Source organism: Rhinatrema bivittatum, chromosome 5, assembly GCF_901001135.1.
Source record: "Rhinatrema bivittatum chromosome 5, aRhiBiv1.1, whole genome shotgun sequence".
In the NCBI taxonomy this organism is placed as follows: Eukaryota; Metazoa; Chordata; class Amphibia; order Gymnophiona; family Rhinatrematidae; genus Rhinatrema; species Rhinatrema bivittatum.
This window is the reverse complement of record NC_042619.1, coordinates 132,842,354-133,838,051: the sequence shown is the minus strand read 5'-3', so window position 1 is coordinate 133,838,051 and position 995,698 is coordinate 132,842,354. Positions and strand designations below refer to the sequence as shown.

Below are 995,698 nucleotides of genomic sequence, written 5' to 3'. Positions count from 1 at the left end.
CAGAAATGCAGCAGCATGGTCAGTCACAGCAACATGGATCTGGTGTTAGCAGGATCTTCCTTGGTCCTTTTTCCTTCTCTTTTTAAAAGCTTCTTTTTGCATTACTTAGCTTTATTAATGCAAATTAATGGGCTGCAAGATAAATATGATTGTCTGAAACTACTTCCTCTTGTGGTCAGATGAACACTTAACATGTGGCTGGTAAAGGCATAGTAAAAGACACAGTATCTGATAGGCTGGGTTGTTTGTAGAAGATTTAAAGATTTAACTACCAGCTAGCAATATACCTGACTTATACAGCATAGGCAATTTCCTTGTCAGTGAATATTGGCAAGTATCCCATAGGCCTCTGCATGTAGGTTCAGAGAGAGAACAGTTCCAGGAATTAGCATCAGAGAGATGTCTCTATAGTGTGGGTGATATTTATACATATAGTGTGATATGCATATAGTACATATGTAAAAATGTAAATATGCCACAATCTTCAAAAATGTGCAACAGAATGTACCCTAAGCCAGTATTTCCCAATTGGTATGCCTTCAGATCTGATCAGGTATGCCACAGAAAAGTCACCACTGTCTGATGCTCAAATCCAGACTAGCACCTGGGCTCAGCACCTCATAGCAACAAGAGTCACCAGCAGTGGCTCTTAAACATGTATAATAGCAGCTCCTTTCTAAGAATATGTATAATCATGTATACCTCTTCCTAGTTACATGAGCCCTGGAGTGTGGTAATTCATGGGCAGCATATAGGGGATGGATAAGTTGGGCCCTGCTTTGTTCAGCATACATAGTGCACACAGCACCACCTCTTTGTCCACCTCCTAAGCTTCCTCTTCTAAGTCCTTCCAGCCTCTGTCTTATCCTCAGCATGAGTGAGACAGTTTGTGCACTGAGCGTGAGCAGAAGTAGTGGAGTAGCTTTGGCAGCCCCATGCGGCAGCCAAGGTAACTAGCTGAGCTAGCTGCACGTATTACACTGACTTTTCCCTTCTCTTGTGCTTGTATAAAAAGGGAACTGGTTCATTGTGTTCTGCAACAGAGTGGACACACCTGCAGAAGAAGAGAGAATGAAAGTGATTTAAGAAAGCTTGGTCAAAGACTTGGCAGCTGGGATTCAATTGGTAGACAGATGTGGATCAAGAAAGTCCCCTATTAACATAAATTAACACAATAATAAAACTACCAAGGGGGGTATAAATGTAATTACCATGTTGGTATAGGTTTATCCAGTAAGGTTTGATCAGCAGGGGTGGCTTATCTTCACACTTGCTGGAATTTCACCATACTGTTTTTTTTTATGTAAACACTTTTAATAAATCATTCTCCAGGAACATCTTGTTCTGCAATTTTTTGTATTTTTGGACTTATTAAAAATTTTCCATATAATGAGAATATATTTCATTGAAAATTTCTTCTTAGGATGATAAAACTGATATCCCATGTTCTTTCATTTAATGTAAAAAAACCTCTTCTTGTAATGTCAAAACTAATATCCAAAGTTCTTATGTATATTCACATAACTTATCTCTCGTTGTTTCGGAAGAGGTGGGGGTGAATAGCAACTTTTAAATGTGTTAGAGATTGACGGCACAACAGCTTACTCGCAAGCTGTTCAAACCACGCTTGCTTCCACACCCGACACCAGCGTTTCGGTGGATCCCCCGCCTGCTTCAGATGCTCGAGAGGACTAGAGATAAAGTAAACATTCTCACTAACTTATTTATGCAATCAAAATGAAGAGACCAACATGAAATGTACTTACTTTTCCATCGGAGTAGATTCAGTTCAAAGCCGCCATCTTGAAATGACTGTGGCATCTTACCTCCTCCTCATATGACTCTTGTGGGACCAATGATTATTCAAAATCTTAATGATGTAAGATGTCATCATGCCTCTGTGCTTTTGGAGCGTGTTAAGTCTTTAAATATTGCTGCTGATACAAATCTTATGTGCCTCTAAAAACACGTTCTGAGACAGAATCAGATATCTTGAGCTAACAAAAGAACTGTTGCCCATCTATTGATAAAAAGTCGACGTGAACAAATTTGCAAACCTTTTTTTATATTAGAGCGGTCAAGATAGTTATGTCCAAAGAAAAAATACTATACACCTCAATGTGAGTTTATTTCTCCTTAGACTACATGAACACGTGTCAATGAAAATGAAACCACTTGATTTCTTTATTCAGCTCTTGAGGAAATACTGAAAAGTGGCCGATTTACTAAACATAAAAATGTCTTTAATAAAAATGAAACCACTCAATTTGTTTATTAAGCCCTTTAGGAAATAGTGTTTCATTTATAGATGAAACTATATTCTAACTGCAATAGCTTGTATCAAAGTCCCCTCCATGTGGCGATCATTGAAGTTGGATCAGTCCTACAATATGTAGTTCCTCTGTAGTGTGGGAAGTGTCTAGCCAATGAGCTACTAGAGGCACTTCTTGTTTTTGTTGCCATATGCAGCTAAGTTTCTTGTATGCATGTTCTAAACTTTCTAGTGTCTTACCTACTGTATACACAAGATTGCAGGGGGCACCATAACATGTAAATAACTCCTGAAGAACAACAAAAACTGGGAGAGTTTGAAAGGCTTCCAATGTGCAATCTTTATCTCTGTTCTGAAACTGTATGTTGATAGATGTTACATTGTCCACATGGATAAACCCTTTATTCAAACCAGGCAATTCATTTACATTAGATGTATAATAAGCCGAATGGACTAACTGGTCACAGAGATTACTAGCTCTAGTGAGAGCAAAAATAGGTAATTGTTGAAGCACGGGATGGATACTCAAAACATGCCAGTATTTCTTAATACTCAGTTTGAGAGATTGTGTGTGAGGAATAAGGAAGAACACAAAACTATTTTTTGTTGATCTTTATTTTTGGTAGGAGCATAGGCGTCTCAACTGTAGAAATTATCTCATGGGTAAATTATCCCTTGTGACATCAAACTTCATTTCACTTTCAATTCAGATACAAAATAGATATCTTTTTTAGATATCAATGTTCAGCTAGTTCGAGAGGCATTCTCTTTTTCTATCTAAAGGCAACTGATCAAACACCTTACTCCACTACAGGAGTTTTCACCCTAGATATTTGAGGAATAATTTACCCATGAGGCAATTTCTACTGTTGAGACGCTTATGCTCCACAGTAGAGAAGTTCAATGTACAAGTAGAAGAAAAGAAGCAAAGATTTAAGACATGAGGGTATCCCCATCACATTATTAACAAAGCATACAAAAGAGCATGGAGAGCTAATAGAGAATGGCTCCTGCCCTCTCCTACCAAAAATACAGACAAACAAAAAATAGTTTTGTGTTCTCCCTTACTCCTCACATACACACTCTCAAATTGAGTATTAAGAAATACTGGCACGGTTGAGTATCCATCCTGTGCGTCATCAATTACCTACGTTTGCTCTCACTACAGCTAGTAATCTCTGTGATCAGTTAGTCCATTCTGCTTATTATACATCTAAAGTAAATGAATTGCCTGGTTTGAATAAAGGGTTTATCCATGTAGACAATGTAACATCTATCAAGTGATTTTAAATAAAATATATGTAAACCTACATCATGCATATTCATTATGGATATCCTGAAAAGCTGCCTGGCTAAGACTGCCAAACTGGGTTGAAAACCCCTGATAGTCAAGTTTCACTATATTATCTCATGCTTAAGAAGGGTCAGGTTAAGTTGTCAGCATAATAAACTTACATCTGAGCAGATACCTAGACTTCAATTGAAAGAAGTAATTATACATATGTGTAAGACCACCATTTTTTGAGATGCTAGATGACACTCCTTGACAAAGTGTGAAAAAAGCCTGACTTAGGCTATGTCTATAGATATAAGCATGGGTCTTGACCAGTCCATTTTTTAGAAAATTTTGTATTGCAATAAAATGTACTTCAAAATAGTTAATTTTGTTCTCAGTAGTTGTGCCGCTTGACAGGGATACCATTCAGTGTTTCACCAGTTCAAGCCAAGGACACATTGTGATCGCTTCTCATCCTGGTAAAAGCAATGATAATGTGTCCTTGGATTGACATAGTGTGAGGCACTAGTGTTTCACCATCTACTCAGGTTGAATGTTATATTTCTGTCTTTGATTTTTTCATTCTTACGGGTTTCATTTACTCCTGCCTAGAAGTATCCCCTTCTTTTTCTCCCCTCCTCATCCTTCCTTCCGGCTAACCATCACAGTCAGAAGCACCTCCTTCCTAAACAATGTTCCTGAGTCTCCTGCTTGCAATCCTCATCTGGAAAGGAGACAGAGTACCCCCTTGAGCATAGTGTGGCTTTAGTGACTCTACACCTAGCCAAGACAGAACTTTTAGTAAATTATTGGCTAGATTCCCAGTAAAGATGATACTACATAACCAATGATAATCCAAGGCACTGGCTTCATGACTAACAGCAATATAGAATGTTGCAATATTACATCTTGATGTAGAGACTGGGGGAGTTTGCATTCCAAGCCTCACTTGGTGTATACATAGGGACCTTCTTTTTCAGTTTCTAGTTCATTTTTCCTGGGAATTTCTCAGTGTTTTATTGCGAGAGCACTTTTTTTTTTACCCTGGAAACTGTCACTTTTTTTCCCCCTTTCTGTTGTTTTTTTTTACTTGTAATAAACATTGATAATTAACAAGCAAAATAAAATAAAAACTGAAAACAAAAGTCCCTAGGTATACAGTAGGTTAAATTGTTTAGTCCTAGATACCAGAAATTATAAGAGCACAGCAAATGTTAGGCAGTCACCTGCCTGTTAATTCAAGGATGGCAAGGGAAAGGAGATCTTAAGGAAACAAGATCGCCATTTCACCACAATCTTTAAATCAGAAAAAGTCTAAGCCTAACTCAATCTGCTCTCCTTTGGACAATTTTCTAAACATTATGGGAGCAATTTTAAGATTGTCCACATTGAGACAAAAATTGCACAGGCTGTTCTATAGGCTTTGCACCAATTTTCAATGCAAAAGTACAATTATCTGCATGGCAGAGTTGTCAGAAGGAAACTTTTTCTACAACTTCAACATAAAGCAAAGCCTTGATGATTTTTATGATGAGATCATGGAAATGGTTTCTTTCTAATAACTTTCCCATGCATCATTGTTGTGTAAGCAACACTGAACAGTGTCAGCTAAACTTTACAGTAGATTTGCAGTGATAGTGGGTTTTGTTTTGCAGATCTGACCAGTATGTGGGCAGTTTTGAGATTTTTCTTGGGGCGGGGGGGGGGGGGTTTGCATAAATGTTTTATTAACAATTTGGCAAAGTACAATATCACTAACTCATAGACCATAGTGAGACAAAAGTCTGTTAAAGATATCACAACATTTTGAACATAACATATCGGTCCATGTAGCTAAGTATAAGGATATGCACATACGTTAATAAACATGTCAATTTGGTACAACTAGACATGCACTGCTAATTTTTTCAATTTTTGGTTGAAAGGTTTCTTAAACCTGGACCGCTACGTAGACTTCAAGATTACCCCCTTTCTTTGCTTCACCCTCCCCTCCCAGTTTTAGGCACTTGCCATTTTTGGCCATGTGACAAGAATGTGGTCCATCACCAACTGTTTACTTACAAAAAGGGGCAGGTAACAGTAATAGTTAAGTAATAAAACTTTCACATAGTAAACATGTATGAAAGAACAGAAATCAAATATGGTTTCATATGCTGAGCCTAGTGTTAACAGTGCAGAGAATGCAATCAACATGGGAAAGTCGCAGTGGTTCCTTAGTTTCTGTTAGGCACATCCCTCAAAGGGTCACAAACATCTTCTGGTTCACAGAGGAAGAACTTACTACTAGGAAAAGACCTGAATCATGGCCGCCTTATATGCAAAATATTTTGTCATGGTCATAGGTCTCTATATAATCACAGATGTAGGAAAGGTAGTATGTCTCCTGATAAAGAGTGTACATAATCCTTCCAGATGAGCTGCATCTTCTTATATTGCTTGTCCGACCCTTTTTTTGCTTTGAGATATTCCATATGTAACAATTGTGGAACTGTCGCTTCCAAGATATCATAAGAGAGGGAGTTGGGACCGTCCACTGAGATAGAATTGCCGATTTAGCTATGAACATAATTTTGTCCAACAACCTCATTTATTTCCAACGTATTGTCATCGGTTAATCCATACAACCAAATGTTAGGATGCAGGGGAATAGACTTGTTCCATACTTTTATTACCATGTTTTGTAGGTTTCCCCAGAACTGCTGTAGTGTAGGACATGACCAAAAACAGTGAAAGAAGTCCAGCACAGAATAAGATCATCACATACAGCGCCTGACAGAGACCGCTCCCATATAATAATCTCTTTGTTGTGCATAATATGTTTGATGAAGAAATTTAAACTGTCTCTTATATTCACATTTTCCACTGTACTGGGTATTCTTTGAAAGCAATAAGTCAGCCGAGGGTGATAGTGGATTGGGAAGCTGTTTGTTCCACTTAGCTGTCAGGGTTGACAAATATAAGTTTGGTGAAAGGTCCATTATTGCCTTGTAGAATTGTGAACACTTTAGTCTCTTTCCATCTATCTAGTCCCTTGAGAAAGGTTGAATCACTTGAAATTTGAGTGAAGGGTTGACCAACTCTTCTTAATTGTAGGTATCCATAGAAATTGCACTTTGGAAGCAAGTATATCGACTGAAGCTCCTGGAAGCTTAAAACATAATCCTGTTCAGACCCCTCGCTGAATCGCTGAGATAATGTCTTTAATCCTTTCACCCTCCATTGACGAAAAATAGCCTGTTCCATCCCTGGTTGAAATAGGTGGCAACCCCAGATTGGCAAGTATGCTGTAAAGCCAGGTGCCACTTGAAGGTACTTAACACAAATTTTTCCATGCCACACGAAGAGGGTGGATAACTACACTAGTAGTTATATGATGCGGCAGCAATGTACCTTCTACATGGAGTACTGCCCCGGGAGCTTAAGGGGCTATCCATTGTTTATAATGCTCTAAAGGGGAGCAATATTCAGTATCAAAAATCCAGTTTCGTATATGTCTCAGTAAACTTGCATGCTTATAAGCAACTAAATTTTGGCAATTCAGTCCTCCATCCTTTTTTGTCCTCATGAGGAATTCTAGTGGAATTCGAGCTCGTTTGCCTCCCCATAGGTGTGCTTTTAATTCTTTGTTTATGTCTAGAACATCTAGTTTCCTTAACCAAATGGGAAACATTAAAAATGTATAGCTATTTGGATGTTTCCATCATTTTAAACAAAATTTTACCCGAAAGAGAGAGGCAAGCAGTGCCAAGACTAAATTTTTTATGTTTCTTTTTCAGAGAGGTGATATTCAGCTTGTATAATTGCTTTGGGTTAGCTGAAATGTAAATCCCCAAGTATTTAAGTACCAAGGGGACCAATTTTAAGGGAAACTGACCTAGCCACGAAGGCCGCAAAACCCCAGAAATATCTAAGGCCTCTGATTTTTCCTTATTAATCTTCAACCCAGCAAAATGTCCAAAGGCTTGTTGCATATCTAGTACATAAGGCAAGAAGGATGTGACTGGATTGCTCAGAAATAATATCATCGGCAAAGGCTGCTACGGTAAAACTACTATGGTTATATGAAAAGCCTTTCACCACAGATGCTTCAGCTAATTTTTGAAGTAAGCAGTCTAAAGATAATATATATATATAGAATTGGCGATAGTGGGCATCCTTGGCTTACCTTTCTTTGGATTTGAATCGCCTCTGAGATGGTATCATTTGCCAATATGTGGAACGTGGGGCTTTGATAAAGGATAGAGATAGCCTTTAATATGGGACCATGAAAACTGAATCTTCCCAGGACAGAGAACATGTACTCCCATGACACTCTATCAAAGGCTTTCTCAGAATTGAAGCCCACCGCCATAGTTGGAGATTTTGTGAAGAGTGAGGCTTTGATTGCCGAGATTAGCCGGATGACGTGTGACCCCCCCACATTCCTAGGATTGACAAACCCTGCTTGATATGAGAATATAAAATATGGGATAACAGCTTAAGCGTATGGCCAGAATGCGAGCATATAATTTTAAATCGCAGTTTAATAGGGATATCAGCCGATAAGAGGAGGCCTGGAGGGGATCTTTCCCCAGCTTGGGTAAAACTGTTACATAAGCTTTATTAAAGGTGGGAGGAAATCTCTCCCACCTTTCTGAAAAAAAGAGTCAAAGGACCTGCTAGTAGGGGGCACAAGATCTTATAATATTCCGCCGTTAGTCCATCGGGCCCCAGAGTCTTATTATATTTGGCAGTTCTTCTGATTACCCCTTGGAGCTCAGCCTCTGATATGGGTCGGTTCAAAAACTCAAGTTGGGTAGCCGTAAGCTGGGGTAAGACCAAATCTTGAAAAAATATCACCGCCTCCTTGTTATTCCCCTCTCTGTCTTCCCTATAAAGCGATTCATTAAAAAAAAATGGAGCACCTCACTTATCTCAGAGTTTTTTTTAAACTAAAGTCCCGATAGATGTTTTTAACCCACTAATGAATGCCTTCCTTCTTTTGGTGGCCGGGCGTGCCAAGAATTTACTCGATTTATTGCCATAGCAGAATAGGTTATGCTCTGAGGTCCTAAACACTTTTTGGGCTCTCAAATGTAAATGAGAATTAAGAGTATTTAAGCAAGCCCAATAAGAATCTTTATGGGCTGGAGATGGATTTTCCGCTGCTAATTTCTTGGCTTGCTGCAGTTGGGATTCTAAGGCTAAAATAGAGTTATTTAATTGCTTGTTCTTCTGGATGGTGTACACTATAATTTCCCCCCAGAGTACAACCTACTAGTTTCCCAAAATAATGGGGGATTTTCAAGGTGTTTTCAATTGTTTTGAGCAAAGTCTTCCCATTTCTGTCTGAGATATTGATGAAAATTTTAATCATTTAAATGACTAGGGAACCTCCATTTTTTTTTTTTTGGATATTCTTTTGGATGAGAGCCATATTTCTATCCATATGAGCTGCTATAACTATGTTACCAATTTCTGCAGTATCCACCCTGGCAAAAAAGCTGTCCGCTAACAAGGTAGTCTATTCTCGACATCGTCTTATGGGCCCTGGAAACGTGTATAGTCCCTTACCTCCAGGTGCAATACCCTCCATATATCCAAAAGCTGCAATCTTCTAAATAGATATGCCACACCGGTCTCGGACCATGATTTATAACCTTTTTTTTGGGGGGGGGGGGGGGGGGGCTGGGATTTATCTAGTTTGGCATCATGTACACAGTTTAAATCTCCCGTGAGGATCAGTTCACCCTGCAAATTTGTCAATAGTAAATTAGTTATATGGGTAATAAACACTTGATCATACACATTTGGAGCATAAATGTTACTCAGAGTTATACATTTTCCCGCCAAAGTACCTACAATTATAATATACCTCCCTTCCATTGTTTATTTCTAAAGTATTTCAGTTAACATTCTCCCTCTAGACATTTATCCTAAATTGCTCCCTACCTTCCCCTCCCTGCACCTGGGAGATTTTGCTGGGTGAGTTCTGGACCCCATTCTTATGCAGGAGCCCCACTAGGGAAGAGGGCAGCAAACAGCCCACTCTGTAAGGCGCCTTCTAGAGGCCTCTGCCACAGGGGTATGCTTATTAGTTTTGCAATATAATTTCTAAAAATATTGATCCTGAAGGCCCTCTACTGACATCTACGCCCCTTCCTTGGAGGAAACTTGATTTAGCCACTACTTCCTGTTGCCTATCATTAAAGTATTTTCTAATCCTGTTTACCACTTTAGGACCATCCCAATGCTTCTTACTTTTCCTATGAGCCTCCTCTGTGGCATATTGAAAAGTATAAAAAATTATTACTGAAGCCCAATTATATCACATGTAGCACTTGCTCCATATCTAATTCTTTAGTCATCGAAACGAGCAAAGTAATGAGCTACATATATAGGTAGCAGATTCCTGGATCTGTACCCAGGGCAGGATTTAACATGATTGTACCCACAGGTAGAGGACTTGGGGCAACAGATTCATGCCCTCCCCTCCTCCTGGAACTCAGAGGGCAGTGCTGGAACTCCCAGTTTTGGGACACCTTCAGAATCTGTGCCCGAGACAGGTGCCAATGTTGCCTATTCCTAAATCCGGTTCTCTCTTCATTATTAGCATCTGAGGAAAATCTAGAAATCCAAAGATAGCATTAACCTATAGGAGCTCATTCCCCTCTTAATTTATAAAATGAAAATGGCTAAAACAGTCAATCCTTTAATGCAAAACAAATTTGCTTTACTCTCAGGCTGACACTGTAAAGTGCGCTCAGCTGAGCGCACTGTTTAACATGCGTTTTGGATGCATGTCCACAACCCCTTATACAAGGGGTTTAGTGCATCTGTAACAGCTTCCAAATCCCCTCAAAACTAATAGTTGATGAGGCTATTAATAATTCACCGCAGATACCTTAAAACGTCTATAGAAAAGCAGAAAATACTGCTTTTCTGTACATCCTCTGACACTATCCTAGCGATATTAAGTCGGAGGAACCAAAAAGGTTAAAAACAAATGTGCAGGCACATCCGGTTGGGGAAAACGGCACTCAATTTTATGAACATCCATTTCCCTAACCCCTAACTTCTGGGTTTCCACTGCTAAGGACCCCCTTTTGTCCCTAGTGCCTCCTTTTTAGTGGGATCCCCCCTCATTTAAATACAGTATCACATGCCCAAGAGAGGTGGCTGGGTCGTCGTTGGGAAAGCGGGCACTCAACACTGCGTGCCCGCTTTCCCACGCACTTTACAGAGTCGGCTGGAAAGTTTTTTGCTGCTAAGCCTGTTGCAAGCTAATGTTGAGCTCTGTCTTTTACGTTACTACTGTTTTTTAGTAGTCCCTTAAAATGAGTCTGACTTGTTGAGGGCTGCGGGGGCGGGACTGATGTGTCCCCGCTCTGCAGTGCCCCGTGACTGTGCCGCTGTCACGGCTCGGAAGCTCTTCTCGCCTCGCTGTCCAGTACACACCGTACGGCCGAGGAATGTCCCGCGTGATCCGCTCCTTTCTGCACGCGTGGAATGTGTCCGCGATCCAAGCGGAGGCGGCAGCTGCGTTCCCGCCCAGCGCGAGCCTCCTCTGCATCCAGGTCGTACGCAATCTGGCTCACAGCTCAGCCCAGGAAATAAAAAGCAAGCAGCGCCTCCAAAAATGGGTTGGATACCGGAGTAATGATTACAGGCTTTAAAGCCCTGGCTCTTTTACTTTATATGGACTTCATATGAAAAAAAAATGACGGCTGAATTTTACAAATGCTAGTCATTGTACTGCACGAAAAGACATGAATGAAAACAAGATGACGTTTAGTAAAAGGCAAGGGAAAGATAAGCCTCTTTTGGCGTTCCTGTTTAAATTCTGACGTGGTGACTCGCACGTCGCTGACACTTTATTTATTGTTTAATTGCTAATGCTTTATTTCGACGCTAGTGTTTTGTAATGTAACTGCCAACTCCTTGATTTCTCTTCTTATGCTTGTAGACCGAGTTTTCAGTCCTGAATTGAAAGCCCCTTTCAAAACATAAACCCCTTTCAATTTTTTATTTTTTTTTTATTGACTACAAATCATCGCGCGAGCTCCATTCTAAGAACCCAACACCTCATCCGCACCTTGGTACAATAAAGTGCCTCAACCGCGTTCCACCTAACTGCTGCGGTGTAAACGGATCCTAACGGAAAGCGAGTCGAGCGAGAAGCGTAATATTTTCCTATTCCGTTTAGCCGCATGAGATTGCTCTCTTCCTCCGTCGACTAGAAGACCACAAGGCGGAGCGAAAACTTCTTTGGGCCAGGTGAGCGCGCCTCGGCAGAGCAGCGCGGGGAGGGGCTATGAGCCTTTCCGGACCACGCCCCTCGATGACATCACCCGCCCCTGCAGCTGGAGCCGGGAGGGATAAGAGGAGCTCCGCGCGATCATGAGCGTGCTGTACTTATACCGCGCGCGAGGAGCGGCGATCGTTCCTTAACTTAGAGGAGTTATTTTGCTCTTTTTCTGCGTTGATGCTTACGGGTTTAAAGTACTATAGCAGAAGGTGCACGCCACCATGAAGTCGCCTAAAGTGAAATCTCCCCGTAAATGTAAGTAATACAGCTACAGAGTTGGGGGTTTTTTTAAAAGAGGGTTAGACGAGAGCAGACTCACTCTAGAAGTTGTGCTGAGCTGGTTTTTCTTCTTCTGTCATGTTTCTTTCTTTCCTCTTTTTGCTTGGGGGGGGGGAGGGGGTAGCGCTTTGCATACTTGCATCTTATATCTTATTTTGATCAGTTGGAGAGAAGCAGACGTGATTCAGGAAAGCAACAAGTAGTCTGTAGAATGAATCCTAACAAGTTCGTACTCCAGCTAGATTTTATTTTAACCCCCGTACACCAAGTAAATCACTAATATAAATGCTGTATTAGTGATTGAATTAATCAGATCTTGGGAAATTCTCTTTTCTGCGTTGATGCTTACGGATTTAAAGTAATATAGCAGAAGTATATTGTATATACTTGCAAATCTTGTTTATAACATTTAATACAATTCCCCATATTTCCCCCCCTAAATTATTTTCTTGTTAACATGCTACTATTGTTTGATGTAAAGTTACCTCTGCTACCTCTGTTCGATGTAAAGCGCTACTCCAGGTGCCGTTTTGTGTTACAATGTGAATCGATATGATATCATTGATGAATGTCGGTATATAAAAATCTCAAGTAAATAAATAAATACACACCTCTGGTTGGGAGGAGACATAAAATATAGGTCATGATTATTCCGCGTTTCAGATGGAAGGGAAGCCCCCCCAGTCTGAAACGTGAAAGTACTTGTCTCTGCTGCAGGTTTGCTGACAGGCTTAAGCCGTCCTTTTTACACGACACTTCTTTTTCTTTTTTTTTCCCCTGCCCTATCCTGTATGGCTTATTTTTCTTCCCAACCTGAAACCAGCTTTTATTGAAGATGACCTGACTGAAGTCCTCTGCGAATTTGATGCGGTGATGGAAGACTTCTCCTCCCCGTTCAATAAAAGGCACTTTCGCTACGATGAACACCTACAGACCATGAAAAGGCGAAGCAGCGCCAGCATCAGTGACAGTGGAATCAGTGACTCGGAGAGTGAGTAATGGGAGGGAGGGAGGGGAGGCGCGCGCCCGCGTCTGTTCAGAGATCTGCGGGGGTAAAAAGTTTGACACCCCCCCTCCCCCTCCCAAAAACAAAAAAACTTTATTGGACTTGATTAGCTTTCAGGAGCTATTGCGCCCGCTTAAGTCTACCACGGGCTGTACCTATTTGCTAAATGGCAGTTTTGTTAGACTCTTTTTTTTTTTTTTTAAATATATAACAAAGTGCAATCCTGATATATAGCTGCTTTTTTTGGTCCAGATCTGGGTATTTTTCCCCAAATTATATCTGGAAGTCAGCAAACATACAAAAAAGTGGAGGGAACTTTACTAACTACTACACCCTATATGAATAAGTGGGGGGTAACTTTACACACTTCTCTGTAGATTTGTTACACTCCTAGAGACTAGACTAAAACGTGTGTTGGGTGTTTTTTATAGTTAGGTTTTGTTTTTTTGGGGGGGGTTGCAATGCACTTAAACAGGGACTGCTCTTATGAGACTCTTAAGAAATGAAAGCCCTTTTAATATTGAAAGAAACTTGTGCTGTGCTATCTGGCTACAGCTGGTCAGCCTCTCTAGGGACTCTGATTTAACACCTAATCATGCTTTGGATCAGATTGGAAAACATCTGCTTTAGTAATGGGAGAATCAATTGAGAACAATCTGAAACCAGATTGGGGAAGGCAGCAATAAAAATAAATAAATAAACTTGACATCCCTCTCAAAGAAAGGGATGACAAGAATCTGGCACTGGGTCTGCTTGAAATCCTTATCCTGGACTTTTTTTTAAGCCAACAAACTTATTAGGGTAAATCCAATGAATGAATGCTTGTAACTGTTACTATTGCAATTTAGTGATGAGTGCCAAGTATTCAGTGGGTGTGGATAGCTGTGCCAGCATAGGATGTTGGAGACCACAGGAGAGACCATCAAACTCTTCGGTCCTCCTATAAGCTTAATCTATTCAAATTAAACCCACTGGTGGAATGAAATGGCATTTGTCTGAGGTCAAAATAACTTTAATACAAGTTTGTGCGAGTGCTCTTGTTTCATTTTAAATTATGATCAGATTATGTAGTTTTTTTAAATTAAAAAACAAGCTATAGTGATAATGGAAAAAATCACCAAATCACTTTTGTAAAATGTATTTTTAATACAGCATTAGATACATAGCAATTAATGAGATCAATTACATAAAAGCAACTGGTATTTTATATAAATAATTTCCATATTGAAACAGTTGAACCAAGGAGCTAGGTGACTGACATCCAGTATCACAGGATCAGATGCATTGCAGTTAAAGAAAATCAAATTGTACATCTGTGGTCACCATTGATGCTAATGTGGCTGGTTGGTACCAGTCTGGCTACCCTATGGCCTTCAGCAAGGGCTTATCTTTTATTTATTTAACATGTTTTGTATACCGGTTTACAGTAATAATGAGGATAAAAGTAACATCAGGATTTCTAGAGTAAAATAGTTTTAACAAGTTAGGTAGCATTGGTGGAATTAACAGGGAGGGTGTTAGTTATATATTGGAAAAGGTCTTGAGCGACGTATCGTGGGTTTTGTGGTTGTTGAGAATTCATGGGTGGACCAGATGGAATCTCTGTTTTCTTGGTGTTATATTGGGTGAGAGTCTGGTGGTGGTGTTAGAGCGCTTCAGAGTAGGCTCTGGTAAATAGCCAGGTTTTGGTGTTGGATTGAATTCTTAGCTTGCAGGGTAAAGAGTTCCATAGAGGGGCTGGCGATGGATATAGCTCTCTCATGGGTTATTAATAGATGTGTGGTTTTTGCTTGAGGGATCTTGAGGTAAAGCTTACATGTTGTCTGATCACTTTTTCTTTGTATCGCAGACCACTCTCAATCCAGGTTAGCCTTCTCTTCCCCACAATGAACAATCCTCTATGCTTGTTCCATGCTTCTAAATGCTGATACTGTTTGCCTCCTTCCCCCTTGGAAGGCTCTTCATGCATCCAGCACTATCCAGTACTTATTCCTTTGGGTTTTCCTGATCTTGAAAGTCTGTTCATATTGAAGTCTACTGAATTTGTTCTCTCTCACTCTCAGTGGTTTCTCAGGTGTTAACCTTTTTTGGTGGGTGGGGGGAGAGATGCCCACGTTAGAGATTAGGAATGGTTTCAACCTACTGAATGTGTATAAATGGCTGCTCATGCAGACGAGCTTGGTCTCCCAAGCTGGAAACATAGACCCACCCCTGGAATACTAAAATGCTATGTTCCTGACTTTCCTCTACCACCTCAAATTTGGAACCAAAATTTCCAGAGGTACAGAGGCAAAGATGTTTAGTGGCGCTGTGAAGCATGTTAACTTTCTAAAACCACACACCTTCCACCTTTGTACAAAGTTATCACACTTGGAAGTGCCCCCTGTTCCAGTCTTGGAGTTCTGTGGTTGAGTGGTACAAACATACAGTCTTTGGAAGATGGCACATGTCCATTCACACAACTAGTTCAGTGTTGCCAGTTATTCCCCTGCTAATGGGTGCTGTAAAAGGCAGGGGTGAGCTGCTCTCTGCATGTACTGCCATGACCATGCCGCCTAGCTAGAATATAAAGAGAAAGGACCAAACCCTTTTTTTCTTCCTCTTTCAAATTTAAATGTCCTTCCCCCCCCCCCCCCCCCCCAAGTTCAATTATAGAAAAGTCAACTTGAAACAGTAATTATATTTTGACTCGTGGGCATGCTCTGTATCCTTCTATAAAAGAAGCGCTGTGGCTTTATTTTTTTTTTCCCTCTGTGGCCATTTGTTCATGGCGCCTGTCTTGCCAAGGAGGATCCCACCCACATCTGTGCTTTTTAAAACCTTCTATTTTCTGGCCAGAAGCCACCCATAATTTGAAGAGCAGGCTAACCAGCACAACTTGGGGTTCTAATTTTGCAAGATTTTCTGGCCAAGCCGTGCCTTTATCGTATGTATTTTGGTTCTGCGTACTATTTCCTGGCATTTAGCATAGGTGGGGTCTCCAGTGTGACTAGCTGTGTGCTGCCCTTTAAGAGTGGAAATGTTTCCTGCTTGAAGCTGTGGGACCTCCCCTTCCCTTCCAATCGGCTTAAATCCCCTGGGGCCAGAGGGGAGGGAGGAGGGATACAGTGATCAAGCTTACCTGTAAACCAAAATCCAGAAAGCTTGCAGTTGGAAAGGACAGGTGGCAGTGAGATTACAGGGTTGAGATCTGAGGACAGAGCAGAAGATATTGGTGGGAGTGGCAAACTTCATTTCCACAGGGGGCGTCTTGCAACTGTTTGCTGGTGTAGACTTGTAAGAACAGTTTCCCCTTTGCTGGGCATGTGACCATATAACGCCATGATAATGGCCAGCTAATGGAGTCCTGCGCTTACTCCTGCTTGAACTATATGGCCAGCCTAGCTAGATAGCGACTATATTCTATTTTCAAACACATTTCTTTTTTTTTTTTTTTTACTTTCCATTAACCAACAGTGACAACTTTTAGTCTGGAAAGCAGCATCCATGCTGAAGGAGTCTAGCTCTCATTTGTGTTCCATCCCCAGGGCTTTGCTTTCAAAAGGGAATTTGGTGCATAGTTATTGGGTCATCTTTTTTTTCAAAAGGGTTTTCACTTACTTTTAAGCACAAAACGGATGTCTGTCTTGGAAGAGAATATCAGAAAAACAAGAGATCCTCAGCCCCTGGAATGGCTTGTAAACTCTCTGCATCTCCATATCAAACTTAGTTGAATTCAACTTTTTTTTTTGTCTAAATCTGGTTCTATCTTGACTTTATCATCCTGCCTTTGAAACAAACGTGTGTGAATACGGCAGAGGGGGCTGTCTTCCCTGCAGCTCATTGCAGAAACCAGCTGTGGCACTCAGCCATGTAACTCTAGGTAAAGCAGCGAGATTTGACATAAAACCCTTCCAAATGTGGTGTACTAGGAAAGATGAACAGAGGGCTCTTTCAGGTTTGGGTTTTTTTTTTCTCCCCTGCATCTTTGGCAGAAAAAAGCCTGGAAAATTGCTGGAATTCTAGCCATGTCTGTGAGTGGGACAGCAGTCTGATTCTCGTCTAATCTGCTCCCTCCAACTGGAATCAAGTGGTGTGAGGATTGTAGCTGCTCCTATTTCCCTCCTGTTAGCTCTACTCTAGGAAAGTGTATGATCTACTTAGAAATGCCTTAATGGAAATAATTTTGTCACATGGAACTGTTCTCCTATTACCACAGGTCTGGTATACTTCAGAGAGTGTTCCTTTTCGAATACCAAATATGTTGAGGAAAGTGAGAAACTTGCAATAATATATTTAGGAAATATTTTTTTTATAAAGTATAGCAATGAACACAAGGCTTACTACATTAACTTGTATCTGTCTCTTGCTTGTCCCCCATGTATAGGTGCAGACTCTCTTTACAGAAATAGTTTTAGCTTCAGTGACGAAAAACTGAACTCCCCAACTGTGTGTACACCAATGCTGCCGTCTCCAGCGGTGATGCCTCGAAAAGGTAATGTCTGCTTTATTGCAGGAGGTGTGAGAAGGCTGGTGATCAGCAGTGCTCTTGGCTCTACCTGTTCTGACTGTAGTGCTTCTGGTCAGGTTTCTACAATTTTTTTTTTTCCAGTGCTGGGTGGGCATTGGGGAAAAAGAAAAGCAGAATACCACATCTGATATTCTGTCAGCATTGCTGCTTTACTTAGTCAAGTCCACTAGATCTCTCTCCCTCTCCCATTTAGATTTTGTACAAATAAAACACCAATCCTGGTATCTAGACTTTCCATTCCAGATGTAGCTGGGGGGTGCTCTGACATAGTTACAAAATAAGATCTTGTTTGATTAAAAGGCATTGTATACCAAGGATGGGGCACCAGTCATTTCTTTTATTCTAAACTGATGGTCTCCCTGCATTGGCAGGGTTAGTAATTCTAGAAAGAATTAGTATTTGCTTTACCTTACAGACGATAGTTTGCCTTGTGTGAATTTAACTGTTTATGGATCCTAAAACTTTGAGCCATGCAGGATGACTAAGAGTGATGACCAGACATCTGGTCTCAAAACAGCTAGTAGAATAGCCCAGCTCCCTATTTTTTTGCAGCATACCATAATTTTAAATTGAGGTTGCACAGTCTGTGATAACTTACATGTGGGCTAATTATAATAAAGAGAGGCTTTATTGCACTGACTTGAGCACGGTTGCAGTGTGAAGCTGATAGGTATGGAGCACACTTGGTCACTAAAAGATAAATTTTATGTACAGAGGTTGTGCTATTCTACAACTGTCTGAGGTTCTAGTGAGATTTCTCCATGAGAAAAGCAGGGAATTGCACTCATCTGGGTGTTGTAAAGGTAGATACATATGTGGTTGCCTTGAGTACTTTTGAGACACAAGACTGAACAATTTGCCATCAGCATTAGAGATGTGAATCGTGTGATCGATCGTCTTAACGGTCGATTTCGGCTGGGAGGGGGAGGGAATCGGATCGTCGCAGTTTGGGTTTTTTAAATATCGTGTAAATCGAAAACCGGCACACTAAAACATCCCCCACCCCCCCAAATGCCTTAAATTACCTGGGGTCCAGTGGGGGGGGGGAGGGCGGGAAAACCGGCACACTAAAACCACCCTAAAACCCACCCCGACCCTTTAAAATAAATCCCCCACCCTCCCGAACCCCCCAAAATGCCTTAAATTACCTGGGGTCCAGAGGAAGGGTCCCGGTGTGATCTTTTACTCTCGGACCTCCGTGCGTTGTAGAAATAGCGCCGGCGCCATTTTTTTTTGTCCCCTGACGTCAGGAGCGTAGGAGATTGCTCCCGGACCCCCGCTGGACCCCCAGGGACTTTTGGCCAGCTTGGGGGGGGGGCCTCCTGACCCCCACAAGACTTGCCAAAAGTCCAGCGGGGGTCCAGGAGCGATCTCCTACCGCAAATCGTTTTTCCGTACGGAAAAACGATTCGACTGCAGGAGGTCGTTCCGGACCCCCGCTGGACTTTTGGCAAGTCTTGTGGGGGTCAGGAGGCCCCCCCAAGCTGGCCAAAAGTCCCTGGGGGTCCAGCAGGGGTCTGGGAGCGATCTCCTACGCTCCTGACGTCGGGGGACAAAAAAAAAATGGTGCCGGCGCTACCTTTGACCTGTCATATGACAGGTCAAAGGTAGCGCCGGCCCCATTTCTACAACGCACGGAGGTCCGAGAGTAAAAGATCACACTGGGACCCTTCCTCTGGACCCCAGGTAATTTAAGGCATTTTGGGGGGGGGTTCGGGAGGGTGGGGGATTTATTTTAAAGGGTCAGGGTGGTTTTAGTGTGCCGGTTTTCCCGCCCTCCCCCTTCCCCCGACTTACGATTTTTTGACGATAAATCGGGGGAATTGTTGTATCGCGGCTCTAACGATTTTTGACTATTTAAAATATATCGGACGATATTTTAAATAGTCAAAAAACGATTCACATCCCTAATCAGCATGCAGGTATCTGCATATTTATAGCTGAAGCCTGTCATCAGTGTTGCCATATCCACTTTAACTTTTTAAGCAGCACTGATTTGGGGTGTTCTTGGGCTTCTCTGCCCTGCCATTGGCTGCCTGTAGCACTCCATCAATTAATGTCTTTGTACCGGGGTATCTCTTTTGTGGCCCTCCCAATGTAGTGTCTTCCTGAGTGGTATTCCCCCTCCCCCAAAACAACGGCTACCGATTTTAAGAGAAGTGACGGCTGCTGCTGCTGGCCCAGTGCCCACAGTTGCAGTGCTGCCACAGTCCTGATGTTCCAGAGGCAGTGGAGAGGAGAAGAGCAGGAGTGGGTCCCACAGAGGATCTCTACCGCCACCTAATATTTCAGCTCCAGCATGAAAATGTGGGGGCACCAGCAGTGCGGCATCCCGCAATTCAGCTGAGAGGGAGCCTGCCTGTGCTACTCACACTCCCTTTACTCACCGGGCGGGAAATGCAGTTAAGCAAGCACAACATGGAAATGGAATGCTTACCAGGGAAGCAAGGGACCAAATCTATCCCATAAGAGACTTTAGGAGAGACAGAGGGTAATACAGGCAGCTTGTTCCCAGAGAGAATCTCACTGGGAGTAGAGGAATGTCACGTGCGGGCACTAAAGTCCTCAGACATGTACGGGAAGGCATTGCTTCTGAGTTTAGAAAATCTAAGTGCTAGAGTCACTTGTACAGCTAACATCTGGGTATTGCAGTTCTTGTAGGCATGGCCATCTGACCACATGCAAACTTTGAGAGGGAGTTGCCTTTATTTTGAAATGCAGACACTCCCGGTTTCCCTATTGGGACTTGGCAGTACTGTCATTTCCATTTTTCTAAAAAAATTAAATATAGAAGAAATTGAGCTTTGTGAAAACCATAATATGAGATGGCGAAGCAGTTCCTAGAATATAGTGGTGGTACGTGTAAGCCATTTACTGTTGCTCAGGGTCTAGGTGCCCATGCAGTCAGAAGGGCTGAGTACCACATGTGCATAAAGTGTGCTGTTTAGTTGCTGCCAATATATGCAAAGCAGGCACATATACTAATGACCTTCTTTGTCATTGGCACACTATACACAAAGGACTCAAAACCAGAAGCTACATTTTAAAATTCTGCTAGCTATTTTAAATGATAGGCTAGCAGTTTACTACTGCAGGGTATATCTTTGTCTGCCTCCTCTGGCTAAAATTACCATTAAAACAAGTCCCCCAGAACAAAAGCTTCCATTGCTGAGTTGGTAGGAAACGGCCTTGCCTCCTACTGGTCCAGCATCCACTGTTGCTTTGGCTCTCATTGGTGCTGTTGACCTTGAGCTACCAGTAAGGGAGCAGCAGAGCTGGAGATGAGCCTGTTCTTCCAACTTAGTGTTGGACCTCCTAGTTTCATTGGGGGAGGGGGTGGCTTTTGGAGGTTCCATTTCTTTGTAATCAGGAAGGGTGCTAAAGTAATTAATCTTAGCACTACATGAGCACTATGCTTATTGCACATTTTCGTAGCATTTGGATGTTATGCATATCCGCGTACACTGGTAGTAAACTGAATGATTTAACGCTCATGCTAAATATACTAATTTATAGCACATCTTTATACTTAGTGTTTAAGACCAATGGATGATTTCCTGATCATGCATGGTACTATAAAACTCATAGGACTGCCTTTCTTATTGTCTGGCTGAAATCCAGCAGCAGTGTCCCAAGTTTTCTTGCTGTAAAACCCTCTGCAGTTAACTTTCTTTATTGTAGAAGTGCTGAAATGTTTGACTGAGTAATAAAGCTTAAACCTTTTTTTTTTTTTTTTTTTTAAATCTCCCTCTGGTTTGTCTTTAATTGCAATATGCTTCAGTTTTGGAAACGTTCCTGCTATTGGGACTGTAAAACGTATAACTATCTAGAGTGCAGTGTTCTGAAAGTGCCTGTAGCAAATTTGCTTTATATTGATTCAAACAACTTATGCATATGTTTTAGATTTTAAGGTGCTCCAAAGTAAAACTCCTGAGATCGGCTCTTTATTTTTTTTTACAAGCTTGCTCTAGATCAAATTGGGGGAAAATGGATCAGAGCATCACAGAACTTTGTACAAACAGCCTGAGCCAAATGAATAATAGTATTCCATGGAATGCAATTGACTCGTCCTAAACTGGGCTGCTTCCACAGATTCTGAGTTTATAAGGAAGCTGCTCAAAATGCAAATTTTTTTTTTCTTTTAAACTTCTAGACAAAACACATTTGACCCGGAGTAGGCGATGGTAATGCAAGCTTCTAAAACCTCTGTGCGTAGTTGGACCCTTGGTGGCTTCAGCAGATTGCTCCCAGTTTGACACTGCACCAGGCAGTGCCTGTCCTCCTGGCTGACAGACTGATGCAATAAGGTGCACCCAGCCTAGTGCATGGGTTTACTCACAGTTGGACACCCAAGAGTAGCATCTGATGTAGTAAGGAGATAAGTGTGTCCAAAATGCATGCACCCTACCGTGCATAACTGCTAGCAATCAGCACATGTAAACTTTACACAAATGAAGACATTAACTATTACTTCCCAGGATAGTGTGCCCAACGTCTGGGTGGGGGCCTAGTGTTTTTATGCTGGAAAAACTAATGCCAGCTCGTGAGTTGAAGTAAAATTTAGTCTGTCAGGGACTTGATTAAAAACACACAATATGGACCTCTGTGTTGTGAAAATTATGCCCTGGTAGGGTTATTCAGAGATTGGCATAAGATATATATATATTTTTTTTTATTTGGGGTTTAGTAGTGGAGCAGAGCAGGATTAGCTAAGACACCTTTTTAAACTGTGAGTGATTCCTTTCCTTTCCATTTAACAGTGCAATTGCAGTTTTCTGTGACTTCATGTACAAGGTTCACTGTTTGCTAGGAGTGCTCAGTTTAGACATCCGTGCGCTTGATGCAGTATGCTTGTGAGCGCCAGAAATGCACATTTCTCCTTGGTGCCCCTGTTGTATGCTACTCATTTTTCTCGTTAGAATATTACATTGGGCTCACAGAGGGATGTGGATGCACGTGTGTTAAGAAAACATGTTAAGCATCCATTTTTTTTTTTGCCTGAGTCTTGTTGCATCAGCCTTAATTTGCACACAGGTGGGCCGATGCAATAAATTTGTATAGAAAGCGGGCGCTGAACAGTCGGCGCCCGCTTTCTTAACGTGCCCCCAAGGGGGGGCACCATACAATATTTAAATTAGGTGGTCACGTTAGCAAGAAGGCACTAGGGCTGCTTACGCATCCCTAGCACCTCCTTGCTAACAAGAACCTGATCAGTGTTGGTGGTCTGCCGGTTAGGAAAAGCAACAGTTTATCTGCATCTGTTTTCCTAAACTCCACACAGCCAGGGGGTTCAGGAAACCTTGTCATTCAAGCATGTTTCCTGCACCCAACTGCCAGTGTTGGGGTTTTTTCTATTTTTTAACTTTATTTAATTTTGTGTTTTTTCTCCTACTTAATATCACAATATTAAGTAGGAGGCAGTACAGAAAAGCAGTTTTTTCTGCTTTTCTGTACTGGTTTAAGGAGCACTCAGCAATTAACACCTGCTCCAAGCAGATGTTAACTGCTGAGCACTAAATGTGTGTCCTAGCCATTCTTTTTTACATCTGGAGTGAATGCTAATAGCCTCAATCACATGCATTAGGGGATTCATTAGTGCCTATTCAACCCATGTCTGACTGCAGGGTTATACAGTGTGCCTGCCGCAGGTGGGGGGAAGTGTATGGAAGGGCCAGTGCCAGGTGTGACCTATGAGATGGTGGGTAAGGGCAGTGTGAACTCCTTCTCCAAATATACCCATCAGACATGGTCTTCCTCCTTATACCAATGATCTCCACCCTTTGCCCACCAGTGTTCACTTCACCTACTGAATTAGGGAGCAGAGTGGCTGTTCTTTCGTCTGCTCCAGGCTCACTTCTCCTCTTCCTTGCAGGCTACAGCTTGCTATTCTGCCTCTTAAATCTGAAAAGGGGGATGGTGACTCTGTTCTAGGCCCTGGCTGTCCTATCAGTCATCACTATCCATGCTGGATGGATCATAGATAACAAACATTCCCCCCCTTTTTTTTGTCTCAAAACTGTGGGCACCTAAAGACATGCCACTTGCATATCTACAGCAGTTTTTAAACCCAACGTTGTTCCTCTCCTTCTGATACTGCCTTTGGAAATGGATAAATGGAGTTTTGCGAACTGTAGAGAAATGGAATATTTTGGGTCAGTAAAAATGAATAAATGTGACTGAGTGTGGTTTGCCTTTGGCTGAAGACTCCAATATCTTTTTTACATTCCCTTGTTTACAGCAAAGCTTGGAGACACAAAGGAGCTGGAAGACTTTATTGCTGATCTTGACAGAACATTAGCAAGTAAGTGGACACACCCGGACATGAATAACTTTAACACAGTCTGTGGCATGGATAGGGGAGGGGGCGGAATAGCCCTTTGGGAAAGATCTCTTAATTTACAGCTAGTAAGAGAATTCTGCAGGTTGGTGGCACTTTCCAGTGCACAAAGTTTACCTTCCACAGAAACCCCCTGCGGTTTGCCTCCAAGCAGCTGCTTGCTGATATAGATACAGGTATCCTTGGAACAACCCTTAGCAGTACCACTTGCAAACCTGCACAATGGGAGTGCAGTTCTTGAATTGCAATGGCAGCTGCTTCCACCTGTCTCAAGGTTGGTCAGTGACCTAGCCCAGGTATGCAGGCTGCTGCTTTCTGAAGTCGGTCCATTTCGTTGCATTGAATACAGGGCACGGAGCTGGTTTGTGTTCAATACCTGCAGCAGCCTTTTCCTTGGGCCCCCACTCCCTTCTAGGAATGGGTGAGGAGGAGAAAAGTGGTAGTGGTGGGGCATGTAAATCAGACTCTTATTTAATTTCCAAGGGTTACCTTGTGTTTAGTTTTAAGCAGCTGCTGTGGAAGTACCTGTGCAACCTAAACTTCAGGATAGGAGCAGTGATGTACCCAAAGTATGTATTTGGGTGGCCCCCTGATATCCAGTTCTCCTCTTGCACTCACACAGGCTCCCCCCTCTTTTGTGCACACACAACCCATCATACAGGCTCTTTTGCATGCACTCGCACACCCCTGCACACAGGCTCCCTCTGTTTCTCTCTCACACATACACACTGCTTCACAAACTCCTCCCTCTCTCAATCAGAGGCTCGCATGCAGTCATTCTGGGCCTTTCCTTCTTCAGCTGCAGGCAGGATGGACTCTGCCTGTGGCTATCCAGGCTCTCTTCCCTGTCATCTGCTGGGCCTCGCTCTGCAAGCAGCCTGCCAGATGTTGCCACTCTGCTGGTGGCCTCTGGTCAGCCTCTTGGTGACTCCCCCCCCCCCCCCCCCCCTCCTGGCTGTCATGTGGGGCAGACTCTCGCCCCACCTCAATACGCTACTGCCGATTAGGGCTTTATTGACATGCACGCCTTCATTCCTCATTGTAAGCTCTTTCAGGGAGCTGATATCTGTATTGTCTCATCTCCAAGCTTATTGAAACTGTTTTTTTTAGTGACAGCCATGATGCTGGTTTGTACAAAGATGATTTCAGTTATGATAAACACCCTGTCCTTGTAGACTTTTTTTTTTTTTTCTTTCAAACAGTTCATCCAGGCCAGGGGTTTTCAATCCAGTTCTATTTCTCAGGCTATTCACAATGAATATGCAGGAAATATGTTTGCATGCACTGCCTCTGTCTGCAAATCTCTCTCATATGTATTCTTTGGGGGGGACTTGACTGGCTAGAGGAGTTACTCAAGGACCAGATTAGCTAAGGTAGCTGGCACTATTTGTTCAGAGCATTTTATTTTCTTTGGACCTAAAATACAATGAAAGTAAAATAGGTTTCAATACTTCTAAAATTCCCTAGTGCATACTGAGGCCAATGCAATATGATGCATACAAAAACCATGAGTTCAACCTGAGTGCACGGTTTTTGAATGCGCGCACACACATACCCTCTTGGGTGCTCAATCTAATACTCAAATGAGCTGGAACACCAAAAGGGAGACGCAATGGATAAACTGCTCATCCCTAGTGCATCCATGGCATCGAGTGCCCAGAAGTGATGTGCACAGGTAAGGAAAACGGATGCTCAATTTTCCAAGAGTCTGTTTTTCCTAACTGGTGCACAGCCACAGGGTAGGAAAATGGATGCTCATAAATCAAGCTTCCCTTTTCCTAACCTGACAAGATTTTTTTTTTCATGTTGCAGCTTTCTGTGGTTCCTCCTGCTTAGTATTTCAATGATATTAAGTAGGAGGAACCACAGAAAAACTTCCTCCCCCCATCGGAGGTACTAGCATTCATCACATGCAAATGCCAGCTACGCACCAGTACGGACATATGTTTTGGACGCACTAAACCTGATATGCTCAATGCAATGTGTCAATATGTTGCAACCCTTCAGAATAGCATAACTCTATTGCCATGTCCACTAGTGGTACTTCATAGGCTAAAATCTAAGGTCCCAGATTCTTGAAGGCACTAGGGACACTAGTGTGTCCCTAGTGCCTTTTGACAGCGGCGGCTGTCAGCGGGTTTGACAGACGCTCAATTTTGCCGGCGTCTGTTCTCAAACCCACTGACAGGCACAGGTTCGGAAACCGGACACCAGCAAAATTGAGCGGCTGATTTTAACTTTTTTTTTAATCGTTATTTTTAACTTTTGGGGCCTCAGACTTAATATCGCCATGATATTAAGTCAGAGGGTGTACAGAAAAGCAGTTTACTGAATAAGGGGTAAAGCTAGCACGTCAAACGTGCATCCAAGCGTGGGTTAACAGTGCGCTCTGTACTGTATCAGCCTGTGTGAGCACAAGGAGGTGCAGTACCTAAAATTGCTTAGGTGAGGAGTGGAGAGTGCTGCTATGATGGGCTAGTAGGTCAAGTTTTGGCACCTGGACTGTGTGGTAGTTTTTGAAGGGAAGCTTGGCAAAGATACAGCAGCAGATAACTGTTGGTAAAATGATAGGGAACTGGCCAGCTGGGAGAACACACATGTCCTATAGCCAGAAAAACCTTTCCTTTCTAGTATTTAGAAAGTGTTTAGTTTACTGAAAATCTAATTTTATTAAAAGGGAACTTCCAGCATAGCTGGCTAGAGACCACCCTTTTCATCTGACCTCTAATTATATTTCAGATGCAAGTGTTCAGTGACCTTAAGGTACCTTTCTTGGTAGCCAATGAATATCCTATTTCCTTTCACTTGGCTTCTTAATATTTTCTGTAGTTCAAACGGCAGAGAGATGGGTGGAATAAGGATGAGACTTACTGGAGTCATTCAGTAGTTGGATTAACTTTCATCCCTCAAGAATCTACTTAATATGCATTTCCTTGTAGGTTGGATTGTTGGTATATTGCAGAAACATTTAAGTTCTCAATTACCCTTTACAGCCCTATTGTAAAAATGCAGCACACCCTATAGTTTTGAAAGAGCCTGTTAGGACATAGGGTTCTTTCTGTAGCTAATGCTTTGAACTATTGTGGCTTTTTTTTTTTTTTCTTTTTAAGAACTTGATCACTGCCAATTTTAGCCTTCAGACTTGATCAAAGCATCCTTGTGAATATAAACTTCCAAGAGAGAACAGATTCTTATAGCCATCTCCTTGTTTTCACAGGCATGTGACAAGAACAGGATTTTGCCTTTCGGAGAACTCTGGCAGAATATCAGATTAAAGATGTCAGAAGCTGCTGCTGCCTATGGGACACTAGCTGACTCTTGAACCTTGCAGAATGCTTATATTCATTTCCCTGAATATAACACTGGTGTTCTCATGCATGCTTCTAAAATGGGCAATCTTTGCTGTCTTGCAGAAAAATCAACAACCTCTTCTCTAACTGTGGCAAAGCTGTATGCTTACTTTAGATACAGCATACATGTAATTTAAAATGCTTTTATGAAGATATATTTGTAATTTTTTATATAGGTGGAAATTTTTATTTGTAATCTTTTTGTTCTATAATATATTTTTTTATATGCAAATAAAACTTGAACTGGAATCTCCCTTCCTGATGTAGCCCCCCCCACCCCCCAAACTCCATATTCAGAAGTCTTAAGTTGTGAATGTTGCAATCTGCTCTAGAAACTTGGAAAATATTGACTGTTTTGGATTTGAATAAAGTGATTTATATATATAAAAAAAAGCCTCATCTGCTTCCCTTGTAGACCATCTGTCTCACATGCATACATATTCATTGAGAATGTGCAGTTGTGGGTGAGCTGTCGTGCTTAATGTGGAGCTTCCGTATTGTGACAGTGCTGTCCTGTACGCTTGGTGGCATTTCTCAATTGCTGCCATCTGGCCACTGGCTCTTTTTTGCAGACAGTGTGGCTGTCAACTGAGTATTTTAGGAGAAATTGTCTGTGAGAAACAGCAAGGATTGTTTGCACTGTTGAGGCCAGTAAAAGCCATTGTAGACCCCTGTGGATCTAGGGAGGCAAGCAACTGATGGTGTCTGTGCTATACTGTGGCCTGCTAGGGATGGGATGTTGTAGTGAAAGTATTGCCATAACTTTTGACACTGCTGTCTGGCTTTTTTTTTTGTTTTGTTTTTTTTTTTAGGGTCCTATGTACTAAGCATTTTTCTCACACTGCATTAGGGCCTGATCCACTACATTTTTTTTCTCCAAATTGGAAAAACTGCAATAAAAGACCTATGGCCATAAAAATACCTGAACTCGGTGAGTGGGATACGGCTGATTTTTAAATGCAAAACAAGCAAGAGCAGAGTCATTGAAAGGGTTTATAATCTAGCTGAAGGCTGAAATTGAGGCCACTCAAATTTTGATAAAAATGTCCCACAATATGTAAAGGGCTGTATACCTGGAATTAGCCAGCCACCACCCTCTTCTCATGCCTGGCTCGGGGGGATAGCTGGTGCTGTCCTGTGGAGACTTGTTCCTGTACATATTTTCACAGCTCTGAAGCTTATAGCAATGGAGCCACTGTGACTCTGATTTCTGCTGTTGCATTTGGTTCAGTTTCTACTTATCTTTACCCCTGCATCTTAACAAAATAAGTCTTCTATTAAGAGCATAATTTTGTATATGCTCTGTTCTCATGCCTGTATGGGGAAGGAGGTGAATGTCCTGTGTTCTAGTGACATCACTCAAAGCAGTTACTCCAAATGCACAGCTCTGATCTTGAAGAACCATATTCAGCAACAGCAATCTATATGCTGATGCCTTTTCTTTCTTTAGTGATAGAAATTGTCTTGTTACTCTTGCATAGCTGCTGAGTATTACTGGTGTGTCCACATGTTTTGCAGAACATTGGTGAAAGCCTAATTCACAGTGCTAATCAGTAAAAAGAAAATGTTTGTGTAAGCAACCACTACAAATTCCTACAGCTGTTCTTGGGGTTTTTTGTCTTCTAAGGAAAGGATATTCCTTTAAGCAGTAAAAAATAAAATTTTTTTTTTTTTTAATCTAAGAGCTGGGCTGGGACTAGAGGTGTGGCTGCACCAAGTGTGAATCCCCCTGGGGTGGCATCAGGACTGCTTTTGTGTATGGAACAGGGGGCCCATTGCAAGATTATGCAAGGCTATGGCCAGTGTTCCCCCAAACTTGAGGTAGCAGAGAACAGCCCTCTGCTTCCTGCTCTAGCTGCTCCCCTCCCCATGCATGGAACAGGATTGGGGTGGGAGGTGGTTTGAACCTGGAGCAGACAGAATACAGTGCAAAGAAAAGCCTTCAGTTTCCTAATCTAGCCCCCTCTTTTGTTCTCCCTCCCTTTTTGTCTGCAGGGAATGGGAAAGGGGGGTAGGAGTGAAACAGAGCAGATAGCAAAACTGTTCCATTTTTGTCTGCATAGTTCTAGTCTGTGATCCCTTATTCTGTATGCCTGACTCAAATGCTAGCATGTGAAGGGCTATGTAGTAGTCCAGCTTTGTTCTGTATGTGGTGTGGGTTTTTTGTTTTAGGGCCCCTGGAATATTTGCAGTGTTGTCTAAAATGAAGCTGATGCCATTTTAGTTCTGGGAGTTGGTGCTGTTTTGATACAGTAGGCTTTCTATAGAGGTTCCTGCTGACTTTGTACAGGGGTCTGTTACATGACAAAATATCTGGCAATGGAGGCACTGCACTTCTACTTGAAGTAACAACATAATCTGGATTTTTTTTTCTTAGGGTGAGTAGTTGAGACATTCTAGTTCAGCCTTTTCAAAGATTACCTTCAGCCAATGTAGCATGACTACTTTTTAATTGATAAATTTAATACATTTTAGTGGTTGCTTTCATTTGCAGTCTTTTTTTTTTTTTTTTTTTAAAGCACACATGCCATATTAAAAACAGATGATTTTTGAAACATTTGTATTGTGTGCATATGTATGTAAATCTCAAGTATAATAAATTATGATGTGCTGTTTGTGCTTCACCTAGCAGGGTATCTAACACTATATATCTTTACAAAAGCATCCTGGTGGCAGTATTATGTTGTGGGGATGCTTGGCAGGAGTAGGGCCAGGGAGGTTTGGAAAGATGGATGATGTAAACTACAGGCATTTCCTCCAGGGTAAACCTGTACCAGTATGCCATAGAGCTAGGAGTAGGGAGAAGAGTCACCATTCAGCAGAAGAATGATCTGAAGCACAACACTGGAGGGGCTTGGCTAGAAGAAAGTAGATGTGCTGGGGTGGCTCAGTTAAACCTGGACCTGACTCCAACAGGAAGTCTGGGGCAAAACCTGACTGTAGTCCACAGCCTATCCCCAACCAACTTAGAAGACTGGGACCCCTTTTTGCCAAAAATAGGTAGAGTGAAGGAATAGCCTAGTAGTTAAAGCAGCAGGTTCTAAAGCAGCAACGCCAGGGTTCAAATCCTGCTGCCATGCTTGGATTTCAGTGCAGATTAACACTTTTTAAACTCCTATACAGTAAAATAAATGCTATGTTAAGGCACTAAGAGTGAAAAAACAAAAACTTGAAAATGTATGTGTAGCAGAGGCCCAATGCATATTTTTATATGGAGAGGTGTTGACCCTTGAAACTTCTTAGTACTTATCCAGCTAAGAGGTGGAAGCTAACATTTAGCCAGACCAATAGTGATATCCAGCTATTTGGCCACCTTCTAGCTGCTGCCACTTAGCTGAATAAACCCTGATTTATGCAGGCATCTGGCCAGAGCAGGAAAAACTTCTTTTGTATTTGCCTGAGCCTCATGGTTGGAAGTGCTAGCAGAGCAACGCTGGAAACTTTACCCCACTACTGACTCTGGAATAAAGTTTCCAGTGGTAAGAGAGACTGCATTGGGCCAGTGTAGCGCTCTGCATCGGGAAGCACTGCTGAATGCCCGCATGTGGATTTTCATGCAAGGATACAAAACAGTGCTCACTTTTTTTTTTCAATCTTTATCATGTTCCAGAACATTACAGCAGTCAAAAAAAGTAAAATAAGATACAGTAGTATTTATTTTTGTACCCCCTCCCCCATGCACTAACAGTATCTGAATGGGAACATTAAAAATAAGTATAGAGGGAGTCAGGACTACCCCCTCCACGAGAGAGGAATAATCCATACCGGTCCAGTGTTAAGCTTTCTTAGGAATACATATGTCTAAAGAGTCAGAGATGAGAACGATACCTCCATTACTGCTGAGCCAATATTACATTTCATGCCTTGGCATTTGCCAAATGTACAAAAAGAAGGTATATTTCCTCAGTGATGCCCTGTGAGCTGTCAAGTGTTCATAAATGCCATTTTATGTAGTTTTAACTTTGGATATGTGAGAGAGGGGCCCTCTACAACTGTCAGGTATTCCAAAACCAATTTTTTTGCCAGTAAGAACACTTTATGTAAAAACAACGGTTGAGATTTTATAGTTGAAATGGCAATCTCTGCAATATTTTCAAACAAGCACAGAAGAGAAGATGCAGGTATAGTGAAATGAAGCAATCTGCTTAAAGAAAAAACCCAAGGACTGCCTTCCAGAACCAATGAAAGGGAGTACCTGGAGCAGCACCACATTTTGTACACTGATCCATGCAGACTAATTTGGCTTTGAAGGCCCAAGTAGTAAATACAAATATACAGCAAAAAAATGTAAAATGTGACTCTCTAAGTAACATTTTCAGAGATGTTATTAAGATGCACAAAACAGCCTTTTAATGTTTTGTGTTCCAGTGAATAACTAATGCCTATGTATCATCAGGAACTCTTACACCTTTGATGGCTTTTGTTAGAGGCACAAGATATCTTCTTACCTGATGGCACTGAAAAAAAAACTCATCCAAATATCTAACCTGCAAGTAGGCATAAAGCTCCCTATGGGAAAGATCAGCCTCTTACTTGAGATCATTAAAGCAGCGGGTTGCCCCCATATCTACCTGAACAAAGTTGATGCAGGGAGGCCAGCCCAGGCTGAAAATACTGAATTCCCACTTCCAACAGAAACCTCAGATGACCCACAATGGACAGGAAAGGGGAAACCTCCCATGACACTTGTAACTGGCTGCACAGCACCTTCCAGGCCTGTCTACACGCTAGGGATTATGGCGTGTAGTAGAGATGTGAATCGTGTCCTCGATCGTCTTAACGATCGATTTCGGCTGGGATGGGGAGGGAATCGTATTTTTGCCGTTTGGGGGGGTAAAATATCGTGAAAAATCGTGAAAAATCGTAAAATCGCAAAACCGGCACATTAAAACCCCCTAAAACCCACCCCCGACCCTTTAAATTAAATCCCCCACCCCCAATGACTTAAATAACCTGGGGGTCCAGCGGCGGTCCGGAACGGGCTCCTGCTACTGAATCTTGTTGTCTTCAGCCGGCGCCATTTTCCAAAATGGCGCCGAAAAATGGCGGTGGCCATAGACGAACACGATTGGACGGCAGGAGGTCCTTCCGGACCCCCGCTGGACTTTTGGCAAGTCTTGTGGGGGTCAGGAGGCCCCCCCCCAAGCTGGCCAAAAGTTCCTGGAGGTCCAGCGGGGGTCAGGGAGCGATTTCCCGCCGCGAATCGTTTTCCGTACGGAAAATGGCGCCGGCAGGAGATCGACTGCAGGAGGTCGTTCAGCGAGGGTTCCGGCGCCTCGCTGAACGACCTCCTGCAGTCGATCTCCTGCCGGCGCCATTTTCCGTACAGAAAACGATTCGCGGCGGGAAATCGCTCCCTGACCCCCGCTGGACCTCCAGGAACTTTTGGCCAGCTTGGGGGGGGGCCTCCTGACCCCCACAAGACTTGCCAAAAGTCCAGCGGGGGTCCGGAAGGACCTCCTGCCGTCCAATCGTGTTCGTCTATGGCCGCCGCCATTTTTCGGCGCCATTTTGGAAAATGGCGCCGGCTGAAGACAACAAGATTCAGTAGCAGGAGCCCGTTCCAGACCGCCGCTGGACCCCCAGGTTATTTAAGTCATTGGGGGTGGGGGATTTAATTTAAAGGGTCGGGGGTGGGTTTTAGGGGGTTTTAATGTGCCGGTTTTGCGATTTTACGATTTTTCGATTTTTCACGATTTTTCACGATATTTTACCCCCCCAAACGGCAAAAATACGATTCCCTCCCCCTCCCAGCCGAAATCGATCGTTAAGACGATCGAGGACACGATTCACATCTCTACTACACGCCATAATAACCAGATTGAATTGGATATGAGCTGGTAGGAGGTGACACGGAACATATAACAAGTTTCCCATGTGAGATGGTTTACACCATGCTTGTAAGAACTCAAGAGGGGAAAATAACTCAGTCTTGGACATGTCTCAATAAACAAGCAAGGTTATAGCGTTGTAGGTTAGGGTAATTCGTCCCACTGTCCTCCCAAGGTAGCTGCAATTTGTGTAAGGCTAACCTAGTCTTTTTATTGCTCCAAAGAAATTTGCAGAGAGTGTGATCTAATTCCATACACTGCATCCGCTTGATACAAATTGGATACATCTGTAATATATAGAGCCAGTTTGGTAGTTCCATCATTTTAAATAAATGTATCCGTCCATTGATGGAAAGGGGCAATGACTGCCACTCACTCATCCAATTGCCGCTTAGTCTTTAGCAATAGGGGAAGGATATTACTATTATAAATGTTTAATATGTCAGTTGGGATGTTAATCCCTAGATATTTCATTTTGGTGTCAACCCAGCATAAGGGAAACAACCCTGGCCAATGGGTTTCAAATTCCCAAGGACATCCAATGCCTCCAACTTATCAAGCTTAATTTTAAGGTCAGAAAAAATACCAAATTGAGTCCGAAGGGTGAAAACATTCTGCAAAGAGAGAACAGGATCAGTCAGAAAAACTATGATGTCATTGACAAAAGCCACTATCTTATCCCCACCCATTTCAAATCCTTAACTAGCCAGGGAGTCTGCTATTTTCCACAAAAGTGGATCAAGGGAGAGATTATATAAAAGTGGCGATAGGGGACAGCCTTGTCTTGTGCCTCTTTGGAGTTCAAATTCCCACGACATACATCCATTTGCCAAAATGATAGAACAGGGTTCCTGCTATAATAAAGAAACATTACAGACAAAGTCACCCTCAAAGCTATAGCGATGCGTTACCGAAAATAAATAATGCCATGCCATCCAATCAAATGTCTTTTCGGCGTCAAAACCCACCACCAGCGTTTGTGTCATGGAAGATTTACACTGGGCCATTGCTGTCCACAATCTAATAATATGCTTACTCGCTGCCTTCCTTTTACAAAACCTGCCTAGTTCTGAGAAATTAAGGTGAGAAGTACTAGATTTAACCAGGTGGTAAAGGATTTTGGCAAAAAAGCTTCAAATCAAAATTCAAAAAAGAAATAGGTCTAGAAGATGCCAGCTGTATTGGCTCTTCCCCCCTTCAGAAGAACTGTGATAGATAGATGCCCTTTTGGCATCCCGGAGAAACACACCCTGCTTCAAAGCCTCAGAGAATAATTCTTTGAGAGTTACTCCTAACTCTCCACTTATTACCTTATAAAAGTCTGCATTAAATCCATCTGGGCCCAGAGTCTTATCTAAGGGACTGGCTTTAATGCCTTCCATGATTTCTGAGATGGTAAATGGTCTATTTAGCCAAAACGTTTGTTCCTTCTCCTTCAGCATGGGTAACCTCTGAAAGAATTGATCCTCTGCTTCCCTAGTCCCAACCACCATGTCTTCACTATATAGTGGTTGATAAAAAGACCTAAAAATCCTTCATGTGTCCTCAGCCAAAGACTGTTTTACCACTCAAGTGTCCTTCAGAACTTCAATATTATTATTCCCCCGTTTAATTTTTACCAGATTTGCTAGTAGCTTGCCAGCTTTGTTTCCAAAGCGATAAAGCTCACGCGCGGTGTATAATAAACATCCGGTAGTCTTTTGATGGACGTGGCAATTTAAGTTATACAGGGACTCTCTATAAAGCTGTTTATTAGCTGCAGATGGAAATTCAATAAAGTGGGCTTTCATTTTCTGAAATTCACACTCCAATTCAACTATCCGCCAATTAAATAACCTGTTTTTTCAAATCACTTAGGCCATAATCTCTCCCTGTATCACAGTCTTCCCTGCTTCCCAAAAGAGCAGAAGATTCGACTTATGAAGGGAGTTGTGAGGCCTGAAAATCATCATCACCTGATAGATGAGCAGGAAACTTCCATCTGCTCTGACCTCCACCAGAGATCCCCCACTTGAAATCCACCCAAATCATGGAATGGTCAGAAAATTCTGGGGGGCCCTATTTACACCTTGTAAATCTGAGAAAAACATGCTGTAGAAACCAGAATATAGTCAATTCGAAACATGGACTCACATGCTCGTGAAAAGTGAGTAAAATCTTTTTCCTCTGGATGCATAATCCTCCCCACATCCAATAAGGGTAAATGTTTACATAAAAACAGTATACCCTTATTACTCCCCAATTTAGGGATGGACACCCGAGATTTACGATCTATGGTGGGGGTCCACTACATAGTTGAAATCCCCAGCTAACAACAAAATCCCTGTAGCATGAATTGTCAAGGCGTGCATGAGTTCTGTAAAGATCACGTGAGAGTATACATCGTGGGCATAAACAGTGCACATAGTAACTGTCTCGCCAAACAATTTCCCCATGATAAACACCTAATGACCTGCACTATCTTTATACGTGGAGGCATGCTCAAAGGCGACCCCCCTTCCCCAGGAGAATAGCAACACCACCTTTCCTATTAACTGCTGAGGAGTAATAAACCTGATCTACCCAGTCTCTAAGTAATTTGTCGTGCTCTTGATCATTTAAATGCGTCTCTTGCAGACAGGCAATCTGAGCCCTGTGCCTACAAAGTGAAATTAGCATTTTAGCTCATTGTACAGAGGATCCCAAGCCCGCTATATTCCACGAGAGTATCCTCAGGTTGTCAACCAGATATAATCCAAAAGAAATGCCAATTGTTCCTGCTGAACCACCCATACATGTTTTACTGATCCCCCCCCCCCCCCCCAGCCTAAGGAATCAGTAAATAATGAGACAAACCCCATCCACCACAAACATCTCAGGTGCCCCGGGTCTTGCCAGCAGAAATCCCTTGTAGTAATAGCCAGATTCCTGACCCTCCCCTTGTGCGACCTCCCACCCCCCCCACAGTTCCCCTCCTCTCCCCAACATTTCCACCATCTCCAACAGACCTCCAAAAAAGAAAAGGAGGATCAGAGGCCACATAGATCCAGTCCGGTGCCTCCTTCCCCTGCCAGGTCTATAAACACCTGAGAATCCCTTAGCTCCAACACAAATGGGCAAATCAACAAGAACAGTGTAATAATTACATGAGAAATAATAACCCAATTTCAACATGGCTTCAAGAAAAAGCACAACATACAAACAATGAAGTCATAGCTGTTTAATCCTAATAGCTATGCGAAACCTTTGAACACACAGAAAACTGCGTGAAAAAAGAATGTCACTTCACAGCAGGGATGCCAAAAAAAGTCCGAGCACTAGCCACCAAATCAAAAACCTTCCAGGCTCCCTTGTGTTCCACATGCAATCTCGCTGGATATTGTAGATTAAATCTCATCTGGTGATTATAAAGATCAGCACAGATTGGTGAGAATTCCCTCCATTTCTGTGAGACTACAGTGGAATAATCTTGAAATATTAAGATTTTGCATCTTTCATGTTGCAGTGACAGTTTTCTTCTGTAGACCTGAAAGATAGCCAACTTATGTGCAAAATTCAAAAATCTTGCGATCACAACTTGTGGCCTAGTAGATCCTAAAGCACGGGCCCCCAGTGATGAGCGTGTTCAACATGGCAGCAGTCCTGAAGATTTTCCAGGCCCATTTCCGCAAGCAGCCATCCCTCCAGCAAGGCAAGTCTGTCTCGATCAGAGAAAGACTCAGGGAAACCCACAAACCGAAGGTTCACCAATAGCAATCCGGGGTTTCCACAGGTTGAGCCCTTGGGTACCTGGACCACCTGGACTTGGGTGGGCCTCAGATGGTCTCCCGGAGAGGTAGCGGAGTAGTCAGGCAGGCTGTGGTCAGGTTTGGAGAAGATGGCATAGTCAGACAGGCAGAGGTTGGGCTTGGAGAAGACGACGTAGTCAGACAGGCTGAGGTCAGGCTTGGAGAAGACGGCGTAGTCAGACAGGATGAGGTCGGGCTTGGAGAAGACGGTGTCTGAAACAGAAGAGTTCAGGAACTAGAAGTCACCTGGAGACAAAGGACACGAGGAACCTTGTTGCAAAGGCAAAGGCTGAAGTGACGACTGAGCCCTTTTGTAGGGCTGAAGGTGGAGACGCCCAGATGACAACACAGGAAGGACTAGGAGGACTGGCCCTTTAAATCGGGTGAAGAGACGCGGCCCAGTGCTGAAGGAGGAAGGAGTGCAGGACCTTGGACAGCGGCCCTGCAGAAGATGCCAAACAGGAGGAGGAGTGGACCGTAGGACAGGCCCGGATGTGGGAGGCGGCTTCCTGCCGCACGAGGATGTTGAGAGAAGCTCTCCCTGCCGCGAACCACCAGCACCTGTGGCCTCCAGGCCGCAAGAAGAGGGGTCTGGTCGGCAGCTCCTGCCGCAGGAAATCCCAGTGTCGGCAGCCCAGCCAGGAGAGAAGGTAAGATGCTGCTCACGGCCCCGGCCGCGGGCAGAAGCGCAACAGTGTATTTGGATTTTTAGAAGGCATTTGACAAAGTTCCTCATGAGAGGCTTCTAAGAAAAGTAAAAAGTCAAGGGATAGATGGCAATGTCTTTTCGTGGATTACAAACTAATTAAAAGACAAGAAACAGAGAGTAGGATTAAATGGACAATTTTCTCAGTGGAAAAGGGTAAAAGGTGGAGCATCTCAAGGATCTGTACTTGGACCAGTGCTTTTCAATATATTTATAAATGATCTGGAAAGGAATATCACGAGTGAGGTAATCAGATTTGCAGGTGATACAAAATTATTCAGAGTAGTTAAATCACAAGCAGATTGTGATAAATTGCAGGAGGACCTTGTGAGACTGGAAAATTGGGCATCCAAATGGCAGATGAAATTTATTGTAGATAAGTGCAAAGTGATGCCTATAGGGAAAAATAATCCATGCTGTAGTTACACGATGTTAGGTTCCATATTAGGAGCTACCACCCAGGAAAGAAATCTAGGTGTCATAGTGGATAATACATTGAAATTGTTGGCTCAGTGTGCTGAGCAGTCAAAAAAGCAAACAGAATGTTTGGCATTATTAGGAAGGGAATGGTGAAAAAATGGAAAACATCATAATGCCTCTGTAACGCTCCATGGTGAGACCGCACCTTGAATACTGTGTATAATTCTGGTCGCCGCATCTCAAAAACGATATAGATGCGATGGAGAAGGTACAGAGAAGGGCTACCAAAATGATAAAGGGGATGGAACAGCTCCCCTATGAGGAAAGACTAAAGAGGTTAGGGCTGTTCAGCTTGGAGAAGAGACGGCTGAGGGGGGATATGATAGAGGTGTTTAAAATCATGAGAGGTCTAGAACAGGTAAATGTGAATCTGTTATTTACTCTTTCGGATAATAAAAGGACTAGGGGGCACGCCATGAAGTTAGCATGTAGCACATTTAAAACTAATCAGAGAACATTCTTTTTTCACTCAATGCACAATTAAACTCTGGAATTTGTTGCCAGGGGATGTAGTTAGTGCAGTTATTATAGCTGGAGGAGAAGTCCATTACCTGCTATTAATCAAGTTGACTTAGAAAATAGCCACTGCTATTACTAGCATCAGTAGCATGGGATATACTTATTGTTTGGGTACTTGCCAGGTACTTGTAGCCTGGATTGGCCATTGTTGGAAACAGGATGATGGGCTTGACGGACCCTTGGTCTGACCCAGTGTGGCAATTTCTTATGTTCTTATGACTAAGGGGACTGAATCCATTAACATATATTTCTTTCAGCAAAAATCCCAGTCTGCATTTTGAAAGAGAAGGAGCTCAGAGCAGACAAGATTTCCACCTTCACACTATTTATCTGTTTTCAGAGTTGTGTTGAAAGTCTGATGGAATTTTGATGCTTTGCTTGGAGCTTACATACATTAAATAAACTCTCAAGGGTTCAACATGCTGGAAACGTCTGTAAAATACAAAAGTAAGGGGCTGAAAGCTAGATACTCCATGGAAATTCAGGAGACTTTAAAAGATATGTTTTCTGGGCACAGGGCAAAAATGTAATGCTGGTTCTCATACAGGAAGGAACCAGTAAGTATCAGCAGCAATGGGAAATGAAGCTGTCAGATTGGAATTCCACTAGCACATTGCTTAGTGAACGTAATTCTGCCTGTCAGAGAATGGAAGTTTTTTAATGGCTTTCTCATGGCAGCCAGTAGATATATATTTATTTCTAGCCTGGTAGGCTATATTCAAAAGAGTTTTACTGTGAATCTTGGTACCTTTTAAAGGAGTCTACTGCATGCTGTGTTTAAGTTTTGCAAAGAATACAGCCCCTTTGAATGGTAGTGAAGACTGACTTCTGGAAAGTTCTTGTGATCTTTCATGATTTTTATGCACAGGAAACAATGGACTCTTTGTGAAGTTGTGGTTCAGAATCTTGAGTGATGTAGAATATAAGCCACTTTTTTCATTTACAGCTGAGCAACTCCAGTGTGGATTAAATATGAATGCACAGTGATTGCTTCGCTGTGACTAGAAGGTATTTCAGCTGGTTTAGCAGGGCAAATCTCCAATCTGCAGACTGAGTACATGAATACTGGGAGCCCAAGTACAGAGGCTGTGAATAACCCCTCTTGTGACAAAACAGACCCCTCCTTTCACCCCAAAAAATATTTCTATGGTTGTTGCTCACACTCAAACTGGATTATAAGGGATTTCAATTAGCTCCTGTTAGGATCTTTATACGGCTTCTGTAGACATACAAGTCCTTTCCTTATAGAGTTACCCCTCTAAAGCCTGAACTGCTTCTACCATGCCTCATCTTTATCCATATCCTGCTTCTGCTTTCAGTTTAAATCTAATAGGATCAATGACCCCCTCCTTCCCTCCCCCCCCCCCCAACAGCTAATCTTTCCTGTCAAGGTTTACATCAAACATAGTCCTTTCTAGCCCCATAAATGCTCTCAGTTTTCAGCAGGGCTACTCCTAGCCTTTGCCTAACATCCACCCACAACATTTCCACACCGGTAAGTCTCTCCATCACTGAGAAGCAAGGGAGAACAGATGGAAGGGTTTTGCTTCTCTGCTGGCTGACAAGTCCCATGCTGATGAGCTTGGGGGTTAGCAGCAAGCAGTAAAGCAGCAGTAAAACAGCAATGCATCTGGCCAGGCAGATCTTGGTTTGCCCTGCCACTGCCAGAAGTATGAGCAAATACATACAGAATGCATTCCTTTTAGATTATAAGCCTCTACTTGTGCATCTCTGGTGCTGGCGTGTTTCTCTCTATGGGCTGTATGTCTGTGGATGCCACTGAGGTGGGAGACTTCTAGTTTGGGTTTCAAAAGTCTTGAGACAGGAAGAGATTGGATTGGGCTGTGGCGTGTCTGCAGGGAAGTGTTGTGTGGGCATTCGGACGATGACCTGGAAGGACATGGTTTTGGGGAACTTGTTCTGGCAGGAGGGAGGACAGTAAGAATTGGTACAGGGAAGGCAAAGGAGATAAATTAAGGAAGGAGAGCAGATGTGGGGGAAGGTATAGAGATGGGAGTGAGGAGGAAAGGGAGGAGCAGTGCCTGACAGAGGGCATTATAAAAAAAAAAAAAAAATAGAGCGAGAGAAACACTGCAAGAGAAAGTAAATTAATTCTCTCTGTGACTTGCTGCCTAGCCAATCAATTGCAAGAAAAGATTGTTGCAGCCTCTGCTACTTGCTTGCTACAGAAATATAGAAATTTTCCACTGAGACTTTGTAGTCTGTGCAAGCAAGTTAAATTTAATAATGGATTCCATTCCAAGCTCTTAGTCATACTAGTGGTTTTGAAATATTATCCTTTGTTTCCAAGCCCAGCAAGTTATGCATGTCCAGATACCCAAAGCTTTGCTTCAGCAGTCTGGCAGACATGACGTCTGAAATAGCAGGCCCTGCAAACTAAATTCATTTCACATAAGAGATGCATTTTTTCCCTGGCTTCACAACAAGGGGCGTGAATTTTGGATGTTTTGGTTGGTCGTTTCTGGAAGCCATCGGCTTCCATCTAGTGATCCATATGTAAGGGATACTCCGATTCCTTACTAACAAGTTTTACCCTTTTGTCCACCACTAAGCGACTTGAAGTTTTTTTTGAACATCCCTAAAAGTGTTCTTCTCCCAAGGCTGGGACTGGTCAGCTTGGTTATCTATATATTGGGGCTGAGCATATGCAGAAAGCAGAGGGTTTGTAGCTGGATTGGAGTTGGTGCTGTGAGGAGAGGTTTTCTGTCGAAGTCCTTTGCTAGACCTCCCTGGCCAAGAGAAAAAAAAAAAAGAAAGAAGTTGGAGGTTTTTTTGGTGGAAGAGGTTGATTTTTCAGAAGGGAAGTTTTTGGACTTGATCCCCGTTTCAGGAGAGAACCCACCTTACTGAAGGAAAGAGTCTGGATTTGTTGCTTGCCCTATACCCAGCTGAAGTGGGATGGCTTTTGCATCTGCCCAGAGAAGAGAAGACTTTTGAGAAAAGCAGTTGATTACCATTAGAGAGCAGGGCCAATGAGTCCACTAGGCAAGCTAGGTGGGAAGATCATCCCCACAAATCCCTAGCTACCTGGGCAAAGATACCCATACCGCTCCTAGCCTAACACGAGGAAGAGAAAAGCCCAGAAGTGGTGTGGGCAGAGCTCATCCCACCCATAGCTAAAGACAACTAGCAGTGAGGGCCACAAGAGAAAATATGAAAGAGAAAGGCCTGGAGGGCTATGGACAGAGCTCATCCCTCCTGCAGCTGAAAACAGAGAAAGGCTCGGGAGGGCCCTGGGGTGCAGTTGAATATGAAGAAAGGCCCCGCAGGAACTGTGGCAGAACCCATCCCTCCCGTGGTCAAAGACAAGAGGACAAGGGTCATGGGTGGAGCCCATCCTGCCCCCCCCTCCCAGACAAAGATGGGAGAGAGGCCTGGATTGAGAGAGCAAAGGAGGCGTGTGTTTGGGTGAGTGAGAGGTATGTGTCAACGCAAGGGAGCCAGTACACCTGTATGCAAGTCAGAAAGAGAGAGAGAGAGAGAGAAAGAGAGAGGGAACTTGGGGATGAGAAATGAGGAGAGAGAGCCTGTGAGGTTAGGGGTTTGGGAACTGAGGAGAGGGAGCCTGTGAGTTTTGGGGGGCAAATGAGGAGAGGGAGCCTGTGAGGTTGGGGGGATAAAATGAAGAGAGGGAGCCCTTGAGGTTGGGGGGATGAAATGAAGAGAGGGAGCCTGTGAGATTGGGGAGGGGGGAATGAGGAGAGGGAGCCTGTGAAGTTGGGGGGGGGGGGGGAGAAATGAGGTGAGGGAACCTATGAGTTAGGGGGAGGGAGGGTGTGAGAGAGCAAGGGAGCCAGAGTGTTTGCATATGAGAGAGACTGAGTCGCTGTGGGTGTGTGTATGTGACAGTGCGAGAGAAAGGGAGTCAGTGTTTGTGTGTGTATGTGAGAGGGAGAGGGAGTCAGTGTGTGTATGAGAGATCATCTGTGTGCATGAGCATGAGAGAGCATGTGTATATGTGGCACTTGCTAATCCATGACAATCTTGTGGTATCTGAAAATTAAAAATTTCTAGGTATGGAGGGTAGGGAATTTTTAAAATCCTTGTTAGATTTGATCATTGGGTGTTATTTGATGTGTCTGATATTTTAAAATATTTTTTTGATCCTTGGAATCTTTTTTAAAATTTTCATATGTTTTTAATATTGGATGTTATTCTGTTTCTCAGCCGTATTAAATATTAATTCTTTTTGTTAGTATGGTTTTACTATTGTTGATGTTTTTATTTCTTGATTTTATTGTTTGATATTTTATGTTTCTGTTCCTCTCTTGTTGAGGTTTCCAATTCAGTTTATGGTTGCACATTTCTATTGATACTTTATGGTCTCTTTATTCTATCTATCTGTGTTCTGCATGTGTGACCAAGCTGAGGTAGTCTGCTAGTTTATGGTTTCTGTGTAGGGATCTGTAGTGGCTTGGTTTGTTCTATTTTCCTAGCAGGAGGTGTAATTAGTGTTTTAGGGCCAGGTGTAATATTTACAGTGCTGTGTTTTCATAGGTAGAGTTGTTACTTTGTCAGTTTTGGTACTTAGTGCAGTTTTGATATGGGAGGTTTACTATTTGTAATTCAGTTTGTTCATGGCTATTTGAGTGCCAAGCCCAGACCCAACATGTGTTACAATAGGCCTGATTCCATATTGGCACACAGTAGTTCCTGTAAATATACATGTTGTGGTATTTTTACCTCAGAAAACTGTATTTTGAACGTCTTTTTTTAATGTAAAATCTGTTATAAATGCACATTTTTTAATTGTATGTGGGCTGGCCTGGACTGGGTTGAGGGGTGGCTGAGTGAGTGGGGGGGGGGGGGGGGGGGGTGCAAGGCTATAAAGTATACTTAGTGCGCCTAATACCCTTGCACCAGCCCGTTAGAGACTGACACTTGGTCTTTTTGCCAGGAGCCTACTTTCAGTCATACAGGAGTGTGGGTCTTTCAAAAATCCCTACTACATAAGGATTACTGGCGCAGAGAACAACAAAATGAGAACAGGCTGTCAAGGTCTGGCAGGCTGGACTCGGGGAGCAGGACTGGAGCTGGTCTTCTGCCTAACTAGTCCCCTTCCCCGCAGGTCGAGCCCTTGGGTTCTGGGGCTGGTAGGACTTTCCTTATGGTAAACATCATGGCTGGAGCTGGATTTGAGCACAGGCTGGGAGCTGGATACAGGTACTGGCTAGGAGTTGGATACAGGGCTGGAGTTGAGGGCAAGGCCTGGATGAGAGGCCTTGGCAAGGCCTGGGAAATGATACAAGCGACTAGACTGGGCAGGACAAGACAAGGACTGGACTAGACAAGGACTGGACAAAAGCAGGACAAGATGAGGACAGGACCAGACAGGAAACAAGAAATCCTAAACAGGGCTCAAGGCTAGCTAGGTGAACCTAGAAGGCCTGAAGACTGCAAGGCAGAACAGAGAGGCCCAGGAGGCCACAGAGCAAGGCAAGGAGGCCCAAGAGGCTACAGAGCAAGGCAGGAGTCTTGGGTAGGCCTCAAAGCAAGACAGGAGGCCTGGGTAGCCACAAGGCAAGGCAGAAAAACAAGGCAAGGCTGGCCAGGTCAAGGAGCCAAGGTCACTCCATGAAGAGGCGCTGAGGGACTTTACGGGCTGGATTAAGTAGAGCTGGGGCTGAAGCATCGGGTGATCAATGAGGAGGTAACTTGCGCAGCTATGAGCAGGGCTTGCTGAGGACCCCTGGTAGAGGGGAGTCTGAACCGTGGCATGGGGAAGCTGCATAGCATAGCAGGTGAAACGGTGACACATGCACTGTAAACGTTTGTGTTTTTGTGAAGATTCATGAACTTTATCTTTTGAATGTTCAGTTATTTTTTGTTACAGTAAATTTTATTTGAATACCATCTCCAGTGTCCTACCTGGTTTTATCCTGGAGGAAGGTACCATCCCTGTGAGTCAATGGACAGTGAGTACCAATTAGGAAAGAGTGAAAAAGACTGAAAGTGGGTCCCTGTTCCCCTGCAGGCCTTGGGCCCAGGAGGTAAAGCCTCGCCCGCTGTTGAAAGAATCCACGCCTTGGGATTGTAAGGATTGGTGCTAGAGAAATGGGCTCTTAACCCCAGGACTGAGTGTGTCCCCTGTACCAGTTTAGCCCTAAACCTGAAATTTGGGCTACACATACATCCCACGTATCAGGTGGAACATTCCCCATTGGCAAAAATCTATAATTTGCTGGAGATTATGACTTGCTGTGCTTTCTGATTTCCTTGTGCATTTTTACCTCAATGTATTCTAACCAATGACCAGCATCCACTCCTGGGGTAAAAAAAATGGTAAAGTTTGTAGTCACTTTTTCAACAGATCCATTTCTTAGCTAAATACTGTGTGGGGATCTTGTCAGCTCCCTACTAGAAGTTAGACCGAGATTATTAGTAGTGAGGGGAAGAAACAGAGAAATGATTCCCCATGTGGAAGCTGGCACATGGTAGAGTCTCTCTGATATCTAGCCAGATCTCCTTCTTAGGGTGTGCATTCTCTATTTTCTGTTGGAGAGGCAGCCTGTCTTGGCTGTTCTCTAGCCTTATCTATTGAGTTGTTGCCTGTATGGAACCTTTTATTTGAATGGGAGTTTTTTCTTCCACCCTCCCAGTGCATGTTGTATTTTTAACTTGATTTATTTATGTTTGAGTTCCCATTAACTAGGGACTCAATTGAGTTAACCTGTTTTCTGCTCTGTTATCAAATGGGAAAGGTTCCCTTTATGTAAAAGGAACCCGAGATCATCAAGATCCAAGGAGAAGGATGGCTTACAACCATCCATGCGAGGAGAAGGAGAAAGGGGAGGAGAGGAATTGCATGGACCCCCCCTATTGAGCCCAGGAACACCTACTGAATTGGAGACGAGGAGCTACAGAAGTATTATTCTGATACTGAGATAGAGAGGAGGAGAAGGATTGGATTACTGTGAGGAGATTAAGGAATGTGAAGCTGGGAGAAGGTAGGAGATAACATAAATGTCATCTTTGATACTTCACCTACATTGGGAGTGAAGCCATCAACTTGCCATATACCAATGAGATGGGAGAAAACATCAACTTAAAGATAAATTGGCTTTAATATCTTAAACAAGACTTTAAAGAAATCACATATGTATTTAAAAGCACTTATACCATCTAAAAGTGAATCAGTCAGCAGCAGAGAACCTTATTTCATCATTTTACCACCTATCAATAAAAGTATTGTTGGAAACCACCAAAGCCTCCAGGGTGTTTCCTTGTTTAATGACTGTAATACTTATCTGTGCTATTGTCATCACTGCAGTATACAAGAACTTGGAACTGGGAATTAAGAATAGCAATGCAAAGGGCCTTGAAAATAATATTTCCCCCCATACAGGGAACCCTGTAATAATATCTTTAACCTTCTGAAAGTGAACTGCTTAATAGGGCCATATATTTGTTTAAAACAAATGCACAAATTGCAACAAATAAGGCCAATTTGTTTAATTTGGGGAGTTCTAAAATGAATCAGACCCCCCCCCCCCCCCCCCCCCCACCGAATGACACAAATCTTATTTGTTAAATTCATTTTAAATGAATGCATCTGGTCTAGGCCCGAGGCCGGGGCCTTGCCAAGGGCATAAGCCAAGGCCCAAAGCTGGGGCAGCGGCCTAGGCCCGAGCATGATGCCAGTGACTTAGCCTAGGCCTGAGCCAACACTGTGGCCTTGGCTAAGTCCCCAGAAAAATTAAAACGAACTTACCTGATCTTTTGCATATCCACTGAATGCCAGGTCCCGAGGCCTGGGCCTCAGCCTAGGCTGGAGACCGGGCCCATGCCCAATGCTGTGGCCTGGCCTGGAGGCCAAGTCCCAAAGCTCCTCAGTCCAGGTTCAGGCCCAGGCCCAGAGCCCAGACCTCTGAGTCCTCTTCTATCACCAACAGATACTGTCCGCTGGGGTTGCACAGGAGTTAATTTTCTCCAGTGCATTCACTCCAGTGGATGGCATCAGTTGGTGATAGAAGAGTCGAAGAAAGAAGATGCAAAAGAGGAACTCCAAGGCCTGGGTCCTGGGCCCAGGTGTTGGGAACTGTCCTCCAGGCCAGGCATTGGCCTCAGGCCTGGGTCCGGGTTGAGGCCCTGGTGTCAAGACTCAGGCTCTGGACCATGGCATTGGGCCTGGGCTCCAGCCTAGGCCGAAGCCAAGGCATCAGGACCTGGCCTCCGGTTCAGGTCCTGGAATTGGGCCTGGGTCTGGGTCAAGGTCCTGGTGTTGGGATCCGGCTTCCAAGTTGTGGCATTGTGGGCTCTGGCCTAGGCCGAGGCTTAGGCATCAGGACCAAGCCTCAAGGTTGGGCCCCAGCATTGGGTCTTGGTCTGGGCTGAGGCTCTAGCATTGGGACCTGGCCTCTGGGCTGGGCTGCAGATTCAGGCCTGGGCCCGGGATCTGGCCTAGGCTGAGGCCGAAGTCGCAGTGACCTGCCTTGGCCCACCCAAGACTGAGGCATCGGACTGAGCCTAGGCATTGGCCGCAGCATTGGGGCCTGAGCCTAGGCCTTGTGTAGGCTGAAGCCAAGATCACGGTGTCTTACCCCATTGGACTGGGTAAGTGGGGACTGGGCTCTGATATTTTTTTCCTAGGTGGTGGGTCCAGGAGGCCCTATTTTTGTTTTTTCTTCATTTTTTTTAAACGTTTAATTTATTATTTTTTTACAAGAAACAAATCAAACTTTACACAAACCTAAATTCATGTGAAAAAAACCTCCCAAAATGAACTGAAAACCAAAACTTTTTTTTTTATCACTGCACACCACTATTGCTTGGTGCTGTAAATCAAGATATGGTTTCTGGAACTACTATCCAGGTTCAGCCATCACAGGGTTTACAACTGTGTGATCAGAGCATCATGTTGATGGATAAATTAACTTGGTTGTTGTCCCTTTAGCTAAATAAAAGAATATTCACTGGTAGTCAGAGGATTCATTGGTGGTGCTTTAGGATAAGCAAGTAAAAGTCGCTGAATAAGTGTTTTTCCATTCACGTATCTGGTTGCAAATCTGCCCCTTTTAATATGCAGCTCATTACTTAATTCTATTCATTTATTTTTATAGCACTATCTTGAATGAAAGAACTATGAAACTGAATCCATATCCCAACTGATACCACAGCTAGAAAACTACCAACTTCCAGATTTTCTATTTGAGAATGTCGCCTTTAGGTTAAAAGGCAGCGAGGGTGATAAAAAAATAGGTATTTGTTTGAAGGTCAATCTATGGTAATAATATGATGGAAAGTGGAATGTGAACAGATGTCTGCAGAGGGCTTGGTGGATTCGTGCCTCTTACTTGTACGTTTGGCGGCGGCGAGGACAATGATTCTGTTTGTCAGCCTGGGTGGATAAGGAGGCAGAGTAATGAATGAGCAAAGGGACTCCCCTCTCCAAAGGATGTAATCCTGCTGGAGTACATGTGAGCGGCTGATGGTGAAAGGCATCTCAGCTGCAGTCCTAAGATACGCAGAACTTTCCTAGCTGGTGCCTCTCTGCCACTGGCGCTCAGCTCTCTCCACAGATTTAATAAGTCTCATCACAAAAGCCTAAAAAAGCAAATGGAAAGGCAGTCACAGCTAGTGTTAAGTTCAGCTTCTGCAAAGACACTTTACAAAAGGGTTGAAAGCTCTCTATTCTTCTCCACTGGCTAACAGAAATAAAAAATCTCACTGGATGGAATTGCAAGCATATGTTTTTAACAACTTTACAAAGTTTATTTGGTTTTAATTAGGACTGGGCAAGCTTTGTGAAGGCTGAGCCCAAACCATAGCTATGGCTGGGCTCTCTGGCCACGAATGGAGGATAAGTAAAAAGGAACTTGGCTCAGGAAAACCTGACACGACAGCTTTAATCAGCTTTGCACATTACACCGCAGAAAAGTGAGCATTATCTGAAACAAGCTGTAATACAGGTGGCTCAACACTCGGAATCGTCTTTCTTGAAATCTTTTCCAAATTAATATTGCTCACTGTTTGAGTTCTTTTTGTTTTGTCTAGCAATAAGATACACATACAGTATATATCAATACAGGGATGGGAAATTTGACTGTGTGTGTCTAATTGCTACTAATACATTATCTTCATCAAACCTAATTGTGAGCTGATTTTAAAATTACTGCTCTTTGAAGTAATTAGCACTTGTATGTTCACCAGTTTATAAGCATACAAAAAATAACAAGAAAGCTTTGATTTTTTTTTAAACTTGATTTTTATTGTCTTTGACAAGAATACATTCATGGAAATTCAGGATAACCTGATAATAAGTCATAAGAACATAAGAAATTGCCATGCTGGGTCAGTCCAAGGGTCCATCAAGCCCAGCATCCTGTTTCCAACAGAGGCCAAACCAGGCCACAAGAACCTGGCAATTACCCAAACACTAAGAAGATCCCATGCCACTGATGCAATTAATAGCAGTGGCTATTCCCTAAGTAAATTTCTTTAATAGCCGTTAATGGACTTCTCCTCCAAGAACTTATCCAAACCTTTTTTGAACCCAGCTACACTAACTGCACTAGCCACATCCTCTGGCAACAAATTCCAGAGCTTTATTGTGCATTGAGTGAAAAATAATTTTCTCCGATTAGTCTTAAATGTGCTACTTGCTAACTTCATGGAATGCCTCCTAGTCCTTCTATTATTCGAAAGTATAAATAACCAATTCTCATCCACTCATTCAAGACTTCTCATGATCTTAAAGACCTTTATCATGTCCCCCCTCAGCCGTCTCTTCTCCAAGCTGAACAGCCCTAACTTCTTCAGCCTTTCCTCTTAGGGGAGCTGTTTCATCCTCTTTATCATTTTGGTTGCCCTTCTTTGTACCTTCTCTATCGCAACTATATCTTTTTTGAGATACAGCAACCAGAATTGTACACAGTATTCCAGGTGCGGTCTCACCATGGAGCAATATAGAGGCATTATGACATTTTCTGTTTTATTAACCATTCCCTTACTAAAAATTCCTAACATTCTGTTTGCTTTTTTGACTGCTGCAGCATACTGAGCCGACAATTTTAAAGTATTAAAGTCATATGATATATTCAATCGTTTCGATGTCTAACTGGTGGCATATGATATTAGATCCATCAGAAGCTTAGGTGACAGTCTGTAAAATAATGTTACAAAGGAAAATTCTTGTTCAGCTTGATACTTTGCTAGACCTGCCATCATTACTGCTCACTGCCATTGCACGGGCATTATGGCTGCACACCTCGATAGTCAACTGTAATGACTTTGTGGAAGATGAACCACCTCATCTCCAATAGCTCCAATATTTGCATCTCATTGCCGATATTACTATATTTGTCTGCAGAGCATTTTTGTGTAGACTGTATTGATTTCTTTTTTTTTAATTGAAATATTTTTATTGTATTATGAACTGTCAAATGACAAGCAGGACCGAATCATTGAGCATATACAGAAACCGTAACTAGCACAAATCACATGTAACGTAACACCATAGTCATTACAGTATTGACAAAGAATACCCTTTTGTAAATGTATATACATGTACATATGAATCCCAATAAAAATAAAGTGATTGGACCATATTGCACTTGTCTGTGTCTCAGATAAACTTATACAGGATATCCCCCAGACCCCCCTCCCCCCCAAATACTAGGAGCACACATAAGATTGTAGACTATTGAGCTACCAAATCCGTAGAATGATGGGTGATTGGATGTGGAGATAATCTGCCGAAGGGGTTATGAAGGACAAGGTATCAGAAAAGCATTCAGCAAACAAGACTGTATTGATTTCTAATAACGAACATGACACGTTTTTATTGGCATACTTCAAAATGTCTGTGGCTAGCTTTGAAGAGCTATGCTCCCTTCCTCGGGGTCTGTAGAGGTTTAGACTGCACCATCTCTTCATTGACTTCACCGCATCTCAAAAAGGATATAGCTACACTGGAGAAAGTGCAGAGAAGGGCGACCAAAATGATAAGAGGCATGGAACGGCTGCCCTATGAGGAAAGGCTAAAGAAGTTAGGGCTGTTCAGTTTGGAGAAGAGACGACTGAGGGAGGTATATAATGGAAGTCTATAAAATCATGAAAGGACTTGAACAAGTTAATGTAAATCGGTTATTTACTCTCTCAGATAATAGGACCAGGGGGCACTCCATGAAGTTAGCAAGTAGTTCAGTTAAAACAAATCAAAGAAAATTCTTTTTAACTCAGAGGTAGATTTTTAAAGAAGCGCGCACGCTACCCGGCGCACACACATGGACTTGCCGATTTTATAACATGCGGACTGGGAGGGAACTTCCCTAACCCCTACCCTAACTTCCCTTCCCTTCCCCTCTCCTCTCCTCATCCACCCCCTAAACCTTTTCTCCTACCTTTTTTTAATTTTACGCATGCCAGCAGTCCCTTCCCCAGTACAACAGCATATAGCCGCTGTGCTTCCAGCTCCAGCCCTGTTCCTCCCCGCCCCCCGGATCTCCCTTCCTCGCCCCCCAGACTTCCCCTTTATCTGGGCCCAGCACTTCGACATGTAACAAGGGTTACGCGCGTGGCTGGGCCCCTTTGAAGATACGAGCGCAAGGCCTGGCCATGCGCTTATCCTCCGTTTTTAACGCGTGCAACTTTTTGAAAATCTACCCGTCAGTGCATAGTTAAGCTCTGGAATTCATTGCCAGAGGATGTGGTTTCAGCAATTAGTATAACTGGGTTTAAAAAAGGTTTGGATAAGTTCCTAGAGGATAAATCCATAAACTGCTATTACGGTAATTAATAAGCAATAGTAGCTTGTGATCTATCTAATGTTTGTGTACTTGCCAGGTTCTTGTGACTTGGATTGGCCACTGTTGGAAACACTTGGTCTGACCCAGTATGGCATTTCTTATGTTCTTATGAGGAAGGGAGTATCGTTCCTGAAAGCTAGCCACAGACGTTTTCAGTTATTCCAATAAAAAGGTTTCACCTTCATTCTTGGAAACCAATACTGACTATAGAAAAATGCTACACAGACAAATACAGTAATACACCAAATATGCTCTTTTAAGAGGGCCAACGAACGGGTTACACAAGAAAACAGCTCATCCAAGCTAACAAGATAACTCATGTTTTGGAAGAGCTGGCCGTATCTAGCTGTGTCTGACAACCGGAGCATGACCTCTTCTAAACAATTTTAGTGTTATCAGATTGTGACCTTCTGTGGAAATAAGGTTCAATAAGGCAAGTATGCCAACATTATAACCTGCCATAAGTTATTATTTTGAATGGCTACCTGTAAAATAGTGAATTACTGCTTGACATTTACCTGAAGCAAAAGCCTTTGTAGACTTGAAAGCTTCCATCTTTAAACATCTGTTAGCCTCATATTTGGTATCTCTAGTCAACTATTCTGTTTGTTTTTAAATGAATTTCATCCGTAAAATACTGGCCAATAGTTTCAGAAACGTAGAATATGATGATAGAGAAGGACTGCAAGGCTCTTTTATTCTGCCTGATTCAGTTCAGCAGAGCCTTCCTAGTCCCATCTCTTACATGCACTTCATCTCATCCAAGGATCCCTTGGGCTTTTCTGAATTCTGTTACTGTTTTTCCTTCCACCATTGCACCTGGGAGACTGCTCCATGCTTCCGCCACCCTTTCTGTGAAGAAATATTTGCGTATGTTACTTCTGTGCCTCTCCCATTGTAGTTCATAGCATGAGTCATTGATCTAGAACTTTCTTTCCACTGGCAAATGCTTCACTGCTTGTCTTCAGCCCTTCACCAACGTAGATAAATGATAGACATGAAGTAAAGTAAATCAAATTTCTCAATTGTCTTTTCAGCTTGTAAACCTTAATCAGCTCTGGTCAAACACTATTGCTTGCAATCATTTATTGATTGTGTTCTAGCAGAGTCACATGCGATTCCCACCAGTAAAACTCCTGCTACTGTTTAGGCTCACCATCTGTTCTTTCACACTTGGCTGCACAAACTGTGAAGACCATAAATGGCTACTTCTGGCAGCTTGTACTAGCATTACAGATTTGAACACAATCTCATAATTAAACTTGTAGACAATTGAGTGTGGAGAACAAAAATCTCGACTTTCCAGTGTCTCAGTTTCCCAGATGGTTTGGATGTCTGACAGTGGATCTGCTCCTTTCTGCACAGTTCACAGCAGGGTGGAGAACAGGAGAATCCGTTTGCCCAACTCCAAAGTCCTCTTGTCTGAACCAGAACACCCTTCACAGGTAAACAGAGCAGGTGACTGAAAGAGGAGTAAGAGAGCCTCATATTTTCATATATATATTTTGGGATCTACATGAATGTGGAGGTCTAAGGTGCAACTGGTTTCAGAAAAAGGATACATGTTTGCTCTGCTTCTGTTTCCTCTTACTTGACTGAATCCCTTTCCCTCCTTCCCCTCTCCACCCGAAAATATAAAAAGCTGTGAAACCGGAAAAAAGCGGGACTGGCCTGGTGACTCTGTGATAGTGCTGTGTGCTGAGTTTGATTCCCAGGGCCAGGGCTCTGCTCGTGGCGACTGTGCACATGTACACCCCATCAATTTCCAACAGACAGAGGACCAAGCCTAGTATGTATGTATAGGCACAAATGGTTTATGGGGAGGGTTGAAGCTAATTTAACTGCAGAAAGGATATTAAATGGAGAGCTGTAATAAACAGAACTGCGGCTTTCAATGCTTCCTTTTTACACTTGTTTCATGATATTGATGGTCAGCTTTCATCCCCCCTGAAAGGAGTTGTGTGGCCTGAACCTTGTTAATGGAGTCTTTTCCACTCAGAGCAATTGTATTTTGGCGTCAGGAGAAACCCAGGATCACAAAAGCAAAGGCAAATGTGTTTCAAGACCGAGGCATTGGCACAGATATCACTATCCAAAACAGCAAAAAAAAAAAAAAGGAAATTGCAGGAGTTTCAAAGAAAGCAAACCCACAGTGCAAACGTGGTATTTAGTGGAGGACACAAATCACCGCTTCCAGCTCATTCCTCACACAAAGCTTCTCTGCTGTGATGGGTTGAAATTGGGGCTTTCTTGACCATGTGGACTAAACTAAACTTGCAGCGCATTTCCAGACTTTGTGCGTGATTTCCTTTCTTCTTTTTCCATTGTAGAGTTTGGTGTGAGAGGAGTGGCCCAGAGCTGGGCATTCCTGCGCCCGCAGTCATTGCTGGTCTTGACTCCTTTGCATGAATGTGTGCCACACCCCCTTTCTGCACTGTACTTGGCTATGAGACTCTCAGCTCAGCAAGCATCGAAAAAACTTTATTAACTGTAACCCCCTTCCCATATCCTCACTAGGAAGGGAGTTACTGGGTGTGGTTAGTTTCTGAGCGGGGGAGGGGGGCGGAAGCTTTAACTTCTAGGCCCTTAATGCGTGAGTGCTGGGAATCGCAAAAAAAAACACTCTCCACAGGCAGAATACGTTTTCTAAATAAAGCCTATTCTGTAACAAAACACCTTTTTTTAAGCTTTATTTATTCATAAAGGGTATATTCAAGGCACCAAGTCATATAACAATTAAACATAACATAGCCTTCTAACAAAGGTAGAAAAGACCAATTAAAAACAAGGTAGTGATGCTTGATACTATAGCAATCCTACTAAATAGTCCCGTGTATATAATCCCCAAACAAAACCAAAACAAAAATGTCAGACATACAGCCATCATACATACTCACATCTCACACGCCAACCATACCTTTCCATCCACACTCACTATATCCCATTGCTAATACTGTATAAATAATCTACATAGCAGTAACAGCAACACTGGTTCTCAAATCACTGTGTATCCACCCAAACTGAGAGCATTTTGGAAACAGCAGGGAGTACAAAACAAGTGGCATTCCTGAGATTTCTATAGTCTCTATACGGATTTTCCTTTTTGTGAGGTGAACATCTAATTTCCCATTTGCATCAGTCCACTATTTTCTGATACCACTCAAACTTAGTTGGAGTCTTGGGTTGAATCCAACAAGATAATATAAGCTGCTCTTGCTAACAATAACAACATTTGAATATACTTAATCACATGACTGGAGGCGCCTTTTAACCATAACACCGATTCCCAACATCAGGAAGTCACTGCTGAAAGGAGGTTTCTGATGCGCAACATTTTCTATAAGAGACAACACCGCCTCCCAGAATGGAAACAGTGCAGGACATAAAACAAACATATGCAAAAAAATGTGCCTCTGTGAATATTGCATTTGTCACATATCTCAGATTCTACCACCTTCACTGTATAAGCTTTCATCTCATCTGTTTGTGCCCTATGCAGCAATTTGAACTGTAATTCCTGCAATTTAGCATCAATTGATATTTTATGCCAAAATCTCAAATCTACAGACCAGGTATGAGCGAGAGAGGACAGCATGCATAACGTCCCCAAAAGGAAATGAGTATTATACCAAAAAGTATTGTTTTGTATTTTTGATTTTCAAACTATCTTTACAAAAGAATTTTGTGCAATTGGTCTAATCACTTGGGGTTGAAGCAGGCATAAGTAATGTCTAGCTTGCAAATACATATAAAATTGACACGTTGGCAAATCAAAGCGTTGTCTTAATTGCTCAAAAGACATAATGGTTTCCTGTGTTGGACAATAAAAATCTCCCAGATTACACAAACCTATCCAATTCCATGCTTTAAAGAATGTATCATTTCCCTACAGGAACGGTAACTTTTAAAGAGGCGCGCAGGCACCCGTGCGCACATTTGCCCGCTCATGCACATGGACATGGCCATTTTATAACGTATGCATGCATATGCGCGCATGTAACAAAATCGGCTGATCCAGATTAAATTCCAGAGTTTAATTCTGCGTTGAGAGAAAAAGAACTTTCTCCGATTAGTTTTAAATGTGCCACATGCTAACTTCATGGAGTGCCCCCTAATCCTTCTATTATCCGAAAGAGTAAATAACCGGATCACATTTACCCATTCTAGACCTCTCATGATTTTAAACATCTCTATCATATCCCCCCTCAGCCGTCTCTTCTCCAAGCTGAACAGCCCTAACCTCTTTAGTCTATCCTCATAGGGGAGCTGTTCCATCTCCTGTATCATTTTGGTCGCCCTTCTCTGAACCTTCTCCATCGCAATTATATCTTTTTTGAGATGCGGCAACCAGAATTGTACACAGTATTCAAAGTGAGGTTTCGCCATGGAGCAATACAGAGGCATTATGACATTTTCTGTTTTATTCACCATTCCCTTCCTAATATTCCTAACATTCTGTTTGCTTTTTTGACAGCCGCAGTACACTGAGCTGACAATTTCAATCTATTATCCACTATGACGCCTATATCTCTTTCTTGGATGGTAGCTCCTAATATGAAACCTAACATCATGTAACTATAGCATAGGTTATTTTTCCCTATATGCATCACCTTGCATTTATCCATATTAAATTTCATCTGCCATTTGGATGCCCAATTTTCCAGTCTCACAAGGGCCTCCTGCAATCACAATCTGCTTGTGATTTAACTACTCTGAATAATTTTGTACCATCTGCATATTTGATTACCTCACTTGTCGTATTCCTTTCCAGATCATTTATAAATATATTGAAAAGCACAGGTTCTAGTACAGATCCCTGAGGCACTCCACTGCCCACCCCCTCCGTTGAGAAAATTGTCCATTTAAAACTCTGTTTCCTGTCTTTTAACCAGTTTGTAATCCATGAAAGAACATCGCCACCTATCCCATGACTTTTTACTTTTCTTAGAAGCCTCTCATGAGGAACTTTGTAAAATGCCTTCTGAAAATCTAAATACACTACATCTACCGGTTCAGCTTTATCTACATCTTTATTAACCCATTCAAAAAAGTGAGGCAAGACTTGCCTTGGGTAAAGCCATGCTGACTTTGTTCCATTAATCCATGTCTTTCTATATGTTCTATGATTTTGATTTTTAGAACACTTTCCACTATTTTTCCTGGTACTGAAGTCAGGCTAACCCGTCTGTAGTTTCCTGGATCACCCCTGGAGCACTTTTTAAATATTGGGGCTACATAAGCCACCCTCCAGTCTTCAGGTACAATGGATGATTTTAATGATAGGTTACAAATTTTTACTAATAGATCTTTTTGAGTTCCTTCAGAACCCTGGGGTGTATACCATCCGGTCCAGGTGATTTACTACTCTTCAGTTTGTCAATTAGGCCTACCACATCTTCTAGGTTCATCATGATTTGGTTCAGTCCATTTGAATCATTATCCATGAAAACCTCCGGAACAGGTATCTCCCCAACATCCTCTTCAGTAAACACCGAAGCAAAGAAATAATTTAATCTTTCCGCGATGGCCTTATCTTCTCTAAGTGCCCCTTTAACCCCTCAATCATCTAACGGTCCAACTGACTCCCTTGCAGGCTTTTTGCTTTGGATATATTTAAAAATGTTTTTACTGTGAGTTTTTGCTTCTACGGCCAACTACTTTTCAAATTCTCTCTTAGCTTGTCTTATCAATGTCTTACATTTAACTTGCCAGTGCTTATGCTTTATCCTATTTTCTTCTGTTGGATCCTTCTTCCAATTTTTGAATGAAAATCTTTTGGCTAAAATAGCCTCTTTCACCTCACCTTTTAACCATGCTGGTAATCGTTTTGCCTTCCTTCCACCTTTCTTAAACAGAAAGGTCTTTACACGTTCTCTAAAGCTTTTAGTTGAATCACACTGACGTAATTCCATTGGTAGAGAATTCGAGAGATGGGCCGGCAATTGTGAAAGAGCATTCAAGGGTGATATGCAAGCACGCGACTTTAGGGGATGGAACATCTAATAAGCTCCGCTGGGAAGAACGTAAATTTCGTAAGGGTTGGTAAAATTTCAAGAGAGCATTCGCCCATGGGTAAGATTGATCAGTAAGCAGGGATGTAAAAGGACAGGAGCAAGAAGAGGACCTAAGAGTGAAAAAAGGAAACAGAGAGGAGTTAGGAGGGGGGAACTCTAAGGGAAAGGATGAGAGGAATGAGGAAGAAAGAACCCTGGGGGCGGGGAGGGAGTAAAGAGGGGATAATCTGGGGAGGTGGAGAGCAGAAAAGGAAAGAGAGGAGTGAGAAATGAGGAGGAGAATACCCTGTGGAGTCAGGCCTGTATTTGTCAATAAACACCTAGGCCTCTACCTAGGGGGGCAAAAATATGGGGTAGCAGTAGGCTGGCTGAAGATTTAATGCCTTCCAGTTGTGCCGAATTTCACTCAGCCAGAGAATAGCCCTCTACTTCCTGATCCAGGCCCTCCATTCCCAGGCAGCCTGCAGGGAAGAAAATGGGAGGAGAGTGAGCCTGGAGCACAGAGAGCAAAGGGGGATCATTTTGGTAAGATTAGGAGGGGCTGAATGGGGATTACTGGGGGTGAGAAGAGAGGCTGAGGGATGAGAGTGGATCAGATGGGGGAAGGGGGAAGTGGTTGTGTGTGTGAGAGAGAAGAGATTGATGCTGGTGTGTGTGTGCCAGATTGAGAGGACAGAGAGGAGTTGTAAGTGGGAGCAGGACCAGAGCACAGTAGGGATACCTCCCTCCTCTCCTTCCCCCTCCATTGCAATTTAAGTACTTTCCCATGATCTCAAATTCTATCCCCCAGATCCTGGATCCTCCCTTCTCTCCAGATCCTGGAACCCCCTCCTCCAACATTTGATACTCCCTTTCCCCTCTTTCTCACTCCTAGAACCTCCCTCCCTCTCTTTTCCTCCCATCTCCGATTCCTGATTTCCCCTTTCCTTTACCTTCCCCATATCCTTAGATGTGAACCGAGATGATGTTCCCAACGTATCCCGGTATACAAAAACTCTTAAATAAATAAATAAATAAATAAATAAAATATCCCATCTTCCCCATCCCCAGTCCTTTCTATCTCACCTCCCCCATCTCCAGTCCTCTTTGCTTCTCATACTCCTCCCTCCTCACCCCATTCCTAGTCCTCCTCCTTTCCTCTCCCCATCCCTGGTCCTCTTATTCTCTCCTTCTCTGCTGCCCATCCCTGAGATCTCCTTCTTGTACTAATACTTAAGATCCCTTTTCCTCACCCAATAAAAAATAAATAAATAAATTATACAGACACAAACAAGGTTGGAAAATTACTTAATTTTTATAATCTGAAAGATGGAAATGTTTGCTAATGTGCTTCAGATTTTTCCAGTTTTTGCCACACTATCTATGCCTGAGCTGCCGTAGCAAACTGTGGCGCCCTGCCTTCCACCTCCTGCTCACTGTTATCTGCCCTTACCTGGGGGGGCGCAACAGCAGTAACAGTGCCTAGGGGTGGCAAACTCCTAAATCCGTCTCTGTATGGAGTGGAGGGAATGAGGAATGAGGAGGAGAGAACTCTGGGGGGAAAAGGGTAGAGGTGAGAAAGAGAGGATCATGAGGGAAAGGAACAGGATAGGACCCTGGGGAGAAGGGGAGGAAGAAGGAGCAAGGAGAAGAGGACCCTGGTGGGTTAGAAGAAAGGAGGACAGGACCCTTTGGGGAAGAAGAGGAAAGGAAGGAGCAAAGAAGTCAAGCTGTGAAGCACTGCTGAGCCAACCCTATTTTGACTGTGACAGACAAATGAGTAGGAGATGGGGGAAAATCTGCATGTGTAAGACAGGTGTCAAAGGCAAGTGGGACAATAAGATTATGATTACATTTTGATAAACTGAGGCACAGGGAAACAAGATGAGTTTGCCCAAGAATACACAGCATCAGTAGGGGAGTAGGATTTGAACTAATGAATCTCCAGGATGCTCTGTTTGGGGTGTCAGAGCTCTCATCACTAGGTCATACCTCCTCCATGTGCACTGCTCCTCTTATATTGCTTTTTTGTTAAATGAGATTGCAGAATGTGTGCCTCCTCCAATTTCAAAGTAATGTCCACTCAGTTCACTAATAAAATCACCTCTGTGGATCTCCTTCTTGGTCTCCTGCTTGTTTCTCACAGACTAATCTTAGCTGTTTTTCTTCAGATTTAATATCGCCTGTCTTCCAAGACAGGAATGTGCCAGCAAAGCAACTTATAATGTTCCTTCTTGGAATTTTGCCATTATTGTATATGTCCATAGGTTGAGCTCATGTATTTTGTTAAGCCCCAGACTTGGGTTTTGTGGGATGAGGCAAGCACACGGCAATATGGAGAAAGAGCCTGACAAGGCGATTCTGACAGCACATGCTTTCAGCAGCCACGTTTCCCCCGGAGAGTCAAACCAAACCTGAACTTGAAGCAAAAATCAAACAGAATCTTTTTTTTTTTTTTCTTGAACCATTATTTGAAAGTTGAACCTGAAGTGGAACAAAAATAAATTCTGATTTGGTCCACTCACTGTCCCTGGAACCAGAATGAGCACATAAAACCAATTTCTGGGAGGATTAACGTTTTGGATTTGACAGTACAAAGAAGGTAAGCATTTTAAATGTATTATTGAATACTGCAGAATTAATTTCTGTGTAATGCACTCTTCATAGTACTTATGGCTAACATTAGCTGTAACTGATTTAGTACTGTTAGTTTGCTCTGCCTCACTATGTAAATAATCATAATGTTCCTTATGTTTTAATTTTCTCAGGTGGTTCATATGTGTCAAGCAGATTGCTGAACCTTTATCCGTCTGAACAGAAACCAAACTGGAACAACTTCAGTTGCAGCTGAACCTGAACTGGAACCAAATAAAAAAATGTACTGATTTGATTCTCTCATTTCCCCATACAATTAATGTTCAGCAGCGTCACATAGTGTTCACCAGACACTGCTCTGCACCAGTTTGTGCACCAAAGAGATTTTTTTTTTCTTTATTGGGTAACTTTTCTCAAAATATTTGCATAAGTTGTATCCATTTAAGAACATAAGAACATAAGAAATTACCATGCTGAGTCAGACCAAGGGTCCATCAAGTCCAGCATCCTGTTTCCAACAATGGCCAAACACTAAGAAGATCCCATGCTACTGATGCTAGTAATAGCAGAGGCCATTCTCTAAGTCAACTTGATTAATAGCAGTTAATAGACTTCTCCTCCAAGAACTTATTCAAACATTTTTTAAATCCAGCTACACTAACAGAACTAACCACATCCTCTGGCAACAAATTCCAGAGCTTAATTGTGCACTGAGTGAAAAAGAATTTTCTCCGATTAGTCTTAAATGTGCAACTTGCTAACTTCATGGAGTGCCCCCTAGTCATTCTATTATCTGAAAAAAAAAAATATATATATATAGCATTTATTAATTTGTTTTATAACTTAGTATCAGTTAGACATGGAGTAGGTAAGTATGCAGGTATGTGTTGTGTATGGCTAACTCATGTAAAGACTGTAAAATACTGATATAAAAGAGGTCTGGACCAAGCACATATCAATGAATTTTTTCAAAGAAAAGAGAAATTGCAATTATAATCCATAAATGCTACTGAGTTGATCAGAATAGGTCAATATTTACTTGAATATATATACTATAATACATTTATAGGAGTACATTTTCAAAGGAGTTACATGTGAAATTAGCATATTTGTATGTAAGTAGCTTGTATTTGCATGTATGTTATTTTATAAACATCAAAAATATGCATATATTTTTTGTTTCATGTGCACCTTTACCTGCGCATAACAGATGGTATGTGGCATTCCTAAACAGGGCAAGAAATGTGTACGTAAGTTGCTATTTTATAAGAGATTTACATGAATATCTTAGGCAACTTATTTGTGCAATTTTACATTTGCTAATTATCTAGCGCAATTGATATCAGACTCATCTGTTATCTGCTATTGGTTGGGTGGGAGGTCTGGGTGAACTTGGGGGGAGTTCAGGGTAAAATACTAGGTGGGTCTTGATAACCAAGAGAAGGAATGGGTCAACTGGTGGAAGTATCAGCAAACTGGTGATTTCAATTATTTGTGCATTTTTTTAAAATATATCGAGTTCCATGTATAAATCAGGGTTTTAAGTCAAGTTCTATTTTTTTGTTGCATGTATAATATAGGTGCATATGTTTATAAAATAGGTAGGATATGTACTTTCTATGCATTGAAGGTATTTGCACATAAGCAAACATCAGCGCGTATGCTGGAAGGTAGACATATGCAAAGTTTATAATCTGCATGTACCCGATACATGCAGGTTATAAAATACCTTAGTAGATCTCCACGCGTCCATATACGTCTGTATATGGCCATGCGGAATTGTTTGAAAGATATCCTTATAATGCACAAATATATATACAACCATGCAATATACTTCTAAGGTCCTGATATAGTCCTCAAAATACATCAATTATTGTGGGAGAAGTGAGGAGTGGGCTGATGAAAGTATTTGTGTCAACTAAGGACAGAATCTCTTTATTCTCATCTCTGGCTAATGAGGATGTGCCAAGCCAAGAAATGACAGGCAGTGTGGGAATGCAATTTGACAGAACCTCAGACAATGGTGACGCTTTCAGGAAAAGTTCTGGCAGAATGATTGGTTTCACAGATTTACACTTATCCTCCTAAATTTTCCTTTCAAGATGAGAGGTCTATATGTTATTTCCTATTGTGAATAGTTAGGGCAAGATTCAGATAATTTATGAGAATCCTTGCAGCATCCATGACATCAAAAACCCTTTTTTGGCGCTTCAGCAGCATTGTCATCAGTTTTTTGGCACGGTTGTAACAGGGTTTATAGCAGGCTCAACAAACTCTTTATCAGTCATAAGATGCATTGCTGGGGGCGTCTTTATCAATCGATAGTTTCTTCTAAGACATCCGTCAGTGATACAGAGTTCTTTGCTAATTTCTCAGTGGAGCTAGTGACATTTTTATATACATGAAAGATGGTCTCCAAAAACTACAGCTGGCCATAGGATCTTCTAGAACTTTAAATCAGTTTCGCAAGCATCATGCAGCTAGATCACACAGAGCAGCTTGTAAGACATCCAAAATACATCAATATCACCAGTTTTATTTGATCACCACTAACATATTCCATAAAATTATTGCAATAAAAAAATCTTCACATTGCTAATGATGCCTTGATCTATTGGACCAATGACTACAGGTGATGATTCAGCTGGACAGATTTTAAATTTTCCTTCTCTTTGGACTATGGTACTGTAAACCAATAATCCAATCTCCATCAAGAAAGACAGGGATCTTTTCAAGACTTCAGTTGCTTTCATGTTATCAGTCTGCCATCTTTCTTTATCCCCTCTATAATATTTGCACATCTGGATAAATTAAGGAAACAATAATTCATGACTCAACAGTACATTAACATTGCAGGAAGTCATTGATTTAAGGCGTTTCAGGTTACAGTGTTTCAAGACTGACACCCATTATCCAACTTTAAAAAAATAATTCTTTAAAATGTGTTTGTGCTATTTACAGTACTATATACTAGCAAATTATGTGTTATTTCGATGAAAACAGGATATTGGGGCCTGGTGCTAGAATCAATCCCTCATTTATAACATTGCACTCATGGGACCATTGGTTTCGACTCACAATTTTTAGGAACTAATTGTGTTTTAAATTTGAGGACTTCCTGTCCTTTTGTTTTCTACAGATATACAATCTTTTCTTCTGATCTTGTAAGTTCTCAAAAGAATTCTTATTATCTAAACTGCTTCACAGGCATCAAAATTAGATCAGGTGATACGGACTTCAGATCAGCAAGATTACCATTATATTCATCATTAAGGAAAACCATGCCAAATCATTTATTATGAATAAATATTGCATGTAATGTAAGCTAACATTATGCTAAAAGAGCAAAACCACTGCACTAAAATGATTTTACAACAGAGAAATCTGACTGTGTCTTCGATGTAGCAATTTCTGCTCTCCAGAGCAGGAATTTCCATTGCAGTGCTAAGCTAACCTCGGTAAATAACTTTAATAAAATATTTCAGAAATTGCTATTTTAGAATGAAATCCTCCAGAAAAGCCACTCTTGCCTTGCATTTATTACTCCTGGGGGAATTCTGCGCCCAAAAACTTAAAATTCTGCAAACTTTATATTGGTCAAAATAACACAATTTACATGACAGTCTTCAAGTAATTACATTTTAAATTAATACAGAAAAAAGTTATTACTTAGAGATGCAGAATTTTAAATATTTTGAGCAGAATTTCCCTAGAAATTCACTGTAAGATTATCCCTTCCACTGGCTCTCCCTACTCCCCTGGCCACTTTGCCCTCTCAGGCCCCAACTCCTCCACTTGCCAGTATCTCTCCCCTCCATCTCTAGGCTCAACCCCTTCCACTCTATTGCCAGTCCCAGAGTCTGATGCCATTCTCAGTACTGCCCCTCTCACACACATGCTCTCTCTCTCTAGTACACATACACTCACCCTCATACAGGCTCCCTCACTCTCTTGCACACACATCCCCTTATACAGGGCCCTCTCTCTTGTATACACACACATACAAGCTCCCTTTCTCTCTCACATATACATCCTCACACAGGCTACCCATGTCTCGCTCTCATGCACCCCTTCACACAGGCTCTGTCTCAACATACACAATCCTTACACATAGGCCAGCACCGTCACATACACACGATCCCTTTTTCATACACACATGCTTCCAATCTCTCTCACATATAGACACTCCTTCACAATCTCCTCCTATAGGCTCCCTCTCTCTGGCACCCACATTCAAGCACCCCCCCTGCTCTCTCACCTCCCATTCTCTCTCTCACACCCTCCCCTCTCCTCTCTCACACCCCTCTCTCTCACAGCCCTTCCCCCTTCTCTCTCACACCCCTTCCACTTTCTCACACCCCTCTCCCTCTCCTCTCTCACACACACATTCACTCTGACCGGGGCCTTCATCTCTGCCGCGAGCGGAGTACACTCCATTCGCGGCACCCAGGGGCCTTCATCTTCGCCGCAAATGGCACGCCAGGGTCTTCTCCGCAGTATCACAGAATTTCCCCAGGACTGTTTATAAATCATAGATATTTTTAGATAACACACATTGTATTTCACATACCACATGTCTTTCTTTGATTCTTTTTTGTTTTCATGTGCAGGATCCATCGTCTGTTCAAGAAGGCACATCTGTTCATTGGCCATAGGGTCTTGTCAGTGCCAACATGTCAGAGCTAAGCTTTCCTTATGGATGATTTGAACAATGCGTAATTATTAATATTACTGCATAATGTTATCTTGAGTTCTGTATTGCATCCAATAAAGAAGCAGACTGGGAGGGAACTTCCCTATCCTCCTATCTAACCTACTTCCCTTTCCCCTCTCCACCCTGACCCCTAAACTCACCCTAACTAACCTTTTTTTCATTTTTGAACTTACTTCCTCTGAAGAGATAAAGTAAGTTCCACGTGCTGGCAAGCTGCTTCTTCAGCGCACTTCACCGGCCAGCCCCTTCCCATCCCCTTTTTAAATGCCTGGCACTTCCGTGCGTACAGGGAGATATGCGCATGGCTGAAAATGTGCTCGGCACGCGCACGGCCCAGCCACGCACATATCTCCCGGGATTTCCGTGCGCTGGAGATTTATAATCCCCCCCCCCTTATGTTGTTTTAGATTAGAAAGCTAAAAAGCTGATTCATTCTAGCTCCTGCTATAAGAAATAAAACATGCAGGTACAATCCTCTCATGACTGTATATTATTACTTTCTTTCAATATTAAGGTACAGTAGAAGTAACACAGGAGTTTGTACAGACATAAAACCCCATGGACATTCTGACTAGGAAACAGACAATGGCTTCATCATAGGCCTTGTCCTTCCCCAGGAGGTGTCTGGGTCTAGCATACTAAAATGTGAACAGACAAAAGCTTTGGAATTCATAATTAGCCAACACAAAGGAGAAAACCTCCATCATGGTGCACCAGACTGAATTTAGTGGTGATGTGGCTATGAATAGATGGGGGTACAAACCTCATTCAGCAAACCCAAACCAAGCAGAAGTGGTTCAACTGACCCAGCATCTGCTCTAACACACACTCATCAGAATTACGTACATGAGTCCCTTACAGGGGTTGGTCTCACTCTCTAACCAGTGCCACCCAAGCTAAGCATTCCCTTTGGGACTCCTTTCTCTCAGGAAAGCATCAGAATGGGAGACACATCTTAAGGACTTCTGAATCCGTGGCAGACATTTAACTTTCACTCTCATGAAGCGTCCACCTGCCAGTAAGACATGGTCCAACTACCAGATAATGTATGAATGAAACAGAGACCCGAGCACAATTGAGCTAATTTGTGGAAAATGAGTTTGCACCCTCTTTCCATTTCAACAGCCTTTTGAAATCTGACTATGTCTTGAGTGAACTGGTCTCTGATTCTGCTTCAATCAGTTTCGTTGATTTCAACTTGTAGACACTCTGTTTATTTTAATTAAGTCAAACAATTTCTTCCAAACTTACAGCCCTTTCATGAGAGCTATAATTACAGTTTAATCCCCCACCTTTATCCCTAGCCCAAGTGCCCTCACTTCTGGATCCTCCCACCCCTTCCAGACCCTTGACATCTGGAGCTGTCCCATCTGGACCCCTGAAAGCCTTCCCCTGCCTCAGCTGAATACTAAGTGCCAGTAACTAGCACTTAGCATTTATTTACTGTCTAGCCAAGAAGGGACCAACACCCAGAGACATGGATAGGAAGGTAAAAGATCAAGGGCACAGGCCCATGGGCCCTCATTTTCCTTCCTCCTGAGATTCTGATAATTAACTCAGTCACAATCAGCAGCTTTTCCTTCTCCAAAGAACAATCCTATAAAAAACACAGCATTGGACATCACACAAATGATCTCTGTTCTATTCCCATACAGCTGTCTCTAGACAGAAGAACCTGACCAGTTTTAAGCATCTAAAATTCTTCAAGAGCGTCAATCAGAAATTCTTCTATATGGGAATGGAGTCTGGGTCTATACAGGATAGGACAGAACCCCAGTGTAACCCCACCTCGGTGTGCCTGTCCTGCATGGGTAGGCTCATAAACTTACTTGTCGGCTCTTTGGGGCAGGAACCCTATCTCTTTTCTCCCCGAGGTGCGGGTCCCCTTGTTGGATGGGGGGAAAGTTATCTTTCAAGGCCCTGAGTGCTAAGAGTGTCTCTGGTAGGTTTGTGTACCCCTGGGAGAGGAGTATCCGATAAGAAAGTTCACACTGTGGGCCCACTGTACAGGAACTGCTCTAGACGCCGAGGTGGTGTCCAAAATTTAAGTTTACTTGCAGAAAGGCAGTGGTATACGGGCATAATTGATTCAGTTCTCAGACCCACAATTAAGATATTCACTTTACAGTTCTTTCTCTCAGTCTGTGCAAAGTATCTCTTACAGAGACCCAAACTGAACTGGAAACCGCATAAAGCCACAGAGACTGTATGCGGCGTAACAAAGGAAAAAGAGAAACATCACCAGTCCTCAAAACAAATCAAGAAATATAAAATCAATAGCAGTAAAACCATACAAATAAAAAGAACAGATATCAAAATAGTTGATGAACAAAATATCCAACAATTAAAAACTCATATAAAAAATTTCTAGATTCCAATAAAATATTTCAAAATAGTGGACACACAGACCCAATAATGAAAACTAAGGATAAAAAAAATGCTTTGCTCTGCATACCTGGGAACTTTTGATATCCAGGTGCCCTGAGATTGTTTTGAATTTACAGGAGGAGGGATGGCTTGCTTGCAACTTTCTCTTCTCTCTGTCACACACAAGCTCTCTCTCTTACACTGGCTCTTAATTATACACATATACACATGCTCTCTCTCTCACTTACACAGGCTCTCAATCACACACATATACACATGCTTTTTCTCTCTCACTTATATAGGCTCTTATTCACACATTTACACTCATGTTGTCTGTCTTTTCACACTTACAGCACACAGGCTTTCAATCACACACTTACACACATGCTGTCTCTTTCTCTCACTTACACACAGGCTCTCAATCACATACTCAAATGCTCTCTCATCTACACCGACTTTCAATCACACAGACACACATGCTCTCTCTCTCTTACTTATACACACAGGCTCTTAATCATACATACACATGATCTCTCTCACACATACATATTCTCAATCATACACTTACATTCATGCTCTTCTCTCACACACAAAAGATCTCAATCACACACAGGCTCTCAATCACACACATACCCTTTTTCACCCAAACAGGTTTTCAATCACACACTTATACATACAGGTTCTCAATCATATGCTTACATTCATGCTCTCTCTCTCACACACAAAGGATCTCAATCACACACTTACACATACAGGCTCTCAGTCACTCACATACTTGCTGTCTCATACACACACACACACACACACAGGATCTGAAACACATATGCTTTCTCACTTACTCATTCTCTCTCTCTCCCCCCACCAAACTAGCGGCAGCAGGAGCCTCCTCCACTTCCACCCTTAGCGGCAGCAGCAACTCCTCCACTTCCAGCCCTTGCAGCCTCGAGAAAGGAGTCCCATCAGCCACAGGGGCTGATATTGCTCCTCTTTTGCTCCGCGATGCGCTGCTCTTCTTCAGGCCAATGCTGACCACACTAGCATGGTCTCTTCTTCCCGTACTCGCGGCTATTGCATACCACTTCCTCTTCCGGGCCATGGGGGGTGGGAAGAAGATACCATGCTAATGCCACTGACTCCAGCTCTCCTGCCACGTTCCACCCAGGTTATCAGCATTTTAAGCCTGGGCAGAGGTTGAATTCCTATTTCGCTTGGGCAGGGGGAGCAGCTGGGTCAGCGAGGGGCCGGGAAGTGTGGCGACACACCTGTGTGTACTTGACGACACACTGGTTGAGAACTGCTGCTTCAGCAGAATGGCACAAGCATCGAAGGGGCAAAAACTGGCCCACTGGAATATTGTGTCTTAGACTTCTTGGATGAAAACTGGAATATTGTAAAAGTCTGCTTCTGTCAGTAGGTTTTCTGTAAATAGTGGTAATTAATTTATTTTGATCTTTTACAACTGCATCAAAATGTACTGTAAATTTAAAATTTTGATCTTGTTGATTTATCCACTGAATAAACTGTTGTAATTTCTTCACTGTACCAAGCCACACTCAAAACAAATCATTGATGTAATGTTTCCATATTAAAATATCCAGCCGGGGGAGGAGTTAAGATGGCCGCCGGGTAGCAGCGCGTTTCAGTTGCTCCTGCTTGTTCCTCTAAACCAGTGGTTCTCAACCCTGTCCTGGGGACCCCACCAGCCAGTCGGGTTTTCAAGATATCCACAATGAATATGCATGAGAGAACATTTGCATGCACTGCCTCCATAACATGCAAATTTTCTCTCATGCATATTCATTGTGGGTATCCTGAAAACCCGACTGGCTGGTGGGGTCCCCAGGACAGGGTTGAGAACCACTGCTCTAAACTGTTACTTCGTTTTTCATTGGAATGCCCCCCGAAACGCAAAGGGAAGGTGAGGGTCTTCCCCTCAACACCCTCACTCCCAGCCGGACAGCGTACCATTCTTGAAACGGCGCAACTTTACCCTAAAGGAGAGACGCTGATCCCTGCTGACGGGGATGCGAAGGAAGCCGCTGCCTCGTCTGGGGAAACATCGCTCAGCCCTCCGGAGTTAAGGGTTCCACAGGCAATTTCGTCCTCGTTGCCGTCTGAGGCTGTGTTGGGGGCCTCGAGCGGATTGCGCCCGGAGGACACCATGGAGGGAGCAGTTTCGATGGAGGAGGCGGAGAGAATGACATCCGGGCAAGGCGGTGACACTGCCCGGAGAGAGGCTGGAGCACAGGGGATGGAAGAAACTGGAAGTGGTAAGACAACTTTGATTCCCATTTTAACAATGGACACTTCTATAACCACTGGTGCTCAAAAGCTTCAATCCAAGATAGTGCCCCCGTTGAAGCCGCCTGTGATAACTTTGGATACAATTTGGGAGCTAATTGCTCAACAAAATGTGGCGCTCCAGACCTGTATGACACAGATTTCCCAAATTTCCTCTAGGATGGACTTAGTGACTCAAGACCACGATAAGAAAATTAATGAACATGGGGAAAAAATTCAAGTGTTGGAAAATCAGTTTAAAAAGTGTCAAGCTGTGCAATCTACAACTATTGCAGACTGTAATACTCTTAATAGGAAAATAGAAATGCTGGAGAATCGTTTCAGAAGATTCAATTTAAGACTTTTAAATTTTCCTAAAATTATAGGAGAATTGCCAAGAGTCACTTTACGGAGGTATTTTGTAGAAATTCTACAAATACCCTTGGAAGATATACCGGCACTGAACAAAGTTTATTTTCTACCCTTTCGGCAAATAAGAGATAACAGGATAAATAATCAGCTTGATATGGCTAATCTGACAAACTTCCTAGAATCATCGGCTACAGAGATCGTGGAACGAGCCACTTTACTAGTTCATTTATTTATGAGAAAGATATCGGGACAATAATGAGAAGTTACTTTCAAAATATGGAGACCCATTTTATGGGGCAATTTGTCCAGATCTTTCCGGATCTGGCTAAAGCCACGCAGGAACGCAGGAAAGGTTTCTTGGTATTAAGGCAGGAAACTAGAGCTCTAGGAGCGACTTTTCAGCTCAGATACCCATGTAGATGCATTGTTAAATTTAATAATACTACATATGTCTATTACCTGCCCGAACATCTTAAGGCATGGCTCAGCTCTCAAAGTAGGGTGATAGGTTCTTTATCACCCATGATTAGTCCGATTACTTAACTGAATTTATGATGGGAAAGTAAATACCCGGCTAAAGGCTAGTTTCTTTTTATGGATGATGATGTTAAGGCTTCCCACTGTTTGTACTCCACCCCTTATTATTTTGTGGGCTAAATATTAAGATTGGAATTTCCTATGTTTAAAGATGCCTTAAAAATTCTTTTTTATTACTGAACAAAGAATGTAATGCTTTGTAAGTTTTTGAAAATGAATAAATTAAAAATTAAAAAAAAAAATATCCAGCCAAAATGAAGATGGATGTATGACATGTTCCTCAAAATTGGCCACATATAAGCAGGCAATTGAAGGAGCCATAGTTGACCCCCATGGCAACCATTTTGTCTGATGGTAAAGTTGACCCTCAAAGGTAAAAATATTAGTAGTCAATGTAATTTTAGCTAAGTCACTCAAGAATTGTGTGTGAGAATCTCCCACGTCCTGCTGGACAAGTGTAGATCTAATAATCTCTAAAGCCGCTTGCTGCAGGATGTTTGTATATAAAGCGCTGATGTCAGCTGTGACTAGCAAGCACGTATTAGGAACAAAGGACAGTCCTTCCACAAAATGAATAAAGTGTGTAGAATCCTTAGGGGCAGATTTTAAAAGCCTGGCACATGCAAATCCTGGGAGATAAGGGCAAATCCTGGGCCCCACATGCACACAAAGCGCATTTTCAAAGCAGCCCGGCCATGGGTCTATCTCCCGGTATGTGCGGAAGTGCTGAGTTTTTAAAACGGGGAGGGCCGGGGGTGGCGGCTGGCCAGGACAGTGCTGTTAGGTGCTATCTGGGTGAAGCGCGCGCCAGCAGGCGCGCACAACTTACTTCTGCTTGAAGGCGCAGATAATTGAGGAGGAGAGGAGAGGAGAAAAGAGAGGAAGGATAGGTAGGGGGTTGGGGAACTGGGGAAAGAGCTGACCTCCGTTGGTGTGCATGTCAAAAAATTCCCCCCACCCCTTATGTGCGTGAGTCAACACCCGCGCACATGCACAAGCCGATTAAAATTGGGCACGCATGTGTGCACAGGTAGCCGATTTTATTACATGCACATGTTATAAAATCGGCGCTTCCATGTGTGTGCACTGGGAACCGCACGCACATCCCTTTTAAAATTTACCTTTTAATGTATGAAGTAATGCAGGAAACCACAGGTTGTAAAAATGAATCAATATATTTCGCCACAGGTTCAAAAACCGAACTTATGCTGGACACAATAGGGCACCTCGGAGTGCGGAAAGGGACTTGTAGATTTTAGGAACCAAATACAGGGCCGGAATCACAGGGTATGGTTCACACAGGAAGTTAAATAATTTCTCACTGATAAGCCTGCTTTGTAAACCACTCTGACAGATGTTATAAATATGCTTCTGAATATCATGAGTAGGGTCCACCTGTAACTGTGAATAAAATGTACTGTTATTAAGTTGTCAGAGGGCTTCTTCTACATACTGTTGATGGCCTCCTACCAAGAAAATATAAATATAAAACCCCTGAGTGAGTAGACTGGATGGAAACCATCCCGACCCTGGTTAGTTTCCACAGGCTGGGCTAACCTGCTTTCCCTGACTAGGCCTGAAAAAATAAAAACTAAGCTCCTCACTTCCTCCTAACTCTAAGCAAATCATAAGGGCCTGCCCACAGACTCCCTCTAAGGAGCTGCTTAAAACATCTCCCAGGGGGACGACCATTCCAGACCCCTCAAAGGGAGGGGCTGCATCTAAATGAAAACCTCCTCTTTACTGGTCTGCACGGCTCTAGCTTAAAAACAGGACTTACCAAGGGCTTACTGGTAACCAAAAATGGCTATCGGTTACAGATGTACGAACAGAACAGTGCTCTCTTGTACATCAAGCTAGGTTGAGAGAACATTGCACAAATCTCATCTTTGGGTGAGTTTCCTCACTCCGAAGGTCATCAAATCTTCACAAGAGAGCACTGTTCTGTTTGAATGTCTCACTTTGAATGTCAAAGTGGCCCCTAACCCCTACACTAATACCTAAACCTCACCTCGAATAACTAGGTGGGCCTCCCATAGAGATATAAATACCTATCTAGTGTGAGGGTATTATGGCCAGTCTCTCTCTCTCTCTCATAGCTAGGCTGGCTCTCCAGGACCTTAAAACTACTAAACATACAAATTGCAATAAACTGCCTATTACCATAAAACACACCCCTTTTCCTATCGCATGCATTTTGATAAATCCAGGCCATAGTCCCTTTCACCCAGGGCCGGATTCTTTACTGGGGGAGGTGACACTGTCTCTTGTATCTGGGAGATGTAAGGTTTCCTGTTCACCCTTTGTGATGTGAGTGCCAAATAAACCACACCATTGATTTAGATGAAGTGTCCAAAAGTAGTAAACTTTACTGAAGGTGTTCTCTGAATAGTAGATGGCACAGTTCACATCAGTTCTTATCCCAGAGGTGGCTGTTACAGTGTTCACTCTCTTTATCTATGCAAGGAGTCTCTCTCTTTTCCAGGGCAAGGGAAACTCTCTCTAGGGCTTGGATAAATGAGGATTCCAAGTGGGCAGGGGCATCCTTGTCTGGGTGGAACCCGCCCCCTCCAAACTGGCCAGAAAATCAATAACACAGAATCCCAAACCTCTCTCTCCTAGGGGTGACGACTCCAAATCGGTGTCTTCAGGTTTAATTCAATTTTGGTCTTACTCACAGATGTCCAGATGTCTCAGTCTCTCAGATCATTTGCTGGAAAAGGATCTTCTCGGGAACATGCAACTCTCAGATGTTCTTCCTTCAGGGCAGAAAGAGGGGCAGCAAAACTCTTCCTCCCAGATCTTCTAAACAAAAAGTTTCTTTCCCAAAACGGAGTCAAAAGCACCAGAAGGTCCTTGCAGCGGGTCACCACCATACCTCTGTCCTCCAGGAGGGGCCGAAGGAGCAGGTCTTCCTTATCCTGGACCCCCATAATTTCCCTTCAAGCAACACCCAGGGATTTCGCAGGCGTCTTACTAAAAAAAAACCAAACCTGCAAAAATCCCAAAACAACCCAGCAGGCAGACCTAATCAGCCAAGGAGTGGACTGGATAGGGAGCTGCTCAACCTCTTTCAGAGTCACCAGGTTGAAGGGCCTGAGCCCTACTGGTAGGCCCAAAATTCCAACCTTGGGAAAAGCTCCTGCACGTCCTCTAACTTCGAAACCAAAACTGCACTGCCCCTAGAGCTCTCAGTAGAGAGCTGCTTTTATCAATGCACAGGGGAATGGCCATCCCAGGCTCCTTAAAGGGAGGGACTGTACCGAATGGTGCCTCCCCTCACTCTCCAGCTGAAGGAGTGACCAGGGACATATTAGTAATGAACCTCAGTGGGTCATTACAATCATAACAGTAAAACTACACTAATAAAAAAAAATTTCAAAACAGCAATGAATAGAATAACTCATAAAACTCAAACATTTTTTTAAATTTACTGAACATCAATAAAATATTTCAAAACGGCAGACACATGAAATAACACCCAATAATTAATAGTGGTAAGAATAAAAATTCCCTGTTGTCTATACCTTGGAACTTGATTTCCAGTCACACTGAGATATCTTGGTTTAGTGGGGTAGGGTTGAGGGAGAGGGGTGTCATATACTCACATTCTGTAACATACACGTTCATGCTCAGGCACACACATGCTCTCACACACTCTTCCTCTCTGATACACACACAAATTCACTCATACATACTTCCTCTTTCTGTCTCACACATTTATACACTTCCTATCCCTCCCTCTCTCTCTTACACACACACTCTTCCTCTCTTTCACATATACACAAATGCTCTCATACACACTTGTTTTTCTCTCTCTCTCTCCTACAATCTGGAATGCCATGCCCCCTGACCTCCGCATAGAATCCTGCACAATGAAATTAAAAAACAAACTAAAAACATGGCTTTTCCAACAGGCCTATCAACAACACCCACTTTCTCTGTCTCCGCAATGACTCTTCCTTTCCCACTCCCACGCTCTAATTTGTACATATCTTGTTTCCTTCCCCTAAATTCCTCCCTCCTCTATAAATTGTTTGTGTTATTACCCTTACCCTCATTTATATTTCACTCATTGCAATTGCCTATTATAATTTTCAATCTCATCATGAACACTATGGGGCGGATTTTAAGAGCCCTGCTCGCCGGTGCGCCTATTTTACATAGGCCTACCAGCGCGCGCAGAGCCCCGGGACTCGTGTAAGTCCCGGGGTTTTCTGAGGGGGGCAGGGCCCGGTCCGCGCGGCGTTTTCGGGGCGTTTCGGGGGCGGGCCCAGGGGGCGTGGTTACGGCCCGGGGCGGTCCGGGGGCGTGGCCGCGCCCTCCGGACCCGCCCCCAGGTCGCGTCCCGGTGCGCTAGCGGCCTGCTGGCGCGCGGGGATTTACGTCTCCCTCCGGGAGGCGTAAATCCCCCGACAAAGGTAAGGGGGGGTTTAGACAGGGCCGGGCGGGTGGGTTAGGTAGGGGAAGGGAGGGGAAGGTGAGGGGAAGGTGAGGGGAGGGCAAAAGAAAGTTCCCTCTGAGGCCGCTCCGATTTCGGAGCGGCCTCGGAGGGAACGGGGGTAGGCTGCGCGGCTCGGCGCGCGCCGGCTATACGGAATCGATAGCCTTGCGCGCGCCGATCCAGGATTTTAGCGGCTACGCGCGTATCTACTAAAATCCCGCGTACTTTTGCTTGCGCCTGATGCGCCAGCAAAAGTACGCCAAATCGCGCGGTTTGAAAATCTACCCCCATATATTTCATCTTTCAGGTGTTGCTCATAATTATTGTACTATAATTTTTTCTCACATCATGCTGTTATTTTATTGTTCTAATCGTTTTTTGTCATTTGTTCTTGTAAACCATGTTCTAATCTTTCTTTGTAATTTGTAAACCTTCCTTGAAAACCAATACAATGTGCAAACGGCTTTTGGTATATAAAAGCTTTTAAATAAATAAATATTAAGTCGGAGGGTATACAGAAAAGCAGTTTTTTCTGCTTTTCTGTAAACTTTCCCAATGCCGGCAGAAATTAACACCAGCCTTTGGGCAGGCGTTACTTTCTGTATATCGCAGGAATAACTAATAGGGCCATCAACATGCATTTGCATGTTGCGGGTGCTATTAGTTTTGGAGGGGGGTGGGGGGGGGGGGCCATGCTTTTTCGACATGCTATTACCCCTTACTGTATTAAGGGGTAAAAATAGCACGTTGAAAATGCGCGGCCAAACGCGGGCTATTAGTGAGCTCCACCGGAGCGCACTGTACTGTATCGGCCTGTTTGTCAGTAAGAACTGTGACATCCAGGGAAGTTCTCATGAAGGCTAAGGCTATCTCAGGGGCCGATGCAATACAGTACGCTCACACGAGCGCACTGTTTAACCCGCTGTCGGACACGGGTTAAATAGGCGCTAATCCACTCCCTAATACAATAGGGGGATTAGCGCCTATTTAACCCACATCTAACGCGGAGTGAATGAGATAGCTCTCATCACATGCAACTGCATGTGACTGAGGCTATTATTCATTCACTCCAAATGCAAAAAGATAAATGTGCGTCTCAGACGCACATTTATCTATCAGATATTAACGTCTGCCTGGAGCAGGCGTTAATAGCTGAGCGCATGTAAAAGAAGTACAGAAAAGCAGAAAAAACTGCTTTTCTGTACTTCTTCGGTAAAAAAACAAAAAAATATCTTGGCAGACTGCCGAATTATGAAGACCAATGCCAGTAAACTCGGCATCGGTTTTCATAACCGTCCGTCTGCCAGTAATGAAAATGGATGACACCGGCCTTCATAACCGACAGCTGCTGCGGAGTTGCAATAGCAAGGAGGCATTAAGGATGCGCAAGCGACCTTAGTGCCTCCTTGCTAGCGGGACCCCCTAATTTGCCTATTGCATGGCGCCCCCCTTGCGGGTGCCATGCATGTGTTAAGAAAGCGGGCGCTGAAAAGTCAGCGCCCGCTTTCCACGAAAATTATTGCATCGGCCCCTCAGGGAGATTGCTGTGTAGTATTACTCAACCAAACAACCAACTCTTCAGTTTCACTCGGCGCAATAATGTCTCAGTAATAATGATATAATATGTTTCCAGTACACTGCATTTTCCAAAGGTTCTGCTTATATTAAAATTATTATACATTAAAGAGGTCTTTTAAAAAATATAATATAAACAATCCATCATTTCATATAGCTTTTCTGGTCTCATTTTTTGAGGGCTGGAAGTAGAGCTGTACATTGCTGGGAAAAAAGTGACATTTTTATAGCAATTCGGCTTAGTCCAGAGAACTTCAGCCAACAACAGAAAATAGCAGATATTTCAAATTGTAGAGAATGAAGTCTATGGCTTTCATCCCAAGCACAGCCTGTAATCTGCAGTAAGTCAGTCCTGGATTGGTTAGAATGCAAATGGGAAAAACAGGCCACATTGTGAGGTCACCGCACAGAATTAGCCACAACTCGCTGCTAATGGCATTTTTTGCTTGCTTGAGAAACTATGAGGGTGACTGAGGCGCCTCCCATTAATGCAGAGCGCTCCCTCCGGGTCAGGCCTTAGGTCACTGCTAGGGCGGTGTGGGAATGACAACCTTTGTGGTTTCCACTGGACAAAGACGACTTTGATTTGATTTTTTTCTTTCAGACCTGAACATCCAGTCCTTTAACACTTGGCAGAGTTGGTGTAGAACATGCGTGGAAAATGTTGAAAGTAAAAAAAAGAACAAATTACCCTTACAATGTGGTGATCTGTTAGGCTCTCTCTTTCTCTCTATGCCTTGTTTACCAGACTTTCACTGTGCTTCCTATTTTAAATTGCAAATCCCTTAAGCATTAAATTCTGCGGATGTAGAATAAACTCACTCATATGTTCTCTTATAAAGTACCTCCTTGTACTTTATATGTTATGTTATAATGAATTGTTTTCAGAACATGGATGATTTATATTCAATCTGTTACATTTGTCAAAACCAAAGGCTTGTATATTGTTGGTTAGAATTCTTTATGATAAAACACACAATGGCCTGTTTTGAATGTCCAATCAATAAGTTCTACAAAATAAAATGAAGGTTTTAGAAATGAGGATAAGAACATAGGAATATGCCACATTGGGTACCCAGCATCCTATTTCCAACAGTGGCCAATCCAGGATACAAGTATCTGGGCAAGTACCTAAACATTAAATAGATTCCATGCTGCTAATGCTGGTAATAACCTAAGTCAATTGGATAAATAGCAGTTTATGGACTTCTTCAGGAACTTGTCCAAACCTCATTTAAACCAGCTAAGCTAACTGTCTTTACTACATCCTCTAGCAATAAGTAAAGAGCTTAATTGTGCATTGAGTGAAAAAGAATTTCTCTAATTTGTTTTAAATGTGCTACTTGCTAACTTCATGGAGTAGCCCCTAGTCCTTGTATTATCCGAAAGAGTAAATAACTGATTCACATTTACCTGTTCTAGTCCTCTCATGATTTTATAGACCTTTATCATATCCTCCCTCAGCCTTCTCTTCTCCAAGCTGAACAGCCTTAACACTTTAGCCTTTCCTCATAGAGGAGCCTTTCCATCCCCTTTACCATTTTGGTCAGCCTTCCATGTATCTTTTCTAGTACAACTATATCTTTTTTGGGATGTAAAGACCAGAATTGCACACACTACTCAAGGTATGGTCTCACCATGGAGCGATACAGAGGCATTATGTCATTCTCTGTTTTATTCACCATTCCCTTCCTAATAATTCCTAACATTCTGTTTGCTTTTTTGACTGCTGCAGCACACTGAGCCGCCAGTTTCAATGTATTGTCCACTATAACACCTAGATCTTTTTCCTGGGTGGTCACTCCTAATATGGAACCTAACATTGTGTAACTATAGAGTGGATTATTTTTCCCTATGTACTTCACTTTGCACTTGCCACATTACATTTCATCTTCAATTTGGATGCCCAGTTTTCTAGTCTTACAAGGTCCTCTTGCAATTTATCACAATCTGGGATTTAAAAACTATGAATAATTTTGTGTCATCTGCCAATTCAATAACCTCACTCGTCATTCCACTTTCCAGATCATTTATAAATATATAAAAAAGTGCGGGTTCAAGCATAGATCCCTGAGGCACTCTACTCTTTACCTCTCTCCACCGAGAAAACTGACCATTTAATCCCACTCTCTGTTTCCTATCTTTTAACCTGTTTGCAATTCACAAAGGGACATTGTCTCCTATCCCATGACTTTTTAATTTTCTTAGGAGTCTCTCATACAGGACTTTGTCAAATGCCTTCTGAACATCCAAATACATTATATCTACTGGCTCATCTTTATCCACATGTTTATTAAACCCTTCAAAAAATATAACAGCTTTATGAGGCAAAACGTCCCTTGGGTAAATCAGAGCTGGCTGTGTCCCATTAAATCATGTCTATCAATATGTTTTATGAGTTTGTAGAATAGTCTCCATGATTTTTGCCAGCTCTCAAATCAGGCTAACCAGTCTATTGTTTCCTGGATCACCCCTGGAGCCCTTTTTAAATATCGGGGTTATATTGGCCACCCTTCAGTCTTCAGGTACAATGGATAATTTTGATGATAGGTTACAAATTAATAGTAATAGATCTGAAATTTCATTTTTTTAGTTCTTTCAGAAGTGTATTCTATCTGGTGTGGGTGATTTAGTACTCTTCAGTTTGTCTATATGACCTACTACATCTTCCAGGTTTACCGCGATTTGGTTCACTTCATCTGAAACATTTCCTTGAAAAGAGCCCCTTTTAACCCCTTGATCATCTAATGGCCCAACTGACTCCCTCTCAGGCTTCCTGATTAGGATATATTTAAAAAAGTTTGCATTATGAGTTTTTTCCTCTGTGGTCAGCTTCTTTTCAAATTCTCCCTTAGCCTGTCTTATCAATGTCTTACATTTAACTTGCCAATGTTTATGCCTTTTCCTATTTTCACTGGCAAGTGAATCGATTAGCAGAGCAAAGAATTTCTGCTAGCGAGGACATAAATTACCTCACAGTTCAAGGAGAGAACTTGAAGAAGGAAATTAAAGGCCTATAAAATAAGATAAGATGACCTTGAAAACAGGTTTCTGGGCAATAACTTAAGAATTGTGGGGCTTCCCAAGTCCGCCTCTGATCAGGAACTCATAACTGTTTTAAAATTATAGTCGCCCAAGGAACTTGCTAAATATTCCCTAGTGTTCAAGCATAAACTAGGGCCCAAACACGCCGACCAAAGCAAATCAAGAGTGGTAATTTTTCAAGTGCTGAACTATGTTCACAAAGTTATCATATTACAGGTTTTCAGAAAGATAACATTATTTTTTTCAGGGTCTTAAGATCTTGATGTTCCAAGATTTCTCTGGTGGGATCACTGCATTATGGAGGGAGTTCTCCCCTATTTGTGCTGCAGTTTTCAGCAAAAAAATAAAAATGTCCTTGCAGTATCCAGTCAAGCTATGGATTTGACATGGAGGGCAGATGAAATCCTTTGAATCTGTGACTTTGGCCAGATCATTTGTTCAATCTTTACAAGAGGAGGAATGACACTTTTTTTTGTTGTTGTCTTTGATGCACTCATAGAGAATTTGAGGATGATACCAAATGTGCCTTCTGTTGACTGGTTATTCCAGTTGTCCATATTTTCTGCTTGTCACTAGAGGATGGATATACTGAATAAAGTTTGAGGGCTGTTGTAAGCCTTGCATTTTATTTTTAACCTTGACCGCTGTAGACAAATAGTATTCTCATATAGTATTCAAAGATCTTTGTATGGAAGGTAGTGTGATATGCACCTCAAATCTGAGCAATATCATGAAGCTAATTTACTGCAGCTCTAACATTTGCTTCATTCAGTCTTGAACTTTTCATTGTGGAGCACATTTGTCGGAAGATCTATCCTTGTTGGTTTATTTCTTCTTCAAAGACATGCAAAGTTCATACCTTCCACTGCAGTGACCTCCTTTGACTTTGTTGTAACCCTCATATTTTTCTTAGCAAGGGGGCAGCACTCAAATGCTAAAATATGGGCTTCTGATCTTTTGTTTTCAACAGTCTTGTGGAATGGTTGATTCTAGTCAGGGGTACATCTTGATTTTGATGTTTTAGGGAATTGTTAAGTTTCATTGGGTGGTGAGAGAAAGGGGGTTGGGGGAAGTTGGAGAAGTGAATGTCAGTATTTTTGCTTTGGAGTTATTAATCACTGGGTTATCTTTTTCATATTAAGATGAGTACTTCAAAGAGATAAGCCATACTTTGCCAAATTTGGAGAACTTACCTACATGTACTCCCTGAGGAGTATAGAAAACGGATAATTATTTGATTGTACATACTTCACAATGACTAATTATTCTGTTTTTCATTTATTCTTTACTGAGACCTGTAATACTTTTGTTGCATAATGGCTTGTTTGTAATGACTCTTTTTGTTATGAGCTATCGTTTGCTCGTTTCTTTTGGGGTATAGGGCTGGGGACTAACTCATTGACACTGTACCTGTTCCTTCTTCTTACTGTCTATGAGATTCTTGAAAATTGCTGCTATTATAGTGCCAATAGTTTAATAGAAATGATTAATCCTTACATTATATTAATTAATTTAAATGCTTGTTTTTTTGTTTTATGTAATGTTCGAATCAATTGTTAATGCCATTGATTGTGCCTTGTACATAGTTTATTGTATGTGGTCTGTTGGATAACTATTTATTGAACTTATAATCCATCTTGAGCTATTTGGGAAGATAGTAAGTTAGTTTGATTTCTATTCTAACAGGCCAATACAGAACGGAGTGCTCGGCCGAGTACACCATTAGCCCCCATTTGGACGCGCATTTTTGACGCGCTATTACCCCTTATACAGTAAGGGGTAATAGCGCGTGGAAAATGTGTGGCCAACCCCCCGAAACTAATAGCGCTCATCACATGCAAAAGGCAGGAGTTAATTTCAGATGGCACCGGGCAAGGGTACAGAAAAGCAGAAAAAACTGCTTTTCTGTACACCCTCCGACTTAATATCATAGCGATATTAAGTCGGAGGCCCCCCCCCCCCCAAAAAAAATCTTTAAAAAAAAAAATATGCCCGCGGCCCATGGGTTGGAAAACAGACACTCAATTTTGCCAGCGTCCGCTTTCCGAACCCATGGCTGTCAGTGGGTTTGACAACCAACGCCGGTAAAATTAAGCGTCGGCTGTCAGACCCGCTGACAGCCGCCGCTTCCGCCAATAAGGAGGCGCTAGGGATGCTCTAGAGTCTCTAGCATCTCCTTATTAGCGCGGGCCCTAATTTAAATAGTGAATCGCATGCCCAGGAGAGTGGCCTGGGCGCGCGTTGGGAGAACGGGCGCTCACCTCAGAGCGCCGGCTCTCCCGTGCACTTTTACTGTATGGGCCTGATTATAAACAGGAACTGTGTGTTATTATTAAAAATGAAGACTGTTACTGGCAGTGCTAAGCAATTCACAATAAACTGAGCTATGACAGAGTGGGGAGGGTAGGAAGTGGTAATCAGCAGCAGTCAGGGCGGGCAGGGAGCAGGTGGTTGTTGGAAGTGGCCCTAAGAGTCAGGATAGACAGTGGGAGGCAGGAGAAGGAGATGACAAAAAGTATCTGAAGCAGCAGGTGGGAGGATATAGCCACAGGGACCAGTTTGCTATAGTTATGGTACAATAAACAAATTCTGCGACAGTTACAGTGAGTATGGAATCAAGGCAAAACGGAAAATTGGGGCAGGTGCTGGTGAGACCTGGAGTGCAATAGATGCATTTGCACAGGGCATCAGCTTCTGGGGGAGGTATCAAGAAAAAGCAGCAGCCAACAGCAACATGACATGTTCTGCCAGCCACACAAACTCAAAGAACCATCAGCGATTTAATCCACTTCACATTTATCTGTGTACAAATAAACAGCTGCAACAGGTATTGCTCTTTTACCAAGGCTAAATGTTATGTTTTAGGCTTTAGAATTTTTTTTTTTTTAAATCAAATGACGGATCTGAACTGGTAACTTTTATATCTGTTTTCAGGGCTTAGAGGGCAAGGTTAAACTCCCCCTGCAAAAGAAGCACCTAAAAATAATTTTTCCTTTATTTGGAGGTCCCTAACTGCAGCAACCTCCTAGGTTTCCTGAGTGAACTGGTGCATTTAAAGAGAGCTCGCTTCTGCTGTTTTATAGGTAGCCATTCCTGATCCAGTTAAAAGGCTGGATGAGACATGTATTCCATTTGAGGGATCTTGTAGTCCCGTTGAAATGGATTGTTGATGACAGGGAACACAGAGTTGCTGTACAAAAAGGCAACCACAGTCAGCCACACACTAGGTTGATGCTCCTCTATTCCTCATGCCATCTTGGGCAACACTGATTCAGGCTGTGGGCTGCAGCAACGTCAGAATTTCTGATGTGATTAAATCCAAATATATACAGAGCAACTAAAGCCTCGGATTTCAAATTCCAAGAAAGAATATATCAACCGAAGCTACTCACTACTATTAAGGGAATAGATATCAGTTGAAATGGTGCTCAAAAAATATAATCAAACAGACGTAAGACCTTCAACTGACACACAATTCCTGTTCGAGCTAGGGATCGATCATCACACTGTAATTATACAAAAACCCCCACTGCTCTCATTTCACCACCTTTTGGCGACTCACTCCTTACATGACCTTCATAATAGGCATCATTGTGCGGCAACTCGTACCATTTTTTCACTCTGCCTTATTTTTAATCATCGGTCAGTCCATATTTTTTATGTTTTTCTGTGCTTAATAATTAAAGTGCTCCGTGCTTTTTCAACTATTTCAACGAAGTAATATTCCTCATTAAATAATTAAATATCACTTAACTTGTAGTTCCAGTATGTAATGCTGTTAATGCCCAAGTTACACATCCGATAATATGTAGCAACGTGATACATCTCCACATTGCTGTGTCCGTGCCCACATTGCTGTGTCCGTGCCCACATTGCTGTGTCCGTGGGCACATTGCTGTGTCCGTGCCCACATTGCTGTGTCCGTGGGCACGGACACAGCAATGTGGAGATGTATCACGTTGCTACATATTATCGGATGTGTAACTTGGGCATTAACAGCATTACATACTGGAACTACAAGTTAAGTGATATTTAATTATTTAATGAGGAATATTACTTCGTTGAAATAGTTGAAAAAGCACGGAGCACTTTAATTATTAAGCACAGAAAAACATAAAAAATATGGACTGACCGATGATTAAAAATAAGGCAGAGTGAAAAAATGGTACGAGTTGCCGCACAATGATGCCTATTATGAAGGTCATGTAAGGAGTGAGTCGCCAAAAGGTGGTGAAATGAGAGCAGTGGGGGTTTTTGTATAATTACAGCACAAAAAATATAATCTACAGGCTCCTGCCCACAATGGGCTTCAATCAGCATCATATAGCTGAGCACCACGTTTTCACATTATTTGCTTATTCCCACCTACTATACTGTATTTTTTTTACTAACTTTATTATTTCTCATTCTCTTAAAAAAATGTTCTATAGATTTAAGACAAAGCAAAACTATTTATCTTTTTAAACAAAGAACCCTCTCTCTTCTCGTCCGCCGCCATTTTTTGAAATTGATTTGTGAGCCGTGCATGGCCTTTAAAGCAGATTCAATTGATTCCCTTGAAGCAGGCAGAGATTGCCGAAACTTTGTCAATGTTGGGAAGGGATAAACGCTGAGCACCTGGGAAGGTTTTTGACATGAAGAGAGTGGGTTCTTTGTTTAAAAAGATAAGTAGTTTTGATTTGTTTGGGGGGCGGGGGGGGGGGGGGGGGGGGGGGGGGGGAGGGGAGGAACACAACATTTTGAAGTCACCCAGAGCAACCCAAAACCTTGCACCGGCCCTGACCTGGGAGCTCAAGTTGTACCTGTCCCTATGCACCCTATCATTCCACATCACGTTGTCATTCTGCTTGGTTATTAATAATGTTATTATTTCCCAATTACAGCTGAGGAGCTGGAGCACAAGGAAATAACATGATTTTTAGAAGTTTGTCCAAAGAGACAGGGTGAGAGCAGGACTTTTAATTCTAAGTGCTTTATAAGCCTTCCCATTAGCTCACTGCTCTAATTGTGAGGTAGTGCATGCAAATCTCTCTTATGCATCTTCATTAGGGTTACCCTGAAAACCTGACTGGCTACAGCACATGTAAATATAAGCGGTATTAAGTTCATGATTTAAAATTTTGCATTTTGAAATCACTGTGGGGTGATCATCAGATAATGCAATTCAGTATGGACAGGAAGGAAATGATAAGTGACGAGAAGGATGGGAGAGGGTGTGGAAGAGAAGAGAAGGGAAAGGCATTGATGATTGATCACAAGGATACACTCTCTGCTCTCTCTTATATCTGCAACTCTCAGACAAGCTCTTCAGTTCCTGCGAAACCAAAGCTTGAATTGCAACTGTTGAGTGTCTACACACGCAATATAAGAAAATGCTGTTTCTAATCTGGACTTTGTGTAGACCACTGCCTTCTCGTGTAACTTAATTATCATGCTTACAGGGATGGTCAAAATACAGTAAAGCTTCTTAAATGCTGTTTGTAGAAATATTACTGAGCAGCCTGTCTTGCTATGCTGGATTAAACGACTGAAAAATGTAATGAGTGCCCACCAAATTTACATTAAGTGATAGGCTGCAGAGTTTCTGCTTACAGAAGACTTTTTTTTTTTTTTTTAATTACTGTTTGCCAGTTACTCTTTGTTTTTTCAGGAAGATTCTGCCTGTTAGAAAAGACTGATTTGGATGTTGCCACCTAAGAGACGCAGGCAAGAAGTGGCAGAAATCATTAATCCTGAAGGCATTTTTTGTTGTTGTTGCAGACCCAGTGAAATAGAAAGCCGATCCATTTATGCATCGGTGCAGATGAATGCTTTTGCAGCCTAAGAGAATAAAGTGCTGACTTTGCATTTCTTACTACATGCTTCTGGGGGACGAGGGAGAATTCACAGCTGCAGTCACTTATTTTTAATCATATAAATACTGTGTGTACATATATATCTATATCTATAGTTACTACCCATCAAGTACAAGTGAGCCAGAAAAATTCCATACCGATTCTAGTAGCTGAATAGCAGACTTGCTGGATTTTTACATGAGACCCACTGGGGCCTTTTCAATTGCTGATTTCCTTTTCATACACACTTCACTGTAACTCATACTTAGTCCTACTGGTACTTACTGTACTAATGATTTAAATCAGCAGAACTTGCACATTTCTAAGTATTGTAATTGGCAGTTAAACTTGGTAAAATCATTGCAATATCCCATTTTTATTCTGGGTTTTACTTTGTGTCCGAGGAGAGATGAATGTTTGAAAATTTTGCAGCCTCTTTTCTGCTGGACTGCACCCACCCTTATAAAAGTAACAAGAACATTGGTTTTGATGATACTCATTAGAACTGAATGCAGGCATCACGCACTGATGCAGGAACGGCGTGAATATGGGAGGCACAATGGAAGAGCGTATTCAGGGAAGCAGTGGGAGGTTTTTTTGTTTTTTGTTTTAGTCTGGCTTGCCTGCCTTTACACCCAAGCTTCCAGCTCTTCTGAAACCTTCCCCATGTTTATTGCCTTTTATGTAAAGGAGGTGGGGGAGGGGGCGCAGATGGATGGGGGCATAGAGGGCAGAGGGTGGGGTTTTGAAGCTGACGATCCACCAGGCTTTTTTTTTCCCCCTATGAATTTGGCTGCCCACCATAGCATGGTCATTGCTAGGCCACTCTTCTGATTGAGGGCCATTGACTACAGGTTTTGATGGAGCGAAGCACAAGTCTGCCCTTAAGCCAGTCTGTAGGTGTCTCTGTAGAATGAGCTGAGGGAGCTTCCATCTTAGAGATTGTGATTGCTGCTGTCTGCATCACTCTCATCCCCTGTTTACCCAATGAATAGGAGTCATATCCGAGCCCTACCCAAGGAAAGAGATTTATACCCTTCCCTCCTCCCCCCCAAAGTTTGTAGCTATAATGAAAATGTATTCACCTTTTTTTTTCTAAAACATCTGGAAATATATAGTGCCTTGTAAAAGTCTTCACATCTTTGTACATTTTTACATTTTATCTACTGTAAAAAATACAAATATATTGAAGTAGCAGTTTGTTTCACTAATCTACACAACCTACTTTACACTTTCATCATGAAAAAACAATTATAGAAATATTCCAAAAGTAATTAAGAATAAAAAACCAAAATCTTGATTGCATAAGTCTTCACATCCCTTTTGCAGCAATAAAAGCCATGGGTCGTTAGGATAAATGTCTACCATCTTTGCACATTGGGATGGTGCAGTTTTGCCCATTCTTCTAAGCAAAAAAGCTCAAGATATTTCAAGTTGACTGGGGTTCATCTGTAGACTGTAGTCTTCAAGTCTTGCCATAGATTTCCTATTGGATTCAAGTCTAGATTTTGACTAGACCACTTGAAGACATTCACTTTCTTTTTGATGAGATGCTCCATTGTTGCATTTGCTTTGTACTTAGGATCATTGTCCTGGTGAAAGGTGAATCTGGTCCCCAGTCCCAGGTCTGTGGCAGATTGAATGGGTTTTCCTCCAGGATCTGCCTGAACTTTGCACCATCCATCTTTCCATCGATCTTCATAAGTCTCAGACCCCATTGCTGCAAAGCGTCCCCACAAAATAATGCTGCTACCACCATGTTTTAACACAGGGACAGTGATAGCAGAGTGATGTGCTCTGTTTGTTTTCACCACACATCACTTAGCATCAAGAGCAAACAGAAACACAGATACATATAAATTATGGCAGAAAAGGACCAAACGGTCCATCCAGTCTGCCCAGCGAGCTTATGGTAGTATTAGACATACCATACAGGTCTCGTCTCACCCATAATGATAACATCTGCCACACCATACATGTCACTCCTATACATAGTTTCCCAAACCGTCAAAGTCAACGCCCTTGTTGGTTGCTGTCTGAGTCCAATTCCCCATTACCTCTTGCCGTTGAAGCAGAGAAAATTGTTGGAGTTGCATCATCTCCATGCTTATTTGTTTTCCCAGACTGTAAAATTCATGTCTTTGTTGGTTGCTGTCTGAAACTAATTCCCCTTTTCTTCTTTTCCCCTGCCGTTAAAGCAGAGAGCAATAATGGAGTTCCATCAAGAGTATGAAGGCTTATTGGTTAAGGATAGTAATCGCCACACCAACAAGTTACCCGCATGCACTCTTTTGCTCATTTCTATCATCTAGCCTTTAGGGATCCACAGTATTTATCCCATGCCCCTTTGAAATCCTTCACTGTTTTTGTCTTCACCACCTCCTCCGGAAGGGAATTCCAGGCATCCACCACCCTCTCGGTGAAGAAATATTTCCTGATGTTGGTTCTGAGTTGTCCTCCCAGGAGTTCCAATTTGTGACCCCTGGTTTTACTGATTTCTTTCGAATGGAGAAGGTTTGTCGATTGTGCATCATTAAAACCTTTCAAGGTATATGTCTCTTGGATCTCCTCTCCTCTCCTTCAACTGCTCCTCATAAGTCATTTGATGGAGATTCCCCCACCAGTTTTGTTGCCCTTCTTTGAACCGCCTCCATCCTGTCTCTTTTCCTTTTGAGATATGGTTTCCAGAACTGAACACAACTTTCCAGGTGAGGCCTCACCAAGGACCTGTACAAGGGGATTATCACCTCCTTTTTTTTTTACTGGTTATTCCTCTCTCTATGCAGCCCAGCATTCTTCTGGCTTTATCTATCACCTTGTGACATTGCTTTGCCGTCTTCAGATCACTAAACACTATCACCCCAAGGTACCTCTCTTGCTCCATGCGCAACAGCCTTTCACCCCCCATCACATGACTCTGCAATTTTTGGCATTGAATCTCAGCTGCCATATCTTCGACCACTCTTCAAGCTTCCTTAAATCACTTCTCATTCTCTCCACTCCTTCCGACATGTCCATTCTGTTGCAGATCTTAGTATCATCCGCACAAAGACAAACCTTACCTTCTATCCCTTCCACAATGTCGCTCACAAAGATATTGAACAGGACCAGTCCCAACACTGATCCTTGCGACACTCTGCTTAACACCATTCTGTTTTCAGAGTAAGTTCCATTTACCATCACATGCTGCCTTCTATCAGTTAATCAGTTTGCAATCCATGCCATCACCTTAGCACTCACTCCCAAGCTTCTCATTTTATTCACAAGTCTCCTATGCAGGACCGTATCAAAAGTTTTGCTGAAATCCAAGTAGATAACATTGAGCGCACTTCCTTGCTCCAATTCTTTTGTCACCTAATCAAAAAATCAATCAGATTAGTCTGACAGGAGCTTCCCCTGCTAAATCCATGCTGCCTCGGGTCCAGCAATCCTCCTGAATGCAGATAGTTCACTATTCTTTCCTTCAGCAGAGTCTCCATTAATTGTCCCACCACCAAGGTGAAGCTAATCAGCCTGTAGTTTCCAGCCTTCTCTCTGCTCCCACTCTTGTGAAGCGGGACCACCACCACTCTTCTCCAATCACTCGACGCCACTTCTGTTTCCAGAGATCTATTGAACAGGTCGTGTGGTGGACCCACCAGCACATCTCTGAGCTCCCTCATTATACTCGGATGAATCTCATCAGGCCTCATGGCTTTGCCCACTTTCAGTTTTCCTAGCTCTTCCCATACCTTTTCTTCTGTAAATGGAGTTTCATCTTCTCCCACCCCTATCCACTGTCTTGTTATCTAGTGATGGTCCTTTTCTAGGGTCTTCTTTAGTGAATACTGAAGTTGGTTTTTTTTTTTTATATTTCTGCCATTTCTTCTCTCCACACATTGATCCTGTTCACCTTTCAATTTCACTAATGAGGAATAATAAGCTGTGTATTGTTTCTCTGTTCCTAATGAGGAAATGCTGATGGATTGTGTATTGAACCTCAGACTCTGAACAATCAGGAGACTTCCTTCGTTAAGATATAAATATGCCAAGTAACACATAGATATCAAGCACTGTGATGGATGTGTACTCAGAACACAAGAAAGTAATATACAAAGAAAGGCAGAGGAAATACCTTATATGGTCAAAGAAGAAATGCTGGTGTGTTCAAGATAAGAAAAGGTATAAAGGTGTGACTAAAGCAGATGATCAGTATCTGGTATTCACTTCTGCTAACTTTTTGGCTGGACAGCATAGCAGATTGGATATTAGTCCCTACAGAATCTTATCTTGTACTTTATTAGCCTGATTGATTTTATTTAGTTTTTATCTAACATTCTGTAGTGCTTTCTTACATCTCTTGCTAATAAAGCATTTTGCTTAAGTTTAAAAGGCTGTCTGAACTGTTTATTTAAGAAACATGATTAACACTATACCACTTCAGACCTTTCTCCTTTCTTTGATGTATCTGCACCTCGCTTTACCTCTTTGGCAATCCTTTCTTCCGCCTGACTTTCTGCTTTCTTGATTACTTTCTTACAGGCCGATACAGTACAGTGCGCTCCGGCGGAGTGCACTGTTAACCTGCGTTTGGACGCGCTAGCTTTACCCCTTATTCAGTAAGGGGTAATAGAGCGTTGAAAATGCGCGTCCAATCCCTCAAAACTACTAGCGCCTGCAACATGCAAATGCATGTTGATGGCCCTATTAGTTATTCCCGCACGATTCATTAAGTAAAATGTGCAGCCAAGCCACACATTTTACTTTCAGAAATTAGCGCCTACCCAAAGGTAGGCGTTAATTTCTGCCGGCACCGGGAAAGTGTACAGAAAAGCAGTAAAAACTGCTTTTCTGTATACCCTCCGACTTAATATCATGGCAATATTAAGTCGGAGATCCCAAAAGTTAAAAATAATTAAAAATAAAAAAAAATGTAAAATCGGCCTGCGGCTCGCGGGTTGAAAACCAGATGCTCAATTTTGCCGGTGTCCGGTTTCCGAACCCGTGGCTGTCAGCGGGTTTGGGAACCGACGCCGGCAAAATTGAGTGTCGGCTGTCAAACCCGCTGACAGCTGCCGCTCCTGTCTAAAAAGAGGCGCTAGGGATGCGCTAGTGTCCCTAGCACCTCTTTTTACCGCGGGCCCTCATTTAAATACTCTCATTTAAAACTCTCGTGTGCACGTGCCAGGACAGCAAGCGCTCGCCCGCTCTCCCGCGACATTTACTGAATCGGCCTATTAGTCTCCTTCAGTTTCACCAGATATTCTTCCCTGTGTTCTTTTTTGGGATCCTTTATATTTCTTAAATGCTGTTCTTTTTGGTTTTATTTATCAGGCACCTCCTTTGAAAACCACATAGGTTTCTTATTTCTCTTGCTTTTGTTTTCTTTCCTAACTTGTAGATATGTTGCCTTTGTAATTGCTCCTTTTAGATTCACTTTGGTTTCATCAGACTAGAAAACCTTCTCCCACATGGGTGCAGTGACCCCTAAATGTTTCTTTGCATATGTTATGTGGCGCATCACACAGCTTTTCTTCAGCAATGACTTCCTTCTTGCCACCCTCGCAAACAGGCTATGTTTGAGTAATCTTGAAATTGTTGAACAGTCAACATTTTCTACAGTCTCAGCCGGAGACCTTTGTATTTCTTTTAAAATAATTGTAGGCCTCTCAGTGACCTTTTGCAGCAGGTTCCTTAACTCACAGCTCCTAACTTAGGAGGGATGGCTTGATTGTGGCATTGTATTGGTGCCAAGCTGTTTCCACTTACAATGATGGATCTGACAGTGCCTCAAGGGATATTCAAACACACTGAAATTTTCTTACTGTCTTTCCCCAATCTGTACTTCTGAATAATGTTATCCCAGAGTTCCCTCGGCAGCTTCTTTGCTTCAAATTCACTTCATACAACAGAAACAGCTTAATTCTTCATCTAGGGGTATTCAAATTAGCTCAGCTACTGTGACTGGACACAGGTGGGCTCTATTCAACTTATTATGGGCTTTGTTAAAGCAATTTTTTTTGAACTGGAATGGAACCAATTTGGGTTTGCTATGATTAATGGTGTAAAGATTTATGCAACTAAGACTTTTTATAAACATGTTTTGAATATTTCTATAATTGTTCTTTTACAATAACGGCTGGATTTTTAAAACCCCGGCACTGGCCCGGCCACGCGCTTAAACCCCGATACGCGAGTAAGTGCCGGGGCCTGAAAAGGGGGCGGTCCGGGGGGGGGGGGGGGCGGAGAGTGGCGGCCGGGGGGAGCGGGGAGGAGCGGGGCTGGAGGCGCCGGTAAATCAGCCATTTGCCGCTGTGCCGGGGGAGCATGTGCTGGCAGTTGGCCGTTGCGCGCAAGTTGCTTCTGCTCCAGAGGAGCAGCAACTTCAAAAACAAACAAACAAAAAAAAACAAAACCGAAGGTAGGAGAGGGGAAGGTAGGGGAAGGTAGGAACCGAAGGTAGGAGAGGGGAAAGGAGGTTAGGGTAGGGGGTAGGAAAATTCCCTCCCAGTCCGCTCCTTAATTGGAGCGGACTGGGAGGGAACTGGGGAAGGCTGATGATGCATTGCCGCGTGAATTTAGCTCTACTGTGCCCCCCCCCTTGCGAGCATGTTATAAAATAGCGCGTCCATGCGTATTTTTTTTAAACCTACCCCACAATGGTTCATTGATCTGCCTAACATACTGTAAGCTAACTCCTACTTTAATGAATTTTGATTTTTACTTTTTAGACAGCTGAATGTGAAAAAACATACAAACTTTTGCAAGGTACTACAAGTAATAAAGTATTATCAGGGCATAAATGAAAGTAATAAGACAGGGAGGATAACTTTTAAACAACTGCGCGTGGCATCATATACGTGTGTATGTGACTGTGCTTAATTTTACCACAGTATCTTATACCATGTGCATCATATACGCATATATTATAAAGTATGTGTATGTTTACCCTACAACATATGTGTACGTGTAGACCAATGCACAAAGACATGCAATGCATTGAAACCAGATATTTCAATGTATTGAATGTGCATACGTTACTCACCTGTTTTAAAATATACAAGTGTATATTTTATGCATGAAAGTAAACTAGGGCTTACTCGCATAAGTCTCAATGTACATGCATAAGTGCTCCAATTTTAAAATATGAATGTGACAAAGAAATTAACAAGTTTACCAATTAGTCCATCATTTCCCCAGTCTTCCAGATCATCAAGCCCTTCCTGGTTCCTCAGCGTGAAATCCCCCCCCCCCCCCCCCCCGCCCCATCCACTCAGACCTCCCACTTAGTCAGTACTACACAATAAACATGTTTAATATCACTTCTGCCAGTTAATTAGCAGGGGTAAAAATATGCATGGAAGTTGGAAAATGCACGCATATGTCTTTTAAAATAGCAGCTTATGCACTTAAGAATGCAAGACTTGGAAGGACCAAAGCTTGCACCACTCCGGTATGCCCTCAGACCACCCCTTACATGGTCATATGTGCACGCAAAAGTGAAAACATACATGTATTTTTGGGCTACTTACGCATATATCGTTTTGAAAATTCACCTTTCAAGGAGAAAGCTATAGAGCAAAGAAAAAAAAACATTTATATGTTGAATAATCTAGAGGATGCCCATGCTGAAAGCTCTCTGAAATTCATAGAAACATAGAAATGACGGCAGAAGAAGACCAAATGGCCCATCCAGTCTGCCCAGCAAGCTTTCATACTTGTTTTTCTCATACTTATTTGTTACTCTGACCGCTGAGGTCAGGGCCCTTATTGGTAACATTTTGGTTCTAATTTCCTTCCAACCCCCGCCACTGATATAGAGAGCAGAGCTGGAGCTGCATCAATGTAAAGTATCAAGCCTAAATGGTTAGGGGTAGTAACTGCCGCAATAAGCAAGCTACTCCCACGCCTATTTGTTTACCCAGCCTGTGCAATTTAGTCTTTGTTGGTTGTTGTCTGAATATAAATCCTCTTTTCTTCATTCCCTCCTGCCGTTGGAGCAGTGAGCTGCGCTGTATATGTATTCAAAGTGAAGTATCAGGCTTGATTGGTTCAGGGTAGTAACCGCAGCAACAAGCAAGCTACTCCCATGCCTATTTGTTTACCCAGTCTGTGCGATTTAGTCCTTGTTGGTTGTTTGAATATAAATCCTCTTTTCTTCATTCCCCTCTGCCATTGAAGCAGAGAGCTCTTGGATATGCAATGAAAGTGAAGCATCAGGCTAATTTGGTTTGGGGTAGTAACCGCCACAAGCAGCAAGCTACTCCCACGCTTATTTGCGAATGCAGATCTTTTTTCCCACATTTCCTCTTGCCGTTGAAACATAGAGCAATGTTGGAGTTGCATTAACATTGTGTATATTTATTGAATAAGGGTAGTAGCCATCATTCCCGCAAGCCACCCCCATGCCTCTTCTCTTCATTTCATTCCATTCACATCCTCAAGGCTTTATAGATCCACAGCATTTATCCCACGCCATTTTGAAATCCTTCACAGATTTGGTCCTCACCACTTCCTCCGGAAGGGCGTTCCAGGCATCCACAACCCTCTCCGTGAAGAAATACTTCCTGACATTGGTTCTGAGTCTTCCTCCCTGGAGTTTTAAGTCATGACCCCTGGTTCTGCTGCCAATAGAATAAAGAGTGGAATTCAAAACACTATGCACAATTCATAAACTAATAAATGACGAAAATGCCGACTGGCTAAACACCGCACTTCGATTACATGTCCCTCAAAGGAATCTCAGGTCCGCCAATAAAGCACTACTAACCATACCCTCAGTAAAAACAGCAAAGTTAACCCAGGTTAGAGAGAGAGCACTATCATTGGCAGGACCATTATTATGGAACACATTACCACTTGAGCTAAGACTAATGAAAGATTTAAAACTCTTCAAAAAAAGCTTAAAAACTTGGCTCTTCAAAAAAGCACAGTGAAGTCGCTGAAGAAACAACAAATACATTTAGCTGAAAGTCACCTATAAAAGCAGAGTTGTTTGTTTTATTATTTTGCTCATAATTAAATATTAATTTAAAAACAGTATGCACATATACGATTATCCCGGCAATCATAAATAGCATCTCCAACCCACTTTTCAATTAGAGTATATTATTGAACAAAGTAACCGTAAAATATTGGCACCGCTTGGATAACTTAGAAAACTATCAAACCTATTTTGTGCCTAAATGTAAACCGTTGTGATGGTGCATTACTAAACGACGGTATAGAAAAGTTTTTAAATAAATAAATGAATAAAATTTTTTCCAACGGAAAATGTTTGTCGTTGACTCCCAATCCCCTCTTTTACATGCAAGCTTTGGTCCTTCCAAGTCTTGCATTCTTCTGCCTTTCTTATCATGTCAGCACTGATATCTGCCTACAATCCTGTGCATGCCCCGGGATCTGCTCAGCCCTCTCTCTTCTCCATTTATTTAGGATGGGCCTCAAAGCAATCTTACCACTGGTCTTATACTCCTGGCATTGCTTTCCCTTACACTTCTCTCTCCACCTTTTACTCAAAATATTCTGATACAAGATTATAAAATGGTCAGAATAGACACAATTAGAAAACAGCTCTGATTTATATCTAATCAGGCTGATTCATTAAAAAGTGCGGGAGAGCTGGCGCTCCGTGTTAAGCACCCACTTTCCCGATGCGCGCCCAGGCACTAGGGACAATAGCACGTCCCTAGCGCCTCATTATTAGCGTTAGGGATGGCTGTCAGCGGGTCTGACAACCGACGCTGCATGTTACCGGCGTTGGTTTTCGAACCTGCTGGCAGCCACGGGTTCAGAAAACAGACGACGGCAAAATCAAGCATTGAATGCTGGGGGATAATCAGTAAATGAGCATGTGAGCAGCAGTGCAACAGCTGAATAGCAGTGTGGTTGCCTCATCGCTTGGCAACTGGGTCAAGAGCTGATTGGTTGGTAAGAGATAACAACAGGCCAGGAATCCAGGATTTACATACGTGAGAGAGACTGTATTTCAAAAGGGATAGAGACAGGATGGAAGTGATCCAGAGAAAGGCAACCAAAATGGTAGAGAGTATGCATCAAAGACCATATGAAATAAGACTGAAGGATCTGAATTTGTATACTCTGGAAGAGAGGACCGATAGAGTAGATATGATCCAGACTTCTACATTCCTGAAAGGCATTAATGATGCACAAGAATAAAACCTTTTCTGATGGAAAGAAATCTGTAGAACTAGGGGTCATGATATGCAACTGTGACGGGATAGACTCAGGAACAATGTTAGGAAATATTTCATCACAGAAAGGGTGGTAAATGCCTGTGATATCCTCCCAAAAGCTGTAGTGAAGACCAGAAAGGTAATGAACAGTAATGAAGTTCAAAAACATGTGGGATAAACATAGAGGATCCCTAATAGCTAAAGTTTGGAAATGAAGAAAGGAGGTAACCTGCACAGAGCTGCAGTTACTACCTTAAAAGAACTAAAAAAACCAACCTGCTGGACAGACCAGATGGACCACTTGGTTCTTACTGTCATTTACTGTGTTACCCAAAACTTGTGGTGGGCGGCAGGAAGGGAGGGGTGCTGGGAGACAACTAGTTGGATGGATGGAAGGGGGATTGCACTCCAATTTGCTCATCCCTAATCTAGGTTATGCTCTTTTTAGTTATGTAGAAGGAATATGAAATTTACATTAGAGATATTTTGGCTCCAGGTCATGTACCTCTGAAGAATTGACATGGCATGTTTTTGGGAGCTGTTGAAGCACATGCTGTACAGAAGGGTGTCTGATATATAAGCCATGGGCCTATTTTGAAAAAAAATCCTTCGAGCTGATATTTTCCTACAATCTGCCCTGGAAGTACTTAATGAGCTGGAGGGGGATCCTGCCAGTGTGGCACGTGACTTCTTGCAGTGGCGTAGGATATCACCAAAGAGAAATCACAGAAGAGCTTTGGTACATTTGAACCGAAGTGATCTCCAAATGTGCAGCTTCATCAGGAAATTATGTAACACTGGCATTCCAAAAGAGCGTGCTTATGAAGCCCTTTAACCAACCTCAAAGAACACAAACAATCGCTCCCTTTAAAGATTAAAACTCTCAGGGCAGACACCGGCTCAGGAAAGCTTCTTAATCCTTTTCAGGTTAAGCTTTGCAAGCGTTTTCCGACAGAAAAATCCGGATTAACTGAAAAAAGTATTACAATTCCAAACTGGTCACGTTACTCAATTGTTTTACAAAGGTCACAAATAAATTAAATAGTAGTGATATTTATTCTTTATAAAAAGTCTCCCCATTAGGCCAGCTCCATGCGTCAGGTCGTAGCGTTGCGGCGCAGGAGTCCCATGCTTGAGTCTGTTACCCGGCAGGATGAGCAGGGCCTACGACTTTAAACTCAGGGAGGGAGGAAAGACAGTGCTGGAGAGTGATCTCTACCTGACGGAGAATCTTCAAACGGACTTCTCTTCCACCTTAGGGCTGGCGAGGGTACTGGAGAGTTGCCCCAGGCATGCTGTCAGAAGTGGGGGATGTAAAAATAATGATAGGAAATAGATAGCAGAAAAAAAGAAAATCTTCTCTTCAACATTTCTACTTATTGCACATTTACATTTTGGAGGCGAAGAGAAGCCACTGATGTGTTAAAAATACATCTCTTATCTCACTGCTGAAATCTGAGCTCATTTTTGTCTCCACGCTTTATAATTTTGGTCTGCTTCATTCACCGTCTCATGCCTCACTTATAGCATGTGCAGCACTGTCTACCACCACCCTCTGCAGTATTGTGTGCACCTGCCACACCCATGACTTTCACTGAAATATTCATCTATAACCTGTGTGTTCACTGACCCCTTTTCCCTCCATTTTTTTAAACTACCCTCTTTCTATCTTCCCCAGTCATCGCAGAGACAATCTACAGCCAGAGCTGCAATTTCCAGAACCTGGGTATGCATGAACCTTGATTCTGACCACTAAGTGTCACTGTTGTGCGATGGCCAAGACTGAATACCCCCTGGAGACAGTGAATGCAGCCTCCTCAGCCCCAGAGAACCTGAGGAGCAGAAGCCAAGCTGGGGAATCAACCGAGGTCTTCCACATGTCAGTGGTGCACTTGACGGCTGCAAAGTTTTACTCCATGGAGTCTCTAAAGCCCAGCTTAAGGGATATGTTTCTCTCTGACTCCTTACTTGCACTACAAATCAGTATCATGTTTCTTCTACCCTCAGAGAACTTTGCTGGTTCCCTGTCTTTTGCAGAATCTAGCATAAAACTGTCCTACTAGCAGGGCTGTCGCATAAAACTGTCCTACTAGCAGGTGAACCTTCAATCTTCCACCCCACTCTTCTCCATAACTAACTTTAGAAAGTTAATGTACATAATATTGTACATTAGTATGAACAAAAATTCTGCCTTTATAAGAACATGAAACCGATTGAAACATAGTAGATGATTGCAGAAAATATCAACTGCCCCCATGGGGGGGAGGGCGAAGGGCTGGATTAGGAAGTAGGGAGCTCTTCTCTAGCCCCACCCCCATCATCATCACACCTTCTGTTCCCCTACCACAGGCTAAGCTGGGGAACAAAGCCGAAAGCCAACCCCTCTGGTCCTGTCAGAGGTGTAGATACAAAATGAGTCAGAGCACTTAAAAAAAACATAAAGATAAAACAACAAAATAAACACGCTTGATGTGGCTGTTTATTTGTGCAAACAAAAGATGTGAAGACTTGCAGGCCGATGGGATACAGCGTCAGCCGAGTGCACTGGTTAACCCGTGGTTGGATGTGCATCCAGAATCCCTTATTTTATAGGGGGATTTGTGCATCCAAAATTTGCGTCCAATCGCCCCCCTGCAAAATTAATAGTGCTCGTCACATGCAAATGCATGTTGATGAGGCTATTAGCTATTCTCCCAATTAAAAAAAAAAATGTGCGCCCGATGCGCACATTTTTACCATCAGGAATTACTGCCTGCCTGGAGCAGGGGTTAATTTATGAGCAGCCCAAAATGTGTCTAGAAAAGCAGAAAATACTGCTTTTCTGTACTTCCTCTGACTTAATATCATGGCGATATTAAGTTGGAGGAATAAAAAGGAGGAGAACCTTAAAAAAAAAATTAAAGAAAAAAACAAAAACCTGTGCCAGCGATCATGTTAGGAAAAGGGACGCTCAATTAACAGGCATCCATTTTCCTAACCCGTGGCTGTGCACAGATTAGGAAAAGGGACGCTCGTAAAAACCGAGCATCCATTTTCCTAACCCGCTGACAGCCACCTCCTCCTAGGCGCCCACTGCCAAGGAGGTGCTAGGAGCGCACTATTTCCCCTAGCACCTCCTTTTTACCATGGCACCCGATTTAAATATTAAATTGGGCACCCCGAAGAGGTCGATCAGCGCGCGTTAGGAGAGCGAGCGCTCAGTCATGAGCGCAAAGTGATTCAAAGTGCCAATAGCTTTTTGAGTTTGTGTTACTGTCACTGCTGCTGTTTCTTTGCTGCCTCTGAGAAGCTGGTGCCCTAGGTGACTGTCTAGTTTGCCAATGCTGAAGCCAGCTCTGCCTGCTAGAACTTGTTGCTTTACACTCTCTAACCTCTTCACTTACTTCTTTCCCTCTGCTCCTCAGGTTCTTGTCTCCTCATTATTTCCTTCTCCAAACTTTTTACTCTTACTAGAAGAGTTTTTTTTTTTCAACCTGTGTTCTTAAAATGTGAAACCACCTCAATTGTGTTATCCAGGTTATTAATATTTTTATGTAGCCCTGAACTGTATTTAGTCCAGTCCTTAAACAAAGTAATGGTATAATCCAGTACACCCTTCAGGCTCTGCCCGAGTGTGACTGCTCAGTAGGGGGGTGTAGGGCAGGGCTTCTCAAAGGTGTCCTGAAGACTCCACAGCCAGTCAGGTTTCAGGACATCCACAGTGAATATGCATGGGGGGACCCATGACTGTGCATCATAGATTTGTCAGTTTTTAAAATGTTTTGAACTGCAGTACCTACTAAGTGTCCTCTGGATGGCATTTTATGTGGATGGGATCCATGGGATGTGGGTTTTTGGAATATCTGAAGGCAATGTAGGTTAAGGGGTTTTGATGAGGTTGCCCCCTTAAGAGAACTGGGAAGACATATTTGGTGAGGAAGTGGCCCAGAAAGTTATAAATACCGGGTGAACTTGGCAGGAGTTTCCCTTTCTAGGTTGGAGCTTCGGGAGAGAGGGAACTCCAGGATGTTATCTGATATTAAAACTTTAAAAAAAGATCTAAAAACTTGGCTCTTTAAATCAGCCTACAAAATATAACTCCAGGAGCACTTCTTTGAATGCAGTTTGGCCCTTGAATGATCGAAAGAGTACTGCTAATAAATCATTTGATGCTGGCATGTATTTAATTGTAGATTATTCAGGGATATATTATTTTATTGTTATGACTAGCCGATAAGCCCGTTAAAACGGGTGAGATTCCATCGGTCAGATCGGCACGGTTAGAACCGCTCTGTTCTCCATAACTTCCCTTTTCCTTCCATCCCCTCTCACCTCATCTACAACCCCTTCCCCTCTCCCAGCCCTCCTCCACTCTTTTTTCTCTTCTCCAGAACTTCTTACCCTTCCCACTTGTTCAGTCATATCCTCTTCCCTTTTCCTTCCCCTCTCACCTTCCCTTTCCTTCCCCTCTCCCTCAGCCCTCCTCCACTCCCTCTTTTTCTCTACTCCACTTTACCTTTCCCACTCACATCCTCTTCCTTCCATCCCTTCTCATTTTCCCTTTCCTTCCCCTCCCACCTCCTCAACCCCTTCCCTCTCTCTCAGCCCTCCTCCACTCCCTTTTTCTGTACTCCACAACTTTACCCTCCCCACTTACATCCTCTTCCTTCCCCTCCCACCTCCTCCTCCTCAACCCCTTCCCTCTCCCTCAGCCCTCCTCCACTCCCTTTTTCTGTACTCCACAACTTTACCCTCCCCACTTACTCACATCCTCTTCCTTCCCCTCCCACCTCCCTCCACAACCCTGTCCCTCTCCCTCAGCCCTCCTCCACTCCCTCTTCTCTTATCCAGAACGCGCGCCTGACGCTTAGATACCGCCGCTGCTCCATGAGAGGTCTCCAGGGGTCTCTCTCTCGCGTGCGCCTCTCCACTGGGCTCGTTGCTGGCCCGCCCGACGCTCGGTGATGAGGCGCGCAAGCGAGAGAGAGACCCCTGGAGACCTCCCATTTCTATGTCTGTGCCGCCGCTTATCCCTGCGCGAGAGAGAGAGACCCCCCGGAGACCTTCTGTGCTGCCGCCGCTGCTCCTCCCCTCCGCTTCATTCCTTCCCAGCACCATGCTGCTGCCCTCTGACTGACGTGCTCCTATGCATGCGCAGTAGAGCTGCTCTCTACTGCGCATTTGCGGCACGTCGGTCCAAGCCCATTTATATGGTAGATGATTTTAGTTTGCTACTCATACTGTATATGTTTTAATATGTAAATTGTCCTGATCACATTTGGAGAGGCGGTATACAAGAATTTGTAAATACATAAATAAATAATTGTAGAGTCCTGGAGTAGCCAGCCTATGGGCTGAGGTCCAGGGACCCCTCCAGTATGGAGTGGGCCCTGCAGGGGCTTCTCCCCCAAGGAAGAAGGCCTGAGATTGAGGAAAGCAGGCAATGCCCCCCTCTGATGAAAAAAGCCTGGAGCAGGAGTTGAAGAAGTAACTCACAAGGAGCACCTAAGGAGGACAGAAGTGTGGAGGAAACACACATTGCCAGAGGGAGAGGCCCAGGGCAGTGGGAGAGAGGTGTCTGAGGTTGAGAGATTGTGAATAGCTCATGGCCTCAGGTGTGAGTGATCTCAGGAGGTCATTGGGGATTTGAGCTCCATGTTCCAACTAGAGAGAGAGAGAGAAACATAGAGGCTAAAATGGGGGTTCTATGATTGAAGGATCCAAATTCTGTTCGTGTGGACCAGGAGTGTGGTATTCAAAAACTTGAAAGTAGTTTTAACATAGTATGTGTTTTATTCTGACTGCGTATCCCATGAGAATTCAGTACAAACGGTTTACACACTTCTAAAATGTACAAAGTTGCTGGCTGGAAAATCCAGATAAAATAAAGTTAGGAGTTTGGTTAAGTCTGTGCATAATATGACTTTGAATGTGAAGCTTTATGTATGCCAAACTAATCGAGAATTAGGGGGAATCAGGTTCATGGAGAGGAGGATAGGCAATGATCTCAATGTACCAGTCAGGAAAAAGTATTCTGCCCCACTGCTTCTAACAGGGTCCATGTTACCATCTACATGGCCCAAATTGTTGAACCCACAAAATAAATTAGATAGACTAACCCTCACCTTATGGGGACAGAGCCTCTCATTATTTTAGGTACCCAGATATTGGAGTTACATATGCATGAGCTAAATTTGCATATACTGGGTTTCTAACATATACAAATTTATCTCATATTATAGTCATTGTGGATATCCTGAAAACTTTGCTGTGGGGTCACCAGAACAGGTTTGAGAGTAGGGAGATCCATGTGAGAAGTTTCTAGTTCAAGGAGTCAAGAGAAAGAGGATCTTAAGAGAGAATTCTGTCCAGGTTGTTGCAGGGGAGGGGATCTGTAGAGAGTCTGACTCAGGAAGGGCAGGAGAGTGACTGTGGAAGGTTTTCTGAAGCAGTTTGTCAGCAGTGGCAGGGACATCAGACACTGCCCTGTGGAATGGAACTATTGAAGCAGCCTGATGCCCAAATTGTGAATAGTTTCCATATGGGAAAAGCTGTTACAACTCAGCCCAGAACTGTAGTCCTGTCAGAAAGAACAGGGAATCCTAGAATTTTCCACTGGTGGGCTGAAGAGCCAATTTATTGGCAGTATTGAGCAAATAGGATCTCACTAGGAGCCTTTCTGCTTAGAGGGTTAAAATTATGGGCTTGCTAAACTCCCAGTGTTCTTGATGATTCAGAAACCATAAAGAATGGGGTGTATATGATTAATGCTCGCTGTTCCATACTGCAATTGAGCCAGTATGGAAAGTCTGCCCTTTGAAGCAGAGGAGCAGGGAAAGAGGAAAAAATACAGTTGATGGCATTGATATCAAATTGCTGTGATCTGAATTTTGTAAATGATTTACTACACAACTTCCACCTAAAAAATGAAGTCCTTGGAAACAGCAGCTGTAGGGACAGAACCAGAGAGACTAAGGTGACAGGTTTTCCGCTAGAAAGCCAATACTAAGGAGTTTTGAATCCTTGAACATAAAATGCATGTCGACCTGGTTGATGTTTGAATCTGCCTAGAGAAACCCAATTACTGTTATGTACTGTATATCGAAACCTTATCCAGGACTTCACATGATATATAAAGATACAGCAACACTAAAATTCAACAAATAAGCAATATAAGTCCCTACTATATCTACCATCCAAACTGACTGATTTTGCATGTGAGGTCAGCCAGCACCATTTTAAAATGGCTGGCATTTTCAACACAGCTTCAGAAGGGGTAGGCTGGTGGGACCATGACAGCAGAAGGAGGGAGATGCTTAGGGTAGCGAGAGGAGGAATCAGCAGAAGAGGACCGTAAGCATGCGCCTAATAGTGTGCGCACCTCAAACCTCCATACTATAATCTATCCATTTACAGTACCTTACTATACCTTATCTGTTTGCTAGACCTTATCTGATTTTATTTGGTTTTATACGTTTTGACTTTAAATGGTAATTGTGTTTGGTAGGAGTAATTTGCTACAGATTTTATGCAGAAGGAATAAGCAGCAAATTGGGGGGGGCTGAAGGATAGCCAATCGGGTACTGCTCACTTGTGTAAGGGTGGGAGGGACTTCGCAGCCCTCATTGGGCCTTGTGTTAATTGACAGTGGTTAATGCAAATACTCAACTACACCTCCCATCATTGGGCCTTGTGTTAATTGACAGTGGTTAATGCAAATACTCAACTACACCTCCCATCATTGGGCCTTGTGTTAATTGACAGTGGTTAATGCAAATACTCAACTACACCTCCCATAGAGTAGTTTAGTTTTTGCGGTACTGCTGAGTTAATGCAAATCATGTAATTTAATGCAATTTACAGCGTCTCATTTAATTAATCAGTGTCTCATTTAATTAAATAGTGAGCTGATTTGAATGTATTTCCATGCAATGTTGTTCATTTAAATATTCATTTCGGTGAGGCCAGAAATTCTGTGTTAACATTAATGCAAACATGTTAACACGTGCTTAACACTCTTTAGTGAATAGCATCCACAGTTTTGTTTAGGAAATGAAATAAGGGAATCAGAACTACATCTCCAGGCATGCAATGAGGTGAGACCAGGATTTGCTCAGCTCATTCCTCTGAACATGGAGTTATATGGTCACCATAAATATAAAAGATAAAGGAGGTTATAACCACCAAGCACTTACACCAGAGGTAGGAAACTCCAGCCCTGGAGTGCCACAAACAGGTCTGATTTTCAGGATATCCATCATGAGTATGCCATGTATGGAGATTATATGGTAAGGATGGCGTACATTTGTCAATGGTAGGAAAGAGGATCCTAAGTGAAAAATTCAGATCAACCATTATCAGGCATTTAAACTAGCGAGTAGGGGTGGCAGGAGGTGGTCAGTGAATTTGGTCATGTCACCCCAAGCAAAACAGGAAGAGGGAAAAGTAAGAAACAAAATCAATCAATTAAAAAAACAGAAAAGGTGAATACGAAGAACAGCTGGAAAGCTATGACTACAAATGCTCTTAGTCTGGGCAACAAAATCCCAAACCTGCAGGCCCTAATGGTGGAGGTGGACTTGGACATTGTTGCTGTTATGGAGACCTGGTTCACTGATTTTCATGATTGGGATATGGCCATTCTGGGCTATAACTTGCTAAGAAAGGACAGAGAGGACAGAAAAGGGGAAGAAGAAGCTCTTTCTGTCAAAAACAATACACAATCAACTGAATTACAAGGTACGTGGGGTAGAGAAGAAGCATTGTGGACTGTCCTAAAAAAAAGAAGATGGTTCTTCCATTTTTACTGGTGTGATCTACAGGCCTCTGACTCAAACCGAAGAACTGGACAGAGAACTCATTGAAGATATCCAAAAGGTGGGAAAGAATGGCGGTGTTGCTCGTTGGAGATTTTAATCTGCTGGATGTGGATTAGAGTATCCCTTCTGCGGAATCTACAAGAAATAGAGAGATAGTAGATGCCTTTCAAGGGGCTCTGCTCAAACAAATGGTAATGGAACCCTCGAGAGAGGGTGTAATACTCGATCTGGTGCTCACTAATGGTTATAATGTTCGGGTAGGAGCTCACCTGAGCACCAGCGATCATCAGATGGTATTGGATCGATTTTGTGAATAGGACACAGAAAAGTCACACGAAGATCCACGTTTTGAATTTCAAAAATACTGACTTTATCAAAATGGGGACGAACCTGAAGGAAGAAGACTGGGAGAAAATGGGTGAGGTGGAACAAAAGTGGACCAAGTTAAAAGGAGCTATTACAAAGGAAACAAATGTTAGAAAAATAAGAGTGGAAAAAGAAATCAATCTAGTTCTCTAAGGAGGTGGATGAAAAAATAAAGGCAAAAAGAACAGCGTTCAAGAAGTAAAAAGGATCCCAAAAAAAGGAACACAGGGAAGAATATCTGTTAAAATTGAGGGAGATGAAGAAAGAAATAAGGAAAGCAAAAGGTCAAGCAGAAGAAAAGATGGCTGAAGAGGTAAAGCGAGGAGACAAAACATTTTTCAGATATATCAGTGAAAGTAGGGAGCTCAGATGTGGTATAGTGAAATTGAAAGGTGACAAGGAACAATGTGTAGAGAGTGACAAAGAAATGGCAGAAATATTAAACAAAAACTTCATTTTGGTATTCATGAAAGAAGACCCTGGAGAAGGACTGTTGCTGGTTAACAAGTCTGTAGATGGGGAAAGAGTAGATAAAACTCCATTTACAGAAGAGAATGTACGGGAGGAGCTAGACAAACTGAAAGTGGACAAGGCCATGGGGCTGGATGAGATACACCCCAGGATACTGAGAGAGCTCAGAGACGTGCTGGCGGGTCTGCTGAACATGGGTGGTTCAAAGCAATCTGCTGCCTGAGGTGAGGAATGAGATAATGCCCCCCGTCCCCCCTTCCTTTTCCACACACCCTCATACATGCATACACACATACACTCATTCACTTCTCTCCCTCTCATATATACACACAAACACCCCCACCCTCTCATACACACACACACACACCTATCCTCTCATATATAAAAATACACCCCCCCACCCTCTCATACACATACACACTACCCACTCATACACACACACAGAGCCTCACCCACACATACCCCTTCACCCACCCATGCACACTCTTACCCACCCACACTCTCATATACACATACCCACCCACACATACACACACCCTCACCCACTCTCTCATATATATATATATATATATATATATATTTATTTTATTTATTTATTTAAAATTTTTATATACCGGCATTCATGATACAATCACATCATGCCGGTTTACATAAAACAGGGGTGTACAAATAACAAATTGAGTAATCTATTAGTGAGGAGGAAGCAGTTACAAATAACAAGGTACTAGAACTGGGAAAAGAGAAGAAAGGGCGAGGATAACATAGGATGTAGATATTTACATTAGTAATAACATTTTTTTTATGCACAAACACTCATATAGACACACACCCTCTCATACAGAGACCCATCCACATCCTCTCTCCCTTTCATACACACACAAACCCACTCATTCAGACACTCACACCCCCTCTCATACAGACACTCCCCCACCCTCCCTCTAATACATATATTCATCCTTTCATATACACACACACACACACTCTCATACATACACCCTCACCCACTCTCTCATATATATATATATGCACACACTCATACAGACGCACACCCTCTCATACAGAGACCCATCCACATCCTCTCTCCCTTTCATACACACACAAACCCACTCATACAGACACTCCCACCCCCCCTCTCATACATATATCCACCCTTTCACATACACCCTCTCTTACACACTCACAGGCTGCATCCCTGCCCTCCAAGCTAGCTGACACATACACAAACACACAAATTGTACCTTTTCTTGTTCTCCAGCCATGCCAGCTTGGGATCCAGTGGCGGCCCACAGCCTCTTTTTTTATTTCTTCGCCGCCTCCAGCCTGTGCTGTAGCCTCCTTTCTCTTTCTTTGGCTGCTGCCGGCTTGGGCTCTAGCGGCAGCTTGCAGTCTCTTTTTTGGTCACCACTGACGACCCGTGGCTTCTTTTTCCTTTCTCTGCCACCGCCGGCCTGGGCTCTGGCAGCGGAGGCCATGTGGCCTCTTTCTTGTTCGTTGGCTGCCACCAGCTCCAGCAGCAGCCTTTTTTTTTTCCATGGCTGTGCCCGTGCTCTTCTTTTAATTTCTTGGTCACTGGAAGTGGCCCGCTGCCTCCTTTTTTTTCCCCTCTGCTGCCGGTCTGGGATCCGGCAGCAAGCTGCAGTCTCCTTTCCCTTTCTTTGGCCGCCACCAGCCTGGACTCCAGAGGCAGCGCATGGTCTCTCTTCTCTTTTTTGGCTGCTGGCGGCCAGCAGTATCTCTTCTCTTTGTCTCCACGCCACCAGCACTGCAGGTTTTCCTGCCGCAGAGTTGTTTGCCTTAATGAAGGTTGAGGTGGCTATGGCAGGAAGGTTTCAGGGGGCAACTTTGCTGCCTCAAAATCTTGCCGCCTGAAGTGGCCGCCTCACCCTGCCTCATTATAGAACTGCCCCTGCCGCTGAAGGACCTATTCAATAGATCCCTGGAAATGGGAGTGGTGTCACAGGATTGAGGAAGAGCGGTGGTGGTCCCTCTTCACAAGAGTGGTAGCAGAGAGGAGGCCGGAACCTACCAGACGATTAGCCTCACATCGGTGGTGGGAAAATTAATTGAGACTCTGCTGAAGGAAAGGATCGTGAATTATCTACAATCTGGTGGGTTGCTGGACTTGAGGCAGCATGGATTCACCAGGGAAAGTTCCTGTCAGACAAATCTGGCTGATTTTTTTGATTGGGTGACTAAAGAATTGAATTGAGGAAGGCGCTTGATGTGATCTACTTGGATTTCAGCAAAGCTTTTGATACCGTCCTGCATAGGAGGCTTGTGAATAAAATGAGAAGCTTGGGAGTGAATGCCAAGATGGTGGCATGGATTACAAACTGGTTGACTGATAGGAGACAGAGTGCAATGGTAAATGGAACCTACTCTGACGAGAAAACTGTGTTAAGTGGAGTGCCACAGGGTTCTATTTTGGGACTGGTTCTGTTCAATATCTTTGTGAGTGACATTGCGGAAGGGATAGAAGGTAAAATTTGTCTATTTGTGAATGATACCAAGATCTCCCTGCCCCGAGTTCATCTGATCCTCCAGTTTTGCTGACTAGCGGCTTCCACTCTCACCAGTATCAGTTCCATCAGGTTGGGGTTTTAGGGCCTTCCCAAGAGGATCTACTTCTATTATTGGGCAGGGTGCGATTCTATGGCCTCAGGGATGGGCTTTGCTCTCCAGTCCGTTTATTGCCCTGCTTCCTGTACATTTAGGTCGGAATGATATCACTCCCCTACTCTCGAGTGCGGGGAGGGGGGGGGGGAGTGTTATTTCTTCTTTGCAGGTTCATATGTCTACTGGGAAGAAGGTGGCTACGGACTCTTCAGAATTGCCATGGACATCAAGACAAGAAGAACAGAGAAGCTTTCCAGAGGGCTGTGATCAGCCTGTGACCGGAGGAGATGGCGGTGTGGCTGACCCGAGAGCAGCTGGGCCTAAATCAGGTGAGCTGAGTTAGCAAAAAATGTAGGTCCTTCAGACAATGCTAGTCAGATACCCCTTGGGAAAGTGATTGTCGTTGATACAGGGGACACAGGCCCTAAAAAGCAGAAGGATGTCAAATCACAGCGCATGCATCGACACAGACATTGTTCTGGTTCTTTTGACTTGTCTTCCTCAAGCTCTTCTGATTCTTCCTCAGCTTCAGATTCCCCATCAGGTGTAGTTCATCCAATACTTGGTACTGAGAAGGGCCCTCCTGCACTAGTTATGCTTTCTGAATTGTGGGAGGGAGGTCTCCAAATCTATGCATAAAAAGATTAAGAAGATTCAATATAGTGATATATTTTGTTTGTTGGAAGGGCATAGGGGTAAGGGTCAGTTGGGCCTTGATTGGGTGACTAGAGAAAGAGGAGTTTCATGGGTGGGATTTGAAAGTGACAAGAATCATATTTAATTGGGTTCATGTTTCTTTAGATTATTGAGCATTGTTGGACATTACGACCCTTCCCAATATGGTCCTTTATTGGTGTATATGGATACAATAGTAGCTGCATAGAATGATTATGATGGGTGGGTTTGGCTCAATTATGAGGAGCGCTTTAGAGATAAAATAGTGGAAAATAAATTCATGACATGGGGCACTCAGGATGTAGGGCTCTGGTTGACTCATTGGGGTTGTGGCAGAAGATGGCTAATCAGCTTGCTGCAGGTTGGCTTTTTCGAGACCTGGCTGCAACTATTGTCCAAGGGAAGACATCTCTAGGGGGGCCGATGCAATAAATTAGCATAGAAATATAAAATAAATCTATAGACTAAAAGTATTTTAGATTAGCTTTATATCCCTTGCCCCTGCTTGCAGCAGAAGAAAACTGGAAGGCTCATCTGCATATTGTCATCTGCATATTGTTTCCAGCAACTCCTGGGAGAGGACTCCAGGGACCCAGTGAGCTCCACAGCCCCAGCTTTTAGAGGCCTCATACCCCTTGCAGCAGAAGAGGACTGGAAGGCTCATCTGAATGCTGTTCTCAATAGCCCCTGGGAGAGGACTCTAGAGGTCACAGCCCGTGTCCAGAGGCTCTGTATTCCTTGTAGCAGAAGACTGGAAGTGCAAGCCTAATGGCATGTGCACCTCAAACTTCCTTGCTATGCCTTATCTATTTACTAGACTTTATTTGGTTTTATATGTTTTGACTTCACATGGTAATTGTGTTTTTGGTAGGAATATTTTGCTATAGATTTTATGCGGAGAGAATTTAATTAAAAAGAAGAGTCAATGTGCAAAGAGCTCCAAGCCCTCAGAGAAAGAGTCTGATCTCTGGAGGCTAGAGTGGCAGAAGGCTCATCTACATATCGTTCCCAGAAGCCCCCAGGGGAGGATTCTAGAGGACACAACAAACATTCTGGGCTTCGAACTCCACAGGCCCAGCTTCCAGAGGCCCTGCACGCCTTGCAGCAGAAGAGGACCAGAAGGCTCATCTGCATACTGTTCCCAGCAGCCTAATGGAGAGGACTCTAGAGGTTACAGTGAGTGTTCCAGGCTTTGAACTCCACAGCCCCAGCTTCCAGAGGCCCTGCCACTCCTTGCAGCAGAAGAGGACGAGAAGTGTAAGCTTAATGGCATGTGCACCTCAAGCTTCCTTATAGTAACTTATCTATTTTTATATGTTTTGACTTTACATGGTAATTGTGATTGGTAGGAATATAGTTTCCTTTGTAATAGCTTCTTTTAATTTGGCCCCATTGAGGCACTTGCCAACCAAATGCCCAATTATAAGCCCAGTTCTCCTTTTCTTCCCTCTCCCCTCCTATAACCTCCCAACCCCCTTCCTCCCTAAACCCACCCATCACTCTCCTAGCTAGCCAACCACACATCAAACCCTCCCCTCCCCCCACACAATTACTCTCCTCCCCTTCCTTCCAATACCAACTCCCACTCACCTTCCCCTTTAATTTTGCCCCATCCTTCTCTCATTCCCACACCTGCCATTTCTGACAGAATTCTTAAGAGGGAACAATCCCATTCCCATTCCCAGCCGAAAAATGCACATATTAACAATAATTCAGACTCAGGTCAATGAGAACCACTAACCCAGAATAAAAATTATTTCACAATGTAAGTGTCCAACTTGTGTCCAACCCCAAAACTTTACAACAAAGAAATTCCCAACGGGCCTGATTTACTAAGGCTTTTCTGCTGTTCTGTGTCTATGGGAAAAATGTTTAGTAAATAAGGTCCTTAGGAGGCTAAATTTAGGGGCTCAGCTTTTTTTGAATATTGGCCTCGTGGAGTTTGCTGGCATCCTTACATTTAGGGACTTGAAAAGAAAGCATTTTTTTTTGTATTTCTAAAACTCCCACTGTAGTGGCACCGCTGCTCTCTGCAGATTGCCTCGCAGTATGCTGGCAGGAGCTGGATGTCCTAGAGGTGGCATTTTTCAACCTCATTGAAAACCTGCCCCATGATGCCTCCATAGGGATGCTTTGGTTTGAGAAGTCGTGTTCCTCACCAACAGATTATAAATAAATCCAGAAACAGGAAAGAAGCTTGTAACATAGGAAAAAAAAAAGGAGATCCTTTGATGCCTATGATTTGGTTTGTTCCCTCTCAGGTAATGAACAATTTCTGAACAATGTGAAATCGCTGCCAACATGATATGCAATCAGTCTAGCAGCATGCAACAACCACAACCAAAATACAACACAACTGCATAATAATCAGGTTGTTTTTATTTCTTTTGCATTCTTTTTTAATACAGACAAACAAACAAGTGGTTGTAATAAACACCCAGAAATCATTTAACAAAACATAATATGAAAGTGCAATTTTAAGCAGCTTTAATTGGTAATCAGTGTTAAGAGAGGTTCCAGCAGAGATGCTCAGTGCCTGAAACACACTCTACTGATTAGGGTTTAAGTCAACCAGCATTAAGGGCCCGATTCACTAAGGCTTTCTTCCCATTCTCTGTTTATGGGAAATAAGCTTAGTGAAGAATCAAGTCCTAAGTGGAAGTCCTTGAGAGAAGTTGGTTTGGGAACAAATTATGATGCCAAAAGAAGAAAGAGTAGTTCATCCTTTATTCATTAGCTGAACAAAGCAGAAGCAAGACAGAACTAGACATCTTAGTATTATATTCCTGTTATTTTTTTCTCCATTACTTCATTCTATCAGTTCTCTTGGGTATCATATTTTCCTATTTGTGAAAACTGTCTTTTTCAGCTAACAGAATATTTAGAACAATGAATTTCTATACGCAGAGTGATCCTATTCTAGCCTATCCAGGTGCTTTGGAAGCTGTACTGGAGATTTTCTGATCTGCTGGATTGGACTCAGATTTCTGAATGCTCAGATACATTTACTGGATTTTCAGATGTCGAGCATGTTGGAGGGAAAGGGCTGAAATGCTGGCGACCTGGAGGGCACATGTTCGCCCCATTCTTAGCATCTGAAAGCAGTGCTGATTAGGTAATGACTGCACCTTATCCAGAATTCCAGGCTCATGTGGTACTCAAGTTCCTATATTCCATGGTCAAAGGTCAATTCAGGCCAGAGTAAGAAAAGGTCCAGAAAAGAAAGACTGAAGCGAATGACATGAAAAAGGTCTTGTGGAAACTGCTTTTTTTTTTTTTTTTACACTCCAGTTCTATGCACACTGCACAAAACAATAAAATCTAATCAGATTGTTTCTCCACACAAACTAAAAGACCAATTTATAAAATTTGGTGACCAGGAAACGTGTATTTTTTTTTCAGTCAAGTCACAGCTAAATGAGGCTTCTCATCAATAAATTTAAATTGTTGCCTCAAACTATCTCTCACATGTTTTATCCCAGAAAACACATTCAGCTAGGATGCACATGCTCGGGAATAGGACTTCTAAGGAAACATTTTTTTTCCTCTTTCTTCTCTCAAAACTGAGAATTTCCCAATTGATCGAAGTTAGTAATCCTCCTGACAGCTCTGGAAAATGTACAGCGACTGCATTAATACTGTAGCTGAAACTTGGAAACAATGATAAAAAGAAATTATTTCTTTTAAAGGCTGTATCGAGACTTTCCCCCATGAAAGTTGGCAGCTGGCTTTACTGTTCACAACTGCACCATGGCCAATTGGCTTTTGTTATGATGATCAATTTATCCTAGCTCTCATTCACAATTCCATACAATATGAAGGTGCTTTTCCGACTAGTTCATGACAACCACTTCTTAAGCACTTGACAACAAGGTGGATGTGAAGATCTGCTGCAGAATCTGGGGGATCTGCTTGGTATCCATGGCAACAAAAGATCGGCCTGCCGGCAGTGTCCTCTGAAGCCTGGGGTTGCAAACAAGAGAGAGAGGAAGAAATTACCATTGCAAATGATGTCACCCAAAGGGTCTTTAGATTTACTTGAGAAAGGAAGTTTGTAGTTTTGAATCCCTGGTGGATGAGTGTCATTTACTCTGCTGTCACTTGCGATTAAAGACTTGGGCGAAAAGCAGCAGTGGCAAGAAACAGTGAAAGCAATTATGTCACGAGGCCTTTTCAAAAAAACCCAGCTGGCCTGTTTCTATAGCTCTCATTCACCCTTTCAGCTATTCGTTTGTGACTGCTGCTCTTTCTGCTGTGTGAAAATCTCTATCTAGGTTAGGATTCCAGTGACAACGAGCTATTAGTGCAGATGAAATGAATCCTATTCTGAGGGTGTGCCAGGACTGACAAACTTATTGCAATAAATGTGAAAATCAAATCCAGTGCCCAAAAATCAAATCTAATTCCTGGCTTCAAGAGTGGTCCAAAACTTTATTACTGGTACAGTAGCTGCTGCTGGATTTGGCACTTACCTTTGCTTTCAAAATTTGGAAATAAAGTACAATTGTGTGTATATGCTAGCAGGCAAAAACATAAACTGGGCTGCTTTTGAAAACCACACAGTTCAGTGTAACTTTTCAGTCGCCCCACCAGGTAAGACTACATCATCCCAGTTCTTCAGAAACACTCTCTTACAAAGTCAAACTTAAAAATTCTCCAGGGATGCACATCTGCCTATCTTTTATACCTCACTTCTATTCACAACCCACCCCGTTCTCGTTGGTCAGAGCTGATGCCATTTTCTTTTTGTTGGCCATTCTGTCTGCAATGAGCACAAAAGGTCACAAGAATGCAAGAACTTTCAGTTTGAGTCACACCAAAGGAGTAACTAGTCCAGTATCCACTCTCTGATAGTGGCAAGCAATGGTTGCTTAAAATAAATGTGCCTTCACCTTACCTATCTCCAAATTATTTTCTGCTGTTGCCTGAGTGCTATTTACAGTTTGATTGGTTTAAATATATCAGTTTACTGGTCTGTAATAATATGGGATACATTTTTTTATTAAAGATCTTAGATAACATTGTATTGTATTGTTTTGTAATTTTTTCAAATTGTACCCAGACATTTCTCAATGTAAACTAAACTTCCTTGACGCTAGGCCATTTTAAAGAACATTTTTGAAGCAATACTTTGGGAGTTACATAACAAATCCTCTTGTACAGTAACATGATTAATGTGTGCCAGACCTGGGAATATTCTAGGTTTCACCTGGAGACTCTGGGATTTTACTGACATTATCGGATCACTGAAGACATACTGGAAATCTCCAGGTTCTGGGTATAAAGCTGCAATGAGGTGGCAAATGAATGAATTGACCATTGTAAGCTGAAAGAAGATAGCAACAGACCAGACTGTGCAGGCCAGAGGAAGCGATGGCTGAGTTGACCCATGATAGCCGCAGCAGTTGCGGCTTCACAGGTGGGAGGGTTAGAGGCTGGAGAGAAGGGGGTACAGACAGCCAAAGGTGGGGTTGGGTCTGGGGGGAATGGGATAGAGAGAGTAGTTGGGTCATCTTGAGGGGGGAGAGCGTATATGTGTGTGTGTGTGTGTGTGTGTGTGTCACAGAGCAAGAGAGAGTGTCAGAGAAGAGGAGAGAGAAGTGTCAAAGAGAGGTTGTGCACTCACACTAATCTGTATCAATTGTATCAATTCCAGAATGACCAGAACTCAAATATTCCCAGGTATGGTATGCACTCAACCTATATCCCATTTTGAATAGTTCTGTTATTTTCTGTTCTGCACAGGTATGTCGTAATTGAAATAAAAATAGTAGGATGAAATGGGATTGTGCTCTACCATCAATAATTTTAGCATTTTACAAAACTTTGTAAATAAAATAATTTGGCATGACTACTAGAAAGTTCCACATATCATCACTCTCATAAAGTTATAATATGGTTACAACTAGTCCTTCTCCTAACAAAGGATTTACAGTTATAAAAGTGCATTTATATTAAATAAAAGACCATCATTAATTTAAACATCCCTTCTAGTAAGCTACTTACCTTTCTGCTTGATCTCCTAAAGACCCAATAAATATGGCAAAACCATTAACCTGAGGGTTGACAGTCAAGGCCTGTGCAAACTTTGATGGCTGGATTCCATATCTTTCAAGGTTGGCATCGCTCAGCACTATGACGAAGTATTCATCTGCCTCCTCTTTGGCAATGTCATTGATAGCATGCTCAGTCCCCTCTAATGTGTGGTCTCCACTCATACAGAACTGAGAATGGGCATGCATTGTCTGGTGACACAACAAACACAAAGCAGACAGTAAATTATTCTAAATTAGGGTTACCAACTAGCTCCAAATTTTCAGGACAGGTTGATCTAGTCCTAGTTTTACTCCCCTGCATGCAGGTACTTATAGTCCTGCTTTTGTTAGGGAACACAATAAGGAAATCAGAATAAGTCCCATCATGCAATGGGGTAAAACCAAGACTGGATCAACCTGAAAATATGGAGCCAGTTGGCAACCCTATTCTAAATAAACAGACATTTATATATGACCTTCTTACATTTTTTAACTATTAGAAAGATATACATCTAATCTAATGTAATGTTATACGTAGTAGGAATTACAATAGAAAATAATGTGTGGCAAGCAATATACTGATCAATATACGTTAATGAAAAGTATTTTATTTGTAAGAACATAACACACAAAGTGGTGCGTAGTTTCAAACATAAACCCCCATGGGGTCCTCACTGTCACATTTTGGCTCAATGATTTATGTTTGAAACTACGCACCACTTTATGTGTTATGTTCTTACAAATAAAATACTTTTCATTAACGTATACTGATCAGTATATTGCTTGCCACACATTTGTCTATTGTAATTCCTCTACATGTGTGAGTCGTATACTCTGCCCTGTCTTTGTGCCTTCGCCCATATAGTAGGAATTACAACATGTGTAGACTAGCTGGTATTCTGGACTACTTTGATTTTGATGTTTTATTTCTTTGAAGCCCCCTTGTCTTGCTCTTCTACAATGCAGTAGCACACCTGAGGTGCTGCAGGGTAATGGCTAACTTGTTGCAGTTCCTCAGGCTTTTCAGTGGGGGCGAAGCAATAACTTTGGGGGGTCCGCAGGGTTAGGATAGGACGTAGACACCACCCAGGAAAAAAAAAATCCATTTTCCACACATGATGTCTTGCTCCAGAATTAAAGAGGTTTTACTGAAACATTTGGCAAGCGGTAGTCAATTAACATAAACAAAGTTTCTGTGTGTTACAAACAGTCAGAAAAATCACAGGTTGTCAATCAGCAGATCACCAGCACAGCAGCAGGGGCTTCTTTTAACTCCTTACCTCTCTCAGAATATGAGACACTTCCAGGCTAATGGGCTCCCTTTTTTGGAAGGGCGATTTATTTTTCTCCTCTGAATATGCAAGGCAGAATTCTTACACCGGGATGTGATCCTCTCTCACTCCTGCAGCATCTCCTCTGAAACTACACTCACATACATGGCAGAAGAAAGTCCTGCCACTTCTCTCCTAGGTACCTGTGCCACCAGAGCCTGGACTACTCCAAAGTGTATCTCCACAAAATTCCTTAACTCTAGGGGACTCGCCAAAGGGCAAGAAACCTGGGATCGGTTTCCCTTCAGAAGGAATCTTAGCAGAGCCCCTCCAAGCACTTGTCTCCCCTTCCTGCAGAATCAGGGACTCTCACCTTGAGTCCTGCACTGCCAGAGGAGAAAGAGAAGAGAAAAATCTGGGTTTGTCCTCCATACTGAATTTCCTCAATCACAGATACCTCCTAAATGGGAAATGTCAGAAAATACCACTATCTCTCCTCTTGTAGTCTGACCTCGGTGGAGACACACATGTCGCTAGTAAGGGACAAGAAATTTTGGGACCCTCTTACATCTTAAATTACCAATCAGCACTATATCCTTAAGAATACTAATGCTCCTCCAACTCCCGGTTAAACCTAGTCTAGTGACCCAGGGTTTACCTTCTATAGTTCTCAGGACTGCTTCTCAGACTGGCCATGGCTGGAAATAAAGTTGCCAAATGACTCCATTTTATTTGGACAGGCTAATTCAATCCTGGTCTTACCCCCATTATAAGAATAGATTTGTAATTTATTAATTTGTCTAACTGAAGCTGATGTATACAGATAAAAAAAAATACATAATATACCTATTGTCGGGTACATGCTCATTCCCAGTTATTATGAGTTCTTATTTCCATAAGAAAAGTTGGGCTACAAGTCCATGTGAGCAGTGTGGTAAAACCAGGACTGGATCGGCCTATCTTGAGAAAAAGGAGCCAATTGGCATTCCTAGTTAGAAGTATTGTTAAAGTATCACAGTTTGGGATTAAGCTGGGCCTAGCAAAGCTCTTATGGAGACTCCTACTAGCTACTCAAAGATAGCTAGCCTTTTCCACACCAATAGGCATGAATTGCTACGTGCGGTATACTGATTTGAGAAAATACTGGACACCACACATAACAGTTCAGAGGAAGGGAAGATACAGAAAAATATGCATATATAGGGAGAAAAACATTATCCTGATGTCAGAAACCTAGACTACCTTGCCAGACAATCATCTTTTCTCTTGGAGTTCAAGGTAGCTGCCCAGCAAATATCACCTCTAAGAAAATGCTGGACGCGGGAGAAGTTAGAGGATAAAATAGCATGCTTTTCTATCTTTTATTTCCATGCTCACAGCTTCTTCCTGCCACTTTCCTCTAAGGCACTTCTATTCTTTAGCTCGTTCACAAGCTCCCACCCTCACTCACATTACCAGTTATTATGAAGCTTCTGGCTTTATGGCCACAGCCCAGGTGGGGAAAGTTGAGTTATCTTCTACTGGGTAGAATCTGCAAATATTTCCTGTCCTCCTTCCTAATCAGCTCCAAAGCTGCCGTAGCAGACCCTGTGGCTGAGAAGTCAGGAAAATGCTTCCTTCTCGACTGCTCCAGTTATGCTCCTTTGCTGGCTAACTGATGCTGTGGCACCTGAGATCCTGGGGCTTCCAGTTCTGGACAGGACCAAGGCTGAGTTTGAGAGTGTACTCAGGTGTCCTGTATGGCAGCATAAAGCACAGACAGTAAGCCATCAAGCCAAGATTCTGTCTTATGAACATCTCAAATGATTCATGTTTTGGTGGCTCAATGTTTGTCCATCATTTACCTAGAGCTGTGAGTTACGTTCATGCTTCAGTCTCATACTTCTCATATTGGGTAGGGCTCGGAGCAATGACAGGACTCACAACAGTTTGAAGGCGTGTGGGGCATTTGAACTATGTACTGCTCTTAGGGCAACGTGTAGTGGCCCGCCAAAGAGCAGCATATAAAGCGTCCTGCTCTTGCAGCCAGAGGAAAACAATGAAGTGCTTCTCAGCCTACAAAGGGGAGATAATGGAGTAAAGGATGGAAAATGCCAAAGGTGTGAGGTCTTTCTGAAGGGCTGGGTGATAAGAAGTTAGGTTGGAAGTCTCAAAGTGGAGTCTAATGTACTAACAAGATACAGTTATGCTTTTGAAATGAAACTTAGGTAGCTTCTAACGACTGACAGGTCTGTATTTGGCGCCTCAGAGGTCATGCACCCTCCCCTAACTTCCTCCAGCACAGCGCTTCCTCCTAGCAGCAGCAATGGCTCCAGAACAGCGCTCCCTCCTGGACCTCCTGCTGGCAGGAATTTGCTGTCCTCAAAATTTTGGTGCTCTAGGTGCCAGCCTAGTTTGTCTAATAGAAGCACCAGCCCTGACTACTGTTTTACCTCAACACAATGGCAGATGACATATACCAGCATTTGAAATCGTTAACAGTTAATTGATTTAATGTTCCTTTTTAAACAATCCATATTATATTAAAACAGTTGAAGAAACTGGTGTAAGGTTCACTAATGTGGTATATCACAGAATAGGTTTAAATAATTTCCTAGCTTTGTGATTTATTTATAATTCTCTTGCAGTGGTGTCTCTACATTTCTGACCTATACTAATGGATTCTTTTACGGAAGACCACAGAATCCTCAGTTGTCTGGAGTTATTTACCTAAGGGATTTACCTTCAGAATGTCTAATCTTTGCTTGTTGTTCTTGGGGACTTTGTCACTTCTAATTAGCTCTATGTTGAAACCATCTCCGGAATGTCCACAGATATCGTACTGCATGGGAAAGATTTAAAGAGTGATTGGTAATACATCTTACCCAATTTGTAAATCCACCACAAGCAATCAGCCTAACGCTGAACAGCGAGATGTGATAAAAAATTAAAAAAAGCAGTTCTGAAAACACACAATATTACACACATTTTGGTCTTTAAAGTATTATCTAGTTTCTAGTTATTACTTTTTGAACAATACCAAAGAATGGTTTTAGAATTGCGTGCACACTATATAATGATCTAGAAATACATACTGAAAATAAACATGGACATTTATAATTTGTACAGTACTTGTTGGTGTGCTTGCCAGCATAGAGCCTTAAAGGGTCTCTACTAAGAGGAACATATCATCAGCATAGGTAAAGATCACCTTGTGTTTTACAGCTCCCCCATGTGGACTGCTGTATTGGTGATGCTCTGTTTCTATAAAAGCCAGAGTCACCATTTTGGGATGTGGATTTTTAGTTACTCTCAAGAGGCAGGAAGGATGATTTAGCCTCTGCTCCTGTTTTGTATTCTTAGGGAAAGAATAAATCTTAGACATTATGCCTTATGGTCTGGGTTTAGAAAAAAAATGAAAAAGGTGTTCTTTTTCCTTTTATTAATGAATATTGGTTTCTACTTTTAAAGTTCTTCCTTCTATTGTTTTGGTTTTTTGAGACTGGTCCTATTTTTTTTTTTGTCAACTGAATTCATTTTGTCAGAGGAATTCAGCTCCCACCATCTACAGATGTTTTAAGGATTCTGGGCTATTCCTGAAGTGGAAGGGAAAATGAACAGTGGTACTGATCTAGTGTTAATCATTTGAAATACCATCCAGATATTCTGGAGAGAAGTTGGTAGGTGCCATCCAGGTACCAACAAGGGATTGGAGAAGGTTGAAGAACCTGTAAGATTTCTAATCAAGACATCTTGACGAGCATATTCAGTAAGCTGGTGAGTGGACAAGTTATCCAGCTAAAATTAGCCCGATAGCTTGTCCCAGATATTCAATGGAATAAATGACCTGCTGAATATAGTCGCCTAAAGATATTCTGCTATATGTAACTGGATCACTAAAAAAAATGGCTATATTTGAATGTAACTAGTTAGCTTTTTAGTTATCCAGTCTAGTGTGGCAGGATAACGTGCTACTACTCTGGATATCTTAAAAAATTTAACAGGCAAGTGGCACTGATTTTAAGGGATTTGGGAAGACGATGTGGCACATAGGGACTATGGGTGGTGACTCTGTGGGTAGGACAGCAGATTTGTAAATTTGAAGAGAACCAGAGAAAGGCTGGGGCCCTGACCTGTGCACCTTGAGACATTATTTGGACATTTAGGGGGGTTTGGCGGGTGGGGGATGCAAAGCCCAGTGTGGCCATATATGAAATTTTGTGGGGGAAGGAGGGAATCAGGTCACAGGCCCTTTCATATATATATATATATATATATATATACACTTTGAGGAAGACGCACGGTCATATGATGATCTAGAACTGGTAGGAAATGCAAGTGGTAGAGGAATACCGGGACTGATTTTGAATCAATGCGAAAGGATACAAAACTCTATCAGTGCGGTTGAACAATGAGTCGGCTGGAAGTTTGTTAGGAGTGTTTGATTTGTGACTCCATTTTGAGAACAGCAGTTCTCTTTTCAAACAAGGTGTGGTGGAATTAATTGAAATTCTGAGAGGAGTATCTATGGTCAGAAGTTTGTGGAGACGGAAGTTTGACGAGGTAGAGAGGTTCACATTCACATTCGGGAGACTTCATACATTAAAAATTAGGAGCTATTGAGCCGGAGTGAATTGAATGTGTCTTTTCTGAATCCACTCCTTTGAAAGTACAGATACAAGTGATGGAAGTCATTGGTTTCTGTTGATGTTTGGTCTTAATAAAAGTATTCCCCTGAAGAAGCCAACATTGGCGAAACGAGGACCTTGTCGGGATGGGAGAAAGAACCAGCTAAAGGATATATACCACTGATACGTGTTAACTGAATGGATAAAGGAATGTAATTTAAGCTACATGGCATAAGATTGTTAAAGTAATAAGTGGTGTATTCCTTAAAATAGACCGATCATAACATCAATGTGGTTAGGGTATATTTAGTTCGATTAGGGTAAGATTGAGGATAGAAATAGGAGAGGACTGAGGGTCATAACTAATTGGACTAAAAGTTGATTTTAGTACATATGAAATATTTAATGTTTTGTAAAAAAAAATAAAAAAAAAATCTTTTCACTTAAATGATTAGTTCATTTGTTAAGTTTTCAATAAAAGATTAATATTTTTAAAAAACGTTACATATTTGAATTGATTTATTAAACATAACAACAGTGCTTATGGTCTCCCACGGCTGCACGTCGGGGGTTTTTGTATATATATATATATATATATATATATCTTTATATATATATTTTAAACAATTCCATTTAACTAGATACCTTTTGAAGATATCCAGTTAAGCATCAAGTTATCCAGCCATACAAGGCTGGATAACTTTAGACCTGCTCTGAAGCAGATCTAAAGTTAACCAGCTAACTAAGCAGGATACAACAGAAATTCAACAATGTTAGTTGGATAACAGACACACTCTGGAACACCTCTTTTTTATCTGGCATTATTATAGCTGGATGATGACTTATCTGGCTAAAATCTAGCTTGATAAATAGGTCAATATTTTAAAAAATTGCCATTTAGATGGATAACTTGTGAGTTATCCATCTAAATGGCTTTGAATATTGACCTCCTTGATTAAGGTATTACAAATTGGAAACTGAAGTATATAATCTAGCCCATTCAGTATGTACATCCAAGCTTGGGAGGAAGCCCCAAAACTGCCACTCAAATTGGGAAGGGATTTGGAATTTAATTGATGGAAAGACTACAGATTTACCCAAATTAAATCATTTTAAGAAATGGACTGTACTGAACCAGGACTTGCACATTGTTATTTACATCATTTTGACATCAACGATCAGTAAAGTTATGTTGAAACTACATCAAGAGTCCAGTGTGCTTATTACTGTTTGCACTAGAGACTTAGAAAATGGCCAGGGCCTTGGAGAATAATCATACCTCCTACAGGGAATCCTGGAAGAGAGTAGGGCTTTTGGAAAGAATGGGAGGGGATGACACCGGAAGCCCCTGTAATGGAAGAGTACCTCTTGGAATCCTTATGGAGGATATCATCCCATGGGTTACAACTATTTTCTTTGAGGCCAATATTCGAAAAAAATCAGAAAACAGATAACTTATCCAGCCAAGTTAGCCAGATATTTTTTCAGAACTGACAGCAAAGCTGGAAGCCTAATTTATTTCATTATAAATAATTAATATTCTGCATTTATTAAACTAGTCTCAATGCGGATTACAATCAAATTTAAATTTAATTCATGCTACATTTGCATGTCAGTTTACAGTCTGCATAGGCAAATAAGGAGATATATAAAAGAGGGCATGTAAGATATGATTAGTCAAGTGATAGAAGGGAGTCTTTGTTGCTATCTCTGTCACAGTTGTCCCATGTTTTGAAATGGAATTTAGGGAAAGACCTGGCTGAATTGCCAAGACTTGACTCTTTTCCTGAAGATGAGGTAGGATGTCTCAAGTCGTAGGGTGAGTGGTATCTTGTTCCATAATTTTGGGACATCGCAGCTGTATGTGCAAAGTCTAGTGCTGGGGAGAGGAAAGAGAGCCATTTGGGAGAAACGAAGTTCTCTAGTGGGAGTGACGGAGAGCAGGGCTGGTGCAAGGGTATTGGGCACCCAAGGCGACCCTTGTGCTGCCGCCCCACCCCCGGTCACGCCCCCAACTGTTTTGGCCCTGACTGTGTTCTTCTCAGGGCACCGAAGAGCAGCTCCGTGGTGCCGCAAGCGGGGCCTATCCCTGAGAAGCACACAGTCTCTATTTGTCTTTGCCGTGAGCAGGATAGGCCCTGCTTGCGGCACCACGAGGCTGCTCTTCGGCGCCCCCTACGGCTCAGTGCCCTAGGCGACCGCCGAAGTTCGCCTAATGGACGCGCCAGCCCTGACGGAGAGCAGAAGCCGGGAGAGATACTCAGGAGCCAGGTTCCTTACAGGCCTGAAGGCAAAGCAAAAGGTTTTGAACTGTATCCTGTTTTTGACCAGGAGCCAGTGCAGTTGACTTAAGATGCTCATCTGAACCTGAAAAACCATATTACCTCTGTCATAAAAGGAGGTTTTTATAAACTCATGTTTATAAAAAAGCTCAAGCCCCTACTCCACACGCATGATCTCAAAATTGTCATACAAGCCACCTTATCCTCTAAGCTTGATTACTGCAATTCCCTTTACTTAGGACTCCCTCTCTCTACCATCAAGCCCCTACAGATTCTGCAAAATGCTACAGCTAGGATAATTAGTAACGCTCGTAAATCCGATCACATAACCCCTATACTCAAGCATCTACATTGGCTCCCCATTTCATACCGTATAATTTTTAAAATCCTTACCTTAATACACAAAGCCATTCACAAACATAATCCTTCATGGCTTAGGGAACCATTGAAACTTAAACATTCCTCCCGACCCACTAGAACGAACCGCAATTTTACATTACAAGTCCCCCCACTTAAGAAAGCCCGACTTACAGCCACAAGGGTTCGTGCACTGTCTATTGCTGTCCCCATTCATTGGAATAAACTACCTCTCAATCTCCGCCAGGAGCCATGCCCTTTCAAATTCCGCAAGATGTTAAAGACCTGGCTCTTTCACCAGGCTTTCCCAGATTAATTCTCGCTGACTCCTGCCCCCCCCCCCCCCCCCTTTTTGGCCTTTGATTCCAGCCTTTTTGCTCCATAGTAACATGCCGATTCATGTAATTATGTAATACCATGTTTTTAAATTGCTCTTTATTGGTTTTCTTCTGGTAAATTTTTACTTCTTCCCTGCTTCCTATAGATTAGTCATCGGTTGTCCTGTTTTCCCCCTCCCCTGTTTTATTGTACTTTCCACCTTTTGTTAAATTGTAAACCGATATGATGTGTATTTTAATGTCGGTATAGAAAACCTGTTAAATAAATAAATACATAAATAAATAAAATAAGATTAGGATTATATGGTCAGTTGCTTTGGCCCCTATCAGAATTCTTGCAGCTGTACTTTGTAAGAGTTGGAGATTGTCTGTCAAAGCACCATTTTATGCCGCTGGGGGCAGTATGATTGTACAGCGATCCAGGCAGCTGGGGGGAGGCAGCTTTTTAGAGGTTCAGGGTAGAGGAAGAGGGGGCCAGATGTTGCTATATTTAGAGAAAATGCAGGGGGGCTTATAAAGTTTAGGATCTTGGGCCAAGCGGTCCTAAATATTATGAGTCTTTTCCAGGGGGAGGCTGGGGAGTAGGAGGGTATCAGGCACAATGCCTTTCAACTGTTTTACTGGGGTCAGGATGTGGGGGATTGGGTCCGCGGGCTCATGATTTTTTGGGGGTTTGACTTGCCATTTAACCAACTATATCATTTGAATATAGCCAGTTAAGGTATTATTTTATTATTATTACTAGCAAAACGTACCCTTCATTGCTCAGGTAGTCTGGCGTAAAGCAGTTTGTGTGTGTGCATGTGCCTGTATGTGTGTGTAACTATGTCTGCCTGTCCCTGTGTGTGGGAATGTGAGAGACAGGGCTTCACAGGCAGAGCATATTAGCGAATAAGTACTCAGCATTGTTCATGTTGTTTGGTTAATAACAGCCTGTGTGTATGTGTTGGGGGGTGTGTGTGCCTGTGTGTTTGGGGAACCCTCTCAGTGTGTGTCTGCCTTACTGGCTAGTTTTTAAGGAAAGTGCATACACCCATAAATGTGCGTACTGGCATGCGAGCACAGCTATGCTTAATTTTATATTGTGTGTGCAGTACATGCATATCTTTTGAAATATCCCTGCCACGTGTATGTGTGCAGTCTTTATACGCGTATTTTAATAACATGCTTGCAAAAGAGAGAGAGAGAGTGCCTATGTTAGAGAGACAATATGACACTCTATATATCTCCCACTGTAAGAGGGGCACTTTCAACTCAGAATGGGTTTTGGGGGAGATGGTTTTACAAGGGTCTACAGACCCTTGTGCCCTAGGCAGACCAATGTTATGGAAGTAACATGCCAATGCGCCATGATCAACCTTTGCAAGATTCGGGGCTACACATGTAAATCTTTGCCCCGCCCTGGAATGCCCATGCCCCGCCCCTTTTTCGCCTCCTTATTCTTGACAAGTGCACAGATATGTATGCACATACTTCCCAGATTCTTAAAATTTGAGTTGCTTATACGCGGCCCACACTTGCACTTATGTGACCATTTTTGCGTGAGCAATGTTTGTGAAATCTACCTTTAAGTGTGTGTTTGTCTGTGTGTGCGCAATAGGGCTTTCAGTAGAGCAAATTGTCTTTGCCCAGTACATTTTCCACTGTTCCAGGCGCCACCTGATGGCCACAGACAGATATTACAGAGTGACTGAACGACTGCCAAAAGCAGTCGTTCAGTCACACTGTAGGCCATCAGGTGGCGCCTGGAACACACACACTTAAAGGTAGATTTCACAAACATTGCTCACTGTCTGTGGCCATCAGGTGGCGCCTGGAACAGTGGAAAGTGTACTGGGCAAAGACAATTTGCTCTACTGAAAGCCCTATTGCGCACACACACAGACACACACACACACTTAAAGGTAGATTTCACAAACATTGCTCACGCAAAAAAAGGGTTCCTCTTTATCTCCAACTCTGTTTAATATTTATCTCCGACCCCTATGCCAGCTACTAGAAAATCTCAACCTCACCCACTTTGTTTACGCGGACGATGTTCAGATATTAATCCCCATCAAGGACCCCCTCCACAACACCCTAAACATCTGGAACAACTGCCTTCACTCCATCAACCTCCTACTCTCTAGTCTCAATCTAGTTCTTAATACTTCCAAAACTGAACTCCTCGTCATTTGTCCCAATGACAATAACCCCCTCGACAGCAACCCATCCTTACCTACAAGTAGTCAGGTGAGAGACCTTGGTGCTATTCTGGACAAAAGAATGAACCTCAAAAAATTCATCAACACCACCACAAAAGAATGCTTTTATAAGCTTCATGTTCTAAAACAGTTAAGACCACTCCTCATCTTTCAGGACTTCCGCTCAGTCCTTCAAGCCATTCTGTTTTCAAAGATTGACTACTGCAATGCGCTACTGCTCGGCCTCCCTTCCTCCACTACTAAACCTCTACAGATGCTGCAAAATGCAGCAGCCAGGATCCTCACTAATTCTCGTCGCAAGGACCACATCACACCAATTCTCAAAAACCTACATTGGCTTCCTATCCATTATAGAATACTGTTCAAGACCCTGACCATTATCCACAAATCCATCTACAATCAATCCTCACTACAACTCACCATTCCGCTCGAATTACATAACTCCAATAGACCGATAAGATCTGCATACAAAGGAACTCTCCAGGCACCTCCACACAAATCCTTTATCCACAATTCCTTCCAAAAACGAACACTGTCTTCCGCCGGACCACAACTATGGAACACACTACCCCCAGATCTACGCCAGGAACAATGTCTTCTTTCCTTCAGAAAGAAACTGAAAACTTGGCTGTTCTATCAAGTCTTTCCAGCATGAGACTCTCCCCAACTAGCAATGTCTTGTATAATAATTGTTCATAGTTGCCTGTTGCGCATCTCCTAAAAAAGTGTTCTCTTAATCTAATTCCTTTCTACTCTCAATTGTCCTGAATTATGCTCCCTGTTCATTGTAACTTTCATTTTCATAAGTTACGGTTTCTCCCCTTGTTTTGATGTAAACCGGTACGATAAGACATGGTCTTGAGCATCGGTATATTAAAAAGAATTAAATAAAATAAATAAATAATATATCTTATTTGATACAGCACTCTGAATCATGTCTAGAATTAGCCAAATAACTTATTTAGTTAACTCTAAATATCAGGGTTAGCCAGATAAGTTATTTGGTTAACTGAACTCAACCCCAGAACACCTCCAAGTTTTCTGGATACATTTTATCTGGATAATGACTTAGCTGGATACAATTTATACGGATAAGTAGTCTATATATTCAGATTTCAGGGTTTATCCAGATAATTCAAAAGTTACCTGGATAAACACCTTTGAATATTGACCTCTTTGTGATCAGCAGTGTGAAAATGTTCTGGTATATCACAAAACATTAGGAAAACCTGATGTTAAAGGGCTTATGGACTAAAGCCATGCTTCTTCCACAAAAGGCCATATAGTGGATAGAAACTAACTTTCTTTTCTTTTTAACCATTGTATTGTTTTTTACCCCAAGTATCTTGTCCTGTATGTTTGTCTTATCAGATTGCAAGCTCTATTGAGCATGGACTGGTTTTTTTTGTATGTTTCTACAGCGTTGCTTATGTCGTGTAGCGCTATAGAAATGTTTAGTAGTAGTAGTAGTAGTAGAAGAAGAAAGACTCATGAGTGAACTCAGTTATTTGCTATGGACCTCCTTTATATGTTTGGCTACAGCGTTATAGTGCTGGGAGTTGGTTCAGGCCCAAGAAGAATATTCTGATCAGGAAGAACAAAGAAGAGAGCTAGAGTATGATGAAGTCCGTCTCCTGTCTCTTGAGTTCCTGCAATGAGGGAACACAGTAGGTCCCTGTGGTAGTGCTTCTGGCATTACACTGAAGTAGCTTTTTTTGAGGGATCCAGCAGTGGAATGAAAAGTATCCCCACTCCGACGTGGTTAACCTTGCTCTCTGGGTCTGTTTTTGAAAGCAGAAAAAGGACCCTGATCTGTGTTGCTGCAATGAAAGAAGATCTTCACACGAATTTTGAGACATGTGCGTCAGATGCCTATCCAGAGGTGACAAGCTGTGTGGAGAATGGAAAGGAGAATGAGCAAAGGAGAGATCTGATCAACTGGTGCTCTGGTTCAAAGAAGAGATTTAACATTTTGATAAAAGGTACAAGGGTCCATTGGAAGTAAGAAACCCCGCATCAGTGCAAAAGTCTCCTAATTCCAGGAGGAAAGAGAGGGGATCTCAGGAGGATGTGTAGAGGAGGACCAGAAACCTCTGTTTGCTAAGTCTGTACCTTTTTGTGGATTTTAACATGGAATTACTTACAATTGCAACCTTTTTGAATTGAAGAAGTTTTGCTGCAAAGACTTGTTTTGGTATAGCAAAACCAATTTGAAGCATCTCCTTGCTACTATTACCAGCCTTGGGCCCTGAAGGTAAATTAGCAGGGACGGATTTAAGATTTTGGAGCCTATAGGCAGAATGCTGCTGTGGCACCCTTTTAAAGCTCTGCCCGCACATAGTCCTAAAGCAAGCAGGAGCAGGCTCCTCTTTGGTGCCTTCAAAATTTGGTGCCCTGAGCAGTTGCCTATCCCTAAATCTGGGCCTTCCCGTTGGCGGATACACATCAGGGTTTACAGAAGTGAGTCCGCACTAAGCCCTGGTTTTAAATGGTACTCTCCTGTCTAGAGATGTACTCAGTAGGGGAGGGTTACACATTCTTTTGTGATACAGTGTTGGGCTTGCACAGCAATTAACTGTGATGCAAGATTTTCTGCATTGGAGCTGCTACTAATGGGAGTGTGTATATATTTTTTCTCCCCATTACTTGTTGCTTCATTTTTCCTGCATACTGATTATCCTGACCTCAGCGGAAGCCATGATGTGTGTAATAATGGTGTGCAAACATTTTTGTTTTAAATTTCATGCAAGCCTCTTGAATTGGTGAACCTGTGTTGGAGTTCAAACAGATTCTCCTGACTCGAAGGGTCTGTAGCAGGCAGATTCAATGCACAGATTCTCGCAAATCGGCACTGAACCTGCTCAGATTCAAATTTGGGGAAAATCTGAAAACTCTGGTTAAAGCTGACTCAGACTGAAATTTGTCTGTTTCAAGTTTGACCCCAGCTGTTGCACACGTTTCTCTTCATAAGTACACAGTGCTTAACATGGCTGAATTTAGTTTGCTGGAGCAGCTATATTACAAAAATCAATATTGTTTTTGGCCTGGCAGTTTCCTCCTGCTGCTTTGGGCTTCTGGCTCTATTTGAACCGTCCTCTTCTGGGGCTATGGTACACAAACATAATAGAAACAGGATGTGATGGCAGATAAGGAATGCAGGGACCAGGCTAGCCTGTCATCTTCCCTTCCTGTTCTAATACCACAGACCCTATTAGCTCTCTGTTGATTTACCTTCACTTCCTTGCAACTAAGGATTCTCTGTGCTTAACCCATGCTTCCTGGGAATTCTCTTACTGGTTTTGCTCCCACCACTTCCCATTGGGAGGTTATTCCATGCATCCACCACAGTTTCTGGGAAGAAATATTCCTTGTGTTACTCCTGAGTCTGCTGCCTTATAGCATCAAAGCATGATCCTTTTTCTTAGAACTTCCTTTCTAATGAAAAATGTTTGCTTCCTGTGCATTATTTATAGCTTTGAGATATCTGAAAACTTCTGCCAGATCCTTTCGTTTCCTTCATCTCTTCTATGGTACACATATTAAGTTACAGCAATCTCTTGTTATATGGAAACTCAGTTAACAGATTTTTTGCTAAAAGGGCACTTGTATTTTGGGACCTGAATTTAATATGTGGGCAGTAGTGATGCACTAGAATGGAAATTTGTCCTGTTTGAGTTTAATTATTATTCTTTATTTTATACTTTCTCAGATATCAAATCTCAAATAACAAGTTGGTACAAATCAAAAGTTGGGCAATCTGGATTCTCAGTTTTGGAGTTATTGTGACATTGGTTCTGTATTTTTTTTTCTTTATTAATCTACAAGCCGTTAAGCCCGTTAAAACGGGCTACATCCCTCTGTCTCTCACCTCCCCCTCATTCTCTCTCCCCTCACTCTTCACCACCCCCTACCTCCCTCCCTCACCCACTCCTCCCCACCCTCCCTCTCCTCTCACTCAGTCCCTCCCTCCCACTCAGTCTCACTCACTCCCTCCCCCCTCTCTCCCTCCCTCTCACTCACTCAGTCCCACTCACTCTCACTCAGTCCCACTCCCTCCGTCCTCTCCCTCAGTCCCACTCCCTCCCTCCCTCTCTCTCCCTCAGTCCCACTCACTCCCTCTCACTCAGTCCCCCCTCCCTCTCACTCAGTCCCTCCCTCTCACTCAATCCCTCCCTCCCACTCAGTCCCTCCCTCTCACTCAGTCACTCCCTCCCCCCTCTCTCCCTCCCTCTCCCCTCTCTCTCTCCCTCTCACTCAGTCCCACTCACTCTCCCTCAGTCCCCCTCCCTCCCTCTCTCTCCCAGTCCCACTCCCTCCCTCAGTCCCACTCCCTCTCACTCAGTCCCACTTCCTCCTCTCACTCAGTCCCTCCCCCCTACTTAATCCCTCCCTCCCACTCATTCCCTCCCTCCCACTCAGTCCATCCCTCCCTCTCTCTCTCTTCTCCCTCCCTCGCTACTGGCCGCTACCGCCGCCCGCTACCGCCGTCGCTACCGCCGCCCGCCGCCGGTACCGCCGCCGCTCGCTACCGCCGTCACCGCCCACTGCTGCCACTGGACGCCGCCCGCTACCGCCGTCGCCGCTACCGCCGCCCGCTACCGCCGCCGCTCGCTACTGCCCTCTGCCGGTACCGCCGCCGCTCGCTACCGCCGTCACCGCCCGCTGCTGCCACTGGACGCCGCCATTTTTTTTCTTTCTGACGCTGGCTCAGACCGACGTGCTCGCCCGCACATGCGCGGTAGAGCTGGTCTCTACTGCGCATTTGCGGCACGTCGGTCAAGCTTCGTTTATCTAGTAAGATGTTTAGCAGCTTTTTTCTACACTTGATAAGGTGACAATATTTCTGTTTGCGAAGAGCCCAATCTTCAGTAAGCTGGTTAGTGGACAAGTTATCCCATATACAGGCCGATACAGTAAAGCGTGGCCGCGATTACCCCGTTTCTAACCCGCTTTGTATCCGCAATTTGGCCGCGTAAGTCCAACCCGCGATTCACTATCCCTTTTAACCCATCCTTACCACTTCTTTAAATCAACGGGTAAACCTTTCGCCCGCGGCATGTATATGATATGTAAACGCTCCGATTAGCTATTCCCTCCCATACAGTAACGTGCGCCCCGACTATCGCCTTTTTAACCTGCAGTTTAGCCGTGTCTTTAACCTGCTAAATTACCGCCTACCCTTACCCCTGCGTCAGAGGGTAGGTGGTAAAGTTTGCCTGTGAAATTTCACAGGCAAACCTTTCCCCAGCCCCCGCTCACCTGCCCTGGCCACGTCCATAGGTGCCGGTCTCCCGTTCGGGCCCGCGCTGACAGGGACAGGGACATTGACTCACAAATGTCCCTTCACTTTCTCTTTCAGCATGCCTTCTCCCGCTTTGGCTCACAACCCTTCACTCTCTCCTCCAGCATTCCTTCTTCCGCTTTGGCTCATGTTGTCCCTTCATTTTCTCTTTCAGCATTCCTTCTCCCGCTTCAGCAGCCTGGGGCGGATCAGGTGCTCTCCACGAGGCGGCTTCCAGCAGCCCCCGCCGGCGAAGATGCATGAACGCACACCTGTACTTCCAATTTGGGCGCTCAAGGCACCTTCGCTGGCTTGAGCGCCCAAATGGGACGTACAGGCGGTGCGAGCTCATCATGCCAAAAAAAGTGCACCGGCAGGCAACTGGAAGATTGCCAGAGTGGTGGAGCCAGGGCTGGGGGGGGGGGGGGGGGGGGGTGTGTGTGCGCGGGGGGGGGCGGGGCGGCGGCTCCCCTACCTTTCCTGCACGCAGGGCAGCTCCGGCTCGCCTGCCTGCCTCCCTCTGTTCCACCGCTCACTGCCTCCCCAGCGCCATCTTGCCGCTTGTGACGTCACCCCTGACCCTTGAGCACCCAAACGCCGGTGAAGGTGCATGAACGCACGTCCAATTTGGGCGCTCAAGCAGTGAAGGCGCATGAGCGAACGCTGTGACCTCGGAGGTCCATCCGGGCACTCAGGTCACGGTGTGCGCTCATGGATTGCGCTTCATGGACGCGGTTTGCATTTGCATGCCATTTAAATACTGTATCGAGCGGTATGTGATCCGAACTGTGCGCGCGGCAAACGAGGGTGCGCCCGGCACTACCGCACTCTACCGCGTCCTTACTGTATCGGCCTGATAGTCAGCAGGATACACATCCCACTGAATATTTATTTATTTATAAGTATTTATATACAGTCATTCCATGAAAAGATTAGCTTAAAGTTATCCGGCTTCCTTTTATCTTAACCTTTTAGATCCCGCTCATTGAAGGACTTATTTCCTGATGCCCCTTTTTACATATCTTAGTTAACTAGACCCAAATATGGTATAAAAAAATTTTCAAGGAAATCTGACTATGGGTTTTTGAGAAAAACGCATGTCCACTAGTGGAACGTTGGGATCTACAGGAGTCAAAAAGTACTTTTTCAAAAATTCTTTATTTTAGGTAATTCTTGTAACATTTCTTTATTTTAGGTAATTCTTGTAACATACTGCAATACTACAGCTGATATCATACATAAGAATGAAAATTAGTCAAAAAAAATCAAGCATGATAATCTGGAAAACATTTTTCATGTAAACGTTTACCACAAAATTCACACCACTTTTTTGTATTTTTGGAGCAGACAGCACATCGGCCTTGGGAAGTTGTGGACAAGAAGTGAGGCTGTGATGCCTTTACATCAGCACTTATGGATGCTGTAGGACCTCCTTTCCGGATGCGGTAGCTTGAAAGGCCACATTTCATTGCTACGGTAGATACTTCACGTAGGAAGTCCAAGTGGCTCATTGCTTCTTTTCCAAGCAGATGGCAGTGAATTTTCCAAGCTGCCACAACAGCCATGTTCAAGCCATTTGAAAATAAATTCCACCACCACTTTTTGGAGCGAAGTGTTGGGCGGTAAGCTGATAAAAGCCGGTCAAGTAGATCAACACCACCCATGCCTTGATTGTAAGCACCAATTATTTTTGGTTGCTTTATTAGAACTTTTTTCTTTTCTTTGAGAGAATAGCGGCTGGCATTTTGAAGTGGAAATGGCTTCATCCAGTTGGACATGACTGTGACCACACTGCTGTCATTCCAGCGGACACAGATGATGTCTCCATCACCATGATAATCAAATTCCCCACGATCTTTCTTGCGCAGTTCTTTAGGTGCTATTAGGGGACATTTCCCAGTTCTGTTTTCTCTGACAGTGCCAATTGCTCGAAATCCCTTTTCTTTCAGTTCCACCATCAAGTTGTGTGATGTGAAGAAATTATCAAAGTAAAGGCAATGATTTCTTGGCTCTTGAATGACTGAAATCAAATCCAAAATTACTCTTGTACCAAGTGGAACTTTTTCAGTTTTATCAGTGCCTGATTCTTCTGGCTGATATTTGGCACCTGTATAAATCTGCATTGAAAATGGAAAACCATCTGGACTGCACATCATCCATATTTTGTATCCAAATCGAATTGGTTTTCCTCGAAGGAACATTTTGCAGCTATGATGACCATAATATGGTACCATTGATTCGTCAATGCTCAGGCTTTCACTAAAAACACCTCCAATCTTCAAAAACTGAGCAGATAAATGGGTATAAAATGGCTCACCTTTTGCAGCTTTTCCAGGTGTTAGTTGCAAATTGTCAACAATATGAAAATAGATTTTCAGGTCCTCAAAGCGTTTTCTTGACATGGTTTTTGGCACAATTTGGTTGCTCAAATCTTCTGCAGTTGACCAGTAATGCTTTTCTTTTGGAACATGGTGATAGCCACTGAGCAAGAGGATTCCAAAGAAACGAGTGATTTCGTCAGCATTTGTGTCAATGCTTGCCAATTTCTGCCTGGCATATATATTTGTCATGTATGCTAATTCTTCTAAATAATCTTCACCCAAAATTTCTATGAAAAGTTCAAATGGTGTCTTTTGAAGAAGATCTGGACGAATATCAGCCAACTTTGTTGGGGCATGATCTTCCATTGTGGTCGTGAAATCATCTGTCTTGATCCATCTTGGCTTTGGCTTCTCTGGTTTTTGTTTTCCTTTGGTATCTACTGATTCTTGACAATAGGTTGATAGCAATTTGTCATCCTCATCCACTTCCTCATCGCGTGACTCAACTGCAACTTCCACTTCACCACACACATCTGCTGGTACTTCTGGTGCTAGGTCTTCGTCATTGATATCTTCGATATCTGAGTCTTCTAAATTATCTGGTGGTGGCAAAATCACAATATCAGCTTCTGTAGCTTCAGAATCGCCCAAAATTTGTTCAACTGCTTCTTCAACAGTCAAGCACTTCTGAGTTTTCATTGTATTCCAAATTAGGAAATGAGCAGGACCGTCGCGGAGCTAGTCTCGCTTACGCGGCCCGAGAAGAGGACGGCGTCACGGAGCTAGTCTTGCTTGCATGGCCCGAGAAGAGGACGGCGTCGCGGAGCTAGTCTCGCTCGTGCGGAGCTAGTCTCTCGGGGCCCGAGAAGAGGACGCCGTCTCGGAGCTAGTCTCGCTCGTGCGGAGCTAGTCTTGCGGGGCCCGAGAAGAGGACGCCGTCTCGGAGCTAGTCTCGCTCGTGCGGAGCTAGTCTCGCGGGGCCCGAGAAGAGGACGCCGTCTCGGAGCTAGTCTCTCTCGTGCGGAGCTAGTCTCGCGGGGCCCGAGAAGAGGACGCCGTCTCGGAGCTTGTCTCGCTCGTGCGGAGCTAGTCTCGCGGGGCCCGAGAAGAGGACGCCGTCACGGAGCTAGTCTCGCGGGGCCCGAGAAGAGGATGCCGTCGCGGAGCTAGTCTCACGTGGCCCGAGAAGAGGACGCTGTCGCGGAGCTAGTCTCCCGCGGCCCGAGAAGAGGACGCTGTCGCGGAGCTAGTCTCCCGCGGCCCGAGAAGAGGACGCTGTCGCGGAGCTAGTCTCCCGCGGCCCGAGAAGAGGACGCTGTCGCGGAGCTAGTCTCCCGCGGCCCGAGAAGAGGACCTTGCTCAGTCCTTGCATCCTGAGATGGAGGCCCAGGAGACAGTAAGATTCCTCATATGGTGTATGGGAGTGATAAGCCTGTGTGTATGTATTTTTGAGAGAAAGAGAGAGCATGGGAGTGAAGCCTGTGTATGTGCTTGAGAGAGAGCATGAGAATGAGAAGTCTGTGTGTATGTGTATGCATGAGAGAGAGCATGGGATTATATGTAATTTACCATTTTTTAAAATATTTGTGAACCGTTTTTTGCATTTTATTCATTTTTCAAAAATGTGTATATTTTGGACCACAAAGATCCCAACGTTCCACATGTGGAACATGCAAACATAAATTGGTGCTGATCAATTTGTATCTTACCTACAAAAGAAAGATTTATGCCAACATGATCAGAAAACCCTTGGGAACTTGAATATATCACACAAGTCCTTTATTTACACTCAGTATCATACCAAAAGGTGAAAAGGTCAAACTATGTCAAAACTTCAGTTTTTGACCTACTTTGCATATTCATATCTTTAAGAGTATTCATCTAGGAACATCACAGTTTTGGATTTAGACTGTTCAAGTTCTATACTCTCAAGCTAAATGGTTGAAAATTTGATTTTCTTTAGGTTTGGAGTAATTAAAATCATTTAAAAAAATGTTCCACTTGTGGAACGTTGGGATCTAAAAGGTTAACTGGTCAGTGTTTGAATATGGCTGGTTAGGCCTAAACTTATCTGGCCTTGTGTGGCAGGATAACTAGCTACTTATCTGGATATCTTTTGAAGATATCCAGTTAAGTAGTGCTCCTTAGACTGAAAAAAAACATCAGGCTTGAAGCAGGCCTAAAGTTATCCAGCTAATTTATGGGATTTAGTTCCAAACTGGCTAAGTTAGCTGAATAACTAAACTCTCCCAGAAACACCTCCGGAAGGTCTTTTTTTTTTTAGCCAGCTAAATTATAGCCGGATGATGACTTTTCATTTAGCTGGATAAGTGGCTAAATATGGCAAAACTGCCCATTTATACACATAACTTGTGAATTATCTGTCTAAATGGCTTTTGAATATTGTTGTTTTTTAAAACTTTTTATTTAACAAGTTTTTCCAGCATATAGAATAAAAGGTCTGATTATATAGAACAGTAATACAGCAAAAAGGACACGGGAACAGACTTGTAAACAAGATGTTCATAGATTACAGTATTCCAAGTAAGGGCCCCATATTTGTTCTTATTTCCCATGGACGTTTTTCAGATCAAAAAATAATTTTTTCAATATCAGCAATATCACACAGCTGCCTGTGCCAGTGATTAATAGTCGGAGAGGTTTTCAAAAAAGTAGCAATGGTAAACCTGGCAGCCAGTAACTTGACCCACTAGAGTTCTAAATTTAACACACACCAAGGAACCAACCAAACTGTATAACAACTCCAACTTTGGCCTAATAAAGATGGGAAAGCCCATGATGTCAGCTATTTCTTGTGTGACTGAAGACCAAAAGAACTGAGTACTTTGACAGTACCACCACATATGTGTGCAAGTTCCAGTTTTCCCTGCAACGCCTCCAGCAGGAAGCACCAGCGGCTGGGAAAATTTAGAATAGAAGATAGGCGTGCAGTATGTTCTGTGCAATAAATGTATCATCAAAAGCTACCCGTTTTGCACAAATAGAAATATGGTGAGCTGAAGACCTTGAATATTGTTTTTTAAGGTGACCAAATATTACTTAATTAAAAAATATATATATATAATAAATTAGGACCATCCTGGTGGCTCACCGTTTTTTCTGCTGGTTATACATCTTCCTTAGGCACTCTAGCTTTCCACTGGCTCTTATCACCACTGGTGGAGTTTAGATTTATTATTAAATAAAACCAAAAATACTTCTGTCCTCTTGTCCCTGGCTTAACATTTTTGATTGATTACTTCATATTACAAATTCCTCACTGTCTGATTTCCAAACTGCACTAAAGAGGGCCTTTATCCACTTACTTTTAAAATAATCTCCACCCTGTCTCAATATACCCCAGCCAACAAATTCCTGGAAAGGGCAGTGCATTTCAGGTGAATGATTGTGTAGAAAATGCAAATGTTAGACCCTAGATTAGTAGGCTCTAGGCATGGCCACAGCATGGAGGTGGTAACAGTCACCTTGTTCGATGGTTTGATGTACTACGTAGAGCAAATGTCTCCCGCTTTGATTTTACTTAAAGTGCCACTGTGAATCATGTTATGCTCATGTACCAACTGAAATCCTTTGGTCCTTAAGTGGCTTTGCTCATTCTCAAATGGCCTTCAATAAGGCTGGGAGAATTCTAATCATGGCCTCAGTTTCTTCAGCATGGCCTACCTCAGGGGTCAGTGATCTGCCCATTGGGAACATGCATGCCATTTTATTTTGTTTCTGCGGATGACATTCAGTTGGTTGTTTCTTACATACAGGCTGAAAATATCCCCTCTATAAACAAAGGCTTGGATAAAACTTGAGATTGGCTATCAAAAAACAATCTCTGTTTAAATCCTAATAAAACAGAGCTTATGTGGGTTGATCACTCCCCAGATGATTCCTTGAAAGCTTCTTTAGATTTAGGAGGGATGACGCTGTCATCTAATGAGTCTGTGCAGGCCTGCTGGCTAAACTTAAGATCCATGTTACTGTGTTTCAGAGGAAGCTGCAGTCTGTGGTTCATGGCCAAGAACCACTGCTACAATAACCGGGCTAAGTGAGTTGGGGAGGGGATATAAACTAGAGGAAAATCCCCATGGCAGTTGTGAATGAAGACTCATGGCGCTGTAGCGCAGTAGACATCAGATTGAGCTGGAGGTCCAAAGGAGCTGCAGGAAACTGCCTGGCCAAAAAGAAAAAAGAAACCACTTTTCGTTTCATTGTTTGCCATTCGCAGTAATTCAATTGCATGAACGATGAACTCCAGGAAACCTTGCTGTAATCTAAAACACACCAAACTTCACTGCCCTCAAAGGCTTTCAGAAGACTAACACTGCTCCTTTAGAGACTGGGAATACTCTGCATTTTCTCTTTTAAGATAACAAACATGATAAGAATTATTTTTTTTAAAATCCTGTATACTCAGCCTATCATTTTGAGATGTTTCCTGCCTTACTGAGATTTCAGGGACAGATTAGTAAATTTAGCAGGGCTACAGACGACAGTATATGTCTGTCCATTCCTTCAGGAGAAAGGTAAATGGGTGAAAGGCTGGAGAAAAAAGAGGTTAGAAAAATCAGTAAATATATTATCAGCGTCTCATCTAATGGTCTGCTAAATGTGCTGGATAACACAGAAAGCCAGGAATTAGAAATGAGATGAGGCTACATGGATCTAAAGAACATTACAGAGGTGATAGAACAGAATTTCAGAGGAAGGCAATAACTATGAGCAGCACAACCCCTCTTCCATTTATTTGATGTTTATATAGTGTGTTTTACAAAAATACTTAACACACAGACTAATTTACAACATAACATCAACCCAGCAAAAACAAATGCACAATAAGCTGTAAAAGAGCAAGTACTAGAAGTTGTTAGGAGGAATGATGGCAGAATAAGGCTGAAGCTTGCAGAGGAAAGTCAATTCTAAAGGTGAAATTCCCAAAGGGAAAAAAGAACAGAATACAGAGTGTGCAAAGGGAGTATAGAGAAGAGGCAAAGAGAAAGGACAGGGGAAAAATAGCAGACAGATGCAGCGTAAGGCAGAAGAGGCTTAATTGGAAACAGAAAACAACTGGAATGAATGAAGTGGAGGAGATAAATGCCCACAATATAGGAAATCACAGATAACATGGGTAGCAGAAATTTGGAGTACCTTAAGTGATCTGAGAGGGGAAGCAGGAAGATCAGCAAAGACTATAAGTCATAGTAATCAATGATTCACAGTAACCATCATTCTGTGCAGGACAGACAGTAGGTATGAGGTACTTCTGTGAGACAGATTAGTTGCCCAGTATGATTGTGGCTATTGCCTGTACTTACGTGGGCTTAGTGCCAGAGAGTTATGTAGCACCCCCACCAGGTGGCGTGCCACCAATAGCAGGAGGTGTGCTGCAGCAGAAGACCTCTCCAGCCCCTGTGTAATAGGGCCAGATGGGGGTTGTGGGTTCTTTAGATACTGGGAGAAATGACCCAGTATCTGTTCTCCGGATTCAATGCACAGTTTGTACCCCTGTTCTTGAGCAGGTGACCCAGGATATACCACAAGACTTTGAAACTTTCAACACAACTTTACTCTTTGTCAAAGGCGAAGAGACATAAATGCAATGGCAATCAAAACAACAGCAGAATAATGCTCCACAGTAACAGCAGTTATTATATATATATATATATATAAACAAACATGGGCTAAATACAAGATAAAGTGCTCAAAAAAACACACCAAAACAAACACCAACTGATGGGAGAAGAGCAATAATGATAGATGTATAAAAAATATTGAAAAAACCTTTATTAATTACTAACTTAATTAAAAACAACAGGCTCCAAAGAGTACATACCAAAATTGTTTAATATAATACATGTATCAGACAAAGCTTATACAGATAAGTGTTGTACTTTGGACATTGAAGCGTGGGCCCTTGGTCGCTGTAAGAGATGACACCTCCCACAGGGCAGAGCCCTGTGGCAACTTGCAGCGATAGGCTAGCTCTAGGCAGAGATGGACACAGAGATATATCTTTATTGTACTGCAACGTAGATGGTAACCCAAGGATCGGGTAAGGATTCCAGTTAGGAGAGGAGACCCAGATGAGAAGGTTCCGTCTGTGTGTAGCAGAGTGGAATGGCAGTTCCACAGTCTCACCAGGCCCGCAGTGCAGGGTAGATTGGGAGTCTATGGAGAGAGAGATGAGACAAGCAAAGACAGAACTGGAGCGGCAGTACTAACTCTGGTGCTGGTAGTTGTAGTAGGAGAGAGTCCAGAGGAGCAGAGGTCTCAGACGAGCAAGGCCCAGAGGAGTGGGTACCGTAGGCGTCCTGGTAACAGGCAACCCCGAAGGGTAAATAGGAGCAAGGCAAGGCCCCCCAGGAGCAGGTACCTTAGGCGTCCTTGTTGGTAGCAGATACCCTGAAGGGTAAAGAGGAGCGAGGCAAGGCCCCCGTGGAGCGGGTACCTAAGTCGTCCTGGAGCGAGAAAACACAGAGCAAAGGAGTCTGGTAATGAGCAGAGATCAGCATGGAGGATTCCATGCTAACTCGTAGCTGGAACTATGAATTGGGTTTAGATGTCCTGAGCTTGTGACGTCATGCGGTAGGGACACCCCCGAGGTTCCCGCCATGACGCATGTAAAGGACGGGGCTGCGCGCGCCCTAGGTGATCCCGGGAGAAAGATGGTGAACGCAGTCGCCCATGCCGGTCTGGGGACGCCAAAAGGGTCGGTATAGAGAAGCAGAGGAAGCCATCTTCCCAAGGTGAACGGAGTTAGGCAGAAAAAAGGTAAGCAACAGAGGGTGCAGCCGTCTGCGACCGACGGGAGCAACAACAAGAAATAGTGGATCATGAGCAAACTGTAACTTGACAAAAAGATTTCTGACATCACTTGTGATAGCAATGGCAAATCTAGAAACTGCAAAAGGCATACAAGCAGCCCCAAAACTCCAATGTAAGCTGCTAGAAATAAAAATGTTTTTCCCAGTCCTAGTAGTGCATGCACAAGAAAAAAAAAAGCGAGGCAGGGTCCTGGGGTTCCTGAATAAACTAAATGTCCACACAAGGCTGCTGTGGCAGGTTGATATGGACCCTACTGTAAAAACGTTTTGTTCAAACTGTGGGTTTGTTTGAGCAGGCAGCCACTGTTGGTCCCAGTGTTTACAGCACAGAGGGCTTCTCTGGATTGAAATCCCCCTACACTCTGCCCCTCCTGTAGTATTTGCAAGTGTAGGGCAAAATTCCTAGCACAGTGCACTCTGTGTAGCATCTAGTAAAGGAATATACCTTTACGGAAAACCCTCTGGTTCTCAGTATTAGAGTTAAGATTCAGATTGTTTTGTTGGTTGTTTACTTGTCTCTGTTGGCTCCTTCAGAAGAGGGATGACACCCCTTCACAGAAATTGCAGCCAGTGTGTCTTCTGCCCATAGGGAAGGACAGTAAGGGAGGAGTTTATTCCCAGCTAGACCCTGAGAGATTATTTCTCTTTCACTGGTGCTCAGCAGAACTCCTCTTGGTGTAGCACACCTCTATGAGGTTTATTGCATGGGATTCACACACACAAAAAAAAAGATCCTGGTCTCCTTTCACTGCCAGTTCCCTGTTGCTTCTGTTCTTTCCTTTGAGCTGAAGCCTAGGTCACTTCTTTTCCTCTCTCCCCCCTTTGGTTAGAACCCTCCTTGCTTCCTAGGTAGGTCTGAGGCTCCAATTGGTCCAACATACTTCCGGCAACATCACAGCTTGGCTGCCCTCAGGAGGGGAGGGGTAGACCTTGAAGAGCAGTGAACATTTATTCTGCATTCACTGTCAGTTCTCTGCAGGTTTTCTTGCTATAAATCTTTTTTTTAGCTCAGCAAAGGGCTGTCATAGTTAATGGATATTTCCCCTGCATGGAATTTAAAAGCAGCTTGTCACTTAAAGTCTTTGCGCTGCTCAATCCAGAGCCATATACACGCTCATGGGGACAGGTACACCATCACAGTTATCTTCCAAAACCATAAACATTATCACAATCTGAATTCGTAGGTGTACTGCCAGTAGCAAATGCAGGTGATAGATGTGATAGCGGAGTTTTGGGCCCTGTCCATATATTAACCACTTCACTGCCAAGAATTGTTGTGAACTCCATGACCAAAAGAATTTTGTAGTATTTTGTAATAAAATGTTTAAACCAAAGTAAGTTATTCTTTCCTCAAGCATATCTATACAAACCACATATCATTATTTTTAATACAATGCGGGCTTCCCATTCCTTTTTTTCCTTTGGACTTGGGGGCCATAAGTTTTCATTCGCATCTAACTGTTAATTTTCTCTCCTATTTTATATCCCTTCCCAAATCAGCCCAGTCACTACAGCAACAGTCCTTGACTGGGGAGCCACTCACCAGTTCTCCTGCTAGAATCCTGCAATCATGGTCCTTAATTCTGGCCACTAGATATCACCATTACATAATGACTGATGTTTCCTCCTTCCAGGGGCTATTAATGCTGCCTCTGTAGTATCCCCAGGAGTAGTTGACCAGAAAGCAGTAGATCTGAGCCAGGAATCAAACCCAGGTCCTGTGCACAGCACTACCTATCAGTGGGCTAGCTTGTATTTTCTATTACTGTTTGGATTATGTAGATCCCTGGTTACATTTAATTCAATCCTTCTCTAAGTGGAACAACTGTATGGAGCTATAATTCTTTTCAATATTAATGTTCCAGTGCAAGGGGGTTATTGGTAGCATAACTTTGCAAGATAAAGATTTGTTACCTATCCCTATGTTTTCTCTCAAACTCCTGTTGCTCTTTTCCTTATTATAGTGAGTTGCAAACTAGCCTTCCCTACTGATATTTACATTTTCTAGTGCAGCACTTAAAACTTCAAAGCTAGCACTTCCCAGCCTCTTTTAGCAATAAGTGAATGATACATACTTTGTTTTTTATTTCAGCGGTTGAATTATGAATGTTTATGAAAGATGTGCAAATGGTTGGAAGCTATGGTTGCAGCCTTGATGACTGGTGTTAATGGTTACAAGTTTTAGACTTCCTGAAACTCTCATTTGTCTAGTTGCAGAAAAGGTATAACATGTGGTAAGATGTCTTACTGTATACTGGTGCCGTAAGAAAAACAGGCAATAGGTCATAGACAGCCTTAGTGCAGCTTATGACCCATCCTCTGTTATCTCTGCAAATACGATGTCTGAACAATTTTGATCTTTCGAAACTCAACAAAATGAGGATTTCAAGATTGGGTGAGACATTTGTTTCCCACACTGTTCCTATTTATAATCCCACTTGTACTGAAGGTAAAGTGTGGAAATCTAATTCTTTAGTAGAGTGGAGATTATGGATAAATACACGCTTCATGGAAATAAAACTGTCATCCATTCCTGAAACTCAAATCTTGTCTAGTTTCAGCAAGTAGAACTTGTGAATGAATGCCTTATTAAGCAGATACTTTTTATAGAAGAAATAGACAGTGGGACACAATACTATGACCTCTACTAAAACCTCTCTGTTTTCTCTCTGCACATAGTGGCTAAACAAGGTATCCCAATACTTGTGGACACATTTTTTTACTGTGCTGACACTGTTTTCATAAGAGAAATAGCCAATAGGTCCTAGATGGCCATGGTATAAAAACGAAGAATATGATGATAAACAAGGTCCATATGGCGCATCTAGCCTGCCCGATTTGCTTCCTGTTTCAATACTACAGACCCAAGCTGATCTCTGGCTTTGCCTTCACTTCTTTGAACTTTTCTTTTCTCTGTAGAGTGTTTGAAATATAAGGCATACTTGCACATCTTATATCAAGAATGAGATAAAAAGAGAATCCACCTAATTTTCTTTCCCATAATCCCTCTTGTAAAAGAGAAACTGGTTGTAACTTTTAGTGCTCTTTGGCAATGTTGCATCAAGTCAATGGGAATTATAGGTAAAGTGTCTATAAAAGGAAAAGGTTTTTCTCTGGGTCTTCCCCTCTGCAATGCCATTGCACTGATTGTGTGCTCCTTCTCCTCACTTCCTTTTCTGCTACGTTTGTCACTGGTCAGCGCTCTAAGCCTCCAAGAATTGTCAAGAAATGACTTTTGCCTCAGTCCTTGCTGCTGACATCAAATGTACACAACATCATTGAGGCTGTCTGTCTAAGGAAGTTCAAATCATAGTGAAATGAGCTATTCAGAGTGGGGCCATCCTAAGAAGCCATAAAATTAGCAGTTTATTTTCAACCTATATTTTGTTTTGTTCGTGGTTTTAGCTAATTTATATATGCTATTTATGCTCATTGTACACCACTTAGGACAAGTTCTTGCAATAAAGCGGTTTATAAATGTTTCTAATACCAAAAAGAGTTTATGTGACTTTTCCAAAATACACAGGTAGCGTAATCTATGTTCTTATAACACAGAAGGTGATTTTTTTTAAGTTAGTTGAAGTCAGTAGAAAATTGCAGAAAAATTATTAAAATCATAAATTTGGCTGAGTCAAGCCCCTGTGATTAACGCTTGGAAGGAAAATTAAACTCACTTAAAAATAGTGAGCGCTGATAAAGAACTTTTGCTTTGCTTTCTATATGAAAAGAACCAGGTAAGGGATGGTCTAGTGGTTAAGAATAATGATCTGGGAACCTAGACATCTGAATTCAAGTTCAGTTTTTCATTTCATTTCATGCATTATTTTTCTTGTCGTTCTGTTGGACTCGCAAAGCAAGTTACAAATAATAACCAGAGCCCCCAGTTTCTTGCAGCATATTTTTCAAGATTCCTCAGAAGCAAATTTTGGGGCCAATGCAATATAGTGTGTTCAGCCTAGCAGATAGCTTGTCGCATGGTTGGACGCGCGTTTTGGATGCGCTAGAATAACTTCCGATTCAATAATGGGATTAGTGCGTTCAAAACGTGCGTCCATACCAGCTAATAGCACTCATCACATATAAATGCCATGTTGATGAGGCTATTAGCTATTACCCCGATGCAAAAAATCACCGTGCGCTGGCAATAAAATAAGTCTTGACACACTCCAAGCCATCAATCAAAAAATACTGCTTTTCTGTGGTTTCTTCAACATAATATCGTCGTGATACTAAGTAGGAGAAACCACAGAAATCAGCATCATGAAAATAAAAAGTCTTGACAGTATCAGTTTAGGAAAATGGATGCTCAATTTACCAGCCACATCTCCTGGGCTCCCGATGCCAAGGACGCATTAGGGACGCACAACTGACCCCTAGCATGTCCTTTTTAGCGCGGCATGTCATTACCATACTGCATCCCATGAGAGGTGGATGGGCTAGTAAACTGCTCCCTTACAGCATTATGCCAGCCATGTTAAAGAAAGCAGTCATTTGACCCCTCTGCAAGAAACCCTCTCCTGTCACCAAGATTCTGGACAACTAAAGGCCCATTTTAAACACCCCTGTTTTAGTCAAAGTCATCAAAAAAGCAGTCTTCTACCACTCCTGACCCTGCAAAAGGAAAGGCATTCCTTGGACAACTTTTAGTCAGGCTTTAGAAAACGCCACATCCTCCTTGCTCTACTTGATATCTTTCTTAGAACTCCAATTCAGGAAAGTCCTCTGTCCTAATCCTACTTGATTTTTCCACATCCTTTGTCACCACTGACCATAACATCCTGATAGACTGGCTGACACTGGTATTGGGCTTGTTCAATATATACTTCAGACCCCTGATTAATGAAATAAAAAAAATCAAATCTCCAGTTCTTCGTTTATGTTAATGACATTCAAGTCTTCCTATGACTGGGATCAACTGTGATACACAAAATAAACATTTGCCTCTCAGAAATCTGGAAAAGGGCCACATCCAACAAACTTAAGATAAACTCCACCAAAACAGAAGTGCTAGTCCTAAATATCACCCCTGCCCAACAACGCCCCCTCATAATAAAACCTGAAGTCTGGAGCATTAAGTGCCATCCTGGCCTCCAAACTACACTTGGATTTGCAAATATCCTCAGCTGCTAGGAGCACCCTCTACCACCTCAGGCAACTAAGCAGATAAAACCATACCTGGAGAAAGGTCATCTGGCCATCCTGACCTATGCATTCGTCCTATTTCAATTGGACTAATGCAAAACATTGTATGTGGGTTTCCCACAAAAACTCATCTATCGCCTACAACTAGTGCAGAACACCATTGCCCAGATGTTATCAGGATGCAACTATAGGGACCACATTTCCCCAATCCTCTGGGAACTTCACTGGTTTCCTATTCCCTTTTGGTCCCTATTTAAAGCCTAATGTATTCATTTCAAATTACAAAAACGACCAGGTCCTATCTATCTGAAAGACTGCCTGTACCATTACAAATGCACTCACAGACTGAGATTCCAAACAGAGGCTGTCCTATAACTCCCTGCTCCTAAAGACTTTAGTCTGGCCTGAACCTGCACATGCACCTTTATCCTATTCTTCCCTGGCTCTGGAATTCCTTCTCAACAAAGGCCAGAAATGCCACCAACATATTAACATTCCATCGCATGGTTAAAACCTGGCTTTTCCATCAAACTAACCTTTTGACGCCTATTGTCAGCAGCACCGACCTTAGCATGCTGCATGTGTACACCAAGCCAGTAGGCTACCTGTTAACCTGTCTTTAATAAGTTGCACTGTATTGCACTACATTTTGACGGTTATTATATATGCTATATTGCTTTTTCTGTCCTATCAGCCATGCCGCTCACTCATTCCTGATCTGTATACTACCCTGCCTTCCCTATCATAACCCTGCATTTTGCTTTGAGTAATATGGATGATTTGTACTATACTGTAGATTTAATTGTATTGTATTGATTGCATGTACTGTACAATTTTCTCTACCCTTTCATCCTTGCTCCATTCCTGTTCTCTGACACTCTATATGCTGTCTTCTCTATTATATGGATGTAAACCACTTGATAACTCTGTACCTTGCTCCAAGTACTACAGTAGGAAAACAAGTAAAACGATTTCTTGTAATAAATAATACATAAATAATTTGCACAAAGATTCACTTCTATGACTACACAAGAAAAGTCATTTTTTAATGAAAACTTTTGATGTTGTTTTTAAAGAATATTTAAACTATATACAAATACAAAATGTACAAAGCACAAAAATCAACTATCTTTCAAGTAAAGACATAAATTGCAACTTTTAATTGTGCAATGTCACTTTTCTTTGGAACAGAAGTTCAGTGCAGCTATCCTTTTTATATTTTCTTCAGAAAGACCTGGTTATCTTTCTGAGTATATGAGCTTAGGTTTCAGCAGTTTCTCATGCTGTTAATTACACAAAAAGAAATGAGTGTAAATTGGACACTTGGTAGAATATTAGACAGACAGACACACAGAGTTTGAATTAGCACGAGTTTGAAAATTGTTAGCAGTAATGGCACTCATCAAAGCTTTTATGAATTGAAATGGGTTAATGTTTTATAGATGTGGTCTCAAAATGAACATAATAAAAGGGTCTGTAAAGAGATACTACTACTTTCTCTTACTACTAGTGACATCTCTCTTTATGCACTCAAATACACTATGACATTTCTCGACTGATTTGTCACATTGTCCAACTGTCTTGATGGTCACTGGACAAAAAAACAAGTAATTTGCATATTTCTGATGCCCTGGAAACCAGAATTGTTGGAGGTACCTGAGGACTGAATTTGAATACGACGAGGTCCATATTCAGAGTCATTTAGCCAGATAACCTTTAGCTGGATAATTTAAGGGCATTTCAGGGATAAATTATCTGGCTAGCTCCAATATTCAGAGTTAGCTGGATACCTTATCTGGCTAAGTCTGGTTGCGTCAAAAAGCTGTCCTCCAATTAGCCAGCTAAGGTTATTCTGCTAACTTTAAGATAGCCAACTATATTCAACAGTGCGGCTGCACTATTGTATATACCTCCAAAGTTAGCCGGATACGTTTATTTGGCTAACTTGGCTATCCGGACAGTGACTGGATATGTTTCCCAATAATTCTAATACAATTTACTATGATCTACTGTAGTGGTGGCCAACCTTTTTCATGCCACAGCACACCTGGCACAGGGTCGCTTCATCATGGCACACCATCACCTTCCCTCACTCCTCCATCTCCCTGGTATCATTTCTTTTTACTTCCCTCTCTCTACCCCATGGCATCAACACATTCCCTTCCCATCCCACCTGCCATCGTCAACTTACTTCCCCCATTCCCCCTAAAGCATCTGATCCTCCCCCTACACCTCTAAACACATTCATCCTTTCTCTCCTGCCACCATATTCAGATGTTGGCTAGCACACTTACTTGCTGCTGCTGCTTCTCCCTCCTCTGTGGCTTTCCCTTTGCAGTTGAAACTGCACAGGGCTGGCAAGCCTCGGAAGGCTATGGGGTCCCGTGCAGTTTCGACTGCAAAAGAAAGCCAGCAGGAAGCTGCAGCAACAGATAAGCGCTGCTTCCCGACTCCCCCTTCTGTCGAGAGGACATCCTGCAGGCCAGGAAGTATGAGGGGGAAGGAAACATTTGAAGCCGGTAGCAGCAAAAGTGATTCAGACCATCTCAAACAGGCTCCGACTAGCTGGAGGAAAATTTTGCAGCACAACTCTGCTTCAGCTATGGCAGACCAGTTAGGAATTGCTGACCGGAACTTAAAATTGAATGATGTAATAGATTTCATGGAACAAAGATTTTTATAGTGTCAATCACTTCATTTCTACATGTTCGAAGCCTTACACATCAGTTTCTCCCCCTGCCATCCCAACAGGGAATCCTGGAAAACAGAGGGACTTAAGGACAATACAGGAGGTTTGAAAAGCTTAAGCCTTGGAATTGGAGATGGCCCATGGACTCCTCAGTGAAGACCTCAGCCCAGGGGTTATACGTTATTGAAAAAAAATGACCTGAAAGACAAGTATGTACATTTTTTATATTTAAAAAAAATATTTTTTGGTCCAGCTGTTTTCTTCTGTTGCTTTAGACTTCCAGCTCAATTGGAATTGACTTCTATAGGGGTCCTGGTGCCATAAGACTTCATTCACAGTCACCTGTGATTTTTCCATACCTTAAACCCCCTTCCCACATAGCCCAACCATTGCAGTGACAGCCCTCAACCAGCAGCCACCGACTTTGGACCGTGGCTCCCTCTGATCTCTGAGGGAGTGGGAGAGATTGTATAGATGAGCAGTTGGATGGATGGGCAGACGAGATAAGCCATATGGGCTTTTTCTGCTGTCAGGTTTCTCTGTGTCCATGATACTCAGTAGGTTTGCACCCAGAACCTGGCTAGTAGGTGCCTCTGTTGAGCGATGGTTGGGACTCTCCTCCCCAGGGGAGTTGTGAACGCTGCCTCTGCAGGATCTCCAGCCCCAGTTGGTCAAAAGATCAGTAGCTGGGCTTGAGAATCAAGCTCAGCTCTTCTGCATGACAGAGTTCAGCACTGCTACCGAGCCACTGGACCAGCCCTCTGATATCACTTCTTAAAGAAATTGTATCCTAAATGTGTTTTTCATGGTTCCTTTCAAAGTGGTTTTACTATTTCCCTGTTGCTAGCAACAGAAACTATTACAGTTTGCATTGCAACATTTCTTTACATTGATGAATAATGCCCCTGGGTTAGGCTATTTGATGAAATTGCTTTTTCCACTGTTTTCTGTGGTCTGCATAAGTACTCATTATTGCAAAAATGTTTTCCCAGTTATAATTACCTTAAACTTGTGCTCATAATTCTCAAAGGCTTCCATGACCATACAGGCGGCTTCCATGGAGCGTTCCAGCCTGCCATCCACTCCATTAAAGCGATACATGCTGCCAGAGACATCCACTACCAAACGCAAACGTTTCGGCTTCTGCTGGGGACTCCCAAGCTGAGGGATAAAGTTGACAAAAATATGAATGTCTTGTGGATGGGCAGCCTAGGGCTTGATTTACTAAACTTTGTTTCCCCATAGATAAAGAATGGGAAAACAAGTCCTTAGTAAATGAGGCCCTTGGTGTTTTGCCACATACTAAACATTGCCAAAATAAGACATGGATATTACTTTTCTTTTCTTTTTTTTTTTTTTAATCATGTGACTGGGGAGGGGGAGAAACACAGCATGGACCAAATCTGAGGAATTCTGTTCACTTGGTTTGAAGGCTCTTGAGCCCTCTGCACACTCTGACATGGCATTAACAAGAGGAAATGCATGTTTGTTGAGGTCGTTATTACTTAGTTCAGATATATGACTTGAAGAATCAGTCATCTACACCTACCAGGTATTTAGTGACTGCTTGGTGGGGTTAAAGAGCCAAGGTGAGGGTGAGGGCTCTAATCCTTTCCCAGTTACAAAAAGAAAAGAGATACTGAATGTCAAGGGCAGTTTTATTATTATTATAAAATAGAACTATCAAAAACTCTCTGTCTAGTTGAAAAAAACCCAAACCCCAGAACAGAACACCAGAAGTGCCATTTTCTCAACAATTTTCCACAAAAATCATTCTATCCACTCTTACCAACAGATTTAATATGAACAACTCAGTCACCCAAGGAAGGGCTGGCTTAGTCCAACAGCAGAAACAAAGGATGACTGCTTGGCCTTCTGGTACATGACCAGTCCACCAGGTAATGCTTGGACAAGTAAAGACTCGAACATTCAACAATACAGATGCGAAAATAATCTGAGGTTAAACTGAAATCAGGCAAATTTCAGCTTGGTTTTGCTACTCCCACAATAAAAAGGTCTATTTTTCTTTAAAAGAGGCTCGCTGAAGTGCTTTCACAAACCTTTATCATTTTTCCTGGGTTTGAGAGAAACGTTTTTGGATTTTCCCCAGATTTGCTGTGCAACTTTGTCAGATGTTTCGCAGAGGAAACTCCAATGCAAATCACTGTATGCCCCTCCTCCCCTCATTGATGCAGTCACTCCCCCCATTACTGGTGCCACTGAGTCCCCTCCCTCCTTCCCCACACTGACTTTGTTGAGCCACGTTCCGTCATTCCCCGCTGATACCCCTGCTTGCACCACCAAGCTCTCTTTCTCCCTCTTGCTGGTGACACTAAGCCCTGCCCCCTCCTTCTACAGCTGAGATCAATGAGCCCCACCCCTGCTTCCCATCCCCCTCCTTCCTACTCCTCTAATGCTACCGAGACCCTGCTTTATCCCTTCTATCTTTGGTGACCTCTCTCTCTCTTTTGCCACTGCTGAGCCTCAACCCTCCTTCCCCATTGCCAAGGCACTACCCTCCCGTACCTGTTGATGCTGCCTCCCATCCCGGCTGAAGTTACCATGATCCCACCAATGCCACCGAATCCCACCTGCTCCGTCGCCCTCCCACGTCAGCTGATGCCGACGAAGCCACTTCTGCCCTGCTGACGCTACCATGCCTTGCCCTTCCTTCCCCTACTGAAGTCAACAAGCACCCATCCCTTGCAGACATTGCCGTGCTCTCTTTCTGTCACATAAGAGGGGATGAGTTTTGGCAGCATCAGTAGGTGTGGGAGGGGGGAAGAGCCGGGAGGTGTCAGAGTGGGCCTGGGTGACAGGAGGCTCAGCAGCATCAGTCGGAGGATGGAGATCAGGGAAGCGAAAAGCAGCAATTGGGAGTGGGGTTTTTTCTTTTTCTTGTATTTTATTTTGACGAACAAACAGGGAGTCAAAAATGTGAATGCACTTAATGAAAATAACACGATATAAAGCATTCAGAAAAGATGTACATGTATATTGCTTGTTAAAGAGACATCACAAGGCATGATAACAAAGACCATCATAACACCCGAAATGATGGAGCAAATGTTTCAGCTTCCACATATCAAATGGGTCATGTATAATCATCGGTCTGAGAGACAATTGTAGTCCAAATAATTTTTTTGAATTTTATATAATGTAAATAAAAACAGGCACTTCACTTAAAGATGGACTATAATTGTCTCACAGACCGATGATTATACATGACCCTTTTGAAATGTGGAAACTGAAACATTTGCTCCATCATTTCGGGTGTTATGATAACATATATAGAAACATAGAAATCATGGCAGAAGAAGACCAAACGGCCCATCCAGTCTGCCCAGCAAGCTTTCGCGCTTTTTTTTCCCTCTCATACTTATCTGTTACTCTTGGCTCTTAGTAACCTTTTTTATTCTATTTCCCTTCCACCCCCGCCATCAATGTAGAGAGCAGTGTTGGAACTGCATCTAAGTGAAATATCTAGCTTACGGCTCGATACAGTAAGGCCGCGGTAAAACCGGTGCGGCAGTGTCAGGCGCACCCTTCCTCCCCGCACGCACAGTTCTCCTGACCTAACGCCTGATTCTCTCTTCTAATCGCATGCAAATGCATGCCGTGGCTGTGAAGCGTTAGGGAAGGGTTATGCCCGCGCAACCCATTTTACTGTACAGGCGCTGTAACAGCGCCTATACAGTAACCTGGGTGCGCTGGTACCTGTCATTTCAAATGACATTTGAAATGACAGGCACCAGGAAGTGTAAAAAAGTGTAAAAAGTGTAAAAAGTGTAAAAAACAAAAAACCTGTGTGTTATATAAAAAAATAAAAAAATTTTAAATACCTGTCGGAGGGCCGTGGGTCCAGGTGGCCGGTGGGCAGCCATCAGCGGCATCCGGTAGTCCCTTCTCCCAAAATCGCACGGGCGGGTCGGCAGCGGGGGGGGGGGGGGGGGCGGCAGCGGGGGCGGCAGCAGGATCCGGGAGCGGCGGGTAGGCAGCAGCGGGGTCCGGGGGGGCAGCGGCAGCAGGATCCAGGGGCGGCAGCGAGATCCGGGGAGCGAGTAGCGGCAGCGTGTTCGATAGGGCAGGCAGGTAGGTGGCAAAAAAAAGATGGCCGCCTGCACGGGAAAAGCGTGCAATTGGCCGCTGAAGACGTGACGTCACGACGTTTGGCGTCACGGGGTGTGACGTCACGTCTTCAGCGGCCAATTGCAGCTTTCCCCCGTGCAGGCGGCCATCTTTTTTTCCCACCTACCTGCCCGATCGAACACGCTGCCGCTACTCGCCCCCCCGGATCTCGCTGCCACTGCCGCCCCTGGATCCTGCTGCCGCTGCCCCCCGGACCCCGCTGCTGCCTACCCGCCGCTCCCGGATCCTGCTGCCGCCCCCCCCGCTGCCGACCCGCCCGTGCGATTTTGGCCTCATCCAGGCAGGGGGAGCCGGAGGTCGTTCGCCGTCGGCTCCCTCTGCCTGGATGAATGCCCGTGCGAAATCGGGAGGAAGGGAGAAGGGACTACCGGATGCCGCTGATGGCTGCCCACCGGCCGCCTGGACCCACGGCCCTCCGACAGGTATTATAAATTGTTTTATTTTTTGTATATAACACACAGGTTTTTTGTTTTTTACACTTTTTACACTTACCGTAGCAGGCCCGAGCCTTGCTACTTTTTCGTTTGTTTTTTTTTTGCTTCGGGAGGAGGGGACCAGACGGGACCAGGGCGGGTAAGCAATGTTTTTACACTACACTACACTAACTCCTACTAGGGGGAGGCGGTAAACTAGCAGGTTAAGGCCGCGGCAGAACAGCGGGTTACGGAGGAGATAATATCAGCGCCCGTTACAGTATCGCAGGGGAATAGCTAATTCCTTCATTATACAGCTTTTTCGTTCATTTACATGCTGGGTGCGGAAAGGGTTTAGGAAAGGGTTTAGGAAGCGCTAAGGACGCGTGAAACTGGAGACTGTATCGCTGGATGGCCTTACTCGTCTGTATTGTGCGCTCCCAGCACGTTACAGATGGGGAATCTTTAACTCAACGTTACTGTATCGACCTGTCAATTAGTTAGGGGTATTAACCACCGCAATAAGCAAGCTACACCCATGCTTATCTGTTTATCCAGACTATGCAATTCAGTCCTTGTTGGTTGTTGCCTGAATATAGATGATGGTCTTTGTTATCATGCCTTGTGATGTCTCTTTAACAAGCAATATACATATACATCTTTTCTGAATGCTTCATATCATGTTATTTTATTTTGACAGCCAAAAGCAATCCCAAGCTATTACACACCTCATGTTACAAGAACACAACAACTTAATTCCATTCCTGTACAGATTTTAAACTTTTCCCCTTCTCAGGCATGCTCTTTCTCCAAGCAAGTTCTGAAGTTACAGGGATAAATCTTGGTTATTACTTGCTTTCTTACAACGTTGAATAAAGAGAGCCCAATTTAACAGAGTGCATTTACCTTTCTGTTAAGCTTGGAAGTCTTTTTAACAACCTTCCATGTCTTTGGTATGCAATCTAACAGGGTCATTCATCATAACGCATGCAATAATTGTGTTACTGCATGGTGCGAATGCAAATTTTTAGAAGGGGTGGGATTGGGGCAGGGTTTGGGTGGGATAAATTAAAATGAGGGGCAATATCGCATGGTTTTGATGCCAGAAATAAGTACATCTTTTTTCCTGGCGTTAAACTGTGCGATGTGCCCGCATCCTGTCAGCCATTTCTGGGTTGAGGGAGAGGAGTGGGAGAGAGAGAGAGAATGCACCACTGAGGAGGCCTTCACAATATTCAACTATTTATATCACTATAGGAGGGCCAGCTAATTGTTCGAGGTGAGGTGTTGGTGGTGGTTTAGAGGCCAGTTTTAGATGCAGAGTGAGACTTACAAACAGCACAGTACACCGAGGTGAAGATTTGACGTCATTTGGAGTGAGGAAAGTCTCAAAAAGATGAGATTTCTACTATGTTATCTCGCCCTAGATTGATGGTACCGTTATAGAGTCCATCGAGCTAGGGCTTATCTGCATCGTGAGCTGCAAAACAGAAGTATCACGGGGTGCACAAAGTTTACTGCACCCTGCAATACACTACCTATGCGAAGCATGGTGTGCGGTAATTGTAGAATTACCTTAAACACGCTCCTTTTTCTTTCAGCACATGTTATCCATGCGCTATTATAGCATTTTGATGAATCTAGGGGAAAGAAAGAAAGGAGGACCTGAGACATTTCACTTAAGTAAAATTGTTCTCCTCCCAGTCATAAATAGTTTCAGAAGCAGTTTCATGTGTCTCCCGGTTCACCCTATTGGCTCTAAGTACCAAAATCATTAATCTGGGAACAAGGAGTATCAACTTAGTCATGTCCTGGATAGTTACATAACGTACTTCAGAAATCTTGAATCTCTCTGCATAGACTGCGAGAAATGTGTGCACTTCTATGCCATTAAGGTGACTTGTTTGAGACAATATTTAAAGCCAAAAAATTTGGCTACATAATGGAATCTAGCAAAGTCAAGTTAGGCCCTAACTTACAGTTAGAGAGTTTTTATTCATTCTCATTGATGGGTAAACTATTACCTGGGACAAGAGCAACTTTTTATCTTTATGATCCATGTCCTTCTGGTTTACTAAAGAGAGCATCTAAACCAATTAAGGATTACATGAGGAAAATTATGAACAAGTCTCAGGAGGAAGCTGGTTCCTGCCTGTCTGAAACATACCATATGGACTCCAATTCTGAAGAAACCTAATCTGAATAATAATGGATGTGCAAGTTATAGGCCAGAAACCAACATTCCTTTTTTAATGAACTTGTTTAAGGAGGAGATCACTGCACAGGTAACAACATTCTTGAATGAAAATAATAGCCTGGACCAGTCCCAGACAGGTTTTAGAAAAGGAGATAGTATGGAAAACAGTATTAATATCAGTCCAGTATGATATTTTGCAGATGTTGGATAAATATCTACATTTGCCTTCTGTTGCTATATATGACCACCGCATTTGACCTGACTGACCATGATATTCTCCTCAGCCAATGTCATTCTTTAGGGATACAAGGCATGGCATTACAATGACTAGCATTGTTCCTGTCTGGCTAGCAAATATCAGTGCACAGAAATGGGGAAGTTTCATCTGCAGTTGATGTGCTCTGTGGACCTCCCCAGGGGTCCTCGCGCTCCCCAATATTCATATTTCATTCAGCCTTTGGGAAGTATGTTGTAATCAGTGGGTTTTTGGGGGTATATCTACACAGATGATGGCCAAGTAATTTACCCCTTAGATTAGGATGATGTGATGGCATTAAAGAATCTGCAATGTGGTCTCAAAGTGGCTTGATGCAAGCAAATAAAACTGATTTTAACTGTTAAAAAAACGGAAATGCTAATAACTGGAGATGTTCAGTCCATGGATCCAGTGAAGTTACTTTGGGCCAACAATCAGAGTATATCTGTTGATACAATAAAGTCATTGGGAGTAGTGTTTGATTCATCATTTACATTACAAAATCATGTGAAGTAGGTAGTATGTGGTGCGTTTTTAAAATTACAGGTAATACAGAGATTACGACTTTTCTTAGAAATTAGATTTTGTTCATTCAATGATTGTATCTCAACTGGACGACTGTAATGGACTGTGCATTGGTCTCCTTGATTGGCTAATGCACAGGGCTTTAGACAGTCCAGAAAAAGGTTGTAAAAATAGTATTTAAACAGCCTAGAGGGGCAGCCTCACTTCCTCTGTTACAGTTGACGCACAGGCTTCCCATAAAAGCAAGAGTACAGTTTAAAATTTTGACTCTGATGTGTCGGTTATTGAACAGCAAAGGATCAGTCTACCTGAGGGATAAATTGGTTCATAATCAGCCACGATGTGAACTGCAATTTAGCTAGGAAATGTTTCTGGTTGTTCCTACTATTAAGGTTTTATTGATTTGTTTTTTTTGACTTGTGGTTTTAATGTTTTTATATGTTTTATATCTTTATGACTGTACACCACTTTGGACAGCTCTTTTGGGCCTGGGAAGGCAGTCAAGAAATCATTTAAATAAATAATAAAATAAATGTGTATAATATATAAGAAACGGTACTGCTACTTCCATAATAAAAAGAGTATCTGACAAAGCTTTTGAGATCTGCTGTGTACTTGTGACTCGGACTAGCCACTGTTAGAGATAGAATGCTGGCCTTGATGGACCTTGGTTTGGCCCAGCACGGAATTTCTTATGTTATTTGGAATTTTGCCTAGGTTTGTCACATAGTTCCTGAAACCCCTTTATATTTCAATATTTTTATTGAACTTTCAAAGTAAAACATGTTGAGGCCAATATTCAGTAAGCCATTTAGTGGACAAGGTATCTGGCTAAAGTTACAGGCAATGATACAGGCTAAAGTTACAGGCAATGATATTCTCAGGATTAGACTACTGTAACACAATGTTGCTGGGTTTGCCAAGAAGTATTTTGCGGCCTTTACAGATTTTGTAAAATACTGCTGCACGTATATTAACAAACACAAGAAAGAGGGACCATATCACTCCGATCTTGAGAGAATTACATTGGCTCCCGATCGAACAGAGGATAACTTTTAAAGTTTTATGTGTCATTCACAAGATTCTGTATGGAGAAATGACAGACTGGCTGAACGCAGCAATAAGATTACATGTACCGCAACATAATTTGAGATCATCAAATAAAGGTCTCCTCTCGATCCCGAATATTAAATCTGCCCATTTATGTGAAGTCAGGGAGCGAGCGCTATCAATTGCGGGCCCTAAATACTGGAATGAAATGCCCACGGACCTGAGACTACAGCAAGATAAGAAGAAATTTAGGAAAGATCTAAAAACTTGGTTATTCCATCAAGCTTTCGTAGCGGAGTAAATGGTAGTGCCCCCACGTAACCTTTGGGAATCTCTAGAAAGTCGTTACTTTTATCCTGTTTTTTACTTCCATTTTCTAATGTTGTTTTTAGTTTTTAATCTCTTAATTTAACTTTTAATTGTATATATTCTTGGGATATTTTATAATTTATATCTAGATACGTAATTTTTAGAAGTTCTTACTTTTCTATAAATAATTTTTTTTTAGGGTTTTTTACATTTATGAGAAATTGTATTTTTTCTTTTTTCTATGTTAATTGATGTATAAAATGTGAACCGTAGAGATGGACTTTTTGTCTATTCAACGGTATATAAAACTGTTTAAAAATGAATAAATAATAAATAATAACTTGCCCTGTACATTCAGCGGGATAAACGTCCCGCTGAATACACCAGCCTAAAGTTATCCAGCTATATGATTTTATGTGCCAAAATTTTTACCAAGTTCGTAGATTAAGGGTTAAATGTAAATTAAAAGAAAAAATAATGAAAAAAAGAAAAAGTTACTGATGACAAATTGATTAAGAAATCAATGCAGTCTGCAGTGTGCATTTATCCAAAGGTTCAAGTGAAGATTCACCTCTGGCTCCAGCTCTCCCCTTCTTTTATAGATGGCTTTTTCTCCTGTCAGCCCATCAATGATTTTTGCATCATCCAGGTCCCCAAGAGTCTGGTGTCTCAGCCATTGTCGCTCCTTGCCCTTGGCCTACAAAACAAAAGCATTTTATTTTTAGTTACCAAGAGGTCTCTGAGCTAATATATAGTTTACACAGGCAAAACAGGGCACAGATAACAGCAAGCTCAGGGAAATATTTTGTGTGGCCCCTTCTCCTCAAATCTGGGGATTAGCTTCATCCCTGGACCCTAGGAGAAGCACTGGCAACTTCTGCTTTCACCTACTCTTCCTGTTTCTGTGTGATTGGGGAAGGAGGTAGGGGTTATGTGGCTCACATTTCTGATCTCATCCTGCTGCTGCCAAGAAGAACTGGGAACAGAAAGAGAACAGAAGAGCAGAGCTGTACCTGGCCAAAGTACTGGAAGATCCTGAAGTGTTAACTGGCTGGGGTGTAGAAGCAGAACTACACTAGCAACAGTGACACAGAAAATTGAATTTAGACCTTGCTGCAAGACAAAGGGATTTAAAAAGGATACTGTAAATCTGGTCCTCCTTGAAACAACAAATCTGGAGAGACAGTTCCAGGAATCTCATCATGGAGCCTAAAGAAGCTATAACATACTACATGACTCCAGGAGCAGTCAGGGTTTAGCAAAAGTCCAAGAAAATGAGAACTAGTTAGTTAATAAGGATTCAGAAGTTAACAGTCCAATTCCTTATGTAAGCTGCTAGAGGAACGTGAGAAAGGGAAGGATGTGTGTAGCAGTGAGCTGAGGAGGAGTAGGTAGATGGTAGGATTCGCCAGTCAGAGGGAGCTCAGAGGGCTCTCTGGAATGCAATACAAGAATCAGAAACTCTGCAGGTAAAAGTAAGGGATGGAGATGACTCTGATGGTAAAAGTGGAGATGGAGATGACTCTGAGTGGAGATGGAGATGACTCTGATGGTAAAAGTAAGGGATGGAGATGACCACAGGTTGACAAATCTGTGGTGATAACAATTGGCTGGGGAGCAACTAATTAGATTTGGTAGGTCAATAACTACTATGATATTACTGTATAATGCAAATGAAGGTTTATGACACCTTAGCCTCAGACTCCCTGTTTTAAATGGCAGAGGTTGTAGTTGGACTAGGTTCTGGCTGGAAGCATAGGAGTTAGAGGGAGTCAGTCAGAAAAAGGTCATGTCTAGAAATATTTGCTTATAACATAGTAAATAATGACAGATAAAGACCAAAATGGCCCATCTATTCTGCCCTTTAGTAATTTGTCTTCTTTGGGTAGATTTGTATAAAAATTCCCATATGGAACCCATACCCACTCCTCCTTCCCCATGTTCCTCATTCAATCTCTTAAAGTTGTACTACTGCCTTATAGAGTTGTAACTGCCACTCCATGTAGATTACTCCAATGCTTTCTCACAGATCCAATGGATCCACACCACTGCTGTTTAGGGTTGTAACCACTACTCAATGAAAGTTACCCCATGCCTTCTTAGAAGCACAGGGGTAGATTTTATAATTTTGCGCGAGCGTGAACAAAAGTACGCTGGATTTTATAAGATACGTGCGAAGCCGCGCGTATCTTATAAAATCCGGGGTCGGCGCGCACAAGGGGGGTGCACATTTGTGCAACCTGCGCGCACCGAGCCCAGCGCGCGCTGCCTCTTCCCTCCGAGGCCGCTCCGAAATCAGAGTGGCCTCGGAGGGAACTTTCCTTCCGCCCCCCCTCACCTTCCCCTTCCTTCCCCTACCTAATCCACCCCCCCGGCCCTATCTAAACCCCCCCTACCTTTGTTGGCAGATTTACGCCTGCGGAAAGCAGGCATAAATCTGGGCGCGCCATCACCCGACCCAGGGGCTGGTCCGGAGGCCTCGACCACGCCCCCGGGCCGGCGCCACGCCCCAGGGCCCGCCCCCGAAATGCCGCTTCACTCGTGGCACGCCCCCCGACATGCCCCTCCATGCAAGCCCCGGGACTTAGGCTCGGCGCGCGCAGGGGGGGGTTGGGGTAGGTTTTCGAGGGGTATGTGCGTACCTCTTTGAAAATCTACCCCACAATGTAGTCATATCACTTCTGTTTTGGACTTTAACCAGCATTCCATGCAGGCTACCTCAGTGCATCATTACCATTCTGTGTTTATTGCATGCTTAAAAAAATAACAAACTTTGTATATTTTCAAAATATGCTTGAAGTCTGCCACTGTTTTAGTTAGTAACATAATAGATGACGGTAGATAAAAGACCAATTGGCCCATCAAGTCTGCCCAGATATTTGAGACTATTTCTCTCTGGTAATCTAACATATTGCACACACATTCCCTTTGTTACCACCTCTACTAGTAGACTATTCCAAGCATTTGCTAACCTCTTAGTAAAGTAGTATTTTCTTACATTTCGTCCAAGTCTCTCTCCTTCCACCTTTGTATCATGAATCCTCAACACTGAGCTTCCCTTTTCATTGAAAGTTCTTCCTTCTTAAACCTTTAATGAATTCTGTTAGAAATCTGAATGTTTCTATCATATCCATTCTTTCCCTTCTATCTTCTAGAGCAAGGGTTGGCAGCAATCTTAGGCACGTGTGCCACTACCAAACTTGGGAACTTTCGAGTTGTGGTTACCCTGAAATTGCTGTTGATTAGCAGAAAGGGGAGGGGGCAGGAATAATGCATATCAACTTGCTCTGCTCCATCATTCCCCCACTACAAGTGAATTCATCTAAATCTGAAGCCTTATGGTTCAGTTATAAATCAATGACACCATCAGTTGCTTCCGTGATGCAAGGCACTTCAATCTCTCTCAAGTCCTTGGTTACCACTTTAGTTGTTTGGCTTGATTCTCATCTCACTATGACCCAGTATATCTCTTCTATAGTTCAGAAATCCTTTTTTCCTGTCTCAAGTATGTTCGCCATCTACGTTCTTTGTTGGATTCTCATGATTTGAAATCGCTAATTCATGCCTTTGTCATTTCTAAGCTTGACTATTGCAATTCTCTTCTTTTAAGTGCTCCAAATTATCAGTTAAAACATTTACCATTTTTCCAGAACACCTCTTCAAGAGTAATTTATGGACTCAAGAAATATAATCACATAACTCCCATCTTGCGTCATATACACTGCTTGCCTATATCTTATTGGATTTGGTTCAAAATTCTTTGTTTGTGCTGTTCATTTTGGATCCCCCTTTTATCTTTAAACTTCTGACCCCTTATTCCCTAGCCTAGTCTCTCTGATCATCTCAGAAAGGTTATTTACATCTTCAGCCCGCCATCACTTATTTGCCTAGAGTCCACTAGGGAATCTTCCTTCAGTTACCAGCCCCAGCCCTTTGGAACTCTCTTCCCCCTGACATCCATGCAGAATCAAATTACTTAAAATTTAGGAAGACAATGAAAATATGGCTTTTTCTCGGGCTTTTGATGATCTTGTTAACATCATTCATGTAACAGATATACTCTACCAGCTTGTTTGTCTATCATTTTGTTTTTCATTTGTTGTATTAATTGTTTTAATTTAGATTCTAAGTTTGATTATGTTTTATATATGTCCTATCTTTTATGATTACATATGTTTTTATGATTTTATTATGTATGGTTTTTTATTGTACCATTGTCTAGATAACACACTTTACAGACAGGATACAAAATAAATTAAATCTATAAAAGGACAATATTACCTCCTATTTTCTATTGGTGATATCTTCCCTTGTACACCTGAGTATACTGTTAGCTTTCTCTCTTATTTTACCATGCTGACTGGTAACCTTCATTTCATCAGTCACTTTCCTGTTCTTATCCTCCTAACTGATAAATGGCCAACAGGTTTTGAACCCTAGATGTGTGATTTAACATTGTTTTGTACTGAAGCACAGGTTTCAAAGTTTTGTCTAGTCTTACATTTATTTTTCAAGTCATCTTTCAGATTTGACATTCCTCTATATATTATGTCATTTGCATGCAGAAATACTTTTCTTTTGAGTCCTTCTACAACATTGCTAATAAAGATGTTCAAAAGTACTGGCTGTAATACTGAGCCATCCCACTCTTTCCAGATGTTGGCTTTTCTTTCCTGAAGTCCATCTTCTTCCTGGCATCACAGCAGCATTCCTTGCACTATGGAAGATGGCCTGCAGTTCCCTTCAGAACCCAGAGCAAGTGTAATAGAATGTACTAGCATAGGAGAGGGTAGCAAAAAAAAAAGTGAAAAATACTGGAAGTAAAACAAAACAATAAAGCACGACTATAGTGGAGTGCCATATATCTACTGATCCTAAACATCAAGATTAATCTTGTACTTCAAAATAAGAAACAATAACACTTAATACAGACTCCTCAACAAAATGCGATTGTATGGGTTCTTATGATCAAATTGTTACCTCTTAGAAAATTAGCTGCAAGACATATGGGTACAAAAGTTCCTGCATAACTTACTGAAAATTGCCTCCTATAGGATTCTCATGCCCTTCTAAGGTTACCAGAAGTCACAAGGGATAGTTGGGGCCAGTTCTGGTTTTGTCCTGTGAAAAAGATGTGTAGTTCTGTTTTGCTCCTGAAAATCTGGACCATAAACCAAAACCAGGAAAAGCTCAGTCAGTTTGATGTGCAATGCCTAAGGTTCCCTTCCTCCTGCGGGCCCTGAACGCTGTTCTCTGCAGCACTATCAGTCTCCACCAGCCTGAAGATACTCATAGAGTATAATTAAACCCAGGTCTCTTGTACTGCCACTGAGCCATAAAGTCATCTCCAAGATGTAAAGTTGCATTCGAAATTTACTCAACAAAAAGTGCACCTGAGGTAACCTGGGATCAGTGAAAGGGGGCAAGGATTTTGTGGTAAGTATGGGCCTTATTGATTAAAGATTTGCTTCCATCCTGTACTAATGATATATTGACTGTGTTTATAGCAAAGGGGTGAGGTATAACAAACAGATAAATATGTTTGAAAATTATTTTGAAATAATCTCTTGACAGGAAATCAGTGAAGCTCTCTGAGAATAGTACAGAGATGATCACAATTTTTCTTTGTCTGAGTAAGGAATGAAACTGGCATAATGGCAGGTTTCTGAGTATCTATATATCTAGCTATATATATACATATATACATATATATATATCAGGCAATCTATATCTATATCTCTAGATAAATAGATAGATATATTGGAAATGGAAGTGTTGGGTGAGGCCATTACATAGAGAAAACAGTGCCAGACTATACAGTCAAGAGTGAAAGAGGCAAAAAATGGTGATTACATCCAGTGCCTTAAAGTACCAGTCACGAAGACCAAATCTGTCAAAAATTGATAAACAGTGTATACTAGAGGGGATAAGAAGCAGAGGGAAGGACGCAGGCTGCTTCTTGGCAGAGCTGGAGGTGATGACTGCCTGCCATTAGCACTGTCAGTTAAGACTGCAACTGTGCAGATGCCATGAGATAAGGAGGAAAGGAACTGAGTAAAAAGACCATCGAAGGACAAAAGTATACTTACAAAGCAGAAATCAAATTAGTCAACTCAACTTTATGCTATTTAGACTGATGGAGCCAGTCTATAAAATATCTGCAAAAACTTATTTCAGTACCACTTTTCCTTTCATCCTCTTCCCAAAAGAAAGCTTTCCCAGACTGTGTACACAAGAGGAGACCTGGGGATGTCCTGGAGTAACGAGCCAATATGCAAACAATCCCAAAATGGATAACTTACAGATAGCCAGATAAGTTATCAGACATATTCAGCGGGATAAATATCCCACTGAATATCCCCAAATAAAGTTATCCAGGCTATGTTTGGATACAGCCAGTTAGGTTTCAAAGTTATTTGGGAGCATGTTCCTGTATAACTTTAACTTCTCTGGCTACATTCAAAGAATGTAGCCGGTTAAGAAGCACTTGAAGTTTAAAAGAGGGAGGCTTTTTGGACCTTTAGGCCTCCAACATTTGCTACATATTTTAGGGGGCGCGGGGAGGATCAGCTCAGCCAGCATTGGTTTCATTGAGGCAAGGGATGGGGGATTGGGCTACCTGCTCAAGAGCTTTTCTTTATTTTAACCTTCAAGCACTTATTAACTGGCTATATTCTTTGAATATAGCTGGTTAAATTAAAGTTATGTGGGAACACGTTCCCTGCTGCTGCCCCTGTCTTGAGTTAGCCAAACAATTTATTCGGCTAACTCAACTCCGCTGCGGATTGCCCCTGAAACGCCTACCACATGTGGATTCATTTCATCTGGAGGACGACTTATCCGGCCAAAATGTATGTGATAAGAGGCACCGATATTCAAAAGTCACCATTTTTCTGGAGAACACTTTGCGTTTTCCAGATAAATGCCTTCAAATATTGACCTCAGTGTGCTTTTTGATGAGATTAACTTTTAGAGCTCTGCATGCTGTGCTTTCATAACTGAGGCTTATATAAATAGTGTTCTACTACACAAAGAACACATAAAAAAATATTATAATAGATAAAAAGAAACCAGCAAAGTTAAAGCAACTGGACTTTGGTGATCCATCTTTGAACATCTGTTAGTTAACCTTATAAAATATCATGGCTAGTTGGTTTTCCATTTAACTACTTCTGTTTTCGGTGAGTTAGCATGGTACTTTTGATCTGCTTATAGAAAACATACAAACTGATGGCACGTAAAGACCGCCAGGCCCATCCAGTCTGCCCATTTTCCCAATTTACTGCCAGATTTTCCTTTGCTTCCCCCACTTTTAAGGAAAGGTCAGGGAATATGACAAATAAACATATGGAATTCAACTGGCCAAAAAATGACCCCCATCCCCATAGAGGGTACCCTTGACTCGCTATCACTCACACCCTGCAAAAAATCCCATTCTGTCATCATTGTTAACAAACTGTTTTTTTAACCTTTGATGGACTTGAGCTTTAAATATATGTTATTCTGCTATGGATGTTAAAACATTCCTGGTTTTTAGCACTTGTAAACTATTCCCAGTCACTGAACACCTCTATGGAAAGTGCTGGCAGCCTAAGATTGATGAAAACCATGTTCTTGCATAGCTCCGGGGTGAACAAATCATTGAATGTAAAACCCCAGGCCAGCAGACCTTTTGTTAGCTTCGTGGACCCTTGGGCCGATCGGAACCAGGAGATGGAATACCTTAGAGAGGTAGGGGCACCGGTTCCAAACGGGAGGCGGCGAAAGCAGGCTTGCGGACTACCGGGAGAAAGACACGAAGGGCCCTATGCGACCAAGGACCAGGAGATGAAGCTGACCCGGTGGGAGAGGTGCTTCGCCCTGGAAGCCGGTACTCCCCCGAGAGGAGCTCGTAGGAGTCCGGCCGCTGGGACTTAGGCGGTTCACCCTGGAAGCCGGTGTCCCCCCGGGAGGAGCCCGTAGGAACCCGGCCGCTGGGACTTAGGAGATCCCTATCGATGGAGAAGTAGCTCACCAAGCCCGGGTCAGGTGTCGGAGAATCGCTGTCAGCCGGTCCGCGTCTAGAGCCAGAGAAGTCGTTGACAGCCAGTCCAAGTCGAGATCCAGAGAAGTATCGTAAGCCAAGCCGAGTCGAGAGCCAGAAGACACCGAAGCCGAACCAGGGTCAGAAGCCAAGAAGAACCACAAGCCAATCCGAAGTCGAAAACCAGAAGATCAAAGTGACGAGCAGGAACACAGCAACTGGGAGCAGGACGAACCTGGGAACCTCGTTGCAAGGCAATGGCTGGGCTGTACTGCAGGGTTTTTATACCCTGCAGCGTCTGACGTCACCCGGGAGCTTCCCCTGCCAATTTCCTGTGCTGGCCCTTTAAGGCCAGCTGAGAGACGCGCGCGTGCGTCTAGGGGGCGGGGCCAGCCGCCGAGGAACGCCGACGGATCGGAAGAGGCCGGGACGCGATGCCAGAGGGCCCTGCAGGCCCGAGTGAGGTCGGGACAGGCCGGGGGCGCAGCGCCCGCGGTCCCTGCAGGCCTGGGAGGCCGGAGCCAGCGACGCTACCGCCGCGGGGTGAGTGTCGGTCCCGGGGGCGCCCCGGGATCGCAACAGTACCCCTCCTCCTACGGCCCCCCCCAGGAGGACGCGGCTTGTCCGGGTGCGCCCTATGAAACTGGAGGAGAAGGTCTTTGTCGAGAATGTGCGAGGAGGGCTCCCAAGAGTTCTCTTCAGGACCGTACCCCTCCCAGGAAAGGAGATACTCCCAGTGTCGACGACGGAACCGAACATCCAGGACCTCCTGAACCGTGTACGTGGCTCCAGGGTCAGTCGCAACAGGAGTGGGCTCCGGAGGCTGAGGTCGCAAGTGGGAGTGGACCACTGGTTTGAGAAGAGAGACGTGGAAAACATCATGAATCTTCAGCGTGGATGGGAGGCGTAACCGATAGGACACTGCTCCTATGCGTTCAGCTACCGGGAAGGGGCCGATGTAGCGAGGCGCCAGTCTCATGGAGGGAGTCCGCAGCTGAATGTGTCTGGTGCTCAGCCAGACCTTTGTCCCGGGTAAGAAGACAGGTGCGGGGCGTCGAGACCGGTCTGCATACTTTTTGAACCGGGCCGTGGTCTTGTGAAGTCTCTCCTGGGTGGAGAGCCAGAGCTGATGGATCTGCTCCGCTGTCAGCTGTGCTGCCGGGGAAGAGACCGTCGCAGGTAAGGGCAAAGGAGGTTTGGGTACTTTCCCGTAAACCAGTTGGAAGGGGGACTGTAAGGTGGCCGAGTGTTTGTGTCGGTTATAAGAAAACTCGGCCCAGGGAAGAAGCGAGACCCAGTTGTCTTGGAGGTCCCCCACGAAGGCTCGGAGAAAGGCCTTGAGAGTACGATTTGTCCGTTCGACCTGGCCGTTACTCTGCGGATGAAATGCTGTAGTTAGGTCCAGCTGTACCCCGAACTTCCTGCAAAGAGCCCTCCAGTACTTTGCTGTGAACTGGGGGCCTCGGTCTGAGGTAAGGTGCAAGGGCAAGCCATGTAGCCGAAAGATATGGTGGACAAACAATGTGGCCAGTTCAGGAGCCGAAGGCAGTTTGGCCAATGGCACAAAGTGGGCCATTTTTGAGAATCGGTCAATGGTGACCCAAATGACGGTTTTCCCCTCAGAGGGCGGCAACTCCACAATGAAATCCGTGGAAATGTGCGTCCACGGTTCCGTAGGAATGGGAAGCGGCTGCAGGAGTCCCCATGGTCGACCTGGTAATGGTTTTTGCTGGGCACAAGTAGGACACGACTGCACATAAAGCCGGACATCCTCCTTCATCCGTGGCCACCAATAGAACTCCGTCAAGAGCTCCAAAGTTCGGGCAATCCCTGGGTGCCCGGCCGTGAGGGAATCATGTGCCCATGCTAAGACCCTCCTCCTGGAGCGGGCCGGGACTACTGTCTTGCCCGCGGGTCTGACGTCAGAGGCGGCTAGACACACCTTAGCTGGATCCAGAATGTAGCGAAGTGGTTCTGGGGTGTCCTCCGTCTCAGTAGCACGAGAGAGAGCATCTGCCCTTACGTTCTTGGCCGCCGGTCGGTAATGGAGAGTAAAGTTGAAGCGGCTGAAAAAGAGGGACCAGCGTGCCTGCCGAGGGTTGAGTCTTTGGGCACGGCACAGGTATTCCAAATTTTTATGGTCGGTGTAGACTATGATGGGGTGTTGGGCCCCCTCCAGCCACTGGCGCCACTCCTCAAAGGCTAGCTTGACTGCGAGTAGCTCCTTGTCGCCGATACCATAGTTTCTTTCGGCGGGAGAGAACTTACGAGAGAAATAGGAGCAGGGCCAGGTTTTCCCATTCTTGTCGAGTTGAGCCAACACAGCCCCTACCGCCACGTCGGAGGCGTCCACTTCTACCACAAATTGGCGCAAGGGATCAGGGTGTCGGAGGCAGGTCTCCCGTAGAAAGGCCTTTTTAAGTTCCTGGAAGGCTTGTGTTGCGTTGGGGGTCCATTTGTGGGCATCAGCTCCTTTACGGGTGAGGGCCGTTAGAGGCGCCACCAGGCTGGAGTAGTGTGGAATGAAGTGGCGATAGAAGTTGGCGAAGCCTAAAAAGCGCTGGAGCGCTTTCCCCCCATGGGGCTGAGGCCATTTCTCAATGGCTGCGACCTTATCCGGGTCCATCTGGAAGCCCGTTGAAGAAACAATGTATCCCAGGAAAGGCAGCGAGTCTTGTTCGAATTGGCATTTTTCCAATTTGGCGTATAGCCGGTTCTCTCTTAGTTTCTGGAGTACTTGGCGAACATGTTGGCGATGAGAGGCAAGATCCTGGGAGTAAATTAGGACATCATCCAAATACACGATAACCGTGGTGTGCAGCAGCTCGCGAAGAACCTCGTTCATCAGGTTTTGAAACACAGCTGGGGCGTTGCAGAGACCGAATGGCATGACGAGATATTCGTAGTGACCGTCTCTGGTGTTAAAGGCGGTCTTCCATTCGTCCCCCGGGCGGATCCGCACTAGGTTATACGCCCCTCGGAGGTCAAGCTTGGTGAAAAAGCGAGCCCCTTGAAGGCGGTCTAAGAGTTCCGGAATCAAAGGCAATGGATAACGATCCCGACGGGTGATTAGGTTCAGGCCCCGGTAATCGATACAGGGGCGAAGGGACCCGTCCTTCTTCCCTACAAAAAAGAACCCGGCCCCGGCGGGGGAGTTGGATGGTCTGATGAAACCCCGTTCTAGGTTCTCCTTTATGTAGGCCGACATAGCCTGAGTCTCTGGCAGGGATAGTGGATAGATCCTCCCACGGGGTGGCGTAGTCCCTGGTAGCAGAGTGATTGCGCAATCAAAGGGTCGGTGTTCCGGGAGTAATTCGGCTTTTTCTTTGGAAAAGACGTCGCGGAAGTCGTGATACTGAGGCGGAACCGTCAAGGGGGTCGTGAGGAGAGGTAGTGTCTGCAAAGGACGAGCGGGGAGGCAGCGATGGAAACACGCTGAACCCCAAGACGTAATCTGAAGCGTGGCCCAATCGATCGTAGGCGAATGTTCCCTGAGCCAGGGCAGGCCCAGGACCACGGGGTGAATAGCTTTTTCAAGAATGAGGAAGGACATCTCCTCCCTATGCAGGGCTCCGACTTGAAGCTTCAGCGGGGTAGTGCGAGTAGCGATGACACCCGGGAGGGGGACCCCCTGGATAGAGGAGACTCGCACGGGTGGTTCCTGAGGCAGGACCTTGAGCTGGAGCTGTTGCACCAGTTCTTGGAGGATAAAATTCCCCCCGGACCCAGAGTCTAGCAGGGCTAAGGTGTCAAACCCACCCTCAGGCAGACAAAGGCGTACCGGTACGGTACATGGGGAGTTGGGTGAAACATTGCCTAGAGTTAACTCCCCGCTAGACTCTAGGTTCGGGCGTTTTCCGGGCGCTCGGTACAGCGGGCTAAGAAATGTCCGTTGCTCCCACAGTAAAGACACAGTCTTAGGGCGCGACGGCGCCTCCGCTCTTCAGAAGATAGGGGCCCTCTCCCCAATTGCATAGGCTCTTCTGCCGAGGTGGTCGCGGCAGCAGGCTGGGAAGGTCGGGTACGAGGCGGAGTGACCCTGCGACTGGTCTGTCCCGACGTGGGTCTTCGGTCCCGGAAGCGGCGCTGGATGCGTCGATCCACTCGCCCAGCCAGCTCAATCAAATCTTGAAGATCGTCAGGCAGGTCCCGGGCTGCCAGTTCGTCCTGGAGCCGTGGTGAAAGTCCCTCCAGGAAAATGCCATGCAAGCTGTCTTCGCCCCAAGCCAGCTCAGAGGCGAGGGTCTGGAATTCCATCGCGTATTCTTCCAGAGGCCGATTCCCCTGTCTCAGCTGGAGCAATTCGGAGGCGGCTGTGGAGGCACGGGATGGTTCATCGAAGACTCTTCGAAACGACTTGACGAACTGCACTAGGTTGTTCAGTCTGAAGTCCTGGCGTTCCCAAAGGGAAGAAGCCCAGACCAATGGTTTCCCATCCAGGAGGGAAATGATGTACGTCGTCTTGACTCGATCCGTGGGAAATTGTGCGGGCAGCAGGTCAAAACGAATATAACATTGATTGAGGAATCCTCTGCATGTCTTAGGATCCCCTGAGTACCGGGCTGGTGCGGGCATCTGTACAGGAGTGATGGAACCCATACTAGCCTGAGAGGAAGATGCCACAGGAGCTACTGCGGAGGCCCCCTCCACGCGATCCGCCAGGCGTTGAACTGTTGACATCAAGGTTTCGAGGCAGTTCTGTTGCTGCTGTAGCTTCTGGGCTATGCCCGGGATGGCTTTGAGTCCAGCAAGGTCCGCCGGGTCCATGGCCTTGCAATCTGTTAGCTTCGTGGACCCTTGGGCCGATCGGAACCAGGAGATGGAATACCTTAGAGAGGTAGGGGCACCGGTTCCAAACGGGAGGCGGCGAAAGCAGGCTTGCGGACTACCGGGAGAAAGACACGAAGGGCCCTATGCGACCAAGGACCAGGAGATGAAGCTGACCCGGTGGGAGAGGTGCTTCGCCCTGGAAGCCGGTACTCCCCCGAGAGGAGCTCGTAGGAGTCCGGCCGCTGGGACTTAGGCGGTTCACCCTGGAAGCCGGTGTCCCCCCGGGAGGAGCCCGTAGGAACCCGGCCGCTGGGACTTAGGAGATCCCTATCGATGGAGAAGTAGCTCACCAAGCCCGGGTCAGGTGTCGGAGAATCGCTGTCAGCCGGTCCGCGTCTAGAGCCAGAGAAGTCGTTGACAGCCAGTCCAAGTCGAGATCCAGAGAAGTATCGTAAGCCAAGCCGAGTCGAGAGCCAGAAGACACCGAAGCCGAACCAGGGTCAGAAGCCAAGAAGAACCACAAGCCAATCCGAAGTCGAAAACCAGAAGATCAAAGTGACGAGCAGGAACACAGCAACTGGGAGCAGGACGAACCTGGGAACCTCGTTGCAAGGCAATGGCTGGGCTGTACTGCAGGGTTTTTATACCCTGCAGCGTCTGACGTCACCCGGGAGCTTCCCCTGCCAATTTCCTGTGCTGGCCCTTTAAGGCCAGCTGAGAGACGCGCGCGTGCGTCTAGGGGGCGGGGCCAGCCGCCGAGGAACGCCGACGGATCGGAAGAGGCCGGGACGCGATGCCAGAGGGCCCTGCAGGCCCGAGTGAGGTCGGGACAGGCCGGGGGCGCAGCGCCCGCGGTCCCTGCAGGCCTGGGAGGCCGGAGCCAGCGACGCTACCGCCGCGGGGTGAGTGTCGGTCCCGGGGGCGCCCCGGGATCGCAACACCTTTGTTACCCCCGTGGAAGTTTCTCCATTCTTTTTCAGAGGCTCTTACCATTTGAGGAAACCGCTTCAGTTGCAGAACATTTTTACTGGTGAGCTTAAAATGAAATAACATTTGTTATGCTTATCATGCAGGAAATCATTTGGGCAGTTTTATCCCAGGTGTTCATTCTCTATGTGATGACATTTTTTGCAGATCTGTCTTTTATTTTCATTTTCCCCAAGGCTTGCAGTACATGCTGCAGAGGCTGTGGTAATTTTTTTTTTTTACTTCTGTTACAAAGGAGGCATTATTAGGCTAAGAGAGTCAAAGAGCTTGTTTCAAGAACACCCCACAGCTGCTCCTCAAGCAAGCCGAGGCTGAGATGCTGAATGTATATGGAAACTGGAAAGATACCAAAGCTGTGCATGAGCACTAAACATCCACTACAATCAACAATGTAAAAATTAACATTTTATTTTAAAAGCAAAATACCTTATTTTTAGGTTTGCGATATTCTGTAACCGAAATGATTCATTCCTGGCAGGAACATTGCTAGGAAATTAAAAGATCTGGAGCATGGATTGATAGGTCATCCCCCCCCTCCCCCCACCAACAAGATTTTAATAAATATATTGAAGACGCACAGTTACTTCCTCCCTCCAAGCGCAATCTTCTAAAAATAAACCAAACATAAGATATCTTCTGTTGCGAGATTAAAACAAGCTAGACTGCAACACATCTTTACAAGAGCAGCACTGGAAGACTGATGCTTCTATCCAGCACCTCCCACCACTGAATCCTCTCTCTCTCCTGCGCAGTGCATGGTTTGAAACAGCTGACTGAAACGAATAGGCCTTAGTGGCGGGAAGATTGGGTTTGAGGCACAAGGGTGCTGATGCTACTCTTATACCAGCAGAGGCATACAATTAAAAATTATACATTTATAATAGATTTTACATACAAAAGGACATTCAAAGTATAGTATTCTGAGGCAATTATATGACATGGATATTACATTTATATGCACTGCTGTGATACCAACCAGAAAACCCTGAAAAAAAAGACACGCTGAACTCAAATGGTATTAGGTCTATTGTAAAGCATGTTGGGGGTGGGCTTGGTCCTCAGAAAGCCATAAGTAAAGTGAATTACAATTACAATATAGTAAACCTCACATACCAAAATGGCACCAACTACCAGCACTCAAACAGTAACAATCCTACCTATGAAAAGGCAACTCTGCAAATATTTCAGCAAACCCTAAAACACCAAAAAGCCTCCTATTAGAAAAACAGATCAAGCCAGGCTGCTATAGATACCTACACAGAAACTACATGATAGCAGAATACCTCACCTTAGTCACATATGCAGAACACAGACAAACTGTCACCAAATACAGAATAAAGTGACCATAAAGTTTAAACGGAAACATGCAGACAAAAATTGAACTGGAAACCACAAGAAGCAATGTAACAATGGAAAAACAGAAACATCACCATTTCTTATAAATCATCAAGCAATAAAATCAAGAAATATAAAATATCAATCATAATATTAAAATATATTGAGATTTATTTGTATTGTACGATTCTGATATTTTGTAAATGTTACAATGTATTTATTGGGAACAGCTGTGATTGTTTTACAGAATGATGGTATATAAATCAAATAAATACATAAAACCACACTAATAAATAGAATATTTCAAAATAACGGACAAAAAGAACATCCAATAGGAAATACTTACTGTACCTGAAGGTACTCTCCTTTGAAGTGTATGAAAAAGTGAAATATAAAATTAAAAGATATATAACATAAAATAATTAAAATATTTCAAAATAGCAGACATCAAATAACACCCAATAATTAAAACAAATATGGACAAAAAAATCTCCCATTCTCCATACCTGGAAACTTTTGATTTCCAGTCACCCTGAGATTTTAGTAGATTAGTAGGATAAGAGAGGCACAGGAAATTTATCCTCGCTTTCTCTCCTACGCGCACACACACACACACACACACATGCCTTCTTCTCTCAAGTACACATGCACTTCCCTCTCTCTTGCACACACATACACTAACACACACAAGCTTCCCTCTCTCTCTCTCAAACACAGACACACGCACACTCTAGCCTCTCACTTTGCCAGGCTTCTCTCTCTTGCTGGCTCCCAGCTGGATGGGTTTCTTCCTCCTACCCAGGCTCAAATTCTTCAGTTCATTCTTTTACCCCTCACTCTTTTACTTCTCTATCCCAGATACAGCACACCTTTTCCCCAGTTTGTTTTCTTATTCCTCTGGAGACCTGAAACTTCTATGACTCCCAGTTCATCTCTCCTTGATCCCCTTGAGGGAGGTGTCAAGTCTCAACGGAGATGGAAGACAGAGAACTAGTCTTTCATCCCCCACTATCATCCTTCATAACCTGGTCCCTCCTGTCCTGACCTGTGCAGAAAAAGAAATAGCAACACGGCTTGGTGGAAGTACTAGGCAAATTAGGCGGCTGCCTAGACTGCCACAGTGCTGTGGGTGACGCAGCGATGGCATCTTTTCCTTCCTGACCTTATGGCCTGGAGGCCCATGGGGTCTAGTGGCCCATGGAGGCAGGAAGATTTCCGCAGCCGGCAGGAGAGGTGGGCTTATGGCAATGGATTGTGATGACTCAGGCTGTCAACTGGAGCAGCACCGCTGCACAGATGGCAGGAGAGGAGCAGTGCTGTGGGCTATGCGGCTGTCAGAAGCTGCATGGCCTGAGCCGATGTAAGCTGCAGCTGGGCCCTGCAGCTATCAGGAGCTGGAGTGGGGGCTGCATGGCCTCCTCTCCTCACCCCCCCCCCCCCCATCAGGAGCTGGAGCAAGTTGTCAGGAGCAGCAGCACTGTTGCCGAGAGAAGGAAGAAGAATCCTGATCCTGGTCGAGACTGAAGAAGAAAGCTGCTGCTGCTACTATTATTTGTGCTTCGGTGGGTGGGGAGAAGTGAATGAGTGAGAGAGGCTGTGTTTGTGAGATTGAATCTGTATCTGTGTAAAGGAGAGGCTGATTGTCTCTGTGTTAGAGAGGCTGTGTGTGTCTCTGTGTGTGATTGAGTGTGTCTATGTTAGTGACTGAGTCTGTGCCTACGTTAGGGAGAGGCTGTGTGTGTGTGTCTCTGTGTGAGACTGAGTCTGTGTCTATGTTAGAGGCTGTGTTTTTCTGTGTGTGTGATTGAATCTGTGTCTATGTTAGAGGCTGTGTTTTTCTGAGTGTGTGATTGTATCTGTGTATATGTTAGAGGCTGTGTTTTTCTGTGTGTGTGAGATTGAATCTGTGTCTATGTTAGAGGCTGTGTTTTTCTGTGTGTTTAATTGAGTTTGTCTGTGATAGAGAGAGGCTGTGTGTGTGTATGAAAGAGGTTGTGTGTGTGTGTGTGAGAGAGAGGCCGGCTATGTGTGGAATTGAGCATGTGTGTGTTTGTCAGTGTCAGAGGAAGAGGCTTTGTGATTGAGAATGTGTGTCTATGTGTATGACTGAACATATGTGTATGAGAGAAAGAAGAGAAAGTTAGTTTTTGTGCAAAAAACACCCCTTCCCTCTACACTCCTCCTGCTAATCCACGACAATCTCAAGGTATCTGGAAATCTGAAAAGTGGGGAAATATTTTATCCATATTAGTTTTCATTATTGGGTGTTAATGTGTCTGCTGTTTTTTATATCTTTTATTGGCATTTAGCAAATTTTTATATGAGTTTTTAATTGTACTATTTGTCAGCTGTTTTGAAATATGTATTCTTTTTATTAGCATGATTTTACTATTATTGATTTATATTTTTTGATATTTTATGAGAATGGTAACATTTCTGTTTTCCATTGTTACATTTATATTTATAGTTTATGGTTTCCTTATTCTGTTTTTGGTGAGGGTGTGTCTGTGTTCTGCATGTGTAACTGATGTGAGGTATTCTGCTAACATCTGTGTAAGAATCTATAGTAGCCTGGTTTGTTCTGTTTTCCTAATAGGAAATGTATTGGTCTTTTAGGGCATGGTGTAATATTTGCAGTGTTGCTTTTTCATAGGTGTAATTATTACTGTTTAAGTGCTAGCAATTACTGCTGTTTTGGTATGGGAGGTTTACTGTATTGTAATTGAAATTAATTTACTCATGGCTTTCTAAGGGCCAAGACCACATCCAACATGTATTACAAGGCTTAATGACATATAGGGGCAGATTTTCGAAACGGTGCGTGCGGGGTACATTTCTGCATGCTACCCGGCGCGCACAAATGTACACCCGATTTTATAACATGCGCACACGCTGCCGTGCGCATGTTATAAAGTCCATGTTATAAAGTCCAGTGCATCCCCTTGCGTGCGCCAAGCCCTAGGGGAGCCCCGATGGCTTTCCCCATTCCCTCAGCTCCCCCCCACCTTCTCCTCCCTTCCCCTATCTAACCCACCTCCCAGCCCTATCTAAATCCCTCCCCTACCTTGGCAGGCGTATCTTGTGCGCACCAGCCAGCTGCCGGTGCGCCGTCCCACGGCACAGCTGCTGTGCCGGAGGCCTTGGTCTCGCCCCCGCCCCCTTCCCACCCCTTTATCAAAGCCTTGGGACATACGTGCTTCCCGGGGCTTGTGCGCGCTGCCGAGCCTATGCAAAATAGGCTCGACGAGTGCAGGAGGGTTTTTAAAGGGTTACATGCGTAACCCTTTGAAAATCTACCCCATAGGCTCCAAGTGATTTTTTGCATGGGTTTTCTGGTTGGCAGCAGAGCAGTGGATATAAATATAATATACATGTTACCTCAGAAGACTGTAATTTGAATGTCCATGTAAAATAAGGTTTATATATATATATATATATATGATTTTTTAAATTGCGTGTGGGGAGGTTGTGATGGGGGTGTGGGGGGTGCAAAGCTGTAAATTTCATCTAGGGTACCTAATATCCTTGCACTAGCCCTGAATAGCAACAGCTGCCTTTTGCTTCTAACCTGCACAGCTGAGCTTCCCCTTCAGGCTCCGTGCAGGCCGATTGTCTCATGTCATCGCCGAAAGTTGCTTCTGACTCCTTCCTCCATTTCTGGCGCTGTGAAAATTGACACTGTCCCCTCCCTTCTCCTCTGGACCAAAGCTCCTTCTGCCTCTCTCCTCTTTCAGCCAAAGCCTCTCCTCTTGCTAAAATGTCGCTGCTACTGCCTATGGCCTGCCCTTGCCATTCTCAGGCTTCCTACTGGCTGTTCGGGGGCATAGAACCAGGAAGAAAAAATGCAGTTTTTAATCTGAATTGCTTGGTGGGAGCGGCTTAAAACACCACTTGCTGCTGTCTCTCCCTCTTCCATGTTAACTCCGTTATCGTCCCTTCAGTTGAAATTCAGCTAAGAGTCAGGGAACTGCCAGTTGGACTCATTGTTAAGCCGTGTGCTGGGCGCTAACAACACCTCTGACTCCAGATAATGCATTAAGAGTACAATTACCAAAGAGATCCAGTTGGGTGCCCAGATCTCGGTCTTAGAAAATTGTTCTGGGCAGAGTAGCTAACTATAGCCATATTTTTTCGCAACCTGGCTTGATTCAGCCCCTGACAAAATGGGTGTTCTGAAAGGAAAAATATGAACACAGATTTAATTTTCATGTTTTCCAGCCCTCAGAAATAGGAGGTGCATGGTATATAGGTACTTTTTTTTTGTACCTGTGCATTTTGAGGAAAGAAACTACCCAGATGGTTTTTATCGGAAAATTAACTGCAAGATGTGTGGGGAGAAAAGCACCTGCATACCTTCCACCTACCAGACTTACTGAAAATTGCCTCATATAGGATTCTCCTGCATTTCTATGGTTAACGAAGGACTCCAGGTCACAAGGGACAGATGGAGTCAACTCCTGACATGTTTGCCTCAGAAAATAAGGTCCATGGGCCAAAACCATATAAAGGTCAAAGTCTGTGTATTGCTCATAACTTGGGAGATATCTCTGGTAACTCAGTGCACTTCCTAGATTCTTAAGGTATTTGGCATTTGAACAAGCCTTAAAAAGTGCCTGGGGCAAACCTTCAAATCCTTTAATGCACACTTTGTGTTATATTATTGTTCACCTACTGAAGCAATCATTACATATCTTTCCAGGGAACACTAAATAAGGCTCTTTATTTTTGTTTGAACTTTACGTCTTATTTTGGAAAACGGAGTGAATGATATCACAAAGCAAGTGGTAGAAGTGAGCAGCTTTCACATGACATCATAAAACAACTTTGACTAGTGGCATAGCCATGGGTGGGCCTGGATGGGCCATGGCCTGCCCACTTTGAGTTCAGGCCCACCCATTTAGCGTTGCCCAGAGGCCTGAGAAGACAGGCCTTGTTGCAGGACCCCTGTGAACAGTTCTGGTGCTGCCAGACTTGCACAGCCAGCAGAGCAGCAGCCGAAGAGGGCACCCGGTGGACCTTTTCCCATTGGCAACCGAAGAGAGGAGGCGGCTCATGAAGCTGCCAGTGGCTTCCACCCTACTGGTGTCTGGGACGATAAAAAGACCTTGAGGCTGCCGGTGGATCCTGTCCCACCGGCGGTCGAAGAAAGAAGAGGCCCAAGAGGCTACCAGTGGACACCATTCCACCGACAGCCAAGAAGAGAATACCACAGGAAGAGAGCCCACTCGCCTACTCCACCATGTGTGCTGGCCCTACAGAATTCAAAATTCTTGTGGCTAGCACATGCTCTATGTTGATCTCTCGATGCACGAGATCAGCATAGAGGAAGTGCTAGCTGCAAGAGTTTTGTATAGTGCAGAGGCCAGCACACAAGGAGGAGCAGCAAAACTGGTTTTTCCTTCTATTCCTGATGGAGAGATTGCCTGGGTGTGTGTTTCTGTGAATGGAAACCTGCCTGGGGTGAGGGTGTGTGGTGTGTGTGCGTGTGTGTGAATGGGAGCCTGGCTGGGGGAGAGATGATGGTGTGAATGGGAAACCTGCTGTGTTGTGGGGGTTGGGGGTATGAATGGAAGTCTGCCTGGAGGCAGAGATGTGAATGGGAGCCTGCCTGGGGGGCTGTTGGTGTGAATGAGAGCCTGCCTGTGGGGGTGTTGATGAGAATAGGAGCCTGCCTGTGTGTGTATGTGAATGGAAGCCTACTGTGGGGTGGGGATATGAATAGGAGGTTTCCTGAGAGGGAGGTGTGAATGGAAGCCTGCCTGGTGTGTGTGTATGTGTGTGTATGAGAGACAACATGGGAATGGAGACGCTGTGTGTATGTGTGAGGGAAAGAGAGCATGTAGGTGTGAGAGCCTGTGGGTAAGAGAGAGCATGTATGTTTGAAAGAGAGAATATTTGGGAGTGAGAACACCTGTGTGTGTGAGGAAGAATATGTGTGTTGAATTGGCAGCCTGCTTATGAGATTGAGACTCTATGTTTGTGTGAGCCTGCACGTAAGAGAGAGCATGTGAGAGCCTGTGTGTGAGACTATATGTGAGAGCAAGAGCCTGTGTGTGTGTGTGGGGGGGGGGAGGGAGTAGGAACCTGCAAGTGAGAGAGAGCATATGAGAGTGGGAGCCTGAGAGAGTGTGTGTGGGAGTGGGAGCCTGAGTGTATGTAAGAGGGCTTTTATGTGTGTGATAAAGAAGGAAGGAAAGAAGACAAGAGGAGAGAGAAGAAACAGAAAGAATAAAAGAGACTCTGAACAAGGAATTAGGAAAAAATAGACAAGGGGAACAAAGACACTGGGACCAACCAATTAGAGAATAAGATCAGACAACAAAGGCAAAAAAAAAATTATTTGACTTTCAGTGATTGAAATATGCCATCTTTGCGAATGCATTTCTTATATATTTGTATTTTGCTGTTTCTTCAGTATTCCAGGGTTCATAGAGTCTGGTTTCTCAGGCTTTTCATTTCAGATTTGTCTGCATGTTTGTTTCTAATTTTTAGACCCTTATTTTGTATTGGGTGGGGGTCTGTCTGAGCTGCATGTGTGTGACAGAAGGGAAAATTCTGACTAGCATATTGTTTCTCTGCAGGGATTTGTAGCAGTTCAACTTGTTCTGTTTGCCCATTAGGTTGTGTATTAGTGCTCTAGAGCTTAGTGTAATGCTTGCCTTTGCTGTCTTTTTGTAGATAAGGCTGCTGCTGTTTGAGTCCTGAGAGTTACTGCTGTTATGGCATAGTATATAGCAAGGTTCTCGGTGTTCTTTTTTTTTTTTTGTAGGGATTTGTCTTACTTCACAAAATGTTTGGCATTGGAGGGAGTTTATTTTGTTGTCACTGAATATTTTTTTTTTTGCATGTCCTAGTCCTGTTCTGCTCCTGTTGAAAATCTTAAGTTCTTATTGCTGTTATATTGTAGTTATGATATTCTCTGCATTTTTGGAAAGAGGATTCATAAAAGAATACATTGATATTTGTTTTATTACATGATTGGATCTGATATTTCTGTTAAATGTTCTTTGTTTACTTTTTACATGTGTATTTAGAAACTGCAATAAATATGAAATACATTAATGATTAATAATGTATTTTTAATGCTGGTAAGTGTTTGAAAAAGAATTAAAATATTTTAAAACATCACTCATGATAAAACTACTTAGAAATCCATTGTTCGGTGCACTCTAAGGCATTATTTATAGATAAGAGTACAACTAGTAGGGCCTAGATCTATATGTCAACTGCCCAGCCATGTTAACCTAGGCCCCCTCCCAAAAAAAATTAATTTCTGGCTATGCCACTGACTATGACAAGGCCCATCAAACTAAAATAGCTTGAAACAACAATATGGGGATGTAATTCAATTACTGTAGAATGCCGTTCTTGTCACCCACAAACTAAGAGGTCTCTTTGCTAAGGTAAAAGCTTTATGCCCTCTAGTGGGTTAGTTTTGGGGTAGGCTGTTTTAGCTATGGAGTCGCTGTATTTATAAAGTAATGTAATTCATTTTCAAAATGTTTATATTTTTAAATCTGTTTTTCATTATGTACTGTATTGTATTACGATTTATATTTTGGATATTATTTATGTAGATCTGTGTATATTCTTATTATGTATGTGTAATTATGAACTTTATATTATGTTAGGGTTATATAATATTTTCACCCACAGAGAAAGGTGACCCATCTGAAACAAAAATAAATGAATAGTGTGTTCAGTAATAATGCACTTTACCACAACATTTTTAACTACACATCTGGTGGCCTTTACAAGGATCTGTGGGTCAATGCACACTATGTTACATGTAAATGAGTTAATTAGCATCATTTTGTATTTTACTCAGCATATTTACATTTTAATGCAAAAGCCCATATTACTGGAAAAACAAATGTTATCTGTATCGTGAACATATTAATACTGCTTTAATGTGTGTTCAGCACTAATGCAGAATTCTAATGTGCATTAATGCTTTTTAGTAAATAGGGCCATAAACATGGATAGATGCAAGTTTTATGCTGACTTCACTCTCTTCCTGCTAAAGAATAATGATTTGCTCCCCTGGGCCATGGGTGGCAGAAATAAAAACCTTGATCCAAAGGACAAGCATTTTGTATTCTTTGATACTCCTTTTTAGATTGCTGGAAACTGTTTGCTATGGAAGCCCCTAGCCACACTGTACAGCCAAGAAAAATATGTATTGCTGTATTAACCCTGAAGAAAGATTCCTGTATAGTCAAGTTTTCAATTGTGTAACACTGTTTTGAAATGGATGATATAATGCCACGTTTCAAGTCTTGTCATATATTTACAGTAGATTAATAAAAGTTCCATTTGGGAAAACGTCTTTGAAGTGATATCATATGATGTTCATGATAAATCTGCTCTGCAAAACTGAGGGAAAATGATGGATTCTTTTCTGAAGTCCCTGCATTGGGCCTGTACATCTCAGAGAATAACTTACTATGGGAATGAAAATTAGCATTAGTTTCCAGTAAAAGATGATTCCTCTCTAGTAGAGTCCTCGATGCTCCAACAGAAAATATTCCTTTAGCAATTTATTAATTCCCATGATTTAATTGCTAGCCAGGGACTAACTTCCAATACAGCTCTAGAAATTGATAAAAGGAATACAAAGTTCTTTTTTTAAATCAGTGCTCCTCATCATCATCATTGATTATTTGTCATGCTTTTCCAGCAAAGGAGTGCAAAGTGTTACAGCAGATTTGGCCATTACAATTTGATAGGTATACATTATAATTTATAGACTATAGTTAGATATTATAAATATTGATTCAAATATTACTATAGAGATTATAGATATACATACCATTTTAAACACAAATATAATATACAATAAGTATGGTTAAGTTAAACAGGCTAAAAAAATAGTGTACATAAAAGTAGTATATTTGAATAAACTAGCCTATATTCAAGTACAATTGGGAAATGATGTGATGGTGATTTAATGGGGAAGGGTAGTGACGGGTGGGCATGTTGTAGCACAGTTTGGAAGAGACATTGAAGGCCAAAAGTGAGATTAGGATTCCAGACAACGGGGTTCACAGTTCTGGGGCAAGTCTAATCTCTGGTGGCAGGAAGTTCCTGAGGGTAGGGATAGATCTTGAGAAGTTCTCTTTCTAGTGTTTGAGAGTCGCACTTCTTTTGGGGCTCATACTATTAAGCAGGCTTGGGGTAGTGAGCATGTTGGCCAGGAGGGTGTGTATAGGGGGAGTCGGTTGTTCAAGTAGGGTGTTGCCAAGCTCGAGAGCCTTGAAAGCCATAACCAGAAATCTAAACATCATGCAGTAGTGGGTTGGAAGTCAGTGTAGGGTTCTTAGGAGTGGGATGATTCAGTCAAACTTACTGGCTCTTAGCATCATTCATGCTGCTGAATTTTGTATGAGCTGCAGCATCTTAGGCAGCATGATGTAGAGGGAGTTGCAGTAGCCTAGTGAGGAGATTACACAGGCCTGGACTATTTTTGCAAAGGTGGGGGCCATCAAAGAAGGGGCAGAGGTGGTGTAATTGATGCACTTGGAAGGAGGTGGATTTGTTACTGATAGTATTTAGGCTTCAGTGGTAAGTTGGGAATCTAGGATGAAACCTCAGTTGTGGATTTGGAGGATGAAAGATAGGGTTGTACCTTCCAAGATTATCAAATCTTGAGTGGATATGGCTCTAATTCATTTTTACAATCCATAATACCTCTGTTTTTTGGGGTTTTAATTTCAGTTTATTGTAGTGTATCCAGTCTAAAATCTTTTTCAGGTAGTTTAAGTTAGTGATTGCTTTGTCAGGGACTGAGCCTATGGGGCACAATAGTTGGATGTCATTTGCATAGGTGTGGTGGAGGATTTGGGACTCCCTGAATAACTTGCCAAGAAGAGCCATGTACAGTAGATAATAAATAGGGTTGAAGAGAGGAAGGATCCTTGTGGCACACTGCATAGAAGGGGCTAGGATGCAAAGAAGCATGTCCAAGGGAGATAGTCTGCATTTGGTTATGGAGGAAAGATTTAAACCATGTTAGCATTAGGCCTGAAAGTCTCAGGTCAATTAGGTGGGGGTTGAAGATTATATAATCTAAGATGAAAATGCTGCTGAGAGGTGTAGGAGGGTAGTTTGGCCAAGGTCTATGCAGAGTTGTAGTACATCAGCTAGGTTAACAAAAGCAGTCTCAGTAGTGTGGTGGGGTTGAAATCCAGCCTGGAAAGGGTCCAGATGATGTGTGGATACCTTTGCACATCTTTCCCTAAATGAGTGTAGTTAGGAGCTCAAGAATTTCTCTCTCCTTATCTGATCTGGCAGGCAAACAGCAACAGACAACATATAGATTCAGTTCATTTGCTTATGGTACTGAATATTATTTGTCCCATATCTACCTTCTCTACTTGAAGGTTCAATGATAATATATCGTTTTTTTTACTTAAATTATCCTTTTTGTGATATTTATGCATTAGGGTTAAACAAAAAGTAAGATTTAAATAAAAAAAGGGAGCTGATCATCACTGAATCTTCACGCTGTGAAGGCAGAGATGGGATGACTGATATCCAGTATCACAATGTCAAGCACTGTATCCATATGTTATCAGTTCCTTTTTTTTTTTGCCTGCCAGAACAGATAAGGGGAGAGACATTCTTGAGCTTCTGATACTCTCATTTAGGGAAAAAAATGTGCAGAGGCATCCATGCCAGTACAGGCTTTTCAGGAAAAACACTATACTCATTTAGGGCTTGAAAGAAAGAAAGATGGGAGAAACATGACTTCCAAAATAATATAATGCCTTAGATTAAGAAGAAAGAAGCCGCCTCTCACCCCTCCAGCTGTCAGGAAAACACACATGCAGCATTCTGCACTGAGCTGGTGGTCCAGTGCTTGCCTGAGGCAACCTCTCAATACTATTCCCTACTTTTAGCCCAGGCATAAGAGCTTCCTGTTACCTTTTGGCTGACCTCCCTCATGCACCTGGGGCCAAAACAAGCCTTCAGGTCTGTTTTATGTTTGTCTTGCAGAATGCTGACGAGAAGACTCCTGAAAATCATTCTATAAAGCTGCTTCTCTTTTCCTTGCAATGAATTTGTGACATAGCTAAAATGCATTCGCATCTATGAAAAATGTAACGTGACTGGAGAGTCGAGAACACCTTATTGATATGTAACAATTTGTTATTGAACAAATGTATAAACTGCTTTTTGAAACTACAAAGCAGTATACAAAACTAAAGCAGGAGAGAAAATACACAGCTTACTAGATGAGCAACAAATAAATAAATAAATTGAAAAACAGACACACTAATCTTATGGAGAGTGGCTCAAGACAAAAACTATGAAACCCAACTGCAACCTATTTCCTGCTGTATTTATCTCAAATAATTGTCGAAGTGCTTCAGCAGACCTTGCCAGCCTCTCAGCCTTTGATGAGAGATTTCTCCTAGTGGGCAGACCCACCATAACGATCTGAGTTCAGGTCCCTGGAAAGCCTACCCTTCAATAGAAAATGGTACCATATTATCTAATGGAATATTTTGACTAGTCCATAATAATTTAGTCTTAGGTTTAAGACCAACTCATTTCTAGCAAACCATTATTTCACCCTTTGGACACATTCAGTCTTTTGACAATATAATAATTAGCCTCTGCTTGGCAGTTTGAGCCCAGACTGGAAACACAATGTGTACAGGAATTGCAAAACCTAAATGAGCCTCTCAGACCTAGAGCTGCCCTTCCAGAGGACTCAACTGCAGTGTGGGAAAGTTCCTTCCTTTTCTGGATGACTTTGAATGCCTGCACTGTTAATATGGAGGTCAACTTTTAGTCCCTATCTGGGTGAGCAAGTTAGCTGGATAAACTTATTTGGCTAACTTGCATGCTCAATCATCTTATGGTTAGCTGGATATCCTCTTCTACCTCCTCTCATCTCCTCCCCTCTCCAACATTTATCTCTCTTCTCTTCTCCTGCCCCTTCTTCATTGTCTCTTCCATCACCCATTCTCTCCTTTCTCTCTCCATCCCACAGCTGTTGCAACTTTTCCTCACTCATTTTGCCTCCCCACTATTCTATCTCACTGAAGCAAGCTCCTCCTCTTCCCAGTCCGCAGTAGTATGGACTGAGTATGCCATCTTTTCTCCTGCCTTTTCCCATTTCCCCAGTATTCATTCTCTACTTCCCTAGCATCTGCCCATGCCACTTATCTCCTTGCCCTGTATTTGCTCCTCCCTGCCTTCCCTTCTTTCTCTCCTTCCCCTGTATTTGTCCTCCAGCTTCATCATCTACCTATGGAGTGTAGAAGCCGGGGGTTAGGGCTGTTCAGCTTGGAGAAGAGACGACTGAGGGGGGATATAACAGAGATCTACAAAATCATGAAAGGACTTGAACAAGTTAATGTAAATCGGTTATTTACTCTCTCAGATAACAGAAGGATTAGGGGGCACTTCATGAAATTAGCAAGTAGTTTATTTAAAACAAATCGAAGAAAATTATTTTTCACTCAGCACATAGTTAGGTTCTGGAATTCATTGCCAGAGGATGCGGTTACGGCAGTTAGTGTAACTGGATTTAAAAGAGGTTTGGATAAGTTCCTAGAGGAAAAATCCATAAACTGCTATTAATTAATAAGCAATAGTAGCTTGAGATTTATTTAATGTTTGGGTACTTGTGACTTGGATTGGCCACTGTTGGAGACAGGAAACTGGGCTTGATGGACCCTTGGTCTGACCCAGTATGGCATATCTTATGTTCTTATGATGAGAATTTTAGATTGTGGGAGAAGATTACCAAACTATTTTAGGAGGTTGTTGGGAATCAGATGGGTGTGTGTGTTTGTAGGTATGGATGTGTGAGTTTGTGTGAGGTATGTGAGTAAGGTGGGGGTTTCGTGTAGGGACGGGTTGCCATAGGGTACGCACATTTGGGAGGCCTATATCTAAACCTAGGAGAAGACCTTATTTTATTGGCTTCTGATCTTTATCCTGGATATATATCCCTATTTTTCTTTTCTACTTGTTCTGTGGTCTGGCAATTTGAACATTTGGACTCGTTATTGAGTACTGTTTTTGTATTTGCTGAGATATGATTGTAATGTTATTTTTCTGTGGTTTAAATAAAACAGATTAAAAAAAAAAAGAATTCTCTCCCAACCCTGGTCGGGACCAACAACTTGGGTTAACTTTCCTTTACTAACTGGGCCTGAAAAAAACAACAAAAGATAAACTCCTAATACTTCTGCACTCTGTGCTAACAGAAAGGGATTGCCTCCTGAGCTCACTGTGGAGAGCTCCTAAATAGATTTTCAGGGGAACAGCCATTCCAGACTCCACAGAAGGAAGAGCTGTATTTGCGTGGTATCTCCCTCTATTCTAACCTATTCTCTCTCTAGCTAAACTACGGGATCAACCAGGTCTTAATGGTGATGTGACCACAGGGTCCATCACATACTGATTGTGTGCTTCTTTGTACTATTCATGAGTTGTGCAGTAGCAGTAAGAGAAGCTGAACAAGTCTTAGAGAGATTGTATTTCAAACTGAGCAGAACTACCCTCAGCCCTACTATTGCTCCGCTTACGATGAGTTTGGGAGGATGACCAGTCCTCAACTCCAAATATCAAAGCCAGAGATGAAGAGAGATAGGGGCTATATCTGGTGACCAGCTCTATGTTAGTGTAGTGTTTGAGGCGCCTTACTGATCTTGCTCACCAGAGACTTGCAGAGCAACACCATGGTAGCAAGGGTTCATCATCCAGCAGCTACTGTTCTGATTGTCTTGTAGCATCTGGGCAGTATGACTTTCCTGCTAATCTCATAGGCTAGCAATGTGTATTTGTTCTCTTCATTTTCATCAGTTTGTGCATGTACATTTTTTAACACATAAATGTAGCAGAACCCCTGGTTGGCTGGCTGCGCTCGGGACGGTATATTGCCGGAGTTCATCTGGTGGGGGGGGGGGGGGGGGGGGGGGGGAGAGAGCTTGACTTCCTGGGCCCTTAGCGTAGACATGGTTCATGGTCACTAACAGTTCTTCTGATCTCACTGCTTTTCTGGTGCCAGGATGTTGCTGGAGTGGGCCAAAAGGCACAGATTAATAAAAAGCAAAACAAACATCTCTATCTCTCTCTCTTAAAAATCCTAAATCCAAGGCAAAATTTTATTTCAGTTTGGAAATTAAAATCCACGTCAGGATGGTGAGTATCAAACGCAACATGAGGAAAATAAGTGTCAGAAATGCCATAGTCCCTGAAGCCATGCCTCTCCTCCTCGGAGCGCTTTGCTCCCTTGCATCATTTCAAGTAGTCCCTTTACCTTTTAGAGTAGGATATCCCCATTGTAACTCCAGCTTTCAAAAGCTGAGCAAAGGTGGAAAAATCCAGCCACTCTTTCTGGAATGTACAAATTCTTAGATCTCTTCACCTCTTGCTTTACTCCTTCACCAGAAGCAAGAAAAATCTGCGTCTAGTCCGTCCAGATACTGGGGGGGAAATCCCTTCTGCAGGAAATGGTTTCAATAGAAGCCTCAAAATAGCACAAATCCTCAAAACTCCAAATCTGCTCCCTTGGCCTCCTCTACTACCAAGCAGAGAAGCCCTCTCTCCTCCTGGTCAGCCCACCTGGGGGATGGCAAATAACATGCTGGGGGGGATTTTATAGTCCCCTTAAGCCTTCCTACAAAAAGATGGGGGGACACATGCAAAGGAGGATCCTCAAAAATTGCCCACCCCCCTACTACGCCACAAAAAAATAGAGCAATAGCTTAATAACAGGCAAAGCCGGGGCACATAAAATTTGATTTTATGCATGTTAAGCACAAATTTACATGCATAAACTTCTTAACGTGAATGGAATGAATGGATATATTGGAATAAATACTGGATTGTACTACAGAAGCCTTTTCATGGCATTTTCCTTTAATTATTAATGAAGCTTCCAATTTCTGAAGTGCTCTACAGGTTGATATTACTATAAATTTTCCTTAACAATTTTTGTTGGAACTATCCCTGGAATGTGACACATGGGAAGAAGAAAGAATAATTCTCTTTCCACTTCCAGATTATTCTCATCCCTTCAATTTTGTAACCATAAACCACCTTGCCACAAGATATCCTCTTTCACATTATGAATATGAATAAAGGCTTTATTTAATAGGCAACTGTTAAGCATTCTTTATTTTCTCTGCCAACTGATCTGCATAAGTGTAAGTACTTTTCCAGTTCTTTAAGTTTTAAGCTCTCCTAAGGCAGTCATTCTTTCCTGTAAGGAACCATTTCTCAATATCGACTGCTGTTTTAGGCAGTCTGTTTTCTCTGAAGTCCGTCTTGTTAAAATAGTAAACTTTATAGCACATGAAATCAGCAGCAGTTGCTGTATAATAAGTTGTTTGATGCTACAAATGATGCCTCTTATGATAGATATAAGGGAGTCATGTTCTATTGCCTGGGCTGTCAGAACTGCAAGGCTTGGTTACACAGTTCTCCTGCCCAGCCAGCACATCAGGAGTGATACATGTACTGTTCAGTCCAATTCCCTTCAGTAACAGCATGGGCACAAAGACACATTTAGTAATCCTACCAAATTATCAGTGCAGACATTCTGCACATCCAAATTCTATGGTGCAATATCGTTTGGCCATAAATCTAAGAAATGTATAGTTTATTTTATTTATTTTCCGGCATTTCTGTTCCACTGATCCTAATTATCGGATGGTCTTAATTGAAATTGTCAATAATTTCTGGACTCAAAGCCAGGGCAACAAGAACACTTCAACTCAGCAAGAGGTTTTTAAATTTAGTTTATTTGGCTTCTTAAAAGACAAGTGTTCCTGTGAGATGCGATATGCCCTCTATCTGTAATAACTAGCATCTCCATGAATATATGACATGCCCTGACTTATATAATCAAAATACAGCACTACCGAAGTTTCCAGAATGAATGACGTGACTGCCCAAAGACTTATTTACAAAGATACATTATGCTGTTGTCATGACAATCTATCATGTATAGGAAATGCTTGTGAGGACATCCTCCATTCATTTGTAAAAATCATATTCTTTACTTGTCTTTCCTGAAACCACCCTTCCACCATAAAAGTTCCTTTATCACCCTGGCTTTGATGCACTGTGTTCTTCTGTTCTTCTCTTGATATTCTTTGTTGTGTAAACAAATCGCAAGTCTGTGGCTTCAATAGGAGTTAGGCCTGAATTCCGTTTCTTGGCACCAGGATTTAATTAAAACTGTAACTTTAAAAGAAGAATCTTTTCACCTGGCTCCTGTCCGTTGAGATATGCATTTGTAAGACAAAAGCCTGCATCCTGGACCCAGCTTCCCTGTATTGTGGTGCAAACATGGTCATTGATGCCTTCCTGGCCTGTAATTATAGGCTTTGCAGAGCCTGCCAGTAGGTCGATCTCAGGGATATTCTGCAAGTCATGCTCAGAAAGGCACTCAAAGTTCATTCACCTCTGACAGGCCACAGTACAGCAGAGGCGTCTGGGTATTTTTCCTTCCTAATATTGTGTATCTGATCAATCATATTCTTCAAAAGGCTTCATTGTGAAAGGTTTGAAATAAAGATGCTTTAAACATTTAATTAAATTCTTTAAAAGAATAGTTTAAACTTCTAACATCTCTAAAATCTGTATGGCAATTTATGGAATTCCATAGAAACATGCTGGCAGAAAAAGGAACATAATGCCTATCTAGTCTGCCTATCAGTGCTTCTTTTCAAGAAACAAAGGTGCTAATATTCGGATGCAGGGCCATCCTTGGGAAGGAAGAATCAGGTCAATGATCCAGTGCTCTCCCCCACCCAAGATATCCTTGCAACTGGCTGGAGGGTTCAGCCATGGCCAGAGCCAGTTCTTCCATTAGGCAAACTAGGTGGTTCTGAGGGTGCCAACATGTCTGGAAACCTCCAAATGCCACCTACCCACTTTTAAGGCACAGCATCATGAGAGAATGGATGCTATGCAGATGTGGAGGACTTTATGGAGTGAGGGTACTGGGCAGGTGAAGGTGGGGTGGGGGGTGGGAGAGAGAGAGAGGGAGGATTCTCAGCAGGTAGGGGGTGGAGAGAGAGAGGATGCGGGGCACTACAAAAGAGGGCAAAGAGATTGATGTGATGCTGATGTTCTGAGCAGGGAGTGAAGGGAAAAAAGAGGAGGATGTTGGAGGGAGAAGAAGAGAGCAGAGATGCTGGACTGGGGGATGGAGAGAAGGGATACTGGGCACTGTGGACAGGAGGCAAAGGGAGGAGGATGCAGGACTTGGCAAAGGGTGAGAGGAAAGTGAAAGGTGAATGCTGAGAAGGGCGAGAGAGGGAATGCTATGCCAGAGCTGCTGCTGATAGGCAAGATGCTTAAGGGGGAGGGTGCCAGATTGAAGGCTGCCTAGGTTTACCTAGGGTGCCTGTGACCCTTGCACTGGCACTGGTCATAGCATTATCCTCCTCCCTTTCCAACCTCCCTCCAACTGGTAGGAAGCATAAGAACAGCACTTTTGCCTGCTGTAAACCTCCTCTACCACTGTCAGTAAATGGGGGAAAGAGGTTGAAAGCGAGAGAGGCACCACTTTTCTCAGATTTAGATTCAGGAATCTTTGACATGACCATAATACACTGCCAAGTAATACATAAAGTTGTAAAAAAGGAGAAAAAAAAGAAGAAAAATACATAATAGTGCTAATAATAGTAGTTAAAATTACAGGGTGCAGAATGGTTAAAAGTATGGACAATTACCAGGTAGTGATGCCGTTCTCTATTATTCCGAGTCATACAGAGCTGGGAATGGAACAGACCGAATAGAGTACAGAAATGCTATCCTGCTCTTCTGTACTCTATTCCCTTCCCTCCTGTCATTTCCCAGAAGCTGATGCAAAGGGAAAAAAGGTGGCGGTACTAAGTACCATCAAAAAAAGCCCTACTGCCTATCCACACCAACTGCTCAGCTCTACAATCCCTACCACTCCTTCAGAGATCCCCTGTGCTTGTTTCATGCTTTCTTGAATTCAGATACTGTCCCTGTCTCCACCACACCCATTGGGAGGCTGTTCCATGCATCCACCAGTCTCTCTGTAAAGAAATATTTCCTTAGATTACTCCCGAGTCTATACCTTTTGCCCTCATTCAATAGCCTCCTTTCTATTGAAAGAGGTTCATCTCCTGTGTATTGATACCTTGGAGATATTTAAATATAACTATCATATCCTCCCATATTGCCTTTCCTCTTGGATACACATGTTTAGATCTTTAAGTCTGCCCCTATATATTTTACAACAAAAACCACTAACCATTTTAGTAGCCACCTTCTGAATCAACTCCATCTGGGTTATATAGTTTTTTAAGTTGCGATCTCCAGAACTGGGCACAGTATTCCAAATAAGGTCTCATCAGGGACTTATATGGGGCAATATCAGCTCTTTTTTTTCTGCTAACCATTCCCCTTCCTATGCACGCAAGCATCTTTCTGGCTTTTGCTGTTGTCTTATTCACTTGATTGGCCATCTTGAGATCATCTGATCTGATTACTGCTAGATCCAGTATATAAATTTCACCGCATGCTCCTTTGGATTTTTGCTGTTCAAATGCATATTTTAGCATTAAATCTTAGCTTCCAGATTCCAGATCATTCCTCAAGCTTTGCTAGATCCTTCTTCAAGTTTTCCACACCTTTCTCATTGTGACTACCCTGTTGCAGATTTTAGTATCATGCGCAAAAAGACAAAGCTTCCGCAATATCACTTATGAAAATGTTGAAAAAAACAGTCCAAGGACTGATCCCTGTGGCATACTACTAGTAATGTCCCCCTCCTCAGGGTGAACTTCTTGTACCACTACCCTTTGTCATCTCCCACTCAACCAGCTTCTAACCCAGTCAGTTACTTTATGGCCTATATAAAGGGAACTCAATTTATTTATAAGTCACCTTTGCAGAACTGTAACAAAGACATTATTAAAATCGAATTACATTACACATCTAATGCTGTTCTTGATTTAACTCTCTGATCAGATTTGCCTGACACGGCCTACCTCTTGTAAAACCATGTTGCCTCAGATTTTGTAATCCATTGGATTCCAAAAACAGCACTATCCTCTATTTTAATAGTGTTTCCATTAATTTACTCACTTCAGAGTTATTCCCAGCCTCCTCTTTACTTCAACTTTTGTGAAGAGGACCCACATCCACCTGTCTCTAGTCCAGTTGAGTGCCAGAACTTCTCTATGTTCCCTTAAAACTCTCGGATATATCCCATCTGGTCCCATCGCTTTATCGACTTTTAGTTTAGCTAGCTTCTCATGAATACAGTCTTCTGAAAATTGTTTGAGGTTTACCTCACTTCTAATCCTTTTTGTGTCAGTTTCCTGTGGTTCTGCTCTTGGTGCTTCCTCAGTAAACACTGAGCAGAAATATTTGTTAAGTAATTCTGCATTTTTCCTAATCAGCCTCTACATATTCCTCCCCTTCACCTCTGATCTCGCAATGACACTTTTGCACTTACTCCTGTCACTAAGAAATAAAGTCTTGGTCCCCCACTTTAATATTTGCTAATTTTTCTTCCATGTCATCTTCACTCTCCTGACTACTTTTCCAGCTTCTCTTAGCTTTTCCAGATATTTTCACCTGTCTTCCTCTTTCTACGATCTCTTGTAGTTTATAAACACTAACTTTTTTTCTTTGATCTTTTTAGCTACTTCTTTAGAAAACTGTAGTGGACTCTCAATTCCTCATATCTTTAACTATTTATTTTAATAAACAGATTATTTGCTGATACAGTATCTTGAGGACTACTTTGTGAAAACTGACCTAGAAAGTAAACCACAATTAATGGAACAATAAAGTGCCGGCAGGGTCTGTAGACTCACAGGTGCATTGTAGCCTTGACCCTGCAAGCTAATTTTCAAAGAGAAACTTCTCATGTAAAGCAGGTACTTTGCAATCTTTTGCCTATTTTGAACCAGGTGCAAAAGTACTTGCACGAAAGTATGTGACGGATTTCAAAATGAAAATTCCTGCATGAACTCTTCCTCTCTCAACCTAAACCTGCTCTTTTTGTCATGGGTAAAGTACCCACATGGTAACCAGCACAGACACTTTCATCTGCAGTGAGGGGGGGGGGGGGGGAAGGAAGAGAGCAATTTCTAACAGCCCATGTCCATGGATAAAATTCTGTTTTATCTGCAGAAATACCTTAGAAAATTGCCCTCTCATTCACTATATACTTTCTGTTTGTGAAATAGAAAGCCCATATATTAAAGCAGATGCAAACCTACTAAAAAAAGTCTTTAAAACTTTTCATAGTATCTGTTACTGTGGTTTGGATTCAACATTCTTTGGTTTAGTGCATTTATGGAGTTTAGAGGAAAATCAAATTAAATAGTTGTCAGGAATGAAGCTATGCCAGGGGTTACAGCTTTCAGAGCATTGTAAAACTGTTACATCTGAGAGGGGTCTGCTAGTCATAAAGAACCAATAAACCTCATTCTACTAGAACTTACGGCAGTGAAAGTGAATACATTTTGAACTTGAATTTCAGGGTGTGTGAAGATTTAACACTCATTGCCACATCCTATCTTATAAAACCAGGGACCCCAGAATTGGAAACTACAAAATTCTGGTTCCAAATCAGGGCCTCTACTCATAAGCTAAAGCATAGCTCCCCTAGCTGATGTTAGCCTAATTGCTCATACCCCACCCCTTCTCACTCTACCATCACAGCAGAGTTGTCTCTCTAAATCTCTGTTCTTTATAGATGTTGGATAGCTCTAAAACCAATAAGGCTATGTTGCCTGGTGTGCTTCTCCCACACTACTACTACTACTATTAATCATGTATACAGCACTACAATTAATTATTATTTTTATTTTTAATTTTATTTTATATTCCGCTTTTCGCACTTTTTCAGCACTTCAAAGCGGAAGACTTATGCACCATTGTAAAGACACACATTAATACAGTCCCTTTTCCGTGGAGTTTATAATCCAATCCAGACATACAGACAAGACAAATAAGATTCAATAGCCTGCTGAGGTAAAAAAGCTGAGGAGAGTTAGTTGGTATTAGGAAGGGGATGTGTAGTGGAATAATTTTGGAAGTAGTAAAAAGAATAAGAAATGGTGTTTATCTATGGTAAATTTATGTTTGCTGTACTCTCCTAGAATTCAGGCAGGGGCCACTATATTCAAGTCTTACACTTGAATCCCAAAAAGACTCAAGGCAGATTACAACATAAAATTACAACAGATTAAACATCATCATCATAAAATAACACAATTTAAAAATACAACATATCTAATTATCTGCTCTCTAAAGTCTATAGAGGACAAACAGTCAATGGGGGGATAGCAGAGAGGCTTTACAAGAGGTGAAAAAAAAAAGCTATCAAATTCAGCAATCTGGCTTTTCTAATAGGGAGTAGTGTCTCCAAATGGGTTCTGCACACCCTGACAGGAATGAACCTCACTTGTAATCCAGATTATGTTAGGTACAATTTCAATCTCTTAGCTTTACTGCTAGTGCTTGTCTTACTACTTGCATTGTGTAAAAGAGCGCTTCGAGTTCATATTTTATTTATTTATTAAAGGCTTTTATATACCGACTTTCTTGATACAAATCAAATCAACTCGGTTCATATGGTATAATATGTACAGGCAACATATCAAGGTGCGCTTGAAAGTCCTTTATGAGGGAGATATATACTGAGAAACTTCCTCTCCCCCCCCAACAAAAAATCAGCACCAATATGTTCACTTTCACATATTTTCTTTATATTTACTATTACTTTGTTTTGTTGGGTTTGCAATGCGATAAGATAACGTGAATACATTCCCTGCTTGTTTTCACTCTTGATCTCCTTCATGGTATACAGTGGAGAATCTTATTTTATTTTGTACTTTTGTCTATTTTCTTTCCAATTAACACATTTTTAAAAATTTGAAAAATAAAATCAATGAGGTCCATAATGAAAGGGTTTGTCTGGCTAACTTTTGGAGTTAGCTGGATAAACCACAAGTTTTAAATCCCTCCCCCCCCCCCCCTGAACTCACCAGCTAAATTTTGTGCAGGCCCTTGCAAACTTTAACTTGGAGAAAAGGAGGTGGTGCTGGGGGCATTCCTGCAGCACAGTTTTATATTCAGTGCTGGCTGGACAAAATTATCCACGTAATTGTGTCCAGATAAACAGCTGATCGAAAGTTGTCTGACAGCTTTGTTCAAGTAATGTTAACAATGTAGATTTGGGCTGAAATCCGAATAAAGTTATCTAGACAAAATTGTCCTGGTAACTTTATCTGGCGAATGTCAGCTGAATATGGACCTCATTGTGTCTAACTTAATACAACTTGGCAATATTTTTCTTCTTCATTTTTTTTTTTAAATAATCACTTAATGGAATAAGTATACATAATGATAGCTGACAGAGGAATCATAGAGAAATGAGCAGGCCTGTTCTTGGGCATCAATCCCAATCAACAATAGTATTATTTACCAATCCTTAGTTTAATTTTTCTTTTTTTTTTGGCCCAGCAGTTTCTTCCTTCTTGTTTGGCTTCCAGGCTTCGGTATCATGAACCTACATTCACAACTACTCATAGGGGCGGATTTTAAGAGCCCTGCTCGCGTAAATCCGCCCAAAACCGGGCGGATTTACGCGAGCAGGGCCCTGCGCGCCGGTAAGCCTATTTTACATAGGCCTACCGCCGCGCGCAGAGCCCCGGGACTCGTGTAAGTCCCGGGGTTTTCGGAGGGGGCGTGTCGGGGGGCGTGTCGGGGGCGGGCCCGAACCGCGCTGCGTTTTCGGGGCGTGTCGGGAGTGTTCCGGGGGCGGGCCCGGGGGCGTGGCCGCGCCCTCCGGACCCGCCCCCAGGTCGCGTCCCGGCGCGCAGGAGGCCCGCTGACGCGCGGGGATTTACGCCTCCCTCTGGGAGGCGTAAATCCCCCGACAAAGGTAAGGAGGGGGTTTAGACAGGGCCGGGCGGGTGGGTTAGGTAGGGGAAGGGAGGGGAAGGTGAGGGGAGGGCAAAGGAAAGTTCCCTCCGAGGCCGCTCCAATTTCGGAGTGGCCTCGGAGGGAACGGGGGTAGGCTGCGCGGCTCGGCGCGCGCCGGCTATACGAAATCGATAGCCTTGCGCGCGCCGATCCAGGATTTTAGCGGATACGCGCGGCTCCGAGTGTATCTACTAAAATCCAGCGTACTTTTGTTTGCGCCTGGAGCGCAAACAAAAGTAGGCTATTCGCGCTCGTTTTAAAATCCGCCCCATAGCTTTTTATCCACAATTTTTAAGCTCCATTGTATCTTGTCCAAGGGCTACAGACTGCAATGCTCTCCAGAAACCAGTACACATATATCCTGAGCCTAGTTACTAGATATCACTATTGTGTGTATGGCTGAGGCTGCAATTGCCTAAAGGTGTCCTTAAATGGTTCTCTTCCTATCTCACAAATCGATCGCAATACATGAAAATCAAGAATGAAATCTCCTCGGTTTCTTCTATCAGAACAGGTGAACCACAGGGTTCTTCCCTCTCACCTGTTTTGTTCAACATCTTCTTGTTGCAACTGTCACGGCTCGATGGCTTCACTCCGCCTACCTTTCTTTTTCTGCGACTCCTCCTGCTCCCTGTGGATGTCTGGCTGCCAGGGCGTTTGCCTGCTGTCCTCTCCGGCGTCCCCGGACCGGCTTGGGCACTGCCTCCCGCCATGTTCCTCAGGTACCTTAGGGCTCATTCTTATTTCCTCTGTGGCGCGAACCACAGGGGCATCCCCCTGTGATGACGTCACGCTGCCCGGATATTTAAGCCTGTTGTTTATTGCTAGCCTTTGAGTTAGCAAGGGATTCCTATGGATGGGATTCGCTCTCCGTACCTAGCTGCTCTGCCTCCAATTTCTATTTGGACTCTTTGCTGTTAACGAGGTACCCGCTCCTCGGGGGCCTCTCTGCTTCTTTCAGGTCGCTTTCAGGAACTGGTACTCGCTCCTCGAGGGCCCATGTTCCCTGACTCGCTGCCTGTGTCCATCTCCTCTTCTACTTGGAAGAATTCACTACAGACACCATCTGTGAGTACAACTACCATCTACTCCTCAGAGCTGTTTCCCTGGAACCAGGTACTCGCTCCTCGAGGGCCTGCCTCCATTCCAGCACCAGTGCCATCTTCCACGGAGAACTGCTGCATGAGTACTTGCCAACAAGTCTCTGTGCCCAGGGATCTGGTACTCGGTCCTCGAGGGCCAGCTCTCCCTATCTCGGGGCTTCTCCATACTGGGGACTCTGTGAATATCTCAGTGTACTCATTTTCTCAGTTCTTCTTCCTACAGCACTGCTACCAGAGAAGCCGCTGTTCCAGCGCCCTGAGGAATACTAGCCCAGCCGGGCTCCATCTTCTACTCACTACCGCCAGCTCTGGTGGCTTCATACACTGTCTAATAAAAGATATAATCTGTGGTTGTGTCCGGAGCTGAGCCTGACCTGTGGCCCCTCACGGGACTTCCCCCATGGGCCTGGTCAGCTGCCACAGTGTCCAAGGGTCCACCCAAACCCTACAAAACATAACACTTCTTGGCTCCAGTTTGTAAAATTCTTAGTAGTTTATCTGAGTCCTACAAAATTTATGCCGATGATATCCAGTTTGTACTTCGCTTACATTCCCACCTGGCAGAACACAATCGAACACCTGAACATTTGCTTTTCCACCATTAAAATATTGCTGCAACATGTCCAAAACAGAGTTCCTTTCTATTCACAGTCCTTAGAGAATCTTGTTTACCTAGAAAATTTGTCCTTTTCAATTCAGAATCAAGTTAAAAGTTTATTTACTATTTATTTATTTACCATTTTTCTATACTGGCTTTCAAGACAGGGGTCACATCAAACTGGTTTATATTTAACAGGGTGTGCAATATACAGAGAACTCGAGCAACTATAACTGGTGCATGATTAAAAGATATGCAGTTACAATAAAACAGGGAAGTACACAACTGGGAGCAGAGGAAGAAGAACCAAAGAGAGATTTAACTGACAGCAAATTATTTACAACGATTATTTGCAGAGATGCAAAAATTAATTCCAATGTGGTAGGAATGAAGTCGTGAATGAGGTTGATGACAGAGTGTTGGTGTTTAAACCCATTGATAACAATGTGTTTGTGATGACGGTAGCAGGGATCAGTCTGTGTCTGGATTGGCTTTTTTGGAGTTTTACTAGACAATACCCTATCTTTTTGTCCACATATCAAAATGGTAATCAGTCAGAGTTTTTTCAAATTGTGTGCTCTATCTGCTCTTAAAAAGTTGTTACATAATTCAGATTTTTGCACTGTAGTAGTACAAGCTTCCAACTTTTCAATTATTGATTACTGGAATAGCCTCTACCTAGGTCTTCCCAGCTCCTCATTGCAATCATTGCAAATACTTATTAACTCATCTGTTCGCTTAATTGCAGGCATTAAGCATTTCGACCACATCACTCCAGTCCTGATTGATTTATATTGGCTTTCAATCAATGAATGGATCAAATAGTTTAACAGTTACTAATCTATCCTTTCATTTCCTTCTTCTCCCAGTTCTTCTATCCTTGTTATTTGTAACTGCTCCTTCATGCAAAATAGTTCTAGTTTGATTTATCTATTGCACTCCTGTTTATATGTAAACCAGCATGATGTGATTTTCATGAATGCCGGTATATAAAAACCTTAAATAAATAAATAAATATAAATTAGGTATGATAACATTCAAACTGATTAACAACCATTCATGTCCATGGTCTAATGCTCTTTTAAAGATGTACCAACCATCCAGACATTTGCACTCCTCCCAAAGAGGTCTTTTAGATATTCCATCTTTAAAAACAGCACATCTTCATATCACCCGAGAGTATGCCTTTTCCGTTACAGCCCCAGTGCTCTGGAACTCTTTTTCATTAGAACTACGCATATCTGACTGTCTAAAAACATTCAGAGGACTTTAAAAAACCTTTTTATTTAAGCTGGCATATATGTAACACATTCCTTAATTTTATACATTCAGAGACAAAATTTCTTTCAGACGTCTACATCCAGTACTTTCTTGTACCAGAATGCTTTTTTGTATTATTAGAATGTATTACACCACTTAGTTTTAATTTTGTACAATTTTAGTTTTTGATTTTATTATGTATATTTTTATTGTATATCGCTTAGACCTTTTTAGTGTTAAGCAATTAAAAAATATTAATAAATGTAAATGTAAAATGCAAAGTTTGTGAACAGTGTCCATAGCACCCCTAGCTCTGGCTGGCGCAACAAATAAAATTAGGACTGGAAACCTTATTCAGATTTCTCGAATGGTGATGCATAGCACTGCTAGTGAGTCATTCAGGTTGGCCCTGTTTTTTTTTTTCTTCATAGCATGAAAATCCTCAATGAACATCAGTTATTAATTTTTTTCAATAACAATCCATTCTCAAATTTCTGTTTTTCCTTGTCATTTCTTTTTCATCTTTGAGGTTCAACTACTGACGTTCTTAAGACTTGGTTGTTGAGCTACTCGCAACTTTATGGACCTCAGTAAACTGAACTTAAACTTGTACACATACTATGCTGATATATCCAAAATGTGAATATAGTGCACATAGTTGAAGTGAGAACTCAGCAAAGAAGATTTAACTTCAATAAAATGTGCATGCCAGATGTCTCCTTGGGTCCCTGTGCGGGGAACACGCCGTCCCCCCCCCCCTCCCCCCGTGGTTGTTACCATCGTTGAGACCAGATTCGCCGCTGTGTGGGCAGTTCCTAAGCCCTGGATCGACGGCATCTGGGGAACTTCTTCTCCGTCAAGCATGTCCTCCGGCTGAGTTTGTCCCTATGAGATCTGAGGACCCTTTGGGAATGTCTGGAGAAACTCAGCTTGCTGAGGAGCGTGCAGTTATCCCGCGCCTACAGTCTTCTAAGCCACTGAAGGGATCAGCTGATATTGGAGCTTATCCATCATTTGCTCCTAGACAAGGTTTGAGCAATTCTATTCTTCCTCCTGTGCTGGTCAAACCTTCTGTGGTTTCAGTTTGGTTAGCTCTGGTGACTAGAGAAATCTATTTCCTCATTGGTTGCAGTTACTTCTGATATATATATATATATATATAACCATTTTCAAGGAACTAAATTATTAGTTGCTCAACATTAAAAGAAATTATTGATATGGGAAACTAAATTACTTCTTTCCAAAATATTCAAGCGAATTTAATTCAATCTGAGTTGACTCATTCTAGAAGGTTAGAGAATATTGAGAAATCTTCACTCTGTTAGCTTAAACTTAGAATTTTGAATTTTCCAATTTGTGACTTGATTTCTCCTTTGGATACCTTTAAGAAATATGCCTCGGAAGTTTTGGAGATTCCACATGATCATATGCCTACTATAGCTAAGCTTTATTTCCTGAAGAATTCACAATTGGACAACAGAGTTTCTATTAATCAGCCAAATTTGAATTTAACAGAATTTCTGGAGTCATCCATTGGTCATCAATCGGGGGACTTTGATTTTTCCTTTGTTTTTGCTAAAGAACGCAATTTTGTTCTCAAAATGTTCTTTCGTCATAGAACATCTGTATTCTTTGGCCAGTCTATACGGATGTATCCGGACATCACAAGGACTACGCAGGAGAGAAGGAAAAAATTTCTTATGATGCGACAAGAGGCAATTTCTCTTGGGGCAAATTTTCTTCTGTGTTATCCTTACAAATGTATTTTCACACATTTGAATTCTAAATTTATATTTTTTGATCCCATGCAGTTGAGATCATATCTTGATGCTCATCCTGTCTCCAATTGATATTTGTTTGATGGGCTTTTGTTTGTATTGAGCCAGTTATCTCCTGCATTTTTCCTGCTTAATTTTTTTTCCTTTGATTACCACTCCATTGATCTTGTCTCCCTTCCTTTTCCTTTTAAATTTATTGAGACTTATGGATTAATATTGTTAAGTATATTTATTTTCCTTTTTCTTTTTGTATCTTGTAGTCTCAATTTTCTGTTACAAGTGTATTCTTGTGGGTTTTGTGTGGTTTCTTTTTTTTGAAAATGCTTAAATAAAAAGAAAAACAAATGTGCATGCCTTAAACTAGCAAAAATTCTAAAACCGTAAGAAATTAAACCGCTTTTGATCTAGGAACAAGACCAAGAAAGGGAAAAACAGATGTGCAGGGGTTCCTTAGGTCAATAAAAATGCAAATGGTTAAGCAGTGAGGACTGAAGAACATTATTTCACCTCAGAAGTGGCCCTTTAAAATGGTATCTGACTGAGAAACTTTAAACAGTTTTTTAAAATATACACGACAGTTGTTAAAGTTATGGGGTTAGATAAAAGAGTAAGAGAATGGTGTTTGTTCTACTTCTTTTTACCATATTTTTTAAAGTGGAAAAATGTATAAATGTATCAAACTTACTGCCATAGGAAGTAGGTGATTATGGCAGTACTCCGGCCCAAGAGAATATTTATGAGTCTGATAACTCCAGGAAGCAAATAAAATGCTTGCATGTATTTGAGTGAACAGATGTTTGCGGGCCACATCCATGGGAAGAGTGGCGAGCATAAACAGAATGTCCATGGGTAGCTCCTTTTCACCTTTAACATCTTTTTCTTTTGACCCAGAGATTTCCTGCTGTTCCTTCAGGCTTGGGGCTGGGATCCTGGCACCATGAGCCTTCATTTACAACTACCAGTTGTTGTTTTTTCCCACCCATTTTATAATCATTTCCAACTTGCTTTAGTCCAGTCATTACAGTGAAAATCCTTCAGCTGGTGGGGAAGCATCAGCAGGGTTCCTGAACTGAGCAACTAGGTGGTCACCTCGGGCAATGAGCATGACTCCCTCTCCTTGGGGGAGGGGTATGTGAATACTGCCTCCACGACATCCCCTGCCCCAGTCGAACCAAGGAGAACAAGACCCAACTCAGAGATCGAACCGGCTCAAATATCTTTCTTCAGGCTATGACAAATCTTTTCTTTTTTTTTTTGCTGAAAATATCTCCTTTACGACAGTTGCTACTCAGCAAAATCAGAATATTCCCCACTATGCGCACCCCAGAAGCCTAAAAGAATTTGAGCACATTGAGCCACTAATAAGCAAAGGAAGAGAATGTTAGTGTAAATTGTTTTCTTCATAATGACATTTAATATTGGTTTTTTTAATATATTAGTACTTTGAGAGATGGGAACGGAATTTGTACTTCACTGGGGAAATGTCATATTAGATTCAACAAAAACTGTTTTGTCCTTGTTCTATTTGTTAGATGCTCTTCCTGGAATGCAGACTTTTTCCTGACAGGTTTATAGCAGGATTTATAGACAGGCTAACTAACTAGGGTCCAGTGGTCTAGAAACCCATACTTATAATAAGTGATTACTTAAAACATTTACTTAGCTTGAGGAACAGCAAAATGTTGAATTAAAGCAACACACCCCTTTTTTTCCTTCAAAATATTAACCACATCTCCATGGCACTATGGATCCCCAGGCCTGTTATAAGATCAGAAGACACAGACACTATGGCCAAACAGCAATTCTACATTAGCATGTATGAATCACTCACACTGACTACTTAAAGTAAGCATTACGATTCACTGCTACATACAATCATCAATTCTCTGTTACACAAACTAATGTACACATACATCACTCACACTCATCCTTTACACAATACACTTACAGCTTCCCACTCACATCTTTGCTGCCATGCACAACGCTTTTAGACACAAAACATACAAACAGTAACAATACACACAAAAATAAAATATTTATTTAAAAAAACAACACTATATTTAACCAAATCTTTTGGATACTTGGCTACAGGCACTTCTTTAGGGTTGTGGGATGGAGTATGTATGTGTGTATCGGTAGTCCAGGGTATAATGTTGTTGTGTGCTTCTGGGGGTGTACTGCTGAAGACCTAAGATTGTTCCTTTTGTCTAAAGCAGATGAGCATTTCTATCACCATGTACCTCTCATTTCCTAATCAAGGTTCTGAGTTGTTAAATCTTATTTCAGAAGAGGGAGAATAGAAGTTGAAGTTTCAGAGTAGTAAAAAGCAAGAATATGTTCTTTCTGAAAGGATTGTTCCTCCTTAACATGTTGTACTACTGATAAGGCAATGAGTGCAAAGTATGAAATGAATGTTTATGATGCATTTTATTTCCATTTTTGGCTTTCTGCTATATGTATGATCCTTTTCTAAATCCTGCATAGCATTTTCTTTAACTTCTTTGCAATTATTATGCCAGTGTTTCTTCCATTGGGAACAAGATATTTCTCTCTTTCTTTTGTTTTTAGCCCACTGATTTCCATGAAGTGGTTTTGTGCATATTCCCATGAGGCAATCTATGAATGACGTATGAGAATTAACATTTTACTTCTTCCTATTCATTTCAGCAGATATCTTGGTTGTGGCATGCTCAGTTTCATACTTTGGCAATGTCAAGAGATAATAAGGATCATGCATGTTGTAATGAAGCTGATAATATATTAAATATGGAGAGAGACATGGGACACACGGTAGAGAGAGGAACACTGGGGAAAGGATCATAGGAGAGGAAGATGAAGGGACAGAAGAGGGTTGAAGGAGAGATGAAGAAGAGAATGAGGAAGAGGGGAACATGAAGAAAATATAGTTGAGAGCAAGGTAGAGAGGGAAGAGCAAGGTGGACACTGATGCGGGTAACATAATTAAGAGATGGAAGAGTTGGTGATGGAAGAAAAGAAAGGTGCAGAAAATAAGATGGAACTAGGGAGAAGGAAATTATTAAAGATGAATGGAGATATGGGTGGAAGAAGCATGAAGGATAAGAAAGAGGGAGGGATGAGAATATTAGAGTACACTTCAATCCCTGATGTACATGTTTAAAATCCAGATCTTTCTATTCTAACTGCAGTTCATTTTATTGACAGAGACACTTTAAAACAAAATATGAGCCTGTCCACTACTGTCTCACTGATAAAGAGAACAGAGATGTCATTAAAGTGCCTCAAAACTTAAAATGTCTCAAACAATTCTCTCTAGTGTTACCCAAAACAGACTTGATTCTTACAAACTAAAATCACAGTAGCAGTGATTCAAATTCTCACAAAACAAAGACAGCAAATACATCTGTGCTAATCTGGACATCTATGCAGTACATGCAAAGTAGCAGTCTAGTGATGCTTTAAAATGATTTGTATCTGCCTTCTATACGAATGCAAAACAAGTGAACAAAGGCACAGCTGCCAAGGAAATCTACACGCAAGGGAAGCATTAGGCCAATGACAGTTGTTTGAAGTGCAGTTTCATAGTTGGAGCTCCACAGCAACAATTTAAATGCCAGAAAATTTTAATGTTGTCATACACTGCCTAAATTACTTTGGCAATCCACAAATGTTTAAGTTATTTTCTCTCAGAATAGTAATACAATAACAGTAATACATATACAGTTTCTTCCCAGTGATGGAAGAATGCAAGACCCAGTGTTTTAAAAAAAAGAAAATTCTAAAGTCTTGCATAGTACCATATTCTGTATTAAGAAATTATTAAGCACTTCTGTGGCACCATGAGCTATCTTGGGTTAGCCAGAGAACAGAATCAGGCTGGACTCTGTCAAAATCTTTCATGAACTTCTTTATTAGTGACAAGAAAGAAACAAAAGCAGCTCTGCTATTCTTCGCAGCTCAACAAAACAAATGTATTACAACTTATAGTTATGAAATATTCTTTTTCTCTAGGCTTCCTCCTCTCCCCCTGGGCCTTGCTAGTAATACTACTTTCCTAGGGTCCTCTGCAAAGGACCAGGATTCTCTGCTGTAATAGGTTTAAGGTAGATGAGGCCAGTTCTCTGGAGCCAGTCTTCTCCCCTCAGCACAAACCTGTCAGGTTGAGTGCTTGCCCTTACTAGGGGTATACTCTTGAGAATACAGACATTCCTATTTTCCTTCCCTGACCTATGCTGGAGTTGTCTAATCTTCCTGGGTTTCCACTTCCTCAACCAACCTGGGGAGTCAGTTAAGAGTTCACAGGTTGTCTGCTGTTCCTGCTTTGTCTCTTTAGCATTAGTTAACTCAGCAATAAGTCAGGTCCAAAAAGTCTTAAAGTGGGGATAATCAAGCCACAGAACCACTAGGTAGGGAACCTCAGGAAGCACTCCCAGCTCTACCCTGGATTTGCCTTGTGGTAGTCTTTAATACCACCTGGTAGGTGGGGTATTCTTGCTGATCCTCATATATACAAGCGAGTGTCGTTTTTTTCTCATAGTTATCACACAATCTCTGAGCTAACGTCGTCCTAATGAGTGTCTTGTCGCACCCTGCATCTATCATGGCTTGCATAGAACAGTCATCCAGTTTGACTGGAATCACAAAGTTTGAAAGCCCTCCCATGTAGACCATCTACTAAATTATAACATTACATTTTTGCAAAAGTATTTGCCCATTATTACTCCCAATCTTCATTCTCCCATTGAGGTCAGTCCTTCCTAACATGCTCTTTTGCTCCACAATGGGAGCATGTCTGTGGGATTTGTTCCGCTTGGATTTTAACATTTCCTACAAAGGATTCGGCACTCCCTTCCTTCGGGTGGCTACATACTCTTGTGCCCTGATCCATTAACGTGCGCTCCCATTCTATGTCCTCTAGCAATAGGCAGTCCTTATCAGCTTGGTTGTCCATCTTACAGAAGGATCATGGCTACAGCCCTTATTCCATTCTAAGTTTAATCCTTCCTACCAAGGGTTCTTTGTTTTCTTTATCATAGGGGAGGCACTCTTCCTCGTGACCATTCCTAGGACAAAGTAAGCAAAAAGAAAGTGTCCACACCCTTGCTAATCAGGAAGGTAGTACCTTGAACATTCCTTTTTTTCTCCAACTCTTCAGACCTCCCTTGTCAATGCATATATTAGCCTCTGGTGCTGGCTGAGTTACCAGGTTGATATCCATGGCTTCATTATCTTGTTACTGGCAGTCTCTGGCCAAATAACCTTGCTTCCCACAGTTAAAACAAGCAGAGAAGGCATATGGTTGTGCTTTGAGTATGGAGGTAGAGCTAGCTGTCCTGCTCCGAGGACTGTTGCTGGGGTCCTGTACTCTCACTGCCATGATAGGGAGTCTGTGCAGGTTGTCTTTCCAGTCATTGCACTACTTCTGGCATCAGCTGAGCCTATTGGAAAGCATCTGCCACTTCCAAGGCTTTCTCCAGAATGAGCCATGGGTGATGACACACCCAATATCATATAGGTTGATCCAGTCCATCCAGGAACTGTTCCAAAAGTTACTGATTGACTACCTTGAGGCTTGTTTTCACCTCTGGCTGTGGTCATTTCCATTCAGCATCTTTAAGCCAATGAAAAAGGCTTCATGGTTTTTCCCCAGCTCCTTCAGAACTGCTGCCAATAGGACTCTGTCATATAACCTGCTCTTTCCAGGATGACTGTTTTGACCGCAAAATAGTTAGCTTTCCCATCAGAATTACTACTTCCTGTCTTTTACTTCCATCCCTGGGTTAAAATCCACTGTTTCAGTTTCCTATCTCCAAACTAACTCTATAATTTGATCTGTATCTCTTATGCATAGTTTCCTTGTTCATTTTAAAAATTGTTCACTTTAAACAAATGTTATTATGTAACTTCCTTTTCATCGTTCCATTGTTTCAATGTAAACCGATGTGATGTGTATACGAATGTCGGTACATAAAAGTTTATAAATAAATAATTAAATAAATAGAATTGGCCTCTTGGAAGGCCATTTGACTCTTGCCAGTGAGTAGATTTTGTAGGTATGTGGTCCAATTGGCTTCTGGCCAGCCCATCAGGTGGCCAGTTCTTTCAAATTCTCTAAGAACACATCCGGATTTTCCTTCAACTTCATCTTAGCCAGGAGATGGAGAATGTGCCTGCATTATTGTGGTTTGCATTGCTTATGCCGACTGGTTCAGTATCGTCTACTGGTGGCTCACCTATGCCAGCTGCTGGCAAAATTGTTCAGTCAGGGTGTGCACCATCCCCCAGGTTTTTTGCTGCCCTTCGGTGAAGGTGTGTATGGCTTGATCCATACTAGAATACTGGCATTAGTACCAGAGAAGTTTGCTGAAGGGCTCTGCTCTGTTCTGGAACACTTAAACACAACATACTTTTTCCTTGCAGGAAAAATAAAGCAGAAAACCTGCCTGTTCGGCTCTGATTTTCTATAGATCTAAGTCCCTCACTCTAGGCGAAGTTATTCTTCTTAGCATGTTGTAAATTAAACTTTCAGATGCTGATACAATGAGGCCCAATAAGGGAGAAAATAAGGGAAGGAAAAAAATTTCCCCTTTGTGTGGGGAAGGCTTAGCGCAAAAATCCCCGAACTGACACCGTATGTGGCACCATGAAAGGTCTTGGGGTAGCCAGAGCAACACAAATGTAGTATTACAACTCACAGTTCAGCAGTATCTGACCTGGAAGGTCAAGCATTTTATGTATTATTTTAGTGTTTTATTTTGTATGTTGTTTAAAACTTTGTTGTACATTGCTTTGAAAGATTATATTTTAAAATCTGGAAAGCGATTTATAAATTTTATAAATAAATTATTTTTCTCTAGGCTTCCTTCTCTTCCCTGGGCATTCTGTTCCCTTCTGGGCCTGGCTAGTTATACTTTCCTAGGGACCTCCATCCAGAACCAGGACTCCCTGCTGTAGTAGGTTTAAGGTAGACCAGGCCAGTTCTCTGGATCCGGTCTTTTAGGATGTTCTGGGTTTTTTTCTGTATATCCCTTAACAATTTCATTTATCAGGAAAGACATGGCATTATACTGTTGGTTTCTAAACACGACAGATATAGTTTTTTGTTTTTTTTTTAAAGAAAATGGCGACAATAACTCTTGACTCTCTTTAGACTGCTGTTTAAATTATGGAGTAGTCTGTTTCCAATCAACTCAATGTTATCTCAGGATTTATCAAAACCTACAATCTATGCTTTTGCTCTGATGGATCATGATATGACTCTTATCTTTAGAAACACACATTTCCGATTTGGAGACTGCTAAGGTAGCTGCTGTTAGAGAAAACACAGCCTTGCTGGCCATGGTAGGAAACTTTGAGAATAGCAATAGAAACCTCAATTTAAGGCTCCTAAACTTCCCTAAGTCCTCATTGACCTCTCTTGGATATAGGTTTAAGAAATATCCCGCTAATATTTTGAAAATGCCAGTTGAATCCTATCATCCAGTAAATAAGCTATTGTTAACCCTACAAGAGAAGCAAGAAAGATGAGATAGAGGCCTTGCTCGGTCAGTTGTCAATGGCGACAGTTGCTAGAAAGGCTGCTGGACGAGGATATTACCATGGCCACTCTGCTGTTTTTTTATATTTTTCAATCTGATACAGATGGGATGTTTAAATCATGTTTCTGTGACAAGAAGTAACTCTTTATAGTTGCTAAGGTTGTGAGCTTTCTTTGCAAGATAGGCACCTTATTTTGTAGCAGAAGCATATTTATTTATTTATTTGTGGCTTTTTTATACCGACGTTCGTTTGCACATCACATCGGTTTACATGGAACAGATAGATAAACATTATAACGGAGTAGGAATGAGACATAAGATGGAAGAGTAAGCAGTTCTTATCATGGTTAGTGGGAAGCCTGGTGATAGCTAAACAGGTAGACCAGACAAGATGGACTCAGATCAGGAGATCTGGGAACAGAGGAAGAGAAAGAAAGAAGGAAGAAATTCTGAAGGGGAGAACAACAGTATAAGACACTTATATTTCATGAACAAGGACCTTTGTTTTCAGCTTTTATTGTATTTTACCCAGGAATTTATCCATATTTATTACAACAAGAACAAAAATGGGAGAAATCAGTGGAAAAAAAATAATTTTTCCAGGTAAACAAAATGTTTGTTCATGTTGTAATAAACGTTGATAAAATTTGTGGAAAAATAAAATAAAAACTGAAAATGAAAGTCCCTATACTGGAAGAAATTAGAGGTAAATTTTAAAAGCCTGATGCATGCATTAATTAGCTGATGCGGAAGAAGTTGGGCTTGCGTGCACCGAGCAAATTTTAAGACACCAAGATATTTGCGTATTTCCTGCAGCATGCACATTTCGAAAGTTGTCAAAACGGGGCAGGGTGTGGGTTGGATGGGGCATGAATCTAAGATGTCCGCTTAAATACCAATGTGACCTGGCACAAACCAAGGACCCCTGCTCTGTAATTTTACTTGGGCTATGGATGCTGTGAAAGTTAAAATAAAACAAACAAAAAAAAAAACCTAGGCAAACCTGCGGGATTTTAAGGGTCTGGATTAACAGGGGGGAGTGAAGGCTATCAGACCACAGGGGTTGGACGACCTATCTCTCAACTGGGCAAACTGGTGCCGAACTAGTAAAACTGGGAATGGTGTCTGCATGCGCCCCTTTTAAAATCCCCCGATTTATGCGGTAGAAGCAGGATTTGCACGTACATGCGCACACCCACTTAAAATTAGGCACATGTGCACATGGCCAGGCTATTTTATAACATGCATTCAGATGCGCAAGTATGTTATTAAAATGGACACATACCTGGGCGCAGGATGTCTGTGCGCAAATGTGCACATGTGCGCCAGTTTGAAAGTTATCGTCCCTGTGAGAAGATGATCTGTCAGTGTACATGTGTCTTATTTATTTCAATGATGCTGGATATTAGCTAGATCAGCATACAACAAATAAATATATTCTATACACAGCAAAGTAACTAATGATATAGCTTGTCTGCTGGGAATGGACACTACACTGGTCACAAGGAAATGAGGTGCTACTACATATATATATATATATATATATATATAATACACAATGCAGAGATAAGCAGATAAGGGGCTGTTACCTAGTTAGCCATTAAAAGGTGTTCCAGAATAGAACCTGAGGTGCTACCAGGGCCAGATTAAGGGGTGGACCAACAGGGCAATCGCCCAAGGTGCCAACCAATAGGGTGCTAAAATCTCACCGGTGAAGGGGGGGAGGGTGCTGAAATATTAATGAGAGGGTGCTGACCAGCCTGCCCTGGTCACCAACATTTCTCAGTCCATCTCTGGGTGCTACAGATAGGAAGAGCCACACAGAAATGAGGAGAAGATTGCACACAAACAGAGATTTATTACTGAACTAGATACATATTTTATGATCCTGCTCATTTGGAATTTTTCCTGAGAAATAAGTCTGCAGCCCATTTAGTGGTGCCTTCTGTTCCCAATATTTCCCCCTCTGAATCTTGGTATTTTGGAGTTGGATATGTAATAGTCACTTATACTTTATAATTTAAGAGATATTGCTGCTGCATTAATGTGTTTTTGTATATTGAATATATACAGTATGAAGGAAAAAATGTAAGCCAAAAATAATTCACAAGCTAAAGTACAATAATAAAGTAATGTAGATTGCCTCACAGTTCAAACCAGCCACTAGCATAAAATGTCTCATCTGATTTTTGGCATTTCTGCAAAACTATCCATCCAACTAATGACTCCAATTCTATCCGGCAGTGAATTAAAAGAAAACTTGATGGTCCCTGTTTAGACACAAGGAGTCCCTGCCTGGCTGCCTTGGGGAGGAGTAGGGAATGCTTAAATGTGCTCTCCCAGGTCCAGCACAGCTCAGAGGTATTTCTAGAGAAAAAACAACATTACACATGCAGGACACTTATAAGCATTAATGCTATTTTTTCTACAGAGATATCACTGAGCTGTGGTAGTCAAGCGTTCCCTTTCTCACATCCACCACGAAAGGCACTCCTTGTGTCAAAATGGAGACTGGCAAGTTTTCTTTTACTTACTGCTGTATAGTATTGAAGCTGGTCATTGGACAGGTAATTCTGCAGCAGTGCTGAGATCCAGATACGTTTTTCACCATAATTGTATAATGTTTAAGGTTTTCATGTAATTTTGGTTCATATATAAGTGTTCTAGGTATGCTGGACAGCAGCATGATAAACTAAAATGTTGTTTACAAAAGACTAAAAATAGCCCTATTATTAAATCTATACACTATAGCAGAGAATGTGAGCCCAATATTCAAAGATATCTGGTTATCTAAATTATATGGATATAACTTATCCAGCTAACCCCGAGATTCATCCAAAAAAGTTAATAACGCCTGTGATAACAAAAGGAGGTGTTTATGGAAATTTTTAAGTTACTGCACCACGCGGTAACTTACCGCTTCACGTAGGTATTATCGCATGGTGCGGTAAACTTAGAGCACCCTGTGATTATCCCTATTTTTTACATCCTGTCTAAGAGGAGAGAGAGGGAAAGGGAGGGAGAGGAAGGGGAGGGGGGGGGGGGGAGAGAGAGAGAGAGAAAAACTATCTACAAGACCCTCCTAGTAGGGAAGTATTTATATCTCTATAGGAGGGCCATCTAATAGGTCGAGGTGAGGTGATAGCGGTGATTTAGGGTTTAGGGGCCACTTTCGCATGTAGAGATGTATGAACAGCACAGTACACCTTGATGAAGATTTAACATCATTTGGAGTGAGGAAAGTCTCACAAAGATGAAATTTCCACTATGTTCTCTCCCCCTAGCTTAATGGACTCTATAACAGGATACCATCAAGCTAGGGTGAGATAACATAGTACAAAATTTCATCTTTGTGAGACTTTCCTCACTCCAAATGACATCAAATCTTCACCAAGGTGTACTGTGCTGTTCGTACATCTCATTCGACATCCGAAACTGGCCCCTAAACCACCAACACCACCTCACCTCGACCTATTAGATGGCCCTCCTATAGGGATATAAATAGGTGCACATAGTGAGGCCCCTCCAGAGGCTCGCTCCCTCTCTCTCCTCCACTCCCTCTTTTCAAGTCCAGAAATCGCCAAAATGTAATTCCAAAAATTTATCATGAATTGCAATATGGCCATTTCGAGCACCTCGCACAGTTTACTGCCAGGGAAAAAAGTGTAGTTATTTCCGGCATTAAAACCGTGCAATAGCATGCGTTATGCTATTGCATGGTGTGATATTGCCCTTCATTTAACTAAATCCCACCCAAACTCCTCCCTGGTACTGCCCCCCCCAAAATTTGCATTTGCGCTATGCGATACCATACTTTTCACATGCATTATAGCGTTAATGCGTTAAGCGTGCATTAACGCTATAATGCATTTTGATGAATGAGGGGGTTACTTAGAAGGGATTATTCAGTGGCATGGCTATGCTGCGGAATATAACCAGATAAGTTCTAGTTAGCTGGATAAGTTATATCCAGATAACTTTAGACCTGCTATTGAGCAGGTGAAACTTATTTGGTTAATTTAATTGGATAAGACTGAATATAGGCACCCGTTGACTGGCCTCAAGATATTCGGCTATCTACTTAGCCGGATAAATACTTATCCAGCTAAGTGGTGGCTGCTAAACATTGACAGATATTCAGCAACTGCCACTTAACCAGGTAAGTCCCGATTTATCTGGCTAAGTATTGCTAAATATCGCCCTCTGTGTACCTAAGATACAATATATTAAGGTTTTATTGTTGATTATTTGTTTATGGTCTGATGCCTAAGGATATTTTTTTAAAGTGAGAGCTTGAACTTTGAGGCAATAAATCTTAGTTTATTATTGTAGACAATCACATTTCTTTCTGGTTTTTTTTCCACTTTATTGGAGTTCTCCTCCCATACTGTGGGCTAAAAGGCACTTTCTTTATGCTCTATTTTCATACTGAATAGGATTACTTGTATGAGAGGTTACACAGTAATTTTCTTTGTCTTTGTTAAGCTTCTTTCCTTTAGTACTTTTTTTCTTTGTTCTAGTAAGACTTTCATTCTATTTTTGAGAAATTATATGCCATTTGCTGAGGCATGTGTCACATGTATTATCAAAATATTATATAAAAAAGGGAGAAAGCTGTTTTCTTTACACAGAAAGTTCTATTGGTTACCTCTACGCTATACAATTCTCTTTTGTACTTTTTCAGAAAGGCACAGGAATCTGTTTAGAGTATGGGATCAGGCAAAGTATTTTACATGAGTAATTCGAATTGTTCCTTTTTTTCATACTGCATCCGTTTTAATTATTATATAAAACATTCTATCTTAAGATAATGCTCAGACTCCACCCCACTTCCTCTCAAGTTGCTTGTGGTACATTTATTTGGTATATTTCAGCCTTACCAAGTAGATATGTTTTAAAAAAACATATGGCGTCACTGAGTTCCATTAAGAAAATATGATATTCTCATTAGAGTAACTTACTGCTATTTCTGTTCTGACTGCAGGAAAGAATGTGAAGTATGTCACTGGCACTAGTAGAAAGATGATGCTGACTCTGCTTACCTCTCTTCCAGTCTTTTGTCTGCCTGCCACAGAACTGACCTCATAGACACATTTTTGGAGCTCCGTAGGTCCAATATTTAAGAATCACAGATTGGTTCATGCTGCCCTTATTTTAAGCTAAACAGAATGCTCTGCTTGATTCCAAGCAACCTGATTGATTCAAATTCAAATTAAGGTGCCTAACCTTAAGAGTAAATTTCCTAAATCTCCCTAAATAAAAATTCTCCCCAGCCTCAGTGCTTAAAATTAAACCTACATTTATAATAATTCTAAATTTAGACAACTTAGAAGAGAGCAGGGTTAGGTCAAGGGAATGAATTGTCACTAATTTCCAGCTCTGGACTGAAAACCTAGGAGAGGCAATAGGTAGCCTAAATTTAGGTGTCCTCATTTTATGGCAGCTAAAGTTTAAATTAAGCTTCCTGTATTCAGCCAAGATTTAGGTGCCTTACATCAGCGGAAAATAGGTGCCTAAATTGAGATGTTCAGTGCTATTTGAATAACAGCCTCAAATAATAAACCTTTACCTTAGAATAGCAATAATGAAAGTAGGAAGACATTTGAAGCAAGATGGGACTGATTTCTTATCCTTACCATTGTGGTGAAATGCAAAGGGAACATCAAGATGTATCCCTCTGCATTGGAGGCTTGTATCACTGGATCTATGTAGCAATTTGTGGTTTAGCAAGCTACTTAGGCAGCCCTTGTTGCTGGGAAGTAATGAAATTTCTCTTGTGGCTAAGGACCTTGAAGAGTTTTTGAGCCCGAAGGCTCCATCTTCCCCTCCTATGCCACTGAGTCTACCCTGTTGCAGCTGTGGTGAAGTGCTTTTCTCTGGCAACGATTTTGTTCATTGACATCAGAGGGAAAAGGCTGTAATGAGTCTAGCAATGGTCTAGGGAGAGAAAGTTACTGAACCAAGTGCTGGTGAGAAGCGCCCTGTAGTAACAACTTTGCAACAGCTGAGGAAGGAGACAGCTGAGTGGAGTAGTTTTTCTTTCCTGTGGGTTGGAAGATTCTAGAATCCACAAACAGCATGCTACTGTTAGGGTTCTTTGAAAAGGTTTTCCTATGAAGCTATCACAGCACTGTGAAATTTACACTGATTAGACTTGTAGATTTAATGAAGGTTGGTAACATGACAACATATGCTGAAATGCTAAAATGTAGGTCAAAAGTAAAAAGTGGGCTCAATTTAAAAGAAATCACATGACTTACAAGACTCCATCTCAGCTCATTAATTTATATGAAATGAAATTATAATACCATCCTATTAAGAGGATGTTGTGTTAATGTCACCAATTAAGAAAATGTTATGAAAACAAACTTAGCTTATTGGTATATAAATTGGATTTAACCTATTGTGTAAACAATGCTCTTTGAGACTGCTTCTGGATTGCCTCTCCTGGAATATACCAATAAAAGATCTTTCTTAAGCTGCCAGAAATGAAGTGTTTATTTGATTAAACCATAACATTACAGGAAGCCACTCCTGGAGCGAGTAAGATCATCCAGGAAAAAATGTGTTTGGCTATAGTACACATAGACACTTCTCTTTCTCATAGAATTAATAGATTATCACTGATATAGCATCCAAGCTGCAAGTCCATAAGACTCTTAATGTGAACTTTGACCAGCAATTGGTAGACCACATAATTTTACTATAGTTCCTGTAAAACCATTTTCTGTAAGGACAATTTGGCCATTAATTGTAAATTGGATCAGCTAGAAAATGCATTTTGGAGTAAAAATATAAGATTCATACTTTCCCCATGGGAGCTTTTATATCTATGCTTAAGAAAAACATGAAAGAAACTGTGAAAATTCCTCCCCAAAACCTTTACTATCCTTGTGAAGGTATACTATCTTCCAGGTGGTGGTAAAAAGTATCCAGAAAGGATTGGGCCATTGGACTCACAACTTTCCTCAGATAGAAAGCAAGAAACCTGTGAGAGAGTCGGTTGGACCATTAGATGACAGAGGGGTTAAAGGGGCACTTAGGGAAGATAAGGCCATTGCAGAAAGACTAAATTAATTCTTTGCCTCTGTGTTTACTAATGAGGATGTTGGGGAGATACCAGTTCCGGAGATGGTTTTCAGGGGTGATGAGTCAGACAAACTGAACGAAATCACCGTGAACCTGGAAGATGTAGTAGGCCAGATTGACAAACTAAAGAGTAGCAAATCACCTGGACCGGATGGTATATATCCTAGGGTTCTGAAGGAACTAAAAAATGAAATTTCTGATCTATTAGTTAAAATTTGTAACCTATCAATAAAATCATCCATTGTACCTGAAGACTGGAGGGTGGCCAATGTAACCCCAATATTTAAAAAAGGCTCCAGGGGTGATCCGGGTAACTATAGACCAGTGAGTCTGACTTCAGTGCCGGGAAAAATAGTGGAAACTATTCTCAAGATCAAAATCGTAGAGCATATAGAAAGACATGATTTAATGGGCCACAGTCAACATGGATTTACCCAAAGGAAGTCTTGCCTAACAAATCTGTTTCATTTTTTTCAAGGGGTTAATAAACATGTGGATAAAGGTGAACTGGTATATGTAGTGTATTTGGATTTTCAGAAGGCATTTGACAAAGTCCCTCATGAGAGGCTTCTACGAAAACTAAAAAGTCATGGGATAGGAGGCGATGTCCTTTCGTATATTACAAACTGGTTAAAAGACAGGAAACAGAGAGTAGGATTACATGGTGAATTTTCTCACTGGAAAAGGGTAAACAGTGGAGTGCCTCAGGGATCTGTACTTGGACCGGTGCTTTTCAATATATATATAAATGATCTGGAAAGGAATACGACGAGTGAGGTTATCAAATTTGCGGATGATACAAAATTATTCAGAGTAGTTAAGTCACAAGCAGACTGTGATACATTACAGGAGGATCTTGCAAGTCTGGAAGATTGGGCATCCAAATGGCAGATGAAATTTAATGTGGACAAGTGCAAGGTGTTGCATATAGGGAAAAATAACCTTTGCTGTAGTTACACGATGTTAGGTTCCATATTAGGAGCTACCACCCAGGAAAAAGATCTAGGCATCATAGTGGATAATACTTTAAAATCGTCACCTCAGTGTGCTGCAGCAGTCAAAAAAGCAAATAGAATGTTAAGAATTATTAGGAAGGGAATGGTTAATAGAACGGAAAATGTCATAATGCCTCTGTATCGCTCCATGGTGAGACCGCACCTTGAATACTGTGTACAATTCTGGTCGCCGCATCTCAAAAAAGATATAGTTGCGATGGAGAAGGTACAGAGAAGGGCAACCAAAATGATAAAGGGGATGGAACAGCTCCCCTATGAGGAAAGGCTGAAGAGGTTAGGGCCGTTCAGCTTGGAGAAGAGACGGCTGAGGGGGGATATGATAGAGGTCTTTAAGATCATGAGAGGTCTTGAACGAGTAGATGTGACTCGGTTATTTACAGTTTCAAATAATAGAAGGACTAGGGGGCATTCCATGAAGTTAGCAAGTAGCACATTTAAGACTAATCGGAGAAAATTCTTTTTCACTCAACGCACAATAAAGCTCTGGAATTTGTTGCCAGAGGATGTGGTTAGTGCAGTTAGTGTAGCTGGGTTCAAAAAAGGTTTGGATAGGTTCTTGGAGGAGAAGTCCATTAATGGCTATTAATCAGTTTTACTTAGGGAATAGCTACTGCTATTAATTGCATCAGTAGCATGGGATCTTCTTAAGTGTTTGGGTAATTGCCAGGTTCTTGTGGCCTGGTTTTGGCTTCTGTTGGAAACAGGATGCTGGGCTTGGATCCTTGGTCTGACCCAGCATGGCAATTTCTTATGTTCTTATAGCCTTCATGCTAGTGCTATCTTAGAATACTCTTAGGTGGAAGTATCATCTCATGCCACTCTTTTGGTTAGGTTTGCACTGGATCCAAAAAATAAACACCTAAATTTATAGTTTGTAAACACCTAAGAATAGAAGCCCTAGCAATAATCAGTGGTAGCTTCCGTGGTAGCAGTCAGATGGAAAAGAGGCAGTGGCAGAAGAGGATGAGTGAGATAGAGAGCAGGGGCTAAATAGAGGCTGAAGTGCAGGACAGTGGTCTCTGAGGTCCAAATGAAGCAGCTCACAGCAAAGTCACTTATCTAGACTATTTTATTACTATCTGATCGAGAAAATCCATCATTTAAATGGTTTCTTGGATCAGTTGGTTACCTGGCAGTTGAATAATAGGTAAATGACTGTATTGTGCTGTATGGTTGTGTCCCATATTGCGTATAAACCAACTATCCCATGACCTACGTTCCATAGACAAAAATCTTTTACAAGTTTCAACAATTAAAACTGTGAGGCTTCATTTAACCAGAAAGCTTGCTTTCTCAGTAGCAGGCCCTATCCTCTGGAATTCAATCCCTGCCTCCCTTAGGCTTATAACAAATCCAAAGGACTTCAGGAAAAAAATAACAACATACCTATGTTCTGCTGTGTTCGAAAGCTTCAAGCACTATGACTTTATTTCCTTCTTTTATGAGATCTTCTTTTAGTTTTTAGCTTAATGTCTTTATTTTGTCACAATTTGAATTGTTGTAATAGATTTGATTGATCTTATGTTTTAATTATGTATGTTTAAAAAGAAACTATCATACCATAATTAATTGTCAACGCAAGATATTAGCACAGAATTGTGACTGACCATCATATATGGGCACAATGTGTTTTTTGGGTACACATTATTCAGTGTGCTTCACTTCAGATTACCTTGAAATAGCCCGCCAAAACTGCTGTCATTCAATACTATTTGCGGTAAGACGCATACATGTTTAAAAGGTATGTCATCTAATTAGATTGTTGAAGTGCAGTTTTGCTTGGTCTCATCTTTGAGAAATTTTGAACCTTGATATTTGGACTTATCGTATTGATACTTAAAACATAAAAATGGCTATATTACTGAACTTTTGTTGATTTTTTCACAAGTTGACTTACATCGCCGGAGAAACACCAGAACCACCATATAATGAGCCCCGTGAAGAAGGAGTCCCGCTTTCCAAAACACGGACCATGTTGGGCATTTTTTGCAGCTTAACTCTGCCATCTAGCTGGGCTTATAACATCACTCAAGTTAAGTCAAGTTACTATTATTCATAACATAGTGAATAATATCGTGGCAATTCTTTATCACGTGAAAGAAATATTTCCACAATTTTGCAAATTTTGCATCACTTAAAAAAACCCCAAAAATGACCGATGATTAAATATTGTGGCAAGAATTTGAAGTGCAAAGCACACTGAATAATGTGTACCCAAAAAACACATTGTGACCATATATGATGGTCAGTCACAATTCTGTGCTAATATCTTGCGTTGACAATTAATTATGGTATGTTAGTTTATTTTTAAAGATTTCATCTTTACTACTACCATATTAAGAATTTTGTTAAGAGTGACACTGTTTCTACTTGTTAATTATGTATGTTCCATTTTGTAAACCACTTAGACCTACACTATTTGTATAGGAGGTATATAAAAGCTTTTAAATAAATAAATATATAAATAGGAAAGAAATAAGAAGGAAATAATTTAGCTGTTCTCATATTGTGATACAAATACATAAATCTGACAATTGTAAATCTAGCTAAGTAAAATTAATCATACTGGCTTCCATAGAAATGGAAAAATAATCTGAATGGGACAACCAGATTTTTAATTGTCTGATTTAATTACTTAAACATGTTTTCCAGCATTGTGATCACACTTAATTGTAAGGAAAACAATGTTCTGCTTGGACCTAGACCACAGCTGTATTGAAATAATTATTTTCTAAGCCTTGTTTTTGAGCTCAAGAAGGGGCAGGAATTAATATATTATTATTTTGCAATATGCAGGATTCCTAGGTCTAGCAGGAGCCTTTCAACTCCTGATACCCAAAACCGTAGAAAACAGACATGTGGCGGAAGTAATGTATTTGTTTAATCTGCAGGAAGCTGCAACAATTCAGACTATTGCTTAGCACCCCCACTAAACAACTAATTCAGTAGCATTACTAATTATCACCTTGACTGAGGAGAAACATAACTACTACTACACTTCCATAGTGCTATACAAAAACATATATGAGACAGTACCTTCTCAGTAGAGCTTATAATCTAATCAAGTCAAACAGACAGGGTAAAAGAGACTTTGGAAATTTCATTTATTAAGAAAGTTGTTAAAATAAGGCTGTAAGTGGAATAATTAGGGGTTTTTAGACTGGATCTGAATAAGGGAAGAGAGGGATAATGGCGTGTCCTAAGCATATGGTGCAGCCAGGTGGAAAGCACAGAGTCAGGAAATAGTGGTAATGGAGAAGGGCATAGATAGGAGGGACTTGCCTGATGAGCGGAGTGCACGAGGAAGGGTGTAGGGAGAGATAAGATAGGGGAGGTTAGTGAGGAGCTGCAGAGTGAAGGTTCATGTATGTGAGTAAGAGAAGCGTGAACTGTATGTGAAAATGGATAGGGAGCCAATGTAGTGATTTAAGAAGAGGGGTTATATGGATATAGCAACTTTGGCAAAAGATAACTTGCACAGCTGAATTTTGGATAAATTATATTTATTTATTTTATTTATTTTAAATCTTTTCTATACCGTCGTTCGGCAGGGCCATAGTAGAGAGTGATGGTTTGCTGGGAGACTTGTAAGAAGCAGGTTGCAGTAGACTAAGAGGGAGGTAATGAAAGAGTTAAGGATTCTGGTAGTGTGTTCAGAAAGGAAGGGATGGATTTTGGTGATGCTACAGAGAAAGAAATAACATATTTAGCAGGAGAAAATGCAGTCAAAGATGTTCCCCAAGGTTACGGGCTGAGCACACTGGAAGAATGCCATTGTTATCCACAGAAATAGAGAAAGAGGGAAGAGGGGAAGTGGGTTTTGGGGGAAAGATAATGAAGTATGCATTTGCCACGTTGAGTTTAAATTGATGATGGGACACCCAGGCATCAATGAAAGTCAAGAAGGCTGAGATTTGGGATTGGATTCCTAATGGAATTTCTGGTGTAGGCAGGTAAATCTGGGAATCCTCAGCGTAAAGATAGTATTGAAAGCCAAAGGAATTAGAATACAGAGAGAAGAGAAGAGGGCCCAGGGCAGAGCCCTAAGGCGCATCAATTGATAGTGGGATGCTGGTAGAAGAGGATCCACCAGAGAACTTACTAAAAGTACAAAGGGAGAGGTAAGAAGAGAACCAAGGACAGGATGGAGTCTTGAAATCCATGTGAGGACAGAGTACCAAGGACTAAGTGGTGATCAACAGTGTCAACAGCAGCCGCTAGGATCAAGTATGATAGCCATAAACAAGTCATTGGAGACTGGCAAGGGCTGTTTCTGTGGAATATAGAGGGCGAAAACGGGACTGGAGTAGATTGAGAATGGCTTGAGATGAAAGAAAGTCAAGGCAGCCGAGGTGAACAGCACATTCAAGTAGTTTAGAAGCAAAAGAGAAGAGGGAGATAGGATGACAGCTATCAGGGAAGGTGAGGATTTTTCTGTTACTAGTACGGGCAGTCGGAGAAACGAGAAGGTTTTACATTTCTGGTAATCTCAGCCGGAATTTATACAAAAAGGATTCATTCAGCTTTAGAAGCGGGACTGTTTATGTATTGTTGAAACAGAACTGAGTATTTCAAATGAAGAAGAGATTGGTTCCATGAAAAGTGGTCTGTTGGGACATTTAACAATTCTGATGAACATATGGATTATGAAAATGTAATGTGAAGACATATGGTCACAGGGAAGGGTTTGTACTTTTATGATAGGGGTGTGGTGTATGGATGAGTGTGTGTGTGGATTGGATAGTTTTAATAGATTTATATAAGATGTGCAATATAAAATAAAAAATAAAAATTTTTTGAACTATTATTAAGATCAGATGTCTGAAATTTAATTTAGATATTTTTAAATGTTCTTCATTGGGTGAGTAGAATTAAGACACTATCCAGTGCTCCAGAAGGTGCCTATGTACACAAATGTGCATCCATATGTGCTCAACTGAATGTCCACCTAGGCGCCCTATCAGACACACAGCCGGGTGTCCAGCCTGGCGTTTAGCGCGAACTGACATTTGAAGAGGGCAGACATATGCGCCAAGGAGAAGCACGCAAATGCTGCTGCAGCCTACCACACGGCAAAATTCTGAGCCTGAAAGTGGGGCCTAGTCAAAAAGACTGCTCAACCCACCAGGCTGCCCGAGTTCCCCAACTCCCCCGGAGGTGGGAACGGACGTCGGACTGGCACGCCAAGCACGGAGACCAGAGGGGAGAGGAATCCCCTTTACCTCCTTTTTTCTAAACTCTTTACCTGAGCTCAGTCTGTCTCAGCCAAGAATGGAGTCGGTCTCCAGCTGCAGGGGGAGAGGGCATGTACCTTCACTGCCATGCTCAGCTTCCTGCAACCGCTTGCTTTTCAGCTGGTTTTTTTAACAGTTAAGTCCATGTCGGAAAAACCAGCTTCCGGATCAAAGCACTCATCTGTGGGAGAATCCACTGAAATTACCTCAGGATATCTTGACTGAGGGAGGAACCATAAGGTATCACCACAGGAGAGCGGGGACAATAAATTTCTATCCTTATTTCTTCTTCTATTAAACTTCAACGCGATCTCCAGTAGGGAGATGCATGTCCACCATCTGCTGGAGACGGAGAATACTGGCAGGCTGATGTCAGTGCAGGGGTATGTATACCATGATGTCAGATTTGTTCTGTCTCCATCTGCTGGTAGAGGTACATAACCCACTGGTTTTAGATCCACATATCTGAAAGCTAAGAAAACATAGTTGTCTTGCTTGGCAAGTACAAAAAGCAGAGTGAAAGGTTAGCATGAATTTGAAATGTATGAAGAGGCATGGGTATAGGACTTTAGCCAGGGATGTTCTGCAGAGCAGGCACAGGAACCTAAGAAGTGAATTCTAGGGGTGAATCAAGGCTGGGGTTTTGTGTGCCTTAAAGGATGAGTAAGGGGAGGGGGCAGGAGTGTCTAAAGCAGAAGAGAAGATAGTGCGGTAAGAAGAAAGATGACTACCCTGAAGCATGTATTACTGCAAGAAAAATTATAGCCACCCTGAAGTAAGGCCTAGATTTAAAAGGCAACTGAATTTGCCAGAGCTCAGATTCTCCTGGGAAATATCTCCACTTGACATTATAAAAAAATCTAATCTAAATTGGAATAAGGAAAAAGAAATCTGATACAGTGATGATAAACATACAGATAACCTGCTAAACAACGGTGAGACGGGATTGAATCTACCATTTAGACACTGACATTATTTGGTATTTAAAAACATATAAATACAATATGAGGGTAATTTTCAGACTGGGAACATAATCTACAAAATTTGTGGGTGCTTGCTACCCATGGACTTTGCACTAATTTTGAAAGTGAACATATACGTGTGCTGTCACTTTGAAAATTACTTAAGGAATATTATCCGCACACATTTACATCTGCGATTTTGTGCAGTTAATTTTTATGACTAAAAATACTGCTCATACTTTTGAAAATCCAAATGTATGAGTGTGCCTCCAAGATAGCCTCTGCCTACTGTCCTGTCTCCACAGGTTCTTGGCCGTTTGTTCACTGTTGTCCTGCTTTCACAACAGCCTCTCTTTCTGTTTGCTAATGCTGTGATCATGCTTTTATTCTGAAGTTTCTTGCTGACTGTTACATTGTCAACTGGTGGTCAAGCCTGCATGCTCACTGTGGCCGATGCAATAAGGTGCGCTCTTTTGCTTAAGTAAAACAAAACAAAAACAAAAAACCTCGGCAGACCGCCGAGTTATGAAGACCGATGCCAGTAAACTCGGCATCGGTTTTCATAACTGGCCATCTGTCAGTAATGAAAAGTTTACCGGCGTCGGATTTCGTAACTGGCAGTCGCAGCGGGGTCGTGTTAGCAAGGAGGCGCTAAGGTTGCGCAAGTGACCCTAGTGCCTCCTTGCTAGCGCGACCCCCTAATTTGTTTATAACGTGGCGCCCCCTTGCGGGCGCCATGCACGCATTAAGAAAGCGAGCGCTAAAGTCAGCGCCTGCTTTCTGCGTTTAATATTGCATCGGCCCCACTGTTTGTACTGAATTTGTGCAGCTGGCTCTGAAGGGTTAACCTCTAACTGGGAAGCACAGGATCTTGGAGGTTTTTCCTTCATCTCTGGTCAGCTCTGTACTGTCTGCCCTGTGTGCATCAGCAACTATCTGATCCAGCTCTGCAGAATAATCCTTATTTTATCTGTCTTTATTACAGTGGCCCAGACAGTGATGGTTGCTGTTATCTCCTGTTTATGCACAGTAAGACTTTGTTTATTTGTTTTGTTTGTTAATAAAGTTTGGCATTGAAGACGCAGCCCCCTCGATCTGTGAGTAAAGACCAAGTTAAGCTATCTGTTCAAGTTGCATATAGGAAATGCATAGCAGAGTTGGAATACCTACCATGGGTAAAAACACGTACTTCCTGGCACTATGAGCGTACTTTTACTCGCATACAGTTGGCCAATTTTCAAAAAGACCATTTTTGTGACTAAAATATTGTTTTATCTGTGGAAATGACTTTGAAAATTACCCTCCCTACAAATCTGTTTGAAAATATCTTGCACAAAAATTAAAACATTTAATAAAATATACAGGCAAGCGTTAATGCGCATTAAAAGTGCTGTTATTGCAAAGAATCTCTAGTTTACATGTGTTAACAGCACTTTTAATGCTAGTTAATTAGCTTGTGAGTTTAAAGGCAAAACTCACTGTCATTTTGTTTTACATATTGTTGCATTAACCTTGTTTTAATGTCTTGATTTCATTATTTTTATTTATTTTAATGTCTTAATTTTGTCTTATGCTTTAATGTTATAATTATGTATGTTTTAATTTGTAATTGGCCTAGAGCTGTAGTAATTAGGAGGAATATAAGCACCTTAAATAAATTATATGCTAATGAGATGCAAAACAGCTCATTATTTACTACTGTATAGAACAATAATGTGCTAAAATGTGTAAAATTGAACACAGACCCTTTAATGCAAAAAATTTAACTATATCTCAGAGAGACAAAAGTAAAGTTGTTGCAAAACTGACCACACTAACTTTATTGCCAGTAAATTTATGTAAAACTCATTTACATGTCATTAGTATGGGCTAATGTGAGTTAATTAATGGGTGTTAGTGGCCAATTTTAATATACTTTTCTACATTGGCCTCTATGTATGCTAACCTGTGCTAAGCACAATGATGTTTTGAAATTAAGGGCCAAATATTCGTACCTACGTATGGGTGTAGATTTGTGCGCGCAACCCGGCGCACACAAATTTACGCCCGATTTTATAACATGCGTGCGCAGCTGCGTACATGTTATAAAATTCGGGGTCGGCGCGCGCAAGGGGGTGCACACTTGTGCACGCCTAGCCCTAGTTCCCTCCGAGGTTCCGCTTTCCCCATTCCCTCCGAGGCCTCTCCGAAATCGGAGCAGCCTTGGAGGGAACTTTCCTTCTGCCCCCCCCCCCTTCCCCTATCTAACCCGCCCTCCAGCCCTACCTAAATCCCCCCCACCTTTATTTTTTTATTTACGCCTGCCTATGGGCAGGCATAGGTTGCACGCGCCGGCCAATTGCCGGCGCGCAATCCCCAAGCCCAGCAGCAGTGGAGAGGCCTCTGGCCACGCCCACACACTGCCCCCAGACTGCCCGCCCCTGCCCTGCCAATTTTTTCAAGCCCCAGGACTTACACGCATCCTGGGGCTTGCGCGCGTCGCCAGGCCTATGCAAAATAGGCTTGGCGCGTGCAGGAGCGGGTTTTCGGGGGTTACGTGCGTAACTCTTTAAAATCTGCCCCAAGGAGTAATGGGGAAATATACAGTAAATTCAATAGATGCCTTCTCTATGTCCTTAAAAAATTTTGGGTTTTTTTGCATCACATGGTGCTGGTTTAAAATTGTTTAAAGTGGTATTTAACTAAAAGTCTGTAAGGAGGCCAAGTCAAATCTCAAAGACCCATTAGTAAATAAAGAATTACCTGCAGACTATCCAGGATGACTCGCAATGACTGCACCTGCCGTCGAACTGCACCAGAGAATCTTTCATAAGTATTTGCATCATATTCACTCATTTGGATTTCTTTTAACCTGAAGCAAATGCAAGGACAAAAAAGTGTTATGGAGAAGAATGTTGTGTCCAATTTTGAAGACAAAGGCTATTCAAGAAGCAGCACTGAATGGAATGACTGAAGGAGAACTTGCATGATTTTTTCTCAAAATTCACTTTTGGCTATGTTACATCTAAAATCTAAATTCCTACTATAGTTACCAAAATAACATTACACTGTGATATATCAGTATCTTGAAAAAGAACAAAATGTCTCATATTGATGACATCATTGTTTGGTTTTAGTATCTGAAACCATTGCTTTTCAATAGTATGGGGTAGATTTTCAAAGGGATACGCGCGTACCCCCCGAAAACCTACCCCAAACTCCCCCCTGCGCGTGCCAAGCCTATTTTGCATAGGCTCGGTGGTGCGCGCAAGTCCCGGGGCTTTGCAAAGGGGGCGTGTCGGGTGGGCGGCACGAATTTCGGGGCGGGGTGGGAGGCGTGTCGAGGTGTGATGCCGGCCCGGGTGCATGGTCGAGGCCTCCGGACCAGCCCCCCAGTGCGCGCAGATTTACGCCTGCTTTTGGCAGGCGTAAATCTGCCAACAAAGGTTGGGGGGGGTTTAGATAGGGCCGGGGGGGTGGGTTAGGTAGGGGAAGGGAGGGGAGGCGGAAGGAAAGTTCCCTCCGAGGCCGCTCCGATTTCGGAGCGGCCTCGGAGGGAACAGGCAGTGCGTGCCGGGCTCGGCGCGCACAGGTTGCGCTAATGTGCATCCCCTTGTGCGCGCCGACCCCGGATTTTATAAGATACGCGCGGCTACGCGCGTATCTTATAAAATCCAGCGTACTTTTGTTCGCGCCTGGTGCACGAACAAAAGTACGCACGCACGTAAATTTATAAAATCTACCCCTATGTGTCATAAATTTAATTTTAACTCCAAGTAAAAGGAAAGAATGGGGTAGTTTAGGAGTGCAGATGCTCTGGCAGATTTTCAAAAGTTAGGTAATCCCAAAGGGGCAGGAGAGATAACATGTGAAACCAATCCAGGTTAAGCAGTTAGCACTGATGATTCTTTGTTTTGGATGCTCTGGATTTCTGAATGGGTTGCATATTTTTACAGTTGGGGCAGTATTTCATGAACAAAGCTTTTTTAGTTTCTGTGCTGATTAAAAAGGCAATATTGAAGGCACATAAAGGCAATATTGAAGTACATTTTGCTGGATTTATTTTATGTTGCCTTGACATACTATGGGTAGTGTGAGGGTGTAATTATTACTTAAAATAAAGGTAATGATTGGTGCTCTGAAGTTCTATCCATGTGAATGCTTGTCTGCTTTGAAGTTAACCATTTTGATCTCTATCTACAGACCCAAATGAAAAATCTCAGAAGAAAGTCAACATTTTGAAGCAATGATCTCTTAACAGAGAAGATGCATATAAGAAACCTTCCAAGAAATGTATATTTTGCTTTTGCTATTATTTCTCATCTTCTCCACAACATAGTTATTCTTCTTAACCAACTGGTATGGTTTGTACTTTTTGTTAAATTAAATATTGCTTAAATTAAATAGTTTGAGAAAAATAATGGATGCTTTAGTTCCTCTCATTTCCTCACCTTTCTTCCCATAGACTATAAAATCTATCTGGACCAGGGCCGGTGCAAGGGTATTAGGCACCCTAGGCAAACCTTACAGTCTGGCACCCCCTCCTCATACACAATTTTAAATTATGCATTTATAACATATTTTACATGAAAAATGACATTCTGAGGTCAAATTAATATACAAGTTGCTGTGATAATTTCATGCACTGTTGTGATGCCAACAAGAAAACTTTGCATCTTGGAATTCATATGGCATCATACCTTTTATTATATATTTCGGCATGGTCCTCCCCTATCAACACAATACTATCTGCCAACACTCAAAGAATAACAACCCTACCTATGAAAAAGAATATAAAAAATATTACACCAGAATCTAAAATACCAATACACCTCCTATCAGGAAAACAGAACAGGCTAAGCTACTACAGACCCCTACAGAGAAACCACATGCTAAAAGAATGCTTCATCTCAGTCTTTGCATGCAGAACAGAAACCCTCACCAAATACAGAATAAAGCCACATAAAGTATAAATAGAAATGTGCAGACAAAAACTGAACTGTAAAGCGCATCACGCCAGACTCTATACAGTTTAACAATGTAAAACAAACATTTCACCATTCCTCGTGAAACAAATCAATAAAATAAAAATATATAAATCATTAATCATAATTATAAAATCATACAAATAAAATAATTTCAAAACAGCTGATGAATAGAATATCCAATAATTAGTCATGCAAATTTTGAAAGCTTTACCAAACACCAATAAAATATTTCAGACACATCACATACTACCCAATAATTAAAATGATAGTCAATCAAGAAAAATGAACTTAAAAAGCCAACTTTACGTACCCTCTCCAGCAGTTCTCCTACTCCTTTCCCTTGCAGACCATACCAGAAGCGTGCGTACACACACACACACACACACACACAATCATCTCCCTGATCAGCCTCTCACACATACACATGTCACCTCTCGGGTCAGTCTCTCTCAATCACACATGCTCTCGCTCTCTCTTACTTACACACAGGCTTTCAATTACACACATGTTCTATCTCACTACAAACAGGCTCAATCACGCACATGCCCTTTCTCACAGCCACAAGCCAGCCAAAAACATGCTCCATCTCTCTCGCACATTCACATTGACGCACAGAAGCACCCTTCCTGACTCACATATACACCACACACATACAGAAGCACCCTCCCTGTCCCACATACACGAAGCACCTTCCTTGTCTCACATACATATTACACTCTCACAGAAGCACCTTGCTTTCAGACTTGCAGCATTTTTCACTTTTAGTCAACCAATGGCACCGGTAGCCCCTGTCACATGGTAGGGGCTGAAGGCCATTTTGCTTAGTGGCAGCCAAGGCCTTGGGAGCGGCAGATCGCTCCCGGGACCTCCGCTGGACCACTAGGGGGGTGTCGGGAGGGTGGCACTGGCGGGGAGGCAGGGCGAGTCGGGAGCTGGTTGCCTGCCGCGGCGCCCCCTAAGTCTCGACGCTTGGTCTCCATCTAGGCGAGTCGAAGTCTGGCAGAATTTTGAAAGGGCACTTTTTGCCCTTTCAAAATTCTGCTGCCTGCCACGGCGCCCCCTAAGTCTCGGCGCCCTAGGCACAGGCCAAGCTCGCCTAGTGGTTCCACCGGCCCTGATCTGGACGCTGCATGGTTCTTAAAATCTAACCTGGTGCTATAAAGGTCTTCATGTTGACCAATACTGCCCATCTTTTACAAATTAAAGTTTCATTTTTCAGGAGATGCGTTTGAAGTTCTTCTGTTTCTATGTAAAAATTAACAATTTAAAGGTAAAACTTTCAATTTAATATCTGCCATTTCTGCTTGCCCTATGTACTTTTGAAATATTACACAACATAATTTATCTTAAATACATAAGGGTAAGAACATTTCCCAAGGCAAGGAAAGACTGGTGAATTGATGTCTTCAGAAAACACCATTTACAGGTAAGTAACTTTGCTGTTTCTGAAACAAATAGAATTATCATACCATGCAAACTAGACTCCTTATCAAAGGGTTTTCTACAACAAAAAAAAAGCAAAATAAGAACTACTCATGGGTAATAATAATGTAATTGGAAAAAATTCCTTTTGTAGTTTGTCACGGAAGACAACCGGAAACCATAAAATCAGCCTTAGCAGGGAAACAGTTTGGCTTCACCTCTCGTAAAGGCCATGGAAGACAGACATTCCAAAGCTACTATTTAAAACAGAGGCCGAGTTCAGATAATAATGTGATCTGAATGTATACATTGAACGCCATGTTGCAACCTTGCAAACTTCAAGGGTGTTGAACGTAGACTGGCAATCAAAGTCACCATGGTCCTAACATGGCGGGCCTTGGCATATCCCTCTGAGGTCAGTCCTATTAACATGTAATAAAAGGAGATGCAGGGTATTAACCAATTGAAAATCATGCATTTTATCATGCAATTGAGATCAAAATAAACAAAAGTCTTAGGTAGACTTTGTTTGGACCTAAGTCCACTCTATGCAGAAGATGGTAGCTCTCTTATAATCCAACGTATGGAGAGCTGCTTCACCCTTATAGAAATGTAAAATATTGGTAAAATGAGTGATTGGAAGTCTGATACCAACATAGGCAGGAATTTGGAATGCATAGGGAGCACTACTCTATTATGATGATATCTAGCTTAATGTAGATATGTCACTAGAGTCTGGAGCTCACTGTGATTGCCACCAAAATGCAACCTTTTAGGTCAGATTCTTGAGTTCACAAGAGTTCAGGGTTCCAAAAGAAACTTTCATCAACTAAGTTAGAAACACAATGATGTCCCATTACACAGTGGGAGGCTTGATGGTAGACTTAATGGAAGCAAGCCCTGTATAAATCTGACAAATTTATGACTGAACAAAAATAGGGTTTCCTTCTGCTAGGGTTGCCAGCTCACCCCTGGTTGATTGAACAGGCTAATCCAAGACCTGGTTTTGCCCTCTTGCAAGCATGAAGTTATAGTTCTGATTGGCTCATTGATTTCCCATAGATAGAACTACAACTCGATGCATACAATGGGGCAAAACCAGGACTGGATCAACCTATTCAGTTGATCTGGAGAGAGTTGGCAACCCTACCTTCTATATGTTAATGATAAGCATTAATTGCTCTGAGGTGTACTTAACCTAACAGAGGTTGGTTTTGAGACTATAAGGTATTCAAGAAGTTTTTGTGGCAGACAGAAGAAGGAATCTAGGGCTCTGCCCTCACCAGAGGTAGCAAACTTCCTCCATTTGAAATCATACAACTTCTTAGTGGATTTCTTTTTAGAAGCCAGAAGCCCTGAGACACCTCACCAAAGAAACTGAGGGACTGAATTACATTCCTCTCAATATCCAGGCATGAGGGCTATAGGAATGTATGTCAGGGTGGAACAATTATTCTTGATTGTGCATGATTAAAGTTGGGGAAAACCCCAACCTGATTAGTCTTCTGACAGATCATGCCTGCATAACTAGAAACCAAATCTGTTTCAGCCAAAAGAAGTTTGAGTATCATAGTTCCATAGTCCTTTCCAAGAGTTTTTTTGGCTCAGTAGTTCCTTTCTCCTTTTCCTTCCACTTATTCAGAACTAGTATTGGGATCTTGGAGCCATGAGTATACATTTCCAAACACCAGGGAGCAATAGTTCTGATGATGGGAGCCTTGTACCATAGCTCCCTCTGGAACCCTTATGATGAACTCTACACCTGGTAACCAGGCATTTCCCTTATTGATGACAACACTCTCGCTCCCCAGGAACTATGAATGCTGCATTTATAGCATCCTCAGCCAACCTGATCCAGGAATCAAACTAGGGACCATTTGCATGCCAGTGTGTAGTGCTACCACTAACTGCTGGCCAGCCCCCTTTCTGAGTTTTATACTAGGGATTTTGAAGGATACAAATACAGAAGACATGTTCCCCAAGGATAGGGAAGACATGTGCAACTTCCTTGTTTTCTGATCTCCTCTTGTAATAGAAGACTGGTACTTTTCTGTTCGGGATTGTCACAAACAGATAAATCCTGGGAATACCTCACTGGAATAAGATTATGTTTGCTAGATCCTGATCCAGTGATCATTTGTGGGATCCAGATGATGAGTTAGCTTGTCTACCAAGATGCTGTCCTTCCCTGACAAGCATGTGGCCTTATAGGCTACTCCATAAGAGATGACCCAGTTCCACACCTTGACTGCTTCTCCACACAGGAAATGAAGAGTCTATATCTCTGTTTGTTCAGACAGAACATAACTACCTGATTGTTTGTCTGAACTAGGACAATTTTGTTGGCTGCACTTTTAAGAGCATTCAGTACTGCTCTTAACTCCAGGAGATTTTTGTAAAGAGATTTTTCCTGGAGGGATCAGGGTGTGAAATCCCTCCAAGTGGGATTCCCATCCCAGCCTGGACAATTTGGTGAGGAAATATTTGGAAGGGTAATTCCTTTGTCAGATTGGAATGGGGGAACCACCAAAACTGAGAGTACTGGAGCTCTTTTGCAGCAGAGACACCATCCTGATGATTCTGTGTGGCTTGATTCCACTGAGACTTCCCAGTGCTTCAAGTATGCTTCATATGGACATGTGCCAAAAGGCCACAAGCACTGTGGAGACAATTAGGTCCAGCATTTTAATGCCTGCTGACTATGCATTCTCTCTTCCCTGAGGTAGATGCTGATGAAGCAAGGGCTGCTGAGAGTGGGATCTTACTTGCTTAACTAAAATATTACTTACTGAGGAGAGATTGTGCTTTGAATTATATTTCTTTCTGATTAGGGGGTTTTGCTGAACTGATTGTGCTTTGAACTATATTTCTTTCTGTTTGGGGCTATAATAGAACTATTTCCATGTTTATTTGTAGTTGTATAAGGGTTTATTTGTTTGCTGTACAGTGTGAATCATCAAAAGACTTGTTTTGAGGGACTGTTAGAATAAATAGGAAGGTAAGGACAGAACAAACCTCAGTCCTATGGGAGTTGCTGTTAAAGCAAGAGCTGCTGAGAGTGGGGTGTGTCTTAACTTGTTTCACTAAAATATTGCTTCCTTTTTGCTTAGTGATTTTGCTTACTTGATATATTTTGAATTATATTTCTTTCTGTCTGAGAGTGTGGTAGAGCTGTTTCCACTGTTACTGCATCTGCTGCTGTCCAGATGGATAACCTAATCCAGTGGTTCTCAACCAGTGTGTCAGGACACACTGGTGTGTCACCAAGGAGTGGAAGGTGTATCACTAAAAATTTGACATAGCAAGCCTATGCTTTCACAGCCACATGTGCTTGCTGCTTGAGGAGAGTGCAGATAAGGAGCTGGAACTTAAAATTCCTCATCACCACTCCCCTATTACTGCTTTTCCCTCAACCCTGGCAATCACTGTCACCACCAATCCAAGCCAGAAATGTTGTAGGCATGCTGTATCCTGCCCTTGCCTTCTCACCATCCTCCCTCTCCACTCCCCCCAGGCTTCTTGGAGTTTCAGTTTTTTTTTTTTTATAATTTATGGTCTTTTATTCTATACTAGAGTCAGTTTGCATTCTGCATGTTTGACAGAGGTGAGAATTCTGCTAACTAGGATGTAGATTCTGTGTAGGAATCTAGAGCAGTCTGGCTTGCTTTGTTTGTCCAATAGTAAGTGTTCTGTGTTCTATATTTACAGTCTTGCTTTTTCATAGGTAAGGTTGTTTCTGTTCAGGTCCTGGGCATTAGTACTCTTATGGTATCCTATATAATTTCTAAATATCTTTTTCTCAGGTTTTCATGTTATTGCACGAAGTGGCTGGCAGAGAAGGGATTTTGAACTATTACTGAGGGGATACCAGAATTTGAATATATTTTTTATATGGTCAGTTGAAAGGGGAAATTTCCTAACTCTGCTCTGTATAAACTCCAGAAGAGGTCAGAACTTCCTGAGGTTGACAGTGAAATGCATGAGAGTTTGTCTGTAACAAAAAACTGTGTGCTGCATATGCATATCAGTCATAGATTTCTCACTAATACAGTAAGCAAAGATTACATTTCTGTGAAAAAAATAACATTTAATAATATTTTATAAACAGTTACTGAAATTAAAGAATATTTTATCTTTCTCCTGCATCATTTTCAACAATAAAATAACATCTAGGAATTTGTTTTTTTAGTATAGCTGTTACATGAAGTGTGCAATGTGTCACGCACGTGAGCATCATCTGTCAGGTGTATCATGATGGAAAAAAGGTTGAGAACCACTGCCCTAAACCACAGTGAGGAGCAGATCCAAAGCAGATCCAGTGAGGAGCAGATCCAGAGCAGATCTACAGGTTGATTCCCTCACAAAACAGATGGCAGAAGTATGAGAGATGGTGGCAAGGCTGAGAAGCATCCGAGATAATGACTACATCAGTGAAATGTTTATTGAAGCATCAAAGATGGAAAACTCAAGAAAAGGGAAAAGTGAAATTCGACCACAAGGTAACAGCTGGACCCGGATTACTACAGCCACTAGACCCTTCCCCCCAACTCCAATTCTCCTCGAGCTGAAGAAGCAGTATGCAAGCCCTGGATGTGAAAGAGAAGAAATTATCACAGGAAGAGGAATAACTGAAATTTGTAAATCCCAAAGCTGCAAGCTCCAGAACCACTGGGCCTAAAAAGAAGAAGGTAGTAGTGGATGGTGATTCACTTCTGAGGAGCAAAAAGGCATTCATCTGCCAAGCCGACCTGTTGTCCTGGAAAGTGTGCTATCTGCTGAGATCCTACACATTACGGAGTGCTTGCCAAGAATCATCAAGCTGACAACTATCTGATGCTGCTCACCCATATTAACACAAATGATACAGATAGGTGCCACACAGAGGGGTAGATTTTAGTACATGTGCGTGCATGTTATAAAATCGGTGTGCCACAGGCACATGCGTGCTGGATTTTGCAATACGCGCGCGCAGGTGCACACAAAAGGGGGGGGGGTGTATATTTTTGTAAATTTCGTGAGGCGATGCATCGCGGCCTTCCCCAGTTCCCTCCCAGTCAACTCCACCCCTGTTTTTTTTTTATTTTACCTGTTGTGCCTCCAAAGGAGCAATAGCAAGTTGTGCACGCTGGCACCCTACCAGCGCGCGCTTCCCCAACACTGGCAAATGGCTGCTGTACCAGCGCCTCAAGCCTCACCCCTCCCCCCGGACCGCCCCTTTTCTTTGGCCCAGCTCTTGTGCGAGTAACGAGGGTTACATGTGCGGTCGGGCCCCTTCTAAAATGTGCGTGGTGCGCACAAGGCCCAGCCACCCATGTAACCCCCGAATTTTACACGTGCGGGTGGATTAAAATTCACCCGAGAATGTATCAAAAGTGACTCCATGGACTTGGAAGAGAAGGAAGAACAGATAGGTGAATAGATTTTATTTTTGTCAGTCCTCCCTGTCAAAGATAAAGGCCTAGACAGGGAAGGTCACATTCTGGAGATGAATGAATGGCTGCATAGATGGTTTTGATGAGAGCTTTTTGGCTCCCCCTGGACCATAGGATAATGTTTCAGGGATTGCTGAACAGTAATGGAGTCCACCCATCAAAGAAGGGGTGCAGCAGGTTCCAGAACAGACTGGTAAACCCACCAAGGAGGGCTTTAAACTAGGATCGTCAGGGATGGGTGGACAGAGCCCTAAGGTAAATAAAAGCAGTCAGGTAATTAAATCTTTAAATACTTAAGAGTGAAATGGGAAAAAGGACAACATCTGAAAAGCTATGTACACTAATTTATTATTTAAAATGTTTATATTCCACCTATCACAGGGTACAAGCAATCTAGGCAGAGCACAAATTAAACATTGATAAATTTAATACAGACAAAACATATTTGCTAAACCAGCTTATAATAATGTAAAATCTACCCAAAAGCAAGCTGAAATAAAAATCCCTTCAATTTCTTTTGAAAACATTAATAGTCCTCTGAAGCACTCACTGTACTGTGTACAATTCTGGTCGCCGCATCTCAAAAAAGATATAATTGTGATGGAGAAGGTACAGAGAAGGGTGACCAAAATGATAAGGGGAATGGAACAGCTCCCCTATGAGGAAAGACTAAAGAAGTTAGGACTTTTCAGCTTGGAGAAGAGACGGCTGAGGGGGGATATGATAGAGGTGTTTAAAATCATGAGATATCTAGAACAGGTAGATGTGAATTGGTTATTTACTCTTTCGGATAATAGAAAGACTAGGGGGCACTCCATGAAGTTAGCATGTGGCACATTTAAAACTAATCGGAGAAAGTTCTTTTTTTACTCAACGCACAATTAAAATCTGGAATTTGTTGCCATTAATATCATATACTTCTTGAAAAAGATGTGTTTTTATCCCCTTACTGAAGGTGGATAAATTGCTATGAAATGGGAGGTACTATTGCTAGGTGATTTCAATCTGCTGGATGCTGATTGAGACATCTCTGCTCTGGTGTATTCTAGAAGCAGGGAGATTCTGGATTGTATGAAGGAAAAATTCTTCTCGGATGCTGGTGAAGGCGGAATAGCAACTAGAAAAAAAAAACCCAATATGAGAGGGGGACGATACTGGATCTGATATTTACATATGGTGAGAGTATTTCTGATGTCATAGTTGGGGATAACCTGGGCTCCAGCTACCACCAGATAGTGTGGTTCAGTATTAGAACAAAGGTAGTGATGGTTCATTCAAAGGAGAGGGTTTTGGACTTCAGGAAAACCAATTTTATTAAGATGAAAGAGTACCTCAAAAAGTCATTAACTGGATGAGACAAGCAAAGGGAAGTGGAAGGGTGGCAGGCAAAACTGAAAGGAGATATTGTAAAGGCAACAAACCCTTTTGTTAAGAAGGTAAAAGTTTGCCTTTTTGCAGATGATGCCAAACTCTGCAAAAGGGTAGACACCCTGAAAAGTGTGGAAACATGAAGTGGGATCTAGTGAAGCTTGAAAAACAGTCTAGAGTTTAAAATGTGCTGCTAAAATATGCAGGATTATGAATTTGGGTTGCAAAAACCCAAGTGTGTGGTACAGTATAGGGAGTGAGATCTGGTGGTGATCGTATCTGATGATCTTAAGATGGCCAGATAGGTAGACAATGTGCCAGCAAAAGCCAGAAGGATGCTTGGGTGCATAGGGAGAGGAATAGCGGCAGAAAAAAGGAGGTGATGATGCCTCTATGTAAGTTTCTAGTGACATCTCATTTGGAGTTCTGTGTACAAATCTGGAGTCTACATCTTCAAAAGGATATAAACCAAATAGAGTCAGTCCAGAGGTCAGCTACTAAAATGGCCTTCATTATAAAGTATATGGGGACAGATTTAAACATCTAAATATGTACACCTTGGAGGAAAGATGACAGAAACATTTAAATACGTCCACGGAATAAATGCACAGGAGGTGAGCCTCTTTCAACAGAAACAGGCTCTGGAACGAGGGTTCATGGGATGAGGGTGAAAAGTGGTGGAATCAGAAGTAATCAAAGAAATTATTTCTTTACAGAAAGGATGGTAGATGCATGGAACAGCCTCCCTGTGGAGGAAGTGGATACGATGACATATCAGAATTGAAGAAAACATGGGACAAGTACAGAGGATCACTGAGGGATATGAAGAGACTATAAAGCTGAGCAAGAAATGTGGATGGGCAGACTACATGGATGTATGATTGTTCATCTGCCATCATGTTCTATATTTCACTACAACCACAATGACTTTTATTCTGTTTATGAGGCCATGGCTTGAGTTGCATCTAGCAGAGCCCTAGTGCACTCCAATTGAGCTGATGTGTTCCAACAAGACTTGGGGTAACTGATGATGAACCATAGTGAGTCTAACACCTGGATGGTCATCTTCCTGAGTCCATACATTAAACTAATATCTTTCCTCTGACAATCACATCTGAATGCTCTTGAGTTTCTTCAGCAAGATCCTACACCACACAAAGGCTTTCTTTAGCTGGAAGGTGACTTGCATTCATTTGCCCCTGACTGAAGTGTTCTTTATCAACCAATTGTGCAGGCAGGAAAATACCTGAATATCGCATGGATAATGCCTGCGCTAAGTATCGCAAGGTGTGGTAAAGTTCTCTTGGGGGGGGAGGGGAAGAGAGAGAGACTGTTTATAAGGCCTTCACAGTAGTAAACTATTATATCTCTATAGGAGGGCCAGCTAATAGCTCGAGGTGAGGTGTTGGTGGTAGTTTAGGGTTTAGGGGCCAGTTTTACATGCAGAGTGAGACGTACGAACAGCACAGTACACCTCGGTGAAGATTTGACGTCATTTGGAGTGAGGAAAGTCTCACAAAGATGATATTTCTACAATGTTCTCTCGCCCTAGCTGCTAGAGTCCATCAAGCTAGGGCGAGAGAACATTTTAGAAACATTCTCTTTGTGAGACTTTCCTCACTCCAAATGATGTCAAATATTCACCGAGGTGTACTGTGCTGTTCGTACGTCTCACTCTGCATGTAAAACTGGCCCCTAAACTACCACCAACACCTCACCTTGAGCTATTAGCCGGCCCTCCTATAGGGATATAAACAGTTGAATATTGTGAAGGCCCTCTCAGAGGCTCTCTATCTCTCTCTCGCTACTTCACTCCACTACTCTCCCTCTCCAAGCCCAGAAATGGCTGAAATGCAATTTGCAATCTTGAACGCAAATTGCATTAAGGCCATTTTGGGCATATCGCACAGCTTAACTCCAGGAAAAGAGGTGTAGTTATTTCCGGCGTTAAAATTGTGCGATAGCATGTGTTATGCTATCACACGGTGCAATATTGCCCCTCATTTTAATTAATCCTGCTCCAACCCCTCTCCAATCCTGCCCCTTCAAAAAATTTGCATTTGTGCTCTGCGGTAACATGATTATCACGTGCATTAACGCCATATCGCATTTTGATTAATGATCCTATTAGTTATTTTATATACCGTCGTTCCAAGTGAAGATCACAATGGTTTACAAAAGTAACACAAATGTATCACAAATGTATCACAAATATTAATATTAATAAATTATATCTTTTTAAGATTTGTTTTTTTTACAGATTAAACATGAAGACCAAATGAGGACTATTTTATTAGGGCATTGCAACTCCACTTAACTGTGATGGGGGGCATAGTGCCAAAGGCCAAGTGACTCGGCAAGCGCTATAAATAAGAGATAAAACGTGACCTGAAGTGGCTTAAAGTTTCAATTAAAATTAAATCATTTTAATTCTGCTTTATTTTAATTCCTGAGAAGACATGAAAACTGTAGCCTGACTCCTACTTCTCGGTTCAGAGCTGAGATTGATGTGGAAGCCGTATTCATAGTCCCCAAGGAGGAGGGCTCCTCTAGCAGTAAGCAATAATGCCACCAATTAGTCAAAGCAAAATAATAAAGAGACAACATGAAGACCAAAATTATAAAAATTAAAAAAAAAAAAGTGATCCTTGAAAAAAACTTACAAAAAAGCACAGAAAATTAAATGTGAAAAAGGGACCCCCCTGACAAGTAATATGATCTAAAATTTTTCATTTACTAAATACAGTTGAATATCCCAAAATTGGGTCTTCATTTGGTATCCCAACAAAACACTTATAGCTAAAATGGGCATTTTGTTTCACAGTTCCTGAGTCTTTAAATGATTAAACTGTCCATAGATGAAAGAAGTAACATGCCTGAACTGACCCAAGCTGCGTTTGGGAATTCCGCCTTCACCAGCATCCGAGAAGAATTTTTCCCTTGTACCTACTTTTGCTGAAAAATCACAATAAGTGCTTCAATATTCTTGCAAACAATGTCCATTGTACGAATTCTGTGAGACATCTGAAATACTCTGTACGAGTTTTCAGCTGAAGCAGGCATTTGTAGCAAAAACATGGCCATGTCAGGATTTCAATTTTAATATTTCCTGAACAGGCCCTTTACATTTATATATTTATTTTATTTATCCAATGGTAATTATATAATGAATTAAACGTATGCATTTTTAATATGCTTCTACATGGCTTTATCTTTCTGTAATTGTAATATTTCTTTTATTGCTCGTTCCTATCCACTTTTTTGTTTTGCTTGGTTTTAAAGTGACTCACTGAGTGATGAGGATAGACCACAGCTGACCTGGAACCTTTTGAAGGATTATATTATGTCAGGGTTTCAAAAAACTGAGAGGTCTATAATATTTAAAAGCCATTTAGACGGATAATTCACCAGTTATCTGTCCAAATGGCAAATGTGGCATATTTGGCCACTTAACAGCTAAATTATGGCCAGACAACTACCGTACTTATCCGGCTATAATTTAGACAGATATAAAAGAGGCCTTTCAGGGCGTTCCGGGGAGGGGTTGAGTTATCTGGATAACTCAGCTGTATATTGGGTATATCCAGCTTTGTGTGGCCGTACTCTCCTCTGCCACCCACCCACACAAACCTTTGTATAGACTTAGGAAGGGGCTGGCATTGTATGCCAGCCCCGATCCCAGTTTTCTGCCTCCCTCCCTGCCCTCCAGCCACTCACCCACAAGGAATCATAGTGATGCCTACCCTCCCCCCATCCTTCCAACCCTCTCCAGTATCCTCTGATATCTTTTTGATCTGCAATGAAAGCGAGGGATCTTCTACCCCCGCTTCCAGCAACCTCCAGCGCTGCTCTGACAGAAGCAGCGCTGAAAGCGTAAACTTCAACATAAGCTCCATATTTGCATGGTGTCAAATACAGGCTCCGAAGCTCACTAATGTAGCCAGGTGCCTCTTTTTCATAAGAGAACAACCGGTCTTGTTAGAATACATATTAGGCTGGTTGTAGGAAATAAGATAGCAGAGGGGGCAACAGTAGTATAGCCTTCTGCAGTGCATACGCATATGAACTGCAGGACACACCAACCTTGGCAAGAATTTTGACTACTACCAATGAAACGCTTATGCTGTGATCTGTATGTGTTTTGAATACTCTTAAAATGTTTAGCAATGTTGTTGGACCTTCACTTTCAGAGACTTGTTTGCTTTGGCTGTTATTCATAAACTCTGTAAGTTCCCTGTAATAGGCTATGGAAAACAACCAGTTTCAGAGTCTAAATTATAGCACCACACATTCTTTGAAATCCCAGTGGGACTCGTGGAAGGGTGGAAGAAGGAGAAAAATATCCGTCGCCTTGCAGAGACACTTGTATAACTCAAAAGAACATACTTATGAAGCCAAACCACAGGAATGCAGTGGAATATTTCCATATAACTGAGTATTCACCTTAACTATCCTGCACTTGTGAGTATTACGAAACACTGAAGTCCTGCAACGTAATGTTTATAGTTAGGGCACTATGGTATTTCAGTAGCGAATACTCTGAACTTATTGAAAAAAGAACTGGAAATTTCCTTGCCTCAATTTTTTGAAACACTGATCTATTATTTTGGCAGATATCTAGATTGAAAGGCATTTCAGATTTTCCTTAATGACCTCCATGGTAAATAAAAAGTGACCACCAAGGGCTAGATGTATTACTTCCATTTTGTGTGCAATGAAAAAATACTTAACAGATCTGGCACAGCATTGTACACTAACCCCAGAAACATGAAATTAGTTTTATTCCATCTCAGAACCAGGAATCCAACCTTTAAAAAAAAGTGGGCCAAGCACTGAAATACCCAGGATCATCTGAGCCAGAGGGACTCTGTCCTAGGACCCTGGAGTCAGAGACTCTCTGGCCCAGAACCCTCCACTCATCTATCTACCCACTAACTCCTCCCCCATCCAACTACCTACCTTCTTACCCATTCATGATCCCTACCCAAGAAACTACCCCACACCCTTCCACTCATTTAACAACCCTTCACCCATCCTCTAACCCACTCCCCACCCAATTCACTAACTCTGTCATTCATACACTAACCCACTCTCCCCAATTAAGGTCACTTTAGGCCAATCTAGTGTGCTTTGTCAGCTTTATGCACACAAATTCTGTTTTATATGTGCTATTCATACTGGGACTGATGTAATAAGATACACTAGGTTGAGTGTGCATTTTTATTCATGTGTGCACACATTTTTGTGTTAGCGTGCATTTTTTAAACCAGTGATGCATTTGCATACCATTAGCTCGCTGCATTGGAAGTTAACTCGTTTTTCAGTGTGTGAGGATAAAAAAAATGTGTGCTATTCAGTTCTGCTCTTCAACATCTGTTCCTTTTTTCTTTTCATGATAAAAATATAAAAATAAAACTGAAACTTAAATACACATCTAGTAAATACAGGTGAATTGATCTGAAAATAAAATGGAATACCAGGAACCTGTATCGTTATTTTGAAAATCTAACATTTACCTCTGCTTAAAAGCCTTTTCAGCCATCTCTCTAGAAGCTCTCTTCACCTCCTCAGGAACAGCATCTTTCTCAGCCTGGGATATCTGGTAAACATTGTGTCCAGCATCCAAGCGGTAAGGGCCACCTTTTCCACCCAGTCCTGCAGTATCCCTGCCACCTGTAACATTTGGGATGAAAACCAAAAGTTCCTTTTACCTTGAAAATTTCTGTCTTTTGTCCCATCAGTTTTCTCCTATTTCTTTGATTATCTAGCTCAATCAGAAGTGGTCTCTGCTGGGTTACAACACCATGAACCTTAATTTGCAATTGGCTGGTTTGTTTCTCTTATTTTAAATGCCCCTTCTAAATCAGCTACTGAAGCAACAGTCCTCAGCCAGGGTCAGCTGCAGCTACTGCACACAAGTGTCAAACTTGGGCTTAACTCAAGCCATTTAGGTATATATTTATATGAAACAGATCTTTATGTAGCCATCCACTGTCCTGATTATAGAGGCAAAAGTGGGGGCATGAGTCCCATGTAATTGGTCATGAAAGTGTTGAATTGGAACTATGATGGCAGGGAACACAGACTCACTGCAAACAGGCATTCCACACACTGGGCTGGTTTTCCTAATTTCTTATAAAGGTACACTTGGTAGATATTTATAGCAGAAAGAAAAAAATAATCTATTTACAGTCAGTATTCCTGTTAGGTATTTTCTCCTCCCCTCCTGCTCCTCCGAGTTAGAGATGCAGACCTCCCAACAGGCCTAGTTTAGGTTTTGGGCAGCAGGTTCCTTTTGTTGAGGATAGAAAAGATTCCAATGGGTCTGGCCCATGTGGCTAGGTTTATTTATTTATTTAGGTTTATACTCCACTTTTCGGGCACTTCAAAGCAGATTATATTCAGGTACTGTGCGCATTTCTCTGTCACCAGGGGGCTCACAATCTAAGTCTGAACCTGAGGCAATATGAGGGTGAAGTGACTTGCCCAAGGTCACAAGCAGCAGCAGTGGGATTGAACCCTAGTTCCCCTGCTTTGCCAGCCAACTCCTCTAACCACTAAGTCCAGTAGTATGCTACTGTTCGGCCACTGAGCCAAAACACAGGGTTTGTCAATCAGTTCCCAGATGAGACCTACTCACAGGTCCTATGGATATATGGTCTAAGGTACAGTAAGACTGCTTCCCTGGATTACAGACAATTTCTCCTGGTGTCAGTCCTATGACTAGGGCTGCATTTGATTAGAAGATCCTGCATTGAAGATGGGATTATGAGGTCATTCTGAATTCTCATAGTGCTTTCAGATTTTCCTGGTATCTCCCTAACTATCTCTCTCCACCCCTCTCCTGGAGAAGTCTGAAAATCTTTCAAGGATCTTAGTATATCCCTTACCAAACAAGATCACTTGTCAATTCATCATAGAGATTGATGTGATCATACCATTTCCCTGAGCTAGGATCATGGGTTTAACCAATTATAAGGCAAAGGTGGTTTACATTTAAAAAGCTACTACTTACTATGAGTCACAATTGAACCACTTCATAGTAAAAACAATATTTGTCTGGTTTAAAGTGTAATTTTAGTGCTTGAGAGGAGGTCAAATAAAATAAAGTCCTTTGTTCATTCACAGAACGAGTATACCAAGGGCAAAGGTGAGGCAAACTTCCTCTTATTGTCCTGACAATGCATATGAACCAGTTTCAAGTAGCTGTACATACAAGGGGTGAAATGACAAGTCCTTCTCAATGCTCATTCACCTCGTGGGCTTAGGTTAACAACTAGGATGCTAAATGTGATGGTGGCTTATGTGATTTGGCACCATTTGCTACAACCTGGGATGATGCCAGCAACACATTTCACATGGGCCAGCATACAGTTGATAGATGATAATGAGTGATTGTCAGTCACTACTGATGGACCAGATTCAAACAAGTAAACGAAAAGCTTCAACATCTTTTAAAAGTGTCTTTTAATTTGGAGAACTGGAACACAGACAAAATGTCCATTAAGATATAGACTCCATTCTACAAGTGTTTTATCTCCTATGGTTATTCAAGCCGCACAACTGCTTAATAAAAAAGGGCTACCTATGTGTTAATCAGGCTTGGATATTAACAATCCTTAGCAGAAATCAGGGAAACAGAATGGTAACAAACTTCTCACCTTTTAGAAAACAATATATTTCTCTGTGAAAGACCTGCTCTTCCACTCAATTCATTCCATCTGGATAAAAAATCCAATCTGACACTAATTTGATGATCAACATTTACCTCTAAAATATGCCCTATCTAAAGTAGATGGTTTCAAGCAATCTAAACTAATGGCTACCATCTGGTGCCTTACCCTAGCCATCGCATTTTCATTCCTGTAGCCGGCACTGTTATCAATTAAATTACATAGCACACGTAGGTGTCACTTCACAAGCAAATAACGCATACATAGTCATTATACTTGGAGTTAACTCCCAGGAAAGAGATCTAGGCGTCATAGTGGATAATACAATGAAATTGTCAGCTCAGTGTGCTATGGCGATCAGAATAGCAAACAAAATGTTAGGAATTATTAGGAAGGGAATGGAAAATAAAACGGAGGATGTCATAATTCCTCTCTTTCGCTCCATGGTGAGAGCACACCTTGAACACTGGGTGCAATTCTGGTCACTGTATCTCAAAAAGGATACAGCTGCACTGGAGAAAGTGCAGAGAAGGACGACCAAAATGATAAGGAGCATGGAACGGCTGCTTATAAAGAAAGGCTAAAGAAGTTAGGGTTCTTCAGTTTGGAGAAGAGACAACTGAGGCGGGATATGACAGAAGTCTACAAAATCATGAAAGAACTTGAACAAGTTAATGTAAATCGGTTATTTACTCTCTCGATAATAGAAGGACCGGGGGCAGTCCATGAAGTTAGCAAGTAGCTAATTTAAAACAAATCGAAGAAAATTCTTTTCTCTCAGTGTACAGTTAAGCTCTGGAATTCATTGCCAGAGGATGTGTTTATAGCAGATAGTGTAACTGGGTTTAAAAAAGGTTTGGATAAGTTCATAGAGGAAAAATCCATAAACTACTATTATGGTAATTAATATGCAATAGTAGCTTGTGATTTATCTAATGTTTGGGAACTTGCCATTGTGACTTGGATTGACCACTGTTGGAAACAGGATACTGGGCCTGATGGACCCTTGGTCTGACCCAGTATGGCATATCTTATGTTCTTATACAATGTAACATAAATGTGTGCTCTTTATAACTAGTTCTTTTCTTTTTAATTTGTAAACCCTGACAGGTAAAAATAAATAGCATTTAGTGCCCCACTGCAGAGAAGACTGCACAGTTGATTAGCAACACCAGGACTGAGCAAGATCCAGGAGTCACAAGTCAGCTTTGAAATTAACCCATGTCATAAACATAAACATTATAATTGCAATAAAAACAAATGAGTTCGGCAAAACAAAATATTATCTAATCTGAAAACCATTGCAGTGAGAATATGCAGTTGTCTCTTTTTGAGTAAACAGTTGTATGATTTTAAGCATGATGAGAAAACAAAATGAAAATCAAGGACACAATGATGAATCTAGTACTTATCAATTTCATTTTCTGAAATAATCAGAGCTGATGCAATGCACTGTGCAAACTGTGCACTTGCATAGGGCGTCGGCTCCGAGAGGGTGGCGGTCTGGACCACCTGCAGCCAAAATGGAGCAGGACTGCAGGGCCGCCAGGGGCATACCACCCCGCTGGCAGCTGAAGTAAAGAGAAGGCTGGCAGACCGCACACGGTATAGAAGCTGCTAAAGGAGGCTTGCCAGCTCAGATTTAGTTATCGGATTGGACAGAGGTAACCCGAACCCCTGTCCCATCCGACGCATCAACAGGTAGATCTCATGTACAAGCTGGCAGTAGAAGCAGCAGCAGCAGCAGCATTTGAATAACAATCATGTTCTGCTGCCGAGGGACCAGTCTCGCAAGATGAGCAGCAATCCTGCAGCTCTTCTCATGAGACTGGCCCTGCAGCAGCAGATGACATCATTCAAATGCTGCTGCTCCTGCTGTCGGCTTGCATGGGAGATCTGCAGGTTGATGCACTGGATCGGGCAGGGGTTTGGGTTACCTCTGTCCAATCCGATAACTAAATCTGAGCTGGCAAGCCTCCTTTAGCGGCTCTTATGCAATGGGCGATCTGCTGGCCTTTTCTTTACTTCAGCCACTTTGCTGCGCCTGCTGCCTGCTCACGCAGAGAAGAGGAGGAATCCTGACTGTAATAAGCTGCACCAGGGAGCGGGAGGAAGAAGAGCTTGGGGAGGGCTAAGAGGCTGGAAGTGACTGGGGGAGAAGGTGGGGGAAGAGCACAGGAAGCAGGCGGGAAGAAAGTGGGGAAAGCATAGGAAGGGGTGAGAAGAGGGGAGGAAGGAGCCTCTAGAGGAAGGGAGAGGGATTGGAGAGGAAAAAAAGCTGAGATAGTGACTCACTAAGGGGGGAGAAAAATCTCTAGAGGGACAGGGATGGGGGAAGAACTGAGGTAGTGTGAGGGGGGAGGGGGAACATCTAGAGGGAGGGAGGGAAGGGGATGAAAAGTGGGAGAAAGAGCAAGTTAGTGAGAGGAAAGGGGAGAAGAGCCGAGGTAGTGAGGGAACGAGATGAGGTAGTGAGGGAAAGAACTAAGATAGTGAGGTCGCGGGTCATCTGATTTCCTCTTCCCGTCTAAAGGTAGCCTAAGCAGAGAAGAGAATGTGGGCTGCCTGCAGACCCCATCTCACCAGCAACCAATGTGAAGTGGAAGCCAGCTTGTTATCCTGACCCGATGGAGGCCAAAGTGAAGAGGTGGGTCCGAGGCTGCTGGGGAGCAAGTGGAAGAAAACAAGGTGAAGCCCCTGTGTGTTAGAGAGTATATGTGGTGTATGTATGAAAGAGCATGCATGTGTGTGTATAAGAAAGAGAGTACAAGTATGTTTGTGAGACAGAAGGAGCATGTGAGAGAGGTAGTATAAATGTGTGGAAGTGTGTGAGCGAGAAAGAGCGTGTGTCTGTGTGTGAACATATGTGTGGCAGAGAGGGTCTGTGTGCATCTGACAGAGGACGCATAAGTGTGTGAGCATGAGTATATATGAGAGAAAGAAAGTGTGTGTGCATATATGAGAGAGAGAGAGAGGAGAAAGTTTGTGTGCCCTCCCTCCCCCACTAATCCACAACAATCTCAGGCTGACTGGAAACCAAAAGTTCCCAGGTATGAAGAGCGGGCTATTTTATTTTTATACTTATTAGTTTTAATTATTGTGTATTATTTGATGTGTCAGCTGTTTTGAAATATTTCACTGGTGATTGGGAAATTTAAAAAACAATTTAATTGAGTTTTTAATTACTGGATGTTTATTCTTTAGCTGTCCTGAAATATTTATTTTCATTATTAACAACGCTTTACTAATATGAATGATGATGTTTTATATTTTTTTATTGTATTGTTTTATGATGAATGGTGATGTTTCTATTGTTGCACTGTATACAGAATTTGCCTTGTGGCAGTTTCCAGTTCAGTTTTTGTCTGCACATTTCTATTCATACTTTATGGTCTCTTTTTATTCTGTAATGGTCGTTTTATTCTGTGATGGACTTTTTATTTAGTGATGGACTGTCTGTGTTCTGCAAGTGTGACCGAGTTAAGGTATTCTGCTGGCATGCAGCTTCTGTGTAGAAATGTACAGCAGCCTGGTTGTGCAATTTTCCTAATAGGAGGTGTATTGGTATTTTAGGAGCTGGTTTATATTTGCAATGTTACTTTTTCATAGGTAAGATTGCTATTGCCCGAGTACTGGCAGTTAGTGCTGTTTTGGTATGGGAGTTTTACTATGTTATAATTGTTTACTCAATGCTTTATTAGGGTCAAGCCCACATCCAAAATGCATTAAAATAGACCTAATACCATATGGGTATTTTTGTAGGGTTTTCTAGTTGGCACCTCAGCAGTGCATGTAAATATAACATACAGGTTATTTTTACTTCAGAAGGCTATACTCAGAATGTTCTTTTTAATGTAAAATCTAAAATATTTTTAATTGTGAGGGCGTGTGTGGATGGGCCTTTAAATTTTGCCTATGACATCTAATACCCTTCCACTGGCCAGAGGAGAGGAGATAGACTTGAGTAGGGAGGAATGTCAGATTTTAAAGTTTAGATTATTGAAGGGAGATAAATGAACTGAGGGCTGGGGGAGGGGCGGGCAGCACAGTAATTGTTCACACAAGGCAGCAAGAAAGCTAGCATCGTTCCTGGAAATAATCATGGTATTTGGCCTGGAAGAAGCAACCTCCACTAGGAACTGATAAGAGGATTTTTGAAATAATCCTGAACTGCTGTTTTCCGACTGGAATTATATGAGGTGTGTCTTCTTTTAAGAATGTTTTCATACATTACGCTGAAAGTAGTGATGAATATTAGTGACAACAATTCACAAAAAAATGTAGCCTCTTCCTGTAAGGACACTTCAGTAGCATTAGGCCCCAGAAATCAGTTACAAAAGAATCAGATTTCCATACTAAAGTTCCTTATTGGAATGCTACTATTGGAACAAAGTGAGGAGCTAATTGGATGTTTTAGATCATCTGCTTGATAATAAGGATTTAACTTTCTAGCTGATTGTTTCCACTATTAGAATTAACAAGAGGTGCTGAAACCTGAAGAGGTCAAGCCTCTGATGCTTCACGGAAAATGGAGAACTTACTATCAGACCAATATAGAATGGTGTGCTCGGCCGAGCGCACCGTTAGCCCCCGTTTGGTCACGCATTTTCACGCGCTATTATTACCCCATATACAGTAAGGGGTAATAACACGTGGAAAACGCATGGCCAACCCCCCCGAAACTAATAGCACTCATCACATGCAAATGCATGTTGATGAGTCTATTAGTCACCCGCAATACAGAAAACAAAATGTACGGCCAAGCCGCACATTTTACTCTCAGAAATGAACCTTTTGCGGCACCTGTTAGAATGTACTATAGTACGCACTCAATCACTTTAATTTATGTGCCAACATGTAAACCGTTGCGATGGTATTTACTTAGCGACGGTATAGAAAAGATTTTAAATAAAAATAAATAAATAAAGAACTCCTGCCAAGGAGCAAGGGTACCGGGCAAGAGTACAGAAAAGCAGAAAAAACTGCTTTTCTGTACACCCTCCAACTTAGTATCATAGCAATATTAAGTCGGAGGCCCCAAAAATTAAAATAAATAAATAAATAAATAAAAAATCTGCTCGCAGCCCGCGGATTGGAAAACGGACGCTCAATTTTACCAGCGTGCGGGTTCAACAACTGATGCCGGTAAAATTAAGCTTCAGCTGTCAGACCCGCTGACAACCACCACCTTCTGCCAATAAGGAGGTGCTGAGGATGTGCTAGTGTCCCTAGAGCCTCCTTATTAGCGCGGGTCCTAATTTAAATACTGAATCGCGCGCCCAGGAGAGATGTCTGGGCGCGCATTGGGAGAGCGGGCGCTCGTCTCGGAGCGCCGGCTCTCCCGCGGAGTTTACTGTATGGGCCTGTTTGCAGGCAACTTGTTCTCTGTAAATGATCATAAGATCATAAGTCTACGACTTTGTGCTTTGTAAGTCTGCATGTTCAACTGTAAAATCTGTTTCTGCTTAAAACAGTACAATATGTCATATATTTTGAATGGCAAATGAAACAGGTAATTTACAAAAATATAAAAACATGAAATACAGTGTCTTTTCATACAGCAAAATGCCTATGGAAAAACTACCAGCCAAAGGAACTATTGACTCAATAAGTGATCGTTGCTAACTTGCAGCAATCAGTGCTGATTTCTGTGACTTCAAGGAGCATTACATGGTGAAGTGTGGCTATCTATAAAGATTGAAAGCCCTTTTAAATTAATGTAAATAAAGGCTCTTTCTGTCTTGTACTATTCTTACTGTATCAGTTACAAAATGGACATCTGAGTAGGCAAGTGAGTCCAGTTGGCTGTCAATTACAGAGATGGCCATGTTAAAGTTTATTTTCCACTCATGACGATAATATGGTGCTGGAAGGAAAAAAATAATAAAACAAGGTATAGGACATATCTTCAAAGTGGGGCTGATTGTGAGTGAAGCTGACATCAGGCTGAGCCCTGCAGAGATTTAATTGTACCTCATATTGTAAATTCTTTCTGGGCAGCACTTGCAAACATGTCTAAAGTGTTCTGTGTGAGGTAGTCAATTACCAAAATAAATATAAAGTCTGAAAAAGAATTTGGTACATTTCAGTTTCCAAAGAAATGAATGCTGGCAACCTACAGGTGTTTGCTTTTCTCTAATACCATCAATCTTTATTTTTCCTCTTTGCATGCCAGCCAGGTAGTGGGCAAGAACCTAACGAATGTTAGACTGTATCAGAAAAATAACCAGCAGAAACAGGGAGGTGTTCATACCTTTGTACAAATTATTGATGATAATGCATCTGAAGTATTGTCTCTAATTCTGGATGCTGCCTCTTCCAAAGAATATAGATACAGTAGAGGCAGTACAGAGAAGAGCCACCAAAATGGTCAGAACCTGTACTTTATTAACCCTGTAAGAGGAGGCTTACGGACCTAAATATGCATACCCTAAGGAGCAGAAGGGAGTGATGTGACAAAGCCAGTACCACAGAGATATAAATAATATAGAAGAGACAAACATTTGTCAGTGGAAAAGAAGTTCTGGAACAAGAGGCCATGATATGAGGGGGTAGGTCAGAAGCAGATTAAGAAAATATTTCTTCACAGAAAGAGCAGAGGATATATGGGGCAGTATGGGATAAGCATAGATGATTAGTGGGAAAGTGAAGTAAAACAATAGATCAAGTGAGGTTAAATAGTACTGCAGCAGCAGCAGAATACTGTCAGACTGAATGGGCCTTGTGGGCATTACCTGGTTCTATTCTCTGTTTTCTGAACTTGCCACTGCAGTCTGTGGAGACATGTGTAATCATCAAATCGGGCAGTAACAAATACCAACCTGTTCCACCTGCCCACGTGTTTCCACCAACATGGGGCATGTTGTCTGGATCTACTTTTCCATGTTTTGGTGAGCTGACATCCAAATCACTGTCTCTCTGCACTGTTATCTGAGGAAACGAATGAATACAATATTAGTGCTTTACTCCTAACGGAAGACATTTTTCATGGACCAACACAAAATGCAGAAAGAGATGCTTCCTCATTTAGACATGCATTTAAAACAAGAAATCTGATTTCCATTCAAGAGACTGCTAAATATGTGCAATGACCATTTCAGAGCATGGTAGAAAGATTATATACATAGAGCATAACTGATGGTGTTACTGGACAAGGGGAAAAAATTAATAGTAAGTAGAATTGGCAGTTGTGTAATTTAGCATTTAGCACAAGAAACCGATCTGGTTAACAAAGGAGGTGGCTGAAAAAATAAAGGCAAAAAAGTGTTCAAGAAGTATAAAGGATCCCAAAAAGATGAACACAGAGAAGAATATTTGGCGAAACTGAAGGAGAATAAGAAAGAAATCAGGAAAGCAAAAAGTCAGGCGGAAGAAAGGATTGCCAGAAAGTGAAGTGAGGTGGAAAAGCCTTTTTCAGATATATCAGAGAAAGAAGGAAAGCCTGAAGAGGTATAGTGAAGAAATGGCAGAAATATTAAACAAATACTTCAGTTTAGTGTTCATTAAAGACGACCGTGGAGAAGGACCATAGAAGGGGGTTGAGGTAGATGAAACTCCATTTACAGAAGAGAATGTATAGGATGAACTAGGTAAACTGAAAGTGGACAAGGCCATGAGGCCAGATGAGGTACATCCCAGGATACTGAGGGAGCCCAGAGATGAGCTAGCAGGATCGCTGAAAGACCTGTTGAATAGATCCCTGGAAACGGGAGTGGTGCCACGAAACTGGAGAAGAGTGGTGTGGTCTCCCTTCACAAGAATGGTAGCAGAGACGAGGCTGGAAACTATAGGCTGGCTAGCCTCAACTTGATGGTGGAAAAGCTGAAGGAAAAGATAGTGAACTATCTACAATCAAGTGGGTTGCTGGACCCAAGGCAGCATGGATTCACCAGGGGAAGGCCCTGTCAGACAAATCAAATATTTTTTTGATTGAGTGGCTAGAGAATTGGATTGAGGAACTGTGCTTGATTTGATCTTCTTGAATTTCAGCAAAGCTTTTGATATGGTCCCGCACTGGAGACTTGTGAATAAAATGAAAATCTTAGGAGTGAGTACCAAGGTAGTGGAATGAATTACGAACTGGTTGACTGATAGGAGACAGCGTGTCATGGTAAACAGAAATTGCTCTGAGGAAAGAACCATGTTAAGTGAAGTGCAACACGGATTGGTGTTGTTCAATACTTTGTGAGCAACATTGCGGAAGAGATAGAAAGTAAAGTTTGTCTATTTGCAGATGATACTAAGATCTGCAACAGAGTGGACATGCCTAAAAGAGTAGAGAGAATGAAAGGTGATATAAGAAAGCTAGAAGAGTGGTTGAAGACATCCTGCACTCCCGTTTCACCTACACCTGACATTGGCATAATCTCAGTACAGCTCAAAACTCTTTCAGAGTTAAAGGTATTCCACAGTTAGAGGAACAGAAATAAAAAAGCAGATTATAGAATGTATAGAATGTTTTTCTGAGCATTTGCAGAAGTTCCTGAGCAACTGCCCTCGTCTGAGCCTTGTCAGTATGTTACAAAGCTAAGCTTCATATCTATAGTGGAGAATGGAGCGGATTTGTAGCTGATTTATCCTGCTGTTTTATGGAGAACCCCATTACAGGAATGCAACTTAGTTTTTTCCCTATCAACATGCAGGATGAATCAGCCACACAAATGGGGAATCCCAAGCTGTGTGAGAGTCTCAAGAGAATTAGAAATTCCTGAAATTATATCTTGGCTGTAATGCTGTAATATATACTTTCCAATTATTCATTGGGTAATTAACTCGAGAGAGCAACTTGGATTAATTGTGGATTAGTGGGATGAACTGAAGCTAGAAGTTAAATTGGAACTGTAAGACTGCTTCCCTAAATCCCCTCTCCTTAAGAGAAAAGCCATCTAAGCAATAATTGAGGTGAAGGTATGAACTGAGAACCATGTTGCAGTCTTGCAAATTTCCACTATGAAAGCTGAATGCAGATAAGCCAAGGATGTTGACTGACTTGATGAACCTTTACAGCATCCTGTAACTCTATGCTCGCTTGGCTTAGGAGACCTTGATACAGTCTGCTACCCAGTTGGAATGTTCACCCAGTTTTTTGGGATTGAATGATACAATAAGCTGAATGCTTTCGTGATATGGCTGCATCATCTTCATATAGCGATCCAACACTCTTTTGCCATCAAGAATATGGAGGGCTTGCTTACTCTTGTGGACACGAGGCCTAGGAAACAATGCTGGAAAAACTAGATTGATCAAAATGAAACCATTTTGAGAAGAAACTTTGGGTGAGTTTGCGAAACTTCTCTGTGGTGGGAAAACTTAATGCATGGAGGATAGAAAAACAAGTGATTGAAGTTCACTTATCCTGCGTGCAGATGTGACCATGACTAGGAAGAGCACCTTCCAGGAAAATATTTGAAATCTGTAGAATTCAATGACTCAAATGACGGTTTCATGAGCAGTGCAATGACTATGTTTAAGTCACAGGGAAAAGGTGGCTTCTTTATAGGAAGTTTTACATATAATAACACTTTTATACTAAAAGATGATGAGAGATTGGGGCTTCATCCTGATGTTCATTGTACATTACGATAGCCCTAAAGTGAATTCTCACTGGGTTATGTCCTCAGACCTGATTTTGACAGACAGAACAGATACTTCAAGAGAGAAACTGGAAGACATCTGAAAGGAGCTTGGATATTTTGTGATCACCAAAGGGAAAATCTTTTCCATTTAAAGTCACAAGACCTTCTAGCACATTGCTTCCTGGAAGCTTTAAGAATGTGCTGAACTTCTTGAGGAAATTATTTATTTTTCTATTTATTATTTTTATATACCGACATTTGATCTGAGATATCACATCGGTTTACATTCAGGTACTATAGGTATTTCCCTATCCCCAGAAGGCTTACAATCTAAGGGGCAGATTTTAAAAGCCCTGCGTGCGTAAATCCAGCTGGATTTACGCGCGCAGGAGACTTGCGCGCCTATGTTGCATAGGCCGCCGGCGCATGCAAAGCCCCGGGACGCACGTAAGTCCCGGGGCTTTGCTTAGGGCGTGTTAGGGGCGGCGCGGCATTCGGGGGCGTTCCGGGGATGGGGCCGTGGGCATGGTGCCAGCACGGAGGCGTTCCGGGGGCGTGGCCGAGGCCTCCAAACCAGCCCCCGGACCGGGGAATGGCATGTAACTTTCTTAACAAAGGTAGGGGGGGATTTAGTTAGGGCTGGGGGGTGGGTTAGGTAGGGGAAGGTGGGGGGGGGGGGGCGGAAAAAAAGTTCCCTCCGAGGTCGCTCCGATTTCAGAGCGGCCTCGGAGGGAACGGAGGCAGGCTGCACCCCTGCGTGCGGCAGCGCGCACATGTTATAAAATCGGGTGTAGATTTGTTTGCACCGGGTTGCGCGAACAAATCTACACCTGCGCATAACTTTAAAAATCTACCTCTAAGGTGTGTACCTGAGGCAATAGAGGGTAAAGTGACTTGCCCAAGGTCACAAGGAGAGACAGCAGGACTCGAATCCTGGTCTCCTGGTTCGTAGCCCAATGCTCTAACCAATAGGCTATTCCTCCTCCTGTAGCAAGGAAACGTTTAAGTGATTTACATTCATATTGTGAGGGACAACATCTGGGTATTTGGATAGAGAAGCTTGTCTTGATTCTGGGTAAGTAGCATAGGAAGATGTGTCAAATGTATAGGCTTCTATAGTGACAGTTCTTGTACAAGTGGAAACCAGATTAGTCTTGGCTAAAATGGAGCTATCAGAATTATGGTTCCCTGGTCTTATTTTAGCTTTTGGAGGGTCCTAGAGATGAGAGGGAACAGAAGATAGGCATATGGAAGTCGCAATCTCCAGTTAATAACAATTATTTCTGCAGCTAAGCTGTCCCTGTTCAGCTTCCTTCAAGAGAACATTGGAATCTTCTTGTTCAAATGTGAGACAAAGATCTATTCGGTGAGTGCTTGCTGAGGGCTCTTTTCTTGTCTCTCGTTATACTTAGGTTCCTGCATCCCTTTTTCCTTTCTTTTTTGCTTCACTTTCTTCTCTCTTTTTCCTTCTCATGTTTTATTCTCTATGCCTGTGCTACCACAGACAAAACAGCAGCAGAAGTTCCACATTCTGAAACAAGTCTTTCTGTCCTTTTATTCATGCCGCAACTTGCACACCACCACCCTTGAGGTGGCAAGCTTTTTTATGACTTAAATAACCAGCAGTAAATGTTGCACCACTTATCACATTTTAGTGCATAGGATGTGAATTTCTAAACAGCTCATAATCTTTCATTAGAATGCCAATTACCATATTAGCATGATTACACTGTGGCCTCAATAACACCATTTACCACATCTTAACAGGCAAAATAATGGTTAGCACATAGGTTGAAGGGTTTATCATGTGGTAACACATTATTGCACTTTAGCACATCTGCCTCTAAATCTTTTAAGAAGAACAAATCCTATAACATATCAAAGGTTTTATCTTCTACCTTTTAAGACTTTTAGAACAGACTATTCTTTCAAAATGTTTTTTCAATTTTTAAAAATTGTACTTATCTTAATAGACTTATAAAACAAATTTCTGAAACACATTATAGATGGCTCATGCTAGATAATGTATTCTCTAAAAGGAGGAAAATGAGGACTGGGATAGCAAAACCACTAAGTAAACATAATGGATTAACCAAGTTATCTCAGAATGAAAAAATGGTAATCATGCAGCAAACAGGCTGATGGATTGCTAACGGCAGACAGAATCAAGTTAGCTTCTAAGTGTGAAGTGTCTCTTTACCATACCAGCATTAACTATGCCAAGAGCTATGCCTGATTTCTCAGCTAGTTACGAGGTGTTACGCAAAACCTCTCTGCACCTGTTTGCTTGCGAGACACAAAAATTATACAGCATTTTTTAAATAGAAGATTCTGCCTCCCGTCTGCCCAGTGAGTTTGCTAAAGATAGTCAAAGAGACAAAGACGTTGCAGAAGAAGTAATACATGGAAACACAGAAAATGATATCAGATATGGGCCGCAAGGCCCATCTGGTCTGATATAATATTGTAGAGTCTACCCATTCCCAAAGCTTTACCCACATTTTTTGCATTCAAAGATCCTCTGTGCTTATTTCATGCTTTCTTGAATTCTGTTAATGTTTTGACCTCAACCACCTCCACTGGGAAACTATTCCATGCATCCACCACTCTTTCTGTGAAAAACTATTTCCTTATGTTACCCCAACTCTACCCACTTTTAGCTTTATATCTTATTCTTTTGTTCTTGGACTTGGATCTGGTACATTACTTACAGCTCTGAGGTATTTTAATGTCTCTATCATATCTTCCCTCTCTCTCTACTCTTCTAGAGTAGACATATTCAGATCCTTAAAGTTAATTTCATAGATTTTATAGGTCAGACTACACACTATTTTGATAGCCCTTCCCTGAACTGCTTTGCTCTGTCTATATCCTTTTGGAGACACAACCTGTAGAACTGAACATAATACTATAGATGAGGTTTCACCTACAACATGTATAGAGAAATTACCATGTCCTTATTTCTATTAGTAATACCTTTCTTTAGCCACTCTAGCATTCCTCTGATTCTCACATTGTTCTACTATTTCAGATTATCAGATATGATCACTGATGGTGCACATACTTACCCAATAATTTTCTTTTTCATAGTAGACAGGTGAATAAAAAACCAGTGGGTTATGCACTTCTACCAGCAGATGGAAATGGAGCAAAGCTGACATCACAGTATATATAACCCCGCAGTGACCTCAACCCTCCAATATTCTCTGCAAAAGCCAACTGTGGACAAACTTGATTATTAACAGATAATCATTCCAGCACTCAACCAACAGGAAAACACTGAGCTCAGACAAAGAGTGTAATAACACTAATCTAGGGACTGGACTGACACTTACCAGTACTCCCTGGAACACACAGCCATGCAGGAGGACCAAAGTACAACCATTCCGCCGCCAAGAGTGGGAAGTTGGATTCACCTGTCTGTACTAAGGAAAAGGAAATGATCAGGTAAGTAGCAATTTCTCCTTTCCTAGCAAATAGACAGGTGAATTCAAAACCAGTGGGATGTACCAAAGCTACTCCCAAACAGGGCGGGAGACCTAACCTAGCTCCTGCACAAAGAAGATCACCTTACGCGAGACCCGAAGGCTCTCTTCCAGACTCTTGGTTTGAATCAGCCAGTCATCTAAGTATGGGTGTACCAGGATCCCATCTTTTCTTAACTCTGCTGCCACCACCACTATGACCTTGGAAAAGGTTCTGGGTGTGGTGGCCAAACTAAAAGACAGTGCTTGAAACTGATGATGCGTCCCAAAATCACGAAACACAGAAATTGTTGATGCTCTAGTCGGATGGGAATATGCAGGTATGCCTCGGACAGATACAGAGACATCAGGAACTCCCCTAACTGTACTGACATTATCACCGAGCACAAGGTTTCCATGCAAAAATGAGTCATATGCAAATGATGGTTGACTCCTTTGAGATCCAGGAAGGGACAAAAAGAGCCCTATTTCTTGGGCACCACAAAATAAATGGAATATTGGCCCATATTTTCTTGAGATGTGGGCACTGGAGTCACAGCCCACAGCTAAGGAGTCTTGACAACGTAATCTCCACTGCCTGTCTCTTCTGCGTAGAGTTGCAGGGAGACACCATGAACACGTCCCGAGGCACACTGTGAAACTCTAGTGCATAGCCATCCCTCATCACCTCCAGCACCCACTGGTCTGTTGTGATCTCAGCCTACCTCTGTTAAAAAAGAGGAGGTGACTTTCTATCTCTTGATCCTGGAGGTGGGTCTGCACACCTTCATTGGAAAGCTCGGAGTGCTCCACTACCAAAGTCTGCACCCCTTCTGGGCTGCCTGAGATGAAAGGACTGAGATCTACCCAAAGGTAAAGTTCTTTGAAAAGTCACTTCTCTGTAGGGTCGAAAACATCTGAACCCCCTAGCATGACCTCTTGTGCTGAAGGATCACGGTGCCTGTTTCCTATACTCTGGTAATCAATTGAAGAACTGGGGACTTACCCAACTTATCGGCCATTTTCTCCACCTCACTCCCAAATAAGAGTGAGCCTTTAAAGGGCAACTTCATAAGGTTAAACTTCGAGGTATTTTCCGACCAATTTCTCAGCCATAGCTGACACCTAGCCGCTATTACCAAAGCCATCCCTCTGGCCGAAGTACGGACCAAATCACAGCCCGCATTTGCCAAAATGGCGGCTGCTGGTTCCATCACTGCCCTGGAAGTCACACCAGATTCATCAGTCTCCTGAGAAAGCAATAAACAAGAGTGAGCCACCAGGGAACAACAGGAAGCTACCTGCAAATTCATTGTTATTGCTTCAAAAGGCCTGCTTAAGGATAGCCTCAATTCTCCTATCTTGTGCATCCTCCAAGGCCGCTCCCCCTTCTATGGGAATAGTCGTCTGCTTGGTAATGACACACAGAAGCGCATCCACCTTCGGAAAACATAACTGCTCTCTCGAAACTAGATCCATGGGGTACAGTCCTTCCAAGACTCAACCCCCTTTAACATTAGCTTCTGGGGCGCCCCATTTAAGATCAATTAATTATTGAATGGCCTCCACAACAGGGAAGAAGCATGAGGCTTTATGCAAGGAAATCAAAATGGGATCTTTCCTTGGCTCAGACATGGATTCAGCCACAGGTACTCCCAGCATCTTCAATGTCTGGGAAATCAGAGCTGGCAACTCATCTCTATGAAAGAACATCAACATAGTTCTATAGGGTTCCAATCTTGGAGGAATTCCCCCATACTCCAGGGAGTAGGGATTGGTCTCATCATCCATGACATCTGGGTCCCTATCAGGAAGACCAGCAGGATTTCATTGCTTGTGACCCCGACCTGTCAAGATTGGCTGGGGCCAGTGACTGCACCTGAAGGAAGTAGTGCAGTCCTTGAAAAAATTCTACCCAAGAAAAGGCAGAAGGATCCATGCCAAAACCTGATGGCAACTGTCCTGTGCCCACTGAACTACTTTCTCTTGCTGAAGAACCAGTCAGGAGAGCTCCAAAATCAGGCGACCCTTCTGGCAACTCTTTTTCCATTCCTGCACCAGGCTGGGAAGAACCAGGCTTAGTAAAATCAGAAGGAGGTAATTCTCCCTGAGCCTCCAAACCGCACTGACACAAATTCAAGGGAATGCCAGGTTGGGATGCCCGAATATGACAAGCAACATACAGGGCAAGGTGCTTAGGTTTCTTCGGTATGGGCATCATCAGTCTGTCAATACGCCCTAACAGGCGCCTGACAATAGTGCACCCAAAAAATTAGGCGCTCACAGATAAGGCACACAACACTGTGCCTATATATGTGTCCATCAGGACCCTGAGATAATGTGCGCAAAAAGGCGCAAGTGTGTGTGCAAAAAAGGAATGTGTGTGTGTGTGTGTGTGTGCGTGCGCACAAATGGGCACTCTGGTAGGCACTACTATGTGCCTAACTAGGCGCATAACCAAATGCACAATGGGCAGCACAGTCGGGCGCACAAAGACGATCTGACAGAACTGAAGAGTGCAGCCTATGGCAGACCAAAAACATGTGAAAATGCTACTGCGGCTTACCACATGGCAAACCAGATGAACCCTGGAGCGGGGGCCTAGCTACCAGAGCTGCTCAGCTGTCCCCATCCCCTGAACTCCACCGGAGGTGGGAAAGGCCATAGGATTGCATGCCAAGCATGGAGACCGGTGGTGGGGAGGGGGGGGGGGAGAGAGAGAGGAATCCCTATGCAACTCCCCTTCTTTTTACCAAGGTAAAGCTCTTGTATCCAGCACAAAATGTGTACTGATTCTGAGAATCACAAATGCTGATCAATGGTTCTTGTTTATTGTTCAAGTTTGTTTGCACAATGCTATTTTATACTAAGAGAGAATCTTGTTGATACCTTTGCCTTTCCTTATATAGTCACTTTCTCTGAGTAGGTCTCCTATGCTTTCAGACCTTCTGTCTTGCACACTACTTCATTGGAATTTAAAGCAGCAGTACTACCAGTCTGTTTTAAAAAATGCTATTCTTATGACTGCTATAATCATTTATGAACCTTTTTTCCTTTATTTCTGATTTTTATTTACCTTTTTAAAATGATATAAGCATTCGAAGATTTCCATAGGTCCTTCCCCTTGGCCACATCCACCATTGTTGAGTGAAATATATCAGGGTCAGGGGTGGGCAACTCTGGTTCTACAGTGCCACAAACAGGACTGGTTTTCAGGCTATCCAAAATTAATATATGAGGTATATTTGCATACACTGCCTCCATTATATGCAAATCTCTTTTCATGCATATTCATTTTGCATATCTTGAAAACCAGACCTGTTTGTAGCACTCCAAGACCAGAGTTGCCTGCCCCTCTATTACGCTGACTGCCACCAAGTAATTTGTAACCATCTTTAATACACTGAAAGCATGAAAACCTCAGGATGTGGTTAGTGCAGTTAGTGTAGCTGGGTTCAAAGAAGGTTTGGATAAGTTCTTGGAGGAGAAGTCCATTAACTGCTATTAATCAAGTTTACTTAGGGAATAGCCAATGCTATTAATTGCATCAGTAGCATGGGATCTTCTTAGTGTTTGGGTAATTGCCAGGTTCTTGTGGCCTGGTTTGGCCTCTGTTGGAAACAGGATGCTGGGCTTGATGGACCCTTGGTCTGACCCAGCAAGGAAATTTCTTATGTTCTTATGAATGGTTTAAAGGTGATTAAAGATTGGTTAAGAAACAGGATGTAGCCATATTAACTACTCTTCACGCCTTGGCTGGTTCCCCCTCCTCCAATTTTATATCCCTTCCCAATTTATTAGCTCAGTCATTGCAGCAACACTCGTCATCCAGAGGCCATGCACAAGCATCTCTTTGGAACCCAGCAATTGTGGGGCCTCAGTCCTGCCATTAGGTGTCACCACTACGCAGTGACTGAGACTTCCTCCTAAGTGCTGTGAATGCTGCCTCCACAGCTACCCCAGACCTAGAAGGAAACTCTTTATCTACTTTCACTTAAAACAATGCAATTTATTCTTCAGGGCTGGACAGGCGGCTCAGTGACAGTTCTGTGCACTGCCAAGCAGAAGGACCTGGGTTTGATTTGCAGCTCAGGTCTTCTGCTATTCGGGTTGATTAGGAATGCTTCGGCAGCAGTGTTCAAAGCCCCTAAGAGGGGGAGGAGTCATAGCTTTTGTGAAATGGTGACACCTAGTGGCTAGATTTAGGGCCCATGATTGCAGGGATCTGGAAGGAGTCCTGGACTAAAGGAAGTTGAGAAGGGATATAAAATAGATAAATAAGGATACACCTAAATGGGACACTCCTTTTGAGGAAGGTACTTCTGGGTATTGACTCTACTCATCAAGACAAATTATGATTTAGAGCTCATATAACTGAAATTGCTGGGTACATTGTGTTGAAGTTTATTTTCCTAAGTACTCATCAAGACAAATTATGATTTAGAGCTCATATAACTGAAATTGCTGGGTACATTGTGTTGAAGTTTATTTTCCTAAGTATGCCCTCCTTAGTTTCTCCCTTTCTTTATGGCCTATGATGTCATTACATCAAATTTGTGCTTTCTTTTATTTTTCCCTACTGAAAGAGGCTCAAACAGTTTTATTTCCTCATTCTGACTTATTTTTGAATGTATTTGAAATATGTCAATAAATAGGATAGAAAAAAAGGTGAAAAAATCCTTAGGGGGTTGTGAATAAAGGCTCATGGTACCAAATCCCTAGCCCTGATTCTGACTGAGTGAAAGAAAAAGGAGGAAACTGCCTGATCAAGAAAACAAATGTAATCCTCAGAGAAGCCTCTAATGTTGCACACCTATGCAAAGAGGTAATTAAAAAAAAAAATCCAATGGGTCAGACCTTGCAGAGCACAAGGATTCTTTCAGCAGCCTGTGGAAAAGTCATTTTTAGCATTGAACCTTTGCTTACCAAGTAAAATTAGTCACATAAAATAAATAAAAGCTTTGGAAAGTGGCCATAACAGCCCACTCCAAATATCATAGCTTCTGTATGTACAGTCTTCTTCATTACATTTACTCAATGAGCTAGTGTTACCTAAATATACTTTATCACACAGTTTTACATTGCCTGGAAATATTTTTCCAGTTGGTTCAGTGACATCAGGCCTCTGCTAGCTATGCAAATCAGATAAAGGAATGGTATAGCGCAGGGCATTTAAGTGTCAGATCATGTTTGGAAATAGGTTCTGACTTGCATAGCATCACCATTGTAAGTGAGTCACTGCCATTTCCTGAAATAAGATTAGAAGTGTCTGCCTGCTGACATGAAACTAAATCTAAAGAATGTTCTAATGCAGTAAATGCATATATGCATATTCCACAACTAAAAAATAGCAGCATCTACTGCAGTCTCGATTTTGGTGTTATGCCTTTCCAATATAAGAAGAAGGATGCTAAATAGCTAAACATAATGAGGTAGATTTTTAAACCTGCATACGCTTCCCAGCACGTACACATGGATGCGCCGATTTTATAACATGCGTGCGCCGATGTTATAAAATCCGGGGGCTGTGTGTGCATGTGCGGGCACTTATGCAAATTTCGGGCGGCGACACATCCTGGCCTTCGCCAGTTCCCTCCCAGTCTGCTCCAATTAAGGAGTGAACTGGGAGGGAACTTCCTTACCCCCACAGCTAATCTCCCTTCCCCTCTCCTCCCCACCCCCTAAACCCTACCTTTTTTCTTTTTTTCTTCTTTTTTCGCAACTGAAGTAAGTTGCACGTGCCAGCAGCTGGCCGGCACGCGAGGCTCCAGGACAGCGAACAATGGCGCTGTCCCGGCCTGCCCCTCCCTAGAAGCCTGGCAATTGAGCGCGTACCGGCCTTTACCCGCATGGCTAGGTCTCTTGGAAAATTCGCCCGGTGCACACAAGGCCTGGCCATGCTCGTAAAGGCTGGAATTTATGCGTGCCGGGCATTTAAAAGCTGTCCGATTATATCTAATTGTTCATTTAAAGCAGAGGACATTAGAATCCAACTTCTCTCTCTATATATATATATTGCATACATATATCCAATATTGCTTCCATTATATCAGGTGAAACTTGTAATCTCATCCACGCTCTCAACAATGCTTAAAACCCATAGTTTTAAATCCCAGTCCCTCTGCCCTAAATATGGGAAAGCAAAGTTGCTTATCTGTAACGAAGTTTCTCAGCAGACAGCAGGATAAATCAGCCATAATTAGTGGATGAGGTGATCTGACAGACCCAGCTTTCAAAGCTCAGAATTCTTTCTGAGCATGTATGGGAGTTCCTGTGCAAAGTCAGGTTGCTTCTTGTGGGCCCTTCAGTCTCTTCCAGAGCTTTAAGATTAGTAGTCAATTCTCCAGGGAGTTAAGTGGATAATAAATGTATGGCTGATTTACCCTGCTGTCTATGGAGAATCCTGGTTACAGGGAAGTAACTTTGCTTCCTCTATCAACATGCAGGATTAAATCAGCCGTAACCAGTGGGAATCCCAAGCTGAAGGCTGCCTTGCGGAGCAACTATTTAACTGACAAACCAGACCCCATCAGTGGAGAGTGAACTACTGGGTGAACAAGCTGCACAGAATTGCTTATCCAAGGTTACTGTCTCTTAAGGACATGGTATCCAGACAGTAGTGGGACATGAAGGGGTGGATGGATAGCCAAGTAGCAGCTTTGCATGTGTCTTCAATAGAAGAGGCCCTCAGATGAGCCACCTAAGTTGCATGGCTCTTACTAGATGAGCTTTGACAGAGTCTGTAATCTGTAAGCCAGCCAGCATGTAACAGTATGCTGTACAGTCTGCTAACCAATTTGAAAGAGTTATTTTTGCAACTTCCCTTCCCAATTTGTTGGGATCAAAGGACACAAAAAGCTGAGAAACTTGGCAGTGAGATTTAATCCTCTGCAAGTAATACACTGGCGTTCTCCTACAGACCAAGTGGTGAAGAGCCCATTCTCCTCTGTCTGCATGCAGCTTTGGAAAGAACATAGGCAGCACAATCATTTGGTTGATGTAGAATGCAGATGCCACTTTTGGAAGTAACTTTGGGTGATTGTGTAGACCAACCCTGTTGTGGATAAACGGAAGGTATAGCAAATAAGGAATTGCAGCCTATAATTCACTTATTCTTTGTGCCAAAGTGATGGCCACAAGGAAAAACACCTTTTAGGTGAGAAACATCAGATTTGCTGACTCGAGAAGTTTGAAGGAAGGTTTTATGAGTTCAGCCAGGACTACTCTGAGGTCCCATGATATAAGGGTTTATCAACTGGTGGCTGACTTAGATACTAATGGGTGAAGTGAGACAGAAGCTCTTTCCACCTGCTGATGATAAACTGCAATGGCACTGAGGTGTACTTTGACTGAAGACGTGTTGAAGTCTGCTAAGAGGAAGAAGAGTTACTGAAAGTCTCTTGGAATACAAGAGAAGGGGGTCCAGATGACTGCACTGATACCCTGCAGAGAACCTCTCCCATATGAAACTGTAGGACTTCCTGGTGGAAGGCTTTCCAGCTGAATGTCCTTTCCAGGTTTGGGAAGGAACAAGGAGGAGACTATTTTAGGCTCAACATCCATGCTGTGAAAGCCAAGGATGGAAGATTCAAGTGGCAGATTTTTCTGTCTTCCTAAATGATGAGAGTCAGGCTAGATGGGTGATAGATTGAAGACTGAACCAAAAGAAGGGGAGGCAAGGGTACTACAATTGATATAGTCAAGCCAAGGCTATGAAAATAATCCTTGCCCTGTCCTGCAGAATCTTCTTGACAATCCTGACAATAAGTGGAATTGAGGGCATGTGTAGGAATTATGGAGCTCTGCCTTCACAGCAGATGAAAAACCTCTTCCATTTAAACTTTAAACCCATTTGATTTTTTTGGAAAATATTTCCTTGAAGCCAGAAGAACTGAGACGCTCCATAGAAACTAAAGGAGTAAATCCATTCCCTCTTAACGTCCAGGCTTTGAGGGCCAAAACCTGGATGCTGGGGTGAAAGTGTTCTTTGAGTCTGCATGATTGGAGTTGAGGAAATGCCCGAACATGATTGGTTTCCTGATGGATAACTCCCAAAGAGCTAGAACCATATCTGTCTAGGCTAAGAAGGAGAATCATAGAGGTCGTTTTTAAAAGGCCTGCACGTGACAATACCGGGAGATATGCACATGACTTGGACACGCACAGGCCAGGCAGATTTTAAAAGGCCCACAACCACGCATGTATCTCTCAGTACGCGGATAAAAAAAGGTTTGGCGTAAAAGGGGTGGGACATGGCATGTTCTGGGCGGAGCATGGGTGGGCTGGGACTGCATCATGCAGTCAGTTATGTGCACTAGCGTGCACTGGGATTGCATAACCTTGTAATTTGCTTCTGTTATGGACTGCGTGTAAGTAGGTAAATTAATAAGTTAAAAGAGAAGCTAGTTTGGTAGGGGGTTAGGGGAAGTCCTCTCTTCTACTGGGGCGAACTGGGAAATAGGCCTAATGTGCTGCTGCCTGCATCTATTAAAATCCCCCCATTTGCGCGCTCAAGACAGCATTTGTGCGCACGTGTGCATCGATATAAAATCCTACACGCATGTATGCGCAGGACTCCGATTTTATAACATGCGTGTTTAAATGCGCACATGTTATAAAATCAGTGCATCCATGTACACGCGAGTCACTTTGAAAGTCACCACTATAGTTTCTTGGTCTCTTTCGCCCTCCCCTCACCTTCCCTTTCGCCCTCCCCTCACCTTCCCCTCCCTTCCTCTACCTAACCCACCCCCCCGGCCCTATCTAAACCCCCCCTACCTTTATCCATGGATTTACGCTTCCTGGAGGGAGACGTAAATCCACACGCGCCAGCGGGCTGCTGGCGCGCCGAGACCCGACCCAGGGGCGGTTCCGGAGGGCGCGGTCACGCCCCCGGGCCGGCGCCACGCCCCGGGCCCGCCCCCCAAACGCCGTGCCACGCCCCCCAAACGCGGCGTCACTCGGCGATGCCCCCCGACTCGCCCCTTTTCAGAAACCCTGGGACTTACGCGAGTCCCGGGGTTCTGCGCGCGCCGGCGGCCTATGGAAAATAGGCGCGCCGGTGTGCAAGGCCCTGCTCGCGTAAATCCGCCCGGATTTACGCGAGCAGGGCTTTGAAAATCCGCCCGTAACTGCCTTAACCACATCCTCTGGCAATGAATTCTAGAGCTTGTATATTGAGTGAAAAAATATATTTACAGATTTGTTTTAAATGTGCTACTTGGCAACTTCATAGAGTATCCCCTAGTCTTTATATTTTTTAAGAGAGTCAATAATGGATTTGCCTTTACCTGTTCTACTCCACTCATGGTTTTAAAGACCTCTATCATATTCTCGCTCAGCTGTCTCTTCACCAAGCTGAAGAGCCCTAACCTCTTTTGCCTTTCCTCATTATGGAACCATTCCATCCACTTTTTCATTTTAAGTGCCCTTCTCTGTACCTTTTCCAGTTCAGCTATATCTTTTTTGAAATGTGGTTACTAGAACTGTACATAGTGTTTGCTTGAAATAGACAAAAATGTTGTGAATAAAATGCAATATGGAAACACTGTTAAAAGGCAAGTCAGCAATGTTCAAACTAAAAATAAAGCTGCTGGCCTGAAGTTTGACAACTGTAGAGTGATACATAACTATTTCAGTAAAATTTAGGGTACTGAAAATATTAATATGTTTTTATCTATGACAGATGTCTTTCTCAGATTTGTGAATATTTCCTTGAATTTCTAAAATAGTATATAAGCTATTACAGCACTGCTTTTCATTAATGACTCATAATTTTTAGCCTGACTGTAATTAGATTATGCAGGGCAGTTACTGCTATAATCACTGCATATCAGGACCAGCCTGGAAATCTCAAACATAAGATGCAGTCATTAAAATCATCATGCATCCCAAAGCACAGTGTCAAACGCTCGTATCTGCCGGTACATGCACAGTGGGGCAGATTTTATAAATCTGCACACGCGCGAACAAGAGTCCGCGGGATTTCAATAGATACGCGCGTAGCCGCGCGTATCCATTAAAATCCAGGGTTGGCAGCCTGTGCGCGCCGAGCCGCGCAGCCTACCTCCGTTCCATCCGAGGCCGCTCCGAAATCGTAGCGGCCTCGGAAGGAACTTTCCTTCGCCCTCCCCCCACCTTCCCCTACCTAACCCACCCCCCCCGGCTCTATCTAAACCTCCCCCCTACCTCTATTTCGAAAATTACGCCTGCTCAAAGCAGGCGTAATTTTCTGTGCTCTGGGCAGGGGGGGTTTGAGGTAGGTTTTCGGGGGGTACGCGCGTATCTTACGCGCCTACCCCTTTGAAAATCTACCCCAGTGGGAGAACCCAAAAATGGGGCGGGGTGTGGGCTGGGCAAGGGTGAGACATGGGCATTCCCGGGACTTTAACATGAAATGTGCGCATACGTATTTACACGCACAAGTGCATGCCGAGGTCCCCTGCCTTGTAACTTTACTACTGCTATAAAAAACTAGGCTGGTCAGTGGGGTTTGAAGGGTTGGAGTTAACTGGAGGCTAATAATTTAGGGGGATTTGGAAGTCCTATCCCTTAACTGGGAATGAACTGGGAAACCTAGTAATTGCTTTGGCGTGCGTCCCTTATAAAATTCCCCCACTTATGCAGTAGAGGTATTTGTATGCACTTGTACGCGCATTCAGCCTATTTTATACCATGTGCTCATATTCATGCGTATGTTATAAAGTGGCTGCGTCCTTTGGCGCGAGCCGGCATACGTGTGTACATGTGCACCTGCACGGCTGTTTAAAAGTTACTGTCCCTGTCTCTACAGAAACAAGTTAAACGGTGAACACATGAACCTTGCTTGAATTTGGGAAAATTTGATGCAATTTATTCAAATAATCAGAGTCAGTTCTGAACTGTTCAAAGCTGATGCCGACTTTTTCCCTTTGGATTTAGGAGATTTTCATGAAGCAATAAATCTGGAATGCACAGAATGTGTGTGTGAATTTTTGCATCCCAACAAAGTAAAAAATATCAGAACTTGGAGAATACAATGTATGGTTGAGATCTGAGATGAGCCGTGAATGGTTGGAAATTATCTGAGATGAGGTGTGAATGGTTGGGATTCACCTGAGATGAGCTATGAATGGTTGGGATTTATCTGAGATAAGCTGTGATGGTTGGAATTTATCTGATGGACCACAAATGGCTGAAAATTATTTGAGTTAAGCCTTGAATGATTGGGATTTAACAGAGGTAAGATATGAACTGTTGTGATTTATCTGATATGAGCCTCTTTTTTTAATGAAATTTTTAACATTCTGTTTCAGAACATACCAAACGTCTGTGGGTTTTTCTAGCTTTTGTGGCATCTGTTAGCATATGTGAAAGGAGGAGTATGCAAGCAAAGAACCAATCCTAACTTCTAGATTGAGCAAACTTTCTGAAGCTGTATTAAAAACTGTTAGTAACTCACTATTGCCACCATGTGGTGATTTTAGGGAACCTGCATCTCAACATGGTAAAAATCCAAACTATCCCAATTATACATAAAATAAAATATGGTATAAGGTGCATGGGGAAAGTTAAAGGTAGGCACATGCATGATTCTGAGTTACAAGTTCTCTGTTCTATGTGAATTTTTATACCACTGAAACTACTGCTTCTCTTTCAAGGGAAAGAAATAAAAAAAAAAATTAAAACCAAACCAAATTCTATATAGAAAGTGAGCAAAGACCAAAGCCTAAGCAACCTCTGCTCCAGAAATTTCTGCACTAACAATATTGCCCTTAATAAAATCTAGGTGGTGATGTAGATTCCAGAAAAAAATAATTTGTCCTTAAACTTGCATATGGGCAGGGTATTTCAATTCAAATTCAGTTCCTAGAGTCACTTTTTATGCAAGGCCAAAAACTTCTTCCTTTCTTCCTGTGTATCCTGAGAAACATCAGGATACAGTCTAATCTTGGCACCAATAAATAGAGACTCCAGATTCTGAAGGAATCAATTTCAGTGTTCATTCTCTATCAGGCTCCAAGATGGAGAAGATTATTCAAGTGGATTTCTTGGCTTCTGGACACAAAGAATCCCCAGTATGTCCAAGAATAAATGGTCTTTAGTCAAGGCCTCAACAGGCGCTCGAGTTTTCACAGGAAAGTAATAAGCTCTTAAAAGTGGCATGAGAGTTTCAATAGAAACATTCAAACAATCAAATATTTTCTAAATAAATCCAAGCCCAAAATGTTTTGCACTTTATGCCCTAATATTTTTTAATTTTGTATAGAATTTTGTAAGCTTCCAATTTTCTTTTCAAATCTTAATGATCTTTAATCAGAGCAACATTTAACAATGAAACAATATCAACTTCTTGCACACAATCACCTACTTTCTTATTCTAATTTTCAACCATGCAATTTTGAGTTTTTATTTTAAGTGCTAAATCTCTATTGGCCTGTTTTAATTGGTATTCATACTGCCAATGTTTGTTTTTTTTTTAATGCCAGTAACAGCAGTCCACATAAAATCCAAATTTACTTTATATAGAGCCTCAGACTCTGAGAAACTCAGCAATATGCAATTCCACTGAAAGTTTATGAAAGCCGCCCCAGCATGGATGTGCGGGGGCCGGGAATAACCAGGTGCCCGCTGCATCTGTGCAGGAGCCAGGCTTACCTGACTTATGCGGAGGGTGGGGGAGACCAGTCCCCCCCCTTCTGCAGCAGCTGGCTGCAATGGCGCCAGCAGCGTCAGGCTGGCGCCGTGAGCGGGTGCTCCTCCATTGTGCCGGGGGCGCTGCTGCCGACGTCGCTCTCCCCAGTTGGTCCGGCGTCGGGCGTGATGATGTCATCAGAACACACCACTGACACCGGGGCCACAAGACAGGCCAACGGGAGCGACGCGATGACGTGGCAAGAGGGAGGAACTGGCAGGAGACTTAAAACCTGCCGGCTCCCCTTTGTTCAGCCTTTTTCCATCCCTGCAGCCAGCGCGGTGCGAATCAACATCCGAGGTAGGAGGGCAGCCCTGGGAGCTGTGGGGGCTCTCCTGGCTCCTGTGGCTGTTGCCAGCCCTGGAGAGCGCTGCCGCTGTCCTCATTTGGCAAAGCGCGAGGTGCCGCAGCTGCCTGCTGCATCTCCACAACTGCAGTGGCAGGGCACAGAGCCCTCCCTCCCGGGAAAAAGAAGCAATGAACAGGAGGGGAACACTCTGGGTCCGGGAACGAGCCGAAGCCGCAGCTATGTCCCTTGTTGCCAGCCGGGATCCGATCCGCTGCGTCAATGTATTATATAAAAAAAAAGAAACAAAAAAGGGTCCATTGTCCTCCCCCGCATCCTTGGGAGGATTCTGGCTGATTCAAACTCTTCCATCCCACTTGTCCCGTTTTAAAAGCAGCTGGATGAGGAACGATCCTTGTGGAAATGGAGCCAGGAGGAGCCGGGTGGTGAACATTGAGGATCGGAAGAGGAGGTTGTAGGGCGGTTCCGCAGACGAAAGGTGGTGGCTTCTGAGCACCTGGGGAAGACCCGGGAGGAGAGGGAGATAGGGGGGGGGGGGGGGGAGGGTGTGTGTGGAATAAAAGAGAGCATGGGAGGGGGCAAGGAGAGAAGACTGGCCCTTCTGTCTCGCACCTCCCTCCCCCCCCTCGGCTTCATGCAGTAAGCCATTATCAGCTTGCTCGCGTGTTCCTCCCTGCGCGCACACTCCTCTCCCACTAGGGAACACGCGGTGCTCGCGCGCCTGTTTCTATTTCTATTTCTCTCTTTCTGGTAGGGAGCGTGTGTTCTTCCTTGCCGACAGAGGACAAGAGAATTGTGTGATTCGAAGCGGGGGATGGCCAGAGGATTTCCCATGCGCCTCCGGTGTGGCTCTGCGCTGGCATGATGTGACAGGCCTTACACATCTAAGGGCCTCAGTGGAGTGCTCTTAGCAGGTGGGGCTCAGGGGGTAGCGGGCAGCCCCGCTGGGGCGTGTGCGGTGGCCACGCTCCAATGAGCATTGTTTTATGGGAGGCAGGAGTAGGCTGGTTGTGTCTCCCCCCCCCCCCAAGATCAGGCCTATACTGGGGTCGCACACACCAGATTTGGGCCCGAGCTGATCCACTGCCGATTGTAGACATGGGAACATCTGTAATTGATTTGCAGCATCCCACCAGGAAAACGGATGCTTATAGAGGGATAAATAAGAGGTGTGGACAGCATATCATCCATCGCCCTGACCCCTGTAGAATGGCAGGCAGTGCTTCCCCGGTTGGCACGTTACCCCAATAGGGTAGGATGAATACCTTGCTGAGCAGCATTCAACATGGTTTCTTGTTCCCCTGCATAAGTCAACCATAGTCTGCTGGGGTGGTCAATGCCCCTTCGGCGCAGTATACCCAGCAATGTCTGGGAGCAACTTAGGAAGGAGGTTTAGCTGGTGATTGCTGGCCATTTTGCTGAGCCCCCAGTGGAGCATTGCTCCCTCATGCAGTGGGCCTAAAAGAAAAGGAAACTAGGAAATATGGGCTGATACATAGCCTAATTCACCCTGTAGGGGCTTCCATTGATGGCCATGTTCCATTGGAGCACTTCTCAGTAAAGTAGGCATCTATTGATACTGCATTGGATTCGTTAGGGTCCCATTGGACAGGGCACCCTCATGGCGAGGGCGGACATCGAGTCTACGTCTCAGCTGTTGCTGGTGCACCCTAGCAATTACCACCACCTGTTTTTCCATTTTGAGGGGGCCTTTTATTACAACGTGTGTCTGCCAATGGGATGCTCGGCCTACTTTGGAGCATTCTGTGCCTTCCTACGTTGGGCAACCAAAGAAGTGAGGATTGCGAAACTGGTTCGCTATCTAGTTCATTTCTTGTTTATGTGAGGAGGAGGGGCTCCAGAAAGTGTTGAGTTGTTTAGCATGTTTCACGGGCTGGCGCATAGGTTTGGCGTCACCTTTGACTGAGGTCAAGTCTTACGCTATGGTGGTGGTCCTTGCTTTCCTGGGGATTGAACTGGGTTCCGTGGGAGTAAAGCCCGGACTCCAAGGCGACGAAACTGGCCAATCTGGAGTACGTCACCATGCATGGCGGGAGGTCGCGCTGGGGCAAGTGGGGTCCCTCGTGACAGTCTAGCCTTTGCCGTGTGAGTCGTTCTTAAAGGCAGGATTCTCTGTGCCGCTTAATCTGGTCTACAGTGTGTCAGGTTTGCAACCACCGCTGCTTGCGGAAGGGCAGGCCAATTGGAGAAGATATAGCCTTGTGGTCCATACTCCTCAGGGACTTTGGCAGTGTTTGGCATAACTCCCCAGAATGGTCAGCAGAGGTGGCCTTCAGCTGTGTTCTGATGGGAGACATTGGTTGTGGTGTTGGCTTTGGGGAAGTTTGCTCCGCAGTGTGTTGAATGGATCACTGGACGGCAGGCGGTTTGACCAGGAACATCACATTTCTTGTGCTGATTCTCATTATAGTTGATATCCACATCTGGGGTGAGGTGCAGTATTGTAGTATGATTGTGTAGTGGCAGTCTGGTCAATGAACGGGCAGACTTCCAGAGGCCTCCTGGTGTCAGAGTTGCTGAGAGAGTCTATGCTGGGCTACTTGCTCAAGAGCATTGTGGTGCGAGTGGAACATGCCTTTCCTACAGTGTGTGGGAGATGGTGAATTTGCTCTCTTACTACAGGTGGTCCCTGTGCAGGAAGGTAACACTGCAAGTGGATCTGATCGGCAGGGGGGGCAGCTGCGATCCTCGGATTCCTGTGCAGGAAGCTGGTGCCACAAGCAGAGCTGATCAGCTGGCCACCACGGGAGGCTATAGAAGGGATCAGAGAAGGTGCCAGAAAGGAAGAGATGGGCCTTGGGGGCCACCTCTTGGTGCTTGGGCCATGGACACTAATGTCAGCCTGCCGCAACTGCCATACAGTAGATGGACTGATGGAGGTCCAGAGCATTTGCATCATACATCAGATGGGATGATGGCTCCCCTGCACTTGCAACTGGCCGGGTGTGTCCCGTGCCTTACGTTCCTTTCGCTTGCAGCTGTCATCCGTCATCATTCAGCATGGATCGTGGGCCACTCTTTCATCATCCGTGTGTGTAGAAGGGCCACAAGGGGGAAATTCGGGCTTGATATGGGGTTGGCCGGATGAGGCTTGACCATCAATTGGCTGGGTCAGAGGGTTATCGTTGGCACCAGCTCTCGCCCATGCTGCAGTCTGAGAGAGCCCGTCTTACACCGCCGGACCTCATTATCATACACCTTGGTGGCAATGACCTGGGGTGCAGCACCAGCCTCGTGCTGTTCAACAGGTGGCCTGCCCAGGACCCTTCTGGTGAAGGCAGTCACGTTGCCTGTATGGGAGATCACGGGAAGCAAGACCTTCAATCCTGCTTGGGTGGAGAGAAGCGGAGACATCCCGCTTGGGTGGAGAGAATCCGAGATAATTTCAGCCTGGGGATTGGGCCTTGACGGATCGACAGCCGGACAGGTCTATGAGGGGCTCTGAAGGGGCTTGCTGCGTGGCAGCCTACCCAAGGCCCCTCTGGTGAAGGCAGTCATGACTGCTGTAGGGGGGCTGTTGGGGAGCGAGACCCTCAACCCCTCTGGGGAGGGGGAATCTGAGAAATCCAGCTTGGGCGGAGAGTGGGTCCCAGTACACCTATGGTCCTGTGGAACCGGAAGGCACGCAAGATGCTGCGAGGATCATTCGCTCCATCTGCATGGAACGCTTCCATTCACAACTGCAACAGGGCGAAGGCATTCCTCATTGAGAATGGCTGGTTCGTTTGCACCTGGCTGCTCTGGCATTCTCCTCAAAGCTGGAAATGGGCTGCTCAGAGCTGTATCTCGATATCAAGGGAGTGCCATGGAGTTCTTACTTCAGCACCGACACATGGAGACCGCAGACCCATAACCTCCTGTTGCTGCCTTGGCATGTCCTGACCCACAACCTCTTGTTATTGCTTTGATGCATCTTGGTCGTGGTAGCAGTGGACGAGTTCGAGACTATCAACTGCCTTCATGCTCGCATTCTTTGGAGGCTTGCTGTGAGAGGATGTCTGCATCTCGGACGGCATGCCATGCCTAGATGTGAGACAGTCTTGGACTGAACGAGGGGCCCGCGGTATGGTCATCAATTAGACAATGTCGAGGGGCCTTGGTGCCACTCCTCGGCATTCAGGTCATGAATGCTAATGTCAGGTCCGGGGATTGGGTCTTGACGGATCGACGGCTGGATATGTTTGTGAGGGGCCTGCTATGTTGCAGCCTGTCCAGGAACCCTTTGGCGAAGGCAGTCATGATGCCTTTAGGGAAGCTCGTGGGGAGCGAGACCCTCAATCCCGTTTGGGTGGAGGGAATCTGAAACATCAACATCTATTGGCCTTGCCCCGTGGTTACAGCTGTTAAAGATAAGAACATGTTCAGCAGCGGCCATGACCCTGTTCGTGACCTCATGCCCAAAAGGGGTGGCTGTGATGCTATGGTTGACCTTATGCCCACAAGGGGGTGGTATGTTCAATCTTCCAGCAAACCTTGATGAAGGCTGAGCTTCAGAGCGGATGGTTCGGCACTCTCTCATCCGCATCAGAGCCGCCTCTGGTGCTGCATCTCCCACACCCACCTCTCGGTGTTTGGCCTTGAATGATGAATGTCAGGCCCAGGGAGTGGACCTTGATGGATCGATGGTTAGGCACGTTTGAGGGGGGTTTCCAGTGAGGGCTTGCAGTGGGGCGGCCTGCTCGGGACCACTCTGGTGATAGCAATCAGGATGTCTGTCCAAGGGCTCACAAGGAGTGAGACTCCCTCGGTTCCGCATGGTCTCTTTAGGTATACACTTTGGTGGCCATGATCTTGGAAATGATGTTGGCCTTGGGCTGCGAAGCACGATCAGGGACGACTTGAGCTGCATTATCTCAACATGGCCATCTTCAAATCTGCTTGTCCGAAATTAAACCATAGCAGAAAATGTTGGGCACTGAATGGAAAGGAAGATACCGCACCAAATTCAATCGGCAGATAGCCAAGGCCACTCAATGCTTAGGTCGATATCATCTGAGGCATGTATGGATTGAAGAACATTATGCAGAATTATATGCTCTGGATGACTGCATTTGCCAAAAATGGGAATTGACTTGTTTCTGCAGGCCTGGCAAAGGATATGTGCTGGTTTAATGCAGGAGTCATAGACGTTTGGTATAGGGCTAATGAAAATAGGATCCTAAATCTAGGATACTTCCTAACCCACGCATGACAGGATCCCTGTGGTGGTGGCGACCGAGTCCTAGAAAGACTATTGTAACGCTAGAGGCTATACAACGAAGAGGGAGATGCTGGTAAGGAAGTGAGTGGCTTTGGGGCCACTACTTGGTACCTGGTCATGGATGATGAAGGTCAGGCCCGGGATGGGGCCTCGATGAATTGACAGCTAGGCACATTTGCGAGGGGCTCCGGCAGGGCTGCTGCATGGCGGCCTGCCTGGACCCCTCCGGTGAAGGCACTTCGCAGCTGGTCAGGGCTTGTGGTGAGCGAGCCTACCCCCTCCCGTTTACACTTGGGCAGAATGAAATGGAGATATTGACACCTGACCTGCGGTTGAGATTAGGCAGTACTCTAATAAATGGCTGTGGCCATTTGCATCCCAGTTATGTCTCATGTCTTCCTTGTGTATGCATGTAACGTTAGGTGTCTGGCCCACATGGGCGGGGGTGGGATAGAACCACAGGTGTCTGGGCTGCCTGGTTAATAGACAACAGTGTCTCTAGAACTTGTGTTGCTGGCTTTACAATTCCCTCATTTAGCAGCTTCTTGAAACCTCACAAGATCTTGTGAGGAATATGAACCTGATTATAGTTGCAACTGTCTGCTGCTAAGCCCCTTGGGGCTATCATCTTAGTGGGGCAGGCTGGTCTGAGTGCAGCATCTTATCGACAGGAGTTGATTCAAAGCTCACTTGAAAACGATTTGAATATTCAAATTTGCTCCTTATATGTTATATGCTTTTTGTTATCTGTCCAGTATTGCATGCATCCAATACTTTGATGCTGTCTGTTCTGAGATCTTTAGTCAAGGTTTTTTCAGCATGTCTTCACAACTCTCTTTCACCCCAAATCTTTAACTGCTTGTCTTCAGTCTATAAAGAATGCTACTGTTCATCTCCCTAACCTGCTCCAAAAAGCATAAGCCTATCTCTAAGTCTAAGAGAATGTCAATGATCTTATCTCTTTTAAAATCCATTCAAAATTAAGACAGATTTCAAAATGTTACAAAGATTTGCTGCTGCCTATCTTTTTAATCATATTTGCTTATTTATTTAGAAATTTTATATACCATCATTCCAAATAAAGATAATAACAGTTTACAAAAGTTCATCAACCTCCCTGTTCCCTCCCCTCTTCTAATACATATTGGGGACGATATTCATAAAAAGCTGAGCTCCTAAATTTAGGACTTTAATTTAGGTCCCTACTTTTTCAGCTGTTTATTTGCCTAGATTTAGGTGTCAAGTTCTGAAAATCAATGCTAAGTGCCCAACTTTGTTTCACCTCCCTAATTCCTCTCCCACTTTTAACTACCCACTTTTTAGGTCCCTAAATTTAGAGGCCTAATGAAACTAGGATCCTAAATGTAGGGATTTAGCCCTAGCAAATTTTCAAAAGGGCTAATTTAGGAGCCTAAACTCTTTGAAAATTGACCTCACTGTCTCCAGCCTAGTTCAAAATTTAGTCACAGTTCTTTCTGTATTGCTATGCCCTATATCTGAAAAAAAATGTACCTGGTCTTTTCATCTCATCAACTTTCTTCAGCAAATCCCATCTCAAGATTCCCCCTTGTATTTGCGTGCTCATTTTAACCTGATCTATTCAAGTGCATCCACGTACTACATACCTGCTTTAAAGACTTCTATCCCTTTTTAATCCCTTAGTGGTTTCTGTCTCTTTCATGCCTTTCTAGATAGTCTGTTTGGTAGCACGAATGACTCTTGCTGGCTACAGGGCAGGAGGGGGGTGCATCTTCAGAAGTGAACCCTCAGCACCACTGGTTGGCTGGTAGGGGCAACATCATAGTGGCAACTGCCTTCCCTCTGTTCCTGGGCATAAATGTGCCATCTCCAGGATGTGCCCAGGCCCAGAATGTCCTGTTTTGTGGATTTTTTTTCCCTTGCATGACTATTGTATGCGATTGAAAAGTATTATTTATAGAAAAAGATACTACATTAAATTGTATTACACTGTAGCAAACTATATCAGAAGATTTTATAATACTGTATGTAAACATTTATCTCACCCATTGATTCTGTTAATGTAGTATAATTTCAGTATTTTGTTGCCTATTTATATTTCATTCCTAGATGAGCCATTGTTTTGGCACATAATCAAAAAGTGTACCATTCTTAAGACATGGGAACCACTCTCTCACTGCATGTTGCCAAATTAACTTTTAACAGTGCCTCAGGGACCTGCCTGAGGTTGGATATGTTCAGTATCTTCATAAGCGATATTGCAGAGGGTTTAGTGGAAAAAGTTTATCTTTGTGCAGATGACACTAAGATCTGCCAGGGAATGGAGACCCCTGCAGGAGCAGACAGAATAAGAAGTGATCTAAGAAAGCATGAGAAGTGGTTGAGTCTTTAGAGGTTAAGATTCAATGAAAAAATTCACAGAATAATGCATTTAGATTGCAGACTTTGCAGGGAGGAGAGACAGTTGGGGTGACATATTGCTATGTACCAACCAGGAGAGAGATGGTGGAGTGATCACGTCTGATGATATCAAAGTAGTGATACACTATGATAACAGAGTGGCCAGACCCAGAGGGATGCTAAAGTGCATAGGTTGAGGCATAACTAGTAGAGAAAAGGAGGTTGTAATGCCTCTTTAAAGATCAACATGAGACTATAACTAAAATATTGTGTCTACTTCTAGAGCCTTTACCTCCAAAAGGCTATAAACAAGGTGGAGATGGCCCAGAGAAAGGTTATAAAAATGGTCCAGGGGTCTGCATCAAAAGCCCTATCAGATGAGATTTAAGGACTTCAATATTATCCCGCCAGAATTCTGTGCAACGGTCCAGTGCAGAATTTCCCTCCCAAGCAGAATTCTTCATTTCCCCATAGAATTTGTGTGAGGATCAGGAGACTGCAGCTGCAGCACATGCTGGCATGCACACCTGGAAAAGAGGCTGCAGCTGTGGCAGTGTTGGATAACGCAGGGCTCAGAAATGAAGCTGCAGCTGTAATGCTCTAATCGAGCCTGGAGAGGAGACAATGACGGCATGCGATGATTTGCTTGGGCCTGAGAAGAGGCTGCAGTGGTGGCATGTGCCTGTGTGCATGGGCTTGAAGAGGAAGCTGCAGTAAGGGCCCACATGCTGGAATGGAGGAGGGAGCAGTTGTGGTGGAGCCTAAAAGAGAGCTAGCTGGACAGCCAGCTGGAGGTTATGGGGGAGGTGTAGGAGAGAGAAAGATAAAGGTGGATAGAGTGAGAAGACACAGAAAAAACTTGGGGAAGGGGGGGGAGGCAAAGAAAATGTGTGTTTTTGCTGAGGGATGGGCCAGAGAGTGAACTGGGGATCTTGCTAGGGAATAGAAAGGGGGAACAGAAAGAAAGAGAACTTGGGGGAGTCAAACCTGGGGGAGAGGCATAGAGAAAGCAGGGAGTCTTGCTAGGGGGACTAGAAAGAAAGAAAGAACTAGGGGAAAGGAGGAAGGCCATTCCAGCCTGAGAAGGAGTAGAGAGAACCAGGTGGGGGGAGGGCAGAAAGAGCAAGCTGGGGTCTTGCTGAGGGATGGGGAAGGAGAGAGAGAGAAAGAACTGGGGGAGTGGGAAACAGAGAGATAGAGAGCTGATGGGATCAAGCTTGAGAAGGGGAAAGGGAAAGCTGGGGGGGGGGGTCTTGCTCAAGGATAACTAGAAAGTGATAGAGAATGTGGGAGGAGGGGTTTGAGTCTGGGAGGGGCAGAGAGAGCAAGCTGGGGATCTTGGTGAGTGGATAAAGAAAAAGAAATAATAATAATAAATCTCACTTCGTGGGGCAGAGAGATAGAGGAAAAGCTAGGAGGTGTAGAGTATTTTGGGAAGAGAAAGAGGGGATAGGTGACAGAAAGCGAAAGGTGGGTAGAGGTGGGGAGGGATCGATCCTGAAGAGAGTGAGAGGTAGAGAGCAAGCTGGGAGGGAGTTGGAGAGAGATCAAGTAGGGGAAGGGATTCAAATCAAGGAGGGAAGAGAGCTGGGGAGACTTTATTTGTTCAAATAACATGATATAATTGCTGTCTTGAGTAATAATTTATACTACAGTAGAGAAAAAGTTATTACTCAGAGATGCATAATTTTTTTATTTTTGGTTTTTTGTACAGAATTTCACCATCAAGTTTACTTAGGGAATAGCCACTGCTATTAACTGCATCAGTAGCATGGGATCTTCTTGGTATTTGGGTACTCGCCAGGTTCTTGTGGCCAAGCTTATAAGAACATAAGAAATTGCCATGCTGGGTCAGACCAAGGGTCCATCAAACCCAGCATCCTGTTTCCAACAGAGGCCAAACCAGGCCACAAGAATAACTTCCCGGAAAGGAAGGCAGATCTAAGGACTTCACCTACAGCCAGAGTGTGAGGATTCCAGCTGACTGCTTCAAAGATAAGGAGCAACAGTAGAAAATGCCCTCTACCTACTTCCAGAAAGTCTCAACTCAGAAAGAGAGGGTGCCATAAAAAAGCTTCTCCCACTGAGTGAAGCATGCAGCAAACATATGGATGTAGGCAATTACTTAAATATAAATAACTATCCTTCTAAGATATAGGTTAGAATGATTATTCTAAACAGTATGTGATATTCAATTGGGAGCCAGTGTAGATCTCTTAAATGCATCCAATATTGTCATGAAATGTATCAACACTAAGCAGATGAGCTGCTGCATTTTGGACCAACTGCAATCCTGTTAATAGATTTTTTCAGCATGCCAGATAAAAGAGGATTACAGTAGACTACATGCAAGGTGATAAAAGCATGAATGAGAGTTTCAAAAGTAGTATTACCTAAAAATGAATAACTGATGAAACTGAAAAAAGGTTGACCTTGAAACAGTAGAAATTTGAGATTCCACTGAAAAAGTGGAACCCAGAATAGCCACAAGACTATAACCTGGAGACTGAAAATAAGCCTTTCCCTATGTAAAGCAAGAAAAACCTTCAGATCGGGCACCACAGATTTCCCTATCTAGAGCACTTCAGAACGGTATTTGTCAGTTCTAAACCAATTCATCACACTTTCTAAACAACCATTCAATTCTACCATCAGCCCTTTGTATAATTAGATCTTAACTCAGTAGTTGTCCTCTTGGGTCTCCCATCAGGCTATAACCCTGTAGATGAAACTATTCGCTACATAGTGTGCAGAGAATAGGAATTTAGTTACATAGGTTGAACTGGTTCAGTTCATTTTTTGAAAGAAAGAAATCAAAGGATAATGATGGGGAACGATTTCTCAATCTTGGGAATTGGAATGGGGAATTTCCCAAGGCTCAGGCCTCATCCTATTTAACATGTATTCCAATCATTATGGCTTGTGATTAAGGAAGATGGATTTAATTATCTCATCTATGCAGATGGTGTGCAAAATGATTCCAAAGCTAATGAGGCTCGCCAAGTATTCATGGCAAGAATGAAAGCCTGTCTGCTTTCAATATCTTCTTGGCTAAATTCTAATCAATTAAAACTAAACACAAATAAATAGATTCTTCAGGCTAAGAAGCCTTCTATGCATTTTGCACCGCCTGTACTTATTTAGAGGGCATTATGTTCTCAATTAGTCAGCAGGCATGCATGTTTGGGGTGATCGCTGATTCGGAACTATCTTTAACTCCAGCATGCAGTTCCTGGCACCTTTAGGCATGATTGTTGCAGATGGTAAGAGTCCACCCTCAATCACATGCCTGATTTCTTGTCCAAAATATGTTAATATCCAAAAAATAGCGAGAAAAATTGAACTTACGTGAAAAGAAAGATTCTGCTATGTCAAAGGTGCTTATATCAAGTATATTTAGGTATGTATATGGCGACCATCACATAGCGTCTCTTGCTGCTTATGGCTTTTGGTGAAGCCCTTTAAAGCGCTAGGGCTTTCTAATCATAGGTCACGTATACAAAAGTTCATATGTTCTCCTTATAGGAGCCAGATCAATAATAAAAACATCAAAGCACCTACAGTTCAGCACTGCATTAACCAAGGACACACATTTGAAGATTTTAAATGGATCATCTTGGAATACATTCCTCCCTACTGGCGAGGAGGAGATAGGACATCTACACTAAATCTCAAAGAGAATCAATGCATATACCGATTGCAGTCTGTAGAACCCATCGGGCTCAATGAAAAAATAGAGTGGTATCCCTCATCTGAAGCGCAAAGGACTTTCCCCATTTAGCGGTCTTTTAAAGATGGCGCCATCAGACACGTCATTCACCCTTACTTGGCAAGTTCCACCCACGTCACATCCGGCTGTCAATCCACTGAGCCGTTGGTGTTTTTCTTAGAAATGGCGATTAAACAGTGGCCATTCATCAGTGACGGGGACACTCTTTAATAGGTAACCCACAGCATAGCACATGCAAGCATAACACCAGTTACTTGAAGTGCAAAGGACTTTCCCCAATTCAGCGGGTTTTTAAAAATGGCCGACATTGGATGCATCATTCACCCTTATTTGGCATGGTCTACCCATGTCACATCCGGCTGTCAATCCATTGAGCCGGTGGGGTTCCCCTTAAAAATGGTGATTAAACTGCGGCCATTTGTCAGTGATGGGGATACACTTTAACAGGTAGCTCGCAGCACCGGATATTTAAGTATAACACCAGTTATATGGATGAACACCTCGAAATCTTTCACAAACACTCTTCAGTTTACAATGTTATAATGGCTTGTGTTGCAGCGCATACAGTGGCTTGAACCCGTTAGCAAGCTGACCGTACTTTTACAATCAAGTAAGTGTTTCTTTCCGAGCTGCAGCCATAATTAAACCATAAGCTGAATGCATTTTAAAAGGGCTTTTTTCAATTGTTGCACAGATCTATCCACCGCAGACTCAACCGTGAAGCTCCCTGAAGAAGGAGTAATGTAACTCTGAAACACTGCAGTGTCGGACGGACCAGGCATCGCTGCATTGTGGATGATCGCTTAGAGATAAGTGCTTTGATAGCTCCTATAAGGAGAACATATGAACTTTTGTATATGTGACATATGATTAGAAAGCCCTAGCGCTTTAAAGGGCTTCATCAAAAGCCATAAGCAGCAAGAGGCGCTATATGACGGTCGCCGTATACATACCTAAATATACTTGATATAAGCACCTTTGACATAGCGGAATCTTTCTTTTCACGTGATTTCTTGCCCCAGCAGAATGTAAGGGGGCAGGGACACACATTTTAAGACCCTGTTACAGTTGGAACCAACAAACAAAATGGACTGAATTCTTTTTCCAGGTTTTGGGTTTGCTTGAGGTGCTGCAAGTAGATGCTGTTCATGCTACACAGGGGAAATTATTTCCTTGCCCAATAAGAAGAATCATCAAGGAATACCCTGAGTCCAGTCCACCACATCATTTCCTCGACCACTAGTGCAAGGACAGGAACCCCTCAGCACCTGATCATATTTATGTAAGTCGGAGTTACATTTAAAATTCTCTCTCTGATTTTTAAAACCATGATTGATACGGGACTGTAATATCTTCATGACCATTAAACAACTTATGTGCCATCAAGATAACTGAGGTTCTAACAAGAGGCTCTGTTGATGTTACTGCCCGTCAGGGATATGTGCATACACAGAAAAGGGCAATATTCTATGCTGGCCCGATCCTTCTGGAATTCTCTTCAAGAGTCTTGAAAGATTATTCAGTATTCAGGAAGCTTGCTAAAGCTTGGCCATTCCCTGCTGCTTTCTAACTGATTATAGTAAGTGCTTTTATACGTTATGGTGGTGATTAGACCATTTATTCTTTACAAATTGGGCTTGATATGGGCTATGATTGGCCTGTGTACAATGTTTTGTATATTGAGGATATTATTGTGAATCATGTTGCTAAATAAATAATCTTTAGCAGTTATTACTTTTAAGCTGAAAAAGTGTATGACACTAGTTAATGGAACTTTTTTAGGAGAGTACAATTTTGGACTATCTTTCATTTAATGGATTTAATTGTTACATCATGACCCACTAGCCAGGGATAATACTAATGTAGCTTAATTTCAGACCCTTTTCTGCTACAAAGAGGAACGTGCCAGGGTTGTCCCTTTTCCTATTTTACCTAGAAATACATTTAGCAAATAAAATCAGACAGGGTAGGATTTGTCAGTGGAAGTATGCAAGTATAGATTCCTTACAGGCTGAAATTGTCCTGTTACATTTGCAAAATACAGACATTTTTATGCCCAGAATTACTGAACGGATGCAGTGAATTCTCAGGTCTAGAAATCTTTATTTTATCCAGGTGACAGAGAAAATCTTGAGCCTATAAACACATATTGCACAACTACTTAAATAAGTAAATTTAAATATCTGGGCAATAAAGATTTGAATAACTTTTTATTTTTGAATCTTCTCCCATGTTAGCAGAGTCAGGAAGATTTGAATACATTTTCAAAAGCTCTCATTTGATTGTTAGAAACAATGAAATGCAAATGATTGTTCTTCCTAATTTGAAATAGAGATTTCAAAATATTCCATCAGGATTTCCGAAAAGGTGTTTAAACTATACATGGGATTATCTGTAAATTTATCTGGGCCAATAATAATAATAATGCAAGAGCAATTCTAGTTTACACTACGTGCATTTTGGAAGGAAGGAAGGAAGATTTAGACTTACCTAATTTTGGGGTTATATTACTGACCTGCATTAACTATTGCATCTGATTAAGTGGGTTAACAATAATTATATGGTAACAACTAATAATTTTAGGAGTTTATTAATTTCACCTCATTTATTAAGGGAATTACTTTATAAAGGATGTTGCGTTCGGCGGCCCGCGGCTCTTACCTCACTAGGGTTGCCAACTTTCAACTGTGAAAATTCTGAACACTCGGACACGTGAAGTTAAATTTCCACCTATGACCTTCTATACTGTTTATTTTAAACTTTTATTACTTGCCTTATTACTAGAAAACTGTGCACAACGCAAGATGCAACCAAATGATCTCAAATATAAAATGCCAGTAATATTCCATTAAAATAGTCAGGAAAATTACTATTTACTTTAAACATTTATATTACTTAATAACTGCCACTCCATCATTAGGAAAACATGCACTTCATTTGAAGACGAATCACACATACTTATCAAGTCACACACATTTTCTAATAACTTAATAAATCTATTTTGCCCCATTACTGTTGCTTACCCCTTCAGCCAGTGATATAGTAAGATACAATTGATGCCCAAACTGATTCATCCAATCTGTCCAGTTGAGATTCCTCTGCTGTGGGTAGTCGAGAATACAAATTCCCACATGCAACCCAATGCCAACTTCCCTCCCCTATCTCGTCTTTTTATTTTCTTACCCGATATCACACCCATTTACCCACCACTGACATCCCAGGCCTGGTGCAAGGATAATAGGCTCCCTAGGCAAAGCTTGCAGCTATGTGTGACTCCTCCCCGTATATAATTAAAAATTATGCAGTTATAACAGATTTTACATGGAAAAGGACAAAGTACAGTCTTCTGAAGTAAAAATATGATTTACAACATATATATTATATTTACATGTATTGCTGTGGTAACAAACCAAAAACCCTGGAAAAAAGACGCTTTGAACCCATATGGTATTAGGCCTATTGTAACATGTGTTGGGTGTGGACTTGGCTGTCAGAAAACCATGAGTAAACTGAATTACAATTCAATACAGTAGACCCCACATACCAAAACAGCACTAACTACCAACATTCAAACAGAAACAACCCTAACTATGAAAAGGCAACACTGCAAATATTACACCAGCTCTTAAAACACCAATACACCTCCTATTAGGGAAGCATAACAAGGTAGGCTACTATAGATTCTAACACAGAAACTACATGCTAGCAGGATACCTCACCCTACCCTGTTTACACATGCAGAACATAGAGATACCCTCACCAAAAAATTGGAAAAGTGACCATAAAATATAAATAGAAACATGCAGGTGGAAACCACAACAAGCTAGATTCTGTATATGGTGCAAGAATGAAAAGACATAAACATCACCATTTCTCACAAAACAAACAATAAAACCAAGAAATATAAATCATAATAGTAAAGGCATATTAATAAAAAGAATAAATATTTCAAAACAGCCGATGAATAGAATAACAAATTTTTTTAAATTTTACCAAATTCCAATAAAACATTTCAAAATAGCAGACATCAAATACAGTTCAATATTTAAAACAAATAAGAGTAAAAAATATCCCCTGGGAATTTTTGATTTCTAGTCACCCTGAGAGGAAGGTTGCATACTTTATCCTCTCTCCACACACAAGTTCATTCATTCTCTCCCTCACAAACATACACACACAAACATGCTCACCCTTATGCATACTCCCTATCTCTCTCACACATACATACTCTTCGCATTTACTGGCTTTCTCTCCTTTATAAACACACACATACACAGACTCTAACACTCACTGGTGCTCTCTCCCACACACACATTCTCACCCTCACTGGTGTTCTCTCCCTCACTTTCACATACAGAGGCTCTCTCATACTCACTGACACTGTGTCTCACTCTCACACACAGGCTCTCCTTCACTCACAAAAGGTCTCTCAAATTCAGTGGCCCTCTCGCACTCATCACTGGTGATCTCTTCCTCACACACATTAGTGTTGTCACACTCACTGGCGCTCTGTCCCTCACACACACACATGGGCTTTCTCACACTCACTTGCACACTGGTCCTCTCTCCACACACACATGCACATAGGCTCTTGCTCCCTCACATATACACATACAGGTTCTCTTACACTCACTGGCTCTCTCCTTCATATATACACACAGGCTCACACACACAAGCTCTCTCTCTCTCCCCCTCACACACACACACACATACACACTCCAAGTCTCGCTCTCTAAGTACATAAACATACTCATGCTCTCTCCTCCACTCTCCCATTTGCATAATTGCTCACGCTCTCTCTCACATACACACATGCCCACCCACCTCATTTTTTGATTCATAGCACATATCTCAATAAACAGAAATGGGGAAAGAGAGGCATGGGAACCAGAAGAAAAGAAGCATTAGAAATACAAATCTTCCCCCAGCTCCCAAAGTAACAGGACAACTTTATCTGGAAGGAGGCTGGCGCTAGACACTGGAGAGGAGGAGGACAATGGTGAACAGGCTGAGTGCAAGGCAGTACTGTAGGCATGGTGGCATAGCAAGGCAGCATGTGTAGCTTAGCCGACAACCACAACTGTGGCACCAGCACCATCAGCGAGGACTCACATGGCCAGAAGGAATGTCTCCATCCCTCACTCTCTGGTCCTGGGCCAGCAGCACATCCTAGGTCAGGCAAAATGAGGCAAGCAGGTCGGCCATTGCTGGGCTTTGCAGACCAGTCACTGGAATCTCTGGAGCTTGAATGAGCCATCGATATGTCGATGAAGCCAGGCAGGACACAGTGGCATTGGTGAGCAAGGGAACGAAACTTCAGCAGTGTTGCGTCCGTCGGTCTCAGACGGCTTTGACCCTTGTGCCTCACCTTTTTCTCTGCTCTCCCCGCTAGCCTTGGGAAGATGGCTACCGCTGCGTCTGCATGCCGCATTCTCCAGCGTCCCAGGAACGGCTATGGCAAAGCCTCATGCCATGTTTCTCCTAAGGGCCTCCTAGGGTGCGTGTGCGCACGCCACCTACGTCTTTATCCACGTCATGGCGGGAACCTCGGGGGCATTCCCCTCGAGTGACGTCATGCCATCCGGGTATTTAGCCTACGCTTGTTTTCTAGCTCATTGAGTTAGCGAGGATTGGACTCATCCGGTCTAAGCTACTCTGCCGCTACCGTCCTGCTGCTGGAAGCTCTCTCTGCCCTTCGGGGTATTCTCTAACCTGGGTACCCGCTCCTTGGGGGCCCTTTGCTTTCTTTCAGGTGCCTTACTGGGATCAGGTACTCGCTCCTCGAGGGCCTGCTCTCCCTGCGTCTGTGCCTGTAACCATCTACTTCTGCCTGGTGGAATAGTCAACCTACAGCTACCATCTAGTGAGTAATCTAATTCTCAGTCTGTCTCATCTACAGCTCTGCCGTGCTAGCAAACCTACACCTGGATCTCCCTATACCATCTTGGTGAGACGGGTTCCCTCTGCCAAGGGTCCCTGGACTGCTACCTCTGGATCACCTCACTACTGCCACCTCTGGTGGTATACATCAGCAATACAATAAAAGACAAAACTCTGTGTTTATGCGTCCTGAGTCTAGCCCAGTACTGTGGCTCCCCATGGGGCTCCTCCCAGTGGGCATGGTTATCTTCCACTGTACCCAAGAATCCACTCAAACACCTCAAAACCATAACAAGCAGGCTGGCAGCAGAGATGAAACAGATTTGAGAGAGAAGATGGAAACTCATGTGCTCAGGAAAAGCAAGGCATGTGTTTCTCCTTTCTCATTCACAACTGCGCCAGCGCCAAAAAGAAAACGGCAACTGACTGGTATTATGATGGTGAGGCTGCCTATCTTCTCTGCTGATTGGGTACTGGCCTGGCCCAAGATAGACCAGGTCTTGCTAACTGGGTTGTACAGTGTCCCGTTACAACGGTAACCGGACACTGTACAACAAGCTGAAAAACTGGGATATTCTGTTCAAAGCCGGTCAGTTGGTCACCTTTGTGCATCGAGGGCAGGAGGTTCCTGCAGCCTCACTGGGTCATCATTTGTGTGCTGCAAGCAGAAGAGGAGGTTCTGGAGGCCTGCTGGGTCTTTACTTGGGTGCTGCAGGTGGGAGGGGAGGTTCCAGTTGCTCTGTTGGACATTTTCCTCTGTTACCAGAGGAGGCAGGCACGATTTCAAGTCTGCTTGGCTTTTACTTATGTGCCTGGACGGAAGGGGAGATTCCTATGGTTGTGCTGGGCCATTATGTGCCACGGATAGGAGAGGGGATCTGGCTGTCCGCTGGCCTTTACTTGCGAGCCACAGCTGGGAGGGGAGCTGCTGCATGATGGCCCCGCTGGGCCTCTTACTGTTTTGCCGCGGAAAGGAGGGGAACCACTGGTGGCCAAAGAATCTGAGACAATTTCCCAGTTGTAAGGGTAGCGCCATCATTCGCTGTGGAATTAAACCTCAGCTGCTCCTGGCTAGGCTTGGAGAAGCATGCTGCTGATGAGTGCCAAGACACTAGGGGCCTATAAATGCCAGTAAATAAATACACCAACACAATTCTATTCAGAAACTGCCTTTAAAACCTTCACTGAAATACAAAAAGATTTTGGCATTTTTTTTGACTCAATATCAATAAATATGTTCAATTAGGATAGGGGTCTGCAACTTGAGGTTCCAGAGCCATATGCAGCCCCTTTGAAGACCTGAACGCAGCTGCATATTGGGGATGCTGGTGCACAATGGCATGATCCAAAGAGAAGAAAGGCTGGGGGTAAGTGAGAGAGTTAAAGTGACAGCTGGGAATGGTGGGGGAAGGGTTAAGAAAGTGACTGCTGGGAATGAGAGGGGATAGAAAGAGAAAATGACTGCTGGGGATGAGAGGGCATAGAGTGACTGACTGTTGGGGATGAGGGGGCATAGATAGTGATTGCGGAAGATGAGACGAGGGTGACTGCTGGGGATGAGAAGGATTGAAAGAGAACATGGAACCATGCCTCTTTGAGATGCCTTTTATCCAATACCTCCGCAATTAAACTATCTTGCTCGAACTGAGCTCATTATGACTTTTGAATTTTAAGTTACGGCTCTGCTCGGGCCTTTTTTACTCTATTTACTTCCAAGCTGTAAAGCCTCCAAGTTTATAGTCCTTGTTCAATGTAACTTTCTTGCTCTCTTTCTGATTATAACTTATTGTTCCGTTTTCTGTTACAAGTTTCTATCCCTCATTCGATGTAAACCGATCTGATATGGTATTCAACCATGAAGTTCGGTATAGAAAATGTGAAATAAATAAATAAATAAATAAATAAAATTGCAGCAGGGAATGGTGGAACTGAGAGAGAATAACTGTTGGGGATGTGGGAGACAGAGAGAGTGCATAGTGAGTAAGGAATGAGAGAATGACTACTTAGAAAGAGGACAGAGAGAGTGAATGGGAAGGAGGGAATGAGAGAATGACATTGAGACAAGGAGGACTGAAAGTGGCTGCATGGAATGGGGAGAAAGAGTGCTTGAAAAGAGAGGACTGAGAGAAGGAGATAAGGATGAGAAAGAGAGTGCCTTCTCGGTATGAGGAGGAGATTGAGAGACTGCTGCAATGAGGTGGGGGATTGTGAGACAGATTGCTGGGAATGGGGGAACAGAGAGAGAGAAAATGCTGAGAATGGGGGAGATTGAGAAAGCGGGATGGGTGGACTGAGCGAGAAAGAGCGACAGCTAGAGAATGGGGAGATGAGAGAGAGAGAGAAAGAGGCTGACTGCGGGGATGAGGAGGATTGGGAGATAGTGCTGAGAATGAGAAGGGATTGAGACAGACAGAGAGACAACTATGCTGAAAGAGACAATTTACGTGAGTGCCCAGATTTACAATGGGTTGTGGCTCTCAAAACATTTTAGACAAAGGAAAAAAAACATATAAAATGGCTCTGATTTTGAAAGGTTGCAGATCCCTGAATTAGGATATTCTACTATTGCTATAATTGGTGGTCTGCATAAAAGATCTTTCTGCTTCAGCTAAATTTGTGATAGGAGGTGGTAAAAATCCAATAGTGTGTTGAACAGTGAAATGCCCCATTTAAAGCTTAGAGAATCATGCAGTTCATGTGATATACACCTTTCCCATAGGGCCAGCTGGAAGGGTTTTCTGAAACTAAAAAGACAGCCCATCTTACATTAATATTCACTTTACATTTTTACATAGGATTTATTATATTAAGATTCTGTAACATGGGATTATCACCCTGTTTCCTGTGTGGCAAATGTAAAAAAAGAAGAAGGTTTTCTTATTCAAATGGTTTGAAACAGTATTAAGGTAAGGAAATTCTGGTAAAACATATTTAAAATTTCATACTTCCTTACACGTCATTAAGATTTTCTGAAAGGATCTAATTTAAGATTTCTATTCCACCTTTCATGACAATTAGCCACTCCCAAGTGAATCATAGCCAGAAATTATCAAAATTAAAATACAGCATAGTAATATTTCCCAAAGTTTGCAGCTTAATGCTGACACAGTAAAATATCTGTATTTATGTAAGACAGTGATATCTATAGAAAGTAAGAACATAATGTTAATATAGAAAATCTCAGTTTACTTAATCATAGACATTAGAAAACTGTCCTCATCTTGGGTAAAAGAATAGCCTTAAATGGAAAGAGCCACTGCCCCGTCAGTTAAGGATCGGATAGCTGATGTTTTTGAGATTCTATCTATAGAAATATTTGCATATTATAGTAGAAGTAGTTCTGATAAATTCCAAAATATATGGAAACAAGTCTAGAATTACATGGCAAATTGAAAAAAAAAAAAGTGCATTTTATCACTCCATGACCTGCATGTGTGTATAATGCAGCTCCTTCTGGCGAGTTGGGGGGTGCAGGAGTTGGGGTATGAGGAAGGGCATGTAGGTGAGAGATATGTCTGTGTGTGTGTGGGGGGGGGGGGGGGGGGGAGAAGAGTGATGATAGGAGGTCCCACACTTTCTTGCACCTTCTCCACATACCTCCTCCTTCCTCTCCTTCCCACCCTACTAGAGTCCCCTATGCATGCTTCCCTCCCCACTCCACTTCCACCATTTTCTCTCCCCTCCACTCAGTCTTTCCCCGACTTCTCCATTTGCTCCCCCCATCCTACTCTAATACCCTTACCATCATGCACCCTTTTCCTACCCACGTCTCTCCATGCTGCTGTTCTACCTCTGTGTTGCCACCGGCACAGCAGAGATGCACTCAGCACCCAGAGAAGCATTTGTGCAGACGGCAGCAGCAGTGGAAGGGCCACACATGCACAGTCACCAGCTCCATAAGAACATAAGAAATTGCCATGCTGGGTCAGACCAAAGGTCCATCAAGCCCAGCATCCTGTTTCCAACAGAGGCCAAAACCAGGCCACAAGAACCTTGCAAGTACCCAAACACTAAGAAGATCCCATGCTACTGATGCTACTGGATGCTACTGATGCTACTGATGCTACTGATGCTACTGGAACTCTTAACAATAACCCTTCGTCTCTCATCGAATATATAGCTAAAAATATTTCCATCGGCTCCCCAGCTATTATCCTAGGAGACTTTAATTTCCATGTCAACACAACACCCCTTACACCTAGTTGCTCCTCCTTCCTGGAAGCCATGAAATCACTAGGATTCAAGCAAATTATAAACATGCCCACACATAAAGCTGGTCACTCACTTGACCTTATTTTTACCAACCATCACATCGTAACTGATTCCTTATCATGCACACCTATCCCATGGTCTGACCACTATATCATAAGAACATCTAACACTCTACAAAGACCTCCATCTCCCCCAATTAGCTCTACTACTTTTCAATACCGAAAAACTTGCAATAGAGATGAGCTCACCACTGCTCTATCCAACACTCAGCTTAATCTTAATCTTTCAAATGCTGACACTGCTTTAACATCATGGAATGAATACACTCTCTCAGTTGCTAATACCATTTGCCCCCTCATTACAAAAAAACTCTCCTCTCAGAAAAATACAAAAAAACCCTGGTACACTCCCACACTAAAAGACTTAAAACAAGCCCTTAGAAAAGCTGAAAAAAATTGGCGTAAAGAACCCACACCAATTCTACTCGCACGATACAAAACTTCGCTGCAAAACTATAGTGAAATGATCAATAATGCTAAAAAGAACTACTACGCAGGTAAAATACACCAATATCAATTCAATCCAAAAGTGCTGTTCGAATATGTCACCTCACTTACTAACCTCACTCCAAACATCATTCCAGAAGAAGAAGCCAAAATAAAATGTGAACAGCTCGCTTCATATTTTCAGGACAAAATTAACAATATTATGTCACGCTTCCCACACAATTCCCACACGCCCCAATCCTATAATCTCTGTCACACAAAAGAATCTGCACCTCAGCTAACAACCTTTGAAAATACAGCAACAACTGAAATTGAATCCCTACTCAAAAAAGCCAGACCCTCATCTCATCCATCTGATACCATCCCCACAAAACTCCTCCTCACTGTCCCTGATCTAATATCCAGCCCTATCTCTAACATTATCAATGCATCCATCGAACTTGGGCAAGTGCCCAACTCTCTTAAATTTGCCATCCTTAAACCCACTTTAAAAAAACCTAAGCTAGACCCATTAGACCTTGCTAATTACCGCCCCATTTCTAACCTCCCATTTATTGCTAAAATCCTAGAAAAAACTATCAACCGTCAACTTAGTGACTATTTAGAAGAACACCATATCCTCTCTTCCTCACAATATGGATTTCGCAAATTACATAGCACTGAAACTCTTCTCCTATCCTTGAATGATTACCTTCTCAAAAGCCTAGATAGAAATCAACCTCAGCTGCTAGTAATTCTAGATATCTCAGCGGCTTTTGATACCGTTAACCACCAAGTTCTTCTCCAACGCCTACATGAGATTGGAATAACTGGTACTGCTCATAACTGGTTTACTTCCTACTTGTCCAACCGTAACTATAAAGTCAAAATTGGCAATCACTTATCTAAAGAAATCCCTTTAAAGCAAGGAGTCCCGCAAGGATCTTCACTCTCATCTACCCTTTTTAATATCTATCTTCTACCGCTTTGCCATCTCCTCGCCAACCTTAAGCTTCCACACTTTTTGTACGCTGATGATGTACAAATTCTTATTCCAGTAACGGAATCCATATCTAAAGCCCTTGAAATCTGGGACACTACTCTTGCTTCTATCAATAATCTCTTAACCTCCTTACAACTTGCCCTCAATTCCACTAAAACTGAACTCATGATCATTTCTCCTCCCACCCCATTACATGCTTCTCCCACCTCACCTATAACATCAACGCACATACATTTCTCCCACCAAGTCCGAGACCTAGGAGTCATTATTGATGACCAAATAACCCTCAAAAAATTTATCAGTACAATCCTTAAAGAGTGCTTTTTCAAATTACATACACTCAAAAAATTGAAACCTTTGCTTCATGCATCTGATTTCCGGACAGTTCTACAAGCCATGCTGTTTTCCAAAACAGATTATTGTAATTCACTCCTCCTAGGCCTACCTAAAAATGCCATCCGCCCCTTACAAATCCTGCAAAACACTGCAGCCCGTATCCTTACTAACACAAACTCAAAGGAACATATTACGCCAGTTTTGAAGGAATTACACTGGCTCCCCATTCAATCCCGCATACACTACAAGACTCTAACACTTATCCATAAAGCCCTCCACAATCCTGAAATGAAATGGTTTAATAAATCAATACAACTTCAATCTTCTATTAAACCCACCAGAAATCAATACCTCGCCACATTACAAACCCCTTCACCTAAATTATATAACCATGTTTCCACCAAAGCACGAGCGTTCTCTTTTGCTGGCCCTTTGTTATGGAATACTATGCCCACTGAACTGCGCCTTGAGCCATCTCCCAAAACATTCAAGCAAAAACTCAAGACATGGTTATTCACACATGCCTATACGTGAAATATATATGTTGATCCTCTCCCATTTTCTCACTGCCTTCTCTACCCTTCTCCCCCTGTCTAGACACCATCTCTAATTCTCCTACCTCTGTTCCCACTGTAAATACCTCTCTTTACAATTGCTATTAACTACTTTTGAAATGCTTTCTCCCCCCTCTTACTACATCTAATGTAGAACTACATCTCCTCTTAACCCTTTTCCCTTACCTCAGCCCCAATTTACTAGAATCCCGTTGCTACATCTCCTCCTAACCCTTTTCCCTTACCTCAGCCCCAATTTACTAGAATCCCTTTGCTCCCTAGTTCTGTTTAACTTACCTCAACTAATATACCCCCAAAGTATAGTTCTGTGTTTTTTAATAGATTCTACTTTTATTATATTTAAATATTTATATACATACTTTCGTTTAATATATAACTTGTTAAATATATAATCTGTTAAATGTACAATCTGTTAAATGTATAACGCTCCGGCGTAAGTTAAATCTGTTAAATCTGTTAAATCTGTTAAATGTATAACGCTCCGGCGTAAGTTCCTGTTCATTGTACACCGACGTGATATCTTTGATGAGCGGCGGTATATAAAAAAAAAATTATAAATAAATAAATAAATAGCAGTGGCTATTCCCTAAGTAAAATTGATTAATAGCCGTTAATGGTCTTCTCCTTCAAGAACTTATCCTTTAAGTCTTCAGCTACTAGGGCATGGGGATGTCCACCAGCCATTTTTCTACCACCTCTGGCTCTTAGGCTGGTGAACCAGGGCATCCCTGACAAGCTGCTCTCAACACTGGCTTCTTTTCTTTACTTTCAGCTGGCAGGACCTGGTGCTTCAGCACTTACAGTTTTGTTCTGTTCACCAGGTGTGTGACATCAGTGTCACAGATGGATGGATGGATAGATGGATAAAGCAAAACTATAAGCACATTTTAATTTATAAACCACGTTAAAAATATTTTCTTTTTCTTTAGGTAAACTATCTGTGATTACAAGTAATAATACATGTGACAATATCTGCTGGCGTTATACAACTCATCTGTGAAATTATGCACTGACCTCTGGTTTTCTTTCTGGTTTAACCTGATTTCAATATTCCCTTTTATAGAAAAATTAACAATCTAGACGTAAAGGAACATAGTAAAATAAAGATTTGCAAAAAATTGTCTACTAAAGTACCGGTAATATGAGTTTGTTTGATCACTAGATGGCGCTACGGTTCTTACACTGGCGAGAATAAAAACTTTGGCACCAGTTAAATAACAAATAACAACGCAAGAATGCTACAGGAAGGCTGTTTTATTCTCATGACTTTTGTGAAGGGCATTTGCTAAATTCTTCATGCCACAAATACATGTCAGAGTTGCGCAAGTGTCTTTCACTGCAGGACATCTTGTGGGACTCTCTCTGTGGGGGAGAGGGGAAAGGTGGTGGTGGTGCAGAGGGTTTGCTGGAGACTGGATGGAAGATAGGAGGATTACAGAGCCTGCTGATTATACAGTGGCTGTCAGTGCAATGACATCTATTGAAATTTGGTTTGTCTAGAATAGAGCCTTTGTGAACAGACTGGCTGGTCTACTTTACAAAGGATTAAACGTGCACACCACATCAGATAGGACAGGGAGGGCAGAAGAGATTTTGATCAAAAACAGGAACAATCAGAGATGCAATTATACAATGTACTAATCCCTTCTGACAAAAAAAAAATCAAACAAAAAAAATGCATGGATACTATTTAATACAAAACAAACGGGTGTGTGTACAAATTATATATAAATGGTATGCATGACCAACACATTTAAACAACTAATTAGTCACTTAGCTTGCAGGAATGCTGACTGAGAATTTTGCATAGGCAGTAATTGTGAATGAGTATTTCAGGTAAGAAAGGCTTAAGTCTCATCAGAGGGCTGTGGTATATTGTGGTACATTGTGGGGAATAGAGGATTCTCCAGAAGCTCCTTGTTAAAATATATTTTATTAAAACAAATAGGTCTCTCCAGAGCTGATGACAGCTTCTTGATAAGAATTTGGCAGCACATCACTGCAAACCTCGCAAGAATAGCCTTTATCCATCACACTTTCCCCATACCTAAGGGCAAGAAGGGAACTGCAAAAAACGAGGAAGGTGGACCTAAGAACAATTCTAAAACAAAGATACATTCTTGCATTAGCGTGTGGTTAGCTGAGTATAAGAGCAAGTCCATAAGCAAAGCATGCTAAGCAGCACTGTCTGAATTTTCAAGGCGGCTCATCATCCAGGAAAAATATTGCTAGTAGTAAATTTTTATGGGTTATCATAAGGCTTGGGGATAACTGCACCGAGCGGCAGCTGCTACCATAAAAAGCTTGCTGGGCAGATTGGATGGACCATTTGGTCCTTTTCTGCCATCATTACTATGTTACTATGCATAATATACATTTCTTACAAGAAGTTCAAATAAGCTGGAATTAACAGCACTCTAATAATCAATCATGACTTTTGTGAAGGATATTTGCTGAAATCATGAGTGGGGAAGCAGCCTGGTGGTTAAAGCAGTGCGTTAAAACCAAGAAAACCAGAGTTCAAATCCTACTGACAGTCCTTGTGGCCTGATTTACTTTGACTTTTCCCCCATTCTGTGTCTATGGGAAAAATGCTTAGTAAATAAGGCCCTCAGATTGTGAGCCCCCAGGGGACAGGAAAAATACCTATAGTACTCAAAAATAATCCGCTCTGAAGTGGCTGACAAGTCATGAAGGATGGAATATAAAACAGAAATAATTTATAAAACATACCCCGTGAGACCCAGGGGAGGGCTGACTTGATGTGTACCATTAGGAAATATTTCTTCACTGTGGTTGATGCCTGGAACAGTATCCCAGGGGAGGTGACGGAGGAAAGATCAGGAACACAATTCAAGAAAGTATAGGACAAGCACAGATGATCCTTAGCCATGGGAGTTTAAGGGCCGTAGCCCTAACACAAACTAAACCATTACCCTAACAGAGGGAACGGACTCACCCTGTTTCTCCTTTGCAGTGAAAGCAGAATGAGTCAGTCCAGTGGATAGAATTCTTTCTGTAATCCCAGTCCCTAGAGAGTCTGAGGAGATCATGAGAGGAGATGGATGTTACTAGAACACAGAGCGCTGCACTGAGAGTGGAAAGAGACCTCTTGCTACAAGAAGAGAGGGCAAGTTCCAGCTATATATCTTCCCACAGATAACTACAGGATGTCTGAAGAATGTGGGTGAAGTTAGAGAGAACCATTTAAAAATTACATCACTCAGAACCCTCTGTCTGTAAAATTCAGTGAGCAGCAGGACCAGCAACAGAAGAGGTGACCTGCAGTGACACTGAAAGGACTACTAAGAGCTGTTTTACCAAGAGGCACAGTAACAGTAGGTAAATGTCACCTTGACTCTAACATCACTGATGTACCCCTTGATTATGTTGTGGTGATGTCAGATTAGGCAGCTGGTTTCACAGACAAAAGTCTCTCACGCAGAACAGACCCAAATGCGAGTACAGGTTCAGGTACAGCCAAGTCAGTCAGATTTGGATTCTAGCAGATCAGATCCGGGTTCCAGCAAACCTGGTTCAGGTTTCAGCTCCAAAATCTAGGCAGCCTTCAAGTGGCTGGGAACCCCTCCCTGTTGTCAGCAGCCTCTTTGCAAGGGCCCAGAGGCCAATCTGGTCTTTCTGGGGCCTGCTATCCGCTCTCTGCATTTGCAGGATCCTGTGGCTCAGACGGCAAGACATTGTGCCGTGCCCAGTCCCCACCCAGCTGAACAGCCTCTGGTTCAAGTCCCACCAGTAGATGATCTGACTGGTGGGGAGAAAGTGATAGCCCAAGTGCACTGGGCTGGTGATAGGAAAGGAACATATGGATGGATTTAAGCTTATCTCTGGACACAGATGGATTCTTTTGTTCTTTTGCCAAAAGACAAACATTGTTGAATTGGGAGACTAACCTTCTTACTATCAAACAATATCAGGTGGAGAAATCCCCTTTAAAATCAAGGATATGACTGCTAACTAATGGGGGTAATTTTCAGAAACATTTATGTAAATAAACCCCAGTTTTATGTGCATATATGGCATTTTGAAAATTGCCTGGGGGTTGTGCTTGTAAAATTATGCACTAAAGTAATTTTGTGCATACTTTCACATAAGTAGATAAGCACATAAGAACATAGGATTTGCCATATTGGGTCAAATCAAAAGTTCATCAAGTCCAGTTTCCTGTTTCCAACAGTGGCCAATCTAGGTCACAAGTACCTGGCAGGATCCGAAAAGGTTAATAGATTCCATGTTGCTTATCCCAGGGATAAGAAGTGGATTTCTTCAACTCCACCTTAATACTGGTTTATGGACTTTTCCTCCAGGAACTTGTCCAAACCTTTTAAACACAGCTACATTAACAGCTTTTACCACATCCTCCTCAACCAAATTTTAGAGCTTAATTATGCATTGAATACAAAAACATTTTCTCTTATCAGTTTTAAATGTACCACTGTGTGTCCCTTAGTCTTTGCACTCTTTGAAAGAATAAACATCCGATTTGCATTTACTCACTGTACTCCACTAATTATTTTATAGAGCTCTGTCATATTTCCCCTCAGCTGCCTCTTCTTCAGGCTGAGGAGCCCTAACTTCTTTAGCCTTTCCTCATTGGGGAATTGCCCCATCCATGTTCTACAAAGAAGTGTTCCAAGGTGAGATGGAGTTAGGGCAGGGTCAGAAATTGAGTGCATACTTTCAATTTTTGAAAGCATTCAGCAGAAGTATACATTCACAAACGGGCTGATACAGTAAAAATCGCAGGACAGCGGGCGAGCGCCCGCTCTCCTGTGCGCGCAATTCAGTAAGTTAATTAATTTAAATTAGGGCCCGCGGTAAAAAGAGGCGCTAGGGACACTAGCGCGTCCCTAGCGCCTCTTTTTGGACAGGAGCAGCGGCTGTCAGCGAGTTTGACAGCTGACGCTCAATTTTGCCAGCTTCGGTTCTCAAACCCGCTGACAGCCACGGGTTCGGAAACCGGATGCCGGCAAAATTGAGCATCCGGTTTTCAACCCGCGAGCCCATTTTAAATTTTTTTTTTTTAAATTTTTAACTTTTTTTTAACTTTTGGGACCTCTGACTTAATATCGCCATGATATTACGTCGGAGGGTGCACAGAAAAGCAGTTTTTACTGCTTCTCTGTGCACTTTCCTGGTGCCGGCAGAAATTAACGCCTACCTTTGGGTAGGCGCTAATTTCTTAAAGTAAAATGTGCGGCTTGGCTGCACATTTTACTTACTGTATCGCGCGGGAATGACTAATAGGGCCATCAACATGCATTTGCATGTTGCGTTCGCTATTAGTTCGGGGGGGGGGGGGGGGGGGGGTTGGACATGCGTTTTCGACATGCTATTACCCCTTACTGAATAAAGGGTAAAGCTAGCACGCCGAAAATGCACGTCCAAATGCCGGTTAACAGTGCGCTCCACCGGAGGCACTGTACTGTATTGGTCTGAAAGTTACACCCTACTTCTAAGGAAGTGCAGCTTTGAACGTGCATGTCCGCACCAGTTACGTGCACACCCACAAATTTTCATATGTACGTAAATCCATTTTCAAGATTCTGGATAACGTAGGTTAAAAGTACCTGCAGACTTTAGCCTCTGTAGGCTGTTTAAACATTACCTTCTAAAATGAAAGTAGAGTTTTGGATCTGCGCTTTCCTCTGCTTAAAATGAAAGAGCAGACTGTACCTAGTTACCTGTTCTGGAGAATAGGAGAATCAACTGTAAATAAAGTATTTGACTTCTGTTAATATTAGACACATCATTAGCATCATTTGTCCAGCCAGAGAAATGGCGGGATTTGAAAATCCTACCGTGATGACTGGCTCCTAAGCTGGATATCTCTTTATCTGGATAAAAAGTTATTAGGCTAGCTTGTGACTGGGAGCATTTCAGGACAGCCATATAAATGCCGATTTTCAGTTTTGTCTAGCTAAAAGAGTTGGATAACTATAGACTACTAAACAGCAATGCTAAAGTTAGTCACTTTACAAGTGTGAACATTGCATCAGTTGTAGGGATGTGAATCGTTTTAGGACGATTAAAATTATCGTCCGATAATTTTAATATCGTCTTAAACAGTTATGGAACACAATACAATAGAGATTCTAACGATTTATCGTTATAAATCGTTAGAATCGTGAGCCGGCACACTAAAACCCCCTAAAACCCACCCCCGACCCTTTAAATTAAATCCCCCACCTTCCCGAACCCCCCCCAATGACTTAAATAACCTGCGGGTCCAGCGGCGGTCCGGAACGGCAGCGGTCCGGAACGGGCTCCTGCTACTGAATCTTGTTGTCTTCAGCCGGCGCCATTTTCCAAAATGGCGCCGAAAAATGGCGGCGGCCATAGACGAACACGATTGGACGGCAGGAGGTCCTTCCGGACCCCCGCTGGACTTTTGGCAAGTCTTGTGGGGGTCAGGAGGCCCCCCCCAAGCTGGCCAAAAGTTCCTGGAGGTCCAGCGGGGGTCAGGGAGCGATTTCCCGCCGCGAATCGTTTTGTACGGAAAATGGCGCCGGCAGGAGATCAACTGCAGGAGGTCGTTCAGCGAGGGTTCCAGCGCCTCGCTGAACGACCTCCTGCAGTCGATCTCCTGCCGGCGCCATTTTCCGTACGAAAACGATTCGCGGCGGGAAATCGCTCCCTGACCCCCGCTGGACCTCCAGGAACTTTTGGCCAGCTTGGGGGGGGCCTCCTGACCCCCACAAGACTTGCCAAAAGTCCAGCGGGGGTCCGGAAGGACCTCCTGCCGTCCAATCGTGTTTGTCTATGGCCGCCGCCATTTTTCGGCGCCATTTTGGAAAATGGCGCCGGCTGAAGACAACAAGATTCAGTAGCAGGAGCCCGTTCCGGACCGCTGCCGTTCCGGACCGCCGCTGGACCCGCAGGTTATTTAAGTCATTGGGGGGGGGGGGGGTTCGGGGGGGGGGGGGATTTAATTTAAAGGGTCGGGGGTGGGTTTTTAGGGGGTTTTAATGTGCCGGTTTTGCGATTTTACGTTTTTTTGATTTTTCACGATTTTTCACGATTTTTCACGATATTTTACCCCCCCAAACGGCAACAATACAATTCCCTCCCCCTCCCAGCCGAAATCGATCGTTAAGACGATCGAGGACACGATTCACATCCCTAATCAGTTGTGAGTTGTGTGTTACTAGAGCATTTGTAAATCCGTTTGATCAGGGCAAATATCAACTGAAACAATTTTTTAATTGTACTAGTATGTATGTGGTTTATGCCCTATTGTGTCCATTTTCAAAGGTTTACATGGGTAAGATTATTAGAGCCATGAGTGTTAGACTACCGGAGCATAGGAGTTGTCTATGTTTTAAAAAGATTATAGCACTGATAGTTTCACATTGTTTAGAACACCAACACATTGGAGAATATTAGATGAACTATTTTAAAGCATGTTGCACCTCATTGTAGAAAGGGGAATAGAGATCAGATTCTGAGTTGGAAAGAACAGAGATAGATTTTTAGACTAAATAGTTTGGAACCAACGGGGCTTAATGCTGATATTAAGAGGAATTTGTTTTTATAGATTCCAAACAAAAAGAGTATAGCAATTCCATAGATCTGTGATATTTATATTTAAAATATTATATTTAGGATCTAAGATAGCGACTGTAATGGTAGTAGCGTAAGCATCGCTCCCTTACCTTTGTTATTTTCCTCTCTTCTCATGTCACATTCTGGGCAGAGTATCAAAGGAAATCACACACACAAATGTGTAAGGTATAATCGGACGGGTTTACCCTCATACCTGAGTGACTGTTCATATACACCGAACCCGGTGTTTTTAAACCATACAAGCACTTTAAATTTTATGTGCAAGCACTCGTACAAATAATCACGGGGTAACCCAAATTCTCTTTTTTTAGTGATTTTTCAAATTTTTTTTGAGAGTCCTTTTTTCACCAAACACATAATAAAGTTGCCGTACAAAAATTATTCCTTCTGAATTTTAACGAAGGTAAATTTCTTTTAAACATGAACTTTTAGCAACATTTGAATATGGAAAAGTAGTACTTAACATTTGAATATGGAAAAGTAGTACTTAACTTTTCCATATTCAAATGTTGCTAAAAGTTAATGTTTAAAAGAAATTTACCTTCGTTAAAATTCAGAAGGAATAATTTTTGTACGGCAACTTTATTATGTGTTTGGTGAAAAAAGGACTCTCAAAACAAATTTGAAAAATCACTAAAAAAAGAGAATTTGGGTTACCCCGTGATTATTTGTACGAGTGCTTGCACATAAAATTTAAAGTGCTTGTATGGTTTAAAAACACCGGGTTCGGTGTATATGAACAGTCACTCAGGTATGAGGGTAAACCCGTCCGATTACACCTTACACATTTGTGTGTGTGATTTCCTTTGATACAGTGTTCATTTTATCACATACCTTACCAGTTTTTTTGATTTTTGACATTCTGGGCAGAAGCAACGAGACAGAGAAAGGGTTTGCCCCATGCCCTCCTTGGACGTCCCGGTTCAAGGTCCAATGGATGACCACATTGTCAGAGGAGGTTCATCGGGTGAGCAGGGAAGGGTGGAGAAGATGTGTGAGCCTCCCCGCCGGGCATGTCCATCACACTCTCTCCGATAGCAAGGACACCACCTGTGAATCCAGCCACCACTAGGGACCTGGATGTGCTGATGATGCCATCACTCTGCAACCATTGCAGGGGCAGCATTTTTTGGTGAAGCTGCTGCAGGGGCAGACGAAGAACGGGCAGTCTTGTCGGTTGATTCATCGAGGGAGGGCTTTTTCCAACCTTGAGGAGAAGGGATTTCCTCACCACATGAAGAATCACCTAAATTTCACTTTATGTTGGTAAGACCTGAGCTCATAACATTGGATACTATTTGGGATGCTATAGAAGCCCTTGGAACTTCGGTTACTTCTCAGTTAAAATTAATTGTGGATAAAGAAAAGGTATCTGAAAATAGGTTGATTCTTTTGGAAGCTTCTAATTCATCTGTGCTACAAACTTTGGATACTACTAAATCTGAGATTCAAGATTTAAAGAATACTCAGGAAATGTTATTAACCCAGAGTTTGCATTTTAAACTGGAAAATATGGAAAATGTAATTCGTGGAAAGAACTTGCGATTTACTAATTTTTCACAACTTCCACAATATATAGCTAAGGACATGTTTGTACATTTAATTGAAGTCCTAAAGGCTCCTGAGCAAGCAGTGCCGCCCATTTCAAAGTCCTATTATTTGCCATCTACAAAAAAAGGACAAGAAGTTATAGTGGGAGCACAATATGGATCCTCTGGTTCCTTCTAATTTGAATTTATTTCAGTTATTGGAAACATCAGATTCAGCTTTGGTTCAACCAGCTACTATGCTTGTGTCATTTGTTTTGGAGCCTGACTGGGACTGGGTATTGCACATGTACTTTAAACATTGTTTAGATTTATTTTTTCACTTGAATGTTAGAATATTTCCAGATGTGTCCAAACCAACTCAAAAGAGAAGAAAACAGTTCCTACTCTTGAGACCCAGAGTTCTACAGATTGGGGGCCTTAATATTTTTAAAGTTCCCTTGTAAATGTTTGGTTGAATTTAAAGGCCTCTCTCATGTTTTCTTTATCCTTCTCAGCTATGGTTATTTCTTAGTGATAAAGTGATTCCTCAATCTGTGATGGTAGACCCATCACCTCTAAGTTACTTCCTTAACCTTGCCATAAATATTCCTCTCTGATTTCCATTGTTATTTTCTTAACTATGTTCATTTCTTGAAATTGTGCACTTAGATCCCTCAATTGAGGACTATTGGATCTGTAAGATTTAAGAAATCTCCTCTGTTTAATATTTTATTTAAATTCAATATTCTTTTTCTTTTCCATTCAAGTCTATGCTTGTATGTTGTTAAAAACTGTATTAAAAAATATTGCATTTAGACAGTAAGTCAATTAAAATTATTGACATAAACATTCAGGGATACCCTCCTATTTTATAACAATATTATTAAAATTAATTGTAAAGATTTGTATTAATACAAAAAGAAGAATAGGAATTATGAGTGTATATAACGTGATGATGATAGATGCTAGGTTGGGCTTTTAAAAGGATACTCCCCTTAGCCTTTTCAGTGCCATTTTTGAAAATGAAGTATGCTGAAATAGTATTGGAATGAAGAGTTAAAGTTTCTAGTATGATACATGATGCTTTTTGTAAATGAAAATGTAAATGAGATTGTGAGATTTCAATGTGGTTTTAAGAAATGGGTAATGTTTTTATTTTAGTTTGATTATTCATGTTATATATGGATCAAATGCCAGTTTAAACGCCAGTTTGTACACATCTGAGTTGGAATTGAGGTTTCCTGATGATAAAAAAAATGCCATGATATATGAAGAGAGGTTCAGATAAATATTTAAGAGGAATTACAAGTTTTACTGGCAGGTTTGGACAGAAGCAATCAATGTTTTATGTGAAAGCACTACAAGATAAGAACAATTGTTTCTAGAGATAAGAACTGAAAGGACATTTTTTCTAGGAACTTTATGCATGAGTATTTAGCCAAGGGGTAGATTTTCAAAGGGTTACGCACGTAACCCCCAAAAACCTACCCCAAACCCCCCCTGCGCATGCCGAGCCTATCTTGTATAGGCTCGGCGGTGCGCGCAAGCCAAGGACGCACGTAAGTCCTGGGGCTGTCCTGGGGGGCGTGTCGCGGCCAGCACGACACGCCCCCAATGTGTTGCAACCATCGGGGGAGTGTCGTGGCCGGCATGTCATTGGGGGCGTTCTGGGGGCGTGGCCGCAGCCTCCGGACCAGCCCCCGGACTGGACTATGGTGCGCCGGCAGCCGGCCTGGTGCCCGCAAGTTACGCCTGCCCAAGGCAGGTGTAACTTTCGCGATAAAGGTGGGGGGAATTAGTTAGGGCCGGAGGGCGGGTTATTTAGGGGAAGGTGCGGGGGGGTGGAAGGAAAGTTCCCACTAAGGCCACTCTGATTTTGGAGCAGCGTCGGAGGGAACGGAGGCAGGCTGCACGGCTCAGCGCGCGCAGGCTGCCGATTTTGTGCAGCCTTGTGCGCGCCAACTCTGGATTTTAAAAGATACGCGCGGCTACACGCGTATCTATTAAAATCCGGCGTACTTTTGTTTGCGCGTACTTTTATAAACTCTATCCCTAAGTGTTGTTAGTTTAAAGAAGAATTTGTGAATAAATTAAAAGATGTAAGATTTTAGTATTTTGATAAATATATATATAAATCTTTGAAAATGTGAATGTGAAAAATTTTTATTAAGGAGGATATATTTATAAAGAGTATATAGTGATGTTCATTTTGGTGTCTGTTTTGAATTACCTCACAGGCCAGACAATTAAATAAAGAAATATGAAACAACAATCATAAAAGTAAAACCCTACTAATAAAAAGAATACATATTTTAAAACAGCTGATGAATAGAACAGCCAATAATTAAATTCATAAGCTTTTTTAAATTTCCCAAACACCAATAAAATATATCAAAACAGCAAACAATAAATACAGTAACACTCAATAATTAAAACTAAGTATAAAATAAAATCCCCCACTTGCCATACCTGGGAACTTTTGATTCCATTGTATGATTATGCTGAGTGCAGGTGACGTCAGAGCTCAGAAAACAAAACTTAAAGCAGATTTATTTCCTGGAAATTACCAGCAAGTGTAAATGGCAGAAAAAGCATCCTAGTAACAAGGCACGTATAAAGGCACAAATTTAATAATTGGTCATAAGGTAAGAGGCAAGCAAACGCAGACACCTGCTGATTGGCTGAAGGCAATCCCTTATAATGCTATGCACGAACGATAGATCGCTGAGTAGGCTTGAGCGTACAACACTTGCTTTGTATTGCTTGCTGCTCCAAAGAAAAGACGCATTTCTTTATAATAAAATTCTCACTGTTATGACTTTTAAGGCTGGTCTTTATTGGTCTTACTAGTCCGAGGTTTTACATATGGTGCCGTGACTCGGATCCTGGGAAGCTTTGATCACGCCCCCATGGGACGTCCGTGTCCAGCACTGGGCTTAAAGTGCGGCGGTTGTCCAAAGCTGCTGACGGTTGCCAGGCGCTACGGGCATGCTGGTGTCAGTCAGCTGCACTCTGGAGTAGTGCAAGCAGGGTCGTGACAGGGGTCTGACGCTTGCTAATTTAAAGGATCCGTGACAGAGTTCTGGAGCCCTTATTCTTTTATTGTCCTTGTCCGAGACATCGAAGCAGGTAAAGCCCGGGGTGTCCCTTTCTTATAAGAGGGTCCCCATTGTTATTGTTGTTATTTTGTATGTATGAGAGTAGATTTTTCAATATGTTTAGATTTTTCGGTATCTTTGCCTGCGTTCTTTCTGCCTTGTTTGCTGCTTTCTAAGATCATTCAGTTTACTAGGTTTCGCTTGTGCAGGGCCCTCACCTTTTTGTAGGTGGGTACCTGTGAAGCGCTGCTTGTCTCAGAGCTCAGTGCTTGTATTTCTAATTAGTTTTGTTAGTTTTGCCTTAGGCTGTATAGTCTGCTGGCTCAGCGTGAGCTCCGGCAGTTTCAAGTTACATGATAACCTGCAGGGAGCTGGAAATCACTTTCCTAGTAAATTTCACAGTTGTTTGTATGTGCACATAGATGCCGTGGGCAAGTTTGAAAGTTATAATCAGTTTGATATGCAGTTCAGGTTATGGTGACGGGTGTTGTTTTTCTTGCTAAACAGACTATTGGTTACAGTGCAAATCTCACAATTGGTTACAGTTTAGATTTCAAAACCTTACCGTGAATCTGTGGTTTACGGCAGCCCTTGGAGTCTTCATTTCGAGTACATTAGTCCCCCCCACCTTTGGAATTTCTTTGTGACCAGCGGAGAGGGAAAGGGGGAGTGAACCCGCCCTTCCATTTCCTTTGAGCGTGCTGTTTGATGGGAGCTGGAGTCTTACCTTGGAGTGAGTTGGCCCCCCCGCGGGCATTCCTTTTGTGTCGAGCTCAGTGCACGCGTATGCATGCGGTTTGGAATTTCTTTGTGTACGGCAGAGCGGGAGAAAGAGAGGGGGAGACCCCCCTCCTTACAACTCGTGCTGCAAGGTCATTTTGCAGTATTACATGCAGTTAGTTCCCAGATGCTGTTCTCTTTATAACACAGTTCTGAAACAATCATTCCTTTTCTTGCTGTTTATCTAGCGGTATCTCCTGTTCCACACTCTGCGCTCCACTTGTGAACACAATTTGTTTATTTCAGAGACAAAGAAAGACCAAAAGCAGGGGGGACCGCTGAAGGGGGATGCAGAGGGATGGCCAGAGTGGCACAGGAGAAACGGGAGATTCCATTTTAATGAATTATCAACTTAGTTTAAGGACGGAGTTCTGCGTTGAGATTAAAGTCCTTTTTTTTCCTACTTCCTGCCTTTCTGAGTCAAAGTGTTGTATTTGTCACTAGTTTATTAATTACTGAACAACATGCACTGTTTTATAAAACTGTTTTTATACAGGGGTCCAAGCATAACTGGCATTAATAGCATTATCTGCTGGGACAATTGAAACGGTGCTGCAGATTTCCAGAGCTTTATTTGATCATCCCAGTAAAGCAAGGGAGAAGGGGGGTCAGCAAAGGGGGGATGCAGAGGGACGGTCAGAGCAACAAAAGAGAACAGAGAGACTCCATTTTAATGAATTGATCAGTTTAGTTTAAAAACAGAAATTTGGGTGTTTAGTTTAAAAACAGATTGGCAAGGAATTATAAGATATTAAGCAGAAGAATATTAATAGCCTTGAGTAAGTAAGAATGTTTAGTTTCATTTACAGTGCAAAAGAAAATAAAAAGAGAATTCTTTATCTTGTCAGTACAGGGAATGCAGAAATTGAAACATTACTGCAATTATGGAAAAAAAAAAAAAAAAAGTGTGAGAAATGAAAACAAAAAAAAACCAAAAGCAGCAAGAGAGGATTGAGATGGTTTTGCTCTGGCACACTTAAAGCACATCCCCCTAAGCCTTTACTTGCAAATTTAAAATTGCCCTTATGTATAAGTTATATGTCAAAGTTAACAATGTTTTGTCATTTCACAGTGTTATGAACCCTGCCCGCGGAGCTTACCCCCGCGAGCAGGCCCTGCTCACCTCACTCTTTGCTGCTTCTCCTCCCGACATGGCACGGATGCCGCCGAAGTCGGGCCTTCTTGCGTGGCTGGAGCCGCGGCCTCGGTAGTCTTCACAGCCCGGAGGCCGCCCTTCCAGCTGTGGTCTTTGCCGCAGCCGAAGCCGCAGACTTCTGCCTTCCTTTGCGGCTGGAGCTGCGGACTGTGTTTCCCTCCTGCGGCCGGAGGCTGCCCCGAAGCCTGCCTCCATGTCAGGGAGCCACCCTCAGCCTTCCCCTGCGGCCAGGGGACGCGACGCCATCGATGGGGTCCTCGCTCGCAGCCTGGAGGCTGCCCCGGGGCCTGCCTGCGGGTAATCTGCCTCCCCTGCTCTGCCGCTGCAGCGTGCAGGAGAGCACCGCTGTCTGTGGTCCTGCTTCTTCTCTTCAGCCTTTCCTTAGGCACTGGCGCGTGCCTCTCTTCAGCATTTAAAGGGCCAACCACAGGAAGTATTTCTGGCCCCACCTTTGGACTGATTTCCTGCCTAGCCCTATAAAAGGGCTGTCTTCACATTACATCTTCGCCTTACATCAGAGTTACTGCACTCTGGAGGCTCCTGCCTGCCAGAGCTCCGTCAGGTCTTCTTTGTGGAGCTCCTCATCGTTTCGTCTTCTTCATGTCATGTCATGTCACGTCTTGATTGCCTGAAGTCCTCGTCCAGATGTCCTGGTGTCTCATCTTGATCTTCCACTTCCTGATGTCCCAGGTTCCTTGGTGTCTTGTTCCTGTGTCTTCAGCGCTCCTGAGCCTTCTGGTCCTGCTGGCCTTGGTCCCTCGGATGCCATCTTTCCCGAGTTGGAGTGGCCTGCAGGCGGACTGGTGTCCTGTGCTCCTGAGCCGTCATGTCCTGCCAACCTTTGTGGTGCTTCGGACGACATCTGGCTCTGTCGTCGGAGTCCCACCTCGACTGGACTCTTCCCTGCGCTTGTCCCGCTCTCCGCGTGGTCTGTGACCAGCCTCCTCGGGCTGTGTAGGGCGCGGAGTGGGACAGGGTGGTCCGCGACCAGCCCATTGTGTCCATCCGTGAAGGTGGGCTGAGTAGGGTGCCCTGACAGACAGTGCCAATGTTCACCCTCCCAGCTTCTTGTCTCGTCTGGACTTCAAGTTCCTCGTCTCGTCCTGGATGCCGTTGCATCAGTCTTGGTGTCATGTCTTCGCTTCAACGTCTTGTTCCTGATGTCGTCGCATTGACCCTGGTCCGGGATGCCGTCGCATTGACCCTGGTCTGTGATGTCTTCGCATCAGCCCTGATGTCATGTCTTCAATAGCCCTGGTGTCATGTCTTCAATAGCCCTGGTGTCATGTCTTGTTCCAGCCCTCGTCTCTGATGCCGTCCGCATCAGCCTTGGTGTCATGTCTTCATCTGCGATGCCATTGCATCAACCTTGGTGTCATGTCTTCATGTCAAGGCCCGTCTGCCCTCGTCCTCAGGCCAGGCCTGCTGCTCCATGCCAATCCAAGCGTCAGGTCCGAAAGGGCTCGGAATGGTTGGAGGACCATTCACATTCCAACATCTTCATGTTGTTGGCCTTGGGAGCTTGCAGGCCTGGCAGAGGGAAGACCGTCTGCCATGCTGGAACACGCCGTCAACCCTCGGTTTGGTCCTGGATCTGTCTGGGGTCGGGCTGAGGCCCAAGGGCACACTAAATCACCCGCTACGTAACACACAGAGGAGAGAGCCTTCCCCAGAAGCGAGAGAGTTATCTCAGTAACAAAGATTCTGTTGCAGGACTGTATCCCAGAAGAGAAAAGAAAAAATTCTGCAGCTGCGTATTAATGAGTATAGCGCCTCCTAGAGGCACAGCAATATAAAAGAACAAAGAGTAGCTTTATGACTGCAATTTGCTGAATTAATATTAAAATGTTTAGTTTCAATTGAGCTGTAATTTCTCTAACTTTTATGTTGCCAGATTTTATATTTTCCCAGGTCAATAGCAGATGAAACGTTTGAAGATTGTTGAAGATTACATTTTCTTCTTTTTTCCCAGTTTTTCATTTTTAAACAGATCTCTTTTTGATTTTTACTTTTGTTTTATTCTAGATTGATCTAGCCACTATCTAAACATTTTTTTCACACACTTTTTGGCCTACTTTCATTTTTGATCAGGGGTTTGAGCTCATCAAAAGAAAAAGTATGTGTTACTTGTTTGTTTTCTGTGTTGTGTGTTCTTACACCTGCAGAGTGAATGAAGTTGCGTGTCAAAGTTTAATGTTCTATGAAATGACTGATGGAATCTTTTCCCTGATTAATCTGAATTTGTTTTGCTCTTATGTTAGATTCTGATCAAGTACAATACCTAGTGCTGAATTGAAAGGCTGCGCTTTGATGTCACTGAAGTGCACTAAGCCGAGAGGACTGTTTGCCCCGCAACCGTCATTGCATTCAGAGATTATCCCATCCTTATAACTGCATCGTTTGCTATGGAATTGGACTGTGAACTGTTTCCAAAGAAAGCCATCGTACACCTTTCATCATACGTTTCATCATTTGATTTTCTTTTGTGTGTTCATTGCTTTGTGTCTTGCTCAATGCTGTTTGGACCTATTTGCAAATGCCATTATTTAGACAGAATTAATGTAGTTTTTCCAAGTTTTGTAGCATTTTCCAGTCTAACTTCCACCACTTATATGTTTTCCTTCATTGAATCAGCTAAATGATTATGTAATATGTTTTTCTTTACCTTTATCTATGAAAGCTGCTTTGATTTATTTTTTATTTATTTATTTATATTCTTTTTTATACCGAAATATAGCAGGCTGCCTTCATTCCGGTTTACATTGTAACAACAGTTTCATATAGTGAACAGTTATAAAATTATAAATAACACCAAACTAAGAGAAAAATGTGATCACATTACTCAATTACCACATCCCACTGCTTGCCCTCTTAGAGTGAGATATGTCTCAGTATGGATCAAATGTTTTCTTGAATTCCTTATTCTTTGAGTATCTATCCTTTTTCTCTGGATCTTCTTTTTCTGAGATTGATCTCCTTGTAGAGACTCACCCGTTCTAACTGAGGCTTACTCTCACAGGGATATGCAAAACTATTCCTATTCCTACCTATGACCAGAACGTGTCTTATGTTTTTTTTCTGTTGTTTTTCCTTTTCTTCCTTGCCCATTACGACAGATTGCCTCTTAATACTTTCTCTGTTCCTTTTAAAAATGATGTTCAATTGCTTTGCTAGGTTTTCCCTCCTGATTGGTATATTTGTGACACCCATATGCATAAGTACCGATCCGACCTCATGTAACACTTGCATCACAATAACCATAGATGGTATGACCAAAACATCTATATTGCTATATAAAACAAGGTACAAATGTCAAGAGACCATCACGCATTGTACATATAATTTCACCCAGTACAGTGTGTGCACACATAATGGAAAGATCACTTGTTTTGATCCTACTGACAATCCCACCCAACAATGGCTGCAAGTTCCCAACAGAGGTTCGTCCCAGGGACAGTTCTTAGCATCTGTCCTCCTCCCCCTGTCACCGGCTCCCTGTTGTCTTCCTGACCCCCATTGATACACCTGCTTCTCTTATCTTTGAGGTATATTCCCTGATCCCGGACTGTGATTTTATTCAGACCTGTGGTAGTTCCCTAGAAAAGCACCACACTTACATGCATAACCATACATACATATGTCCACAACAGTGGCCACATACATACAGAAACCAAAGCCACTGTACCTCCTTGATGCAGAGGTTCCAACAGGGGAGATAATTGGCTTTGGGAAGCAAAAGAACAGGATTGGAAATCACTCATAATGTTTCTAGTATTCAGTTACCACCCAGATGTGGGAAAGCACAGTGGATACTGGCCCACTCCATTGTTGCAACATAGTGCATCCATAGACCTTACACAGTATTACACACTATAGCTGTAGGCAATTCCTCTTGTTTGTCACAATCTTTCCGCAGCTATACCACGAAAGCTCAAATGGTAATTTCCTATTGGCCCAGTATCATGGCCTATTACGACCCTGCCTCCTGGGCTCAGGATGGCTCTTGCGGTTACAGAACTCCAATATACATGTTAAATCGTATTATAAGATTACAAGCTGTTGTTGAAATAATTACTAATGAAACTGTAAAAGCACTGAGAATACCAGCTGCACAGCAAAAGGGTTTCCAGAATGCCATTTACCAGAACTGTCTAGCGTTAGATTACATACTAGCTTCAGAAGGTGGACTATGTGGAAAGTTTTTTCTCACGTACCGGTAAAGACATGGAAAGGATTTGAAGCCAGTGTTCCATTTGGATCCCTTGGATCATGGTTCTCTAGATTAGGCTCAGGTTTGAAAAATTCTAATTGGCTCCATGTGTACAATTGCCTTACCGGGATTTGTTGTCTGCCTCTGCTTGCCATTCCTTTGTATCTGTCTACGAAGATGTCGCGATCAAGTGTCTGAAATGTTGGTAACCCAGACCAGCGCACGGATCATGCTAAACCAAGCTGAAACCTTGAAACTGGTGCTCCTGGACTCCAATGACATCAATGCACCATTCCCCACCGCAAATAATAGCTATCTGTGAAAAATGAGCACACTGGTACTAAGATGGGTAAGTCTCTAGCCACTAAGGAATAGCCTTGGTTCAGGCGGAACAACCTAAGACAGGTGATGTGTGACGCAGATAGGTGTGAAGGGTTCCTAGGAGAAACCCTTCAAAAGGGGGGAATGTATGATTATGCTGAGTGCAGGTGACTTCAGAGCTCAGAAAACGAAACTTAAAGCAGACTTATTTCCTGGAAATTACCAGCAAGTGTAAATGGCAGAAAAAGCATCCTAGTAACAAGGCACCTATACAGGCACAAATTTAATAATTGGTCATAAGGTAAGGGGCGGGCAAATGCAGACACCTGCTGATTGGCTGAAGGGAATCCCTTATAATACTATGCACGAACGTTAGATCGCTGAGTAGGCTTGAGCGTACAACATTTGCTTTGTATTGCTTGCTGTTCCAAAGAAAAGATGCATTTCTTTATAATAAACTTGTCACTGTTATGACTTTTAAGGCTAGTCTTTATTGGTCTTACTAGTCCGAGGTTTTACACCATTCACCCTGAGATTCATAGATTTCTCCTCTCTTATATATACACACTTTCTAACATATATGGTTACTCTTACACACTGGGTCTCTCGCTCTCCCTCATACACTGGCTCGCTTGCTCATAGGCTTACTTGCTCACACACACACATGTCCACTGGCTCATTTGCTTTCGCTTTCACTCACATACATGCTTCTCATGCTCTTGGCTTAAACACATGCTCACTTGCTCTCTCATATAATCTCGCTCACACATGCACTCACTGACTGACTCACTCACATGCCGGCTCAATTGCTCTCTCCAGCACTCTCATAGTAACAAAATAATGACAGTAGACAAAGAGCAAATGGTCCATCTAGTCTGCCCAGAAAGTTTCGTATGGTAGTTGCTGCCTCTGTGTGCTGGCTATCCCTAAGCCTTATGTTAAGGTTAGTAATATATACAATCAAAACCAAGCAACTATCAAACCCATAACAAAATTACGGCTAGCAACATTTTTACAGAGTAAGCAGCCTTCTTGATAATGCAGACAATGATACTTTAATGTGCTTTGTTTTTGGACTTGGCTGTAGAAGCAATCCTGTGCTTTTATCCTAATGTTTGTATATCAGTACCCCGGATTGTAAAAGTTGTTGGCTGTTATCTGAATCCAATTCTCTCTTTTCCCCACCATTGAAGAAGAGAGCAATGTAGCAGTTGCATCAAAAATAGCAAGGCTAATTGATTAAAGGATATTAACTGCCGCTCCATGTAGGTTATCCCTATCCACTCATTTCTTAATTTCCAACCTATAGCCTTTAGGGATCCACAGTGTTTATTCCATGTCCTTTTGAATTCATTTACGGTTTTCATTCTCGCAACTTCTTCTGGAAGGGCATTCCAGGCATTGACTATACTCTCTGGGGCGGATTTTAAAAGGCGCGCGAATAGCCTACTTTTGTTTGCACTCCAGGCGCAAACAAAAGTACGCTGGATTTTAGTAGATACGCGCGGAGCCGCGCGTATCTGCTAAAATCCTGGATCGGCGCGCGCAAGGCTATGGATTTTGTATAGCCGGTGCGCGCCGAGCCGCGCAGCCTACCCCCGTTCCCTCCGAGGCCGCTCCGAAATCGGAGCGGCCTCGGAGGGAACTTTCCTTTGCCCTCCCCTCACCTTCCCCTCCCTTACCCACCCGCCCGGCCCTGTCTAAACCCCCCCCTTACCTTTGTCGGGGGATTTACGCCTCCCAGAGGGAGGCGTAAATCCCCGCGCGCCAGCGGGCCTCCTGCGCGCCGGGCCGCGACCTGGGGGCGGGTACGGAGGGCGCGGCCACGCCCCCGGACCGCCCCGGGCCGTAGCCACGCCCCCGTACCCGCCCCCAAAACGCTGCCGACACGCCCCCGAAACGCAGCGACGACCGGGCCCGCCCCCCGACACGCCCCCCTCGGAGAACCCCGGGACTTACGCGAGTCCCGGAGCTCTGCGCGCGCCGGGAGGCCTATGTAAAATAGGCTTCCCGGCGCGCAGGGCCCTGCTCGCGTAAATCCGCCCGGTTTTGGGCGGATTTACGCGAGCAGGGCTCTGAAAATCCGCCCCTCTGTGAAGAAATATTTCCTGATGTTGGTTCTGAGTCATCCTCCCTGGTGTTTCATTTTGTGACCCCTAGTTTTACTATTTCCTTTCCAACGGAAAAGGTTTGAAGTTTGTGCATCATTAAAAATTTTCAGGTATCTGAAGGTCTGTATCATATCTCCCCCTGCATCTCCTCTCTTCCAGGATATACATATTTAGATCCTATAGCCTCTCCTCATAAGTATTCTGATACAGATCCTACACCATTGTGATTGCCCTTCTCTGGATCACGTCTGTCCTGATTCTCTTCTTTTTGAAATACGGGCTCCAGAATTGAACACAGTTCTCCAAGTGAGGCCTCATCAAAGACCTGCACAAGGGCATTATCACTTCCTTTTTCTTACTGGTTATTACTCTCTCTCTTGCTCACAAACATGCTCACTAGCTCTCTCTCTCTCACACATACATGCTCACTGGCTCAGTTGCTCTCTCTCATGCTCTTGGTCATATATGTGATCACTCATGCTCTCTTATACATGTTTTCTCTCTTGCCTACATATGGGATTGTCTCGCTTACAAGGCACATCGGAAAGCCTGTCTTTCACATCTGTTCTGAGGTTCAAAGCTCACAGCCATGAGAGTCTGCAAGTGCTGATTCCTGTGGCAGAGGATCTCATTGCCATCTCAAAAACATCACAGGCCAACCTGACCAAGTGTTTTCCACATTTCTGACCTTTGTCCACTAATGCTCTTAGATCATCAGATGTCTTTTGAGGGAGACTATCTGAGAGGGCCCTGACCTGCTCCAGAATGTGCCACATGTTGAATAGCTAAAAAGATGCTATGCCAGACATGAGCACAGAATTCTGATGACCTTGTCTCCCAAGAGTGTCAGGGGTATGAGACTCTCTCCCAGGGGCACCGAGAAGTGTGTCTTGGACCTCTTGATTTTCTTGAGAGCTGATTCAACTACTACAGACTGTTGCTGAAACTATTTTGTTAACTGGATGAATAGACTGGAGGATCTCTCAGATTATCATCTGTGCATCCTTAGAATATTGTGGATAGGCACTGCCATGATTTCTTTTAGGAGACTGAGAAATTGTAGGATATCCAACATTTAAAATCTGGGATCTGCCTCCTTCTCCAAATCAAATAGTATATCCTTAGACATCCTTAGAAATAGCAAATATCATTAAGAAGATAAAACCGTCCTCTCACCCCTTAGACCATATACCATCAAACCTGCTGAGCTCAATCCATGACATCATTGCCAAGCCAGTTGCCGATATCATTAACTGCTCCCTCACCCAAGGCCAAGTCCCTGACCAACTCAAGTTAGCAATGCTCAAACCTCTCCTCAAAAAACCCAACCTTCCTACTACAGATCTGGCTAACTATAGACCCATAGCTAACCTCCCTATGCTAGCTAAAATTATGGAGAAAATTGTCAACAGACAACTTTCTGAATTCCTTGACGACAACAATATCCTCACCAATAACCAATATGGATTCCGAAAGAAAAAGAGCACCGAATCCTTATTAGCCACACTAACAGACACCATTATCTTCAATCTCGAAAAAGGACAACCTTGTCTCCTCGCGCTGCTGGATCTTTCCTCAGCGTTCGACACCGTGAACCACCCTAGCCTACTACAACAACTAACAGACATCGGCATCACTGGAGCAGCTCTCAACTGGTTTAAGTCCTTCCTAGAGAACAGAACATACAAAGTTAAGATAAACAACAAGGAATCTCACCCCATCCAAGTCAAGATGGGGGTACCACAAGGATCATCACTCTCCCCCACCCTCTTCAACATTTACCTTCTCCCACTCTGTCATCTACTTACTAACCTCAAGCTCACCCATTTCTTATACGCGGATGACATTCAAATTCTCATCCCTATCACGGAGACCATACACAAAACCATGGCCTACTGGAAAAAATGCCTCTCATCCATCAATGATCTTCTAACCAGCCTCAACCTGGTGCTAAACACCAAAAAAACGGAAATTCTCATAATAGCACCAGATCAATCTACCCCGCCAACATCCAGCAACTCTCCAGACACCTCAGGATATGCCACCGCACCTCAAGTCAGGGATCTGGGAGTACTACTAGACAACAGACTCAGCCTCAATAAATTCATAAATAACACTACAAAAGAATGCTTTTTTAAATTACAAGTGCTAAAGAAACTAAAGCCCCTTCTACTCTACAGGGATTTCCGCACAGTACTCCAAGCCATCATTCTTACTAAATTAGACTACTGTAATTCACTCCTGCAGGGCCTTCCAGCATACACTACCAAACCACTCCAGATGGTTCTGAATGCTACTGCAAGGATCCTTACCAATGCCAAAAAAAGGGACCATATCACCCCAATCCTCCAGCATCTCCACTGGCTTCCCATCAAATATAGGATTCAGTTCAAGACTTGCATGTTGATTCACAAGGCACTACATAACATCTCCCCACTCAACTTAACTTTCCAGCTTCAACTACTCTCTTCTAACAAACCAACCAGAAGGGCATACCAGAACAGAATGATCACCCAACCAGCAAAATCTACCCTGAGGAAACGCGCTCTATCCACAGCGGGCCCGTCTCTCTGGAACTCACTACCACCGGACCTCCGCCTTGAACCGTGCCATACTACTTTCAAAGTGAAACTCAAGACTTGGCTTTTCCATCAAGCTTTCCCAGAGAGCTAAAAGCAAGAAGAACAAACATCCAGCCTTGTCTTACAGCAATATCGTAATGTTCATATTGCGTCAGTTATATGTTTCAAGTTGTTTTCTAAGTTGATCTTAGTGGTTTCATAATAGATTGTACTTTGATTATTATCCGTTCATTATATTCGATATGTTCCATGTAAACCGCCTCCCCGGCGATAGTTATCTTTGTTAAATGTGAACCGGAGTGATATGTATTGTATACAGGAACTTCCAGTATATAAAAACCAAAAATAAATAAATAAATAAATAGACATTTCCATCACGAAATCTGAGAAGGAGAGGTCCTTGGATAGGGACCATTTCTGTCCTGTGGAATAGAAGGGTTGGAGGGGAGACCTGTGGTCTTTTCCTCTTCAGTTAAATCTTCAGGTCCATAATCACACCCCTGGGAACACACAGAATCTGAAGCCAATGGTTGGATCGCTGATGTGGCCTAAGGTGCAACTGTCTTTCTGTCAGCAACTATATGAAATGATTTGAACTGGTGGGAGTGGGGGCACTAGATCACAATGTGTTGGGGAATTTCCTCTCCCAATACACTAGAAATTGATAATGGTGCAGATAGCATTGATATCAATTCTCTTTTGGTTGCTGGTATTGATGCCATTGCTGCTGTTGCACCAAAAGATATGAGGATGGGCTGGATGTCAGTTTGCATCAATATTGATGCTGTCGATGTCTGCACAGGATGAGAGGCAGGAGGAGAAATCACATCTTCCTGGGTCACCTGAGATGCATCGGAGGCTAACCCATTTCTCCAGATATTTGCCTTTTGCCAACCTCTTCCTGCTTTCATCAGAATGCATCGAATGGGACTAATGTCTGTGCTTCTCCATGCCAATAATGATGCAGCGGAACTCTTTGCTTTCATCAGGTGGGAGGAACTGGAGGAAGCTCTGTCCCCTTGGCCTCTATCGGTGTCAATGTTCATGAAGGACAATGCTTCCTCAAGACCATTGCTCCACCATTAATTTGTGCAGCTCCTGGGCCCCTCAACACTAGTCTTCTTTGGTTTGGTGGATGTGAGATGAAAAATAGCTGATTCAAAATCAAATGACTCGATTTTTTTTAAAGAAAAATTGACCTGGCTAGTGTCAGTACATGCACTGATACTTGGTACCAATACGGCCATAGACAAATAAAAGAAAACTTGAAAAAGATGGAAAAACCTCCTAGGGAGGTAGCATGGAGGAGAAGAATTTCCAAAACAGAGGGTCCTTTGTGGAAAAACCTTATAACAGGCTTTGAGGTAAATGGAAATATTTTCCTTACAGTGTGAACCGACTGGCAGAAAAAAACGGAACTGAAAGGGTCCCTGAATGGTACAGGACATTCCTGCACATTTATTTACCTATCCAATTTATATACTGTCCAATTCTCTGACAGTCTGGGCAGATTTACAAAGCAAAACATATAAACAAAACAGAACAGTTCAGCAGAGCTCTGAAAGCTCTAAAACTGTGAAGTCAGGGCTTTGTGTGATGACATCACCCACCTCTCACATCCTGCTTGTCACTGGAGAAAATAAACATTTGCTAGCATAACTTTAGATTACTTAAGACTCATGTGAAATCCTGTAATGAATCTATGGAATCCTATTTAAATATGTGGTCTTTACCCCACTCTTAAACATGCTAATATGTAAGTAGCACATACATATGTAAATAAAGAGATTTTTTTTAAAGATCTTTTAAAGGTCACACTTATGGTCTTGGTGGACAGTTTTAGTTTAAGATGGGATATTGCAAAGCAATACAAAACCAAATTAACTGGATAATGGGACATTTAACATACAAGGAAAAACAAGGAGAGCAAGATACATTTACAGTGAATACAATTATCATTTACAAATATTTAAAAGATCAATAAGCGGATGTGTCAAACAAAAGGTTTATATTACACGACACAGAAAACATGAAAAGATATCATTAATAGCTACAAAAAGAACCTTTTTTCTTTGAAAAGAGAACAGTTATAAATGTTAAAGAAAAAAACAAATAATTTTATGGAGATAAGGGCTTCTAATGGATGGGAAAGAGTAGTGAGAATATTAGGCTATTTGACTTTCCACTTGATCAGTACTAGATAATTATGATTAGGATATGGAAGAAGGCTTATCTTGAAGCTTTTTATATCCTTATTCCAGGGATGGAGAACCTATGATCCTTGAACACAAATTAGTTGGGTTTTCAGAATAACCCTAATGAATATGCATGAGAGAGGTCTGTATGCACATGGCCTCAACCTTATGTAAATCTCTCCCATGCATATTCATTAGGAATATCCTGAAAACTCAACCAGTGTGTAGCCTTCAAAGAACATTGGTTTCCCACCCTACCTTATACAATTTAACCATGCAGATTTGCAACCCTTCTCCCTCTTTATAGACTTCATGTCCCATAGTCATTCTCTGGGTTGATCCACCAACAGGCAATGGAGTATTTATTGGCTGAGACTTATTTATGCTGTCCAAAAGAGATGACTCTGGGATCTGGATGTGACACTTCATGAAAAAAGACATAGTTAAGCAATTATATTAACTGTGCCCTTACAATCAGTCATGTTTCTCCTATGCAGGTAGTCCTTGGGCTTATGACATAACTGGTTCCTGAAGACTATCTTAAGTTGAAATGTAACTTGAATATAATTGTCCCATAAGAACAATGTAATAAATGGGGGTTTGGTTCCAGTACTAAGATCTGATTACCTATTTTCTAAAGAAGGTCCTGTAGGCAGCAACTAGCATTTTAAATGTTTATTTTACTTACTTTTATGTTGGGGGGGTGCTGCCTTTTTAAGAGGACTTATCTAGGGCCACAGAGAAACTATCTGTTTCCCTTGCTGGGGTCCTGAGCTCAATGGGAGAGGAAGGTAGGCGGCGGGAGTTATTCTGACCTGTTGTGGAGGCAGGAGCTATTCTGACCTGTTGTGGAGGCACAAGGAGGAAGGTATATTTTAAAATATGCATGCATACTTGAAAATGACTAGTTTGCTGATACTTCCACCAGTTCACCGAGACCCTCCTAGTACATCAACCTGAAGTCACCCAGTTCACCCAGACCTCATACCCAAAATAGCAGACAATAGATGAGTCTATCATTGGCGCTAGATAATTAGCAGGTGTAAAATTATGCAAATAAGTTGCCTAATGTATTTGCACAAATTTCTCATAAAACAGCAACCTCTGTGTACACCAGCTGTTTATGGAAGTGCTGAAGGCAGCAGCGGTGGCAGCTAACCCAGAGGTGATGGGCCATGGTTACTGAAGGTGCAAGAGTTTGTGACATCACCCGCCTGTCAATGATTTGGGGGGAAGGTGTGGGGGTGGGGTGGGAGAGGTGTGTAGAGTTGCACTATCAGCAATATCAGGCCCATGGAGCCAGGCAGTGGTGATAGACACCCCAGGGGAAATAAGGGGCTGATGACAGCGCGCTCCGAGATGTACCTTTCCACTTCCCGCTGATGTCAATGCACCAACCACACATCATAAAACTGAAACATTAGTTGTGAAGTGGGAGAATGGATGCCTATAGGCAAATGTAATAACTTTGAATCATCAGAACATGAATGTTGTAAAGTCAAGGACTCTCTGTATATTTTATATATACTACGTTATCAGCACTGTAATGAGCAGCTTTATCATTCTGAGCTCTAATCCAAGCAAATCTAGATGTAGCATATCCAAAGAATGAAAGATGGTAGAACAATAAAATACCTGCATAGCTCTCTCATCTTCTTGTCCAATCATACTTCTCCACTCCAACAAAGAGCGCTGCAAGTTGTCAAGTCCTGTCTCCCAAAGCCTGACACTGCCTCCCATATCTACAGTAACAACACTCCCATCCTTCAGTGGTGCCAACAGCACATCTGTTTCTGAAACCCTTGACATCCATGATGTATATGGGGAGAGATATGCTGGTCTGAAGAAACAACAAAACAAGTACATGAATACAAGCATGGAACATTAACATATGGGGAAAGATGAGATGAGACTAATATCATCATTTGCAAATACTCAAGAGGTCAGCATGTGGATCAATTGCATAATAGGTTTATATTATGAAACTTGGAAAATACAAAAAAATGTTGAGATTACTTACCTGATAATCTCCTTTTCCTTAGTGTAGACAGATGGACTCAGAACAAGTGGGTATAGTGTGCTTGTGCTAGCAGTTGGAGACGGATCTGACGTCAGCACGGGTACATATACCCCCACAGGAAGTGAAGCAACTCAGTAATCTTCCTTGCAAAAGCTGTTATGGATATATGTGTACTGACGATCAATGAATTAGTGAAACAGGATTCCCCTGACCGATTGATAGTAGCTGGAGACCGCCAGCGCTTCCAACCGGAAGGTGTCGACACCTGGTAGAGTGGACGCTCTTATGTAATAAAATGACATGGCTTACCTTGAATTGGTGAAACCCATGTGCACCGGCAGCCGGGCGGGATGCTGAGTCCATCTGTCTACACTAAGGAAAAGGAGATTATCAGGTAAGTAATCTCAACATTTCCTAGCGTGTAGCCAGATGGACTCAGAACAAGTGGGATGTACAAAACCTTTACTCCCGGACTGGGCGGGAGGCTGCCTGAGGACCGCGTAGGACTGCCCTCGCAAATGCTGTGTCCTCCCTTGCCTGGACATCCAGATGGTAAAATCTGGAAAAGGTATGGAGGGAGGACCATGTCGCCGCCTTACAAATTTCTGCGGGCGACAGCATCCTAGATTCTGCCCAAGATGCTGCTTGCGCTCTGGTGGAATGAGCCTTGACCTGTAGAGATGGTGACTTCCTGGCCTCTACGTAGGCCGCTCTGATAACTTCTTTGATCCAGCGGGCTACGGTGGGCCGAGAGGCCGCTTCCCCTTGCTTCTTCCCTGCTGTGAAGGACGAACAGATGGTCCGTCTTTCGTACTGCTTCTGTCTTTTCCAGGTATCTGGGTAGCAATCTGCCTATGTCGAGATGGCGTAGCAAACGCCCTTCTTCTGATTTCTTCAAACCCGCTGTGGTTGGCAAGGATATGGTTTGGTTGAGGTGAAATTGTGACACCACTTTAGGTAAGAAAGAGGGAACCGTGCGAAGATGGATAGCCTCTGGAGTGATTCTAAGAAAGGGATCACGGCAGGACAGTGCTTGTAGCTCTGAGATGCGGCGTGCGGAGCATACTGCCAGCAAGAACACCATCTTCAAAGTTAGGGAACGGAGAGACAGGCCCCGAAGGGGTCTGAAGGTAGATCCCGCGAGGAAATCCAAAACTATGTTGAGGTTCCACAGGGGCACTGGCCACTTCAGTGGCGGACGAATGTGCTTGACTCCTTTCAGGAAGCGGGAGACATCTGGGTGCGTGGCAATGGTCTTGCCATCCCTCCTGGGACCGTAGCAAGACAGCGCAGCCACCTGAACCTTGATGGAGCTTAGGGAGAGACCCTTCTGAAGCCCGTCCTGCAGGAAATCCAGAACAATAGGGATTGTGGTCGCATGTGCATTGGTGCCATGAGTGTCGCACCAGGCTTCAAATACTCTCCAGATCCTTATGTAGGTGAGGGATGTGGAAAACCTGCGAGCTCGGAGGAGTGTATCTATCATCGGCTCCGAGTAACCTCTTTTCCTCAGTCTAGCCCTCTCAATGGCCAGACCGTAAGAGAGAATTGAGCCGGATCCTCGTGGAGGATGGGACCTTGACGTAGCAGGTCCCTGAGAGGAGGCAGGGGAAGAGGCTCCCCTGTCAGTAGTCTTCTCATGTCCGCGTACCAGGGTCTTCTTGGCCAGTCTGGTGCCACTAGAAGAACTAGGCCTCTGTGCCTCTGAATCTTGTGTATAAGGGCGCCCAGCAGGGGCCACGGCGGAAAGGCGTATAGCAGGGTCCCTGGAGGCCATGGCTGAACCAGGGCGTCGATCCCGTGAGAGAACGGATCTCGCTTGTGGCTGAAGTATCTGGGTACTTGAGCATTGGACCTGTCCGCTAATAGGTCCATGTCCGGAGTCCCCCACTGATCCACAATCATCTGGAAGGCTGTGGGGGACAGCTGCCATTCTCCCGGACTTAGGTTTTCCCTGCTGAGGAAGTCTGCCGCGGTGTTGTCCCTTCCGGCAATGTGGACGGCGGAGATGTCCTGGAGATTCGCCTCTGCCCAAGCCATCAGCGGGGCTATCTCTAGGGACACCTGTTGGCTTCTGGTTCCGCCCTGTCGGTTGATGTATGCCACCGTGGTGGCGTTGTCGGACATCACTCTGACTGCTCTGTTCCTCAGTCTGTGAGTAAATCGCAGGCAGGCTAATCGGACTGCCCGTGCCTCTAGACGGTTGATGTTCCACCCCGACTCTTCTCTGTTCCACCGCCCTTGGGCGGTGAGCTCTTCGCAGTGCGCTCCCCATCCGCTCAGGCTGGCATCTGTGGTGAGCAGAGTCCACGTGGGGGAGGACATCTTCGACCCCCTGCTCGTGTGGTTGGACTGTAACCACCACCGTAGCTGGGTCCGCAATCTGACTGGTAGAGGTAGATGCACGGAGTAATTCCGAAAGCGTGGGCTCCATCGAGAGAGGAGGGAGCATTGTAGTGGTCTCATATGGGCCCGAGCCCAAGGTACCACTTCCAGGGTGGATGCCATGAGACAGAGAACCTGCAGATAGTCCCAAGCTATGGGCCGGCTGGCTGCCATCAAGGACCGTAGACGCGTCTGGAGTCTTAACCTTCTCTTGGTGGTGAGGCTGACTTTGTCTGCCTGGGTGTCGAACTGGACTCCCAGGTATTCCAGTGACTGGGAAGGCTGTAGGCAACTCTTGCTTAGGTTGACTACCCATTCCAGGCTTTCCAGAAGGGCGATCACTCTGTTGGTTGCCCGATGGCTCTCTTCTCGTGATTTCGCTCTGAGCAGCCAATCGTCTAGGTAGGGATGGACAAGGATTCCTTCCCGTCTGAGCGCCGCTGCTACTGCTACGATCACCTTGGTGAAGGTCTGCGGCGCCGTGGCTAACCCGAAGGGCAAAGCCCGGAATTGGAAGTGTTGTCCGAGAACCTTGAGGCGTAGGTAGCGCTGATGATCCCGATGGATCGGGATATGTAGGTAGGCTTCTGACAAGTCTAAGGCCGGGAGGAATTCCCCTGGCTGTACTGCGGTCTTGACTGAGCGCAGAGTTTCCATGCGAAACCTCGGGACCCTTAAGTATCGATTGACTGACTTGAGGTCCAATACAGGCCGGAAAGTGCCCTCTTTCTTGGGTACCATGAAATAAATTGAATAGTGCCCAGAATCCATTTCCCATGCAGGTACTGGGATTATGGCTTTCAAGGACAGGAGCCTCGCCAGGGTAGCTTCCAATGCTGCCTTCTTGTGGATTGGACACAGAGATTCCACAAACCTGTCCGGAGGGATGTGATGGAAGTCCAGATAATACCCCTCTCGGATGATGGCGAGGACCCACTGGTCCGACGTAATCTCGACCCATCTGGGGTAGAAGAGGGTTAACCTGCCCCCTATGGCTTCGTCCCCCGGATGGATCGGCTGATTCTCATTGTGGGGTGCGGCCGGGACCCGAACCCGAGCCGGCTCCCCTCTTGTGCTGCTTGGTCCGAAAGGACTGGTTTCTGGCCTGAGGACGAGGTGCCTGGTAGCGACTCCTATAGGGAGTGAAGCTTTGGGAGCTTCTACCTCTGGAGGGCCTCGGAAAGGTGCGCTGGTTCCTTTTGGACCTGTCTTCCGGCAGTCGAGGTACTGGAGAGGCGCCCCATGTGCTGGCCAGTTTATCTAGGTCGCTGCCGAACAGAAGAGACCCCTTGAACGGCATTCTAGTGAGAAGTGTCTTAGAAGGGGCGTCGGCTGACCAGTTCCGTATCCAGAGCTGCCTCCTGGCTGCTACTGAGGATGAGACCCCCTTGGCTGTCGTACGGACTAGGTCGGAGGAGGCATCCTTAAGGAACGAGAGAGCTGACTCCATGTCAGGTGCCGGAGCATTGTTCCTGACCTGTGACAAACAGGAACACGTTACCACTGTGCAGCAGGTTGCGATTCGCAAAGACAGAGCTGCTACCTCAAAGGTTTGTTTCAGGATGGCGTCCAGGCATCGGTCATGAGCCTCCTTGAGGGCCGCCCCCCCCTGCACTGGAATGGTAGTGCGCTTGACCACAGTGCTAACCAAGGCGTCCACCTTAGGGCATGCCAGCATATCCTTGATTGCCGGGTCCAGGGGGTACATGCCGGACAGGGCCCGACCCCCTTTGAATGAGGCCTCCGGCGCATTCCACTCTAAATCGATCAGCTGTTGCGCCGCTTGCAGGAAGGGGAAATGGCGGGCTGTGGGACGAAGACCCTCCAGCGGGGGGTTCTGTGTGGATGCCTCCATGGTACTGGGGCCTATCCCCGAGGGAAGTTCCCCCTCCTCGGGAGGTTCGGACTCGTCCTCTGAGACATCAGGGTCTGCATGAGCCAGACTGTCCGGAGGCGGATGCCCTCGATAAGGGCGAGAAGGTCCAGGGGCAGGGTCTGCCGGAGCGGCAGCAGGGCCTGGACGGGAAGCTGACTGCATCTGTACAAAGGCGTGGATCCCCTTAAATAAATCCACCCAGGAAATGGAAGCGGTCTCTAGCCGTCGGGGTACCAGGTCCCCGGGATTCCTGGCTGGTCGAGACGGCCCGCTAGATCCGGGGTGGCCCATGGGGAACTGTCGGTAAACCTCGGTTGAGACTGGTCCTGGCCCGAGGCTCCCACGGCCTCCTCACATTGGGCACAAAGGGAGTCTGGCTCCTCGCTCTGCGTGGCTCTAAGCTGGCATGCTTAGCAGAGGCCGAGAGCTTTCACGCCGGAAGCAGGAGGTGCCGCCTCTGGAGACGCCGAGGCGTTTAAATGTTCCATCGCATCTTGCGCATGCAGAGCGCTGGCGCTTATGCTGCCAATAATATGCGCTCAATAATATGCCTTCAGCAATATGCGCTCAATAATATACAATATGCGCTCAATATAATATACAATATGTGCTCAATAATATGCGGTCAGCAATATGCGCTCAATAATATACAATATGCGCTCAATAATATGCGCTCAATATAATTTACAATATGCTCTCAATAATATGCGGTCAGCAATATGCGCTCAATAATATACATTTAGGGGCGGATTTTAAGAGCCCTGCTCGCCTAAATCCGCCCAAAACCGGGCGGATTTAGGCGAGCAGGGCCCTGCGCGCCGGGAAGCCTATTTTACATAGGCCTACCGGCGCGCGCAGAGCCCCGGGACTCGCGTAAGTCCCGGGGTTCTCCGAGGGGGGCGTGTCGGGGGCGTGTCGGGGCGGGCCCGGTCGTCGCGGCGTTTCGGGGGCGTGTCGGCAGCGTTTTCGGGGGCAGGGTACGGGGGCGTGGCTACGGCCCGGGGCGGTACGGGGGCGTGGCCGCGCCCTCCGTACCCGCCCCCAGGTCGCGGCCCGGCGCGCAAGAGGCCCGCTGGCGCGCGGGGATTTATGCCTCCCTCTGGGAGGCGTAAATCCCCCGACAAAGGTAAGGGGGGGGTTTAGACAGGGCCGGGCGGGTGGGTTAGGTAGGGGAAGGGAGGGGAAGGTGAGGGGAGGGCAAAGGAAAGTTCCCTCCGAGGCCGCTCCGATTTCGGAGCGGCCTTGGAGGGAACGGGGGTAGGTTGCGCGGCTCGGCGCGCGCCGGCTATACAAAATCCATAGCCTTGCGCGCGCCGATCTAGGTTTTTAGCAGATACGCGCGGCTCCGCGCGTATCTACTAAAATCCAGCGTACTTTTGTTTGCGCCTGGAGCGCAAACAAAAGTAGGCTATTTGCGCTCCTTTTAAAATCCGCCCCTATGCGCTCAATAATATGCGGTCAGCAATATGCGCTCAACAATACACAATATGCGCTCAATATTATGCGGTCAGAAATATGCGCTCAATAATCTACAATATGCGCTCAATAATATGCGGTCAGCAATATGCGCTCAATAATATACAATATGCGCTCATCAACAGGCGCCTAACATGGGCGCTCAATACCTGAACAAGGCAGCAAAATGGCGACCTCCACGGTGTGCCACATGCAGGCAACGCCGCCGATCCTCGTACCTCGGAGACCAAAAGTAAGAGATGTACGCCTTACCTGATCCTCGGCGCTTCCCGGCTGTAACCCGGGCGGTCTCCGGCTGCGGGGGAAGAGGGGAAATACCTTCACTGCCGCGCTTGAGGAAATGCACCCGCTGCCTGTAAGCCGCCGAACTCGTCTCACTCGGGGCTAAGTCCACGCCGGGACTGAGGCGCCTCTCAGCCAGGCCTGAGCCCTTCTCGCTCGGGGGCTAGATCCCTGCTGTGATTCGGCCACCGGACCGAGGCGTAGACCTCCGAGGGATCGCGGAAATCACCCCGGGAAACTCAACTGGGGGAGGGACCCGAGGGTATCACTGCAGGAGTGCGGGGCTCGTCTTCTGAGAAATTTGGAAAGTAGAAAGTAGATTTGGAAAACACGCTCAGCGAGCGTGCAGGCGCTCCAAACTGCTTTGGAGACGGAAATTACTGAGTTGCTTCACTTCCTGTGGGGGTATATGTACCCGTGCTGACATCAGATCCGTCTCCAACTGCTAGCACGAGCACACTATACCCACTTGTTCTGAGTGCATCTGGCTACACGCTAGGAAATATTAGAATTGAGATAGTGCTTGCAATGTTATTAACAGACTCCTGAAATATGAGTTACTACATGATAGAACAAAAGCAATTTGATCCAAATAATTTTATGGCATATTCTGCAAACCACAGATTCACCGTCTTGAAAGTACAATTGTATGCAAATATCCCAGGTTAGTCTCAGATACCTTACCTATCTATAGCATACAGAAATAAACAAATATAACTCATAATCTCAGAACCCTATGCTATGTCCAAGAATATCCAAAGTAAGTGGACCATAAGGGAAAAGTGATAGAAACATTTGCACAGTAGAGTTTCTACAAATCAAGTTGCAGAAAATGATTGACATTGCATTGACTCTAAAGGCAGATGGTCATAACATGTTTTTTCCAACAGCCAATTTCAAACATATCTATATACTGGCTGAAGAATATTTCCTTTGCATGTGGTATTATTTTTATCTCTAAGAAGTTTCTGAACTCTGCAAATTTGTATAAACAGCAGATGAATCCTATGCAAATTGCACCTTCTGTTTCTCTGTATATCAAAAACTTTTACATTATTTCATTGTATGCCCTAATCCTCCAGTTATTGAGTCTGAAAGGTCAGATTTATTTAACAATCTGTCATATTACATGCACACATACAGATGTTTTATGCACACTGCAATGAAAAACCACCACATTTTTTGCACATCTTTTGTATTCTCATTCACAGAGAATATTAAATGAAAACCTACAATCAGTCTCTATGGCAGCTGAAAGGTTTTATGAGACAAATTATATGGCCAAACCTTGGAACTAACTAAAAAACAAACATAACTTTCTGTGAAAAATGGGCAAAGAGTCTTAAAAACCTTACCAGATAGGAGATCACGCGATGTGGTGAGCGAGGAAGGAAGCAGGCTTTCCTAGCTCCGGGTTCTGCGCTCCCCAAACACCTAACTTTAGAGCGGAAATAGCCGGAAAGTTTGGGAAACTCCCCCCGGTTGGAAATCGAGTCCAAAGGTAGCAACTGCAGGGTGAACGGACGGCAGATATGAGCGTCAAACCGGTACGGAAAGAAAAACAGAAAGCTGTAGAGCCGGAGCCTAAAATGGCGGATGCCAATGCAGGCCAAGATAACGCAGCAGTGGATGAACAGACTGTACTAAAGATCACGGAAGCAGTTATAAAAGGCTTAGCTCTGAAATTCGAAGACCTATCCGAACGATTTGGAGCGCTAAAGGAGGCGATGGGCGATGTGGGTCGCCGGATTGACATTGCAGAAGGAAGAGTGTCAGTAGTCGAGGAAGACATAATGGCGGCGACCACGAGACTAACAACGCTGGAACGGACTGTAAAACAAGCTGAGCAGAAGCTTGAAGATCTAGAGAACAGAGCCAGACGAAACAACTTGAAATTTATGGGCTTTCCGGAAAACATCACGGACATGGAAATTAAAGGTATCTTGGAAAATTGGTTGCCGACAGCCCTAAATTTACCGGATCTAGATGGAAAGCTGCAGATAGAAAGAGCTCACCATTTGGGCCCTAAGCGAGAGTCGGAGAGGCGCCCCAGGTTGATTATCGCCAGGTTCCTCGACTGGGCCCAAAAGAATGTTATATTAAATACCTTTAAAAAATCCAAGGAGCTAAAGTACAAAGAGGGAAAAATTTTAATTTTCCAAGATTTCTCTGCTGCTGTTGCGGCAAAACGGAAACTATTCTCGCCGACCTGCAGTACTCTCTTCAATAAAAATATTAGATTTGCTCTACAATTTCCAGCTGTACTAAAAGTTTGGAATGAGGGACAGATCCTTTCATTTGACGCGCCAGAGAAGGCGGCAACGTGGCTCACCAACCGGGAAGCAAGTGACTGAAAAAAGGGGCGAGTGAAGAACACAATCCTTTCGCAAACGCAGTGAATACCTGTTAATGGAGTGCGAATTGGACAGAAGTACACTGAAGGTCATATGTTGAACGATCCAAGTTTGATAACCTGTCCCATGGTTCAGTGTTGTTTATATTATGTCCATGCACATGTAATATATATGGGGTTCTTCAGGGTAGTCAAGCGGTGCTTAGATGTGGCAAGGGGAGGGCAGAACCTGATCACATTGAAACGGATCTCACGCCCCATAGAGAGTGGGGATATTACTCAGTTGATTGTGGGTTATGTTTTTAGGAGGAATTGATCGGGTGGGGGTAGTTAGAGGGGAGGGGATGGGATTGGGACTTGGGGGGGAGGAAAATGGGAACGTGTACGTAGTTAAGGGGAAAGGAAGAGGGGTTTCACAATTAATGGCACATACATTGGACATAGGAATGGGGCTTTGGATTGTAGTCATCGGTGACAGATTGGTGGCGTATCGGGGAAGAAATAGACTGGGGGCTCAGGCTGGGGGGCTTACCAGTTTGGAAAAGTTTCATAGTGTGACTAATGAAAATATCCGTACTGTGGACCTATGAATAATCTGAGGGTTAAATCGTGGAATGTAGGGGGCATTGGATCCCCGGTCAAGAGACAGAAAATACTGAGTACACTGCAACGCTTGAGGGCTGACATCGTGGGTCTTCAGGAGACTCATTTGACCGAGGCTGAGAGTTTGAAGTTGAAAAAAGGCTGGGTTGGGCACTGCTTCTATAACCCAGCAGTCAAAAAAAAAGCTGGCACAGCCATACTGTTACATAAGCAACTGCGGTTTGAACTTACACAGCAATATGCGGACACAGAAGGGTGAATGTTAATTGTTGTGGGAAAGCTATAGGGGAAGGAAGTAACTATCTGTTCCGTTTATGCACCAAATCAATACTCTCACCCGTTCTTTCAAACGTTGGTAGGGACAATTCTGCAAATGCAGAGAGGGCCATTATTTCTTTTGGGAAATTTCAATTGTGTCCATGACAACATGCTGGATAGATCACAGCCAGTGGCTGGCTTGGGATCCACAGCCAGGAAGGGGATCACGTATCTCTGCAGGGAACTCTCTTTGATAGACATTTGGCAAACACTGCATCCCACTGAGCAGGATTATACACGTGTCCAGAGCACATGCGACGATGTCCAGGATAGATTACATATTGATATCTGAAGCCCTATTCTCTAGGGTGAAGGAGGCATACATAGGAGATGTAGCAATATCGGACCATGCCTTGATAGGAGTGGTAGTGCTAGATGGTGACCCTTCGACGAGGCTACGACTGTGGCGCTTCCCTGCGCATCTGGGGGATGACGTGAAGTTTGGGACCTTTTTGATCTCAAAATGGAAAGAGTATGCAGAGCATAAAAAGACCATATGCAGAAACCAGAGTTGTACTGGGAAACCAGCAAGGCGGTCATGCGTGGAGAGATCACTTCCTACCTGATAGCGCAAGCCAGAAGTCTACATAAGAGAATTTTAGACTTGGAACGCAGCTTAGCCCTGGCTAAGAAGGACTTAAGTATTCACAGAACCAAGGAGAATTTGGCAACATATACAGTATGCCTTAAAGCACTTAATGATGCCTTACACATCAGAGCGCAGAGAACCTTACTTGCTGGGAAGCATAAACTATTTCGGTGTGGGAACAAGGCGGGACGATTATTAGCGAATCTAGTAAAGCTACAAAGGGGGAAAACGGTAATTGATAAGTTAAAGGATAAACAAGGGAAGCCCCTCAAGACTGCTGCAGAGATTGGTGAAGCGTTTCGACGTTTCTATATGGCCTTGTATCAAGAAGATAGAGTTGGTGGCTCTTTGGAAGAAAATCAATTTTTTCAAGATTTGGTTCTACCACAGGTAACTGAGGAGCATCTGAGCAAACTTAATGAACCTATCACTTTGGAGGAACTTCAGGGGGTCATTAATTCCAGCAAAAAGAATAAGGCACCAGGGCCGGATGGACTGAGCGCTGAATACTATAAAATCCTAAAAGATGTTGCCTCAGAAGCGCTGCTGGCGTTTTTTCAGGATGCCGAGTCGAAGGGGAGTTTCCTGATGGAGTGACCAAAGCCTATATCACGGTACTGGAGAAGCCTGGTAAAGATCTGTCGAGCCCTGCAGCATATCGGCCAATTTCCCTTCTGAATTGCGAGGCGAAGCTTTTCGCCAAAATTATTGCCGACAGACTAAGTGTTGTTTTCCCTTACCTGATCATGGAATACCAAGCGGGGTTTGTTAAGGGCCGCGCCATAAGTAAGAACATGACAAAATTATTGGTCTCGATGGCAGAATGCCAAACCAAAGGAATAGAGGCAATGTTGGTTGCGTTCGACTCAGAAAAGGCCTTTGATCGTGTGTCGTGGGCATATCTCTTTTCTGTGTTGGAGCGCTATGGCTTCAGAGGGGAGATCCTTACTTGTATATCTCTGCTATATCACAATCCAATTTCGGCTATTCTGGCGAACGGCCAGCCCTCGGATGATTTCCGACTTTATCGAGGAACACGTCAGGGGTGCCCGCTCTCTCCCCTCTTATATATCTTGTCCATTGATCCATTGTTACGGAAGATAGCGTGAGATCCTCTGATCAGAGGATATTCTATGGGGGTTCAGAACTTTAATATCTCTGCATTTGCGGATGACGTATTGGTGTTCCTTACATCTCCTCAACAGGACCTATCTAGAGTTTTACAGCATCAGAGGGCCTTTGGGGCATTTGCTGGACTAAAAATCAATACGGAAAAATCTGAAGCCATGGCGCTGGGACCTAGATTAAGGAGAGAGTGGGTTGGTACATTCCCCCTAAAGTGGGTTGATAAAGATATGAAGTACTTGGGTATACGCCTGACCAGTGAGGTACAACATCTACATAAAGCCAATATTGAACCCCTATACCAAAACATGTCTAATAAGCTGCGGGGGTGGGGGAGTTTGCCTTTATCCCTTACAGGAAAGATTTTCCTGTTGAAAATGATGGAATTGCCAAAATGGATATATGTATTGCAACAAATCCCCATCTGGCTAACGAAAGCGGAGATAATGAGAATACATGGGTTAGTGAGACACTTTCTACGGGGGTCGCATAGACCACGTCTTCCGCTGCCCATACTAATGCTGCCCATGGCACAAGGGGGTTTAGCTTGTCCCAATTGGAGGGACTATAACCTTACTTGTATCCTGAGACATATATACGATTGGATCAATGGTACTAGTATATATTCCCCAACGAAGTTTTTACTGGATTGGATGTCTCCCCACAGGCGTATGAATATCTTACAGATCCCAGGGAGGGAAGTGCCAGATAAGCTTAAAAAGAATTTGGTGATCCTATCTGGTAGGGGGGCCTGGAGATACCTCTGCCGGACAAAGTTAAAGATGAAGGGTACAATAACCCCCTATCTTTCTTTTGTAGGTAACCCACAGTTCCCTAGTGGCCTGATGTACCGGGTGTTTCAGATCTGGGAAAGTAAGGGGCTGGATAACATAAAATGTTGTTTACACCCCCAAACACTGATCTTAAAAAGCTTCCAGGAATTGAAGGATCAGTTTGGTTTAGTATCTCAGGACTTCTTTGCTTATTTGCAGATAAGGCACTATATATTCTCCCTCCAGCATATATCTGAAGACTTTCTTAAAGGCCCAGATCTTGAAACATTTTTTATCACCATGGGGCGGAAATCCAACTCGAGTGGGACCTTTTCTAGAATACTGAAGGGGTTAGTGAATACCAGGGCCTTTGAGGGAATACAGGTCAAATGGGAGAAAAGGGCTAATATCAGATTAACAAGTGATGCAATAAAAGTATGTCTTCAAAATAGCTATAAACTGACCGAAAATGTAATTCTCCGAGAAGTTAGCTATAAAGTATTGCATTGTATGTATATGTCAAGGACTCAGATGTATGCTGCTAAACTGTGCGATTCTGCTAAATGTTTAAAATGTGGGACATCTGATGGAACATTAATACACCTCCTCTGGGAATGTGAGGGGATAGTCAAATTTTGGAATACGATTCTACTGGAAGTTGGAGGGATTGTGGGTTTTGTCATTCATAAGGACCCTACCTTATGTCTCCTTGGACTGCCGCCTAGAGACATGGACATGGTAGACAATGCGACTGTTCTTTTTGTAAAGAAAGCCATGGTGATTGGCCTTCAGACTATAATGGCTAAGTGGATAGTGGAGGACCAGCCAGAGAGGGCACAGTGGCAATCTCAGATGGTAAACTTATTGTGTTTTGAGTATCTAACGGCAAAGAGAACGACAAAAAAACGACTGGCCTTATGGGAGGAGACCTGGCTACGCTATCGGGCAAGCCTACCACAGACTGTGCAAGCAACAATCAAGCTGCAACTGTACATGGATTACAAGGAATCCACTCGCAAGCCAAGAGGATCCTGATGTACCACATATATTACTGCACCCCGGACGCTCACTCGTATATATATCTTTGACTGTCACCCATTTAACTCATGAACCCTATGCTTCCAAGTAAGGACTTTATTTCTAACAAACAATTCTCAAAGGGGGTAGGGGGGGGGGGGGGGGAAGGGAAGGGAGGGTATGTGTATACTTTCTCATCTGTTATATGAGGTTGTACGTTACGAGATGTAATTTAAAAAATCTCAATAAAGAAATATATTAAAAAAAAAACAAAAAACCTTACCAGGTCATATAGGTGGTAATGTAAACCTCAAGTTTCACTTAAACCTCTGAGACTATTTATTTAGTTACATATATTTATATTCCGCAATTCATTACCAAAAAATGTTCGAACCAGATCATAACATTCTTATATATAACAATTTTATAATCTCATAATTAATAACTGTGCCTACGATGCAGCAGATATCCATTCCTTACCTAGGAATTGGAATATATTTGACTTTCTTTGAATTAAGATCTGTTACTTCCAAGTACCCAGCGGTCAGTGGGGGATTGACATCTGCAATTAAATAAAGCATGTTTCAGAAATTATTTCACAGTTAAAAGAGTCTGAAATATTATATTTATATCAATTGGGCCACACTTTTCTTTTCAAATACTTCATTTTCTATTATATACACATAGGGCTGGATTTTAAATGCCCTGCATCTGTAAATCCGGCCGGATTTACGCGCGCAGGGCCCTCGCGCGCCCGCGCACCTATTTTGCATAGGCCGCCAGCGCGCGCACAGCCCCGGGACGCGTGTAAGTCCCGGGGCTTCGTAAAAGGGGCGGGGAGAGGGCGTGTCTGGGGCAGGACCGGGGTCAGGGGGCGGTTCGGGGCGGGACCGGGGGCATAGTGCCGGCCCGGGGGCGTGGTCGAGGCCTCCGGACCAGCCCCCGGGTCGGGTGATGGTGCGCCACCAACCCGCTGGCACGCGCAGATTTACGCCTGCTGAAAGCAGGCGTAAATCTGGCAACAAAGGTAAGGGGGGGGGTTTAGATAGGGCTGGGGGGGTGGGTTAGGTAGGAGAAGGGAGGAGAAGGTGGGGGGAGGGTGAAGGAAAGTTCCCACTGAGGCCGCTCCGATTTCGGAGCGGCCTCGGAGGGAACAGGGAACGCGCGCCGGGCTCGGTCCGCGCAGGTTGCACAAATGTGCACCCCCTTGCGCGCGCCGACCCCGGATTTTATAAGATACGCGCGGCTACGCGCATATCTTATAAAATCCAGCGTACTTTTGTTCGCGCCTGGTGCGCGAACAAAAGTACGCCCTCGCGCAAATTTATAAAATCTACATCATACTGACTAGGAATGTGTATTTGTTGCTCCATTCGTTTCAGCAGTACATGCGTATCTCACAAATGGATAGTAGACATGCAAAACGGATGATATGTACGTACATCAATTGCAGACTACATAAACGCACATCATCCATTTTGCGCAGCTATTATCCATTCGTTAAATACATGTGTACTACCAAACGAATGGAGCAACAAATGCATATCCCTAGTACTGACCAAAACATTTTGGAATATTCCACATAACCATGCTATGATGAAAGATAAAGCGTTAGTTATTTAGAGAGGAAAATATAAGAACAGAATTAAGCAATTATCTGTCATGAGTTCCCATAGGGTGTATGATTGATATTATACTATGATATAAGGAACTATTCAACGATACTTTTTCCAGAGGTACCAAATGGGAGAAACATTTCCATGAATAAAGCTAAAAAAAGAAAAGCAAGTTTACAGCACAAGCACCTTCTGCAGATTATAAAAATAAATAGGGAATAAAAAAAAAACATGTTCTCAGTTTCTTACTTAAAAATAGACCAGTAAACGTTAATAAAAGGAGCTCCAGTCAAGCAATCAGCTACATTCCCAGAAAATGCTAGCAGGAGGACAATGCATTTCCTCCTCAGTTCCTCCTACTGTGTTACTTATCAGTGTCCACAACAAAAAAACATACTCCCATAGCCGATAACTTTCAAACCTAGTCATGTTACTGGATTTGTGCACATAAATTGATGCATGGAGATTTATTCTAGTATTTTATAAACTGTGCAGCAGGTTTTATACAATTTTATAAAATACCATGTAGATAAACTTTGAAAGTACACATGTGTGCTTCAGTACATGCGAATATTTGCAATATATTGAAAGCGCATACTTTCTCTACCTATTTTATAAACATACACGTATATATTTTACATGTGAAAAAAAAACATATATGCGTAAAACCCGCAAAAGGAGGAAGATATATTTTAAAATATGCATGCATACTTGAAATAACTAGTTTGCTGATACTTCCACCAGTTCACCGAGACCCTCCTAGTACATCAACCTGAAGTCACCCAGTTCACCCAGACCTCACACCCAAAATAGCAGACAACAGATGAGTCTATCATTGGCGCTAGATAATTAGCAGGTGTAAAATTATGCAAATAAGTTGCCTAATGTATTTGCACAAATTTCTCATAAAACAGGAACCTCTGTGTACACCTCTTAGCCCCACTGGAATGCCCCTAGACCATCCCTTTTTTGCACAGGTAAAAGTGTGTGAAACCAAAAATACATGTGTACGTTCGAGGTTTATAAAATAGCATGCAGGAGAATACAGGCTACTTATGCACTTATATGCTACTTTTCTGAATGCAATCCCTTTGAAAATTTACTCAACATCTTCTTACTTGCTCCAAAATAACTTTTTTCAGTAGTAGAAAGGCACTCCTGCTTTGAATCATTCACAGATTTGTGAATCCAGTACCTTTAATTTTGTGCCTTACAAAACACCCGAGACATTTAAATGAAGGGTTTAGGGAAGCACTGGGATGATGCCATGATGCATTACAATTACACTTGTCAGTAGGAGAGTTTGTGAACCATTTGTATTAGCACAATAAAATGTATCATAAAACTCATGTAAAGCATGAAAAAGGAAGCCAGGGATGCCACTCAGTGTCATTCATTTGTCCACCTATGCTTGCTTCTCTACCAGTTTAAATTTACCTGCTCATCTGCTTATTGGCTTATCTGTGGGACAGTAACTGGCCCAAGTTAATTGTTTCAGTTGCTGATGTCCTGAGGCTTGCAAAGTCCAGCTGACCAGTGTCAGATACCTTTTTCAGACCTTGGAGGCCACGAGCCTCAACCTCTGCTGCCACTGACTCTCCCATCACTGTCACTGCCTTGGATATTTACTAGAGCACAAATGACCAGATATACAATTTTTACAGTTATCCAGCCTTCCCCAGGTCTCAAGGTGGTCGGAGAATAGGTCAGCTATGGGGAGGGCAACTTTGAAACTCTGTGGGTTGCTTGCAGGCCCACAGGCACTTTGCATCCACAGGTCTGTCTGCAGGACAATTTTCAAAAGGGAAAGTTTCCCTTTGAAAATCCAACAGAGGGCCAATGCTACAGGGATCCTTCACTCCCAAGTACTTTGCACTTGCGAAGTACGCAGGCTAAAGAACGCAGGGGGATTTCAAAATAAAATTCCTCCTGCGCACTTTATTGGGCCTGCCCTAGCCCCATCCCCACTGCCCATGGGGGAAAGTATGCACATTATTGGCAGCATGTGTACTTTTCCCTGCATCGGAGGAGTGGGCAGGGAAGGAAACTATTTTATAAGGGTTTTTTTCCCCCATGGGTAAACACCTGTTTATCCACTGAAAGTCCCTTGAAAACTGCCCACTGTATTTTTATGCATGCAAATCCCCATGGTTTTGCACAGAAATCAAAAAGCAGCGCCTCTGTTATAAAGTGATTTCCTTGGCTCCAAACTACAGTTTGGTTCACTGGAAAGAACATCTTTGCTTGTTATTACTGGGACAGCTTTGCTCAAAAATGTGCACTGTATATCATTTTTGACATCCTTCCTGCTGTTAGAATTTGGCTGACGTACATGGATGTATTTATAGAACCAGAAGGGTTAAGTGCCAGAAATGACCAGTTACCATGCAGGGTGAGAGGAGGAGCTGGCTGGGACAAGCTGAATATTGTGGTTTATCTTAGAGCACGCACTTTCATATTAACCCACAATGGCAAACATCTGCACATTTACAAGTCTGCACAAGAGTTACACACAATTGTGGAACATTTCAGATATCTGCCTCACCAAAGGGAAAACTAAAGCACGTGTATGACTGAAAAAAAGCCATGGAATGCAATTTCCTACAGATTGTCTTGATACGACACATAAGAAAAGCCAGTTTTATCACTGCACTAGAAGTAGAGTACTTGGTGTCAGCACTTAAGCCAAAAAGCCATATTTATAGTAATCTTTAATGACAATTTTTAGAACATTTCCTTTGTTCTACAATGTAAAGTAATTACCTAGGCCAAATGCTGCACAGAATAATCTGTTTGCTGCCTTTGCTGTTTCCAGAAACAAACAGGTGTTGCCTTTTTTTTGTCTTTTACACCACAGTGCTTTTTTGCACATTAAAAAATTTACTTGTGGCGGCACCACACATTACTTTCTGAGGGAAACATCTTTGTTTCAAGGACAATAAAATGAGAGTAATGGTTTACTATAGATGAAAAATGCGAATTAAAATGCAGTGCAAGTAGAAAAAAATAATCTTGCTCTGGGAGATGATGAGAGATGTATGGCAGTACAATTCAGAAAGACTTATTCCTAACCATTGGGCAGAGGTGACCTTGCTGCCTCCTATTACTATTAATCTGTAAGGAAGTTGACTGCCAGATGTGTTCTTATTGAAAGCTACAAGCAGCTTTCCTTTTCCACACATGAAGAGGCTTGGTGCAGATGGCTTCATTGCACTTACTCTGATAAGCCTTCACCGGCTAAGGATTTTGTTTGCAGGGATTCCCATTTCTTGGATAACAAAGGCAGCAGGAGAGAGAAAGATATGGGATATTTACCATACCCAGTGACAACTTTCCTTCATAATGAGATCTGAGGATTCCCTCAAATCCATCTTCCAATAGGATCACTAAACTCTGGAATTTGTTGCCAGAGGATGTGGTTAGTGCAGTTAGTGTAGCTGGGTTTAAAAAAGGATTGGATAAGTTCTTGGACGAGAAGTCCATTACCTGCTATTAATTAAGTTGACTTTTATAATAACCACCGCTATTACTAGCAACGGTAACATGGAATAGACTTAGTTTTTGGGTACTTGCCAGGTTCTTATGGCCTGGATTGGCCACTGTTGGAAACAGGATGCTGGGCTTGATGGACCCTTGGTCTGACCCAGTATGGCATTTTCTTATGTTCTTATCTTCCTCTGCTTACAAGCGAATAAGAGATTCCTTATACTCAACAGACACCAGATGAGCTTTTAGGGTCCTGTTTGAATCACAGAGGACAATTTTCTAAGCAATTTACACAGGTCAACTGGCTTTCTGAAAACCACCCTCCTTCAGTTAAGTTAAAAGGGGTTTCACAGTGCATGTACCTTTAAGCAGGTTAAAGAAAGGTACTCACAGGGATCTTTGTAGGTAGATAGAGGAAGGAGAAATCTAATCTTACCTGATAATTCCCCTTCCTTTATTTCTGCTACAGCAGTCCAGGACGATTGAGTTCGGTATTTCTTCCAGATAATGGAAGGAGAGTACTTTTTTTTTTTTTAAATCTGTGTCATCACTACTACATACCCGGAGCGCAGAACAGAATTACGCTAATATTCTCTGCCTCCAGCTGATGGAAGAACTACTGACGAAGCAGCAGTTTTTAAATCTCTCTTAAGGGCAAGCCTACAATTTGAATTATACATGCATTATTTTACTCCAACTCAGTTGCTCACATAAGCAGGAGGTGCAAAATACCTGCAACCTTTGTATATTATGCTAATTTTCTCTTTGAAAATTAGCTACAAAGTATGGGTGGTTAAAGTGTGTGCGTATTTTGCAGCCAGATGAACTACCAAAGCCACCCTAAGGTATTATATAGCACCATAATAACAGGTAGAATCTATTATATAGTACCGACAGCTAGAACCTGATAACGTGATTGTTATTTTCTAAACAAACCAACAAGTTTGGCAGTTTTATAGAGGACAATTTTCAAGTGATTTATGAGGGTAAACAGTGTTTTACCCATATCAGTCAATCATCTGAAAACTGTCTTCCCTCCATGTGGCGAAACGTTTGCACGTTTCTCCGAAAGGCACAAACGTTTAGTCGCGCTGAGAGGACATCTTCCCGGGGATGTGTTTTGGTTGGGAAAAAAACAGTATGTATGTAGATGGCATTTTCAAATATTCACAAGCACTTTGTCAGCAAAATTTACCAACAGATAATCAAATGCAAGTAACAGTGGCATATTTCAGAGAGAAGGTACATGCAAAGCCCGTGGGTATAAAAAAAACTATGCATGATCTTTATCTCAATGCAGATAGGATAGAAATTGCCCCCCTTAATGACATCTGTTCCAGAAAGAACACACTCTGAGCTCCAAACAACATTTATCTGCAGCTATTTTAACAACCATACTGAATAGACAAGTCGCACAGCAGTCACATGCAGTTAATCCTCGATCTCATTTTAACAAAGTGAATTCTGCCAGTAGAGACAAATGCTAACGACTCTGGCAATATGCACATAGCATCAAACATAACTAAAAGTTTCACCGATAGCTTATCTGCTCATATCATACCTTTGGGGTAGAGCTCCTTCAATGGCACATCGTGGGGGGACAGTGCTCTAACTAATTGATTTGCAGCTAATGAAGTAACACAATTGCTGCGCTTCACAGCTCCATCTGTTTTGTGCCTTCCATAGAAGAAGGGATCTGTAGAAGGTGAACTCTTATTGCCCAGTGGGGATTCCCGTTTACAATGGTACACGTCACTGGGAGACTGAAAATGAGGCAAAAGTACAGTAGTGTCAGAGTGAACAGAAATCAAGTACAGTTGTATGAAAGGTCCTGTGAATGTTTCCTTTTAAAGAGAATAGATTCAGGTGGCCAAGTGTTCCAATGGCTGGCACTGCACTTCTTTTTGGGAGATTTGGGAAATCACCTTCAGTCATTAAACAAAGGGTTTTTGGCCACAAATCTGCTCTGGATCGTTCACAACAACCTTTAGAGGTGCTCTTACTCACTTAAAGGCTTGCAACCATTCACAACTATTCTACCAGAAGTTATCCACACTATTTTTCATCTCAAGGAGTTGCTGTGAAATACAGAGTATCCTTCCTCATGATGCGCTTGTATTTAATTTGAAATCCTGTTTTCTCTCTTCATCTGCTTCCTTTTAGGCATTTGAGTATGTTACTGGTCTAATGCAATTTTTACCTTAAAAGCAAGAACAATGTACATCTTATTAAGATGATCATGATTGGTCTGTCTTCTCAAGGTATTTTCATCTAGGTTAAATCTTCCTAAGGCAATCTTTATGGATGTTAAATTTGTTGCTGAAGATTTCTTAATCATTTTCTTTACTTTTTAAAAGGAGAAATTCTGTAGCTGAGGTCATATCATTCAAAGTAATTCTGGCACTGCATTTATTATTACAGCAGCCAAATCAGGCTTTATAGCACCCACTTATGGGCTTCCAGCTGGTTACAAAGAACGATCATGGTAGATTTATTCTGTTTATCGTCCCCTACAAGATCTGTCCTTGCTGCTCCTCTTCTTGTTCTCATAATAGATCAATCAATCGTGGCCTCCGGTAACCTACATATTTTCTGTTATACTTGTTCCTTCCATAGGTCAAGTAATAAAGTGATTTCCTGTGGCCAAGAGAAGAGACTACAGTTTCTATTAGAGATATTCCCAGTCCTGCTCTTTAGCTGGCCACAAGATGTCATTGCAAGAACTGTGCTTGGTTTAATCTCCCCCCCACCTCAACACCCACAGCTATTAGTGCTTTCAGTTATATCCCAGTCTCATCCAGCTTGAGTAGGGAATCAAACCTTCAGACAGTTATAACTGGTTCCTCTCTCTCTCCCCAAATATAGCCCACATCTTGGTTAAACAAGACTGACAGACTGGCTATATGATAAGGATAAACTAAACTATAAGCAAAGCTCTTAGTTTTCTACAATTGTGTGATCAAAATTTTCTCATTGACAGAATGTGCACTCAGCCACAGAATGTCTCCTTCTAAGAAGTAAAGAAAATTCCTAAGAAATTTTCTGCAACAAATTTAACATCCATAAACATTGCCTTAGGAAGATTTAGCTTAGATAAAATACCTTGAGAAGACAGACCAATCATGATCATCTTAATAAGATGTACATTTTTCTTGCTTTTAAGGGAAAAGCTGCATTAGACCAGTAACATACTCAAATGCCTAAAAGGAAGCAGATGAAGAGAGAAAACAGGATTTCAAATTAAATACAGTTGATTTACTGTGAATACTGGTACTTTACATTGCATGAATGTGGACAGGTCAAGAAAGGTTATTCATTTTGAGGAATGGCATTTAAATAGTAGAATCAACAACTTTCTCCCAACTCCTTCCTACAAAACCGGGAAAGTATGTAAAGGAGATCCAATGATATTTGATTAAACTATCAGTAAGAAGACACAGTTTTCTTCTACATTGAAACATTTTTTATAAACTGCAACTTACAAATAATATAGATCTAAGTGGTGTTTTATTATTTAAATATAAACAGAACAATACACATGGTAATGCAGACATGTCACTGATTGCAATTTTAAAAGTCTGGCCACAGATTTATGTCTTGCCACAGACTGTATCCTAAAGGCTGACTCAAAGAACAAGAAGCCTTTGCTGTGACTGAGCTGCAGGGCAGCCATGTGGATTCTGTACAGTAGCTCAGATGTTAACACAGACCGAACTTTAGGTAGGATGCACACTGAGCTGCATAAAAACACTTTTGATTCAGTCCACACTCAACAAAGATGTCTTTAGCTCTTTCTGACAACCCTATTCCCCCCTCAAGTGATTTGTTACAAATTACCAAAAAGACTGTGACATAAAGGTCTGTTGAAAAAGAGAAGAATTCCTCATAACACAGTCATATCTCAATGCATTAAGAAAAGCAATGCCATTGGGAAAGCATTAAACCAACTTGCTCTTTCTCTCTGTAAATGGGTGGTTATAATGTGCTGATGTCATAACTGGGGGGTGAGGGTGTCACTGGCCTCGATAATCCTTTATCAGAAGTGGTTGCTAAGAGACAATACATCTCACCAATGAGAAATGCCAATACCATTATTTTCATGTGTGGGGGTGCGAGTGAGAGGTGAAGCGAGGGTGAGGCAGGAGGGAACGATGGAGGAATGTAAGATAGGCATAAGGGATACACAGGGAGCAGACTTGGGGAGAAGAGGGGAAATGGAAGGATTAAAAGCAGAGAGGAAAGGAGGAATGAAGGTCTGAATCAGAATCAATGTGTATGATGACAGATGGAGGGGAGAAATACTTAACGTGAATTTTATGCAGTATGCTTAATATTATTTAATCATCTGTGCAACTGCAGTCTCACGTGCTTACCATAAGATCTGGGAACCCAACAACTATTGTGGCATAGCTATTCTCATCAGAGAGAATCCTGTTGGGAGATACGATCTTTTGTCCCACAGCTGCACTCAGATTCTCTGATGGTAACTGGTCACAGGAAACTATATGGGGGATAGATGGCTTTGATTCTAAAGGAGAGAATTCCATACAAGATATTAGGTCATGATTCTCACTAACCATGTTATCCAACTTTAATTAAATATTTATTGCATGTCTACCTCTACTGCTGTAATTACAATTAAATGTAATTCAGTACACGTATATAAATCTGTACACTTAAGATTCTTGTATATTATAAATGTGCATTTAAATTCTCACTAAATAATTTTACCCAATCAAGTTGACAAGTAACATTGAAGACAAGGGATATAAGCTCATTTAAAAGTTAAAAGCACAGGGCCAGATTTTTAAATCTACGCCCGATTTTATAACATGCGCACGTAGCCGCGCGCATGTTATAAAATCCGGGGTCGACGTGCACAAGGGGGTGCACACTTGTGCACCTTGCGCGCGCCAAGCCCTAGGGGAGCCCCGATGGCTTTCCCTGTTCTCTCCGAGGCCGCTCCGAAATCGGAGCGGCCTCGGAGGGACCTTCCCTTCCCCTAACTAACCCGCTCCCCCAGCCCTATCTAAACCCCCCCTGACCTTTGTTGACAAAGTTACGCCTGCCGAGTGCCGGCGTGCAAGCCCCTGGCATGACCGCTGTGCCAGAGGCCTCGGTCCCGCCCCTGCCCCGCCCCCGGACCATCCACTCCCCACCCATTTTTGAAGGCCCCGGGACATACGCGCGTCCCAGGGCTTGCGCTCATCGCCGGGCCTATGCAAAATAGGCTAGACAAGCGCAGGAGCGGGTTTTCTGGGTTACACGCGTAATATATGCACATAACCCTTTGAAAATCTGCCCCATATTGTGACATTACAGTGAAACATAGCAAATCAATTGGATAAAATGGTGTCAGGGTACTATGGGTCTGATTTATTAAGGTTTTATTCCCATTTTGTGTTTACTGGAAAACAAGCTTAGTAAATCAGCTTCATATATATATTCTGTGTTCTATCACAAAATATTACTGCTGCAATGCTTAAGTAAACTGGTGTCACTCCTGCATATACTGTAACAGTGCACAAAGGATCAAGTTGATGAAGTGTGGACACGAGATCAGCTCCTTTCCTCGATCCGGCCCTTCCCTCACATCTTCAAGCACCTGTTGTTAGGCCAAATCCAGTACTAATGGGTTCCTCATTCAACGCATGCAGTTGGCAAACTCCAGTCTCTTCACTTTCCACATGGATGGACTTGGTCAAAAGAAACTTTCTGTAAATCATTTGAAAAAATAGGAGTCAAACACACAACATTTCCCCCCCATTTAATGAAAATTACCAATCTTTTTATCAATGTTGTAATAATGATGTGCAGGTAGATCTATCTAGCTTCCTCTATGTGTGTATATAACTTCTCTCCCCTTACACTCCCTCGAAGGAACTCTAATCCACTGAAATGGCTTTTCTCTCTTCTGCTTCACTGCCTGCTGTTTCAGCGTGACCTGCACAAGGCTGCATGCTTTCAGCTGATATGCACACAAAATTTGGAACAAAGTACCACTAACTCTGCAGCTGGAGCCAGGAAAAAAGCTAAAGGTAAGTTCTAGTGTATGATGAATCTAAACATTTCTAAATACACTCATAATTTCTAATAGCACACCAAAACTACTAAATTTGTATTTCTGGTTTCATGTATACATCCTCTATAATGATGTTATATGAGATAGCACTTAGCACATTTTTTCAGGAAAAAAAGACTAGAGCAAGAGGAAGAGCAACTTACAGCCTGGGAGAGATATGATTATTGTCTCCAAATATTTGAAAAAGTATATAGATCCACTAGACATGAAGTTTACATTGGGTAATATGTAAAAATCAAAAGAATATTATTTGATGAGAGTTTGGTTACTGGTTACAGTGATGGACTGGGAATTAGAAGACCGGAGCTAAAGCCCCTTCTCTTCCACAGACACTCATTGTGAACTTGGGCATATCACTTTACTGATCTGTGCTTCAGATATTCCTTGAGACTGAAAATCCTTTGGGTGGGGGATCATTCTATTTGTATCTATATTCATTGTGCAGCATTGTATACACACTTCTGGTTTTTTATATTTTAAAAAAGCTACCAAAAGGACATTTTTTAAAATTTGGAACAAGAATTATTTTACTATATTTTACTACTAGTGTAATCAAGTTATGGAATTTTCTGTCTAGAAATGTTGCAGTAGAAATCATGAGCATATAGGGTATTAATGGGTAAGATGATGTAACCTCCTAAGATCTTGAGATAACTTTGCCATGGCTCACTACAATCAGAACAATAACTTCTAGTTCATGGAAATCACTTTCAGGTGGCACTGAATACTGCATGGCATGTGATGACTTTAATTCCATATGCGTTGCAATGAAGTCTGCATGGTAGGATAAGGTACAGGAGCCAAACAGCTGGAGGCTGAACCGGATAAATGGAAATGTTTGAAAGCTGAAAATTGATGAGGTTGTGAACTTACTGCTTTGTTTTGCTTTCTATTAGAAGCCAGCGGTCTTCAGCCACCAGGAAAACTGAATGGAGGCTGATGGGTAGTGAGATAGTATGAGCATGACCCTCCAATACATCAAGCACATTAATGCTGTTTCTATGAAATATTGGAAAGAGGAAAAGATATTTAAGTACAGACGGAACATTCCAAGCAGGAACTGATTTCTGATGAAGTGAGCAATATATAGATAGTACTAGATCTTACCCATTTTCCTTATAGAATACCAGCCAATTTTTGTGTGAAAATTCTGTGCATATTTTGTGTATGTCCTAGAAAACATGATAGAATAATTAGTCACATATCTGCATTTGAATGGAAATCTCCAGAAGTAAAGGCTGCTGGTTATATAACAATTACATGCAGTTTGGACTTAAATATATTTCTCGCTACTGCAGTGTATTTTATTATTTAAGTTACCCAGAAATTTTATCCGTATCAATGTAAGATTATAATAATTTTCAGGGGGTTTGAGGCATCTGAAATATTTTATTAAGATATCATATACCATGCTATATTATTTAGCATGCTTGTCCTTTTGAGCTTGTTTTAGTTGCCTAGATGCGTATCTTTGCAAAACTTTACATTAACTAAAATGATATCATCTAAGGGCCTGATATACTAAAAGGTTTTTTCCATTTTGTATTTATGGGGACCTGCTAAGTACACAGATCCCAAGTGACAGTTCTGCAGTTTTACTGGGTGCAAAGAATAGCAAAATTGACATCCACTAGTTTCTAGCAGGTAGAAAAAATGAATAGATTATCTCTTGTGGATGGGGCAAAATAAAAGACTGGGATAATCAGTTTAAGATTATATGTACCAATGAGTATAACCTCTACGAATGAAGTAAAAAATCTTTACTTGAAATAATCTTTTTCCAAATTCACAATTCAAAGTGGGGAACATACAAAATGTTCATATCAACGTTAAACACAATATTACATAAACAAAAAATAAAACAGCCTAGTCTAATACAAAATCCTACATACATTAACCCTGCAAATGCTATTAGATACATCCAGTACAACAGATGTAGAGACAAAATTGTTCAGTGTGCTTTTTGAACTCTTGAGACTTGGGATTCAAATCCTTGCTTAAGTTAAAAATGTATTTATTTATCATATTTATATTCTGCTGATCCTAAAAGCTTACCCTAAGTGAATTACCACAAAAACATACAAAAAAACAACACAGGAAGACAGACACATAGTACATATACATCATAGTTACATCAAAATATAAAATAATTTGATTCAATAAAAAAAAAAAAATCAGATCAATGTACCAGATATTAGAAACATAGAAATGATGGCAGAAGAAGACCAAACAACCCATCCAGTCTGCCCAGCAAGCTTTCACACTTATTTTTATCATATTTATCTGTTACTCTTGGCCCTTATTAGTAACTTTTTGGTTCTAGTTACCTTCTACCCCCGCCATTGATGTAGAGAGCAGTGCTGGAGCTGCATCTAAGTGAAGTATCAAGCTTAATTGGTTAGGGGTAGTAACTGCCGCAATAAGCAAGCTAATCCCACGCTTATTTGTTTACGCAGCCTGTGTAATTCAGTTCTTGTTGGTTGTTATCTGAATATAAATTCTCTTTTCTTCATTCCCCCTGCCATTGAAGCAGTGAGCTGCGCTGGATATGTATTCCAAGTGAAGTATCAGGCTTAATTGATTCGGGGGTAGTAACCACCGCAACAAGCAAGCTACTCCCCCGCTTTTTGTGAATGCAAATCCTTTTTTCCAAATTTCCTCTTGCCGTTGAAGCATAGAGCAATGTTATAGTCACATTAACCATGTGTATGTTTATTGAATAAGGGTATTAATCACCAGGTAGTAGCTGTCATTCCCGCAAGCCACCCCCTATGCCTCTTCTCTTCATTCACATCCTCTAGACTTTATGGATCCACAGTGTTTATCCCAGGCCCCTTTGAAATCTTTCACAGTTTTGGTCTTCACCATTTCCTCCGGAAGGGCGTTCTAGGCATCTACCACCCTTCTCTGTGAAGAAATACTTCCTGACTTTGGTTCTGAGTGTTCCTCCCTGGAGTTTTAAAACGTGTCCCCTTGTTCTGCTGATTTTGGATCATTAAAACCTTTCAAGTATGTAAAAGTCTGTATCATATCACCCCTGCTCCTCCTTTCCTCCAAACCACCACTCCAACAAAATGCTTGCAAAAAATAAAATGCCTTCACCCTTTTACAAAAAGTCATATAGTTCTCCTCTATTTGCAAATCAAAAGGGAGGTTGTTCCACAATATCAGCCCAGCCCCCTTATGTATCCAAGAAATGGGTAGGAGCACGTAAATTATAATGAAAATAATAATTAACCATCATGCCATTAATTGTGATTGGCCTGCTATGCCCAAAACAGCAGAGGTGTTAAAAGAAATTGAGATTAACATATGTAAACAGTGCGAGCACATCTGCAGCACCTACCCAAATTGCACCTGCTAGGCTGGTTCTAGTAAGAGCTATTATTGCACTTTCCTTTTCTTTGATCCTTGCAAAGCTAATTAACTTAATAAAGTCAGTTACCTTTCATGTAAAACTGCAATATGTAATGCACAGGTGTATTAGGCCCAACACTAATATTTTTCTTAGATTTAAATACACTACAAGATTCCACAGTTTTCATATCCTTCTTCCGGAAGGAGTGGCATACCACACACAGGGAAAAAATTCCTTCACCAAAGCATATTTGCAACAAAATCTTTTTCTTTCGTAGTCAAATCCAACATTTCTATTACACATATGTTATTACTTAATGTCTTCTTCCTTAAATGCATGCTGTGATAACATCTGTGTAACAGATGTGTCAGGCCTAGGCGGATATAGCTATAAAAAGAGTTTGTTAAATATGCTCTGGTGAAAGGGATTTTCCTTGTGTGTAGTGCATCGCTCCCTATTCTAAGTATATAGGAATTTTTGTGTTGGTTGGAAGCTGAGCACTCCATCAGACTCCTGCTAATGTGCCACTACATAGGCTGTGCGGTGCAGAGATTTCCACAAGATTTCACTGTTACACCAGGACAAAAAGAGTAGGATGCATTTGGTCAGCTCACATGTTATGTTACTCCAGTGGCCCAAATTGCTTCATGATGGCATACAGATTGCCTTGATATTGCTCACCTGTGCCTCCTTGTTGCCCCACCAAGATGATTTCTTGGGAGGCTCCTGGCTTTCTGGTGAGAACACAATACGACGGAGTGCACCACTGTTTGTGTCCAGCAACAAGATCGCATTACTCTGAAAAAAACAGAATGGAAAACTTTACACTTGTGGCTCTTGTTTTCACTGTTTTATAAGTGCCTTTTAATACACAGTCATAACATTTCTTGGCTACCTCAGTTTGAAAGTATTGCTTTGAGCCGAAGTCATACTTTCAGCAATATGAGAATGAGTTCCCCTTGACAGTGCCAAACACAATTTTGGGATAACCAAAAAAAAAAGCAGATTTTACTTGTGAGTTTCAAGTGACTAGTATCTTTCAAATCAGGGATGGTGAAAAAAAATATACAAATTAACCATAAAACAGAGCCACTGTATGCAAATAAATGTTATAGTAACATAGCAATGATGGCAGAAAAAGACCAAATAGTCCATCCATTGGCTAAGGGTAGTAATCCCCACGCCTTCGGTTAGGGGTAGTAGCTGCCACTCCAGGAAGGTTACCCCACATGCACCCTTTCCTTAATTTCCACCTCTAGCCTTTAGGGATCCACAGAGTTTATCCCTTGCCTTTTTGAATTTTACTGGTTTTTTTCACCACCTCCTCTGGAAGAACATTCCAGGCAACCACCACCCTTTTCCACGAAGAAATATTTCTTGATATTGGTTCTGAGTCGTCCTCCACGAGGGTAGTAATATTAACCATCAAATCCATGAACTGAAAAAACCCATTACAAATTACTTATAAGATTTTTTACAGGGTGATAGCCTTCTTGATAATTCAGACATTGCTGCTTGTACGTGCTTTGCTTTTGAACACGGCCGTAGCAGCAGTCCTATGCTTTTTCCCTAATGTCTGCCTATCAGTACCCCAGATCATAAAAGTCAGGGCCCCGCACTGGCTGTCATTTGAATCCTATTCCCCTTTGTTCCCCCACCAGGACAAAGAGTCCCAGAGAGATAGAGTGACACAGGGTCCACTGGGCTCTGCGTATGTGTAAGCATGCTAAGGGAATAACATGGGCCATGTAGCTCAACAGCCTCAATATGTGCTGAACTGACACCTGCTGGCTCTGTTGAGACACCGCTGCTATGGAAACCAAAGTGACTGTCCTGAATTGCGGTAGGAAGGCTTTTGCCTGAGCTGTGTCTAGCAGAACTCCTATGAAGTCCAACTGAGGTGACGGAGTGAGATGGGACTTTGGGTAGTTGATGACAAACCCTAGTGACTCCAATACCCAGCTGGTCAAGCACAAGGACCAATCGTCCCCTGCCTGAGAGGTGCTCTTGACTAGCCAATTGTCCAAGAAAGGGAAAACATGCACTCCCAGTCTGCGGAGATGCGCCTCCACCATGGCCAGACATTTTGCAAAGACACGTGGGGCCGACACTAGCCTGAACAGCAACACTCTGTACTGGAAGTGCTGTTTTCCTGCTACAAATCTGAGATACTTCCTGTGATCTGGGAAGATTTCAATGTGAGTGTATGCATCCTTTAAATCAATGGATCTTAGCCAGTGCCCTTTTTGCAGGAGGGGAATCAGGGTGCCTAGGGAAAAGATCTTGAACTTTTCTTTGTTCAAGGCCCTGAGGTCTAGGATGGGACAAAGTCCCCTTCTTCTCTTTGGAATCAGGAAGTACTGGGAGTAGAATCCCTGCCCTCTTTGTCTTGGTGGGATAGGTTAGACGCTCTGGCTGTTAAGGTAGAGAGCTCCCGTAATAGTACTTCCTATTGGACCCCAAAATGGGCAAGGAGGACAATTTGGCGGGACACACAATAGGTTTAATTGGTACCCTTGACGGACGATGGACAGAACCCACTGGTCTGAGGTTATACTGGGCCACCAATCCGCAAAGAACAGTAGCCTGCCCCCGACTGGGGGGGGGGGGGGGTTTCCAATGTCTCAGATACAAGTGGCTGGTTCATACTCCCTATGATCCAGTTAAAATCCTGTCCCAGGATTTGGCTGTGGCTTGGGAGCTCTCTGTTGCCTGGGATGGCTATGGGAGCTCACCTTCTAAGAAAGGAAGTGAGGGGCTGGAGGACAGTACTTCCTCTGGCAGTAGAAAGAATTCCTCTGACCCTGCCTTGCAGACCTCCTGGCTGAGGAGGGCAGGTCTGAAGTGCTGGCAGAGAGCAGGGCCACCGCATCCCTCACCTTATCTCTGAAGAGATTCTCTCTTGTGCACGGCAAGTCAGCGAGTCTTTTCTGTACCTCCAGGTCAGAGATCCAAGGCCCGCAGCCATTCCATCCTGCAGGCACCGATTCCCACTGCAGAGACTCTCAATGCTGTCTCAAAAACTTCATAGATGAACAAACCCCGTGGTTTTCCACACTCCAGGCTCTGCTGCTGTTTTCCACACTCCACACACTTCCATGCCCTGGAGTGTTTTCCACACTCCAGGTTTTGCTGCTGTTGAGGCAGTCACTCGGTCACCTCTTGCACTTGCTTCCAGAGGCTGCATGTGAATTGGTTCACAAAGAGCTGGTAAGAAGCGATGCAGGCAATGAGCATGGCCCCTTGGAACACTTTTCTTCAAGAGCATCCATACTTCTATGATCCTTGCCCGGGGGCGCTGAGGCATTTGTGCAAGAGCGTTTGGCCTTCTTGACAGTGGATTTGACCACTACCGATTGGTGTGACATCTGACGCTTCTCCAATCTGGTAGCCTATTGGACGAGATAAACCCCATCCACCTTCCTGTTGTCAGAAGGTACCATGAGGGAGTGTTCCCTGATCTCGTGTATTGGAACCGCCACGATCTCTTTAGGAGACTCCACGAACTGGAGGTTTTCCAGCATCTTTTGCCTGGCATCCTCCTCAGTAATTAACTGAAAAGGGATGGCCTCAGCCATCCTCCAGACAAAATCTGTGAAGGTCAAGTCCTCTGGAAGGGACCTCCTTTACTCAACTGGAGGAGAAGTTTCTGAACGGAGATCTTCTGAGTCCTCGGAGGAGGACTCTGCAGTGTCATCCTTCCAGGTGTCATACAGGGCCTCATTCTCACTGTAATCCATAGGGGATGGGGCCCTGGGTGCTTGGCTTTTGTCCAGAGGCATGGGCATCGGTAGCACCAGTGCTGGCCCCAGAAAAGATGGATAGGGGTCTGTAAGCCTTGGTGTCCCTGCAGGCCTCGATGGAGCTTCCTCGGAGAAGGAACCGGCAATGAGCACCGTCCCCACTGGGCATTGTTGGCCTCCCGGGAACTGACGCCAACTGAGTCGGTAACACACCGATAAGCACGTTGAGCCATTCCAGCAGCAGTTCCAACAAGGTGCATACTGGTACCAGCACCATCGGTGCTACTGGTTCGATGCCCTGCAGCGCCCGCTCCACCGCCAGCTGGACCCTGCGCTCCAGTTCCTTCTTGAAAGCTGCTGATGCCAAAACCATCTGGGAGGCAAGAGGGGTGGCCAAATCTTCCTCAGATCCCAGAGGTGGATTGGCCACTGGCACCAGGATCGGTGCAGACTGTTGCAGACCCCCAGCACTCCTCGCCGCGGGGGTCACTTCAGGGGCATCATGGCATGAGCCGGTGCCTTCTCAAGCCTGGCACCATGCATTGAAGGTGACTGGTGCCGATGCTTCCTTGGTGCTTGGCCCGGTCTTTTCCCAGTCCCGAAGTCAATGACGATGAACCTGATGTCCTTGACTTGGAAGAAACTGACAGGAGCCGTCCCTGGCATCTCTATCCACTGATGGCATTGACGGAACCGATGGCCCCCAATATAGATGATGCAGCGTCCATCAGTGTAAATGTCGTCGATGCCGATGGCTTGGATTTCCTCATCCCGAAGCATTCTCCATCTTATCGAGTCAAGCGCAATGGCTTAAGTTCTAAAGAGGTCATCTGGGCGCACATGCAGCAGCCCCGGACATTATGCGGTGCCCCCAGGCAGAGGACACACACCTTGTGGGGGTCCATGATAGACATGGTCCTTGGACACTGGGGGCATCGACGGAAACCAGACGAGGACATGATGAATGAAAAGGGAAAAACGAGGGATGGTGATGGCAGGCAGTTGTCATCGGTGGCTACTGAGGCATTGCCGCCAAGGAGGGGAACAGAAGCGAAAATAAACTTACTGAACCGCTGAAAACCCTGACTGAGGAGACTAAGGGGACCTGAGAGGGACCCAAGTTCCATGAAATCTCGAGAAAACCTGAAAAGAGACAGTGGAAAAGTTTCCAGAGGCAATTTCTAAAGAAAAGCCATGAGCTCTACCGCGACGTGAAAGCTCTGTAGAAAAAAAGAGACTGAAAAGGGACCCCACGCAGAATAGGACATGCTGGGCATGCTCAGTATGCACAGTCAAAGTTATAGAAACTTTGCATAAGTTTTCCATGCCAGGCTCCATCCGATGTCGTCAGCCACGTGTGAGGACTACCATCTTGCTTGTCCTAGGAGAAAAATTAGTATATACGCACATAAGTAGATTCTACTCACGTATTCCATATTTTATAAAAGTCCAAACTACATATGTATTTTCAGCTTCGCACGCATATATATGTGTGTAAAAAAGGGTGTTCAAGAAGTGTTCCTGGGCAGGGCCAACAGGTATGCACAAAAGTTGCTATTTTAAAAGACACTTAGATGCGTACATTTTCCACCTTACTCGTGTATTTTATATACCTGCTAATTATCTGGTGTAAGTGATAATAAATATGTTTATTGTGTAGTGCCGACTGGGTGGGAGGTCTAGTAGAACTTGGGTGAGTTCAGGCTGAAGAACCAGGAGGATCTCGATGTCCTGGAGAAGGACCGGGCAAACTTGTAGACTAATTGGTTAAACTGGTAATTTCATTAAACGCGAATGTTTTAAAATGCACCAATTTATGCGATTAAGTCGTACTTTATTTTTGCACATAAAATAAAAAAAACAGGTGGGGTCGAGAGAGAAAGGACTGCCTACCATTCTGCCTTCTCAGGGTAAGAGGAACCTCAGTGCCCCGAAGTTTTGCCTTGTACCATGTGACTTTTTCGTCGGAGGGCGGACCCGGAAGCAGCCATATAATATCGGGCTGCTGCACTCTCCCTTCGGGTCGAGAGAGAAAGGACTGCCTACCATTCTGCCTTCTTAGGGTAAGAGGAACCTCAGTGCCCCGAAGTTTTGCCTTGTACCATGTGACTTTTTCGTCGGAGGGCGGACCCGGAAGCAGCCATATAACAAGAGGCTACTAGCGGCGTGCCGTTAAAGCCGCGCGCGGCAATTGGGCTTTGTCGGGCTTCGCCGAGAATCGCTGGGAGTCACTGGAATTGATTATTGGACATTATGGTAGCCCATCTCTCAAGATCTCATGTGAGGAATTAAGACAGACTTTCAACTCAGCTAAGTCCTTCTTTCTTTTTCCTTTTATGTTACATCTTGTATATTATTATGCCTCACTCTGCCCGGAAACATAGGGCAAGAGAGAGAATTGTTATAGAAGGAGATTTAGCAAGTCCGATATTGGGTCCTATGGATGCCCATATCAGAAGGATTCCCATATTACCGGGTGGACTGTCGCTTGAGGGTATGCAGGAAGGCAATGCAAACCCTCGCAACTTCGAGATCTCTTTGTCCCCAGATACTCCTGACAATCCAGCTGTCTCAAGATCTGAGCCTACAGAGAATACTCTGTTGTCCCCGGTAAAGAGGGTCAACAACACAGAGAGTTCTCTGGGAACATCTGAGGTTCAGGGGACAGAAGGATTTTCAGGACCAGCTATGATAGGGGATATATCTCAAAGCCCTGAGGCATTAATTGAAGAACCTGAAATGATACCCATTATTAGACCGCAAACATTTTCACTTGAAGCAATTTGGGAAATGCTTGTAGTATTAGATAAGAATGTATCTTTGCAGTTTAAACCTTTAGTAAAAAATATAAAAAATTTGGAAGGTAAGGTTAATCATATAATTTCTGATGATAAAAAGAGAGATTTAGAAATTGGAAAGAATTCCCAGGAAATAAAAAATTTGAATAGTCAAACGGGTTCAATAATGAGGGAAAAACAATTTCTAACTAGAAAATTGGAGAATTTGGAAAATCAAATCAGGAGTAATAATCTAAGACTAATAAACTTTCCTAAGGTAGAAAGTTTGTCAGCAAAGGAAATGTGGAATAAATTTGCACTGGAGTTTTTAAAAATCCCACAACAAGCATTACCCCCACTGTCACAGATTTATTATCTACCCTCTATGAAAAAGTCAAATGAAGAAAAAGGGGAACATTTTCAAACATTGAAACCATTGAATGTAACAGATATTCATGAATCCACTGATTTAGAAGACGCTCAACCGGCGACCATGATAATATCCTTTTTACTAAAAACAGATAAACAGTGGGTTCAAAAGCTTTTCCTTCGTAATATTAAGGAGAAATTTTGTCAGATGGAAGTTAGAATGTTCCCGGATGTGACGAGAGATACTCAGAATAGGAGGAGAGAATTTTTAGAACTTAAGGTGGAACTGTTGCAAATGGGTGCTATTTTCAAGTTAAGATATCCATGTAGATGTGATATCATACATAATAGGGTAAAATATAGTTTCTTTCAAGTTTCACATTTACAAAGATTTATTAAGAAAAAACAGACCACTGGAATTGTGGATATCCCCCCTAGTGAGAAGCTGGTAACCTCTAGTTAAAAAGTAGTAATTACATGGTTATCCTACTTGAAAGTCTATTATTACTTATATTATGTTTGGATTGTAAACTGCCTTAAAAAAATTTTTCTGTAATCTTCCTCACGTATTCTGGACTTGGATAGGCTGATACCGTTATTTCTGTTAAGATTGCTTTATTGTAATTTTGAAAAATTTCAATAAATAAAAATAAAAAAAAAAAACAACAGGTGGGTAAATTATGCACATTCAATGCATTGATATACATAGTTTGAATGAATTGCATGTATTTGCGTGTTGGCCTAAAAACACATATATTTTTGGGTAAACATGTGTATTTTTATGCGCATATTATAAAATAGTTCAGAAAAACATGGATGGGAGTTCAAAGACTGGGAGGATAACTTTCAAACAAATGCATATATATGCAGCCATGAGCAGTTGTTTGAAAGTTATCCCCCAGTGTTTGAATTCAAATCTAAAACAAGGATTAACATCCATGTTCTTGTGAAATGTATCATGGGATTTTTCTTTTTTGACTTGGCAGTTTCTTCCAGCTCATTCAAAATCCAGGGATGGGATATGGTGCCATGAGGCTTCATTTGCAACTACTCAGGGATTTATTTCTTATTTTTATCCACCCACCGTCAACAAATCTAGGGCTGGATTTTCTATCTTCGCATGCCTTCCTGAATTGCGAGGTAATGGGGGGTAGGGGCAAAGCAGGGGGCAAGCCTGCGAAAGCTGGCAGCGATCGCACCACTGTGGTGTTATCGCTGTCGGCTTTCGCACCCAATAGCGCCATCGTAAAACGTGGTGCTATTGGGCGCGCTATTGGCAGTGATAAGGGGTCTTACCTTATCGCCGCCAGCAAAGTTTCTGCAGCGTCCGCCCCGACTCCTCTTCTTCTGGTGCTGACGCCACCCCGACTCCGCTCTGATCTAACTATCGCATGCGAAAAGTCCCTTTTCGCGTGTGATAGGGTTAGAAAATAACCCCCCCAGTCTGGTCAATACGGTGATGGTCCTGGGCGGGAGACAATGCACCAGGGCTCCTTCTGGAATCCTGCAATCATGGGCCCTGAATCCAGCCATTAAGTGCCACCTTAAGCAATGACCACGACTCCCTTCTCCCGGACGCTGTGTCTGCAGATCAGATTTAGGGACTGGAATGGGGACCCTCTCCAGGGCAATGCACATTACCCTGATTCATCAGACTGGCCCATGTCATGGGATTTCACATTTCAAAAGGAAGCAAAGGCCTTAGTTTGAGATCATATTTGAAAAAGGATATACTTTGCAGTACAGTTTCATTGTACACTATGAAAAATAGAAAAGGATGCCTCTTATTGAGCCACCAATGCCACTTTTTGCATCACTCAGTGTTTCTGCAGATCTTCCTTGTAAGCACTGGATGGGCCCCAATCCTGCATAGCTTCTGTGATCTAATGGAATCTGAGACCAAGGAGAGAGATATGGTAGCAAGCTATAACTATTTTATTTGACAAACGTGGAGGACAAGGGCATCTCTTTCTTCGTGAGGCTATTTTTGACTAAATATGGCAACAAACATAAATACACTATATTTAAATATTTGCATTTCTAGCTTTAACTACAGCTGTGCATTCCCCTTGTAAAGAAGAATTTTCTCGTTCTTTCTCATTTTTAAACTTGTATATGCCAAAGAGGTTTGGACATATGAACTTGAAAACAATCAACTGACGGAATATATAAAGAAAGGTTTTATTTTGGCTGCTGCACCAATACTTCTTACTGTCAGAAATAAGCACAGCTGCACAGAAATATTTTCTTTCTAAACATCATTAAAAAACACATTAAAAAGACATGTTTTTTTATTTATCTGCTTAAAGTTACATTTTACGACTTGAGCCTGCTGTTTTAAAAAGCCTCTCTCCCCGTCCCCTTTTAGATGTTAATAGTTTCCTTCTGTACTAAATGACTAATGGTATATTCTATCTGTGGTTAAGAATAGACTTTTGCGTCATTCTTGCATACAGTTCTGGCAACTCTTCAAGTGGACTGGGGAAAAAAAAAAGATACTAATGTGCAGTTCCATTATGTTTGTATTTGACTGGGAGAAAAGTAACCTTTGGATGATCTCACAGCCCTGATGTCTGGAATTCCAAACTATGGACCCATGTAATAAGTAAATCCACGGGGATTGGTCTTTATTTTTAGGTATAGAAAATGTTTCTTTCCTCACTGCTGCTTTTTTTTTTTTTTAAATAGGATTTCCTTTTGTGATTCTTTAAGCTAAATAGAAACAAAATCACTGTAATTTACTGCTATATATGTTATATAGCAGTTATATATATATATAACTTATATATATGTTATATGTGTTATATATATGTGTTATATATGTTATAGTTATATATATGTTATATATATATATATATAGATCACTGTAATTTACTGCTATATATGTTAATTTGCTATCGTCTTCTTGTTCTACTCCCAGTTCGGAATATCCCTGTTTTATTGTAACTTCAGTATTTCTCCACACATGTTAAAGTTTTACTGTAGCTTCATATTTTTCACCCCCTGTTAATTGTAAACCGGCATGATGCGATCCACATCGCGAATGCCGGTATAGAAAAACACTAACTAACTAAATAAATAAATAAATAAAATGCAGTCATATTTACATAGCGTTATATCTTAAAGCTGCAAAAAAATAAAAGATGAAAGACATTTTACCTCTTCTGTGTGCTGCCTTGTATATAGCTTAAATATTACTCTGCATATTCAGCTTGCTCATTTCATACATAGTAAATTTAAACACTACGGACAGATGTTCCTGTGGGATCCAGGAAAGTATCAGAAGGTATAATAACACAACCATGCAGGGAAATGTTAAACAAAAACAAACATCATCAAGACTATATTTAAGATTTTGGTGCCATGGGGCAGGACTAGCGCACCAAGAGATGGGTGGTGGGAGCTGGGGGATGGCAGGGGAGGTGGGGGGGGGAGACAGAGTAACAGTGTCACCCATTTGAAGCAGTGCTAGCATGTGGTCCTAAAGCAGGCAGAAGCAGACTCTTTTTCAGCCTGTGGGGTACATTTTCAAAAACAGCACGCGTGCGAACAAAAGTACGCTGGATTTTATAAGATACGCGCGTATCTTATAAATCCGGGGTCGGCGCGCGCAAGGGGGTGCACATTTGTGCAACCTGCGCGCGCCGAGCCTGGTCCGCGCTGCCTGTTCCCTCTGAGGCCGCTCCGAAATTGGAGCAGCCTCGGAGGGAACTTTCCTTCTGCCTCCCCTCACCTTCCCCTCCTTTCCCCTACCTAACCCACCCCCGGCCCTATCTAAACCCCCCCCTACCTTTGTCGGCAGATTTACGCCTACCCGAGGCAGGTGTAAATCTGCGCGCGCCAGCGGACTACTGGCGCGCCATCACCCGACATCGCCACACCCCCAGACCCATCCCCTGACCTGCCCCCGGACAAGCCCCCTCCCGCCCCTTTTACGATGCCCCGGGACTTACGCGCGTGCCGGCGGCCTATGCAAAATAGGCGCGCCGGCGCACGAGTGCCCTGCGCGCGTAAATCCAGCCGGATTTACGCGCGCAGGGCTTTTAAAATCCGGCCCTGTGTGTTTGGCACCTTCCAAATTTGGGACCCTAGGCAGCTGCTTATGTTGCCTATGCTTAAATCCAGGTGATACTTCCCCTTTTTATAAGGAAACTGTTAAGATTCCAGCTATGAAATTGTAGCCTACTGAATGAAAAGTTCAGAGCTATAGGGCTGTTTTTTAAACCACAGGAAACCCGCAAAAGCTTCATTGCTGTGAACAGCAACAGTCAGTCAACCCCTCATAGCAGTTATCACTGTTCTTAGAACTCTGTTAACACATAATACAAACCGATATGGATCTTTTTGAAAATAGCTATTAGAAAACAGATGAGTTGAGAAAGCCTGTTTAATATCATAACAATAATACCATTCTCCAAAAATGGGTCTAAAATGTAAAATAATTCTCAGACTGACATTTTCAAATGATGTTAAGGTGTGGCTACATGAAAGCTAACTAGTAAATGGGCCTCAGGTATATTTATTTATGAAAGGTGGATTTACTTGTCTTATTAAAGTATTGTAAACAATATGATTTTGGTGAAACCAAGGGGCAAAAGGAAACAGGTCCATAATTTCCTGGCCATAATCTTGCTGACAGCGTCCATCATGTTCAGCCTCTTCTGAGTGTGCTAGAAATATAGATCATGAGGGCAGATAAAAACTGAAAAGGCCCATCCAGTCAGACTATCCACACCACCTGCTCAGCTTTACAATCCCTTCTTCTTCCTCAGCGATCCTCTGTGTTTGCCCCATGCTTTCTTGTATTCTGAGATTGTTCTTGACTCTACCATCTCCATTAGGAGATGGTAGAGTCCATGTGCCATCACCCTTTCCAGGGGTGGCTCACGACAACCTATGGCCTGAGGCAAGGAGCAAGATGGTGCCCTCCCCTCGAAACCCAAAAGTCAACTTCCCCCCACCCAGATTGACATGGATAGGCAGCAGTGGGCATACTTTCTCTCTCCCCCTGACCTCAGCACTCTCTCCATTCCCCTTCCCACCACTCCAGTGCTGGCTGTATAAATACAGAAACACATTCTCTAGATACAAAAATACTGCATCTACAGAATAAAGACATTTTTTCATTTTCTATCAATCACATATCCCCATTATCAGCAGAAGTGAACCTAAAAATCTCCAAAGCAAATTTCAAATTTTGTCTAAATAATCAAGAAGTAGAGCACACCCTAGACCATGCATACCTTGGCCTGACATTACATTTATCTGGTTATAAGACATTTCAAGAAAAACTCCGAAGCCCCTGGCCAGTTCTAGCCACCCAGCAAAACTATCTGTTAAATTGTTTGACAGCATTGTGTCAACAAATTTAGAAAATGGATACATAATGTGAACTAGAAACCGCCACAAGCCAGACGATGTATGCAGCACAACATTACCATTCTTCATAAAAACATCAAACAATATAATCAAGAAATATAAATCATGAATCATAATAGTAAACCCATACTAATAAAAAGAATAAATATTTCAAAACATCTAATGAACAGAATATCCAATATAATTTTTAAATGTTATAAATTTCCCAAAACACTAAATAAATATTTCAAAACAGCAGAAACAAACAGCATCCAATAATTAAAACTAATAAGAATTTTAAAAAATCTCTCCATACCTGGGATATTTTCATTTCTAGCACTCAGATTGTTGTGGATTGGGGGAGAAGTGGGTGGCCACACAAACTTTATCCTCTCTCTTAGACACACTTAAACATGTTGAATCTCTCATACACTTCTTCTCATATACACATTCCTCTCTCTCTCAATCACAGGCTCTGTCTCATTCCTTTAGAGTCATGTGTATGACAATCTCATGTATATGCATGGGTGACACAGGCTCTCACATGTACTTATACATGTTTCTTTTTCACACACACACACACAAGCTCTCGCTAATGCATGCGCATACATGCACACACACTCTCAGGACTTCCACATATCTTCCGTGCAGCATTGGAGGTCTGCTGCAGTTTCCACCGGGCCTCTCTTCAGGCTGCAACAGGATAGGTGATGCTGGTGGTACCCAGGGCAATCGCCCAGTGTGTCCTACCCAAAGGCTAACACTGCTCGCTCACCAATCACTGTCATCCCCTCCTTCTGGACCAGTCTCTCTCTCTGTGCCTTGATCTCACCAGTCACTGTCACCCCTCCCCCTAGATCAGTCTCATCTTCTTGCTCTCACCACCACTGACACCCTCTCCCCCCATCCAGTCTCTTTCTTCAGTCCCTGTGCCATTCTCTGCCCCAGTTTCTCTCTCCTCTCTTCAGTCATTTTCACTCCAATCCCCTCTCTCCACCCCCTCCCAACCAGTCTCCTTCTCTCGCTCCTCTCCAGGAGCGGGGAGAAGCCAGTGTACCATCTGGCCAAATTCAAAGGTTCTCAGGCTCCAGTGAGAGTATCACCAGCTCACCCCAGCACTGCTAGCCTGATACTGAAGAGTGGGGCCTGCAATGCAGACCAACGCCTTGCTCATACCAAGTCTTCTACTCCACTCCTCTCCGCCTGTCGCCCTGCCCTGCTCCAGTCTCTAGTCCCTGTGTGCTGCCTCCCTGCCTGCCATTCTGTTGTTGCCTTGGCTCTGGTTGCATGGCTGTGGTCCCGCCTACCTCCCTGTGCTCTTCCTTCTCCTCAGGCCCCTGCCGAGCTGTGCGCTGAGCTGAGTAACAGAAGGACCTTGAACGGGAGAACCGCAACTGACCAATGTAATGCCAAAGCTGCCCACCAACTTTTTAAAAATGTAGCTGAAGCCTTAACCAGTTTTTTTTCTTAACTTACATCTCACAGGACAGGCACTTAGGAAATGCAAATGCACAGCACAGGTGGCAAACAGGACCAGCACAATTTCAGCAGGGCGAACCAGCAAGGCAAGGGAACCAGTCGCACCTTCGCTTCAGCCCTTCCTGCTGCATACTCAGTGAAGCAGTGTGACATGAGGCAGAATGAAGTGGTGAGCCTGTGTGCCATGGTGATGAGGAACAGTCACGCTGCACCTCTCTAATTTTAAACGTGTGCTTCTGCGGTTCTGATAGCGAGAGGCACTGAGGAAGATGCTGCAGGAATGGGTTTTTTGGGGGGGGGGGGGGGGGGAGGGGGATTTTTTGCCACCTGAAGAGGCAGCCTTCTCTGCCTCATTATAGAATCATCCCATACTCATCCTGTAAATAAATATTTCCTTAGATTACTTCTCAGTCTACTCTGTTTAACCCTCATCCTATTACCCTTCATTTTAGAGCTTCCATGCCATTTCAAAGGCCTGCCTCTTGTGCAATTATTCCTTGAAGGTATTTACATTTCTCTATCATACATCTGCTTTCTTCCAGGATATGCATGTTTAGATAGTTAAATCTTTAAGATGAAGACCATTGACCACATTAATAGCCGCCCTCTCGACAAACTCCATCTGGTTTATATCCTTTAGAAGGTGTGGTCTCCAAAACTGCACAAAGTACTCCAAATGAGGTCTCACCAAGAGTGGCACACTGAGGGTCTCTGGCGCCCGGGGGCCAATGCATTTGTGGTGCCTCCCTCGTGCCCCCTCCCCATCCTCCTTGAAGTAATGTTTAAGGTTACAGAAAGTCACACTAATACAAATCCCCAAAAAGAAAATAACTGTTGTGGATAGCCTATAGGGCGAAAGCTTCCTTGAGCTCACAGTGACAGCTAACAATGAGAAAAGGGGGTCACTTGTGCTACTGATGTCATCCTTGGAATCTCTGGATGGTCACCCTGTGGAAGTCCACATATAAATAAAAAATCCCACCTTCTAGGTGGTTAACAAAACATGGAAAAATTCTACTCAGGCCCATCTGCCCAAGAGATTGGGAAGGAGGACTGAAATTCGAAAAGGCTGGAGAAAAGGTAATGGGGAGGGGATCCCCTTGAAATAAGGAGACACACAAAGTTCAGTTTTTCTGAGGGAGAACATAGGGACTAATATTAGTCAGGTCACTGCTAGGCAGAACTAGGTACTTCATAATAATTTTGTACCAATAAATCATATAAAACAGAATTTTATTATTTTCAAGTACAGGTCTCTGCCACTGAAAACAGAAGTAGTGATTTTTTTTTTCAAAAAAAGCAAGGAATGCTCAGTTTTATGTTGTCTATTAATCTAATTAAAAATTATACCATGGCCCGCACAAGCCACAACCAATGAAATCATTTTTATGGTTTCTTTTAGCATAACAAAACCTCCTGATGACAATCACAAAGTAGTATCATGAGAACACCCAATTTATTCTCCTGTCCCATAAGCACCCTCCCTTGTAAGGATTTAGTGCTGTTCTATAAGGGGCAGATTTTAAAAGCCCTGCGCGTGTAAATCCAGCGGATTTACGCATGCAGGCGCGCCTATGTTGCATAGGCCGCCGGTGCGTGCAAAGCCCCGGGACACACGTAAGTCCCGGGGCTTTGCTTGGGGGCGTGTCGGGGGTGGGGTGCCGGCCCGGGGGCGTGGCCGAGGCCTCCGAACCAGTCCCTGGTTCTGACAAAATCAACCTATATACTTTTAAAAATTTAAAACTCTGCATGTTGTTGCCTTCCCCAGCCTATGCCCGCTCTAGGAACACCTCCATAAGAATGCAGGTAAAGTTATGCGCACTGTGAAAAAAACACATCTATTTTTACCCATGAAGGTGAGCAATTTTCAAATAACCCTTTTATTTCTGCAAGAAGCCATTTACTAAGGTAAATGGCTTTTGAAAGTTGCCCTCTTGCAGTTCAGATTCTGCTACAAATGTTAAACTTTTGCTTAGACAGTAAAATGACTGACTTGGCTTTATATTCGTTTAATTCTCCAGTATATGTATTACAGCATCCTTGCACCTGCAGTATCCCAAAGGTCAGGAAAATATTAGAATATTCCCAAATATAAGAGCAATTTCAAGCAACAATATATCTTATGTAAATCAAAAAGCATCACTTATTTGATTTAATGGTCCAAGAAAATTCTGATTTACCAGTTTCAGGGATCACACAATGCAGTTTCCAGCCTGAAGCTGACTACAGGGCCCTGAGTTGCTTCATAAGGGCTTTAAAAAGGTATAAACCATCTCACTGTTCTCCCTGAATTTCTGGTGATCTCAAGAACTAAAAATAATCACAGCTTTAGTGCTGAATAACTTGTCTTGGTTTATATATAGTAGTGAAATGAAGTTTTTGTCACCCAAGAAATGCCCTTTGCTCAGAATCATAACATACGATAATGGAAAAAGTAGATTTTCTTGTACCTGTTCTTCATGCAGGATTACTTGACCTTTCAGTGGATTTCCCAGAGGTGCAACAGTCACAAATGGCTGCCATATACTACCGACTGTTCTGGGGAAGATGTCATACAGATCCACAGAGTAGCCATTATTCCCAGGTATGCGCATGAAATATAAAGACACTGGATTGCAGGTTGCCACGTAAAGGGTGTTCTCCGCCTCACCTTTCACAAAGACACAAATAAAACAGTGTACTTAAGTGCAGAAGAAATCTCAAGGATTCAAAATTATGCTGTCAGGATTTGTTGACAGTTGAACAATTTATGATGGGACTCACCTGGAAATCCTGTGAAAAACGACTACCTTACTAAAATTAAGAGGGTTTCACTAAATAAGAAACATATAAATTGGAAGTGGGGTGTGTGTGTGTGTGTGTGTGTGGGGGGGTGAGGGTGGAGGGGCAGAGAAATAGTTTGGCGGGTGAAGGAATAAATCAGGAACACAAATAATTTGGACTACTTATTGGACTTTCTTAATCGTGCTTAACAGTGCTAAAGAAATGATAAGCAGTAGTAATTGTAACTCTGACTGGTTTTTATTTTAATCTTGTCCAACAATGATTTACTAATAAGATCAGCGCTCCATCAACAAACTGAAAGAAGCATTATTTTGAAATACTGAATTCCTCATTAATGAAAAATGCTGTAGATTTACGTGCATAATCCTTATCGGTTTTTTTCACCAGCAGTAAGACAGGACATATTGTTCCCATAAAGCTGTCTAGATTGGTAAGAATAAAGAATCCAAGGACATGCTCAGAGTTCCATGAATATGTGCTTAAAAAAGGGAAATAAATGAACATTTTTGGACCACCTTTAAAAAGAGCATCTGCAGTAAGAAAATGTATTTTCTACATGCAGTCCTGTCACTCAGTCTTATTTCGATTAGTCACATTGAAGGAAATCCAGTTTTAGTTTTTTGTAACAATTTTCCAGCTTCAAGCACAAGCTGAGAAAAAAAACAATCATTTATAAGAAAGAAAACAAATCTCTAGATATCAAGTTGGTTGAATCATAATAATTTCCTGTAAACTTTATTCTACCTTGTTAGTCTCTAAGGAAGACTAATTCTTGTTCTGTCATATATCTCACTTTGTGTATAAGCTTTTTTATTTGAGTAAACGTTACAAACACCCGACATTTCAGTTTAAAGAGAAACACAATACATATACCACAGTAACCACTGGCTGTTACTGTGTTTAGGTGCATAACAGCATCCATCCGCGTTCTTCTATATGGCACTTGTGCTGCACCAAAGCACTATGACGACAGGAGTTCAGGAATTATGACTATCATATGCTGTGAGAACTCAGTCCTGTGTACGACTTAAAAAAAAAAAAGCAAGGGCAATGGAAGAGTTTTTACAGAGAAAGGGAGGAAATCTGGTCCAGTGATTAGAGTACAAGACTGGAGGCCCGAAGCCTTTCTGAGGCTCTCGGTTACTGGCTCCAGCTCTGCCATACATTCTGTGTGAGTCTCTGGGATATACCACATAGCAGGTCTTTTTCTAACTGCCCACACACTGGTGCAAAGCTGCAGGCGCTCTTTCCCCGCAGGCTCTGCCCCAGTTTTCCAGTGTACTTTCACTAGGGAAATTATACCAGGGAAAGCGCCCGCACATATTTACACCTGCTAATCTGAGCAGGTAGCTTTCTTGAGGGAAAAAAAAAATTACACGTGTACGTTTGGAAATCCAAAAGTGTGCATGTTGTAAGTGGACGCTCTTCCCCAACTCCTCCCTTCACCCTCTCCCCCCCCTCCCTCCCCGGAATGCCTCTTTTCATTGCGGGTAAAGTTATGCGGGTAGTGGTACCACACACAGATGTTTATCTGCACACAGGGAAGACAGGCAAACTTTAAAAGTCATTTTCCCCATAGGTAAAACAAAGATTTACCTGTGAAAATGACTTTGAAAACATTTACCCTCCAATGACAAGGGCAGTTTTTTTGAAGCGATTCCTAATTTGTTTCAGTTTCGAAAAGATGAACCTAACATTAAACCCCACCTCCAAAGCAAAGGAAAAACTCAAATGGGGTCTCTCCATGTCCCTGCCATTGCTCCTTCAAGTCTTGGGCCTCTCTAATTCCTGCCAATAAACTGAAGCCCAGTTCAGCCCAACAAAAGCCTCCCAGGGTCCCTCTAAAGCTCTCCCTCCCACCCCCTTGGAAATGAACTGGCGTCAGGGAACTACAGCTTCCATGGGGGTCTTGCAGGAAGGAGGAGGCAGGAGTACCCCCACTGCTCCTGCTCTCTTGGTAGGCCCTGAGACTTGTGCCAAGTTAGCATTAGCAAAATGTTTACGTTTATTTATAAACTTAATATACCACTTTTTCATAAAATATATACCAAAGTGGTTTACCCTAATAGAATGGCACTGGTCTCAGGGCCAGCCAGTGCCATTTTGCTGTACAGCCGTATGTTTGTACCCATGATGTTGCAGGACTCAGGTGTTCCACTACTGTGTGAGAGATGAATGCTTTCATTTAGTGTGACTTGTAGGGTTGCGTCTGGACTTGTTGGAGCCTCCTTTCATGTATCTGACATGGAAGGCAGGTAAAATACATGTAAAGACATCAAAAAACCCACTTTGCCTGACCATAATAAAATGCATAGATACAGATATATATATATATATATATATAGATAGATAGATAGATAGATAGATAGATAGATAGAAGAAATAAAATATAATGCAATAAAAAAAGAAAGGGGCCCAAAAATAATACCTAAAGAGGAGAAAACATAGTCAAGAAATATACACTTTACTATTTTGAGCTAACTAGTACTGATGCTTCAGTTGACTACTAACATTGTCTTAACTGGTCACCCCAAATTAGCAGGGAACTCAGGACACCAGAACAGTGTACTGTCTTGCTTTTATTATCAACTCTATTACACCAAACAGTCATTTTTAACTCAGCAGCATTCTGAGTTAAAGGCGTCTTTTGACTCTCAACCCTGAGCTATTTAAAGTTTAATCTTATATAGCAGAAAAGGAACGGCTACTGATTTCTCTTATACCTTGACTAACCGCAACATCACAGATGATATTCACTTCATTCATAGGCAGGTTCCAAAAGGCAAACTCTTCTGTAAATGTAAGTGACCTTGATTCATGCCGTTCAAGAGGATATTCCTGAACATGCAAATAAGCGGGACCCTAAAACAAGAAATAAACAGATTTATATTCAGTCAAAAATAATACAGACAGTGGCTGGCTCCATGGTTCAGGCTGTAGTGCTGTCCCTAGATCCCTTGTCCATTAGGGTCATTTGGGGTTGGGTGCATCGTGGAGGTGATGCACTCAAGCCCAAAGAGGGAAGGAAAATAGTCGCTGTTAACTGTGATGGCTCCAATAAGTCAATGATTGGCACTAGGGTAGATCTTGAAGGCAGCACTTCTCCGAGTTTGGGCTGCCAAGGGTTCTTTTAGCATTCCAAGCATGCCTTCTAGGGAAGGGGAAGGGCAATGGAGCAGCAGAAACTACTGAGTGAGAAAATTTATTTTATTTTATTTATTTATTGTTTTTGTTATACCGAGTTTCATGACTGGCATCACATCAACCCGGTTTACAATTAACAATGTGTGAAAAGCATAAGGTAACGTGATAACAATATTCCCAATAGAACTGTGAACTTTAAATACAGAGAATCAATTGAAGGGTGAGAAAGTTACAATAAAACAATAAAACAGGGAAAATTAACTTGGAGCTGGAAGAGGGGAGAGATTGAACAATGCAATATTTACATTTCAGCCAATTAGTGTAGTAGTATAGCGGAGTGAATAAATAAGCCTATGTGAATAAATGGGACAGTACATAAATATGAAACGGTAAAATAAGTAACCAAGAGAATAAATATGACACAGTAGTGAATGATAATAATATGATAAAACTCCGCAGGTAATGATGTGCGTAAGTTTATGGTAGTTGGATTCTTATTTAGATCCAGTTATTGCATGCGAGTTTGTGTTGAAGAGTGGAGGTTTTATTCAAGGCTTGGAAATGCTTTTTTGAAAAGCCAAGTTTTTAGTCTTTTTCTAAATGTTAGAGAGCATGGTTCCTGTCTCAAATCCGGTGGGATAGAGTTCCAAAGAGATGGACCTGCTGAAGAGAAGGCTCTGAGACTCAAGGATTTATGTTGGAAGGTTTTGGCATTTGGAATTTGGAGTGACTCTTTGTAGTATTCCCTGATGGGTCTGGCGGAAGTGTATTTTTTAAGTGGTATTTGTAGATCGAGTTGTGTGTGTTGGTTAATGGTCTTGTATATGATGTTGATGGATTTGTACATGATTCTATAGTGGATAGGTAACCAATGGAGGTTTTTGAGGATGGGGGAGATGTGGTCAATTTTCCTGGAATTTGTAAGCACTCTGGCTGCAGAGTTCTGAACCATTTGAAGAGGTTTGGTATAAGAAGCTGGGAGGCCTAGTAGTAATGAGTTGCAATAATCTAGTTTAGAAAAGATTATTGCTTGCAAGATTGTTCTAAAGTCTTGAGCGTGGAAAAGTGGCTTAATTCTTTTCAGAATATGTAATTTGTAGAAGCAATCTTTGGTGGTTTGGTTAATGAATGTTTTGAGGTTGAGACGATTGTCTAAGATAGCTCCTAGATCTCTTACGTGGGTTGTTTGAAGGAGTGTGGGTGGTTTTGGAAGTGAGTTATTGTTTTCCGGTGATATGAGCAGGAATTCCGTTTTCGAAGCATTGAGTACGAGGTTTAGGCTGGTGAGGAGAAGTTTAATTTCTAATAAGCAACTGTCCCAGAATTCCATTGTTTTTAAGATTGTTTCTTTTATGGGAATCACGATCTGTACATCGTCTGCGAACAGGAAGTGTTTCAGGCTTAATTTTGTAAGAAGTTGACATAGTGGTAACAGGTAGACATTAAAGAGCGTGGGTGAAAGTGATGAACCTTGCGGCACTCCTCTGTTAGAAGGGTGGTATTGGGATTCTTTATTGTGGATTTTGACTCTATATCCTCTGTTTTCTAGGAATGTTTTGAACCAGTTTAGTGTAGCACCTGTCAATCCAATGTTTGCCAGTTGTTTTAGAAGGAGGGCGTGATTGACGGTGTCGAAGGCCGCCGAGAAGTCTAGGAGGATTAGTAAAAATGTTTGGCCTTTATCAATTCCAGAAATGAGGTAGTCCGTGAGAGAGAGTAGTAGTGTTTCGGTGCTTGCGGCTTTGCGAAAACCATATTGGTTTGGGGACAGAATACTGTGGTCCTCTAGGTAGTTGGATAGTTGGGTGTTTACCAATTTTTCCATGATTTTAGCTATGAATGGGAGGTTGGAAATAGGGCGGAAGTTGTTGGGATCACATGCGTTTAGATTTGGTTTTTTTAGCAGAGGCTTGATTGAGGCAGTTTTTAGGTCATCTGGGTAGATACCGTGTGATAGGGAGCAGTTTATGATTTCTGCCAGGGTTTTTGCTATAGTGTCAGGGATGAGAAGAAGCATTTTAGAAGGGATTTGATCAAATGGGTGTGATGACGGTTTCATTCTCTTTAACACCGAATGTATCTCTGTGATTGTAATGACACGCAAAATAATAATAATTCAGCAGTTGAATATAATGGTATGACCTTCATATGACCAGGGATGCTGACTGCACAATATACAATGGTGACTATGTCTTTTTTTGCGCTGATACTTATAATCATTGGTAATACAAGTAATTGTTTTGTGCAGGATTTTAAATGCAAAGAAAAGCACTGATCTCCTCTGAATTATCTTCTGAAGTCCGTGGTGCAAAAGTTACAAGCCCGACAATGAGCCAATGTTTTGAAATAGGCTGTCATTCTCAGGTGCATAACGTCAGTGTCCTTATGTGGCCTTTCAATGCACGGAACACACGCAAGAATGCTAACATTATTTTACTTATCTCTGTATTTTATTAATGATCTCAGTCTCTTTTGATACAGTCAAAGCATTTCTTTTTCAGGAAGCCTTTGGTAATTAGGAGGATGGATGGTTAAGTATTGTTTAAATGCACTGTACTGTTAAGAATTGGAATTGTTTTAATGTTTTGTGATTGTTTTTGATTTGATTTGTTTTGTAAGCTGCTTATAGCACAGGTTACTGTTATAAGCAGATGATAAATGTTTTTAAATACAATAAATAAATATCAGAACAGAGCTACATCAATAATATAAAATGAACTACTGCCCAGTCATAGAAAATAAAATGTTTCTCTCCAATGCTCATTCATAAGGGGGGTAGGGCTGCACAACTTTCTCAGTGTTCTGCTTTTCCTCAATTATGACCCCCACATTTGAAAAGTGAAAACAGAAATTATGCTCTCACAGTCCCTTCAATTGTGCATTGGAAAAAAAAATAGGTGCATGAGGTGGTGCTGATAGAAAAGCTGACGTTTGAGCTTAAGTATAATGGTGCATTCATTGTATGACAAGAGATGGGGAAAATATTGGAAATATATTAAAAGGTAGGTTGCCTTGGTCTTCACTATATTCCTTACTGTCACTGTCACTATATTCCTTACTGTCACTGTCACTGGAGGTTTTTTCTTGGCAAGTTATACTGTACTGTATGCTGCGTTGGATCCACTGTACCATTACTCTGTGGTTTAAATAAATGAGTTAAAAAAAAAAGGAATGATGTTCTCCTGCTTATCATTACATGTGCTCACATTTTCCTGACGACAAACGTAAGAGGGACCCCAAATTTGCCCCTTAGTAGAATAACTGCCCTTGCTAGAATAGAGTCCATGGTTTCAAAAGACCCCGAATGAACTGAATTGTGACAGAAAAGAGTAGAAGAGTTTAGTGAGGTTAGACAGTCCCCAGGGGCAGGTGTCATAGGTTTAATAAAATTCCTGTGCCCATGTGCGTGCAGAGGGAGACTTGAGGTGACTGTTTTCACTGAAAGGGGCAGGCTGGAGTGCCTCTCTCTCTACAGGAGAGTTGCTGGTGTGGGAAACGACCTGGGGTGGGCCCCTCTTTCAACAGTGGTAAGTCCTCTCCTGGGAGAGCAGCTGGGGGCCAAGGTGGGGGAAAGAAGTCTCTTGGACAGACTCCTGAGAGTGTGGTGAAGACAAGAAATAGTCTTAAGGAGGAGAGGGGCAAGAAAACTGCCCATCAGAGCAAGATCCTGCAAGAGCTGCTGACAAAAGGAATCAGCCAGAGGCTCCATCTGATTTTGAAAAGTGAGAACAATTCCAGAGAGAAGGAGAAAGTGCTGTATCCAGAAACAGGAACCAGGCAAGAGCCAAGAGATGAGGGTTCCTTCCCAGGAGAGCTTACCTGGTGAGAGTGTGCAGTTTGTGCTGATGTGTTGCCACATGGAATATTTTATTATAGTAATTTATAAAGTAAATGTCATAGATTTCCCAACCCGCCCCCCCCTAAATTTTCAACAAAACTATGGCACAGGATGTTGGAACCATGTCTCTTGGACAATGGGAAGACTGAAGACTGTGTCTGCATAGGAACACCTAGCTCTTTATTAGCATATAGATTAACATGCTCTCTCTCACTCTCTAGATATATCTATATACATTCACTGTATCAATTCACCCAACTTTCAGGTGTTATCCTTATTTATGACATTGCAAGTTACATAGTATCAGATACTGAGAAACCTATCTCCTGATTTTTCCCACAGCACCTCCATGCCATTTCATGCTTATTTAGATAAATCACACTGGGCAGTACTGTGCTGGTTAATCTGTTATCACAGCCAGAAAATGGCGCCAGATGCAGGGTGGTATACAAAATTGTCTTGACTTTGACTCTTCTTTACTGCCAAAGAAAGTAAGTGGTTAGACAGAGAGCCGTGAAAAAAAATTGGCTACCTTTATGTGTAACTGATGAGTTTCTGTTGGGCATAAAAGTTTTTGACGTGTGCTTCCTGTTTGATCGATTATCCAGTGGCCAACGAACTTGAAGTCTGGGAGTGGCAACCTGTCAAACAATGTTTTTAGCATAAATGGTTATCTCTGTAAAATAACTTATGGACAAAGAATCAGAACATTAAGCACTTATCTAACAATGATTTTATGATACTTTTGATAAAATAATTGTTTTCTTTATGTTTCAGTGAGAAACATGCAGTAGCAAGACACTTGGCTGCCAGGAACCAAAGCTGTTTTGATATATACATAGCAATCTCAATTCTGCAAAATTCCCAGTTGTGTAAAATATTATGCACAGGAGTCATTCTCCACAGATCAGAGCCAAACACCTCACCCTCACTCCCTCTCCTATCCAGCTTGCATATCTTTTGCGCAGAACGAAAAAAAATATGCCGTTTTTTTGAATAGTTCTAGATGTTTTTCCAGCATATGTTTCAGAAATTTGCAGAACTGAAGCCAAGGAGTTCAAGTGTTCAAATGTTGTACACCCTGTACGATGGTGTCATAGCGTATTTAAAATAATGTTCTAGCCTCTACGTAATATGTGCTATTTCAAAAGCCTGGCTGGATTTGGGTGTTAGATTTAATTACTTGCCTTTCCAAATTTGAGCAAAAGGTGAGTTACATTCAAGTACAGGAGGTATTTCCTCAAGTTTGTACTTGAGGCAATGCAGGGTGACAGTGACTTGCCAAAGGTCACAAGCAGCGTCAGTGAGAGAAGCAGGATTTGAACCCTGGCTTCCCTGGTTCTCAGCCTAATGTTCTAGGCTACTCCTCCCTTCCCTTAATATTTCACACTATCATCAAAAGTAGTAACTCTCATGCCTCACTTGTAAGGAATGCAGTTTCCATAACTGATTTGTGGCTCTCCCTTCCTGAGCAGTATGAATAAAACATTTTTGTAAAGGCTCATTTCTTCTGATAATATTTATCATTTCACTGGCATAACTCTAAAGCACAATTCCTCCATTCCCATCCCATTAAAGAACTATCTGCAGTTATTTTAAGTCAGCTCTCTTCTGGGCTATTTGTACAGTGTCTTTATCTGGTTTATTTAGCTTTTGTTATCTATATATATGTTTACCTGTGTACATATCTAAATCCTTGTGCTCTTTATTTTTTCTAAAAATCTGCTTTATGGGAGGACAAAACATGAATGTTTGCTAGCTTTTTAGCTAAACAAAAATTGGTTTGTAATTTCAAACAGTTTGAAGCTATCAACACATGTGTGGTGAGGGAGGAGAGACTTCCGTGGCCCCTGCGGTTCACAGTCAACCTCCGAAGCAGCCAAATAGAACACGGAAGCCCAAATGCCATGGACTACATTTTACAGGTTTCCTGTTGAAAACCTGGAATTATGGGACTCTAAGGGAAGACAGTCTGGGAATGGGGGGGGGGGGGCAGGGGGGCAGTCTGGTGTTGCAGAAGGATGAAGCCTGTTGCCTTTTTCTGAGCTCATGGAAGTAGAAGCCGAAGCAAGAGAGAAGGGTGGAGTGTCTATGGACACACTGGAGCCAGTGGCAGATCTAGACATGGAGGTTGATTGAAGGTAGGTTCTATCAGTCTGTTATGAGGAGCTCTGCTATTTCCATTGAGAGACTGTGCTAGAGTAGGGGGACAAGGGAGAAAGGAGCAGTGCTGTTGGATTTAAGTACTGCTATTGAGTGGGGGTTTTTTTTTTAATGATAAGGCACAGCTGCACTTGAGAGACTACCTTGGTGCTGTCAGCACAGGAGTGGGAAGAAGAATAAAAAAGAAAAGAAGTGGGAGAAAGAAACCTTCCTTGGTTTAATTTTTGGGAGTAGGGCTACTCCTGCACTGTCCGGAATTTCTACCTTGTCTGGATTGTAAACTGGGATGCCCCAACACCCCTTATGAATGTCTGCATTTTGTATGGCAGTTGAGGAATCACCTCACTGACTACAGTTTTGTGTACTATTCAAATCCTCCCAGCTTCAAGTCTGCCTTATTTACGCCCCCCCCGGGGCTCCTAGAATCCGACCCTTCTCCACTCATCGAAACCATAGCCAAACACATCAACACTAACTCACCGGCTATTATTTTAGGAGATTTCAACATCCATGTTGACTCCCCTACCCTATCATCTAATTGCGAAGCCCTTCTCTCTTCTCTCCAGGCTATGGGATTCAAACAAATTATAAGCAATCCCACACACAAGGCAGGCCACACGCTTGACCTAATATTCACTAACGAAACCATCTCGCCCATCACCCCTCCTTCCTGCACCCCCATCCCCTGGTCAGATCACTCGAGGATAACTACAAAATTATCTATAAAACAAAAATTGACCCCTATTGTTACTAAATCCTCGATCCAATTCAGGAAACCCTGTCCCATGGACACTCTCAACAACAGCCTGGCCGAAGAACTAATTAAACTGGACTTCTCAGATGCGGATACCGCTATGAACTCCTGGCAAACTATTACACACTCAGTAGCTAACAGAATTTGCCCTGTAACAACAAAAGTTATCAACCCAGCCCGCACGAACAAGAAACCCTGGTTCTCAACCGAACTAAGGAAACTCAAACAGGATCTACAACACAAAGAACAACGCTGGCGGAAAGATTCCTCCCCTTCCTCACTTGCTTCGTACAAAACTGCAATGAGCTACTATAGGACATCCATTACCCGCACCAAACGAGATTTCTACGCCAAAAAAATACACAGCTTCTTATATGACCCAAAAACTCTGTTCTCATATGTAGCTGCCCTTACCACACCTATGCCCCTCACCATCCCAGAAGAAGAAGCCCAGAACAAATCCACAGAGTTGGCTATCTTTTTTGATATCAAAATCAAAAACCTACTTGCCCCCCTGGCATCAACTAACACTTTCCCAAACCCTTCGCAACCATTAAGCCTCGCAACCAATAACCCTCCACCAACTATCTACAGACCGTCACTAGAAATTCTTGAACAGACATCCTCCCTGGAAATTGAATCAATAATCAAGAAAATGAAACCTTCCACTCATCCATTGGACCAAATACCAACCAAACTACTTCTCACCATCCCTAACACCATTGCTAAACCGCTGGCAGACATCATAAATTGCTCCCTCAATCAAGGATCGGTCCCGGACTCCTTAAAAATTGCTTCACTTAAACCCTTACTTAAAAAACCCAACCTGGACCCAGCCAACCCTGCAAACTTCCGCCCCATTGCAAACCTACCTTTTATAGCCAAGCTAATGGAAAAGCTTGTCAACATCCGACTCACAGACTACCTTGACTCCCACAATATTCTCTACCCCTCTCAATTCGGATTCAGGAAACGCCTAAACACAGAATCCCTCCTTCTTTCTCTAACGGACAACATCCTGATGGGCCTTGACAAGGGACAATCTTACCTGCTAGCCCTTCTCGACATCTCTGCCGCGTTCGACACGGTAAACCACACTATCCTCTTAAACCGTTTAATGGAAATAGGCATATCCGGCTCTGCACTGCTCTGGTTCACATCCTTTCTGAACAACAGACACTACAAAGTCAAAATAAATGACAAAGAATCTCACTCCATTCCATCAAACCAAGGCGTACCTCAGGGTTCGTCACTTTCCCCTACCCTGTTCAATATATATCTACTCCCTTTATGCCAGCTACTCAATAGTCTCAATCTCACCCACTTTATATACGCGGACGATGTACAAATCATAATCCCCATCTCGGACCCCATCTCTACTCTAAATTTCTGGAACAACTGCTTACAAGCCATCGACCTTCTGCTCTCTAGTCTCAACCTGGTCCTAAATACTTCCAAAACGGAACTACTGGTTATCTCCCCTAGTGGCAACAACCCCCTCGCAAATAATGCTAGCATCCCATTAGCAAACCAGGTCAGAGATCTTGGGGCCACCCTTGACTCTAGAATGAATTTCAAAAAATTCATTAACGCCACAACCAAAGAATGCTTCTTCAAGCTACAGGTCCTGAAGCAACTTAGACCGCTCTTACACTTCAAGGATTTCCGTTCGGTGCTTCAAGCCATACTGTTTTCAAAGATCGACTATTGTAACGCTCTATTACTTGGTCTCCCCGCTTCGTCCACCAAACCTCTTCAGATGCTGCAAAACGCAGCGGCTAGGATCCTTACAAACACTCGTCGCAAGGACCATATCACACCAATCCTAAAAATCCTACACTGGCTGCCCATCCAATATAGAATACTTTTCAAGGCTCTCACCATCATCCACAAATCCGTCTACCAGCAATCCACTCTCCAACTCACCTTCCCACTCGAATTACATACTTCCGCAAGACCGATCAGAACTGCCTACAAAGGTTCGCTCAAGGCCCCCCCCAACAAATCATCGGTCCACAACTCTATTCACAAGCGTGCTCTTTCAACAGCAGGTCCACTACATTGGAATTCACTTCCCCAAGACTTACGCCAAGAACAATGCCATTCAACATTCAGAAAGAAATTGAAAACCTGGCTGTTCGCAGAAGCCTACCGCTGAAGGATCTCCTCAACCATCACTGACTCTCATTCTCCCACCCCTCCCTAATCCCTACCCCCCCCACCCAACCTCACCCTTTCCTTCTCACACTGGACATACCATGCTAATAACTGCCTAGGATAAATTTATGTTTACGTATCTTATAGTTTTTGTTGATTATATATTTATCTCTCTCTAATTGTTTCTTAGTTTAAATTCTGTACTGTCTTCCATTGCCCAGGTTTTACGCTCCCTGTTTAATGTAACTTTACTTTCTACCTTGATGTTAATTGGTTTCCCCTCAGTTACATTGTAAACCGGTACGATAAGACCTAGTCTTGAGCATCGGTATAGTAAAAGAAATAAAATAAAATAAATAAATAAATACTGTTGGGTCTGTTTAAAGCCAAGGGGATGTAAAGCCACGGACTTGGAAACTGTTTTTATTTGAGGGGATTGACTAAATAAGTCTAGGATCACTGATTGTTTTGTTTGGGCATACTAAACCGCTAGTTTTCAAATCAAATTACCAGCTTTCAGTGTTTGCTTTGGTCCATAAGTGCTGGCAGAACATTAGCCTTGGTCAGAATTAGTGCTTATTTCTGCAGAGTGGAAGTGTTGGAGGAAATCCAGGCTGTGTTCCAAATTCCTACAAAAATCTTTCACCAGATGGACATTGCCACAACATGTATGATGATTTTCTGCTCACGGCTGCCTTTTGCTAAAGAACAGCATGCACTAACTCGTTTAATTAAGGTAACCCTATTACTAGCACTTATATCGATCAAACAGTTGAAACTAGAGGGCTTGATTCACACAAAAATCGTTTGGTTTTTGGAGGGCAAATAGAGCCAAGAAACAGATATTTGAGAGATGATAGGCCAAAAAAAAAAAAAAGATATGTGAGGCATGCAGGAGGAGCTGCCATAGACATTCTATTAACTCCCTCCATGTTACTGGCAGACATGCTCAAAAACATCCATTCACCCAAATACATGCATACTCCCACTTAAATATATTTACTTCAGCCTAAGGGATCAGGCTACATTGTAAATGGTGAGTTATTTGATTATACATATATATGTAGTTTAAATATTGTTTACAAATAATGTGAATGGTTTTCAATAAAACAGCTTTTTAGTATATTACTGGTGTGAGCAACTTTATGTAAATTTGCCATATAACTGCTGATTTTTGAAAATCTGCTGTAGAATTTTCTATCTTGCTTTAGATTCTTGAAAGATATGCTGCAAGACACCGGGGCCTCTAGCTATTAAACTTTCAACTCAGCTGCAATACAGTATAACTAAAAATCAGAAAGTGAGACGTCTTGCTTTTGCCAAAGTTCAGATTAATAGCATCAGACTCAAATGATTTCCAACCCAATTAAAACTTTTAAATTGTTTTGCTTAATAAAATAGGAAAACAAGCAGAAATAAGTCTACATCTTTTTATGTAACAACTCCTTTCCCTATTTTTACAGATTTCCTAAAGTTTATGCAAAATCACTTTTAAAAGACCAGTGTTGCTTTTCTTGATAGGAATTGCAAAATTCATCTTTTAAATACTATTTAGGATTATCCTAATTCCCTAAATTAACCTACACAAAATCCACAGTATCTCTCAACCTAATCCTTGCATGTGTACCTTTATATCTGCTCTCTCTTGCACATTTGTCACCCCTTAAACACACACACACTCTCTTGGCATCCACATACTTTCTACTTGCATAAAAACCCTTTTTCATCTATATACCTCATCTTTTTCTACAGACAGAACATACTTATGGCACTATGAATGCCCAGGAGTGTATGAAGATCAGACAATACTGATACTGTTTAACAGCGGTGGTATATTAGCAAGCATTAATCATTCACACCAATTAATTATAGTACTACACAGCACTACTACATACAAATTTCTATCATAGGACCACATTTTCTAAGCATTTTTCCCAGAAACACAGAATGGGAGAAAAAAAAACAAGTTTGCTTATAGTAAACGGTGTTTTCTGTAGATAGCAGGATGATTTAGCCATGCTGTCTGGGTGACATCATCCAGGTCGTCATGGGGTGGAGCTTTTCTCTCCAAGCTTGAAGAGCTTTCCTAAATGCGCCTGCGTGGCTGTTCCCGCATACCTCGAGCCATCTCCTCGGTTAGTTTCCAAGCGAATGTGTTAAGTGCAATAGTTGTAGTTGATGTTCTGTCCAGGGAGGAGAGCGATGATGCATGACTAATTCATCCTATCTATGGAAAACACAGTTTACAGTAAGCAAACTTGCTTTTTTTCGCATCGATAAGCAAGCTTATTTAGCCATGCTACCTAGGAGTCCCAAGCAGATAGGCTGCCTGCGCTTTAGTATTGCTAGGACATGGATGCAACCTGTCTCCTGTGGATAGACATCAATGTTTATGAACATGATGTAGCACTGCTGATCCCATTGCACTGTCCACTGCTGACTGCTGGTCCAGGTAGTATTGGGATGTGAAAGTATGTATGGATGACCACGTTGCTGCTTTGCAAATCTCCTAAATTGGCACATGGTGCAGGTGTGCTATTGAGGTCATTGATGCTCTGACCTGATGTGCCTTTATTGGATTTGATAAAGTTGTTGATTTTTTGGAGTAGCAGAATTAGATACATTTTGTTATCCAATTGGAGAATGTCCTCTTAGAGACTGGCCTTCCCAGGTTGCTTGGGTTAAAAGACACAAAAAGTTGAGATGTGTATCTAATCGACTAAGTTCTATTTGTATAGTATGCTAATGCTCTTTTACAATCTAAGGTTTGGAGAGCTTTTTTTCTCTCATCAGTGTAATGTTTGGGAAAAAAGATTGGCAACGAAACTGTTTGGTTTAGGTGAAAAGCTGAGACTACTTTTGAGAGGAAGGAAGGATGAGTTCGAAGTAGTACTTTGTCATGATGGAATTGTAAATATGGATAGTTGATTACAAGGGCTTGAAGTTCACTTACTTGTCTCGCTGATGTAATGGTGATCAAAAAGAGAACTTTCCAAGTGAGATGTTTTAAGGATGCTGAGTCCATAGGTTCAAATGGAGCTTCTATTAAGGTTTCAAGTACGATATATACATCCCATGGAACAGGAGGTTTTTGGAGAGGAGGAGGAATCTGTGTTAAACCCTTCATAAATTTCGAAACAAGAGGGTGGGAAGAAATTGTTGATCTTTTTTCTGTTGCGCGATAAGCTGCTATAGTACTTAAGTGCACTCAAATGGATGTGACTGCTAATCCTGACACAGATAGAGAATGTAAATATGATAGCAATATCTGTAGGGAGCAGGTGAAAGGATTGACTCCTTGCTGAACGCACCAGATATAATATCTTTTCCATTTGAAAGCATAAGTTTTCCTCATGGAAGGCTTCCTGGCCGCTTTTAATATCTCTGAGATGGAACTGCGTCAAAACTTTACACTCAATCTCCATGCTGTTAACTGGGGAGAGGAGTTCATCGGGTGGATGAGATTCCCTCTTTCTTGCGTTAAGAGGTACGGGCTAATTCAAAAAAGGAATCGGTGGTTGAATTGATAGCTGAACTAGATAGGTATATACCATGGCTGTCTTGGCCATGCGGCATGATGAGAATCATGTCCACTTTGTCCTCTATGCACTTCTGAATCGTTTATGAAATTAATGGAATAGGAGGATAGGCATACAGTAGACCCTATGACCAAGGAATCAGGAAGGTATCTTGGGATAATCTCTGTGCACTGGAAAGAATTGAACAAAAATTATCTAATTTCTTCTTCGTCTTTGATGTGAAGAGATCCACAAATGAAATTCCCTAGCATAGGAAGAGACTTTCTACCATGGTCTGGTTTACAGACCATTTGTGGGGATGAAAGATTCTGCTGAGTTTGTCTGCTCTTGTGTTCGCAATTCCTGGCAGGTAGGAAGCCTGAAGGAATACTTTGTTTTCTTCCGCCCACTCGGCTATCTGAACTGCTTCTCTGCAGAGAATCCTTGAACCTGACCCTCCTTGTTTTTTATGTAGAATGTTGCAACTTAGTTGTTTGTGTGAATCACTATTGACTTGTTTTGGATCCATTAATGAAAAGTGAGCAATGCACTCTTTATTGCTCTCAATTCTAGCAGGTTTATTTGATAATATCTTGCCTTTGGGGGTCCAGAAACCCTGTGTTTTCAGGTGGTAAAGATGGGCCCCCCAACCCTTTGTCAAAACATCCATAGTTATGATTAACTGATGCGGAGGGTTCCTGAGTGGAGCTACATCTGTCACAACTGAGGCTTTAGCCACCAGGCGGTCTTTTTTTTTTTTTTTTTCACAGAGGCTGAAATGCAAATTCTCTGACATTGGTTGTGCTATTTGGTTCCATTGAGCTTTTAAGAACATAAGAAATTGCCATGCTGGGTTAGACCAAGGGTCCATCAAGCCCAGCATCCTGTTCCAACAGAGGCCAAACCAGGCCACAAGAACCCAAACACTAAAAAGATCCCATGATACTGATGCCAGTAATAGCAGAGGCCATTCCCTAAGTCAACTTGATTAATAGCAGTTAATAGACTTCTCCTCCAAGAGCTTATCCAAACATTTTTTAAACCCAGCTACACTAACTGCACTAACCACATCCTCTGGCAACAAATTCCAGAGCTTAATTGTGCGTTGAGTGAAAAAGAATTTTCTCCGATTAGTCTTAAATGTACTACTTGCTAACTTCATGGAGTGTCCCCTAGTCCTTCTGTTATCTGAAAGTGTAAATAACTGATTCACATCTATTCATTCAAGACCTCTCATGATTTTAAAGACCTCTATCATATCCTCAGCCATCTCTTCTCCAAGCTGAACAGCCCTAACCTCTTCAGCCTTTTCTCATAGGAGAGCTTTTCCATCGCCTTTATTATTTTGGTCGCCCTTCTCTGTACCTTCTCCATTGCAACTATATATTTTTTGAGATGTGGTGACCAGAATTGTACACAATATTGAAAAGTGTGGTTTCACCATGGAGCGATGCAGAGGCATTATGACATTTTCCGTTTTATTAACCATGCCCTTCCTAATAATTCCTAACATTCTGTTTGCTTTTTTGACTGCTGCAGCACACTGAGCCAACAATTTCAAAATATTATCCACAATGATGTCTAGAACTTTTTCCTGGGTGGTAGCTCCTAATATGGAACCTAACATCGTGTAACTACTACAAGGTTTATTTTTCCCTATATGCAACACCTTGCACTTGTCCACATTAAATTTCATCTGCCATTTGGATGCCCAATCTTCCAGTCTTGCAAGGTCCTCCTATAATGTATCACAATCCGCTTGTAATTTAACTACTCTGAATAATTTTGTATCATCTGCAAATTTGATAAACTCACTCGTCGTATTCCTTTCCAGATGATTTATAAATATATTGAAAAGCACCGGTCCAAGTACAGATCCCTGAGGCACTCCACTGTTTACCCTTTTCCACTGAGAGAATTGACCATTTAATCCTACTCTCTGTTTCTGTTGCGACCGTCGCTGCCTGATGTCTCCACTCTGCCCACCTTACCTCTTTGGCGACTTCCTCTTTGGTTGATGGAGGTTCGGCTGCCGCGACGTCATTTTGCCGACCTCCTCCGGCATCCCCATACCGGCTAGACGCTGCCTTCCGCCATGTTCTCATGAGGCGTAAGGGCGCGCGCACTGCGTGGCTACGAATCAAATACCGGCTGTGGCGCGAACCTCAGGAGCGTCCCCCTGAGATGACATCATCATCGCCAGATATTTAAGGTCTCTTGTTTTGTTAGCTAATCGAGTTAGCAAAGGGTTTCCTACCTAGCTGCCTCCAGGTATCGCTGCGGATGGGATTCGCTCTCCGCATACCTTGCTACTTTGCCTCCTTGGACTTTACCAGGGGTACCCGCTCCTCTGGGGCCTCGCACTCTCTCTTGCTTTTCAGGTCGCAGTTTGGAACTAGTACTCGCTCCTCGAGGGCCCACGTTCCCGAACATGCTACTGAATATAACTTCTGCCAGGAAGTCACCGCTGCCTACAACACCAGTGAGTTACCATCTCTCTCTCAGCTTTCCCTGGATCCAGGTACTCGCTCCTCGAGGGCCTACTTCATTCCAGCCATCCTGGGATAGCTGTTTCAGTGTCTGAGGGACTACAGCCCAGCCGGGCTCCTCCAGCTCACTACTGCCACCTCTGTTGGTTCTCCAAAACAGTTTAATAAAAGAACTAAGTGTGTGTCTGTCTCCCGACTCTGAGCCTGACTGGTGGTCCCTCTCGGGATCTTCCCCCATGGGCGTGGTCATCTGCCACCGGCCCAAGGATCCATCCACAATTATCACAAATAATAACAGTTTCCTATCTTTTAACCAGTTTGTAATCCTCGAAAGGACATCACCTCCTATCCCATGACTTTTTAGTTTTCTTAGAATTCTCTCATGAGGGACTTTGTCAAATGCCTTCTGAAAATCCAAATATACTACATCTACTGGTTCACCTTTATCCACATGTTTATTAACCCCTTCAAAAAAAGAAGCAGATTTGTGAGGCAAATCTTCCCTTGGGTAAATCCATGTTGACTGTATTCCATGATTTAATGGCACACAGTTTCTGCAATGGCCTTATCTTCCCTAAGAGCCCCTTTAACCCCTTGGTCATCTAATGGTCCAACCGACTCCCTCACAGGTTTCTTGCTTCGGATATATTTTAAAAAGTTTTTATTATGAGTTTTTGCCTCTATGGCCAACTTCATTTTGAATTCTCTCTTCGCCTGTCTTACCAATGTTTAACACTTAACTTAACAATGCTTATACTTTTTCCTATTTTCTTCAGATGGATCCTTCTTCCAATTTTTGAAGGTTTTTTTTCGCTAAAATAGCCTCTTTCTCCTCACCTTTTAACCATGCCGGTAATCGTTTTGCCTTCCTTCCACCTTTCTTAATGAGTGGAATACATCTGGACTGTGCGTCTAGGACTGTATTTTTAAACAATGTCCATGACTGTTGAACACTTTTAACCTTTGCAGCTGCACCTTTCAGCTTTTTTCTAACTATTTTCCTCATTTTATCAAAGTTTCCCTTTTGAAAATGTAGTGTTAGAGCTGTAGATTTACTTACTTATTGTCCCCCTTCCAGTTATTAGTTCAAATTTGATCATGTTATGATCACTATTGCCAAGTGGCCCCACCATCAATTCCTCTCTCACCAAATCCTGCGTTCCACTAAGAATTAAATCTAAAACAACTCCCTCTCTTTTTGGTTCCTGAACCAATTGCTCTATGAAGCAGTCATTTATTACATCCAGGAACTTTATGTCTCTAGCATATTCTGATGTTACATTTACCCAGTCAATACTGGGGTAATTGAAATCTCCCATTATTATTGCACTGTCAAATTGGTTAGCTTCCCTGGTTTCTCTAAGCATTTCATCATCTGTTTGACCATTTTTGTCCGGGTGGACTGTAATATACACCTATCATTATACTCTCACCCAACACACGGGACTTCTACCCATATAGATTCTACTGAGCATTTAGTTTCTTGTATGATCTTTATCCTGTTGGATTCTATATCCTTTGGGACATAACGTGCCATACCCCCACCAAGTTGATCCTCCCTATCATTGCAATATAATTTGTATCCTGATATAGCACTGTCCCATTGGTTATCCTCCTTCAACCAGGTCTCTGTGATGCCAATTATTCAATCTCATCATTTACTGCTATACACTCTAACTCTCCCATCTTACTTCTTAGACTTTTGGCATTCAGACATTTCAAAGTGTGGTTTTTGTTTGTATTAATAACCTGCTTTTCAGTTGTCAGGGATAATTTAGAAATCTTTAGCTCAGGTGATTTTTTACATATAGGCACATGGACTATGTTTGCTTTTATTGGAACCTTTCTGTTAGGATGCCCTAACTCTCCTGTTTCATTAGTATCCTTCAAGAATACATTCCTCTGAACCATGCAATGATGAGTGACTGTCAGCTTTCCCCCTTGTTCTAGTTTAAAAGCTGCTCTATCTCCTTTTCAAAAGTTTGTGCCAGCAGCTTGTTCCAACTCTGGTTAAGGTGGAGCCCATTCTTTCGGAAAAGTCTTCCCCTTCCCCCCAAATTTCCCCAGTTCCTTACACCATCATCTCATCCACACATTGAAACTCTGGAGCTCTGCCTGCTTCTGGGGACCTGCACGTGAACCGGAAGCATTTCAGAGAATGCCACCCTGGAGGTTCTGGATTTCAGCTTTCTACCTCAAATCCTAAATTTGGCTTCCAGAACCTCTCTCCCACATTTTCCTATGTCGTTGGTGCCCCCATGTACCACGACAGCTGGCTCCTCCCCAGCACTATCTATAATCTCATGTGTAGACAAGTGTTCAGGACAACATGAATTGCTGCTGCAATGTGACCTAAAAGCAGTAATATTCAGCAAACTATAGTATAAGTTTGATTCTGAAGAGATAGACATAGAGAACAGAGTTTGTGCCCTGTCCGAGGGAAGAAAAACTCTGGCAGTGGGAGTATGAATCCGCGTTCTGATGATTTGGAGAACCTGAGTTGGATGAAGATGAGAATTTTCGTAGTTTATAATCCATCCCAGGTTTTCTAAACATCTGATTGTGACTATCAAATGTAGTGTCTTTGCATCTGGGGACATGATGAGCTGGTCATCTAGATAGAGAAAAATCTTTATTCCCTGTTTCCTTAAGTGAACCACATCGACCGCAAGACATTTTGTAAAGATTATTGGGGCAGATGAGAGTCCAAAAGGGAGCACCTTGTATTGATAATGCAGATTTCCAACCTGGAATCATAGGTATCAGCAGAAACTTTTGTGGATAGGAACGTGTGTGTACACATCCTTGAGGTCCAGTGAGCACATCCAATTGCTGGGTTGTGGAAATGGGAGTACTACTTTCAACGAAGTCATTTTGAATTTGTTTCTTGAGTTGTTTGTTGAGTGATCTTAAATCCATAATGAGATGAAGTCCTCACATCTTCTTGGGAATGAGGAAGTAATGGGAATAACATCTTTTTCCCTTTTGAGATGGGAGAATGGTTTGAATCGCTTTCTGCTGCAGAAGCATCCCTATCTCCTGCTGGAGTAAGGGATTTTGAGAAGATAATGTTTTGGATGTTATCTGGTGGGGTAAGACAGGACAGTGTTTGAATTGTAGCTTGAAACCCGAAGCTACCACTCCTAGTACCCACTGATCTGTTTTAATTTTGGACCAGTTCTGATGGAATAAGGAAATTCTGCCCCCGACATGACGAATTGTTGTAGCATCTAATTCTAAAAATTCTGTTTTGTTTGAGTTTTCTGAAGTTTGAGGCCTTTGAGCCCTTTGACAATTTCTTTGCGGTTGTTGTTGAGATGAGGCCTCGCCTGCTGATAAGTTGGCACTCTGTACTGCTGATAATATGGTTAGTATGATCCATAAGGTCTTTGATGGAAATATCCCTGTCTATATTGGCTGTAGTATCTTCTGGAGGTGTTCTGACTGTCAGAGGGGGATGTCAGTGATTGGACTGCTACATTTTGTTCTTTAATTTGTGATACTATCTCTCTGAGCTTTTCTCCAAATAGATTATCTGCTCTACAGGGCAAATTAGCTAGCTTTTCATGGACATCTTCTCTGATGCTGCTAGTTCAAAGTCACGCCATTCGTCTAGCTGCTATGGAAACAGCTTATGATCGGGCAGAGGTGTCAAATGCTTCGTACACTGTTCTTAAGAGGTGTTGTAACCCTTCTTGAAGGTCTCAGAAAGGCTACAGTAGACCCATATCACCCTGTGTTGTTGAAAAAGATGGTTTGAGTCTTTGCGTACATTCATATAGATGTTGTGCTATATAAAATTGGTGATGGTGAATGCGGGCATTTAGTATGGAATTTTGGAATAATTTGTGGCCAGATTCATCCAGGAGTTTGTTATCCTTACCTGGCGGGGTATTTGAGTTCAGCCTGGTTTTCTTTGCTCTTTTCATTGCTGACTCCACTATTACTGAGTTGTGCAGAATCTGTACTTTAAATCTAATTTTCTGGATGCTAGTGTTATTAAGTTTGGTATATCCCATGCCTTATTATCCATGAACGCATCAAGTATTTTATGATGAGAGAGCTGTTGGCTCGGCCAGAACGTCTAATATTTTGAATACGCCCTTTGCTTCTGATCTGGGATTTTACGGGTTTCTATGTTTAGAATGAATCCCAACTTCTCTAAAAATTTTGAATAGGTGAGATCCTCAGGAGGTGAGGATGGCTGTGGTTGCTCCTCTGGTGGGTCAGAAGGTATTCCTGTTGAACTTCCTGAAGATGATAAATGGGTGTCTTTGGGTTAACTTTCCCTTTCAGGTGAGGTGAGTGGAGTAGTTGAACCTTATGGGCTTGGTGTTATTGTGTGTGAAGGTGGGAAGCCCTGCACCTCAGTTAAAGTATCCCTTACTGAAGGGGTTAGAGATGTTTCCTGGGTTGTTGTGAAAGCAGATTGTTGAAAAAAACCTTTTAGAATGGATGTGATCTGTGACATTGTCTATTTAGCTGATATTCTCTGAGATGGCAATGACTTGTCACAATGTTCTGGTAAACAAATCTTTTTCATCGGAGGTGGAAGTGGCACCGTTAAGATATCCCCTCTTGGACACTTTAGATCTGTGCTGAGGTGGTTCATTTACTGGAGGAATCTTTTTGTCATGGAATGGTTCTTGTAGGGATGCAGAGCGCTTTCTTGAGTGAAAGGAGTACACCCTAGTCAATCTGGATGCATCCGGAGAGGAAGCCCAGTCTCCTGGAGAGTTTTCTGGTTCTGTATCTGAAAAGTGTAATAATGATCCTGGAGACCTGGTACCCTCTTGAGGAGAGAGTTGTTCCAGTAGTATGACATACTTTTGTACATGTAATGGAATATCAGGATCCCCTGCATGCTCTGGAGAAATTTCTGTAAGATGCTTAGATTTCCCTACTACCTTTTCTGATGCGGTGTGCGACGTATGAGTGTGCATCGATTTTTGGGTTGCTACGTTGTATTTTTCAGTTGCAATCTTTTTTGCATCGTTTGGAGTGTTGATTTTTTAGATGCATCGGCATGCGTGGAGGCACTAGACAGTTTCAACTACGCTGAGGCACAAGTCAGATACGTCGTTTTCTGGTGGTGTGAAGAATGAAAACTTAGTTAAAGAATGCAGAGATTCATTGTCTATAGATGGCAATAATCCCCCTTGATGTGCAATGTAGCTGCTAAGAGAAAGAAGGCAAGGCAAAGGGCACTGTGAGATTGAGATCTTTTTAAATCTTTATTTAGAATTCAACATATATGTGACACTTCCTTATATCTTCTTTTGGCACTAGAAATAAAAGATTTATTATTTTTATTTTCTTTATCCTTTATGCCCATTGCTTCCTTTTGGCATTGTGACAATATTTAAATGAGACAGTGTGGTGACAAATGCATTTTGTATGAGATAATATTATGGTGGAAGCATGCCAACTGTATTTCCACCACACAATTTCAGACAGTGGAGTCATCAGGAGAGTGACTATGGAAAAGGGAAAGTATTGATCATGCATATTTTTAAACAAAGCTGCTAATGTATTATTCTAAACACACCTATCAACATTCCCAAAACAATTTTTCACATAATGTTATCTATATTAACTGCATGAAAAAAATATTTTGAAAGTGGGAGGTGGGGTTTCAAATATAGCCAACAACCTGTTCCATCCAGGTAACCCATGACTTTTTTTTTTCAATATATCTTTATTGAGGAATACAGCATAAGCATATATTCCAAACATGAGAACATGATAACAATGTTCTATACCTACAAGTTTTCCAGTTACGAACCATCCCTCCCCTCATTCAAAGACATCATCAGCAGGGACAGGGGTCTTGAATTAAGAAAATTAACTTGCCAAAATGCAGGAGAGAGCATAGTCCAGGAGTCAAAAGGATAAGAACTGGCTTTCAAAGAAGGAACTCTTAAGCATCAAAGGGACACAATATCTGCAGAGAATCAGGCAATGAACAAGAAAACGGATACCAGATTTCTTTAAAAAACAATTTCTTCTTCCGGAAAAAGCATAGGTACTATGAACCATATTCCATTTGGAATAGTTCAATCATAAGACAATGCCACATGTCTATAGTAGGAGCAGTTTTAAGCCATTGTAGCAGAATGCATTTTTTAGCAATCAGACATACATTGGAGAGAAAAAGAGTATTGTCCACATTGACACTTTCATCGCCACTGTGATTATTGAGAATACAAAAACAGCAGGACCACTGAACATCAGCATGCATGATATTATTAAGCTGCCAATATATCGATTACCAAAAGGCTTGTATAGGTGTACATTGCCAAAGACAATGTATCAAGGATGATTGTATACATCCACATTTGGTACATTTAGCGCCTGCTATAAGCCCCATTTTGTAGGCATGCAAGGGAGAAAACACAGCCCTAATGAAACAGTTTAGTCTGTAATTCTCTGAGGCGTACATTAATGGACATTTTGGGAATAAATACATAGCATTCATGTAACATGAGAACATCTAATACCTCTTTGACATCTGCCTGCCATTTCAGAATAAGCTTGTCATAAATTGAATATGGTGTAGCATTGAGAAGAAACACATATAAGTGCGAAAGGGATCTTTGCTTATTAATAAACAATTTTAGTAATGCGGAGTAAGAAGAGGTGACCTGCAAAAGCACCGGCTGATTGAAGATCCTGAAAATGTGCTCTGATTTGTGCATACAGTAGAAAATGGCCAGACTGGAATGCCGATTTGTCTCTGCATACCTCAAACGAATACAATTTCCTGGAGCCAGGGTCAACAAATTCTTGCAAGGTCCATTCGGAAGACACCCATAGGATATGTGTCTTAGGTAACACCAGGGATGGAAATTGCGGATTTGCTCATAGGGGTAATTGTAGTGAGGCATGGAATGTCAAGGACAGAAATCTGCGAAGCATACCCCAGGTCCGCTGGCAACCCTCACCAGTTCAAAGGGAATGGAAAACCCCTTAAAATTCTCCAGTTTGGCATGTAAGACAACTACCAGGTGTAGAGGAGCACACAGAGCTGAAAATAATCGATAATCTGTATATTCAGAGGTAGGTTAAGCCAATCTCCTAAAAAATGAAGATGTGCTGCCCAATTATACATCTTAAAGTCTGGAATCCCAGGCCACCTTTCACCTTTGGAGTTATCAGAGAAGCAAAAGACAAACACGCCTTCTTGCCTCACCAAATAAACAGCTGCAACATTTTCTGTAAGGCGTGCTGGTCCTTCACATGTAAATAGCAGGGGAGCATAAGTAAAAGATATAATCATTTGGGGGCAATGATCATTTTTGTAACCGCAATACGTCCCTGCAATGAGAAAGGAAACACCTGGAAACTCACTAATTTCTGGCACAATTTCTGTATATTTGGTGGGATGTTGATAGAAAACCACATAGCCGGTGTTTTGTAAATCCGAATCCCCAAGTACTTAATAGTGTCACGAACCACTTAACCGGAAATTTTTCCTAACTTTGCGTAAAGTTCCTGAAACATCTAAAGCTTCCGTTTTGTTCAAATTTAACTTGAATCCAGAGAAGACCTGATAGGCAGAGAAAATCTGAAGCGCTAGAGGCAATGCAGTCCTAGCGTTGGACAATAGTAAAAGCATATCATCCGCGAATAGCAGGGTTTTAATTGGAATGGGGCCTAGGGATATCCCAGTGACTTCCTCCATCTGTTATAATTTAAGAATGAGAGGTTCCACTGTCATGATAAACAATAGCAGAGATAAGGGACACTCCTGCCTCTGCAAAGAGAAGGCTTTGAACAGTTGCCCATTTACTAAGATCCTGGCTGAAGGGTTTGTGTACAGTAAAGTGATATATTTATAAATGCGTCCCTCAAAACCAAAGTTTCGCAGGACAATAAATAAGAAGGGCCAGGTTTACTAACAGAGGGTCTGGTATAGAATTATGTATGCAACCTTCCAAGGCAGCATGAATCTTATGAATATTGACTGTAGAACACTAACCATATACAAATACCACTTGATCAAGGAATATCAGTTTAAGCCTCTCTATAGGCTTGTTTTAAAATTTAAGTGTTTCTGCTACCTTTTTCCTAGGACCCCTGCTCCCGGACGTCCCGCAGTTCTCCGCCCCCCTCTTGGCCGACGATGCTGACGTAAGTGCGTCACCGAAGCAGTGAGAGGGCATAAGAGCACTCGCGGAGTGCCGGAGGTGCCGCGCGCCTGCATCGCATGCCTAAGGAGCGCGACCAAGGGGCATGCCCCTTGGCTTTGCTCCTTAGTTTTCCCCTGAAGTTTCCCCCCTTAAATATCTTAGTGTTAATACTAACTACAAACAAGGATCCTAAATACATTCCTACTATCATCTCCCTCACCAGAGATAGACGATCAATATGCAGACAAAAAAATTCCAAAATTGGTAAGACAATTAATCTCGATACCTTTAATTCCTAAGACTAAATTACTAGCCGCTCTCTTATATCACTACTTTTGGTTAATGTGCAATCGTTAGTGAAGAAAACACCAGTCTTCTCCGATCTTCTTGCAGAACGCAATCCAGATATATGTGGAATCACAGAAACATGGTTTTAAAAAACTGACTATGTTCTTTTGAATCAATTGCCAAAAAATAAATATGATATTGTCTCTATTCCTAGGCTAAACAAACGAGGTGCGGGTATAATGATAATATCAAAGAAAGAATTACATTTAAAAATGCAGCAAATTAATGCACCACCCAAATTTGAAATTTCCTTATTAAATTCTCAATTTTTGCAAATATGTTTAATCTATGCACCTCCAAACTTATTAGAACTTAATGTCTCAACTTTAATTGAATTTTTTGTCAGTAACCTAAACCTGGATATTCCAACTATCATATTTGGTGACTTTAACTTACATGTTGATAAAGACCCACTATCTCACAACTGTGAGGCCTTCCTAAACTCTATGTCAGCATTAGGCTTTCAACAAATAGTAAATCAAGCAACACACAACCAAGACACACATTAGATTTGATATTTATCAATTCATACATCTATAGCCCTCGCAGTCCCACTATTAATGTGATCCCATGGTCTGATCATAATCACTGAGATTAATGTCTAATACCCAACTCTAGTAACCCCAACTACAGTTCAGAAAACCCTGTCAATTAGACACCCTAACTCAGGGGTCGGGAACCCATGGCTCGCGAGCCAGATATGGCTCTTTTGAGGGCTGCATCTGGCTCGCAGACAAGTGTCGCCATACTTCGCGGTTCCCCGCTGACCCAGCTGCTCCCCGGTCCTCCGCCGCCCGGGCTTAAAATGCTGTCAGCCCGGGCGGAACGCGGCAGGACAGCTGGAGTCAGCGGCACCGGTGTGCTCTCTTCTCCCCCCCCCCCCCCCCCCGCGGCCCGGAAGAGGAAGTGGAGAGCATCGGGTGCCTGCGCGGGAAGAAGAGACCACACTAGCGTGGTCTCTTCTTCCGCGCAGGCACCCGATGCTCACCACTTCCTCTTCCGGGCCGCGGGGGGGAGGAGAAGGGAGCACGCCGACTGGAGTCATCCGGGTGCCTGCGCGGGAGTCATCGGGTGTCAGCCGGGTGCCAGCGCTGGAGTCATCGGGTGCCTGCGCGGGTCTTCCCGCGCAGGCACCCGATGCTCACCACTTCCTCTTCCGGGCCGCGGGAAGAAGAGAGCACGCCGGTGCTCTCTTCTTCCCGTGGCCCGGAAGAGGAAGTGGAGAGCATCGGGTGCCTGCGCGGGAAGACCCGCGCAGGCACGCTAGTGTCCGACGGGAAGAAGACTGCAGCGCGGCTCGGAGGAAAATGAAAATCTTCAACCGCGGCCGATGGGACTCCGCCTTCGCCTCCGCGAGGGCTGAAAATGAAGGAGGTTCGCGTTGGGAGGTGGCTGCTGCTGCCGCGAGTTCCCGGGGGGGGGGGGGGGAAGGGGGAGAGAGAGAGTGAATGAATGAGCGAGCAAGCATGTGTGTTTGAGATCCTGTGTGTGTGAGTGAGAGATTGCATGTATGTGAATGATTGAGAGCCTGTATATGTGAAAGAGAGTATGTCTGTGATTGAGATCCTGCCTGTGAGAGAGAGAGCATGAATGTAAGTTTACCATTGGGAACCTGTATGTGTAAGTTTGTAATTGAAAACCTGTTTGTTTGAAAGAGTATGTGTGTATGATTGAGATCCTTTGTGTGTGAGAGAGATCATGTGTATGTATGATTAAGAGCCTGTGTGTATAAGTAAGAGAGAGATCATGTGTGTCTGTGTCTGATTGACAGCTGGTTTAGGTGATGGAGCATGTGAGTATGTGATTGAGAGCCTGTGTTTAAATGAGAGAGAGAGACCATGTGTGTCTGTGTGATTGAGAGCTGATTTAGGTGAGGGAGCATGTGAGTATGTGATTGAGAGCCTGTGTTTAAATGAGAGAGAGAGACCATGTGTGTATGTGTGTGATTGAGAGCTGATTTAGGTGAGGGAGCATGTGAGTATGTGATTGAGAGCCTGTGTGTAAATGAGAGAAAGAGAGGACATGTTTGTAAGCATGTGAATGAGAGTCTGTGTGTGAGAGAAAAAGACAGCATGTATTTATGTGATTGAAAGCCTGTGTGTGTGTAAGCGTGAAAAGATAGACAGCATGTGTGTAAATGTGTAATTAAGAGCCTATATAAGTGAGAGAGAAAAAACATTTGTATATGTGAGTGACTGAGAGAGGAGAAAGTTCCAAGCAAACCACCCCACCTCCTGCTAATTCAGAACAATCTCAGGACACCTGGATATCAAACGTTCCCAGGTATGCAGAGCAAAAAATTTTTTGTATCCTTATTATTTTTCATTACTGGATCTTTGTGTCTGCTATTTTGAAATATTTTGTTGGTATCTGGAATGTTTTATATGAGTTTTTAATTATTGGATATTCCACTCATCAGCTGTTTCGAAATATGTTCTTTTTGTTAGTACAGTTTTACTGCTGATGATTTTATATTTCTTGATTTGTTTTATAAGGATGTGTGATGTTTCTTTTTTCCTTTGTTACACTGCATACAGAGACTCTGGCTTGTTGCAGTTTCCAATTCAGTTTTTGTCTGCATGCTTCTTGTTATGCGTTTTGGTCTCTTTATTCTATGTTAGGTGAGGGACAGCACGTGATTCAGGTGAGGTTTTCTGCTGGCGTGTAGTTTCTGTGTAGGACTCTATAGCAGCCTGACTTGGTCCGTTTTCCTAATAGGAGATGTATTGGTGTCTTAAGGCCTGGTGTAATATTTTCAGAGACTTATTGTACTTTAAAAGTGTGATCTTACATAAAATGCACACATTTACTTGTATTTAGTTTTAAACATATTGTATGGCTCTCATGGAATTACATTTTAAAATATGTGGCGTTTATGGCTCTCTCAGCCAAAAAGGTTCCTGACCCCTGCCCTAACTGAACATCTCACTAATGCACTGAAGGAATTAGATTTATCAAGTAGTACTAATGCAATTAATTCTTGGATCTCACTAACAAAAAACATAGCCAGACAATTGCTGTCCACTTACCAAAAAAGTTATTTCTATTAACAAAAAACAACATTCCCCCTGGTATACTACTGAGTTGAGAACTCTAAAAAGAACCCTGAGAAAAGCAGAGAGAAAATGGAGAGCTTCTCCTACGACTGACTTATTAACAAAATATAGATCAATCCTACAAAAATACAATGAATCTACCAATAAAGCAAAGAAAGAATTTTATTCCAACAAAATAATTTTCAATATAACCCAAGAGCCCTGTTTTCCTATGTAAAAAATCTGACCAATCCCCTAGAAATTCCCACATCAGACGATTCTATTAATTGTAATAAAATTGCTCAATATTTCAAGAATAAGACTTTAAACATTCTAAAACACATCTCCTCGTATGATTCAAATCAAATTGTACTGCCAAGCAACCCTAAAGATCATTTAACTTCCTTTGAAACAATTTCATCTGTTGAAGTCGAGGGTATAATCAAAAATATGAATCCAGCTTCCCACCCATTTGACCATTTATCAATAAAGCTATTAAAATCAGTCACCAATATAGTTTCCAGACCTACTGCGGATATAATTAACTTATCCATTAATGAAGCAAATGTATCAGACATCTTAAAAACAGCCATAGTTAAACCAATCATGAAAAAACCACAATCCAATTCTCTTGATTTGTCAAATTTAAGACCAATTTCTAATTTACCATGTATATGTAAGATTCTGGAGAAGGTAATCAACAAACAACTAACAGATTACATCGAAACCCATAGTACCCTATTCCCTGCACAACATGGATTCAGAAAATATTTTAGTACTGAGACCCTGTTAGCATCGTTACATGATATTATCCTTAGAGGAGCCGATAACAGCCAGACTTATTTCCTGATTATGCTGGATATATCATCAGCATTTGATACAGTTAATCATAAAATTCTCTTAGATAGATTAAATGAAATAGGTATTAAAGACTCTGCACTAAAATGGTTTGACTCTTACTTAAAAAACAGATCTTTTAAAGTAAAATTTCATAATAAAGAATCTCAACCAATTGATCTTCAACATGGTGTACCCCAGGGCTCTTCTCTGTCGGCGACTCTTTTTAGTATTTACATGCTTCCTTTATGCAGAATTTTATCTAGTTTCAGTCATACGCATTTTATTTATGATGACGATGTTCAAATTTTAATTCCAATCGAAAAATCAATTGATCTAACACTTAAGCTTTGGGATATATACCAATCTGCCATTCATAAAGTACTAACCAAAATGAATCTTTCTCTGAATGCAAAAAAACCTGAAATTTTATATATTTCCCTTAAATTAACCCAGTCAAAAGAACTTGAAATTCAGGAAGCTGCCAAAAATTATCCCATTTCCCTGGCAGTACGAGATCTTGGGATCTTCCTTGATTGTGAATTCACACTGAAAGCCTGCATTAAAAAAATAATTAATGATGGGTATTTTAAACTGAATGTCCTTAAAAGATTGAAGCCTCTCTTATTCCCAAAAGATTTTAGAACAGTTTTACAAGCTCTTGTTTTGTCAAAATTAGATTACTGTAATTCAATGTTTTTGGGCCTACCAGCGAATGTGGCACGACCATTACAACTATTACAGAGCTCAGCGGCTAGACTTTTGACAGGATCTAAAAGATCTGATCACATTACGCCAATATTGAAGGACCTCCATTGGTTGCCTATTAAATACAGAGCTCAGCATAAAGTTCTATTGCTAATTCATAAAACCCTCTACAACAAGAAGATAGAATGGTTAACCTCAACATTACATTTTCATATCCCATCTAGAATTACAAGGTCAGCAGGAACAGGAATGCTACCCCTACCTTCTCCTAAAATTGCTCATTTAAATAATGTGAGAGAAAGGGCTATTTCCATTGCCGGACCCCAGCTGTGGAACTCTGAACTCCAGGAATTAAGAATGGAATCTGACATTAAAATATTTTAAAAGGGTATTAAAACATGGCTATTCAAACAAGCCTTCCAAGAGTTTTAACCTAATGATTAAAACTATTTAGTTAATTATATTATCTCTGCTCTTACTGTTCTGCTTCTTTAACTGTTTAAATTTGAATTATTTTACTATTTTATTTGTTTATTAGTTTATTATGAAACTTTGTATCTTCTTTTTTTCATTTAATTTTGGAAATGCAAATATTTTTAAATGAATATTTGTTAACTATTGTAAACCGATATATGTTCTCATGAAACTTCGGTATATAAAAATTAAATAATAATAATAATAATAGGCATCCAGTATTTTAGATGATTTGCCATAATCTTTGTGTAAATCTCTATATCTAAATTGAGGAGATAGATAGGATGATAGGACGATGGCAACTGTTCATCCCACCCTGGTTAAGGTAACACCACAATAGTAGCCACCTTCACTGTATCAGGCATCTGACCCTTCTCAGACATAGCTTCATAAGCCCTTCTCCAGAAATCAGGTATATGATTAATTAAAGATTTGTAGAAAAAGGCGTCCAGACCATCAGGCCCTGGAGCCTTCATAGATGGTAAGGAATGAATAACCTCTTTAATCTCCTTCACATTTATTGGGCAATTTAATTTCAGCAATGCTTCACTTGTGATTTGAAGATATTGCAAGCCATCTAAGAATTTAGACACTTCCTCCATAGCTGCAGGATCAGCCGCATACAGCTGCTGCTGATAAAACTTACAAAACACCTGTGCTATTTCCGCAGTAGCAGTCCGGACAATAGAAGTTTTAGATTTAATAGAGGAGATACATTTTGAGGGGACCTAACTTTTTAGTAAGTTAGCCAGCAAGTGCCCTGATTTGTTCGCAAATCTGAACAAATGGATTTTCATATATCGCAGACGTGAAGGAGATTAAGGCCAACTGCGCGCCCCTAAAATCCTCTACTAGAACAGCATCAGAGATGGAGAGCATTCTACTTTCTCTCCAAGTTTATAATTTCTATATTACATTTTTTCCTACGTAGCTGACATAACTGATTATGTCACCCCGGAGTACAGTCTTAGCAGTCTCCCAAAATAACAACTGGTTATCTAGATGTTGCCCATTGAATTCAACATAGTCTTGCCATTTGTGATGTAAATAAGCAGGAAACTCAAGATCGTTCAATTAAAGTGGCAGGCAATTTTCCACCTGTCCTTCACGAAGATTCAACTCAATTTTCTCTTACGGTATGGCTCTTGAAAGGGCTCACTTGCTGACGCATGGATATTCTGCGGCAGTGATTTCCATCTTGCTAAGAGCTTGCAAGTTCTCCACTTCCTTGGACTCGTGTGAAGATCGAGGTGCTCTTCCTTCCTTGGTCAAGATTCTGCTCATTTTGGAATTTTTGCAGGATGGTTTAAATAAAGGCTTGGCTCTTAATTCCTTTAAAGTACAAATAGTGGCCCTCACCTGTATCAAGGGTCAGGTATATGGTGGATCCTTGTCGGCTCATCCTGATGTGGTCCGTTTTCTGAAAGGAGTAAAACATCTTCGCCCCCCTTTGTTGTTTCCAGTGCCCCTATGGAGTCTTAATTTGGTCTTGGATTTTTTGGCAGAGTCTACGTTTAGTCCACTGCTTACTCTCATTGTGGTTGCTGACTTTGAAAACTGTGTTCCTGGTGGCAATTTGTTCGGCATATAGGGTTTCCAAACTGCAGGGCTTGTCTTGCCGGGAGCAGTTTCTCCAGGTGACTCCAGGGCCAGTGCAGCTGTGTACTATTCCTTCCTTTTTACCAAAGGTGATCACAGAGTTTCTGTTATGTGTCCCGGCTGCGCTAGGCCCGCGCCCGGGCCTACTCACCCCAGGATCCCAGCTGCTAGCTCCGGTTCATTTTCGCTCGTGGCGGTGAGTAGCCGTCTCTGTCCCCACATGCCTGCAGCTTCCTCTGCCGCTTCTGACTCCTATGCAGCTCCTTCCCGCGCCTGGCGGGCCTCCCCGCGCGGGCCATGGAGTGACCCCGCCGTCCTGCTTCCTCCAGGCTCTGGCTTAGGTGTGCGCGCAATTCCTCAATTCTTAAAGGGGCCACGGCGGGAAAGTAGCCTGCGGCCCCAGATGATGACATCACTGGGCCTCTGTATAAAAGGCAGGGCCCAGCCACTTGTTCCCTGCCTTGGCATCAGGTCTCCACGATTGCTCGTGTGCTCGCTGCCCTTTATTCCTGGCTCCTGTCGCTGCTCCTGGTTCCTGTGCCTGTCGTCCTTCCTGACTCCGTTCCTGGTTCCTGTACTTGTTTGCTCCTTTGTCTTCTCTTCGTCCCCTTGGATTGACTCTCTGGCTTCGACCCCTGCTTCGTTGGATTCCGCTTGGATGGACTCTCTGGCTTTGACCCTTGCTTCATTGGACTATGCTTGTATTGATCTCCTGGCTCTGACCCTTGCTCTGCTTCCTCGTACCTTGCCTGTTCACTGCCTACCCAGTCTTCAACTTGCCTTGCAGTACTCTTCAGTTTCCTAAGGACTTGGCCTTTTAGGCTTTCTATTACCTGGACACCCCCTGTCCTATGCTGTTCCATCGGCGTCCGGGTCTTCAGAACCCTGCCTCGTCCGGACTTTCCCAGGTCCTCTGATGGTCCTTGGCGCACCCTTGCTACCATCCACTGGGAGTCGTCTCACGGAGGCCCCCCTAAGACCAGCCAGCCCCGGCACCCAAGGGCTCAATCTGCGGGGAACGAGGGCTGGTACTGGCTAAGCTCCAGTCGGCCTCCGTCTCCTAGCCTACTCTGCTTCCTGATGGTGGGGACCCGTAGGGCTTGCCCTGCAGGTAGCGTCAATCCCACCTCGGGCCAAGGGTCCACCACCAGCGCAACAGGTTCATTTGAATCAGACCATCTCACTGCCATCTCTGGATAAAGAGAGTGATTCGGAGGAATATCATCTGTTGAGACCCTTGGATGTCAAGAGACATATTATCAGGTATTTGGAGGTTACTGATCCTTGGGGAAGTCAGATCACCTGTTTGTCCTTCACAGTCAGGGAGAACCAGCCTTGCAGGCTACAATAGCTCACTGGATTAAAAAGGTAGTCACGGTTGCATACGTGGATGCTGGGAAGCCATTACCTAGTCAGGTCCAGGCTCATTCAATTTGGGCTCAGGCAGTGTCATGGGCAGAAGTTAGAGTTTTGTCTACTGTCGACATTTGCCGAGCTGCAACGTGGTCCTCCTTACACACCTTTTAAAGGTATTATCACCTGAATGTTCATGCCCGGGTGGACACGGCCTTTGCACATGTGGTTTAGACTGGACCGCGGGCAGCCTCCTGCCCTATTTGGGAGTAGTTTGGGTACATCCCACTTGTTCTGGATTTATCTGACTGTCCTAAAGAAAAGGAAATTATCAGGTAAGTAGTAATTTCTCAACCTTTGATAAGAAATGTATTCATGCTTTTCAAGTCTGCGGTAAATCCAAGTTTGTTGAATGTTTATGTTTATTTATATTTTGTATATTTATACTTATATTTATAATAATTTAATTTTATTTTAAGTCGTTCTCTGCTTTATCTATAAGTTCATACGAAGTTAGCCCTGTTATCTGTACCCTCTTGTTTGATGTAATTTCCAACTTTGGTTCTATGTAAACCGACGTGATATGTACTAGTACAGCAACATCGGTATATAAAAGCCTTAAATAAATAACTAAAATAAAGAAACTTTACAAAGGACTGTATACATCTCTGTATATGTATACTTGAGTATGAAATCTGTCAACATTTTAAAGAACTATATAAACTGATGCAATGTTTAGTATAAATAATTGCTGAACATTGTGTTCCTTTATTATGTGCCATTTCTGTACCTTGTCTTGAGCTTTTATTAGAGTGGTATAAAATTCAAAAAATAAAATAAAATATTGTTATGCTATGCTGATTCAGACATAGAATCTTCAGCTAAGCAGGACCAGTGTAAGAGTATTAGGCACCCTAGGTGAACCTTACAATCTTGCATCTCTCGCCACCCAATGCTGTTCACATCCTCAGACCACCCCACACACAATAAAAAATTATGTATTTTATAATAGAAGATTTTACACAAAATGACATTCAAAGTACAGTTTTCTGAGTTAAAAATATCATTATTACCATGTATATTATTTTTAAGGCACTGCTGTGTGCCAACCAGAAAATCCTGCAAAATAGAAAAAGCAATTTTGGGTGTGGGCTTGGCACTCAGAAGTTAGAATTACAATATAGTACATCTCCCATACCAAAACAGCATGAAGTACCAGTACTTAAACAATAACAACCTTACCTACAAAAGAAAAGGCAATATTGAAAATATACCAGGCCCTGAAACACCAATACACCTATTAGGAAAATAGAACAAGCTAAACTGCTATAGACCCATACAAAGAAACTATACCCTACCAGAATTCTTCACCTATGTCACACATACTGTACATAGACAAATCCTCAGCAAATATAGCAAAAAAGAACATAAAGTATAAATAGAAATGTGAAAACATATACTGAACTGGAAACCACAAGCCAGACTCTATGCAATGCAACAATGGAAAAACAGAAACATCACCAGGACTCGTAAATCAAATAAAATCAAGAAATATAAATCAATCATAATAAACCATACTAATAAAAAGAATATTGCCACACAGATGACAAATAAACATCCAATTATTAAGAACTCATACAAAAAGTTTTAAAAATTTCCAAATAGCAATAAAATATTTCAAAATAGTAGACACATCAAATACCCAATAACTAAAATAAGAAGGGAACAATCCCCCACTTCCCACACCTGAAAACTTTAGATTTCCAGTCAACCTGAGCTTGTCGTGGATTAATGGGGGTTGACAAAAACTTTTTTCACCCCACCCAAGGCAGGCTCCCATTCTCTCTCACATACACCCACACCTCACCTGGGCAGGCTCCCATTCACGCATGCATGCACACAAACACTTATACCCCCATTCCCCCCAGGCAGTATCCCATTCTCACACATATACACACACACCCTACCCAGGCAGGGCATATAGGTCTTTCTTACTGCTTTGTTGCTGCCACCCAGTGCCTCCTTCCTTGAGGGAGAACAGGATTCTTTGCAGAGTTGTAAGAGTCTTTTCAATAGCTCCTCCTCATGTGCTAGCTAGCCCCACAATATTCAACACTTGCAGTGTTAGTACTTCCACTCTATGCTCATCTTGCAATGCACAAGTTGAGCATACAAGAAGTGCTAGTACCACGAGTGTTGAGTACTACAGAGCTGGCTGGCACACAAGGAGGAGCCGCAGAAGAAGCTCCTTCTTCTTTCAGTGATGTGCAAGCCTCTCTCTTCTGCCGCCAGTGGGAGGGGGTCTACTGGTGGCCACATGGACCTCTCATTGCTCCCTTTAATGGGCCCCTTCTGCCACCTTCCCTTCGACTGTGGATGGGTTGGGTTCTGCCCACAGCCCTCTCAGGCTTCTCTTTCTTTTCTTTGGCCGCAGATGGACACCAACAGCGTCTCTGCTTGGTGTATTTCTCCTTGGGCCTTTCCTTATCTTCAGCCATGGACACTGGACTGCTCTCCTTGTCTTCCCTGCCGGCTGAATGGGCTCCACAAGTAGCCTCTCTCTATCCTCAGTGGCGGCAGTGGGAGGCTCATGCTGCTAAGATTTTACCATAAATCTGTAATGAGTAAAAAGAAGCCTAAAGGGCTATTAGATGCACAAATTACTGATGCAGAAATGTGCACTAAAATTTATTCTGGCAAGAATTTGCAAAACGTTTCATATATATAGGAGGGATCTACGTACTGGCCTTGTTCCCAAGAAACCCAACATTCTGTTTAGATATATATTTAGCTCACACCATTTTATTGGTAGCTCAGTGCGAGTTATATTCAGGTATAATAGGTATTTCCCTTCTCCCAAAGGGCTTACAATCTAACTTTGTCCCTAAGACAATGAAGGAGGAAGTGATTTGTTCAAGGTCATAAGGAACATCTGCAGGATTTGAACCACTAGCTTCCCTAGTTCTCAGCCTGCTCTCTAATCACTAGGCTGCTCCTCCATCATTCATGAAATTTAAAAAATATGGGATCCATTAAGCACAGTTCAGAACTTAAAAAAATAGTTTTTTTAGGTTGGTCCCTACTTGGAATCATATAATATATTATCAGTTTCATGACAATATGCATAACCCTCAATATCCCTTGTCCCATATGCAAAATTTCTCTTTGATATCACTAAAATCTGGGGATGAGGCATACTGAGCATGCTCACACTTTAATGTCAACTCGATGTAGGGACAAAAAAGTTAAAATGCTTGGCAACATTTGAATTGCCACACTACCTCATTTAAATATGCCCCAAAGTGCTTTTGTGGCCCAAATTCACAGGAATCAATGGTAAAAAAGGAAAAGTTAATCAGAAATCTTGTATTCCTTGTGGGAAAAAAACACTTCAAAACCAAAGAGCCTGGTCACTGTCCAGAGCACCAATACCAGAAGACAAAAAGGACAGGGTATGAAACAAAGTGACAGGTGAATAATTATAGCAAAAGTGTAAATCCAGTTGACATTACTAATATGGGTGTCAGCAAGCCAGGAAAAAAGTGCAAAATCTCTCAAAGCAGAGGTATCCCGGTCTTCTCAATCATTTACCCACAAATGAATGGAAGCCCTAGAATACAAGCATTATTTTTACAGAAATATTTTGTTGCATTTAAGCAAACTGACCCAAAACAACTGAGGTCTGGAGATCCAGTTTGGAGTGACTTCCTTTTTAAGATAAGTTCCCCTGATGCAGACTTTACGAAAAATCGACTGATGTTGGGGCACATTTGTATAATTGATTTGTTGGACCAACAAGTGAATTGTTGATCCACCTACACCTTTTTTGAACCTTGACTGTGAGTAATTATTTGCATGCATGTGGAGTGCAAGTGTGAATGTATGAGATATAAAAGAAAGAGTATTAGAAAGAAGGTATAAAGATGTAAATGAAATTGAAAAAAGGTCTACATTAACATAAAAAAGATAATGTGAATTTTGCATAAGGAAATTTAGGTGTGAGAGTATATTCTGGGATTTAAAAGGCAAGTACTGTGATCCACAGTAAGAAAAGTGGCTCTTGCCCTTTAAAAACAGCTTTTGCATCAGAAATTTTAAACAATGCTTAAAAATAATGGAAGTTTTTAAAATGTTTTTGAAGTGCTATTCAATAAGTGTAAAAGAAGATGATTTATTTCAACAGAATAAAAATGTTCTACAATGTCAAAGCAATGGGAGTTGCATGACTGCAACTGCACTCTAGCCCAGGTTTACACCAGACAGACAGTAAATATATTCATATCTGAGGGTTGCCAGAGATGAATATAGAACATTCACAGTCCTCAGAAGGAAGGAATCCCAGCTATCAAATGACTGTGACAGCTACTGATCAGGCTCACAATAACTATGTACCAGATACTGGAATGATTTTTATTGTAATGGCTGGGCTATTTGGAGAAAGGGAACAAGAAAAACAGGTAAGGTCCTGAAAGGCACCTGGTACTGTAGCCTCAGTGGGAGCAGGTATCTACTGGGCAAGAAGACTTAGAGGATAACTTTCAAACAGCTATGTACACCCCTATATAAGCATGTATATGGTTGAATGAAAATCTGCTCCTGATTTTTCTAACCTGTGTGTATCTGATATATGCAGTAGGGATGTGCATTCGTTTGAAATAAAATAGGAAATAAAAACAGTATTTCCTATTTCATTGCAATTCGGGGGGCTGACGAAAAGATAGGAAAACCCATGAAATTTCATTTGGTTTTCTTATCGTTTTTGGGGGGGGGGGAGGGGGGGAGAAAGGGCACATTGAAAAAAAAACAAACCCCAAACCCACCCCAAATAATTGCAACCCTCCCACCCTCCTGACTCCCCAAGACTTGCCCTCCCCCCTCCCCCCCAAGACTTGCCGAAAGTCCCTTGTGGTCCAGCGGGGTCCCAGGAGCGATCTTTCCCTCTTGGACCGTCGGCTGCTTCTAATCAAAATGGCGCTGGTGGCTCTTTGTCCTTACCACGTGACAGGGGCTACTGGTGCCATTGGTTGGCCCCGTCACAGGGTAGGAGCAATGGATGACCCGTGCCATTTTTTAAGATGGCGCCGGCCGTCCATTGCTCCTACCATGTGACAGAGGCTGGCCAATGGCACCGATAGCCCATGTCACATGATAAGGGCAAAGGGCCACTGGTGCCATTTTGATTACTGACAGCCGTCGGTCCAAGAGCGGGGACTTTCAGCAAGTTTTTTTTGGGGGAGGGGGGGGAGTCGGGAAGCTGGAAGGGTTGTAATTAATTAAATTTGAAGGGTTGGGGTGGGTTTGGGTTTTTCGTTTCGGGGGAGCTGAAAAAAATCGGCCTGAACTGCGGGAAAACGAAATTTCCTGTGGCGGGCTGATAATCACATCTCTAATATGCAAGTTATAAACTACGTAAAAAATGTTTGAACAGTCTTTCTACTGAACTGCTGTACCCACAGAAGTAATAACGATATTTTCCTCTCTGGGGATGTTGTTGTTATAAGTAAAAAGTAACAGAAAAAGAAATATGTGCAAATGTACCCTGTATCTGACTTAGCTGAATAAGTAATGTTTTAAAACTTATCCAGCTAAGGAGCAACTTTGCTACTACTTAGCCGGATAACTCGTAACTTGTCCGGATACCTACTGCTTTCAAGATTTAGCCAGATAAATCGGATTTTATCTGGATAAGGAGCCTGCAACTGCTATACTCGCATATTTTTATGTCTAACTTTAAAATTATACATATGGAGATTTTACCTGCGTAATTTACAATCAATTACCCTCCGTAAGGCTCCAGGGGCGATCCGGATAACTATAGACCAGTGAGCCTGACTTCAATGCCGGGAAAAATAGTGGAAACTATTCTCAAGATCAAAATTGTAGAGCATATAGAAAGATATGGTTTAATGGAACACAGTCAACATGGATTTACCCAAGGGAAGTCTTGTCTAACAAATCTGCTTCATTTTTTTGAAGGGGTTAATAAACATGTGGATAAAGGTGAACTGGTAGATGTAGTGTATTTGGATTTTCAGAAGGTGTTTGACAAAGTTCCTCATGAGATGCTTCAAAGAAAACTAAAAAGTCATTGGGATAGGAGGTGATGTCCTTTCGTGGATTATAAACTGGTTAAAAGACAGGAAACAGAGAGTAGGATTAAATGGTCAATTTTCTCAGTGGAAAAGGGTAAACAGTGGAGTGCCTCAGGGATCTGTACTTGGACCAGTGCTTTTCAATATATATATATATATATATAAATGATCTGGAAAGGAATACGATGAGTGAGGTTATCAAATTTGTGGATGATACTAAATTATTCAGAGTAGTTAAATCATAAGCGGATTGTGATACATTACAGGAGGACCTTGCAAGACTGGAAGATTGGGCATCCAAATGGCAGATGAAATTTAATGCGGACAAGTGCAAGGTGTTGCATATAGGGAAAAATAACCCTTGCTGTAGTTAAACGATGTTAGGTTCCATATTAGGAGCTATCACCCAGGAAAAAGATCTAGGCATCATAGTGGATAATACTTTAAAATTGTCGGCTCAGTGTGCTGCAGCAGTCAAAAAAGCAAATAGAATGTTAGGAATTATTAGGAAGGGAATGGTTAATAAAAAGGAAAATGTCATAATGCCTCTATATCGCTCCATGGTGAGACCGCACCTGGAATACTGTGTACAATTCTGGTCGCCGCAACTCAAAAAAGATATAGTTGCGATGGAGAAGGTACAGAGAAGGGCAACCAAAATGATAAAGGGGATGGAACAGCTCCCCTTGAAGAAAGACTGAAGAGGTTAAGGCTGTTCAGCTTGGAGAAGAGATGGCTGAGGGGGGATATGATAGAGGTCTTTAAGATCATGAGAGGTCCTGAACGGGTAGATGTGAATCAGTTATTTACACTTTTGAATAATAGAAGGACTAGGAGGTATTCCATGAAGTTAGCAAGTAGCACATTTAAAACTAATCTGAGAAAATTCTTTTTCACTCAACGCACAATAAAGCTCTGGAACTTGTTGCCAGAGGACGTGGTTAGTGCAGTTAGTGTAGCTGGGTTCAAAAAAGGTTTGGATAAGTTCTTGGAGGAGAAGTCCATTAACAGCTATTAATCAAATTTACTTAGGGAAAAGCCACTGCTATTAATTGCATCAGTGGCATGGGATCTTCTTAGTGTTTGGGTAATTGCCAGGTTCTTGTGGCCTGGTTTGACCTCTGTTGGAAACAGGATGCTGGGCTTGATGGACCCTTGGTCTGACCCAGCATGGCAATTTCTTATGTTCTTATGTTTTATGAGTGTAGGTGGAGAGATTTTATAACAAGCGAGTAGCAATAAAATTACCTGTTTTACCAATTAGTCTACCAGTTTGCCCAGTCCTTCTGCAGGTCATCAAGACCCTCCTGGCTCTTCAGCCTCAACTCTCCCCTCCTTTCACCGAGATCCCCCACCCAGTTAGTATTTCACTTTTAAGACATTTACTATCACTTACTCCAGATATACAGCAGGTACACAAGTAAGCTGCCAAATCTATATGGGTAAATTGCTTCTAAAATAGTAACTTGCATGTGGAAATGTTCGCCCCTCTCTAGAACACCCCTGTTCTCTCATTTTTCACATGCAAATTTATTCATGGACCTCTACTTATGCATATATTTTGAGGTTTAAAAAATATGCTATTTACACATATATATGCTGATTTTTACGCATGCAACTTTTGAATTATTCATCTTTAAGAGTGTAATAACTTGAAGGTCAAACAATTGCCAGAATGGCTAAAAGGTGAGGTGAAAGAGGCTATTTTAGCCAAAAGATCTTCATTCAAAAATTGGAAAACAAATCCATCAGAAGAAAATAGGCTAAAGGATAAGCATTGGCAAGTTAAATGTAAAACATTGATAAGACAGGCTAAGAGAGAATTTGAAAAGAAATTGGCCATAGAAGCAAAAACTAACAATAAAAACTTTAAAAAATATATCTGAAGCAGAAAGTCTGCAAGGGAGTTGGTTGGACCATTAGATGATCAAGGGGTTAAAAAGGCACTTAGAGAAGATAAGGCCATCGCTGAAAGATTAAATGATTTCTTTGCTTTGGTGTTTACTGAAGAGGATGTTAGGGAGATACCCGATCCGGAGATGGTTTTCAAGGGAGATGATTCAGATGAACTGAACCAAATCATGGTGAACCTGGAAGATGTGGTAGGCCAGACTGACAAACTGAAAAGTATTAAATCGCCTGGTCCGGATGGAATACACCTTAGGGTTCTGAAAGAACTAAAAAATGAAATTTCAGACCTATTTCAATTAATTTCTAACCTATCATTAAAATCATGCATTGTACCTGAAGATTGGAAGAAGGTCAATATAACCCCAATATTTAAAAAGGGTTCCAGGGGTGATCCTGGAAACTATAGACCAGTGAACCTGACTTCAGTATTAGGAAAAATTGTGGAAACTGTTATAAAGAATAAAATCACAAAACATTTAGACAGACATGGTTTAATGGGACACAGCCAGCATGGATTTACCCAAGGGAAGTCTTGCCTCACAAATCTCCTACATTTTTTTGAAGGGGTGAATAAACATGTGGACAAAAGTGAACTGGTAGATGTGGTATATTTGGATTTTCAGAAGGCATTTGACAAAGTCCCACATGAGAAGCTTCTAAGAAAACTAAAAAGTCATGGGATAGGAGGTGATGTCCTTTTGTGGATTGCAAGCTGGTTAAAAGACAGGAAACAGAGAGTAGGATTAAATGGTATGTTTTCACAGCAGAAAAAGGTAAACAGTGGAGTGCTTCAGGGATTTTTCATATATTTATAAATGATCTGGAAAGGGGTACGATGAGTGAGGTGATCAAACTTGTGGATGACACAAAATTATGCAGAGTAGTTAAATCTCAAGCGGACTGTGATAAATTGCAGGAGAACCTTGCAAGACTGGAAGATTCGGCTTCGAAATGGCAGATGAAATTTAACATAGACAAGTGCAAAGTGATGCATATAGGGAAAAATAATCCTTGCTGTAGTTGCACGATGTTAGATTCTATCTTAGAAGTTACCACCCAGGAAAGAGATCAAGGCGTCAAAGTGGATAATACATTGAAATTGTTGACTCAGTGTGCTGTGGTGATCAAAAAAGCAAACAAAGTTAGGAACTACGTATTAAGAAGGGAATGGCAAATAAAATGATGATGTCATAATGCTTCTGTATCGCTCCATGGTGAGACCAAATCTTGAATACTGTATGCAATTCTGGTCATTGCATCTCAAAAACGTGCAGAGAAGGGCGACCAAAATGATAAGTGGCATGGAACGGCTGCCCTATGAGGTAAGGCTAAGGAAGTTAGGGCTGTTCAGTTTGGAGAAGAGATGACTGAGTTGGGGATATGATAGAGGTCTACAAAACCATGAAAGGACTTGAAAATGTTAATATAAATCTGTTATTTATCTCAGATAACAGGAGGACTAGGGATTACTTCATGAAGTTAGCAAGTAGCTCATTTAAAACAAATCAAAGAGAATTCTTTTTCACTCAGCGTATAGTTAAGCTCTGGAATTCATTGCCAGAGGATGTGGTTACAGCAGTTAGTGTAACTGGATTTAAAAAACATTTGGATAAGTTCCTAGAGGAAAAATCCATAAACTGCTATTAATTAATAAGCAATAGTAGCTTGAGATTTATTTAATGTTTGGGTACTTGCCAGGTACTTGTGACTTGGATTGGCCACTTTTAGGAACAGGATACTGGGCTTGATGGACCCTTGGTCTGGCCCAGTATGGCAATTCTTATGTTATGTTCTTATTACATTAAATATCCTGAGCCAGCCTGTTGGCTCAATAATCCTGCAGCATACTACCATCGGAGAGTCCCTGGTTCAATTCTCACAATGAGCCTTATGTAGACCAGATCAGCTATATCTGGAGATGTTGTAGAGGCAGTGTTCATAGCCCTTGGGGAGGGGAATGAGTCATGGTCATCATCAAGGGCAATATGTTGCTGGCTAGATTTAGAGCCTATGATACAGGGTTCTTGAAGGAATTCTCATGCATAGCTGTCAGCATGAGGATCATTGCTGCATTAAGCAGTCTAGGAACAGTGGGAGGTAGGGTTTATTAAAAAAAAAAAAAAAAAAAAGGAGAAAAATCCACAAATAGCTGCGATTGAGAGCTCATGGCACCAGAATCCCAGCACTGGTTCTGACTGAGATGGAAGGAAAAAGGAGGAACTACCAAGCCATAAAAAATCTTTTTTTTTTTTTTTTTTTTAATTTTTGAATCTCAAATGATGATATATTGTGATCATTGATCTCCAAATGTTCTCCGACCTGTGAATTCTCTCCTGATTTGTAAAGACTTGATTCAAATTCATGCTCAACCTGGAAATAACTCATATCTTGACAGAAGCAACTATCTTTAGAAACTCTATTCTCTTTGCTGATTTACTCCTTATCCCAAAAGCTTTCTGGATAAAGTCATCCACTGTTATTGCTTGCTCCAGCACAGCTGCTCTCTCCATCTGGTCAAATAATTTCATTTCCTTGTCCTCTGTAATGCTGAGTTAGTTCATGGCAAACAGACACTATTTGTCTCTTATTTCTCTTGTCCCAAACATCTATCCATCAGACCTCCACCTCCTCATCTCTTTCTCTTCCAATATCCTCCCCAAGGATGGGATACAATTCAGGCAGATCCTTCCTCCTGTCTTATGCAAGAATTTTTTTTTTTTAAGAACAATGCATATTTTTGCTATAATTCCAATAATGAGAAGGCTACATGATTGCAAAAATTGTGTTCTTTATGGCTGCTGTATGTTCTCTCAAAATGTATTTTTCATTCTTTTTGTATGAGTATAATACTTTCAGCATCTTAAAGTGACTAATATTGGAAATGGGTATTCTCAAAGTGTGAACCTCATTAGACATATTCCTCCAAGTCAGCCTGTGCTTTTTGTGGTTTAAAGAATGTTGATTGTATGTTATTGACTATAACTTTTTTACGTCCCTCTTTGCTATTTCTTCCTCTCTATTTCTTCTCCCCCCTCTAAATTATCTGCTGCCTTTATCATAAATCACCTATCAAGCACTAATCCAATAATTTACTCAATGGCCTTGTTGGGGTATGGATGGAATTTAGTTATACATGCTAACATTTGTAATCTGTTAAACAGGAGATATACGGAGAGAAGATGATAGCTTTTTCACTCACTAAAACATACTCCAATTTTAAGATAGAGAGGTAAAGAAAATATGGCAAGAGATCATTTTCTTTTTTTATTGGGATTTTTACTTTTACAATTACAAGTTAAAAACTTGTGCCAGGAACACAGGTTAAACAATAGAAACAAAAATATCATGAATTCCAATACAAAATTAGAAACAAGCCCAGTAAAACCTGATAGACCACATTAGTCCTAAAACCTTAACGAGGGGAGGAAAGAAGGAGAAGAAAGCAAATCAGACAAGAAAAAAATAAGAAAAAAAGAGAAAAAGGCACTGGCATAAATTGGTTGGATATACTCAAGTGACCACAATACTCACAAGATCAGTGCTAGCAAGCTTTTTCTGATCTAAGAAAAAATGTAGCTGGTCATGGGAAAAAAAAAGGTCTCTTACACCATCATATTTCAGAGTATATTTTCAGGGGTATCAAAGCAAAAAAATAGAAGCATCAAAAGCACATCTCCTGGCACATAGCAAGAAACAATTTTCTCCTATTGTGTGCAACTTTAGGAGCTGACCCACCTCTGGTAAGGGGAGGAGGCCACTTCTGCCGAGGTGCTCTACCTCTGGGGTGAGTGAGGGAAGGACAGGGGTAAGGAGGTGGGCTGGCAAGCATGATTTAAGAAAGGGCAGTCCACCCACTAGCCTTTTCTTCTTTTCGGCGGTTTTGGGTAAGGATTATGTCCTTTTCTTCCCTTCTACCTTCCTATCTCCTTTTGCCCAGCAAGGAACTGGTTTCCAGGCTGTACAAGCTCACAAGCAGCTTCAGTTAGCATGGGCCATGGCTTCCCTTCCATAAAAAATGTTGCCAAGTGCCCTGCAGGCCATGATTAGAGTAGGGTAGGATACGGTCTCTGATTCCCCTCATTAGGTGGGAGGAGGCAGCCACTCAGGCGTTGTTTAATATTAACCCAAAAAAAAAAGTACCCTTGAGGCTGTCTTAGCTGGTGGCAGCAACTGGTGTGGTTCATGCGGCCTGCATGCAGGCCCTCTGTGTGGCTTAGTAAGTAGGGTGTATCACTCCTTCTTCCTTCCCAAGGCCACGTGGCGGCCATGCTCCCAGCTGCTATCGGGGCATGCTGCATTAATAAAAAAAAAAAAAAAAAGAAAGAAAGAAAGTGAGCCAGCAGGCCGGCGACTCTAGTCTCCCCATCACATGGCGGGAGTGGGTTTCTGGCAGCCGTGCTCCCAAAAGGCAGGCAGAGATTGTGTGGTAGGGAGGGCAGATTCCAGAACTGTGCAGAGAGAATGAGAGCCAGTCACAGGGTGGTCTGGGTCGAGTGACTATCCCCCAAGCAGAGGGGTTGAGCAGCCAGTTGGGGGGAGACCTTGCTGACCACCATAGCTCTTGCCTGTGTGCACAAAAAAAAAAAAAAGACAGGTGTGCCACGCCAGTCATGCAAAGCAACCTGTCAGTTAGCATCCTTGTGTAGACTGTGGTGGTGATGTGATCAGCTACAATCACATTTGGCATGCTGGTTTCATAGTGCATAGATTTTCAACTTGGCTTCTATAAAATTGCATAAAAGAAAATATTTTGCTCACAGAGACAGTAACTTTCAAACCGGCATGAGGGCGCACATATGTCAGCCTGCACCCAGGGCCGCAGCTATACTATAACATATATGCGTATGTTATAAAATAATCTGGTCGCGCGCATATGTGTGCCAAATTTTAAATGGGTGCTTGCATGTGCACCGAATCCTGCTTCTACTGTGCAAATTAGTGGATTTTAAAAGGAGCGAGCACCCACGCCATTGCCATTTTACCAGTTTGTCCACCAGTTCACCCAGTTAATGTTGTGTTTTGGACATTGAAGCATAGGCCCTTGGTCGCTGCAAGAGATGGCACTTCCCACAGGGTGGAGCCCTGCGGGGACTTGTAGCGATAGGCTAGCTTCGAGCAGAGATGGATACAGAGAAAGTTAGTCTTTATTATACTGCAACGTAGATGGTAACCCGAGGAACAGGCAATGATCCCAGCCAGAAGAGGAGATGTCTGATGGCAATATTCCGTCTGAAGGCTGCAGAGTGGAAAAGGCAGTTATACAGTCTCACCAAGTCCTGAGAGGGAGATGGGTCCCGGTAGTGGTCCGAGAAGCGGGGTAGGCCGAGAACCTAGGCCTAGATGGAAAGGCCAATGAGAGTAGATCCGGTAGTGGCCGCGGTGTGGGGTAGGCCGAGGATCTTTGTGGAGAGAGATGAGACAATGCAGAGACAGAACTGGAGCGGTAGTACTCACTCTGATGCTGGCAGTTGAAGTAGGAGAGAACCCCCGAGGAGCAGAGGTCCAGGATGAAATAAGGTCCCCGTGGAGCGGGTACCTTAGGTGTCCTTGTAGGTGGTAGGCAACCCCAGGAGCTGGACAGGAGCGAGGCAAGGCCCCTGAGGAGTGGGTACATTAGGCGTCCTTGTTGGTAGTAGATAACCCCAGAGGGTGTAGAGGAGCAAGGCAAGGCCCCCGAGGAGCGGGTACCTAAGTCGTCCTGGAGTGAGAGTACACAGAGCGGAAGCATCTGGTAGCGAAGAGAGATCACCATGGAGGATTCCTTGCTAACTCATATTAGGAATCGTAAATGGAGTTTAAATACCTGAGCTTGTGACGTCATGCGGTAGGGACGCCCCTGAGGTTCCCGCCATGACGCACGTAAAGGACGGGGCTGCGCGCGCGTGCCCTAGATGACTCCGGGAGAAAGATAGCGAACGCAATTGCCCATACCGGACCGGGGATGCCGGAGGGGTCGGTGTGGAGAAGCAGAGGCAGCCATCCTCCTAAAAGGAACTGAGTCAAGCAGGAAAAAGGTGAGCAATAGATGGCGCAGTCGTCTGCGACTGACAGGCGCATCAGTTAACAGATAGATCCTCCAGACCCCTCTGGTTTGTTAGCCTACACTTCACCCAGTTACCCAAGTCCCTTTTAACCCCTCAGAAATGGCTCGATCCTTTTATTTATTTATTTGACTTATAAATCATCCATATCAGAAGTAAAGTTCCATGGCAGGGGAACTCAGTGCACACTGGGGTGCATAAGTATTTAAATGCACATCTCTGGTTTACACCCCAAAATGCCCATGCCCCGCCCAGACGATTCCCCTTTTTTCTTAAAACCTTTGGAGATGTGCGCACTGTTCGAGATACGCACCTATCCAGGTGGCTTTTAAAATCTGCTCTGTGTATGTAAGCCCGACTTATTTGTGTAGCCCCTAATTAATGCACATGCAAGGCTTTTAAAATTCACCTTATAACCTTTTCAAAATTAGAAGGAACACTGGCAGAGAACCCATGGGGTGCCCCCAGCAGGCAAGGGAAGAAAGCAGCCCTGGATTTGATAATAGACACCTGTTTTACCCATGCCCAGGGCAGGAAATATTTAAGGGCAGCTGGCTGGCTAAGATTGGCTACCTTATGGCGTACAATTCTGGAAACTGTACCATCAATTATATAGAAACATAAGAACTTGCCATGCTGGGTTGGACTGAGAGTCTGTCAGGTCCAGTGTCCTGTTTCCAGCAGTGGCCATATTCAGGTCACAGGTGCCTGGCGGGTTCCCAAACAGTGCATAGGTCCCATGCTGCAGTGATAACTAGTGGCTATTTCTTATGTTTACTTGGTTAATAACAATTTGACTACTTCTTCCACAGGAATTGAAGGCTTCAAGTGGCAGCCATGCTTTCCTGCTATGCCTTGCAAATCTTATTTATTTATTTATTTATTTAAAGGATTTATATACCGGAAGTTCCTGTATAATATACATATCACCCCGGTTTACAAGGAACAGTAACTATCGCTTCATTTAGCGGTTTACATTGAACATAATTAATCCAAGTAACAGAATAGTATATAATATTGCTAAACAGTTAATAAATAACATGCGAGTTAATAAGTAAATAACATGGTTATATGTTTGTCAACATGATTATATGTTTAAGTACAGTTCAGTATTGATCTCTTCAGGAAGATAAATGCTGAGAAAAAAACGGATAATATGAAAATGCCTTTCTTCCTGCTCTTAGCTCTAAGGGAATGCTTGTTTGAACAACCAAGTCTTAAGTTTCTTTTTAAATGTAGTGTGGCATGGTTCAAGGCGAAGGTCTGGAGGTAGCGAGTTCCAGAGTGAAGGGCCCGCTGTGGATAGAGCGCGTTTCCTCAGAGAGGATTTCGCCTGTTGGGTGATTAGTCTGTTCTGATATGCGCTTCTAGTCGGTTTCACGGATGTGTGTAGCTGAATTTGAAACGTTAAATTGAGCGGAGCTATGTTATATAAGGCCTTATGTATCATCATTAAGGACTTGAATTGGATCCTGTATTTAATCGGAAGCCAGTGGAGATGATGAAGGATTGGGGTGATATGGTCTCTTTTTTTTGGCATTTGAAAGAATTCTTGCCGAGGCATTCAGGACCATCTGAAGTGGTTTTGTGGTGCATGCTGGTAGGCCTAGAAGGAGCGAGTTACAGTAGTCCAATTTTGGGAGTATGATGGCTTGTAGCACCATGCGGAAGTCTCTGTATAGAAGGAGTGGTTTTAGTTTCTTTAAGGTTTGTAGTTTAAAGAAACATTCTTTTGTTATGTTACTAACAAATTTGTTGAGGCTGAATCCGTTGTCTATGATGACTCCCAGGTCTTTTACTTGTTGTGAAGAGGTATCCGGACTTTGGCTAGCGTTAGGATGTGTTGGTGGGACATAGTTTTCCGGTGCTATAATGAGGATTTCGGTTTTGTTTGTGTTTAAGACCAGGTTGAGGCTGGTGAGTAGGTTGTTGATAGCTGAGAGACATTTATTCCAGTGTGACATGGCTTTGTGTAGTGAGTCTTCTATAGGGATGAGGATTTATATGTCATCCGCATATAGGAAGTGTATTAGCTTGAGGTTGGTGAGTAATTGACAGAGCGGGAGAAGATAAATATTGAAGAGAGTCGGAGAGAGGGATGATCCTTGCGGTACTCCCCTCTTGGATTCGATGGCGTGAGACTCTTTGTTATTTATCTTGACCTTGTATGATCTGTTCTCCAAAAATGATTTGAACCAGTTGAATGCTGCTCCTGTAATGCCAATGTCCGTTAGGCGTTGGAGGAGGCACGGGTGGTTTACGGTATCAAACGCTGCTGAGAGATCCAGGAGAGCGAGGAGGCAAGGTTGGCCTTTTTCTAGATTAAAGATAATAGTGTCTGATAATGAGGCTAATAGCGATTCGGTATTCCTAGTCTTACGAAAACCAAATTGGTTTGAGGTGAGGATGTTGTTTTCTTCAAGAAATTCTGTAAGTTGTTTGTTAACAACTGTAAGTTGTTTGTTAAAATCTGCGCTTGAACCTGGCAGTGTGCTGCGGCACTCTCTGGTGCCCCTGCAATAAGGACATCAGCAGTAGCATTAAGTAGGTAGGAGACCCCTTTTCTCTGAATATGGATAATAATGCCGGCCTTCTTCTTCTATCTAGGGATAGAGAGCTAGGCCTTACCTTAGGCAGTACATGCATTGCACTCAGCACTTTTCTTGCAATCTTCCTTTTGGGCCTCCTTGTGAGTCCTTCCAACCTCTGTCCAGGCTGAGCAAGATGGGATGGCATGTGCTGAGCACGAGGTGTAATGAGCTCTGTCAGCCACATGCAGCAGCTTAACTATCTAACCGACCCAGCAGCCTAAACCATATCAACTTCTCCTGTGCTTGTATGTAGAAGGAACTGGTCTTGTCCTTGATGGTAGTCGAGTTCCATTCATGCTGTTCTTTAGTTTGTGAGGGAGTGCGCTCAATGTGTGTGCATTTGAGCCTGGGTCTTGACTGGCTGCAGGTGGTAGCCATATTTTGGGGGCCAGTGAGCCCAATGGGGAGGGTTTTCCACGTTATGTTCAGATCAACCCCATATACAGAATTGGGAACTCTTTTTTTCCCATCATCTCGGAGCACTAACATAAAAATACAGCAGAAAAGACCAAAAGATTCACCCAGTATGCTCAGTAAGTTTCTTACGGTAGTAACTGCTGCTCCATGCCGGTTATCCCTTTACATTAATACAGTAATATTTACAATGAAACCATGCAACGGTGAAACACATAACAAAATTACTGCTAGCAAAATGTTTTGGGTGAGCAGTCTTCTTGATAATTCAGACAATGCTGTGTGAATGCGCTTTGCTTGGGATACTGCTCTTGCTACAATCCTGCAGGAACCATGCTGGAGGCTGTGGGGACATCCATTTGTTGGTAAACTGTCTTGTTAGCTAATGTCCTTATTTATACTTCCTCTGAAGTTCTTATGATATGGGTATAAACATATCGCAGCATGCTCAGCAGTTCTTTCGAATCTTTCGAATGACCTCAAGTCATTGCACATTACAGGGCATGTGCAAGAAAAGGGTAGCTGGCATATTAGTGAAAAGTGTGCATACACCATGCAGAGTATGTCAGCTGCCATCCTTATTAAAGGGCTTTACCAGCTCTGATGGAGAGCCACAATTGGACCAATTCTCTACTTTTGTGGATTGCTTGGAGTAATACAAGCATGCATGGTGTGTATACCTATTGAAGCTACCACCTCAACAGGGCTAGACTGGACTTTTCAACATCTAGTGCCTCAATTCACTGCAGCAACATTCAACAGATTGAATGGTGGAGAAGCTGCCTGATTGTCATTGGCACTGTCCTTCAGTAATTATTTTGGTGGGCAATTTTTTCAGGTATGGTAACTATGCTTTCCTGGTATTAATGTTGGTGTAGTAGGCTACACTGTAGTGAAACTGGTACAGCAACAATGCAAGGTAGACACGCCACCATCTGCTGTCTAATATAGATTTAATATTTTTCATACAGTATTGCAGCTCTTGCCCCATTTCTGGCAGATACTTGTTCCTGTGTTGATCCTATTTTCTTCCTCACTGGTCAGCTTAAGGACAGGCCATCCCACTAGAACAATATTTCTCAGGTCAGAAAATCTGCATTTTATTGAACAATTCTTGCTTATTGTCTCAGTTCTCTCAGCTCATGTCCAATCACTATTGGACTTCTGGATTGGGTAGACCAGGGACTACACCTTCCAGCACCGGCACATCAGCATCGTGTGTGTGTCACCTTTTCTTCTTTTTTTTTTTTTTTTTTTAACAGATCATTTGCGATTCACCCTTGGCAGTAGCACAGATGTGAGACTTCAGACAGCACACACATGTCCAGTCATACATTGGCGAAGCTATGAAATTCGGTCAGCTCTGCATCTTCTATGCAAACTGGTAGATATATTACAGCATTTTAGGTATTTTCGGGAGACCTCCAATAAAAGTAACTTTTCATGCCAGTTTATCTTCCTCAAGCAGTTGCTGCAGTAAATTGCCTTATTTGCCAGACACGACAGTTCTTTAACTGTGCATGCAGCAGTCGTAATAGATTGTGGAGCATCAGTGATATATTGTGGTTAGTTTCCTCATTTTGGCAGGTGAATGCAGGTGCGAAGTGTAAGCACCACTATTCTAATCCATAAGGTATATACATAAGCTTTAAGGATCTTTAAAAAGCAACCCTGTAGGAAGCCATATGATATCCCTGAATTCAATGATGTGAATGTAAGCTCTCTGCAAGATCCCACAGCTCTTCCAATCTTGTTCTATATGATATCTAATATTATTTTCATACTACAAGTTCTTCAGACTCAGTGCTATGCAATTTGGCAGATATATTCTTACAAATCACAATTTGTATGGACATCTCCTTCTCCTTAACCACGTAGTCTACATTCCTATTGCTTTTCGTTGCAAGAGTTCTATTTTGCATCTCAGATGGGCTATGGCATTCTCTTCACAGAAACTTTTTTCCCACCATGAAATTTGGATTCTCTGCACCTGTACTCAAGGATGGACCCATCATCTTATCCGTTTTCTTCATGGTCCCCACATTAATTCACTTCAGTCCCTTAGTGACATATGCTATTCAATTTTCTGGGGTGGAAATGTGCTTGCTGGATTCCTTATGGATCAAGCAATTCAGGGACATTATATTCCCCTTTATTACTGCATGCAGCATATCCCTAATAATTCACCCCTTAGGCTTTGGGAGGGGGGCTTGGACTGGTGTGTGGCAATATACAGCATGTCCTAGCATTCCTTAATGTAGACAAGAGCTTATCTTAGTGACAACCTGCAATTATCCTCTGGTGTTTTGGAGGAGCTGTGCTATCTATGCAGTAGTTTGACAATAGATGTTACTATTCCCGAATGACAATCGCATTGTTGGTACCAATCTGTTACGAGCGTGCGCGGGCGCGGTCATCGTAAGCGGGTGGTGAGCCCTTGGGCCACGGCAGGACTCAAGGAGGAGCCCCAAGCCACACCGTGGGAGGTGAGCTGAGCAGGCATGGTGAGCCAGGCAGGCAGGAACAGAAGCAGGGAGTCCGACCCTCAGCCGGACCTGCATGCCCATGGTAGCCAACACGGGGAAGTTGACTAATGAACGGTCCTCCGACTGTTCCCGGCCCTTTCGGACCTGCCGCAGGGAACGGCAATGGGCAGCAGGCCGGACAGAGGCGAGGGCAGACAGAGTCCTTAAACAGAAGACATCAGACGGGGCAGAAGCAGGCTGAAGCAAGACGGAGACATCAGGACAAGGGCTGAAGCGAGACACAGGAAGGATCCAGGCGAGCAGGAACTCCGATGCTGGGATACTCACATCCGAAGCCCCCTCGGCTGGCAGAAGCTCAAGAGCCCGTGGGACGAATCCCTCCTGTTGGCCACTCCAGGGCCCAACAGGACAGAAGGCTCAGGAACCAGACGAGGACGTAGGTCAAGGCAGAGACAGGAAGACATCCGGGCAAGGGCTGAAGCAGACACTGTAGACAAGGCTGGACGGAAACATGGCACTGTCCATCAGGGCGCCCTACTCAGCCCACCCGTGGGACTGAGTCGCGGACCACCCTGTCCCAGACGCGCCCTACACAGCCCAGGAAGGCTGGTCGCGGACCACGCTGAGAAGGAGGGTGCAGGGAAACTCCAGGCGAACAGGAACTCCGATGCTGGGATACTCACATCCGAAGTCCTTACGGCTGGCAGGCACAGGAACAAACATCTAGGCAGAGACACTGGACAGGGATCCATCAAAGCATATGATGATCACGGAAGACCTGGATCAGCAAGGATACAGACGACTGTAGGACCTGATCCGCAGGCCTTTTGCAAGTGAACAGAAAGTCCTTAAGTACTGGAGGTAGAAGGCAACTCCCTGGGAGGAGCTTGCCAGGACCGCCCACCGCTGGTCCTATAAGTCAGGTGGAGAGCTGCGGGCCAGCCCCTAGGAGAAGGGCGTCGCCAAACAGGAAGTCCAAACGCTGGCAGGCAAGCCACAGGCACAGCTAGGCCTCTCAGGCCCTGGAGCAAGTCCCGGATGGAACACAGGCGAGGCCCAGGCTTCAGAGCGGCCTCCGGAGGAAGGTAAGAGACCTCCTGTAGCGCAGCAACAGGGGGGATCGCAACACAATCTGCAGTTTTTCTCCCTTGGTTTGCTGGCTCAACAGCACGTTTTCCCAAGTTTTTCACCATGAGCCTCAGTGGGCTTTGCAGCTTAAGGCAGCATTACAGATGCTATGCCCTGGCCATAGCTAGGTTGGTGGGGTGCCCATGGCAAGTGAGGTGTCACTACTGTGGGAGTTGTGGCTCAGCTGACCACATCCTGGGGTGCACGGCATCTTCAATGTTTTGAAAGCTGGCCACATGTAGACAAACAAGTAAAGAGGTATTCTGCTTCTACATTGGGTGGGTAGGAGTGAAATGTCAAGTCTTTGGCTTTGACAGCTGGGATTGACTTCTTAACCACCCTAAATTCCATTGGCATGTTTAATGAATGACCGCTGCTCTTTTATGGACCAGGGCCTCGATGCACCGCAGAGAACTTCGTCAGTGATCAAGGATCCAATTGTAGGATAACTGAGGGCCGAGGTTTCAATGTCCCTGCATCCCCCAACAGTGCTACACTGCTGTGGCATGATACCATGGAGCATTTTGTAGACTGAGGCGAGGCTTTGATGGCCCTGTGGTCCCAATGGAGCATGATCCTATAGAGCAGTTGGTGAATTGAAGTTTACAAGGTGAGGGCATTGTGACGCTGGGGATTGCCAACAAGATAGAAATTAGTAAAGCATGTTTAGTAATTGAAAGATTATATGCTTTTGAGTTGTATGCATTGACCTATGCTGTGGCCATCCATCCAATAAAGAACTTCTTTGCGAATGTTGGTGTGACAGAGTGTCTCTCACAAATGTAATAGATGCAGTTGGGGGGGAGGGGGGGGAGAGTGAGATGAGTGGTTATTCATGGGTAGGCAACAGGAGGCAGTTCTCCGCACCTGAGATGATTGAGTAACAACTGGAAATATCAAAATCTTTTCTCCCATAAACATAGCTTAATTTTTATGGAAAAATAATCTCATAATCATATTTAAATTCTACTGAAATACAAAAGATGCTAATAATGTAGATCTTTCCTCCTCTGACTGTGTGGAGCCCTCCAAAATCACAGATATATCCAAACTATCTGAGGAAATTGGGCATCCTTCAAGCATCCCCTTTAAGCCTTCTCCTCATCTCCCTCCAGGCAAGAACACTTTATTTAAAGGAGGACAATTTCCAGCAGAAAGACCCAATATTTCTATAAAGAATGTCTTCAATGAATCTCCTCACAGAAATTCTGAATACTGGGGGAAGTTCAGGAAGCTTAAGTTAAGATGCTTGGCACAGTTTCCCATTTGTTCAATTTCCTTATGAATCATGTTTTATCTTGTATTACAGCTATATTCATATTTTTAATCTCATGTACTTCCTTCTCAATGCCTTTCATTTTCCCCATAAGCTTATGAGACCCCTCGGATTGATTATGGACAAGTCCCAACAGTTTTAACCAGCAAAATTAATATCAGACGCACATTTGGAGAGAGACAAATCAAAGCTTATCAGCATAATCCAATTATTTTCTAAAGTGACAACTGGTGGCTTATCAAGGGGTAGCAACGTCTTGCTGGCTAACTTGACTGTAGACTCAGACTCAGTCCTGGGACTCACAGGGCTTTCTTCAGCATCAACTCCCACTTGCACTCACAGTCCTGTAGCACCTAGCCAAATGCATTGCCTCTTTCTACTGCTGTAGCACTTTGCAGCCCCCTCCTGCAGGACTCCAGCCCCTCCTTCAGTTTCCTGTGCAATGCATCTCAGCCCTTGCCAGTGGCACGGTCCAGGAAGCTTAGCGACACTTCTCCCCCAAGCTGAGCTGATTTTCCTTCCAGTGGGATCTAGCTGCTCCAGACAAACGACTGGCAAAGCCATCTAAGGCTGTCGGTTCAAAGGGATAATTTTGCAGTCTCCCTGACTTCAAATCAGAAGAAACAACAGAGGTAACCCCCCCTCCCCACTCAACTGGTCATGCCGACATCCTGATTCCCCCCCTGGCCTTCAAGAGATTTATAAAGAAATAAGCCCTCAGCAATATATTTGGCTAACATTCGACAGGATTTATGCATGTTTGGGATCACCACAAATAAAGAATTGTTCAAATGTGGATAGTTTAAAAATGTGCTCATGTTTTTTCACTCAAACTATTTTACTATTTAAATAAAAGACAGGGTTAACTATGTGGTTAATATAATATTTTTATGCTTTTGGCATCTTACATGAAAGCTTAATAGGTGGGAAGGCCATTGGTTCACAATATAAAAATCTGCAAAACAGGAATCAGGATAAAAAGGAAATGAAAATAAGATTCTGGTATTTCTTTTAGAGTTTCATATGCATGATAGATATCAAACTAAGGGCCTGATTCATTCAGCTTATTTCCTATACACACAGAATGGAGAAAAACCTTGATGAATCAGGCCATAAATGCCCTATATATTCAGTTGAAAAACCAAAAAAAATACAACAGAACACAATTAGTAGGGGAGTCTAAGTAGTTTGATTTGGCTGCTAATTGATCATTAGATGAATCAAGGAATGAGATCCACATTTCTTCAGGTAATGCATAAGATATTATTAAAACACAAACTCACATTTCCTTAGAAAGATAAGTTAAGGCTGGAGTGTCAGCTTTGAGTTTCACTTTTGACCTAGCCCAGACTATGGCCATTACATTTTTACTTAAGTCACTTTGGGGCCGATGCAATAAATTTGCATCGGCCCCAAACAGTCAGCGCCCGCTGAACAGTCAGCGCCCGCTTTCTTAATGCATCCCAGGCGCCCCCAAGGGGGGCGCCATGCAATATTTAAATTAGGGGGTCACGTTAGTAAGGAGGCGTTAGGGTTGCTTGCATGCCCCTAGCGCCTCCTTGCTAATGCGAACCCAATCAGCGGCGTCAGTCCATCGGTTAGGAAAACTGACGCCGAGTTTATTGGCATCGGTTTTCCTAAAAGCCACACAGCTGCACAGCCAGGGGGTTCAGAAAATAGACACTTGTCATTTGAGCGTCTGTTTCCTGCACCCAACTGCCAGTGTTTTTTTTTTTTCTCTATTTTTTAACTTTATTTAGTTTCACTTTTCCTCCTACTTAATATTGCAACGATATTAAGTAGGAGGCAGTACAGAAAATAAGTTTTTTCTGCTTTTCTGTACTGGTTTAAGGAGCGCTCAGCAATTAACGCCTGCTTCAGGCAGGCATTAATTACTGAGCGCTAGATTGTTTCCTAGACTCACATCTGTTTTTTTTTTGCATCTGGAGTGAATGCTAACAGCCTCAATCACATGCATTTGCAAGTGATTAGCGCTATTAGATTCACTCCGCGTCGGACGCACCTTGAATAGGCGCTAATCCCCTTATTGCATTAGGGGATTCATTAGCGACTATTCAACCCGTGTCTGACTGCAGGTTATACAGTGCGCTTGGCTGAACGCACTGTTTTGCATCGGCCCCTTTGTAGGGTCTTTTCTATTACATAACAGCACAGCAGCAATGTAATCTATTTTAAGCCTAGAACATCTACATTAATTGTGAAAGATTTGGCAAAAAGATGGTAATAGAGCTTTCTGGTAGTTGTATTAGTTCTGGAGAAAACTGGGATCTTTATAGTTTTGGCTATCTGAAGGATGTGAGGTCTCGAGTTCATGTACTATGGATTTTTTTGTTGGCTTTTTAGTGATTTGAAGTTTAATAAACGTGGATAATGGTGAGCCAGCAGATGTAGTATAGTTACATTTTCAGAAGGCGGCTGACAAAATCTCCCATGAGAGACTCCTGAGAAAGTGAACAAGTCATGGGATAGGAGGCAATGTCCTGTTGTGGACTGCAAACTAGTTAAAAGAAAGGAAGCAGAGAATAGGACTAAGTGGTCAGTTTTCTCAGTAGAGAAAGGTAAACAATGGAGTACCTCAGGATCTGTACTGGGACTGGTGCTTTTTAAATGATCTGGAAAAGGGAATAACAAGAAGTGATCAAATTTGCAGATGACAATATTATTCAGAGTTATTAAATCATAAGCGGATTGTGAAAAATTGCAGGAGGATCTTATTGGACTAGAAGACTGGGCAAATTAAATGACAGATGAAATTTAACATGGACAAATGCAAAGTGAAACACATGGGAAAAAGTAACCCACCACTGTAGTTACACAATGTCGGGTTCCATAGTAGGAGTTACCACCCAGGAAAGAAACATGGGTGTTATAGTGGGCCAATACTTTGCTTTTTTGACTGTTGCCACACTGAACCGAGGATTTCAAACAGAATGTTAGGAATTATTAGGAAAGGAATGGAGAATAAAATGGTAATGTCATAATGCCTCTGTATTGCTCCATGGTAAGGCCGTATTTAAGAGTACTGTATATATCTTGAATGACTTTTGAGGGGATATTATGAACCTTTCTTTTGTAGGTCTAGTAGGTGTGTTATATAAATTATGGGGGACTTGCTGGGGGGTAGGGGTGTTGCTTGGGGAGAGGGAAAAGACACTTGAAGGAATAGCGGTACTGGTAAGAGTCCACCAGTGTTCCCAAATTGTTCAATTTTTATGTTGTTTTTTTTTCTTCTTGTTCAAAAATTAATAAAAAAGATTTAAATACAAAAGATAATAGAAGGACTAGGGGGCACTCCATGAAGTTAGCAAGTAGCACATTTAAGACTAATCTAAGAAAATTATTTTTCACTCAACGCACAATTAAGCTCTGGAATTTGTTGCCAGAGGATGTGGTTTGTTCAGTTAGTGTAGCTGGGTTTAAAAAAGGTTTAGATAAGTTCTTGGAGGAGAAGTCCATTAACTGCTATTAATCAAGTTGACTTAGGGAATGGCCTCTGCTTTACTGGCATCAGTAGCATGGGATCTTCTTAGTGATTGGGAACTTGCCAGGTTCTTGTGGCCTGGTTTGACCTCTGTTGGAAACAGAATGCTGGGCTTGATGGACCCTTGGTCTAACCCATCATGGCAATTTTTTATGTTCTTATGAGAACTGTGTGCAGTCCTGGTCATCATATCTCAAAAAAGCTATAGTTGCATTGGAAAAGATACAAAGAAGGAAGACCAAAATGATAAAGGGGATGGAATGGTTCCTGTATGAGTAAAGGCTAAAGAGGTTGAATCTGTTCAGTTTGGAAAAGAGATACCTGAGGGGAGCTTTGACAGAGGTCTGAAAAATGAGTGGAATAAAATGGGTAAATGTAAATCGGTTATTTACTCTTTCAAAAAATACAAACACAAGAAGGCACTCCATGAAGTTGGTAAGTAGCACATTAAAAACCAAATTAGAGAAAATTATTTTTCACTCAATGCACAATTCAGCTCTGGAATTCATTACCAGAGATTGTGGCTAAGGCAGTTAACATAGCTGGGTTTAAAAAAGGTTTGAACAAATTCCTAGAGGAGACGTCAAACTAATATTAACCAAGTAGATTTAAGAAATAGCCACTACTTCTCACTGCGCAATAGTGGTATGGGATCTGTTTACTGTTTGGGATCATGCTAAGTATTTGTGACCTGGACTAGCAACTGGTGGAAACAGGATACTGGGTTTGATGGACCCAGTATGGCAAGTTCTTATGTTTTTAACTACAAACTTAAAAGAAAAGGTCCAGCAATGCATTATTTTCAGTCCAAGACAATCTGAGGCATCAGGCCTGTGATACAAATCCAGATCTCTTGCCTACAGTACATAGTGATATATAGGTGTCATTGGGAAAATTGCCAGGAACATTTTTTCATGTTGGATATGTTCTGAAAAGCATCTCATCTGTACAATTTTGGTAGTACTTTCCTTTTACTTTCTCATCAATTTCATATTTAATTTTCCAAGTTCTACAACTATCTGATTAGAAATATCTATGTCAGTGATAGGCAACTCCAATCCCGGAGTGCCACAAACAGTTCTGGCTTTCAGGATATCCAGAATGAATATGCATGAGATATAGTTTCATGCACTGCCTCCACTATATGCAAATATATCTCATGCATATTCATGATGGATGTTCTAAATATCAGACCTTTTTGTGTTGCATATTAAGTTTTACATTTTGTGTTTTTATCACTAAATAAATGTGGTGTCAATTATCAAAGGGGGTATTAGACACCTAAATCATTCCCTTTGAAAACTGAGTAGCACTGAATGTCTACATTTAGAATCCTAGAGAGTACACGGCAAGAAAGGCAAAGACAGGGCAAGGAAAAAGGTTAGGGACATAGCACTGATGCTAAAAAATAGGCACCTAGTTTAGACTCCAAAATCTAAGCAAATGAACTGCAGATCTAAATTTAGCACCCTAACGAAGACATTTACAAAAGGATATACGCGCATATAATTGGACTTTACATGCGTAAATGGGCTTTTGAAAATTGCTACGATATGCGCTACTTTTACGTGTGTAACTCCTTTGAAAATTCACTCCTAAATTTTAGAACCCCTAAATTTAGATACATTTTCAGCCAAAAATTTAGAAACCTAAGTTCAGCTGTAAATCTACCTGAATTTAGGGACCTAATTTGGGGACTGATACCATTAGAGACATCCCCTACGCCATGGAGCATAAATCTAGTACAATAAATAAAAAATTTCAGGAAATGTTTTATTATAATGAACATGAGAGATAGATCTGGAAATTGAAGGCATAAAGATGGTATTCAAGGCCAAGAGAGGCGACACAGACAGAGTACCAAGAGAACAAGTGTAGAAAGAAAAAAGGGTCCAAAACAGATCCCTGGAGCTTCCAACTGATAATGGAATAATGATGGAAGAAGATCTACCAAGGGATATACTAACGGTATGATGGGAGAGGTAAGAAAAGAACAAAGAAAGAAGCCAAGTGAGGACAGTACTATGTAGCAGATGTTGAATAATAATGTTGAAAGCCATGGATAGGTCAAAGAGGATGAAGACTGACTAAAGAACCCTGGCCATAAAGTGGTCACTGGAGACTTTGGCAAGGATTGTCTCCATGGAAGTCAGATTAGAGAGGATTAAATATAGCTTGAAATGCAAGAAAGTCAAGGCAGAGGAGGAAAATATCAAGCTCAAGTAGATTAGATGTGGAGGAGTGTGATGGGACAAAAGCTAACAGGATAAGTAGGGTCCAGTGAGGTTTTTTTGTTTTTTTTTTAAGAATAATATGATCTTAGCATATTTAAAATGGCAGGAAAAGTTGCACTAGAAAGTGATAAGAATAAATTGAGGATATGACAAATGAATGGGGATGACTGCAGGGACACTGAACTGATGAGTTAACTGGGAATGGGGGTCAGAGGAACAAGCAGTGAATTTGGAGGAAAGAGCAAATGTGCAGTCTGTGATTTCAGAGAAGGAAGGAAGAGTGGTAGAGGTTAAGGAAAGGGAAGAGAAGTGAATTGGTAGAGGGGATCCGATGGAGAACTAAAAAGGAATCTTGTGAACTTTACTCTAGAAGAAAACATCTGGACAGAGACCAAAAGGGAATAGGAGGGAGGTAAGTACAGTGAAGAGATGGGGGGAGAGGGCAAGGTGTGTCAGATGGACATAGAAGACTTGCTCAGTGAGGACAATAGCAGACTGGAAGGAGGTGAACATGAATTTGAAATGTACAAAGTCAGCATGGGAATGGGACTTGACCAGACACATTCTGTAGAGTGAATCCAGGTACGCAGGAGATGAACTTTGGAAGAAAGTCAAGGTTGAGGTTTAGAAATGCCTTACAAAATAGGGGAGAAGTGGGGTGAAACTAACCCGTGAGCCCGGTTTCCAAATTGGGGAGGGCTTCCCACCAGAGCAGAGAGAGGTGGAGAGGGTCCGTGACCGGAGCTTCCAAGTCCTGGGATGCCTGCCGCCACTGAGACCTCAAGGCCCATTGAGGGTTCCTCATGTGGAGGCGGGCCAAGGGGGTTACGTGGACGGAGGCCACCATTTGGCTCAGCAGGCGGAGCAGTAGGCAGGCTGGCAACCTCTTGCTGTTGTGAACGAGGGTGGCCAGCGAGGAGAGGGTGACTGCCTGGTCCTTGGGCAGGAAAGCCTTTGCTTGTGCTGTGTCAAACCTGGCGCCTATGAAGTCTAGTTGTGGAGACAGACAGATATGCGACTTGGGGAAGATAATAACAAATCCCAATTTCTGCAAGGTCTGAACCGTCAGGGCCATTGCGTTCAAGGCCCCGGAGCGGGAGTCGCTAAGGATTAGCCAATCGTCCAGGTATGGAAAGACATGGACCGAGCGACGCCTGAGGTAGGCAGCTACCACCGCCAAGCATTTGGTGAAGATGCGTGGGGCTGATGCCAGCCCAAAGAGCACCTCTTTGTACTGAAAATATGCCATCCCCACCAGGAAGCGGAGGTACTTCCTGTGGTTGGGGACAATTGCAATGTGGGAATAAGCTTCCTTTAAGTCGAGGGAGCAAAGCCAGTCTCCTCTTCAGAGGAGTGGGATCAGCGTGCCCAGAGATACCATTTTGAATTTTTCTCTTACGAGAAACCTGTTTAACGCCCAGAGGTGGAGAATGGGGCGCAAGCCGCAGTTCCTCTTCAGAATGAGGAAGTACTTCGAGTAGAAGCTGTGGCCCTGCTGACCGTGGGGGACCGGTTCTACTGCACCCGCTGCTAGAAGGGCGGATAGTTCGATTGAAGGACGACCTGATGGGTGGGCAAACCCCACAATGGGCATGGGGGAGCAGTCTCTGGAAGCCTGCTGAAGTTCAGGCGGTATCCCTGGCAAACAATAGAGAGGACCCAACGGTCCGAAGTGATCGCTTCCCAACAGCGGGCAAAGCAAAGGAGCCTTCCACTGACTGGGGGATCAACCGCCAGGGGAACCTGCGTTTGGATCGTGCCCCCTTGCCACCAGTCAAAGCCTGTAGAAGGGGCCTGATGGGGGCTGTTTGGGTCCTCGAAGCCCGCAGCTGGCAGCCACGACCTCTGGGACTGGTCCAAGGTGGGCAGGCATAGGCGGCAGGAAGATAGTATTTCCTCAACCGGTAAAAAGGCATGCGAGAGCCCAGCCTGGAGGATTTCCTGGAAGAGGAAGGGCCTTCAGAAGGGCTGGCGGAGAGTTGCTGAAGAATATCATGCTGATATTTCAGCTGCGCCATGACCTCTTTCACTTATCCCCAAATAGGTTCTCGCCTGTACAGGGGAGATCCACAAGCCTATCCTGAACCTCTGGCTGGAATCCTGAGGCTCGGAACCAAGCCAACCAACAGGCGCTGACGCCCCTGGCGGCCAGCGGTCTTGAACATGTTATAGGTAGACTTCATCTCGTGTCTACCTGCCTCAAGGCCCAGCGTAGCAATAGCTGCAAGAGATTCCTGCTGTTGCTGGGGAAGGCCCTCCGCAAAGTCTTGGACCTGTTTCCACAGATTGTGGTTGTATTGGATTATGTTTAGCTAGTAGGCCGCAATGTGAGCCACCAACATGACCCCTTGAAACATTTTTCTTCCTATGCCATTGAGCTCTCTGTGTTCCCTCCCTGGAGGGGCAGAAGCATGTGTCTGGGAGTGTCTAGCCTTCTTAAGTGCAGACTCCACAACCGCCGACTGTTGGGGGAGGTGCCGCCATTCAAAGCCCATGGCCTATGGCACCAGATAGGTAGCATCAGCCTTCCTGTTAACCAGGGACACCGACACTGGGTGTTCTCACATACGGAGGAGGAGCTCCTTAAAGATGTCGTGGACCGACACAGTCACGATTTCCTTGGGATAATCGATGAACTGGAGGACTTCCAGCATCTTGTGATGGGTATCCTCCTCCTACAGGAGCTTGAAGGGTTGGCCTCTGCCATCGCCCATACCAAGCTGGCAAATGACAGGTCTTCGGGCGGAGATCGACACCGTGCCTCTGGCGGGGAAGGCTCCGAGAGGGGGTTGTCGAAGAACTCAGAGGATGAGTCAGAAGGATAATTGCTCCACGGGTCATAAGCACCCTCCTCCTTGCTGGGACCTGGAGGGCACCGGAGGCCGCGGGGGCACCTATGGAGCCCCAGGCATTGAGGGGGGCATCAGCTGCGGTACGCCGGGGGGGGACGGGACTGGCGGCAGAGCGGGGAACCGTGGGCAAGGGTGCCCAGTTTCCGAGGCCTTATCCTCTTCGTAGGACCCTAGAACCACGATCGCTCCAGTGGAGGGCGTCGGTGGTCGAGGACGCATCGAAGGTCTCTCGGGCACCGGTTGAGTCAGTAGGGCGCCGAGAAGGATTTCCAGATGCTCCAGCAGGGGTGCGAGCATCGATGGCGGAGGCTCAAGAACTGGTATGGGGGCTGGTGACGCCGACAGCTCAACGCTCTGCAGTGCTTTGAGCACCACCAACTGCACCCTGAGGTCCAGCTCCTCCTGAAAGTCCTGGGTGGTCAGGACCAATGGAGGGGGACAAGGCGTCGCTGGCACATGCTCAGAAGGTTCTTGAGGTGGCACGGCACCCTGAACCGTAGCCGGTGGGGAACACCTTGGGCTACTGGGGGATGAGGCCTCCTATGGCCGGTGCCACTTCGATGGTGGCTCAGCAGCCACCAATGCTGCTCCAGAACCGGAACCATGACGAGACGGTGACCGGTGTCAATGCTTCCTGGATTTCTAGTGCTCGGCCCAGTCCTTCCCTGGCACCGAGGATAACAAGGACACCAAGGTTAGTGGGAGGGGAGAGACCACTGAGGATCGACCTCCCTCGCCCCGATCCTTAGGGGTACTGGATAGTGGGACCACCAGGGGAAGAGATGGAGAAGGTTCCCTGCGGACCTTGGGCATTGAGGACACTGAAGCAAGTAGAGAGTTTTGGAGACCCGAAGAGCTTCTCCATTTTGTCCAGGTGCGCTCGACGTCCTTTGGGGGTCATTTGGTCACACAAATGACACCCTCGGATGTTGTGCAAGGCCCCTAGCAGAGGATACATACCTCATGTGGATCCATGATGGACATGATCTGCGGGCACTGTCGAAAACCTGACACCATCAAAAAAGAGGCCGGCGCGCAGTCGATGACCGACGGGCACCACGGTGCATAAGTCGGGAATCGACTGCGAAGAAGAAAAAAAGAGGAACAATGGTACCTACCAAACTGAGGAACTGAACGCGAAGGGGGACCCAATGCAGAAAACAACCGAAAAAGTTAAAACAATTTCAAGGAGTTGGAGCTCCACCACAGTGAGGCTACTGCACTGTGGAAAAGAAGAGACTGAAGGGTGACCTCACGTGTTCACGTGGATAGCAGCAGGCTGGGCATGCTCAGTCTGCCAGTCAAAGTTGACAAACGTTTTCTGTGCCGGGCTCCATTGGATGATGTTACCCACATGTGAGTACTACCATCCTGCTTGTCCTAGGAGAAAGGAGCTCTGTCAAACTGTGCTGAATGCCTGTGCATTTTATTGACTATATATTGGCAAATACTGTGAGTGGGAGCACTGAAGAGAATAAGCCAAACTGTGCTCTCTGTGAAGTTAACAGACATTATAGTAAAGGTATTGGAGGGATCTGAACCCTACTATGTTTACTGCCTAGTCATTAAAAGGGAAGCATACTGGTTGAGCCAAATTCAGCTGGCCATCTAGGATGGGACACATCTCAAAAAGAGAAAGAGAGAAGCTTGCTGCTCCTCTTTAAGGCTAACCCCACTCATCTGAGTGAGTTACAGAGAAAGTCAGGGTAAACTGCCTGTATCATCTGGCAATAAGCATGCAATGGATGCATATAACCTAGAAATACAAATATTAAACATAATGTCTGCACACCAATGCCAAAAGCCTGAAGATAAGATAATATACAATAAGACCATATGCAAAGGCAGGAGGGCAGTCTTAGTGGGGCAGGCATCTGACTTAGACCTAGAGTTATCATTTTGCTATAAATTTCACATGAATAGCACCCGCGATAAAAAAAAAAAGGGGAATAATTTTTGAGTTACCGCAATGCACGCTATTTTAATTCTTCACATGGGTATTTTACTGCAATGCACGTTAAATTTGTCACACTGGCGATATTTTCACTTCACAGCTTGCAAAGTGCCCAGACAGGCATTTCCTTGTCTTAGGCTGCTCCTGGCGGGAGAGAGGGAGTGCCTCTTTATAAGGCTCTCATATTAGTCAACTATTTATACCACTATAGGAGGGTCAAGTTGACAATTTTTGAATCAAAAGTGAAGTCCAATTTGAATAACTTTAGCAACTTCTTTTGAACATAAACTTATGATTAGTAAGGTGCATCATTCTCTTGCTCACTTTGTTTTCTTTCATAACAATACATACACATTTGATGCCACCTAAACAACCACCAAATCTATATTTTAATTACATGTCTGTTTTAAAGGTCAGTTTTGATTCTGTATTTCTGCAATACAGATCCGTAAACCTAACACACTTACCATTTTATCCCAAAAGAACAAAAAATGATGCCTCGTTTTTGAAATGGCAAAACAAAGACGAATCATTTCATGTTCCAGGATTTTTTGGATCACATGTGCAGTGTCTCATGTACAATAAATTTCCTACAGCAAGGTTCAATACTTTTGTTATGCAAGGGAAATATTTGTTTCTCCCAAATCAGTTAATGGATTAGCATACCGTAATCATTCAGTTTATTTTGCCAGGATATTAATGACTGTTCAGGGGTGAAAAATATTTTACTACTCCCCAAATATACCTAAGAAGTCCTGAGTTACTTCACCAAGTTATAAGCCATTCGATAGTCCAGAAACAGAATTAGCTGTTTCAAGAACAACGCAAAACTTTTTATCAAATATGAATCATACCCTTGCTTTTGTTTTATTTTTTCTTTACAAAACTATTTGGGCTTCCCCCCCCCCCCCCCTTGATAAAGTTAATGACTTGATGGATGCCATGATTGTGCCACAGACTCCATCGGATAAAATCTTTTCAAAACAGTATTAATGGCTAAATATTCCTGTAAACACAGTACCTATTTAATGAAAATTCTTTTCAATAGAGGGTTATAGTATAATGAATATGCAGCAAGAACATATGCTAGTAAGCTAACAAACAACACACAGACTGAGAAAGAAGCAAATATTTCCCTTTATTACTTGGAAATGGTATAAATTACAATCTTTAAACTGGCACTGAGGTATTTAAAGAGTTTACAATTTTATGTATACGTTAAATAGGTATAGCTCATCTTTACAATAAAAATTATTTACTAAAAAGTGAATTTAATTTCAAGTATTCCAGGTTGTGCTAAATTAATTAGCAGGATGCAGAAAATGTAATATCTATAATATAGAAAACAATTAAGAACAGTATGCTAGTCTTACTCCTTGGCCAGCTGTACATTCGTTGGTTTTGCTCCAATCGGTATCCCATGCTTGTGCAAGGAGTTAATCAAAATTTCACGCATTTCTTGGTTGTAGGAATCAAAATCAAACACATTTCGAACTACATTTGCAAGTCCTTCATTTGGAAATTTCTGCATTAAAAGATAAAAATATGCATTAATCAGTCACTCAAGAGTATAAAACTATAGCACATTATAAAACCTTGCACAGGGTGGAAAATAGCTGACAGAGAAATATAGGATATGTCAACAAATAAAAGATGACAAAGCCTTTCTAATCTACCTTTTTTCTCTACTACTTTCAATCACTGGTCTTTTCATCCATTGTGAAGTGGCTTTTTTCTTATATTTAGCTCATACCTTTTCACTAGTAGCTCAAGGCAAGTTATATATTCAGGTACAGTAGGTTTTCCTTGTCCCCAGAGGGCGCATAACCTATGGTGGTAGTTTTCAAAAGGATTTATGCACGTACAAATAGCATATATCACAGTAATTTTTAAAAGTCTATTTGCACATGTAAAACCTTATGAAAATTCAATGAAATTTCAAAGGAGTTACATATATAAAAGTTGCAATTTTCAAAAATCCATTTATGTGTGTAAATCCTTTTGAAAATTACCTAAGTTTGTTTCTGAGACAATAGAAGGTGAAGTGACTTGCTCAAGGTCACAAGGAATATCAGCATAATTAGAACTCTGGCTTCCCTAGTTCTCAGTCCACTGCTGTAACCACTAGGCTACTCCTCCAATCCATAATAAATGAATACCAATGAGCCAGCTGCTTTCAGCTCTATTTATTTATTTATTTATGTATGTATTTAAATGTTTTATATACCGTTGTTCCAGAATTAGGTCACCACAGTTTACAAGATCAGCTTTCATTTACTGGGTCAACAATCCCATTCTGTTTCAATGTTCGTCTTCTAGGTCAATATAACATTAGATACATTTCTAGGTCATATTTATACATAATCTGATTCATCTCAACAGCAATTGTGTATTCTGAGTCGATCCAACAACCTCAACTATAAGGTAATTAGGATGCTTTGATGTGGAATTATAACCAATGATTACCATTTCATTATCCTTCATGTTTAAATCGATATATATAGAATAGTGCTTAGTACTTATTGCTCAATCTGTTCATGTAGTCACAGGTTCTGATGGCGATGTTATCGACATTTTGGAGTTTTACATTAGTCCATATGCTTTTCTAAACAGTCATGTTGTCAGTTCTCGTCTGAAACTCTTTCTTTCTGTTATCTGGTGCAGAGACTCTGGAAGAGAGTTTCGTAACTTGGGGCCCGCTATGGAAAACATTGTCTCTTATTTGAGTTAGGTGTGTGTTCAGTGTTGTTGGCACCTATAGAAGTCCTTTGTTTTGCAAACTTTGTGTTCTCTGAGGGGTGTATGGTTGAAGAGTTACTCCTATTAAACATGGATTGATGCTGTTGATAATGTTAAAAATTAGGGTTAATACTTTATAATGAATTCTGGATTGTACAGGAAGCCAGTGCTCAGCAGGTGACTTTTCATTGTTTGGGAGATGGGGATTTGGCCCACACCTCTTTCTAAGGTAGAGGATTAAGTTCTGGGGGAAGGGATGCTCAGCATGCTATGTTTCTGATAACCAGATAATTTTACCTGGCTAGCACAAATATTCAGCATTAGCTGGGTAATGCAGGCTATGCTCCCACTTTGCTTCTGTTTTATCCAGCTAAGTTTTAGCCGGGTAATGATTTACTTGGATAAAACTTAGCCATTGAGTAAACCTGTAGAGGAAAGTAGAGGTGGGGCGAGCCTGGAGTGGACACTGCAAACAGCATGTGGAGAGAAACTGGAGAGGGGCTGCAATATACACAAAACTCAGTCTGCAGCTGTGAGTCCAGATCTTGGAAATCACTCAGCTAAGGGTACAGTGAGGATGTACAAGTCATGGTGCAGTGACTTATAGAGAGAGAGAGCAAAGAGAGTACTGGGGTCAGAGAGAGACGAAGGGGAAGTAAGCTGGGTCATCTCGGGAGGTGATGGTGATGGGTGGGAGAAACAAACAGTGTGAATTAGTTGGGTGAGGGGGTGGTGGAAGAGAGAAAGCTGATACATATCATTCCACTCCTCCCCTCCCCTTCTAATCAGCAGCAATCTCAGGGCAACCACAATTCAAAATTTCCCAGGTATGCCAACGCACCAAGGGGCACAAACGCACTTGGCTAGGGTCCTTTGCCTGCCCTCCTACAGGAGGGGCCTACTACCGCCCGGTGCCTTCCAGCCACTCTCCTCGGAATGCAGAAAAGCAGCGATTCCCTTGGCCTGTCCTGCTCTCAAGCCTCCTCTCTGGCCCTGCTTGGCAAGAGAGCAGCCAGCCCCTCCAAAAGCCTCTGGCCAGGCACAATCGGATCCCCCAGCCCTCTTTCGTGGCTACTGAGGTACTACATGCAGTGCCACTTCCCTCCACCCATCCCCAAATTATCTGTTGCAGGGATGGGCCGGTGTACAGATGGCCGCTGCAGAGGTATGCACACTGCAGGGGAACACCACACAATTGTGTCTGTGGCTGCAGGCAGAAAAAGCTGATTCCTGCATGGCCACCCATTCTCTATCCCGACCTAAGCACCAGCAGCCCATGTGTACTTTAGCACCAGTGCTTGCCTCCCTGGCAAAACACAGAAGGCTGTTCAGCCTGCCACGGCACTTACCCGGACATCATGTGATGACTACGCCACAATGACTACTCCACAAAAATTCTCAACAATGCCAAAACCAACTGGCTCACCACCCCCATTCACCTACACAATCCCATTCGGAATATGCGCTCCTCAAACTCTGGCCTTCTACAAACACCGTCCCCAAAAGCCACTCAATGGATATCAACAAAAGATCGAACACTATCCATTGCCGGCCCCACCCTATGGAACAAACTCCCCACACAACTAAGAACAGAACCATCCTCCCAACTGCTCAAGAAAAATTTCAAAACATGGCCATTCCGCAAAGCCTTCCCAACAACAAGCATGAACAAACCCCAAACCAAGCCCTAACTCCCACAGGCAAGGAAAACACCACACGCACCCAACACACCATAATTAAATGTCTATCTACTCTACAACCTTTATGCTATATCTATCAGGTCACTACCTCCAACTCCTAATATTATAACATATTGACACTGTCTCAGTATAACCATATATGTATATATAACATGCGCCCCATGCCACTGTCACAAATACACCCTACATCAAATATTACTTACTGTATATTACGATTACAAATGCTGTTTATTTCTCTTTCTACCATATTGTTTACAATGATCACAAATGCTACTTAACTGTTTATTCCAATTACCACCTTCATTTAATCAAGTTACTGTTACTCCTCACTTTACTACCTCTAGTGCCCTCTGAACCAAACAAAAGGAAATGCTTGACTTCCTGCACTTTCAGGCCGATTCAGAAAAATGCACGAGACAGCGGGCGAGCGTACAGGCCACTCTCCTGGGCGCGCGATTCAGGAGGGTGGCCTATGCAAATTAGGGCCCACGATAAAAGGAGGCGCTAGGGACACTAGCAAGGCCCTAGCATCTCCTTTTTCACAGGAGCGGCGGCTGTCAGCGGGTTTGACAGCCGAAGCTCAATTTTGCCGGCATCGGTTCTCAAACCCGCTGACAGCCACGGGTTCGGAAAACGGACGCCGGCATAATTGAGCGTCCGTCTTCAGACCCATGGGCCGATTTTTAATTTTTACTTTTTTTTTTACTTTTGGGGCCTCTGACTTAATATCGCCATGATATTAAGTCAGAGGGTGCACAGAAAAACATAAACCAATGTGAAGTTATATGTAAGCTGATATGAAGTTACCGTATTTTCCGGCGTATAAGACGACTGGGCGTATAAGACGACCCCCAACTTTTCCAGTTAAAATATAGAGTTTGGGATATACTCGCCGTATAAGACTACCCTTCTGTGTCACTACATAACCATACTGTATGTGGTACCCAGTATACAACAACCAGCCAATCACGGCAAGCGATGTACCTTACCGGCGATTGGCTGGTTGTATACAAATCCTGCTTGGATTGGTCAGCTCTCCCTGCTTGCCCAGCCCTCCCTGTCTCCAACACTATCAGAGCGGTAACGCATCCCTCTGGCCCACCCTTGTATCCTATTACCGGTACCTCCTTCTCTGCCTCTCAGATCTTACTCCTGAGGACTGCAGTGAAGCGGTGCAGACGTGCATGTGCGAGATCTGAGAGGCAGAGAAGGAGGTACTGGTAATAGAGATGTGAATCGGAACCGGAATCGGTTATGATTCCGGTTCCGATTCACATCCTGTTTTTTTTTTCGTCCGGCCCGATCGGGTTTTTTTTTTTATCGGCTGCGCCCGAGCCGATAAACAAAAAACCCACCCCGACCCTTTAAAACTAATCCCTCAGCTCCCCCCACCCTCCTGATCCCCCCAAGACCTGCCAAATTAATTAAATACAACCCCCCACCCTCCTGACCCCTCCACAAGATCTGCCAAATTAGTTTTCTACAACCCCCCACCCTCCTGACCCCTCCAAGACCTGCCAAATTAATTAAATACAACCCTCCACCCTCCTGACCCCTCCACAAGATCTGCCAAATTAATTAAATACAACCCCCCACCCTCCTGACCCCTCCACAAGATCTTCCAAATTAGTTTTCTACAACCCCCCACCCTCCTGACCCCTCCAAGACCTGCCAAATTAATTAAATACAACCCTCCACCCTCCTGACCCCTCCACAAGATCTGCCAAATTAATTAAATACAACCCCCCACCCTCCTGACCCCTCCACAAGCTCTTCCAAATTAGTTTTCTACAACCCCCCACCCTCCTGACCCCTCCAAGACCTACCAAATTAATTAAATACAACCCTCCACCCTCCTAACCCCTCCAAGACCTGCTAAAACTCCCCCGTGGTCCAGCGGGGGTCCGGGAGCGGTCCGGGAGCGATCTCCTGTACTTGGGCTGTCGGCTGCCAGCAATCAAAATGGCGCCGACGGCCCTTTGCCCTTACTATGTCACTGGGGTCGACCAATGGCAGCGGTAGCTCCTGTGACATAGTAAGGGCAAAGGGCCGTCGGCTGCCAGTAATCAAAATGGCGCTGTCGGCCCTTTGCCCTTACTATGTCACAGGGGCTACCGCTGCCATTGGTCGACCCCAGTGACATAGTAAGGGCAAAGGACCGTCGGCGCAATTTTAATTGCTGGCAGCCGACGGCCCAAGTCCAGGAGATCGCTCCCGGACCCCCGCTGGACCACCAGGGACTTTTGGCAGGTCTTGGGGGGGTCAGGAGGGTGGGGGGTTGTAGTAAATTAATTTGGCAGGTCTGGGGGGGGGGGTCAGGAGAGTGGGGGGTTGTAGTAAATTAATTTGGCAGGTCTTGGGGGGTCAGGAGGGTGGGGGGGTTTTGTTAGATTTTTATTTTTTTTTTATATTCGCTCCATAAGACGCAGACATTTTTCCCCCCACTTTTGGGGGAAAAAAGTGCGTCTTATGGAGCGAAAAATACGGTAATTATTCGCCCTATAAGACGACCCACGGCGTATAAGATGACCCCCGACTTTTGAGAAGATTTTCAGGGGTTAAAAACTCATCTTATACGCCGGAAAATACGGTATATGTAAACCGATGTGATATGCAAATCGAACACTGGTATATAAAAACAAATAAATAAATAAATGAATGAATGAAAACAGCTTGCAGGATGAAAAAAGAAGGCAGCCACAGCACCAACCTGAAACACAGCTTCCCCTAAGGCTGAACAGGCCAAACCATTCCATAAGCCACTGCACAGAGCTTAAGGGATTTGGCACAGGACATCCCAAAGTTAGGGAAATTTGCCCCTAGCACACAGCCACACTAGTCCTGGCTGTGTTCCTGGCCATAGCGCAGTCCAGCACAATCACCCTCCATTGCCATGCACTACCGATGTGGAAAAAACGGCTAAAAACCCCCTCCCTCCTTCGCCCTGCCTGAAATGTGGCTTACTCGTGCCTCCCCGGCTAGTATCGTACCACCTGCGCTGAGAACTGCTGAAAAAAGGGGAAAACGCGCTGCCGCTGACGGCCTCTGCATTCCTGCTTTCCATTTCATCCAGCCACTCCCGCTCATTCACCTTGCCTCCCCATTGATGTTGCTGAGAAGGAGATGGAGATAGACGAGGCTGCCAGGGAGGAAGGGATAAGAGCTTGCGTAAGCTCCAAGGCCTCACTCAGGAAAACAAGATAGCAGCAAGATGTAACACGAGGCCACAAGCCTCCATTGCAGAATGGCATAGCAATGAGGTAGACTGTACAGAGGAAGAGGAGGAGGAGGGAAGGAGAACAGAGTCTTTCCCGAAAAACTGGCATAAGTAGAGGTGGGTGGGTGAACCGGCCCAACTTTAAATCGTTTCACCATCCCACCCTCCAGCCTCTACCCCCTTCCTTTGATCTGGAGGCGGAGCACCTCTCCAGTTGTGGCCTCCCCCCTTAGCCAAGGTGAGTCAGCTCCTTTATATGAAGATCTGTTCACTCCTCCTTGACATCGCCTCAGATCCCATAATCAAATTTGAGTGTGCGCAAAACAACCAGAAACATGCAGTCCCTTTGCAGAATGTTGACATGCACTGTGAATTTCCGCCGATGACGCTATTAAGGATCTCACTGAAGATCCCACAACAGTTTCTCGACATCCCAAGAAAGATCTGGTGCTCTATAATCTATTTAAAACCTTGTCTGGATGCTGTGCGCATCTCTCCTCCACAAATGGAAAGTCAAAGACAATCCAAAATGGGACTGAAGCCACCCAAATCAGACTATGGATCACTTGCAAGCAGACTAGATCCTATAAATGGCATTATTACTGAAGCTATCCAATGGCTTACAGATTTGACTCTGAGTATCTGATTTGTGCATACTTGCTATATGCCAAATCATCATCATACCCTCTTGTACACAGTCCCCGAGAGAAGCATCTTTGAAAAAAGGATTTTCTTATTCTGGTCTGGTATTTAGGACTGTAGAAGTTGGACTTAGTACGAAATGGAAACCCTGAAGAATATGTAAAAATAATATGGGAACCCTCTAATTACCAATACCAGAATGCAGAGGGGGGATTTAGCCATGTTTGTATATTGTATTCTTTTTCATGAATTGCTTTTGATGTCTGCAATGATTTTTTCACTTTCTTTGTTTCAGGTTATCCTTCTAAAGCCCTGGTTAGTTTAGAAAAACAATGGGTTTGCTTTTAGCAGCTATATAACACACACTTCAAGCTTGGCATGAATCATCAATGCCATGCATGTGGAAGCTCATTCTGAATCTGTCACTGTTTTTAAGAGTCAATGCTGAAGTAACTGTAAAGACAAATGTTTCAAAACCTCAGCAAACAACCCCCCTCATTAACAGATTAATTTAGGTACTATAATAAATTCATTGTTATTGTTGTTCTCATTAGTAAAGGAGAACAATCTTAAACAATTCTTTCCTTGCTTCTATCATTTTTTGCAGCCTTATATCTTGCCATCATTTCCAAATCTTGGCTAATATTAAAATATCCTTGTCTTTGATGCAAATGTAGACTTCCTCTATAAGAAGCATCATAAGAACATAAGAAATTGCCAAGCTGGGTCAGGCCAAGGGTCCATCAAGCCCAGTATCCTGTTTCCAACAGGACGGTAATCGTTTTGCCTTCCTTCCACCTTTCTTAATGTGTGGAATACATATGGATTGCGCCTCTAGGATTGTATTTTTAATCCATGTCCATGCCTGTTGAACACTTTTAACCTTTGCAGCTGCACCTTTCAGTTTTTTTTCTATTTTCCTCATTTTATCAAAGTTTCCCTTTTGAAAGTTTAGTGTTTGAGCTGCAGATTTACTTATTGTCCCCCTTCCATTATTAGTTTAAATTTGATCATGTTATAATATTAGTACCTCTGGTTAATAAACATGCTAAAATCTTTAACATGTGTAACAAGTTTAATGTCAAATATTCAGCAAACAAAATGGTCTGCATGGCCATAAAAAAAATATTCAAAGAGAAAAGCCCAACCAACAAATTTGATAAATTGAAGAGACTGCTGCAGAAGGGGAGTTTTTAAATATTTACTATTAATACTTTATGCTTCTGAGTTGCAAATTAGATTTTGTTTCTTTCTTTTTTATAAGTGATATTTTTAGTATTCGACTGAGGTACTGCACCATTAAGAAAGTGACATTTAATGAGTCCAGCTGACAATGTTTTTATCCTTTGAGAAAGAATTTGAACTCAGAACAATAATGGGGTGTGCTTTTTTTTTGTGCCAATGCTATTTTTAAGACAGCGAAAGAAAAAACAATTTCATTAGGCATTTCACAGTTGCTATCCATTTTGAGTGTGGCAAATTTATTTGTGGCTGTAATGTTAAATTGTTAAAGAGCTCTGCAAAAAAAAAAAAAAATTACTTTTCCATTTAAATAGAATCCAACTTCTTTTTGCAGAATGAGCTTTATATGCCTGGAAGAAATTGCTTTGGAAAAGTTCAGAAACAGGAAATTAACTTTCCAATTTCAGATCCGGGACATGGAGCATTTTATTTTATAGGACTTCTATAGCTAAATAATTAAGCAATAAACCCTCGCTAGACAGAGTAGTTTGAATTTATTATTTTCAAAGTCTAGTAAGGTGAATAGCAGAGCTAAGGGAAGGGTTGGGACAAATAATACATGGTGACCAAACCTACTGTATGTACTGAATCTCGATGGGAGTTTGTTATTGTTTGTTGGTATCAACAGATCATTTGTACTACCATATTTTGAAATACAATAAACACATATATATCCTATGCAGCGGAGTTCTAGGCCTGAAGCAAAGCAATACGGATATTAAATCCAGAGATGATTATTGGTATTACAGTTTTTCAAATTGTTCTATTCTTAAATAATTTAAACAAGATATGTAATTAATAAACATTCCGAAATAATCAATGAAAAAACTATTTCTAAGAACCGAATACTGTGTAAACGTGATAAATTGAACATTCTGTGGAACTTTTAATTTAAAATAACCATAAACATTTTAATTTCATCTATAAAGTTGCAATTTAGCCTATTTTGAGAGTTAAAAGCATACAGCTGGTTGCAAACTGAATTATATTTGTTTGACAATATGAAATTATAGTTAGTTTCCTTCTTTAACGTTACAGTGGCAGCCAATTTGTAAGACATAAAATAAAGGCACCCAGTATCAAAGCAAGCTTTCAACTTGCTAGTCTTTGTGTGGCCTCATTTCTTACAACAAATGTGTCATGACATATTGAATTTTATCTTCTTCAGATCAGGTTATACATACCTGCAAATGCTTGACTATATTTACAACCTCTCTGGTGGAATAGGGATATGTAATGATTCCCTGGTCTGCCATGTGTCTCAGCTCTCCAAAAGCAGCCACTAACTTCTGTAAGACTGAATCTGGGACATCAGGACCATATTGTCTAAGCATTGCAAATTCAGACTGTGGAACAGGGTTATCTACTGCATGGCAGCTAAAAATATCACCTGAAAACACAAGCAAATATAAACCATAAATGTGAGCTCAACAACCATCAACTAAAATCTTTTATCTGAGCAACTGTAACCTAAATGACCAGGAAGAATGATCTAAGTTTCTTGGCTTTACAAATTGAAATACTGATCTGGAATTGAAGTGAGGTGATGCAATGAGATTTTTGGCCAATCAGTTAGCAGCTTTTAAAAATGGTCAATATCATCAAAATGGCATGGACTGCTACAATCAAACCATAACAGCCTGAAACAGATCTTTATAAATAAAATACATGATAGTTATCTACTGGATTTAAGATTTATTAATACTGTTTACAAAAGAAGGAGAGATTGTTGAAGATTTCTCATAGCCGGGGTAGGTGTTATCTATGTAGTCGTTGCGGCAACAAGTAATAGATGATATGTGCATAGAGAGACAGTTTAACATAGAATATCTCTAAGGAATAATTCCACCAGTACGTATCATTTTTATGAATTCATAAACATTCTTTTATTTAATAACAATTTGTCTTGAATAGATACTTTGACTTGTTATGAAAAATTTCAGGTATTAACATAAATCATATTTTTTTATACTATACTATTTTTCAGGTATTGGCAAAGGATGAAATAGCTTCAGGAAAACCAACCTTCAAAATGATTCTACTTAAAAACAAACTTTTTTGTTGTAGCTATTGGAAATAGTCACTTATTTCCAATTTCTAAAAACTGATACTTTGTGTGATATTTTATTTTCTAGTGGTGTCAACAGTCAATGTGTTGGAGAATTCCTGCTGGTAGGAATTCTTTATCACTATTTCTTTTCCTTTCCTTTTTCTTCTCAACAGAACTTATTATTTTATTATCTGAGTTCAGGCCTGGCTTGTTGAATTCTTTTACTTATGTGTAATCACTTATCTGTGTTACTCTTCTTTCTTTGGTCTTTCATCACTGACCAGATTGTTCTTGCCTTCTTTCCTATTATTCTACTCTTTAAATAAACTAACAAGAGAATCTATCTCCTTCAGACCACTCCTGATCTTCTGAACACGAAGACAGTAATTTTTAAACCCGCACGCGGGTGCCAATATGCGTGCAGTTCGTGGCGTGTGCACATGGATGTACCAATTTTATAACATGCACGCGTCAACGTGTGCATGTTATAAAATTCGACGCGTGAGTGTCGAATCGCAGGGAGGATTTCACAGCCTGTGCACAACGACACAATAGCTCCTGTTCCATATTCCCTCCCAGTCCGCTCCAGTAAAGGAGCGGACTGGGAGAGAACTTCCTAAAACCCCTACCTAATCTGCCTCCCTTTTCCCCTACTAACCTTGACCCCTAAAACCCCGCTAACTAATCTATTTTTTTTTCTTTATAACTTACCTGCTCTCTGGAGCAATAGCAGGTTGCGCGGGTCGGTCAGCTGCCGGCGTGCGCTTCAGTTGGTCAATGTCTAATGGTGCTGTCCCGGCCCACTCATGCCCCACCCAGACCCTGCCCCGCCCCTTTCCCCCCAAACCATTCTTCTGCATGTACCAGGAGATATGTGCGTGGCCGTGGGTATTTGAAACGTCCCATGGTGTGCACACGGCCCAGCTACATGCATATCTCCTGGTTTTCCCACACAATGGGTTTTTAAAATATGGCCTTAAGTTAGTGGAGTTCCCTCTAGGGAATGTCAACAATGGCTTTTTGTAACAATTTTTTTTTAACTAATAAAAATAAATGATAATTCTTTATCTGTACCACTAATATCAAAGAACAGCTAAAATGTATACATTCAGACTGTCAGTATATGACCTGCTATATGCGGTGCAACTTGAAATTAAGTTTAAATAAATTAGTCTAAACTTTACCTTATTGTAAGGAAAATTAACTTACTTATTCATATCATGCAGACTTCATTCAAACTTCAGCTGTTCTATTCATTTTACTATGTTTCCTGTACTTTTAGGCCTTGTATGAGAAGAGCATCAGCAGCAATTTCCCCCTCTCTCAAAGAGGGGGAAATTGCACTTGATGATGTCATGAGAGAAAATAGTATCAGGGGTTGTTTGCCCAATCTTCTCATTGATGTCTGTGTGCTTTCTTTTTAATTTATTTTGAATGCTATTGATGTTAGTGAATATTTGGTAGCTCTTGCTGATTTTGAATTTGGTTTCTGTGCTTTGACTGGCTTTAGCATACTTGCGCTGGTCTCACTACTTGTATCTAGGGAAGCTGGCATGTTACCAGGGATATGGCTTCGCTTCCTCACCTGGTTGAAAAGTTGATACCCAGCTACTGGTGATGCGTTAGACTGTTATACCTATTATAGGGGGTGAATGGTTACTTAATATATACATTTTTCATAAATTTTACCTTTAAAGTGTTTGATTAGCAAAAATAATTTTTTTTAGCTTTTTAGCTCTCTCTAATTTTCTTTTAGCTACTCTGAATCTTTTTGAAGCCTTAAAGTTCCTGATAATGGTTTTTATTTAAATCCTATTCTCTTTCAACACTTTTATTTAGCTGGTTTAGATATTTATATTTCTTTCTGTTATCCCTGGCCAGGACTCTGTTTTCTTTTTTTTTTTTAAACTTTATGCTTTTAAATGACAGTGCTTCCCATGGGACAAATAAAATGTCTCAGAGGTGGGGAGAAGAGTTTGCTCAGCTCTCCAAGATCCTCTCAACTGTTCACCACTTTTTATTTATTTTTTTTTTTAATACTATTTAGTTTCCTTTATTTTTATTAAAATTACTAGCCTCCCTTCCCTGAGGGTCGTGGGTGGTTACCAATGACGTTTCCTATCGTGGCTTGAACTTTCTATTTGTAATGGGGTCTCCTCACAGCCTATCTTCAATTGGCAATAAATAAAATAAATAAAATGTAAAAGATCCAAAAGCACTTATTGGGCGATTGTTAGCAGCGACAGCAGGAACTGGAAGGCTTTTTTTTTATTTTGTTTTTTACTTATTTGGTAGCTCTGTTTCCAGGAGGAGAATGTCATCGGCAGCGATAGCCATCCTTATTACAATCGATGCTGTCCAGTGACTGTCTCTTCTTTGGCACTCCTGCTCTCTGCAGTACTGCGGGTTTGGTTTCATTGATCTCTTCTCTTTTCCTTCATCAGCTGTGTTTCACCATTAGGAGGATGCGATATGATCTGATGTCTGAGGTCCTGGTTAGGCTCCTCCTTTTCTGTTCCGGTGCTTACCTTTGGAAATACTTTCATGAATTGTTTCCGATGCTCACCTCTCTCTCTAGCGGCGACGGCTCAGTGATAGTGCAGTCATCCGATGCCTCAGGTCTCTGTTTTGGTGGTGGTGGGGGTGGGTGTTTCGCGGCTATTTGTGGTGGGGAAACCAGTGGGCACTTCTGGTTCATCACAGTCCTTTCTTCCTGTTCCAGCGCAGCCAGACCTGATGCTCCCTTATCGGCAGCAGACTCTCTGCCTCAGTGGTCTTCCTTTCTTTCTTTTGTACCAGAATCTCTCAGTGTCGCTGTTTCTGCTTTTCTCTGGGATAGATTGGCTGCCGGACTCTCCAGATCTCTTTCATCAGGGTAGCTTTTCATAAAGCTGCTCTGGTACTTCGTCGCAACATGGCTCTCCTTTCTCTTCACTCTCTTGTGTCGGGCCTTTTCTTCATGTCAGTAGTCTGCACCCTATTGGGTCCACTGTCTCCGTTCCGGCTACCCTTCCTCCTGGCATCCTGCAGGCTTGGCCTGTTTCTCACACCGACGTGGTCTCGATGCCGGAGTTCTAGTTTTAGCAATTTTTTTTATTATTTGCTGTTTTTAACTCTACTGCCCTGTTTTCTTAACTTTGGAGTGGGTAAGGAAGCTACCTGGTACTTCTCGTTGCTCTCGCTCATCAGGGTTTAAAAAAGGATTGGATAAGTTCTTGGAGGAGAAGTCCATTACCTGCTATTAATTAAGTTGACTGAGAAAATAGCCTCTGCTATTACTAGCAACAGTAACATGGAATAGACTTAGTTTTTGGGTACTTGCCAGATTCTTATGGCCTGGATTGGCCACTGTTGGAAACAGGATGCTGGATTTGATGGACCCTTGGTCTGACCCAGTATGGCATGATCTTATGGTCTTATGTTCTTTCCTTGCCGATGCTGTATTTTCTTTTATAGACTTCCATCTATGATTCCAATTTTCTTTTGTCACAAATTTCTTTTCTTTTGACCTTTGGCCTCTGGCATTCCTTTAGCTTTGCAGAGCACTGTCATCAGCCTTTGTCATGCTGCCTTCACTGTCTCTGGTATTCTCGTCTCAGACCTGAGTGACTCAGGACCCATCTGGACATTATGAACTTCAGGATCAGGTAAGTTTTAATTTTTATTTTTTAGAGTACCCCCTTTACAAATGACAGCAGATAAGGCCTGCAAGGCCCATCTAGTCTGCCCATTCCTGATGCAATACATCTGAGTCTATCCAGACTCAGCTTTTTATTTCTAAGAAACCTCTGTGCTTATCGCATGCTATTACTGTTTTGGCATCTACCACCTCTGGGAGACTATTCCATGTGTCCACCACCCTTTCTGTGAAGAAATATTTCCTTGTTAATCCTGAGATTACACACTTTTTGTCTCAAATCATTTCTTTTTCTAGAATTGACAAAAGGAACTTGGTGACATTACAGATAATACATTGAAATCCCCAACTCAGTGTGCAGCAGGCAAATAGGGAAAGGCATCTCTAGCCTTTAAGTTCTAAGGTAAAAATGAAATAGTGTAATTTATTTATTTATTTATTTATTTATATACAGTGTTACTGCCTGCAGCTCATACATTTTAAATCTTGCAAAGTACACATGAATTTGCCAATAAAATATAAAATTAGAAGAATTAGTTAGAATAAGGTTATATTGCATAGGACATTTGAAGGTGAATTTTTAAAGGCAGGCATGCACCAAAATCGGGAGATGTACGTGCATCTAGCATATGCGCGTGCCCATACGATTTTATAAGCTACCCACATGCGCACATAAGCCACTCACATGCGTACGAATATCGTGCATCAGGGGCAGAATATGTGTGTGGCATGGGCAGGGCAAGGGCATTCTGGGGTGGGGTCAAGAGATGTGCATGCAAATACCTACGTGTCTGGGCATGTGGCCAGACATATCTGAGCGCAAATTTACTTCTGCTATGGAGGAGATGTAAGTATTAATAAAACTATTTCCAGGCATGTAGGAAGTGTTAAAGGGAGACGTGCAGGCTAAAGAAACAGGGGAGTTTGGAGGACCTAGCAGTAGAATGGGAAACTGGTGGATGAACTAGTGAAACTGGTCATGGCATGGACACGTGCCTGTTATAAAATTCCTTCATTTGCACGACTCAAACCCGATATTATGCGACTATGTGCGCACACTTATAAAATTAAGCAAACATAAATGCGAACCAGGGCTATTTTATAACATGCATGCAGTATATAAAATTGCAGTGTATCTGGCTGCACACCCACACATGCATGTATGTGTGCGTCCGTGCACCTGTTTGAAAGTTACCGTCCCTCTAAAATCACACTGTGAAGCCACACTTGCATCTAGAAAAAGGGCAACTGGTTAGAGAAGTATGATTTTACACTGTAAAATGCAAATCACTTACCTAATGCCCCAAAGAAATCATTACCCAGGAAAGGAAAGCCAGGTCTATTTGCCAGAACAATCATGCGAAAATCGGGATGAATTCCTATAACATTTGCTCTCCCATTAACATAAGCAGGATCTGGAAAAAAAAAAAAGTTGTTCCTCGTTTGCTTGTTTTTTAAACAAGTGCATGACTGTGCTACGCTTTGTTGTATTCCATATTAAGCATATCAGTTTTTCGCACCAAGGAAAATAAAACAAGTATAAATGCACTATTCTTTGTAGATTGTGATGTATTTTATTGATCCAAACACTATAGAAAACAAATTCCACATGGCAGACATTTTCACAGTATAAAAACAAACAATGGAGAAATTACTTACCTGATAATTTTGTTTTCCTTAATGTAGACAAACAGACTCAAGGCCAATGGGTATTGTGCTCTCCTGATAGCAGATGGGAGACGGAGTCAGATTTCAAAGCTGAAGCCTCCCTATATATACCCGTGCAGTAAGCCAAGATTATTCTCCTCAAAAAGCCAGTGTGGATATATAGTGCTTAATATTTTGATTAAGCTTGATTAACCTTGAACTGGTTCAACTGATTATATATATATGATTTTTTTTTTTTTTTGAAACGGGAGACCGCTAGTGATTTCAAGCAATAAACGCTGACACCAGGCAACTGTGGGTGTCTTTAACTAGAAGTAGGCTTTAACTTACCCGTATTCACTTAGTCTCAAGATTTGTTATCCGAGGTTCTTGATTTCTGGAGCAGCCGTGGGCGGGATGCTGAGTTCATCTGTCTACACTAAGGAAAACAAAATTATCAGGTAAGTAATTTCTCCATTTCCTAGCGTGTAGCCAGATGGACTCAGGACCAATGGGATGTACAAAGGTTACTCCTGCACAGGGTGGGAGGCTGCCCGTGGCCCACTTAGTACTGCCCTTGCGAAGGCTGTATCCTCCCTGGCCTGAACATCCAGGCGGTAGAACCTGGAGAAGGTGTGTAGAGAGGACCATGTCGCCGCCTGACAGATCTCGGCTGGCGACAGCAGCTTGGTTTCAGCCCAGGAGACTGCCTGGGCCCTTGTAGAATGAGCCTTGACTTGCAAAGGTAATGGCTTCCCTGCCTCTATGAAGGCAGCCTTGATTACTTCTTTGATCCAGCGGGCTATGGTTGCTTGTGATGCCGCTTCCCCTTGTTTCTTCCCGCTGTGAAGAACGAACAGGTGATCTGTTTTGCTCATGGGTTCTGATCTTTTCAAGTATTGGATTAGGAGTCTGTCGACATTCAGGTGGCGAAGGAAGCATGACTCTTCTAAATCCTTATGCTCATCTGGAGATGGTAAAGATATGGTTTGGTTCATGTGGAACTGGGAAACCACTTTCGGTAGGAAGGATGGAACAGTACGCAGCTGAATGGTGCCCAGAGTGAACCTGAGGAACGGTTCCCAGCAGGATAGTGCTTGAAGTTTGGAGATGCGCCGAGCTGAACATATTGCGACCAAGAATGCTGTCTTTAAGGTCAGGAGACGTATTGACAGACCGCGTGTTGGTATGAAAGACTCCCCTGCTAGAAAGTCTAGTACTAGGTTGAGGTTCCATAGGGGCACCGGCCACTTTTGGGGTGGTCGGAGTTGCTTAACCCCTTTCAGGAAACGAGACACATCTGGATGAGTTGATAGTCTGGTACAATCCACATTGGATCTGAAGCAGGGCAGTGCTGCAACTTGGATCTTGAGGGGGTTGAGAGACAACCCCTTCTTCATGCCGTCCTACAGGAATTCCAGGATCGCGGGAATCTTGGCTGTCCTCGGGAGGAGACCACGGTCTTCACACCAGGCTTCGAATACTTTCCAGATCCGTACGTAAGACAGAGATGTGGAGAACTTGCACGCCCGGAGCAGGGTGTCAATCACGGCTTTTGAGTAGCCGCGCTTCTTCAGGCTAGTCCTCTCAAGGGCTATACCATAAGCGAGAATCAAGCCGGGTCTTCGTGGGAAATCGGTCCCTGTGTGGGGACAGACGCAGAGGGTTCCCCGCAAGTAGTCTTTGCATGTCCGCGTACCATAGCCGTCTTGGCCAGTCCAGGGCAACTAGTAGAACTAGTCCCCTGTGGTGCTTTATCTTTGGATGATCCTGCCCAGTAGTGGCCAGGGTGGGAAGGCGTACAGGAGGTCTTCCTCTGGCCAGTTCTGGACGAGAGCATCGATTTCCTGAGATTGTGGTTCTTGTCTGCAGCTGAAGAACCTGGGGACCTGGGCATTGAGATGCGTTGTCTGTAGGTCCATGACTGGAAGACCCCATCGATTTACTATCAGCTGGAAGGCTGTAACTGCTAGCGACCATTTCCCCGGGTCTAAGCTCTCCCTGCTGAGGTAGTTTGCTGAGAGGTTGCCTTTTCCCGCGATGTGGGAGGCCAAAATCCTTTGCAGATTTATTTCCGCCCACGCCATAAGGGGGTCTATCTCTAGAGACACCTGCTGGCTCTTGGTTCCTTCCCTGGCGGTTGATGTAGGCAACGGTTGTCGTGTTGTCTGACATGACTCTGATTGACTCGCTTCGGAGTCTGTGGCTGAATCGTAGGCAGGCTAGTCTGACCACTCGAGCTTCCAGGCGGTTTATGTTCCACCTCGCCTCTTCCTCGTTCCATTTCCCCTGGGTCGTCAGTTCCTGACAGTGGGCTCCCTACCCTCGCAGGCTCGCATCCTTGGTGAGTACAATCCAGTTCGGTAGGGATAGGTTTACTCCTCTGCTCAGGTGGTCTTCCTGTAGCCACCATTGGAGCTGGTCCCGAACCTCTGTCAGTAAGCTGGAGGTGAATTGAGTAGTTCTGGGACGCTGGGTTCCATCTTGTCAGTAGGGAACATTGCAGCGGTCGCATATGGGCCCTTGCCCATGGAATGACTTCCTGAATTGAAGCCATGAGGCCGAGGACTTGGAGGTAGTCCCAAACCTTGGGTCAGATCGAGGTCCACAGTTTCCACAGATGACCCATCAGTTTCCTTCTCCTTGAAGGGGAAGGAAGACCTTGTTCTGTTTGGTATCGAACCAGACTCCCAGGTACTCCAGTGACTGGGAGGGCTGTAGGCAGCGCTTGGCTGTGTTCACGACCCACCCGAGTTCCTGTAGTAGATTCTTGACTCTGGTGGTCGCATGGTGGCTCTCCTCTGGAGACTTTGCCCTGATCAGCCAATCGTCCAAGTAAGGATGTACCAGGACTTCTTCTTTCCTCAGTGTTGCCTTCACAACCACCATGATTTTGGTGAAGGTTCTGGGAGTGGTAGCTAGACCAAAGGGTAGTGCCCGGAACTGGTAATGATGACCCAGTATCGCAAAGTGCAGGAATCGCTAGTGGTCCTGATGGACCGGGATGTGAAGGTAGCCTTCGGATAGGTCCAGGGAGGTTAGGAATTCTCCCAGTTGTACCACCATTATAACGGAGCGTAGGGTTTCCATGAGGAAGTGTGGTACCCTCAGGTAACGGTTGATGGCCTTGAGGTCCAGGATGGGCCAGAATGTTCCTTCTTTCTTGGGGATGATAAAATAAATGGAATAGTGGCCAGTATTTTGTTGGGGCATGGGCACCGGGGCTATTGCCCCCTATGTCTTCTTCCTGTGGATGGGTCTGCGTCTTCTCATTGTGGGGTATGGCCGGAGCCTGCCTCTGAGCCTGCTCCCTGGGGGCTTGAACCCAGGAGTTTATCCCCTACACTAAGAGCCACACACAAACTTTGATTCAGTACATCACTGTTCCAGGTATTTAGGAAAGTGAGTTTATTTGAGTAATAGGAGGACAGAACAAATAAAATCAGATTACACAGAAGTAGTAATGGTAGATTGCTACATAGATATAAAAGCTTACATTTCCAAAGGATCAGCCATACCATCACGTCCAAGGCTCTCTCTCCCCTCTCATTCTCGCTGTCTCTTTTTATACACTACAAATGCTTGTGGAAAAAGCAATGTTCCCTCCCTCTGACTTCTTATCAAATTTCAGACACAGCTATGTGGCCTTTCACTTTTTCTATCAGGCTTTTGTATAAATTAATTGCTAGCTTTCTCATCATAGACGTAGTGGAATAATGAAATAAACAGACTCTTGCCGGTTCATAAACATTTCACAGTGCAAGACAGTATTTTTATTTATTTTTTATTTATTTACGATTCTTATATACCGCACAATGGGTAGGGGACTATCCGTCTAGGCGGTTTACATATTAGTACATACACAAGCAGTATTACACATTAACAAACAGGTCATAAAATCATATACAAACACATTAAAATTCATAAAAATAATCAAATAAATTACCAGGTCATGTAATGTAATAAACTTAATATATGTTGTATGCATGAGTGAAGAGATGAGTTTTTAACAATTTCTTAAATTCTATAAACAGTAAACAGGAGTACACTCAGAGGTTGGCCTGTAGCCTTCAAACTAGTTTGTATCTGGGCAAAAACTCTGAATCCATACGGCCTAACCTCCCCAGGACAAGGTTGGGAACAACTGCTCTATATACATCCTCAGCAAAAGTAACAAAAAATTACAAGACTTCCACGCGTAACCCCCCAAATTTTACAGGGCTGAACATGGCAACACGCATCATGTTACCTGTGTAATTTTACTCCTGGTCCTGATGAGGCGCAAGTCTGAAGATTTTGAACTAAAGGGGTCCTGAACACTGGTGGGGGGGGGGGGGGGGTAGTAAAGAGAGAGCCTCTGTTAGAGAGACAGTCTGACACTCTATATCTCCCACTGTAAGAGGCCACTTTCAGCTCAAGGTGGGTTTTTTTTTTTTGGGGGGGGAGGGGGGAGTAGTGTACATTGGTCTGCTTAGGGTGCAAGGTTCTGTAAATCCTTTTAACACCGCCCCCCAAATACCCACCTTGAGCTAAAAGTGCCCCTCTTACAGTGGGAGATATATAGAGTGTCAGATTGTCTCTCTAACAGAAGTTCTCTCTCTTCCCCCTCCCCATTTGGTCACTTGTGTGAGTACATGCATAAAGGATACATGCGGCAGGAATATTTTAAATGATATGTGTATACTTGCACGAACAATATACCCCAATACACGCATTTATGGGCACACGCTCGCTCCTTTTAAAATTCACCTGTAAAACACTTCGATGCACTTCATGGGATGCAGAATGCACTAGGTGAAAATGTACTGGAAAGTGTGTCTAACTTTTGTTTTACTGCATTCTACTTATATGGACTCAAAGGGATACATTACCTTGGAGTTTATCAACTTTATTTTGAATTGTTTAGAAAGAAAAAGAGAAATTAAGAACATAAATAAATGCACTGTGTTTGAAACAATATTGCACAATGAAGAAATTGCATGTAGCTTATATGGATTTGATATAACTTTAGGTTCCTTCTTTCAGGGAAGAGAAACTGTAGATTGCAAGCAGTTAAGCTATTTATTAGTTTTTTTCTGTATAGTTGTATGAATCAAGACACTGGTCTTTAAGAAATTTTCTACAAAATACAGTACATTTAAATCTCTAAGATTAATGATAGCAAACTGGGTCAAATACTAATTAGATTAAATATGCTGTACCATAAGGTTGATAATTTTCTATCCATCCAGTTTCATCAACCCCTTTGATATACAGCACTTAAGAACAGCCAAGCTGAGTCAGACCAATGGTCCTTTACCTCAGCATCCTTAAACCTGACAGTTGCTCCAGGTTTACTAGTAATGCCCAAAGGACATTACTAGTAACCACTCCCTCTAAATATATGTGCCTGGCAACTCAGACCCCATCCAATCTCTAATATCTGTTTATGTCCTTGTCTTCTAGGAATGCATCCTTCTTGAACTTTGAAATGCTGTCATTCTGCCTTTTATATGAAAAAAAAAACCAACCCAAAAAGCTGCTTGTGGTTTCTTTTTGTTCCTGAAGAAATATATAAAATTATCCTAAAAAACTAAAGGCAATGGAAGAATATGTTGTTTTTCTTAACTTAAATGAATTTCATGGTAATGTAAGTAAAGGTCAATAAATGCTAATTTTGTTGATCTTTATGGACATAAAATAATGGACTTATCACCTATGAGTTCTTAAAACCATAAAATTGTAGTTGAGAATACACCGAGAGCCTGTGTGAGATTAACAGTATCTTTTGTGACTATTGTTTCATGAGTTTAATTGCAGGAATCTTTCCACATAAAGTGTTCTAGTATATAATAAAAGCATTTTACATGTACTTACTAGCCACAAGACGCCTTCCATCTGAGAGAATCATTTCTCCACTTTCCACTAGAGTTTTTAAAATGCAGGTAACATTTGTTGGTGCTTTATCTGCCTCATCTATTACTAAAATATGCCCCATCTTGACTGCTTTCACCTAGAAGACAAGACACATACTATAAATGTCACTCCCCAGCACACATATTAATTGAAGTTGCTTACCTGTAACAAGCGTTAGCCAAACAAAAATCCACACAAGATGGATGACATCATCCCACAGAGCCAAGTTGTTTTTCTCTCAAAGCCCAGAAAGTTTTCTCTCTGAATATGCGCTGGTCTACTCAATCTTTTTCCAAACTTGGTAAACTTTATGGGGAGGGAGGGACTGTGTGGCAGTTTGTTTTGCTGTCCACGAAGGACACCTGTTACAGGTAAGCAACTTCGCTTTCTCCGTGGACAAGCACAACAGTCACACAAGATGGGCTTCACTAGCTGAGGGTTGCTTCAAATTAGTTACGACTTTTAATGGTTTCTTGGCAATCTGTTTTGTGTATTGCAGGAAGTAGGAGTGGAGGAGTAGCCTAGTGGTTAGAGCAGTGGGCTATGAACCAGGAGACCAGCGTTCAAGTCCCACTGGCACTCCTTGTGACCTTGGGCAAGTCACTTTACCCTCCATTGCCTCAGGTACAAACTTAGATTGTAAGCCCTCTGGGGATAGGGAAATACCCACAGTACCTGAATGTAATCTGCTTTGAAATGCTGAAAAAAAAAGTGTGAAAAGCAGAAATTAAATAAATAAATAAAAATAATAATACATGTTTTGATTATTTAGAAATGTTCCTAAGCATTTCTTGTCCAAATGAACTGTCATTGCATGAAAAAGTATGTACAGTGGCATGAGGCAACCTTGCAGAAATCTTAGATTGATGCTGAATTGTGATGTGCTGTTGACACGAACTTTGCTTGTATCTGATGCGCCTTTATTGTATGCAGAATTTCCAACCTCATAGTTGCAAAGCTGTGAAAGATACATTGTGTCAACCATCTTGATAAAGTTTGTTTTTAAACAGCTGACCTTTTTTTTTTTTTTAGTTCTGTCATATGATATGAGAAGCTGGCTCAATTTCCTGAAGGTTTGCACTCTGTCCAAATAAAACAAGAGGGCTCTTCTGCAGACCAGACAGTTCAGCTGTTATCGCATGTGGTTTAGGAAAGAACATTGGTAGTATTATTTCTTGATTTAAGTGGAATTGTGAATCTACTTTAGGAAGAAACTTTGGGTGAGTTCTAAGAAATACTTTGTTTTTGAATATTTTTGCACACAGAGTATAGGTTCATGCCATGAAGTTAACAAGTAGCACATTTAAGACTAATCGGAGAAAATTCTTTTTCACTCAACGCACAATAAAGCTCTGGAATTTGTTGCCAGAGGATGTGGTTAGTGCAGTTAGTGTAGCTGGGTTCAAAAAAGGTTTGGATACGTTCTTGGAGGAGAAGTCCATTAATGGCTATTAATCAAGTTTACTTAGGGAATAGCCACTGCTATTAATTGCATCAGTAGCATGGGATCTTCTTAGTGTTTGGGTAATTGCCAGGTTCTTGTGGCCTGATTTAGCCTCTGTTGGAAACAGGATGCTGGGCTTGATGGACCCTTGGTCTAACCCAGCATGGCAATTTCTTATGTTCTTACTAATGCCTATAGTTCACTTACTCTTCTGGCTGAAGTAACTATTAGAAATAAGGTTTTCCATGCTAGGAACTTCATATCTCCAGTCGACATTGGCTCAAATGGCAGTTTCAAAAGATGTGCCAACACAATATTCAAGTCCCATTGAGGTGCAAATTCTTTTTTAGTGGCAGTCTAAGGTTGTACAGACCTTTTATGAATCTAGCCACTAATGGTGGCTGAGAAATTGGTTTTCCTTCACTCATGTTGAGATAATCTGCTATTGTGGTCAAATGTACTCTGATGTAATTTTTTAGTCCAGGTCCATACTGTGAAGTACATACTGGAGTATTTTCAAAGTTGAATAAGCGAAAGGGTGTTCTTGATTTGTTCATCAGTTAGTGAATATTTTCCATTTGAAATTGTAGGATTTTCTTGTAACAGGTTTTCTGGATGCCATTAGAATTTCATTTACTCTTTGAGTAAATGTAGCTGCTTGATTATGTTGCTTTCAACATCCATGCTGTCAATGCTTGAGGCTGGAGGTTGGGATACAGGGCCATTCCCCCTTATTGAGTGAACAGGTTCAGAATTATCAGTAATTTTACAGGTATATTGGCTGCCAGTCTGATCAAACATGGAACCAGCTCTTATGAGACCAGCAGGGTGCTAACAAGATCATAGTTCCTTTGTCTTGCCTTAATTTCAAAATTGTCCTTGTTATTAAAGGAATTGGTGGAAAAGAATATACCATCCCTTCGTTCCATGGAATTAGAAAAGCATCCTTTGCTATTGCATATTGTAATGGCCTTTTCGAATAATACTTCTGTAGTCTGTGATTGAATGGAGATGCAAATAGGTCTACACCTGGTGTGTCCCCCAAGTTGTGATAAGGTCCTGTGGAATGAAATTGTTAAGTGACCTTTTGAATGGATGTAACTGAAGCTCAATCTCCCAGCTATATTATTTTATTTTCTTGGTAGGTAGAATTCCGAAATCTGAATTTTCCTTTTGGTTGCCCAGTTCTATATAGCCATGGAATCTTTGCAGAATAGGTTGAATACTATTCCTTCCTGCTTTATTATATAGAACATAGCTACCAGATTGTATTTGTATGGTTTTGTTTTCCAGCCAAGGCTCAAATGTTTTTAGAGGACTGAAAATCACTCAGATCTAGAAGACTGATATCAAGAATAGATTCTTCTTTCGATCATTCTCATTGTGAACAGATGGCACTGAGATGTGCTCCCTATCCATGAGATATGTCCATCGTCACTATAGCTTGTATTATTAGAAGGTGGAATTTCTAACCAAATAGTAGGTTTCTTTTGATTGTTCACCATGTAGAATATAAATTAAAGAAGTCGCCTATTGTAAATGGTGTTTTTCATAGCTATCAGAATGAATTAGCCATTACATGTGGGGAGTCCCAAGTTGAGGACTGCAGCAGAGTGTTTACTCAGAATGCAACTTGGCCCCAAATGTGGAGAATGGACTACAGTGAGATCAGATTTTGCAAAACTGCTTGTCCAAATTTACTGTCAGTCTTTCAGAGGTAATCAAGACAGTAGTGGGAAGTAAAGGTATGAACAGAAGACCAAGTTGCAGTTTTGCAGATATCTTCAATAGGCACTTTTTGAAAATGAGCAATGGAAGCAGCCATTGCTCTCACCTGATGAGCCTTTACACATTCTGTGACATACAGTCCTGCTAAGACGTAGCAGTGATGAATGTACTCAGCCAGCCAGTTAGATAAAGTAAGCTTGGTGATCATGACTTCTAGCCTTTTGGGATTGTATGAGACAGATACTTGAGAGGTTTTACGATGCGGCTAAGTATGTTTTCTTTTAATACTCTAAAGCCCTTTTGTGCTCCAGATTATGAAGGACTTTTTCACTGTCATGCGCATCGGGCGAAGGAAAGAAGGTAGGCAATACAATGGATTTGATATGAAAAGCTGAGTTGATTTTTGGCAGAAATTTCGGATTAGTAGGGAGAATCACCCTGTTGTGGAAGAATTGGATGTACAAGGTTAGTGGATGAGAGCTTGAAGTTCGTTGAAACTCAAATAAAGTGACTGTGACAAGGAACACCATCTTCCATGTCAAGTACTTCAGAGAAGATGATTCTATTAGCTCAAAGGGAGATTTCAATAGTTGAGAAAGGATCACATTCAGGTCCCATAGAACAGGTAGCTTTTGTACCAGGGGGCTTGACATGCCATAGGCCTTTCATGAAACGAAACATCAATGGATGAATAGATATTTTGTCATCTGCTTTTGTATGGTAAACTGCTAAAGCAGCCGCTTGGCAATAGTGATCATACTATGAGGGGCCGCTTGGCAATAGTGATCATAATATGATCAAATTTGATTTAATGACTGGAAAAGGAACAGTGTGCAAATCCAAGGCTCTCGTGCTAAACTTTCAAAAGGGAAACTTTGATAAAATGAGAAAAATTGTTAGAAAAAAACTGAAAGGAGCAGCTACAAAAGTAAAAAATGTCCAAGAGGCGTGGTCATTGTTAAAAAATACCATTCTAGAAGCACAGTCCACATGTATTCCACACATTAAGAAAGGTGGAAAGAAGGCAAAACGATTACCGGCATGGTTAAAAGGGGAGGTGAAAGAAGCTATTTTAGCCAAAAGATCTTCATTCAAAAATTGGAAGAAGGATCCAACAGAAGAAAATAGGATAAAGCATAAACATTGGCAAGTTCAATGTAAGACATTGATAAGACAGGCTAAGAGAGAATTTGAAAAGAAGTTGGCTGTAGAGGCAAAAACTCATAGTAAAAACTTTTTAAAATATATCCGAAGCAGAAAGCCTGTGAGGGAGTCAGTTGGACCGTTAGATGATCGAGGGGTTAAAGGGGCACTTAGAGAAGATAAGGCCATTGTGGAAAGATTAAATGATTTCTTTGCTTCGGTGTTTACTGAAGAGGATGTTGGGGAGGTACCCGTAATGGAGAAGGTTTTCATGGGTAATGATTCAGATGGACTGAATCAAATCACGGTGAACCTAGAAGATGTGGTAGGCCTGATTGACAAACTGAAGAGTAGTAAATCACCTGGACTGGATGGTATACACCCCAGAGTTCTGAAGGAACTAAAAAATGAAATTTCAGACCTATTATTAAAAATTTGTAACTTATCATTAAAATCATCCATTGTACCTGAAGACTGGAGGATAGCGAATGTAACCCCAATATTTAAAAAGGGCTCCAGGGGTGATTCGGGAAACTACAGACCAGTTAGCCTGACTTCAGTGCCAGGAAAAATAGTGGAAAGTGTTCTAAACATCAAAATCACAGAACATATAGAAAGACATGGTTTAATGGAACAAAGTCAGCATGGCTTTACCCAGGGCAAGTCTTGCCTCACAAATCTGCTTCACTCTTTTGAAGGAGTTAATAAACATGTGGATAAAGGTGAACCGGTAGATATAGTATACTTGGATTTTCAGAAGGCGTTTGACAAAGTTCCTCATAAGAGGCTTCTAGGAAAAGTAAAAAGTCATGGGATAGGTGGCGATGTCCTTTCGTGGATTGCAAACTGGCTAAAAGACAGGAAACAGAGAGTAGGATTAAATGGGCAATTTTCTCAGTGGAAGGGAGTGGACAGTGGAGTGCCTCAGGGATCTGTATTGGGACCCTTACTTTTCAATATATTTATAAATGATCTGGAAAGAAATACGACAAGTGAGATAATCAAATTTGCAGATGACACAAAATTGTTCAGAGTAGTTAAATCACAAGCAGATTGTGATAAATTGCAGGAAGACCTTGTGAGACTGGAAAATTGGGCATCCAAATGGCAGATGAAATTTAATGTGGATAAGTGCAAGGTGATGCATATAGGGAAAAATAACCCATGCTATAATTACACAATGTTGGGTTCCATATTAGGTGCTACAACCCAAGAAAGAGATCTAGGTGTCATAGTGGATAACACATTGAAATCGTTGGTACAGTGTGCTGCGGCAGTCAAAAAAGCAAACAGAATGTTGGGAATTATTAGAAAGGGAATGGTGAATAAAACGGAAAATGTCATAATGCCTCTGTATCGCTCCATGGTGAGACCGCACCTTGAATACTGTGTACAATTCTGGTCGCCGCATCTCAAAAAAAGATATAATTGCGATGGAGAAGGTACAGAGAAGGGCTACCAAAATGATAAGGGGAATGGAACAACTCCCCTATGAGGAAAGACTAAAGAGGTTAGGACTTTTCAACTTGGAGAAGAGACGACTGAAGGGGGATATGATAGAGGTGTTTAAAATCATGAGAGGTCTATAACGGGTAGATGTGAATCGGTTATTTACTCTTTTGGTTAGTAGAAAAACTAGGGGGCACTCCATGAAGTTAGCATGGGGCACATTTAAAACTAATTGGAGAAAGTTCTTTTTTACTCAATGCACAATTAAATTCTGGAATTTGTTGCCAGAGGATGTGGTTAGTGCAGTTAGTATAGCTGTGTTTAAAAAAGGATTGGATAAGTTCTTGGAGGAGAAGTCCATTACCTGCTATTAAGTTCACTTAGAGAATAGCCACTGCCATTAGCAATGGTAACATAGAATAGACTTAGTTTTTGTGTACTTGCCAGGTTCTTATGGCCTGGATTGGCCACTGTTGGAAACAGGATGCTGGGCTTGATGGACCCTTGGTCTGACCCAGTATGGCATTTTCTTATGTTCTTATGTTCTTAAAGCACTGATGTGCACTCACACCAAAGAAGGGGTGAGGCCTATTGAGAAAGGTGGAGCAAGTATTTCAGCAGATGCTTAAGTTTGCAAAAAAAATGGGTCCAAAATGTTTTGTTTAGATCATTTGGAGTACCTATTCCATTTGAATGAATAGATTCTTCTAGAAAACACTAGTATGTCCATAAGTGAAGGTCAGCGATCACAGAGTGCTCAGCATCCAAGCTATGAGGTTGAGATGATAAAATTTCCCATCTTCCTGAGTTAACAACCCAGAGGTATGGGAGGACTACTGGAAAGTTGTACAAAATATGCATATCAGATCTGTCTGGGCCACACCAGGGCTATAAGAATAAGATGACTGCAGTCCTGAAGAACCTTCTGTACTGTTATGGCAATAAGCGACAATGGAAGAAAAGAGAACATGAGGCTTTGTCCTCACTGAGAAGAAAAGCATCTTGATCCAGTTTGTGATCACTTGGCAAAACTGAGCAAAACTCATTTCGTGTACTGCTGTGACGTGAAAGGTTCACTGACAGACCCATAAACTAAAGAGTTTGTCAGCCACTGATGGCTGTAGACCACTCAGGTTGTTTAAACACTCTACTGAGATGATCTGCTAGCTGGAGATGCTCCAGCAAATAGGTGGTATGGGGAATAGCTCGATTCTTTTCCACCCAATTCCAGATTATTAGAGCTTCCTGATAGATGCCATGATTCCATTCCTCCTTGCTTGTTGATGTAAAACATTGCAACCTGGTTGTCTGTTTGAATCAGGATGCTGTTTCCTTGAAAAAAATGCACAAAGACTGATAGAGTGTATCTGACTGATCTCAACCTTAGAAGACTGATTTCATAACAGCTCTCTTGAAGAGTCCAGATGCCTTGTGTTCGAAGGATTCCAGTGTGCACTCCCCATCCTTTGGTGGAAGCATCCTTTGCCAGAACCACTTGATAGGGAAGAAAGCAAAGATGGGTTCCTTCTTTGAGAACTCATGGGTGTAGCCAATACCATGACTCCCATTTTATGGTCACTGTGATTTGCATTTGAGATGATAGCAGTTGAGTTAGTTGATCCCATTAGGTACACAGACCTCACTTGAGGAACCAGATGTGAAGATGGGTCAGCAGAACCACTTGGATGGCTGCTGCTGTGTGACTAATGACTACCAGAAGCCATCTGGTGGACAAGTGTGGAGAAGAGAGGAGGTTGAGGATGAGCAAAGTCATGGTTTCACTCAGTTGGGAGGCAGGAATGCTCTTTCTTTATCAAGTTTCTCCAAGCCCTGATAAATATAAATGTCTCAATGGGCTCCATGCTTGATTTCTCAAAGTTGACCAGGAAACCTAAGTATTGTTGAGCCCAGAGAGCGAAGCATGTCATCTCTTGAGTTTACTGTGATAAGTAAATTGTCCAGGTATGGAAAGATTTATATTCCCTGGTGATGGAGATGATCTGCCACTAGGTTGATGACAGGCCAAACAGAAGTACTCTACTATTAGTGGGAAGTATCCATCTGGAAGAAGAGGTAGCATCACTGCAAAGCGTGGGATCAGTATATGAGTGTATGCATCCTTTAGATCCAATGCACACACCCATTCATCCTTCTGAAAATAATGCAGGATCATGCTAGGGAGTTCATTTTGAATTCCTCTTGGAGAAAATGTTTGTTCAGGCATCTCAAGTCGAGAATAGGATGCAGATTCCCAGTTTCTTGTGGATATGGAAGTATCAGGAATAGAAACACTAGAATTGATTCTATCACTCGTTGTTATAGAAGCAATTGGACTTCCAGTTAAAAATGCAGTAAATGAAAGGGATCTGGATGGAGTGCCACATGATGTGGGAGGCTTGGAGGCTGGGAGAAATGCAACTATCTCGGGGCTTTGGCCTGAGCAGACAGAGGAGTTTTTTTTATAAGCTCCTGACTGTTGTGCCTATCGGTCTCAGATGGCTTCAACCTCTGTGCCTCACCTCTCTGCTCTCCCCGCTAGCCTTGGGAAGATGGCTACCACCGCATCTACATGCTGCTCTCTCCGGCGTCCCCGGGACAGCAATGGCAAGGCAATCCACCATGTTTCTGCTGAGGGCCTCTGAAGGTGCGCGCACGCACGCCACCCACGTCTTTATCCACGTCATGGTGGGAACCTCGGGGGCGGCCCCTTCAAGTGACGTCACGCCATCCGGATATTTAGCCTGCCCTTCGTTTGCTAACAAATCGAGTTAGCAAGGATTGGACTTGTCCGGTCTAAGCTACTCTGCTGCTTCCCTGCTGCCGCTGGAAGCTCTCTCTGCCCTTCGGGGTAATTCTCTAACCTGGATACTCGCTCCTCAGGGGCCCTTTGCTTTCTTTCAGGTGCCTATCAGGGATCAGGTACTCGCTCCTCGAGGGCCTGCTCTCCCTGCCTCGGTGCCTGTATTAAACTACTTCTGCCTGCTGGGATCTCCATCTATACAGCTACCAACTTAGTGAGTAATCTAACATTGTCAGTCTGTCTCATCTACAGATTAGCACTGGGAACCTGCATCCTGCACTCCCTATACTATCATTGCGAAACTGGTCTCCTCTGCCTAGGGCCCCTGAACTGCTACCTCTGTATCACCTCACTACTGCCACCTCTGGTGGTATCATTCTGCTGTATAATAAAAGATAAATCTCTGTGTTTGTGTATCTCGAGTCTAGTCTAGTAATGTGGATCCTCATGGGGCTCCTCCCCGTGGGAGTGGTCATCATCACAGTACCCAAGAATCCACTCCAACACCTCAAAACCATAACACTGCTCAACTCTTTCCCAGCGAGGCAGATGAGGCTGCATTGTGGGATGAGGACTACTGAGACTCTGGAGAGATTTATGCAGTTCCTTGATGCAAAGCTCCCTGAACCTATGCAAGTGTGGGGATGTGTGTCCATAGGCATTGCAATTCTTCTGGTCATGTTCTGGACTGAAGCATCGATAACATAGTTCGTGTCCATCAGTAAGGGGCATAGGGCCGGATTTTAAAAGGGTTACGCGCATAACCCTCTTAAAAGGCCCCTGTGCGCGCTGAGCCTATTTTGCATAGGCTCGGCGGTGCGCACAAGCCCCGGGACACGAGTAAGTCCCGGGGCTTTGCAAAGGGGGCATGTCGGGGGTGTGTCTGGTGGGCAGCGCAAATTTTGGGGCGGGGCGGGAGGCATGTCGGGGGTGTGATGCTGGCCCAGGGGCGTGGTCAAGGCCTCCGGACCAGCCCCCGGGTCGGGTGATGGCGCGCCAACAGCCCGCTGGCGCGCCTGTTCCATCCGATTTCGGAGCGGCCTTGGAGGGAACAGGCAGCGCGCGCCGGGCTCGGCGCGCGCAGGTTGCACAAATGTGCACCCCTTTGCGCGCGCCAACCCCGGAGTTTATAAGATACGCGTGGCTACGCGCGTATCTTATAAAATCCAGGGTACTTTTGTTCGCGCCTGGTGCATGAACAAAAGTACGCGCGCATAAATTTATAAAATCTACCCCACAATCTTTCCACAGATACAACTTTTGAAAACACTCACCATAGTTGATTTCTTCTTCTGTCCAGACATGGTGGAAGAGAAGCCCACACTTCAGTGGTATGATTGTTTCTTTTGGTAGCACTGAGAAGTGCTGTTGGGGATGCAAAGGCAGCAAGGCAACTTAATATGAAGAAAATGAAGAAAAAATATTGAATTGAAAAAGGATTTTTACAGAAAAATTATAGGAGACTGAGTTCCTGTCCATGTTATGCGCAGACAAAAAATGACCAAGAATGCTCACGAGGCAATGCCATGTGGGAACTCCCACACATGCTCTAACTCAGAGAGACAAGTCCGATGCCGCCAATGATGTCACACATCATTGTTTAGGTTGATTATGTAGCTTAGTGGCTGAATGAGCTGATTCCACTTGCTTTTTAGATGCCATTGAGTTTGTCTCAATTTTAGTTGTGATAACAGTGTTATATACATTCTTGATGCCATGTGTCCTAGTAGTTTTATGTATTGTTTGGCTGTTACCCATTTCGTTGCTTTCACTTCTTGTGCTAAGCTGATTAATTTGTTCACTTTCTTCATTGGAAGATATGTTTTCACTTTGATCATATTCAACTCTGTGCCTATAAATTCCAGATGCTGTTTTGGTCTGAATGGCTAGGTTAAGTAGGACTGAGGCTTGGGCACTGTATAATCAGTGAGGAGAGACATGGCAGGGTAGTGAGCAAGGTTCGCTGAAGACCCCTGGTGGAAGGAAGACTGTACAGCAGGCAAAACTGTGACAATGAGCTGTTATTACTGCTTGGCATTATTCTGGGTGCTACTGTGAGACCAAAAAGCAACACCATCTATTGGTAATGTTGATCTTCTAGGGTGAATCTTAGGTGCTTTCAAAGAGCTCTGTTGATTGTAATGTGCACATAGGCATCTTTTAGGACCAAAGATGTTAGCCAGTATGATCTTTGTAGGAGTGGTAATATGAAACCTATAGAATTCATCTTGAACTTCTTTTTTTTTTTTTTTTTTTAGATAAATATCTAGATCTCTGAGATCTACCAATAGGTGAAGATCTCCTGTTTTTTTCAGAATCCAGAAGTACCTGAAATAAAAACCTGTTCCCTTTTGAGATGGAGGAAATGGTTGAAAAATCTTTGTCTGAAGAAGTGATTTCAACTCCTTCTGTATTATGGTTAGCTGATCTATTGGATGTTGACGATAGATTTGGGGGTTTGAATATGGCAAGTTTTCAAAGTTTAGAAAATATCCTTTGTTTATTATTTTCAAAACCTATTTATTGGTTGTTATTGGACTCCAACATTTTTTAAACATTTTAACTTTTCTCCCCTACTTCCAGGTCTGGAAATGGGTTTTATTGGTTTGCTAGTTCTGAATCAAAAGGATGTAGTGGATCTCAGGGGATGCCGATTGATTTGCTTCTGTTGAGATCCATTACAGTTTCGCTGCCTGTATTGTAACTGCTGATTCTGTTGTAGTTGGTGTTGGTGTTGCTGCTGTATGAGTATAGGACATTTTTTGTAGGTATGACCTTCTATAAGGTTCTTGTTTGTATCACTTTTGTGTTGATGATTCTTTTTAAGAGGAAGTGGGAGACTGAAGAGCTGTCCTACACCAGGTCCACTTTCTAGTAAAGATCCCAAAGGAAACACTACACTAATGATAGTTTGTAAATAATGTAAATTATATTAACAATGATGTGCACTGATATTATAGATAATATAAAACTTAATTTTACTTTTCATCTGAAAAAATATGTATTTTTTGGGCCAGCCCTATGGTTCAAATTAACACACTGTGTGTTATAGCACAGAAGACAGGGCCCAGGGAAGGATGGAAGAAAGACTATCACTACTACAGTGATGTAAGGAAGCTTTGAGAAGGTTTTCTATGAAACCAGACACTTTTGATGGTGATGAAGAAAAAAAGATAATGAGATTGCACTGATCAAACTTGTAGGAATTAGTAAGGCAGTTGATAAGCTAAAATGTATGTTAAAGATTGACCAGTATGTTATTAAAGGTCAGTTTTAATTTTTTTTCTGCCTTCTAGACTCAATTTACAAGAAATGATATGACTTACAAGAATCTAGTCATATTATCTATATATGAGATACAATTATAATGACAACCAATTAGAAAGTGTTATGCAAACAAATTAACCCATTGATGTGTAAGTTTAGAGGCAGTGACAGAGTGTAATGGCTCAGAAGAGCTGAGCTGGCATTACTCTGCATTATTTGGTAAGTTGCACTGCTTATATTATGAGATATCTTATAATAAAAGACTAAATATTTTTCTCTTACTGATTTGTTGGTATTCAGTGTTTATTACTACCCCCAACTGTGACCCCTTAGAGCAGGGATGAGCAAACTGGGGGACGGCTTGAACAGTCCTGAAGGGGGGGAACACTGACAGCCCAATCAGTGAAGGGAAGAAAAAAAAGTCAACTTTCAGTGCTATGGATGTACTGCAAGCTCAAGAGGAAAGGAGCTGCAAGAGCATGATGACATCATTGTAAGTATGCCACGGTTTAGCCATGTGTCTCTTTCGGTGGGCCAGGGAGAGCAGCTGCTTCTGCTGTGGTGGGCCCAGGTGGGGAGCTGCTTGCTCTGCTGCAGAACTGGACATGGGAACAGCCACAACCCAGGAAGAGCTGACACCCTCAGGCCTCAGCCCGGGAGAAGTCCCTGCTGCTGCCGGATCACTATGCAGGCAGAGAGATCACGCTGTTGCCTAGAGGGAGAAAACAAGTGGTGAGGTTGGGGAGGGGAATTGGCAAAGAGGCCAGGGAGAATGAGGAAATGGAGGGGAGAGAGGAGGAAGGTAGGGAAGGGAGAATAAAGGTAAAAAGCTAAATTAGCAAATCAAAGCAGAGAAAATAAAAAAAGTTGAACTAAGAAAATAGAAAAGGAGAGAAAGAAAAAGAAAAAATTAGTGAAAACAAAAAAACCTCCAAAACATTGGGCAGGGTGGGATAGAGTTTTTCTCACCTCCTAAAAAATGTTGGCTGGCACTTAAGTTTTTGTTTGTTTGTTTTGGTTTTTTTTTAAGTTTCCAGCCCTTACCGTTATGATGGATGGCCTGTGGGTTGGGGTATGGTGTGATGTGTCTCTCCCTGTATTTGGTGTGCTTTGGTCTGTGTGCGTAGTCTATGTCTCTGTGTCTGATGTAATCTTCTGTCTCCCTCAGTGTCTGTTTGTGGTTTGTCTGTGTTTTTCTCTCTAGGTGTGTTCTATGTCTGTGTTTCTGTGCCTGACTGCGTGCGGGTGTCTGTATCTGCATGCGGGGTGTCTATCTGCTAAGAAATGGGTTAACTGAATGTGTGTGTGGGGAGGGATCTCTGTGTCTGTCTGTCAGTATGTGGGGTGTCTTTGTGTATCTGGGTACAGGGTGTCTCTGCCTCTCTGTGCCTGTGTATGTGTGAGCTTACTCTTTTCAGCAACTTGATGAGAAACAAAATGAGGGCTTTGATCCACTGGTTGGCAGTGTGGCCGCCTGGTGAATACCCTTCATGTTTGCGTGCATTTGTGTATATATGTATATATATATATATATATATATATATAAAAACATATATGTAGCAATCTATCTTGGGAGGCCCCAACCAACTACATGAATGAAAGGGGTGGGGTTGCCACAGCTCAAAATGTTTGCTCACTTCTGCCTTAAACAGAGACTTTCCTTCTAGTTCTCCTGGCTGTGAAGGCATATTGATAACCCAAGAAGAGATGAGCATGTCATGGACGCATATGATCTTTATAAGACAATCCCCCGAAGCAGACGTTTACTTCGAAACACGGCGTGTGTCAGGACTGATGGGATTATAATATAAGCAAAACAATATAAAGATAAAGTGGATTTCTAATTTTAGTTGCCTAAAAATAACTTCCAAAATTTTCAGTTTATTGACTGATGATTATTTAAAAAAGCAATGAAGGTCTGAGACAGATAGTGCTTAGTGTGGTGGTCCTTTTGTTCTTTTCTTTTGATTAACTGTGCTTTCTTTGGTACGTTTTGTGCTGGAGCAGCTTTTCTTGTGACCTTTGTGTTAATTATTTATATACACTACCACACACACCTCAGGTCAGTTGCACAGACATCAGAGATATAATACATAAATCAGGAAAAATATATTTTTTCAGCCCAAGTTGATTTACTCCTGGATTCAGCCTATTGCATTCCCTAAGAAAAGCAGGATTACAAATCCATGTATACAGAAAAGTCAAACCTGGAACTAGATCAGCCTAGCCTGATAAAATTAAACCAGCTGACTATCTTAGGTGCATCCTCAGCACCATTTGTTGGCTGACAGAAGCCAAACAAAGTAGTGGTAGCTTCCCTCTTTCCTTGGGCCTGAGTTCTTTATCCCCTTAGTGTACAGAGACCCAACAGGCCAAGACGAACAAGGATGCTGAACCCAAATCTCTCATGCCACAGTGGCCTAAGCCTCGGAGCTAGCCCAAAATACTAATCTTTTGTTGTGCTCAGATTATAACTTTTTGAGTCTTTTGCTTAGAAATTAATTTTTAACTATATTTATTCCTTTAAGTAAAAAAAAAAGTATAATGTAAATACTAACCAGTGGTGAGTCTTCATATGTAATAATACCATCTTTAACTGAAGGCTGTAAAGTAAGGCTCTGCACAGTGGTATCCCTGCAATTACAAAAAAAGGCATAAAATGTAATAAAACCCATTGATTTGTGAGAACAAACAAGAGAATAAAAGTTAACAGAAGACAGAGCATAGTGCTGATGGCAATTGCCCATAGGCAAAGTGTGCTATGGCAGCAGCTCTGGCAGGGACACTGAAATCAATATGACTGCCCATGATTGGAAGTATTTCTTTCCTGCTTGGTGCTATATATAGTTGTGACCAGCAAAGAACATTTATACTTTGCAAAGTAAAAAGAAAATAAATAACTCTGCTGCATATTCCCCAAATAGAAAAGAAAAAAAATACAGTGAACAATGTCACATAATATAGTAACAGTGAATAATAAATAGGGGTTTTTTTGCCAATTTAATATTGGATTTCTTGTTTGTGTGAAATCATATGTTGGTCCACTTGCAAACATAGACATAAAAGTCAACAAGCAGTAGTGTAGACAATACCTATTCACTGGACTAACTTCATAGATTTGTAAGTAGATTTTGAGGGCAATGCCTCCTTTATCAGGTCAGTTCAAAATGAGGTAGGCAAGACATTACTTGAATATAGAAGCAAATTGCAGGTTGTAATACAAAGGTGGTATAGTGGTGTTTGTTTTCAAAGCTGTAAAGAATTCTAAAATTAAAGGATTGGGAGAAAAAGTGAGAATCATCGCAATGCAAGCTGTAATTTCCTTGTTACTCCTGGGGGAATTCTGTGCAAAAAAATTTAAAATTCTGCACTCAAAAACTTAAAATTCTGTAAAATTCTGCAAACTTTATATTGGTCAAAATAAAACAATTTACATGACAGTCTTTAAGTAATTACATTTTAAATTAATACAAAAAAAAGTTATTACTTAAAGATGCAGAATTTTAAATCTTTTGAGCAGAAATTCACTCTAAGAGTGTCCCTTCCACTCACTCTCCCTACTCCCCTGGCCACTTTGCATTCTCAGGCCCCAACTCCTCCACTTGCCAGTATCTCTCCCCTCTACCTCTAGGCTCAACCCCTTCCACTCTATTGCCAGTCCCAGAGTTTGACCCCGTTCTCAGTACTGCCCCTCACACAGGCACCCTCTGTCCCTCCTCCTCTCTCACACACATGCTCCCTTTCTCAAATTTCTAATACACTTACACACAACCTCATACAGGCTCCCTCACTCTCTTGCACACACACACACACACACATCCCCTTATACAGGGCCCTCTCTCTTGCATACACACTTACACAAGTTCCCTTTCTCTCTCTCACACACACATCCTCACACAGGCTACCTCTATTCCTCCTTCTCTCACACACATGCTCCCTCTCTCTAATACACATACACACACCCTCATACAGACTCACTCACTGTCTCGCACACATACACATCCCCTCATATAGGGCCCTCTTTCTTGCATACACACCCACAAGCTCTCTTTCTCTCTCACACATACATCCTCACACAGGCTACATATGTCTCTCTCTCACGCACCCCTCCACACAGGCTCTATCTCACACATACACAATCCTTTCACACAAGCTAGCACCCTCACATACACACAATCCCTTTTTCATACACATGAGCTTCCAATCGCTCACACACATACACATTCCTTCACATTTCCTCATATAGGCTCCCTCTCTCTGGCACCCACACTCAAGCACCCCCCCCCCCGGTCTCTTACCTCCCATGCTCTCACCCTCCCCCCCCCACATATAGGTTCCCTCTCTCTGAAACCCACACTCAAGCATCTCCCCACTCTCTTACCTTCCATGCTCTCTCTCACACCCTCCTGCTCTCTCTCTCTCCCCTCCCCCGCACCCCCTTCCTCTTATATAGGCTCACTCTCTCTGAAATCCACACTCAAGCATCCCCTCTCTCTTACCTCCCATGCTCTCTCATCCTCCCCTCCCCCTCCCCTCTCTCATACACACACACACACACCCCCACATTCACTCTCACCAGGGCCTTCCATCTTCGCCGCGAGCGGAGCACACGCCATTCGTGGCACAAGGGGGCCTTTCATCATCGTTCCATTTGCGGCATGCCAGGGTCTCTTCTGCTATTTTCTGCGCAGAATTTGGCAATTCTGTACGGGGAGGAATTCTGCTCAAATTCTGCGCTCTGCTGTAGCGCAGAATTCCCCTTAGAATAGCTTGTGTATTCTGGCTACTTTACATCATGCTCATTCTGCACAGACCTGATGAAAGGTGCATAACTCTGAAAGGGTATCACTTGCAACTCGCTTTATTTCTGTGCAATTAACAGACCATCCTATCTTTCTTACTAAAAATATGGAAAAACTAATAAATTGAATCATCACCAAAGAGAAATAAATTAGCTTAGAATTAAACATATATATAAAACAGGTTTAAAAACTAAGCATGAGTTTTCTTCAAATGAAGAACCCTTCTACTGGGCAAATGAGCAAAGGCTTCTGAAGCACATTCAGGACTGTTTATTTTGGGAGAGCTGTAAGATAATGGGAAAGAGGATGTCAACAAAAAAATAAAAATAAATCTGTCTGATTTGAACTGCACATTCAACAGGGAATAATAAGAGTGGACCCTTCTCAGGTCGGCAAAAACTACCATTAGTCACAAACATGCTCAGCATAAGTGGGCATGCCAATAAAACATGTAACTGGAACTCAAGGAAAATGCCCTGCTCGATCATAGGGTTCTTTTAGTAGAAGGCAATCAGATGGTGTAGTGGGCTGTGGGTGAAAGCACACAAAAGCAAGGGTGACCAAATGTGGCAGGACCTGAAATGACTGCAGACAATTCCAGAAGATGTGGCTCCCAAACTAGCCTGACTTATTTACAAATATTTACAAGCTGCTCCGCGTGCACATTTAAGTAAGCGGACAGTTGTGCTGAGCTTTGGGACATAAGGTTCACAATGAGAGATTCCTGAGGTTTTTCTCAGCACTTCACAAAGTGCTTTGACATGCAAAGGCACAAGAAAATTGCAGTTGAGCTGCTTAGTCTTGGCTTTCAAAGAAATTAAGCTCGTTCTCCATAGGGTTCATTCCAAGTCTCTTAGTGTATGTTAGGTGTATACCCATCTTATTCATTGTTTCCTTTTCCTCATCAGGCAGAACTTCTCTTCTGAACGGGGAAAATCATCTTCCTCCCAAGAGCTCAGGACTTCATCACGAGTTTGGCATTCTTAGTTCATACAATGCATCATCACACACACAGTGAAATCCAACGCCGGTCTATCATACTTCTTCTGCAGCACACTCACATCATCTCTAAGGGACACTACCATTAAGGCTCAAAATAGAGGGGTACACACTTCTGAGACATACCATGTGGCATAAGTGATAAGAATAGATAATATATATAGTTTAATAGAAGTCAATAATGAAAGCAGTCGAAGACACTTTGAACTATATTCGATGGGGGGGGGGGAAAGGCTGATGTGCACGAAGCATAAGAACATAAGAAAATGCCATACTGGGTCAGACCAAGGGTCCATCAAGCCCAGCATCCTGTTTCCAACAGTGGCCAATCCAGGCCATAAGAACCTGGCAAGTACCCAAAAACTAAGTCTATTCCATGTAACCATTGCTAATGGCAGTGGCTATTCTCTAAGTGAACTTAATAGCAGGTAATGGACTTCTCCTCCAAGAACTTATCCAATCCTTTTTTAAACACAGCTATACTAACTGCACGAACCACATTCTCTGGCAACAAATTCCAGAGTTTAATTGTGCGTTGATTAAAAAAGAACTTTCTCCGATTAGTTTTAAATGTGCCTCATGCTAACTTCATGGAGTGTCCCCTAGTCTTTCTACTATCCGAAAGAGTAAATAACCGATTCACATCTACCCGTTCTAGACCTCTCATGATTTTAAACACCTCTATCATATCCCCCCTCAGTCGTCTCTTCTCCAAGCTGAAAAGTCCTAACCTCTTTAGTCTTTCCTCATAGGGGAGTTGTTCCATTCCCCTTATCATTTTGGTAGCCCTTCTCTGTACCTTCTCCATCGCAATTATATCTTTTTTGAGATGCGGCGACCAGAATTGTACACAGTATTCAAGGTGCGGTCTCACCATGGAGCGATACAGAGGCATTATGACATTTTCCGTTTTATTCATCATTCCTTTTCTAATAATTCCCAACATTCTGTTTGCTTTTTTGACTGCCGCAGCACACTGTACCGACGATTTCAATGTGTTATCCACTATGACACCTAGATCTCTTTCTTGGGTTGTAGCACCTAATATGGAACCCAACATCGTGTAATTATAGCATGGGTTATTTTTCCCTATATGCATCACCTTGCACTTATCCACATTAAATTTCATCTGCCATTTGGATGCCCAATTTTCCAGTCTCACAAGGTCTTCCTGCAATTTATCACAATCTGCTTGTGATTTAACTACTCTGAACAATTTTGTGTCATCTGCAAATTTGATTATCTCACTCGTCGTATTTCTTTCCAGATCATTTATAAATATATTGAACAGTAAGGGTCCCAATACAGATCCCTGAGGCACTCCACTGTCCACTCCCTTCCACTGAGAAAATTGCCCATTTAATCCTACTCTCTGTTTCCTGTCTTTTAGCCAGTTTGCAATCCACGAAAGGACATCGCCACCTATCCCATGACTTTTTACTTTTCCTAGAAGCCTCTCATGAGGAACTTTGTCAAACGCCTTCTGAAAATCCAAGTATACTATATCTACCGGTTCACCTTTATCCACATGTTTATTAACTCCTTCAAAAAAGCAGGAGAGAGACCTTGGGGTGATAGTGTCTAATGATATGAAGTCTGCGAAACAATGCGACAAGGCGATAGCAAAAGCCAGAAGAATGCTGGGATGCATAGAGAGAGGAATATCGAGTAAGAAAAGGGAAGTGATTATCCCCTTGTACAGATCCTTGGTGAGGCCACACCTGGAGTACTGTGTTCAGTTCTGGAGACCGTATCTACAAAGAGACAAGGACAAGATGGAGGCGGTACAGAGAAGGGCGACCAGGAAGGTGGAGGATCTTCATAGGATGACATACGAGGAGAGATTGAAGAATCTAAATATGTACTCCCTGGAGGAAAGGAGGAGCAGGGGTGATATGATTCAGACTTTCAGATACTTGAAAAACTTTAATGATCCAAAGACATCGACAAACCTTTTCCATCGGAAAAAAATCAGCAGAACCAGAGGTCACGAGCTGAGGCTCCGGGGAGGAAGACTAAGAACCAATGTCAGGAAGTATTTCTTCACGGAAAGGGTGGTGGATGCCTGGAATGCCCTTCCGGAGGAAGTGGTGAAGTCTAAAACTGTGAACGACTTCAAAGGGGCGTGGGATAAACACTGTGGATCCATCAAGTCTAGAGGGCGTGAATAAAGTGGAGGCATTCAAACACTGCACGGAGCGGCAGTAGCCACAGCGGCATTCAAACACTGCACGGAGCGGCAGTAGCCACAGAGGCATTCAAACACTGCACGGAGCGGCAGTAGCCACAGAGGCATTCACGGAGCGGGATGCCAGTGGCCAGTAGTTGGTGTTCCACCTTCACGGAGCGGAAGGATGGAGGGCTGCTATTTCCAAAAAAAATAAACAAAAAAATAAAAACAGGGGTGGGTATGAGTATGGGGCAAGGGGGTGGCCTGCTTGTTGCAGCGGTTGCTACCCCTAATTGAGCTGGATGTCACTTGGATGCAGATTCAAAGCTGCTCTCTAAATTGGGTGGAGGGGAATTAGGGCTGGAGGGTACTGGAAGCCAATAGTAACAGGTGGGAGAGAGAAAAAGGGGAAAAAAAATGGATAAAGTGCGTGGCTTGCTGGGCAGACTTGATGGGCCGTTTGGTCTTCTTCTGCCGTCATTTCTATGTTTCTATGTTATGAACTCATGGGTCTGCAAGCTCATTTTCAAAGGGAAACTTTCTGTGGAGTTTCTCTTAAAAAATCTGGCCAGTGCACATAATGTCTCAGGTACAAACTTAGATTATGAGCCCTCTGGGGACAGGGAAATACCTACAATACCTGAATGTGATCTGCTTTGAACTGTCTAAAAGACAGAATACAAATCACATAAATAAATGCAGGTACAAAGTGCCCATGTACTTTTGCATCTGCTTAGAAGCAGTCACAAAGTATGCATTAGAAGTTATGTACAAAGATTAGATGATAAAATCTCTGAATGTAATTTCCCTCACTCAACCTGTCTCTGCCCAACACCAGAGCAGCCATTATCTGAATAGCTGGTCTCCTAGGTTCCCATGACCTTTCCTGATGCATCAATTTGGTCAAGACATGGAGTGTGAAGCCTGCCATACAGAACTGGCTATGTAAGCACCTGCGTTTCTGCTAGGATCTCTAGTTTTTACTGTGCTTGCAGCCTAAAACACAGGCCCAGCTGCTAACTCATTCTTCTACTATCTCTTCATTTTTTGCCCTGAAGGATCCTTTGTGTTTATCCCATGCCTTCTTGAAGTTCATTACAGTAAGATTCCATTCATAACAATATCTTAACCATCCTGTTAAGATTCTGCAATAAACTGTATGTACTATGCCTTTTCTTTTTTTTTTTTTTCCTTTTCCCCTTTCTATTGCTTCTACTTTCAAACACTTCCTCCCAAGACAACATGATCAGATGGGTGCTAGGAACCCTAGCCAGCACAAGAACTGACGGGATGCATCTTCCAAGACACACTCTCCGTGCCAATCTAGCCAGCAAGAGTCACTACAGTAGCGGTGGCCTTTTTACCTTTCTCCCTCCCTCCCTGTGCTGAGCATACCACCTTCATGATGCAGCCAGGCCCAATCAGCCTTGATGGATAGAAAATCTTAATCTGGGTCACCCAGACTGTGGTGCACAGCTCTACAATCTGAACCACCAGACCAGCTTTATACCTACCTATCTACTGAAGAAATCTTTATAGATTAATAAGTCTAGAAACTTGTTTACAGCAAATTCATGCTCAAGTTGGTTAACAATCACTTAAATGTGATACATCTTCACATTAAATAAATTCATGCAAGCAATAATGTACTGAAGGGAGTTCATTTTCCAAAATGTGAGTGTACTCTGCCAGATTGTTTGCAAGTCACTGTCTGAAAGAAGGGTAGAAAAACATACAAACATGGGAGAACAATAAGACTACTACTATCCAATGAAAACAAACTCACATGCAATTTTTTTTTCATTTCATTTTCATGTCATTAAAATTTGTTAATCACCTGTCACAAAATAGGTCTAGGCGATTTACAGTAAAAAAAAAACCATACACATGCAATATACCAGAGGAAGGCAAACTACGGCCCACAGCCAAATCCAGCCCATCACTATTTTTATTTCTGCTTGCCTATCTCTCAAATTTATATTATATGTGACCCGTGCAGGATGCTCAGAGGCTGCATTGGTGGTGCCACTGACTGACGCACAGGCAGGGTTCACATCCCCTGCCAGCAAGAAGGCGGCTGGAGCCATGGTGCAGTGAGTGATGTGCTGATGGGGGTTTGCCACCCCTTGCCAGCAAGAAGGTGGCCAGCAATATGGCTCAGCGAATGATGCGCTAGTGGGGTTCCTACCCCCTGCCAGCAAGAAGGCTGCAATCGTGGTGCAGCGAGTGATGCACTGGTAGGAGTCCCATCCCTGCCAGCAAGAAGGCCGGAGCCACAATACAGCAAGCGATGCGCTGGCAGGGTTCTCCCCCTCCCCCACATACCAGCAAGAAAAGGCCCCACAGCGCCATGGAGTGATGTGCTGGCGGTGTTCCGACCCCACATCAGCAAAAAGAGGCCCTGTAGAGCGGTGAGCCTGAAGATGACCTGCCAGCAGGCTTCCAGCACCCAGCCAGCAGGAAGACGACACGAAGCTGGCAGGAAGAGTGAGTCAGATGGTGGGTTGGGAAGGGAAGCAAAGGTGGTGAATGATAACGAGGGGGGGGACGGGAGAGGAGAGAATGAATGGGGGGGGAGAGAAAGTGTGTGACAGAGGGAAGGGAAGGTGTGCAACTGAGAAGAAAGGGAAGAAAGAGTGGGAAGGAGACAGAGTGATAGAAGAGAGTGAGCAGGAAGGAGAGGGTGAGAGGGAAGGAGGAGGTGAGTGACAAAGGCAAGTGAGAGAAAAGGGAGTAAGCAGGAAAGAGATAAGGGAGTGACCCTTAAGATCTGCCAATAAGGGTCTACTTCAAATTCCATCTATACATTTGGCACATTTAAGGGAAGTAAGGGAAAGGGCACTGTCAGTGGCCGGTCCAAAAGTTTGGAACGGTTTACCGAAGAAACTACAAATGATGAAAGACAATAAGCTCTTCAGAAAGGATTTAAAAACATGGTTGTTTAATATGGAATACTCAGAGCAAGAGAAAAAATGAAAAGCAGAGTCAATGAGAGAGCAAAGTTTATAACTTTATGTTATTTTGTTTAAGAATTTTATGGTATACATTTTTATTGTATTTAATTGTAATGTATCACTGTACTTTTATTGTAAACCGCCATGATTGTATACACCAGAATGATGGTATATAAATAAATATGAAAAAAATATGACCAGGAAGGAAACAGAGTAATTGAGAGGCAAGGGAGTGAACAGGAAGGAGGAGGTGAGTGACAGAGGCAAGGGAAGGGAATTGAGTGGAAGTCAAGTGACTAAGAGGGGAGGGGAGGAAAGGGGGGGTGAATGACTGAGGAGGTGAGAAATGGAGTGGGGAAGGAGTAAATGAGAGGGTAGTGGAAGAGCAGAGTGAGAAGAGAGGGCAGAAGGGTTTGTGAGTGTTTGGGGTATATAAGAGAGAGAGAGAGGAGAAAGTTTGTATGTTCCCCCCAACCCCCCTCCACTAATCCACTACAATTCCAGGGTGACTGGAAATCAAAATTTCATAAATATGGAGGATATTGTTGTTCTTATTAATTTTAATTATTGGATGTTTGATATGTCTGCTGTTTTGAAATATTTAATTGATTTTTGGGAAATGTAACTTTTTTATCCTTATTCTTCTTAATTATAATATGTTCTATTCATCATTTATTAGTATTGTTTACTGCCATGATTGATTTTATATTTCTTGATTTTGTTTTACGAGGAATAGTGATATTTCTGATTTGCATTATTACACTGCCTATGAATTTGGCTTGTAATGGATTCCAGTTTCGTTTTTTTGTCTGAATCTTTCTAGCTATACTTTATGGCCTTTTTATTCTTATTTGGTGACGGTCTGTCTGTGCTCTCCATTTGTGACCGAAATGAGGTAGTCTACTAGTCGGGAAAATGCCTTGTATCTCTTGGATTGAAAGATTTTTGGTAGAAGATGGGATCTATGATTGAAGGGGCTCTTTGGGTACTAAAAATCATGTTGCTTAAGCCTGCTGGGTACTGAAATGCCTGTTGCAAGTGTTGGGGGTTTGACTGTTGTGTTGAGGATCTCCAAGTGGGATACTTGCCTCCCCCGCCCCCATCGTTAACTTGTAATGTGGCCCCAGCATAAAAAGTTTGCCTACCCCAGCAATACACAGTGCTAGGAAAAAATGTTTGAAGTAGCAGCACTAGCTAGATTGTTCAAAATATTTAGGTCTGTCTGCACTATGGCTTCCTGTTTGGATCCTAGTTCTAAGTCTGTCTTCTGTTTTATTCCTAATAGATTTCTATTACATTTAAAATATACTGTTGCCCACCTAATGTATGGTCATACATCTTGTTTTAATAAATCTCATTCTTTTGGTACACTTCTCAACTACTTATTCTTTTTTCACAGTTTACACGCATCACTGTGACAGTTAGCGAACCTAAGCAGGAAGAGCTTTCAAAACATTTAAAGCAGTACTATTCCTAAGATAAAAACCAAAAGGAAAATTAACAACTTTATTTAAACTCACAACTAAATCAAATAAAAAGCTATTGTTGATACCGCTACTTTAAGAAAAGATAAAAGGAATGCTTGTTTTTAGGAAATATTGCATCAAAGATACAGTAAAGAGAAAACTGTAATACAATCTAACAGGAACATAAGTACATGATGCTATTAATTTGCTTTTTGGCATCCAAGTAATGAACAGATGGATGGAATTACAGAACATCGTGTTATAGGCATCAATTCCAAGGAGACTAAAGACCATCTGTATTTATGCTTGACATTCAATTCAGACTACATATTTGGCTCCATTTGCAAGGAAAAATACAAATTTATGTTTATTTTAAAATCGTGATGCAATGTAGAAGTACTTTGGGAAAATGAATAACTATTTTCTAAGAATATTTTTTTTCCATCTACGTAATATAATCAATTTAAAAACTGGAAATTTCTAGTAAACAATCATTAATGGTAATATATTCAACCATGAATATCCACAAGACCAGGCCACTCAGTAGCAGTGCTGCCATGCAGCAGATAAGAGTTTGCTTCTAAGCCGGGCTTTTGCTCTTTGAGCCAGCCAGGGCCGAGGATAATGCACAGACAGCATTCATATTCCCTGTGCAGAGTCCCAATGCCTACCAATCAGACTTGGGTTGCATGCCTAGTAGGTATCAGAGGGAGCTGTGGTCCAAGGCTCTGGTCAAAGAATTATCACTGCAATAGTCGGACCAGCTAGAAGTAGATGAGTTTAAAAAAAAATGGGAGAAAACATTCCTGGGTAGTTATGAATGACTGCCCCTAGTGTACAGTCCATGTAGGGGCAAGTTCTGATTGAGCTGGAGCAAGAAAATAATAATGAAAAAAGAATGGAAGAAAATGAACAAGATTGCTAGTTAAGTTGCTGTTGTAGCTTTCTCTCTTCCACCTGTATTCTGCCAACCAAAATACTCATATTCTTCCTGTATTATGTGATTAGAGAATCAGCTTTGTAAATCCCTGCCAATGTGCTTCAGGGTTTGTTTGTTTTTTTTTTTTAATTCTTTTGTAGGTTATTTTGGCAATTTCGTCAGCTCAATCACAACCAGTCTCTATTGGGCTATGTATTTTTATGCCTTGTTTAATTTGTAATAATGACATTATCTGTTTTGTATATGATTGAAATCATTGTTTTATTGCTGTTTTATTGTGAGCTGCTGTGATTGTTTGGTCCAGAATGACGGTATCAAATAAATAAATAAATATGAAATATGAAACTATGGTGCCACGAGCTATCATTCACAAAGATCCACCGCTGCTGCGCCATCAGGCCAGTTTTGAATTTAGAGTGGGTCAAATCAGTAAGCTGGGGAGCAGACAAGTTATCCAGCTAATTTGTTATTGATACTCAATGCAACAGATCTGCTGCATATATTCTGCTAACATTATTCAGATAACTTTACCCAAATATAGTACCACAGCCAAACTTATCTGAGTAAGCTTAACTGGATTTCCTTAGAAGTTAGTAAGCATATAGCCAGTTAAACAACAACAAAAAAAAATCCCACCTTCCGCCTGCAGGTCTGATCCCTCACCATCTTCAAAACAAAGTGGGGGCATAGCACCCAATTCTCACCCTCCCCTCAAAAAGAATTAAAAAATGCCACAGGGCATAGTGATCTGATGCCCCTTCCCCCAATATATCTAAATAAAATGAATGGCTCTAGGTCCTCTTCTCCCCCCCCCAATTCCCCAAGGCCGCGCTGGGAGACAGTTGGTTTGCCACATTTCCTGTGGTGTTCGCCTTTGCTTTATCGGCAACACTGCAGGCAAGCACTACTAACGTTGCTGTCAGAGTTTTTACCTGATCTGTGAAGACTTCTGCAATCAAGACCTTTTGGGTTTTATTCTTACAGTAATTAGTTTTGGAATATTTCTAGAATTGTTCTTTCGTGATTTAAGCATAGAGCATGCTGTGTAGATCAGTGAAAGAAAATTCCTACTTTAGTCCATTTTGATTTGTGTTTTGTTTTTTTTATACAGAATGTGAAAAATGTAAAAGCATATGAAGACTTTTACTGGAGACAGTAGCTAGGGAAGGAGCATATTTAAAACAATAATCTTCTGCAAGTAAGTAGCCAGAGAACCATGTGTCCTAGCACTTCTGGCAGCTACAGTTATGGTTTATTTTTATTTTTTAACTAGCTGTACCCGGCCACACGTTGCCATGGCTCAGTCTGGTTTAATTTCACAATGCGCATTAGCTCTGCTCTGGCCGTCCCGACTCCCTCCCTCCCCCTTCCCCGGTGGTGGACAGACTGGCTCGGCGACTCTTTTACCCTTTCCTCCTCCTGTGTGTAACTGTCCGGCAGTCCCTACTCCCTCCCCCCTTCCCCAGCAGCGGAGGAACGTGCTGAGACGTTTCTCGGAGCGCGTTGCCGTGGCTCAGTCTGGTTTAATTTCACAATGCACATTAGCTCTGCTCTGGCCGTCCCGACTCCCTCCCTCCCCCTTCCCCGGCGGTGGACAGACTGGCTCGGCGACTCTTTTACCCTTTCCTCCTCCTGTGTGTAACTGTCCGGCAGTCCCTACTCCCTCCCCCCCTTCCCCAGCGGTGGAGGAATGGGCTGAGCCGTTTCTCGGAGCGGCGACTTGTCTGCCCTTTCCTCCTCCCCTCTGTGACACCTAGCACGTAGCGCAGAGCTCTATGGTCCGCACATGTGCGACAGAGCTGCTCTCTACTGCGCATTTGCGGCACGTTGGTCAAGCCTCATTTATCTAATAGATAGCTTGTGTTGCTTTTACGTCCAACAGATGGCACTGTTTTTCCCAAAAATCATGTTTTTACCTGTCTCATGTGGGACATCTATATAATATAGGTATATAAAATCACGCACGAAATCGAATGCAACGTTGTGTCAAAATTTCAAAGCAATCGGTGAAGAATTTTCGGAGATTTAAGATTTTGAACAAACGAACATTTACATTTTTATTTATGTAGATGAATTTAGTTAGCAAAACAAATACGAATTGGAAATGTCCTCTTTTCTTAATTTATTTGCATTCTTAAGTTACATTTCCTAAAACTAGACAAAGTGAGTTTTAAAAATGAGGGACTGTTTTTTTTCCCCCTTGCAGTGTTACCTATATCCCATTCCTAAAATGAAGCATTATTACTGAAAAATGCTTTAATTGTACACATTTTCTATACTTAAGCCCTGATTCATCAAGGGGAAAAAATACCTTGAGTCAGGCTCTTAGACTGAGATGGTGGGTAAATAAATTCTGGTAGTTACATGAGATTTACAGCCATCGAAAAGCCATTGTTGTACTGAAAACATAATGTATGACTTGTCTTGGTGAACATTAATAAAGAACTTACTGTACCTTAAAAATGTTATTGCAAAAAAAAAATTTAGCCAAGAGCAAAAGGGTTACACTTTTATTCCTCAACGTCCTACTTTTTTGTTCATTTTGAGCTCTTTTTTTTTTTAGAATTTGTTCTCAATGAAAAAAATGTGTTCCTTTTATTACAACACCTATTTTCAAAAGTCGCTTTTCTTGAAATCCCACTCAGGTTGACGACTGTGCTGAATTCACAGTCTTAGCTGGCCCAGCATCAGCTGCACCCTCTTTTCCTTACATCCGCAAGGGTGAAAAAAGCTGAGCTCAAAATGTTTCTAAACACCTTCAAACACATTCTTCTTCTTAAGAATGCAAATAAATTAAGAAAAGAGGCCATTTCCAATTTGTATTTGTTTTGCTAACTAAATTCATTAAAAAATAAAAATAAACCTTAACTGTAGCTGCCAGAAGTGCTGGGACACATGGTTCTCTGGCTACTTACTTGCAGAGGATTATTGTTTTTAAATATGCTCCTTCCCTAGCTACAGCGCAGTAGCCAAGAGAGTTGATATACTTAGCCTAAGACATTAGTATTGCAGATATAAATATTTACAGTTTGTCTAAAAAAAAGTACTGCATTCTGTTTCGCTGCTATTTCTCTATGCTTACCTTTTCATTATTATCATGCTCCCAGCATCTATCTGGTAGCATGGGCTGGATGGCATCAGAAGCAGAAGAGGTAAGAGACAGGCATCTTACAACTTCACAGTTTATATCATGACTCCATATTCTACAGCTTTCCACCAAAGCCTGCAGGACTCTTCTGCATTATGTTTAACTTGGTGATCTTTGAAGGTCTTTGTTGTGTCTCCCTCACTCATCTCTCCTCCAAGCTAAGGTCTACATATTTAGGTACTTAAGTTTTACTTCATAGGTCTTATGAATGCAGATTCAGCATCATGTTTTAGTTATTACTTTATCTTTACTGTTTAAAGCTTGTAATCTGCTTAGCAATGTACTTCATAATATATGGAATATAAAGGCACGGCATTGGGTCAGTGCACGAGCGCCGCCGGTAACCCGGTGCCACGCCTGGAGTGAGGGATGAGGGGGGGGGGGAACATGGCCCTTGCCCGAGGTGCATTGGTGGCACTGGCGGGAGCGCAGCATGATTATGCCGACACGCGCCATTGCCTCCCCCTCCCCCGTGTCAGAGAGGGCACGTGCGATGAATGCCGTGAAGCTGCAGAGAGAAGGGCAGTAGGGGGAAGAGGGAATGTCCAGGAGATGACGCAGACCTAGGGGGAGGCTCACTGGGCATTTTGAAGCCCGTGGGCCGTCCTGAGGGGCGGGGGCAGAAGCATGGGGAGCTACCTGGCCAGCGCACCCTGACTCCTTCCCTTTTGGCTCCCGCTCCCCACGCTGCTGCCTTCACTGTGAAGGGCAATGTGAGATCAGGAATGATCTAATTGCCGCATCGAGGCTGCTGGCCCGTCTCGCATTAGCGTGCCATGTCTCACTCTCGTGGCAGGCTGCTCTTGCCGCTGGCCTGTGGTATGAAGGAGCTTGTTCCTGCCACATGACCCGCTGCAGGTAGGAGACCACTGGCCTGGTGCCGGGTTTCTTCGCGTGGCTGCTCGGACCCAGTCGGTTAGGGGGCTCTTAGATCTGCCCTGCCTCTTAAGGGGGAGGGGCTCGTGGGCTCTTCTAACTGCCCCCCCCCCTCCAGCTTCCTAAAATCTTCAGCCTGGTGGGGCTGAGAGGGGCCCTGGGAGCAGGAAGACAGTAGGGGCTTTCCCAGCTCCGAAGCTCGCGGGCCCTTGGCCAGCAGGACTGGGGGGAGGGGGGGGGGCAGGCGGAGCGCACCTTGACTCTGACTGGACTCCAAGCTCCAGCCTCGCTCAGCACTTGCTGGCTTTCTTGGTTACCTGCACCCCCTGCTTTTGTTTCCTGCTGATCATATTTGGGTTGGTGCTGCTGTGCCCCTTAGTATTAAGCGGGCTACAGAGAAGTCGGCTCCTTTTCAGGGAGCTGGGTTCAGGCCCCAGCAGCCAAATGGCAGTCAGCGCGAGGTTTGCGTCACAGAGTCCATGAATGGGTTCTGGCTCTACTCCCCTCGATTCTGGCGTTGGTGCCCGGGTGCGCAGAGCTGTGGCCGGTTCTTGCCACAGCTTACTGGACGGGGCACGCTGATTTCCAAGCGCCACCCCAACCCTTGGGTCTTTCCATGGGCATGAAGTGGACATCTTCCTCTCTACTCATGTAGGTTTGCTCCTTAGCCCTCCTGGAGCTAGAGATCAATCATGGGAAATCCCTGATGGTGTTTTGATGTGCGGTGGGGCAAGGTGGGTTTAGAGTTCCGGTGATTCCGGATGTGGAGCCTCAAGTCTCCCATTCATTTGCATCGTTGCCACCATCCTAAATATGGAGGTCTCTGTAGCCTTGTGGCTCCCGCTGTGTTTGATGGCCTGTGCCCTACTGTAGAGCCGCAGTGAGAGGGAGAAGAGTAGGCATGTGAGTTTCTTTGGCTACTGAGTGCCTGCAGCTCTGGAGCATGATTGCTCTTGTCCCAGCAGAAGAGGCAGAGCATTGGGCCAGTGTTGGGCATCTGGTAATTCATTTCATTTTTCCAGCCTGAGGGAGGACAGACATTATCAATTTTGCTTCAGCCTAGCATGGGAACTGCCATGGTGAGTCGGATCGAAGGTCCATAGAGTCCGGTGTTCTGTTCCAGCAGCGGCTGGTCCAAGTCTCAGGCGCTAGTCAGTATCCTATACGGTGAATGTGATCCATCGAGAGTGCTGGCAGAGATACCTGCACGGTACCGCGGGATAGGCGCTTGTGGGCGTGTCACAGGTGGTCTGCGTCTTCCTCACATAGCGGATCATCCAGTTCATCTTCCTCTTCTTCTAGAAGTTCGTGTCCATCTTCTCTGGCATGTAGATCTGATCGGAGGACGTTGTACACCCCCCAGATCCGCTGGGAGCGGACCATGAGCTTTGGAATCAGTGCCCAAAGCTCTTAGACATTGCATTCGCTCGTATGGCTTCAGTAGTTGCGTGTACAGAGCTGCAGTCCTCATTCACATTCTTGGACAATATTCTGGACGCTTGTAAGAGCACAGCTGATTCACATGGTTTAATTACGATCAGGCCTTTCGTGAAAAACCGGCCAGTGGGTCCGCTATGTTTCGGCTCAGAAAGAAAATAATGTGCGTGGCAGCGAGCGGGTGCAGGGCAGGCAAGCCAAGTGTACGCAGGTCCCTAGTGACAACTGCTGTAGATACAACCTGGAATCCTGCTCTGCTGCCGACTGCAGATGTAGGAACATCACTAATCGGTGTGCAGACCTCATGCTAGTGGAAATTTAAGTAAGGGGTGCAGACAGGTTATCACCCCGACCCTGTAGAGTGGCAGGCGATGCTTCCCCTGTTGGCCAGTTACCCTGATAGGGTGGGAGTGAATACTTTGCCGAGTGGTTTCCAACACGGTTTTCTTGTTCCCCCACACAAGTCAACCTTGGTCCATTGGGGTGGTCAACGCCCCTTTGGCACACAGCCTCGCCAGCATTGGCAGGGGGAAACCCAGGAAGGAGGTTCAGCTGGGACAGACTGCCAGTCATTTCGCTCAGCCCCCATGGAGCATTTTGTGTTATCCTCACTGGCAGTCATTTTAAAAGAAAGAAGCCTAGTGAATACAGGCTTATACATGGCCTATTTCACCATGTTGGGACTTCTGTTAATGACCATGTTCTCTTGAAATACTGCTCGTTACAGTATATGTCCTTTGATGCTGCATTGGATTTGTTAGGATCCTGTTGGCAGAGTGCCCTCATGGCAAGGACAGACATCGAATCTGCTGATTAATGCGTCCACGACAGTAATGAAGTACCACTGATTGCGAATTACCCACGCTACGTGCGAGGATCTCAGGGTGCAATGGCTCCGAGATGTGTGTATCTAGTTTTGGCTTACAGATGTTCCCTGACTCTGGAGCTTTTCCTGACAGTGGTAGCACTCCACAATTGGCATGAGCAACTGACAAACAGAAAGGTGATATTCTGGTGTGACAACCAAGCAGTTGAACAAAAAATTAATTGGCAGTCTACAAGAGGCACTCCTGTTTCGGAATTCCTTAGGCTAATAGTTTTGAGGTGTTGCAGATAAATGTGTTGGCGTGGGCAAGGCACATCCCTGGTCTCCGTAATGAGACTTCTAATTGTCTTTCTCGTTCTAAGTAGGAAGACTTCAGGAGGCTTGCTCTGGATGCTGAAGAGCAGGTGACGCCGGTTTCTATATACTTCTGGAGCATCTGAGCCAGGATGACTCAACTTGCTGAGCCAGTCAATCGCACCATCTACCTGGCAACCATACCTGAGGGGGTGCAACGACATCATGGATTTCCTGGAAGCTTCTGTCTGGTCTGGGGACCTGAGTCTTTCAAACAAGACGGTGGAATATATCGTGCAGGTCAAGCAGTGTGGCACGTCGCAAGGCACAATCAAAACCAATATGGCAGGTTATGCCTTTTTGCAAAGGCCTAAGGTTTGCCCAATCCAGTGAGGGACTTCGCCGATAGGCATTTTCTTGCAGGTTGGGCTAAATACAATCCACAAGTCCCTGATGTGGGCTGCCCTAACCCGCATGATTACTTGCTTGCCTTATGGTGCTGATTGACTTCGGTCATACTAGACAATTTCGAACTGGTCCTGTTCCGAGCCTCCTTTTGCATTCATTTCTTTGCCACATGTCGCATGAGTGAACTAGTTGCCACGGCCAGTGCCAGACACAACCACTCCGGTCTTCGAGCTTGGGACATTTCCACTGCCGATGGAAAACGGACTCTCTGGATATGGAGATCAAAGACTGATCAGTTCGGCTGGGGGGGGGGGGGGGGGGGGCATCAGTCACACTCACTGAAGTACCGGGTCTGGTTACATGTCCTGTTGCCAATGCAGCATGCTATAGGGAGCTCAGGCCCTCCAGGGGGACAATTTCTATTGCATGCCAACTCTCTCCCTCTGAGCAAGTATCATTTAACAATATCCTTAAGCGCATGGCTAGCCTGAGGTCTGAACAGTTCGGGTCTCACTCTTTCTGAATCGGGGCGGCTTCCAATATGGCTGCATCTGGTTTGTCGGGTACCACCATCCAGCATATCGGCACACTTGTCCTATAATTGACAGGTAAATGGATCCTCGCCTCTTGGCACACCATAGTGATTTGGGTAGGGAACCTTATGAGTGGAGTGGTCTCTCCTTCCCCCCCCTGTGCTAATTCTGTTAACACCTTCTGTCTTTCAGGCCCTCGCCGGCGGCATCTTGTGATATGAATCACTAGACACTCATTTGTGTTACGGGTGGAGCTGCTTGCAATGAGATATCATTGGCAGGCAGCTGGGCATTGCACTGATGGACGGGATAGTGTGATGGCTGGGTCAGAGGGGCATGCTTCGGGACCAGCTTGCCCCCATGATGAAGCAGCAATTGAGAACATTTGCTTCTCCAGAGGTATTAATTATACACCTCAGAGGTAATGACCTCGAATCACACTGGGGTGCCTGCTCCCAGACAATATAAGGAATGACATTGCGATCGCCTCATCCTTCATGCCCTGCACCAGGCTCATTTGGTTGGAGATCATCCCCCATCGCCAGTACCTGAACTCACCACTCCGGGGGCTGTGGATGAGGAAATTAAACAAGTAGATTGGCAAATTCACATGAGATACCACGACTAGATATGAGTGGATTGCATTGAGTTGTCCCGCAATGATGGGGTGCATCTCTCAGAAATGGGACAGGATCTGTTCTTGAACAATTTGAAATGTGCTGTTCACAGTGTGTTGTAGGGTTCCTAACCATTGGCTGCAATTGTGTTGGGGGAGAGTCCCGGATAAGCTGTACAGCTCTCCGGGCCCTATGACAGGGGTACTCAAGCCAGCAGGGGGGGTCACCAGTCTTAAGCAATGCACAGCATGTTGTATACCCTACTTCGATGCGACGGGGGCTGTCTGTCACCAGGGCCCACTTGCCTTGGTGCGGCGGCAGGCCGGATGCCTCCAACCTTCGGTTGGGCAGTTGCAGTGCAAAGCTTGTGGTATACCCTACTTCGATGCGACGGGGGGCTGACTGTTACCAGGGTCTGCTGGCGGCAACAGACTGGATACCCCCCCATCCTTCGATTGGGCAGTCACCTTGCTTGAACAAATGGGTGACCGGAACGCCCCGGAATGGTTACCTCCCGGAAGGCAGGGCCTTGCTTGGTTGCAGCAGGCCCCGGGCTGGAGGTGGCATGCTACCTGCACTGAAAGGGTGCACTCTGACAGCTTATCAGTGTTGTGGCTAGAGTACATAGTTGTGGCTGTATACTGTTATTGTTGTAATAAAACTGCGGCCAATTTACTCCACATCTAGTCTCTATGGCACTCTGTATACGTGAGCATGTGCTGCTGTTGATCCCCCCACTTCCACTGGCAAAAAGATGGTCGCGACTGTCCGGGTTAAGTAATTACGTTTAATAAACAAATAAATATTGGTAGCCCTTCTTGTTTTAACTACTATCTCATGTAGAATATTTTGTTAAGCATATTATGTAAATGAAAATCCTCAGTAAAGCAGATGATCTAGACCCATCCATGTTCATTCAAAGGTAATACTGAATATGCACATGGTTACTTTTAAATCTGTTTTCCATGGTTCTACTCTTTTTCAGGCTTTTAACTGCATTAATCTTAGTCTGATTCTTTCACAGAAGACAAAAGATTAACGCTAGCAGCCGCAACCCATAACCTCAAGTTGCAGGCGTCCCTTCCACCCGTACCTCCTTTTACTTTATTGAATAGATTTATGCATACATCATCCATTAACAAAGAAATATCAGAACTGTTATTGGAATAATAAGGCCGCAGCTTTATTTAACACATTATTAAAACCTAACAATTGGTGCCCGAGCCCGGTATGTGTCTCTGCTGCTGCCCGCTGTGGGGACCAAGCAGTGCAGCCATGCTCCATGGAATCCCCGCCTTGTCCCCAAGCAAAGGGACCCCGACCACTGGCACATGCCATGCCCCCTCTTTTGCGCCGCCCAAGGCACTGATTGGCTGCCATGCCATCCTGTGATGCCACCGGCACCACTTGCAAGATGCCCCATTGGCACAGGTAACCGCCCCCTCCCTCCAAGCTGCGACATTAACTACGATCATACACTTGTCAAAGTAAACTCGCTAACATGTGTTTGTTGTCTGTCAAATAGCTCAACATGTTGTAACATGCTTTTACAGATACATTGTGATTTGTTTGCATACTATTAACCCCGCAGTATAACTATTTCGCTCTTTTGACATTCCAACCATTAAACTGATAAAAACTCCCTGTTCCCGATAACTTAACAGAGGGTGGGTGGGTGGGTTGCTGGCTAGGTATAAGAAGGGCCGCTGACGTCATCGACCCGTGTCGCCGTCACTCGTGATGACACGTTCTCGAGCCAGGGAAGGGGAGGGGAGGCATCGGGCCATGCCGCAGCCCTTGTGCCGCCATGCTGTATGCTCGCTCCCCTCCCGCCGCCAGGACGCCACCTCCAATTTGTGACCGTGCTTCAGTTATGGGTGGGCTCTGGCCATGAAGGCGCTGGCCCACTTATTTCTACACCTTTTTAAGATGTTCAAGATTTGTCTGCCTGCTCACTATGTTTAAATGTAAATTTGATAGAAGCAGTCTCTATAAACATTGAATTATTTATTTATACACATTTGATAGTCCATCTTTTCCTAAAAGAAGGTGGATTGCATAAAATGTAAGAATATTGAACACATAAGAAAGCATATAGAGGAATGATAAATAGATATGGGGTAGATTGGAAGAACATTTGGTATAAATGATGCAAAAAATAGGTCCGAGGGGATACATTGTATACCAATAAATATGTGGGTTATTTGGGTATAGAAAATGCACATATTTAGTTAAGTAAGTAAAGAATTAGTTTCTGTAGAAGAAACCTTAAGATTTTGAACACTTTTTGGCTATTATGTTTTCTCTCAATTAATAATGAAAAATATTGCTTTTATAATATGAAAACATTAAACATTAAACAGAAGAGATTCTAAAGCAGACAGGAGCTCATACAAATGTATTGCAAATGTATTGCAAATGTATTGCAAATGTATTGCAGAACTAGCAGTATTGCTCTATGAAATATACGGAGAAGCTGTTTATGTTAAAAGGGCTGTAGGGACAAGGTGAACAGTTTCTCATACATTTTATTATTATGCACATTGTGGCAGTCATAGTCTTAAATGCTCGCAAGCCATTAGTATTGGATCGTAAACTGCAGAGCTGAAGAAACAATTTGAGTATCTTACTAGACTCTTCTATCAGTGGGTCAACAAACTTAACTGAGGCACAGACTGGACTAATTCCTTCTGCCGTTTTATGATTGATTTAAGGCAGCACAGCATATTATGGAGATGGAAAATCTTATAGTTCAAGGCTATAATTAACCATAAAAATATTATTCGAACTTAGAATATTTCATCGAACATTACAAGGTATTGTAACATCTTGCAATATGTACAGTTTTTTAAATCAAAACTGTAGACAATGCATAATGAAATAGATCTGCTCACAAAGATGAATCTAAATAATATTAAATTTGAAAAATATCTCCACTGTCTATTTCAGTCAATTCATTGCAAATATTATAAGCCACAGGTGAACAGATTAGAAAAAAATACTTCTGTCCTTGGTTGACAAAACACTGCTTTGTACCAGGAAGGGGAGAGTAAGAAAGTGATTTACATCAAATTTTTATCTGCAAACAAAATGGAAAATTAAGTAAATCTCAGATGGAAACTTGAATGTTAGCATCTTATTAGATCTTGTGGTAATTCAAATGTGAAGCACGCGTCACTTCCGGGTAAGTGTTCGTTGAGAGATCGCGTTGGTGAGTGTATGAGTTCTGGTTATTGTGGATGTATTGTTCATTCAAAGTAATCTTTGTTGTGTTGTAGATGGTGAATTCCCTTCTGGGATTAGATACATTGAAATAAATGAACAATACAGATTGATTGAGTAACCATCTGCTGTTTGAAGGTACTGTAAGTTTTATGATCTTGGTTAATCCTTATCTGGGTTAGTAGTGATACATTGTATCCCTCCTTGGTTTAGATGTGGGAAGTAAGGATGATGTTGTTATCCTTTGTTATAGAATCGGATATCAACTGGTGTTATAATCATCACATGTAGGGTACGACGAGTCAAGAGCTGGTATTTATGCGTGTGAAACAAGTAATTATATCTATGACTGTGATAGACATTGAGTAAGTTGGTGGTAAGAAATGCAGTGTTTTGGTTGATGCATGTTAATGCGGTATTTGTCCTTGAGTATTTTATTTATTGTATCTTTATCAATTTTTGTTTAGATTCATGTGAGGTATATGAAGATACCAATGATTGTTGGAAGTAATTAATCAAGAAGCAACATAAATACTGATGGGGAAAGCTATTCTGGATGTTCTTTGATGTTTAAGTCCATCCCTGAGGAAGCCCTTAAGATAAAACGAGTGAAACAAAGATCTTTGTTGGACATTAGGACTGACATCAGTGTTTTTCAAAATCTTTAAAATTTAGAAGTCATACTATAAGATATAGACATTATAAATATTAGAAAGAATATCTTATGTCATTGATGAATATTGGATATTGGTTTTATATGTGTGTGTATGTGTGATGGATGAGTGTGCTAGAGAGAATTTTAATGTTAGATAGGTAATTGGGGTATACATTAATAAATGCGATTAACTGTTTGATATTTCCTCTTCTTGTGTACATTGTGTATTATAGTAAGGAAGAGGTAGTTTGTTTTTTGACCCTTGTGTGACTATACCAGATGGATAAAGAAGGGCATGAAAATTATTTGGCCCTGAGACCCACTGTTGTGGGAGTGGTCACACCCGCTAGCGGAGAAAAGCATGAAATACCCGAATTAGCTTAGGTGGGGTTATAATCTAGGGCGCAGCTGCGGCGTTTGTGCCTTGTCTTTTGAACATTTGAAGCAGCCAGTAATGGCGTGACAAGCGCAGTGGAGGTGAACTTTTTAAGAAGCAGTAATTTTGCTCTGTGCAAAACTGATTTCTTTCTCTTTTGAAGGTATTATGAGATACGATATGATTGAGTTATCTATGCTGTATGTTTTTTTGAACTTCTAGAGTCACTGAATCATGCCTGGAATAAGAAAATGGGAGGTAAAAATTGAATAAAGCCAGAATTGTGAAAAAAATATGTTCTATATAAGTATGAGATTTTTAGGAATATGTGGGGATTATGGGGTAATGTGTAAAAGGTTTTTTGAATTTGTATATTGTTTCTTTTTATTTTTAAGATGTGAAAAAGATAATGTTTAAAATCCCCCTGATGAAGCCGTTTGGGTGGTAAAACATCGAGGCCTCTGTATTGGGGTGTGTGAATGTAAGGAGACCTGTGAAACATCTCTAAAAAACGTGCATTTGTGAGAACATCGGGGTGGGAATTGAGAAATTTGTATTTGTGAAAACATTGTGAGGATTAAGAAATCTACATTTGTGAAAACACTGGGGTGTAAATTTATGGAACCACATATATGAATAGGAACATCATATGTATCAAAGAATTTATTTTTGGAAAACATCGGTGAACATTTCTGAGAAGTAAAATAATAGTTTCCAGAGTGATGGGCTCTTTGAAATAATAGTGTGCTGAATGAGTTTAGAAGAATTTTTGTATGATGTAGCAAGAAATTGTTCTGCTATTTGGAAGTTTTTTTTCAGAAAAATGTATGGAGATAAATATGGAGAAATAAAAGAAATAAAAGTTTGACAATAGAAAAAATTGTTATGAATCCTCATATGTGATTTTATATATATAATGGCCCAATATTCAAAATAACTGGCTAAGGGCCTGATTCATCAAGGTATTTTTTCCAAAGACACAGAATGGGAGAAAACCAATAGTGAATCAAGCAGTAAGTTAGCCAGTGGATATGCCACTGAATATACTCTGATAAGTTCTAGTTAGCTAGTTAAGTTATATCTGGCTAACTTTAGACCTGCTATTGAGCAGATCTAACTTATTCAGTTAATTTAATTGGATAAGTCAGAATATTGGCACTTATCCAGCTATATTAACCAAATAAGTAGCTCCTCCCTGATCTGCCCACATCCCACCCATAAGTTTTCCAGCTAACTACTTCGCAAGAAAAGAAAAGTGTGCATATATTTTATTTATTTATTTTACAGTATTTATATACCGTTATTCGTGGGTACATCATATCAGTTTAAAGAGAACTTAAAGTTAGAAATAACAAGGGTGGGGAGAACAGGAGAAATCAAGGGACACAGAACGCAGAGAGAATGTAACCATACCGGGGGGGAGGATAACTGGTCACATGGATAGAAGGGAGGCTGTGGCTTGAAAAAGTTTGCTCACCCATGTTTCACACACTAGTGAATCCTTTTTTCTTTGCATAAGTAGCTATTCAGTCATTTGAGTTTTCTTCTACATAATAGAAGGCAGAAGATATGGTAACATATCTTCTGCTGCTTTTCTCTAAAAGCTCTGGGCTCCAGGATTGACAGTTACCTATTATTCTTATCAGCAGTGAGCAAAGCATAACAATGCATGTTCTTTCTTCAGACTTCAGATAATCAGACTTCATTTTTTAATGGCTCTCACTGCCCCTAGAGGATCTGCACATTTTAAGTAAATGCTGTCACATTCACTTTTCTTCAGTACTCAGAAACTAATTTAATGTCTATTTGAGGTTGCCTTCTAGGGTTGTTATTTATTCCACTGAAATGGACTTCAGAAGCCCAGAACTCATCTCTGATATTTAAAGGGAAAAATATATACAGAATTTGAATTTTATAGAAATGCAAGAATGAAAGATATTGTCAAATGAAATGTGATATAAGGTTTATAAAAATCCATTTGTAAAGCTGCATAAAATTGATATTTTTTTTATTTGCAGACACTATTTATATATATATTTCCTTAGGATCCTTACCCAAATACCAAGTCTTGCTCACTAGAAAAAATGAGGTATAGTAAAAGTTTGATTCTGCAAGAACAATTTTAATTAGGATTTAATTTATTGTTCTAATTAAATGTTATTGATAATTAATATATAAAGATGCTATATTGCCAAAAATAATTGCTTGTAAAACCAAAACAACCAATTTCTTAGAGAGGGAATTCCCTAATGAGGAAATGGTCCACAAATCAAGCCTATGGCATTTTATTAAAAGTTTTATGCAGTTTTTTTCTTTATTTGTAAAGGCCAGCTTCTAGCTTTTAATTTAAATTTCTATTTTTCAATATTTAAAAATAATAATTTGTCTCTATCTGGTCCTTCAATCAAGATTCCATCAGATTTCAGAATTTGTAATTCAGCGGCCTGATTTGTATAGCATCTAAGCCAAGGGAAAAGATAGAAAGAACAATTTTATTATTAAAATTACTCAATTATAGTTTTTGGAGAGAGGCACAAATAATGGAAATGACTTGCCCATGTTTACAAGAAACCAGTGGGAGAGCAGGATTTGAACTCATGAATCACAGAAGCCCTTTCCAGTCATGTTCACAGTTAAAGTAGACTTTACTTCTCCAGCTTTTGTGCCCAATATATGGAATGATTATCCTAAGCTTAACAGGATCTTGTACTTGGTAACAAGAAGCAATGCGCAGAATGAGGTGAAAATGGTAACTTTTTTTTTTTTTTTTTTTTAAAGAGGTTAAAAATAGCAGTCTAAACACATCTGATGAAGATACTGATCGTTAAGCTTTTGCTGCTTTGATTCTCATACTTGAATGTCCCTTGTTAGTTGCTATTTTGCACAGGCTGCATTCTTAAGTGAACTTTTTGGGTAGTTTCAATAAATTTAGAAAACGTCAGTGCATGTTTGCATTTCCTAACAAAGTATCAAACATATATATATCTCTATCTATCTATATCTCTATAGATATAGGGATGGATATATATAATTCCTAAAATAAATATAATCAAAATATATTACACTGATAATTAAAATACTCATAGGTAATGCATTTCATTAATTTCTCTCCTTGTATCTGAAACAATAATTACAACCTTAAACAGCAGCAGTATGATTGCATTAGGCTTCCAAGAAAGCACTGGAGGTAATCTGCACAGATTGGTAATTACAGCCCTAAACAACGGACCTGCATGAAGGGACCTAGGGCCAGCGAAGCACTAGGTAGACTAGGCCTAGAGCGCCACAACTTTGGGGTGACAGGAAGATGGCATCTCCCCCTTCCCACCCGCACGGGCTTGGAAGAAGTGGTGTTGCATGAGCCTATGCAGTTAGAAAGGAAGAAATGTCATCACCACCACCGGAAGAAACAGAAGCAGGACACAACATTGGCCTGCGTGGGCTGGAAGGAGCAGGAGTCAGAACAAAATGTGGAACAGCATCGGAAGCTGGGAGGAGAAGCAGGAGGCAGCACAGTATTGATCAGGCTTGCATTGGCTCCCATGGCCCAAAGAAAGAATTATCCTGTCAGCTGCTGGGGATGAAGGAGGGGCTGCTGCTTGTGCTTCCAGAGAAGACAGAGAGCAAAAGCATCTGTGTGACTGAACATGTGTGAGAGAGAGAGAGAGAGCAGGTGTATGTGATCATATGAGCCAATTTGTCAAAATGATTAGGAATGCTAAAAACACAAATTTCTTCCTGAAAACAGTGGAAGAGTTTGTTCAATAATGGGGGTGCTCAAGCACCCACTGAACCCACAGAGCTGGCATCCAAGTGTGTGACTGAAAATGTATGTGAGAGTGAGGGTGTGTGTGTGTGTGCGGGAGGATGTATGTGAGTGAGAAAGTGTGTGTGTATATATGAGAAAAAGAAGAACATCTGTGCGTACCCCCCCCCCCCAACATGCTAATTCACAACAATTTCAGGGTATCTGAAAATCCCCAGGTATGAAGAGTAGGGGATTTTGTATCCTTATTACTTTTAATTCTGAATGATATTTGATGTCTGCTGATTTGAAATATTTTACGGTATTTGGAAAACTTAAAAAAAAACATTTATATGCATTTTTAATTATTGGATGTTATTCTATTCATCAGCTGTTTTGAAATTTTTATCATTCAAACCTATATTTTCCAGCTACGATATTTTTTGGTTTTGCATAGACATTTGTACGACAGTTAACTGATTATTGTATGAGATAACACTGTAGGAAGATGAGGGATCTTGCCATCGAAGTACGGTTACCTGCAGCATCCTGCAACAAGAGGTGCCAACAAGACTGTTTCCTGTGGTGCGCGCATGCACAGCTGAGCAGGATTCTTTTAAGTAGCCATGCACATCAAGACCCAGAACTGGTAGAAGAGTGGGAGCTCATGCTACCACTCCTTTCCGTCTATGCCCACCATGTGAGCATGGTCAAAACTCGCAGGATGGCACTGCCTGTATGCTGATCTAATGTATCGCGAGATCAGCATACAGGATGTGTTGGCACTCAAAGCTCTGAACATACTTGCAGGCTCTGCTGCTAAACAAGTATTTTGCTAGGGGAGGAGGAAGGCGGAATAGGCAGATGCAAGGCAGCAGCAAGGGGGTGGGGCAGGGGTAGGAGGCAAGGCTGATATGCTGGAGGGGAGGAAGGGAAAGGCAAAGGATTGGAGCAGATGGACTTTAAGGATGCAGGGGATAGAGGACTAAAAGGCAGGGGAGAGGATGCTGGGAGAAGGAAGCAGTAAGAAGGAGTAAGAAGCAGGGGAGGATAGAGGATGCTGGGAGAAGGAAGCAGTAAGAAGGAGTAAGAAGCAGGGGAGGATAGAGGACTAAAAGGCAGGGGAGAGGATGCTGGGAGAAGGAAGCAGTAAGAAGGAGTAAGAAGCAGGGGAGAGATAAGGAGAAACCCTCGCCTCTCACTTGTAGAGAAAGCTTTCTTGCATCCCTCCCCACCAACCCATGCAAAGGGCCAGGAAGGAGGGGGGGGAGAAGGGGGCACCATCAAATTTCAAGATGACATTTGGCCTTTAGCTGGCTCTGCTTGCTAAGTTTTGTAACATCTTTTCATATTTCTGGGAACCAAAGATTGCTTTGTTGCATAACATAAATGTTAACCTAATTTTGGAATTTAAAAAAATGGATTTCCTAGTGTGAATGAAAATTATCCAACAGTATATACAGAACAAATGCAGAAAGCACAATATTTCCAGTTAGAGCTGCAGTGTGCTGAGTCACTGAATTGCTTATTATCCTGTGGTGCAAAATAACAGTGATTCAACGGCAAACAAAATCTTGCTTTTAAATAGTGCACTTCTGTAAGTAGTTTGTTTAAAAGAAAAGAAAATGGACACAACTATCTATCAAAAATGGGATTCATACTATTTTGAGATTAACAATAGCAATAAAATGTAATGTCTTTTCTTATTGAAAAAATGACCTGGATTCTCGGTGTCTCAGTTTTCCAAACTACTAAAATAACTTGATATGACCTTGATGGAAAGCATGGGCTACCATCTTGGTTGCCCTTCTCTGTATCGTTTCTAATTCTGCTATATCATTCTTGAGATGTAGTGACCAGAACTGAACACAATACTCAAGATGAAGTCACACCATGCAGCGATACAGAGGCATTATGATATGCTCTACTTTGTTCTCCATTCCTTTCCTAATAATCCCTAGCAATCTACTTGCTTTCTTGGCTACTGCTGCTGTACATTAAGCAGAATATTTCAATGTAGATCCTTTTCCTGAGTGGTGACTTCTAATGTGGAACCTTGCATTTTGTAGCTATAATTTGGGTTACTCTTCCCTAAGTACATCACTTTGCACTTGCCTACATTACATTTTTTTTGCCATTTGAATGCCCAGTCTCACAGTTTTGCAATGTCCTCTTGCAATTTCTCACAATACTCTTGCGATTTGACAACTTTGAATAATTTTGTGTCATCAGCTAATTTGAGCACCTCACTTTTTGTTCTCATTTCCAGGTCATTTATAAATATATTAAAAAGCATCGATCCCAGAACAGAACCCTGGGGCACGCCACTATTCACCTTTTTCCATTAGGAAAATATACCATTTAGCCCCACTCTCTTTCTATCTTTTAACCAGTTGGCAATTCACAATAGGACACTGCCACCTATCCCATGACTTTCTAAGTTCCTAAGAAATCTCTCATGAGGAACTTTATCAAATGCTTTCTGGAAATCCAGATACACTATATCAACTGGCTCACTTTTATCCATGTTCATTTTCCGCCCTCAAAAAAATGTAGCAAATTTGTGAGGCAAGAGTGTGTAGAGTCAAATCGAGGGATGACCAAGCAGTTTGCTGGGTTGGAGCCCTGATTAACCAGTCGTCCAGATAGGGGTAGACGTGAACACCTTCTTTCCTGAGGAAAGCTGCGACAACTACAAGACATTTGGTAAAGACTCATGGTGCAGACGCTAGGCCGAACGGAAGCACCCGGTATTGATAGTGCTTGGGGCCTACTAAAAACCTCAGGTACTTGCGATGAGTTGGAGTTATCACAATGTGGGTGTATGCGTCCTGGAGTTTCAGAGAGCAGAGCCAGTCTCCTCTTTGTAGAAGAGGTAGAAGCGATCCCAAGGTTACCATCTTGAACTTTTCCCACTGGAGGTACTTGTTGAGAGCACGAAGGTCCAGAATTGGACGAACATCCCCCAAATTTTTGGGGATCAGAAAGTACCGAGAATAGAACCCTAGGCCTTGCTGCAAGTGCGGAACGGGTTCTATTACTTTTGACTGGAGAAGGAGGGAGACTTCTTGATCCAGAAGAATGGAGCGGTCGGACTTCCCCCATATCTGTAGAGGTGGGGAGTCCGGTGGCAGGGCGAGAAAGTTCAGATGGTACCCCTGAGCAATGATTGCCAATACCCATTGGTCGGTTGTGATTGACTGTCACATGTTATGAAAGTGGCACAATCGAACCCCCCCCTCCCCCCCCCCACTGGTATGCTTGGCAGAGGAATCTGGCTGCTGCTCTCCAAGCGGAAGTCAAAAACCTGAAGCAGGTCCTGGCTGGGGAGCTGCTTGTGGATTTTGTTTTCGGGCTTGGTGAGGCTGAGGCTATTGATAAGGTCTGGTAGCACGGGACCTTGCTGGTGGTGGATAGGCGATCCTTGGTCGGTAGAACGACTTCTTAAAGTCCTTCCTGAAGGGCTGTCTTGAGGAGAAGTCGGAAGGCATCGAAGCGAGCTGTTTGAGAGTCTCATGATGTTTTTTTAATTCAGCCACCATTCGTTGGATCTGTTCTCCGAACAGATTATCTCCGATACATGGTAGGTTGGATAACCGGTCTTGCACTTCTGGGTGGAGGTCAGAAAACTTGAGCCAGGCCCACCATCTTGCCGAAATAGCTGCTGCAGACACTCTGGTAGAGGTATCAAAAATGTCATAAGATGTTCGAATCTCATGCTTGCCTGCCTCAAATCCTTTGTTTACAAGGGTTTATAGCTAGTCTTGGAATTGCTCTGGAAGGGACTCAGAGAAGTCCTGTATCTGCTTAAAGATGACCCTTATTATATTGGGTCATATAAAGCTGACAGGCAGCAATTCGGGAGATGAGCATGGCCCCTTGGAATACTCGTCGACCAATGTTGTCTAGGAATTTTTGTTCCTTAGCAGGCGGGGTAGACGAGTGAGATTTTGACCTTTTTGCCCTCTTTTGAGCAGACTCAACCACAACTGAGTGGTGGTCAAGCTGGGATTTTTGAAAGCCTGGGACTGACTGAACTAAATAAGTAGTGTCAGCATTTCTGTGTACTGGAGCAATTGATCCAGGGTTTTCCCAGTTCTTTTTGAGGAGATCAAGAAGAACCTGATGAATGGGAATAGATGTGATCACTTTGGGGGCATCCAGGAATTGGAGTAACTCCATCATCTAGTGCCTATCATCCTGTTCCATCTGTAGTTGAAAAGGAACCAACTCAGACATTTCCTTCACAAAATTTATGAATGAGAGGTCCTCTGGAGGAGAACGCTTTCTATTTTCAGTGGCAGAAGGTGGTGAAGGTAAGTCATCGGTGTCTGTTGAAGTATCATCACCCCAAGTGTCATAAGGATCAGCAGACTGTCCTTTAGGAAGTGAAGGAGGTTGGATACCTGAGGGTCCTGGTCTAGGCTCTGAAAAAATCGGAGGAATCACCAGAGGCACCAATGACGGCATCGAAGGCACTGGTGCAGGCATCGAGGGCACTGATGGATGAATCGAAGGCGAGGGACGCATCGGCATCGATGGCTGAGGTGGAGGGATCCGCATCCTGGTGGAGGGATGCGGATCGGTGTTTCTCCTCCCGAAGAAGCTGTCATCGGGGAGGGCATCAGAGGCATCGGAGACCCGGGATCCATCAGAGGAAGGGCGGTCATCAGTGCTTCCATTCTGGATAGCAGCGGTGCCAGCGCTGCTGAAATCGGGTCGGTGACAGGTTCCACAATCTGTGCCGGTGCCGGAGGAACCTGGAGACGTTGCATCGCCTTGTCGATGGCCTCCTGAACCAGCCGGTCCAGTTCTTCTCGGAGACCTGGAGCAAGCAGCCCCGGCTCCGGAACAGAAGAGGGAGGCAGAGGCATAGCCGGAGGGACCACTTTTACAGGCGGAATCATGGCTCCCAAACCCCGATGGGGTAAGAGTTGCCTCGGTGACCTGATCGCAGGAATGGTCGGTGCCTTTCCTGGACGGGGCTTCTTCGACGGCAGCTCGGACGGTGGCGAGGTCGATGATTTCGCTCCCTCGATGGTCCGAGTCTTATGATGTTGATGGCGATGTTTTTCCCTGCGATCCCCTCGATCCTGAGAGGGAGAAGAGGGTGTCAATGGCCGTGAAGACGTCGATGGCGGTCGGTCACCGGTCGGTGGTCGATGCTGGCGCGAAGTCGACGGTGCCGGTTCCGACGACATCGATGCAATGGATGGAGTCGGGGTTTGAGCACGGAAGAGGAGTTCCATCTTCTCCATTCTGGCTTTGCGACCTTTTGGTGTCATGAGGGCACATTTGGTGCAAGTCAGGACATCATGCTCACGGCCTAAACACATTACACAGACTCCATGGGGGTCTGTGATAGACATGGTGCGAGTACAGTCCAGGCACTGACGTAACCCCGACGCCATGGCCATTGAAAAAAAAAATTGAGCCGCGGTACGGTCGACGGCCAGTAGGCCGCAAGGGCCAAACTCGACGGTAATCGATGGAAAATGGGTAAAAACGTACCTGAGTACTGCTGGTGCGTGAAAAAAAGTATGCGTGTGCGCAACTTTATAAAATCTACCCCATAATCTATGCAGTTCCTCCTTTCAATTTTTCCTAACCATTTTCCTAATTTTATCCTAGTCACCTTTTAAAAAATTAAATGCTGTTGCAGTAGATTTATTTTTTGTGCTCCCTCCAGTTATTAAGTTTAAATTTGATAATGTTGTATTACTATTGCCAAGTGGCTCCCACACATATCTCTTGCGCCAAACCCTGTGTTCCACTAAGGACAAGGTCTAAAATAGTTGCCTCTCTTGTTGGTTCTTGTACCAGCTTCTCCATGAAGCAGTCATTTATTTCATCTAGGAACTTTACTTCTCTATAACATAACATAAGAAGTTGCCATACTAGGTCAAATCAAGGGCCCATCAAGTCCAGCATTCTGTTTCCACAGTGGCCAATCCAGGTTACAAGTACCTGGCAAGTACCCAAACATTAAATAGATCCAAGGCTACTAATGCCAGAAAGAGCAGTGGCTATTCCCTAAGTCAGCCTGGTTGATAACAGTTAATGGACTTCTCCTCCAAGAACTTATCCAAACCTTTTTTAAACCCAGTTACACTAACTGCACTAACCACATCCTCTGGCAACAAATTTCAGAGAGGCTTCTAGGAAAAGTAAAAAGTCATGGGATAGGTGACGATGTCCTTTCGTGGATTGCAAACTGGCTAAAAGATAGGAAACAGAGAGTAGGATTAAATGGACAATTTTCTCAGTGGAAGGGAGTGGACAGTGGAGTGCCTCAGGGATCTGTATTGGGACCCTTACTTTTCAATATATTTATAAATATATATATATATTTATAAATGATCTGGAAAGAAATACGACGAGTGAGATAATCAAATTTGCAGATGACACAAAATTGTTCAGAGTAGTTAAATCACAAGCAGATTGTGATAAATTGCAGGAAGACCTTGTAAGACTGGAAAATTGGGCATCCAAATGGCAGATGAAATTTAATGTGGATAAGTGCAAGGTGATGCATATAGGGAAAAATAACCCATGCTATAATTACACAATGTTGGGTTCCATATTAGGTGCTACAACCCAAGAAAGAGATCTAGGCGTCATAGTGGATAACACATTGAAATCGTTGGTTCAGTGTGCTGTGGCAGTCAAAAAAGCAAACAATTAAACTCTGGAATTTGTTGCCAGAGGATGTGGTTAGTGCAGTTAGTATAGCTGTGTTTAAAAAAGGATTGGATAAGTTCTTGGAGGAGAAGTCCATTACCTGCTATTAAGTTCACTTAGAGAATAGCCACTGCCATTAGCAATGGTAACATGGAATAGACTTAGTTTTTGGGTACTTGCCAGGTTCTTATGGCCTGGATTGGCCACTGTTGGAAACAGGATGCTGGGCTTGATGGACCCTTGGTCTGACCCAGTATGGCATTTTCTTATGTTCTTAACTGTGTATTGAATGAAAAAGAATGTTCTCCTATTTGTTTTAAATGTGCTATTTGCAAACTTCATGGAGTGCCCCCTAGTCCTTCTATTATCTGAAAGAGTAAATAACTGATTCATATTTACCTGATTTAGCCCTCTCATAATTTCATAGACTATCATATCCCCTCTCAGCCTTCTCTTCTCCATTACATCCCTTTATCGTTTTGGTCACCCTCCTCTGTATCTTTCTCCAGTGCAACTATATCATTTTTGAGATGCAGTGACCAGAACTGTACACAGTACTCAAGATGTGGTCTCACCATAGAGTGATACAGGGGCATTATTACATTTTCCGTTTTATTCACCATTCCCTTCCTAATAATGCCTAACGTTGTTTGCTTTTTTGATTGCTGCAGCACACTGAGCTGACGCCTAGATCTCTTTCCTGGGTGGTAGCTCCTAATATGGAACCTAACATTGTGTAACAACAGTAGGGTTATATTTCCCTATATGTATCAACTTGCACTTGCCACATTAAATTTTATCTGCCATTTGGATGCCCAATGTTCCAGTCTTGCAAGGTCCTCCAGCAATTTATCACAATCAGCTTGTGATTTAACTGCTCTGAATAATTTTGTATCATCTGAAAATTTGATTATCTCACTCGTCATATTCCTTTCCACATCATTTATAAATATTGAAAAGCACCAGTCCAAGTACAGATCCCTGAGGCACTCCACTGTTTACTCTTTTCCACTAAGAAAATTGACCATTTAATCCTACTCTCTGTTTCCTTTTAAGCAGTTTATAATCCGTGAAAGGACATCACCTCCTTTCCCATGACTTTTTAGTTTTCTTAGAAGCCTCTCATGAGGGACTTTGTCAAATGCCTTTTGAAAATCCAAATACACTATTATCTACTGGTTCACCTTTATCCACATGTTTCAAAACAAATGAAGCAAATTTGTGAGGCGAAGCTTGCCTTGGGTAAATCCATGCTGACTGTGTTCCATTAAACCATGTCTTTCTATATGCTTTGTAATTTTGATTATAATAGTTTCTACTATTTTTCCTAGCACTGAAGTCAGTCTCACCGGCCTATAGTTTCCCAGATCACCCCTGGAGCCCTTTTTAAATATTGGGGTTATATTGGCCACCCTCCAGTCTTCAGATACAAATTTTAACTAATAAACATTAAATTTCATTTTTTAGTTCCTTCAGAACCCTGGTGTGTATACCATCTGGTCCAGGTGATTTGCTACTCTTTAGTTTGTTAATCTGACCTACTACATCTTTTAGGTTCACAGTTATTTTGTTCAGTTCATCTGACTCATTGCCCTTGAAAATCATTTCCAGTACCGGTATCTCCCCAATATCCTCATTAGCAAACACAGAAGCAAAGAATTTATTTAGTCTTACTGCAATGGCCTTATCATTCCTAAGAGCCCCTTTAACCCTGGATCATCTAATGGTCCAACCGACTCCCTCGCAGGTTTCCTGCTTTGGATATATTTAAATAAGTTTTTATTATTAGTTTTTGCCTCTGTGGCCAACTTCATTTCAAATTCTCTCTTAGCCTGCCTTATCAATGTTTTACATTTAACTTGATAATGTTTATGCTTTTTCCTATTTTCTTCAGATGGATCCTTCTTCCATTTTTAGAAGGATGTTTTGGCAAAAATAGCCTCTTTCACCTCACCTTTTAACCATGCCAGTAATTGTTTTGTCTTCCTTTCACTTTTCTTAATGCATGGAATACATCTGGACTGCTCTTCTAAGATTATATTTTTAAACAATGACCATGCCTGTTGTACACTTGTAACCTTTGCAGCTGCACTTTTCAGATTTCTTCTATTTTCCTCATTTTATCAATGTCCTCATGTATCATTCACACAGTCAATACTGGGGTAACTGAAATCACCCATTATTATTGTGCTGCTGATTTTGCTAGCTTCTCTAATTTCTTTAGCATTTCATTGTCTGTTACTTCATTCTGGCTAGGTGGACCGTAATACACCCCCCATTGCTATTTTATTCCCTTTTTCACTTGGAATTTCTATCCATAAAGATTCAACATTACATTTTGTTTCCTGCAGAAATTCTATCCTGTTTGACTCAATGCTCTCTTAACATATAGTGCCACCCCTCCACCAATTTGATCCATCATTTCGATATAACTTGTATCCTGGTATCACAGTGTTCCATTGGTTATCCTCCTTCCACCAGGTCTCTGAGATGCCAATTATATCTACCTCTTCATCCAGTGCTACAGACTCTAACTCTCCCATCTTATTTTTTAGACTACTAGCATTTGTATATAGACATTTCAAACTATGTTTCTTGCTTGTATTAACAACCTGCTCATCAGCTGATAGGGGTAATTCGGAATCTTTCTGCACTTTTCTTAAAAGCACCTGGTCCCCTTTGACATTTATTGCAACCTTTCTACTGGGATGCCCTATTTTCCCTATGGTGGAGTGGAGGAGTAACCTAATGGTTAGAGCAGTGGGGTATGACACAGGAAACCAGGGTTCAAATCCTGCTGTCATGCTTTGTGACCATGGGCAAATCACTTCACCCTCCATTGTCTCAGGTACAAAATTAGATTGTAAGCCCTGTGGGGATAGGGAAATACCTATAGTACTTGAATGTAATACGCTTTGATGTACACTGTGAATTGCCAGAAAGTGGAATATAAAAATCTAAATAAAAAATAAATTCTCTTAGCATCCTTCAAAGATACATCATTCAGAACAAAAGGCTTCTGAGCCACTATTGGCTTTCCCCCATTATTTAAAAGCTATGCTATCTCCTTTTTAAAGGTTGGTACCAGCAGCCTGGTTATACTCTGATTAAGGTGGAGCCCAGCCAATTGGAAAAGGCCCCACCCATTTCCCCAAAATGATGCCCAGTTCCTAACAAATCTAAAACCCTCTTCCTTTTACTATTGTCTCATCCATGCATTGAGACTTTGGAGCTCTGCCTGTCTCTGGGATCCTGCACATGGAATGGGAAGTATTTCTGAGAATGCTACCCTGCAGGCTCTGGATTTCAGCTTTCTACCTAAAACCCTAAATTTGGCTTCCAGATCCTTCCTCCTGCACTTTCCTATGTCATTGACACTCACATATATCAAGACAGCCAGCTCCTTCCCCAGCACTACCTAAAATCCTACCTATGTGATACGTGAGGTCTGCCACCTTTGTACCAGGCCAGCAAGTTACCAAGTGATCCTTATATCCACCACCCACCCAACTATCAACATTCCTAATAATTGAATCACGAAATATAAAAGCCATTCTAACCCTTCCATCCTGGGCATGCACCTCTGGAGACCTATCTTCACTGCAAGAGGATACTACATCATCTTGAGGGCAGGTCCTAGCTACAGGATTGCTTCCTGCCTCATCAAGCTGATGCTTGCCTTCCAGGTGACTTTTCTCCTTCAAAGTAGCACAGGAGATACCAGATTGGAGGTAGGACTTCTCTACAATGTTCCTGAAAGTATATACCTCTCTGTCTCCCTTAGCTCTTCCAGGTCTGCCACTCTAGACTCCAGAGATCGGACTTATTCTCAGATGGCTTGGAGCTCTTTGCACTCAGCGCACATATATGACCTCTGGTCATCTTCAAGATAATCATACATGTGGTACTCAGTGCAAAGGACTGGAAAGCCTCCCTCTCGCTGGACTACTTCCTGTATTATAATTTTGTTGATTTGTTATTGATTTAAAATTTCTAAGGGAGCAGGGATGTAAATATGGATTTATTTTATATGTTTCTGGCAATGACCCTCAACACTTTACAATGAATCTACCTATATCTTCCTAGTTACCCAACTTATTGACTCTTGTTTTGAATTAGATTCCTTATGTATAAAATCTGCAACAAATTACTCATACCAAACACATTACCCCCATCCTTCGAAACCTGCATTGGCTGCCAATAAAATATAGAATTCTATATAAAGCTCTCACGATAATCCACAAATCTATTCACCAACAGCTCACACTAGACCTTCAGAACCCTCTCAAACACCACTCGTCCGAAAGACCCATCAGAGAAGCTTATAAAGGGACCCTTCAAGTCCCACCTTCAAAATACACCCGTCTAAAAACCACCAAAGAATGTTCCTTCTCCACAGCAGGCCCGGTCCTCTGGAACAGACTTCCGACCGACCTAAGACTGGAACCTTGCCTTCATACCTTTCGAAGACAACTGAAGACGTGGCTTTTCCTCCAAGCCTTCCCCTAGTCAAAATGCCACTTCGAACTCAGCCTAAGGAATGAGATAATTACCAATCTCATAACCAGTTATTTATTATTTATTTGTTGCTTATTTCCGCCTTACCTTTCTTCCTGGCTACTCTAGCCCCCAAGTTCAATGCCCCTGTTTTATGTAACTTTGCTTGATTCAGCCTTCTTGTTCTTGGTTACACTTGTTTTTCCCCCAAGTTCCATGTAAACCGGCCTGATGTGAATTTCTATTCGTGAAGTCCGGTATAGAAATATATATTAAATAAATAAATAAATGTATAATCAAAACATAAAATCAAATAAAAACAGATAAGATCTAGTAAACAGATAAGGTATAGTAAGGTAAATGGATAGAGTATAGTACAGTAAGGAAGTTTGAGCTGCGTGCACCTAATGGCACGTGCTTCCGATCCCTCTTCTGCTGCAAGAGGTTCACGGCCTCTAGAAGCTGGGGCTGTGGAGTTTGAATCCTGGATCGCTCGCTATGATCTCTGGTGTCCTCCCCCAAAGAGCAAGCCCCCTCTGAAGAGTAATTTGCTCAAGCGGGCCTTCGAGGCTTCGTCTGCAGCCCAATTCCAGAGGCATAACCACTTTCTCACTGCTACTTCTGAAGCCAAGGCCTGGGAAATCATCCTGAGAAGGTCGTAGAGAACATCTACCAAGAAGGCTACACCAGATTCGATTCAGGCCGGAGTCTCTGTATCTGGGAGCAGTTGGACCCAATGCACTACCTCTTAAGCCACATAGCCCCAGCACATGGAAGCTTGTAGGGCCCAAGTATTAGTTATGAGGGATTGCCTTAATATATTTTCTATTCTTCTATCATGTTGGTCCTTCAGTGCTGACCCTCCTTCCACTGGAATGGTGGTCTTCCAGGTGACAGCTGATAACAGAACAGGGAAACCTAAGAATGGAATTTCTGGAGTCTTGTGGTAGCAGGTAGATTTTCTGAGGATCTTAGTTCCTTTTAGTGGCCCATGTGGAGATTCCCATTCTGCCATTACCATATTTTTCAGAGCTGAATGGAGAGGGAATGTTTTCTGAGACTTCCTCAACTGCTGGAGGATGGGATCCCCTTCAATTCCTCTTAGGGTCTGCAATCTTGAGGGCCGCCAATGTGTTAGTAATTAGGTCTGGCAATTGCTCCCTATGGAACAAGTGCACCAGTTGTGCATTTCCTTCCTCATTCCAGGACCACTCCTGTTCTTCTGAAGAACCTAAATCTAGCCTCGGGGAACTCCATCTGGAGTCCTGAGTCCTTAAGGACTATTCTGGGCTTAGGGTAGCTCCTTTAGCCCTCTTCTGGAGATGTTCATGTCCCACAGCTCCATATGGCCCTGGGGGTTCAATGGTTATTTTGCATGGCCTGGTAAGCTTGATGAATAAGCAGGACAAACTCTGTAGAGAAGGCACCAGAGGGTCCGCCCCCCTGGGCTTCCCATGATTGCTCTCTGAAAAAGAAGCTGAGGATGGACTTGAAACTTTCAGGTTAAGTGAATATCACAACTGTAGAGTGTTTGCTTCTTCCTGTCCCCCAGCTGCCTGCACTACCCAGGGGGAAAGGGGGAGATGGGAGGAGGCTGGACTCCTCCATAGTCTGATGAGAATCACAAAGGGGACAAAGAGAACCAGTCAACATGGGCACTCCCTTAGTTCCACAGGCTGGGCATCTCCTCCCTCTTAAAATGTTGCTTTTTTCTACTTGCCATTGGGGGACAGTGAACACCAATATGCACACACGCACCTGAGGCCCACCCCTGCCTGTTCATGCTCCTGACTCTCGCACAGCTTAAGCGGGCCTCTTCCAGTACCTGCTTGCGCTGTGGTTAGCGAGGCAGCCTTCCCTTGCTGTAGTGGTTTCACTTTCCCCTTTCTTTTTCATTTACCGATGTCACAACAAACAGTGTGTAGGCATATTCCCTGTCTACACCAGCTATGGCGGAGGAAATCCCTATTGTGAAGACTGGTCTAGCAGGGGGATAAGGAAGTTTTAATTATATGTGTTAGTCATGTAAATCGCCCAGAGACTTGTGTTCAAGGAAATTAAGAAATTTAATAAACGAACATTTTTAAAAATTTCTGTCTTGCCAATGAAAGGTTCTTTGCGAGATACATTAAACATACTGAAACAAAACAATATGCAAAGCAAAATAAAAGACTCTATCTAAAGGGTAAGCAAGAGTTTTGAAGAGTGACAGACATAATCAACATAAAAGGGAAGATAACATTAAAACCGGCATGCACGCACCCATACACGCATGTTATAAAATACATACAAATATGCACGTAAACATGCATGCGTATGTAAAAACTGCACACTGCATAAGTTTGAAGTTATTCAGATAAGCAGTGGCATTTATCCATTTATCAAATCTGGTGTAGCCTTCTTGGTAGATGTTCTCTACGACCTTCTCAAGATGATTTCCCAGGCCTTGGCTTCAGAAGTAGCAGTGAGAAGGTTGTTATGCCTCCGATTTAACTAGTTAAGTAAAGACACTACTTGTCTTTTTAAGTAGTGCTTTTAAGACTTTTCCAGTTAAATAAGATAGCCAGTGTTGTAGATCTGATGCCGGATGGACGGAGACATCAGATAGAAGTTAGCAATCTGTTGTGGATCTGCTAGGGCGTTAGCAATCTCTTATGCTATGACTCCAGAGAGGGAAGGAGTTAGCAATCTTGTTATGTGCGAGCTCCTCTGGAGGGAGGAGCTAGCACTCTGTTATGGTTAAACTCCTATGAAGGGGAAGAGTTAGCAATCTTGTAGGAAAGCTCTGTGTTAGAGCTAGGAGTAGCAATCTGTAGTGTACTAGCTCCAGAAGGAGGTGGAGTTAGCAAGCTGTTATGAATCTGTTGCTGAAGACTCCTGGTAGGAAAGGAGTATCCATCTGTTACCAGTGGAGTGCTTGGAGAGGACACTCAGCTGTAGAGGAATGTAGATAGATGAATCTTTGGGCCGACGGCAGATGACTGCGCCCCCAGGAGGATATCCTGAGAGGGACCACCGGCTAGGCTTGAGTTTGGAGACAGACCCAGAATTCTTTTATTAGACAGGTAGTAGAACCACCAGAGGTGGCAGTAGTGAGCTGCTACGCCCGGCAGGGCTGAAGTCCCTCAGGTACTGGAACCACAATCCCAGGGTTGCTGAGCTGTAGAGAAACTATAGATAGTGAGTAGACAGGGTATACTGTGTTCATAGCCAGAACTGGATGAGAGATCTCACATAAGGTCTTTAGAAAGTTCAGTAGCTGGAAAGGGTTAGGCCCTCGAGGAGTGAGTACCTGATTCCAGGGAAAGCTCTGAGAGAGCGATGGTAACTCATGAAAAAATTGGCACTACCCCCAATTTGCGCATACCTGATACCGTTAATGGGAAATCCAGACTTTCTGCAAGGCTCCCAGTTGGCTGGTATTAGAAGTTGGGTTCTCAAAGGAATTGCTCAATTGGGCAATCTATTGGAAGGAGATGGGACTGTGCTACCACTACAAGAACTTACTGACCTTTACAGTCTGGCTGGGGCCCTAAAGTTCTCCTATTTGCAGATAAAACATTATGTCAAATCCCTTCCGGAAGCCTCGTTGCAGCTGGTAGTATTCCAGATGCTCGAGGCATCTTAGAAATTAAATAAAGAGCACCCACCCTCCATGTCCTACTATTACAAGTATGTAAGAGAACGTGTTCGGACCGAGCCGAGTCAATTATTAGCAGAAAGGCGGAACGCAGAAGGGACGTTCACGGTAACAGTCGCCTTGCTCCTCTCTTGTTTTCACAATATATCTCTGGTGACACCTAATATATATTACCGTGAAATGCAATATAAGTTCTTGTGGAGGGGTATATTTCCATTAAGATGGCTTACTAATCTCATCTTGTACCCTCGGCAATATGTGGGAAATGTACCAGGGCAGGAGGAACATTCTCACATCTGTTTTGGGGGATGTCCACTTATTGGGCGTTATTGGGGTAGAATTGTACGCTACGTGGCCCAATTGTTAGATATAATTGTAACTCCATCGCCACAATTGGTTTTGTTTGACAGGTTTTCTCCCCCATTAGTTCGAGGTAGGGGACCACGCTTGTTTTTTAGGAAAGCCTGCTATGTGGGTAAGAAATTAATATTAATCCACTGGAAGAATTCGGTCCCGCCATCCTAATGGTAGTGGCGCAATCACCTCCATCGGATGCTACAGATGGACTGCATGCTCTCCTGGACTTCACGACTTCTTGGCAAATTCTTGCAAACTTGGAACGCTTATATTCAATCTCTGCCACATTGATCTAGAAACTTGATATTGAACGGTTGAAGCTGCAGTCTTAGGCTGGTATTTTGTTGCTTGGTAATACAGTGTGTTATTTACTGACTTAAAGACAGCTTTTATGTGTGTAGGGAGGGGGAGGGGTGGACTACAAGGGGGGAGGGGGCGGGGGGTTGGTTTATGGGATGACGGAATTAGGGAGGCTCCTGCAATTGTTTAAACATCATTTGTCATGCTTTGTTGTACTGGACTGCATGTGCATGTAAGAGTCACGGTGCACCTGCAGTGCCCCTTGTTATCTGTTTTATTTTGCAAACAATAAAAATTGTTCAACCTGAACTTGAGAGAAATGCATTTTAAAGTCTAACTAATAAGGCTGTGGAAGAATTAATTATTGATCTAACTGAGGCATCTTATGTGGAGTTTCATAAGCATAAATAAATGGTCAAATATATGAGCAAATATATATATATATATGAGTAAATAAATATATAAATATAGGATGTATAAAGAGCAAAATATAAGTCGCTCAAGAAAGAAGCATACTATAAAGGATGTCATTATTCCAACCAAAAGCTGAAATAACTACCGTATTTTTCGCTCCATAAGACGCACCTGACCATAAGACGCACCTAGGATTCAGAGTGGTAAAATTAAAAAAAAAAATTTGTGCTAAACCGGCTCTGCGTCTGGGCGTCTTATGGAGCAAATTAGGGGAGTGCATAGCTTTTTTTTTTCCTCCCCATTTTGTTTTCGGGTCTGGGGAGGGCCATTTCGGTCCACTCCCCAGATCAGAAAACTTTTCTTTCTCTGGGAACCCCTCCCCCCCCCAAAAAAAACCCCATCCCAACCCTTTAAATTAACAACCCCCCCACCCTCCTGACCCCCCCCCCAAGACCTGCCGACTTAATTTACCACAACCCCCCACCCTCCTGAACCCCCCAAGACCTGTCGACTTAATTTACCGCAACCCTCCACCCTCCTGACCCCCCAAGACCTGCCGACTTAATTTACCGCAACCCCCCACCCTCCTGACCCCCCCCAAGACCTGCCGACTTAATTTACCGCAACCCCCCACCCTCCTGACCCCCCCAAGACCTGCCAAACGTCCCTGGTGGTCCAGCGGGGGTCCAGGAGCGGTCCGGGAACGATCTCCAGGGCGTGGGCCGTCGGCTGCCAGTAATCAAAATGGCGCCGACGGCCCTTTGCCCTCACTATGTCACTGGGACCGACTGCTGCTATTGGTCGGTCTCAGTGACATAGTGAGGGCAAAGGGCCGTCGGCGCCATTTTGTTTACTGGCATCCGACGACCGAAGCCCAGGAGATCGTTTCCGGACCGCTCCTGGACCCCCGCTGGATCACCAGGGACGTTTGGCAGGTCTTGGGGGGGTCAGGAGGGTGGGGGGTTGCGGTAAATTAAGTCGGCAGGTCTTGGGGGGGTCAGGAGGGTGGGGGGTTGCGGTAAATTAAGTCGGCAGGTCTTGGGGGGGTCAGGAGGGTGGGGGGTTGCGGTAAACTAAGTCGGCAGGTCTTGGGGGAGTCGGGGGGGCGGGGTTGTTAGATTTTTGTTTGTTTTTTTTTATATTCGCTCCATAAGACGCACATACATTTTCCCCCCACTTTTGGGGGAAAAAAAGTGCGTCTTATGGAGCGAAAAATACGGTAATTAACTTTATGTACTATAATTCAAATATTTCAAACTAGCTATTACAATTTTGTTCTTAGTGAAAAGTGAACCATGATGTGTTGCAGATTCATCAAATAAGTCTTTCCATGTCTGCTCCACTTGATGTGAGAATTTCTTTTCATAAAATAAATTAACAAGCGACTATATCCTAAGAATACCACTGAGGTAATCTGAACGGAACTGCATTTACAACTCTTAACACAATGGTAGCACAGGTGTACTGGGCTTCCAAGAAGGCAATGGAGTAACCTATGTAGAGTGATCATGGTTTAAAAAAAAAAACTGCAAAGAGCATGGGGAGCATGATGTCTGGACAATGCCTTGGTTAGTTTTGGTAGCTAAATGGAATATTAGAAAACTTGAAAATACGACCGGGAAAAAGACCTGATTGATGGATTTAATATGGATCTTGAAATAATCATAATGAACAATGAAAAGGCCTCAAAGGGCCTACCAGTGGAAGTGGTGGACACCAGCACTTTAGTGGACTCTAGGCATACTTGGGACAGATATGGAAGGTGACAGTGGGAAAAGGTTTGGGGGTTCAGGTAAAGGACAGAAGAGGTTGGGAACTGGTGTTGGGTTCAGTATGGAAATTTATATGCTCATCTACTCAAAGTTGAAGAATTGCAGCTAGGCAGACTGGATGGGCCAACTTGGTCTTCTGCTGCAATTCAATATGTTTCTATGAAAGCTCAACTAAATTTACACTTCACTCAATTTCTGTATTCTTCTATTCTATTCAATTTCTGTATTCTTCTATTCTTCTATTCTATTCACTGCTCTAACCACTAGGAATAGCCTAGTGGTTAGAGCAGTGGACTATGAACCAGGAGACCAGGGTACGAGTCCAGCTGTTGCTCCTTGTGACCTTGGGCAAGTCACTTTACCCTCCATTGCCTCAGGTACAAAAACTTAGATTGTAAGCCCTCTGGGGATAGGGAAATATCTACAAGTACCTGAATGTAAACCGGTGTGATATCTCAATTGAGATCGAATGTCTGTATATAAAAAAAAATAATAATAAAGTAAAATAATAAATAAAAACCAACCTCAGAAGCACAGTATTATGAAGACTAGCCTTTTAACATCTGAGAAAGTCCCTTCAACTTAAATATGATTTTCTCTACGAGAAGGCACATACTGCCAAATTTTAAGTCTAGACCTGGATTTCCCAAATCTGTCCTAGGGATCTCACAGTCAATCAGATTTTCAGGATATCCACAAAGAGTATGTAGGTTTGGGAAATACAAAAATGTGATGGCAGACAAAGATATGGCCTATCTTGTCTGCCCATCCACACCAACTGCTCAGCTCTATAATCCCTACTACTCCCACAGAGATCCCCTTTGCTTGTCCCATGCTTTCTTGGATTCATCGTCTCTACTACCTCCACTGACAGGTTGTGCCATATATCTGCCACCCTTTCTGTAATTAAATATTTCCTTAGATTATCCTAAGTCTACACCCAATCACCCTCATCCCATGACCTCTCATTCCAGAGCCTCCTTTATTTATTTATTACTATTGAAAAATGCCTGCCTCCTGTGCATTGATATCTTGGAAGTATTTAAATGTCCCTATCATATCTCCCTTATCCTGTCTTTTTTTAGGGCAGAGCTTCCTAAACTGGTCCTGGGGACCCCACGGTCAGTCAACATTTTAAGATATCCACAATGAAATACATCAGATAAATGACCATATACTGAAGCTCTAGTGTATGAAAATGTATCTCATGCACATTCAGTGTGGATATTTTGAAAAGCGACTAGCTATAAGGTCCCCAAAATAGGTTTTGGAAATCCTTTTCTAGGGTATACATGTTTAGATTTTTAAAAAATCATTGACCGTTTCATTAGCCACACTCCGTACCGACTCCATCGGTTTATATCCTATTGAAGGTGCATTCTCCGGAACCGTAAACAGTATTCCAAATAAAGTCTCACCAGGGACTCATACAGGGCAAATATCACCTTTTTTTCCTGTTAATTATTCCTCTCCCTTGCACCCAACCATTTTTGTGACTTTTGCCATTGCCTTATCCACCTTAATATCATCAGATATGATCACCCAAAGATCCCACTCTTATTTTGTGCTTAGAAGAATATCATCCCCTAAGTGGTACTGCTCCTTGTATTTTTGTAGCCCAAATACATGGCTCTATATTTTTTAGCATTATATCTTCATAAATTCTAGACCATTCCTCAAGTTCTGCTAGATCTCTCATCTAGTTTTCCACAACTTTATGTGTGTGTACCCTGTTGCAGATTTTAGAATCATTTGTAAAAGGCCTAACCTTTCCCATTATTCCTTCTATATTACTTCTTAGGAAAATATGAAAAATAACCGTTTAAGGACGCAACCCTGTGGCCTACCATTAGTAATGCCTCGCTCCTCAGAATAAACTCCAGTTGCCACTACCCTTTGTCACCTCCCACTTGACCAGTTTCTAACCCAGTCTGTCACTTTAGGGCCCATACCAAAATTGCTCACTTTATTTATAAATCACCTATGTGGATCCAAAGGCCTTACTGAAATCCAAGCACACTTCATCTAGAGCAGTGGTTCTCAACCCTGTCCTGGGGACCCCCCCAGCCAGTCGGGTTTTCAGGCTATCCACAATGAATACGCATGAGAGAAAATTTGCATACACTGCAATGGAGGGTAAATTTGCATACACTGCAATGGAGGGTAAAGTGACTTGCCCAAGGTCACAAGGAGCAACAGCTGGACTCGAACCCTGGTCTCCTGGTTCATAGTCCACTGCTCTAACCACTAGGCTATTCCTAGTGGTTAGAGCAGTGAATAGAATAGAAGAATAGAAGAATACAGAAATTGAACAGAATAGAAGAATAGAAGAATACAGAAATTGAGTGAAGTGTAAATTTAGTTGAGCTTTCATAGAAACATATTGAATTGCAGCAGAAGACCAAGTTGGCCCATCCAGTCTGCCTAGCTGCAATTCTTCAACTTTGAGTAGATGAGCATATTAATTTCCATACTGAACCCAACACCAGTTCCCAACCTCTTCTGTCCTTTACCTGAACCCCCAAACCTTTTCCCACTGTCACCTTCCATAACATGCAAATTTTCTCTCATGCATATTCATTGTGGATAGCCTGAAAACCCGACTGGCTGAGGGGGTCCCCAGGACAGGGATGAAAACCACTGATCTAGAGCTTTCCCCAATCTAATTTTCTGGTCACCCAGTCAAAGAAATTGATCAAATTTGTCTGACAAGACCTACCTCTGGTAAAACCATGCTGCCTTGGATCTTGTAATCCATTGGATTCCAGAAACCCTGGAAGCCCTGGTCTAGACACCCTCATCTACTTTCAATTTCGCTGACTTCCATTACACAAAATTGAAATGTCGCTTACCTAAGATTTAAAAAAAATTAAACAAAACGGAAATTGCATCAACTATTATGTGGAGGGTACATGTTCTTACCTGTGCAGCTGTAAATATTCTCTAGGTCTGTTTAAAAGATGAAGGAAACGGTCAACTATCTTGTTCTTTCCCACACCCTGCAAGTAAAAAATATTTTTATATAATTCAATACCATCTTACTTTTCAAGTATTGTTAGAAAACTATATTATCTCTTTCAGCCAAGCAAAGCTCTTCAGCAGAATATAGTATATTTGGTAACAAATTTCACCTAGGCTTAAAGAAGGTCATATTACCATTTATCTTGCAAAAGAAATGACAAGGTTGCTCCGATTTTAATCAAATTGCATTGGCTGTCTGTTATTTTTGGATTAAATGTAAAATCCTGACATAGGGTTGGCACTGTTACCTAGCCAAACATCTGATAACTTAATAGTTTTCTTAACCTCTTTGCTCCTGTCAACGGGAATGCTTGATGGTTTCTTTGCTGTGGCCACGCTGCATGAAATGGGTGATACTGGCAGTGCCCAAGGTGCCCCCCAGATAATGAAGCCCCAGGCAAACACCCAGCTCGCCCACTAAAAAATTCGGCCCTGCCTTTGCCAACTGAAATCTGATTAAAGCAAGCCCAAAAAAATAGCCCTGTCCTTGTAAGACACTTTTCCTATCACTCTGAGAAAAGAAATAAATTATATGAAATTGTAAGGATTTGAAGATCTTCTTGTTAACCAAGCTTGTGGCAACATTTCTGTTGCATAATTATTTATATTTTGCAGGTGGATATTAGTTTATCTTAATTTTATGTAAAACTAACATTTATACATTTTTGCAATTGTATTTACTTTTAAATTTAAGTGTATATTTTACTTTTTAGTTATCTTGTATTTTATTATACATTTATTATGCATTTTGTGTTGTATTAATGGGCAGTTCTATAATAAGGAAGGATAAGGCAGCCGCTTCAGGCAGCAACATTTTGGGAGCTGCAGCAAAATACCCCTGCGGTGGCTGTCTCATTTTATATTATGAATGCTAATGCCAGTAGGGTTACCAAGCCCTTCTAGCAGGAAGACCTCAGCATTACGCGATAACATGCTGGTGAGGTTCTCACTCCCCACCAGCAATGAAAAGATCCTGCGGCTGCAGGCACCATCGGATACCAGGCTGGCAGGTTTCACACAAAATTTCACATATAGCAAATGTTGCTTACCTGATGTAACAGGTGTTCTCACAGGACAGCAGGATGTTAGTCCTCACAAATGGGTGACATCAAGGATGGAGCCCAACCACGGAAAACTTCTGTCAAAGTTTCAGGAACTTTGACTGGCCCCTACTGGGCATGCCCAGCAAGGCACCAACCCTGCAGCCAGCAGGGGTCTCCCTTCAGTCTTGTTTCAAAGCTACAGGCAGTGCCGAAAATAAAATAAAAACGAACCCAACACCGCGGGGTGGTGGGCGGGTTTCGTGAGGACTAACATCCTGCTGTCCTGTGAGAACACCTGTTACATCAGGTAAGCAACATTTGCTTTCTCACAGGACAAGCAGGATGGTTGTCCTCACAAATGGGCGAGAGTACCGAGCTGAGGATGTCCGAACATGCACCAAATGTACCCAACGGCGTGCAACAGGCACAACAACTGGGGTGAAATTTGGTAGAGGACATCTGCACCCTACAAGGAGGTGGAAGGGTGTTAGTACATCATGCTGGAAAAAGGTTATGCAAGACAGACTGGCCGAAGATGGAATCCTGTCTTCCAGCTTTGTCCAAGCAATAATGGGCTGCAAATGTATGGAGGGAACTCCAGGTGGCAGCCTTGCAGATGTCAGGAAGCGGCACCGATCGAAGGTGTGCTACTGAAGTCGCCATGGCCTTCACAGTGTGTGCTTTGACACGGTCTTGGAAAGGAATGCCAGCTTGCTGATAGCAAAATGAGATGCAGTCCGCCAACCAGGAGGAAAGAGCCTGCTTACCCACAGGTTGCCCGAACTTGTTAGGATGGAAAGAGACGAATAATTGAGTGCTCTTCCTGTGGGCTACTGTACGGTCTAGATAGAAAGCTAGAGCACGTTTACAGTCAAGGGTATGCAGAGTCTGTTCCCCGGAGTTGGAGTGGGGCCTGGGAAAGAAGATAGGTAGTATGATGGATTGATTTATATGAAACTCCGAAACTACCTTAGGTAAGAATTTAGGGTGAGTGCGGAGTACCGCCCGGTCCTGCAGGAGTTTAGTGTAAGGCGGATAGGTAACTAGGGCCTGTAATTCACTAACCCTGCGAGCTGAAGTGATAGCCAAAAGGAATAACACTTTCCATGTGAGATATTTTAGGTCACAGGAGTGAAGAGGTTCGAAAGGAGGTTTCATAAGGCGACCAAGAACCAGATTAAGGTCCCAAGAAGGGGCCGGAGGGCGTAAAGGTGGCTTCAAATGGAGCAAGCCTTTAAGAAAGTGTGTTACAAGGGGTTGTACTGAAATAGGGACACCCCCGATACCTTTATGGAAGGCGGCTACCGCACTGACATGCATTCTAATGGAAGAGGTCTTTAGACCTGATTCTGATAGATGCCAGAGATAGTCCAAGAATTTAGAAATTGGACAGGAAAGGGGATCAAGGGACTGAGAAGTGCACCATGATGTATACCTTTTCCATTTGTAGGAATAAGATTTTCTTGTGGAAGGCTTTCGTGAAGCGATCAGGACACGAGAAACTGAATTCGAAAGGTTAAATGGCTGAAGGACTAACTTTTCAACATCCATGCCGTCAGGGACAAGGCTTGGAGGTTGGGATGGAGGAGGCATCCATCGTTCTGAGTGATCAGATGCGGGTCCTTTCCCAGAGGAATGTGCCTGCGGATGGAGAGATCCTGAAGTATGGGAAACCACACTTGGCGTGGCCAGTGCGGTGCTATCAGGATCATAGTTCCCCTGTCCTGACGTAGCTTCACGAGAGTCTTCGACAGAAGAGGAAGTGGAGGGAATGCATAAAGCAGACCGGTTGTCCACGTGAGGGAGAATGCATCCCTCGGCCGAGAGTGCTGGCTCCGAATGAGAGAGCAGTAATTGTCCACTTTGTGGTTCTGAGGGGACGCAAAGAGGTCTATATGGGGATAACCCCATTTGTGAAACAGAGAGGTCGCTACCAAGGGATCGAGCGACCACTCGTGTGGTTGGAAGACACGGCTCAGTTGGTCTGCCAATACATTGTCTGCTCCCGGCAAGTAGGTGGCCCTGAGGTACATGAAGTGGGAGAGGGCTTCTGCCCAAATCTGCGCAGCTTCCTGACACAGAAGGAAGGAGCCTGTGCCTCCCTGCTTGTTTATGTACCACATGGCCACCTGGTTGTCTGTCTGAATTAAGATTGTGTGGTTCGATAGGCAATCTTGAAAAGTCCTGAGAGCATATCGGATTACTCTCAGTTCCAGGAAATTTATCTGGTGTTTGGCTTCCTCTGGTGACCAGAACCCTTGAGTTTGTAAATTGTTTACATGGGCTCCCCAACCGATGTTGGAAGCGTCGGTGGTGAGGATTACCTGAGGGTCTGGTGGAAGAAAAGGCAAGCCCTATAGGAGGTTGAATTGATTTGTCCACCAGGCAAGAGACAGACGGAGTGCATCGGTGATGCGAACAATGGAGGACAGAGGCTGAACAGCTTGGGCCCATTGCAATCTCAGAGTCCATTGCATGACTCTCATGGCCAGGCGGGCCATGGGAGTCACATAAACTGAGGAGGCCATGTGTCCCAGCAGAATGAGGAATTGGCGAGCTGTTGCTGTGCGTTGAGACTGCAACTGGCAAGCTAGGGACACAAGGATTTGAACTCGTTGATGAGGAAGGAAGGCTTTGGCCTGTAAGGTGTCCAAGTCTGCCCCAATGAAGGATAAGGTTTGAGATGGGACTAAATAGGATTTCTTGTAATTGACAAGAAACCCTAGAGAAAGTAGAGTTTGAATTGTCAGGGTCAGGGAGGACCGAGCGATTTGCTGGGTTGGGGCCCTGATTAACCAATTGTCCAGGTAGGGGTAGACGTGGACACCTTCCTTCCTGAGGAACGCTGCAACCACCACGAGGCATTTGGTGAAGACCCGTGGTGCGGATGCCAGGCCGAAAGGTAGCACTCGGTATTGGTAATGATTTCGGCCTACTAAAAAACGGAGGTATTTGCAATGAGATTGAGTTATCGCAATGTGAGTGTAGGCGTCTTTTAGGTCTAGAGAGCAGAGCCAGTCCCCTCTTTGCAGCAGAGGGAGAAGCGAGCCCAAGGTTACCATCTTGAACTTCTCTCTGTAAAGGTACTTGTTGAGGGCCCGTAGGTCCAGGATTGGTCGAAGTCCTCCTGACTTTTTTGGGATCAGAAAGTACCTGGAGTAGAACCCTAGTACTTGTTGTGAGAGAGGAACGGGTTCTATAGCGTTTGACTGGAGGAGAAGGGATACTTCCTGCTCTAGAAGAACAGAGTGATCGGTGAGTCTCCACGCCTGCCGGGGTGGGGAGTCCGAAGGGAGAGACAGGAAGTTGAGGTGGTAACCCTGTGCAATTATTGCTATCACCCATTGATCTGTGGTGATATGGTGCCATTTTTGTAGAAAATTGCCTAACCGACCTCCTACTGGTATGGTTGGAAGAGGGATGTGGCATCTGCTCTCTAATTGAAAGTCAAAAACCCGATGCAGGGCCAGGTTGTGGAGCTGCTGCGGGCTTTTGTTTTCGAGACTGGCGAGGCTGAGTTCTATGGTAAGGCCTCGCAGGCTTAGACTTGGCTAGTGGGGGATAATACTTCCGTGGAAAGAAGAATGACTTTTTTGATTCCTTCTTAAATGGTTGTTTAGAAGGCAAGTCAGAAAGAATAGATGAGAGCTGTTTAAGTGTCTCATGATGATCCTTTAGTTCAGCAACAATTTGCTGAATTTGCTCACCAAATAAATTATCCCCTAGACAGGGCAAATCAGAGAGCCTGTCCTGAACTTCCGGGCGAAGGTCAGACGACTTAAGCCAAGCCCAGCGTCTGGCAGAGATGGCCGTAGCAGAAAGTCTAGTGGAAGTATCAAAGATGTCATAAGCTGTTCTTATTTCATGCTTCCCAGCTTCAAACCCTTTATTTAGTAGGGACTGAAGCTGTGGCTGGAACTGCTCTGGCAAGGCATCTGAGTACTCCTGCATTTGTTTCAGGATGACCCTATTGTATTGGGTCATATATAATTGATAAGAAGCTATTCTGGAAATCAGCATAGCTCCTTGGTATACTTTCCTACCTATGCTATCTAGGAATTTATTTTCCTTAGTAGGAGGTATGGAAGAATGTGGCTTTATTTGTTTAGCTTTCTTTTGAGCTGATTCTACCACAACAGAGTGATGGTCTAATTGTGGTTTCTGAAAGCCAGGTGCTGACTGTACGAGATAGGTAGAGTCAGCTTTTTTGTTTACTGGAGCAACAGATCCAGGGGATTCCCAATTCTTTTTTAGAAGGTCCAGAAAAACCTGATGAATTGGAATAGAGGTGATGACTTTAGGGGCATCCAAGAATTGGAGCAACTCCATCATCTGGTGCCTGTTATCTTGTTCTGATTGAAGCTGAAAAGGGACCAATTCCGACATTTCCTTCACAAAATTTATGAAAGAGAGGTCCTCAGGAGGGGAACGCTATCTACTCTCCACAGGAGAGGGTGGTGAAGGCAAATCATTGGTGTCAGTAGAGGTATCATCACCCCAGGTGTCATAAGGATCAGGATGCTGACCTGTAGTACTATGAGGGGGCTGTGTACCTGAAGGCCCTGGTTGAGGCTCCGAGAAATTCGAAGGAATTACCGGGGGCATCGAGAATGTTCTCGATGGAATCGGTGCCGGCATCGAAGGATTCGGCGCCGAGAATGTTCTCGAAGGAATCAGCGTCGGCATCGAAGGATTCGGCGCCGACATCGAAATTATCGGTGGAGCTGATGTGCGTATCGCCCCCGAGGAGAGTATCGGTGGCGACGGAAGAAAAGGCACCGATGGAACTACCCCCGAAGGGGGAATCCGGAACGGTGTTTCTACACCTGATGAGATCGGTGACCCGGGCATTGCCGGTGGAAGGGCCCTTGTAAGCGCTTCCATCCGAGCAAGCAGCGGTGCCAGTGCTGCTGGAATCGGGTCGGTGGCCGGTTCCACTCTCGGTGCCGGGGTCGGTGCCTAAGGAGTCTGGAACCGTAGCATCGCCTTGTCGATAGCCTCCTGGACCAGCCGGTCCAGTTCTGCCCAGAGACCTGGGGTAACAAGACCCGGCTCTACGGGAGAGGGAGGCGGAGGCTGAGCCGGAGGGACCACCGTCACCGGTGGAATCACGGCTCCCAAACCCCGGAGGGGTGAGGGTTGCCTCGGTGTCTGCGAGACAGGAGTGGACGGTGCCACTTCTGGTCGAGACTTCTTCGAAGGCGGCTCGGCCAGTACTGAGGTCGATGACTTCGATTCCTCGACGGTCCGAGACTTATGACGTCGATGGCGATGTTTCTCTTTCCGATCCCCTTGATCTTCGGGGGAAGGGACAGGAGTCGATGGCCGAGAAGACATCGATGGCGGACGGTCACCGGGAGGCTGTCGATGACGATGAGACTTCGACGGTGCCGGTTCCGATGACGTCGATGCAATCAATGGCGTCGGAGTGTGAGCATGGAAGAGAAGTCCCATCTTCTCCATTCTGGCCTTGCGACCTTTTGGTGTCATTAGGGCACATTTGGTGCAAGTTAAGACATCATGCTCACTCCCTAAACACAAAACACAGACTCTATGTGGGTCTGTGATGGACATAGTACGCGTACAGTCCGGGCACCGACGGAACCCCGACACCATGGCCATAGGCCAAAAATTTAGCCGCGGGACGGTCGACTGCCAACAGGCCTCGAGGGTCAAACTCGACGGTAGTCGACAAAAAACAACGGCAAAAACTTACCGAAGTACCGCGGAGGAAAAATTGAAGAAGGGAGACCCCTGAGGGGCAATTTTTTCTTCAAGAAAGTAGTTGAAGAGATTCCTGTCAGGAATGTGGTAAGAGCTCCTTAACCGCGTGGCAACTGCTACGCGGAAAAAATAAGACTGAAGGGAGACCCCTGCTGGCTGCAGGGTTGGTGCCGTGCTGGGCATGCCCAGTAGGGGCCAGTCAAAGTTCCTGAAACTTTGACAGAAGTTTTCCGTGGTTGGGCTCCATCCTCGATGTCACCCATTTGTGAGGACAACCATCCTGCTTGTCCTGTGAGAAAATTTGTTAGCATCCACGTAATCATGCTAACCTGTAATAATTTCCCCCGAGTTCTGGCACCAGGCTAGTAATAGAAGAGGCAGTGATGGAGAGAAGGCATGCAACAAAGAGAGAAAAGCGTCAGGGTGTGAGCAGGAAGCATGTGACTGGCCCTCATAGGACTGTCAAACAGCTGTGCCACTGCTCCCCTGTCTGGCTGAGCAACTTTGTGGGCATCTTACAACTGCCTCCACTTGTGACCTCTTGGCCAGCTTGAAACCCAGACACCTGCTGCCCTACTGTCAAACTGGCATCACCTTCACCTGGATCTTTACCAAAGTAGCTCCAGGATACTCCCGAGTACATTCTCTGATATCCAGCAGCAGCTCCAGTCAAGACAGGGCCAGGAATAACTGTCACCTCCCACAATAGGGCCTAGAAGCTTCACATCTCCTTGTGTCTCCGCAGTGTTGTGTAAATGGCACAGTCATTCATGGCACTATCTACTTGACTGCCTCTGCAGCTTTAGCCTCCTCCTTGTCCCCATGCTGGCCCCAACACTGATGCAACCGCTGTCCTTTTTAGCCTGGTAAACTGACTATAGATAAGGCCCTAACCTAGATCCTAATGGAAAATGGGGTGAGAGACAAATGGGGACAGGAAGATTGTGTGTTGGAAAAAGAGGAGGGAAGGGGGTCCTTGATGGTGAAAGGGGTGTCCTGATGGGAAAGCGGAGAGGAAGAGTCAAGGTATTGCCTGATGGAGAAAAAAGGGAAATGGAGTGCTTATGGGGAAAGGGAGAAAAGGGGGGAAGGGGATAACAAATGAAATGGGCTAGGAGAGTGAAGAGAGGTGTTTAATCGGGGGAGGAATGGGATGCCTTGAAGGGAAGGGGTAAGAGGGTGCCTGATGAAGGAGGAAAGGATAAGGGAGGGCCTGATGGGGACTGGAATGGGGAAGGAGGGTGGAGTGGAGTGCCTGATGGCAAAGAGGGCATCCTGAATGGGAAAAGGTACCCTGATGGAGAAAAATTCCTAATAAGGAAGGGGATGCCCAGATAGGAGGGGGGTGACTGGCAAAGGGGTGCCTGATGGAGTGGAGGGGGCCATGAATGGAGGGAGCTTGAGGGGACAGCATCACATCCGTTTCTTAGGTTGATGGTGTAGTAGTGGGAAGAAGAAAACCATAAAGGGACAGAGGCAGCAGAACAAGGGAAAAGAAGAAACAAGTAGCAGCAGAGAAATAAAGAAAACCACCAGATACAGAGATTACACAAAATGTTCACTTACTGCAACACATTTATTTTATTCTCATATTGCAATGATAGTGTGTCATGATACTGCGTGCTTTTGCATGTACATGTGAAATGAATAGGGAGTAAAGGACCCGAGTTGTTTGATCCTAGAAGTATTCTTTTCATTGGAAGGATGTAAGCATTATCACTGTTGCAATGCATTAAAGTACCTGCATATGTTTCTAAAAATGATCAAATATTATTCTATTTAATATATTGTGCAAACATTTATAACAATTGCTTCTGAATAATTTTGAGATTTTGGTGCATAGTTCCCTGGCATATAAACAAGGTTTCAAAAGGGGAGGATCTTGCTAAACTAACTTAATTGAATTCTTTAACGAGGTGAGCGTGTAGTAAATCAAGAAAGTACAGTAACCTAACTCACTCTGATGGCTTCTTGGTTTTTAAATGTTTTAAATTTCTGGGTTTCAGCTAAGCTCAAAGTTGCCTGTCTGCATGTTTTGTGTCTGACTTCAGCTCACTAAAAGAGAAAACATTTGGTTTACTTTTCTTCCCACCTTCCCTGACCCTCAACCACTCACCCCACTTTCAGTTTCTGTTTTATAGTGTGGCTGTCTCTTTCCTGTAGCTTTTCTCAATCAGTCAAATTCGCTCCTGTTCACCAATTAACCCACTTGTTGAAATTTCCAATTTTAAACCCTGGTTCTCAAACACTTATTTGTCTTGCCTGTCTAAATATGCATACCCTAGAGGAAAGGCGAGATAGGGGAGATATGATATAGACATTCAAATATGTCAAGGTTTCTATGCACAGGAGGTGAGCCTTTTTCAATGGAAAGGAGGCTCTAGAACGAGTGATCATGAGATGAGGTTAAAAGGGGGTAGACTCATGAGTAATCTTAGGAAATATTTCTTTACAGAGAGGGCGGTGGGTGTGTTGAACAGCCTCCCAGTGGAAGTAATGGAGATAAAACCAGTATCTGAATTCAAGAAAGCATAGGATACATAAAGGGAATATCTAAGGAAGTGAGGAAAATTATAATGCTAAATTGGATGGATGGGCTATATGGTCTTTTTCTAACATTATGTTTCTATGTCTGTCTTGATTAGATTGTTTGTTACACAGAGCAGGTCTATCGCTTGTGTCTATGTACACGACTACATACACATTGTAGCACTATAAAAATGTTTAATAGTAGTAGTAGTAGTAGTGGTAGATATGTCCTATCTGGATGCCAGTAAAGTATTTAATAAACATAAATATGTGGAATACCTGATAACATGCAATGATAATTCATATAACTGACCTGATTGCCAACTAGAAGCAAGTGTTCTCCTAGCAGAAAGTCTTTCAGCATGTCTTCCATCACCATCATGTGCTGCATAAAAACACAAGCAGCAAATTATGCTGTTCTGATTTCATAAATACACAAAAATAAAAACATGCCAGTAAAGGTACTTTGGTTTATACCCTGTTAAAAACAAAATACCATCTTTAATCTGGTCAATTTAATGTAACACACAAATACAAAATGTTCCTATTTGTTATCTTTTGTCTACTCAAATTATGCTTCCATAATATGATTACAGTATATGCCTTCATCTGACAATATTAATAAATCTGGTATAATAATAAACATGGCCTAGACAACTGATTTATTTTTTGGTTACTCTTAAACAAGGTTGATTTAATTTACAGAATACTTCTTACTGTGCTTTACCCACATTCAAAAATACTAACATTATTAATTGGGATATTTATATAGTTTCAATCTTATGTGATCTTAGGCTCCACTGTAAGGTCAGCAGGTTGCTATGGCATATCCACTTACTCCTTTTTTTAGCATAGCTCAGACATATATTTTCATACTGCTGGTCAAGCATATCTACGTCTGTGTTTAGAAATCTCAAAAAAAAATCTAACACATTTTTAAAAAATACAAAAGTACTTTTCTTCACATATAAAAACTCTTACTCTATGACCTTCAAGCAAACAGCTTCTTTTGGATTACTTATATTTTTGCCTGCATTATTATGCAAGTTTTGTTTTGGTCCATTCCATATATGGAATTCAACTTAAATTACCCTCTTCAATGCTAAATTTCACTTACCTTGACTTAAGACCTCACTGATGTTAATAGCTTATATTATATCCATTTATATAAAAATGATTTGGCCATTTGTTTTTACTAATGAGCAGCCATTAAAATTCTGCACTGTAAAAAAAATATGAATTGATGGAATATCCTAATGTGATGTTTGGTGTTTTTTCTATGATCCTTCTGAACATTTCCACATGAAAACATGAGAAAGCTTTTAGTCAGTTCAATATTTAAGCTTAAAACATTTTTTATATATCCCTCGACCTCTGAATTGAAGTGACTGCGGCAGCATGCTGTTCCAAGGACTCCGGATAGAACTTCCTCTAACTCTGGGCTGCCTTTATAGGGCCCCTATCCAAGCCTTCCTGTGGCGCTGGTTGATGAGGTCACATCCTCCAGGAATATATAATCAAGTCTCTTGCAACCAGCCAGCACCTCAGCAACAAGTCTCCTGGTGCCCTTGTATTTCATTGCGTGTTGCTATCCTTGTCTTGTTCCTGCCTTGTACATTGTTCTGTGCTCCTTGTTGTGGTTCCTTACCTTGTCCCTGGCTCCTCTGTCCTCTGCTCCTTGTCCAGTTCCTTGTCTATCCACTCATGTTCCAGTTCTTACTTGTTCCTTTCCTTGCTTGTCCTATTGTCTCGGACTGAACACCTGGATCCTGACCCTGGCCTGGCCTCTGTCCTCCTGCTGTCTGCCCTGACCTCTAGGCTGGTTACTTGTTCTGCTATCTGACACCTGCCTTGACCCACGCTTGTCTGGACTTTTCCCTTGGATTGCCCTAGGGCCCCACCGACGTCCTGCCGGCCCCTGGAACACAAGGGCTCAATCTGCGGAGAATTGGGCTGATATAGGCGAAGCTCCAGTCAGTCCTGCCACAGGGTTTCTCCACCAGCTGATGGGGTGAGCCTAGTGGGCTTGCTTACCAGGCAGCGTCAATACTCCTTGGCACTAGGCGTCCACTTCTCCAACAGGCATTACAATTTTGTAAAGTAATTTTGAACTAAAAGTCTTCCCGTCTATGATACTGCATTCCATTAGAAAAAAGCATAAGGTCTTAAAACAATTTTGTTTCAGCTTCTATCAAATTATAAGGTAAAATAACAGTATGCTAAAAAAAAAATAAAAATCAGAAAACTAAATATACTCTAAAATATAGATCTGAGAGTTGGTAAGATCATCTTATCCATAAGAATTTTTGTTCTTGACTGTTTATCCATATAAATTTCAGTCCATATCCATAGAAAGCAGTACTGCTATAAAAGCACCAGCTACATTTTTTTTATACTTTATAACACAGGACACCTGATGTATCACATAAACACACTACCAAAATTAGGCCATTATCAATGATGTTAACTAGGATAAAACAGTGTATTGACCAATCGTGTTCATTAAAACTGATTCATCCACAAATTTTCAGTAACAGATCACCAAATGACCTCGAAGTTTCATAAGCATTTCTACTGTTCTGGTCCTCAAGAACTGTCATTCAACTACATGTTTTCATTATGTTTTTATTGCATTTGATTTGAAACAGTCTAAAAAATAGGAAACCAGCTGAAAGAAGTCCATAATCTGTTGTGAGAATCAGATATGCCTACTGACTATCAGCAAGATGAGATATTAACTGAGAAGAAGCCCAACAGGTCACTAACAGGCCTGAATCAACCAAGCAACATATCCAAGAAAGCAGTCTCACAACATACTGTATATTAAAAAACAGCATATGTCACATTGTATGATAGAACAGAAGTGTGCTGTGTTGCAAACGGTTGAATATGTAATATCTTTGATGAAACAATGCTGCATCCTCAAGTTAAATAACTTTTACAGTCAAGTCCAGTGTAACATACAGTATTTATTTTATTTATAGGACAGTCACTACTGAAACCTCCAAATTTAAAATATTAAAAAATAAAATGAATCTTAGGAACATCCAAGAAAGATGATGCAAGAAGAATCTAGTTAATCAATTAATAAATAAGAATAAAAAAGGGGGGTTTCTCCTCCATTGCTTTGTCATAAGGATACTGGTGAGTACCTGTGCTCTATCAATACTAATACCATTGATAACTCTGGAAATGTTGTGTTCTCTGTCTCTATCTGCTGGCAGAGTGGTACAAACCAACACATCTGGACTGGTTTAGTAAGATTCAAGGAAAGGAAATTAGCAATACAGACATTTTCTTTTCTTTACTGTTTATGTACCTACTCTCAATTCCAGCCTTTGAGGCCCTCAGATAGTTCTAAATTTTAAAAAATCCACAATGATTATTTATTTGCTTTTCTATACCGACGTTCATTGGAACATCACATCGGTTTACAATAAAATATATAAAACCCAGTTATAAAAGAAAATTGAAAAAGGTACATCTAAGATATTAAAAGCAATTAACTAAAATATACAATAAACTAAGCATAAAAGTAGAGTTAAGCCTAAACTATTAAATAATTAGAAAAAAAGACTCTGCTTTAAGGCTCGATTGTTCATGTAGCAATACTGGTGAGCATAACGAGAATGCTTGCTGGAACAGCCAGGTCTTTAAGTTTTTTTTAAAAGTACGTGAATTTGGTTCAAGTTTCAGTTCTTGAGGCATAGCGTTCCATATGTTGGGACCCGCTTGAGATAGTAGACGGTCCCTGATGGAAGTGAGGTGTGCTAGTTTTGGTGAAGGTATTGGTAAGGTCCCATTGCTGGCAGAGCGGGTAATTCTTTGTGGGATCTAGAAATGAAGGGAGGCATTGAGCCATTCTACATTTTGATTATATAATGTTTTATGGATAAGAGTTAGACTTTTGAAAAATATTCTGTGTAAAATCGGGAGCCAGTGAAGATCTCTCAGTATTGGAGTGTTAGTGAGCACTCTGGCAGTGGCATTTTGTAACAGCTGAAGGAGTCTAATTGTAATCATTGGGAGACCTAATAGTAAAGTGTTACAATAATCAGTTTTTGAAAAGATTACTGCCTGAAGAACAGTTCTAAAATCATTTAGATGGAGGAAAGGTCTTAATTTTTTTAGTAAATGTAATTTGTAATAGCAGTCTTTTATTGTGCTTATGAATTTTTTAAAATTTAGTTCGCTGTCGATTATAACCCCGATGTCTCTTACTTCTTGTAGAATGTGGTATTTGGCTTGATTCGAATTGGTGTCAGATAGTACTTTATCATTTAACTTATGACAAAATTATTAAAAACTCTGTTTTAATGGTATTTAGGGATAGATTCATCTGCGTTAAAAGTTGGTTTATGGCAGACAAATAAACTTCCCATAGTTTGAGGGCTTTAGCGAAGGACTCAGTGATGAGGATTAGGATTTGCATGTCATCCCATTGGAGGCCAGCAACCAAGCAGGCCCTGTTTCTGGTTATATCAAACCTTCCTAGTTTTAGTGCAGGGATTTCAAGAACGGTTTTATTCACTGAATGCAGTTGATTGGCAGGAGTTGAGCTGAGTCAGATTGATGAAATCAGTATTTAGTAGCTTAAATATGACATTTGCGACTTAACACTTTGTCCTCCACTCAATGGGGAGCCAATGTAGTGCTGCTAAGACATGGGTTCATGCCAAATATTTTATATATGCCAACGACAGGTATGGTTAACAGAGCATCATTTACTTTTCAACATGCAAAAAAGTTAAATTTTGTGGGTAGGTAATAGAGATGGGCTTCGCGAATCCCAAGTAGCAACGGCCCGAGAAGAGGAAGAGGCCCGGTAGCAGGGCCTTCGCGGCCCGAGAAGATCAAGGCCACTGCAGAGCCTATCCTGCGGCGACCCGCGAAGAGGAGGCCCAGAGGTGAGAGAGAGGCAGAGGGTCTGTAGAGTGTGTGTGTGTGCGTGTATGAGATGAGTTGAGAGATTGTGTGTGAGAGTGAGGACCTGAATGTTTGCAGAGACAGCATGTGAGAGCCTCTGTGTATGTGAGAGACAGCATGTGACAGTGAGAGCCTGTGTGTGTGTATGAATGATTGTATGAGAGACAGCATGTGACAGTGAGAGCCTATACTTGAGCAAGACAGAATGTGGGAGTGAGAAGAGACTGTTTCTGTGAGAGTCAGACAGCATGTGCCAGTGAGAGACTGTGTGTATGAATGATTTTATATGAGAGAGCATGTGACAGTGAGAGCCCTGTGTGTGTGTGAGAGAGAGAAATGCACGTGAGAATGAGAACCTGACTGTGTGTTTGAGGGAAGAAGATGGAGAGAAAAAAACACAATATAAAAGGAATTGGCAAAAAAAAATAAGAAAGGGAAGGTGGAAAAAAAAAAGCCTGTGACCAACCAATTAGAAAACTAAGATCAGACAGCAAAGGTAAAAAAAAAAATTACTTTTTAGTGATTGGCACATGTAATCTTTGGGAATGTGCAAGAATAGCACTTTCTCTATGCGGATCTCACAATGTACGAGATCAGCATGGAGAAAGTGGAAGCCCATGGGGCCTGCACCGAGGAGGCAGCAGAATGGGCTTCAGTGGCAGTAGCAGCAACCGGCACTTCCCCAATAGCCATGTGGCAGCAGAGGAATGAGAGAGGTTCCGAGGTTGCTGGCAAAAGAGAGGGGGTCTGCCTTTAGTGTGTGCATGTTTATGAATGGGACTCTGCCTGGGGGTGTATGTGTGAGTGCATGGGTGCCTGCCTGGGGGTCTGTGTGTATGAGAATGAATGTGTGCATGCCTGGGGGATGGGAAGGGAGTAGTGTGAAAATGAATGGGAGCCTGCCTGGGGGTCAGTGTGTATGTGTGAGAATGACTGGGAGCTTGCCTGGGTATGTGTGTTTGTGTGTATGTGAGGGAGCCAGTGAGTGTGAATGAGAAAATCCAAGGGAGTAAGAGTTTGTGTGTGGAGGGGGAGAGAGTGTCTTAGAGCCTGAGAGTGTTTCAGTGTCAGTGAGAGCGAGAGGTTATGGTGGATATAAGAGCATGAATGTGTATGTATGTGACAGTGTATGTGTGAGAGAGAATGGACATGTGAGTATGTGTGAGAGAGAGAGGATAACCTCCTAATCCTCGACAATATCAGGGTGACTGGAAATCAAGAGCTCCCACAGAAGGGGACAGCAGGGACTTTTTAAAATCCTTATAAGATTTAATTATTGAATATTATTTGATGTCTGCTCTTTTTGAAATATTTTATTGGTGTTATATACAAATTTTTGAAAATTTCCCTGAGTTAAATTACTGGAGGTTCTATTCATCAGCAGTTTTGAAATATATATTTTTAGTATGATTTTTCTATTGTGATGTTTTATAGTTCTTGATTTTATTGTTTGATGTTTTATGAGGAATGATGGTATTTTCTGTTTTTCCATTGCTGTATTACATTCAGTCTAACTTGTTGTGATTTCCAGTTCAGTTTGTCTGTGCATTTCTGTGTATATTTTATGGTCCCTTTATTCTGTATTTGGTGACTCACCAAATTGTATGTGTAATTGGGTACCCATGGGCCAGTATGGAGAAAAATCCCCCGGGCCACTATTTTCCCACAATCTGCCCCTGTCCCCTGCTACTGATGCCAGTAATAGCAGTGACTATTCTCTACGACATCTTGATTAATAGCAATTAATGGACTTCTCCAAGAACTTATTCAAACTTTTTAAAATCCAGCTACACTAACCACATCCTCTGGCAACAAATTCCAGAGCTGAGTTATGCATTGAGTAAAAAAGAATTTTCTCTGATTAGTTTTAAATGTGCTACTTGTTAACTTCATGGAGTGCCCCCTAGTCCTTCTATTATCCAAAAGAGTAAATAACTGATTCACATTTACCCGTTCTAGACCTCTCATGATCTTAAAGACCTCTATCATATCCCCCCCTCAGCCGTCTCTTCTCCAAGCTGAACAGCTCTAACCTCTTTAGCCTTTCCTCATAGAGGAGCTGTTCCATCGCCTTTGAGGAAAGGCTTATTTTATACTGTATGTAATGTTTTATTGTATTATTTTACAGTGGATGTTCAGTTGTGATCTATGCTGAACGTATTCTTTGGAAGTAGCGGAATATAAGTACTTTTAAATAAATAAGTATCCTTACAGCCCATGTAGAATTAGCTGGCAGGCTTAGGTAGAGTGAATTATAGTAGTCTAAACTGGTCAAAATGAGTGATTGGAGTACAGAGCAAAAATCACTTGGTTCTAAAAAAGCTTTTATCCTTCTTAGCAGATGCAATCTGAAAAATAAGGATTTTACTACTGAAGTAATTAGAGGTTTTTATTGAGAGATGTGTATCAATTACTATGCCTAAGTTTTTCATTTTTTGATCAATGGTTCTATTGTGATCCTGGAATTTGAATGTGGAGTGAATTTCATGAGTTGATTACTTTATTGCTGTCAGAATTTCATTTTTTTGGATATTTAATTGTAATCTGTTGTGCATTAACCAGCATCTAATGCAGTTCAAACATAAGAAATACTAGATCAAAATTTGCAGGCCATGATGAATTATATGGAATGAAAATCTATGTCGTCTGCATAAATATTGTACTTGAGACCAAGACAGGCTTGTAGTTTGCAAAGAGGGGTGAGGTGAATATTAAAGAGTGTTGCTGAGAGTGCAGAGCCTTGTGAAATTCCAGTGGTCATAATGTACCAATCAGAAGTTGAAGTTTTTATTTTTAAGTATTGTGATCTGCCTGTAAGATAAGACGTAAACCAATTCAGTACAGTACAGTGATTCCCAATGTCTATAATCTGTTTATCAGTATACTATGGTCTGTGATCTAGTGCATCAAATGCCGCCGATATGTCCAGAAAAAGAACGATGTTGTTCGTGTTAGTGTCAAAATCGTGAATCAAGGTGTTGAAACTGGAATGCAGTAAGGTTTCTGTACTGTACTCTTTTCTAAAGCCGAACTGCTGTTGGTCAATAATATTGTTGTCCTCTAATAAATTGGCTAGTTGATAAATTACTGACTCAATAACTTGGGTAAGAAAAGGTAGAGAGGAAATCTGGGGCATGGGTTTAATGGACTGGATGATGTGCTCATTTTTGCAATCATCAGTGAAATAGTTCAACTTGATACAGCGTGTATTCCAGATGTTTACATGTTGAATATTGTTATTGTTCAACAGATGGGAATTCTTGAAAAATTGTCAGTAAGATTTTTCATTTTAGGGATGATTAAATCAGCTATCTGCTTACAATTTTCAGTTGTAAGCAGCGAGGTAGGGTGGGGAGGCAAGAGGTAGATGCTGGGAAGGAAGAACAAAAAGACAGGTGGCAAATGCTGGGGATGGGGGAGAGGGTTAAGAGTCAGGGGAATGGATGCAGAGGATGGGGAGTTTTAAGAGACTGGGGAGTGAATGCTGGAGATGAGGGAAATAAGATACAGGAGAGAGAACACAGGGAAAGAAGGCAGAAGAAACAGTGAAGGGGATGCTAGGGATGGGGGAAGTAAGAGGCAGAGAGAGGATGCTAGGGAAGGTGAGAGGCAAAATAAAGGATACCAAGAGAAAGAGGAACCCTGCCCCTGTTGCTCACTTGTAAAGAAAGCTTGTGCACCCCTGCACCTGCTAATCCATGCCAAGGACCAGGGGGTGGGAATCGGCTGGAGGGAGAGCCATCAATGATTTTTCACCAGGTGCCATTTCTCCTAGAACCAGCCCTGCCGTCAGTCTTCAAGCCAGCAAGGCTCTCTTGTACTATCCAAGCATGCTGTCTAGATATTTGATTGTGAAAATAGGCTCCTGTGTTGCTGAATAAAAGGCAAGGGTCCTATTAAAATTATTTAACTACTTTACCTGAGGAGCTGCATACCGGGGGTGAGATAAGACGCCCCGACGGTGATTGACACCAGCAGCTGTTTTCCTCACGCTGGACACGGCTTTTGGAGGCGGGTCCCGGAAGGTGAATAAAAAGTGAGTTCCTTGCGGCGTGCAGCAGACCCAGCGCGTCCTTAAGGGGCGCGCGGTATAGCAGGCTTAGCCAGGCTTCGCTGGACTTAGCTGGACTAGCGTTTTTTGTTTTTTATATTCCTAAAGAACTGGACTGATATAATGAATCTTCTTTGAACAGCGTTCTAGGTATGAAATTCTCCTTAATATAATGTTATTGTCTCCTAAGAGCCTCCTCAAAGTAAAATCTTTATTATAATTGCATTATCTCTTGGACACAATTCACTGACTGGTTATTTCCTGTTTGATTTACCTTGATAAGATGCCCCACACCAAAAGGAAGGCTAAACTTAGGCCTTCAGTTGGAGTGAGTGCTGTGGAATTAGGTCAAAGGACTGTGTCTGAGTGGTTGGACTCTCCAAGTTATACCCCAATAGAACAGATTGCTGAGGAAGAGGTAGTTGAGCGGAGTCCCCTTCCTCTGATCGAGAAGACATCTTTAAGTCCAGGGGCACTGGTAACACCACCACCATCTGGTAGTGAAGGGGGAATATCCCCTGTGAAACCAGAATTTGAGCTCGAAAGGATATTGAGATCTCCAGATTTATTACATGATGAGAATCAAAAAGAACTTGATACGAATACATCTAAGAAAGAAGAACAAAAACCTTTACATCTGAGCATAATTGAGAATGTAGATGTTTCCTTTAAAGGAACTTGTACCCCGAGGTTAAATAACCCTAATAATAGGGAACAAGATAATGTTGATATAATAATCAAAACAGATAAGATACTAGAAAAACCTGCCAATATAATGCTGGAGAATGTGTGGAATTACTTGGTTAAATTAGATTTATCAATTAATAAATTGACAAAAGAGGTAATGAAAACCACAAATTCATCTGTTCTGAACTCTGCAAAAGTGGAAGAACAGAGGAAAGAAATAGTAAAGATAGATAACCGGGTCTCACAAATAGAGAAAATACAATCTTATCAAATAAATACTGAACAGGAATTTAATAAAAGAATAGAAAACATTGAAAACTCAATTAGATCCTTGAATTTAAGGGTTAATAATTTCCCTATTATTAAAAAGCTAGACCCAACTGAGTTATTTAGAAATTATCTAAAACAGGTTTTGAAGATTCCAGATAATTGTTTACCTGTTATTGTTAAGGCTTTTTATCTAGGATCAGGAGATAGGGGAAGTAAATTAGATCAATTGGGTAAACAGGTGAGAGAAGGTGAAAAAGAACAATTGGTTCAAAAAGAATCTCAAGATGAATCACTGGAGTTATCTGACCTTTTGCAGAAGTCTCAAGATGAATTAGTGGTTAAAATACTGGAACCTTGTTGGTCCAATTTGCATTCATTACAGATAAAGATAATGTGATGAGATCATTCTTTCGTAATCGTTCTGCAATATACTATGGGGATAAAATATGGATATTTCCAGATCTTGCTAAAAAAAAAAACCCAGATAAGGAGAAAGAAATTTTTAGCACTTAAAAAAGGGGTAATTGATTGGAGATACTTTGAGACGGCTCCCGTCCTGCTATGAGGAGTATATTTAACAGAGAACATGAAATTTAAATGAATATTATGACTGAACATTGAGCTCCTGATGAAGCAGCGGTTGCTGCGAAATTTCGGCCGTAAGTTGAGCTTCTTATACATCATTTTATATAAAAAAAGATCATCAAAAATCATCACTTAAAAATCGAAAAAATTGAAAACAAAAAGAAAAAGTATAAAGATTGTTTGCCGCAGTTGATTAGAGGTCCAGGCGGTTCTCTTTTGAACACACAGAGATCATGCTGTCAGGATTGATGATGCGGCCAAATATCTAAATTGAAGATTTAATTTGGGAAGTGGTATTGCAACAAGAGAGTTATTGAATACAACATTTCCTTTTTTTGATATTTTTGGATTTCGTGGAAATTGTTCCAGTTCTTTTTTATTGTGACAAAATAAACATAACAATGTTAAGGAGGAAGCAAGCTTCAGAGGGAGTCAGAATTTTACAATAATTGTCAGCTAGACAAACGTCATCTAAACAGCATCTCTTAACTTAGGACTAGCCATAGGCCTGCTGTAAGAGGAAACTTTTCAGTTGGCATCTGAATTTTTTTCAGTTATCTTGTATACGAATGTCGTAAAGTAATGAGTTCCACAAAGATGGAGCTGCTACTGAGAATGAAATTTCTCGAGTTGAGGATAAACGAGCAAGATGTACAGAAGGTATGTCTAATAATCCACTCCAAAAGCAGCCATTCTTCTTTCATGAGAACATCCAATCTATAATGTTTTGTAAAATAATGTAAAGACAACAATGTTGCACCTTTACAAATGCCTATAGGATGACCAGCCACTGCTTTTGCCCAACAGAAAGACTAGCTCTTGTGAAATGGGCTCTGTTAATTTCTGGAGCCTGTCATCCCTTTAATATGTATGTTGAAGAAACTGTTTCCTTAATCCACCTTTCTTTAATAAGAATACGTTGTATATCCAGATACTTCAAACACTTCTTTTTTCTTCACATTCCTCCTTTGATAAAACTGGTAGAGATACAGACTGATTTTCAGTAAAAATGAAGAAACTGGACAAATTCTTAGTGAATCTTGAATACAATTTAAAAATAGATCCCTACAGGATAGTGCCTGAATCTATAAAATGTGCTTTGCTAATGAAACAGCAAACAGAAAAAAAATACCTTTAATATAAGATCCTCAATAATGATTTTGATATAAGTGCTTTTAAAACCAAACTTTTTAGGGGCAAATTCATTACGGCTTTTCTACCATTTTGTGTCTCTGGGAAAAACACTTCGTGAATCAGGTCCTTAGATTCCTCTGTGGAATAATTACTCAAAATTAGAGATGTAACCTTTTGACCTTCCAGAAAAGAACCGTAATAGTGAAAATAACAATAAACCACAATAAAGATATGGAATCTTCACTCAAACATCAAAATATAAAATAGTCAATATGATTCTATATGACCATCATAAGAACATAAGACATGCCATACTAGGTCAGACCAACACTCCATCAACCCCAGTATCCTGTTTCCAACAGTGGCCAATCCAAATCACAAGTATCTGGCAAGTACTCATACATTAAATACATCCCAAGCTACTATTCCTTAATGATTAATGGCAGTTTATGGACTTCTCCTCTAGGAACTTATGCAAACCTTTTTAAACACAATTACACTGCCATAACTGTTGTGCTTCCCGATCGCGTTCCTACGCGATCCGGCCCCCCTACCTTCGCCAGCGGGTCTGCCCCGACTCCCTCGAGGCGCGGGTCGCAGCGCTCCGGCCGCGGCAAGAAGATGGCGCCTTCCCCAGCAGCAGCATCGGCAGTCGGAGGGGTAGCCCCGCCCCTTGTAGGGGCCGAGGCAAGGAGGAGGGGCCGTCCCCGGAAGATGACGTCAGCAAAGGCGGGGGATTTAAAGGCGACTCAGTGAGCTGCTGATCGCCTTTCAATAGGTTCCCTGCCTTGCTTGTTACCAGTGCTGTGTTTGGACCTGACCTTGCCTTGCCTTGCCTGCTGCCTGCCTAAGAATGGATTGGACCTGACTCTGCTTTTGCCTGCTGCCTGCCTAGACCCGGACCGGACTGGACCTTGCCTTGCCTGCTGCCTGCCTAGACCCGGACCGGACTGGACCTTGCCTTTGACTGCTGCCTGCCTAGACCCGGACCGGACTGGACTTTGCCTTTGCCTGCTGCCTGCCTAGACCCGGACCGGACTGGACCTTGCCTTTGCCTGCTGCCTGCCTAGACCCGGATTGGACTGGATTTTGCTTTGCCTGCTGCCTGCCTAGACCCGGACCGGACTGGACCTTGCCTTTGCCTGCTGCCTGCCTAGACCCGGATTGGACTGGATTTTGCTTTTCATCTTTGCCGGGAACAGTTCCGTGGTCAAGTTCGGGCCTGTATCTCCCTGATGGATTCTACTCCGGAGATACTGAGCAGTTTCATCTGGAATCCACCTTCCGGTGACGAGAGGCACCAGATTCCCCAGGTGGGTGACTTTCGTTCCGGGCCAAGGGTCCACAGTTAACAGATTGAAAGGCCATGGACCCGGTGGACTTGTCCGGCCTTCAGGCAATTCCGGGACTTGCTCAACAGTTAATGCAGCAGCGACAACAGCAACAACAGCAGCAACTAAGTTTAGAGGCTTTAACGGCTACCGTGGACAGATTAGTCCGACGATTAGAGGCTCCCCAGGGAGCGGTAGCAGCAGCACCACCGCCTCCGCCACCCAGTGCCTCAGCATCAGTTTCACATTTACCAGCACCACCTCGGTTCTCAGGAGAGGCTAAGAATTGTCGAGGATTCCTCAATCAATGCTTTATCCGTTTTTCCTTGCAAGAGACCCAGTTCCCCAACGATCGAACAAAGACGTCCTTCATCATTTCGTTACTAGACGGGAAGGCTATGGCTTGGGCATCACCCATCTGGGAGAGAGGAGATGCTATACTAAACGACTTAACAAGGTTCGTTTCCACCTTCCGCCAAGTATTCGACGAACCCGAAGACTTTCAACCGCTTCTTCGGAACTCCTTAATTTGCGTCAAGGATCAGGAACCTTGGCTGACTTCGCTATCGCTTTCCGCACCTTGGCCTCTGAATTAGGATGGCAATCTGATTGCCTCCGAAGCATTTTTCTGGAGGGACTGTCACCGCGCATAAAGGATGAACTGGCGGGACGCGACCTTCCAGAGGACTTGGACGCACTGATCGATTTGGCAGGTCGCATTGACCGAAGGATTTTGCAACGGGCCAAGGAAGCCAGACTTCCCCGGCGGCTGGCACCCTTGGCTCCCCACTTCTCTCGTCCCTTGGTGCCTCCTACTGCCACGGAGGGTTCTTCTGACTCTAAAGAAGAACCCATGCAGCTTGGTAGGAGTCGTCTAACGCCTGAGGAAAAACAACGCCGAAGGAGGATGGGCCTCTGTTTATACTGTGGTAACAAGGGCCATCTTCTTGCTCAATGTCCCGAACGTCCGGGAAACTACCGATCCTAGGCGTCTCTGAGGAGCAGACCCTAGGGGGAGATCCAGCTCCTCAGTTCGTGGTTCCTGTTACATTATAAGGAGGGCATGGATCATTTACTACTCAAGCGTTGGTTGATTCGGGAGCAGGAGGGAATTTTATACTGGCCGAATTGGTTCATCAACTTCAGATTCCCACACAGCCCTGCAAAGTTCCACTGTTTATTTCTTCCATCCAAGGGGAGAACTTGCCTGGACGAGTTCCTGTATGACTACTCCCATTGTGCTACTCACTGGAATTCTGCACAAAGAAGAGATATCTTTTTTTATTTTAGAAAAAGCAGTCCTCCCTGTGGTCCTGGGTCTACCCTGGCTTCAAAAACACTCTCCCATCATGGACTGGAGGACTCTGCAGATTGCAGCCTGGGGGCCAGAATGCCAAGAGTCCTGCATTCACTGGTCGCACCAACCAGGAATACCGATAACCACTACTAAGATTGGACTGCCACATCAATACTCCAAATTCATGGATGTCTTTTCCAAAGAGAAGGCTGAGATTCTGCCCTGCCACAGAAGATTCGACTGTGCGATTAATTTACTACCTAATGCCATTCCACCTAGAGGGAGAATTTACCCACTTTCGGCACCTGAATCTCAAGCTATGGCTGAATATATTGAAGAGAATCTGGCACGGGGGTTTTATTCGACCTTCCACATCTCCTGCTGGGGCAGGAATCTTTTTCGTAAAGAAAAAGGACGGGTCTCTAAGACCATGCATTGATTACAGAGGACTTAATGCTATCACTCGCAAGGATCGTTACCCGTTGCCCTTGATACCCGAGCTACTGGATCAATTGCATGGTGCCAAGATATTTTCGAAACTCGACTTACGTGGTGCCTATAACTTGGTTCGAATCAAACCCGGTGACGAGTGGAAGACCGCTTTTAATACCCGCAATGGCCATTATGAATACCTTGTAATGCCTTTCGGCTTGTGTAACGCACCTGCGGTTTTCCAAAACCTGATGAACGAGTGTGTTTCGGACATGTTGTATAAAACAAGTGATCATTTATCTGGACGATATTCTCATTTTCTCTAAAGACTTGGATACACATCGCAGAGATGTCAAGCTTGTTCTGCAACGATTACGAGAGAATCACCTGTTTGCTAAGTTGGAAAAATGTCTCTTCGACAAACAGTCCATACCTTTCCTGGGATTTATTGTATCTACCACTGGTTTTCAGATGGACCCGGAGAAAGTGGCCTGTATTCAAGATTGGCCACAGCCCAAGGGACTACGGGCCATACAGCGGTTCCTGGGTTTTTCCAATTTTTATCGGAATTTTATACCTCACTATCCCACATCGTTTGCACCTATTACCGCTTTGACCAAGAAAGGAGCTGACACCAAACGGTGGCCTCAGGAGGCCATACAAGCATTTCAAGAATTGAAAACTGCCTTCTTGGAGAAGCCTTGTCTGCATCATCCGGATCCGAGTCGTCCATTTATCGTGGAGGTGGATGCCTCCGACGTGGCTGTCAGTGCAGTCCTAAGTCAACACTCTACCCGAGGAGTATTATTTCCCTGCTCCTTCTTCTCTCGGAAGTTTTCTCCTGCTGAGAAAAATTATGGAATTGGCGATAAAGAATTGCTGGCCATTAAGATGGCCTTTGACGCGTGGAGACAGTGGTTGGAGGGTGCTCAACACACCATCACGGTCTATACCGACCATAAAAACTTAGACTATCTTAACAGGGCTCAACGCCTCAATCCCCGCCAAGCACGTTGGTCACTGTTTTTCTCCCGCTTTGATTTTGTCCTTCGTTTTCGTCCGGCTTCCAAGAATGGACGGGCTGATGCTCTCTCTCGATCTTTCGAAGTAGAAGATCTTCCTGAGACTCTCAATCATGTTATTGATCCTGCCAAACTGTTACTGGCGGTCACCAGCACAGCACCCTCCGGGAGGATGGTGGTTCCCCTCCGACTACGCCCCAAGGTACTGTCTTGGGCTCACGACTCCCTAGCGGCAGGTCACCCCGGATGTCAACGCACCTGGGAATTGTTGGCACGATATTACTGGTGGCCCCAAATGAAGGGGGATGTACGGGCTTATGTTTCCTCCTGTCCTAAATGTGCCCAGCAGAAGCCATTGCCAGGTCGGCCCTGGGGACTCCTCTAACCCCTTTCCCCTCCTCTCGAATCATGGACTCACATTTCCACGGACTTTGTTGTTGATTTACCTTCCTCTGGTGGGCACCAGGTTATTTGGGTGGTGGTAGACCGTTTTTCCAAAATGGCTCACTTTATCCCGTTACCCAAATTGCCCTCTGCTCCTGAATTGGCGGATCTCTTTGCTTCCCACATCTTCCGTCTTCACGGGCTTCCGCTCCACATCACTTCGGACAGGGGTCCGCAGTTTACGGCCCGATTCTGGGGTGCGCTTTGCAAGAAGTTCGGTATCCATCTGGACTTTACCACCGCTTTCCACCCGCAGGCGAATGGTCAGGCTGAACGTGTCAATAGAGGTTTAAAATTGTTTTTACGCCTCTTTGTTAACCATCGTCAGGATGATTGGGCCGGTCTCCTGTCGTGGGCCAAATTTTCCCACAACTCCCATGTGCATTCGGCTACTGGACAGTCTCCCTTCTTGATTGTCTTTGGGAAGCAGCCTCGGCCTCCTCTCCCGCTCCCTGTTCCGGTGGCCTCCCCTGCTGCCCAACTTTCCGCTCAGAGGCTTCACGACCTGTGGGAGGCTACTAATCGACATCTCCTCAAAGCAGCCGCCGCTGCCAAATGGATGGCGGATAAGCATCGCCGTCCTGCTCCACAATTCCTGTCGGGGGACAGGGTTTGGCTCTCCACCCGTCATCTACGCCTTCGGGTTCCGTCCATGAGACTTGCTCCCCGGTTCATTGGGCCCTTCCTCATCCGGGAACGCTTGGGTCCAGTTACCTACCACCTTCGGCTTCCTCGTACTCTCCGGATCCACGATTCCTTTCATGTCTCCCTTCTGAAGCCTTTGCTTACCTCCCCGTTTCATGCGCCTCCTCGCCAGGATCCCAACGTCGAGTCTGCGGAGGATGCCATCTATCAGGTTCGGGAGGTCCTCGATTGTCGTCACCACCATCGGAGATGGGAGTATCTCATTGCTTGGGAGGGGTTCGGTCCGGAGGAGAACTCCTGGGAACCGCTGGCCAATATATTGGATAAATCTTTGCTTCATCACTTTTATCTCACACACCCGGAGAAACCTGGTCCCTCCAGGAGGGGGCGTAAGACGGGGGGGTACTGTTGTGCTTCCCGATCGCGTTCCTACGCGATCCGGCCCCCCTACCTTCGCCAGCGGGTCTGCCCCGACTCCCTCGAGGCTCGGGTTGCAGCGCTCCGGCCGCGGCAAGAAGATGGCGCCTTCCCCAGCAGCAGCATCGGCAGTCGGAGGGGTAGCCCCGCCCCTTGTAGGGGCCGAGGCAAGGAGGAGGGGCCGTCCCCGGAAGATGACGTCAGCAAAGGCGGGGGATTTAAAGGCGACTCAGAGAGCTGCTGATCGCCTTTCAATAGGTTCCCTGCCTTGCTTGTTACCAGTGCTGTGTTTGGACCTGACCTTGCCTTGCCTTGCCTGCTGCCTGCCTAAGACCGGATTGGACCTGACTCTGCTTTTGCCTGCTGCCTGCCTAGACCCGGACCGGACTGGACCTTGCCTTGCCTGCTGCCTGCCTAGACCTGGACCGGACTGGACCTTGCCTTTGCCTGCTGCCTGCCTAGACCCGGACCGGACTTTGCCTGCTGCCTGCCTAGACCTGGACCGGACTGGACCTTGCCTTTGCCTGCTGCCTGCCTAGACCCGGATTGGACTGGATTTTGCTTTGCCTGCTGCCTGCCTAGACCCGGATTGGACTGGATTTTGCTTTTCACCTTTAACGGGAACAGTTCCGTGGTCAAGTTCGGGCCTGTATCTCCCTGCTGGATTCTACTCCGGAGATACTGAGCAGTTTCAGCTGGAATCCACCTTCCGGTGACGAGAGGCACCAGATTCCCCAGGTGGGTGACTTTCGTTCCGGGCCAAGGGTCCACAGTTAACAATAACAACATCCTCTGGCAATGAATTCCAGAACATAAGAACAAAAGAAATTGCCATGCTGGGTCAGACCAAGGGTCCATTAAGCCCAGCATCCTGTTTCCAACAGAGGCCAAACCAGGCCACAAGAACCTGGCAATTACCCAAACTCTAAGAAGATCCCATGCTACTGATGCAATTAATAGCAGTAGCTATTCCCTAACTAAACTTGATTAATAGCCGTTAATGGACTTCTCCTCCAAGAACTTATCCAAACCTTTTTTTAACCCAGCTACACTAACTGCACTAACCACATCCTCTAGCAACAAATTCCAGAGCTTTATTGTGCGTTGAGTGAAAAATAATTTTCTCTGATTAGTCTTAAATGTGCTACTTGCTAACTTCATGGAATGCCCCCTAGTCCTTCTATTATTCGAAAGTGTAAATAACCGATTCACATCTACTCGTTGAAGACCTCTCATGATCTTAAAGACCTCTATCTTATCTCCCCTCAGCCATCTCTTCTCCAAGCTGAACAGCCCTAACCTCTTCAGCCTTTCCTCATAGGGGAGCTGTTCCATCCCCTTTATCATTTTGGTTGCCCTTCTCTGTACCTTCTCCATCACAACTATATCTTTTTTGAGATGCAGCGACCTGAATTGTACACAGTATTCAAGGTACGTTCTCACCATGGAGCGATATAGAGGCATTATGATATTTTTCCGTTTTATTAACTATTCCCTTCCTAATAATTCCTAATATTCTGTTTGCTTTTTTGACCGCCATAGCATACTGAGCTGAAGATTTCAATGTATTATCCACTATGATGCCTAGATCTCTTTGCTGGGTGGTAACTCCTATTGTGGGAACTAACATTGTTTAACCACAGCAAGGGTTATTTTTTCGTATATGCATCACCTTGCACTTATCCACATTAAATTTCATCTGCCATTTGGAGCCCAGTCTTCCAGTCTCATAAGGTCCTCCTGTAATTTATCACAATATGCTTGAGATTTAACTACTCTGCATAATTTTGTGTCATCTGCACTCACTCACATCTATCACCTCACTCGTCTTTCCCCTTTCCAGATCATTTATAAATATGTTGAAAAGCACCAGTCCAAATACAGATCCCTGAGGCACTCCACTGTTCACCTTTATATACTGCAAAAACAAACCATTTAATCATTTTCTGTTTCCTGTCTTTTAACCAGTTTGCAATCCACAAAAGAACATCGCCTCCTATCCCATGACTTTTTAGTTTTCTTAGAAACCTCTCATGATGGTCTTTGTCGAACACCTTCTGAAAATCCAAATACACCACATCATACTTTATATTCAAACTGCACACAATAGGTGTGACTGATGCTGGAGAGTATCTAAGTAGTTTAATCATTGGCCATTGCACAATTCATATTTGTCTTGACCTTTTTCTTTGAAAAATGTTTTTACATATTACAAATAAAACACACTTCAACACACTTCTCTGTGAAAAGAATTTGTGTCACTCTGGTCTGATGCTATATATTCAGTCTGAAATTCTTGGGGGGGTTGAGGTTCCAAAAACCAGGCAGGAAACAAGTGACAGCCAGATGGGACATGACAGAATTTCTTTTAATACTACTTCTATAACAGGATATTGCTGACACCTGAACTTTTAAAGAATGTAATGCTAGTCCCTTTTCTAAACCTTTTTATAAAAAAGTTAAAATTTTTTGGTATATCTGCCCGCCAAGGGGATATTAAACAATTTTTGCAATGTTTGTCAAATAAATGCTACACACGCACATTATGCTAGTGATGTTGAATTCTTTCTTGTTTTTAATAAAGTAGAAATTACAAAGAAAAAGTAGCCTTCTTTATGTAATCTTGATTTTTCAAGAGCCATTCTGTAAGATAAAATGGATACGGTCCTTCCATTACTATTGGATCTTAGAATAAAAAACCTCAGGAACCTGATAGCTTTAGAGGGTGATCGATTTGTAACCTCATTAGGTCTTTGGCCAATCTGGTGCCACTAGAATGTCCTGACACTTTTCCTTCTCTATTTTTCTTATTGTCCGACCTATCAGTAGTAATGGAGGGAACACACATACTAAATCCAGCTTTGGCCATGACTGAATTAGTGCATCTATCCCTTCGCTTCCGTATTCTTGCATTGGCTGTAAAATCATTCTTTACATTTTGGCAAGTTGCTAAAAGATACATTTGAGGCATGCTGCATCGCTTCACTATCTTTGAAAGGCCTTTAACTGAATTTCCATTTGCCTAGTACCAGAAGATTTCTGCTGAGAAAATCAGCTGCATTCCAGTTACCCTAACTCTTCAGGCAGAAGGACTTTTTCAGAATGGATAGTGGTGCAGAGGTTCAAACATCAGCTAGGAGGAACACAATAAACAAAGAAATTAGTTTTTCTGACTCATACTTTTGCTGCCGTTTTTTATTTTGACTATACAGGCTTGGATTCTTATTTCTAAACTTGAACTAAACTGTCTTTATTTTGACCACCATTTGGACTCTCTTTGGTTTCTTTTTCCACTTTGCCCTTGCTGAATGGTCAGTGAGTGGGCTGATTGTTATTGCAATTTTCCTCCTGTTAAGCATCACCCAACAGAATTGTGGACTGTTTGAATGTGGGATTACTGACCATGACAGGGGCCCAGAAAATTATCTTCCCCTGCTCCCTTCCCCACCGTAGCACCCTGGATGATGTCGGCTACAAATGTATACTAAAACTCTGGAATTCAATGATGGAGGGTGTGGTAAAAGCTGTTAGTGTAGCTGGGTTTAAAAAAGATTTGGACAAGTTCCTGAAAGAATAGTCCATAAACCATTATTAAAGTGGACTTGGGGAAATCCAAAGCTTATACCTGGGATATGCAGTATGGAATAAATCGATCTTTTGGGATCCTGGTAGGTACTTGTGACATGGATTGGCCACTGTTAGAATACTGGGCTTGATGGATCTTGGTCTGAACCAGTATGCAAATCTTATATTCTTATGTTTATGTTCCAGAAAGCCCAAAATGCCTGGTGAAGAAGTCTGAAAAACTCTGGGGAGATATCTCCAGTAGCAGACATGTTAGTATCTACATCTGAATCCAATGCCTGATTGACCTCATGAGTTAAAACTGGAGGTTCAGCATATTTACTATGTTTGCTTGTGCTGCGCTGAAAACTGCAGAGGTCATTTTCAATATGGCTGCCGCTCCATCATTAATAGTAGCCTCGAAATCCCAGACTACTTTCTCTTCAGCTCAGGGTATAAATGAGGAACTTGTCCTGGCTTCTAAAGCCCCTCTCTATCCTTTCAACTGTTTTTGCAACTTGCTTCAAGTCATTTTCACCATGGAGGCAAACAGGACAGAAAATGCTGATTGCACTCACAGCTCTTCTGCAATCAGCTCTTTCTGTGCAGCTTGCCTCCATGGTGAAAATGAGGAGGGAGAGCAGCAGCTTCGCTCCAACACTGGTACCTTATTACCACAAGGGGCTCTGAAGATTTAACACTTACTCTTTTGGGAAAAATTATTATGCAGTCATTGTCAATCAAAATTCACTTTTGTTAGGTCACCTCCACACTCAGGATAAGAGATAAAACTATAAAGAGGGATTAGAAAGGGAGACAGTAGCTTTTAGAATATCTTCTTTTCCTTTAAATTGTTAACATAGATTCCTATTTGAGCTCTACCAAGGCCCTCAATGGGACTGGGAGCTATCAGCATCAGGGTTCACAAACTCAGAATCAGACAGGTGTCTGGCCTAGCCTGGCCTACAGACAACTATAAAAGTTGCAGATAAAGTTGCACTTCTTATCTAAACTATTTTAACTCAAAAGATAAATAAAAACCATTATAGAAATCCCTGTTGCGCCACTAGTATGTCTTCCATCTACTGGAGGCAAAGAATACTGGCTTTAACTAAATGTAAATAGTAATGATGTCACAGAAAAGGTCATGTGGTCTGCCTCCATCTGCTGGAAGAGGGAGAAAACCCAATCGTTCTGGACTGGTGTAGCAGGATGAGAAAGGAAATAATGGTTAAGAAGCTTGGTCAACATCATATATGACAAGATAACAATGTTTAGGGACATTAGTCATATATCTGTACCAGCTTTCCTTTCCAGAGTTCATTATATTTTTATATTCTGCTTTTCAGCACTTCAGAATGGATTACATTCAGGTACTGTAGGTATTTCATTTAGATAACTTAATTTACCTGGGTATTTTCATAAAAGAGAACATCGGGCACTTTCATCTTTCATCTGAGGTATATACAGGCATGCTGGTGTTCCCGATCCTTAGAATTCCTGATTTTATTTCACCTAGAAATATTAAGTTAGTTGAATGAATGCTCAGAGAATTTATGTATATAGTTTACTATCAATCCTGGTTAAAAGCAGCAAAATCATGAATAGTGTGAGCAGACAAATGCACAAATTCATGTTTTATTTCATATTGTTAATTAAAAGCTGACAAAGCTGTGATTTGATCATTTATAACACATGGAACTAAAATCCATTCAGCTTTTCATTATAGCTTATAATTTCAAGATTCTAAATGCAGTATTTTTTTTTGGGGGGGGGGGGGGGGGTTATCAGCATCATCATCAATAGCAGCTTTTTATGTTTGTTTAAGCAGTTGACTTTTTGCCATTTGTGCATTTATTTTCATTGTAATAACTACTGCAGAAACATATTACACTAGATCATGCTCCTTTGTAAATAACCCTATAACATCACAATCTAATTAGTCTAAAAAATCAATCACATTTTCACTGGGCTAATCCATTACACTAATGAGCCTAAGCAATAAAGTTTAATGTGCACATTACGGTCCTTTTGCACATACTAAAAATAGCATGCTACACAGTAAGAGACTGTTATATAAAAAAAAAAAAAAGCTTGGCTCCTAAATTTATGGATCTAAACAGGATCCCTAGTTAGCTGCTTATTTTCAGCCAAAGTTAGGAGCCTGAGTTTTCAGCTGACAATTAACCTAAATTTAGGGTCCTAAATTTAGACCTACTATTCACTATGGGGTAGATTTTTAAAGTTATGCACGGGCGTAGATTTGTTCGTGCAACCCGGCGCGAACAAATCTATGCCCGATTTTATAACATGCGTGCACTGCCGCCCACGGCCCCACCCCAGAACGCCCCCGAATGCCGCGCTGCCCCGACATGCCCCCCCGACGCACGTCCCGGGGCTTTGCGCCCTGGACGGCCTATGCAACATAGGAGCGCCGGCGTACAGGGCTTTTAAAATCTGCCTCAATATGTGTACGGGCAAGCTTCCTCTGCCTCCTAACATGCACATTCACCACCGCTTACTTATAATAAAATAATGCAATGCACACCCGTTTTGGAACCAAGAGATCTTTATGTGGGTCATTTGGCCGCAGCACAAGCTCTATACCATACAATACTTAAGTCAGGATATTAAAACATTTATCAATATCAAACTCACAACATTTGCATATATCTTAACTATAACAATTGCCTAAACCAACATTTTGCATACCATTTTTAACTTCCTACCGTAGAAGGGGTGACCATGCTTTGCTTTCTCGCCCGAATCTTTGCTCTCAGTCTTTTGTCTGTTCCTGGCCGTTGAAGCCATTGCTCTGTAGTAGCCAGCTGGCCGGTTGCCTTGGCCGGGGGCCCATTCCGTAGAAGCCCGGGACCCCAACATGTCCCTCGCCGTTGAAGCGAGCGGAGAAAAGTGTCAACTTGCTATGTGTGCCATCGTTATTTTTGGGTGGGTGTCTCCTGCTTAGCCCCTTTTCTCCTTCTGGTCACCCCGCCTGTGCTGCGACAGTCTAACATTTCCTATTGGTGTGGTGGGCGGGTGAGGAAACTGCTGCCAAGGATGCCCGCTGAATGGAAAAGGAGGTGGTCTTGCAGGTCTGAAGCTTTTAAGCTTCGGCGGACGTCCAATGGCAGTCTATGTTCCCTCCCCTTTCCATCCCTTTACCTTTCTTCCAGGGTCTCACCTTTCTTTACCCTCCCCCTCCTTAATCTCCCCTTCCATGAATCCTTCTGCCTGCTCTACCCAAGCCCCTGACTCACCTTCCCCTCCCCCTAGCTGGCTTTGTCGTCCGCTGCCCCACACATATTGTGCCTGCCCACGGACAGTCGTCCGTTTTCACTCAGGGACTTTTTCCTAGTTTTAGGGTAAATTAGGTGCCTAGTGCTGAAAATGAATGCTAAGCTCCTAACTTTTTTCCCTGCCCCAACTCCATCCTTGCAGCCATCTTTTTTTTTTTTTTTTTTTTAGTAAAAATAGGAGCCTAAATTTTGTCACAGCCATAGTAAATTTTCAAGACTAACTCCCAAACAGCATCCAAACAGTTTTCCTGCAGGTTTAATGAAAGAAAGTCAAAGATAAAGAAAACACAAAGCCTTACAGCTATAATCTCTTTTTTCTGTTCTTTCAGGATCCAAACTGGTTTCTTCAATTTCAGAATCTAGCAAATTTTTCTGTAAAGCTGATCTTGCTAGACTTGGTAAGAATCTACAAGAAGATAAAAGAAAGAGCTAGTTATTTTCCCTTTAGAAAGAAAGTTCCCTTTGTGCTCAGCAACCCACTTCAGGTAACAGCTCATTGGAATAAAAATATGTGGCTAAAAACAAACTCAAGTGATAGCATATCTAAGCCACTTGAAATTTACCTAATATAACAAAAACCTTTAGAAGTAACAAACTGGATTTGACCTATGAAAGATGCATTTCTTACAAGCAAGAATATCACATAGCAACTGATTCAAACTTTTGAAGGCCAAATCATTTTATGTGGGTTGTCTGACAGAGGAATGCAATTAGAGTTGTGTACTCGATGAGGATAACTTTAAAACATGTGCATGTGCACCTATATATGCAGATGTGCGCATACTATACAAAATATGCATAAATCTACCCAACATGTTCACGAATCAAAAAATATGTGGCATGCACTTTAAACATAGCCACATAAGTTTTGACTTATCTGGATAACTGGTGACAAATATCCAGCTAAGTAGAGCTATTTAAGACTTATCTGGCTATGTAAGATAGCCAGATAAGTGCTACATAGGCAGACAAGTAAGACAGCTTGGTAACTAGCTTTTGAAGACTTGTCTGGCTATCTTACTTATCCGGCTATGTAGAGCTTTTTAAGACTTATTTGGATAAGTAAAAAATTATCCAGATAAGTGGTGGATACCTGCTATCATGTGTTTGTGCTCCTAATTTTAATAATTTACATGAGGAAATTTAACTCGCATATCTTCCTAAGCACTTTTTGGCTTTTACACGTGTGAATTAACAAAATTTTATAAGTGTGCAGGTGAAGGAAATTACTAGGTAAACCAATTAGTCCACCAGCTGGCCCAGTCTATCTCTAGGTCATCAATATCCTCCTGGCTCTTCAGTCTACACACCTCCCAGTTTATCCAAACCCCTCACCCAGTCAGTAGTTGTCTATAATTATATTGACTTCCACCTGATAATTAGCAGGTGTAAATATGTGCAAGTAACTGCATGTCGCGTTCGCAGGTTTTAAAATAGGACCTTAAACACATAAATATTGGCTTCACCTCGGAATGCTTCTGGCCTTCCCCTTTTTTAACTGAGCAAATTTATTCATGCACCATTACTTGCGCATTTATGTTTGAGATTTATAAAAAAGCAATTGTGCGAATATGCACTCTTTGTATGCTGCGTGTGTGCTCGTTTTTATGCAGGCAACTCTTAAAATTTACCTAAAGATGAGATCCCTCCTCCTTTCCTTCTGAAAAACAGCTGCATAGAGATAATTCTATATTAGCCTGGCATCTCCTAGAAAACTGTTTTGTGTATAACAGACTCTCCTTTATGACATCTCTAACATCTAAAGATGGGAGTTGGAAGCACATACCAGACAAAGATCAAATAAGAATGAAAAGCACAAATGCCTAGTGAAACAGGCACAAAAACAAGCTAACAAAGGATTCCAAGCAAGTTCAATAAACAGCACTACTTGTTTTCACAGTTTGAGACCTATGCAGCTGCAATAAAGAATATAATTCTGGGATATCAAGCTTCATTATGGACATTTTCACTAACAGTTTTCAAAATCATTGACTCAGCTAAATTGTTCACCTATAACAGATATTCTCCTTAAATAGGATAAATCAGATACACATGTATGCAAAGTCATCTGATGGCACTGAAAAAGCTCTTTCAGAAAGTGGGTCTCTTCATTCTTACTAGTATGTTAAATTTTAACTCTGAGGAGAGACGGATGGGAACATGTGGCTGATTTATCCTGCTGTCTACGGAGAGCACCTGGTAGAGGTGAACAACCTCGCTTTCTCTGTGCACAAGCAAGATAGTCAGCCACAGAAGCAGGGCCTCCCAGGTTAAGGGTTGCATATGCTTAGCATGCTATTTTACATTTCAGTAGATCATTGCAACCTGTATTTAAAGCTAGAGGTTGAAGAGAAGAGTTAAATGCATTCATTAAATAAGAACATAAGAAGTTGCTATACTGGGTTAGACCAAGGGTCCAGCAAACCCAGCATCCTGTTTCCAACAGTGGCCAATACAGGTTACAAGTGCCTGGCAAGTACCCAAACACTAAGTAGATCCTATGATACTAATGCCAGTAATAGCAGTAGCTATTCCCTAAACTTGACTAAAACTGCTGTCTTGCCAGGAAGTATTTTCTAGGCAGTAATGAGCAGGGAATGTATGAATGGAAGACTAAGTGACAGCTCTGCAGATATCTTCTACTGAAGTAGAGTGAAAATGTGCTAAGGAAGCTGGTGTAGGCCTAACCTCATGGGTTTTCACCTTACTCTGAAGATTTTGACTTGACTGTAGCAGAAAGAGAAAAATCAGAGATCCAAGAATGTACTTTGTACCTGAAAACCTAAAAGAAATGAACAGCAGCAAGGATTTCCTGTGGGATTTTGTTTCTTCCAAAAAAGAAGAATAATGTTCTTCTGCAGTCAAAAGTGTGGAGAGCTTGCTTGCCCTTATGGGAATGAAGTCTCCCAAAAAATGTTGATAATGTAAAGGATTGATTTAAATGAAATTGGGAAACTACTTTTAGGAGAAATTTAGGATGAATTTTCAAAATTACTCTGTTGTGAAAAAACTGAATAAGAAGAGAATACAAGACCAGGGCTTGCCCTTTGCTTACTCTTCAGGCAGAAGTAACTGATATTAAAAATAAAACTTTCTAAGAAAGGAATTTTAAATCTGCTGTTGCCAATAGTTCAAATGTCAGCTTCATGAACTGGCTGAGAACTATATTTAGATCCCAAGGAACAGGAAAACCCTTTATTGGAAGCTTCAGATGTGTGAGGTCTTTCATAAATTTGGTAACTATGGGTTGATGGGAGATAGGAGCCCGATCATCACATTTGTAACAGTATGCCGCTATAGCACTAATGTAAATTCCGACAGAGTAACTTTTCAATCCACAGTCAGATAGTTTAGAAGATACTGGAGTAAAAAGGGACAGGACAGATAAAGGATTCTTGACCAAAACCGATAGAAAATCTTTTCCAATTAAAGTTGCAAGACTTTCTGGTAGAGATTCTCCTTGAAGCTAGAAGAACCTTCTTTACTTCAGAGGGCAACTGGATAGACAAATCTAGTTGGCGTTCAACATTCATTCTGTCAGAGTCAAAGACTGAAGGTTGGGATCTAGAGGATTTCCACTGTATTGTGAGATGAGGAATGGGTATCTTTGCACTGCTACTGGTTGTTGAACTGATGGGCACTGAAGCCATGGAAATCAGATTTAAGAAGACCAAAAGGGGCATCAAAATCATTTGATGCCACCTTTTCCACTCTTTTAGCTTTTTAATTGTCTTGGATATAAACAGACATCTTCGCTTTCAGTTTTTGTTTTTCCTAGACATTTATCAGTGTTTATTACAAGAGCAAAAATGAGAGCGATCAGTGGGAAAGAATAATGCATAACTTTTTCTGGTAAATATTTTTATTCTTGTTGCAAAAAAACACTGATAAATTCCTGGGAGAAATAAAATAACTGAAAATGAAGATCCCTAATATAACAGAACTGGGGAAAATGTATAGGGAAGACCTCGATTCCATGGAATTGAGAATGCATCCACTGCCACTCTGTACCTTCCTGGTCTCCTAAAGCCATATGCAGGAAGCTTTTTGTTCAGGAATGTTGCAAAGCGGTCTATTTGCAGAGTGCCCCAATGTTGAAAAACTTCCTGCACTGTCTTGATCATGTAGCAGCCATTCTTACAGTTGTTCTGGTGACTTAGGCTGTCTGCTATCTAATGCAGGTTTTCCAAATGGTAGATAGCTTGAATAAAAAATCCTTTGGGAAACTGTCCTTATCCAAATGCTGGAGGTCTCCAGGCAAAGTTTAAGAGAGCCTGTTCCTCCTTATGAAAGCATGATAGCATCTTTTGAAATTGAGGTTGGTGAAAAAAAACTGACCTTTTGGTTAATATGAACTGCATAACCACATCAGGGACTGGATGGGGAAGAGCTGGATATTTTCACTTTGTGTGATAATTGTTAAAGAGGCTGGTTCCACTAAAGTTTTGACACTGAGCTTGTCTCATGTGAAGACCTATAATGCATGCGACATGGACTGTTGCTGCCATGTAACCTAACATTTTCAGGAAGAGTTAATCTTAATAAGTCTTCTGCCCTCTCAAGAGGCAGAAATACTTTTCCCTGTGTTGTGTCCAAATGGGCTCCTATGAAGTATATAATATGAAATGGTTTCATGTTGAATTTGGGAAACTGATGAGAAAACTTAAGAATTGAAAGGTGCTCCTAATACTGAGTGATAAATATATTTCCTGAAGAGAAATGTCCTGTTAAGAGACTATTGTCTAGGTATGGAAAAGCAAAAACATTGTCTACCCTTAAATGAGAAACAACAACTGCAAGACATTTTGTGAAAACTCTGGCTGATGCTGAAAGGCCAAATGGCAGAACACAATCAGGTAGATTTTAAATAGGTCGAGCGCGTAAAATCCGGCCTTTACACACGTGGCCGGGCCTTGCACGCACCGAGCCTATTTTCCAAAAGGCCCGGTCACGTGCGAAAAGGCCAGTACGCACATAAGTGCCGGCCTTCCTGCAAGGGATGGGCAGAGGGGGGAGGGGTGGGCCGGGACAGCGCCATTGATTGCTCGGCAGCTGCCGGCACACGCAACTTACTTCAGGTCGGGCCCTGAAGTAAGTTGGAAAACAAAAAAAAAACCAAAACGGTAGATTTAGAGGTTGGAGAAGGGGAGGGAGGTTAGGGGAGGGGGTAGGGAAATTCCCTCCCAGTCTGCTCCTTAATTGGATTATAAAATCTGGCGCGTATGTGCGTACGACCCACATATTTTATAACATGCGTGCACCGGCACGCACATGTTATAAAATCGCCATGTCCATGTGTGCGCGCCAGGAAGCACACGCACATGGACGTACACGAGCTTCTTTTAAAATCTAACCCAATATTGGTAGTGGTTCCCTCTCTATAGTGAAATGTAGAAACTTCCTATGAGCTTTGTGAGTCAAGATGGGTGTGTAAGCATTATTGAGGTCTAGGAAAAAGAGTCAGCTGTTCTCTAGAATGGAAAGGGTGGTGTCCAAGAAATTCATTCAAAATGTTTCCTTCCTTAAATATTTTTAAGGTTCTTGAGATCCAAGTTGGATCATAGACCAGCCATCTTTTTCGGGCTCAGGAAGACTATGGAATAGAACCATGAGTTCCTTTCTTGTAATGGAACCATTTCTATTGCATATAATAATGTTTTTGGCTGAAAAAGTAGGAATACCTCAGTGGAGAATTGTTTGGGGGAATAGATTTGAAACATAAATGTATAATCTTTAGTGCCCAATGATCTGCTGTTACCAAAGACCATGCTGCTTTGAAATACTGAAGCCTTCCTCTCACTGGAAGGCTGTGCAAGGTTAATAGAGAAGATTTATGGAGACGAGTCAAAAATTGGCAGGGGCTTAGATGGTGATCTCTCTCTACTACGTGGTCTGCTCTGATGCTACTGCTGAAGATGAAGGTGCTGAAAAATGTACTGTTATCTTCTTTATGATTGGAAGTATTACTCCCAATAGGGTTGAAATTGTCCTCTTCATATGGAGATGTAGAGAATTGATCAGTTGTAACTACCAAAAGAGTAAGATGGGTAAGCACAATGATCTTTAATAAGATCTACTGTTTCTTTTACTTTTTCTTCAAATATGTTAACACCAGTGCATGAAGAATCTACAAGCTTCACATACACTTCTTCACACAATCCAGATGTGGGCAACCAAGCTACTCTTTTGGCCCCAATAGCTACTGCAGAAGTTCTGGAAAAAATATCATAGGAATCATGCACCAATTTGATTAGATGTTTATTACATTCTTCAGCTTCTTGGATTACTGGAATGAATTGGTCCATTTTATCTACTGGAAACCTTTCAAGCAGGAATGCAGTTTAGAACACCTTCTTTCCCATATCAGCCAGCATCCGGGCCAAAAAGAGATTCCGTTTACAGTGTCTATCTCCATTATGGTGCGTAGTGAGAGGCTGAGGCAAACTTCTTCTGTCTGAGTCAATTAATCTTGTTGGCATGGCTCTAGCAAATGTTGAGCCGAAGAGCACAGCTTATCCCCCCTTCTTTACAAAAAAGGCAAAGGCACCTATGACAAGATTCTGCCATATCATGGTGTCAATAAGGAGAGAACTTTGCCTTTTTAGTTTAGGTGAAGGTCTTTCAACTGAACATGGTTTCCTATAGATCCCTAAGGTCGAAGCTTGGGTGGGAGAGGGGAGAGAATTTCACACTTAATGAGCTTGACCTAGGCACCTGACACATTGTTCATGTTGATCTTTAAAGATATCTTCTGTGCAGTGAAGATTGTTATGCTCAGGCTTGTGAACCCTTGGACCGATGGGAGGATGGTATACCTTAGGAGATGGATCCGTAGGTTCTCCCGTCGGGTGGCGAGGCAGAACAGAAGATGCGGCCAGCTGACCCTCGGCACTGGAGACTGAGGTGGCTGTGGAGGCAGACGAGGAGTCGTGACATCGAGGAGACAACTGGGTCTTCGCCACTGGAAGCCCGCGGTTCCCCCGGGAGGAGCCCGTAGGAACCCGGGCCGCTGGGACTTAGGTGGACCTTTGAGAGGTCAAGGAGTCGTGAGGTCTGTGCAAGGGCTAACTGGAGCTTCACCCCTGGAAGCCCGCGGTCCCCCCAGGAGGAGCCCGTAGGGACCCGGACTGCTGGGACTTAGGTGGGCCCTTGGAGATGATGGTCCAGAGGAAGTCCAAGGTCAAGTGCAAGAGGGTCGTCACTTACCAGGCCGAGGTCATACACCAAGGCATCGCCGCTTGCCAGTCCGAAGTCACACACCAGGAATCACCGCTTGCCAGTCCAAAGTCACACACCAGGAATCACCGCTTGCCAATCCGAAGTCAGGAACCAGGAATCACTAAGATGAGACAGGAACCAAGAAGCAAGGATGCAAGGCACAAGAAGACTCACCGAAGCAAGCAGACTCAAACAACGCTGGAAGGACGTTGCCAAGTCCAAGAATGAGCAGAGGAGGTCTCCTTATATACTTCCTCTGCTCTGGCTCATAAGAATCAGCTGTGGTCACTTAAAGGGGCGAGGTCCCTTTAAATCTCGGAAGGAGGGGCGTCCTCACGCCTAAGATGGCGGTGGCCATCTTGTATCTTGGGCCATGGAGGAGAACTGCCTGAGGCCCCGAGGGAGGAGCAGGGACGGCTCCCGCCCCGGCGGCCAACCCGGAGGCCTGCGCCAGCGCGCAGGAACAACGGGCACCGGACTACAGACTTCTCCCCTGATGCTGCCACGGTGGGTCGCCATCGCGGTCAGGTAGGGGGGCACGACTGCGGTCATCCGCGGCCGTGGAACACAACAAAGATATCTTTGAAACTCGATTTCTCTGACATTGTGAATAGGACTGAAGTTGCGATGAACTCATTTTTGAAAACTAAAAGCTTTCCTAAGATGTTTTTTATTTTTGGAATACTTGCAAACCGAAAAAATAATAAAGTAAATTAGGAAATAAAAAATAGGAAAAAAGGAAGTGGAAAAAAAGTCATAACAATTGGTGGAGTGAGCCAAAAGTTTTCTGATCACACAAGGGGAAGAAAAAAAAAAGACAGAGGAGACTCACGTTACAGGTGGCTGCATGAGAAAGTTGTTGCATGCTCAGAAAGACCTTCTCAGTCTCTCTTCTCATGCTCAGAAAGACCTCCTCAGTCTTTCTGAGCTCTGAAACAGCTTTTTCCATCTTGGTACCACTAAATGACGTTATTGACATGTATAATTAGATTTACTTTGCTTGTCCACGAAAAAATTGTCAGAATACCTAATATCCCATATTGTTCATTCCTCTTAGATTTAAAGCATAGGACAGTGAGCACTAAAAACAAAAAACTAAACTGAAAAACAATGAAACATTCAAAATATATAAAGACAAGTGACAAATCAGAATTAAAAATAAGAAGAAATTGGGAAATCAATCAGAATCAATGAAAAATCCAAACATACTTACAAAAAATTCTGACTGGTTACTCACTGATTTTTTTTTAATTTTGCTTCAGCAGCTTGCACAAAGGCTGTTTCTTAAAGAAATAATACTACCCAAATTGAATTATATATTTAGCTAAGAGACTGAAAATCAACCAAAATGTAAAATATTTTCCAATAATCATACAAACTAACTCAAATGTATCTAGATATTTTTAATGCAGACCCAATCCCAATAGATTTGATAATTCAGAGTTAAGGATTTAGTCACCACTAGAATGTAACCCACAGTAGGATTTTCTAAATGTTTAACTTTATTTTTTGTCTGAGAGCTTCCTCTTACTTCTCTGTTTAGTATGGGCTAGGCATTAAATTCTTGCCAAGTACTTTTAAAACAGTGAACACAAGAAGGATAGTTTACTCTTGTAAATTAAAAGTAGCTTCCAATAGTAAAAAGTCCTTCTATAAGCATGCATTAAATTAATTTACCGCAACAAATATTTGATTAAGCCTCTTAAAGAAAGCATTATACAAATGTAGTGCTTTGTTTAAAAGCATCCACATATTTTACTGACATCAAAGTTAAGAGCTCACCAAATATTGTATTTAGTTACAAAGTCATGTGCAAGCAGGAAGAACCAAAAAGGAGATAATTTTTTATGAGGTGATGTTTATACAGCGATAACTAAGTTATTAAACATCTCTACAAAATTTCTGAAGCACTTAAAGCACCAATAATAGTTTATTCAGACTTTAATGCTCTGTTATACAGATTTAAAAAATGGTGTAAACATACTTTTTAATTAGTCTTGCATACTAAGATAACATCCACCTGTTTGTGTTAAAAACCAGAATATATGATGTATTCATTTTGGACTTTCTCTTAAAAATCATAAATTGTAAACTGGTACTTAGAGTTTCAGTGATACTTGAAGCAAATGCTTGACTTATATAAAAAAAATACTTTACATTGGCACATGTTCAAGGTAATAATTAGATGAAAAACATTTGCACCAACAAATACAATACAGGAACTTGCACCAACAAATACAATACAGAAACTATAAAATGAAAAATCAGCACAAAAATATATTTAAGTTTAGATGTAAAAAAAAACCAAAACGTATCCTGTTTATTGTGAAACAATATACATCAATTAACAATGGAACCTAACGCAAATATCACTCTCAAAGATATTGAGCAGATCTCAGCCCCAAGACTGATTCCTGAGCTCTCCACTAACCATCTTTCTTTTCTCCATTTACAATTTCTCTCTGTTGATTATCATTCAACCAGTTTCTAATACTGACCACTACCTTGTTTACTTATGAACCTCCTGTGCAGAACAGTATCAAAAACTTTGCTGCAATTCAAGAATAACACATCCAGTACACAACTTGATCTAATTCTCTCGTCACTCAAATAAATTGATCAAATTGTTTGCTCTCCATCTGGTAAAACAATACCGCTTCAGATCTTGCAACCAACTACTATTGTCTTCTTCAACAGGGTCCTTCAGTATTATTTCCTTCAGTACGGTATCCATTAATATTCCAACTATCAAGTAAGGTTAACCAACTTGTAATTTCCAACCTCTTTACTACCACTTTTATGAAGGAGGACATCTGCCCTTCTCCTGTCCCACAGAACCATCTCCAGGCTAAGAGAGAATTTGAAAAGAAGTTGGCCGTTAGATGATCAAGGGGTTAAAGGGACACTGAAAGAAGATAAGGCCATCGCAGAAAGATTAAACGATTTCTTTGCTTCGGTGTTCACTGAAGATGATGTTGGGGAGATACCTGTTCCAGAGTGTTACGAAGACAGCCTCTAAAGGCCTTGCATTCTGTTATGAGAGCAGCCTTGAAGGCCTTGCATTCTGTTAGAAGGACGGCCTCTAAAGGCCTTGCATTCTGTTACGTGACGGGGTGTTTAGTGTGCCCTTGGGCCTCAGCCTGACCCCAGACAGATCCAGGACAGAACCGAGGGTTGACGGCGTGTTCCACCATGGCAGACGGTCTGACCCTCTGCCAGGCCTGCAAGCTCCCAAGGCCAACAACAGGATGATGTTGGAATGTGAATGGTCCTCCGACCATTCTGAGCCCTTTCGGACCTGCTGCTTGGATCGGCATGGAGCAGCAGGCCTGGCCTGAGGTCGAGGGCAGACGGGCCTTGACACGAAGACATGGCAGACTTGGGTTGATGCAACGGCATCCCAGACGAAGACTTGGGTTGATGCGACGGCATCCCAGACATAGACTTGGGTTGATGCGACGGCATCCCAGACATGACGAGGAACTTGAAATCCATACAAGGAAAGACGCAAGGCAGGAGAACATTGGCACTGTCTCTCAGGGCGCCCTACTCAGCCCACCCACGGGACTGAGTCGCAGACCACCCTGTTCCACTGTGCGCCCTACACAGCCTGAGGAGACTGGTCACGGACCACGCTGGGAGCGGGACAAGCGCAGGAAGGATCCAGTCGAGGTGGGACTCCAACGACGGAGCCGATGTCATCCAAAGCCCCAACACTGCTGGCAGGACAAGACGGCTCAGGAGCACAGGACACCAGTCCACTGCCGGCATCTTCCATGACGAAGCTGCGTCACCCAGAGATCCACGGCTGGCAGAACAGAAGGCTCTGGAGCAAGTACAAACACCAAGGAGGGCTAGGACATCAGGAGGCGAAACACCAAGAGACGAACACCAGGACACCTGAACGAGGACCTCAGGCATGAAGACATAGCATGAAGACATAACTTGACATGGCGAGACGAAACGAAGAGGAGCTCCACAAAGACCTGATGAAGCTCTGGCAGGCAGGAGCCTCCAGAGTGAAGTAACGCCGATGCAAGGTGAAGACTGAATGACGGAGCAGCTCTTTTATAGGGCTGGGCAGGAAGTCCACTCCCTAGGTGGGGCCAGCACACTTCCTGTGTCTGGCCCTTTAAATCCTGAAGACAGGCGCGCGCTGGCGCCTAGGAGAGAAGCAGGAACTTATGCAGGACCGCGGACAGCGGCCTGCACCGACGTACAGTGTAGGAAGAGGCAGGGATGGCCTGGAGAGCAGGCCCTGATGACGGCAGCGGCTCCAGCCACTGCAGGAAGCCCCGGGGGCGGCTCCAGCCACTACTCCGGCCCGGGGATGCGGCCTTCGCACCGTGAAGAGAAGATGACATCAGCGGTGGCTCCGTGCCGCATGGGAACGCCAAAGGTCCGCGGTTCCGACCACAGTGAAGACTACAACCAGGGGCAGCCTCCAGGCCGCAGGAGGAACTCAAGTCTGCGGCCCCGGCCGCATTGAAGGCCCGACATCCGGCAGCACAGCCGCATCGGGGAGAAGGAAAGGCAGCAACGATGAGTGCCTGCTCGCGGGGGGCGATTCATAACACGGAGAAGGTTTTCATGGGTAATGATTCAGATGGATTGAATCAAATCACGGTTAACCTAGAAGATGTGGTAGGCCTGATTGACAAACTGAAGAGTAGTAAATCACCCGGACCGGATGGTATACACCCCAGGGTTTTGAAGAAACTCAAAAATGAAATTTCAGATCTATTAGTAAAAATTTGTAACCTATCATTGAAATCATCCATTGTACCTGAAGATTGGAGGATGGCTAATATAACCCTAATATTTAAAAAGAGCTCTAGGGGCGATCCAGGAAACTACAGACCAGTTAGCCTGACTTCAGTGCCAGGAAAAAATGTTGGAAAGTTTTCTAAATATCAAAATCACAGAACATATAGAAAGACAAACAGTCTAATTTCAGTTAGTCAGCCAGAGTGACTCACTGCTGTTCTGATTAACAAATATTGGTACCTAATCAAACCAAATCACACTACTTTAACACCTTTCCAAGTGAGTGCTGAACTTTTCAACAGTTTTACTTAGGTACAAACTGCTCCTAGCTTATTTCTAGCTTCTGGCTACTTTTTTTTTTTTTTTTTTAATATAAAAACACTAACGTCTGCTTATTAACTGCCTTATAGACTATTAAAAATAAACACACTAACTACTGCTAATTAGCTGCCTTACTGACTATTTAAAAATACAAACAGTCTAACTTCAGTTTATTCCCTGCCTTACTGAGTATTAAAAGCACAAACACACACAAACACACTAAATAATATTCCCAAATAGTTAACTTCGTCCCAATACTTTAAAAAAAAAAAATTTCCCAAGCAAAAACTTACTGATTCCTTTCAGCCACCAGCAAGGTGATCCTTTCCTCTCAGTGCTCCTACTGGATTGTGGAAGACCATAAGAACATAATAAATGCCATACTGGGTCAGACCAAGGGTCCATCAAGCCCAGTATCCTGTTTCCAACAGTGGACAATCCAGGCCATAAGAACCTGGCAAGTACCCAAAAACTAAGTCTATTCCAGGTTACCATTGGTAATGGCAGTGGCTATTCTCTAAGTGAACTTAATAGCAGGTAATGGACTTCTCCTCCAAGAACTTATCCAATCCTTTTTTAAACACAGCTATACTAACTGCACTAACCACATCCTCTGGCAACAAATTCCAGAGTTAATTGTGCGTTGAATAAAAAAGAACTTTCTCCGATTAGTTTTAAATGTGCCCCATGCTAACTTCATGGAGTGCCCCCTAGTTTTTCTACTATCTGAAAGAGTAAATAACCGATTCACATCTACCCGTTCTAGACCTCTCATGATTTTAAACACCTCTATCATATCCCCCCTCAGTCCTCTCTTCTCCGAGCTGAAAAGTCCTAACCTCTTTAGTCTTTCCTCATAGGGGAGTTGTTCCATTCCCCTTATCATTTTGGTAGTCCTTCTCTGTACCTTCTCCATCGCAATTATATCTTTTTTGAGATGCGGTGACCAGAATTGTACACAGTATTCAAGGTGCGGTCTGACCATGGAGCGATACAGAGGCATTATGACATTTTCCGTTTTATTCACCATTCCCTTTCTAATAATTCCCAACATTCTGTTTGCTTTTTTGACTGCCGCAGCACACTGTACCGACGATTTCAATGTGTTATCCACTATGACACCTAGATCTCTTTCTTGGGTTGTAGCACCTAATATGGAACCCAACATTGTGTAAGTATAGCATGGGTTATTTTTCCCTATATGCATCACCTTGCACTTATCCACATTAAATTTCATCTGCCATTTGGATGCCCAATTTTCCAGTCTCACAAGGTCTTCCTGCAATTTATCACAATCTGCTTGTGATTTAACTACTCTGAACAATTTTGTGTCATCTGCAAATTTGATTATCTCACTCGTCGTATTTATTTCCAGATCATTTATAAATATATTGAAAAGTAAGGGTCCCAATACAGATCCCTGAGGCACTCCACTGTCCACTCCCTTCCACTGAGAAAATTGTCCATTTAATCCTACTTCTGTTTCCTGTCTTTTAGCCAGTTTGCAATCCACGAAAGGACATCGCCACCTATCCCATGACTTTTTACTTTTCCTAGAAGCCTCTCATGAGGAACTTTGTCAAACGCCTTCTGAAAATCCAAGTATACTATATCTACCGGTTCACCTTTATTTACATGTTTATTAACTCCTTCAAAAAAGTGAAGCAGATTTGTGAGGCAAGACTTGCCCTGAGTAAAGCCATGCTGACTTTGTTCCATTAAACCATGTCTTTCTATATGTTCTGTGATTTTGATGTTTAGAACACTTTCCACTATTTTTCCTGGAACTGAAGTCAGGCTAACCGGTCTGTAGTTTCCCGGATCGCCCCTGGAGCCCTTTTTATATATTGGGGTTACATTTGCTATCCTCCAGTCTTCAGGTACAATAGATGATTTTAATGATAAGTTACAAATTTTTACTAATAGATCTGAAATTTCATTTTTTAGTTCCTTCAGAACTCTGGGGTGTATACCATCCGGTCCAGGTGATTTACTACTCTTCAGTTTGTCAATCAGGCCTACCACATCTTCTAGGTTCACCGTGATTTGATTCAGTCCATCTGACTGTTATTCTACTTCACAAAGAACTCCTTGCCCTGCCAGTGCTTCGATAAGGTACTTCCCATTTTAAAAAAGGTGGTGCTACTTAATTCCAGAAGTTTGACTCTTGGATGGATTTTAGATTTTAATATTCACCTTTCTAAAGCCAAGCTCAAGGTGAGTTACAAAATCAGATATAGTAGGTTATTTCCTACTATTTACTTTGTAAACTGTTGTGATGGCGAAACCGAACAACAGTATATAAAACTCAATAAATAAATAAATAAATTTCCCTTCCCCACAGGGCTTATATCTAAGGCCATTTTTACTAAGTCCATCCCTCCACTCCTCCCCAGACATAGAATAGGGAAAAACTTTAGTAAATGAGGCCATAAGTTTGTACTTTAGGCAATGGAGGGTGAAGCGCCTCATTCAAGGTCACAAGGAGTGTCAGTGGGAGAAATGGGATTTGAACCCTGGCCTTCCTGGTTCTTAGCTTGCTGCTCCTCCTCTCTTCTTTGCTCTTATATTAAACCACACCATGTAATGAAGGTTGGGTTCACCTGAACCCAACCAATGTTCCTGGACATTAGAAATACTTTCTTCAAGTCGGCCCCAAGGTTCAGTGGCAACAATGTGCAGTGTCATTCAGAGGGCCCAAGATTCAGTTCTTGAATCAACTCTTCTACTTTCTGATTTGGTTGGGGTTGGGAATGCCACAGAATCAGCACTCTCAGCTTTTGCAGGAAACGAGTCCATGCCATTGCATGACGACGACATCTAGTGATCAATTCAGGCCCATAATTATAAGTTTCCAAAAAGAGCTCTGATTCATGGCCCCTAGCCGAGGACTGGACTAATATAGGTTGGAAAGAGGAATACTGTAAAATAGGGGAAATGTCACTCCTCCACATACACTTTCTCCATTTTAAAGTAACAAGTACCCCCCTCATGGGTTCCATTACCATTTGCCTGAAGGGAGTTCAGGATCTCTCTACTTCTGATTCCAGAGATAGGATGCTCCAATCCATATCTGGCAGAAAAAAAAATCTCTCCGCAGTAGCACCTTCCTCTTATGTATGTCTTTGACTAAATTGCTCTCCAACTTCACTGTCTACAGGTCACTCCGGTGCAGATGAAACCTCTACAAGCAGTGATATTAACAACAGAATAAACCATCTCCACTCACAGGATCAGACTAGTTCACGTAGCTCTGATGTTATTAACACTACAAAGAGTGCATGAACCAATCATATCCTATTCCACACAGTTGTAGACATGGCTGCTCGCAGGGGTTCATAATATTTGCAGAGAAACAGCTTACAAGATGTCAAAAATAAATACTTGACTGCAAATTTTTAATTGAAAAAGGTACAGTTTTACTCTTTGCTCTGTGTATTATTAGGTATTTCCTTTCAGAAAAACTATAACTGATCAATGAGAGTATATTGCCCCCCAAAGTCTTGGTTTAACCAGATATTTACCTCTGCATACTATTATACACTGTATTAACAAAGCTTCATTATAATTTAAATATAGCTAGGACATCCTCATTCATCTCAACATGCCTACAATTCACATAATTGTATATGACTGAAATAACTCATTTGTTAATTAATTTGATATGATTTGGCTTTTTTTTTCTAAAGAAAGCATACACTATGTTACCATGGATATCATATTTGAGATTATAGTTATGATCATAAATCTGCTCTAAAAGAACAATAAAATGCATTCAAGTCTCATTTTTCTGACAAATTACTATAAAAGTGGTACATTTTGTTGTACTATGCAGGCTCTAACTACATTAGTACTAAGGGCATTTTAGTCAATAGCATTTTGGAATTTTTCTATAGTAAATAATTACAGCTTGAGATGGGACCTTGGAAAGGCCTGATTCAATGAAATACATTTCTTTATATACCATTAATCAATTTATATAAGACTTTTTATAGCCTGTTTTTGAAAGAAACATTAAGAATTATTAAATACTTGGATGAACGTGGTTATTTTTATTGAAAGGTTCTGCACATCTATTTGGTTGAAATTTACACAATGAGGTCCATATTCAGTAGGTCGGGTAGTGGACAAATTATTCAGCTAAAGTTAGCCAGATAACGTGTCCCATACTCTCCTAATCCACCCTCTCCCCAAACATTTTTTTAAAATTTACGAAGTACCGGGCACTGAATGTCAGTCGCAGGTCCCCAGTCGCTATTACAACGAACACATGATCTTCCCTTTCCTCCATTCATCCACAACGAAGAATCGTAGCAGCTGCCTCCAAGCTGAGAGTGAGGGACCCTCTGCTCTGCTCCTGGCACCTCCAGCACTGCCAGTACTCAGAACTAGCCAGATAAGTCTGGTCAGAACAATCACAGCCCTAAAAACTCCCTAGGTAACTTTATCCAGGTATATTCAGTGGAGCACTTCCCTGGGTATGTTCTAGAAACTAGCCAGGTAAAATTACTTGGTAAACTGAACTGCTTCCCGGCTTACCCAGTATGGACCCTTTCCTTTTCTATGTTTCATGGACTGTCTTACCACAAAGGCTCATGACTACACTGACATGGATAATGAATTGTACGTACACCCTCAGAGACGGCCCTTCCAGAGCAGGGTTGAGACGCATTAATGGACACAGCCCTCAAATGCCAATGCAGCACAAGGGTAGATTCTACACAGAAAGTTTAAAAAAAAAAACTCTGCTGCAATATTTCTAGAATTTTGTGGTGCATTTGCATAAAATTTGCACAGATTTACATAATGGAAAATGCAAATTTTATTTTACTTAATTTTTTCTGACCTTAATGTAGCTGAGTAATGTATTTGGTTCTTTTTTGAATATTTTTAGGAGAGAAAAAAGGGATCTTAAGTGATCAGTGCAAAGAAGGAAGGAAAGGGGATTGGCATGGGGATGGAATCTCAGGGATGTAGCAAGAGAAGTATGAGGAGAGGGGATCTCGGGGATGGGGGAGGAGAGAAAGGAAAGAAGAAGGGAGGAGGGAAAATGAGAGGGAGCATGTGACTGGGGAGGGAGAAGAAAAAGAGGATCAGGGGAAGAGAAAGGATGAGGTCAGGGGAGAGTCAGAACCAGGATCCCATCTCTCTCTTCCTGCTCACCGATACCCTTTCATGTCTTAAATCTGCTCAATCCTGGCCTTGCTGCCTTAATTCAAAGCCTCATTTGTTTTTTTCACTTTGCACCATCTCTGTCTGTCTTGAATACACTGTAAGCTTCAAAGAGCAGGGACACAGTCCATTATGCTCTCCCCCTGACAATTTTCATTCTCCTCTCACACCCCCACTGATTCTCACCCCCATCTCATTCATTTTCACCTTCTTCTATCCCCTCCAGTCAGCTGATTTTTTATCTTCACCTGCCGATTTCCCCATCTCCCTGCACAGATACGCTGACAGTAGGAGAGCGGCACTTTTCAGGTCGTGTTCTCTTCCTTACTGACCAGAAACTGACTTGGGAGTCTGAACCATTCAGGACACTGTACTGTTGCGCAGTTCAAATGGCGACAAAGATCCCAGACAGCAGAGGAGGAATATGTGAACTGAGACACTGCCATTCCTACTATCCAACCCAGCACCAGGAGCAGGGGGAAAAGGGAATGCAAGGTGCACATCTGCCTGTACCCAGTCAGCTGCTGCTCCTGGACCCATCCAGTCTCGCATGATTCCATAGGGGACTGCACGATTCTGTGGCAAGAGATGAAGTTTGCAGCCAGCCCTTGCTGTGGCACAGCAGGAGACCAGGGGCCCCTCTAATAGAGCACTGTAGGGAAAATGGCACTGCCAGGGCCCATGCTGTATTTGTTCTACTGGATATCTGATGAGCTTCAGTTTCCAGTGCTATCAATCCAGCACTTTCTTATGAGAGAAAAAAATAATATAATCTTACAACAATGGGGTCCATATTCAGCCACTGTACAGGCTCAGCAAGTTAGCTGGATATACTTATCCAGCTAACTTAGTTGGGATATTCAGCGGCTATCTTAAAGTTAACCAGATACATTTATCCGGCTAACTTTAGGACAGCTCTGTGTCCTCATCAAAGCTACATGGATAAGTTATTTGTCTAACTCGACTCCCCCCCGATCCACCCATCCCCAGCCCCTGAGTTATCTGGCTAAAAACTTAACCAAAAAAGTCACTTATCCAGCTAAGTAGCATCCGCTGACCATAGCCGGATATTCAGTGGAGCCCTTTAGCCATTATGTCCTACGTATCTGGCTAAGCTGTTTTTGAATATTGGGCTCAGCATTTCTATTATATGCAAAACAGAAGTCTGCAACATGATAATCTTATAATTGGTGTAAAATTGAGAAAACCGACCTGGAGAGGCAAGCTTTATTTACTGCATGATGAAGATTTTCTTCCGGGTACCGTGAGAGTCGTCGACAGATTCGTAGCAACTGTCTTGTAGACAAAGATGACGCCAAGGACTGGGCCTGTAGTATCACATGAAAATGCTGTTTGTTCAATGTCCTCCTCCATTTAAAGAAATAGTTTTATAATCATATATCTAAACACGTAATAAGAATGCATTTTCAAAAGGTTCCACATGTAAAAATTAGCATATACATGTGCAAGTAGTATCTATTCGTGGAGTCTGTATCTTATAAAAGTAAAAAAATATGCGCATATTTTCACTTTCGCACACACATATACACGCGTAAAAAAAGGCAGTCTAGGGTGGTCCTGGGCAAGGCCAACACTTATGCGCATGTTATTTTAAAAGACACTTACGCGTGTACATTTGCCAGTTTACTTGCATATTTTTACATCTGCTAATTATCTAGCATGAGTGATACTGAATGTGTTTATTGTGCACTTTTTGCTGGGTGGGAGCTCAAGCTGAAGAAGCAGAGGGTCTTGATGATCTTTAGAAGGGCTGAGCGAACTCTTAGACTAACACGTTAAACTGCCTATTTCCTTGATGCGAGCATGTTTTAAAACTGGTTGATTTGGGTGCATAAATTGGAACTTACACATGTAAGTCCTATTTTACTTTCACATGTAAAATATATGTATGTATCTTTTTAAAATAGGCAGGAAAAGTACACGCGTTCAATGTATTGCTGTACATAGTTTCAATGCACAGCGCGTATTCACGTGAAAGCGTACATAAGCGCGCATGTTGAGGGATAAAAATACACGTATTGGTAAAACTACACAAGGCCATATACACGAGTATATGCCACACCATGTGACTGTTTTGAAAGTTATCCTCCCAATGTATAATAAATCATATGTCCTCTTTCCACATTTTCTTTTCTTTCGCCCCATTTTGCAAGCTTGAGTCATCTCTCATTCAGTCCCCAAAGGAAAAACCCTTGAGGCCTTACAAAATAAAAAAAATTACAGGTGCTGCTTGTCTTCTGCACAGAAAGGAAAGGTGTTGGGAAAGGCTATATTAACTAAATTGACTGATTCTATGGGGTTTTTTTGGTATGTATCTCACTGTTTGGGAGCAAATTCATTAAAGCTTGCTAGGAAAAGCATTTAGAGGTAATTTTAAAACAACTCACATAAATTTGCAGGCTCTGGGAAATCTAAGCTACACCAATTTTCAAAGCGAACATTTTCGCATGGGAAAATTATCCCATGAAAAGTACCCTCAAAAAGTTACACTTATTTTATATGGGGAAAGTTTTCAGGAATATTTACACACATACTTTTCAAAATCAAAAAGTATGCACATAAATGCAAACCCCACCCAGACTCCACCCCCTAAAAGTCTCTCTCCAATGTGCTTAATAAGCATACAGAGTGTATGCATGTAATTTTTCATGCATATGGAACAATTTTCAAAAGGGTAATTTCTGCAAGAAATGTACCGTTTTACTCAGAGGGTCCTTTGAAAATTACCCTCCCTATAAGCATATCAAATAGGCTAGTCGCTAGTAATTTAGCAAGGGTCAAAATATGCAATGAGCTTACAGTATATGTTCTTATTACCCTATTCACTAACAATCACTAAATTTACTGAGGTATGCAGCCCCAGTAAATTTAGCATCTGCTAGAAGGTGATGGTCTAACATTTAACACAGAACTCTGGACCATTATGCTCTGACACTAAAGAAGTTCCACCCCTACCAGGGCTCTGATCTTCCCACCCATTCCCTCCAGCCCATATCAGAAGAGCTCTGAGTCAATGCAATCCTTTCCCACCTCCAAAGAAAACTGCATTTGGGCAGCTCTCTGACTCGTTCATCCACAAAAAAATCCCTATTTACTCTGTTGGCCCACCAAACTTTACCAGCAAAATGGAATGTTTGAACTCCCTCTGGCATCATCACTGAGCACATAATGGTTTCACCAAGCAGCGCATCACAGCGAATCCAACCAGCATGATGCACTGCAAAGTGCCAATAGGTAAAGCGATTTTGTAAAAAGAGGCAATGCCAGTAGGTTACAGCATTCCATCCTGCCAGGGGTGAGCAGAGAGTAGGGGTGAATGAAGTGGGGGGGGGGGGGGGGGCAGGAGGGTGTGGCTGAAGATACTTTTAGGCGTTGGTGGATGCATTAAGCCAGAGTCCCACTATTACAGGTCAGGGGATGGAAACCCCGGTGTTACAGGTCAGGAGGGTGAGTTATGGGAGATCTGGGTTGGAGCCCCACTATTATGGATCAGGGGAAAGGAGGAGAAGATCGGAGCCTGGCGACGGGGTGGGTGCCTCCCAGTTTGCCCTGGATGTTGGGGGAGATCAGACATATTTTGCATGAAAAGAGGGACGTGGGGGCAAGGGGCAGGCTCAGGTTTTGAGGGGGGGCCTCTCTCTTTGCTGAGGGAGATGGGGGAAGGCCAGATAGCCTCCAGAAGGATTTAGTTTGTGTAATGGGTGGGAGGTATCCTTTGCCCTAATCGGACCTTGCGCTTTTGGCCAGTTAACATGGGAGATTTCAATATGTAGAGTGTGCACATGATAAAAGACCCATGCTCCCTGGGATCTGGGCTTTTTAATACGTACACACTGTGCATATCATTAATTCAGGTACACAAAGGAGAATTTTAGCATGCATGCTAAAAGATTTTTGGTACACCCCTTAGTGCAGGGGTGCCCAATTCCGGTCCTCAAGAGCCACAATCAGGCCTGGTTTTCAGGATTTCCACAATGAATATGCGTGAGATAGATTTGCACACAATGAAGGCAATGCAGGCAAATCTATCTCACACAGATTCATTGTGAATATCCTGAAAACCAGACCTGTTTATGGCTCTTGAGGACTGGAGTTGGCCACCCCTGCCCTAGTGGCTTAGCCTATATGGGGTATATTCGCTGACAATTTTATTAATTTATTTTTCAAAAAGAGTTTCTATCTCGCACCCTCCAAAGTTCAGGGCGGGTAACAATAGTAAATACATAAAAAATAAAAACAAGCATGCTAGAAAAACACAAGTAATAAAATTCATCAAACATTTTGAGTACAGACCTCTGCAATACTGAAAGCTGAGTTTATGTGTACTAATGGAGTTCGGGCGTATCCTAGAAGGAGAGAGGGGGTATCTTGGCAAACTGAGATGGCTAGGGCCGGGTTAATTGGAGTTAGTTTTCTACAGAGGCTGGGGGAGAAGTGGCAGTGGATAGATGTGTCTTAAGAGCTGTTTTAAACATTTTTATATCTATTTGCATATGTATGTGTTGCAGTAGGAAATTTCAGAATACTGGACTGGCGAGGGAAAAGGCTCGTTCGTGGGTGGCAGACAATCTAGCTGCACGTAGGGATGGGATTTCTAGAACGCTTGAGAGGCTGACTGAAGATTTCGGCTTGGCAGATTGTCTGAGACAGGCCCTTACTGTTCACACCATTTAAATGCTGAAATGTCGCAGTCTTATCATTGCTATTTGTATTTTTTTGTCACTGGATGGTGTGCATGTTGCCAAGCATAGGGCAGCAGTTACTAGGCTAAAAAAACAAAACAAAACTTGCTGGGCAGACTGGATGGATCACTTGTATCCTTTTCTGTCATCATTAACTATGTTACTATGTTATAGCTGAACAGTAAAATGGGTATTTTGGGTCTGAATCAGAAATTCCTAGGCTAACCCCTGCTAAAAATAGACATAACATGCCACCTTTGTTGCTATAGTGATATATTTAACAGCTGTGTCTGCATCTGGTTTCTGTTGCTGTCTTTAAACTGTGAAACTGTCACAGATATGCATTACAGTTGGGGGGGGGGGGGGGGGGGGGGAAATTTCCCATACATTTTTAGGCAACTGAAAAAAAATCTGAACTTAATCTGTGCCAGAACCTAATACAACTCATAAGAACATTTTTAAGCATACAGCATCTCATAATCACAATCTTTGTACTTATATAAATGTATAATTTGAATGTTCATGGTTTAAGGCCCACAAAATAAGATTGCAGCGTGCGTTACAAAAAGGAATGATGGAAGCAGAGAAAAATATAAGCACTGTGTGATAACCAGTTTATTAGATTAATTGGATATGTCAGTCTTTTTAAAGGGGAAGGAAAAAAAATAAGACTCTTCAGTAATTTAGTTGGCAGAGTCACCAAAGGCTCCCTTTTTGTTTGGCTTTTCATTCCAGAGGGTTTTATATTCTTGAAAAGCATCGCCTTCATTTTTGATAGTAAATCAGGTCACTGATGTGCTGATCCTCATCAAAACCCTCTCCACTATAATTCTCTCTATTATTCTATGTAACACAATTATTTTTATATTCTTCACATTGTAACTGTTTATCTTTTTTGTTGTATGTGAACCGATGTGACGGATATGACCGAATGTTGGCATACAAAAAACAAACAACAAATAAATAAATAAAAACCCCACGTAGGCACCACACAGACACAAGTAAAGGTGCAAAAACAGTACGGATGGCTGAAGAGGTGAGGAAGGAAGGGGTTTTTCAAAAACAGCAGGCACACACATAATGAAAAGTTATTATTTATCCAAAAAAGTGTCAACATATTATACAGGTCACAACATCATATAAAATCACAAATACAGACAGATACCTACATATATAGAATTAAGACAGAAAGGAGGATTAAGAAGACTGAAATAGGAGACTTCAGAGTTAAGAAGAAACAGGTAGGTTGATACTAGAGTTCAGCTACTACTGCTTGCTTAAAACTCAAGCTGTCATAATAAAAGCCTGTCATACAGCTAAAAACATCATGGATTAGAAGAAAAAAAATCTTTACTCAATCATTTCTTCAGTATGGGAGACATTATCCTTTACAGAGCATGGGGATGTGGAGATGTAATTTTTTTAATTTTGAAAATCTAATAGGATTATAAAACCACCTAGTAGGTATGTGGCCAGCAATATAGCCAGAGAGAAGCAGGAAAGGGCCAGTGACTGCAACTTGATTACATTTTATTCATCCCACCTGGCACAAAGAAAGAGTTAAGAGGTATTAAATTGATAACAGAAGAAACAGACATGACAGGCTAATCCTCTAGGATCTGACAAAGTGACTGGGGGAAAGGAAAAACAGCAACAGAAATAAAGTGTGTGCTTCCTTCTTCCAACAGAGTCTGGCCCTGCAATTCTCATCTACTGGAATTCTAAACTATGAATGGATAAGACTACTAAATTAATATCGAAGGCTATGCCTCTAGAGTAAACTGCTTTCTAACAAAACCAGTGTCAAACCACCGAGAAGAAACATTTTAATCCTTTTGTTCAAAACAGTAAATCAGGTACTTTTGACGAGCAGTCAGTTTAACATCAGCACTAGGAAATTTAGGGCCTTTGTTTACCCCCTTATATAGCCTAGCAGGTAGTTACATCACCCTGAGACCAACATTCAAAGAAATGGAAAATGGATCACAGTCAGCTAAAGTCTGCCAGGCAAGTTAACTTCCTGATGAATATCCTTGCATAAAGTTAGCCAGATATATCTACCTGGATAAATAGGAAACCTAACCAGCTATATGTGAATATCGCCATTTAAGTTTCAAAGTTATCCAGGTACATGCAAGCCGGAATACTTTAACCTTAACTGACTATATTCAACCATAGCTGCTGATTAAGAGACTGTCTCCCTTGTAAAAAACAAAGCAAAATAAAATGCAGCATCGTGGGTGTGGAGGGAGAGGGAGAATTCCCTACCAGCTCGAGCCTTCCTGGGTGCGGGCCAATCGTTGACTCCTGGACAGAGAAACTCCGGAAGCCTCCAGGAGCGGTACGAGTGTACTGCGATCCTGGCAGTGGTAAGGAGTTTGGGAAGATGTTGGATGGGCTGGAGGATTAGGGCTGGTGTGGAGAGGATAGGGAAGAGGCACAAGGAGGGGCCGGGGTGGGGGTTGATGACTGGCCAGTACCTCTTCACTTTTACAGATATATCAGGAGGGGGCTCTGGCCAGCAGACACCACTTCTGAGATGCTGGAGTGGGAGTCATTTGTTTAGGCTGCCAGGCCTGCAATGCTGTTTTTTTTGTTTGTTTTTTTTTTTACAAGGAAGATTACCATTTAACCAGATGTAGTCTTTTGAATATACGGAAATCCATGAAATGGAGAAGAGGTCTGAGTTTTTTTATTGTTTGAAGCTTATAATAACTTATATAGACAGTTAATGTAAAATTTATCTGGGAATATGCTCCCAGATAATTTTAACCCTGCTCTTCAGGGCATCTAGATTTAGCCAAATAGCTTATTACCCAGCATGAGGGGTTGAGGGCTATCTCTTATCTAACAGAGGATCCTTTCTGACTGTTGATATGGAGGCCAAAACCACTCAGCTTCAGAGTAAACTAATCGGAGAACGTTCTTTTTCACTCAACGCACAATTAAACTCTGGAATTTGTTGCCAGAAGATGTGGTTAGTGCAATTAGTATAGCTGTGTTTAAAAAAGGATTGGATAAGTTCTTGGAGGAGAAGTCCATTACCTGCTATTAATTAAGTTGACTTAGATAATAACCACCGCTATTACTAGCAACGGTAACATGGAATAGATTTAATTTTGGGTACTTGCCAGGTTCTTATAGCCTGGATTGGCCACTGTTGGAAACAGGATGTTGGGCTTGGTGGACCCTTGGTCTGACCTAGTATGGCATGTTCTTATGTTCTTAAAGCCCAGGTGCCCCTGCAATACTGGTGTATTATGACTATGTAAAATGTAGTTTTTGAGATACAAATTAACACAAAAAGAACTAAACCAGACAGGAGTAGTCCAGAAGTGTCCAATTTGCCTGAACATTATTCTCAAAAGCAGCAAACTGTTGAACCACCAGGAGTGACAGGTAATTCAGTGCTCGGCCTCTCAATTGAGGCTGCAAATATGATGCTGACTGGTGCTCATTGTGAAGGCAACTGTAGACCTTTGTCTACTGGGAACCACAGACCAACAATTTAAATCACAGCACTTGCCAGCACTATTATTTATTTTTTTTTTATACACACTGGTGTTGACCAACAGGCTCATAGAGAAACAAACTTTAGATTAAAAATTAAGAAACTAATTTATTTAGATACAAGGACTTCAGGAAATAAAATTTAAAAGAACCCAATATTCAGCAGTGCAGTGAGCAGATACGTTAGCCAGATAAACCTATCCAGCTAACTTATACCAGCTATTCAGCAGCAGGTCTGTGCCACTGAATATCCACCGCTATCTCAGTTAGCCAGATAATACTTAATATCAGCTTTTAATCAGCTAATTTAGCTGGATAGCTGACTCGGCCCTGGAACACCCGTGTCCTGTCCCCTATTTATCCAGCTAACCTTTTAGCCAAATAAAAAGATAGCTGAATAAGTGCTTGCTGCTGAGTGTGGCCAGAAACTCAAACAGCACTATTTGTCCACTAATTTCTGAACTTATCCGGACAAATGGCACTGAATATTGGTCCTAAAATCTATCCAACTGCTAGAATTAAGCAGGAGACTTAAAAACAAGTTACCAAAAATGGTTTCCATTAAGCCCTAGGGTTCGCCAAACTTTTTAAACAAAAGGTTGCATGTGACATTTCAAATCTCCAAGAAGATTAGTAGGGGGTTAGTGTCCCCTTGGAGTTCTGATGAGCAAGGAGGTAGTGGTAGGTGGGGAGGGTGGTAGTTTCTCCCATGCAGTCTGGCCATTTCTGTGATTTGAAATGCGGTGAAAGGGGGGAGAGGCAAGCAAGATTCCCACAGAGGTATGACAAGATATGGTACCAGTAAAAATATTCCTAGGAACCTGGTATGCTTTTCATGGGTGTGATTGGGCTGCCATCTTCAGCACCTGCTTCTGTCCCCTGGGATAGTAGTGGTGGTAGGAGAGTTAATGGCAGGGTGATGTGTTTGTGGCACACTTTCTCCCACTCACCTTCCATTACTCTTAGCTCTCTTTTTCCCTCCCTTTTCTCAGCTCTCTCCTCCACTACTCTCACTCCCCTTCTCTCCTTTCCCTCCCTCCCCATCCTTTCCCTCCTCTCACATCCATTCTCTCCTTTCAAACCCCTTCTCACTTTCACACCCTCGACACAGGAAAATTGGTTCTTACCTGCTAATTTTCATTCCTGTAGTACCATGGATCAGTCCCGACTCCTGGGTTTATGCATCCCAGCCAGCAGATGGAGACAGAGAAAGTTTCACTGACATTGCTTCATAAACCCTGGTGCCACCTGCAGTTCGTCAGTATTGACTTGTACCCAAGCATGAAACACTTGCAAAACTTGTAAAAGCTTGAAAAAAAAAGTCTTCCAATGAATCTGAATTCGATAACTTAAAAGTTTGTACCAAAAATATTACATCTGAACAGACGACTCTCCACCTCCATAGATCGAGTGGGTTCTGGACTGATCCGTGGTACTACAGGAACAAAAATTAGCAGGTAAGAAGCAATTTTCCTTTCCCTGTACGTACCCAGATCAGTCCAGACTCCTGGGATGTACCAAAACTCCCTACTTAGGGTGGGACCTGGAGAGTCCCGCTCGCAAGACACCCTCACCAAAAGACCAAGACTCCGATCCCCTACATCTACACAGTAATGCCTTGCAAAAGTATGCAGCGACTTCCAAGTTGCTGCCCTATAAATTTCCTGTGGTGAAACCAACTGGACCCTCCGCCCATGAAGCTGCCTGAGAATGTGTAAAGTGAGCCCTCAAACCTTCAGGCACCAGACGGCCTTTGAGAATGTATGCCGACCCAATACCCTCCTGAAGCCACCTTGCAACGGTAGCTTTGGAAGCCTGGGTACCTTTTTTTCGAACCACTCCCTAAAATGAACAGAGGATCAGATCTCCTAAAATCATTCGTTACCTTGAGATACCTCAGCAAAGTCCTACGGATGACCAACAACCTAAGCTCCCGCACATGAGGTGCAGTAGCATCCAATTCAGGGAAAGCTGGACGTTCCACCATTTAACATGAAAAGCTGATACCACCTTGGGAAGAAACAAGGGAACCATCCGCAAGGACACACCTGAGACCGAGATCTGAAGGAATGGATCGCGGCAAGATAAAGCCTGCAACAGAGATTCTCCTCGCAGAACAAATGGCTACCAGAAAAATTACCTTCAAGTTCAAATCTATTAGAGTCACTCTGTGGAGAGGTTCAAAAGGTGGCTCACACAAACCTCGGAGCACAAGATTAAGATTACAGGATGGACAAACTCTCCTCACGGGAGGGTGCAAATTCTTAACCCCCCGAAGAAATCGAAACACATCAGGATGAGAGGACAACGAGTAACCCTCAACTCTACCACGTAAACAAGCCAGAGCCTCTACCTGTACTCTGAGGGAGCTAGGCCTTTGATCAAACCTTCTTGAAGGAAAAATAAAACCTAAGACTCCGAAGGCTGTTAAGGCCTGTACACATTGCTTCAATATGATGGGCTAGCTGTAAAAGGCACTATACATCATTGAAGTGTAGGTTTCTATTGGTGTAAGGGTGTTACACTATGTCGGCATCCTGTCCTGCTTCATATCCTTCCATTTGTAAAGCATCTTTTGTGTGTAAAAGCATGTTTTTTTTCATATTATTTTAGTTTTTGATTGTTGTAGTGAACTGAGTTTACGTTCTGGTGTGGTTTTTTGTAGGTGTGGTTATGAGCGCTATTATGGTGGGACAACTATATAGTTTTTTGAATTTTGTAATTGCAAACTGTCTTTTTTCGGTAAGAGTGAATTATTGCTCCATGCCATTTTAGTTTTTTTGAATTGTCTATCATGTTATATTTAGTTATAACTTTTTTTTTTTTTTTTTTTTAAGGTATAACGGTTTTTATTTTCAGTCAAGTAAAAAAAGACAACTAGCCGGAGGTGAGTTGGTTCTGCGCCCACCCCCGGCATATGTTACAATCAGCAACTAACATCAACAGACCCCCCCTCCCCCCCATCCCCCCCACCCCCCAAAATCTCCGGAACACCATCCTCAAGAAGTCCAAGCCGCAGCAGGTCAATGCAGTCCACAGTTCCCACAAGGCACCAAAGAAAGTCCGAGCCGGGCCATCAAGCATTAAGGAGCAAACTCCGGGTTCGATGCGGAAGGGTCTGGATATACAGCTGCCACACCGAAAGAAATAACTTTTTGATATGTTTATTTTGTATAGGTACAGCTTTGAACACCGTTAATAGTTTATGACATCCAATATTTTGGGCGATGTTTGTATATATTGTTGGATTTTGTGTTCAATGGCAATATAAAGGTAACTTATTCCAGCGAGGCATAATATGTTCATGTCAGACAGTTGCTTGAATTCAGTGTTATATTGCAGGTTTTTTCATTTTATTATTTTTTAGTTACGGGATATCACTGAAGAATCCCGGTAGGGCGAAACGAGGGTCCCTTGTTGGATCTGGGTATTACTGAGAACATCTGAAACTGGAGATACCTTAGTGGATTTCATCGTTGAAATAGTTGGATCTGGGCATTACTGTGAACACAGTTGTAACAAAGTTTACTATGGAGACATATGAAATTGGAGATACCCTAGTGGATTTCGTCGTTGATATTGGGAATTTGTTAAGTTGGATATTGCCATTTGGGGCAAGAAAGAACATATCATTTGTGTTTTGTTGTAAAAAAATACTCGTTGTTATAGGGAATACTTAAATTTATGAAAGTGTGATTGGTTTTTGAGTTTTTTAAAATATTTTTAGTGGATATGAATGGGTATTTGGAATGTCCGGTATGGATGTTTGGATGAATCATATATTTTTAATTGTGGGTGTATGAGTGTAGAGTGGCTCACACCTTGGTGGGTATTGCAATAAGGGTTTATAATATTGTATTTTGTGATATTTTGAACATTGTATATTGTTTATCTGATGTAATGTATTGAAGCACCTTCAATGCCTTGGAACCTGCAACAGGGATAGTCATCTTCTTTGTGACCGCTGAAACCGCAACTTCCACCTTTGGAAGGGAAAAGAGCTCCAACATCTGTTCCAGCAAGGGATAGAACTTAGCCATCACCCTTCCCACTCTCAGGCCAGAGTTGGGCGCTCCCCATTTTGATCCACCATCTTTTTCACCAGCTTATGATAGGGAAAAGCTTGCTGGGGAGCCCGAAGCCCATCCAGAACCAGATCCGCACCTTCCATATCTGAGTCTTCCTGTGGGACTTTCAGCCCTAGTTCCTCCAAAATCTGAGGAATCAAAGAACCTAACTCCTCCTTCCAGAACAAGCAGAGCACTTTAGGGTCATCACCCTCCGAGACTGGAAGATTATCTAGATCATCTCCTTGAGATATACTGACGTTGTCTGGATCAATACCCTGATCCTGTGACAAGGCCTCCTGCATCCCGGGATCCCGTGAGACCCAAGCGAGTCATCCAAGTCTGCCTCAGAAAACCCAAGACACCGCAAATGCAGTCCCAGAGGAGGGTTCCAATGTCAGGATTGCTCAGGCCCCGGAGTGCCTCTCTGACCCCCTAGAAGGTGAGACTGGCTACCCAAACCTGCCTGCTGAGTAAATATGCCTCATGCAGCAGGAGAACAAAATCAGCAGCGAATGCCCGAGGAGCCTGTGAGAGCTGGTCGGTAAATAAATAAGACTCAGTACATTCAAAGTGATTACTTTTGTGGATAATTACTTTCAATATTACAATATCATAAATATATGCTTTTTTTTCAAAAATATGAATACTGTGATAGCAAATACGGCTCATTTGTAAGTAGTGAACTCACTGTGGGGTCCTTTGTTTGCCGAAGTTTGTATGTAAAGGCCATCAACTGTTCTGCTGCATCCTTCGACACATTTGGGATCTGTTTAAAAATGGAAAGGTATTATATTCACCTAAGAATTTTCAAATACTTCACCAAATACCTGAGACACCAAGAAATGTATAATACATTATCGTTATTGTTTTTTTATGTCTAGCAAATTGTGATGCTTCCTTTTCTTTCTTAGGCTTTTAGCTCAGTCTAACCACTTCTAACTTCTCACAAAACCAAGAAAACAAGATAAGCCCAAAAGAGGAAGCAGTATGGCCCCTCGTTTATGACTACTTGTGTCCATCTTCCACATCTTTTAAGTCCAGGGTTCAAGAAGACCTTCAGGCCCATCCAGTCAGTTTGGTTTTCAGGATATCAACAATGAATAAGCACGAGTAATCTGCACTAATACAAATGTATGCAAATATATATCATGCATGCTCATTGTGGATAACCTGCAAACCAGACTGGCTAGTTGTTCTTCAAGGAATACTTTGAGACTCATTGTTTTAAGTGATTCCCCAATACCTCACTGACACACAGCAGGGGCCACCTCTTACTGAGGGGGAAAGCTGTCAGTTCCTCCTGAAGTTCAGCTGGTATGCCCTGTTGCTAGCAAGTCTGGTGCCACTACTGCACAATGCCTGAGGCCTTCTCTCTTCTCTCACAAGAGCCTATGAGCATTCTCGTCCCTGAATGATCTCAGGAGCAGGAAATGAATGTGGTTATTCCACATCTGTGAAAACTTTGGATTAGGCACTTAGATTAAAAAGAAAGAAAAACAGAATTTCTCACCTTTCCTTTAACGACTTGAATTTCTTCTTTCAAGGTGAGAGGTTTAACATTATGGAAAAGGAACATAGTGAGGAACTCTGGGCCCAGCCATTGCGGAGTGCTACCTCCAATGACAGGAGGCTCTGCTAAAGAAATTATTCTGAAGGAAGGATGAATTGGGAAAATAGACCTGTTAGGAAAGAATAAAAAAGAATTTTAAAACTAGTGCAGACACATATCACAGTTACATAGAAAGGAATAGCTCCTGGGGTTTTTTTTATTTGCTTGTACAGTTGCATTGTATTTTTAACCAATGTACATTTACAATCAGTATTCAGAGGCAAGTTACATGTACAAAAAAAACCCAAGAAGAATTTATAATAGAGGCTCCTAAAGATGAGAGAAAAAACCATGGAGCAGTACACTGATATACTATGGGGTAGAATTTCAAAGGGGTACACACGTAGGATACGCGCGTACCCCCCAAAAACCTACCCCAAACCCCCCTGCACGCGCCGAGCCTATTTTGCATAGGCTCGGCGGCGCGCGCAAGCCCCGGGACGCGTGTAAGTCCCGGGGCTTGCATGAAGGGGCGTTTCGGGGGCGTGCCCGGAGTGACGCAGCGTTTTGGGGGCGTGTCGCGCGTGACGCGACGTTTCGGGGGCGTGGCCGCGGGCGTGGTTTCAGCCCGGGGGCGTGGCTGCGACCTCCGGAACAGCCCCCAGGTCGGGTCTTGGCGCGCCAGCAGCCCGCTGGAGCGCGCGGATTTACATCTGCCTCCGGCAGGCGTAAATCCATGGATAAAGGTGGGGGGGGGGGGTTTTAGATAGGGCCGGGGGGGTGGGTTAGGGAGGGGAAGGGAGGGGAAGGTGAGGGGAGGGCGAAAGAAAGTTCCCTCCGAGGCCGCTCCGATTTCGGAGCGGCCTCGGAGGGAACGGAGGCAGGCTGCACGGCTCGGCACGCGCAGGCTGTCCAAAATCGGCAGCCTTGCGCGTGCCGATCCAGGATTTTAATGGATACGCGCGTATCTATTGAAATCCCACGTACTCTTGTTCGCGCCTGGTGTGCGAACAAAAGTACGCGCTCGCCCAAATTTAGAAAATCTACCCCTATATGTGTAGAGGAGTATACAGCTGAACCTACGGGCCTGTGGCAGCTAACACTGAAACTACCTGCAAGTGCCCATGGGTGTCCACCACAAAATTACCAGATGGCACTGCAGCTATAACAGTGAAAGCCACTTCAAAGTATCCAGCCATTATGGGTGAAGGCAGACAACAGCAGGAACAAAAGGCAGGTGCAATCATTTCAATGGGATTGCTAATGCTTTCAGCGGGCCAGTGGTCAATGAAGAACCACCTAGAAAATCAGCTCAGGTTCTGGTTATATCAGCAGTCTTCAATTTAGCGCTTGAGGTCTGGTTCTCAGGATACCCATAATAAATATTCAAAACATATTTGCATATAGTTGGTCCTAGAACCTGGTTTATTTGATTAATTTTGTTACCCATGAAAAATTTGATTTTTTGGGTGTTCTGGAAGATTGGATTTGACAATCACTAGTCAATACCAAATGACTCTACCAGTGAGTTTCAGATGTGTGTGATAAGGTTATTACTCCATAAAGGCAAAAACATAGGGGTAGATTTTAAAAGGTGCGCGCAGGAGTAGATTTGTTCATGCAACCCGGCACGAACAGATCTACTCCCGATTTTATAACATGCGTGCGCGGGAATGTCTAATAGGCCCATCAACATGCAATTGTACTGTATCGGCCAAAAAAGCAGAAACAACAAGAGTAAGTGCCAAAGGGCACAACAATATTTTTGTTGGCAACAAGCCTTTTTTCCATTTTTATATTCAATCTATGAGGGGCAGCCTGAAATATAAACAATGGGCCCTAGGAGGGAAAGGAGTTAGGTTGTATACCTCAAACAAGTTTCGGAGGACAGATTGCTGTCCAAATACCAGTGTATGTGAATGAGTGGAGAGAAATCCACATCACAGCCTTGCAGAGCTCCTCTATGAGGACTGATTGCAGATGAGCCACCGACCCTGCCATGGCTCGGACAGAGTAAGCCTTGACATAGCCGACCAGATTCAGCCCCACCTAGGCATAACAGAAGGAGATGCAATCTTCTAGCCAGTTAGATATAGTCTGTTTGGCAATGTCAACCCCTAGCTTGCTTGTATCAAAGAAAAAACAGAAAGTTGGGATTCAGTCCACTCCAGACAGAAGGCCAAGGTTCTCTTGCAGTCCAAACTGTTCAGTGCTTGTTCACCTTGCTGGACATGTGGCTTGGGAAAAAATGTTGGCAGGAAGAATGACTAACTGATTATCATGGAATTCTGATGCCACCTTAGGCAGAAACTTAGAATGGGTGCATAAGACCACCCTATCTTGATAAAATTTGGTATAAGGTGGATAATTTACTAGAGCCTGAAGCACACTGACCCTGCACGCTGAAGTGACCACCACCAGAAACATGACATACCAGGTCAGGTACTTCAGCAAAAAGGGAGCTTTAATCTGCTGGGTCAGAATAACATTGAGGTCCCAAAACACAGTGGGAAGCCTGATGGGAGGCTTCAAATGAAGCAGGTCCTGCATCAACCAGACAACTAAAGGGTATTCGGTATCTGTTTCTCTCCGTGACTGTCTGCTGTGTGATTGCATGCATGTGTGTGTGTTTACTCCTTTCAACAACTTGAAGAGAAACAAAATGGGGGCTTTGAGGTACTGGTTGGCAGTATGGCTCCCTGGTGAATTATATAGAGTGTGTGTGTGTGTGTGATTGTACATATGTATACACATATTTAATAACCCGTCTTGGGGCCAAAACTAATTGCATGAATGGAAGGGAGGCTGCGGCTCAAAACGTTTGCTCAATCCTGGTCTACAAGATAGCGAACACAACTTCTAGAATTACTTTTTGAGACAAGGGAGCTCACCATAAACGCCAATCATTTTTATGTTAAGGAATTGACAATCATTAATAATTTCTTACCAACTCAGTATATACTAGTCTCCCTAATGCATATTTATCAGCAAATGTGTCAGTATCACTAAAATCACCAACACAAATAGTACCCTAGCTGCCAGGTTCAGCAGAGTCTAAAGAACGATTCTATACGAAAATTAATTACCTTCTTACCCCCAAAATGTAGACCCCCAGAAAAGGGTTGAAGTACTTTCAATTAGGGATGTATTTATTTATATAGCATTTATAAGTAAATTACATGAACCAAGTACAAACAAGAAACAAAAGCACTGTCAATAAATAGGCTACAGTTAAAAGTACAATATCAAAGACATATCTGAGAAACAGACGTAATAACAGAAAGAGAATAACACATATGCCTCCAGAAGGCAATTTTATTTTATTTATTTATATTCCACTTTTCAGCACTTCAAAGTGGATTACATTCAGGTATGATGCTGGTGAAACAAATGCTTACATTTAGGGAAGGTAGAGGCTGTCCAAAAGCAGAGGATTTGAGAATAGAGAGGCCAGCAAGGTAAATGATCTGCAAGAAGGCAGATGGAGCCAGTGGAGGCATGAGAAGATCTTGGGATCTTGAAGAGCAGAAACAAGTAGCAAAAGATCTGAGAGAGAGCATGATGTGCAGAGAAGGCAAAATATAAAAGTTTTAAGAATGGGAAAAAAAGGCAATAAGTGAATATATCAAAGGAGAGAGGCAGCACGAGAAAACAAGATCTGAAAGAGAGCAGAGGCATGACGTGCAGAAAAGGCAAAACATAAAAGTTTTAAGAATGGGAAAAAAAAAGACAATCAGATTTGCTGCTGGGGCCTATTTACTAAAGGCCTGATTTAAACCCCTAGGATAGAGGTGAGTGGGGTACAGTACCACTTCCGAAGCTACAAGCCTCCTTTATCCATCCTTTCTGGAAACAGCCACCATAATAAACAATTCCTCCCCACTCACATAAACCCTTTCTTTTATATAGAGGTCCATATTCAAAAGCATTTAGCCAGCTAGAATTTAGCTGGATAACTTAGGGCCGTTCTGGTGGCGTAACTGGGAGGAGTTGAGTTAGCAGACTAGCTCCGATATTCAGTTAGCCAAATGACTTAGACAGCTAAGTCTGGTCAAGCCAAAGTAAGCCGGCTAAGTTTAGGATGCACTATTGAATATACCTCCAAAATTGGCTGAAGGTTCATCTGGCTAACCTTGCTATCCAGACTGTGTCTGAATATGGACCTCCCATTTTCATCTTCACTGAAAGAGTACATAAAAGAGACTATTTATGCCATTTATCAAAGCCTGTGCCAGATTAATTTATTGAAAAGCCAGGGAGGATTCAAATCACTCATTTCTATCACTGATCCCAGATAGGGCTGCACACATGTTTCCAAAGACCTCTGACTGTAGAATATGCTGGAATTATCTTTAGGATGAAACTTCCTATGAAGTCATAAAATTCTGATTACTACAATATACACACTTTAATGGAACAAAATGCTCTGTCTCAGCCTTAGTGAACTCATTCAAACCTTTCTAATCACTAGCATCCTTAGCACAGAAGAGATCTGGCAGATCTGCGTTTTCTAGTGTGTATAAATGCCTTCTGTGGGAGGTAAACACACAAGTCAAAAATTTCAGATCAGTCCCCCAGTATCTCTTATGCTTAGTAATTGTATTTATGCTAATGATCCTATAAGCAAAGGCCTGGTGAATCCCTGAATACTTCTTTCCACTTTCACCGAAAAATCTGTGATTTAATCTAAAACAATTTCTAATCCTACAAATAACCATTTTATTCTTCATTGACATTGAGACTTCTTGTAATTTGCCCCACTAAGAGATTTCCAAATCCCCCTACACTACAGTCAGCACTCTCTCTAATTTACTCCATAATAAGCCATCCTAACCCCACACACTGCAGTCAGCAATCCGTCTAACTTACTCCATAATAAGACATCCTAACCCAGTGATGGTGAACTCCAGTCCTCGAGGGCCACAAACAGGCCAGGTTTGCAAGATATCCACAATGAATATGAATGAGATAGATTTGCATACAATGGAGGCAATGCATGCAAATCTATCTCATGCATATTCATTGTAGATATCCTGAAAACCTGGCCTCTTTGTGGCACTCGAGGACTAGAGTTTGTCATCACTGTCCTAACCCCACACACTGCAGTTAGTACTCCCTCTAACTTACTCCATAATAAGACATCCTAACCCAGTGATGTGAACTCCAGTCCTTGAGTGCCACAAACAGGCCAGATTTTCAGGATATCCACAATGAATATGCATGAGACAGATTTGCATACAATGGAGGCTGGATATGTGGTATCCGGCTAACTTTAGAATGCCCTATGGCACACCTAAACTTAGCCAGCTAACTAGGCTCCTTCCTGGAACACCTACCTCCCGCCCCAGGAACGCCCCCAACTAACCCAGCTAAATTCTAGCTGTATAATTCATTTTCCGAGAGGAATTTAGCCAGGTAAGCATTTAAAAAATGTGGCTAAGCTATTTAGACGGATAACTTTCCCTTTATCTGTGTAAATGGCTTTTGAATATGTACCCCCCCCCCTATGTTTTAAATTAAATATCTTACTAGATAAACGAAGCTTGACCGACGTGCCGCAAATGCGCAGTAGAGACCAGCTCTACCGCGCATGTGCGGGCGAGCACGTCGGTCTGAGCCAGCGTCAGAAAGAAAAAAAATGGCGGCGTCCAGTGGCAGCAGCGGGCGGTGACGGCAGTAGCGAGTGGCGGCGGTACCGGCAGCGGGCGGTAGCGAGCGGCGGCGGCAGTGGTGGTAGCGAGCGGCGGCGACGGCGGTAGCGGCGACGGTGGTAGCGGGCGGCGTCCAGTGGCAGCAGCGGGCGGCGACAGCGGTAGCGAGCGGCGGCGGTACCGGCAGCGGGCGGTAGCGGGCGGCGGCGGTAGCGACGGCGGTAGCGAGCGGCGGTAGCGGCCAGTAGCGAGGGAGGGAGAAGAGAGAGAGAGGGAGGGATGGAGAGAGAGAGTGGGGAGGGAGGGAGTGACTGAGTGAGAGGGAGGGACTGAGTGGGAGGGAGGGATTGAGTGAGGGGGAGGGACTGAGGGGGAGGGAGTGGGACTGAGTGAGAGGGAGAGGGGGACTGAGTGAGAGGGAGTGGGACTGAGGGAGGGAGTGGGACTGGGAGAGAGAGGGAGGGAGTGGGACTGAGGGAGAGGGAGTGGGACTGATGAGTGAGAGGGAGGGAGAGAGGGGGGAGGGAGTGACTGAGTGAGAGGGAGGGACTGAGTGGGGAGGGAGAGAGGGGGGAGGGAGTGACTGAGTGAGAGGGAGGGACTGAGTGGGAGGGATTGGGGGGAGGGACTGAGTGAGAGGGAGGGGGGACTGAGTGAGAGGGAGTGAGTGGGACTGAGGGAGGGAGTGGGACTGAGGGAGAGAGAGGGAGGGAGGGAGTGGGACTAAGGGAGAGGACAGAGTGAGTGGGACTGAGTGAGAGTGAGTGGGACTGAGTGAGTGAGAGGGAGGGAGAGAGGGGGGAGGGGAGTGAGTGAGACTGAGTGGGAGGAGGGACTGAGTGAGAGGAGAGGGAGGGTGGGAGGGAGGTAGGGGGTGGTGAAGAGTGAGGGGAGAGAGAATGAGGGGGAGGTGAGAGACAGAGGGATGTAGCCCGTTTTAACGGGCTTAACGGCTTGTATACTTATAAATGTAGCTGCGTGCCACATGCCGTATAAAGATAACGGGGTTTTTGAACATCAAATAATTCTAAGACTACCTATCCAAAACTGAGGTCGCAATAGGTAATAATCAGATAAAATAGAACCCTAGCAAACTATTACAAACGTTTAAGTTTAAAAACCTCATTTGAAATGGTTATGGGCATATTATTGTCAATAATGGTGAGAAAAACAGAGAGGTTGGAAAACAGCAAATGATCTTAAGAAAAATGAATTAATGGAAAATATAGATATCCATATATGAATTTACCTTTACAATATAAATAAAAATTAAGGAAAGGGTTGATCTTGGGTACTAGGCCACAGAGAAACTTGGTTGGGGGAAAGGCTCAGGTACAACAGAGGGGGAGAGAATGTTTAAGTACACTGATGTCTCTTGGTACCTCAGAGATCTTTGACTATGTATACTTGTCTCAGTAATTTAGGAAGGTCTTTGACAGGCAAATGTGTATTGTGGGGAAACTGCTGGTGGGTTGCTCTGTATGTGGTCCATATTCAACGGCATTCAGCCAAATAACTTGTGAATTATCTGGCTAAATGCCAACTTTTGATTACTTCCGCCACTTCTCCAGCTAAATTTTAAACAGATAACATCATTTAGCTGGATAACATAGAGGCATTCCAGGGGCAGAGTTAAAGGAAAATTGGTTCTTACCTGCTAATTTTCGTTCCTGTAGTACCACAGATCAGTCTAGCCTGTTGGGGTTATGCCTCCCATCCAGCAGATGGAGACAGAGAAGTTTTTGACTAACACTACCCTATACCCTGAGGTGCCATCTGCAGTCCATCAGTATTGAACTATACCCAAGCAAGATAAGAGGAACTCATTAAAAAGACAATGAACAACAATAACAATTATGAGAAACTGTTTCCCCTCCCTAATTGAGCAGAGGGATATGGAACCTTCAAAGAACACATAAAAATCATGCCCATACACTCCCCTGCACGGGACTTGACCTGAGTATATCCTCCTGGTAAAGAAGGGCTGATCGAGCGGACTCTCCAAACAATCTAGTCTGAATTGGGCGGGCCTCTGGACTGATCTGTGGTACTACAGGAACGAAAATTAGCAGGTTAGAACCAATTTTCCTTTCCCTGTATGTTCCCGGATCAGTCCAGACTGTCCAAGCCTCCCTACTTGGGGTGGGACCCCGAGAGTCGAAGCACACTTCCCCAAAACACTCAGAATCTGGGGCCTGGACATCCAAACGGTAATGTCTGGCGAATGTTTGCAAAGACTTCCACGTCGTCACTCTATAAATCTCCTGCAGCAAAACTAATTGACACTCAGCCCAAGAGGCTGACTGTGACCGGGTAGAATGCGCACGAAGATTGACTAGGTCCAGACGGCCCTGAACAATGTAGGCAGAGCTAATAGCTTCCTTCAACAAGCGTGCAATGGTGGTCCTAGTGGACTTGTGCCCCCTCCTGGGGCTGCTTCACAAGACGAAAAGATGATCCAAGAGGCGGAAACTGTTAGTCACCTCTAAGTAACACAATAGAGCCTGCCTGACGTCCAATTTCCGCAAATCCTTAGCAAGAGGAGAGGAAGAATTCAAATCCGGAAAGGAAGGGAGCTCCACCAACTGATTCAGTTCCACCTTAGGATGAAAGGAAGGAACTGCTCTCATGGACACTCCTGAATCCGAGATCTGCAAGAAAGGTTCCCTACACGACAAGGCTTGGAGCTCCGATACCTCCTAGCAGAAGAGATAGCCACCAGGAAAATCACTTTCAAAGTAAGGTCCTTTAATGTTGTCCGCTTCAGCGGTTCAAATGGGAGCACACACATCGTCTTCAGGACCACTTTAAGGCTCCACGAGGGACAGGGATTCCGGAACGGAGTTCGCAAATGCTTTACCCCCCCGAAGAAAATGCACCACGTCCGGATTTGCTAACAGGGCAACCCCCCGCACCTGGCCTTGCAGACAGCCGAGGGCCACCACCTGAACCCTCAGAGAATTAAAGGACAAACCTTTCCCAAGACCATCCTGTAAAAAGGCCAAAACATCTGCCACCATGGCCCGGATATTCACTACATCGCGCTCTGTGCACCAAGATTCAAAGATCCCCCACACCCTGACATACGCCAAGGAAGTGGAGGTCTTCCTAGACTGCAAGAGAGTGGTAACGACTGCTTCCGAATATCCCTTATTCTTCAAACGTTCCCTCTCAAAAGCCAGGCCGCTAGACAAAAGTGATCCACCCTTTCTAAACAAACGGGGCCCTGATACAGTAGCTGCGGCATCTGGTAAAACCGCAAGGGCCCTTCTACCACCAGCTTGACAAGATCCGCGAACCAGGGCCACCTCAGCCACTGCAGAGCCACTAGAATTATGTTGCCTGGGTGAGCCTCTATGCGGCGCAATACCTTGCCGATCAAGGGCCATGAAGGAAACACATACAGGAGCACGTCCGATGGCCAAGGGAGAACAAGGGCATCCACCCCTTCTGCTCCTGGCTCCCGATGTCAGCTGAAGAAGCTCGGAGCCTTGGCGTTGTGGAATGTCGCCATGAGATCCATGCATGGTGTGGCCCACCGGCAGATGAGTAGGAAACGCCTCCGATAGCTCCCATTCCCTGGGATTCAGCTGGTGACAGCTCAGGAAGTCTGCCTGAATGTTGTCCTTGCTTGTGATGTGTGAAGCTACAATCCTTTCTTGATGCAGATCTGCCCAGTGGATTAGCTCCTGGGCTTCCAGGGCGACTAGTCGGCTCTTGGTGCCCCCTTGGCGATTTATGTAAGCCACTGCCATCAAATTGTCACACAGAATCCATACTGATCTCCCTTACACCAGGGGGAGAAGAGCCTGAAGAGCAAGGTGCATGGCTCTGGTCTCCAACTGGTTGATGGTCCATGAGGACTCTGCCACGGACCAATGGCCCTGAACCGATTTGTCCTGACAGACCACATCCCAACCGGAAAGGCTTGCATCCGTGGTTACCACTGTCCAAGAGGGAACTTCTAGGTCCATTCCCCAGCGAAGCTTGTCCAGGAGCCGCCACCAGGAAAGACTGGACCATGCAGACTCTGTAAGAAGGAGTGGTGGCTGAAACTGCTCGGAGAGCGGATCCCATTGGGAAAGCAAAGCCGATTGAAGAGGTCTCATATGCGCAAAGGCCCATGGAACTAGTTCCAGGGTGGAAATCTTTGATCCAAGGACTTGCAGGTAATCCCAGACCCTGGGTATGCGCATCGTCAGCAACAAGCAAACTTGAGATTGCAACTTCTGAATCTGCTTCTCGGTGAGGGACACGTTGCCCAACTGTGTGTCGAACAGAGCTCCTAAGAACTCCAGGGTCTGGGATGGGACCAGATGACTCTTGGCTCAATTGACTATCCACCCCAAAGATCGCAGGAGAAGCAGGACATGATCGACCTCCTACCAGCAGAGTCTCTCAGACTTTGCTCAAATTAGCCAGTCATCCAGATAAGTGTGCACCAGCACTCTCTCTCTCCGGAGAGCTGCTACCACCACCACCATCATCACCTTAATGAAAGTCCTGGGCGACGTTGCGAGGCCGAAGGGCAGGGCACAAAACTGATAGTGTTCCCCTAGGATCATGAATCTCAGGAACCTTTGGTGGTCGGGCCAAATTCCTATGTGCAAGTAAGCCTCCATTAAGTCCAATGTTGCCAGGTACACTCCCTTGTGAACTGCTGCAATTACTGATCGTAAGGTCTCCATGCGGAAACACAGGACCTGGAATGCCTTGTTTACCTTCTTCAAGTCGAGAATAGGCTGGAACGTGTCATCCTTTTTTGGCACTATGAAGTAGATTGAATACCTGCCCGTCCTTCACTCTGCCGGAGGCACTGGCACAATGGCCCCCAGATCGTAGCGACGGCATCTGGTGGCTTGAATCACCAGCTTCTTCCGTTCATAAGAGCACGGGGAAACAAGGAAACGATCTCTGAGAGGCCGAGTAAATTCTAAAGCATAGCTGTGACTTACAATATCTAAGTCCCACTGGTCAGATGTAATTTTGGCCCACTCCTCAAAAAAAAGAGCTAACCGGCCTCCTATTATCGGAACAGAGGAGTGGACTGGCATCGCCTCATTGGGAAGATTTTGCTGCTCCCGTTCCTTGGGATACCCCGCTTCTGCCAAGCCGGCGACCTCGAAAGTGCTGGTTCCATGATTGCTGCCTGCCTGAGGTCTGCCTGGAAGACGAACCTGATGATCTGGAGGCTCGAAATCTCTGGTTCCCCCAGCAAAGGGAGTGAGGGAGGGGAGCACCCCTTAGTTTCGGCTTGTCTTCGGGCAATTTGTGGACCTTATTTTCCCCCAAGGATTTGATCATCCTCCAACTCCTTACCAAAAAGCAACTTGCCCTTAAAAGGCAATGACCCCAGCTGCACCTTGGAGGAAACATCTGCAGACCAATTCCTCAACCAGAGGAGTCTGCAGCAGAAACGGCCAACACCATGGGTCTAGCCGAGGTCCGAAGCAGATCATACAAGGCGTCAGCGCTGTAGGCTATGACGGCTTCTAGACATTCCACCTGAAGAGCATACGAATCCGACAAGAACTTGTCCACCTGTAATTGCTGAACCCAGCGGAGGCCCGCTCTTAACATAAAGCTACTGCACATTAGCAGCCCTAGCCCCTAGGGCAGAAACCTCAAATATCTTTTTAAGATAAAGTTCAAGCTTCTGGTCCTGGAGGTCCTTCAGCGCCGTTGCACCTGTCACCGGAATGGTAGTCTCTCTTAGTCACTGCTGACACCGCAGCATCTATCTTAGAGATTTTTAGAAGTTCCAGCGCCTCTTCTGGAAGTGGATACAACTTATCCTTCGCTCTACTATCCTTAAGCCCTGTGTCTGGTGTATCCCATTCCTGGAAGAACAGGTCGGTCACTGACATATGAGACAGGAAGGACTTAATCGGGCCACAAAGGCCCAGCATGACAGGATCCACAGCCCCCAATCAAGAGCTCTCATGAGGAGCCTCAATACCCAAATCTTCCAGAACTGCAGGTATAAGAGGGGCCAGCTCCTCTCTGCGGAAGAGGCGGACCACCCTGGGGTCATCTCCCTCACCAATCGGGCACTCAGCCAGCCCCTGCTCTGAGTCCTGAACTGCGCCATCCGGGTCCCCTCCTTGAAAATCCTTAACAAGAGGGTCCTCCAGAGCTGAGTAAGGCATGGAGGTAAGTGCCTCGGTCTGTGACCCTGAGAGGCATAGGTTTCTATTTCTGGTGGCCCCCCGGAGCTCCGAGGTCCTGGGCATCTTAGGAGCCAAGATCTCCTCCTGCCCTAAAGCTTTAGGTCTCTTGTTTGTCCTGGGAGAAAAGCCCCTCTGTCCATGCCATTTTGCAGACTTTCTGGCCTTAAAGGCCTTGTGTAGGAGAACAAAATTGCAGGAGAAGGAGGAAAAAGAGTCTGAGTCTTCCCCGGGCTCCTCGTCCGTGCCATCATCCAGCCTTCCCACAAATCGGCCCCCTCCCCCCTGGAAGCTCCAGCCTGCGGGGATAGGGGAGGAGGAGAATCTCCCTCCCCCTCCATGGCCTGCATGGGAGACGCGAAGGTCCTCAAAATGGCGTCCATTCCCGCGCTAAATGGGAACAAGTCTTCTGAAAGCTGCAGCAGGCCTCCCAGGTCCTCGGCGCAATATGCCCTGAGCTCCCGAATCATTTGTCAACATGCCCTCCCCACCAGGGAGGCACAAGGACCAAACCCCATCGCGGGAGAGCCAGGTGCGCACACCCGCACAGGCCTACCACGTGGCATCGGGAACGGGGGGTGGGGGGGAGTGAGAACAAGCTCGAACTGCACCAGAGAACCCTGGCCGAGCAAGGACTCGAAAATGAGAACGCCCGATTGGCCCTCCTACCTGCTGCAGCTCCGCAGTTCTCATAGAAACATAGAAATGACGGCAGAAAAAGACCAATCGGCCCATCCAGTCTGCCCAGCAAGCTCCCACGCTTATTTTCCCATACGTATCTGTTTCACCAACCACCAATTTCAGGGCCCTTCTTGGTAACTGTTTGATTCAAGTTTCCTGCCATCCCCTGCCATTGATGCAGAGAGTAATGTTGGAGTTGCATCAAAGTTGAGATTTAGCCGATGCTCTCACTATCTCACTTTAGCTGATCCTCTCACGATTCTCACCGATGCTCTCGCTATCTCCTTTTGTTTTTGTCTCTTTTTTTTTTTTTACACCAACTTTATTGGGAGAACAGGCTGCAGGTTGCAGGTTACAGGTCCCTCTCAGGGTGAGTGAACCAGGCTCCCCAGTATCAACCCTGACCAGCTGGTGCAAGGGAAGGTCCCCGACCCTCTGCTCAGGTACCTCTAATACCAGAGGGGATGGTCCCACCAGGACCTAGCAACCCTCTGGGAGCTGTAGAATCCTCCTAACCCCATCTTTTTTGTAAAATAAAAAATAATTTGGTTGATTAGCCTTGTTTTTGACTTTTTTTTTTTGTCTGTCAGACTGCAGGTTAAGCACCTCCACCATCTGCTAGAGACAGAGAAATACTAACGGACTGCAGTTGGCACCTCAGGGTATAGGGCAGTGTCAGTCAAAAACTTCTCTGTCTCCATCTGCTGGATAGGAGGCATAAACCAACAGTCTGGACTTATCCGGCTAAATCTCACCAGATAAAATTATCCATCTAGTCAGATATATTCAGCAGTACCACCGCTAACTTTGAAATATAGCCAGCGGCTGAATATTGCCCCCTGTTTATGTAGGGAGAGATGGGAGCTATGTAATGTATATGCATCTAAGAATGTCGCAGAGTTGTTTAGTGAATGAGCCTGTGTCTAGAGAAGCTGTAGAGATTTGTTGCAGAAAGTACTTGTATGTGTGCTTAGGGTGTCACAAAGAGTCATGGTGGATGTATATATATGAAAGCCACGGATGACTGATGTATTGAATCTATGAGGTGGGGGTTAGAATAGGGAAACCTTGGGTTACTGTGAAGAAGGGTACAAAGCATTGTAACAAATGTTACAGGAGATGGTAGGGATCAACTCAGGAATTCTGAATATTCAAGAGCCCTGAGGAAGCTTTAGAAGAGCACATAAGCAAAAAAACAAAATAGAGGGCAAGATGAGAATGGAGGAAAATTATAGGTAGTGCTCATGGGTTTTTTTATATGTTGTGTCTTTGAAGTTTAATTTACTAAATCCCACAGGCAGAGAGTAATAAGAGAGCAGCAAGAAGCCTTTGAATTGATGGGATACAAGACCAGTATTTAATCTGTATCAGCATTTGCACAGATAGTAAAGACTGCACCCGATTATGCTGGTGGTATACTCACATAGACATACTAGGTTCAGATAGATTTGGATGGTTTCAAAAGTATTCCCTCTTTCTGTCACAGGATTTTTTTTTTTTTGTTATACTTTGTGTAGAAAAGCATTTTTTTTTTCAATAAAAATCATTCCTTCTAGGTAACAATGACAATGAAGGGAGATTTTGGTACTTATAAAATTGGTCTTATAAGAAGATGATAAAATACACTTCTTGCAATGGTCTTTCAAATTTCAAAGAATAAAAAGGAAAATGGAATTCCTTACAGCCCTCAGATGCACATTCTATGCCATCTAATATTTGACCAATTACCTCTTTTGTAATATTTCATCGGACAATTGTAGCTCCTCTTTTAAATGTTGATATCTGTCTTCTCTTATTAACCTAGTTCCATCGTAAAGAGTCAGCTCTCTATCATGGATTAGTCTGTTGAAAAGACAAAAAATTGATTCTTTAAAATTGCAGGTAGTTGTATTTTTTTTTTAAGTTATCTCAAATATTGTCATGGAAAGTCAATATGCAAACAAACGCCTGTAAGAGAAGCATAGTGGCAATGCTGCAGAGTCCCGAAGATAACAGCACTACTAAACCACAAATAAACAGGTACTGCTCATTACCACAGACCAGGTAAATGAAAAGATCCAGAGAGACCAGTGAAAAGAACTCACCTGTATTACTAGTTTGTCTATGGTCAAATCAGGAGCATCAAGAAACTAGCCACAATATTCTGCTTTTCATGACTGTGTTACCAAATAAATAAATAAATAAATAAAAGCACAGTCACACACTAAATGGTGCTTCATCAAGTTTCTGGTGTCATGTTTTTGATTTCTAGCCATAGACAAATGAACTGGAAAGGAGGAAAAAAAAAAAGGAAAAGCCAATACAGAAGGAAGGCAAAAGCAAAAGGGGATGCATACAAGAATTTCTTAATAGTTTTCTAATGCTCTCTTACAGGGAAAAATAAAGCTTATAAACTAGCCTCACAAGTGACAGCAGGCAGAAAGTTGCTTATTACAAAGCTGCAGTGTATTTGAATGCCAAAAGAATTTTGAATGATTTCCTCTTATGGGACTTTCTTTCTGATGTAAGTGCACTTACTAATCAGTCTGTCACAGTAAGACACTGGTATATATTCAAGCTGATGTGAAAGACAAGAAGAAACAAATCATTTAGAGGTGCACAAAGAGTTAATTCATGATGCCTTTTAAAGGATTAACAAAAAAGATGTTGCAGTACATGAGCTTTAGAGACCTTTCAGTGCTTCTTCTATTTAACACCACCCAACATTAATCACCTATATTCTTGGTAGGTTCTGAAGAAGGCAGCTGAAGAAAGGACAGTGATGCTTTCAAAACGCAGGTACTACATCTTGTTTAGTGGTCCTTTAAAAAGGTCTCACAAACAATAAAAACTCCAGTTTTCTCCAGGACCAATATGGCTGCTGGAACGCTGCACTGAGGTGCATACAGAAAATATATTTCCTTGATTGATTTGGCAATGGTGCCATAGATGCAAGCTGTCATCGACTTCCAGCCAAGATCTACAGAAAACAATCTGTCTCCGATTCTAGTGCCTCAAATTTATTTCACAATGGTTCTCTCCACACCACCACCACCCCCCGCAAACAAATACTAACCTTTGCAAAACAGCTAGAGTTCCAGGGTTGACACGATGAATACCATCAAGAATAACAAGTTTCCCTTCCAGGGCAGCAGTGACAAGTAGAGACGGTCTCCAAGCAGTATCTCCATTAGGAAGTGTGTGCCTCTGCTGCAACAGATCTCTGGCAGTTATATCCTACATAAACACAACCAAAGCAATGAGGAAAGGAAGAACTGTATTTCAGACATTGTGAAACAGATTACTGCTGCTTGATGTTGTCCTAGTGTTTGCTTTTGCTTTTCTCATGCTTCTTCAGACCATGGGCCATCCAGTATAACATTAGATGACATCAGCTACTGAAAGAGCTCTTTCTAGTGCTTATATTCTCTTTTCACTACGCTGTATCCAAGTGCATAAAAATGAAAATTGGTTCTTACCTGCTATTTTTCATTCCTCGAGTCCCTCAGATCAGTCCAGCAGATGGTTTCTCTCCCATACCAGCAGATGGAGACAGAGAAGAAAAGCTTTACTGTACCGGCGGTACGTAAGCCTGCAGTCACTTGTAAGCACTGTACCCAAGCAAAACATTAAGAGAACTACCCCCATTCCAACTGAGCAGGTGGAAGATAAATCCCCAATTGAAGGACACTGGTTCACAGAGGAATTTGAACTAAACAGGTCAATCTCTGACCTATTTACATACAGAACAGAGTGGTCTTCATATGCAGTGCAAGGTTCTGGTCTGATCTGTGGAAATGAAAGAACAAAAATCTGCAGGTAAGAACCAATTTACCTTTCCTTATTGTCCCCTAAATCAATCCAGACGCATGGGATGTACCCAAGCTCCCCTAAACTGGTCTGGAAACTGAAAGACACTCGTAAGACACTCTCATCAAATCCAGCTGAGTCTGGTGCCCGAACATCCAGCCTATAATGCTTGGCAAAAGTGTTCAGAGAATTCAAATTGCTGCCTGCAAATGTCCTGGGGCAATAATAATTTACATGCAGCCCAGGACGCAGCCTGCGCTCTAGTGAAATGAGGCCATAGCCCCTACAGAACCGAGACTCGGAATCTATAGCCTCTTTTAACCACTGAGAAATGGTTGCCTTTGAGGCTTTGTCCCCCTTACTAAATCCACTGATAAGGACAAACAAATGAGCCATCCTACAAAAACTGTTGGTGAACTTTAAATAGCTCAAGAGGACACAACACAAATCCAACAAATGAAGTTCTCGAGAATGTAGAGAAGAAGACTCCAAATTCCCAAAGACTCCACTATCTGACTTAGGTGAAAAAAAGATGCCACTTTTTTTCAAAAAGGAAGGAACTGTGCACAGAGACACCCCAGCCTCCAAGAATTGAAAGAAAGGGTCCCTACATGATAACACCTGTATCTCTGAAATACACCTTGCTGAACAGATTGCCATCAAAAAGTAAGGTCTTTAAACAATGCCTTTGTTAAAGGCTCAAACATTGGTCCACGCAAAACCAAATTAAGGTTCCATGGAAGAACCACCTGTCTCACCGGGGAACACAAATTCTTCACTCCTTTAAGGACTCGTACTATGTCTGGATGTAATGCCAAGGAAGATTTCTGAACCCTCCCTCCTGAAGCAGGTCAAGGCTACCACATGCACCCTAACAGAATTCAGAGCCAGACCCTTTTGCAGGCCTATCTGTAAAAAAGGGTTAAGAACATAAGAACATAAGAAAATGCCATACTGGGTCAGACCAAGGGTCCATCAAGCCCAGCATCCTGTTTCCAACAGTGGCCAATCCAGGCCATAAGAACCTGGCAAGTACCCAAAAACTAAGTCTATTCCATGTAACCAATGCTAATGGCAGTGGCTATTCTCTAAGTGAACTTAATAGCAGGTAATGGACTTCTCCTCCAAGAACTTATCCAATCCTTTTTTAAACACAGCTATACTAACTGCACGAACCACATTCTCTGGCAACAAATTCCAGAGTTTAATTGTGCGTTGAGTAAAAAAGAACTTTCTCCGATTAGTTTTAAATGTGCCCCATGCTAACTTCATGGAGTGTCCCCTAGTCTTTCTACTATCCGAAAGAGTAAATAACCGATTCACATCTACCCGTTCTAGACCTCTCATGATTTTAAACACCTCTATCATATCCCCCCCTCAGTCGTCTCTTCTCCATGAAATAGAGGCGTAAAGTGGAGGAAACCCCTCCTTTAGACACCAGGCTTGAAACATTTTCCATACCTGTACATAAGCCAAGGAAGTTGAGGCTTTCCTTGCCCAAAACAAAGTTGTAATAACTTCCTCTGAATACCATTTCAATCTCAATTGATGCTACTCAAAGCCAGGCCTAAAGACAAAAGCGATCCACCTGTTCCAAAAAAATTGGACCTTGATGAAGCAAGCTGGGAAGATGCCCGAGCTTCAGAGGTCCATCCATCATTAGATTTACCAGATCCGCAAACCATGGCCGCTGCAGACATGCAAGAGCCAACATAATCACCCTTCTGTAATGAGCCTCGAAACACTTCAGGACCCTGCTTATCAAGAACCAATTCTTGTCTGTGACTGAAAAACCATTGTGCCTTGGCGTTTTTCCTCAACTCCATTAAGATCAGCTGGGGAACTCCTGAGCACTATCCAAGGATCCCAAGCCAGTGACAATGCTGGAGACAAAGCAGCCCCCTTCCTCGAACGTCTGTACACCACGGGATCCAACTTCAAAATGGCCATGGTTCTCACATAGCAGGGAAGTGGAACACTGCTGCACTCAGCCATTCATGGTTGTCTCCCTGTCGACTTACTCCCCTTAGCCGTGGCGTTTACAGCTCCTGAGCTGTCCTCTCCGCTGCAAGGCCCAAAGTGTTCACTCTCAAGTGTTTATCTCCACATACTTTGCAGCATTTCTTGCGCTCCGCAGTAGTTGTCATTCTGGGCCTTTCACTGCTTTACTCACCATCAGCGGGAAAAGGCCCCAGGGAAAAAATGTTGTAATCCTTCTTAATCGATCCTTGGTCCTGGGTACTGGAAATTAATACTCCCTTCTCTCCTCCCAGAGCGCTGCACAAGGAACCGAGCCAACTGGTTGTCTCTCTTTCCTTTTTTTTTTTAAAGGCACAGCTCCTTCAAAGATAAAAGCAAAGTTAATACTTTCCTGAAGCTAATTCTGAGCAGTAAGCTGACTTCCAGAGCGAGAGAGGGAAAGAGATAGGATGGGAAAGAGGGAACCAGTTTCCTGACCTTCAGATCCCCCCCACAAGCAAAATTACTCAAAGGGCCACTAACCCTCTGCTCGACCCTTATTCCATTAGGGAGTTGAGCCTTCAACAGAACCCTGGGAGCAATTTTTTCTATCTTTTCTTCACTGCAGGGTTTGCACCTCCACCATCTACCAGAAACAGAGAATACTGAGCCACTGCAGGTGGAAACTGTCTTAAGCACCACGGGTACAGTAAAGATTTTCTTCTCTGTCTCTTTCTGAATAAGGGAGAAAAACCATGTATGTGGACTGATCTGGGGATTTTACACTACACAGAACTGGAGGACACAAATAATTCACTCATTGGTTACACAAAGGTCTGTTCTTATACAACTTTTATCACCAAAAAATAATTTTAAACTGCTACTTGAACTGAAAGAAAAAAGCCTTCTAAATGTAGTTGCCTCAACATTTAATTATTTTATTTAAAAATTATTTATATACCACTTACTCCATAGATAGTAGTGGTTTACAGATAAAACATCCATAAGAAAAACATACAATTAAAACAAACTGATAAAAAAAAATCATCATTGCTTGAAATGCACAAAAAGGGAGGGGGGGGGGTCTTGTTGTTCCCTTGCCAACATAATTCAAAAGAGTCCAATAAATCTTGGAACATAAGTAAACTTTATTTTTCATTTGGACATTAATAATAGTCCCAAGTTTCTCACGTAGATGTTTCAAATCACGCAAAAATGCCCATGTATATGGGCTGCGCACAAGCAACACAGATTTTAAAAGCTTGTGCCGAAAATAAAGGGGTTAGGCATTGCATTCTGGGCAAGGTAATGCAGGTAATGGAGAAGTCCATTACCTGCTATTAAGTTCACTTAGAGAATAGCCACTGCCATTAGCAATGGTTACATGGAATAGACTTAGTTTTTGGGTACTTGCCAGGTTCTTATGGCCTGGATTGGCCACCATTGGAAACAGGATGCTGGGCTTGATGAACCCTTGGTCTGACCCAGTATGGCATTTTCTTATGTTCTTATGTTCTTAAGGCCAACGCTTACATGCGTAACTCTGTATTTTAAAACCAGAGGCCACAGCACGTTGCAGCTTGTCAGCCACATAACTTTAATGCTGCGCCTGATGATGAGCAAGACTGCAGAACTTGCGTTTTAGGGCTCACAGGACAGGGTGAGGGGTACATATCAATTGGGGGGGGGGATGCAGGACAAACAACCAGAGACGTCTGGAAGACTTCAATACCGATTGGGCAAACTGGCGGACTAACTGGAAAAACTGGGAATGTCCCTCGTGCGGGCATGTTTTAAAATCTGCTTACATATGCATGTTAAAGCTGGTAAAGTCCTATTGAAGATACATGAAGTTAGTTTGCTTGAGTAACCACTTAAAATTAGGAGTAAATTTACATGCCGTAGGCATGTTTTAAAACACATTCACTCAAGTGCACACAAGATTTAAAATTCCAGCATATCTCTGCTCATGCACTGACATGTGCATGTATGGGCGCATGTGCGCTCGTTTTAAAATCAACCTCTTAATGCTTTTCAAGATAGGGTTATCAATTCATTAAAAAAAAAGTCCTCAAGTTTCACCTCACATGGCTTCTTAAGCAGACGCCACACCATTATGGTTGTCTTTCTGTGACCCACTTCTATCCTATCTTTATTCTTTCTGAGAAATAGCCTCCTGAATGGAACCCATATTATAGGTAAGGCCTCACCCAATTACCTGTGCAGTGGCATTATCACCTCTTTTTTTCTACTAGTTATACCTCTTCTCTATGTACCCCAGAATCTCTCTGACTCTGGCCACTGCCTGGTCACACTATTTTGCTACTGTGAGATCATAAGACACTATTACCCAAGATCTTTCTCCTGGTCTTTGCTTCTTACCCCCCCCCCCCCATCGTGAACCGCTCGTCAGCTTTCTGCACCCAAATGATTAATTCTGTATTTTATTTTTGCACTGAATCTTAACTGCCAAGAATCCAACCACTCCTCAAGTTTTCTTAGATCACTTCTCACTCTATCCCTCAGGTATGTCTACTCTGTTGCAGATCTTGCCAACATCCAGAAAAAAAGACAAGCTTTTGCTTCTAACTCCACTGCAATCTTGCTCACAAAGATTGAATAGCACAAAGATATTGAACAGTACTGTAATTATTAAAACACCTCAAAATATTCTTGTGTATACTAGAAAATAATTAGTTCTTTTACTTGAAGATCAATTTGAGCAGTCTCTGAACCTAGCCCCTAATAGCCTTAGGAGAAGAGGGTGGGCTCAAGAACGAAAACCCAGGTTTTCTGTACGGCAGCACAAAGCACTGCCACTAAGTCATTAGGCAGTCCTTAGCAACTTTTCATTTTATATCTGTCATTTGTTTGGACAGGACTGAGGAAAGTTCCATATTTGCTGACAGCACTTATTAGGCTTATATTCTTACAGTTATAATGTACAGGCCTAGTTATTATTCATCACAATATCCCATATCTATACATTATTCCAGAAATAAAACTCCTACTGATCAAAAGAGCTACCAATCCAAATATTCCGGAAATCTAAGTGTCACATAACTTTCGGTAGATATCTCAGGGAATCAACTGGCTGAAAGAACAAACAATTGCCTTTCTTCTTTATCTAATTTCTCTTTAGTCATTTCACAGTTTTTAGCTTTTTGATAGATATGTTTTTGCTGAATGAGTTTTATTTTTATTTTTAAATTCTGCAACACTGTTTCATTATGTCATTTCTGCTTTGAGCCTTGGAAAAGGCAGCTTGTAAATTGAATGAGCTGAATTGAATAGCAAAGAAAGGGTCTTATGAGTCCATTTTTAATTTTCTTTTCTGAGGTGTGCCACTGATCAAGTCATCTTGAAATCCTAACATTTTGGGAACTATTTGCCAGATAAATAATTTATATCTCCAGAATGTTGGGATACACAGTTATCTATCAACATAAGACATGTTGAAATGGCAGATTATTAAGGTTTAATTTGTAACAGGGTGTTGCTGGCATGGACACACAAGTTTCATGCCCAGAATCTATTGGCTTATGCCCTGAATCTCAAACAGCTGTCCTATTTACTTCTTATTATGGATTGGGAGGTGTCTAACTTACGTATGGCCTTTGTTTGCTGCTTGGCTGTTTATCTAATGTGGATCTTATTTTACATTCTGGTTTGTCTGAGTTTTTTCACTGCCAACCTGTGTACTCTGTAGCACAGTTATTACTATTAAGCTGATGTTACATCTATATGTATGGCCATTTATTCTTTATATGCTGTACCTCATTATATTATTTTACTGTGTTTTCTAAATAAAAAGGATGGCAGCCTTGCACCTTCTCCCCTGCCGAGACCTGAAAGGTGCAGTTTGAACCACGTGGTTCAAAGCATGTTTGGGCTTCGGCAGGCGAAGAGGGAAGATGTGCTGGAGAAGCTAAAAAGCTATTGTCCTCTTCCTCCTGTTTTAAAATAATAGGACCATCATAATAGGCATCACTGTGTGGTGTTATACAGCCACTGTCACTCTGCCTTATATTTAATCATAGGTCAGTCCATAATTAGGAATACAGCAATGTGTTAACTTTTCACATTGCTTAATCACTTGGGCATGAAGAACATGGTTGGTTGACAGCAGTTGAAGAAATAAGAAAAAAGTCTGTGGAAAAATTTAGCATTAAGATAAGTGAATTTATTATCATGAATTCAGACTATTGAAGAGGTTAAATATAGTGATTCAGAACTATCAATAGCATGTTAATTGCATGGGTGAGAGAAGCACATAAAATTGAATAAAAGTATTCCTAATTGTGGACTGACCTATGATTAAATATAAGGCAGAGTGACAATGGCTGTATAACACCACACAATGATGCCTATTATGATGGTCACAAACAACAGCGTTTAAAAATATGTGGTAAAAAATAGGAGGTTGGTCGTAGGTTTTTAGAATTAATCATTGTTTGACCTTCTCCATTAAAATAATTGGTCATTCTGAGCACATGTATAGTGATTAAAATAATAGGAACCAGTGAGTGAGGGGATATGGAGGGGACAGGGAGCCGATGAACTGGGTAGAGTGGGGGGGCATGACCAAAAAGAATGGGGATTGCGGGGGGGGGGAGGAGGAGTGAGTAAATGGGAAAATGAGGGGTTCATGGGGAGGTAGTGAGTGAACCAGGGTGAATGAGGGGTTTGAGTGAAAAGTGAACTAGAGTGAGGGGTTTGCAGTGTTAGGGAAGGGAGTGAACAAGGGGAGGGGTTTGTGGAGAGGGACAGGGAAGCAGAATATGTGAGGGGTTTGTGGGAGAGGAAAGGATCGGGTGTGGAGGACAAAGTGGACGAGAGAATGAGGAGAACATTCACCTTTTTGTTGTAACCACTCCTGTGTTGCTTTGGCCTTGTGCTTGGGATCATTGTGCTGCTGAAAGGTGAACTTTCTCCTAAGTTTTAGTTTTTTTAGCAGACTGAAACAGGTTATCTTGCAGTATCTCCTTGTATGTTGCACCATCCATCTTTTAACAAGATGCCCAATCACCGCTGAGGAAAAGCATCCCCACAACATGATGCTGCCACCCCCATACTTTACTATTGGGATGGTGTTTGCTGAGGAATGGGCAGTGTTAAGTTTGCACCACATATAGCATTTTGAATTTTGGCCAAAAAGCTCCATTTTTGTCTCATCTGACTACAAAACCGTATCCCACATTTTAGCTGGATCACGGATGCTTTCTGGCAAACTCCAGATGTGCCTGATGTGTTTTTTCTTCAGTAATGGCTTCTTTCTAGCCACCCTCCCATGCAGGCTGCAGAGGTCTTGACATAACATACATAGTAACAAAGTAATAATGGCAGAAAAAGACCAAATGGTCTATCAAGTCTGCCCAGCAAGCTTCCCTAGGTAGCAACTGCCACTCTGTGCAGGCTACCCTCATGTTACTCTTAAGGGTAGTAACTGATGCTCCATGCAGTTATCTCAAGTTTTATGATAACACATAGAAATTTCAGACTTCCAGTGATGACGTCACCGATACGGAGGATTGGAGACTGAACTCCACCACTCACCCTCCAAATTCCCCCGTTAGTGCCCCAAACGCTGGTGAGTTCGCGGCGATTTGATGCGGGAGGGGCTCGCGCGCAGGCTGGCGGTCCCGGGGAGCACCGTGGGTGTTTGTGTCGGGCGGCAGGCACGAAGTGGTGCTCAGCGAGGCGCCGTGTGGCCAAGATGGCGGCGATCATGTGAGCAGAGGCCTGCTGAGGCATTGGGACGTCGCGGCTCCTTCAGTAGAGGGCTGGTGCTCTGACAGCAATTGGAGAGGGGACCCTTCGGAGCCCACTTCTGAAAGTCGATGAGGCCAAGTAACCAGCGGGACGGTGCCACGGGAGCACCACTGAAACAGGCATGGCAGAGCAGGGCTAAAGTGGCGGCTGCAGGGGACAATTCATATCTCATCTAAATTACCTGCACCGAGGAACTGAGGGGGGACGGGGGGCGGTTTTGGTGTGAAGCTCAATTCCTGCATCCTGAGGCTCTCTGAGGTCGATCTTCTCTGCATTTTTTTTTCTTCTTCTTTCTCATCTCTCTCTCCCCCACGCTCCGGGTCGGATAACGCTTTGAGAAGTTTGGAGCTGCAAAATTGGTTTCCGATGGCTGCCCGTAGAGGGAAAAAGGAAAAGGAAAAGGAGCGTGAGAAGGCCAGACAGCCAGATCTCCCTCTGGAAGACGCGGTGACCATGCCAGACGGGGGTTCTCCACCGCAGGGCTCCCTGGCGGACCTGATGGCAGCAGTCCTGGCTGCGATAACGCCGTAATTAAAAAAGATATCAGATCAGCTGCAGGAGTTAAATACCGGTATGGCAGCAATAGATCGCAGATTCTCAGAGCTGGAAGAGAGGGTGTCTAAAAACCAAGATGGCCTATGGGGGGGGGGGGGGGGCGGCACAGATGACAATTGCAGGTTTACAGGCCGCCTTGGATAAGCAAGCTATTAAGATCGATGACCTGGAAAACAGATCTCGGAGAGCAAATATTAGGCTGGTGGGATTGCCGGAGAACTTGCTAGAGCACACACTCCCTGGGTTTCTCGAGGGCTGGCTTCCCAAGGTGTTGTCCCTCACGGAACTGTCGGACCCTCTCAGGGTAGAAAGAGCCCATCAACTTGGTCCTAAGCGGGCTGTTGATGCGAAACCCCGGGTGGTTATAGCGAAGATTTTGAACTACTCATATAAAGTGGCGATCCTGCGAGCTCTCCGCCAGGACTCTAAACCTACCTATGAAAACCGTCCTGTTTTAATTTTTCAAGATTTTTCAGCCACCGTCTCCCAACAGTGTCGGGCTCTGGCGCCCTACTGCACACAGTTGTTTGACAGAGGCATTCGAGCGGTGCTAGTCTATCCTGCAAAAATGCGAGTCCAGACCACAGACGGGGTCCGCTGGTTCACTGAAGCCAAGGCCGCTCAAAAATATATCCAATCTCTACTAGCTGCCGGCGATGTTACTACTTAAGATGAATCACACAAATACCCACACACACACTATGTACTCCAATACACCACAATGTAAACAATCCCAATAAAATAATGTACTGGTCTCTTTTTCACATACAGCACTCTGTCGCCAAAATACTTATGTAAGACCCTCTATTCACGAGTAGGCATATATTGTACCATCTCGTTTGTCATAGGGGTCTGAATTGCTTTTAATAAATCCTGCATACCTTTTGTTTGCCAACCGGAAGGGGAGGTAACAAGTTGGTGTTTCCGGAATAGGTGGATAAAAGGAGTCCGGGCATTCGCCATTGTCAAATCGAGGCGGGTGAAATTATAGCCCGCATTTGAAAAGTATTTGCACAGATGAAATCGCCGCATTAACGGTATTGAGAAGGATCGTCGAATTGGAGACCCGTGATTTCCCCTGAAGCAGGACTGCGGTCTGAAACATGGCCATGTCGGGACTTTTGGGACCTTTCCACTGTGGATAAGTATTCATCTTCGGTTGTGCGGTATTAATTGGGAGTTCCCTATAATTTTCGTATAGACATTTTAAGATAACTTGAAAAATTAAGCAAACAAAAGGTATGCAGGATTTATTAAAAGTAATTCAGACCCCTATGACAAACGAGATGGTACAATATATGCCTACTCGTGAATAGAGGGTCTTACATAAGTATTTTGGCGACAGAGTACTACTTGAGATGAATCATGGCTGTTATGCCTTCTGCTTGTCTTTCAGGCCATTGGCCTGGATTCAGGGATCAACTGTTGGTTACCGACAGCTTCTCCACTACGGACTCTTTCTGGACCTTCCAGTTCAGGTTTTTCATTCTCTATGTGTCAAAGTTAGGTTGAAATTACATGGACGTTTCCATATAAATGTGCTCTGGGAGCTACCTGTTTGGCTCCTGAGGTTCTTAGTGGCCGGCAGGAAGTGATACTTTTCTTGGTGGATCCTGGACTGGGCCTATGCTAGCTACATTGAAGAAACCACCGGTTGGAGACCAGTTGGTCGCAATATCAGGGGCAGAGCAGATGCGAGTGGTTCTCCTATTCTTGGAAAGAGACAATGACTGTTTGGTATTGGAGGGAATATTTCTTTGAACTAGCTTTATTATATGTTGGTTCTCTAACTTAAAGTGTTCCCTCTATTGAGCATGAGCATTACCATGGCTGGTTAATGTATTTTCCCTTATGCAATATTCCATCATCTGCTCACATTATTGTGTAGAATGGAGGGGGGGGGGGGGGGGCAGAGCTTGGTCTCCTAGCACTTCCCACCTGTTACCTAATGACTGGAGCAGGGGAGCAGTTACTGTGGGATTGGGGTAGGGGGGGTGGGGGGTGGGGGGAAGGAAGGGACTGGGGGGGTGCCAAGGGGGGATACCCAGTTGGGGGTGGAGAAAGGGGGAAGGGATCTCATGTCATATTTTTTGATTGTTCCCAATATATTGATTGTGTTATCCTGATTTGTCGTCATGGGGGGTGGGTCCAGCTGGGAGAGCCACTCTCTACCATAAAGGTATGCATGAAGTTTCTCATAGTAGAGTTTCGTGGCTCTAGTGAATAGTCGTAACACCTATTTTTTTTCTTGGAACGTAGGCGGAATAAATTCCCTGATTAAGCGATATAAGATTTTACAAACACTTAATAAGAAGTCTGCAGGCATTGCTTTCCTACAGGAGACTCATCTCTCTGATCTCGAGCATGGGAAGCTATGCCAGCGATGGGTGGGTTCGGTATATTTTGCCTCTGCCAGTACTAAGTCTGCGGGAGTGGCCATTTTGATAAGGAAATCCTTCCCGATTAAGGTGGTGAAGGAATTCAAAGATCCAGCAGGCAGATATTTAATTTTAGTGGCAGAAGATAATAAAAAACCTCTTGTCTTTTGTAATATCTATGCCCCAAATGTGTATCAAGCATCATTTTTTGAAGGTATACATGCCTTACTCATCCCGTACTTGGAATAGATGGTGATAGTGGGGGGAGACTTCAATGTGGTCAAGGACCCCTCCTGTGATTGTTCTTTGGCTAAATCTAAGGGGGTGCCGAGCTAAGGTTTACATTTCTTGGAGTCCACACTCCATCTTACGGATGCTTGGCGCACTTTACATCTGTCACTCCACCCAGCACAGGGAACAGTATTTGACAATACAAACCGCTATCAATGAGTTGATTCCATATTGGTTATAGTTCTTTAGAGGGATGGATCGTGTTTACTGAATTATAAAATGAAGTGATTACCGGTTTGGTTTTATCGCTTTCTGTATTTCCTAAAGTTGTCTCAGTTTATATGTTTCATGTATCATTTTTAAGTTGGAACTGTTATGAAGTGTATCACTCAATAAAATGTTTTGAACACACATACAAATTTCAGCTAGCAACATTTTTTTACTGGGTGATGAGATTTCTTGAAAATTCAGACAGTGCTACTTTACATGCGTTGCTTATAGATTTTGCCGTAGAAGCAGTCCTGTGCTTTTTCTTTTATACCCGAGTACCGGTACCCCAGACCGAAGAAAGTTGGGGCCTTCTTGGTTAGTATCTGAATCCAATTTCACTTTTCCCCCTGCCACCGAAGTGGGGAGTAATGTTGCAGGTGCATTAAAGCATCAAGGCTTTAATATAGTTGACTGGTGCACCTCCCCACTGAACTCTGTAGCTGCTTCAAAGTGATTGTTGGCCTCTCTGTGCCTTCCCTCACAAATCTCCTTCTTGCTCTGATGCTGAGTTTTGAGAGTTGGCCCTGTCTAGGCAGTGTCTGGGTAGTATGATGCTGCTTCTATTTCCTCACAATTGATCCAATATCACTCACTGGTATAGCCAAGCACTTGGATATTATTTTGTAGCTTTTTCCTATCTTATGCATGTCTGTAACGTTATTTTGAATTTCCTTAGAATTTCCACAGCTTTCCTTCAGATTCACAGTCTGACCAATGGTACTGCAATTAGGGGTCTTTTATTCAGAAAAGCTGACTTTTTTTTTAATGATTCACAGGTAGAGGCCAATTTTTAGGGCAATATCTTTCATCTTTGTAAACTTGAAACTTCCACAGCATAGGGGTTAAATATGTATACAAGCAGCATTTTTCAGTTTTTTGCAAAAAATGCAGAGAAATATTGATTTGTGACTTTAAAAAAATTTACTTTAAGAGCATACTGAATCGCAATAAACATACTGTTTGGAACAATCTGTGTAAGTGTCATTTGTAATCCACACAAATCTGCTGATTTTTTACGGGGTCAAATATTTTTGCATGTGACTGTATAGTGAAAAAACAATGAAGGCAGTCAATTAAAACAAATCAAGTGTTCAACAATACAACATATGACATAGATATAAAATCTTAACAAACACTAAAGTTATTCTTAATTAAATAAACTAAATTATATATAAAAAAAGGTTTTTCTTCTTATTTAAATGTGCATAATATAAAAAAATAAAAAATATTAAATATCAACATGTCCACACATAAGCTTTCTTATATAGAAATTTCAATCTTCTAAAAAAGTCCATATAGCCTTTGAATATCTCTCCAGAAAAACACCATTAGATGCTGTGCCCCAGATGCAAAGTGCTCTAGCAAATTGTCCTGCTAAAATTTGTTACATTTAAATATTTTCAATTTGCTCCGAAATTGGTCAATTGATTTCTGTAAATCTTGGTACTGGCCATCAAACAAATATGTAGTCTTAATTTTCAATTCTGAAAGGCCGTGATTTAATTGTTCTTTTAACAAATTTGCCAAATTCTTTGTCGTCTCAATAATTAAAATCAAGTCTAATGAGTATTTTTTTGAAGTTGTCAGAGTATACATTTTTTAATAAACACCCATGGATTCCTACTGTATCACGGGTTACCAAAATTTCACAAAATGTTATCTAGTCCACCAAGACCACCTACCATGTCTGGAAATGAGTTGATTTTGGAGTCATTGTCCATTTTTGTTGACCATTTTTTAAGGCTATTTGTATTTCAGAGTACATCGCTTTTAAGAGATTTTATGAATTTGCTTAGAGATATTAAGGAAGATGTCACAGATTGGTATTTAGTCACCATGGACATTAAATCATTCTATACCAGTTTACTGCAAGAAGAGACCATACAGATTATTTGAGAAGTGATGTAATCCAGAGCAATACCATTTTTGGTGCCTATAAATTCACTGTACAACTGGCGACAATTGTTCTTAAAGAAAATTATTTCATCTTCTATGGCTGCATTTATCAACAGATACTGAGAATAGCCATGGGTGCAAGCGTGGCACCATCATTAGCCAATTTATATATGGCTTCTTTTGCAAAGGTGTTGCTGGCCTGTTTATCATTCCTGGAGAATGTCAAATTTGGAAAAGATTCATAGAAGATGTTTTTCTTCTATAGAGTGGCACACAGAGAATTGGAATTATTTTTTTAAATGAATCAATTTGGGAATGAACATATCGAGTATACAACTGAATATAATTATGATGCCATTTGATTTTTGGATTTGAAAATATATAAGACAAATGAGGGAAAATTACATACTACTTTATTTAGGAAGTAATCAGATTGAAATTAATTATTGCACTATAGTAGTGATCATCCACATACATTGAAGGATAACTTTACGGTATCGCAGTTCCTCAGGATTAGGAGGGACTGCATGAATATGGGAGATTTTAAAAATGAATCTAAGATTTTGACCAGGAAATTGAGTAAGAGAGGTTACCCACCAAATTGTATTTGAAGAGCATATAAACGAGCATTATATAGTAATTGCAAGTTATTACTGACAACCCCCCAGAATCAAGAGAAGGAAGAAGACAAGATGATGTGTGTTCCTCATCACTCTGGGTTATCATATCAGATATCGAAAATCCTAAAGAATAACTCTTCCATGATGTCACTCATACCATGTCTAAGTGGGAAATATTTGTAATTTGCAATCTCCAGAGATAAGAATTTATGGGAGAAAATCAGTCTGTCTAGGTTACCAAAAAGTGAAGGTGAACAACAAACTATAGGTGATAAAGTGGTTGGTAATTACAAGTGTGGTTTAGCAGGAGTTTGTTCGAGCTCTGTCTGCCTTCCTTTAAAAAGGTTGCTGTACTAGTTGCAAAAATATGTTTGTTATCAAGCTGTTTGTGAATCCTTGGAATAGTAAGGAGTATACCTTAAAGAATTTTTTTTTAACTGTGCGAGTAGTAAAGGAAAATTGGTTCTTACCTGCTAATTTTCGTTCCTGTAATACCACAGATCAGTCCAGACCAGTAGGTTATGCACTCCCACCAGCAGATGGAGTCAGAGAACAAAGTTGTGTGCCACCTGCAGCTCATCAGTATTTATTGATACACAAGCAAAGTATAATTGACAACAAACCATCTAATTCCCGAAACAAGGGAGAACAGGAAAAAACTCCCTCAAGGGTCCAAACGACCACAATACCTGAAAATCAGGTTTGAACCACGGTTCATAACAAAAAACAAAATATTATAGATTTCCTATGTACAGCAGCTAACCATTAGGTAAATCAGTCTTTCGGCAGTAGCACCCGGCTGGGTCCTGGACTGATCTGAGGTATTACAGGAATGAAAATTAGCAGGTAAGAACCAATTTTCCTTTCCTGTACATACCCAGATCAGTCCAGACCAGTGGGATGTACCAAAGCCACATTACACTGGGCAGGAACCCGAAAGACCCGCTCGCAAGACGCTTTCCCCAAAAAACGCTTGCTCCGGATCCCTGACATCCAGACGATAATGCCTTGTGAAGGTATGTAGGGAAGACCAGACTGTGGCTCTACAAATATCCTCAGGCGACAAAAACCGACACTCCACCCAAGAAGCCACTTGCGCTCTTGTAGAGTGAGCTTTCAAACCAGTCGGGACGGGGCGACCCTTCCCAATGTAGACCAAGCAAATTGTTTCCTTCAGCCAGCGAGCCAAAGATGCCTTAGATGCCTTTTCACCCTTCTTCGGACCTCCAAAGAGCACAAAAAGGTGAGCCGATTTTCGAAAAGAGTTAGTGACCTTCAAATACTGAAGGAGAACCCAGTGAACATCTAATAGATGAAGATCTCTTCCCATAGCGGGGTCACAAGCCCAATCTGGGAACCTGGGTAACTCCACGGAATGATTAACATGAAAGGCAGAAACCACTTTCGGCAAAAAGGAAGGGACTGAGCACAGGGACACACTATCAGCCGAGATGTGAAAGAAGGAATCCCTACAGGAAAGAGCCTGCAATCCTGAAATATGCCTTGTGGAACAGGCATATTTCAAGGGAGGTCCTTTAAGGAAGTGTGTCCCAGAGGCTCAAAAGGGGGATCACGAAGCACCCTCAACACCAGATTGAGATTCCACTCCGGGCATTACTTACAAAGAGGACGACGAAGGTGCTTCACCCCTTTCAGGAAACGGACAATGTCCGAGTGGCTGGCTAGAGACATCCCAGGGCCGAAATCTGAACACGCAGGGAACTGTAAGCCAAAACTTTAGATAATCCCTGCTGCAAAAACCCCAAGACCTGAGGAATGGTCACCGACAATGGCACTACACCCTGCTGGTCACACCAGACTTCAAACACCTTCCACACTCGAGTGTATGCCATAGACATTGAGGGCCGCCTGGACTGAAGCAGGGTGGAAATCACCTGTTCCAAATAACCTTTCATCCGTAAGCGCCACCTCTCAAACACGAGGCTGCGAGAGAGAAATGATCCTCATGATCCGAAAAAATGGGCCCTTGTCGCAGGAGGTTCGGCAGATGAGCTAGGCATAGCAGGCCATCTGTCGCCAACTGTACCAGGTTCCCAAACCACGGCCACCGCTGCTCCCAGAAATACCGAACCGGGATGGTCCTCTATGCCCGAAGAACGCACCTGATATAGGGCCATGGAGGAAAGGTATACAGGAGGATTCCAGTTGGCCACTTGCAGACTAGGGTGTCTACTCCTACTGCCCCGATTTCCTTCTTTCGGCTGAAGAGCCTGTCCGTCTTGGCGTTGACACAGGTCGCCATGAGGTCCAGTTGGGGAACTATCCATCGGGCACAAATGTGATTCCAACCCTCCCGGGATAGTTCCCACTCCCCAGGATCCAGCTGTTGACAACTGAGGAAGTCTGCCTGCACGTTGTCCATGCCTGCCACATGAGAGGCTGCGATGCCTTCCAGATGAAGCTCGGCCCAAGCAAAGAGGAGGTGTGCTTCCTGTGCCACGGCCGGTCTCCTGGTCCTCCCTGGCAATTGAGATATGCCACCGTGGTGGCGTCATCCGAGAACACTCGAATCATTCTCCTCTGCACCAGGGACTGGAATGCCAATAACGCTTTGCGGACTGCTCTTGTCTCTAAGCGATTAATGGACCACGACCGTTCGGGTAAGGACCAGGTTTTCCTGCGCCGCATGACCGAGGCACACTGCTCCCCAGCCTTTAAAGCTCGCATCCGCTGTCACGATCACCCAATCCGGGACTTCGAGGGGCATCCCCTTCTGTAAGTTGTCTTCCAAAAACCACCATTGCAGGCTGGACTTGATTCGCTGCGACAAAGGCAGGGGCAACTGGTATTGTTCCGACACTGGGTCCCACCGTGACAGTAGCTCTCTCTGCAATGGTCTCAGGTGAGCGAAGGCCTAAGGCACCAATTCCAACGTCAAAACCATGAACCCCAGAACTTGTAGGTAATCCCACACTCTGGGGATTGGAAGCTGTAACAAGAGACACACTTGTTGCTGCAATTTGTATATCCTGTTGTTCGTGAGAAACACCCTGCCCTGGAGGGTGTTGAAACGAGCTCCCAAATACTCCAGAGACTGTGATGGAGTCAGATGACTTTTCGCTTCATTGATTACCCAGCGTAGGGACTGGAGACAATGACGGTCATCCGTCCCGGGCAACTTAGGCTCGGGAGGATCTAGCGGGTGTAGTCGACCAGCAGGGTAACGACTCCACTCTGCCCCCGAGGGACACCACTGCAGATCAGGTTGAGGTCCCTCTAGACGTAGATACGAGCGACAACGATCAGGATCCGGTAGAACCTAGTGCGGAGGGGGGATGACCCCCGCATAGTCCAGCTGTTCAAGAATTCAAAATGAAATTAAGAATTAAAAAAAAGAATCAGGATAAAAAAAAAAAAAGAACATAATGATTAAAAGATAATGACCAATAAAAGGGAAAGTACGTCGGAAGTCATCATGACATCATATGTAAATAATATTTTAAATCTAGTCACTCATTCCATGCTGCTTGCACCATTTTGTGAAATAAGGAGAAGGTAGACATTGTGAAACCAATCAAGCTATGACAAATGCTGTATGAGAAATAGTAAGTCATTTCCAATTATAATGTGGGAATGAATTTAAAATGTATAAATAATTATGGAATGTTATTTTAAGTTTAGTTTGTTGGTGATAAGAAAATTATTACTTACCTGCTAATTTTCGTTCCTGTAGTACCATGGATCAGTCCAGACCGTGGGTTATGTCCCCAATCCAGCAGATGGAGTCAGCCCAAAGCTTCGAGGGGGCGTCACCATAAGTACTACTACCCCCTCTGCAGGAGTTCAGTATCGAGAATATCAAAGCCCGAGTAAACAGAAAACCCCTGAATTGGATCAAGTTTAAACAAGACGGCAACAATGAGCCGCTGAATTTAGAACAGAGAGAACTGTACCATCCCACCAACGGATGGGAGGTCACAACTCGTGTCGACCCCCAAGAAAAACAGTCACGGACAGTAAAACGGGGAACACGTGAAAGAACATAGTAGGAGAAGGAGAAGAAGACACTACCATATAACAGGCAGCCGAGCAGGAGTAGAACCCAAATGCGGTGGGCGTCTGGACTGATCCATGGTACTACAGGAACGAAAATTAGCAGGTAAGTAATAATTTTCTTTTCCCTGTACGTACCTGGATCAGTCCAGACCGTGGGATGTACCCAAGCTTCCCTAACCCGGGTGGGATTCTGCGAGGCCTGCTCGTAGAACCTGTTCGCCAAAGTGTCCATGGACGGACGAGGCGAGGTGTAGCCTGTAGTGTCTCGAGAACGTGTGTAACGATTTCCAGGTGGCCGCTCTACAGATTTCTTGCGAAGATACCGATCGACTCTCCGCCCAGGAGGCCGCCTGAGAGCGTGTAGAATGCGCCACAATACCGGGTGGAGGAGTCCGCCCCGTCCCGATGTAGGAAGCGGCAATGCCGGCCTTCAGCCATCTGGCAATAGTCATCTTCGAGGCCTGGGATCCCTTCCGGGGACCAGACCAAAGGACGAAGAGATGGTCCGAAATCCGAAAGTCATTCGTAGCCTCCAGGTAGACCCGCAGAGTGCGCTTGACGTCGAGGAGACGAAGAGCCCGCGGCTCAGACGAAGAGAAAGAAGGCAATTCCACCGTCTGATTCACATGGAAGGCGGACACCACCTTCGGGAGGAAGGAAGGCACCGTACGAAGTGAAACGCCCGAATCGGAGAACCGGAGATAAGGTTCCTGGCAGGACAGAGCCTGCAGCTCCGAAATACGCCGAGCGGAGCATATAGCCACCAGGAACATCGCCTTGAGAGTGAGGTCCTTGATCGTCGCACTCCTCAGTGGTTCAAAAGGAGGTCCCGACATGGAACGTAGTACCAGATTGAGGCTCCAAGAGGGACAAGGATCCCGCAATGGGGGCCGCAAGTGCTTGACACCCTTGAGAAAACGGCCGATGTCCGGGTGCTGTAACAGAGATCCTCCTCCCCGCAGGAGGGAGCCAAGAGCGGCCACTTGAACTCGAAGTGAGTTGTAAGCGAGCCCCTTTTCCACTCCCGCCTGTAGGAACTGGAGAATCTGCGGGACAGACGCCTCCGTGGGTCTTGTGTTCCGGTCGGTACACCACAGTTCGAACACCTTCCAGACTCGCACATAGGCCACCGACGTCGAAGTCTTCCGAGACCGCAGCAGCGTTGACACTACCGCCTCCGGGTACCCCCGTCGGCGGAGGCGGCGCCTCTCAAAAGCCAGGCCGCAAGACAGAAGAGTTCTGCCTGGTCGAAAAATACCGGTCCCTGGTGTAGGAGGCGGGGAAGATGTCCCAGCCGGATGGGTCCGTCGATTACCAGGTGGAGGAGATCCGCAAACCAAGGTCGTCTTGGCCACTCTGGCGCGACGAAGATCACAGGCCCCTGATGAACCTCTATCCGTCGGAGTAGTCTTCCCACCAACGGCCAAGGGGGAAACGCGTATAGGAGCAGATCGGCCGGCCACGGGAGCGCGAGAGCATCTACGCCCTCCGCCCCCCGTTCTCTCCGGCGACTGAAGAAGCGAGGCGCTTTGGTGTTCTGGACGGACGCCATGAGATCCAGGTGGGGGGAGCCCCACCGCCGGACGAGCAGTTGCATGGCTGTGTCGGAGAGAGACCACTCTCCGGGATCCAGCCGCTGGCGACTGAGGAAGTCCGCCTGGACGTTGTCCACGCCTGCGATGTGCGAGGCCGCCAGGCGGCGCAGATGCCGCTCCGCCCACTGCATCAGCATCGCTGCCTCGAGCGCGACCTGCGGACTGCGAGTGCCGCCCTGACGGTTGATGTAGGCTACCGTAGTCGCGTTGTCCGATAAGATTCTGACTTCCCGATTTCGAAGGAGCGGCAGGAAATGGAGAAGCGCCAATCTGACCGCTCTGGTCTCCAGACGATTGATGGACCACTTTGATTCCTCCGCGGACCACGTCCCCTGCGTGGCGCTTCGGTCGCAGACGGCTCCCCAGCCTACGAGACTGGCGTCGGTGGTCACCACCACCCAATTTGGTAGGTCGAGGGACACGCCGCGAGCCAGATTCTCCGGGACCATCCACCAGGCCAAGCTGTTTCTGGCAAACTGGGGCAGCGGAAGTATCACTTGGTAGTCCTGCGAGAGTGGTTTCCAACGGGATAGAAGCGCTCTTTGTAGAGGGCGGAGGTGCGCAAATGCCCAAGGCACCATGTCGATGGTGGAGCCCATCACCCCCAGGAGCTGAAGATAGTTCCAGGAGGAGGGAGCTGGTAATGCAGAGAATCGCTGTGTGTTCCCGTAGGGCGTGCGCCTTGTCCTGCCGTAGAAAAACCGCGCCCAGACGGGTGTCGAAGGTCGCCCCCCAAGAAATCCAAGCGCTGCGAGGGCACGAGGGAGCTCTTGGAGAAGTTCACCACCCATCCCAGGGACTGCAGAAACTGTATCACCCTGGCTACTGCCGCCTGTCCCTGTGGAAAAGACTTCGCTCGTATGAGCCAATCGTCCAAGTAAGGATGTACTAGAATCCCTTCCTTCCGGAGGGCAGCCGCCACAACTACCATGATCTTGGTAAAGGTGCGCGGGGCCGTTGCTAATCCGAACGGAAGCGCCACAAACTGGAAAGGCTGATCCAGGATCTTGAACCGTAGCAGACAATGATGCTCCTGGCGAATGGGAATGTGAAGGTAGGCCTCCGTCAGGTCCAAGGAGGCCAGAAACTCCCCTCGATGTACCGCCGCGATCACCGAACGTAGCGTTTCCATGCGGAACCGGACCACCCGAAGGGATCTGTTGACTTCCTTCAAGTCCAGGATGGGGCGGAAGGAACCGTCTTTCTTCGGTACGACGAAGTAGATGGAATAATGGCCCGAGCCCACCTCTCCGGAGGGTACGGGCGTAATGGCGCCTATCTCCCACAGTCTGTCCAGGGTCAGCTGCACCGCCCTTCGCTTGATGGCCGAGCCGCAGGGAGAGAAGATGAACCGTCCCTTCGGAGGGCGGGCAAATTCCAACGCGTAGCCGTGTCCTATGGTGTCCAAAACCCACTGATCCGAGGTGATCCGTGCCCACTCCTCGTAAAAGAACGCCAGCCGTCCCCCGATCTTGGGAACGGCGGAGTGGGCGAGCTGAACATCATTGAGAGGATTTGGGCGAGGGCTGTCCCGCCGTGGAAGCGGCCCGCGCTGGGCGGCGCCCGCGAAAGGAACGGGACCAGGGCTGAGCCCTGGAGGGAGGAGGCCGGGATACCGCCGGCCTGTAACTCCTGTAGCGTCTTTGCGCCCTGGCTCTGGTCCGGGAGGACGAGAACGCCCTGGTGGAGCGATATCTGTCTTCCGGCAGGCGATGGACCGCGTTTTCCCCCAGCGACTTGATTATCTGGTCCAGCTCCTCTCCGAACAGGAACTTACCCCTGAAAGGCAGGGAACCCAGGCTCGACTTGGAGGACGTGTCCGCCGCCCAGTTGCGAAGCCATAGGAGTCGACGCGCCGCCACTGCCGAGGCCATGGAGCGGGCGAGGACCCTGAATAGATCGTAGGAGGCATCAGCCCCGTATGCCACTGCGGCTTCGAGTCGATCCGCCTGGGCGGCCTCCTCGGGAGGCAGCACCTGAGAAGTGAGCAGTAGCTGTACCCAGAGAAGACTAGCCCGCTGGGCAAGAGAGCTACACATCGCCGCCCGCAGTCCCACTGCGGAGACCTCGAAGACCCGCTTGAGGAATACTTCCAACTTGCGATCCTGCGTATCCCGCAGCGCCGCTCCACCCGTCACCGGAATGGTCGTCCTCTTCGTGACCGCCGTCACTGCGGAGTCCACCCTGGGTACCTTGATGAGATCCAGAAAATCTTCCGGCAGCGGGTACAGCCTCTCCATGGCTCTGCTGCCCTTTAGCGCAGCTTCCGGGGAATCCCATTCCCTAGTAAGAAGTTGCAGGAACGACTCGTGGATGGGAAACGCCCGCGCCCGCGGGCGCAGCGCCGCCAGGACCGGGTCCCCCTTCTTCGAAGAAGTAACGACAGCGGGCGCGACGGGAGCTGGCGGGTCCGGCGGGGGATCGAGGTCCAACCCCTGAATGATTTGTGGGATTAGGTCATCCAGCTCTTCCCGCTGGAAGAGGCGCAGCGTGCGTGGATCCTCTCCCTCTGAAGTAGAATCCCCTTGTCCCGAAACAGCAGGGTCCGATCCCGGGGAAACTGGGTCCGAGCCAGCCCCCCCCCGAACCCACAGGGAGCCGGACGTGTGCAGGGAGCTGTGGGGCCCCCACGCCCCCCGGAGGGGGGGGGGCCGAGGAGAGGGACGAAGGTCGCGGTAGTTTGGGGGGCGGAGGCCCCGTGGGAGCTACCAGCTCCTGCAGGTACGCTGTGTGCATCAGACGAATAAATTCTGGGGAGAACCCCGGCCTACTCGGGGGAATCTCCGCGGGGGGGGGGGGGGTGTCCCGGAGGGCCCTGCTCCTGTGAGTCCAGCTCCGGATCTTCCTCCGGCAGCAAGTTCGGGGGAGAGTCCCCTGAAGCCTCCCCATCCCCCAGCGCTGTCCGATCTCCCTTGCGGCGCAGCGCGTGCAAAATGGCCGCCGTTCCCGCCAGGAATGGGGGAGGGGCCGGCCCACGCCGCCCGGGCAAGGCTAGCACCGCTGGAAAACGAGTGCGGGGCCCGGAAGTGCCTTCCCCCCCTGGGAGGCACCTAGCACAGATGCCCTCCCTGGAAATGCGCGAACCGGGCTCGCCGCAGGCCGAGCAACGCGACGGCCGCGGCATAGCAGGCGCTCAGAAAAACCACCCCCGGCAGCTAAAATCACTCGGTGAGCCTCGGGGCGGAAGGGGGGGGGGGCCGCGAAACGGCGCGCCGCTGCGGGGGGGCCCGGACGGCCTGCACAACCCGCCGAGAAAAACAAGCGGCGCCGCGGGGGGGCCTGTCCTGGCCTCGCAACCCGCTGAGATCACTCACCCTGCTCCCTGCAGCCCACGAGGCGCGTGCAAGATGGCCGCGGGAGCGAGGGAAATCGCTGGCAGGCCGGGCACACCGGCAGTCTCAATCAGCAAGCTGAAAATAAAACTACAGCCCAGAAAACCAAGAAAAACGACTTACCCCGGCAAGAACACAGGCTCGCGCTGAGGAAACAAAGGAGACAGAGAGGCAGCACAAGGAAGGAGCCCCGCCTCCCCAATTAATCAATTAACTATCTTTTTTTTTTTTTTTTTTTTTTTTTTAAATACAACTTGATCCAAGACAAGACAGAGACAGAGAAGAAAGTTCCAACCAAGGGAAAACAGAATAGGATATAGGAAATCGGGAGCAAGCCCAGATTCCCCTACTCGCATCTGCTGGAGTCAGAAGATACTGAACTCCTGCAGAGGGGGTAGTAGTACTTATGGTGACGCCCCCTCGAAGCTTTGGGCTGACTCCATCTGCTGGATTGGGGACATAACCCACGGTCTGGACTGATCCAGGTACGTACAGGGAATAAAAGATACTTTAGGAGTGCAAAGAGTGCAACAAAATGTCCTGATTGTAGCAGCATTGTGAAACATGTACATGTCAACAGTTTAAAATAGACGACAATTTGAAATAAGTTTGGAAGTGGACATGTGTTAATATTTGAGAAGAAATACATGCAAAGAAAATACATGATTGAGACAGCGTTCCTTAATCGCTAAATTTTTTATATTCCAATGGAAAAATCTCTTTAAAAGAAGGTAATTGCATTTGCACTGCATCATGGACTTTTTTTTTTTTTTTTTTAATTAAGAGAAAATTAAAGTAGTTTTCTGACCCATGATTGAAATCTTCATAGGTAAAAATTTCTTGTTCACCTGTGTTTTCTAAGGTCTTTCTCCTTTTAAAGGAAGATACTTTTAGTAAAAAAAAATGTTTTGAGGTTTTTTTGCATGTGATTTCAATTGACTGACCTCATTGGCTCTATTTTTATGTAAGTATTGTGTATCTCAACAATCTCCATTAAAAAAAAAAGATAGAGCAAACAAGATAAATGGCTTCCTATTTTACCCTAATCCTTGCTCCTTTTTATTTTTCAAAGTCCAAGGTTTATTATTTTTTTATATATATATTTTGTGTATGGCATGCCTTATGTCAGGAAGTGATATATTTACCTGATACAGCATAATGGGGTCAATGTCATATCCCAGCATGTCAGCAAACTCCTTCACAATTACAGTTTTACCACAGCCCTAAAAATAAACAAACTTATTTAGATGAACTACGTTCTGACATCTAAAGAGAACACAGGAAGTCTGCAACTGTATTACAATTCTTACCTTTCCTCCAATCAAACACATATCCTTAACCATATGCGACTGCATCATCTCTGCTAAAAGCTGCTCATGACTGGAGGTCTTGATAAAATTTGGTGACTCTGAATGCAGTTTTAGTGGTCTGGTTCCAGCTGGGACCTATGGTAGAACAAATAAAAAAAATGATGAATATGAATGTTCTATATTTCTGATTTCTTTACTGTTTCATAAATGGGCTATTATATTCCTTCATTAAAGCTAATTTAACTAGAGAGGTGCTGTAGCTCAACACATATCCAGATAACAGACTCTCCTATCTCACTCAGCATGCAAGAAAATCCTTCTGAAATCCAGATTCTCTATTTTACATCAAATAAGTTTACATGTAATCTAGTTATTTTTGCACTGCCTTAACGTCCAGGTTTTGAGCTATATGTGGGGGCTGAAATGCTTACTGACTGGACTGCAACAAAAGCTGGGTAGCTATGCCATCAGATACTCTTCAAGTTTCAAGCTTATGCTAATTCAACCATCTGCAATTGCAAAATGAAACTATTAAAATATGTTTTTATGTTCAACTGTTTCTGCAACACTGTCTGAGTTAATTAATTTGTAATGTCATCAACCGCTGATAAAACTGTTATTGCATGGAAGCACCTGAGGCTCTTTCTACTATCTTGCTTTCCTGACCATAATGCTGCCTAAATACAAAGGCAAACCAAGGCAGTTCCCCTCCAAATCCTCAGTTTTGCCTGGTCAGCGCACGATTGATGAATTAATCAGTCGGTCGATGGATGAATGGGGTGAAAGTTCCGTTGCGCTTCTTACCAAGGCAGTGTTAGATCTGCTGGAAGTTACTCTGAGTCCCCCTAAATGCCTTCTTCCACAGCAGCCGGATGCTCCATGACTGCAGCATTGAGATCGTTGCAAGAGGAAGACGCAACGGTTGCACTCTCAGGCAAGGCTGTTGCTGGTGTGTTCATGCCTGTTCTCGCCCTCGCTCCACCCTCTCTACCTTAGTGGCGACTCCCTTCGGGTCTGACGGACAGATGCAGCTGTGGCTTCTCCTCGCCGTTCTTCCTGGAATCCCCGGGCTGGCCTGACGCTGCGGCGCGTCCAAAGGAGCAGGCCCCTTTGCGCGTCCCTTCGCACAGCCCATTCAGTGCTCCCTCCATTTCCTACTACTGGACTCCTTTTTCTCTCACCTTCATCAACGCTGACTAACCACCATCACATCAGATACAACCTCTTATTGACCTCTACCAACTCTTCTTTCAAATAACACTAGCAATTACCTTACAAACAAAAAGAATCTCAAACAGAAGATTGGAATATGACTAATGAACTCCCAACTCGAAACAAAAAACCCACGCTCCCAAAAAAACAATCACCACAAATGAAGCACACATCCTCTAATCTTCATAACAAACAAAAATAACCAACAAACAGCAAAAACAACACATTCATCCAATACTCAAACTATATGCTACTCTCATTCATACTTGTCAACGCTTGATCAATAATAAAGAAAATTCCTCTATTCAACGACCTACTATTCGACACCAAACCAGATTTCATCGCAATAACGGAAACATGGCTCAAAAACACGGATTCCGTACTAATTAACCAGCTGTTCGACCAAGAATACAATACCTTCTCACTCCCCAAAAAGAATAAAAAGGAGGCGGATTAATGCTAATCTCCAAAAAAAAAACCTTCAACTGACACTTTGTCCATCAAACATATCTACACCATTTGAAAGTACTTTATTTGATTCACCAAAACTACAAATCTGCCTCGTTTACTGCCCTCCAGGATCACTCAACAAAAACTGCTCCCCACTAATTGAATATATCATGAATAACATATCACTCAACAAAACCCATCATCATCCTAGGTGACTTCAACATACACTTCGACTCACCCATTCAAAAACTGCCAAACTTGTATTGATGCCCTATCAACACTACATCTAAAACAAGTAATTGAAACTCCAACTCATAAAGCAGGTCACACCATCGACCTCATATTCATCAACACTGAAGTTTGGCAAACAAATACAATCCACACCACAGATATACCTTGGTCTGATCATCACCTAATACAAGCCAACTTATCTTTCAATTTCAGCCTCAAATCACCTCAAAACACTCCAAACAAAATATCTTACCATCCTCCATTCAACGCTGAACTTCTACAGAAAACGCTACAAGCTGAACTAATCAACATAAATCTATCAAACTCTGTAGATGCAACAACTTCATGGCTAAACATCACAGAAAAAGTAGCAGACAGCATCAACCCCTATGTTACAAAGACAAAAAAAAACAACCAAAACACATCAACCAGTGGTATAATGATAACATCAGAGCAGCCAAACATATACTCCGGAAAAAAGAAAGAGAATGGAGAAGGAACAAAAATACAACCACACTAAGTATATATCGGAGCCACCTAGCACAATTATAAAAAAATCATAAACAATTCAAAAAAGGAATTTTTCTCCAACAAAATCTCCAAATTTCATCACAACCCCAGAATGTTATCAGAATGTTATTCTCAATAGTTCAAAACCTTACTAAAACCACCCAAGAATCTACATGCACCAAACATGGAAGTGATGACTTTGCTGAATTCTTCAACAAGAAAATATCAAAACTAATACAAACCAATTTATTAACAACAACCAAAACATTAGACTGAACAATAAAACAACCTCAACATGGTCAAACTTTGAAACCGCCTCCACTCTCGAAATTCAATCTATTATAAAAAAAAAAAATGAACCCCGCCAACCACCCACTAGACAACATCCCTATAACAACGCTCAAAACAATTGAACCCACCATATCTAAAACCATCACCAAGATTGTCAATTTATCCCTGACTGAAGGTAATTACCCCAAATGCCTCAAATCTGCAGTAATCAAACCAATACTAAAAAAGAACAACTTGGATCCTGAAATCCTGGGAAACTACCGCTCTATTTCAAACCTATCTTTCATAGCCAAGATCATCGGAAAAGTCGTATACTCCCAACTCGATGATTATCTTGAAACAAACAACATCCTATCACCATCACAATATGGATTCAGAAAGAACCTAAGTACAGAAACTCTCCTACTCTCTTTAAATGACTCGATACTAAGAGGATTTGACAAAGGCAAAAAATACCTACTCATTCTCCTTGACCTCTCAGCTGCTTTCGACACAGTAAACCACAATATACTATTAGAACGACTGACTGAAATTGGTTTAACTGACACCACCTTACAATGGTTCTCATCCTATCTATCTGACAGAACCTACCAAGTATCAATTAACAACCCATCCAAAAAGATTAACCTCAACACTGAAGTTCCCCAAGGATCAGTGTTATCTGCCACTCTATTTAACATATACCTTCTTCCCATTTGCCAATTACTGAAAGATAATGGAATCACCCACTTCCTCTACGCTGATGACATTCAACTTCTAATTCCCATCCAAAATTCAATCAAAGACACGTACAAAGAAACATCTGATCTACTTGTCTCAATTAAACATCTCCTAACTTCACTGAAACTGATAATCTACATCGACAAAACTGAAATAATCCTCATGGATAAAAAACCCAATCCAACTCCACCACACCTTCCTTTACTTGACAATCAAATGAATTCTATTCTCCCTGTCACCCACACCAGAAACCTTGGAATCATTATTGACAAAGAACTTTCATTCAAAAACCATATATCAAACAAAATCAAAGAGGGATATCACAAACTACTAACCCTAAGACGTTTAAAACAGTTTCTTAACCCTTATGACTTCAGAACTGTATTACAGCTACTCATATTCTCTACCATCAACTACTGCAACTCCCTACTGATTGGAATACCATCTTCCATCCTCAAACCTCTACAGATTTTGCAGAATTCTGCAGCCAGAATTCTGACAGGAACAAAGAGAAAGGATCACATAACACCCATATTGATTTCTGTACACTGGCTTCCAATTAAAGCATGAATTGAACACAAATCCTTGACCATCATACATAAAATATTAAACAATGAACATCAGGGTCTAATTGGCTTAAACATTACCCCCCACAATTAATTCAGGACGCTTAAATGTCGTCCCCCCCCCCCCCCCCATAAGAGATGCTCACTTGACAACAACCAGAGAAAGAGCTTTTTCCATTGCCTGCCCTAAAATTTGGAACTCCCTCCCAAAAGATCTGAGAACACAACCTAACCTCAAAACTTTCAAAAAAGACCTAAAGACATGACTGTTCCGCAAAGTCCACCTTGACAGTCAAACTTCTCATCATCCTAACACCCAAAGGAAATTCCAACCAAATCCACAAAATAACCCTCCTCACTCATAAATGATTCTCTTCTGGACTATAATTGATTAATTTTTTGTTTAATATGCATCCTGTTATTCCTTTTTTCACAATTGTTAAAAGAATTACTATTTGAATCTTGTAAACCGTTATGATGGCTTCACCGAATGACGGTATATAAAACTCAACAAATAAATAAATAAATAAACAAATGTTCCTGATGAAGTATGGGCGCGCGTACGCTCCAGAGTTTGTACAGGCAAGGGCGCGAACCTCGGGGGCGTCCCCCCATAGTGATGTCATCTGCTTCCACCTTAAAAGGCCTTTGGCTTGCTACTACGAATCGAGTTAGCAAGGGGAATTCTTTCTCTGCTGCTCTGCCTCCACCTAGCGGTACCCGCTCCTCAGGGGCCCCACTCTCTCTTCATGATTTCAGATTGCTAAGACAGGATTTGGTACTCGCTCCACGAGGGCCTACGTCCCTAAATGCTCAGAAGACTCCTTACTACCTGGAAGTGATCGCAGACATGAACACAGAGAGTTCTACAGATAGAAAACGGTACTCGCTCCATGAGGGCCTATGTTCCTAATCTCCAAAGACTCCCTTCTGTTAAGACATTATCGCAGGTACGGAGATCGTGAGTCATTACTGCAGATTGCAGATAGGAATCGGTACTCGCTCCATGAGGGCCCATGTTCCTAAATCCCTTCTCAACTTTCTTCTATAATAGAAGCTATCATATCTTCTATATCAGAAGCTATTATATACCTATATCTTGTGCATTACTATTATAGATTGCAGATAGGAACCGGTATTCGCTCCACGAGGGCCTATGTTCCTAAACCCTCCAGACTCTCTTCTATTCCATAAGCCATCTCATACACAGATATTGTGAGTTCTCATTTCAGACTGCATATAGGAACCAGCACTCGCCTACGGCTCCTGTTCCTGAATATACTGAAGACTCTCTGTTGCATAGAAGCCATTATAGATATCTATAATTGTGAGTGTATCATCTACTACTGGTTATGTATCCAGCATACCCTGTCTACTCACTACCTATAGTCTCTCTCTACAGCTCAGCAACCCAGAGACCGCAATTCCAGTATCTGAAGGACTTCAGCCCTGCCGGGCACATCAGCTCACTATTGCCACCTCTGGTGGTTCTACTTCCTGTCTAATAAAGAACTATCTGTGTTTGTCTCCATATTCCAGCCTAGCCGGTGGTCCCTCTCAGGATATCCTCCTGGGGGTGCTGTTATCTGCCATCAGCCCAGGGATTCACCAATTTACCTCAAGTGTTCATCCCTTACACTACTAGAGTGGTATTATACAGCTGCCACTCTGTGGGAAGCCAACCCACCACAGATCATTAACTCCACCTACGAAGTATTATAATTGTTAGGTCTTCCCCTTGGCAGGGTGATCCATAACAGATTGCTAACTTCCTGGCTGACTTATAACAGATTGCCACTCCTAGCAGCAGGGATTGATAACAGATTGTTAACTCCTCCCTCTCCAGGAGGAGCTCGATAACAGATTGCTAACTCCGAGCAGCAGAATTATAATAGATTGCCAAATCCTCCCCTCTGGAGGGGCAGATCTACAACAGTTGCCAGAGAAGAATCAGCTCAGTGAGGGATGAGGGAATTTTGCCGGAGGGCAGTGTCCCACGAAGTACTTGACCTGGAGACTCTTCTGTTTCTCTCCTGAGTTGTCCCCTAGACGAGTTGGTAAGACCCAGGGAAGTCTCTCTTGATACTCTCTGACTGTATCAGCATGTGTGGATTCAGCAATGCCTAAGTGTGCTTCTGATATCCGTGTACTAGTAAACACAGTTTCTGAACTTCATGAGGTTCATTCGCAAAGACTACATTCGATTGAGATTAAGGTGGATAATATGGAAAAATAAGTGCAGAAATTTCAGAAAGTAAACTTTGTCTTAATTCAAGATAAAAACTCTATTAACAGAAAAACTGAACAGCTTGAAGATTTCTCAAGATGATTGAATTTGCAATTTTTAAGCTTCCCAAAGATATGTGGGATTCCTGTTGGAGATACGATGTAAAAATATTTGATGAAATTCTCGATTTACCAGCTTATTTTTTGCCAGTTCAGAGAAGAAAAGGGAATATTCGATCCTTGATATCCAGTTCTTCATTGGATGTGTCTGCCCTGGTAGAGAGTTCCATTGATGAAGTTGAAGACAGTCTCTTTGGTTTCGTTTGTTTTTGAACAGAATTTGAATATGATCTCAAAGTTTTATTTTTGTAATGCTCAAGCTTTGTTTTATGGGAAAAGTATTTCAATCTATCCTGATGCTGTAAAATGCACACTGGAAATTGTTTCTTGTTATGCATCAGGAAAGTGCCACTTTTTTGCTTAGAAACCCGTGTAACAGGCCGATACAGTACAGTGCGCGTTTGGACACGCGTTTTCGACACACTAGCTTTACCCCTTATTCAGTAAGGCGTAATAGCACGTTGAACACACGCGTCCAACCCCCCCGAAACTAATAGCGCCCGCAACATGCAAATGCATGTTGATGGCCCTATTGGTTATTCCCTATTGGTAGGTGTTAATTTCTCTCGGCACCAGGAAAGTGTACAGAAAAGCAGTAAAAACTGCTTTTCTGTACACCCTCCAACTTAATATCATGGCGATATTAAGTCGGAGGTCCCAAAAGTTAAAAATAATCAAAAATTTAAAAAAAAAATGTTAAATCAGCCCACGGCTTGAAAACCGGACGCTCAATTTTGCCGGCGTCCGGTTTCCGAACCTGTGGCTGTCAGCAGGTTTGAGAACCGACGCCAGCAAAATTGAGCATCCAGCCGATGCTGACAGCCGCCACTCCTGTCCAAAAAGAGGCGCTAGGGACGCGCTAGTGTCCCTAGCGCCTCTTTTTACTGCGGGCCCTAATTTTAATAATTTTTTTTCTGAATCGCTCGCACAGGAGAGTGGCCTGTGCGCTCGCCTGTTCTCCTGCGATTTTTACTGTATTGGCCTGTTAGTGATAACATATGATAACATATGATAACATCAGATATTTTTCCTTTGCTCCTGATCAATTGCGTTTTTCTTGATCAGAAGAAGTCTCCACTGTTAAAGTCAGGCAATGGCATTTAAGTGAAGAATTATGCCATGACCAAGTAAATTATTGCCGTTTTCTTTATTTCATATTCTTTAATATACTCCCTTGATATTTGTATCTCCTCCCCAACTCTAGATTGTAGTCTAAGGCTATTAATTTTTCTTGTTAATTTTTTTATTACATGTGCTTTCTTTTTACTGCTTTTTCTGTATCATGTGATTATAGCTATGTAAATTTGAAATTTATAAATGAAAAAAAACAAAACTATTGCACTACCTATGCACAAAGATGAGAAAGATATTTTCTTATTTAGTATTACTACAGTGGAGGATCTCGTTAGCCAATCACATGAATGAATTGTTTCTATCCATTTAATAATAATTACTTTAGATTTGACATGGAACATCTTTAACAAATATGCTCCTGTGAGGTTAATTTATGATCAATAAGAAAAAAGGGGATCATTTTTTATCACTGTGCATTAGTTAGTTGGTAAATATGTGCGTAAGTTACACCAGAAGTCTGTTTGAAAATTATCCCACGAAATCTACCCACACAATTATATCTGCTAAAATATGCACACAATTATTTTGGGAAAATGTATGCACATATTTTTTTATACTTCATAGTATTATTATTTCACAATTAAGGGCTAAGCAAATGGGTCTAACTGGGTTGGATACTTGACTTAAGTGTAAAGCACAAGGCACTTTACATCATCGATTATGGGACTGGCCTAACATATACATTTTTTTGAAAACCATCATTTACCATTTAGGGTTAACAACTGGAAAAGAAATTATATTTTCCCCAGAATTCTGTTTATTAAACCATCTAGATCAACATATTTTAATGGGTAAATACCAAGAATTTTTTTGGCCAAAGCTTTTTCAATTGTGAAGAAATGTATTCTCTTTAATTGGTTAAAAGATCTTGCTCCTACCTTTCTTGGGCTAGATTACTAGAATGGTAGACAATCTATATGGAATATCACACAGCTCTTATGAGATCATCTAAAAACAAATGATATTTTTTTGTCAGATATTGACTTCCTATATGAATAACTTACCAGAGGAATATTAAAAACTGATGAAAAGTTAAAAGGTGATTCAAATTTGGGAATAGCCAGTCTAAGTTGCTTCTTCATTTACATATAATGGACTTAGTAGCTCTCTTGCTTTGTTTTGTTATATCTAGTTATTATGGTTTAATGTTGGTTACTCAGCTGCTTGTGATGTGTTAACAAAAGGGAAAGCCTCACTGACAGTAATGCATATCTACTGTATACTGAGTGTCCAATAAACAAGTTGAACCTTAAAATCCAAACCCCTCTCCAACTCCGCACCCAGACCAACTCTGCTCAATCCAGGAAAACTTACACACGAACATGACATACACATGTAAGTTTACCCGTATATCAGGTGGCAATTTTGTAAAAGGTCATTTCTGCACATATTACATGGTTTTACCTACAGAATTCCTTTCAAAATTACCCTCAGAAAGTTCAGATGATAAATTTGTTATGGCAGTGAATTTAAAGGCTTGGTAAAATCTGGCAACTCTTAGCAATGGCGAACATAACCGCTTAGTCAAAAAATAAACAATTTTTAACCTTATGGTATCTAATAATGCAGACAAGCATGTCATAGCTTCCAAGCCTGACATTTTACGGTCTTTCAAACATAACAAATCTGGACCGTATTTTGACCCAAGCTGAGGCAATTTTGGAGATATTTATATTTGGTGCTTTGATCACTCTGTACAGTATCTTTAATTCAGTAATTGGTAATATATATATATAGCAAATACACTTTTATGTTATTTCAAAATAGAATAAACAAGGTTTGAAAAAAGAGTTAACACAATCATGGAACATTATAAACATTATTGTGCAAGTGCAAATTAATAAATGAGATCCAAAGTCCAAACATCTGAGAAAGTTATTTGTATAGTTTCTACCAGATGTACATACTGTATACAGAGACACATAATGGACAAACCCTACTCCTTGGATCTGAAAACCTAGTCAAGACAAACAGGACACAGAACAAAACAAATAGGAGGCCTTAAAGTAGATAGCAAGGCCATGGCTGAGAATTTTTAAGGTAGGTGGAATTAAACTGAGAATGGGTGGAGAACTGGAGATAAAATGTTAAATCTCAGAATTAAGATAATGGCTGGGGTCTGATTGAAGGCAGGGACCACTTTACCTAATTAGCAGGCCGATACAGTACAGTGTGCTCCGACAGAGCGCACTGTTAGCCTGCTATTGGACGCGCATTTTCCCTTACCCCTTATTCAGTAAGAGGCGGAAAATGCATGTTGGTGGCCCTATTAGGTATTCACGCGCGATTCAGAAAGTAAAATGTGCAGCCAAACCGCACATTTTACTTTCAGAAATTAGCGCCTACCCAAAGGTAGGCGCTGATTTCTTCCGGCACCAGGAAGGTGCACAGAAAAGCAGTAAAAACTTCTTTTCTGTGCACCCTCCGACTTAATATCATGGCGATATTAAGTCGGAGGTCTCGAAGAGTAAAAAAAGTTAAAAAAAAAATTGGAAGTCGGCCGACGGCTGTCGGGTCAAAAACCGGACGCTCAATTTTGCCGGCGGCCGGTTTCTGAGCCCGTGGCTGTCAGCGGGCTCGAGAACCGACGCCGGCAAAATTAAGCGTCGGCTGTCAAACCCGCTGACAGCCGCCGCTCCTGTCAAAAAGGAGGCGCTAGGGACGCGCTAGTGTCCCTAGCGCCTCCTTTTGCCTGTTTTTACCGCCAGGTCTAATTTAAATACTGAATTGCACGCACCGGCGAGTGACCGGTGCTCGCGCCGGGAGAGCGGGCATTCGCCCGCTCTCCCGCGGACTTTACTGAATCGGCCCTTAGGTCAATCAGTTGAAAAATCTTTGCCCTCAAAACAAGGGGGCTGATGCAATACAGTGCGCTCAACTGAGTGCACTGTTAACCCGCAGTTGGACGCAGATCGGAGAGGCGCTAACTAATCCCCTTATGAAATAAGGGGATTAGCACTTCTACAATGCGGAGTGAAACTAATAGCGCTCATCACATGCAAATGCATGTGAATAAGCCTATTAGCTATTCACTCCAAATGCAAGAAGAAAATGTGCATCCAAGAAGCACATTTTTGCAATCAGAAATTAACACCTGCCCAGAGAAGGTGTTAATTGCTGAGCACTCCTTAAACTAGTACAGAAAAGCAGAAAAAAACTGCCTTTCTGTACTGCCTCCTATTTAATATTGTTGCGATATTAAGTAGGAGGAAAAACGAAACTAATTTAACTTAAAACATTTTAAAAAAAGTTAAAAAAAAAGCAAATTCTGGCAGTTTGGTGCAGAAAACGGACGTTCAACTGACAAGCATCCGTTTCCTGAACCCCCTGGCTGTGCAGCATCAGTTTTCCTAACCGGCGAATGGCCGATGCCAATCGGGTTCTTGTTAGCAAGGAGGCGCTTGGGGCGTGCAAGCGACTCTAGTGCCTCCTTGCTAACGCAACCCCTAATTTAAATATTGCATGGCATCCCAGGGGGTGCCTTAAGAAAGCGGGCGCTGACTGTTCAGCACCCACTTTCTCAGCATTATTATTGCATCTGCCCCAATGTATATAAGAAATACAGAGAGGGGAGCAGGAAGGAAATTAAATGGGACAGATTAAGTTAAGAAAGCCTTCAACTACCCTGCATTTAAAACAAAACACCTGGAAACGAGGGGGTTAAAAAGCATAATTACAGAGCAAATAAAAAGAGAAAAGCACAACAAAAATATCAGTTTTAAGATTAAAATGTAGCAGAGTGTTTTCTCTTTCCAGCAGTTTGCTTCATCAGGATTAGTCTTCACTGTTCAGAGTGATGTTTTGTGAGAGAGCAGTGCAAACCAAGTTCTTTTTATCACGGCACATTTGCATCAACCTTGCTGCACACATCAATCTTTACTCCTTCACAAATTCAGGTAAGAAAAGGCATACACCTCAATAAACTAATGCAATCAGAAAGCTAGCATTAAAGGCAGTGCACACCCACAACAGACCTACTATAGTTTTGGTAGAAAATCATCACCGTGAGTTTGAGAGTTGCCGTTTAATCACAATGGCCTTCTCCTGCACTGATAACCCTGAATCCAAGTATCTTTTTTACCTGGATAGTCACTTCTTTGTCAGCCATTTGGATAGTCACATTGGCTTGCAAGGTCTTGGCACCAGGTGTGTTCTGTACACGTATGATCCTTTCTGGAGATAAAGAACTTCCTAAATCTTGAAGTGCAAACCTCTGGAAAATTGAGAGAGTTTATTATATTTATGCAAAGTCTACCCTAAAAAAAAAAGCTCTAGGAGGCATAAACAGAGTCAAGTACTACCAATAAAAGATAACATTCACATAGCAATAATCATCTAAATACAATATATAAAAATACCATAAAAATCACCTATAAGATAAATGGTCTAGTGAGGCCCTTTAGATAATAAATAATAAATGAACAGAATAGAAGGTTACTTAGCATAAAAACTGAATTAAAATAGAGAAAATCTGAATAAGACATCATCATTAAGGACCCAAAAAAGCAGTTTAGTTTAGTTTAATTTAAATTTACTAAATGAATCGCCATTTCTTACTAAGGCAAATCATAGTGATGTACAAAAATACCTTGTAATTTGCATGAAATAAAAGAAATCAGCAAACAATAAAACATTTTGTATACATAATAAAATAAGCTTAAACAGTTAAAAATGAAAAAAGCAATACTGTGAAAAAGTCCTTAACAACTGTAAATTACATGTTGAACAGATTACATAATAAAATAGAAACATAAAATAATCAATAAACAACAATAAAATCACATCAAAGAAACACAAAATAAGATGAAACTAAATATAGTCTGGAAACAGTTGGATAAAGAGAAATGCTTTAAGAGCTTTCCTAAATTTCATGTAATCTCTCTCTAAAACATACAATAAGAGGTAAAGAATTCCAAATGCTAGGGCCGAGAAAGGCAAAAAAACTCTCTCTGGAAGGCTGAACTCTAATTTCTTTGTGAGAAGGAACAGTCAGTAGTCTAGCTAGCTGGAACATAAAGTACGACTAGGATGATAAGGAGTAATGAGAGTGGAAAGAAAAGGAGAAGAGCTAAATCTGAAGGCTTTAAAAGTCAGAGTAGCCAGTTTGAATGTGATACTTGCTGAAATGGGTAACCAATGAAGCTCAATGAGGAGCGGAATGACATGATCAAATCATTTTTTTCCAAAGATAATTTTAGCTGATGTAATTTGAATGACTTGAAGTCTTCGAATAGTGGCTACAGGCAGACCATGAAGGAAAGCGTTACAGCATGTAACCAGAGAAAATGAATTAAAAAGTTAAGTTGAAAACCCAGGTTTTACAATGTTTTCTGAAAACCAAACAATATCTAATGAACCTTAACTCCCTGGAAACAGAATTCCACAGTGTGTGACCAAAGAGGAAAAAGCCCTTTTTTAAAGGTCAGTGTATCTTCTATCCAAGAAGGAAGGAGTATAAAGTAAAGCTTCTTGTGAGGAACATAAAGCGAAACCTGTTACAGGTGTTATCAAAGGGCAGCAGGATGTAAGTTCTCATAGGTGAGTGATGACATCCAACAGAGCCTGGCCAAATAGCTTCTAGAAGCTTTTGGTATACTCTGAGCATGTGCATGCCATCCTGCTTCATGGACATCGCATGGGACCCCTTGAGCTCTCAATATAACAATATATAAGAACCAAATCCAAAGGGAGGAGGGTTCTGTGAGGTCTTGTATTCTGCTGTCCTCTGAAAACACCTGTTATAGCTAAGCAACTTTTGCATTCTATAAGAACAAGCAGGAAGTACAGTTCTCATAAATGGGGAATTCCAAGCTACAGGCTGCTTTCAAAAAGGAAAAAACATTCAGAAAAACTGCCAATAGGCAAAGCACTCTTGGTGGCAATAAGCTATCTTTGTCAATGAAAGATTTATATTTTTATTTTATTTTTAATTTTTAGAAGGCTGCCTGGAAAACCATAATAAAGGCTTGTGGACAATGAAGTTAGAATCTAAACTTCAAATAGGCTACACAGGACAGATTGATCAAACCTACTACAGCACTGGAAGACTTTATCTAAACAATAATGCAATGATAATATGTTACATCCTTGAAAATCTCTTCCATGAAGGCCAATCTTAGGTGAGCAATTGTCAATGCCATAGCTCTAATACTATGAGTCTTGACTTGTCCCTCCAGAGTCAAACCCGTCAGGGCATAACAGAAAGAAATGCAATCAGCTACTCAATTAGAATGGGCGTGCTTTGCAATGGCAATTCCAGGTTTGTTAGGGTCAAAATAAACAAAAAGTTAGAGAGACTTTTTAAGGGGGTCAGTCTTCTCCAGAAAGCAGGCTAAGGTTTGTTTGTAATCTAAACTGTGTAAGGCTAGTTAGTCTTTGCAGATATGTGGCATGGGAAAGAATGTTGGGAGGACAATGACTGATTAAGGTAGAAGTATGACACTATCTTAGGTAGTACCAATGTTTTTTAGCCTTCACCCAATACCCAGCATTGTACTCCTTGATGCTGGTCTTTTGCCTTCCTCAGATAAGGAGAGTTAGACAACGGTCTGTCTTTCAGGCCTCTACAGATGTTCAAAGTTAAGGGAGATCAATGTTTCCTAGGTGTCAGTGCATTGTCAACAACTGGTGCAACTCCAGGTCCCTTTAATGCCGATGGGTTAGACTTATTTTTCTCAAAGAACTTTTTCATGAACTATATGTGGAAATGACATCCTCTGGGAACCATATGGAACACTCTGAAACATTGTGGTCATATCCCAGGCAGAGCATATGTTTATCATGGTGATCTGTGACAAAGATGATGCATCTGTCCAATGCACTGATACTGACGCACTTTGGCTGCCAAACATTTACAGAAAACTTGAATACATTCAAAACAACTACCAAGTAAACCTAAGAGGGATAAGGTAAGGTAAACTGAGAGACCATATGATGAAAAACATGCAAAAAAAACCTACTTTCTCCTGAGAAAGAAAATAACGAAACTGTTGGACTCCATGTAAAAACAAGAGCTAAAGAGGTCCCATGTGTCATCCGCGACATTCGGATGGTATGGACATGTTCAGCAGAGTGTGTCAAAAGCTTCTAAAAGCTAATTAGTAAACTTCCCTACCTGGGCCCTATTGGTTGACATCACCCACTGTGAGGACTTATATCATGCTTGTCCTCGGAGAAAGATCTATTTGGGACATAACATTTTTAGTGGCCCCTCAAATTTTGCAGTTGAGAATATATTGGGCCCACTATTCAAAGATATCCAGTTATCTAAGGAGGTCATTTATTAAGCATTTTTCCTGTAGACTCAGAATGGGAGAAAACCTTTAGTAAATAGGTCTATAAGTTAACTGGATATAATTTCTCTGGCTAGCTTAAAAGAGATATTCAGCAGCACGTCTATGCCACTGGATATACCCAGACAAGTTCTAGTTAGCTGAATAAGTTATAGCCTGCTAACTTTAGATCTCTTTTTGAGCAGGTCTAACTTATTTGCTTAATTTTATCAGATAAGTCCAAATATCAGCACTTATCTGGTTAAGGTAACCGGATAAGTAGCCCTGCCCTGACCCACCCATTGCCTACCCCCAAGATATCCAGCTATATACTTAGCTGGATAAATACTTATCCAACTAAGTGGCGGCCACTGAACATGGCCAGATATTCAGAAGCTGCCCTTAGCTGGATAAATCCCTATTTATCCAGCTAGGTAGCGCTAAATATCAGCCTTCCCATAATCTCTATATTTGTTTGTTATATAACCCCATGTAAAGGCAGTTACAATAATCCAAATACCATGTCACAAGAACATTGATTTCTGTTACAAGATTCTTCCTAAACAAATATGGCCATAGCTTATGAATAACTCGTAGCTGGGCAAAATACATCTTTACCACATTATTAATATGAGGACACATGCTTAACTTGGAATTAACATGCCAAAACTTTATCTTCCAATTTTACTGGGAGTTGATAATCCTCAAAAAATAACTGAGAAGAAGTAAAATTTATAGACAATCTCTTAATCAGAGAACTTCAGTTTGTTTGTTTTTTGGGAGAGAGGGTTATCAATAACTTATTTTGATTTATCCAACTGCACACTGCATCTAAATATACAGTAAACTCAGGTAGTTTCTTGTTCAGAGTGAATCTCTATGCCATCGGCATAAAAAATATAATTAAACCCCACATTTTTGGTCAAATGTCGCAATAACTTAGTATAAATGTTAAATAATGAAGAGGGATGTTTGGCTTTTTCTGCAATCACAAAACAACTTATAGTACAGCAAAGTCTGACTGAATGAGTATGAACATCTCTAAGGGCTATGAATTACTATAAAACTAAAAACAATTTGCTACCAGAAATCTCACTGACTCAGAAGCAGTAACAACAAAACAGTAAATAAATTGTTGCCCTATGTTGAAAAGAAAGTTTTGCTGAAAAGGATTACTAGAAAAAATAGCAAGTCTACAGTGCACTTTTCAGTAATCATACAAAACCAAACAATATATTCGCTGATACTTCCTTTTATCACACTCCAGAGAAAAGATAGTCACAACTGTATTTAATAAGCCCAATAGAAAGGAAACACCTACAATTCATTTGTTGACCTTTAATACTATATATCAAAGTAGACTATCACTGCAACCGCACTACTTCATTCATATTACCAATTCAAATACTGTGGGCGAACTCATGCTATATTATTTGATAACAAGATTAATAAATGTAATGATAGTATGTTTTATGTAGCAGTATTTTTTGTATGTAGCCTGATTCTCTAGGATTTTGTTTTGTATGCCACAATAAGCAGTCTTTATGAGTGGAAAACGCGGTTTATGGAATAATAAATTAAATTATGTCACCACTCTATATAATGTGAAACAAAAATCACCAATAAATTGATAAAATATAGTCTATGATAAAGAGACAGTTCCCTTTCTCTGTAGAAATATGCACTAGTTACCCACGCCCTTGATGTACATTATAAACACTTCCCTCATCATACATCACGGCTCTCATCAGGGCACACTGGAGGCAAAGCTCTACCACCTAAAATCATTAGCTGTTAACAAAATGTGCACGTCAGACTTCAAGATTTAAAACTTTTCATTCTCCCAAAATAGAGATAATGAATCCCAGGTATAGGTGGGTAAAAATAATTGTTCAATATGTTTACAAAGCCACAGTCAGTAAATTTGTTTGTATAAAAACAAATATTTTATGTAATAAAGTATGATTCCCAAATACAAGGTTAGAGGAAGCATGTGCAGAGCATTAACTTTCTAAAATGTGATGTCACTACTCTCCCATAAGCATGTCAAGGAAGTTTGCCACTCACCATTTACTGTTTTGTCGAACATTAAGACTACTTGCCATGCTTAAATGGAGCAATAACAGACTCAGTTTTCTGCAGAAATAACAAAGCTGATCTATAATATATAAGCCAGTAAAGAAGAGAGCCCTTTATTCTTTACCTGTATAATTTTGAAAGAGTGCATGAAGCCAAATGACATATGGTAAATGTTGCTGCACAATGTGAGGCTGACGAAGAGAACATTTAAAATTAAAAACATGTCACTGCACACCAGCATGATACTGATAACCTGATATAGTTTCTGCAGTTGCTACAACTGTGGCAATAACAGGCCACATCACAGCAGTGGGGAGGATGCATTTCAACTGATTCATTACATCCACGCTTCTTATCGAACTTTGCAAAGTGCCCAATCAGTCAGGTCAGCTAAATGTTTCCTTTCCAAATCATATGATTTGGAAATCCTTTCCAAATCCTTTCCAAATCATATTTAATAACCTATCCTTTCTCTTCCTTCTCATCCAAGTTCTTATCACCCTGTTATATGTAACTGCCTTTTCAGCACCTTTGTTATAGTTATGTTTTCTATGCACCCCTGTTTTATGTGAACCAGCATGATGTGACTGCTGTCTCGAATGCCGGTATATAAAAATTTGAAATAAATAAAATAAATAAATATGTGTGGTGGCCGGAAGACCTACCAGGAACACTTTTTTTAAAATTAGCTATACTCACTTTCAGGGAATCTTCCACTGCCGTTATGCCTTCTTTCCCTAGCAGAATGCTGTAAGGGTACAGTCGATGGACTAACTGCTGAACAGACATTAGAGGAAAAGAATCCTAAAATTTAAAGAACAGACAGAGGCAAGATTATATAAAGAAACTTGCTAACATATGATATCATATGCACTTCAATATCTCTCCAAAGAAAATCATCGGCAGCAAATACATGACATTTTAGAGCCTATCTTTCAAAAGTGAGTGAGAGGCACCAAATGCGTGCGTAAGTGGGCACACAGAGATTTTTGCTAGCATTTTATACACTGTGTGGAGGGAGCGGCATACTTTATAAAGTACTGCATATTTCTGCTCCAAAAGAATGCATGTATGTTTCAGTATGAGCATAAATTTGTAATGGAGGAAAACACTTTCTCTACCCAATTTATAAAAATATGCATGTATGTTTTACGTGTGGAATTGTAACACTGAATGTGTAATAGCTCAGAAATAACCAAGGCGGCAGGTATTTTATTAAGTACATGTGTACTCCGTTTATGAAAATACTTTCATGAGAAGGTATTTAGAATCACCAGTTTGCCAACACCTCTACCAGTTCACCTAGACCCTCCAGTACTTCACCCCAAAGCTCCACCAACTCATCTATACCATCCACCCAAAAACCACAGAAAAAAAGACAAGTGCAAATTCAAGAAGAGAGCTATAATATGCCCCAACCCAAGGACAAACATTATCTTCTATTCATGCCAACAAAGACAAACCTGAAGGTGCCTGGTTAAGGGCATATTATGGCTCTCTTACTGGGAAAGTGAATGTTAGACTATAAGGTAGGGGTTTTTTGCAATGCCAAATAATTATGAAGTGTAAATGATTTTGTAGAGTTCTGTAGCAGTGATATTTGCTAAATATTTTGTAGAATGTGGTAGCAGTAATTGCTTGTAGAAATGCAACCTTACAAAGATCTGCTGTATTAAAAACAAGGGTTCCCCACATGCAACCAGCTGGCGAAAAAAAGTGTGTGTTGAAAAATGGAAGAATTAAGCAGATACAAAGATATGTATATTATTTTGCCTAATAAAAACTTTATTTTCATGCATTTGCTATATAGACATGCAGGGTTGCATTTCTAATAAAAGAAGGCGGTGTGTGATGATTACGTCTGAGTTGGCATTTTCACACCCATTAAGTGCTTGTCGTGTTTTGAGTGACAATCTGATCCAGTGTTTATGAACATACACAGAGTTCTATGATCCTCTGAGTTAAATAAATGTTTTTGGAGGTTTTTTGGATTTGATTCACTTGGCTAACCAAATGAGAAATATTAATACTTAAAAAATAATAATTTAAATTGTTGAGTGATACCATTTCAGATATATTTTTTGAGGCAGATTTATTAGTTTCACTAGTTTGCTGCCTTTTCACTTTAATAAGTAAACCATCATATAGTTTACATCTGTCTACCAGTACTTCAGATGTTATCTGCAACTGTGAACCTTGCATAAGAAAAGAAAGCCGACTTCAGGAAAACTAACTGTGTAAAGATGGGGGAGTATGTCGAGCATTCATTAGGTGCAGGGGATAAATTAGAGGAAGAAGAAGAGTAGTGGGCAAAAGTGAAAGGAGATATTGTAAAGGCAAATGAACTTTTTTTTTTTAGCAAAGTAAATAAAGGTAAGAGAAAGAGAAGCCTCTGTGGTTTTCTAAAGAAGTGGCTGAAAAAGTCATAAAATACAAAAGATCGCAGAAAGAGGAAGACGTGCAGCAATATCTGGAAAAGCTAAAAGAAGCGAGGAAAGTAGTCCGAAGATTAAAGGCTCAAATGGAAGAAAAAATAGCTAATATAGTAAAACAGGAGGACAAGACTTTTTTTGTTTTGTTTTTTAATATGTTAGTGACAGGCAAATGTCTAAAAGTGGGACTGTAAGACTTAGAGATGAAGGGGAAGAATTTGTAGTTTGATAAAGAAAAAGCAGAATTGCTTAACAAATATTTGTATTCAATACTCACTAAAGGGCTTGGAGGTCAACGGAAATCGCCACACATAGGAATGGAAGTGAGGTAGACCTCAAACAATTTTCCAAAGACTGTGTTCATGAGAAACTTGCAAAAGTAAAAATAGGTAAAACAATGGGGCCAGACGGAATACATCCACTGCCTGACCTTTTCCATGCTCCTTTAGAGTCAGGAGTGACTCTAAAGGACAGGATGTGGCAAAGGCTGATGCATTACTCCTCACGAAAATAGGAGTAAGGAGAAGGCTGGGAAATACAGGGCAGTTAGCTTGACTTCAGTAGTAAATAAATTAATGGAATCTCTGCTAAATCAGAGTGTAGTGCAGTTTTTGGAATCCACGGTTTTTACCAGAAGTAGATCTTGTCAGACAAATCTAATAAATGTCTTTGACTGGTTGACTACAGAGTTAGATCAGGGGAGAGTGCTAGATGTAATCTACTTAAAATTTCAGCAAGGCCTTTGACAGTCCTGCATAGGTTACTTATAAGCAAAATGGGGTAGATTTTAAAAGACCTGCGCGCGTAAATCCTGCTGGATTTACGAGCGCAGGGCTCCGGCGCGCCTATTTTGCATAGGCTGCTGGCGCGCGCAAAGCCCCAGGGCTTCGTAAAAGGGGCGGGAGGGGGCAGGTCCGGGGGCGGGTCCGGGGTGGTCTGGGGTGGGTCTGGGGGCGTGGTGACGGTTCGGGGGCGGGCTGGGAGGGTGGTTCCGAGTCCCCTGGCACTGCGGCCTGTGCCGGGGGATGCCGAGGCGGCGTGCCCAAGTTACGCCTGCCTCAAGCAGGCGTAACTTGCACAACAAAGGTAGGGGGGGGAAATTTAGGTAGGGCTGGGGGGTGGATTAGCTAGGGGAAGGGAGGGGAAGGTGGGGGGATGTGGAAGGAAAGTTCCCTCTGAGGCCGCACCGATTTCGGAGCGGCCTCGGAGGGAATGGAGGCAGGCTGCGCGGCTCGGCACGCGCTTTGTGCGCGCCGACCCCGGACTAAGCGCGTATCTTATAAAATCTGGCATACTTTTGTTGGTGCCAGTTGTGCGTACTTTTTTAAGATCTACCTCAATGAGCGCAATAAAGTGACTAGCTGGGTTAAAAACTGGTTGAGTGGGAGGCAATAAAATAGTATAAATGGAGTTCACTCTGAGGAAAGGGGGTTACCAGTGGTATGCCACAGTGACTGGTCCTTGGTCCATTTCTTTTTAACATTTTCATGCATGGTATTGTGAAAGGGTTATTGGGTAAAGTTTAACTTTTTGCTGATGATAACAAAAGCTGCAACAGGGTAGACACCTTGGAACGTGCGAAAAACACGAGCAGGGATCTAATGAAGCTTGAGGAATAGTCTAGAGTTTGGCAGCTAAGATTTAACAGTAAAAATGCAAGATCATGCATTTGGGCTGTAAAAACCCAAGGGAGTGACAAAGTATAGGGGGTGAAGTTTTATTTGCACCAAATAGGAATGGGATCTGAGGGCGATCATAACTAATGATCTTAAGGTGGTCAAACAGGTAGATAAGGCGATGGCAAAGGCCAGATGGATGCTCGGGTGCATAGAGAGTGTAATAATCAGTAGGAAAAAGATTCAATTACATCTTAGCTGCTAATTATCTTTCCTTTAGTCCTGACAGAGCAGTCCAGATAAGTGGGATTCATCCCCCCCAACCACCAGCAGATGGAGGCAGGGTGCAAACTGTTTTCTACTGATGTCTCTCTCTATATAGCCTAGTACAGCAGGGAAGGTATCAATAGTCTTTTTGTCTCAGCTGACTTTTAAGGCTTACCTTGGAACTCAACAAAAAATGTTGTGAATGACATCTAAGTACAACCTAACAAACAAAAAAGTGTCATAGGAATGAACATATCTTCTGCTCTCCCTCCTTGGGCTGCATTTAATTCATGCCCCTTTAATGAGAGGAAAAAAAGAAATGGAAAAAAGGGTCCTCTTTAATTCTTAGAAGTCTCTATTATTAATTCAATCAAAGAAATATTTTTTTTTTATATATAACCTCTGATTACTTCTCAGGGTGGGCTCTGGACTGATGGGTCAGGACTCAAGGAAATACAATTAGTTGGTAAGATCTAATTGAGCCTTGCTTATTGTCCTGCCAGCCCAGTTCTGACAAGTGGGATATACTTAAGCAGTACCTATCTGTGTAGAAGAACCCTAGAAATGCCACTAAGACCCCATAGCAAAGGCTGCAGCCCCTCTCTATTGAAGGTTCAGCCTGTAGTGTTTTGAGAATAGATGTAGTGATAACTATGTAGCTGCCCTAGAGATTGATCTACTGGGTCTACTACTCTGTGCTCTGCCCATGAGGCTGCATGAGCCCTGGTGGAGTGGGACCTTAGTCCCTCTGGCACTCGTTCTCCTTTCACTATGTATGCTGATGCAATTGCTTCATTAATCCATCTTGCAAATGATGCCTTGGAAGCCACTTCCCTTCTGCATGCTCCTGCAAATAAAATAGTCTCTCCAACTCAAGTAAGGCAGATGGGCTTTCTGCTTAAAAAGCAAAGAGTGACTGGCCTAGGGGTATCCTTTTTGCAACAGTTTCCATGTAAGTGTCCGGTCATTTTAGACAATAAGTTTGTATTTTTTTGATCTGGACCACTTGGAGGGTTTCTTAAAGAATAGAGAACTACCTGTAGTTGTTTCCTCTTAGATATTAATTTGAAACTGTATAGTTAGTATTGTCATCAGAGCACTGTTTATGGAAGAATAATCAATGCTGATATTTCCTTTTTTCTTTGTTGATTTTGTAATTCCCTCTAATTGGGTTATAATATTTGATATATTAGGTCTCCTTTAAATGTATATTTGATTAACCCAGTGCAACATAATGTCAAGGTTTTTCTTTCTTGACTTAAATTTGAAATTAATAAACAAACAAACAAACAAAGTCTTTCTGACTTTCTAAACCTGTTCCTTAGCTTATAGGTACCTCAAAAGGCAATTTCTCACACCTAAAAATCTAATATTCTTCTTTTGGTCCTGACATTGTTCTCTTCTGAACCTGGCTAAGGTTACCGCTTGGTTCAGATGAAATTGTGAGACTATTTTTGGCATGAAGGATGGGACTGTCCTGATCATGGCATTTTCTCTCGAGGAGAGGTATAGGTCACTGCAGGGCAAGGACTATAACTCAAATACCCTCCTGGACAAAGATATTGCTAACGATAGAACTATTTTTAACTTCAAGTTCTTTATAATGATTTCCTTGATTGGTTCGAATGCAGCTTTTGTAGACACTCTCAATTTAGGTCTCATGATGGCACTACTGGTCTTATAGGTGGCCTGCTTTGGCCTGCCACTTTCAAAAAGAAAGCCATGTCTGGGTGAGACACTGAAGGGCCCCCTTTTATTTGCCTCTTGAAATAAGATATAGCAGCTAACTGCACCCTTTAAGGTAAATTTTCAAAATGTTATGCACATAAAATATAGCATTTACACGCGTAAGTAGCCAATACTCACATATTCCATATTTTATAAAAGTAAAAAATATGTGTATATATACACTTGCACTTGTATGCATGTGAGAAGGGGGCAGTCTGGGGTGTGGCTAATCGTTACACGCGTAAATTGCTATTTATGTTTACATCTGCTAATTATCTTGTGTAAGTGATATTAAATGTGTTTATTGTGTAGTACTGACAGTGTGGGAAGTCTAGGTGGACTGAAGGAAGGTCAGACTGAAAAGGCAGGAGGGTCTCGATGAGCTAGAGGAGGACTGGGTGAATTGGTTGGCTAATCTTGTAAACTGGTTAACTTCCTCAACATGCACTTGCTTTAAAATTGGCAGACTTACGCGAGTAAATCGGGACTTACATGATTAAGGCCTAGTTTACTTTCACACATAAAATTTATACACACACACACACACATATATATATATATATATATATATATATATATATATAAATAAAATTGCTTAGTAAAATATGCAAGTTCAATCTATTGATATAGGTGATTTCAATGCACTGCATGTATTCGCACGTACACATAGGTACACGCATATGTAGCAGTATCTGAATATCCGGCACTGATGGTGGCTGCCACATAGCCAGATAACTACTTAAACAGCTAAGCAGTGCGTGGGACAGGAGTGAGCTTCTTATCCGGTTAACTTAGCCAGATAAGTAGCAATATATAGACTTATATGGCTAAGCTAGTCGAATAAGTTAAACCTGTTATTGAACAGGTCTAAAGTCAGCCTGATAAATTTATCTGGCTAATTTTAAGTTATCCAGGTATATTCAGCAATGCAGCTGTGCCACTTGATATCCTAGACAAGCTAGTTTATCCGGCTAACTTGTTCAGCCCAGTTAGAGGATGAATATTGGGGCTCTTAGATTATAAAATTAATAAGGCTAAAACAGATTCTTTGATTTAAGGTCACAATACAGCAGAAAATATGGGAAGGAGTTCTAAGTTCAATATTACAAAGCATGAGTTTTGTAATTTGTGTAGTCAGATCTCTAAAGACAGCCAAGACCTATATAAAAATAATTATACTCTAAGTAGCAATATTAGAGAAGAATGTATTAGGTATTCAATTTTCTCCAAGTTCATGTTCCTGTTCCATGTAAGACACACATGTTAAGTCACCCCAATGTTATATGTAAACCGAAATGATTAGCAACATTGTTGCTAGAACTTCGGTATATAAAAATGTTAAATAAAAAAATAAAATAAAATAAATTAGGTGGGAAATACTGTCTGTGCTGCTGAAAGGTAGAATAGAGGCTGTTAAACTTAGCGGACTTCTAATCCAATCTCTGCCAATCAGTGTCGTAGTTAAAGTTTTTTAGTGTATACACTAGTTAGTTTATGAGAAGGAAAATGACCAGCAGTTTGATTTAAAATGCTTTCATTATGCAAGGATGGGGAAAATCAGTTTATCACTGTGAAGGGTAGCAGGTGTGTGAGCCCTTTGTGCTGCGGCGTAGTTAACGCTGCCTCGAGTATGAACCCCCAAAGCCTATGCCGGCAGCTGGCAAATGTACTCTCTATAGTGGGACAGTCTGGAGCTTCACTCTTACCAGCTGCCTCCCCCACGAATTGAGCCCTTCGGTTCTGGTGGCCGGCAGGACTTAGGCCAAAAGCACAACACCAGGGTCAGGGCAGGCAGCAGACTAACAGAGTCAGAGACAGGCCAATGTCGGGGCAGGCAGTTAGCAAGAGAGGTCAGGTCCAGGCAAAGGGTAAAGTCCAAGCAGCAGGCAATTGTGGTCAGATCCAGGCAAGGGGTCAGGTCTAGGCGGCAGGCAATCATGGTCAGGTCCACACAAGAGGGCCAAATCCGGACAGTCAGGTCATGGGTGGACGAAGACACACTGAAGACACTGGACATGATGGATAAGAGAAGATGAGGCTGGACAAGGAAAGTTGGAGAAGACAAGGCTGGACGAGGCAAGGCTGGAGAAGATAAGGCTAGATGAGGCACAGGGACACAGGAATCATGAACGCTAGGCAGCACGCACTGCAAAGCAAAAGATCCGTTGCTGAGGCAAGGTAGCGCAGGGTTTAAATAGGAGGCCGGCTGATATTATCAGAATGTACCGAGAGAAAGTCTTCCCACCACTGGGTCTACCTAATGTGTGCACGCCTCTGGGGAAGGCATGATAGCATGGAGGGGATAGTGCCAGCGGCATCCCTGTCACAAAGAGGAGAAACCTGGGGTCAGAGTGAGTCAGTGACATCCAGAGAGAGTGAGGTGGCTCACAGTGTCATCCCACGAGCCACTGAGCGTAACAACCACATCTTAGAAAATATTAGGGAGCACCTTAACTAGCCTTTCTGATACAGTGATAAAAGACTTAGTGAGTTAGAATGGAGCAACCATTTTGAATGACTGCACTCTTGTGCATCTTGCCATTTTTATTAGATAAAATTCAGACAATGCCTCATTCTGAATCATACTTTGTGAATTTGGAAAGAGACCATCAGATAAAACAAATTGAAAGGAAATGTGTTCAGACTGAGATAATTTTTGATAGATCCTTTAGATGATCTAGAATTCACAAAACAACAAAAAATGTTGGCATGACAAGAAATTCAAATAGATAACACAATGTTTTTAGGAACAGTATATTAAAAAGTTTTGAGGACTTTAGAATAGAGTTTATTCTAAGTCTAATTGCTCAACCTCACTCACTACTGAAAATTCTGTATGATGTTCAAAAGATGGTCTTGGATCTTTCAGAGAGGAGCCAAGATGGAAACAGGACAAGAGTAGCTAATGCAGGCCCCATTATCTTTTTGAATTACTCTGCCTTTTGAATTTTTTTTTATCTGTTTGAATTATGGTGAAACATAATGGAAGAACAACAGTAAATCTTCTGACGCCTCAACTCCTCCTTTGATAGCATTGCCAATCGTGATAAATTTACTCTTTACACGGCTATCAACGACATGATTCTGAAGGTTGTAATGAGAGCAAGCTGTGCAGCGCAGCTACCCAGGCTGAAAAGCCTTGGGGGGCACCAGCAGCCAGAGCAGAAGGAACTTCCCACAACAATGGACTCCAACTTCAGGGCAAACAAGGCACAGGAATTCACTGGCAGAAGCAGAGAACTCAATCATGGCCCCAACAAGGAAGAGGTGAGCAGAACGATTCTAGCCTCAAAAAGGAGGCAGAGGAGAGCTGGTAGCACAGGCTGAGGTGGTGGAAAACGGACTACACAGGCCCCTTTGTGTCCCGTCCCCCCACCTCAAAAAAGGCAGAGAGCAGGCAGAATGGGCCAATCCAACCCTCTGCTCCTTAAGGAAGCAAAGGAAATAAGGCCGATTCCAGTCCCAAAAGAGGCAGCAGAGGAAAGCAGGTCGATTTTGGCCACAGCCTGTGAAGTCTGGAGCTTCAGCATAATGCTTCTGCTACTGCTTCTGGCCAGGAAAAGAGGATAGAGGAGGAAAGGTATTACGAGAGTCCAAGAAGCTAAGGGTGGCTTCTTTCTCCCTATTGTGTGTATGTGTGTGGGGGCGGGGTAAAGGGGACTGGTTATCGCTCTAACTGGGGGAACTCAAGGATCACCAGCGATTAGGAGAAATAAGAACTGAAGGATCAAGGTGAGGCTGGAGGCATATAGATGGGTTGGGGATGGAGGAACACTGGGGCAGTAGGAGATAGAAAGAAAGGCCTTGGAGTTGAGCACTGGCAGGCAGGGAGGGGAAAAGCAGGCATATGGAAGATGAGCACTGGGAGAAGAGGAGGTTGTCTGGGGGTGGTAGAAGAGAAGGAAGTTGGCAGAGAGAGATATATGAAAAGAGGAAGAGGAAAAGAGATGAAAAGGAGGGAAAGAGAGTGGGAGAGGGAGAAGAAGCATTAAAATGCCTAGTTATGGCACATCAAATGTGGTAGGTGATGGCAATGGAGCAGCAGCCACAATCATGATACTATGATAAGACTTTTAGAAATGCAACCTGTCTTTGATGCTGTTGACTACCTCACAATCTGAGCATTCCAGATGAGCTGGCTGCTATGGACTGCATGCAAGTCAGGGTGACATTGGTGGCTCATCTGCATACTGTTCCCAGCATCCCCGGGAGAGGACTTCAGAGGTCACAGCAAACGATCTAGGGTTTGAACTCTACAGCTCCAGCTTCCAGAGGCCCCGCACCCTTTGTAGTAGAAGACGACCGGAAGGCTCATCTGCGTACTGCTCCCAGCATCCCCCGGGAGAGAACTCCAGAGGTCACAGCAAGCGATCCAGGGTTTGAACTCCACAGCCCCAGCTTCCAGAGGCCCCGCACCCTTTGCAGTAGAAGAGGACCGGAAGTGCATACCGTTAAGTGCATGAATCTAAAGCCCTTCAATTCTTTGAGTGAAGATCAATTTAATGGTGGTTAAAGAGGATTGTTAAGTATAGCTTTGGGAAATCTTTGGACTTAAAGGTTTGGAGAAAGGTGAAATAGTGGGATATATTCTTTAGAGTTTGTGTGTGTCTGAGATAAGCAGCAAGCCAGAGGTAGTTAATTCTAGTGTATGTCTTTCCAACCTACTAAACCTTGATTTTTAGGCAGGAGACACTTTCTCTTTATAAATCAATCAGACATTTATCTAAATCATATGATTTATTGCACCAGCCCTTATTAAAGTTTTAATCATCCCCTTGTAGGAAACTAGCTGATTAATTAGTAAAGTCACATGTAAATTCAAAGTACTCTAATTCCACCTCCCTTAGTATCCTAAACTTAACTAGGAACTCAACAAAATTAAGATGAAGGCAGCAGTCCAGCAGCAAGAGGGGGCTTTCCAGTCTTTTGCATTGAGTGTCACATGTAGGAGTTTTTACCTGCCGGTGAGAGATTGTATGTGTGCACTTGGTGCAAACAGCTCCTGGCTCTCAGGGAACAAGTCCGATCTCTGGAGGCTAGAGTGGCAGACTTGAAGGAGCTGAGGCAGACAGAGAAGTACATTGATGAGACATTCAGGGACATAGTAGCCAAGACCCAAATCCAGTCTGGCAGCCCCAGTGCTGCCTTGGATCAGAAAGGTCTCCCAGTGGGAGAATATCACCCTGGTGTAGCAGGAAGTGATCCTGTAGCAAGGACTTGCTCTCCAGGTGATGTATTGTCCTCTCGCACTAGGACAAATATCCCACAGCTACTGCCCAGGAGGGAAGGGTTAGGCCAGCCAACATAACTGATGATTTAATTATTAGAAATGTAGATAGCAGGGTGGCTGGTGGACGTGAGGACCGCCTGGTAACTTGCCTGCCTGGTGCAAAGGTAGCAGACCTGACACGTCAACTAGATAGGATTATAGACAGTGATCGGGAGGAGCTGACTGTCATGGTACATGTGGGCATCAACGACATCGGAAAATGTTGGAGAGAGGTTCTGGAAGCCAAATTTAGGATTTTAGGTAGAAAGCTGAAATCCAGAACCTCCAGGGTGGCATTCTCTGAAATGCTTCCTGTTCCATGTGCAGGTCCCCAGAAACAGGCAGAGTTCCAGAGTTTCAATGTGTGAATGAAATGGTACAGTGAAGAGGGATTCAGTTTTGTAAGGAACTGGGAAACTTTTGGGGAAGGGGGAGACTTTTCCGAAAGGATGGGCTCTACCTTAACCAGAGTGGAACCAAGCTGCTGGCACTACCTTTTAAAAAGGAGATAGAGCAGCTTTTAAACTAGAACAAGGGGGAAAGCCGACAGTCACTTAGAAGTGCAAGATTCAGAGGAATATATACTTGAAGGTTACTAACAAAACAGGAGAGTTAGGGCATCCCAACAGAGAGGTTCCAATAAAAGCAAATGTAGTCCATGTGCCTAAATGTAAAAAATCATCTGAGCTAAAGATTTCCAAATTATCCCTAACAACTGAAAAGCAGGTTGTTAATACAAACAAAAAACACACTTTGAAATGTCTGCATGTCAATGCCAGAAGTCTAAAAAGTAAGATGGGAGAATTAGAGACTATAGCAGTAAATGATGAGATTGACATAACTGGCATCACAGAGACCCGGTGGAAGGAGGATAACCAATGGGACAATGCTATATCAGGGTACAAGTTATATCGCAATGATAGGGAGAATCAACTTGGTAGGGGTGTGGCACTTTATGTCTGGAAGGGTATAGAGTCCAACAGGATAAAGATCATACAAGAGACTAAATGCTCAGTAGAATCTATATGAGTAGAAATCCCATGTGTGTTGGGTAAGAGTATAGTGATAGGAGTATACTACCGTCCACCTGGACAAAACGATCAGACAGATGATGAAATGCTAAGAGAAATCAGAGAAGCTAACCAATTTCGCAGTGTAATAATAATGGGAGATTTCAATTACCAAATTTTGACAAAATCAAGGTGAGACCAAATCAATTTCTTGGTAATAGCTACAGAAGGTGTCAGCAAGCCTGACGTTGTGTGACTTAAACCAGGCACCAACCGGTCCTCTCAATCATTCACCTTCTTATATTTTTATTTTAAACAATATTTTTATGAAAATTTTTTCTTTCTTTTTTCTTAAAAATAGTCCTCCATCATTCAAATATAGACTCTTAATTTAACACGGCCAGTGTTTCACCCTTAAGCTTCTTCAGGGGCAAATGGAAGGTAACTGTAACAGAGTCTTTATCCCGTTCATCAGGACATCGCGTCTCAGCGTTTGTAAATGGAACCAGGAGGATAAAGACTCTGTTACAGTTGCCTTCCATTTGCCCCTGAAGAAGCTTAAGGGTGAAACACTGGCCGTGTTAAATTAAGAGTCTATATTTGAATGATGGAGGACTATTTTTAAGAAAAAAGAAAGAAAAAATTTTCATAAAAATATTGTTTAAAATAAAAATATAAGAAGGTGAATGATTGAGAGGACCGGTTGGTGCCTGGTTTAAGTCACACAACGTCAGGCTTGCTGACACCTTCTGTAGCTATTACCAAGAAATTGATTTGGTCTCACCTTGATTTTGTCAAAATTTGGTTATGGTGGACATTATTGACTCTTTCTGTTATTAGTTAGATTTCAATTATCCCAATATTGACTAGGTAAATATAACATCAGGACATGCTAGAGACATAAAGTTCCTGGATGTAATAAACGACTGCTTCATGGAGCAATTGGTTCAGGAACCAATGAGAGAGGGAGCTATTTTAGATTTAATTCTTAGTGGAACGCAGGATTTGGTGATAGAAGTAACGGTGGTGGGGCCACTTGGCAATAGTGATCATAACATGATCAAATTTAAACTAATAACTGGAAGGGGGACAATAAGTAAATCCACAGCTCTAACACTAAATTTTCAAAAGGGAAAATAGTTAGAAAAAACTGAAAGATGCAGCTGCAAAGGTTAAAAGTGTTCAACAGGTATGGACATTGTTTAAAAATTCAATCCTAGATGCGCAGTCCAGATATATTCTACGCATTAAGAAAGGTGGAAGGAAGGCAAAACAATTACCGGCATGGTTAAAAGGTGAGGTGAAAGAGGCTATTTTAGCCAAAAAAATCCTTAAAAAATTGGAAGAAGGATCCATCTGAAGAAAATAGGAAAAAGCATAAACATTGTCAAGATAAGTGTAAAACACTGATAAAACAGGCGAAGACAGAATTTAAAATGAAGTTGGCCGTAGAAGCAAAAACTCATAATAAAAACTTTTTAAAATATATCCGAAGCAAAAAACCTGTGAGGGAGTCAGTTGGACCCTGAGATGACTGACGGGTGAAAGGGGCTTTTAGGGAAGATAAAGCCATTGCAGAAAGACTAAATTAATTCTTTGCTTCTGTGTTTACTAATAAGGATGTTGGGAGATACCAGCTCTGGAGACGGTTTTCAAGGATGATGAGTCAGATGAACTGAATCAAATCACTGTGAACCTGGAAGATGTAGTAGGTCAGATTGACAAACTAAACAGTAGCAAATCACCTGGACTGGACGGTATCCATCCTAGGGTTCTGAAGGAACTCAAAAATGAAATTTCAGATCTATTAGTTAAAATTTGTAACCTACCATTAAATCATCCATTGTACCTGAAGACTGGAAGGTGGCCAATGTAACCCCAATAATTAAAAAGGGCTCCAGGTGCGATCTGGGAAACTATAGACCAGGGGTCCCCAACCACCGGTCCGCGGACCAGGACCGGGACGTTGGGGTTTTTTGCCGGTCCGCGGCGCCGCCAAGCACCGGCAGGTGTGTTGAGTGCTCCTGGTCTCTCCTGCTGCTCTTCCTTCCCTGCTGCCGGGCTATCAGCACGTTCAAGCCCAGTGGGAACAGCAGCGGTGCTAGAAGAAGCTGTGGCACCTGCAGCTGGCCTTTTCTCCTTCCCGCGCCTGCCCCCCTCCCCCCCCCCGTGACCCGGAACAGGAAGTGATACACAGAGCGGTGTGCGGGAAGGAGAAAGGCCGTGCCACGTGGAAAAGTAGCAGCGGCGGCAGCAGCAGCGGCCTCCGAGCAATCAAAGCAGATGGTAAGCGGGAAAGGAGAGAGCAGCATGAGCCTCCTGCGGCCAATGGGATTCTTCTTTCTTGGCCTGCGGGGGCTGGAGGAGGAGGCTGCTGCAGCTACCATTTGTGCTCGGAGGGGGGAGGAAGCGAGTGAAAGAAAGAGAGAGAAGCAGCCATCCAGCCAGCCTGTGTGTGATTGAGAGAAACTGGTCAGAGAGCTGATGTGTGTGTATATGTGAGAGACAATGAAAATGATTGCTCAGGGAGATGACTGATGTGTATGTGAGAGTGTGAGACATTAGGCAGGGAGGTGACTGATGTGTGTGTGTGTGTGTGTGTGTTTGAGAGAGAGAAAAAGCATGGAAGTGAGAAGTCTGGGTATGTGAGAAAGCATGGGCGTAAGAAGCCTGGTGTTGTGGGGGGGGGGTGTGAAAGAAAGCATGGGAGTGAGAAGCCTGATTATGTGAGAGAGAGCATGGGAGAGGGAAGCCTGTGTGTGTGTGCATGCATGAGCGAGAGACTGGTTGGTAAGGTGACGGTGTGTGTGAGAGAAAAAGACTGGTGTGTGTGAATGTGCGAGAGAGAATGTGATTCAGGGAATGAGAAGCCTGTGCACATGGAGAGTGAGCATGGAAATGAGAGAGACTGGTGTGTGTGTAACAGAGAGAAAGTGATTATGGGAATGAGAAGCCTGTGCATGTGAAGATAGAGCATGGGAGTGAGAAACCTGGGGTGTGTGAGACACAGCATGGGAGGGAGAAGCCTGTATATCTGAAAGAGAACATGGGAGTGGGAAGCCTGTGTGTGTGTGTATGCATGAGAGAGATCAGGTGACTGGTGTGTGTGTGTGTGTGTGTGTGTGTGTGTGTGTGTGTGAGAGAGAGAGAGAGAAAGAAAGAAAGTGATTATGGGAATGAGAAGCCTGTGCATGTGGAGAGAACAAGCATGGGAGTGAGAGACTGAGAGTGTGTGTGTGTGTGTGAGTGTGTGAGTGAGAGAGAGAGAGAGAGAGACAGAGAAAGTGATTATGAGATTGAGAAGCCCATATATGTAAGTAGAACATGGGAGTGGGAAGCCTGTGTGTGTGTATGGCATGAGAGAAACTGTTCAGGAAGGTGACTGGTGTGTGTGTGTGTGTCAAAGACTGTTTGGGAGATGATTGGTGTGTGAGAGACAGAAACTGGTCATGAGGGCATGACTGGTATGGTGTGTGTGTGTGTGAGAGACAAGGGCACTAAGGAAGAGGACCATAAGTATAGAGCTTACCTTCTACTGCTGCTTCTGGTGTGTGCCACGGCCTGCATGGAAGGTGAGTAGGAGAGCTGCTGGAGGGGGTAAGTAAAGCTGGCTTTTTAAGTTTATTTTTCGTGATTGACTGCCATTTTAATTATGTGATGTCTGCTTTTTTGAAATATTTTATTGGTGTTTGGAGAATGTTTAATAGTTTTTATGAGTTTTTTAATTGTTGGATGTTATTCTGTTCATAGCTGTTTTGAAACATTTATTCTGCTTATTAGTATAGTTTTACAATTATTTCTGTGTGAGGATCTATAGCTGCTTGCTAGTTCTGTTTTCCTAATAAGAGGTGAATTGGTTTTTAGGGCCTGATTTAATATTTGTAGTGTTGCCTTTTCATAGATAGGGTTGCTCCTGTTTGAGTGTATTCCATAATACAGGTGTAACTGTGTGTGGATTAGTTTATGTGCATTACTACAGATCCTGGGAGTATGTTAGGTCGGTTCTGTGTCAGTTACCGAGATGAGATTTTTTACTAGCATGTAAGCGTTTGTATCGGTCTTGTTTGTTGTGTTTTCTCAAGAGGACATGCATTGGTGGTAAACTGCTGTCTTTTCATAAGTAGGGCTATTGATCCTGGAAGTAGAAGGAGTTTGAGTTGCTGTTACTGAGATGACACCAGAACCAGAATATCTTTTTTGTAGGGTGAGTTGTATGGGGAATGTCATAATTCTGCTTTACATCCATTATTGTGGGTCAGGGGGGTTCCCGTGGATGCAAACTGTACTTTTACATCTAGCCCCGTGATGATCATGGGTCAGTGTGTCATGCATGTGAGAACCTATGGTGAGTTGAGTCACATTCACATTATAAATGTCATAATTAAATGATAAGTGTGCACTAAAATCCAACCCCCTCCATAACCCCGCCCCCATATGACCAAAGCCCACCCCTGCCCCACCCCCACCCCGCCCTGCCAGGCCATGGAAAAATGGTCTTGCTTGAAGCCGGTCCCTTGTGCAAAAAAGGTTGGGGACCACTGCTATAGACCAATGAGCCTGCCTGCAGTGCCGAGAAAAGTAGTGGAAACTATTCTAAAGATCAAAATCACATAGCATATGGAACATAGTCAACATGGATTTACCCAAGGGAAATCTTGCCTCACAAATCTGCTTCATTTTTTTGAAGGGGTTAATAAACATGTGGATACAGTTGAACCGGTAGATGTAGTGTATTTGGATTTTCAGAAGGCAATTGACAAAGTCCCTCATCAGAGGCTTTTAAAAAAACTAAAAAGTCATGGGATAGGAGGCAATGTTCTTTCATGGATTACAAACTGTTTAAAGGACAGGAAACAGAGAACAGGATTAAATGGTCAATTTTCTCAGTGGAAAAGGGTAAACAGTGGAGTGCCTCAGGGATCTATACTTGGACCAGTGCTTTTCAATATATTTATAAATGATCTAGAAAGGAATATGAGTGAGGTTATCAAATTTGCAGATGATACAAAATTATTCAGAGTAGTTAAATCACAAGCGAATTGTGATACATTGCAGGAGGACCTTGCAAGACTGGAAGATTGGGCATCCAAATGGCAGATGAAATTTAATGTGGTCAAGTGCAAGGTGTTGCATACATGGACAAATAACCCTTGCTGTAGTTACACAATGTTAGACTCCATATTAGGAGCTACCACCCAGGAAAAAGATCTAGGCATCATAGGGGATAATACTTTGAAATCGTCAGCTCAGTGTGCTGCAGCAGTCAAAAAAGCAAACAGAATGTTGGAATTATTAGGAAGGGAATGGTTAATAAGACGGAAAATGTCATAATGCCTCTGTATCACTCAATGGCGAGACTGCACCTTGAATACTGTGTACAATTCTGGCCGTTGCATCTCAAAAAAGATATAGTTGCGATGGAGAAGGTATAGAAAAGAGCGACCAAAATGATAAACGAGATGGAACAGCTCCTCTATAAGGAAAGGCTAAGAGGTTAGGGTTGTTCAGATTGGAGAACAGACGGCTGAGGGGGATATGATAGAGGTCTTTAAAATCTTGAGAGGTCCTGAAAGAGTAGATGTGAATCGGTTATTTACACTTTCGGATAATAGAAGGACTAGGGAGCACTCCATGAAGTTAGCAAGTAGCACATTTAAGACTAATTGGAGAAAATTCTTTTTTACTCAGTGCACAATTAAGCTCTGGAATTTGTTGCCAGAGGCCCTGGTTAGTGCAGTTAGTGTAGCTGGGTTTAAAAAAGACTTGGATAAGTTCTTGGAGGAGAAGTCCATTAACTGCTATTAATCAAGTTGACTTAGGGAATGGCATCTGCTATTACTGGAATCTGTAGCATGGGATCTTCTTGGTGTTTGGGTACTTGCCAGGTTCTTGTGGCCTAGATTGGCCATGGTTGAAAACAGGATGCTGGGCTTGATGGACCCTTGGTCTGACTCAGCATGGCAATTTCTTATGTTCTTAGACCGCAATTTGCTCATGGTTTTTTTTTCCCTTTTAAGGACATGTCATTTCCTGGGCATAAAATACGTGTTTCTGCTGACTGGTATAAAAACACACAGCAAAGAAGAAAATAATTTATTGCTATGAGACAAGAAGTGTCTGCTCTTGTTGCTTAACATGTATGGCATTATCCTTGTAAATGTTTTCTTAAGCTACAGGGTAATAGATAATTTACGATCTAAGTCAGTTAAGGATTTTTTTGGACTCTGAAGACCAACAGTAAGTCAGTAGTGGTTAAAACAAATATCAGGGTTAAGAAGTTGCTCTGTTTTGATCTATAATGCTGCATTATGATATGTAACTTGCTAGCTAGGCTTATTCATCTTGCCTTTTTTTCTTTATTTGGGGGGGGGCCTCTGTGTGTGCTCCTCTTTTCTTATTAGGCTTCTCCCTAGAAATGAGGAGTAACTAAAGAACATATTTGCTCATTATTTACTATGAGAATTGTGTTTTTCCTTTAAACTTTCATGTGTACCTCTTTTTCATAATCAAGTTCTTTGTTTGGCTTGTAAGATTATTGCAAAATTTAAAAAAAAGAGGCTTGCTACTAAAACTGTATGCAGCATTAGTAAAGGGAGAAATACAAGACAATAATTATATCAGTCAGAAAAGATTAGTCGATTAAATATTGAAATTCTTCTGGAAATTTGAGAAGACGTATTTAAGCACACATCTACATTGGCAAGAATTTTATTGTAAAGTAGTAGAGATTGTGGCTCTTGAGGACTGGAGTTGGCCAACCTTACATATTCTATCCAGCTCCATTTGTTCTTCCCTTTCTATGCATTGCTGCTGTCCCTTTTAACTTTTGCTCCATTCCTATGTTCACCCTTTTCTACTTACCCATCTATAATTATTCCTGTACTTAAGGTTCACCTGAAGACTTATCCATTCACCCTGGTAAATGAGCCTCAGTGACACCTTACAAATCAGCTCCCCACTCCAGTCAGCTATGTACTGAATTTCTTCAATACTATTAAAGATACTTAACAATAGTACTACAAATGACGCCACATTTACCAAGATTTGCACTGCTGCTGGTAAGTTAGACGTAGGGAAGTCCGGAAGACCCAAAGTAGTGGATTCCTGAGAACAGAGAGTTGTAGCAAAGGACAGAAGCTGAGAAACCCTACAATAAAAACAGTAAGAACAATTTTTACAAAATCTGAAAACAACTGACAACTGTAAACAGGTTTACAAATTTTCTAATTATTACCACTAATTATATATTTACAGTATTTTAAACATTATACATAACAGTATTACTTATTTTCTAATTTTAAGAAATAGTGGGTTTGCATGTTCTCTAAAAGTTTAAAACCAATCACAGTTTTCCATATTTGCTGAGGGACTTTACAATACTACGAACTTTTTCCAGGCGTGGATCTTGATATTTTAATTTTAAGCTAAAAAAAAGCAGCTCCCTTGGTGGTAGAAGATCCCTACTGTTTTAGCATGGTTACTTCACTTCTTGAACCTTCTTCTGGATCCTTATGTCTCAACTTAAACAGAAAAGTATGACTTTACCATACCCATTATCTACACATTTTGAAGCATTTTAACAATCCCAATACAATTAATAGTAAGCAATAAAGTTACATTGGAAAACAAATGGTACTACAGATTATTATACTAGCCAAAAGGCAAATAAAAACTCTGCAGATATGGATGGAAGAGAAAGTAAAACACTCCCTGAAAATTTGGTGTGGACAGAACACTAAACACAAAGGTTATTAAGAGGATACAAACACAGAAATTCCATAAGCCTTCTTTTCCTTTGGAAAGTAGACTTAAAAAAAAGTACTGAATTGTAAATGCACAGTCTCCGTAGGGTTTACCGTGGGCTGTGCAGCATACTGTTAAACATAGCAAGTTTTAAACCAGAGGAGATCAAGCCCTGCAAATGCAGACCAACTCATATTATTCTTAGGGAACTGGAGCACACAGGTTTTCTCAGGTTACTTATGAAAAGATTTTCTGAAAAATGTCCAGACTCTGTAAAAGGGACCTAAGAGGTCCAGAACGCTCATGTACAATAATAGTAATGGTAATTTATTTTTGCTATATTGATTTTCAACATGTCAGCAAACCGGTTTACAATTAAAACATAGGAATCATATGTAATACACAATAAAAACAAATAATATTAAAACCTAATGAATACATGCTAAACAAAAAAATAAAAATGCAAATAAAAACAAATTATACATAACATTTTTTCTTGAACCAATAAAAAGTAGTACAACATCCAGAGTATGTTGGCAATTCCCCAAAATTATTTTAACAACTTTTTAATCTGAACAAAGGGAAAAAATGTAAAGAATATGAAGAAGTGATCAAATTACCAAGAATACGGATATTTTCCCAATGTGATAGTTAAGACCATGTAATGCTATACTCATCTATACAAATTACCACTAACAAAAACATCAACTTGTATTTTCTCATTTGTTATTTTCAAAATTAATCTAAAAAAAAAAAAAAAAAAGGAAAAGACAAATGCAAGGATATAAAAAGAGAAGCAGATAAATCCTGCTACCTCAGCATGCCCCCTTCCCCTTACGAACACAATGTATTTGTTACGGTCCCCGGCTGTCCAGGCCTGAAATCCAGCCTGCTGCGGCATCCCCTCCGTGAGGGAGACGCTGTCGACCTCCCATCGCTGGCCCCGCCCCCTAGGCATGCGCGCGTGCCGGGGCTCCGGATTTAAAGGGGCCAGCGCGGGAAATGGAGGACAGCCCCAATGATGATGTCAGACGCTAACAGGTTATATAAGCCCTGCAGCCACCTCTAGACCTCGCCTTGCAACGAGGTTCACTCTTCAGAGTTGCTAGTTGCTGTCTCAACCTCCTGCCTGTCTTCGGCTTCTGACTTCTGACCCTGCTTCATCCATTGACTCCGGCTTCAGCTTCCATTCCTGGTTTTGGCTTCTGACTTCTGGCTTCTGATCCTGCTTCGTCCACTGACTTCGGCTACAGCTTCAAGTTCCTGGCTTGTCTTCGGCATCTGACTTCGAACTTCTGACCTTGGCTTGTCCCTGGACTCCGGCTTCAATTCTCAGCTCTTCTACTGGTACCCGGTTCTTCGCTTGCCCGGAGGATTCACCTAAGTCCCAGCGGCTTGGGTCCTCAAGGGCTCCTCCCGGGAGGTCCGCGGGCTTCCAAGGGTAAAGTCTCTTCTTGCCTCCTGGGCTCCACCGCTTCCGTCGAAGACCTCTTCGGCTGATTCCCTGGTCCTTGGTCGCATAGGATCTCTCCTAAGTCCAAGAGGCCTGGGTCCCTACAGGCTCCTCCTGGGGGGACCTCGGGTTTCCAGTGGTGAAGCCGCCTTCAGAACTCCTCTTCAGCGCTGCCTCCCGGCTGCAACGCCTACTGTGGGTTCCCACAGTGCAACCCCATCAGTCAGCCGGCCCAAGGGTTCATGCCCCGTAACAGTATTGCAGCATGATGCCCTATCAAGAACAAATCTAAGCCTGAAACCCATTCTTTATTCTTATAAAATGCAATAAACTGTTGCTATATTTTCCTTTGTCCTTAAAATGTTTCATTAAAATCTGCTAACTATCCCTTTTTATTTATTTTATTTATTTCGTGATTTTTTATATACCGCGGCACGTTAATAACATCACCTCGGTTTACAATAAACAATAAATCAGCAACAAGCTTTACAGTCAATAAGAATTCAGGTGTACATAAAAAATATCAATTAAGAATACATTAAGAATCAATTAAGAACAATTAACAAATAAACTAATGATAAACATATTCCATAGTTAATGGCGAGTCTAATAACTGGGAGGAAAGAGCCCGATCAAGTAAAATTTAGCAGCGGGGAATAAATAAATTGGCGTGTGGCATCGGATCAGAGAAACATAAGCAATAACTGGCATTTCAGGAAAAGAGATAGTCATTGAGTGTAAGCTTGTTCGAACAGCCAGGTTTTGAGGTTCTGCTTGAATTTCTTATGGCAGGGTTCTAGATGCAGGTCTGTGGGCATTTTGTTCCAGAGGTTTGTTCCCGCAATTGTGAAGGAACGGTCTCTTGTAGTAATGTGTCTGATGTGTTTAAGGGAAGAAGAAACGAGTTTGGCTTGGTGCATTTTTCTTATTGGTCTCTTTGATGTGCGGAAGATAAAATGATCAGGGAACCACTGCATATCTTGGTTATAAATCGACTTATGAATGAGGGAGAGAACTTTGAATAAAATCCTAGATGCTACAGGCAGCCAGTGAAGGAACATGAGCACTGGTGTGATGTGTTCATGGCGGTGAGTATTAGTAAGTAAGCGTGCTGCAGCATTTTGTAGCATCTGTAATGGTTGTATGGTGTTTTTAGGGAGACCTAGTAATAAATGAACCAGTAATGAATGGTGGGAGGACAAGCCTTCTTCCACCAGGCTAACAGCCCCTCTCCTGCCAAAAGCAATTTCATTATGAAGCAGTGTATGATCCCCAGCCAACTCCTGCTGGTTCAAGATCTAGGCTCAATTCCAATATCCAGTCCTGCAACATTGGCTACTATTACACATATTTACTTCCAAAAATCCTGAATCAAGGGTCAATAATACAGTATGTGTGAAAGATTAGAGAAGCTGATATTTTTTTTGACCTGTCTCAGCTAGTGAAATTTAATAAAGATCGTGCAGAGATCCTAGTTTAAGTAACTGTTTGTGAGGGGAAAGTATTAATAAATATTGGATGTAAATATACAGATATTTTATATTGTTACTAATGAAAATTGCCCAGCATGTGGTGTGGTGTGATGTGGAGTGGGGTGGGGTATGTGTGTATATTCCTAGGTGACTATGCCTGTCTATCTGCCTGTGTTTCTATGTTCACATAATTGCACGAGCCTAAAAATCATAAAAGGACTTGAACAGGTTAATGTAAATCGGTTATTTACTCTCTCAGATAATAGAAGGACTATAGGGTAAGTCCATGAAGTTAGCAAGTAGTTCATTTAAAACAAATCGAAGAAAATTCTTTTTCACTGTGCGCATAGTTAAGCTCTGGAATTCATTGCCAGAGGATGTGGTTACGGCAGTTAGTGTAACTGGGTTTAAAAAAGGTTTGGATGAGTTCCTAGAGGAAAAATCCATAAACTGCTACTAATTAATAAGCAATAAAGTAGCTTGAGATTTATTTAATTTTTGGGTACTTGCCAGGTACTTGTGTCTTGGATTGGTCATTGCTGGAAACAAGATACCGGGCTTGATGAACCCTTGGTCTGACCTAGTATGGCATATCTTATGTTCTTATGTTCTGTGTGCATGCACAAGCCTGTGTGCTTCTGCATGCTAGCGCGAGCTTGCATGCACACTTGTGCTGAAGTGTGAGAGATGAGGCTTCGCAGATAGTATGACTGATATATATTTGCAGGTAAAGGCAGATTTGGAACAGCAAGCTGTAAATTTATTAATATGATTCCATTCGTCGTGTGAGGTTTCAATTCCCTATTTAAATTCTCTCTCTTAAGTCTTAACTCTTATAAGTATGACTTATCAATCTTTTCAGGGTAATTTTCAAAGGAAAATGTAAATGTAACATATCATAGCAATTTTCTTTATATTTTTTGAAGAATAATTTTTATAAAAGTGAGAAAAGTAAATTCAACATGAATTCGTGACATCATGCAGAGGCCTGATTATTGAAATCGTAGTTCAACACAAGAACATGACAACAATACAATATTGCAACTCACTGTTTTAAGAAAAATCCCCATTAATACACACACACACACACACACACAATAAATACCCCTTTCACACTCCATACACACCCCACCATCATTCCTATACCTCATAGCAGATTCTTCCAGTGATACCAAAGTACACCCTACTAGTCCTTTGATAACAAGCCTTAGTTCATCTTTAACACTTTTTCCCACAGGCCAAAGTAGCCCTGAAGGTATATTATCATTGCAATTTTCAAAAGTCTATTTACCTGTGTTAAGTGCACTTAACGTGGGGAAAACCTATTGATAGTTCAATAGCAAATATTGCAGAAATTTTCAAAAGCCTTTCACAATTACTACCATATGTGCTATTGAACTGTCAATAGGTTTTACCTCTGTTATGTGCCCTTAACGCAGGCAAATGGGCTTTTGAAAATTGCTGCAATACAATGTTACATTTATATCTTACTTTGAAAATTACCTTGTTTAATGCTATTAGCTTTGAATACAGTTGTTTCTACCAGTGTCAGCAGACTATCTACCAAGGGCCTAACCTCCCAAGAAAGTGTTCTATTCTATTATTGTAAAAAAAACAAATAAAGGAAATCCCCTTACTGCAAACCAGTCTTAAAACTGTCCCCAAGAGAAAATACTTCTATCAGGAACAGCTGTGAAAATGTAACTAGTGAGGATGAATGAGCCATATCCCTCATCCCTTAAACGCCAGACCTTCAATAGTGCCCGACAACTAAGGCCAGAGGTTAGCAGGGTGTAATCCCTTCCCAGTTTAAGTTTAATTTCAATCTCTACTACAGTCTTCTGGATAAATTCATAGACTCACCCTCATATCAAGCCCTGGAATGGAAAACATTCTGATCTTTTTACATTTTTTTTCTCCATGTCTTCCCAGTAGCAATAATGTCTCAAATCATTTGGAAGGAAAAAAATCCCAAACAGACGCAATGTAATAGAAATCAGGACGTCCCAAACCTCCTTCTTTGCTCCCTGCCTGTAGGGACCTGAGACTGATTCTAGCCTTATTAAAATGCTAAATAAAATATATTATTCTATTCAACAAAGAGAGGAATGACCTTGGAACTCTGCTGGGAAGCACAGTAAAAACAAACATTGCTACATGTAACCAATTGATCTTTACGGAATGAATTCTATGTAACAAAAAAATCATGGCTCAGTCTAGGCCATGGGTGGATAAACCTTTTTTTTTTTTTTTTTTTTAAAGAGGGCTACATTACTAGTGCTTATCAGAGCAAGGGCCAGAGTGCCCCTTAAAACAGGGTGGGGGAGGGGCGGTTACACTGGCACTATACCCCACAGTCATAAGAACAAAGCAGCAACCATACTAATAAAAAGAATAAATCAACACAATTAACAAATAGATTAACATCAATAGTTAAAAATTCATATAAAAATGTTGCAGACACCTATAAAATATTTCAAATCAGAGACATCAAATAATACCCAATAATTAAAACTAGTAAGGATTTTAAAAAATTCCCTGCTCTCCGTATCTGGGAACCTTTGATTTCCAGATGCCCAGAGATTGTCATGGATTTGCAGGCAGAGAGGAAAGGGGGGGGGGGGGGGGTTGTTGCACACAAATGTGCTCTCTCTCTCACCCACACACATACACACATGCTCTCTCTCACTCACCTATATATACATGTTCTTTCACATCCATACACACATATATACAAACATGCACTCACTCTCACTGACTCTCTCTCACATATACACTTGCACTCACTCTTACTGGCTCCCCCAGGCAAGCTCCCATTCACACATACACACAGCCCAGTCACGCTTCCATTCATTCTCACACACACACAAACAGATCCCAGGCAAGTTCCCATTAATTCTCACACACACATGCTTTCCAGGCAGGCACTCATTCATTCTCTCACACACATCCTGGGGTTACCCTGATTGCAGTAGTATCAACCCCAATTCGACTGGGCTTCCTTGGAACTCTCCTGCTGGGGCCCTGGTTGTCATGGAAAGTGCCTTAAGGAGATTGCTCCTGTCATCTGCATGCCTACAACTCCAGCGATGCCGGGACTGCCGCCTCAATACGCATCTTTTAGTGATGTGTTTTCCAAAGAAGCTGCTGACATTCTTCCTCCACATAGGTCCTATGACTGTGCCATAAGACCGAAACCCAATACTGAACCTCCTAAAGGACGTGTCTATCCATTCTCAGTGATTGAGAACAAGGCTATGTCTGAATACATCGAGGAGAATTTACAGAAGGGGTTTATTAGACCATTGAAGTCTCCAGCCGGCGCAGGCTTCTTCTTTGTGGGGAAGAAGAACGGTACCTTATGTCCTTGTATCGACTACTGAGGTCTGAACGAGATCATGATTAAAGACCGCTACCCCCTGCCTTTAATCTCAGAGCTGTTTGACAGGCTTCAGGGGGCCAAAATATTCTCAAAACTTGACCTGAAGGGGGCCTACAACTTAGTTCACATTCGCAGTGGCAATGAATGGAAAACAGCCTTCAACACTCGAGACGGCCATTTTGAGTACTTAGTAATGCCCTTCGGCCTGTGCAATGCACCCGCTGTATTTCAGAACATGATGAACGACATCTTGTGGGACCTGTTGTACAAGAGTGTCGTGGAATACCTGGATGATATTCTGATATTTTCTCAGGATTTGCCCACTCATCGAGAGGATGTCAAGCAAGTACTATGCCGACTCTGTGAACACCGGCTCTATGCCAAACTATCCAAGTGCAAATTTCATAAAGACTCTGTGCCTTTTCTTGGCTATATCGTGTCTAAAGAAGGCTTCCAGATGGACCCTCAAAAACTAGAGAGTATTAAAAATTGGTCCCAACCTACCAGCCTGAAGGCCCTGAGACGAATTTTGGGGTTCACCAACTATTATAGAAGCTTCATACAGAACTACTCTTCTTTAACAGTGCCCTTGACCGCAATGACCTGCAAGGGTGCCAACGCTTCAAAATGGTCTGTGGAGGCCATTTCCGCTTTTGAGAAATTAAAGACTGCCTTTTCCACAGAACCATGCTTGTGTCATCCTGACCCCAACAAGCCATTCATCAAAGAAGTTGACGCTTTGGATGTCGGTGTGGGGGCTGTATTGAGCCAAACTGGAGACTCCAAATCCCTATGTCCCTGCTCTTTCTTCTCACGACGTTTCTCCCCGGCAGAGAAGAACTATGGGATCGGAGATAAAGAGCTCTTGGCTATTAACCTAGCATTCGAGGAGTGGCTCAAAGGCACTCAATATCAAATAACCTTATTCACGGACCATAAAATCTAGAGTATCTCCGCTATGCGCAATGTCTTAACCACAGACAAGTTAGATGGTCCTTATTCTTCAATCGCTTTGACTTTGTGCTTAAATATCACCCCTGTCGGGCGCGCCCTTTGAACCGCTCCAAGGGGCTACTCTTAAGGATCTGACTATGAAGACGGTATTTCTCTTGGCCATCTGCTCCACCCGTCGCATCTTGGAGCTGCAAGCACTATCCTGCAGAGAACCTTACCTTCGCATTTCGGAAGCGGGGGTCTTGCTTCGTACAGTACCGTCCTTTCTTCCGAAGATAATTTCTTCCTTCCACTTGAATCAGACGGTGGAACTCCCGGCGTTCGCCCCAGAGGAATCGAGGTCTCTTCGTCATCTAGACGTCAAGCGCACGCTCCTCCACTACCTGGAGGCTACCAATGACTTCCGGGTTTCCGATCATCTGTTTGTGCTCTGGTCGGGCCCTCAGAAAGGTTCCTCGGCATCGAAGACGACCATCGCGCACTGGATAAAGGATGCCATATCGGCGGCTTATATCGGTGCCGGTCGGGATCCGCCTAGGGGCGTCAGGGCTCACTCTACGCGCTCGCAGGCAGCGTCCTGGGCGGAGTCTCGTTCCGTCTCCCCGCAGGAAATCTGTCGGGCAGCGACATGGAAGTCGCTTCACACGTTCTCCAGGCATTATCGGCTACACCTGGCGCCTTCGGCCCCTGGGCATTTTGGCGATCAGGTTCTCCGAGCAGGGCTCTCAGGGGCCCACCCGGATTAGGGAAGCTTGGGTACATCCCACCGTCTGGACTGATCCTGGTACGTACAGGGAAAAGAAAATTATTCCTTACCTGCTAATTTTCGTTCCTGTAGTACCATGGATCAGTCCAGACGCCCACCACTCTGGGATTTTGGGCTCCTGCTCGGGCTAGTACGTGTGCCTGTCTTTCTGTCCTCTGTTCTTTTTCTCAGTTTGCCTAACGCTGTTCACAGCTCCTCACAAGTTGGCTGTTGCAACCTGTTTTGGAGGTCGTTTTCTGTTATATTTTTTAATGTTTTTCATACTTAGGTGTTCTTGATCCAAATTGTTTTTGCTCTTTTGGGCTTTGCTATTCGTGATACTGAGCTCCAGCAGAGGGTGTACGGGTATATGAGGTGGCACTCTCGAGCTCTGTTCTGACTCCATCTGCTGGACGGGGGACATAACCCACCGTCTGGACTGATCCATGGTACTACAGGAACGAAAATTAGCAGGTAAGGAATAATTTTCTTTTAGCCTATATTCGCATTTGAAAAATCTTTGAGCATTGGTTTGGTGCAGCAAGTGGTTCCTCGACAGGCGTTGATGGCTGGTATTTTGAAGTTTCTACAAGATGGTTTAGCTTTGAAATTTCTTAAGATACATGTAGCGGCCATTGCATGTTAAGAGGAATCAAATGCTATGTAGACTTTTATCTTCGCTTCTGGACGTGCCCTGTGTTTTTGAGAGGTGGTTAAGCATATTAGACCCCCAGTGAGGAATCAGTTTCCTTATTGGTATCTGAATGGGTTGCCTTTTCTAGCAGGATCAGTTTAAGCTTCTTCACTCATCCTCCGTTAATCCTGAAGGTGATATTTTTAATGACTATCTCTTTGGCCAAAAGGATTTTAGAACCTGCCTTATAGATCGCTCTTTTTAGAAATTTCAAGTGACATGGTCAGGCTTCAGATAGTCCCTTCTATTTTTCCAAAAGTAGTATCTTCTTTTTATTTGAATCAGTCGGTGCTTTTGCCTTCTTTTTCCAGATATGAGGAGTGTGCAGATTATAGCAGGCTTCATTCCTTAGATGTCTGAAGGGACTTCCTGCGATATTTGAAGGTTACCATTGAGTTTCGTACGTCAGATCATCTCTTTGTTCTCTTCAATGGTGATTGGAAAAGGAAAGCTGCTTCTAAGGCTTCTGTAGCATGCTGGATTAAGGAAGTTATCGTGGCAGTTTATGTTGACAAGGATAAGCCTTTACCAAGGCAGGTCAAGGCACAGATGACATCCTGAGAAGAGTTGCGTTTGGCCTCTAAGCAGGAGAATTTTAGGGCTGCAACTTGGTGGTCTTTGTATTCTTTCTCAAAACATCATTTGGATGTTCGAGCAGGGGATGAGGCTCCTTTTGCGGCAGATATGCGGAGAGCGGAGCTGCCAGGATCCCGCCCAGTTCAGAAGTAGCATGGGTTCATCTGAACTGGCCTGACTAGATGATGAAGGTGAAATTTAAACTTATCTGATAAGTTCCTTTCTCGAATCCAGTCAGGCTAGTCCAGGACCTGCCTGTTACTGTGTTTTGACAATGGCTTTTTGTTATATTGCAGATATTGTTTTCTGCAGGTGCTGCAGGGAGATCTGCTCTTTTATAAACAATGTAGTTAGTATATCAGTGTCTGTATATATACCACCACATATATATATATATATATATATATATATATATATATAGACACTGATATACATTAGAGTCTCATTTGTTTCTTTCTTCCTTTGTGATGGTAGCCCTGTGGTCAGAAGGGGGATTGTTAAATTTGTTCAATCAGTTTGTTACAGATAATACTGGCAGACTGAAGGTAAAATGAATGCATATAAGTGGTGATGTCAGCCAGCCTGTTGTTTTTTTGTTTCCATGTGGTGGTCGGTGGGCACAACCCTTATGTCTGGACTGCCCTGATTAGATTCAAGGAATGGAAATTATCAGGTAAGGTTTAAATTTCAACTTTGAAGCAGAGTATGGATGAAATTGGATTGTGGATATGCATAGGTTTATTCATGGAAGAACTTGGAATACACCTTATATTCTTTCTTTCAAGATTCCTATTCAGTCTTGGATGTGTGGTGAGTCTCACACAAGGATTTATTTAGGATTAAAAATTGTAACTTGGGAACTATAGATGATATTGGGTCATACTACAATATTTTCAGTGAAATGGAGATTAAAAGTTTCCTTTCTTAAAGATCCTGAAATTAAAGAACAAGTAGGAAAAGCATGCAAATGCATAACTTTGTGAATTCTTTCCAATATAGATTTGTAGAAGGGGTAGGGTATTTATGGGTATGGTGTGTGGAAGTGCAGGGAGAGGGTTGGGGTGTATGAGGATAGTATAGGAGACAGTTTTCAAGGGTGATGATTCAGATGAAATGAACCAAATCATGGTGAACCTGGAAGATGTGGTAGGCCAGATTGACAAACTGAAGAGTAGTAAATCACCTGGACTGGATGGCATATATCCCAGGGTTCTGAAAGAACTAAAAAATAAATTTCAGACCTATTTCTATTAATATGTAACCTATCATTAAAATCATCCTTGTATCTGAAGATTGGAAGATGACCAATGTAACCCCGATATTTAAAAAGGGCTCCGGGGTGATACTGGAAACTATAGACTGGTGAGCCTGACTTCAGTATCAGGAAAAATCGTGGAAACTGTTATAAAGAATAAAACCACAAAACATTGACATACACATGGTTTAATGTCACACAGCCAGCATGGATTTATCCAAGGGAAGTCTTGCCTCACTGATCTCCTACATTTTTTTTGAAGAGGTGAATAAACATGTGGACAAAGGTGAATCAGTAGATGTGGTGTATTTGGATTTTCAGAAGGCATTTGACAAAGTACCGCATGAGTGGCTTCTAAGAAAACTAAAATGTTACAGGATAGGAGGCAATGTCCTTTTGTGGATTGCAAGCTGGTTAAAAGACAGGAAACAGAGAGTAGGATTAAATGGTCAGTTTTCACAGTGGAAAAAGGTAAACAATGGAGTGCCTCAGGGATCTGTACTTGGACCTGTGCTTTTTAATATATTTAGAAATGAACTGGAAAGGGGTACAATGAGTAAGGTGATCAAATTTGCGGATGACATAAAATTATGCAGAATAGTTAAATCTCAAGCGGATTGTGATAAGTTGCAAGAAGACCTTGCGAGACAGGAACATTGGGCTTCCAAATGGCAGATGAAATTTAACGTGGACAAGTGGAAAGTGACCCATATAGGGAAAATAACCCTTGCTGTAGTTATTCAATGTTAGGTTCTATCTTGGGAGTTACCACCCAGGAAAGAGATAGTGAGATGACACCCAGGCGTCATAGTGAATAATACATTGAAATCATCGGCTCAGTGTGCTGTGGCGATCAAAAAAGTAAACAATGTTAGGAATTATTAAGAAGGGAATGGCAAATAAAATGATGGATGACATAATGCCTCTGTATTGCTCCATGGTGAGACTGCATCTTGAATACTATGTGCAGGTGGCTCAGACGTATCGGCCTGTCCACCGCCATGTGAAGCAGATCTGCAAACCAGGGACGCCGTGGCCACTCCGGAGCCACGAGGATCACGGAGCAGCTGTGGTTCTCTATTCGGTGCAGTATCTTGCCCACTAAGGGCCAGGGGGGAAAGACATAGAGCAACTGATCTGTCGGCCACGGAAGAACTAGAGCATCTACCCCCTCTGCACCGCGCTCTCTTCTGCGACTGAAGAAGCGAGGTGCCTTGGTGTTGAGGGCAGTCGCCATCAAGTCCAGTCGTGGTGTTCCCCAGCGACGAACAAGTAGCTCCATCGCTTCGCCGGAGAGAGACCATTTGCCGGGTTCCAGCTGCTGACGACTCAGGTAATCTGCCTGAATGTTGTCCACCCCGGCGATGTGAGAGGCCGCGATTCGGACGAGATGCCATCAGGATCGTGGTTTCGGCTGAGACATGCTCGCTTCTCGTCCCACCTTGTCGATTGATGTATTCCACGGTGGTCGCGTTGTCCGAGAGAACCCGTACTTCTCTGTTCCGAATCAGAGGAAGGAAACGCTGAAGCATGAGGCGCACTGCCCTGGTCTCCAGACGACTGATCGGCCACCTCGCCTCCTCTGGTGACCACGTCCCCTGCGTGGCACTTCGTTCGCAGACGGCGCCCCATCCCACGAGACTGGCATCGGTGGTCACCACCACCCAAGTGGGAACTTCGAGTGAGACGCCGCGAGCCAAGTGAGCCGGGACCAGCCACCAATCTAGACTTTCCCGGGCCGCCTGCGGAAGGTGTAGGATCACCTGATACTCCTGTGATACCGGTTTTCAGCGGGAAAGAAGAGACGCCTGCAGAGGGCGCAGATGTGCAAATGCCCATGGTACCATGTCGATAGTGGAGGCCATCACTCCCAGGAGCTGCAGATAATTCCAGGCGGTGGGTTCCGACAAGGCAGAGAACTGACGTACGTGTTCCCTCGAGTAGAGGGCCTTGTCCGACCGCAAAAACACCATGCCTTGCTGAGTGTCGAAGGTCGCTCCCAGGAAATCCAAGCGTTGAGATGGTACGAGGGAACTCTTGGGGAGGTTCACCACCCAGCCCAGGGAGCGGAGTACCTCTAAAAACCTGGCCACCGAGGCCTGCCCGTGTGAGAAGGACTTCGCGCGAACCAGCCAGTCGTCCAGGTAAGGGTGCACTAGGATACCCTCCTTTCGAAGCGCCGCCGCCGCCACCACAACCATGATCTTGGTGAAGGTCCGAGGAGCAGTCGCCAGGCCGAAGGGCAGGGCCCGGAACTGAAAATGCTGACCGAGAATCTTGAAGCGGAGGTAACGCCGATGGTCCGGCAGGATGGGGATATGCAGATACGCCTCCGTTAGGTCCAGGGAAACAAGGAACTCCCCCTGGTGCACTGCGGCAATCACCGACCGTAGGGTTTCCATGCGGAACCTGCTGACCCGCAGGGATCGGTTTACCTCCTTTAAGTCCAGAATGGGACGAAAGGTACCGTCCTTCTTGGGCACTACGAAGTAGATGGAATAATGTCCCGAGCCCACCTCGGCGAAGGGCACGGGAACAATGGCCTCTATGGCCTGTAGCCGGTCTAGTGTTTGTTGGACCGCAATCCTCTTGAGATCCGAACCGCAAGGGGAAAAGAGAAACCTGTCCCTTGGCGGGCGGACAAACTCCAAAGCGTAGCCGTGCTGTATGGTGTCCAGTACCCACTGGTCTGAAGAAATATTTACCCACTCCTCGTAGAATTCTGTGAGACGGCTCCCGATGGTGAGATTGGAGGAGTGGGTCACTCTGGCATCATTGGGCGGGCTTGGCGGGGGGGTTCCCCTGCCCTGGACCATCACGTGCGGATCTCCGCCCACGAAAGGAAACGCGACCAAGGCTGTGGTCTACTGGGGGCTGTCCGAGGCCCAGGCTGTCGGTACGACCTGTAACGCCACTGTGCCCTAGCCCTGGTTCTGGTGGAGGCAAAAGGCCGGAAAGGGCGCTGTCTATCTTCTGGAAGCCGATGCACCGAGTTTTCCCCAAGAGACTTGATGATTTGATCTAGATCACCCCCAAAAAGAAACTTCCCCCGAAATGGAAGGGAGCCCAGACTCGACTTGGAGGGCATCCGCCGACCAATTACGGAGCCACAGAAGCCGACGAGCTGCTACCACAGATACCATGGACCTCGCCAGTACTCGGAAGAGGTCATACAGAGCGTCCGCCCCGTAAGCTATGGCAGATTCCAGGCTGTCCGCCTGGGCGGCCTCTTCTGGAGGTAACTCCTGAGACGTGAGAAGCTGTTGGACCCAGAGTAGACTGGCCCGCTGTGTCAGAGAGCTACACATGACGGCACACATTCCTAAGGCAGAGACTTCAAACACCCGCTTAAGGAAAGTTTCTAGTTTGCGGTCCTGCGTGTCACGTAGGGCCGTCCCGCCTGTAACCGGGATTGTCGTCCTCTTCGTCACCGCTGAAACCGCCAAGTCCACCTTGGGAACCCGGATGAGATCTAGGAAATCCTCAGGCAGAGGATACAATTTTTCCATGTCACGGGTGACCTTCAATGACGCCTCAGGGGTGTCCCATTCCCTGGTAAGAAGCTGTAAAAAGGACTCATGAACTGGAAAAGCCCACGCCCTAGGCCGGAGGGCGGCCAGAACTGGGTCCCCTTTCCTGGAGGACGTAGCCACTGCAGGGGCCACTGGTGCTGGAGGATCCGGTGGAGGATCAAGGTCTAGCTCCTGTAGGATCTGGTGAATGAGATCATCAAGTTCCTCCTTCTGAAAAATTCGTAGGGCGCGTGGGTCGTCGCCATCCGCCTGTCCGTCAGCGTGCGCTGTGTCTGGCGGATCCGAGGGGTCAAAATCCGTCGGAGAAGCCGTCCCCACGGCCCTGGGCCGGGGTGGCAAAACAGTGGTCCCTGGAACCGCGCCAGCCGGGTTCTGAGACCCGGGGGGAGAGACCGAGACCTTAGGAATCTTGGGAGGAGGAGGTCCCGCTGAGGAAACCCCCGGGCTTACCAAGCCCTGTAAATAGGCCGTGTGCATCTTTAAAATAAAATCCGGCGAAAAAAACGGTAGGCCGGAGGACATGCCCGAGGGGGGGCCCTCCTGAGGTATTCGGTCGGACAAACCCCCCTCAGGGGCCCGGTGCGGGCGAGAGACGTCCCGATAGGATCCTTCCTCTTCTGGACAGCTTGCCGCCTCGTGATCCCCATCCAAGATGGCCGCCATTCCCGCCATTGGCGGTGAAGTGGCCGGCCCGCGCTTCCCGGGCTGTGGGGAGGGGGGCACTGGAAGAGAGCCAGGACCGTGCAAGGCGCCTTCCTCCTCGGGGAGGCACCGCGGGCAAACCCCCTCCCTTGAAAACCAAGACCCCGGCTCGCCGCGAACAGAAACGCCTCGGGGGGGGGCCTAAAAAGTAAAGCGCACCGCGGGGGGACCCGAGTGGCCTTCGCTACCCGCCTAAAAAGTCCCAAGACACCGGGGGGAGGGGGGGGTTTACCCCTGCCGGCGCACCCAGGCCCGCGAAAAATCATCGCCGGGCCGCGGGACCGTTAGCCATCGCGTGCAGAGACCGGCACCACCGGCATACACGGGGCACCGTTCTGAAAAGAAAATAGCTGTGGAAAATAAAATTTAAAATGTGTCCACTTACCCCAGATAGGAGGAAAAGGGAACAGTGAAGGGAGGCAGAACAGAGTGGAGACACGCCTCCTCAAAAATTAGAACTTACAATTTTTTATTTTTTTTTTTAAACTAACTTGATCCAAAATGTTGAAAGAGAAATGACAGGAAAGAACTCAGAGAAAGAAAGAAAAAATTGAGATCCTGTCACTCTGGGGAAGGCACTGGTTTCCCCAACTCTCATCTGCTGGAGTCAGAAAGATACTGAGCTCCAGCAGAGGGTGTACGGGTATATGAGGTGGCACTCTCGAGCTCTGTTCTGACTCCATCTGCTGGACGGGGGACATAACCCACCGTCTGGACTGATCCTGGTACGTACAGGGAAAGACAGATACTTTTCTGGCTTTACGAAACCCAAAGAATAATTCTTTTTTTTTTTTAATCGAATGGTCCCTCTCAAAGGCTAAGCTGTAAAACAAAACTGATCAAGGTTCTCGTGAAGAACAGAACCCTGACACAACAGGTTCCGGTGCTGTGGAAGCCATAGCCATAGAAGGTAGAATCACATACTCTCAGCCACTCTGGGATGTTGGCTGAAGAGGAATACAAAGAGACCATTTATTTGTGGGTAGAGAGGGCAAAAACGAAAATAATAAGTTGAAGCTCTTCAAACTGCATCCATGAAGACTCTCTAGCAACCCTCTACCCAAAATTGTCGGACCAGGGGATAAAGCATAGGGGATCTATGAGGGACTGGTAGGAATTGTAGAACTGAGCATTTAGTATGGATGAGCAGACAAAATAGGCTATATGGTCTTTTTCTGCTATCATGTTTCTGTATCCCGGTTTGATCTCAAACCTGGTTCATGACAGATTCACCAATATCTTTTCCATTATAAAACAGTAAACTACACTATAATTTAGGAAATCAGAGTGCTCACCTTTCTGCAGAAGCATTTGATCCAAGTGAATATAAAAGTGTAAGCTGGTCCTAGAAATACAACAAATTGTTACATATCAGGTTCATCTTATTTATTTATTTATTTAATTTCTTTTACTATACCGATGCTCAAGACTAGGTCTTATCGTACCGGTTTACAATGTAACTGAGGGGAAACCAATTAACATCAAGGTAGAAAGTAAAGTTACATTAAACAGGGAGCGTAAAACCTGGGCAATGGAAGACAGTACAGAATTTAAACTAAGAAACAATTAGAGAGAGATAAATATATAATCAACAAAAAAAAAAATCTAATATAAATATAATATAAATTATTAATAATATAATTATATAATTATTTATAATTATATAATTATATAATTATTAATAATATAATTATATAATTAATTATATAATTAATATAAATATAATAATATAAAATAATCTAATATAAATCTTCAATTTATATTAGAGTTTGCAAAGCACATGAGGCATGACTCATGTTATCACAGTATGTACACAGAGAACATATGTTCTCCCTGCACTAATTTCAATTTTTACATAAACAGAGAGAAACTATGCTATGTCAAATATTCCTCCTTATCTTTCAGTTATGAAGTGCCAGTATAGTAATTTCAGGAGCTGGCACTATAATGTAATGGTCACAGCACACAGCTGGAAATCTGAATCTACAGAAATAATCCCCTTAGCCTCTGCAAGATGGTAAGCAAATCAATTAAGCTCCCTATACCCAAACTTAGCTGGCAGGCTCTTTTAGGCATGGATTTTGGAATGACATGAACTATTTTCTACATCACTGTGTACAATTTTATTTATTTATTTATTTAAAATCTCTTCTATTCCACATAAATACAAAAAAATTGTTGTTCAAAGCAGATACATCCTTTAACATACATAATGATACATAAAACAACACAAATAAAACACAGGCTAAAAATACACAATAAGACATATACATTTATTTATATGCCTCAATAAAATATATCAAATCCAAAAATTCTCCACTCAAAGGTGTGATTCCAAACCTTGCTAGATACAAAAACAAACACCCTCATCAAACATTATAAAAATGGATGAAATTCAATATAAAAACAATTCATCACAATCTAAAAAATGCAAAAATGTATTAAAAAAATCTTAATATGGAAAGGGTTGGTAGTTTCATACCAGGCCATATACTGATAACCCCCGGATGATTAGGGCTGTTATCTTTATATAATCATCAACTGCCCACCTCCTTCCAATAATATGCTATTTTTAAGAACTTTTTTTGAGCAATTAGAAACAGTACACCAGACAGCTGAAAAAATGCTGTTCCTATAGTCTTTATATAGAAACATCTTACTGGAGTAAGACTGTTTAAATAGCGTTTTATGTTGCCATGGATTTACAAACATAATTGTTCAGTGCATTACACAGATATTTGTGATAGATGTTTCTATATAAAGACTATAGGTGCAGCAATTTTTCAGCTGTCTGGTGCACAACATACACCGTTTTTAATTGCTCAAAAAAAGTTCTCAAAAAATAGCATATTATTGGAAGGAGGTTAGCAGTTGATGATTATATAAAGATAACAGCCCTAATTATCCGGGGGTTATCAGTATATGGCCTGGTATGAAACTACCAACCCTTTCCATATTAAGATTTTTTTTGATAAATTTCAGTTTTTCTAGGTTGTGATGAATTGTTTGTATATATTGAATTTCGTCCATTTTTGTAATGTTCGACGAGGGTTTTTTGTTTTTGTAATTATCAACAAAATATATAGCTTTAACTTTTTTCTGAAACACTTTATATCTTGCTTTTCCCGTAGCTCCATCAGCAGGGCTTTCCACAGTGTGAGGCCCATATATGGGAATGTCCTTAATCTTGCCTGCTGCAATTTATATTCCCTTTCAGGAGGAACAACTATAAGCTTTGTTTCTGTGGACCTTAGTTGACAAGAAGGCATATAATTCAATAGTCTCTTCCTGAGTGAACATGGAGTATCAGAATGCAATAACTTAGAAATTATGGCCACAACTTTTAACTGCGCACATATGTGTAAATGTAACCAAAGTAAATTTTGCAAAGTAGGGGTTATATGTTCATTCCGTGATACTCCTGTAATTAATATTGCAGGTGCATGTTGTATACGTTGCAGTACTCGTACAAAGATGGTGTTATACAAATAATAATTAGTATTTGATCTCTTTTAGGGCTCTGCTCATCCAAATGAGAGAAGGCCGTCACTGAATATTGTCCCCAGAAATCAGAGTCCTCAATTACTGAAGGGTATTTAAACTCCAGCTATAGCTTTACACCTCCCACACAAGGAATCTGTATATTGCAACCTGCTAAACAAATCATTTATTTATTTAAAATTTTTTGTGAACCAATTCCTCAACTCAAAAAAAGTCATCTGAGGCAGCATACAGAGAAAACATACAGATCAAAAATAATCAAAACAAGCACAGATGCTTACCTGTAATGGGTGTTCTCCTAGGACAGCAGGATGTTAGTCCTCACAAGTGGGTGACATCTTCAGATGGAGCCTGGCATAGAAAACGTTTGTCAAAGTCTCTAGAAGCTTTGACCAAATCACTGAGCACGCCCAGCATGCTGCTATCTGCATGTCCATGTGAGGTCCCCCTTCAGTCTCGTAACCTTTTTGCCTCCCCACACAGCCACTGGGGGATCCATCGCAAGGGGTACAGTCAACTGACTTCCGCTCTCTCGCCGCCAGTCAATAGCCCATAGCCGGGGCTTGCTGGGGTGCCTGCTGGGAATTAGGTGCTCACTGTTGGCAAGAGAGGCCCCCTGGAACTGATGCGAGGCGTGCAAGCCCTGGATGCCGGAGGATAATATTTCCTCTGCCTATAAAAGGGCTTCCACCTCATGCTTTCCAGCCTTGAGACCCAGTAAGACAAGGGCCGAGAGTGCCTCTTGCTGTTGTTGAGGCAGGCCCTCTGTGAAGTCCTGGACCGGTTTCCAGAGGATCCGGTTGAACTGGTCATGTACAGCTAATAGGCGGCGATGCAGGCAATCAGCATGGTGCCTTGGAAGACCTTCCTGCCCAAGGCGTCCAGCTCCCCTGTGGTCTTGTCCAAGAGAGGCGGAGGCATGGGTGTGGGAATGCCAAGACTTCTTCAGGATGGACTCTGCTTCTTGAACCCCATTGGCTTGCTGCACTAGATAAGTGGCATCAGCCTTTCTGTTGACGGGGGAGATAGAGATGGGGTGTTCCCACATCATCCAGAGGAGGTCCTTGAAGATATCGTGGATAGAAACTGCCACGATCTCCCTAGGAGCGTCAATGAACTGGAGGACCTCCAGCATTTTATGCTGCGCATCCTCCTCATTAAGCAGCTGAAAGGGGATGGCTTCAGCCATGGCCCAGACAAATCTTGCAAAAGACAGGTCCTTGGGGGCGATAGGCACTGTTCCTCCAAAGGGGAGGGCTCCGAAAGGGAGTTGTCCGAATAAATGGAGGACGACTCCATGGAATCATCACCCCAAGGGTCAAAAGGCCCTTCCTCCTCACTTGGGCCAATGCGGCATGGGCAAGGTCCATGAGGGAAATCGGTCCTGGGCTCTGATGGCCTCAGAGGCCACAGAGGTACCACAGAAATCGACAGTTCCCCTGGCATCGAGGAGACCAGAGACTGCGGAAGACTGGATGGGCCCAGTAGGGGCACGGGAAAACGTGGTCTTGGAACCACGGCATCGCCTGTCTCTTTCTCCTTGGAGGACCAGAGGATCGGGATCGCACCAGAGGAGGGCATCAGTGGCCGTTGAGGAATAGAGGGTCCCTCGGGCACTGGCTGCATCGGTAGGGAGCCCAGAAGAACATCCAGTCGCTCCAACAAGGGTGTTAAAACCGATGGTAGAAGCTCGGGCACTGATATGGGGGCCTGTGGCACCGGCAGCTCAACGCTCTGAAGTGCCCTGAGCACCACAGACTGCACCCTGCTGTCCAGCTCCTCCTGAAAGTCCAGTGTAGTCAGGACTGAGGGAGGGGGACAAGATGTCACCGGCTCTTCATTGGATCCCTGAGAAGGTACGGTGTCAGGCACCAATATCAGTAGGGGACACCTAGGATTACTGGGGCATCGGAGGATGGGGCCTCAGATGGCTGGTGTCACTTCGGTGACGGCCCGTGCATTGACTGAGAACTGTGATGATGCTTACGTGCTCTCCCTCGGTGCTCGGACCAATATCTCACCTCGAGCTATTAGCTGCCCCTCCTATAAGCATATAAATAGTTGCATACTGTGAAGGCCTTCCCAGAGGCTTGCTCTCTCTCTCTACTCCATTCCCTTTCCCCTCTTCCCTCCCCCTCTCTCTCTCAAGCCAAGAAATGGCCGAAACGCAATTCAAAAAATGTATCACGAATTGCGTTATGGCCGTTTCAGTCATATCGCACAGCTTAATGCCAGGAAAAAAAGGTGTAGTTATTTCTGGCGTTAAAACTGTGCGATAGCATGCGTTATGCTTTTGCATGGTGCAATATTGCCCCTCATTTTCATAAATCCCAAGCAAACTCCTCCCTAATCCCACCCCTTCCCAAAATTTGCATTTGCACCGTGCGATAGTGCTATTATTATATGCGTTATGGCGTTAATGCATACATTAACGTGTTATCGCATGCATTATTGCCATAACACATTTTGATGAATGACCCTACAAGTAAGGCACAACAGGTGAAGGTAAAAACATGTTAAGAGAAAATCAGAGTTCCTTACCTATAACAGGTGTTCTCCAAGGACAGCAGGATGTCAGTACTCACATATGGGTAGCATCATCCAATAGAGCTCGGCTTGAAAATTATGTCAAAGTTTCTATAACTTTAACTGTGCTTCATTGGGCATGCCTATGCATTCCATTACACTACACACTCATGCGAGTTACCTTCAGTCTCATAATTTAGAAAGAAAGAATATTATGGAGAAACTAACTCCAAGGGAAGTGGGTGGCTTTTGTGAGGACTGACATCCTGATATCCTTGGAGAACACCTGTTACGGATAAGCAACTCTGCTTTCTCCAAGGAGCAGCAGGGATAGCAGTCCTCACACATGAAGAATCCTAGCTAGAGGCTACCCTAATGAAAAAAAGGAGCAACAAAAGTGCAAATGGGCACAACAACAATGATTTTGTTGGCAACAAGCCATTTTTGTATTTTATACTTACCTATAAGAGCCAGCCTGGAACAAAAACATGCGGGAAAGGAGTTTGTTTTTCGGAATTTGTTTGAGATGTAGAACTTAACTGGCCAAACCTACTGTTGCATTGTCGATCCCTGTCTAAACAATAGTGAGATGTGAATGAGTAGAGAGAACTCCACATTGCTGTCTTGCAGATCTCCTCCATGGGAACTGATTGCAAGTGAACCACCAACACTACCATGGAACAAACAAAATGAGCTTCGACATAACCTACCAGACTGCGGCCCCCTGAGCATTTATTTTATTTATTTATTTGCTTTTATATACCAACATTCGTTGGAGTACATCACATCGGTTCACATTATAACAGGTGTAATAGTATGACAGGGGTGTCTTACTATTTATACATTGTAACCTTAAACTTTAATGGGTCAACATAGAATAAAAATAACATTATAAATTAAGTATAGGATGTTGCAAAAGTCAGAAGTAGAACTGGGCTAGGGGGATACAGAAAGGGATACAATCTGCTAGCTAATTATTATCTGTTTGGCAACAGTGATCCCCAGCTTGTTTGCATCAAAAGAAAGAAAAAGTTGGGTGGACTTTCTATGGGCTTCAGTCTACTCCAGGTCCAAGGCTAAGGCTCTCTTGCAGTCCAAACCATGCAGTGCTCGTTCCCTCTCAGGAGGAAGAAGTGTCTCTTCTGTTCTGGCTTCAGATACTTCCTAGAAGGCTGTATCTGAAGTGCCAGCAGAGAGTTGCTGAAGCATTTGAAGGCATTTGAAGGCGTTTGACAAAGTTCCTCATGAGAGGCTTCTAGGAAAAGTAAAAAGTCATGGGATAGGTGGCGATGTCCTTTCGTGGATTGCAAACTGGCTAAAAGACAGGAAACAGAGAGTAGGATTAAATGGGCAATTTTCTCAGTGGAAGGGAGTGGACAGTGGAGTACCTCAGGGTTCTGTGTTGGGACCCTTACTGTTCAATATATTTATAAATGATCTGGAAAGAAATACGACGAGTGAGAAATCAAATTTGCAGATGACACAAAATTGTGCAGAGTAGTTAAATCACAAGCAGATTGTGATAAATTGCAGGAAGACCTTGTGAGACTGGAAAATTGGGCATCCAAATGGCAGATGAAATTTAATGTGGATAAGTGCAAGGTGATGCATATAGGGAAAAATAACCCATGCTATAATTACACGATGTTGGGTTCCATATTAGGTGCTACAACCCAAGAAAGAGATCTAGGTGTCATAGTGGATAACACATTGAAATCGTCGGTTCAGTGTGCTGCGGCAGTCAAAAAAGCAAACAGAATGTTGGGAATTATTAGAAAAGGAATGATGAATAAAACGGAAAATGTCATAATGCCTCTGTATCACTCCATGGTGAGACCGCACCTTGAATACTGTGTACAATTCTGGTCGCCGCATCTCAAAAAAGATATAATTGCGATGGAGAAGGTACAGAGAAGGGCTACCAAAATGATAAGGGGAATGGAACAACTCCCCTATGAGGAAAGACTAAAGAGGTTAGGACTTTTCAGCTTGGAGAAGAGACGACTGAGGGGGGATATGATAGAGGTGTTTAAAATCATGAGAGGTCTAGAACGGGTAGATGTGAATCGGTTATTTACTCTTTCGGATAGTAGAAGGACTAGGGGACACTCCATGAAGTTAGCATGGGGCACATTTAAAACTAATCGGAGAAAGTTCTTTTTTACTCAACGCACAATTAAACTCTGGAATTTGTTGCCAGAGAATGTGGTTCGTGCAGTTAGTATAGCTGTGTTTAAAAAAGGATTGGATAAGTTCTTGGAGGAGAAGTCCATTACCTGCTATTAAGTTCACTTAGAGAATAGCCACTGCCATTAGCAATGGTTACATGGAATAGACTTAGTTTTTGGGTACTTGCCAGGTTCTTATGGCCTGGATTGGCCACTGTTGGAAACAGGATGCTGAGCTTGATGGACCCTTGGTCTGACCCAGTATGGCATTTTCTTATGTTCTTATGTTCTTTTCTTATGTTCTTATGTTCTAATTTTTATGTTTCAATGTAAACCGATGTGATCTGTATTTTAATACAGGAACACCGGTATATAAAAATCTAAAAATAAATAAATAAATAAATAATGATCTAAGATCTGGTGACCACATCCTTGACTATCTCTGAAGAGATTTTCTCCTGTACATGGCACATCAGCAAGTCTTTCCCGCACTTCCAATCGGAGATCCGAGGCTTGCAGTCAGGCGAGTCTGCATGCCCTTATCCCTACAGTAGACACTCTCAGTGCCATTTCAAAAACATTGAAAGTCAAACAGATGACGTTTTCTGTACTCCAATCCTTTGTCCACAAGTGACTGGAGGGCTGTTTTTGAGGAAACTGCTTGGCCCTCCCCTACACTTGCTTCAGGATGTCCCACATATAGTGGGCCATGAAGGGTTGGTAAGATGCTATGCAGAAAGGAGTATAGCATCCTGAAAAACATTTCTCTCAATAGCATCCATGGCTCTAGAATCCCTCCCTGGGAGAAAAGAGGAGTAGGTCCTATACCTTTTGGCCTTTTTGAGAGCAAATTCAATAGCCACAGATTGGTGTGGAAGCTACCTTGTGGACAAGATAAATCACATCTACCTTCCCACTGACGGAAGCCACAATAAGGGGAGTAACTCCTACATCTTCACGTGTACCCCCTGAAGGATGTCGTGAACTGGGACTGCTATGATCTCCTTAGAAGGCTCCATGAACTGGAGTATGCCCAGCATTTTGGTCCTGGACTCTTCCTCCATCTGTAACATAAAGGGAATGGTTTTCGCCATTTTTATCACAAAACCTGCAAAGGAGAGATCTTCAGATGAAGACTTCCTTCTGTCTAGTGGAGGAAAGGAGTCAGAGGGGAGATCCATAGGCACCTCTTTGGAGACGACTGCAGAGTTATAGTTGTACCCCCACGAATACTGAGAGTCCAACTAATCCTGAGAGAAGATTCTCAGTGCTCTATCCTCGATCAACAGGTCTCAGATCAGTACAATAGACTGTTTTAGCCTAGATTCAGAGGAACTTTGACATCTGACAGGATATTCCTCTATCAAGGAGCTGGAGATCAGATATAGGCCGGCAGCCACCAACCCTGATGCCCCTCCAACTGGGCATCAGTGCCAGTGTCAGAAGTGATGTATCACTGGTGAGCACCCAGAGGGAATCAAGCAGCAGCTCAAAGGCCAGAGGTGCCTGCCTCAGTGTCCTCGATGTACCAGTATCAAAGCCCTATAACACCTTCTCCAATTCTTCTTCAAAGATCAAAAATGCCAACACCGGCTGGGAGGCAGGAGGTCTGACTATATTCACTTCAGAACCGAGAAGTGATCAGTGGCAGACATCAGGAGTGGTGGAGATCATCACCAGTTCCTGGCATGTCTTGAGGACAAACTCTTCTTGATATGGAACCATTTAGGAAGGTTCTTGAAGAACATTGGAGTATCCCTGCTCCCAGCATCGCATATCAATGGAGATCAATGCTAAAGCTTCTTCAGCTTCCCTTGAAGCACAGCATGAGAAAAAACGAGGCCCGGAAGAGAGGTGAAGCAACACTGTGACCGAAGGGCTCCATGGAAAAAGAGACTGAAGCGACCCATGTGCACACATGGTATAATGTTATGTTTTGTCATGTTCAGTGATATGCAGTCAAAGTTCTAGAAACTTTGACATAGTTTTTCTGGGCCTGGCTTCATCAGATCACCCATGTGTGAGGACCACCATCCTGTTTGCCCATGCAGAACATTTAGAGAGGCAAAATGAGGTAAAAGGTATCAGCAGGGAACACAGGGATATAGGATTTAAAATGAACAAAAAGTAGTAATGGTGAATAAAACAGTACTCTTTTAAGGTCATGATTGAGTAAAGTGCAAGCTAATTTATAGGTGGCTGACAGCAGTCCTGTTCTGTGTCAAAGTAATTTGTTTGCAGGTGATTGGGTAAAGTGCAAGGAATTTTCTAGGTCACAGAGCACTTCTATTTTGTCAAGTAGTCTTTTAGGCAATGACAGGGTGCAATGTGAGATAGTTTGGTCAAATAGTGTTTTTGAGGATGAAAAGTTAAGGTGGGAGGTAGTTTTCTGAGTTTCATCTGGATAAAAACCAATGGATTTGAGGCTGGGGAAAGACTGCAGGGGACTAGCAGGGATTTAGCAATAGACCTGACAGGTAGGTTTTGCAGTACTGTATATCAATAGTTCTCTTAGGTGCTGTGAGCGGCAGGGCGGGGGACAGTGCAACTTGAGAGGCAGGCCATTTTTCAGCTTCTAGTTTGAAGGCTGCCTCAAAGAGCCATGATTTTAGCAATTTTCTGAAAGTTAAGAGCTTGGGTGCAAATCTAATGTTAAGTGTAGGGATTTTTACTGGGCTGGAATTAAACCTGAGAAGGCACTCTCTCTGATACTTACTATCATAACTGCCTTTCTCAGCTTAACTGAACAGTTGAGAAAGGCAGTTAGGATATGGAAACGAGCTGTAATTCCAGGTTGTATTCCTCCTATATTGTTTTTGTCTCCACCATGTCCACTGGGAGGCTCTTCCACACATCCACCACCCTCTCTGTAATCTTAGGAAATATATCTTTACAGGGAGGTTGATGGATGCGTGGAACAGCTTCCCAGTGGTCGTGGTGGAGACGAAATCAGTATCTGAATTCAAGAAATCACAGGATAAATACAGGGGATCTCTGAGGAAGTGATGGGAATTGTAATGCTAAATTATTTAGATGGATGGGCAGACTGGATGGGCATTATGGGTTTTTTTCTGCCATTATATTTCTCTGTTTTTATACTTGTAAGGAGAAGTTCCTTAGGTGTCAGGATTTAGATTTATTAAATTTTATATACCGTCACTAGGGATCCATCGTAACGGTTCACAATAAAATAAAACATGCAGCTAAATATAACATACAAAATGAATAAACCTGAATAAAAAGGCTTGAGATAGAGAGAGGAGCATACAATGGTAGGACATGTCTGAATTTTCTGACAGATAAACTCTTACAATAAAGGGAAAGATGAGTTTAGAGTGTCTACAAATTCTTCCATAGGAGGAATGCAACCCGGAATTATAGCTCTTGTTTCCATATCCTAACTGCCTTTCTCATCTGTTCACTTTCATTGTCCATTTTCCTTTTTTTTTTTGTAATTTATTTCATAGCCATATGAAAAAAATTACATTAGTATTTATGATGCATTACACAGTGACAACACAGAAAATCTGAGATGACAGCGTTATACATTTCATATTTTTAGCCCAGCATTTGAATACTGATTCCCAGCAGCACTTACCCTAAAGGGAAGATAATAAATATCTCGGGCTTGGAATCTGGATCGAAGAGGAGGGTCCAATGGATTTCCAGAATACCTGGGGACTGGTAATCCCAAAGCTATCACTCGAAAATCCTCACTAACTCGCACAATCTTCCAGGCATCCATCTCACCTTGTGTGTGTTCCTGAGTTGATTAAATTAAGGAAAAAATTAAAATTAAGTGGCATATTTTGCAGATGCTCAAAATGTTGAGTGAGAAGACAATTTTTTCCTTAAACCACATTGCCTATATACAGATTGGGGGGGGGGGGGGGGGGGAGGGGGCTATTTATTAATCTACGATAACATGTTAATGTGCGTTGTTAGTAAACAGGCTCCAGTGAGATGAATGCGGCCTATTTACTAACACTGTACATTAACGCAGTTTTGTAAATATACCCCTATTCTTTTTGGTTTTCATTGAACGCCTGCTGTACTTACATGCCATTAGTTCTTGTGTGTGGAAATACTGGGGATCAGGGCAAATAAGTTTCAGAGTACCCAAATGAGACTAAATCTGCATTAATTTAAGTTGCCGGACCTTATCCCTCTTTAATGTTGTTAAATTTAACATTTTTAAAATAATTACAATAATTCTGTTGTGTAGAAATGAGAATATAAATATGTAGTCACTACGGCCAGCCTGGTGGCCCTAGATCAGTTTGGGATCCTGTGGAGGCAGGGTTCGCAGCCCCCTAGGAGAGAGAGTTATAATTAAGCGTTGCCTCTGGTAGCCAAATTTAGAGCCCATGATTATATAGTTCTGTTGCTCCAGCAATCAGATTAGGAAAAAGTGAAAGATCCTATAAAAATAGAAAAATAAAAATCCCCAGGGAGCTGTGAATAAAGAATTATGGCATCAGAAACCTAGATCTGGTTTCTAAACTTGAGGTAAAAAGAAGAAATGAAGACCCACTGGCCAAAAACATCGTGTAAACGTCACATGCTTATGCTTATTAGCTAGTGCATTCTCTGTAATCCCTAGTCACGCCTGCATTTTTCCAGCTGGTTCACTCCTCTGGGCATCCCGCCTTCACTTTCTTTGCTCCTGCTTTTAAGTGTAACTGTTATCTCACTGCATCTGTTTCTTCCTATTGCTTCTCCCCCTCCGACTAATTCCCTAGAGTTTGCTCTGGTGGTGAAGAGATATTCTCTATTGAAGGTGCAATTGTATTTGCTGCCTTCTTTACTGCTTTTTAGCATTTCCTTTCTGATTTGTCTCTGAGGCACCCTGAGACATTACTCTGTTTTCTTCCATGCAGCCTCATCCAGACGTGTGATGATCCGCCACCTGCAGGAGAAAGTGACCACCAGAGGTGAAGGGAGGACCCTTATGCCACCAAGAAGCTTCATAAATTCAGTTCCTGGGGGACAGGTAGAAACAAGGGTCATTCCCCATCCCTGCCCCGGATTTTAATGACTAAATGCTTTTGTAACTATTTCTATGATTTTGTTGTTTTACATTCCTATTTTGTTTGTTATTGTTAATTAAGGATACAGCATACTGTGTACCCTTGCTTTCTGTAATTTCTTGTTAAGTTCTATGTAAACCGATATGATGTACCCACGAATACCAGTATAAAAAAACCCGTTAAATAAATAAATGCCCTCACACCTCCCCTCTAGAACATTTTCTGCTGGCACCAATGCTTTTACAATAGTAAATATTCAGAAAAACCCAGTATTTGGCTATTTGTCTTCTGAAGGCAAAACAGACAGGGGTGAATAGACCCATTAGTGTCTTAAGTCACATTTTCCCAAAGATACAACTGCTATTCATGCAGAATGCTTTCCTTTAGGAAGATGAGGAAAAGGAAGTCCTGGGCCTCCCTCCATAAACTTAATTTTGACAATACAGTCCTGCTTCTTCTGAAAGTATTATTGTTGATTAAGCTGATGCATAAATTGTTTGTTTTATATGCCTGTCTACCCTGTAAACTTTATATATGTTCTTGCAGTAACCCATTGCAAATGATAGTGCACACAGGATACAAATGTTTAAAATAAATAAATAATGCCGTAAAAAAGGTTACAGTCCCCCCCCCCCCATATTTGATATCACTCTTTCCAAAACTCCCAGGGCTCATTGTCTAGGGGATTAAACACATAGGTTTCCTTGACCCCCAAAGGAGATGAGACCTAAACATGGGTCTAGTTCCATTCACATTTTTCAAAATAAGAAAATTCCGCACTCCCTCCAAGTCGATTAGTTGATCGATTTATAGTCTGCCAGGAGAGTATAGCACAAGGGTAGAGTTATGCTTCAAACAATTTTTTTAGTCAATGTGCTTTTTTTTTAAACTCTTTATTTAGCAATTTTCATTCAAACAGAAGAACAAAGAATTTAGAGCATGAGCAAACAAAAGGACACACACACATACAAAAACATACTGGGTTGAGTTCAAATAGCTCGGTGACAACAACATCCCCACACTCAGTTCACTTTCTTCAAGCTCAATAAGGACCCCATATCATATCATGCTGAGTTTCTATGGAACCCGAAGGTAATTTGTTCCATAATCACAATATCCGCCACACAATTCTTCCAACAGGCCAATGGTGGGGATTTCCAGTGTGATGCAATAGGTAAGCACACCACATAAAAGAGATGACAAACTAGCTGCTTTCTTTAATAGTGAACGGGCACGAATTAAGAGAATGCTAAGCTCAACATTAGTCAGATGCTATACTTGAAGGGGTGGGAGCAAGAAACTGATGTGCGCCAACAAAAGCCTCCTGGAGTCTTGCGCCAGGCGTCTCGCACCGAAGGAGCACAAACGTTCGGCAGCCAAAGGCAGGAAGGTGGATCCACCTATCCGTATTAAAGAAAAGGAAATTATCAGGTAAGTAGTAATGTCTCCTTTCTTAGCATTCAGATAGGTGGATCCAGAACCAGTGAGATGTACCAAAGCTACTCCCAAACAGGGCGGGAGGCTGCCCGCGTTTCGAACAATACTGCACGTGCAAAGGCTGCATCCTCTCAGACCTGCACATCCAGGCGGTAATGCCTGGAAAAGGTATGTGAAGACCACCACGTCGCAACACAGCAAATCTCGATGGGAGACAGTAATCTAATCTCTGCCCATGACACTGCCTGAGCCCAGGTGAAAGGAGCCCTAACTTGTATAGGCAATGGCTGCTCAGCATCCACATTCATGGCTATGACTACCTCGTTAATCCAGTGGGCTATTGTAGCTCGTGATGCCAGTTCACCCTGTTTAACCCCATCATGGAGTATAAACAGCCAGTCCATCTTCCTGAGAGGCTCAGAAACTGCTAAATACCTCAAGATATGCCTCGACATCCAAGGACCATAACAGGTGATATTCCTCCACATCTCTCTCCCTGCCCAGAGTCGGCAGGGAAATTGATGGTTTCAAATGAAAATCCAAGACCACCTTTGGCAAAAAAGACGGAACAGTATGCCCCTGGAGTCCCTCACAGAAACAGTTCCCAGCAAAATAATGCCTGCAGTTTGAAGACTTTACGTGCCGAACAAATTGCTACAAGAAACACTGTTTTCAACGTAAGTAACCTCAAGGAAAGGCTGCAATAACAGTCAAAAGGTGGGGCTCACCAGGAAATCCAAAACCAGATTAAGACTCTACAAGAGTACTGGCAACCGCAGGGGAACACGAAGATGCTTCACCCCTTTTAAGACACGAGCCACATCTGATGAGTCTGGGAATTCAGACACGGTAACTCATCTCTATGAAAGAAACGCAACATTGTTCTAAACAGCTCCAGCCCCGGAGGAATTTTTTTCCCCCCGGAAGCAAGGATCGGTTCATCATCCATGCAATCCGGGTCCCTATCGGCCTGACCCCCAGCAGGTCTAAACGAACTCCGATACTTACCCATAGCACCGGATGTGCGGGAAACTACAGACTATGGTCCTGATCTGTTAAGACTGGCCAGGGCCGATGACTGTGCTTGAAGAAAGGACTGCAGTCCCTGAAAAATTCCACCCAAGAAGAGGCAGAGGGGTTCATGTCAAAACCAGGGGGCATCTGACCTGCACCCACTGCACTACCTTCCCCTGCTGAAGAACCAGTTACGGGAGCCCTAAATATAGGCGAAACCTCTGGCAGCTTTTTTTTTTTTTTTTATTCCCATATCATGCTGGGAGACAATTCTCCCTGAACCTCCAAACAGTGCCAACACAAATTAGAGGGAACGCCAGGCTGAGATGCCCGAATATGGCAAGAAACACAAAAGTTAAGGTGCTTAGGCTTCTTTGTCATCATCAGCATAAAGTTTTCAGTACACTGCAACAGGCGTCTGAGAATTTGCGCCCAGATTTGCTCGCCACAGGCGCGTGAAAAAATTAGGCACTCAAAAATTAGGCGCTTAATACATCATTCAGATAGACACTCAACTGAGCACTTTCCCAAGCACTCACTCTGTATGCAACTTGAGCACCTGCCTAGTTGTCCTTAAGCGCACCACTGTGCGCCCACTAATGCGCCCTTACATGCACAAACTGAGTGCCCAGCTAGGCGTCCCCATGCGCCTGAGCACCCAGCTAGGCACACAACTAGATGCACAGCCAGGAATGCAAGCACGAAAACTGAAGAGAGCAGCCTTGTGCGCAGAGAAAAGAACGTGAATGCTGCCAAAAATCTAAACCTGAGAGAGGGGCCTACCCCAGAAGGCTGCTCAAGCTGCCCAAGTCATGTAAGCTCCTCCAGAGGTGAGAGCGGATGTCGGATTGACTCACTGAGCCCGGAGGGGAGAGGAACCCCTAAAATTAACTCCCCCTCTTTTTATTTTAATTTTTTTAATACTCTTTACCTGAGCTCAGCCCATTTCGACCAAATACAGAGTCGGTCTCTGGCTGTGGGAGGAAAGGGCAAATACCTTTCCCGCTGCGCTCTGCCTCCTGCACCCATTTGCCTTTTAGCTGTTGTTGGATTTTTTTTTTTTAATTATTATTTTACAGCTAAGTCCACGCCGGCAAACACCAGCTACCAGACCTAGGCACTCATCTGAGGAAGAATTTGAAGGAATCACCTCAGGAAACTTGATGGAGAGAGGGACCATAAGGTATCACCACAGGAGAGTGGAGCAATAAACTTCTTTCGTCTTTTCTCCTTCTATAAAAACTTTTAAGGCAATCCCCAGTAGGGAGATGCATGTCCACCATTGCCGGAGACGGAGAATTCTGGCGGGCTGACATCAATGCAGGGATATATATACCGTGACATCAGCTTTGCTCTGTCTCCATCTACTGGTAGAGGTGCATAACCTAATGGTTCTGGATCCACTTATCTGAATGCTAAGAAACAAGAAGTTATATATGAGGCTCCGTAACAATTCCAAACAGAAGTGGTATGATTGCATCAGGCTCCCAAAAAGGTATCTGGTTGGATAGCCTACACGGAACGGCGATTACAACCATAACAGTGGTGGTACAAATGCCACGGGCTTCCAAGAAAGCTGGAGTAACCTGCTTAGAGGGACCACGGTTAAAATACAAGTTTCAGTGAGCAAAAGGAGACTGAATGTTTTTGGATAACAGCTTCGCTAATACTGGTAGCTGTGGGGATTATCACTAAACCTGTTAATAAGGCATAATAGGGAGCCTGAATATTGAATTCAGTATTGGTCTTGTAAGAATCAAAGTCAAAGATAATAAGGCTTTAAATGATCTACTAGTGGAGATAGTGGAGGACAATGCTTTTGGCAGATTTTGGGCATGCTTGGAAAAGATGTGGAGTGCGGTGGTATGAAAAGGACTGAGAGGTAAAGTAAGAGACAAAATGAAGCAGAGGGTAACTGGTGTTGGGTTGGATATGGAAATTTATATGCTCATCTACCAAAAGTGTAAGAAATTCAACTGGGCAGACTGGATCGGCCAATTTGATTTTTTTCTGTTGGCATCTATTATTTTACTATGTTCTTTTAGTTATCTTTAACAATAAGCATAATTTACATTCACATGGTAGAAAACTGCTGCCTTCCCAATTTATGATATTGACATTTTGTTTTTTACATGATTTTTCTGCCTGCAGACCCAACTACACAGTAACCTTTACTGGAACAAATGTTATGCAATTCACATTCTATAAATCTTTTTTAAACTTCACAAACAAATAAATCTTATTGTAAATGCACTGGGGGCACTGATCCAGGGGCTGATTTACAGGCAAATTCTAATTAGCACGCTATGAAGATAAAGAAATACTATATAAAATCTCAAACAAATCAAACTAATGAAATTAAAACCACTATTCCTATATGCTTTTCTTAAATGAAATTAAAAACACATTTGTTCTATAACATTCTAATGTAATTGTAATTATGCACTTTAATCAAATTAATATGTTGTTGTAAAGAAGATATGGAACAGAACTAATCTGGAGGGAAACAGGCTAAGGTCAACATCCTACACTGAGAATTTAAACCTATGTTTTTTGTTGCCAGTGATGTTTTTGTCTTTCCCTGGTTATCTCTAGCATCACTTTAGCAGGTTAGAAATTATTCAATCTTCCATAACATCCCTACTTTGATAAAGGAAGTCACAAGAATATGGCACTTTCTACTCTCTAACACTTCCTAAATAATTTAAGGAATGCTGTTTTCCTTGCTACCTTTTAGAATTGCACATCCCATACAGAAAGTGTCAAGTCTGGAATCACATTCCTTTCATTCTGCCAGGGCCGGGACTGGGGGAGGGGGACACATGCCCCGGGTGTCAAGCCCAATCAGCAGGGCTGCTTTTACCTATGGGCAGAAGCACATAAGGTTCTAACTCGATAACTCTACTGGCCAGTGCTCCCATTCTCAGAGACAGAGAAAATCCCTCTGCTTCCTGTTCCAGCTCCTCCCCTCACAGAAAACCTGCAAGCAACAAGAAGGTGGGGGTGGGGGAGAATGAGCCTGGAGCAGAGGTACAGTGCAAAGCATAGAAGAGCCATCTGCTCCCTAATCTAGTACTTCATCTTCTCTTGAGCCCCCTCCCCTCCTTAAGGGAGCAAGAAGGGGGGGGGGGAGGGAAAGGGTTAAGCCAGAGTGGATGGCAGATCAAAAAAGATGTCCAAATATTTCTGTTTCTAATTTATGATCTTTTATTCTGTATTTATTTGTATTTGTATGTGTGACAGATGTGAAGTATTCTGCTAGCATGTAGGTTCTGTGTAGGGATCTGTAGCAGCCCAGCTTGTTTTGTTTTCCCACTAGAAGGTGTATTGGTGTTTTAGGGCAAGGTGGAATATGCACAGGGCTGCTTTTTCATACAGAGCTGTTGATGTTTAAGTTCTGGAGGCTCATGCTGTTTTGATATGACAGGTTTTCTATATAGGTTCTAAGTGACTTTTTGCAGGGTTTTGTGTTACTTCACAAAGTGCCTGGCAATTGAGCGACTTTGTGTCTCTGTTACTGAGTGACAACATAATCTGAATGTTTTTCCTATGGCAAGTATTAAAGGGAGAAAATTCAACTTCAGCCCAGCCAGTCCTTTCAACCAATGTAGTATGAATTTCTTTAAATTGATAAATTTAGATATTTATTGGGATTTTTGGGGGGTTTTTTGGCAGTCTATCTTCAAAACTCACAGATAACACACTCATCAGATATTGACATGATTTCTGATTCTTACTGAGAAAGTGTTTCTCCTAGCCTGACTGTCACAATTCTTCAGACTGTTTAGTTTGCTCCGGTCTCCTTTGAAAATAAAGTGGTCACTTTCTGAGAAGAGACCACTCAACTTACATTAATTTTTGAATTGTCTATGTTAGCCTAGCCTATGAGCCAATTCACCTTTATTCAATAAGCCAATTGATTTTTTAGCCTGCATGCATTCTTGGTTTCTCTCCCTGTTAGATGAGAAGCCTACAAAAGATCATCAAGTGTTCTTTATACCAGGTGTCTTCCCCGAAGCCGCTTTTGGCGAGACAAGGGCCTTGTCGGGGCAATTGACATCATGCCCAGGAGGAACACCATACTTTTTTGTTTTTGCAATTTGTTCTTCGATCATTGTGTATTCCAAATTACTGCTTCTTTTGCTAAGTCAAAGCATATTTCCTGTATAAATGTTTGTTGCGCTCATCTTTGTTGTAGCATACTAAAATCTGTTTATAAATCAACTGTGCCATGACGGCCAAGTGTTAACATTCTCATTAGCATTTACGCTAAAGCTGTGTACAGTCTGTAACTGATCTATGTTCAACCAATTAATATTTATCAATATATAGGGTCACATGATTGTTTGTTGGTGCTGTATTTGTTAACATTAAGGTGTTCATTTATTTTAATTATTTTTGTGAATGGTTAAAGATTTTTTGTTTTAATTAATACCACTTTAACAATACCAGTGCTCTATTGTCCATTCCTTTGGAATGTTTTTCTGCTTGTTTGTTGAGCACCTTGTATAATGACATATTACCCTCTTGTATCTGTATAATATATATACAAAACAAAGTTTGATATTTAAAAGTATGATGTCCAATTATCTGAATTAACAGGACTGTTCTGGGAAGGGCTGTAGTGGGAACATAATGGTTAAGTTTAATCATCAAATTTTCAGGTGTGCCTCTGGGCCTGAAAATTAAGAGGCACAGTGGGGGTCACGTGATGTGGTGAAGCCGTGCGGACATGTCTGACTCGGCTCCCAGCTCCATCCTCTCTCATCCACTTGTAAAACCTTAGCATTGCAGCGAAAAACTCAGCAAAACATGCAGCGAGTAGAAGAACATGTCTATTGATAAATATATGTAAGAAAAAGAGCAATATCAATAGCCGGACCTCGCCTCTGGAACACCCTACCAGAAATTATAAGACTACAGAACAACACAAAAATATTTATAAAAGTACTCAAAACCTGGCTTTTCAGACAAGCCATCCCCAAGAAATTTATTCACCGTTAAGCACTTTATTACCCACAAACACTTCCCAACCTGTATACCTAGCATCATACCCAGTTGAGCCTATTACGTCCAATTGCTGTTACTCAATTGTAAATTATACTCAACACGAGACATCACTGCGCTGTGAAACCACTAATACTAGATGACATAAATACCATGACAATACCCTGCTGTATTAACATACATAGTATGATGGTTCATATATTCTCTTGTTTTAACCATTCCCACATTTACTTTGTAATCTGCAGGCCCGTTCTTATAAACCTATGTTTTTTAATTGTTTTTCGGAGTGAAGGCCTGAGCCACCTCCCACAGTTATGAATGTAAACCGTTGATCTTTTATGTAAACTGTTGTTATACCTGTAAACTGGAGTGTAGGCCATTCCTAAACCTCTGTATATAAAAACATACAACAAATATGCATCGTGCAAGCAGTGGTATGACCTTGAAAGGAAGCAGACAAGACAAAGAGAAGGGTAAGGAAATCACAGAAAAAATGGCCACCAGCCCCGCACCCGCCTCTCAGGCCCCAAATCGTATTGACAGAGATGACGAACTTACTATTAAAGTCACTAACGTCGTGGTAAACGCACTGGATACCCGTTTTGTAGAACTTTCATCGAAACTACAAGAACTCACTAATACGATCAGAGAACTTAACCCACGCATTGAGCACACCAAGGGCCGCATTTTGGCCCTAGAGGATGACAACCTGAGCCTCATAAGAAAAGTTGACACGCTCGAAAAATCACTCACAGAGTAAAAAGATAAAATATAGGATCTAGAAAATCGGTCGAGACGCAGTAACATCAGAATAGTAGGTCTCCCAGAAAGTACTGAAGAGAGGAATCTGGAAAATGTCTTACAAACCTGGTTACCTGAGGCCTTAAATCTCCCAGATTTTAAAGACAGCTTTCTCATTGAAAGAGCACACAGATTGGGGAGGAAAAAAGAGGGGAAAATCAACCATGTATTGCTATCGCAAGAGTGCTAAATTGGGCACACAAACAGCGTGTGATGCAAGCTTTTAGGGCTGTGACAAAACTCATATATCAAGAACATACAGTATATCTATTCCACTGCGCAGCAGTGGAAGTCCTTCAGCCTCATCTGCACCAAATTACATAAACGAGACGTACGGTTCCAGCTCCAATATCCCGCAAAGCTGAGAATTTGGCAAGGAGAAAAAACAACCGATTTTTTGGACGTGGAGAAGGCGAACGCCTTTTTGGCGGGCACTCCTTGAAATCAGTTATGTAGGACTGATACCTAAATACCTCCATTTCATCTCGCTGGCCTATCGGGAGGCCACTCTCTCTGGCGATCACTAACATGCCCTCTCTCTACATTTTCTTACGGCTAGTTAAGTGACTACATGACACCACGAACCCGTTCTAGCAACCCTGCATGAATACTTAACAATAAACTGGTGTGTTTAGACAGTGCATTAAAGCCAGCACTGTTGTTACGATGCGGTCATGGCATATCCGGAGGAGAATAACAGCACGAGCAAGGACAATTTAAGTTGATCACGGGTCTCCCTGAACTGGCAATTATCGACTTGTTTAATTTATCTATATATGTTTTCCCTTGTCTGACTCGTACTGCATTGGCCATAAGTTTGCCCACTTTTTTTGCCATATTGAAAGAAGGAGTGCTCTGCATATTTTAGGTATTTTAAAGTTCGCTGGTGTAGATGGGCAGTCAGTGCACCAAGGAGCTCCCTAAAGGTTTTCAGCCGCTCAGTAGTGGGATTGGTGATTAGTTCTTTTTTTGCCCCTGGCCATTCAGGTTTCAAGATGCTGTAATGAATAGGCTTGTGTGAGAAGAGGTTCGGGCTAAGCAGAGCCTGTGGGTGCATGATGGCTCATAGGCCCCATGCTGATTTTATTTTAAGTTTCTGAAGCTATTGCTGCTGCCACTGCACAAAGACCTACAGCACTGCAGTCCGAGGCACATAGGAGGGAGGAAAAAGAAAAGGGGGGAGAGGAGAGGGAGCTACTGTTGGGCAGGGGTGAAGGGGGAGCCTAAAAAGGTATTGCTACTGGGCAGGACGTTGGGGGCTGGGGGGGCTTCTGTTGCTGGGCAGAAGGTTAGTGGAGGAGAGGTGATTCCTGCTGCTGGGCAGGGAGTTGGGGAGAAGGGGTTACTGCTGTTGGGAAAGGGTTTGTAGGTAATAGAGGGCTTCTGTTGTTGGGCAGACATTTGGAAGAGAGGGGCTACTTGGGCAGGGGGTAAGGAGAAAAGAAGGAGAAATTGATAGACAAGGAATAGGTGGTAGAGAGTGGCACTGCTGGGGAAGGGCTTGGTGGGTTAGAGAAGGGATGCTGCTGGACAAGGAATGGAGGGGAAGGAGGAGGAGGATGGAGGGGAAGGAGGATGCAGGACAAGGAGTGGGGAGAAAAAGGGGAATACAGGACAAGGAGTAGATGGGGAGAGAAAGGGGATGCAAATTGAAAAGCGGGAGAGGTCAAAGTGGGATGCAGGACAAGCAGTGGAGGAGAAAGAAAGAGGGGGTCCCAGGATATGTGGGGAGAGGAGAAATAAAAGGGAGAAGTGGTGGAAAGAGGGGGATGCAGAGCACAGAGCAGACTGAGGGAGAGGAGAATGCGGGGAAAGGAATGGAGGGAAATAGAAAGAGGATGTTGGATAAGAGGTAGAGGAAGAGAAAGAGTGGGATGCTGGGGAGAAGGGAGAGGGATTTGCTTTGCTGGAGCTGTCACCACTAGAGGGACAGCTGTTCCTTTGCCATTAATGGAGACAGCATGGTGCCAGAGCAGCCACTGGTAAGTTGAAAGGGGAGGGGAACATAATTCTCGTAGAAAAAGCTGGACCTGGCACTGTAAGCTACAATTGTGGAACAGCATGGCAAGTCCTGTAAGAGAATTCAACACAAACAATAAATATTCTGCTATAAAGAAGGCTCTGATTATATCTCTTAATAGAAATTAAAAGTCACCATCATATGGTGTCTGATGCTGCAAGACTCATTTGGTATGGTCTTTGTAGCTCGACAACCTGGTAATTTTCAGTGCTGATGGCTTATAGGAGAAGCCTTAAAGCTTATAGGTGAAGCCTTAAAGCACAATAATCAGTTTAATCATAGGTCACTTTTTTTGTCTTATCAACTTGTGGTAATCAATGTTTATGAAATGTGCACCATTAAGAAATTTAATATCCTGAAGCTCTCTGAAGAAGGAGTTTCATACTCCGAAACCCTGAGTGTCGGAGGATCAACTTCAGGATCGGACTAAGGAGATAAGTGCACATATTAAATTTCTTAATGGTGCACATTTCATAAACATTGATTACCACAAGTTGATAAGACAAAATAAGTGACCTATGATTAAACTGGTTATTGTGCTTTAAGGCTTCACCTATAAGCCATGAGCACTGAAAATTACCAGTGTCTTTGTAGGGGTCCATGTTGCAACTACACTTTGAGAACTGTATGCAGTTCTGGTCACCCCATTCTAAAAAAAGACAGAGAAGGGTGACAAAAATGAAGGGGATGGAAAAGCTCCCTTATGGAGAAAAGATAAACAAATTAGGGCTTAGGGAAAAAGAGAATTTGTATGAATTTATGCTATTCTTTCATAGGAATTTTGCTTTCTTATTGATTTGGTTTACTTTATTTTATTTCTTTTTTTATTTTATATTCCATGTTTTTAATATTTGCCAGTTGAAAGTGATTTTATTTAACTGGTTGCTGTAAACCATCATGATTGAAAATAAGGTAAGGACGATTATAAATGAAATAAATAAATAAATAGGGCTCTATAGCTTGGAAGAGAGACAACTTAGTGGGATACGACTGAAATCTACAAAATCATGAGTGGGGTGGAAAAGGAAAATAGGAAACGGTTATTTACCCTTTCAAATAACATTAGGCTAAGGGACGCTCCATGAAAGTAACAACTGGTAGATTTAAAATAAATCTTAGGAAGTATTTTTTAACTCAGTAAACAATGAAGCCATGGAATCTGTTGCCAGAGGACGTGGTCAAAGCAACTAACATAGGGGGTTTTAAGAGAGGATTGGACAAGTTCCTGAAGAAAAAGTCCATAAACAGTTATTAGCCAGGTAGACTTGAGAAAGCCAGTGCTTATTCCTGGGAGTAAGATACAAGAAACAGATCAACTATTGGGGATCTAATGGGTATTTGTGACCCAGACTGGCCACTGTTGGAGACAAAATAGTAAGCTCAATGTACCTTGGTCTGAACTAGCATAGCATTTCTTACGTTCTTAAAAATGTTTGTAGCACTCCAGCCTCCACGGATCAGTTAGCATAGAAACAGTGAGCACTCATATGGCCAAAATAAGAGCTAGTGAAGCACTGAAAGTCCTACCAGTTTCTCTTGCAAATTTTAAAACAAAGGGAGAGAGAAGACAGAGATGCACATGAATCCAACATATTGGACCAGCTCCCTCTAAATACCAGGGTACAAATAACCATACAATTAGACAGTTCTTCCTAATGTCTAGACGAAATCTACTCTGCTACAGTTTAAGTTCACTACTTCTTGCCCTTCTCTCAGCAGAAACAGAGAACAGTTTCTCTATACCGAAGGCACTTTACAAGAAATTATGTAAAGGTAAGAGTCCCTGCCCCAAATAGGTTGCTGTCTAAATGGGTACCTGAGGCAACTGAAGACAAAGTAACTTGCCCAAGTTCACAAGGAGTATCAGTAATAGAAGCAGGGTCTGAACCTTAGTCTCCTGGTTTCCAGTCCATTACTCTAATGACTAGGGAGCTCCCACTCCCAATGGATCACTATTCTCGCTATAATCTTCTATTACAAATTTAAGGATTGGCATCAAATCAACCTTCAGTGTTCTCTTTCTGGACAAAATTAAATCACTTCATTCAACCTATCCATCCCTAGCAACAGATAGCATATTGTAGAAGTTTTTGTCATGGGAATATTACAAGATGTATAAAGCTATACGAGCAGTAAAGCAAATTTGCTTACTGTAATCTGATGGATTATCTATGACAAGTGGGTGATGGCATCCAGGAACACCGAACCAATTCTTCTCTCCTAGCTCTAGTGAGCATATGAAGGAATTCCCACGTGGGTGTTACCTCGTGAGCCTCCTCAGTCAATATTAGAGCAAATTCCAGCTAGATAGTGGACCCTCCAGGGAGACAGGTGGGTATTTAGCATGGCTAATTTACCCTGCAATGTATGGAAAACACTTTATGGTAAACAAATTTGCTTTTTCTCTCAGTAAGCACCCTGAATTAACCATAACATGTGGGGAGTCCCAAGATATGGGTTGTAGCAGAGAGTTTAATTAAGTAAGCAATCCGGACTCCACCATGGAGAACAGAATACTGTGAGAATAGGTTATGCAAAACTGCCTGTCAAAATCTACTGTCAGTTCTCAAGAGACTGCCCAGACAGTAATGGGATGTAAAGGTGTGAACTGACGATCAAATAGCAGCTTTGCAGATGTCTTCAATAGGTACTTCTTGGAGAAGAGCAATGGAAGATGCCATAGCTCTTACTTGATACACTTTAACTGACTCTGTAATTTATAGGCCTGCTGACGCACAGCAGTTCTGAATGCAGTCCACTATCCAGTTGGATAATGTACATATTGTGACTGCTATGCCAAGTTTGTTAGGATCATATGATACAAATAGCTGTGAAGTTTGGCAATGTGGCTGAATTCTTTTCTTGTAGTAAGCTAAGGTTCTTTTGCAATCCAGAGTATGAAAGGTTTTGTTTCCCTTTCATGCACACGTGGCCTCAGAAAGAAGGTAGGCAAAATGATGGACTAACTGATTTGGAAAGCCACAATAACTTTCCAGGAGAAACTTTGGGTGACTGCATAGCATCACCCTTTTCTACAAAAATGGCATGTATGGTGCAATTCTTAACTCTTCTGGCTGAGTTTACTGCCACAAGAAATACCAATTTCCATGCCAAGAATTTGAGAGAAGTCAATTCTAATGGCTTAAAGGGCAGTTTCATCAATTAAGAGAGGACAACACTGAGTTCCCATGGAACCAGGGTTTTCTGTACTGGAGGTTTAACCTGCCAGAAGCCTTTCATAAATTTTGAAACCAATGGATGAGTTGAGATGGGTTTATCATCAGCTGTTACATGGTAAGCTGCTATGGTGCTAAGATGCACTCTCACAGAGGATGTAGCGAGACTGGATTCAGAAAGGAAAAGCAAGCAGGTCAGTAATTGTTTGGGCTCACAAGAAGACAAGTCCAAATCATTCTGTTGACACCATCTTGAAAATCTTTTCCAATTGAAACCACAGGCTTTCTTAGTTGATGGCTTTCTAGTCAAAACTGTAATGTCTTCCATCTCCTTTTGTAAAGAAAAATCCTCAATTATTGAACATTTAACATCCAAGCTGTCAGATTGAGGGAAGGAAGGTTCAGATGCAACAGAATACCTTTGTCTTGAATTAACAAGGCAGGGTCTATCCCCAGATGTACAGGAGGACTGCTACAAAGCTATATGAGATATGCTAACCACATCTGCCTGGGCTACGCTGGTGCTATGAGGATCAGATAAGCTTGATACTGTAGCACTTTCTGCATTGTCCTGGCAATCAGTGGAATTGGTGGAAAAGTATGCATGAGGACTCTATTCCAACTGAGCAGAAAAGTATCTTGAACTAATCTGAATTTGCTGGAGAAAATGAAATACAATATTTCTAGCTTCCTGTTTGGTCCCAAAGTGAATAGTTTGACCGTTGATAGACCCCATAAGAATAGTTTGTCAGCTGTCAACTGTCATAGAGACCACTTGGGTGGACAGAAAACTTTGCTGAGTTGATCCACCAGCATTTTGGCAATATGTGGCTTGTAAGACAGACTGATGTCTGTCTGCCTATTGCCAGATTTTCATTTCTTCCTGGCAGAGAGTCCATAACCCTGTGCCTCCTTATTCGTTGACATAGACCATAGTGACTTGGTTGTTGGTTTCTATTAAAATATTCTCCTTGAGAAGATGTGTGAAAGTTGCTGGAGCACATCTGGTTGCCCTCAATTCCAGCAGATTTATCTGAAAGTGACTTTCTTTGAGAGACCTTGGGTTCAATGACAGCCCATATAGTCCCCCACATCACTTTGTGGAGGCATCCGTTAAGGTTACTTAGTAGGGAAGAGTGCAAAGTAGAGCTCCCTCTTGAAGAACTTGGGGGTTCAACAACCAGAATAACTCTTGATTCATGTCCTTGGAATCTTGAACTGTGGTTGTCAGTGATCGAGTTAGCTAATCACATGGAGCATACAGACCCCACTGCAAATGACGTATATGGAGGCAGGTTAGTGGAACTACATAAATAGCCACCGCCATATGGCCCAAGGTAACAATTATCACTCTGGCTGTCAAGTACTGTGAGGTGAGTAGCTTGCAAATGAGCGATCTCATGGTGTTTGCTTGTTCTAATGGTAGAAAAGCTCTCTCCTGCAATGAAACTATCCATGCATCAACAGTGTCGATGCAGCACATGTCAATGTGCTTGGCCTTATATTTCTTCAGTGCCTGTTGCTCTGATGGCCCAGTGAAGTGATGCCGTTTGTTCCTCGATGCAGGTTAGTCAACACTATTCAACCCTGAGGCTTTGGACTGCTGTACTGATGGGAAAGTTTCAGAGGAGCTCCTGCTCAACTCTTGTTCTGGTGAGGTAGATGGCACTGTACTGCAGGAGAAGAAATGATTGCAGCTTTTGAGAGTCTTATGCAGTTCCTCGTTCCTGTAAGCCCGGATATGTTGAGAACGCAGGGACATTCACCTGCAGGCATAAGGTCATGGTCAGGACAGAGGCAATGGCACACCTCATGCCCATCAGTGAGGGACATTACCTTACCGCAGCTACAGTTCTTGAACCTGCTCACTATGGGTTTTTTCTTGCCGGACATCTTACAGGAGACAGTTTTTTTTTTTTTTTTTTGTGGTAGCAATGAAAAGTGCTGTTGTGGGTGCTGCAGAGGTAGTAAGGCAACTAAAAGAGTAAAAACTGAAGAAAAGAAACAAAAATTTAATGATTGTAAGGATTTTTAAGAAAACTTATCTAGAGAAACTAAATACACTTCCATGCTTGTGCTCGGACAAAAGTTGGCTCAAGAGGTTCAAGAGGCAACACTCGTGCAAGAATTCCCGCACATGCTCAGTAGAGCTAAAATCTCTACTAGTTAGGAGAGATGAGTCTATTCGGTGCCACAATAATTTCAGACTATTACCTATGCAATGTAAATGACAAGGTGAGACACTTGCTTTAAAAAGTAAGAGGTATCCTTTATTGCAACAGCTATGAATGATTTAACAAAGGATACCCAAACACAACCCCACTCCTTTTATATAATTTCAAATGTCAAATCTGTGAATCACAGATCCCAAATTTTTGGGAGGCAAGATTTAAACTATATGGCTTCTTCACTGAAGAAGAAATATGAGTATCCTTAGGTACTTGGGCAAATTGGCAGTGTGAAAATTGTCTACCTCTTTTCCCCAGGTAAAAAGTCATGCATGGAACACCACTCACTTTTTACCCGCATCTGGAGTAGGCATTCCCAGGAATATGTTTAGGTTGGGGGAGGGAAATAAAGCACATAGATTACATTTTCAAATCCATATGCGTTACTTTCCACAGGAAAAATAGATGCAAACCTCTGCAGTTATTTATCTTCAGGGTAATTTTCAAAGGGAACGTATGAATAAAAGTATCCACAGACTTTTATCTATGTAGGTATTTTTGAAAATTGCCCCCAGGATTTCCTTGGCAAAGATGTGAACACACAAGACAGTTCCATGTAACATTATATTGTTTATCAAACTGAGAATTTATTGCTATGGAGTTTTTTGCATGATGGCTATAAGAAGAATATCGCTACCCTTTTTTTAATTACCGTATATAGTACGCTGCCTAAATATGTTTTCCTTTAAATGCAGAAATCTGTTAGAAAAAGCAGTATTCTTGCTAATGAGTTACGAGTCTCCAGATAAATCTAGATGCTAAATATTTATAATAGCTTTAGCAAAAAATAGTAAGCCCTCCTCAGCACTACCTTTATTGGGTAATTTTTGGTCTATCTGGTAAATGGATAATTTTGTAGAAGTTCTATTTCATAATGCCTTCATAAGCTTCAATGAGATAAGCACAGAGGATCCTTATTTGCAAAAACTGAAAGAATAACAGAAGCTTGACCTAGTGGTATCACAAGCCATAGGGGTAACATAGGGGTGATCTGCACAGAGCGGCAGTTATTACCCTGACAGTAGTGATGTGGCTACATCAGGTTTCCAAGAGGCACTGGAGTAACCTGCATAGAGTGACCATGGTTAAAACTCCAAATTCAATGGGCATGGGCAGGCTGGATGTTTTGGACAATGACTTTGCTAGTTTTGGTGGCTGTGTGGATTATTAGAAAACTCGATAATAAGACATGGTAGGGGCAGAGGACCTGAGAACTGGATTTATTGTTGGTCTACAATGTTAGAGGAAGATGACAAGGTCTGAGGTGCCGTAACAGCGGAGGTGGTGGCAACCAGTACTTTGGCAGATTCTGGGCAAGCTTGGTACCGATGAGGATGGGGGCTGAGAAGTTGGGTGGAGGAAAAGATGGGGTTGGGATGTTGGTATTATATATGGTATTTATTTGCTGATCTACTCCATACCCCAAATGGAAAAATTCTCAACTGAGCAGACTGGATATACCAATTTGGCCTTTATACTATGTTTAGGTTGTCTCTGAATCACTGCCAATCCCCTCAGTTTTATATCACCACACTACTTCAAGCAAGCAAAACTGGAGCAATTTTTATCTAGGAGGCAAACACTGACAAATACCCCACTGTAATTGTTTCCTGTTTTTTTATTTTGAGGTTGATTTTCTATTAAATATAAAAATGCTGGTTTGCCTTCTTTTCTTTCCTTTTTTTTTTAACCGTTCATTTTTATTGGTTGTTCAAATGAAAAACCAAAATACATTTACTATAGAAACACAAGTGGAATGCACCCATATAAGGAATTGGGATATTTGAAATAAAATATAACTTTTCACTGATAAATCCAGACTAATTTTTGCATGGAACTAAACTTAATTAAATCCTCCCCACTGTTTACCTGCAACAGTTTGTCATAGCGTTCTGCAGACATGAGAAAGCGTCCATCCTCAAGCTGCATCTCTCGATTCTCCAGCAAATTGTTTAAAACAGGCAACACATTACGTTCAGCCTTCTCTAAGCCTTCCAACACCAGTATTCTGCCTTCTGTGGCTGCGCGAACAGCACACTGCCAGAAAAAACAAAAATAATGCACCAGTCAGATTCAATAGAACATAGCACAATATAACAGATTATATGAAATGCAGACAAAATACATACAAACACATTCATATTCTATTTATTTTAGTCATTTACAGCCCGTTGAGCAATCTCAGCATATATTTTACATACAGAGTAAAAATAAACTTACATGAAACTCACAAAACAAAAATAAACAAAAAAATAAAACCTAAATAAGGAAAACGAGGCCAAAGAAGTGGGATTTCAAGAGCTTTCTAAAGCAAACATAGTCCTTTTTTAGTCTAATTACCTCTGGAAGGGCCTTCCAGAGTCTGGGACCTGCTATGCTGAATATCTGGTCTCTGGATTCAGATAAGTGGGCTATCTTAAGAGATGGTACTTCTAATAACAGTTTTGCTGAAAAGTGTAGGTACCGAGAAGATAGATATTTTTTAACTAATCCTTGGAGGCTAGGAGGAGCAAGATTATGATAACTCTTAATCCATTCTATTGGAAGCCGATGAAGACTGGTTAAGTCTTGAGTTATATGAACACTAGAGGAGACATCAGAGATTAAACATGCAGCAGAATTTTGGATGAGTTGTAATACTTTTAAATGGGTTTGGGGCAGACAGATGAACAACGTATTGCAATAATCAAGGGATGGGGCTATCATAGCTTGGGTTGCTGTATGAAAGTTGGTGCCATCAAGAAAAGATTTAAGAGAACAAAGAATTCGCAATTTGAAGTATGAAGTTTGGACCACAGAGTTAATGTGTGGATGAAGTGATAGTGATGAATCTACTATGACACCCAAATCACGAGCCTGACGTTTAATGAGAATAACATGATTATTATCAAAGATTAAATCAGTAGGATAATTCTCAGAAGGAGTGCATGATAGAAAAAACAATATTGGTCTTACTAATATTAAGAGCTAGTTTAATGGATGCCAGTCACCTCTTATTTTGACCCAAGCAAGAGGCTAAGTTTTGTAGAGCTTGATTAAAGGTTGAAGATACTGGGGGGGAGGGGAGGGGGGGAACTGTATATCGTCTGCATACAGTTTAAATAAAATATCTAGGCCTGCCAGTGGGACGAGACAGAGATTGAAAAGAACAGCTGAGGGACTCATGTCAGCAATGGATACAAACCAGAGGCCAAGCTACTAATCATAACTCTGAAAGAACAGTCTGACAAAAAAGAGATGAAGCAAGAAAGAACGGTAGCAGAAACCCCATAGATTCCAGATGAGCTAAAAGGATGGAATGATTAATGGTGTCAAAGGCTGACGAAATGTTGAGTAAAACTAGCAAATACTGGGTGCCCTTATCAAAACCCTGACTTATGGTGTCAAAGCTACTCAGAAGTAGTTTCTGTGTTATGACAGGACCGAAATCCAAACTGAGAATTGTTGGGAAGGGGATTAGTGTCAAATCAGTTTAGAAGTTGGACAAGCACAACTTTTCCCAAAATTCTAAATAGCAGGGGTAAAATAGAAATAGGTCTGTAGTTCTTAGGATCTAACGGGTACACGTCAGACTTTGTTTTCGTTTTTAGTAAGGGCCAGACAACAGTGTTTTTTTAGCATGACTGGGAGGGATCCTTCAGAAAGAGAAGCATTCACTAACTTAGAGATGAAACATCCAATATCAGATTTTAGGACTTTTATCACAGCAGAACAGCAAATATTAAGAGGACAACAGATATCTTTCATTCCATGGAAATTACTTCAGAAGCCAAGGTAGGTGGAAATTCAGACCAAACAGTAGCAGCAAATAGTAACTCTGGAGTGCAGGTAGTAGCAACGGTAAATGGAGACTTGTTGAGATGATCTAAAACCTGGGAAGTTTTTGAATTAAAAAAAAAAGAGGCAAATCACTCACAAGTGATGTTCTCAGATGGTGAGGCTGCTGAAGGGCTAAATGCTAAAGAATGGACAATTCCAACAAGCTTGCATGGGCTTGATGCAGCTGTCAGTAAACAAGTTGAATACCAGTCTTTCTTAGCATAATCAATGGCATCTTTATAGGCCTTCAGTTTCAACCTATAAGTTGCAAGGTTATTTACTGATTTAAATTTCGCCAGTGGTGCTCCGATCTGCATAAATCAGACTTAAGGTTACGAAAGGTAGAAGAGAACCATAGTGCACATCGCATGCGTTTCACATCAAGAGAGCATGTAGGGGCAATTTTGTCTAATGTTCCAGAAGGGGTGTCTCTCTCTCTCTCTCTATCTATCTACACAAAAAACAGGAGCAGAAGAGGTGATAATGAAGCAGGAACTGGCTGAACAAAAGAGAGACTAAAAAAGGGTTTGAATTAGTATGTTTGAAACTTATGAGCAATAGACAGTCAACAAGATTTCAACTCTGGCATTGATAAGCAGTAGAGCTCACAAGTTTTAAACTTGTGCTAATTGAACTCCTTTTTGTGTCTGTTACCCAGGACTTAATTTTAGGTGGAACAATGGTGTTCTGCCATCTTTTTTTCCAGGACGTAAGGAGACAGAGTAGAGCTGGTGGTATAAATCAGTCCTGGCTCCTCCACTTTTTAAACCAATTCCAGTTCGCTGCAGAAATGGAGCAGAGCTGGTTGTGGCAGGATGATGTCTGTCCACACACTCCTCCACTCCCAGAAGAAAAAGGAGAAGGGAGCTGCTTTTCTTGAGATGAAAGCAGCCACATGGCCATGATGTTTGTGAAATTTCCTGGCACAACTGAAAGACAATGATAGAGGTTAAGGAAGGGCGAAGAGACACAAGGCCTGTCAGCCCTACTGTTCTGCTGCTACTGAGTTTGTTTGCACACATGTATGCATATGCAAAAGAGTTAACACCCGGTCTCTTCCTTTCTACCTCCCCTGGGCTCTACCTCCTCTCCTTCACTCCATAATTCCACTTCATTTTTGTCTACAAATTAAGCACTGGGTCCAGTTGTCAGCAACCAATTCACCTTTGGTGTCCCAGGAAGACATGGCCTTTCTTCCAATGTCCCAATCTGTGCTGGCAATGGCAATTTTTTAGGAGGAGCTGTACAGGAAGACCCAGGAGTATAAGATGCAGAGCATCAGTGCAGCAGCATCAATGGCACTGGTATCAATGCAGACAAACTCCAGCGCCTTCTGGTGAGATTGCAAGCACCCGGAAATACTGTTATACCAATGCGCTGATTTCCAGAACATCTGAGGAGAAAGCATCGTCTTTAAGGCCTTGGCTGCTAGCTGGATGAGATCATGGTCCATACCCCCGCCATGCCAGTCTGTTTTTGAGTATTCCTGAGGGTACAGTTATAGATCTAAGAACTTTCTCTGATCAGAGAAGTAAAAGAGTCTCCCCTTCAACCCCTCTCCTCCATAAGAAAGGAGAAAGCCTCCCTCAGCCTTCCTGCCTTGTCCTGTGGCCTCCTTGGTCTTCTTGCCCAGCCTTGTGGCTTTCAGGCCTACTAGCCTCATTCTGTCTTGCTTTGGGTCTACCTAAGCCTCCTTGTCTGGTCTTATATGTACCTTGCTCTAATTTAGTCCCTTGGTAGCCCTCTGTTTGTATATTACTTGTCCTGTTCTCCTGGCCCTCTCCAGTCCTAGTCTTGTCCTGCCCGGTCCTCCCTGGGGCCCCTGCTCTCTGTGGCACTTCAGTTCCATCCCTTGCCTCCAGTTCCTGTTCCACGTCCCTGTCTCCAGCCCCAGGGTTTGCCTCCTATTTTAGTCTCTGTTTCCTGCCTCCTGTTCCAACCCTTGTCTCCTGTGCCAGTCACCTGCTCCTGCCTGGTTCCCTTGTGCTGACTTGCCTTGCCTTCCCTGTCAGTATTTTTAGTTCTGATGTCATTGCTGACTCAGACTGTCTCTGGCCTTGATCTTGCTTGTTCGCTGCCTGCCCTGTGCGCCTGCATGGACCCTGACTTCATCTGAACTCTGCCTCCCAGACCCTGCTATGCACTACTCTTGAAAAGCCCTGCCAGCCACCAGAACCTGTGGCGTCAACCCAAGGGGGAGGTGGCTGATCAGGCGGAAGACCCTGTCTGGCTTTGCCCTAGATTCTAGCCCTGCTCCTGCTAGGAAAATCCCCCATTCAACTGATTCCCCACCCCATGACATCTGCTGTGTCAAGAGACCTCAATGTGGGGCTGACCTGGCTGATGAAAGATCCCTTTGAGTCTCTTGACTCCTGTGAGGTGAAGCACCTGACCTGGAAGGTTGAAATTTTGGGGGCAGCCACTTCAGCACACAGAGTCAGTAAGCTCCAAGCCCTAGCGGGTGCTTCTGCCTACACATCCTAAATTCCTTCTTATAGTGTCGGACTTCCACCATAATCAGTCAGTCATCCTTCCAGCATTTATTCTCAGGCCACATGTCCACAAAAGTGAACAGATGTGATAGAATCTGGATTGCAAGCGAGCCTTAGCCTTCCATCTGGAGTAGACTGAAACCCTTAGAAAGTCCACCTAGCTTTTTCTTTCATTTGACACCAAAAGCTTGCTGTCAAATGAAACAAAAAGTTCTCTAATTGGTTAGCAGATTGCATCTCCTTCTGTTACGTCCAGGCTGATCTCAATCTAGTGGCTCACAGTGTCAGAGCCAAGGCAGTGCCAGTAGCCTACCTAAGATTGGCCTCCATGGAAGAGATCTGCAAGGATGTGATGTAGATTTTTCTCCATACATTCATTTCACATTATTATTTGGCCAAGGACTCCCAACACAATAGTAGTTTTGGTCAGCCTGTTCTGAGGAGTCTCTTTGAGGTGTAGAACCCAACTCTTTCCCTCCTAGGACCCATTTGTTTTGGTTCCAAGCTGTCCCTTTATTTAAAAAAAAATGGAGAAAATATGAAAATGACCTATTGCCATCCAAAACCAGTTTTCATCTATTGGTACTGTTCTTAGTTGTTCCTTTCCTTTTTTCATTTGGGGCAGTCTGTAACTAGAGATTCCTCAAATGTAAGAACTGCCATTCTGCTTGCTCTTGGAGAAAACAGAGTTATTTATATGTAAAACATATTCTCTGATGACAACAGAATCCCTCACAACCACCCTCGTCTCCTCTTGAAGTTGGTTTCCCCTAGTCTCAAACTTTATCATGGATTAAGGGGCTCCATGTGGAATATGGGGGAGTGGCTAGGGCTGCACATGCCAGTAGGCATATTCAAAGCTTTTAGAAGTCAAACTTCCGTACCAGGCTCCTTCTTATGATGTCACCTACATGTGAGGGCTGATATCCTGATGTATTCGGAGAACAACTGTTCCAGGTAAGCAACTCTGCTTTTCTTGGCCAAGGTTTCAGAACCAATCAACACAATACTGAAAGATGATATTTTGCTTCAGTCAAGCCACAAGCACCGAAACTGGTTCAACGGACCCGAAGTTGCGATCCTGCATCAAGCTAATTTATTTATTTATTAACGTTTTTATACAGACATTCGTGAGAACACCACGCCGGGTTACAAATAACTGACAGGATGGAAAATACAAAAAACAGGGAGGGGGAAGGGGAGCAGGCGAGAAGATAGGAGAAAAGAGCAGCAGCAGAGAAGGAGAGCAGTAGGAGGAAGGCGAGATAGGAACAGTACCTCGGGGGGAGGTACAGGTAGTGATATCCTTATAATATAAGCAATAGCAGACCGAATAAAATGTACAATAACAACTTTACAGACTGTACCTAGGAGGGGGGGGGGAATACCTAGGGGGGAGGTACAGCTAGGGATAACCTAAAACAATAGAGGGCCGTATTATATGTACAATAAACTTCACAGCGTGTACATTCTGAGGGCGCTTAGAGATCGTAAGCAGAGGATTATACAAGCTAGTTTAAAGACATTGCAGGGGGAAATAAAAGAGAGAATGGGGGGGATGGGGATAGTAAGAGCAAGAACAAAAAAGCGAGGTATAGACTAGGAATGTAAAGGAGCAGAGAAATTATACATTATGAAAGATGAACGACGTTGCAGAAGAGTACAGGTTTGAGGGAACATGCTAAGTTTGGTCTGGATCTGGGTAAGCCAATTTGAAAAGCTAAGGTAGCAACAATTCAAAAGAAAGCTTGAAAATTGTTGGAAAGTCCTAACAAGTGAGACTAAAAAGGATAAACAGGAAAAGCCTAATTAGGAAAAGATTTCAGAATTGTAAAGAGGCAGAAAATCTGAAAAACAGGATGTTGAAGGCCTAAAATGGCAGCAGTCTAGTACTCCATCCTCTGATAAGACAGTTCAAAATGAAATTAAAGAACACAGAAGGTCTAGAGCAAAATGGCCACAGCCATGGCATGGTCAACAGTTTTCCTAGAAAGCTCAGGAAGAATCCTCCAACTCAATATGCAATGTAGGTCATGTGTTTCAACAGTGTGACTCATTGTACTTCTTTGCCATCATAGAATGAGCTTTCTTTTCATTAGTTATTTTTCTATCAATCTTGAAAACTTAACCAATAGTGACAGAGAAAACTTAATTTATCCATTTACCCATCGAGTAAGTGTGGCATCCGAGTAACAAAGCAAGCTACTCAGCACTGCCCCACCAATTTAAGAGATGTTCTCTAAAGCAAACAAGCATACTTCACTTTCCATATCAATTCTATTCAATTTAATTCAATTCTTGGATCCTTGAGAATGTCATCTAATGGGATTATTAGTGTCAACTGTGATAATAGCTTCAGCTAGTTCTAATAATTCTGATATAATTCTATAGTGCACAGTTCTAATAACACGTGTTAAATGACAACTTTGGAAAAAGCCACAGAGGGTCAAGTGACTCCATCTGGAGCCAACATGGAGAATACTTCCAGATCTATGAGAGCTCTGTAAGCCAGTACAGTGGGTTTTTGTGCCTCACCAGACCTGCAGATGGTCAGTTTATCAGTTAGTTAAGCTCTGGAAGAAAAGTACAGAGAACTCTCAAAGGAAGGTTATTAGGTTGTGTGGCACACTGTACTGTTGTCATCAAAAAATACCTATAATTTAGAAATGTTGCTTTCTTTGATAACAAACAGATGAAACAGAGTTATACTGATGGGACTGCCTAGCTAAGGATTATCTTTAAATAATAGGGGGAAAGATAATATAAGCAGCCACAAATCGGCAATAGGGTACCTCCTATTTTTGTCATTTTTTTCCTAGCACAAAATACACCAAACGAGGAATACTAACCAAAATCATAAAAATGGGCTCTATTGAGGCAGGTAAGGAATTGGGCTTTATTCTGGATCCAGGCCTTAAAGGATGGATAATACCAACCTAATATCCTGATGGGAGGCTCTATAAAGACAATAATGACTAGTGAATATGTGGACTGAACACCAAGTTGTAGCCTGACAAATTTCTTTTATGAAGGCAAACTTTAGATTGACAACCAACATAGCCTTGGCCCTGAAACTAAGGTCCTTAATATGCCCTTCTAAAGTCAAATCTGTCAGGGCTCAACAATGAGAAAAGCAATTTGCTATCCAGTATCAGTCATTGCAAGACTCAGCCTGCTGGGATCAAAGAACAGATGATCAACACTATTGACCCTGACATATCCGGTACTCACGATGTAATCAACAGAGATAAATCATTCAAAGCACCTATCAGAATCAAAGTACCCAACACATGCAACTCAGTACATCTTTGGTAATCAATCACTTCTGAGACAACTTTATCCAGCTTTATTCTAAATGGTGCTAGAATAACACTAGGATAGGCCTCATAGGGGACAGCACATCCTCAACGATCACATGGAGATACTACTTGAAACCTGGTGTATGCCCCTAAGGAGACCAGCACGGCACAAACTTGAGTCAGCTGAGAGATTTCCATGTGTAGCCATTTCAGAGAATGGGTAATTTCAACCATGGCCAAACTCTCAGAGCTGTGAGACTATAATGTGCTCGGAAGCCTACACTCAAGGCTCATTATTCATCCACTTCAGCTGACAAATCAAGTATTTTGAGCCCTTGTGATGACTTGTGTGTGTGGGGGGGGGGGGGGGGCGGGGAGCAGAATTTGTTTCTGCCCTAGTTATGTTCTTGATCTGAAGCATCAAATCAGCTAAGACCCATTCAATGAAGCTTTGGCACTAAGGTGACCATGGTTGGCTCCCTGGAGCTTTACCTTTGCTGACCTTACTTGTACCAGAGAGGTAGGTATGGAAACTTTTGCACTGGACCCAAAAAGTCCACAGTGACATCTTTGCTCATAAGCTGCACAAAGAGCCACAGAGACCTGTGTCTAGTCACTTTTAGCAGCGTGATGATGCATGAAAAACACTTTTTGTAAGCACTATAAGGCACACCTTAAAGCCACTAGCTTGCTTCTTGACAGTGGTAAGGAAAACTGACAACACAAAATCAAAAAAAGAAAATAAATCTTTACAGAAAGAAGTGACAAGAAGAAAAATCTTTTTGGCTGACCTGTTAAAACTGAATGCAAGTGCCCCCAAAAAAGTTCTACTATTCTGCCACAGTGGGAAAAAAACTTTGAAGAAGAAGAACACCACGAAAGAAAAAAAAAGAAAAAATACCCATGCTGAATGTTTCCAGAGCTTTCTAGGAAAACTTTTCATGAAGGCATGGGATGGAGTCACATCACCTATCTGTGTGGCTCTGTTGTAATATGCTTGTCATCAAAGAACAGAACATTTCTGAGATAATTCTGTCACTTCAGATAATAAAATTGTCTTTTATTTAAAAAAATAAAATAAAATAAAACTATCAAAGAAATCCTATAATAAAATGATTATTGGCAACAAAAGACTTAAAAGAAAATTAACTTGGTTATTCCTGATCAGACTTGGAAATATTCACTGAAATATTGCATTTCTGCAGCTTTTAGTTATTGTGTAAGCAAACTGTATCCAAGCAACTCTAGCATTGTTTATCAAGTGAATTATTTTGGAAAAAATGTAAATTTATATTAAAACTGCACATATGTCAATATACATCATAGCAGCTACTCCTTTATAAGGATTTGTATTTACATTTGCTTTCACTGATGACCTAACTCCATAAGGAATCTTCTAAACTTATTATAAGGATAAATTACAAAAGATGTGAAGTATTATAGAATGTTCTGAGAACACACAAGATAACTGGAACAGGATTAGCAGCTGTTTGTCATCACATAAGTTAAATTAGTTCACAATAACTTTTTTATACCAGCTTTTGGGCTCATCTCATCATCAAGCCACCAGCAGAGCTGCATCACACAGCTTCCTTTATTTCCACTTGACCACTGGGACTCTGCTTACTTCAAAGCTAATAAAAACCCTTCAGTATAGTCGTAAGCAAGTCAATTCTCAGACGACATGCCTGCCTATATAAAACATGTTGCACTGTTCAGTTTAAATACTAGATCAGAAACAGGGCTGGCTTTAGAACTGGCAGAGGGTACCCATGGAGCACAGTTCGCACACCCCTAAAGCTGGCCCATTCAACACTTGGAAGCTATTTCAAATATTTAAAACTCTGCTAGTTGAATTAGCTCATCACTAGGAGCATATTAATGTGTTTTAATAATATATTAAATGGTGGCATGGATTATTTCTAAGCAACAATGAGTATAAACTGGACTTTTAGCAAAGAGGCAGAGTATCCTCAGAACTAGTTGCTCTCGCCTCTGAGATGACCAGTTTGTAACAATTAAATTGTTCCGCTTCCTTTTCTGCTATTCTTCTAATAATTATAAGCCTCATTCTGGACACTGAATCCCTCCAATAATTGGTGATGAAGGCAAATGTGATTTATTGTATTTTAATATATACTTGGCCCTCAAAGCTGGTCCCTATTTTCACTGCCACCAGCACTTATTTCAGACCTATCTGTGCGCTCTCCATTCTATGTAAATTCCCCCCAAATCCAGGGGCTGAATCCCATACTTTCCCCAGCTTGTGGCTAATGGTGAATCCTCACCCACAAAAAGCTCACACAGCTAAAGAAAACACTATTCTCTAAGCAAGGGCAGAGTCTGTGTTATTTTACTTCCCTTTCTCTCTGTTCAAACAACCTGTTTCTATCAGAGAGGAGACGCATAAAAAAACCTGCAGGACTGGGTTTATCCATTTGATTCAAACAGCGCCAAACCAAACCCAATTTATACTCTTTGTCAGTTCTTGAGGAAGAAGTTTGACGCCCAACCTGTAAATCCATTCCCAGGAAGAATAATTTACATTAACTGTAGTACAATTCAGATTAACAGGGTCATTCATCAAAATGCGCTGTGGCATTAACGCACACGATTAGGCGTTAATGCCACAGCGCATGTGAAAAATGTGTTATCGCATGGTGCGAATGCAAATTTTTAGAAGGGGCAGGATTGGGGAGGCGTTTGGGTGGGATTAATTAAAATGAGGGGCAATATCGCACCGTGCGATAGCATAACGCATGCTGTTATAGAGTCCATCAAGCTAGGGCGAGAGAACATAGTAGAGATCTCAAATTTGTGAGACTTTCCTCACTCCAAATGATGTCAAATCTTCACAGGGGTGAACTGTACTGTTCGTAAGCCTCGCTCTGCATGTAAAACTGGCCCCTAAACCTTAAACCCCCACCAACACCGCACCTTGAGCTATCAGCTGGCCCTCCTACAGAGAGATAAATAGTTGAGTACCATGAAGGCCTTATAAATAGGCTCTCTCTCTCCCTCCCCCACCCCCACCCCAGTTGTCTGGGCAGTTCGCGAGCTGCCTTGTTAAGGCATTTTCATGAATCTAGGGGTACGCCAATTACTACATTTTGCTATGTCAATCACAATTTAACCTAAAAAAAATTGTAAATTGTTACATGAGATAATCCAGAGGCAAGGTTGATTAATTGAAATTTTAAACCTAAATAAAATATAGCAGAACAACAATTATAGACAGATAGCTTATATAAATAAATAGACAAAATATAAACAGTTCAAAAGCAGGTTCATGAAAACAAAAGACAGTTTATAAACAGAAAATGAATAAAGTAGTATGGTTGCTATGTTAGTTCTGTTTGGCTCCTGCAGAAGGGAATGTTAATTCCTGAAAGCAAGTTAAGAAATGTATTGAATTAGTCCAATAAAAAGGTGAAGACCTTAAAGTATGATTTCTTTGTTGTTTCCATATGAACAGAAAATAAAACATAGTAAACTCTCAGGCTAAATATGCTATAAATAGTTGGTTTAGGACTGTTAGTCCCAGGGGTCTGCAGCTCGAACCTTGAAGGACTGAAGATTTACAGATCTCCACCTTGCAGTCTCTCGAAATGTCTTTCCTCATGATGCCACCCTAGACAGCTAAGTTCCTGGTTACATCTGGCCTGGTGTTTCTGAGGAAGTCACAGGGGGAACAGCGGCCCCTCCTTTCAGATTCAGCTAAGTTTATTAGCATCACCATTTTTATATGTGTTGCCAAAGCAGTACATAAAGAGGGTCATTTTGATTGCCATTTCCACAGGTGAAACAGGGAGGAAATGGACCTTATTAAACCTAGCTTGCTTGTATGTGGGTAAACTTATGGACACAGTTTCATGATGTGTATAACTTTAGCCTGAAGGTGGGGATTGGAAGGAGCATGCACTTACATGTATACTTTTGAATTTTCCAAAGTATGTGCCCATTTTTTTCTTGGGAAAAATACCTGCAAAGAATAGTAGGTGTCAATATGTGCAAGTAGTTTCCCTGAGATAATTTTCAAAGTCAAAGTATGCATGTGTTTTCCCTTTGAAAACTGGGGAAAGTCTGTGGGGAAAAAGTACCTATGGATTTTGAACCATTGCAGGAAGTTAAAAAATTACCCGAAAGTGGCTAAAAGGGGAAAAATTGACAAAATAGCGATAGCAATAAGATAAAATTATAGTGTACAGGAAGAACAATATCAAGGACAATTCCCATGTTCTGGTGCTGGTCCGTATAGTCCCTGGGTCAGGTTCCTCTCTCACACTAGCAGGTTTCACATCAAGACAAGGGTTTATTCCCCTAGTTCTGCTTCTCTAATTTCCCATACTTAAAACCAAATGGACAAGAGATGAGCTCACATAGCAAAGGAATCCAAAAGCACACATTCAGTGCTATTCCGGCTTCAAGTTCGGAGACCTGTTGGGATGCTTGCTGTAAAAGCAATCAAAGACCTTTCCAATGACATTCTGAAACAAGTTGCAGGTGAACATAAAAGAGGACAGGGGCATAGCTCTTAAAAGCTAGTCTCAAATGTTAGAGCTATGCCCCCTTGATGAGGTCAGTGAAGAATGGCCCATAGCTCAAGCAAAGATATGATTGTCCTGTTTTTCAGTAGGACTCTTTCAGCATGATGTTCAAACATTGACCCACTGCCATTTTGTAGATCAATCCATTTTATTTAATTGAATTTATTAAAATTGATTAATCACCTATGCCTAGGCCTTAAGCGATGTACATAGTAACATACACAATAATCATTTAGTGCTCATTAGCATGCTAACATAGCATACTGTTTATAACTTTGAATTACATCAAAGTATCTCTTGATACATTTTGTATGATGAAACCAAAGATATGACAAAACCAGGTAGTAAAAATCCAAATTTGAAGCTGAGAAGTTAAGACAGTGGCTTCCCGCTCCTTCCCACTCACAGGATCATGGTCTCTGCTGCTGTTTGGGGGCAGAGAGTAACAGGAGCTTCTGTTTCTACTGGCATGTAGATCTGGGCTTCATCTTGATAGCCAACTCAATCCTGGCCCCACCAGTTCTATCCCTATGGTCCTTCCCTTCCTTCCTTCCCATGCACTGGCAGAAGAGTAACGATTCTTAAACATTCAAACTCTCCTCCACTCTTGCCATGAGTGTTGCATGAAAATCTCATCCTCTTATGGTACCTGCCAGCACCAAGCAGTTCAAACTATTCAAATGGACTTGCACAGCAGAAAAGTGTATTTAAGAAGCATCATTCTCCTCAGGCTGGCAGTTGCAGCAGTTTAGGGGAAGAGGCAGAAATTGAGCTGGGAAGGGTGGGAAGACTGGGAGAAAGAAGAAATTGAACTGGCTGGAGAGAACAAGTAAGCAAGGATCAAGTAGGTCAGGTTAAGTGTAAGCAATGATCCTCCAGGTTATAGTGGAGTGAGACAGATGGGAAGAACACAGGAAGGAGGGAGACAGATGGAAGATGGAGGAAAATAAGAACTGATGAGACAGAGAGGGAAAGAAAAGGAAGGAGGGATAATGGGAGGGATTGAAAAGGGGAGGAGAGGAGGAGAAAAGGGAAGAAACTGCATAGACAGAAGGGGAAAAGAACAGCAGGGGACAGGAAGAACAGACAAATGGGCCAAGTATTTGCTCTGGTGTATTGGCTGAGCTGTAAGTGGATTAAGTTTGTGCTATATGTGCTGTTTGTTGATAAAAATATTAATATCTTATGTAATCCACTTAGCACGACTGGTCCATTTAAGCAGAATATAAATCTTTTAAATAACTAAATAAGAGCACACAAGAGGGAGAAGAGCAATGGGGTTGAGAAGAAAAGATGAAGGACTAGAAGGTGAAAGGTACAGCAATGAAAGACTGAAAAGGCTGAGGCAAAGAGGAGGAGATGAGGACTGGGAAAAGGGTAAGATGCAGAGAGGCAGATGAAGGGATAGGAAGAATAATAGGGGTAAGGTGTATAAAAGTGAAATAAAGATGGACAACTAAGATGGAGGCATAGAGGAGTGAGTGATGAAAGAAGTGGGGTGAGAGAGCAAGGAAAAAAAAGTTAAAAATAGTGATGGGGCAGAGAAAAGAAAAAGGTGGAAAGACAGAGTTTAAGCTATTTTGGATAGAGATGTGCATTCAAGGAAATTGTCTAATTTGTCCTGTTTCGGCAACACCGAAAACAAAGCAAATTTTCCCAAAATTTCGGGAAAATTCATTTTTTGGGGTTAGTGCGCACTAAATTTGGGGCAGCCGAAAGAAAAAAAAGGCCCGAACCACGGGAAACCGAAATTTCCCACAGCAGGCCGATAACGAAGGCCAAACCAAAAGGTTTGGCCAAATCACATCTCTAATTTTGGACGACAAGACCAATTCTACAAATTTTCTTTCAATTTTAAACTAATAAAAAGACAAAACATCAGAATATTCGCAAAACCAGGACCAAAAACAATGGCTAAAAGTGTCTGATGCTAAAATCATGGGGAATTTCTAGATGAATCCCTTAGAAAGGATGTAAGCATTTTACCAACTGTTTACTAAATTTCCCAATTTGAAAATTGCATTACTTATTGATGATAGAAAATTATTCACATTAGATCATATAGGGACTCTTTAGATCTCCTACTAATAAATATGTCCCTTTTAGCCAGGAAATGTTTTTATAAAGTGAGATCCAGTGTAAGAGCACTCGTTTGGAAGGTTGTCAGAATGGACAAACAGCACAGAGACCCCTAGACATTTCTGGAGTGTTCTGAATGTAGTAGGGAAAGGGAGGGAACTCGGGGGGAATTTCATTGTTTTCTCTTTCTCTCTCCAGTCTGAAGGAGGGAGGCACACAGGCAACAGTGTCTGTTTTCTACAGGGAATTATCTGCAGATCTGAGTCAAGGGTCTGTATAGTCATGTTCCCTATTTTGAAGAGTTAAGGAGCAGGAAGTGAATCTAAAGCTTTCCATTCCTAAATGTTTATCCTTTTCAAAAGTCCTAAGATTGTGGACAGGAGAAGAAGCGAGGGCTTCTCATGTGTGGATAATGGCTTTTTTCTTAGGGTTTTTCCCCAGAGAGAAGTCCAGCTCATTTGCCAGAAGGGATCTGGAAACCACAGAGCAGTCAGCAGTGATTTTCTTCAAGAAAAGAAATGCCTTTGACTTGTCCAGTCAGTATGACCCAGTGCCAAAAGAGTGTTACACCACTGGGGGAAGAGTCAATACCCACACGGTACTCAAGCTTGAGGAAAAGGAGAAGAGACTGCCCTGGTTAAGGAGCGCTGGAATTCATGTACCAAGGGATATCCTGAGTGACAGAGGAATTCCCAAAGTCTGTTCATTAAGAGATCCTTTACCACAGAAGCAAAGGCTTCTAACTGTGTAAATGGAAGAAACAGATTCTTCTCCAAATAACTGTACTGTTTTCCAGATTGTCATAGCTGAAGAAGTTTCATTTCAGTAAAGTTTACTACTGAAATACTATCCAGAGTGTGAAGAGCGATTTGCTGAGTCCCAATGGCCTAGAAGATAATCTTCCCTTCTGGCTCAGGATGGATCATCTTCCATGGCTTCCCTCTGCAGTAAGCATATGGGATGAGGGCTTCAGTAGTATTTTAAAACTGATCACGCAATAAAAGAAATAAAAATCAAATTTTGTTGTGAAAATATAAACTCAATGGCAAAAATGTAATAGTCAATTCAGTAAAAAAAAATTCACAAAGATTCTGCTGAACACAGAAAGGCAGGCAACTTAGAAAACATGATTCAATCATCCAGTAATTGAAAAAAAGTTATAAAAGGGAGCAATAAATGCAATATAACAGTTCCTACAGAAAAGACTGACTATAGCAATTTGAAATGGAATGTATCTGCCACACATGACCCAGAAAAAAAAGGTCAAGCAGCAGGGTCTGAGCAAATTGCAGAGATGATGAACTTCAGCCAGAAAATAGAAGATGTGTGCTCTAGTACAGTGACCGCTGCTAGCAGGAGTGCTGCTGAAATGAAGGGGCCAACGTACTAAACTGCATTAACATTTGTGCAAGCTAGTTAACGCCTGCTAACAGTGCAGTTGAAGGACATAAACTAGCTTGTGATAGAATCAACTTGGAACCTATGCTAATGAGGTCATGAGATTCAAAACAGTTCATTACCTATTACAGTAATGAAAAGGTAATGCATTTGCAAAGCAGTTTGCGCATAACACAATAGACTTAGCCATACCAAAGTAGTTAAGATTTTGCAACACTGTCCATGTATACACGTACTTTACTATCTGATTCATTTGCATGTCATTAAAATAGTTGTTAGTATATGCAATAAACATCACAGTTACATGTGTTAATGAACAATGAAAGCATACTGAGTACATTAGCCCCAAGTCCCAAAGGATACTTCCTTCCAGCTCTCAGGGTCAGCAAAGGTACTTGGAGTAGTCCAGGCATATTATCTAGGATAGGGTAAATACACTGTCTATAAAAGGAGGAGGAGATAAAACATTTGGGGAACTTTTCCTCTTTTTTCATCCATCTTCATACTATCTCTCCAAGTGACTTTATAGAACCCTCTCTAGACTGAAGGCTGGAGTGGTGTTTTCTCTAAAGTGCACCCACAGTGCCACTCTTTGGCCAGGAGAGGCCACTACAGTAGTAGTCTTCCCTCCCCAGGCCTGAGCATACCATCTTGGCCTAACCAACCCCAAAAGTCAAGGAATCCATACCTGGATTACCAGTGATGCTGCAAAGAAAGCTATGACCTTAGCCAAAGACCAGCTCAAAAAGAATTAAGGAAGGGATTGAGTTTTCAGGACTTTTTCTCCATTCAGTTATCCCTCCCATGCCTGATGCCTTGCGCAACTGTTGGTTGCCAGATCTCTCAGATGTTTCAGTTGAAGACACTAACCAAACTGATGCTCTTTTTGGTAGAATTCTTTGCAATCTGTTCTTGAGGCTCTGACCCCAATGAAATCTGTCCTCAGCAAGCACAACTGTGCCCTGTTATTTACTTTTGAACTGTGTGCTATTAAAGACCTTCACAGAAGTGAACGCTGTTGGTGCAAAGATTAAATAAATTAATTAATTTAAAATTAATGCATCATTAATTTCCAGTCTTATCAGATCAAATTAGATCACTCTGCAAAAAAGCGCATTTATTCATCATGCATTTTAACAGCTGCTTCTCAATCACGTTAACTGTTTCAGTTAATTCATTCATTAATTAGGCCATTTACCAGTAGGTTGCTCGAGGCTTCTGTAAGATTCGTGGACCCTTGTTGCTGTGGTGAGATTGATGCAGCCTACGGAATAGGCCCCACAGGTTCTTACCAACAGCTGGCAGAGCTACGCAAGTAAGAGACTGACAAGAGCTTCACCTATACCAGCCCCTTTCACCTTGGTTGAGCCCTCGGGTTCCGGGGAGCCAGCAGGTCTTAGGCGAGCATCTCTATGGAAGTTACACATGATTAAATTCCAGGGCCAGGCCAAGGTCGAAGTCAGGTGGCAAGAGAGTTTGGTTGAAGTTCAGGCAAGGATCAGTGGCAGACAATAAAGAATGGTCAGAGTCCAGGCAAGGGTCAGATCTAGAAGTCAGTCCAAGGACAGGCTGGGAAGATGAGAAGAAAGATTAACACAGTAGGGAAGGCAGGAGGGTAAGGGTTGGATAATTTGAAGCTGGACAGGCTGAGAGACAAGGAAAAGCTGGGCTGGAGAGAAGAGGCAAGGAGCAGGACCAAGAATGCAAGAAAGAGGACGCAGCAATACACATGACATTCTGGGATGAAGGAGATCCATTGCTGAAGTGAGGTGGGAGAGTCAGAGGGGCCCCTTTTATAAGGCTGAGGCACCATCATGATCATCAGTGGGCACAGTGGCCCTTTTCCCACTGTGGGCCCTTGAAAGCTGAGGACTTTGTGTGTATGTGCCTAAGGTGAGCAGGGGGAGGAGCCAAGATGGCAGCATCCACGTCATGCAGGAGTGGCCTAGCTGTCTATGGTATCCCAACCCACGGAGCATTGCTGCAGGCGTTGGTGGTAAGTGTGCCAACTCACGGGGGCTTCCCGTTAGCCAGCAATTGTAACAGCTTTTTCTTCTGTGTGTGAGCGTTTCACCTCCATTTTTTCATAAGATCTGTTTGGTCAATTCCTTCTCTCCCTCTTTACCATCCTTGCCCTATGCTCCATTGACTAATTCAAATCGCTGGGATGAGTTGGAACAGACATCATCCAAGGAAGTGTGTGTGATTATGAGTAAAATGATCAAATCTCTCCAGTCTGAGTTGGGAGATTTTATTGCTAGAATTATAAATGCCCCATTCAGAGAAGGTCTTGTTCCTTCTGTCTTGAAATCAGCACTAGTATGGCCATTAATAAAGCAAGTTAATTTAGAGCCTGCTGATCCAACAAATTATTGGGCAATTCTCTTCTCTGCTTTTTTTGGCTAAGATTATTGAAAAGGTGGCTTTAAAACAATTGACTGATTACATCAAAGATAATAACCTTTTAGACGATTATCAATTTGCATTTCACTTGTCTCACAGCACAGAAACTCTGTTATCCAGTTTTTTATATCATTCATCAGGTTTTTAATTCAGGTACAAAGTACTTGTTGGTCCTTTTTGACCTTTCCACCACGTACAATACCTTTAACCATTCTATTTTGTTGAGGTGTCTTCAATCTTTGGGTATTTCATCTAGGGTCTTATCTTGGTTTGCTTCATTTTTACATGATCATTCTTACAGAATCTCTTTGGGCGATGTGAGTTCTGATCTGTGCCTGTTAATGACAGGTGTTCCCCAAGGCTCTCTTCTCTCTCGGCAATCTTATTTAATTTTTACTTCCGTTGCGTCAAGTTTTTTCTAGCCTGGATGTAACCTACATATTATTTACCAACATCATTCAATTTTTTTTCCTATTTCTTCTTCGTTTGAAGGGGCCTTGGGTAAATGATCTAGCTATTTAGCTCAGATTATGAACTGGCAAAGCAAAAATAAGATGGCTTTGAACATTTTAAAAAATTATATCTTTTTACTATCATGCTTTACCTGTTCTGACAGTCCAATATCTTTTTCTTTCAATGGTCATACTATCTCTATCAGATCTGAGTGTGCTTCTTGACCCTTCATTCTCTCTTTGTCCACATACAGTATTAAATCAGTAGAACAGAGTGTGTTTTTTAAGCTCCAACTTCTTTGTTCTATAAAACCTTTTCTTTTGCTGGCTGATTTTCACACTACTATTCAAGCCCTGCTTATTTCTTCATTAGAATACTGCAATGCACTGTTGCTTGGACTCATGTTAAAAGCAGTGCAATTACTTCAAAACTCTGTGCCCATTTAGTCTGGTGTACCTTTACATAATCATACTACCCCCTGTTTTGATTCATTTGCATTGGCTTCCAGTTTCTTGGAGAGTTTGTTTTAAAATATTGACTTTGATTTATAAGGCCATTAATAGCCTTGTTTCACATTGCTTTAATTTTGTGATGAAAGTTTACTGACCTTCACAAACTCTCCATTCTGCTGCTAGAAATTTGTTGGATGTCCCTTCTCTTAAGCAAGTGTGCTTAGGTGAATCTCATAATAGAATTTTTGGTGTAGTTGGAATTTTGTACTGGAATGATTTGCCTGAGCTAATCAAGTCTGAATCCTTTTGATTTACGAAACTATTGAAAACTTCTCTTTTTATTCTCGACTTTTCTGATTTTTCCTGGATGGTTTTTAATTTAAATCAAGGCCTCAGACACAGCAGCAACAGTCATAAGCTCTAGTCATGAATTATGCTATGTTTTGTTTGTTTTACTGAATTATATATTATATTTGATTGTGGTGTTAATTTTTATGACTAGATGTATATTGCTATTTTGGCCTTCTTAATTGGTCTTTATTATGTTTATTATGTTAGAGTTTTTACTGATTTCTGTTGTAATCTGTTATTTTAATTGCGAGTTGATTTTATTGTGGATATAACTTTGTACGCCGCTGAAATCTGTAGATCAGTGGGTTATAAACTTTTTAAATAAATAAATAAATATACAAAAGGCAATGATGGACAGCACTTTTGCAAATACAAGAGAACATATTTCTTTCTTAGCAAAAGCTGTGATGTTGTCATTGAAATATGCTTAGAGCCTTAAAGATTCTGAATTTTTAGTATTTTGTAAATTCTAAAGACAGCCAATGCTGGGCCCCGATTTTTATGTTCTGGGGTATTGATATGTTGACATTAGGGATAAAGCACAGGACTGCTTCGACAGCTAAGTCCAAAAGCAAAGCACTTTCAAGCAAGATTGTCTGAATTATCAGGAAGGCTGCTCACCACGTAAAAATGTTGCTAGCACTAATTTTGTAATGCGTTTGTCAGTTGCTTGGTTTTGACTGTAAGTATTGCTATCTTTAACATAAGACATGGAGGTTACCTGCACAGAGCAGCAGTTACTACCCTTAACAGATATGCGGGATAACCTGCACGGAATGGCAGTTACTACCATAAGAAACTTGCTGGGCAGACTGAATGAAACCATTTGGTCTTTTTCTGCCGACAGTACTATGTTACTATGTAATAAAAATTCCTCTAGTCTCCTACCAGTTTCACATACATACATATATATATATATATATATATATATACATATATATATATATATATATATATATATATATATACATACACACACACACACACACACACACACAAATATATATTTAAGAATATAAAATTTGTCATACTGGGTCAGACCAAAGGTCTATTAAGCCAGATTTCCAACAGTGGCTAACCAGGTCACAAGTACCTGGCATGATTCCAAAAGGTCGATGGATAACATGCTGCTTATCCCAGGGATACATACACATGTGAATATATAGATACTATGGATGTGTATTTTCTTCTTTGAAATGGATAAATGGCATTTCTCAGTTTTATATTAATATACACACACAGATACACATAAACAGAGCAATCTGTCGCTGTTGGAAACATTTCAGGAACACAGCAAACTTAGATTATCAAACCGAGCCAAAAAGTCTATAAATAAGTGATTCATACTAAGCTGAACCTTTCTAATGAGCTTTTACAACAGATGACATTTTTCTCTAGTGGCAAAATACAACAAATAACGCATGTAAACTAAACACCTGTTACTGGCACACCTGCGCTCCAGGGAAGGACAAACATGCTTTGTATAATTTGTGTGTGTGTATAAGTATAAAATACTCAAAGTTATAGGATTTTGATAGTGCTATATGACCTATAGCTTAGCACACCTTAAAACACAACAGGACTTAAAAAATCTGGAATGAAATAGCCAAAGACAATCTAGGAATAGTGCGGCTGTGAATAAATGACATACCAAATACTACTTATACAATCACACAGGAAGCAAAACAGAATTATATGATGGAAAGAAGAGAAACATCCATATCCCTGCAATTGCAACAAAGCAACTTCTTGGGAATGCGAATTCCAAAGCTGAGGATCTGAGATATTTTTGTGTTCTTAAGTGTGTTAATTCGGTAAAGTGAGAAATTACTACTTCCCTGATAATTTCCTTTTCTCTAGTGAAGACAGGATAATCCACAACCAGTGGGTTATGCACCTCTATCAGCAGATGGAGACAGAGCAAATCTGATGTCACGGTATATATACTCCCTACTCTGCCATCAGCCTGCCAGTATTCACTGCAAAAGACAAATGTGGACAAACTAACAATACTTGATTATAACCATTAAACAACCAATGGTTATAATGGTTACTGAGCTCAAAGAGTGTAACATCACTAATCTAGGGACTGAAACTGACATTTTCTAGTTATCCTGGAAAAGCAGCCCCTCAGAACGACAACAGAACCACAAACTGGCAGCCATGGGCGAGAAAGTGGATTAACCTATCTTCACACTACAGAAAAGGAAATTATCAGGTAAGTAGTAATTTCTTATTTCTCAGCATTCAGATAGGTTAATGCATGACCAATGGGATGAAACCAAGCTACTCCTGAAACGGGCAGGAGACTGCCTGCATTCCAAACAACAAGGCATATCTGAAGGCTGCGCCTTCACGGGCCTGCACATCCTACCTGGAAAAAGTGATTAAGGAGGACCATGTTGCCACTCAGCCAATTTCGACGAGAGACAACAACCGAAAGTCTGGCCATGACACTGCCTGAGCCCTAGTGCAATGAGCCTTAATCTGTTTACGTTACGGCTGCTCAGCATCCACATATGCAGCTCTGATAACCTCCTTAAATCCAACCTGCAACTCACTCTGTTTACCCTCACCATAGTGTATAAATAGTTGGTCAGTCTTCCTAAGAAGTCTAGAAATCTCTAAAGTCCTCAACAGAAGTCGCTTGACATCCAAGGTCCACAACAGACGATATTTATCCACATCTCTCTCCCTGAAAGATTTGGCAGGGAAATCGATTGATTCAAGTGAAAGTCCAAAACCAATTTTGGCAAAAAAGACAGAACAGTTCGCAGCTGGACCGCCCCCAGATTCACTCACAAGAACGGTTCCTGGCAAGAAAGAACCTGCAGTTCGTAAACTTTACATGCAGAGCAAATTGCCACAAGAAAAATCGTCTTCAAGATAAGTAACCTCAAGAAGAGGCTATGCAGTGGTCAGAAGGTGGATCCACCCACAAATTCCAGAACCAGATTAAGGCTCCACAAAGGCACCGGCAACCACAAGGGAGGATGAAGATGCTTCACCCCTTTCAAGAACCAGGCCACATCCAGATGGGCTGACAAGGGTCCACCATTCATCTGACCCCAGAAACAGGAAAGAGCCGCCACCTGTACCTTCATGGAATTAAGAGCCAAGCCCTTAATCAACCCATCCTGCAAGAAGTCCAAAATGAGCGGGATCTTAACCAAATGAGGATGAACCCCTCTTTCCTAACAACAAGCCTCAAACACTCGCCAAGCCCAAATATAGGCTAAGAAAGTGGAGAACTTCTGAGCTTGAAGCAAGGTGGAAATCACAGCAGTGAAACATCTACACTTCAGCAACCAAGCCCTTTCAAGGGCCTTACCATAAGGCAAAATCAAAGTGGATCTTTGTGAAGAATAGGTCCCAGTCGTAAAGGATCCCTTTGGACCAGTAACCGGAGAAGAAAGTCTGACAAAAGACTCCACAGATCTGCATACCATGGCCTTCTGGGCCAGTAGGGAACCACCAGAAGCACCATCTCTGTGTGCCTCTCGATTCTCCAAACCAACCTGCCCAACAAGGGCCATGGGAGGAAGGCATACAGAAGCTTGCCCCTCAGCCACTCCTGCAATAGAGCATCGATACCCAGAAACTTTGGATCTCGCCTGCAACTGAAGAAATGAGGAGCGTTCACTTTGTGTGACATCGCTAGCAAGTCTAGATACGATAGGCCCCAGCGCCCCACTATAAATCAGAATGCTTTTTCCGACAATTCCCATTCTCCTGGATCCAGACTCTGTCTGCCAAAAAAATAGGCTCTTACATTGTCTTCTCCTGGAATGTGGGAGGCAGAGATCTCCTAGAGATGTACCTCCACCCATACTATGAGCTGGTCTATTTACTGCAACACTTGTTGACTCTTGGTACCTACCTGGCAATTGATGTAAGCCACTGTAGTTGCACTGTCTGACATTACTCAGACTGCATTCCTACACAAGTGGTCGACAAATTGCAAGCATGTCAACCGAATGGCACATGAATCCAGACAATTGATGCTCCAGAGAGACTCCTCTGCACTCCAGTGCACCTGCGCCATCAACTCCTGACAGTGAGCCCCCCAACCCTGGAGGCTTGCATCTGTCATGAGCACCAGCCAATCCGGAGCTTGCAAGGAAACTCCTTTCCTTAGATGATCTGCGCAACCACCATTTCATTTGGATGCCAGTTTCCACCAGTAATTGAAGCAGTATCAGGTAGTCCTGAGACTCTGGTCTCCATTGTGCAAGCAGTGTGTGCTGAAGAGGATGCACATGCATCCTTGCCCACGGAACCACCTCCAGTGTGGCCACCACCAAACTGAGTACCTGAAGGTAAGACCATACCATCAAGAGAACTGCTTCTATCAATAGTGGTATCTGAGCCATCAGCTTCTGAATGTGAATCTCTGGCAGAAAAACCCTGTAGTGCTTCATGTTGAAATGAACACAAACATACTCCAATGTCTGAAATGGCTGTAAATTGCTCTTGAACAAGTTCATCACCTAACCTAGCTCCTGCAGCAAGAAGACCACCTTGTGCGAGATGAAGACGCTCTTCCAAGCTTCTGGCCCAAATTAGCTAATTGTCTAGGTATAGGTGGACCAGAATGCCATCCTCTCTCAATACTGCCGCTACCACTACCATGACCTTCGAGAAGGTTCTGAATGCGGTGGCCAAACTGAAAGGCAGCACTTGAAACTGATAATGTTGCCCTAAAACAGCGAACCACAGGAACCGTTGATGTTCCAGTCGAATGGGAATATGTAGATATACCTCTGACAAATCCAGAGATACAAGTAACTCCCCTGACTGTACTGCCATTATCACCGAGCATAAGGTTTCCATGTGGAAACAAGTCACTCCAAATGATGACTGACTCCTTTTAAATCCAGGATGGAGTGAAAAGAACACTCCTTCTTGAGCACAATGAAATAAATGGAATAACAGCCCCTATTTTCTTGTAACTTGGGCACTGGAATCACGACCTGCAAGCTCAGGAGCCTCGACAACGTAGTTTCCACAGCCTGCCTCTTTACGGGGAGCTGCAGGGAGACGCCATAAAGACATCCCAAGGATTGTTGAGAAACTCCAGAGCATAGCCATCCCTTATCACCTCCAGAACCCACTGGTCTGACGTGATCCTGATCCACCTCCAATAAAAAAAAAGAGATAGGTGAACCCCTATCTCCTACTCCAGGAGGTGGATTGGCACACCTTCGTTGAGGGGGTTGGGAGGCAGCCCCACCCAAGCCCACACCCCATCTAGGCTGCCTGGGCTGAAAGGACAGAGGCCTACTCAAAGGTCTAGCCCTCTGAGAAGCTGCTCCTCTGTAGGGTCTGAAACCCTCAGCATGGCCTCTCATGCTGAACGAGCATGGCGCCTGCTTCTTATCCTCTGGCAACCGAGGAACCTGGGGCTCATCCCAATTATTGGCCATTTTTTCCTCCTCAATCCTAAATAAGAGTGAGCCTTTGAAAGGTAATTTCATAAGATTAGACTTTGATCTTGTGTCAGCTGACCAATTCCGCAGTCACAGCTGATGCCTGGCAGCTATCACTGAAGCCAACCCTCTGTCAGAAGTACAGACCAGGTCATAGCTTGCATCCACCAAAAAGGCGGTTGCCGGTTCCATCACTGCCCTGGAATTCAAACAAGTCTCATCGACCTCCTGAGATAGAAGAAAACAAGTGCAAGCCAACAGGGAGCAGCAAGAGGCTATCTGCAAATTCATTGCCACTACCTCAAAGGCCTGCTTAAGGATAGTCTCAATTCTCCTATCTTGAGCATCCTTCAATGCCACTCCCCCTTCTACCAGAATGGTCTTCTGCTTGGTGATGGAACACACTAGCACATTCACTTTCGGAAAACACAACTGCTCTCTCACTGCCGGATCTAGAGGATACAGACCTTAAAAGGCTCATCCCCCTTTAAAATTAGCTTCCAGAGTGCCCTATTCAAGATCAATCAACTCTTGAATAGCATCCATAAAGAAGAAGAAACATAATGCTTTACGCAAAGTCACCAAAATGGGATTAGTCTTTGACTCAGACATGAGATCTGCACCTGGCACTCCTAGCATCTTCAGTGTCTGAGAAATCAGCACCGGCAACTCATCTCTATGAAAGAAGCGCAACATCATTCTATAAGGTTCCAACCCCAGAAGAATTTCCCTATCCTCCAGGGAACAAGGATCGCATTCCTCATATGTGCCATCTGGGTCCCCCATCAGTGTGATCTGCAACAAGCTGAGACGCCTTCCAACGTTTTCCCACGGCAACAGTCTTGTAGAATTCCGCAGCCTGCAATCCTGAACTTTCACTTTTGATGGATCTGCCGAACGTGCCTGAGGAAAGGATTGCAGCCCTTGAAAAAATTTCACCCAAGAGAAGGTAGAAGAATCCATACCAAAACCAGGGGTTGTCGGTCTGGCATCCACTGAGTTGCCCTCCCCTGCTGACAAACCAGTTAGGAGAGTCTCATAATCAGGAGAAACTTCTGACAGATCCCCCTCCAGTTATCTTCCTGTAACTTGCTGGGAAAAGCCAGGCTTAGCAAAATCAGTTGGAGACAACTAGCTCTGAGCAGCACTGACAAAGATTAGAGGGGACCCCAGGCTGTGATGCCCGAATAAGCAGTGCAAATAGGAAGATGCTTAGGCTTCTTTGCTTCCAGTGCCATGTGTTGCGTTCGTGCCTGCTCTCACCCTTGCTCCACCCTCTCTACCTTTGTGGCGACTCCCTTCTGGTCTGACGGACAGATGCTGCCGCGGCTTCTCCTCGCCGTATCTTCCTGAAATCCCCGGGCTGGCCTGATGCTGCGGATCCACTATGTTCCTAATGATGTAAGGGCGCGCGCTCCAGAGTTTGTATCAGCAAGGGCACGAACCTTGGGGGCGTTCCCCGTAGTGATGTCATCCAACTTAAAAGGTCTTTGTTTGCTACTACGGATCGAGTTAGCAAGGAGGATCTTCTCTGCTGCTCTGCCTCCACAAACTTACCAAGAGGTACCTGCTCCTCGGGGGCCCTGCTCTCTCTTCTTGATTTCAGACTGCTAAGACAGGATCCGTTACTCGCTCCTCGAGGGCCTATGTCCCTGAATGCTCAGAAGACTCCTTAATGCCCGGAAGCGATCGCAGACATGAACACTGTGAGTTCTATTACAGATAGGAATCGGTAATCGCTACACGAGGTCCTATGTTCCTAATCTATGAAGACTCCCTTCTGTCTAAGACGTTATCGCAGGTATGGAGATCATGAGTTGTCATTGCAGACTGCAGATAGGATCCACGAGGGCCCATGTTCTTAAAACCCTTCACAGACTCTCTTCTGTCTCATTGGCTATCGCATACCTATATCTGGTACATTACTATTTCATATTGCAGCTAGGAACCGGTACTCGCTCCACGAGGGCCCATGTTCCTAGAACCCTTCACAGACTCTCTTCTATCTCAGAAGCTATTGCATACCTATATCTTGTGAAGTACTATTACAGATAGGAACCGGCACTCGCTCCACGAGGGCCTATGTTCCTAAAACCTTCCAAAGACTCTCTTCTATTACAGAAGCCACCTCATACACAGATATTGTGAGTTCTTATTCCAGACTGCATATAGGAACCAGTACTCGCCTACGGCTCCTGTTCCTGAATATACTGAAGACTCTCTGTTGCACTGAAGACATTACAAGATATCTACAATTGTGAGTGTATCATCTACTACTGGTTATGTTTCCAGCATACCCTGTCTACTCACTATCTATAGTCTCTCTCTACAGCTCAGCAACCCAGAGATCACAGTTCCATTATCTGAGGGACTTCAGCCCTGCCGGGCACATCAACTCACTACTGCCACCTCTGGTGGTTCTACTTCCTGTTTAATAAAGAACTATCTGTGTTTGTCTCCATACTCCAGCCCAGCCGGTGGTCCCTCTCAGGATATCCTCCTGGGGGCGCTGTCATCTGCCATCAGCCCAAGGATTCACCAATTTCCATGTAGTGTTTATTCCTTACACTACTAGAGCGGTATCATACATACTGCCATTCTGTGGGAGCCAACCCACAACAGATCATTAACTCCATCTACGGAGTACATCACTCTGTTGACTACTCCCCTCTGGGGAAGCAGATCCATATCTGACTACTAACTCCGCCCCCCTTGGCGGGGTGAGCGCTAACAGATTGCCAACTCCTTAGCAGATATATAACAGATTGCTAACTCCGTACGGAGATTTATAACAGATTCTAACTCCGCCTCCCTGGTGGGGTGATCTACATCAGATTGCCAGCTCCTCCCCTCTGGGGCACCTGATCAATAACACCATGGATAAGGATATCCAGTAGCAGCACACTTAATAACAAGCATATGACAATTGTGCATCCAGTATGTCCGCACCAGCAAGCCAGGACACGACACCCAAAATTTGGGCGTCCAACTACACAGTCCAGACGAACGCTCAACCTGGACTCACAGACGCAAACTGACTTAGGGCCTATGAATGCCGCTGCAGCCTACCACATGGCATCCCAGTGAAGCCTGAGAGCGGGGCCTAGTCCAAGGACCACTCAACCCACCAAAACTACTATGATTTCCCAAGTTCCCCAGAGAAGCAGGAATGCGCATGTCGGATTGGCGTGCCCAGGCTCAGAAACCAGAAACAGAAGTGGGGAGAGGAATCCTTAAAATCTCTCTCTTCTTACTCTCTTTTTTTTTTCTAAACTCTTTATCTGAGCTCAGCCCATTCCGGCTGAGTACTGAGTCAGTCTCTGGTTGCAGGGGTGGGAGAGGGCTAATGCCTTCACAGCCACACTCAGCTTCCTGCACCTGCAAGCTCCTCAGCTGATTCTCTCCTGACAGCTAAGTCTATGCAGGAAAACCAGCTACCAGACAGAGGCACTTGACTGAGAGAGGGATCACAAGATATCACCTCAGGAGAAGCGGTGCGTGATCAATACTTCTCTTTCTCCTTCCTTTTTATTTTTTTTTTTAAACAAGAAATCCCAGTAGGGAGATGCACATCCATCATCTGCTGGAGACGGAGAATACTGGCAGGCTGATGTAAGAGCAGGGGTAGATATATGCCGTGATGTCAGCTTTGCTCCATCTCTATCTGCTGGTATATGTGCATAACCCACTGGTCATGGATTAACCTTCTGAATGCTAAGAAACCTCAAATTTACAAATATCCTTTGACCACAACAGAAATGTCTTAGACCAGAGGTGGGCAAACTTTTTTTTTTAAATAGGGCCACATTATTGGTGCTTATTGGGACCAGGAGCTGGGAAGTCCCCCTTAGAACTCCATGAATAGGAGGAGGTGGTCCCCTTAGTGTTACGATCCCCCCTGTTGCTGCGCTACAGGTGGTCTCTCACCTTCCACCGGAGGCCACTCCGAAGCCAGGGCCTCGCTTGTGTTCCATCCGGGACTTGCTCCAGGGCCTGAGAGGCCTAGCTGTTCCTGTGGCCTGCCTGTGGCTTGCATGCCTCTGTGTTTGGACTTCCTGTTTGGCGACGCCCTTCTCCTAGGGGCCGGCCCGCAGCTCTCTACACCACTTATAGGGCCAGCGGTGGGCGGTCCTGGCAAGCTCCTCCTAGGGAGTTGCCTACAACCTCCAGTATTTAAGGACTTTCTTGTCATTTGCAACTGGCCTGCAGATTGTGCATTACAGTCGCCTGTAACCTTGCCGATCCAGGTCCTCCATGTATTGATGGCTCCTTGTCCTGTCTCGGTCCGGATATCCACTACCTGATGTGTTCCTGATGTCTGCCTTGATGTGTTCCTGATGTCCTGTTCCAGTTCCGGTTGTTCTGCCCTATGTCCTCGTCTGGTTCCTGAGCCTTCTGTCCTGTTGGGCCCTGGAGTGGCCAACAGGAGGGATTCGTCCCCCGGGCTCTTGAGCTTCTGTTCCTGCCAGCCGACGGGGCTTCGGATGTCATTGGTCCCGGCATCGGAGTTCCTTCTCGACTGGACCTTTCCTGGTGCACCCTCCTTTCCTCAGCGTGGTCCGCGACCAGCCTTCCTGGGCTGTGTAGGGCGCGTCTGGGACGGGGTGGTCCGCGACTCAGTCCCGTGGGTGGGCTGAGTAGGGCGCCCTGTTGGACAGTGCCATGTCTCCTTCCAGCCCTCCTCTTCAACGTCTTGCTTCAGCCTGTCTTGGATGTCTGCTTCAGCCCCCGTCTGACGTCTTCTGTGTAAAGGACTCTGTCTGCCCTCGCCTCTGTCCGGCCTGCTGCCCATTGCCGTACCCAGCGGCAGGTCCGAAAGGGCCGGGAACAGTCGGAGGACCGTTCATCAGTCAACTTCCAGTGTTGGTTGCCATGGGCGTGCAGGTCCGGCTGAGGGTCAGACTCTGTGCCTGCTTCTGTACCCGCCTGGCTCACCATGCCTGCCCAGCTCACCTCCCACGGTGTGGCTGGGGCTCCTCCCTAGCTTTCGCCGTGGCCCAAGGGCTCACCACCAGCTCGAGACGACCACGCCCGCGCGCGCTCGTAACACTTAGAACTCCATGAACAGGGGAGGGCAGTTACAATGCCGAGTACACCGCACAGTGAGAGGACCAAAGCAGCAACCATACCAATAAAAATAACTCAAAACAGCGAATAGAATAACATCTAAATAGTTAAAAACTCATATAAAAATAACCCAAACACCCATAAAATATTTCAAAACAGACGTCAACTAATACCCAATAATTAAAACTAGTAAGGATTTTTAAAAATTCCCCACTCTCCATACCTGGGAACTTTTGATTTTCAGATGCCCTCAGATTGTCATGGATTAACAAAGAGAGAGGAAGGGGGGGGGGGGGGTTGTTGCACACACTAATGCTCTCTTTCTCTCACCTATACACAAAAGCTCTCTCACCTACACCCACACACACACACACACACACACACATACATACTCTCTCTCTCATCCTCTCATACATCAATAATAAAGAATCTCCCCGCTACAATTCCTCACAAGGAGTTCCTCAAGGTTCCTCACTATCCCCAACTCTTTTCAACATATACCTTCTTCCTCTATGCCAACTATTAACTAACCTACAACTAAAACATTTCTTATACGCCGACGACGTACAAATCTTGATACCCATCAAAGAATCTATCTCAAAAACCCTCAAACACTGGGAAAACTGCCTACAAGAGATCAACCAACTCCTCGCTAACCTAAACCTGATTCTAAACTCGGCCAAAACGGAACTCCTCCTCATCACCCCCGAAAACAGCAACTCCCCACAAACTGCACCAGTTAACACCATTGCTACACAAGCAAGAGACCTAGGGGTAGTAATAGACAAACACTTGAACCTAAAAACATTTATAAACAACACAACCAGGAACTGCTTCTACAAGCTGCAGGTAATCAAGAGAATGAAACCACTACTACACTTTCATGACTTCAGAACAGTCTTACAATCCGTAATTTTCTCCAAGATGGACTATTGTAATTCTATCTTGCTAGGTCTCCCGTCCTCTTCCATAAAACCACTTCAGATGCTACAGAACGTGGCAGCCAGAATCCTGACAAATTTCAGAAGAAGAGACCACATCTCGCCAATTCTATCTAATCTTCACTGGCTGCCAATACACTACAGAATCCTACACAAGTCCATCACCATCATCCACAAATCCATCCACTCACAGGCCCCTCTCAACCTCCAAATCCCCCTCAGAATGCACACATCATCCAGACCTATCAGAGACACCTACAAAGGCTCCCTGACTGTTCCCCCAACTAAAGCTACACTCCATAAGGCACTCAGAGACCGGGCCTTTTCTACAGCGGGCCCCTCTCTTTGGAATACCTTACCACCGGATCTTAGACTTGAACCCTGCTTACCAACATTCAGGAAAAGACTTAAGACTTGGCTATTTAAGCAAGCCTTTCCGGAATCAAATATCCATTGAGAGACCTTACCGCCCAATGTAAATATCCATAAAGAGACATCACTGCACATTGTAAATAAGTTACCTCTGTAAATATTTTTTACGCCGCTATCCATGTCTCCTTCCTCACCCAGTTCTACAACCCTGTTTTATTGTAACTTTTGCTTCCTCCACACTTGTTAAAAGAACAGTTTTTTGCACCCCCTGTTATCTGTAAACCGGCATGATATGATCTTTTCATGAATGCCGGTATAGAAAAACCTTAAATAAATAAAATAAAATAAATGCATGCTCTCACCCACCCATAGACACACTTTCTATCTTTCACTCACCCATAAACACACATATTCTCTCACTTGCCCATAAACACAAGTTCTCTCTAACCCAACCATACACACAATGCTCTCACTCACCACACACACACTCTCGCCCATCCATACACAATATTTTCTTACCTACCCATATATACATGCTCTCTGTCATCTACATAAACACGTGCTTTCTCGCCCATACAAACATAATGCTTGTTCTCTCTCACCCACTTATATACACACAATGCTCTCTCACTCACCCATACATTATGGTGGCAGAAACACCCGCATGTCCTGCATCAGCTCAAGATTGCATCAGCTCCAGACTGCTATCTTCCCGAATGAGGTCTTCAATCATCTCCGTTTAAGTGAGTAGCAAAGCTGCCGAAATGAGGCAAATATCCAACATACTCCAATTTTGTTATGATTCCTCAGAGCTACTTTTTAATCCGCCATCCAAACAATATGTTGCTTCCGAGCCCAGCACAAGTATTAGATCATTTTGCGTTAGCTGGAGCAGACAAAGAACTGGGACAGGGCAGCCCTGTTACTTCCTTCCCCCATCTCTCTGTGCTCATCCTCTGTGGTACCTCAAGGCGCACATCAGCTTTCTCCTTCTCCCCGCATTTAGCCTCCCCTGTTGGCTTGCGTCCAAACTTCTCAGCCCAGTTACTTTTGCAGGCTACTCATTTTTCCACCTTTGTTGCCTGCCATACTTAATTTTCCTCCTTTTCTGCAGTGCTTAACATGCTTGGAGTTGGGAGAAGACCTCCCCTTCCTGCTAAATAATGAGCCACCAGCATCCTCCCCATTTCTGGAGAGTTTCCCATCCACTGTTCGTGCTGCACACTGCTCCTGTGATGTTCTTCCTCTAAGACCCCGCTAGCCAAGCAATCGATTCAGGCAGGGCCACAATACTCCTCCTTTTGCTGCCCCATCACCATGCTGCTCTCCCTATATGCTGCTGTTTCTGAGGGGAACGTCACTGCCGGTCGCTGACACCCAGCTCGATGTCATCAACAAAGGCCGCGATATCAGGCCATTGGTTCAGGACATCAATGCAAGGCACTGGCAGGCTGGTTATAATGAGGCAGATTAAGTAGGAGGAGGGCCGGAAAAAGCCTGTCATCAGGCCATGTTTGGATCATGGGCCGAAGTTTGCCCACACCGGTCTTAGACCAATACAAGGCTAGAAATTATTCACATACAAAGAGTCTATTTCAGCACAATGTGTTCTTCCCAATAAATGCAGTTAGCATGCACCTTTCAGATTCATATTTGCAACTGTTTTATATCCCTGCTCTGTGGATAACACAAAATTATGCAGAGTAGTTAAATCTTAAGCAGATTGGGATAAATTGCAGGAGGACCTTTGCGAAACTAGAAGATTGGGTTTCCAAATGGCAAATGAAATTTAACATGGACAAGTGCAAAGTGATGCATATAGGGAAAAATAACCGTTGCTGTAGTTATACAATATTAGGTTCTCTTAGGAGTTACCACTCAGGAAAGAAATCTAGGCATTATAGTGGATAATACATTGAAAACATCGGCTCAGTGTGCTGTGGTGATCAAAAAAGCAAACAGAATGTTATGAATTATTAAGAAGGGAATGGCAAATAAAACGATGGATGTCATAATGCCTCTATATCGCTCTATGGTGAGACCTCATCTTGAATACTGTGTGCAATTCTGGTCTCCGCATAACAAAATATAGTTGCACTGGAAAAAGTGCAGAGAAGGGCGACCAAAATAAGGGGCATGCCCTATGAGGAAAGGCTAAGGAAATTAGGGCTGTTCAGTTTGGAGAAGAGACGACTGAGGTGGGGGGGGGGATAAGATAAAGGTCTACAAAATCATGAAAGGACTTGAACAAGTTAATGTAAATCTGTTATTTACTCTCTCAGATAATAGAAGGACTAGGGGGCACTCCATGAAGTGAGCAAGTAGCTCATTTAAAACAAATCAAAGAAAATTCTTTTTCACTCAGCACAGTTAAGCTCTGGAATTCATTGCCAGAGAATGTGGTTACAGCAGTTAGTGTAATTGGGTTTAAAAAAGGTTTGAATAAGTTCCTAGAGGAAAAATCCATAAAGTGCTATTAATTAATAAGCAATAGTAGCTTAGATTTATTTAATGTCTGAGTACTTGCTAGGTACTTGTGACTTGGATTGGCCACTGTTGGAAACAGGATATTGGGCTTGATGGACCCTTGGTCTGACCCAGTATGGCATATCTTATCTTATGTTCTTCCATTCTCTCTCACTCTCTGCTGTTTTTTAAATCTTATTTTTCTATCCTTCTGCTTCCTTTTCATTAGCATAAATTTAAAGCATTCACTCTTAATATTGTCATTAAACTGATTGGCAATTTGGTTTTAGTAAATCAATGTGTGTTTATATATGGGTGAATGATTCCTTAGTTAATGAGTCCCACAGTGGCACAGTTTAATAGTCAGAAGAAAATTAACATCTGCTGAGATACATACACATCTGAATTAAATTAAAAGCTGTTTAAATGACAACCCTGTGTTTATTTATTTACAAAAACAAATATTGTTACACATCAATGCTATGGCTCCAATATCCAAGTGGGGAAATTCAGAGCTGAAGCAGTAACCGCAGCCATAACATGGAACCAAAAATAATGTAGTTCTGTGAAATACAAAGTTGGATATTTTTTCCCATTTACAAACATATTAAAGCAGAGTTTTCCAGAACCCGCCTCTTTCCCTCCCTTATACATTTGTTTGCCTATGCCAGCCCTCGAGATCCGCCAACAGGTCAGGTTTTCAAATATCCCTAATGAATATGCATGAGAAAGATTTGGATGCATAATGCCTCCATTGTAGGCAAATCTTTCTTATGCATATTCATTAGGGTATCCTGAAAACCCAATCTGTTGTAGCCCTTGAGGACTGGGAATGAATGCCACGGCCTATGGAATCTTTTTAGAGTTTCATTTTTTTTTTATATGCCTATCAATACCTTGTACCATTTTCCTCATCCCATCCATTTTCACCCCTATGCATCTCTGCCTCTATAAATGGCTGCATCATTTTTCCTCTCCAATCCCTTCCTAAGGCTCTTTCCTCCATATTCCTTCTTCTTCTCCTTTAGTTTCTCTAAATTTACCCAATTTAATACTGAAATATATGCATACAATGTAATTACATCTTTTTTTGCAATTATTCTAAAGCAAATGCCCTAATTTGAACAATCTTTAAAGATGCTTAAGATCTTGTGTCCTGTTTGTTAGCTTTAGATTTTTTTTTTATATTCCTCCAACATCTGGATATTCTTTTTTAGAACACTTGACAAACTTAACGCCATTCTCCAAATTTGGCCTGAGACAGGCCTGAAAGGTTGATATTTGCCTGCACCCTTGTTTAATGAGTATAAACATGTGCCTAGCTTTGGCTGCTGCTTGGCTTTGAACACACATTCACAGTTTATTATTAACTGGTATGTCCATATCTTTTTCCTGATTAGTACTAGCAAGTACTGCTCCATTCAAAGTATACCGCATCTTCCTATTCTTGGGTCCTAAATGCATTCACCTACTCATTATTAAATCTCATCAGCCATTTCTTAGCCAATTTGACCCACACTCTTTTTTTTTTTTAAATTCTCTGTTTATTGTTTTCAAAAAGAGAAGTTACAACACATGTACGAATACATCTTAATAATATAGTCATTGACCCACACTCTTTTACAAATTCAATACTGTGTCGAGACATACCAGGGTAACTCTCTTTTGAGGGCACACAGAATAATAGAGGTTCTGATGTCTGTTTAAGAACTGAGTAACTAAACAGCAAAAATGGTCAAGCAGATGGTCTCGTGGACTTGGCCAAGCAGCAAAGGGTGCATTTCTCATGCTGGACAGGAAAAGCAACACAAAAACACTCCCCCCCCCCCTCCTCAGACTACACCCCAGCTTCTACTGACTAAAAGATACCTCTCACGAAGCCACTCCTTGGGGCCAATGCAAATCAGTGCGCTCATCCCAGCGCAATGTACAACCCGCAGTAGGATGCGGGTTGTATAGGCGCTACCTAATCCCCTTATGCAGTAAGGGGATTAGTGCCTCCACAACGTGTGTCCACGTGGAGTGAAACTAATAGTGCTCATTACATGTAAATGCATGTGAATGAGACTATTAGCTATTCCCTCCGAATTTAAAAAAAAAAAATGCATCTAAGATGCACATTTTTGCGCTCAGAAATTAATGCCTACCTGGAGCAGGCGTTAATTGCTGAGTGCTCCTAAAAGTAGTACAGAAAAGCAGAAAAAAACTGCTTTTCTATATAGCCTCCTACTTAATATTGTTGCGATATTAAGTAGGAGGAACCAATCTTTAAAAAAATGTTTTTTAAAAAGTTAAAAAAAAAAAAAAAGCACCAGCAGTCAGGAGCAGGAAACGGACGCTCAGTTGCCTATATCGCCCTATATCAAATGTCCCCAGATCAAGTGGGATTTGTATATGGCGGTGCTCGACAGTCAATATACATAAGGTGCATGCGGCTTTGAAATGCTACCTGAATAAACCCACATTAGCCCCTTTATTGGTAAGTTGTGATGCTGGAAAAGCCTTTGATAGGGTGGCCTGGGCTTTTCTATTGTGTTGTGGAAATTCAGATTTATGGGGTGTATTTATCAATAAATTACTCTTCTGTACACTAACTCCTTGGCCAGAATTTTAATAAATGGATAGTTGTCTGAGCCCTGCTCTCTTCAGAGGGGGACCAGACAGGGGTGCCTCCTATCTCCGTTATTATTTGACTGTTGAGCTCCCTACACTTAAAATGGTTCAGACGGCAGAAGTCACTGGGATATCTTTGGGCTCATTCCAAATGAAAACTCTGCTATTTGCGGACAATATCCTCTTATTGTCCAATGCCAAGGTTGCGCTACCGGTGGCGCTTCAAATTTTCTCAACCTTTCACATATTTTCAGGATTTAAGCTAAATTTGGATAAAATGGAAGCACCTGATATTTCAAGTACTTTGCAACCTAACTGGGGGAATTTCCTAGTTAAGTGGGCCGGGGATACTATTAAATATTTGGGTATTTGAATTCATAGGAATCTGGCCATGTGGTACCCTCTTAATATCCTACCAGCTATAGAAAAACTATGCCATAAATTAGTGAGCTGGCAACCACTCCCTCTTTCATTACAGTTGCTGTAACTTTTACTAATGCTCCCTTGTTACCTTCATGTTAAAAAGCAACATGCCATACAAAAAATGTTGGGGTAATTTATTTAGCGGGGGGAAAAGCACGCCTGTCTTACACTGACAACCCCAAAGGCGAAAGGTGATTTGGGGGTTCCTGATTTTAAGTTGTATAATTATTTAACGTATTTATATACCATTTTACCAATACAAAGATTGAACAAAGAGGTTTACAATAGTAATAAACTAAAATAAAATTTATAAAATAAAAAGTGTGAAAAATAAAATAAAGATAGAATAAAAATACAAACAATATCTTGATCAATAAAACTAAAAGGCTATGATAGAATAAACATTACTGTTAAGTTATAAAAAAAAACGAAAGAGAGAATCATAGAGATTTAAGGTTAATGAGACCTGAAGTAAATAGATATTACACATAACTAACTTAAACTCCCTGAAGTTTTCTATTATTAAGCTAGTTCTAGACTCTCAAAAGCTTCCTTGAACAAATGGGTTTTTAAGGCTTTTTGAACTCTTTTCTATTGTGTATTTGTCTCAAGGAATCTGGTAGAGTGTTCCACATGATAGGACCAGCCACTGAGAAGGTTCTTTGCCTTGTTACATTGAGGGTTGCCATTTTTACTGTGGGAATTTCTAATAAATTTTTTCCAGCTGACCTAAGGTCTCTTAAGGGTTTGTAAACTCTTAATATAGAGCATAGCCAAATAGAATTGATATTATTTAACAGAGAATGAATGACCATAAGTATTTTACACCGTATTCTGTATTTAACTGGTAACCAGTGTAATCTTAGCAAAATAGGGGTAATGTGCTGTTTAATGGGCATCGCTGTAAGAAGCCTAGCTGCTGAGTTTTGGATTAACTGAAGGGGCCTGGTAGCTGATTCAGGCAGGCCCAAATACAATCCATTGCAATAATCTATTCCCGAGAAGATCAAAGCTTATAAAACTGATCTATAGTCATGAGAAAATAGTAAGGGCCGTAATCGCTTTAAAACATGAAGTTTGAAGAATGAGTTTTTTACTACTTTGGCTATGTGTTGTGTTAAAGATAGATTGGAATCAATCCATATTCCCAGGTTCTGTACTATTTTAGAGATTTGAATCATGTCTTTTCCCAACGTTATATTTGCAGGGGGCACATTGCAGGAATTTGATATGAAACTTAGGTATAAAATTTCTGGGGGTTTTTTTATTAAGTTTTAATCGATTATGTGCCATCCATTGTTTGATCGTATTAATATAAAGTTGAATCATGGAAAACTTTTTCGACCAAGATGATTCATATGGTACAAAAAGCTGGATGTCATCTGCGTAAATTTTGTATTGCACATTTAAAGAAGACAAGATGTGACACAACGGTAAAAGATATATGTTGAATAATATTGGTGAAAGTGAGGAGCCTTGAGGTACTCCTGTTGATTGAGAATAAAAAGAAGAAAAATAGGAACCGATGTTAGTTTGACAGGAGCGATCATTAAGGAAACTATTGAACCAATTTAGTACTGTAGAGTGGATCCCTATATATTGAAGGATGGAGACCAGAATTTTATGATCTAGCGTATTGAAAGCCGCTGAAATATCCAAGAAAATAACAATATAATCAGTATAGGAATCAAATCCTCTTAAAAAGTGTCAAATGAAGATAGGAGAAGAGTCCCCTTTCTAAAGCCATGTTCAGTTATAAATGTGATCCGTACTCACTGGCAGGTACTTGCTTTACATGAAATATTCCAGGCAGGTCCAAGATTTGCTTTTTTCAGGGGACAAAATTTACGTGATATGGTGGTACATTCTACCTTTAATTCAATGGCAGAAAGTCTGACAAATGGGGGTCATCATCCGTGCGGACACTGAGAGATGTGTTCCCTTTCTTGGACTGGTGAACAGTGGCAGGTGCCACATTTAAATGTAACTGTGAAACTCAGATCTTTGACATCTTGTGAGTCAGAGGGCGTTATTTATGTTATACAATGCCCGTGTGGGTTGATTTATGTGGGGAGAACAAAAAGGAAAATTCGCACTCGGCTGATCAAGCACAGAAGTTGCCTGAAAACATTGAAAATGGCGGCCCCACTTGTACAGCATTGTGTACAGTATAAACATGTCTTTACTGATCTCCGTTGGTTAATCATTGAAAAGATACGTCCCAGTTCCAGGGGAGGAGACATTCAATATCATCTCAATAAATGGGAACATCATTGGATTTACACCTTGAAGACAATGGACCCATGCGGCCTGAATGAGAAAATCAATTGGTACTCCTTGATTTGAAGATCTTGCTTAGGCAAAATTGGGACAGCCAGTACAGATTCGGGTTAGGGTTACAAAAAATCCTTGATGTGCATGATTAGTGTTACAGAGGAAATAAAAAATTCCTTGATGTGTATGATTAGTGTTATAGAGGAAATAAAAAATCTTGATGCGATGGAATAATTAGGGTCACAGAGGCAATAACACTTTAGGTATGGGTAATAAATAATAAGGATCCATTCAGGATTGATCTGGTAACATTGATGACATCATGTTTTGGTTTGCGATAGAACACGACGAGATTTGAAGATTGAAGTAAGGGAAGTTGCGAGTCTAGCCGACCTGGTTGAAGATCCCGCCAGCGGCGGGAGGTTGTTTGGCCCACGTGGGTTGCTTAAAAGTTCCGGTTTCGGAAAAAGACGACGTGAAGGAGAACTAAGGCTAAGGAAGCCTATGCACTTATTCGACCTGTTTGGTGACAGTGGTTAATTAATTAAACACGATGAGATTGAAGACTGAACTAAGGGAAGTTACGAGTCCAGCCGACCTGGTTGAAGACCCCACCAGAGGCGGGAGGTTGTTCGGACCACGTGGGTTGTTTGTAAGTTCCGGTTTCAAAAAAAGACAATGTGATGGTGAACTAAGTTTAAGGAAGCCTATGAACCTACCCGACCTGGTTGGCGACAGTAGTTTAATCAATTAGTAAGTAGGAGAGGGGAGGGATTTCCGCTTGCAGCTCTTTAAAAGCCATCCGGTGTGACCCATGTTTCAAAGAAAGTCGATTCCAAGTCGGGATCGTGTCTATAAAAATGGATGGATGCAGCTATTGAATACATCATACTGGTTTGATTGTCACGGAATAATATGAAAAATTTTTGTCCCCTGAAGCAGGACCTCAAGAGTGGGGGTCCGAAACGCGATCGTGTTGGGCTATGCAGATAAGTACTTTTGCTGAATCAATTGTTATCGGGATTGAGAAAAAGTGACAACTTAGAGACTTTTAAATGTGACTGTTTTGGAGTTTTCACCAGCGTGATATAAAGAGAAAAATTACAAAAAAATGTTTTGAAAAAACTAGAAAAATGTTTTGAAAAAATATACAAAGTAAACTGGACCAAGAACCATAAAAAAGAGTCTGGTAAACATACCTTGACCCTATGAGTAGTGGTCCTACAAATTTATTGTGTGATAGTAGCTATTCCTCAATATTTGAAGAAAGGACCAGGTGTATCAACATTTTTAGATATTCATTTTCACATCATATCGGTTTACAAGGAACATATAGATAAAGATGAATATGAAAAAGAAATTACATATTAAACAATATAAGTAATGTTACAATTTAAGGGGGGATAGGTTGGAAGGCGGTAGAGGGGGGCTTAGGGTGTGCAGAGTGAGAAATTTTCCTGATGGATCTTACATTTCAAACTTCAAGTAAAATTTTTATTTGAACACCTTCCTCATATTCCAAGTAAAAAGTATCCTACCCAGATGTGCTGCTGACCAGCAGGACAAATATGATTTTGAAGACTGTATTCACAACTGCACCAGGAGTCCAGCACACAGAACCTTCCCCCCAACCAGATAAGCTCCAGTTTCCCTAGGGACCTCTTGTGAGGTGTGTGCGAGAAGAAATGAGGTCCAGGATATAGAAGAACTGCCTTGTGACCCCCTAATTTGATGCACCCATGGAGGCAGGCGTGGGGGGGGGGGGGGTGTGGAGAGTTACACTCCTCATAAACTAAAAGTAGCAGCAATGCAAAGAACAGGCCCATAAGAGCAATATGAATAATCATTGTCTCTAGGTGCTGGAGATAAATACTCACAATCCATCCTTCTCAGTCTGTATCTAGGGCATGAAGGAAAAAGAACAGAAATGTGGATGTACAGGACTAAAAAAGGGAGAAGCAGCATCACAAATAGTTCCACAGCACAGAAGAGACTGGAAGCAAGCTGACGTGTCACTTAAGCAGTATCGCTGCAGCATGTCAGGTGTGCAGATACCACACCGTATCAGGAGCTCCAGAAGTTCATTTAGAATTACAGAATCTGTATAATCATCATTGTCAGCCATCAAATATCATTTGCAAGGAAACACATTGCTTTTCTCTCCTGCATTAATCCAAAGGCGGATGCAGCGCTTTACAATCAGTGGTTCAAACTGTACAGAAAGAAACACAGTCTTTGCAACAGCTTTGTGCAATTAGGTCTGCGCCTCATTCCATTTCTATAATTAGTCTTCTGATCACCTTCCGATTAACCGAAATTAAACTGAGCTCTGTGTAGCAATATACAGGAAGGTTTCTTGTCACATTCATTTTCTACCCATCGTTGGATGAGAAGTCTGAAGTGTGACTTCTGTCAGTTCAGACATTTAATTTATTGCTACACTGAGTTTTCTACTCCAGTGCGAACAAATTCTTAAAGCAGCACATACCAAATTACATTTTCCTGTTTTTAACTGTGCATGTGCACCTCAGAATGCAAGGACAATCCATTCAAACAACATTATTATTATTATTATTATTATATTTAGGTGCCTAGGTACTATGATTCCAGCAACATTGGTCTGAGGGAGCCTGAACTCGTACGATTTCAGGGCAGGCCTGGCCAGAACCAAGGTGATCTTTGAAGGGGGAGGTTTCTCCATTCAGCTGCCAAGTTCACAGCCTAGAATTTGTGCTGAACTCCAAGCTCATCATTGAAGTTCAAATTCTGGAGCAGACAAATCAGCATTCTTTCAGCTACACCGGATCCATCATCTTCTCCCCCTTCTTCAATGGTCCTGTATGTTCTACATTCACCCAAGCCTATGTGATCTCCTACCTGGGCTACAACTCACTTTACATTGGGATTCCAAAAATACTAAGCCAGCACCTGCAACTTATATAGAACAATGCAGCTCAATTGATGCTGAATACAAATAAATTTGAGAGGATTACTCCTATCCTACAATCTCAGCACTGACTCCCGATAGTCTATAGGATCCAATACAAAAGCTTGAATCTGACTTTCGGGCCCTGAACAGCTGTGCACTGTCCTACCTCAGCTGCAACTCACCCAACATGTGCCGACCCGCTCCCCCTGCTCCTGGTCACAAGACTGCCTATGGTTGTTTATACCTAACGGACTGCACCTCACTACCACCAGAGCGGCTTCCTTTTATTCAATGCCAACCCTTTGGAATGCTTTGCCACTCACCAGACTGGCCCTTACTCTGCTAGTTTTCAGAAAGTTACTAAAAACACAGAAGTGGATTTTCAAAGAAGTTACACATATAAAAGTAGCATATATCGTAGCAATTTTCAAAAGTCTATTTAAGCCCATAAAACCCTGTTTTACATGCAGAAATTCTCTTGAAAATCACCTTCATAGCTCTTTGAGACAGCTTTAGGGCCTATTTCTTATGCCATGTTCACGGAACATAAAAATACTGTAGGAAACTGTTGCTTTTAAGGCCCTGTGGAACACGCATAAGCAATCATCCTAACATTCCAAAACTGGAGCCATATGCTTTCTCCATTAAACATAGAAACATGGCAGCAGAAACTATATGGCCTATCTAGTCTGCCCATCCACCCCGACTGCTCAGCTCTACAATCCCTACCGCTCCCCTCAGACATCCGCTGTGCTTACACCACGCTTTCTTGAACTGAGATATGGTCCTTACGAACCACCCAGACAGAGAGCTTTCTCTGGTTCAGTAATCTACCTCACAGTTGTGTTACCCTAAAATATCTCTCTGTTGTATTCTCCCTGACTTAACTACTTTAGCATATTTATTATTATGATGACCTCTATATATTTATCTACTGATGTACTCCAAAAGGGATGTACTTCTTAATTGCTCTACCTCAGTTGCCTTACCATAAAATTCCTCTCTGATGTATTCTCCTTGACTTAATTATTTTGGAGGTCAATACTGCAAGCCATTTAGATAGATAACTCAAAGGTTATCCTTCTAAATGACAAGTTTTTGAATATTAAGTCCCTCATCCAACTAGATTTTAGCCAGGTAAGTTATTATCCGGCTAAAATCTAGCCAGATAAAAAAAATGAGGCATTCTAGGTTGTTCCTAAGTTATCCAACTAACAACCAAATTTCAGTTCTATCCGGCTAAGTTATCCGGCCTTGCTACTTAAATGGATATCTTCAAAGATATCTGGTTAAGTGGCACTACAGAGGAAAAGCAAAAAAGATGTAAAGAGGCCAGTGGCCCAAGTCCCCCCATCCTCCTCCCGAAATTTCATATATGGCCCAGCCGAGCTGTGCAAATACCTCCTAAATTAGAAAATAATGTTCTAAGATCCACAGGTCGGCCACCCATCCCCTTCCCCAGTTCTGTTAAAATATAAAAATCAGACTGCCTCCCCGGACTCCCCACCCGCCTGCAGTCACAATGTCCCAGGCAGCCCACAGCCCCATCCCGGGATCCACAGACACTAAACACCCCTGCCAGGAGGGAGGTAAGCATTTACCTAACTCCTAGTACTTTCAGTGCTACTGGCAGAAGCAGCACCGGGAGCACCAGGAGAAAGTAAATGCTTATCTCAAGCCACTTTACATCTTTTTCTCTCTCTCTCTACACCGCAACTTAACTGGACATGTTTGACGATATTCAGTTAAGTAGCAAGTTATCCAGCCACACAAGGCTGGATAATTTAAAATTCTAACTGGTTATATTCACACATAGCCATAGGTTTTTAAGTCTTCTAGCTAAATGCAGCCAGAGAATAACTTTAGGCGAGTATATTCAGTGGGACGTTTAACCCACTGAATATCCAGGACAAGTTATTAGGCTAACTTTAGCTAGATAACTTGTCTGCTCGCAGACTTTCTGGTGTATTATTGTGATGACTACTGTGCCTTTCTTTATTTGAGACATTAAGAATGTAAACACTGTAACACTTTTTCAACTCCCTAGTGGGAAAAGCATGAAATAAATCAGCGATGATGACAAAAAGTGAATTCTTGAAAATTAAGGAGGCTCTCTCTTTAGAATAAAGCTGAAAATAGTGCTTTAATGATATTAATAACAAAAATGATGCATAATACACAACTAAGCAAAATAATTTATCAGCACAAACTTCTGGGAGAAAAATATCCCATTTACTTTTTTTTTTCTTTTGATCTGACGGTTTCCTCCTGTTCTTTGGGACTTTCAGCTCGATGGTAACTGGTACATGTAGGGGCTGTGGCACTGTAAGTTTATCCTCACAGCTACATGAGGAATCCTCCTTCATTATAACCCTCTTTTCGTTAAGCCCTGTCCTTACAATGACTCTTCGCTGGTTAAGATTCAAGGTCTGCAGTTCCCCACAAGGGAGTAACATCAAGTCAACCAGCCGGAGTCACAGTTGCTCCAAGGCTGTGACTCCTCCTCCCTCAGGGCCCTCCCCAGCAATCCCAGCCTTGAGTGGCCTTAATAGCCGAAGCTAGACTTGGGAATCAAACTCATGTTTCCTGCGTGGCAGCCCACTGCACTGTCACTGGGTCAATAGGCTAGTCCCTCTTTTAATAGTTAATATAAAACATATGCAGTTGATAACACATTTAATATTTCAATTGTTATTTAAAATAATTTATCATCTGCGCTCATCCAACTTAATTTCAGAGGCAGGATACAATAAAATCTATATATAATGTGAAACATACAAAATAATTCAGATAAGGACACAGACATTACACAACAGACAGAAAAATCTGCTCTACAGGACATGTAAAATGTGCGTGCTCATCTGGAGGTTTCATTATCAAACGCTTGAGTAAATAAAAAGCTTTTAGTGCTGTTTTTAAGGATTTCAAACAGTCAATGGGCAGCAATTGTTCAGGGAAAGAGTTCCAAAGTAGTGGCCCAGCCACAGAAATAGCTCTGTTCCTTGTGACATCTAGCTGGGCTAGTTTGGGAGACGGGACCTCCAGTAGATTTCTATTTGGTGACCTACAGAGGGCTTTATAAACACAGAGAACAGTGTTAATCCAAGGAATTATGAAAAATTCTATGGATAAGGAATACTCATTTTAATTGAATTGGCTTTTGAAATGGCAACCAATATAATGATGCCAAGTTCCCACTATCACAGTATTACAATAACAATACAAAAAAAGAATGACTTAAAAAAAAAAAAAAGCAGTTTCCAAAATCACAGCCTTATATGGTAGATGATTACATTGCTTATTTCAAGTAATGTTCTTTAAAAGGTCAATTAGTGCTCATTTAAAGTGAAATTTTATTCTGTGGTTCTCTCCCCTCAAGGCAGTAAGTGCCATATATTGCACCTAAGTAAAAATAGCAGTTACAAGGTTGCTAATGAGCAACTGAGCAAGATAGAGGTTCAGCTAAATGGTTCTTCCCACACAATGAGTTATTTATAAGTTTTAGCACTCCCAAAATGAAATATTCAAAATATAATTACTGGATACCCTGCCCCACTCCCCCGCTGTCATTTCCATGCTATCTGAGTCAATTGAGTTAGTGGGTCTTATTGCATATGTCAGACATCCAGCTATGCTGGTTATTATTTATCAAGGTAGATTTCAATGCTTTGCAACCTCACAGGAGGCTGAGACATTTCTACAAGATAAGGGAGTGGAAATTCCATGATCAAAAAAACAAATGAGAAGGAATCTTGCTAGGCTGCCTCCCTGAAACCAGATGGTCAAACTGAAAAAGTGGGATATGGAGAAAGCAAGATAATCACTACCTTCCCTGTGTGCAGTACCAGAAGTTATTGGAACTGTTGGAGGTACCTTCCAAAATTACCGAAGAACTAGTACAAGCAAAAAGACAGAAAAGGGAAAGAGATTTGGGGGACGTATATATATTTTTTTTTCAGTCTGGCTGTAAGAAGGAAAAGGCATGGAAGAAAGACAAAGAAAAAATGCCGGAGAGGGTTTAATTTAATGAGTGACTGTAATATATATGGGTGACTAAAGGTTTGTTATTAGGTGTTGAATGTTAGTGAGGAAATAGGCTAGCAGTGCTTTCCAGAAGCCAGAATGAATTGTGAGTTTTTTCTGGAGGGTGGTTTGAGAGGGGTAGAAGAATTCAATCTCCTACATGGGTACTGCCCACAATATTTGGTTTAATTTTAGTGTTAAATTTAGGATGGGATCTGTTGGGGGAATGGGCTGAGATGTCCCATTCAGGCAGCTCCTCTCCCTAGAGCAGAGGACAATATCATGCAGTTGTGGAATGGTGAACTTCCTATTGAGATTATCAGAACCAAAGATCTGATTGTCAGATTAGACATAAAGCAGAGTAAACATATCATAAACTACTTATGAGTTCATTGAAGTATGTCTCCTTTAATATCAAGAGAATACATACCCCATTAAAAGACAAAGAATGTGAACTTAGTTGAGATATTAAGGGCTCCCACAATCAAACTTCAAGAAACTCATCTTGAGAGTGCTGAATTGGCAAAATTAAGGCATAGTTGAATGGGTCAAGTATTTGGTACATAATAGTACAAAGCAAAGGGGAATAGCAATTCTAATTAATAAAGTGATTCAGTTTAAATTTATTGATAGTTTGGTGGAATCAGAGGGGCAATGTACTTAACTGTTGGACAGCTAATCTTCCCTTCACCTTGGTGAACATTTATGCACCCAACATAGATTCTCCAGGTTTCTTCTACAACATATTTGACATTGCTGGCAGGATGTGTGGTCATGGATAGCAATTTTTATTATGTTCTGAATAACATGGTATATGACGGCAAAGAACGAAATAAATTAGATATAAAGCTATCTATTAGTGAATGAATCTCTAAAGGGGCAAAGGCAGTCAAAGATATAACAAAGGATGCTGGAAGGATGTTGAAGGAAAGCCAGCAGTCGCTCAGCAGCACATTATTCAGAAGGATACTGGCAAACCAAGCAAGTTAGAATGCCCCGAGAGAGAGAGGTGGTTGTAAAAGCTGAAAAAGCCCAGGTGTATTTAAATACAGAGCACGCAGATAAAAATGATTCCAAATTGCCTGTATCATCTGATAATAAGCAGGCGTTAGGTACATCTAAAAACAGAAATACTAATAAATCTACTTTAAAATGTCTATATGAAAATGGCAGAAGTCTGAAAACATAAGACTGACGAGTTAGAATGTATAGCACTAAAAGAAGATATAGACATAATAGGCATCTTGGAGACCTGGTGGAAGGAGAATAACCAATGGAATACGGTGATAACACGGTACAAATTATATCAACATAAAAGGGCAGATAAAATTGCGGGAGTAGCAGCACTATATGTTAAGGATGGCATAGAGTCAAGCAAGATAAAACATTTTGTGGAAAACAAACTACACTCTGGCATCCTTATGGATAAAAAGGTCTCTCACATACCGCCATAATTGTATTTGTAATTAGTTTTTTGAGTTATTTCTTTCCATCTTCTTTCCTCCTCCCCAGTTCCATCACCCCTGTTTTATTGTAACTTCTCGCTTCTTCTGGTTAAGGTTAATGTTATAATACTTCTGTTCTCTGTAAACAGATATGATATGATCTTTATCATGAATGTCGGTATAAAAAAGTATTAAATAAATAAATATTAAATAAAAGTTCCAAGGTTAATTTGGAAGAGCATAGTTGTGCGGATATATTATCGCCCACTTGGCCAGGAGGAGGAAATAGACTTTAAAATGGCAACAGAGATTAGACTGGCCAGTAAAATGAGCAGAGCAATATGGGCCAGATTTTCAAAGGGATACGTGCGTACCCCCCGAAAACCTGGCACAAACTCCCCCTGCGTGTGCCGAGCCTATGTTGAGTAGGCTTGGTGGCGCGCAAGCCCCGGGACGAGCGTAAGTCCCGGGGCTTTCCTGGGGGGGGCGGCGTGTCACGGCCGGCGCGTCATCGGGGGCGTTCTGAGGGCATGGCCACGGCCTCCAGACCAGCCCCCAGACCGGACCATGGCGCGCCAGCGGCCAGCCCGGCGCGTGCAAGTTACGCCTGCCTCGAGCAGGCGTAACTTGTGTAACAAAGGTAGGAGGGGTTAGATAGGGCTGGGGGGGTGGGTTAGGTAGGGGAAGGGAGGGGAAGGTGCGGGGGGGTGGAAGGAAAGTTCCCTCCGAGGCCGCTCCGATTTTGGGCAGCCTTGCACGCACCGACCCCGGATTTTAATGGCTACGCGCGTATCTATTAAAATCCCGCGTACTCTTGTTTGCGCCTGGTGCGCGAACAAAAGTACACACGGGTGCAGATTTATAAAATCTACCCCTATACTTTTAAATAAATAAATAATAGGAGACCAATTATCCGAGTATAGATTGGTTAAACGTCACATTAGGTCATACCGAGGGAGGTAAAGCCATGAATGACTGCTTCATGCAGCAGTTGGTCATGGAACCAACCAATGGGGGAAACTATATTAGATCTAGTTCTCAGTGGAATGCAGGTCCTGGTGCAAGAGATAAAGGTGGTGGATCCGCTTGGCTACAGTGATCATAATGCAATTACATTTGACAATCCTTGGAGCAAAAATACTGAGAAAAACTATGGCAATAGCATTTAACTATAAAAAGGGAGACTATGATAAAATGAAGAAATTTTTTAGAAAAAAAAACTGAAAGTAGACATGGGCATTGTTTAAAATTACCATCCTTAAGGCCCAGACAAATCGTATTCTATGCATTAAAAAAAGGCCAAAAGAAAACCAAACAACTGCCAGCATGGATTAATAATGAAGTGAAAGAAGCAAATAAAGGCAAAAGGACATCTTTCAATAAATGGAAAGCAGACCCAAAGGAGAAAAACAGGGAAGACCACTGGCAAGTTAGATGTAAACAAAAATACTTAGTAAGCAGCCTAAGAGAGAATTTAAAAGACGTTTACCATAAAAACAAATACAAATTGTTGCAAAAAGTCTGTGAGGGAGTCAGCTGGGCCACTACATGGCTGAAGAGTAAAAGGGGTGCTCAGGGAAGACAAGGAAATAAAGCTGTTTATGTGTGGGGGGGGGGGGGGGGTTAATGCATTTTATATTTTTATCTAATTTTTTATTTGTAACATATTTATTCTATTGATTTTATGAACATTCTTTGAAAAATGCTTAGAAATACTGATAAGCGGCCTAGACATTTTTAAAATAAAATAAATAAATGAATTCTTTGCCTCTGTCTTTACCAAGGATGTCGCAGGATCATCCCACACCGGAAACATTTTTGATAGTGACAACTCTGAGCCACTAAACAAAATCACTCAAACTGGATGATGTAATAAATCAGATGGACAGACTAAAGAATAAGAAATCATTGGGACTAAATCAGGGGTCGGGAACCAATGGCTCGCGAGCCAGATGTGGCTCTTTTGATGGCTGCATCTGGCTCGCAGACAAATCTTTAGTAAAAAAGTAAAAATCTAATAAAGCCCCCCACCCTCCTGATGCCCCCCCAGACCTCCAAAATTAATTTACTACAACCCCCCCCTCCTGACACCCCCCCCCCCAAGACCTGCCAAAAGTCCCTGGTGATCCAGCGGGGGTCCGGTAGCGATCTCCTGGACTTGGGCTGTCGGCTGCCAGTAGTCAAAATGGCGCCGATGGCCCTTTGCCCTTACTATGTCACAGGGGCTACCGCTGCCATTGGTTGACCCCAGTGACATAGTGAGGGCAAAGGGCCGTCGGCGCCACTTTGACTACTGGCAGCCGACAGCCCAAGTCCAGGAGATCGCTCCCAGACTGCTCCTGGACCCCCGCTGGACCACCAGGGACTTTTGGCAGGTCTTGGGGGGGTCAGGAGGGTGGGGGATTGTAGTAAATTAATTTTGGAGGTATTGGAGGGCATCAGGAGGGTGGGGGGTTTTGTTAGATTTTTACTTTTTTATTAAAGATTTGTCTGCGAGCCCTGGACCCCCGCTGGACCACCAGGGACTTTTGGCAGGTCTTGGGGGGGGGGGGTCAGGAGGGTGGGGGGTTGTAGTAAATTAATTTGGCAGTTCTTGGGGGGCATCAGGAGAGTAGGGGGTTGTAGTAAATTAATTTGGTAGGTCTTGTATGGTTCTCACGGAATTACATTTTAAAATATGTGGCGTTCATGGCTCTCTCAGCCAAAAAGGTTCCCGACCCCTGGACTAAATGATACTAACCCAAGAACACAAGAACATAAGAAATGCCATACTGGGTCAGACCAAGAGTTCATCAAGCCCAGTATCCTGTTTCCAGCAGTGGCCAATCCAAGTCACAATACCTGGCAAGTACCCAAACATTAGACAGATCACAAGCTATTATTGCTTATTAATTAACATAACAGCAGTTTATGAATTTAACATCTAGGAACTTATCCAAACCTTTTTTAAACCCAGCAACACTAACTGCTGAAACCACATTCCCTGGCAATGAATGCCAGAGTTTAACTATACGCTGAGTGAAAAAGAATTTTCTTCTATTTGTTTTAAATGAGCTACTTGCTACCTTCATGGAGGACCCCCTGGTCCTTCTATTGTCTGAGAGAGTAAATAACCAATTTACATTAACTTGTTCAAGTCCTTTCATGATTTTATAGACTTCTATCATATCCCCCCCTCAGTAGTCTCTTCTCCAAACAGAACAGCCCTAACTTATTTAGCCTTTCCTCAGAGGGGAGCTGTTCCATGCCCCATATGATTTTGGTCACCCTTCTCTGCACTTTCTCCAGTGCAGCTATATCCTTTTTGAGATGCGGTGACCAGAATTGCACACAGTATTCAAGGTGCGGTCTCACCATAGAGCGATATAGAGGCATTATGACATCCTCCATTTTATTTTCCATTCCCTTCTTAATAATTCCTAACATTCTGTTTGCTTTTTTGATCGCCACAGCACACTGGGCCGACGATGTCAATGTATTATTCACTAAGACGCTTAGATCTCTCTTTCCTGAGTGGTAACTCCTAAGATAGAACCTAACATTGTGTAACTACAGCAAGGGTTATTTTTCCCTATATGCATCACTTTGCACTTGTCCATGTTAAACTTCATCTGCCATTTGGAAGCCCAATCTTCCAGTCTTCACAAGGTCCTCCTGCAATTCATCCCAATTCACTTGACATTCACTTGACAAATTTGATCACCTCACTTGTCGTACCCCTTTCCAGTTCATTTATAAATATATTAAAAAGCATCAGTCCAAGTACAGATCCCTGAGGCACTCCACTGTTTATCTTTTTCTACTGGGAAAACTGACCATTTAATCCTACTCTCTATTTCCTGTCTTTTAACCAACTTGTAGTCCACAAAAGGACATCGCTTCCTATCCCATGACATTTTAGTTTTCTTAGAAGCCTCTCTTGTGGGACTTTGTCGAATGCCTTCTGGAAATCAAAATATACCACATCTACTGGTTCAACTTTGTCCACATGTTTATTTACCCCTTCAAAAAAATGTAGGAGATCGGTGAGACAAGACTTCCCTTGGGTAAATCCATGTTGGCTGTTTCCCATCAAACCATGTCTATCTAAATGTTTTGTGATTTTATTCTTTAAAACAGTTTCCATGATTTTTCCCAGCACTGAAGTCAGGCTCAGCGGTCTATAGTTTCCCAGATCACCCCTGGATCCCTTTTTAAATGTAGGGGTTACATTAGCCACCCTCCAGTCTTCAGGTACATCTCATGATTTTAATGATAGGTTACAAATTTTTACTAATAGTTCTGAATTTCCTTTTTTAGTTCTTTCAGAACCCTAGGGTGTATACCACCCAGTCCAGGTGATTTACTACTTTTCAGTTTGTCAATCAGGCCTACCACATCTTCAAGATTCACTGTGATGTTGTTCAATTGATCAGAATCATCACCCATGAAAACTTTCTCCAGAATGGGTATCTCTAACATCCTCTTCAGTAAACACTGAAGCAAATAAATTGTATAATTTTTCAGCGATGTCCTCATCTTCTCTACATACCCCTTTAACCCCTTGATCATCCAACGGTGCAACAGACTCCCTTGCAGGCTTTCTGCTTCAGATATATTTTTTAAAGTTTTTATTGTGGGTTTTGCCTCTATGGCCAACTTCTTTTCAAATTCTCTCTTAACCTGTCTTATCAATGTCTTACAATAAACTTGCCAATGCTTATGCTTTACCTTATTTTCTTCTGAAGGATCCTTCTTCCAATTTTTGAATGAAGATTTTTTGGCTAAAATAGCCTCTTTCATCTAACCTTTTAACCATACCAGTAATCGTTTTGCCTTCCTTTCAACCTTTCTTAATGCATGGAATGCATCTGGTCTGTGCTTCTAGGATGGTTTTTTTTTGGTTTTTTTTTTTTTAACAATGTCCACGCCTGTTGCACACGTTTTACCTTTGTAGCTGCACCTTTCAGTTTTTTCTATTTTTCTCATTTTATCAAAGTTTCCCTTTTGAAAGTTTAGCACTAGATCCGTGATTTACATTCTGTCCTCCTTCCAGTCATTAAATCAAATTTGATCATATTATGATCACTGTTGCCAAGTGGCCCCACCATCGTTAACTCTCTCACCAAATGCTGTGCTCCACTAGGAATTAGATCTAAAATTGTTCCCTCTCTCGTCGGTTCCTGAACCAAGTGCTCTATAAAACTGTCATTTATTCCATCCAGGAACTTTATCTCTCTAGCATGTCCAGATGATACATTCACACAGTCAATATTGGGATAATTGAAATCTCCCATTATTACTACACTACCAGTTTGGTTAGCTTCCTTAGCATTTCACTGTCTGTCTCACAATTTTGGTCAGGTGGACAGTAGTATACTCCTATCACTATTATCTTCACCAACACACAAGGGATTTCTACCCATAAAGATTCAATTGTACATTTGGTCTCATGCAGGATCTTTATCCTGTTGGACTCTATGCCATCCCGGACATAAAGCACCAAATCGCCTCCCGGGTGCTCCTCTCTGTCATTGCGATATAATTTGTACCCTGGAACTCAAATATGAAATTGCAGACCTATTTCTAGTGATTTGCAACTTATTATTTGAAACAGCCATGGTACCTGAAGACTGAAGGGTGGCCAATGGGACACCAACTTTTAAAAGAGGATCCAGGATGATCAGAGAAACTATAGAACAGTGAGCCTACCCATTGGTGCTAGGCAAAATGGTAGAAGCTATTCTTAAAAACAAAATTACTGACCACATAGACATGGTGTAATGGAGCAGAGTCAACATGGGTTTTACAAGGGAAGTCTTGCCTTACCAATTAACTAGATTTTTTTGAATGTGTAAATAAACATGTGGATAAAGGTTAGCCAGTGGATATAGTGTATTTGGATTTTCAGAAGGCAATTGACAAATTTCCTCATGAGGGACTCCTCAGGAAATTGGGAGGTCAGGGGATCACAGGCATTGAATAAAAGACAGGAAACAGAGACAGGACTAAATGTTCAGTTTCCCAAACAGAGAAAAGTCATTAGTGGAGTGCCCCAGTGGTCTCTACTGGGATTTGTACTATTTAGCATATTCATAAATAATCTGGAGAAAGAAATGATGAATGAGGTGAACAAATTTGCAGATGACACAAAATTGTTTTGAGTTGTTAAAACAGCAGCGGATTGTGAGGAACTACAGGACCTTGTGAAACTAGAAGACTGGGCATTTAATGGCAGATGCAATTTAATGTGACAAGTGTAAGGTAACACACATAAGGAAAAATAATCTCAACTACAGATAAATGATGCTTGGTTCTGTGTTAGGAGTCACAACCCAGGAAAAGGACCTTGTTGTGGACAATGTTTTGAAATCTTTGACTCAAAAGTGTGGCAGTGATCAAAAAGGCAAGTAGAATATAGCAATTATTTGGAAAGAAATAGAAAACAAAACTGAGAATATCATAATGTCTTTATATAGATCCATGGCACAACCGCACCTTAATAGTGTGCAGTTTTCATTGCCCCATCTCAAAAAAGACATAGCAGATACAGAAAAGGCACAGAGAAGGGCAACAAAAATGATAAAGGGGATGTAAAAGCTCCTTTACAGAGGAAGATCAAACAGCTCTTTACTTGGAAAAGAGATGACTGAGGGGGTATGATTGAGATTTATAAAATTATGAGTGGGTGGAATGAGTAAATAGGGAACAGTTATTTACCCTTTTAAATACCATTGGGACTAGGGGACACTGCATGGAACTAGCAAACGGCAGATTTTAAACAAATTGTAGAAAGTATTTTTTTTCAATCTGTACACAACAGAGCTATGAAAACTGTTGCCAGATAATGTGGTTATGGCAATTAACAGTGGTGTTCAAAAGAGGGTTGGATAAGTTCCTGAAGAAAAGTCCATATACAGTTATTAACCAGGTAGACCTGGGAAAGTCCACACATTGCTGGATGTGAGATACAAGAAACAGATGAACTATTGGGGATCTCCTGGGTACTTAAGACCTGGGCTGGCCATTGTGACAGACAGGACGTTGGGCTTGATTGACTTTGGTCTGACCAGCATGGCGCTTATGTTCTTAATCCAGGTTTCTTTAGCAAAGGGTGGATTATAGTATCCTGCAGAACTTCCAGAAAAATCCCTGATTGTATGGCTAAACCTTCTGTAGCAGTTTAATCTGTATATGAGAACTTTCTTTGACCAAAAAAAGGTACACAAGGATCCAAACAACAGTAATTAGACTTATATTGGTAAAAAATATATATATTGATAATCTCAATTTCTGTTACCATCTCAAAAGCCATAATAGTTATCTGAGTTGAATTCTGTGAAGATATACCTTATGGTAGATGCCTGGAGTCATTTCTATCCTAGGGACTTGAATTCTACATTTTACTCTGAGCTACACAATCAGAAAGAATTTTGTTCTCACAAGCAAATTTGCACTGGGTGAATGATAACAACACTAAGCTATTAGGTCTAATCATTGAGCAATATGCAGTCTATGGCTTTGAAGTAAATTCCTTCAAAGCCTCTTACATGGTGTCTGAACACCAATTTGATGGGGCATGAGGGTTCTTTTCTCCCGTCTTTCTAAGCAAATTGAAGCATTTGGATAATTGAAAACATGTTAGCTAGCAAATGCTGTAATGCCCTTAAAGCACATGTAACAGGATAGACAATATTGTACAAAGTAGCTTACAAAAAGAACAGTCTATCAAGAGAAAAAAAAATAAAACAGAAGCTTAAAAAGTTGGAGAAGCAGCACAATGCCCATTTAGGGAACTCCAAGTTTAGAGTATTGCCTTTGGCTAGGTCAGAGTTTGCAGATTTAACTACATAAGCAGCCAAGACTGTGTCAAAGAACAAACCAATCTTATTTTGAATATGGAGATTAACCCAACAAGTTACTAGCATTTCGGTTTAAGGTCAAGACCAAGCAGAACATAATTACTGAGATTCAAGATGCAGAAGAGAAACTTTGTATCTTGCATAAAGAAGTAGTATAGGCCTTTAGAATCTATCACCAGATATTCTAATAGAAGGACAACGAATTACAAGAACAGACTGAAGCAACTGCTAGATAGATGCTCACATCAGATTTTAGAAGTTTATCAAAATGATACCCTAAAGATGGAGGAAATTAGGGCAGTCATTAACAATCTAAACTCCTGTAAATCTTCAGAAATTAATGAGCTCCCACAGGAGTTCTGTTACCCTTTACTTTAAACATTGTAAACAATGGAGGTTATTAAGAAGGGGTGCATGCCTCACTTGATGGATCTGAAGTGGACATTGCTTTATTCCAAGAACGAAGATAGACTCTCAGAAGTATTCAGCGAATAGGCCTATTTCCCTATTAAATGTTGATCTTAACATTTTGCGAAGGTGCTACCAAAACAATTAGAAGTAACATCACCAATATTTTTTGCTAATAGTTGTTTTGCTAATAACATGCACAGACTATTAAACGTGATCTGCCATTTCCAAACTTCGAAAATTCCACAAGTTACATTGTCATTGGATACTGAAAAAACGTTACACAGGGTGTAGTGGAAGTTTCCGTTTGGAATACTATAAAAGACAGGAATCAACAGATCATTTCAACAAGTTATACTGGTCACAAATGGGCATACAAAGACCATGATAGTTGGAATGGGGTACATGTCTCTGCTTTTCATTGAATTTCCTACTACCATTAACAGAAGGCTTGGGGATGGTCTGCATGAGCGACAGTTGCTATGACTAACTGGATGAACCATTCTAGTTTTTATCTGCCACCATTTACTATGTTACTATGTTGAGAGAAAATCAGGATTGTCTGCTTTTGCTGCTCCTCTATGTTTTGGCTACTGAGCCATTAGCAGTTAACATCAGAAGTGCTTGAGAAATTATAGGCATGAAGGTTATGGGAGGTAACACTGAATACCCCTGAATGCTGATGAGGTGATGGTGTATCTGGCTATCCCTGAGAGATTGTTAGCACCCTTCGTGAGCATGTTGGAGGAGTACAATTGTTAGGATAAAGGCTTAACTGTACCTAGTTTTGTAGACAAACTGAAAATTCTAAAATTTGGGTTCAAATGGATGAAGGATTCAGTTGAGAACCTGGGCATTTGGGTACCCTGAAATTTGAAAGAGCAAAATTGTTAAGAGAAAATATTCTAGCATTAATTTTGTCAGGATAGATTAATCAAATTAAATTGAGCAGCCTACCAAAAATTCTGCATCTTCCAGATGATCCTGATACCTATTCCAAAAAAGATGTTTAGGGAGATGGACAGCACATTTCTGTAATTTATTTGGAGAGGTGAAAGACCAAGTATGCAGTGGAAACATTTATAGGGCCTAAAGGATACAGTGGACTTGGCAGTGCTACACTTCAAGAGTTATTTTCTTGCTGCACAAATAGCATATCTGATATGGTGGGTGTCTGAGACAGGTGATAAGGAATAGAGGCATATGGAGGAAGGGGAGATAGATTCATTTTAACTAAAGCATTTACCTTATATTCCAGATAGATCATTACCTCAGGAAATAAAAGGACATCCCCTTTGTTTAGTTCAATATTGCCTTAACTAATTAGCAAATATTTTCTTATTTTGCTGATGTGGCTTTGTTGTTAATACTAAAATGTTTTCTACATGACCCTTAAAAATATCTGAAGAAGCTATGCCATCCATAACAAAGGTATATTACCTTCCTTCATCTAAACAATACAATGATCAGTAAGGAGCTGAAGAGGTGGTCAGGTTTTGCTAGATAACCTGGATCTTAACTATCTCCTTGAGTCATCACAAGATGAAGAGGTGTCCAGGGCTACCCTGCTAGTCTCATATGCATAGCTCTCTGCTTCAACGGCAGGGGAGGAAGACCGATACTTCATGCATATCCAACATAGCTCTCTGCTTCAACGGCAGGGGAGGAAGACCGATACTTCATGCATATGCAGCATAACTCTCTGATTCAACGGCAGGGGAGGAAGACCGATACTTCACGTATATCCAGCATAGCTCTCTGCTTCAACGGCAGGGGTAATGAAGAAAAGTGGATCTATATACATACAACAACCAACAAGGACTGAATTACATAGTCTGGGTAAACAAATAAGCATGAGTGTAGCTCGCTTATTGCGGCAGTTACTACCCCTAACTAATCAAGCTAGATATTTCACTTAGATACAGTTCCAACACTGCTCTCTATATTAATGGTGGGGGTGGAAGGGAAATAGAACCAAAAGGTTACTAAGAGCCAAGAGAAACAGATAAGTATGAGAGAAAAAGAAAAGTGCGACGCTTGCTGGGCAGACTGGATGGGCTGTTTGGTCTTCTTCTGCCGTCATTTCTATGTTTCTATATATATGTAGAACCAGACAAAGACTAGACTCACAAATGTTTTTTTTTCAGCAACAAAGATGTGTTATTTATGGATCTTAATGTACATGTTTTTCCCAATATATGTAGGGTAACAGTTAAATATAAAAAATGTTTAGATTTTGTACCTTGGGGAATGAATTCATTTTGAACTTCTTCTGCAAGTATTTAATACAATATCAAGAGAATGGTTAAGTATTTTTGGATCCAAATAATAGGGTGGTCTTTTGAAGTGCAAATCTAATCTGGGTTTTTTCTGGCTTTTCTCCAGAACCTAAATCAGGGACTCTGAGTCAATCAGGAGCTTTACACTCTTAGATACTGTAAATGTTGTGAACCCTTATGGCTATGGTGAGGTTGGCGCATCCTATGGGGCAAACTCCATAGGCCCTCATTGACAGCTGGCAGAGGCCAACTAGCAAGAGACTGGTCTATGGCTTCAACTATTCTAACCACTTTCTTAGCAGGTTAAGCCCTTCAACTCGGGGGACCAGCACAGCTTGGGTGATGCTTTCTTTAGATAGAGGTCCAGGGCCAGGCAAGGGTCAGAGTTAGGCAGCAATCAGAATAGTCAAGAGTCTAGGTAAGGGGGTCAGATGCAGGCAGCAATCAAGGTAGTCAGAGTCCAGGCAAAGGGTCAGATCCAGTGGTCAGTCTGAAAGGAAAACAAGGAAGAGACATGGAGGACAGACTGAAGGACAGGCAGACAGGCAAGAAGACTGAATAAAATAAAGGCTGGGCAGGCTGGAGAGACAAGGCAAGGCTGGTCGAGAAGGGGCAGGCTTGAGAGATGACGAAGGATGCTGGAAACAAGTACTACTCGAGGTAGGAGGACCTGTTGCTGAGGCTTCTCTGAAGATGCCTTATGTATGAGAGTGCAATGATGTCATCAGGAAGCTCTGAGATAGGTTTCCTGACGCAGGCCCTTTAAGGCAGAACATAAGAACATAAGAAATTGCCATATTGGGTCAGACCAAGAGTCCATCAAGCCCAGCATCCTGTTTCCAACAGTGGCCAATCCAGGCTACAAGTACCTGGCAAGTACCCAAAAACTAAGTATATCCCATGCTACTGATGTTAGTAATAGCAGAGGCTATTCCCTAAGTCAACTTAATTAACAGCAGGTAGTGGACTTCTCCTCCAAGAACTTATCCAAACCTTTTATAAACCCAGCTACATTTACTGCACTAACCACATTCTCTGACAACAAATTCCAGAGCTTAATTATGTGTTGAGTGAAAAAGAATTTTCTCAAATTAGTTTTAAATGTGCTATATGCTAACTTCATGGACTGCCTCCTAGTCCTTCTATTATCCAAAAGAGTAAATAACAGATTCACAATTACCCGTTCTAGACCTTTCATGATTTTAAAGACCTCTATCATATCCCCCCTCAGTCGTCTCTTCTCCAAGCTGAACAGCCCTAACCTCTTCAGCCTTTCCTCATAGGGGAGTTGTTCCATTCCCATTATTATTTTGGTCGCCCCTCTCTGTACCTTCTCCATCGCAACGATATCTTTTTTGAGATGCAGCGACCAGAATTGCACACAGTATTCAAGGTACAGTCTCACTATGGAGTGATACAGAGGCACACCTATGGGATGTCTGGGGGAGCAGCGACTGGCAGCATCCTGTGCTGCACAGAGCAGCATTGGATCTCTGAGGTGGTGTCCTTGCCACAAAACTGATCTGCCAACGTCAGGGATGAGTAAAGCGGCTCACAGGATTGTCTCATGAGCCACCGAATATAATAGGTACTATTAGATCAATGTACCTACAATAACTTTTGTTTTGATAGGTTATGGTAAATTTTGTGCTTCTTTATGAAGTTTTGTTTCCTTTTATTAGGATTGTGATGGCTCTCCTGGAATTTTAAGGGCTTAAGTCAACTTATGGTCGTTACTTATTTCAATTGAATACATTTGCTTAAAGTTATATTTTTAGCCTACTTTCTGAACGAAAAGAAAGTTTATGAGATCATTATCTCTGTGGGTATCCCTAATGCCTTTTGGGGTCTATGTGAAAAGATTTATGCAGGGTTTGTAAATTTAAAATTAGCACATACATACTCTGTGTGTAGTAAGTGAATTTTCAGAAAGGCGGTAGTATGTGCATACTGTCACTGCCATGCAGAAAAGTATGCACATACGAGGTCATTTGAGGGGGTTCTGGGATATGCAAGTACACGTACATTTACGTATTTTATTAACTGAATACGAGTATAACTCATCAAATGTGTGTGCATGCTTTTAAACTACTAATCATTTCGTGGATATTAAATCTGACTTCTCTTCTGTCTATAGTTTTTGGGTGGGCATCTACAGCAAGTAGTGAAGGGTGTGGGTGAACTGGTGAAGGTCTCAAACAAGGTGTTTGGAAGTCCATGCACAAACATTTTCATAAGTGAGATACATGCATACATCAGCCAACTTTACAAAATACCGAACTCTGTGCATAAACAGAGTTGTTGCACACATGTGTTACAATAATTTAACATGCAAAATATATGCACACACTTTGATACAATATTTGCAAAAATTACACACCTACTCCTTTACAAACCTGTGCACATACTGATACAAATGCGTGTAATTTTGGGGCAGAGATAAGTGATATTTTATAAACTGCTCCCACTGCCCGGTATATAAAGTACAAGCATAACTTTATATGCACTGACTTGTGTTTATTCTCCCATTCACACCAAATGTTGAGGACATGTCATGAGGGACATGAGGATTCTGACAAATATGCAAACTCTGCAGATGTGTGTGTCTGTCTGTATCCCTAATAACTTTTGCATTTGTTCTTTTCACATCAGATTTTCAAGAAATGTCAGGGTGAACATGAGGATTCAGAGAAGGGTGTTTTTTCTGATGCATGCATATGTGCAGATCATGGACATATACATGTGCAAGACCCAGGAAGTAGGCTCCATTAGTTTTTGCTGGAACTTTTTTTTTTCTATAATGTCTTAATCGGTATGTCTTTAAGACAGCTATTTTTTCATGTGCATTTTTATTGAAATTTATAAATTAAAAAAAGAAAACCAAACATTAGAATGTAGTAATCTGCACATTTATTGGTTTAAATAATGCTTAAATTCCTTACAATCAGGGCTTGTGATCCTAGGAGTTTACATATTGCAAATGCAGGGTTTATTTTTCATGCAATTAGATGTATTTGATATGAATTAAAAACAGGTGTTTATTGATGTTTTCATGGTGCAAATTAAAATTTTTGGTGCATTTTTAGGTGGTTTCAATTTAATTTCTAATTTTTACACACCTAGCCACATGCAATGTATGCATGTGGCTAGGTGTGTGGCTAAGGACGATGGGGATAAAGGTAGAGTTGACAGTGGGTATGTGGGGGGGGGGGGGCTAGGAGGGGATGGTAATGGGGAGGCAGGGTGTGTGAGGCTGGAGACCGTGTGTGGCAGGCTGCGTTGCTTGAGGGGGTGCCACAGTATGTGTGGCTAGAGCAGATGGCAGGCTGTGTGTGGCTTACTGGGTCCCTTCCCATTTCCCTTCTCTTTCCCCTCCCCTGCTCATACCTCGGGGCTTGCTTCTCCTTCTGCCGACAGGGTTTGAGCCCCCTGCTTGACCACTCCTCCCACAGTGTCTCTTCTTCAACCATCAGGGCTCGGGCTCACTGTCGGACTGCTCGTCCAGAGAGCATCTTCAATGGGCAGAGCTTTGCCTCCCTGCCTTCTCCTGTGACGCGTCTTCTTCAGCCAAGAGGGTCTGTGGTTTCTCCCAGCCCACTCCTCCTTTGGCTGGCGGGGTTTGGGCTCCTTACTGGCCTGCTTCTTCTGTGATGCTGCTTTTCTTTTTCTTGTGCCTGTGGGGCTTGAGTTCCCCACTGGCCCACTCCCATGACATCATCCAGCTGCCGATCCTGTGCCTCTTTTTGACTTGCAACAGCCAGATGACATCATCGGATCACCTCCCAGTAGGCCTATTTTTTTTTGGGGGGGGGGGGGGCTCAGTTAAACCTGAAAAACCCAGGGAATGTTTTATAGGGGTTTCTCAGTTTTAACCAAAAATCAGAAGATCTGACATAAGTACTGTTTTCTGAAAAGGGAATTCATCACTTGATTCAGAGGATACACTGCTGTCTGGAATATATTACTGCTGCTATTCAAATATAACAAAGACTATAGAGAATACATTTGACAAGGCTGCCAAAAACTAAAAAGCAGAAAAAAATGTGAATTAGCAAAACCATCAATTTTCTCATTCACACTTTGAAATGTTTTGTGACATTTTTGCTCTTGTGTTTAGAATAATGGTAGTATTTGTTCTAAGATGATCTGTTCAGCTCAGCGTTTTCAATTTTTGTCTTTCTTGTTTCTATCTCTTCATGTGTGAACTTTGCTTGCCATGAACGTACACATATGTTAATAACTATTAGATTATTAGATCAAAGGTGTGTGTTGGATGTTGTTTACTTGGATTTCAGCAAAGCTTTTGATACTGTCTCACATAAGAGGCTCATTAATAAACTGAGCAGCCTGAGTATGGGTCCCTAGGTGGTGTACTGGATTAGATATTGAGTGATAGAAAACAAAGGGTAGTGGTACAAAATTCACTCTGAAGAGATAAATATGATTAGTGAAGTGCCTCAGGTATTGGTCCTGGGGCCAGTTCTGTTCATTATCTTTGTGAGTGATGTTGATGAGCGGTTAGATGGAAGAATTTCTTGAGGAAGCAGACAGACTGAAACATGATCTAAGAAAGCTTGATGAGTTTTCAAATTGTTGTGTTTGTGGCATCGTGGACCCTTGGTAGCTGTGAAGATGACTCCACCCACGGGGAGGAGCCCCGTGGGGAACACAATGATAGGGTAAACTCAGATAGCAGACACAGATAGAATGGAAGGCTTTATTGTACTGCTGTGGGTAGATGTTATGAAGCACGAAGATAAGGCACTGCGGTCCGTGAGGTGCTAATACGTTCAACAATCTCAGAAGTAGATTCTCACCCAGATGTTTCAGAGAGGCAGGGGCCCACAGTGCGGGCAGCGCCAAGCCTGATGGGTGGAGTTGGAGCACCGGATCGTAAAGGTACTCACAGGAGTGTAGGCGTCTTCCTGGTAGAGATGGTGGGACCGAAGGTCTGTGGTACAGGATACTAGAACAGTAGGCCCTCGAGAAGCGAGTACCTAGTAGTCCAGAGGTCCTGTAAAATAAGAGAGAGAGAGACCCCCGAGGAGCAGTTGTCTCAATTAGTAAGGCTCTGAAGGGAGATGGAAGCGAGAGACCCCGAGGAGCAGGTGTCTTGAGCTTCTGAAGGAGGCCCTTGGAGTGTAGAGCGGCGTCTAAGCTTGCAGCTTAGAGCGGTCAGAGTAGCTTAACCGAAGTCCTTGCTAACTCAATGGTGGTAGCGAAGCGGAGGCTTGAAATACCCGGAGGTATTGACGGCATGCAGTGGGGACGCCCCCGAGGAGCGAGTACCTAGTAGACCAGAGGTCCTGTAGAATAAGAGAGGGAGAGACCCCCGAGGAGCGGTTGTCTCAATTAGTAAGGCTCCGAAGGGAGATGGAAGCGAGAGACCCCGAGGAGCAGGTGTCTTGAGCTTCTGAAGGAGCGAGGCCCTTGGAGTGTAGAGCAGCGTCTAAGCTTGCAGCTTAGAGCGGTCAGAGTAGCTTAACCGAAGTCCTTGCTAACTCAATGGTGGTAGCGAAGCGGAGGCTTGAAATACCCGGAGGTATTGACGTCATGCGGTGGGGACGCCCCCAAGGTTCTCGCCATGACATGTATTTGAGCGTAGGAGAGGTGCACGAGAGCCCTAGGAGGCCACAGGAGTGAGCATGGCGGACTGGAACACTCATGCTAGACTGGAGACGCCGAGGCCCTCGGCACCGGAGGCAGCCATCTTCCCCAAAGAGGAGGAAAAGGGAAGAAAAGAGGTAAGGCCAGAGCGGTCGCAGCCGTCTGCAACCGACGGACGCAGCACAAATATTTGACAGTTAAGATTCAATGCGAGTTTCTCAGGGATTCATAACCGAGAAGAGGGTCTGAGAACCATACCCATCACACTTCTGTTTACAATCCAGAAGTATGACTGTATCAGAATAAAACAGGTTTTCAGCTGTTTGAATGATTTTAATTTTTTACAGATTTTTCTTTTTATTCTAGCTTCTTAGCCCTTAGAAACTCATTCTTTAATGCAGAATGAAGTGAAAGTTTATATAATAGAAATCTTCACAAAATATGTTGGCAGCAATATTTAAATTAGATCCTTAAAATAACTCCCAAAAGTATTTTTTCTACAAATTCTAAGAAACATGAGGGTGAAAGAATTTGCCAGAAGTATACACCACTACTGTATATCTCACTCAGATTTGATCAAAACTGAGCTAATTTGTGGAACTATTCAAAATAATTTTATTTTTATCTATCTAGAACAAGTTCTTTATATGCATCTCATCATCCAGGTGAAAGGTGTTGTTTTCTCAAGCAACATGTAAGCTAGTGCTTGGCATCTTTTTTTGTATTTACTGTAAACCACCTATAAGTAGACAAGGATTTTCTTCTACCCGGTGATTCACGTTTCCAAAGATGTTACCTCTAATGTTATCTCTTGACTTCCTTTAGGGACTCACACAATAGTCCCACCCCTCAATTGTGTACTAATCAAAGTTTAGGAAATAGAATCCACACAGCCAATGGTGCTCCTGGAGATAAGAGAGGGGAGGTTGAGATGTAAATTATAAATACAAATCCAAAATATATTAGGGTTCTAAGTAAAATCTTAAAAACCTGGATTAATGCACTGACAAATAAGTCAGATGGCAACAATGTTGTATAAATTGTATGTTAAGCTGAATGCAGACTACAGTGAACATCAGAAATATCAAATAAGAACACACAGGTCGATACAGTAAGGCCGCGTTAGAAAGAGTGCGGCAGTGCCGGGCGCACCCTCGTTCCCCGCACACACAGTCCTGCTCACATACCGCTCGATACTCTATTTAAGTTGCTTGCAAATGCAAGCCGCGTCTGCGAAGCGTTAGGCGAAGGGTTAGGCCCGCGCAACCCATTTTACTGTATAGGCGCTTAATACAGCGCCTATACAGTATCCTGGGTGTGCTGGTACCTGTCATTTCAATTGTCATTTTAACTGACATTTGAAATGACAGATATCAGGAAGTGGATGGTTCCCCCCCTCCCGAAGCAAGGCGCAGGCGAAAATTAAAACAAAAGTGTAAAAAAAAAGTAAACTTACTGGCGGGAGCGCGTTCGTGGCAGGAGCTGGCGGGCGAGCGTGCTGTCATCGAGGCGGGAGCCAGCGGGCGCGCGTTCATCCAGGCGGCGGAGGTGGGAGCCGGCGGGCGTGCGTTCATCCAGCGGGCTGTCATCGAGGCGGGAGCTGGCGGGCGGGTGGGCGCGCGTTCATCCAGGTGGCGGTGGGAGCACGTTTATCCAGGTGGCGGCGGTGGGAGCCGGCGGGCGCACTTTCGTCCAGGCGGCGGCGGCGGGAGCCGGCGGGGGGCGTGCATTCATCCAGGCTGCGGCGGCAGGAGCCGGCGGGCAGGCGTTCATCCAGGCGGAGGGAGCCGGCGGTGAAAGCGGCCTCCAGCAACCCCCGCCAGCAGTGAATGAATGCACGCCTGTGTATGCCCATGCAATTTCGCGCGTTACTGTATGGGAGGGAATAGCTAATTTGCTCGTTTACATCTGATATACATGCCGCGTGCAGAAGGGGTTACCCGGGGATTTAAAGAGGGGTAAGAATCGGTTAAAGGGGATTGTGTATCGCAGGAAGGGCTAACGCGGCCGGAAAGTGAGTAGAAAGCAGGTTAGGAGCAGGGTAACCGCGGCCGGACTTTACAGTATTGAGCTGACAGTAAACAAAGGTAACTAATCACAATTGTATCTCCTTTGTCTATTAACTTTTGTTTTCCTAGATTAGAGTTAATATTGTCACTTATTCTTGGGTAACTTAATTCTTTCTTTTCCTATATATATAAGTGAATGCACATCCCCAAATGATAATGGATAATGATAATCTTAGATAAGCATATTTTTTTATGTTCTAAAACTTTTAACATTATTAACCCAAATAAGAATTTGAATCTTTAAAAAAAAAAAAATAATTTCTTTCTAGCTGTTTTTTTTTTTCATTGATAACATTTCACCATAAATTGCTATGCAACTTTTGATCATCTTTCTTTTCTGGCCAGAAAAGCTAGATATTAAAATATGTAAAAATTACAATATTTCTGAGACAGTTTCTACTTAGTCTATCTACCAGTTTGATAGTGTTGGGCACCTTTCTCCTATCTAGAAGGTGGGTTTTCTCACATCCTTCTTTTGGTTAGTGTCACGGTTCCGCCGGTCCTTGCACTTCCAATTCCGTCGTTTCCAGGGTCCAGTCCCTGAAAGAGCTTTCCTGGCAACTTGAAAACTCAATTGAAAGTTCTATGTAATTTGCCTTTACAAGTCTCCAGGCGAGGTTTGAACCCTCCTCCTGGCCTGGTCGGAAGGCAGATATCCTCCCCACTGAGCCAGCGACTCACTTTGCAAAAGGCTGGCTTCAAGAGTTCATCGTAAGTCTTTAGCCTTTGCTTTCCTTCCTCTAGGACATTCACGGGCAAACAAACGAAATCAAGTCCAAAGTCTGGCCCAATGGGCCTAACTGCCATCTCCCACTGTATCTCTCGGGATATTTTACTTGTCCCTTCAGATACAACCATCCGCTGGCAGTCTCTCAAACAATATCCTTTTAAGTAGGTACCTCCGGATAGTAAACAGTCTTCATCTACCGCAGTGGTTCTCAACCCTGTCCTGGGGACCCCCCCAGCCAGTCGGGTTTTCAGGATATCCACAATGAATATGCATGAGAGAAAATTTGCATGTTATGGAGGCAGTGTATGCAAATTTTCTCTCATGCATATTCATTGTGGATATCCTGAAAACCCGACTGGCTGGGGGGGTCCCCAGGACAGGGTTGAGAACCACTGATCTACCGGCTCACCTTCCTGGAAGTCATACCAGCCATCCGTCTACCATCTAGGCAGGAGCACCAACATTCTAGTCCTTTCAAGTAGCCGGTAGTATGGTCCTTCTCCTTCAGTCCCCGGCAGGAGACTGACTCTGCTGGGTTAGGGAGTCTCTTTTATACCTTGTAAACTCCTCCTCCTCCACTAGCTGGTTGACTCCGGAAGTTCCATCCTCACTTTGGCCCTCCCCTTGAAGCCAAGGATTGGTCTCTATAGCTCCACCCTCAACTTCCCACACCTGTGGTTCCTCTGTCCTTGTAACATCCGGAGGAAGGAACCAGGGGATGTCTCTAGCTTGGTGTTGCTGTGTTTTCTTTCCCCCCTTCTCTTGGATCTTTGGTTCCGGGTATTTTAACTGGCCTCTCGGGTTTGGGACATAGACCCCGTCACAGTTAGCTTTTATCAATTGGTCTGCTGAAATCAGGAACCTACTACCTAATTATTAGAAATTAAAAAAGAGAGGCTTCCTACACCAACGTGGCCCTCTTCCGTAATCTGCTAGGCATGCCTCAGTGACGGAAACTTTTATTTTTATTTTTTTTTACTGTGATCTAACTATTCAAAATATAAATACAATCTTTAAGTAATCCCCCTCATCCCTGCCCATTGCCACAAATGCGTTCTCTGTCTATATGAAAGAGATAGGGTAGTTATTTCTCACTAATATGTTCTTAAACACTGAAGAGCTATTGAAAAGATACATTTTTTTTATATTTATTTGATATAACTATTTTCATACCAGTTACAATAGCTAAAGGTTCTTGGTAAAGCTATGTTCTCTCCTCATGTCAGGCACTTTTAAAAAGCATCAAATAGCTGCTCCAGATTCTGTCGCTAATTTTAGGTTGCTTCTCAGAACTCAGATTCAGTTTTAGCACTGAAAATTCCTTCCCAAATGTGATCAAGGTTTTCTTTATCCATTTAGGGATACTACTTATTCAGGCTGATGCAATATGGGTGCGAGGAAAACGGGTGCTCAATGCTGAGAGCCCACTTTCCTAACACGCGCCAAGCCACCTCTCCTGGGCGCGCAATCCAATATTTAAATGAGGGTCACACTAAAAAGGAGGCACTAGGGAAAGTTGTACATCCCCAGTACCTCCTCGGAATCGGGCGCCCAGGAGAGGTGGCCGACAGTGCAGATTAAGGAAAACCGACGTTCAATACAAGCGTCCATTTTCTTCCACTATCAGCACAAAATACATGCACAAGTGTGTGGCCGGAATTTTTTTTTCCAAGACTTTTTTTTTTTTTTTTACCTGGATCTGCTTTCTGTGATTCCTCCTACTTAGCATCCCGAAGATACTAAGAGGAGGAATCACAGAAAGCAGGATTTTTTTGTTTTTTCCATTGAGCCCTTGAGTATGACAGACCTTTACACCAGCCCTGGGCTGCTGTAAAATTTGCCGCACTGCAATGGGCACATTGGCCGCGCATGAAATTTTTTGAATCACGGGAATTAGCTAATAGCCTCATATAAATATACTTTACATGTGATGAGCACTATTAGCTATGAGGTGGGGTTTGGACATGCTTATCCCCGTATTGCATTGGAGGTTATGGATGTGCGTCCAAAACGCACGTCCAATCACATATAATGCTGTGCGCTCAGCTGAGCGCACTATATTGTATCAGCCTGATTGAACTGAGAATCCTCCATGTATCCCTCTCTGTCTGATAAGGCAAGAGAGGTTTTTAAGCTGGAATGCATTTTCAAGGTGGGTAACTGTAATCAATCTCAGAATTACAGTATCAATGTTCTGTCAGTTCTTCTTAAATTTGTTATCCCTGCCCCAGCTAGCTTTCAACCAATCCAGAAGCCACTGCTATGGCAGAAATTTAAATTCCCCTACTCTGCCAACATTAAAATTAAGCTCAGTCATTCTATTACCTCTGGTCCAGCTACTAACATGTCCCTGTGAAGCAGACAGTACTTCTCAGACTCAGACAGTCTTTTCCCAATCACTTTTGTCAATATTTTCTTTTTAAGCAACCTCCTCTGGGACAATAGGTCCCATCAGTTGCCTCTGTCCCTTTTATTATCCAGTCTACAACTGCCACTGTTATAAAAAAAAAAAAAAAAAATGCCACTCACTTAAACCAATCTTCCCTCACAAACTTCTCTGTTGCTTAGCAATGCAGTGCAATCCCCTCAATTTTTATGGCTGCTGATTCTTCATTTCCTCTTAAAGAGATAATATGTCAGCATTGGCCACAGTCATCAATGAGTGAGGACATTTAATTTTACCCTTAATACATTACTGTATGTGATACAGAACTGTTACATTATCATCTCTATGCTGTCCTTCCCATTAGCAGCTGTATCATAAGTAAAACCTCAACAAGCCAAGATGGCAAACAGCCTCAAAAGGGAACAGCAACACTCACATCCAAGCAGCAGGGTGTTCTGCAGTGCAGTGCTACCTGTATATCCCCCATGGAGAAGAAAACAATTATTGTTCAATATTCATGAAAAACACTAATCTTAAAAATGCAAAGGCATGAAAAATAAGAAAGCAAGCATTTTCCTTATAAGTTCAAATGACAATTACGCACAACTTATTTACTGGAGAGACTTGCGGTTCATCCTGGCTTTTCACACTTAGCACTTATTTTTAGAAGCAATAAAATCAAGAGAACTTTAGAAATATCTCTGCAGGGAGCAACACATTTTACAAATATTCCAGAAATCCAATTTACACCCTTCCCCGGGTCCCTTGTGTTGTATTTTAGAAGGTAATTTAAATGGAACTAGGTGTGAACAGTAAGTGTTAGGGTGCAATGACAACTTGCCTGATCAATATAAAAAGCAGTCCCATTCTGGATCTCCCTCCGTTGTTTGAGATCAGTTTCTGTTGTGTCTCTGGACAATGCAATATACTCGACTTCTCGTTTGGTCAGCTCCTGTAAATAGTAGTGTGAAGTTATTACAAATCAATAATCATCAGCTGTGGTTCTCCAAAAAAAGCCCCAGTCAATATAGTCATGGAAATTATGACTCAAAGCCATAAGCCAACTAACCTTTGTACAAACACAACTGCCTTGTTTTCTCTCAGGTTCAGAAGATTCTAAAATGGTATTCACTGTCACTCAGCAAACTGCTTTTACTTTCCCCCAAACAGTTTATTTGCTTTAAAAAAAAAAAAAAGCATGACTAGCTATAAATTATGAAAAATGCATTACCTGGGCCCAGAACTAAGCTATAATTTCTAAAAAAAAGAGCAACCTGGAATACAAATCTTGTACAACCATTATGAGAAATTTACTTCAAGATTATCACAGTGCAGAATGCTGGGTCTCTTCGGTGCAAACTAGAAATGATTCCTTGATTTAAGCTTCACGTTGAGGTCTACCGCAACATTCATGTCAGTCTTTTTTTTCAACATTGTTCTTTCTTCTACAGAATCTAAGAACATAAGAAATTGCCATGCTGGGTCAGACCAAGGGTCCATCAAGCCCAGCATCCTGTTTCCAACAGAGGCCAAAACCAGGTCACAAGAACCTGGCAATTACCCAAACACTAAGAAGATTCCATTCTACTGATGCAATTAATAGCAGTGGCTATTCCCTAAGTAAAATTGATTAATAGCCATTAATGGACTTCTCCTCCAAGAACTTATCCAAACCTTTTTTGAACCCAGCTACACTAACTGCACTAACCACATCCTCTGGCAACAAATTCCAGAGCTTTATTGTACGTTGAGTGAAAAAGAATTTTCTCCGATTAGTCTTAAATGTGCTACTTGCTAACTTCATGGAATGCCCCCTAGTCCTTCTATTATTCGAAAGTGAAAATAACCGAGTCACATCTACTCATTCAAGACCTCTCATGATCTTAAAGACCTCTATCATATCCCCCCTCAGCCGTCTCTTCTCCAAGCTGAACAGCCCTAACCTCTTCAGCCTTTCCTCATAGGGAAGCTGTTCCATCGGTGCCAGTGTCAGTGCCGAAGGGACCTGGAGTCGTTGCATCGCCTTGTCGATGGCCTCCTAGACCAGCCGGTCCAGTTCTTCCTGGAGACCTGGAGCAAGCAGCCCCGGCTCCGTGACAGAAGAGGGAGGTGGAAGCACAGTCGGAGGCACCACCTTTACAGGTGGAATCGCAACTCCCAAACCCCGATCGGGTGAGGGTGGCCTCGATGCCCCGGTCACAGGAATGGTCGGTGCCGTTCCTGGACGGAGTTTCTTCGACGGTGGCTTGGACGGCGGCGAAGTCGATGATTTCGCTCCCTTGACGGTCCGAGTCTTACGATGCCGATGGCAATGTTTCTCCCTATGATCCCCTCGATCCTGAGGGGGAGTAACGGGCGTCGATGGCCGTGAAGACGTCAATGGCGGACGGTCACCGGACGGTGGTCGATGCTGATGCGACGTCGACGGTGCCGGTTCCGATGACGTCGGTGCGATGGACGGCACGGAAGAGGAGTCCCATCTTTTCCATTCTTGCCTTGCGACCTTTGGGTGTCATGAGGGCACATTTGGTGCAAGTCAGGACATCATGCTCCCGGCCTAAACACATTACACAGACACCATGAGGGTCTGTGATAGACATGGTGCGAGTACAGTCCAGGCACCGGCAGAACCCCGACGCCATGGCCATAGAAAAAATCGAGCCGCGGGATGGACGACGGCCAGTAGGCTGTAAGGGCCAAACTTGAGAAACATAGTACTTTCATACTGGTCTCTCTGCATACTTATCTTTACTAACTCGACGGTAATCGATGGAAAACTGTCAAAAAACTTACCGGAGTACCGCAGCTAGAGAGAAGTTAGAGGAGGGACCCCTGTGGGGCAATTTAACGTTAGTTAATTCCGTGAGAAATATTCCTGTCAGGAATCTCCACAGAGCTCCTAAACCGCGAGGCTACTGCAGTGTGGAAAAAAGAAGACTGAAGGGGGACCCCTGCTGGCTGCAGGGTTAGTGCCATGCTGGGCATGCGCAGTAGGGGCCAGTCAAAATTCTGGAAACTTTGACAAAAGTGTTCCGTGATTGGGCTCCATCCTGTGATGTCACCCATATGTGAGGACTACCATCCTGCTTGTCCTGTGAGAAAATATATTATAACAGCATCCTTCTCATCCTGGTAGCCTATCAAGGAAATCTTTAATAGCTGGAGTCAAGGAAAATATTTTAGTCTCATCTGAGAGAAAAACCTGCAGCCTCGCTGGGTACTGAAGGGCGAATTTGATCCCTCGATGATACAGCTGGGTGCAATATGGAGAGAATTCTTTGTGCGTCGCTTGCACTTTATTGGGAAAATCAGGGAAAAGTAGAAGTTTAGCCTCTTGATAAGTGAGATTTTTCAAATTCCGGTAGGCTTGCAGGATTCTGACTTTATCTGTGTAATTTAAGTAGCGGACAATGACTTGGTGGGGCTGCGTCTGATTCGACCCCCCAGCCCCTAATCAGTGCGCACAGTCTACCAATATAGGCCTCTCAGCAATACTGACCCGCAGCTGTTCAGGGATCCATTTTTCGCAACGCCGAATCATGTCCTCCCCAGATACTGATTCCGGGACCCCCCATGATCCGCAGATTGTTCCTGCGGCTGCAGTTCTCCAAATCCTCAAGTTTATCCTCAAAGGATCTGTATCAGGTCCCGAGCTCAAGCGCACTAGGCTCCAGTGTGGCCAGCCGCTCCTCATGGGCCACGATTGGGGTCTGCATCCCCGCCATAGCAGACGCATAGGCCTCCATTCTATCGCAAATATCATCCACTGATGTTTGAATTCGGTGGAGCTGGTCCGCGAATACCACTGATCTTTCAGGGCTGCCTCGGAGAGGCCCGAGCTGAGCCAATCTGGAAACAGGCCCTCCGGCGACATCTTGTCGTTGCCCCTGATAGTGCGGTCGAGGCCAGTGCACTTGGGGCAACCCGCCATTTCCACTCGCAGGCTCTAAATCCTGGTTGCAGGAGGTTAACTCGCAGGTAGTCCATGATCTCTGATGGTTTCAGCGCTCAGGGAGCCGATAAAATGAAGAAGCCCCGCCGATTCCTAGGGAGCGAGAGGGAGATGTGTGTGCTCAGGCTGCCGGCATGCACACACCCCCCCATATATTTTTCTTCATGTATTTTTCTTTAAGACGCCTGCCAGCTTTCTTTAGTAATAATCTGTTTCTTCCGCAGCTCAGTGCACCATTTATTTATGGCTCTCATCTTTAAAACTTGGTATGTGCCCTTCTTCTGTAATTCAACAATTGTATTTAAGCCTTTTTTACATGTTTTATAGCTGCTATTGTTCTAATTATACTGTTTTAATATTATACGTTCCTCCTGATGCAGCAACCATGCGAAACACGGCTGAGTAGAGGAATCAGAGGAATTAATTTTTTCAAAACATTTATGAAATTTAAACACTATAACTTTTCCTCAATAAATGAACTACTTGTGATGAACAGTTCTAGAGTTTGAGCACACATTCTTTCTCCTTGTATTGGATGCTGCATGGGTGCATTGTATACTCTGTCAACTGACTGTGCATACAATTTTCAAACCCACAACTGGACCAGCATTTCATAATATGGAGTTTGGCTGACAAGACTGTAGAGCAGAGTGTTCCAATATACGGCCCAAGAGCCAGAATGCAGCCCGCCAAGCCTTTCTATCTGGCCCACGGATTGGGAGCGAGGGAGGGGTGCGGGGTCTACCGGAGAGAGGATCGGGTGCGAGAGAAAATTCCCTTCCATATCTAGCAGCCATTAAAGCAGTTCCCAAATGGTGGGTCGCAACCCCAAATGGGGTCACAGAATTCTCATTTGGGGTTGCAACTGCCTTCCTTCCAATGGGAAAAAAAAAATCCTCCAATTTGAAAAAAAAAAACCAAAAAAACCCTTCCAGGAAAATAAGCCTGCGCATTCTGAGCCATGTGCTGCAACAGGGATAGATGGACCACTCGGGCAACATCACGTCCTCCCTTGAACCACACTACCGCCTCACCTCCCACCCGCCAGGTCCCAGGTCGAACGCCGGCAAAGGCAATTAAAGATTTCCTTCGCCTTCCTGCTACACTGCGTCCCACCCCACCCCCTCTGATGCAACTTCCTGTTGTCGCGTGGGCATGACAATGTGTAGCAGAAAAGGCCCCGACACCGGCAGAGGAAGGCAAAGGAAACCTTTAATCGCCTTTACGCTGCTTGACCCGGGACCCAGCTGGCGGGAGGTGAGGGGGTAGAATCGAGGATCTGAGGGTGGGGAGTACGAGGGGAGAGGACAGGTTATGTGTAAGCGAGCTATAGATGTGCTGGACCTGGGGGGGGGGGATGAGTGGGAGAACTGTAGATGTGATGGACCTGAAGGGGGAGGTTGTGTGGGAGAGCTGGAGATGTGCTGGACTTGAGGAGGACACACACACCATGCACAAGAAGCAGCAGCATAAGGTGGGGAACATGGAGAGAGAGAGAGAGAGCATAAGCTGCTTGAGGGAATAAAAAAAAAAGATGGTGTATGATCAGGTGATCAGTGAGAGACAGACAGAAAAAGAAACTGCTGCAAAAGGGAAAGAAAGAGAAGCAGGAGGAGCGGTTGAGAGAGAGAGAGAGAGAGAGAACGAGAAGATGCCTGAGGAGAGAGACACACACACATGCATGCATGCAGCAGCTGCATAAGGAGGGGGACAGAGAGAGAGAGAACAGAAACCGCTTGAGGAAGGAACCAGATGCTGCATGATCAGATGAACAGTGAGAGAGAGAAACTGCTGTAAAAGGGAGAGAAAGAAGCTGGAGGAGGGGGGAGAGATAGAGAAGAAGCTGCCTGAGGAGGGAGGGAGGGAGGAAGAGGTGCGCGCGCACACACACACATAGGCTGCTGCATGGAGGAAGGAGGGAGAAAGAAGCTGTGGGGGGGGGGGGCAGTGAGAGAGAGAGAGAGAAAGAGAAGCTAGAGGAGCTGCATAAGGAGGGGACACAGAGAAGTTGCCTGAGGAGGGGGGCAGAGGGAGAAGGTTAAAGTGTTTTGGTCCATTCCATCTTTTACAGACACCCATTGTAAACATTGACAGCAAAAATGGCAGCATATGCAAGTGGAAGTAGGATGAGTAAAAACGTAAAGTTGATGTCGAAAACTGCTTATTCAAAGTTTGTGGACGGATGACTTTTTCATGGTGGAACATAAGAACATAAGACATTGCCATGCTGGGTCAGACCAAGGGTCCATCAAGCCCAGCATCCTGTTTCCAACAGAGGGCAAACCAGGCCACAAAAACCTGGTAATTACCCAAACACTAAGAAGATCCCATGTCATTGATGCAATTAATAGCAGTGGCTATTCCCAGAGTAAACTTGATTAATAGCCGTTAATGGACTTCTCCTCCAAGAACTTATCCAAACCTTTTTTGAACCCAGCTACACTAACTGCACTAACCACATCCTCTGGCAACAAATTCCAGAGCTTTATTGTGCGTTGAGTGAAAAAGAATTTTCTCCAATTAGTCTTAAATTTGCAACTTGCTAACTTCATGGAATGCCACCTAGTCCTTCTATTATTTGAAAGTGTAAATAACCGAGTCATATCTACTTGTTCAAGACCTCTCATGATCTTAAAGACCTCTATCATATCCCCCCTCAGTCATCTCTTCTCCAAGCTGAACAGCCCTAACCTCTTCAGCCTTTCCTCATAGGGGAGCTGTTTCATCCCCTTTATCATTTTGGTTGCCCTTCTCTGTACTTTCTCCATTGCAACTATATAATTTTTTTTTGAGATGCGGCGACCAGAATTGTACACAGTATTCAAGGTGCGGTCTCACCATGGAGCAATATAGAGGCATTATGACAATTTCCGTTTTATTAACCATTCCCTTCCTAATAATTCCTAACATTCTGTTTGCTTTTTTAACTGCTGCAGGGGTCGAATCAGATGATGCCTAGATCTTTTTCCTGGGTGGTAGCTCCTAATATGGAACCTAACGTCGTGTAACTACAGCAAGGATTATTTTTCCCTATATGCAACACCATGAATTGTCCACATTAAATTTCATCTGCCATTTGGATGCCCAATCTTCCAGTCTTGCAAGGTCCTCCTGTAATGTATCACAATCCGATTGTGTTTTAACTACTCTGAATAATTTTTGTATCATCTGCAAATTTGATAACCTCACTCACTGTATTCCTTTCCAGATCATTTATAAATATATTAAAAGCACCAGTCCAAGTACAGATCCCTGAGGCACTCCACTGTTTACCCTTTCCCACTGAGAAAATTGACCATTTAATCCTACTCTCTGTTTCCTGTCTTTTAACCAGTTTGTAATCCACGAAAAGACATCGCCTCCTATCCCATGACTTTTTAGGTTTCTTAGAAGCCTCTCATGAGGTAAAGTTTTGTGCTTGATTTGCCAAAAAACAATTGCTGTTCAAAAGGAGTACAACATAAAGCAACATTACACTACAAAGCATGCAAGGAAATTCGATAGCCTCGATGGTCAACCATGAACTGATCACATCAAGTTGTTAAAACAAAGCATCGTCAACCAAAAGTCTTTGTTTAAAGTAGCGAATCAAAGTTCTGAAGCAGTAACAAAGGTCAGTTTTTTAATAGCAGAAACCATAGCCAAGAGAGGAAAACTGTTTGCAGATGGGAATTTGGTTAAGGAATGCTAGGAACTGTGTACAGATGTGGTTTGCCCAGATAAGAAGTCTGTGGTGCAAAATGTCAGCCTTTCTCGTCAGACTATTGATAGAAGAGTTGATGACCTGGTAACAAACATTTAAGAGACTTTGATCAAGAGACTTGATGCTTGCGAGTTTTACAGCTTAGCAGTTGATGAGAGCTCAGATATAAGTGACACAGCTCAACTGGTAATTTTTGTAAGAAGAGTTACAGAAACATTTTCCATTGTCAAGGAACTGCATGATAACTGTCCTATGAAGGGCTTGACAACAGGAAAGGAGATCTTTGATAAAGTCAAGCAGGTAATGGAGAAGTTTAACTTGTGTGAGAACAAGCTGACTGGCATAACAACAGATGGAGCACCAGCCATGGCAGGGAAGCGGAATGGATTTGAGACCTTGTTGGAGAAATCAGTGCCACAGGAAGTCATCATACACCACTGCATCATTCACCAGGAAAACTTGTGCGCCAACAAACTGGAAATAAAGAACGTGATGGAAAAAGTTGTATAAAGTGTCAACTTCATACAATCCAAAGGTCTGAATCACGGAGTTTAAATCTTTTCTGGAGGAAGTGGGCTCAGCCAAATTCGATGGCTCAGCAGGTCAGGCACGCTATCCAGGTTCTGAAGTTTATGTGATGAAATAAAGACATTCATGGCCAACAAAGGGAAGGATATAAGTTTCCTAGATGACAATTCGTAGGTGAGTGACTTAGCGTTTCTGGTTGATATGATCAAATATATGGCAGCCTTGAACGTGAACCTTCAAGGAAAGAATCAGCTGGCGCACAAATTGTACAAACAGATCGTTACATTCATTGAGAAACTGGAGTTGGATAACTCAGAAAGAATACAGATTTCTGAAGGTTGATGCTCCAGTGGTACCAGCATTTTACACCCTCCCGAAAATTCACAAGCGGTTAAATAAACCCCCAGGTAGGCCTATAATGTCATCACGGGGATCTCTATTGGAACCTTTATCAATATTAATTGACCATTTGTTACGTCCATTTGTGATGGCCTTACCGGCCTACATTAGAGATTCTGGGCATGTCATCACAATGTTAGAGGAAAGTGGAATGGTGGGGATAACATTTGGATGGCCACTTTGGATGTAACTTCCCTTTACACCAATATCCCTCAGGGTGAAGCCATTGAGATGGTGAGACAATATATGGCCCAGAGAGGTGATAGGGGTAGAATTCCAACTGAATTCATAGTAGAACTCACTACATATGCTATGACACAAAATTATTTTTGTTTCGGGAATAGATATTTCAAACAAATAAAGGGGGTTGCCATGGAGGCTTCCATGGCCCCAGACATTGCGAATTTATATATGGGTGAGTTCGAGAAACAGGTGATGGTGTCAGAGATGTATAGATCCCATGTTAGAATGTGGAAACGCTTCATTGACGACATATTAATTATTTGGGACGGGCCCCGTGAAGATCTTGTGCAGTTTATTGAATGGCTGAACACTCAAAACACACATTTACAATTTACAGTGGACATCAATAATAAGGTTATTCATTTTTTAGACATTGAGATTAGTATACAGGGGAAAGAATTTGCCTTTTCTATTTTTAGGAAGGAGACGGACAGGAACACAATTCTCCATTTTCAGAGTTGCCATCCTGTAAAATTAAGAGAAAATATCCCTACGGGGCAATTTCTTCGTCTAAGGAAATTGTGCTCCTCAAATTCTGAATATCTCTTGAAAGCAAATGAAATGTTTAATAGGTTCAGGGAACAGGGATACCCCAAAAAAATATTGAAAAGAGCAATGAAACGGGGGAGATGGGCTAATAGGGAGTTATTGTTGACACCGAGACAGAAAGAAAAATCTGCTGAGCTGGTTTGTGTTTTACCTTTTATGCCTGATTCCTGGAAAGTAAGGAAAAGTATTTTGTGCCATTGGGACGTTTTGGGTCTACACTTGATATTTAATACTAAACCAATGTTTGCATTCTCAAGAGCATCGAATTTGAGGGACAATCTGGTCCATGCAGGGATTAAAAGTGAGGGGAGAAGTGGGGTCAAGGATAGTGGACATAGCGCATGTGGTCAGTGTAATGTCTGTCCCTAGGCGTATCAGGGAAAGGAGATACAGTTGTCAGGGGGTAAGATCTTTAAATTACGTGACAAGACCTCTTGTGAATCTGAACAAGTAATATATGTGATATGGTGCCCATGTGGGTTGAAACATATTGGTAAGACCTTGAGAAAATTGAAACTGCGGGTTCAGGAACATATGAGCTGTATACGATGTAATCGGGTGGAGGCTCCGTTGGTTGAGCATTGGGTGTCTGCGCAACATAAGATTGAGGAACTAAAATTTGCGGCTATTGAACAAGTTGTTCGGGTGAAAGGGGGTGACATTAACAAAATTCTTTTATTTAAAGAACAAAGATATATCTTTCAGTGGAAAACGGTGATCCCCAGTGGTTTGAATAAGGAAGTAGAGTGGAAAGTGCTTAATAAAGAAAGGTTTATAAATGGGACACACCCACAAGTAGGCATCCTTGATGACATAACGATTGGGAGGGAGGGGGGAGGGACATAGAAATGATGCGGTATAGCTCACTACCACTGAAAGAGTCGTGTGTATGAATGGCAGTTGGCATGGATGATGGGTATTTAGTTTTAGCGAGTAAACATGAACATATTGATTGTGGAAATGAATGTGAGTATCACTAGGGATTTAGTTATACATTCGTGGGTGGTGATTACGCTGATGACGACTCGGTGGGAGGAGTCTGGGATATTTAAACTTGAGAGGGAATACGGGTAGATTCACGGACGCCGGATAAGAACAGTAGAAAGGTGTGGTCGGATTAGAGTGGGTAAGTGTAGAATACTGGCTTATTTTGGGTGCTGTGGATTGGACCTTAATTGGTATGTTTGGTATTGAATTTGAGTGGGTATATGGTTGGTTTGATATGGAGATTTGAGTAAGAGGAACAGATAAATGGATAAGAGAGAGTGAGTGAATGTAGAATATCGGGTGGGGGAAACTAACAGAATAGCACATTCATTTGAATGGGAGTAGGTGTGAATGTATATAATAGATTAAGGGCAAGGATGTATTACACATATTGTATATTTCACAGATGATCCAGCTGGGGCTTGAAAGGGCTTCTAATACTGCAAGAAAGTGAATAAGTTGTTTAATCATTTTCAGCGGACTCTTGAGGGCAACTAGGATAAAAGCAGTGGATACAAAGTGGCACGTATATAGAAGCGACAGAGGAAGTAGAACATTTAATAAACAGCTTGGACTGAGAATGAAAATGGTGGCTGTTTTTAAACACGGGATGTAAGGCTCGGGTCTTACATATTGAATGGCAGTCCAGATAAAGTGATTTCAACATAAAGGACTTGATACAAAAATTACCGTGGTGGATTTGAATGTGTATGTGAAGTGCTCCTGATGCAGGCAGGACGCCGCCGAAACGCCATGGCGTCGGGCTCTTGAAACAACAATTTTGTATCTTCCACCAGTGGGAATTGAGTGGGCCTTGAGAATTGTGCCTTGTGAAATAAGGACTGTTGAAACAATAACTTTTATGCATTGAGCCATCATTGGGAACTGAATCTTGAATCATTGAGGATCTAGCATTGAGCCATCATTGGGAAATGAATTTTGAATTCTTGAGGATCTATTTTTGTGAAAAAAAGGAAAAAGATTTAAATGTTAACAAAAAGGCAGCATTCATTTACAAAAAGGGATTTTGAAATGCTGAGGTGGATTTTTGCACATTTGTGGGTATGAAATAAGAGTGGGGTTTTAATCTATATAAAAAATACTAGTATATATTTTTAGTGGGATGTGGTTGTGTGAATGAGGTGTGATTGGTGTATTTAAATAAGTGAGAATATTGTAAATGTAGAAATTTGGAAATAAAATTATTTAATTAATATGATGATGTGTATGGAATGGTGAATTGGTGAGTAGAACAGTAATGTTCTCTTGTTTTGTTGAAAAATGAACAAAAGCAGTGTCAGATTTCCCACTGAACATGATTAGCTTATGACGTTGCATCCGTATGCATGAGAGACTTTGCTTAACTTTTTAGAATCTAAATTTTAGAGTAGAGTAGACTATTGAACTACACTGGTCTAAAAACTTTCTCAAGTTGTAATTTGGTGTTTTTAATAATAGTGATATTGTTAATCTAGCCCGCGAGCTGTTCAACAATTGTTTATGTGGCCCCCTGAACCAAACGTTTGGACAACGCTGCTGTGGAGAAATCTTATATAGTCTCACAGTATTTCTTAAATTTGAACATTACCTGTTTTCTCAGTAAGCCATTGCAGTCACTCATTTCCATGACTGCAACTAGAGATGGGTAAAAAGATATTTTTGTATCATGGTCCTAAACCCTACCAACCAGATATTTACTGTTCAGTGAAAGTGCAACCTTTTGGTTATCTCAGATTCCAGTTTATATGAATTAGTGCTGCACAATCTCTCTCTCCCTGTGCCAGACATTCACATATACTCCCTCTAGCTGTGCTGGGTGATGTCATGTACATATTAAGAGAGTTCAGATGCAATAATGTACTGTAGGCTAGAGGTTGCAGACAATGCGGTGGCACAAGGTACATCTTTCAAAGGGACATAATTTAAGCTGCCAGGGATAGTTTATGGTGACAGAAGTGGGCTGCGCTATCTATTTCACCACAAAACACCAACTTTTCTACATACAGCCCTGCTAAGATAGCCTTCTTCTATCCTCATTTCAGGCTCCTTACATGGTAAATTCTCTCTCAAATGAGATATCCGAGTTATAAAAATACCAGGGTTCTATGATTTGTATTTTGTCATCCTTCTCCTTTGATGATTTAGACTGTCATCCTAAGTATTCATTACTCAGGAAGCTATAACTTACCAAGTACTGCATAGCAAGAGAACGTCGAAGTGGCCCTGGAGGGCCTATGAGAAAGATGTCCTGTCCCAAAAGGTCTTTCTGCATGATCCATCTTAAATGCTGAACAACAGACTGTGACAAAGTATTGGGCACTATAAAAAAAAAAAAAAACAACATAAATCAATGCAAAAGAGACTCTTTATTCAGTTTTGCATTTTAATTACCTTTTCTCCTATTAAAAGGTATATTTAAAATAATCTTGTATTCTGAATTGTTCTGCATTTTAAAAAGCACCCACAGTATGCATAAGAAATGAACATGAGAAATGCCAGGCTGGATTAAGCTAATGGTCCATCAAGCCATGCATCCTGTCTCCAACACTGACCAGTCTGGATCACTTGGAAGTATCCATCAAAATCCAAACAGGAAAGCCTGTTTCATGTTATTTCCTCCCAGAAGCAGTTAAATAATTATTAATAGATCTGTCCTTTAGAAATCTATCCAAACCTTTTTTAAACTCAGCTAGGTAGCCTTGACCACATTCTATGCTAGTAAATTCCATAGTTTAATTATGTATTGACTGAAAAATACTTTCTAAAATTCATTTTAAATCTGTTACCAGATACTAACCCTGGTACTATTGAAAGAGTAGTCTACCAATTTATTTCACATCATTCACAACTTTAAAAAAAAAAAACTTCTATATCTCCTCAGGCATGTCTTCTCCAAGCTAAAAAGAGGGCTTATCTGTTGAGCCTGTCTTCAATTTTGATACCCTTCTCTGCAGCTTTACTAGTTCTGCTACATCTTTTTTGAAATGTAGCAACCAGAACTGCAAACAACACTAGCTGGAATTGCACCATGGATAGTTACAGTGGCATTATGTTATTCTCAGTTGTGTTCTCTATTCCTTTCTAGATACTTCCTAGCATTTTATTTGCATTTATAACTATTGCTGCATACTGAGCTGAAGATTTCACAAGTGTTGTCCACAATGACTCCAAGATCCATTTGCTGAGTGGTAACGCCTAATATGGCTCCTAGCATTGTATACCTAGATTTTGCAGTTTTTTTTGCTGTGTGTATCACTTTGTACTTATTCATATTAAATTTATTCTGCTGTTTATATGCCTGTTTCTCCAGTCTCACACTGTCCTCATAATTAGTTTGTATTTTTGACCACAATGAATAATTTTGTGTTATATGCAAATCTGATCATCTTGTTCATTGCTCCCTTTTCAAGGTCATTAATGAATTTGTTACTAGTCCTAGCACAGATCCCTGTGGCACTACATTATTTACCTTTCTCCATTTAGAAACTGGAGAATTCAGTTGAAGATTAGAGTGATGATCCACAAACTTTTACATTTTGAAAAGTTTTGCAGCTTAGGTAAAAGCAAGTTTGCTTACAATAAACAGTTTTTCTGTGGATAGCAGGTTGATTTAGCCACGACTTTCTGCGCTTGTTATATTGATGATCTTTTTGTGGAATTCATCTATATCATGTTTGACCCAGTTTTTCCATTGGTTAAATGACTGTGATCCATTTTTGAAATTTATTATGGTTTCTAAAGTATATCAAATCTCTTTTTTAGATATTCAGATTAAGAAGGAAGGAAAATTAGTGACATCTATTTTCAGGAAAGAAATTGACTGCAATAATTTACTTAGGTATCACAGCTTTCACCCCAAAGCTTTCAAGGCAGGACTTCCTATAAGCCAGTTTTTTAGAATTAGGAGAATTTGCTCATCCATACAGGAATTTAAGAATCCTATTCTTTACCTCAACATTTTTTTGAGAGGAGATATCCATTGGTAATTATTAGAACAGCATATCATCAAGCTTTTCACTCAGATCACAATGCCCTTTCGGAATATAGTGATAAGAAAGATATGTCCTGGGATGTCTGGAATTACAACATTCAGATAAAGCTACCCTTATTGCTCTTAGCATTAAGCAGTATTGGCACATTCTTCAATTTCATTCTGTGTTCTCGGAAGAACCAATTTCTTACAAATGAGGTTCAAACATTAAAGATTGTGTGGTAAGAGCCTCTCTTTGCAATGATATATCAGTGGATAATTCTACAAATGTAATGGGACATTTTCCTTGCCTAGGTTGTGATATGTGTAATATTTCCATTCAGGGAGACCAATGGGAAGACCCAATGACACATATGATCTATAAACATAGGGATTCATTTGGATTGTGAGTCAAAAAATGTAATATATGTAATACAGTGTTCATGCCCTATGCTATATATATGAACAAAAAAAGTCTATAAGACTTGTGCATAGGGCATGCACAAAAAAAGTCTATAAGATCAAGGCTACGGGAACATCGCAGCAGATTAAAAACTCAGAAATTAGACACAGCTATGGTAAAACACTGCTTAGCTTCCCAACATGTTTTTGAAGATCTTCGGTGGACAATTATTAAAATGGTAACAGTACCAACCAGAGGGGGAAATATCCACACTGTTCTAAATTATAAGGAGTAATGCTGGATTTTTAACATTGATACCATCTATCCGAAAGGCATGAATGATAATATTGAGTGGACTATGTTAATATAGTGGAGGAGGATTAGTTACTTTTGGCTTTCCATCTATTTCCTGACTGGATGTTTCATTTCCATTATAAAAAAAACTGGCTCAGTTAATGTCATCACGATCCTGCTAGTTGATTGGTTTTTGCTGTATATATTACCTGAGTATAAAAAAATTAAGACTATTCCATGCTACTATTGCTAGTAATAGCAGTGTCTATTTTCTAAGTCAACTTAATTAATAGCAGGAAATGGACTTCTCCTCCAAGATCTTATCCAATCCTTTTTTAAACACAGCTACACTAACTGCACTAACCACATCCTCTGACAACAAATTCCAGAGTTTAATTGTGCGTTGAGTGAAAAAGAACTTTCTCCGATTAGTTTTAAATGTGCCACATGCTAACTTCAAGGAGTGCCTACCTAGTCTTTCTATTATCTGAAAGCGTAAATAACTGATTCACATTAACCCATTCTAGACCTCTCATGATTTTAAACACCACTATCATATCCCCCCCTCAGCCGTCTCTTCTCCAAGCTGAAAAGTCCTAACCTCTTTAGTCTTTCCTCATAGGGGAGCTGTTCCATTCCCTTTATCATTTTGGTTGCCCTTCTCTGTACCTTCTCCATCGCAACTATATCTTTTTTGAGATGTAGCGACCAGAATTGTACACAGTATTCAAGGTGCGGTCTCACCATGGAGTGATACAGAGGCATTATGACATTTTCTATTTTATTCACCATTCCCTTTCTAATAATTCCCAACGTTCTGTTTGCTTTTTTGACTGCCACAGCACACTGAGCCGATGATTTCAATGTGTATCCACTATGACGCCTAGATCTCTTTCTTGGGTGGTAGCTCCTAATATGGAACCTAACATTGTGTAATTATAGCATGAGTTATTTTTCCCTATATGCATCACCTTGCACTTATCCACATTAAATTTCATCAGCCATTTCGATGCCCAATTTTCCAGTCTCAGAAGGTCTTCCTGCAATGTATCACAATATGCTTGTGATTTAACTACTCTGAACAATTTTGTATCATCTGCAAATCTGATTACCTCACTTGACGTATTTCTTTCCAGATCATTTATAAATATATTGAAAAGTATGGCTCCCAATACAGATCCCTGAGGCACTCCACTGCCCACTCCCTTCCACTGAGAAAATTGTCCATTTAATCCTACTCTTTGTTTCCCGTCTTTTAGCCAGTTTGTGATCCACGAAAGGACATCGCCACCTATCCCATGATTTTTTACTTTTCCTAGAAGCCTCTCATGAGGCTTCTCACTCCCATGCTCTCTCTCACACGTACCCAGGCTTCTCACTCCCATGCTCTCTCTCACATGTACCCAGGCTTCTCACTCCCATGCTCTCTCTCACACATACCCAGGCTTCTCACTTCCATGCACACACACAGGTTCTCCATCCCACAAGCTCGCTCTCACACACACATACTGGTTTCTTACTCCCATGCTCTCTCTCACACATACAGCCTTCACATTCCCATGCTCTCTCTCTCTCTCTCTCACACACACATATGAGGAAAGGCTAAAGAGATTAGGGCTGTTCAGCTTGGAGAAGAGGCAGCTGAGGAGAGATATGATAGAGGCCTATAAAATTATCAGAGATCTAGAATGGGTAAATGTGAGTTGGTTATTTACTCTTTTGGATTAAATTAGGACTAGGGGGGCACTCCATGAAGTTAGCAAGTAGCACATTTAAAACTAATCAGAGAAAATTATTTTTCACTCAACGCACAATTAAGCTCTGGAATTTGTTGCCAGAGGACTTGGTTAGGGCAGTTAGTATAGCTGGGTTTAAAAAAGATTTGGATAAGTTCCTAGCGAAGAAGTCCATTAACTGCGATTAATCACGCTGTTTTAGGGAATAGCCACTGCTATTACTGGGATTAGAAGCACCACCAGCAATATTAATCCATAACAGTGTTGCTTCCAATTAAACAAATCAACTGTTGACCCAGTGGGCAAATTTGTTGTTCTCTCAGGGAAACATTATGGTAAACCTATTATTTATTTCTTTAGATTTTTATACTCCACTTTTTGGCACTGCACAGTGTACATCAAAGCAGATTACATTCAGGTACTATAAATACTTCCTTATTCCCACAAGTCTTATAATCTAATTTTGTACCTGAGGCAATGGAGGCTAAAGTGACTTACCCCCAAGGTCACAAGGAGCAACACTGGGATTTGAATCCTGATTTCCCTGGGTCGTAGTCCCCTGCTCTAAACACTAGGCTACTCCTCCACTCCAATTATTATATTATTAGTTTCTCACTCCTATGCTAGCTCTCTCCACATGCACAGGCTTCTCATTCCCATAATCACTTTCTCTCTCTCTCACACACACACACACACACACCTGCCTGACCAATCACTTCCACTGTCTCTCCTATATATATACACACACATCACCTCTCTGACCATTTCTCTCAATCACACACATGCTCTCTCTCACACACGTTACATAGATGATCTCAATCAAATGCTCTCACTTACACACAGGCTCTCACTCACAGTTACACATGCACACTCTCAATCACACATACATGCTCTCACTTACAGACAAGCTGGCTGTCTTTCTCTCTCATTTCCTGCCCTCCCGAGCACAAATGGTAGCTGCAGCATCCTCCTCCTCTAGCCCCCGCAGGCCAAGAAAGAAGAATCCCATTGGCCACGAAAGGCTAATTCTACTGTCTCCTGTGCTGATTTCTGGCTGCTTCTGATTTTGCTTTGGGTCCACGCTACTGCTCGGGGCCGCCGCTGCCACCACTACGTTTTCATGCAGCATGGCTCTTTCTTCTTCCCCACGCACCCCACTGCACATCACTTCCTGTTCCGGGCCAGGGTGGGGGCACGTGCGGGAAGAAGAAAAGGCCCGGCCGCAGCTGCCAACTTCCAATAACACTGCTGCCGTTCCTATCCGGGCTTGAACGTGCTGATAGCCCGGGCAGCAACGGCAGCAGTGGAAGATAGCCTGCCTCTCGCTCGGTGAAGGAAGAGGGGGGAAGAGCAGCGGGAGACCGGTAGCACGTGACATACCTGCCACTGCTTGGCGACACACTGGTGTGTCACGACACACCGGTTGAGGAGCGCTGGTCTAGATGGTGCATGCTTTAAGAAATAGTAGAGGAAGACATTGTTACAATTAGGTCAAATTATTTACAGGGATGGGTGACGTTTGCAGATTTGAAAGAGAAATGGAGGAGGTGATCAATATGCTTATTTACAACTTCGGAATTACATTCAGCATAGTGTGGGTAAACAAGGAAAGGGATACTAAATTTATGAAACATAGGGGCCAAGCGCACTGTATAACTCGCACTCCGATGCGGGTTAAATAGGTGCTAATCCACCCCCTAATGCAATAGGGGGATTAGCGCCTATTTAACTCACAGACACGGAGTGAATGTAATAGCGCTCATCACATGCAAATGCATGTGAATGAGGCTATTACTCATTCACTCCGCATACAATAAAATAAATGTGCGTCTGAGCACAGATAAAAGAAGGTAAAAAAACAAAACAAAAAAACTCAGCAGACCGCCGAGTTATGAAGACCGCCGGTAAATTCGGCATCAGTTTTCATAACCATCCGTCTGCCAGTAATGAAAATGGCCGCTGATAAACTAGCAGATGGCCTTTTATGAAAACAGACGCCGAGTTTATTGGCGTCAGTCTTCATAACCGGCAGCTGCGGCGGGGTCGTGTTAGCAAGGAGGTGCTAAGGACGCGCAAGCGACCCTAGTGCCTCCTTCCTAGCGCAACCCCCTAATTTGGGTATTGCATGGCGCCCCCCTTGCAGGCGCCAAGCACATGTTAGGGAAAGCGGGCACTGACTTTTCAGCGCCCATTTTCTGCGCTTTATATTGCATCGGCCCCATATTGTTTAAAGGGACTACCTATCAAAGGGTTCTTTTCCAAAATTTACGAAGTGTTGAATCAACATCCAGATGTTTTCCTTAAGCATGAGAAAGACTGGGTAAATAAGCTTAATTGTTCAATGGAAGAGGAGTGTAGGAATATCAGCATAACCCCAAATATTTGCAGTTGATAACCTCTGACTGTATTTCAAGTGGAAGCTCCATCTAAAGAAAGTTTCTGTTATAGATAACGTTCACAGTAGATTATCAGATTTAACCAATAACCATATGATACAAATTCATTAGTTTTAGGGAGCAAATACAGACACCTTTTGTGAGCTGATCAATAATTGATTAGCAGCATAAGATAAAATAAAAGTAAGATGGTACAATTATGCTTTCTTTCTTAGGTTTTGTAACAGTTTCAGTTTTACAGTGAAAGCACTGTCATGTAAGAATCAGAAATTATAAGTGTTATATTTAAGCTTTTTATTAATTTATGTACCATTGTTCTGTATTCAATCACAGTGGTTTACAAAATAGAAAATAAATAAAATCATAACATCAGGTATATAAAATCATAAAATATAAAAAATACATCCAAAATAAAACAAAAGTGATAGGGTAAAAATAGATTAGCCCAGTTAAAAGGTAATTTTAGCCAGTGTCTCACCTTCCTTTATAGTACTGCACAAGTCCAGGGTCACTCCTGCAACATGATGCTGCCTCGTCATCAAGGGATTAATCCAGCAGAATCCCTTTTAGTGGATGACAGATAAAGACCAAAAAAAGTCTCACAGACATTTCTGTGAAATAAGACAGTAGAAAAGGGGTAAAATCCACTAATTTGCCAAAGTCCTTCAATGGGAATATTTGGCAAACAGTTGCGTTCACGTTAATGAGCAACTGTGCTGAGTAAGAACTCAGTACTAGCTTGCAGATTTACTGCAGCAGTTCTGTTAACAAACTTCTCTTGGCAGAGCTTGGGAATCGAGCAGTGACGGACGCAACAGTACCCCCCTTCAAAGGGCGATCTCCTCTTCGGGTACCAGGCTTAGGTTTCAAAGGATGCGCAAGGTGAAACTGATGAATCATCTCTTTATCCAAGATATTGGTCTGAGGCTCCCAAGTGATCAAATCGGGGCCGAAACCTTCCCAAATCAGAAGATATTCATAAGTCTTGCCTCTAATGCGAACATCCAGAATCTCTTAGATCTTGATTTCTAATTCGTCTTCTGCAATGGTGATAGATGGATCTTGAGATTTGGAAGAATCTTTCAGAGTGTATTGATGATATCAGCAGCAATGGGTAGAGCTGCTGTGGACATCACTGAGGAATTCAGTGGATGCGGAAATGTTGAAGAATGTCCAAAATCCACTTCTAAAGATGACTCTCCAGTAGTTGATGCTGGATGACAGACGGCAGTATTTAGCAGCAATATCTAACTGCTATAGACGCCACTGAGACTTCAGCGAAAGTGGCAATGTTGGGGTACGTCCAACCCCACGTCTAAAGGTAACTCTTCAGTAAGTAACGGGATGAGGTGTTGAATTCAGCAGCAATAGCTTAGCTGCTATGGACATCACTGAAATTTCAACAGAAGTGGCAATGTTGGGGTACGTCCAAAACCCACTTCTGGATAACTCTTCCGTAGAATTGCTGGAAGAGAAGTGGTGGCAACACCAGCAAATCAAACAGGCTGGTAGCTAGAGATATCTTCTTCGGATCTAATTGTGCTGTAGAACTTCAGGCACGACTTCCGAGTGAAACAATCGTAGCAGATATCTCTAAGTTATAGTCTGTGAAGATGGTAAAAATGTAGAGCGCCATCTAGCCATGGCAAACATAGCAACCGCTATGAATATCAGCAGCCAGGAGTAGAACTGCTGTGGATGTCATTAAGATCTTCAAGAGAAGTGGCGATATAAGGGAACGTCCAAATCCCACTTCAAGTTGTGATACAATAATGGATCTTCTAATTTGACGAAGTGACTCCTCAGGTCTTCCACAAGACGTCTGAGAATAAGGTTGCCTCCTGCCCCTGAGTCCACCAGGGCAGGGGTCCAAACCGTCGCTGGTTCAGAGGTCACAGAGACTGAACGAGAGAATGGAGGAGATCACGCCGTATGGCCCAAGAACAGTCCTCCCGTGGGACTTAGGCCCGACCGTTTCCCGGACGAATGGGGTATGTAGAGACATCATGGACAGGCTGACCACAGTACATGCACAGGCCGCGTTTCTTCCGAAATTTTCTCTCATTTGAGGTCAAGTGACCATGACCAAGTTGCATTGGTTCCTCTTTATCAACAGCAGGAATTGTTGGACCCATCCGAGGTGCAGGGGTTCTGACCTATTTCAACCCAGTTAACACCTTAGGCCGGAGTTCCTTCACCTTGTGTCGGAGCAGACAATCAATCCGAGTAGCCAAGGCTATCAATTCTTCCAGCGAGTCAGGTGTCTGGCGAGCGGCCAGCTCGTCTTTCAAGCGGGTATCCAGGCCATTGCAGAAGAGAGTCATGAGACATCTGGGGTCCCAGCGAAGTTCCGCTGCAAGAGTCTTGAATTCTATGGCAAATTCAGCCAATGATCTGTTGCCTTGCTTCAAGTCCACTAAAGCAAATCCGGCAACAGACATAAGCAGGGTCATCAAAAACGGATTTAAACAAGTCCATAAAATCTTCTATGTCCTGCAAAATAGGGTCATTGCGTTCCCATAAGGTAGATGCCCACGACAAGGCTCTCCCATCCAAGCATGACATGATGTAGGTGGTCTTAGAGAGGCCCATGGGAAACAATGAAAGCTGTAAGGTGAACTGCAAGCTGCACTGGTTCGAAAAGCCCCGAGTCTTCTGGAGTTTTCCGGAGAAGCGAATAGGAGCCGCCAGTGGAACAGCAGTCTTTAAAGTTACCTCCTGTAACTGACCTTCTTGGGTAGAAGCTGTGCCTTGTATCTTCTGTGTAAGAAGCTGGAAATGCTGCAGTAAGTTTCTCCAAGGTTTCTTGCTGTTCTGAGATGCGTTGAGCCAGGCCCAGTATAGCCTGCAAAGCGGAGAGGTGTGCCGGGTCCATGGGTTACTGACATCCCATATCTTAAGCTGGATTCCCAGGAGTACTGCTTCTCCAATTTAAAGCTGGATCCACTGGAGTTAGCAATCTGCTCCTGTGGAAGGAGGAGCTAGCAATCTGTTAGGAAACTGGGTTGCAGACTCCTGAAAGAGGGAGGACTTAGCAATCAGTTGTGAATCTGCTCCTGTGGAAGGAGGGGTTAGCAATCTGTATGATCTACTCCTCATGAAGGGTTTAGACTGCGGAGTTAGAAATCTGTTATGAATCTGCTCCTGTGGAAGGAGGAGTTAGCAATCTGTTAGGAAACTGCTCCTGTGGAAGGAGGAGTTTGCAATCTGTTAGGATTCTGGGTTGCGGACTCCTGAAAGAGGGAGGAGTTAGCGATCACTTGTGAATCTGCTCCTGTGGAGAAGATTTCTTTTTATCAGGCATACACACTTAAAATTACTTACCTTTCTTTTCTTTCTTTTTTTCTGTAATTTAAGTTTTATTGAAAGAAAGCTTTTGTTACAACCATACAGAATAGAGTATGTTATTGTTATGAATCTGCTCCTGTGGAAGGAGGAGTTAGCAATCTGTTAGGATTCTGGGTTGCGGACTCCTGAAAGAGGGAGGAGTTAGCGATCCCTTGTGAATCTGCTCTGGAGCAGATTCACAGAAAAAAAGAAAGAAAAGAAAGGTAAGTAATTTTAAGTGTGTATGCCTGATAAAAAGAAATCTGTTCCACAGGATCAGTTGTGAATCTGCTCCGGAGAGATTCACAACGATCACTAACTCCTCCCTCTTTCAGGAGTCTGCAACCCAGAATCCTAACAGATTGCTTACTTCTCCTTCCACAGGAGAAGATTCATATTTTTGGTCTCCTATCTTAATGTCCTTTATTTTTCTGCATTTCATTTTTTATTTTTTATTGTCTATAATTTTTTATTAAATTTTTATTGCCTATGGTTTTTTATTCATTGTTAGATTGTATTTAGATATTTACAACTTCACTAAGTATTCAACTATTCTATTATCCAATATTTTGTTTTTAATAGAATACAACACCAAGTTGCTCAGCCTGGATCATATTGTTTTTTGACTGATCATTGATCAATCACAATAGAAGACTATTAATAACGATAGGTACTTGTTACTTCCTGCATTTATACATTTTCTGCTCCTTTAAATCATTTTTCTACCTTCACTGTGGTGTGTATAGTTCACTTATTAAGATATTGGTTCTTGTCCTATTTATTTGTACCAAGGTCATACACATACAAATACACTGTTTTTAGTTATGTATGTTATTCATTTACATATGTAATTTGTTAACATGTATGTATATGTTGTTTTTGTTGTATGTACACCTATTTATGTAACACATATATGTGTATCATAATTTAAATTTTAAAATTATATTTCTTGCCCTTAATAGCCCCTGAGGCAGCTCCCTTTGGAGCGAAACTCGGCCAGAGTCGGGCTCATTCCAATAAAGGCTGTTTTGTACCGATCACTTCGTGTCTCTTCGCTTTTCAAATTTAAGGACACATTTGTGTTGATGAGCAGTGATTTTAGACAATAAATATATTTTGTCCACCTTAAGTTGTATGGCTGCTTTTGTTGGAACCCTAGATGACTTCCAAACATTTGCTATTTCGCAACGAGTAGCTGTCAAAATATTTTGAGCCAATCTGTTATGTTCTTCCACTATACCTGGAATTTTTAAACCCAATAATGCCTGACCCGGTGTAATAGCAGCTAAGCCAGGAATCATATCCCCCATCCACTGAAACATCCATTGCCATAACTCCTGTATTATGGGACATTTCCACCACATATGAAAGAATGAGCCTGTCTTCGCACATGCCTGCCAACAGAGATCGGAGATGTGTGATGTAAACTCATGTAGTTTTTGAGGATATATATACCAGCGGTATAACAGTTTATAAGAATTTCCTATCAGAGATGTGGCAATATATCCTTTTCCCATCTTCTGAAAAACCCTTTTCCAATCCCTAGGTAACCATTCTAAGTGAAGATCCCTTTCCCAGGGCCTTCTGAAATGCTAAGTGAGACTCATCAGGCTTCAATAATAATTGATATATCACCGATAGCGTCTGTTTAGATACGTCTGCTTTCCTGCATAATTTTTCAAAGTCAGATAAGCCCATTTTCAAATGAATATCAATCATTATGGTACATGCAAAGTGGGCTAATTGTAAATAAGGGAAAGCGGCTGAGGCCGGTAAGTCAAATTGTTGTTGCAAGTCTGGAAAGGGACGCAGACCTTGAGGTTCCCATACATGTTCCCATGTCCTTATGCTCTGGTGCCTCCATAAATGAGATGATGGGTTCTCATACCCGGGCCGAAACTCCTTGTTGACGTATAGGCCGGTGCTAAGATGATATTCCCTCTGCCCCAGTAATTGGGAACCATATTTATGCCACAATGTTATCAAATGGAGGATTGATGGGGGAGATGCAGCCCCCAACTCTACTAACCAGGTTCCTTTTGGTTGCCAGAGGAGGCTACTGAGCGGGGCATAGCCAATAATTTCCTGGTTAAGTTGCACCCACTGTTTGGGCTGATGTGTTTTATGCCAATCCACTAATTTCTTAAACTGAGCCACCCAATAGTATCGAGACATATCAGGAACACTGAGTCCTCCCTGAATTTTAGGCTTGAAGAGGACCCTCCGATCCACCCTCGGTCGCCGCCCCGCCCATATAAAAGCAATGCATTTCCTCTGCCACAGCTGTAGCTGTCAGACGGGGATCGGGGTAGGCAGTGTTTGAAATAAGTATAAGTTTTGGTAATAGGGTCATTTTGATGACCGCTATTCTGCCCAGCCAGGAAATGTGGTAGCGCTCCATTCCTCCATATCTTTGGTTAGTTTGGTCCACAAAGAGGTGTAATTTATGGAAAATAAATCCTGAGAGGCGCTGAGTTGCACCCCCAAATATTTTATTTGGGATCGAGCCCATCGGAATTTAAACAGCCCCTGTAAGCCTGCGGGAGATTAATGTTAAGTATCTTGGACTTCTCCCAGTTGACTCTGAAACCCGAAACCTTACTGAATGCCTCCATTTCCTGGGTCAGAGTGGAAAGGGATGATTCTGGATTAGTGAGCATAAGCAGAATATCATCTGCATAGAGGGATATTTTGGTAGATATCCTTCCCACATTCAGCCCTATAATGGTAGCATGGCGCCGAACGTTAATCGCAAATGGTTCAATAAAGGCGATAACGGGTAGCCCTGCCTAGTTCCCCTACCCACCGTAAATGTGGGCGAGTAACCACCGTTGATCTTAAGGCATGCCTGGGGAGCATTATATAACTGATGCAACCATTGTAGGTAGGGGGCCCCAAATCCCATTCTCTCCAGGGTAGCGAAAAGATATGGCCAGTGTACCATATCAAATGCCTTTTTGGCATCAACAGATAAGGGTAAAGAGGGTATGTTATGTTTTTTCGCATACCAAATATTATCACAAATTTCAAGGACGTTATCCGCCGTTGTCCTCCCAGGGATAAACCCCGCCTGGTCCGCATGCACCATCTGAGAGATAAAACAATTTAAACGATTTGCCAAAATTTTTGCTAGTATTTTAACATCGATATTCAGGAGAGATATGGGCCTATAGGATCCGCAAAGAGCTGGATCCCTACATGGTTTCGCTAAAATGGTAATCCCCGCAGTATTGGTGAGTGATGATAGGTGGGACCCCGTTCTCAACGAATTAAAGTAACTGAGAAGCACGGGTGCCAGTACCGTAGCATATTGTTTATAAAATATGGGTGTATAACAGTCGAGACCCGGTGATTTACCAGGTTTTAACGTCTTAATGGCATCATGTATTTCCCCCAACGTGATGTCTTTACCTAAAAATTGCTGCTGAGAGGTAGTCAGTTCTGGGAGGGGTATGTCTGACAAATATTGAAAGATGTAGTCCTCTGAAATATTCGGATCCTTACTGTAAAGCTGAGCATAAAACTGAAGAAACCGCTGTCTAATAGAGGCATTATCAGTTAGAAGAGTACCCTCTGAACTTTTGATCTTGATAATAGCTTGTACCTGCCTACGCTTGAGCGTTTGAGCTAAATACCTTCCTGCTTTATTCCCTCCCTCAAAAAATTTATGTTGCGCTATTTCTAGATGATGAGCAATGAGCGCCGCATCAAGTGCTACTATCTTATCTCGCGTCTCCTGAATAGCCTGTCGCAGTTGGGACTGGGTATTATCCTGCATGTGGGCAGTTCCTCGGCGGTGCAGGTGAGTCAACAACCCATACCATTTCCTCTCTCTCTGTTTCTTAACAAAGGAGGCCCTGGCAATAAAAGTGCCTCGCAATACACTCTTTAAACATTCCCAGACGTTCCCCAGGTCCATCTCCCCCTTATCATTAAAGCGTAGATATTCCTGTATTTCTCTAGCTATTTGTCATTGAAATTCACTATCGTCCAGCAAAGAGTCATTAAGACGCCAGTACCATAAACCTTGGTCATAATTTTGATCTGTAAACTAAATCAAATGGGTGCACGGTCAGATCATACAATTGGTTCAATTTCCACTGCCCGGACCCAATTTATGCGTGTCTTATCTATCAGGAACATATCTAATCTAGAATAGCAATCGTGGGGATGTGAATAAAAGGAGTAGCATCTGGAAGTTGGAAAGCAAGAATGCCAAACATCAATCCCTAATATAAGTGTGATTATGTTTTTAAGGGCCTTCCTGGTGTGGGCAGAGTCTGTGCTATGCCCCGTTGAGTTATCAATATGGGAATTGAGTGTTACATTAAAATCTCCACCAAGGATCACACTCCCTTCTGCCCTATCAGCTATAATGGTATACAGGGCAGTGTAAAAGGCCTCTTTTTGGGTCATCGGGCCATATATGACAAGCAGTATTAATAATTCACCCCCCAGTTTTACATTCAATAAGGCCTTGAGGGTCAGTGTGAGAATTTAACAGTTCCAAGTGGAGATCTTTGTGAATTAAAATTCATACCTCGGTATATTTTGCAAAATTCGTTGCCGCCGCCCAGCATTGGTGAGGGTATTTGTTAGATCTCATAAGACCCTCATATCGTTTCCTAAGGTGCGTCTCTTGTAGATAGATCACATCGGCCTGTAAGTGGCCCATCTCTTGAAAGAAAAGCCTGCGTTTACAACCCAAGTTTAATCCCTTAACATTAAGGGAAACAAATTTAACTGATGTCATTTGGGAACTGTACATCGCCCCCACAAACGCACAATGTTGGCTACCAGTAAGGCTCTTAGCAGTATGTAATAATCGATAGGATTCCCAGGCCTAGAATTTGGAATGTGACTGACTCGGCCTAGCCATGATAAGGACTGTTTCGTACATAGAGAAGTATATGCTTCCCAACCCAGCATTAATACAACTATACATGTAAAGAGGCTAAATACCCATAACCCCTCCCTCTCCCCTCCCCAATTAACCCTCTGAGAAGGATCCAATTGTTCCCAGTTTTTACCAGAGGAAGACCCCATGCTGGTAGACGGTGCCATCATTCCCAGAGCATCAAAACATGTAACTACCTTAATAACTGAAACAAATATTGCATGAAAAGTTCCTGAGACAAGAACAGAATAATACAATAAACCACAGGAACCTCAAATTGACCATCGCATGGCTACCTCGCTCTGGTATTGGTACAGGAGAAGCCCTGGAAGTCATGGAAAATACAGTTACTGCCAAGAAATTCAAGTGGGGGCAGCGGTCCTCTGCCCCTCATTGGTGTTTCTCCGGAGTCTTCGACCACCTATTGGAGCGCATTGCCAGCATGGCGTTTCAGGTCTAGATCCTTTAGCTGCTGTGACATTGGGGGCTGGGATCTCCACCAGCAATCCAGCCTCTTTCACGGCCCGCGTTGCTTCGTCCAATGTGCATACCCTGTATGACTTCCCCTCCATCTGGAACCATTCTCTCTAATAGTTTGTACTGTTCTTGTTCCTAGTTATGTTATCCAAGTTGTTCACTCCCTTGTTCATTGTAAGACACATGTTGTCATTGTTTACTACCTGTTGCAATGTAAACCGGAGTGATAAGTAACTCTGTTACCTGAACTTCGGTATAAAAAAAAGTTATAAATAAATAAATAATCCAAAAGGGAAGAGCCAGCGGTAGCGAACCTTCGCTGTTGTCAGCGCAGTGGTAAATGGCTTAAAAGCCAGTCTTTTGCGCAATGTGGTTGCAGCGAGGTCCGCATAGATAGAAATGTCATTATCTTCCCAACGCTATGTACGTTGTCGTCTCGCTGCAGAAGCTATTTGTTCTTTGTATGCAAAAGAGTGGAAGCAGATCACAATATCACTTGGTCAATTCCCCATGTTAGGTCCCAGGGATCTATGCGCCCTTTCTATCTGTGTACTGTGCTGTGGGCCTCCACCAACAGCCGCAGCTTCGCCCAATAACATTGTGCAGATTTTTTGGATCACCAGTGCACAGTTCGCGTACTGCTCCCTCTCAGGAACACCCTTAAAGCGTAAATTGCAATGCCGGGACCTACTCTCAATGTCCTCCAATTTATCAGCCAAGTCAATATGTTGTATTTGCAATGCGGTTAAATCTTTTTGTTGGCTTGCCCATCTCTCCTCGTGGTCATCCAGACGGGTGTCTATTTCATCAATTCTATGGCCCATTTCAGCATGATCATCCCGCATCTCCTGGAGCGTGGCTGCTATCTCTAATTTGAATGACTTTAAATCCTGGCGCAGTTCCATGAACCATGAACGCAGTTTAGCCTGAGATGGGGGGCGCTGAATCCGCTCCTCGTGGGTTCCCTCCTCCTTCCTCCAGCTCCTCAGCCCCCGTTTCCGCTGCCATTTTGTGCGCCTCAGCCTCGGGATCTTCACCGCCTTTAATATATGAGTATTTTTTGAAGTCGACTGGTTTGGGTTTTTTTTGCATTCATTTTCCGGAGGATGTCCGCGATTGAAAACAGTAAGTACGTCTCAGATTCTCTCAGGTAGTCGCGATTTAAATCTTAAAACAGCTCCGGTGGACTGCATGGGAAGTGACATCACTTCTTCCTCGAGAGAGAACCATTTTAAACCTAATTCTTGCTTAAATTCAGGATTTGGTACAAGAACAAAGGTAGTGGGGAACTCTGCAACAGTGATCATAATGCAATCAAATTTGAGTAATGACTGGAGGGAGGGCATTAAGTAAATCCATTGCTCTAGCATTTAAAACTTTCAAAAGGAAGACTGATAAAATGAGGAAAATAGTTAAAGAAAAAAAAACCCCTAAAAGGTGCAGGTACAAAGGTTAAGAGTTTACATCAAACATGGACATTGTTTAAAAATACTATCTTGGAAGCCCAGAGCAGATGGATTCCATGTATTAGAAAAAATGTAAGGTTTTGTGATACTTACCTTGGGTAATAAGATCGTAGCTCATATTAAGCTTCAGACCTTATGGAGGCCAAAGGAAGCAGGGGGAACAGTTATTCCTTATTTACAAAGCTATTACTGGGCATTAGGACTTGTGGGTGCTATGGTGTAGCTTCATAGGGGCTATGCGACACTCTGATATTCTTTGGAAACACATCTGGCTGGGGGATTGAATCATGCCAGGAAGCCAGAAGACTTTCAATGGCAAGGAACTAGAGTGGAAATGTTTCAAGATTTGTCACGATGACGATCAGGAAAAGGCAAGTTTGCTTACCATAAACAGTGTTTCCATAGATAGCAGGATGAATTAGCCATGCTGTCATGGGATCTGTCAATCAGGTCCGGGAGGCGGAGCTTGCCAAAGCAGAGATTAGGTTTTTGCTCTCTGCGGCTGCGTGTGTGTTCCCGCGCAGGAAAGTAACGTAATCTCCTCAGTCTGTGATTAAGCTGTAGTGTAGTCAAAGGCTTGGTGATTGCCAGGGAGGAGGGTGGGTCAGCATGGCTAATTCATCCTGCTATCAGCAGGGCTGAATTAGCCATGCTGTCATGGGAGTCCCAAGCTCCCGATCATGTTGTTTGTGATAAATATGATTGTACGTGATCTTTGACAGCGTGGCAGTCACCGAATACAAGTGGCTAGAGATTGCAGGATTGCGTGTCCTATCTTCGCATCAGTGGCTGTTTGTTGATCAAGACAGTAGTGAGATGTGAAGGTATGGAGCAATGACCATGTCGCTGTCTTACAAATGTCTATGGGTTGTACATTCTTAAGGTGTGCCAAGGAGGCTGCCACTGCTCTGACTTGGTGAACTTTAGGAAAGAATGTACAAGCAATCATTCTCAGTAAACTCGACTACTGCAATTCACTACTACTTGGCCTCCCTGCTAACTCCACAAAACCTCTACAGATGTTGCAGAACGCAACAGCAAGGATTCTAACCAAGACAAACAAAAGAGTCCATATAACACCCATCTTGAAAAATCTACACTGGCTCCCCATCAAATTCAGAATACTTTACAAAGCACTCTCATCAATCCACAAGGCAATACATAACATCGCCCCACTTGAGCTCAAGATCCCTCTTCAACCTCACACCTCCACCAGACCAGTGAGACAAGCATACAGAAACAACCTACAGGTCCCACCGATGAAGACAACATTAAGTAAAAGAGCTTTCTCAACTGCCGGTACCAAACGTTGGAACTCTCTCTCATCAGACCTCAGACTAGTGCAATGCCCTATTGTATTTAAGAAAAGACTCAAGACCTGGTTATTCAACCAAGCATTCTCCTAACTTCAGCTTCTATTTGAATGCCAACCAATGATCATGACTAAAGATGTAGCTTTATGTTGTTAACCCCAATTATTTTTATCCAAGTTCAATCTTCCAGTTTTTTGTAAGACATCCTCTTGTCATGTTATTGTTTAGAATGTAAACCGATTTGATTAGTAATTCTGTTACTGGAAAATCAGTATATAAAAGTGCTAAATAAATAAATCCTGTTTATCGTAACAGAATTTGATACACTGTGCTATCCAGCTGAAGATGGTGCATTTCGCCACTGGTAGTCCAGGTGCCTTCGGAACAAAAGAGACAAAGAGTTGAGAAACACGGGAGTCCAAGTTTGTCCTTTCTTTGTAGAATACTAAAGCTCTTTTGCAATCTAGTGTGTGCTGTAACTTTTCCCTATCATTTGCATGAGGTTTAGGGAAAAAGGTGGGTAATTCTATGGTTTGGTTGAGATGGAATTGAGAAACCACTTTTGGTAGGAAGGATGGGTGAGTTCGGAGAACCACCTTTTGGTGATGAAATTGCAAATATGGAGAATAATGGACCAAGGCCTGTAATTCACTAACTCTTCTTGCCAATGTTACTGCAACCAGGAATACAACTTTCCATGTGAGGTATTTAATATGTGCCGAGTCCATGGGTTCAAACGGGACTAGCATGAGCTGTTCCAGAACTATGTTGAGGTTCAATGGGACTGGAGGCTTAGCGATTGGAGGATGAAGGTGAGTTAATCCCTTAATGAAACGAGATAGTAAGGGGTGATTGGATATTGGTATATTATTAACTGGTCTATGATATGCCCCATGGCACTGAGATGAACTGTAATGGATGATGTTGCTAGACCAGCTGCATATAGTGTATGAAGATAATCTATACATAACTCAGGTGAGCAGTCCAATGGTGGTACACCATTGGAAGTGCACCAGGTAGAGTAGCGTTTCCATTTATAGCTATAATTTTTCCTCGAGAGTTTCCTGGATTCTAACAAGATTACTTGTGCCGAAGTGGAAACTCCCTGTTCTTTTAAAAGGAGCCTTTCAACCTCCACGCTGTCAAGTGGAGAGATGAGTGTAGTGGGTGTAGAAGCGTCCCTTGATCTTGGCGGTTCGGTAACCGAATTGGATCCATGATGGATAGTCTGAGAAGGAAACTGTACCATGGTTGTCTCGGTCAGACCGAGGCGATGAGTATCAGTTGAGCTTTGTCTGCTATGCACTTTTGAATTATCCTTGTTATGAGTGGTATAGGAGGAAAGACGTACAGGAGGCCTGTCATCCAAGGGATGAGAAAGGCATCTTGAGCGATCCTGAACTGGCTTGATCTTATCGAGCAGAATTTGGGAACTTGAGCATTGATCTCTGTTGCAAAGAGATCTATCGAAGGTGTCCCCCACTGCATGAATATGTCTTGGGCTACTTCTGAATTGAGTGCCCATTCGTGAGGATGAAAGATACAGCTTAGCCTGTCCGCTCTTGTGTTTGCCATGCCTGGTAGGTACGTTGCCTGCAGGTGTATGCAGTTTCAGTGAGCGTGTTCGAAGATTGTCAGGGTCTCCTTGCAAAGGGACCATGAACCGTACCCTCCTTGTTTGTTGATGTAAAACATCGCCACTTGATTGTCTGTGTAGATCATGACCCTGTGTCCTTTCAGGTGGTCTTGAAACACTTGTAGTGCATTTCGAATCGCTCTGAGTTCTCATAAATTTATCTGCAGGTTCTGCTCTGAGATTGTCCATAAACCTTGCGTTTCATAGATCTCGAGATGTGCTCCCCATCCCTTGCGAGACGCATCTATTATTAATACTGCATTGTGAGGATGGGAACTGAACAACGCTCCCTTGGGACATGGTGGAATCGAGGAGCCACCATGTTATATCTTTTCTCATTTCGGAGGTCAATAACAACTTGTGTGTCAACGGTTGTGAGTGCTGTTTCCATTGGCGTTTTAGTCCACATTGCAGGCGTCTCATGTGTAGCCTGGTGTTGGGAACCATGAAAGTGGCTGCTGCCATATGACCTAGGACTACTAAAATTTGTCTCACTGAAGGTGTCTGAGTATGGTTCAATCCATGTAGAAGGTGACAGAATTGTGATATTCTGTCTTTTGGTAGGTATGCCCGACTGCAAGGGGTGTCCAGGCGTGCTCCTATGAATTGTAGTTGTTGTGTTGGTTGTAGGTGTGATTTCTGAAAATTGATCACCAGTCCTAATTGCTGTAAGCATTGTATCACCTGACAGAGGTGATCAAGCAAGATATTTGGAGCTGAGGCAATTATGAGCCAATCGTCCACATATGGGAAGATGGTTACCCTGTTGTCTGAGATGAGCCACCACCACGACCATACATTTGGTGAAAACCCTGGATGCAGCCGATAGTCCAAAGGGAAGAACTTTGTATTGGTAGTAGTGATGCTTGTAGTGGAAGCACAGGTATCACCAAGAGGAGGGATGGATCGGAATATGCATGTAAGCTTCCTTTAGATCGATGAAGCACATCCAGTCGTTGGGTTGAATCAGAGGAAGGATTGATCTCAACAACACCATTTTGAACTTCTCCTTGGGGAGGAATTTGTTCAATTCCCTCAAGTCTAGGATGGGACGAAGGCCACCCGATTTCTTGAGTATGAGGAAGTATGGGGGAATAAAATCCTACTGATTGGGTCCTCGGGGAAATTTGTCGAATGGCTTGTTGTTTGCGAAGCAAAGCAATTTCCTCCCCAAGTTGTGGTTGGAAGCTTTGAACCTTTAGAGTAGAAAGGTGAGGTAGCATGGGTTTTGTGGTAAACTGGAGTTGGTAGCCGTGTCGTACTATCTCTAAAAACCATTGATCGGATGTTATCCTCTCCCAGGCTGCCAGGCAAGAATGGATTCTGCCAGGTGGTGCTTGATGTTGTGGTGGTGGCTGGGTAACTAAAAAGAGGGCATTGATTTCACTGCAGCAGCCGGCTGTTGAGTCTGCTGTCTCTGGTTACGTGCTTTACCCCTAAGTTGGTTTGAGGTATTCTGTTACGAAGCAGGACGCTGGTAAAAAGGGTATGATTGTGTACGAAAGGACTGGTAACACCTGTAAGGTCTCCGGGCATATGATTGCCGACGAGTAGATCCAACATAACCACATGTGGTCGAATAGTGAGGTTGTGATGTTAATGATTGTACTGCTAGAGCTTCCCCTTTCAGTTTGCCCACTGTGTCCTGAAATCATTCTCCGAACAGGTTGTCTCCTGTACACGGGAGGTTCGTTAGTTTCTCGTGTAAATCTTCCAGTATCGTACTGGAGCGTAACCATGCCAGTCTTCGGGCTGCAATGGCTGTTGCAGATGCCCTGGAAGATGTTTTGTATGCCTCATATATTGACCTAAAAAATATGTCGAGAACACTCTTCCACATCATGAAGAGGTGGAGGTATCTGATCTGCCGTGGAGGAAAGCATACCTTTTGTAGCTTGATTGCACTCATATAGGTATGGTACCATGTAGAATTGATGGTGCATAATGCGGACATTCAACATTGAGTTATGGTATATCTTCCTGCCAAACTCGTCTAAGTATTTGTTATCTTTGCCCGGTGGATATGAGGAATGCGACATTGTTTTCTTGAATCTTTGCATCGCTGACTCTACCACAATTGAAGCACGTGGTAATTGTGGTATTGAGTAAGGGGATGTTTTCCGCATACGAAATTTTATATCCGTCTTTCTGGAAACCGCTGAGAGTGCGTAAGGTGTTTCCCAGGATTTCTGTAATACTGTATCCAGGAGTTCTTGTGGTGGAAGAGATGTTGGTTCTCCTGGAGCATCAATGGGGATGTTTGTGGAGAAGGGGAATCAAGAAGTGTATCATGTTTATGAATTGGTAAGTGTGGTCGTTTTATTATTGGGGATGTTGGAGGCTCCACAAACGGCATGCGCGCAATTCTCTTTGGCTCCGTGTGCGCATAAGTTTTGGGCGCCAATGGTTTTTTGGGCGCCAAAGTCGTATGCGCCGTGGATGTCTTATGCGCAGAAGGCATCTTAGGTGCAGAAGTTTCAGGCACCGAGATTTTTGGCGCCGTTGTTTCTCGCGCCGATGACTCTGGCTCTATCGGTTATATCGAATCCGATGGCGTATGTCGGCACGTTAAGTCCTCACCTCCAAGCTTGGAGGATTGAGGATCCCACGACGATGCTCGTTTTTGTGACGGAGCCATTGATATCGCGGGGCCAGATGACGAGTGAGCCTCCGATGGCTCCGATGAAGCAAAACGTTCCCGTAGCCTATAGGCCCGCTGTTTCAGGACTCTCGGAGACATTTTTGAACAAAACTCACAATCTTGACGATTGTGATCTAACCCCAGGCATCTGTAACATCGGTCATGGCCATCCGTGACTGACATTACCTTACCACAAGTACAGGGTTTAAACCCCGATTTTGTAGACATTGTGGAAAAAATAACGCTGAGGAGAAAAAAAGCTCTGCGTGCGATCCCGCGCGCGGAAAGAACAGACAGGAGATTCCGTTACTTTCCTGCGCGGGAACACACGCGCAGCCGCAGAGAGCAAAAATCTAATCTCTGCTTTGGCAAGCTCCACCTCCCGGACCTGATTGACAGATCCCATGATAGCATGGCTAATTCAGCCCTGCTATCAACAGGAAAAGAAGGTCCTTCAGAGAGGTACTCCTAGTGCTTAAGAAAGAAAATCTGCTCTACAAGTGGCTGATTCCCTTTAGCCTACTATTTACTATACATGGGGTAACCTCTCGAGTTAAAGCTGTTGAGAAGGCCAAAAAGATTCTACAGGCGGCAGGTAAGGTAAAAAAAAAACCAGATGGCAGTGCTGGTTCATCATGCCCTCTACTGAACAGAGGGAGCAGTTTCAGACAGTAGCGGGTGCAGTATGGAGGAAAACTATTGCAGAGGCATTCTGACGAATCTTCCCCTGAGAGGCAGCATCCTGAGGAACAATTTGGAGGAGGAATACTGGCTGGATGAAAGTGGACTGGGCCACCAGTGGCTTTATATTGCAAGTTAAATCTTGCCTTGTTTAGGGTTATTTTCGAGAGATAGTTATATACCTAGATATGGAGTGTTAATTCGCTTCAGGGAGTTACTTCACTTCTGATCTTATCGTATTAAGGATGTGGGAGGGTGAGCTGCATGTAGTAGTTTTGGGATCAAGTGTTGTCATTCCTCAGGGTATTGGTTGGAGGGGGAAAGGGGAAGTGGGGTATGAGGTTAGGGGGGAAAAATACACGGATTGCTTTAGGTAGGTGGGAAAGTAGAGTCAGGAGAAATGTTTGGCAGATGATAGTTAAAGGAACTGGAGTATGGGAGGATTAAATAGAGGAGGGTGTGGAATGATCACTGGATTCAGTTGGGCCAGAAGTATTGGAGAGTATCACAGTGCCTTGCAAGATGGGGAACTAAAGATTTTATCCTGGAATGTTAAGGGTTGAATACTGGTGCTAAGAGGAAATTACTTTTAAAAGATGCAATCCACATGAGGATATAGCAAATGTTGCTTACCTGATGTAACAGGTGTTCTCACAGGACAGCAGGATGTTAGTCCTCACGAATGGGTGACATCGAGGATGGAGCCCACCACGGAAAACTTCTGTCAAAGTTTAAACAGAACTTTGACTGGCCCCTACTGGGCATGCCCAGCAAGGCACTGACCCTGCAGCCAGCAGGGGTCTCCCTTCAGTCTGATGTTCAAAGCTACAGGCAGTGCCTAGAAAGTAAAAACAAAACAAACCCAACACCGCGGGGTGGCGGGCGGGTTTCGTGAGGACTAACATCCTGCTGTCCTGTGAGAACACCTGTTACATCAGGTAAGCAACATTTGCTTTCTCACAGGACAAGCAGGATGGTTGTCCTCACAAATGGGTGAGTACCGAGCTGAGGATGTCCTGACTTGCACCAAATGCACCCAACGACGTGCAACAGGCACTACAACTGGGGTGGAATTTGGTAAAGGGCATCCGCACCCTACCGGGAAGGTGGAAGGGTGTTGGTACATCATGTTGGAAAAAGGTTACGCAAGACAGATTGGCCGAAGATGGAGTCCTGTCTTCCAGCTTTGTCCAAACAATAGTGGGCTGCAAAGGTATGGAGAGAACTCCAGGTTGCAGCCTTGCAGATGTCAGGAAGCGGCACCGATCGAAGGTGTGCCACTGACGTAGCCATGGCCCTCACAGAGTGTGCTTTGACACGGTCTTGAAAAGGGATGCCCGCTTGCTCATAGCAGAAAGCAATGCAGTCCGCCAACCAGGAGGAAAGAGCCTGCTTACCCACAGGTTGATCTAACTTGTTAGGATGGAAAGAGACGAATAATTGAGTGCTCTTCCTGTGAGAAACTGTACGGTCTAGGTAAAAGGCTAGAGCCCGTTTACAGTCTAGGGTATGCAGGGTCTGTTCTCCAGAGTTGGAGTGGGGCCTGGGAAAAAAGATAGGTAGTATGATGGATTGATTAATATGAAACTCAGAAACTACCTTAGGTAAAAATTTAGGGTGAGTGCGGAGTACCGCCCGGTCCTGCAGGAGCTTAGTGTAAGGCGGATAGGTAACTAGGGCCTGTAATTCACTAACCCTGCGAGCTGAAGTGATAGCCAAAAGGAATAACACTTTCCATGTGAGATACTTTAACTCACAGGAGTGCAGAGGTTCGAAAGGAGGTTTCATTAGACGACCAAGAACCAGATTAAGGTCCCAGGATGGGGCCGGAGGCCGTAAGGGTGGCTTCAGATGGAGCAAGCCTTTAAGAAAACGTGTTACTAGGGGTTGTACTGAAATAGGGACACCCTGTACACCTTTATGGAAGGCGGCTACCGCACTGACATGCATCCTAATGGAAGAGGTTTTAAGACCTGATTCAGAGAGATGCCATAAATAGTCCAAGAATTTGGAGATTGGACAGGAAAGGGGATCAAGGGACTGAGAAGTGCACCATGATGTGTACCTTTTCCATTTGTATGAGTAAGACTTTCTTGTGGAAGGCTTTCGTGAAGCTATCAGGACTCGAGAAACGGAATCTGAAAGGTTGAAAGGCTGAAGGACTAACCTTTCAACATCCATGCCGTCAGGGACAAGGCTTGGAGGTTGGGATGGAGGAGGCATCCGTCGTTTTGAGTGAGCAGATGCGGGTCCTTTCCCAGAGGAATGTGCCTGCGGATGGAGAGATCCTGGAGTATTGGAAACCATACTTGGCGTGGCCAGTAAGGTGCTATCAGGATCATGGTTCCTCCGTCCTGGCGTAGCTTCACGAGAGTCTTTGACACAAGAGGAAGTGGAGGGAATGCGTAGAGCAGACCGGTTGTCCACTTGAGGGAGAATGCATCCCTCGGCCGAGAGTGCTGGCTCCGAATGAGAGAGCAGTAATCGTCCACTTTGTGGTTCTGAGGGGACGCAAAGAGGTCTATGCGGGGAGAACCCCACTTGTGAAACAGAGAGGTCGCTACCAGAGGATCGAGTGACCACTCGTGCGGTTGGAAGACACGGCTTAGCTGGTCTGCCAATACATTGTCTACTCCCGGCAGGTAAGTGGCCCTGAGGTACATGGAGTGGGAGAGGGCTTCCGCCCAGATCTGCGCAGCTTCCTGACACAGAAGGAAGGAGCCTGTGCCTCCCTGCTTGTTTATGTACCACATGGCCACTTGGTTGTCCGTCTGGATTAAGATTATCTGATGAAAGAGATGATCTTTGAAAGTACGGAGCGCATAGCGGATTGCTCGAAGTTCCAGGAAATTGATCTGGTGTTCGGCTTCCTTGTTGGACCATAACCCTTGGGTTTGAAAGTTGTCCACATGGGCTCCCCAACCGATGTGAGAAGCGTCGGTGGTTAGGATTACTTGCGGATCCGGTGGAAGAAAGGGTAAGCCCTGAAGGAGGTTGACCTGAGTCGTCCACCAGATTAAGGATAGGCGCAGCGCTTGTGTGACTATGGAGGACAGAGGCTGAAAAGCTTGAATCCATTGGTGTCGTAGAGTCCATTGTGTAACTCTCATGGCTAGTCGGGTCATGGGAGTGACTTGAACTGAGGATGCCATGTGTCCTAGGAGAATGAGGAACTGGCGAGCCGTGGCCGTATCTTGAGACTGGAGCTGGTGAGCTAAGGACATGAGAGTTTGGACCCGTTGAAGCGGAAGGTAGGCCTTTGCCTGTAAGGTGTCCAAGTCTGCCCCAATGAAAGATAAGGTTTGAGATGGGACGAAGCAAGATTTCTCGTAATTGACAAGAAACCCTAAGGAAAGGAGTGTGTTGATTGTCAATTGTAGGGAGGACCGGGCAATCTGGGGGGTGGAGGCCCTGATTAGCCAATCGTCCAGATAGGGGTATACGTGGACACCGTCCTTCCTGAGGAATGCTGCTACAACTACGAGGCATTTGGTGAAGACTCGTGGAGCAGATGCCAGACCGAAAGGTAGTACTCGGTATTGGTAATGGTCGCGGCCTACTAGAAACCGCAGATATTTGCGATGGGATTGTGTTATCGCAATATGGGTATAAGCATCCTTGAGGTCGAGGGAGCATAGCCAATCCCCTCTTTGCAGCAGAGGGAGTAACGTGCCCAGGGTTACCATCTTGAACTTTTCTTTTTGAAGGTACTTGTTGAGGGCCCGAAGGTCCAAAATTGGACGTAGCCCTCCTGACTTTTTTGGAATTAGGAAGTACCTGGAGTAAAATCCCTTGCCTCGTTGAGAGGGAGGGACAGGTTCTATAGCATTTGATTGCAAAAGAAGGGATACTTCCTGTTGTAATTGAGTCAAGTGGCTGGATAGACTCCATGCTTGAAGAGGCGGGGAGTCTGTCGGAAGAGTTATGAAATTGAGGTGGTAACCCTGTGCGATAATTGCCAGCACCCACTGGTCTGAGGTAATCCGTATCCAATGCTGCAAAAAGTGGCACAGACGACCCCCTACAGGGATGTGGGGGAGTGGGATATGGCATGTGCTCCGTATCGGGAAGTCAAAGGCCTGCCGCAGGCCCGGGAGGTGGGGCTACAGCAGGTCTTTGTTTCCGAGGTTGGCGTAGCTGAGGTCTGGTGGAGGATCGAGCCGGACGAGGCCTAGTCGACGGAGGGTAATAACGACGTGGCCGAAAGAATGACTTTTTAGAGTCTTTCTTAGGTGGTGGTTTGGAGGATACCTCAGATGGAACAGACGAAAGTTGTTTCAACGTCTCGTGGTGATCCTTCAATTCCGCCACAATCTGTTGAATCTGTTCTCCGAACAGATTGTCCCCCAAGCAGGGTAAATCGGCTAGACGATCCTGGACCTCTGGGCGAAGGTTGGATGATTTTAACCAAGCCCAACGTCTGGCTGAGATGGCAGTAGCTGAGACTTTCGTGGAAGCATCGAAGATATCGTAGGCCGTTCTGATCTCGTGCTTCCCAGCTTCAAATCCTTTGTGAAGGAGGGCTTGAAGCTGTGGCTGGTATTGGTCCGGTAATGTGTCAGCGTAGTCCTGCATCTGTTTAAGGATAGCTCTGTTGTATTGAGTCATATAAAAGTTGGTATGAAGCTATGCGAGATATCAACATAGCCCCATGATACACTTTCCTGCCCACACTATCAAGGAATTTGTTGTCCTTGATAGGGGGAGTGGAAGAGTGTGGTTTTAGGCGCTTGGCCTTCTTTTGCGCAGACTCAACTACAACAGAGCGATGATCCAGTTGAGACTTCTGAAATCCTGGTGCTGACTGAACGAGGTATGTTGAGTCAGCTTTTTTATTAACTGGTGACACAGATGAAGGCGATTCCCAGTTTTTCTTTAAAAGATCCAGAAATACCTGGTGAATGGGGATGGAAGCGATGATTTTTGGGGCATCCAGAAATTGGAGCAGCTCCATCATTTGGTGCCTGTCATCGGTCTCAGATTGCAGCTGAAAAGGCACAATTTCTGACATCTCCTTTACAAAATTTATAAAGGAGAGATCTTCAGGAGGAGATCGTTTTCTACTCTCTGTAGGAGATGGTGGGGATGGTAAATCTGTATCTGAAGATGTATCATCACCCCAGGTATCATAAGGATCATGTAGGGCTTGCAGTCCTGAAGGACCTGGTAGAGGATCCAAAGGCATCGATGGAATCGGTGCTGCAAGCGGAACTGTGAACGGCATCGAGGGCTTCGGGGGTACCGATGGAATCGGTGCCGATCTTGGAATCGATGGAGCCGAAGGATAAATCGGTGGAAAGGTATGTGAAGGCACCGATGGAACGACACCGGACGGGGGAATCCGGAACGGTGTTTCTCCTGTCGATGAATGTCCTTCCGGAGATGATGGTGTAGTCGGTGCTACTGGAATCACCGATGGAAGGGCGCGCATGAGTGCCTCCATACGATTTAGTATCGGTGCCAACGCTTCCACTAGAGGCTCGGTGGTCGGTTCCCTCCTCGGTGGCAGAGTCGGTGCTGAGGTCGGTGCCTGAGGTGGTGCCGGAATCGGTGCCGGAGGCGGTGCCGGTGGAGGCTGGAATCTTCGCATCGCATTCTCGATGGCCTCCTGGACCAGCCGGTCCAGTTCTGCCCGGAGACCAGGGGTAACCATACCCGGCTCGACGGGAGAGGGAGGCTGAGGCAGGGCCGGAAGTACCACCGTAACCGGTGGGATCACGGCCCCCGCACCCCGGGAGGGTGAGGGTTTCCTCGGTGCCTGCGAACGAGACGTGGACGGTGCCAGGTCTGACCGAGGCTTTTTCGTCGGTGGCTCGGCCTGTTCAGAGGTCGATGGTTGTGGATCCTCGACGGGCCGAGACTTGTGCCGTCGATGGCGATGCTTATCCTTCCGATCTCCTCGCCCATCCGGGGAGGGGACAGGAGTCGACGGCCGAGAAGTCATCGGTGGAGGACGGTCACCGGAGGGTTGACGATGGTGGTGCAACTTCGACGGTGCCGGTTCCGATGACGTCGATGCTATCGATGGCGTTGGGGTGGGTGCATGGAAGAGGAGCCCCATCTTCTCCATCCTGGCTTTACGACCCTTAGGTGTCATTAGGGCACATTTAGTGCAAGTCAGGACATCATGCTCACTTCCCAAACATAGAACACAGACCCGATGGGGATCTGTGATTGACATAGTCCGGGTGCAATCCGGACAACGACGGAACCCCGTCGCCATGGCCTAGGGCCAAATTTAGCCGCGGGATTGGTAAGTGCCAACAGGCCTCTAGGGCCAAAATCGACGGCAGTCGATGAAAATCGGCAAAAAACTTACCGGCTTTCGCGGAGGTGACAAAAATTTGTCGAAGGGAGACCCCTGAGGGGCAAATTTTCTTCGGAAAGAAAAAAAAAAAAAAAAAAAAAAACCGAATTCCTGTCAGGAACGTGGTAAGAGAGCTCCTTTCACCGCGTGGCAACTGCTGCGCGGAAAAAAGAAGACTGAAGGGAGACCCCTGCTGGCTGCAGGGTCAGTGCCTTGCTGGGCATGCCCAGTAGGGGCCAGTCAAAGTTCTGTTTAAACTTTGACAGAAGTTTTCCGTGGTGGGCTCCATCCTCGATGTCACCCATTCGTGAGGACTAACATCCTGCTTGTCCTGTGAGAAACTATATTCTCAGGAAACATCTAAAGAAAAATATGAGGCTGATGATCTCATCACTTTCCTCAACAATATTTTACTGCGGAGACAGCTGCCAACAAGTATAGTGAGGTGAAATTATTTTCTCTAAAAATGTGGTAGTGGATGTATTATCAACTTTAAGAGATCAGGAGGGAAGATTCTTAATTGTAAAATTCAGAATGCAGAAGGATATATTTACATTGGTGAATCTTTTTTGTCCCAACACTGTGCAGGGAGCTTTTTTGGAAAGTTTATCGCAGACTCTACAGCAGTGGGCAGAGGGAAATATCATCATTGGGGAGATTTTAATCTTACAAGGTATCCCTATCCGGATAACAGTGGTAGGCACATAGGAGACTCTAAATCTAATAGGGCAAATTTTAAAAAGTTTCTATTGGAATGGGGGTTGGTAGATATATGGCAGCTGATGCATCCTAGAGAACGAAATTACACTTTTTTTTTTTTCTAAAGCCCATCACGTATACACCAGAATTGATTAATTTTTGATAGATAAAACTCTGATGAATAAGGTGAGAGAAGCTGGGATAGAGCCAATCACATGATCAGATCACTCCTCAACATGGATCTCTTTGAAGGGGGGGGGGGTCTGTGGATAAGGTATTCTGGAAACTAAATGATAGAGTATTTTAGAGGATTCTGAGCTCTGTGGTCAATTGTGTCTGGAGATTCAAAATTACCTTAAGGAAAATGAAAATGGGGAAGTGGCTCCAGGGATAATGTGGGATTGCCTAAAGGCCATAATGTGTGAGAAGTTAATTTCTAGGGGATCCTTTCTGAAAAGAGAGAGGGGAAAAAAGGAGACTGGAGCTCATGCAAAAAACTGGCAAATTGGAATTAAAGCATAAAAGATTGGTCAACCAGAATATTGATTTGGAACTTGAAGCATTAAGAGTGGAATTAAGGAATTTAGATATGGGAGGAGATCATTTTCCAATTCGATAAATTAAAGCAAGAATTTTTTGAGAGGGGTAAAAAGGTAAGTGTTGCGTTCATGCCTCTTTCGCCCCTTGCTCCACTCTCTCTACCTGGGATGCGACTCCCTTCGGCTCTGACGGACGGATGCGGCCACAGCTTCTCTCCGCCTCCTTAGTCCCGGTTCCCCCGGGCTGGCCTGACGCTACGGATCCGCCATGTTCCCAATGACGTAAGGGCGCGCGCTCCAGACTTGTACCAGCAAGGGCGCGAACCTCGGGGGCATTCCCCCGTAGTGACGTCATCCATTTGTACTTTAAAAGGTCTTTGTTTGCTAACCTCTAATGAGTTAGCAAGGAACTCCAACAGGACTTGCTTCTGCAGTCCACGATACTTGCAACAATGATCCGAGTCAGCATGGGGAAGCTTTCCCCACTGCTCGGCTTTTTCAAACTTACCAGGAGTACCCGCTCCACGGGGGCTCCGCTCTCTCTTCTTGATTTCAGATTGCCAGAACACTCAGAAGACTCCTCATTGCCTGGAAGCGATCGCGAATGTGAACATAGTGAGTTCTATTACATAGGAATCGGTACTCGCTCCACGAGGGCCTACATTCCTATAGCTCTGAAGACTCCCTTCCGTCCAAGACGTTATCGCAGGTACAGAGATCTAGAGTTACAATGGCAAGATTGTGGATGGGAACCGGTACTCGCTCCATGAGGGCCCAAGTTTCTAGAATCTGTTACAGACACTCTTCTACTCTAGAAACCATTTCATATACAGCTATTGTGAGTTCTTATTACAGACTGTTTGTGGGAACCAGTGCTCGCCTACGGCTCCTGTTCCTGTATGTACTGAAGACTCTCTGTGGCATAGAGACCATTGCAGACATCTACTATTGTGAGTGTACCATCTTGTATCCAGTATACCCTGTGTACTCACTACTTCTAGTCTCTCTCTACAGCTCAGCGACCCAGAGATTATATACCAGTATCAGAAGGACTTCAGCTCTGCCGAACACAGCGATTCACTACTGCCACCTCTGGTGGTCCAGCTTCCAGTCTAATAAAGAACTATTGTGTTTTTTGTTTAATTTTTTATTTATGCATTTCCAATTTATGTAACATAGATAATCCATAAACGAATACAGATAGGGAATAACAATTTAAATTCAACAATTACAACAATACTTCATTTATCTCATTATTTTCCCACCTAGTATTCATATATAGTATTCAGAATGAAGTAATTCTCATAAAGTTATATGTTAGAACAATATCTGAGGACATCCTGGGAGAATTACCTTCTACCAGATAAACAACTGAAATAATCAGTTAAACAGGTATCTCATCTATTTAGCCTCAAGTTCTACAGTCACTCTCTCTTGGGGGCGTGAATCTAAGAAAATTGGTAATTGTGAAACTTCAAAGAAAATAAATTTATGTTGCTGAAATACTATTTCGCACTTACAGGGAAATTTTAATAACATTTTCCCACCTTTCGCTTCTACCTCCGCTCTTAAACCAAGAAACTTTTTCCTCCTATCTTGAGATTGTTTAGAAAGGTTTGGGTATATCCAAATTCTAGCACCATGGAAGGGACGCAATCTATTTCTCATATAAGACTTAAAAACAAGATCTCTATACATAGCAAATGAAAAGGAAACAGATCTATTTGCAATAACTATATCAACAGTTAATTCTATTATTCCAGTTAGATTCAAGGTATTTTGAGCTTCGGTAGTAACTGATATAGGTGGTCCCTTAGATGTTACATAATAAATCTTAGAGACTGTGGGAATAGCAGACTGAGGGATCTTTAAGACTTCTACAAGGTACTCTTTAAACATCAAATCAAGTTTGGGGAAATTCATTATTCTAAGATTTAAGTATTTAAATGAAGTTTCCAAAGCTTCTAATTTCTTATCATATATTATCTCCGCACGGGCAAACTTCTGTTGCCATATTTCCAAATTATCAAGTCTCTTCTCCATTTGCTGGATTTTAACATCTGCATTTGACACAGAAGTTTCAATATTCCCAAATCGGTGATTAGAATCTGTTGTTAACTTTGTGAGATTTACCACAGCAAACTCCAGGGCTTTTATGGCATCCCATAGTGTATCCATAGTTATCTCAGTTGGTTTATCCAAATGTAATAACAAACTCTCCGGAGTTCTTGATTCTGTTCTCCCCATTGTGACTGAAGTGCCTTCTCCCATCCCTTGAAAATCATTTTGTAATTTTAAAACGTCAGAAGTAATCTGGAGAGGTGGAGGAGGAGTACTTGGGGCACTGGGGCTCAAATATGTTTCAGTCAAAGAGGATGGCATTTGCTCAGTGCCTCCTCCAGCGACCTGAAGCACCGGCTCTGGACCTGTTATTGGGGCAAAAAAGGCTGGTATTCGAGGCTGTGAGGCAACAAGTACAGGGGATGAAGTGGACATCTCCCTGACTTTTGCCTTTCGCTTAGTGTGTGGCATTAAATTTTAAGGAAATCAATCACTATAATGCCTCAGTACTTGCCCTTCCAGCCCTTTACTCAAAAATTAATTTATAACTTTATGAGTGGAGGCTTCTGGGAGAGGGTATTCAAAATTCCACAGATACACAGTTTAAATTTTCTTTTCGAAATACCTTGATGATTCAGTTGTAGTCCCGAGGCAACTTCGGTAGAACAAAGCTGCATGCCCCTTTGGCGCGTGCAGCTTTGGCGACGCGCCACAAGGCGTCAGATCTTATACGCCAGGAAGTCCCGCCTCCGTGATGTCGATAATGCGGAAATCCAATTCCGCTGCTGTCCACCGTTCAACAGGTACAGAGCAGCGCTGAAAAAGAAGAAATCAAGGAATCCAGGTAATAGGCTCCGCAAGCAGTGTTCCCTCTCACCTCCACTTCATTAGGAACACTGCAGGGCATCGGATCTTATACGCCAGGAAGTCCCGCCTCTGTGATGTCAATAATGCGGAAATCCAATTCCGCTGCTGTCCACCGTTCAACAGGTACAGAACAGCACCGAAAAAGAAGAAATCAAGGAATCCAGGTAATAGGCTCCGCAAGCAGTGTTCCCTCTCACCTCCACCTCGTCAGAACTATTGTGTTTATCTCATATTCTAGCCTAGCCGGTGGTTCCTCTCAGGATCTCCTCCTGAGGGCGCTGTCATCTGCCATCGGCCCAGGGATTCACCATTTCCTCCAAGTGGTCATTCCTTTCACTACTGTCACTCTGTGAGAGCCAACCACTACAGACCACTTACTCCGCTCACGGAAGTATTATATAGACAGCTACTTATTTATTTATTTATTATTTGAGGTTTTTTCTTGACCGACCATCAGAGATATCATGCCAGTTTACATATAACAGGGGTAAAAAACAAAAGCTGGAAGAGAGCAGTTACAAAAAACAGGTTATCAGGGAACTGGGAGGTGGTGAGTTAGATGCACGAGGGAGCGAAAGCTAAAGGCATGAAATCTGAGAAGCTAACTTATGTACATAATCTGAGTAGCAAACTTATATACAAAATCTGAGTCCTCAATGTTAATATGTTAAACAGGAGAGTAAATATCCAATATCTCGTACAAAGTGTGGACAGGTTAACAACATTGAAAGATTTCTTGCAAATGGATGATGGGAGGCAGCACAGAGAGTACAGACAAATATGTACATACAGGCGAACCTGTCAGGTTCAAAGTAGGAAGAAAGGGGGGGCTTCAGGGCTCTTTAGGGGAAAAGTGGGAAGGTCGGGAGGAAGAATTCAATTGAGTGGATATCGAGAAGAGGGTTTAAGGGTATGCTTGTTTAAAGAGCCATGTTTTAGTTTTGATTTAAATTTAAGTGCACACTGTTCTAGTCTGAGAGCAGGTGGCAAGGTGTTCCAGGCATAGGGGCCGGCGATAGAGAAGACCCGATCTTTAGTAGATTTGAGGTGATGTGTTTCGGGGGGAGGGTGCACAGGGAGATGATCTAGTAGGTCTGTTTGGTGCGAGGAGGCGGATAGAGTCTTTCATCCAGTGCATGTTTTCATTGTGGAGAGATTTGTGCATTATAGTGAGAGTCTTGTAAGTTATGCGTGTTGAATGGGGAGCCAGTGCAGATAAGAACATAAGAAAATGCCATACTGGGTCAGACCAAGGGTCCATCAAGCCCAGCATCCTGTTTCCAACAGAGGCCAATCCAGGCCATAAGAACCTGGCAAGTACCCAAAAACTAAGTCTATTCCATGTAACCATTGCTAATGGCAGTGGCTATTCTCTAAGTGAACTTAATAGCAGGTAATGGACTTCTCCTCCAAGAACTTATCCAATCCTTTTTTAAACACAGCTATACTAACTGCACGAACCACATTCTCTGGCAACAAATTCCAGAGTTTAATTGTGCGTTGAGTAAAAAAGAACTTTCTCCGATTAGTTTTAAATGTGCCCCATGCTAACTTCATGGAGTGTCCCCTAGTCTTTCTACTATCCGAAAGAGTAAATAACCGATTCACATCTACCCGTTCTAGACCTCTCATGATTTTAAACACCTCTATCATATCCCCCCTCAGTCATCTCTTCTCCAAGCTGAAAAGTCCTAACCTCTTTAGTCTTTCCTCATAGGGGAGTTGTTCCATTCCCCTTATCATTTTGGTAGCCCTTCTCTGTACCTTCTCCATCGCAATTATATCTTTTTTGAGATGCGGCGACCAGAATTGTACACAGTATTCAAGGTGCGGTCTCACCATGGAGCGATACAGAGGCATAGGGGTGAAATGGTCACATTTGCGAGAATTTGTGAGAACTCTCGTCGCTGCGTTTTGCAGGAGTTGTAAGGGTTTAATTGTGGCTTTAGGTAGCCCAAGAAGGAGGGAGTTACAGTAGTCTATTTTGGACATGACTGTGGCTTGCAGGACAGTGCGGAGGTCACTAAGGTGGAGAAGGGGTCTGAGTCTTTTTAGTGTATTGAGTTTAAAGAAGCACTCTTTCATGGTGGCGCCTATGAATTTTTGTAGGTTGAGGTGATTGTCAATTGTAACACCTAGATCTCGAGCTTGGAGAGAGAAGGAGGTGCCTGCGGAAGGGGTGGACTGGGCGCAAGTGGGGGGGAGAGATAATGAGAAGTTCCGTTTTCGAAGTGTTAAGGGCGAGGTGGAGAGAGGTGAGGAGGCAGTTTATAGATGTGAGAGCATTTTCCCATCTTTTCATGGTGGCGGATAGGGAGTCGGTGATGGGTATGAGTATTTGTACGTCATCCGCATAAATGAAGTGGGTGAGGTGAAGGTCAGAGAGAAGTTTGCAGAGGGGAAGTAGATAAATATTGAACAGAGTGGAGGAGAGAGAGGAACCTTGTGGGATGCCGCTGGAGAGGTGGATCGGTTTTGATTCACAATCGTTGATTTTTATTTTGTAGAGTCTGTTGGTTAGGTAGGCTTTAAACCAAAGAGAGGGGATGCCAGTAATGCCAATTTCACTGAGGCGCATGAGAGTATATTGTGGTTCACTGTGTCAAATGCCGCTGAGATGTCAAGAAGTGCTAGTAGGTGTGAGTGACCTTTGTTGAGGCCTCTGAGAATGGAGTTGGAGAGTGAGAGTAAGAGGGTTTCTGTATTATAGAATTTTCGGAAACCGAATTGGGAGGGGAAAAGGATGTTATATTTTTCGAGATGGTCAGAGAGTTGGATGTTGACAATTTTTTCGAGTACTTTGCTTAGAAATGGGAGGTTGAAGATGGGCCGGTAGTTGGAGAGGTCATAATGGTTGAGGCTAGGCTTTTTAAGTAAGGGTTTGACGGTGGCTTGTTTGAGAGGGTCAGGAATAGTTCCAGAGGAAAGTGAAGAGTTAATGATGTTGGCGATGGGTTTAGCTATGGTGCTAGGAATGGATAGCAGGGCTTTGGTAGGCAGTGTATCGGAGGGGTGTCGAGCTGGTCTAATTTTTTTGAGTATGTTTTCTATTTCTAATGCTGAGGTAAGTTCGAAGGTGTTAAATGGGGTAAGAGAGGTGGTGTCTGGGGAGGTGGGGGGAGGGACTGCAGGGGAAAATCGCTGTGTAAGTTTTATGATTTTTTCATTGAAGTGGAGAGCAAGCTTTTCACATTTAGCTTGCGTGTCAGATTCAGTAGGGCATGTCATAAGTGGCTTGGTGAGATCGGCCACGTAGGAGAAAAGGGCCTTGGCATATTATAGGTCGTGTATTCTTTTTGCGTAAAAATCTTTTTTGGATTTAAGGATGGCAGCCCAGTATTTATGTAGGGCAGATTTATAGTTGGCCAGGAGGGATGGAGAAGGGTCTTGGCGCCATTTCTTTTCAAGGTGTCTTAAGGTGTTCTTGAGGGTCTTTAGATCGGAAGAGTACCAGGGTTTTTTTTGAGTTTTTTGATGTGTTGAGGGTTTTTGTGATCAGAGGGCATAATAACTTAGCAACATTAGAAGTAATCCCATTCCAGGACGTGATGGCCGTCTCAGTGTTGGTGCAGTCAAGTTTATTTAAGCCGCGGGAGAGAGCTGCGATAAAGTCATCTCGGCTGCATGGTTTCCTAAAATGAATAGTCTTGTTGGGGGGGGGGGGGGATTAGGGAGATTGTATTTTTTTAAAAAGGGGGTTGAAATGAGCGCGTGATCAGACCAGGGTATGTGAGTGCAGGAAGGGGCAGTGTTGAAATGAATGTGGGAATTGATGAAAATTAAATCCAGGGTGTGACCTGCTCTGTGGGTGGGAGTGTTGACAGTTTGGGTGAACCCCATGGCATTGAGGGAGGAGAGGGAGGATTTGCAGAAAGGTGTGCAGGTGGAGGCATCCACATGTAGGTTGAAGTCCCAAGGATGATGGCCGGACTATCGAGATCAATGTTTTGCACTTCTCTTGCCAGCAGCTTATATATATATAGATTGCTCCTCCGAGCGGGGGGCATGATAGATTGCTATCTCAGTAGCAAAGAGTATCATTATAACAGATTACCAACTCCTCTTCCTTGGGGAGTTGATCCATAACAGATTGCTACTCCCTAACAGACTGGTAATAGACGGATACCTCCTTTCCTTACAGGAGCATCCAACAGCAGTTCGCTAACAGATCTACAGATAGCTAGCTCCTCCCCTCTAGAGGAGCAGGTCATGTCATATCGTTACTCTTCCCCCTTTCAGGAGAATAGCAGAACAGATTGCTCTCTCTGCCCTCCTGGTGGTGTGAGTGACTGCAGAGCACTGACTCCTCCCCTCCGGAGGCAGAGAGCGATAACAGATTGCTGACTCTTCCCTCTCCTGGAGGAGAACGATAACAGTAAGTAGGGTTCTGGCAAGGAAACTTAAAATGAGGGAAACTCAAAACCAAATTCTGAAAATTAAAGATAAACAAGGGGGAATGATTTTTTATTCTGAGGGCATAGCTACATGATTTGTGCAGTTTTATCAAGATGTATATTCCAAGCAAAAGAATATTCAACCAGAGAGTATAGAGGAGTTTTTAGGTGGCACAGAGCTTCCAAGTGCAGCAAGATCGCCTGAATAAAGAGATTTCAGTCTCTGAAGTAGAACAAGTGATCAAGGAATTGAAATTAGGCAAGTCCCCAGGACTAGATGATTTCTTGGCAGGCTTTTACAGGACAATGAGCTCGATGGTTGCTGCTCTGCTGGAGGCTGCTTTTAATCCTTTGCTCACAGGTGGCACCATAACAGAAGATTCTAACACAGCAGGAATCACAGTGCTGGCAAAGCCGGGAAGGGACGCTACGCTCTGGGGAACATACAGACCTATTTCGCTCATAAATTTAGATCTAAAAATTCTGGCAAAAATTTTAGCTAAAAGATTGGGAGCGGTTGCATCCATTTTAATTCATCCGGACCAAACGGGGTTTATATTGGAGAGACTGGCTTCCAATAATATGCGAAGGGTGAGGCCTTCAATAATATGCGAAGGGTGAGGGCTTAGATTGTAAGCCCTCTGGGGACAGGGAAATACCTACTCTACCTGAAAGTAAACCGATGTGATATCTCAGATCAATGTCGGAATATAAAAAATAATAAATTAATTAATTAATTTAATATGGTGGGCCCAGCACAACATCCCCTTGACTTTGCTACCAGTGAACGCAGAAAAAGCGTTCTATATGGTCCAATGGAAGTAATTATTTGCGGTGCTGGACAAAGTGGGATTGGGAGGGAATTTTTCCAGATTAGAAAATTTATTCTAATCCCAGCGCTTGTATAAAGGTAAATGGGGATACGGGTGGGAGAACAGGAATACGAGATGTCTATGTTTCCAGATGATGTGCTCTTTACAGTTGTACACCCGGTGGAATCATTGCCATCTTCGATGGCAGAGTTGATAAAGTTTAATGGGGTCTCAGGTTATAAATTAAATGCAGAATAAAAACTGTTGAATGTTTCTCTTTCAGAGGAACATAAGAACTTGCCATGCTGGGTCAGACCAAGGGTCCATCAAGCCCAGCATCCTGTTTCCAACAGAGGCCAAACCAGGCCACAAGAACCTGGCAATCACCCAAACACTAAGAAGATCCCATGCTACTGATGCAATTAATAGCAGTAGCTATTCCCTAAGTAAACTTGATTAATAGCCATTAATGGACTTCTCCTCCAAGAACTTATCCAAACCTTTTTTTGAACCCAGCTACACTAATTGCACTAACCACATCCTCTGGCAACAAATTCCAGAGCTTAATTGTGCAATGAGTGAAAAATATTTTTTTCCCGATTAGTCTTAAATGTGCTACTTGCTAACTTCATGGAATGCCCCCTAGTCCTTCTATTATCTGAAAGTGTAAATAACCGATTCACATCTACTCGTTCAAGACCTCTCATGATCTTAAAGACCTCTATCATATCCTCCCCTCAGCCATCTCTTCTCCAAGCTGAACAGCCCTAACCTCTTCAGCCTTTCCTCATAGGGGAGCTGTTCCATCCCCTTTATCATTTTGGTTGCCCTTCTCTGTACCTTCACCATCACAACTATATCTTTTTTTGAGATGCAGCGACCAGAATTGTACACAGTATTCAAGGTGCGGTCTCACTATGGAGCGATACAGAGGCATTATGACATTTTCAGTTTTATTAACCATTCCCTTCCCAATAATTCCTAACATTCTGTTTGCTTTTTTGACTGCTGCAGCACACTGAGCCGACAATTTTAAAGTATTATCCACTATGATGCCTAGATCTTTTCCCTGGGTAGTGGCTCCTAATATTGAGTAACTACAGCAAGGGTTATTTTTCCCTATATGCAACACCTTGCTCTTGTCCACATTAAATTTCAACTGCCATTTGAATGCCCAATCTTCCAGTCTTGCAAGGTCCTCCTGTAATGTATCACAATCTGCTTGTGATTTAACTACTCTGAATAATTTTGTATCATCTGCAAATTTGATAACCTCACTCATCGTATTCCTTTCCAGATTATTTATACATATATATTGAAAAGCACCAATCCAAGTACAGATCCCTGAGGCACTCCACTGTTTACACTTTTCCACTGAGAAAATTGACCATTTAATCCTACTCTCTGCTTCCTGTCTTTTAACCAATTTGTAATCCATGAAAGGACATCGCCTCCTATCCCATGACTTTTTAGTTTTTTTAGAAGCCTTTCATGAGGGACTTTGTCAAACACCTTCTGAAAATCTAAATACACTACATCTACTGGTTCACCTTTATTCACATATTTATTTATTTATTTAACAGTTTTATATACCGAAGTTCTAGTAACAAAGTTACTAATCAATTCGGTTTACATTGTAACAATAAAATTGACAGAATATAGAATAATGTCTTACAGAGAACAGGGAAGATTTAACCTCCTTCAAAAAAAATGAAGCAGATTTTTGGGCAAGACTTCCCTTGGATAAATGCATGTTCACTGTCTTCCATTAAACCATATCCTCTACGATTTTGATCTTTAGAATAGTTTCCACTATTTTTCCCAGCACTGAAGTCAGGCTCACTGGTCTAAAGTTCCTGGATCGCCCCGGAGCCCTTTTTAAATATTGGGGATACATTGGCCACCCTCCAGTCTTCAGGTATAATGGATGATTTTAATGATAGGTTACAAATTTTAACTAATAGATCAGAAATTTCATTTTTTAGTTCCTTCAGTACCCTAGGATGCATACCATCCGTTCCAGGTGATATGCTACCCTTTTATTTTGTCAATTTGGCGTACATCTTCCAGGTTCACAGCGATTTGGTTCAGTTCGTCTGACTCATCACCCTTGTAAACCATCTCCGGAACTGGTATCTCTCCAACATCCTCATTAGTAAACACGGAAGCAAAGAATTAATTTAGTCTTTCTGCAATGGCTTTATTTTCCCTAAGATCCCCTTTAACCCCTCAGTCATCTAATGGTCCAATCAACTCCCTCACAGGTTTCTTGCTTCGGATATATGTTAAAAAGTTTTTATTTTGAGTTTTTGCCTCTATGGCCAACTTCATTTCAATTCTCTCTTCGCCTGTCTTATCAATGTTTTACATTTAACTTGACAATGCTTATGGTTTTATCCTATTTTCTTCAGATGGATCCTTCTTCTAATTTTTGAAGGATGTTTTTATGGCTAAAATAGCCTTTTTCACCTCACCTTTTAACCATGATGGTAATCGTTTTGCCTTCCTTCCACCTTTCTTAATGCGGGGAATACATCTCAACTGTGCTTCTAGGAAGGTTTTGGTTTTTTTTAAACAATGTCCACTCCTCTTACACACTTTTTATCTTTGAAGCTGCTCCTTTCAGTTTTTTTCTAACTATTTTTCTCATTTTATCAAAGTTTCCCTTTTGAAAGTTTAGCACTAGAGCCATGGATTTGCTTACTGTCCCCCTTCCAGTCATTAATTCAAATTTGATCATATTATATTCACTATTGCCAAGTGGCCCCACCACCGTTACCTCTCTCACCAAATCCTGCATTCCACTAAGAATTAAATCTAAAATAGCTCCCACTCTTGTTGGTTCCTGAACCAATTGCTCCATGAATCAGTCATTTATTACATCCAGGAACTTTGTCAATAGCAAGTCCTGATGTTACATTTACCAGTCAATATTGGGGTAATTGAAATCTCCCATTATTATTGCACTGCCAAGTTGGTTAGCTTCCCTGATTTCTCTTAGCATTTCATCCATTATTATTGCACTGCCAAGTTGGTTAGCTTCCCTGATTTCTCTTAGCATTCACCATTTTGTCCAGGTGGACGGTAGTATACTTCTATCACTATACTCTTACCCAACACACATGGGATTTCTACCCATATAGATTCTAGTGAGCATTTAGTCTCTCATATGATCTTTATTCTGTTGGACTCTATACTCTCCCGGACATAAAGTGCCACACCCCACCAAGTTGATCCTCCCTATCATTGCGATATAATTTATACACTGATATAGCACTATGCCATTGGTTATCCTCCTTCCACCAAGCCTCTGTGATGCCAATTATGTCAATCTCATCATTTACTGCTATACACTCTAACTCTCCCATCTTACTTCTTAGACTTCTGGCATTGGCATACAGGCATTTCAAAGTGTGTTTTTTATTTGTATTAACAACCTGCTTTTCAGTTGTTAGGGATAATTTGGAAATCATTAGCTTCAGTGATTTTTTACATATAGGCTCACGGACTACATTTGCTCTTATTGGAACCTCTCTGTTGGGATGGCCTAACTCTCCTGTTTCATTAGTATCCTTCAAGGATACATTTCTCCGAACCATGCACTGCTGAGTGACTGCTGGCTTTCCCCCTTGTTCTAGTTTTAAAGCTGCTCTATCTCCTTTTTGAAATTTAGCGCCAGCAGCTTGGTTCCACTCTGGTTAAGGTGGAGCCCATCCTTTCGGAAAAGTCTCCCCCTTCCCCAAAGGTTTCCCCAGTTCCTTAAAAATCTGAATCCCTCTTCCCTGCACCATCATCTCATTCACGCATTGAAAATCTGGAGCTCTGCCTGCCTCTGGGGACCTGCACGTGGAACAGGAAGCATTTTAGAGAATGCCACCCTGGAGGTTCTGGATTTCAGCTTTCCACCTAAAATCCTAAATTTGGCTTCTAGAACATCTCTCCCACACTTCCTATGTCGTTGGTGCCCACATGTATCATGACAGCCGGCTCCTCCCCAGCACAGTCTATAATCCCATCTAGGTGACTCGTGAGGTCTGCCACCTTCGCTCCAGGCAGGCAAGTTACCAAGTAGTCCTCACGTGCATGACCCACCCTGCTATCTACATTTCTTTTTTTTCTTTTTTTTTAATTATTTGTTTTATTGATTTTCATTTATTACACAAAAGCAATACCATAAAATATCAGTCCTGATATTTCACAATCATTTCTTATAGAATTATGTTTATATCATCACATTCATTATCATTACCTGCATTTACTTTATATAATCAATAGTAAATAGATACTTGCAATAATAAAGAAATGAGAGAGGCATGAAACCTAAGGGGAGATTACTATATAATTTCACAAAATAAACAGAAAAGGCTTAACATAGCACTAAATGCACTGTAATATTTTTTAACTAGAAGCTGGGGACAAAGTGACAATTCTTCTTTGCTCTATAAAGCTTTTCAGATGTTCGGGCATAAAGAAAACAAAGATATCCTGTTGTTTTTTAATTAAGCATTTGCAGGGAAACCGCAACACAAACGAGAAACCCAAAGAAATAACATCCTGTTGAAAAGCTAAAAACCCTTTTCTCCGAATTGCGTAGATAAAGCAAGATCTGGGAAAATCTTAACAAGTTTGTCATGAAAAGAGATGGGATACTTAGAAAAATATTTTTTCATGTCCTTGTTTAGGTCCAGAAAATTTACAAAGGAAACTAATAAAGTGCCCCAATCTATTACTTTATTATCAGAATTTTCTAAAAAGTTTGTAAGATTCCCCTGAAAAGGTAACTCAGACGTATTTAGATTTAAATTTCTCTTAGGCAGAAAATAACAGAAACTGATATTAGGCAAATCAATTTCAGAAAAACTCAATATTTCCTTTACAAATTTTTGAAGGGTTTCCATTGGTACTTCCCCAGCTACTCTAGGGAAGTTAAGGAAAGGTAGATTTAGACATTTAGAATTATTCTCAAAGTCTCAATACGCCTTGATAATGATTCTCTATCTTTTACCACAGCCGCATGAAATTCCAGGTTCCTTTTTTCTGTTTCTTCAAGGGTTTTAATTCTCTCCTCAGAATTTTTAATGGATTTCTGTCTTGCTAGGATATCCTGTTGGTTTCTCCCACTAATAAAGTCCATCTTTTTCTCCATGCCCTTTATATTGGTAGCCACTACCACCATTAAGTCCCACAGAAGTTCTAGGGTGACCACGGCAGGTCGACTAAGAGTGTCCAGGAACTCACCACCGACAGCCTGATCTTCTCCTCCGGTCGCGGAATTCATCAGGGCCAGATCTCTCTGCTCCTCCACTGGTCCCTGGTCGGCTGTCTCCGCTGTAAGTTCTCCCGCACCAACTGCTTGAGTCAGCGTCCCCGAGCCGGAAATAGTAACCTCCGCTGTAGTGCTTCCCGGGCGCTCCTCGCTCACTCTCTGCGCCGGTGATAGTCCAAGATATGGACTCAGCGAAGCCTCCTCTGTGGAGTCGGGCTGGCCTCCCAAACAGCACGAGTCATTAGGATCCTTGGTTCCCGGGAGTTTCAGTGCAGGTGAGGACATGTAGCGTACTATCTCTTGCTCTATTGGTGAAAGCAGGGGTAGAGAGGGAAAAACCCTGACCTTTCCCTTGCGCTTTGGCGGCATTTCGCACAGAAAATAGTTCAGAATCCAAAACACGCTAAGAGAGCTCCGTCCATGACCTACGTCTATGCCATCTTGCCTGCTATCTACATTTCTAATAATTGAATCACCAACTATGATGGCCGGCCTAACCCTTCCCTCCTGGGCAGTAGCCCTGGGAGACTTGTCCTCAGTGCGAGAGGACAGTACATCACCTGGAGAGCAGGTCCTTGCTACACCAGGGTGATGTTCTACTGGGAGACCTTTCTGATCCAAGGCAGCACAGGGGCTGCCAGATTGGAACAAATAGGAATCATTAAAAAGAAGTTTCCTTTTAAAATAGCAAAGTCAGGAGTGAAAAATTTAGGGGTAAACATAGGTCCTATTCTAGAGGGGTTGTTTAACTTGAATTATGATTCTTTGTGGAAAAATAATTGAGGGTGATCTTCAGGGGTGGGTTAGGGAAGATCTATCCTGGTTGAGAATAGATGCTATAAAAAATGAATATTCTACCTAGGATTAGCTATCTTTTTCAAACTCTTCCAGTATTCATATCAGAAGCTTGCTTTGCTTTTTGGCAACACAAATTATTTCGTTTCAAATGGAAAAGGAGACCACTGAGGGTGAGCAGCAAAGTGAAGTATTTGCCTAAAAATAGGGGATTAGGAGTTCCTTGTTTATTGTGGTACTATGTTGCAGCTCAAATTAAAATCATTTTGGAATGTCACGGGGGGATAGGAGAAAAAAGGGGGATAGAATTTGAATATATGCTAAATGGCATACCAACCGATGGCTTAGTCTGGCTTCCCGGAAAGGCGACAAAACTACCTGCAGTGGGTTCTCCAGTCATAGCGCTAACACTAAAAATTTGGGACATATGGAAGGTATGTTTAGTGGGGGACAAGAATTATTTTCATTTAACATCTTTCTACTTTAACAAACAATTTCTCCCAGCGTGGATGCCTGCTACTTCAAAGAACTGGAAGGAGAAGGGGTGCAGTAGGTTAGAACAAATGTGGGACGGTGAACAGACGTTAGATTTCTCGACGATAAGAACAGTTTTCGGCTTCTCACAGGCAGATCATTATTTCTACCTTCAGTTTCATCATTTTCTGAAGCAAGGAGAGGTGTTAGAGGTGTTGAGGAGAGGGAAGTCCATGTTTGAAGGCTTTTGTGATAAGGCAAAATGGGTGACTCGAGGGACATCTAGAATTCATTATTATTGAATAGGGATCTTAAAAGGACGCCAGCGCATATAACTGCGAGGGAGAAGGATGTGAATGAATCATTGGGGGGGGGGGGGGGGGGAACACTTTGAGATCTGTGTTTTCTACATACTAAAAAGAGTTCTATTTCTGCTTCGATTGTGGAAAACAGCTATAAGGTACTATTTTGATGGTATTTGACATCTGTCAAGCTACATTCCTTTTACCCCACTCTGAGTGATAAACGCTGGAGAAATTGTGGGCTATTGGGAACCTTCTTTCATATGTGGTGGGAATGCCCAAAAATTGCCCTTATGTGAGACGAAATTATAAGCTTGATTATCCAAATAACAGGAAAATTGATTCCTAGGGACTCTGTTCTTTCTTTTGAATATGCCAATCAAGGAATAGAATGATATTGTCTTGTATATTTCTCAACAAGTGGCCCTGACAGCTAGGGGACAAATAGCATAGTTTTGGAGAAAATCTGAAACTCCTTCCCTACAAGGAATTATCCAAAGATTAGATAAGGCGTATTATATGAGTAAACTCGCTAGTATCGAGAGGAAACAATCTGCTAAGTGTGAGAAACTGTGGCAGCAGTTTGTGAAGTGGAAATCTGATGATATTGGGGGGGGAAAGGAAGGGGGGTTGAGTAAATATGGGTTGATTAGATGGTGGATAAGGAAGTAGTGGGGAGATCGATATATGGCTAATTCTGGTGATCCTTTGGGAGGGGACTATAAGGGGAGGATTTGGGTCTTAGGTTGTTAGGGGCGAGTGATGGGGAAAAGAAAGGATGTTGAGATGATATCAAGCTGACTATTCATTTGTTTTTCTTGTAGAGTTGTACCATTTTTTATGCAGATTGCCTTACAATTGTATGATTATACAACTGTTGGAAGTGATGTTGTGTGTTAATAAATATTTTCAATTTCAAATAAAAAAGTCATGGGATAGATGGCAATGTACTATTATGGGTTGCAAATTAGTTAAAAGATAAGAGAGAGTAGGAATAAATGATCAGTTTTATCAGTGGAGAAAGGTAATAGTGGAGTGCCTTAGGGATCTGTATTGGAACCAGTGCTTTTTAATATATTTATAAATGATCTGGAAAAGGGTACAGGTGAGATGATCAAATTTGCAGATGACACAAATTTATTCTGAGTTGTTAAATCACAAGCAGATTGTGAGAAATTACAGAAGAACCTTGCAAGACGGGGAAATTGGGCATTCAAATGACAGATGACATTTAATGTGGGCAAGTGTAAAGTGATACACATAGGTAAAAGCAAATGACACTATAGTTACGCCATGTTACGTTGCATATTAGTAGTTACATCCAGGAAAAGAATCTGGGCATCCTCACGGACAATATTTTGAAATCCTTGGTTCAGTATGTAGAAGGCAAATAGAATGTTAGTGTTATGATTTTGGCTTCTAGGCAGCAACCCCCACCCCCCCCCCCAATGACCCTCACTGGGTCAAGCTCTACCCTGCTCTAGCCACCACCTCGAAGGCTGTGTCTGTATATACCTTGCCCTATATTCTTGTGTTTCTGTCCTGTCTGGGCCTCCTTGTGGCCTTCCTGCTTCCTTTAGGTCTCCCGGTGGTCCTTCTTGCCTGTAGGTCTAGGTCTGCCGATGGCCTAGCCCATCTATGTATTCAGGGTGGTCTGTTTTGGCCTTCTTCTCTTTTTCTGTTTGTTCTTATGTTCCTTGCCTGTTAGTCCTTTTCCCTGTAGGCCTCCCAATGGCTCTCCTATTTCCTGTGTATTTTATAGTGGCCCTCCTGTTCTTGAGGGCTTCCCAGTGGCCTGTCTAGTTATACTAGTAGCCTATCCTATCTGTGCCTTGTTCCTGTGTTTTGCCTATGCCTCCCAGTAGCCTACCCGGTTTCTGTGTTCCTTGACTTGCCCTTAAGAACACAAGAACATAAGAAACTGCCATGCTGTGTCAGACCAAGGGTCCATCAAGCCCAGCATCCTGTTTCCAACAGAGGCCAAACCAGGCCCTTGTCATGTCCAGGCCTCCCAGTGGCTCATCTTGCCTGTCTGAAACCTGCCTTACACTCCTGTTACAGTTTAGCCTGTGTTTTACCCTGTTCGTTCTTTGCTCTCCATGCTCTTGCTCTGCCCAGCCTTGCTTCCCTGTGCTGCTTTGCCTTGCCTCCCAGTCAGCCTCCCTCAAACTGATCTTCTGTTGCTGATCTGGACTGACGTCTGCCCTTACACTTTGCTGTTCTTCACCTGCCTTGACTCTGACCCTGTTTGATCTCCACATGTCCTGACTTCTGCCTGAACACCAACCTTGCCTGAACACTGAGTGCCCTGACCTCAGCCTGCCATGCACCCTGCCAGAGAAGTCATGCTGGCTCCCACAGCCTGCGGGCTCAACTCAAGGGGAGGTGGCCAGCCAGGTAGAAGACTCTGCCCCACTTTGCTGTAGAGCCCTGCACCACTCTCGCTGGAGGAATACCCGCATCCAGCATGCCAGACCGTGACAGCTAGGAATTATTAGGATGTCACGGCTGTGCAGGCTGATTATGGGTAATCTCCAGGTAGGAGCTGCACAGTTCTCAAGGACAGGGCAGTGCAAGGTCTTCTACCTGACCAGCCAACTTCCCCTTGGATTGAGCCCACTGGCTTTGGTGGTTGGCAGGCCTTAGCTGGAGGTGCACTTAGGATTGGGGTACAGGAGGGCACCCACAAAGGCCACATTGGCTGCAGGGTACACAAGGATGCCCACAAGACACCACAAGGACAGACCACAAGTAGACAAGACAGGAACAAGACTAAGCAAGCACATGGCAAGACCAGGGCTGCGTAAAACTGAAACAAGGTGCAGGCAAGGCAGGGACCCAACAGACAAGACATCAGAAGGCCAAAGACAGGAACAAAGTAAAACAAGCAGGACAAAGGCAAGGCAGGCTAAGGCCAGGGCTGGAAGAGTACAAACAGAGATGAGGTGGCAAGCAGAGGATAGGGCAGGCAGAAAGCGAAGCAACATCAGAGGGCCAGGCCAGGTCAGTATCAAGAAGTCAGTCCAACGTGAAGAAAAAGCAGGGCAGGCAAGAAGACAGGAGCAAGTAGTCCAGATCAGGAACAGAAGCAGGAACACGGTGAACAGGCAGGCAGAAAAGCAGGAATAGGAGTCAGGAACAGGAACCTAGATTAGGCTAAGGTACAGCGCAAGAATGGCCACAGCAGGGAGTAAGGGAGACACAATGAGGAGGAAGGGAGCTGTGAATGAGGCAGGCTTTTAAGGTGTGGCAGTGCTGTCTCATGTGCCTTCGAGGCAAGCCTGCGCAGCTCAGACTGCAGCCAACTGAAGGCCTCTGCAGAAAGCAGGAAGATCGTTACATACAAAAAGAATGGAGAATAAAACAGAATGTCATGATATCTCTATATCGCTCCGTGGTGAGACTGCACCTAGAGTACTGTGTGCAATTATGATCGCCACATCTCAAAACGATATTGCTGAACTGGAAAAGGTACAGAGAAGGGGGATCAAAATGATAAAGGGGATGGAATGGCTCCCCTATGAGGAAAATCTAAAGAGCTGTTCAGTTTGGAGAAGAGATGACTGTGGGGTGATATGAAAGGGGTCTATAAAATCATGAGTGGAACAGAGCAGGTAAATGTGAATCGATTATTTACTCTTTCAAAACAAGTCACATTTAAAATAAATTGGAGAAAGTTCTCTCTCAGTCAACACACAATTAAGATCTGGAATTCATTGCCAGAGGATGTGGTAAAGGCAGTTAGTGAAGCTGGGTTTCTAAAAGGTTTAAACAAGCTCCTGGAGGAGAAGTCCATAAACTGCAATTAATCAGACAGACTTGGGGAAATCCACTACTTACCCCTGAGCGTTAGCAGCATGGCATCTATCTACTGTTTAGGATCCTACCAGGTACTTGTGATCTGGACTGGCTACTGTTGGAAACAAAATACTGGGCTTGATGGACCCTTGGTCTGACCCCAGTATGACCATTCTTATGTTATGTTCTTAACCCTCTCTATGTCAACCTTGGGAGGTCATTTTTCAAATCGTGATGGGCCATTATCGCGGGCGTTAGGGCATTATCAAATGCGATAACTACTGCAATGTGATGGTAAAATGTAAATGAGGGAAAGGGGAGGAGTTTGGGCGGGGTTTAGTTGGGAAAATGAGGGGCCGGTAGAAATGCGGGCAATAATGTTTTGCGCATTAATCGCCAAAAGTAGCACCGGAAATACCTACCGTTTCTACTGGAGCTACAGGGGCGAAAGTGTTAAGCGAGGCCGCAACCACGGCATGCGATTCCGCACCGCTGCAAAGCGGCTGGCTGCACACTTTCTCCCTCCTGCCCCTTTTTTGGCCGCAGGTGATTATTTCGCTATAATTATAGCAAAATGATAACTCTAGGCCTTGGTTTGTAAGCTGCAGCAAGCAGAGTCAACAGGTGTTATTCCAGAGTGACCCATACACTTTCCTTCAGGCAAGACTTCAAGCGCTGCCTCTGAATTCAGCATTTTAAATATTAACATCTAAGGTATAAACTTAGATTGTGAGTCCTCAGGGATCAGAGAATACCTACAGCACCTGAATGTAATCCGCATTGAAGTATCTAAACGGCAGAAAACAAATAAATAGATAAGCAAGCGCAATGAGGTTTGCAGTCCTACTTTTATAAACACAGAAGGCAGGACAACAAATCCCAGAATGCTCAGGAAGTAAGCGAATCAGGACAGATTCCAAGAGAAGTTGCTAGACATCCTTCTGTTGGCTATTTCCCCTCTTCTTCCCAGGAAAACTGACTGGGTAACACAAGTCCCCATGCTGGCTGAGAGTTAGAGAAGTCACCTCCAATAGTGAATCTTTCAGCACTGCTCCTAAATCAACAGAAGTCACTCCTGCAGGTGTATACTCCCTTCGTGGTGAACTTTATGCTCCCTGCGTCCCAAGTGCATCAGTTCAAGGCAGTGACGCAACTTCAAACTGGTATGCCCCAGTACAACATAATTTTGTGGACCCTTCCTCCCTACTGTTATATGAAGTCCAACCTGTCCACAACCCCTCTCCCCTATAAAAGCCCAGTGATTATTTCCTACCTCTCCTATGGAAGCAGATTTTGGGAATCTCCTTATCTGCAAATAGGCAAGGATGGCCAAATCTTCCTCTTCGCCTCCTCCTCTTTTACAATTATGATGTTGACATAGCACCAGCGATGTGAGAAGTGGGAGGTGATGGGATCATCTGACAGCACCAAGCATAAGGTCTCCAAATCCAGGAAGGAGGTAGTGAGCTGGCAGTCTTCAAAGCTTTAATGCATGGGCTGTGAACCCCACTATGCTACACTTGCCTCTATCAATGCTAGTTCTATCCCTGCCTAATCAGACAGGAGTCTCAAATACAAAACTGTAAGTTTCAAAGTATATGCTTGAATCATATATCAGAAAATCAGTCTGTAAAAAATGCTACATTTCTATGAGGAATGAATAACAACAACAATAAACAAAAACAGAAAACAGATAAATCTGGTTTCTTACTGTAGTTCACAGGCACAAGTTCGGGATTCCTAGGTGCTTTTAGCTTAAACGAGACATCCCCAATTTTAACAGTTTCACCTGCAAAAAAAGAGAATACTATTATATCCTGTGTCCTACTGTAAATGTAGTGTTTGTCTCAGGAGAGATCACAAACAAAGAGCAGAGAAAGAAACCAGTATTTTATTTATTTATGTATTTTAAAGTATTTCTTACTCGCCCCTCCAAACAGTTCAGGGTAGGGAGCAATAAAAAAATACACAAATAATAAAAACAACATAATCACAAACTCAAAACAGAATAACATTTATGTGAAATTAGGGAAGCTTCAAAAAACAAAGTATTAACATCTAGCAACCATTTCCTCCCCTCTCTCTCTAACGTGTTACCTACCCCTCTGCCTATTCCATTTCCCCCCTCCCCTCTCCTCCCCGTCACCCGTTTTCGGCACAATTGCTATATCTTATGTTATTCCATTTATTGTACATATTGTATATTCTTACACTTCTTATTACTATAATAACAATAATTTAACTTATTTCTCATTTCTTACCTCCCCCTCCTTTTCATTTTATCGCTTGTTAATATGTTATTTTATTCCATGTTTAACTTTATATCTCCCCCTTCTTTCAATTTCCCCTCTTGTTAACATGTTATATTTGTATTATGTTAAACTTGTTCTTTATAAACTTGTTCTATGTAAAGCGCCACCCCAGGCACTGGTTTATGTTACGCTGCGAACCGATGTGATATCATTGATGAATGTCGGTATATAAAATCTTTAAATAAATAAATAAAAATAAATAAATAAATTTCTAGACTTGTTCAGAACAAAGGCCAGAAGCTCAGATGAAGGGAGAGGATGAAAATTCAATCTATTAGGAATATTTTCCATCAAGGAGATCCCTTTACACTCTTAACTCCAAGAGGTCCTTACAATGCTTCTAAACCTTTGTGGTGAACTTTATATTTCTAAAATCTCTTATTCTAGAACTGTATGGATTTTAATCCCAGGTTCAGTGAAGCTAACCAACTATAAAAGAGATGTACATACTTTCATCACTCAAAATACACTTTGTTTTCATGCTGCTAATCTAAATCTCACTAACACTGAACAATTAAGCCTTTTTTTTTTTTTTTTTTTTTTTTTTTTTTTAACAGAGGTGGGTCAAAACTAGTGATTTCAGTTTGTAACCTTAAATCTCACCCATTATGTGAGTACAGTCAGATGAGAGTAATTTCTGAAAGGGCAATATGAAACCACAATACAACCGGAGAAATTCACTATGAATTTTAGAAAATCCACGAATGGGTGAATTCACAATTTCTTTTTCATGCAACTCTCTTTTTTTTTTTTTTTTAATTGTGAAAACTAGGGTAAATTTATTCTACATACATTCACAGCTTCACAGAATGAATGAGCAACAGGAAATAATGGTGATAATGCAGCACCATAAAATTCAGAGGAGCTCACCTCCTCTAATGTTTAATCTAAAAACAGTATCTGTATTTTTAAATCACTAAACTTTAGGAATATAAACTCTAAAAACACAACTAGCTCCAAAATTGTACAGTGAATGATGTTAACCACAAAGGTTTAGGTTCTCTTTAACTATCCTAATGATAAGAGAGACAATGTTAAAAATCTTATACCAGTGCATTGCCTATCTACAGCTGCTCTACCACTCCTATCTTATGACTATTCGATATTAACAAACAAACAGTAATTTTATTCAACGTGACATGCCTTTTTATTTTTCTGAAAACATTTACACCTTGATTACATCAGAGTCACTTGTTTCTCTGAAATGATAGCACTAACAAATTTAGACCCTTTTAAGGTATATTCTCAACATCTATCAGATAATAAATCCAACAGCTGTATATATTTTTAAGTTAATAAAACGGACCCTCCGCATATTGAGTCCAGTGGGATCCAGGCAGATTAGAGATGATAGATGTGTTCTCTAGCTGATCCCTCTTGTAGTAAAGGTCACTGAAGCATCCAGCCAGGGGAACCTTCCCTTCCAGTCCTCAGCCAGAAGAAAGATAAGGGGACAAGATAGGGGAAAAATCCATCAACCCTTTCCCCATCCATCTCCACCAAAAAACCTCCTTTTAATTTCATAGTGTCCAAAAGATATATTTGTTTTTAGCTAATGTCAGATTTGTATAGAATAAGGATAATTCATCATTACTGCATTAATTAGACAGTCAATGTGCATTCAGGCAGGGCTCCAGTATTGAGGATCTGTATTTAACCTCTACTGACACTTTGCTCTTTGAATAAGCTCAGCTGGAAAGCAAAGTAATTACTGTGAATCTTTAATTAAGGTTACATGTGTTTTAGTAGAGGCAATGAATTAAGAATAGCGCTTTCTTGTGCGTTATTATACCATTCAATTATCCATAAAGGTAATTGCTCGCACTCTGATAATGCACCTAGTCTGCCATGGACTACCATCACACCGCTGCCACAAACCCTACCCATTCTGATATGCTTTATCTATCTGCCTCTCCTCCCACACATCAGACTGTAAGCTTTTAGAAATGTCTTCCTCTGCTGTAATTATGAATTGTACAAATTGTTCACTGTATCCCTCTGTTGGCTTACTTACGTTAACCTAGTAGAGCACTGCATTTACAGCTGATGCTATAGAAAGTTAAAAGAAGAGGATAGTGTACTGCTTGGTCAGACATATCTAAGTAATAGCTGGAGAACTTTAGACTGGCAAGTGGTTGCGTTCTTCAAGATGCACACAAACCACATTGCGCCCACCTGCAGTGCTCTAGTATCATTATTTTATCAATCAGAAGTTTCAGGTTTGCTCCTATCATTTTATTGCCACCACAAACAAACTTTCAACAAAAAAAAAAAACCACTGCTAATTTAATACACACAAGAAAGATGCTTATGGCAGCTCCAAGATTCTTCAAAATACAAAGCAAATAATTTCTTGTCACTATTGCTTCCTCTTTTAAACTTTTTCCTGATCATCTACTTTCTTGTCCTAATCTAACAAGTGGCTTACATTTTATACTTAGTTTTTATGTAAATAACGATAAGTGCAGGCCACATTTTGTTGATCCAAAAGTTCATTTAATATGTAATCATATGGCAACTCCACTGTTCTGTGAATTGTACTATTCCAATACAGAGTAGGGGTCCCCCAACACAGACCCCGTATTTCGCCCACTGGCTGCGTCGGGAGGGACAACACCGTTAGATCAAGTGTTCTTATCAATATGTGGAAACAAAGTTGCACTCTGCAACTTTGTTTCCACTCCTGCAACTTTGTTTCCACATATTGAAAAGAACATTTGATTTAACGGTGTTGTCCCTGTGCAACTTTGTTTCCACATATTGATAAGAACACTTGATTTAATGGTGTTATCCCTCCCGACGCAGCCAGTGGGTGAAATACAGGGTCCATTTTGGGGGACCCCTACTCTGTATTGGAATAGTACAATTCACAGAACAGTGGAGTTGCCATATGATTACATATTAAATGAACTTTTGGATCAACAAAATTTGGCCTGCACTTCTCGTTATTTACATTAACTGTTTAAAGTGCAGCACTAGCTCATTTGGTGTTTGGATACTTAGTTTTTAGCCATATTCCCTACTCTAAAAAATCTTCTTCCCTGTGTAACCTCCTCTTCGGGTTCACAGGGTGAGGATCTTCAAGCAGTCTATCACGTTCTCCTCACTTGCTCACACAAATGTACTCCTTGATGTCTTGGCAGGTACTTCAGTAGACTTGAAAGAAGAAGGCTGACACTTGGTGTTCCGGGTGTGATGGCAGACTGCAGTCTCCCACCTGGGATGGCAAAAGGTCTGAACGACTCCTGCCATTCTGTCATTGGTAGCAGGATGCCTTCTTCCACACTCCTCTCTCATCATCAGGAGACAGTGCATGCACTTTCGCCTGTTCTCCTTATGCTGAGCTGAACCCACCTCTGACGCATGAAAATTTGTAACTCTGGAATGGCTGGCTTGTGATGATGCGCTGCTCTATGCCATGCTCAGGCACATAACCCTCTCCTTCTTGAAGTTTTGGCACGACTTCACAATCTAACCTAAGCCATCTTATGTAACCCCTCTATTTGAGTGGATTCTGGAATATAGGGGCACAGGCCAGTCCCCGGAGCAACCTATCTTCCTGGATTTCTGATTCTTCCCCTCATCAACAGTCTCCTGCCTACTGGGGTGCCAGAGTTCTTCGGGTGGGGAGAACGACAGGTCTCTGCAGCCTGGACTCATGGGGCTGGAGACCCTAGTCTCTCCCATTCTCCTCAATAGATCTCACAAACGTACTCACTCCTTGATGTCTTGGTAGGCACTTGAAAGAAGGCAGCTGGACACGGAGTGGCAATAATAAATATTACTGAAACTTGGGAAAAACTTGATCAAAGCCCAAGTCACAAAGAACTGCAACAGTGTCTTGATAGAAGAAAAACAAAAAATCTAAGTGCCTTGATCTTTCTCAAATGTCTCTACTCTGAATCAAAGTTCCTTTCTGGTAACAAGAAAAGCAAAAATCCTCCCCTTCCTAAAGCAGATAGGAATTTGGTGGTAAAACGTCCTCCCCCAAAACAATAATACAACAAAACTCTTCTTACTGACTTCTCTCTTCCAGGCAACTACAATTCACCTTAGCAGGGCAAATCAGAACCCTATTCCATTCCTTTCTAAGGGTGACTTTCCTCCTGAGATGAAGCAAGTCAAGAAACACAAAGCTCTCTTCAAAAAGTACTCTCTTGTCTCCAAGAACAAAGCCCTCAGAGAACTAGAAAGAGCAAAAGTCCATAGTACCCTACAGTGCAGGCTATGGGGCCTACAAGGGTCCACTGAAATATCTACTCCTCTCACCCCAAAAAACAAAACCACCACCACATCACTAAACATGCTCAACCAGGTTTTGCAGACGGAGCTTGACCAATCCCAGCACTCTAGACAAGGGAAAACCTTAGGATTAAGAACATAAGAACATGCCATACTGGGGCAGAACAAAGGTCTATCAAGCCCAGCATCCTGTTTCCAACAGTGGTCATTCCAGGTCACAAGTACTTGGCAGAATCTCAAGCAGTAGATAGATTCTAAGCTGCTTATCCCAAGAATAGGCAGTGGATTTCTGCAATTCCACCTTAATAATGGTTAATGGACTTTTCCTCCAGGAACTTGTCCAAACCTTTTTTAAATACAGCTACACTAACAGCTTTCACCACATCCTCTGACAAATTCTAGAGCTTAATTATACATTGAATGAAACAATATTTTCTCTAATTAGTTTTAAATGTATTACCTAGTAACTTCTTTGTGTCCCCTGGTCTTTGTACTTTTCAAAATAATAAACAACTGATTCACGCTTACTCATTATTGTATAGACCTCTATCATATCTCCCTTCAGTCATCTCTTCTCCAAACTGAAGAGTCCTAACCTTTTTGGCCTTTCTTCATAGAGGATTTGTTCCAACCCCCCCCCCTTTGTCATTTTGGTCGCCCTTCTCTGTACCTTTTCTAATTCTGTATCTTTTTTGAGATGTGGTGACCAGATCTGCATACATTACTCAAGATGAGGTCGTACCATGGAGCGATACAGAGGCATTATGGTGCAACCTCGTCTTGAGTATTGTGTGCAGCTCTGGTCACCACATCTCAAAAAAGATATAGGGTTGGTCTAACATTGCCAAAGTTCCCCATAGAGTTAAGCAAGGGAAACATAAGTAGTAAGGGATCAGGGTACCCTTCACACCTGAATTCACTTTTCAGATCTCCAAGAAATGTTCACATTTTACATGTTCCACTCTGATGTCTATAGGGGATCAGCACAGCCCCACTGCTGTTTACCTATCTTCCCTAAAGGGGGAGGGAGTGTGATTAAACAGGATGACCTTTCAGAAAATTCAAAGCATATCAACACTAAAAAGTCACAATGAAAAAGGAAGGCTTAGGTTAAATACATGTCTCTGCTATAGGACTTCCACATCATTTCTGTTCAGTGCTTAAAATTACTTATTTAGGTTTTCGATCATAGCTCGGTGAAAATGACTCATTCGGAATTTGTGTTGTTTCCCCAGTCTGATATCGTCATGAGCAAGAAAGATACAGATTGAACGGTAATTTTCTAGGCTGTATGTCCCTTGAGCCCATGGTTCCACCGCAATATCACCTGATTTGATATTTTATATCGAGAATGTCGGTATATAAAAACCCTAAATAAATAAATAAATAAATAAATATCACATCTCCTCTGTAGAAAACAGAGCAAACATGGCCTGGAAGTCATGCAATAGATGCATTCCATGTGTGTCCCTATCTCCTATTCACAAACAGGGGGATTTTAAAAGCCTGGTATGCGCAAATCCCGGGAGATACGCGCACAGCCAGGCCACGCTTGTGCTGAGAGCATTTTCAAAATGACCCGGCCATGCACGTATCCCCCAGTACGCGCGGATGTGCCAGGCTATTAAAAAGGGGTGGGCCGGCTGGCCAATGTGCAGAACTCACTTCAGATCTACAGATGAAGTAAGTTCCACAACAAAAAAAAAATAGGTTAATTAGGGTGGGTTTAGGGATCGGGGTGGAGAGGAGAAAAGGGAAGAAGGTTAGTTAGGGGGATAGGCAAAGGCCTGATCGCGTCATTGCACATTTTTAACAAAATACCCCCCTTGAGCATGCAAGTTAGCACCCTGGCGCACATGCACGTAGCTGATTTTATAACATGCGCACGTTATAAAATCAGTGCACAGCATTAAAAGTTTATCCTAACGTGACTTGTACAGTAGCAGTACGGAAGCATTGCAAACACTACCAGTTTTTTGGGGGATTAAAAGTCAGAATATGATGGGGAATTTAATGATTTTGTTTGTTTTAACTGTCAGTGATCTTTTGTAAAACATGTTTTTGCTAGCATTATTGCTTTAAGCTTCATCTCCAACAAAGTACACATCTGAAGTATGACAACAGTTCCATATGGGCAGTAAGCTCATTCAGCAAACTGTTACAATGAAAGTGAACAGTGATTCTGTGACGTTTCTATTCCATAAACATAAAAATTAATTCTAGGGGGACCAAAGGGATGCCAGCAGCTAACTGCATTTCTCTCTCTCTGTTCGCTTATCTGTTTTTTATGGTAGCTTGGTATCATGCCCAAGCAAAAGCAAGTGCCGAAATCTTTCCCAACTGAGGACATGTCAAGGAATGACTAACAACGTCATTGGCCAACGTCATTGGGCCAGGAGAACTGATCAGAGCCCTGACCATCATGATGGGGCCACAGAAGCTTCAACAAAAAAAGATGCTTTCATCAGGAACCATGATCCAGGTCTACTTCCTTTCTTAGCTGATATTGGATCTTCTAGTCTGGAGTTCAGAGTCTTACCTCAAGAATTGAAAACCACAACAGTTAAGCCTCTCTTAAAGAAATAATACCCAGAACCAGATCTTCCTGAGAATTATTGACCAATCTCTAACTTGCCTGCTTTGTCCAAGACCATCAAGAAGGTAGTACACTCTCAATTATCTAAATTTTTGGATGCAATTGTTGTGTTGCACTCTTAACAATCAGGTTATAGGAAAGGCCACAGTACTGAAACAACCCACACAGCTGGGATTAGCCTACAGTTGGATAAGGGAAACATAGTTTTACTGGTTTGTCTAGACATGAGCTCCGCATTTGATAATTGTTGATCACCAGTTATTACTTGACTGCCTTCACAACATTGTATTTGAAGTCAATCTCTCAATTGGTTTAAATCTTTCTTGACTTCCAGATCATATTCTATAACCTCTATTGCCAGTTTTCCTAGCTAAGGTGTACTTCAGGGTTCTGTACTTTCTCCTATTCTATTCAATATTTTTCTAACACCTTTGGCCACCTTCATTCAAATTCTCGGTTTCTCTGGGTATATCTATGCTGATGACATTCAGATTTTAGCTAGCTGTGATCTTGAGACCATTATTTCCCTTACCAAATTCAACAATTGTTTGAGTGATGAGGCTAATTGACTAATTTCTTCCAAACTTAAAGCCAATTCTGATAAACCTGAAGTTATGTGGTTCTCTAGAAGACAAAATTCAATTCAGTTTCCATCCCCCATTATGTCTGGTAATCCTATTCAAATTAGAAATGTCATTACTACTTTGGGCATTCACATTGACTCAACTCTTTCTTTCTTTAATCACATTTCTTACAGAGTTCTTACTTCTTTTTGCAGTTCATTCATCTTAAGCCTTTTCTTGACTCATCAGACCTTAAGACCTTAACTCACCATCTTCTTTTATCATTATCGGATTACTGTAACACCTTTTTTCAAGGTTTGACATCAGTTCAAGTGAGGAGATTACAAATGGTACAGAATACTGCAGCCAAACTAATTTTTGGAAAAAGAAATATGATCACGAAACTCCTTTACTATATGAACTACACTGGTTCCCATATCACTTAGAACACAATTTAAAATAGGATGTCTAACCTTCAAAACTCTGCACTGGAAAACTCCATCGTACCTTCATAGTCTGATCATTCCTTGCAAACCAAGTTATTTATTGTGCTCTTCTCATCAAGAATTGCTTATTTTACCTTCTCCTAGAGAAATTAGGTTAGAGAGTACTAGAGATGTCAGCTTTTCTTATCTTGCTCCTAGCCTTTGGAATTCTCTTCCTTTGGATCTATATTTGGAGAAAATGTATCTGGAATTTAGAAAAACCTTAAAGAGTATTCTTTTCATGCAAGCTTTTCCATCCAGTTATTTTTTTTTTTTTTTGGAGGGGGTTATCCTTTTCTATTTAGTATGGGTTTATTTATTTTAGTATTTAATGATTTATTGGGATTAATTATTGTAGAAGATTGTGATTATGTTAGGCTTATTTTATTTTTTGTGTATCTTTTTAATTTTTTAATTGATTTTATTCTGTTTTAGTTTAACGATGTATGAATTGTTTGATCTTAATCAAATAATGTATAATTAGTTATTATCCATTTTACTCATTTTATTGATATATTAGTTATCTGCATTTGGAACATTTTTTATTGCATTTTTGCTTCATTGTACATCACTTAGACTACAATTGAAAGATATGCGATCAATGAAACATGTATAAATAAATAAATGGGCTTATCTACACCTGTGGTTCTCAAGTGATAATGCAAGAAAAGCCTTAGGAGTGTCCTGCAGAGTCGGGGATTACCAGTTTCTCCCCCCTTCTAAGGCCCTTTCTATGAGGGAGGCCACTTCGTTTGTGCCTGGAACTCTTGAGGCTGCTCTTAGGGTTCCTACTTCTAGGGGACATGAAATTTGTTGAAAAAGCTCTCGATAGAAGAATCAGAAATCAAGGAAGTTTGTGAAATTCCTGTCAATATAGAGTTACAAACCAAAAATAACAAAATGGTAATTTAGTCCAATAAAACAAGTTAATGCATTTCTTGATTGGCTTTTAGGATTACACTCCCTCCATCAAGTCCCAACAAAAATGTGCAAAAGATAACACTGCCAGACTATCACCAGAAGGACTGAAACTATTCAGAATACCATTCATTAAAAGAACATCTGAGTTGTAAACTTTCCTCAGCATAATAGTATTTCAGGTATGGGATGGTTTTAAACATCTCTAGTGCAGTGTTCAAAACTCTGGAGAGAAACTCTACCACCAATAACAAAGGCTATAAATATTTAGATTCAAACTCTATCACAGGAGCTGGAGGAAGAAGGTCATTTTATGAAAATGCTAATTCAGGCACTTTGCAGTTATGTCTTAGAAGATGATTTCAATAAAATCCTGGTCATGCGCTTACTCTTTTGCAATATTGCTAAAACGTTTTAGGGTCAGGAGATTCAGAGGTGTCAGGAAGAGTTTTCTTGCTTTGAGTTCAGGGATTTATAAACTGGGAGCTAAATTTTGTTTTGAAATATCGAGTTAAATCTTGTATAACTTAAAAAATGTTAATTACATTTTTTTTTTTTTTTTTTGGAAACTGCACTAACTTCCAGAGTTTTTAAAGAAATATGGCGCAATACCTTTTCCATCTCCTCTGAGGGTCAAGTTGTGCAATTCATTTCAAAGCTTCTGTCTTTATTTTTTGAGTATAAGTTTGCTTTTGCTGGCAGTTTGTTAAATTTGCATGTAGCTTGCTCTTTTTTCCCCGTTTAATTATTTTGTAACTTTCATATTATAAAAAAAAAAAATAATAAGAAAACAAAAGTTTGAAAAAACAGTAGTCCTAGGTCTCAAGAGAGTGCAGGTCAAGGAAAGAATGCTGCCCAATACTGTTACTAGGATACTGGGGCATTGCCCTTTTTATATGGCAAGATGAGCCACCATGTTACATGAACTTGTTTGTAAAGAAAGACAAGAGTAAAAAAAACTTTGCATGCAATGTTTAAAAATATTTACATCAGTGATTCCCAACCTGAGGTCCGTGACACCATCACAGGGAGTCTGCCAGAAGAGAGGCAACCAAAGCGCAACTGCTGAAACATCTCTGCTATCTAAACCCATGCTAAGGAGAGGAAGACTGCAGCCTCAAGAAGCGCAAACTGTGCAGAAAGGAGATGGGGAAGACAGCTGATTGCCACCACAAGGAGTCGGAAGCTGCACTGAGAGAGGGAGAGGAAGCACATTGCCACCAGCCCCTTAAAAAGGCGCTGCTCCACATGACCAGAGGCAGCAGAAAGCAGTGGGATGACCCCGAGAAGCATTTCTGGCCACTGCAACGAATGCTCTGGCTGTTCTGCTTGCTTAACAGTGAGGGGGAAAAAAACGCACTGAGAAAGTAGTATGGCCATGGTGGGGGGCAAGAAGGAAGGGGTGGTAAAGTGGTCACAGGGAGAAGAAAGCAAGAGGGAGAGCATTTGAAGGCACTTAGTAAGGGCCTTAAGAGAGAGGAGGGCAGGAGGGAGTGCTATAAACTGCTTGGCACCTTATGGGCTGCCTTAAATGTCCTGCAGCAACCTAATGTGTTATTTACATTTACAAAAATGTATTGCTTGCCTAACACAATAAAGGCCTAGGTGATGTACAAAATAACATTCATAAAATCCAAATCTATAATGAAAAACAAACACACAAAAACATAAGAAAGGTAGCTTATGAACAATCCTGTAACAGTGAGGGAGCTTTAAATACTAAACCTAACCCCATTCAGTAATAAAAAAAAACTTCCTGTTTAAAAAAAAGCTTAACAGACCTCTGAATGTCTTTAAATAAACACAAAGTCTTAGTTCCATAGAAAAAGAACTCCTTAGAACTGGAGTTGCGATAGTGAAAGCAGATTCCCCTGTAAGGCATAAGCAAGCACTTTTTTAGAGATGGAACATCCAGAAAGCCTCGTCGTGACGGTGTTAAATGACGTGAAGGCCGAGACAATTTCAAAAGCGCATTAATCCATGGATAGGATCCCAAACTAATGAGTTTGAACATCATTAGTCCAAATTTATATTCAGTACGTGGTTGCAATGGTAACCAATGTAGCTGTATATGCGTCGGTGTAACATGTTCAGAACGTCTGTGACCAGACATCAAACACGCAGCTGCATCCAGAAGCAAATGCAGTGGCTGAATTGTAGCATCAGGAAGGCCCAAATACAGCCCATTACAGTAGCCGATGAGAGGAAAAACAGAAACCTGCACAACAGTGCGAATCTCAAAAGCATGGAGCAGCTGTTTGTATTTATACGAGCGCTTTGAAATGCTGCTATAACCTATTGCTGGGCTGAGATGTTTCTCTTCTTATCTGATTCATCCTGTGTTGATTTTACTGAGATGTGCTGTATTCCTAGTCCTGTTCGATTTACTTCAAGTTCAGTCCCGTCGCTGATGGTGTCAAGTTTACTGGGAGATGCATCAAGCCGTGTTAGTGTTCCAGCGCACGTTAAACAGTGTAAATCACCAAGCCGCAATGTTTGTTCACGGGAAAGGTCCCGCTCTCATGGAGGGGGTGTCACCACAACAGTGGGGCCTCCCCCCCCCCCAAAAAAAAATATTGCGGCTCAATGGCGAGTTCTTTTGTCTCGGGGCCCAATACCGCAGGGCAAAAGAACGCACCAAGGGGCCCATTAAGGCGATGGGGCCCCAACCTCAAGGGGCCACCACCACCTGAAAAGGCCGCCCCCCCCCCCCCCCCCCCCCCCAAAAAAAAAGAAAAACTGTAGCCACGTGGTGATGGCCACGGCTCCCCTCTCTCCCAAAGGTATGCAAAATTGAACAAGGTCCCCCGGCTCCCCCTCCCATCTGCTAAAAGGTCTCCCAAAGAGACTGCAGCCCTTGGCTCCCTCCCTTTTCAAAATGGCATCAGCCAGCCCTTCGCCCCTATCGTGTTTCAGAAGTTGCCCAATGGCACCGGCAGCCCCTGTCACAAGGTAGGAGCAAAGGGCGGCCGGCACAATTTTGAATAACGGCAGCTGCCGGGCTTGGGAGCGGGAGGTTGTTCCTGGGCCTCCGCTAGACCACCAGGAACTTTTTGGTGAGTCCTGAGGGGCTCGGGTGGGCCAGGTGGTGATTATTTTAATAAAGGGGAAAAGTTGAGGGCGGGTCCTACCAGTGGGTTATATTTTTTTTTTTTTTAAATAAAATAATGCAACTAAAAAAAAAATGATAGAAAAAACACACACATCATCTGGATGAGCTGCTGATAAATCCAGAGCTCCCAGGGGCACACCAAAGGGGCGTGCCCCTAAACTCCAAGTCACAGCAGTTCTCTCCTGCATTTTCTCAACAAGGATGGGCAAGAAAAGGAAGGGAGCTACAAAAGTCCTTCCATCCAAACCAGAAAACTACTCCAAGCCAGCCCACTCTTGAGAATTTTGACGTCACACAACAAGGTACTGAGGTGGGGGTGACTGAGCTTGGCAACTTGAATGTTGCTCTAGGGGAGACCACTGCGTCTCTAACCCCTGATTCTAGGACTCGTTCTCCAGTGGAAGCTGAGGACTCTGTACACCCTGGGTCTGGAGTTTCCTTGGGGAGGGACCCAGTGGGATCTCCTGTCCGTGATGGAGAGGGTTTATCAAGTGTTATACCAGGAAGATCTTCTGGGGCTGCTCCCAATCCAGTGGCGTCTGTATTGATGAGACCTTCAATCATTACATTAGAGACTCTGTGGTCTGCCATTGCATGACTAATAAAGTCGTTAACCCCTAAGATGGATAAACTGCTATCTTCAGTTGATGCTCTTCTAAAATAACTAATGAACAGTCTCAGCAGGAAGGGAATGGTAATGGCTAAAACTGAAAAATTGGTTAAATTGGTATATGGATTGATTATTACATAAATCAAAAATAAAGAGAAAAAAAAAAGCAACTACCACCATATGAATCCAAAACAACTAAAAGAAAAGTTAACTGTCTGTAATTCCTTTCAAGACCACTTCAAGGGGAGCAGGTGAAGAATTATAACTGCCCAATATTCACTAAATAATTGACCTCAATTCCTGATCAGGAGTTTTATCTAACAAAAAGCTCTCCAAGTGAGAGGGTTCATCAAAAACAAATTTGTTAACATGATGTGTTATCAAACATTTAACATGGAAACTTCAGGTAAAACATGCTCCCAATATCCAGTACATTTGAAGAAAAAAAACTTCCTCTTCACTTGTGTAGGTTTTGAAACATCAGGAAAAATTTGTAGCACTTGCCCTCAAAATAACTCTAGTTTATATTTAAAGTACAGACATATAATCAGATTTTTATCTGATTCAAGAAGAAAAAGTATAAGCAAAGATGTTCTTGTTGAAATAATGTCGTAAGACAACTGTAAGAAACCAGAAAAATCACTATTCTAAAGAAAAATAATTCTGCTTCCCCTTCGTTATTAACTGGCGTAGCTTTAAATATGGCAGGTAATAACATTTAGAAAGGGAAATTAGTTTACCTCTAGTAATCTGTAAGACCTCATATATATTTCTTGAACAATTCAGGAGACAAAAGCCTGGTTTTGGGGAAAATTTAAGAGCCTTAAGTTCTTAGCATGCATAACATTTTCTAGGGACTCCAACCTAATGTGCAAACACAAACTGTCCTTAATACTGGAAGCCTGTGAGAGATGCAGCACTGCGACTTGTTCTTTCAAATTATTAGACTGTGTGACCAAACAACACTCAAATTCAGTAAATTCAGATGAAACTCCTGCAGAAAAATCACAAAGTTGGGTCACAGTTCGAACCAAGGTGCTCTGAGTTTGAAATACTACTTGCCAAATATCCCATAAGGAGATGTTAAGAGAATCGGCAGATTCCTCCCCGACCTTCAAACCCTGTGGTGTTGGCAAAAGCACTACAGGAACCAGCACAGGAGTAGTTCCCATTTAAGGGCATCCTCTACTCAGTTTGTGATGTGGATTTTCTATATTAGGTGAAATCGATGTCACATCGATTGGGGGGCACCCAAAGATGATGTCACATCTTTGGGGGGCACCCAAAGATGATGATGTCAGGGGCTCAGCTCTCTCCCATGGAGGATGGTAAACTACTTCCCCAGCAAAAGTACAATCGCACTTTCCTCACCAACCTCCCAAATACACTTTTTCTGATCCTGCACAGTTGTCGAGCTTTACTTAGAATAGGACCTCCCAAGAGGTCGGGTTACCACAAGGAGTTTCTGAATCCTAGAAATGTTGAATTTATCCTTGTCTTGTCTTCATAATCTTTTTCCTTTATTTTATTCCCCCTCCTGTAGTGGTCTAATTGATGGTCATTTTTCTAATGTGTTAAAGTTTGATTTTTATTTTTTACTTTGTTCTGTACCAGCTATTTTTCTTCATTGTTGAGCTTGTTTGAATTTTGTTAAAAAGAGTCAATCAAAAGGGCTCCAGAGACAATCCGGGAAAACATAGACTAGTGAGCCAGATGTTGGTATAGGCTATTCTTAGAAACAAAATTAATGGCCATATAAATAAACATGGCTTAATGGGGAACAGTCAACAGAAATGAGAAGTCTTGTCTTACCAATCTGATAGATATTTTGAATGTGTAAATAAACATGTGGTTAAAGGTGAGCCAGGTAACATAGTGTATTTGGATTTTCAAAAGGCATTTGACAAAGTCCCCCATGAGAGACTCCGTAGAAATTAAAAAGTTATGAGACAGGAGGTGATGTCCTATTGTGGACTAGAGACTGATTAAAAGGGACTAAATGGTCAGTTTTCCAAATAAAATGTCAATAATAGAGTAACCCAGCGATCTCTACTGCAACCTGTTTAACTTACTAATAAATGATCTGGAAAAAGGAGCACTGAAGGTGATCACATTCACAGATGATACAATTACTCAAAGTTGTTAAAACAGCAGCAGATTGTGAGGAGGGTCTTGGGGAATATAAGTGAGATGGTCAAATCTGCAGACCACACAAATTGATGAAACACAAAAACTGTAAGGAACTGCAGAATGACCTTGACAGTCTCTACATGGCAGATGAATTTTAATGTGGACAAGTGCAAAGTTATGCACATAGGGAAAAATCCTAAATATAAATATAATATGGTGGGTTTTACATCCAGGAAAAGGATCTTTGAGTTATTATGGGCAATACATTGAAAGCTCAGAGTGCAGCAGTGGTCAAAAAAGCAACTAGAACAATAGAATTATTTGGAAAGAAATGGCAAATAAACCCACAGCAGATTGTAATGCTTCTATATACATCCATGGTGCGCCTGCACCTTGGGTGTTGTGTGCAGTTCTGTTCCGTCCCATCTCAAAAAACACACAGCAGAACTAGAAAAGATCCAGAGCACAATAAAAATGATAAAGTGGATGGAACAGTTCCCTTATGAAGGAAGGCTAAGCAGGTTAGAGCTCTTCAACTTGGAAAAAAGAAAACAGAGGGGATATGATAGAGATCTATAAAATCATGAGTGGGGTGGAGCACGTAATGGTTATTTATCCTTTCAAATTCTAAAACAAGGGGACACACAATGAAACTAACCACCATCAGATTTAAAACAAATCTTAGAAAGCATTTTTCACTCAGTGCACAACCAAGCTCTGGATTCTGTTATTAGTGATGTGGTCAAAGTAGCTAGCACTGCCAGGTTTAAGAGAGATCTGGACCAATTCTTGGAGGAAAAGTCCATAAACAATTGTTACCCAGGTAGACTTGGGAAAGCCATGGCTTATCCCTGAAAGTGAGCAACAAGAAATAGATCTATTTTTTGGATCTGCAGGGTGATTGTGACTTTAACTGGCCAATCACAGCCCTAAATCCAGTTGCAGGTATTCTCACTGTGCAATGACTACAACTCCTCTCTCCCAGACCTGGAACTCTCCGGATTTGGCCCAGAGTCTCCGGAATTCTGCAGGAATTGCCGGGTCTCTGAGCCAACATCCGAAAACTCCGGGTGTCAGTGGCACACTAAGAGGGTGGAGGGGAGCCAAGCGCCATGCTGTAGTGGGCACCCGGGGGGGGCAGGAGATCCCGTCCTCCCCAGCCAAGAAAAGACCCTGCAGCCACCAGCGGATCCCATCCCACCCAGCGGAAGAAGTGGAAGAGGCCTGTGGTCAGGCCTGGCACTACCGGATGTACACACCTGGAGGGGGTGACAACAGCCAAGAAGAGGAAGAGGGCCAGGAGGCCACTGATGGACCAGCAGCCAAAACAAAGAGAAGGACCGCAAGCAGGGAGCTCATTCTCCTGCTCCTCTGTGCCAGCGTTCGGTATTCAAACCACGTGCAGCTAGCACTACTCTATGCTGAACACGCGATGCACGAGATCAGCACAGAGGAAGTGCTAGCCCCGTGAGATTTAACTAGCAAAGGAGCTGGCACACAAAGAGAAGCAGCAGAATGAACTCCCCTGTCTGCTCTCAGTGGAATGTGTGTGTCAACGAATGAACGAACGAGTAAATGAGAACCTGACTGGGTGTGTGTGTGAGAGAGTGAGTGAATGGGAACCTGCCTGGGTCTGAGTGTGTGTGTGTGACTGGGAACCTGCCTAGGTGTGTGTGTGTGTGTGAGAGAGAGTGAGTGAATGGGAACATGTGTGAGAGTGAGTGAATGGGAAGGGGGGTGTGAATGGGAACCTGTGTGTGTGTGTGAGAGAGAGAGAGAGAGAGAGTGTGTGTGTGTGTGTGTGTGTGTGCGCGAGTGTGAGAGAATGGGAATCTGACTAGGTATGGTGTATGAATGGGAACCTGATTCTGTGTGTGTGAGAATGGGACCTGACCTGGGTGTGTGTGTGAGAGAGTGAGTGAATGGGAATCTGACTGGGGGGTATATGTGTGTGAGTGAGCCTGCCTCTGTGTGTGCGCAGAAATTTTGTACTGCCACACTAATCCATAACATGCTCAGGGTGACTGGAAATGAAGTTTTCAGGTATGTAGTGCAGTGAATTTTCCATCCTTATTAATTTTAATTATTGGGCATCTGTGTCTGCCATTTTGAAATAATGTATTGCTGTTTGGAAAAATTTTTAAATTTTGTATGAGCTCTTAATTATTAGATGTTAGTCTGTTCCTTAGCTTGTTGGAGACTTTTTTTTTTATTAGTATGGTTTTATAAATAGGATTGATTTATATTCCTTGATTTTATTGTTTGATTATTTATGAGGACTGATGATGTTTGTTTCTCCATTGCTACAATACATTCAGAATCTGATTTGTTGCAGTTTCCAGTTCCGTTTCTGTCTATATGTGTTGTGCTCCGGGGTGGAACCCTTGTCCTGGGACAGCATAGGGACTGCCCCAGGGAGCGGAGAACTGAGGGAGACAGAGGCAGTGTCGAGCTTCACCACTGGAAGCCCGATGTCCCCCGGGAGGAGCCCGTAGGGACCCGGGCCGCTTGGACTTAGGTGGGCCTCGCAGGGTCTCCAATAGAATGGAAGTCCAATGTGCCCACAGGAATTGGGGGAGCGCTGTAGGGTTCAAGACTGAAGAAAGGAGGCAGCAGAGAGAACCAGAACAGGGATGGTGAAGACAAAGCGAGGAACAGAGCCAGGAACTAAGACATGGTCAGGCAAGCAAGGTCAAGTCCAGGTATCAGTCCGAAGAGTGGTCAACGAAGCAAGGGTCAAGAGCCAGAGGTCCAATGGTCTAGAACAAGCAGAGGTCTTTGGCAGGCAGCAGGCAGGCAGGTCAGGAACAAGCTGAGGTCTTTGGCAGGTGGCAGGCAGGCAGGTCAGGAACAAGCTGAGGACTTTACCAGAAGGCAGTCCAAGGTAAGACCGGGGAGACGAACAGATGAACAAGCAGGAACAAGCAGGACTAGGGATCAGGAACAACAGGAACAGAACTGGAATGAAGGATCCTGGAACAGACTAGGAACAAGCAAGCAGGAACATGCAGCGACAATCTCAGGAACAAGACGACCCGATTGCCAAGGCAAGGAAGTGAAGGCAATCACTTCCTTATATCGGGGGTTCAATCAGGGCGCGCCGCAGAGCCAGGCCCCGCCCTGGTTCCTACTTCAGCGTGGCTGGTCCACACACGCATGCGCCTGGGGGCGTGGTTAGGCAGGCTGATGGCGCCAGGCCTAGCACGTCGCAGGAGGCCCAGCGGTCATTACCGCAGGACGCTGCGGCCTCGCTGAGCAAGCTAGGACCGCGAGGGAGGCAGCGCTGGAACTTGGCACGGGGGCCCAGAGGTGAGCAGTCCCGTGCGCGTGACGTCCGCGGGCGGGGCACGTAACAATATGTTTCTATTTATACTTTTTGGTCTCTTTATTCTGTATTTGGAGAGGAAGAGTCTGTGTTCTGTATGTTTAACTGAGGTGGGGTATTCTGCTGGCTTGCAGTTTCTGTGTAGGGATTTATAGTAGCCTGGTTTGTTCTGTTTTTCCCATAAGACATATATTGGTGTTTTAAGTCCTGGTGCAATATTTGCAGTGTTGCCTTTTCATAGATAGGGTTGTTCCTGTTTGAGTACTGGCAGTTAATACTATTTTACTATAGGAAGTTTACTATATCATCATTTAGTTTACTCAAGACTTTCTAAGGGCCAAACCTACACCCAACATGTTATAGTAGGCCCAATACCATAAGGGTTTACTAGGAGGCACCATAGCAGAGCATGCATTTCTATACAACAAAATAGTGTCAGCTAAGAGGCTACCAGCACCATTTTTACATAAAAGTTAGTGGAAGACTCCTGCCCAATTTGACACTCCCCTGAACCTCAATGTCAAATTTTAAAATTTAGATTGCTGGAGGGAGCATGGCTTTTTTCGGTGGGGAAGGGGGTCCTGTGAGATTGACAGTTTCTCCTGTGTTTTAGTTACTGGGAACCAGAAGAGGGGTAACACAGTAATTGTTCACACAGGACAGCAAAAATGCTAGCACCGGCCCTACCAGTTGCCACTGGGGGATCCCATCCCACCCAGTAGCAGAGGTGGAGGAGGGTGAGTGACTGAAAGGGAAGGGATGAGTGGATGGGCGGGGCGAGTGACTGAGAGGGAAGGGGTGGGGTGAGTGACTGAAAGGGAAGGGGGCAAGTGACAGAGAGAAAGGAGGGGTGAATGACTGAGGAAAGGGAAGGTGAGAAGAGTGAGGAGGTGATTGACTGGGAAGGAAGAAGGATGAGTGAGTGAAACTGAAGGGGAGTAAGAAGAAAGGGTAGAATGGTTGTATGTGTATGACAGAGAAAGCAGAAAGTTTGTGTATTTTCCTCCTCCCCTGCTGCCCCACCTCCTTTCCACTATTCCTGACAATCTCAGAATGGATGAAAATCAAAACATAAGAACATAAGAAATTGCCATGCTGGGTCAGACCAAGGGTCCATCAAGCCCAGCATCCTGTTTCCAACAGAGGCCAAACCAGGCCACAAGAACCTGGCAATTACCCAAACACCTAGAAGATCCCATGCTACTGATGCACCGATGCAATCAATAGCAGTGGCTATTCCCTAAGTAAACTTGATTAATAGCAGTTAATGGACTTCTCTTCCAAGAACTTATCCAAACCTTTTTTGAACCCAGCTACACTAACTGCACTAACCACATCCTCTGGCAACAAATTCCCTCTCCCAGTAGTTAAGCGAATGCTGCACGTCTACAAAGCATCCTCTATAGACCCACAGCGAGGATCATTTCAGCTAGGAATGGAACCCAGATCCATACCTGGGAACTCTCCGGATTTGGCCCAGAGACTCCGGAATTCTAAAAGAATTACCTGGTATCCGGGCCAATACCAGAAATCTTCGGGTGCTGCAGCAAAACCAATCTGCTTGGGCCCAGAAAGAAGAAAGGAACGTCATTGATGTTGTGCGGCTGAAAAAGGAGGAACTCAGTGATTTCTACCATCTCTGGACCTTTTTAACTCTTAACTTTGCTTCCTCGTAACACCACCTGCTCCTGCACAGCCTGTTTCTTGTATCCAGCCACTTGCCCACCCCATCCTGTTTGCCTTGGCCAATTGACATTGTGATTTCCTGCCCGTGCATCATACAAGGAGTAAGAAACAGGCAGCGTCCACTTCCACAGCACAGGAGGAGAAGGAAGAGGCTGCTGTTGCTCCAGGAGCCCAAGTTAGAGACTGCTGTTGCTAGTATGTTTTGAAAGGGGGGGGGAGAGAATGAATGAGCATGTCTGTGAGTGAGTGAGTGTGTATTTGTGTAGGAAGTAGGTGAGTAGGACAGTGCTGAGTGCAAGTGAGCATGCATGTGAAAGTGAGTGGGCAAGTGTGTATGGAAGAGGGAGAGACGTGTGTGTGTGTGTTGGTGGGAGAATGGCAGAAGTAAAGGTGTAAATGGACATGTGAGAGAATGAGCAGTGAAAGTAAGTGTGAACATGTAAGAGAGTGTTTATGAGAGCAAATTTGAGCATCCAGTCCCACTGGGCAGTTGTTCCCCCTCCCTCTAAATCCATGTAATCTCAGGGTGACTGGAAGTCAGAAGTTCCCAGGTATGCCCAGATCCCTCCACATTGCAGTACCACCAGACTAGCTCTGCAAATACCTTCTGAACCTCAACTTTAAATCTTTGTATAAATGTATCTGCTTAGCTTGTACCTATCTCATAATTCGGCCTCAGCAAGGACTGGCAGGAGAGGGTAAAGACTATAACCCAAGTATACTAGATGAACCCAAACATTAAGCATAGGATCAGTAAGGAAACTGTTACAACTTAACAAAAACATGCAGTTATGATCGCCAACCACTTTTGAGCTTCCATATCTAGAAAATGGAAGTATTTTATACATATAGCAATAAGAAACATTATTTCGGTTGTGTCAGAAGAGCCAGGTTGGGCCATGCTGCTCCGCTAACCCCTGTAGGCCGCTCTTTGAGTAGGAGACAGGCCGGTTTCCCGCCTCCCACTCTTATCCGGTTTTTATGGAGTTCTCCGGGGCGGAGAACGTGGTTACCTGCGGCTGTGCACTGCAGCCTGACCTCCCGCGCAGGGTCGCGGCCACGGTACAGCCCGGCCGGCCTCAGCACCAGCTGCCGCAAAAGACTCCTAAGCCGCCGGGGCGCCGCGCTTGGGACCCCGGCACCCGCCAGCACCAGTAACGACTGCATGACAAAGGTCGAAGCGGCGCTGGTGGCCACCACCGTGCGTGCGGGGTACACAGGACGCCGGCAGCTGCCGGGATGGGGGAAGATCCGCTGCTGCACACTGTCCGGGCGGAAACCTCTTCCGCCCGCGGCTCCGTTCCTGCCGTGTAGGAGAGACTACGGAGTGCTTCGGCCGCGCTTAATCTGAGGCGACCCCCCGTTCTCTCGAGGATTTAATAAAGATGTCATACTTTCGCTAAACTTCCTACCAGTCGCTTTCTTTTTTTTTGGGGGGGGGGGGGGGGGTCGCCAGAGCCGTTAGCTGTGATTCCCAAGCTCCCTTGTTTAGGTTCATTATGTTTATTCTTAACGTTTTTCTTCTCCAAAGTGCAGTCAAATTATACGGGATACATAGGTTATATATATATATATATATATATATATATATATATATATATATATATATATATATATATATATATATATATATATATATATATAAATAGATCATACTAGGCTTCCCCGTGGATACGTGGCGTCAACAAGTTGTGCTTCGTCTATGTTGGTAGCAGACACACTCGAAGCAGAGTAGATTAATGTATTGCCTGTACAACAAACATTCACACGCCGGCATTAATACAAATAGGAATCTTTATGTTGAAATCAGAACGTATTGCCTGATTTACCTCAATATTAGGTCGGCACAGATCAGCCAACCGTAACCCTTTCAGAGCCCCTTCAGAAGCAAGTAGTCTTTTTTTTTTTTTTTTTTTTAATGCTCTCGGGATAAAAAGAGGTTTTTTTTGGGGGGGGGCAGGAGATGGAGTTTTAGTAGGATGGGAGATTAGCTTAGTAGATGGACCAGTGGCTTACTCCTCTCTAGACAGAGGAACAGACTAGCCTAGGATTCTAAAATTGCTATGTATGGCTTGTATTTATTGATATATATTCGTTAGGGATATATTTTATATTTTGTTATTGCTGTATTGTATTTTATTATGATGCTATGTAAGAATTGTGACAAAGGTGAACAATTAATATAGTGTGTTTGGATTTTCAAAAGGTATTTGACAAAGAACCTCATGACTCTTCAGGAAATTGGGAAGTCATGGGATCAGAGGCAGCATCTTATTGTGGATTGGTAAATGGATAAAAAACAGGAAACAGAGGGTAGGACTAAATGGTCAGTTTTCCAAATGGAGTAAGGTTGTTAGTAGAGTGCCCCAGGGTCTGTATTGGTATCTGTTCTATTTAGTATATTCATAAATGATCTGATGAAAGGAATGACGCATGATGTGACCAGATTTGCAGATCACACAAAATTGTTTCAAGTCATTAAATAGCGGCAGGTTGTGAAGAATTGTAGAAGAATATTGTGAGACTTGGAGAATGGACTTCTAAATGGCAGATGCAATTTAATGTAGACAAATGTAAAGTAATGCATGTAGGAAAAAATAATCCCAACTACAGGTTCACGATACTGGATTCCATGTTAAAAGTCACCAGCCAGAAAAAGGACCTCAAAGTTCTTGTGGATAATACCTTGAAATCTTTGGTTCAATGTGCAGTGGCAGTCAAAAAGACAAATAAAATGTTAGGAATTATTTGGAAAGGACTAGAGAGTAAAACTGAGAATATCATAATGCCTCTGTTTACCTCCAAGGTGCAAGTATTGAGTATTGTATGCAGTTCTGGTTGCCCCATCTCAACATAGAAAAGGTGCAAACAGGGGCAACAAAAATGAGAAAGGGGATGGAAAAATACGCTTATGGGGAAAGGCTAAACAGATTAGGGCTCTTTAGCTTGGAAAAGAAAAGACTGAGAGGGGATATGATTGAAATTTATAAAGTTCATGAATGGGGTGGAAAAGGTAAACCCTTTCAAACAACACTACAATCAGAGGACACTCCATAAAACTAGCAACCAGCAGATTTAAAGCTAATCATAGCCAGTATTTTTTTCATTCAGTGCCCAATCAAGATATAGAATCTGTTGCCAGAGGACATGGTTAAGGCAGCTAACATACAGGCCGATACAGTACAGTGCACTCCGGCAGAGCACACTGTTAACCCATGTTTGGATGCGCGTTTTCGATGCGCTATTACCCTCTGAAACTAATAGCTCCCGCAACATGCAAATGCATGTTGATGGGCCTATTAGTTATTCCTGCGCGATTCACTTAGTAAAATGTGCAGCCAAGCCGCACATTTTACTTTCAGAAATTAGCACCTACCCAAAGGTAGGCATTAATTTCTGCTGGCACCGGGGAAGTGTACAGAAAAGCAGTAAAAACTGCTTTTCTGTGCACCCTCTGACTTAATTTAAAATCGTCCCGCAGCTTGAAAACCAGGCACTCAATTTTGCCAGCGCCCGGTTTCCGAACCCGTGGCTGTCAGCGGGTTTGAGAACCGACGCCGACAAAATTGAGCGTCGGCTGTCACACTCACTGACAGCCGCCGCTCCTGTCAAAAAAGAGGCACTCGGGAAGCCCTAGTGTCCCTAGTGCCTCTTTTTATCGCGGGCCCTCATTTAAATACTGAATCACGCACACAGGAGAGTGGCCTGTGCGTGTGCCGGGAGAGCAGGTGCTCTCCTGCGAATTTTACTGAATCGGCCTGATAGTGGGGTTCAAAAGAGCATTGGGCAAGTTCCTGAAGGAAAAGTCTATAAAACAGTTATTAGCCAAATAGACTTAGGAGTGAGATACAAGAAATAGATTAATTATTGGAGATCTGCTGAGTACTTGTGACCTGGACTGGCTATTGGCAGAGACAGAATGCAGGGCTCAAAAGAAAATTGGTTCTTACCTGATAATTTTCCTTCCTGTAGTACCACGGATCAGTCCATACTCCTGGGTTTCGTCCCCGCACCAGCAGGTGGAGACAGAGAAAGATTGACAGCCTCTGCCCTATATATACCTAGGCGCTACCCACAGCCTGTCAGTATTACGTAATGTCAAAGCAGCAAAAAGCTAACTAAACTATATACAAAAACCATAAACGGAAGAAAAAGGAACATGGACCCCAACCGTAACCAGACCCCAAAACAGGGGAATAAGAATTGAGATAACTTTGCAAAATGTAAGGCAATGTTGATGAAGCGGACTCTCCATTACCTCCACACAGAAAAAGATGGGCGGGACTCTGGACTGATCCGTGGTACTACAGGAACGAAAATTATCAGGTAAGAACCAAATGTCTTTTCCCTGTACGTACCTGGATCAGTCCAGACTCCTGGGATGTACCAGAGCGAACACCTAATGGGGATGGGAACCGGAGAGGCCCACGCGAAGCACACCTTCCCCAAAGCTTAGCCACCCCTGGCGCCCGAACATCAAGCCAGTAATGCCTCGCAAAGGTATGCAATGAAGTCCATGTAGCCGCCCGCAAGATCTCTTGTGGTGAAATCTGCTGCCATTCCGCCCAAGAGGTGGCCTGAGAACGAGTCGAGTGCGCCCTAAGACCCTCAGGTAAAGGACGACTTTGGAGCAAATAAGCTGAATTAATAGCTTCCTTCAACCATCGAGCAATGGTAGTCTTAGAGGCCATATTACCTTTCTTAGGACCACTCCGGAGCACAAAGAGGTGGTCCGAGACTCGAAACTAATTAGTAACTTCCAAATAGTGGAAGAGAGCTCTGCAAACATCCAGTTTGCGCAGATCCCTCGAAAGAGGGTCCGACCTATCCAAATCGGAGAACGACGGAGGTTCCACGGATTGATTCACATGGAAAGAGGAAACAACCTTAGGCAGAAAAGAAGGAACCGTGCGTAAGGAGACACCAGAATCAGAAATTCGCAAGAATGGGTCCCTACAGGACAGCGCCTGAAGTTCGGAAACCCTTCACGCTGAAATGATTGCCACTAAGAAGACAACTTTCAACGTTAAGTCCTTCAAGGTCGCGCTACGTAAGGGTTCAAAGGGTGGGGTACACAGAGCTTTGAGAACTAAATTCAGATTCCAAGATGGACAGGGAGAGCTAATCAGTGGAGGCAAATGTCTCGCTCCCCGCAGGAAACGAGCAACATCTGGATGCATGGCCAACGGTACGCCGTGCACTGGACCGCGCAAGGACCCAAGAGCTGCCACTTGGACCCTTAATGAACTACAAGACAGCCCCTTGGCTAAGCCGGCCTGAAGGAAACCTAGAATATCGGACACAGCGGCACGAGTGGGAACAATTTCCCTCACCACGCACCAAGTGTCGAAAACCTTCCAGACTCGAATGTAAGACAAAGAAGTAGAAGTCATACGCGATTGCAATAGAGTAGTGACTACAGCCGCGGAATAGCCTTTGCCCGCAAGCACTGCCTCTCAAAAGCCAAGCCGCTAGACAGAAGTGATCGACCTGGTCGAAACAGACTGGACCCTGATGGAGAAGGTTCGGGATCGGATGGAAACGAGGAGGACCGTCCATGACCAGATGAAGTAAATCTGCGAACCACGGCCTGAGCGGCCACTCGGGAGCTACCAGGATCATGTTTGCCAGGTGCCCTTCTATGCGTCTGAGCACCTTGCCTATAAGAGGCCACGGGGGGAACACATAGAGGAGAATCTTCATTGGCCATGGAAGAACCAGAGCATCCACTCCTTCCGCTCCTGTATCCCTGCGGCGAGCGAAGAATCGCGGGGCTTTGGAATTCTTGTATGTTGCCATGAGATCCATATGGGGAACACCCCACCTGTCACAGAGAAGTTGAAAGGCTGTGTCCGCCAGTTCCCACTCGCCAGGGTTGAGACGATGCTGACTCAGAAAATCCACTTGAACTTTGTCCACCCCTGCGATGTGGGACGCTGCTATGCTGAGAAGATGCCGTTCCGCCCAGGCTACTAACAGGTGCGCCTCTTCTGCTACGGTGCGACTTCGAGTGCCCCCCTGCCGGTTTATGTAAGCCACTGTTGTCGCATTGTCTGATAACACCCTGACCGACTTCCCTTGTATTAGCGGGACGAATGCTTGTAGCACTAGGCAGACTGCTCTGGTCTCTAGCTGATTGATGGACCATCGAGATTCCTCCGGAGTCCACAGCCCCTGCACAGAGGTCTGCAGACAAACCACTCCCCAGCCTAAGAGACTGGCATCTGTGGTCACCACTGTCCAATCCGGAATCACCAACGGGACTCCTCTGGAGAGATTGTCCCTGATCAGCCACCAGTGCAGGCTGGACCGAGCGGAGTCTGGTAATGGCAGAACCAGATGAAACTGCTCGGAGGTCGGATTCCAGTGGGAAAGCAAGGCTGACTGTAAAGGCCACATATGAGAGAAGGCCCAGGGAACCAGCTCCAAAGTGGAAGTCATAGAACCCAATAGCTGTAAGTAATCCCAGACGATGGTGTGGGACTTGCTGAGCAAGGACTGCACCTGCCTCTGCAACTTGACAATCCTGTCGTTTGTTAGAAAGACCCGACCCTATCGAGTGTCAAACAAAGCTCCCAAATACTCCAAGGACTGAGAGGGGATGAGGTGACTCTTGCCCATATTGATCACCCAGCCAAGAGCAGTCAGCAACTGCAACACCCGCTGGATCATCTCCTGGCAAAGGGCTTTCGACTTTGCTCGAATCAGTCAATCGTCCAGATAGGGGTGTACCAAAAAACACTCTCTGCGCAGCTTTGCTGCAACAACCACAATGATCTTGGTGAAGGTCCTGAGCGCTGTAGTAAGACCAAAGGGCAGAGCCTGAAACTAATAATGTCTTCAACTATATAACCTTCAACTGACACGCAATTCTGATTCGAGCTAGGGAACGATCATTACTAAGTAAGTATCCCAAAGTGCCCCACTGCTCATATTACACCTGCTTTTGGCGACTCTCTCCTTGTATGACCATCATAATAGGCATCATTGTGCAGCAACTTGTGCTATATTTTTTATCACTCTGCCTTGTTTTTAATCATCGGTCAGTCCCGTTTTTTCTTTCTTTTAACTTGCTTAATAAATAAAGTGCTCTGTGCGAATTCAACTATTACTGTGAAGAAATCTTCAACATTCGATAATATGGTAACACTTAACTTAATGAATTCCTGTGTCTGATGCTGTTAATGCCCGAATTATCCATCCGATAATATGTAGCAACGTGATGTATCTTCACATTGCCGTGTCTGTGCCCGACACTGTACGGTGTTTCGGACGGGATCGTCCTTCATCTAGGGCAATATTTCAGTTTTTCCACCATTGTTACTCTCAGCGTTTTTTGATCAAAAAACGCTGAGAGTAACAATGGTGGAAAAACTGAAATATTGCCCTAGATGAAGGACGATCCCGTCCGAAACACCGTACAGTGTCGGGCACAGACACGGCAATGTGAAGATACATCACGTTGCTACATATTATCGGATGGATAATTCGGGCATTAACAGCATCAGACACAGGAATTCATTAAGTTAAGTGTTACCATATTATCGAATGTTGAAGATTTCTTCACAGTAATAGTTGAATTCGCACAGAGCACTTTATTTATTAAGCAAGTTAAAAGAAAGAAAAAACGGGACTGACCGATGATTAAAAACAAGGCAGAGTGATAAAAAATATAGCACAAGTTGCTGCACAATGATGCCTATTATGATGGTCATACAAGGAGAGAGTCGCCAAAAGCAGGTGTAATATGAGCAGTGGGGCACTTTGGGATACTTACTAACTAATAATGTCTTCCCAGAATTGCAAACCTCAGAACTGCTGATGATCCTTCCGGATGCCGACATGGAGGTACGCCTCCGTGAGGTCCAGGGACGCCAGGAAATCCCCGGGATGTACTGCCGTGATCAGAGACTGGAGTGTTTCCATACGGAACCTTGGAATGCGCAGACATCTGTTTACCCTTTTTAAATCTAAAATGGGACGGAAGGACCCCTCCTTTTTTGGTACCCCCGAAGTAGATGGAATGTTTGGCCTATGTGCTGATCCGAGGCTATAAGGTTAAAATCAAGAACAAGGAATCCTCTCACACTAACGCCCCATTCGGAGTCCCCCAGAGCTCTTCCTTATCACCTACCCTGTTTAACATTTACATACTCCCTCTCTGCCATCTACTCACAAAATCTAAAGCTTAAGTTCTATATATATGCAGACGATGTTCAAATTTTAATCCCAATATCCAACTCTCTGGACTCAACACTCAGGTTATGGAACTCTCACCTGCAAACGATCAATCATCACCTCTCAAGCCTCAATCTGGTGCTCACACTTCCAAGACTGAACTATTGCTAATCACTCCAGAAGGCAGTCCCTTCCAACACCAACTGCAAACCAACATACAAATATCCCACGCTAGAGACCTCGGAGTCATTATTGATAGCCACTTGAACCTAAAGCAATTTATAAAAAACACCGCAAAGGAGTGCTTCTACAAGTTACAAGTACTCAAAAAACTAAAACCGCTCCTATTCCATTATGATTTCAGATCTGTCCTCCAAGACATTCTGTTTTCCAAAATCGACTACTACAATTCCATTTTGCAAGGTCTCCCGGCATCTACTATAAAACCCCTCCAGCTGCTCCAAAATGCAACGGCGAGAATTTTGACTAATACCAATCGGAGAGCGCATATCTCTCCTATTCTAAAAGATCTTCACTGGCTCCCAGTACACTTCAGGATTCTCCATAAATCACTCACAATTATCCACAAATACATTCACCATCAGACCCCTCTTGATCTGCTACACCCCCTCAAACTGCACTCGACGGCCAGACCTTTAAGGGATGCCTACAAGGGATCCTTACATGTTCCTTCTATCAAAGTTGTGCACCACTCAAACATCTGAGACCGGACATTCTCTATCACAGGTCCCTCCATCTGGAACGCCATACCTTTGGACCTCAGGCAGGAAACTTGTCTACTAACTTTTAAAAAGAAATTAAAGACATGGCTGTTCTGCCGAGCCTTCCCCGCCACTTGTCCAATAGCCTGACTTAGAATTGTTCCAGCAATTATGTAAATAAATATCGTTCCAGCAATTATGTAAATAAATAAATGCTAAATCATGTTACAAGTTATCATGAGGACGGCTCCTTGCCTCCCTCACATACTCTCTTGTATATTGTACTTTATCTTCGTTCCCCCTTTCTTGTTTCCTACTCCCAGTTAAGGCATCCTTGTTATAATGTAACTTTATACTCCTTCAAATTATCTCTTGTTGATTGGTTGGTTATAGTTACTGCCTAGTTCGATGTAAACCGAGTTGATTTTATTTGTATCAAGAAAGTCGGTATATAAAAGCCTTTAATAAATAAATAAATAAATGAACCGTAACAATGGCCCCCAGGTCGAGAAGATGTTGTACGTCAGCTTTACCGCCTGGCGTTTTGCGGCATAGCCGCAAGGAGAGACCAGAAACTGGTGCAGTTGGCGTGCAAAATCTAAAGCGTAGCCGTCTCTTATCACAGATAGGACCCACTGGTCTGACGTGATCTTGGTCCATTCCTCATAAAACAGAGACACTCTGCCCCCTACCACTGGTACCGAGGAATGGACCGGCTGCCCATCATTGTGAAACTTTGCCTTCTGAAGCAGATGTGGAGGCACCGGGTCTACCAAAACGGCGCCCTCAAAAGGACTGAAACCACGACTGTTGTCTGCCTGTAGACTGACAGAAAAATGAAGTGGGCGCTCGGAGCGTCCGAGTCCTCCGACCACCCCGAAAACGAGATCTTGAGGAAAACAAAGACCTCTGCTTAGGCCTATCTTCGGGAAGATGATGGACCTTATTCTCTCCCAAGGATTGAACCAAATCTTCGAGCTTCTTGCCGAACAGCAACTTACCCTTAAAAGGAAGTGAGCCCAACCTAGATTTGGACGATACATCTGCCGCCCAGTGCCTTAACCACAATAAGCGTCTAGCCGAGACAACTGAGACCGTGGACCGAGCAGAAGTCCGCAGATCATACAGCGCATCTGTGTTGTATGCTATCACTGCTTCCAGGCGCCCCGCTTGCTGGGCTTCCTCCTCGGAGAGAGACTCGTTGGCCAGAAGTTGCTGAACCCAGCACAGGCCCGCTCTCAAACCAAAATTACAACACATGGCCGCTCGGACCCCCAGTGCTGAGACTTCAAAAATTTTCTTGAGCTGCAGCTCAAGTTTCTGGTCTTGCCAATTCATGAGAGCTGTACCACCTGTGACTGGAATAGTTGTCTTCTTTGTAACCGCAGCGACAGCAGCATCGATCTTCGGGACTCGCAGAAGTTCTAGAGCCTCCTCAGGAAGAGGATAGAGCTTATCCATGGCCTTCATAACCTTAAGGCCCATATCCGGTGTATCCCATTCCCAATACATCAAATCCGTCGCCGAAAAATGGAAAGGGAAGGTAGTAGGGGGGCCCCTCAGACCCAATAAAACCGGGTCCATGGAGCCTAAGACCACTGGATCCTGTGTCGACTCAATGCCTAACTCCTTCAAAATAGCCGGGATAAGAGGGATAAGCTCATCCCTCCTGAATAACCGGACCACCTTAAGGTCATCCCCGTCCATGCCATGTGAATCTCGTGCAGCACTCTGCTGTAGATCCCCCTCACCCTCTACCCCCGTCGGGGGAGGGGTGGCCAGGCCCTGATCCTCTGAATCCAAAGAAACCTCAGAGAAGGAGCTAGAATCGTCCTGCAGCGCCTGTGACCTTAAAAGACGCTTATCCTTGGGGGCATCCTTCTCTGAGAGGCTCCTGGCCCGCTTCTGGGGTTTTGAGTGTGGGGGTGAGGAACCTCTGTCCCTGACACATCTCTTCGCGGCCTTCCTGGCCCAAAAGCCCTTGTGTAAAAAGCGAATATAGTCTGAATTTGAGGAGGAAGAGGAATCTGGCCCCTCTACAGGGGCCTCTCCCCTCACAGGCCCCGGTGGTTTCACCGCGCTAGACCCCCCCCACAGGCAAACGCTGATGGGGTAGAAAATTAACATCTAACACGGCTGGTCCTGCCGCTCCGAAACCATCCAAAATGGTGCCCGTTCCCATGCACAGTGGAAACGGAGCAGAGGGAAGGACCGGCACCTCCCCAAACGCGCAGGTAACTGAGGAAACGCGCAGCATGCCCCCCAGCAGCCTGTGAGGTGCCCTCACCCCCGGCATGCAAGAAGGACACAGACCTTCCCCTGATAATCGACCGCGCGCCGAGCCGCATGCCCTGCACGCCGCCCTCCGTGACATGTCGGGCTGAGACAAAAAAATAATTCAAAACGTTTTTTTTTCCCCAACAAAAAACGGCGATCGGGATACAAAGAAAGAAAACCGCAAGTACCGACCGGAAGGAAGACCCGCCGAAGGAAGGGAGAGTCAAAGTATTTTTATTTTATTTTTTTTTTTTTTTGAAAGTTAAATTGAAGAATAAGTACTTGCCCGGCACCGGAAGGGGTCTTTCCACCAGGTCTCCAGGGGTGAGTGAGCCGGGCTCCCCGGTATCAACCCCTTAGCTGCTGGAGAAAGGGCTATCGGGTCCTCGACCACAGCCGCAGCTGCCTCTTAAACCAGGAGGGACTGCACTTCCCCTGGGAGGCCAAGAAGATCCTCTCAGATGTCTCTTCCTTTTTTTTTTGTACCCGAGAATCAGCAAAAAGAGGGTAATGCAAATTAAGATGGACCTCTAACTGCCTGCCTCAGATTAATACAGACTGTGGGTAAGCAACCTAGCACCTGCTGGAGACAGAGTAACACTGACAGGCTGTGGGTAGCACCTAGGTATATTATAGGGCAGAGGCTGCCAATCTTTCTCTGTCTCCACCTGCTGGAGACACAGTAACACTGACAGGCTGTGGGTAGCACCTAGGTATATTATAGGGCAGAGGCTGCCAATCTTTCTCTGTCTCCACCTGCTGGAGACAGAGTAACACTGACAGGCTGTGGGTAGCACCTAGGTATATTATAGGGCAGAGGCTGCCAATCTTTCTCTGTCTCCACCTGCTGGAGACAGAGTAACACTGACAGGCTGTGGGTAGCACCTAGGTATATTATAGGGCAGAGGCTGCCAATCTTTCTCTGTCTCCACCTGCTGGAGACAGAGTAATACTGACAGGCTGTGGGTAGCGCCTAGGTATATTATAGGGCAGAGGCTGTCAATCTTTCTCTGTCTCCACCTGCTGGAGACAGAGTAACACTGACAGGCTGTGGGTAGCACCTAGGTATATTATAGGGCAGAGGCTGCCAATCTTTCTCTGTCTCCACCTGCTGGAGACAGAGTAACACTGACAGGCTGTGGGTAGCACCTAGGTATATTATAGGGCAGAGGCTGCCAATCTTTCTCTGTCTCCAGCTGCTGGTGCGGGGACAAAACCCAGGAGTCTGGACTGATCTGGGTACGTACAGGGAATGGACCTTTATCTGACCCAGCATTGTAGAAATATAGAAACATGACGGCAGAAAAAGATCGTATGGCTCAACTAGTCTGCCCATTTGTCCAATTAATTTTGCATTATAATTCTCATCACTGTCTTAGAGATCCCTTATATTTATCCCATGCTTTCTTGCATCCACCACTCTCTCTGTAAAAAAAAAAATATTTCCTAAGATTACTCCTGAGTCTACCCTCTTTCATCCTCATCACATGACCCCTCATTCTAGAATCTCTTTTCCATCGAAAGAAGATCGCCTCCTGTGCATGGATATCTTTGAGATATTTGAATGCAGGGAATGTATATTGTCATCTACTGAAAGTAGAAGAATCTCAACTAGGCAGACTGATTGACCAATTTGGGCTTTATCTACCATCATCTAGTATAAAACTAAGATTTCTGTGCGTTACATGCGGTTCACACAAACAAGATCATATCACCCTCATATTAATACATTTACACTGGTTACCCATAGAAAATCGGATACAATATAAAACTTTATGCATACTTCACAAAGCTATATATGGAAAACAGGTTGAATGGTTAACCGCTGCTATACGATTACACACACCACACGTAACTTAAGGTCAGCAAACAAAGGCCTCTTATCCATTCCTTCCCTATCGTCAGCCAAGCTAACCTCTGTTAGAGACAGAGCCTTATCATTAGCAGGGCCTAAGCAATGGAACTCCCTCCCAGAACAAATAAGACTAGAGTCTAATCAAAAGGCATTTAGAAAAACTCTGAAAACATTGCTCTTCAATCAGGCATTCAACGATAGTCCAAGCTAAGTACACTCTGTGAACATCATCTGAGATGTCCCATTGCAGAAGCTGTATTTGTTATTTAAGTTTATATATTTTATGTAAGTTACTTTGATTTTACTTATCACTTAGTTTGTTAGTTTTATAGAGGATTTTATTTTACTGTATTGATGTATGTACCATTAATTTTTAAATTGTATAACTGTAAACCAATGTGATGGTTCGCGGACTAAACACCAGTATATAAAAACTGTACAAATAAATAAATACATTTGGGGGGGTTGAATCTTAACTGGATTCTTTAATTTAGACTGTGACAGTTCACCACAGTTTGAAAGTACCCTTAAAGCTTCATCATGTTGATTTCAGTAAGTTGAAAAGTTTGGTTTCTTTCCATGCCATCTTAACCCTCTTTCCTTTTTGTTTTGGTTGGAGGGGAGATTAAGGTGGACACACATGATGTTCAAATCTAAAACTTATTGAAAATCATGCACAAGAGCTGACCTTATGGCTCAGGTTTCCATGCTCAATATTGCAGCAAGGGGAATCAGAATTCAGATCTCCAGTTCACAGGCCTGGGTAGAGAACATAGCTGCCATTATAATGGTAGCCTCTACCAGCCAACTGGTAGTATTGATGGTGAAGCTCCTATCTTGAGCCAGTAAGGGTCATCACTGCTGCTCAGGCAGTCCATGTGAGGATATGTGGTGGACTGCAGAGACTGCTAGAGGGGAAAATGGCTAAAAACAGCCAGATAGTGAAAAAAATTCAACTTACATGTTGAAAGCAAGCGACTCTCAGTTTCCCAATCAAATAAAATTAGGAAATGTTTAATACTAAAACAGATTAATTCATTCATGACCTCCCTTAATAAAAACATTGAAAAGATGGAAACAGTTCGGTAAATTACTAAAATAATACAACGCCTGCAACATGAACCCTACAGAAAGCCTGAAGACAGTTTAGCAGAACTACAAAAGGTACAGAGAGAGGCAACAAGAATGATAAAAGAGATGGGATGGTTAGGACTTTTTTGGCTTGAAGAGATGACTCAGAGGGTTTATGATATCATGAGTAGGGTTGAACAGATAAATAGGGAATGGGTTATTTACTCTTTCAGATAGTTCCATAGAGTGTCCCCTAGTCCTTATACTAACAGGTAGCAGATATAAAACACACTGGAGAAAGTATTTTTTCACTCAGTGCAGAAGTAAGCTTTGGAATTTGATGTTGGATGATGTGGTCAAGATGTCTTTGTTGAGGGAGCGCTGGGGAGCGCTCCTGATTCTGGGGAGGTGTGTGCCTTGGACTACGATGCAACTCTAGAGAGGAGCTCTGTAGAAGTGCCGCGGCAGGCAAGACGTGTCCTAGTTTGGGAGGAATGGACTGGCCACCGAGTCCCAATCTCCGCCGAACCTGCATGCATTGGTAGAGACCCAGAAACACAATGCTGGTCTCTGGGGTAGCCCTCCGGCCACTCGATAGCCTTTTCGGACCTGCCACTAGGGAGTGGCAGATGCGGCAGGACGGACAGAGGTCGAGGACAGGTGATGGTACTGGAGATTGGAACACTTGGGAGTTCAGATGAGACGAGGAAGACTTGGAACTTGGAAGGACTCAGACGAGACATGGAACTTGGAAGGACTCAGGCAGGACAAGGACTCAGGATACTCAGATGAAGACAGAGGCTCGGGAACTAGGAGAAGTCAGGACAGTGCTCGAAAACAAAACCTGCCAGAAGAGGACTCCAGCCACCAGGAAAATGGACACCGAATACTCCCAGGAAATAGTCAGCTGGAGATGAGATCTGGGGCAAGCGAACTATTCAGGAACGGGACCTGACAACGGACATCAGAAGCAAGACTTGGAACATCAGGAACCTGGAACTTGGAACATTTGGAACTCAGAACATCAGGAACTTGGAACAGCGATGAAGGAGCAGAACAACAGGACTACTTGGAGATATGGACATCTGAAACATCAGGAGACGGAGGGACACCAGGACATCAGGAGATGAAGGGACATCAGGAGACATGGACATCAGGACAACTGGAGATGTGGTCCTCAGGACAACTGGAGATGAAGAGACATCAGGAGACATGGACCTCAGGATATTGGAAGACGTGGACATCAGGACAACTGGAGAAGAAGGAACAGGATCCATCAAAAGACCAGAACATGGAACAAAGAAGGCAACAGAGGTTCAGGAATCATGGACGAAGACAATGAGGAACAGAATGCCTTGCAGAAGCGAAGAAGGTCATCAGAGACTCCTGGACAGAAGAGCTGGAACAGAGGATCCAGGAGCAGTCCAACTCCTGAACTGACTCCTTGCGAAGGCAAAGCTGGAATGAAAGAAGGTCCTCTTTATAGGGCTGAAAAGGAACGCCTTGATGACATTAGCAGGAGATGTGGTCCTCATGCTGCCTCCGACGCTTCGGGCCTGCTTCTTAGCATGGCTGCTATCCATAGTCCTGCCCTTCCTTAGGCGCGAGGCTGCGCCTCCTTGCTTCTTTTAAAGGGCCAGTCCTTCAGAGCTCAATCTGAAGGACTGGCCCTTTAAAAGAAGCAAGGAGGCGCAGCCTCGCGCCTAAGGAAGGGCAGGACTATGGATAGCAGCCATGCTAAGAAGCAGGCCCGAAGCGTCGGAGGCAGCTCCTGGCGCTGAAGAGAGAAGCTGATGGCGGCCTCCAGGCCACATGAAGAGGAGAAAGCAGGCCCAGCGTCTGTGGCTCCCTGCCGCAACAGAGGAAGACTTCAGGATGGCCTTCAGACTGTGAAGAGGAGCTCCAGGCGGCCCTCCCCCCCTCCCCGGCCGCAAGAAGAGGAAATCATTGTCGGCCTCCTGGCCACGAAGTGGAGGAGCTTCAGCGGTGGCCTAGCCGTGAAGAGGATGCTGGAATCAGCTGTGCCGGGCCGCGTGGAAGGCCTGGTCGGCAGTGGCTTGAGCCGCGAAGAGAGGGGATTTCATCGGCGGTGACCTCCTGGCCACAAAGAGGAGCATCAGCGGAAGTCTCCTGGCCACGGAGAGATGAACGGCCTCCGGGCCGCATGAGAGCACGGCGGCAAGGCCTGCCATCAGGAGCAGCATGTGAGTGGTCTCCTGACCGCAGAGACAGCGTCGGGGACCAGGTGGACTGGCAGCGGAGTGAGGTAAGAGACTGCTCGCGGCCTAGCCGCAGGCAGGATCGCAACAGTTTTATTTATTTATTTTATTTTTTACAGGTTTTAATAACCCACAACTTCTAGCACATGTCCAGTGCTGGGTACAATAGAACATTCATAAAATTTATTTATTTTTTTAATTTAGCATTTGTTTATATACCGAGGTACAGCTGACAATGCCTTCACTCCGGTTTACATTACAACGAACCAGTTACATTTGAATTCATAACATTAAAACAGATTGAAACAGAGTATTAACTTAGTAAAAGTTAACAAGTACATTGAACATTAGATAAGACTGTATGCAGTGCTTGAAGTTGACGGTTGAAGCCGTTAATAAGAAAGAAGGTTTCTGCAAGTCGGGCGAGAGTCAGAAGGATTGTTAGAATAAAAAGGGGCGAGAGGTGGATATGAAAAAGGTTTTATGCTCTGTTATCATTGGGTGAACAGTTATTGTAAGACTGTGAGAGTAGCCATTCTTTAAGTTCCTTTTTAAAGGATTTAAGATTTTCTTGTGAATTGAGGTGTAGAGGTAAAGAGTTCCATAATTTTGGGCCGACTATAGAGATGGCTCTATTTCTGGTGGAGGAAAGTTTGGCTTGTGGTAATGAAGGGACATCCAGCTGAATTTTATATGTAGATCTTGTTGTACTATATTCATACAGCAAATGTGACACAAAAGAAAGCAAAAATTAGACAATATCATAATATAGAAATCATATTAAAAGGCATCCTTATATTTATTTATTTAACAAGATATATATCAAAGCTGAGTTAAAAAAGGGTTTGGACAAGTTCCTGGAAGAAAAGTCCATAAACAATTATTAGCCAAGGAAAGGAATAGCCGGGGAGAATAGACATCACTGCGCAGAATGAGGTATGGCTGCATCAGGCTTCCACGAAGGTTAGGGTAACCTGCATGAAACAGTCATGGTTACATTTAGACTTCCAAGTAGTACTGGGTGGGGGGAGGGGCAACTTGCATGGAATAAGCATGGCTATTGGCTACAACCCTAACTTCAATAAGCACGAGCCAGCCAGATGTTCAGAAGAGCCTAATTCATTTTTCTACCTTTGAATTATTACAAAGCTTGGTAATAAAGCATGGGGAGGGGTTTGGATGTTTTGATTATTAAACTTGTTAGAACCAAAGAGGAAGATAAAAATTGATTTGGATAAGGAGTGATATTTTGAATTCAAACTTCTATGGCTGACAGCAAGGGATGTATCCTTAGCAGAATATCACAAGTATAGACAGGCAGATTGAATTTATCTATTTATTTAATTTGTTTACGAGTATTTTATACTGCATAAACGCCAGACTATGTCCAATGCAGATTGCAAATCCACATACATAAAATAATGGACAAAGCAAATAAAATATAAAACATTAAAAATCAATTCTTCCTTTCTAAAAAAAAAAAAAAACAAACCCAAATCTTGCTTGAATTAATATTAATTATTTATTTAAAATAGGTATGTTCCACAAACTCCATACACTGTGGTACAATTGGTCCCTACCTGCCAGTAGAAGAAATATGAGGAGCCTAGGAGGTGCTTCTTTGCTGCATATCTTCTTGGAATGTTTTACAGACAAAAGTGATTGAGGCCAGTGTTGTAGTGGTGGTGTTTGGGCATGCTTGGGCTGGATACAGAGGGCAGTGGTGGGAACAGAACATAAGAAATTGCCATGCTGGGTCAGATCAAGGGTCCATCAAGCCCAGCATCCTGTTTCCAACAGAGGCCAAACCAGGCCACAAGAACCTGGCAATTACCAAAACACTAAGAAGATCCCATGCTACTGATGCAATTAATAGCAGTGGCTATTCCCTAAGTAAACTTGATTAATAGCAGTTAATGGACTTCACCTCCAAGAACTTATCCAAACTTTTTTTGAACCCAGCTACACTAACTGCACTAACCACATCCTCTGGCAACAAATTCCAGAGCTTTATTGTGCGTTAAGTGAAAAAGAATTATCTCCGATTAGTCTTAAATGTGCTACTTGCTAACTTCATGGAATGCCCCCTAGTCCTTCTATTATTCAAAAGTGTAAATAACAGATTCACATCTACTTGTTCAAGACCTCTCATGATCTTAAAAACCTCTATCATATGCCCCCTCAGCCATCTCTTCTCCAAGCTGAACAGCCCTAACCTCTTCAGCCTTTCCTCATAGGGGAGCTGTTCCATCCCCTTTATCATTTTGGTTGCCCTTCTCTGTACCTTCTCCATCGCAACTATATCTTTTTTGAGATGCGGCGACCAGAATTGTACACAGTATTCCAGGTGCAGTCTCACCATGGAGCGATATAGAGGCATTATGACATTTTCTGTTTTATTAACCTTTCCCTTCCTAATAATTCCTAACATTCTGTTTGCTTTTTTGACTGCTGTAGCACACTGAGCCGACAATTTTAAAGTATTATCCAATATAATGCCTAGATCTTTTTCCTGGGTGGTAGCTCCTAATATGGAACCTAACATCGTGTAACTACAGCAAGGGTTATTTTTCCTTATATGCAACACCTTGCCCTTGTCCACATTAAATTTCATCTGCCATTTGGATGCCCAATCTTCCAGTCTTGCAAGGTCCTCCTGTAATGTATCACAATCAGCTTGTGATTTAACTACTCTGAATAATTTTGTATCATCCGCAAGTTTGATAACCTCACTCGTCATATTCCTTTCCAGGTCATTTATATATATATTGAAAAGCACTGGTCCAAGTACAGATCCCTGAGGCACTCCACTGTTTACCCTTTTCCACTGAGAAAATTGACCATTTAATCCTACTCTCTGTTTCCTTTCTTTTAACCAGTTGTAATCCACGAAAGGACATCGCCTCCTATCCCATGACTTTTTAGTTTTCTTAGAAGCCTCTCATGAGGGACTTTGTCGAACGCCTTCTGAAAATCCAAATACACTACATCTACCGGTTCACCTTTATCCACATGTTTATTAACCCCTTCAAAAAAAATGAAGCAGATTTGTTAGGCAAGACTTCCCTTGGGTAAATCCATGTTGACTATGTTCCATTAAACCATGTCTTTCTATATGCTCTATAATTTTGATCTTGAGAATAGTTTCCAGTATTTTTCCTGGCACTGAAGTCAGGCTCACTGGTCTATAGTTACCCGGATTGCCCCTGGAGCCTTTTTTATATATTGGGGTTACATTGGCCACCCTCCAGTCTTCAGGTACAATGGATGATTTAATGATAGGTTACAAATATTAACTAATAGATCAGAAATTTCATTTTTTAGTTCCTTCAGTACCCTAGGATGCATACCATCCGGTCCAGGTGATTTGCTACTCTTTAGTTTGTCAATCTGGCCTCCTACATCTTCCAGGTTCACAGTGATTTGGTTCAGTTCGTCTGACTCATCACTCCTGAAAACCATCTCCAGAACTGGTATCTCCCCAACATCCTCATTAGTAAACACAGAAGCAAAGAATTCATTTAGTCTTTCTGCAATGACCTTATCTTCCCTTAGAGCCCCTTTAACCCCTCTGTCATCTAATAGTCCAACCGACTCCCTCACAGGTTTCTTGCTTCGGATATATTTTAAAACGTTTTTTTTATGAGTTTTTCCCTCTATGGTCAACTTCAATTCAAATTCTCTCTTCGCCTGTCTTATCAATGTTTTACACTGATAAGACATTATCCTATTTTCTTCAGATGAATCCTTCTTCCAATTTTTGAAGGATTTCTTTTGGCTAAAATAGCCTCTTTCACCTCACCTTTTAACCATGATGGAGAAGTTGGGTAAAAGATATGGGGGGAAAGGAACAGATATGGGGACTGTATATGCTCATCTCCTCAAAGTATTGGAGAACCAGAGTGGAAGACAACTGGGCAGACTGGGTTGACCATTTCATCCTTAACTTCTATCATCTACATTTTTACTCTGACTAAGAAAATAATTTTTCTAAAGCTATGGATTCACCAGTGAGTGTGGTTTCTATTCTCTAGCTTTTAACTGTTGAGTATGATGGCGCTGAAGTTTATGGAGATGCAGACTAGCCCTCTGGCTCAGCTATGGGGGATCTATTTTTGAGCCAGTTGGGTCTGGGCTTGCCACAGAGATGTTACACGTAGGGGAAAGAGGGAAGGCTCTTGCCAGTCAATGGATGATGCTGAGGGTGTACCTCTGAGGAGAATATCCTCCTGCTTTCAGTTTGGTGAGGGTCTCTAGAACTACCCAAGTATGCTGCCTGGTGGGGCTAGGGGATTGTTAAAGATGCAGGGTATAAAAGGGGATTTATGGTAGTCAGAGTGCTGATTGTTAGTGCTAATATGAACCTGGCATTCCTTCTGAATTTGGAAAAAGCATGACTTCCTACAGTTTCCTTACACAGTTCATGTGTGCTCAATGCATTCAGCATACATGTTGTATACTTTTAAATATGCAAGGATGGCCTAGTGCCTTAATAGCAAATACTCCACACTGCCATTGAGAAGACTAAGTTTGATTCCCAGGCCCAACTTCTGCAACTGAAGCTCACTGGGGATGCTACAAGACAAGTGTTCACAGCCATTTGTTAGGATTCGTAGGTTAGTGGGCCCTTGGCCCGAGGTGAGAGATGGTAAGCCTCACCTTTGGGAGGCGAAGTCTGAGCAATAGGTGACACAGCCCAGCGAGTACAGGAAGAGCAGGAGACTGGAGTGTGGATGCAGGGAATGCAGGCAGGGTATGGAAGAGTGCTTGTGAGGGCGACCCCAGGGGTGGAGCCACGGAGAGAGTCAGCACGGGAAGAATGACGTAGGCTTACCTGAGAAATGGGGAAGCTCAAGGGTCTCTGGCAATGCAAGAGGACACTACCCTGAAGAGTGGCGGAGTGCGATACAGTCTCAGAAATAGGCAGGGTGCTACCCTGAGGAGTGGGGAGCATAACGTAGTAACAGTAGAAAGCAAGGCGCTGCCCCGAGGAGCAGGGGAGCACGACACAGTCCAAAGTTCACAACGCGCTACCCGAGGAGCGGGGGCGTGGCAGTCACAAGCGGTGGCAATGGCCCGCGGAGCCGGGTACACCAGCTCTAGGTCTCCACGAAGCAGCGTAGTGGCCTGCAAGGCGGGATACACCTACGTTGGTCTCCATGAGGTAAGAGTAGTGAGGCAGTGACCCCCAGGGCAGGGTACACCTACGTTGGTCTCCACGAGGTAAGAGTAGTGAGGCGGTGGCCCCCAGGGCAGGGTACACCTACGTTGGTCTCCACAAGGTAGAATAATGAGGCGGTGGCCCGCAAGGCGGGGCACACCACACTGAGTCTCCACAAAGCAGAGTAGAACGGCAATGGTCCACAGAGTGGGGTACACTGAAGTAGAGTCACACAGGTAGAGTAATCCCCTGGAGCAACCCCAAGGAGTGGGGAAGATGGCAGACAGCTTCCGAGGCGCAGGGCCCTCCGAGAAGTGAATAGCCAGAGACAGGAGCAAGGCCCCCGAGGAGCAGGTGCCCGAGAGTGTCTCACGCCAGGAGGAGCAGGAACCAGGAACCAGCGTCCGTAGCGAGAACAGCAGGATTCAGCAAGGAGGAGCTCATTGCCAAGTCGATGAGAGCCAGGTCCCGATGGTGCTTAAGAGTCTAGGGTTAGTGATGTCATCCAGGGGAGACGCCCCTGAGGTTCCTGCCCTGGTTTCCTTAAAGGAGGGCCATGGAGCACGCACGCGCACCTAGGAAGGCCCAGGAGAGACATGGCAGTCGGCGGTGTCCTCACTGCCCTGGGGAGTCCTGGAACGGAGGCCATGAGTGTCTGAAGCGGCTAGCCACAGCTGCGAGTCTTTCCCAAAGGAGAGAGGGCAAGCAACACACAAAGTAAGTAATAGCAGTCATAGCCGTCTGCGACCGAGGGTCATAACACCATTTGGGAGATGGAGACTCAGAAGTGACTCCTGTGGGCCAGGGTTGAGATCCACCCTAGCCAAGTAAAGGAGGAATCTATGCTTTGTGCCTCCTGGCCAATATCTATTGCTGTAATGGCTACACTGAATTGCGAGACCTCTATAGTCATGAAAAGTCATGTACAATAATGTTGTTGAGCCAATAAAAGGTATCACATAGCTTTCAAAGAATGCAGGTTAAGCCCATTTAAATGTTACCTTTCAATTTTGCTCTTATTTTTATAAAACTTCAAATATGTTATGGGCATGCACCAAAATAAGCATGCAAGTGAAACTTTTTCAATGGGTTTGTATTCAGAAATGTGACACTATCATTTGTGACATCGCTGTTAAGCAACAATGCTTCTCTCCATGTTAAGTGGATCCTATATGGTTCTGTATTCTAGCATGATATGTTCTAATAGAAGCATTGTAATCTGATTTTGGTTAGGATGAAGTGTAACTTTGACATAAAACAAGTAGGGAAAGCATTGAAAGGCATCAGGAATTATTTCCAATATAGATTTGTAGAAAGGGTGGGTGTGAGAGGTGGTGGTGTGTTCAGAGGGTGTGAGTGTAGGAGAGGGGGTGCATGGGTGGTGGGAGATTGTGCATGTATGTGTGGAAGTTGTAAGGGGTATGTGTTTGGGGGTAAAGGGATGCATATGTATGTGGAGAAATATAGGCTGTAGGTGTAGGGGGATGATGTGTGTGGGGTGTGTTGGGTGCATTGGGGTTGTGTGCAAGGGTACGTGTATTTAGGGGGTGTGAGGAGTGTTTGGGGGTTGTGGGGAATGGATGCATAGGGGGTATCAGTTTGGGTTGATTGGGGTTCTGAGGTGCAAGGTTGTGTGCATAGAGGATTATCAAGTATAAGCTTTTTGGGGGGTATGGCCATGGGGTGTGTAGATGGAGAGTGGTTGTGGGCGGGGCAGGGATGTGGGATGTATGAATTGAGAAATGTAGGAGGAGGTGACTTTTGGCACCATCCTTCATCAATTATTTTCCCTTTCTTTGTAGGTATGAGGGGGTTTGGGGGCAGATGGGTGGTTGTGGGGATGTGTAAGGTTCAGCTATTCCCAGGCTGGAAGTGTGCTTTAACTATTTTTACTTGTCACTCTCGGTATTACTATGGGCTAAAGTATGTCAGGAGCAGCAGGGATCAAACCTCAGGGCCAGGGGATCCTGCAGTGGAGCCACAGGAACAATGAATCACCAAGAACCCTGCAGAAAATACTAAGTGAAACAAAATTAGGGAGACCTCTCTCTCTGCAGGCTCTCTATTGGACCAGAATTAGGTGTGTCCCAAATAGAGGGCTGTATATAAGGAAATTCCAACCTGACATACCTTTACTGGTCCACACAGAGTTTGCTCCAAGATATACTGTAGCCTGGCCATGTTCCTGCTTCAGTCCTGGTTCTCGGCTACACTCCTGGTTCCTGCTCTGGCCTTCAGTCCTTCCTAGTTCCTGCTCCGATCTGGGAAGACCTGGCAGCTGCCTGCAATCAAGGGCTCAACTCACAGGGAACGGCAGCTGCTTCAGGCAGAAGACAGTGGCTCCGGACCACTCGGCCTCTCCAAGGTAAGTCTCTGCCTAGATACTGTCCCTACTCTCCATCCCTAGTGGGGCAGGCCATGACAAAGAACTGGATGAGTGCTGAGAGTTTTTGGAATGGAGTGCTGGTCAACATTCTCAGTCTCTGTTTCCCATAGAAGGCAATGGGGATTTTTTTTTTGAGGCTCTATTCTTTGACAGTAATGACCTGATGTTTATAGTTTTCAAATTTCACCAAGATATTCATATTGGGGCAGATTTTAAAACATACACGCGGGCATACATTTCTGTGCACAACCCGGCGCGCACAAATGTATGCCTGATTTTATAACATGTGTGTGCAGCTGCGCGCATGTTATAAAATCAGGGGTCAGCGCGCACACGGGGGTGCACACTAGTGCAAATTGCGCGCGCCGAGCCCTCAGGGAGCCCTGCTGGCTTTCCTCGTTCCCTTCCCCCCACCTTCCCCTCCCTTCCCATCCCTGTCCCACCCCCCCCCCCCCCAGCCCTAACGAAAACCCCCGTACCTTTGTTTTTGAAGTTACGCCTGCCGGCCGACTGCCAGCACACAATCTCCCACAAAGGCTGCTATGCCGTAGTCCTCGGCCAAGCCTCCCGGACCGCCCCGGACTGCCCAGCCACGTCCACGGACTACCCTGCCATACCCCCGGACCATCTGCCCTGCCCCCATCCCGCCCCCGCCCCGCCCATTCAGAAAAGCTCCGGAACATACGCACTTCCTGGGGCTTTATGCGCGTCGCCGGGCCTTTTGAAAATAGGCCCAGTGCGCGTAATCCCCCTACACGCGTAAATCCGTCTGGATTTACATGTGTAGGTCTTTGAAAATCTGCCCCGTTTTCTTCTTGCATGTCAAATTTGCTGAATTTCCCAGCTCTTTTTGCAGATTCCCGGTGCTGCAATAAAACATAAGAAATGCCATGCTGAGTCAGACCCAGCATCCTGTCTCTAACAGTACCTGACAGATCCCAATAGGTAAGCCCATTCCATGTTGCTTACCAGACAAACATATAAACATTGATCCTTTCACATAATTCTTTCCAGCACTGCATATATTGAAGGCATTAAAAGAATAATGATAATTTTGTAACATCATGCATTTATTAGCTGGCAAATATGCATATGTTATATCAGTTTTCAAAGTGGACTTATACATAGAAGTTCACTATGAAAATTATCCTTGCAAACTATGAGCATGCAATGGTGCTTGTAGTTTTGTCAACAGAGTTTATGCAAATATTTTTTAAAGCCCATAAGGGTGCATAAGTTCCAACTGCACCTAGACTCAACCTCTCTGAAGTATTCCTTCACTATGCATGTAAAATTACTTGCATATAGTGCATATGCGTATGATTTTATACACATATCATTTGTGCAGTTCTCTAAAGGACTATTTTTGCTATCTCCTAAATATCTGCTTTTATAATGATTGCGATTCAGGCTTTTGGCACAATTCACCATTCAGAGGCCAAAAATAATTTCCATGAACCTAATGTAATGAAGCTAATAATGCAGTGCATGATTTCAACTGAGGGCCTAGTTTGCAAGAGTGAGTAGAGGGGGTTAAGTCCGTTTTCACAAGTTATAAAGGGCCTCTGAGCCACAGCATAGGATTTGATCATTTTTATTCACTGAAGTCGGCCACTGACTTTCTGTCAGACATTTTTCAGTTTTGCATGTGGGTGGTTCAAGCTCAAAGTGCAAAGCACATTTCTGGGGAAGATAATCATTTCTTTTCCATTCAGAAGATCTTGGATATTAAATTCACAATGTGTAGGTGTGGAAGGTAGCAAATGGCTTATGGTTTAAAAACAAAAAAAAAAAGCCATAAAGTTCTCTATTTTGCCATCTGAATAATTCATTTTTCAAACTGTCAAACTGCTTAGCATTCATTTGATTTACAGAGATAATTTGTTATTGTGATGACTGTAAATAATACTAAAACTATCCTGACTTACTCAACAGCAGATGGTGTATATCTGATAAAGTACAGGGAAGGTAATTATCAAAGGAACTTCTATGGGTAAAGCAGTGCGTTACCCACAGAAAAGAATTAATTTGTCATGGCCTGAAAATAGATATTCAGAATCTGCAGGATAAGAAACCAGTGCAGACTCTTCAGTAACACCCCCACTTCACCCACAACATACTCATGGGAACCAATTCATTCAAATACTGCTGAGTCTTTCATTTGTTTCCAGCAGCCCTTGGATCCAAAAAGTCTGCTCCAGGATGGTATACATTTGGGCCAGAGTACTGCCAAAGCTCAATATAAGAAATGCCATATGGATCTCCCATAAACTACATAAGATATATCCTAGTTTGGAGCATGGGTGTTGGTGGAAATGTGGCCTACTTGGAACTAGTTCTCATTTTTGGTGGGAGTGTACAGAAGAAGGCAACATGGGATCCTATGCTACTTCTATTAAACTCTCCTGTTAACTTCAGACTGTAAAAATGAACCATATGTTGTAGTGTGTCAGCCTGCTCCAAGATGGTTGCAGTTTGGGAGAAGGTCTACCTTCATTCTGTAGATTTGGTGACCCGTCACATTTGGAGCATATATTGGATGGAGAAATTTGCTGCTGTATGCGGGGACAGGATTCAACAAATTTATGTTAGTTTGGGAACTATTTGGGGAGTAACATGATATACTGTACTTTATTATATATTATCCGTTCATTATTTCGATATGTTCCATGTAAACCGCCTCCCCGGTGATAGTTATTTCTGTTAAATGTGAACCGGAGTGATATGTATTGTATACAGGAACTTCCGGTATATAAAAACCAAAAATAAATAAATATAAAAGTATAACCTAGTATTTGGATTTGAGATTCCACTTTCAACATGATTTTGCAAGAGTGGGAGAGGAGATGGAGGGAAAATGTGGACCTGGGGCTAGGCTGAAATATTTTGGATGTACATGTAGGTATTTGTTGCCATATATGTTTGTTTGGTTTTACTAATGTAGGTGCCTGCAATACTATTCAATAACATTTGAATATAAATGCTCTATAGGGTCAGACCAATGGTCTATTGATCCCAGCATCTTGTCTCTGACAGTGGCCAATCCAAGTTGCTTGGAAGAAGTACCCAATTAATCATAATGGAGACATCTGTTCGCTGTTCATACCCAGCTCCCAGCAGTAAGAGGTGGCATTGCCCCAAACCTACCTTGCTAATAATTACTATTATTAATGAACCTATCCTCCAGAAACTTGTCCAAACCTTTTTTTAAATCTTGGCCACATCCTCTGGCAACAAATTCCACAGCTTAATTGTGTGTCAACTGAAAAAAAGACTTTAGATTTGTTTTAAATCTACTACCAGTTAATTTCATGGAGAGCCTCTTAGTCCTAATATTATCTGAAAAGATAAATAGTTCCCTATTTACTTGTGTCACATCACTCATGATTTTGTAAACTTCTCAGGTATCTCTTCTCCAAACTGAAGAGTCCTAACCTATCAAACCGATCTTTATAAGGGAGTTGCTCAATGCTGTTTACCAGTTTTGTTTGCTTGTCTCTGTACATGCAACATGCAAAGCAATAATTTAAAATATCAGTCACCTGGAAATCATAGATACTTAGAGACTATGGTCTTTCAGACAGGGTTCCAAGATTCACAGGAGACTTAGAACTGGTGCCAAGCTGATTCCACAGTCATTAGCATTACACTAAAATAAATGGGTCAGAGACAAAGCCAGGAGCACATGTCTGTGTATTCTGATCAGCTCACTGTCTCCTAACAAAGATCTAAAACGAATATCTTACTTCTTTGCCTCTGACCAGATTTAGCAGTGTAGCATTCTCAGTGGCTTGTGTCCTGCCTTCGGAGTTCGTTCTCTAGTTTGAATTCCTAGATAGTGAGATAAACCTTGTCTTCCCAACTTCCACACATCAGAGAACTCAGTTCTTAAAATGCCAAAACAATGTTTATTAGAATAAAGAAAACAGTTCAACACTCACTCACAAGGTGAGAAGAATAGCTGTACAGACAGCAGTCTAGTTAGCTCTGAGTCTCTGGAGCTCAGCAATCCGATATAGACCACAGCAGCTTGAGGAAGAAGTTATAGCTACTAGGAATTAAGGCAGACTAGTAGCATATGAGAAATCGACATAGAAAGTAAGAGTAAGGTGAAAGGATGATGGCTTTCTAGGAGCTTGGAGAGGATGAAGGAGAGCAGTTAGCTTGCAGGGGCTCTATTTCTATCTGAAATTATCAGGAAGTTAGACAATCCCAGATTGCTTTGAGTCAAGGGACCAATAGGAAGAGGAAAGAGAGAGAAAGCAACAGTAACACATCCAATCAGAGTTCAGCAACATTCAAATAATATCCTATCAGAAAAAGGAACTCTACAACATGGAGAGAATGTGAGCTGAACAATATCACAAAATGACCCCAGGAGGCAGCATAATAAGAAAACATATATACATATACATTTAAATATACTGCAAAGGCAGAACAGCTGGTCTGTCTCTGTCAATCACAGTGATTGTTTTAATCAAGACAGTTCTCTACCTGCAGTCACAGACAGTAGCTTTTAGGTGCCCAGTAGCTAGCAGACTGGAGTGACTGACTATACTCCTTAAACATTTCAGTGCAAAGAAACTAGGACATATGCAGAGTTATCTTACTCTAACATATATTTCATGATAAATTATCCTTTGAACTAGTTACTAACATTTCTGTAGGCTATGTTGTCCCATAAGAAAATAATGAAATAGGATAATTCTCTCTCAGTCTAGTATAGGATATGCAGAGACAGAAAAACTAGAGAGTTCTTACAATCAAGAATGCATAACAATGCAAATTAAATAATGTTAATTGGAACGAGTATACAAAGTGTATTGCAATTTGGGGAGACTTTATTAATGAATTATCAGAAGAAGCTAAGAAAACCTTTTAAAGAGTTTTTCAGAAGTTTAAATGGTAACTGTGAGAGGCTAAGTCTTGTGGGTGCATAATATGATTCTGTGTGACTGAGGTGCAAGTGGCCGAGTGGATAGTTTGAAATGGGATTTAGGTTGGAGTTGCCAAGTTTTATGACTTTTACAGGATGTTGGAATTTTTGTTATTTGGTTGCATTTTATAACTGTGTTTATTGTAATTTGGTTGTTCTCTTGAAAAAAACAAACAACAGTCAATGGAGAAAAGTGACTTATGTAAAGAGTAACTTTGAGAGAAAGCTGCCTACCTTGTTGCAGACAGATGGAAAGTGAGGTAGAGGAGCCAGGGTCAGCTTGATTAGGTGATGGAGCTCTGTGGCAGCATGCCTTATGGGGAGATATGTGATGGACTGCTGCTTGCCGGACCTTTCCAATGACCCTGTAGTGGCAGGAAAGCATCCACACCAGCTATGGCTTACAAAACAGCTTCTTTATTTTCTCTCCTTCATGGGAAAAGATCTTGTTTAATTCTGTAGTACCAGGATCTCATCTCTAAGCACGATGGGCACTCCTACGACAAGGGGGCGCCAGCTTTAGACAACAACCACTGAACATCATCTTCCAGTTTTGAATTTGTGCTGGCAGTCAGCCTGGGCCTCATCACACAACCAGCCAGATTGGCTGAATGCCAGTCAGTTGGCAAACCTGTTTGGGGATGGGATGGGAGAACTGCATGATGCAGCTGCTGCCACTCCTTTTCCTGTGTTGCCTCCACTCTCACTTGCTGTCAGAGCTTTGCCAATTGCCACTATCTGGTTTCCTGCCTTCTGGCTCCCTGCACAACTGCTGCTGCTGCTGCTGATGGTACAGCCAGACAAGGCATTATCCAACTAAAAATCAGCTGAATGATTAAATGGGTGTTACAGGGGTGTTAAGTGGCAGGGGTGAATTAGCCAGGTAACTTATCTGGCTAATTCCAATATTAGGAGCTAGCCAAATAAGTTTTTGGCTAATTCTAGCTGGCTCCAGTTATCCAGGAACATGTTCCTAGATAACTGTAGGTTTAATCAGCTAAATACAAAAGAATATAGCTGGTTAAGCAGCAACACATTTAAAAAAATAAAAATAAAAAAGTCTGGCACTACAGCCTGGACCCCAATTCCTGCTCCCCCACCCATGTGGATGCCAAAATCACTCCCAGTAATTGTACAAAACAATGTCAGGCCGAAAGGCTCAAAGAGACAGGCCAGTCTCCCTGCTCCAGAAATTGGAAACCTGTAGATAGATACAAGCAGTATCTGCTTCTTGCCCAGCATCCCAAAACTTCACAGGCTGTGGGGTCACGGTACAAGAATAGCGCTCCTGGCGGCATACGTTGTTGCCTTGACAGCAACACTGTCAATGTTGTTTATCGGAGGTGTGTTCTGTCACCAAAGTGGCAGAACACACAAGGGCTTTAGGTTAGGATCTGCAAATTATGTAGGAGATACCAACAGTAGGTAAGACAACTCACAGGAAACATTCAGATCCCTGTCTCCTTGGGCTATTGCTTTTCTTGTTCAGCAACAGAAAAACTTCAGAGAGCTGCTAAGACTGGCAAAGATCATGTCCGTTTTGCAAGTATTCAGACAGTTACCAAACAAGTTGCATAAATATATTTGGGTGTGGAGGCTGCTAGAAGCGAATAAAGGATGCACATTGGTTCCAGTGAATCAGTGTTTGTGGGCTGGTCTGTGGGCAGAGCTTTAATGGTGCATCTACGGTGGCTCTTCCTGAACTCTCTGGGTTTCACTTTCAGTTCCTGGAGAATATTTTCTTTTCTTTTTTTTTCACAGCTGTGCCCTAAATATTCTTATACAAAATTTGCTACTTGAATTTTTCCCCACCACTTACCCTATCTTCAAAGGCCAAAAATAATTTGGATGAATTGAATAAAAGCACCCTTTTCACTTTTAACAAACTGATTCAGCAATTGCCCTGACAAAATAAGACGTACAGCTGTCATTTGTAAGAACAAATGCACCTTCGGCAGTGCTATTTTAATTCCATTAACTGTAAGCCTACGATGGTAAGACTGTGCTTGAGTGGTCCTGGTTATGTATAATTGTCACACAAAGGACACAAGGGCTATCTATACATTTCTATTCCAGCCAAGGGTTTTACAGTAGTAATTTCAGTTGCATGTTAGTGGGCAATTTTTATAATATGTTTGCTGTATTGTATCTTTGGTACAGGGATAATTAGCCAGAAGAGTCCTGTGCTGGGGATCTCACCATGTATTAATTGACTCAGGAAACTTTCTTTTATCCTGAGTTGAATGATGCACATGTTCAATGACTCTGTAACAAACAGTTTGTGTACAATAAAAATTACTCTTACATCAAGCAAGAGATTTCAAGAAAAAAAAAAGTTTGTTGTTTGGCTACATATCCTTGAGAGAGCAGAACTATTAGATTAAATTCTTTGTTCCCTGTTTACATCTTTTGCAAATATACAGAGAAATATGGAATTGTTAATATTTTTACAGAAGTAAACTCAGCACACTGGGGAGTCCATGAGCATGAGCTGTTTGTTTGCAGACTAATGAAACGTTATTGCTACATTATACAAAGAGCAAAAAGAAGCTTCCTGGTTAAATTTTGGTATTTTTGTGATTGAACGTAATGTTACTAATATTTTTAGGTTTCAGAGATGTATGTATGTAGTTTTGTTCTTAGAGACCATAAAAACATTACTTCCTTTTATCAACATGCTTTTCTCCGATGTTTGAAAAGTAAACCCACAGTCTTCTTTTACTTTTGCTGTATGTCCTAGAAAATAACTTTATTCTATGTTGTTTGAAAAATGCTCAGCAATAGAGCTGGTGTTTCCATTAGGCAAACTTTGCCATCAACTAGAGCGCCAAACATTTGCGGGCAGCAAAATCCTACCAGCCTCCCAGAGGGGTGCTGTGCTAGAGCCAATACTGCCAAAGAAGAGAACATTGTGCTGGATCCACTGCTGCCAGGAGGAAGTAGGGCTGTGCTAGAACTGCCACCAATAGGTAAATAGGGGATGGAGGTTGCATTACTGAAGGCTTACCTAGGGTGCCAAATACTCTTGCACTGGCCCTGCTCAGCCGTCGCTTTTTCACTTTTGCCATTTGTCCTGAAAAACACCAACATAGTATTGCTTTTCAGCAAATATTGGGTTCATTAGGTGACACTGTCGTAAAGCAGGGGTGGCCAACTTCAATCTTCAAGAACCAAAAACAGGTCAGGTTTTCAGGATATCCACATTGAATATGCATGAGAGAGATTTGTATGTGTTCCAGTTGGCGGCTCGCGGGAGTGGGTGTTTGTTGGGCTCATGACTCTCGCCTGGTGGGCCATCCTGGATTCACCAGGACCCTGGAGCTCATCTTCCACCACTATTGGTAGCCCCAGATGAAGCAGGATGTGAAGTGATATGTGGAATCCTGCCCAGTATGTGTTGCAACCAGCCCCCAAAAAGCCCTGGACCCACCTAGCTACAGACTTCATTACTGACCCGCCGCTCTCCAATGGTAATATCACCATTTGGGTGGTAGTGGACTGCTTCTCTAAGATGGCTCATGTTGTAGCCCTTCCGAGACTACCCTCGGCTCCAGAACTGGCTAAACCTATTATCCAGAAGAACACACAAGCAAAGCCAGCCCTCAGTGTATACATATCAAACGCCAGGAAGAGTACTGGATAAATATTCACTTACTCCATAAATCCAAAGTTATTAATCAAGTCTTCTTTTATTTTACATCCGGCAACTCCACTGTAAACAATACTTAAATTCCAAAAGCGGGTCCCCCGACATGGTTTCCTGCCAAACCATTATTGAAATCTGATTAAGAACTGTTGGTATTACCTGTGTGTCCCTCCCGACGCAGCCTCGGCGAAACATGGGTCCGTGTCGGGGGATCCGCTTTTGGAGTTTAAATATTGTTTACAGTGGAGTTGCCGGATGTAAAATAAAAGAAGACTTGATTAATAACTTTGGATATATGGACTATGTGAACATTTATCCAGTACTCTTCCTGGTGTTTAAACCTATTATCCAACATGTCTTTCTTCTGGAAGACTTCCTACTTACATCCTTTTGGACCATGGAGTGCAATTCACGGAGCGCTATTGAAGGAGTTTGTGCAAAAAGTTCAACATTACTCTGGATTTCACCTCAGCCTATCACCTCAGAGTAATGGACAAACTGAGTGGGTGAATCAGAATCTCAAAAAGTCTCTCAGGTTGTATGTCAGTCAACACCAGGATAACTGGGCTTCCCTTCTACCCTGGGAAAGGCATGCCACAACATCCATATAAGAACATAAGAACATAAAAAATTGCCATGCTAAGTCAGACCAAAGGTCCATCAAGCAAGGCATCCTGTTTCCAACAGAGGCCAAACCAGGCCACAAGAACCTGGCAATTACCCAAACACCAAGAAGATCCCATGCTACTGATGCAATTAGTAGCAGTGGCTGTTCCCTAAGTAAACTTGATTAATAGCCATTAATGGACTTCTCTTCCAAGAACTTATCCAAACCTTTTTTGAACCCAGCTACACTAACTGCACTAACCACATCCTCTGGCAACAAATTCCAGAGCTTTATTATGCATTGAGTGAAAAAGAATTTTCTCTGATTAGTCTTAAATGTGCTACATGCTAACTTCATGGAATGCCCCCTAGTCCTTCTATTATTCAAAAGTGAAAATAACTGATTCACATCTACTCGTTCAAGACCTCTCATGATCTTAAAGACCTCTATCATATCCCCCCTCAGCAGTCTCTTCTCCAAGCTGATCAGCCCAAACCTCGTCAGCCTTTCCTCATAGGGGAGCTGTTCCATCCCCTTTATCATTTTGGTTGCCCTTCTCTGTACCTTCTCCATTGCAACTATATCTTTTTTGAGATGCGGCAACCAGAATTGTACACAGAATTCAAGGTGCGGTCTCACCATGGAGCGATATAGACAACTTAGAGAAGCGGTCCACTACCACCCAGATGGTGGTATGAGCTCTTATGTTATATTTGGTTATCACCCCATATGCCCATGCCAGTACCAGTCCCAGTAGTCTGTCCTGCCACAGCATTCCAGTGTTCCTGACTCCTTGCCTCACCCAGCCTTGTCCCTCCAGCCTTACCTTGTCCAGCCTTTCCTTGTCCAGCATTGTCCTGTCTGTCTTGTCCAGTGACGTCTGTCTGTACTGTGTGTATATTTATCCACCCTTGGCTTGACTTTTCAGATCTCAACTTCTTGCTTGGGCCTGACCATGATTGCTTGCCGCCTGATCTGTCCTCTTACCTGGACTTGACTATGATTGACTGCTGCCTGAATCTGACCTCTAGCCTGGACCTGACCATCCATGTTAGCTGCCTGCCCTGATCCCTGTGTGCCTTTGGACTCTGACTCGCTTCACCACCCTAGAGACCCACCTAAATCCTGCCGGCTGCCAGAACCCAAGGGCTCAACCTGTGGGTGAGGCGGCTGGTATAGGTGAAGCTCCATCCTATCCCGCTACAGGGCGCATTCGCCAGCTGCTGGCATAGGCCTCGTAGTTAAACCTACAAAACAGTATCAAAGTGCACTGCAAAAGTGCACAGAAAAGCAGTTTTTACTGCTTTTCTGTGCACTGTCCCGATGCCGGCAGTAATTAACGCCTACCTTTGGGTAGGCGCTAATTTCTGAAAGTAAAATGTGCAGCTTGGCTGCACATTTTACTTACTGTGTCACGCGGGAATACCTAATTAGTTTCGGGGGGGGGGGGGGGGTTGGACGCACTGTACTGTATCGGCCCATCAGGGACCTAATTTAGAGGCCTAGATTTAGGAGCTCAGCTTCCTTTGAATATATGCCCCATGGAGTTTAGGTTTATGCCTTTTTTCTTATAATACTACAGAATTATTCTTGGTTGTAATTTTAAACACATAAATAAAATATTTTATTTATTTATTTATTTATTTCAGATTTTTATATACCGGCATTCGAGACAGCAGTCACATCATGCTGGTTCACATAGAACAGGGGTGCATAGTAAACATAACTATAACAATGGTGCTGAAAAGGCAGTTACATATAACAGGGTGATAAGAACTTGGCTGAGAAGGAAGAGAAAGGACAGGTTATTAATTCACACAGGTAAACGATAGAAGATATGGTTAAACAAGGTGTAGTTGGAGATTAGTTGACCATGTTGGCGTCCGGGAAAGCTTGTATGAATATCCAGGTCTTTAGTCTTTTTTTGAAGATTGAGATGCATGGTTCTGTTCTGAGATTTGAGGGGATGGAGTTCCATAACGGAGGAATGGCTGTAGAGAAAGCCCGGTCTCTTAGTGTGCAGTGTCTAGTAGATTTGGACGGTGGTACCTGTAGCGATCCCTTGTATGCATCTCTTGTCGGTCTTGACGAATTGTGTAGTCGGAGAGGGATCTGTAGGTCAATGGGAGCCAGTTGGTGGATGATTTTGTATGTGGTAAGAATGGCCTTGTATATTATTCTAAAGTGTATAGGTAGCCAATGGAGGCTCTTTAGAATTGGGGTTATGTGGTCCCTTCTCCTGGTATTTGTCAGAATTCGTGCAGCTGCATTTTGCACCATCTGAAGCGGTTTGGTGTATGAAGCGGGAAGGCCGAGTAGGATGGTGTTACAATAGTCTAATTTTGAAAAAATGATTGCTTGTAGAATGGTTCTGAAATCTTGGCCATGGAAAAGAGGTCTAATTCTTTTCAGCACTTGTAGTTATATTAAAAATATATTAAAAAAAATAATTTTGTGCAGCAGTGAGTTAAAATTGTATAGCCACTTTTAAATGCAAGAGAACAGCTAAATAAATCTTGTTTCTCATTTCTCTGTCTGTTTTCCTTTCTCTCCCTCTATTCCTTGTCCTCTTTATCAGTCTTTTTGACTTTTCATTCAATCTTTTCACTTCAGACTCCCGACTTGTATGTCTTTCACTTTTTTCTGTCATCTCTCCCTTTCCTCAAACTAGCCCTCCTCCTTATTTATTCCTGAGGGAATTCTGCGCTATTGTGGAGCACAGAATTTGCACAGAATTCCCCTTCTATGCAAAATTTCCATTTTCTGTGAGAATTTGGCGCAGGCCCCAGCCCGCCATAAGTGGAGGCCCATCCCACTCACAGCGAAGATAGTAAAGGCCCCAGCAGCTGCGAGTGGAGCCCATCCCACTCACAGTGAAAATGGTGCAGGTCCCAGCAGCAACGAGCAAAGCCTATCCTGCTCGCGGTGAAGATGGTGCCGGTCCTGGTGGCCCCGAACAGAGCTCATCCCACTTGCAACAAAGATGGTGCAGGCCCTGTCGGCCACAAGCGGAACCCATCCCTGCTTGTGGCTCTTTATACTGGTGCCTTCTGCTATATGGAAAAACCCCACTCTCCTTCACACAGCAGAGGAGGCCAGCAGGGGAGGACCTTTGCCTTGCTATTTGTGCAATGACAGGTTGATATTGCTTCCCAAAAAACAGAGCTTTGGCTTACTGTTAGTGATGCAATGCCTGGAAAAATTGTTCTCTGCTCTTCATCAATATAGTGATGGTAAAGATTAGGGATGTTAGCAAATTCAAACAATAGGTCTGATTGATGCAGGGAAAATAAATATTACAAATACCACAAAATCCTACTAAAATACGACATGCAATGCTGTAACTTTATTTTATAGGACCATTCATCAATATGTTGTATGAGGATATCAATATGCATTCAACAATAAGCTGCATGAGCACAGTGACTGTCTGAGAATGAAAGGCCAATAAAATAAAGTTATAGTGTTGCATGTAAAATTGTTGTAGGGTTTTATGGTATTTATAAAGATTAGGGATGTGCATTTGTTAACCTGGATGGGTAAAATGTAACGAATGAGCTGATTTTTGGTTTGCTATGAATGAAACAAAATGAAAATTGACTAATCTGGAAATGTTCATGGCTTGGAGCAGTAGCAGAGAGTTAGAAGCCCTTTCTTCCTGCCCTCCCCCCCCAGTCTTGCGGCGTGGAGCTCTCAGCTCCCAATCCACAGGTGTGAAGGAAACAATATTCAGAGTGCTCAAGCACCCACAAAGCTGGCGCTTATGCCTTCATATCCACATTTCATCTTGGTAGCAGCTAGTTCCTGCTTAACAGCTTTCCTCCACCTCTTTTCTAGCATTACATACTGGTATGTAGGTGGGGCGACGTATATTCAAACAGGAATAAAATTGGAAGAAGTCATTTTTCATCAGGGAGATATTTCTTTCTACAACAGAGAGCTTCCAAGCTATATAAACCTGAGCTATACAAAAATGCTTAGATATGCAATACCACCCTACAGCTCTATTTTTCAGCTCTGGCTATAAATATTTTTATTTGTACGACCCTTCCATGCCATCTGGGTAGGGGGAGCAACAGCAATTGCAGGTAAGAAAAGGAAAAAGCCCATAGTCTGAGTGGTTAATAACACATTTGAAGGAACCAACAAAAAAAACTACAAGGGCAATATAAGGAATTTTGCCTCTTTTCCCTGCACATGCTTTCTAACGGGCCGATACAGTAAAAACGCGGGAAAGCAGGCGAACGCCCGCTCTCCCGGCGAGCGCACAGGCCACTCTCCTGTGCGCACGATACAGTATCTTAATTTATTTAAATTAGGTCCGACGGTAAAAAGAGGCGCTAGGGAAACTAGCGCATCCCTAGCGCCTCTTTTTTGATGGAAGCGGTGGCTGTCAGTGGGTTTGACAGCCGACGCTCAATTTTGCCGGCGTCAGTTCTTGAGCCCGCTGACAGCCACGGGCTCGGAAACCGGACGCCGGCAAAATTGAGCGTCCGGTTTTCGACCCGACAGCCGCGGGCCCATTTAAAATTTTTTTTTTTTTAAATTTTTACTTTTTTAAACTTTCAGGACCTCCGACTTAATATCGCCATGATATTAAGTCGGTGGGTGCACAGAAAAGCAGTTTTTACTGCTTTTCTGTGCACTTTCCCAGTGCCCAGAGAAATTAGCGCCTACCTTTGGGTAGGCGCTAATTTCTGAAAGCAAAATGTGCGGCTTGGCTGCACATTTTGCTTTCTTTTTTTTTTTTTTAATTATTTATTTATCATTTTTTCAGATTTACAAATAAGCAAATTACATTAATTCAATTACTTGCATTGAAACTTTAACAGTAATAAATTTCCGCTATATTTACTTGAGGTAATCAAAAGAAATACAGTAAATACTATACTGCGAAACTAAATATAAATATAGCTGATATACAATAATTTGTAAATTGAGAAACTAACCATTAGATCAATAAAGCATAACTGAGACTACACAGAATTAAGGAGACTTAATTGGAAATTTTTAAAAATCATACACTTGAAAAACACATAGACCACTGCTGATTTTAATTTTGTTCATGTCTCATTAATTTGCGATACTGGGGAAGAGGTTGTTGGCTCTCGTGCCTCTATGAATTGACGCAACTGATCTATTTGGGTAAAACTGAAAGACTCATTTTCCCTTTTCATAATACATTGGCAGGGGTATGTCAAAAGAAAAGAAAAACCCATGGAAATAACCCTCTGTTTCAAAGCCAAAAACTCTTGTCTTTTGGTTCGAGTGATAGGTGCAAGATCTGGAAAGATCTTAACATTTTGACCTAAATAAGATATGGGATATCTCTGAAAGTAATTTTTCATTAACTTACTAATATCTGTAGTTGTTATAAAAGATACTATTAAGGTATCTCTTTCCATAACCTCCAAAGTAGAATTTTCTAGAAAACTAGTAAGATTAGCTGGTATTGAAACTACAACTTGAGCGGCTCTTTTTATAACAAAGAAACAGGAATTAATTGACAACATATTATTCTCGGAAAAACCAAGCTCCTCTAATAGAAATCTCTTCACAGAAACATTTTTTGGAAATGTTAGATTTTTGGAAAATTAAAGAATCTAACAGTCAAATGTCTAACATTATTTTCTAGCATTTCCAATCTTCTTGAATTCATTAACTGATCTTTTACAACAGCTATATTTAGGGATTGTATAGTTTTAACATTTTCCTCCACTCTCTGAACCCTGTTAGTAACATCATCAACCTGTTGTTGCACTACAAGAAACTGTTGTTGAAAATTTTTAGAAACAGCATCAATTTTACCTTTAAGTCTATTCACAGTTACATTTAGGCCACTAACCAGATCCCATATAGCTCGCAAGGTTATCGTCTCAGGACTAGAAAGCGGGAGCTGAAGTTCCCCAGATTGTCCCAATTGGGAGGGTTCTCGTTGTATACTTGCAGGAATTGCAGCAATCCCCTCCAAGGGAAGGGCCTTCTCCGAGACCACTTCCTCGGGGCCTCTCCCCTCCTTTTCGGGTACGGAAACAACTCCTTCATTTGCTGCAAAACAAACCACTTCTTTGGTGGATGACTCAGCTGCGTTTCCGTCTGCTCCTCGCTGTACCGGAGGCGACCGTTGGTCTGGACTAAGGGAAGCCTCGTCCAGAAGGTCCACCCGTTCTCCCCCCGGGGGGGGGGGTCTTAGCAGATTCACTGGATCCCTCGTTTACCAGCTGTGTCATGAAGCGATCAATTTCAAGTTGCAATAGGGGAGGCAAGGGCTCTGAAGGGAAAACCCTTACCTTCCCTTTCCTTTTCGCTGGCATCAATTTAGAAGTTAAACTTACAAAACCAGAAATTTGTACGCTTCAAGTCTATGCTATCCACATGTATAGCTCAGAATTGGGGCAAGAACCATAAATTCCCCGTCAGTCCGTCTAGTCCGGACTAAGCCGGACCAAGCCGCGCGCGCAGCTTTGGTGGTGCGCCGGCGGCGGTGGTGCGCCGCTCTCACACCGCTTTTATGGCGCATTTGGGCTCCTCCCACCTCGTCAGGGCTTCCGGGTAGGTTGCTGTTCCGGCCCCAGACCGGGGGATACAGGTCCGGTCCCGCAGTTCCTCACCGCTCTCGCGCCGCTTTTATGGCGCGTTTGGGCTCCTCCCACCTCGTCAGGGCTTCCGGGTAGGTTGCTGTTCCGGCCCCAGACCGGGGGATACAGGTCCGGTCCCGCCCACATTTTGCTTTCTGAATCGTGCGGGAATACCTAATAGGGCCACCAACATGCATTTGCATGTTGCGAGCGCTATTAGGTTTGGGGGGGTTGGACGCGCATTTTGGATGCGCTATTACCCCTTACTGAATAAGGGGTAAAGTTAGCGAGTCCAAAACGTGCGTCCAAATGCCGTCGGAGTGCACTGTACTGTATCGGGCTGTTTGTAAATAGGAAGCCTGCCCAGCAGAGGAAGGAGTGGAGCCACTGTGGGAACTGTGAGTTTACAGTCCCTACATTTACAGGAACAGCCATTCCCTGCATCTGGGCCCAAGTGATGTGGGGTGACAGATAGGGCTTAAGCAGGCACGGGAGTTAGGTGGAGGTGTGCGGTGACAGATAGGACTTAAGCAGGTACGGGAGTTAGGTGGAGGTGTGTGGTGACAGATAGGGCTTAAGCAGGCACGGTAGTTAAGTGGAGGTGTGCAGAGGTTACAGCAGTAGCCATAGGCCCGCTGAGAGAGGGCAGAAGTGGAACAGCTGTGGTGCTACAAACCTGCAGGGGTATTTTTTGCTTCAGCCTGTAGCTTGCCATCCTATTCGGCCTAGTAAGTCATGCCAGTCCTTTTTAATACATGAAATTTCAAGACAACATAGGTCCCTACAGATCTGAAGGAAGAATGTGTGTGGTCTTGAAAGCACATTCACTGAAAAATCTTTTCTGTTGGTCCTTTAAAAAGGTATTACAACCTATTAATACTAAAAGTTGGGTTTTGGGGTTTGTTTTTTTTTAGGATAAATATGATACCTAGAACTTTACTTTTAGAAAGCTCATGATGAGCTGACTTATAAACTCTAGGCAAAAATAAATTTGCATGATAGAATATGGGCAAGAATTATGGACAGCTGTGAAACCAAGGGATGAAGGACAGTGCCTATCACAAACTACACTGACAATGTCATGCTGTCTTTCCTGGCTAGCTTTAGACTCTCTGGTCACTTGCTATCATACTGTTTTCATCTCCTGGCCTCCCAGAGGTCATTAAGGGTCTTCATAAGCCACTTGAAATGAAGTTGAGACAAGTAAGCTGCGGATTCTGATTCAGTGCTATACCTCTTTTATTTTATTTGTTGTTGATCTTCAGTGAATTATCTAATGAGTTTTATACATGACTGTCATGTTTTTGGAATGCTAAAACTAAGTTAATAAAATATAATTTAAAAATATACAGTTGCTAGAAATAGATTATCTAGTCTAACTTGGTAATATTTCATCTTCTTTTTGACTGTGTTTGAATGCTCTGTACCCATATAGTTAAAACAAAAGCCTAGCATGCACAAAGGGCAATCTTTGGATAGACTCTGCTATGGCAATTTACTCTAACCTTTCTAACAGAAAGTCAGCAATGAATGTCTGCTTCCGCCCTGCCCTCCCCCGCTCTCCTTCTATTGTTCACAGAGCTACAGCTTTCCAGTTGTCGGTTTAATATTAAAGCGAGCTGCCTGGAAAGAAGGTGGGCGGAAGAAAGAAGGCCAAGTATTCTGATATCTAACGACAGGCACAGTAGTCAGTGAAGGGGATATGAGATTTGTTATAATAAGTTCTTCCATTATGCAGTGGATGTTTTCTGCAAGTTTGTAAGGGTCTTGGAAAATATACTTTTGTGAACCCTGGAGGGACATTATTCTAAAAAACATAAGAAGTGCCGTGCTGGGATGGGCCATCCAGCCCAGGATCCTGTCTCCAAAAGAGGCTCATTCAGGCCACTCTGAAATACAGAAATCACCTCCCTGTTGCTCATCCCCACGCCTGCCTGGCTAATAAGTCCTCCAGAAACTTGACCAAACCTTTTTTTGAATCCAGGTATGTTATTAGCTTTAACCACATCCTCCAGCAGCAATTCACCAAATTAATTTTCGTTGACCTAAAAATACCATTTCTCAAATTTGTTTTAAATCTGCTACCTGTTAGATTCAAGAAATATCCCCACTCTAGTCCTAGTCCTATTTGAAAGGGCAAACAACTGTTCCCTGTTTACCTGTTCCACCCTGCTCATGATTTTATGAGCGTCTTATCATGTGCCCTCTCAGCCGTCTCTTCACCAAGCTGAAAGGCCCTAACCTATTCTGCCTGCATTTGGGAGCAGTTCCACCCTCAGACCACAAACCAAGGGGCCGATGCAATAAAGTCGCCTAGAAAGCGGGTGCTGAACAGTCAGCGCCAGCTCTCTTAAACACACCCCAGGCGTCCCCAAGGGGTGCGCCATGCAATATTAAAATTAAACCCGGCATTTTTTGCTTTTTATATAGAGTCATAGCTGTTATCAGTTTGACTATGTGTGAACCTGCTGTTCCTTCCTTTACAAATCCCACTTGATTACTGGAAATGATTGAGGGCAAAACATGATTTAGTCTATCTGCTAAGATTTTCACAAAAATATTTAGATCACAATATTTAGTCTGTAGGAGGATGGAAATGATAAGCCTTTCCTGATGAAGTGCATCTGCATAAAACACACTCATAGGCCCTATCACCTGCGATTTGAGAATCTTGTAATAGTCATACAAGAACCCGTCTAGGCCTGCAGCCTTGCCTGATTTACTCATGTTTTTGGATTTCATAAGACTGAATCAGTCTGTTCAGAAAATGTAATTTTTGCTCCGAAATTTTGGGTATAGGTAAATCTTTGAAAAAAGCATTTTCATCCAACTGCCCGCCTAATCTGTCATCCATGTATAATGCTTCATAAAATGTTTTTAAGACCTCACAAATTTCTGCTTTTTTTGAAACCGTCTTACTTTGTGTAGTTTTAAGATTCTCTAGGTAGGTTTTCCCCCCTCCAAACATTTTGTTACAGTCGTGGATCCCTGGGCCGAGGGGGAGTTGGCACCACCTGTGAGGAGGGGCCCCACAGGTCCCCACTGTGGGCTGGCAAGGCCGGGGAGAGCCTGAGACCCCACTGGGGCTTCACCACTACCAGCCCTCGTTCCCCGCATGTTGAGTCCTTGGGTACCGGGCCAGCTGGACTTACGTGGGGTCTCAGGTATGGAGCGTCTCGTGGAAGCGTGGGTCAGGGCAGGTGGCAAATCTCGTAGTCCGGGGTCCTAGCAAGGGTCAGGGCAGGCAGCGAATCTTGTAGTCTGTGGTCCAAGCGTAGGTCAGGGCAGGCGGCAAATTTCATAGTCCATGATCCAAGTGTGGGTCAGGGCAGGCGGCGAATTTCGTAGTCTGTGATCCAAGCGTGGGTCAAGGGTCCAACAGGTCAGGAACTCAGAATCTGGAACAGGATCCTCCAAGAACAGGAGCAGGAGCCTGGAAGCCAAGGCAAGGTCTGGGAGCAGGCCTTGCCTTGATATAGGCTGGGGTCAGGAGGGTGGAGCCAGAGCACCTCCCAGCGAGGTCCCTTTAAATGTGAACGAGTGGCACGCTCGTGCGTGCATGCCTAATCAGCCAGGAGGCAGAGGAAGCTGGGTGGCCTCGGCCATGCTGGGAAGGCTGCACCAGCGGCGGAAGCTTGGCGCGGGGCAGGACGCGCCGCCACAGCCCGCAGCCGCTTTCAGATACCCCGGGCCGACCGAGACACCGGCGTGAGGCCGGTAGGTGAAGGGGCTAAACCAGAGAAATGCTTCTTTGAAAGGGACTCTCTTCCCTTTCTCGGATATATTGTGTCAAGCTGGGGCTTCCTTATGTACCTGACCAAACTGAGAAGCATCCAGGAATGGCCGCGACCCAGGGGGCTACGAGCCCTTCAACGATTCCTGGGCTTTGCAAACTATTATTGCAGCTTCATAAAAGATTACTTCAGTTTGGCTGCACCCCTCACGGCCCTGACATGCAAGGGGGTCAACTTTCAAGACTGGACGGTTGACGCTCTAGAGGGCTTCCAGGCACTTAAGGAGGCCTTTCTGCGCAAGCCCTGTCTTCGACATCCGGACCCCAGAGCTCCATTCATACTTGAGGTGGACGCCTCCTCTGAAGGGGTAGGGGCGGTGCTCAGCCAACACGACTCTTCTGGGACCCTGCATTCCTACTCCTTCTTCTCCAGGAAATTTAACCAAGCTCAGCGCAACTACGCCATCGGTGATAAAGAGCTCCTGGCAATAAAACTGGCCTTCAAGGAATGGCGCCAATGGCTGGAAAGTGCGCAGCATTGAATCATGGTCTACACAGACCACAAGAACCTCGAGCACCTACAGCAATCCCAGTGCCTTAATCCTCGCCAAGCCCACTGGGCCCTGTTCTTTACATGATTCGACTTTGAACTCTGCTGCCGGCCCATGGCTAAAAACCTCTGAGCGGATGCACTATCCCACTCATTCTCCCCAAAGGACCACGAAGAACCACCTCAACATATCATAGACCCTACTCGGGTCATCGTCGCGGCCACCCAGGCGGTGCTGCCTGGCATGACTATCGTCCCTTGAAGACTCTGTAACAGGGTCCTAAAATGGGGCCACGACTCCCGAACCGCGGGGCACCCCAGATGAGCCCGGACCTTGTCCTTGCTGCAACAATATTACTGGTGGCCGGGGATGCACCAAGATGTGTATGCATACATGGGCTCCTGCCCCATTTGCGCCCAGCAGAAGACACCGGTGGGAAAACCCTGAGGCTTACTGCAGCCTCTTCCTGCACCCAAAGAACCAAGGACACACGTATCTACAGACTTCCTCGTGGACCTGCCCACCTCTAGAGGCAACACGGTCATATGGGTAGTGGTAGACCATTTTTCCAAAATGGCTCACTTTACAGCCCTAGCCTGCCTTCCCTCAGCAGTTGAACTGGCTCAGTTGTTCATCCAACACATCTTTCAGCTCCATGGTCTTCCCCTTCACATCACCTCGGACCGTGGACCTCAGTGGACCTCTGCAAGAAGTTCCATGTCTCCCTTGAGTACACCACCACCTATCATCCCCAGGCGAACGGCCAAGTGGAGCGCAATAATTGAGTTCTGAAACAATTCTTGAGAGTTTACGTCAACGCCCACCAGGACGATTGGGCCTCGCTGCTCCCCTGGGCAGAGTTCTCCCATAACTCATACCCTTGCACCGCAACTAGGGGCTTCGCCCTTTCAAATAGTCTATGGCAAGCAGCTCCTTCCACCCTTGCCTCTATCTCTAGCCGTTTCCTCTCCGGCTGCCCAGATGATGGCGGAAAAATTAAAGGAGCTTTGGACCCACACCCAGCAAATGATCCAAGAGGTTGTCCAATCGGCCAAGATATTCCCCGATCGTCACCATCAACTGGCACCACAGTTCCGCCCAGGAGAGAAGGTTAGGCTCAGCACTCATCACATTCGACTGAGGTTCTGTCCATGAAATTGGCCCCACCCTTCATTGGGCCCTTTCCCTTCCTCTGTCAACTAGGACCTGTCACGTACCAGCTCCGCTTACCACCTTCTCTGAAAGTTCATAACTCCTTCCACGCATCTCTACTAGATGAAAATCAGTAATTGAGTCACAAGCCAAGGTTCGGGGTAGGCTGAGTATAAGTGGAGTCAGAGTCAGGCAGCGGTCAGAGCAGGCAGCATTCAAGTTAGTCAGAGGCAGACAGAATTCAATCGTAGACAAGAAGCAGGCAGTGGTCAGTGGCAGGCAAAGTTCAAACAGAGTCAAAGTCAGTGTTAGGCTTACCGCCCGCGGCCATGGCCATTTATTTTTTATTTTATTTATTTATTTAAAAGTTTTTATATACCGCACAAATGGATAAAATATATCCGTCTAGGCGGTTTACAAATGTTCAAACACATGCATAATTTTAAAACAAAGATACAAACATTTATAAACAAGACGAAAATTAAGTACGTGCATATAAAATGGATTATAAAAATATTATTGTAATTGAAAAGCTTGAATGAATAGATGAGTTTTCAATGATTTTTTTAATTCTCTGCGATTGGAAGTCAAGCGGATACAGTCCCTGCCGACTGCCCAACATGCCGGCTCTCTCCCAGAATGACCCGCGCCTCCTGGGTCCCTCCGACATAGTCGGCAGGCCCTGCAATATGCTAGGGCTGTCTCGGGCCTCCCTGCTGCAGGACGCCGACAAGTCTGCCCCTCCCCGGCTGCCTCCTAGGCATGCGCGCGCGCCACCTAGGGGGTCTTAAAGGGCCCGCAGCGGGAAATTGCCACCGGCCTCTCCAGATGACTTCAGAGCCAGGCAGGGATTTAAACCTACCCATAACCTTCAGCAGGTGACTTGGCTACAGGTCTTCTTCTCTCTGCGTTCCTGCTTCAGGTATCCTGTTCCAGCGTACCTTGTTCCTGTTCCTGCCTTCCGTTCCCACTCCAGCCTTCCTGCTCTGGATCCTGCCTGCCTGTTCCTCTTCCCGGTCTTCTACCTTCGGATGGATCTTCTGGCTTCCTGACCTCGGACTGGCTATCGTTGTCTCCTTCTTGCTTCCTGACCTCGGACTGGCTATCATTGTCTCCTTCTGGCTTCCTGACCTTGGATCAGATTCTTTGGCTCTCTCTGCTGCCTCTGGCTGGCACTGGATGGAGGCCTTCGCTGCTCTTCTCCCTCATCTCCAATTTGGATTCCGCTTCATCTCCTGATGCTCACCTTCTCACCTTCCATCATCCCAGGGGCCCACCTAAGTCCAGTCAGTCCCGGTACCCAAGGGCTCAACTCGCAGGGAATGTGGGTTGGTATTGGTGAAGCTCCAGTTGGCCCCTGCATCTCTCCGACCTCGCTTCCTGATGGTGGAGACCTGCGGGGGTTCACCCTTCCAGGTTGCGCCAACTCCGCCTCGGGCTAAGGGTTCACAATTCTATTCGGATTCATAACAGTCAGGAAAGCTGAAGTCAGAACCAGAGATTTTTCTGAGGGCATGCAAGAATGGTAGGCAGGCAGAGAGGAAAGGAACAGCATAGGCGGAGGAGAAGACATTGAAGAACCAAAGACTGACCATGAAGACAAAGGCAAAGGAACTCAGGAACAAGGACCAGGAACTGACAAAACGAAGACCAGTAACACAGGAATGAAGACCATGAACAAGCTGAGGCAACTTGCTACCAGAGTAGTCGACCTATTGCCAAGGTAGGAAGAAGCAGCTGAAGTGACCTTTTAAGGCCCATGCTAGTGATATCATCAGGGGGGATCACGGGACTTTTCCCACCATGGCCCCTTTAAGTTCAGCCAGGAGATGCGTGCGCACATCTAAGAAGGCCAAGACCAGTGATGGTGTCCAACCACGCGGGGTTTGCTGGCAGTGACCTGCTGAGGCTAGCAGCAGAGTGCAATGGTGAGGTCCCTCCATGCTGGGACATGGCGCATTCACTTGGGCCAGGCTGGAGGTGACAGTGGTGGTCCATGGAATTAACTATTAATATTAGCAAACTTTTGACCCCCTGAACACTTCTCCCTAGATCATGCAAAAGGATACATGAAACTAGGTTACACACATACTTTTCTATGCATTAAGACCCAAGGAGAATGTCAAAACTTGTACTTCCCTGAGGTATAGACTTATGAGTATGCATTTTATCTTAACTTTACAATGCAATACTAATGAAATGTCTAGCTCAACCTTGTTTACATGAAGATATAACCTATATGTGTGCTTTTTCACTATTTGTCTTTGCATCATTTTTATATGATTGTTCGCTAGCCTTATAGACCATTTTGAAACTGTGTCATTATTTTTGGTGAGGGGGAACATATTTGTATTATTACAGAAATTTGTTACAGCTATTCTTTACATGTTAATAAATATATTTAAACCAAAAAAAATAACAGGAACCTTGCACCCAGTTTGAGGACTTAAAAAAATTTCTGGCAGATAGGTATTCTTCAGCCTTTGTGAATACACATATTCAAATCCTATGATAAAGACATGTAATAAAGAGGCCTTATGTTTCTCAGAAGAAAGAAACTATAACAAATTTCCATATTATAGTAGGGCTAGTAGGAAGGGATTTAAATTTTTGCACGCAACTGAATGTGCAATACAAGTTTTGATATGTCAGTCAACACGGACCGATTAAATCCAATGAACCCTTCCTAACATGGCTGCTCCCAGAGTTTCTGAGAAAGTTTAAAGGAGCTGCTTAAATAATGAAAAAATATAACCTTACAGTTATTTTTAAACTCGATCATGATACATAGTTTTGCTTACCATGTTTGATATATTGCACAACAGGCAGAAAGCACACTATTTTTTTGTAATAGCTGGATCTACTATTATAGACATTACAAGATAAGCACATATTATGTGCCATAATGTTAGTAACAAAATCCATTTTTAAACTGACAAAAGGGAGGTAAGCATGATCGCTGCTTTTCATTTTAGATTAGTTATCTGTAGAATGGAAAAAAAGACTAACCAAACCTTGACCTGAAGGCTTGGTAGTAAGGATCAGCTTGGTAATAAACACAAACTCACAGAGTAGTCTTAGATCAGAGAAACAAACTCCATGCATCATCTTTCCCAGAAAACAGACAAGAAGGATAGCACATTTTAAAAAAACTGGAAAATGTGATTAAATGATGAATTGAGATACCACAAACCCATCCATTTCATACTTATGATGTAGGAATTAATTAAATTTGCTTTGTTTGAATTATTTTTACATTTAAAGAGATTGCTGCCTCAGTCTCCCCTTTTACAAGTCATTAATGTGCATACTATTTTTATTTATTTCCATGATGGGAAGCAGGACCAGGGCCAATTTAAGGCTATAATAATCAATGCAATTGCATTGGGCTCCTTGTCGTTCTTGTGGCACCTAACATGCAAATCATTGTAATGCAAGATAAACAGAACATATGCATTATTGCTAAGCCAACTTTGCATTTAGCAATTATATAATGCCAACCTAATTAACGCAGCTGAAAGGTTATTAAGCCACTGTTATCTCACCTTAACTAGTCCTGTAGAAGTCCAAAGATCTGTATTAACACCATGGGGTGAAATCCAGTGAAACCATGTATAGCGCATGACAGTTAGAACCTAAAGGTCTCACAGACTTCTCCATGAGATAAGATGGAAGAAACAGGGTAAAGACGTTTCCAAGCTTTAATTCTTTCAAGGATAGTTAGCCAGACTCCTGCTTCTCGGAGCAGGCTGCTGAGTTATGAAACTCAGTCTTTCTTGCAGCTCTGATGCCCTGCAGCCATCAAAGTTCTGGAAGTAAAGCTCTTGAAGCCAAGCTTCAGGGTAATTCCTTGGGGAAAAGCCAAGGTCTGTATAATTCAGAGTCCTTATCTTTGTTTGGAACCTCATTGCATATTCAGTTCCATAAGTTCCAATGTTGATCTTGCTTGGATGTTACCACATTCTATAGACACAGGATTGGTGGAATACAAATGATGTCATCTGAGACATCTGGATGAATATTCCATAAAGTTCACTAGCAGACATGTGCTGAACAATACCCATTCATAACTGGTCTCATGGCTGGATACAAAGTTTTCACCAAGGACATATGCACAGTTCTGGTCCAAGTTTCTCATCCTATATTGTGATTTGCTGACAAATATCTGATATGGAAGAACAATTGTAGCTTATCTTCTGTGTGAATCACAGTCTCATATGAAGTTGCCAAGATGATCATGTGGATGAAGACTCCATGTTTGTGTTGCTTAGCCTGCATTTTTTTGGTTCATCTGTGTGCATGTTGTGGGCATTGAAACTTGGGCCGAGGTGAAGTTGGTGCAACATTCAGGATGGAGCCCTACAGGTTCCCACCGGCAGCTAGAGGAACTGGCTGAGACAGAAGCCCAACTGGAGTTTCACCTATACCAACCCTTGTTCCCCTTAGCTTGAGCCGTGGCTGGCAGGACTTAGGCGGGGGCCTCTGCTGACGAGCTGGAGATCAGTAGAGATGGTCGGGTCTCAGGCCAGCTTCAGGGAAGGCTAGGTACAGATGTAGACAAAAAGCAGGCGAAGGTTGTTGGCAGGCAGAGGCTAAATGTGATTGAGAGCCAGGCAGTGATCAGTGGCAGGGGGAGTTCAGGCATAATCGTGAATTAAGCAGTGGTCAGTGGCTGACGGAGTTCAGACGTAGTCGTGAGTCAGGCTGAGGTCAGAACCAGAGATCCATCCAAGGAAAGGTGGGATGGAGAGGCAGGCATGGAGGAGATGAACAACACAGACAGGCAGACGACACTGAAGACACCGAAGAAATGAAGACTGACCTCAGGCGAAGACCAAACAGAGAACTGAAGATATGAGACCACAGATGAAGACCACAGGAGCAGATGAGAGGAAGACCAGGAATGCTGGGATGAAGACCAAGAACAGACAAGACAAAGACCAGGAAAGGAAGCTGGAATGCTAAAGCAACTCGCTCTACTATGTAGTAGTGGACCTAGCCAAGGCACTGGAGCACAGTCAAGAGAGGCCTTTTATAGGACTTGGTGTTAGACGTCATCTTCAGGGGTCACAGGGCTTTTCCCGTCGAGGCCCTTTTAAGGTCCAGGGAGAAGCACACACACACATGACTAGGGAAGACATGCCGCGCAAGATTCATCAGCGGCGTCTCACCGCAACAGAAAAGGGCAGCTGACCTGGGGGAAATCATCAGCGGAGTCCTGCCATGTGCAATGGGCCAGGCTGGAGATAAGTATGTCAGTCTATGGGGCAGCCCGCAGAGTGCCGATCGCAACAGTGTATAATAGCAGATCTCAGTTCAATGAAGCACATCCTAGTTTAGGGTCACTGGCATTTACCCTATACCCTCCATTCCCAGCCCCACCCTCAACCTTTTCCCCCACCTCACCCCACATAGAAGTAAAATTATGCATTTATATGTGATTTTTCTGAGGTAAAAATATCACAACAGTGCATGTAAATATTCTATACATAGTTTATGTTAACCAGAAAATCCTGCTAAAAGGCAAAAAAGACACTTTGAACCCATATTATATTAGGCGTATTGTAATGCATATTACGTGTGGGCTTGGCACTCAAAGCTATGCATAAACTGAATTACAATTTCATTATAGTAAACAATAGTGCTCAAATAGTAAAAACCCTACCTATGAAAATGCAATGCTGTAAATATTACACCAGGTCCTAAAACTCCAACAGACATCCTATTATAAAACAGAATAAGTCAGCTGCTACAGAACCCTATACAGAAATTGTATGCTAACAGAATACTTCAAGTTTGATCACACATGCAGAACACAGTCAAACTGTAAGGATCGTGAGCCCTTTGTGCTGTGGTTAGGTTAGTACTGCCTGGTTGGCTAACCATCTAGTCTCCCTCTGGCAGCAAGTAGACACCCTGATGCTAGAACTAGGGCTAGACTTCACCTGGACCAGCCTCTTCCCTGCAGGTTGAGCCCTTGGGTTCTGAGGCTGGCAGGACTCAGGTGATGGAGATCCAAGAGACAGTCCCAGACAGATAAAGAATCAAGTTGGGCAACAAGCAAGTCAGAGTCAAAGTCCAAGCTGAGGTCAGATCCAGAGGATCAGCCAAGACAGACAAGAGACAGCAGGACAAGATGAACAGGACAAGACAAAACAACAACAAGGCATGGAGTCAGGGCAAGGACAGAAACAGAACATGGCAGGGGAGGACAAGGCGAGACTAGACAAGGCAAGGCTGGACAAGGCTGGTGAAGTGAGGTTGGGCAAAGTGAGGCTGGACAAAGCAACACTTTCTGCAGGCCAAACAGAAGAAGGAACCAGCTGGAAATGCGTCTGAAGTTTAAAACCCTAGCCAGCGCTGACATCATCTCCTGGCGTTCCTTGCTTTCCCACCGCGGGGCCTCCATCAGTGGATGCCTGCTGCACGCACCTAGGGAGCCTGGCAGAAAGGAGAGATGACGGCGTCCAGTCATGTGGCTGTCAGAGATGAGTGCTGCCAGTCATTGCATTAGGCCACCACTGGCAAACATAACTCAGACCCTCACCAAATATAGACTAAAGAGACCATAAAGTAAAAATAAAAATGTGCAGACAAAAACAGAACTGGAAACCCACAATACTAGAATCTGTATGCAGTACAAAACAGAAACATTGCCATTCTCCATAAAATATCAAATAATAAAATGAAGAAATATAAAACATCAATAATAGTAAAACCTTACTATTAAAAAGAATGAGGTCTATATTCAGAGAGATTAATGTCAGAAATAAGCATTCTTCAAGCATTAGCGGGGAAAATGTTGAGAGAGAGAGAGAGAGAGAGAGAGACTCTATATAGAGTCAGTGTGACATGCTACATGTCCCCCACTGTAAGAGGGGACACTTTCAACTCGGGGTGGGTTTGGGGTAATGGGTTTACATAGACAGTCAGAGGAATTAACTGCAAATGTGAATTCACTGAAGAATTTCTATCATTTTAATCAATGAAAGGTACCAACAAGAGGAGTTGATTTGTACAATGCAGTCTCTAGTTAGCTTGTTTGAAGCTCTCTCTTTCTCTCTCAAAAAATAGCGCAGTATGTGATGCAAAGATGCTTCACACTTTGTGGAAATTACCAATGTGGGAAATCAGTCTAACCACGTCCATTTTGCTTTTTATTGTGGGCGCTATTTCTGCTATATTTATGGCATTTTGAAAAGTCTCCCAGTCAGCCGGCAAAGTCATCTGGCTAACTCTGAATATCAAAGTTAGCCAACTAACCCAACCAACTAACTCAACTCCTCCCAGTTATGCCCTGGACCGCCCCTAACTTATCTGGCTAAATTCTAGTCACCTAGCTGGCTAGAATGTAGCCAGATAAAGGCTGAATATAGCTGGGTAAGCCATTTAGATTATTATGTTATCAGTCTAAATGGATTTTGAATATGGACCTCAATATTTTAAAATAGTTGATAAATAGAATGACATCTAATAATTAAAAACTCATAAAAATTAAAAAAAAGTTCCAAATTCCAAGAAAATATTGAAGAACAGCAGACATATCAAATAACACCCAATGATTAAAACTAGCAAGCATAAAAAATCAACCGTTCTCCATACCTGAGAAGTCTTTGATTTCCAGATGCCCTGAAATTGTCATGGACAAGCTGAAGGGGTGAGAAAGAGACTTGTTGCACACAATTTCTTCTCTCTCAAATATATACACACACACTCACACAGGCTCTCTCACACAGACACTTTCTACCACACACACAAACACTCTCACTCATGCACACACAGACATGCACATGCTCTTTCACTCATGCATGCACACATAAGCACATGCTCTTGTAATGCTTGTCTGGCTGTAGGATGGCTCCGTGACTGACCGCACTCACCCCAGAATGCTACAGAACCTCAGCAATGCAAGGATGATGCCATCAGCACTGTTCTGGCACAGCCTGTTAACCTAACAAGGACTCACAGCGGGAACTAGAGGAGCAGTATTCAGGGATGATGTCAGAGTGGTGGGGTATTTAAACTCTTGCGCACTCCCAACCGGCCCCTCAGCAACAGGTCATCCTGTGGTCCTTGCTTGCAGTGAGCGTTGCTTTGTCCTGCCTTGTCTCCAGCTTCTCATCCTGCCTTGCCTCCCTCTCTCTGATTGATTCTCGGTCTTGACCTTTGCCTGGATACCCAAAGCTGCCCGATCTCCACCTACCCTAACCTTTGCCTGGATACATGATGCTGCCTGATCTCCACCTGCCCTGACCTTGGCCTGGTTACTGACTCCACTTTCCCACTCTCTACAGGACAATCGCCTAAGTTCTGCTGGCCCCAGAATCCAAGGGCTCAACATGCAGGGGAAGGAGTTGGTATAAGCCTAGAGCCTGTTCCAGTCTCAAAGGATCTGCCTACTGTAGCTGGGGGCCCAGGCCCAGTTGGTTCGCCAGCCAGGCAGCACCAATCCCACCACAGCAGAAGGGCTCAAACTTCGTGATACTCTCACTCATACAGTTCATCTCTCCCTTACACATACACACTATCATTCATTCTTATAGGTCCCTATCTCTCTCACTCTCTTTCTCTCTCTCTCTCTCACACACACACACACACACACACACATTCCTTGTCTCACTCACATGCATAGACCCTTACACAGGTTCCTTTTCTCTCTGACTCACACACACTCTCACTCATTCACACATACACAAAATCCCTCTCTCATTCACGCACGCACACATTCCTCATACAAGCTCCCTCTCTCTCTCACATGCACCCTCTCACATAGGCTCCTTCTCTCACTGACATGCACACACACACACACACACACACACACACTCCCCTTCACACAGACTCCCTCTATCTCTTTCACAAACACATACACACACACAATTCCTCTCTCACATACATACCCTCATTCACTCATGCAAGCTCTCATTCTCTCACTTACATACACACTCCCTCACACAGGCTCCCTCTCTCTCACACACACAAACAGACACCATCACTCACTCACACACAAATTCTTCCTCTCTCTCTCACCCACAAGGGCTCACAGGTTCTCTTGATCTCTCATTCTGGGCCTCTCCATCTTCTTTGACTGTGGGCTCTGCCTGCTGCTCTCCTGGGCCTCTCTCTTCTATGTGTTCGGCTGCGGTTGGGATGGGCTCTGCCAGCTATTCTCCAAGACCTCTATCCTCTGTGTCTTCAGCTGCAGTTGGAATAGACTCTGCCATTGTCCCACCAAGCCTAGTCTTTGGCCACAAGTGGGAGGGGCCCTGTTCGAGGCCCTTACAGGCCTTTCTTCTAATCTTCAGCCGTGAGCAGGATGGGCTCTGTTCACAACCGACTGGTCCTATCTTCGGCCACGAGTGCGATGGACTTCACTTGTGACCCTACCGGCCTCTCACCTAATCTTTGGCTGCAAGCGAGATGAGTTCCATTTATGGTCCTATCAAGCCTCTCTGCTAATCTTTGGCTGCAAGCGAGATGGATTCCACTCATGGCTCTGTCTGACCTATTTTTGGCCATGAGCAGTTTGGGCTCTGCTCACAGTCCCACTGGGTCTGTCTTCTGATCTTTAGCTGCAAGCAGAATGGGCTCTGCTCATGGTCCTGCCAGGCCTAACTATGGCTGTGAGTGGGATGGGCTTCACTTGCAGCCCCATTCATTTGCTCTCCTCTGTGTCTTTGGCTACCAGCCAGGGGCTTGTGTTAGCAATTTTGCCTTCCCCTAATGGTTGGTGCTCTAGGTGACCACCTAATTCACCTAATGGAAGCGTGGCCCTGGTTGGGTCCTGAAACTGTCTCCACTCCACATGGAGAAGAGCCGAAGTGCATTTGTAGCCAGGATGTGGGATGTAATTATAAATGTCTTTATCATTAAATATGTGTGTGTGTATATGTATAAACATAGAAATGACGGCAGAAAAAGACCAATCGGCCCATCCAGTCTGCCCAGCAAGCTCCCATTCTTAATATCCCATACTTATCTGTTTCACCAACCACCAAGTTCAGGGCCCTTGTTGGTGACTGTTTGAAAAGCAGAGGCTGAATGTGAATTGTGGAACTTGTGGCTCATAAGTGGCTCCCTCTGAGCCCTGAGCCACTGGTGGATCCTAAATATATGGGTGGAGAAGCCCTCCAAATCTGTTGCTGCATTGAGCCCAAAACTTTCTTAAAGTGGACCTGATGGGACAAAGCCAGAGAGTTCTCAGAGTTGTACTGTTACTTGGAATGTGTCTCTTCTATAATGTTCCCAGATCCAAGAACCAAACACACTCAGGCCTGAGAGTGAGGAGGAGACTTAAACTGACGTCTTTTGTACAAAATGCACAATGCAACAGCCAAGTTAATGGGCTAATGTGATCCAATCTTCTTCAAATTAGATACAAAAAGAAACAGCTAATTAGAAAACAAGCTACAGGGAAACAAAACTATCGTACTGCTCCTGCTCTTCTATGAGGTAACATTAATGGGTGGAGGAAAACATTTTTGTAACGCAATTAAGTGGATACTTTCTACTGTTCTTAGCTGTATTTGGAATAAACTAATACAGCAAACCAGCAGCATGTGCCTGTGACTTAACATGTCTTTTTGATATAAATGGATATGAATGACAAGTTGGCTAAACACACAGCGTTATGTTTTTCTGAAAATATTTTCATTGGCAGGTAAATAGTAATTTATTGAAGAGAGCAGTGTAAATCAGCTGTGTATTAATATTTACCAAATACAGTGCATATTGCAAAGGTAACTTGTTGGGTGTCACCTAGAAATCCCTGCATCATATCAGTAATCAGCCACAAGCAAGAATAGACTGTACTGCGATCGTCCTTGAAAGGTGCAAGCATGGGGGTAACCGTAATGCAGTGATACTTCTAACTGGTTTAGGAAGAGAAGATTGCGCCAATCAGTGTAAAAGCACAGGTAGTTGTGGATAGAATAATTATACTGGCTATTTCTCTTTGCAAATGCCAAAAATTGTAGTCTCTCCATTACTCCTTTAGCCACACCAAAGCACAGCACCAGAAATTCTACTGCCAAACCCTCACCCTAATTTCTGTATCTTGTTCCAGTAAATCTCTCATTAGTGTGTTTCTATGTGTAACCCTTGGATAAGGTCCCAGAAAGCAAAGCTCAAATACAGTCTCTTAAGTTATATCTTCCCCAGTTTTAAGTTCATCTGAGTGTCAATGATTCCCTGAGCAGAGGGAAGAATAAACTTCTAGGCTCTGCATATTGCTTCAAGTCAAATCCCAATTTAAAGCTCACTGTAAACAGCACTGATGGCAATCTACTTTGAATTGGCTGAAAAGTGGAATATACATCTAAATAAATCAATCATCTACATGTAAACAGCAGTAATAATCATGCTGGAAGTATTAGGTGGTTTCCAACATAACTTTTACTAACTTTTGTAGTTGATGGAAAAGTTTTTTACAGCTTTTGTTGTTTCAAGATATGTTACTGTGAAGCAGTTGGAGCAGTGAGCACGCTGACTCCAGCCTTTTCTTATACCATTTCTCTTTTTAAAATCAAACAGCAAACTCAGCTTCACAATTACTGCCTACCTTCACAGTCTTCTTTACACACAACTTCCCAGAGTGGTCCAGGAGCTCCTACTCCTAGAGGGATGGGAGCTGTCTATCCCAGCTGGGCTTCCACTCTTATTTCCCTCTAGCTGGTCACACCCTCCGAGCTCCTCCTGCCCTGCAGGGTCCCACCCTTGGAGCATTCTCCCTTTCGGGGATTTAAGGTGGACTAGGGATTTGGCCTGGTCTTACACTGGTTTATAGGGGAAAACTAGGGGCACTATCACAGTTACAAATTTAATTCTTGAATACATTTGTGGCCTTTTCTCTTCCAATCAATTTATATTGATGGGTAACTTCCAGTTCCAATTAATAAGTGAAATTTCTCTTTCTTTCCAAACAATTTGAGCAGATGGTAAGCTCCCTTCCAATTGATAGAGAATAGTCTTTTTAGTCAATTTCATCATATTCCATAGACAAATTTTTCCTACCTCTCCTGTAGTCCATCTCTTCTTCTCTCTCTTTGTCTTCTCTCTGGCAATATCTGATAGATACCTGATGTACTTCTCTTCTCCTATTACTTCATTGAGATGATAGTGAACCTAAAAATAGGTCCACAAAGCCTCCTTCTTGTACCCTTACTCCTTCTTCCAGGAAAGAATGAAAACCCGTTTCTTACCAGAACTACCAGCTTGTGCTCTCTTTTTGAGAGACATACTCCCCTTGATAGCATATAGTTAGCTCCTGGATGAGTACGCAGGCATGTTAGAAAAACATAAGTTTTTAAAAGCAAAACAAAAAGAGAGAGATAGGTATATAGATGAGAACTTCAGGGACATAGTAGTCAAGTCCCAACTTCAGACTGGCAGCCCTGGTGCTGCCTTGGAGGAAGAAGGTCTCATGATGGGAGAGCATCAACCAGGTGCAGCAGGAAAGGATCCTGTAGCAAGGACCTGCTCTCCAGGTGATGCATTGTCCTTTCGCACTGAGGATATCTCCCCAAGGCCTACTGCCCAGGAGGGAAGGGTTAGGTCAGCCGTCATAGTTGGTGGTTCGATTATTAGGAATGTAGATAGCTGGGTGGCTGGTGGGCGTGAGGATCGCCTGGTAACATGCCTACCTGGTGCGAAGGTGGCGGACCTCACGCGTCACCTAGATAGGATTTTAGACAGTGCTGGGGAGGAGCCGGCTGTCGTGGTACATGTGGGCACCAACGACATAGGAAAATGTGGGAGGGAGGTTCTGGAAGCCAAATTTAGGCTCTTAGGTAGAAAGCTTAAATCCAGAACCTCCAGGGTAGCATTCTCTGAAATGCTCCCTGTTCAACGCGCAGGTCACCAGAGGCAGGCAGAGCTCCGGAGTCTCAATGCGTGGATGAGACGGTGCAAGGAAGAGGGATTCAGTTTTGTTAGGAACTGGGGAACCTTTTGGGGAAGGGGGAGTCTCTTCCGAATGGATGGGCTCCACCTTAACCAGGGTGGAACCAGACTGCTGGCGCTAACCTTTAAAAAGGAGATAGAGCAGCTTTTAAACTAGAACAAAGGGGAAAGCTGACAGTCGCTCAGCAGCGCATGGTTCAGAGAGAGGTATTTTTAAAGGATACTAATGATTAGAGATGTGAATCGTAACTGAAATCCGAACCGATTCTGGTTCCGATTCACATCTCTACTAATGATGCATTAGAATTAGGGCATCCCGACAGTGAGGTTCCAAAAATTAGAAAAGTAGTCCAAGTGCCTGTAACTAAAAACTCACCTGAGCTAAAAAAATTCTAACTTATCCCTATCAATTAAAAAGCAGAATGAAAATACAAACAAAAAACAAACTTTGAAATGTTTGTATGCTAATGCCAGAAGTCTAAGAAGTAAGATGGGAGAATTAGAAGGTATAGCAGTGAATGATGACATAGACTTTATTGGCATCTCAGAGACATGGTGGAAAGAGGATAACCAATGGGACAGTGCTATACCGGGGTACAAATTATATCGCAATGACAGAGAGGAGCACCCGGGAGGAGGTGTGGCGCTTTATGTCTGGGATGGCATAGAGTCCAACAGGATAAACATCCTGCATGAGACTAAATACAAAATTGAATCTTTATGGGTAGAAATCCCTTGTATGTCGGGGAAGACTATAGTGATAGGAGTATACTACCGTCCGTCCACCTGGTCAAGATGGTGAGATGGACAGTGAAATGCTAAGAGAAATTAGGGAAGCTAACCAAATTGGTAGTGCAGTAATAATAGGAGACTTCAATTACCCCAATATTGACTGGGTAAATGTATCATCAGGACACGCTAGAGAGATAAAGTTCCTGGATGGAATAAATGATAGCTTTATGGAGCAATTGGTTCAGGAACCAACGAGAGAGGGAGCAATTTTAGATCTAATTCTCAGTGGAGCACAGGACTTGGTGAGAGAGGTAACGGTGGTGGGGCCACTTAGCAATAGTGATCATAATATGATCAAATTTGATTTAATGACTGGAAGAGGAACAGTGTGCAAATCCAAGGCTCTCGTGCTAAACTTTCAAAAGGGAAACTTTGATAAAATGAGAAAAATTGTTAGAAAAAAACTGAAAGGAGCAGCTACAAAAGTAAAAAATGTCCAAGAGGCGTGGTCATTGTTAAAAAATACCATTCTAGAAGCACAGTCCAGATGTATTCCACACATTAAGAAAGGTGGAAAGAAGGCAACACGATTACCGTATGGTTAAAAGGGGAGGTGAAAGAAGCTATTTTAGCCAAAAGATCTTCATTCAAAAATTGGAAGAAGGATCCAACAGAAGAAAATAGGATAAAGCATAAACGTTGGCAAGTTAAATGTAAGACATTGATAAGACAGGCTAAGAGAGAATTTGAAAAGAAGTTGGCTGTAGAGGCAAAAACTCACAGTAAAAACTTTTTAAATATATCCGAAGCAGAAAGCCTGTGAGGGAGTCAGTTGGACCGTTAGATGATCGAGGGGTTAAAGGGGCACTTAGAGAAGATAAGGCCATTGTGGAAAGATTAAATGATTTCTTTGTTTCGGTGTTTACTAAAGAAGATGTTGGGGAGGTATGATTCAGATGGACTGAATCAAATCACAGTGAACCTAGAAGATGTGGTAGACCTGATTGACAAACTGAAGAGTAGTAAATCACCTAGACCGGATGGTATACACCCCAGAGTTCTGAAGGAACTAAAAAATGAAATTTCAGACCTATTAATAAAAATTTGTAACCTATCATTAAAATAATCCATTGTACCTGAAAACTGGAGGATAGCTAATGTAACCCCAATATTTAAAAAGGGCTCCAGGGGCGATCCGGGAAACTACAGACCGGTTAGCCTGACTTCAGTGCCAGGAAAAATAGTAGAAAGTGTTCTAAACATCAAATTCACAGAACATATAGAAAGACATGGTTTAATGGAACAAAGTCAGCATGGTTTACCCAAGGCAAGTCTTGCCTCACAAATCTACTTCACTTTTTTGAAGGAGTTAATAAACATGTGGATAAAGGTGAACCGGTAGATGTAATATACTTGGATTTTCAGAAGGCGTTTGACAAAGTTCCTCATGAGAGGCTTCTAGGAAAAGTAAAAAGTCATGGGATAGGTGGCAATGTCCTTTCGTGGATCGCAAACTGGCTAAAAGACAGGAAACAGAGAGTAGGATTAAATGGACAATTTTCTCAGTGGAAGGGAGTGGACAGTGGAGTGCCTCAGGGATCTGTATTGGGACCCTTACTTTTCAATATATTTATAAATGATCTGGAAAGAAATACGACGAGTGAGATAATCAAATTTGCAGATGACAGAAAATTGTTCAGAGTAGTTAAATCACAAGCAGATTGTCATAAATTGCAGGAAGACCTTGTGAGACTGGAAAATTGGGCATCCAAATGGCAGATGAAATTTAATGTGGATAAGTACAAGGTGATGCATATAGGGAAAAATAACCCATGCTATAATTACACAATGTTGGGTTCCATATTAGGTGCTATAACCCAAGAAAGAGATCTAGGCGTCATAGTGGATAACACATTGAAATCGTCGGTTCAGTATGCTGCGGCAGTCAAAAAAGCAAACAGAATGTTGGGAATTATTAGAAAGGGAATGGTGAATAAAACGGAAAATATCATAATGCCTCTGTATCGCTCCATGGTGAGACCGCGCCTTGAATACTGTGTACAATTCTGGTCACCACATCTCAAAAAAGATAATTGCGATGGAGAAGGTACAGAGAAGGGCTACCAAAATGATAAGGGGAATGGAACAGCTCCCCTATGAGGAAAGACTAAAGAGGTTAGGACTTTTCAGCTTGGAGAAGAGACGGCTGAGGGGGGATATGATAGAGATGTTTAAAATCATGAGAGGTTAGAGCGGGTAGATGTGAATCGGTTATTTACTCTTTCGGATAATAGAAAGACTAGGGGGCACTCCATGAAGTTAGCATGGGGCACATTTAAAACTAATTGGAGAAAGTTCTTTTTTACTCAATGCACAATTAAACTCTGGAATTTGTTGCCAGAGGATGTGGTTAGTGTAGTTAGTATAGCTGTGTTTAAAAAAGGATTGCATACGTTCTTGGAGGAGAAGTCCATTACCTGCTACTAAGTTCACTTAGAGAATAGCCACTGCCATTAGCAACAGTAACATGGAATAGACTTAGTTTTTGGGTACTTGCCAGGTTCTTATGGCCTGGATTGGCCACTGTTGGAAACAGGATGCTAGGCTTGATGGACCCTTGATCTGACCCAGTATGGTATTTTCTTATGTTCTTATGTTTTCTTAGAGACAGGAAGGGTGGACCAATTTCTTCTCAAAACCAAAAGGTTTCCAAAAAGTCATCTTAAGGTTAGGTGAAGGAACCCTTACTGCTTTCCTTTACCCAAGCCTCAGCCTTAGAAGCCCAAGAGTCCTACCCTAAGTAAAATAAGCAAACCAAGAACAGCATAGTGACATGTTGCCCCTTCAAGGGATAACTCAAAAGTCCACAGCAGAACATGGTGGCTTGGGTTTATACACCACGTGAGCATAACATTTTCAGTCTCTCACATGGGGGAGCTACAAATCCACGCTAATTATTCTTTTCTTATTCCCCCCCCCCCCCCCCCCCACTACTTTAGGTGAAATTAAATACTTCTGGTAGGATCCCTACATATGATTTGTCCTGGACCACCTTCCCCATTGATCTTGAACCTGAACCCTTTGATCCACTTCCAGTTTTAGCAAGCTGCTATCCCATGATTTGTTTCTCCATTGGCTCGTTGATGGCCTTCTTCAAGTTCCCTTCTTTGTAGTTCCTTGAGTCTTTCCTCTAGTCTTAACCAGAATCTACTTGACCTTATGCTTTTTTTCCCCAAAGTGCCATCAAGCCACTGGCAATTATTCCTATGTACTGCACATTGGGCTTTGCAGACATAATCCCAATTAAAGATTTTCCCTTCATGGACTTCTTCTTGCTGCTCCTCCATCATTCATCCATAATCTCCACTGCATGCCATTTCTCCCACTTATGGATATTTAGCTTCATATGCAGAGTAATGACTCTACTACTGGATCACCTTTCTTACAGCCCGATACTGTAAAACCGCGGGAGAGCGGACGAATGCCCGCTCTCCCGGCGCACGCACCGGCCCTTGGCCGGTGCGTGCGATCCAGTATGCAAATTAGGCGACGCGGTGCAAACGAGGAAAAGGAGGCGCTAGGGACACTAGCGCGTCCCTAGCGCCTCCTTTTGGCCTGGAGCGGCGGCTGTCAGCGGGTTTGACAGCCGACGCTCAATTTTGCCGGCATCGGTTCTCAAGCCCGCTGACAGCCACGGGCTCGGAAACCGGACGCCGGCAAAATTGAGCGTCCGGTTTTCGGCCCGACAGCCGCGGGCCAAATTCAAATTTTTTTTTTTTACTTTTTTTTACTTTTGGGGACCTCCGACTTAATATCGCTATGATATTAAGTCGGAGGGTGCACTTTCCTGGCGCCGGAAGAAATTAGCGCCGACCTTTGGGTCGGCGCTAATTTCTTAGAGTAAAATGTGCGGCTTGGCTGCACATTTTACTTACTGGATCCCGCGCGCATACCTAATAGGGCCATCAACATGCATTTGCATGTTGAGGGCGCTATTAGGTGCTGCGGGTGGGCCGCGTGTTTTCCTCCCCTTACTGAATAAGGGGTAAGGGAAAACACGCGTCCAGAGCAGGCTGACAGTGCGCTCCGACGGAGCACACTTTACTGTATCGACCTGTTAGTGATTTATCGGTGCCTCAACATTTTTCTATATTTATTAGATCATGTATGATCTTTTTGGTAAACAAAAGACCTGCCCTCTATTTGACCCTTTCAAGCATTTAATATCTTGCTGCTAGAATTATTATTGTAGTCAGTCTTTTAAAGTGGAGAATGGACTAAAATACATGGATATTAATTTAAAAAGCCATGCATCATGGGGATATTTGACACTTGAGGCTTATGGGATCACAATTTGTGAGCAATTAAATTAATCTTGAAAAATTAAGGGTTTAAAAAAAGGTTTGGATAAGTTCCTAGAGGAAAAATCCATAAAATGCTATTAATTAATAAGCAGTAGCAGCTTGTGATTTATTTGGGTACTTTCAAAATACTTGTGACTTGGATTGGCCACTGTTGGAAACAGGATACTGGGTTTGATGGACCCTTGGTCTGAACCAGTATGGCATTTCTTAATTTCTTAACAATGTTTGAAGCTCTGTGAAATTGATTATCCTTTACACTCTCTACTTATGGAATCCAAGGAGAATGACCAGCTCATTGCATAATGACATCATAAACCTGGAGAATTTAAATTTTTATTTATTTATTTACGTTTTTTATATACCGGTCTTCTTACATTATATGCAAATCGGTTTACAGAGAACTATTGAAAGGTTTGCTTGGGAGCAATTACATATAACGAATAACTTTTTGAACAAACAGATAAATAGAACTTTTTAAACATTTTAAACAAAAAATTGTGTTTCATAATATATTTTCACCAACCAGTAACAGAGAGGGTGAAAAACTGACTTTTCTGAAAACTGAGCAAATCTGAACAGACAATTATAAAGCAGTTACCCCAATGGCACCCAACTGTCACATTTTTGAAAAGGGACTTTTAACAATTTATAGAATTTTGAATGGAAAAGAGCTGTTGAATTTCTAATTAGAGCTTTTTCATCACTATTATGAATACTGTCACTGAATTATAGTAAAGGTAATTCCACTGATTATTTCTAACAATATTTGTATCTTATTTTTTTTTTGTATGTTAATTTTATTGAACTATAGTTGAATCACTGAGGCTGAAAATAGAAAGGTGGACAAACAGGGTAATGGAGGCAGTGTTCTTTCCATGTGTATATCCATCCAGCAGCTAAGCAGATTGCAGCATTTGATGGACTCACGAAGTGCTACATTTAGAAAGAAATAGATCGTATCACCTGCATTAAACCTTGACATTCAGTTGAAGCTTTTTATTTTTTTTTGTATAAATGTGTAATTGCTTGATACGAAACATAGACAGAGGCACTTTGGGCTGATGTCTCAGATCTCACAGATGAGCGGTGAACCATGCACGCAGCCTCAGTCATGCCGAATAGATATGTTTTGACAGTTCTTTTATTCTTCTAATTAGCTGGAGGATCTTTTATCTCTTGAAATATCTGTACTCTTCAAAGCAGCCTGTACCTTTTGGCCTCTTCTGGGTTTGTTTTTTTTTGGCTCATTAGATAGAATGTACTGAACAATTTGGAAATCATTTAAATAGCTAGCAAGCTGAGGAAATGCGGGCCTGTGACTAACCCCAGATATGTTTTATTATTAGAATTTGTTTTATGTGAATAGAAAATTATAGATTACGTATTTTATGTGGCTATAAAAACTGGTGAAAAGGCACTGTGAGACTTATAGAAATACCCCAGAGGTCTTTCAAGATTATTTACAGCATGTTGTTTGATCAGTCATTACATACCACCATTATTAGCATACCTAATGTTCATGCCCTACAACATGCAGATTTACTAGGAATGAATACACATAGAACAGAAAATTGTTTATGGTTCTCTCTTCCTCAATAGACCTTCAGATACTTAAAAGGTATAAATAATGCACAGTTAAGATCAAACCTCTTCTGCTGGAAAGAGATAAGGAGAACTAGAGGTCATGACATGAAACTCCAGGGAGGACGATTAAAATTGAATGTCAGAAAATATTTCTTCACAGAGAGGGTGGTAGATGCATGGAATGCATCTACCACCCGGAGGAAGTGGTAAGGACCAGGATGGTAAAGGATTTCAAAAGGGCATGGGACAAACACTGTAGATCCCTAAAGGAGAGCGAAATGAAATGAGGAAAGAGGCACGCTAGAGACATAATTCTTTATAATAAATTAAAAGAAAAATTATTAAGCAGAAGTATGGGGAAACAAACATTCAACTTCCACTACTCACCCTTCACTTATCCCTTCTATATCGTCATGATATTTAAGTTCAATTTATTCCAACTTACTCCACTAAGTGATATCTTTTCACCCATATTTCATACCCCTGGCCCATTTTTTTTTTCCTTTCCCCCCTGCTTCTCCCTCAAGGCATAAATTTCCTTCTTGTTATAAGATAAAAACACTTTTGTTTAATTGAGCTACCTAGGCAGCTTTATACCATTTTATGTATTTTTTCTTCAATTTATTTTTAATTTTGTTGGTTTTACCTCTTTTGTAAACCGTTTTGACAAAATTCTATTTTAAAAATGGTATATAAATACTTTTAAATAAATAAATAGCGCAGGGGACATCTTAAACAAGTATGTATGGTCCGAGAAAATCAAACTGCTCAGGGGAAATCTGTCTGCGAATCAAAAAGAACGTGAGCTTGCTGGGCAGACTGGATGGGGTGTTGTGTCCTTTTCTGCTGTCATTTCTGTTTCTATGTTCTGTGTAATTCTTTTCCTTTTGACCCAGCAGTTTTCTTCTTGACCTTTGAACTTGCAGCTCACTCTGAGCCAGATGAGAGATCTGGCACCAATGAGCCTTCATTTGCAACTACTCAGAAACGTTTTATTTATTTATTTCAGATTTTTATATACCAGCATTCGAGACAGCAGTCACATCATGCTGGTTCACATAAAACAGGAGTGCATAGTAAACATAACTATAACAATGGTGCGGAAAAGGCAGTTACATATAACAGGGTGATAAGAACTTGGCTTAGAAGAGAAAGGACAGGTTATTAATTCACACAAGTAAACGATAGAAGATAAGGTTAACCATGGTGTAGGTGGAGATTAGGGGTGGCTTGGTTTTCCTCTCTTTTGTGGCCTCTCCCACCTTATGTTAAATCCAGTCATTGCAGTCATGGTGCTGGGCCAGGGGGCCATGTGCCAGGGCTGATTCTGGAACCCTACAATCATGGGCCCTGAATCTAGCCCTTAGGTGTCATCATTAAACAATGACCATGATTCCTTCCCCCTCCCCTTAGGTGTCATCATTAAACAATGACCATGATTCCTTCCCCCTCCCCTTAGGTGTCATCATTAAACAATGACCATGATTCCTTCCCCCTCCCCTTAGGTGTCATCATTAAACAATAACCATGATTCCTTCCCCCTCCCAGTGGGGGCTTTTAACGCTGCTACTCCAGTGTACCAAAGTATCTAATGTGGGCATCAAACCTGAGATTTTTAGCACAGCACCTACCAACTGAGCCACCAAGCGGGCCCTTCCTAGTCTCTATATTCCTAATTGTTTTCCAGCTTATTACTCCATGAAGTCTGTTTTGCTCCTGATCTTTTCAAAATAATGCCTTTCTCCATCTCTGGATCTTGATTAAAGGATAACTATCACAGCAAAATTAATTAAAGGTTTCTTATCCATCCAACTGAAAGTTTCTGGCTGACCGGGCAGTAGATTTTACATGCAAGGGGGTCTTCAGCAGTCTTATCCTGAATGTGAAGTTCCTGCTGCCAATGGGAACATTCATTTTTTAAGATTTCTGGAGGTGAAGATTTCTGTTTTGAACTTTCACTTAGAGAACAGCAGATATTTGGATTTACCGAAATAGTAACTATTATAATAGGGTTTCTTTGGAAGGATAGTCAGGGCAGGCAACCAACAATTTGTCATAGTCTAGAAAAAAAAAATCTGGGGTGTGCCGGAGGCAGAACCACAATAGACACTCCATTAATCTCCACTTTGCCCCCAAACCCAGGAACAAAGTGGTATATGAGCAAGCAAGCAGGTCTCCAGGAGCAGATGCATTAGAGCTCACTCAGGGAGAGGACCCTCCAGCTGCCATCAGTGCCCAAATGCCTTTAAAAACAGTATTGGTGGGCTGTGGAGAGAAAGGGGAGAATGTGGGAAGGGGGCAGGGCAATTAAGTCAGTGACTTAAAACACTGGCGCTTCTATCTGTAATAGGGTGGCAAATTCTGCCCCTGTGGCTGGTTTGCCCTTTAGTGGAATAGCAATAGTAGCCTCATAAGGTCATCCCACGTCAGGGCTTGACTGCCGAAACATGGGTAACCCCCCAAGACAGGAGCTGCTGGCAGACTGGATTCAGGAATAAGGCTGGAGCAGGAGCAGGACAGGAAGGAGCCTTCACCGGTACCGGCCACCTCCCCATCCTTGGGTTGAGCCTTTGGATTCTGGTGGCCGGCGGGACTTGAATGGTACAAAGGCAAGAAACTAAAGGACACCCACAAGAGCAGGCTAACTGCAGGAACACACACACAACCAAACGAAGTGCCCACACGAGTCAGACAAACAATCCAAGACAGGGAGACACAGGACAAGCAAACACAAAAGAAGCATGAAGCCACAAATTAAGGTCTGAAACAAAACAGGAAGAAATAAACAAGAACAAGCACAAGATTAATACAAAGCCAGAAGGCCTTTAGAAAGAGGCCAATTACAAAACTGGAACATGGAGGGCCAGTGCTAGGAGTAAGGAGCCTGCAAGCTGAGGCAATGGTGGCGAGCACGAGGCAGGCATTTAAGGGTCTGGTGGACCTCTTTTAGGGAGCCTGCAAGGCGCATGCCTGTGCAGTTCAGACTGTGGCCTACCTAGGGAGTCTTCTGGCAAGAGGGCCACACTGCAGCCAGGATCCTCGCACCCTAACAGCAGTGTGAGCCAGAGGTCTCCATCCAGACCCTGCCTCTATGAGTTAGGTCAGTTGATTTGTTGGTGTCGTGTACCACTCCCCATTGGGAGGGATCTGTATGTTAACAAAATTCCTGTGCCCATGTGACATAGAAGAAGTCAAGAATCAGCCTTTTCTCAGAGCTGAGGGAGCAGGCATCTCTCCTCGGGGAGGGCATTTGAGGGGCCTTATTCCTCCACAGGGAAGGGCTGGAGACAATAATGAGAGGATTCTTAGTACTGGAGTCCTGTGAGAGATGAGGAGGAGGAGGAGGATTTGAGGTGCGCAGTTCCTGGAAGTCCTGACGTTGATGAAGTGGGTTCTGGAAATTTGGGACAAGAGTACTAGGAGGTGTCTGCCGAAGGACAGCCTGCCTGGGAAAGTCTACCAAAGTGAAGACGGCAGTCCTGAGGAGAGGATGGTTTCCTTGGAAGCTGAGTCGACCGGTGTACTGGAAGGTGCCAGAGGAAGGAAGCCTGCCTGAGAAGGTTCACCAGAGGCAGAGATTGATTCTGCCTTGATCAGTCTGAGACTCGAAGGGGAGAGAGAGATAGAAGGATGTTGGAGAAAAGATTACAGTTACCAGGTACTGGGAGGGTTCAAGGTGAAAGGAGTTCCCCCAGCCCAAAGAGCTGACCTGTTTGGGGGAAGAGGTATGAAAAGGAGAAAGAGATTGTATTTACCTTTTGTAACCTTTATCTGGATTAATTTGCTGCTGTGGTGCACTGCCCTAAGAGTATCTATTCTGGGACTTTATGATTTCTCTGCCATCAATCAGTAAAGATTTTTATTCTGAATAATAGAGCTGATGTGGATGGGGTCTTTTTGGAGTGCTTGTTTGTTACGCAAGAAGAGCCCCTGTGAGTACAAAACCCTAAGGGCCTTGAAAAGTGAACTTCTCCCCTTGGGCGGGAACCCCAGGATGGCCATGGGGCCTTGCATGGTTGATGGCCCTCCATGTGCACCCCTGTCCCTGAGAGCTGATTGAAACGGGACCCACATGTCCTTGCAGGCACACCGTTCATTTATAACCAGCGTCAGAGCCAGGCAGGGATGGAGTGGTTGCAGAAATTTGAAGCAGTGCTTCTAAGCACGCTGCAGCACGCGGCTTAGGTCCGCCTCCAGCTGTGAATGAATCAAAAAGCCATGGGAGATGGAGCCAAGCCACATGCCAGAGCATGCTCAGAAGCACTTCTTCATTCTTATTTTTTTATTTAAAAAAAGATTTGGTAATCGCCTTTTTGATTACATCTCTCAAAGCAATTTACAACATAATCACAAAGATAAACAATATACATAATAAAACAAAAATTCAACAGAACATACCCAAAGCATATCCTACTAATCACTCATTAAAGCCAATGGACACATCCTATTAGTCACTCATAAGCAGCTGACACGAGTCATGTTTTTAGCTTTTTTCAAAACTTCAAGATTTCCTTTTAGACTTTGTGGGAGACTCTTCCACATGCCTGGGGCAGTAACTGAGAACATTCTATTTCCTAACCGCTATTGACTTAAGAAGTTGTAGCAAATGTTTATTCTTTTGATTCCAAATTTCTACTTGGTTCATACCAAATCAATTTGTCTCGCAAATGTGGGGGACACGAGCCACATAACAGCTTGAAGGCCATCAATTACATTTTAAATTTGCAACACTCCCTAACCAGCAGTGGAAATGAATAGAGGAGGAAGTAGAGGGGGGTGAGAGACATTGAAAAGGGCTGAATCTGTGAAGGGGTGAGAGAGGGTGGAGATGGAGCTAGAGGGGCTAATGGGCGGTAAGAGACAGAAGAAAGGGCCTGGAAGTGGGGGAGGGGATGTGTGACAAGGAAGTAACTGGTGAGGGGATAAGAGGTAGAGGAAAGTATATGAGGACTGGAGAAGGGGTGAGGATGGAAATGGGGTACTAGGGAATGGGTGAAAAGCAGAGGGGAATACATGGCTGGAGAAGAAGTAAGAGACAGTGGTATAGAGGGAGGACTAGGGAGATGGTAAGAGAGTGTGGGGAAATGGTCTGGAAAAGAGAGAGACTGAGGCTGGAGTGTGAGAGAGAGGGAGAAGAAGGGTGATATCTGAGAGGCAGAAAAGAGAAATGGAGGAAAGAGTTGAAAGGGAAAGATCAATATCAGACTGTAGGGGAGGAAGAGAAGAAATGGCAAAAAAAAAAGTTAGGAGAAGACAAAGAAAAACAGAAAAGACAGATGACGACCAATGTAATTAGAAAAATGAAATGCCTAAAGGTAGAAAATGCAATTTATTTTCAGTTCAATGATTGGAATATATCAGCTTTGGGAATGTTCATATTATATCTTTGCATTTTGCTCAGGAGAACAGGAAATGAATTTCTGTTTCTGTTTCTCCTGTGCACGCAGAGTCTGGCTTCTTGGGATTTCCCATTCCATGTTCATTTGTATATTTCTGTTTCTAATTTATGGTCACTTGTGCTATATTTGGTGACGGTCTATCTGTGTTGTACATGTGGGACCGTGATGTGGTACTTTGCTAGTAGGTAGTTTCTGTAGCAGTCCATTTTGTCCTCTTTTCCCAGTACAAAGTGTATAGGTGCATCGGAGTCCAGCATAACATTTGTGGGAACCATCATTTTCAGTTTTTATTTTATTTTTCCCTGGAATTTATCAGTGCTTATTATTTCCCCACTGATTTTTCTCCTGTTTTTTTTTTTTTTTTTGGTTAGAATAAACGCTGATACATTTCAGGGAAAAATAAATAAAAACTGAAAATGAAGGTCCCTAAATATTTGCAATGCTGCCTTTTCATAGGAAGGGGTTTTGTTGTTTGAGTCTCGTCAATGTTGTTATGGTAGGGCAGGTTTGCAATGGATTCTGAGTGTTATTTTTGCAGCATTTTGTAATTCTTCCAAATGTGTTTAGCATGACGTGACATTATATTGCTGTTACAATTCCCAGTCTCAAGAAGCCTGTTCCTACCTCCCAGCACCGGGCCTGGGCCGTGGCCCTTCTTGATCCGGCCGCACCTGCCGGCCTGCCGCTTCCTGGCTCTCCAGCTCGGCTCAGGACTGCTCCTCGCTTCCCCCTCCGGGGCGGAGGGGTGCCGCTGCCTCGACCTCCGCACGGGCCGCCTCCCAGCTGTGGTGAAGGAACCACGTCATGGCATCCTTGCCGTCGCAGCCGCCTTGCTTGGCCCCTGCTCCTAGGTGCATGCGCGTGCCGCCAGTCAGAATTTAAAGGGGCTGCGGCGAGAAAAGTTCCCGCGGCCCCTAGTGATGACGTTGCCAGCCTTGAGTATATAAGGCAAGCTCGGGTCTCCTCACGCTTGCTTGCTCAAGTTCCTGAGTTGCTGTTCCAGTTCCTGCGTTCCTGTTCCTGCACCCATCTCCGGCCTCCGCTTCTGCTCCGCATCGCCTCGTTCCTGTTCCCGCTTGTCCCTTGCTTCCTCGGACGGACCTCCTCCTGCCTGACCTCTAGTCTGGACCTGACCACGCATTCCGCTGCCTGCCTCTGACCTCTGGACCGGACTTGACCACCCATTCTGCTGCCTGCCTCTGACCTCTGGACCTCCACGCCTCCTGCCTCTGACCCCTGGACCGGGCCTGGCCACGCTGTCCGCCTCTCGCCTGGCCCACTGGACTGGATCTGATTCCGCTTTTGGCTTCAGCCTCGGGCCTCTCTCTTCTGGTTGCCACCGTGCTCCCTCGCCAACTCCCTGGGATCATCCACGCCGGGGCCCACCTAAGACCAGCCGGCCCCGGAACCCAAGGGCTCAACCTGCAGGGAATGTGGGCTGGCAGTGGCGAAGCTCCAGCTGACCTCTGCTTCCCATCCGGCCCCGCCACCCGAGGGTTCCCCCTCCAACAGGTGGCGCCAATACCACCTCGGGCCATTATGGGTACATTTAACCTGCAGACTTTACACTGATTTTCAAAGGGAAAATATGTGTCTACTTTCCCTTTGAAAAATTAGCCCACAAGAAATACCTTTCATAATTATCTTGCTAATGTGTGTACATAGTTTAGTTTTTTCCTCAGGGAAAAATACGTGTTTACTTTTGAAAATGTAAAAGTATGAGCATAATTGCAAACCCCACTGCATCCTCAGGAATGCTTTTGCTTACTGCAGATAAACTTATGTGTATACAGCCCTGCCCACATACGTTTACCCACATATAGGGTGGGCAGTTTTATAAAAGGCTATATCTATGATTTACCCATGCTTTACCCATGGAAATGGCCTTGAAAAGTACTCTCATGATGTACAATTATGCATTTTTGCAGACTCATTCTTGGGGGGAAGGGTAAATTGTGATCAGTGCTTTAGTTATCAGAATCTTGGGTGGAGGAGGGTGTATAGGCTTGAGCCATGAGTCTCTTTTAAGTAGCCAGCAACCCTGCCCACTGTTCAGAAATGATGTTTGTTGCCGCTCTCTCACCCCTTCCCGGTTCCCTCCTGACACCCTACAGCCTGCTTCCAGCTAATAGCAGGAGAGTGGAATGTGGCACAGTGGGCCTGGTGCTTTTCTATTTTTTAAATTTATTTAAATTAAAAAAATTTTATATATCGCATTTAGTTCCCATGAACTATCAAAGTGGTGTACAATAATTAATGATCAATACATACAATAAAATATAATAACAATCACAATACAATATCTTCTAATTATCACTGTCAGCTCATAATAAAATTCACCATCCCACCATTTCCCACCTAGTTCACAGCTGTTTGAACTTATTTGGCTAGTTTTCTCACTGGCAGGAGTCAAGCAGTGTTCCAGGCAGCCAATCCAGATGGAAGGGCTTCCTATGAGGATGTCAGGGCCACTGTACTACAAAGGGCTGGGTACTCTCCAGAACACTACTGGCAGCAGTTCTGATAGGTGGCCCTGCAACCCGAGGAAGAACCAAAGAAACCTCCTTCATCATTTTAAAAATGCCGGGTGGAAGTGGCTACAGCCGAAGGCAAGGTCAGGACTGGAAGTGGCTCACCAAATACTCCTGGAGCAGTTTCTGGATGGTCTGGACTGGCCGACACACCGGGCTCACTCTGGAGAGAGCCCTGGAAGTGGTGGAAGCTTTCCACCAGGCATAGTCAATGCCTGCCAGCATAAAGGGCTTAGAGAGACAACCCATAACGATGATCTAGCATGGTACAGAGGACAGAGGACCTCAGCAACAAAACACCAAGACAAGAAGTTCGGCATCTTTGCCTGGTTTCCAGTCATCAATCTCATCCACATGTTTTAACTGTGGTCAGAGAGGACACTTGGCAAAGGACTGTCAGTATGACTGAAGCGAACATTTGGATGTTTGCCTGGTGACCCAGCCAACGCCAGAGGGAGAAAGGCACATCTCAGCTGAGTATCTGCTTCCTGGACAATGCTAGAAATGGCTTCTGATGCAGAGCCAGAAACTTCAAATAAGGCCAAACACTCCTGGGATCACTAAGATACGTTGTGCTTTTGTTTCATACAGTGACTCGAGGTAGTAAGTGTACCATATTATAATGGGCCAGGGGTCTTAGGGAACTGTGGGGCTGATGCAATATCACATGCGTAAAAACGTGCATCCAAACTGGGCACCTGTTTTTTCAATGTGCACACATCCACTTCTCCTGGTTGCATGATGCAATAATCTAATGAGCTGCTGTGCTACAAAGGACATGCTAGGAATAAATTGTGCATCCCTAGCGCTCAAAAGCATTGGTTGCCCAGGAGACATGGCTGTGAGCAGGTTAGGAAAATGGATGCTCAATACGAGCATCCGTTTTATCCCACCGCAAATAATTTACCGGCACAATATACATGACACAATATACACGGTCTGGAGTGTGTATATTGTACGCCTCCCCAAATCAGTTTTTTCATCAAGACTTTTATTTTAGATATTAGTATTACAATGATACTAAGTAGGAGGAACCACAGAAAAGCAGTATTTGTTTATTTTTTTGAGCCCTTGACACATGGCAAGACTTTACGCCAGCTCCGGGGCTGGCGTTAAATTTGCTGTGTTAAAAAGTGCACATCAGGTGCATGGCAATTTTTGGCATTGGGAGGGAATAGCTAATAGCCTCATCTACATGGCATTTACATGTGATGAGTGCTATTAGCTACACATTTGTTTGGATGCACATTTTGGACATGCTAATCCCTTTATTGCTTTGGGTGTTAGTCTAGCACATCCAAAATCTGTGTCCAACCGCGGGTTAACCTGTGTGCTAGGCTGAGCGCACTTTATTGCATCAGTCTGTATGAGTGAAATGGCCAGATTTGCAGATGACACAAATTGTTGAAACATGAGCAAATTGTGAGGAACTGCAGAAGGACTTTGCCAGTCTGGGAAACTGAGTCTGTAAGGGGTAGATGAATTTTAATGTGGACAAATGCAAAGTGACGTACATAGAGAAAAAATAATCTTAAATATAAGTACACAATGTTGGGTTCCATATTAAGAATCAGCTCCCAGGAAATGGATGTTGGAGCCCTTGAGGGCAATCCATTATTCTCAGACCAATGAGTAGTGGCAGTCAAAAAATGCAAAGAGAATGTTAGGAATCATTCAGAAAGGAATGGAAAATAAAACTGAGAAGATTATAATGCCTGTGTATTGATCCATGATGCAACCACGCTTTGAATATTATGTGCCGCTCTGATCACCTCATTTCAAAAAAGATATAGTGGAACTAGAAAAGGTACTGAGAAGGATATAAAAAATGATAAAGGGAGTGGAACAGATCCCTTATGAAGAAAGGCTAAACAGGTTAGAGGTCTTCACCTTGGAGAAGAGGCAGTTGAGAGGGATATAATAGAGGTTTATAAAATTGAGTGGGGTGGAACAGGTAAATAGAGAATGGCTATTTACCTTTTCAAATAGGTACTAAGATTGGGTGACACTCCATGAAACTAACAAGTAGCAGATTTAAAACAAATTGGAGAAAGTATTTTTTCACTTCCCACCCAATCAAGCTGTGGAATTTGTTGCCGGAGGATGTGGTCATATTATCTAAGTATAGATGGGTTTAAAATAGGTTTGGAGAAAAATTCCATAAACAATTTTTTACCAGGTAAACTTGGGATAGCCACCACTTATTCCTGGGAGTGAGCAACAAGAATTGATCATGGGATCTGCTAGGTACCTCCTAATGACCCAGACTAGCCATTGTTGGAGTCAGGATGCTGGGCTTGATGGACGTTTGGTCTGATTCAACATAGCACATGTTTCATTCTTATGAGAAACCTAGAAGATTCTGTGTTTGCCTCCTTCTAGCTTTCTCCTTAGGCAGCCCGGGAGTCAAGATTGGAGTCCTTGGAGCTGCAGGAAAGGGAGTAGTACTTGGAGCAGACATAAGGGGTTTTAAGATGGAATTTGACAAGATTCTTATTGAGAGGAAGCCTATATACCAGGTGACTTGTCCTTTTATGAGAATTGTTCAGATTGGTGTGTTTGAAGGAGTAGAAAAACACCAAGGATGAGGAAAGGATCCATAGTGTCTATAGTTGGAGATATTCTGTGACTCAGGAGGGGTGATCACATGAATTTTACTAAGAAATCTTTCTAGTGGAAACTATATGGAGAAACACAAGAATGAAAAGGATTTCATTCATATACAGAGAGGCCTGAGCTGTGTATCTAGAGGTCTGAGGAGAGAAGGAGATTCGCAAGACTAATTTAGATAGCAAAAAGTGATCCCCTAAAGGGATGAAGAGTCGAGGAAGCCCCTACTTGCTTGTGAACTATATTTGTGACTGTTTTGAATGATACCTGAACAAAGTGACCTTTTGTCTGTCAGTTACATACTATTCATCAACTCCTTCAGTAAATGGTTTGATTTTTAGAGTGTAAGCTTTTGGCGGTGGAGGTGTGGCTCCACAGCTGAAAGCAGGTGGTGCACAGACAAGACTGGTGATTTCAAACTAGAGCAGAGCCAGCAAACTTCTGTGTGTGATGGTTACTTTCCTCTTGGGATGAATCCTTAGGTGATGATGGCCAGCAGAACTTTGATAGGATAAACAGGAAACACAAGGCACATAAACCTGGAGACACGAAGACACCCACAGAAGCAAGGTAAGACAACTGCAAGAAAATCTGGAGAGATAAAGGTATCCACAGAAGCAGTGATGACCATTGCAAGAATACAAGATACATAAAGCAAACTAGGATCAAATAGGAATACTGGATACACAAAGCAATCTAGGACCACATGAACAGTTCTAAACATAAAACAATCTAGGAACACGAAACATAAAGCAATCTAGGAACACGAAACACCAGACCAAGTCTAAGACCATGTAGGACCAAGTTCTAGCAAGTGCAGACTATGAGCCTGGAATATAATTGTCCAAATAGGAACAATATTTCTTCCAACAGGAAGTATGGGCCATAGAACTGGGAGAACTAAACAGATAGTCCAAGAGTTCCACCAAGGCCCTTTGCTGGTGGGAGGTAGAAACTGCCTGATAAACTTAGCGGTGGACGGTCTGGTGAGGCTTGCCCATCTGCCAAAGCTTCTACGCCAAAGTCCCAATTATTCCAATCAGGCGGCTTGCTTCTCTCGTGTGTTTTGGCTTTTGAGAGGAAGTACTTAAGGAAGAGAGGATATTCTGAGGACATTATTGCTACCCTTTTGCAAGCAAGAAGGACTTCCACCTCTTTGGCATTTGTGAGGATATAAAACGTTTTTGAGGTCTCGAGGGCAGAGCAGGGAGTGGATTCTGTGTGGGCCTCCATGACTCATATTTTGGCTTTATTGTGGAAAGGCTTTCTGAAGAGGTTGTCCTTTAATCCCCTCAGAGTTCAGGTGGCGGAATCGGGCTGCCTCCGAGGCAAGGTACAGGGAGCGACTCTAGTGGCACATCCAGATGTAATGCATTTTCTCCAGGGGGCGAAACATTTGCATCCTCCAGTTCAAAAGTTGTATCCTTCCTAGAACCTTAACTTAGTCCTTAAGAGCTTGTGTGCCGTGTCTTTTGAACCTCTTAAGAGAGCCATAATTAAGGATCTCACTTTGAAGGTGGTTTTCTTGGTCGCCTTTGGTTCTGCCCAAAGGATTTCAGAATTGCAGGTGTTGTCTTATAGAGAGCCCTGTTTTGAGGATTTTGGATTCCAGGGTTTCCTTGAGGACGGTTCCTTCTTTTTTACTGAAGATGGTTTTGTCATTTCACTTGAATCAGTCAGTGGAACTACCATCCTTTTTCAAGTTTGTATGCTAGGGTGCCTCATGCTAGAGAGTTAAGTCACTTGGATGTCAAGTGTGCTTTGTTGAGGTACCTTGAGGTCACTAACAGTTTTGGCTAATGGATCACCTTTTTGTGCTATGGCGTGGTGCGCAAACCCCCCCCCCCCCCCAAAAGGGGGGTTGTAAAGCTTCGAAGACCACGATTGCATGGTGGTTAAAGGATGCTTTTGGTTTGGTGTACATCTATCAGGGTCATCCTGTTCCGGAGAGATTACGGGCTCATTTGACCCATTCTCTGGCAGCATCCTGGGCTGAATGTCAACAAGTGTCGCCCCTGGAGATTTGTAGGGTGGCTACTTGGAAGAATTTGCACACTTTTTCAGGCATTATTGTTTGATTGCCCAGGCCCCAGAGTCAAGGGGGTTTTGGGAAAGTGTGCTTTGAGCGGGAGTCTCACAGTCCCACCCCATATAAGGAAGATTTGGTGTATATCCCAGGAGTCTGGACTGATCTGGGTACGTACAAGGAAAGGAAAATTGGTTCTTACCTGCTAATTTTTGTTCCTGTAGTACCACGGATCAATCCAGAGTCCCACCCAGGTCTTGAATTTGGAGAGTCTGCTCGATCTGTTATAGTAATCAATCTGAAGAATGGTGCAGGTTTTGTATGTAGTCCTGCATGGTTTTTATTATTGAAGTCATGGTTATCTGTTCTGAGTTTTCAAATTCCCACTGCTCATTCAGGGGAATATAACTTAGTTGTTGTGGTTGGTGTTATTTCCATCTTGGTTTGGGTACTTATCAATACTGAGGGACTGCAGGTGGCACCTCGGGTTATGTTGCAGTTTCAGTAAAACTTTCTCTGTCTCCATCTGCTGGAGAGGAGGCAAAACCCAAGAGTCTGGACTGATCTGTGGTGGTACAGGAATGAAAACTAGAACCAATTTTTCTATGCTAGCTAGACCGGGGGGGGGAGCATTATGGCAGCCAAATGACATGGCAGATGTACAGAGACAGAGGCATTCTGGACAATAAATCTGGAATTTGTTGCCAGAGAATGTGGTTAGTGCAGTTAGTGTAACTGGGTTTAAAAAAGGTTTGGATACATTCTTGGAGGAGAAGTCCATTACCTGCTATTAATCAAGTTCACTTAGAAAATAGCCACTGCTATTACTGGCATCAGTAGCATGCGATATACTTAGGGATAGATTTTCAAAGGGTTGCGTGTGTAAGATATACGCGCGTAAGATACGCTCACAACCCCTGAAAACCTACCCCTGCCTCCCCCTGCACACGCCGAGCCTATCTTGCATAGGCTCGGCGGCGCACACAAGCCCTGGGTCGCGCGTAAGTCCCGGGGCTTGAAAAAATGGGCGTTCTGGGTGCAGGGCCATGGGCAGGGCGCTGGCCGGGGGCATTCCGGGGGCGGGACCAAGGGTGCACGCAAGTTACGCCTGCCTGGAGGCAGACATAACTTCTTCAATAAAGGTCGGGGGGGGGGTTAGTTAGGGCTGGGGGGCGGGTTAGATAGGGGAAGGGAGGGGAAGGTGCAGGGGGGGCAGAAGGAAAGTTCCCTCTGAGGCCGCTCCGATTTCCCTCCAAGGACACTCCGATTTTGGAGTGGCCATGGAGGGAATGTTATAAAATCTGACCCATAGTTTTTGCATACTTGTCAGGTACTTGTAGCCTGGATTGACCACTGTTGGAAACAGGATGTTGAGCTTGATGGACACTTGGTCTGACCCAGTATGGAAATTTCTTATGTTCTTATGTCTCACAGATGTGGATAGTAGAATATTTTTGTCAGTGAGGTGTCTTTGTTTTGACCTTGTGGGCCTCCATAGTTATTGCTTCTTCCCACTGAAAAACCCTCAGGACTGCAGCAAACTGGTCATTACCAAGTAACACTCAAATGTACCCCCCACATTGTAGAAGAGAAGGACAAGGGGGTTGTACTAGGCATAACATTATTCATATTGAAGCATTACATTAATCTATTTTATTGTTTGTGTATGTGACAATTTTCTATGCTATTAATGATTTTATGTATATTTTGATGTTTTACTGTTGTTTTATGGATGTTGAGTTGTTTATGCACCTAGAATAGGAGATGGAGCAGAATATAATTTTTTTTAAATAAATAAATAAATGACTGACCAAACTTCATCCATGTTGAACAAGTTAATATATATATTCTCTTGAGGAAAAAAGATAACATAAAGTAAGTATTAGCAAACCCCATGGCCATTGGAATGTAGGCACATTGTGGAGATGATACACTTGGGTTCTGGAGGAAGAAAAATAGTGGTGCTTCTGAGGTTACCCTCTGCTAGACTACAAGTGGCACTTAAGCCCTTAGTCTCAGAGGAGACTTCAGCTTCCTGCCCTCAGTCATGAAAAGACTAAAATTTCCCAAAACATCCTAGGATATGAAGGAAATAAAATTGGAATAAAAGATATAAAATTAAAAGTACTATCCTAAGAACATAAGAACATGCCATACTGGGTCAGAACAAGAGTCCATCAAGCCCAGCATCCTGTTTCCAACAGTGGCCAATCCAGGCCATAAGAACCTGGCAAGTATCCAAAAACTAAGTCTATTTCATGTTACTGTTGCTAATAATAGCGGTGGTTATTTTCTAAGTCAACTTAATTAATAGCAGGTAATGGACTTCTCCTCCAAGAACTTAATATAATAATATTTGGGTAGATTTCTAGTTTCCTGGCTCATGACTGTCTTCTGGCTACCATTGTGACCACCAGAAACCAACTCACAGTACTGAAAGTTAATGTTCTTTCTGTGAACACCAGTAGTTGTCATCTTTACTAACATTTCTATATTAAGGAGCAAGTTGGAATTTAATATGATGATGAGTAAGATATAGCTGCAATAAATCCTACTATTTCTTGAGTGAGTCATGCTATGTGGAACCAGAAATGAAAACAGAGAACAAGAAAATAAAACATTGCTTAGATTTCTTGACACATGATTAAAGACTCTTCATAAGTCAGAATCACAATAGTCAGCCTGGTGCAGAGTCTGGATAGCATTATGTAACAAAAACTAAACTATGAAAACAAAGCAAATGCAATAAGCTTAATATATTTAGTTATAGATACTGCTATATTGATCTTCATCTTATGCATTAATATAAGGCTCCCGTGATTCCATTTAGATGGAACAACCAACAAGGGAATTATTACAGAAAGAATTATATAAATTAAAGATGAAGAATGATCAATGAGATACTGGCTATTGCACAATGATTATTATCAAATATGTCCATGGAACAGCAATTTTCATTAGAAAGAGTATTGAACACTGAGCACAGTTTAGAAAAATATATTAAAATATTTTTGAGCATAAGCCACTAATACCACCTATGGTAGACTACTTCCAGTCTTCCAAACAAGTTTTGTTATATCCTGTTAGGTCTGAATTAGACCATACTGGGAACATAACATAAGAAGTGCCATGCTGAATTAGATCAAAGTCCTTGGAGCCCAGCATCTTGTCTCTTCAACAGTGGCCAATCTGGGTTGCAAGTACTTGGCAGATCCCCAAGAGCTGATTTATTTCTTGCATCTCAATCCCAGGGATAAATGCTGGCTTTCTTTCAGGAACTTGTTCAATCCTCTTTTGAACCCCACTATGTTATTTGCCTTGACCACATACTCTGGCAACAGATTCCATAGCTTGATTGTGCGCTGAGTGAAAAAATAATTTCTACGATTTGTTTTAAATCTGCTAGTTGCTAGTTTCATGGAATATCCTCTAATCCTAGTGTTATTTGAAAGAGCAAATAATTGTTCCCTATTTGCCTGTTCCGCTCCACTCATGATTTGATCAATCTCAATCATATCCCCTCTCAATCATCTCTTTTCCAAGCTAAAGAACCCTACTTTGTTTAGCCTTTCTCCATAAGAGAACTTTTCCATCCCTTTTATCATTTTTGTTGCCCTTCTCCGGGGCAGATTGGCCTATCGGGGCTTCAAGCATGCCCTGGTGGGCTGGTCAGGAGGATCATATGGTTTGTATTGGTCGCTGCAGCCCCATGCCCACACAGGACTGGCACATCCCACTGTGCAAGCTGTACACTTGACAGAGTGGCGACATGGGGTCCCCTGGAGGCCTAAGACCACCACCACCGAACCCCAATCCACCAGGAGGCCAAGATCAGGAAGAGGCCACTGCCAAGCTGGCAGTTCCAAACCTTCCAGGCAACAAGAAAACGGTGGTTTCCAACCCACTGCGTGGCTGAGAGGAAACAGCTGGGGGGCCAACCAGCGGTTCCCAACCCACCATGCAGCCGAGAGGAAGGAGCTGCAGGACTGAGTGAAAGGAGTTGCAGGGTCTCCTGGCAGTCCCAACCTGCCAGGGCCCAGTGGAAGGAACTATGAGATCCCTGACCTGCTCCTGGAGACAGTGATCTATTCTGCTCGCCAAGTCAATGAGACTTTTCAAGGACTCTGGGAGTTCGCGAGCTGCCAGCTCGTCTTTTATTCAGGAAGACAACCCTTCAAGGAAGATGGGGCATAGGCAATCCTCTCTCCAATTGAGTTCTGTAGCTAAGGTCCAGAATTTGGTAGCGTAGACCATTAGGGGCCGGGTCCCCTGGCGTAAATGGAGGAGATCCGTGCCCGATGTAGCCTGGCGGCCAGGATCATCAAAGACAGTTTTGAAGGCTGAGATGAATTGTTGAAGTTCTTGTAGAATCGAGTCAACTCATCCCCAAAGGGGTAAAGCCTATGCTAGGGCCTTGCCATTGAGATGAGAGAGAATCAATGTGTTGTACTTCGGAGTGTGAACCCTTGGTCCAGTGAAGAACGGATGTTCAGACACTGGAAGGCGAGGCCTCGTCAAGACCTTATGTGGAAACAGAAGAGGATCTGGATGCAGGCGCCTTCTGCAGGTCGTGTAGTCCAGATAGCTGGCGCCTCCAGCAGGTCGTGAAGTTCAGGTAGCTGGCGCCTCCAGCAGGTCGTGTAGTTCCGATAGCTGGCGCCTCCAGCGGGTCGTGAATAGGAGCAGGATAGGCACAGTCCAAAACAAGAGAATTTGCAGGAGCACTGCAGCCGGTCCAGGGGTCGAGAGCCAGAATATCCCTCAGCCGGTCCAGGGATTGAGAGCCAGAATATGCCAATGCCGGTCCAGGAGTCAAGAGCCAGAATACGCCAATGCCAGTCCAGGAGTCAAGAGCCAGGATACGTCAATGCCAGTCCAGGAGTCAATCACAGCAGAGCAGGAAACAGGTACAGGAACCACTGGGAGCCAAGAAGCCAAGGCAAGGTCTGAGGTGCAGACCTTGCCTTAAATACCCTTAGCCGGCAGGAGCTGACAGGAAGGAGCCACTCTATTTCCTGTAGTGGCTCCTTTAAATAATTCTTCAGCCGAGCGCGCGGGGCTCTAGGGGAACCAGCAGGGGGCGGAGTCAGGCGCGCATTGGAGAGCTGCAGACGCCGCGGCCATGATGAGGCAGAGGCAAGAACGCCGCGGGACCGCGGCAACGAAGGAGGTTACCGGGAGTGGCGCGGTCCACCGCCCCGGTGAGTGGTCAGCCCCGGCGGCGGCTTGCTGCCGTCGGGAAGCATAACACAATGTGGTCTTGTTCAAGTCTTCTGGACCACTGCCTGAACTACGACACTGCGAAAACACTACCTGCCTCTGATTAAAGCCTGAACCCGACCCTGTTTGATTGCTACCTGTCCTGACTGCTGCTTGTCCTGACTCCACTTCCTTCTCCATGTTGGTCTGCAATGAATTCATCATGATGGATCTTGACCTCCACACAGGCCTGCACCAAAGACCAGCTGGCCCCAGCAGCCAAGGGCTCAACCTAAGGGCAACGTGGACTGGTATTGGCAAAGCTCCAGTTGGGTCTCTGCTTCAGCCAGCTCCACCTTCTGATGGTGGAGCTCCTCAGGGCTCTTCCTGTGGGTTGCGCCAATTTCCCCTAGGCCTAAGGGTCCTCACCCGCAACATGTTGTGATATTTTTTTTACCTCAGAAGACTGTACTTTGAATATTCTTTTTCATGTAAAATCTGTTATTATAAATGCACAATTCTTAATTGTGTGTGGAAAGGGTTGTGATGGGGTGCAATACTTTTGTACTGGCCATGAGTTCCAGGGGAGGGGGTGAAAACCTGGAGGTGGGGGCTGACAGTTTTTAAAGTTTAAGTTGCTGGAAGGAGCTGGGCTTTTTTTGGTGGGCTCAAAGTGAGACTGAATGCAGAAGGGGGGGGGGGGGGGGGGCAGCACAATAATTGTTCACACAGGGCAGCAAAAAGGCTAGCATCGGCCAGTGCCCATGGAGCTGCTATGACCAACACAAACCCCACTGCAGCTTGGGTCACAGAGCGGGAGCCTCCCCAGGGCTCTCCATTCATTTCTACCTCCTCCTTTTTTACCTGTGGCAGGGGTAGTGATAGCAGCAGTGACAGCTCAATGGGCCTGTTGCCATTGCTCTGTTCAGGCACTCCTTTCTTCCACCATTGCCATATTCCTGGTTCCTGCTCGCAAATGCTTCCGCCTAAAGCTTGTAAGAGGCAGCCAGTAGGCCTTTTGCCACTGTTTCACCACTGGCTCAACTCTGCATTGTTCTTAATTGCTGGGTTTCCCCCATATTGAGCTGTGGCAAAAAGTAATAATTGGAAAAAAATATCCCACAGCATCAGGGCCTTCCAGCCATGTCCCTTGCCACACTGAGAAACACCAGGTAGCCCACCAGGACCCTTTTTTCTAGGGCCCTGCCTGGATCCTTCTGACCACCAAAGTAAATAAAACTATTTTTTACATTTATTCAGAGGGGAGAGAGAACATGTGCATGAGAGAGAGCATGTGAATCAGTGAAAATGTGTGTGAGTTTTGTAAGCGAGACTGAGTATGTGTGTGAGCCTGAGACAGCATGTGTATGAATAAGTACATATGAGAGCACATGAAGCAGCATGTAAGAGTACATGAATAAGCATGTGAGAGCATGAGTCATGAGAAAGCATTTATGAGAGTGTGTCAGTAAGCTTGTGTGAGCATGAGAGTGCATCAGTGATCATGTGAGAGGTCATTTGAGTGTCAGTGAATGCATGAGAGTCAAAATGTATGTGTGAGCATTAGTCAGTGAGCATGTGTGAGGATGATAGAGAGAGCTTGAGTATGTGAGCATGACAGCACATGTGAGTGTTAGGAAAGCTCTGTGTTAGAACTGGGAGTTAGCAATCTGTAATAAATCTGCTGTTAGTTAGACTGCGGAGTAGCAATCTGTTCTTGTTGGCTCCTAAAGAAGGAGGAGTCAGCAATCTGATATAGTTGTGGGTGGATCCCTGAGCTGGTGGCAGATGACCACGCCCCCGGGAGGATATCCCAAGAGGAACCACCGGCTAGGCTTGAGTATGGAGACAGACACACATTAGTTCTTTTATTAAACAGGTTTTTGAAACCACCAGAGGTGGCAATAGTGAGCTGATATGCCCGGCAGGGCTATAGTCCCTCAGGTACTGGAACATCGATCCAGGATGGCTGAGCTGTTGAGAAACTGTAGAAAGTGAGTAGGCAGAGTAGGCAGAGTTCATGAACAGAATTAGATGACAAAACTCACATAAGGTCTCAAGGAAGCTCAGGTGCTGGAAAGGTTTAGGTCCTCGAGGAGCGAGTACCTGGTTCCAGGGAAAGCTCTGAGAGAGCGATGATAACTCACAATTGTTTGTAGCAGCGATAGCTTCCAAGCAGTAGAGAATCTTCAGAGCGTCCAGGAACATGGGCCCTCGAGGAGCGAGTACCAGTTCCTATCTGTAATCTGAAAGTAAAGAAAAAGAGCGAGGCCCCCGAGGAGCGGGTACCTCTGGTAAGTCCGAGGAGGCAGAGTAGCTTGGGAGATGTAGCCAAAGCAATCCCCTTCCATGCTAACTCAGTTAGATAGCGAAATAGAGACCTTTAAATATTGGAAGCGGATGACGTCATCTCAGGGGAACGTCCCTGTGGTTCGCGCTCTTGCTGGTACTTCAATCAGAGCGCGCGCGCGCGCCCTAGGTCTTCAGGCAACATTGCAGATCTGCAACGTCGAGCAGGTCCAGGGACACTGGAGGGAGACGGCATGGAGACGCTGTGGCAGCGTCTCCATGCCGCAGAGGTAAAGAGGGCAGAGTGAGGACGTCGAGCAGCGACGGTCACAACAGTACCCCCCTTCAAAGGGCGATCTCCTCTTCGGGTACCAGGCTTAGGTTTGGAAGGATGTGCAAGGTGGAACTGATGAAGCATCTCATAGTCCAACATTGCTCTAAGACTCAAACATTGCTCTAAGCTTCAACGGCAAGAGGAAATGTGGAAAAAAGGATTTGCTTTCACAAAAAAGCAGGGAGTAGCTTGCTTGTTACGGCAGTTACTACCCCAAACCAAATAAGCCTGATACTTCACTTTCAATGCATATCCAGCATAGCTCTCTGCTTCAACGGCAGGGGGGAATGAAGAAAAGTGGATCTATATACAGACAACAACCAACAAGGACTGAATTACATAGTCTGGGTAAACAAATAAGCAACAAATGGGTGTAGCTTGCATATTGCGGCGGTTACTACTCCTAACTAATTAAGCTAGATATTTCACTTAGATGCAGCTCCATCACTGCTCTCTACATTAATGGTGGGGGTGGAAGGGAAATAGAACCAAAAGGTTACTAAGAGCCAAGAATAACAGATAAGTATGAGAAGTATGAGAAAAAAAAAGTGTGAAACTTGCTGGGCAGACTGGATGGGCCGTTAGGTCTTCTTCTGCCGTCATTTCTATGTTTCTATGTTTCTATATTGGTCTGAGGCTCCCAAGAGATTAAATTGGGGCTGAAGCCTTCCCAAATCAGAAGTTATTCAAAAGACTTGCCTCTGTTACGAACATCCAGAATCTCTTACTGTTACGCCTGGGCTGAGTTCAGGGGTAGTGAACACCACCCAAAGGGGTGGCTCCAGGTGGAGAGAGACAGGGATGGCTGGAAACCGTGGCTGGGTCAGGGCAGACAGCAAGAAGCAGTGTCTGGGTCTAGGCTGGGTCAGGGCAGGCGGCAGAGCAAGGCAGGTCAGAAGGCCCATAGGCCACACACCGTAAGCGGGGCAAGGCAGGCCAGAAGGCCCGTAGGCCACACACACACAGAAGGCCCGTAGGCCACACACCTGTAAGCGGGGCAAGGCAGGTCAGAAGGCCCGTAGGCCACACACACACACACAGAAGGCCCGTAGGCCACACACCGTAAGCGGGGCAAGGCAGGTCAGTAGGCCCGTAGGCCACACACACACAGAAGGCCACACACACACAGAAGGCCCGTAGGCCACACACCGTAAGCGGGGCAAGGCAGGTCAGTAGGCCCGTAGGCCACACACACACAGAAGGCCCGTAGGCCACACACAGTAAGCAGGGCAGAGAGCCCGTAGGCCAAACACACACAGACAATAGAGCAGAGGGCCCGTAGGACCGCATGCACAGTAAGCAAGGCAGGGTAGGGCAGAAGGTCCGAAGACCATACACAGCACAAGGTAGAAGGCCCAAAGGCCACGCAAGGCAAGGCAAGACAGAAGGCCCAAAGGCCGCGCAAGGCAAGGCAAGACAGAAGGCCCAAAGGCCGCGCAAGGCAAGGCAAGACAGAAGGCCCAAAGGCCGCGCAAGGCAAGGCAAGACAGAAGGCCCAAAGGCCGCGCAAGGCAAGGCAGAAGGCCCGAAGGCCGAGCAAGGCAAGACAGAAGGCCCAAAGGCCACACAAGGCAAGGCAAGACAGAAGGCCCGGAGGCCGCGCAAGGCAAGGCAAGACAGAAGGCCCAAAGGCCACACAAGGCAAGGCAAGACAGAAGGCCCGGAGGCCGCGCAAGGCAAGGCAAGACAGAAGGCCCGGAGGCCGCGCAAGGCAAGGCAAGACAAGACAGAAGGCCCAAAGGCCGCGCAAGGCAAGACAAGACAGAAGGCCCAAAGGCCGCGCAAGGCAAGGCAAGACAGAAGGCCCAAAGGCCACACAAGGCAAGGCAAGACAGAAGGCCCAAAGGCCACACAAGGCAAGGCAAGACAGAAGGCCCGGAGGCCGCGCAAGGCAAGGCAAGGAAAGGCCCGAAGGCCACGCAAGGAAAGGAAAGGCCCGAAGGCAAGACAAGGTAGAAGGCCCGAAGGCCACGCAAGGCAGGCTAGAGCAGGGAGCCCAGGTGAGCTCGATGCCGAAGCACCGAGGCAACTGTCAGGCAGGGTTATAAGGGCACACCCAGAGCATAGAGTGGACAGAGGAGATGGACTGGGCCTGTCAGGAAAGCCAGCTCTAGAGGGACCCCTGGTGGTGAGGCGGTTGCACAGCAGCCACAGCCGTAACAGTACCCCCCCCTCAAGGCCTCCCCCTCCTCCAGGGTCCCATTTTTGCAGGGGGTACTCAATAATAAAGTCAGACCCCTCCGGGGGCGATGCAGCAGGTTCAACTCCTTTCTGAGGCAGCAAGGCAGTCCATAACCCCTCCTGGGGTGATAAGGCAGGCACAACCCCAACCTGGGGCAGCAAAATCATCCATAACCCCTCCTGGGACAAGGCGGCAGAGTTAGACCTCTTCTGGGGCAAGGTGGCAGGTTCCATTCCTTCCTGAGGCAACAAAACAGTCCATAACCCCTTCTGGGGTGACAAGGGGAACACAAACCCCACCTGGGGCAGTGAAATAGTCCATAACCCCTCTTGAGACGACAAGGCAGGTGCTAACCCCTCCTGTGACGACAGCAGGGACGGTCCGGACCCTTCCAGGGTCGGCATCAGGGCCGGCACAGACTCCTCCCGAGTCGGCAGCTGGATCGGTACAGCAGGCTCAGATGGTTGAACAACAAAGTCTGTTGGCAGGACCGGTTCGGACCCCTCCGGGGACTGCAACAGGGCCGGTTTGGACCCCTCCGGGGACTGCAACAGGGCCGGTTCAGTAGGCTCGGATGGCTGAGTCAGAAAGTCTGTCAGTAGGACCGGTTCAGACCCCTCCGGGGACGGCAGCAGGACCGGTTCAGTAGGCTCAGATGGCTGAATCAAAAAGTCTGTTGGCAGGACCGGTTCGGACCCCTCCGGGGACTGCAACAGGGCCGGTTTGGACCCCTCCGGGGACTGCAACAGGGCCAGTTCAGTAGGCTCGGATGGCTGAGTCAGAAAGTCTGTCAGTAGGACCGGTTCAGACCCCTCCGGGGACGGCAGCAGGACCGGTTCAGTAGGCTCAGATGGCTGAATCAAAAAGTCTGTTGGCAGGACCGGTTCGGGCCCCTCCGGGGACTGCAACAGGGCCGGTTCGAGCCCCTCCGGGGGCGGAAGCAGGGCCGGTTCAGACCCCTCCAGGGGCAGCAGCAAAACCGGTTCGGACCCCTCCGAGGACGGCAGCAAGGCCGGTTCGAGCCCCTCCGGGGGCGAAGCAGCGGGCTCGGACTCCACTCGAAGCGATGAAGCAGGCTCGAACACCTCTCCGGGCGTTGTAGCCGGTTCGGACCCCTCTCGGGGCGATGAAGCAGGCTCGGCGCCTTCTCGGGGCGATGAAGCAGGCTCGGCGCCTTCTCGGGGCGATGAAGCAGGCTCGCACACCTCTCCGGGCGTTGTAGCAGGTTCGGACCCCTCTCGGGGCGATGAAGCAGGCTTGGCCCCCTCTTGGGGTGAGACAGCAGGCTTGGATCCCTCTTGGGGCGATGAAACAGGTTCAGGCCCCTCTCGGGGTGATGAAACAGGCTTGGACCCCTCGCAGGGTGATGCAGCAGAGTTGGACCCCTCTTGGGGTGATGAAACAGACTTGGAACCCTCTCGGGGTGATGAAACAGGTTCAGACCCCTCGCGGGGTGATGAAACAGACTTGGACCTCTCGCGGGGTGATGAAACAGGCTTGGACCCCTCTTGGGGTGATGAAACAGGTTCAGGCCCCTCTCGGGATGATGAAACAGGCGTGGACCCCTTGCGGGGAGATGCAGCAGACTTGGACCCCTCTTGGGGTGATGAAACAGGTTCAGGCCTCTCATGGGGTAATGCAGCACGCTTGGAAGGCAGAGCAACAAGGTTAGAATTAAGGCGCAGGGAGGACAAAGATTGTACTGCCGTGGGCTTGATACTTTGAGCCAGAAGCTCCTGCTTTTGTTTCTGGAGGGGCTGCTTAGAGAGGGCACAGGCAGTTCTAGGACGTCTAGGGAAGGTGCTCGTTAGTGTCTTAAGTGCAGCTGTGGGAAGCAGAGCTCTGCTAGAGTTAATTACTTCTCTCAGCTTTCGTGTCTGAGGCTCTAGCGTGGAAGTTATAGAAGGCTTCTTAACCTGGTGAGTTCTAAGATTTTCAGAATTAATACTTGTTTCCTGGTAGCAAGTTTTTTCAAAAGTGTCCAGAGATGAAGTGCTAGAATGCTTAATCCACAAACTGCTACATGAAATAATGTTGCTAACTGGGCCAGAAGCTGAACGCCCGGTAGTAGAACTAGCTGAGCTTTTGGGAGAAACAGCTGGCCCGTTAGCTTTGCAGCGGGGGCAGGGTTCGCCTGGAGGCAAAAGGCACGGAAGACAGGAACATTTCCACCATCCTGGCTGTGGAGTAGAACAGTTTAAACACTCTTGATAAACAGAGACATTTCTCTTATTGCAGTTACTGCACAACCAGTGTTCCTGACCAGCAAGTTGACAGGCTAGACAGTTCTGATAGCTTAGGTAATTCAAGGTCTGACAGGAATTGCAGGTATAAAACTTTGAAGGAGGCATCTTGTAATAGGGAAAAAAAAAAGGTTGACTCACCGGTTTAGCACACAGAGCTATCTCTTCCCCTGGAAATTTATGGCTTCGGCATACTGTTACGCCTGGGCTGAGTTCAGGGGTAGTGAACACCACCCAAAGGGGTGGCTCCAGGTGGAGAGAGACAGGGATGGCTGGAAACCGTGGCTGGGTCAGGGCAGACAGCAAGAAGCAGTGTCTGGGTCTAGGCTGGGTCAGGGCAGGCGGCAGAGCAAGGCAGGTCAGAAGGCCCATAGGCCACACACCGTAAGCGGGGCAAGGCAGGCCAGAAGGCCCGTAGGCCACACACACACAGAAGGCCCGTAGGCCACACACCTGTAAGCGGGGCAAGGCAGGTCAGAAGGCCCGTAGGCCACACACACACACACAGAAGGCCCGTAGGCCACACACCGTAAGCGGGGCAAGGCAGGTCAGTAGGCCCGTAGGCCACACACACACAGAAGGCCACACACACACAGAAGGCCCGTAGGCCACACACCGTAAGCGGGGCAAGGCAGGTCAGTAGGCCCGTAGGCCACACACACACACAGAAGGCCCGTAGGCCACACACAGTAAGCAGGGCAGAGAGCCCGTAGGCCAAACACACACAGACAATAGAGCAGAGGGCCCGTAGGACCGCATGCACAGTAAGCAAGGCAGGGTAGGGCAGAAGGTCCGAAGACCATACACAGCACAAGGTAGAAGGCCCGAAGGCCGCGCAGGGCAAGGCAAGACAAGACAAGGTAAAAGGCCCGAAGGCCGCGCAAGGCAAGGCAAGACAGAAGGCCCAAAGGCCACGCAAGGCAAGGCAAGACAGAAGGCCCAAAGGCCGCGCAAGGCAAGGCAAGACAGAAGGCCCAAAGGCCGCGCAAGGCAAGGCAAGACAGAAGGCCCAAAGGCCGCGCAAGGCAAGGCAAGACAGAAGGCCCAAAGGCCGCGCAAGGCAAGGCAGAAGGCCCGAAGGCCGAGCAAGGCAAGACAGAAGGCCCAAAGGCCACACAAGGCAAGGCAAGACAGAAGGCCCGGAGGCCGCGCAAGGCAAGGCAAGACAGAAGGCCCGGAGGCCACACAAGGCAAGGCAAGACAGAAGGCCCGGAGGCCGCGCAAGGCAAGGCAAGACAGAAGGCCCGGAGGCCGCGCAAGGCAAGGCAAGACAAGACAGAAGGCCCAAAGGCCGCGCAAGGCAAGACAAGACAGAAGGCCCAAAGGCCGCGCAAGGCAAGGCAAGACAGAAGGCCCAAAGGCCACACAAGGCAAGGCAAGACAGAAGGCCCAAAGGCCACACAAGGCAAGGCAAGACAGAAGGCCCGGAGGCCGCGCAAGGCAAGGCAAGGAAAGGCCCGAAGGCCACGCAAGGAAAGGAAAGGCCCGAAGGCAAGACAAGGTAGAAGGCCCGAAGGCCACGCAAGGCAGGCTAGAGCAGGGAGCCCAGGTGAGCTCGATGCCGAAGCACCGAGGCAACTGTCAGGCAGGGTTATAAGGGCACACCCAGAGCATAGAGTGGACAGAGGAGATGGACTGGGCCTGTCAGGAAAGCCAGCTCTAGAGGGACCCCTGGTGGTGAGGCGGTTGCACAGCAGCCACAGCCGTAACACTTTGATCTTAATTTCTAAGTCGTCTTCTGCGTTGATGAAAGGTGGATCTTGAGATTTGGAAGAATCTTGCAGAGTGTTATTGATGATATCAGCAGCAATGGATTGAGCTGCTGTGGACGTCACTGAAGGTTTCAGTGGAATTGGTGATGTTAGGGAACGTCCAAAACCCACTTCCAAAGATGACTCTCCAGTAGAAGTTGCTGGATGAGAGATGAAGTAGAATTCAGCAGTAATAAGTAGCTGCTATGGACGTCACTGATGCTTCAGCGGAAGTAGCGATGTTGAGGTATGTCCAAATCCCACTTCTAAAGATGACTCTCCAGTAGAAGTTGCTGGATGAGAGATGAAGTAGAATTCAGCAGTAATAAGTTGCTGCTATGGACGTCACTGAGGCTTCAGCGGAAGTAGCAATGTTGGGGTACATCCAAGATCCACTTCTAAAGATGGTGGCATTACCAGCGGAAACAGACTAGCTGGTTGCCAGAGATATCTTCTTCGGATCAGTTATGTGCTGTGGTTCATCAGACACATCCTCTGAATGGATGGAACATGACAGATATCTCTAAATTTATAATCCGTGAATGCGAATAGATGTTGAACGCCTTTGAGCCAAGGTGAATGTAGAATATCAGCAGCCATGGGTTGAACTGCCGTGGACGTCACTGAGATCTTCAGGAGAAGTGGCGATGTAAAGGAACGTCCAAAGCCCACTTCAAATTGTGATGCAATAATGGATCTTCTAATTTGACAAAGGGACTCCTCAGGTCTTCCACTAGACGTCTGAGAATAAGATTGCCTCCTGCCCCTGAGTCCATCAGGGCAGGAGTCTGAACCGTAGCCGGTTCGCAGATCACGGAGACTGGAAGAGAGAGCGGAGGAGAAAACGCAGTATGGCCCAAGAACAGTCCTCCCACAGGACCTAGGCCGTCCATTTCCTGGACGAATGGGGCATGTAGAGACATCATGGCCGGGCTGACCACAGTACATGCACAGGCCACGTTTCTTCCAAAATCTTCTCACCTTGGAGGTCAAGTGTCCATGACCAAGTTACATCGGTTCATCTTTATCAGCAGCGGAAGTTACTGGTAGTTACGAGGTGCAGTGGTAGTACTAGCCTGTTTCAACCCAAGTAACACCTTAGGCCGGAGTTCCTTCATCTTGTCTCGGAGCCGGTGATCAATCCGAATGGCCAAGGCTATTAATTCGTCCAGCGAGTCAGGTGTCTGGCGAGTGGCTAGCTCGTCCTTTAAGCGGGTATCCAGGCCTCTGCAGAAGAGAGTCTTGAGACATTTGGGGTCCCAGCGAAGTTCTGCTGCAAGAGTCTTGAATTCTATGGCGAATTCAGCCAGTGATCTGTTGCCTTGCTTCAAGTCTACCAAAGCAAACCCGACAACAGAATTACGAGCAGGGTCATCAAAGATGGATTTAAACAAGTCCATAAATCCTTCTATGTCCTGCATCTACCTTGCATTCCCACAAGGTAGATGCCCACGACAGGGCTCTTCCATCCAAGTATGACCGGATGTAGGTGGTCTTCGAAAGAGCTGTGTGAAATAAAGTTGGCTGTAAGGTGAAGTGCATGCAGCATTGGTTCAGAAAGCCCCGGGTCTTCTGGATTTCTCTGGAAAAGCGGATAGGAGCCGCCAGTGGTACAGCAGTCTTTAAATTTACCTCCTGTAACTGATAAGAACATAAGAACATAAGAACATGCCATACTGGGTCAGACCAAGGGTCCATCAAGCCCAGCATCCTGTTTCCAACAGTGGCCAATCCAGGCCATAAGAACCTGGCAAGTACCCAAAAACTAAGTCTATTCCATGTTACCGTTGCTAGTAACAGCAGTGGCTATTTTCTAAGTCAACTTAATTAATAGCAGGTAATGGACTTCTCCTCCAAGAACTTATCCAATCCTTTTTTAAACACAGCAATACTAACTGCACTAACCACATCCTCTGGCAACAAATTCCAGAGTTTAATTGTGCGTTGAGTAAAAAAGAACTTTCTTCGATTAGTTTTAAATGTGCCACATGCTAACTTCATGGAGTGCCCCCTAGTTTTTCTATTATCCGAAAGAGTAAATAACCGATTCACATCTACCCGTTCTAGACCTCTCATGATTTTAAACACCTCTATCATATCCCCCCTCAGCCGTCTCTTCTTCCATTCCCCTTATCATTTTGGTAGCCCTTCTCTGTACCTTCTCCATCGCAATTATATCTTTTTTGAGATGCGGCAACCAGAATTGTACACAGTATTCAAGGTGCGGTCTCACCATGGAGCGATACAGAGGCATTATGACATTTTCCGTTTTATTTACTATTCCCTTTCTAATAATTCCCAACATTCTGTTTGCTTTTTTTTTTTTTTGAAAATTTTTATTTAAGCATATATACAAACAAAGAACCCACTGGTATACACTCCACAAGGCATAATGAGAAATAAATACATCCCTTGTTAAACAATATATACTATCACAATGAGATCATACAAATAACTCATAGTATATAGAGCAACAATATTAAACACTCATGAAACAATGATAGAGAATTGCATCTAAACTTCAAAGAAACCATGTAGTGTGCCCAGCAGAAAATGCAATCAAGTTTACCCTTTGTTCCCCCCCCACCCTTCCAGAACATCTCTAAAGAAATCCGTTTCAACTGTTCAGACCTGACCCTTTCTGCCTGTCCATTTACAATAGGGGTCCCAAACCTCGTGGAATTTACGAACACGGTCATGCTTCACTGCTGTTAGATAACCCATATGATACACCTTATCAAGCCTTGTAAGGACCTGCGTTTCAGATGGGACATCAGTGCTTTTCCATCTATAAGCAATTTCACATCTGGTAGCAATAAATAATTGCAACACGAGCAATCGTTGTGCATCTCGAAGCTGCCCTCCCACTAAGCTTAACAAGCAACCTTTGGGGGACCTAGGAATACCCACCCCCGTGAAGTCAGTGGCCAGCTTCGCCATTTGCTCCCATAGATTCTGTATTTTAGGGCACGTCCACCACATATGATAGAAGGACCCCCTGGCTCCACAGTCTCTCCAACACAGTTCACTAAAGTTCTTGTTCATTCTGTGCAGCCGGTCAGGGGCTAAGTACCACCTATAAAGCAATTTGTACCCATTTTCTTTTATGAGAGCAGAAACAGAACTTCTACCCATAACCATATGACATTGCTCCCAATCATCATCTGAGAGCTCTTCTTCCAGGTCTACTTCCCACTGCCGCTGATAGGACGCTTTGAGCTTAGGTCCACTATTGAGAAGCGCATAAAGGCGGGATATCGGCCTTTTCAAGGGCCTAGCTTGTGCACATATTGATTCAAATATCGATCTACCCTTACCGAGGTCTGCAAGAGCCCCTTCCGCTCGTAGAAAGTGAACAATTTGTAAATATGGGTACCAGTCTCCCTGTGATAACCCATGGGAGGCTTGCAGCTCCGGAAAAGGAATCAGTTGGGACCCAGAGACAAATTGACCTACTTTCGTAAGATTCAATTGGTTCCACCGAGTGGCAAAAGCGGCATCCAACCCGGGACGGAACCCCGGATTCGAGAGAAAGGACGTAAGTGAGTAAATCCCCTTGGGGCCAGTCAATCGACTGCGCCGCTTAGCCCACAATCTGAGAACCCCTTGAGCAAATGGGGATAGCGTACCTCTAAGCATCCACCTGGCATCCCTACTCCAAATTCTATCCACTAATGTTATATCCCCCGCAATAAATTGTTGGATTCGGACCCAAGGCTTCAACTCCCCCACGCTGTGCCAGTTAACGACAACCCCTAGCACCGTTGCAGTATAGTACCAACTTAAATTGGGAATATTCAAACCTCCTCTTGCTTTATCTTTAAAGAGTATATGTTGGGAGACCCTTGGGGGCTTACGCTTCCAGATAAAGCGAAAGATTTTCCTTTGCCAAATGCGCATAGCCCCTGCTGGAACCTCCACTGGGAGCGTTTGAAACAAGTAGCAGAACCTAGGCAGGATATTCATTTTCGTAGCTGCCACTCTGCCAAACCAGGAGATGTCGGACCGGTCCCACTTATCCAAATCCTGCTGGATCTGAGACAGCAAGTGATCATAATTTAAGCGGTAAAGATCATCTAAGTTTGTCCCTAATCGCACCCCCAGGTATTTAACACAGGTTTTCGCAAAGCGAAAGGGCAATGTGCTCCCCACCGCCCTATACGATATGTCTGGCATAGAGATATTGAGCAGTTCTGATTTATCAGCATTGATTTTGAATCCAGACAATCGCCCAAACTTATACATTTCTTCCAATAACACTTTTAAGGAGGACTCAGGGTTCGTAACAGTGAATAGCAAGTCATCCGCGAACAGCGAGATTTTGTAGTCCACCTCCCCCACTTGTATGCCTGAGATATTGGAATGTCTCCTCACCTTCTCTGCAAAGGGCTCTAGCGAGAGGGCAAACAGTAAGGGCGAGAGCGGGCAACCTTGACGCGTACCCCTTTTAACTTCAAAGGGGTCCGAATATGCACCATTAATCTTTATACGAGCATGCGGTGCCCCATATAATTTCTTTACCCAGTTAATGAAAAAACCCCCCAACCCCAGTGTTTCCAGTACTTTGAATAAGAAAGGCCAATGAACCCGGTCGAACGCTTTTTCCGCGTCCACCGTGAGCATTACGGCCGGGATATTCTTAGATTGCGCCCACCACATTAATTCTACCACTCTCCGAACATTATCAGATGCGAGTCTACTGGGTATAAAACCCGACTGATCGTTCAGCACCAGCGTAGGAGCTACTCGCCCGAGTCTAAGGGCCAAGGCCCTAGCCAGAATTTTGAGATCAATATTGATCAGGGAAATGGGCCTGTAGGATCCACATAAAGTATGATCTCTACCGGGCTTCGCCAAGATTGTAATGCCCGCAGTGTTAGATTCCTGAGATAGGGTACCCTCCTCTCGCAGTGCATTATACATGGCCACCAGCGGGGACAACAACTCAGCACTGAACAACTTGTAAAATTTGCCAGTAAATCCGTCTAACCCCGGGGCTTTTCCAGATTTAAGATCCTTGATAATAAGGGAGACCTCCCCCTCCCCAATTTCTGCATCCAACTGGCCCCTCAACTCTGGAGAGAGAGTCGGCAGTGGTAAGTCCTGCAAATAATGCTCAATCTCCTGCGAGGTACAGAGGTCCTCAGAATCATACAAAAGCTTGTAGAAATTATTAAAGCTGTTCCCAATTTCCCTCTGAGTATAGACATATTGCCCTTGGGGCCCCTTAATTTTAGTAATCTGAGATTGAGAAACTCTCTCTTTCAATTTCCGGGCTAAGTATCGACCCGCTTTGTTCCCCCATTCGAAATGATGTTGTTTCAACTGTTCTAACTGGTGCGCTATCCCATCCAACTCCAGAGTGTGCAGTTCTCTCCTTGCTGCTGATAGGTGTTGGTAAACACTATGGTCGGGAGAACGCTTATGACTCAACTCGAGTTTAGCAATGGTCTCCATTAGTGCCAGGCGTTCCCTATCTTTTTTCTTCTTTACAAAAGCCGCCCTGGCAATACACAGACCCCGAATATAAGCTTTGAGGCTGTCCCAAAGTACTCCGGGAGGTACCGCCCCATCATCATTTATTTCTAAATAGACAGCTATCTCTGTCTTCAAATGTTCTACAAAATCTTTGTCATCTAGTAAACGATCATTTAATCTCCAAAATTTAGTGCCCGCCTGACATCCCCCAATGACCACAGTAAGCCAAATAGGGGCATGATCCGACCACGTTATCACCCCCAGTCCGGCATCTCTGATTGATCCCACTAAACCTTTATCTATGAGAAAGTAATCAATTCTAGAATAAGTCTGGTGCGGGTGGGAATAGAATGTATAATCCCTAGCCGTGGGGTTTTGTAATCTCCAAATGTCTATGAGCCCCCTATCTTGTATGAGGTGTTTAAGCACCAGTCGGGCCGCTTTCCCTCCTGCTCCCCCCCCTTGAGAGTTATCCAGGTAAGGGTAGCGTGTAATATTGAAATCTCCGCCTACAATAAGATGACCGTCCACCCACTCACTAATTATGGAGGAAATTTTTTGAAAAAATGTAGTCTGATCTGTGTTGGGTGCATAAAGATTCAGAAAAGTATACAGCCCATCATTGATCTTAGCTTTTACAAGTATATACCGGCCCTCCACATCCCTCACCACCGAAACCACATCAGCTGCTAGAGAGCTGGCCAAGAGGATTCCCACTCCCGTATATTTGTGTGAAACTGAAGCCGCTGCATGAAACACTGGTTGGAACCCTTTAATGGTTAATAGCCGCTCATATCGTTTTCTAACATGGGTTTCTTGACAATATATAATGTCTGCCTTCATATGGAGCATGTCCCGTGAAAACAATTGACGCTTGTTGTATGTGTTCAGACCTTTCACATTGATAGATGTTATTTTTAGTGACCCCATGATATCAGAAGTGTACAACTAACACCACCTAACAGGCTGGGGGTGCTCCCCTGAAATCCCCAAATCAAACTACTACGATTACTCCCACTCGGAGCTCCGCTAATGGGGCCTTGGTCCTCGCTTACCCTCCCCCCCACCCACCCTCCCCCAACCCCTCCCACCCCCACCCCCACCCCCGCCCAACACCCCACTTTCCACTCTCCCCTCCGAGTGGTTCTCCACCATGAGAGAGCCGACGCCAACTCAACCATAACGATAACACACAGAACTGAGCTCCCCCCCTCCCCCGTCCCCACCCTACAGATGCCAGACAATAAACATTAAGAACAAACAGAACAATAGGATGGGAATAGATGGATCCCCCTCCAGCATTAATAGCATCTAATAACCAGGCTTGAAAAAGGCTTTATAAAGTCCACACATCATTTGTCCCACTTGCACTAATTCACTGAATGGAGTGCCCATATCGGGCCAAGGTTAACCTGCTCCGGGATGAAAACGGTCCTAGCCCGGTTCCTCCAGGTCCGCTGACCCTCCTGATCTGCGACACAAACGCTTTCCCGCTTTGTCCACTCTTTTCCAACGCGGTCGATCTGCCTTCCGGACATTGCTAGGAGTGGCAACGGCCTTAGGTAGAGGGGTGTCCGCCGTGATCAGTCCCGCCATCCGCAGAATATCTTCAGCCTCCATAACCTTATGGACCCTGGAATCCGTGCCACTGATGGTGAATTGCAATCCAAATGGAAAAAGCCAGCGGTATTTAATATTATGAGATCTCAGGATACTGATTACATCTCGGAATTCCCTCCGTTTTCTAATGGTGGAAGTCGCTAGATCTTGAAAAACTTCAATTTGGTTGCCCTTCCATTTGAGGGAGCCCTGGGACCTGGCAGCTCGAGCCACCGTTTCTTTGACTTGAAAGCTGTGGAAACATGCAATGATGTCACGGGGCAAGTTATTCCTTGGTTTGCCATATACTCTATGAGCCCTTTCCAGGACCACCTCCCGGGGCCTGCCACCAGTTTCCTCTGAGTCCAGAATAGCTGAACAAATGTCCTGCACTACTTTAGTGCTGTCTCTATAATCCTCCCCCTCGGGTACTCCTCTAAATCGAAGATTTACCCTCCGGGCTCTATTCTCCAAATCTTCCACGTGCATTTGGAGTTCCTCCTGCGCCTCCTGGTACTTGCCCTGCTCCTCCCGTACCTCGTCCACCGCTGTATGCACTGCCTCCAGGCCGGCCTCGTTTTCATCCGCCCTTCTTTCCAGCTCACGAATGTCCGTTTTAATATCTTCTCGAAGAGCACTCAGCTCCTCTCTCACCCGAGCCATATCGCCCCGGAGGTCCTGAAACCACTGTTGAAATTCCTGTCTCGAAGGGACCTCCAACTCCCCGACTGGCGTCACGAGTCCCGGGCACTCTCCCGTCTCGCTGCTCAGCGCCATTTTGCCGTCGGTGTCGGGAGTCGCGGCAGCTGCCGCTGCCGCGAATGAGAAGCGGTTCAAATCCGTTTTTTTCCGCGGAGTTGCAGGAGTCGTCATTGCTGGACTCGGAGGTGCTTAATAAAGTGGGTAAGAAGCCAAATTAAGCCCCGATGGAGGGAGATCCACACCGGAGGAGGAGGGAGCCGAAAGCTCAGGCGGCCATCTTGGCTGGTGACGTCACCGCTCTTTCTGTTTGCTTTTTTGACTGCCGCAGCACACTGAACCGACGATTTCAATGCGTTATCCACTATGACACCTACATCTCTTTCTTGGGTTGTAGCACCTAATATGGAACCTAACATTGTGTAACTATAGCATGGGTTATTTTTCCCTATATGGATCACCTTGCACATATCCACATTAAATTTCATCTGCCATTTCGATGCCCAATTTTCCAGTTTTATAAGGTCTTCCTGCAATTTATCACAATCTGCTTGCAATTTAACTACTCTGAACAATTTTGTATCATCTGCAAATTTGATTATCTCACTCGTCGTATTTCTTTCCAGATCATTTATAAATATATTGAAAAGTAAGGGTCCCAATACAGATAACTGAGGCACTCCACTGCCCACTCCCTTCCACTGAGAAAATTGTCCATTTAATCCTACTCTCTGTTTCCTGTCTTTAAGCCAGTTTGCAATCCACGAAAGGACATCACCACCTATCCCATGACTTTTACTTTTCCTTGAAGCCTCTCATGAGGAACTTTGTCAAACGCCTTCTGAAAATCCAAGTATACTACATCTACCGGTTCACCTTTATCCACATGTTTATTATCTCCTTCAAAAATTGAAGCAGATTTGTGAGGCAAGACTTGCCTTGGGTAAAGCCATGCTGACTTTGTTCCATTAAACCATGTCTTTCTATATGTTCTGTGATTTTGATGTTTAGAACACTTTCCACTGTTTTTCCTGGCACTTTTTTGAGAAACTGTAGAAAGTGAGTAGGCAGAGTTCATGAACAGAACTAGATGACAAAACTCACATAAGGTCTCAAGGAAACTCAGGTGCTGGAAAGGTTTAGGCCCTCGAGGAGTGAGTACCTGGTTCCAGGGAAAACTCTGAGAGAGCGATGATCTTCTTGGTTAGAAGCTGTGCCTTGTATTTTCTCTGTGTTTAGCTGATGAAATGCTGCAGTATGTTTCTCCAAAGTTTCTTGCTGCTCTGAGATGCGTTGGGCCAGTCCCAGTATAGCCTGCAAGGCAGAGAGATGTGCCGGATCCATGAAGTTAACAACATCCCATAGTTTAAGCCGGGTCCACTGGAGTTAGCAATCTGTTAGGAAAGCTCTGTATTAGAGCTGGGAGTTAGCAATCTGTAATAAATCTGCTGTTACACTGCGGAGTAACAATCTGTTTTTATTGGCTCCTAAAGAAGGAGGAGTCAGCAATCTGATATAGATGTGGGTGGATCCCTGGGCCGGTGGCAGATGACCACGCCCCCAAGAGGATATCCCGAGAGGGACCACCAGCTAGGCTTGAGTATGGAGACACACATTAGTTCTTTTATTAAACAGGTTTTTGAAACCACCAGAGGTGGCAGTAGCGAGCTGATATGCCCAGCAGGGCTGTAGTCCCTCAGGTACTGGAACATCGATCCAGGATGGCTGAGCTGTTGAGAAACTGTAGAAAGTGAGTAGGCAGAGTAGGCAGAGTTCATGAACAGAACTAGATGACAAAACTCACATAAGGTCTCAAGGAAGCTCAGGTGCTGGAAAGATTTAGGCCCTCGAGGAGCGAGTACCTGGTTCCAGGGAAAGCTCTGAGAGAGCGATGATAACTCACAATTGTTTGTAGCAGCGATAGCTTCCAAGCAGTAGAGAATCTTCAGACTGTCCAGGAACATGGGCCCTCGAAGAGCAAGTACCGGTTCCTATCTGTAATCTGAAAGTAAAGAAAAAGAGCAAGGCCCCCGAGGAGCGGGTACCTCTGGTAAGTCTGAGGAGGCGGAGTAGCTTGGGAGGTGTAGCCGAAGCAATCCCCTTCCATGCTAACTCAGTTAGATAGTGAAATAGAGACCTTTAAATATTGGAAGATGATGACGTCATCTCAGGGGGATGCCCCTGAGGTTCGCGTTCTTGCTGGTACTTCAATCAGAGCACGCGCATACCCTAGGCTTCAGGCAACATGGCGGATTTGCAGCGTCGAGCCGGTCCAGGGACACCGGAGAGAGACGGCATGGAGACGCTGGGGCAGCCAGCCATCTATCAGATCCGGAGGGAGTTGCCACAGTGGTAAAGAGGCTGGAGTGAGGATGTCGAGCAGCGACGGTTGCAATAGTGAGTGAGCACATGTATGAGCATGAAAGAGCATCTTGTGAATTGATGAGCGTGTGTGACAGCATGAGAGCATGTGTGTGTATGTATGTGTGTGGGCATGAGAGAGCAGGTGTGTGAGTCTAAGTGTGTGTTTGAGCAAGTCAGTGAGTCAGCATGTGTGAATGTCAAGGAACATTTGTGAGTGAGCATATGAAAGTGTGTGTGTGCGAGAGTGTGTATATATGAGAGAGAGGGAATGTGGAACTCTGAAACCTGGTGGAACTTTGTGGAGCTCTGCCGATCCTCTGACTGGGTGCTGTCAGACAACAAAACCAACCTAGTGAGTTTTGTAATTTTCTTTATTAGAAATAACTTGCATGCTTGAAGAAAAAGCTCAGCCAGCTATTTCTGCTGTTATCAGATGTCCTTATATCACTTCAGGTTATATAGTAGTAATTAATAACTCATTATTTAGTATTCAGCTAATAATTGGAACTTACCACCTCTGGGTGACCTTACCTGAAACATGATGTATTTCCATATAAGGCAAAACTTTGATCCTGTCCAATAAAGACTGTGTTAGTTATCTATATTTCTAGCAGATTTGGTACCTTATTAATAACAAGTTTATGCCTATATGCAATCCTTACTTCTCTAAAATTTCTACCATTAACTGCAAAGAAGAAGATCTGATTTGAACGAGTTATTATCAGTGTAGGTCACTGACTCTAACTTCAGAAATAGAAAAGGTTATTACAGTTCAGCGCATGAAATAATTTCTGGCAAACTGTAAGACCTGTGCATTTCTGCTTAGCTATACAGGGAAAAGCATATTACACAAGCCAAGCTGGCATACATTTCTACAGAAAAAAGGTTTGTGCACACCCCCACTCCCACAACAATCTCAGGGTAACTGGAATCAAACTTTCCTAGGTTTGGAAAGCAGGAGATTTTTTAAATCCTTTATTGGTTTTAATTATTAGGTGTTATTTGATATGTCTGTTCTTTTAAAATATTGGTGTTTGGGAAAATTTAAAGATTTCTATATGAGTTTTTGATTATTGGTGATGGTTCTGTTTTTTCATTGTTGTGCCACAGAAAAACAAGATGGAGGTTCTGACATGGAGAGCCCAGAGCCATGGAAAGCCCAGAGAGAGATGCCACGGAGACCCCAGTGAGAAGAATGGCTGAGGAACCAATGCTACAAATGGGCCAGAGGGTGCTGAGAGGAATGTTGGAGAGGAGGCATCAGATCCCAGACGGCATCCACAACTGGTACCAAAGGAACCACCATGTGAGGTCCCGCAGCCAGTTCAAACAGACCATCCGAGGAAGGATTGGAACCCGGAGCAAGCAAGGGACTCCATTAAAAGACTGGTGGTACACAATGGATGAGGGGCATAGTGGGTGGTGATCATAGTATTGTCTGGAGTGAGCTTGACCCTAGAACCCCCGACCCCAAGCATAGCCCATGTGAGGCCAGATGAAAGAGAATGGGGATGTGAATCACTTCCCTGGATGGGATCCAGGGGGAGCGAAAATGCTCGGATCAATGGGTCCAAGCTGATGGGGGGTACGTAATGGAATGCCCATAATTTTTCCCTTTAAACCTGTGTGGGACCAGGCATTAGCCTGCTCCACCTTAAATCACCTAGAGGGAGAGAGTTCTATGGGTGGGACCCTGCTAGGCAGGAAGAGCTCTGTGGACAGGACCCTGCTGGGATGTTAAGAATGTGAGCTCAGCTGGGATCAGGAGGATCCCGTCTCCAGGAGTAGGAGCTCCTGTCCCTCTTTGCTGAAGGTTTCTGAGTATATAGAAACATAGAAACATAGAAGTGACGGCAGAAGAAGACCAAACGGCCCATCCAGTCTGCCCAGCAAGCTTTTACACCTATTTGTTTTCATACTTATCTGTTACTCTGACCGCTGAGGTCAGGGCCCTTATTGGTAACTTTTTAGTTCCAATTCCCTTCCACCCCCACCATCGATGCAGACAGCAATTGTCCAATCCCCTTCCACCCCCACCATCGATGCAGACAGCAACTGTCTGTTGTGGGAGCGCTAGGGAGCGATCCTGATTCCATGGAGAGTTGTGTGCCCTTGGACCACGGCGCAACTGCAGAAAGCTCCGTAGAAGCACCGAGGCAGGTGAGACGTATCCAAGCACAGGCGGACTGACTGAAGACCAGGGACTCTGGCCTCCGCTGAACCTGACACATCAGAAGAGACCCAACAATGCAATGCTGGTCTCTGGGGTAGCCCTCCGGCCACTCAATAGCCCTTTCAGACCTGCCGTACGGGAATGGCAAATGCATCAGGACGGACAGAGGTCGAGGATAGGCGATGGTACTGAACAAGACAGGAACTCGAAAACTGAAGACACGATCAGACGAAGACTCTTGAAGACATGGTCAGACGATACTTGAAGACATGGTCAGACAAAGGTACTTGATAAGGCTGAGGTAAGACTGAGTAGAAAGACACCAGGAACATTGATGAAGACACTTGATAAGTGGAAAGATGACAGAAGAGTTAAAACTCAGCAAGAATAGGAATCCGGCCAAGACTCGTAGCAGCAACCGAGCTGGACAGAGCTTCGGTGACCAAGTGTGATTGACGCAGGCCAACCCGAAGAAGTGAAGGCTTCAGACCCAGTGTGGAAGATGCACCCGAAGGTCATCCCAAAGTTGACCAGAAGATGGCAGCACACTAGGAGGTAAATCCGGAACCTGGACAACCGAGAAGAAGGCTACCCTGATGAGGGAGCCAAAGGGTCTGAACACTTGACAGCGAAGGATCTGAAGACAAGGCCGTCAAAAGAATCTGAAGACAAGGACATCTAGACATGAATATGTCTGGAATTTCAGGACATCTGGACTTCAAGCCCCCGGACACTCAGTCAAGAGCATCAAGAAGGTATCGAGAGACCTGGAGAACAAGGCATCTGAGAAATCAAGACATCTGGACTTCGGACCCCAGTTCACTCAACCAAGAGCATCAAGGAGGCTCCGAGAGGCAGAACAATTGGATGACGGACTTCAGGAAAGACAGGACATCAGAAGGCGAGGACTTCAGAACGGTCTGAAGGTGAGGACATCAGGAAGGTCGGCCAATGAAGACATCTGAAGACAAGGACAGAGGATCCGGCGAGAGACCAGGACATGGAACGAAGATGCAGACGAAGGACCAGGAACCACAAATGAAGACAAGGGAATTTCCACGAAGAACAGAGGGCCCTGAAGAAGCGGAGGAGGACATCAGGGTCTCCTGGACCGAAGAGCTGGAACGGAGGATCCAGGAGCAGTCCAGCTCCATGACTGACTCCTTGCGAAGGCAATAAGGAACTGAAGGCTGAGCTCTTTTATAGGGCTGAAGAGGAAACATCCAGGATGACATCACCGGGAGGAGCCAGGACGACTGCTTTCTGCTGGCCCTTTAAATCTGGAGAAGAAGCGCAGCTCGCGCCTAAGGAAGCAGGACCAGGGACAGCGGCAGCCATACTGCAGAGCAGGAGAAGCAGGCCTGAGGCATCGGAGTCGGCTCCTGCCGCAGGAGAGAAGCTGGGGACAGCTCCCAGGCTGCGCAGGAGGAAGACTGGAAGCGGAGACTCCCCATACAGGGAAGAAGATGGTGTCGGTGGCCTCTGGGCCGTGAAGAGGAGATCAAGGGCGGCCTACCGGCTGTAGAAGAGGAAGCTGGAGGCAGTGGCCCTGCCAGCGCTGGCGGAGAGAACATGTCAGCGGCTCCTAGGCCGCGAGGAAGCACCAGCGGCAGCCTAGCCGCAAAAAGGAAGGCGGTGGCGGCTCCCTGCCGCCACAGCAGGAGGAAAACGTCGGTGGCCTCCAGGCCGCATGGAGGCCACCGACGTTTTCCTCCTGCTGTGGCGGCTCCCTGCCGCCACAGCAGGAGGAAAACGTCGGTGGCCTCCAGGCCGCATGGAGGCATGGCAACAAGGGCCACCGTGCAGGAGCTGAACGTGGGCAGTCTCTGGACCACAAGGCTGGACGGCAGTGACTCCAGGCCGCAGGAGCGCGGGAGAGCAGGCAGGCTGGAGGTAAGAGGCTGCTCGTGGCTAGGCCCGCAAGCAGAATCGTAACATTGACCTGTGATACTGTTTTGCTGTTATAGTAATAAAACTTGAAATTGCATTAGAAAAGAATAGAGTAGGTGTGGTTTTCTGCTCCTGCCCAGATTTGCTCGGTCATCCTCACAGTCCTAAATACATAAAGTTGGCAGTAGTACATCAGCATACAATAAATTAACACTTATTGATGAAATCCTTTCAAATAGACACTCCAGTTCAGTGTAGAAATAGACCTGTTTAAATGATCCCTCCAATTTTTAGAGCTATTTTCTTAAATTTTATTTAATAAAATATATTTTTATGGATTTTAATGTTTTTTTTCAATGCAAGATAATGTCATGTTTGTCAACTGAACACAGAACACATTGGGGTCTATATTCAGCTACATTTAGCTGGATAACTAGTGAGTTATCCAGCAAAATGCTGACTTTAGAATATTATAAGCACTTATCCAGCAAAATGTTAGCCTAATAACATAGGGGCATTTTGGGGGCGTTTCTGGGTGGAGTTAAGTTAGTTGGATAAGTTATGCAGCTAACTCTGGTCCTGCCATAGAGTAGTCCTAAAGTTAGCTGGATAAACTTAGCCAGCTATCTTTAAGATATCAGGCTATATTCACTGGTGCAGCTGCACTACTGAATATCTTGCCAAAGTTAGTAGGATAAGTTTATCCAGCTAACTTTGCAAGCTGGCAAGTGGCTGAATATTGCACCCATTTTTTTCTAGTTAAGAAAATGCTTGGGTTTGTCTGCTGGTGGTTTCTGTATCTCCATTTGCAGATTTTGAAATTTTTTTCAAAGTCTCACAATACACGGGACTTCAGGAGTACATGAGTTGGAATGTATCTGAGAAAAATTCAAATAACAACAAAAGTCCAGAGCACTATAAATGACAAAGAAACTATGAGGTTGCTAAACATTTTCATCATCGGCTCTCTTCATTTTTGTTTGAAATTTTTATCTATGCATTAAAAACCGTTTGATATTAGCAAAACACTTAAGCTTTGTAATCTTGACGATTCCTTCAACATTTCTTCAAAAAGAGACTGCTACCAAACCTTCCAAAATATTAAATACTGCATTCTTCATTGTATCCCAACATGGACCGTGTTCCGGAAATCTTCCTGCGTCAGGGGAATCTTTACAAATTGCAGCATATACATTCAATGGCTTCTTACGGCATCTCTAAAATTAAAGACAGAACTGCCATTATTCAAAATATTGCCAGCCAATGGAAACATAAAGGTATTCCTAATTTCCTTTAACCCTAACCTGTTAATATAAAACGTTGCATCCATGCACACATTCACCATCCATATATAGATCACCTGAAGAAGAAGAATGTTTCAGGTTCAAAAGAACCACTGAAGATCTTCTAAGGGTCAGAGATGTTATGGCAAAAAAAAAAAAAGAAGAAACTCAGTAAAATAACAAGAGCAGAAGAGATCAGTTATATCATTGTGAGGAATAGCCCAGATCAAACACGCTTTTCCACATATCAGCCTGCATCTGCTCAAAAAAGGTCTTCCACGTGAGTACATATTCCTCACAAAATTGCTGTTTAGGCCATTTGGTTTCTAAGTTCTCTATGAAAACATTTTTGTTTGCCAAACCTGTAAAGCAGATGGTGAAAGGCCTATCCAGGTAGCCAATAGACGTTTGCAGGTTATTTTTAGAGCCAGAAACTTAAATGTTTTTTGCACCCCTGCCTGCCCCTTGATCCCTTGAAGGATCCTCCAATAATAAAATTTTGAATTTCTATGGAAGCAGCACTCCTGTAAATGTCTGTATTTCTAAAGGTAATGCCTCCTAGAAAGGTATAATAATAACAGAGCATATTAAAATTGTATGTAGCAGCATATCATGTTCAGTCCTATATTGGTTACAGTCAGGTGACCTATCTAACCTCATGCAATATTCTTTCACATTATTGATAAAAGCATGATGCAAAATTTTAAAGTTCATTTGTTTTATATATTAACTGAAAGTATCGCTGGACATCCTCAACTGTTACGATTATTGCTAGTGTTCTACTCCAGAAATTACTTAAGAAGTCTTGTGCTTGCACTTGGATAGCACATGCCAATTAAAGGCGCCATTTTTTTTTTATAACACTACACAAAACACGGCATTTCCTCTAACCATTCCACTCTTTCATAAGAATCTCCTCTGAGCACTGTAAGGAAGATAGTGTTGCAACTGTAAATACGTAAAAACATGTAAATTAGAAAGGGAATGTTTATCTTGCAATTGTGCAAAAGTTGGCATTACATTCACGCCAGGCTCATAAATATCAGCAATACAATGTAATCCCTTAGCTGAACATGTTTGGAAAACATCATAATCCTGGCAAAAATCCCCCATTCCCTACTATTGGTAAGAGCATAGATACATCATAGTTTAACTCCCCTTATCTCCAGAACCTTCTTCAGGTCATAGCAACTGCTCACATCAACCCATTTTCTTTAATTAAGTTTATTAGTTTAGTATTTTTCGCATGTATAAAATAAAGCAGTGACCAAGGTGCTTGCACTTTTTCATTGGAATACAGTCCTTCCAGACTTCCTCTCTACAAGCGTCCAGTCAAAACTGAAAACTCATCTCTTCGAACATGCCAGCCCTAACTCTTGTCTCTCTGTTATTTTCTTCTTTGTTCAAAATCTTTGTTTATTAGGAAACATATTAAAACTATTTTGTAAGGCACTCTGGGCAGAGTGGTAGACATATAGATCCTTTGACTGTTTGATACTGGCCACTCTCCTGTGTGCGCGATTTAGTATTCAAATGAGGGCTTCCTCAAGAATTAACACCTACTCTGGGACAGGTGTTAATTTTTTAGGGTAAAAATGTGCACGATGGGTGCACTTTTTTTTTTTTTTTTTTGCAATGGGGGATAATAACTAATAGCGTCATCAACATGAATTTACATGAGATGAGCGCTCTTAGCTAGGAGTAGGTTAGGACGCTCATTTTGGACAAAGTGTACATATCACACAAGGATATTCTTGAAAAGACATGGTAAAGAATGCAGCCCACAGTGGTATGCATCTATTATACCTCCTGGCTTTTGATGTGGAACAATTGCCTCCTAATCCCACTCCCTACACACTCACTTCCCTAATGGGTTGGCTCAGGCAGACCTAATAGAAACCTCCAAGATATACATGCATAGAGGTTATTGCCTCACGGTTCTCTTTTGTGCTCTTCCAAGGATATTGTCTCAAAGAAGACAACATTTTTATGTTTTTTTAAATTGTATCAAAATATTAGATCTGACCTCCAATGGCTTTGAGAAAGCGTTATTGCTAAATTCCAACAGGTGTTATCTTATAAAAAGATTAAATGGTCTCTCTTACATCCTTATCTGTATGAGGCTGAGGGCTCCTGGCATAATAATATATAACAGCTCTTTTGCAGCAACAGTAAAAAAAAAATGTGATAATGTTAGTGCAGAAATAATATCTCCACAAATACTATTAATAGCCACATCTTCAGTCTGCAAATTTTGAAGGCCACAACAGTATTATGTAATATACCTGTTCAAAACGTTTTACTATGAAAAGAACTTTCTAAAAATTAAATTCCTTGTACTGGTTTATTTAGCCTTCCCAACAAAGTTTCAATCCCTTCTCTTTTCCAGATAAACCCTCATCAGATAGCCAGAAAAAAAAACACAACCTCCAGTGCACTCTCATTATTTTTCTTCTATCCTAAGGTATAATGAAGGAACAAAATGAAGCTGCCTTCAGAGACACCTCCACTGCTGTTCTTTGGCAGATCACTAGATGCCATAATATAAAGGCGGAAGGTACCAGGTAGCCCAAGTCTCCAGAAAGTCTGCCCTCCCTTTTGCCTGCTGGATGATCCACCTACGCATTTCCTAGCTCAAAGCAGAGCAGCCACCATGGTACAAATCCGAAGTGGTAGCTGCACCCTACGCTGGAACACTGACGAAGGCAGCAAGTGCAGCACGAGGGAGAAAAGAATTGTGCCGGCTGCTCTTGCAGCTGCTCTTCCTCTCAATGTGGCGTGCTGAAAGGAAGAGAAGTGGCAGCTGTGGGAGCAGTGAGCTCGTCTCTTCACTGCTTTAGCTGTCTGGATTGGGGCATTCCTACAGCTCTGAATCTGTCCCACAGCAGCTACTGTCTTAGGAGAACAGTATTCTCATGCGACGGAAGCTATTTATTTTGCGCATACGTTACAATTTATCGCCTCCCCATTAAGTGGGATTTTAGCGTGTACATTAAATTTTTACCAAGATGCATGCTAAAAACCTTTTAAGGTTGAGTTTTAGCGCACTGGCCCCATTGTTATGAAGACGACTGAAAAGCGTAGAATAAGATGAAAAAGAAAAGTTAGGGAAGAGAGGGATGGAGACAAGAGGAGAGACCCGTTGAAGGAAAAGTAAAGGGAAAGGATAACTGAAAAGAGTTCATGGAGATCAAACAAGATCAAAGCAAAGAAGAGACTGATAATAATTTGGTTAATTACAAAATGGACAACACAGACAGAAAAACACCCAATTTATTTTCAGTAGTTTTGTTTTTTTTGACTATGTGACTTTTCATATTAAATTATATTTCGTATGTATGAGAGGACATCCCTAGTGTCCGGTGGTGGCCCTTAATGCCCCCTAGGCCCCAGAGCAGTTGATGATATTTTCAAGGTGTCACTGACTGGCCCTTGCTTCTAGCACATGATGGGGGCAAGGGCCAGTCAGAGCCATTTTAGACAATGGTGTTGATCAACCCGGGCACAGGGAGTAGTCTGGGTTGCCGCTGGACACTGTGGATGTCTTCTCAAGGTAAGGGGGGGGGGGGGGCCTGGGGGTGGGGTTGAGCCACTACACTACCAGGGACTTATGTTCCCTAAAGTGATTCTAGGGTGGGAGTGAGTGGCCAGTAGACACCTGGCACTTGAGTTATTGAAGGGGATGGTTCAGGAGGTGGGGGAGAGGTTTGATGTCTTGGGAGAATGGTTACAACTGGGGGATGTGATAATTTTGCAAGTAGCGACCAAAAGAAGAACATCGGTGAACACCAAGGATACTTTATTAGCACAAACCGTCATAAAAAGCCCTACTCAGGCCGAGTTTCACTCTGTTCTGAGCTGCTTCAGGGGCTATCGTAAACAAATACAACATATATAAACATATATATACACCATATAGACATAATTAATTAAATTATATTAAAAAGTATTGAAAAAAATTATTTAAAAAAATGAACATACATTCTTAAATTTATGAAAGATGAAACATAAATATCAACAAAAGATGGACAGGTGATATAAGAAACATGTGGTGCACACAGAATATGTCATATGGTACAGAATTGAAAAAATAGTTAGACAAGATTACCCATGGTGTTACTGCTATATTTGAGGTAGTCTACTTGACACTTTACAAAATAGAAGTGAAATTACTACGACCTTAAATTATAGTGTAAAAATGATAAAAAGCCACCTAAAAAAACCCAAACATACTGAACATTATAAGAAAACATTATTTAAAAAATTGAACATAAATTCTTAAATTTATGAAAGCTGAAACACATAAATACTTGTTAACACTTTACAAAATAGAGGTGAAATTACTATGACCTTCAATTGTAGTGTAAAAATGATAAAAAGCCACTTTAAAAAAAGAAACATACTGAATATTATAAGAAAACATGCATGTGATGGGATTGGTGGGACCGCCGGCCTGGGGAAGGGATGTGGATTTGGAGGGGGGTTCTGGGGGGGGGGGGGGGGGGGAGCCATTTGCTGATGCGGTTGGTCTTCCCGGAGGGTCTGTTACAGATTTTTAGCTTTCTCGTGAATTTAAACAGATCAATTCGTGTTTTGAAAACATTCTATGCAGGGGTTGGGACAAATGACATGCCTTTGTTTAGTACCGACAACTCATCGTCATTTAATACTCTATTAGAAATATTAATGACCCTGTTCATATTGTCATATCTGGAACCTAGTACGGGTGAAATAACCTTCTGCCTCTGCCTCTCCCTCGACCTCTTCCTCTGCTTGGCAGGTCCCATTTTTTCTCGGGATTTTCTTTTATTGTAGATTCTTTTTTCCACATTTTCTGCAACTGAATGGGATAGGAGGTGATGTCCTTTTGTGGATTGCAAACTGGTTAAAAGACAGGAAACAGAGAGTAGGATTAAATGGTCAATTTTCTCAGTGGAAAAGGGTAAACAGTGGAGTGCCTCAGCGATCTGTACTTGGACCGGTGCTTTTCAATATATTTATAAATGATCTGGAAAGGAATACAATAAGTGAGGTTATCAAATTTGCGGACGATACAAAATTATTCAGAGTAGTTAAATCACAAGCGGATTGTGATACATTACAGGAGGATCTTGTGAGACTGGAAGATTGGGCATCCAAATGGCAGATGAAATTTAATGTGGACAAGTGCAAGGTGTTGCATATAGGGAAAAATAACCCTTGCTGTGTTGGAAACAGGATGCTGGGCTTGATGGACCCTTGGTCTGACCCAGCATGGCAATTTCTTATGTTCTTATGTTCTTAATTTTTCTTAATTATATGTTTATGAACTAACAAGTAGCACTATTCAACTCCTGTATGTTCGGGACTTAGTATTTACAACCTAAGGCCAGGATTCATCATTCAACTCAAAATGATGAATCCTGCGAAAACAGGGGCGGGCCTGCGAAAGCCCGCAGCCTTCACACCACTGCGGTGCGCCGGCTGCCGGCTTTCGCACCAAATAGCACCACCGTGAAAGGTGGTGCTATTCGGCGTGCTACTGCCAATGATAATGTTAGAAACATTATCGCCAGCAGTGAAAACACCACCGACTCTTCCCCTCCCCGACTCCTCCCCTCCCCCTAATTTGCATCATATCACATTCGAAAAGGCCCTTTTCGCATGCAATATGGCCCTAATGCACGTGATAAGGATTTACAAAATAACCCTCTAAATGTTATTTTTCAGCACAAGTATTTTTTTTGGGGGGGGGGGGGGGGGTTTTGACCCTTAATCTTCCCTCCCCTTAAGCTACACGCTCCCTGAAGTCAGTACTTTCGTCTCTGCCCCTGCCTCCCCTTCCCCCATCAGGGCTAAAAATGCTACAATTCACCCAGATCCAGAAACCAAATCACAGTCTTTTGTCTACCAGCTCAGAAAAACAAATCACTAGCCCAGCAGATTCCACGCCACATGCATTTACGGTTTGCCCTAATCTCACTCCATAGACACACACTGCAATTTTCTAATCAGCATTATAGGGCCTATCTCACATCTTGTAATGCTCTGTGTTCAACGATTGAGCTAAAGAACTAACAGGCATTATCATTAGCTTGGTGGGGTTTTTTTCCCTTCCTTTGGTTTTAGAATAATATTCCTTACTAACCCAATTAGGAAGAAATGACAGGTTACAGGATAAATTGAAACAAAGTAAATAAGGGACACTTTATTGTTTCCTGTTATTCTGTTATATTTTTCTGTAACTGAGCTTTCCACCATGATTGGGGGTGGGGGTGGGGAATCCCAAAATGCTATTTTCAGTGTTTGAAGGCATCTTTCTAGCACATTCTGTATTTTACTGCGCCATCCACAGTGTTCGGGCAATGAAAGAACATGCTGGGTATAGTGAACAATTGCCTAAATGCAGAACAAATGTCATCTTGTTCATTTCCATTACTTCGCATTTGTCTAAACCTGTCTAATGAGACTTTGTTCTGCAAATGGAATGCATAAAATGTTGCTCTTCATTGACTTCTGGCCTTTGTTCACATTTAAATGGAAAGAAAGCTGCACAGCTCCTAGCTAGATACAGGGCAAATTGAATTTACTAAGCATATGTCCTATTGCTGCACAATGGGAGAAACCCTTAGGTACACCTAGACCAGTACTAGTGATAGAACAACTAATGGACAACAAGAACACTTAGAAAAAAAGAGGTTTGGAGCTATAATTAGAACCAAACAGCAAGAGGCAATACTGAGGTAACTAACAAAATGATTTTAATAACCTTGTTTTGCAAATTTTGATGCAAAGAGCAGTTTTGTAGTAAAAGTGTGCACAGAGGATCATTGTATGCAGCTTCCTCAGGGGACAAATGCAATATTTTTTTTTAACCTTTTTTTGTTGGGCTGTTGCTATGGGTGGGTGAGAGGGGAAGCCGAGCAAGGACCAAAGCTGCTTGGGGCGGAAGGATGCAAACACACAGGCTGATACGGTACAGTGCGCTCTGGTGGCGCTCACGGTTAGCCCGCATTTGGCCGCGCGTTTTCGACGCGCCATTTTTACCCCTTATACAGTAAGGGGTAATAGCGCGTCGCAAACGCGCGGCCAACCCCCACCCCCACCCCGGGGGGGTCTCTCTGCTGAGAAAAGTGTGTCCTCCTCCTTAGTATCGTTGTGACATTTTAATTTACTGTTTGCGGTGGAGAAAAATAAATGTATGTTTTGGCTTGATTAAAAGAAACCCACTTTTCTTATGGCCCACACAATTTAGACATCCATAGCAAGGGACGCCTAATATTTTGCTGAGGTTGACGAAGTGTATTATAATAAAAAAAAGAAGCGGGATAAAAATGGACGCTCGTACTGAGCGCCTGTTGCATTTGGGTGCCAGATACAATAAATTAGTAAGTGCTACAGACACACAATTCGCTTTAGCGCATTCTTTTTAATGCTGCCTCTTATTTAAATATTGCCTCGGGTGCCCAAGGGATATGACTGAGTTCATGTAAAAACAACGGGGGTGCTCAATACTGGTGCCCGTTTTCGGCACATGTTTTACTGCATCGGCCCCAGGAAGCGTACCGCTCTCCTCCTGTCATCCAGGTTAAAAGGGAGAGGGAAGAGATAGACAGTGGTCTGGGGATCAGAATGGAGGGGGTGGTGAGACTGAGAATAGGGGGGGGTGGGGGTGCCAATACACATGCCTGCCCGGGGCACTAAAATGCCTTGTTAGGGCTCTGCTTTTTTTTTTGCAGTGGTATTGCTATGCCATTTCACTTTCTCACTTGCTCCCCTATTTTGAAGTTCAGTATTTTGGTGAAATCTGAATGCCTGAAGACAAAACGGCAGAGACAAATAAACTGTGATTTCCTAAACTATGAGCTAGTGTATTCCTTTATAACAGTGTCATAGTAACTCTTTCAGAAATAATCTACAAAGTCAAATCCTCTCTGTTCAAAGCACTACTGCTCTCTGCTACTCACTGTTTTTAGCCAATACAATCCACAGTATGGAACGCTTTTATCAATATCTGCTGGTTCAGCTTCCACCCTAAATAAAAATCTACATCCACAGTGACCCACAGCAATCCAGCTAACGCTTGAATACAAATCTTTACCATCACATTTTCCAGAGTCAAACCTGGAATATCTAGAGCCTTATTACTGATGTGTAAAAGCACAGAGGACTCATTTTCTCATTCCCCTCTATTTGCCTCTTCTGGGTTTGTGCAACTCATTAGGCCTAATGCAGTAATCCTTGTGTTAAGAATCTGTGTGCTGGATTTTAGTGCACAGTTTTAACGCGCAGGTTAAAATGTGTTTTAACTTCCGTTACAGGAAGCTAATGCTATGCTAATGCATCAGCAGTTAAAAAAAAAAAAAAAAGAAGGCCTATAGATTGGAAAATGTGCATTCAGCAAAGGCAGGTGGGAGGTTCCCAGGAGTGTGGCAGAGTCGCCAGCTCCCTAGAAATATTATCACTAGCACTCTCCACCACTTCTCTGGCAATCCTGTTCCCTGCCTCCTCCCTTGGCCAGCATTGCAAATCACCGAAAGGGCCAGAATCTAAGGGACTCCCAACTGAGCCAAATTCCTCAGGAGCCCCTCCCCCCAACCTTGGCTGCACCGTGTGTGTGTGTGTGTGTGTGTGTGTGTGTGTGTGTGTGTGTGTGTGAGAGAGAGAGAGAGAGAGAGAGAGGGGGCGGGGGAGAACACCATCTCATCTTTTGCCTCAGGCATCAGATTGCCTTGAGCTGCCCCTGGTCCACAGCTCTACAGAATAATATCTGTTATGGGAGACTTGCACATCAATGAATCAGAAGAATTCTCCCTCAGTCTCTTTAGAAAGTCCTTTCCAGGTTATCTCACCTGCTGCTAATGACAAATGTCAGTAAATGCTTCCTTATAACGCTAGCAACACCAGCACTTTCAGAGCGAGCTGGAGCGTGAATGACCTCTTCGGCCCACAGGACTTTTAACTTTACTTCCATGGTTCAAAATGCATCTCTCATCCAACTCTTTCAGAGCTTCCCTACATTTAACCAGGAGGCAGCAATCCTCTTCCATTAAAAGAGATGAATTCTAGGGAGTTTATTTTAATATCCTTCAAAACCATTTCTGGGGGGGGGAACCTTTTAGTGTTTTAGTCAGCCTAATCCCCTGATTATACCGTCTATCACTCAGTTCCATATATAGAGAGAGCACTCCGCTTCACCCAGAGATGAAATCCCCTCTTTCTCCTTATATCTGTAATCTGATAGGAAATGGCACATAATGTAGAAAACACTGAGCGAGCCATTTAAATGAAACCATGCAACTGCAGCCTGAGATAGATCAAACGCCATCACAGATCGAGGGAGAGACCCAGCTGCCAGTTCCAGTGAGAAGTGCCCTGGGCTGGAAAAAGGTGTTTGATTTTTCATATTCGAAAGAGGTGGGTAAAAAAAAAAAAAAAAAAAAAAATCCAAATAATAAAATAAAATAAAAATCTTCAGGTGGCACTGCTGCAGAACGTGCTCCCCCCCATCCTCCCCCCTCTGATTATAAACTCCTACGCCCTGCAGGAGCTTCTGAAGAGTTAGCACGAAACTCGGGAATCTGATTCTTAAGTTTAAATCCAAATTTAGACAGCACTTGCAGCCTGCAAAATAAAGCCAAGTGTCATATGCAGTAAGTGTAGCAACAGCCTTGGCAACGTATTCAGCTTGTTTCCGAAATGGCTGCAGTGAAGATCGGGTAAGTTTCAGATGTAAAGAAAGGGTCTTCTGGAAAATCGAGTTTTCCAAAAAGTCTTCATGCTTGTCTAACCTCTTGTCAGGTAATTGTATGTTATGAAAGCTTTTTCACCTCCCTGTTTTCTTGCCTCTAGCGCTTCACTGTGGTCATCTTTTTTCCCCTTTATAGTGCAGTTCTTTAGCTTTCCTGGCAAACTACAGGATTGATTCCTTATATTTGAAATTCGGTACCTTGATCAGACTAGTACGTGGTCTGTTTCCCTGCCTGGTCAGTGCACTAGGGTGCAAAATCAGAAGGGACTTCAGCTTCAGGAAATAGAGCTCTGGTGAGCTTTCCCCACAAAGTCCACCATTGTTTCCCTATCCTAAGGATGCTCCTTCTGCAGTGGTTTTCCTCGTCTTCTGTCTTTATGGTTAGGCTCTTTAAGATACTGCATTGGTCTTCAGAGTCATTTTTAAGTATTGAAATGTACAATAGCCATAAATTAAAGCCTACTTTATTGAAAAGAATGCAATCTGTTGTAAGGCCACCAGGTGGCATTGCTCTGTTTCAGGGGGTTCAAGTAATAGGGAGATTTTTTTTTTCTCATTTTTCCTTTGTATTGTGTGTTGGCTGTTTTTGTTTGTTCAATTACTAATCTTACTGATGTTTATCTGAAGAGATTCTATTCACTCTGTATCTCAAGCTATAACAAGATGAAAAGACTTGCATACTACTACATAAAGTCCTGTTTCAGATTCCTGCTGCATCTTGTTCTTGAGTTTGTTAGAACAAGCTTAATCTTTTGCAGCCAGCCCTATTTACTCTCTCCCTTCTGATCTAACTGCTGCCAGATCAGACTGCATTTTTTGTAGTTGAGTGCTTAAGACGGTGTTTCCTGATTTGATTTCTGTTACATATAAACAGAAACATGATGGCAGAAAAAAAGTCTGCCCATCCACACAACTGCCCAGTACTACAATCGCTATCACTCTGTCAGGGATCCCCTGTGCTTGTTGGCAGATTGATCTCCTGTATGCGCATTGGGAAGGGGGATTTGCTGTGGCAGAAATGTAGTGAGGCCAGGGCTGAAGTGGAGATAGTGCCCTCTTACTGAAGTACAAACTCTGCCATAGACTGATGGTGGGCAGGCCCAGCACTACCGGGTGTGCAAACTGTGCACTTGCATGGAGTGGCACACCCGGAAGGGGCCCACCAAAGGGAGCAGAGAGAGGCCCATGTGGCCTGCTGGTGGACTCCATCCCACTGAGAGCAGAAGAAAGAAGAGGCCCACACTCTGGCAGCTGAAGAAGAGGGAGACCGTTCTGCAGCTCCTCCTTGTGTGCCAACATTCGTGGTGAGAGCACTTCCTATATGATTATCTCAGGCACCACGAGATGAGCATATAGGAAGTGCTAAATACTGCAGGCCTGGCTGGCACAAGAGAAGGAGCCGCAGAAAGGACTCCTATAGCTCTGGAATGAATCCTTTTCTCCCCCAACGAATGAGGCATCAGAGGGCAGCAGCAGCAGCGGAGGAGTAAGAGAGGTCCCAACCAGAACTGAATATTTTGGGGGGGCCCAAGGTTAACATGGGTGGGCACGACGGCCAGTTCCCCTGCTCTTCCCCTCTCCCATTTCTTATCACATCCCATGTGGGGCTTCACATCAGTGGCTACAAAATCCTTTCAATTTTTGGTGTCTCTTCACTATTTCCCTGGCCTGCCTCTGCTGTTTCTTACTCTCCCTCTGTGATTAAGGCAACTACTTTACACAAGTGTTAATCTCTCAGGGCGCTGAAGAGCAATTGTGTAAATAGGCTTCTACGCAGTCCTGGCATTCCTAAACTCTGAAGGAGCTGAGAAAAAGAGAGATAAATAATTTCCTGCTAAAAGTAAACAAAGATGTTAATGGCTTCAGATTTTTAGATGTCCATCCCAAGGTCAGTGGTGTTTCCCTGTTCAAGTTATCCCTCTTAACAGAATAGGATATCATGGGACTAGCAGTGATTTGAATGCCTCTAGGCCCTCTAACTGCTGTACCTTTAAAGAGCTGACTCAGATGGGACATGACCCTGCTGCTAGGGGCCTGAACCATGGCTATACCTCTGATCTGTGGGTTCCATTAAGGGGAGGGATCCAATGGGGACACTGCTGCTCAGTCTGAACAGTGCTTGAGAGAGTGGTCTGCCCCTTGGAAGAGGTGATGCCGCTCTCACCACAGTGCTGCCTTGGGGCGAGGGCAGGGAACCACACCAGCCACTGCATTCTTAGAGGGGGGAGCCTCCTTCCCCCATGCCTTTGAGTGGCCAAAAGGTAAAACCTGACCCTACATACTACCCCCCACAATACAGAGACAATGTGCTCAGATAACTTGTAGGTGGCCAGTTGAGCCATGCATCCAGTGGATAACTGTTTTTAAACTTTGATCAATTGTCCAATGCCATTATCCCACTCGATTTTGTACTATTCTCCATGCCTGTAACATCTTGCTTCTGCTTCTCTGAGGCCAGCTCTTTAGTGCTTTAGCAATGGTATGTTTCATCACAGAGACAAATCCTAGTGCAGGATGCATGACAGATTCTCCAAATACCTGCTCACAGAAAGCTATTTTTAAAATGTGTCTAGTCTTACAATTTCTCATTCACTGCTGTTGAAATATGTTAGAAATATAACTGCTTTTTAGAAGTGTTTCATCAATGTTAAAGCTCATCATTGGGGGTGAAGTAATGAGTGCTTATTCTACACCAGTTTTCAAAAAAGTATGCACTAGGGCACTGACCTCCAAATATATATTTTGTTCATTAGATATTACTTTATTTTTCTTCTGTTAGCAGATAGCTCAATTCATACACCAAAACGATTTTACATTACACATACCCAAGACAGCAGGAGGGTAATTTCATTCAGAAACTTACCTAATGTATCCCTTCCTGCTTTGGTGGTAGAGCTGATCTGGTGCAGGGGATGCACTCTGTGTCCTGGGGCTAAATCCCAGTTCTTTTGTACCAGTCTTTTCAATCCCAGGGTGTGGATTCTCTCAATGGGGAGAATTAGTGATTAGAGCAGCAGGCTATGAACCAGGAAACCAGGGTTTAGTGGACCCTTGGGCCGACCTGTGACAGACTGGGGAGAGGTGAACTATAGTCTCTAGTGAGTGACAGGTCGGGAGGCGGATACCAGGCAGGAGCTGGACGTGAGCTTCACCCTGGAAGCCGGTACTCCCCCGGGAGGAGCCCGTAGGAGCCCAGCCACTGGGACTTAGGTGATTCACCCTGGAAGCCGGTACTCCCCCGGGAGGAGCCTGGCTGCTGGGACTTAGGAGATCACGGAAGCTGGAGCTGGAGCGGGCAGGCAGGGATCAGGAGACAGACAGGAGCTGAAGCAGGACTGGCTACTGGAACCCGACAGGAGCTGAAGCAGGACTGGCTACTGGAACCAGGCAGGAGCTGAAGCAGGACTGGCTACTGGAACCAGACAGGAGCTGAAGCAGGACTGGCTACTGGAACCAGGCAGGAGCTGAAGCAGGACTGGCTACTGGAACCAGGCAGGAGCTGAAGCAGGACTGGCTACTGGAACCAGACAGGAGCTGAAGCAGGACTGGCTACTGGAACCAGGCAGGAGCTGAAGCAGGACTGGCTACTGGAACCAGACAGGAGCTGAAGCAGGACTGGCTACTGGAACCAGGCAGGAGCTGAAGCAGGACTGGCTACTGGAACCAGGCAGGAGCTGAAGCAGGACTGGCTACTGGAACCAGACAGGAGCTGAAGCAGGACTGGCTACTGGAACCAGGCAGGAGCTGAAGCAGGACTGGCTACTGGAACCAGGCAGGAGCTGAAGCAGGACTGGCTACTGGAAGCAAGCCAGACAGAAGCAAGACTTGGGCACGGAGTGAAACAAGTCTCAGGCAGGAACGGAGTCGCTAACGCAATAGCACACTCCGGGGCATGGCGCAACAGAGAACCGCAAGGAACCCCGTTGCAAGGCGAAGTCCTGGGCTCCGTGGCAGCCTTACATAGGCCGCGGCGTCTGTCGTCACGGATAAGGTGGAGCCTTCAGTGGCGGGAAACAGCCTTCAAAAGTGTGGCTTGCGCGCGCGCCTAGGGAGAAGGCATCCAGGCAGGGCTTCTCGGCGGCGTCCCTCCCCCGTGGGGATGCCGTGAAACAGGCCGCAGACCCTCGGAGACGGGCCGGGACCAAGGAGGTAAGGGTCTAGTCGCGGCTGCCACGACTGGGACCGCAACAGTAAGTCCCCCTATCACACCTTCTGACCTTGGGCAAGTTACTTTACTCTCCATTGCATCAGGTACAAGCTTAGACTATAAGCCCTCTGGGGATAGGGATATACCTACAGTACCTGAATATAATCCACTTTGAAATGTGTGAAAAGCAAAATATAAAAATCTAAATAAATAAATTAGTGAAGTACCTAGAGGGTTCCTAAACCAATATACAATCTGAGTACCTTTAATAACATCATTAATATCTGGATTTGAGAGAAGGAGGCATATGCTATGAGGGCTTATACAAGATCAAAAGAGAAGGAAAGGGAACCAAAGCAAGGTAATATAGGCAGGAGAACAAGTAAGTAAGCTTTAAAGTTCTACAATCTGCAATGAATAAAAATAACAATGTGTGCAACTTAATTTTTAAAACATTTCAAACTGTCCATATAGTCACTGTTATACCATTTCTAGAATTTTCTTCTCATAGTGGTTATGGGGGAGCTGTGAAAGGACAAGCAGGACAATTTGATTATAATTTCTCAGTTTCCAGCAGTACTTAAAGCTACACTATCGCTGTCAATCCTAAAATCATGCACAGTATTTCCATGCTTTCTTTCTGTGGCTGGTTTTTTATTGATAAGTATCCATTTTTCTGGGACTGCATATACACACTTAAATATTTACAGTCCTATTTTATCCATGCCAAAGGCATGCAGCTTTGAGTTTGTGCACTGGATGCACCCTATATAACAAATTCCCTCCCCCCCCCTCACTTAGTTATTCTTCCTTTGGAATCATCAGAGTGGCATTAGCACAGCGTGCACCCATGCCACCATCTCCTATGACAATTCTTCTGTGAATTACTACTGCAAGACCTCTTCAGTAAGGAAGAGAAAAGGAGAGAAACAATAGACTTGATAAATCATTTTGTGCTTGTGACAAAACCCAAGATGAAATCAAACTCAATTTTCCAAGCCTGCAACGAGGCTGAGACTTAACTGCTGCTGATTTTATTTAAATCTTAAATGTGTGAATTTTCACAGCAAGAAGTTGTGAATACTGCCTGTGATATGATGAGAAAGAACAGCTGTGATTTTGATGGTTTAACTACCTGAAATCATGCAGCAACAGTAACATGACAGGAGTCAAATGGTGCCTACGTTGTGCATGGGGCAGTAGGGATCAGTGGCTCTGAAGAAAAACACTGTTGTTGCTACATGAGCCATTTGGAGGATAATATCCAACTAGCCTGCACAGGGCTAAAGTCTGCAAGTACATAGTACCTTGCCCTTAGCCTGAATTTTCAAAGCAGGTTTATGCTCATAATTCCACTTCGAAAATGTGTGGGTTGACCTGCGACACATGTAGACATACACTCACAATGTTACATAAGCTCCTGAGCAGGTGTAATTTTGTGCATGTAGATTTGTGTGCATACTTTTGAAACCGGAAAGCATGCAGGTAAATCCTTCCCCCGCCCCAGCTCTGTCCCTGAAATGCCTCCTGCATCTGTGCACAAAAGAATGAGTGAAATTGGGATTCATGCCCACTTTTGGGTGCATAGGCCCAAGGTTGATTTTAGAAAACCAGATTTTATGTACATCAACCCCGTCCCCTTAGAGACTTATGAGGGAAATAGCCAACTCTTTCTTGGGAGTCAGAATTTCACACAGATAAGAACATGGGAAAGAGAGATGTTTTTTCAGCCGTGCTTTCTTTGTGGAGCTGAATCATTGGAGCCACATTCAAGATGATTATCTTGAATGTGATTCAAGCCAGTTGCATTTAAAGCCACATTCAAGATGATTATCTTGAATGTGGCTTTAAATGCAACTGGCTTGAATCACACCTAGTGGTGAGAGCCAGTATTGAACTCTTTTGCAAGACAAAGGTGGTTTTATTTGCCTTGGTTACAGATGTGGTCAGCCAGGCAGAGAGTTCTGGTTTTCAGAATATACACAATAAACATTCTTCAGATATATCTACAGACATCTAGTCTAAGAACAAGGCTAATTTACATAATTTGGTTACCTTGAAAATCAGTTCCGTTTGCAACCCTTTAGGATCTGCACTGAGAATCCCTGATCAAAATCAAAGTCCAAAAGAATACAGTGGCGTATGCTCTAAGAATATTTGCTCCTGTCTGTAGCTATTGTACTTAGGTTTGCAAATGTTTCAGTTGCTTATATTCCAGTCCTGCTTTAAAAAAGAAGAGATTATATGTTAGTTGATAAAGCCTGCATCTGTAGAATTACAGCAGATTAGAGTAGAGCACTGGATTGGCTGAATAGAGGATGAATTTTATGTAAAAGCAAGTTAGAGGGGAAAAAATATCTGGGATTCCTAGGAATGCTGAAACTGGATACCACAGCTGTCCCAAGGCCTATAAAGCTACTCAGTGTCCTGCCAATCCTGCCTGAACTGAACCAATGATATGTAGAACTAATTTAACATTATTTATCAATGTATGTATTCCTTCCTTTTTTATACAAGATATTCTAAAAACAGCTAGGTGTTTTTAGAATAAAAACCATGCAATACATTTAAGGAGATACTAATAGAAACATGAAATATGATGACAACAAACTCCAGTATAAATCCAACATTAATCATGTTACACAAAACTGACATAATAAAACATCTGTCTACCTGTCCAAATATAATGCAGGCAGGTGCTGTTATTATAATTTCCACATAGTATTGGAAAGAAGAACATAGATTGTAAAAATATCTCAAGACATAATCTAGAACTTTCTAGCACCTCTCAATGAAGGAAGAGATCAAGTCTAATTCAATAGCAGATACTGTGTAAGAACTGAGAAATATAAAAAGATCCACACTACCCAAATCAGTCCTCTTTATCAAGTTTGAAATGTATTGAGGATTCGGGCACCAGAAAAGCAACATGGGTCTGATTCAGGATCCAGTAAAGGTGATCCGGAAGGACCAAGTCTTGCACTGTTTGTGAAATAACATGAAGTCTATAATAACTTTAATCTCCTTCAGAACAAAATTGCAAAGATGGGGTCCTGCATAAGAGAATGCATTATTTCTTATTTCTACCTGAATGATGAAAGTGAAGGGACCCGAATCTCCTGAGATGAACGTTCTGGTCTTATAGGGGCATAGCACTGTAGACGTTCTGAAAAATACTGTAGACCTGCAACATTTATAGCTTTAAAAACTAGAGAGACCATTTTAAATATAATCCTCTCTGAAATGGGAAACCAGTGTAATCTTCTCAATGCCAGCATAATATGATCATATAGCTTAGACTGAAGGAGAAGTGGGCAGCTTATGAATAAGTTGTAATTGGTGAAGATGCTTCTTAGGTAATCCAATATTTAATGAATTGCAATACTCTAACCCAGGTGTCTGCAACTTTTCATCAAAGAGCCATTTTATGGATTTTTTTCTTTCTCCAATATATTTTGAGAGCAGCAATCACATTGTAAATCAGGTCACATGTGTAAATTGTCTCCTCCCTGGTCTTTCTGTCTCAATCCCTCCTCATTCCCAGCAGTCGCTTTCTCTCTCATCTCCCCAATCTCTAGCTGTCATTTCGCTCACACAACCCCCCCCATTCCAGTCTCTCAATTTCCACCCATTCTCAGCACTTCTTTTCAGTCCCTCTATCCCTGCCTCATTGCTGCAGTCGCTCCATCTTCTCCTCATACCCAGAAGTCACGCTCTCTTTCTCACCCTCATTGTTGTGAGTGAGCTGTTTAGTGGACCCTTGGGCCGACCTGTGAGAGACTGGGGAGAGGTGTACTATAGTCTCTAGTGAGTGACAGGTCGGGAGGCGGATACCAAGCAGGAGCTGGACGTGAGCTTCACCCTGGAAGCCGGTACTCCCCCGGGAGGAGCCCGTAGGAGCCCGGCCGCTGGGACTTAGATCATGGAAGCTGGAGCTGGAGAGGGCAGGCAGGGATCGACGGTCAGGCAGGAACTGAAGCAGGCTGGGACCGAAGCAAGCAGGACTGGCTACTGGAACCAGACGGGAGCTGGAACTGAAGCAGAACAGGTTACTGCAAGCAAGCCAGACAGAAGCAAGACTTGGGCACGGAGTGAAACAAGTCTCAGGCAGGAACGGAGTTGCTAACGCAATAGCAAACTCCGGGGAATGGCGCAACGGAGAACCGCAAGGAACCCCATTGCAAGGCAAAGTCCTGGGCTCCGCAGCGGCCTTACACAGGCCGCGGCGTCTGATGTCACAGATAGGGCAGAGCCTTCAGTGGCAGGAAACGGCCTTCATAAGCGCAGCTTGCGAGCGCCTAGGAAGAAGGCGTCCAGGCAGGGCTTCTTGGTGGCGTCCCCCCCCCATGAGGATGCCACGAAACAGGCTGCAGACCCTCGGAGACGGGCTGGAACCGAGGAGGTAAGGGCCTAGTCGTGGCTGCCGCAACTCCTCAACACTCATCTGCAGGAGTTACTCTCCATTTTTCTCTCTCAATATCCCTTAACTCCCACAGTCACACTTTCTCAATCCTGCCCTCATTCCCAGCACTCTCTCATTCCCCCATTCCATGCAACCACTCTCTCAACCCTCCCTTTTCTCAGTAGTCATTCTCTCATTCTCCCCTTCCCATGCAGTCTCGCTCTAAATCTCCCGCATCCCCAACACTCATTCCCTCTCATTCCCACCATCCTCAGTTGTCATTCTCTCTCTCAAGTCCCCTCATCCCAGCAGTCACCCTCTCTTTCAATTCCCTATCATCCTCAGCAGTCACTATCTGTGCTTTCTCATCCCCAACAGTCACTCTCTATCCCCTCTCATCCCCAGCAGTCAGTATCTCTATCTCTGCCCCCTCATCCCAAACAGCCATTCTCTCAATCCTTCCCCCTCCCCTCCCCACTATCCCCTGCTGCCACTTTAGCTCTCTTTTCACCCCATCCTGAGCATTTTTGCTCTTTGGATCATGCCATTGGGCATGAACAACCCCATTACGGAACTGCATTTGGGTTTTCAAAGAACCACATGTGGCTCCAGAGCCTCAGATTGCAGTCCTCTGCTCAATCTAGACATTAAACAGTCGAAGAATGACTTGTTTGCCAAAACTGTGTAGTCCATGTTGCTGTCCTATATTTTCACAGGGATATGATGATCAGTGCTGAATGTGTTGGCTTTATTCCCACCCTCGTGTAGGACACCATTGCCTAATTTAGTGGTGTTTAGCCGTTTAAAGATCCTACCCTCTGTACAGTCAGACTGGAGCAGTCACTAGTCTCCAGAGCAACTGAAATGGTTATATACTTTCTTTTTCAGGTCTGTAATAAAATTGGTCTCATGGTTTCTTTTGTTTGTTTTCTTGCTACTAGCTACTAACTTGTAAAGGCTTGAACAGTAAAATCAGTCTGTAGTTCATGCATGAATCAAACACCTTAAGGCTAAGGCAAAGTTTTTAAGTTAGTCACTAAATAATAGCTTGCTAATGCCTTTTTACATATACATATATATACATATATATGTCCATTGAGTGAAATTGCAAAATTGATACTGAATTGTTCCAGTAGTCCTGAATTGCATGAGTTAGGGTTAACATTTGGCATTGCTGGAAAACATTGGGGCTGACACCAAGCACATTTTTAGCAATTTGTTAATTAATTGAGTTTCTGTGTCAGGATTTTTGTCTCAGTAGTTATACATTTGTGATTTTTTTTGGCATATGCCAATTGAAACAAAATACAGTGCCTACTAGTATAAACTAACAAAAAATTTACAATATACATTTCTCTACCTTGTTAAAAAAAATGGAAGAGAGCATTAATATGTAAAATCTGGTGCGAAAATGTTTCATCTTGGAACTCAGATTAAGAAAATAACGATCTGGCTCAGAATTGTTTTTTGTTTGGCAGCCAAAGTTTGGTGACAATGGATTAAAAATGGAGAACGGTGTTCACCCCTCCTTCATGAGAACATCTGAAAGACCATTCAGATTTGGGTGGACCCAGCAAAATCGATTCAGCAGTATAGTGAATGTACTTAATGTAATTTCAGACAGTGAGCTCTTTCTTAAAGTCTAGAACCACTGAGAAATAAATCTTTGAGCCAGTCACGTGCTGCCCCTTCAGTTATACAATTTCGAATATGGGTGAACCAGAAAGTAGAAGCAGAATGGGGCTGGGTCCTGACATTTCATGGTATTGCTTGTATCACATTCACAATGTGGCTTTTCCAGGATGTGATTTCTGGAAAGGTCTTTCCATAGGCATCAAATATGAGAAAGCCCTCTATCAGTCATCGCCGAGGTAGCCAGTCGGGTACGTTGCATTCGTTGGTACTATTCTTGGGAGGGGCAACCGAGAATCTTGCATAGGCAGGAAAGTCCATACAATTAGTCATATTGCCACTCAGTTATTAGATTCCATTCTACAGTGCCATTTCAAGCTGTCAAATATTATTTAGACTAAGCTAATCCAGCAGCTTGGAACTTTGCAGAGTAAAATTGAACTAAATCATTTCTGCATAATAGAGTGCAGTGTGTTTAAAAGCCTAAGGTAATATATCACAGCAGACAATTTGTCTTACAAAACAGAATAAAAAATAAAATAACAGATATTAAAAGTGCAAAGTAAAGCAGGTAAGGAAACATAATCCCAGGAATCACCACCTGGGAAAGGACTTCAGAGTCCTGGTGGATAATATCTTGAAATCTTAGGCTCAGTGTGCAGTGGCAGTCAAAAAGGCAAATAGAATGTTAGGGATTATTTGGAAAGGAATAGAGAACAGAAATGAGAATATTTTAATGCCTTTCTATAGATCCATAGTGACTGCACCTTTAGTATTGTGTGCACTTCTGGTCACCCATCTCAAAAAAAGACATAGAGGATATATAGGAAAGGTACAGAGAAGGGCAAGAAAAATGATAAAGAGGATTGAAAATCTCTCTTACGGAGAAAGGTTAAACAGATTTACTTATATATTTAAACTTCTTATAACCCATGTAGCGTAGCATCCTGCTATTCTAAACAGGGTATATGGCAACATAAACATTAAAGCAATAAAAAAAATGAAATTACTAAAACAGAAACATAACCACAGTACAGTCAATTACTCATAATCTTGCATAAATAAATGATTCAATTTTCTTCAAAACATGTTCAAGTCTGTAAATGAATGGGTAGAGGATTCCAGAAGGATGGTCCTATCACTGAGAGGGCCCACTTTTGTGTTATAGAATCCTTACTTCTCTAATCAAAGGAACCACTGGCAAGCACTGATCCTACAAATGCAAGGACTACTGTGAAATGTAAGCAAATATTGTGGTTTTGCATTCTTCAGAGTCTTAAATACCAACACCAACACTTTAAAGGTTACCTTATAAATGATGGGCAACCAATGAAAATGCTTCAAAATTGGTGTGATATGCGCAAATCATGTGCTAGAAGTTATTACCTGGGCTGCAGCATTCTACAATAGTTGCAATATCAACTGAGACCTATATAGAGAGAACTGCAGTAGTCAAGTGAGGTCACTACAAATGCCTGTTCTACTGTTTGGAATTCTGAAGCAGCCAAAATACGCTTCTACCACCTTACCAGCCTTAATTTTAAAAAGGCAGGTTTTAAAACTGATTTTAACTGAGACTTTAAAGAAAAATAGGAATCAATAATTACACCTAAATCATGCATGCATTGTGAAAACTGTATGGGCACTCAGAAATTGAGAAGATGGGTGAAGATATAATTGATCCTGGATAGCAGACCAAGAAAGCTTCCCATTTTTCACAAGCAAAGCTAAATAATTTTCGCCCAGTCAGGCATATACATCCTGAAAACAGGGCTACAGGGCACATTAACTGTTCAGCATAATCCTTGAAATCAATTCCCCGATTTGAGATAATCTGACGGAGTGCCTGCATGTATGTGTTAAAAAGCACTGCAGAAATTGGCAATGCCTGCTGAACTCCTGCTGTAAGACTCCACCAGGAGAACCGCCTGTCCCTACTTTTGATTAGAGATAAAACCTGGCCACCCATCCCCCAGCACCGAATGATTAACCATCTTGGAAGCTGCTGAAAAGTCCAGAGAAACCATAATGCAGGGCTCACCCCCATCAAGATGCCGCAATATAAATTACTAACTGGGGCCAAGTACTCTGTCCTGGGTGAAAGCCCACTTGATGACAATGCAAAATGTTGTTATTTTCTAAAAAGTCATTCAATTGTACTAAAACAGATGTTTCAATTATCTTACTTAAAACTGGTAAATTTGAAATAGCTAGCAGGATTTCCAGGCACAAAATCTCATTTTTTTTGGAATAGGACGAACCACTTCAGTTTTTAGTGAGATTGGATCCTTACCCTCCTCAAGACATAAGTTTACCAGCTGTGCTAAAATCTCTAAAAATTAATCTTTCAATTGTCAGTAGCTCCAGGCTGGACAAATATCTAAAGGGCAGTGCAAATTCTTAAGATCAGACAACACTTTATCCACTTCAGAGGATGCTCAAGTGTAAATTTATCCCACAGAATCTTTTTCTCCACATTGCTATTTGCCGTGCTATATCAATCTGTACCACATTAACATCCAGACCAGAGCCAGATTTAAGATTATGGTGTCCATAGGGAGAACACTGTGGGTGGGGGTTTTCATCCCCGGAAATGAAAGAGCAGTGGGGCAGTCACAGTTTTTGATTGCCTTCAGAATTTGTCCCCCTAGGTACTTGCCTATGTTGACTATGCCTATGCTTAAATCCGGCCCTGATCCAAACTAGCCTGAAGGTTTTTAATTTTATCCTTACCATAATCCGCAAATCTGTCACAGTCTAAGACTGATAATTCTCGCCATGTTTTGCTGGACACATTAAATTATTAACTATGAAGAAAAGCTCAAAAGGACAAATCAATGATCTTTGAATTTGTGAGATATACCAGTAATAATTCCTCCAGGCATCCTCAAACTTTCTCTTATATGTTTTCCTTGATGTTATAGAAACCTCTCTAGCTGTGGCTGACTTAGAATGATGCAACAATCTTTCGGCTTGTCTTAATTTCTTTTTACCAGCAATAAGATCTACCAAACGTCAGGGAATACACTTAGGGTGGTAACGTATTTACTTTAATTTCAATGGTGTGACACTCATCTGCTATGGCAATCAATTTAACCACCAGTGAAGACACTGGGGTTTCCAACAAATATGAACCAATAGTCAAAGTAGACTTTGTCTAAGATTGAGCAAATATTTCTACATCAATCCAAGGATGCATTAACCTGTTTTCAACTAAATGCACTAAAAGTGGAATTTTTTAGTCATGGAAAATGTAATAAAATGATGATTAGATCAACCTACACTCTTCACAGTTAATAAACTCTCCCATCTATTAGGGAAGATCACTAAGTCAAGCATATGGCCCTGCTGGTGAGTGGGTCTATCAATAATCTTTATCAAATCATAGATTTCTAACCCAGCAGAGAATTCTTGTGTTTGTAATATTCATCAAATCTCCTAAAATCATAAGGTCATCCTATTTCAAACATAAAAAGGTAAGGAATTCTAAAATATCAGAAAAATTTGCCTTAACTACTTCTGGTGGACAATATACCAAACACAGAATCCACGACTTAAAACTTACAAGACCTTCACAACCAGAAATCATTCTGGTCAAGATCTTCTGTGACTGAAAGTTGTTCTTATAAATTAGAACAACTGCCCCACCTTTCTTTTTCTCTCTAGCATGTTGTAACCATGCAAATCCTGAGGGACACATCTGGTTCAGCAAAACCATGTCAGCATCTAATAAGAGGACTCAGTGATACAAAGAAGGTCAGTCATATTTTCCAATAATAAAGAGAATATCAAATCAACCTTCCTTTTCACTGATCTTGCATTTATATAAACAATATTATGCTTCGATTTTCTTTTCAACTGAGAAACCTAACTTCCTGAGGAAACTGCATAGGATAAAACAAATTAATCCTGATTCAGACTGCAAGATGAGTACAGGAACTCGCTAACCCATAGTTTTGCCCCATCCCGACAATAACTGGGGTCTGATTTTCTTCTAGCCATTGCTATACCTAAATGTAATCCATAAGAACATAAGAAATTGCCATGCTGGGTCAGACCAAGGGTCCATCAAGCCCAGCATCCTGTTTCCAACAGAGGCCAAACCAGGCCACAAAAACCTGGCAATTACCCAAACACTAAGAAGATCCCATGCTACTGATGCAATTAATAGCAGTGGCTATTCCCTAAGTAAACTTGATTAATAGCCGTTAATGGACTTCTCCTTCAAGAACTTATCCAAACCTTTTTTGAACCCAGCTACACTAACTGCACTAGCCACATCCTCTGGCAACAAATTCCAGAGCTTTATTGTGCATTGATGAAAAAGAATTTTCTCTGATTAGTCTTAAATGTGCTACTTGCTAACTTCATGGAATGCCCCCTAGTCCTTCTATTATTCAAAAGTGTAAATAACCGATTCACATCTACTCGTTCAAGACCTCTCATGATCTTAAAGACCTCTATCATATCCCCTCTCAACCATCTCTTCTCCAAGCTGAACAGCCCTAACCTCTTCAGCCTTTCCTCATAGGGGAGCTGTTCCATCCCCTTTATCATTTTGGTTGCCCTTCTCTGTACCTTCTCCATTGCAATTATATCTTTTTTGAGATGCGGCGACCAGAATTCTACACAGTATTCAAGGTGCGGTCTCACCATGAAGTGTCTGAAAGGCAGAATAGATAGATAGAGGGCTTAGTTTATAGACAAATGGAAGTGGAACTGTGGAGAGGGGTGAGATGAGAGGGGCCAGCATCAGGTGTGACCTGTGGAAAGGGATGGGACCAGAACCACATACACATAGCTGAACCAAAGCCATGTGGCTGCCCTTGTCTTAGGGTAAACAGCCCCAAAACTTTCTGATCTTCTCTGCCTTCCTTCAAGGACTGGGGGACAGGACATGAATAATCCATGCAACTACTGGCTTTGTTCGGTTTCCTCAGAATAACCAGAACTGATACACACTGCTGACTCTGCTTCGCTTTCTCAGGTCCCAGGAAAAAAGATGGCAGAATGTCATTCTGGGTACTTCTGCCAGAAATTAAGCCCTCAATAATGGACACAAAAAAGGGGATGAATTACGGTGTTACAGGTTTGAAAGTTGTGAGCAGAAGTGTCAATCATCAAGGCCAGGGCTGACGCCTTGACAATTGGCATTACTGCTCACAAGTTTCAAACTTGTGGTAATTTAACCCCTTTTTGTGTCTGTTCTTTGCTCTACACTGCATTTCAGTATCATCCCTTCCCCTTCTGTTCCTTGTAATACAGGAGAGGTGGGGATGGGAATGGCATAGTAAAACAGGAAAGAGCGCCTTAAAGCCCACCTCTATCCAATCAGGGCTCCTTTTAGCTTGGAAAAGAGATACATGAGAGGGGATATGATTGAAAATATTAAAATCATGAGTAGGGTGGAACTGGTACATACTCTCCAATCAACCTCATAATCTCCAATCAACCTGACCGTATACCCCATTCCATCTCTGATAACACCACCCTAACGCCCCTCTTTACTCCATCAGAAACTTAGGTGTCTTCCTAGATCAACATCTAAATTTGAAACCCCACATCAACACTCTACTAAAGGGTTTTGTTTTTTTTCAAACTCCATATCCTTAAAAAAAACCTCAAACCCCTCCTCCATGCTCAGGATTTCCGTATAGTACTACAGACGACCATTCTATCAAAATTAGACTATTGCAATTCTTTACTTCTGGGCCTCCCCTTTTCCACTATCAAACCCCTGCAAATCTTGCAGAACACCATGGCCAGGATCATAACGGATACCCGTAAAGGTGACCACATCACTCCCATTCTAAAGGATCTGCACTGGTTACCTATTTCCTTCCGCATTCAATACAAAACCCTTACCATCTTTCACAACTCGCTTCACAATCACTCCTGGCTCGAGGAAATGCCACGTTTCCGTTCATCCAATCGACCCACCAGAACCTCCCTTGCAGGCACTCTCCATACCCCCTCCCTCAAAAACGCTCACCACACCTTCACCAGAGAAAGAGCCTTCTCTATTGCTGGCTCCTCCCTCTGGAACTCCTTACCTACCGAACTCCACCTAGAGCCCTCTCTACGCAATTTCAAAAAAGGAATCAAGACCTGGCTCTTCAAACAGGCTTACCCTGACTTGAACCAAACCTAGCCAGACGCTCACTATCTGTTTTCTCTCTCATTATTTATTTTCCCACTGCTACCTCTATCTCCTCACTTCTAGCCTGCTCCTCTATCCCCTTTTTCCCTGTTATTTGTATTTTCTATTCTTTTTTAGTTATTTGTAAACCGGCGTGATGTTCCCACGAATGTCGGTATATAAAAATTTATAAATAAATAAATACTGTACAAAACTTTTTTTTAACTCTTTCAAATAAGACTAGGATGAGGGGACATTCCATGAAACTATCAACTTACAACATATTGTAGGAAATATTTTTTCACTCAGTGCACTATAAAGCTTTGGAATCTGTTGCCACAGAATGTGGTCAAGGCAACTAACCCAGTGGGGTTCAAAATACGATTGGACAAGTTCCTGAAGGAAAAATCCATGCCAGGTAGGCTTGGAAAAGCAGGCGCTTATCCCTGGGCGTGAGATACAAGAAACAGACCAACTATTGGGGATCTGCAGGGTACTTGGATGCTGGGCTCCATAGACTTTGGTCGATCCAGCACGGCACTTCTCATGTTCCTAGAAAAAAAACTATACTACACAAGCACTATTTAGACTGAGCAAGAAGCAGTAGCTGTGCTTTCACCTACTGAGCGATTAACCACCTTTTTACCAAAACATCAACTCATCTTTGTGAAACTAATCTCCTTAGCCACCTATCCTCCCAACTAAGTCACAGGCCGATGCAATATTGGCACGGGGAAAATGGGCGCTCATGACTGAGCACCCACTCTCCCAACACGCGCCAATTGACCTCTCCAGGGCACCCAATAATATTTAAATTGGCTGCTGCGGTAAAAAAGGAGGCGCTTGGGGAAATTGTGTGCCCCTAGCACCTCCTCGGCAGCGGGGTGCCCAGGAGAAGTCGGCTGTCAGCCGGATAGGAAAATGGATGCTCAGTTTTACAAACATCCGTTTTGCTAACCTGTACATAGCCACAGGTTAGGAAAATGGACACTTGTTAATTGAGCGTCCCTTTTCTTAACCGGACCGCCAGCACATTAAAAAAAGAATTAAAAAAAAAATGTTGTCCTTTTTGTTCAGTATTTTCTGCTTTTCTGTACACTTTTTGGGCTGCTCAAAAATTAACGCCTGCCTGTTAATTTCTGAGAGTAAAAATGTGTGCGCCATGTTGCGGTCTCGGTCGCCACGGTGGCGTCCGAGGCCTTACCTTCTCTTCCGGTCCCGGAGTCTCGCCGCGTTCCGCGGACTCGGGACCCTGACTGCAGCTCCCTTCTGCCGCTCTGACCCTGCACCACAGCTCCCGCTCTCTGCTCTGACCCTGCACGGCCTGCAGGGCCTTCAGGCGCCATGCACCGGCTCCCTCTTCGCCGCCGGCGTCCTCCCGCGGCTAGCCCCGCCCCTAGGCACGCGCGCGCGGTTCTGCCCTGTTTTTAAAGGGCCCAGCGCGGGAAAGCACGGCTCCTCCCTTTCCTGACGTCAGACGCTGCAGGGCTATTTAAGCCCTGCAGTTCCTAGCCTTCCTTGCCTTGCAACGAGGTTCCCTACTTCTGGTAGCTCTGAGTTGCGTTCCTGGATTGCCTGTTTCCTGCCTGACTCCACTTTGCCTGACTCCGCTTGCCTGTCTCCTGCCTTGACCTCGGATAGCTTGACCTGTTGTCTTCAGCCTGCCTTGACTCCGGTCCGTGACTTCGACTCCTGTTGTCTTCAGCCTGCCTCGACTCCAGTCCGTGACTTCGACTCCTGTTGTCTTCAGCCTGCCTTGACCCCGGTCCGTGACCCAACGTCTGCTTGCTCGCCGCCCGCCCAGACTCCTGTCCGGGATCCACTCCTGGGTTTCTTCGTTCTCGCCTAAGTCCCAGCGGTCCGGGTCCCTACGGGCTCCTCCTGGGGGGACCTCGGGCTTCCAGGGCGAAGACTCCTAAGTCCTAGCAACCCGGGCTCCCACAGCTCCTCTGGAGGAGTCACGGGTTTCCAGGTGAAGCTCCAATTGCCCAGTGGGAGTTCTGCCTACCGACTGTTCCTTCGGGTCGGTCGGCCTAAGGATCCACAACTGGATTGTCTCCATCGCAACAGTTTGCAAGGCCATGGATCCGGCAGACCTCGCCGGGCTACAGGCCATTCCGGGTTTGGCCCAGCGCCAAGTACAGCAACAGCAGGTCCTGGATTCCCTGGCTGCAACGGTAGAGCGGCTGGCCGCTCGCATGGATGCTGAGCCACCCGCACCTGTTCCGGTACCAGCACCTGCTCCAGCACCACTGGTAACCCTCCAGTCCACTACACAGCTTCCAGCACCCTCTCGCTACGCCGGGGATGTCAAGGCGTGTCGAGGGTTCTTAAACCAATGCTATGTGCGCTTTGCCCTTCTGCCTAACCAGTTTCCTACAGATGGCACCAAGGTGGCGTACATTTTTTCCCTTTTGGACGGAAGGGCCCTGAACTGGGCTTCTCCCATGTGGGAGAACAATGATCCAGCGCTGGGGAATTTGAATCGTTTTGTGGAGGAGTTCAAAGCGGCTTTTGATGAACCAGCACGACAGGCATCCGCTACCTCAGAGTTACTCCGGCTCCGGCAAGGAACGCGGACTCTGGCGGACTACGCCCTGGAATTCCGCACGCTCGCCCACGAGGTAGGCTGGCAGGATGAGGCTCTCCGGGGCGTGTTCCTGGAGGGATTAGCCGGTCGTATTAAGGACGAGCTAGCGGCTCGGGATCTGCCAGAGACTCTGAGTTCCCTTATTGATTTAGCAGGCCGAATTGATCGGCGTTTGCAGCAGAGGGCGAAGGAGGGGCGCCCTTTCCGACGCTTGACGTCCGTGACTCCCAGGATCTCAAATTCGGGGTCACGGGGAACTGCACCTGCACCAACAACTTCCCCTGACGAGCCCATGCAACTGGGCCGCTCGTCATTATCACCCGAAGAAAGGCAGCGACGTCGCGACTTGAGGCTGTGCCTGTACTGTGGCGGTAAGGGCCACTACCTAGCACAGTGTAAGGAACGAGCGGAAAACTCCCGCGCCTAGGTGTAAGGGAGGAGTGTCCCCTAGGCTGCCTTAGTCCTGCTCCTCAATGTACCATACCGGTAACCTTGGAGTATCCTGGTGGTTCCTTCCTCACGCAAGCTCTAGTCGACTCCGGGGCAGGAGGAAACTTCATTACTAAGGATCTGGTGCAACAGCTGAATCTGCCTACACGATCCAGGACCCCAGCCTTACGGGTAACTTCTATTCAGGGTACTCCTTTGTCGGGGTGCATTTCCACTGAAACCTTGCCGTTGATTTTGCAAACAGGTTTATTGCACACAGAGGAGATTTCGCTGCTAGTGTTGGAGAGAGCCGTACACCCGGTGGTCCTTGGTTTGCCCTGGCTCCAGAAACACTCTCCTGTGATTCGGTGGAAGGACTTTCAGATTACCCAGTGGAGTTCTGAGTGTTTCCAATCCTGCCTCCAAGCGAAAGGATTACAACGGATTCCGCTGGCTCTCACTTCTCCGGTATTACCGGCTCCGTATGCTGACTTTCTGGACGTCTTCTCCAAGGAAAGAGCAGAATTGTTGCCACAACACCGACCTTTTGACTGTGCGATAGAGTTGCTCCCAGGTACTACTCCCCCGCGGGGTCGGGTATACCCATTGTCTCAACCGGAGACTCGGGCTATGTCGGAATACATCACCGAGAATCTGGCTAAGGGCTTCATCCGCCCTTCAAAGTCTCCCGCCGGAGCGGGTTTCTTTTTTGTTGCTAAAAAGGACGGAGCCTTGCGGCCTTGCATTGATTACCGGGGGCTCAATGCTATCACCAAGAAGAACCGGTACCCGCTTCCTCTCATTCCAGAATTGTTGGATAGACTTCAAGGAGCCCGAGTTTTCACGAAGCTGGACCTCCGCGGCGCATACAATCTGGTCCGTATCCGTCCCGGGGATGAATGGAAGACGGCGTTCAATACCCGGGACGGCCATTATGAATACCTGGTCATGCCGTTTGGACTGTGCAATGCGCCCGCCGTTTTCCAGCACTTGATGAACGAGATCTTGCGAGAATTATTGCACTCCTGCGTGATCGTCTACTTGGACGATGTTCTTATACATTCCCCGGATCTTACCTCTCATCGGCAACATGTGAGACAAGTACTTCAGGTCTTACGAGACCATCATTTGTACGCAAAGTTCGAAAAGTGTCTCTTTGAGCAAGAGTCGCTACCCTTCCTCGGGTATATTGTCTCATCCACTGGTTTCCGGATGGACCCCTGTAAGGTCTCCGCCATCAGGAGATGGCCCCGTCCTGAGGGGCTAAAAGCGTTGCAACGTTTTTTGGGGTTTGCTAATTTCTATAGACACTTTATTCCCCAATACTCTCGCTTGGTGGCACCTTTAACCGCGTTGACTCGGAAAGGGGCTAACACCCGCCTTTGGCCTAAGGAGGCTTGTGAGGCTTTCGAACAATTAAAGGAGGCGTTTCTCCGGGATACTTGTTTACGCCACCCGGATCCCACACGGCCATTCTTCGTTGAGGTCGATGCCTCTAACATTGCTGTAGGGGCGGTCCTCTCGCAAGCCTCTACCTCCGGACATCTCCTACCCTGCTCCTATTTTTCCAAGAAATTCTCGTCAGCCGAGTGCAATTACGGCATTGGGGATAAGGAGTTGTTGGCTGTCAAACTTGCGCTGGAGGAATGGAGACAGTGGTTGGAGGGCTCCCTTCATCCGGTCACGATTTATATAGATCACAAGAACCTGGAGTTCCTCAACCAAGCTCAAAGACTTAACCCCCGACAAGCACGCTGGTCCCTTTTCTTTAACCGTTTTGATTTCATTTTGAAGTATCGGCCCGCTTCGAAGAATGTACGGGCAGATGCGCTCTCCCGTTTCGAGATTCAGGAGGGGGAGGAGGACCTCCCACAACACATCATTGATCCCGCTAAAATCCAGGTAGCCAGTACCACAGTTTCCACCCTAGGACGAGTGGTGGTTTCCCGCAAAGACCGCAGGAGGGTGTTGGCATGGGCCCATGACTCCCTTTCAGGAGGTCACGCCGGCAGGGAGAGGACGCTCGATCTGCTTAACCGCTATTACTGGTGGCCTCGAATTCGCCAGGATGTGCGAGTATATGTAGATTCATGTCCAGTATGTGCCCGGCAAAAACCGCCTAGTGGTCGGCCCTGGGGGCTCTTGCAGCCACTGCCTATTCCCGCGGAACCATGGTCCCACATAGCCACGGACTTTGTCGTGGATCTGCCACCGTCGGATGGTAATACGGTGATTTGGGTAACCGTAGACCGTTTTTCTAAAATGATTCATCTGGTACCTTTGCCTAAGCTACCCTCTGCGCCTGAACTCGCGCTCTTGTTTACCCTACACATCTTCCGGGCTCATGGACTACCTCAGAGTATCGTATCGGACAGAGGGCCACAGTTTACGGCCCGTTTCTGGCGTGCCCTTTGTAAAAAATTTGGGGTCCAATTAAATTTGTCCACGGCGTTTCACCCCCAGTCTAATGGCCAGACAGAGCGCATGAACCGCACTCTGAAAACCTTTCTTCGTAGTTTCATCTCCGAAAGAGGAACTAACTGGGTTTCTCTTCTGCCTTGGGCTGAGTTCGCATACAACAATCATACCCATGCTGCCACGGGACAAACTCCGTTTCAGGTCGTCTTTGGACGTCACCCAAGGCCTCCAATACCGCTTCCTATTTCCATTCCATCACCAGCGGCTTTAACCACAGCACGTCAAGTACATCACCTCTGGAAGGGGATTCAACGCAAACTGACCACTGCAGCAAAAAAGGCCCAGCAGTTTACTAACCGTCATCGACGTCCAGCGCCAGTTTTCCTGCCAGGTACCAAGGTGTGGTTAAGCACCCAGAACCTCCACTTTCCTAACCGTTCGCTTCCATGCCCGTCGCTGGGAATACCTGCTGGCATGGGAGGGGTGCGGCTCCGAGGAAGACTCATGGGAACCAGCTCGGAACATTTTGGACAAATCATTGCTAACTCAATTCCATCTGGACAATCCCGGAAAACCCGGTCCCCGACGGAGGGGGCGTAAGAGGGGGGGTACTGTTGCGGTCTCGGTCGCCACGGTGGCGTCCGAGGCCTTACCTTCTCTTCCGGTCCCGGAGTCTCGCCGCGTTCCGCGGACTCGGAACCCTGACTGCAGCTCCCTTCTGCCGCTCCGACCCTGCACCACAGCTCCCGCTCTCTGCTCTGACCCTGCACGGCCTGCAGGGCCTTCAGGCGCCATGCACCGGCTCCCTCTTCGCCGCCGGCGTCCTCCCGCGGCTAGCCCCGCCCCTAGGCACGCGCGCGCGGTTCTGCCCTGTTTTTAAAGGGCCCAGCGCGGGAAAGCACGGCTCCTCCCTTTCCTGACGTCAGACGCTGCAGGGCTATTTAAGCCCTGCAGTTCCTAGCCTTCCTTGCCTTGCAACGAGGTTCCCTACTTCTGGTAGCTCTGAGTTGCGTTCCTGGATTGCCTGTTTCCTGCCTGACTCCGCTTTGCCTGACTCCGCTTGCCTGTCTCCTGCCTTGACCTCGGATAGCTTGACCTGTTGTCTTCAGCCTGCCTTGACTCCGGTCCGTGACTTCGACTCCTGTTGTCTTCAGCCTGCCTCGACTCCGGTCCGTGACTTCGACTCCTGTTGTCTTCAGCCTGCCTTGACCCCGGTCCGTGACCCAACATCTGCTTGCTCGCCGCCCGCCCAGACTCCTGTCCGGGATCCACTCCTGGGTTTCTTCGTTCTCGCCTAAGTCCCAGCGGTCCGGGTCCCTACGGGCTCCTCCTGGGGGGACCTCGGGCTTCCAGGGCGAAGACTCCTAAGTCCTAGCAACCCGGGCTCCCACAGCTCCTCTGGAGGAGTCACGGGTTTCCAGGTGAAGCTCCAATTGCCCAGTGGGAGTTCTGCCTACCGACTGTTCCTTCGGGTCGGTCGGCCTAAGGATCCACAACCGGATTGTCTCCATCGCAACACGCCAGTCACATATTTTTTTTTTAATCGGGGAGAAGAGCTAATAGCCTCATCAACATGCATTTGCATGTGATGAGCACTATTAGCTTCGTGGGGGGGTTGGACGCATATTTTGGACGTGCTAATTCCTTTATAGCACAAGGGGTTGTGGACACACATCCAAAATATGCGTCCAACCATGGATTAAACAGTGTGCTTGGCTGAGCGCACTGTATTGCATTGACCTGTAAGTGTTTCAGTATGTTGCTTTGACAAGATTAAAATCAGAGCGCCCTAGTGGGAAGGAGCTGTTGTTGGTGAGAAGTAACATATCCTGACCAGGCCTGTATTTGTCAATAGGCCCTCTAGGCCTGTGCCTAGGGCGGCAAACATCTGGTGGGCAGCAGGCTGTCTGATGGTTTGCTGCCTTTCAGCTGTGCTGAATATCACTCAGCTGAGAACAACATTCTGTTTCCGGATCCGGCTCAGGATGCAGGGAACAGGAGAGGAGGGGGAGTGAGCCTACAGCAGTCAGAACAAAGCAAGATCATTTTAGATTAGGAGTATCTGAGTAGAGATCATTGGAGTGTGGGAAAAAAGGCTGGGAGATGGGAGTATAAGTCTGTGTGAGAGAGGTGGAAACAATGGTAGGGGGCTGTGTTTTGTGTGTGTGAGAGAGTGGAGGGATTGATGCTAAGTGTACAAGTGTATATCATATTGGGGGGGGGGGGGGGATATTAGAGAGGGGATGTAAGAAAGAGCAGGACCACAAGAAGGTAGAGACACTTCCCTCCTCTCCTCACACCCACTGAAATTCAAACCCTTCCTCCCTTGATCTTGGATTCTATCCCCCAGATCCTTCCTTCTTATCTCTCTCTTCTCCCCAGGTCCTGGAACCCACTCTCCAGCTCTTTCTACTCTTTCCTCTTCTTTCTCAATCCAAGAACCACCCTCTCTTTCTCCCTCTTTTTCCACATCCCAGATTCCTATTCTTCCCCATCTCC

General features: G+C 43.2%; 2 protein-coding genes and 1 long non-coding RNA gene across 4 annotated transcripts; 2 read left to right on the top strand and 1 right to left on the bottom strand.

The window, feature by feature from the left end:
- Positions 1 to 11,848: 11,848 nt before the first annotated feature.
- Positions 11,849 to 27,704, top strand: RGCC (regulator of cell cycle). The gene is made up of 5 exons (XM_029602954.1): positions 11,849 to 12,090; positions 12,938 to 13,105; positions 17,487 to 17,594; positions 23,869 to 23,931; positions 27,185 to 27,704. Exons 1-5 carry the CDS (start codon positions 12,057 to 12,059, stop codon positions 27,190 to 27,192), a joined length of 381 nt encoding a protein of 126 aa, XP_029458814.1. The 5' UTR covers positions 11,849 to 12,056; the 3' UTR covers positions 27,193 to 27,704.
- Positions 27,705 to 110,639: 82,935 nt separating this feature from the next.
- VWA8 (von Willebrand factor A domain containing 8) lies at positions 110,640 to 856,356 on the bottom strand. Its single transcript, XM_029602953.1, is given in 46 exon segments — positions 110,640 to 112,207; positions 114,251 to 114,489; positions 118,273 to 118,371; positions 148,607 to 148,765; positions 157,075 to 157,200; positions 223,871 to 223,979; positions 239,834 to 239,990; positions 248,812 to 248,920; positions 319,032 to 319,236; positions 332,694 to 332,775; positions 338,877 to 339,078; positions 341,689 to 341,843; positions 342,921 to 343,030; positions 344,271 to 344,396; positions 344,505 to 344,569; positions 347,437 to 347,553; positions 362,932 to 363,131; positions 365,989 to 366,127; positions 370,780 to 370,888; positions 431,669 to 431,820; positions 441,020 to 441,225; positions 446,818 to 446,937; positions 453,026 to 453,161; positions 467,454 to 467,529; positions 514,947 to 515,023; positions 524,655 to 524,726; positions 546,556 to 546,599; positions 546,602 to 546,661; positions 548,745 to 548,851; positions 567,136 to 567,251; positions 578,895 to 578,972; positions 579,717 to 579,885; positions 593,983 to 594,096; positions 595,310 to 595,470; positions 619,814 to 619,891; positions 619,979 to 620,113; positions 631,520 to 631,651; positions 637,488 to 637,592; positions 656,149 to 656,257; positions 672,915 to 672,964; positions 683,413 to 683,577; positions 702,397 to 702,564; positions 771,964 to 772,074; positions 783,672 to 783,802; positions 834,746 to 834,823; positions 856,027 to 856,356. Coding segments are annotated over 46 exon segments (5,721 nt in total). The 5' UTR covers positions 856,181 to 856,356; the 3' UTR covers positions 110,640 to 112,098.
- LOC115092238 lies at positions 402,182 to 453,032 on the top strand. Of its 2 annotated transcripts, none has more exons than XR_003856955.1 (4): positions 402,182 to 402,271; positions 445,419 to 445,532; positions 445,820 to 445,925; positions 452,615 to 453,032. It is a non-coding gene; the product is annotated as an uncharacterized LOC115092238 (long non-coding RNA). The 2 variants fall into 2 exon arrangements; XR_003856956.1 differs by lacking the exon at positions 402,182 to 402,271 and adding an exon at positions 416,124 to 416,247.
- Positions 856,357 to 995,698: the final 139,342 nt, after the last annotated feature.

What these genes read in the sequence shown, in the direction of transcription:
- RGCC (XM_029602954.1), top strand. Translation starts at nt 12,057, where the DNA reads ATGAAGTCGCCTAAAGTGAAATCTCCCCGTAAAT. An exon ending in AGTGAAATCTCCCCGTAAAT is followed by an intron (nt 12,091 to 12,937) that starts GTAAGTAATACA and finishes ACCTGAAACCAG; the next exon opens with CTTTTATTGAAGATGACCTG. An exon ending in TGGAATCAGTGACTCGGAGA is followed by an intron (nt 13,106 to 17,486) that starts GTGAGTAATGGG and finishes CCCCATGTATAG; the next exon opens with GTGCAGACTCTCTTTACAGA.